The sequence below is a fragment of the Mauremys reevesii genome, linkage group 11 (genome assembly GCF_016161935.1).
Source record: "Mauremys reevesii isolate NIE-2019 linkage group 11, ASM1616193v1, whole genome shotgun sequence".
NCBI lineage: Eukaryota > Metazoa > Chordata > Testudines > Geoemydidae > Mauremys > Mauremys reevesii.
Genome location: NC_052633.1, coordinates 41,267,312 through 42,420,744, shown reverse-complemented (window position 1 = coordinate 42,420,744; position 1,153,433 = coordinate 41,267,312). Strand labels below are relative to the sequence as shown.

General features: G+C 41.4%; 4 protein-coding genes and 3 long non-coding RNA genes across 26 annotated transcripts in view; 3 read left to right on the top strand and 4 right to left on the bottom strand.

The window, feature by feature from the left end:
- Positions 1 to 222,980, bottom strand: part of LOC120374780 (sodium channel protein type 2 subunit alpha-like) — a 243,300-nt gene extending 20,320 nt beyond the window's left edge. Inside the window, exons 1-33 of one of the 11 annotated variants that reach the window (XR_005586239.1) lie at positions 170,635 to 170,813; positions 168,181 to 168,229; positions 161,124 to 161,302; positions 160,694 to 161,018; positions 150,721 to 150,839; positions 150,247 to 150,336; positions 148,544 to 148,672; positions 147,434 to 147,525; positions 146,141 to 146,377; positions 144,847 to 144,910; positions 141,779 to 141,920; positions 140,717 to 140,923; positions 134,564 to 134,854; positions 130,788 to 131,153; positions 126,996 to 127,128; positions 125,629 to 125,867; positions 115,231 to 115,404; positions 113,561 to 113,917; positions 110,326 to 110,778; positions 87,099 to 87,216; positions 80,205 to 80,359; positions 77,099 to 77,272; positions 69,612 to 69,734; positions 57,635 to 57,916; positions 47,163 to 47,216; positions 46,480 to 46,617; positions 42,087 to 42,191; positions 41,462 to 41,732; positions 38,683 to 41,015; positions 34,416 to 34,470; positions 30,644 to 30,714; positions 26,339 to 26,445; positions 20,998 to 21,116 (exon numbers count right to left, since the gene is read on the bottom strand). Coding sequence is in view for 7 of the 11 variants with exons in the window: in XM_039494998.1 (XP_039350932.1) it covers positions 39,832 to 41,015; positions 41,462 to 41,732; positions 42,087 to 42,191; positions 46,480 to 46,617; positions 47,163 to 47,216; positions 57,635 to 57,916; positions 69,612 to 69,734; positions 77,099 to 77,272; positions 80,205 to 80,359; positions 87,099 to 87,216; positions 110,326 to 110,778; positions 113,561 to 113,917; positions 115,231 to 115,404; positions 125,629 to 125,867; positions 126,996 to 127,128; positions 130,788 to 131,153; positions 134,564 to 134,854; positions 140,717 to 140,923; positions 141,779 to 141,920; positions 144,847 to 144,910; positions 146,141 to 146,377; positions 147,434 to 147,525; positions 148,544 to 148,672; positions 150,247 to 150,336; positions 150,721 to 150,839; positions 160,694 to 160,966 (5,970 nt within the window). In the remaining 4 variants the exon portion in view is untranslated. Of the gene's footprint in view, positions 1 to 20,997; positions 21,117 to 25,454; positions 25,535 to 26,338; positions 26,446 to 29,836; positions 29,964 to 30,643; positions 30,715 to 34,415; positions 34,471 to 37,256; positions 41,016 to 41,461; positions 41,733 to 42,086; positions 42,192 to 46,479; positions 46,618 to 47,162; positions 47,217 to 57,634; positions 57,917 to 69,611; positions 69,735 to 77,098; positions 77,273 to 80,204; positions 80,360 to 87,098; positions 87,217 to 110,325; positions 110,779 to 113,560; positions 113,918 to 115,230; positions 115,405 to 125,628; positions 125,868 to 126,995; positions 127,129 to 130,787; positions 131,154 to 134,563; positions 134,855 to 140,716; positions 140,924 to 141,778; positions 141,921 to 144,846; positions 144,911 to 146,140; positions 146,378 to 147,433; positions 147,526 to 148,543; positions 148,673 to 150,246; positions 150,337 to 150,720; positions 150,840 to 160,693; positions 161,019 to 161,123; positions 161,303 to 168,180; positions 168,230 to 170,634; positions 170,814 to 178,830; positions 178,942 to 222,723 lie in introns of those variants that run through there. The other 10 variants (XR_005586240.1, XR_005586242.1, XR_005586241.1 and 7 more) reach the window with 10 other exon arrangements.
- Positions 222,981 to 231,208: 8,228 nt separating this feature from the next.
- Positions 231,209 to 240,455, bottom strand: LOC120374321. The gene is made up of 4 exons (XR_005586003.1): positions 240,339 to 240,455; positions 239,484 to 239,663; positions 237,725 to 237,825; positions 231,209 to 231,489 (listed from the first exon to the last, which is right to left on the bottom strand). It is a non-coding gene; the product is annotated as an uncharacterized LOC120374321 (long non-coding RNA).
- Positions 240,456 to 268,672: 28,217 nt separating this feature from the next.
- Positions 268,673 to 360,171, bottom strand: LOC120374322. Its single transcript, XR_005586004.1, has 7 exons — positions 360,037 to 360,171; positions 359,820 to 359,915; positions 354,287 to 354,403; positions 336,776 to 336,850; positions 323,796 to 323,950; positions 306,677 to 306,714; positions 268,673 to 270,076 (listed from the first exon to the last, which is right to left on the bottom strand). It is a non-coding gene; the product is annotated as an uncharacterized LOC120374322 (long non-coding RNA).
- Positions 343,546 to 349,379, top strand: LOC120374323. The gene is made up of 3 exons (XR_005586005.1): positions 343,546 to 343,594; positions 346,545 to 346,624; positions 348,603 to 349,379. It is a non-coding gene; the product is annotated as an uncharacterized LOC120374323 (long non-coding RNA).
- Positions 360,172 to 381,279: 21,108 nt separating the features above from the next.
- XIRP2 (xin actin binding repeat containing 2) lies at positions 381,280 to 531,313 on the top strand. Of its 6 annotated transcripts, none has more exons than XM_039493750.1 (10): positions 381,280 to 381,939; positions 460,248 to 460,401; positions 488,759 to 488,922; positions 494,596 to 494,706; positions 516,109 to 516,216; positions 516,538 to 516,610; positions 517,232 to 517,365; positions 518,120 to 527,570; positions 530,243 to 530,376; positions 531,188 to 531,313. In XM_039493750.1, the coding sequence occupies exons 1-9, from the start codon at positions 381,787 to 381,789 to the stop codon at positions 530,335 to 530,337; spliced, it is 10,443 nt and encodes a 3,480-aa protein (XP_039349684.1). In that variant the 5' UTR covers positions 381,280 to 381,786; the 3' UTR covers positions 530,338 to 530,376; positions 531,188 to 531,313. The 6 variants fall into 6 exon arrangements, with proteins under 6 accessions (XP_039349684.1, XP_039349685.1, XP_039349689.1 ...); XM_039493751.1 differs by having other exon boundaries at positions 531,147 to 531,252; XM_039493755.1 differs by lacking the exon at positions 460,248 to 460,401 and having other exon boundaries at positions 381,824 to 381,939.
- Positions 531,314 to 559,389: 28,076 nt separating this feature from the next.
- On the top strand, positions 559,390 to 884,961 carry B3GALT1 (beta-1,3-galactosyltransferase 1). The gene is made up of 4 exons (XM_039493756.1): positions 559,390 to 559,547; positions 704,076 to 704,232; positions 785,534 to 785,637; positions 881,699 to 884,961. The coding sequence occupies exon 4, from the start codon at positions 881,930 to 881,932 to the stop codon at positions 882,908 to 882,910; it is 981 nt and encodes a 326-aa protein (XP_039349690.1). The 5' UTR covers positions 559,390 to 559,547; positions 704,076 to 704,232; positions 785,534 to 785,637; positions 881,699 to 881,929; the 3' UTR covers positions 882,911 to 884,961.
- A 27,752-nt stretch (positions 884,962 to 912,713) lies between these two features.
- On the bottom strand, positions 912,714 to 1,093,060 carry STK39 (serine/threonine kinase 39). Of its 5 annotated transcripts, XM_039495665.1 has the most exons (19): positions 1,092,759 to 1,093,053; positions 1,057,240 to 1,057,352; positions 1,049,271 to 1,049,379; positions 1,047,639 to 1,047,780; positions 1,041,217 to 1,041,272; positions 1,034,850 to 1,034,959; positions 1,034,658 to 1,034,759; positions 1,028,061 to 1,028,194; positions 1,024,409 to 1,024,457; positions 1,024,239 to 1,024,304; positions 990,742 to 990,810; positions 989,815 to 989,937; positions 989,656 to 989,688; positions 984,035 to 984,097; positions 983,396 to 983,463; positions 956,224 to 956,276; positions 953,810 to 953,878; positions 928,145 to 928,209; positions 922,639 to 923,580 (listed from the first exon to the last, which is right to left on the bottom strand). In XM_039495665.1, the coding sequence occupies exons 1-19, from the start codon at positions 1,092,865 to 1,092,867 to the stop codon at positions 923,506 to 923,508; spliced, it is 1,608 nt and encodes a 535-aa protein (XP_039351599.1). In that variant the 5' UTR covers positions 1,092,868 to 1,093,053; the 3' UTR covers positions 922,639 to 923,505. The 5 variants fall into 5 exon arrangements, with proteins under 5 accessions (XP_039351602.1, XP_039351599.1, XP_039351601.1 ...); XM_039495668.1 differs by lacking the exons at positions 922,639 to 923,580; positions 928,145 to 928,209 and adding an exon at positions 912,714 to 912,732 and having other exon boundaries at positions 1,092,759 to 1,093,054; XM_039495667.1 differs by lacking the exon at positions 990,742 to 990,810 and having other exon boundaries at positions 1,092,759 to 1,093,045.
- Between the last annotated feature and the right edge of the window lie 60,373 nt (positions 1,093,061 to 1,153,433).

Genomic DNA, 1,153,433 nt, shown 5'->3' with positions numbered 1-1,153,433 from the left:
TACATACCCATTGTGTGTGTGTGTGTGTGTGTGTGTGTGTGTGTGTGTGTATAAGTATACACACACACACATACACACATACATATACACACACTTATTACACAAAAAGACCATTAAGGTTGCAAAGTCACTCAAAAATTAGGATATGCCACAATTAAGGTTGTCTATGCAACCATAATTCGGCCCCCTTGTGCATATGCACGATGTCTTTAATTACATGATCACGTATTTTTTCCACAAGCCCTGCCTCATTCAGTGTATAGGTGCTCAATGAAAGAGGCTGATAAAGGAGGTGCTGTTGTCATTATGAACAGGTCTGACTACCAAAAGGAGGCCGCCAGACAACTCTCCAATACCAAATTCTACTGAGGAATACACTAAGAAACTGCACCATCTACTCAGGACACTCCCTACACTAACACCGGAACAAATCAACATACCCTTAGAGCCCGACCAGGGTTATTCTATCTACTACCCAAGATCCACAAACCCGGAAATCCTGGACGCCCCATCATCTTGGGCATTGGCACTCTCACTGAAGGACTGTCTGGATATGTGGAGTCTCTGCTCAGACCCTAAGCCACCAGCACTCCCAGCTATCTCTGTGACACCACTGATTTCTTGAGAAAAATACAATGCATTGGTGACCTTCCAGAAAACACCATCCTAGCCACCATGGCTGTAGAGGCTCTCTACACAAACATCCCACACACTGATGGAATACAAGCTGTCTGGAACAGTATCCCTGATGATGCCACAGCACAGTTGGTTGCTGAGCTCTGTGCCTTTATCCTCACACACAACTATTTCAAATTTGATGACAATATATATCTCCAGATTAGTGGCACCGCTATGGGTACCCGCATGGCCCCACAATATGCCAATATTTTTATGGCTGACCTGGAACAATGCTTCCTCAGCTCTCGTCCACTCACGCCCCTTCTCTACCTATGCTACATTGATGACATCTTTGTCATCTGGACCCATGGGAAGGAGACTCTGGAAAAATTCCACCACAATTTCAACAGCTTCCACCCCATCAACCTCAGCCTGGACCAATCTACACGGGAGGTTCACTTCCTAGACACCACGGTGCAAATAAGTGATGGTCACATTAACACCACCCTATACTGAAAACCTACCGACCGCTATGCCTACCTGCATGCCTCCAGCTTCCATCCCGGGCACACCACACGATCCATTGCCTACAGCCAAGCACCAAGGTACAACTGCATCTGCTCCAACCCCTCAGACAGAGACCAACACCTACAAAATCTCCACCAAGCATTCTCAAAACTACAATACCCTACTGCAAGACAAACCCAAGAAAGAAACCAACAGGACTCCACTGGCCATCACATACAGTCCCCAGCTAAAACCCCTCCAACGCATTATCAGGGATCTACAACCCATCCTGGACAATGATCCCACACTTTCACAGGCCTTGGGTGGCAGGCCAGTCCTCGCCCACAGACAACCTGCCAACCTGAAGCATATTCTCACCAGTAACTGCACACCGCACCATAGTAACTCTAGCTCAGGAACCAATCCATGCAACAAACCTCGATGCCAACTCTGCCCACATATCTACACCAGCAACACCATCACAGGACCTAACCAGATCAGCCACACCATCACTGGTTCATTCACCTGCACATCCACCAATGTAATATATGCCTTCATATGCCAGCAATGCCCCTCTGCTATGTACATCGGCCAAACTGGACAGTGTCTGTGAAAAAGGATAAATGGACACAAATCAGATATTAGGAATGGTAACATACAAAAACCTGTAGGAGAACACTTCAACCTCCCTGGCCACACAATAGCAGATCTGAAGGTAGCAATCCTGCAGCAAAAAAACTTCAGGACTAGACTTCAAAGAGAAACTGCTGAGCTTCAGTTCATCTGCAAATTTGACACCATCAGCTCAGGATTAAACAAAGACTGTGAATGGCTTGCCAACTACAAAACCAGTTTCTCCTCCCTTGGTTTTCACACTTCAACTGCTAGAAGAGGGCCTCATCCTCCCTGATTGAATTAACCTCGTTATCTCTAGCCTGCTTCTTGCTTGCATATATATATATACACACACACACACACATACACACCTGCCCCTGGAAATTTCCACTACATGCATCCGATGAAGTGGGTATTCACGCATGAAAGCTCATGCTCCAAAACGTCTGTTAGTCTATAAGGTGCCACAGGACTCTTTGCTGCTTTTAATGAATGAGCAATTATTCAATATTTTGTTTTATCCTGATTGCTCAATGTATGGTTTCATGCTTATTTCCTGCACACAATTCAAACCCAGCTCTAACACAGAATTATTAATTTCCTCATGGACTTTTCTATGACATTCATTATTTTAATATCAGAGTGTTTCATAAACATTAATGAATTTATTTTTACACCCTGTGAGGTGAGGTGGCATTATCCCCATTTTTCAGATGGGAAACCAAGCCACAAAGAGATTATGTTCACAAGTAGCCACTAATTTTGGGTCGGTAATATGAGACGAGTAGGACCTTATCTTTCAGAATACTTACCATTATATAGCATTTTATATGTTCAAAGCACAGATGTCATTGACTTCAGTTGCAGCTGCGAGTGCTCAGGACTTCTGCAAATCAGATGCCAGGGTCTGAACTTGGACACCAGAAAATACCAAACACTGCTAATCACCACCTGTGAAAAGTTTAAGTAATTTGCCCATCATCATATTCTGTGGAATTCTGTGGCAGAGGCAGGGATGGACACCAGTTTTCCAGGGTAGTAACTGCCTTATCCATCAGATTATCCTCTCTCTTCCTACAGCCCCTGCCTCATTTGCTAAACACCTTCCATCTTCTGCAACAAATGAGACAGAGGTCCTGCACACAGTTTCTCTCACTACATAACCCAGAGCACTAACCAAATGAGCTAGAGGACCTGTTGAAAAAAATAGTATGTGATCATGTAATTAATAACTGTATCATAATGCACGTGCATAAGGGGGCCAAAATTTAGGTTGCACAGAGAAGCTTAATTTGGCGTATCCTAACTTCTCAGTGCTTGACTTTGCAATGTTAGTATTCTTTTAACATAGGAAATTACACACAAAACCCCCTATGTTTTTAGAAAAGCAAGCTGAAAAAGCAGAAATTCCATCATGTGTAATCGTACTGATACCCACATGGTTCATAAGCAGGGTTGGAACCTATAGATCTACTCTACAGACTTCTGCCACTTGAGCTGAGTAACTAATAGCAACAGTAATTTGTCATCCTCTGTGTAGAACAGCACTATAGGGGGATGACTCATTCTGACAGCAGTTTTCACAGATATTTGCTGACAGCACAGGAATGGTGAAATGCAGGAGCCTTGGTTTCAATTCCAGGTTGAGGATGGGAGTGTGCTCTTCTGCCTCTGTTCCTCCCAAACCTGCCCCCCCTTCTGTCCTGTCCCTTCTAGCCTGTTCTTGTTTCAGTCCTGTCTAATCCCTGCCCCTGGCTACTTGCCTAGCTAGTCCACCTCTTGAGCACCTCCATTCCAGTCCTAGTCTCCTACTTGGGGTTATCTGTCCAAGTTTCTTTCTCACTCCCCAGGTCTCCTCATCACAATCTCAACCTGGGTTTCTTGCTCCAGTCTCCTTGCCAGATCCTAATTTCACACCACAGGTTCCTAACTTGATCTCAATGTCCATGTCCCCCTGCCCTTGCTCCCACTGCCCATCTCCTCTTTTCCCAGATCCAGTATCCTTCCCCCAAACCAGCTCCAAGACCCAGTCTTTCCACCCCGGCTCATTGTCCCAACTTAATCCCTTTGCTGCCAACACTCCACCAAATCCAGGCTTATTGACCCCCATCTCCTCCTATATTTGAGTCAGGCTGCTTCTTCCTCCATAGCATGCTGCCTGAGCACCAGCAGAGGGAGCACTGGGAGCAAAGGAAAAGAGTCTCCTCTCCTATATCTGGTGCTGCATGCACTCTGCAGTAGCCAGGAGCAGCAATGTGCAGGGAAGTCACTTCAGAGAAGCCAACTCCAGGCTACAACATGCTCAGTGCAGATGGAATCTTCAGAGAATTTAGCTGCCAAACTCTAACGTTTGTACTGAGCATGTACAAACAAGATTTTTCAAAGGCTCATTCCTTGGCCAAATTTGGGCAGTTTTTCATTGGAACTAAAAAAAGGCACATCCTTGACACAAAGAATCTCCCTACCAAATTTCAAGTCCCTGCTCCCGAATATAGAGGTGCTAGAATGTCTCAACAAAACAGCTGTTTTAGCCTGGGCAAAACAATTTATTTTCCCCTACCTTTGTTATCGGAAACTGCTGAACCAGTGCTAAACTTCAGAAACAAACAAAACAAACAAACTTCACCATGAGACTGACAGCATGGAACCTGAATGGATGACGTTAAGTACATTAGAAGCTACTGAAAACAAGGTCTTATGATGGGAAGTACTGGGCAGCTTTACATACAGGCAGTGCTACCAGTTCCACCTATAATGCACACATGCTTTGGTAATACAAGCTTGGACACAGATGATGTATGGAATCCAAGAAGGGGGAAGCTAAAACCACACTAAGATAAAAAATCCATGTTCCTTTTACGAAGGCCTAGTCCTCACAGGCAGGCTCCTTCCCTTTAGGCATCAGCTATGGGGGGAGGACAGCGGGGAAGGGAGCTGCTGAAGCCTGTTCATAAAGGCCCTTACTTCAGAGGTTTGTGTCAAGTCAGAGCCACCAAACTTATAGACAGAAAAATAAAGTCTCTAGGGCTCAGGTCAGGCTAGTTATTTGGGTCCTGCAACCTGTAGCACCACCAGCAAGGCTTCTAGTCCCCTCTCTCTTACTCAGCTTCCTTTTCCTGTTTATATAGCCCAGCCCCAGGGGCAGGGAAGGGTGCTCCTGGATTGTGCCCTCCAGACTGTTCCTTAAAGAGATAGTATATCGCACCATGGGTATATGTAATTAGTATGCAGCATTCTGCTCCAGAACATTTGATATCAAACTTTGAGATTTTTGATTTCTTGAAAAAAAATTAGACAACTAAGATGGAACTATGAAATTTGAATAGCTAATATTAATGAGACCATAAAACAAATATTTTTCTTAAATATTACTTATTAATCTACACAGACTGTTTACCAGAGAACTGATGTATTTTTGGAATGTAACTCTTTCCCACCCCCACTGAAAGTGTTTGAATGGGCCATGATAACCTTTCAGGCTAAAAAGATTTTATATTTTTCAAAATCATTATTCTCTTCACCTTTGTGAAATTAATCATTTGTTTTGTACTTTCCTTGGAGAATTTTGGTTGAAAAATCATCTACAATATCTTTGGTAATTATTTCACTCATTATTATTGAAAGCACAATGTCCTCTGGGTGACAGTCACATTGTATCTTTGTGATCATTTCAATTCCCTCTTGGCTCTGTTCAATAAAAATCTAAGCTCAATAGCTACTGGCCCACAATAGCTCTGCAGAGCTCCCTGCCTCTGCAGCTAAGAAGCTGCCACTGAATCAAGAATCCAAACTGTAAATTCAAAGCAACCACAGAAGACTGCATTACGTTTTCCATTACCCACCAGGCATCCACAATCTATGGATCCTCCTTGCCTAATTGCTATATATGACTAACATGACAGAATGCAATGGTATGGGGAGGGGCGGGGAAAGGTAGAGATGCTCCCCTAAATCATGATGAGGGAATCTTTTGACAACATTCTATAGGCTTAGTTCATTTTAACTGACAGCTATGCCTCTTTTTTGCTGTTAGAGAAGTGTAGCTCCCTCTCCTGTTCACTGGCCCAGTATGAGGTTGTTCAAGATAGGGGAAGCCTGCCTTGCGACTTTTTACACAACTTTGGGAAACTTGGCCTGAGGCTCCTTTGTGTGCCCTGCATTGTGTGTGTTCACCTCAGACCAGACCCACTCAGACAAACCTCCGGGAGCAAGGCGTCAGTCTGTAAAGAACATAGAACAAGATTACATTTCAGTAGCCTCCTCTCCGCCTGCCTGCTATGTGATCCCAGCTCAGTCAGTGCCGAGACCTCTTCCTGGGAGAGCAGAGTGTACATTGTACAACACAACCCCCCTTACAGACATGTTCGAACTCCCACAATAACTAAACCCCAAACAAACAAGCCCACGTTCTCCTTTTGTGTCATTTAAGCTCCCTCTCAGGGTGCTCTTTAAGCTCTTTTAGGTCCTATCTGTAAAGAACATAGAACAGGATTATAGTTCAGCAGCTTCCTCTCTGCCTGCCAGCTACATGCTCCCAGCTCCCAGTCAGCACTGAGACCTCCGGGGGGGGGGGGGGGGAGGGAGAGAGGCACGGGGCAGGTAGAGGGTACTTTCTGCCAGGAACCAAGAAGTTCTCCCAAGATACTGCAGTTTGTAGTACACAACTTGTAGTTCCCAGCACTGCTGTTGAAGCACACTGGACCTTGGACTAGACCAGGAAAACTATCATTCTATGATTTTAGACTCCTGTTGGATGATCTACAATACTCAGAGTGCATTGTATCACTGCTTGAGGTACTTGAGTCAAAGTAAATGTTTTGAAGAGTTATAGAATTTGTACTTGGTAGTTATGTGCAGTTTGGAGAAAGGGGAGCTACTTCATACCTCTGAACAGCCATACTTGCCTAGAGTAGTTTGTCTGGAATTTTTTATTAAAATTTTACCTCACCCTCTGGTTTTCTACTGTACTGTAGGTGATCCAAAAGTACTATAATTCCTGACTTGCTAAAATTCTTAGGCTCCAAAAAATCCTGAACTTCCTTCTGAATTAATTTACATGTATGAATCTAGTATTTCCTTCAGTTCAGTGTTACCACCTACTGCTTAGTATGACAGTATTTTCCAGAACATTTAACTTTAAAACTGGCTACATGCTCAAGGGCTTCTGATAGGCCAGAAGCTTTAGCACTTTTGAACCCACTTAATCTAACCAGCCCACTGGTTGTGGGTAACAAAATAAATTATCTAAATGCTTTCTCTTAAAACTGAGATGAACACTTTACCATTTTTGTAAATATCATTCAATCAAGACAACTATGGGGGAATGAGCTGGATTCTATTCTGGCTCTCGTATCATCAAGAGAATCACTAACTACATGTACATTGTATAATCATTAATGGTGGTGATGCTTGAGCCCTAAAAACACAGCTTAGCTTTCAAATTCTAAGTCACATGGGGAGAAAACATTTTAGTTGTCAACTGAATAAATTTATATGGAATCAGAGACAAAAATCATGAAATCTCATAAGGCTGAGCTCGTCTGAAAATCAAGTCCTTTTAAAGTGCCTCCCATAAATAATCCAAGCCCTGGAGAAATCAAAATCACTAGTCACTTTTGTAAATGTAGGCCATAATAATGATAAATATCTTTAGTAACACATATGGTGATTTAGATTTTCAAAGATCTGTGAAACATTAGCACAGATATTTTTAAACCCCCAAAACATTCTGAGGCAGAGAATCCACAAAGTTTATATGGAAAGTGCTCAGATACTATTGTGATGGACATTAGCACAACCCCCCAAGATAGATAGAGATTCTCAAACTGTGGTTGGTAGATTGAGTGTGTGCCACAATGCATTTGCAGAGAGCTGGCTTGTTTCCAGCTTCAACTTTTCATTAAAAGATTGGTAGAAATACACAAAAGACTTTCCTAATTTTACATTTAAATGAAAGCAATTGCTGTAGTTACCCCACAGAATTCATACAATCATGAATGGGAGGAAAGGGGGCCAGTACAATCACTGACTAAGAAGGAAAGGGAACCCATGAGACAGTCTGTAGTCCACACTACGTAAAAGTTTGAGACCACTGAATTAGAATTTCTGGATGTTCAAAATGTGGGTTTTATTACCTACCTATCAGGGATAGCACTGCCTCTACTGTGTAGACACATTTAAGGAAGATTCAGTTTCACTGCAACCACACATGATTGACTGAAACATCAAATCCTTAATAAAAAGGAGAAAGAAAGCTATAACATTTGTTCTTTGGTGTTTTGAAAGAGGGTCTTGCCACATCAGGCATGGAGTCCAGTTTGCTATTATACATCAAAAATGGAAACAAGTGAGGTTGAGCAGTGATGGCACAATGTGTCAAAATATTAATTATAGCACTTCAGAAATTTGAAAATTCCATACAACACATATGAATCAACCAGTGGACAACTCTCTAACATTGTAGGGGTGGTTTAATGGTGATGGTGGTTTTCAGTTCACCCAGTTTTTTGCTACAAACACTCACCTATCTTTATTACTGCTGTCATTAACATTTAAGAATTCTCAGTAAATCCTTTCCAATATAATCTCTCTAATTGTGAGCAATTGCAGTAAAACTGGCTAGAGTGTCCATCAAAGTGGTTTCTTCTCTCTGGTCTTCAGGAGCTTAGTACAAAATTTGATAGCTTTCAAGAATCCTGGGGAACCTTGAATAAGAAATAAGAGCAGTTGGAACCAGCTGCTCAGAATAGTGAGATCTGTCACATTGTCTATAGCCATCTTTGATCTGACAGTTCTCTCACTCTGAACAGGGCAATGTAAAATCAGTAAAGAAATATAATGTTACATACATTGAAATCCATATTACGCTAGTTTTTAGAGAATTTGAACATAATCCAAGAACAGCTTTATTTATGTTGGTTTTGTTTATCTTCTCAAGTAAGCGCCTCAGGACAGGGAATGTGTCTTCTACCACACCAAGTGTACTGTGAGCACTTAAGGATTAATACTAAATAATAAATAAATGCAATGCTTGTGAGAGGTGCTAGATTGGCACTGATAGAGAACAATACTGTCTATTTATATACAGAATGGGTGCAGCAGCAGTACGGGCTTGCCTACTCTGCCCCACCTATTAATCATGCATTTTAAATGGGCCACCGAACAACTGTCAGATGGTAACAACTCTTAGTCACTAAAATCTTGGGAAAGAGTTGAACCTGTGGCCTCAAGCTGCAAAGTCTTTTTGTAGCTCTTTATCAAATCACCTGAGCCAGCCAGCATTATGTATTTGGCTCCTCTTATTAATTTGATTGGATTTTTTTTTTGAAAATAGTATACTCTGATCACAGTAGTTTTCTCTAACAATTGGGTGACCATCCTGGTTTATAATATTTTACCAATAACAGATACATCTGTTTGCTTTATGCTCCCTTATACATTTTCCTTACCCTTTGAATTACAGTAATTTGTGTGAATTTTAGCCCAATAATTGTCATCTTTGTTTTCTAGTTTACATGAAAAATTGTTTTCTGAGATATTAAGGTACATTTGTCCTATTGTAAGTGACTGTGGCAGTGGCCATTTTAGAGGACAACTTATTCTCTTTTCAGAGTGCTCAGTTCAAAAAGCCTCCTTTTAAAGTGTGCTTGTAAGAAATAGTGTGGAAAGCAGGGGACACCTTCCTCAGCTGAGTTCTTTACATGTTATCATTGATTCTTGTTGTAGCAGAGTTGGCAGCGATAGGATGATTGTGATGGGTGGTGACCTTAATGCCAGGAAAAAGGAGCTTGCCAATGGGATTTCATCCCAAATAAAATACTTGGGTTTACTCCAGTCAGAATCAAAACAGAAAACTCCAATTTGCTTTAGCTACTACAACGAGGCTTGTAGGTACCAACGGTAACTGCAGCAACAAGGTAACTTCTGCAGTTACCAAAACCATATGACACTTCCAAAGTCCCCACAGTTTAAGATCAGTCTTTTGTAACAATGGTTAGAGATTATTATTTTTTTTATAGTCCAAATGCGAGCAAAATAGAATCAGAAAGCACGCAACTATTAGCCCCATCTAGGATTTCAAGGCAGCAGCATTAACAACAAACCCTTTTTTCTCTCAAACTTAAAAAAAAAAAGATTCCATACTAAAAGCAATATTAAGAGAACATTAAGTTTGTATTACTGAGCACTCCATAGTAAGTAGCGGCCCCAATTACTGATAAGATTCCACATGCAACCATAACTCTGGCCTCTTGAACAGACACAGTATGATACAATCTTTAATTATGTGTGTCATGGTTTAGGGCTAGCTACACCCTGCAGTCCTCTCAGTGTAACACCTCCAGGTGATGGGCCTCTTGCCTTCACCTCTCTCGTGGAATCTTGCAATTCTCTCACTCTCTAGATTGGGTCGTCAGTGTGTAGCACACTGTTTACCAACTGCGATTATTTAGCAGGCCCAGCTGGATTCAGATACCCTGCAAGACTTCCTTTGGGACTTGCAACCAGTACCCAGGGGTGAAAGTAGAAGTAAGGACTTACTGGTACAGGGCTGGGTTGGGGCTGGCTCTGGCCCCCGGAAGGGGCGAGGCCTCGAGTGGAAGGGGCAGGGAAGGGGGTGGGGTCAGAGCCAGCCCCAGCCCCAGCCTGTACCCATAAGTGCCCACCCCTGCCCCCGCCCCCACCAGGGTAGCAGCGGCATCCGGGGGCTCCGGCAGCAGGGCTCTAGAGCTATTTAAAGGGCCCGGGGCTCCCCTGCCTCTACGGCCCCGGGCCCTTTAAATATCTGCCGGAGCCCTGGTGTAGAGGCAGCGGGAGCCTTGGCCCTTTAAATAACCCCCGGAGTCCAGCTGCTGCTACCCCAGGGCTCCAGCTGCAATTTAAAGGGCCTGGGGCTCCAGCCACTGCTGGGGGCCCCAGGCCTTTAAATTGCTGCCTGGGGAAGCCGGGCCGCCCCGGTACGGCACACTGACTCTTGCCGGTACACCCTACTGGGGCATACTGGCTTACTTTCACCTCTGCCAGTACCTGAATACAGTGACATAACATAGCCTTTTAACAACAAAGTATTGTTTAATCTCATCAGAAGGAACAAAGCGTAACAAGAAAAGGGTTTTTAACACAACTACCAGTCAACTTGCTTAACCGTCTTACCCAAAATGTAAGTAAGCCTTGCTCATTCAGACATCCCCCATGTTTCAGTCTGGGGGGACAGTCTGTACCCCTGCAGCTTCTGCCTCCCTCCTTGCCTATCCCCTCTATGCAGTGCATCTCTTTATTAATTCCCCAAATCCTTTGTTTCTCTTGAACCTGTTTAAACTGGTTTATGCACCCCAGCAGAGGGGGTCGGGGATAGACTTCCAAAAAGTTGATTGTCTGCGCTGACCTTTAATTATCAGTAAATGGGGGTGTAATCGATCGCGCCAGGGCTCGACCCTCCTGGGGCAGGAGGGGAGCCACACCGACTCACTACGTCCTCTGTTACAAGGGGCTGAGCAACAGCACACAGTTCACAGAGGCTCAGGCCCTTTGGTGCAGGGGCTGAGCAGCAAACAGTACAAGGAGCTCAGGCCCTTTGGTGCAGGGGCTGAGCAACAGTACACAGTTAGTGAGCTCAGGCCCTCTGATGCAGGGGCTGAGCAGCAACAAACGGGTTGGTATATAGGCCCAGGTCCTTACACCTGAGCATTGGGTGAGGGGGAAAACTGCCACCCGTGAGTGGGGTGGCAGGGGGGACGCAGGCCCACCCACTCCACTGCGTCCCAGCCCAGGGCCCTAGCAGCGGCTATCACCGCTGCAGGTCAGTGGGGTCCTGACCGCAACACACTGACATCGGCACGTCTGTGTCTGCAGCCTGACTGGGGTCGGCTACCCCTGGGCTACTTCCAGTTTCCCCCTCAAGGCCTACCTCGTCCGTGGCAGCGGTTCCAGGCCAGTCAACGAGCATGGGCTCCTCTCAACCAGGGCTTGGTGGCAGGTCCGGCAGCTCCTCGGGGAAGTCCGGCCACGCGTGCTCAGGCGGCTCCTCTGGGTAACAGCAGGGACGGGGAGGCTCCGACGGCTCCTCCTCGTAGCAGGCGCGGGGGAGTTCCAGCGGCTCCTCCCAGTACCGGCCACGGGGGAGCTCCGGTGGCTCCTCCTCGTAGCGGGCGTGGGGAAGCTCTGGCCAGTCAGGACAGCTGCCTTGGGTCCTGGAGGGTTCCCAGTCGCGAGCTCCCGGCGGCACATCTGCTCCCTGCGGTGGCTGGGCTCTGACTGAGCTCTGGCGGCCGGCTTTTCTACTTCCTGTCCCGCCCCTTGACTTCCGGGGGGCGGGGACAGGTGGCGGTGGCTCCGCCCACTTGGGTGTCTGCAAGGGCGCTCCCTCTGCTGGGCAGGAGGGGAGCCACACCGACTCACTACAGGGGGGCAATGGAAAGATTTGTCTGCTTTCCTGTCTATGTGCAGGTCCTCTCATGCCTGAATTAACCCCCTAACAATCTTATAGCAAACACCACAAACAAGCAGCTGGAATATATACTGTTACTCCTGGGGGATTTCTGCGCCACTGCACAATGCAGAATTTTGCAGAAATTAACATTATGTGCACAGAATTTCCTGTCCCCCACAGAAATGGGCTGCAGTATATCTTCCACTATGCGCATGTCATTTGGCTTTCTACAGAAAAACTGCAAAATCTGTTGTGCATGCACAACTTCTATTTTCAGCCATCATTTGGTCAAATCAAAACCAGATTTCACTGAACACTAAAAGATATTTCTGTTCCATAAAGGACTATGTCCATACCAAATTTCAACTTTCAAACCTCCAGCTATTTAGGATTAGATTGGTTCAAAAAATCTTGCAAAAATGTATTTATGTAAAAAAGCATATATCTCTTAGCTCTAGCTGAACCATTGTTCACCTTCAGCAAGACTAAAAAACTCCAGACTAATTGATGACCGTTCCAGAAGGGCCTGAGTAATTAAATACAGCTAAAATAGAAATTAAATAACCTTATCGACAATGAGTGGCTACACCTGTGATAAGCAGCCACCAGTCTGAGGCACTAGCACACCTTTGCCGCAAAAGTAACCTATCCCTCAAATTATTAATGTTACACTCAGTGTGTGGCGCTCCTGTGCTTTTCCCTCGAGTGCCATTCAAAACATAGTCTAGAATGCCTAGCACAGAATTACATATTTTCAACATTTAACCTGAAATAATTAACAGTAATAAAATAACTGGTGTTATGTTCCCCATTATACCCTTATGTAACATTATGCCAGCTAACAATGCTTTGTTGAAGGTTTTTTGCCCACTAAAATGTAGTACTAGCAATTTCTACATTTGCCTAAAAACAAATCACTGCAGTTTTCTGTTCTTACCAACACATCTGATGGCACTACCAATGTTTATTGTTACAGTAAGACAGAGAGCTTCCTTGGGCAGATATATATGAAGAAGATGTGGAACACACCCATCTTTGTCTCCTCAGGCCTCTTGACTTCATGTTGCTGGTGTATGTCCATCTGCCCTCTGAGGAATCAGGCGGCAGATGAGTTTATTGAGTTTCTCAGTATTCTTTTAAGAGGCTTCAGCAGAAATCAGTGGATTACTGAGACCTTGATCCCCAAAAGGCTGTTGCCTTGTACAGTACCCGCAGCTGCTGCAGAGTATTCTGGCTGCCTGATACAAAGTTTTAAACCATTGCTTCTCAGGCATGGTGCACAGCTAATCCGCTCTGTCTCCTGTTCTGATGGCCAAACCTGGATATAATTTACTGAATGAGTCGAGGAAAATTAGCTGTTTCCATTTTGCTAGCATTTGTGGAGAGACAGGTAAGATCTAATTTTAAATCCTGCAATCTAATTCTTTGCCACACATTGGAAACTGGGCAGGGAGCCAAAAGATAATGCAGGGTGTCTCTATCCACTCACAGGAAACTACTGGTTTGACTTAACCCTTTAAAGATTGGGAGAGGGATTTTTATGGCTTTATGAAATTAAGATACATAGATAATATATAGATATAGGCATGCATTAGGTTCTTAAATTATTTTCAGACACTCAGAAAGCTGTCCCACCCCCCCCCCTTTGGAGGATATTTACATTGGAAACACTTAGAGGTTATGCAAAGAAACAGGTTTACAAATGCTCCCTATCAGATGTGAATACCTTTGAGACCAAGTGGATTTATATTCTCTTAAAAATCTGTATTTCTATACTTGAGTAGTTAAACTGAGATTTTGGAGGAGAAGGGATTTCAGGTCTTGTATATGTGTGACAGGTAGTATATGTCACATGCTCTCAATCAGGATTTTAAGGATGAGGTTACTTGATAGGCAACTCTCCTCCTTACCTAAAAAAGAAAAAGAAAACAGAAAGAAAAAGGAAAAAGGGGAAAAAAGGCGTTCAGCAACAGGAAGAAACCAGATGACTCCGCTGGCCCCCATTCAACCCTCTCCCTTAATATTTCTTTCTTTATGATTGCCAAGTCAAGTAGAGCACACTCTACCACAAATCACTTAGTGACACACAACATTAGTGTATGCATGTACTAATGGATTTAGTTGCTTTTTGTGATGAAAAAGGTTTATTTACATGTACACTAAATGTTGTCTTTGAGATGTTTTTGTGCACATATATGTTCCACTGTAGGAGTATAGGTGCCCAATGCCAGCAGTACCAGTAAGGGGTTTATGCATCCGTTGTCCTTGTGCAGTAAGCCGAGAGTATGAAGGAGTACCTCCCCATCTATTCCTTCACACTTCTGGGAACTAATGCCCAAAACAGTGGACGAAGTGGGAGGGTCATGGAATGTGTATGTGCACAACACATCTTAAAGAACACCAATTACTATACAGGTAAATCACAGACTTTTCTCCTTGCAGATGTAATCGCTAACAACCCCTCCCCCCACTGTTTTAATTGCCAGCAGCATCAGGGATGTTGTTGTCAAAGGTTCAAAGGAGGAACCCATCAAGACAGCCCTATTAAATTCAGGTCCCATAAAGGTAGTGGATGAGACACAGGAGGGTACATATGAATACGTCCCTTTAAAAATCTGGATAAAAAAGAGAAGCAAGAAAATAGAAAACCCATCTACTGGTGCATGTACTGCAGAGATGGATGTTAGATGGACTGTCACTAAACTAGAGAGACAAGACAGGTGAGGTAATATGTTTTATTGGACCAGTTTCTGTTGGTGAGAGAGACAAGTTTTCAAGCTTACACGGAGCTCTCTCTCAAGTCTCACTGAACTGATAGAGAAAGCAGGAGCTTTCAGATGCAGCAGGTAATCTAGCATATGTCTAATCTCCCAAGGTGTTCAAAGTGCTTGAGCCCGAAATTGACCCAACTGAGTCCCCCAACCCCTGGTAGGAAAGGAACCCCTCTGCATATGTTCAAGGGTCCAACAACCAATCCAGAGACTGAATCATTAGTCTGGAGACACAAATCAGCATGGAAGACACACTGATTGAAGTCAGGTTTGCAGACAGCTGAGGTGAAGTGTTGCATGCTGAGTCATATACATGCATGGGCCCAAGTGTCCCAATAGGTATAGGCAGGGTCATAACTGAGGGGGTGGGAAGGGAGATGAGCAGAGCAGCCACCCAGGGCACAAAGCCACGCAGGTGGAAAAATGGGGCCAATGAGGCCAGATGTAGGTCTGGTGAAGGGCATACTCTAGCCGATGCCAACTGGTAATGTCTAAAAGGCTTAGATCTCCTTCTAGAGAAATTCCAAGGTCTTTGCTAGTAAAATTATTTCTTTTGCATTTGATACTTGAACTGTTTCCTCTGTTACTGGGGTGTAGAGCCCCAGTAATTGGAGAGTCATACAGGAGTCTCTAACATGTGCATGGAATCATCTTTTTTTTTTTTTTTTGAGAAAACGGTTTGGATCCTTCAAGTGGTAGGCCTTGCATTGTGTTTTGTAGCTCCCTTGGGATGCCAGAGCTACAACCAAGAGGAACATCTCAGCAAGAGGACTATAGCCATGGAACATGAAGTGATGTTGGCCATGTTGTAACTGCCTCCAAGAACTGCTCCTTGTATTCTTTGGGCAATATATCTGAACAATTTGTTAATAAAGTTATATTTGGACAACAATGCCTGATAATTTGAATATTCATAGTGATATAGGCCTTTCTGATGTGTAAGTATAGTCTTTTATACCCCTCGTCTTTCAGGGTAGCCTTAAGGTGAGACTGCCTTGAACGCTCATTGGCCACTGCGACCACAGGAGAGTCTTGGAAGGAGTTAGTAAATAAATAATCAAATTCCTGCTGGGTGATCTGGTAACATCTGACCACCCATTTGGCCATGGGTGGAATGGAGACCATGTCTGCCAATGCGTCTTTGCAGGTTCCAGCAGGGCTTAATTAATTGGAGGGTAATCCTTCCCAAGCAGGAGTTTGCAAGATATCTAATACTTTGTTTAGTGTGTCTTACACAAGTTCTGCCTGCACCCCTAGACATATGACCACCCTCCACAGGAGTTTCTGAAATACTTTAAGTCCTCATGGAGCGTTGATGCCAGCTCTGGAATGATGACCTTTATCTAGAGAAGAGGAAGAAATATTGGGAGGGGGAACATCTAAGGGTTCCTTCCTGGACAACTCCTCTCCTGTGGGCTCTAACAAAGGAGGAGGAGACTGCAGGACAATCTACCCTAGTAGTCACTGGTACTGGAGAAGGCAGCCTCCTCCTACATTGTGTCTGTGATGGGGACCTAGATGCTCTTGAAGCAATCCAAGATGCCCAATAAGGCCATAGAGGGTAGTTTTTGTACTGCCCACGGTGGTGGGCACCATACTGGGTATCTTTCTAAAGATACTATTCTTGACTTATGGTCCGTGTGCTCCTAGAGTGTGACCGGTACGGAGCCCTGAAAGATCTTGGAGGAGATATAAAAGTGTATCATGGTCAGAGTCTGAAGAGGAGGAGCTACAGGTTGTGATGGGTTCCCTCTGGGGTGCCAACTAGTCCTCTGACCCACCAGCCTGAGCTCCCTCTCTCACTGTGCTGCTGTGAAAAGCTGCAAAGCTCTCCAAGTTTGCACTTTCACCAGCATTCACACAAGTAGGGACACACCCAGCTGCAGTTACATGCAGGTTCTCTAACCACCAGCCTCCCAGTCTAGAATCCCAGAGCAGTACTGTCCTGCCCTGGTCAAAATCTGGCCAGTATTTGGGATTAATGCCCGGTCCGCCTCTCCCTCAATGTGAAGAGGACCATGCACACTTGTGGTAGCCAATCTGAGATTTCCCCTCAACACCTTAGTCAAATGTACACTGGTTTGGATTAAAACATAAAATAAGTTTATTAACTACAAAAAGGTAGATTTTAGGTGATTATAGGTGATAGCAAACAGATCAAAGCAGATTACCTAGTAAATATACAAAAATGCAAACTGAGTTTAACATACTAGATAGGTAGGATATAAATTAACAAATTCTCACCCTGAGTGATAAACAGACTGGCAGATTCTTTAGGCACAAGCTGCCTTTGCTTTGCAGCTTGGGTTTCCCAGGTTTTCACACAGGCTAGAAATCCTGTTAGCCTAGGACCATCACTTCCCCCAGTTCAGTCTTTGTTTCTCAGGTGTTTGTTGTAGGGAGAGTGAGGTACCATAATGATGTCATTTCCCCTTTTATGTCTTCTTCCCACTTGCTGGAAAGTTCTTTTGCTGTGACCTGGGTCAAACAGTTCCCATTGTGTAGTGCTACCGCTGAGAGGTTTCTATTGTACACCGTTCCTGGGGTAATCCTTGTGCTTGTGTGCATTTCCTCAATAAGCCATTAACATTGTTTGGCCTTTTTACTGTTGTACCTGAATAGCTGTACCTCACATGTTCCAGAAACACATATATAGCCAAACTTCATAACTTCACATACGATGATAGGACATACAATCCAATCAGTTATTAATGTCTAGTAGATCAAGACTTTTAGAATGATACCTCACAAGACATACTTTGTACAAAACATATCCTAATTACATGACAGTGGTGAATAAGGGGGTGCCAGGGTGTCATATAGATCTCCTCAGTAAATGGAGGTGCAGTTCCAATAGACCTACTGGAGGTCTTGATGCCAGTATTAAAATGTGCTGCCCTAAAGATACCAACATTGACGATGTATTGGACGGAGCTGCTGAAAGCAGGTGAGGGATCAAAAGGCAGAAAGGTGAGTTGATGTCAACAGTGCCAGCAGAGCTGATGTTGAAGGCTGTATGGACAATGCAGGTGGAACTGCCAGTGACATGGCAGCATGTGACTTTGACAGTACCAACGTGATTGAGGCTAATGTGATTGAAGCTGGATGATGTAGTAAAGGAGAGTCCAGAAGAGGGGGAGACAAAAGGTCCTGCCATTGCAAAGACTACTTACAGCGTCAACAGCATGAAAATTGCAGGCAACTGTTTGTTCCCAATGACAGTGGCACTGGACTTGACTGTGCCAGGGCTAGGGATCTGCCTGTGAAGGCAATGGTCTCGATGGCCCTGCTGGAGCAAAAGTGGACAGTGCCATCGAGTGCCAGTGTTTGCAACCAGACCTTGACGGGGCACTCGAGGACTTTTCAGAAGATTTCTTAGATGACTGAGACTTCCAGGGTCTGTCAGTCTCAGAGGAGGCTGTGGGAGAGGATGAACAGTGTTTCTCACCCAGTGTGGGGTTAGAAGCCAGGACAGCTGGAGGGGTACTCCTTGTCTGTTCTCTTGTGGTCAGGGGCAGGCTCTGAAGAGCAACATATTGCCTTTTTCCAGGGAATACACCTTGCTTCTTCATCCTCATTGGAAAGAAGGTACAAATAGGATCTTTGTCCCTCACATGTCTCTTGCCTAAGCAAATTAGGCAGCTTTTGTGCCTATCACTAACAGGTATCAGCCCTGCTCATGGCACACGGTTTGAATCCTGGGGACTTTTACACAGTAAAACCCCAGAATCAGAGAACTACTTACCTAACTAAACTATACTAACAATAAAACTAATGACAACTGTATACAAATGAGAGAAATGCTCATTTCTAAAGGCTGGCTAACCAAAGCTGAAGAGCACCAGAGAGCTCCAGCTCTCGCCACAGGAGATAAAAAGGGACTGAGAGGGAGGTAGTAGCCATGTCCCTTTATACCCTTGGCTCAGCACACATGGATAGTGAAGTCACATGGGCTGCCTGCTGGTATTGCTGGCAAAAGTCTCTGATTTGAATACATCGGTGGCACGTACACCTACAGTGGAATGTGTATGTGCACAATCACTCGAAGGAGAATGAGTGAGGCTCTTGGAGAAATCCCAGATAGGAGCAGATAGATGCTTTACAGATGGCATGATTAAGGTTGATGGCTTAAAACAGGGGTAGGCAACCTATGGCAAGGGTGCCAAAGGCGGCACATGAGCTGGTTTTCAGTGGCACTCACACGGCTCAGGTCCTGGCCACCGGTCCGGGGGGCTCTGCATTTTAATTGAATTTTAAATGAAGTTTCTTAATCATTTTAAAACCCTTATTTACTTGACATACAACAATAGTTTAGTTATATATTATAGACTTATAGAAAGAGACCTTCTAAAAATGTTAAAATGTATTACTGGCACGCAAAACCTTAAATCAGGGTGAATAAATGAAGACTCGTCACACCACTTCTGAAAGGTTGCCAACCCCTGGCTTAAAATGTCCACAACATGTGAAAAAAGTCATCATCTGAGGGCTTTTTTTTTTTTTTTTAAACACAAATTAAATTATGGAGAAGTCTTGCTTGGTAGAAAATTGGCTATAAAGACCATGAATTTTTATTTAATAAAACCTTAAAAAAAAAAGATGACCAACCAAACCCACGTGGTTTTTGCTATGTAAATCAAAGTTATGACAGACACACCGTCTCAGGGATGAGACATACTCACATCTTGCCACAACTGTATTCTTCAAAGGTCCTTATTCCTCATGCTTCTTGGGATTGAGAGAGAGGAAAAAAAGCACACTTATGGGGGTTTAATCATCCTGGTTCTCTAGTCTCTCCACTTTGGTAGTGTAATTGGTAGTGTATCACTAATATGGTACTGTATTGCTAGGTCGGTGACACCTGTATCATCTCAGAAATCTCGTCAACATGAACGCACCACTTATTTTATTCTAATGTTTCATTCTCTGCCATCCTTCAATAATACAATTTAAATAATTAAAACAAAATTACTTATTTCTTTTGTATTATACTGGGTTCGAGTCACTAGAAGCCTAAGAAATGTGATGGGGGAGACTTGCCAGACTAAGTGGTCACCTATCTCTTCTGGCCACAAATTTGTCAGCTCAGGAAAATATTGTCTGGCATCCTCTCTACCCTTGTGCTCCCAGTTGCTTGCAGTGCAATCTTGACTGCCTCTTGAAATTATTTTTATTTGGAAATTTGTATAAAATTACCATAGTAAGCATTAACATTAAAAATGCAACTTGCTTCAAAACATTTTCTAAAAATCAATGTCAGTGTTAGCTGTTTCATGATTATTTATGTAGCAACCACAGTCTGCGAGGAGATTTTTTCAAACTGATAAAAGACAAGCCCGCAATGTAACCAGGGTACAGCCTAAATATATAACAGGCAAGGGAGAGGATAGGACAGTGACTGTGCAATGGATCACAAGCATTCACACCAAAGTGCCATGATTTGAACATTTTATTTTTAAAAGTAAACATCCACTGGGGCATAGGGAATGCTTGAGGAGATATCCTTGGAGAGATGCCTTTTGAAGAGAAGCTTGAAGGAGGAGAAAGTGGAGCCATGACAGATTGTGTCTAAAAGGACTAAGGAGGTTCCAGGAATATAGGGCAGCATGGGAAGATTCAATAATGGGAGTGGAATCATTGTCTTTACATTCTCCTCTGGAGTACTGTGGTTATAGTTCAGATATGAGTCATACTGATATATCCAGCTTTTTAAAGGCATATTTCAAACTGAAAAGCATCTGAAGACTGCAGGCTGCAAACTATTCATTCTGTTTACCAGTAGGTGGTGCTAAAACCTGATTTAACTCTATGGCTAGCTGTCCAGATGCAGCAGTGGCCAGAAACACATTCTAGATCTCCAGCAGGCAACACATTTTCATATGCTCCTCCCAGTAAGGAGCTGGCCACAGTGAGCCACACTTTGATTACTTCAAGGTTGGTCTACTACATAATGCAGAAACCACATAGAAGCGGCAACTTGTCTAAAGCTTAGTGGCTCATTTCCTAAGACAACCAAGTGGACAGAACCACACCACATTAGCATTCCACATGCTACTTTGCCTCTCACTGAGTACTGGATCCAATTCAGGATCCTAGTTCTCATCTTCAAAGATCTCCATGTGTTATGGCTTGGCTTCCTGAAACACAGCTTCTCCCTCTGCATCTCTTCAAGAATATTACTATCAGAAAGATGAAGATAAGAGTACGCAGTACGAATGTTTGAAGTAATCATTCTCATTCTTTTCAATGCTCATGATTTATTAACTCTAAAGTATTTGGTTTGTAGTCTTCTAATAGTTATATTACTTACTTTACTATGGCACCCTTAAATAACTTATTGAAGTTGTTTTACCTGGAAATACCATTTCTGGAATTAAACTCCCCCTAAGTGAGATATGTATGCTACCCTTCATTTAGGACCAGCATTTAGGACCATGGACTTAATGGCAAATATGGGGCTGATGGGTGGGAAGATAACTTCTTGTTTTTTATTATATCCCTTTGTGCAAGGATACTGATACCACTCATTTCTGAAATTTGCCTTAGAGATTTCTTGTAGGACTTATTCTTCTGTCCTAGTACATTGGGAACCAGGGTGACAGAGATGCTGCAACAGATTTAAGATTTTTTTTTTCATGAAGATGAGGCTATACGAACAATGACCACCCTATGTGTTGTGGCTGTTTACCATCTCTTCAGTTCTGAAACTCACTTCTCTTTTATCCCTTTCTTTCCCGTCTAATTAACTTTTCTGTTCTACCCTCCTGCTTCTAATCCCTCCCTCCATCCCTATCGTTTCCTATCTTGCACTAGCTCCAAACCTCTCTGTCCCATTCTATTCCATTCCCTCCTCTTCGCCTCTCCTCCCACTATAGCCTCCCTTCTGAAGTCTTCCTGCCCTGGGGCTTTGCTCCCCACTCCTGTTTCTTCTTGCTCTTCCTCTCCTCATCTCCCAGGCAGCTCTTGCTTTCCTCCTCCTTCAACCCACCAGAATCTTTTCTTCCCCTGGTTTCTCCTCCTCCCATCACCAGGGGCGGCTTTAGGTATTTTGCTGCCCCAAGCACTGCAGGCAGGCTGCCTTCAGTGGCTTGCCTGCAGAGGGTCCGCTGGTCCCGCGGCTTTGGCGGACCTCCCGCAGGCATGCCGCCGAAAGCAGCCTGCCTGCCGCCCTTGCGGCGACCAGCAGAGAGTCCCCCGTGGCTTGCCACCCCAAGCACACGCTTGGCGTGCTGATGCCTGGAGCCGCCCCTGCCCACCACACTATCTGCAACTATCTTTCCTCTCCTCATCTCTTCCATTCCCTCCCAAATGAGGGTCTCTCCCTCACAGGCCCCTAGGCTAGTTCTCCCCTTCCCCAACAATTTCCTTTCCCATTTCTGAGGTTCACTCTCCTCCCGCTTCTCTCCCTCCTCCCCTCCCCCAGAAACAGAACTCACAGATGTTAGGATCCTTGGAGGGAGCTGGAGTAGTCCCACTGCCCTCCTGGAGGATCCTGACTGTGGGAAGTGGCTGCTTCTTGGTCTCCACTTCTTCCCCTCCCCCTAGTCCCCACAGGAAGATAGTCAGAGAATACGTGGGCAGCTACAGAGTGGGGTCTTCAGCTGGCTTCTTGCAGGAGGAGGCAGCTACGCAGCTCCCTCTTGGAGAAGTAGGGAGTGCAGAGTTTATAATCCCAACTCGGAGGAAGTTGGGGAGCAACATCCTCTGTTATCTCCCTGTATTAATGGGCCCAGTCAAAACCCCTTTCTGAAAATGCCCTTCTTTCAGCTTCCTCACAATTAGACCCTGTGGTTGCCACCTCAAGCACCTCAACTTGTGCATTTCCACTAGCAGGGTGTCTACAGAAGACTGACAGTTCCTGAAGTGAGCCAGGATTCAAGTCACTTCAGGCTTTATTGACCAATGCCACCAGTTGGACCAAATAATACAATGGAAGACCAAATAACTTGTTAGGCCCACTTTTATTTTTCTTTTTAAAAGTTAGTGCAATAGGGATCAATAAAGTCATGACTGTAATCTCAGAATGGAGTCTGCTCCCACAACATAGTTTTTAAACTTATGAAGCTTGAAACTTAAATGACTTGATGCTGCCTTAACTACACTCCTAAGATTATTAACAAAAATGTACTCAAACCCTGAAAAAGTCTTATGGGAGTAGGAATAAAACTATTCCTTTCCATTCTCTGCATCACACAGGACCACATTAAAAGGTTAGAGGCTCGCTTATTCACCTTACAAATGCCAGTAAAGCACAAGCAAGCAGTTGGGTGTCTATCTAGCCATCTGTATGAATATTTACCTGGTTTCAGCCAAAGGTTTTAGATCTTGGCCCTGATTATACTCCTTCATGCATAAGCCTTTGCACACATTATAGCCACTACCAAAGTGCATTCTGTCACCCCTATGGGAGACAGAGTACTGTAAATCTCATCAAACCATATCTTCTCTTCACAAAACAACCGCTTTTATGGGAAATACTTATAACTGGTTATCTACTATTACCAAAAGATTTCATGTTCCTAAGATAATTTTACTTTTAATTTTAAGAAGACTATCTTCTTTCTTCATCCTCTAACAATTTTTCTAATTGCAGTGAAGTCTATTGGCTAATGAGGTTACCTGTACCTCATTCACTGGTGCTATCACATGAGAAATGTAATTGCTACTGTTGATCCAATTACTATTTAGCTCCATTGCCTATAAAATCTGCTGCAATACACTGATTCTTGGTCTTCTTGATTGATATTTAAAAGGCAGATCTTTTGCTTTCACTGCTCAGGTGCAGGAGAAAGAAAAGGAAGGATGTTGTGTTCTATTTTAGTGAGCCTATAATTAATACATCAAGGGCCAAACACATCTTGTATTGAAGTCAATGACAAAAGTATGATTTCAGTAAGAGCAGAACTGAATCCTTAGACATATTGAAAAAGGAAAACTGCAGTGACTAATAGGGTGGGCATTACAATTAATTTTCAAATCATTTGTTAAAAATACATCTCAAAATTTCAATAGCTCCATCCCTGTGAATATGGTTAGAATCAGAATCATGGAAGATGAAAAAGGCCCTCTAGAAAATTTAAATAATCTTTTCAGTTTAGTTACAGCTCTGTTCATCTGATATTTTCAAACTGTTATTGGACTTGGCACCCAATCCTGCTCCCTTTGGAGCAGGGGCGACATTTGCTAGAGGACAGGGGGACAGTTCCCCCCTAACACTTTTTATGGCTCCTCGCTAGCTAGCAATGTGGTGTCTTCCCCATGCCTGTGGGGATCATAATAGGGTGGGCCAGGTATTGGCACCCAGTTGATGCACTGTCAGTGCTGTTCTCCTCTGCCCGCCAGCTGGACAGAAAGCAGCAGTGGCAGGCTGCCTGGAGCTGAGCACAGAGCGAACCAGGCCCCAATCCCTGTCCCGGGCTAGCCATCAGTGAGACACCACTCAAAATGAGCCAGGCTCAAATTGCACCCTGGAATGTGGGCGGCAGCACCACTCAAATTTGGCCCGGAACCCCATCCATCAAGCCAGCTTGGAAGGGGCTCCTCTGGAAGGGCCTATTTAAAAAGTGGGGGAACAATGGCCCCTTGACTCACCCCTGCCTCTGGTTCCTGCCTGCCTTCCGGGATAACTCTGGCACACCACCTCCCTGCCTCTCTGCTGTCCCACGGATGGGACTAGCTCCCTAATCCCATGGCCAGCCATGACCTCAGCAGGGAGGTGGAAGCAGGGATGCTGACACAACTTTGACCCCTACTTCACCCCAGAATTGTTCTGAAATGGTGCCCCTGCTTTGGAGTTTTACCATTGGCTTCAATGGGAGCAGGATTGTTTGACATGCAGGAAGCAGAGCTCAGTGAATTAAAAGCATTAGGGACCTGGACACTTTGGGTGTTTAAAGCCTACTGAAATCAATGAAAAGACTTACTAATTTCAATGCGCTCTGGATCAGGGCCTCTCAAAGTTGTATGACAGGTACTATTAATTATTATTTTTCTGCTGTTTGTATATTTGCACACATTTTCTATACTATAATCTTACAACACTTCTGAAAGTCTTTTGAATCATTATCATACTGAGTTGTCTTTTCTGCTTCTATGAGACTAAAATGCTTCCACTAGTGTGAGTACAGAATTATGATTTGGTAATATTTTACAGCCACTTAGCATGGGCAGAATCAGGCACCAAAGTTTTAAAATTAGTTTGTGCTCTAGGACCCACTTCCACAGTCTTTACTCATGTGGAGATAAGAGTAGCAAAAGTGAGACTACATTGACAGGTAACTTCTTAATGGGGTGACATCTAAATTTTTGTATTTGAGCCATTTTTTTTCTATTTTTAACTTTTATAGTAGAAAAAGTTTATACATAGCTCAATGAAAAACTACAGAAGGATTATCACAAACTCTCATTCCAGGGTCACATGATACATCACAGCAGCCAAGAGAGATTGTCTGAGCTCCCAAATGAATTCTTCTATAATTCCGAATAGAAATGCTAATTTTTGGCTCCCCAGCCAATCACACTCCATAAATAGCTTTCTAGGACTTGTATGAAATCCTTTTGGAATATTAAGACAAGTCCAATATGTCTGACATCAAAACTGTGAATTATAAAAGTAGAATCAGATCAGGAAGACAGTCAAGATGGTAGAGCCATGCAGTCTGCAAAACTCAGTGATCTTGCCATCAAAATCAAGAAGGTACAGTGAAACCACGCTATAACGCAATGTTTGGGCTCCAAAAACTTCCATTGCGCTAAATGCGGGGTCGCGGTATAGCAGGGTTTGACAGTGGTCCCCAACGCGGTGCATTGATGTGCGCCGCCCAGTGCCCCTAGTGCCCAGCAGGGGAGAGGAGCCGCGGCTCCCCGCCTGCTGGGGACAGAGAACTCCGGGGCTGCGGAAGCCGGTGCTCTCTGTCCCCGTCAGGCGAGGAGCCGCGGCTCCTCTTGAAGCGGGAGAGAAGCCGCGGCCCCGCATCTGCCAGGGACAGAGAGCACCGGCCCCCGCAGCCCCAGAGTTCTCTGTCCCCAGCAGGCGGGGAGCCATGGCTCCTCTTGAAGCCGGAGAGAAGCTGTGGCCCCGCACCTGCCGGGGATAGAGAGCACCGGCGCCCGCAGCCTCGGAGTTCTCTGTCCCTGACAGGTGCGGGGCTGCAGCTTCTCCCCCTGCCATGGTGTTGGGGATCATTGGTACAGTACCGTACTGTATTATACCTTAAAGGGGAGCCAACCTCTGATCATGTTATATGCGATTTCGCATTATGGCAGGGCGCATTGTTGCGAGGTTTGACTGTATCTTTAAACTTGACCACTATCACAGAAAGCACACTTTCGGAAAGCACCACTTGAATCACCTCTAACAGCAATGGACCCCTTTCTGCAGACCCTAGGAATGCAACATTACCTTCTGAGAGAGTAAAACTGAAGATTTTGAATACAGAAGCTATTGATCCAAGTAGCAGAAATCACACATCCACTGTTTGTTTTAAATGAATCCCCAGACTACTGGATCTAGAGAGAAAAGGGAATAAGTTAAAAAAAGATATAGCCCATTGGACACAGGGCTGCAAGAGACAGCTTTTACTCTGACCCATAATTATTTGCATACATAATTTTAAAGGACAGCAATTTTACAATGCTGCCACGGAAAAAGAACTCTTTCTTAAATAAGGAAAAGCTATCATTTCTGCTTTTGCAGTGGTAGACAACTGCATTAAAACCAATAAAGAAACTACATAGACCTCTTATACACAGTGAACCTATGGCTCCTTAAAGGGACACCAACTTTGATGTTTAATAATCCTGAAGAAGAAACTCTGAAATTTGTAAATTCAGGAGCAGAAAACCTTAATGCAAAATAAGCTTTAAGGCCCACATTTGGGTTATATTAATGCTGGTATGTATTAAAATGGCAATTACATGAAAGATATTTAAGTAAGTCTTTTTTTCCTCATGATTTCATATGGAATATGCTTTGCTTCAATGTTAGTTCATCAGGACCATCTCCTGTAACAATTTAATCACAACCTAACCTTGATGATCCAAGCTGAGCATAGTCTCTGCTTTCTAGATAGTCTATAGACTAATTGAGGGGGCCTGTTTATATTCTTTTCATGTAGATTCACTCCCTGAGTTTTATCAATATCCATTTATTTCTTTAGAGTAATGTTATTCCCAACTATCTGGCTTTATGCCAGACAAAACTACAAATCATAATATTTTGCAAATATTAAACATCATTCATCATATTAAATGAACAAATGAAAGTTGCCTACTTCTAGCCTCAGATGCAGAGGATATTTGACAAGGTCTCTTTTTTTGTAGTTATTAGAGACATTTAACTTTGGACTTCTATTGAAACAGTGGTCAAACTGTTCAACAATTCTCCACATGCTTTCCTTTTATTCAAATAGCCTCTATTCAATGCCTCAAAGTCTTAGAAGCATACAATACTATATTATTATAATGGTAAATAGACCATATCAGAGGCTTTGCTCTTAGACACGTTCAGTGAGTCTCTCTCTAATTATTTTCCATGCTGACAATCTCCAGAGGGATTTAGATATTTAGGAGTACAAATTTCACCCAATTTCAAAAAACTAATAATGCTAAATCTGTAAACCCTTTTATATCACCTACATCAAAGGCCTGCAGTGATCTCACAGTTTACCATTATTTATGTTTGGGAGAGCCAGCTTGACAAAAATCAATGTCCTTCCACAACTGTTGTATTTTCTACAAGTCCCTCCTAGTACTTCTATCTATATGGTTTAAAAAGAGAACTAGATAGATTATGCAGCAACTTGATATAGCATGGTAAAAGACCAAGAATCATCTTATTCAGGCTCCAATGATAAAAACCAAAAGTAGGTATGAGTCTCTCCAATTGGAAAATCTGTAACCGGGAAGTTGTAATTCAATATGACCTTAAGCTAGAACCACTAAAATCAGTGCAAAAGTTCCCATGGACTTCAATGGCTTTTAGATCAGACCCCTATGTTTAGAACTGGTTACATTGTATAGAATTCAAAACAACAGCCCCCTGTGACAATGTGTCATATTATTCTCCTTTTACATTTTCAAGCTTGATATGTAGTGAAGATATTTTATTCCCTTCAGGAAATCAGTCAACGTCCTACGTCAGGGACACACTTTGGGAATAGTGTGGGAGCGGGAGAAGGAAGAATATCAATCAAATACCTTAGAGCAGTGCCAAAATATTCACTGACTTCCCAGATATGCAGAATATGCCAGAATACTGTTGAACATTGGACACTTTTCCCAGAGCACAAGGCTATTGAACATTGTTAGGATTTTAATGTATAACTATAATTTGCCATTTTCTAGATTAGATTACTGAGAGGAAACCTCCACAACTGGAGCAGAACTGATTCGAGGAAACATTGAGAAGGTGATCTAACCAAACTAAGTTCTTTTCTCCACTGTATAATTTTTCCCCCTCACGACAGACCCTGGACTTGAGAACTTAAAATTCCTCTTTGGTATAATCATTGGCAGAAAGCACTCCTCTGAAGCCTCAATTTACAACATTCACAAAGGGATGCAGCACTTTCAGTGAGCTGTAGCCCACGAAAGCTTATGCTACAATAAATGTGTTAGTCTCTAAGGTGCCACAAGTACTCCTATTCTTTTTATAGACTTTATTGTCTTTCAACTCTGACCAAAATTAATTCAGATCTATAACTATGAGGCTCCAAATAGAGCTTGTTGGAAACCGGGAAACACTTTTATGAAGATTTGTGAATTCCCCCCCTCTTTTATTCTTTGAAATTAAATATTTTTTTCACTCAGATTTAGCTTGGAATGTGATTATCAATCAGCCTCACTCAATACATTGTTTATGGAGATACCATTACATCATCTGATTTTGGGCACTGGTATACCAATTCATACATTCCAAGTTGGCAATTGATTTATTATTTACTCTTTTGTAATACATTCTGGAACATGGGACCAAATCTCTGACACAGAGTACTGAATATGATGTCGATGGCTGGCAATAATTTTATCCCAAATCTAACGAGTGTAACCAACACAGTCCATATTATGGATGTGGCTACATGAAATCTGAACTTATTTTAACTTAAAAACAAAACAATTAATAGTAATGAATAAAGGTTGTATATATTCTGAATGTATATATAAAGTATCCTCGGACTTAACTGCCAACAGAATACTGCTGTAGACTCTGGACATACAATATTTATACCAAAGGAAATCAATCTGTTGCCCAAAATATTATTGGTAGAGCTTGTTGAGAAAACCTAAGTATATTTCCTGAAAAATTTCAAATTAATTTCTTTCCATTTCATTAAATATTTCCATTTTTTTAAATTAAAGAATCATTTTGGTGGGAAAAAAACCCTTAAAAAGCAAACACTTTTTCCTGCAAAAAGGGGAAAAATTAAAAAGTGAGAGAAAGTGCTTTTTCTTTCTAAAATGAAACAAATTAAAATTAATTTTTAATTTGCAAATTTTTCACTGGAACAGTTTCACAATTTTTTTGGTAGAAACGTTTGAAAAGGCATTTTCTACAGAAAAAAGTTAAATCAAAAAGTTTTCTAACCAGCTCTGAATATTAGCATGTAGACTTTCACTTTTTATATTAAAGTTGATTACATGAATATGAAGGAAGTTTATCATTTAGAGTTTTTTATTTTATTAGTTTATTTAATTTGAAAAAATTAAAAGATAAAATTAAGCATTTGGACTGTAAGTCTTGCAGGACAGGGATTGTTTCTTTTCTATACTGTACACGAAACCCAACATAATGGCTAATATATGGCTCTTCCTTGAGTCTTCCATGAAGGAAGTCATGGGTCAGCAGACTGACAACAGCTTAAACAGAACTCTGCCTCTGAGGAAAGGTACAGAGGAACCTCCCAGATGGAGTACATCTTTGTCTTTGCCTTTTATTTTCCTTGTTCTTCCTCTGCCATCTTTGAAAGTGGGGGCGGTGGGCCAACCTCTGACAGACCACTAGTGAGAGACAACCCCCAGGAGAAGTACTGTCCATTTATGAAAAAAATAAAAAGTAGGAAAGAATGTAAAGAAGTAAGAGTTACTTGCTAATTCTGCTTTTCACCCTTCCTCCCCCACTCCCTATAAAAACAACAACAAAGGCAGGAAGCCTGCCGCACATTTTCATTCTTGCCACCATTTAAAATTTATATGAAAAAAATGGCTATATTAAGAGTGTGCTAATATTTATATTATGTAATATTTGGCATTCAAAGGCTTGCTGTGAAATCTTTCTGTGCTCTTTGACTTTAGTATTTCAATAGCTATTTTGTTTTGCTGCATGATCATTTGGGAGACAAAGCTCAATTGTGCTGAGTCTGTCATTTCTGCTTCCACCATGCTTTATATTCTCTTCATTGCCATATTCGCTCTCTGGAGCGTTCTTTTATAATAAATGACACAGCCATAAAAAAGCTCTAAAGAAACACTGCCCTCCCCCCATTAACTAATATAAAATTTTTGCAAGAAGTCATAGGACAATTTTTTTTAAATTGCAGAAGACTTGGCAACTAGGAGAAATTCTTGGCAATTAAGGTTAGCCAGTTAGACTTAAGTAAAAACTTATAGGGTTAGAGACAACTTGATTTTCTGGTGTTACTAGCAGCAACTTACTGCTAATGCCTATATTATTGTAATACTCTTACTTTTCACCGTTTCTGCTTTTTACCTTTTGCACTTTGCTGAATTTGGCCTTCTCACTTTGGGGATTAAAGTCAAGTACGGGATGAGTCTGACAGTCTTAAAAACACAAGCAGAAAAAAATTCCAACACTTAATTATTTGTCCTTCCCAAAACTGTTGTTGTCCACTATCCTTTGAACAAGGAGAAGTGTATGAGTGATCACATTTCATATTTCCTTGTAATTTTGATTATGTTTTGATAAAAAATAGGAAACAGAATTCTAAAAGTAGTTCAGGACATACCAGATTTTACATACAAACAAAGGTGGTGCTATGGATAGGTTTAACAATGATCTCAACTCCAGTATCAAAAAGCTTTCATTTTGGATCCACAGCACTCTAAAATCGTGCTCCCAACCACCTGCAATTGCCTCCCCATATGATCCACCTCCCTTCTGCCAATTCCCACCTTCATTCTGCAGTACCACAGATGAATTTTGCCTAAACCTACCTGGTACATTTCAGCAGTATAACAGGCACATTCCACCTTTAAACAGAATTTGGCCCATTCTGCAGCAATCAAACAGTGGAAGTGATAGGACAATTCATGAAGTGTGTGCATACTGGGAAGGGAGCACTTTAACTCTTTACATACCCAGGATACAGCACACTCACGATTTTCCCTTTTAATTGTCTGCCCATTTTTTATAGATGGACATGTAGGACTTATTACACCTCTGTATGTACTTCTGTGAACAGAGTAATGCAGATGCTGCTACAGCACAGCACTCCACAAATATTGATCTAGGTAAGCAGCTCCTGTATCTTAGAAATCAAATGAGTACCATGTGACAGGGGTTGCCATGGTACTTATAAGCATGACATTTTTATAGAATAGTATAGAAAAAAGGCATGTAATTCCTGTGTCACTTATGGATGTGCATATTACAGATGTTCACTACTTTTAAAAATTGAAAGTACATATTTCATTCACAGTCTCAAAAGAACATTCTTTGCATTAAAACAATTTGTCCTTTTTACTACCAGATTTATAAGAATACAATTAAAACAGTATACAGGTTTTTTTTTAAACGAATAGAAGCCAGTCAGATGACAAACTATTCTAAATCTATGTGTTTACTTAATTAGGTAGATAAAAACATTTTGATATATAGATTAATATGTAGAAAGACAATTGTTTGTATGACAGACAATAGAAAATTTAAGTGCAGAAAGTGCTTGGCTGGTATAAATTGTTTATGAAGTGTCTTTCACTATTTTCATCCAATATTGTTCTTGCAGCAGAGATCATGTGGGCTCCTGCATGTGATTTCTCCTCTCTCCTGAGAGAGGAGAATGTGCCGCAGTCTACTTTTCTCAGGTTACACTGCAGTATGATCTGTTTTCTTACGCAGGCAGTATGATAGGTCTGCGTTTCATGGTGCAACAGCTCTTACTTGATAGCGGAGAGAGACAGAAATATGAAATAAGCAAAGACGACTGCACAATGGATCACAGTGATAAAACTTAAGCTATGTCTGAGAAGGAAATAGATCAACACATTTGCACCATCCCCCCACTGAAAATTATGTTAATAATGCAGAGGTTTGCCAGCCATTAGACATTCCTGCACTGTAGCTATGTCAGCAGGCTTCTCCTAATATACTGTAAAGCTAGAGAATCCTTTCTGGGTGCATTTTGGGACAGTAATTTAGCAATTTTCTAGGCCCACAACAACTAATAAACTACCATCTTTGCTAGGCAGTTTTTAATGGTATGTTATGTTATTTTTGCCTTGCTGATATCTAATCTAGGACAGCAGGTACTTGTGTACTGTTATTTTAGAAGTTGGGGTTCTATTCTTGTACTGATGCACAGTGTAGCTAACGCCTGTTAATACAAACAGAAGTTATGTTTGCAATTCCCTAGCTCATTTTAATAGACCTCCTAAAGCTGTATTTTTGAAATCTCAAATGAGTCTGGCAGCTTCTTACCATTGCAGTGTCAGCACAGCATGAGAGCACATGCTGTTGTAGAACCTAAGCCCATAAATTGCTGGCCCAGAGGCAAAAGTGCTAACAACAAAGCTGCACTGACATATCAAGCAATATAGTTGTCACATTCTGGCATCATCTGAAATTACTTCACTGGAAAAACAAACTAGGGAAACTATAAATTATACAGAAATCTATAAAATATTTTTCATTATTATTTTTTATCATTTATTTCATGTACTAAGTCCTTAGTTGCCTAAATCTTAAAGAGCAGCCATAATATTGTAATGAATGGCCCTGAGTTTCTGCCCTCTATTGGATGGAATCATAATTACTGAACTATTTGTCATAGGCTCTACACTGGTAACAGCGACTGAAGGTCCTTCTTTAGCACAAGCATAGGGTGCCTGTGCTTTTTGCAGCAGAAGAGTTTGAGTACTGTCCAGACTTGCAGTGTGAATTCTGAGTAGATGAGGTGCAGTAATATCCACAAAGTCCTAGGTGTCCAAGGATTTGTTAGAATGTGGTGGCTGACAACATGAATTGAATATTTTGATGTAAATAGTCTTGATCTTTTTAGATTTTGCTGTAAATATCAGTTTAAATCTGATTCATTTGATGGATATTTTCATTATACATTTGTAATTCTCTTCGTAACAGTTTTCTTTCAGCAGTGCAAGCAGGTTAAATTGAGTCAAAGAACTGGAATTCCATCCGAGTTAGCTGATTAACTTAGCCTTTAGAATTGCACATTGTTCTGATCACAGTAAAACACATTTTTATTAAAGCAAAGCCCTAAACTGACAGAGCAAAAATGTTCACACAAGAAGGTGGATCTTTTGGATTAAAATTAGTAGAGGGAAGTAACACAGCAGGCTCTCTCCATTTTATAATTGTGGATAAATTCAGGACATCAAAATTATGAGTTCCTTAACTGTTACATGTGTTTCTTTGAAGAGTAAAGGGTCTTTCCAGCCCAAAGGGAGTTGTGGGAGAGGTATAATTAAAATGGTGGCTCTTCTTACCCTGGTCCAGTAGTTTTGCTCCCAAATCTAGCATCTGATGTGAATGCACTTGGTCACTACTAGGTTCTTTTTAAAATCATAGATCTCGGGGATGAATAGATAGAACTAAAATCCTCTTATATCCCATCCCTTTTTAAAATATAGATGAACTTGATTTATGCTAGATGTGTGCATGTAGCTTTACCAAAATACAGTGATTCTTGTAATGTCTGTGATGTTCAACAATGGCAGGGGAAACAGTCCTCAGAACCCTGGGCTGAAAATAATAAGGGGTGAAATCTGGCTCCATTGAAGTCAGTTTTGCCATCGACTTCAATGAGACCAAGATTTCACCCAAGAACTTATTCTCCCCCTTTTTATCCTAGCATGGGGATACTTGTTTTCTAGAGGTTTGATGAACTCTTCAATATCAATGAGTGGGTGGGATAAGAGAATCCAGTTACTTTGCCAGAGTGGTGAGCAGAAACTGTAATTTGGGCTGGTATAGAACCAGAGTGAGTCTTTCCCTTTTGGAATTAAGGAGGACTTTTCAGTTCACCCTACTTTCACTTTATACTAACAAGAAGAGAATACTGTAGGAATTTCTGGAATCTTGCTCTTTCATATACTGTAATTGCCCCATTATGCTGGTGCATCCTCCTTACTACATTAACTTTTTGAAAGAACTGGATTGTTATGTTCTAAGGAGTAGCAATTGAGATCTCTTTTGTCTGCCATAACGGCAAATACCTTCTAGGTGTGCCAGAGTTACTTCTAAGAAAGATAATGGAATACACACAAGTATTTGCATACATACTTACATTACTTCTAATAGGAATTACACAGCAGAAATCCACTCTCCTCACAGACATTTCACTGGAATAAAGGACCCAGATGTTTAGAATTTGGGTTATAACAAAAGTAATGAGTAATTTAAGTCTGATTATTATTTCAATAAACATCACAACACCACAAGATTAATGATGATATTACTAATGATCACAAATAAATGCAAATGTACGCTAGCATGTTACTGTAGGAAATACACTGTAAAAAAGGGAACTATCATTCCAGTGTTGTCTTAAGAAAACAACATAGTGTAGGTCATAGACATTGAACAAAGAGTGCATCCAACACAGTAACCAAAAACTGTACACAGTTTAGTTTGTTTGTAACCTGCAATTAATGCACTGCATAGCTGAGGTTTTTAGTTATTTATAGTTGGAATGTATATTTAAAAAAATCTTCATAGTGGAATAAGTATCTATTCTTACTATGATACAGGAATTTTAAAGCAAATTAAACATGGGGGTGGAAAACTGAAAGTCCTTTTAGGTACTGAGCATTTAAGCAGTTGTACTATTAGTTAATTTAAGCTAATGAGTGAACAAGAACAACAACAAAAACAAAAAACATTTTGAAGATGTTAATCAAGGAACTTAAATCTTAGCTCTAATTATTTGAAACTCACTTCTCTGCAAGGTCAACAAGTTATAAACCTCCATCCCATTATGTTAAAGAAGAGAGAAAGAGTAGATGATTAAAAAAAATAAGATTGAATCTTCCCTCTCTCAAGGTATTGTGTTTCTGTCCATGTATTTAGACACCATGAGCTTCTGTGTCTTGCACAGTACCCAAGTACACGGTCAATAAAAATTACTGATGGTTTCAGAGCAGCCTTGGGCTCTATGAAAGTGGTAAATATCTAAAATAATTATGCAAAGAACAAATATAATTTGACATTTGTTATTTTTATGGCAATTGAATACTTTATTTTCATAATTATTTTTTCTTGTTTTTCCTTAACAGTGAATCTAATGTTTCTGTGGAAAATATAAGAATAAGAATGGCCATATGGGGTCAGATCAAAGGTCCATCAAGCCTAGTATCCTGTCTTCCGACAGTGGCCAATGCCAGGTGCTCCAGAGGGAATGAACAGAACAGGTAATCATCAAGTGATCCACCCCGTCGCCCATTCCCAGCTTCTGGCAAACAGAGGCTAGGCACACCCTCCCTGTCCATCATGGCTAATAGCCATTGATGGACCTATCCTCTATCTAGTTCCTTTTTTAATCCAGTTGTAGATTTGGTTTTCACAATATCCTCTGGCAAGGAGTTTCACAGGTTGATTGTCTGTTGTGTGAAAAAATACTGCCTTTGTTTGTTTTAAACCTACTACCTATTAATTTCATTTGGTGACCCCTAGTTCTTGTGTTATGAGAAGGTATACATAACACTTTCTTATTTACTTTCTCCACACTAGTCATGATTTTATAGACCTCTATTAAATCCCCCCTTGGTCGTCTCTTTTCCAGCGGAAAAGCCCCAGTCTTATTAATCTCTCCTGATCTGGCAGCCATTCCATACCCCTAATCATTTTTGTTGCCCTTTTCTGAACCTTTTCCAATTTCAATATATCTTTTTTGAGATGGGGCAACCACATCCACACACAGTATTCAAGATGTGGGTGTACCATGAATTTATAGAGGCAATGTGATATTTTCTGTCTTATTATCTATCCCAGGGGTCGGCAACCTTTTAGAAGTAGTGTGCCGAGCCTTCATTTATTCACTCTAATTTAAGGTTTTGTGTGCCAGTAACACATTTTAATGTTTTTAACATACAAGTCTATAATATATAACTAAGCTATTGTTGTATGTAAAGTAAAAAAGGTTTTTAAAATGTTTAAGAAGCTTCATTTAAAATTAAATTAAAATGTAGAGCCCCCCTGGACCGGTGGCCAGGACCACTAAAAATCAGCATGGTGCCATAGGTTGCCTACCCCTCATCTATTCCTGTCTTAATGATTCCCAACATTCTGTTTGCTTTTTTTGACTGCTGCTTTTTTGAGTGGATGTTTTCAGAGTACTATGCAGAATGACTCCAAGATCTCTTTCTTGATTGGTAACAGTTAATTTAGACCCCATCATTTTGTATGCACAGTTGGGTTTGTATTTTCTAATGTACATGACTTTGCTTTTATCAACATTGAATTTCATCTGCCATTTTGTTGTCCACTCACCCAGTTCTGAGAGATCCTTTAGCAGCTCTTTGCAGTCTGCCTGGGACTTAACTATCTTGAGCAATTTTGTATCATCTGCAAATTTCCCCACCTCACTGTTTATCCCTTTTTCCAGCTCATTTATGAATATGTTGAATAGGACTGGTCCCAGTACAGACCCCTGGGGGACACCACTATTTACCGCTCTCCATTTTGAAAACTGATCATTTATATATAGATAGTGTTGGAGGCTGGAATCCTCTTTAAGTTCACAGAATGTGTCAAGCATGGGCATCAGCAGTACAAAAGTCCCCACATTGCACCACTACCTCAGGATAAAATGGTAATTAAAGTTACCATGCCCATTTAATTCTTGGACCACCTGCTACAACACCCTGAACAAGTTCCTCTTATTATTGTGTTGTGATGCTGTTTACTAAAAATTGAATTGAGACCACTAATTCTTTCCCATAATTTAAAAAATAATCAGATGGTAACAAGTTTCTATCAATACTGACTTAAGCTATATTGTAACTTGTGTTTTAAGGGTCAAAAGACCCCTTTGCCCCATCACTAAAGCCATTCCCCTTTAATTTTAATAGCAACCCATTTATTATTGTGTATTAATTTTACATAATAAAACACAGATTGAACAAGTACATATGATAAAAATGTAATCTTTATTCTTTTGTCTGGTTAGTAATGTATTTATGGGAAAACATTTTCTGGCATGCAGTTCATCAATACACTACACGTCGATAGTTTTAGTAAAAGAAGGAGTCTATGTTTAACTCCACCTTGTGTAAGAAACAAAAACATCCTGATGTGATGCATTATTCACTACTTGGTTCTTGTGAAAAAAAGATTGTGGATCCCATATTATACTTTAAACAGTTCTAGTGCATCATGAATCAACAAGAATAACAGTCTATATAAACAGACACTGTGAAAGATCAAGGATTCCATGAATAAGACTACCTCGAAACTTCAGATGCAGGCAGCGCTAGAAATTCAACCTATTTCTCCATTCTTTTTCCACATACAAGGAACAACCTACTCAGAAGCAAGTGAACTCTGGTCCCCATTTTATTTAAAATTATTTCATATTAAAATATGTGCAAGTATAATAATAAGCAGAAGCGTTCAACTACCTGTTCACTTCTTCATATCTTAAATTTCTTAATGAAAAAGAAGTAGGAATAGAAATGACCAAAAAAATGACTGACAACAAGTTGAGGATAACTGTAGCTGCTTATAGGTACAAAATGCTGAAAAATAAAGTGATTTTTAAAAATAATATAGTTTTTTTATAAAACTGTTTTCTAACCCCACATTTTCAACAAGTTAAACAGTTTACATGCCCTGTATAGTCCAATTATACACTGCATGATATATTTTTTAAAAATTAAATAAAAATAAGCTCTTAAATAGCAGCAAACTATTGCTTACTAACATGAAGAATGATGTCTGGTTGAACAATTTGTTTCACTTTTCCACTGACACATGGCTTCCCATATTAGACTTCCGAACTTTGGAAGGTGTAAGATACAGCAACAAGGCGTAAGATACAGATAAACATGCATCAGTGACAACCTTCAAATTATTTATAATAGTACAGAATATATCATATTACCTGTTGAAAGTTTGCACACTCGACTTATTAAGGTACATATTTAATGTAATAAATACTGTGGTCAGGTCATTATTTGCTTGCTCAAACATGTACCACTGTGTCAAACGATTTAAATATCAAAAGCCATTTCACTGACAAATTACAATGTCAGCCTTGCTGAGAACAGATGACATTTAAAAAATACTGCAGGATAAAGCAGAATAACTACACCTATTTGAACATTTCAGTGTTTAAGGAAGATTCATTTCATATTGCAGAACACTTGACAAAAACATATGGGGACCAAATTCTTCCCTGATTTACACCTTCCCTGCCGCGTCTCCCCTTTGCAACTCTAACAGGGTTGGGTTGTTGGCATAAGGTATAAAGCAAGGCAGTATTTGTCCCAAGGGTGCTTAACATTCCCATTGATCTGCACATGTTACTCCCTGTATCTTAAAGGGGTTTTACTCACGTGAATAAGAGAAGTAGAGACAGAATGTAGCTCCAGACCTTAGAGTAAAATATGGACTGCACTGTTGAAATGTAATAGTCTATATTAAAAGGCAAAAACCAACCCAACCAAACCAAAAAAATGACTGTTCCATTTTTGGGTATTCTTTTTGACTTTATATTTATTATTTTTCTGGATGTTTTAGTTCATGATAGTTAAAATACTTCAAAATTAAGAGCCAGCCTGAAATCTGGAAGTAGTTAGAACTCTGCTGCTCTTTGTGAGGTCATATGTTTCCATGCATGAGCTATAAGTACCGCATGCCTTCATGCAAATCACTTCAATCTGAACATGAGGGAGAATCAGAGTATAACAACTCACCAGATATAGACTTTAAAATAATAGGTAAAAAATGTTTTTTAAGAAAACCAAAAACTAAGTAACCAAAAAGAAAAAAGTGGAACTAATAAACGAATCAGCTCTCTGTGAGAATAACTACCCTCTTCCAAGGGCAGACTCCTCTACTGGTATTTATTGATGTCTTGCTTATATCTCCCATGGTCTTGTCATCTTTTTGTGATGATCGGATTTAGGTTTAAGGTCACAGGGGCAGGGACCTCGCTTTTTAATTAGCTTGTTAAGAACCATGCCACATAAATAGTATCTGACACTTGAATACTTGTGAAAGAGCACTTATCTCCTTTTCCCAACATAAAAGAACCACATATAAAAATCTGTGAATTAAAACAAATGACTGCACCAACAGAAATTTTAAAACTAGGACAAACATGGCCGTTTAAATGCAGAGAATGGATATAATTACGCCGCTGAAGTATTTGTTGTTAACACACACGCATTTTAAGAATTATAGATTTGCATCCTTTAATGTTCCTAACAGTCTGAGTAGCAATGTTGTGTCTCCTCTTCATCAGTACCAGCTGGTAATAATAATCTCTTGGCAAGGCTGTTACCCTACAGAGTCATAGTTCGATGACAAGGGGTCACTGTCTTGATATAGGCACTGACCTTAAAGGGTGTGTGTGTGTGTGCGCGTGTGTATGTGTAAAAGCTGTCACTTTGGCGTAGACCTCCTACAGGAGCCCTATTGACAGAAATGTCACTTTCTCAAGCTGTAAATGATTGGTGATGAATGGAATTCTTTGTTTCCTTTTACTTTTTACTTTCCCTGGTGTCCTTACTTTTGTCTTCTTTTTCTGAATTGTCTTTTTCATATTTGTCTTTGTCTGGCTTTGTTACACTATCGTAGGAAGGTGGAGAAGTTGTGGAGGGGGTCTTATCTGTTTTTTCTCCAGCTGAGTTTTCACTTAGCTTATCCAGAGTCATATCTTCTTTGATAGGCAGACCATGCTTTTCTTTGTGATACATTAATGAAACTTTTTTCAACATATGCTTTAAAAGGTAATGTCTGTAAGCTCGCTGAATAACAGTAGCGGACACTTCCTCTTGTTTTCGTTTTAATGTGGTGGTAATTGGTTCATAGGAGACTTTAGAAGGATTGGCCGCCATAAAACGATCTTCCATTTGTATTCGAAGTGCATCCATCTCATCACTTTCCCCCAAAACACGCTTTGTAAAAGCGAACAAGATGTCAAGGCAGTGAATTCTGTCACCACTTACCATGGGCAGATCCATTGCAATAAGCTGAAGAGTGTTTGGTTTTGCTATAAGAAGAGGAGGATCCAAAGAGGCTGCAAAATCAGATAGTTTACTGTATTCTATAAACTGGGTTGCATCTGGATCATACTTTTCCCAAACCTCATAGAACATCTCAAAGTCATCCTCACTCAAGGGCTCGGCACTTTCTTCCGTAGCAACACTGAAGTTCTCCAAAATAACAGCAATATACATGTTTACTACAACTAGAAATGAGATGATAATATAACTGACAAAAAAGAAAATCCCAACTGGAGGGTTACCACAGTCTCCTTTAACAGAGCTTCCTGGGTGAGGTTTATTGGGATCACAGTCCGGTTCTCCACTGTTAAGAATTGGTGACAGCAAACCATCCCAACCAGCTGATGTGGTAATTTCAAATAGGCAGAGCATGCTGTTGCCAAAAGTTTCAAAGTTGAACATGTCATCAATCCCACCTTCCTTCTTAACATAAGCAAAGTTGGACATTCCAAATATAGCATAGATAAACATGACCAGGAAAAGCAGGAGACCAATGTTAAACAAAGCAGGAAGAGACATCATCAAAGCAAAAAGCAGAGTGCGAATCCCTTTAGCACCCTTAATGAGACGCAGGATTCGACCTATTCTGGCGAGTCGGACAACTCTGAATAAGGTGGGGGACACAAAATACTCTTCAATCACCTTGTCTAAAAACATACCTGTAAACAAAACAAAACAATAGTCTGTTTTATAACAATTTAAATTTTCCATATCACAGAGCATAAATGAAGACAGGCCATATCTAGCCTTAGTAGAGATTCTGAATAGGGAGAGAGTTTTGCATAATAGCATCTATTAAAAGGCATTGCACAGGTACCATATTTGTTTTGGCACTTTTTATGGTGGGATATGAAAAAAATGGATATTAAAATTAATACTAAAGTACTAAGAAAGCCCATTTGCTGTTTCTGAGGTTGAGAATGGTAATGTACGGATTACTATAAATGCTCTAATGCATTTTTCCTGTTTACTGTAGAATCAGGGGAAGTGAAAGCTAAGTAACGGTCTATCTGATCTTGTAAATCTTCCATTGTTAAAACAAATTTTTATAACAAATGTTGCCCTTCCGTTCATTAGATTTCTTTTAAATGTAATTATTTCTTACCTACTATGGAGAGAATGACAACCACAAAATCAAAAATGTTCCAGCCTATGGTGAAGTAGTAATAACGGAGTGACATTAGTTTGAGGACACATTCTCCAGTGAAAAGGACAATAAAGACCATGTTAATCCAGTATAAAATACGTTTCATCTCATCACTCTGGTCATCAGTTTCTACCATCATTGTGACCATGTTGAGGCAGATAAGAATCATGATGCTGATATCAAATGCTTGTTTTGTTACAATATCAAACATCAAACCTTGGAATTTGTTCTGAAAAAAAGTGAAAAAGTAAGTTGGATTTTATTAAATCCCCCACTTGGTAAGGCAACTCCCATTTTTTCAAGTGCTGTGTATTTATACCTGCCTCTGTATTTTCCACTCCATGCATCTGATGAAGTGGGTTTTAGCCCTCAAAAGCTTATGCCCAAATAAATTTGTAAGTCCCTAAGGTGCTACAAGGACTCCTCGTTGTTTTTACTGATACAGACTAACACGGCTACCACTCTGAAACAGAAATATGCATACATTTCCATTTCCAACTATAACATCCAGAAATGTTTGACACTTAGCTTGCAATTGTGATTTGCTCCCAACAGATTAATGTAAGTTAATGTGCATTCTTACCGCTGGCCTAGGTATAGGTTTTTGTGGTTTCTTGGATCCCAGCTTTTTCATTGCATTGTAATATTTCTTCTGTTCTTCTGTCATGAAGATGTCTTGACCTCCAAGGTAAAGAAATGAAATAACTGGTTACAACCATGCCATTAGAGATATTATTTCTATATATGAACATAGAATTTACTATACAGGTATTCATTTTTTCAAAAGAAAAAATTCAGGGATCAAAATAGATTACATAGAACTGAATTCTTTAAGAGCATATGAAGTCTTGCTAGAAAAATGAGGCTGTTTAATGTTGGGGAGAATGGGTGAAAAAAACTGAGCTTTTAGCTAGCAGCATTCATTAAAAGAGCAGACAATTTAGAGATATTTGGCATCAATAAAAATGAAGTTGTGGTATGGCAACTCCATACTAAAGCAAAAAAGGAAACCACATGCAACTTTTTGGGCTACAGTTTGTAGTTGGAAAAAGTGCTACTGATAATATTCAGATACCACTGTAGATTGAAATTCTTTAAAAACTTCAAAAATAAAAGACTATTATCTCTTTATTTGGAACAAAATATAAAGGAAGTGTTTTAGTTGTTTCTTTCTCTGCTCTTTTTTTACCTCTTTGTTGTGTAATGGTAATTGGATTTTAATCGAATGATTGAAATGTGGGTTCAGGACTATTCACTGGATTTGCCTTTACCTTGGGTATGGTTGTTTTTCCACACTGAAGTTTTGATAGACAAACTAGTCTAATATACTTTTATAGATTTTATTAAAAGAATAAGCAAACAAATGTGAAGCTAAACATAAGTCACTGATTCACTTCTAGTTTATCTAAACTAATTAACAATAACACAACACAATAAAAAAAATAAAGGTTATAACTGAATTTTAACCTAAAGATAAATGGATTCATTTATCTGGCTTGCCAATTACAACAATAAGAGTGAGTCTACATGACACAGTTAGGGAGATAAAACAACATCGCTTAGGGCTGTGAAAAATTTCATGCAGTGTGCAATGTAATTAAGCTGACTTAACCCTCGGTGTAGACAGTTCTAGGCTGATGGAAGAATTCTTCTGTTGACCTAGCTACCACCTTTCAGAGAGCTGGATTTACTACCGCGATGGACGAAACCCCTTCTGTTGCTGTAGCGCAGGGGTCGGCAACCTACAGCATGCGTGCCACCTTTGGCACATGAGCCGATTGCCTGGCACGCGGCTGCCAGGCAGGGTCCCGGCCGCTGGCCCCACTCAGTGCGCGGTCGGCTGAGTGAATAGAACCCCAGGGCAGCAGAGGCTGAGCGGGGCCGGCGGCCGGGACCCCAGACCAGTGGCAAGCGCATCCCCCGGCTCCACCCTCACCACGCTCGGGTTCTGCGGCTCCCAGGAGTGTGAGCCGCTGGTCGTGGGGCTCTCAGCCTGCTGCGGGAGGGGCTGCGGCTCACATTCCTGGGCGCCGCAGAGCCCAAGCACGGCGAGGGGCGAGCCAGGGGGGCACATGGGGACTGCCGCCCGCATGCATCCACTGCAGGAGCCCCCCCCCGGGGGTGGGGGCACCAGGCAGGCGTGTCCCCCCCACCTCCCTCCTCACTGCGCTTGGGTTCTGCAGCTCCCGGAAGTGTGAGCCACCGCCACCACTGCCCCTCTTGCAGCTCCTCCCTCCCGCTGCCTCAGCACTCCACGTGGAGTTTTGCCTCCACATGGAGCCAGTGTCTGACCGGGATGGGCCTGGTAAGGGGAGTGCGGGGGGCAGTCAGGGAGGAGGAGGAGAAGGAAGGTTGGATGGGTCGGGAGTTCTGGGGGTCCTGTCAGGGGATGGGGAGTGGTTGGATGGGGCGTGGGAGTCCCCAGGTGTCTGTCTGCGGCAGGGGTGTGGATAAGGGTTGGGGCTGTCAGGGGACAGGTAGGGGGTAGGGTCCTGGGGGGGGGCAGTTAGGGTGGGGGGGTCTCAGGAGGAGGCAGTCAGGGGACAAGGAGCAGGGTGGGGGGATTGGGGGATCTGACCGGGGCAATCAGGGTCGGAAGTGGGAGGGAGTGGATGGGGGCGGGGCTAGGGAAGGGCTCTCGCCTTCTTTTTGATTGTTGAAATATGGTAACCCTAGGCAAGGGGGAAGCCAGGGGGCACATGGGGGCTGGTGCCCGCATACATCCACTCTAGCCTGCAGGAGCCCCTGGGGGGGTGGTCCCAGCCTGGGCAGGAGGGAGGGGTGCAGCTGCTCCCCGCTAGTGACGCTGCCGCCTTTGCAGGGCAGCTGCCCCCCTGCACCGTGCCGGCTTCTCCATGGCTGGGGCTCACTGCTGCCGCAAGTGGGATGCTCTGGCTCTCCAGTGCCTCCGGTAAGCAGCTCCTCCCTGCCGAGCTGCTGCAGCGGCCCAAGCCCTGCAAAGCCAGTGAGTGGACTCAGGGCGGGGGCCACCTGGGTGCGGTGGGAAGGGATCGTGGGGGGGCTGTGCACCGTCCAGGGAAGTTCAGAGGGTGGGGAGGGGAGAACCTGGTCTGGGGAGCAGCCCCTGGGCATGGCTGGCCCCTGGGCACGGCTGGCCCCTGGGGTCTATAAAGGCTCATTAGGATTTGCCCCTCAATGAACTGATGTGCAAGGGGGGGGGCGCAAGGTGGAAGTTTCGCCTAGGGCGCAAAATATCCTTGCACCGGCCCTGCCCCGGGCGTGCGTGCACCCCAGGTTAAGAACCACTGCACTAAACTGATAAGATCAGCATTTTAATTTAATTTTAAATGAAGCTTCTTAAACGTTTTAAAAAAACTTGTTTACTTTACATACAACAATAGTTTATAGACTTATAGAGAGAGACCTTCTAAAAACTTTAAAATGTATTACCTGCATGCGAAACCTTACATTAGCGTGAATAAATGAAGACTCGGCACACCACTTCTGCAAGGTTGCTGACCCCTGCTGTAGTGTATACAGTACAGTGCTGCAGCTGGTGCCATTATGGATTTTCTATTATAGACATGCCCTCAGTAATTAAATCAGCTTGCAAGGTTAACACAAGGAAGAATTACTTTAATACTTCAAAGGAATGTAAGAAGGAAAACTGTTCCTTTAATATAATTGGTTGGGCCAAGAATCTGCAAAAGCAGAAGCTAATTCTTGCCTTTGCTTTAAAAAAGTACAACTCTTAGAATGATTTCTTTGCAGCTTGCCACTTTGGCACAGGCCGGCAATGCCTCCAGCATCTGCACACTAACCCAACAACTGAAATGAGACCAAAATATTACAACCCAAAGAAGACTACAACACAGATACTAGAAGGGACTGACATGCACCAATGCCTGAGGCCCTCACAGTGGCAGGGAAATGATTACATCAGATATGCCCAGATAATCCTGCACCCACATGCTACAGAGGAAGGCAAAAAATCCCCCAGCATCACTGCCAATCTGACCTGGGGAAAATTCCTTCCTGACCTGACATATAGTGATCCTGAGCATGTGAGCAAGAAACAGCCAGCCAAAAAAAATGTTCAGCTTTGTATCAACAGCAAACTTCATTAGCGCACTCCTGCTTTTAGTGCTAAGATCAGGAATAAAAATATTGAATAAATTGGTCCCAAGACCAATCCTTGGGGAACTCTTCAAAGGCTAATTAGGGGATCCAACATGTTGACCATGGTTCAACATGGACCAATCATTTGGTTTCTCAATCTGAGGTTGCAACAGAAGATTCCAGTCCGAAGAGAATGTTTTCTTGCAAAATCTATTAGTGACAACAAGCAGATGTTCCTTTATTTAGGGGACACTGAGGGTATGTCTACACGGCAATTAAAAACTTGCTTGGGCTGGCCCACATGCTCTAAGGCCCTATAAGGTGGGAGGGTCCCAGAGCTTGGGCTACAGCCTGAGCCAGGAAGTCTACAATGCAATTAAACAGCCTCACAGCCTGAGCTCCTGAGCCCAAGTTAGCTGAAATGGCCTAACCGTGGGTTTCTAATTGCAGTGTAGACATACCCTAAGAGACCCATGTGAGAAGGAGCTGGTATCAGATGTCAGTCTAATGATACAAGGTCCATTCTAACTTTGCTAAATACGATTAACTGTTCATCAGCAATTACTCTTTCATACATTTTCACTCACTCCTTATGACAATTAGTCAGAATAACTTTGGGTGGGGGTGACCAGGGAAAGTACATGGTCTGCTCTAGTGCCCTTTCACCTAGAGTCAAAAGCTGCTTTAACATTTATCAATATTAAACTTTATTTAATAATTGATCAAATAAAGTTATCCAGGCCCCGATTCAAATATGGCCCATGTTCCCTACAACTATTATGAGAGAGTTCAGATAATTATTTTCATCCCTTATAAAAGTTAATCACTTGATGTTTAAATCATTTCTTTTACATTCAGCTCTTTCTGATATAGTGATGAAATGCTAGAATACTTATCTTCTTTTTTTGTTGGTTGAAGTTGTCTATGATGACACCAATGAAAAGGTTCAAAGTGAAGAATGCCCCAAAGATGATAAAGATGACAAAGTAAAAATACATATACAGGCTTTCTTCATACTTGGGCTGCTTGCCTACCTACAAAACAAGGAGAAATAGCAAAACGTCAGCACTAAATAATAAGAGACCAATTGTCTGAAGAGGATGTTTCTAATGCCTCCTAAAATTCTGCAATTATTTGTGTGTTTCAGTGGACACCAGGTACACAAAGCAGGTAAATGCATACGTGACAGTTGGTACATTAAAATGTAGGTTGTCTGTGCACACTTGCAAAGTCATCTTTGAAAACTGGATGCAGAGTGTCAAACTTCATTAACAAAAAAGAAAGAAAGCCAGGAAATTTGGCCATTCTGGAGCAGTATTTAAGCATTCTTTGTTAGCCTTTGTTAATCTATTTTTATTTAGTTAGTAATACTTATTGTAAATAACTACTGTAAGAAAGCAAGTTGCTCCATCTGAAATGTGCACTTAATTACTTTATAAATTTAATTTGTATACAACATTTGCCATGTTTTAAGCTTTCCTTTTCACTGCCAGTCAAGTTAGATATTAAAGAAGTGTTATGTATACCTTAGAGTCTACCCACTCTAAACAAATAAACTTAGAATATGTACTGTACTTACATCCGTGGAATCAACAGCTGCATACATGATATCCGTCCATCCTTTAAATGTAGCCTATGAAAAGGCAATGTGTTAAAATTCTGTGTCAAGCTTCAGGTCAAAGAAAATGTGAAATATTTTATAATCATATTCTTATGAAAGAAAGGCCCCAATTTCCCACACCATGTATTTGCATATTCATAGAATAAAAGTACTTAAAGTATAACAGTGAGAATTTTTTTTGCCACAAATTTTTTGAGCAAAATTTTTTTTTAAAAAATGCAGCTATGGCAACACTGAAACATTTCACAAATTCATGTCAGTTTTGACAGATTATTTCAAAGAAAATTTTAAAAAAAACCAAAATGTTACATTTTGACATTTTCTAAATGAAATGTTTCAATTTTTCCATCTGAAACAACTTTTCATTTTAAAATCTCCTTTAATTTTATTTCACATAAAAATGTTTTTAAAATCTCAAAATCAAAATGAAATGTTTTGTTCAACACAAATGATTTTTTCTTCAAAATTTTTGATTCTCCAAAAATAATAATAAAAAAATTTTTGATTTGACCCCACTTTACTTTTTAAAAAAGAAAATCAGACTTGCCAGTGAACCAACGAATCACTTACTTGCACGGTTCTACTTAGTATCTTGGAAAGAAATGAGTATATAATTCACAAATTAATTCAGCTGCCTTTTTTTTGACCACAGAATACCCCTGAACAAATTCTGATTTTCCTGGATGTGTTAATTATTTGAATTATTATGCAAACTCTTCAAAAGTCCATAGATGGGCTGAGTTCTGGTCAACATCTGAGCTAATCAGTCATACAGCTAACTGACATGGTAACGTTTCTGTTTCCATTTTCTGACTGTTACAAACATCAGAAAGGATTTCACAGACCACTGTGGCTTTGAATTTCTCAGGGAGAGGACTAGAACAGCTTACAAAGAAAAAGCAGAAAATAAGCTGGCCTGGGAAATGTTATGTATTTAAAACTTTTCATTTTGGGGGCACACGGGCTTTGTTCTAGGCATTGTTCCTAGGGGGAAAAAAACTAACATTTATTGGCTAAAGACAGACAAATTTTAATTTAATTTTCTCTTATCACATTCATACAAAGAAATTCCTATTTTGAGAGGCTGTAGTCAGATTCCTGTAATAGCTCCTTCTGCCTCTGCTCTGGAAACAAATTTATCACTCTGTAATTGTGCAGACATGGCCCTCTTATCCTGGATAAAATAACTGAACTGCATTTACTGATGTCTGTAATTTTCTGTCTAGCAAACAAAAGTTTTGTATATGTATGTGCCTCATGATGGGCATTTTGAGATTCCTATAGTAGCCACTCTGCCAGGGTTCAGGACAGTGGTGTTGGGAATGACAGGTTGTTTCCTTTAGGTGTGTTAATGTTGCAACAGCATCCAATAACTAACTTCCTTTTTCTGGTCATCAGCATTCACAGTAAATAAGGCAAATAGTTACACAAACAGTGAAGGGGAAAAATCCCATAACCCATGATTTAGGCACCATATAAATGCAAGGGAATCATCCTAACATGGACACACAGTATGATGTCACCATAGAGAAAAGTTTGGTTTTTTGCGGGGTGGAAGGGGCAAAAAATCTGGCAAAAACAGTCAGGCAGGGAGTTTTACAGATGATCTGATGCAAGTTGTTGCCCAGTCACAGAATGGTGCACAGGTTGACAGTATATGTGAAAAAGGAGTTGGATTTATATAGAGATAATACATTTCATGGTTCGTCTTCTGAGATAAAAATGATGTTCCTCCAATCTTATTCTCTAGGATTGGAGGAAAGGGAACCCTGTGGTGAGTCATAGGATCATAGAATCATAGAATATCAGGGTTGGAAGGGACCTCAGGAAGTCATCTGGTCCAACCTCCTGCTCAAAGCAGGACCAATTCCCAACTAAATCATCCCAGCCAGGGCTTTGTCAAGCCTGACCTTAAAAACCTCTAAGGAAGGAGATTCCACCACCTCCCTAGGTAACACATTCCAGTGCTTCACCTCCTAGTGAAAAAGTTTTTCCTAATATCCAACCTAAACCTCCCCCACTGCAACTTGAGACCATTACTTCTTGTTCTGTCATCAGGTACCACTGAGAACAGTCTAGATCCATCCTCTTTGGAACCCCCTTTCAGGTAGTTGAAAGCAGTTATCAAATCCCGCCTCATTCTTCTCTTCTGCAAACTAAACAATCCTAGTTCCCTCAGCCTCTCCTCATAGGTCATGTGCTCCAGCCCCCAATCATTTTTGTTGCCCTCCGCTGGACTCTTTCCAATTTTTCCACATCCTTCTTGTAGTGTGGGACCCAAACTGGACACAGTACTCCAGACGAGGCCTCACCAATGTCGAATAGAGGGGAATGATCACGTCCCTCGATCTGCTGGCAAATGCCCCTACTTATACAGCCCAAAATGCCATTAGCCTTCTTGGCAACAAGGGCACGCTGTTGACTCATATCCAGGGGCGGCTCTAGGAATTCCGCCGCCCCAAGCAGGGCGGTGCACCGTGAGGGGTGCTCTGGCGGTCGCCGGTCCCGCGGCTCCGGGGGACCTCTTGCAGACGTGCCTGCGGAGGGTCCGCTGGTCCCACGGCTCTGGAGGACCTCCCGCAGGCATGCCTGCGGATGCTCCACCGAAGCCGCGGGACCAGCGGCCCCTCCGCAGGCACATCTGCGGGAGGTCCGCCGGAGCCGCCTGCCGCCCTCCCGGCAAAATGCCGCCCCAAGCACGCGCTTGGGTCTGGAGCCGGCCCTGCTCATATCCAGCTTCTCGTCCACTGTAACCCCTAAGTCCTTTTCTGCAGAACTGCTTCCTAGCCATTCGGTTCCTAGTCTGTAACAGTGAATGGGATTCTTCCGTCCTAAGTGCAGGACTCTGCACTTGTCCTTGTTGAAACTCATCAGGTTTCTTTTCGCCCAGTCCTCTAATTTGTCTAGGTCCCTTTGTCTATCCCTACCCTCCAGCGTATCTACTACTCCTCCGAGTTTAGTGTCATCCGCAAACTTGCTGAGAGTGCACTCCATGCCATCTTCCAGATCATTAATGAAGATATTGAACAAAACCGGCCCCAGGACTGACCCTTGGAGCACTCCGCTTGAAACCAGCTGCCAACTAGACATGGAGCCATTGATCACTACCCACTGAGCCTGACGATCTAGCCAGCTTTCTATCCACCTTATAGTCCATTTATCCAATCCATACTTCTTTAACTTGCCAGCAAGAATACTGCGGGAGACCGTATCAAAAGCTTTGCTAAAGTCAAGAAATAACACATCCACTGCTTTCCCCTCATCCACAGACCCAGTTATCTCCTCACAGAAGGCAATTAGGTTAGTCAGGCATGACTTGCCCTTGGTGAATCCATGCTGACTGTTCCTGATCACTTTCCTCTCCTCTAAGTGCTTCAGAATTGATTCCTTGAGGACCTGCTCCATTATTCTTCCAGGGACTGAGGTGAAGCTGACTGGCCTGTAGTTCCCCAGATCTTCCTCCTTCCCTTTTTTAAAGATGGGCACTACGTTAGCCTTTTTCCAGTCATCTGGGATCTCCCCCGTTCACCATGGGTTTTCAAAGATAATGGCCAATGGTTCTGCAATCACATCCACCAACTCCTTTAGCACCCTCAGATGCAGTGCATCCGGCACCACGGACTTGTGCTCGTCCAATTTTTCTAAATAATCCCGAACCACTTCTTTCTCCACAGAGTGCTGGTCACCTTCTCCCCATACTGTGCTGCCCAGAGCAGCAGTCTGGGAGCTGATCTTGTTTGTGAAGACAGAAGCAAAAAAATCATTGAGTACATTAACTTTTTCCACATCCTCTGTCACTAGGTTGCCTCTCTCATTCAGTAAGGGGCCCACACTTTCCTTGACTTTCTTGTTGCCAACATACCTGAAGAAACTCTTCTTGTTACTCTTAACATCTCTTGCTAGCTGCAACTCCAAGTGTGATTTGGCCTTCCTGATTTCACTCCTGCATGCCTGAGCAATATTTTTATACTCCTCCCTGGTCATTTGTCCAATCTTCCACTTCTTGTAAGCTTCATTTTTGCGTTTAAGATCAGCAAGGATTTCACTGTTAAGCCAAGCTGGACCGTATTCTGCTGCTCTCCTTTCTTCCTTGCGTCAAGATCCTGAACTTGATCATCTCATGGTCACTGCCTCCCAGGTTCCCATCCACTTTTGCTTCTGCTACTAATTCTTCTCTGTTTGTAAGCAGCAGGTCAAGAAGAGCTCTGCCCCTAGTTGGTTCCTCCAGCACTTGGACCAGGAAATTGTCTCCCACACTTTCCAAAAACTTCCTGGATTGTCTGTGCACTGCTGTATTGCTTTACCAGCAGATATGAGGGTGATTAAAGTCTCCCTTGAGAACCAGGGCCTACGATCTAGTAACTTCTGCTAATTGCCGGAAGAAAGCCTTGTCCACCTCATCCCCATGGTCTGGTGGTCTATAGCAGACTCCCACCATGACATCTCCCTTGTTGCTCACACTTCTAAACTTAATCCAGAGACTCTCAGGTTTTTCTGCAGTTTCATACCGGAGCTCTGAGCACTCATACTGCTCTCTTACATACAATGCAACTCCCCCACCTTTTCAGCCCTGCCTGTCCTTCCTGAACAATTTATATCCATCCATGACAGTACTCCAGTCATGTGAGTTATCCCACCAAGTCTCTGTTATTCCAATCATATCATAGTTCCTTGACTGTGCCAGGACTTCCAGTTCTCCCTGCTTGTTTCTCATGCTTCTTGCATTTGTGTATAGGCACTTAAGATAACTCACTGATTGTCCCACTTTCTCAGTCTGAGACAGGAGTCCTCCCCTCGTGCACCCTCCTGCTCGTGCTTCCTCCCGGTATCCCATTTCCTCACTTACCTCAGGGCTTTGGTCTCCTTCCTCTGGTGAACCTAGTTTAAAGCCCTCCTCACCAGGTTAGCCAGCCTGCTTGCAAAGATGCTCTTCCTTCTCTTCGTTAGGTGGAGCCCATCTCTGCTTAGCACTCTTCCTTCTTGGAACACCATCCCGTGGTCGAAGAATCCAAAGCCTTCTCTCCGACACCACCTGCGTAGCCATTCGTTGACTTCCACAATTCGACGATCTCTACCCAGGCCTTTTCCCTGCACAAGGAGGATGGACGAGACCACCACTTGTGCTTCAAACTCCTTTATCCTTCTTCCCAGAGCCACGTAGTCTGCAGTGATCCGCTCAAGGTCATTCTTGGCAGTATCATTGGTGCCCACATGTAGAAGCAGGAAGGGGTAGCGATCCGAGGGTTTGATGAGTCTTAGCAGTCTCTCCATCACATCGTGAATCCTAGCTCCTGGCAAGCAGCAGACCTCTCGATTTTCTTGGTTGGGGTGGCAGATAGATCACTCAGTCCCCCTGAGGCGGGAATCTCCAACCACCACCACCCTCCTCCTTCTCTTGGGAGCGGCGGTCGTGGAATCCCCATCCAATTTATCATAGGACAAATTGTAATAACGAGCAGGAAAGAGATTGACATAGTATGATGCTAACATTTTACTTCCACAGTGTCCAAAAAAAAAATATTCAAGAGATGGAATATGGTGCTCAGTGAGAAATGCATTAGAATGAAATAGGATAGGCCACAGGGACCAGAAGAGATTATGGAGCCTCCCAGGGTACCACTGTTTCCATTACTTCACGTAGGCAATCAGAAGTACAAAGTACAGCATCTGATAAACAACAAAGGAAGAAACCATGGTTGTGGAACTATTTTTCCACTGACATCAACTGTCCAACCAGTGCAACATTTTTGTGTCATGCAAACAACACAAAGCACAATTGCTGCAATATATATGCTAGTCAGAAAAGCCACAGTGCACGGCAACATAGGAAGGCTTCCCTCCACCTGAACTAATAGCCATGTAGTGGGTAAGGACAAGTGCCTCCACTTAAGAGGCAGCAGAGTAGCCACAGTGCCAGAAAGAACAGCTCAACCTCAGCAGGTACAGTGTCTTCACATGAGGAACTGCCTCAGAACACTGGACAAGATGGACCATTGTTCTGTCTCTGACAGCAGCTAGCACTACGTGCTTCAAGGGAAGGCATGAGAAACTGATGAACAATTATGGAATAACCTAGGACAAATTTCTTTCTAATCCCATCAGCTAGTGGTTGTCTTGTGCTCTGAACAACCAGGTTTATATCTGTTATATTCTGTAACCCACTTATCCATAATCCTTTCCTATCAAGCTCTTGGCCCTTAATATTATCTTGCAGTAATGAGTTCCACTGATTATTTATGAAAATGACTAAATGAGCTATATTGCACTGAATTGGTTTTGTACTCTAAGAAAAGATAAATAGAAGCCTCAAATAATTTCTCTATATCATTAATTATTCTGTATATTTTTATCCTAGTCCCCTCGTCCCTAAACTAAACAGTCCCAATTTTCCTCCTCCTCCTCCTCACATGGAAGTATTTCCATGCTTCTAGTCTAGGGGTCGGCAACCTATGGCACACATGCCAAAGACGGCATGCAAGCCGATTTGTAATGGCACGCTGCTGTGTGCCGGGGTCCGGCTCAGCCCACTGCCGAACCCCAGCAGCGGGCTGAGCCAAACCCCGGCAGGCAGCAGCGTGCCATTAAAAATGTTGCCTGACCCAGCCTGCTCTTCTCCGCCCCCCGCCTACTGCTCTCTCTGGCGGGGGCAGGGGGCAGAAGCAAGCTTGGTCCTGCCGGCTGCTGCTGTAGGGCAGGCTCCGCCGGCAGCCAAGCTTCCCCCTCTCCCCCCAGTGTGCTTCGTCGAGCCCCACCTCCTCTCCCTCCCTGCCGCCGATGGCCTTTGCAAGGGAGGGGAGGGGAGAAGAGCAGCCTCATCGCCCTTGCTGCTCAGACTGGTAAGGAGGCAGGGAAGGGAGGCAGGAGCATGGCCTTGGGGAAGAGGAGTAGGAGCGGGGTGTATCCCTCCAGCCCCCTGCTGTGAGCCACTCAGGCCAGGGGGCTGGGAGAACCCCTCTGATCCCAGCCTACCTCCCCCAGCCCTCTGCCCTGAGCCCAGCAACCCCTTGCACCCCAGCCCCCTGCATCCCCCCCCCCGACGCCATCCCTGACTCCTGCACCTTCCACACATACCCAGCCCCCCACACCCCATGTCCTGACTCCTGCACCCCCTCTCATGCCCCCAGCCCTCTGCCCTGACTCCTGCACCCTCCACACATACCCAGCCCTCTCACATCTCCTGCCCTGACTCCTGCACTCCCCACACCCCCTGCCCTGACACCCCACACATACCCAGTCCCCCCTCACACCCCATTCCCTGACTCTTGCACCCCCACATCCCCATCCCCCCACCCAGAGCACCAAATGGGAGCTCCTGCACCCCCCCGCCACATTCCTACCTGCACCCCTTGCACCAAATGGGAGCTGCCCAGGTACGCACTCCACACACAAACCTCCTGCCCCAACCCTGAGCCCTCTCCCTCATTCTAGCTCCTGGCCAGACCCTGTACCCCAATCCCCAGCCTGCTCCTTCACCCCCAGCCCTGTGCTCAGTGCACCCCCACCCTTAGCTCAGTGCAGAGAGAGGAAGAGAATGGGCCAGAACCAGGGAGAAGGTAGGTACCCACTGTATGTGGGCAGGGCTGGGACCCCAGACTGGCAAGGGGCCGGCAGCCAGAACCCCAGACTGGCAGCAGGCTGAGCGGGGCCGGCAGCCGGGACCCTGGCTAGCAGGAGCCAGCGGATGGAACCCCAGACCGGCAGCGGGATGAGCAGCTCGCCTGCTGCTGGTGTGAGGTGCTAGCCCCTCTCAGCCCACCACCGGTCTGGGGTTCTGGCTGCCAGCCCCTTGCCAGTCTGGGGTCCCAGCCGCCGGCCCCGCTCAGCCCGTTGCCAACCTGGGGTTCCGGCCGCAGGCCCCGCTCAGCCCACTGTTGGCTTAGGTGAACGGAACCCCAGGCTGGGAGCAGGCTGAGCAGGCCAGTGGCTTGAGATCAGCATTTTAGTTTAATTTTAAATGAAGCTTCTTAAACATTTTGAAAACCTTGTTTACTTTACCTACAACAGTAGTTTAGTTATATTATATATCGACTTATAGAGAGAAACCTAAAAAATGTTAAAATGTATTACTGGCATGCAGAACCTTAAATTAAAGTGAATAAATGAAGACTCAGCACACCGCTTCTGAAAGGTTGCTGACCCCTGTTCTAGTCATTTTCAAACCCCCCCCCCCCCCCGATGCTGCTTCTTTGGTCAGATGGGGTCACCAGGATGGAACATTGGAACTGAGCATTCCAACTAAGGCTGGGCAAGACATCATTTTCTATCCCTTTCTTTATGCATCTTAATATTTCATTTTTAAGACCACCACTGGGAAATGAACAGTTTTTTTCCATTCAGCCACAGTGATGCCCAGGTTTTCTTCCTGGGCAGTCACAGTTATTTTATATCTAGCAATGTGTGCAAGCAATTCAAATAATTCTTTCTGATGTGTATTATCTTGCACACTGGACACAAAAACCAAGTACTGAGATAATTTAAGAGGGGCACGATATACTGCAATCCAAAGCCCTTTTGTTGAGTGTATACTGTGCAAAGATGTTGGGATTTGACTTGTTCCCTCTACTTTCCTTAAAAAAGAAGTCTTTCAAAAGCAAATGGTATGCAATTTTCCAATGAAAAAGGATGTGGCAGAGTTCTATGAAGCAGTGAATGCTTCAGTATTGCATGCCCTTTGGAGCTACAATGGCAAGAGAGGTCCACCCGAGCACAGGCTTTTGGCTCAGTTAATAAACCACTAATCATATCCCTATTAGCACAAACTGCCTCTGTCCTAGAAGCAACTGTGGCATGTGTCAGTATACGGCCACCATGCCTGGGTGGAGAAATGGGCTTGTCAGAAGAGAGCTGTTGATGAGCTCCTCCCTTCCTCCTGGGTTCTTCACTGGCACCTTCTTATTGCATTTAGCCTCTATTTAGTTGAAGTGATTCTGTGATGTGAAGTCATTTTCAGTTAACATAAATGTGAAAAAACATTACTCAAATGGTCAAAGACAATCAAGGTGTGACCAGGGCTGATGCAAGTTGAGTTAATTCAAATAAATATTCATGAGAAATTATTGTCTGGCATTTGCCCATCTCTTCTGTTAATAATTACTTATTAGATATGTTAAAAATGGTACTTTAAGAAAAAAGAAACAGAAACATGAAATCAATGAAACTGTCCCCCCCAAAATACTGTAATCTCTACTACATAAATAACAATATTGGGTAAAAACAAACCATACAAAAATGTGTAATTTTTTTAACTTTACTAGAAACAACATGTAGTATGTTGACATGGTGAATATATGTGGAATTCATATTCAAATACACATTTGAACCACAGTGCATATAACAGAGGCGGGCACACCCATATAATCCAGAATAGATAATTTATGCAATTGCCTAACCCTCTTTAACATTAAGTGCTGGTTTCTCCCAAGAGCAATCACAAAGGTAGCCTGCCATCAGAGGACTACCAGCCTACCAGAGTCTGAAAGAGAATAAGTAGAGTGTGCTTATGCACACAAATGTTTTCCCAGAAGCAGCTTGCCAAGTGAACCTGATTAGAAATGCATGTTCCTGTCCTAATTGGTTTCATTCTATAGATGGTCTGCTAGGAAAATACTTGTGCTCAGAATCATGACACTAATTAGTTCTTTTGAACCTGCTGGCCTAGAGTTAAACAAAATCCCCCCAAAACATGGGTAATGGTTGGAAAGCAACTGAACTGAAGAAAAACTAGGAGACAGCATACAACATGGAGAAAGAGGAAGGTGGTTTAAAACCCTCTTACTTGATCTCTACTTTTAAATCACTGAATTTATCCTCCTCCTCATTTTCTTCCTCTGAAAAATGGGCAAGGTCTTTTAGTTTGCTCACTGGGCTAGCATGGTAAAAATCACATTTGTCTATGCCCTGCACAGTTAGATAGGGTAAGTAAAAAACAAAACAAAACAACAAAACCTCAGGTACATTTTTATTTTACCTTTACTCTGTGGCATTGGAATATTTTAGTGAAATCTGCATAGATTTGGGATGAACTTGCAAGAGTCCTCTCTTTTTCATTCTATATATTCTGGCTGATAGTAAACACCTCTCCTCTTCCAAAGTTTACACATGAGCTTGCCAAATTGATACCAAATACCAATATTAATCTGCTTGCATGGAAGAGCATCAAAAAGATAATTAAGCAAGCCACCTATTAATCCCTGATAAAGGTCCAGAATGTCTGCTTTGGAACTACATTTTTGTAATCTCCATGGTAATCATAAAAACAGTTTCCTTCTCCAAGACTCGCACATTTTAATATATTTAATGCACTAACAATTTTCACCAATAGATTATTCATGACTTTAGGGCTAAAATGAAAATTAAGGAATCCAACTTTGCTTCTATAAACTATAGACAGGGAATTAAACAATATAAATATATACAGAATTGTCACTTACTATTTGAAGCAGAGAAAGATAGCCAGCTCCAACATTATCAAAGTTTACTTTCACATTTTTCCACAGGACATCTTCATGGCTTTTCATAAAATCCTCACATTCAGTTTTATTCTCAATCTTTTCTTTTGGAAAAGGGTTACCACTTGTAGTGTTAACACAGGAGAAGAACTTGCCAGCAAACAAATTTACTCCCATTATGCTGAAAATTAGCCAGAATATAAGACAAACCAGAAGAACATTCATAATAGATGGTATTGCTCCTAAAAGGGCATTCACAACCACCTAATAAAGAAATACAGGGGAGAAAAGCTTGTAAAAATTTTTATAGCAGCAAAGTAATTAGGCATTCTTCTAAAAAGGCTAACGGCAAAAATATTTTATTCCAAAATGTAGTTACAAATTATCTTATTTTTCAAATACTTATTACAAAACACACAATGAATCGACATGAAAAAAGGTGAAGACTAAAATGTCAAGATGAAAAATAAGAATTATTTTTTTTAAAAAGTGGCAAGATGTAATCATAAAATGTGTACGCTAAGGGAAAAAAGAAATACATGTTAAAGAAATACAACATTCAAATTAATAAATTTGACAAATCATTACTGATGAATATAAACAATGACTGATGATAAGGACTGATTGATCTATAGATCTTTGCAAACAGTACAGAGGTTGACAAAATTAGGACTTCAAGAATTGTAAAACACATAATACCTTTACAGTATATTTATTCATACATTACTATTTTACTTACTGAAGACAACCCTGTCACAGAAATAGACCACTTTGTATTATATGTTCATTTGGATTATTAGAGTACCTTTCAAGCACCACTTATAATAATCTTGTTAGGTCTTTCAAATTAAAATATGATTTTATTTCAGTGTATATAAAAGCATGTAAAGTTTCAGCTTATATTATGATCAATATTTTTGCCATTATAACATGGGTAATTAAGGTGGCAGAAAGAAGAGTGCCTCCTGCTGGTTGAATAAGGAACTTAAGTGTGGTATTCCATGGGAGAACAGCTTTGACTCTTTATACCTGATAATTTAATTTCTACAAAAATTTCTCCATTAGTTCTAACCTTTGGGGTTATTGCTCCTTTGAGGAAGAGTCCACAGAGAACTGAAGAGCCAATTTAGACAGTTTAATGAAACTGGAATTTTTTCACCATGTCTCAGCCCTCAGGGATTTTTCTGTCCAGAACATGGGTGCGGATCTGCTGGTGTACTGTGATACCTACTGGCTGTAGCTGGTTGGAGAGCACTTGAAATTCCTCTCACGCAATACCTTAAATTCATCTTGCAAACGAAAATACTGATACTTGAAGTTATCTGCCTTTCTAGTGAAAACTTAGAAAGATGCATGGTGATTGTCCTAGACCCAGCTTCATTTTAGATATGTTAGATCTCTGTTTTATGCTTCCAACTTGTACCTTAGCTAATCCTTTTGAAATAGTTTGAGGCAAAATGTCAAATGAACTCTCAAGACATATGAAAAGTGGAATTTTCTTTAGTGATGAAGTACAAAGCAATCTGCACAACAATTGTGTCATCATCAATTATACGCATTCTAAATAGATAGAGCTTTGAGATGCCGCTGCTCTTCTACAAAAGTGACAGCTACAAATAAATAATTTTACATAAATAGATGGCATGTGGAAGAAAAAATGCTTGAAAAAGATTAAGCTAAGGTCTCTTATTGAAGAAAACGAGCCTGATCCTAGATTTGAGCAATTGCTGATTTTGAACCAACATAAATAGCACTAATGTTCATAAAGTGAAGTTGGTTTCAGACCTACCTCCATGTCTTCCTGAAAGTAATCCATTCTGGTCAATATCTGTGACTTACAGGGTTTATGTCTTAACTCTCCAGAGGTAGTCCATATTCCTGAGACCATAGTTTCTCAGCAACTAAAGACAGAGCTGTACTGATGGCTTCCACTTCTCTTTGATTTGAGTTACATATATGGATTTCAGGAACCTCTCCTATGTTGGGAAAAGCCTTCCCTATAGCATGTCATTATCCATCCCCAGGTGTTGGACAGGGCCGCTCAGAGGATTCTGGGGGCCTGGGGTCTTCGGCGGCGGGGGGCCCCCCTTCGGCGATAAGTTGGCAGCAGGGGGTCCTTCCACTCTGGGACCCGCCACCGAAGTGCCCCGAAGACCCGCAGCGGGGGCCCCCGCCGTCAAATTACCGCTGAAACGGGACCCGCCGCCGAAGTGCAGCCCGGTCGTCGGGGCACTTCGGTGGCGGGTCCCGGAACAGAAGGGCCCCCCCGCTGCTGAATTACCACCGAAGACCTGGCTGCACTTCAGCGGCGGGTCCCGCTTTCCGTCCTGGGGCTAAAGGACCCCCCGCTGGCGAAGACCGGGAGCAGAAGAAGCTCCGGGGGCCCGGCCCTGCGAGAGTTTTCCGGGGCCCCCGGAGCGAGTGAAGGACCCCACTCCAGGGGCCCCGAAAAACTCTCATGGGGGGCCCCTGTGGGGCCCGGGGCAAATTGCCCCACTTGCCCCCCCCAATCTGGGCGGCCCTGGTGTTGGATTTGCTATACATGCTAACTGCAGAGTCATCTTCCTGTAGAGAGGATGTGTCCATAAAGTCTTGAAATGAGATTGCTTCTATTAGAATGTGGACCAGAGACCACCAGTGCCCGGATCTTTGTACATGCCCTAAGGACTGAGAGACTGAAGAAAAGGGTTCTGTAATGAAAATGGTGGGTCCTTAAGAAAACTCTGGTGACAATGGGTAGAGACAGAAAGTAAGTCTCCACAAGTTTTATCAATATCAAATAATTTCCTGGAGATGTTGCAGTCATTGTTGAAGTCAGGTTTTTCATAATGAATTTGACTTTCTTCATTCATTTGTTGAACTGTTTGAATTCTTGGTGTGACAATGCAGCAGAGATAGGACTATAGGCAAATTTTATTGCTTAGAAATCATATTTCTGACGTCTGCTAAGAGCCAAGAGTACCTAAAAGGTGTCTGATCTGAGGCGTCAGTAATACAAGGCTGTAAAATATGTGTGCCCGAGAGGTCTGCCAAAACACAAACTGCAGTTGGCAAGAAACCCAGGGAAAGCCTGGTGACCAGAGGGAAAAAAACAGGGGCAATTTTGAATAGTGTATCCTTTGAGACTCATTGCATATGTCTGCTGCAGCTGGGAAAGAGCCTCGCAGCCCAGGGAAGAGAGACTTGTGCAAGCAGGTCTTGAGCTAATGCACCAAAAATGGCAGTGTGGACGTTGCAGCTCTGGCTGGAGATCAGGATTGCAAGCCTAAGGGGATGTGTAAGTGCAAAAACTTGTGTCTCTCACAACAGAAGTTGGTCCAATAAAAGATATTCTCTCACCCCTCCTTGTCTCTCTAATATCCATGGACCAATATGGCTACAACCACACTGCATACATTTATATTCCATGCCATTCTGCTCTGTATACAGTAGGTGGCAGGAACTAGCTATTGTGGGATCCTAAAGAATCTGTGGGATGCTAGAGAATGTTGCCAATGTCACTGGTGGTGATTCAGTGATACAGTACACTTTGTAAATAAATTTCTTTTGGAAGGAAAAAGGGTACATGGATATCAATTAATGTGCCAAGAACAAAGATCAACAATAAAATTAAGGGAATTGGTATTTTAATGAAAGGAATTAAAGATTAAGCTATTGTTCTTGTGCATTCTGGAGTACATTATATGAATGACAATCAGAAATATTTAAATGGATATTGTCAGTTTACGAGACCTATTTTAAATAAACCAATTTCCTTAGGTAATTAAAACTAAAAATATTTAAAAAAATCAAATTTACTTTTCAACATTTATATTCTGCATATATTTTACTCAGTGGACAATGATAATAGACTGCCTAATTTCACATTTGTTTAGTCAATTTCATATTCTGTATCTACAGATCAGGGATTAAATTAAAAACAAAAACAAAAATAACCCAAAACATGAAAATATTTCTAGTAATAATCGGATTTGTTAAAATCTACTGTCCTCATAACAAAATGTTACGCCTTAGTTACATGTGTCTACTAAAAAGTTGGGTAAGGCATGTTTTCCAAACATAGGAGAAAAAGTGATGTAAAATTGTGTTTTCTACGGTATTGCCCAGAAAACTACAGGAAATGACAAGTGTGTTAGCAGAAACTTTGAGCATGAGCAATGGACCAAATGGTTATTGTCAGAAAGATTTGGGTGTTTACATTGATTTCCTGCTACAAAAGTCCTAATATGGATATATACCACTAAGTGCAATTTGTGCTTGACAATACATAGCTTGTACTAAACAAAGAGGATGCTCTGTCCCAAAGATCTTACAATCTAAAAAGACGCATGGGATTACAACATAATATTTAAAAATACATACAGGTACCATATAGGCAAACACGGAATGATGTGCCATCATTGAAGCTGGAAGGCTTCACACAAGGTTTTGATGAAGGACTCGAGGGAGGAGACTTACAGCAACCTATAAGAATGGTTCACAACTAAAAGGATTATGGAGAGATGTTAGTCCATAGTTAAGATTGTAAGCAGATTTTCAATCCAAGCCTGAGTTTGCCTCACAATCTTTCTTTTAAAAGGGGCCTTTTAACTTATTATTTAGTATGTATAGTCCTTGGTCAAATGCTAAGGTTGTAAAGTCAAGTATTCAAATATTAGGAAATGCCAGAATTAAGGCTGTCTGTGCAATCTTAATTTCATCCCATTGTGCATGTGCATTACGATACAGGGTTGGTTTAATAATCACACACTACTTTTTCATAAACTTTACTAAAAATCCACCCTGAGGCAGACCCCTAGAATGGAGTATTTCAGTTTACACAGTTACATTTTGACAAAGTTATAAGCAACTGAAAACTGAGGCTTATAAAAGAAAGTATTGGGCAATCCTAACTGTAGGAAACACTACTTTTTTCTGCCTTATCAATCGGCTAAAGATCAGGTCTTACCTAAGATGTTTTTTGCTTTATTAATAATAAATAAAAGGAAACATAGCTTGCAGACATGTTCAATAGGTTTTTCATTTTCCACTTTCTATTACAGGATCATGTGGCATTAGAATCATCCTGCCTGGGGATTTTTTACACTCTCTTTCTCTCTCTCTCTCTCTTTTTTTTTGTCTATTTAACAACCTCTCCCCTGCCACCCATCTTCCACACAATTTCTCTTTCCTCACCCTGGAAAACAAAGAACATTTATTAATTTATTGATGTTCTAAGGTGTGCACTGACCTTGCAATGGAAAGCATTAACAATGGAAGAGGGCTCCTGCCAACAAATGCCCTATGATTCTGAAACTGCTAAGAATGAGAATTCTGACATCTGCTCTGCATCTGAAAATAAGACCTTGTGTTCCCATGATTATCATAACATGGATAGTGGTCCTTCCTTGGCCACCATATCTCCAGAAAACAGCGCTCAGTCACTTTATAGTAGCTATCAGAGGACTGTAACAGATGCACCTCATTACAGACTAGAGGCAGGCTGCATCTGAAATCCCAAAAAGGAATTTGCTCCTGTAAAGAGAGAGCCCAGATCACAACCTCTTGGGAAATACTAATTACAGTATATCATGGACCTAAGCAAACTCAATGGACCTCTGTAAGAGCAACTATATGAACATACTTTCTTTCTACTAAGTTCAGGCTAGTGGGTCACAACAAGGACAGTCAAGAAGAATCCAATGAAGAATATCCAATTCTATTATAATACAGGTTAGGTGTTTTCATTGGCACAAGGGATCAAAACAAGGTCACTTAACTTAAATCCAATAAAGGTTGCTCACCCTGATCAAAGCCTCAACTAAAGTAGGTCACTTTTCTATCATACAGCTTCTAACTCTACTTCTGTGGACCTCACCACTGTAGAAAGTGTACGCATCTAGTCCTCCGCTACTAAGGACAAGGCACCCGGAAAAAGCTTATAAAGATGAAAAAGAGGGAAGGTTCCCAGGGAAACACACAGTCACACGCATATGATGAACACTACAGAAATCCTTCTTCCTAACAACAGTATTCCAACTTTCCCTCCCTCCTCCCCCACGCTATCAAACTCCTCACATTCTCACCTGGTTCACCTTGGTTTCCTGCTTGCCCCCCACCCCGCAATTACTGACAGCTCATCTCATGAAGAGAAACATTCTCTTCCCTCTCCTACGATACAAGAGAGATTCCTCAGAGAATCCTGGAAGGAGCACTGAGAGTATTTTGATTGTTTTACGCTCACCCAGAACCTGGTGTTTCTTCTGAGAGTCTAGGCTTTGGTGATGAGGTGGTGGGCTAGCAGGTGCTCTCACAGTTCTGAAGAGAAGAGAAGGGCTGGTGGAAATGGGGGACTTGGTTTTTAATCTGCTTCTGAATGTGAAACCTGAGCTGCCTTTTTTTTTAAAAAATAAAAAAGCAACCAGTCTAAAGCAGCTAATATTTACCACCTATTCGTAAGTTATTTCATACTCTTTTTCTGGTGCACATGAAAAAATATGCTTCCTCTCTGAAAAAACGGTTACTCACCTTCTCATAACTGTTGTTCTTCAAGATGTGTTGTTCAAGTCCATTCAAATCAGGTGTGCGCACGTGTGCATGTGCACGATGGCTGGAAGATTTTTCCCATAGCAGCATCTGTTGGGTTGGCCTGGGTGCTCCCTGGAGTCGTGCCCTCATGGCGCCTAATATATAGCCCTGCCGACCCACCACCCCTTCAGTTCCTTCTTGCCGGCTATTCCGACAGAGGGGTAGGAGGGTGGATATTGGAATGGACATGAAGAACATATCTTGAAGAACAACAGTTACGAGAAGGTGAGTAACTGTTTTTTCTTCTTCGAGTGCTTGTTCATGTCGATTCAAATCGAGTGACTCCCAAGCAAATTTAGAAGGTGGAGTCGGAGCTGCCCACTGACTGGAGTACTGCTCTATCAAAGGCCGCATCATCTCTGGACTGCCTAGTAATTGCATAGTGTGCGGCAAAAGTGTATATCGATGACCACGTCGCCGCCCTGCAGATTTCCTGGGTGGGGACTTGAGCCAGGAAAGCTGTTGATGAAGCTTGGGCCCTTGTAGAGTGCGCCGGGATTCCTGCTAGATTGTAGCACTTGGTAATGCAGACCACAATTCATGATGAAATGCGCTGTCTCGAAACAAGCTGACCCTTCATCCTGTCCGCTACTGTGAAAAAGAGCTGTACCGACTTCGTGAACGATTTCACCCTTTTGATATAAAAGGCCAGCACTCTGCGGATGTTGGACTGATTGAACTGCCACCACCGCCCCGGACGTGCCGTCCCGACAACGGACGGAGTGCCGCCCCTTTCTATTGGCTGCCCAGGGCACCTGCTTCCTTCGCTGGTGCCTGGAGCCAGCCCTGGCTCTATACAAAAGTCCCATAACCTGAGGGCTTCCTGGCACAGGGGAGAGGAGTGTGCACCCCACTGTTTCTTGATATAGAACATCACAGTTGTATTGTCCGTCATGACTGATACATATCGACCTGCTAGATAAGGGTGGAATGACTGACACGCTAGACGTACTGCCCTGAGATCCCTGACATTGATATGAAGACGGAGATCTGTCTGTGACCAGAAGCCCTGCGTCCTGTGGTCCCCCATATGAGCTCCCCATCCCAAGTCTGATGCGTCTGTCACTAGCATCAGGGATGGTTGTGGGGTAGCGAAGGGGACTCCTGAGCACACCTGCTGAGCGTCTGTCTACCACAGGAGCGAGTTGAGGACAGGGTGAGGCAGGGTCATGATCCTGTCCAAGCTGTCCCTGGCAGGTCTGTACACTGACGTAAGCCATGACTAAAGTGGCTGAAGCCCAAGTCTGGTGTGCTGAACCATGTAGCTACAAGCCGCCAAGTAGCTGAGAAGTTTGATACAATTTCTCGTGGTGGTAGTGGGGAACTGCCTGAGTCCCTGGATCATGGTGTCGAGGGCCTGGAATCTTGCCTGTGGGAGGAATGCTCTGGCTAGGGTTGAGTCCAGAACTGCCCCATGTACTTTATCCTTTGGACCAGGGACAACGTTGATTTTGTCTCATTCAGTAGGAGGCACAGATTCTCAAAGGTGGCTCTGATGAATGCCACCTGAGCCCTGCATTGGCCTTTGATCAGTCAGTCGTCAAGGTATGGGAATACCTGTATCTGAAGTTTTCGCAGAAAGACGGCGATGACTGCCATGCACTTGGTGAAGACTCGAGCTGTCGTTGACAGGCTGAAAGGGAGGTCAGGAAATTGGTAATGGGAACCATTGACCACAAACCTAAGGAACTTTCTGTGGTTGTGCACGATTGCTATGTGAAAATGAGTGTCCTTCAAGTCGAGGGCGGCATACCAGTCTGCTGGATCCAGCAAAGGGATAATGGAGGTCAGAGAGACCATGCGGAACCTGAGTTTCCTCACAAACTTGTTGAGGTTGCACAGGTCCAGGATAGGTCTTAGGGCCTTGATTAGCGGAGGGAAGTTGCCTTCTTCTACCACTCCAGTTCCTTCTCCTAGAATTGTTTTGGCAGTTCTGCTGCTGGAACCTTTGAGGAGGTTGTGGGCGGAAGTGTCTTTGCTGTGTGGCGGGGTATGCAAGCCCAAGGATTTGAGGGTGGCTCACAAATCTTTTAGGCTGTGGAGCCGTTTGTCTGTCTCCTATGAAAACAGAGTCTCACCCTCAAATGGGAGGTTGTTTGTTGGACTTCGTAGGGTAATCCTGAGACTTGAAACCAGGCCCCCCGCTGCATAGCCATCCCTGTCGCCATGACTCTTGTGGCAGCATCTAAGGCTGCCTGCAGTGAAGCACGGGGGACTAATTTCCCTTCTTCCACCAAGGCAGTAACTCTGACCAAGAGTCTGAAGTGAACTTAACCATGGAAGCACAGGTGTTATAAGAGTACCTGCTCACAATGGCCTGCTGGTTAGCAATACGGAGTTGTAAACCACCAGTGGAATAGATTTTTCTACCCATGAGGTCCAGACGTTTAGCATCCCTATCCTTTGGAGAAGGACCTTGGAAACCTTGTCTCTCCCACTGGTTAGATGCATTGACGACCAGCAAGTCCAGAGGTGGATGGGAGTAGAGATGTTCAAAGTCTCTGGAGGGGATGAAATACCGGCACTCATTGTATTTGGCAGTTGGTGGCAGGATGCTGGTGTCTGCCATAGAGTCTTGTTGGTGTCCACCACTGTCTTTATGAGGGGTAATGCTACCCGTGAAGGCCCTGAGTGTGCTAGGATGTCCACCATGGGATCTGTGTCCTCAACTACCTACTCAGCCTTGATGCCCAAATCTTGGGCAGCCCTGCAGAGCAACTGCAGTAGAACTCTGTTGTCCTCTAATGCAGGAGCTATGGACGTCCCTGCCAACACTTTGTCCATCGACGAGGAGGAAGCCGTGTGCCGGTGGTGGGAAGCTCCCTGCCATCTGCCCTGGATGGGTCACATGACTCCTGGGGCAGCATTGGAGGAGGTGGTGCCGCCGATGATGGTGCTGAGCCTGTAGGCATCGTAGCCAATGTTGGCATCAGCATCAGTCTCACAGGAGGGAGCTGCATCGGCATGCTCACAGGAGCCGCCAGGCGGGGGGTCAGGTGCCAACATTAGCACCTGGGCCATAGGTGCCTGCATTGAGGTTGATGTTGACAACGGTGCAGACGTAGGAGACGGGTGTGTCGCCATCGCGAAGGCCAGTGCCAAAGTCGGAGCCAAGTATGGTGCCAGAGGGAAAGGCATCGGGACTGTAGGCACTGGGTGTGTATACACAGTGGAAGGTGGCACGAAAGTGGTGGAGGCAACTGAAGACGTCGCTGAGCGTGGGCCCTGGGTTCCTCCCTGACCCTGGTGATAAGCCCAGGGGGTCCAGAAGGACCACTGAGGCGGGTTCTGCCACTGCGGAGGCCACACCTGATGCTCCCTTCTGTCTCTGCCCGACCTCGCTCTACAGTTTCTGCTCCTACTCAAGTGATAGGAGTCAGACTCTGACTCTGAGGTCTCAGACACTGAAGACCACGGAGGAGCCGATCCTCTGTGCCTTGAACGTCGAGAGCTTGGGGAACAGGAAGGCTCTCTGTTGGAACGTGTAGGTGCCGATGGACAAGGCGAAGGGGAGCACCTCGACATCATAGCCGGTTTTCCTTTAGAATGCACTGGAGAATGGGACTCCGTCCGCGCTGAGGGTTCATCCCTGGCAGGTAAGAACGGTGCCAACAGGTGGAGGAGATAGCTGGCAGCCTGGTATGCTTCTTGATTGAGGTGGGGCTGGACTCGACTGCCTCACCTGGACTGGAGTCGACACAGCCCCGGAGGGAGACTCCAGGGAGTGGCCCACCTGGGGTCACACTTCTCGAGGCTTAGCTGGAGGAGAATGGTCATCTGGCTTTTTCTTCTTTTGAGGTGCTGGCGAATGGGAGCAGTGCCTACTATCAGATGTGCCCCGTGAGGAGCCATGGAGGTGCAGAGCATCCCTGGAGGAGTCCTTCCTCGGTGCCGAAGTCGCCAACAGCGCTGGAGCACTCCACATCGAGGACTCCGCTGTAGGGGTCAGGTTTCTCATGTCCGGTTCAGAATGGGGGTGCAAGGCTGCCTTTGTGAGGATCTTCAGCCGCTGTTCCAATTTTTTAAGTGTTCTCAGGCAGAACTTGCAGCAGATCTTGCAACAATCTTTCTGATGGGTCTCCCTCAGGCACCTAAGACATGACGAGTGTGGATCATCCTGGGGACCATGGCATGCCATGACGCCGAGGCCAGAGTGGGTGGGGGGGAACCCTCAACTACTATACTATACTCAACTTTAACTGGAGTACTACTAGCAACTAACCAACTATATACATGGAATAATGAAGAAACTTGCTGAGCCAGAGCCAAGGGAAGTTCCAACCACTATCACTGGCGCTAAGAAGGAACTGAAGGGGTGGTGGGTTGGCAGGGCTCTATATTAGATGCCATGAGGGTGCAACTCCAGGGGGCGCCCAGGCTGACCCGATAGATGCTGCTAAGGGAAAAAATCTTCTGGCCATCATGCATGTGCACACGTGCACACCTGATTGGAATCGACATGAACAAGCACTCGAAGAACTCTTGTAACTGAGGCAGAGTGCTACATATGTTCATCTGTGTCACTACATAAATACATCCAAGCAGCAAAGAATGAAACAAGGTTTATATCTCCCACAATGCTGGGTCACAAACATGTTGACAGTAGTTACTGCAGAAATCATAAAAGCACACTGAATATGTGTTTCACATAACATTAGATGGGGTGTCTTCATGGTACCTTACAAGAGAGAAAAACATCAACAGAAGCAAAATACTAATCAAATCTATATTTTTCTGTGTGATACAGATATTGTGCAATAATTCAGTTTCTGTAGAAAAGAGAACCAAATATATTATATGTAGGTATGCATATTTGATAAATGGCTCTTACTGCAATCAGGATATTTTAGTTATTGTGATTAACTTTCTAATAAAGAAAGGGATCATTCTGTCCTTTATTCCCTATAAACTTCATCTGACAGCCAACAGAATAATAAAAATAGATTTAAACACTTCTTGTCCTGTTTTTTTCTATACCTACATGAAGCCATTCTGCATACTGTATATAAAGTATGCAAAATATATAAAGATTATAAAGCTATATAAAGATTCCACTATACAAAGATTACTTTAAAAATATGCTAACTATGAGAAAAAATATAAATAGAATCAATTTACTTTTAAACTTGTTACAGCTAAGTCTGCTGGGAACTGACAGCTAAAAAACTTCTGAAGATTAATTAGAGATTAAGTAACTCAAATGAGCACAGCTAATGCATATAATTGCATATGTTTAGAAACAACATAATGAAACAGTTCTGTAGAACGCAGTAACAGAGGTGCAATAAAGGTGAGTACAGCATTCCTTTTTTAAAAAAAATTCTTGTGCATGTTTGTATGAATAGTCACTTTTTATGAAATAAAGAGTTCAGGTTCTTTTATTTTATCTTACCCTCATTCCTTCAAATCGCGACAAGGCTCTCAAAGGTCTCAAAGCTCGTAGCGTTCGAAGTGATTTAATTGGGCCAAGTTCAGAGTAGCCCAAGGCATTAGCTGTTAAGCTAATCAAGGAAACCTACACAAAAAAACAAAGAAAAATTATTTGTATGTATCTTTTATAGCCCTTTGAAGGATGGAAGATATAATGGCTAAAGGTGGAAAAGTTCAGCCTGGATATTAGGAAAATGTTCCTAGATGCCCTATGCTTCTAACAGCAAGAGCAACTGGGTAGCAAAAAAACTGGAAAAGAAGAGACATCAAGTTGTTAGTGAATTTCTGAAGTTCTTAGTCTCTTGATCTATGATACTATCATTACATATATGCATGAACAGGTTAGATAAAGGAAGTACCTTTGCAAAATACAGGTTGTGGGCTGGACTAAAAAACACAAATAGTCTTTTTCTGACATTACTGACATTGAGAAATCATAGTATGGATGAATCATAACATTCTCAGGAAAAATAGTAAAAGGTTGGAATGACTTTCTCCATGATTCTTACTAACACAATATTTTGACTGTGACAGTGTTACTACCTTATTCAAAAATGTTTCATAAAGGGCATCATCGTGAAATCCTGGTGGCACAAAATTTCTCATACATAAAGTTTGTCAAGCTGATGAAATCCTGTTAGTGTAAGAAACCCTTTTGATTTATTGATCTGGAATCAATGGGAATTTTGACATCAGCTTCACTGGGAAAAGGATTATGCTTAAAGTCCTTAGAAACTTATAGTAGTCCTATTCTCCAGGGCCCAAACACCACAATGAAGAAAAAAAACAAAGTCTGTTGAGAATTCAGGATACTATTAATCAAGAGTTGATGTGTCAATATGTAACTCAGTAATTAGTTTGTGTGATCAATCTTGTGTTTTATTAAAGGCTTTATATTCAGTGCTGCATGAAGAAGCTTGTGCCAAAAAGTTATTTATTGAATTCTGTAGCATCTTTCACAAGTATCAAAGTACACTAAAAAGTAATCAGTTGTAGGCTACTCAGTTTGTGCAAGAAAAAGTGTTTCTCTTTCTCTGTGAAGGTCCCTCAGCTCCATAGAAGTCTTCCTGCTATGGCTTACCTCCCCTACCTATACAGAGGACTGTTCGAAGTAAGGCTGCTTGGAATGATGATTCACAGATCTGAGTATTACTTAATTTATTCATATTAGGAAGTACTTTCCCCCTCCTAATTGCCAACACAACAAGAAAATTCTTGCATGATATATCTTCTGACAGGAGTGTCTCTTATCAAACTATGCTAAAACTTCGTTACAAATTATTCTGAATAGCTGGGGCAAGGAGCCCATGTTTGGTTTTGCAAAATCTTGGTCAGACCACAACCAGAGGTGGTTTGGAACTGACTTGCATTTTTATCAGTGCCATCCTGGTTTGTAAGCGGATGAGGATTTGGATGAAAGGCTCTAGGTTGGCTCAACTCTTCACTAAACTCAGAAAACAATCCACAGAAGTTGTCAAGCACCTGTAAGTTTCTCCCAAATGCAATATGAGCTGTAATTTTCTCAGAATTTGACATTAAATGAATATGAAAAGTATTAGAAAATCAGGAAACTTGAAGAATCTATGATAACATCCATTTAATCAAAAGATTTTTCCACTTAGTTTTCGTTAGTTGGATTGAGAGTATTTTTTCAGTTAGTTCAGTAGGCAACATAATCCACGTGGAAGGTACTGAGTCTGAAATCACTTTGTTCCAGAAAATAGAAAGCTTCTTTACTGGTGTAATGGATAAGATTGTTAAGGAATTTACACTTAAGCATATTACTGTAGGAACTAAATCTTACTGCTGCATGTTCAGTAATAAAATAGACTATCATTATTTGTCATTACAAGGTAGATTAAAAATGATCTGTTTGCAGCCAAAATACTTCATGAAGTATTTTATTATATTACTACAAAATTATTGTAGTTGCGGCATACAGCCATTCATTTTTGTTACTCTCTTTTCTGGGAAATAATAATCTACATTACAGCATAGATCTGGTGCAATTATTAATTCAGCTTTTCAAAGAAGAGCCACAAGAATGATTAAAAGATTGGAAAACATGCCTTTGGTGAAAAACTAAATTGATCGAGCTTCTTGAGTCTATCAGAGGAGATTAAGTGGTGATTTGATCAGCCTATGTAAATACACACATGGAGAACAGAAATTTGATAATACACAGCTCTTCAGTCTAGCAGACAAAAGGTATAAAATGTGGTTACTTACCTTACAGTAACTGGAGTTCCTCAAGATGTGCAGTCCCTATGTACTCCACTCACCTGAGACTGGAAGATTTTTTTGTTGGCTGTGTTTGTTAGTCCACATATACACCCTTTACTTCTTTGTGCACCAAACTGAGGGCATAAGGGGCGGTGCAGACCAACTGCCTCTTCAGTTACCTTTCTACTAGGAATAGTCCTAGGATAAGGCCCCGCAGTAGAAGGGAAGGAGGGCGGGTAGTGGAATACAGATAGTGACCACACACCTTGAAGACTTCCAGTTACTATACAGGTAAGTAACCTTTCTTTCTTTGAGTGATAGTGATCACTCAAGGTGATTCATGAGCAGTATTCATCGAGGACAGGGGTGCAAGAAACCATGCTGTACCACAGATTAAAGGGCTGCTCTGCCAAAGGATGCATATATGTTTTGCAGAAGTCTGTACAGAACCCCACCATTGCCACTCTACAGATGAGGGACATTTCTAAGTGAAGCCACTGATGGGATGGGGCTCTGGTCTAGTGAGTCCTCCCATCTTGTGTTGGGAATGTTGCCACTAACTCGTAACCAAAGCAGGATGCAGCTGAAACCATTTGCTCAGTCTCTTTGAGTAGGCGTCTTGTCTCATACATTTGCCAAAAGAGTCAAACAACTTAGGCAATTTCCTGAAGGGCTTTGTCCTCTGCAGATACAAAGCCAAGGCTCTACAGACATCCAGAGAGTGTAGTTACCTGTCCTCTCTGGTGGCATGTTGCTTTGGACAGAAGACAGGTAAGTGGATGACCTGGTTTTGATGAAATTCAGAGGTTATTTTTGGATGAATTTGGGGTGCAACCTCAGGTAACCTTTTCATTGTGGAAGACTGTCTAAGGCGGGTCAGCCAGAAGGGCCCCCAACTTACCTATTATTCTGGCTGAGGTAATTGCAACCAGGAATACAACCTTCATAGATAGGTGAGCAAAGGAACATGAGGGTAAGGGCTCAAATGGACCCTTCATTAGTGATGACAGGACTAGGATAGGATCCAAGGGGCCACATTAGAACCAGTGTGTGGGATTACATTGGTAAGAGGTTTGGGTCCCCTTGTGGGGAGAACCACTGATTCTCAGCAGTGTGTTGTGCTCTGTTGGAGTGGGAACATGCCCAAGAAGCTCTAGAATCTATATCGGGAATAACTTTGTCTCAGTACAGTCAGTAGCGTTGCCATCCAGGTCTCGAACTCACCTGAGGAATATAAATCCTCTGAATCAACAGGTGGAGTCGTCCTGCTGTCTTATTATGCCCCATCTTGTTGACTGTAGTGGTGAGTGGTGGATCTGGGTCCACCAGCCTTCCAGCCTCAGGAGTCAGGTATACTGTTTCTTGATGACCTAGCTGAATATGCTGACCCAGAGTCACCAATACTCTTGGAAGCAGTCATTGCAGAGAGGCTCCCACTTAATTTCTTAAGAGTTATATTTTATTTAATGTACAATTATTTACCTAATACCTTTCCTTTCTAAAATTGGCATCTACACCAAACATTCCAGTGCATGTTTATATTTGCAGAGATTAGGTGCAGTTCAAATGAAATCAGTTTGTCTTAGAGGACACACCAACTCTGGATCCTACCAAAAAGTGTAGAAACTTAAATATTATTAAACAGACAGCTATTTATAGGAAAATTTCAAAACAGAAGTCTAAAATGTTTTACATTACAATCACAAAAAAAGATTATACCTCCAAAGAGCTAAACTCTAGTGGTAAGTGTAGGGAAGATGTCAGACAATGAATGCCAAGTAAGAAAGTCTCCATTCTATCTCATGCCATTTGCAGCAACAAGAAGTATCCAGCAGTAAAGAACAGCAGAAGAAAACATTCCATAGCCAAGAGTAAAATAAAAACATGTAAAAGCATGAAAACATTGGAGCTGGCAATGCTTTTCAAAAATTTAACAGCTAAGAAAAAGAAAAAGTATAACTGTTGAGAATTCTGGTCCAGTTGCAGCTGAAAAATCCATTATAACAAGAATCCTTTTGGTTAAACAGTGCTGGTAAAGTTTATTTGGGAGCATATCAACTACTGAGTGATTTTAGTGTTTACACTGGTAACTTTCTTATGTGCTGTTAAGTCTATGGTGGGACCTCAATGCATGAAACCCTCAGGTCCAGTTGATTGCATAGCTTTATTGTGCATTTGGAGTAGTGTAAAAGTAGCTCTTTCAAACTTAGAATGGGCATGAGATGTGCAAGGGCATAGTCATGCTGATGTTTTGATGGAAGAAATTTCAGTTGAATTTTGCCTGGGACTTCTCCTGAAGTTTCTGTTCCAATATCTACTTCTTGCAGAGTCAGAATACCAATGGAATATTTATGCTGCATACAGTACTAGAGGACTACCAGCTCCCGAGCTGTTCAGAAGCTTGGAGAGAATGCTTATGCTTCTTTGTATTTTCTGCAGCTATTTCTTCCAACTTTTCCTGAAGACTTTAGACCTTATCAACTATGGAGGAAAAAACAAAAAACAAAAAAACAAAACACCCACCCCTCCCCAAAAAAACAAACAAACAAACCGGTTCCATCTTAACTAAACTGGTGCCTGGCAACTGAGTTGGCTGCAAAGTTCTCATAGCAAAACACTTAGGAATCAACTATTCAAGAAGTGGTGAGTGAAATATTATGAAGCACTGTGATGAGTTCTTCATATTTAAAGGGAACAATACAACTTTATGGTTATGATAAGAATCTAAGAAGGGCCATATTGGGTCAGATCAAAGGTCCATCTAGCCCAGTATCCTGTCTTCTGACAGTGGCCAATGCCAGGTGCTTCAGAGGGAATGAACAGAACAGGCAATCATTGAGTGATCCATCCCTTTTCATCCATTCCCAGCTTCTGGGAAACTGAGGTTAGGGACAATCAGAGCAGGTGGGATCCCTATCCAGACTGGCTAATAGCCATTGATGGACCTATCCTCCAGGATCATACCATATTGTTGCTGTGTTGGGAAAAGCAGCTTAGAAGCCTCAGATTATCTCTAATGCATTTTGCCTACAGGGTTTCTGAGAAGCCATGTCTTTCACAAAGGAAGCCACTGCTTCATTAGTTTTTCAGAATTTAATTATAAGACACTGCATTTTCTGACAATTGGCTCTCTTCCCTTTGTCTTGGTTTTCCTAGTCTCAAAGATAATGTCTTAAAAAGCAAGGGTAGGGGCAGTCCATGTATCACCGTACTACCAAAGGATGTCTCTGGAAAGGTAGTTTATCTTCATGAGACGCAGGGTGCAGGGTTTTTTTTAAATAGAGATACTAATCCCAAAATCTGTATTGGGGGCGGGGGCGGGGATAGTATCTATTAAAAAGCAAGCCTTGATGGACAAACAGAAATGGAAAATTAAACATCATGCATTTCTGGAGATATAGTGTGTGGAATTCTACCATGGCACAGCAATCCTAGCAGCTGAGCCATGGATGAGTATAGCTGGGAAACCACTAGCTTCCCATTACTTATGAAATTATCCAATGTTTTCATTTAACATTTTAGTTTTAATCAGCAGTCCCCATTTGGATCCTATGCAGTCTTTAGAGGAGAATATCTTCTTCAAACAAAATTAGAAACTATCAGTTTGTGCCATGACCACAATCTCTGGACAGTCAGGAGCATGCTGCAACACTTAGGCCCACAAGATAGTGCCTTTAGCCACATAAAAGTAGAGGAAAGAGGTCTGAAAATAAGGGAAACAACCTGTTTCCTCTCCTAAAGAACAGAGCTGTTGGAACAGGAAAGAGGGGAAAGAGTCACAGCACTTGTTTTAAATTTCTTATGAGCCACTGTTCCTGTCTCAGAAGGGGGAGTTAATTCTATGCTTTTTTTTGCAGTGGTGAGGGAGGGACTTTACCTAGATATGTGGGCAAAGGAAACCCACAAGAGAAGGTTAGAGTTTCAATGCTCTAATGTCTTCTCAGCTGAGGAGAGGGAGAGAGGAGTTAGAATCTAAAATGAGATAATTATTATGCAAAAATGAACACAAATTAAACTTCTAAAACAAATAGGTTGGGAGAAGCTGAATTACTAACTTGCTTTGTCTGCGGAAGCAAAGAACATAAACATAAAAAAGAGAGACCCAACAACTAAAAACCGAAGTATTTACAGGAAAGGAAGGGATCTGCTTGAACTGCTGCTGGTTGCAGATTTAAAACTTTTGGCAGGATTCAAGAATTTGTGTGGCCTTGTCAGTTTGTTTGAATTTTTCCCAATGTCTGCAAAGACAGAAAGAACTCATGAGAATGAACTCATGTAGATGTCATAAAATAAAATATATGCATGGGAGTTTTAAAGTACCTAAATGACTTTGGAGTGCAAATCCCAGTGATTAGTGCTCCTAACTCATACAGGTGCTTATGAAGATACCAATCTATTTTTTTATCATAGCTAGCAGTGAACAGTAATTCTATTACCCATAAAAATAATTACTTCTGTTTTAAAAATATAGTATTCAGAGAGACAATACAGACAGAAGCCAAGCCAAAACTGAGACTGAGGAGAAAAGCCAAGCCAAGCCAAAAGAAAGAAAGATTTAGTTCCCAATATAAGCTTTAGAACGGTGGTGGGCAACCTGCGGCCTGGCAGGGTAATCCGCTGGCAGGCCACCAGACAGTTTGTTTACCTTTGCATGGCCGCCTGCATCTCCCAGTGGCTGCAGTTTGCCATTCCCAGCCAATGGGAGCTGTGGGAAGCGGCAGCCAGCATGTCCCTGTGGCCCGCGACACTTTCCGCAGCTCCCATTGGCCGGGAATGGTGAACCGTGGCCACTGGGAGCTGCAGGCAGCCATGCAAATGTAAACAAACTGTCTGGCGGCCCACCACCAGATTATCCTCATGGCCCACGGGCCACTGGTTGCCCATCACTGCTTTAGAAGGTCAGAAGTGGCTGAAAAATGGTAGGGTTATATTTAAAGTTGTCTTGCCACCTCATCAAGCAGGAATGCTATAAAATCAACATGAGGATTACTGGATTACTGCTGAAAACAAACAGAAGATGCAGAATGAAATAGAACATACAAATGCAGTTTTAATGAGTCATCAAATAACCACAAGGCATCAGGGAAATGTTCACCAGTTGTGATTTTTTGGTCATTTTTAACCCAGAGTACTGTCCTCATTATACATATGACTAAGAATGAGTTAAGTAGGATGGCCAACTTACAGAAGAGTAAAAATAGGTTATTTAGAAAATACAGTACATACATCAACAATCAGGAAGTCCAGCCAGCACCAGGCATTAGTGAAATAGGTTTGAAAACCATAGGCCACCCATTTTAGCACCATTTCCAGAATGAAGATGTAAGTGAAGATCTTATCAGCGTATTCTAGCACGATCTTGATAGTCTTACGCTTTTCAATATATATATCTTCAAAAGCCTGTGAACAAACAAATAGTATTCAAGTTCAGTATTCATAAGGCTTTGCAAGTTACAGTTTAGGCTGCATTGGCTGAAGGTGAAAAGGAAAAGGTAAATAACTTTCCAATTCAGGAGGTTTTCTGAAGGTAGTATTTATCACTGATAACAAAATTTATTTTTGAGATTTAAGTGTTTGGTACATGGTGATGGGAGTGATCTACAGCAATCCTCCAAAGGTTTTTAGAAAACTGTCTACTGTCATCCCAGACACAGACCCTGTGACTCAGACAAACCAAATCTCAATTCAAGGCAGTATTAGACGTTAATACTTGCAGCTCACAAAAGTATGTAATAAGTATGTGGCAAGAAGAAATGAGGCACAGTGACCCAATGCTGTATACTGTAACTGACACATCCCTAACCCTCAAATGACATCTCATGCAGTGAATAACTATAGAAAATATAAACAGACACTTGTTTCCAGGTGTCTCTTTTTAAAACATAAGCAGGATACATGATAGTGCAGGGGCAGGCAAACTTGTTGGCCTGAGGGCCGCATCGGGTTTCTGAAATTGTATGGAGGGCCGGTTAGGGGAGGCTGTGCCTCCTCAAACAGCTAGCCATGGCCCGACCCCCAAATCTCTATCCACCCCCCCCCCGCTTCTCGCCTCCTGACACCCCACCCCAGGACTCCTGCCCCATCCAACCCCCCAGTCCCTGATGACCCCTCAGGGACCCCTACCCCATCCACCCCCTGCTCTCTGTCCCCTGACTGCCCCCCCAGGACCCGCGCCCTAATCAACCACCCCTTCTCCCTGACCACCCCCAGACACCCTGCCCCTAACTTCCCCTTGCTGCTCCATCCAACCCCCCCAGAACCCCTGCTCCCATTCAACCCCCCTGTTCCCCACCCTCTGACCACCCCAACCCCTATCCACACCCCCAGCTCCTGATCACACCCCCAAACTCCCCTGCACTCTATCCAACCCCCCCTACTCCCTGCCCTCTTACCGCGCTGCCTGGAGCACTGGTGGCTGCCGACGTGGCTGCAACAGGACAGGCAGCCACGCCACCACGCAGCACAGAGCACTGGGTCATGCCATGGCTCTGCAGCTGCACTGCCCCATGAGTTCGCTGCTCCGCCACCCAGAGCATTGTGCCGGCGGCGCAGTGAGCTGAGGCTGCGGGGCGAGGAGTGGACAGCAGGAGAGGGGCCGGGGGCTAGCCTCCCGGGCCAGGAGCTCGGGGGCTGGACAGGACAGTCCCGCAGGCCGGATGTGGCCCGTGGGCCATAGTTTGCCCACCTCTGTGATAGAGTGTCAAAATAAATGAATAGCTTAATGGATTTTTGTGAGATTTTGGCTACAAACCTAGAGAACTTTTAAAAAATGTAATCTGGAGAATTTTGCCAGACTAGACTGGGTATGTAGCTAGGTAAAAAATAATGGGAGGGTAAATGGCTAATTAAAGTGAAAGTCATATGTTACCCGGTCAAAGAAATTAGGACAATTATGTGACAGTGGTTTGCCCTTATAAAGCATGGATACGAAGATCTGTTTCTAATATGTGAATAAAAAGTACCCTCTACTAATCAAAGTTACTACTTAGATAAATAGAACTTTTCATACAAGAAATTTAATTTGATAGAAATTAAGTGGCCCAGAAGATTTATTAATTTGGTGAGAAGCAAGTCAATGCTCTATACCTTGTTACTGGATGCCTAGCAAGTAGTCATGAAGCCTAGAGATGACTCATCAGAAATATCAATTTTAAATTCAAGAGTCACGCCCTAAGGGAAAGGTTGGGATTATAAGAAATACATATCTGTGTAATCTGTATCATAGGCACTGAAAGTTCACAGGGATTCCATGTCTAGGGTTGCTACACCATTGTGGGATTTTTTAAAAGTGTTTGCAAGCATTGTTCCTTAAAAACAAACAAAAGAAGTCTTCTTGTTGCTGTCTAGTCAACCACCAAAATCAAGTGGTTCACCTGTCACCCTCCCATGTCTACCCCTGGACTCCTGCTCCTAAATGGAAACAGACAGCCTGGACCCCATTAGTCCTATTCTCTAAAACCAGCTCCCCATCCATGCACTCACCTGCAGTTTCTTATACCAAAAACTCTCCTCCACTTCCTTTCCTTCATCTTGCAGTCCAGCTGTTCCTACCACCTGCTATCTACAAAATTTGTCACAATGTCCTCAACTGCTGATGTTTTTGCTACTACAACATTACCCCAGAATTTTGTGTGTGCAGTGACAGGGGGTAGACAGAGCTGAAGGTAATATGACAAATTAAAAGGCAGCAAATATAAAGAACATGTTAAAATCTATGAGCTTTCTCTATGCAATAAAAGACACCCAGAAGGCGTGGGAGGAGAGAGGATTTTGGCTGGAGGAATCTATACAGGAGTATGGTCCAAGAACCTTGATAAGAGTTTTTACATGTCATTTTATATTGGTTTTCTTTTTCATATGATCAAACCTTTATAAAAATCTGGCTTTGATCACCACTTCCATTTCCCCATAAATAATAAGAGCTAGATTGTGGCTGGCCCCCGCAGAGGTGCACAAGGAGGGAAAGAGAGTTACATACAAAGGGCAGCGCCATCTCTGCTACTGTATTCTCAGCAACTCAGGACAGGGCTGACAGACTCCAAAGGGGATATGTCTGAGCCAGCCAGACTGTTGAAAGAGAATGTCCACACACTCACAACCTGATCCCAATACAAGCTCTGGCCAGAACAGTGTGAAGAACGAATCTCTACTAATGGTAGGATAAAGGAATTCTGGGTGTCCCCATATGGCATTCCAGATATGTGACATTTTTTATTAAAATATTTTTTTCCTAGTGGAAAAAAAAACAGTGTATACATCTCTCTTTGATTAATCATTCTTCTAAAGGGTGTTTTCTCTCAGAAATGACATGCCTGTTACACATTTCACTTACCAGAGCACCACTGCTGAGGAGAATCATGAAGACAATGAAGGTTTCAAACCAGTTGTGTTCTACTATCTTATAGCAAGTTTTTCGAAGATTCCACCAGATTTTTCCTTTCTTATCTTCTAGGCTGACTTGACAGAACTTGAATTTCCGTACACAGCCTAATAATCAGGACAATAATCAGGACAATAAATTATGACAAATCAATTTGTGATATTATTCTGAAATAGTAAATCAACACTGACAAGTTAAATTTTGATACTAAGTTTCTGCTAACCTCCTGACTCTACCTCAAACTGGGAATCAGAGGCAATGATATAGTTGAGCTCACTTTCATTTACAACTTTTTTATAAAATGTACATACAGAACCAGAAAACAAATTGTAGCTACCAGAAGGTAGAGACTAAGAACTGATCCTGTAGACATTTATACATGAGTAACTTCACTCATATGAATATGTTCCACGTGTGTGTTTTTGTAGGATTGGTCACTAAGAAAACATAACAGTATTTTTCATTAGAACAGTGTAATTATGTACTAGGATATTGTAAAATGGTCACTGTCTAGTAATTTGGACTCATAATGTAGCCTTTTTGGGGGGAGGGAGAATCAAGTTTCAGTATAGCCTAATATGAAAATAAGGTTCCTTTTGTGGAAATATTTTCTCTACTGAAAAATTAGAGGAGGAAATAAATTACATATTTAAAAAATGCTGTTTTAATGATATCTACTAAGTTTAAGAACTAGATCCTACAAAAACTTACCAGTTGTAGTGCTTACTACTGTGACTAGTTCCATAGGCAGATTACTCAACAGCAGCAAATAGTGTAGTAACTGTTTTGCACCATTTATCCCATCGAACCCAATTCTGCAAATATTTATTCACATAAGTAATCCCACTAGATAGAGTGAAGTTATGTACGGCACAAGTCGCTGCAGGATTTGACTTTTAATTAATAACAAACTGTTTTATTTAAAAAATGATTTTACCTTGATAGAAAAAAGTTCTTAGAAATTGAAAGGGGAACTAAGAAGTTTACTTGAATGCTACAATTTGTAAATAAAAATTTTGTTGTACACACGCGCACATGCGCATGCACACACACAAAATAATAGTCACATTCAATAATATGTTTTTTAGTGGGGGGAAAAATAGAATTTATACACACACGCTAATTATGGTTTCTCCACATCAGGAAATCTCAGCAAGCTGGATGATTAAAATATTCAGTTCCTGTCAGAAATATTTAACAAACTTCTGCATAATACACCTTGTTGCAGACATCAAAGTTAAATGCTGACTGTGTGAAATATCAGCACCATCGCTATCTTTTTTGGCATTGTTCTTTTTCTTTTTAAAATCCTATTACTTTTGACACCAACTTTGAAACTTTTGATGCCCTTCCTTGGTGATTTGGAGTTATATTTCTGCTCACTTTTTTGCTTATGCAAGTAGTCCCATTGATTTTGTTCCTTTATTGCTGTTTTTTCCTCCCAATTTGGAAAACACTGTTATGTTTCCCTTTTTCTCCTACTGAAATAAAAATTAATAAGATTGGGCTATTTTACTTGCCTGATTGTAAATCATCACCAGTGGTGTCAGCCTAAATGTGCTCTGAGAATGCTATTCACTAATTTTATGCAGACACAGCACTGAAACCACATTTTGGTGCACCGGCCTTTCCATATCTCCCAGTCATCAACATATTTTGTTGCTCGTGTAAGATAATATTGTATCTTTTTGGAGGGAGAAGGGTTTTGCTGTGGTTTTTGAATAAATCTAGGGGAAAGGGTATGAGTTCATACTTACAAAGTGTAACCACCAAGTGACTGAGGATGAAAAAATAACTGAGATAGTAAAAGGCATTCCAGTTTTCTAATCAAATGTAATACAATAGGAATCAGCCTCTGAATTTATATAGGAAGAGCATTTCTGAAAACTGGAAATCTGTTTATTACATGTCAGAAAATTATAATTTAGTGAATTTGAGAGAAACTCCTCTCCCTTTCGCACATTCCTTCATTCATTTGCATATAAGGAAAGGCCCGCTCTGACTCTCTCCTCTACACATCATCAGGGAGTTAGGGTATCATTCTTTTTAGTCCAATAAAACATCTCTTACTTTCCTCCCCCCTCTGATGGGGGGAGGAGGGTAAAGAAGGGTATCTGAAATGTTGACCAGATACAGTATTGCCAATCTCAAGTGTTCCAAAATCATAATGAGAGTGGATTAAATATCATGAGATTTAAAAAAATAATACATTTGGGGTTCATTTTGTGTCTTCTGGTTTCTGAGTCTTTTGGGCACACTCAAGCATTCTGCTGCATCTATGAGGAATTTTCCTTCTGAGATGTTTCACTGGTGAAGCTACTCCTGCATCAAACGTAGGCTCCTAAATCTTATGAAATTTCTTTGTTTGCATATCACGTTAGTTTAACACTTGGTTTTAATCAGATGTCCTTTAGAATGCATCTGCCAGAAACTATGTATTTAATATTGCTTGAAAGGAAAGGCATTTAACTAATATTAGTAAGTTCCTTGTAAGCCATTGGCACCCTGTCCTGGGAAAGTCCTGCAGTTCCTTCTCTCCCTTTCCTTCTGTCCTAATGGTGCACGTGTGGTAGTTCCTCTGGCTGTTTACGCAGAGGGGAGATAGCATGTTATTCATCCTGGCCTGGGAACCATACTGCCACAGCAGAGTAGGGGAAAAATACTTCAGTTGTGGAAGTAGCTTGCTAGATGTCCCGAGGAGCCTAAAAGACTTCCTACCCGGTCCCCCAGGCTGGCAAGCACCCAAGTAAGTACTGCAGATGCAACCTAGTACCACTCAGGGCTTTACTCCGTAACTCAGGGGGCCTTTCGAACATTGGATTTAACAAATAGGGTGTATTAAATGTACAATTTACAACTATGATAATTATTTAATCTGTATATAGTTTTTATTGATTTATATCGTCTTACTGGTTTATATTGTCTTACAAGACAAGTTTGGGAAAATATACTAATTTCCCTAATAAATATGATGAAAAACAATAAATATTCTGATTAGAACAAAAGTAAAACTTTTCATGAAATATAGGTTTGTAAGAACCATCTATGGTATTATTTCCCAGGTGGTGCTCCTGACGAGGTCGCAGAAAGGTTCTAGATCATAGGGCTGGTGTGGAGAGGAGGCCGCGGAGTGAGTGAGTGTGTGTGTGGAGTTGGATAGTGGGCCAGCTTCCTGCTCTGAGCTTAGGGTCCCTGCATGGGGTCACAACGCCTATGATTTTTGCCTACCCAGTTTGGACCCTGAATGGGTTGCAAAAGACGACAAAACGCAGTTGGGGGGTTACCTTAATAAAAAGTTTGGGAACCACTGATCTGTATAGTCCACTTCCACCTGGGAAAGCTCTGTTTTCATTATTAGGCCTGGAGGATTTAGTTGTGCAAATTTCATATTCTAGCAGAGCCCAAGAGCTTTCATGCCCACTAGCGCTCTTCCCATTCTTTTTAAGAGATTAATCAAACAAAGTATCTTAAACTATTTTAATGACCTCAGAGGTAAAATCCTACCTCTCCCTGGAGTGTCATTAGTTCCCATGATGATCTGTTACACAGAGATAGAGCCCTACCAAATTCACAGTCCATTTTGATCAATTTCATGGTCATATGATTTTAAAAATCATACATTTCATGATTTTAGATATTTAAATCTGAAATTTCATGGTATAGTAATTGTAGGGATCCTGGTCCTAAAAGGAGTTGTGTGTATGTGTGGTGGGGGTCACAAGGTTATTATGGGGTGGGTTGCAGTATTGTTATCTTTACTTCTGCACTGCTGCTGATGGCGGCGCTGCCTTCAGAGCTGAATGGCCAGAGACAGGTGGCTGCTGGCCGGGAACCCAGCTCTGAAGGCAGAACCACTGCCAGCAACAGTGCTGAGGTAAGGATGGCATGGTAGGGTATTGCCACCCTTTCTTTGGCACTGCTGCCTTCAGAGCAGGGCCCTAAGTCAGCAGCTGACCCTCTCTAGCTGCCCAGCTCTGAAGACAGCAGCGCAGAAGTAAGGGTGGCATGGTATGGTATGGTCTTGCTGCCTTCAGAGCTAGGCACAGCAGGGCCAATCGGGCGGGGGAGGGAAGGGCAGGAGGGCCATTTGGCCTGGGCCTCAAACTCAAAGGGGACCTCACATTTAGACACTTGAATTACATATTTTTGTCAGTATTCCTGCATCAGTGGCTTCAGATGAACGCACCTTCAACGTGTTGAAGCAGGTAAAGAACTATTACTATTCAACTATGGGACAAGAGCGTTTGAATGGGCTCACCATGCTTAATATCAACTGTGACATTGCACGAAAGCTAGATTTTTTTCTCAATAATTAGTGCATTTCCACAGAAAAAGGCTAGAAAAGCATTTGTTAAATAAAAAAAATTCAAATTATGTGTCTCTTTTTTTGGTGCCTTAATTTTGTTTTCGTGTGTCATCATTTTTTAATTTTATTATCGCTGGGCATCAAAAGCCGGAAGTGGCCTGGGCCTCTCTGGACCTCTGAGAAGGCCTGGCTCTCAGCTAACAACCGCGACTCTCTGGCCACCCAGCTCTGAAGGCAGCAAAGTAGTAAGGATGCAAATACCACAACCTATACTACAATAACTTTGAAACCTCCCTGCAACTCCCTTTTGGGTGAGAACCCCCAGTGAGAGAAATGCTGGTCTCTCCCATGAAATATGTATAGTATAGAGGAAAAGCACACAAAAGACCAGATTTCACAATCCATAACCAGGGCTGCCCAGCGGATTCAAGGGGCCTGGGGCAGGGCCAGTTCTTTGGCGGCAATTCAGTAGCAGCTACCTCAGAGGGAAGGACCCGCTGCTGAATTGCCACCTAAGAATGAAGCGGCGGCGGTGGTAGAGCAGCCTAAGTGCCGCTGATCGCGGCTCCCCCCGCTGCTTGCAGCACTTGGAGTCACCGGGCAGTGCTCCGAGGCTTCAGCAGCACTTCAGGGGCGGATCTTTCACTTGCTCCGAGTCTTCCGCTGCACTGAAGGACCCGCCGCTGAAGACCCGGAGCGAGTGAAGGGTCCGCTGCCGAAGTGCAGCCAAAAACCCGGAGCAACTCGTGGGGCCCCTGCGGGGCCCGGGCGAATTGCCCCACTTGCCCCTCCCCCACAAGCGGCCCTGTCCATGACGCATTTTTCATGGCTGTAAATTTGGTAGGGCCCTACACAGACTATATTGTATTTCATCAGTTCCCATAAAAATACTACATACTCCCGCAACTTTTACTGAAATGACCAAGCACATATACTTTATAGCTCCAATAATCTCATCTTGAGTTATTCAAAATGCCTAGTTAACTAAAAGTTGGTCACATCCTTGACAGCAATGCACATCATGCATTTAGTTAAAACGTATTTGTAATAAAATGTGAAATACTCAAAAATTTAGTTTTTTTTGCATTTCATTAAGAATTTGAAAATGGTCCTGAGTTGCAAAAATATTTGTTTGTAATTTTTTCTTCTTGAAAATGGGTTCATTTTCACATGAAAGTGAGAACATTTCTAAGTCACAAGGGACCTAATCGGAGCCAAATGTGGATTTGAAGTTCTAATTTAAAAGCTTCAAAGTTATTATGAAACATTTGAATTTTGTAGAAAAATAGAAGTGCAAAAATTGTCCAAAGTGAAATGGTGAAAACTTACATCGAACTTTCAAACTTTTTGGAAAACTAGGACGAGGGTTTATGGATTTTGCCCTTTGGGTTTGTAAAAATGAGGATAATGATAGTAACTTTTATAAAGTCCTTTGAGCTCTAATGATAAAAGCTCTATATAAGAACTCCATATTTTTATCATCAGATTTTGCACATTGTTAAGCAGTGTGTACATTTATGGTGCTATACAAATGAAATTCCAAAATATCACCTTTTGACATCTCAAAATTTCTGAATGTTCAGATTTTCCTAATTCGGTCCTTTAAAGTTTATGGACTTAACTTCCTTTGCCTCAATCACTCCCCCCTCTCTGATATTTTAAATCTACATTTTTTGGTAAAACTAGTTTTTTATAAAATGGGCATAATTTAGATAACTGTAATTAGCATGTCATAAAAGAATAACCAGCGCCATTTTAAACATTTCCTTTTATTTTATTTTTGAAATGTTATTAATGGATTGAGACGACCGGGCAGGACTTTTAACAAGTTTCATATTGACCCAACATGAATGAAAATATGTCTAAAGAGTGCTAAAAAAGCTTTTAGTCATAAATTAAAGATTAAAATTTAGTACCAAAATATACTAATCAGAAATAAAAAAGATGGTAAAATATTGTAAGATAACATACAAAATTATTATGCATTGTGAGATTTCATTAAGGCCCAATCCTGCAAAAGGATACACCCATGCAGAGTTCCATTAGAGTCAATGGGACTCAGTGCAGGAGATGAGTGTGTGGCCAGGCTTCTTTGCAGGAAAGCAGGCTGAGAGGCTTAATCTTGCAGTTTTTACTCATGAGAGTACTCCAGTTGACATCAAAGGCACTACTTACGTGATTGAGAGTTTGCAGGATTGGATCTCTTATTCATTACAAAATTTAAAGTCTTAGGCCTTGATCCTGGAAAGACTGTGCATATGCTTAACTTTATATACCAGGAACACTCCGATTGAGTTCAATGTGACTGTTAACAATGGGTAAATTTAAGTATAGGTATAAGTTATTGTAGGGTCAGGGCCTTAGGTTGCTTATGCTTTTAGAATATCCTATTACCAGCAGACAGCCCACCACAGAACCCTCTTTATTTTGGGGTTCGGGTCTACAACCCCTTGTCATCTAGCCTAATTTAAGCCTGGACTATATAACTATAGCAGCCTGAACAAATGGGAATTGATAAACCAAAATGTTTCTTTCCATACCTTCTGTAAAACAGGCCTTTGGTTCCAGTGCGTCGTCAGATTCAAAATCTGCTTTTTCTTCTCCAAGGTAATTTATACCAATTGTACTACCTTCAGATGAGCTGTAAATATTTAATTTCTGCAAATGAAAGGCCAGAATATAGATTTTATTTTTATCAGTATATTTATTTTGAATTGTAATTAATATTAAGCATGCAACACTATGTGCAAGGAATAACAAACATTGGTATATGTGGCCAAAGATACATCCCCCTCCCCCGAACACAGGCAGCACTCCACAAGTGTACAAATGATGCATCTTTATATCTGTAAACCATAGGGCATGCTATTTGAGTTATCACACGGAATTATAAAATGTTTGGAGTAAAAATAGTAAGGAATTTTTTTTTTTAAACCAAACTCTGGATTTTTACTGAGTGGCCTTTCTGATATGAAGTCCATTTGAGATTGATCATTTGTTATTGTTTTCTTACTATATTTTTCTCCTATTACATTTTGTATCAGTAAAAATTACACAGTGCGCTTCAGGATCATTTAGGAACCAAAAGATGATAGCAGCTTTCATCATGCCAGGCTCTTTAACCATAACACTGAAGATCCTGATGGTAGATTCTTTCAGGTTGCCAACCATCAGGATAAAATTGTTCTCCAGAAAAATCTGGTATTTTAAAAAAGTTTTTGTTGTTGTTGTTGTTGTTTTGGTTTTTTTTTCTGGGTGGAGCCATTAAAAAAAGTTTTTATAATATAAAAGGAAAAAAATAAATATATAATTTTTTACTTTAGGTTTTCTGCTATTTCTTGAACATCAGGCTGATGAAGCTAAATAGTTCTGATTTATGTGACAAAAGATTTATAATGGATTAGAATTACCACTGGCCTCTCTATTTTATAGAAGACAGTATGTCAATTTGCCTTAATACTGTAAATGAGGTCAGAAAATTAGAAACAGCACAATTTCCCCCAGTGGAAACACTTTATATTGGGCATGCACACATGTAATTTGGCCACTAAGATAAACAACGTAAAAAACTGAAATTAAGCTTCAATAATATTAAAAGAGTGTTTTAATTATTTAAATTATTCTCCCACTCTGACTATAATACAGATTATATTGTGAATGGAACATCTGTTTTTTCCAGCACTATGACCAAACCAAAAGAAGCCACACAGAAAGATTTGCACAAATAGAAAAATATGAATTGACCATTCTTAATTTAAATTTTTTTCATATCCTGCAATCATTGACACGTAAACATATATTACACTTTTTCAACAATACCTTTCAGATTTCTGAAATTTCAGAAAGAAAAAAAAAAGCATGTTAATATAATTTCAATAGTCATAATTTTACATTCTGTGTTACTAATGCACGTGTGTTTTCCTGTGCATTTTGAAACTACTTGTTACTCTGGTGCTCATACATGCCCTGTCAACATACAGATATATATGTATAAATATATTTCTTATATAGATATATAAAAAAATAAATATATATATATATATTTAGAACAGCTAACACAATTACAGTAGTACTAAATGAAACTGTAATATAAAGAAATGTCTGAATTTGGTGTTCCCCATTATTGCAAGATAAATTGTCCAAACTAATCAAAGTCTGCATCCTGATAATTTAAAAAAAGCATGGAGATGTACTGTATAGTTAACCTGAGACAAGTCTGAGTATCAAACTAAATCAAAGTAGTTTTCATCACATCATTCTCTGGTTTATTACAATGTTATTACCCTGTAGTATACAACATCAGTAATGGCTGCATTGATACATAGATAAATGTATGTAGGGAATGATGTAAGCACATGTAGTACAACAAAAAGTCAGTTGTATGGAACTAATATTAATGAATGTATGTGGACTTGTATCATTAAGAGAAACTTTCTATACCTCTTCTGCCAACAGAAGAGTTAGAGGCATTATTCCAATTAAAGGCAATTTTTAAAAAATTGCATGTGTGAAAGCAGAAGTAGCAAGCAAATTATATTCAGACAAACTATGGTGACAGGTATTGAAGGATAGTTATGTTTTTAACAGATGCAATTAAGTTACAATATTAGGCTATTTAATTGTCAACATCTGGATTCACATAAAAGTGTGAGTTGCTCAGAGAGTAGAATGTTATTTTAATTCTGTGTCTAGGGTATGTTCAGTAGAATCTTGATTTTATGAAGATGTAAGGGATACCCCAAACCTATGTAAATATATTGTTTTTCTATAGCTGGGAAAAGTAACTTTGCTGTATTTGAGATAAGATATAAAGAACTTAACGACAGGGTGTAAGGCAAGCTACTATGATAACTTTTAACAACATAACTGAACCAGTTATTTCCTAATTTACTATTTATATACAATCTGAGTATCTGGAATATTGCCTCTAAGATATTAATATTTATATATAATGTGGTATAGGTGCCTATTTCAAATTTTTGTAAAAATAATTAATTTAAAAATTGCAAGCAAGCAGCATCACCATAAACTTTTTGCCCACAACATTTCTGAAACTGAAGAAAATACTGTTTCTTATACTGCAGTATTACATTAAGCTTTTGCTTTCATCATTCCATCATGGATAGCATTTATATAGCAAAATGCTGCAGCAATGAAAGGGAAAACTAAAATTATGAATGGGATTATAAAACAAATTAAAAGTCTTCAAAAGTACTGCTTTATTATTTTAAAAAAGTAAAAAGTAAAACAAAAATGAGACATGATATTGTGTTGTCATAGTATATTACCTATTCGTACCATTTAGTAGAAAATAATTATAACATAAAACAGTTTCCTGTCACTGGAACTGTGAGTTGCTCAATTAGCTACTTTAATAGGATAATGTTGAATTCAAAACAGATAATTCAGGATCTCAAGCATCAACACAGGACAAGACAAATAATCATAATTACAAAAAAAATCTGTGTATATGGTATTTGAATTTAATTTACGATAAATTAATCCTAGCTATTACTACTTAAATCTGGAATGTTTCTTGATTTACATTATATTCAAAGTACTGTATTTCTATGTAATAGGTATTGGTATAACCTGTTTTTGCACCACAGAGGGTTTTATGGCTTGCTTTCCTTTCTGCGGGGAGGGCAGGATAATCCTGTCTGATTACTGTGTTTGTTACAAAAGAAGTAAAAGCAATAAAATATGATGTATCTAATTAATAATGAAATCTCTTATGTTATGCCTGCATTTCTCAGAGATACAACCACTGCAGTCGTTACAAACTGACCAGTCAACCACACACCTCATTTGGAACCTGAAGTACCCAATGAGGCAGCAGCAAAGACCAAAAATAAATAAAGAAAGAAAGAAAGAAAGAAAGAAAGAAAACCACAAACCACCACTCACCAAAGTACGGTACTGTGTTAAACGTAAAGTACTAAAAAATAAAGGGAACGTTTAAAAAAAGATTTGAAAAGGTAAGGAAACTGGTTCTGTTTGTTTCATTTAAATTAAGATGGTTAAAGCAGCATTTTAGTTCTGTATAGTAAAGTTTCAAAGTTGCATTAAGTCAATGTTCAGTTGTAAACTTTTGAAACAGCCACCATAATGTTTGTTCAGAGGTAAGAACATTTCAGAGTTATGAATAACCTCCATTTCTGAGGCGTTCATAACTCTGAGGTTCTATTGTAATCACTAACAACATAAAGTAAAATAGAGCACAGCATTCTTATAGTGTGTGGGGAAACAGAACCAGCTTTTGGTACTGATTGATAATTGAACTAAACTGCCTTACCATCTATAGATTTTGCACAGGACTCACTGGTTCTGCAGAACGTGGCTGCAACCAGGAAGTCTAGGAAGTATATTGCCGCCCATATAGAAGTTTATAGATACATGAGGACATACCACTAGAAATTACCAGGATGTTATCCTGCTTAATAGCAATGTGCTCTCTCTAGTTCATAAAATGGAGGAAGGGAAAAAAAATTTCTTGTCTCTTTACTTCCCATGCTCTTACTCAAAATTACACCATGCAAAGCCTTCATGTACTGAAATATACCCCCACTTTTCTTGCCCCTTTAACCTTGCCTGGTGTTCCTAGCAGAGAGAAACAGCTTATATGATGAGAAATCGTACATTCATAGTCTCAGTTTCCACAACTTCTTGTTAATATTCCCATTCCATAAAGACACATTGGCTCTGTCCTCTATTTTAGCACAGTTAATTCTTAAATATTTGCCTAGACATTAGAAGGGTAAGGAAAATCTGTGTATAATTTTCTTGTTTTCTGGAAGGAATTCTATTTTTTATAGAAGACAGTGGTTAACCCATACAGAATCTAACCTTCATTAAAGGTTTTAACTGATTTCTGATTAAATAATCAGATTAATATTCTTACATCAAAAGCTTTAAAGAATCCTTTATTTTGATAAATTTATTCACACAACTGTTGCCATTAGTGTCAGCACTTACTAATAGTTATCATTCTATGGTTTCCCAGAGACTGGAAATTCTACCCTTACCTCAGAATAGGGAGCAACAGGGTGGAGCAGTTTAAATCAAGGCAATTTAAATCACTTGATTTTATTTTTAATCGTTGATTTAAATCAGGTTGCGCCCTTGCAAAATTAATTTGAAAATCTGTGGCATTACAAATTTAGATTAAAATTTACAATGACATAAAAATTGCAGGGTTTATTTTATTTTATTAAAGGCAGTGCAACTGCTGGTAGAATCCCTTATTTGAATTTACACAACTGCTATATGATAACTCAAAATACTGAGAATTAAGATCCTGATCCTACAAACATTAAAACAGAGATATCATTTTCCTCACATGAATAGTCCCATTAACAACATGAGTAGATATGCTGAAGTCAAAGTTACCGGTAATTATGTGCATCAGGGTTTGCAAAGCCAGGTGTAAAATTGTATTTTTGCTAAAAAAAAATATCTTTGTGGCATAAAAATCTTTGTCACATCAAAACAAAACTGCTTCATGGTTAACAATGAAAATTTACGTAGACTTTCAATAAAACAAAGTGACCGTGAATTCTGTAATATATATACAGTCCAATATTTGCAAATATAAGAGCTTAAAGTTAGGATTTTAAAATGTATATTTCAAAAGCACCTAAGCCCCTATCCCTGCAAACACTTATGCACATGCTTAATTTTACTAGTGTGGGCAGTCCTTTTGGTATCATTTGATGCTACTGACGGTAGCATCAAAATTAAGTATTTGCAGGATCAGGGCCTAAGGCCCACTACTCTGTCTCTGCTGATGCTGTTCCACTGTATATAAATAATTAGTTAAATATGCATTAGGCCACAGAGAGTAAGACTAACTCTATAGTCTAGTGGTTAGGGTACTCACCTGAGAGGTAAGAACCCCAAGTTCAAATACCTTCACCACATCGGGCATGGGGTTGGGATATCAACAGCAGTCTCTCACTAACTATAAAGCCTATAAGGGAGGCTATGTCCCTTTCCTTACCTCCTCTTCCTCCTAGCACTGCCCCCCTCATGCCATTTTGCACAGAGTTAGATGTGCACCACCACCTTTCTTCCAAGAAACAGCTTAGGTGGCCAATTTCAGCAGAGGATTCATGGCTGTGAATCCCAAATGGAGACTGGCACTTCCCTCGAGCCCAGACTTGCCTAACTCCTTGACAGTGGCAAGGCTTAGGCCTCAACCCTCTCCTCAGCATCTGCAATTGGCTCATTTAGACAGCTCCCTGCTCAGTTTGCTGGCTTTTGTGGATCCATTCTTAAGCACCCATTCCTCCCCATGCATTGTACTGGGAGCCTACGTGCATAACTTGTGGATTCCACTGGGTGGCTAGGTGCGTGAAAGATAAGCACTGCAATGCTGAGTGAGGCAGCGATTAAATCCCTATTGGATTTAATCTTAAGTGATGTAGGAGCACAGCCCCATGGAGGAGTGTAACTTAACTGAATGATTTCAGCTGTCTTGACTTGTTTGATATATCAAAAGAGTGTGGGTGAAAACAAAGAATGGGCTATTTGCTTATCAATTTTGTGCTTGAGTTTGTGGTGTTCTCAGAGTAAGGATGTCAATACAGCCCTGGACATGTTTTCTTCAGCACACGTGCATTTTAAGTGTGAAAATTCTTCATAGGAAAAAAAAAATCTGTAAAAATCTGAAATTCTAATAATTCAGAAACAATTAAAAAAATTACAAAATATCCAATTTGGCAATTAAGACAACATAAAAAGAAGTAAAAAAATAAAAAAAAGGTGTAAATAGAAATCTGATTTAAAGTTAAATAGATTTAAATACTAAAAAAAAAATTAATTATGATTTTATCCACCCTGGGAAGCAACTGGAGTGTGGTAGTTGTTAGGAAATGGAGACCTGTTAGTGATGATCACTTTAGATGCAACAGCAAATGAGAAAATGTGTGAAATACTGAAGATCTATGGATTTATAAATGTTTGTCTTAGAAGCTATTAAATATTTAATCTTTAAATAATGATCCTAAATCTACTGTGATTTAGGTTTTAGAACATGAATAGTTCACATTTTAATATTCAGAAAAGCAAATTCCCTACACAATTGCCAATCGCCAAGCTGAAGAACATATGTAACAGCTTGGAGAAAAATGAGCAAATTAGTCACCATGATGCTCTCAAAAGGAGTCAGAGTGAAGAGTGAGGAAGCAGCTCACAATTATTCATGCAGGACTCTCACTCTTCAGGCAAATATGGATTGGGAATGCTGCCAAAGAAGCATGCTTAATCCGGGTGAGTGCCTTGGTTCTTTCATTTGATGCTGTTGTAGTCACTTGGGAAACTGCTTTTCTAATTGGCTCCAAGTGAGCTGGATCTAGTCCTCCTTAATCTGGAGGATGGTGACTGGAGTAGGGGGGACAGGAAATTACTTAAAATGGGAAACAGACATATACTCCAGGTTCCATAAGAGATGCTAAGGACCTCTTAGGAGAAAAAAGTATCTGGTTATACTCTATTACAAAGTGGAGACAGAAATTGAACACTTAGAATGCCTCTCTTATTATCTCCTCTTTTGATCTTTCATCCTTGGAATATTTTCTTACTTATTCAGCTCTCTCTCATTTCAGAGGAAAATGCTGCTTCTACTTAAACTGAGCTGTCATCACAGGCTCTTTCTAACTTATGAGACCAAATGGAAAGACATGACAGAAGTGTATCATTTATTTACTTATATCCAGAATCTGCCATCCTGACTGAAACTGAGCAGCACATTACTTCATCAACTAGCCTAATAGCTAAATAAGGTACTAATCAACATAAGTAAAGGTGGCAGAACAAAATAGTTACTCACATCTCGTAACTGTTGTTCTTTGAGATGTGTTGTTCATGTCCATTCCAATCAGGTATGTGTGCACGCATACGTGCATGGTGGCTGGAAGATTTTTCCCCTAGCAGCGTCATGTTGGCCTGGGCACCCCCTGGAGTTGCACCTTCATGGTGCTCAATATAGAGCCCTACCGACCTGCCACCCCTTCAGTTCCTTCTTGCCGGCTACTCCGACTGAAGAGTAGGAGGGTGGGTATTGGAATGAACATGAACACCACATCTCCGGGGGACAGAGAGCTCAGTGGTTTGAGCATTGGCCTGCTAAACTCAGGGTTGTGAGTTCAATCCTTGAGGGGGCCATTTAGGGATCTGGGGTAAAAATCTGTCTGGGGATTGGTCCTGCTTTGAGTAGGGGGTTGGACTAGATAACCTCCTGAGGTCCTTTCCAACCCTGATATTCTATAATCTCAAAGAACAACCGTTACGAGAAGTGAGTAACCATTTTTTCGTCAAGTACTTGTTCGTGTCCATTCCAATCAGGTGACTCCCAAGGTTCAGGAGGTGGGGTCGGAGTTGTCCACTGATTGGAGTACTGCTCATCTGAAGGCCATATCAACTCTGGCCTGCTGGGTAATTGCATAAAGCACAGTGAAAGTGTGTATGTGCTTTATGCAGATTTCCTGGATGGGCACCTGTGTCAGGAACATTGTAAATGAAGCCTGCGCCCTGGTAGAGTGCATAGCAATCGAAGGTGCGGGTACACTGGCAGGTCATAGCACACACGGATACAGGATACTATCTGTGATGAGATGCACTGGGATGAAACTGGCTGACCTTTCATCCTGTCCACCACTGCCACAAATGACTGATTTTCAATTTTCTGAATGGTTTAATTCTCTCGATTTAAAGGCCAGTGCCCTGTGAACATCCAGAGAGTAGAGCAGGGAGCATGTTGCCAAAGGCTCAAAGGGAGGCCCCATGAGCCTAGAAAGGACCACGTTGAGGTCCCAGGCAGTGACCAGCTGACGGACATGAGGATATAACCTGTTGAGCCCCTTTAGGAATCGGCTGACCATAGGATTAGCAAATACCAAGCGGCCCTGCATGCCCTGGTGGAAGGCTGAGATGGTGGGTAAATGCACTAGTATAAAAGACAATGAGAGACCCTCCTGCTTCAGATGGAGGAGGTAGTCCAGAATGTCCGGCACTGAACCTAGCATCGGGGGTGAATGATGCTGCGCCGACCAGATTGAAAATCTCTTCCACTTGGCAAGGTTTCCTCATAGAAGGCTCTCATAGAGGGTTTCCTACTGCCAAGGAGGACCTGTCTAACCTGTTCTGAGCAGGAAAGCTCCAACAGATTTAACCATGTAGCTTCCACACAGTGAGGTGGAGCAACTGAAGGGTTGGGTGCTGGAGACGTCTGTGATTTTGCGTGAGAAGGGCCGGGGAGAGCAGCAAGGTAATCGGGGCTCCCACAGACACGTCTAGGAGGGATGTGTACCAGTGCTGATGGGGCCAGGCCGGTGCTATCAGTATGACCTGAGCTCGATCCCTGCGGATATTGAGCAGCACCTTGTGAATGAGCGGTATCGGTGGAAAGGCGTATAGGAGAGAACTGCCCCAATGGAAGAGGATCGCATCCATGCTGGAGCCCAGGCTGTGATTTTGGAAGGAGCAGAACTGCTGGCACTTCCTGTTGCATCACATTATGAAGTTGTCTACGGGGGAAACCCCCACCACTGGAACACTGAAATTGCGATGTCTGGGCGATGTCTGGCCACACCTGTGGCTGTGGAACAACCTGCTGAGGTGGTCTGCCAGCTCGTTCTGAATCCCAGGGAGGTACAACGCCTGCAGGTGAATTGAATGTTCTACACAGAAGTCCCACAGCATGAGAACTTCTTGGCACAGGGGAGAGGAGTATGCACCTCCATTTGCTGATATAGAACACTGCTGTCGTATTGTCCGTCACGACTGATACACATTTTCCGGTTAGGTAAGGACAGAAAGTCTGACATGCCAGGTGCACTGCTCTCCACTCTCTGACATTGATGTGAAGACATAGACCTGCTTGCGACCAGAGGTCTGGAGTCCTGTGGTCTCCCAGATGAGCTCCCCAGACCAAGTCTGATGCGTCTAGGAGTAGACCCAGGCTCTCGACGGTAGCTCTGATAAATGTGACCTGAGTTTCCACTTGGGTCCTGGAGCTTCTACGAGGCACTGCATGCCATTCTCGGTGGGACTGCCACAACTGCCCCACCAGTGACCATGGACTCTGACGAGGGGATAGTGTCGATGGCCAGTTCCTCGGCGATGTTCACGGACGGGGAAGATGAGGAAGGAGATGAGGAGGAGGCGGCAGTCGACTGCGCTTACAACGCTGGTTTCCCCGACAGCCAGGATCTCTTCATCAGCCTCACGGAGATCCCCTACCAACCCTCCCCAGCAGTTACCCCGGACCCTGAATCAGGGGAAGGATCAGTCGGTAAGTGCTTTAAACATGTAAACTTTTATTATTAATGTAACAGGAATCTGAACTATGTGAAAAGGAGGTCTATATATATGGGGATAAAACAGAAATCCTCCTGGGAGATCTCCAGGAAGCTCTCCTGGAGGTAATCGAAAAACCTCCGCATGAGGTTCCAGGGAAGAGCTGCCTTATTGGGTGCTACATGGTAGCACACTTTTCCGCGCCAGGCTATCTTCAGGTACTCTGGGAGCATTGCCTCCACGAGCATGGCAGCATAGGCCCCTGGTTTGTGCTGGCTTTCACACAGCATGCGCTCTCTATCTCCTTCAGTGACCCTGCTCAGGGTGATCTCGCTCGGCGACTCCTGCATCTAATTAGGGAAATTACTGTAATGTTACGCCTGGTCCAACGTATTTTTAAAAAATCTCCAGACAGACGGCGTAGCAGAGACTCAGCACGCTGCTGCGTGACAAGCATAACGGAAAGCCAAAGAATCAAATGGACGCTCATGGAGGGAGGGAGGGGGGACTGAGGACGCAAGCTATCCCACAGTTCCTGCAGTCTCCGAAAAGCATTTGCATTCTTGGCTGAGCTCCCAATACCTGTAGGGTCAAACATATTGTCCGCGGTGGTTCAGGGCATAGCTCGTCAATGTAACCCCACCCCCCACCCCCAGAAGGAAAAGGGAAAAAAATCATCTCTTGACTCTTTTAAATGTCACCCTATGTGTACTGAATGCTGCTGGTAGATGCGATGCTGCGGCACTGTACCGTAGCATCCTCCCCCCCCCGCCTCATGGGTGGCTGACGGTACAATATGACTGATATCCGTCGTCATCATCAGCCTTGCAGCAGATGGTGTAGTGCAATACGACTGCTATCCGTCCTCATCATCAGCCCATGAGTGCTACTGCTTCCCAGTAGACGGTACAGAACGGCTGGTAACCGTCTTCATCATAGCAACAGGGGGCTGAGCTCCATCAGCCCCAGCCCTTCATGTGTAAAGAAAAGATTCTGTACTGCCCGGACTATCAAAGCAGCAGGATGCTGGTCTCCTCTCCCTCACACTGCTTAATGTCCTGTCTGGACTATCATAGCAGCTGGAGGCTGCCTTCCCCTCATTTCATTTCACTAACAAGTCACTGTTTCTTATTCCTGCATTCTTTATTACTTCAGCACACAAATGGGGGGACACTGCAACGGTAGCCCAGGAAGCCTGGGGGAGGAGGGAAGCAACAGGTGAGGTTGTTGCAGGAGCACCCCCTGTGAATGGCATGCAGCTCATCATTTCTGCATGATCTGACACGGAGCGGCTGTGCTCTCTGGTTCTCTGATACACTGGATCTCTAGTACACTTGCCCCATATTCTAGGCAGGACTGATTCTATTTTTAGATACCATAAAGGAGGGATTGACTCGGGGAGTCATTCCCAGTTTTGTCTTTTGCGCCCCCGGCTGATCTCAGCCAGGGGCACCTATGACAGCAGCAGAAGGTATAGTGCAATAGGACTGGTAACTGTCATCTCATCGCCATTTTACAATGGCATGGTTGACGGTACAGAACGGCTGCTAACCATCTCTGCTGTCATGCAAAAGCAAATGAATGCTGCTGTGCAGTGCTGCTGAATCGCCTCTGTCCGCGGCATCTAGTACACATACGGTGACAGTGACAAAAGGCAAAACAGGCTCCATGGTTGCCACGCTATGGCGTCTGCCAGGGCAATCCAGGGAAAAAGGGCATGAAATGATTGTCTGCCGTTGCTTTCCCGGAGGAAGGAACGACTAACGACAATTACCCAGAACCACCCGCGACAATGATTTTTGTCCCATCAGGTACTGGGATCTCAACCCTGAATTCCAAGGGGCGGGGGAGACTGCGAGGGGGTGGAACAGGGGCAGAGTTTGTGCTTCCCGGATTGCCTGCAGCAGGAGTGTGCACGAGATAGGTGCTGTGCATGGTCTTGTTCACAGAGACAGACTAAACTGTGTTCATTGTTCGCAAAAATGTATCTTTGCAAGGAATGCACTCCCTTTTTCCCCATCACACAGCTTTGACTGTCTCCAGACCTGCCCCAGCATCCCCCTCACAGAGGCTGGCAAAGATTAGGCGGCGAAAGAAAAAGACACGGGACGAGATGTTCGCTGAACTTATGGGCTGCTCCCGAGCCGAGGCGGCCCAGCAGAGCCAGTGGAGGGAGAACCTCTCTCAGTACCAGCGCTCACACAGCGAACGGGAGGAGAGGTGGCATGAGGAAGACAAGCAGGCGACTCAAACGCTGCTTGGACTAATGAGGGAGCAAACGGACACGCTCCGGCGCCTTGTGGATGTTCTGCAGGACCGCAGGCAGGAGGACAGAGCCCCCCTGCAGTGTATCTGCAACCGCCCTCCCCCGCCACAAAGTCCCATACTCCCCTCACCCAAAATAACAAGAAGGAGGGGCGCCAGGGGCCGTGAAAACTGTCACCGCACCCCAGCAGAGTGCTCAAGTACCCAAAAGCTCCCATTCCCTAAATGTTGATAAGTCCTTCCCTTCCAGACTCACCCAAGCCCAAATCCCAGTTTCATCCCCTAACTGTCTAGTTAATTATTAAAAATACTTTGCTGTTAATTACTGTTTCCGTCATGTTTTTGTACAGAAGACTGTGTTTGAAGGGGGGGGAAGGGGGTTGGTAATTGCATAGGACAGTCACCTTTACCAGGGTACAGACACGGGGGCAGGATCAGCAGCAGGTCACACACACAGTGCAGTCAGTAGGCACCCTGGTCGGTCTGGGAGGTGTTTTCCATGTTCTGTGTGGGTGGGGGGGTACGTGACTTTGTAGCGGGGGAGGGCGGTTACAGATCTTATGCAGCGGTCCTTGTCCTGGACCACAGAGCCACGCAGCAGGGGAATCTGTAGCCATCCTCCTCCACAACAAGAACACATAGCCCCCGCACACAGAGTCCCAAAAAGGAGGGATGGCAGGCTCCGTTGAAATAACCAGTCCGGCACTGCGGACCGCTCTAGGAGCAGGAGCCTGTCATTCCTCGAGTTTAGAGGCGGTCTTCACATCACTGCACACCCTACCCAGCACAGTCTGCGTCCCAGTTTCAACCCTGTAACGCAAAGTCATTAATAAAGAAATCTTTGTTAAGTAACAATGGAACATGTATTTTATTTTTACACGTGTGTGTTGGAAGGGGGGAAACAGGGTGAACGGTGTATGTAACTGCAGAGGATAGTCAACAGTAACTGGGTAAAGAAACAGGGGCAGGTTCAGCTTCTCTGTAAAGAAACTGAACAGTCACAGGTCACGCTGCTCGCTGAGGAACCTAGCTTTCAAAGCCGCCCGGATGCACAGCGCTTCCTGCTGGGCTCTTCTAATCGCACGGGTGTCTGGCTGAGCGTAATCAGCAGCCAGGTGATTTGCTTCAACCTCCCATCCCGCCATAAAGGTCTCCCCCTTGCTCTCACAGAGATTGTGGAGCACACAGCAAGCTGCAATAACAATGGGGATATTGGTTTCGCTGAGATCCAAGCGAGTCAGTAAGCTTCGCCATCTCCCCTTGAGACGTCCGAAAGCACACTCCACCACCATTCTGCACTTGCTCAGCCAGTAGTTGAAGAGTTCCTTGTCGCTGTCCAAGGCGCCTGTATAGGGCTTCATAAGCCAGGGCATTAGCGGGTAGGCTGGGTCCCCGAGGATCACTATAGGCATCTGCACATCCCCTACAGTTATTTTATGGTCCGGGAAGAAAGTACCTTCCTGCAGGCATCTAAACAGACCAGAGTTCCTGAAAACACGCGCATCATGAACCTTGCCTGGCCACCCGACGTTGATGTTGGTAAAACGCCCCCTATGGTCCACCAGTGCTTGCAGCACCATTGAAAAGTAGCCCGATTTCTCAGCAGCAGACTGTGGAAGAGGTGGACGATAAGGTGCAAGGAGTTGACAACGGCCATAACTGCAGCGGGCTCCATGCTCGCAGTGCTGTGGCGTCCGCGCTGTCACTGACAAGAAAAGTGCGCTAACAGATTGCCCGCTGGCGCTTTCAGGGAGGGAGGGCGGGAGTGACGGTTCAATGATGACAGTTACGCAAAAGCACCCTCGACACATTTTTTCCCCCAGCAGGCATTGGGGGCTCTACCCAGCATTCCAATGGGCAGCGGGGACTGCGGGAACTGTGGGATAGCTGCCCACAGTGCACCACTTCCAAAGTCGACGCTTGCCCCATTAGTGTGGACTCACAAAGTCGAATTAGTGTCTTTGGTGTGGATACACAAATTCGACTTTGTAAGGTCAATTCCACAAATTAGACTTAAGTTGAATCGAACTACTCTTGTAGTGTAGACATACCCTTAGTCTATAATATATAACTAAACTATTGTTGTATGTAAAGTGAATAAGGTTTTTAAAATGTTTAAGAAGCTTCATTTAAAATTAAATTAAAATGCAGAGCCCCCCAGAGTGGTGGCCAGGACCTGGGCAGTGTGAGTGCCACTGAAAATCAGCTTGCATGCTGCCTTTGGCATGCATGCCATAGGTTGCCTACCCCTGATTTATCATTTCACAATTTGGGCTAGATTTATTGCTTTGATTCCTGGGCAGCTGGAAGCAGGAGCAACGTGGCATAATTCCTCTACCACCTATGCCAATGGGTGGTCTGGAGCTGGCTAAAACTGCCCACTAAAAATATGGGACCAAATAAGGAGGCACTCAGGAGAGTTGCATAGGAAGCTTCCTTTGGTGGTGCTTCCATAAAGCCCCAAAACAGAATTTAAAGTGAATCTTTGTGAATTACCTTCCTGCACCTGCAGGTGTGAATCAAGACCATTATCTACAGGTATAGGATTAGACTCCTGCTTTACAGATTCTCTATACTCAACATAGGCCAAATAGGTAAGTGCACAGTGTTCCACAGGATTACACAACCAAAGACTATGAGCACAATTCTCAATTGCATTTCAACTTCCACCAAGTGGCAGTAAGTGAAATTCCCCCACCATTATGGAGAGTATAAAAGAGGGTGAGGGAACACACAGCTTGGCAGAATTAAGGCTCAGGTTGTATCTTTAACTATTTTTATATTTTCATAGGTTTAGGGTTTTTGACTTACAATCTTATTTCCTGACTCTTACACATTTGCTCGTAACCTTAACTCTGAATTTCCTTATTTTCAAAATTATTACTTGCATTATTGTAGTGCCTAGGAATCCTAATCATGGACCAGGATACCATTGTGCTAGGTGCTGTACAAACACATTGTTCCAGTGTCCACACTGTAATATATTCAGGGCCGGTTCTGGCTTTTTTGCCGCCCCAAGCAAAAAAAAAAAAGCGGGGGGGGGAGGCGGAGCGGCAAAGCAGGAGAGGAAAAAAACAAAACAAAACAAAAAAACCTATGGCAGGGCCGGAGCAGCAAAGTCGGGTGGGACACCTGCAGCGTGGCCGGAGCGGCAAAGAAAACAAAACAAAAAAACTTGTGCCGTGGCCGGAGCGGCAAAGCAGGAGGGGAAAAAAACAACCAAACAAAAAACCCTTCAGCGTGGATGGAGCAGCAAAGTGTGGGCGGGGGAGGGACCTGCAGCACGGCCGGAGCAGCAAAGCAGGGAAAGAAAACAAAACAAAAAACCTGGGGCATGGCCGGAGCGGCAAATCAGGGGGAAAAAAAATGGCGCGGCCGGAGCGGCAAAGCAGGGGGAAAAAACAACAAAAAAACCCTGCCGGGCAGCCAGAACCAGAGTGCAGGGGGACTCCCTGTGCTGCTGACGTGCAGTGGAGTGCGCACCCAGTCTAGCGGGGAGGAAGGGGAGGCAGCGGGGGAGAGAGAGAACAGGGGGGGCAGCCAGGGCTTCAGGGGGGCACTTGTCCCGCAGTCCCGACCACTGTGCCACCTGCTGGGAGGGCTCCGCGCCGCTCCAGTCAGTGGAGAGGGAAGAACAGGGGCTGCCCTGCCCAGTTTGCTGCAGGGCGCTCCCCTCCTCTGCACTGCCGCCCCCTACAGGGCGGACGGAGCGGCAAACCAAAAAAAAAACAACCAGCCGTGCTGCCCTAGGATTGGGTGAAATGTCACCCCATAGAATATGCCGCCCCAAGCACCAGCTTGCTCAGCTGGTGCCTGGAGCCGGCCCTGAATATATTACTTTAAATTACCGTAACTATTTAAACATTAACTCTCACTTAAAATCTTGTGTTTGTAATGATGTTTTGTCTCTCTCTCTGAATAAACCTACTCAGCTATGTTCACAGGAACACATTTAGTGATGGTGACAAACAAAATGAATATGGATGTTTTCCTAGGGACTTAGGTTCTGATCTTGCAAACACTTTTACAAGGGCTGCTGATAAATCACAGTTAACTCACGCGATTAACTCAAAATAATTAATTGCAATTAATTACACTTTTAATCACACTGTTAAACAATAGAATACCAATTGAAATTTATAAAATGTTTTAGATGTTTTTCTACATTTTCAAATATATTGATTTCAATTACAACACAGAATACCAAGTGTACAGTGCTCACTTTATATTATTTTTATAACAAATATTTGCACTGTAAAAATGATAACCAAATAGTATTCACCTCATACAAGTACCGTAGTGCAATCTCTTTATCATTAAAGTGCAATTTACAAATGTAGATTTTTGTTACATAACTGCACTCAAAACCAAAACAATGTAAAACTTTAGAGCCTACTTCTTGTTCAGCCAATCGCTAAGACAAACAAGTTTGTTTACATTTATGGGCGATAATGCTGCCCGCTTATTTACAATGTCACCTGAAAGTGAGAACAGGTGTTTGCATGGCACTTTTCTAGCTGGCATTGCAAGGTATTTATGTGGCAGATATCCTACACATTCGTATGCCCCTTCATGCTTCGGCCACCATTCCAAAGGACATGCTTCCAGCTGATGACACTCGCTAAAAAAAATGCATTAATTAAATTTGAGACTGAACTCCTTGGGGGAGAATTGTTTGTCTCCTGCTCTGTTTTAACTGCACTCTGCCATAGATTTTATGTTATAGTAACCTCGGATGATAACCCAGCATGTGTTGTAAGAACACTTTCACTTCAGATTTGACAAAACACAAAGAAGGTATCAATATGAGATTTCTAAAGATAGCTAGAGTGTGTGACCCACGGTTTAGGAATCTGAACTGCCTTCCAAAATCTGAGAGGAAGGAGGTGTGGAACATGCTTTCAGAAGTCTTAAAAGAGCAACGCTCCGATGCAGAAACTACAGAACCCAAACCACTGAAAAAGAAAATCAACCTTCTGCTGGTGGCATCTGACTCAGATGATGAAAATCAATATGCATCGGTCCACACTGCTTTGGATCGTTATTGAGCAGAACCTGTCATCGGCATGGACACATGTCCTGTGGAAGGGTGGCTGAAGCATGCAGGGACATATGAATCTTTAGCGCATCTGGCTACAACAGTGCCATGCAAACACCTGTTGTCACTTTCAGGTGACATTGTAAACAAGAAGCAGGCAGAATTATCTCCTGCAAATGTAAACAAACTTGTTTGTCTGAGTGATTGGCTGAACAAGTAGGACTGAGTGGACTTGTTGGCTCTAAAGTTTTACATTGTTTTATTTTTGAATGCAGTTGTCTTTTTGTACATAATTTTACATTTGTAAGTTCAATTTTCATGATAAAGAGATTGCACTAAATTATTTGTACTAGGTGAATTGTACTATTTCTTTTGTTTTTTACTGTGCAAATATTTGTAATAAAAACAATAATATAAAGTGAGCACTGTATACTTTGTATTCTGTGTGGTAATTGAAATCAATATATTTGAAAATGTAGCAAACTACCATTTATTTAAATATTTTTTGATTTCTATTATTCTTTAAAAGCGTGATTAATTGCACTTTTAATCGTGCGATTAATTTTTTAATTGCTTGAGAGCCCTAACTTTTACACATGCCCAACTTGGTGCACTGTACATTACCACTGAGTTCAACCGGACTATCCACATGCATAAAGTTAAGCAGGCATGTGAATGTTTGCAAGATTGGGGCCTTATTCCTAAAATTTTGAAAGTTTTAATTTTTCTTAGAGGAGAAAACTATATTTTAACTTAAAAGTTAAAAGCAACTACAAAAAATTCAACATATGCTACCAATACAAACACTTTTTAGCAATCAAATAATCAAGTAATGAAAAATATTTACTTAAATATACATTATAGGAATGAATGTGATCAGAATGTTTGTAATTACAAGAGATCTAAAAGTCTGTTTTAATACAACAATAAAGTTATAAACAAGTTTCAAATAAAATATTTTTGTATTTTTTTAAAAAATGATAATCTCTTAAAACGTAGTGTTGGCACTTTATAATCCAATTTTTTTTAAAAGTATCAACAGAGCATATACTTTTAATATCACTGAAGTATGATACATAAAATACCAAGATGATGTAACGAGAGAGAGAATCATAAAAAAATGTTGGGGTTGCCCCCGACCATGCTGTGATGCGAGTCACATGACTCAGCTTACAGAGCAGCTGTGCATGTTTCTACTGCATTGCAATGGATGGAGAAGGAATATATTATAGCTAAGTAGCATGCATTCAATATTTAGTTAAAAAGTGATTATATGTATGACTTGTTTAGGTAACCTGTGTAAGAGTGCTGACCCGTAGCTCTGCCTGGTTAAAAAGCACCAGAGCTGAATTCTTGACTGATCCAGGTTGAATTTACTCCTGTGAGAAGTAAGAATGGTAGGAAGTGAAGTACACAATACAATAACTCTGATTTTTTGTGTGCTGGAAACAGTTCAAATATGGCTTCCAAAATATTAAAATATATTATCTAGCTACATTACAAATTTCCAAAACATAAAAAGTATATATTGGTTGATTAGTGACTTCTGCAGACATATATAAGAAATAATAGAAGCAGACTGACACTGATAAATGTACATTACACTTGGAATTGACGGTTTTAAAAATTATGACACACCTACATCCACATTATGTCTTCAAATAGTTTTAGATCATCATCAAGTGTTAATAACTAGATATTTAAAAAAAGCAGAAAATAATTTTATTCGTCCACTCCTCTCTCTTCATTATATTCTATCCACTAAAAATGTATTTAGTATACAGTTTCTGAAAATGATCACAGAACAATCAGTCACAACAGGCCAAATTCAGATTCTCAGGTATCAATTTTGCCTATTATCATCATATTCAATATGCGATTGCATTTATTTTAGCATTTTTGAATGATGTAATTGATAGAAATACATTTAAATATAGAATTTAATTCTATATTATAACAGATATAAAACACTGTTAAAATGAAAGTCTAAACCTAGAGATAAATCTGTGATCCTCTAGTATGTTAAGTCTCCTTCACATCAGTTTTCTGGTGCAAATCAGATTAAAAACCAGGCAAAAACCCTCCCCTACTAGGTTTTCTCCAGCATAGAGGAAACCTCAGATGGCATGGAGCTACCAGTGCAACCTACTCCCAGCCATCTGAATATGGAGTGTGATGAGAAAAAAGCAGTGTGGGCTGGGCATCTCTACACTCTAGCAATCCCTGGCTGCAGCCTGCCCAGTTAGGACTGTGTGCCAAAAGACCAGATTCTGGATGTGACATGACATATCTCCGTAAACTCTCTAGCAAAAAGACAACCAACTTCCCTATTGATTGCAAACATATTGCATATAGAAGATATAATTCTGCTAATTGATTTATCTCATTGGCCACTCTGATTATCTGAGCCACTTTCCCCAAATTAACTAAATTAAAAGAAAAGCAGATAACAGCACTTAAGAATAGCTAACATATATGTTTAAAAACTTGAATATTAGTGGTGAGCAGCTCTGGAATTTGAAACCCAAAATATAAAAGGTGGGTAACAATGACCTCTTCGATAGCTTGGGGTGACAATTTCTACAGTGCAGTCATCAAATTTAATAAAGTGACATCAGAACAATTTAATGATATCTGGAAACATCCAACACTCCCTCAAAGAAAAACCTAACCAATATCTACCAAAATCCAGTGTCCATTATTAAGGTTAGTAATAAACAATATAGTTTAGTTTATATAGCACCTATTGATCAAAACATTGTCGATACCTTATAAAAATACAGTGCCGTTAAAACATTAAAATGTGTTATAAATATTTTAAAAATAAAAAAAAGTCTTTCATAACTTTTAAAGGGGGTAATAACTTGACACTTTTCATGGAGGAGTACTGTATCCTAGAGCAGTGCTTCTCAAAGCTGGTCTGCTGCTTGTTCAGGGAAAGCCTCTGGCGGTCTGGGCCAGTTTGTTTACCTGTCGCATCCGTAGGTTTGGCCAATCACGCTCCCACTGGCTGCGATTTGCCGCTCCAGGCCAATGGGGGATGCAGGAAGGGCAGCCAGCACATCCCTCGGCCCGCGCCGCTTCCCTCAGCCCACATTAGCCTGGAGCGGAGAACTGTGGCCAGTGGGAGTCGTGATCGGCCGAACCTGAGGACGCGGCAGGTAAACAAACTGGCCCGGACCACCAGGGGCTTTCCCTGAACAAGCAGCGGACCAGCTTTGAGAAGCACTGTCCTAGAGGGTAGAGATGGAAGGGGCAAAATTACAGGCCCTTCTAATTCTATATAACCATAAATTAAAAACACACATTTTCCTTTGAGAGGTGAAGATGATAGAGAGATTGTCAGATGCCCCATAAAATACTTATAACAAGTCGAATTTTGGTAATTGGGTTGTTTCTACAGCAAATTAATAGAATAATGTTCAACACTGTATATTAAACCACAATAATAGAAACATGTATAAAACCTATTATTTAGTCTTTCAAATTAAAGTCTATTTCTAACTACACCTTGATACAGAAAATGTATTTCAATAATTTGTTTTAAAATAGCACACACAAACTATTTTCACATAAAAATTCAGTACATTAAATTAATGTATGATGCACAAATACTTGAAGTCAAAGAAGTTACAGTACCGGGGATGAATTTGGACCATTGTGTTTATCAGTTCCGAGCTGCTACAAATAACAGGCAAGAAAACAGCTTAATACTTTAGATTTGCTATTAGGTTATTCTTATGTAAAATTTTATTGGCGATGTTCCAGTTATAACACATATTGTTTCATTTAAGATATTTTTTCAGTTTTAACACTAAGTATGGGAAAACTGATCATCAAATACTACAAAAAAAAAAGCAGCTATCGTTCATTGTATACCATTAATGCTGCCACTAGATCAAAAGGCTTCAAATCAGAGCCAAATAGCAGAAGTTCTAATAATTTTCAGATGTTTTAAATACGTTAAAATTATTTTTTTAAAAGTGATACCCCTGATGACTTCATTGGAAATTGGCAGGCAATAATACACAAGATTGGGTCCTATTCTACGGGCTGGAGAAAGGACTTTGTATCTGATAGTCCAGTCCTTATGTACTGTGGGAAAAAGAAGGAAGTATTTTACTGCTCCTCATAACCAATATGACTTGAAAAAAATCACCATAGGGAGCGGCCAATATGGCTGCATCAGGAACTCTTTAATCCCCTGCAAATCAAAAAGGAATCCTACAAAAAGTGCAGAGACAAATTCCTAAGGCGGAGTACAAAAGAATAGCACAAGCACGTGGGGACAAAAATCAGACAGGCTGAAGCACAAAATGAGAAGGGATATAAAATACACTAGGAGCAAGAGAAAGATGAAGGAAAAGGAAAATCCACTACTTAGCTGGGAAGGAGAGAGAATAATTAATGGACTCAAGAAGGCTGAGGTGTCTAATGCCTATTTTGCTTCAATCTTCACTAAAAAAGGTTAATTGTGACCAGCTGCTTAACACAATTAATATTAACAACAAAAAGGAAGGAATACAAGCCAGAGTAGGGAAACAACAGGTTAAAGTATACTTCAGTAGATTAAATGTACTCAAGTCAGCAGAGTCTAATGAAATCCATTTTATGGTACTTAAGGAACTAACTGAAGAGATCTCAGAACCATTAGCAATTATTTTCAAGAACATATGGAGGATAGGTGAAGTCCCAGAGACTGAAGAAGGGCAAATATAGTACCTATCTTTAAAAAGGGGAACAAAGAGGACTCAGGAAATTACAGAGCAGTCCGCCTACCTGTGATACCCAGAAAGACACTGGAATAAATTATTAAACAATTTGAAAGCATCTAGAGGATAATAAGGTGATAAGGAATAGTCAACATGTATTTGTCAAGAACAAGTCATGCCAAACCACCGTCTTTGGCCTAGTCGACACGTGAAAGCAGTAGCTATGATATACCCCTATTTTAATAAGGTTTTTGATAGAGTCCCACATAATATTTCCCTAGTTAGTTTAAGGGAATGTCATCTAGATGAAATTTCTATAAGGTGGGTACAAAACTAGTTGAAAGACCATACTCAGAGTGTTTAATCAATGGCTCACTGTCAAACTAGGAGGACATATCTAGTAGAATCCTGCAGGGATCAGTCCTGGGTCCAGTACTATTTAATATTCTATTAATTACTTGAACAGTGGAGAGGAAAATCTGCAGATGACACCATGCTGGGAGGGGTAGCAAGTATTCTGTAAGGTCAGGATTAGAATTCAAAATGACCTTGATAAATTGGAGAACTGTTCTGAAGGCAACAAGATGAAAGTCAATACAGGTAATTTCAAAGTACAATATTTAGGAAGGAAAAAATCAAATGCACAAATACAAAATGAGGCTAGCTGGCAATACTGCTAAAAAGGATCTGGGAGTTATAATGGATCACAAACTGAATGAAAGCCAGCCATGTGCCACAGTGTGAAAAAGGCAAAATGTAATTTTGGGGCATGTTGTACACAAGACATAGAGTGAACCGTTTTGCTCTACTCGGCACTGAGCTGAAGTATTGTACCCAGTTTTGGGTGCCAACCTTTAGGAAAGATGTGGACAAACTGAAAAGAGTCCAGAGCAGAACAACAAAAAATGATATATGATTTGGCTTGTGAGGAAAGGTTTTAAAAAAAACTGGGCATATTTAGTTTTGAGAAAAGAAAACCAAGGCGGGACCTGATAACAGCCTTCGATAAAGAAGAAGGTGATCCATGTCCACTAAAGGTAGGACAAGAATTAATCATCCTAATCTGTAGCTAGATAAATCTAGGTTAGATATTAGGAAAACTTTCCAACTATAAGGATAGTTAAGACCTGGAAGAGGTTACCAAGGGAGGTTGCGGAATCATTGGAGATTTTTAAGAATGGGTTAGACAAACATCTGTCAAGGATGGTCTAGGTGTACTTGGTCTTGCAGGAGGAAGCACTAAGTTCCATCAGCCTGACATTTCTATGTTTAAATACTAACTTGTCATATATGTTCCTTGAGAATTACATTTAAAATCCCTGAGCTTGTGGCCTCCAAACAACAATGTAAGACATAATATGAAAGAATATAATTGATGCCAAAATTGAGGGCAACCACAACTGGCTATATAACACATACACATACTTATACAGCATAAATATTTTCAAGTCATACCTCTTTGCTTTCCTCCAGCTCTGACTCACTGCTAAACTCTTCTGTATTTAAATGTTCAAAATCCGATTCCCCAATAGCAATTGGTACAGTCACAGTAAGGCTTGGGTTGTGTATGAATGATGCATAATCACGGTTGCCCAGAACACCAGTGGTTCCATTATTATCTTTGTGATTATTCAGATGTCTATTCATTTCAGCTACAGTATGGTTGGTAGTGTAGTTGACTTCCTTATTGTTTAGCTGACTGGTTGATCTTACTTCATCTACATCTTTTTGTCCTCTAACAAAGGTTTTTTGGGCACATAAACATGCTTTTCTTTTCACATAGTCTATTCCCCTCTGAATCCTTGCCACAGCGATCTGCAGATTGTTCGTTTCATTATCATCCTCTATAGCAGCAAGGTTGTCTGAACTAAATGAGCTCAGCAGCAAGGCCAAAAACAGGTTCAGTACCTAAAAACAAAGAGACACTGTAAGATCTTTCTCTTCTTTTTCTTATTAACAAAAATTTATTTTAAACATAATCCTTTCATATTACTGTACTTCTGATAAAATTTTAGTATGTGCAGGGATTTTCCAAAAACAGAACAGTTGTGTGGCTAAATCTCTGCAAACCACTTTGAAATTATATTTTATTATTTAAATACTTAAGACTTATAGGGCGCTTTATATCTTCAAAGAGTTGTACTAACATTAACTACTGTAATTAATCCTCACAACATTCCTCAAAAGGTAAGTAAAGTAGTATAATCTTCATTTTACAAATGGAAACTTAGATACAGACGGGATAAGCAACTTTCTCAAAGTCATACAGTAAATCTGTGGTGGAGATGGATTTAGAACTCAGGATTTCTTGAGCATATACATGGTCCTGTATACATAAATAAAAAAACATGCTCCTTTTCAGCTTCTGGTTTTCAACACTAATGTAAATACTTTTTATTTTTTGTTTTTTTATTTTGTTTCCATACACTAATAGTATTGGTACTTTCTTAATTCTATTATGCCATCTTCATTATACCACAAAATGCATTAAACTTCATATATTAAAAAAATAAGACCATCATAAAATGAAATGGTGGTAAATAATATGAATATAGAATGTGACTATTCTAAATAATATAAATGATGTACACAAAGGGAAGGAAATCTGTAATTGCAAATATTGTGCTGGTTAACTTCAGTTCTGTTAATGAAGAGCAAATATATAAGACTATGAAATTTCTTCAATAGAACTATAGGAGAATGATTTTATACAAATTTTAACTGGCATTCTTTGGCTTTTCCTGGTTTATTTAAAGTAGGAAAGCAGTTTGGTTTTGATTAAATAATTTTGTGCATTTTTGAGCCAAGAAGACGGAAACAAACAAAAAAAAAGCACACTAGGCAAGTCCACAGATGCACGTCCAAAGACCTAGGAAGGTTTATCCTACCCTAACATCTCCAAGACATAAGTACATCCAAAATCCACTGAAATCAATAGAATGACTTCAGCGGGCTTTGGATCAGCCATACACTCCGCTTTTCTGCTAAAAAATGCATTTTAAAAACCGAAAGCATCTTTTCTTTGATTTTGATGACAGGGAATTTTTTATCTTCTTTGGGGTTTAACAAAGCAATGTGCTATCTGAACAAGGAAAAAAACTTTCTTTGTTCGAAGAATTTTTATAGTTCAGAATTCCACTTTTTGCCAGAAAAACGAAGTATTTGCAATTGCATGATTACATGCAGGCACATGTGTCTATGTATGTATTATGCATACCTAATTGTAAAAAAAACCCCTCACTTTTTGGAGATTTTTTTCATGTCAGCCATCACAGTAACTCAGAATTGTCTGCATATATTTTAAACTGAGTTCTATATTGAGGTGTGACAGGATGTATTAGGCCCAGACGCCCCCTGCTGGAGGCCTTGTAGTCCTATAACTCTCCGTTACAGAAAGGAGCAGTGGAGAAGTCCTCCAGGCTGCTCCCTGCAGCCAATGAGGGAGCAGTCAATCAGGGCCCAGCAGGCTCATATAAAAGGAGGTACAGAGCTAGAGCAGTCAGCTGCTGCGTGAAGCTAGAGGAGAGAGGAGCATGTTTCTGGCTGGTTGAAAAATCAGCAGGACCATGGACAGCTCAGTGCTGGCAGGGACTGGGTGAGCAAGAGCGAGCTCCTGGCTGGCTGCTGGGACTGAGCCCAAGATAATTTGCAGGCAAAAAAATGTTTTGGGTGTTACACCTGACAGCAAGAGCTTAAGGGAAACTTTTGTGGTTTTGTAATCTCATATTTTTAATTTTTTAAAAATATGTCCTCACCTGTGTATGACTGGCAGAACCTGAACAAGATTTCTCCTAGCAAGGCCGCCCAGAGGATTCAGGAGGCCTGGGGTCTTTGGCGGTGGGGCACTTCAGCGGCGGGTCCCGGGGTGGAAGGACCCCCCACTGCCGAATTGCCGCCGAAGACCCGGAGTGGAAGAAGCTCTGGGGGCCCGGGACCTGCGAGAGTTTTCTGGGGCCCCCAGAGCGAGTGAAGGACCCCGCTCCAGGGGCCCCAAAAAACTCTCATGGAGGGCCCTGTGGGGCCCGGGGCAAATTGCCACACTTGCCCCTGTCTCCTAGAACTGATGTTTTGATGGGAAGAGGGGAGTGAAGGCCAATGGAACAGATCAAAGCCAGTTGCTCCTCTAGCACAATGGAACTTTCTACAAGAAGGCTAACGCTCATTAATGCAGGGCACAGAGCTATTCCGAGGACTGGCCCAAGACTGTAGATGTCATGATGAAGAAAAAAAACAGAACACAAAATAACCCTAGGAACAGGAACTAAGAACCATCACAAACCTTCCACCTTCAGCTTTAAGCACCAGGCACATTTTTTGACCTTGCCTTCTCTAACAAACACATAGCAATGTGTGTATGCATATATATATAAACACGCACACACAAAACATATATATACATATATATAAAATGAATGTTATACTATATAAAAAAAATCCAAAATAAACAAACAGCCCCGCCCCCCACATTTCACTGCACACATTTCTCCATTGGAAACAGGATGAGAGAACACACACATGACACATGTTAGTCACATTACTGAATGCACTACTGGAAGGAGCTCAGATACTATGGTGATAAGCACAGTATAGGAATCAATATAGAGCAGAATAACTATCAACAAAAAATATACAATAAGGATCCTGTAACTATAATAGGTGTTCCATCCCTTGAAATGATTTGGTTACATACCACTAGATTTCCAATCACCATGACCATCATGAAAACGATAAGGCACATGGCTTGGCCGGCAACCTCCATACAGTCCCACATAGTCTCTATCCATTCTCCACACAACACTCGGAATACAATCAAGAAAGAGTGGAAGAAGTCTTGCATGTGCCAGCGTGGAAGTACACATTTCTTGGATATCTTGCAGACACATTCCTTGTAGCTTTTACCAAACAGCTGCATACCAACCACAGCAAAAATGAAGACAATGATGGCCAGCACCAACGTCAAATTTCCCAAAGCCCCCACTGAGTTACCAATAATCTTTATCAGCTTGTTTAGTGTGGGCCAAGATTTTGCCAACTTGAAAATTCGCAACTGGAAAACAATGAAGAAGCATCATTAGTACTAATTACAACAGAGCTGTAGAAATGTACTTCAGACCATAGACTATGAGTAGTCCTTAATGCAAAAAATCTTAATGTTTTATTTTTGTGGATTCTATTAATTTACCATTAAATTACTGCACCACCTAAGGATGATCCTTCAAGTTCCATAATTCACCCACAATCAGGTCTTATGGAAGACCAAAAATTCTACAGATTTACAGGTGACCCTTCATCACCATGTCTGTGGCAGAAACTGAAGTCATGCATCCTTCCACTGCCCACCTTGACATAGCCAGTGGAATGCCCCACTAATATAACCTGTAGGCTAGTGAATATTGAGCATGACAGGCTATTAGCATCATACAAGGAAAAGGGTGGAGATGAAACAGAATGCAAGACAGAGACCTTTTAAGGTAAATTTCCCCAAAACACTTAAGATAAAAAAATGTTGATTAGAAGAATATTCTTCAAACAATGTAGAAAAGATCTTCATGGGCATAAATCTGGAATTAAAAGCTAAATACAAAACAGACAATATTTGTAAATTTGAGGAAAAACCATAAATAAGAGACTCTTGTAATATCTAATATCCAATCCAGCAAAAACTTAATAAAATATTTGATTAAATCCATTTTTATTCTCAACTACAAAAAATCATGTTAAGTCACACAGAAAAAAGAGCCTACGATAGTAATGCCTCAGCTATTCAATTGCTATTCTAAAAATGAAATATTTCTTCCTTAAAATACACAGCTGAACTTCACTACAGAAGAAAGTCAGTTTCTTAAATATTTAATAGTAACTTTTTGAAATTTTAGTCATTGGACATAAATCCAATACTTGAAAAGAAGAGTTCTATTCCTTTGATATAACAGTATGACATAAAGATAAATAAGGATTGTAAGTAATTTCTCCTATAACTTTTCTTATTTACATCTTTGCCCAACACACACTAAATATATAAATTTTCTATCAGTGAGCTATAATGGTGACAATAGTGAATTGCACAGCACAGTAATGACGTTATTATGCAGTCATGTTAATGCAAATTATGTTGTAATTACCATTGCCTCCATTTGAATTACTGTTTAACTATTTCTGATCCATAAAATTACATATATTTTTGCAATAATAATGTAAGTAACTTTTGGTAGACCTGTTCCTAATGAGGTGTATCTTTTGGCACTTAAGAGAAATTACATGTGCAGTGAAAATGTTGATAAATTTATGTAAATATAAAATTTTGTAATTATAAAATTCATGTATTAACTGTAACTGTACATTGTTTACTAATATATTTACCAATCTGAATGATCGGAGAACTGATAGTCCATCCACTTTTGAAAGAAAAAGCTCCAGCAAACTAAGGGTAACAATAAACGCATCAAAAATATTCCAGCCTACTTGGAAATAATAATAAGGATCCATGGCAATTAACTTGAGAACCATTTCTGCTGTGAAGATCCCGGTAAAAACCTAGACGAAAATGTAATTTGTTAGTGTTACATAGCTGTAAAACAAGTAAAATTAGAAACAAAGATTGAGCAATAAGTGATATCTTTATTATAGCAAGGTGTCAGTAATAAAAAAGACTTGCAGAAAATACAAGAATATCCTGGATCAAACTAATCCCTGGTGTAACTCCATTAACGTCAGTGGTTACACAAGGGCTGAAGTTAACCTGTTACGAAAAACAGAGAATATTCATTGTTTCCATTACAAAGGTATAGGGGTTTACTATAATTCCTCTAATTAGTTAAAGAGATTGTCCTCACTCTTTATAAAGAAAATCTATATAAACCTATTCATGAAAGTATTAATCAATTTTGAATAGAAAAAGTTTTTGTTTTTGTTTTTAATAACTGGCGTTGACTAGTACAAACTAGGAAGAAGGTTAAAGACCTTAATACAAATATTCTTTTTCTTATATTCTGGCCCCAGTGAATTAATACAAGTCAGGCATTACATTGATATCTCCCTTTTTTCTAATATTTGTTGATAGTGACTAAAGTATAATTTTAAAATATTGATTGCAAAAGTAAGGATTTGAGATGTGCTACTGCAACATAAAATTTTAACAAATAATAACTTTCATTATAGTCCACAGGAACAACTTAAACTTTCACTTTTTCAGAGTTTTTGAGTTCACTTGAGAGAGAGTCTGATATTGGATAGTAGAGGAGCAGAAATTGAGAGAGCGTGACATGAATTGGCAATTATGAGGCTAGGAGAAGAGAAGCAATAGCTGAAGTTAAATGGGCAGACTCAAAGGCAGAAGAGCCAACCTTTCACCTTCTTTCCAATGGAGGCTGGAACACTATAGGAACTGGACATAAGAGGGAGCTGGGATTCAAATATCTGGCCTAAGTAGGTACAGTTTGAAAAATTATTCAGTCAAAGCAGACAATGAGAATTCTGACCAAAATTTGGTTGAATATTTATTTGAGGCCAAATTTTGATACAGATCTGTTTGGTTATCCTCCAATTCACCCCAACAATTCTTAATTACGGATTGTGGGCTACCTTGCACAGTGCCAGATGTAGTAATGTTCTGCAAAGCCACATCTAACATAAATTTATAGAGAAGAGATACTTACCATACAATAAATGAAGGGTACTTACCTGTAACTGGAGTGCTTTGAGATGGCTTTGCATATTCCTACTAATGGGTACTGCACCTATCTTATCAGTATCAACTAAAGTGTTCTTGCACCCCCACTCCTCTCTTTAGCATCACGATGTAGTGAAGGCGAGGCTACATAAGGGACAGAGTGCCCTCCCCAACTCAGTACCTTCCACTGCAAAGCCAGAAACTGGTGTCGGCACCACCATGTTGCGTGACGGACACTTGACAAAATTACCGTACTTGGTAACGGACACTGTGTGTGTGTGTGTGTGGGGGGGGGGTTATGTCATTCCATTTTTTGAAAAAAGTTACCACAGACCTCAAAATTTTTACCACAGACACTTGTGTCTATGTACAGACACGTTGCTAACCCCTGGCAGGAGCAAAACAACAAGGACTCTGACAGAAATGGTTCTTCGAGATGTGTCCCCCCCAGGGGTGCTTCACTGTAGGTGTCGCAGTACTTTTGCATCTGGAGTTAGAGATCTTCAATAGCAGTGCCGTTGGACCAGACATGCGCACTTTCCCTCCCCCAGGCTGTGCATGAGTAGTATAAATAGCGCTGTGCAGTCCAACCATCCTCTGTTCCTTCGCCATAGAGCCCAAACATTATGCTCCAAAGCAGAGGGGAGGAGGGCGGGTAGTGCCCGTGGGGACACACATCTCGAAGAACCTCAGTTACTGCATAAGGTGAGTAACCCACTCTTCTTATACATCGGTGCTCCAATGTAGGTGACTATAAAGCAGTGCCCCTAGCTGGAAGGTTGGGGCTTTGGAGTGACTGGTATCACTGAGGATAGGACCATATGTCTGAGAATGGTGTCTGTCAACGAATCCTACAAGATGGCATAATGTTGGGCAAATGTATCAGAGGATGCCCATGTGGCAGCCCTGCATATATCTATTATTGGAACATTATTGAGGAATGCAATGGAGGTTGAGAGTACTCATGTGGAGTGCCCCGGATAGAGGTGGTTGCTTACTGTGAAGTTCGTAAGACAGAGGTATGCACTGTGAAATCCATTTAGAGAGGCGTTTAGAGATACAGCGGAGCCTTTAGAGCATTTGGCAATGGATATGAACAAGTGTGGCAAGTTCCTGAACGGCTTTGTTCTATCCAAGTAGAAAAACAATGTACGTCTCACATCTAAGGTGTGGAGAGCTGATTCTTGGTAATTGTTGTGTGGTTTGGGAAAGAAGGAGGGAAGGTATATAAGCTTGTTTAGATGGAAAGACGTTATAACCTTTAGCAGGAATTTTGGGTGGGGACAGAGGGCCACTTTGTCCCTATAAAACATTATATATGGTGGGTATGCCATGAGGGCTGATATTGCTCTCATGTGTCATGCCGATGTAACGGTGACAAGATGAAGGAGTGAGCAGGTTGCCATTGGGTCAAATGGAGGTCTTGTCAGAGAGCAAAGAACTAGGCTGAGGTCCCAGGATGGGGTGGGGGAACATATGACAGGGTACAGGTTTCGAATACCCTTAAAAAAACGTTTGACAAGAGTGTGTGCAAATACTGAATATCCCTCAACAGGGCAGTAGAATTCGGTAATTGCAGCCGAGGTGTGATATGGAAAAGAGTCAGCAGATGGCGGCGAAGCTCTTTTCAGAGCCATAGCTTTGGCAGGAGTTTGCAACCCAGCCGGATTCTCTCTCAGAGCTGAGAGCTTCGCACCATGTATGCGTTGCTGCTAACTGTTCTGTTCCAGACCGCATGTGGTAGAGAAGGAACTGAGGGTGGTCGGACCGCACAGAGCGGGGGATGGAAGGTGTGCATGTGTGGTCCAACTGGCACTGCTACTGAAGATCTCTGAGTCCAGATACAGATGCGCTGCTGCACCTACAGTGCAGTGGAGCACCCTGTGGACATCACTCCAAGGGTAGGTCTATACTAACCGCGCGGGTCGACGCGGAGAGTTTGACTTCTCGGAGTTCGAACTATCACGTCTAATCAAGACGCGATAGTTCGAACTCCCCACGCGCTTCGGTCGACTCCGGAACTCCACCACCGCGAACGGCGGTGGCGGAGTTGACCTTGGAGCCGCGGACTTCGATCCCGCGGCGTCTGGACGGGTGAGTAGCCCGAACTAAGGTACTTCGACTTCAGCTACGCTATTACCCCCTTAGTGTAGACCAGGCCCAAGAAGAGGTCTGAATATGCAGAGCCCTCTTGAAGAACTCCAGTTACAGGTAAGCGGCATTCATTTCATCTTCAACTGGCTCTGCATATTCTCACTCATGGGAAATATTGATAAGTCATGCTGGGACTAACCTGGAGGTGGGAACAGAATAAAGACAGAAGGAAGCACTGCCTTGCCAAATCTAGCATCTGCTCTAGAAGACAAATCTCCAAAGGAAGGGGTAGAAAAGGGTTGCTTCTAGACTCTTGATCGTCTTGTCAAAACTGAGACTTGGCATTTTGGGATGAGGGCGCTGACAAAGCAGTGGATTGTTTGGATTTGGATCCTTGTTTCTATAATGGCTCTGAGTCTGCAGTTTGTTGATACTGTTGTCTGGTGATTGGACAAAGAGTAGGACACTAAAGGTCAGGAGTAGTGCTGCCTCTGTTATTGGAAGAAGACGTGGAGGGCCTCATTTGAGTAGCTAGGTTCAACCCCAGAGACTGAGCTGTTGATCTCAAGTCTTAGTTTTTCTAATAAATTGTCAGTTTTTTCACTAAAGAGACTCTCCCCCTTCACAAAGGTGATCTTCCAGCTTACTTCTAGTGTCCATAGCTAGAGAGGAGGACTGAAGCCTCCTGATAGTCATGGCTGATGCCAATGCTCTGGCAGCAGAGTCCAAAGCATCAAAGGAGGCTCTGAGGGAAAGTTTGGCTATATTCTGATCCTCCAATAAGATGTTGTTGGCCAACATTTTTCCCATAGATGGAATTGATAATGTGCCATGACTGCCTGATAATTGATCACATTGATACAAAGGGATGAGGAGAACACCCCCCTCTTCAGTGAATCAGTCGTATTCCCCTCTGTCATCTGGAGTGAAGTGTGGTTTTCCTGATCCTGCCCTATTTCTGGCAGCAGCCACTACCAGTGGATTGGGTAGGTATAGAAATAAGAGAATCCTTCAGAAAGTATCTGGTATAGTTTGTCCTCCTTCTTAAAGATGAGTTGACAAGAGACAGGATTGGATCATACAGATTTGGCCAGCTGTAACAACCCATCCAGGATGGTGAGTGATATCTTATTCTTGGCAATAGCACTGAGGATATCAGATACTGGATGGGAAGTCTCTTCCATCAGTACCACTTGGAGACAAAGTGGAAACCATATGATCCACCAAATCGTGAAAGTGCACAGCATTCTTGGAAGGAGAGGAGGTAGGAGCCACCTTCCACAAGTTCATCCAGTGATAGGTCAGGCTCAAAGTCTGTTTCTAAACTCTCTCTTTGTCAGTCTCCTGAGGCAGAGTATCAGGAATCACTATCCGTAGTGTCAACTGAACCAGATGAGTTGGATCGGAGGATCTTTACGTTTTCAGATTCTTTGTTGAGAAAATGTCACCTTTCTATCCAAGTGGAAGATAAATGAAGACGTCCTGAGGAGGCTCCCAATAAGGCCACAGGCCTTGAATTTCCAGTATCTCCAACAACTGGAGGTTGGGAACATGCTGACAGGGCGTGCACCAAAGGGTGGTCCAAACTTCGCTACAGGTCTCTGCGTTCTTCCTCTCTCTCCTCCTCCTGGAAGGTTCCATGTCAAGATGTGAGAAAATAGTAACAAACCAGGAGGGAGGGATCCAGCTTTTTGAGGAGACCCTGTAGGCGTCCTAAGAGGATGGATCAGGAAGTGTTCTGGGGAAGAATCAGCAACTGGTTTCTTCTTCCTAACAGGAAACAAAGATGATGACCCTGGAACCAAGGAAACCTCTCCTCTTAGGTACTGTGTGCTTTATGTCTGAATCTGAGGCATGCACTGGAGTTGAAAGGTGAACTTGGACTGCCACAGTGACAGAACTTTCTGGAACCGAGGAAGTAGCTGGAAACAAAACAGAGACCAGGTCAAGAAATAACAGTGGAGCTAAAGATTTGGACATCATCTGATCCGTGGGCTCATCTCCTTAGTTACTGAAGCTGAAGGTGGAATAGATCTCTTCAGAATCATGGTTGCCCTATCAAAATCAAACAGATCAGATAGCTCTTATGAGCATGAAGTGACATTGCTAACGTTGGCGGTTTTGCTTCTATACTTTTTCCTTGGTGCCGCAGGATCTAAGACTGAAGGTGCTGATGGCCCTAGTTCAGAGGCACTACTTACATCCATCCTCCAAGATCCAGAAATGACCCTGGTCCTACAGCCACAGGGATTATGTCAGGATCAGATTGCTCTGAGGCATGAGGTACAACACTGGAGAGGGTGGCTGAACTGGTCCTTGACTTTTCTTCTGGAACCAGGATGGTTGGATCCAACCATGCTTCCCTCGGTTTAGACATGTATTGGCTCAGAAGGATTGACTGAGGGAGCACAGGAACTGAGTCCAGGCCCAATAGGTGCTATGGCTGCTTGGAACCCTTCAGTTAACCAGAAAACAATGGAGGGCACCATAGGCAAGGCTGACTCTTTAGGGGTCGAAGTCTGAATAGGTCCAGAGGGCCCAACCTTGAGGGCTTCCTTAAGCAGAAAGAGTTGCAGATGAGTCTTCCTGTCCTTATGGTCTCTGTGGGATGAAAGTCTGGCAGACTGAACATTCAGAAGGCAAGCGGCCTTCTCCCAGACATTTCAGGCACTGCATGTAGTCATTTGATATCAAGAACACAGACAGGCAGGAAGCACACATCTTAAACCTTGGCTTTTTAGCTTTTTCATTTTCACCATACCCAGAAATCGTAACGACACCCTAACTATTTATTGACTTACTATAAGCCAGTGGTTCTCAACCTATTTATCATTGTGGGCCATAAGTATGTGTTACCTGGGCCACAGATTGAGAACCACAGCATGCCCCTCCACAAATCCCTTCCCCACAGACTCCTATGCCCTGTGCCTCCTGCCCAAAGACCCCTCCACAAAGTGGGGCCAGGATTGGAGCCCTGGGCGGTGGGGTCAGGAGGCAGGGACTCTGGACCCTGCTGTGTGGGGCCAGGTGGCAGCCTAGACCCTGGCCCCGCAGAGCTGGCTGGCAGCCCCAACCCTGGACCCTGCATGGCTGGCTGGGAGCCGTGGGTTGGCCGGCGACCCCATGCCAGGCGTGGAGCCCAGACCCCCGCTTTGGGAGGCCAGGAACCCAGACCCCACCCTGAGCAGCATTTAGCACACAGCTGGGCCGCATGCGGCCCAATAGGTTAAGAACCGCTGCTATAAGCTATCTCCAACTATCTTGGAAGAAACAAGACTCTGGCTTCAAAGAGACAAGAGGGGTTTGCATCTGTCCTGCCAGATGGCTGGAAAAAACTGAGGTGGGGAGGGCGCTCCACCCACTATATGGCTTTGCCCTCCATATATCAGAATGTTCAGAGAACGGGTGGGGGTGTGAAAGCACTCTAGCTGATACCACTAGAAGAGGGTTCTACTGCAAGGCACCACAAGGTGATGCAGTACCCATAATCTGTAGAGCCCTTGAGAAAGAACTGTGGTTCTTTAGATGTGTTGTCTACACAGATTCCATTCATGACCTGCATGTGTCCCATGAGCACAAGACTGTATTCTTTCTGACCAGTAGTGTTTGCTGGGGTCACACCTATGCCTTCCTACCCCACCTCCCCCCAACCCCGCCCCAGTTCCTTCATCATCCAGAATTCCAGAGAAGTAGGACTCTGTAGTAGCAGAGAAGGAGGGGCATGTTAGAATCTTTGTGGACAATACATTTCAAAGAACCAGTTACTATGAGTAAGTAACCATCCAATCTTCTTTGAGGGATTGTCCATGTGGATTCCACTCTTAGTAACTAACAAACAGTTGTCTATTGTCTCGGAAGTGGTATAAGAAATCCTATTTCATCCAATATGACACTCAATCTGAAAACATGTACAAAGTAATAGTGAGTGGTAAATGGATATATGATTTCCACACAGGTGCTCTACATATTTCAGGTATGGAAACATTCCTCAACAAGGCATGCTGCCTCTACCATCGTGGAATGAGCTCTAATATGACTGAATGAATCCTGTATGACTAGCTAACAACAAGTTATTATGCTGCTGGAGACCCACTTGGATGATCTTTGTGGTTTAAATCAGTATATGTACCCAGCAGACACTATATGGACATGTCCTCCTGTCTGAGTCTGAGGAGGACTGCATCAGTTTCTCCCACCGCAAGACTTCTTGCCTCCCTGGCTCTCTGGGTGTGCTTGCAGAAAGAATGACACATGGAAAGAACAATACATCAGGCATTGAGAGTGTCCATTCTTGATAAGCACTGCAGCATCACACATGGACAGGTCATAAATCCCGATGACCTTGCTTCTGCTATGATTTTAGTACCCTTGTCTGGTGGGGATGGGATAAGAGGGTCCTAAGATAAATAAAATGTAAGCTAGGTAGATATGTTTATATGCCATTAAACTAAACAACTGCTAACTATACTAAATCCTAATAATAAAAGATAAATTGCTCAGTGCACAAGTGAAACAGACCCTACCAAGGATTGTCTTGAAGCCATGGGTAGTCGGAAGGTACTGAGCCCACTCCACCCTTTATATCCGCAGATGGGGGATGTAAGGGTGACTAGGACATAGTGTCTATTGGGGTTGCACCTATTAGTCAAAAATAAGCTGATCTCATGCACCTGAGGTGCATGTCCACGAAGAATGGATTCTGTGTGGACAATCACTCGGAGAAGAAGATATTCTTAAAAATAAAAAGTCAATGAACTCCATAAGAAACATAAGAAAGGAGACCAACTACAGGTAAAAGTACTAAAATTCTGAAGGAAGTCTAACCTGTCAGCTTAACATCTCCAGAGGAGTATAGAAACAAGCAACAAACTGCTCCCAGTTATGGGTTCTAATTTTAAGAAGTGCTGAATCTGCAACTCCACTTCAACTAAGTTGGGGATGATCAGCATTTCAGAACATCAAGCCCTATCTTTTTAAATATAGTGGAAGTAATTGCAACAGGCTCAGTCAAAAGGAAGTCACAGAATATATGGCATGTACAAGTGCAAAGCAAGATATTAATTATTCATTGTTTAAGCACCAAGGGATGAAAAAAAAACCTTTTAAAAAAGTAGTTGGGCAGAAGAAAGCTAGAATATTTATTGGCTATAGGATTAATTTATTTATTTATTTGCAATAAGCATCATACAACTCACAAAGCAAACCTGCAATGGCTGTGTTTTAGCTAAGTGCATGGGTAAACATGGAACCCAGACAGTATGAAGAAATACCTATTTTTGCACATCTCACAATTAGATAATTCATACTTAGTTGTTACTTTTAGTGGATCTGTTCAATGAATTACTGATATCTTGGATTCAGTTTCCCTAGATTTGGGACAGCCACACAATCACAGAAAACCTGTGACAGCTGTTAGCCCTCAATATTTTCCTTTTCCTCAAATGTAATATTTATCTTGTATTTTTGGATCAATCTGACTACCTCTGACAAACTTATTTGTTATTTCAGTGCAGACAAGACAGCTGTACTTTGTCTGGTTTGGTTCAAGGGCTTGACATTCAGCTCATGTTCAGCAGCTCTAGACACGGTGCCAACACACGGTGACAATTTACAAAAAACTATTCGAGAGTTAAATAATACAAATTAGAGCATCTGTGTGTGCTCTAAATCATGGTTTGCTGCCCAATTTGCTTCTCACAGCGAGAAGAGTTAGAACACAAAACAGGTATTTCCTCTAAAAATCAAATACAGGTGGGTAGTTCTAGAAAACCAACAAAAACCACCAGAATAGCACATAAGATCAGACTTACCCATGGGTTCTTCCTCTTCTAGAAGACAAAGTCAAATAAATGCTTCAAGGTATATCAGGAAATGTTCTTAAAGGGACTATGTAAAATTGACACCTTTTTGTTTAACAGATCTGCCTCTTGTGGGTAATCAGTAAAATCTACTTATTTTAACAGGCAAAGCAAATTTTACTTCTTTTCACTCCTGTTAGCACTATGAGAGAATGAATTAAGGTTCTCTTCTGCCATGTGCATCCCTCATGGAATCGCTAACTAATTTCCAGTTGCAGAACTTTTATTCACGTCAGAGCTAGAAACAACACAAACTGACTTTCAGATCCCTGGTTGAGTTTATAGGGCGGTGTAGCCAGGAGGTTGCCTCTTGTGGCCTGACATTGTTCTGAAGCACCCACCTCTGTTTCCTTGTCAATGAGATAACACTGAGTTCCCTTTGGTAGCCCACAAAGAAAAGCCAAACACTTTGCTTTACATCAGCGCTCTGCTCTTTAATGGAGCCTTCTGGAAAAGTACCTTAATAACAGTTTACAGGTTCTTACCTCAGAACCCAGCCAAAACTTAAAAGTCCTAAAACAAAAAGTCTCTGATTTCAGCAACAGTCCCTTCTGTAAGGCCTCAGGCTTGCTCAGGGTCTCTCTCAAACTTCCCTGCCAGGAGAGTTTTGAAGTATTTTGCCTGCCTTTTCAGTCTCTTTCAGTGCTCCCCCTGCCTACAACAGATCTGTAGTCCTCTCCCTCTCTCTGGAGCTGTCTGTTGCTCTTTTATAATGGAATCACCTGATCCCTCGGAGGTGTGCCTGCTTAGTAACTAGTGCTGGCTGGCCCCAAGGCTCTAGCCCTTAAAGGGGTACAGACAAACTGTCTCATTGTTACAGACTGGCAGATGGATGGATGGATGGACAAACACACACATGCACCCTTGCATGTGGGATTTTCAAAAATGACTAATTGACTTAGGAGTACAAGGGTCACCTAAAGTGAAAAGTTTATGTAAATCCTACCAAACAGTTAATACTTGTAACCTATGCAAACATATGGAAATCATATAGTATACCTCAAAATGCTTTTTAGAGCCACTTTTCACAGTATAATCATAATTTAAAATCTGTTTTGTAAGATAAAATAAATCAGAAATTAATTCTACTTTAATTAGAAGTTGTATTCACATATCAATACATTTTGACAGACTTACCTGGTTTCCTACTGAAAGCACATTGTGGAAGTGTTCAGTCATTGGATAATATTCCATGGCCATAAACAGTGTGTTTAAAACAATGCAGATAGTAATAGCAAGATCAACAAATGGATCCATCACAATCAAATTAACAATATGTTTTACTTTTAACCAAGGAGCCCAACAGTCCCAGATCAAGAAAGTGTTGGCAAATTTATACCAGCATGGTGGGCATTTTTGCCTGGATTCTTCAAGTTCTAGAGGAAGAGAAATGTGTAAAAACAAAGTGAAGACATATCTACTGATTCTACTTTTTATTTTTATATCTCAATTTAAGGTTTAAAAGTGGGGAAAAGGCCAATGAAAACTATAGGTTGAAATTTGCAAACTACATTCATATTTTTAAGTCTTGCATACTTTGAGGCTTATCTTTTAGGGCTTGGCATGAGATGTGTGAATGAGGAATTGAGTCATTCTAATCAGTCAATGAAAATATTTGAATCAGGAAAACAATGGTACAAGTAGTACATGTGGGGGATGCTGCTTGAAACAAGAATATGGTGATGGGTTCAAGAGGTAGGTTGGAGCAGCATTGTTACGTTTTCAGTATGGTATTAAATGTTGCAGGTGTAGGCAGTGTCAGAATAGAAAAAACAAAAACAAAAAACCCCCCCAAAAAACAGAAAAGGGACCTGGAGGAAATAGACTTAAATTTATCATAATTGAAGAAACTTCTGTTTTCTTTTGCGTTTCTCTTTTCTCTTTTTGTTATTTTACTTATTTAATTTAAAAGTTTCTTCCATTCTTAGATCAAAATGTTTCACAACCAGTCTCAATACTTCAATCAATTCAGAAATCTAAATTACCCACTTGCATGAAAAAAACAATACAAAACAAAACAAACAGGAAAATAGGGCTGGATTAACTTCACTGAGGTTTTGTAAGCCTTTCAAACTATTTTGGGGAGTTGCAAAACTAGTTTAATTTCATCAACATTTTCTTCCTATTAGTTTAATCCATGTTTTTTACTTTCAAGAATATATTTAATTAGTAAAAACAAACATTTTCTAGTTAACAGGAATTCTAATTATTAGAAGCAGACATCATCCCATGCCAATAACTAGGCTAACAGAAGTGACTGACCAATATAAAGAAGATATACTTTAATCTATTTCGAATACTTTTTTCTTCCCCTCTATTCCTTCTATCATTTTCACTGTATCCAATTTTCACTATGTTCATTTGTTTTTAATAGGATTTCTTCTCTGCCCCTCTTTTTAGTCTCTCTAATGCAACCATACATTTAACACTTTTGCTTAATTTCAGACTCAATTGAAAGTAAATTCATCCATTTGTGGTTTTGTTTGTGTTTTTTTTAAACACACCTTCCATTGTGTTTGTGAGTATACTGGCTATACTCATTGCTCTTTGCCTTATAGTTGGATCTTCCAGCAAATCCACTGATATTTTATAAGAACTTGACCTTCTCTTCTTTATTTCTATTTCTGAAGTGGTGCTCTGCAAATTAGATATAGATTAATTAAATTAAATTCAGAAATATTGTAAGCAGACATCAAACATTTCTATAATGAATCTGAGCGCCAAGAAATTCATGCTACATGCACCTTCATATTTATGCAATGTATTATGTCAGATTTTTATTTGTAATATTAACCTACCATATTCAAAAAGTATTGTTCAGTTATTTCCAAAGTGTATTTCTGGACACTACTATTACTAACTAATTAATTCTGAAATCAGTATTATTAACCCCATCTTGCAGTTGGGAAAATTGTAAAAGAAAGAAGTTAAGCAATGTGGCCAAGGTAACACAGCAAGTCAATGGCAGAGCTGAAATCAGAAGTCTGGAGGTTTCTGGCTCCCAGTTCCAGGCTTAGTGCACTAGATTAAACGGTCTCATTTTATCCTCTGTTTCCAGACTGGATCAAAATGCAAGAGACACATGGAATCTAAAATCTCATGTAAGCTAACTTTATGTAATAATTATTTTTCTCTCAACTGAAATTTGTAACATTTTTCTGTCAGTTAATTATTGCACTCATGACTAGGGCTCCATGTCTGTTACAGAGGTTGCGGAAGTCATGGGTTCTGAGACTTTCCACAACTTCCATGACTTCTGCAGTGACTGGTGCAGCTGACCTGAGGGCTGCCCAAGCAGCTGGCCCTGGGGACAGCCATACTGGCTGCTGCTGGAGTGGCTCCACAGCCAGCTGCACTGGTACTGCTGGTGTGGCCCTGGGGCCAGTTGCACTGGCCAGTGCCCAGGGGCAGCCAGAGCAGCTGCTGCTTGGTGGCCCCTGGCAGCTGGTGCCACTGGTCCCCCACCCCAAATAGCGCCCCTCCCCTCCAGCTAAGATTTAGTCAGGGGTATATAGTGCAAGTCATTGACAGGTCACGGGCCATGGATTTTTGTTTATTGCCCATGATCTGTCCATGATTTTTATTAAAAACACTGTGACAGACCCAGGCCAGTGGGGTACAGGAGTCTGGTAGAAGGCAAATATACTGGTCACTGGATGAGTAGTTTTCTGTTCCCTGAGTGACCAGAGCAGGGGCTGCCCTAGAGCAAGAACACCTGGAGCCAATTGAGAACTTACTAGAATCAGTTATGGTAGGTAGGCTAATCAGGACACCTGGTTTAAAGGGGACCTCCCATCAGTTAGTGGGGGGGCACACAAGGAGCAGGGAGTGAGAAGGTGCTGCTGGAGGACTGAAGAGTACAAGCATGATCAGGCTTCAGGAGGGAGATCCTGCACTGAGGATAAAGAAGGTGCTGGGGGAAGGCCATGGAGAAGTAGCCCAGGGAGTTGTAGCTGTCATGCAGCTGATACAGGGGACATTGTAGACAGCGGCTATCCACAGGGCCATGGGCTGGAACCCAGCGTAGAGAGTGGACCTGGATTCCTCCCCCTACCCTCCCAACTCCTGATCGGACACAGGAAGAGTTGACCTGGTCTGTGAAAAACACCAGAAGGGAAGGTCTAATTTGGAAAGGGATCTGGCCTGTCCCTGACACAGAGACTGTGGGGATTGTTCTCCATTTCCCCCATGCTGTCCAGTGATGAGGTTAGCTGAGAGAACGGCAGGTTTGAGCCTCTATCAGAAGTGGCCAAATTAAAGGCTGCCATGAACCTCTGAGGTGAGCAATTCCGCCAAAAAGCACAGGACCCACCAAGGCAGAGGAGGAACTTTGTCACAATACCCATGACTAAATTGTAGCCTTACACATGACTGATTCTTCTTATGAGATATTCACTGTAAAGGGTATCTAATACTGTATCTACTTTTTATCAACTCAAATTCAATTACCAATAAAAGTCTGACTGGACTGAACCCAAGCATGCCAATTTATTTTTAAGTAAGGATGGGTAGGGAGGATGAATCTTGAAATTAACACACTGAAGATATACCCGTACTTGCAGTCACACCCTGCATATACATATAAAGAGACATTGTGTGTGCCAGCGTTTTGAAAATTTCTATACTAAAATAAATAAATAAATATTTCTAAGAAAATAAAATGATAACACATGGAGTGCATGATAAGTCTCACTTTAAATTGATATAATTGTCTAATGGTCTGATTTTCTGAATGAGTAAGAGTTCTGGAACAAAATATTTCATTCCATGGTCATGTCACATTCACAAAAACTCTGGACATAGGCACCGACTCCCTGAGTGCTCTGGGGCTGGAGCAACCACAAGGAAAAATTAGTGGGTGCGCTGCACCCACTGGCAGCCAAGCTCCCCTCACCCCCCAGCCCCACCTCCTCCTCCTCCTCCTCCCCCCCCCCGAGCATGCCGTGTCCCCGCTCCTCTGCCTACCTCCCAGCCGCTGCCAAACAGCTGTTTGGCAGCATTAACAAGATCTGGGCGGGAGAGGGGAAGGAGTGGGAATGTGGCACACTCAGGGGAGGAGGCGGGGAAGGGGTGGGGCGGGGATTTGGGGAAGGAGTTGGAAGAGGGGCAGGGAGGAGGCAGAGTTGGGGCGTGGACTTTGGGGAAGGGGGTTGGAATGGGGGCAGGGCAGGGATGAGAAGAGGCGGGGCAGGGTCTCATGGAAGGGGTGGAGTGAGGGAGGGGCTGGGGGCAGAGGAGGGGTCGAGCATTCAGGGAAAAGTGAGGAAGTCGGCGCCTATGTCTGTGGATACAAGGAGCAGTTTATTGTTCTGTATTGTTTGAAATGATAGCTAACAGGGTGGATAGATTTTCCCAATTTTACCTGCTATAGCATGCCGCATATGTGCTTTCAAAAGATATGCACAGATTCTGGCATTTGGGATTGGGCCGTTGCACGTTGGATTTCATGGTTACTGTCTTCTAACAAATTATGATCCTGTCCCTCCACCTCACACATGCACAGTCCACACATCTCCCTCTCCTATGGGCTCTGATGGCCTAAGAGCTCTCCTCCCTGGTTTCAGGATCCTGTGAGAGGGTCCTGGTGCTATGGGATTCTGCTGGACCTTGGTGCTGTTGCTACCTGTAAAGATTTCCTTTGACTAGAGAAATCCCACGATGAGGTTCTCCAGAACACATTGCACACTAGATCCCTTTGTTCATCCTTCCCTCCCATTAAAATCTGGCATGCTTCTAGGCAGTGTAACCTTAGTGTGAGAAATTTAATCAAAGCATTTCTGAGACCATGTGCACACACATTTGTACACAGACATGGGAAGAGAGAGGAAAGTCAGGGGCTAGTAAGAAGCCTGTCAGGAAACAGAGACAGAGGGAGTTTGAGAGTAAAGGAAATAATTGGATGTAATGAGAAAAAGGGAAGGAGGGGATACACTAAATGTTTACGAAGCCAAAGTCTGAATTTTGGGTCCTGAAACAACTAAAAATAGCCCATTATGTATGCTATTCAGCATTTAGTTCTGTACACATCCTTACTGCATACATAGACACTAAATGTTCAGTAAATTTGGTACTTCAGCCTATTAGTTCAGAGTGTGTTTGCAAGTACATGTTTAAGTTCCAGATGAATATATAAAATCATTTTAGACCGATTTTCTTATACTAAAAGTTATTGCAGATGCAGTAACATTCATAGCTTGGCCAACCAGGGATCATTCCTAAGGATTCCATTCTGTAGAAACACAGGCTGATGCAGTAACAAAAGGCCATCATGCCTGAACTATTTAAAACTTCCTTACATTGTCATCAGTAGTTGGTTTATCTATTATCACCTCTGGCAGAAGCTGTCCAGTAGGCGACAAGAGTGATGTTTGTCCACCAACCAAGGAAACCACTCCATTGCAGTCCACACTACTATGCATCTTCCCGTTCACTGGAAGCCTCCTTGATGACCTACTGCCCTGACTAATGTTACTATTGTGCCGTTCATGTCTGAGTGGCACAAAAAGAGAACCTCTTCTGCTATCATCTTCAAAAGTGCTATGTTCATCATCTGCAAAGTCATTTTCTGATCCTACATCCTTTACTCGACCTCTAAAGCTGAAAAGACTCGTTCTGCTGTTGCGCCTTGGAGAAAACAGGGAGTCACGAATGCTCAGCAAAGACTGTAGGAAAACAAAATTAAATTTATTATTTTAAAATTTTAAATATATAAAAACACATGTCAAGGTAAAACCAGTTAATATGCCTTAAAGTCTTCTCAAACCAGATTTTAAAAAAAACCAAACGCATTTTTGGGGTTGAAACAGAGAAAGAGTACAGACATAACCACAAGAGATCACTGTTCATCTGAGTTTTTAAATTTAAACCAAAAAGTAATTGTTTGAAAAAATCTGCATTAGGCTATGTTACCTTTCACACTATTCTGAGTATCTGGTAAACTTTCTGGAAATTCTAGAAACCTATTTGTATTATGCATCCAGGAGGTGAATGTATGGCTGGGCAGATGATGTCACCAAGAGGGCTTCCGCTTCCTTGACCATGGGGTGATGTTCTGAAAAGAACTGCTGAGTGGTGATGGGGTCCACCTATTGAGGAACGGGAAGAGTATTTCTAGATACAGACTGGCTAACCTAGTGAGGGAGGGTTTTAAACTAGGTTCATCAGGGGATGGAGACAAAAGCCAACAGGTAAGTCCAAGGCATAAAGCCTTAGGAGGGTCAGAATCTGGGGGGAGCATGGACTGTTATAGCAGAGACAAGGAAGAGACAAGAGGGAACATAGAGGGGAAATCAAATCAGTATCTTAGATATCTGTATATTAATGAAAGAAGTATGGGGAATAAACAAGAAGAACTAGAAATACTGATGAATATGGTATCACAGAGACTTGGAGGGATAATACACGACTGGATTATTGGTATTGAAAAGGCACAACTTTATCAGGAAGGGCAAGCAGGGAAAAAAAGAAGTGTTGCTTTATATATCAAGATGTATACACTTGAACTGAGGTTGAGACAAAATAGGAGGACAGACTTGTTCAAAGTCTCTGGGTAAGGATAAAGGGGGTAAAAAACAAGGGTGATGTCATGGTAGGGATCCACTGTAGATCATCTAACCAGGAAAAGAGGTGAATGAGGCTTTTTTAAACAACTAACAAAATCATCCACAGCACAGAACTAGGTGGTGATGGGGAACTTCAACTACCCAAACATCTGTTGGAAAATAATACAGCAGGACACAGATTATCCAGCAAGTTGGAGACAATTTTTTTATTTCAGAAGGTGGAGAAAGCTACTAGGGGAGAGGCTGTTCTAGATTTGTTTTTGACAAATAGAGAGGAACTAGTTGAGAATTTGAAAGTGGAAGGCAGCTTGGTTGAAAGTCATCATGAAATGGTGGAGTTCATGATTCTAAGGAATGGTAGGAGGGAAAACTGCAAAATAAAGATAATGGATTTCAAGAAAGCAGCCTTTAGCAAACTCAGGGAGTTGGTAAGTAAATTCCCATAGGAAGCAAGTCTAAGAGGAAAAACAGTTTGAGAGAATGGGCAGTTTTTCAAAGTGACATTATTAAAGACACAAGAGCAAACTATCTGACTGTGTAGGAAATATAGGAAGTATGGTAAGAGACCATCCTGGCTCAACCAGGAGATCTTCAAGGATCTGAAACTCAAAAAAGGAGTCCTACAAAAAGTGGAAACTAGGTCAAATTACAAAGAATGGCTATAAACAACACAATCATGTAGGGACAAAATTAGAAAAACCAAAACACAAAATGAGATTAAACTTGCTAGAAACATGAAGGGTAATAGGAAAACATTCTACAAATACATTAGAACAAAAGGAAGACCGAAGACAGGGTAGGCCCATTACTTAATGAGAGGGGAAAGACAGTAACAGAAAACATGGAAATGGCAGAAATGCTAAATGACTTTTTTTGATAATGAAACAAATAAGCAATCCATTTGGCAACACGGAAAAGATAATAAGGTGATAAGTACCAGTCAACATGGATTTGCCAAGAACAAATCATGTCAAACCAACCTAATAGCTTTCTCTGACAGAGTAACAAGCCTTGTGGATGGGGGCGGGGAAAGTGGTAGATATGGTATATCTTGACTTTAGTAAGGTTTTTGATACTGTCTTGCAAGACATTCTCATAAACAAATGGGAAATACAGCCTAAATTGAGCTACTATAAGGTGGATGCATAACTGCTTGGAAAACCATTCCCAGAGAGTAATCATCAGTGGTTCATAGTCAAGTTAGAAGGGCATATCAATTATGGTCCCTCAGGGATTGGTCCTGAGTCTGGTTCTGTTCAATATCTTCATGAATGATTTAGATAATGGCATAGGGAGTACACTTATAAAGTTTGCAGATGATATCAAGCTTGGAGAGATTGCAAGTACTTTGGAGGATAGGATTAAAGTTCAAAATGATCTGGACAAACTGGATAAATGGTGTGAAGTAAACAGGATGAAATTCAAAAAGGATACATGCAAAGTACTCCACTTAGGAAGAAACAATCAATTGCACACATACAAAATAGGAAGTGACTGCCTAGGAAGGAGTACTGAGGAAAAGGATCTCGGAGTTATAGTGGATCACAAGCTAAATATGAGTCAACAGTGTAACACTGTTGCAAAAAACTGAACATCATTCTGGGATATATTAGCAGGAGTGTTGTAAATAAGACACACAAAGTGATTCTTCCACTTTACTCCAAGCTGATAAGGCCTCAGCTGGAATAGTGTGTCCAGTTCTGGGCGCCACATTTCAGGAAAGATGTAGACAAATTGGAGAAGTTCAGAGAAGAGCAAGAAAAATGATAGAAAACATGACTTATGAGGAAAGATTTTAAAAAATAGGCTTGTTTAGTCTGGAGGGGAAAAAAAACTTAGTGGGGGACATGATAATTGTTCTCAAGTACATAAAAGGTTGTTAGCTGAAATAGCTGTTGATTCTGTGGAAATGAAATGATGCATTCAGCATTACAGTAAAGTGGTAACTGAACGTTGAAAAAAGAGAAAACAAATCACCTATCTAGGTATAATGCAGTGAATTACTTCAATATGAAAAACGTATACTTTTCCATCATTTCGTGAACCTTTAGAGTATTATAAATTTGTGTATAATGAATATGGACTCATTAAAATAAAAACAAAAGAAGAACTGACAGTGGTTATCGAGTACTAGCATTAAATACTACTACATCATCCTAGACCACAAGGACACTAGAACAGCAAGAATAAACAATTCCTGGACTATCTTTTAAGGTATATAAAAGCATAGGTTAGGAGATTTTAGCTGTGAGTAAATGTAGATTTCAGTGGAAAGTAGTGCATGTGTTTATATTATCATAACATCAAGATACTGAACAGCTATTTTATTAATATTATTTTGGGGAAAGTTTTCAGGGTTTACTCAAGTAACACAAAAGCTTTCCCTTAATTATCCCTCTCTTTTACAATCATGCAGTTTAGTCACAATGCTGTGCCTTATATATTACTACAACCTCCATACAACAGATCACTGTGCTAAAAAATTACAATTGCATTAGTTATAACAGTACCTGGTGGGGGGAAGTGAAATGCTTTTCATATGTCAGTCTATTCCCTTCCAAAGAGAAACGGAAACCTTTTCTTCTGATATTGCCTTCTGAATCAGATTTGGGAAACTTTTCATCATCCAACTTGTCCTCTCCTCCAGAAAGCTCTCTCTGTCTTCTTTTCTTCCTTCTGTTTCTCCTTTCTTTAGCACTCTTTGAGCTCAACTTTGATGCTTCTGAAGAACTCTCCGAGAGCCCACAAATCCTATCTTCGCCACCAAAATCTCTTAACTCAGCTGCCGCTTCTGCTATTGCCTGGCATACCAAAAGGTTGACTACTTATTAAAACACGAAAATATCAAATATGCCTTTAACTACCAAATCCTTTACTACTTACTTTAAAAAGCACTGCTTTTTTAAAACAGTCCATCCTTATTTTCCCAAATTTACTCCAAGTGGCTTTTATGTATATGGGCAAATCCTACTAATTTCTGCAAAAATGTCACTTGAAATAATTAGTAAATGCAAAGTAAATGAGGAGAACAGGATAAAGTCGATAATGTATTATGGAAGTGCTGGTCACAACTTTATAGCTAAGGTTGAATTCTGTTTTGCACTTAAAGCATTGACTCAATCTCTGTTCTGTATGATAAATACAGCATCTCCGCCCCACATCAGTATTTGAATGCTGTATTTAAAGAGTATTTTCTGAAAATTAGTTAATATTAATTCAAACTTGTGTCCTTTAAGAAATTTAGTATCTGTCTTGGTATTTTCTTTTTCCTGAATGACATTAACAATGGGAAAAATACAAGAAAGTCAAGTTCCCCATACAGTTAAAACTAATCAAAATCTTATGCATAGACTATATTTGAAGAAATCAGCCTGTAATTAAGCTACATTTGTAGCTTTGTATGTAGCTGTATATATCATTGTATATAATTTTTATGATTATAAATAACACAAACACGTTCATGTAACTCTTAGGTGGGCACTTTGAGATATCAGAGGAAACTCGACTAATCACCATCATTCCTCTACAGCTAATTTTGATTAAATCAATTTTATCTGTTACAATGAATCAGGAAGTAAAAGGAAGACTGCATACATGTCAAGAATTCTCACTGGTCGATTAAGTAGTCTCACTGTCTCTGTTTCTGAAGCTGCATACTAACTTGAGTCCCCAGGACACTGCTTTCTTATTTCCACTATCCATTCAGGCAACACTGCTGGAGGAACTGAGACTGGGGGAGGAGGGGAGACGTAAAACTGCTGGAAAAGCAGTCAGCATGATGGATGATTCACCACCTAGGAACGAGGGGTTTAAAAAGGTCAGTTTGGGCCTGACCCCTTCTGTCATTCACTCTTAACAGGCTGGGTAGCAGAGAGGCTCCGGTGCGTGGCTTGCTGCAGGACCACATGCAGTCAAACGATGAGCGGGAAACAGTGGGGGGGGGGCACCCTTTCCCCTTTTCAGGACATAAAAAACAGGGAGGAATTGCACATGGTGCAGGAGGGAATGGGCACAGGTTCCCTGCTCCATAGAACCCCCATATGGAAGCAGTCCAGACAATTAGTGGGGGTGGGGGGAGGAACAACACCTTCCCCCATTGCAGGGCATTAAAGCAGGCAGCAGTTTGGGAGATGGCAGCAGGGGGGGAGCAGGCACTGAGTCCCTGCTCCATAGAACTCCCCACATGGAATCAGTCCAGACGGTGAGCAGGAACAGCGAGGGGGGAGCAGCCCCTTCCCCAATTCAGGCCATAGAAACAGGGTGGAGTTGGGACACGGTGACAAGGGACAGCAGAAACTCCATGTGAAGCAGTAGGGAGGGGGCAAAAATAGTGCTCAATCCACTCCCACATAGAGCCAGACAGTGTCAGGTAGGGAAAGGCAAGACCCCCCCCCCCCCAAATTGCTACAGGAGGGAGAAAGAGGGCACTGGAACCAACCCAATTTCAATACAATGGTGGGGGGGGGAAGGGGGAAGAAACCTCCCATTCTCTGGGAAAGCAGTGGTTGGGTTGGACTGGGGAATAGGAAGTGGATAGGAGGCTACAAGCCATTCCCTGTTTCAGTCAAGGGAGGCAGGAGGGGCAGGAGCTGGTATGCAGTCTCGGCATGGCTCCAGGGGGACACAAAGGAGAAAGGAAGGGGTGCACAAAAGGGAAGGCTTAATTCTCCTTTTCCTCTGGCACCAGTGGAGCGGGGTAGCAACAGGAGAACAGATTCACAAAGGGAGATAAAGTTCATTAGAGGGGCATATAGGTACAAGGAGGAAAGGGGGGGGCGGGCCCCTCCCCCCTCCCATAGCAGTTGCAGTGTACATGAATGTTTAGGGAATCATGGTGCAGTTTTTCCCTGCTGTAGCCAGAACACAATGGGATGGGGGGGGGGAATTTGCATCACCACTGCCCCACAGTTAGTTTTGTTACCACAGGAACCCGGAAAGCAATCAAATCACACACAGGGCAGACCCAGTGCAGTTGGTTGGCCCCAGGGCAAGCCAGGTGCAGAGTCCATACAGCAAGGGCAAATGGCTGGGGGAGCCTGGGGTGCCCCGGAGTATCAAAGTCAGCCTATCAGGCTTGGGGAAATGGGGGCACCAGCTGCAGTATTTGCTCACCTGAGTGCATTGGATTGTCACAGATGACCTATTGGGCTTGGGGAAGTGGGGTCTCTAGGTGCAACTCTCGCTCACCCAACTGAGCTAGCACCGTCTGATGGGGGGCCAGTTAGCATGGAGCTGATATGACTATGATATGAAGTAGTTTCCACATCACTACAGGCTGTACAAAGCGGAACAGGTCACACAGATCCAGGACATCCCACTCAGGTGATTTCAGGGGCAACGGTAGACGCACAGGGTGGGGATCGCCATCCATGAACCCAGACAAATGCTGTTCACGGAGCAGGAAGGCCAGTTGGCAATGTGGTCCATTAAAGAGGAACAGGTGCTGTGCTACATGCTGTCACTGGCAACTCACCAACCGGCATCCTCCAAAATTTCGAATCGCCTTTCGGCCATTACATTTGTCAGTAGGTTAAATGGCTAGCCAGATCCTTGGATGGGGTTTCTTAGTTCGAAGGTTTTTGATAGGATGGTCATACAGCGGTGGACCCAGGGAGGATTCCCATCATCCCATCAGGGTTTCCATATTCAGGGACCTCCTTCACATCCCCAGTGTCATATGTAATAGTGCACAGGAGGTATCCCTATTCAGGGCAGCATTTTTGACAGTATTTTTTGGTACTTTCAGGATCAGTGATCTAGTGCCTGGGTCCATCAGGATTCTATGGGAAAGGTTTTGGAATTTTGTGACATAAGCTGGCACAAGCATGCAGGGATATTACACTTGCGAAGGTCAAAGACTGATCAAGTTGGCCGGGGTGCATTTGTTACTCTATGGGAGGGCGGCAAGCCTGGGGTCTGCCTCGTTCAGGTGTTGAGGGCCTACATGGCAATACGGTGGAAGGGAGAAGGCCCCCTTTTTGTACACAGAGACGGGAGTCCCCTCATGGCATATCAATTGATTATCATATTGAGACAGGGGCTAACGAGGTTGGGGCTGCCAGCCCATGAATTTGGTTCCCACTCATTCAGAATAGGGGCGGCTACGGCAGCAGTGGAATGGTATGGAAGCAGAAGCTATTCAGGCAATCGGGCGCTGGCACTCTAATACCATATGATCGTATGTAAGACCGCAGGTGGAAAATCAACATTAATCGGTTGTGTTCTCATTTCAGATACGGGACAGCCGGCTATACACACGAGGGTGTGGATCTGTGGGCACGGTATTGTGTTTTGGGTGCATAGGCACACATCCAGGTTGTCCAAGGGCTCCCAGTTGAGATTCGGTGGCGAAGCATTACTCAGTTGGCACACGGAGGGGCATGTTATGGGATCAACTGGTACCGCTGTTGTATGCTGTGTGGGTGTGTCAGCGGATATACTGGTGATACACCTGGGAGAAAATGATCTGGGAACACTTATAGGGGTGGAGTTAATGCTTTGAATTAGGAGGGACCTGATGCAGATCCTGGCAATTTTTCCGGGCATTAACATTGTCTGGTCGGATATACTTTAGCACAGGGTCTGGCAGGGAGCCATGAACCCTGCAAGGGTGGACAAAACTGTGAAGTATGTGAACAAGAAAGTGGCCAAATTCTTGTTGCCCTTGGGGTGGAGGCACAGTAATTTCACATCCTGGAATATTCTATGGGGCACTGGAGTTATTTTGGGAGAATGGGGTACACCCAAGATGCTGCCATATTTTTGGCTGATATAAAAGAGGGCATTGGGAGATGTCTGGGAACCCAGTTGGGTCTGGGGAGCAGGCAGCCAAGCTAATGGCTGGCGCCTCCTTGTGGTGGATGTTCAGTGCAGGTACTCCATAAATTAAGGCACAAAAGAACAGACAAATGGAGAGGTGCTTGGTAACTGAGCAAGCTGGGGGCAGTTGGGGACTCCTCTGATTGGTACAGCAGGGAGCCAACACCGCATCATTATAGTCCACCTTAACCCTTCCCTTGAGCAGGGGTGGTCAGTAAGGTCCCAGCAAGGGAATTGCTGGAGGGACCTTGATGAAAATGTGGGGAAGCTGGTGGAAGCCCCACTCCAACCCAGAATTGGCTGGAATTGGAGGGTCCTGGCAGCAGGTTTAAAACAAATAAAAGGAAGTTCTTCTTCACGCAGCGCACAGTCAACTTGTGGAACTCCTTACCTGAGGAGGTTGTGAAGGCTAGGACTATAACAATGTTTAAAAGGGAACTGGATAAATTCATGGTGGCTAAGTCCATAAATGGCTATTAGCCAGGATGGGTAAGAACGGTGTCCCTAGCCTCTGTTCGTCAGAGGATGGAGATGGATGGCAGGAGAGAGATCACTTGATCATTGCCTGTTAGGTTCACTCCCTCTGGGGCACCTGGTATTGGCCACTGTCGGTAGACAGATACTGGGCTAGATGGACCTTTGGTCTGACCCAGTACGGCCATTCTTATGGATCTGCTGGAGGCACATAAATAGAACAGTGTGGGGAGAGGCTGGAAAAAGCACTTACTGCCCCTGCTCCCCGGTAGGGTGACCAGATGAGAGGAAGAAAATATCGGGACACATGGGAGAGGTTGCCGGCAGAGAAAAAAAACGGAGTGCGAAATATTGGGACAAATTGCGTCCTGACCAAACATCGGTCAGGACACGGGACAAATGCCTAAATATTGGGACAGTCCCGATTTTATCAGGACATCTGATCACCCTATCCTCCGGTGAATTGTGGGGGGTTTCACCTGCATCTGCCAGGTTAGTCCCAGACATCTAATAATAAAGTTGTGGCCTGATTAAACCCTAGGGGACCAGACAGCAAATGTGAAAAACTGGGACAGGGATTGGGGGTGGGGGTAATAGGATCCTATATAAGAAAAAGACCCAAAAATTGGGACGGTCCCTATAAAATAGGGACATCTGGTCACCCTATTAAACCTAATGTCTCCTGTCATTCTTTTGCCATAGCCAGACAATCACCAGTACACTTCAAATGCAAAGCAACTGTAAAAACAATTTAACTGGTTGTCGCTTTCTGGCTTCTTTTCACGCTCTGGTGTACTGGTGGATGTCCTTGCAATGTTTTTAATATATTTAATTCATATTAATGGACATATAGGATGGTATAATACTTTAAAGTTTCTTGTTTAATATGTTCATCTATGACATTTTAGATTACTTTTAAAAAGTAAATTCCTGGACCAAAAAAACATAATTAATTAGGCTGAGAGTAAATGTCAGTAATTTAAAAGCAAAAAAAAATTACAGTGATGTTGTAATTATCCCCAAATGAAGTATTATAAACTCAGGAAATCCAGAATTAAGGTTACTGTAAAAAGAAATCCAATCACAGTAAGATAGGAAATGTAGACTTAAGGCACCCAAACAACCCCAACTCATTTTTGGCTCATTTTAAATCTCCATTAACACTTAAGAGTATAGAAATTTTTTGAATGACAGACCCATTCTTTGGTGTACCTCACCAGTACTATCACAACAAATCTGACGTAGGTAAAATAAAGAGGAAGCTTTGTTGTTTTCCTAGTTTCCACTAAATTATATACTATCTTTTACTAATGTGTGTGTGCAATGTTATATTTTTAGGTAAAAGAATAAAAATGTATGGATACGGATACCTGAGCTTCTTCTTGTTGCTTTTTCAGCTGTTCAAGCATCTGCTGAAATTCTGTCTCCTTCTGCTTTGCCTCTTCTAGGGTTGCTTGATTCTGTTCTTCATAGGCCATGGCAACAACAGCCAGGATCAAGTTAATTAGGTAGAAAGAGCCCAGGAAAATCACCAGAAGAAAAAATATCATGTATGTTTTGCCAGCAGCACGTAGAGTCTGGGGGGAAAATGATACAGCTGATTAATTTGAGAATTATACAGAATTTGAGAATTAGGAAAATGGTTGTGTGTCTATATCAAAGACAGTTGTTCATATTGAATATGACAATATTTATTTTATAAACCAAAATGAAAATAAATGCAAAATGTGAGTGTGTGTATGAGAGAAAGAGAGAAAGGTGGTGTGATTTAGGAATCCTGTTTTACTTATGGGGGGTGGGGAAGGGTATGAGATTTTAATAATTATCTCAAAGAAGAGAAGATTCAAAGTAAATAATTAAAAAAATTGTGTGTGGGATCTTTAGGCACTGAAAAAGTATTAGTTGTATCTTCCCCTTTGACTGGCCAGAATACCTAAAAGTAGCACCATCGGTAATATCAACTAAACAATAGAGCCTAGCTTATTGTAAGAATAAAGCCATGAATTCATGGCTATCAAAACAGGACTCACGGCATTTAAGACAGGACTACCACCTTTTGAAATGATAACAACTGTTCATTGCTTTAGCACGGTATTGCTGTTCTGAAGGTAACAAATAACAATGTTGTATCAAATGAAACATGATACAGACATGAAAATGGGTTCTAAAAAGCTTCTGTGTAGACTTATACAAAGCATGACAAATCTTGTAGCATGTTTTTCACAATTCTGTATGATCCAGCAAGTTTGGGATATAGGTCCCACTTTTGAAAATCCTATTAGACTACAATGTTTCCCAATAACATTTTATGACTGGGCGTCTTAATTTTTAATACACCATTATGTAATAGGAAATGTAAAGACCATTTCTTTCTGTCATAACTGATTTTAGATCATGAACATATCAAAACATAGTTTTCACTACATTCTCACCAGTTGATAAAGGTTTTCCCAGTAATCCTGAGTCATCAGTCGAAACAGTGACAAGAATGCCCAGCTGAACGTGTCAAAACTCGTGTAGCCATAGTTGGGGTTTCTACCAGCTTTTATACAAGTATATCCTTCTGGACATTGACTTTAAAAAAAAGAATTAATTTAAATTAGTTTGTTTTTTTTAACAATGGTAAAGAGTAAAAATTGTCCTTCAGTTGAATAACTTTCACTAATGAATAGGAGACTCTTTGTGGATTACTAAATTTTACAATTGGGGTATTAAACATACGGCCTGTGGTCCAAATCCAGACCAAATGGTGTAGTTACATGGCCAGCATGACAATCAGAATGTGCAGAAACTCAGGTTTAATTTAAACTATGAATATGTTTCTACTTGTCATGGCTACAGAAATAATCTTCCAACAGAAACAGAGTGTAAACTGATGTATAAAGTATGCCTGAATCTGCAGAGAGCCAGAAACAATGAGACTGAGGGGGTTAACTTCGCTGTCCCATATTAATCAGATTGAAGCATCTGCTGTCTAGCCCAATGACATGACTCTTGACATAACTCTTCCATTTTTGATTTTCCAACTGGACCTGGATGAAAATAGGTTAATCACTAACACGGCTGCTACTCTGCTACTTGTGACGTTCTGAAAGGGAGGCTGGTCCAGATGACATTCCCTTAGATCTAATGCATTATCCTTAGCCAGTAGACTCTGACTTTACTTTTCCTTTTACACACAGAATGAGAGCTTCTGCCCAGACCATAACCAGATCTACCTTTCCTGAGTTTTTCTGCCTTCCTAGCAGTTTACACACATCATGTTTATAAAGAATCCTCCACTGGAGGAGGAAGAGTGACAATGATGGATCACAGCATTAGACAGGTTATACTCCATCGGGAAATCCTGGTTCTACTGAAGTCATTATGGAGTTTTGCCATTGACTTCAATGGAGCCAGGATTTCAACGCATGTCTCCTTTTTTGATCACATCCCTTGAGTCACATAGGAGCTCTGCAGTATCTCCCTTACATGGGCGCTGGAATCCTTGCAGACAACCAGCTTCTCTGGACCCAAAATCAGATAGCTGCTGCTGAATAATACAGATGAATTTGCAAAGAGGTTGATACAGCTCTGGATCAAGATCTTTTATGCACTGATTTACTGAAGTGGGAGGCTGGAAGTGACCAGAACCATCCAAAGATGGTTTGAAGTTTTGTAAGGGGTCTGACTGGTTCTTTCCTATTCGCTCAAATACCTGCTCCCAAAGGCATCAGGCATGTACTGATGGCTGCTAGGCTGTAAGTTGCACTGAGCCATGAAGGGGACCTCATAAGAAATGTACACTTTTATTTGAATGGAGGGATGACATGATCTCTATGAATACTTATAAAAGTCTGATAAAGTAGTGCTGTGCACTGAAAAATGCTTCCTGTTGTAACAGAAGCTAAGTTATCCCTGATGACTTCTTAATCATATTATCTTCAGCAGACCTCCAGGAGGCATACCTTCACTTTCTGAAGTCTTACAGGAATAATGCTGTAGAATGGATTTCAGAATTTCCATCTGGAATAATTCCTTTGTGAATTTACTGAGAGACCAGAAATCTAGAAAAACAATCATTTCTTTTGTATTACAAAAAATCTTGTGCGCTTTCCAAAGTATCTGTCTCTCTAGGTATTGATCTAATATGTTAGGGATAAACTATTGCATCTTTCATCTTCTGATGTTACAAAATATATTTGTTGTTGATATTGTTGGTTTATTTTAACTTTGGGGAAGGATAAACTTGTCCCTGGGACAGTGAATCAATTCTACAGAATGTCCTCCTCTGATAATCTCAAGTACCCATTTCTTTGAATTGGTTGACTCCAGTTGAGGGCTTTATAAATTACTTTGAGAAACAAAACTGGAATTTACCCCCCACTTCCACACTGCTAATTCTGGCTATAAGGAAGTGGAAACTTCCTTATAGCCTGCTGAACCATAAATTCATAGGAATGTAGGACAGTAAGGGACCTCGAGAGGTCACCCAGTCCAGTCCCCTGCACTGAGGCAGGACTAAGTATTATCTAGACCATCCCTGACAGCTGTTCTTAAAAACCTCCAGTGATGGATATTCCATAACCTACGTAAGTTGTTCCAATGCTTAATCACCCTTACAGTTAGGAAGTTTCTCCTGTCTAACCTAAATCTCGCTTGCTGCAATTTAAGTCCATTACTTCTTGTCCTGTCCTCAGTGGATAAGCGGAATAACTGATCGCTCTCCTCTTTATAACAACCTTTTACGTACTTGAAGACTGCTAGCCATTTCAGTGCAGATCTTGCCAATGTGCTAGCTGAGTTTCCTTGGAGACTGCTCAAATCCTTCAGCATAGGCCTTGCCAGCAGGGATCTTCATCTTTGTTCTGGCAGCTGCCTTGTGTATGTGAGGATGCATAATGGGGAAACATTTCTTATCCTTTTGGTTCCCTGTGTTGTCTGTCTGCCATTTCTGAGGGGGAGCAGAGGTGCTGTCCTTCAAACCCTCCTCAGAATGCCAAAAGGACATATTTTGTTGTTTGACAGTTTTGAGGAGAAAAACCTTGAAGCCAGTGAATAGACTGGGAGACATTTAGTTACAAATCTTTAAGAAATCCTGAAAGCTCTGCTACAACAGGAGACCTAGAGGCTGCCATGTGTGCAGTTTGGAAGCTGAGAATTCTACAGAGCGCTTCTTAAGCCCAGGCTCAGAACAAAGATCTGATCTCCCTCTAGCTGCTGTGGAGATGGGGAATGCCAACTACGAAGACTGTCTAACAAGGAAGAGATGGAGACAAATATTTTAAGTCATTCATAGTACAACTGCTGTCACCTGAAACTGAATTTTCAAGTCCAATACAGGTTTCTAGAAAGCAAACTGATATTACAAAATATTTTTATTTGTAATTTTTTCTAATATGAAAGAATATAGGTTGATTGACAGTGCAGTTAGCTAGCTAAATGAATTATTTAGGCTGTATTGCCAAAATGTTACATCTTTTTCATACAAAGCCACAGTATAACATACAACATTTCTTACCCTGCATCGGAGCTATTTCCACAAAGCAAGGCATCTTTTTGTCCCTCTAAACTATAAAAATTTTCTATAAAGAAAAGAATTTTAAAATGTTATAATATTGAACTAAAGGAATGCTGCATTTAGTTACAGTGCTGTACGATAAACATCAGTAGCTGTAAAACCCATTTTGCTAAGAAGAAAATGGACTCATGGAATTTAGTTATTTAAACATAAACATTACTTTCAAGACAAGAATTTAAAGTAGTGCACTTTAATCAATCAGCAAGAAAATAAGACAAACGTTTCTACAACTGTAAATATAATTTACTGTTAATATAATAGTTAATATTATTAATTTCTCATTCATTTCGACCTACCAAAAGGCATGCATGATAGAAGGGTACACAAATATACTCACATATAAAACACACTTGTGTTGACTGATTTTAGTACACTACATTTCATAAAATCTTCATGCAACATGTATAGTCAGTCTTTGCTCAGAAGTTAGACAACACAAAGGCCTTTTCCTTAAAGGAAAGGTCTCTGCAAATGAATACTATAGTCACTAGCAGTGCAAGAGAGCTACTTTAAAGGGGCTTATTGGATAGACAAGTCCAAAGGGGGCTTATATCAAAGAGATAGTACAGTTATAATTTAAGTTACCATACATTGTGAAAAATATAAAAGTTTTATTTAGAAAGAATTCTGAGTTTCATGACAGATTTTCAGGGAATCTGATCTTTAAGCAACAGGAACAGATGTACCAGTATGCCTAGAAATAAACATACTTGAAATCACAATACTTTGTGGGCTTGTCTTCACTACTGGGGAAGATTACTGCTGCTGCAATCAATGCAGCGGGTATTGAGTTAGAGCCGGGGTCGGCAACCTGTCAGAAGTGGTGTGCCAAGTCTTCAGTTATTCACTGTAATTTAAGGTTTTGCGTGCCAGTAATACATTTTAATGTTTTTAGAAGGTCTCTTTCTATAAGTCTATAATATATAACTAAACTATTGTTGTATGTAAAGTAAATAATATTTTTAAAATGTTTAAGAAGCTTCATTTAAAATTAAATTAAAATGCAGAGTCTCCTGGACTAGTGGCCAGGCAGTGTGAGTGCCACTGAAAATCAGCTCGAGTGCCGCCTTCGGTTGCCTACTCCTGATTTAGAGGGTCTACTGAAGACCCGCTAAATCAATGGCAGAGCATTTTCTGGTCAACTCCAGTACCCCAGCTCCCTGAGAAGAGTAAGGTAAGTCGACGGGAGACTTGAACCATAAACATTTTAACAACTTATAGCAGTAATTCTTACTTTCTTCTTCAATGTATGCCTTCCAGTCAAACACTGTGTCATTAATGAAGAATGAAGCAAATCTATTTTCAGAAGAAGATACATTTAAGGGCCACAGCAAACATTTATGCCTCAAGTTGCCCATGAACAGCTGCAGCCCTATTAGTGCAAATACACTCAGACAAAACACAGTCAGGATCATTACATCTGAGAGCTTCTTCACAGACTGAATTAGGGCTCCTACAATAGTCTTCAAGCCTGCAAGCAGAAAGGGATTTTTACTGTGACCGTAAACATTTATTTTACACACAAATTAATGAGTTTTTCCAACACTATTAAAGATTTCGTGTATTGCTCTACATAAATGGTTGCAATGTTTTTAAAATTAAAATTTTACACAATAAGTCTCATAATTGGTGAAAAAAATGATTAGCCGAACACTGGTTAATTTGAAAGTATGAACGGAAATTAATGGCATGTATTCCAAAGCACTTGTTTTCACAGCAATTAATTTCACAGAATTAATGTAAAGCACAAATAACAGTCACTTGTTTTCACAGAAAAACAAGTGACCGTTATTTGTGCTTTACATTAATTCCATGTAAAGAAAAATATTTCTAATTTAGAATTTTTTGCTGATGCCTCTTGCTCTAAACCTTTGTTAGTGTTTTTCAGTGATACAATACATGGGTATAGCAAAAGTAAAGATCTTGTTATGTTGTAAATGTTATCTATTGTATTATAGTGTACCCTATGAAACTGGAGATGGTTTGGTAAAGAGAGGCATCTTAAGATAATAAATACCTCATGCAATACCCATGCTATTCTTTATTATTTTATTCCTTTCTCTTTATTAGTGATTCAACTTTACAAAAAAAACCCTGACATTTTCAATCCCAAGTATCCCCACAATAAATGGTAAATTTCATAGTAGTAAGTAAAAAATAATTAATTTGGATTCTAATGGAGGAGAGAAATTCGACATCATAAGATGCAAATTACACAGGCTGCATACTGCAGTTTTCTCATGCAAGAATTTGTTAAACTTAAAGGCTGATTTTTAAAAGAAAATGTTAGAAAGGCAAGGAATCTTTAAGTGAAATTTAAAAATCTGGATTCCTCTTTTGTGTGTGTATAAAAGTCTAAAGGCTGGGAAGCAAGAATACTTATGTTAAAAAACATGAGAATTCACAAGGAGAGCCACTCAATAACAGTAATTTTTAAAAGAACTGTCTTTACTGCTAGTGGATCAAGTGTAATAGAAAAGCCCATAATACCCTTAAAGTCAGCCTCAGTGTTTAACCTAGCTCTCACCTGGAATGACAGATATTGTTTTCAATGCTCGGAGAACTCTGAATGTTCTCAATGCTGAGACATTGCCCAGGTCCACAAACTCTGTCAGATATCTGTAATAGGGGAGTTCACACAAAAACAATGACAGTACACACAAAATTAAACAGTTCGAGATACCCGGGGCCTAACACCTAATAGTTAGAATAATAAAATTGTAGCATTGGGAGCAGCCTTGAGAGGTCATTTAGTCCAGTCCCCTGCACTCATGGCAGGACTAAGTATTATCTAGACCATCCTTGACATGCGTTTATCTAACCTCCTCTTAAAAATCTCCAATGACAGAGATTCAACAACCTCCCTAGGCAATTTATTAACTCTCCAGGTACTTCTTATCTGGGATTACAGAAATAGCTTTCAAAGCTCTCAATACTCTGAAAGTTCAAAGAGCTGAAACATTGCCTAGGTTTACAAATTCTGTTACATGCCTGTAGGATTAAATCAAAGTTATTCAGAATTTAGACAGTGTGTAACCCACACACCTCCTGGGTGTGGTGTTCTGTCCCATCTAGTGGCATCAAGACCACTTTGAGAGGTAAAATGAGTCTGCCCTACAGCCTTAGTTAACAGTCAGTTGGCTTTTAGCTCATGCAGTAGAGGCTCATGCACTAAGCTCCAGAGGTCCCAGGTTTGATCCCACCTGCTGAAGACTGTGGTCCGTTGGTGTTACAAGAGCTTATGTTACTTACCTGGATCTTTTATCTAGACCTTTTTGGTGATCTTAAAACTAATGAATTACATTAATATATTCTCCTTTCACTGGCGTTTGCCCTACATTAATAAGCTCTAGTAACTACCAGTTAAATGTAAATTTCAAATGAAGTGGACAACCCTGATTTTATTTTTGAAAACCTAATTAATGTGGACCAGGTTGGCTTCATTATGCAGTGAAGATAGAAGGATGACTTCTGTTTTATACTAGTGGGTGAATGTCATTTCTACTGTACATTATATAAGTGTGTAAAAGATGTAACAAGATTTGGCTACAAATCACTCAAAACACAGCAAAAACATACTTCAAAAAAGCTAACTGACATTCCACAGTCCGTTATTTTTAATTGTTACTTTACTTACGCAAATGCAATAACAGTAAAATCAAGCCAGTTCCAGGGGTCTCGAAGAAAAGTAAAATGACCTATACAGAAGCCTCTTGCAAGAATTTTTATAAGGGATTCAAATGTATAAATTCCAGTAAAAGTGTACCTGAGAAAAAACATCCAAGCAAGAGTTAATGGCCCTAATCAATCAATAATGTGTCAGTATAATCACAAGGAGAGTCATGCAAAAATATTAATTTTTAAATGCACTGCCTTTGCTGCTACTGGATCAAGTTTAGCAGACAGTTCATTAAACTTACACTACAAGATTCCAGTGCATTCTAACTAACATCACTTTTTTGTCTGTCACTTTTATTTATTTATTTTTAAAATGTCCCAAAGAATGTCAGGGTACAGAAAATCTGTTTAACTAAATAAAAGTTACACCATGGACATCTGCAGTATAAGTCTGCATGCATCACTCTGTCGATGAGATACAACCCTTGCTACAGTTATTTCATGGCTGTCCAGGAGACATCCTGACTAAACTGCTGCATCTGCACTGCATGAGTTGGCATGGACTTGAAGCAATATATAGGCAGCACATTTAGCACTTTATGAAGAGGGCTCTTCAGTTATCTCTGTAGCCAAGCAAGGAATAGCACTTACTGATGGATTGCAAAGACAGTTCCAGCCAAAAAAAGTTGTTCACACAATGCAGAAGGACAAAAAATATATATATTATATCTATATTATATATAAACTTGCATGATAGCAAGTTTTCTCAACAAGAGTTGGGGGCATTACTCACAAATGGAAAATCCTCAAGTTAGAGTTATGCAGGTTGTCTCAAACAAGTGAAGATAAAATCTTTATACCTCCCTACAGAAACGTATCTTGTGTATGACTAAATATATTACCATTTCTAAAGTATTTTTTCTGTAAAGAAAGTTTAAATTATTTTTCATATTGCTATTTTTCATCTATATCTGTCTATAAATTCAACATCCTTAGTTAGCATAAGTCCAAATGAACAGGGCTCAGAAGGTGATAAAAAACAATATAAAGTAAAAGCTTTGTTATACCCCATGTTGGGGAATGAGGGGTGCTGGTAAGTCAAAAATTAGGTTTTTAGAAAACGGTCCTGGGAGGAGTTGCCCTTTCATGTAAGTGTCTTAGAGGAATATTTTATTTTCCCTTTGTGGAAGACTTTTAAGGGGTCAGGAATTAGATACATTGGCAAGACCCATCAGGGAAAAATGGTAAAGCATGTACTTGCCATTTGCTTGAATTCAAGTCAGTGACCCTTTTTAAATTTTTACATTTAAAGAAAAGTAGGTGGTTCACGATGGCCAAGAAAAGCATCTTTGGGAGACTAATAGTATTATTTTTCTTTTTAATAGATATGTTCCTTCTAAGTAAAAGAGGAACATATCTAAGTAGATAAGTGGTTTATGCAAACAGCAAAGAGAACTTTGTATTTCTAAAATTATAGCAATGTCACAGCCTTGCTTCCACCAGAGTCTGCCATGCAGAATATGTGGTGATTCGAGCTAAAGAGAGCTGGGTGACAAAGCAAATATCTAATTTTAGAAATAAATAAATAAATAAATAAATAAATAAAGGTTCAGCTCTTGATACATCATGTTACATTTTCAAAGCACTGTACAAACATTAATTAGTTAATTCTCAACATCTCTGTGAAGCAAATATATACTTTATAACATCATTTTTACTTACTCTACATTCTTTGCCCAATCTGGAGGGTTACTCATTGTCATAAATACACAGTTAGTCAGAATAGTGCACATAATAAGTATGCTGAATGATGTAGCTTTTAGTCAAGGAACATATAATGACAAGTTAAATGCAAGAAACTATATCCCATGAAATGTAAGCAGTTTCCCAAGATATAGACTGTTAATAAATGTATATGATACAAATTAAGGAATTTCATAAAAGTAACTATCAATTAAAGTTATAAGAAAAATGTTAAAACAATGGCTGCTAATGCTAATTTTGTATTCTAGGAGTATACAGTATCTTTTTCTTCCACTGAATTTAATTGGTGGTTCAATAAATATGATTAATTTAATTCAGATTCACTGTAAGAGGAGGAATTAAGGACAGAAACATATTTAAATATTAAAACAACCCAATGTTACTCAATACTAAAAACAGACCAATTCTAAACAAACCACATGAAAAGGATATGAATGAACTAAAATCTTGATAGCTGCTTTTCTAAGAGGATGGAAAGGAGATAAAATGTACAAGGCAGGTGTGGCACTGAATCGGAAGATTGCCTTCCCTCTATTCAATACTATAAAAGTCTGGAAAAAGGAAAACATACACTTAGAAAGTATGAACAAACATTTTCAATCTCAATTAAGCAATTTTCACTCTTAGTTATGTTTATGTTGCCTGATATACAGCTTTGCTGTAAACACATAGTTTGAGTCTGCTGTTGTTAGTCACATTAATCGTCCCATTTACTTTTCACGATTTAATGGAACTACTCACACAAACAAGTATCAGGTCATAAATTTTAGCAGGAATAGTAATAATAAAAAGACATTCATGGTCTCACTCTCTCTTTTAAAATAAATCTTTATTTCTACATTTACCTGATATATGATAGAATAATCCAAACTGGGGGAAAAGTATTAGACAGACAGACTCTCCCTCCCTCTCTGAGAAATATAATTCAGACGATTACACTGTAATCAAACAGTGGCATGACTTTAACCTCTCTCTTTAAAGGTTAAATTTGACCCCAGTGATATTAGTGACACTCAGGGTCCAATTTGAATGTCCAACGAGGAACTTCAGCTCTCAAATAATACCTGTTTTGAGCACCTGAATGGCCATGTCACAACTATAAAGGGAAGGGTAACAGCCCTCCTGTGTACAATACTATAAAATCCCTCCTGGCCAGAGACACCAAAATCCTTTTACTTGTAAAGGGTTAAGAAGCTCAAGTAACCTGGCTGACATCTGACCCAAAGGACCAATAAGGGGACAAGATACTTTCAAATCTTGGTGGGGGGAAGGCTTTTGTTTGTGTGCTCTTTGTTTTGGGGGTTGTTCGCTCTTGGGACTAAGAGGGACCAGACATCAATCCATGCTCTCCAAATCTTTCTGAACAAGTCTCTCATATTTCAAACTTGTAAGTAACAGCCAGGCAAGGGGTGTTAGTTTTATCTTTGTTTTCTCAACTTGTAAATGTTCCTTTTGCTAAAGGTTTTACCTCTGTTTGCTGTAACTTTAAACCTAAGGCTAGAGGGGGTTCCTCTGGGCTCTATGAATCTGATTACCCTGTAAAGTTATTTTCCATCCTGATTTTACAGAGATGATTTTTACCATTCTTTCTTTAATTAAAAGCCTTCTTTTTAAGAACCTAATTGATTTTTCCTTGTTTTAAGATCCAAGGGGGTTGGATCTGGACTCACCAGGAACTGATGGGGGAGGAGGAGGAGGAAAGGAAGAGGAATAGTTAATTTCTCCTTGTTTTAAGATCCAAGGGTTTGAATTGGTGTTCACCAGGAACTTGGTGGAGAAGTCTCTCAAGGCTACCCAAAGAAGGGTTATAGTACTTGGGAGGGAGATATTCTGTGGGGGAGATAGACACAGTTTCCCAAATAACTCATAAATAATTTGGGTGGTGGCAGCAAAACCAGATCTAAGCTGGCAGTTAAGCTTAGAGGTTCTCATGCAGGTCTCCACATCTGTACCCTAGAGCTCAGAGTGGGGAAGGAACCTTGCACCTGAATGGCCATTTGCACAAATCAATCACTTTCTGATATTAGGTTTATCTTACTTAATCATTGCAGCACTTTAGAATTGTGTAGCAGACACACCCTGGTGTTTTATAGATTTATTGTCTTCTCAGTGGCACTATGTAACTACCATTAGGACTGTTCATATAAACATTTTTGAACTGGCAGATACTTGGGAGACAGAGTCAAACAGAGTCATAGAGAAACTGTAGCATATTGTGTGACTATATTCCTTGTTCATATTTCTAGAATTCTGCCTGCTACTAAAGGCGAGTCTTATCTTACGCGGGGTTTCCGTTCTGTGGTTAGCGCGTAAAGCGAAAACCGCGTATAGTCAAAATTACATTGAGTTGAATAAACTCTCTCCTGCCATCCATCTTCACCCTCTGACAAACAGAGGCTAGGGACACCCTTCCTTACCCATCCTAGCTAATATCCATTAACGGACTTAACCTCCATGAATTTATCCAGTTCTCTTTTAAACACTGTTATAGTCCTAGCCTTCACAACCTCCTCAGGCAAGGAGTTCCACAAGTTGACTGTGCGCTGTGTGAAGAACTTCCTTTTATTTGTTTTAAACCCACTGCCCATTAATTTCATTTGGTGCCCCTAGTTCTTGTATTATGGGAACAAAAATAACTTTTCCTTATTTACTTTCTCTACATCACTCATGATTTTATTTTAGTTTCCTCTTTTCCGAGCTGAAAAGTCCTAGCCTCTTTAATCTCTCCTCATATGGCACCCATTCCAAACCCCTAATAATTTTAGTTGCCATTCTCGGAATGCCAGTGTATCTTTTTTGAGATAAGGAGACCACATCTGTATGCAGTATTCAAGATGTGGGCGTACCACTGATTTATATAAGGGCAATAAGATATTCTCCATCTTATTTTCTATCCCCTTCTTAATGATTCCTAACATCCTGTTTGTTTTTCTGACCATCGCTGCACACTGCATGAACGTCTTCAGAGAACTATCCAAGATGACTCCAAGATCTTTTTCCTAATTTGTTGTAGCTAAATTAGCCCCCATCATATTGTATGTATAGTTGGGGTTATTTTTTCCAGTGTGCATTACTTTACATTTATCCACATTAAATTTCATTTGCCATTTTGTTGCCCAATCACTTAATTTTGTGAGATCTTTTTGAAGTTCTTCACAGTCTGCTTTGGTCTTAACTATCTTGAGCAGTTTAGTATCATCTGCAAACTTTGCCACCTCACTTTTTACCCCTTTCTTCAGATCATTTATGAATAGGTTGAATAGGATTGGTCCTAGGACTGACCCTTGGGGGACACCACTAGTTACCCCTCTCCATTCTGAAAATTTACCATTTATTCCTACCCTTTGTTCCCTGTCTTTAAACCAGTTCTCAGTCCATGAAAGGATCTTCCTCTTATCCCATGACAACTTAATTTACGTAAGAGCCTTTGGTGAGGGACTTTGTCAAAGGCTTTCTGGAAATCTAAGTACACTATGTCCACTGGAGCCCCTTGTCCACATGTTTGTTGACCCCTTCAAAGAACTCTAATAGATTAGTAAGACACGATTTCCCTTTACAGAAACCATGTTGACTTTTGCCCAACAAATTTATGTTCTTCTATTATCAGAGGGGTAGCTGTGTTGGTCTGGATCTGTAAAAGCAGCAAAGAGTCCTGTGGCACCTTATAGACTAACAGACGTATTGGAGCATGAGCTTTCGTGGGTGAATGACACATGCATCCGACGAAGTGGGCATTCACCCATGAAAGCTCATGCTCCGATACGTCTGTTAGTCTATAAGGTGCCACAGGACTCTTTGCTGCTTTTATGTTCTTCTATGTGTCTAACAATTTTATTCTTTACTATTGTTTCGAGTAATTTGCCTAGTAGTGACGTTAGACTTACCAGTCTGAATTGCTGGGATCACCTCTAGAGCCCTTTCTAAATATTGGTGTTACATTAGCTATCTTCCAGTCATTGGGTACAGAAGCCAATTTAAAGGACAGGTTACAAATCAAAGTTAATAGTTCCACAACTTCACATTTGAGTTCTTTCAGAACTCTTGGGTGAATGACATCTGGTCCTGGTGACTTGTTACTGTTAAGTTTATCAATTAATTCCAAAATCTCCACTAGTGACACCTCAATCTGTGACAGTTCCTCAGATGTGTCACCTACAAAAGCCGGCTCAGGTTTGGGAATCTCCCTAACATCCTCAGCCATGAAGACTGAAGCAAAGAACCCATTTAGTTTCTCCACAATGACTTTATCGTCTTTAAGCGCTCCTTTTGTATCTTGATCATCCAGGGGCCCCACTGGTTGTTTAGCAGGCTTCCTGCTTCTGATGTACTTAAAAAACATTTTGTCATTATCTTTTGAGTTTCTGGCTCGCCTTTCTTCAAACTCCTCTTTGGCTTTTCTTATTACATTTTTACACTTAATTTGGCAGTGTTTATGTTCCTTTCTATTTACCTCACTAGGATCTGACTTTCACTTTTTAAAAGATACATTTTTATCTCTCACTGCTTCTTTTAAATGGTTGTTAAGCCATGGTGGCTCTTTTTTAGTTCTTTTACTGTGTTTTTTTAATTTGGGGTATACATTAAGTTGGGCCTCTATTATGGGGTCTTTAAAAAGTGCCCATGCAGCTTGCAGGGATTTCACTTTAGTCAGTGTACCTTTTAATTCCTGTTTAACAAACCCCCTCATTTTTGCATAGTTCCCCTTTCTGAAATTAAATACCACAGTGTTGGGCTGTTGAGGTGTTCTTCTCACCACAGGGATGTTAAATGTTGTTATATTATGGTCACTATTTCCAAGTGGTCCTGTTATAGTTACCTCCTGGACCAGCTCCTGTGCTCAACTCAGGACTAAATCAAGAGTTGTCTCTCCCCTTGTGGATTCCCGTACCAGCTGCTCCAAGAAGTAGTCATTTAAAGCATCGAGAAATTTTGTCTCTGCATTTCTTCCTGAGGTGACGTGTTCCCAGTTAATATGGGGATAATTGAAATCTCCCACTATTATTGAGTTCTTTATTTTGATAGCCTCTCTAATTTCCCTTAGCATTTCATCGTCACTATCACTATCCTGGTCAGGTGGTCGATAATAGATCCCTAATGTTATATTCTTATTAGAGCATGAAATTATTATCCATAGAGATTCTATGGAACATGTGGATTCACTTAAGATTTTTACTTCATTTGATTCTACATTTTCTTTCACTTATATTGCCACTCCCCCGCAATTCTATGCATGAACACACATGCACAGGAACAGGAACACTAAGTTCAGGGAGCAGGAACTAGGAAACAAACAAGAACAGGAACCAGGAAGCAATAAGCAGGAATATAATGCTGCCTCCCCTCCCCTTAATTTAATATCTTGCTGGTTAAGAATATGTTCTCCCTATGGTAAATACACTCACCATGCTCTATACCCTGCAGCCCACAAGATCACGTCGTAAATATCTAAAACACTTCCAGATCCTTGCCTAAGAGACACTTCTTCTCCAGGACAGAATGCATGGAGTCTTGCATGGATATGCTCTCTGAGACTTCCATATTTCCTAATTACATGAATCAGCTTTGAGAATGGCGAAGGAATGGGATGAACCTCTTTCATCAGCATAGACAACTTGGTTGTCACAGGTCAACGGAAGAGTCAGTAGAATGGGGTTTCTCCAATACTTTCATGAGGCGTACTCTGAACATGCTCTAAACCATGACACAGTGCAACAGGGAAGGATGTATCTTGACGTTCTTCCAGTATGCCATCTACATACTACTTCAGAGTCCCATGCAGTCTCTCCACTATCTCACTTCCTTAAGAATAGTACACAGCAGATTTATAATGCACTGTACCAATACCTGTCAGAAAAACCTTCAAATTCTCTTGATACAAAAAGTGTCCCCCTTATCTGAAACATCGTAAATAAAGTGGTTAGGAAAGAAATGAGCTCCTTTGAGGCATCTTGTGAAATTATGACTGCAAAGGGGTAACATGAGTAATAGCTTATAATGATCAACAGTGCCACACAGTCCAATTGAGCAGCCTATAACATACACTTCAGTTCTCTCCCATAGTCTGTCTATGACTATCAGTTACAAAGGAGCCAGTAGTTCTATGCATTGTGCAAGCTAAGCATGCCTTCACAGAACAATCTATATATGAATGCAGCCTTGCCCACCAAGAATAACTATGCAGAAGTTCCTTCATCTTTGTAACTCCCAAGTGTCCTTAACGAGCCACATCCAGGCCTGTTTGTTGCAATGCTGCTGGGATGATCTCCGAGGCTCCTCTGCATGTCAAGCAGCACGTCTTTAACAAGGGCTCAGAACAAATTTTTATAGAATATAGACAAAATGTTCTTAAGGACTGGATCCATCCAGTCCACTTGTACCTTGCACAGTTCAGCATCTTGAAGAGTGGGGTCAAGCAGTCTGCCTTAAGTCAATTGGCATATATTTCAGTAAAAAGCATATAGTGTACTCTGCTGTTTCTGCATATGAGGGTGCCAAACCAGGAGAATTTCTTCCAAGAGCGTAGGCATGTAAGTTATACCTGTATTTGATGTGTACCAAATCAAAGTCATACCGCTGCAACTGAATAAACCACGGCAGCAGTCTTACACTCAACAGGTCAATGGTTTATAACAGAGGCCCAAAATAGGCACACAGTGAAATGTCTTCCCACTAAGTTGACTTTGAAGCATACAATAGCAAAAGCCATAGCCAAGAATTTTAGATCAATCTGGGAATACTTTGTTTCCATCGGGATGAGAGTATAGGATGCAATATAACCAGCCATGCCTCCTAGAGCACAACTGCACCAGACACCAATTACATGCATCAGTCTGAATCATTACGGATTTCCATGGATCAAAATAAGCATGGGATTGGATCCCACAGAAGGCTTGATGCAGGGTTTCAAAACTTAGCTTTGCTTCTTTAGTCCAAAAGAATTGTCCCTGGTCCTGTTAAATTCCACAGCAGCTTGGCAAAGATACTAAAATGGAGGAGAGGAGGTCTCCCAGGGCAAGGAACAAACAAACTGCTATGATCAGTGGGTAATGGTAGCGAAACAACAACTTGTAGCCTTTCACGTGTCAGTTTCATACCATTGGCTGACAGAGAATGCTTAGAAATGCTACAGGATCTTTTGCAAAACTGCACTAGACCACATTCAGCTTTTTGCCAGCTTACTGGAGTTGAGTTAGCACCTGATCCAGAATAGCGTTATGCTCAGGAAAGGTCTTTGGAAAGACAACAGTGTCATCCAAATATCAATATGCACCCTGGATATTATCAAGGAACTGAGAAACCACTCTCTGAAATACCTTAGGGGCAGAGACTAAGCCAAAAAGGAGTCATTGATACCTCCCAAATGGCATGCTGAAAGTCAATAACCACTACGAACTTTCAGCCACAGATATCTGCCAATAATCGGATTGGTAATCCAACACAACAAAAAAACAGCATGTCATCTCTTTGAAGGCTAGCAATTGAAACTATTCATGTTTCACATACTTATTAAGTACCCTAAAATCTGTGCACTTCAAGTGTCACCATTTTTTTTTGTATATGATCACGTGGGTAAGCTACAGTCTGTGAGCCCTTCTATCTCCCAAATGATACCATTATCTTTCATGAGCTGCAGTTCTGCTCACATCTTGTCCACAAGTGCAGGAAATGCACAACATGCAGGCAGTGCAAAGGGCTTTGTGTTTGAATCCACCTGCAGAGAATACACATATCCCATGGACAAAACACTATTACCATGCGTCTGACGAAGTGGGTATTCACCCACAAAAGCTTATGCGCCAATGCTAGGTATGAGCAGCAAAGAGTCCTGTGGCACCTTATAGACTAACAGACTAACAGATGTTTTGGAGCATGAGCTTTCGTGGGTGAATACCCACTTCATCGGATGCATGCTAGGTATGTAGCAGCAGGCCCTGAGTAGCTGCATATACCCAACACTATGTGTACACACATTAACTGGAACACTGAGTCCAGGGATCAGGAACCAGGAAACATGCGTCTGATGAAGTGGGTATTCACCCACAAGCTTATGCTCCAATACATCTGTTAGTCTACAAGGTGCCACAGGACTCTTTGTTGCTTTTTACAGATCCAGACTAACACAGCTAGCCCTCTGATACTTATTACCATTAAATAAATCATTGGGTCTCTGAACAATCTTCTGGGTATCCCTTTCTATTCTGGCTGACATAACCACAGGTTAGGTGTCCTGTGTTAATTTATGCATAACACCAAGCTGCAAGAAGAGATCACAGGACACCTAACCTGTTGTTATGTCAGCCAGAATAGAAAGGGATACAGCATCTGTAGCCCTGCCTTTAACAATGTAAAATTTTGAAGTCAAGGCTAGGCCTTTGTAGAGCCCAGAGCTTACATCTTCACCCACTGTCTGTAAAACATACACATTTCCAAGCTTTTAGAATAATTGTAGTCAGGCTAATGTCCAGATAAGTGTTCTCCCCTTTGGGTTAGTTCATAATCTCAATACCTTTATCCACCATGTACTTCAGCAGTGTACCATTAATTTCTACAATACAGGATATCAGCTGTAGCACCTTGCCATATGAGAAGATCATAAAGAAAATATCAGAGTCCCTGGTAAAGGTGATTTAATGTGACTTCACATTCACAGTATGCACTTGAGGTCTCAGATCACTCTGAAACAGTGTACAACATCACACTAATGTCAAGGATCCTTCCTTCCCACAAGACCAGCACATAGCAGTTCTACCTAGACAGGCAAGGAAATTGGCCAAGTGATCCATACTACTATAGTGGAAACAATGAGGAGCTGTCAACTTTCGTTGTCAAAGCTGTAGGGCAGAAGTACGTGTGTCATATGATTCTGGAAGACAGAAGTAGGAGTGGCTGATGGTTTAAGAGTAGACAAAAAGGTAGCAGCAGTCTGAGACACAGAACCCCTTTCATCTTGAGCCCTCTCAAATGCCTCACTCTTAACAACCATGGGATCAAAAGTTAGAATTCTAGCATCTTCAGCCAGTAACCATTTGCCCAACTGGTCATTTGCTACACCAATCACAAAAATATCCCTGAGCATGATCATCATACCATCCACAAATTCACAGACCTAGGTCAATCACTGCAAACATGCAAACTCACATACAGTTTTGTTGGGCTGCTGTCGACCATCAAAAAACATTTTCCTCTTTAGCAGAACAGAATCTCCAGTCTCAAAATATGTGTCGAGACTCTGCACAGCCATATCAAAGAAGGACTTGCGATCTGGGAATCCATCATAAATATCAATGTCATCACAGCCTAAGCAGTGGAAAATTGCAGGATCTGCACATTATTTGGAAATGTTCCAAATTAAGTATCTCCAGTCAACAGCCAAACAACGTATAGGCAGCATAGGGTGCAGAATAGAAGCATTAGTTGCCATAAAATTACACGCTGGTGCACCCCAGAACAGCCATCCCAAAACACAAGGAAATTGAAGGAAAACATGCAGGTAAGTGGTCAATCAAAACATGTAATTAGGCGCCAACTTCTTCTGGTGCCGGTGGGTGCTCGATCCCCCCTGCTCCCCGCCCGATTCCATTCCTGCCCCACCCCCATTCCAACCCCTTCCCCAAAGTTCCCGCCCCAACTCCATCCCCTCCCTGCCCCTACTGGACCCCTTCCCCAAATCCCCGTCCTGGCCCCACCTCTTCCCTGCCTTCTCCTCTGAGCATGCTATGCTCCCACTCCTTCCCCTCCCTCCCACAGCTTGTTATGCCACGAAACAGCTGTTTCACGGCGGCAAGTGCTGGGAAGAGAAGTGGGGATGCAGTGCGCTGAGGGGAGGAGGCAGAGGTGAGCTGGGGTGGGAAAGAGAGCTTGGCTGCCGGTGGGTGCACCCACCAATTTTTTCCCGTGGGTGCTCAAGCCCCAGAGCGTCCACGGAGTCCACGCCGATGGTATTTACCATGAACCAGATAAGTCAGCAACAGCCTGAACAACAAACAGTATAACTGTCCAAATGCTAGGTATGTAGCAGCAGGCCCTGAGTGGCTGCATATACCCAACACTATGTGTGCACACACTAACTGGAACACTGAGTCCAGGAAACACACAGGAACAGGGAGCAGGAAGCAATAAGCAGGAAGGCAAACCACTCCCTGTCCCCAACTCAGAATGCAATGGCAAGAACTCTGAGGAATATATGGCAATCACTGAAAAGCAGTGTATCCTACCAAAACCGGAACATTTACAAATAAATTCATACTGTGGCCACAAAAATCAGTTTGTGTCTGTGACATCACAGGGCGTACACAATTTTCATTGAGGCTGCCAAGTTGGCCACTCCCATGCTACGGGTTTTAAAGTCTAATAGTGCATTAAATTCAACAGGTACGGCATAAGAATAGGCTTAGTAAACAGCTACCTTTTTATTGATGTAATATGGGTCCAGGTCCTCCAAGGGCTCGGACACCATTCCCGGAGGTATGTCGCCATAAATAAATGGCAGTGTTTTGCCTGCCTCCAGGCCACTGTTTGGCTTTGGGCCATTTTCTTCACTGACATCATCATCTTTATGGTCTTCTTTGAGACAATTAGCCTTTTCTTCAGTGACACGTTGTTCAATAGCTGCAAGAGACTCTCTAGTGAAGTAGAAGAAGCTGTCAGGTCCCGGTGGTACCAGCAGTGCCTGCGCCATCTTTTCATTCTGCAAATTTTAATTAATGTTTAGCCTCTTGTATAAGAAAGTTCTAGAGAAACAGAAGAAAAAAAAGTTAGGAAAACAAGCATTCAACAGGAATAAAAATCAAAACACTCCCTGGGGTTTATTTAATGTCTTATCTGGTTTTACCTACCAGCAATTGAAAACTCAAAAACTGTCTAAAACATTAAGGTTGAGATTTTTCAAAGACACCTGAGGAAACTGGGTGCCTAACTCCGATAGGCTCCTTTGAAGATCACTGCATAAGAATCCACTTCTGCCACAATATCAATGAGATTTATCTCCTGAGTAGCAGGAGCTGCAGGATCAGACCTAAAGCAGAAATTTCAAACTCTTGAAAATAATAAAGTTTATGCCATCAATACATATTATTAGTTTCTGGTCTGTATTTAAGTTACCTACTTAAAATATGAATTGACAGCTACAAATAATGACTAAAATCTTTACAATTACTGTTATCTGACTACTACCCTCTCCTAAAGCATTGTACAGTAAAGGACTTGAATTATTTCACAGCTATCTAATAAAAAGCTAACCACTTAAGCTTTTCCATTCCATTCAAATTATATCTTTGGCATAGTGATACTGATTCTTTTTGGCAAAGCTGGAGGGGAAGCAATAGGGACTTCACAGCTGAAGCCACTGAAATTAACAAGAGACTGTGGCCAAATTTGCATGAAATTTATCACTTCTCTTGCCTGAGGAAAACCCAAGACAATACAAATACAATTTTAAAAAGTCTGGAAAACTGAATCAGACTATACATACAATCTCCATTGCTAGTTTCACAACCCCTTGATCTTTCTGTACAGACAGGCAGCCTTATAGGTCACTATAAACTGTGACGTGCCCTCTGCATATACCTGGCCTGATTTTCACAGGTATTAACTACCTGCAGTTCTCATTGGCTTCCCCAGAACCTATGGGTACTGAATTCTTCTGATGATCAAGCCAACTTCATAAACAAAGATACACTGAGATAATGAGAAAAGGTCATAACTTGACAATCAGCTTTACTTTTGAAGTTTCGAATGCTGCAAGTAATAAAAGCTAATACCATTTGTTTCCTGAAGTGACCCAATAATTCTGTTAAGAAAAATAATTTATTACAGTTGCCATTGGTGAGACCCCAATTCTACAAAGACTTGTGTCTGTATTTAACTGTACACACCGAGTTGTTCCATTGACATCAATGGTATTACTCACAGTGCATAAAGCTAAACACATAGTTAAGGCCTAATGGTTGGAAAACAGTTTCCAATAGAGCCCTGTTTTTATGCCCTGGGAACTTTCCAGAATATTCACCATTAGGGCTGAACTTTTCCATGGTTTAATCTCAACCCAAAAACAATTTTTCTGAAAACTTGACCAAATTTCCTTCAGCCATTTTTGAGCAGAACACTCAGAAAAACAAATTAAAAACAAAAAACCCCCTCACTTTCCCCATGAAATTCTAACCGCACCTTTTATAAACAGGGTTACAGCAAAACTGGCACAAATCTGAAACTGGGCATGGATAGAATTTTCAATGAGGACTCATGCCTTTGCTTACATAGAAAGGCAGAGAGAATTAAAAATGAAACTTATAATTCACTAAAAAAAAAAAAATGCTCCTGAGCAGGTTCAGCAATAGGCATTTGTTTTTTCCAAGATCAACTACACACTGAACATTTCAGCCCAAAAGATGAACATTTTGAAAAGTTGTGAGCATATGAAAAAACGGGGTTTAGAAGGGATCTCATTTTCCAGTGTAACATTATTCAGTGCACCATATAATAAATGTATTCAAAGCTACACCATTTATAAGAATAAGAGTTTGGACTGAACTAATTTCAAATATCATAGCCAAAATATGCAAGAACTATTCAGCCCTGTAACTTATCAATAGTCAGGAAACAGGGGGTTAATAAATTCCCTGGTTTCAACTGCAGTCCTAGCTGACGTCTGTCTAAAGCAGAAAGTCACAACACAATCTGACCTCTAAACAACAGGAACTCCAACTTAATGCAAAAATCCAGATAAACCAATGAGCACAATATGGATGATATTATATCTTCTGGGATTGTCACATAGTTCAGTAACAATATAGCAGAATCAAATTAAAGGAAAAAAGTTCCCATTTCCCTGAACCTGAAAGTATGATAGATAAAATCACATTACTAGAAATAAATGCAAAATATAACTGCAAATTAGTTTGATCATTATCACTGGTATATTTGAGCCTACATGTAGTGCCCAAGTTGAGTTTCTGTAAAGTTATTTTATTTGAGACACTGGACATCCACTATAACTGATAGTTATACTGATTACTTTCCACTCTGCTTTAAAAATATCAAATATATTGAACCAATACTAAAGGCTTGTCTACATGAACATTAAGTTCACGGCAAGTTGGGGTGTGAATCTACCCTGCAGCGCCCTAACTGTCCATATAGACCAGAGGTGGGCAAACTACGGCCTGCGGGCCACATCCGGCCCGCAAGACCGTCCTGCCCAGCCCTTGAGCTCCCGGAAAGGGAGGCTAGCCCCCAACCCCTCCCCTGCTTTCCCCTCTCCCCCCTGGTCTCAGCGCGCCATGCCGCCAGCGCTCTGGGTGGTGGGGCTGCGAGCTCCTGCTGCTCTGACTGGCATAGTAAGGGGGCAGGTAGTGGGTGGGTTGGATAAGGAGCAGAAAGTCCTGGGGAGGCAGTCAGGGGACATGGAGCGGGGGGTGGTTGAATGGGACAGAGGTTCTGGGGGAGAGTCAGGGGACGGGGGGGTTGGATAGCTGTGGGAGTCCCGGGGGGCCTTTCAGGGGGCAGGGTGTGGATAGGGGTCGAGGAAATCAGAGGACAGGGAGAAGGGGGGGTTGGATGGGGCAGAGGGTCCCGGAAGGGGGCGGTCAGGGGACAAGGAGCAGGGGCGGTTAGATAGGGGGTGGCGTCCTGGGGGTGGTGGTTAGGGGACAAGGAGCAGGGAGGTTGGATGGGTGGGGGCTTGAGGGGGCAAGAAGTGGAAGGGGGCAGGGGACAGGCTGTTTGGGGAGGCACAGTCTTCCCTACCTGGCCCTCCATACAGTTTCGCAACCCCCCATGTGGCCCTTGGGCCAAAAAGTTTGCCCACCTTGATACAGACCTTGCTGATGCACATTAAACAGTTCAGTTGATCTAGTCCAATCTAGAGGATTAGAATAAAGACCATTAACAAATTGTTAATGCACATAAGCAGGGTCCACACGAACATTTAAACTCTGGCATATTAGTGTCTATTAGATTCACACACACACCCCCACTGCAAACTAATTGTTTGTGTAGTTAAGCCCTAATATTCAAATATATTTAACTATTCATCATGTGAGGTACTTCTTAATCTTTCATACTTCTTGATAAAATGAAAACAGTACAGTAACTCCTCACTTAATGTTGTAGTTATGTTCCTGAAAAATGAGACTTTAAGCGAAACAGTGTTAAGCAAATCTAATTTCCCCATAAGAATTAATGTAAATGGGGGGTTAGGTTCCAGGGAAAAAACTTTTTGCCAGACAAAAGGCATTATATGCATTTTAAACAATTTTAAACAAGCAATATAATACAGGTATTAAACAGGCTGCCAACTCCCCTCCCCCTCCCCCCCGTGGACCCCACGGATCAGTGCCTTCCCTCCCCCCACCTCCTGCCCGTGGCAATCAGCTGGTTTGCAGCATTCAGGAGGCAGAGGAGGGAGGGGGAGCCTGCATGCCGTGTCCTCGCTCCTCCCCTCTCCCCCCAGCCTCCTGAATGCTGCAAACCAGCTAATTGCTGTGGGCAGGAGGTGGGGGGAGCAGGGGGAAGGTGCTGATCCACAGGGTCCGTCGGCGGGTGGGAGGCACTGTGGGGGGCATAGGGGAGCTTATGGGGGGCTCCCAGCTGTGGACAAAGCAGGTGGGAAAACGACATTATAGCGGAGCATTGCGCAACTTCAAACAAGCATGTTCTGTAATGGAGCAGGGACGTAAGATCGAAACAACTTATGCGAGAGAGTTACTATACTCTTTTTTTGTTAATCATCACCATGATGAATGCTGCACTCCTCAAATGCAACACTACAAATGCTGAACTTGTACAACTGTCAGAAAACAGAAACAGTGTCATATATTTCAGTAACTAAGATCAGCTAAAATGCACACGTTGCCTACACTATTGGGTTAAATCGACCTAAGTTACACTACTAGTCGATGTAGATTAGACTGACTTACTGCGGTGTCTATACCGCGCTGCGTCAATGGGTAATGCTCTCCCGTCGACTTATCTTACGCCTCTCGTTCCGGTGGAGTACCAGAGTCGACCAGAGAGTGCTCTGCAGTCGATTTAGAGGGTCTTCACTAGACCCGCTAAAACAACCCCTACTGCATCGATCGCAGCAGCATCGATCCCCAGTAAATGTAGACATGGCCCTAGTCCACTCAAGTGACACACTTGATGTTTTTTGCAAGCCTATCAACAGTAATACACTAGTGTGAACTGTGCTTGCTAATGTAAACTTCCTATTGTCTTAAGACACCACAGAAAGAAATACAAGACACCAGAAATGCGGTTTAACACACCTTGCAACTATCCAGCAATAATTCATCCTTTCTTTGTAATCTGTTCCACCTGGTGGAGGGCCACTGCCAGCCAGCCACCTGGTCAACCTGTTCCAGCACTGTTCCTGGGACCCCATTGCTCTCCTCTTTTACCAGCGTTAAGGCCAAGGGGAAGAGAGATTTTTCTCCTCACTAAGCCAGACATAGGAGCCCCGTCCCCATTCCCCAAGTTCTTTCTATGGAAAGAGCAACTGCCCTGGGCACCTGGCAAACTTGGGCTGCTGTGGGGAATTGAAATAACCCCACCCTGTGAGGGAAAATTTCCTTCCCAGCTCCAAACAAATGGCTAGCAGAAGCAAGCAAGCAAGCAAGGCCCGCCAAACCAGTCCTACCGTAATGTCATAGGGAGGAGGCGGCTTTTCTTCCTAGCAAAGAAAGCCTTCCCCTGGGATGCATGGGAACCAACAAACTTATGCTACACCTCCTGTACACCCAATCAATCAGTCACAAAGATCCCGCCCTCAGGCCCATGGGGGCGGGCGGGGGGGGGAAGGGTGTGCGTGCGCAAACCTTAAAGCGCCAAAGCTTCCTCATTTCTGAGGCTAGAAAAAGGATGGAAGGTATGGTGTAAACCTTTATTCACTGCACACTACTTCTCTGCTTCTTTGCCCAGGAAGTCAGTCTGACATTATTATAGTCATTTAAATAGTTGGATTGTTTTTAAAATAAGCATATTATAAAGAATTAAATAAATGAATGTGATTCTCTCCCAGTACAATGTATTTCTTTGAGTCTCTGCTAATCAAGACAATAGCTTAATAAGCATGCTTTCTAACTCCAGCAGGGTGTACAAATTAAAAGTGTTCACTATAACAGAGGTATTGTATTTCCACACTGTTCTATATAATGTGCAATATTAAACAGTCTCAAAAAACCTACCAATATGCAGATTTTCATAATATAGTATTAATCTGCAGTACTTATACTTCATATGTCATGTATTATACTAATAGCCTAATAATTTGCTTTGGTTTTAAAGGTAATTTGTGTAGTAACAATAAATCTAACACCTTTTTGGACTCTCATAGTTCTCTATGGTCTTGTTACGCTGAATGATTGTTACATAATTATTAAATTTTCATTCTTTTCAATTTTATGTAATTGTTTGACAAACAAAGGAGTTTAAAGAGAGGAGCCTAGGGCACAGTTTGGATTTGCCTTGGTTTGCTATGGCAACACTTTCACCTCCCTCGTGGCAATCTTACCCTCCCTCACAGTGATGTGTAATGCTGTGGTTTGTACAGGTGTGATGATAATAGCTGTTAATCTCCAGATCTCCAAAATACAACATTATTCAATATAAACCTCTAAAGCTGACCAGGCCATTAGAAGTCTGGTTGGTGGCATAGCGGGGTTAAGGCAGGTTCCCTACCTGTCTCCATGCAGCTCGCAGAAGCTGCCAGCATGTCCCTCCAGTCCCTAGGTGCACGGGTGGCCAGGGAGGCACCGTGTGCTGCCTCCACCCCGTGCGCCAGCTCTGCAGCTCCCATTGGCCGGAAACTGCAACCAATGAGAGCTATGGAGGCAGTGCGCCTGCTGGCAAGGGCAGCGTGCGGAGTTACCTGGCCACACCTCTGCCTAGTAGCCAGAGGGACATGTCGCCACATCCCGGGAGTTGCCTGAGGTAAGCAATGCCCAGAGCCCACACCCCGAATCCCCTCCCGCACCCAAGTTCCCTCCCAGAGCTTGCTCCCCACATCCCACTCCTCTGCCCCAGCCTAAGCCCCCTCCAGCACCCCAAACCCTTCATCCCTGGCCCCATATCCCCAGCTGGAGCCCTCACCCCCTCCCACAATCTAGCCCCTGCCCCAGCTTGGAGCCCCCTCCCGCATCCTGAACCTCTCATTTCTGGCCTCACCCCGGAACCTGTATGCCCAGCCAGAGCCCTGACCCCCTTCCCCTCCTCAGCCCCACCCTCCTGCCCAGAGCCCACTCCTGCACTCCAAACCCCTCATCCCTGGACCCACCCCAGAGCCCGCACCTCCAGCTGGAGCCCTCACTCCCTCTGCTCCCCAACCCTCTGCCCCAGCCTGGAGAAAATGAGCAAGTAAGTGAGGGTGCGGGAGAGTGAACGATGGAGGGGGGAGGATGGCGTGGGGGGGGGCTTTGATAAGGGGCGGGACAGAGGTGGGTCCTCGGAGCAGAGGGCAGGGTCAGGGTATTCAGTTTTCTGCAATCAGAAAGTTGGCAACCCTATTCCTATTTCCACAAGAGAAACTGATTTTCCAAACATTTAAAAGAATCACAAATCATGCCATGATGATCAATATCTAAAAAGCATTACCTGATAACATCCTTCCAGATCAAGTGTTCAATATTTCTCTTTATAAAAGATTATGAGTCACTGTCAATTTTTCTAGTCCTCAGCTACCTGTCCTGAAAAGGTCAAACCGAAAACCCATCCCCTGTCCTCACCCCAAATGCAGGGCCGACCAGAGGATTCAGGGGGCCTGGGGCAAAGCAATTTTGGGAGCCCCTTTCATAAAAAAAAGTTGCAATACTATAGAATACTATATTCTCGTGGGGGCCCCTGTGGGGCCCAGGGCAAATTGCCCCACTTGATCCCCTTCCCCCCGGCCCAAGTGCTTACCGTGGAATATTCTCTGACTCTGTGCAGTCTCTGCTTCACGGACAGATAGCTAATACAAAACATCAAACTGTCAAAACAGGCATTTGTTTATTTGTGAGTATCACCTACTAGCCATGAGAATGAAGAGTTTGCAGCCACACTCATGTGTTCTTGTGTGTTTCCCTTTAGAACCCTAGTTGGATTTTCCAACTGATTTGATACTGGCATTAATTTTTATAATCTTAAATCACAAAACAGGGCTGATTCTCAAAATAATTTTACAATTACATAATATACATCCATATATTTCAAAATCTGAGTATTACATTTAATAAATCTCACTTAAACAGCTATTATTTACATTGGTGAGTGAAGTAACATTTTCCCTTTGGCAGTGAATAAATATTACTCTTAAGTACTGCAGATTCATCCATCTGAACTGGATGTATTAAGCAACATTTAGGCATTGTATGCAAGTGCCAAAATATCACTGTAATCATCTGTATTGATTTAATTAGTGGTTAGCTCAGTTATCTGCTAAATGCATGATTTCACTCTAGTCATGAATGTTTATAAGTGACATCAGTATTATTCCTGGTTTTAATTTATAGCAAAACACCCCTAATCCTGGGTAGTTTTACATAATTTAAAATGATATAAAAATATTAAAAAATAAGATTCTCTCAATGGTAGGCTGAACTAGATTGAACCAATCCACATTAACAAATCAACAAAAACTATGCCTATATTCATCTTACCCTCTCATAAAAGTTCCTGCTTTCAACTCTCACTATAATCCAATTTAAAAAAAAAAGGATCTTACCACATGTCCTTGTAGGTGAAGAAACTTGAGCTATTTCTGACCTAACGGGTGGGCGGAATGACTAAATTCCAAAGTCAGTAACTGTTCAAAGGAAGGGTCCTGCCACCATCATCCCTTTTTAATTCAGGGGAATGATACCTCAAGTGCCTCTGCTGATCACAGGCATGGCAGTATTACAGGGCTATATATGTGAAAAACTGCAGCTTAAAATTCCATTTAGAAGCTGACAGGCAGGCAATGCAAAATTATAGAATATCATGTACCATCAAGTGCAAAACATTGTTTAATCAACCGGCAGGGCCGGCTCCAGTAGGGGGAAGAAAAAAAAAATAAGAAGATAAAGCCAATCGGCAGCACTTCGGTGGTGGGTCCTTCGCTCCCTCTCTTCTTCTTCAGTGGCCACTCAAAGAGGAAGAGAGGGACCTGCCGCTGAATTGCTGCCAGAGACCTGGACGTTCCACCCCTTTCCTTTGGCTGCCCCAAGCACCTGCTTCTTTGCTGGTGCCTGGAGCTGGCCCTGCCAACCAGAAGCCAAATTCTGCACTGCCTTACATTTCTGAGTTGTCTTAAGGTGTTGCCCCATACCAAGCACGCCACAGTAGTGCAACATCAAAACTGAATGTAATGCATCTCGTTTTTTAAAGTCCTCGATCTAATACATAATGCCATTGTATTTCTAATCCAGACTTTAAGACAGAACCACTTTATCCTTGAGTTTCTTATGTTAAAACCTAGGACTGAACCAAGTAACCTCACATTCGTATAATATGCACAGAAGAATCAGCACTCCATTTAACTTCAATAAGTTACACAGTACACACTTATTACATTCAAACTTTTCTCTTTTTTTCCTAAACAGACCCTACAAACCAACATGAAGAAACCTGATTCTTTTCTGTTTCAGTGACAAAAAATGTAGCACCGAGCCACATGCAGTTCTCTAATGCTCACATGGTCCAACACTGTCTGGAGCTGAATGCTTGCTGAAAGCTCTCACAGTCACTTCAATGGGAGTTGAAAGAGTTCAGTACCTTACAGAATCAGCCCTTTAATGAGAGGAAAAATTGTGGCAAGTCTGCAAATGCAGCTTATGTCATGTCTGCCAACTGGTGGTAAACACTAGCGCAGACTCAAATAATGGGATACTCCCTCCAGTGTCTGAATCTATTGTGGGTGTGCCCTGCACATTACCGCTGCAGAAAGGCACAGCTCTTCTAGATAATCCTAAAGGGACATTCCACTAGCAAATCTAGTAGGAGCTGCACTAAAGCTGTCTCAACTACCAGTTGCTCTTTGCACATTTTTCTTGGCTTTCCTGTACTCAACATGGATCCAGTGCAGTAGAAACAGTAACACATGGCAATCATTATGTTTACACAATAAGAGGAAGTGATTTGTTCCCCTTACTACAAATCATAAAGGATAGGTGCAAGAAAGTGAAGTGGATTAACACCTGCTTACATCAAAAGCCTGAATCTGAGCCTAAAGTCTTATTCTACTTTTCTAAAAATAATTTTACAAATATTCTAATTTTATAAATTATTTTCCAAGTGTCTTAATACATCAGAAATTAATATAATTCAATAAATTTTCCTCCCTCATACCTGTTCCCAATTACAAGTCCATACAATAAAATGTATTCTCCTACTCACTGTTTGCCTGTTATTTTAGGCTTCTTATTTGCCAGACTTCCACTCAAAACTCTTTTTCATCAAGACGCGCCCTGATTTTTACTTCAGTTCCCAGTGGTAATGTCCTAATCATTTTAACTCTGGCTCGTGTCTCCCTCTGAGCATCTTCCCTTCACTCTCTCTGTGCTTTCTCTTGTAATCTTTTCTCCCAAACACCACAAGCTCTGTTCAAGCCTCTGAAAATCTGTTGCTGAGCAACAAGCAAGCAGAACTAGGATGCAGCTCTCATTTCTTAAAGGTGCAACAACCCTTTTAAAGATGAGAATTTTACGTATTCCATTCTGACTGAGGCATCAACATAGTATCCTCGGAGACCAACTACCTATGATTAGAAATGCTTTATAATCCATATAGGGGCCAGGGAGCTCCTTCTGTTAAAAATCCTACATATAGACAATAGTTACTCCAAATCTTAATGTCGTTTACTGTGAGGAATCAACAGCACATTCTCTCTTTTGGGGAGATATTAACAATGTGATGAATCAGCTGAACTATGATGGATCAACAGAGTGTAGTGTGATCCATCTGCTTATGGTCATTTTGCTGCTGCTGTTTTCCTTTGGCAGGGTCAGATTGCACGACACTTAGGGGGAGTGCATTAAAGAGATGGGATGTTTGGAACCCCAGGTGGAGTACAGCTTTTGAAGGTAGTTGGGAAATAGTATTGGGTGTTAGAGCCCTAGTAGTTGAAGCATCTGTGGTATCAAGGCAAAGTTTGGTATCACAGCATTCTAGAGAATTACAAGTGAAAAGCTCAGTTCCAGTGAAGTGAAAAGGACAGTGGTAACAAACCCTTGTGCTACAGACACAGTTACGAGATAATTCATAGTGATTAGAACCTAGAGCCTTCAGTTTTATAAATAAAGGCCTCTATCACTTGAACTAAAAGTAAAGCCCTCCAAAGGTATCTAGGGGTTATAGTGGATCACAGATTGATGCGAGTCAACAACATGATGCAGTTGCAAAAAAGGTTAATATTCTGGGATGTATTACAGGAGTCTCGAATGTAAGACATGGGAGATAGGGCCAAGTACCACAGGACAACTGAGTGCCACACTTTAGAAAAGATGTGGCTTAACTGGAGAGAGACCTGAGGAGAACAACAAAAACAATAAATGGGTTAGAAAACCTGACTTATGAGGAAAGATTAAAAATAACCTGGTCATGTTTAGTCTTGATAAAAGAAGTCTGAGGGGGCACCTGACAACTGTCTTCAAATATGCTAAAGGCTGTCATTCAGAGGATGGTGATCAATTGTTCTCTATGTTCACTGAAGATAGGACAAGAAGTAATGGGCATAATCTGCAACAAAACAGATTTAGGTTAGATATTAGGAAATCTCAGGGCTTTCCAACTCTAAAGGACAATTAAGTCCTAGAAGAGATTACCAAGGGAAGTTGCAGAATCCCCATCATTGGAGGTTTTTAAGAGTGTGTTAGCCAAACACCTGTCAGAGATGGTCTAAATTTATTTGATCCTGCACAGGCATCTAGACTCTCGAGGCCCCTTCCAGCCCTACATTTCTATGATTCTATAAGGGTGTGTAGTATTAAGTCCCATATCCTCTTTGTGAGTCAGCTACTATACAGCGATCATCACATATGCAAATCCAGTGTATGCGCCCTTGTTGTAGACAAAGCTGATCTTGAGCATCTAATGTGTACAGAAGTTCAAATTCAACAAATGAATGCCAGTCTCTAAAAAGTCTATGTGCTGCAAGAAAGAGACAATTATTAAACACATCACATATTTTTCCCTATGGAACTTGCACTAAAGCTATTGCTACAGGTCTCTACAACTTTATTATATATTTCTACTATGTACACCTAAGAGCCCTAGTCACAGATCATGGTGCTAGATGAAGTAAAAACACAGAAAAAGAAAAAACCCTTGCCACTTCGGGGGCTCGCAAGAAGAGCTCCCAGAAATTCCCACAGATAGCAATATAGAGGGAGAGACTGGAATTGAAACGGAGGCTCTCTGTCTTGCCTGTGCTTCAGACACAGAAACAACTTGTGCAGCATGGACCAGGAGGCTGACTGACGAGCTGCACAACCAATTGCAGACTCCAAAGAGCCTGCCCAGGGTTGAGATTGCTCAGACACACGAACTGAGCCTGGACAGGCACTATGTTTGAGAGGAGAAAGAGTTAAAGGCCCAGATTAATATGCCTGGGCAACCAATTGCAGGCACTAAAAAGCTTGTGTGTATGTGCTGACTCCAGTCAGGGACAGTGTTTTGGGAGACAGCTGGCTACAGGGATTCTCAAGGTTACTGCAGCCAGAGGGGCAACAGCCCAGGAATTGCTCCCTGCAACAGAAGGGAAGGTGACATTTTGTCTCTCTTGGCCAGAGGGCTGGTGACTGACCGAAGCCCTCAGCTCCATACAGGAGAAACAGAGACTGCTTCGTGTTGTGAAGACTGACTGCAAGCTGTACACAGTACCATGTCCCTGCATTGGGAGTGAGGGCTTGAAACAACCGAAGACCTACTCCAGCCAAAAGGGAGAGCTCAGAGAGGGATGCCACCCTTGCTCATCAAGTGTCAATTCCATTAACCAGCTAAGGCCTGTGGGGAGATGTGGTGTTTAGATGCTGCTTGTATTGTTAGAACTGAGAGCACTGTCTGTGGGAATCTGAAAGGACAGGAAACAGGAAGGGGGGGGAGGAGTTGAGGAGGCTGAGTGAGAGTTACAGAGGGTGAAATTGCAGCTTGGTAAAGAGGTTTCCACTGTAAAAATAAAGTCCTGTTGAAGCTTGTTAGTACCTTTCCTGCTTGATACAACATTTTGGCGATGAGGATGGATCTTCTGTCTCTGAACCCACCTGCACCCTTTCTGCAAAGCCCAGGTGAGCCTCCAATTGCTTTTACTGTCTAGATCCACATGTGTGAGACTTACCTGCTTGCAATCAGTGCTACAGAGATTTCTGAAGAAAGTGTGCTCTGCTAATCCACTGCCTTGAAGCAGAAGGGCAGCGTATATTTTACACTTTTCCCCTTGCAGATGATAAATATGAGACTGCACTCACTGCATTAAAGAACTTTTTTGTGCCAGAAGTGAATGTAGTAGCTCATCGCTACAGATTTTGCCAGCATGAGCAGAAACCAGGAGAGACTATAATGCAGTATATTCCTTCTCTGAGGAGTCTGATTGTAACTTGTAACTTTGGGAATATGGCAGATGAGATGATTAGAGACCAGCTCACTGAGAAAACAACCATGCTTCGTGTAAGAGAACACTTACTTCTAGAACCACAACTTACACTAGAAAAAGCAATAACCATTGCTACTCAGATTGAGTCAGCTACAGCTGAAGCCAAAATAATGAGCTAAGATAGGGCTTGGCTACACTTGAGAGTTGCAGTGCTGGGAGTTTACAGCGCTGGTCATCCAGCTGTGTAGGAACAGCGCTGGTGTGTGGCCACACTCACAGCTACCAGCGCTGGTGTGTGGCCGCATTTGCAGCGCTGTTGGGAGTGATGCATTATGGGCAGCTATCCCAGCGTTCAAGTGGCAGCAACATGCTTTTCAAAAGAGGGGGGTGGGGTGGGGTGTAGTGTGACAGGGAGCGGGGGAGAGAGAGAGAGCGTGGATTTTTTGAGCCAACACTGTGTTAGCTTCCTGCCTTGCAAAATCAGAAAATGTTCCCGACCCCTTACTCTTAACTCTTAACTGCAAACAGCCTGCATCCAACGGACTCCCTTTCTCCCCTCTGCCCCCGCTGTCTGTCAAGCAAACACTCACTCCCTGCCTGCCTCATTCACAGGGGTTATCTCATTTGATTGTTCACAGTCAGGTACAGACTGATCACAGCAAACAGGAGCTGTGTTTGTTTTTTAGATAAGCTGCTCCCGGAGCACCGGAGCTCCGAGTTCACAACAAAACAAAGAGAGGCTGCATAACAAAACAAAGAGAGTAATTTAGTTAAAAGCATTCTGGGATATCTGCTAATACCCTGGAGGCCAATAACAGCGCTGGTGTGTGTCCACACTTGATGAGCAGCGCTGGATCACCAGTGCTGCACTCGCTACACCCCAAGAAGACCAGGTGTTCAGCCAGCGCTGCAGCCAGGGAGTTGCGGCGCTGGATGTGCCTTGCAGGTGTGGACAGTTACTAAGTTGCAGTGCTGGAAAGCCTCCACCAGCGCTGCAACTCTCAAGTGTAGCCAAGCCCATACAGGCGGCATGGTCCAGGCTGTGACTCCTTTGCAGAAAAGTTCACTATCGCTGCAGACAAACAATTGCAGGAGGAAAACTAATAAAAAGCCACTGAATCAGCAAATTCAAAATACAGTAAAAGCATGCTTTCGCTGTGGATCCCCACAACGTTTTGCAAGCTACACAGGATGTCCAGCAAAAGTAGCTCAGTGCAATCATTGCAAAAAGATTGGGCATTTTGCTAAAGTATGTCGCAGTAGCCAGTTCAATCAACAGGTGCTTGCAGTTACAATACCAGATGTTACTGTGCTGAGTGTGGATAAAATCACTACTGCACATATCCCAGAACAGATAAAGTGCACTGTAAACATTTCCGCCATAACCTCAGGCAAATCACACTCTATTCAGCTAATGTTGGACACTGGCTCGGTAGTATCTATACTACCTGATTTCATCTATTTGCATTACTTTAAAGATGTGCCTCTTACTGAACCCAAACTTCAGTTGGTGTGCTATTTGAAAAAACATATTCCAGTACATGGCTGCCTGCCAGCAACAGTTAATTTTGGTGATTGCTGTGTAACTGCAGAGTTCTACATTGTCCACAAAGGCACTCCTATCCTTGGCAGAGATTTATTGGCTGCTTTAAATCTCAGGGTAGTTAATGGACACATTGATCTTCCTCAGCAAAGCACTCTTGCGGTACACACACCAGTTTCAGCTGGGACCCAACACCAGGTTGAGGAGAAACTTGGCTGTGCTTATGGGTTTCTGCATAAAGTTAAAATGCGGAATAATGTGATGCCTGTACAACAGAAATTACAGCGCTTACCATTTTCAGTCAGGAAAGCTGTTTCAGAGGAACTTAGAAAACTTGTTCAAAATGACATTATTGAAGAGATTAACTCCTCGGAATGGGTTTCACCTATAGTAGCGATGCAGAAGAAGGGTGGAGACATTCGCCTTTGTGTGGACTTAAGGGAGCCAAATAAAGCTATGGTGATTGACAGCCATCCTCTTCCTCACATAGAAGAAGTATTTGCAGAACTCCCTGGAGCAAAGATGTTTTCTACTCTTGATTTGCAGAGCGCATACCACCAGGTAATGTTGCATGAAGACAGCAGAGACCTCACAGCATTTATTACACGAGGGACTATTTCGTTTTAAACGTGTTCCATACAGTCTTGCATCAGTCCCAAGTGCCTTCCAAAAAATGATGTCATTGATTCTGAAGAATCAACATGGAGTTCGGTGCTATTTGGATGATACTATCATGTTTGGAAATACTACTGAGGAGCATGACAATAACCTGCAGTCTGTACTAAACTGCATCAGCAAAGCAGGCCTCAAGCTCAATAGGTCCAAATGCAAATGTCTATTTTATGTCTTTTGTCATTTTATTTACATTATAACTTTTCAAAGGTTAGGAACAGATTATATGCTCCTAGTACTCAAGGTTCTTTAATAGAAAGATGAATTTGCTCTATTATAATGCATTTTGCCGTTAGAGCTACATCTAATAGTTCTGAATTAATGAAAAACAGACAAATAAAAGCTAAATTAGAACATTCAAACAGCAAGAAGAAAAAGTAAGGCTTGTCAAATATGAAAAATTAATTAAAGGAAAACAAAGCCGTTTTCTTGTCAGACAGATGATATAGGTTAAGACCTGAAATTCAGTTTGAAGAAGGTTCAGAAATTCAAATCTGTGGTAAATTATATTTTACAAATAACCATTTTAAGCAATTAGAAATTCTCTGACCCCTGTGTCTATGCTCTCTCATTTATTCCAAGCTGCATTATGAAATTTTAACTTATTTACAAACAGAAGGTCAAGTTTGGTGAATTAGCAGCAAACTCATGAAACTGTATCAAATGCTTTACTAAAACTCAAATATACTTTTATCTACTGTGCTCCTTTCATCCACAAATGTTATGCCAGTTTCTGCCATTCTTATTCACACTGAGCAGCACCTTGTAACACAAGAAGGTCCACTAAAATTAGTAAAAGTTTGAGTAAGGCACTAAGCATGAGTCAGTGTCGGAATATGGCCTTTTGTTAAAAAAAATATAAGAAGTTTTATCTGGCAATATTTATACTTGAAAACATATGTTGTTTACTGTTCATTGCGTAAATATTGCAAGATTGGCTCCCAATCAAAGCTTCTGGCTGAAAAGAAGGTATATCATTAAGCTATGAATACTCACAGCACAAGAGAAGCTTCAACATAAATCAACAGACATACTGGAGCATGAGTTTTCGTGGGTGAATACCCACTTTGTCGGGTGCAACGTCGCTTACATCCGACAAAGTGGGTATTCACCCACGAAAGCTCATGCTCCAGTATGTCTGTTAGTCTATAAGGTGCCACGGGACTCTTTGCTGCTTTTACAGATCCAGACTAACACGGCTACCCCTCTGATACCTAACATAAATCAAGGAACAATTTAATAAATTAGGCTAACACAGAAAACATTTGTTGATGATCAATAATAAAAAATATAGTACCATATATACTCAATCATAAGCCGGTCGTTTATAAGCCTCCCAAGATGGATAAGTAAAAATGGAAAATTTTTATGACCCATTCATAAGCTGAACCTATAATTCAGGGGTCAGCAAACTTTGGCTTCTGGGCCATCAGGATAAGCCGCTGGTGGGTCGAGATGTTTTGTTTACCTCGAGCGTTCACAAGCACAGAGGTAAAGCTAAGTAAACAAAGTGTCCCGGCGCACCAGCTGCTTACCCTGACGGGCCGGGACAGCAACTGGTGGGGAAATTTGTGGGGGAAGGGAAAGGTGAGGGAGAAGCTGAGAGTCAGACCACCCCCCACATGACCCCGCCCCTAGCCCAGGACCCCCACACTCTCCCCATCCCAGCCCTTTCCACCTTATCTGGGGAGGGCCAGGGAGCATCTCTCTGGCCTGGTTGGAGCTGCTCCGGCAGGCCAGGCAGTGCAGCCGCAGCCTGCTCCAGTGGGCCAGACCGGGCAGCGTGGCTGCAGCATGTTCCAGCGGGCTTGGCCGGGTGACACAGCCGCAGCCTGCTCCGGCAGGCCAGGCAGTGTGGCCACAGCCTGCTCTGCGGGGCAGGGCTGAGCAGCACGTCTGCAGCCTGCCAGCCCCTGCAACTGCTTCAGAGGCTGGGGGGAGAGCAGCATGGCCAGAAGCGGAGACGCTCTGGCCCTGCCTCGTCCCTTCTGGCTCTGCTGCCTCTCCTTGCTCCCTCTGTTGGAGGGATGGGCTGATACCCACCTCTCCCTCTCTATACCCGTTCAGAAGCCGACCCCCTTCTCTGGTGCTTCTCTTTTTTACTAAAAAAAAAATCAGCTTATGAATGAGTATATATGGTACTCTAATTTTTTTATGTATTTCCTTTATAGATGCTTATAACATGTACAGTATTTGCCTAGATATAATCCTACACATCAATAAGAACTAAAACATTTCTGAATTATTAATTAACCAGAACATAAATTAGACATTATGGGCGCACTTCACCCTTGGTGCATCTCCACAGAAGCGAGTAGTGATGCACAGGGATTAACTAGATCAATTGTTTTAAAGTGAAGGATTTTGTCTGCCTATTTGCTTACTAGTGGTTCTTTTCTTTATAGTTTGAGTCATTTTTGTAAATTCTTATGAAGACTTGCTAGACCCGTTTAGTACTCCCTGACACAGAGAAGAAAAGCTTCCCCACATTGCAAATCTATTCCAGCCATGTAACTCCCCCATACATGGACTCTCCTGAATTGATTGAGTAATTCAACATTGTGACAAAATATTTGGTGTTTCAGAGTCAAAAAATTTCAACTTGTGGTAAGACTGTTTAAATTATTTATGAAGGTTGCCCCCTGTACTCCTATGTTGCAGGACAGAAAGATGTTAAAAAGCTTAGGGATGTGATACTATATTTAAATCACTTTCTAATTATATCTATCTTAAAATTAATAGACTCCTTTTACATACTCCATTTTGGGGAAAAGAAACTGTGACTAACCAAGGCTGACGGCTCTGTCTGTTTCCTTAATGTTAGCAAATCTAATAGGTGAGTACCAATCCAGGAAGTCCAGTCCTGACCAAACCCGCAAACCAATCACTGACATGTCAAATTGAGGAAAACCTGAACAGAGATAATACATATTGTAGTATGCATACCTGTGAGTTTTTATTAGTAGTAATAATAATAATAAACAAAATAATGTGCCTTTGTTATATCAACTTACATTCTAGAATTGCAAAGAGTTTTGAAAACACAATTAAGCTTTACAATCCTGCAACAGTATATCTATTTTGCAGATGTGTAAACTGAGAAACAAACAGTTTAAATAACTTACCCAAGGACACAGTGTGTCAGAGACAGGGCTGGGAGCAGTTCTTACTACCAATCCTATGCTGTGGGCCATGCACTGAGTCACCTGTTCACTATAACATACTCATGCAAGTAATTCTTGCAGAAAGATCCAGTTTAGTACCTAGTATAAGTATAGTTGTAACCTTTTTTTGTCATTCATTCCCTGCAAAGGAAAACACATATTAGGATTTGGCTTTCATGTAGATGTGGCTCACCCAGTCTCTCTTAAATATACCTAAATTGTGTCTGAAAATGTTATTTGTTGGTCCTGATTCTAGCATGGCACAGATCTGGGTTAGAAACTGATGTAACACATGAAACTGAAAGTCCAGAGAAAACAGAAAGACATTTCATTGCCTTTATTAATCAAATCAAGCTAATGCAAATAATTTTAATTTCCTACCTCTTTCCACAGACTGAAGTAATCATTCATTTACCATTTTTATTATTAATTATTATTATTATTATTACCACTGTAAATGTTTTCTGGATTCCCAATGCTTGTGTTGTATTCTAGGAACATACAAAATGCCATGCTGAATCAGACCAATGGTCAACCTGTCGGTTATTCTCTCGCAGATGCTGTAAACCCACTGTAATGAACAACTACTCAGGATTCTAGCTGGGTGGAGAGGGACAGAGTTTATTCACTGCCTAGGGTTAGGAACAATTTGTGACACAGCATGAAGGATTATATCATTTATAGATTTTTATCCTATAAACATAATTATGGAGAATATTCTTATAATTCATATGAATCTAGCAAAGAAAGGTATAACATGTGCCAAAGTCTGGATGCTGAAGCTAGATAAATTCACAATGGAAAATAAGGTGTAAATTTTTAATAGTGAGGGTAATTAACCACTGAAACAATTTACCAATGGTCATAGTGTATTCTCCCTCATTATCAATTTTTAAATGAAGGCAATGTTTTTCTAAAAGTTATCCTCTAGGAATTATTTTGGGGACGTTCTCTAGCCTATGTTATACAGAAAGACAGAACAGATTATCACAACGGTCCCTTCTGGCCTTGGAATCTATGAATTTCTAATAGTTTTTGGATAAGCTCTTTGCTTTAATAAAAGCTAGTGACAGTGAGGTCTATGGAAAAACTAGACACTGTAGAAAACTCTTGCATCAGTTTTAAATGGGTTTAATTTTATTAGGTGTCTGAGACGGGAGGCGAGGCTTACCGGTGGCATTACCCACTGATTAGGTCATTGGTCCCACAATTCCCCCCCGTTTTGGTCTCTGGTGCCTCCCATCAGCAACTACTTCAGTACTGGGATGGCCCACTTTTTGGTGGGTGGCTGGGTCACCAATTTTGCTGCCCAAAAGGGATGTTTAGCTATGTCCAAAGAACTGTAGTGTGCTCTGCGCCCTTATGACAGGGACGGACCCTCGGTCTCTCTCCTGGCCCCTGTAGGTAGTTCATCCTTACCCCAAGACTTTCAGCATTTCTCTTTACTCCTGGGAGGGGTGGAAATGAGGTTTATATCCCTATATGGAAAGTGTGTTTGATAGGGGAGCCTAGGCCCTCCCACTCCACTGGGCTCCAACCCAGGGCCCTAGGAGAGGCAAACCGTGTCAGGCACTAGGGCGTGTCTCAAGATTTCCTCCCCTGGGCCACTTCCCACCATCTATCCCCTTCCACAGTCTCAAAGTCCAACTTAAGATAGTAAATGACGGGGTGGGGAAACAAAAAGGGTAACTGAACTGTGATTCCAGCTGGGCTCAGCTGGCAGTCTCTTCCTCCCCAAAACAGGCTTCTGCAACAGCTTTGGTTAGGAGCTCTCAGGGTAGATCTGACCTGTTCTGCCATCTGCCCCTATCTGAGTTGTCTGGTTCCCTTTTAAGCTCTTTCCTCCAGCTGGAGTATCCTCAGCAGGTTCAGGGGATGGGGACAGGGGAGGCAGTGGAGTCACTTGGCCCCAGACCAACTCTTTTACCCCTTTAGTTCTACTGTGGGATTTATACATCCCACCCCACCCCATTGAGAAACAGGAAATAAAAACACCTTCTCTATATAAAATGTTTTGTTTTATATGCCTGTATCAGGATTTGCAAAAATGAGTGACCTGCTCACCAGGGCAAATGGGAATTTGGATTGGGTAAATGGATTGGAATTAAGGAGCCAGAATAACTGGCTCCTGCCTCTGAGGGAAGGGGCAATACTCAGGGCCGAGCAGTCCAGGGATTGCTGTTCTGTTAAAAGCAGAGGATCAGGTAGCAGAACAGCACAGGTGTTACTATTGTTTATTCAAAGAGAAAGAGGAGGAGGGGAGGAAAAAGAGTTGATGTCTAGGTGCCACTACTTTCTCAAGATAGGAGAATGAGTCAGGAAGTAGAGTGGCCCTGGCACTGCTGCTGTTTTAAATGGATGGAAGATCGGAATCAAGACTGCATGTGTCTGTGTGTCAGAGAGAGAAAATGTATGTGTATGAGTGGGGAAATGGAGGTGTGCAGGAAGGAGAAAGATAAAAACTGAGAAATAAATATTCTAATAAATACAGGAAAGAGAGAAACCCAAAAAGGAGGGAGAAAAGTACAGGAGAGAAAGTAGGAAACACAAAGTATAGGAAAAAGAGGAAAGAATATAATGGGTGGAGGGAGAGAACAAAGAAGAGGGAACACCATAACAGAAAAAGAAACATTATCTGTAATAGAAAGGAAAATAAGAAAAATTGCAGTGAAGTAAGGTGAAAGATGCAACAAAAGTGCAGAAGTTTTTTTTATAAAAGACAAGTAGAATGACGACGTTACAATTAAGTACAGTATGCAATTAATATTTTAACCCAGTCAGCGGTATGGCTGCAGAAATATTTTTCCTCCTGGGCTAGTGGCTGTCTTCAGGCTAGAAGCCATCAAATATGTTTTTCAATCCCTGACCTCTATCAATCATATTACTTTACTTGCTCCTTCTCTAAATTAGTCCTAGTCTTTTCAATCTCTATGTGAAAGCCTTTAGTGCCTTTTATGTTGCTCTTTTCTGTACTATTCTGTGCTCTATTTCTTGTCCCCGATGAGACCTTCATCTCCTCATATACCAGAGAGCAAAAGGCCAGTTTACACCAGTTCCAAGCACCATCTGGAAATTTGCAGTCCAGCTAGGCACCTGTCTCCTTTACTAGAATTCTGTTCATTTGTATCAAGAATCCTATCTTATATTTACCCTCAGCTTTGAAACAGGCTTTCTCCTTGTTAGAGAATAGTCCAGGTGTATTGACTTTCTGGAAATGCTTTATGTAGCATCAGTTAGTTAAATCTATATATGCAGTTCATGTATATTAACTAACACTGTTTTATGAGTCAGATGCATTTTTGTACGCATTGGTTCTTATAACTGCTATTCAAAGATTCATTTTAATGTTTTTTCTAAACTATCCACATTCTATTTAGTCTGCTTGTATAATTACAAAGGGCCATTAAAATGATTTATGGATACAAGGATTTGAGACTATTTTCAACATAAAACAGTGATAATGGTCTAGGCTAAAAGTTGCCCAACAAAACATTTTTGTCTTTTATGAAACCAAAGAGGACGGCATCAAGATAATTATGTTTCTGATCTTCTGCCTCATTACTTTTGGGTAAGTTTTTGAGTGACTTCATGATAAAGATGCAATTTTTAAAATGCAGATAGCCAGCTGCCATTTTGAGAAAAGTAAAGTAGTACCATTTCTGCCAGTACACTTGAATAAGAATATAGTGATATATTTTTTAAACTTGCAAAGCAAGGTTAGTTTAAGTATATCCATGTGTATGTGATAATTGTACATTGTAGCTATTTGAAGATTAATCTATGGATAAATCTGCTGTCCATGTGTGTTTTAGAATAATTTTAGTTTTTGTAATTAGTGGCTAGTATATTGTCTGCCTCCTGTAACAAAACTGCTTTATTTTCTTGTATTCGGTAGCTGCTGTATGACAGTTTGAGGGCCAGGCAAGTATCATATACCATATGATGGCATTAACTTCTTTTTTCTTAGAGTAGAATAATGATGTAGTGACTATTTAATTTCAGAACATAATGAACTGACTATACTTGCTTTAGTTATGTGAACTCCACAGGGGTTAAAGGTGCCTAATACAAATTTCCTTCATTCATTTTGTGAAGGGGTCCAGAAAGAACATGAAATTGATCCTCCTGTAAATTTTAATTAAAAAAACAGTTATCACAGCATTATCAGCTGGTGATAAGGTAGGGTGGAAGCAATTAGTGTTGTAATATTACATAAAGGAAATCAAGTTCTGGAAGGCAAAGAAGAGGGTGAGTTTTTGGGGACTGAGGGATAGAGAAAAGTTTTCCAGGGTTTTTTGGAGCTGAAGATTTAGGGGAAGGAATAAAAAGGGACTTAAGCAAGGGAAAAGAAAAATACTAAAACAAAAAATAAACTAACTATTCTGACGTAGGCTTCTCTTACAGAACCTGAACTGAGTGTTGTGTGGTTAACACACAGCACACAGTAAGATTAGCAGTAATACTATGGCAAACTCTGTTCCAGCTGGGATTTTTCCTACATCAAAGATTTGTTGCAGTGATTCCAAGAAGTCAATACATATTGCTTACATAAAAGAACAATGAAGAACTACTCTACCTTTGTATTACATTTTAAAAGCTTTTGGGCTCAGATTTCATTTTCATTGAATGAATGCAAGCTGAAAAAATGGCACATATCCTGAAAATGAAATTATGAGGAATAGAATATTTGTTAAAGCAGCAAAGAACACAGCTACCCCTCTGATACTTGACAGAATATTTGTTAACTTTTAAAAAAAATGTTCTACCCTCACAAAATCAATAGTTTCAGCACTTACTCCTTAAGCTTTAGACAGTGTCATGTACTTGTCATGCGTATTCATATAGCTCATATCACAAATACAAAGTCAGTATGACAAAATTGTGTAGCCACAGTTTGGCTACAAGTCTGTCTCATACTGGTGGATGATGACACCATCAGTCTTGTTTATTCAACATTGCAGTCACATAATCCATTCACTCACCAGCCTCACATATAAAAATATGTAACAAAAGGGCCTGTGATCGGAAAGTAAAGCTGTGTCTCACTTATTGTAGAAGAAAATTCAGCCGGATGGATGCCAGCACTTAGTTAACTAAATCCTTTAAAATGTACCAAAGCCTGATATCCTGCCTGACAGCATCATGCTCTTTATTCTGGTTCCCCCTTTACTTTTGATTTGAAAATTCAGGCCCTGCTCAGGCTTCTAGGGTTAAGGACAAGAGAGCCCAAATCCATTATCTTGCAAGAAGTACGTCCTTTGTATATTCACATCAGGCAACTTTGTGAGCCAGTTTAATTGATCCAACTTTAAATACAGGGTCCTAGCACTATGCATGATACTGTGTGATGTCATCTCTACATGTTAGCAATAGAAGCAGTTCATTGCCTTAAGATTTCTGCAGGCTGGTGCTACAAAACTTGGGGAGTGAAAGGCTTGAACAGTGACTAAGATATATAAGTGCTGAACTCATGAGTAATGTTGGATCAAGGCCACTACTTGGGCTGTACTCAAGTCCCAGTAGAAGATCCAATTCTACCATAATGGATACATGAGACGAACCATCTCACTGAGAAGTACTCAGTGACAGCTGGTGACAGCATCTGTACAGTAACTCCTCACTTAACGTTGTAGTTATGTTCCAAAAAAATGCAACTTTAAGTGAAACAATGTTAAACTAATCCAATGTCCCATAAGATTTAATGTAAAAGCTGGGGGGGGGTTAGGTTCCAAGGAATTTTTTGGGGGGCAGACAAAAGGCATTATATACTGTACTGTACTTGGGAAGTGCCCCTGGCTTACCCCACACAGCGTCCTTGCCTGCAGCGGGCTGTACCTAGGAAGCACCTTTGCAGCAGCAGCTTCCCCGGAGAACAGGCTCAGATTTTGCTGGGAATGCTCCAGGCCCGCCTCTTCCTGTCCCTGCTCCACCTCTTCCCACCCCCACTCTGCCTCCTCTCCAGAGCACACCACATCTCCCCTCCCCCCCACCCCGCAAAGTCCTAAGCGTCACCAAACAGCTGTTTGGCAGCGCTTAGGACTTTCTGGGAGGGGAGGAGGAGCGGAGATGCAGCGCTTCCTCGCTCCTGCCCCTCCCTCACAGAAAGTCCTAAGCCCCACCAAAGAGCTGTTTGGTGGTGGGGGAAGTGCTGGGAGGGAGGTGGAGGTGGGGGAGAAACGGAACTTGGACAATGCTCCCTTGTAAAGTCGCTGCTCTTCCACAGAATCTTACAAGCAGGCAGCCAAACGACATTATAAGGGAGCACTGCACAACTTTAAACGAGCATGTTCCCTAATTGAGCAGGGACGTAACACTGAAACAACATTAAGTGGGACAATGTTAAATGAGGAGTTACTGTACTATATAGTGTAGTATGTATATTGTAATGGGTTTCCCCTCCTTAACCCAGTGGGTATGGTTTAAGAGCAAGACTGGGCAAACAAAGTGTTTTTGGGGTGGTGGGAGCTGCCTGGCTCCTGCTATAGAGCAGGCAGACACTGGTGGGCAAGGACTTTTGCTACATTAAAAACAAACAAAAAAACACATCACAATGTGATCTTGTCTCATTCCTTCATATAATAATAGGAGATATACCAATCTCCTAGAACTGGAAGGGACCTCGAAAGGTCATCGAGTCCATCCCTCTGCCTTCACTAGCAGGACCAATACTGATTTTTGCCCCAGATCCCTAAGTGGCCCCCTCAAGGATTGAACTCATGCCTGCAGGACTGCTGAGCAGGAGCCTTATCCTTTGTCACTGAGCTGTAAGGGCTGATGAGGGAACTGCTGCTAATACTCCACCACCAGAAGCTACACCTACTGACTCCTCAGGGTCAGGTGACTAACAGCAGACTGCTGAATTAGGGTTGCCAATTTTCTAACGGCACAAAACCAAATACCTTTGCCCCGCCCTTTCCATGGGAGTTGGGAAGGGATGACGGCTCCAGCTGGGGGTGCAGGCTCCCGGGTGGGGCCAGAAATGAGAGGTTCAGGGCATGGGAGGGGCTCCAGGCTGGGGCGGGGGTAAGGGTGCAAAAGGGGGTGTGGGATGTGGGCTCCGGGAGGGGACTCAGGGCTGGGGCAGGGGTGCAGGTTCTGGGAAGGAGTTGGGGTGCAGGTGTGGGGTCTGGAAGAGAGCTGGGATGTGGGAGGGGGTTTGGGGTGCAGGGCAATGCTCACCTCAGGTGGCTCCCAATCAGCGGTGCAGCAGGCTAAGGCAGGCTCCCTTAACGCCAGGCCGTGGGGAAGAGGGAGCCCCGAGGGGTCAGCGGCTGCTCCGGCTGCTGCCAGGGTGAGGGGAAGGGAGCCACAGGTCCAGACATTGCTCCAGCCACCACCGGAGGGGAGGAAAATCCTGAGGCCAGACCCTGCTCCAGCTGCCTTGGGACCGCTGCCAGGAGCTGCCAAGCTGCGGCTGCTCTGGCCGCCCCTGGGACCGCTGCTTAGACAGTCTCCAGGGCCAGCTGCATCAGCCACTGCTCAGGTAGAGCCTGGGGCCTGCTGCATCAGCCACTGCTCAGGTGGAGCCTGGGGCCTGCTGCATCAGCCAATGCTCAGGCAGTCCCTGGGGCCAGTTGCCTGGGGCCGCCAGAGCAGCGGCTGTCCCCAGGCCTGCCTGAGCAGCTGGCTCTGGGGCCAGCTCCTTGGGTGGCCCTGGGGTCAGCCAAACTGACCGTTGAAGTCACGGAGGTCACAGAAAGTCGTGGAATGCGTGACTTCCACAACCTCCGTGACAAACACAGAGCCCTAGTTATGAGCTGTGTACAAAGCAACAATATCTATGCAGTTTATCATCACTTAATACACTACTGGAAGATGCTGAGGTACTATGATGAGTGCAGTAGAAGAATGTATATAGAATAAAATCATTGCTAAGCAGCTTCAGAGCATTTACAAACTAGGCTTGTCTCAGCCAATTAAGTCTTCCACCAGTAGATAATGGAAAGAAAAGTCAACATTTTAAAAAATGGTTAGGCTATTCAATACAGTATATAATACAAGTAGCAAGTAATTAAATATTAATGTAAGGTGCATAAAGATCACCGCTACCCTTAGGGAAGGAAGTGTCACTCAAAGTGATGAATTTTATTTTCCCTTTTAATTAATGGAAGTATGATAATCTGTACAAAAACTGAACTGTGAAAGTCCGCAATCATGGTACATGTCACAGGTATATTTAATCAGTCAACCAGGAGTGATGGGTTTTAACATTTTGTTTGGAGGAGGTTTTAGCAGGTGAAGAGGGGTTATAGTCTAGCAAATATAATTTTAAAGTACCTCTGAATGTAAAATGATGTGGGAGATGCATTTTCATGTTGACAAAATTGGTATGACACTTTTGTTCTCCCACAAGTAATCTTGTTGCAAAGACAAAGCCCTGCCATCTCTCTTATTTTAAAAACCATTTATATTTTGTATTTTTGTAGGTAATCCCAAAACATCTATTGTGGTCAGTACCAGATGTGTGTTTTTAAACTATCTGTAAGCGTGTAGTGTGTTCAAGAATGCTTTGTTGCTGTCAGTAACTAGAGATCATACTCACTTTTATGACAAGTATCAGAGGGGTAGCCGTGTTAGTCTGGATCTGTAAAAGCAGCAAAGAATCCTGTGGCATCTTATAGACTAACAGACGTTTTGGAGCATGAGCTTTCGTGGATGAATACCCACTTTGTCAGATGCATCCGACGAAGTGGGTATTCACCCACGAAAGCTCATGCTCCAAAACGTCTGTTAGTCTATAAGGTGCCACAGGACACTTTTATGACAATAATAATTAATTTGACCTTGGACTTGTTTAGACCAGATTTAAATCCTGCTAATTGTAATCAGGATTTTCATCTTCATTTAATCTGAATGGTTTGTTTGGAAAAAAAAATACAGAGCAGAAACACATTTGATATATACTGAAAGCCATCAGTTACCAGAACGTACATTAGTCAGAAGTATTGGGTCTTTTGATGCTAAAGGACCACTCAACAAGCATCAGTTTCAGAGACTCTGGCCTTCTGGGATACATCTAATTAATGTACAATGTTTAAATTTAAAAAGCTTTATAGACACACCATGTGCCCACCTTACACATCCACCCACCCACCCACGTTCAGCTATTTTAAAAAAAATACATGGCAATATAGGCATCATTCATGAAGAGAGCAGATTACTGAATGCCGCATTTTAAAATGGTAATGTGAAAATAAAAGTTTATGACAATATTCTATTAGAAATGCATTTATTAATTTAATTCCCAATGTAAAATGTAGTTTTATAATTTTGTCTAATGAATATGGAGGTAAAATTGGTTAGCTACATTAGCAGTATTATGCCTGAGGCTCTGTTATGGGAGATCATTCCAGTTAGATTTCCCAAATTTAGTCTTCTGGCAACAGGGGACTTGATGCACAATGCAAATTTTGAGAGTCTAACACTGATGGAGAGGGGAAGCTAATTCTAACTTGAAAATCTGAATACTGCAAATCACGTGACATCCAAGAACCCTACAAAAGACACCCATCTTTAATGATTACTGATCTACAGAATTCTAAGTAAAAGCAGCCAAGAGTCCTGTGGCACTTTATAGACTAACAGACGTATTGGAGCATGAGCTTTTCATTCACGAAGTGGGTATTCACCCACGAAAGCTCATGCTCCAATACGTCTGTTAGTCTATAAGGTGCCACTGGACTCTTGGCTGCTTTTACAGATCCAGACTAACATGGCTACCCCTCTGATAATAGAATTCTAAGTGGCACACACATAAGGGCAATGATGTACACCAGCCAGAAACAGCTTAGTCATAAGACAAATGATTTAATGTACTGAAAATGCTGGCTTCTGTTGGGAGCTTTAATTTTTTGTAACTTGCATCAATGAACAATTGGCAGCCATCCAGCAATTTGACTTGCACAGATTACTTTTATTTAAGTACATGGTTTCTGTGAGTTCCTATCAGCAAGTGAAATAAAGAGTCCCATTAGTGCTGATGTGTTACAATACTCAGCCTTTAGTATCAATGGGATAACGTATATACTAATGTGACTTTGAGATATGGAATCTATTATTAATACAGTAACTTCTCACTTAATGTTGTAGTTATGTTCCTGAAAAATGTGACTTTAAGCGAAACAATGTTAAGCGAATCCAATTTCACCATAAGAATTATTGTAAAGGGGGGGGGGTTTTAGGTTCCAGGGAAATTTTTTTCACCAGTCAAAAAACTATATATTATATAGATATACACATAGACACAGTATAGGTTTTAAACAAACAATTTAATACTGTTCACAGCTATGACGATTGTGAAGCTTGGTTGAGGTGGTGAAGTTAGAGGGTGGAAGAGAGCTGAATGCGTTGCTGCTAAATGATGAACTAGCACTCGGCTGAGCCCTCAAGAGTTAACACATTGTAGTTAATGTAGCCTCTCACACAATGCAGCACGAACATGAGGGAGGGGAGACAGCATAGCAGACAGAGACAGACACACACTGTCTGTGTGGGAGAGAGAGAGAGAGAGAGAGAGATGCACACTGCCCCTTTAAGTAACCTGACCCACTCTTAAATGCATTGTCTTTTTAAGTGGATCAGGAAACTGAGACAGCAGCTGCTGCCCCAAGCTCTTTCTGTCTCTCTCCCTCCTCTATATGGAGAAGGGGTAAGCAGGGTGCAGGAGCAGGGAAGAGGGGGACAACCTGACACTAGTCCTCCCCTTCCCTCCTGCACAGCAAGCAGGAGTCTCTGGGAGCAGCACATGGCAGTGTGGGGAGGGACAGCTGACCTCCCGGCAATTGATAGTCTGCTGGGTTGCTGCAACACAGAGAACTTAGGGAGCGGGGAGCTGATGGGAGGCTGCGGGTCCACCCTGTTACAAGCCCCCACCAGCTGGCTGCAATGGGCTGCTCTTCCTGCAAGCGGTGGACAAAGCAGGCGGCTGCCAAATGACTAGAAGAGAGCATTGCACAACTTTAAATGAGCATGTTCCCTAACTGATCAGCAAAGTAACAACAAAACAATGTTAACCAGGACGACTTTAAGTGAGGCGTTACTGTAATTCGAATTTGTTCTGTCAGAGAACCTCAAAACACTTTACAGACAGTTACATATTTAAGCTTTATACCCCCTGAGGAAAGCAAGTTTAATTACCAAGTATCATTATCCTCATTTTTGCAGATGGGCAAACCATGGCACAGAATGGTTAAATGATTTAGTCAAGGTTACTCACATACAAAGCCTGGGACAGCTTTGAACACAACCAAAAAATCTCAGCTCTGAACTATGTCCACAATCTATATCCACAAGACCATCCCTTCCTCCCTCTGTCAACATGCAAGATAGGATTTTCAAAAGCGTTCTCAATGCTGGCCTAATCTGCTCTCACTGATGAAACTACTATTGACTTCAGTGGGAGCAGTCAGGCCAATGCTGAGCACTTAAAAAAATTCCAGCCATAGCACATTTGAAATAGAAACATTTCAGTCCAATAATAGAATGTTTTACACTGATACAAGGAACTTCCGTTTTGAGGTAATTGATGAATTGTTCGAAAACATGATGTCACATATAGCTCAAATAATATATTTTTTAAAAATATAATTGCTTCTATAAAAGAAATTTAAAAATTGACATATTTAAAACAAAAAGCCTTCAGATATTTCATTACTTTGTAATCAAATAATTGTGCTATTGTAAATTATGTTCAGAATAATAAATATTACACTTCGAATAAGTGTCAGAATATGTTTCTATACATGAGAATTGTGTGTTCTCATATAAAAAGCTATAGTGTTTTAAAAAGTAAAGCTAATTATCTCTGCATCTACAAGACTGCTTCATAAAGAAACATTTTTTTCCCCAGAGGAGGTTATAATGTCATCCAAAATAGATTACTTTTGCTCTTTTAATTTTAAATAGCCTTGCTGCAATGAGAAAAAACCCTGAAAAAAACTGAACACTCTACACTTAATATTTGACGTAAAGATATGCAGATAATGAATGAGTCTCTGAAAATTAAATTATATACATAAAATCCTAACTGATTTATAATCCTGATTGTGAAGGAACCTTAAGTAAACTCCTGTTAGGAAGACGAGTTATGTCATACCACCATGACATCATGTCTGCAAGATAGCATGACAAAGGCTGAAATATGAAGGGGAACATCTTACTATATATCAAATGTCCATATTCAGTCCTAAATCAGATGTTTCATTTGACACATACATGATGTACTGAGATGAAGTAAACACTGGCCAAGGAATTGTATCTAAGGTCATATCTACACTGTGAGCTAGGGCTGCAACTCTCCTGCTCACATAACACATACTCACTCTAGCTCTCTTCAAGCTAGCATGAATATAAGTAGCATTGTAGCTGTGAAAGCATGGACAGTGGTAGTGGAGACACAACTTAGCTGTGCTGAGTACATACCCACTGGTTTCAGGCTAAGTCATGCCTCTGCTGCTGCTACCTATGCTACCTCGGATACATCACTATTTATATTTGCACTATCTCAGTGAGAAAGTTTAGTCCAGTGCTAAATATTTGTTTCTCTGACCCCATCTTCACATATTTACCCAGTCTGAAATTCTCTTAATTTAACATGCTGACAAGAATGGGGTACCCAGAAATTTGGAAAAATCTTTTTTGTATTACAGATCTTTGTATTGCTTGAACATGCAAACTTTGTATCATTCACTGATTCTCCATTGAGAAAAGTGTGCCAGAAACTCAAATACTTATTTCACTTGACAAAACTTTAAAAATCGCTTTATAAACTGGTACGTGTAAAGTGAGATGGAGGCTAGTATAGTAGGCCTTAATTCAAAATTCTAAATGGGGAGGGTAGCTATGGAAATCTAAACATGAGTCTTTTCCAACATGTACTAACAGGTCAGTATGAGGAAGATGCATAAAAGAATAAAGATTATGCCTGTTTGTACTGCTAAAATATTTTAGCACACTGAATTCTATGGAGACCCAATTGTGACCGTGGAATGCAATCTCAAATTGTTCCCAGTTATTAGACAAAAAGGCATTAGGTAAAAAATGATTAGGGGTATGGAACAGCTTTCAAATGAGGAGAGATTAAGAAGACTGGGACTGTTCAGATTAGAAAAAGAGATGCCTAAGGGGGCATATGATAGAGGTCTGTAAAATCGCAAGTAGTATGAAGAAAGTGAACACGAAAGTCTTACTTACCTCTTAACGTAACACAAGAACAAGAGGTCACTCAATGAAATTAATAGGCATCAGGTTTAAAACAAACATAAGGAATTACTTCTACATGCAACACACAGTCAACCTGTGGAACTCATTGCCAGGGATGTTGTGAAGGCCGAAACTAGAACAGGGTTCATGGAAGATACATCTATCAGTGGCTATTAGCAAAGACGGTCAGAGATGCAACTCCATGCTCTGGGTGTTCCTAACCTCCTCAACTTCCAGAAGATGGGATTGAACAACAAGAGATGGATCTCTCGAAATTGTCCTGTTCCATTCACTCCCTCTGAAGCATCAGGCACTGGCCACTGCCAGATGACAGGGTACTGGGCTAGATGGGTCACTGGTCTGACCCAGTATGGTTATTCTTATGTTGAACTAGATGAAAAGGCCACACTAGTACCAATTCTTCCATTTCAGTTATTTGAGAATGAGATTCTTGGAAGCCTTTGGGGGCCTACCAGTATAACGATGAAGCACCTGTTTTAGAACATAGATATCTTTGCATTAAACCATCTACCACTGGCAAGTAAGGAAAATAGCTTTCTTCAGAATCTGACCTAGAAATACAACATATAAGCCACAACAAACCTTTGCATAATGTAATACAAAAATGGGGCATAACCGATATGGGGAAAAAATTTGCCTGATCCTAAGGAGCTGCCATTCAATTGCAGATCTGGCCCCAACCCACTTGGAAACTCAGAGACGGGAAAAAAAGAAACCCCTTTAAAATGACGATTAATCACTGTACAGGAAGGGAATATGTATTACGTGCCAGCCAGGAACTGGAGCTATCACAGCACCTGAGGTCTAGCCCCTTGACTATGAATCCAATCTCAGAGGATGAACCCAATAAACAGAATCACCCAAACTTCATTCACTTTTCAAGAGGGGCTGCCTCTGATGAAAACCAGAGCTGTTACATGGACTCCTGCCTAGTCCAGCCCCCGTTCAGCACTTAATGGGAGAGAGATAAACTAAACACAAAACAAAAACACCCCATGCAAAACACCACAAAATTCACTTCAAGTAAATTGGCTTTGTGCATGGCAGGACTGATATTCCAATCAATGGTCCTGCAGATAAATTACTTTCTTATGAATCTTCGTAGACATGCAGCCAGTAACCCCTACGTTGGTCCACCGCCAACAGACTCTTACACACTGGCCTAATCAGAGTCAGCATGCAGCATCCTGGTGCTGAGAAGGAGTTTCTGCATGGCTGTCTATGATCTCAATGGGGTACAAATCTGTCCAAGTACCCCAGACTTTTTTGTGGTTCTCTTATTTTAGTCGTGACATCAATAACTACATTATAAGAATGAACGAACTTAGTTATTCTGAATGCATTTAACATAAAAGTATTCCGTTCCATTAATTAAAGGCTGACGTATTCAGATTTCTGTGAATGGAAGTGATTCAACACTGTATTTGTATTGATGAAAACTTGTATTAGGAAGAGAAATGGTTGTGAATTGCAGAGAGGATCTAAAATAATTAAATTTTAAAAGATCCTCTATAAAATTAACATCATCTGCCTCCCATTTCCTGAAATACAAGTTATAGTAAAGATGTGGTATTTAAGTGTCAGTCAATGAAGGGGTTTTAGGAGACACTTCTGGTATGCCTTGTATCATGGACTCATATTAAATGAGCCACGGCAAGACAACGAAATTAATGTTCTTTTCAGTTATATATGTTGCCTACAAAAAAATCCCTTTCCTTATGAAAAATAAAGATGTATATCACTGTGTACCACCTATTTGTTAAAGACTAAGAGTTGGCTAGGTGCAATTGATCTGCTCAAGTCTCCCCAGGAACACCCATTTTCACCATTTCTTCATAGGCTCCCCAGCTAAGTTCCCTCTAAGCTGCACAGCCACACAAAAGACTATTAAGTACCACGCAGGCACTCAGGGCTCTGGTGGGGAGAGATTCCCTGGACCTAACCCAGCCTGGCCTGGCCCTGCCACGGCTGGGGGAGAGGCATCTCTCCCGCAGCCCCAACCCAGCCTGGCCCGGAGCTGCCGCGGAACACATTCCGCCAAAACGCACGACACGAAGCATCGCTCACCCCAAGGCTCTGGCACAGCGGCAGCAATGCAACACAAATGTGCCGTGCATGAAACAGGAGGAGCAGCTCTTTGCCATTGTGCCCCATGCGGCAGCTAAGCATGCTTCCCTGGCCAGGGCCGGCTCCAGGCACCAGCCCAGCATGCAGGTGCTTGGGGCGGCCAATAGAGAGGGACGGAACGTCCGGCTCTTCGATGGTGGGTCCCTCACTCCCTGTCGGAGGGAAGGACCAGCTGCTGAATTGCTGCCGAAGACTGAAACGACGGTAGAGCTGATCGCAACTTTTTTTTTTTTTTTTTGGGTGCTGCTTGAGGCGGCAAAAGCTCTGGAGCCGGCCCTGCCCCTGGCTCACCCAGGTAATAGCCTGGGAGTCACCTAATGTGGAGCGAGCGATGTGCGCACTCTGGGCTGCAGCAGGTCAGCGGATTTGGGCATGGCAGCTCCATGCCAGGACGGGCTGGGGCTGTGGCAGAGGCACCCCTTCCCCGGCCCCAACCCAGCCTGGATCTGCCGGGGCCATGGGAGAGGTGCCTCTCCCCCTCCAGCCCACGTGCTGCTGCAGGGAAAGAGAGCTGGGGGGAGGCCTCTCTCCCTGCTATAGCCCTGGGGCAGCCTGCACCCCCAAACCCATCATCCCCAGCCCCACCCCCAAACCCGCACCTCCAGCCGGAGCCCTCCCACACAGACACACATCCCAACCCTCTGCCCCAGGCCTGAGCCCCTCATCCCCAGCTACACCCCAGATCCCGCACCTCCAGCAGAAGCCCTCACCCCCACACACCCAACCCCAGCCCTGAGCCCCCTCCCACACTCCAAACCTCTCAGCCCCGCCCCGCCACATGAATTTTGTTATGTGCACCAAAATGGAAGTGATGTGTCACACATCACCTCCATATTGGTGCACCTAAAGTTCATTCCACATGTGGGTGGGAAAAAATTAGAGGGAACACTGCTCCTCAGTAAAATTTCAGTCCTCCCCGTCCTGACTTACTCCTTAGCCAACAGAGTCTTCATTTGCACATCTTCCATTGTTGCTCGATGCCCTCTTCTACTCCAGGTTGCTGACTTTATTCTGTAGAATTTTACAACTCTCCCTCTCAGCCTCCTCCAACTGTTACTGGTCTCTCTTCCAGGTCCCATTGTCTTTGACTATTTTCAGATGTCATGCTTAACACTAATTGCTATCATCTATATTACTCATCATTAAAATGCAATAGCATCTCAAAGAATATCTGAGAAGCAAAACCAGTGGTTCTCCAAAACTAGCATATGCTCTCCATCTATGCACATTACAATGAAATACCTTGTACCACTACAAAATACCCTTTTAAAATCTTGGACTGGATAAAAAGGATTTTTAGACCCTCAAAAAACATTCAATACTTAAAAATATACTAAATACTTGACTAAATATAATTAGTTACTTGTGTGTACACCTCCTCACAACAACTCCAAACCCATGGCTTAATGGATTTAGGAATATCCTTTCCTGGTTTCAACAGAAGCCAAAAGTATTTAACACCTCCCGCTGCTATAAATATTACATTTAAATAGATTTTCCCCACTTACTGAAATAATGTCACAGATTATCTGCCGTTACATACATTACAATAGAACTAAGGGTTTTTTTAGCAATATTTAATAAGACTGTTTTAAAACTAGTATCTTGTTATATTTCAGTTATCAGTGCATTAACATTTAACACATAAAAGATCTGAGGAAGAGCTAGAGTTGGCACACCTGAATAGACATACTGCATGAAGGTTTTTGATAAACACATATACTTTCCTCAGGGCTGGTGCTCATTTATAGACTTTTGTGGAATCAAGTTAGCTTTACAGCTTGCAAACATTATCCATTGTCAGGGCCGGTGTGCGGGCGGTCTGGTCTACAGGTTCACATCCAGCATTGGCAAAGGGTCCAGGAGCTAGTTACCAGGAATCAGGCTTGGTTGGAATACCAGGAAACCAGAATCAAGAGACAAACAGGAAGGCGAGATCAAGAGTCAGTTACCAAGAGTCAGGATAAGAAGGCAGGAACAGGTCAGCACCAGACCAACATTCTACAGGAAGTGAAACCCAGCTGTACAGACTACTTCCTGTTTCCTCTTCTGTCTTAAATAGGGGCTGCAGCCCAGTGAGCAGCCTTAGAGCTCTCCCAATCAGAGCACAGGGGAAGGGGCTTGTGGACCAGTTGGGCTTCAGGGACCCCAATCCCTGCTGTTGTCTGTGGGTGCAGGATTGGCATACGATGACTCCCAGGACCCCCACATACCAGGGTTTGAGACCCACGGGGCTGGACAGCTGTATAAGGTTTTGCCTGGCAGAGATTGACTGAGATTTAAAACTATGAAATACAGAAGAAAAAAACATCTTGACAACTAATCCAGACTACCTTGTCTCTCTTAGTGCAGCCAAGGCTACTGCTTTCTGTCCCTCACACTCACCAGATAGGCTCCCTATACTTCCTCTTAATGGACTCATTAATGTAATCTGAATCTACTTGTTCTGCCTGGCTAATTTTTCTAGCAAGGCTCAGCTGTCTCTCTGCACATCTTTATAGGCTGGAGACAGGGGTGGCTCTACCTTTTTGGCTGCCCCAAGCAGTCATGCGCGGGAGGCGCCCCGGGAGCAGCGGACCTCCCGCGGGCATGACTGCGGACGGTCCGCTGGTCGCGCAGCTCGGCTGGACCTCCCGCAGCTGCCGCAGTCATGCCTGCGGGAGGTCCAGCCGAGCCGCGAGACCAGCGAACCGTCCGCAGTCATGCCTGCGGGAGGTCCGGTCGTCCCCCGGGGAAGGGCCGCCCCACGCGCGTGCTTGCCGCGCTGGGGTCTGGAGCCGGCCCTGGCTGGAGAGGATCTGGAAAGCCTGGCTAGGATTATGGGACTAAATGCCTTTTACAAACCAAAGGCAGCACATAGACATCCTGTGATCTTGTGCATTGACTCAAGGGAGTTCCACCAGCATGCAGAGAGGTATGGGGGGGGGGGTGTCTCTGTTACAAGAAGATTCACCTGTCAGGTCCCAAAGGGCTTGTGCACCCAGGTATACTGTTCAATTTCATATTTATTGGTAAATAGAAAGTTATAGTTACTCCTATTTGAAAAATAGATAAAAATACTGAACTCAGGAGTTGGCAGTTGAGGGGTCTGATCCAAAGCTCTTTGAACTCAATGGAAAGACTCCTATTGATTACATTTTGGAAGAAAGGATTAGGCCCCAATAAAAGGAGGAACAGATTTTCTATTCTGTTATCTGTCAAATACATTGATTTTAAAAGATATTTTGAAGTCTGTATATCTACAACCTTGACTGGGTTCTAGTTACAAGTGTGCTTACTTATTTGTGGCCTTGGACAAATTGCTTAAATCCCAGCCTCTGTTCTTCCATCTGTAAAAACAGAAATTCTACCACTTTTCTAGTCTTATAAAACACTTTGAGAGCCTCAGATGAAAGGTGCTAAATACAGTAACATCTATATGGACACATTAATCTGTTAATAAAATGGATATTTATTTGGTTTTAGTACAAAGATTTTTAGTTCACCTTTAAGACTTACACAGCTGTAAAGTTTCAGCATCATTATGAAAATGAAAAGCAGTATCTGAAAGGAATATTTTTGACTAATATTGCTTGCCTGGGCAATGTACTTAGATGATTAAACTCAAGATAAATGTGACTCTCTTCACATAAGTGACTGCATCTAGTTAGTAACTGAGCAACACAAGAAAAATGGAGGCGCTGTTCCATTTTTCTCGGAGTCAGAGAAAAAGATGTTCACAGATTGTACAGAAATTGGAACGGATATCTTTCAGCCAGGGATTTGCACCAGGACAGATCTGCAAGCCAATTACAGTATTATAAGACATCCATGTAAAGATCAGAAACAGTAAAATCTAGTTTAATTCCACTGTCAAAATGTACCATGAACTATGAACAAAAATATCATCAACATAAACATGTCAATCTTGCCATTTTCATGTTAGGTCTATGTCTTCCTGCCTGACAAATTTAGTATGATAGTGTGACAGGTAGTATATGTCTATAATCGGTCTGCAAGTCCCATTATGTTTTGAGTACACCGTTTTGACTGTAAAACTGTGTTGTGTCTTCACTTTGGCACTGCTACCTCCATCTTGAACTGGAACTCCCAGGAGGTATCAGGAAAAAAAAAATCTTCCCTTCTCCCAAAAAGTTCATTAATACCAGGCCAGAGGTACCAAGTGATTCTGGGACCAGAGGTTTGTAACAGGGTTGGCACCCACCTCTAGCGAGCTCCCCCTTTCTCTGGCTGATATGCCTTCTTTTCACGGGGCAGCACCCAACTCTCGCAGTCACTCCCTTTCATTGGTTGGGTCTGAGCCTGCTTTTGGTTTTAGTTCTTATCTCAGGGTGGCACCCGCCTCTCATGACTGCCCCACAGCCAATGGTTCTCTCGGCGGGTCTCCAGTGACTGGTCCCAAGTTATTATCACAGCGCTGGTATGGGGCCGTAGTTCTTAGGCTTCTTCCCAGCGGCACTGCCTTCTTCAACCATGCAGCCGGGGCCCATCTTGGTACCTCAGCTAGTGTCCTTTTCAGCAGCCCTCCCTGGGCTCCATCTGCAACCAGACCAACAGGGCTCATCTCGGTACCCTCATCTGGTCTGGCCAGGTTCTGTGCTCAGTCCCCTGGGCTCAGCCTGCCCGCAATGACCTTTCAATGGTCCTGCCGCTCTTCTATCCGGCCAGCCGAGTACCTGGTCTTTGGAAGCCTTCCCTGGGCTCAGGTCTCTCAGGTGAGCTCTCTGTGGTGAGCTGTCTGAGGTCCTGCTGTTTGTCTAGCCAGCCAGGCACCCGTTCCTCTCTCATCGAGCTCCACATGGCTCTGCTGCTTGCCTTTTATCTGGCCCTTCTGGCCCCTTATTGGTCACTCCACCAGCCCCTCTGATTGGCTGCTCCTCTGCAGTCACTCTAGGCTGTCTGAAGCACTTCTTGCTGCTCTATTCTGGGGCAGGGTGATGCAGGGCTGTGAGACCTCCAGCAGGGGGGCCTAGTCCACCCTGCCACAAGATTGCTGAATCAGAGGTATAATGTTGATGTGGTGCAACTTTCCCAGTTGGCCACATAATTTCATCATGTGCATCAAGAGCATGTCTTCTGTATCTGTTCCCCTTTCAGTAAGCAGCATACCTTGCTGGTTAACAACATGCTCGCCCTGTGGTAAATGCACTTGCTACGCTCCATACCTTGCAGTCTGAAAGATCATACCATGAGTATTGAAAATACTTACAGACCTTCGAATAACATAGACTGCTTGTCCAGGATAGAAGGCATGGAGTCTTGCATGGATATGCTTGTTGAAATTTGCATACATCCTGGTCACATCAGTCGGCTTTCAGGATAGCGAAGGGGTGGGATGACTCCTTTCCATCAGCATAGACAAGTTGGTCCTCATAAGTCGACTGAAGAGCTGATAGAATGGGGTTTCTCCAACACATCTATTAGGTCTATTCAAAATATCATATAAAGCACAACTTAATGCAATAGGAAGGGGTATCTTGACCTTCTTCCAGTATGGATAAAAGGGGTAAAAAAAAGTGATTTCATGGTAGAGGTCCACCATAGACCACCAAACCAGGAAGAAGAGGTGAATGAGGCTTTTTTTTTTTTTTTGGTTAAAAAGACACCAACAAAATCATCCAAAGCACAGGACTTGATGGTGATGGGGGTTTCCAACTACCCCAGACATCTGCTTGGAAAATAATACAGCAGGACACAGATTATCCAGTATATTCTTGGAATGCACTAGACACAACTTTTTGACAGTGAAGGTGGAGAAAGCGACTAGGGAAGAGGCTGTTCTATATTTGATTCTGACAAATAGGGAGGAACAGGTTAGGAAACAAATCTAATGGAAAAAAGAGTTCAGGAGAATTGGCAGTTTTTTAGAGAGACACTGAGGACACAAGCGCAAACTATCTCAAGGCATAGGAAAGATCAGAAGTATAAGAAACCACCCTGGCTTAACCAGGAGATCTGAAATTCAAAAAAAGAGAGCCATACAAAAAGTGGAAACTAGGTTGAATTACAAAGGATGGATATAAAAAAACAAACACAATTATGTGGGAACAAAATTAGAAGGGTCAAGGCACAAAATGAGATTAAACTAGGTAGGGACACAAAGGGTAACAATAAAGCATTTTACAAAACACTTTAGAAGCAAAAGAGGGACCAGGGACACAGTAGGCTCATTACTGAATGAGGAGGGAAAGCCAACAACAAAGAATGCAGCAATGGCCAAAATGTTGTTTCACTTTTCACCAAAAACTTTAGCAGTGATCGGATGACTAACATAGTGAATATCAGTGTTAAAGGGGTAGGATCTGAGGCTAAAATAGGGTATAAGCATATTTCAGGGCCACCAGCCAGGCCCACAGGTTACCTTACAAACTTAGTAAAGCATACAGCCATTGCTGCTAGCAGATAAAAATCACTGCTAACTTCAAGTTCAAATCCAATGAGAAGATTTATTTCAGCATAGGTACAGAATATCATACCCCAGTGATCAGCGGTGATGTAACAGGTGAATGAATTGGCTGCAGGTACACAAAGGCAAAGACAAATATCAGTATGCAATTTTTATGCCCAAAATGATACCCTACTTTTAGCAATAGCCCCTTCTCTGATTCATTATTTTTTAAAAATTAGTATTTATGACCATATATAAAATTCAACACCAGATTATATAACAAGTTTATCTACTTATTAACAATAACAACGTTCTGAATCTTATTTAAGACAAACTTTCCACTTGTTTTCTCTGATTATGTTTGGGAGGTCACAATGATTTACTCTTTGTCCTGTACCCAAGTCAGGGACATTCCAAAAATTGAACAACAGGATATTTAGTAAGTCATGAAGGCTTTGTTTGTACTCCTTTGCAAAAGAGTTTTTCAGAAGTCATATTGATCACACTAAAATAGGCGAGTATTTATATTGCTTACATATTACTTATGCATTAACTTATATATTACTAGCCAATATATGGATCTATTAAATACACTTAAGCCCTTACCATCTTACATGATGTAATTTCACCTAGTCACTGCTTCAATTTCATAGACAGAGAAAGAACAAATTAAGAAATATTTAGACAAGTTAAATGTCTTCAGGGCCTCACAAAAATACACCCTAGAATACTTAAGGAACTGGCCGAAACGATCTTTGAGGACTCAAGGAGGATGGACAGATCCCACAGATCTGGAAAAAGTGCAAATATAGCACCTATCTATAAAAAGCGCAATAAGGACAACCCTGGAAATTACAGACTAATCAGCTTAACTTGGTACCTGGAAAGATAGTGGTGCAAATAATCAACCAATTTATAACCTCCTAGAAGATAAGGTGGTAAGTAACCTTTATAAAGTCAAGAAATTTCCCATCTACTGCTTTCCTCCCATCCACAAGGCTTGTTACCCTGGGAAAGAAGGTTTTGAAATCAATGTCGTCTGTTACTTTTGATACTGTCTTACGTGACCATCTCGCAAACAACGTAGGGAAATGTAGCCTAGATGAACCTGCTGTAAGCGGATGCACAGATTGGAAAAAACATACTCCCAGAGCATTTATCAATGGTTCACAGTCAAGCCAGAAGAGCTTATTGAGCATGGTCCCACAAGAATCTGTTCTGGGTCCAGTTCTATTCAATATCTTCATAAAGGTTTGGATAATGGCATAGAGAGTGCACTTACAAAGTATGCATATGACACCAATCTGGAAGGGTTTGCCAGTACTTTGGAGGATAGGATTAGAATTCAAAATGATCTTGACAAACTGGTGAAATCATCTAAAATAAATAGGATAATATTCAATAAGGACAAATGCAAAGTACTGCACTTCGAAAGGAATAATCAATTGCACAAATACAAAATTGGAAATGACTGCATTGGAGGAATACTACAGAAAAAAAATCTGAGCATTATAGTGAATCACAAACTAAACATGAGTCAACAGTGTAATAGTTGCAAAAAAAGCAAACATCATTCTGGGATGTATTACAATAGCACTGTAAGTAAGACACAAGAAGTAATTCTTCTGCTCTACTTATTACTGATAAGACCTCAGCTGGAATACTGTGTCCAGTTCTGGGCCTCAAGTTTGGGAAAGATGTGGACAAATTGGAAAAAAGTCAAAAGGAGAGCAACAAAAAATGATTAAATGTCTAGAAAACGTGACCTACCAGGAAAGATGGGGGAAAGGTGGATTTATTTAATCTGGAGAAGACTGAGGAGGGACATGATAACAGTCTGCAAGAACATAGCAGGTTGTTATAAAGAGAATGGTGATAAAATTGTTCTCCTTATCCACTGAGGACAGGACAAAAAGTAATGAGCTTAAATTGAAGCAAGGAAGATTTAGATTGGACACTAGGATAAAGTTCCTAACTGTCAGGGTAGTTAAGCACTGGAACAAATTACCTAGGGAGGCTGTGAAATCTCCATCACTGGAGATTTTTAAGAGCAGGTTAGATAAACACATGTCAGGGATGGTCTAGATCAGTGTTTCCCAAACTTGGGAAGCTGCTTGTTCATGGAAAGCCCCTGGCAGGCTGTGCTGGTTTGTTTACCTGCTGAATCCACAGGTTCAGCCGATCGCGGCTCCCACTGGCCGCAGTTCACTGCTCCAGGCCAATGGGAGCTGTGGGAAGGGCGACCAGCACATCCCTCAGCCCATGTCACTTCCAGCAGCTCCCATTGGCCTGGGGCAGTGAACTGCGGCCAGTGGGAGCTGCAATCGGCCGGACCTGCCAACGGGGCAGATAAACAAACTGGCCTGGCCCGCCAGGGGCTTTCCCTAAACAAGCGGCGTCCCAAGTTTGGGAAACACTGGTCTAGATAATACTTGGCCCTGCCTCAGTGCAGCAGACTGATCTAGCTGACCTACTGAGTTCCCTTCCGGTCCTACATTTCTATGCAAGTTACACATGTCTTCAGGATCCTATGCAGTCTCCCCACTATCCCATTTCCTTGGGGATGGTATCCAGCAGATTTAAAATGCACTGTACAAATATTCATCAGAAAATCTCCCACCTAGGGTTGCCAGCGGTCCAGTTTTCGACCGGAAAGTCCATTTGAAAAGGGAACCTGGCAGTGTCTGATCTGCAGTAACTGGCCTCCACCACCAGGAGGTGGGAAGAGCAGCTGCTGCAGCCTGGAGGAGCAGTGGAGCACTCAGCAGCGGCTCTGGTGGAGAGAGGTACTGACGGCTCCCCCATTGTCCCCCAAGCACGGCTCTCCATGCCCCGTCCTGCCCCAATCACCCCTCCACCCATGGGCTTCGAGTTTCTAATTTGCTGGGGGGTGCTCCCCAACTGCTCTGCCCAGGCCCTGCCCCCACTCCACCCTTCCCCCTATGACCCCACCCCTACCCTGCTTCTTCCCACCCCACTCCACCCGCCCCGCCTCTTCCTGCCCCTGAGCACGCTGTGCCCTTGCTCTTCCACCCCAGCGCCTCCAGACACCACAAAACAGCAGTCAGTAGGCACTGGGAGGGAGGGGGAGGCGCTGATTGGCGGGGCCTGCCAGCAGGAAGGAGGTGCTGGGAGGAGGAGGTGGTTCTGGTAGCGGGGCTGCCAGTGAGTGCTCAGCACCCACCATTTTTTCCCATGGTGCTCCAGCCCTGGAGCACCCACAGAGTCAGCACCTATGCCTCCAACCCTAGAGCTGGCAGGGCATGCAGAGTGGAGAAAGCAGCTAGCAACAGTGGGGGTGAGTGGAGAAGAGGAGCAGGGGGTGGGGCCTCAAGGGAATGAGGTGGAGCAAGGGCGGGGGCCCTTGGGGGAAGAGGCAGAGCAGGGGGTGGAGGACCTTCTGGCACTCAGTGTCCAGTTTTCACAAATTAGAAAGTTGGCCATCGTAGTCCCACCAAGCATAACTACGTTTCATCTTTGTAACTCCCAAATATCCTTTATGAGCCATATTCAGGGCTGCTTGTTGCAACACTGCTTGGACGATCACCCAGGCTCCTCTCTATAAGATATGCCGAGTAACACATATCTTCACTGTAAGCTCAGAACGAATTTTGTAGAATGAGGAACTGTTCTTAAGGACTGAGTCCATCCAACCTGCTTGTACAGCACGTATCACCTCGTACAGTTCACCATGTTGAAGAGTGGTGCCAGCAGTCCACCCTAAGTCAACTGGCGTATCTTTCAGTAAAAAGCAAACAGTGTACTCTGTTTCTGCATACGAGGGTACCAACCCATCAGAATTTCTCAAAAGAGCACTGGCATGTAATTTACGTCTTCCTTTTATATGAACCAAAGCCATTTGAGAGGTGCAACATATTTCTACTGACTCTGGGCATTAGCTGAGATCTAATAATGTTATGACTCTTCCTTTGCCTTGCATGTCCCCCCCAAGGTTCCTTGATATATTAGCATAAGAATAAGCAGATGGATATCTAGAAAATGAGCTATTTCTGTCTGGCAGCAGGAGGTGACAAAAATGAAGCCAGTAGGAAGTCTGCCTTGGGAAAAAGCAGTAAAAATTATGGCAGTTCTTCCAGTTTAGACAACAAGATTGATTCTTTATCACATTGATGGATCTGCCATAGTTTTCACTGCTTTTCTCAGGGGCTGTGGCTGATTCATGATCAAATGAGAATGATATGTCAGTCCATAAATACAAATATCTTTCTGAAATATCTTAATTGTTCATCTGCCTTGTTTAAATTTGAGGATTAACAAAATCAGTTAATGACTGAAGCTGGGAAAACATGTAGTAATTAGTATCCATATGAAGAGATGTCTGTCTGTAGCATAAACAAGACTAGCAAGAAAGATGGGAGACATGTACAACATTTGGAGAACAACTAGATGTGGAACAAAGATGTTGGTAATTTAGTTTGTTGTTTGCTGAAATTGAGTTTGTTGTTCAGTTGCTGCCCAATACACAAGCAGAGGAAGGGAGTTGAATTTTAGATGCCTGGGACAATCAAGAAATTATGCATTTTAATGAAGTGTCAAAATATATTATTTTAGAAAAGAAACGTTGAGTTTTTTTATCTCTACAACCTACATTAAATAATATGAAGACTTTGGACTAGGCATTCCTTAGTGACCATTCTAAGAGTTAAAACCTTTTGTACAATTAACGTCTGCAGAAAGCAGAGGACACATAGTACAATCAAAATTCTGTGTGGCAGTGAACCAATTTTTTAAAAAAGGAAAATAATATATACTAAGGAGGTAAATACACTAAGAACATCTTACTTACAAAGCCACTCTGGGCCAAAAATACATGTCCACAATGGACTACTCAATTACTTTGCTTTGTTTTGTTTTTAATCTCTGTAGTGGACTACTGTGTGTCATGGCAGTATTTATGGCGCTTGTATGTTTATTATGACACACTTAGTTCTGCATATTAATTAATGCAACAGCTACCTAGTCTAAAAGAAGACTTTTGTAGTGCATTAAATACTTAAAATACAGAATGTCCTACATATTACAGGTGACAATGTAAAGTCAGTATTACTTTTATGTCTCCAAACAACTGTATATTTTGTAGCTTTAACATATACCATGCCAAACATGGCATATGACATAGTGCCTAGAAAATAAGAATAGGGGGCTTCTATCAAAAAGTTTCATACAGTAGATATCCACATGGTAGAGTGTTTACCACATCAAGCCAGTGCTACTATTTAATGGTTTTTACTTCACCTAAAATACCCAAAGAGAATCACAAAATTATATTGCTTTTAAATGAGAATTAAAGTATTTACATCCAATCCATTAGCATGAACCCCGCTCATTCTCGTGGAGTTCCACTGAGGTTAGTATTTTCTGTAGATCAGACAGTATAATAAACATCTGAACTGTTCTTTTGCTAGCAATGTCTGGATTCATTTATTTCTGCGTTTGCTCACCATCAGCAGTAATGTCATTAGGAATGTATACAGCTCCGGAAATAGCATGGGCTAGTTAATAGCTGTAGCAGAGAACAGCAGAAAGCAAAACAGTGAATTGAGTGTAGACCCTAAGAAAATAGTGTCTATTTCTTCAGCAATGGTGAACAAACAAACTACCAAATGTTTAAAACCAGAAAAAACTTGCCCCTTGGTTCATATGAATCAAAGGACAAACTATAAGACAGCATCCCTTTAAATGTTATGTCACATAGTGGGACATAAAATTATCTTCCACATAAAGAATAACTGGCAAGGAGACAGAAAGCACTTCAATTAGCCATCCCACCATGGTAGAAATAATTAAATAAGCACTTTGGGCCAAATTCACGTGTCATGCAATTCCATCATTTTCAGTGGAGTTCCACTTGGAAGAATTTGGACCACTATATCCTTACGGGTGAAAATAATGAAACCAAAGGGCCTACCTATAAGCCAAGCTCTGCAGTGTGAAGAAACTGATTTTGATTCCTTAAATCAGCCCCTCAGTTTCTGAACTGCAATGTTCACATCTCCAGGTGGGAAGCTGAACCTTATTTTCTTAACAGCTATTCCAGTCAACAGCCAATTTAAGCAGTTGCAATGACAGTTTCTGAGGGAGTCCTCCTCAGCTTTATAACTGTCTCCCAGGTTTTATGAAGTGTAGTTTGGAGAGGTGATAGCAGGAATTGGGTATACACAGAAACTTGTGACTAGAACCAGAAATGAAAAATACCATTAGAAATTGCAGAAAAATGTTTTGAACATTTAAGAAATTTTTAAAAAATAAGTCTGTGTTATGAGCAGCAATAAAAAAAACCATGCATGAAATGCTTTACAAGATTAGTAACACACATCTCAAATGGTTCCAGTCACTTAGCATTTACCATCATGCTTCTCTACTTTTAAGGGTGTATTAAGGAACACTGCTCAATTGAATCTTATTGATGAGTTTAATAAATGTTTATGTAACTTTTGTGGCTAACTGGAAAGAAAATACATATCACAAAAATGTTATATTAAATCAGTTGGGTAATTCCTGAGATTAATGTCCAATTGCCCTGAAGGGGAGAAAAATAAAATCACTGCTACATGGATTTAATATTCTCAGATGTAATTTCTCCAACTCAAGCAAGGTGTTTGGGGGGGCGGGGGAGGGCAGAACTTCAGACCATTTCTTATGGTAATATTTTTCCTCTACAAAAACAAAAAAACCCAAAACCATCATATATGTAGTGAAACAAATTTGGTTTGCAACGAATATTTTATAAATACACTAAAATAGTTCCATAAGAAACATGTCTAAATGTCCTTAAAATATGAACGCACACAAGAGTTACCAATTTTCTTTTTATTATCTTGTATTGTAATTGTCTGCTAACTGTTCTAGGGAGAGATTGAACCATAATACCTCAAATATCAATGAGTTTATCTTTCTCTTGATACATGTACATAACTCCTCCTATGAGACACATGTGCCTGGACTCTACAAGTGAAATCATCTCTTTTTTCAGAAAGGCTATACTGCTAAAAGATTAATGCAGTGTATGAAAACAGAACACAAAGTTGGATCTTTTACACACAGTAAGGTACTTGTCCGCTGACCTCCCATTATTATTTTTTATTTATGTAATAGTGCTGTACAGTAAGAGAACTCACTGTGCTAGGCAAACAAGAGATTCCTTGCCCCGTAAGTACTACAGTTTTAGACAAAAGCTGCATTATAAATCTGTACAGCTGCAATACAATTCAAGGGCAGAATGTTGGGTAGCCATTAACTGAAGACAATTATAAAAGAAAATTAAATAGCCCAAGGGAGTAAACAAAAATCGAGCCCTCAATTTAATAAGGGGAAATTCCCTTATGGCAGAAGGCCTTTTTTCCCTAGTTAAAAAATAAAGGGCTGTTTCAGACTGGGCTACCAAGATTCCCTGTACTCTACAGTCACTATGGAATAACACTCTGCACAAAAAACATGTACTTATCATCCATGCAGAAGGAATAAATAATTTACTGGAACACTAATTATGGAAGGGAAAGACAGCCTATTAGCCTAAGCACTGCCTTCTCCTCCTTTCACCTGCTTGAGTCCTTTGGATCTCAATGCAACATGAACATTTCTTTCAGGCTATTTTTTTTTTAAATATATATTTCATGGCACGATGAGAAATGAAGATCCACGGGATTATACAGCACAGACACTTCTGAGTATTTTCAAACTGGGGGTTTGTCGGCATTACATAAACTTGATCACTGTGCAGTGAAGTTCAAGAGGAAACCAGATAGGCACTCTAAGCACTGCTAAATGTGCTGCAAGAGGACTATTTACACGGTCAAAGCTATTGTGCCAGTGATCTATCCTCACTGGCGCTATCCCGCTGGAAACTAGCATGTTAGAAGACCACACAGTCATTAGCCTTGAAAGACAACCTAATCCAAACGCTGGTGTGAATGCCTGTGCACCACTGGAAGCAATTGTGTGTGTAGATAAGAGGTGTGTAATTGTGCTATGGGAACCAACTGGTGATTAGCACGTCAAATTTCTCTACTGTAGACAAACCGTAGATTAAATTTTAAAATGAACCTAAGGCACTGATAGTTAGGCTTATTGGTAGTTAGTTGTGTCCTACAGAAAAAGGCCACACCAGAAAGACTTCAAACCCAGGGCCGCTCAGAGGATTCAGGGGGCCTGGGGCAAAGCAATTTTGGGGGCCCCTTCCATAAAAAAAAGTTACAATACTATAGAATACTATATTCTCGTGGGGGCCCCGTCACCCCGGGGCAAATTTCCCCACTCCCCCCTCCGCCGGGCAGCCCTGGGAAAAATAAACATTTAAAAACCTTCCACATCTCGGCACAAACCCAGTTTTGAGAAAACTTCTTTTCAAGTCACCTTTACAAGGTATCACTGGTTCTCAGCATCAGCTAGTGCTAAAAGGCACTAAAGCTCATTAAAAGAGTTGGACAAATATTTTCCGTCAAAACTTTTTTTGGATCGAAAACTAGGGGTTTTTTAAAAGCAGAAAAAATCACGGACAATGTCTGCTTTCCTTCAAAATTTGTTGTGGTTTTTTTAATTGAAAAGTTGAAATTAGTCTGCCAAAACCTGAACATGGTTTGGGGTTTCAGAAGTGAGTGGCCAAATATTTACTACTTGCTGTGTTTGATTGTTTAAGAAACAATAAAAAAATTCTGCTTAAAAAAATCCAAAACTTTTGAACCACCTCAGCTTGTGACCAAACACCTGAGCCCATCTAGTCAGAGATTTTTCCAGGTTTCTGATACTCTGCTGGCTTCCTTGACTCATATCTATCTCCATAACTTTGGGTTCATTTAGGTTAGAACATAAGAATGGCCATACTAGGTCAGACCAAAGGTCCATCCAGCCCAGTATCCTGTCTACCGACAGTGGCCAATGCCAAGTGCTCCAGAGGGAGCGAACCTAACAGGTAATGATCAAGTGATCCCTCTCCTGCCATTCATCTCCACGCTCTGACAAACAGAGGCTAGGGACACCATTCCTTACCCATCCTAGCTAATAGCCATTAATTGACTTAACCTGAATGAATTTATCTGTTTCCTAGAGACTGGCTCCATGGGATCCCTCACAAACTGGAGACGGTTACTGTAGGTTTGTCTTTAGTATAGACTATGTACATACTCCACGAACTGAGCATTTGAGCTTGTTCCAGAATCTGGGATGAGCCTATGTTGTGAAAACTGAAATGCACAAAATAGCATATGCATAAGAATGGACACAGGGTGCTAAAATTAAATTAACCCAGGGGTTCTCAAACTGGGGACTCCTCAGGGGGTCACAAGGTTATTACTGGGGGTCGCGAGCTGTCAGCCTCCAACTCAAACCCCACTTTGCCTCCAGCATTTATAATAGTGTTAAATATATAAAAAAGTGCTTTTAATTTATAAGGGGGGGGTCGCACTCAGAGGTTTGCTATGTGAAAGGGGTCACCAGGACAAAAGTTTGAGAACCACTGAATTAACCCCTCTGGAGCCTCAGGGAATGCGGGGCTCCCTTGGTAGGGTTGGGAAGGAGGTAGGTGATGTCTGATATTGCTCTTCTCATGTGATCCCACCCCCATGGCTCTCTTGGCTCTATCACTGTTAATCTAAAGTGGCTAATTTTAAATGAAGCTACCCTCCTCTGACATGAATCTCCCTATGGCACTGAAATTAAATGTAGACTATAATTTGGCATTTGAGAAGTGAAAGGGATGGTAGCCCTAAGGGAAAAGATAACATCTTGGCTCTTTGTGTTAAATAGCTGTCTGCAATCCTCAAACTGCTGAATGAGCTTTAGGATAGGGAAGGCTGTGCCTCCCCAAACAGCTTGGCCCTGCCCCCATCTGACTTCCACCCACTTTTGCCCCCCGACTGCCCTCCTCAGAATCCCCAACCCATCCTGCTCCTTGTCCCCTCACCACCACCCCCAACCACCACTCTGGGACCCCACCCCCAACCACCCCCCCCGTCCCCTGACTGCCCCGACCCCTATCCACACACACCCCCCGCCGAGTCCTGACAGACCCCCTGGAACGCCCACGATCCAATCCCCCGTTCCCCGTCCCCTGACCGCCCCCAGCAGCGCTGTCCAGGGCCGCTCCCAGGTTACTGCTGCCTCTCCCGCATCCAGGAGCTGCCCTGGCCCCTGGACAGCGCTGCAGCAGCGTGGTTCTGGCGGGACCGGAGCTCGCAGCCCTGCCCCCTTACCACGCTGCTCTGACTCAATGGGAGGAGCTCAGGTCCCTCCACTGCAGCGCTATCCCGGGCCACTCCTGACGTGGCGCACTGAGGCGCTGGAGGATGGGGGAAGGCGGAGGTGGGCCTGGAGGCCCCTGCGGGGCCCGGGGCCTGGGGCAAATTGCCCCATTTGCCCCCCCACCTCCGGGCAGCTCTGTTCAAACCAGCATAAGAAAAATACCTGCCAGCCTGCAGCTCAGTGCTGCCATACCCACCTTAATTCATCAATGTAAACTAATGCAAATATCCACATTGTTTGTGGCTTTATTAACACTAACCTACAAATTTGTCCTGGATGTGAAAATTATATCAACTCCCATACAATCTGATAGAGCACCATAACAGTTTAAGGAAAAAAACAGAAAAAGCAAGCATCAGCTCTTTATACACACCCACACTTGGAACCAGTAAATAAATAAATCTCTCCTGGATACTCAGCTCCTTAAAAGATCAAATTAAAATTAAATAAAGAGCAGAAACAGGATGCCGTTTTTTGTTGTTTTTTTTTAAAATGGAAACAGGATGAGGAACATTACTTAGCATAAGAAACTAAAAGCATGGCACTCAAAAATGTATGAATCTTAATAGAATCAACCACCAAGATATTTTTGAGGGCACAATGTAAACACCCAGCCCTCTCTAAAACACACGTGTACACACACTCCAGTGATTTAAAAAAAAAAAATCACAAAAAGGTGGTATTGCCATTAATAAGGAATGATCATTGTGGCTAATTTCATCTGGCTGTAAGCACAACTTCTACATTTTTTAAATTATTTATGATGTGCAAGGCTAATTTCAAATAATTTACTCCTCCAAAGCTGGGTATTCAGTACAACTGCTAGCCTGACTGACTGATGGTAGGTACTTAAGGCAAAGCCTTTCAAGTCCTCCTTACTCATCACTTTCATTGCCATTACAGTTATACTAGAAACCAAGTAATCAATTAAAACAATAGATTGGATCACCAAATATCTAGTAATTCAGGTTTGGGTTTATTTATTTATTTAATTTTTAAAACACTAATAAATAAAATCCTCATCAAATAGTGGATTTTAGTATTGCCAACCCCATGTTCAAAAATCATGAGACTGAATTAAAAATCATGAGTTTTTTTATAAATAATAAATGTTGGACTATTATTTGCCTTCAGGATGCACTTGCCTGTCATTTTCAGGCTTTTCTCTGCAACCATGAGGACTATAATCTTATTTTTTATTTCAAATAAAAGCTGTAATTCTCATTCAATATAAAGTTCCAGAAGCTGGGGCTTTAAGAAAAATACTAAGAATCTCAAGACTTGCAATAAAATCATAAGATTTGGAAAACTGGGATTCCTCTATAGCAGTATTTCTTTTGTAAAAATCTGGATTTTCATATTTTCTATATCTGTGACTCAGAATGAAATTATTAGATACATTACTATTTAGTATCTTCTTATAGTACTAGTTCAGACTGAGGTGACTTTTACAATCCACCTTCTTTAGGAAGCTGTCAAAGCAATTCCTTTTAAATGTATTAAGAGACAAAGACCTATTTTACCTCTTGCCTTCTCGGTAATTGAATGGAACAGTTAGTGTATTCTGCTTTGATACAAGATTGAAGTCCTTGGAAAGCATGTGCTGGAAGTGGCTAGAATTAGAAGGGTATTCTATTTGGTATTCTATTTTTGTTTAACTGTGATTAAAACTGTGATTAATCACAATTTTTTTATCCAGTTAATTTGTTTTGCATTAATCGCTTGAATTAACTGCAATTAATTGACAGCCCTACTAGAAATGTTTTCATTTCTGCAACTTGAAGCTTGAAGTATTCAATCAACCCCCAAGCTCCAACACTTCAGTTCTTTAACACCATATCTAGGTGGCCCTTTGCTATATTTCATAAAAATAGGTAACTAGTTGCATGCAGTCTCCTAACTGAAAAAAACACATTTTTTCTGCTAAAATATAACAATGTATGAACTTCACAAATATGTCTGTCTGTCTACTCAGTGCAGCAAACCTCTTCAGAGCGTTCCTTTTCAATGTCTAACAGTAACAACAACACTAGAGAGAAGGAAAGAACACTGCTTGACTAGTGACAAAAAAAGGAAGCAGTAAGAAGGGAAGAAAATATACCTCAAGAGACTGGGCGATGTAAGGAAAGAAAAATAAGTAATAATGGATACTTCATACTCCAGACAAATCATGTTTCATTTTTCTGAAATTAATTTATGTTAAATCATTATGTTTGGTTAATCAACAAAATCATCTTCTCTACATCACAGAAACCACAAATAACTCTTGGCCTTTCTAAAGTTTCATTAAACATGATGGATTCTCATCCTACAGAGAAGACCAGCATTTTTCATTAAACAAACAAGCAAACAGAGTCCAAAACGTTAGCAAAGGTGCTACAGATTTAGAGTGAGATTGAGGGGAAATGGTCTGAGGTAAACAGGATGAAGTTTAACAAAGACAAATGCAAAGTGCTCCGCTTAGGAAGGAAAAATCAGTTTCACACATACAAAATGGGAAGAGACTGTCTCGGAAGGAGTACGGCAGAAAGGGATCTAGGGGTTATAGTGGACCACAAGCTAAATATGAGTAAACAGTGTGATGCTGTTGCAAAAAAAAAGCAAACGTGATTCTGGGATGCATTCACAGGTGTGCTGTGAGCAAGACACGAGAAGTCATTCTTCCGCTCTACTCTGCACTGGTTAGGCCTCAACTGGAGTATTGTGTCCAGTTCTGGGCACCGCATTTCAAGAAAGATGTAGAGAATTTGGAGAGGGTCCAGAGAAGAGCAACAAGAATGATTAAAGGTCTTCAGAACATGACCTATGAAGGAAGTCTGAAAGAATTGGGTTTGTTTAGTTTGGAAAAGAGAAGACTGAGAGGTGACATGATAGCAGTTTTCAGGTATCTAAAAGGGTGTTATAAGGAGGAGGGAGAAAACTTGTTCACCTTAACCTCTAAGGATAGAATAAGCAGCAATGGGCTTAAACTGTAGCAAGGGAGGTTTAGGTTGGACATTAGGAAAAAGTTCCTAACTGTCAGGGTGGTTAAACACTGGAATAAATTGCCTAGGAAGGTTGTGGAATCTCCATCTCTGGAGATATTTAAGAGTAGGTTAGATAAATGCAAAGTGCTCCGCTTAGGAAGGAAAAATCAGTTTCACACATACAAAATGGGAAGAGACTGTCTCGGAAGGAGTACGGCAGAAAGGGATCTAGGGGTTATAGAGGACCACAAGCTAAATATTAGTAAACAGTGTGATGCTGTTGCAAAAAAAAAACAAACGTGATTCTGGGATGCATTGTGTGCAGGTGTGTTGTAAGCAAGACACGATAAGTCATTCTTCCGCTCTACTCTGCACTGGTTAGGCCTCACCTGGAGTATTGTGTCTGGGATGGTCTAGACAGTATTTGGTTCTGCCATGAGGGCAGGGGACTGGACTCGATGACCTCTCGAAGTCCTTTCCAGTCCTAGAATCTATGAATCTTCAAATGACATTATGGATGTGCTGTTGCTGCTCCACAGTTAAGACTGAGTTGAGTTTTTACACTTAGAGAAGAGTTTAGACCTTTTTGTTATGTATAAAAAAAAATAGAGCAGATCCTCCCAAAAATTACATCACTTACTCTGAGTAGTGAATGACTTTTCTGGGACTTTTCAACTAAATCCAGTACCTTTTCAATTAACATTAATTAAAATGAGTCTTTTACAAAATTTACTATTCAGCATAGAACTTATGTCCCAAGTCAACTCAGAAATGATGTAGCACAGACTCCTCAAGCTTTCCACCTAGTTCAGTGGTTCCCAAACTTGGTTCGCGGCTTATTCAGGGTAAGCCCCTGGCGGGCTGCGAGATGCTTTGTTCACCTGAGCGTCCGCAGATATGGCCACTCGCAGCTCCCCATGGCGCGGGCTGGGCCACTGCTTCCCGCAGCTCCCATTGGCCGGGAACGGCAAACTGCAGCACTCGGAGCTGCGAACAGCCGTACCTGCGGATGCTCAGGTAAACAAAGAGTCTCACAGCCTGCCAGGGGCTTACCCTGAACAAGCCGCAAGCCAAGTTTGGGGACCCCTGAACAAATCTTCGAAATCTCATGCATAAACTGCACTGGAAGAAATTATGTTGTAATTAAGCTAAATTATTTATAACTGTTGTATCCAATTATTATGGTTATATAGACAGGGCCAGAACAACAGCTCAGATCACCTAAGTGGAGTCATTATGCCATAAGCAGTAACTCCACCAAACATGACCTTTATTCTATAGCTAATTTCCATGTCAATTCTTTGGCTGAAATGAGTCATTGGTATGAGGAAGACTAAGGCTCCCTCACACAGCCCCCTATTCCAAACACAGCCCTTTTCCCTCCCCAGACCCATGCACATCCCTGCTTCATACTGTCCACCCCATCCCACAACACATCCCCACGATTTACTTGTGATTCCCTCACCCTCCTCACATGTGGTCAGTTTTCCCTTCCTTTGGGTCCTCACAGTGAGGGTTTCTGGTGTGAAGGCAGCTCGGGTACACAGTGAAGGGGCTGCGTGGGTGCAGGGGGAGAGTGGGAGAATGTAGGGCGGGGTAGTGTGAAGCAGGTATATATATGGGCCTGAAGGAAAGCTGGGATGTGTTAGGGAGACCACTTATTTGAAAACAGGGTGATGGCTGGAGTTAGGATAGGAGAAGAAGTGGAGTGAAGGAGACCAGTCCCTGAATGCCAATATCTCTATCTTTAAAGGTTGTGGTCCTTCCCCAGCTCCCCCTGGCAGTGCTGCCTTTGTACAGAATGGAGCTGAGGCAACAGTGCCATCAGGAGCCTTTCAAGCACTGATGCCTTGGCACAGAGAGAGTGGGCACAGCGCAAGTCACCTCAACACAGGACCCATCTGCATATAATCCTCCTCCTCCCCCACTCCACTCAACATTACCACTGCCTCCCTACATCACAGAACCCTCTTTCCTCTCTACCTCCATCTTCCAAGTTACCCCCGTCTATAGACCCTGCACAGCCCCACTCACTACCTCTCAGCCCCTGCTATCCAGTTGGCCTCCAGGGTTTCATAATATTCACTTTTTAAAATATTGGTTATCTATCTATTAGTTTTATTTCAACTATGACCATCATCTTGCACAGTTTCATATCCTGGAAGTTTACTTGTTGTAATTTAAAAAAAAAGGAAAATATATACCAAATAAATAAAGTTATCCTGTATCCCAGATCACTAAACCAATAAATCAATTGCAAATTAAGAGGCAGATTCACCATTACCTTCTATGCTTCTCTAGAGATGCAAAGCAACTGCTAACCACTTAACTGCTCAGGATGTTCCGGCTACTTTTCCGGGCTGCTGAATGTACTCATGAATCTGGCCCTGAAAGTTAATTAACCCCTGCCACCTCTCCCCACAAAAAACCTTTCAGGTTGATACTACATAACTTCAAATCATTAGACATACCACCTGATCTGATCTTGATAAATTGGAAAATTTATCTGATGCCAATAATCTGAAATTCAGTAATGCAAGGGCAAAGTATTACACTTAGGAAAAAAAAATCAAATGCACAAATACAAAATGGGGAATAACTAGCTAGGCAGCTGTACTGCAGAAAAGGATCTGGAAGGCATAGTGGATCACAAACTTAATGAAAGTCAACAATACAATACCGAGGCAAAAAAAGGCAAATATTCTGGGACATATTAACAAGACAATCATATTTAAGATATAGGAGGTAATTGTTCTGCTCTACCTGCCACTGGTGGGGTGTCAGCTGGAATACTGTTCCCGCTTTGGGCACCACACTTTGAGAAAGATATGGACTACTTAAACAGTTCAGAAGAGAGCAACAAAAAGGATAAGAGGTTTAGAAAAGATGACTTATCAGGAAAGCTTGAAAAAATTGGGCATGTTTAATCTGAAGAAGGAGGGACACAAAAATCTTCAGATATATTGTTATAAAAAGGATGGTGATCAATTGCTCTCCATGTCCACCAAGAGTAGGACAAGAAGCAATCAGCTTAGTTTGCAGCAAGGGAGATTTGTTAGATATCAGAAAACTTTCTAACTATAAGCATAGTTAAGTTCTGGAACAGGTTGTCTAGAGAGGTTATGGAATCTCCATCTTTGGAGGTTTGTAAGAACAGGTTATATAAACACCTTTCAGGGATCATCTATATATACTTAATCTTGACTCAGCACAGGGGATGGAGTAGATGACCTCTTCAGCTCCCTTCTTGCCCTATGTTTCTTTGATTGTACGGTAGCCTTCTTTCTGAGTTTCTAGTTTAGTGCTTGTATGAATTTTTTAATAATAAAATCCAAGGAAATTCCAGATAAAATCTATGTTAAACTGGAGTTGAGTATAGATCAATAGCACGGGGTAAAACTCAGAGGATGTTATAAATATCCCCAAAGAAGCATTATAAAACACAGGACATTCAGAGTTAAGTTTCAACTTACAAGTCATCCAAAGGTGATAAGATAAGGAAATGTACAGTTAAGGTATCCCAAACAACATTAACTTTATCCTGTACCAGTGTAATGCATTTACTATACAACCACGATTTATACAGTTTAGTGTTTGTGTTTCCAAATTAGTTTAAACTGATTTTTAAATTACAGGTTTTTAAAAATATTTTCCAGGTGGTCACTACAGTGACATGGGTACAGACAGGTACAGGTTACATTAAGTACAGTAAAATGGATGTTTGCCAGGACAGAGCCAACTAGTGGCTACAAGCATGGAGGGCTCAATTAAGCCTTTGCTAGAAATCCAGAGTAATGGGCAATCTGTATTTGCACTGTCCTAGGAATAACCCGGGCAGGAAGACTGTGACTCAGCTACATCTCCCTCCTGGCTCTTCTGCTGCTCTGGGGAGGGAGTAAACAGCACCAGGTCTACAGCCCACACAGTTTATGCTGGCCAGCATGTTGAACAGTAAAGTCAATCATCAACCCATTCTACCTTCTCCTTCCCTCTGTGCAAGGATGAGGACAGAATACCTCTGTAGAGCCTACATCCCCTTCCACCCGTACCCTATGCTGTTCCTGTGCTTGCCAGGCTAATATTAGTCCCAGAGTTTAGAAACTGTATGCCAGCACACCCTTCAGTACCTGTCCAAGCTTCATGATACCACTGACACACACAGAACAAACTTTTTAAAAAATAAATCCAGCTGTGAACTGAGTTCTCTTTGTCTCTGCTTGGTTTTACACTTGGACACTCTTGTTCGTAGGAAAATCACCACAAACTAATCAGTTAATAAAGACTTGCATGAAGAGTAACGACATCCAGTATATGTCAAAGTGAGACTTCCTATATTTACTAAAAGGGGGACTGTAGAGTCTTCCTTTTGTGTTGTTTTATTTAGGATGGTGTCCTTCCTCCACAGCAAGAGCAGAAAATGTGATGGGGAGGTTTTAAACATTAAACTCTGCTAGAGATCTAGCCAGAAGTGTTACCAAAGTAACTGTATCAAAATTAGGTGAGGTGACTTGGAGTTCCATTCCAACTTCTGTTTCTCCCCCAATACACAGAAGTGATCACAGCTACATACAAATGAATATACTTTTTCTTTTAATGTTTTATCTGTATCTCTATTACTTTCATTTCCTTTTTCTCTATTGCACTTCTGTAGAGGGTTTCTTCCAAGTTTAAGGAAGTTGCTCACACATCAAGCAGCCTGTGAAAATGCACAAAACACAAAGTTCCGAAATTTGGGAAAACATGTTTGATTTTTTGTATGTATTATCAGTAAGTTAATGGTGGTGGTGGAGTTCCAGGAAGATACAACACTATCAACAGAAGACAAAGTTTCTACATACTGCTATGCCAAACTGCCTCAACTCTGAGCCACAGGAAAGAAAATAAAGATTTTAACCCTCTATTGACAGTGATTAGTACTGTGGTTATTTGTGATATGTGAATCCTTGTCCTGCACAATTGGACCATGTCTACCAACTTGTTTCAGAAGGTAACAAGGAGTCCTCTTTCACCTAAACTGTGTTTACTCTCACTTAACCCAGCTTTTAAAAAAATTAATTGAAATTTTGTAGTCCCTGACTCTGCAAACACTTATGCATGTGCTGAATTTTACACACATAAGTAGGCCCAATGGCATTATCATATAAAATACTCACATAAAGTCCCAAGGGACTACTCACGTGTGTAAAGTTAAATACCTGTGTAAGTGTCGGCAGGATTGAGGCCATGGGTGGTAAGCTTCCTTGGAAGTGGAGTAAGGGGCAATCTTCTGTGTCTTACAGTATCAAGCTTACTATCAGTGCTTGAATAATGGAAGAACAAATTCAAAAAAATGAACAAAACAGTTTGCAAATACAAGGAGCATCTTTTACTAAACATTACCAAGAAGGCTTTCCTCTATAGCCCATAGAGCTTGCTTAAAGGTATTTTATTTAGAGTTAATGCAAGAACCCTACAGACCTCCATCCTGTAAGATAGTTAGCTTAAGTAATTATCATAAGACTTCGAGGCCTATGAACCTCAGCATAAGTGTGTTACTCAACAGTGACCCTAAATTACTAGGGAGTTGGGAATATTTTGTCTAGGGGATTTTTGTAAAAAACAATACCGGGTAACTGCAAGAATATGAACTGGTACCAGCTTGTGGCTATTTTAGCATAGGAACCACAAACTTGCTTTGGCAACAATGTGATGTATATGATAATGAGTTGAGATCATTAATATACAACAACCCTACAGGATAAGGATACCCCAACATTATTAGGGTGAGGAAGTTAGTTATGGACAAAGGAGTCTGGGTGTTTATATGAATATTCATGGTAGTCGCAAGGCCCTGTAACAGGCCAAACCACCACGTAAGCTTTGAGATCTTAACCATCGGACTTATTTGACATACCACAGGAAGGGTAGGATCCATGGAACACTGCCTGTCTCCCACTACTAGGTCTCCATGAGAAAGCTGTGAATATGCGTAAGGAATGGTGCATGTCACCATTATTACCTTAATACTGCACTATACTATGCCTTCATTTGGGTTGAAAAGCGTGTGCTTTTATTAATTAAGCTAATAAAACTTTTACTAAAGCTTTGCTTTGCCCTCCGTGTGAGTGTCGTCATTGCTGTGCACACTGAGGTTCCAAACCAGATACTGAACTTAATTCTGTTATACCTGATTCTGGGACTGGAACCTTTTAAACCCTCAGAAATTTTAATCTGTGACTAACTGGAAAACCTTACAATTCAATATAATCAATAACCAATAATCAATAACCACTCGACAAATCAGTCAACACCTCCTTCCTTTACAAAGGGCACTGACAAATATATTTTAAAACAAACCAAATGTCCTGGCCACTGTTGCTAACAACACTTTAGATTACCAAAACTGATTTTTTTAAAAATCCAGTGTCCTGTTTACTACTTACGTTGTTTATTTACTTTTTGCATTTCTCTCAGCTTGTACAAATGAAAATCAATGCAGATCATTTCACTGTCCGGTACTCCGCCCTGGAAGATTTCAGCTGCAAACGCTGAAGAGAAGTATTAGATCTTTTTAAAGCCTTTTTTGTTGTATTTTTAAGACATTCATGGACACATTTCTATTTGTCTTAGCTTAAGAAAAAGCTTGTTTTTACAAAATCTAAAGGGGAAAATTAATGGGAAATTTTATGGAAAAAAAAGATACAGGAACAAAGGCAAAAGAAGAAGAATGTAGGTGTGAGTTTGTCCTCCTGAATGCACTCATGTACAGGTGCATTCCAGAGGCTTTAAACTATCTTTGCACCATCAGAGAGGGTGACCATGGAAATATACCAGCTACTTATGCGTTGTAGCTGCTAGCACTGTAGGGGGATGGTAACCTCCTCGTAGCTGAATGTTGGGCAGTCAAGCCCCCCCCCACACACACACACTGACAAACACCAGGCAAAGAGAAATGTGATTATGTCAACAATTGCTTCTTCTGTGGCTTCCCAGAATCTCTATACTGATATATGCTACAGAGGTCTCTTTCTCACCCCTGACACACCTTTTCAGCCAGGGATTTTGAAGGGGCCTCTTGAAGCAATTCTAGAGCCCAACTGCACTGGTACAGTGACAGCTAGGATTTGAAGCAGGGTGGAAAATCCCTTTGCCAAAATTTAAATGAAAGCCAAAGATGAATACTTTGGGGAAAATTATCCAACTCTTGTTTTTGACAGAAAAGGGCAAGAAAAATATTTTATTGGACTTTAATGACCAGAAAATAATGTGTTTCAGGTTTGTCTCCCACCAACTTCTTTAGCTGACAGAAGATATTCCAATATTTACTGAGCTGGGATTAGAAAAATCAGCTTCACCTTTCTTACCTGTGACACGTGACTGAGGAAGCAGGAAAGAGAAGAACACCCAGATAGTACAGTGTTGGGCACCTTATATGGTAAATGCATATTATTACAGTAATTCATTTTATAAAGTACTAAGCCCTTTATCATTACCTCATGGGCATATTATCTATAATATTTTTACTCTATCACAAGAAAGCTTTGGGTAAAATAATCCTTATAGTCATACTTAGTTTCTCTACTTGGTTTTCTCTCTCCCACTCCAGTTAAAAATCATCTTATAATCATTCCATCTCAAGTGAGATATTTTAATGGGAAGAAATGTAATGCAGAAAGTTCTTAAACTAAAACGAAAAAACTAGTTTTGGACCTATATATATGAAAGAATATGCAATGAAACGTATTCTGCTGATGAAAGGCTTTCCAATGGATGGCTTCTCATAAATCAGTCGTGCTTTCCTGCTACAGCTGTTCAGGATGCCTCTCGTCTATCTCACAGGGATTGTTTGCACAAACTAAACATGTTTGTTTCTTATTTGTGCAGAAATCATTACAAACAAACCTAGGTACATAAGTCAAACCTGTTGAAATCCACAGGATAGGGCAGAAAATAAACTTTTGAGACTGAGGTAGGAAGTGAACCTGACACAATAAAGGTTATTTACAGGAGAGCTACTCCTGCAACTCCTTAGCAGAGAAGGCCACTGGAGACCATATCCTCTCCTTCTTCCCATCATTTGCTCAGATACTTCTCTGTCATTTCTCTCCAATGCCCTGGCTCTTCCAATAAACATGGTCACTACAGGGTAGCAATAAGAGGAAACTGATGGGGAGAGGGGCGAATTCTCCTCCTAAAGCTCATCCCAGTTCCCTCTCCAGGGTTGCAAACTATCATTTCACAACAACTCCTAAGCAACACTTTAGGAGTAGCCTAGGGGCGTTTCAGGTGCGGGAAGTAACTGCACAGGGGGTTTGAGGCGCAGGGGTGGGAGAAACTGATGGGATATGAGGCAGGGGGAAAAACCATCGAACCTTTACGCGTGTAGAGAGCAGCCAGACACCGCGGTGATGGGCGCGACTACAGACACGAAAATGAAGGCGCAGTAAAAAGAATACAAGGCGCGTGTTTGTTCCTGCCGCAGCCGCCCCTCACGCGTGAAGCCAAGCGAGGCAGATGCTGGAGCGCTCTCTCGGCAAACGCGACCACCCCCCAAACTCCCAAGAGCAAAAAGCACTTACTTGCGGCCATGCCCAAGAACTGGTTTCAGACTGAAGCGCAGGTGCCGCCGCCTTCTCCCGGCTGCTGGCTTCTCTTCCCCTTTTCGGAGTCCCTCTTCCTCCCTCCCGCGCTGCTGCGAGCAGGGGCTGCCAGCCCCCGCCACAAGCGACAGAGCGGGCTCCAGGGAATGAAAACAACCGCGCCCGTCTCAGCAGCACCAGCTGCGCCCCCACGTGAGCCGCGGCCCCGCCCGAGCCACCGGGAAAGCCGCGCCAGGCTGGGCTAGTGCCCGGGGCGAGGCAACGCGGTGCCGCAGGCTGCGCTGGGGCGGGCGCAGGAGCCGGACCCCAGCGCTAAGGGTGCGGCAGCGGGAGCCGGGAGCAGTTTGTGCCGCTACCCCGGCACCCCTCGGGCACGTGGGTCTGGGTGCGGCGCTTGTGCGGGTGTCGGGGTGGGGCTGTCCGGGAACAGGAGGCGGCGGAGGTGGAGGGGGAGTCGGCGTGGCAGGGGCTCGGCGAGGCGCGCCGCGGGGGACAAAGAAGGTGACGGGGGAGGAGAGCGGCGGCAGGGTGGCGAGAGCAGTTTTCCTGCGAGGGGGGAGGCAGGAGTCCAGCGATACCCGTGGCGTGGGGAGGAGAGTCCCCAGGCGGGGCGCCCCCGAGCGGGGGGCTGGCTCGCGGCAGCGGGACACCTGGGCGCAGTGCTCGGGCGGTACCGGGGGGGGGAGCCCCAGGCTGTACTTCGAGCGTGTGCTGTGGGGGGCTGGCTGGTAAAGCCCCCTCCTGCCTGTGTAATTGCCCCTAGTGCTTATGCTGAGCCTGCCCGCTAAAGGCTGGTGCTCCGGAGTGAATAGCGGAGGGCGCGGGTCGGGCACGTTGGAAAGGCAGATGCAGATGGCGTGGAAAGGCCAGAAGGTGGCTGGAGCTGAGGGTGAGGACGGTGCAGGCTGCACAGGAGAGAGCAGGGAGTTCAGTCTGCACCAGTCGGGGGAGAAACGTGGGTGTCACGCCAGGCAGTTTATGGGGCCAAAGGCGGCCACGGCGCAAAAAAATGCCGCTGGTGCCCCACCCCTCACAGTTAGGGGGGGGGGGGGAAGAAGATGTATGGCTCTGGAGAGGGCGCATTTGCCGCGCGAGGAGCTGCGATTCGGGAGCCGCCCTTGGCTGGGCGTTGGCCACTCATGCAGCAAAGCCGCGGGAGGTTTCCACTCTTGAGCAGACGATCCGCCTTTGAGATTATGGTGGCTACTGCTCTGTTTGCAGCTGATCGCTGTGGGGAGGAGGGAGTTGCTAGGATTTGAGGTGGCAGGACTAGAAAAGGACAAGCAAGGACGGTAGAGTTCTGGCTTTGTCTCCCTGCCGAGGAGGGAGGGGATGATGTAAGGGAAACCTAGTGCCAGGGAATGGGGGGTTAAACACACTAGCGGGTCAAGCAGGAGGTGGAGACAGAGTTAAGGAGTATGGAGTGCAGCTAGAGAGAAACCGGAGCCATCTAAAACCTAGAGAAAGATCTAATTAGAAGACAAAAAGATAGCAGCTATACTCGATGTTACAAGTATAGAGCTGGTTTCGTGGTTTTATACAAGTAAAGAATCTCTGTTGAAGTGCTAAAGAAAATTAGACACCTGTCTACCGCAAGTGAATTACAAAATGTGACTTAATAAAACCAACCGATTCTTCTCTTCTCTCCTCTCCCCTCCCAGGTCTGTACCTCTTCTCCCACTTCCCTCATCTGTTGTTAACCTCACATTTGTTAACATCTTTGGTTCTTAATACCCATATTCTTGTTTTCACATCCAGTTTTTTAAAGTATAAAATATGTATTTTCACTTCATTTTTCTAGATTGGTCTCTTCAATTTAGCTAATTTTGATTTAGAAGGTGAAATTTTTTATACAGTCCTTACCCCAGCGAGGGGTAAAAAGTGCCATTCTTGGGAACAACTTCCTCTTGACACTTTGCATGCACATAGAACTCCAAAATGTTTAACTTTCCAACCTGAAACCTCAAGCTAGTAATTCAGGCCCTAATCCAGCAAAGTATTTAGGAATGTACCTAACTGTGAGCGTGTGAGTGGTCCCGAGTTAAAAATTACTCATCATCTTAAGTGCTTTACAGAATAAAACCATCATTGTGAACTAGTCTCCAGCTCAATTTAAAAGCATTATTTTAAACTGTAATAATTGTAAAATTCAGTTTTGTGCATGTGCAGAACAAAATTTCAGCTAAGTTTACAGGACTACAGTGTAGCATAAACGCATTATTAAGTCCCATAGACATTGTTATCTGCTGCGTTTTCACACTAATATCGCATATACTTTCTGCTGTGCTACTGGGAAAGTTCCAAGTATTAAAAATCAGGAACAAAGTTGTAATTTTTTTCTGAAGCAGATAAATTAAAACAATTTGTTAAAAAGCCACTTTCATCTGAAAAGATTTTACATACTATTGTTACAAATAACACCTAAAGTTACTACACTAGCAAGGTAATAGGAAAAGATCATTTCTTCTTTTAGTTTTGCTTTGTACATTTGTACTTCATGTATAAACATTTTCATGCTTCACTGTTATGCAGTTAGTCTCCCTGATAGGCCAGTAAGGTAAAGATCAACGAGACAGGATGGAACAGGAGAAAACAGGTAGATACATGCTATATAGAGAGATTTCCAATTCAATATAAAAATATATTTGGATAATATACATGAATGGACATGCCAGTGGATGCTAGGCAGGACAATGGTCACCTCACCCCACCCCACCGGTAATACTGTAGCTGCACTAGCATGGAGCCTTTAGTTTCTCCACTGCAGAATCCTACCTCTGCAGGTTCTGTGAGGGAGCTGCAGAAGTGGTGGTGTTGGATTTGTGCCTCTGGTGGCTGCTCCAGGATCTGCAGAACCAACTGCTAATTCCACTGTGGCAAATAGCCTCCCCTGCCCACAATGAGCCTAGGGGCTATTCTGCAAGGAGTACAGTACCTCACAATTTTCCTGTAACAGATTTTTCCTTTAAAAATATGCAGTGTGGCCCCAAGCACTTAAACAAACAAACATGCACACCCTGTTTGTTTAGTGGAAGAGAATATAAACAAGATGAAAGCAGGTAAGGATAAATATAGGTTGAATATCAGGAAAATGTTCCCAATAGGGAGGCTTCTTAGACTTTGGAACAGTCTATTTAGAGTATTGGCTAAAGCCACATCATGAGAGTAATGTAGAGCTTATTAAGAATATACTGTAGAAAACAATCCTGCATTGGTGGAGGGATGGACTAAGTTACCTAGTAGGTCTTTTCCATCACTACTTTCTATTGGTTATATTCAGCCAGATTAAGACAATCTGGGGTCTGAGGTAGATCATAAAATTGGGCCTATGCGGGCTACACTCCTCAACAGAGCAGCAGTGGAATGGGGACCAATTCTTCCAGGGTGGCTGTAGAGGGACTCTGTAGTGTTACCCAAGGAGCTGACCTGAAGCAACTTGGGTTAATGGACTAGGCCCATTGCACTCTTTTCCTCCTACCTCACATACTGAGTCCTCTGCCAGGGAAAGGTTTACGTCACCCCTGAGCACTGGGTCTTGGAGTAAACATCTCAGAGCTAAATTGGGCACCTCAGAGGTTTTGTTTCAGGCTTTCTGCAGACTCAGACAGACTTCACTGCTTTGGTTAGTCAGGTTTTTAGGCTTTTCTTTGCAATGGTGATGACTAGAAACTTACTTTTTTTAAAAAATAGAAGCTGATATTCTAATATAATCACATGACTCCAGCAGTTATGCACCTGGGCACAGGCCTATAGTACAGGGGTAGGCAACCTATGGCACATATGCCGAACGCGGCACACCAGCCTATTTTCAGTGGCACTCACACTGCCCAGGTCCTGGTTGGTCTGGGGGGCTCTGCATTTTAATTTAATTTTAAATGAAGCTTTTTAAACATTTTAAAAACCTTATTTACTTTACATACAACAATAGTGATATATTATAGACTTATAGAAAGACCTTCTAAAAACGTTAAAATGTATTACTGGCACGCGAAACTTTAAATTAGAAGGAATAAATGAAGACTTGGCACACCACTTCTGAAAGGTTGCCAACCCCTGCTGTAGTACCTCTGTCTTAATCCAGCCCTGAGGCTATATGCTCTTCATTGTATACGTTGATAGAGACCCTTACTACATTTACTTACATGCTCTACCCCTCTGTTCTCTGAAATATCCTGATGAGAAAGTTTGAGGTAAATGTCAGCAAGAAAACCTAAAGGAAAGTGGCTCACCCTGAGTTCTGTAGGCTGAACCCCCACTCAGTTTGCAGTTGCTTGTGTGGAAATTACCCATGTTTGGGATGTACTACTCCTATTGTTCTGAGAAACCACCTTCCACTCCTATATGTACCTTGAAGTCACTTGAGGGCTTGTCCTGGCACTATAAAGGAGATTACTGTACAATATATTAGCATGTCTTACCATGAATATGAATATTGATATTAGCTCCACCAACTCTTAGAAGTATTATTGTAAAAAAATCCAATATGAACAGTGAGTGAGTCCAGGAAAACCACCCATGCTGCCTTATCTTCCAGTAAATTTTTGGCAGTTACTAGATATATTTCGGTAATGTCTACATTGAACAAGAACAGATAAACAGCTACTGAATACATATCAATATTTTGTTTACATATATATTTTATACAGGCTTCCTGCCAAAGCATCTGGGGTGAGGTACAATGGAATAAAAATGTAAATAAAAATATTAGCATCCCAGTATGCAAACACACACAAAAAGCAAGGGGATATTTTAAAAAATGTGGTGGGTGGGTGGGTGGGGATTGGAAAATACAGTAAAAATAGAGGCAGCACTTTGTTGGGGCGGGGGGGGGGGAGAAAATATTTAAAATACTTCCTTATAACTGGGAAGTACTATCTAAAGCAGATTTCAGAGTGGTGTGTACAGCCTTCCACACCTAAAGAATAATTTAAATAATGAGCCCTAACAGCATAAAGTGTACCTTCACTTTTTTCAGATGTAGTCTCCCTCTTTCTGCTTAGTAGTATATATATATATTAGTATAGTTTTCATCATTAATATCATGTCTTGGCACTCTACGTTGTACCAGTTGCTTGACCTGAGCTCTAGGACCACATGCAAATTGTACAAAATACAGCACATTTCAGCTTTCTTCATTTAACATAAGGCATTGCACTCTGCAGAAACTGGCTTCTAGATCACAACAACCTTCCCATGGATTTAAAAAACCTGCACTGTATGCTGTGACCAGTACTCCCTACAGAGGGGTGCAGGGTGTACAAGGGGGCTCAGAGCAGGGGGTTGGGGTGCAGGAGGGATGCAAGGTGCAGGCAGGGGGCTCAAGGGAGGGAGTTGCTTGCTGCACTTCCAGGTACCTCCCCCAAAGCTCCCATTGGCTGCAGTTCCCCATTCCTGGCTAATGGGAGCTGCGGGGAGCAATCCCGTGGGCCGTATCCAAAGCCCTGAGGGACCAGATCTGGCCCGTGGGCTATAGTTTGCCCACCCCCGATTTACACCCTCATTAGTACAAAGCCAAAAGATTAACTTTGAAAGTGATGAACTTTACATTATGGTATAATGTCTGTCTGATATGTGAAACATGAAATCTTATGGCTGGAGCACAGATGTCTTGGGCTGGAAGTGCACGTTTGAGAAGTAGGGTTGCCAGGTGTCCAATTTTCAACCAGAATTCTTGGTCGAAAAGGGACCCTGGCGACTCCAGTCAGCACCACCAACCAGGCCATTAAAAGTCCAGTCGGGGTGCAGCAGGGCTAAGGCAAGCTAGCCCCTCCCACCTGTCCTGGCACTGCGCTGTGCCCCGGAAGTGGCCAGCACATCCAGCTCTTAGGCTGCCCCCACACCAAGCACTGGCTCCACACTCCCATTGGCTGGGAAGCGTGGCTAATGGGAATTCGGAGTGGTGCCTGTGGGCGAAATCACTTTTACTAATGGATGGCCTCCTCATAGAGGTGACACAATGATACTACTTCATCCTTCAGCCACCTTTGATACTGTCGATCAGGAGTTATTGTTGAACTGCCTATGTGTTTTCACAGGAAATGATAGACACATATTAAGATAGCTATGCTAATTTCTGTCCAACAGGTCCAAAAAAGCCAAGGTAGGCATCTTCCCCAACACCTCTGATATGCAGCGTTTCATGGAGTTTAGTTCTGGCACTACTGTTTTTCTTCAGCTTTTTAAATTATTTGTACCCCACAGATCTTCTCCCCACCCCCACCATCAGCAGCTGTCACCTTCCTTTAAAAGGTATACTGTTTTCTCTCTTCACCAGTCTGCCCAAGTTTCCTCAAACTGAGGATTTGGGGAGGTGAAGAAAAACCAGGATTTAGGTGTTTCTTCAGCCATGAAGTTCTCCTCCTCTTCCTTGGTTTAGCTGGGAGTGGTTCCTCTTGTCCTGTAGGGGAAGCCATCCAGGTGACAACAAGCCAGGCCTGGAGCCCTCACATGGGCCATAACCTACATGCATACTCAGACTGGAGTTCACAACAACCTTCAGAACATCATTTTGGCATGTTTGCCTGCTGAAAAGACACACTTTGAAGCAAAAACAAAAAAAAAATAAAGAGACTGCTATGACAAGGATTCTAAAACTAGTAAATTTGAGTTGATAGTGGCCTTTTAAAAAGGGGCATCATCAAGTGTAGTAAGTTAATACCAAAATGCACTATTTTAAAAAACTCTTACCAATAATACAATGTCATGAAAACTAAATTAAACAAGGGTTTGCAGGGATTTAAATCCTTTATGTCTGCATAAACTAACAGTAATGCATGGATGTCTGACCAAACTGACTAAAAAAAAAAAACCAAAGTGGAACTCACTTTAGAAGAGAAAAATGGTAAAACACATAGTTTCTCTACTGCATAAGGACTTGACTCGTATGGGCATAGGCAATAAGGGTGCTTACCCATATGAGTATAGACAAAAACCGCAGATTAAAACCTAGGGAGGCGGAGCACAGGAAAATGGCCACCAATTTTAAAGATTGTTTTAAAATGCTGCATAAAAATATGAAGAAGTTCCATATTCTAAAACACTATCCAATTTTTTAAACATGCCTTATATCAGACTAGGATATGTGGAGAAAAGATAGAAGGCTTGTCTTCACTGCAGAAGTTAATTCATGCTTTGCCTGTAACTCGAGCCCCATCCATGTACACAAACTGGTGTAGTGAGGCTTCTAGGTTGAGCTGGCTGGCCTGACAGGGGAGGTAGGCTAAAGGTCAAGTTACCTCAAATCCTCAGTTGCTAACACAACCACACTTTGCAGCTCTAATGTTATTTTGCAGTGTGACTGTTCTCACTTGAGCAAGGTTAACTCAAAATGAGTTAACAAGAATCTGCAGTGAAGACATAACCATAATCTCAGTTTCACTAAATAGCGGAAGCACTAAATTATAAAACCCCAAGTACATACAATGAAGCATTGTATGGGCCTATAAAAAGGGTTTGTGGAGTTGTGATGTGAAGGGTGTAGGAGACCTACCATATACCATGCAGGTGTACCCAAAGGGTGCATGTAGATTTGACTATTTACTATAGCGATAATGCATCCTCCCATTGTACAGGTGCACCCACAAGGAGTGTCTCTGAAGGTGAGAGTTTTTGGAGTGGCAATTACTAACATTGCACTATAAAGGCTCACAAGGACAGTGCAAAGTTGATTGCTTAAAAAAAAAAAAAAAGCACGTTACATCAAGTTCAATGTATCTAGCCATGCTGGGTAGTTTTCAATAATAGATACAGTACTAACAAAGCAAAAGTTACACAAAAAAATTCAGCAAGTGATTAGTACTAAATTAACACTCTGAAATTCTAGCTACATATTTCCAAATGCAACATGTCATGAATCATATTTTTGGACAAATTCCTTTGTTCCTGAAATATTATCAATAAGGTGCAATCTTTCTGTATGTTAGTGAGAGAGTTTGGTTTTGTCATTCTGCTGGTTGCCTCAATCATACTACCATGTCTCACTGATAGGCAATTTAACTGCCTGTGCCAAATGTACCCTAGAGGACATCTCCAACCATATCAGAGCAGGTGAAGCTCACCCCAGGATTCATGTCTTCCTGAGGGACCTAGGCCTAGGGTTGAATGGCCTAACTATCCCGCACCTGAACCAAAAGTGAAAGCCAAACACTAACTTTTCTATACATTTAAAAGAGCCAGATGATTCAAGTGCTCGCTTCATGGACCAGTGAGATGTTTTTACTTGTGCTGATAAGAAAGTGAACAACATTGTTAAGTAACCACAAAAAGTGTACACATCATTCTCCTTTTCATCAGCATCATGAATTACAGATGAAGAGGAAGGCACTGGCTTAGAACATGGCAGACCTGAGTTCAGTTCCCTGAAGCATTCAGACCTTTCAAAATTTGGTGCCATTATCTGCCAAACAATGAACAAGAAAAAAAAACACCAATGAAATATCCAACAAAAAAAGCAAGAAGCAGTATGAAAAATGAGCCAATTCAAGCTTTTACTGGAAGACATGTTGCGTCTACAAACTGGGTTACTCTGTTTCAAGGACTACAGTGTCCAAGTGGTCTCAGTGATCTGCAAGGTGTCAGTGGGCTGTTGGGCTGTACAGAGGGACAGGATCAGGATAGGACATTGAGCAGCTCTGCAGCCTGGGAACACTGATCTCTTGTTCTTTGCTCAGCCTCTGCTGCAGACAGGTGTGTCTTTCATTCCAGTGGGACTTCTGTGCAGCAAGCATGTTGTCTGACACAAACAGCCTATGTTACAGAAACATCGTTTTAGAGACAATGCAGTGATTATATAACTTTAGAGCACAATTTCAACAGCTTGTCTCTATGTGAGGCAGTTTAAAAAAATTCATAGTCACGGACGAAAAAATCAAGTTAAAACTAGAACAAAGGATCTTTTAATATTTGCTCTAGTTGAAGATCACTTTTCTATATCAAATGATTCCTTTTGCCCCTTAATTATGAAGAATTCAACAGATAAAGTGGAAGGAAAATATATTCTTAAAAGGTAACCATTGGATTTAACTACAGTAGAACCTCAGAGTTACGAACACCAGAGTTACGAAGTCAATCACTCATTTGGAACTGGAAGTATACCGTCACGCAGCAGCAGAGAGCAAACAAACAAAGCAAATACAGTACAGTACTGTGTTAAATGTAAACTAACAAAAGGGAAAGCAGCATTTTTCTTCTGCATAGTAAAGTTTCAAATCTGTATTAAGTCAATGTTCAATTGTAAACTTTCTGCCTTTTCTGCATCATAATTGATAATTTTACCATTTTGGGCTTTTATCAGACCTCAATCATTACTAGGATTTTGTTTATTCATGATAAAGAATTTCTTCTTGTCCTTAACTCTACCAGCCATAGAGTTTTTATTGATACCTTTAGCTTCCCTCAGCAGTTGTCTGCATTTCCTAACCGCTGATTTTACTCAATGCTATAAGCGTCCTCATTTTTCCATTTGTTTTTTAAAAAATTATTGTGGCCTTTTATTAGAAATCTCTCACATGTAGGTACCTGTAAGTCCCAGGATGTTTTTCTTGAACCTTAAGAAGCCATCTTTCATGCCTATAGAATTTTATTTTCTTGGGTATCTAAGAAAGCATTCATAAAAGATTCTCCATTATTCACATTTTTATGTTTAATTATTTCTTTCCACAATATTTTCTTTACAGTCAGTTTTGCTTCTATTTGTTCTCAGTAGGAAAAAACAAAACAAAAAAACAGGAGTGCGAAATATTGGGACAAATTGTGTCCTGACCAAACATCGATTGGGACATGGGACAAACGCCAAAAAATTGGGACAGTCCCAATTTTAATCGGGATGTCTGGTCACCCTATGCCATGCTGACTCCATTACTGCCCACTCTAGCTTTCCTGAATTGGGAGGGGAAGGAGGGAGGGAAAGAAGGGGAAGCAAGACTATTGAAAGAAAAATAGGGAAATCATAATAATATTAGTCTGAGGCAAGTTTGTGCTGAGACAGAAGAAAGCCATTTATACTGTCTATGGAGCATTCCTTCAGGCTAGCTCCAAAGTTATTTCTATCCCTCAGAACTCAATGTCTCCATTTCCTCTCTTGTGTTAGGTCACAAGCCCAGTGTGTCTGAATACAGATATACAACAATTTTTTGCTGTAACTCAGGGGTCTCAAACTCAAATGACCGCAAGGGCCACATGAGGTCTAATGCATTGGCCCAAGGGCCGCATCATTGTCACCCCCACCCTCACTGCCCCCAACCCCGCCCCCACTCCAACCCTTCCATGAGGCCCCACCCTTGCCCTGCCTCTTCCTACGCCTTCCCTGCCCCTTTCCACCCCCTTCCCCAAAGTCTCCACCCTAACGCTGCCCCTTCCCTGTCATCGATGGGTGCAGGGTGTGGCAGGGCAGGGAGATGGTCTGTGGGATGCAAGAGGGGTGTGGCAGAGGGTTGGGGTGCAGGGTGCAGCAGGTGGCTCAGAGCAGGGAGTGCAGGGGGGGGCTCAGGGCAGGGAGTTGGGTGCAGGAGGGGTGTGGGGTGCGGCAGGGGGCACAGGGCAGGGAGTTGGGGTGCAAGCTCTAGCCCAGCTCCGCTTACCTAGAGCGGCTCCGGGGTGGCAGCAGCGTACATCAGGGCCAGGGCAGGATCCTGGCCCCACGCCGCTCCAGGAAGCAGGGGTGGACACAGGGCTCCGCTGCTGCTCCTCCAGGTACCTCCCAAGAAGCTCCCATTAGCTGCGGTTCCCTGTTTCTGGCCAATGGGAGCTGCAGGGGGGCGGTACCTTGAAGTGAGGTAATGCAGGAGCCCTCTGCCTCCTGCCTCCTCCCTCGTCCCCTCTGGCCCAAACGGACATGCTGACAGCTGCTTAAGGGAGTGCCCTGGGGGCCAATCCCCTGGGCTGAATCCGGCCTGTGGGCTGTAGTTTGCCCACCCCTGGCCTGGAGGTAGGCAGAGGGGCGGGGTGGCGCAGGGAGCTTGGCGGGCCACGTGTTTGAGACCCCTGCTGTAAATGTTAGGCACCACCCATCCTCTGGATTGGTTTTAAATCCAGTTTCAAACACAGTGGATAAAAATCAATGATTTAATTAATCTAAATAAAAAAAGTTTAATACATTTCTGTTTTAAACTAAAACCTATTTAAAATTAAATTTGAAATGTAGGCCTGAACATAAGTTGTAATCTATTACAATCATTTAAATTCAACAAAAATATTAGCAGTATGTGTTTGCTGCTAAAGTTTTAAAGAAAGTCAAACCACTGAATTGGTGAAAAATCACTGGCTAAGTACCTAAAACCACACTTTGTTGAAGTGCTAAACCAGCTTTTGACACCGGTAACCTGTTCCGCAGATTCAGAGAGAATCTTTTCTTTATTTCAGTTTATTCATCTGTTCATTCAAAGTTAAGAAACCAATTGGCAGTTGAAAGAGGAGGAAAGCTTCTTTTCCTTCTCCAGTCTAAAATAAAGACTAGATGTGAGAATGAGAACTAAGTGCTAAAATCTGGAAGGACTTGCTGACGAGAAGCTACCAACCCAATTCACTATCTTTGTTTAATAAACTGGTTATGGTTTTAAAACCATAACATATTTTGATAAACTTTTCTTGCATATCCAGTATATTTAATGTAGTTTATTTAATAAAAACATTAAAGTACTGTTTTTTCAAATTTAATTGAACTCCAATACCAAATCTAAATGGAGCTTGACCGAATTCAATGTATATAAAAAAAAAAATCTATTAAGTGAGAATGTAGTGCATCATAAAAATTCATCTGAATATATTTATGTTAAGCTATATAATTTATTAAATGTGCATAGACAGTGTATCCTCCTGGTAGCAAAAGTAAGTACCAAATTTGTGTAACAGTTATATTTAGTTGCAAATCAACATGTTTTAATGGTTACTAACCAATGAAAATCAACTTTTCTTTAGGACAATAATTAAAAAGTACAAATGACAAAAAAAGATTTAAAATCAAACATTTAAATCAAAGTTTCTTGCTAAAATCAGGATTTAAATCACTGATTTAACTCAAGCCGCCCTGGTTTCAAATTAACATTTGGGCATGGCATCATCCCAGAGCAAAAAGCAAAAAAACTTCGGAGCCTTCTCCCCCAGCATTATGGCATATTGTAGGATCAGTATAAGGAAGCCCGCATTGCCATAGTTCATGACCTTATATCTGTTTTACAGATAATTGGGAGATTTCAGTGAGGACTGCCAAACCTGAACTTTTCAAAAGCATTAAATTCACTGAATTTTAAGGCAGGAATGAAAAAAAAGTGATCTTTTTCAGTAAGAAAAAAAGAAAGATTTACATACATTGAAATTTGTAACTACTTTACACTCACAACCATTTACAGACAGGCACCTATCTAGCAGGGTGTGTGTGTAAGTTTCACTCTCAGATTTATGAGCCCACAGTTGTATGCACTTGTGTAAGTGTGAAGTTTGACTGGGAAAAAAAAATCAGTACTTAAGTAGTGATACTAAATAATGCTGCAGAAATAAATGCAGCCCAAGTTAGACTTGCCTCAAATGTTTGGGCGTGTGGGCCTCATCTTTCCATCAGCAGGTCCTATTTTTCAACAACATACTATTTTATGAACTTTTGACGAAATTTAGCCTCCAACCAATTTTCAGTTGTACTGCCACATTCTTTGCCCTGTTTCCAGGGGCAGGTTTATATATGCAAGCAAGAAGCAAGCTAGAGATAATGAGGTTAGTTCAATCAGGGAGGATGAGGCCCTGTTCTAGCAGTTGAGGTGTGAAAACCAAGGGAGGAGAAACTGGTTCTGTAATTGGCAAGCCATTCACAGTCTTTGTTTAATCCTGAGCTGATGGTGTCAAATTCTCTAAGGAAAAGGATAAATGGACACAAATCAGATATTAGGAATGGCAATATTCAAAAACCTGTAGGAGAACACTTCAACCTCCCTGGCCACACAATAGCAGATCTTAAGGTGGCCATCCTGCAGCAAAAAAACTTCAGGACCAGACTTCAAAGAGAAACTGCTGAGCTCCAGTTCATCTGCAAATTTGACACCATCAGCTCAGGATTAAACAAAGACTGTGAATGGCTTGCCAATTACAGAACCAGTTTCTCCTCCCTTGGTTTTCACACCTCAACTGCTAGAACAGGGCCTCATCCTCCCTGATTGAACTAACCTCATTATCTCTAGCTTGCTTCTTGCTTGCATATATAAACCTGCCCCTGGAAATTTCCACCACTTGCATCCGAAGAAGTGGGTATTCACCCACGAAAGCTCATGCTGCAAAACGTTTGTTAGTCTATAAGGTGCCACAGGATTCTTTGTTGCTTTTACAGATCCAGACTAACACGGCTACCCCTCTGATACTTTGCCCTGTTTGCACTGGATGGAGCTGAAGGGAGAAATCCTGCCCCCATTTATGTCAATGACAAAACTGCTATTGACTTCAAAAGGGGCCAGAATTGCAGCTGAATACGCTAAAGGATTGACTGAATATTTAAATAATTTAAAGCAGCAACAACTTTTAAGTGTTTACTGTAAAATACACTAAAATATATTAAAAGCCCATTGTGTTAACTCAATGGTTTCCAACCCTCCAGGATTGTCCTGGAGTCTCCAGGAATTAAAGATTATTCTTTAAGGATTATGTCATGTGATGTAAGCTCCAGGAATACATCCAACCAAAACTGGCAACCCTAGTTAAATCTGAGCAAAACTTTGCCTCTGATAGAACCTTACACAAACCAAATTACCTTGAGACTGTGACAAAGGAACTGCCACAAGAGGGCACTCTTACATAACAGCTGAATTTAAAAACCAAACAAAAATCCCAAATACCTTTCTGAAAGGTTTAGGGGAAAAAATGAGGTTAAAATAGTGTAGTCATATTAGTACTGATAAAGCAAGTCTGCTTGTCAGTCTGTTGGAGAATGTCAGCACAAACTGGGGTATCATAATTTGCCTTAAAACACTATAGATCATAAACATTTTCTCCTGATTTAAAAGTTAAAGTAATTTCATCAAATAGTCACGGTGGACGTCAGATTTCTCTTTGAAAACAGAACCCTGGCCTTCCACAACGCCTGATCTCGAAGGCTGGAGAAATACACCCCTCTGTCTGATACCTTGAGAGCTAGGGGTTATGAAGTTCAAAGTCACGCACTGATCGTCGGAGCCCTCGAGCGAGTGTTGCGAGAATGCGGAATTGGTCAGTGCTACACTTGGCTGATGCGGCAAATCACGGTGTTGGATTCCATCAGGTGGTTGACGGACATCTATCTAGGACACATCACCGGACATCAGCAATACCAGGAGAGATGAGCTGGAGTGCCGATGAGAAGCAAGGTCAGGAAAGTAACTGGAATACTTCCCTGATGGATTGTATTTTCTAAGGGACAGCCTATCCTAAATTCTCAATTACTGAGAGACACTTTTCATGAGTGATGTACCCAGATAATTGGATGCCAATACTTTAATTGTATCACTGAATTTATTAACCTTAATTTGGGATACTGCAGATTATGTACTATTTTTATTTTATAACTTTCAAACCAACCTTTATACTTTTGGATAATTTAAGCATTATACTCAGATGTACAGACACTGTTTCCTTAACCTGGGTATTATGTAATTTTAACATTAGTTTTATTAAAATCAATTGAAAATGCAATTGCTTTGCTGTTAACATGTTATTAACAAGTTCTTGTCTGAGTTAGCTATACTAGAGAGGTAGCAAAACAGAGAATTCATTAAGAATATCAGTTAAACTGAGTCTCTGACCATCATGACTGGTATTAATGCCCATCCAAACTCTAATAACTACAGCTGCTTTTGAAATAGTTGTTGAGCTTGGATTTGCTTAGCATGGTATGGTTAAGCAGAACAGCATAAGTTGTACCACAAAGAATTTTTTTTTAAATTGGGATTATTCATCTTTTGCTTCTTAATGATGCATAATGAAAGTCTGAAAGGTTTTATTGAAAAAATAAGTACTTATTCCTGCTTACTTTTTAACTTAGAAATATCAGAAATACTAAGTTTGCTCTTCTCTGGTTTTGCTGGAGAACCTCCTGGAGACCTTAGAGCAGTGTTTATCAACTGGTGGGACCTGTCAGGAAGATTGCAAGGCATTGAAAATTTTGTTACAGTATAAGAGAAAGAAAATCTCACCCTCCACACACCTTTACATGACCTTGAAGGATAAGGGTAAGTATTCTCCATCCAGGGCCAGCTCCAGACCCCAGCGCACCAAGCGCGTGCTTGAGGTGGCGTCCCGCGGGGAGGGCAGCAGGCGGCTCCGGTGGACCTCCCGCAGGCATGCCTGCGGCGGGTCCGCTGGTTCCGTGGCTCTGGTGGAGCATCCACAGGCATGCCTGTGGGAGGTCCACCGGAGCCACGGGTCCAGCGGGCCCTCCGCAGGCACGTCTGCAGGAGGTCCACTGGAGCCGCGGGACCGGCGACCGCCAGAGCTCCCTGCTTGGGACGGCGGAAATCCTAGGGCCTCTTGAGACATAAGAGGCACAAAACATTATATAGGTACATGCTTGTTTTCATTTACACATTTTTTACTCTTACTTTAATAGGAAATATAAGGTCATGAAATTTTGACCTGAAATAAGTGGTCAACAAAAGTTGAGAAATACTGTCTTAGAGTATGTTTAGTATGAGCTCTCATACCTCACAGTCGAAAGGTTAGCTGAACTGAGTCTTTAACAAAGATGCCCTTTATCTGAAGTGCCAACTAGCCACTGAAGTTAATCAGATGTTATTAAAAAAAGTTTTAAACAGTTGGATTAGAAACCCCTTTCTTTCTGAACTGCTGAGCTTTCAAACTCTTCAATTCATTGTTTCATCAGTTTTCCAGTCATCACACAGTCTAGGTAGGCAAACAAAATTTGAATTGATAATAAGTCTGTCACAGACAGTTATATTTGGGAAGGGGCACTAAACACAGCAGCATAGACAGTGATCCTCAAGACAGAGACCTGTCCCTAGGACAGCTAGTACAATAAAATGAAGTGTACTTGAACACCCTATTCAAATAGCGCTGTGCATGAAGGTACAATTACGTGATAGTGCTGAAGCCTATTGTTACACAGAATGGAGGTGAGTGGATTTCAGTGCATGCGTGAGAGAAAAGGAAATGGTGTGTTGTTGTTCTGAGCATGCAAAAGAGAAAAGTTTGGCTGGAGAAGTTTCCCACTTTGTCCTGTCTCAAGACTGCTGTTCTTTGTTCCCTTAAAGGAAAAATATTTTCCACCCTCTCACATTTGGTGAGGCTATTTCAAGCAACAAAATGGTTTCTGTAATGTAAGGGCATATTCCCATGTACCTTCACCTTGTCAAGATGCACACCTCCAACATTTCCAGTGGTAAATCAGGCCAAACCTGAGAGGCGCTGTGTCCTATCTGTCCCTTCATAAATGGGGATGGAGGGACGGATAGGCCAAATTTGGTTGGTATGTTAACCTACTGCATGGAGTTGCAATGCCACTCAAATTTGGCCTGGCCACCCCTATGGAGATGGAGACTGCGGTAGGTGGGCAGGCCAACCTGAGTGGCACTATGACCTTGTATGCCAGGTTGCAAGGACACTTCATCTGGGGGCCCAGGGTAAGCTTCCCCTTTTGCCCTGCTTCTCCCCAGGCAGCCCTGAGTGAAGGAAGTAGTCACTTCAGTCAGACCAGATGGCTGGGGGAGAGGAGGGGGTGTCAAAGCAGGGCAGTCCTACAAACTTGGCATTATTCTGGGCGTGTCTACACTTACCTCCAGAGCGATCGATCCAGCAGGGGTCAATTTATCACGTCTAGTGAAGATGTGATAAATCAAGCACCGAGCACTCTCCGATTGACTCTGGTACTCCACCGGAGTGAGATGTGTAGGCAGAGTTGACAGGGGAGTGTCAGCAGTTGACCTACTGCAGTGAAGACTCCGCGATAAGTAGATCTAAGTACATCGACTTCAGCTATGTCATTCATGTAAGTTAAGTTGCTTAACTTAGATCACTACACCCCCCCCCACCCGCAGTGTAGACCAGGCCTTAGATATAATCCACACACACACTTTCCATACTAGAGTGTCATTCTTGCGTCATGCCAATGGTTCCATGTTTGCTCACTCCCATCCATTGCCCCTTTCTCCGCCCCCTCCCCAATGATAGGTATTATGTGCCCCTTACTCCCTTACCCTAAACCAGAGACCTTCAGTCTCCTCTCCCAGGAAGTCTGTGCCCCTAGTGTCCCACCCCCATACCATGATTCCATAATTCCCACTTGGCAGGATTCTGTGTGTCCCTGTCACAAGAACTGCCTTCCGGCCATTCTGGGGACTAGCTCTACCAGCTTGCACTCTCTCTCCAATGCAGCCTTCTCAAGTCTGCACACTTCTGCCTTGGTTCCTCCTGGGTCTGCAGCTTCCTCTGTATGGCTTGGTCTTCTGGCCAGGTTACTAAAGTCCTCCTCTTCCAGGGAATTCAATCTTTCCAGACATGCTGTCCAGCTAGCACTTCCAACATCTTTGTCACTTCATAGTGGCTGGTATAGGAATCTAGGCCCACCCTCTACACTGCATTCCAGCCCAGGGACCCTATAACAAGCAACCACAGTACCTGTGCAGTCCTACCTCTTGCTACTGTTTCTCTGGGCTTCTTCCTACATGTCTGGCTTTCCCCCTCTCTGGGTTTGCCAACTCCATCTTCTCGGGAAATGAATATAGCCTTTCACCACAACACCCTTCTCCATAGCTAGCTACTTGGCTTTAAACAGGCCCTGCCTCTTCCTGCACAGGTGAGCCAGTCCTTAATTAGCTGCCTCCAGCCTAAATCTCCCCTGCTTGCAGCCTAATTAGCTGATTGGACCCAACTGGCCTAATTTAGCTCTTACAGGGTTAGTGTGGGGAGTCTACCCCATCACCACCCACCAGTCCCTCCTTCTCACCATGCCACAGGCTTGGTGAACCTCTTACCTCCTTCCCTCATATCAGGGATTCCCCATATCTCTTCCCCATTCATTCTGTGTGCCTCCCATGACTCCCTATACCAGGGACTCCCATTCTCTCCTCCCTGCCATGGTCTCTTTGTGCACTTCCTTTCACTGAATCCCTCCTTCCCCCTATACCAGGAGCTCTGTGTACTCCCCACTATCCCCCTCACACTAAGGCTTCTGTGTGCCCTCATTACTCCTGCCTCCCATAGAAGGATCCCCCATTTTCCACTATGCCAGGGGCTATCTGCACACACCAATTCCCTTTAGGCCCCTCCCATACTTCCCTTAATGCATATCCCTCCCTCCCCCATTATTATTTCTCATCTTTCTAGCTGGGTGACAAGTCATTCAGAATGTCAACATGTTAACTGTCGGGAGTATGGACAGAGGTGAATTAGGGGTATTATGTTAATGGGTCACATCAAACCATTATCTGATCTTCAGACACTTGCAGAACCTCCCTGACTCTGCTAAACAGATTGCAGGAGCTGGCTTCATATATCCTCCATTTCCACTCCATTTGGTTTTCTGATTTTCCACCAAATCAATTAGATTTCTGGCCACTGACATCTAGAACATTCCCTGAAATTTCAGAATTGATCAGCTATGGCATTCAAAATGTATCATGTTATATATAGACAGACATGAACACAAAGAAATGCTGTTGAGCTGAGTGTAAGACCTTGAGAACCTCAGCCAAAAACCACCAGGGAAAAGAGAGAGAGGTTGGCAAACCTTAAAGAGGAATGGGAGGAAGGTTAAGTAATAGGCTCTGTACATTACTAGGATGTAAGTCTCCAATTATTATTCTGACAGGGGAAAGGTATTGATGCACTGCAAGGGCTTACCAGCACTTCTGAAAATACTGCTGAAGACCGGGGCAAGTTTCACTTCTCCTTTGTTACCAAACCAGTACAAATCTTGCCTTCTCACATATTGCCGATTGGGCAGTTTCAAACAATATGCTTCCTAGTGATGTTTATATTTGTGATATTTTAATCAATGTATTTTTAATGTTTTTCATAATCAGGTTTCTCTGGAAAACTGTAGCTTCAGGCCTTGTCCACTGAATCCTCTTTTCCTCTTGTTATCTCTCTTCTTCCTAACTGTCATCTACCTTCCCTAGCGTTTTGTGCTTCTTCCACTTAGGGCCATATTCTGATCTCAATTACACTGGTAACCCCATTGAAGCCAACAGCATGACTCCAAAGTTATGTGGTGTAACTAATTTGTAAACAGTGATTCACTTTAGCCCTACTATTGAAATGCCAACAGAAGCTATTCTGAATCATTGGGAGACTCTTAGCTGAACAGCCAGCACTTCAAAGGAAAAAACAACACTGGTTTAAAGAAAAAATGTAATGAGAAAATGAGTTTTTCCCATGCCTGAGGTCACAGACATAATTCACCAGAGATAAAACTTTAAATGACTTATGTAAATAGAATGGCAAGTGGATTCAGAAGTTATTTTTTAATCAGATTGAAATAAAAAGCTGGATGACTTGACCTTGAATTGTAAAGTATTTTTATAATAATTTTTAAAGCATCCACAACTATTTTCTATTTGTTTTCAGAAGACACAGGCTGTATCTGCTGAACTTAATAAATATACAAAGCAGTTATAGTCTAAGAAAAATATTTTTCATTCTGGGTAATATCCTATTCAAGGACTAAACTCCAATAGCTGCAACTTATTGCCAGGAAATCTGTCAACTGAAGCAGGACTTCAAGTCCCAATTGTATTGAGCTGAGTAATAGTTTCTCTAGCTGCCCATCTCACCTTTTTGTTTGGGTTTTTGTCTGCTTGCTTGTTTTTGGTGTTGAGTACTGTCAGCTTCCTTTCCTTTTTCTGCCTCAAACACAGGGTGCCCTCATTTCTCTTTCACATTCTAGGACAGTTTTCATTGGACCAAGAAGCACATCAATTGTTTTATTTTTGGGAGTGGAGGGCAGCTTTTTAGGATTTAAGACAGACCTTTCAGCATCCAGAATGGAAGAACTTTAAGGAAGATGGGAGAGACTAGCTAGACGATATTCAGTTATGATGCAAAAAATGTAATTTAAGGGTATTTAGGGTTGTGGGAGGAAGATTGACATATCTGAGATACGTGGGCCTCCTCGAAGTATTTACTTACAGACTCCAGCATTTCATGATTTGTATTTTCTTTTAAGGTAAAGGTAACAAAATAAGCCAGTAAAAAGTATTACAATATTGATAACTGACTGAATGCTCCAATAGATTATATTTAAAAATAGCAGTAGCAGCATATTAAAAGTAATAAGCCTATTTACTGAAGCATACACCATGTAAGTCCTGGGAATTACAACAGTTTTACAGCTCATTTAAAAAAAAACTAATTTCCATTGCTGGTGGCAGGATGTAGCTGGGAAGCCTTAAGGAGGAAAATCAGGATTCTTCTGCTCTGCAGATGTATGCTGATTTGGGCTTTTTTCTCCCCAGCTTTCCATTTTCTTTTTAAGCACAAAGCCATACTACTTGTTAAATTATATTTGAATAGTTATGGCATCTTCATTTTGTTTTTGTCTGAGAAAAATTGAGAGCCAGAGAAACAGTTACCATCTCTTGCTTTTCTGAATAATTTGTAACTGACAGTCTTCTCCAATTGTTTGCTTTATTTCTGATGTGCAGTTAGCACTTGTGGCAATGCTGAACTGATAGGCCTACAGCCTGGAATCCTCTATCTCCAGCACCTCAAGCACCTTTAATGGGCCTCAATCCACACTCAGTCATTCCTTAGCTGCTAGACAGATATCAGGAATGCTAATAGTACTGATGTTTTTGTGATGTCGTTATTGTCCAAAGGGACCTAGCCTGCACTCTGGATGTAGCCACAGTCATTTCACATAGGTCATCATATGGGTGGATAGATTAGCACAGTGATTAGTTTCTCTTAATGACAGGTTTCAGAGTAGCAGTTTCTAAGGTGCCACAAGTACTCCTGTTCTCTCTTAATGGTATCTTGAATGTTTCAATTTATGCCTTATAAGGCACAGAGATACTACAGCAAAGGGTGTCAAATAAATGTGAATAATAAAACACAAACTAAACCAACCAACAACTTTTAGTTAAAATTGACCTGGGCCAAATTTGAACTACTGACTAGTGATGATGAGTTTAGTATCCCATTATCAAGTCCCAGAAATGGATGAGGCTCTCCTAACCTGCAGGGAGTTGAAATAATAAACACTTCAGCCTGATAGCTGAAAAGAAGTGAAAGGTTTGCAGTAAAATTAGAAGTACTGGTATTTCAGTTAATCCTATGTAATCAGGTTAAGGAAAGTCAGCAATACCACTGGCATTTTGAGATGACTGAAAGAATGCATTTTAATTTCAACTTATGATGCAAAGTGAGTAGTAAACATTAAAATGTTCTTAATAAATATGGGAAACTTAGTCACAGCTAAGATACAATGGACTAGATCCTCCAACCTCTGCTAGAGAAAACAATGTTCCCTTGAAATGAGTGGAGCTCATTTATGCTGATTTAAACTAGCTGAGGTTCTGGGCCCATACATCTGGGAAAGAGAATTATTATGGAATACAGCCTAGAGAAATTTCTGCTATATCCACAGATCCTGTATATATATATATATAATACTTAAAAGTGTTTTTGCCAAGTCAGTCACCTAGAGAGCACTCTGTTTTCATGCTTCTAAAGTCACATTCACACAAACTACTGATCATTAAGGACTCAATCCTGCAGGGTGCTGAACACCGCACTTAAGCACCTTCAGTGGTCCCACTGAAGTCAAGAGCAGAAGGAAGATCTCTTTAAGTCAAAGGAGTATTCAGATACTTGAAATTAAGCAAATGCTTCACTGCTTTGCTGAATTGGGGCCTATAGCGCCCATTCAGACCCTGACCTTTCTTGTTCTTGGAAATGCACAAAATATCCAAGTATATTTCAGTTTTTGCTAAGAACTTGATATTCCCTTTTTGCCCTTGCTATGGACTGTTATGCCACAGAGCACAAAAAACAGCACAATGTGACAGTTATATCTATCCCTATTTAATACACCATCTGCATATTTATAATAATTTTAGAAGTATTGTACACATAAATATTACATATTGGATAGTGACAAGACAAAAGCATAACAGACAATAAACACATTAAAATGGGGTTATATTTCAGAAGAGTGGCTTTACGACGACATCCTGGTGTAATCTTTCATATTTATTCTCTATCAAAGAGTTCCATTTTAAAACTTAGAAAAATCTTCTTTTCATTTATAACTGTTGACTACTCCTAACAAAATGCAAATAAAACTGTGCTGTTTACAACAGCTGCCAGAGAGAAAAAACACTGTTGCCAGAATTTTGCTTTTGTAACCGACAATGGGCCAGTTCCTGAGCACCCACAATTCCTATGGATTTCAGAGGGAGTTGTGGTTGCTATGCACCTTTAGGATATGGCTTTTATTACTATACAAGTTTGTCATTTATTTAAAAGAGAACTAAAGTCTGCGGATGAGGCGTCATTATTTTGAAGACAGAGGTTTGCGTATTAGACTGTACAGGAAAATTCTGTTAATTTGCCTAATAAGAAACCCATAAAAAGGAATGTTCTATTCCTTGTTGCCTCTTCTGACAATATTGATCAGAAGTCACAGGCGCATAGAAATCTGTGATAGAACAGATCTACTATGTCATCCATCACCTTGCCAGTGCAGAATCATACTCTATAATACATTTTCCAAAGCTTTGTCCAGGCCAGTTTTAAATTAATCAGGTAACGGGGCTCCCACCTCATCCTTTGAGAATCTAATTGCTCCCACTGTTACTGAAATATTTCTTGATATTCTAAAGATTCCTTTGATTAATTTAACCTCATTAAAGCTAGCAAATTTGGATCATATGCTTTGGGGATTTTTCTGGTTTTTGTACCTATGAGTGTTTTTAATTTGTTCAATCAGTAAGTAACATCTTAAAACACTGATTGTGGAAAGGATCTGCTTTGTTTTTTGTTCCTTATTTTTTTCATGATCAGTTCTTTTCTGTTTATCTTTCTTTCTCTTCTCCTCCCTCCCCTTGTTATTATTAAGACTACTATCAGACTAAGGTAAGATTTAAAGGTATATTAATTTACTCTTCCATTGGAACTGAGAGCAAATCCTTTTTTCACATGTATCGTAGTATGAGGATGTAAAGGCTATTTAGGAGTACAGACTTCTCCAGAGCAGAATGTTTTTCTGTTATTTTTTTGTGGGGGGAGGGTTTTCTTATTTACATTTACTTAATCTGTAACAAGCATTGAACAGAAGAATGTAAAAAAACTAAATGAAGTTAAATTATTATTTATACAACATCATAGGGTGTCAGTTAGAGCTAGTTGAGACCTGGATTTTCCTTATTTGGAGAAATTCTCTAATTCTGAAAATGTTTCCATTCCAAAATGAAACAAAATCAGAAATTTCCCAGGAAATAAAACACCAGGGGGAAAAAATCCCATTTCAGACTGAGCAAAACATTTTGTTCCAGTTTTGACTTTTTAAAAATTTTCTCTAAAATTTTATATAGAAACCATGCATTTTTGTTTCAAAAATTGTTTTAAAATCAAAAATTGAAGTGTTCCATTCTGAATATGTAGAAATGGGACTTTTTGCTATTATTGAAATGCTTCATTTTGTTTTTTTTTCCTAAATGAAACCAAAATTTTTCTAAACATTTATATTTTGACAAAAATTGCATTTTTAATTTCCGACCAGCTCTAGTCATGTGCTTCAGAAATAAATGGCAGAGTCCAGCTCAGAGGAGCTTAGAAATATAAATGAAGAGTAGGGTCAGAGGCTACAGAACAATAAGGGTTACCATAGTGACAGTGGCCCAGATCCACAAAGGTACTTAGGCCCCTAAGTCTGGGGTTTGGGCACCTAAATCCCAGTTTTAGGCTCCAGTGCAATCCACAAAACTCCCACTGAACCCTGTAGGCACCTAAACTTGCTCTGTGCCTACATTTTCAGGGTAAAAGTTCTCCTGGTGCCCAAGTTTCTGCCACTGAGCATGTGCACTGGTGCCTATCTCCCACCTAAGCCCCAAAGCGATCCACAAACTGGGAGAAGATAGGTGTTGTCTGCCTAATGCATATGTGGGACCAAATCCAGTAGGCAGGCTAGGAGACAGCCTAGTGGATTGGGACCCATTCAAAATTTGGGCAGTGGTGGTGGTGCCAGTTCCCATCTTATAACTTTTAGCTGTGTGGTTCGGGCACTCTCCTGGGATATGAGACCCAGAGTCAATTTCCCCTTCTGCCTGAGAGGAAAAAAAAAAGATTTGAACAGAGGTCTTCCACTCTCAGGAGAGAGCTCTAACCACTGACCTAAACGTTACCATGGCTGGGCAGTGGTACCAGCAACAGCACCTCCTCCTCTGGCCATTCTGTGTGGATTGAGACAGGTGCCTACCTCATTCTCACAAGAAATGGCTTAGGTGCCTAAGCCATCTGACTCCAGGAGAGGGATTCCCATTTGTGAATCATTAGCAGAGATGGGTGCTTCCCTGCAGCCTGGATTTAGGGGCTTATCATGGGGGGAGGGCTGCTGTAGTATTCAGGGGTAAAAGTAAGGCGGTACAGGCTGGTACGGCGTACTGGTAAAAAGAGGCTGCTGGTACTGGCCCATACCCAGCTGACTTTCAAGCGCTGCCATGGCAGAGCTTTAAGGATCTTGCCCCTTTTGCACCCCCTGTCGGCGGCCCTGCCGAGTCCCTACCAGCAGGGCCGCCAATGGGGGGGAGGGGCACGAAAGGGGCAGTGATGTTAAAGCACTGCCGCTTTAACGTCGTTGCGCTTTTTGCCATTGTCGGCTGCCAATGGGGATGGGGGGGGCAAAAGGAGCAGCTGCCCCGGGCCGGCAATTTAAAAGGGCCTGGGGCTCCAGCCGCTGCTACTGCAGCAGCAGCGGGAGCCCCGAGACCTTTAAATCACTGCTGGAGCCCCAGCTGGCGCAGGCCAGGCAGCGTGCATATGGGCTGGCTGGGGAATTCTGACCCCCCCAGCCCCGCCCCTTCCACACGAGGCCCCGCCCTTTCCAGGGGCCAGAGCCGGCCCCCGTACTGGTTAGTCTTCGCTGTTGCTTTCACCCCGGTGGTATTCCAATAAATTTAAAATTTCAAAATGTAAAATTGTGCTTAATTTCAGCTGGGGAAAATAGCAGTCTCATGTTTTACTTTTTTCCATTGGAAAGAAAGGAGGAAAAAAATAAAAAGAAGGTGTATTTCTTACCCATAAAATGAAAGAAAATTAAAACAAATCATATACTTTAATTTTTTAATACAAAACTAAAATAAAAACATTTAATTTCTTTTGAAAATTTTCTGCAAAATTACTTAGCTTTTTTATGTGTGACTCACTGTGGTAGAGATGATAGCCACAGTAACTCACCTGTTGTCATAGGTAGGTCACATCGGATCAGATGATGGTTGTTAAGAATTAAGTAACTATTCATTTTCTTTGTTGTAGTGTTTTATTATCTGAGTTTAGATTTTAATTCACAGTATGAGTAATGGGATTTTCTGTGTATGTTGCATTTCTATATGAAATGTGAATTAAAAGATGTTTAGGGCATAAAGATATATACCTCGCCTCTAAAACAATAAGAGCTCTTTAAATACAAATTTCTCAATACTTTTACCTGCCCTGAAATTCCAGGTCCTAGCTCATGCTGTTTATTTTACTCAGCTGCTTACCTACACAGTGTGTGTGTTAGGTATATTAATACTATTGGCACATTTTCCCGAAGGAGGACTCAAAATTAGCACTCTTTATTATTCTACTCTTCCATAGCCTATGCAGAACACATTCCCACCGATATAAATGACCTTCTGTCACTAATACATCTTTGTAAATGTGCTTGCAGGATAACAGGTTGCATACTGCTTCTGATGATAATACATTTTAAATAATAATGAAATGTTATTTAAAAAGAGAGATATTCTCTCTATTTGTTAAGTATCCTGGAATTGTTGACTACAAAAAGAATATTCACCTGACTGTAACCTTTCCAAGTTCAAAGAGTTTCTGATTTTTAGTCCAATTGTTGCAATAACTAATATTTTCTACTTAACTTTTAAGTGGCAGGTGTTATATGATAGCATGTATGTAGCTGGGTATGCAGTGGGTGGGTGGGGACAACTTTTTGGAGGGGATTGGGATGGATTCATTATTTTAACGAGACTTGGTTGAGATGAACAAATGCTTCTTAATCTGGCACTGGCACAAAATAATGTCCTTGTTTACATAATATATGTCCTCATTTCATTGAATTGTCTCGGAGGCTGCATTTCTGCACACATATACATGCTACAGTAGTAAGTCCTCAGTGTTAAAGTGAGTATTTTTATATTATAATTTAAAGTTGTTTCTATGGCAGTCAGATGGAAATGCTGGGAGGTATATAAAGTACTTGGTATTCATCTTTTGTTGGTCATGTGCATAACTTGAAAAGTACAGTATGACCCCTATAGAGGGCTGAACTATTAAGATTGGTAATGAAAACGGAATGCACTTATACCACTTATCGTACCTGTCCTCTCATAAATAGAGAGAGGAATAAATGAACATGGTGCCATTTCCTCCTCCTCTTATAATCTGTGTCACAATAATGAGATATCAGAATTTGTAATATGCTGTATTAGTAGTGTACTGTACTACTCTGACCTTTACAAGTCTTTACACATGGATCGGTAGTCATTTCCAGTTCCCTTATTTAGAATCTCAAAGGCTTTTGAGGGAAAGAATGGAATAAGGAGCAGTTCAAAGACTGGCATACATTAGCGTTTGAAGGACTCATTTAGTACATGGTACAATACGGCTCCATTTTCACAAAAATTGTTGTGAGAATGAGAAAAATACAGACATACAGCCATGAAGAGGACAATAATTACCTTATTGTTTGGGGTTTGGGGGAGGAATAGTGCTAATGGGGGGTGAGGGAGGAATAGTGATAAATTAGGGCTGTGTAATTTGCAGTAAGTAGAATTAAACTGTGATCCTAGAAGCTATAACCATTCTAACGGTATTTTTGTTCAGAGTGATTTGTCATTTTGGAATCCTTTGTTTATAGTTGCTGGAATTTATATGAGTGCAGAGCCAAACATTTCTCCCTTGCAGTCTAATTTCCTAGTAACAAGCCAAAGGGTAATGTCAGGAGGCTATGAAAATTGTACCTGAACATTTGAAATGCAGTAAAAAGTGCAAGCAGAAGTTTAGCAGCTTTCCAGGAAGAAACCAAGCAACTGCAGTTGGGTGCACAAAACAAAACTAATGGTGCACTATTGACTCACTGCTACAAAGTGAACAGATGGCAGCAGATGGCCATACATTTGTGAAATGAAGTAGGATTTAAAAACTCTGACCCTCTGAACTAGAATCCCACTGGCACACAGGAATTAGGTACGAGTTAGACAGAGTATCTCACCAAGGCTCCATGGCCTATATGCTGCTTAAAAATAAAAATCTCTCTACTTTAACCCTTCTAGAGCACAAAGAGTAGGAAAGTGAAGGACAGAGCACAGATATGACACAGAAACTTGCCAGAGGGAAGCAGACATTCTGCATAGGATACTGCAAGGATAAGGCACAAAGATCTTCTATAAAAAAATTAGTACACCACTCTGCTTATTGTTTTTAGAGAGAGGTGGGTGAGGTAATATCTTTTATTGGACCAACTTCTGTTGGTGAGAGAGAAGCTTTCAACCTTATAAAGAGCTCTTCTTCAGGTCCAGATCTCTGCGTAACTTGAAGGTTTGTCTCTCTCACCAACAGAAGTTGGTCCAATAAAAGATATTACCTCACTCAACTTGCCTCTAATATCCTGGGACTAAAACAGCTACAATAACACTGCATACAATATTGTTTTTTAAGTCTTTATGCAGAATAGGTACAAATGTGCACTAGCATATTGCTATTTCAGTTTAATTTAACATACGTATGGCTTCTTTTATTTGTAATCTATTAGGGCTGACACACACACTATTCCCAGTGACTTCAGTGGGAGCTGCAGCAATACATCTGAGGGAAGAATTACATTTATCTGGTGCAGTTCCAAATAAATACGGCACATGCAATTGTGTTTAGGAACATTTCAAGAGACTGAATGTCAGTCCTCAGTACAATTTTTGCAAAGAGTTTGCAACAGAAGCCAATGATAACTCCCAAATGGGCAGAAACAATAGTTTATGGCAAAAAAACTGCATTTCACTATGCCAAAAGAACACATATTGTTTAGAAATTACTTCAATACACATGAGGGCCAGGATATGAATCTGTTGAATTTTAGATGTTATAGCACAAACAGAAATAACAAAATTCAGGATCCACTGCTAAGTATTTCTAAGGAATGCTATGCCTCTGGCATGAAGAAATCATGACAGCACCTGCCTCGAGGCAAAACTCATACTGGTGCTATCAGGCAGTCAAGGCTCTCTGTAGTGGGGTTTCCTCAGATGAAACAGCAATGTGTATATGTGTGGAGGAGGGGGTAGATGGAAGGGGAGGGTAGAGGCCCACATTCCCTTCAGGTCAAGAAGGAAGTACTCTGCACTTGTTCTGAATAGACCACTGGAGGAGGGGTAGTATTGGGGATGAGAACAAATGCGTGGGGCTGGTTCTGTGCCCTAGAATGTGCAGGAGGTCAGACAATGATCTTGATGGTCCCATCTGGCCTTAAAATCTATGGCCCGGGCTACACTAGTGGAAGGGTGGGGGGGAGTTTGAACCAAGATACACAACTTCAGCTATGCTATTTGGGTAGCTGAAGTCGAAGTATCTTAGTTCGACTTACCTGGCCGTCCTCACGGTGGCGAGTCGACTGCCGCGGCGCCCCGTCAACTGCGCTTACTCCTCCTGCTGAGGTGGACTACGGGCGTCAATTAGCAGATCGATTTATCGCGTCCAGACAAGACGCGATAAATCGATCCCCGATACATGGAACACTACCCGTCGATCCGGCAGGTAGTATAGACATACCCTAAGAGTCTAAGTGCAGCTACACATATCCAGTGACCGAAAGTCTATGCAGAGGGTGTGGATAGGCAGTGTATAGTCCTGTGGTTGGTCCAGGGGTTGGGGATTGTAGTAGTCTGTGGCTGTCCCTCCCCATCAGCCTTGGCAGGAGGCCATGACCTCGCACTACATTGTGCCTAGAAGTACAATGCTCCACAGGGGAATTAGCAGTCTCAGGGCCCTGGCCATCAGGACAGGGGTCGAAGCCAATGCAGGTTGTTCAGCTTAAGTTGGGTAGGCTGCTGACCCCAGGGGTGGGGCTGGCATCAGGGGGTAGGAGGACCCAGGCCCACCCTATTCCACCAGGTCCCAGCCCAGGTTCCTGACAGTGGAGGAGGGCTCCACCACTTGTTCAGCAGAGATCACACCGAAATACGCTGACCTAGACTCTGGCAACAGAACCAGACTAATGTCCAGTGACCCTGGGCTATTTCCTACTACCCTTGAGTGTACCGCTGTCTCCTGGGGTTCTTCTGTCTCCCCAGGTTACACAGCCAGTGGCAGTTCCAGTAGCTCCACTGGGTATTGGTTAGTTGGCAATCCCAGTACTTCCTCTGGGTCCTTGGTGCTGTAGAGATCAGTCTCGTGTGCAAGGCTTGGTAGCAGGCAAGAGATGTTTACTTCCTTCCCTGGCTCTCACACAACTGAACTGCAGGGCCCACCTTTTAAACTTCTTGTCCTGCCCCACTGCTTCCAGCATGGGGACATGGCTTACCTGGCTCCACCCACCAGGGGGTAGAGAATGGTTTCTCTACATCAGACTCAGACGGAGGCCACGCTGCCTCACTACAGGGATGAATTCCATCCCTTCCTCAGCCCCAGACAGTTCCCTGAACAGAGACAGATTATTTGGCTTTCGGGTTCAGAGGGGAAGAATTCCATCCCCAGGGATATAATTTCAAGCTACTGTATGAAAATGTTCCACAAGTTACAGAGACAGATGCAACTTCTGCGATAACGCAAGTCCATGAATGAGTTGTTTCACCTATATCAATAATTCTCAACTTTTTCCATGCTGCCACCTCCCACCCCAGGTCCTCCTCCCGTTCAACAATATGATTAGGGCAGGATGGTTGTGAGCCCTCCCCTGACACTCGTTTGCAATCTCTCCTAGAAGTTGTGACCCTAGTTTGAGGATCCCATCTCTATATAACTCTGTAGTTGCAGGTGTTTGTGTGTGGAGAGTGGTAGGACAGGGAATAAAGTGGAAAATATTTCACCTCCATCTGCTGTTTCTTTGTCTACAATGAGGACAGGTGACAGGGGCCGTTCTGTGCTTCTTTTCTACAACTCTGAAGTCCAGCAAACATTTGACATTATTTCTCTACCCCCGTAGTTAATAGTTTTACAAATTAGACTGGACAATTTGACAAAGTCAGATTTTAAAATGGGTATATGACTGCAAGAAAGTCCTACAGCAAAAGGGCCTCATTATCACCAAGATAGCAGAAGATGGAGCAGTTAAGGTGCATGATATTATTAAAAACCAGTGACTAATTTCCCTTCTTCACTCCAGCCCCTGAAAGACGGGCAAGGAAAAGAGGTAACTTTCATCACAACCAAAAAACCAGCACTCTCTCAGTATGGCTTCCTCTCTTGAAAAGAAAAAGACAGTGGGGAGGTAGAACATATGTGCCTTCGTTACAGCCAAGTCATTGGGGAACAGTGTATGTGTCCTTAGATTGTGAAGAATGTGCAGTGAATTCTAAGTGGCAGGTAGCTGAAAGGGAGGTGATCTGAAGAGTGACCTGCAGACATGTCTAAAATCTGAAAAGATCTGAAAGGCACCAAGAGCAAAATTTCCATTAGGATGTTTAAGAGGTGAATGCATGCGTCTATTACCACATTAAAGAGGTAGAATCTGGAGAGATGGATGAAGAAAGGTTGTCATCATTTTTGGTTTTTAGCACTGGCCTTTTTATGTCAAAGACCATTCCCACATTTCAGGTATAAACAACAGACAGAACAACAGGTCATGCTCAGATAAAACTGATATCTGATCAACTCCTGGACAGTAAATCAGTGATACATCAGACACAAACATATGGTGCAAGATGGAACAAAGGGACAATATGGGAGATTGAGAGGAAGCCTGAGAAAAGAAAGACACCAAAAAAATATTCTTTACTCTTGACTTCTCGCAGTTCTGATTCCCTTCTTGTGACTGTCATAGTTACTGTTAATAGAAATGTAATTATAGCAACAGCTATATATAAATTAGGATTAAATCCTGCCTTGGATGGTACAAAGATACCATGTTTGCTGCAAAAAGACCTCTCATGTACAGCATATAGTTCCTCATGACAGGGCAGTGGGACGGCATTTTGCACTAGTATGCCTGAGAGTTAAATATGTCTCCTCTGAACCTGGTCTGATGGCTTGTTAGCAGGCTGTCTGTCTGTCCTAGCACTACTTTAGCTCAGCATGAGGAAGATATTCTGTACTGCAGAAGCAGGATGAGGAAGGGGAGTCCCTATGAACTGATGCACCAGATAAGAATAGGACAGGATTCAGCCCTTAATTAACAGGTAAGGGTGTTTTGCGTTGCCCTGTCTTAGAATTTTAGAAGACAGTCTGACACCAGATTAGCCTATTTAGTGTTTGTAGATGTTGGAATCGCAATCAGCAATCTGATTCATCTCTGCCACTTTTGGCATTTGCCTCCTCTGGAGCTGCAGGTGGAGGTGGGTGAGAGGATAAGGTCATAGGCGGCAGGTTTGTATAATTTTTGATGGGGCCCAAAATGGTGGTGCCCCCCCACTCCCGCCCTGAAGCCGATATAAAATGAAGCTACAACGCATCAGCGCCACAAGATTACAAGGGTCAATTAAAAGTGGAAAGTCAGAAGCAGCACTTGCCTACTTCAATATATGGTATTATATTTTGTTGCACCTGTTGTGATGAAGTGGGAATGTTCTTAATATTTTCTCTGAATACTGTGTGGGTGCCTCAGTGTCCCCTACAAGATGCTAACTGAAGTTGTTGGGGACAAAGAGATCAGGTGGCCTCCTTGTCCGGAAGAGACACAGAGGCCAGAGGAGGGAGTGTCAGTTTGGAGCTGGCTGGGGAAATGGGGAGAGACCCAGAACTTGGTTCTGGGCTCCCCACCCCGCAAGATGGACCTGACAGAGGGGTTCTGTTTTCTGTACCAACAAGCTCTGTTTAAACTGTGTTCCCGTCATCTAATAAACCTTCTGTTTTACAGTCTGGCTGAGAGTCACATCTGACTGCGGAGTTGGGGTGCAGGGACCTCTGGCTGCCCCAGGACCCCGCCTGGGTGGATTCACTGCGGAAAGTGCATGGTGTGGAAGGGCATGCTGAATGCTCTGAGGTCAGACCCAGGAAGGTGTAAGCTTCTTGCCCTGGAGACAGTCTGCTCAGAGAGGAGGCTCCCCCAGAGTCCTGACTGGCTTTGAAGGAGTGGTTCCAGAGCATCCCAGCATCCCCTTCCATCCCATGCACTTCCCAGAAGTCCGCACAGGCACTAACACTCCCTCCTCTGGCCTTTGTCAAGAAGGCTAACAGCATTTTGGGCTGTATAAGTAGGGGCATTGCCAGCAGATCGAGGGACATTATCATTCTCCTCTATTCAACATTGGTGAGGCTTCATCTAGAGTACTACGTGCAGTTTTGGGCCCCACATTGCAAGAAGGATGTGGAAAAATTGGAAAATCCAGTGGAGGGCAACAAAAATGATTAGGGGGCTGGAGCACATGACTTCTGAGGAGAGGCTGAGGGAACAGGGATGGTTTAGTCTGCAGAAAAGAAGAATGAGGGAGGATTTGATAGCTGCTTTCAACTACCTGATAGGGGGTTACAAAGAGGATGGATCTAGACTGTTCTCAGTGGTAGTAGAGGACAGAACAAGGAGTAATGGTCTCAAGTTGCAGTGGGGGAGGTTTAGGTTGGATATTAAGAAAAACTTTATCACTAGGAGGGTGGTGAAGCAGGTTAATCAACCATCACAGTGCAACTTAAGCAAACAAGTGAATTTAGCAGTAATGAAATGTGCTGGATTTTCCATGCTGGAAAATGAAAGCCTCTTTCAAGGTAGACAGAGCACAAGTGGCAGCAATGCGATATTTTCCAGACTGCCCAGCTAGCGTGTCTTTACTATGCATACTTTATATTGCAGAGACCACTTCTAGAAGGAGTAGGTAGTTCAGTCTCTGTACCTATTTCAGGCTTGGAACCAGACAATTCAGTTAAGCCACTGAAATCAATGCACTTTTGACCCCTTCCTATACCCATTAAAAAGAAATGCACTTTGGGCTACAGTACGTGCAAATTGTGAAGAAATGGATGGTAAAATGAGTTGGGTGGGAAATTCTGTTAATTCATTCTGGTTGGCTCCAGGTTAAATTTGTAGGCTTTTTGATCCTTAGCAGCAATATGTTCAAAATGCTTGGATTGATGTTATCTGTGTCCATCTGTATTGAAAAAATAACTGGAGATTTAGTGAGGGCTATCAGATAATCACACCAATGGGGAGTTATGAGGCAAGAGATTAAATATCTAATCACTAATCTCTGAATGCTATGATTGTCTCATGGTCACCACACCTCAGGTAATTCATTTATTATTGTTCTTTAAAAAGGTTGGGGCGGGTTGTAGGGGAAAATGTTTTTGTTTTAAAAATTAGTTACTGCTGTCACTGTGTGAAGTAGGAAATCTGCTTCAGTTGATTTACGTATAAGAGATCTTTGCCTATTGCTCTGTGTTTGGCCAATGTCTAGCACAATGGAGTCCTGGTCCAGATCTAGGACTCCCAGGTACTATGGTAACAAAAATAAATACCACCACCACATTAACCAGAGCAGTATGAATTCTGCCTCAACACAAACCCTTCTAAAATTACAGTATTGATCTTATTCCCTACAAATCAGGATTGCTGACTTTGGTGAGCTTTAATCAATGATGAAGAAAATGGGGGTATCTAACAAAACTAGAGACAATTGTTAAATGAACACTAAAAATATATATTCTACCACTGTGGGATGAAACCTGCTTTCACAGTCTGGCAAAATCTGCAATTAATTCATTTTGTGTTGACTTTTTAGGGCTAGATACACAAAGGGAACATAAGGTGCTGCTACACTTTAAGATGGGGATGTAAGGATACCAAGCTGGGAGGGGTTGCAAGTGCTTTGGAGCATAGGATTAAAATTCAAAATGATCTGGACAAACTGGAGAAATGGTCTGAAGTAAATAGGATGAAATTCAATAAGGACAAATGCAAAGTACTCCACTTAGGAAGTAAACATCAGTTGCACACATACAAAATGGGAAATGACTGCCTAGGAAGGAGTACTGTGGAAAGGGATCTGGGGGTCACAGTAGATCAAAAGCTAAATATGAGTCAACAGTGTAATGCTGTTGCAAAAATAAATAAATAAATAAATAAAAGGCAAACATCATTCTGGGATGTATTAGCTGGAGTGTTGTAAGCAAGACATGAGAAGTAATTCTTCCATTCTATTCTGCGCTAATTAGGCCTCAACTGGAGTATTGCGTCCAGTTCTGCGCTCCACATTTCAGGAAAGATGTGGACAAATTGGAGAAAGTCTAGAGAAGAACAACAAAAATGATTAAAAATCTAGAAAACATGACCTATGTGGGAAGATGGGGAAAAAATGGGTTTGTTTAGTTTGGAGAAGAGAAGACTGAAAGGAGACATGATAATGATTTTCAAGTACATAAAAGGTTGTTACAAGGACGAGGCAGAAAAATTGTTCTTCATAACCTCCGAGGATAGGACAAGAAGCAATGCGCTTAAATTGCAGCAAGGGCAGTTTAGGTTGAACATTTGGAAAAATGTCCTAATTGTCAGAGTTGTTATGCACTGGAATAAATTGCCTAGGGAGGTCATGGAATCTCCATCATTGGAGATTTTTAAGAGCAGATTTGACAAACACCTGTCAGGGATGATCTAGATAATACTTAGTTTTGCCATGAGTTCAAGGGACTGGACTAGATGACCTCTCGAGATCCCTTCCAGTCATACGATTCTATGAAGACCTGTACAATGCATGAGGAGAGTTAGATGCCTAAGGCCTGGTCTACACTGGGGGGCGGGGTCGAACTAAGGTACGCGACTTCAGCTACGCGAATAGCGTAGCTGAAGTCGAAGTACCTTAGTTCGGGCTACTCACCCGTCCAGACGCCGCGGGAACGAAGTCCGCGGCTCCCCCGTCGACTCCGCCACCACCACTCGCTCCGGTGGAGTTCCGGAGTCGACGGGAGCGCGTCCGGAGTTTGAACTATCGCGTCTAGATTAGATTACTGGCTAGCTTAGGTGGCTCCCTGCTCAGCTTGCTGGCTTTTGTGAATCCATTTCTAAGGGTAGGTATACACTTACCTGCCGGGTCGACGGGCGGCGTTCGACTTCTCGGAGTTCGAACTATCGCGTCTTAGACCCTTAGAAATGGATTCACAAAAGCCAGCAAGCTGAGCAGGGAGCCACCTAAGCTAGCCAGTAGGAAATGCAGAGAAGGGTAGGGCTAAAACAGGCCATCCCTTTTTTGCCAAAAACAGAGGAGGAGGTAGTGTCCCCTTATACTCAACAGCACAGAGCTTAGTGCAATCACCTTGAATATAGGAGGCCCTGGTTCAATCCCTGCTCTGCTTCATTTGGAGCAAGGACTTGAATGTGTTTCCCACAACTTCCAGGTGTTGTGCTAATCACTGGGCTGTTACAAAGTATTTGGAAGTGGGGCTCTCTCAGTCTCTCCTGTAGAAGCTGTCCCACTTTCTATGAAATAATTAAATGTTCATTGGACCTGAGAGAGAGAATGACTTTATAGCCTAGTGGTTAGAGCATTCACCTGGGAGATCCAGGTTCCAGTCCCTTCTCCAATAAATATTTCATACAAATCCAGCAGGGTGGGAATTGGAACCCATGACTTCCACATTCCAGCTGAGTGCTCTAACCACTGGGTTATAGGGTGGGGTGGGCATTACTATGCCTGTTTTGTGTGGGGTCCAATCTGGTAGGTGGCTTACATTCCAGACCAGGCAAGATAGGTGGGTGAATTCCTAGTTTGAAGATGCTGCTGGGGCTTAGGTGCCAAGGTGGTTGGTAGCAGCAAGATTTAGATGGCTGTGGACATGCCCACTGGCAGAAGTGTAGGCACCATGAGGACTTGAGCAGCAATAATTTTAGGCACTTAGGTCATTTAGGCATCTACAGTATTATGCAGGTCAAGGATCTAAAATTTGAATTTAGGCACCTAAACTGGCAGCTAGGCACCTACATCTAATTATTACAGTCTGACCCCAAAATGTTTTTTACTGGGTTAAATAATATGACCATGTAGCATATGTTGCAGAACAGTGAGTGCTGCACAGACACAATAGGTTAGGTATTAAAACAGCCTCTTTCCCTTACAAAGACAATGACTGAGGAAGAAATTAAGAGGTATAGGAAAAGTAGCCAAAATGGGGTTATAGAATTGTATTTGGAAAAAGAGGGAAAGTAGATGAGGTGGAGAGGTACCAGGAAGCTAGCCTTGTTCTCCAGTGTTGCAGATGGAAGGCTCAAGCACAAGCAGTCATAAGATTGTGTTACAGGACAGAAAGAAATCCAGTGTTATAAGATCTTTAGTTTAACTGGAACCCCTTAAATTCCTTAACCATGGAAATTAATCATATGCAGTGCTAATGTCCATTTCTATCAGCATATCAACATGAAAATGGGATAGGAAGAAGATAGTCATGAAAAGTTCTTTTCTAAAACAAGTTTAGAGTTCTGATCTCCAACTTTATCTACGTGGGAGGACTTTCACAGAGTCCTATTATGGGGGTCCCACCTGCATAGCAGATGTAATTGCAGGTCTGGGGAATAGGACTGTAGTTTTTCTGAGATGGGGAGATTGAATTTGTCAAGGTGACATTTTAGATAGAGCTGAATTCTTTAGCAGACATCTTATAAGGCACATAATATAAGAATTCCAGTGGCATTTCTGTACTGGCTGCTAAATTATTTCTGCCAATCACAATAATGAATGCAGTGGGTTACATTTGTAATCCTTATTTATGTAGTTAGATTTAGAATCCCTATTCATAATCCTCATTTAAATTAATCCCCATTTAAGTCCTCATTTTAATTGCACAGATGCCTATTTTGTGTTTAAGAGAGCAATCCAAAAACAGAACCATCTAGGATGCAAGAGCTCAGAAAAGAACATTTCACAGGAGACTATTTTGAAACATATTATTGAAAAATACAAAAGAAAATTCTCTCATACTGTAATTCTGACATGAATTGAAAACTGAAGCAGCCTCTATATGCTTTGTCATATATATACCTGCCCCTGGAAATTTCCACTATATGCATCCGACGAAGTGGGTATTCACCCACGAAAGCTCATGCTCCAAAACTTCTGTTAGTCTATAAGGTGCCACAGGACTCTGCTGCTTTTTCATGAGAGCTCTCCTAATTCTCCTAGAAGGGCAACACCATATCTCAGAACAATGATGATAAACTTGCTTTACTTAATGTCTTATATTTATCCATGGAAACAGGCTAAAAATAAACAATCATTTCAATAACTACTTTTGCATGTGCGTCATAACAAACCAACATAACACAGAGTCCTATTGCTGCAGGTTTCACAGGTCCCAAAATTTGACCTTGCATGGTAGCCACCAGGCTTTTATGTCTTCGCAGCCTTTGCTGTGGGTGTTGATTGATGGGCATGACTGCAAAGGCTTCTGGGATGCACAAGCTGACTGGCAAGCATGACAAAGAGCTAGTCATACTGGAGTAGAACAGAGTTGTATCCCAGAGGAGCTGGACCATATGCATGAAAGTTCAAACAGTCAAGGTTTTGTCCCTACAGTCATCACTGTGACAGTCTGCATTTTACTTTTTCCTTAAATTTTCTCTGTCATCTGTGGCCATGATCTCTCAGGGTGAATCCTACTACCAGCCTCCTTCAATCCTCTCTATTTTATCTGTGATTTTTTTTCTTTTTCTCCCATTGGATATCCCACCAGGAATGATCAAACTTTTAAAAATGCCTTGTTTGTTGCTGTTCGAAGATAATTGTGTGTTGTCATCTAACAGGATGGCCAGCAAGAGAGGAAACACTCCTACTTACCTTTGATATTCTTCTTGCTGTAAGATCTTCCTGTAGTGGAATCATGGCCAGGGGCTAGGGCTCTTTATAGTTGGGACTCTTACCCTGAGGCTTATGGTCTGTAGTTCTGGGATGTTTGTGATAATATAAATTAAAAAAGAGGGACTTAATTTTTTAAAAACTAGAACATGGTGCTGAGTTGTCTAATTAGTTGCATCACATGTTACTAAACTAAGGATAGGGAATAAAACATATTTTAAGATAGAGGATTATAGGTAATATTTCTATGAAGAGGTTGAATTGAACTGTTGGGAGCCTTCCCCATAGGGTTTACTTAGGGCATGGCTACACTTAGAGCTACACGTAGAGCACTATGACTTAAACCCGCCTTAGGAGAGCGCAGTAGGGAAAGCACTGCAGTCTGTCCACACTGACAGCTGCTTGCACACTGGAGTGGCCACATTTGCGGCACTTGCAGTGGCATTGGGAGCGGTGCATTATGGGCAGCTATCCCAGCATGCACGTGACTGCAACGTGCTTTTCAAATGGGTGGGGTGTGTTGTGTATATGTGGGGGGAGAGAGAGGGAGGGGTTTGGGGGTCTGAGAGCATGTCAGCATGCTGTCTTGTAAGTTCAGACAGCAACAGACCCCACCTCCCCAACCCCTCTCTCTCTCACACACACAGCACTCTACACTAATCTGTCTCGGAGCAGATAAGGAGCCGGCTGTCAGAAACGGAGCTTTCAAACGGCATATCTGCATTCCTACAGCAAGTTCAAAACAATGAGAAGAGTGGCCACTTGACTTAAGGGGATTATGGGACATTTCTGGAGGCTGATCAGAGTGCAGTAATGCAACACCTCGTCCACACTGGTGCCACGGCACTCCAGCGGGGGCACAGAAAATGTGATTCTCCTCTAGCTGAGGTTGAGTACCAGCAGCGCTGTAGCTGTGGAGTCAGAGTGCTCTACGTGCCTTGCCAGTGTGGATGGGGAGTGAGCTAGTGTGCCCGGGGCTCCTTTATTGCGCTGTAACTCACAAGTGTAGCCAAGCCCTGAGACTAAGGCCCTTACCCTGCAAACACTCACAGGTTTAAAGTTAATTTAGAATTAACCCTCCCCCAGCAGGAACTGGGGCATTTAGGGCCCTGTTCACCACTCCAGCTCTTTTATTCAGTATACAAGGGCCTGAGCAAGGTTAGGCTCTCACCAATGAGCTTGATCCTGTCAGGTGTTGGGTGTCCTATATTTCCATTAAGGAGTTGATGTTTTTAGGACATAAAGGCACTAATCACCTCACAAGATTGGGTTAAAAATAGCAAGAATGATCAGGAATAGGAAGACATAACAATATGTAAATATCACATGAATATACTTTAAAGGTTCTAATATATTTTTGAACAATTTAAAAAATCTCCAGAGTCTGAGACATTCATGCTAAATTTCAAGACACCCCGTACAGGAGTTAACCTTTAGAATAATGGTTTCTAATAAAAGTGCTATAGGTTTTCTGAAGCAAACTTATTGTCTTCAGCAGGATGTTTTTACTCTCAAGCTCAGGCTGTAGCCATATAACCATATTTTCTTGAGTGAGATGCTACCATTCCAAGTTCTGTCACTGAATGTCCCAGTGCAGGGTAGACAATACCTCTGCATACCAGAATGTAAAATACAGCTTTGTGCTCTTGTAACTCTATGTAGTTATGATTGAGGACATACCCTCCACTACAGGGCTTATAATTTCCTGAGCATATGCTGTGAAATCCTGGCCCCTTTAGAGTCTGTGGCAACTGCCATTGATTTTAATGGGGCCAAGATTTCAGCCACTGTCCTTTGAGTTCAACTTGGTCTTAGTTATTCACATATTTGAACAGGGAGGAGAAGAGAATGTAACGATGCACATTTCATTTTTTACTTATTGCAGCTAAATCCCAAACAACTTCTGTTCTCTTTATATTTATTTATTAAACACCAATGCCTTTATCATGCATGAAGAAATATGGTTTTCAAATAAAGTCAGAACCATTTGAAATCAGCATATTGAGCTATTTAATTTTCCTGCAGTGACGCAGGCACAAGGAAATAAATACAGCCGTATATTTCAGTGATTGCATATTCAAATACATAGGAGAAGGAATTCTATTGAATTATGCTGTGACCTAAAGATTTCAGCACATTTAATTTATTCTGTGACTGTACATTCTATTAAATGCTCTGTTAGAGACTAGAGTGAGTAGCATTTTATAAATAGCTAGAACGACAATCCAAGTTCTTAGGAGCCCAATCTCCCAATCTCTCCACTTCTGCTTGCAAATGAGACTGTAGCCTGGTCTACACTACGCCTTTAAACCGGTTTTAGGAGCGTAAAACCGATTTAACGCCACAACCATCCACACTAGGAGGCACCTTATATCGATTTTAATGGCTCTCTAAACCGGTTTCTGTACTCCTCCCTAACGAGAGGAGTAGCGCTAGTATCGGTATTACCATATCGGATTAGGGTTAGTGTGGCCGCTGATCGACGGTATTGGCCTCCGGGCGGTATCCCACAGTGCACCACTGACCGCTCTGGACAGCAATCTGAACTCGGATGCAGTGGCCAGGTAGACAGGAAAAGCCCCGCGAACTTTTGAATATTTCCTGTTTGCCCAGCGTGGAGCTCCGATCAGCACGGGTGGTGATGCAGTTAAAAATCAAAATAAAGAAAGAGCTCCAGCATGGACGATGCAGACGTGATCGCTGTAAGGGCAGGCAAATCTGTTCTATCAGCGCTCCGTTACAGAAGACGAAATTCAAAATCATTTTTTAAATATCTCCAGACAGATGCCATAGCAGGGGCTCAGCTCACTGCTGCGTGACAAGCGTAATGGAAAGCCAAAGAATCAAATGGACGCTCATGGACTGGAGGACTCAAGCTATCCCACAGTTCCTGCAGTCTCTGAAAAGCATTTGCATTCTTGGCTGAGCTCCAAATGCTTCTAGGGTCAAAAACAGTGTCCGCGGTGGGTCAGGGCATAGCTAGGCAATTTACGCACCCCCCCACCCACCCCCAGAAGTGAAAGGGAAAACAATCCTGTCTTGACTCTTTTACATGTCACCCTATCTTTACTGAATGCTGCAGATAGACGGGATGGTGCAGCACTCAACACCAACATCCTTGCTCCCCCCCCCGCCATGGGTGGCTGATGGTACAATAAGACTGATACCCATCGTCATCATCAGCCTATTGGCACATGGGGCAGTGCAAAAGGACTGGTAACCATGCGTACTAGCATCGGTCAGGTCGATCAAGGGCGCCTGGTCCTAATTTTTCCTGGTAGATGGTGCAGTATGGCTGATATCCATCATCGTCATAGCAACAGGGGGCTGAGCTCCATCAGCCCCACCCTTCATGTGTAAAGAAAAGATTCAAGTGCCCCTGAACTAGCAGAGGGATGCTGGGCTCCTCTCCTACACACTCCTTACTGTCCTGTCTGGACTATCATAGCAGCTGGAGGCTGCCTTCACTAACAAGTCACTGTGTCTTATTCCTGCATTCTTTATTACTTCATCACACAAGTTGGGGGACAATGCTACGGTAGCCCATGAAGGCTGGGGGAAGAATGAAATGAACAGGTGGGGTTGTTGCAGGAGCACCCCCTGTGAATAGCATACAGCTCATACTTTCTGCAGGATCTGACACAGAGCAGCTGTGCTCTCTGGTTCTATGATACAGTGGTTCTCTAGTACACTTGCCCATATTCTAGGCAGGACTGATTCTATTTTTAGATACCAAAAAGGAGGGATTGACTCAGGGAGTCATTCCCAATTTTGGCTTTTGCGCCCCTGGCTAAGAGCAGCCAGGGGCACTTATGACAGCAGCAAATGGAACAGTGCAAAAGGACTGGTAGCCATGATCATCTTATTACCAATTTATGGATTGGTAGATGGTACAGTATGGCTGATAACCATCTCTGCTGTCATGCAAAAGCACAAGCATGCTGCTGTGTAGCGCTGCTGAATCGCCTCTGTCAGCGGCATCTAGTACACATACGGTGACAGTCACAAAAGGCAAAACAGGCTCCATGATTGCCATGCTATGGCATCTGCCAGGGCAATCCAGGGAAAAAAGGCGCGAAATGCTTGTCTGCCGTTGCTTTCCCAGAGGAAGGAGTGACTGACGACATTTACCCAGAACCACCCACGACAATGATTTTTGCCCCATCAGGCACTGGGATCTCAACCCGGAAATGCCAAGGGGCGGGAGAGGCTGCGGGAACTATGGGATAGCTACGGGATAGCTACCCACAGTGCAACGCTCCAGAAATCGACGCTAGTTTCGGACCATGGACGCACACCACCGATTTAATGTGTTTAGTGTGGCCGCGCGCACTCGATTTTATAAAATCTGTTTTACAAAACCGGTTTATGCAAATTCGGAATAGTCCCGTAGTGTAGACGTACCCTCACATTAGGTCCAAAGGGGGTGAGAGGTGTAAAGGGTGTAAGCAAGAGATTTGAAGCATATTCCTTCCTTTGATCCAGTGGAAGATCCTCTGCAGGTACATCAGAGGGGCAGGGCTATAGAGTCAGGAGCTCTTGGAGATCAATGGAGTAGCTGCACTTGGTAGTTCTGTTCTACTCCTTTACTTGTTCACTCTAGGAGTTTGTAATGTAATGCAGATGTAATGCAAAACCTAAGTCAGTGTAACATTCCTATTGACATTTTAAATGCTCTAAAGCAGTGTTTCTCAAACTCGGGTCCACAGACCCCTGGAGGTCTGGTAGGGTACTCCAGGGGGTCCACAAGCCCCACTGATCAACTCAACTGGGCAGGAGGGGGAGAAGAGGGAATGGGCCGCACTTGGGGGAGGGCATGGAATCATGTCCGGGGTCGCCAGCCCCGCTGATCAACACCTCCCTCTCCCTCCCAGTGCCTCCTGCATGCCATGGAACAGCTGTTCAGCAGCATGCAGGAGGTACTGGGAGGGAGAGGGAGGAGCAAGGATGGGGTGAACTCAGGGGAGGGGGTGGAAAGAGGCAGGGAAGAGGACGGGTAGGGGTGCAGTGGAGCAGGAAGAGGTGGGGCAGGTTGGGGCCTTGGGGGCAGGGGTGGAGTCAGGGTGGGGCCTGGGGCTGAGCGGGAGGCTTGGGGGTCCATGAAAAATGGGGGTTCTTGGGTTGCTAACATTTGAGAACTGCTGCTCTAAAGCCCCTATCCTGTAATGGGTTCTATATGCATGCTCATGCAAGCTCCCACTAACTTTAGTGGGATCTGAGTAACTCATTGCTGGATTGTGGCTGAAATCAGGAAATGGTTAGTAATCATAGTATAATCATAATTCAGCTACATTTTGCTTACATGCTAAAAGAATGAAAGTTAACACAATATTCAGCAATATCAAAAAACACTAGGTATCTAGAGAAACCAGTTCCATTCCTGGCTCTGACCCTGACTTCCTACATGTCCTTGGAAAATTCACTTGACATCTCTGTACCTCGGTGAAGGTATAGAGTGAAGTAGGTAAAAAGGGGATAGTACATACATACCTACTTTACAAAGGTATTGTGAGGTTCACTTCATTGTTTGTAACACATTTAGAATCCTTGGATAGAAACTGGTGCATAAGAGCTGGAACTATCATAGACAGGGTTTATAGTTTGGTTCAGTAGCTCTCAGCATCCCCACTATAAAAAAATGTTCCAGCACCCCTGCCCTGGTTAGTATCATTCTAAAGGTGCAAGGCATTGTGTAGTACATTTGTAAGGCCTAAACCATAAAGTTATGCTACGGTGTGTTTTTCATCACTGGGGGGAAAAATGTATACAAGCAATCACGTAAGACCCTCACCCCACAGAAAAAGGATTGACTGATCTATAACAAAATTATAGCATGTTGTAAAACTCTTGACTTTACATGGCATTAAGGATATTACAAATCTAAGCTACGGCAGTCTCCTTGGGCTGTCCTGTAGGCTGCAGCACTACTCAGAATCTCTGCAGTGCTGTATGCTGTGGCCCTGTGCCTGACATACATTGCCTACTCACAATACACCCCAATGTCAGGGCTTGTAATGAAGTCCTTGGAAGGCATGGTTTTCTTCAAGTGTGTCTATGCTGGAGGACCCTCCCCCAGAAGGAACTGGGGCATTTAGGGCCCTGTACACCACTCCAGCTCTTTTATTCAGTATACAAGGGCCTGAGCAAGGTTAGGCTCTCACCAATGAGCTTGATCCTGTCAGGTGTTCGGTGCCCTATATTTCCATTAAGGAGTTGATGTTTTTAGGACATAAAGGCACTAATCACCTCACAAGATTGGGTTAAAAATAGCAAGAATGATCAGGAATAGGAAGACATAACAATATGTAAATATCACATGAATATAGTTTAACACATGAAATATCACATGAAAAAGGGACACACTAAAGCCCTGACATAGCTCTTACAAGAGACATCTAAGGAGGTTTGCAGAATCCTATTATATGCAAAAAGTATGAACAGAAAGATAAAAAGCTAACATGTTTCATCTCCACTCTAACTTCCCCAGGGCTAAGGGCTGCTGGCTAGCAATGAAACAATGGGATGGTCTAGTGTTGACACTCTTCTTGCAGGAGTGAATAATGAAACAGAAACCTTCACACTTATCCTAGCTCTAAGAAAAGATTGTTTACAGTTTATGTTAAATAATATTTGACGTCAGCTCCATAAAAGAATTGGTGATGCACACTATTTAATAATAATAATTTTATTTTAAAAAAATTGATTAGAAGTGATTCAGTTTACTGTCATTTATGAACTGCAGCTACTGCACTGAGAGTGCAGGACTAATCTGTTTGTTTGGTTTGTTTTCCCCACAGTTGAACTAGCTGGGCAGAAGTTAAGTGCACTTTCTGGCTTTTATAGATATGTAAGTTCAGGAAATCAATTTCTGAATTCTAAGAGTGAATTTGAGATTACTCTCACTGCTATTAACATAGGTAAAAAGAGACTGAAGTTCCAACAAAGTGCCAGGCTGCTGGTACTTACCATTACTTATCATGATTCACAAATTGATTTTCTGGCCTTACATATCTATAAAAACCAGTTGGGCTTTTTAATAACATCATTTTTCATAAGCTGATGAGTAAGAGTATGATTTACAGCCTCACAGCAAACATTCCTACCATGAGCCAATTCTTAAAAGAATACCATTATAATACACAGTCTTAAATTTGTATTTTCTGCTGTTAGTGAAACGACAGAAAAGGAACATTTATAGAAGTCTAAGGGAGGTGTTTTTTTTTGTTTTTTTTTTTTAAAACAGATTCTCTCTCCTGTATTTCTTTTGGAACACAAGACAACATGACTTTGCTGCCTGGATTTTCTTGCTTATATCTGCATCATAAATTATGTCAAGACTACAGCTGTGCTGTGTATTTGGGCAAGGAGTATGAATAGAACTGAACATGGAATAAATTCTCCCCATGAATTATTGGGTTTGATTTGAAGGGCATACAAGCTGAATCTGAAAATAAAGCCAAACAAAATGGGCATTCTTATACCTGTCCACCAAAAAACATACATGAAGCTCAAATCTCAGGTTACACAAGCCTCAGGTCCTTCACAAAGTTCTATGGGAGGCTTAGAGTTACTGGATCCTATCTGGGTCTAGAGGAAAAACTCTCTCCTTAATCTTAAAATCCCCAGAATTCCTGATGGTGAGATCTGACATCTTTTTAGAGAACTGACCTCTCCCCAATCTAAAATAAATGTGAGCATTAAGCAGCCCCAATCAGACGATCTCTTGGAAGAAGTTTTGCTATTTCAGTTGTCACTATCCTAACAGTAAGGATTTCTCTGGCTGAACTGAACAAAATGAGTCTAGGAAGGAAAAACAATGGAGGGTTTGTTTTTATTTTGCATTTTAATTTATTTAATGACTGATTACAAAGTTACCAATACACACAAAAATCATCAAAATCTTTCCTATGATCTCTCTCTCTCTCTAAAAGAAATAATTCCTGATCTTACAGACAGGTAATTAAAAGCATTTTCATACAAGGGTCTTATTTTAAAGGACCCTCTATTGACAAGCTAGTTCCTTTAGCAAAACAAGTCTTAAGGGGAAAAGGAAGACAAGTTTTGCCTTAATTTCTAGACCTTCTACTTAAATCATTAAGTGGTGGTCATGATAAAGTCAATTGGATTTTAGTAAATTCTAAGCAGAATATTTTGGTAAAGAGCTGCCTGCTGTAACAGTTAGCCCCTTAGGGCAATTATTAACTTTATTACATATTTTCAGCAGCTACACAAACTCTTTTTAATAGGCATGTGCATATACTGAACCACTAATCACCACTAGGTGTCCTCTCTCAGCAATTCTGTAGCATTGCAGAATATCACATGAGAACATCTCCCCCTTTATGAGGGTTTTTTCCTCTGTTAAATTGTTATTTCAAGCTCTGAATCTAAGTCGTTCTTTGATCTCTATTATATTAATTTTACTTATACCAAACAGGTGTTTGAAAAAAGAAGTCTGTTGTGCTATCTGGAAAAACACTCAGATGCCTATCTGAAAATAAAGCTTTTGGATTGTCACATCATTATACGTACAGCTATTTTAAATTAATTAAGTAAGTTTAAATAAACCTGGTGATGACTCACTGGGTTCTGTGGAATTTCTTGTGATTCAATTTTGCTCTAAATCAGATGTCAAACATTGGGTGGAGATGGCCAAATTCCATTAAAAATCAGTGGGCTGTGTATAAATAGAGGACTAAATACACCCCTTAATCCACATAGGAAATCACCATCAGTGTCAGGGGGAAGGGGACATTGCACAAAGATCAGGGATAAAATATGACTTTTATGCAGTAACCTTTTAGTTACTATTGTTACTTACTGAGTATCTTATTGTTGCATTCAGTATCACTTCGACAGAAAATATTCCCACCTTTAGGATCACTGCTATTTTTGCCGTTTGCTCCTCTTCCTTCCCCATCCTCCATTCTGTTTCTCTCCCTCTTCCCTATATTTGTCTCCTCTATTTTTCCATTTCCTTCCCTGTAGCTATTCCTAACTTCCCCTGCTTCCACAGTCTTCCTTCTACGAAAATGATCAGTGATGCCACAGTAAGTGTTGACACTGATGTTGACACTCCATTGAAGTTAATACAGAATAGGGGGAGAGGGTTCACACCGTTCAAAATCATTGTTTCCAGAAGGCTGCATACTCAGGCAGCCACACTGCATCTACTGCACGTGGCTCCCATTTGGATGGCTCTCTCCTTGACCATGAAAACCAGAAACTTCCTCCTTTTTTAAAAAAAAAATAAAAAAAATCAAAGCTCAGATTGTGCACAATCTGAATATACCATGTGGCTCACATAAATACAACTAGTGAGCTAGATCTGGTTTGTGAGCCATATGTTTGGCACTCCTACTTTAAACACTTCATGCCCAATCCCCCCTCCCCCAATACATGGTGTGTGTATTTCTAGATAGTCAGAAATTTCACAGAGGGAGAATTGTTCAGCAATATCTTTTACTTAAAATTAAAGCCTAGCTAAATAAACGCTGCCAGTCAGAATACACTGAGATGGATAGGGAAGAAAGCTGCAGATCCAACACAAGGGGGAGATGGAGAGAACAAAAAGGATTAGCTAGAGCGAGGTGGCCAACCTGAGCCTGAGAAGGAGCCAAAATTTACCAATGTACATTGCCAAAGAGCCACAGTAATATGTCAGCAGCCCACGATCAGCCCCCCCACCTGCTCCCAGCACCTCCCACTCACCGGCAGTCCCACTGATCAGCACCTCCCCATCCCTCCCCTGCGCCTCCCAATCAGCTGTTTTGTGATGTGCAGGAGGATGTGGGGGGATGGGGAGAAGAGTGAGGGCATTCCAGGCTCAGGGGAGGGAGCGGGAAGGGGTGGAGTGGGGGCAGGGCCTGTGGCAGAGCCAGGGGTTGAGCAGTGAGCACCCCCAGGCACCTGTAGCTCCAGCCCTGTAGTTGGTGCCTATAAAAGGAGTCACATATTAACTTCTGAAGAGCCACATGTGGCTCCAGAGCCACAGGTTGGCCACTCTTGAAATAGAATGAGAAAAAGACAGAGATTTTAGGAAAGCAGGTAGGAATTTGTGCAAGTTTTCATTGTACCCATAATCTGCCATCCAACTTCCATTGATCTCTAGGATTGTGGGTACCATATGTCTCCAAATATACAAATTAAGGAGAAAAATTATCCATGCAAATTAAACCTATTAATAGCAGGTGTAACTTCATCTTTCATATTGGCCCCTCCATTCAGTGTAAAATGATCCCTCTTATCCACACTGCAAAACACATGAAGTACAGAGCAGTGAGGGAAACATGGCCACTGGTGCTGCTCTTGCCCTGTTCGCACTAATCTATTCTGCCGGAGGGGTCGGAATAAGTGCTAGAAGTACATGTGCATTAATACTTGCTCCCTACGTATCTGGAAAAAATATTATAGCAAGATGTAACCTGAACTAAACCTCCCCATGAACGGATGTGTAAGGTGGGAAGTAGGAGGGGAAGCAGTGACACAGCTCAGAATTACCATCAGTTTAGCTAGCTTTTCCAGTTGGCCCCTTAAATACATGGCACTAGCTGCAGAGTTACAGGCAATTAGACACCGTAGTTATTTATTTTTTGCATGTTAAATGGTTTTATACTAAACTTGTCTCTCACCTGTGAACTGCTTGGTGTCAACATTAAGAAAGACTGTTTTGTAGGAAAATACATTCCAGTTATTCTACTGAGAGTGGGGTGACCTTGTGGAATTCTCTTATGATCCCCATGCCTTACAGTAAAACAGAGATAATACCCACTTTTGTAATATACTTGGGGATATACAGAAGCAAAACAAGGCAGCACAGTAACAGATATGTAACCGTCTAGGGGCTCCACAGATATCACTGTGATGCACACCATGGCTGCTTAGAACTATATAGAATCAGAAGTGTAGGCTGGAAGGGACCTCAGTAAGTCATCTAGTCTTCTAGTGCATCTCCCTGCAGTGAGGCAGGATCAAGTATACCTAGACCCAGGGCCAGCTCCAGCTTTTTTGCCTCCCCAAGCGGCGAAGGAAAAAAAAAGATAAAGCCGCGATTGGCGGCAATTCAGAGGCAGGTCTACCGTGCCGCTTCATTCTTCGGCGGCAATTCAGCGGCCAGTCCCTCCCTCCGAAAGGGACTGAGGGACCCGCCGCTGAATTGTTGCTGAAGACCAGTACATGCCACCCCTTTCCATTGGCCACCCCAAGCACTTGCTTCTTGTGCTAGTTCCTGGAGCCGGCCCTGCCTAGACCTGCCTCTCTACCCATAAGCTTTCTATTCAGCTATCAGGACACTGTGCTTACACTGTAAGGCATTTGCTGTCTAGATGAATATTATCTTCAACAATACTTCTGCATGCATTTTTAATGGAATTTTTTAATTGATCTGTTTTGATCATGATGCAATGCACTTGGAATTTTCATTGAACATTAGCTAATCTCTGCCTCTGCCAATACTGAGTTCATGCTGAAATTCCATATCTGCTTCCCTTAACACATGGGAATATAACTTCATCTGGATCATCATGAAAACACTCGCAGGAAGTGGGTATGGGAGGGAACAGAATACTTTAAAGCAACTCCTTGTGGACTTTATCTGGGATCATTGGTTCTGGTGACCTCTGGTCATCCCAGCTCAGCCTCTAATTCACTGAATACATGGCTTCACAGGAACTGGTCTGATGTGGCTGAGTGCCAACCAGTGACTGCTGCTTTAACAGAAAACTTCCTAGAAGCAGAGAGCTGCAGAAGAGTTCAATCATCTCTACAGATCATTGCAGGGACACAGAATCATCAAGGCCAAAGAATGCTCCAGTCCATTCATATTATTATGCTAGAAGGAGTTAATCAACAAGTCCTTTGATAAACAGAATATCACAGTCCTGGATAAAGCCAATGGGTGTGCTAAGCACCCTTTTTTCAGGCTAAATGCAAAGAGCAATTACGCCCCTTTTATGTAATAATGGCTAGAAATAATAGAAGCCACTGTCTAAGACAATGGCAAAGCCTGATCAGAACCTGTGTGGACTGAGGGGTTTCCTGAATGCAAATACAGGGGCTAAGGGAATGTTTGGCAAGCTGTGGGTGTGGGAGAGGGAAGAAAGCCAACAAGAGACACAGTTGTCTCTGAGAGGGAGAATATAGATATTGCTCCTTGGGTATGCAAAAGGCAGGCTTGGGGATTTCTGAGCAAGGAAACTGCCAGTTGTTTCTTCTGTATTCAGGGAAACAGGACTTTGTGTACATTTGTTGTAAATACACAGAATTTGACCAAAAATATACTTGACTTGTATCATCAATTTCTCCTTCCAATGGAAACAAACCTGCAAGACCCTGATTATTGGCTAACCGCCTGGGCCAAAGGACAATAATTCTGAAGTCCCTCTTTAAATATTAGACAGATCAGTTGCTAGTGGTTGCAATCCAATATTCAATCAGTGTGGCAGATTTCTGGACAGAATAGTATAATGGTACACCAATAGTACATCAGTGAATTGTAATGTCTGCCTTAAATTTGCTGTAGTTTGAACTTCTTTTTGAATGTGGCAAAAACTAGGAAATTGAATATAGGACTCAGCTTTCCAGTACCTGGGCTGGAAAGGGAAGAGGTCTGAGCATGAGCTTCACATAACTCAAAGTAAACCTCTACTGGAAATGTACATAGCACCTCTTCCAGATTCTGAGGATTCTCCTAGTCATCCTTGGCCTGAGATTGGTGGCCTCAACAGAGATAATAGGGAGGTCCTCATAAGAGAAGTTCATAATAGGTAGGAATATCTGAACTCTGCCTCAATTCAGCAAGATTTTTAAGCAGATGACCAATTTTAAGCATGAGTCAATGGGATTACTCATGTTCTCGAGGACATATTTAAATACCCTGCTGAATCAAGGGCCTTGGTATGGAATACAGACAACCATCAGAGGACACAGTAAATCCCCAAATTCATAGCATTGTAATGGGATTAAGTATTGCCTTCTGATTCTGTACAGTGCAAGGTGCATTTTTTCCAAAACATTGTAGACAGTGTTTTCCTTTCAGTTCCGCATTATTCCGTTACCACTTTTCCTCTGTCTCCATGAAGACTTTTTTATTTTTCACTACTCTTAAATGTAATGGAAATTAATAAAACAGAGAAGTCAGTTTCTGACATCTTCCTGCCAATTAAATAAATTTAATGAAATAAAATGATCTCATAAATCTTTAAAACTGTTTTTAAGCATCATTAAATGTAGCTTTTAAGGTTTTTTAAAGTATTTGATTTTTATCATGCACACTGGACTTTAGGATGCATACTATGGTTTCAAACATGTTTCCTCAGTTGATACCATTTTGAATTACGGCTATCATACAATTTGGTTTATCTAAAAGTATTGACATTTCTCGCTGAGGACATAGCACTTTAAACAATCCCGGCTTCTGGTCCTGAAAGCTTCACCTCCTAGTGTAGTTGGAGGGTTGAGCTGACAAAGCTATGCTGATTTCTGTTAATTGTTTATTTGGAAGGGAACCCACTTCATGAATAAAACTTTTCTATCTGGTGAATATCAATAAAACAAGAAGAGAGTCAGATTTTTACAATGTCCTGCTGAAAATAATCTAGGAAAATAATTAATGAAAAAAGCGAGGGACTGTCTCCTGACCCTGACAATACAACTGTTTCCATGTTGTATGTTGTTTTCAATTTGAAGTGAGCACAATGACTGAATTTGCAATGCACATTGCCATTTTAACAACATTTATTATAGATTGCTTACAATAAGCACCTTATTGTGTTTAATTTCCTTTCAACAGAAACCCTTTCCTGAGAGCACAGCAGTAATTTGGAGTGTATTCCTTTACCCTATTATATTTTTTGTATGCAGTTGAACTATTTAAAGGACTACTGGCGGGCATTCTAATTAACTCTGAAAAAGTCACTGTAGCAATAAAGCATGTTTGAACTACCTTTAATAAAAAAGGTGCAATCAGATTTTTAAAAACTTTGGATGTCCTTCACGAAAGCTAGTTCATTGCTTCGCAGTGTGCCGCTGTTGACAGTTAGCATAGGTACTTTTAATCTATTTTGTTTGAAGGGTTGTACTATCTTGTCTTCCTTGTGCACAAACACAGTCAATGGAGCACAGAGCTGTTTGTCCAATGCTTTACACTTGTAGGGCATGCTTTTGCTCTCTCACTAGGGTAAATCAGAAGCATCTCATTTGAGATATATAGAATTATACTGGTTTTAAAATCAGTGTGAGAGCAGCATCAGGGCCATGGAGTATCTTTTGTCCAAAAATCTCAAAGTGATTTATAAATATTAAGAAATTAAGCTTCAAAAATTCCTGTGAGGCAGGCAGTATTATTTCCACCTTAGAAAGGAGTAAACTGAGCACATGGAAACATCAGAGCTGGGATAGGATTCAGGAGGAAAGATGATTTGTGGTAAAGCACTGGACAGGGACTTACAAGATACTGGTTCAGTTCCCAGCTCTGCCACTGACTTTATAAGTGGCAAATCACCTAATCTCTTTGGTCCAGATTTACAAAGGTGTCTTTACTTAGGCACCTAAAGAAACAGATAGGCCCTTTTGAAAATTCCACTAGCACCTGAGTGAGTTACATACCTAACTCCAGTTGACTTTGAAGCAGGCTCCAGTTTTGGTCATGGCCTCTGGGCACTATTGTAACACCAAAGATAAATAATGAGTGCAGACTCAAATAGCTCCCTGCTCAAACTCCTAAACCAGCATCATGCCTTAACATCTGAATCAAGTAGCCAAATCAACATCTTTCTAATGGGGACAAATTGGTTTCTGTTACTGACAGAAGCTGAGTCATTGTGACTTAAGGCATAGCTGTACACCAATAGGCTTACTGAAAGGGTATCCTCCACTGGTTATGGAAATGGGGGAATTCTATAATTCTATATCATCACTTAACCATGATTGTTAGTTCATGGTTCAGGTTTCTACATTGATTGCTGGAGGAAAAATGTATTCATGTTCTCTCAAGAGAATCTGACTGGATCAGATAGTGCAGCAAGAAAAAGCTATAAGGTTCATTTGTCATTTTAAGATAAAAAATATATTGACAAAAATGGAAATTGTGATTCTTGTTTCTGTATGCAGAGGTGCTGGAACAATTTTATAGTGGAGGTGCTGAGAGCCATTGAACCAAGCTGTAAACCCTGTATATAATTGAAATCACTTCAAACCAAGAAGTGCGGTAGCACCCCTAGTTGCAGCACCCATAGCTGTATGAGTGAATAATTGTGGCCTGGTCTACACTACTAAGTTAGGTTGACGTAAGGCATCTTACCGTGACCTCATGATGTTAGTGTACACACTACAGCTTTGTCCCACCAATGTAGGCATAGGGCTTATGTTGGTGTAGTTAGGGTGAGGCAGTGTCTGCGTAGACACTGCATTACTTACATCAGTTGGTGGCTGTCTTGTCTATTTCATGGCTCTGGCTGCTACCCAGAGGCTCCCCACTTAGGGGGCGAGAAGCCCGGTTGACTTAGGGCAGTAGGGTAGACATGCCCTAAGACTGTAGTCGTTACTTAATTTTATGGTTTACTCATTTAAAAATTACTATCAGCGCACATCGCATAGGCCCATAGTTGTCTTACTTTGGCTGAAACAGCCATTGAAAAAATCCTTCACCAGAAGAGACATGGGCATGTGTACACTACAGCCCTAAGTCAACCTAAGTAATTTCTGCAGTGGCTGATGTCCACACTACCCTCCTCTGTCGGTGGTGCGTGTCCTCACCAGGATCGCTTCTACTGATTGAAGAGGGACAGTGTGAGGGACTGAGATCCGTACTCTCAGCTCTGCACAGCTCCCTGCTGGGAGCACAGCTGTCCTCCTCCCCCCGGCTCTCAGCTCCCTGCTCACAGCTGGGAGTGGGGAGCTGGGGGCAGCCAAGAAATTGACAAGACAGCCAACAGTTCATGTAAGCAATGCAGTGTCTACACAAACACTCTGTCATCCTAACGACACCAACATAAGCCTTATGTCTCTCGTGGAGGTGGAGTTATTATGTCAGTGTAGTAGGGCACTTAGGGCAGGTCTACACTACAGCTGGGATCAATGCTCTGAGATCGATCCACCAGCGGTCGATTTAGCAGGTCTAGTAAAGACCCACCAAACCAACTGCAGATCGCACTCCAATTGACCCCTGTACTCTACCCCCACCGAGAAGAGTAAGGTAAGTCAACAGGAGATTTTTTCCCATCGACCACCTGCGGTGTAGACCCCGCAGTAACATGACCTAGGGTACATCGACCCCAGCTACGTTATTCATGTAGCTGGGGTTGCGTAGCATAGGCCGACTTATCACGGTAGTGTAGACATAGCCTTACATCGGTGGAACAAGGCTGTAGTGTGTACACTGACATAAATTAGGTTGAGATAAGCTGCCTTATATTGACCTAACTATGTAGTGTAGACCATGCCTTAGAGTCCCAAGCCTCCTGCTGGCTAGATGATTTAAAGTAAATCCACATCACTATATAGATAGGACTTACACTGTATCTTGAATCTTGCCAAACTCTACTTGAGGCGTTCCAGATGGAAATATCATATTGCAAGTTTAACCACAATAACAGGTAGGCAAGCATGGCACCACAAATCTTAGCTACTGCAATAGGACACAGGAAGAGCGTCCATATAATGAACACATTGAGCTACACCTGCACGTACAGGGAGGCAACACAAACCATGGAATACTCAAGATATATACTCCAAATGGATCACCCCACTCAAGAAATAAGCCACTATATTCTGCAACAGTTGAGTTCACTGGAACAATCCAGCTTTGAAATTAAAAAGACCTGGGTTACTGCCAAGATTCACATCAGAAAGCAACGGTCACAGCTATCAGACACAACGAGCAACCGAATCAGCTGAGAATCGAGGCACAGTGTCTCATAGAAACTATGAGAAGGACTATAAGAATGTGAAGAATTGGGGCCGACAGGAGAAGGTCCACTCAGTCTCTACGTATTCCCCTAAATTCCCCTCCAGCTCTCAGTATACCACTTCTGTCATACCCACGTTAATCTCATACCATTCTGTTCACATTCAAGTCCATACCTGCCTTAGATATCAGAAAAGCACGGATCACATTTCCAGGTTTGATGGAACCCTATGCAGATTTAACTGCCCACCTCAAATTAGTGACATTGTATGCCAAAAGGTCTCATATTGTGAAGAGGGGTAAGATGATGGAACCTTCACATGTAAAAGCCCTGGGAGAAAAAGTACTGATTTTTCTATCCTTTTGGATCCTTCAGCATAAAACAGTATAATTTTTAAAAAATTCATGCTAAAAGCAGAATGCAAAATAGTCCTTCAGTTTGGTTCTTCAATTTACACTATTGTTAAAACCTATCACCTGTTGTAAACCACTACAGAGTTAGGAAGAGAAGTGGCAGTCATGAATATTGTAATTAGATTGCTACATCTCAGTGGAAGCAGCTCTTACTTTCATTTCATCTGCTGTGTCCTCTGATGCTTTCTGCTCAAGCAGAATCTGTTGACTGTTGCTATAATCATGCCCTTGTCAAGGACTCAAATTGTACCTAGTTCCTTAATTTCTTTATGCAAGAAGTCATCCAGTTCACAGTAAACAAAGTATTAGAATCCAATACTAACAATAATACAACCAGAATTAGTAAGCTGAAAGGGGATCAGCCCAGAAAATATAACATTGTGGAACTGGATGTAGGTTTAATAATCTCCTGGAAGACTGAGTCAAATGGAGCTTAAAACAAATGAAGAGCTCTACAAATGACTATAAAAATACTGCTTTTGCACATTCAACAAGAAGGAGAAAGCAGTCCCCAAATGGATTAAAAGACATACAAGTAGGTCACAATGAGGTGGTATAGGCCACTCCATTCATTAACATATAAACAGCAAGAAAATCTAATACATGACATAAAAGGTAGAATTTAGAAAAGGTAAGGGTTTTCAACAATAAGCACACATAGCAGTGTTGTACACACAACGTAATTCCTTGGTCACCCAAAGTACGTACTATTCTTTCATCAGTAATTTCAAAATGAATAAATATAACATAAAAATAGGAATAATTTATGTATTATTTCAGGGTGAAATCCTGGCCTCCTTGATGCCAGTGGCAAAACTCTCATTGAATTTAATAAGGTCAGGATTCCAGCCATAGTATTGAAATAGTAAAAATCAAGGTAACCAAAATAAAGTACATATTTGGATCAGAGTTACAGCTGTTGTGTTGTGATGAAATATGCATTTCTTTCTTTAGATTTGTGAAGAATGTGTGTTTATTTTTTATCTTGTTAGAATAAGATGTATGACCTCTGTAACAGAAATTATTATTACTTTTCATTAAGCAGCTGGATTTTTCAATTGGTGTCATGGTTAAGGATACAGTTGTCTCTTTGAAACCTTAATTGGTTGCTGAAATAAGGATTTTTTTTGTTTATGGAATATGATAGTGAATAAACAACATCCAATCGAAATATAGAACTGTATTTCCATTGTAGGATAGGGTAGTTTGTATTTCTTTTGGTGACATTATAATAAAAATGTTGTATCTGATAATCAGGTAATAAACAAAGAAAAAGAAAATATTTCAACTGTCTGGTGTCCTAGTTAATGAACTGTGGGAAATCTTATCACAGGTCTTGATGCAATGCATGGATTTATCAATAAAATCCATACTAACAACCTTAATGGGTAGTGGCAGGGAGAGGAGGAAGGTAGAGATTTTCAAAGCCAATGAGGGAATTCAACCACAAAATGTCCACTAATTTCAACAGCTTCGAATAGTTGGCTTTGAAATTTCTACCAAAGACATTAGTGTCCAATATCTTACCTAACTGTAACCAATACATGAGATTTGTCATTTGAAGCATGAACTGCTTAAGAGGCCATTTGGTCATGTTTAGTATTTCTTCTATCTAATTAACAGAAGAGTGTGAAATTAGAGTAGAAAATTTGTATTCATTTCCCCCCTTTCAATCAGAAGTATCTTTACCAGAGCTGAAGTTAAACAAACTCTCAAAGTCATTAGAGAGATAAGATGGGAGAGGAGTATCTTTTATTGAAGAAACTTCTGTTGGTGAGAGATACAAGCTTATACAGAGTTTTTCTTCATTACTTTAATGACTTTTAATGCTCTCCAAAGGAACTTCTGTATAATAGCTGTTCTCACTTGACCAGGGAACAGAAATTCCACAGGAGGGTACTCAATAAGGTAAAATTCCTGGAAATGTATCTCCTGAAAAGCTGTCTGTCTGTAATTTATGCATCTCTTAAACATGTATAGTTGGAGTCACTTTTGAAGTTCAAAGGAATTTGCACATATGTTTGGCCTGTCTAGAGTTACTGAGTATTATACCTAGAGTTTAAGCTTGATCAAAAGAAATCAGAAAAGAGCAGGGAGACAGAAAGTTGGAATGATTAAATCTTTCTTTCCCAAAGAAGAAAATTGAGAGGAAAAGCATCATCTTCCCGTCATTCAATAATAATCCTCCAGAGTCTACAAGAGGCTGAAAAATGGTGAAAAAAGGAATCTGGTGGAAGCAGATCCCTAAATGTAAATACCTGCAAAGAACTGCTCAGTAAACCCCCATGACAACCAGGGAAATACAGTAAGTATGACTGGTAAGAAAATTGTCAATTTTTTCCTACAGAAAAAAAACCTAATTTGTTTTTCAAATCAAAATTTTCCATGGGAAATGTCAACTTTTTGGCAAAACATCAAAAACCAAAATACTTTGGATGAAAACTGAAATATCTCAGTTCAGAATGATTCTTGGTGCCTCGTGGAAGTTGTAGTTCAGGTGTTTGTGCTTTCATTTACCTTTATGGGCCAAGCTCTCCGGCCAGGATACACTCTTTATGATGTTCCTTCCTCCCTGTGCATCATGTCATACTTTACTTTTCCTTTAACCCCAGTGAAACCCTTTGAGGGGTTCTGACACCATAGTGAAAAGGATGGGGCTGTTGGCCATGCCTCTCTTGATTCTTCCTATCTCTAATCCACGGTGCAAAATCCAGAGGTTACTAGGGCTGCTCTGCTTATGCCCAAGCCCAAAGGATTACGAACACAAGCATAGTAAAAATGGGAGAAATTTTGGTTTAATGCTCAAGATATGGGACGTATGTAAGCGCCTGATATTCCCCACCGGAGCCACGAGAGCAAAAACAACTCAGTTCAGAACTTCTGTCTTCATAAAGCCAGGAAATCAGATATCCCTATCATTGCATACCCAGCTGGCCAACACAAGACACAGTCCCAAAGACATTAATGCCTAACACTCTAGAATTGCTACTGACATGTAAGATTATGCTGCTTTGAGGTCATCTCGGTAGCCTTGTATCTTGCATGACATTTTGCTTTTAATTTCCTGGGAAATTTATGATTCATTTAGCTCTCTCATTATAATCCATCACTGGACACAGGAAATATCTATTTTGGACTTTTAAAAAAGCCAACATTTTTTCACCATCTTGCTGTCCCTGATTGAAATTACCATTTGTTAAGCTACCAGAAACTTGTTCCTGATTTAAGAGCATCATCTATATAAGAACAAATAATGGGAACTCCCTACCCGCACTGTTTCAAATGTCTCTGTTATGTTCTCTACAGTAATACCTCAGCTTGTTCCAGGAGAATCCAATCTTACCCCAGCCTAGGGCCACATTTGAATAATGTGGAACAGTTTCCTGCAGCCACCTTAACACAGAGATACGGTCCAAAGGGAGAACAAATAAAAGCATACAATGCTCTTGATCCAAGTGAACTGGCTGCATTGTATACTGGGAACTGTAGTCCCTACAGACTTAACTTGCATATTGAAGACAATGGCAGGCCTGGTATGCATTGTAGTACTCCTTGAGCCACTGTTGATATATCAGATAACTCAGTCTAAAATACATACATATTCTGTATATAAAAAAGTAAACAAATAATTAAAATAAATTAGGAAAAAGAACAGGATACTTTGTTTTGATAATATTTAAAAACAACAAGCTTAATGTTTATTCTTATTGTTTGCCTACTGCTGATCTTTTGTTCTGGCTGGATTACCTCAGAAAGCTTTGCTGAAATAAGCTTTTGTATGCTGGCAAAAGAGAGGCAAAACAAAGCATCTTGATTAGTTACAATGCAGATCAGTTCCTTCTCATGCTTACCAGAGCAAGGAGAACAAGTCACATGTGGTCTGAAGGCTGCCTCCCTCCATCACAAGCTGGGGGGTGGGGGAACCCCTCACTTTCACCATATTTTCAAACAACTAAGTTCTTAGCTAAAGAATTACCAGGTAACACAGCTTTTTAATTACCTTGTTCAGTTCTTTTGAACAAGTAACAAGAAAGAACAGTCAGACTTATTTGTCATGCAAGCTACAGCTGTCATAATAATTAATCTGTGTGCTATGTAATAAGAGGGGAAGTCTTAACTTCATTCTTAAATTAAAAAATATCTTGCCTTTGGAAATGGAGACTGTTTACTAAGCTGTGCTCCTGGGTTCCCCAGAGCATCAGCCTTTTGCAAGTGCTGATTAATGCTCACAGCTGCAGTTGTATCAACACATTATTCTAATGATACTTCTATTTATATATACCTGAAAAAGTGTGTATTTTAGGTATATATAGTTTTATTTTTTTTTTAAATTAAGAATCGTGCTGAATGTCAAATGCAGGTTTGTTGAAATACTCCAGGATGAGGCTTTAACAACTTCAAAAGCAACAGCAGCTTTGGCCTTCTACATTGCAACTATCCGGTTATATCGTGAAGAAAGAGACATTAATTGTAATATTAAGTTTGACACTGTAAAGCCTAAATACAAAATACTATTTGTATTTTGCACAAATATGGAAAAACGTGCATTTGTGACAGCCTCAAGCATTATACCATAATTTTAAATGGAACAACCCAGCAGCTTTCAAACTGTGCATCTTTGGTTGTGTATCAAGCTGAACACATTGAATTTTTAGTAATTATTCTGACATGGGTTGTCAGAGATAATTATGTATTACCTGCTAGTGAAATAAATGAGAGATCCTTATTTCCATTTAAAGTTATGTTATGGATTTGATAAACCATGGACAAAAAATACATACTCGAGTCATTACTGCAGCTCAGCATCCAGTACAAATCTGTCAGATTTCAAAAGCACTTTCTTTGCAAGCAAAATGTAATAGAAAATGTTTTCTAACACTTATCTCTTGGGTGAAATCTTACAGCTCAGTTTAGTAATTTTTTATTGTTTCCTAGATTTGTAAGATATATGAATCTATTTAAAAATTGTTACTAAACCCTTTAATAGGCCTATATAGATTCCTATCAATGAGCCCGATTCATTAAATAGCTGAAATTGTTTAAGAGAAACTCTGAGCCAGATTTGCAGGTGCATTGCAGCCGTTTGGTTTTCATTGCAGGTGGAATCTGGCCATAGAGTAGGTGTTTTCTATTCTAGGGGGATCACCCCAGTGAAATGGGAATCCTTTGGTGGTGTAGAGCCTATGTAGTACTGACTTCCTACCTCACTGCTGGTGCAAAGTGGGTGTGGTTAGGGCTTCATTAAGACTTGCTGATCTCCAGCTGTGACTTAGGGCCCTTTGTTCAGTTGGCATCCTGTGTAATTTAAAGCAACCTTCACAGTTGCTCTAATTTTATGCTGTGGACTGGAATGAGGCAGTCAGCCCAGAACTGGGGTAGTGCAAAGATGAACTTTAGGCCACTTCTGAACTCTTGCCTCCCCAACCTGTGCTGGGTGCTCATCATCTGGGGTGAGATGTTTGGTTTCTTGGAAACGTTTCCTTTAACAGAAAACTGGCAGATTGCTACTGCCATGTATGTCCTTTCATATAATCTTGAGGGGGCTTTAGGGGGTATGCTTTCCCATTTGACATTTAAATGTAGTTATATTCTAATTTCAAGTCTTTATTTAGGTTCAGGGACAATGATTTACACTGAATGAAACTGTCAAATACTGCCTTGAAGAAATGAGATGGGTGCTGCATAGTTGCGTTTATTCTTAACAAGTAATGGGCTACATTCTGCTTTCTGTTACAGCTGTGCTAACCCACTGCACTGACATCACTGGCATTGTATGTCTTTGGTGTCATGGAAGTGCTGTATCTGTCATTACGTGACAAGGCGACTTCATTGGGTCAATACTAGTGACTGGCCAAAACTATAACTATATGCAAAACTACAAACTCACATCCGAGATGCTTGGAATTTCAGCAGAGGGAAGAGAGATTATAAATGAAGGATAAGTGTCCAAGTTTGAATCCCCAAATCCAACCTGCCCCATCTATTTAGGGTCCAGCTTGAATCCAAAATTGGAAGGGTCATATTTTTCTGCAGTAGTCTGGGCTGAGCTGAAATCTCATGTGATTTCAACTGTTTTGCTGCCATCAAATCTGAACTGAAATCATAGCCCTCATTTGGCCTTGGATGCTGCACTCTAGCTTCAACATTTTATGGGTCCAATTACCCCTTTCTTGGCTCATTTTCATTCACAAACCGATGAGGTGAAATTCCCTGTTCACAAGCCCAGCACAAAACTTCTGCTTCACTTAAGACCCATTTAAATCCTAATAAATAGGTATTAAATACGACCTAAGTAGTGCAGAGGCCTTCTGTATAAGATTGAATTTCACAACAGAAGTTTAGGTCTTGTGATGTCTGTTTAAATGCATGTAGAATGCTACTAGTTTCTTCAAAGGGTGCTTCAGTATCAATAGGAAAAGTCACATGGATACAAAGATGAAAAGGTTTGAATTTGCCAGTCAATGAGACCATCTGCCTGATCAAAGGCAGCCCAATACTGGGCCCAAAGTGATGGAACAGTAGAGAATGACATGGCGCTACCCCTGACTTGGGTCTGGCAATCTTCCTACCTGCCAAAGTTCAAACATCCAAACCAAAATATATCAGTGAGAATTTCCAGCCTGAAATGCAGATAACCCCTGTTGCAACTGCACATATATTATAGCACCACTGCAAATACCATTCATTGCATCTTCAAGAACAGCAGCAAACATGTAGTAACCCCCCTACCCCCGCCCAGCCTCCTGATGATACTTGGCTTCCTCTATCAGTTGGAAGGCATAGCTTCAGACCTACCCTGCCCCCCTCACCAGCAACCAGTCCCTCTTAGAGCTCGTTTTTCTTTTTTTTAAAGCATCTGGTTTAAGCTGTGGTTATAAAAGAAAGCAGAATTTATCCTAGGATCTTTATGTCTGAATGAAAAGAGACAAAAAGGGAGAAGATCTGTTGTGTAGTAATGAATCACAAGCATCCTTAGATTTCCTTAACAAAATCCTTAACCCTTATTAAATGCAGAGGATAATTTACAAGGGGTTTAGACAACTCACCAGTTTAGATACTAGCAGCTCCTTCTAGCTCTATTTTAGCAACACAACTATAGCTGTCTAGCTCAGAAACAGTTCTCTACAACAGACTTAATTAGACACAAGTGCAAGCTAGATAAATAACTTTTACCTTTTGACCATTAGCACTGCCAGTCCATAGGATCAAAACAACATACATGGACTTCAGGTTTGTGTGTATACCCTATTAAATAACCCTTTAGTTATGGGATTATCACATCTGAACCATTAGCAATTATCTTTGAGAACTCGTGGAGGACGGGAGGGATCCCAGATCACTGGAAAGGGGCAAATATAGTTCTGATCTATAAAAAGGGGAATAAGGACAACCCACAGAATTATAGACCAGCCAGCTTAACTTGGGTACCTGGAATGCTAATGGAGCAAATAATCAAACAATCAGTTTGTAAGCACCTAGAAGATAACAGCATGATAAGTAACTGTCAGTGTGGATTTGTCAAGAACAAATCATGTCAAAATCAACCTAATATCCTTCTTTGACAGGGTAACAATAGAAGTGATTCTTCTCGACTTTAGTAAGGTTTCTGATACCATCTAATGTGACAAACTAGGGAAATATAGCCCAGATGAACCTGCTATAAGGTGGGTGCACAACTGGTTGAAAAAACATATTCAGAAAGTAGTTATCAATGGTTATCAGTCAATCTGGAAGAGCATATTGTTTGGAGTTCCACAGGGATCTGTCTTGCATCTGGTTCTATTCAATATCTTCATAAATGATTTAGATAATGGTATAGAGAGCACACTTATAAAGTTTACGGACAATACTAAGCTGGCAGGAGTTGCAAGTCCTTTGGAGGATAGGATTATGATTCAAAATGGTCTTGAGAAACTGGAAAAATGGTCCGAAATAAATAAAGTGAAATTCAGTCAGGCTGAATGCAAAGTACTACACTTAGGAAGGAGTAATCAATTGCACAAATACAAAATGGGAAGTGAATGCCTAGGAAGGACTACAGCAGAAAAGGAACTGTGGGGTTATAGTGGATCGCAAACTAAATATGAGTCAACAATATAATACTGTTGCAAAACAAGCAAACATTCTGGGATGTACTAACAGGAGTGATGTAAATAGGATACAAGAAGTACTTTTTCTACTCTACTCAGCACTCATAAGGTCTCTGCTGTAGCACTTAGTCCAGTTCTGGGCACCAGACCTTAGGAAAGATGTGGACAAATTGATGACAGTCCAGAGAAGAGCAACAAAAATGATTAAAGTTCTAGAAAACATGACCTACAAGGAAAGATTGAAAAAAGTTTAAACTGGAGAACAGAAGACTGAGGTGGGACATGGTAACAGTCTGCAAGAACATAACAGGTTGTTATAAACAGGAGGGTGATCAATTGCTCTCCCTATCCACTGAGGACAGGACACGAAGTACTAGGCTTAAATTGTAGCAAGAGAGATTTAGGCTGGACATTAGGAACAACTTCCTAACAATAAGAGTAGTCGAATGTTGGAACGAATTTCCTAGGGAGGCTGTGGAATCTCCATCATTGGAGGTTTTATAAGAATGGGTTAGATAAATACCTTTCAGGAATGGTCTAGATAATACTTAGCTCTGCCTCAATGCAGGGGACTAGACTAGATGATCTATCGAGGTCCCTTGAAGTCCTACATGTCTATGATTCTACAAAACAAGTTATTTGTATAACCTCTACAGATGCTGTAAAGAGTATATGGGATTCCTTATTTCCCCTTCCTGCTGCCAAAGGAAAGCAATAGAGTTAGGGATTTAGGAGAGATGTAACAGAAGTAAAGGGAAGATTAAGAATTGAATCAGATTTGGGAAAGTATCAAGAAAGAGGGTTACAGGATTATCTGATCTTTTTTCCCAAAGTGGCTAATTTAAATTCTGCTGCTCAGGCAGTCAGAGTCTATTATTCTATTCACGTTCCTTATGAATATGGCAGGTTATTGTCCATGATCATTCGGCTTCAAAGCCTCCCAGTAATGAAGGGCTGGTGTTAGGGGGTAGGTAACAGGGCAATTGCCTAGGGCCTCACATCACAGGGGGCCCAGTGAAGCTAATTTACATGTTTCAGCCCCAACACCGAGCCCCGCAACCTGAGCAGGGTTGAAGGTAGGGGCTTACCATTTTTCCTAGTTGGGGTGGGGGAAGATGGTCATGATTTATTTTTATTATTATTATTTTTAAGTCCAAAGGGAGTGACCAGCATGAAAAGGTTGAGAAGCACTGGTCTACATAAAATATTATATCCTTATAATATCCTTATAATATCCAAATATATATATATTTGTGTTTTGAGACAAAGAATTTGCATGTTAGAAGTACATTGCAAATTACTGCCTAAAAAGGGGCAATACAGAATGAATACTTAAACTGAAAAAAGCCTTCAATTAAAATGAGTCTATTATCCAGACTGTTAAATAGAACTTGCTCTATAAAAATTCTGCAAGCAATCAACTATTTATATTTGTGCATTTTAAAATAGGGCCCACTAGTTGCTTCATGATACACATCTCATTTTCATAATGGTCCTGAGGCGTAGCAATTAGATAAACTTATTCCAGCATAGGCAAACATAACAAAGTCAAGAAACAAGCCAGCAAAAAGTACTTGTTTTCTCAGCTGTAATACAACCCCTAAACCCACCCCAGAACATGCAAAATGTTTATCTTGGAAGATATGGAATGGGATCCAGTCTGAGAAAAATGTTATGTTTTGGGAGTTTGAACCAACCAGAATGTTAGAACACCTGGTGTTTACCAGTCTCCACTTCTACTGAAGCTCTGAGATCTTACTGATTTTTGCCAAGACTGCTGAAAAAAGCTGTCTGGGCAACAGTAACTTCAAATGGGCAGTGAAAGTTCATCTCTGGCGTGAGAAGATAAAAGGATTATCTTGCATTATAGGTACAGTACGATATAACTCCCCATCCCCCATAAAAATCATTCTGTATCGTGACATCCCATAGAAACTGAATGCACGTAAACTACGAATATAAGAACAGAAGAGTGACAAAAATATCCTTCAAAAATTTAGTGCTAGCAATGGGGAGACCCACAGAACACAGGCTGAGGAGAGAGTTAGATTGCATATAGTATACACATCCCCAGACCACCTCTGACTTTTCTGTTGAGGATAACTACCACTGCTTTGTTTTAAAATTTTACAGGTAAAAATTGCAATTCTGATAAAGAAAAGAGATTTGTTTAAGGACTTGGAAAATCATAGCTTGAAAAATGTAAAATAATTACAAAACAAATCCACATGTGAGAGGAAGAGAGAAAGGTGTTTTTAACCTATAAAGTCAGCTAGCATACAGACAAGAAAAAAATCTTGGTGACATTTTCTGAATATATTTGTGGTTAAGGGAGTAGAAAGACCCATGGAATACAGTGTAAAAGGCATTTTCCATGTTTGGTCCATTTTAGAAGTTGTGCTAGTCAAGTGAAGAGCCTGTCACTGTTAGGAATTGTTTACAACTTTGTTAAAATATGATTTAAGATAAAATTTCACATACAAACTGTCAGTGATTCTCCCCCTATCCCCCACATTTAGTTTGTATTGGATCTGCTGGATTTTAATGAAGTCATTTTGCATTTTATGACACTCTAGGGAAAGTGGAACAAATGATATTTTGCATTCACTGAATTCTTTTTGTTGATGCTTTAAGATACATTTTGTTGTTTTGGTTAGGACTGCCATATTATTTACATTTTAAAAATATCTGCTAGTCTATATTCTCAGTAATTACTTTTGTTATGGTTAATATATCTTTTTACTGTATGCTTGGTATTACATGGTGGTTAAAGTTACTTTGAAAAGTGGTCTATTACAGAGGACTGTCTAATCCAAGAAGTAAGTGTTACATATTAATTATTACTTTCCTGTGGAAATAATATATCACAGATTGTTTTTAGTTTATTTTTGCACCTTGTGTATTTGTTGCACAGTAAGACTGTGACCCTACTAGATTTTATGACTACTATTGTACAGCAAGAGAATTTAGACATGGGAAAGGCTCATTAGATTGTCCAGGCCTTCTCCCTCTTAAGGCAGACCACTGAAATAGTTCCTTGCCCCACAGTTCTGACCTCATGTTACAAGGGCCAGCATTTATTATTGGTCCATGATAAAGATACAATATCCAACTCACCAATCCAAACTCAAATAAACAGATCTACAGTGTGGCTAGCTTCATGAGTTAGAACTACAATCACTTGGGATAATCCCAACGTCATGATGGTCATAAAATTCTGAGTCAACTCAGAGGAATTATCATCTATATGAATGTTAAATTCCCTGAACCCTCTCAGCCTTGGAAGCCCCAACACCACAGCAGGGAGCAATTTCATTATATCATGGAGGGACTTTGCCGTGCAACCGACCTAAACCGCATCTTACTTTTAGGACTCACGTGGACAAGATGAAGAATGACATACCAAATAGACAAACTGGGCCAGATCCTCAGTCCCATTATTCTGTTTTGGGCCACTCCAGTTGGGCCCTAAATCAGGTCCAGATAAATTAGCCTTTCTAGACAAATGTCACCCAAGAGTTTAAAAGGAGTTGTCTGGAGAGTTCTCTGAGCCTTTGCTGTTAATTTTTAAAGCATCTTGAAAACTGGGGAAGTTGGCCAGCACTATGCCTGTATTTGTCAGGGTAAATGGGATGACCTGAATAAATATGGACTGGTTTGCCTGACATTTTCTCAGGCAAAATATGGAAAGGGTATTACAGGACTAAAATCAATAAAGGAAAGATGGAAATATAATTAAAGCCAATCATCACAGTTTCATGAAAAATAGTTCTTGTCACGTGATCTTGATAGAGCTCTTTGACAACATTATGTTTGTTTAATAAAGGTAATTGTGTTAGTATAACATACCTACGCTGAAATCCTGCTCTCATGGAAGTCAATGGCAAAACTCTCAAATGGAGCCAAGATTTTGGCCCTCAACTTAGTACCCCCGATATTCTAATTAAAAATCAATATTAAATTGATTAAAATGGATAGATCTCAATGGAAAACCAACATCATAGAGTGGTTCTATGCCCAGTGCTACTCCATATTTTTAACAATGGTCTGGAAGCAAATGTAAAAATTATTCCCAATAAAACTTGCACATGACAAAGACTGGTGGAGAGGTAAGTAATGAGGAAGACATGTCTTGCACACCTCAGTCTGAACTAAATGAGCACAATCAGATTCATGCATTTTAATTCAGCCAAAGGGAAAGTCATAATTCTAGGAACAAAGAATATCTGTATCCAGATTTGGTATCCATGTTCTAAAATACATTGAAAAATTTGAGATGGTTCAGAAAAGAGCTACAAGATTCATTTGAGGTTTGGAAGACATGCTTACAATGCGATACTTAAGGAGCTCATTCTGTTAAGATTATCAAAGAAATGGTTAAAAAGTGATTTGATCACAATCTGTAAGTACCTACAACAGAGAGAAGATTCCTGACACCACAGGGCTTTTTAACTTGGTAGACAAACGCATAACAGAAATCCAGTGGCTAGAAGTTGAAGCTGCAAAAATTTAAACTGGATGTAAAGGGCCAATTTTTAAATTAGCAAGGATACTTAGCTATTGGAGCAGTTTACCAAGGGATTTTGTAAATTCTCATTGCTTGAAGTTTTTAAGTCAGGACTAGATGTTTTTCTAAAATATATATTTTTATTCAACCACAAATTATTGGGTTTGATGCAGAAATTACTGTGTGAAGTTCTTGTCTATAGCATGTTACTATTTATTTTACAGGAGCACTTACCAACCCCAGTCAGGTTTCTGGGTTCCAGTGTGCTAGGCACTGTACAACTGAGTTGAACACAGATAGACAGTGCCCCACTGAGCTCACAATCTGTGTTTATTGTTTGTAGTGTTGTTGTAGCCGTGTTGGTCCCAGGATGTTAGAGAGAGACAAACTGGGTGAGATCATATCTTTTATTGGACCAACTTCTGATGGTGAAAGAGACAAGCTTTTGCACTTACACAGAGCTCTTCTCTTCTTCTTTGAGGTAAAACATGAGCTCTTCTTTTTGTAAGCTCGAAAACTTGTCTCTCTCACCAACAGAAGTTGGTCCAATTAAAGATATTACCTCACCCACCTTGTCTCCCTAAGCTAGGCAAGGTGCAGCAGATGGATAAACAGACAAATGGGGACGGGCTGGAGAACAGATACCTGTAAAGATGAGTCTATTCACATACATTAGCAGTAGGCAGTACAGTTGAAGCCATGTCAGTCCCAGGATATGAGAGAGACAAGGTGGGTGAGGTAATATCTTTTATTGGACCAACTTCTGTTGGTGAGAGAGACCAGCTTTCGAGCCACACAAAGCTCTTCCTCAGGTGCAGCTCTCTCACCAACAAACGGTGGTCCAATAAAAGGTATTACTTCACTCACCTTGTCTCTCTACATTAGTAGTGGTCAGACCAGGGGTGATCACAAGCTTAGTGGACTTGCCCTTGAAACTGACCAGTATGTCCTCTGTATATGGAGATCATCTTTATTTTCCTTAGTCAAAGGCATTTTGTTTGTATTTTTCAGTTATATGTGAAGAAAATATATTTATTTAGGGTAAGAGCTAAGTAGGTTGTGTTGTGATAAAATATGAATTTATACTTGATAAGAATAATTGTTTGTTTATGTGGGCGGTGTACATTCTATGATGTCTCTATTCATTTTCTTGCTTTTAAGTACTTGGATTAAATGATGCGATAGGTGACTACACTGTTGTCACTTAGCAACCAGAGCTGTTTTTTGTTTTCGGAATTTCACAGTTTTGGTTTTGTTTAACATCTTTTCTTTTTCCTTTTCAGTAAGTAAAGACACAGTTTTCTACATTTTAAAGAAATGGGACTGGATGTGTTACCTAATTATTAAAGGACTGAGTAACTACTCACTCGGGGCCTGAATCAAAGCTATTGAAGTCAACTGAATGTCTCCCATTGACTTAAATGGGCTTTGGATCAGGACCTCAATGCACAACTGACAAGACATGCATGCATTTAAACTGAGCCATAAATATGGCATGGGGCTATTCAAAAGGTTTTGTATCTTGCTGGATACTTTTGAGTTTAAGAAAGAGTAGATTGGGTTCTCTGAGCAAGATTAAATAATTGAGAGAGTCTAGTTATAAATAATTATTATATTATTCAACCCAGAAGAGATTAGTGTATGATATATTGATTTATCTAGTTTGAAAGTACCTCATGTTGCATTTATAATAAGTTAGTGGGTAGATTTTCTTAGGAGCAATAAGAACTGGTAATCTACTTCTTACACTGGATGCCTTCCCTGCAGCAGGGCCACCCAGAGGATTCAGGGGGTCTGAGGTCCTCGGCAGAGGGGGGCCCCCGCTTCGGTGGTAATTCGGCGGCGGGGGCTCCTTCCGCTCCAGGACCCGCCACTGAAGTGCCCCGAAGACCCGCGGTGGGGGGCCCCTGCCACCAAAGATCCAGCTCTTCGGCGGCGGGTCCTAGGGCGGAAGGATCTCCCGCCGCGGGTCTTCTGGGCACTTCGGTGGTGGGTCCTGGAGTGGAAGGACCCCCCCGCCTGCGAATGATCACCAAAGACCCGGAGTGGAATAAGCTCCGGGGGCCCGGGCCCTGTGAGAGTTTTCCGGGGCCCCCAGAGCTAATGAAGGACCCTGCTCCAGGAGCCCCTGTGGGGCCTGTGGCAAATTGCCCCACTTGCCCCCGCCCTCTGGGCGGCCCTGCCCTGCAGTTTGGAGCTCCATGTTTTAGAAGCCTGGGCAGAAGCTGGGGCTTTATATTACTTGGTATGGGATTAGGAAATGTGACTTTGAGTCCCGTTGTCCTCTTGTGAGAGAGAGAGAGAGAGAGAGTGTGTGTGTGTGTCACAGTAAGGGCCTTAGGCACATTGGTGAGAAGTTACTCACTCAATTACTCCCATCAACATAAGGCTGGCATGATCTGACCATAAGGGAATGTTAAATAGAATGGATTTGTTACCTGGTCTGTTTGCAGCTTATGTGAGTTAAATGGAAAGAAAGATTTTAACTTGCTTGAGGTGGTAGTTGGAGTAATTTCCTCATGAGAAGAGCAGAAATGAACAGCCAAAACTGCCTCTTGTGGTAGAGCTCAGGTAGTGCCTGAGAGTGAAAACAGAGCAGAGAAAAGCCTAGTTCTAACAGTAGGCTCAAAACCAGAAGAATAAAGGACTGTTTGTCTTGAAGAATAACCGTTAATTCTTTAAACTGGCAGTAATAATTTATTTTTGTGTTCTTTTTAAATTTTGAAAGTCAACAGATGTTTTTATATAAATCTTTGACGGCTCTTCAGTGAGACACGTACAATCTGCAATGAGCAAATCAGTTTGGCTAGTTGAGCCCAAACTCAATTCAAACTTTATCTGAACCTTTTTTAAGGTTTAAAAGGTTTAATTACATTTTTTTTTAAATCATGTAGGCCTGATGCTTCCTAGTCAGTGGGACCAAAAGCTGAACTATAAAATTACTGAGAGAGCAGATATTTCTGGCCCTGTAGCAGGGTGGTTACCCTGCTCCTGCCCTGAAGGGCTTAAAACAGCTCTGGGAGGGGGCTGTGGCTGGAGAAAGCAACTTTTAGGCTGGGCTGATTGGGGGAAGTGGCTGCAGCTCCTTCCACGGCCCAAACAGACTCAGCTGGCCCTATAAAGGCAGAGAAGCCAGGGACAGACAGGGAGTCTCCCTCTGCCCATAGAGGGAGAAGGGCCTGACTACAAGGCGCTAGAAACAAAGTACCTGAGTGGAGCAGGGCTGGGGAAAGGCAGAGGAGCTGGGGAGCTCCAGCTTGGAAAGCCCCAGGCTGCAGCCTAGCATTGGGCTAAAAGGTACTGGGGGTTGCAGAGGGCAGCCCAGGGGTAGGCCAAGGCAGCAGGTCCAAACCCTCCTTGCCAGTGATGAGTAGGCTGATACTGCAATCTGCCATGGGGCATGGGCTAGACAATGACTGGCAGTAGCCTTATACTGAGGTGAGGTGGGAATAATGGGTGGGGGGTCCCTGGGGAGGGGAGACCCTAAGAGAAAGGGGTTACTGCCAGGGGGCAGCACCGCAGATAAAGGGGCACCAGGTCCTGGGAGGGACACGGGGGCCACAGCACAGGCAGATCACCGGCCTGCAGACGGCGCTCCAGAGCTGGAATGAGCTAATTCCCAGGAGTCACCAGCAGGAGGTGCCGCAGGGGTGAGTCCGCATGTCTAAAGGCCAATTGTTTCTTATTTTCACATCTTCCACCAATGCATCACCCTCATCATTAACATTAATGTGACTAGCATAAAACCTCATTTTTTGCCCTTTATGTCAATTTCTCATATTAAAATATACAATCTTTAGTTGCTCTGTTAATTTAGTCAGATACCCACTTATGTGGGGCTTGGACCTGCAGCCATTGAAGTCAGTGAGAGCACTGCTATTGGTTTCTATGGGTGAAGGATCAGGCCCATGGCCTTCAGTACAGAACTGCTCCCTGGTAATGATGGTATTTTCTTTTCCACTATGCTGTATCTTCCACTCATTAACCTGATATTTTCCTTTCTATGACAGCTTATTTTACTCATTCCCTAAGTTTGCAATGTAGTTTCTCAACCAGATTTATCCCCGTTAGCTTAACCAGGCTTCTCACTTCAGTGTTTCACTGTAACCCTGCTCTTTTGTCCATACCCGCTTCATGCATTACCAGATTGTAGTTACAAACTGAAACTTTCAACAAATAATTTAGGAACACCCGGACATACTGTGAACTTAATTACATCAGGGACAAAAAATAAGATACATAGCAGAAAAGAAAAGCAGTTGTAGAAAATAGAGTACAAAAAGGGTATTTTACAGCCAGGGAGAAATATACACAACATCCAGATGAAACAGACTAACACCAGCAGTCAGAGAGGAGACAGTTATCAGAGAAAGTGTTCAGAGATCATCATAGTGCTGGGGTATATTAAGCAGTCAAATTCAGTGACCAGATTTTTGTGTTGTGATCCATTACCAGAAACAGAGACATTTCCCTAGACTCAAGAGACTTTGATAATTCACTTGACTAAGACTTGTGAGCCCTTCAGGAAAGAATAAAACAGAAAAAAGCAGCATATGAGGACTAAGCAGTTGCACACACAGAAATAGAGTTTATTAGGATATGAGATGGTACTGGCTTATTATACGTGCTAGAATTAAAAAAAAAATCTAATTGATTTGGCCAAAGGAAAGAGCAATGGAAATGAAAGACAGCAGACCAGGACAAACCACAAAGGGCAATTCCACAATTATTTTATTATTCTACTTAAGGCAGTCCATAAAAACAGTCTCCAAGTTCAACCAAGGATGTATGAAAAGCAAAACAAGGTCATTATTGTGTCGATAGGAAAGAAAATCCTTGCAAACAAAAACAAAAGAAGCAAAGTGTTAAATTATTCATAAAACTGAACACTTTGCAAAAACATACTTACTGTGAACTGCATATGGATATCTCATTTTATGACTGGAAACTGATCTTGAGTCTCCAGAAAACATTTTCATACCATAATCTTTAAATTCAAAGCAATATTGAAAAGAATTGTGTGACGATCAATAAATAAGTATAATTATTGAAATCTCTATGAATAAAACATTGACTTGCACAGTCTGGAAGCCTCAAGGCATTACAGCACCATTAGAAGATATTTCTATTTTATAATGTCTCAAAGCTCTATGAAAAATGAAGAACTTTAAATAAAAATGATGATGCTCTTACTGACAGAAAATGAAACTTGAATACCTTGTTATGAATATAAATTACAGTGAAATGAAAGTTGGTTTCCTACAGAATATTACCCAGATGGGAAAGAATGGGGTGTTACTCAGGAAGAGGGATTACAGAATGGAGTTCTCTTTCCAATATAGTATGTCTCTTTTAGGATATAATATGCACATTTTGGTTTGCAAATTCTTCACTTAGTTACCTCCATGAAACCTATATTTTAATATGCTTTCATTTTCAGTGTATCACAGATGGTTTAGCATATATCATCAACCTAGGACATGATCCAAAGCCCACTGAAGTCAATAGGAATCTTTCCATTGATTTCTGTGTTTTTGGATGACGCCACTAATTCTCAATTTAAAAAAAACAAGAAGGGGTCCTTGTGGCACCTTAGAGACTAACAAATTTATTTGGGCATAAGCTTTCGTGGGCTAAAACCCACTCTGCATATCTATTCAAGGAACACCATCATAGGATCTAACCGCATCAGCCACACCATCTGGAGCTCGTTCACCTGCACATCTACCAATGTGATATATGCCATCATGTGCCAGCAGTGCCCCTTTGCCATGTACATTAGCCAAACCAGAGAGTCTCTACACAAAAGAATAAATGGACACAAATCAGACATCAAGAATTATAACATTCAAAAACCAGTAGGAGGGCACTTCAGTCTCCTTGGACACTCAATAACAGACTTAAAAGTGGCAATTCTTCAACAAAAATCTTCAAAAACAGACTTCAATGAGAAACTGGAGAATTGGAATTAATTTGCAAACTGGACACCATCAAATTAGGCCTCAATAAAGACTGGGAGTGGATGGGTTGTTACAAAAAGTAGTTTTCCCTCTGCTGATACTCACACCTTCTCGTCAACTGTTGGGAATGGGCGACGTCCACCTTGATTGCATTGGCCTTGTTAGCACTGACCCCCTCACTTGGTAAGGCAACTCCCATCTTTTCATGTGCTGTAATATATATACTGCTTACTGTATTTTTCACTCCATGCATCTGATGAAGTGGGTTTTAGCCCACGAAAACTTATACCCAAATAAATTTGCAAGTCTCTAAGGTGCTACAAGGACTCCTTGTTGTTTTTGTTGATACAGACTAACACAGCTACAACACTGAAACCTAATTCTCAATTGTCCCCCTACCTAATTCTAAGTCTATATTATATCAGTACAAAGTGGGTATAGAACACTACCATTTTCATTTAATCACAATTTAACCCACTTCGCACAGGTGTATGTGACTATATAAAGTGTAAGGCAGAGGAGAATTAGGCCCACTATGTGTGTGGGGGAAAAAAAAGTTTCTCAATGAAATGTTTCTAATATGTGATATTTCATTACCATCACTCTCAACATTTGGAGACTCAGAGGAGGACAGATTTGGGGTTTCAAAGTAGGGGCTTTTAATGTTTTATTTGGGGTCATTCAATGTAATTACAAACTGAAACACCCAACAAATAATCTGGTAATAATGCACAAAGCAGGAATGGGTACTTATTGAAATCTATTTGGACAAAATACAATATAAGCACAAAATCAGGGAACTAGGCATACAGAAGTGTGCATGCAAAGCTTTAAATTATTCCCATAGGTTCAACCGAAGCACCTAATGCAAATGCCAATAATGATTTAAGTTTTTGCTGATGTGCTTCTGCATGCTTAAAGCCCTAATTGTTCTAACACTTGGAGTTAGCACTTTCCAGATGAACTAAGTGATCTCCAAATGCAAATACCTTGATTAGGTATAGAAGCTAAATAGAGCAATCTATACAGCTGTCGTGCACTGAATATATTATTTATGATTGAAAATACTACAGTCAAGTATGTACAAAGTGCCTAGGAGATTTAGGAGCACACAATCTCTTGACTTTCAAAGATTCTTATGGAATGCCCACAACTTGCTATGCATACTGCATCCTCCACTGACTCTGCACAACAATATTTCTGTGTACAAGCAACACATACTGATTAAAAAAATTAGCTTGAAAGCTCCCCCTTCCTGTTTTCTAGTTTAATTATAAGGAAAGCTACAGGCATCTCAATGTGGACAAAATTCTTAATGATTTCTGTATTAGAAAACATTGTAAATTCTTCAGAGACAATTATGATCAAGTTTTGTGCATTGCACCCTGCAAACTATATTTGATTATACTTTAAAACATTTAATTACTTAATGCAGGTTTTATTATAATGTACATGATTTCAGTACAGTAGATGATGGATGTACTCTAAGATGAATCCTGCCCCTAATTGTGCCATAAATGTAAATAATATTTCATTATTTGTGATGCAGCCATTTAAATTATGTTAGTGTTCATCTTGTGCTAATGGGGATATCTTCTGCCTTCTGATTCTTCTTGCTAAAGGAAGGTTATTTTTGTTTAGATGTGGGGTTTTGGTTTCTCAGGTTATATTTTCCTTTCTCTTAAGTCCTTGAAGAACATGCACTGAGGTTGCAAGTTGTTGTCAGGTAGCCAGTATAACCGTACACAATCATTTTAGTCATTAACATCCACCTGTTGGCCAAAAGGTTCCAAACTCCCTATGGAATCTGCATGTTGTGTCTTGCCTCATCAGGGACTTGATCCTGCAAGGTGCTCAAGCAGTTTAGCTCCAATCTAACAAACCATTTCAGCATATGCTTAACTTTTAGCATGAGTAGTGCCACAAAGGGACTGCTCATAGGCTGAAAGATAAGTACATGCTTTAGTGCTTTGCTGGATCAGTACCAAAGGAGTCATCACCCTTATGATTAATTATGAGAATTAGTTAATGTTTACACAGTGTTTTGAAGAGGTATAATGACCTCATCCCTTGCCCACTGAAGCTACAAGTAGCTCTTCCACTACTTCAGGAGGTGTTGGCCCAGGCCACAAGTAGATAGAAGAGATGAAGGCAAGCAAAACGTTTTGCTTCACACAAGACACACGTAAAGAATTTAGATTTATTATCTGATATAAAGTTGACTTTAACTATGCCATTATTTGAACCGGGTATATCAATGTGAAGGCATAAACACAGTCTTGCCTGCAAAGACCAGTCACATGTGATTCATATTTACATTGGATGATCTTCTGTCCATGCTTCATGTGTATTTATAATTACAAACTAGCAATCAAATGTCATCCAGATTTGGGGATACATACATTTTGCAGGATATTAATAAAGAAAATGTAAAATGTTGTGTATTTAAATTCTTTGCTCATTCCCCTCACTTTTCCTAATTTACATAAATATGTTGAGCAATACAATGAGTTATAGGATGGGGTTATTTTATTTTGCAAAACTTGATTTAAATCAATTAAACAATGTTAGCTTAATATTTACATATTCAAGCCACACTATAAATCATTGGTGATTATTTTACAGTATTCCACATCAGCAGTATGTTCCAAAAATCCTGGCACTAGGACTAAAATATATAGACTTGAAAGCTCTAAAATTGTAGTTTCATTACATTTTCTGTATGGGAATATGCATTCTGAAGAAGGTTGTAAATCAAATGATAATGGAAACTAAATTTTCACTGTTTACAAACAGCCTCAGAGCTTCAAAGTGCAAGACTGACATAAATGAGAATTCAGTACAGTTCTTGTAATATTATATTATTATTAGAAAGCTACGTCTGAAGAAAATAAGCATTTTAGATATTGCTCTTTGGGGAAAAAAGCAGGCTTATATTACTGTAGTTTAAACAGGATAACCTGTTCTCTCAAAATCCATTAATACCACCCCCATTTGATAAATACAATGCTGCTGACCACAGATCCTTAAGAAAAGTGTCAAGTGGGATAAAACAGAATTGACCCAATTGTAGTAGACACCTAACATCTAGCATGGATGTATCTTCTGAAAGAAGAAACATTATCCATTGAATTTTCATGACATTCCAAAATGACCACCCGTTCTGCTAAGTGAACATTGGTGGTTCTTAAACTGAAAGTGACATTGGAAATAAATTGCTTAATTAAAAACATTCTACATTTTGAACTTTTCAAATACTTTCATTACATTCCAAGTATTTTAGCTGAATCAAGAGCATATGCTCCTCTACTGGATCTCTAACTAATAAGTGACCCCAAATGTAGTTACAAATATCTAAATCGTTCCTTATTAGTAGAACATTAATCTACAGCCCTAGTTTCAATCGCAGTTAACTCACACTATTAACTCAAAAAAAGTAATCGTGATTAATTGTACTGTTACACAATAGAATATCAATTGAAATTTATTAAATATTTTGGATGTTTTTCTACATTTTCAAATATATTGATTTCTATTACAACATAGAATACAAAGTGTACAGTGCTTGTTGTTGTTTTTTATTTGAATATCTCCTGTTCTGTTTTACCCACATTCTGCCATATATTTCATGTTATAGCAGTCTCGGATGATGACCCAGCACATATTTGTTTTAAAAACACTTTCACAGCAGATTTGACAAAACACAAAGAAGGTACCAATGTGAAATTTCTAAAAATAGCTACAGCACTCGACCCAAGGTATAAGAATCTGAAGTCCAAAACTGGAGAGGGATGAAGCGTGGAGCATGCCTTCAGAAGTCTTAAAAGAGCAACACTCCAGTGCGGAAACTACAGAACCTGAATCACCAAAAAAGAAAATCAACCTCCTGCTGGTGGCATCTGACTCAAATGATGAAAATGAACATGCAGCGGTCTGCTCTGCTTTGGATCGTTATCAAGCACAACCCGTCATTAGCATGGACGCATGTCCTCTGGAATAGGGGTTGAAGCATAAAGGGACATATGAATCTACAGTGCATCTGGCATGTAAATAACTACAACAGTGCCTTGTGAATGCCTGTTCTCACTTTCAGGTGACATTTTAAACAAGAAGCAGGGAGCATTATCTCCTGCAAATTGTAACCAAACTTGTTTGTCTGAGTGATTGGCTGATGTAGGACTGAGTGGACTTATAGGCTCTGAAGTTTTACATTGTTTTATTTTTGAATGCAGTTATTTTTTGTACATAATTCTACATTTGTAAGTTCAGCTTTCATGATAGAGATTGCACTGCAGTATTTGTATTGGGTGAACTGAAATACTATTTTTTACAGTGCAAATATTTTAAATAAAAAATAAATATACAGTGAGCACTGTACACTTTGTATTCTGTGCTGAAATTGAAATCAATATATTTGAAAATGTAGAAAACAGCCAAAAATATTTAAATAAATGGTATTCTATTATTGTTTAACAGCACGATTAATCATGATTAATTTTTTAAATTGCTTGGCAGCCCTAACTGAAACACATATAATATGTAACCATATCTCCTGCACTTCAAAATCTAATCAGCTTATCTTTCTGCAATGGCAACACAAATTGGTTCTGAATTTCATTTAATGTTACTGTCATGTCAAGATTTAACGTGTACTTAGAAAATTTTATTAGAAAATGAGATTGCTTAAATATTTACAATTACTATAATTCCACTTTTTGAGTTTTTAAACTGTAATATTTGCAGGTTTGCATGCTGTTTGCAGGTTAGTACAAATGAGTCTATAAATAAACATGGAAATCAAACGTTCCATTTTTGTGTCTAATAAACCTTTATGCTTAGACTTTCAAATACTGTTTACCTATCTATTATAACTCAGTTACAGTATTTCCCTCTTAAAAATTTAGCCTTCTCCAAACCATTTCTGGCTTTAAACATTTAATTTTGCATGATTGTGCCCAATTAAGCTATTTTGGTTTTCATTGCTTTATGAATATTGCTTTATGAAAAGTCAAACAGAATGATAGTCTTCTATATTTAACAGCAGCCTTTAGCGGAAACCTTATAGCATGTTTTCTGTACTTCACATAACACTTTATCATTATAGTATACAACAGTTGCTTGTGTTGACTATTTTTGATCGTCCGTGTACAACTCTGTGTATACATTTTAAATGGGTCCACTCCTGACAATCCCTGTGGCATTCTGATAAATCATGTTTTTTTTTCTTTTGTTATAGTACATACTTATAGATTTAGAAGAAATAAGAATAAACTTGGAAAGGCTTAATTAAAGGATGCATGCATTTTAATAAGGAAGCTACATTATAAGCAAACACTAACCATATATTACTACCATTCTTATTCACTGAAGTGATTGATTTTTAGCAGATAGCCTGTTTCATATTACACAAAAAAATGGTTGTAAAAGTCTTGAAACCAAAGACATGGAACTACTGTTTAATTCACTGAACCTAAGTATCCACCTTCATCAGCTAACTTTATTCAATTAGTATGCACCCAATAATTAAATACATTAGAATTACATTACATGAACAAATCAGAATATAAATAGTTTCATCAAATAATCTGCTGAATTAAATGAAGTGAAACTTGTAAATAGATTTTAATTCAGAAACAGTTTATATTCCTGTATTTAATACCTGCTTGCTAGAAGGGTAGAAATGATTCCTGAATCACATTGGAAATTCCCCTTTGAGCAGAGAGCTGAACAGACCTTTCCTGCCCCTTAAGCGCCACACTTCCTGAGGAGTGTGAATAGAAAATCCATGAGGTGAGGTTTCTGCACCCCTGGCATGACACCGAGGAACATGCTGTCAGCCCAGAATAGGCTGGTGCAGATGGTTACGGTAGAGAAAACTGCCCCTGAAGTCCCTTGCAAGTAGCATGGGACTACAGTCACTTCTCCAGCTTTCAAAATGGAGTAACAGGCATGGAGGGGTTACGTTGCAGCCACCATATTTTGGCCGTAGGTTGGGGGAAGGAAGTTCCATACCATCCCCATCTCCTGGGTACTTTGATGACAGGTTACATCTACAATAGACATTTCCCTCTAATCTATCTCATTGTTGCAGCTGCATGGATATAGCTGCACCAGTTCTAGCAACAGGGGAAAGTTTAGGGCAAATATCACTAGCATAGGCACAGCCACAAAAAAAGGAGGTAAAGTTTCCATGTAACAATGTATTGACTGAAATTTAAATAGGCAATTCCTCAGAAGTTCTTAATTGGTAATGCCAGATGGGAGAAAATGAAGCACTGTGGATGTGCTCATTTACCAGTTATAGCAAAGGGAATAAGGGAAGTATAAGAAGTTCAGCTGATGGAACTCTGCAGATAATATCACATATTTCAGGGATTATAGTTGATGGTGAGAGAGAGAGAGTGTGCGTGTGTGTGTGTGTAAAGGGCTTGATTCTCATTTACACTAATGCCACTTTACACCATTCTGGCAGTGCAAACTGACAGTGTCATGACTGTAATTTATCCCCATTTTAAGAGCTTCTTATACTCCCAAAGTGATATAAAAGGGGCCTTAATAAAGTAAGAATCAGACACAAAAACATTTGGTTGTTTGCAGCTGTTGCTGGTTATCATCAGCTGTTTTTCCTTTGTTTCTCTCCATCTTCCTGGACAGAACTAGTTAACTATCAGTGGAATTTTCCTTAATTTCTTATTCTTTCCCAGCCATAGGGATCTATTTTTAATTGTGATGGAGTAAGCACCGTCATTTTATTGTTAGAAAAGTACTTTCTTCCTTTTCTAGATAGAACTGCAGGAGCGATGTAAAAACATGGCAGAATTTGGATTACCTATCAATAGGCACCGCTTCTGAAATACTTTCATACACCATCTTATAGACATCTTATAATGGTGAACTCCAGGCTGTAGAAGCAAAAGGCTATAGAATTTTTCACCTCTACAGTTAGCTAAAATCCAGTGTAGATTCCTAGTGACAAAACTGTTATCAGAAGATGAAATTCAAAATCATTTTAAAATATCCAGACAGATGCCAATACAGCTCATAATTTCTGCAGGATCTGACACAGAGCAGCTGTGCTCTCTGGTTCTCTGATACAGTGGTTCTCTAGTACACTTGCCCATATTCTAGGCAGGACTGATTCTTTTTTAGATACATATAATGGCTATTTCTGATCAATGTGAAATAACTTGTTAGTCTCAAACCAGCTCCTACTGGACATGTGTCTATCACCACAAACCATTGAACATATTGACTCCTTTGTTGGAGTTCTCAGGGGAGAAATAATTACTCAAGTCAATGGAACAACTTACAGGCTCGTAGTCAGGCAAGTGCTGAAGTACCTTGCAGAACTGGGGCTTAAATAAGTAAGAAAGCTACTGAGGCATTCATCCCAGGGCAAAGATTGTGGTAGAGTAATGGGGCAATAGGAGGAAGCTTGTACTACTGCTACTTATGAATAAGTTGAAGACTTCTGCCTCTGGGGCTAACAGCAATGAATTCACTTAGTATGTGTCTACACTAGAAAAACTAGTGCCTGCATAGCAGTGCACCGACACTGAGCCATTAGTGTAGGCCAGTGGCTCTCAGCCTTTCCAGACTACTGGACCCCTTGCAGGAGTCCGATTTGTCTTGCATATCCCCAAGTTTCACCTCACTTAAAAACTAATTGCTTACAAAATCAGACATAAAAATACAAAGTGTCACAGCACACTGTTACTGAAAAATTGCTTATTTTCTTATTTTTACCATATAATTATAAAATAAATCAATTGGAATATAAATATTCTACTTACATTTCAGTGTGGCGAATAGAGAGCAGTATAAACAAGCATTGTCTGTATGAAATTTTATTTTCTACTGATTTCACTAGTGCTTTTTATGTAGCCTGTTGTAAGACTAGGCAAATATCTAGATAAGTTGATGTACCTCCTGGAAGACCTCTGCCTACCCTAGAGATACATGTACCCCTTGTAGAGAAACACGGCTCTAGACAAACTCAGGCTTTTTTTTAACCAGTATGTCATGAAATTCTACACAGGTGTAATGCAGAAGGAAGAAACAAAGGGAAAATCAGCAGTAAGAGAACAGCCGACTATCTGCAGCCCACCAGCAAGTACTGTGCAGGGAGCCACCATGCTACTCCACCACTTTATTCACTACTTGAGGCTTCACTGTTTTCTGTGTGGAACTGCATCCCAGAAATGATTTGCATGAACAGTGTCTCCAAAACACTAAAGAACTAACTTTAGCAGGAGGCTTTGGGAGCAATTAAAAAAGTGTGCTTTCTTGGACTGTTCAGGGCAGGATTTCCAGGAGTAAAATGACATTTTTTATACCATTGATACTGCCTGTGCAGCTGCGACATTGGCTGCATTTTCTGTAATATGGTTATCTCGCAGTCCAGAATCTGTTCTCCAGTGGTTCACTTGCTTATAAACTTCTAACCTATCCACTTCTCAATCCCTTGTTACTTTTTCCATGGTGTCACTATGTTTCAGTAGGTCACAGCTGAGAGTACCATATTCAGAAGAAGCTGCTGAGAAATAGGGCAGACTCACCACAAACTGGTGGTTATTCAATCATTAAATTATACCAAGTCAGTAACAAAAGTAAACTTCTGTCTCACCACACTAGTTAACAAGAAGTCAGGGATGCAGTCTCCTTTGGCATTCCAGCCCTTATCTCACCACCCAGACACTGGATTCTATGATGAATAGTTATTGAAAACCAAATTTCATCACATATATGGTCCTGCTAATCAAGAGATCAGCCACTTAGCCAGTCAATACATAACTCAGATTTTACCCAATAATCATGTTGCTGCCAATCCTTTAGTAACTAAAATTTAAAGGTTTATTAATAAAAGAAAGGGAGAGTTTAAAATGGTTAATAGATCATATACATACAATAATTGCAAAGTCCTTATATCAGGTCTGTAGCAGTGATGTTATAGACTGTTGGCTTGTAAAGTCTCTCTGGTAACTTCCAAAAGATTGGAAGATCCATAGCTCAATACGCTCCTTTTAGATGTCAATCCACAGTTCAGAGAATCAGGAAAGGGCAGGAAAGAGCCCAAATGGAGATATCTCAGAGGTCTTTTATACTCTTTGCCAGGTGCCTGGAAATTTACTAGCTCAAACACAGCTCACAACCTCTGTTTGTGGAAAGCTACTGCTCTAAGATGGAGTACAGGGTCACATGAGCATATTGCATGTCCTTACATGCTTTGATGACTCTCAGAGGCAGCCATTGCCCATATCTGTGCTGAAGCATCCACAGAAAGGCTATCTGGGCGGAACAAGTTTTTTCTATGGCCCATTTTTAGAGCAAAGTGCCCTTAACAGGCCATCAAGCTTAAATAGTCCATTCCCAATAGGCTGGCTAGACTGAATGTAAACTACCTCGGGGGTGTTACCCCAGGAACAAACACATTTGAGATATAGATACAAAGGCAATATTCATAACTTCTGATACAGTGATGATACATGGCTTTACACGGGATAATCTTATTTAGCCAATCATAACTTTACCATTGACACCTGACATGACATACTTTGTACAAGATTTGTTGCAACTGTCTAACATCTCATATAAATTATATAGATGGTCATATTTCAATCATACAGCATCACACTTGGTCTTTTAGTTCTAGTTCTTTATTTTTTCTTTGATACGTTAACTATCGGTTGTGAAGAATCCAAGTGTTGTACAGTTATTTCTGTCTTAGCGGGCTCTCTCTCTCTGTCTGTCTGCTATTATATGATTACATGCTTTCTTAACTGACTGGCTCCTTCCTAGCTTCTCTCTGGACTCAGTTCTCAGCTCTAGCCAAGCTATACTTATTTGAGGATGCATTGCAGGGTGAAAATTTGACAGTAGGCTTTCAGATCTAACCACCTCTCCAGGGACCAGTACACTTGGCTGTGGTGTGACTTCTTGTGCAAAAGAAAATTACTCACCCACTATTAATGAATACAGGAAACTCCAGTGAAGTCCCCTGAAAAAGAGGAAACAATCTTTAAAGATATAGAAGCCAATCTCTAAAGAAACTATTGCAAACTGGATATATGACACTCTACTTAAGTAAAAACATATTCAAATGATAAACTGTGGAGTGAAATCATTTTGTACCTACAGCTCTCGAGTCAGAGGTAATAAAATAAGGACTTCACATTTTAAAATTGGAATCAGAGAACAACCTCCATCTTGGATCCAAGAAACCCAGTTGTACTGGGAAATTCTAGTCAAGTGATGCAGGTAAAGCTTAGATAGCTGGTGTTTCAAAAGATGGCTGGTACCAATCTATAAACAACAAAACCTGAAAGGAAAATTATTAGCATAGTTTTCCAAGTTCTTAAACTGGTTATATTTTTTTTAAATCTACTTCTAAGTAATGATCTGAGATTTTAGGTTCCAGACAATTCAGATTATAAACACATTTTCTTTTCCAGTTAGTTTAATTAAAATTCTTCAAATCATTTAACAAAGGGTCTCCATTATTTTGTAGTACGATAAGACACACAAAAGTGTCCAATCCATTAAAAAGAGTAATTTTTATATAAATCATAATTGTACCAAGTTACAAACTTTTTAGCCTTCCATATACCCCCTCAAATTATGCTAGAAAAAAGTGTATTGTCCAATGGCATCAAGGAGAGGTTATAGTAGTATCAAAAATTCTTCTTTATTTTACAAAGATGGGATCCATATTAAGTTAAATCTATTCAACAGAGAAATGGGCTAAACTACCTACCAAATTAATATATTTAACGCTTTGGATCTTTTGGCTATTTTATTGTACAAAACATTTTTAATATTATACTGAATGTTACACACTAAATATATAATTGCAGCCTTTACACTAAGCATTTCAATGTAATATTTTATTCCTTAATAATAAACAATTTATTTTAATTGATATTAGTATATGATGCATCAGCTCATCTGTAGGAGAAGTACCAACAAGACATATGAGTGTGGGACAGTTAATGACACTAAAGATGAATGAATTGCTCATGTAAATACATTTTATCACTGCCTTGTGTGCCCAAGGATAGAAGGATGTTAGATTATCACTTAATTAGTACTTTGGTGACTATTACAGCTAGATGTGACCCTAATATTTCACATATGACATGCCCCTTTCACAAAGTGATATTCTATCATTCTTCCTGGGGTTGGTTCTTCAGCTGGAGGCCAGTGCAATAAGCTTCATTACATGTACATCTATTATTAGATTATTACATTTTGGGGCAGTGGCAATATCTGTTCTGGAAGACAAGTAGCACACTTTGGGTGGCATAAATATAAAATTATTAAGCATCTAAATTGCTGAAGACAGAGCTTCCTAATCTGCTGAATATAGATGTGATAAAATATTCAGGAATCACTCATCTATCTACACAGTTCATGATGACAAGATCATGTTTTAGCTTTATTCTGAAAATACTGATGAGAGAGCCCCACAATGATTTCTACTCTAACATGACCCATGCAATGAGGGTTGGAAACCCTCCAGGATTGCCCTGGAGCCTCCAGGAATTAACAAATTAATCTTTCATTAAAGATTATATTATGTTATGTGATGAAACCTCTAGGAATACATCCAGACTAAATTGGCAACCCTAATAACCATGGCCCTCATTGATTTACAAAAAACAAAACAGGAAGGCAGGCAAATGGAGCACACTTCTATGCAAGACCCTCCCATGAAAAACTACAGGCATACATAGCAGCTATAAAGGAATCCAGAAGAAACTTCCACTCCAACACAACTGAATCAGATCAACCTAGACCAGAAGAATTATTTTATGCAGTAGACTGAGTAATTGATCTAGAATCCCACCATCTGCCCTAAGAGGCAAGTCATGTTCTGTGTAAAAAATTCCCACTACAATCTCCCACAAAATCAGAGCAAGACTTAGAGACAAAAGAAACTAGACTCAAACTTGGAATGACTTCCAACCCACCTTGTTTGATGGAGTTTGGCCTAGTCGCACAATCAAAAGCCCAGGAGACTCTAAGGGATGTCTGACTCACCACCTGCAAACATGATCCCTGTCCTCCATAGCTCTGTTAAGTATAATGAGGATCTTATCCCTCTCCCTGATAAGGGAGATCGTTGATGCCCTTTTCAAAGAAGGTGAGCTACCAGATATCCTTAAAAATGCAATAGTCTAGCTCATCTTGAATAAATCTGTGCTTAATGTCAGCAACCTTATCACTAACAGCAGATGTCTTCTATCAACACCATGGACAGCCTTCTCCTAGTAGGGATAAGTTGACCAACCTCTGATACTGCTAGATCTTTCTGCAGCCTTCAACACCACTGGTGCTGATGACAAATGTACAAAATCTTTAAATAGGACAGCACAATGCTGGATTTTCTCATTTCTATGAGTACCCACTCCTTGTCACCCAGATCCCTGCCATATGGAGTCCCACATGGTTCAATACTCTTAACTCCTGCATTATTTCTTTCTCCATGGAAGTAGCCCCCACCATCAACAAAATGCATCAGAAAGATGTTAGCCCATTTAAAGTAGATATGATGTTGGTTGAAAAGATAAAACATTTTATAGAACTTGCCAATATGCTAACATCATTGACAATCAAGGGCATCAAACCAGAGACTGTCAATGTGGATCAAAGCCATGGTGTTTTGCTGGATGCCTCACTACTCCTAGACCTGCATATAGCCACATCTGGAAGAGCCAACTTCTTTCATCTTTGTTGGGCAGAAAGATCCATTGAGAACATAACTATGTTAAATCATGGTTTTGTAATCTTCCTTTGAACTGCTGTAACTCATTTTGCTAGGTATTGGATACAATCATTAATAGGTGGTGGAAGCTAGTACAGTATGCAGCAGCACACCTTTCTAGACACAGACCACAAATGTTGTACAAACGTTACTGGCCTCCCATTTGCTTCAAATAAGAGTTCAAAGACATGGACCAACTTAAACTATAAGGTACTTAATGCGTTAAGGTCTAGCTACTTCAGAGAATACTTTACACTTCTATGATTCCTCCTGGACTTCTGAACAGACCCAGGCTCCAGCTGTCAGACACTGGGACAGAGCACTGTCTACACCCAGGAACTCTGGGTGCATATTACTTGGCAAAAACAACAACAACAAAGTCATACTGAGCCCAAGTTGCACAGTGTTCAGATTAAGGAGTAAAATGAAGGTTTATGATAAAGCCTTTGGCACCAATAAACAGATTAAAAATATACTGCATGCCTTCCCATCTGTCCTGAAAGATGGAAAGAAAAAAATCTCTCAACAAAACAGTGGTTATTTAGCACTTTATAAAATCCTTAGACTGTAGAAAGTTATACAAATCTACTGTAGAGATGTCACTCCTGATATTAGGAGGTATTTCACAGCTTGTGCATTACCTGCTCACACAGATAAATGGAGAATAAATTTAGAATGATCTCAATGGTGATAACTGACAGGATGTAGTTAATTCGGGGTGTGGCCATGAGGTGAACTTGTCTTTTTCAGACTGACTGTAAGGCAATAGTTATTGGATGAAGTTGTGAACTAGTCAGAAGCTAGTTGTGAGTCTGAGGATAAGTATGCCCCTCTAGACTATAAAAATCTAACCCGTCTTCTTCATGGTGTTTGTGAGGGCTCATAATCAAGACAATGAATTTCCAATTTGTGCTTAAATGATGGAAAACCCTCATGTATTGTTCCTAAAAATAGAACCCAGCGCAATTTGGTGTCAATAACTATTCATTTGACTTCCTTGATGATGGGAAAGGGCTCAGATAGTGTATCATTCATTCTGCTCTAGTGAGTATTCCTTCAGCTGACATACAGATTTGTTAGGCATCCAAACCCAGACAACTATTTCCACAAACCAAGTCAGCTGACAGCATTAAAGGAGTCAATAAACATCTTTATGTTGCTCCATACGCTGAAGTTTTTAGCAAAAAGATCATGTCACTGATACTGCGAGTTGCTTTGAAATTTTCCTTTGCTTGCGGTTAGTAGCAGTTGTCATGTTCTTTAAATTTCAAGGACCAATGCCACCTCTTCAGATACCGGAGTATCTGTACCAGAGTGCATGAAGGCAAACTGCAATCATATATTTAGGGAGATGCTAAAATAGACAACAAAGAGCAAGTTAGATAACTGAATTTATGCACCAAGCTTGTTACTGTGTGCAGACCTGCAATACATGAGGAGTGAATTTCACCTCAGGTGAATGAGGGAAATTCAAAGTGACTAAGGGTAGTAGAGATCATGAAAACCATGGAAAAGGAGGCTTGATTAATCCACATCCACCCCTAGAACAAAAATATTGCTGACTCAATATTTTTTCAGATTAAGGACTCATTTCCTTGAAAAGGTGTCAGGGTACTGTGAAGATGACCACAACCAATAAATTTCAGAGAGCAATATCTTCTCAAGAGTCTGCAAACTTGAAAAATATAATTGGACAAACTGACTGTACGTCCTTCTTGAGCTTCATGGCTACATCTGGCTTATCTAGGCCTCAGGCAAGCCACTTAGAAAGTGGTCTGTATGGAGGGAAGTGCAGGACTGCAATTCTCTAGGAGGAACTTCCTTGCGGAGGTAGAATTCCTTCCAGACCTCCCCAGTGTGCTTGGGAGAATGCCTGCTGCTACACCCTCCAGGCCCCCCCAGGACATACAGCATTTAGGCCCTAGATGTCTTGCATGGCAGGAGAGATCCCTATGCTCCAGGGAGTGCAGGGACTGTAGTTATGCCTTGCAGTTGAATGAGAGCTTCTTGCACCCTCTCTTCCCCTTGCATACCCTGAACCAGCTAGGATGAACCTGGCACACAGTGAGAGAACTGGAGGACTTGCATTCTGATATGTCCTGTATGTTTTTAAAAAATAATTTGAGTATTTTTCAAAAGCAGCTTCTTCCTGGATTTGATACATCTTCCTTTTTGTTTACAGTATAACTATTAGGGAAGCAGAAGGTGAATCCATTCTTAATTAGCTGGTTATTTGTTTTTTTGGGTATGATGCCATCAATACCTACAACATCTGGTTATGAATTTATAATTTATTTAGGGCCTTGCATGTAAATGAATGTGATTTTACTGTCCTCTGTTTAAGAACAGGCACATAGGTTTGTAAATTTCCACAATTTGACTTTAATATTTATTACATAACTTTTGGCATTTGCTTCCTGAATGACTGAAGGCTGTGGTTACTTTTAAGGTTACCAGTTTAAAAAGCAGTAAGCAAACACACTGGACTATTTTCTCTCATATTTTCTGGTGTCAGAGAGAAAAATCCATCTGGAATCCTAGAGGTTTGTCTCTGAATTGATTTAGATAAAATCTGACAATCTAACCCGTTTTAGCCCCTTGAGTGCCACGTCTGTGGCACACTCATGCTGCAGTTTTTAGCTAATTTGACAGGAATAGCTGAGGCCTAGCTTTCCAAAATGTTGCCCACATGAGAAATTCAGACTACACAATCCACAGAAACTTTCAGTAGAAACAAAGCTCCTTCATGCTGCCACACTTATGAAGAGCAAATGTAATATATTGGCATATTTTTGATCCATCACTATAGCGTCTAAGTGCTCCAATAATAAAAATAAATAACATATGACATACTAAAATATATACAGTATTATAGAGCCAGTATGAAGCATTTAACTACACTATAATATATTTCAGAAGGAATGTTTAATTAGAAATAAATGTTAAAATCTAAGTTCAGGCACTGGTGCTTTATATCTGGTAAAAACTATGAGACTGATATTTCGCTGTTGTAAATTGGCATAGCTACACTGAGTTCATCAGCTTAGATTTATACCAGCTAAAGATATGGCCCCATCGCTCTTGTAAGAGCAAATAAACTTAGACAGCTTGGAGAAGGTGTGGGTCATGTTGTATGTGACACTTTCCATGGGTACCCAGGGTTGTGAGGCACCTTGCTACCACCTGCCCTTAGCATCAGGAAGCAGTGTCTGTGCCTGCCAGAGGTCAGCTCCCCAAATCCACTGGCCACAAGCCACACAAACACTCCCTGCTAGGCCTTGCAGGCCCCACTGTCGCCCTACATGTTAGCGAGCCCTCCAAGCAACCCTCAAGCCCTCCAAGCATCTCCCTGAAGTGCCTAACCCCTGGTCCACTGGACTCTCACAGTATTAACCGATCCTCTGCTCCCAAAGAACCAGGACAATCCAGCTTACCAATTGCACCTCAGATCACTGTTCTGTTTAACACATGCACTTATACTTCATTTCACTATAAACAAATCTAAGTTTATTTAACAAAGCATATTTAAGTAGTAGCAACTAGATCAGGGGTTCTCAAACTGGGGGTCAGGACCCCTCAGGGGGTTGCGAGGTTATTACATGGGGGGTCATGAGCCTCCATCCCAAACCCTGCTTTGCTTCCAGCATTAATAATGGTGTTAAATATGTTAAAAAGTGTTTTTTAATTGATAAGGAGGGGCCACACTCAGAGGCTTGACATGTTAAAGGGGTCATCAGTACAAAAGTTTGAGAAACACTGAACTAGATGTGTTTTTATTTTATATATAGAAACCATTTGTTTCAAATACAACAGGCATTCTAGAGTCTAGACTTAATTAACATGATAGTCTCATGCTGAACCAAGTATTTGCTCACCCAAAACCCCTACAGTGCTTTACAACCAAGCAGCCTGGGACTCTTCCTTCATGAGACATGCACGCTGTCAGTTTGCCTCCTAGGTGAAGAATTCAGTGTGTCTCTTTTCACTTCAAGATATACCAGACCAAGTGTTTGTCTTTATTCATAAACAGGACAACCCCTGCTGTCTGTTTCATCCTGTCAATTTGCTCCCTTGTAGATTTTGCAATCTCTAAATTTGCCCCAGCTCAGTCCACAAACAGGCATACAGCGTGAGGCACTGTACACAAATGGCCAGATAAGTATTAGTTACCTTCTGCTTGAAAGGAACATCTCAGATGTATGTCCCCTCTTGCAGCCTTGCCTTAACTCTGAGACCTTAAGAACATAATTTCGCTGTATAGATACATACACTCCCTAAATATTATTCAAACATATATTTTGCAATGATTATGCTAATTAATGGGTTCCTGGCTCTCACCAGAAAACTCTCATGCTACCCTTTGGTGAACTATTATGCATAGGATGACCAGGTGTTTGATTTTTGACCAAAACTCCCGGTTGAAAAAGGATCTGGTAGCTCTGGTCAGCACCGCTGACTGGGCCGCTGACTGTCCAGTTGGCAGCGCCATGCAGCGGGGCTGGCAGACTCCCTGTGAGCCTCTGCACCGTGCGGCTCCCAGGAAGCAGCCAGCATGTCCCCCCCTCCAGCTCCTATTCGTAGGGTGTGCATTTCTCTCACCCCAAGCAAACCACGGACAATGGGAGCTGTGGGGGTAGAGCCTGCGGACGGGGGAGTGCACAGAGCCACCTGGCTGTGCCTCCATGTAGGAGCCAGAGTGGGGACATGCCACTGCTTCCTGGAACTGTTTGAGGTAAGCGCCACCCAGAGCCTGCACCCCTGATCTCCTCCCGTACCCCAACCCCCTGCCCCAGCCCCAATCCCCCTCCCATCCTCTGAACCCCTCAGTCCCAGCTCAGAGCACCCTCCTGCACCCTAAACCCCTCATCCCCAGCCCCACCTCAGAGTCTGCACCTCCAACCAGAGCCCTCACACGGCCCTGCACCCCAACCCCTTCCCCTAGCCCAGAGTCCCCTCCCACACGCCAAACTCCTCAGCCCCAGGCCAGAGCCCACACCCTCAGCTGGAGCCTCACCCCCTCCCACCTCCCAGCCCGGTAACAATAAGCAAGTGATTGACGTTGGGGAGAATAAGCAACAGAGGGAGTGGCGAATGGAGTGAGCAGGGGTCAGGGGTGGCTCCAGACCCCAGCACGCCAAGCGCGTGTTTGGGGCGGCATGCCGCGGGGGGGCGCTCTGCTGGTCGCCGGGAGGGTGGCAGGCAGGCCGCCTTTGGCGGCTTGCGGGTGGAGGGTCCCCTGGTCCCACGGCTCCAGTGGACCTCCCACAGGCATGCCTGCGGAGGGTCTGCTGGTCCCGCGGGACCGGCGCCCAGCAGAATGCCCCCCGCGGCATGGCGCCGTGCTTGGGGCGGCGAAATGTCTAGAGCCGCCCCTGCCAGGGGTGAACCCTTGGAGAAGGGGCGGGGCAAGGGTGTTCGGTTTTGTGTGAGTAGAAAGTTGGCAACCCTAATTATGCAGATATCTGACTTGGGATCACTGTACAACCCTAGGTATTCCCTGGGCCCTCTGCCAGTTGGCATCAAGGGGTCCCTGGGTCATAGTGTACAGTAAGCTTGTTGTACCTTAAATACATCGCTGAAGTAGCATTGCTGGTAGGAGAAGATTTAGTCAGACATGTGGGTCATAGCTAACCCTCGTCTTTCTATTTTTCAAAGTTACTCTGATGAGAGTGCCTGTCAATACCTCATTTAAAGAAATCAGCCTGCTTTCAAGGTATAGGTCATTGATACATGTGATGTTTAGAAATGCCTTCAGCCCTCTTTCCTGTATTCATGCCTGACAAATGTACTGCATGCCATACACCAATAACCTGCCTGCTTGAATGATGCAAAATATAAAGGGAAAAATTACTTCAACATCTGTACATTAATTATTTCAATAAACACGAAGTTGAAACAAGTATCTGTAGTAACTCAAACTACGACAGGTTTCCATAGTTGGCTTTATCTCCATTGTCAAATTCTATTCCTAAATCTTAACTATGAGAATAAAAAAAGTGTCCAGAGGCTCTCTGCTGTCTAACTGTTCATTTTGATTTTCAGTCAAATATAGTCTTCTCATTTCTAAGGTTGGTCTGGACATCACTCCAAATTATTACAGAGTTAAAATCAAAGTCCTTGTTTAGGGTTTGCCCCCTTTTCAAACAACAAAAATAAAATAACTAAATACATTTAATCATGTATTTGATCATATTAAAGGTGATCACAAGAACAGAGTCAAACACTTATATGTTTGTCTGCTGCCTAGCACAAATTATACATAGATGTTCATTGTTTGCTCTCAGGAACTAGATGAACATCTGATCTAATATAAGAAATTAGACAAACATATATTAAGGTTGAGAAACAGAGAGAGAGAGACAGAGAAAGAGAGGGTGGGCATGCACATTTGCAGATGAAACCACAGGTTTAGGCTGAAAAAGTGTATGCAAATAGTTTTGCACATTCCATTTTCTCAGGCATATGAGAAATAACAGAATAGTCAGGAAGCTACTTTCCTCAGGGACCGTCAGGTCCAAGTCTCCCATTTCCCAATTCTTCTTCCCAGCCTCTACCATTAACATAGACCAGGGAGACTTGAAGCCTGAGCTGTGCCCCACAGCCTGGAACTCCTGCAGAGGAGTGTTAAGTCCAGAGCCAGATTTAGGGGCAAGTGAGCCAGGCAACTGGCTGGGGTGCTGGGCTTGGGGGGCACTGGGCTCGGGCTGCTGTTTTTGTTGTTAGTGACAAAAGGGAAAATAGAATGTTTGAGGTATTCCATATGCGGATTCATTTTTCCCTAACCTCCTAGAATGTTCTGGACCTTTGTAGAATCTCGTGGAACCTTCAAAAGATATTCAAAAGTTTAACAAATGGAGGGGGAGGGGTGCCAAAGATGTTCCTCGCCTAGGGTGACCAGCCATCCCGATTTTATAGGGACAGTCCCGATTTTTGGGTCTTTTTCTTATATAGGCTCCTATTACCCCTCACACCCTGTCCCGGTTTTTCACACTTGCTGTTTGGTCACCCTATCCTCACCTGGGGCACAATTTGATCTAGAACCAGCCCTGGTTAAATCCTTACAGGGAGGTGGAGTCATGGACACCATCCCTCACTTCTCTTCCCATTTACCACTCCTGCCACCCCAGTCTTCCCTGCCTCCAATCCTTTTCAAATCTCCTGGCTTCAGAAGAGGAGAAGCAGCCTGGAGATCAGCTCCATTGTAATGAACCTATAGCTCAAAAGAGCAGATCCAGCTCGTCAGGCAACACCCTGGTGAAACCTAGTAGGTCATCTGGAGTAGACTGCCACAGCACCCCACTTCTCCTTGCATGAATTCCCCACACAGACCCCATCATGCTCCCAGACCACATTTTGTTTGTACTCCTCACTCCCCTGTCACATTCAGTTTTTGAAACATCAACCTTAGATCTGTCAGTGTTAATATGTATCAGCAAGGATAAACGTTTAAAGATAAGTATGGCTGTTCAACACAGGACATAAGACTGGGTCACTCTTCCAGTCTGCTGCTTTTGCAGGCAACTTTATCATACAATCCCATTCATAAACTTCTCATGCTCCATCTTAAAACTGGTTATGTTGACTTAACTGTTTATTCCCTTTCTTTTTACCATTTGTTTGGGTGGGATATGCCTTTAATAGCCTTAGCTCTAAGTTAACAATGTTTTAGTCTGCAGAAGAGAAGAATGAGGGGGGATTTGATAACTGCTTTCAACTACCTGAACGGGGTTCCAAAGAGGATGGATCTAGACTGTTCTCAGTGGTAGAAGATGACAGAACAAGGAGTAATGGTCTCAAGTTGCAGAGGGGGAGGTTTAGGCTGGATATTAGGAAAAACTTTTTCACTAGTAGGGTGGTGAAGAACTGGAATGGGTTACCTAGGGAGGTAGTGGAATCTCCTTCCTTAGAGGTTTTTAAGATCAGGCTTGACAAAGCCCTGGCTGGGATGATTTAGTTGGGTTTGATCCTGCTTTGAGCAGGGGGTTGGACTAGATGACCTCCCGAGGTCCCTTCCAACCCTGAGATTCTATGATTCTATGATTTATGTAGGAATAAATACAAATGTGCACACAGAAATACAAACGCACACACACACTAAAGATTCTATCTATTTTATTACATATAGATATTCTGTTTGTGTGGGATAGATAGGTCTCTGTCTCTGTCTCTCTCTCTCTCTCTCTCTCTCTCTCACACACAGACTTACTTTCAATCAATTCTTTACAAATATACTTTGTTCTTTCTTAGGAGATGGTAAGCTTCCATCTGTCTTTTTCTTTCCTGCAGGGAGAGAATTACTTCAGAAAGGGCATTTTCCCAGGCCAGAAACCTAAGGAGAACAGAGAGTTTCTTTACTGGATCTCTCCTCCATAGATTTCGGGTCTGACGTGAAGGTTTTTAAACTTTAATTTTAGCTTTAGCTTTCTTGGGAAGCACGTTTACATGTTGGTGGTGGTGCTATTGAAAAGAGATTTTTTTTTCATTTTTCTACTGCTGAAGTAGAATTGGAGTTAATTTTTAACATTTTTGCAATTCACATTGGCCTGTTTCATTTATCCAGGGAATTAAATCACTTGAGTTCTTAGAAGTGCCTTCATCTGTGCTGTTTATGTACGTGCCTGGTTGAAAGATCACTAATTGGTTGAGGAAAACTCCCTTATATTTGAAGAGCAGATTCACATTTTTCAGTGTGAAGGATTTTTTATTTCTCATGGGACAACAACTTGTAAAGAGAGGTGTTGACAACCCACTGGAGAAAACTAATGGTTCACATTCCTCACAATGAGACAGAGCTACTCATTCTTCAAAAAAAAATCTCAAAAAGTAGTATGTTTTTAATCACCCTGACCCAGCGACCCATGAGGGACTTAAATTGTCCAAAGCAGCTCCAAAGTTTTGACATTCATTGGGGGGATAAACAGTACATATACTTAATATAAATATGCTAGAAGTGCAGTACTCAGGCTTAAATAATCAGCACCATGGAGCTGGGGATTAACATTGAAGTCTATGTACACAGAATTAACTGCAGCCTGTTATCTGGCTCTAAAAACATAACTGAATTGGAAAAGCATCAAAATTTAGGATGAATGGTTATAGAGAGAGGGTGTTTCTTGCCCTTTTTTGGTAAGAGGATTTGGGGTGTGTGCTTATTTCTTCCTTCAGTCAGAAGATGACAGCTTAGCTAAGGAAGTGCAGACAACAGATATAGAGAAGAGATGGAAGAAGAGGAGAGAGAGAGAAAGAAAATATTAGGATAGCATAGAGCAGCTGATTCAGAGATAGGTCATCACGTTCACTCTTCCTTGCTTGCTACAGCTAACCTGGCAGCAGAAAGAATATTTTCTACACTAGGCTTTGATTAGCATGAGTAACGGTAGAGTATTAATTCCCAAAAGGTTATTAGGGATTCAGGGAGGGTAGGCAATTGTTCATGTAAGCAGCTGCAGACAATATTTTAACAACTCAGCAGATTTCTAAATATTTTCACCTGAAAGTTACATAGCATAACTTCACAATATGCAGTTCACTGATATTTTGCATTGCCAAACCTAGGCTGTATATGAGTTATATAAATAATATATTTTCATGCCTAGGTTCTTTAATGTAATATTATAGCATTTCCTCAAAAGCCCTGCTCATACCCCTTTTGTGCTAGTATACTCCAGCCATACAATATAACTTCTGGTACATCTTGTAAAACTATTGTATTATGCCTTCCCCTTTTCATTTTGGTCCCTTATAATACGTAAATCATTACTTTAATATCAAGTAACTTTGGAGCCAAGAGCAACCATGAAGTGAAGGAATTAAATTACAACACTGTCTTCACATTTTCTGAGATGGTATCAAGACAATCAGCTTACACAGTAGTGTCATTCATTGAAAAGCCATAGTCCTCGTGAAAATCCTTGTCCCTCAGGAGAAAAAGAAGTGTCCAGCTAGAGACTAGAGGCCTGATTCTCGGATATGCTAAGGCCCTTTACAATGCTCTGACACAATAAAGGGGCCTTACAGTGGGCAGAAATGGCCCCCTGAGAATACGCTGTACAGAGTATACCGCATCATGGCTCTTCTCTGCTTCCCAGGGCTCATACAGAGCTATGATAAAGTGTAAGTTATAGAAGTCTCAGGACTGCTCTAGCGTACACCAGGGGATGGGGAAGTCTCCAAATGGCCCCAGAGCATGAGAGGTGCAAAGATTTCTTACAGTAACCTTGGCTCCCCTTTTTGCCTGCGGCTTGAGTGTCAGAATGGAGTAACTGAGAAGCAAGCCTACAGTGCAGAAGAGGAAGAAAAGAAATTCTAACTAGGGCAATCTCTTCCCCTCCTTTCCTAGGATGAGGGCTGAAGTAGGCAATCAGGATTCCAGTGGCTGGGAACTAGAGAAGTCTCATTCAAAACAGTCAGACTAAACCTGGCACGTGTTGACTCTTGTTGCATAAATCACATGCATTACACTTACTATATAATGATAAAGAGAACCGTATGGAACCTGAAACCAGGCCACTGTATCTCTAATGTATTGTAACCTGACACAGCCCTGGCTAATGTCTTCATTTGAGTGCCAAGCGAGATCACAGCAGTGACCCAAGAAAGCTGTTTCACCTAATAATTGTAATTTTAATTCCCTGGACTGAAACTTGATTCTGATCAAGGGAAGCTCTTCCTCATCACCCCAACACATGAAGGACACTTTGATGAGCACTATCTTCTGGGCTAATAAAGCTCTGTTAAAATGACAATATATTAACCAATGAAAACAAGTGCAACAAGACATCACTTTAAAGGAAACCATATGGCTATAACCGGAGAACCCCATCATTACTAGTAGAATCAGTCAGTAAGCCATAAACTGTTACACAGAGTACTAAGCAAGCTTCCGGCGTTCTGTCAATAAAATAGTGTTGGACCTGCTCTGGACTGTACATGCCTGGATTTACTTTCAGCAAGACAGTACAACATGCATCACAAATAAATCTACAAGAATCAAAGGCCTAGATTCTCTGGTGTACTCTGAAACCCTTTGTGCCACCTTGGACAGAGGACAGAAACCGGATGGATTTCACTAGCTGACAATTCCCCAGCATGCAGGAATCCTCACTATAGAACCTGTCTAGCAATCATAAAGCTTCGGTAGCTGGTTCCTTCAATCCTTTTCCTCAAGCCTCAGCACTGGAGGTAGAAGGAAGCACTACTATGCTACATCTCTTCTCAGCTGGCAAACAGCTGCTTAGCAGCAACTAGAACCCTAAAACTGCTCCAAACTATATCGGAGGCTGGCATAAAACTGGCTTGAGAATCAGATGCATCTAGCAGAGACTGCTAGACTTAAATGTTCATTTTTTGCCGAGTCTTGGCCCATTTCTTTAATCATTACAAATGTTTCTCTGGTATGAACTATAATCTATTCCACCTTTTGCTCATCTTCTATTGTTTTTGTTTTTTTAAGTCAGGAACATCTCTTTTGGTTTCAACTTCCACACTCCTCCAAACCTTTGGAAGAGTACAGTAATTTAATACTGGATTAATAAGAATTTTATTTACCACTATGGATTTTTTAAATTATCTTTAACCACAGTACACATACTAGTTAAAAGAAGGGTCTGGGAGTAGTCCACAAACCAGCATGTTAAAAATCAATGGAAGGAAAAACACTTTAGACTTCATTCAGGCTCAGCATCAATCAAGCCTGGAAAGCTTGGAGAATATTTCCTTTCACAAACTTACTCATCGCCTGGCACTCTTACCAGCTCTTTCTTCTGTCTCAACTTCCCTTTGTGAGCACATCTTGTCTCTACTGAAGCATGCTTGCTCTCCCAAATGAACATTCGTAACTTGGAGACTGCTAAAAACTTGTGTTTGTGGTCTGTATTTCAGTCTTCAAATTAGTCATTTTGTTTTCTAACCTGCAGTTTTGAAACTGGAAGCTAGCAATTCAATATAATTCACATATAGAATTCTCTCTTGCACTAAGCTCATTTTTCCTCAAAATTCTCAGTGTTTCAAAAAAGTTTGTCAGTGAAATGTCAGCCAACTATGTGAATTAGGAGATGGAGGACACGTTACAAGAATATTTTCTTCCCCAATGTCGATGTGCAAATAATTACCATACCGCTCCATTAACCTCAGCTTCAAAGCACTTCAGACATTGCCTAGTTGGTCATCACAGCATCCCTGTGAGACAAGGAAGCTTTACTATTGCATTTCACAGGTGGGGAAACTGAGGCAGAAAGGTCTATGTTTACCAAAAGGAAGATGCCTGGTTTTAAAAAAATGTGCAAGCAAAAATATACCCACAATTACCATGTTTGCACATGCAAATCGAGTGATGTACATAGCTATTTATTTGCCTGGCAGTTTACATATGCAATCATTCTGCTTGGACTTTTTTGCACATGGACTGAATTCTCCATTTCTGAATAATTGGCCCTAAGTGACTTACCTAAGGCTACAAGATAAGTCAGTTTCAGAGGGGGGGGGGGAAGAACAGGAGGTTGAGTTAAGGATATCCCAGTCCCACATACTCTTTGAATGTACTTATTCATCTTACTGTTATTTAATATTGTATTGCAACAGCATCCAGAGGCTCCAGTCAGGATTGAAACTCCAATGTGACAAAATAATTTATAAACATATGTGAAGAGATAGCACCTGCCAGAAAGAGTTACCATGGAAAAGCTCTGGTTTTTCCAAGTGCTAGGTGCATTTACAAACTTACTAGATTCTGGATGCTGTCATTCTGCCACATTCCTTGTTTCTCTGTTTGGCCCGGGACTTGGGGTATGTCTATGCATAATTAACCCATATCTGTGGGATCCACGCCTACATTTGAGTATCCCACTCGTCAAAGTTAGACTCAGGACTCACAGTTTGTCAGACCACTCTGTTTTATTAGCACAGCGCTCTGCTAATAACACCCAGATAATGTGAGCACCATGCAAGACACAAACTCTCTTATTTATACAGATAAAAGGGTGAGAACTTAACAAGGTAACAAAGGAAGCAGAATCAGATAAGTTTACCTGGGCTAGGCATGCATATCTTATTTCCTTACTAACTATTACCCATCTTCTGTTAATGTTTCACCATTAGCACCATTGTTTATGCCTAATGTTTCTTTTCCTGGCACCTGTATTTCAACATTTCTTATTTCTGCTTAAAGGTACATACAACATTTCTTTAATCCATTCTTATTTTTACAATATAATTCATTCTACTTTCACACACTGCATTGCCATATGACCCTCCTACCCATGCCAATGCATCTACACTGCTCTATGCAGACATGAATCAGACGGATTGGAGTTTCAGATCCAAGGATCCCAGACCCAATCAAAATCTTCTATATAGGTTGAAGGAAAATATGAATTAATTTTTTCTTCCAGACTTTTTAAATGCTCAGTATTGACCAAAATACTGCGAATAGGACCTGCCTGTTTTCCATGGTTCATCAGTGTGGCTGATTTCTAATTGTGCTGTACTTGCAAGAAAGGGGATGTAAGGTCCACAAGTCTAATATCCCTAACCCAGCTTTCTAAGAGTGTGTGTGTGCGCGCGCGTGTGTGAGAGACAGACAGACAGACATCCATCCATCTCAGCCCAAAACAGGTGACAGCTTAGGCTCTAAAAACCTGGAGTGGGTGCTCCTGGTGGCCCACAAGGTGAGAGTGGGAATACAGGTGCCGTTGAATTGTGACACTTTTCTTGCACTCTTGCTCAAGTTCAATCTCTTGCTCTTCTCACACTACAGTTTTACCAGAATCCAGCTGTGTTCCTCTGGCCAACTAACAGAATGTTTGAGGTAGGCCTTTTTCTTAGTGCTGGCCATAGCTAACATGATATAGGGTTAACTGTTTCCAGGTAGCTGTGCTTTAACCAGAAGGGTTTCTGAGAACTAAGTGGAAAAAATGGGGATGGAAGGCCGGGACACACAGACCTAGGGGATTGTGGGAGAGTGTGGGCAGAATTTCTGGATAGAAGCCTGGAAACCCAGGTTTCAGCTACGTCCACACTGTGGAATGAATGAGCTTGGACTCACACCCCAGTAGGACTCGGGCTTGGACCCATACACCTGGGCACGTCCATGAACCTCAGTCCCGTGATGCAAGTCAGAAGCCTGTGTGCATAGTCGGGTAGTTTGGGCTTAAACCTGAGTCTGAGCCTGGGTTTGCTATGAAGAGCAGACATATGCTGAAGGGAATGGGTTGAGAGGACACAACCATGAATGACAGTATTTAGGGAGGTATATACTAGTTCTGCACCATTGCTACTGCTAAAGCATGGATTGAAGATGGAAGATATAGCCAACACACCTGGCTGCCTGCTGCTTCTTCATAAGGTGTCGAACCCCCTGCTGACGTAGGTCATGTGTAGCTGCTCCAAGTACTCCTCTTCCACCAACAGATTCCCTCAAAGAGAGAGCTCAGAGTCCTCTGGTATGTGGGGTAATAGCAGCAATCAGAGGAAACTAGGGGAAAGAGCAAAGATATGTATGCATCTCCTCTTTCATTTGCTGGAAAGCGTGATCCACAGGTGACACCATGATTCTCTCTACTGATCTCTTAGAAAATAGACTACAATATTTGAAGCTTAAAAGACTCACACTTGGACTCACGGAGGAAGCAGACCCATTCTAAGATACTTTAGCTCCAGTTAATAGAGAACACAGATCTGCTCTTTAGCCTATCCAGAACAAGACCACTCATGTGCCTGCAATCAGCGCTCCTAACACATACTGACCATGTGTGCACTGGGCCTGATTCTCCACAGCCTCTCACCTATTGTAGTCATTTACATGTGTGCAAAGTGGATATAAAATGCTACCATTCTCATATGACAGAGTCATTTCCCCCCAAAATATAAGATACCATAACTGGAATTGCAGTTTACACATTGAAATGCACTCCAGCAGTGTAGGGCTACATTTATAGAGAAGTAGAATGAAGTTACATTATCCAAGGTCACTGTAAGATGATGTCATTACCTTGTAAGATATAGACTCATCTTGAAAACATCTATATCTATGCCTCAGTGCGGTACTGCTTCTTTAGTTGGGTGTGGGCATTACAAGATAGAAAAGAAAAATACTTTTATGTGTACAAGTTCCAATGGGGAAAATAATTTACTACAACAAACTCCTATCTCCACACTGAAGTTCTGGTTTTGTCTATGAATCAATATCCTTGTTCCTTTAGATTAGTGGTTCTCAAACTTGTGTACTGGTGACCCCTTTCACATAGCAAGCCTCTGAGTGTGACTCCCCCCTCAATAAATTAAAAACACTTTTAAATATATTTAACACCATTATAAATGCTGGAGGCAAAGCGGGGTTTGCGGTGGAGGCTGACAGCTCGCGACTCACCATGCAATAACCTTGGGACCCCCTGAGGGGTCCCGACCCCCAGTTTGAGATCCCCTACTTTAGATCCAGTATGGAGCAGCATTTTTAATGCTGAATACCATGCATTTTGTAATCCACCAACTAATTAAACTCTCCTCTGCTCTGGCTTTTTCCTTGCCCCAGTGGCGGTTAGAGGGACATGAGCCCTGTCATTGGCTCAAGCCCGGGAGGAGCTGCTACATCATCTCAATATGTCTTATCAAAATAAATTACCCAAACAACTGGATCGCCATAAAAGAAAGAGAAAATCAAAAATACATCTAACAAAAATCACACGTATCAGGGCTCTATCACTTTGCAAGCTAGCCTGGTAGTGAGGCTACAACACAGAGAGGAGGTTTGTGTTCATTAATGTGTGCAGGAGAAATACATCAGAGAGAGTAGTTGGCAGCTTTGTCAGGCTGGAAAATTCCTTGGAGAGAGAAAGAAAATAAAACAAAAACACTGTCAAGCTGACTCTAAATTTAGAAAGACTAGGGACGTAGACAGCTGTTGGCCTTAAGTTTTTACACGTTAAGGGGGAGATTTTCAAGACACAAACCACCCCAGGGAAAGAAGCTACTATAGCCTTCTTAGCTGAAATTGTATCCACCAAATCACAACTACAAAAATTGTGAATAAAGTGTATGATAAACTGAATAATCAACTCAGTGCATCCACTAACCCTCAGGCCCAAGGGTCATCTGACATAAAAAGTTCATCTTATTTCTGAGAAAAGAGTAACAAAATCAGATAGGGTTTCATGGGGATTGAGGAACCAAACCAGAATCAAGACCATCACTTGATCCATCTGCTTTTATGGAGTTTAGACCAATCACACAAACAGAAAACAACTTAGTGGCCTTGAAATATATCAGGCCCACAACTGGTGAGACAAACCCCTGTCCATCATGAACATCTGTTTATCATTAGACTGTAATAATCAGTGACTGTCTCAGAAAAGGAACTTGTTAGTACATCAACCTCATCATTTACTAAATGCACCAAGCTACAGTCGTCAATGTAGCGCACAGCTTTGGAGTCACACTAGAATCATTGCTACATCCAGATATTCAGATTGCAATAGGACAGGGAACAGCCTTTCCCTTTGTCAGCTGACCAGAAAATTCAACCCATTGCTTTCAGACGAGGACCTTGCCACTGTAATCCATGCCATCACCGCTTTCAGCTCAGACTACTGCAACTCATACTGCATGGGGATGAAAGCAAACACTGCATAGAGCACATACCAAGCAAATGACATGTGCACGCCATACCCACTGTCCACAAAGGCCAGTCTCCACTTCTGCACCAATCTCAAAACTTTATTGTACGAGACTCTTAATTGGTTAGAACCAGGTTCTTTCAGTGACTGCTCCAGAACCCATGTAGACAATTATGCTCCAAAGGGATGCTGTAGATGAAGAAGCCTCTGATAAAGACATCTTGATGGTGAGACCCCCATCTTTGAACCCCTTACCAGAGATGTGATTGAGCCCCATTCTTACCGTGTACAGATCAAAGTGCAAGATATTTTTGGATAAAGCCTTTCTTCAACAGCATCACCTCTAATATGGCTCATTTTAGATGCAGATGAGGGGCAACTAAGAAAAGGAGAATTCAAAAGGAAGAAAAAGGAGTAGCAGAAAGGTTTAAAAAATTAAGAACTGTTGTGAAGAAAAGTCTGAAATCCCAGAGCATGAGAAAAGTGATTTCTCTTTTGGCTATTATTACCACTACCTAAATTATATGGGAACTTGGATACTGAAGTGATTGATGAATACCTAAGAAGGACAGATAGAGGTGTATCTTTTCCATAAATGCTTAGGCACATATATTGCCATAAGCCCTAAATGAGGGCTTTTAGCCCTTTCCTATCTTATTAAAAGTCAGGAACATCAAATGCAAAAATCTCTATTAATATATCAAGGCTACACAGTTAAAAGTCAGTCAGTAATAGCAGTGCACTCTATGCTCAAATGTTCCTCTGACATTTATTTATTTATTTGATGCGCCATAAAATACTGTCTTCAGGCAACATAGTCAAGTTAATGTTATTCCAGGAACCACAACTTTTGCATCTCCTCACTTTTCAAATTTAACAGTGGACATACATTAATAACCTCCCCAACCCATTTAATCATCATCTACTTTATATCAGACTGAAAGAGGACATCTTGACCTGAGCTTGAAGAGAGCACGTGACTTGGGAGGAAGCTATTAAGCTTTTAGGCTAGGTTTTTACATTCTCTAACTTTGTTTCTAATGGAGAGTGTAAATGGGAGAAAAGTTAATACCCAACATGAACTCTGAGAGGGGAGTCATTACAGAGGAGAAAAGGCTCTAGAGGAGGCACACAGTTCGATTCAGGCATTTCTTACATTGCATTTATTTACTTTTGCAGACAACTGGAGGATCCCAGTTTGAACGCATAGGGACATGGAAAATGTGGAAGGAGAAAAGACAATGCATCAGGCAGTCAGGTTGTTTTTCTTAGGGCTGGTCTATGCTGGCAAGTTTTGTTGCCAAAAACTGGCTTTTGGTGACAAAACAGCAATAGCATACACACTGCACAGACTTTTTTCGAAAAAAACATCTAATTTTGGCGACAAAAAACTTCCACCCCTGCGAGAGACTTTTGTCTTTTCCTCTCCATTTATTGTTGACAAACAGCCAGTGTAGACAGCAGAGGGTTTTTTTTTCCAATTTTATTGGCCTCCAGAAAGTATCCCACAATTCCCATTCTGCTGCTCTGGTCAGCGGTTTGAACGCCGCTGCCCTGCAGCCAATCTGCTCCTGCCTCTTGCAAGCCCCCGGAATTTTACATCTCATTTCCTGCTTGCTGGCTTCCTAGAGGAGCTTCCCAGGTGAGCATGGCTGGCTATCGCACCAAATGTGCTCCCGCTTGGACCACTGCTGAGTTGTTGGACCTGATCAGTTTATGGGGAGAGGAATCTGTTCAGTTGCAGCTGCGAGTGACCCATAGGAATCGGGACACATATGGGCAAATTTCTCAAGGCTTGTGTGAAAAGGGCTACGATCGGGACACGCAGCAATGCAGAGCGAAGATAAGGCATGGGAGGTGAACCATCACTCCGGTGGTGCATGTAAGACCTGCCACTTCTGAAAGGAGCTGACCTCAGTGGTGACCCCACCTCCATCACCGATTGCCCCCTGGATACTTTGCATGCAGCAGAAAGAGGGGGTAACCCAGAGGCTGAAATTGTGGATGAAGAAGTCGAGCTAGAAGAGGATGTGGTGCTCCCAGCGGGGTCACCCGGTGTGGCAGGCAGCCAGGAACTTTTCTTCACTCCAAAAGTGCTCAACAGGGAGCGGGAAGCAGATGAGACTCCAGGCAAGTTGTTGTGGCTTGTGTAGGGAATCGAAAAGTGGGAGGCAGGTAGCGTTTTCTGTGAGCTGGACATTGCCCTATGTAGCTAATAGCCAAGCAGGGCGTCAATGGACATTGAGACCCGCAGGGAATCCTCCAGAGAGAGGCTCTGGAAAGTTTCAAAGAGGTACTTTTTAACCCTCGGCTGCAGATTCCAAGGGATTGCAGCCTTGTTAGTTCCCCTATTGTAGGAAACTGTACCATGCCATTTAGCAATCACTGGAACTGGGACCAAAGCAGCACATAGCTGAGCTGCATATAGACTGGGGTAAAAGCCACAAGCATTCAGCATCTGAGTCCTGGTTTCTCTGGTCACCTTTAGCAGTGAGATGTCAGCCAGCAGGTTGGCCGCCTGTGAGAAAGTGTGGGATAATTTTAGAATGAGTTCCCTGCAAAGCTGCCCTGCAAGCCGTGACCTTTTTGTCCATATGAAGAACCGCCTTCCCCCCACTCCCGAAACTCACCATGACTGGGGTGCTTGTGGAGCTGTGTGCCTGCCTAAAGTCTCAGAGAGAAAGTGATTTCTACTAGCAAAATGCCCTTTTTACTAAAATGTTTCAATCATTTGCTAGAATGTAACAATCCCTCTTCTGTTCAGCACAGACTTTGAAGAACACATCACGCACCCCTGCGGACCAGCTTCGGCAGATAAGAAAAAAAACCTAGGTGCAGCAAAGAAGACTAAGAAGTGCTGCAGCGTGATGAGAGACAGACCAGGCAATAGAACGAGTGCTGGGAAGCCGAAAGACAGGACAGAAAAGGGAATGCTGGTTTTGCTAGGCAAGCAACAGAGCAAATGATAAAAGTTATGGAGGATCAGACAGAGATGCTCAGGTCTTTGATACAGCTGCAGACTGAGCAGATCCATGGTTGAGCACCACTGAAGCATATGCAGATGCACAATTCTTTGCCAGTCCCACTCCACTCTATGCCCACACATTCCTTTTCACTTCACAGCACTTCTGAGTTTCCCCATCACTCCACCCCTTCTCACAGCTTGGACAATGATAGCTGGAGCTACACACGGTTGTGAGATTTTACACTTTTTAACAATAAATAAAGGCTAAGCTATTTAATGGTACAATGTTTTTATTCTGTGTTCTATAAAAGCATATGGCAATCAATTCACTCTCGGGAACAGGCTTCTAACGCACTGTGTTGCATGGATCTTGGGCACCAAAATTGTACATAGATGAAACAGGGAAGCAACTCCAAAGAAGATGTGTTACTGCCCCTCATTGTCAAAGTGGTTCCTCAAAGCCTCTCTGATGTTAATAGCAGCCCTCTGGGCTCCTCTGGCAGCCCCAGCATCTAGCTGTTCAAACTGTGCAGCCAAGTGCTCTGCCTCAGTGCTCTACATCTGAGCAAATATTTCACCCTTAGATTCACACAGATTATGCAAAGTGCAGCACGTGGATATGACCAGGGGAATATTATCCTCGGTAATGTCTAGCCTGACATTTAAACACTTCCAGAGAGCTTTCAAATGGCCAAAGGCACATTGACTACCATGTGGCACTTGCTCAGCCTGTTAAAATGCTCCTTGCTGCTGTCCAGGTGCCCTGTGTAAGGTTTCATGAGCCAGGGCTGTAAGGGGTACACAGGGTCTCCCAGGATTACTATGGGCATTTCCACATCCCCCACTGTGAACTTGTGGTCTGGAAAGAAAGTCCCCGCCTGCAGCTTTCTGTACAGGCCACTGTTCCTGAAGATGCATGTGTCATGCACCTTCCAGACCAGCCTGCATTGATGTCTGTGAAATGCCCCCAGTGATCCACAAGCGTCTGCAACACCACGGAGAACTATCCCTTCCTATTGATGTATTCAGAGGCAAGGTGGTCTGGTGCTAAAATTGGAATGTGTGCGCCAGCAATCGCCCTGCCACAGTTAGGGAAACCCATCTCTGCAATGCCATCCACTATTTCATGCACATTTCCCAGAGTCGCGGTCCTATGCAGCAGGATGTGATTTATTGCCCTGCACACTTGGAGTAATACAGCCCCAATAGTGGACTTTCCTACTCCAAATTGATTTGCGACTGACCGGTAGCAGTCTGGATTCACCGTCTTCCACACAGAGATTGCAATACGCTTCTCTACTAGAAGGGCAGCTCTCAATCTGGTGTCCTTGTGCCACAGGTTGGGGGATAGCTCAGCACATAGCTCCAGGACAGTTGCTTTATGCATCCTAAAGTTCTGTACCCACTGGTCATCATCCCACACCTGCATGACAATGCGATCCCACCAATCAGTGCTCGTTTCCCTAGCCCAAAAGCGATGGTCTCCCATATGCAGCTGCTCTGTGAATGCACAAAGCACTGATAAGTTGCTGCCATCCATATCACACTCGGGTGCCTGCGATTCATTCTCTGCTAACTTTGCGAATAATTGTGCTGCCATTCGCGATGTCCTCACTACAGCTAGAAGCTCATAAGAGAGAAATGTGGGATCCATCCTAGATCATTACAGATGCTGGCACGCACTACAAAAGAATGACAGTTGGAAAAGCGGTGTGAAAGGAAGCCAGAGACCTTTGGCGGGGTGGGACACAAAGTGGTGCATGACGGTACATTTTGCATATCCCAGGATACGCCACGCCCCGTTTCCGCATTCCCACAACACCTAGTGACAGATGGTGTCACCAGGCACTGTGGGATACATACCCACAATCCATTGCTCTCGCTGTCAACAAAGGTGCCCTGAAATGTGGACATGATCTGTCGACAGAGGGAGCAAATGTAGACACGCTTTGGCAACTTTGTTTTTGTTGATTTTTCCTTGGCAACATTAGTTTCATCAAAAAAAAACTTGCCAGTGTAGACAAGCCCTTACACAAGAGAGAAGGAACCGGCAGGCTGCGTTAGGTAGGAAGTATGACTGTTGGCTAGAGCAGGAGTTGTACAGAGCAGACCAGAGAGGACAAGAATGTTCACAATAAGAGCCAGAGACATCTATGAAACTCACTGGCTGCTTTGCTTTGGTGAGACAAACTAAGAAATGACCTTTGATTCTATAACTGTGTTAAAATGTATTCAGCTTGCAACAACTTTGCATGCTTTATTTTCCTACTGTTCTTTGCTGCCAAAAGGCAAACTAACAGATCTCATTAAAAGCCATGGGACCTCCTGCAGCACTAAAATCTGCCTATATGTTAATCTGTAGCTAATTAACGGTGTCTCCTCTTGGCCCCCAGTGATCATCTATTTATTCTTTCATTTTTAGATTTAAAAGAATAGCGTAATAATTTTCATTATGAAGACACTCTGCTCACTTCACCAAATGCTACTCAGCATCATAGGAATTGCATATGCTATGAGAAAGAGAGACATTTTCTGTATTTTGTTGCATTGCTGAACACCAACAATTGTCTGAGTGTTCAACTGAATACACAGATCCTGAGTTAGTGTCTAAATTCACCCCTGGGGCTTTTTATTGGTAACTCCAGAACACCACCACAACAGACTTCAGCCCAACTTCCTCTCTGAGCTCGGCTGTTCCTAGGGTAGCTCCAGCACCCTCTCTGCCTAGTTCCTTAATTCCCTGTCCCTTCACTGGGCTTGCACAGGTATAACTGACAGGAATTTAGTAAACAAAATTATCTTGATGATACACAAAATGGAATGGAATCTACAGCTTATTCTGTCTTAGCTGTAATGGTTCTGCAGTGCTAATGCGAGTAAACAGCAGTAATAACTTATTTATAGTAAACAGCTATGACTCTAAATTCACACAGGGAGCAATCTGTTGAGTAAGAAAGTACTATTTTTACATAGTCACTTTTTAGAACAGAACGGCACTTCAAAGATTGCTGACAGCTTGGCCGCCTTCTACTGATTTCAGAAAAATAAAGCATAATAAGGAGTTAGGAAAAGTGTGATTACCTGAGGGCCACATTGGGGTTGCAAAACTGTATGGAGGGCCAAGTAGGGAAGATTGTGCCTCCCCAAACAGCCTGGCCCCTGACCCCTATCCGACCCCTCCCACTTCCCGCCCCCCTCAGAACTCCTGACCCATCCAACCGCCTCTGCTCCTTGTCCCCTAACTGCCCCCTCCCAGGACCGCCCGCCCCTAACTGCCTCCGTGACCCCACCCCCATTCAGCCCCCCGTGCTCCCAGTCCCGACTGCTCTGACCTCTATCCACACCCCTTGACAGCCCCCCCATCCAACCGCCCCCTGCTCCCTGTCCTGACTGCCCCCCGGGACACCTCACCCCTTATCCAACCCCCAGGCCTGGCCCCCTTACCATGCCGCTCACAGCAGCATGTCTGGCAGCTGTGCCGCCCGGCTGGAGCCAGCCACGCCACCGTGCTGCTCGGCAGAAGCGTGCAACCCCGCGGCCCAGAGCACTGCCTGTGCAGCAGTGTGGCTGCGGGCCAGATGTGGTCTGCGGGCCATAGTTTGCCCACCTCTGTTATACATTAATTGCCATCACTTTCTTTTTAAAGTAATGTCTATTTTCTTTGGTGGCTGGTTTTCCCCCAACCAAGATTACATTTGTTAAACTGGATGGTTCACAATAAAGGTCATTCGTACGCATTTCTGTTTGACAAAGAAATTTTTTCCTTATTCCTTCAGGGGCTCCAAGAGAGGTAGAATCATTTACACCAATTGAAGATCTGCCCCTCTGAAGTTAAATCACACTCCGTGTTGATATCCTTAGTTACATAATCAAGCTATTTTTAAATAGTAATTGTAAACCTGCAATTTCTGAGCTGAATTGATTTTTAATGGTGATCTCTTATTGAGTTCTTCATAAATCAAAGATACAGTTTCAAAACTTTCTTAGAAGACAAGTTTCGCAATAATGTAATGCTGGATGTGCTGTAGGGTTCAAGTTCATTATCCACATGAGATTCATAACCATGTGAATACAGTACTGTTAAATAATGTCATCCTCCTCGTAAAGTATATATTTTCCAGCTGGGTGCAACTTAACATAGTTTGATATTTATGCTCTTGTAGGATTGAAGTGCAGATGGACATAAAAGTTGTCTTTGAGCCCAGAAAAAGAAAGTCTCCAGGTGGCTTTTTTCTACCACAACAGTCACATGCAATTCAAGTCTGTGCCTCAGTGCACTTAGTTCTTCTAAAAACTGTGTCAGCAACATTTTTGGAGCTCTTCCATGAAAAGTTAAGTATTTTAAACATTTTAATCAAATTGAAACAATGGTGTTCTTTAGCAAGGAAGTCTGTATCGCACTGCTAAGTCTGAAATGGAGTATGCCACCAGCACAGTGTGCTGTAGAGACTGTTAGTGTCTCAGGATTGTGGTTCCCTTGCTGGCGTCTCTAGCTGGGTCAACACTTCACTAATGAGGTCAAGTTCTGAGTACTTGGGATCCCAACAGTGCTGATAGTTTGGAGCCTCATGCACAAAAGACATAGATGTCATTGACAACTTAAGTGTTCTGCTGCTCTTGCATAGCTGAGGGACTCTGCAGTAAATCGGCATTACAATATTATTGCCTGCAGAGAGATCTCACTTTTCAGAGTCTGGGAGTTATTTCAGAGAACTCCCAAAATCTCTGAAAAGTGAAATATCTCCCTGCAGGGCCGGAAACAATACTGTACTGTGTAGAACTCTGCTTCATATAGTTTTACTGGAGAAAACACTTGATATACCTCTTCTGTGTAACTTAAATCAGCTGTCTACAGATGCTACTTGGGGACTAGTCCTGTATACACTCAAGGGCCATGAGACTCTGCAGATAGAAAAGGGAACTGGGATCACATACAGTGCAAAAGGTATAATTTCCACAACCAGATTACACGACAAGGGTATAATTTCCAGTGTCCATTGCATGGCAAATGCTAATTTCAATAACATTGGCCGTTTTTTGTGATAATGTGCTATCACTAACCTGGAATTTATTCTTCTAGTTATTTTATTTAACATCAGGCTTCTCTTTTTCTCAGTATGCTTTCCCTTAAAATATATGGTTTATGTTAAATTCAATGACAGTATAACTTTCCACTTTCGATACCATTCCCCCTGTGTTATTCCAGACGAATCGGGGAAATGGGGCTTGTTGTGGAGTATGGAATTCAGAATTCTGCTTTGTCAGAAGAGTGAAATTGTGTAGCATGAGTACAATTCTGCACAACACTATTTACTGTTAGGTGGGTGAGATCTGTGTTCTTCTAAAGTGGCAAATATATGATATCCTGCAGGCACAGATTCACTATTTTATCAAGGCATTTCCTTTGTGACACTTAGCACATGCTTTTTTATTATCGATCACATATAACAGTGGCTGTTTCTATATTGAGAAATAGGGTGAGTAACCTACTCTGCACAAAGGCTGTGCGCCAAGTAATTACCAATTTTTTTCATTATTACTATTTAATGTTTTTCTCATGGTCGTTCCCAATGGCTCCAGTAAGGATCGAAGTGCTATTGCAACAGACTCCTTACAAACATGAACCAAAACATAGTCCCGATTCCAAAGAGCTTATAATCAAAGACTCTACTCCTGTAAAGGCTTAAGCATGATTTTTATACAGTGCAAGTAGTCCTGTTGATGTCATGTTTGGCAAACAAAGGACTCGTTCAACTGCAAAGGGAGAACATACAAATGTAAAATATATTTGCTTAAACCATCCAAATTATTTGCATATGAGAGCAAAGGGGTCTTGTATTATTACTGGTGCCAAGTAACAATAGCTTCACAGATACATATGTTTTGGGAATGCTCAGTAATACACTTTTGGCACAAGATAGTGAATCATGCATACAGAAGTATGAGACTGAATATCTGATTTGCTCACAAAGCCTGCATATTTCATACCCTCACAGATAACACAAGATATCATTCGTACCAAAACTCTTAGCCAAATGTCAAATCAGTCTCCTTCTAAGTCTGATTGGATCAAGTATGTCAAAAACACAATTCCTCTAAAAAGAGCCGATTGAACATTATTCTCTTTAGATGTGTAGTTTATAGGAGTCTGACAGTACATCGTTGAAGTTATGGAATACAATTCACGTACATCTTTCATACTAAAGAAGTACCATCTTTGATGGTTAACTCTGATTTCTATTGCCCTTATCAAAATTACAAGGATAACCTTGACCCATATAAAATATTAAAATGCTGCATGTATTAATAATTCTTCATACAGCACAATTATACAATTTGTTTGCAATTTCCCATTAACCATTTTACCCCGTTGTAACACTACTTCTCTCACTTAGTTATTGCAGTGTATAAAACATCCTCTTTTCTCTGTTTGTTGTATTACTGAAAGCTTCAGAAAACAAATGAATAAATAAAAAAGATTGTCATACATACCTCTCAGCCTGCCAAGGCCCAAGAATCACCCACGCACACACAAGTAGAGAAGCTTAACATGATGTGAGATTCTTTTGTTTGTCATAAATAAGGTTTTCCTATCATCTTATTTCCATGCTTCATCTGCCCTCATTTAAATAATATATAATAAAAAAAAATGAGAGAATACCATGTCTGTGTGGAATAAAGGTTAAAATGTGGATGGTTAAGAGGTATGTTTCTGAACTGCCCAAAATATTAATGCATACAGCACATACTGTGTATAGGGGTGCAGCAGGCAAGGGAAGTGGGAAAGAATACTATGCTACTTTGAACTTCTATGACACCTTCCATTCAAGGGTCTGAGATCACTTTTCAGATATTAGTGACATTTCACGCATTAGCGCACAATACTCTTATGAACTAGGTTAGTATTTCTGGAAAAGGAATCTCAGACAAAGAAATTAAGTGATTTGTTTGAGGTAACATAGGGAGTCTTTAACAGATCCAGGAAGAGTACCCTTAGGTCCAGTCCTGTGGTTTAACCGCTAAATCATACATCCTCATTCCTCCCTGGAAACAGTATAAGATGTTCATTAGATCGAGCACTGTTTCTTGCATTAAGACGACACAGCCTGGCTTGGGGACATGTAGATTGCCCAGCAGCCCCGATGTCTCGGGGGAGTGACAATCACACTTTGTTCCCAGTTTGCTCCAGTTTCAAACAGAGTGGAAGCAAGACAGATGAGGAGAAGCATAAGAAGAAAATAGTAATGTGTATGTTCCCGTAGAGGAGGGAAACAGGAATGGGGCCTACTAGGAGTGGAGAAGAAGTCTTAGCTATACTGTGATAGGCACTATACAAGACAGCCAGAAGGATGAGTGGAAGAGATACTGGGGACTGTGACTGAGTTTATGCACCCAAGACAAAAAAGGAAGGTGTTGAAGCAGACACTTGGAAGCAGGACTTGCCCTAGGTGGAGCTGAGTTGGGAGATGCCCAGCTGAGGAAATGATATTCTTCTTGCGAGAAAGTGCACTGATCTGAGCAGTCAGGCAGGCCTTTGGAGCAGTTTCCCAGTCTTGCTGCCTGCCAAAGGAGATGAGTTCCCTGACTGTAAATGGATCTAGCGTGGCCTTGGTTGAAAGAAGTGAGCCCTTTGGTCTTACCACCATTTACATTTGGACAGCAGTAACTCTTTATTATAAATTTCTTTTTGCCTAAAGTTAACTGGGCAGGGGCCTGACTTAACCTCTCAAGAGGGGCAGTATCAGCTGGGCAGTGGCCATACCAGCAGGATCTTCCACAGGGCGCAAGATGAGAAGACCTGCTGGGAAGGAAGAAAAAAGGTGAAGCCTGAGGGACTGGGGAAGTAATCAAAACAAAATTGTTCCTTATTTAAAATTCAATATTGCCAAGCATGGAGCCCTGCTGTTGGAGGCAGTGGTACTAAGACCTGCTCCTCTGCAGCCTTTGAACTCATGGGCCCCCTGAGAATTTTAGAGGAAGTGACTCCAAAACCAACGTGATAACTAATGGAATAGACAAAAGATAAAATTTTCAGAAGTACTTAAGTGACTTAAGAGCCTAGATCCCATTTTCAAAAGTGATGTAGGCATTCAAGAGCCTAAGTCCCACTGATTTTCAATTAGTCTTATCCCCATCTTTACCCCAAAGGCAAGTTGGGCCCCAGAGATAGAGCATTCAGACTTCAAAACATAAATTCCTCTAGAACCTCTGTACATCAAGCTCTGGCCTTCCTACAGCCCTTTTCAACCTCTCAACAGGTCAGCTTTTTCTCCATTCTGTAGACCTTGCAGAAAGAGATTCTGTAACACATTTGCTCCTCTACCCATCCCATAATTCTCAGACATCTAAATGTTTCATTGTGTGAACCACCAGGTTGGGTGCTAGGGATCACTGGTGGTGCTTGAACCATAGTTTGAGAACTTCTATTAAAGAAGAAAGAAAGAAAAAAATCCCGTGTTTAGATAAGCAGTTTTATTTTATTTTGTCTTCAGTAGGAGGCTACATCTACACTACACACCACTGGCATGCAGTGAATGTAGCTACATGCCATAATGAAAACACCCTATATGGATACAGCCCACATCTACATGTGCCAGTGAAAAGCTCTGGCAGAAGGGAGGCAGCAGGGGAAGGCTTCTGTAGATCCCCCTCCTGCCAAAGCCTTTCCCAGGTCCTGGAGTCCTTTCCTGCGCGTTTAAAGGCTCCAGTAGCAGGACATTACACAGCTAAAAACATCAGAGTAGATGGGGAGGCATGGCTTGGGTGAGTAGAAATCTGTGTAGGGTGTGTACTCCCATACATACCCTTCAGGCAGGTCTTTTCACCCAAGCTGTCTCTCACAGTATATACTAGGGTGACCAGATGTTCCAAATTTATAGGGATAGTCCTGATTTTTGGGTCTTTTTCTTATAGAGGCTCCTATTACCCCTCACCCCCTGTTCTGATTTTTCACATTTGTTGTCTGGTCACCCTAGTATACACTGCTATTTATACCCATGGTGGAGCACTACGTGAGTACGTACACTCCACGACCCTGAAAGAAGCATGCAGATAGACCCTTACACAATGCAGCGTTGTCAGCACAAGCTGAAGACCAGTTGTTTGGGGGTCCAATGCAATGCACATTAAAGTCCATGGGAGTCTTTTGTTGACTTTAGTGGGCACTGGAATAGGCCTCAAGTAAAGATGTGTTAAATCCCATGAATACTTTGTCAGTGTATCAGTGGGTCTGCTTGGCTTGAGGGGAGTACTTTTTAACATTACAAATAAGAGGAAAATATCTTTTTGTGATTCTCAGAATCACACAGTGTAAGTGTAAGCCAAGGTCATATCCCAAAGATTTCTGTATTAGAGATATTATCTAATAATTTACCTTGCTTGTATGATCTTGATACCAGAGTAACCATTTTCCATTGCTTCTTGCACTGGTTTATATCACATATTTAAAGTTTCATTGCATTGCCTACCACCTCAGTTCTCTCATCTAGTTTAGGAAATAGCTAAGGAAAAAAATACACTCATTTTGATCTTTCCTGTGAAGCTTAGATTGAGATAAGAGTGAAACATCTGACTATATTACAAACATACATAAGATGATATGAAAACACCACTAGCATTTTTAATTAATTTCTCTTAAGTAGTGCAGTCAGTGGAAATAATATTATATGACTGCAATTGAGACTAGAGACTTTATGGATGAAAAATTGTAAATTAAGGGCAAAACTAGTGATACATTTCCCATTCATAGTTATTTCCACACAAAAATGATTTTTAATTTGTATATTTCCAAAAGGTAACCCCTGACACTAGGATCTGTTGATTTCTCCCAGTACCTTCTGATTTGCACTGGGGTTTATGTTAGCAATTATCATTGCCAAGAAAGTAATTGAAATACATAATTTAGTTGATACAAAATATCACTCTGTAGTTTCGGAAACAGTTTAAATCATGTGTTATTTATTTCTGCTTCCAGAAGTGTGAGAAGCTATACATTATGCCTTTTTTTAAAAAGTTGAAATGTATTGCAAATATGAAAGTTTTTTTCCTGACAATTTTACATGCAATTTCATATGCAAAAGGTAAGGGTAGTGAGAACACTGCCAAACAGTGAACAGTCTCTAAAAATGAAGGCAAGATGGCCATAGAGCAGCTAGTAAATCAGGAAAAGATTTAATCTCCACCATGGAGAGAGATAGCAGAAGAAAGTCTCAAGAAAAATCAAGCCAAATATCAGTGATTAGGTAAATCTATTTTGGGGGGGGGGGGGGAAGAATAGATAAAGTAAGAAATGTTTTCTCTTATCTGCAAGTAAAGAGTCCATTACAAGCATTAATCAGAACAATGTTCTGAGACAAAATCAGAGGACTTGGGGGGAAGAACCTTGTGTGATGTGTACAAGTTATTGAGAAATCACTGAACTCCACTTCTAAAACAGTGCTTTCACAATCTTGGGTACTTTTAAATTAGGAGAGACTGGCCGGATTATTACGAAGGCTTCCATTATATTTTGCAGAAATATAATGGCAGTTTGAACATAAACATACAGAAACCAAAAAAGCCACTCATAATAAGCCTACAATAACTTCATGAATCTCAACAACATTTTTAGTTTTCAACAGAAAAGTAGCAGAGAGGTGTAATTGTCCACAAAAGTTGTCAACAGGTGCATCAGATATGCTAGCCACGTGGCTTTTGCAGAGCAATATCACCACCACATCATTTTGATTTTTGAAAGTTCACACTGCAAAATAAACCCAGCAGTTTTTGCATGCAGGGCTGTTGAACATATGGAAGGGCCAGGAGCAAGGGCCTTGTAATAAATAGCTCAGAGATTCATAGGAAACCCTGATCCAGCCCCTGTGGGACTCCCCCTCATTACAGGCAGCATTGGTGACTCATATTTGCATCGCATATGCAAATACAGCAACACACTGATTAACAACCCTAGAATTTTATTGAGAATTTATGACTCGTAGAACTACTGGGTCTATTTTGGGTTGCGAATCTTTCATGATAAAATGTACATAACGAATTTCAAAAGGTACTTGTCATTTTCTTTTTGCCCCTTCAAATGCAATATTCTGAAATAGAAAATCCAGGAAAGGACTTTAGAAGCAGAAATACCTAGAAATGATAGTGGAGAGAAAATTAGAAATGAACTTGCAGTGCAATATGCCAGGGAAAAAATGACAATAGGTCAGATTGCAAAACCCTGCTCATGTTTGATAAATATAACAGTAATGAGACTCCAAGACCAGATGGTGTTCACCCAAAAGTTCTGAAGGAACTCAAACATGAAATTGCAGAACTACTAACTGTAGTATGTAACCTATCACTTAAATCTGCTTCTCTGTCAGTTGACTGGAGGATAGCTTATGTGATACCAATTTTTTTAAGAAGGCTCTAGAGGCAATTGTGGCAATTACAGGATGGTAAATCTAACTTCAGTACCAGGCAAATTGGTTTGAAACTATAGTAAAGAACCGAATTATCAGACACTTAGATGAACATAATTTATTGGGGAAGAGTCAACATGGCTTCTGTAAAGGGAAATCGTGCCTTGCCAATCTATTAGAATTCTTTGAGGACAACAATTGTGGACCAGGGTGATCCAGTGGATACAGTGTACTTTCGGAAAGCCTTTGACAAGGTTCCTCACCAATGACTCTTAAGCAAAAGTAGGCAGTCATGGGATAAGAGGGAAGGTTCTCTCATGGATCAGTAAGTGGTTAAAAGACAGGAAACAAAGGGTAGAAATCAGTGGTGAGTTTTCAAAATGGAGAGAGATAAATAGTGGTGTCCCCTAGGGATCTGTATTGGTATCAGTGATGTTCAACATACTCAAATGATCTGGAAAAAGGGGTGGACATTTGCAAATGATACAAAATTACTCAAGATACTTAAGTCCAAGGCATGCTACAAAAAGTTACAAAGGGATCTCACAAAACTGAGTGACTGGGCAACAAAATGGCAGACGAAATTCAATGCTGATAAATGCAAAGTAATGCACATTGGAAAACATAATCCCAACTATACATACAAAATGGTATCTAAATTAGATGTTACCACTCAGGAAAGAGATCTTTGACTCATTGTGAATAGTTCTCTGAAAACATCCACTCAATGTGTACCAGCAGTCAAAAAAAAAGCTAACAATGTTAGGAATCATTAGGAAAGGGATAGATAGTAAGAGAGTAACTATCATAATGCCATTATATAAGTAATCCATGGTACACCCACAGTTTGAATACTGTGTTCAGTTCTGGTCACCCCATCTCAAAAAACATACATTAGAAATGGAAAAGGTACAGAGAAGGGCAAGAAAAATTATTAAAGAAACAGCTTCCAAATAAGGAGAGATTATAAAGACAGAGACTGTTCAGCTTGGAAAAGAATTGACTAAGGGGGATATGATAGAGGTCTATAAAATCATGAATGGCATGGAAAAAAAGTGTTATTTATCCCTTGACATAACACAAGAACTAGAGGTCACCCAATGAAATTAATAAGCAGCAGGTTTAAAACAAACAAAAGGAAGTACTACTTCACACAACACACAGTCAACTTGTGGAACTCATTGTCAGGGGATGTTGTGCAGGCCAAAACTACAATGGAGTTCAAAAAAACAGCTAGATAAGTTCATGAATGATAGGTCAGCAATGGCAATTAGCCAAGGTGGTCAGGGATGCAGCCCCATGCTCTGGATGTTCCTAGCCTCTGACTGCCAGAAGCTGGGAGTGGATGACAGGGGATGGCTAACTCAATGATTGCCTGTTCTCTTCATTCCCTCTGAAGCACCTGGTACTGACTGCTGTTGGAAGGCAAAATACCGGGCTCAACAGACCATTGATCTGACCCAGTATGGCCATTCTTATGATCACCAACATGCCTAAGGGTTCACATTGTAGCCCCTATATGATTTAGGGCTAAATAGGCAGTGGCACAAGTCATGTACCAGATAGATCAGTATTGCATAGAAAAGTTAAGAGCATCTAGCATGTCAGCCACAATTGTGGTTGCCAGAAGACAACCAGTTGGAGGGAATTCAAAAGAACAAGAAACGTGATTAAAAGCTTAGAGGGATTGATTTAGGAGGAAAGTGTAAAATTTCTAACTATATATAGTTTGACTAAAGGATGTATGAAGGGACATAACTGTCTACAAGCACTGGAAAGATATAAACACCAAGGAAGGAGTGGGTTTATTTATAGACTATAAAAAGTAGTAATGAAATACAATTAAAGAAATTACAACTTAAATTGGCTATCAGGAAATCTTTCAAAACAGTAAGCTGAAAGTCAAAGGGACAGTCTCAAGTGGTAAAAAACCTGTTGCTAGCACGACTAACAACTAGACTGGACAAACCCCTCAAGAACATGCCATGGAGAGTATGCTGCATTTTCTACTGCAGGGCAGGAACTTACTTTGTGCCTTGGGTTTTATCATGTAACGCTGAATCTATATCCCTCTTTGTCTCAAGAGGCTATTATCTGCTATAGTGATTGGGGAGACCAGTTTGTTGGGACAGGTTCTGAGGGCACATACTGTATATTCAAAGCCTCTCTTCCTCTTCATAGTACCTTCCTTAACATCTAGTAATATTTCATAACTCTTAGCAGGATACTTTTAATCTTCTATTTCTTTGTTCGAATTTATGTATGTTTGTTCAGTGTGTTAATACTAAACAGATATGCTATCGTCTACATTACTAATCATGATAGAATTTTTCATTTTAAACCTTGGGATAGAAATCTCAATGTTTCTGTGCTGAAAATCTCAGAAGTTTTGTTTACCTCTAGTCCCCCCACTTAATAATAAGGAAAGCATGTCACAGACTTACTGAAAAGGCAAGCTTAATTGAGAGAGTGGAGTATGAGGAGCGGTTGTGGGCTTAACTAAAACCCTTTCAGAAACACGTCTCACAGCAACACATATCATCCCTGCCCACCCTAGAAAAAATGACTGATCATTGACACAGTTCCCCATTATTGTCCAACCACATTAACTGCTGTTGACTATTAGCATAGACATGGCTTAATAAATAGCACCATCACTGCACAAATATACTGTGATGAAGCAGTCCACCACCGAGGGAGAAGAGCCATGGGGTGGAAGGAAGCCACAGAGGGAGTGAATCTACAATGGCATCCTAATTATATCAGTCTCCTGCCTTAAAGAAATCTAACATGGAAATCTAGGGCAGAGCTAAAGGAGGTACCAGTTGCAGGGTACACACTGCAAAGCTTGTCCCCTCCATTCAAACAACTCACTAAACTAGCAAATTTAGACTAAACACACATGCCTTAGGAAATATTCCCCTAAAATGGGAATGACTAACCTTCTTGTGCTTCTGGTTCTGTGGCACAGGAAAAACCAGCAGCTGTATATACTCATTGCTGTGAGATGCCATCTTGAATCTCACAGGTAGGGTTGATAGTGTGGCTAACATATACCGGGTAGTCTCACACAGCGCCACATGGTGGCAGGAAAGCAGCATTGCACTCTTCCAGTGAGAATGGGAATCTGGAAATACCATATTAAGGTTTTTTTCCTATTTATTTTTCTTTTCACTAGAGCTGGATGGTGTTGGTATTTCTTTGGTTCCTGCTGGCCTCAGAAATGTAAAAGTCACATTGTTTTAATGGGATAAGGAGGTGGGATAGCTATAGGGAAAATAGCATAGAATGAAGGAGGGCTGAAGCCCAAGGGAGGAATCATCAGTGGCCATAAATTGGGTCTTTAAGATCTAGTTTCAGAATCAACAGGGGCAGAGTTTTCAAACAAAACCAGCTTTCTTGTTAAAGGGTTATTGCTCATATTAATACCCGAAGCTGTGTATGAAGATTCAGTCTGCTTTTTAGGGAACAAAAGGCATTAAACAAAAGGCATTAAATCATATAAGATAGCATCTTGGCTAGTAACCATGTTGTTTCTTCACATTGAATCAGCCTGAGTCTACAGCCAAGCCACAATAGGGTGACAAACTGTACAAGGTCTAAATAAAACAAGGCATAGTTTGTTCCAGAACAAATATAAAATGAATGCAGTTTATTGGTACTGCCAGTCCAATAGTTGCATTTAACAACCAGCATAAGCCAATGCAAAAGACAGCCCCTCAAATCAGTAGCTCCCCATTCTCAGAAACAAATTCAATGCCCATTGGGGAGAGGGGTAATGACCTTATGTGATCCCAATAATAATAAAAGAGCAGCAAAGGGAACAGTTACAAAAGCATTATAAACAGATCCAAGAAGGGCTGATGGTTTTTTATTTCCTGTCTGTATTTAAGCAGTGTAAGTTTATGCTTTCTGGTCACAATGTACCTGAAACAAGCAATATAAATAAGAGTGTAAGCTATACTTTATCTTCAGCAGCTACTCTCCAAAGCTTAAACTAGTATTTCACCAAAACAAGCTTAAATGGATTGCTTCTGTAGTGAGGGAAGAGGAGAGCTAGCTAATAAGTCACATGATTAATGATACTTTTCAGTATATATGTGATTTCTTTAGTGTTATTTGGTGTGTGCTTTTCACCTCTTCTGAAATTAAAGGTTTGAACTGTGTCCCCAGCTGTTTATTATGGGGTCTCTAGCGTTCTGCCTTACCAAAAATTGTTCAGAAGTTGGCTAGTGATGGACTCTTATTTACATTATGCCAAGTCCTCTTTCCTTCTCCCCTCTCCTGAGGCCCCCTTCTCCAAAAGTCTGAGTTTAGTGTTGTGGTGAGGGTTTTTTTATTTCTTTTTGCAGCTCCATATCCTTGTTACTCTGATCTTGTGAAACTTTTTATGATCTTTCCCTGACAGCATCCTCACAAATTTCTTTCACGTAGTGCACTAATTTTCCCACAGCCTACCTGGCTCTCTCTGCACATGATTGAAAACTGAATAGTCCAATCAGGAGGCATCTGAGTATCCTATGAAGTTGTCATTGTATATATTTCTAGCCTAATTTTGACTTTAGCCATTTCATAAATATTCTGCCAGGGAAGTTGACGTCTCCTATTGGTTTTTTACTTACTTCCTCAAAGAAATTGCAAAGTAACAAGAAATGTTTTGTTCTCTCTTCCTTGAGAATTCCAGCCTCTGCACTGTCTGCTACAAGAGGCTAGGTTGACTTTTCTTCTAGTAAGATCTCAGACAGTCAGGATGATCCCTTTTTGTGTAGCTTCCAAAACTGGAGACATTTTCTTAGTTTAACATCTTTAGTTTGCAATATTTTTTAAAGCCCCTTGTTTGTATCACTATCTCAATGTTCTTTGAGGTTCTAATTTGGAAGTTTTGTTCCTTCTCGCTAGTTCTTCCACAGAATGAGTAGGCAAATTCACTCCTTTCTCTGGGTTTCCTTATTCACCATTTAATTATTTTTTAAAGTTTAACAATTCATTAAGATTGGTTACACACAAACAGGAATAATCTAAGCATAATTTATATATTTGCCGCATACAGGGGGGTCATCTAGTGTTTGATGTGAGTATAAAGAGTATATCTATGTATGTTAAATGCATTGTCACAAGTACAAGTCTATTGCAAGTCAGGATCACTATTCTCTTTAGGATATTAAGGCATGTGACAAATATTCTGTGGTATTCAGGCATTCAACATAGAGCAGAGACTCTCAGGGGGTGAGGGGGGCTCCCCTGAGTGGGGGCATGAAATGTATTCTGGTGTGTGTGAGAGAAGCTTTAGGGGGAAAAAAATCTCCCTGCACACATTTTACCCACAGCAATAGATAACTAGGAAAGCTACTGGTAATTCTCCAAACATATCAGGTCCTCAGATGGCACTGTGCATTTTGACAGATTTCTATTAAGCTTCCATAGCATTATACAAAGTTGTTGCCATCTGTACATTAATCCGTTTGCTCTGATGTGGTGTGTACATTTAATTGTAAGCATCAACCACAATCACAGTTTTGCTTTTGCTCTTGTTACAATGGATTGTTGGAGCTGTTTGAATCAATGCCTTACTGATTTTATATTTAATATTTAGTGAGTTGCATTTTGATTTTTTTTATCAGTATCTGTATGTGTGGTGGGAGGGGACATAAACTGCAGACACAAAGGAAGCACTAGTGTAGAGTTTATCTATATAGCTGTGGAGTAGACATCTTCCAATTTAGATTACATTCTAGGTCCAGTCCCTGTGAAAGTTTTGTATCTTCTGCCTATTAGTTTCCTTCCTTACATTGATCAACAGTGTCATGTTCCCAGTGGATGGAGGAGTTGTATGCAGTCATGATCATAGATGGAGCAGTATCAGTACCTAATCCTATAGAGGATTTTGAATATCAGGAAAAGTCTTCAGCTGAACTCTGTATTCAATGGGGAGCCAGCGTACAATACAGAAATAGGATGATGTACACACAGCAACCTGTGTTCTTAAGCTGACGGTTGCTGCATTTTGTATCAGTTGGAGTTTTATCAGGGGATGGGATTTCATTCCTAAATATAAAGAGCAAACATTGACTCCTCTCTTTGTTCAAATTCCACCAGATCATATACAATTTTGAGATAAACCTTAAGGAATCACATCATCTCCTGAGCTGCAACGTGGAGTTATCATCACCAAACAGGTATGCACCATGCAGTCTGTAAAGAATTCATTCACGGAACTGAGTGCTCTGCATGAAAGCAGAGAGAAGTGAGGCGGGTGTCTTCAAAGAGGGCAGACGGAAGGGTGACCACAGGTGTTGTCTTGCTATTTGTTGTACTAGAAGGCACCATTGCTTTTCTTTGGAAGACCATATTCTAGTTCTCAGTGCCCCTGATAGTAAAGAAACAACTTCTCTTCTAAAAGTAAAAAAAACTCTCTCCCTGTTGTAGGTGAGAAGTTTGACAAAATAAATAAGTCTGGGGTGGAAGCTGGAGATAAGACCAGTTCTATGAGACAAAGGAAAGTGGCCCAGGCTCATGAGCTACTAAATGCCTTCACATTGACTTTGCATACTCATAACTCCATTGGGAGTTGAAGGTGTTTAATATCTTGTAGCAGTGGGAGAGCTGCTGGGAACAAAGGACATGTCTACACTTGCAGCTGGGAGGGTGATTCCCAGCTCAAGGAGATGTACCCTAGCTCTCATTGAGCTAAAACACTGAAGATGGTAGCATAGCATAGGTGCACTTGCAACCCCTCATACTAGCCACTTGAGTAGATACCCACAGGCTCCAACTGTTTGACTGGGTGTGGCTAGCCCCTCCTACCACACACTACTATTTTCAGCGTGCTCGTGCAATAAGAGCTAGTACGAGTGTGTCTACATGAGCTGGGACTCACACCCTGCCTCTCCAAGCAAACATACTCACAGAGCAGAGGTTGCTGTTCTCTGCAGAACCTGCCTGCTGTCAGCATGCAGCCCCCAGGGAGCGGATAGAACAGTTGCCGCAGTACAGTCTGGTGCAGAGCAGTTCATTCATTTGGAGGAGAAGGGATTGAGGGACAGAGCTTGATTTAGGCTTGGCTGTTCCCCAACCTAGTTAAAGTATCAAAGATTTTCAGGTTTCAGCGCTGTTTCTTTAAATAATGGTAGTGGTGCAGGGTCAGGCTATTTGTCCTGTATCTCAGTTTTCAATCTGAGTATCTCTTATAAGCTTGCAACCCACACCACTCCTTTCACAAGCCTATTAGTTTTGTAGATTGCTCCAGCTCCCTCCTCCAGGTAGGAGAGAGTAGGAATGGCTGTCTGCTGAACCGACAGACCTGCCAAATGAGGGGGAAGAGTTACCTGCACTTGGTCAGTATTGTTTACTGTTTCCAGATGCTCCTTAATATAATCTTTTAATATCAATTTCACATAAAAATCCACTGCTAATTAAAAAAAAACAGCACCCTGGTGTACGGCTTACAGGGTCATTCTCATTAAATATAGCCTATTCTAAAAGTCCAGTGCATGTGTGTGTATAGGCCATCTGTACTAGCAGAGGGAAGGAAATAAGATGGTACTTATCACACCTCATTTGGGCCTTGTGTGCAAAAGTTAAAAGATCAACATGTTTTTCAGTGTTCTTACCTTCCCCCAGCACCCTCTGGCATATTTCTCTCTGATCATAGCAGCTGGGTGTATCTCATTTTCCTTGATGATGCAACACACACACACCCTCAATTGGGTCTGCTTCTGAATTCCTTGCACACCCTAAATGCTCACTGATGTTGATGGGAGATTCGAGTGGGCAAGAAATGAAGAAGTTGCTGTGTTCAGGAGCCTGTATAAGAGCTGGCTCCTTTTATTTCAGAGCCTGCTTCCTTTTCCTTTTTTCATCAATTTTTAAAAGTGCAGGGTGGAAAAGATAGCAGTTCTATAACACCTTGCAAAGGGAAAAGAAATCCTGTAGTTCTTGGCCCTTACTAAAGGCAGAACACCAATTTTTGTTGGGAGTTTTACCTGAGTAAGGAGTGAAAGGTTTTTATACTGTTCACAACTGTTCTTTTCCCCCTAAACTAGCAGTTCCAGAAGAAATTGTCTCTGTATCTCAGATATTGCCTAGACTGTCTTCAATTTATATGGAACAAACAATGTTTTCAACTCTAATAAACTGTTTATTTTGAACCCATAGAACAAGAATATGGATCCTTTTCATGCTGCTTTGATTAGATGGGTGAAAGAGTTTACTAGCTCACACAATACTCCAAGTCGTAGGTTCAATCAACATGAAGACTGAAGATTTATTGGCCAGAATGGGCTGAGGGCACCAGTCCAGAGACAAGTCATCTCTGTACATTTCCACAGGTTTATGGCACAGCCTAAGAAGATCTCACCCCACAGAGATGCATTTGCAATGTAGATATAATAGATTAGTAAAGTTAGTAAATCTTGGGGGCCTATTTTTTAAATTGTTACTACTCTCTGTGGTGGATGAACAGGAAAGGGTTGAAGGGTACAAGAAACCCACTTCCAGGAAAAAGGGAACTTCTGTTATCTTGATCTTCATCAACTCCCTTCCCTCCTCATGCTTTTCAGACTGCTTGGGAAATGAATAGAGCAGTGCCTTCAACAAAGCCCTACTGTACACCTATAGAAATTTTACTGCTGACTTCAAACACAGCAGGTGCAGGCCCTGTATTTCTTAAATTTTGCATAGGGTTGTCCACCTTGTCACAATGTTAGAGAACTAGCTTGTGCATATGAGGGATGGGCCTGCTCTGAAACAACTGAGCCATAAAATCCTCTTAAGCGCTCGAGGGAGTGCATCCTACATGGCCACCCAGTTCCACGGGCTTGCAGGAAAAGGCCCTACCCACTCTCTCTCTTTCTCACTTCTTTTGGGTTCAGGTGTGTCCCAAGGAAGAATCCTGTACTTAAAATAATTCAGGGACTGCAACTGTGGCCAATCTTTGCACATGGGTGCAGGTGCAAAGGAAAACTCCTTATGCATCCCCATGCCCCTGCTAAATGCATTTATGTGAAGGTTAACTATCATCTGCTGTTGCTATTCTGATGGATGGATTACTGAAATCTGACACTACCTGAAGAGAAAATTGCCTTGAAATTCTGCTTCTCTGAAGACCATGTTGCAGGATTCTCACTCCAGCATTTTAGTTTCCCAGCACAAGACTGGCAATACCCTTTCTCTCCCCCCCTATTCTTAAGGATTTTTACCCTTGGGGGCAGCAGCAGAGGAGATCATGAGTCAGAGCCTTACTAATTGTCCTACAGCATCCACTCTCACATAGAAATAATGTGCTACAACATTGTAATCATAGCTAGATTGACAGTGCAGCTCCCCCACTAGGAGACTGCCTTGAAATTGTTGATCCAGGTCTTCACAGGATCGGGGCCATGGCTTATTGATAGGGCCCTACCAAATTCACAGTCCATTTCAGTCAATGTCATGGTTATAAGATTTTAAAAGCCATATAGATCTCATGATTTCAGCTATTTAAATCTGAAATGTTATGTTGTAATTGTAAAGGTCCTGACTCAAAAAGGAGCTTGGGGGAGGGTCTCATGGTTATTTAGGGGGGAGTTGCAGTGCTGCTGCTGGTGGCAGCACTGCCTTCAGAGCTGGGCTCCCAGCCATCAGCCACTGCTCTTCAGCTGCCCAGCTCTGAAGGCAGAGCTGCTGCCAGCAGTAACAGAGAAGTAGGGTGGGAATACCATACCATCCATGCTTTCTGTGCTGCTACCTGCAGAGCCGGGTGCCTGGCTAACAGATGCTGCTTTCCCACCCACCCCACCCAAGCTCTGAAGACAGCACAGAAGTAAGGGTGGCAATTCTACAGCCCCCCTAAAATAACCTTGTGACCCCCCTGCAACTCCCTTTTGGGTCAGGACTCCCAATTTGAGAAATGTTGGTCTCCCCTGTAAAATCTGTATAGTATAGGGTAAAAGGACAAGACCCCAGATTTCACAGGAGGAGATGAGATTTTATAGTCTGTGACATGTTTTTCATGACCGTGAATTTGGTAGAGCTGGGCCCTAGTTATTGGGCAACCTTTTCTTATAGATGCTGTCTCTCACTAAGGTCCACAACTTTTGTTTACTTTTTAGCTCTTTGCACAGGGCATTTCTTGAGCTCTTGTCTCAAGGGTTGCTTTCCCCCAGGGCTCTAAGATGTGCCCTGGCATTCCAGCACTACTAGTCTTTTGTGCCTCTGTTCTGTCTTTCATGATACTGGCTGCCCCCTCCACCACACACCTGGGGCTAGCCAGCATCTCAGTTGTTGCAGCATTTTGACAAGTTTTTCTAATTCCCATAATGTTCTTGGTGTACCAATGCCTGAGCCAAGGCACCTTGTGGCTCACTTGCTTAACTCAGTTCATTGCCTGTCTCAGCACTCTATTTGAATTTTTGTGCTTCTCTTGACATGGTGGTACTCCCCCCCCCGCCCCTTCATTGCAAGTATGGCATGAAGCAGGAATGAAGTCAGCTCAGCATCTTCACACCCTGCTACAATATCACACCCATGTTTGTTGGGTCAGCTGCCTTGGAACTGATTGCAGCATTCCAGGACTCTATGGATTCAACTCCCTTAATGTGCTTCTTTCCCTGTGTGTTACAGTTGCCTGTCCCAGTATACACGCTGTCACACACACTTAGAGAGGGCACAGGGAAAGGGAGTTATATTTCCCTAGAGTGAAGAGCAGAATGACCATTAGCCCCACTCCTGCCTGTGGAGGGTAGGGAAGATCCTGGCTCAAGAGCAGATAGAATAGATAGGGTGTTCCCCTGAAGCAGGCAAAGACCTGAATAAAAAGGCAGGTAAGCTCACAGAGAATTTAAGAGAAGTAAAGAATACATAATTGTTCCCCACTGAGGCCCAAGCTATTTCTACAGTTCATACTGCAAATACAATTATTGGGTATAAGAAAAATAGCAGGAATCATTTAAGAGATCTCCTTTAGTAACACTGCCTTGTAGGAGATAAACTCACCTAGAAGCACTCTTCATGCTAGGGTCAAGAAAATGGACCCTACTGAAACATGTGTGTTTCATTATCCTGCATGGTAAAGCTCTTCATGGGTTAGATACAGCAGTATTTTGGAAAAATCCATCATGCTGAAAGGATGTCAGAGCATTTCACCAGTCATTTTTGAGAGACAAAGAACAAGGATTTCAGCATCCTAAATGTTTGCCTCAATAACAGAGTGTGACTGATTAAGCACAGCTATCTTTGCTCTCTGGAGTTAGAGAAGTGACTAACCCTTACCAACAGCTGTGTTTTTAATGGGCACAGCACTGTCCCCTGAAATCAAATCAGGGTTACTTTAGGTGATAAAGGAACATTTTAAATTACAACACAATTAACATACTTGTAACATATTCTTACTCATAAGCCAGCCAGCTGCAATTTTTCCATTTGCAAATAACTGGCCAATTAACGAGTCTGTGTGAATCATGGCACAATCCTGAAAATTTCACCCAGATATTTAATAGGTGTTGCTGCTGATTATTCACACATTCACAAAATGATGATATTGCTTTCTCTTCCAATTAATATAATCCTGCCAGAACAGAGAATTAATGGCTATATATGGCTGCAATTCATATCTCCAGAACATTGGATAAAATGGCACATTTCTAAAAAAAAAAATTCAGTTGCATTTGCTTCTCCAGTTGTGTAGAAAATAGTTGCATCCTATATTTTAAATGCATCATTATAGTGACAGTCATAATTATTTAAAACCAATCAGCAGGAGTTTCATTTAAACTCTACAAGGAGACCTGTTTTTTCCTGCAATATATTCCCATAGACATTTATTAAGTGTTAGTAGCAGACAAATATAGAGCAGATGGTACCCTAATGTGGACAGGTGGTGCATGACTCTAGATCACCTTTTAACATATCCCAGAGCATTGAATTGCTTTATTAATTCAAGTAATGTCAGCATAATTGTCAATTTCTAACTCTTCTTGCTGATTCTCTCTCTGTAAGTACAAAGAAGCCTGAACAGGGTTTTGGTTCTCTCCTCTGAATTTCCTATTTCAGAAGGGAAAAAGGTTAAGAAAAAGCTACTTTCAAAGGACTGCACTTTATGCCAAATAGCCTTAATGACTGTGCTTTAAATTTGCTGTCATTGCCAATAACTCTATCAAATAGTGATCCAGTGCATTTCCTTTTTAAACAGACATCCTTTAATGAAAACGTTTTTTTTAGAGGAGACAAAAGTGGATTTTCTAAACCAAAAAACTAAATCCAATAAATGTATCTGTAGTTATATCAGTCAGACTGTTTAGTTATAAAAGAAATACTTCCTGAGCTTCTATAAGCATTATACTAGTGCATGGGGAGACAGACTATGGAAGTTAGTGAGAAGAATTATGGAAGTATAGAAATGAGATGTATGAGCTCCAGGATAGGGATTTAATTCTCAGCAATATTCTTCATGAGGTCTCCGAACACTTAGAAAAATACTCTGAGGTAGAGGGCCTAATTCTCCATTGCCTTGCCTCTTTTGTAGTCAGTTACAAACATCTGTTAGTCTATAAGGTGCCACAGGATTCTTTGCTGCTTCTACAGAACCAGACTAACACGGCTACCCCTCTGATACTTGACACGGGCAAAGCAATCACAAAGAGGGTCTAAAACTATTCCATTGTGATATGGCAATATTTTATACCTTGGCATTCCTGTTGTACAAGTGTTAAGTGACCACATGGGTGCAAGTCAGTGGAGAACAGGCCTTAAGTAGCATTTTGTGCACTTATTTCCTCCACAGATGTGGGCTTGCATTGCTTCCTTATGTCTAGGCAAGAACACACAGACACAAATGTATCCATCATAATCATCTTGCACCATAATAAGCCTTGTTACAATTTTAAATTAAGTACTACCAAAAAAAAAGTATACAGTAAGAGATACCATTTTAGAAATACTCAAAGGGATTGTTTTATTTTGTATATCTGTATGATGTGCATTTCTTTTTTTAAAAGGGCATTTTCCAAGACTAGACTTCTGCTGCATTTATGAGTTACTGAGCAATCAGTTCAGAATTAAATATATACTTAAAAAAAACCCACAAGCATTTCTGCTGACAACTACAAAAGCAGTCAAGGCAGATGCTCGCGGAGTTGTAGTATGAAACACAATAATTGAGATGTTGCTGTGCATACCTAGCTACAAGATCCTTTAAACCATTGGTTGGACAAGAGGCTCAGCTTGAAGGTTTGAAAAGTCTCCATGGTACTAAAAAAGGGTGCAAATACTAGTGAGGCTAAATCATGTGACACTATGGCTTCTTCTAGACTCAAAAAATTGTAAGTCAGTTGGTGGAGCAGAATCTGCCAAGTTAGCTTAAAAGAGAAAGTGATGTGAACTAGTGGTAAAGATGGAGAATAAAAATGTTTTGGGTATCAGAATGTGTTTTTCCTTTGAGAGTCATACCCAAGAAATGCCATGAAAATGTACACAGGACCACCACCACTTTTTAAAGCCTAAAATGACTATTTCTGAATTATTTGTGTCTCAGATTTTATTCAGTCAGGTATGCTAAAGCTGAATACATGAGAGGTATGGAAAAAGTTACTCCACCCCTAAAAGCCATATGGCAAGAGGATAAGCATCAGGAAGTTTTAAATTACAATACACCCTGCAGAGCTCTTACACACTCACATACAGGGACAGGAACCAGTTGCACAGACCAACAGAGAGCAACACAGGGTAGATTACATCAGCAGCAGCACTGTGCTTGCTTCTTAACTTATTTAACTACAAGAACTTAAAACCTGCCTCCATCATTACTAATATACTACAGCAAAGGCAGAATGTGGGGCAAGTGGAATGTTGAAAGGGAGACTGACCAGACAAAACTGCTCCAGGTAGTTTCACTCCAGCATCTTTAGAAGTTTGTCTTTTCCTATTCAGATCCACCACCAAGATTCTATGCCTTGGTCATTGCAACATGTAACTTGTACAATCTGAGGAAGCAAGAGAGAAAAGGGATGATCTTGTGGATAAAGGGGTAAGGCACAGAACTGACACACAAGAGACTTGCGTTCTATTCCTGGCTGTGCCATGGATTTCCTGTCTGACTGTGGACAAGTCACCTGGGCCAACCTTTTGGGTGCCTTGCTATTTACATACCCAACTTGAGACATAGAATTTGATTTTCAGGAGGTGCTGAACATCCACAGCGCCCACTGGCTTCAAGTGGACTTTTGGGTACTCAGTACCTGAGAGATACAGCCCCTAGCTATCTCAGGTTGGGTACCCAGAATAGATTATTTTTAAAATGTTTGTCTTTTGCCTTTGTATGCCTCAGTTTCCCCACATGAAATACAAATACTTCCTTAAATTAAGATAAGGTGCTCATCAACACCATAGACAAATACATAAATAAATGGCAAGATCACCTCTTTAGATTCACCAGTCCAGTCAACCCAACCCAACATAAAGCCACTATGTTCATCTTTCTTTTCTACCATTCTGATAATGTCACTTCTCTCCGGAAATCCATTCACTGGCTCTCTCCCCACATCCATAGGGGACAAAAGGCTTCAATTTCCTACTTCATGGCTGTGGACAGCTCTGCTCCAACTTACCAGTGCACTCCGCTCTTCCCATGCTAACTTCTCCCCACCTGCCACTCATTCCTAACCATTCTCTTTATATCTGTTTCCCATGACCATTACTTTGCTTTCCCCTCTACTGGCTTTTATGCCAGGAATTGCCCCCTGTTCTGGTGCTGCAATAAGACAATCTCTACTATTTCAAATCCACTTAAGACATTTCTTCTGTGCAGCCTCTCCACCACCTGAAGAAGTTCAATTTTCCCATTAACTGCCCCCCAAAAAACCCATGCAGCCCAAAAAAGCAACCATCACTGACTCCCAACCAGCACCAGCAGTGCTGCAAGGGGATATTTCCAACTCCTAGTCTTGCACACATCTGAATCCTTGTCTTGTGTAAGCTCCTTGGGGATGGATCATGTTACCTCCATGGTCTGAACAGAATTCCACCAACCTGAGGTTATAAAAATCTAAAGAATAAACAAATGCACAAGGGGTGCAGTAACATCCAAAGCTTTAGCAGGCACATAGGTTGGGAAGAGAGATCAACGCAGGACTGATGTGATGCATGCAGAGGGAAGGCAGGAAGTCCATCTTTGTGAACTTGCTGTCCACTCCGGGAGCGTCTTCTGTCACCGCCTTACATAATAAGTCTGAAAAACGTCAGGGTCAGTCCACCCAGCACCCAGGCAAGTTACACAGCCTGGCTGGGCTTACTCTGCACATATTACCATGCAACCCTTGCCCAGGATTTGTCCCTCTTTAGGTAGAGGAGAATTTCACTCACCACTGATTGGCAACCCTCACCTTTGAGGTGGCTGCCTATCGGGTGTAACAAGTGCAAAACATGCTACATAGCACTGTGGGAAGAAAAATGTGTCTCCTCACACACCCTGGTTCCAAACCAACATCCCAGGCTGGTCCTCTTGTCAGCCATTCACAAATCTGAAAGCTATATTAAAAATACACTAAGGTAACGGGAAGTGGGGTTGTGCTGTAATCATACAGAGAATGGATGTAATAAGCCAGAGTAGCACAGGAGGGTACAGTTCAGCAAGATAATGGAGAAAGTGTCAAATGAAGGATTTTTTTTAAAATGTGATATTTCTTCAGTTCACTTCTTTACAAGGCACCTTGTTCCCAAAGCCGGTGTCTTCCAACCCCCAAGCACTAATGCTGCCTTCTGTAAATAAAAGTGCTTTTACGGATTTTGTTAAGGCTTACTCAGATGCACAGGAGCCAAAGGACAAGCAAGAAGCCTCCTTACCCTGTGTAGTTGTGCAAGACTTCCCACAATGACAGTCCCTGAGCTCTGGAGAGCAGAAGATAGAGAAGGATGCCAGGAATGACACAAGAATTCAAGGCCTTGTCCCACCCACTTAAACCCTGGTGCACCATTTGCAGCCACTTACCCCCATGCACACAGAGCACCCCTGGAGAGATAACATACTTGCCTGAGACACAAACTCACTGGTGCTTGTCATGATGCAGCGCAGCTCTGAACCAACACCCCTGACTAGCATGTGCCATAAAAGCCACCATCTAGCACAAGCAGGCTAACAAATACAACAGGACTGCAATAACAAAACACACAGTAATATTCATACACCTCTGGTCACTACAATGTGCTCTGTTGCATTAATACTTTTAGATTAATAACTATACTTTCCCATACATAAGGAAAGGCTAAAGTGCAATGCTCACAGCTAACACGTTTCTGGTTCTCCTACTGCTTGTGGGGACAGATTGTGTATATTCAGATTATTTGAATGAGTGCTTGGTTTATCATGAATTTATAAGCTATCAGTACAGTGGATAGCTAGGACCAGCTTGTGCCCTGTTGATTCATGTGTGGAAGGATGGACTACATGTGGGTTCTGTCTGAACTAGAGCTGGGGGAATTTAAATACTTGTGTGGCACCTTCACCACACCCAAGGTCCTGTGGAGACCCTTTAATTAGTCCAGGCATCCATGTTACTTGATTAATAGATAAGGCTGGAAGGGACCACTACGATTTTGTAGTCCGACCTCCTGCGTGACAAGCTATAGAACTTCTGTGAATTACCTGGGGAAAGGAAAACAGGAGGAGTGTAGACATCAGTCCTCAACAACCCTGTAGGGAATCCACTGGAAAGTTGTTAAAATTTGAGCCTGTATAAGTTTTCCTGCAGAACAGCAGTCCTCTCTAAGGGAGTCAAGAGCAGCACCACAAGTCCCTGGTTTGTGCGGTCCTAGGGCCTCTTCAAGGAGATCTGCCCAGATGCAGTACTGCCAGCCCCCGGCATTTTGTCAGTCATGCCCTCAAAAGTCAAGATATTGGCTTTAAATCCAATATTTTTAAAAGTATTAGTTTATTTGCCTTCAGATTTAAGTTGCTAGGGTGCACTTGGGTCACATTTTCGAGCTTTTACTACATGGCCATGAGGCTAGAAACTTCATTTTTTAAAGGAAAGCCAAGATCTACAAGTAATCCCTTTACTTCGGCACAGGGGCACAGTCTGCATCATTCACAATAAAGTCATGAAAATTGGCAGATGAGGGAATCAAACCTTTTACTACTCGGGGGTGGGGAACGGGGAGTGGGAGAGAAGACTAGGGCTAATCTCTTCTCCCACCTTCCACAACCTACTGAAGAACTTAGAGACCTTGTGAGATCCCCTCTCCCCCACCCTCAGACCTCATCTGCAGGATGGGAGTCATGAGCCTGCTGCAGGGTTATGTTCAGTTCTGCTTACAGAATATCTATTTACCATATACTTTTTATTCCTAGCAAAACAGTGCAGCTATAGGAATAAACTCACATTTACAATAAGTGCAAAAGCACAGAGAGGACAGAACATGTCTAGCTTCCTATGAATGGTAGCACTTGAACTAAAGTACGCCTATTCGTTGTCATTAGTAGAACTACTGACATCTTCCTTCAAGCATCCAGCCTCTTGGATGGCAAAAACCGTTACACCCTCCCTCAGTAGGCCCCTCTGCTAATTTGGCATCTCAGATATTAAATGGATTGGAAACACTGCCTTCTTTTTGTACTCGAAGTGAAGTCTGTCCTTCGGGAGTGGGCTCGTGCAATGAGGCACATCACTTAATTTCAGCTGCACAGTCTCTGGGATTTGTTTTCCCACACATTTAATGAGATCATGCTCTGCTCTCCCGCAACCTGAGAATTAGGATGTTTATCCGTATTTGTAATCACAATTGTATTAAGGGATTTAGAGGTTACAAACAACAACAACTATTTCAAGCCTGCAAAGATAACAAAAGGTCTAGTTCTACCCCAGCACAGAAACCAGCCCCCAGCTTGTACCACCTTCCAATCTATTGTACTATAAACACTATCACCGGCTAGTGGAATCCAGCTTTATGGACTGTGAACTAGGATACACATCACATTAAGACCAGAAAGCATATTTGTTGTTTTAGCACTTATCTTTTAGTACCGTGCTTTATAATAAGGGTTGCAGTGTTTTGATTTTTATTTAGACCAGTACAGCGTGTGGGGCTAACAGCAAAATTCAGTTCCAGGTCCAGAATTAGAGTCTGAAATCCACAGACTAATTCAAACAAATCTGAGAGCCTCTGCAAAGCCAGTATATTGGGAATCCTGGCTTTCTGCCAGAGGTAGACAATGAAACACAGAGTTTCTGAATCCTGGCCTACTTGTTCCTGTTGTATCATTTGGTTGTGTGGGGAAGCAGTTCTGTGATTTTCCTTAAGCTTTAGATGCACAATAACACCTTAAAAAGTAATTTAATGATTAAACTAAACAAGTAAAAGGCAGACACCTATCTGACTAGTTACTGAATAGGGTGTGTTTAAAACAAAAACAGCACATACATAAGAACGGCCATACTGGATCAGACCAAAGGTCCATCCAGCCCAGTATCCTGTCTACCAACAGTGACCAATGCCAGGTGTCGCACAGGGTGTGACCCTAACAGGCAATGATCAAGTGATCTCTCTCCTGCCATCCATCTCCACCCTCTGACAAACAGAGGCTAGGGACATCAAATACCAAGGCCACAATATAAGCTTCTAGGAATTAGAAGGATTCCCACACCTTTGGTCTGGTTGTTTTACCTACTCATGACTTCATTTCACTTTGCTGTCAGTTTAAAATGAATAAAGGAATCCAACAGTTAAAGTTAAGAACCTGATTCCAGTGACTTCAATGGAAAGATTTCACTGACTTCAGTAGGACTTTGATAGATCCTAAATCATTAGGCATGATATAAATGGGGGCGGGGAGGTGTATGCACACACAAATATATAATAAAGCTAATGCTTAGTGAAACAGAGAGCTGTTCCACTAGCTACTTCTGTGATCCCCATCCCTGTAGTGTCTGTGCAAAGAACACTCTCTGATTTCAAGGAAGATCAACAAGTACCTTATTCTTACTACACACTGGTTCAAACACACCCCTAACACCAGCTTTTAAAGGCTTCAAATGTACCTAAAACCTATGGATACAAGCAAGACAATAATGCATAATGCACATTGCTGTCAAAGGAACAGAAATGCCCTTCAATTAACTGGAAATTTGGAAGGTCAGAGACATGCTGTGTGCTTATTTCACAGATTCAGCAGCTATACTGCTCTTTGCATCAGATGTATTGCAAATGCAGTCAGTAACTTTTAAACAATTGAGACTTTTTCAAAGTAAAAATAAATCTATAGAATTTCATGATTTTAACAAAGCCATTTTTAAGAGTTTGACAAATAAAGGAAATACTGAAGTTACGATAAGAGTATACAGTATTGTCAACAAAACTCCTTCCCCAGGGTGCCCCAGAGGCTTCCGGCAGAGTCCTGGCACTCACCTAGGCCACAGCTCTCCAAGGGCCAGGAGAGCTTCCCACTCCAGTTCCAGGCCTAAGAGGCTCAGCCCTCAGCTGACTCCCAGATAGTCCAGACCCCTTCCAAAGCAGTCAAAGCACAGAAAGGAGGAAGATTACACAAAGGAATCATCCCAACACTGGCTTAATGTTCACTTCCTTCAGAGAGCACTCATTGGGCTATAGCCCCTACCTGACTTACAACAATAGATAGGAATAGTCCCCTCTCGACACAAGTCAGGATCAGGCCCTCTTTTACTTTACTTCAGTTGTCCCAGAAGCTCCTGCCTTCAGGCAGTCCTCACTTCAGGATCAGAGAACTAAAAATCTACTCTCCTCTCTGTTCAGCCATCAAATGCACTGGGTTTCTCCCTCTTAATCTCTTCCTTGAAATTCTGATATCTCACAGGTGTAATAGAACAGGGCCACCTGTTCCTTCCTTAAATCACTAACTCCAAGTACTTTATGCTGAGCTGTACCTCAAAAGAGGCTTATGGCTTGAAAAATTATGTTTAAAAATAAACCATTTTCCTCCTGACAGCTTGTAAGCTACATACCAAATTTTAAACATACCCCTGATCTATATGCATGAAAGCAACCCTCTCTGTGCTGAGCATACCACTACTGGGTAGAAGGCACTGGGGAAATGGCTGCCTATTTTGCAGCTTCCCCTTCTCTCCCTGGACTCTGCAGAGTCATACTGCTGGAGAGCAGGTGGGTGAGGTGCCAGGCACACAGAGCGGATGCAGAGGTATGGGTGGGGACAAGGGTTGCATAGATGGCCCATGGCCTGCCACCAATAGCCTGGGATCAACCAGGTAACCTTTTTTCCTGGGTGGGCAGGGAGAGACAAATATAGATTGAACAACCAGGGACAAATCTACATGAATAGAATCTTGCAGAGATTTCACACCATTAGCTCTAGCCTATGTCACCAATCAAATAATGGAAAAACTCCCATTTACTTCAATAGGAAGAAGTTCAGGTCTGCAAAGGCCCAAAATCTTCAGTGTTAGTAAAGCAAAACTCTCTGACTCCAACAGGAGTTTTACTCAATTAAGGGTGACAGAATTTGGCCTAAAGATATTAGCTCTCAAGGATGGTAATTATAAAGAAAACACACAGACAAACTTAACTATAGTGGCACTTAGGAGCACAGGTATAATTAAAAATGGAAAATAGTTTTAATGTATAATTAAATTCCAAAATACAATAAAAATATGAAAATGATCTGCTGTACAGGCCCACTTGCTAATTTGCAAATTTAAATATGTTGTCTTTTTAAAATAGTGCGTTGGTCCACATTTATGACTAAAAGCCAAGCTCGTGCAGTCCATACCTACAGAAACTTCAAGCAAAACTCCCAGTGACCACAACAGTACTAATGTGAGTGAAGTGAACTGGGTGTGAACCATTGTCCCAATACTGTACACTCAAAATTAACAGCTACTGTAGTTCCTTAGATCCACCTTATAAAACTGACACCTCGAAGTTAGGATTGAAGAGACATGTTTTAGCAACATGCTATTTTGGCAGATATAGTACTCTGTCTATGTGGATGTATGGAGTACATGTTATTCCTCTTTGAAAACAAGTGTACAACAGAAAGCTACGTCCTTGTACATGAGTAGGTGCGTACTGATAATAATGTCACGTTTATTTCCCATTCCCTGCTTGTATCTTTTTAAAGTTAAACCTCAAGAGCATCACAAAACACAACATAAGATGACTCCAGAATGGAGCTACAATTGAAACAGGGTCTCTGACAACAAATGACTCATAATAGCTACAGGAATCCAGGCATGGATGCCTGGACTGTAGAATGAAAAGGAATAGATGTAAAGAAAGAAACTGAACTTTAAAAAGTTGTATTTGTAGTTGCTCAAAAGCTTTAAGGCCCTCAGATACAAAACACTAAAACCCTTAAATAAATTGGCAGTGGAAGAATAAGTAGGTTTTCCTAATGATTGATAAAGCCTGCTTCAAACAGATTTCAGATGTCAATCTCTCAGGTGAACAACCAGCTGTATTTATGTAAAAACTGTGATACTAATAAATTACTAAAAAGAAAGAAGTATGTTTGGAGCTTAAGAAAGAATTTTTAAAGTGACTGTTCTTATATTAGGTTAGACCTGCTCCCACTGAAGTTAATAGTAAAACTCTCATCAAATTCAACGGATTCAAGATCAGGCCCATTAAGTATAGTCAGACAAAATCCTTATTAAAACATTACAGTCATTAGGACATTTTCAGTCATTGAGAATATATCTCTGTTCAATATGTAACACTTCTGCCAGGCCAAGTTGACTCCTCACCGCCAGCCATCCTGCTAGCCACCCCTCTCTGCCAGCCGCCCCTCTATGCCAGCCGTCCCGCTAGCCACTCCTCTCCGCCAGCCACCCCTCTCTGCCAGCCGTCCCGCTAGCCGTTTCTCTCCGCCAGCCATCCCATTAGCCACTCCTCACTGCCAGCTGCCCCTCTCCGCCAGCCCTCCCACTTGCCAGTCCTCATTGCCAGCCATCCCACTAGCCGCTCCTCTCCGCCAGCCGCCCCTCTCCACCAGCCGTCCTGCTAACCGCTCACCAATATATCTTCAGGCTCCCCCGCTACTTAACACAGCTCTCAGTGATTTCAGCTCTTGGTAACTTTAGGTCTTTAGTGATTGCAGCTGGTAATAGGGGAACCTCAGTGCTGGTGCACCACTAGCCCAAAGTAGGTTTAATGCTTAGACCTGGGTATTGTGATTTCAGCTCTGCAGCATGTAACAAGACTCCTAATAGAGTCAAACTTAGTTCTGATATTACACAGTGGAGAGAGAACTCAAAATAGCATTTAGGGCTCTCAGAAGGCACCCACACTACCAGGTACAAATACTTATCCACAACACCTCTCTCTCTCTCTCTCTCTCTCAATTCACTGGATTTTTTGGAACCCCATGCCCCTTGCCTACTGAGTGCCACTTAGTTGAGGGTGAGTCCCTCTGACATAAAATGCCAAGTACAGTTCTACTGTCCTTGATTCACATAACCAGGATAACAACCCTTTATTACTCCTGCCCCAATAATGAAGAGACTGGGGATCCCACGGCAGCCAAAGTGACCATTTGGGCCAGCAGTCCCATTATGCTAGGCAGGGTGGGTGTGCCCATGCAAACAAGATCAGCCCCTGAAGTCCTTTTCCACAGCTTACCACCAGATGTCAGGATAGAGCCTGTTCTGACTCTGCTCACATATATTTTAGTCAAAGTTTGATGTACTGCTCTTGTATGTTTTCCTATCACACATCAGAAGAGAATTCTTCCAACTTTGATACCAGTTATATATTGACTGCTTTACTCACTCCCTATGGTATATATGTTCACATTACATTTAGACTCTTAAATCTGTGTATTTTTCTTTTCCATTCTTCCTTTCACATACAAGTCACTTATTTTTCCCAGTGTTTGGCTAAGTCATAATGGTTTTTCATGTCTTCTCATTATGTTAATATTTTGACAAGAGTAAAAATAGCAAAATTAAGGGTCCAAATACAAAGCATATATAATACTGGAGAAAGATCAAGATAATTATAAAGAGATGTTTATGCTGCTCTCCTAACTTTGCAATCAAAGACATCCAAGTGGTCTTGACATGCTTCTTATGTTAATTTCAAATTACATTGTAGTCTGGACTAGATTAGGATACACAACTCCATTAATACTGCAGAGGGTCCCAAACTGTAGTCCAGAAATCACTCACTGATGTTTCAATGAGAGCTGGCTGGTCACATGGTTCTGGATCTAATTGTTTCCAGTTGAGAGGAAGAGCACAGAAAGGAGTGGGTGATGAAATGAAGAGTAGAAGCAGACAGTGTGACTGATTTTTTTCCCCCAAATGAGCAAAACACCTACTGTCTTAAAGACAATTTGCCACACAAACTTTTGTACTTTGGTTACATTAGGTGTAGAGATGGAAATAACCTTAAGAAAGTTATTATGGAAGGAATGGTGGAGGATCATCATAGTAGGAGAGGACCAGCGAGGAGATTGATGGATGGTGTGTGGCAGATCACTGAAAGATCAGATGCTGAGTGATCAGCGTTAGAGATGGATCGTGAAGACCTCTGAAAATTCCACTATGATGTCACCAGTACTCAAAATTAATAAATGGATTTACTTACTTAGCACATACTTAACTATATGAATGTGCTTAAAAACTGTCCTGAATAGGGATGCTTTCCTGAATTTGGGCCTAAATCATTAATTTTTAAGACGTTATTATACTGAGCCTCCCTCATTAGTAGTATGAATGGATCAGATCTTGTGGAGTGCTGTGATGTATGAAACAATATATTGTGTTATTATAGGAATCAGTAAATGGAACTGTTACACATAGTCTGAGAAGTTATTTTTCTCAGCATGTGAGCAGTGTACAGTCTTTGAAGAAATATTGTATCACTGCTGAGTCTGTGATGCAGATATTTTGGTGCAGCTGTGGAAAACAGCAAGAGAGTTTGCTCTCTCCCTTAATTTCTCTATCTATAGTCAATAATTGGTGCAGACTTGCTTCCTGGAAACTGGGTATGGGTCTTTGGGCTGAGGTTCCTGAAAAGGGATTGCCTGGGAGCTGTTTGAGACCACCTCTATTCAATGACTGGCGTATATAGTATAAATAAGCAAGATGCACTAAGTATATATCCTGATTTCACCTCCAATGGGAAACTGATCTGCAAGTATCAGAGGGGTAGCCGTGTTAGTCTGGATGCATCCGAAGAAGTGGGTATTCACCCATGAAAGCTCATGCTCCAATATGTCTGTTAGTCTATAAGGTGCCTCAGGACTCTTTTCTGATCTGCAAGGACAACTGAGTACAGTAGGTCAACTAGTAGGATCTGGACAATCTAGGCTTGACACATGAACTCTGACTCTAGGCTTGACACATGAACTCTGACGAGAAAAACTGTACCAACTTTCCACTTCCCTGATCCTGCACTCAGCCTCAGTACAAAATGGCCCCGGTATATTTTATATAAAATGGCCCTGACCTCAGTACAAAATGGCCATGGCATCTAAAAGTTGCTCTAAATTATGCTGGCTGAAGCAGTCCTCTAGGAACTATACTGCTGGCCAGGGACAGGCAGGGCCGGCTCCAGACCCCAGCGCGCCAAGCACGCGCTTGGGGCGGCATTTTGCCGGCAGGGCGGCAGATGGCTCCGGCGGACCTTCCGCAGTCATGCCTGCGGGAGGTCCACCGGAGCCGCGGGATCAGCGGACCTCCCACAGGCATGACTGCAGAGGGTCCGCTGGTCCCGTGGCTCGGGTGGACCTCCCGCAGGCATGCCTGCGGAAGCTCCACCGGAGCTGCGGGACCAGCGGACCCTCCGCAGGCACGTCTGCAAGAGGTCCCCCGGCAGAGCGCCCTCTGCGGCATGCCGGCGTGCTTGGGGCGGCCGGATTCCTAGAGCCGCCCCTGGGGACAGGTCCCTCCCACTTCTCATACTCCCCCTCTCTGCCCTCAGCCTGCCATAGACTATCACCAGTGCATTGGGGAGAGGGCCAGGAGTAGCTGGCATAGCCAGCCCTACTCCAGCTGAAGATTTGCCTATCCTAGGGGAATCCTTGGATATTGCTTTAAGTTGCAAAGGTGACTTAGGAGAGGCCTAGAATCTGGGCTTATATTGAAAACATATTTTAATTTATTTGTCTTATATGTTGGTGTCTATCATAAACATACTAGACATCCCCAAAATATATGCCATTATTTCCCTGCATAGAGGATTTGTGACAATATAACTTTAAAATGGGAAGTCATGTATTTCCAATGGTTTGTGCTTGAATTTATGCAAATACATAAAAGCTTAAGCAAATTTACAGTCTACTGCTTATTTGTCAGAGGAAATTAGTGATAGGAAAGTGATGCTTCTCAACACTTTTTGGATAGTCAGTTATTGTCCCCTCCCCATTACAAAACAGAATTAAATTTATGGAAATCATATTTGGTAAGTAGGATGACTAGCCCTTCAGATTTTCCCAGTGCTTTCTATTAGCAGTATTACATCTTCTTCAGTGGATACATTTCATCCATTTCACATTTTAAGATTTAGAACAGTAAATTAAAATGTATTGCCTCTTTTGAATTCATTTGTCACAGGCAACAAGTAACATCATTTGGAATGGTACATCATCAGAACATCAGTGCTTGGAGACTCACTTGGCTGGAAAAAATGGGTCAGAGAGATCAAATAAGCTTCACATGGATAATCTAAAGTTTATGACAAAGGGAATGCCAATAAATAGGAAGCAACTACCCCAGTACAGGAAAGAAGAAAATAAAATGAAAGGGATGGGGATCTCTTTGAAAACATTCACATTCCTTATCCACGTAGATTCTGACTTAGGAAGCAACCCTTTGATAAAAATGAAACTACTTAGAAGTAGCAATGTCTATTTAACACCAACATTGCTTAAATACAGTACCATAACCTGGGCTGAATAATTATTAAATAACTTAATTCTTCCTTATTTATATCTCTTATATGATACCAAGTATATGTCCCCTCCAAACCTTTTCTATGTCCTTAAGAACAAATGTTCATTACTACAGTGTATGCTCTGTTCTCATCTATAGAGTTTTGAAACAAAAGCTGTCGCTTCCAGCTTTTACCACTGCTAAGCAGTGAAAGGTGAGCACACAATACAGTCATAGGTATGGCTGAAAGTATGCTGCTTTCTTCCCTGGCTCACTAAATAATACATTGGCAAGAGGCACATATAAGAGATATGGTGTCTTGTAACTGCTATCAGATGTATTTCTATCATGCCTGATGGTCATTAGTTAGATGAGATCAGCAAGTTAAAGAAATTTTACATTTGTCTTTTCCTTTAACAGGTACATGACTGCTGTAGCAGACTCACAAGAAGGAAACTTGACTGAAAAAAATACTAGGGTAAGATAAGCTCATTACAAATATGCAACTTAATGGATTGTTTAAAATAGGTTATCTCGTGTGGTGCCTGGTAACGTTCATGTAATACATGAGAATGAGGAGATAAAAGGAAGAAAAATAAAACAAATGCATCGCCTTTGGTTTACTCTTCATAAATATTAATAATGCATGGTTTCTACTCCTTTCCTATTAAATGAAACAATACGCCAATTTTGGATACGAAATGTGCAGACCGTTAATTGAGAATTAGTGCTCCTGTGTGAATTACATCAGAATAGTGGCACCTGTGAGCACTGCTGCAGTTAAGTCACTTGCCATGTTCATTTTAAATTCTGTTTTTTCAAGGTTTATAATTTAGCCACCTATATTTGCATCAGCCTACGGTTTAGCATATAAAATGTGAGCTCAAATTAATCTATTGTCTCAAAATATGGCTACGATTATCTAAGCTTTTGTTTTTAAATTAGAAAATCTTTTTTTTTTTTGCTCATTTCAGACACTTGTTTAATCTCCTTCAGGTAAGAAATATCTGAATTTTAAGTGGAGAAAGGTTATAAATACTTGAAGGTTTATTTACCTGCTAAAGAACTGCAGCTTTTCAAACCACAAAAGCTCAGAGGCACCTCAGAAGAGTGTGTATGGACAAAAAAGAAAATACATTGCTCAGTGAAGAACCCTATGTGGGGTCCAAGAGAAGACTCCATGATGACACAGCAGCAGCTGAAAATCTCCACTATGAAGAAAGAGATCAGCTGCCTCTGTGTCCTCATGGCTCCTTGTGGACCTTGTGGATGGTTGTTCCCTGGCCTGAATATCCATATTGGGAAAGAGGCGGTAACTGGATGGGTTGGGGGAGGATTTGGGGTGTTTGGGGGGTAGGGTGGATGGTGCATATTGGGATTGGGACTGTATTATCTTCTCCACAAAACCTGCTCAATGGTGCGGAGAGGGTCTTTAATGGCAGCTGTGGCCAGAGGAGTCTATGACAGTACAGTTCCATTGGAAATATGCTCTCAGGGAGGGACAGGGATATTGCTGCTGAGGGCAAAAGCTGCTACAAGGCCTCTGTGTGGGTGGCCCTGGCCTGATACTGATGTCCCAGGATGTGTGGGTATAGGAGGTGGGACCTGATAGCTATTTCACATAAGAAAACTCCATCCCCTTGAGGGAACAGTGTGGGGAATCTAACAAAGATTTCTCCCCTCAATTCATGTTCTTCACAGGTTTTACCATGAGAGGTGGAAATCTGGCCCAATATGTGGGCTTATGTCTCATACAAGCTAAATAATGTTACTCCCTCATATGCTCACTCTGCTAAAATTTGATTGTTGCACCTGCCCATGGGATTGTGAATCTTCTTGGCTTCACACCTAGCCAAATGACTCAAGAGAAGTTTGGCTAAGCTAAGAAAACATTTTGTTTTCTGTCATAGTTACAGCTTCAGGTCATAACGTGCTGAGGGTTCTGAGCTTTCTCGCCCTTTTCCACATGGAACTTTAAGCTCAATTCAGAAGAGCCAACGTGTGGCTCTTCATGTTTAAAAGATCTATTTTTTCAGACAAGTTTCCCTGCCCTGCAGCAGATTGACATTATATGAATGTCAAAACACAGCAAACCATTGATTTTGTTCTAATCTTTTTCTTCCTGATTGGATTGGAAACTTCTTTCTCTACTAGCTCTTTTCAATGCTTTTCTATTAAAAAAAGTAGTGATATGGATATTCATTAAGTATTGGGAAGATACCAGCTGTTTATCAACCTCGGAAAAAAATACCTCCTTGTCATGACAAAAGAGGATTTCCCGGGCATCTATAATATACTGCCTATGATCACGTCATCCCAAGTGACCTGTAGCATTGCCACGAGAACAAGCCCTGAGACAGAGCTTTCGGGCTGAGTGCTGGCTAAAAAGGTACTTGTAGCTGTGAGTAAGAAGAATCTGTCTCCTGCTGTTTGATTCCTGCTGTGTTCAGGGAAACAAGACTGTGCACATAAATAGGATTGGTAAATAAATAAATAGGACTGCATCAGATACCCAGCCTCCATCATCAAATTCTCCTCCTAACTGAAACAACCCACAGGATCCTGAATTTTATCAAAGCTCTTGGGTCAAAAAGGGATAGCAACATGCTTTCTACCTTGCTTGCCTAATGTTTTCTGTACTAAAGATCCCAATTTAGCAAAGCATTTAAGCATATGCTTAAGTCCATCCCTATTCAGTGAAGTCAATCACATTCAAGCTTGTACCTAAAGCTGATCATGTGCTTAAGTGCTTTGCTGAATAGGAATGGACTGCTGAATCAGGGCCTAACAAGAAGCTCAGCTGCCTATCATTTTCACAATGGTTAGACACTAGTTATGTTTGAATTCTGATCAACATTTGTTTGTGATTTTCTACTACTAAAACCTACCTCTTAGATAGTGCTTTTCATCAGTGGATCTCAAAGTACAAAGGAGGCATTTTACAGATGAGGAAACTGAGTCACAGACAGCTTACAGTGACTTGTCCAAGGGTACCTAGTAGGCCGATGGCAAAACAGGGCATAGAACCCTGGCCTTCTGAGTCCCAGGCCAGTGCTCTATCTATCAGGTCACACTACCTCAGCCTCTGCCAACTACATTTCCCTTTTATTTAGAGTAATTTAAATTGTATATGAATTCTGTTGAGTTGAAATATTCATTGTTGAATCACTTTACACAGAAGGAACATGAATTCAAAACTTAGGGGAGACTGATTCAGGAGTATGGTAACAGATTTCAGCACCTGCTCAAAAGTGAGGGGGCTGTGATTCTCCTCTCCAAACAATGCAATTACAGAGAAGGTCACTTGATTTTAGGGATTATTGGCTTGGGTCTGGGTTCTTAGGGTAGGATCCACAAAGGTACTTAGGCATCTAAGTCCTAATTTTAGGCTCCACAGTGATCCAGAAAACTCCTGTCAAACCCTGTGTGCTTCTAAGTTTTCAGAAAAGTTCTATTAGCACCTACATTTCTGCCTCTGGGCATGTGCACTGATGCCTCTTTGTAGGTGTCAGGTGCCCTATCTCCCACCTAAGCCCCAGAGCAGGCTATTTAAGAAGCTATCCACAGTAGAACGGTCTTTGGGCCAGAGAGAGTGAGAGAAGGAGTCTGTAGTCCAGTGAGTGGTTAAGGCACCCACCCACCTGGGCAGTGGAGACCAGTGTTCCCTGTAAATTTTCCCACCCATGTGCGGAATTAATTTTGTTATGTGCACCAATACGGAGCTGATGTGTGACACATCACCTTTATATTAAATAATAAATAATAATAATAATATATAATATAATATTGGTGCACATAACAAAATTCATGTGGTGAGGGTGGGGCTGAGGGGTTTGGAATTTGGGAGGGGGCTTGGGGCTGGGGCAGAGGGTTGGGTGCAGAGGGTGAGGGCTCCAGCTGGGGATGTGGACTCTGATGTGGGGCCGGGGATGAACAGTTTGGGGTGCAGGAGAGAGGACTCCCCCCAGTGCTCTCTCCCTGCCGCAGCACCTGGGCTGGAAGGGAGAGACATCTCTCCCTGCCGCAGGAGCTCTGGGGGTGGGACTGCAGGATAGGTGCCCCTCCCCCAGCCCCAGCAGGTTCATGCCAGGGGAGAGCTGCCCCGGCTGCGCCTCATCCGGGCCACTCCAGGATTGGACTGCACCACCCCAGCTGTACTTGGGTCCAGGTCACTCCGGGTTGGGACTGCACCACCCCGGCTGTGCCTGAGTCCAATCCAGCTGTGCTGCCCTGGCCGCAGCAGATCCGGGCCACAGGCTGAGTTGGGGCCAGGTTAGGTAGGGACTGGGCCACAGCAGGTCCCCAGGGTGGGGTTCCCTGAGTGCCTGCACGGTGCTAAATAGGCTGCTGCGTGGCCACAGAGCTTACAGGGAATTTAGGTGGAGACTCAGGGTCTAGTCCCCCTGTTCTAATCAGTTCTTCATTATTTATCCGCAATGGAACAGCTTCAACAGGGGAGACTGAGGAAAGCCCACATCAGAATGTCCCAGAGTTCAGTGATTAGAGAACTCATCTGAGCAGTGGAAGACTCCTGTTCAAATCCATTCTCCCCTGCTGTCAGGGAGGAGGGTATTGAACATGGGTTTCCCACATGCTAGTCAACTTAGGTGAGTGCTCTAACCACTGGGTTAAAATTATAAAGTGGGCAGCAGCTCCTCCTCCAGCTGTTTTTGTGTGGCGAGAAGCAGGCACCAGCTCCTCCTCCAGCTGTTTTTGTGTGGCGAGAAGCAGGCACCTAACTCAGTGCTGAAAGAAACAGCTTAGGTTCTTAACCCAACCTGATTCCAGGACACATGGTCCCATTCGTGGATTGCTAGTGGAGATAGTTGCCTCCTTGTAGCTTCAACGTACGCTCCTATCTCCATGAAGGGGTGGGACTTAACACACGTCTCTCATTGCCATCTCCCATTGGATAGCTTAGGTGGTTTCCTGCCTAGCATGCTGGCCTTTGGATTTCATTCCAAGGCATTTATCTCTCCCCCATTCATTGTATAGGGAGCCTAGGCAGCTAACTCAGGCCTGGTCTACACTACAAACTTAGGTTGAGGGAAGCCGCCGTACGTCGACCTAATAATGTATGCGTCTACACTCCCAGGTCCCTTCCACCGACCTGACTTGCCTGAAACGTTGACTTAATTACTCCACCTCCACAAGAGGCGTAGTGCTTAATTCGATGTTGATGGGTCGACAGAGAGGCAGTGTAGACGCGGCGTTGTGTAAGTTGACTGAATTGGCCTCCAGGAGGTGTCCCACAATGCTCCACTGTGACCACTCTGAAGATTGTTTTGAACAAGCCCTGGGATCTTTTGCATTCTCGTTTCCTGTTTGATCAATGTGGAGAGCTCACCTGCCCAGATGACTATGGTGACTCAATGCCCCAAATGCGCTCCAGCCTGGAGTACAGAGGAGACGGTGGGCCTTATTGGTCTGTGAAGAGAAAAGGAAATGCAGGCACAGCTCCGATCCAGCCAAAGAAACATAGACACCTACGAAAAGATTGTGTGAGGCATGTGGGAGAATGGCTACACCAGGGACACTCAGCAGTGCTGCGTGAAAATCAAAGAATTTTGGCAGGCATACCAGAAGACAAGGGAGGCGAACAGTCATTCTGGTTCTGCACCATAGACATGCCACTTCTACAATGAGCTGGATGTGATTCTTGGTGGCTACCCCCAAACACAGTGTCGATACCTCCCAGGAGTCTGAATTCCAGGCTACCTCAGGCAACAACAAGGAGAACATTCTGGATGAGGAAGAGAAGAATGGGAGACAGGTGAGCGGGGGGATCCATTCTCCCTAAGAGCCAGGAGCTATTTTTAATCCTAAAGCAGTCCAGCAGGACAGCATCGTGGCTGAGCATGAGGCTGGGGAAGGCACATCTGGTGAGTAAGCAATTTCAGTCAAACTGTAGGGGTTGCATGATCTTATATTTTATGTTTAATATGAAGAAAAAGTGAGGTGAAGTGGGTGTCTGCTTCCCACTGGCCTCTCCAGCTATACAAAGGGTGCCCACTGGAAAAGATTGGTTATGTCCACAGGGATGGCCTGGGAATCCTCCATGGAGATCTCCAAGAAACTTTCGTCCATTGCAAAAGGTTTCTGGGGAGGGCTGCCTTATTTTTTCCACCATGATAGGACACTTTCTCATGCCACTCCAGTACTAACTCTGCTGGCATCACTGTGGTACACAGCATACCAGCAAAAGGACCAGGTCTGTACCCAGATGCTTGCAGCATCTGCTCCCATGCCACCTATGTTACCTTCAGAAGGACTGATATCACATAGGGTCACCTAGGGGAGACAGTGGAAGTTTTCATTACAAGTGCTCATACCGCAAACAATAGAGCATGTGATCCCCCACCCATGGTGATTTCTGGGTCCCTCAATCATAGTTTGAGTGGCAGGGATTGGCGTTGACTTCAGAATCTGTAAGCCCAGGGCGACTGCTACCAGCAGCATTAAGGGAAGGTGGGAGGGCTTCCAGTGTTCTCTCATGGCCACAAACTCCTCCCTCCCCCCAGAACTGCCTTGGACAAAGACTGCAATTTGGGAGGCTTAATGCTGGTCCCTGGTCTCAAAGCAACATCCATGTTGCTAAGGGGAGAGGGCAATGTCTACCTGCCCACCTGTGCTCCCGACATGGGTTTCCCATAAGTTGCAGCACAAGACCCATCACCATGCCGCTGGACCATACTCACCATGGGTGGAATAGTAAACCAGTTCATTGAATAGCTAGAGATTACGTTCTGGCTTGCATTAAAGTATAATAAGGGGAGTGACTTTTAAATAGCAACCTTGTACCAGACCCAGGCAGAGGTGAAAGTAAGCTGGTACGGTATGGTATGGTGTACCGGCAAGAGCCGGTACACCGCCAATCATACTGGCAGGGGGACAGCTTCCCTGGCCACCGATTTAAGGGGCCTAGGGATCCTGGCAGCAGCCGGAGCCTGGGGCCCTTTAAATCACTGCCAGAGCCCTGCTGCTGGAGCCCTGGGGTAGCGAGAGCAGCTGAGAGCCCTGGGGCTCTGGTGGTGATTTAAAGGGCCTGGGGCTCCCCACAGTGGCCAGAGCCTGGGGCCCTTTAAATCATTGACAAGGCCCCGCTGCCAGAGCCCTGCGGCGGCTGGAGCCCCAGGCCCTTTAAATTGCCGCCAGAGCCCCAGCCGCAGTGGTGTCTGGGAGCCTCGGGGCTCAGATGGCAATTTAAAGGCTCTGGGGCTCCTGGCAGTGGCCGCAGCTACTGCTACCATGGGGGTCTGATGGTGATTTAAAGGGCCAGGGGCTCCCAGCCACTGCTACCACAGCCGGAGCCCCGGACCCTTTAAATCTGGATTTAAAGGGCCCGGGGATTTAAAGGCCCTGCCTCTTCTGGTTGAGGCCCTGCCCCTTCTGGCTGAGGCTCTGCCCCCCTGGTCAGGACTCTGGCATACTGGTAAGTCCTTTAAGTTACTTTCACCCCTGGACCCAGGTAATGCAATGACAATGGTTGTCTGGTGCTATGCATGCCCTACAGTGGAAAGCTTGGCCTTCAGCACATCCTCCACACCAGCGGAGAGTCTTTCACAGATTGGAAGATGGAAAAAGAGAATGTGTGATGACATGTTCAATGAGATAATGAACACCTCTGGAACAGCTGACACAAAGCTCAGAGCCTGGAGGATTTAATTGTCTGAAAAACTGAACATGTACATGGAGAGCAGGAGGGCATCCCAGGAATATGAATGTGCCACGCAGGATGAGGTGCTGCAGATTATTAAGGACCAATCAGACATGTTGAGGTGTCTGGTTGAGCTTCAAGAAAAACAGCTTGAGGTTAGACTCCCTCTGCAGCCCCTGCACAAGGACCTGCAAACATTGCCTTGTTCCCAATCCCCCTCCCCCAAACATTCCAGGAGGGGGTTGTGTGTGTGCGGTTGGGGGGTGGGAGGTGAAGTATCTCTTCCACTCAACATCGGGGGAGGTTACTAAGAAGAAAAGGCGGCCATTTGAAGACCTTTGATGGGCAAGACTTCTGTGCTTTCATGGACAAGCTAACTTAGATTTTCCCCTTCCAATTTTTTCACACCGTTTGCCTGAGGTTAAATTATTTTCCTTTTCTTTTTGTTTGTGCAATAAAAGTCAACATTTCAAGAATGCAATACTCTTTATTTATTCCAAGCATGGGGTCTTGGGGAGGGGAAGGGGAGGTACAGAGAAACTGATGCAACAGAGGGGATGGTATGGGAAGCCACAAAGCAGATAAGCAGCACACATTACTGTTGCTCATTACGGTAATGGCTTTTCAAAGCCTCTGAGAGATGCAGAGCTCCTCACTGGCTCTTCTTATAGCCATGGTATCAGGCTGCTCAATATTAGCTGCCAGCCTATCTGCCTCCACAGCCCACCCCTGCAGAAACATCTCTCCCTTTTCCTCACAGATATTATGGAGCACGCCTCAGGCAGCAATAGCAATGGGAATATTGCTCTCACTAAGGTCTAATTTAGTAAGCAAATTGCGCCAGTGACTTTTTAAACATCCAAAGGCACATTCCTCCACCATTCTGCACTGGCTCAGCCTATTGTTGAACTGCTCCTACTGCTATCCAGATGGCCGGTTTATGGCTTCATGAGCCATGGGAGCAAGAGGTAGGCTGGGTTTCCCAGGATCAATAATGGCATTTCAACATTATCAGTGGTTATTTTGTGATCTGGAAAGAAAGTCCCTGATTGTAACTTTCTGAATAGACCTGTGTTCCTAAAGATGCATGTGTCATGCACCTTTCCTGACCATCCCATGTTGATGTCGGTGAAATGTCCCCTGTGATCCACCAGTGCTTGCAACACCACTGAAAAGTATCCCTTTCAGTCTTTTTTTTTCTCCTGCTGATGATAGCTCATCTCAATTGATTAGACTCTTCCTGTTGGTATGCATACTTCCACCTTTTCATGTTCTCTGTATATGTAAATATCTCCTGTCTGTGTGTTCCATTCTATGCATCCGAAGAAGTGAGCTGTAGTTCACAGAAGCTTATGCTGAAATAAATTTGTTAGTCTCTAAGGTGCCACAAGTAATCCTGTTCTTTTTGCGGATACAGACTCACACGGCTGCTACTCTGAAACCTTTCAGTCTATGTATTCTTTGGCAAGGTGATCTAGTGCAGAGATAGCATATGTGTTCTGTCTATCGCCCCACCGCAGTTAGGAAACCCCATTGCGGCAAAACCATCCACTATGTCCTGCACATTGCCCAGAGTCACTACTCTTCTTAGCAGAAGTTGATTAATGGCCCTGGAAACTTGGATCACAAGAACTCCCACGGAGGATTTACCAACCCCAAATTGATACCCCACTGACCAGTAGCAGTTTGGTGTTGCAGGATTCCACAGAGCAATTGCCACTTGCTTCTCCACTGTCAGAGTAGGTCTTATTTTAGTGTTGCTGTGCTTCAGACCTTGGGAAAGCTCTTCACAAAAAGTGGAAAATGGCCTTCTGCATTTGAAGGTTCTGCAGCCTCTGCTCGTCATCCCATAGCTGGCTAATGATGCAATCCCATTAGTCAGTGCTTGTTTCCAAGGCCGGCGCTTCCATTAGGCGACCCTAGGTGGTCACCTAGGGTGCCAGAATTCGGGGGGCGGCATTTTGTGCGCTCCCCATGGGGCGCACGGGAGCTTCCGGTTCCACTCCTGTCGCGCCGCTGAAGAAGGACCTTCTGCTGACGTGCCGCGGAAAGCAGCGGCAGGCAATTGAGCAGCTCAATGACTGCCACTGTCGCCTGTGGCATTTCGGTGGAGGGTCCTTCTTCGGCGGCGTGATGGGGGTGGAACCGGAAGCTCCTGCGCGTCCCGTGGGGAGCGCACAAAATGCCGCCCCCCGAATTCTGCCTAGGGCGCCAGAAACTCTGGCGCCGCTCCTGCTTGTTTCCCAGGACCAGAAACGGTGCTATGCTATGTTCAGCTGCTGTGCAACTGCCAGCAGCAACTGTGAATTGTTTCATTCTATGACTTGCAGCCTGGCTGCTTGAATGGCATAGCAATGTTCCACGTGGTGGCTCCTGTCTCGGCTCTGGAAATACTGCAGGATAAGGCGTGAGGTGTTTGTAAAACTCACAACAAGAATGCACAGCTAAATGGGGTCCATGCTTCTTGGGCTATGGCATACGCGTGGCTAAGCCAGGCTTTTGAAAAAAGGCACGAAAAAGCATGGGTTGTTTGCCATTGATACCAGAGGAGGGAGGGAGGGAGAAAACTGCATCATGGAAGGTCGAAGCCATATTCCCATTCCCCCCGCAACAATGTTTTAGTTCCATGAGGCATTGCAAGCCCTTCCCAAAAACGCCTACAGCTAGTTGCACTGTGGGATACATACCCATGATGCACTGCTCTGTGCATCGATGCAAGCGCTGCTAATGAGGATGCACTCCACCAACACAATGAGTGTGGTGTGGATGTGCCCGACTGACTTAATTTCTGCAGCGGCTGGATGTCATTTTAAATTAAGTGTAGACATGCCCTGCGGCTTTGTTGGTTGCAGTGTTGTTCCTCTGATTTTCTAGGCACCTAAAAGTGATGTGCCATAATACTGAGCATTGCACTGCCTAAGCTCCTTTGTTGATCTGGCCTTAATATTTTTCATGGTGGAAGAATTAGCCATAGGTAATCTGTTCACTGGCATGTGCTCTCTGGCTATACGAAGAAGCAAGCAGGTTTTTTTGTCACAGCCATACATGACCTGTAACTCATATTTGCATTAAAATGCAGTATCTTTCCCTACAGTACTGACAGTTGAATCAAATCTGAGAAAACACAGCATGCACCTGTCATAACAACCTTCATTGCAGCACACACTGATTATCCAGCATTCATTCATTAGCCCCCACCCTATTTGGAAATTCTCCCTAATTGTGCACTTGCATTCATGATAGACAGCAATGCTGCTGGCAATATCAAAAATAAAATATCTGAATAACACACTTAACTCACTATCCAATTAACATATTTATACAGTATCAACACATTGAGCCTTTCACTGACTCCATTAGCTATATTATAATGGATCTGGTTTAAAAAGTTCAGCATGTATATGTTGCATTTAAAGGTTTATATTTTTAGGGCTTTGAAAAACTGCATCACTTCTTCTTGGCCTTTTAGCTAAGATTTAATAAGTCTTTTCTCTCTACTGTAATATCAGCTTAATGTCAGACACTTCCTCTCCAGGGGATTATTGTTGCTCTTGCTGGAGGTGGAGGAGGACTCTATGATCTAATGGGCCTTTTCTGTCTCTAATTGCTATGATACTATATATCACAGACAATGTAGTGTAAAAATGCAGTGGTTTTTGTTAAATGATGTTTATAGCTGTGGGAAACAAATGGCAAAATAATGTCCTCCTTCTATTTTTACAAGGCGGTTACAAGGAGCCAAACATAGTGAGCTACAGAGAAGGAATCTATAAATCACTTTCACAGATGGGACCGCCAGTGTTCAGTTGTCTGGTATCAGCAGTGGTCCAAGAACAAGATACCTAATTAAACATTGCTTTACCTTTAAACAGATGTGCCAAAATCTGTTATCAGTCAGACCAGTGGTCCAGATTTACACAGGCATTATCAAAAGTAGAATTTGGTCCATATGTTTTTAAGTAAATCTGTTCCCCAATCCACCTCCTGTTTAATTTATTTTCTTTTTATGCATGGAGGTGGATTTACACAAGCCCATCTGTGTTGAAATTAACTATTTCTGCCCTCCTAGCTTTCTCACCCCCATTTCCTTTCTCTTCGTATAGTCAACTGATATTCTGCTGTGTGGCAATAAGTTCCCTACCAAGATGCTAGGATAATGAAAGCACCCTGGGTATCTGAGTCACCATTGCATTATTCCATTTTTATGCCATTCGTAACTTCATTAATCTCAATGGAATTACACTGGTATAAAGTTGGAGTTATACAATGGTAAATCTGATCCCTGATTTTCTTAATGGATATGGGAAACTAAAATACGGATGGAACCATGAGTGAGAATAGTTTCCCCCCTCCCCGCAATACTTAGGCTGTAAAAAAAAAAAAATCACAGTTTAACTAAACTTAAGATACTGCATGGAAGAGGGTTTGGAAGTGGGGCTACTGCAGATCCGAGAGCCTATCACAGGCCACAGAAAACTATATAGACCCATGAAATCAATAGAAGTCTTTCCATTAACTTCTATGGACTTTGAATCAGGCCCACCTTGTAGCCCATAATACATCTGCTGGCCATCACTGCATTAAAGATAAACTAATTTTGGCTGGAATCATACTTTAGAATCTGATCCATGAAAAGTTATGAGATGCTTTCCCAATTCTTCTCTTGCATATGGAGGAACATACATTTTGTAACATGACTTTACCACCTACCTGGTTTCCCACAACAAAACAAAAAACCAAAATAAAACAAAACTATTTTTCTTCTGGGTCTGAAAAACTTGCAGTTTTATTTTTAAAAAATCACAAATAATTCCACTGCATTTAATACATACTACATCTCTGTAAGCAATGCATAAAAATAACCTCTCCAAACATTACTACTGTGATGGAACTTGCCATGAGGCCAAATACTGAGCCCATTAAAGGTCACAGGCACGTTGACATTGACTTTGATTGGTGCAGGAGCAGGCCCAACCTTTGCCCGGTCCTTGCCCACACTTCACCCACATGTTTCTTAGACATATCTATTTGGAACAGAAACCATAGCCCTTGTCCTAGCCATGACTAGGAATCAGGCTAATCCTCAAACTACTTCCGCCTGTGTCCAGCAGGACTAGCTAATACTTTTTTTTAGAAAACCTCAGACAGTATTTTCCAAAATTAAATAACTACCTCCACCACTTTAATCTTTTCCAACTAGACAAAAAGATGTTAAAATGTAACAGCAATACTCAGTGTCCTGTAAAGATCTAGTATGCTATCCTATCAACTTAGATGCACAGGAAAGATGATTAAATTGACAATACTGCATTACTGCTCTCATGAAGGAGATGCTGCTCTCTTAGACTCAGCTGTTTTATACTGTCAGTTGTCACTTGCTCCTCTTAACTCAATCCTCTAAAATATAGGACAGTCCCTTTTTTATCTTTACTTGATCTTTTGATCTTTACTCTTTAAAAAGAAAAGATATAACTTTCTTTTTATTTATTTATAGTACATAGTGACTTCATGGCTGAATATGCATTCGTTGATATATTTAGTAAAATATATGTGTTGATCATTCATTGGTTGCACTAATTTAGAAAGATAGTGTTTAGGTGACTCATGTCCATTTCTCATACGGTCTTTGAGCTAAGTTTGTAGTAACAGTATCACTATCTGAGATATATTTAATTACACACTGCTTGCCCACCCCGTATGTAAAGTAAACTTATAGAACTTCAGATATTCCAACAGCAATGAGTTCAACAGGAAATTATTAGACAGATGGAACAGATAGGTATAATCTTTTAAATTTCTCCTTTCCTCCTTTCAATCTGCAGAGCAGACATGAAGTTGTACATATTTTTTCAACTACCTTTCTCTGTTCAAGTAACATCCTCCCAGTCACAGATGCAGTAACCAGCAAATTGAAAATTCTTAGTGGTCTGTGTCTCTGGAAGTTCTAACTGTACATACAGCGAAAAGTAAAAGTTCTCTAGAATAAAGATATAACAATGCAACTGTGTCATTAGTGCAGATGCATCCTATATTAACATGGACAGTGTGTGGCCTTGAATCAAATCTCTTATTAACCATCCTGATGAGATCACCAATCATCAGTTGTGACAGTTAATAAGGCACCTTTTACATCCCTCCTACACCATAACAAAACTACTGAAATATAAAAGGCACATCTTCACCTTTATGGGTCCAAATTAATGCACCTTGCATGCAACTATGGCTATAGGGGCAGATGTTCCAAAGAGCAGAAGGCCCTCTTTTAAAGTGTGTAGTAGGGCTCTATCCAAGTCTTGCCAGTGATGTCTGCCAAAGAGAGAGACAGCTCCAGATGAATTTACTGTTGCAGTTTTTCAGCCTGGCTTGTGCAGAAGTAGGGATCCAGCCCAGAGTAGCTCTCTTACTCATCAAAATATTGAGGACTGCAGTTATTTTAGCAGGTCTCTAGTGCTACATTTTTAATAAAGTTGTGTACAAAGGCTTTGTACTTCTTGTGTTCAAGCTAAATTCCAGCAACTGACGAGTTAGGCCTTGCATGAACATAAATGGTCCTTCTTTTCCCAAATCCATTGGAGCTGGACAATTCCTTCTGTTCTGTGGGAAAGTAATGCCTTTTTTTAAAGGAACTGCCTGTTATTCAGTGGAATTCACAGTGCTGGGTAGGAAATCCTCCACAGGAGAGGGAGACTTTTAAGGCACTAGATCTGTTTGATTGCAAAACCCCCACTACTGGTGTCCAGTGATCTCCAGGCACTTGTGCACACCCCATTCTTCTAGCTAGTTCAGCTATATACATTTGAGATTTTAATTTACTGTATCTTAAACAGTCCTGAATAGTTATCCAAATCCAATGCGCAATAACTGCTTTCTAATATTTAATGGCTGATATCTCTGCATCTAGGGTATTTATGAAAGCACAGGTGGCTTTGGTCAATGGAAGTGAGGACCCTCAATACCTTTGTGGATGTGGGTCTGACTCTGAAAGACTTGTTTGCGGATGGGCTCCATTCAGAATGGTTGCACCACAGTGAAAAATAGTGAAAGTGAGAAATGTTACTTAATTTCAAGTGATGTGTTTATGATAGGGCTTTGTTCTAGACCAGGAAATCTTGGAAGTGCTCCAGACCATGAACTTGAGCAATGTTTGTTTTTAGAGTTGAGGTTATTAGTGATGCTTTTCCCAGCACTTAACAATAAGGAGTTTCCACATAACAGTTCTTCGGTGGCTCTGTGCTGCATCTAAGGAAATGAGGGGCAATAGGCTTTTCCTGCGCCTGTTTCCTGCAGGCTAGGGAACCTTTCTTTCCCTTGGGAAGTTGCTTATGTCATTGACAATCTGACGCTGCACTTCCAGCGCCTGCCCTCCTGCAAAGAAGAGGTCCCAGTGCGTTCTGGGCTGGGCTGACCTGACCTTCGGGGCGCAGAGCAGCCGGGGCTGGGCCATGTCTGGCTGCGCCTGTGGGCTCCCGGGCTAGGCGCGGACCTGGGGCGGGCGGCTGGGTCCTTCGCGCGTGGGTGCCACGTGCTTTGACCCCGCCGCGTGGTGCTTTTGCAGGGCGCCCTGGAGCTGGCGAAGTTCCCGATCCAGAAGGGCTCCCTGGAGCGCCTCAAGCAGCAGTGGGAGTCGGGCGATGCGCTGAGAGCCGGTCCCCGGGGGGGCTCCGCGGGAGGCCGCCGCCGCCGGCGCTCGCAAACCCCGGAGGGGAGGAGAGCTTGTCCCGCGCCAGCAGCAGCAGCGGCCGCCGCCCTGCGGGAGGAGGAGACCCGAGCAGCTGCCGCTGGCGGCCAGGAGGGGCGAGTTCAGAGCCGGCCGCCGGATAAGAGCCGCGGCGGCGGCGGCAGCAGCACCATGGAGAAAGCGCCGCGGGCCAACGTGGGGGCTGAAGTGGCCAAGGAGGAGCCCCGGGACGGCCGCCGCAGGCTGGAGCGCTTCCCCATCCCCTGGGAGGAGCTGAGGAGCAAGTTCGAGGCCCCCAGCGGCGCGGCAGCGGGAGTCGGGCAGGTAAGAGCCGCGGGCAGGTGCCAGACACGCGTCTCCCCCAGCCCCCGGGAAACTTCCCCTGGGCCAGACCAGGGCCTGCCGCTGAACTCAAGCGAGGGCTGCACACGCTAGTCCAAGCCTGCTTCTTCCCAGCTGCTTGATCGGCCCCACGGTCCAAGTAATGGAAGGAGCCAGCCACCAAGGGCACTGACTAAACACCTTTGTGGACCTGGGTAAAGGAAATCACAGAGGTGGTTCTTCTTCCATCTTTTATGTGACCTTTCCCCCTTGTGGTTGTAGGTACCTAAGGTCTCAGACCTCTGCCTTGCCTCTATGCATAGCACAGGGATGGACGAAGAGCTCCAGCTCTGACTCTAATTGATTCTGCCATGTTAAGTCCAAACCTGAACATTAGTATTGTCTGTGTGTCAGAGGGAGGTGGAGCAGTGGCCAAAAACTCAGCAAGGGAAAGGGGGGAAATGAGGTGATAGAACATGAAGCATTTTATGAAATGGAGGTAAGATCAATGAGTACACTAAAGCATTGATAGAGTACATGGTTAGGATTTCTGATGTATTATGTGAATTTATTGTGTGAAGTAATTTTAATGCTCTGTCGTCTACAGTACAGATATGAAAAGTTATGGGGAAAAGTTACTAAGGATGCTCAGTTACATTGTTAACTTGGCAATTTTATTTATAGAATAGAATTTGTCTTAATTAGCTCCTTTGCTACTCTAGGTGTCCCTTGGTGCTTTACAATAATAAGTTAGATAGGCAGTACGGGGACTGTGTAGCAAATGAGGTGGGCACTGTGCATTCAACAATAGTTCACACACTACCTTGCTTTAAAGACTTTTACTGAAAGAAAGAATATGGGCTGTTTGAGAGGGTTCCCCCCCCCCCCCAGTAGTTCCATGAGATCTTTATTTCCCACCTGGACCCAATGAATTCTTTTTAGTAATACCTGGCTCTCATCCATAGATCTCAAAGTGCTTTACAAAAGTTGGTATCATTAGTCCCATTTAACAGAGAAGTGAAGTGCCTTTCCCAAGGTTATGGACAAATTTCTGGAATCAGAAAAAGAATTTCAGCTTTTCCAACAAGAACAGAAAATAAAGTCACTCTGTGATAGAGTGAATGTGTTTTAATAAAGTTGAATTAAAAGAGACTTAAGGTTAAGGGGGAGAGAAGGTTGGGTCTGTGTTTGGAAAGTTGGAGAAAGTATGTGCCATATATTTGTGGTTACCATCACTACAGACATGAAATAAAGGTCACTTAACAGAACTATTAATGGAAATTGTCCAAGCATATGGCAAACATGAATCACAGTTTCCCTCCCATAGAGGTTTCATATATCAGTTTTAAAATAAAAAAAAATTAAAAACTAATATGTTTAGTTAAGAACGGCCCTACTGGGCCAGACCAAAGGTCCATCTAGCCCAGTATCCTGTCTACAGACAGTGGCCAGTGCAGGTGCCCCAGAGGGAATAAACAGAACAGATAATCATCAAGTGATCCATCCCCTGTCGCTCATTCCCAGTTTCTGGCAAACAGAGGCTAGGGACACCATCCCTGCCCATCCTGGCTAGTTGCCTTCTTGATGTGTGTATGCTACTTAAACATCAACTCTGAGCAACCAGGCTTTGTGGAGATTAAGTGTGCAGATGTTTGGGGCTGGGGGCTAAAATCCACCCCATCACTACTACCTCTGCCTATCTGGATCTTAGGTGAAGTATATGCTGCAGTCCCTGGGGTGTTAGGTCTTCTAAAGCCACATGATGACTGGTCTGAGATCCATCCCTGCTTGTACTCCAGTGATACCTTTTTTTTTTTTTAAATCAGATCGTGCCTAGACTAGTGCAGAAACTCTTATGTTGCTCTTCTGTGGTGAGTTTCGCCCAAAGGAAGAATAAATCTATACAGTCAGCATAATGTAGAAGACATATTATAAGCCATCCTCTGTAATTAGGGATAAAAACTAGATTTTCCAAATAGTTATGTTTACTTGTATTTAATAATTTATCAGAATAGGGAATACTTCTGTTATTGCTGAAGTCAGTGGAAGTTTTGTCTGTGAAAGCATATGCTTCCTTCAATTATCACAGAGTAGAAAGAATCAGAAAGGCCCTTATCCCACTGTTGGACAATCAAGGAGGAGAAAAATGGCTAATAGATGTTCCCCGTTCCCTCTGCTGCAAGAATGTGATATTCTGCTTCACTTGGCAGAGGAAGGCATGTTCAAAGGGGATCATGTTCAAAATCTCTGCCGATAGCATGCTCTTCTTCTTACAGTGCTGTCCCAAACAGCAATAACTACCTTATAGTTTTCAGAGACCATGGAGAGATGAGTGGTACAGGGCTGTTATGCCAGTGGGAATATACGGTATAAATTGTGCTCCTATTGCTGAGGAAAGAGGATGGGCTGGAGGGTGCAGAGGTATATAGGGTTGGAGAGAGTATTTGTTTGGTTTGAGATTTGCTCTGGTCTTCCCTGTTTCCCTGATTGCAGGCTGATACCAGAGAGCCTATCTGATGTCAAGCCATTCATGATGGGAAGATATCATAAATTAGTAGTTCTTGATGCACTGTGCATCTTAGAAGGCATGTGTTTCCCTTATGTACTCTTTTGTTTGTGAATAGGAAGCATGTGACCCCGATTAATGGCTGTAGGATTTGGCTCTAATACAAATCTGTTTCTAGTTAGGGTCCTTAAACCAGCGGATAGGAGTTTACTGTACAAAGTTCATTTATTTGCTTTTATACAAGCAACAGGTCTAAATGGCTTACATAAAAAGGGAGTAGGAGACGCCAATGCCACTTAGAACAAATCCATGCACAGATTTTATACTGTTTGAATGGTCATCTAAACGTCAGTCACTTAAAGGAAATATAAAAGCACTGTGAAATCTACATGTAAAGAAAACCAGCAAAAATATCCAGGAAAGTGAAAGGTGTTGGCTCAAACCACTTGCATAGTGACAGTGGTTTAGTCAGAGTATCTTGAAAAAGCTGGGGTGAGTATTTGATATTCTCGATTTTCTAAAATAATAAAAAATAAAAGTTGCGGCATTATTGCAGGTAAAGAGTTACAAAAAGCCGCAGTCACAATGTTAAGGAAGAACGAAGGAACTGATCTGGTAAAAGAGGGAGTTTTAGGCACATTAATATAAGTAATGGACAAATTTTCAGACGTGGTTGCTTGAAGTTAGGAATCTAGATCAATATTTTGGCACATAGACCAGATCGGTCTGTTTTTCAAAGTAATGACCACCCACAACTCTTACTGATTTCAATAGGAGTGGCAAGTAATTAGAATGTCTGAAAATCAGGCCACATCAAATTAGGTACCTAAATCTGGATCTAGGTGACTAACTTTGGGCATCATACTTTTCAAGGTCATCACTGGGTCAGCACTCAGTGACATCAGCAACCACATCTCCATTCATGAGCCAGCAAGACACTATGCTTCTCTAGGACAATACAGCCAGCCATCAAAAGTCAGGGCAAAGCACGTAGGAGCTGGAGACGAGTTGTTTTTGGCTTGGGTGGGGTTAGTCTTTGAAACATACTTCCAGAGGACGTCAGACTAATCTGGAGTCTGACCACTTTCTAGGAATACTGCAAAACTCTCCCTCTTTGACAAAACTTTTCTACCATAGACAAAATAATGGGGGAAGGGCAAAAGAGAAAAAAGACCCACATATGTGTAGGGCCTAAAAATATAGTGATCTACCAGGGAAGGGAGAAGAACAGAAGACTCATGAAGTCCACTAGGGACCTCACCAAGCAGACCTAATTGACTTGGGAAGTGCTTAAATGGTGCACTGAGGCAGATAGATCCCCATGCCTGAAAATTTTGACCAATATCTTCAAGATATATTTCATATACTTTAATTTTTTTCCATTGGAGTTATTTGGGTTTGGACCATTTTGAATTAGAGCCTTGCAACCTGACCTGAACTCAGTGGGACCCAAACTATAAGTAGCTGCTTTGGTTGAGTCAGAAAACAATCTGACCCTCTTGGGCTCAGGTCAAGTAGTTGTAGCTCCTCCTCCTCCTGCCCATGTGGTTCAAATGGGTATGGCTGTGTGCCCCACTTGTGCTGGTTGCACCTACCTTGCTGTGCAGTGTGTGTGTGTTGCATAGGGATTGTGCCAACAAGTTACAGCACCTTTCGTTCTGCAGCACACACAGTGAAGAGAGGTGCTAGTGGCTGGCAGAAGCGGGGCACACAGCCACCACTGCACCAATCCTGAAGGTACCGAGCGTGGGAAGCCTCTACTAGGTTGAGCCCCAATGATGAGATGGTAGCAGTGTCACTCACAGAGGTTTAGGGGGAAGCATCATGTCTGGATCAGGTCTGAAAAGGTCTCAACATTCTTGGGTTACCTGTGCTGAGGTTAGATTTGTGTCCAGATCGGGCTTTAATTAGGCCTGAGCAGACTGCTAAGTTGAATGGCGAATAAGTGGCACCATTTGCCAGCCTGACAACTCTGTTATATAATTTGCAAGAGTTTCTGTCTAGTGCTTTATTTTTGTTGGACAAGACATTATGGACTGATGGCAGAATTCCCAAGCAAAAATATTTACATACTCTTTAAAACTTTGAAAGGCAACTGCAATCCCATCTCATTTAGGCATGTCACATTGATGTACAAGAGTTTGAAATGAAATGCCAGCCACCAGACAAAGATATAAAGCAATACTGACTCTCTTTCACCTGAGAAAGCTGCTGTCATTCCAGGCATTGGCTTTCACTGACATAACGAGGCAGACTGGAACAAATCAAACTTTCTTTGCAAGCACATTTCCTCCCCATTTCCATTCATGGACTAGGTGTGAACATATTGAGAAAGAAGTTTAGGATTAATTTTAAATGCTTTATGGAGATGCAAGTTTCTTCAGAAAATATCAAATGCTGTCACTCCATTTGTGCACAGATCTGAAGGTTCACATCCTAAATTTAAAAACAAACAAACCATAAAAGTGGATCTATCACCTTTCAATGAACACCCATCATAGTTAGGTACTTGCATCAAAGGGAAAATATATGCCTAAATATTTGTGCAGTAGTGATTCATGATTTTAAGGGCAGAATGAACCTTTATGAACATCTAGTCTTAACTTTGTTATTATGGCCCTATTGATATTTGTTTGTCCTAATGCAATACCTTTAAAATATGTAAATGACTGATACATTTTTCTACTTAAACCAAAAAGGATTCTCCTATGTAGTCCTTTCTTCATGTTTAATGGATAGAACTCACTGGGTTTCAGACACCTGAAACTCATTCAAGCTCCATTAATGTTTCTTCTCTCTGGAAGTTACTGAATATCAATGATTTATGACACTTAATAGTGTGCTAACTTGTTTTATGTCAATGTAAGTCATTTAGGGTATGTCATGAGATCAATTGCTGTGAAGTGTGGCAATGCATCATGCATATTTTTTAGGAGGTAGAAAACAGTTTAAGAATGCAAGTTTGAGTGTAATTTAATCAAATGCCTACTCTGCACTAAACCTAGGTATGTATGAGCACTTTCATACCGGCAAAGGCAATAAGAAGAAAAAACAACTCATACAACAAGCTGCATAATTAAGGCTGTCTGACATTCCATTTAAATATTTTCAGGTTTTTATAGTTCATGTTTGTAGGGGTGCGGACTCACCCCTGCAGCGCCTCCTGCTGGTCTCTCAGGGAATTAGCTCTTTTACCAGCCAGGAGCACCCTCTGCAGGCTGGTGATCCACCTGTCCTCTAGCCCCCATTTCCCTCCCTGGACAGTTCTGGGTCTCCCCCTCAGGGTAACCCCCAACCCACTATCCCCACCTCACCTCAATATCAGGCTACTGCCAGTCATTGTCTAGCCCCCACACCCTGGGGCAGACTTCAGTATCAGCCTACTCATCACTGGCAAGGTTGGGTTTGGATCTGCTGCCTTGGCCTACCCCTGGGCTGCCCTCTGCAACCTCCCAGTACCTGTTGGCCTTCTGCTAGGCCACAGTCTGGGGCTTTCTAGGCTGGAGCTCCCCAGCAACTCAGCCTGTCCCTAGCCCTGCTCCACTCAGGTACCCTATCTCCAGCTCCCTGCAGCCAGGCCCTTCTCCCTCTACAAACAGTGAGAGACTGTTTGGGCTCCTGGCTCACAGCCTTTTTATACAGGCCAGCTGGGGCCTGATTGGGGCATGGCTCAGCAGTAGCCACTTCCCAATCAGCCCAGCTTAGTAGCTCCCAGCCACAACCTTTCCCCAGGGAAGTTTTAAGCCCGTCAGGGCAGGAGCGGGGTAACCACCCTGCTACATGTTATTCATGGGTCGGTCCAAAAAGAAAATTCACTGTAATTCCCCCAACTTTTCCCCAGCTTATATATTTAAACCCGAATCTTCTCTTTAGAAGCGATCACTATATTGTGGATGTTCTTATTTTTTCCTGAATATTTACAACAATCAGCAGGCAGGCAGGATTTGAACAGGTAGCAATAAACTACTCTCAAATTACTTTTGGAGACTTCTTTTAGTATTTGATACAGGTAACAAAAGACACCTTCAGGGGGTTGACAATTACTCTTTACATTAATAGACTATCTATGCCCCATGGACAACATTTTCAGAAGAATTTATGCTGACATATCATGTCATTTTTGTAATTCTCTAACTTCCTTCATTCTTTCTTACCAAGGAAATTTTATTCCTGGGGGAATTCTGCGTCACTGCACAGGCGCAGAATTCATGTCCCCTGCAAATTTCTTTGCTTCCGTGCAGAAAAATGACTTCTGATGGGGAAGCAAAGGGAAGCTGCATGAGCCGTCATGCATGCTCCCTGGCAGTGCAGGCAGATTGGTTCAGGTGCCTGGAGCAGCCTGTAGAGATGTAAATCACCACTTGGGGGGAGGGGAGGGAATGGGTAGTCATGAATGTGTGAGAGAAAAAGAGAGACACTCTGTCCCTCTCACTCTGCAGCATACTTGGCGTGGAGGGGCAGAGCTTCCGGGTGTTTCTGAGGAGATAAGCATGGGGCAGGCTCTGTCCCCTCAGGCAGAGCAGAGTGTAGCAGCCTGTCTGCTTAATGAATTGTTCCCATTGTTTTTGTGAATTCCCCCAGGAGTATAAAACAGGTATAAATGTTTTATTGGTCCTTTACATTGTCAGACTGGTGTAAAGGACAGTATGGCCTTATAAATGCTTATGATTTAGTGATTAGAACTGATGTAAATTTTTGAACTGAAAAAAATTCCTATCAAAATGTGCTCCATGAACTGTTTGTGCGTGACCTTTCTAGAGATGGTCAGTAGCCAATATAAATTGTGAATTTGATTCCCCAGCCTTCACTTGCTTTTCAGTTGCCTATGATTAAGGCTCCGTGTTTGTCACAGAGGTCCCTGAAGTCACGGATTCCGTGATGTTCCGTCACCTCCATGACTTCTGCAGCAGCCTGTGTGGATGGTGAAACCAGGGATTGGGGTGGAGCGGAGGCAGCACCTGGAGCTAGGAGCTGTAGGTCACTGCTTCTCAGGAGCCGGAGTCTGCCCCAGCCCTGCCACCCCCCCACAAGCATCTGCAGTATCCTCCTGGCCACCCCCCGAGCCGCTCCCCACCAAGTTTTAGTCAGGGGTATATAGTAAAAGTCATAGACAGGTCATGGGCCGTGAATTTTTGTTTACTGCCCATGTCCTGTCTATGACTTTTACTAAAAATACCTGTGACTAAAATGTAGCCTTACTTACGATGTAATACTGAGCATATGGCTGCATATATTTGTTGACTAATAATTAGAAATAAAGGGTCAAACCTGGCTACACTACTTTTAGGCAAGGGGGTTTGGAGATTTCTTCCAATGCATCCCACTCCCATTCTTCATCCACTATGTTATAGTTTAAATAAATTACCAAAATAATTGAAACCAGTGTGATTATATTATGTTATTTTGACAAATAAAATACATAGAATTTTGCAGAATTTTAGAATACTGTGCGCAGAATTTTCAATTTTTTGGCACAGAATTCCCCCAGCAGTAAAATTTGTACGAGACTGCATTCTTCGTTTATCGGCCCCTGTTACTTTCCACCTGGAGTCTTAATTCTGTTTGTGACATCACAATAAGGGTATGTCTACACTGGAAACTTCAAAGCGCTGCCGCGTGAACACTTTGAAGTGCGAGTGTGGTCATGCGCAAGTGCTGGGAGAGAGCCAGTGCTCCTGGCAATCCACCTCCATGAGGGGATTAGCTCCGAGTGCTGGGAGCGCGGCTCCCAGCATTCGGAGCCAGTCTACACTAGCGCTTTAAAGCGCTCAGACTTGCTGCGCTCAGGGGTGGTGGTGGTGATTTTTAACCCCCCAAGCCAGCAAGTTAGAGTGCTATAAAATGTAAGTGTAGACAAGCCCTAAGTTTTTTGATATTTTTAAGACTGTTGTCTTCAAGTGAGGAATAAGCAGATCAGATAAACATTTAAGAAAAAAAGACACCAAAAAGATACTATTAATAATAAAGAATGAGGGGAGACTGGTATAGAAAATATGGTATCTAAGGAGACTGGCTTTCAGATAGAATGCTTTTCAAAGTTTTCCAAGAGGCACCCAAGAGGTTTAAAGGAAATGAGAACTATATGATTAAAGACTACTTACTGCAAGTCATTTGCCATAACCTTGTATCCCACCTGGATTTCTCAGTTGAGCAGCGTGAGAGACTAATTACCAATGCTGCATGGATTTCAGAGGAACACTTCTAGAGTCCCAACCCATGCAACTGTTTTGAAATAAACTAAATTTTTAACAATAGATACACTTACATCAGAAATGAACAATTCCAGTGTAAAAATACTCACAAAATATTCCTGAGATTGCACTGGTTTTTAAAAAGCAGATCTATTTCCAAGCTAAAGGTAACCAAACAAAAACAGTAAAGCTCAGTTTACATATTGAAAGATTTATTTTGATAAAAAGAATTTAGATCTTTTTTTTTACATGTTAATAAGCCTGAACATTTAGAAACTTCTCTATAATACTATGGACTATATTGTTGCTAGGTTACACTGCGGTTCAAATCAAATGAAGATCAAATAGTATCTGTTTCTTAATTAAGTATTTAGTGTATCAGTGGAAGATTATTAGATTTAAAACACAGCCACTACATACAAATGCAGGTTATCCATTTTTGTAACTGAATGCAGCACAGTACTCCTGCTACATGTCTGCTCCATTCTTGTAAGGAGTCAGAAAGGACCAAGGGCCAAAGTCTCAGCTGGTATAAATTGAATTAACTGGAGCTATGACTCTAGTTTCAGGTATTGGGCTAACAGCAACTGTCTATTGTTCTGCCTCATAATACCAGGAATGGAGCAGTCACAGAAATGTACTAATAAACTAAAATGCAGCTGTCACAGCCCTATTGTCACATTTTGGGGGTGCAATCCAGACAAGTGAGAGGCTGTGTCACTGCTTGTCCTGTGATCCTGACTACTGTAAAATGCTCTGCTGCTCTAGCTCCCTTTCTGGGTGCTCCCAGCTAGCATACTGGCATGGACTGTGTGTCTGTGTGTTGAGCACCCTGATTCAGCAACTCTGACTCCAGCAGCCTGCTTGTTGTATCACATCCACACTGTGGTCTGCACCAGCCATGGTTACTACTAGTCAAGTGAACCCAACACACTTCCAGTCCTGAATGTCCCCAAACCATCTGCCCTGAAATGTCCAACTCTCTCCCCGAACATTCACTCCTGCTCTACCTCATGCTCTGCAGATGTGGCTGAGCAGGGTTGCTTGGGCCCAGAATTGCTCCTTAACCCCTTCAGTTCCAGGGTGTGGTTTGTACACCTTGCCATACTTTACAAAACACCTATTAGATACAGATTATAACATAAGTGAATTGGGATACACTGAACTGGTCAGGGCAGCTGAAACTTCAATGAGTCCCTCTCCCTCTGGCACTTGGGATACTCTTAGGGTCCACCAAAGGTTTTTCTTTAACAATTTGAAGGTTCTTATTTGTGGTGTATATAAAGGCAATAAAGAGAGAGAGGAGGATTCTCTTATATTGTAATGGAGATTTCTGTCTGAATTGTTGTGGATAATGAAAATTAACATTTTTCTCTCAGTGTTTGGATGGTGGTTGTTTTTGTCTGGTGGTTGTTTTGCACTAAGTGTGTGTTTTATTTATTCCTAAGTTTATAGATTTATCCATTTTTGGTTTAGAATGTTGTTCTACACGAAACTACATGATTCACAGAGATAATGACCTGTCTGCACTTACGAACAAACCCAAACCCCACCTTTGGGTCCAAGGAGGTCCCCCTGGCAGCAGAACCAGTGGTGGGAGAGAGACAGAGGGGTAAGCCCTCATAGTTGTGCTCTACACTTGCATGGCAGTGGGCAAGTAGTCATGGATAGAGCATAGCTGTACACATCTCGAAGTATCTTACTCTGATTTCTTCCTCCTACCCCATGTGTTGGCACCATTTCTGGAAATCAGGCCACTGGCCTCTCTGCCTTCCCAATGTAATGCACCTAACTGGAAAGGAAAGCGCCAAAATCATTCTCAAACCCAGTTCTCCAGCAGAGTAAATTACTATGTGATCCAGTAAAGTAACAAAATTACATCTTGGTAATCCAGACATGCAGTAGGCAAACAGCACCTGCATTTTATGATCACTCTTACATGGAGATTATCCATTTTTATTGTCAAGAGACTATGAGTTAGTTTCCCAACGGCCTTCTTTTATTAGTATCTACTACTTAATACAAACTATTTAATGGCAGTGAGAGAGCTTTAATCAGATGGACTTTCACTTTACTATTCATATAAAAATGCTTTCCAAAAAGAAAGGTAGGGGATACTGAGACAACGATTTCTAGAGATGGGTTTGGGCAGCCATGTTTTGGGAAAGAATAATTCATTATATTTTGCCTTTCCAGTGACATAACAAAAACTTCCTTTTGGTTTTGGTTGCAGATTCAAGGCTTATAGGAATATGGAGTGTTTTACTCATTCCACATCATTACTGCTCATTTCTGACATTATCAAGTTAAAAAAATACATCTCATTTTCCTCTTTGAATGTTTTTTGCCCTGCCTTTAGGAATATGAGATGAAGAAATGCCAACTTTAACAAGTTGATAAGCTATTTAGGAGTGTGCAATAACTCTAGCTTTCAGCATAGTTACGATTTATATAGGAGCATTTAGCCAGCTGCTAGCATTACCATGACTTCATGCATGTAGGAGCATGTGGTAAGATTGCCAGGGACAAGAACATTTGACCTAAGGTCCTCTCAGTTCACCAGTATTCTTTATTCATATACTGTGCTCAAGTATATTTTAAATTGAGGGGATTTATGGTTGAATTTCATGGAGATATTGCATATACAATCAAATATGCATGCAGATTTATTATAAATGTTAAAATATTAATAATTATTACAAATAAAAACATAACCGACTTTTACACCTTTGGTTTCGTTTCTTCTCTTTCCTTTTTTTCCTTTCACTCCCTAGACTTCTCTTTCTCCCCTCCATCTCTTCCAGTGCATTTACATTCAGTCCAATTTTTCCTCCTCCTGTCTCCCCCTTTTTTGCTTGTGTTGTGTTCTCCCGCCCTTGTGCCAAGTTCTTTCACAAGAATCCCGCTGTCAGTCTTTGCTTTCTTCTTTCTCACCTTACCCATCCCTATAAGTTTCTCCCCTCTTCCTCTTCTCTCCCTTTCCTCATCCCCAATTTCTCACTTTTTCTCTTTTCTAAAGTACTCCTCCCTCTCTTTTTTCCCTTTCATTGCTTCTGTTTTCTTCAGTATTGTCTGTATATACTGCCTGCACACATCTGTTATGTATTGGCTACCACAAGAGACCCCTCAGTCTACACATCCACCCCCCACTCCCACACTCACTCACTCATTGTATTTTCAAAGCCAAGAACGTGGACAATTTTATGGCAGCATTTTTTAGAGTTGTGCAATATTCATACCATTTTTTTCTGAGCAAACATATGCTTGTCTCATTACTGCCAGTTACTGACTCAACAGTGACATGTGCATATTTCTCAGGGTGGAGGATTTTTTTCCAGTACTTAGTGTTCTGAATGAGTTTATCAGGAAATGCTGAACAAGGGCTAACATCAAGTTTGAGCAGAAGAGCAGCTTTGATAGCGTTTACAGCTCATCTAACTTTTCTCTTTACTCCAAATACCATTCAGCACACTGAACACTCTTTCCACTGCACTGTTTGTTTTTGATAAATAAAGAGCAAATTTACTTGGTGTAGCCACATGTCTTGAACCAACATTTGTATTTTAATCCCTCCTCCCTCAAATTTGGATTGTTGAAATGAAAAACCAGGACATTTCAGGCATTCTGAAAGAAGTTCCTGGTGCACTGTACCATCATACGCAAAACCAGGACATGTGGTCATTTTGTTTCACCCACCAATGCATCCATGCACTTCCCCCCATTAGCCCATCTTCTATTCCTAGAGCCTAGGGGAATAATGAAGGAGGCACTAAAGAACAGCCAATGGAAGAGATGGGGCAGAAAGGGGTAGCTGTTCTGAGGAAAGGTTTATGCAGCAGGTCAGGGGGCCTACTGGCATTGGCTGTTGTTACCATCCATCCTAGAGGGAAGAGCAACCTGAAAGGGGAAATGCTCACCTTCCTCAAAAGATTGAATCAGGGTTGGATTAAAAAATACCTGGAGCAGTTAGAATCTTTTGCCTCAAACTTGAGAGCCCTCACGCTTCGGTAGCATTTGGATTTGGGATCAGCTTTGACTTGGCTCCCTTTCTGATAGTTAAAGGTAAGTGTGCTATAGTGTGCTGCTTACTAGCCGGACATTTTTTAAAAAGTGACACGGGAACTTTAGTTTATACCTCAGTAGTCTCTTGAGGAGGACAGAAGAGATGCCAGTTTGATAACTTATTTGAGATGACATGTCTAATGTGCAGCATCCAGAGTGACTTAAACTGACAGTTTTCTGTCCCAGAAACTAGAGTTCAAAATAATGTATGCTGATCCCCATATAATTCATATACCAGTTCCTTATAATCAAAAATGCTAGAAAGCCTTTTTATCTGCATACTAAAGTGAAAATCCATCTGAATAAAGCTCCTTCATTGGCACTAGATACTCGATACATTAAGTAGCAAGTATCAGTAAAATAAGATGTAAAACTTGATGGTGTTATTTAGCACTTTAAAGAACACATAAAATATCCCACAGACTATGTTTAACTCATATTCTCAAGTTATTTTAAGGTGGAGGTTTTTTGGTTATCAGTAGTAGCCCTAGCAGCGTCACTTTTAGTAGGAACAGGAAAAGGTTTGCTTTGCTGTAAGACAGTAAAACTCAGTATTGCAAGCTCTACAATTCTTGCAGGAGTAAACAGTTTCTTTTTACTTTTAAAATCTATTTGGAATGGAGAGCTTCTTTTTAAGTGGGAAATAATAATTCTCAGCACTTTATATAGCACTCCTCTTCCATAGATCTCAAAGCACTTTACTCAAAGCATGATTACCAGGGTCACACTGCAAGTCATTTTCAAGGATGGGAATAGAACTCAGGTCTTCTGACTCCTAGTCTCATGCCTTTTTTTTTTTTTTTTTGGTGGTGGTGGAGGGGGTGAGTTGGTCTCCTTTGCTGCGTCAGTAAAAATATATAGTGAATTTTGTTAGTTCTAGTGCCAAATTTTGTTAGTTCTAGTCACTGCCTGCTAATGCACTGACTTCACTTGGAGCCTGTAGAATCTGGCCCTAAGTGTTATGATTTCACACTGTGGGTGTATGCCTCTGTGCTAGATGTTCTCAGAATTGAGTATCTCATCCTCTGTAGTATGATACAGATGGGAGCAAAAGCATAGCAAAGTTGTGAAAACAGAGCTGGGGAGGCATTGTAGAGGAGAAACACAACTATGTAGGATGCTCCACTGCACAACCCCTCCCCATCCCTTGCTGTTTGTTTTCCAGCAGCCCCTCCACACTAACTCCATGTAAGCCCTGCTTGATAGCCAAAAGAATCTCTTTGTCTGGACAATGTAAGGTGGAGAGCATATTCTCTACACAGCCCTTTGCTAAACCAATGAAACTAATTTAATAACTGCAAGGAGACTGCCCCAGCAGTAATCACTTGCCTTCTGCAGCTTGCACAGACTAGTAGAAGGCAAAGAGTGCACAAGAATTGGAAAATGGCAAAAGTCAGCGTGGGAAATAGCAGTTTTGCAGATGACAAGATATGCAGGAAATGCCCCTGTTCTTCACACAGATCCTCAGTGACTGTATGATAGCTAGGGCATGTCCATTGCCTGTTCTGCAACTCTCTCCATTAACCTGTAACACAAAGTTTGGAGCATGCCATTCCAGAGCCATAGATCCCACAGAATAAGCCCCCCTTCTTTTCAGTTATTATATTTATTTTTAACATGCAAGCTGGGACTTCCAGCATTGAGTCACTGAAGTGGACATCAAAAAAACTGTGACCTCAATGTGGGTAAGATTGAGCCCCCAAACTCTCTTTTGTTGCTTTGGAGGCAGGGCCGGCTCCAGGCACCAGCGTAGAAAGCAGGTGCTTGGGGCGGCCAATTCAAAGGGGCGGCACTGCGTCCGGTACCGGGGCATTATGTCCGGGTCTTCGGTGGCAATTCAGCGGCGGGTCCCTCTTTCCCTCTTTGAGCTGCCGCGGAATTGCCACTGAAGAGAAAGAGAGGGAGAACCCGTTGCTGAACTGCTGTCGAAGAAGTGGCGTGACTGAGCTGCCGCCGAAGTGCCTCTGCTTGTCTTTTTTTTTCTTTTTCTTTTTTTTTATGCTTGGGGCGGCAGAAAAGCTGGAGCCAGCCTGTTTGGAGGATTGGTCTCTTTTATGTTTCTCAACCTGTGCCATGGGATCAGTGGATATAAAAAATAATGGAAAATAGGCAGAGCTCCCATGAAAGATTGCTCTTTCATAAAAAATGTCAAATAAGACCATTAGTTTATGCCCCCACCTTTTTAAAACCACTTTTATTTCTGTAGATTTTGTTTAAATTATAGCCTTGGTACAGCACCAAAGCACCAAATAATGCAGTCAGTCATTTTATGCAAAAAGTGAAAGTGAAATTGTTATAGAAAACAAAAAACAATTCAGAAAAAAAGTGGTATTAAGTTGCTTTACCACCCACCACACTGCTTAGGGTTTGTCTATACCGGGGTAGGCAACCTATGGCACGGGTGCCGAAGGCGGCATGCGAGCTGATTTTCCGTGGCACTCACACTGCCCGGGTCCTGGCCATCTGTCCGGGGAACTCTGCATTTTAATTTAATTTTAAATGAAGCTTCTTAAACATTTTAAAAGCCTTATTTACTTTACATACAACAATAGTTTAGTTATATGTTATAGACTTATAGAAGGAGACCTTCTAAAAATGTTAAAATGTATTACTGGCACGTGAAACCTTAAATTAGAGTGAATAAATGAATATTCGGCACACCACTTCTGAAAGGTTGCCGACCCCTGGTCCATACAAATGTTTAGTCTGTGGCAAGCTGGGGTGTGAATCTCCCACACTAGCCTGCCACAGTCTAATTGTCCATGCGGACCTGCCATTTACTTCCATTTCAAAGAGGACTCTTCCACAATTATCTATTCTATCTATAATTAAAATATTCTATCCACAATTATCCCACCCTGGCAAATGTCTTAGAAAATAGGCTTATGTTGTAGCCTTGAAGTGACACTCTGGAATTTACTTCCCCAGGGTTCTGAAAGAGCTAGAGCCCTCACATGCACATGGAACAGAAAGAGTGGCAGAATGGAATCCTCCATAAGAGAATCATTGGGATATATGAGCAATTGTCCAATGCCCCTTCTCGGATTTCAGTTAGGAAAGAACAAGGCATGTCAGCAAGTGAGTCAACAAAAACTTACAGCCAACAGTATCAAAGGCTTCTTCTGCTAATGCAGAAAAAGTCAGCATGGACTCTTAAATTGTGTCCATTATCAGAATGAGCTCATCCACCCACAAAACTAGCATAATCTCTGAGCCATACATATGCCAAAAGCCAGACCGCAAAGGCTCCAGAAAGTCTATAGACTCCAAATGACACCACAGCTGTCTCAAAACAATTTTCTAAGTAATATCACCCAAAACAAGATTGTGAGAGGCAGAGTGATACCTGTGCTGCAAGCATTACTGTCAACATCTAATGCAAGGATCTAAAATCTACCTCTTAGAGGGATGTTGGTAACCTGCTCTTTCAACAAAGATCTTAACCAACTCATAATGTACCTGATATTGACAGTGTGTCATCAAAAATTCCCTTGTGTCTCAGGGGATTTCCATTTTGTTGGGGAAGATCTTTTTCAGTGAAAGGCTAGACCTTGTTCAAACCCAAAAAACCAAGCCAAACTGAAACATAACACAGCAACCAAAACCACACAGCACATTACAAATTCTACCTTTGGGAAAAGCAAGAATACATGGAAAAACTAAAAAAAAGTACATAAGCTGAGTTTGATCCATGACATTTTCAGGCTTTACATGTAACCTGGATTCTATGCAAAATATTAATCTAATATATTATTAAAAGTATTCAAAACTGAGACAAGGTGGGTGAGGTAATATCTTTTATTGGACCAACTTCTGTTGGTGAGAGAGACACGCTTTCGAGTTTACACAGAATTATGCCTCTCTCACCAACAGAAATTGGTCCAACAGAAAATACTACCTCACTCACTTTGTCTCTCTAATATCCTGGGACCAACATGGATACAACAACACTGCATTATTTAAAACTGGGCAGTCTACCCAGTTGTCCATCAATCAGCAATGATAGCAGCACCAAATGTAATAGATGGCAACATTTTAATTTGAAAATTGCCTGCAAAGTGTCATCCAGCTATTGAAATGTACAATTAGTATTTTGGTAGTTAAAAAACATATGCTGCATAAAACTCCTCACATCCAGAGGGACTCATTTCAAATGGGCCCAGCTTCCTGACAGCACTATTTAGAGAGGGTATTCCAACCTCTTTTGTCTTTAGCTACTACCTGTACTTGTGATTTAAGCTGAACTGAGGTCAGGGTTCATTTTCCTTTTCTCCCAGGCATTCAAGAGCGGGAAGTCTGTGGCTATCACATCAAATTTCATAATGTTATGTAAAGTTAAAGTATTTAGCTATTTTATAAATTAAAGAGAAACAACACAGAATAAACATAGTTAGTTTAGTCACTGAAAAAGTTAGCTAACCAGGCTTTGGGCTTATGACTTGTATTCTTACTGTAGTGGCATTATAAAAAGTAACTTTTCCTGGTGCTGCTTGCTCTGGTTTCAAATTTGGGTAAGTGGCAGTGATGCAAGTCACTTTGTACTGTGATGAAATGGGTCTACAGTAGGGATTTGCATCAGTACAATGCCAGAGCAGCTATACATCTACCCCAATATAACACAGATTCACATACAATGTGGTAAAGCTCTGACACGCTGTTCTGAGCAGCGTGTTAAGGGGGCTGGGCCGGGACCGAGGGATTGGATAAGGGGCAGAGGGTCTCAGGGGTGGTCAGGGGATCCCCCCCCCAGGGTCTAGAAGGCAGGAGCTGTGGGGGCGCAATTTTGTGGGTCCCACAGTCCCAGATCCACAGGGGATTAGCGGGGGGCTGGGAGTAGTCCGCTCCGCTTCCCTCGCCCCAGCCCCAGCCCCAGCCGTGTCATTCGGAGGAGGGGGTTTGGGGGAAGGGATTCCCCCCACACTCACTGGCAGCGGCGGAAGTAGAGCAGCCCAGCCCCAGACCACTCCACTCCACTTCACCAGCTCCCAGCTGCGGCGCTCCACTTCCCACCGCAGGTGAGTGTGGGACCTTTCCCAAATGCCCCTCCCCACCCAGCGACACGGCTGGGGCTGGAGCAAGGAAAGCGGAGCGGGCTGGGGCCACACAGCTCCACTTCCCGCCACCGGGGAGTGCGGAGAGCGTCCTTTCCCCAACCTCCTTGCACTCATCGACGGCGGGAAGCGAAGCGGCCCGGCCCCAGCCAGCTCCACTCTGCCAGCTCCCAGCCATGGTGCTCCGCTTCCCGCTGCAGGTGAGTACGGGGAGCGTCCTTTCCCCAACCTCCCCGCACTCACTGGCGGCGGGAAGCGGAGCACCATGGCTGGGAGGTGGCGGAGTGGAGCAGGCTGGGGCCACGTTGCTCCGCTTTTCCCCGCTGCCGGTGAGTGCCTGTCGGGGGCGGGGTGTGTGGATAGGGGTTGGAGCAGTCAGCAGACAGGGAGCAGGGGGTTGGGTAGGGGGTGGAGTCCTGGGGGTGATTAGATACAGGGGTCTCTGGAGGGGGCGGTCAGGGAACAAGGAACGGGGGGGGGGCAAAGCAAGTTCGATATTATGCGGTGAGATTTTTTGTCTCCTGAGGACTGCTTTGTATCGGGGTAGAGGGGTATATTGGTGGACCAGTGACTATAACCAAGGTAGACAAATTACGCAAGACTTGATTCAGCAATCCTATGGAACAGGCCCATCACAGGAGCATTTACATTGTTGTTGTAATAAAAGCAGGTTGAATGCATGTTAGCTCTAGGAATTATACCCCCAAAACTCCACTCACATATTTAAACAACAGATATTTATTGTGTATTTTTATTCAATTGACATGTTATTACAATGACAAAAAAACCCACAGTATTATGATAAATGCCATTAATATCATCCACTCTAGCATATTTCTGCAAGAAGCTGCTTCAGTTCACATCAGCCTCTATAATTAAAATCTTTTAACCTGTACATTGAGAGTGTGAACTCTCACAAATAAACAAGCAGGCCACATATGCAATAGTTGGTAATAATAACCTTTTGTAATCTTTTTAGCAAATAGAATTATTCATCCATAAAGTACTTTAATGTCCATGTAAACCATTTAGACTTGTCAAAGTTCTTTAACCTTGTCTAAAAAGCTCCAACTTTGGCTAAAACACCACAAGCACATGTAAAATATTAACTGAGAAGGACAAACCTGTTAAATGCTTAAAGTAGCCAGTATTCATTTGTAATAAAATAGGACATAAAATACCAAAAAACACAACAGAGCAAGCCACTTTCCCAGGAAAAAGAGTTTCTGTTAATCACAGAGAATCAAAAAAGAAATACAAAAATGTAACGTAATAATATTCTCAGTTTGGGGTTTCTTACTGAGACTCACAACCTAACTCAGAGAACAGTCCTCCTCAAGTCAGTCTCTCCCCCATTTTTCCCTGGAGGACCTGCTTTTATGGGCTGTACCTATAGCACCTGTGTGAGCCTGAGTTGCTCACCAGGATAGAGTTGGGCCTCTGCCACCTGTCATATCACTAGTCTGTACCTGTTTGTCAGGCAACAATTGCACTCCCTTTGACACCAATAGAAGCATTGCCTAAGACAGCCTGGGACTTGCTATGTACTGCAGGATTGGGCCATTTAAGAACACAATTAGATCACATTTAAAATGAATCTTTAGATAGGAGTTCATTTGTTTATCTACTTATGTAGCCCTTGTATTTGTACCATCTGAGCACCCTCCGAATTAATAAAACAACACCAACAAAGAAAACTCTTCTCCCTTCTACAGGAGTGACCTGAAAGGTGGCAGATTTTTGCCCTTTCTGTCCCCAAGACCCTCCTATGTGTGTGCAAACTATGAACAGAGCTAGTATGGTAAGGGTAGATCAAAGAGAATTGTTGGAATGAAATTCTAAAAGCTGTGAGGGCCTTGGTCATCCTTAACTCCTGCAAGAGTACGCTCCCTAGTGTATGTGCAGCTCTTCTAGAGGTTCTGTCTCCTGAACTCCTCGTTGAACGTAGCTGCCTTGGGAGATTAAAGTCACTAAGACACAGAGAATCTCTCAGGCAGCTAGGACCAATCCCATTGAGAGTTTTGTATTTCTGGACAGACCACGAACTGGAACCTGTGTTCAAAATGGGAGGGAGGCAGTGGAGAGAGTGGAGTTCTCAGGAGACTGTATTATTGAGCAAGTGGACTGGTGCATTTTGCTTCCTGTTGGAGTTCTCTGAGTCTGTTTGGCTTTACTCCCAGATATAATGAGTTGCAATCATCAAACCTGGAGGTCATGAAAGTTGCCTTCTGTTGCCTGTTCCAACTTTAACTAACCCCATTCTAGTTACATTTCTATTTTTTTAATTAACATAGTAATTTTACCCCCTATTCTCATGACCTCATTTCCCTTCTAAATATTCTCCCTAGAGGTTTAGAATCTCTCTCATTTTGGAAATACCCTCCTGGTTAGGTCTTACTAATTGAAACAGGATATCTTCAGCCCCTAGAGAGCTGAAGCAGAGAGAGAGGGATTTTCCTGTTGCATTTCTGCTACCCAATCTTTTCCAGTCACTCCTGCATGCACATTCTGAGTCCTTCCACTCTTTCTCTTGTCATTCTTGGATGACTTTTCTTGCAGCCTATTTCTATGGAATCCTGTGCCTCTAGCTGTGCTATCTCAGACTTTTCCCATGTTGAATCTGTTTCATTGGCTTAAGCTATGAAATTCTCTCTTGCCTTTTTATAAAACAGGGCTAAGAAAATACCAGGCATTGTCTTTTTAACAAACATTTGGCAGAGTCTTTCATTTTGTCTTGCTGTTTTGCTGCTTTGGGGATCTCTGGGCAGGTAATACCTGTAAGTCCCCACCAGATTAACTGTAGCTCTTAGGGTGTAGCTAGTTTTAATAATGTGAACATTAAACTTTATTAGATCCTACAGTCCTTGATAACACATATTTGCATGATAATAGATACACATTCCTGCATATACAAAACTATCTTATTTCTCTGTGAGGATCTGATTAGCACTGAGTCCATCCTGTTCTCCCCACAATGCCCCTCACTTAAGAGTTTTTCCTACATTTCTCCAGATTTTTGGCTCCAGTGGTCAGAGTGGATGTAAGCAACCGCAGGCTGTCTTGTGACCAGGTTTAAGTCATCCCTTTTAGTAGCAATTGTTACTTATTTTCATATATTGGTATGTAATGAATTTCTAGAGCACCGAGGCCAAACTCTTCTAGCATACAGCCTGAGTAAACCGGCTCTGTGCTGAGGAGAACCAGAGGAACAGAAGCGAGGCTACTGCATTACTACGTCTGTTGCCCTTATGTTTGTGATGCTTTACTCACCTGGAGTGTGGGAATGGCCAACAGATCTAAAGAGTTACAGATCTTGAGCTGGATTCCTTGTCCGTCCACAAACTATCTCTTGCCCAAATTCGTATACTGGGGTTGAGGGAAGGAACCCTTGAAGACCACAGGTCTATTGTAAATGGGATGTTTGTTGGGGGGGGGGGTGCGGACTTCCCAAACTCCCTAAATCCTTCCCCCGTATGCAGCAAAACCACACCAATTCCTCTTTATCCAGGGCCTTCTGCAGCTGTAGGATTGGGGAGAAGCATGGAAAAATTTGTGTCATAGCCTCCTAAGCTACATCTATGATAACAGGTATGATTCCCAGCTGGAGTAGACATTCTCACGCTAGCTCTCACTGAGCTAGCTTGATAAAAATAGTAGTGTAGCCATGGTAGCACAGGCAGCATTGAGGGGTAACAGGGGCTAGCCGCCATGCTTACAAACCCTCCTGGATCCCCTATATACATATGCAGGGTGACTAGCCTGTGCCACTTGCCACTGCCTGTGTTACTGTCGTTACATTACTTTTTTAGTGTGCTAGCTCAATGAAAGCTAGCGTGACTATGTCTACTCAAGCTGCAAATCACTCCCCCACTCCAAGTATAGATGAGCCTTAGAGTGACGCACGGTATTACTTTGTTTATCTGAGAAAGATGGGAAATAGTCATCTTTTATAGAGCTTCCTGTTTGAGCAGGGGAATAGGTATGTGGCCTGTTCAAGATTCTCTTATACTCAGATAATGCCAAAAAGATCAAAATAGAATAATAAGCTCTTAGACTAAACTGTTGTCTTCTGAGAGCAGACCTGGGTCAATAATATTCTGCCTTTAGAATACAGAGTGTTTTTGAAACTAGTTATATACTGTTGGTGTACTGAAAACATAATAAGAATAATTCAGCACATGAAATATTGTATAACTAGAAATGCTCTTTTCACTAGAATGGATAAGTCCTTAGTCAAAAAATAAATTACATTTCAGCATGTCAAGTTAAAGAATTATGTATACTGCATACAATATATATAAGGACAGCATGACTCCTTTCAACTCCTCTAGAAATGCTGCTGCTTTTCTTTGCTTTGTGCCACATTTATTCTTAAAGCTAACTTGTGATATGACTGAGATTTCTGTCTATAGCTCCTTTGTTAACTTAATAGTAATAAAATTGCTTTTTCTGGATTGAAATTTGGATTTCAAAAATAAGCATATACAAAAATCCCTGATGATTACATCTCCAGACTGTCCTTTTCACCCTTTTGAACTTGCTATCTTATTAAATGCAGAAGGGGAATAACAGCTGCCTTATCTAGGAATTAAAGGAAGTTCCATCAGAGTGAAGTGATGCTTAATTATATGCACACTTAATTATATGCACACTAATAAAACTATTAACAATTCCTTTAAATAATAATATTTTATTCTCATTGATTGACCTTATTGGAGATACAGATAAAACACCATTGGTAAACTCCAAATGCTTCAGACTTGAAATTGTGTATGTCCTAGGTTTGTGAAGGAATTCTCAGTGTTTTGCAGTTTGAAAAATCTGTACAGAATTCACAAGTACATGTTGTCACTAAAGCAAAAACTAATTTGCTTCACATTATAATATCTAGCTTTCCCATTACTATATTTAATTGTAGTGAGATCTGAGGAGTAGTTGATGCCCTTTTATATAAGGCTGAGGGTAGAGTTGTTAGTTCCGACAGCTCACGCTTAAATATATTGATGGAGAATAGGTTGAGCTTGATAGGAAACCAAAACTATGAAAGCCTTAATTAGTGGAAGCGTAATTACAGGGAACTACTGATTAATAAAGGCTAAATTGTATTAAAACATTTTTCAACTGATTTGTAAGTTTGAAAATAAGTGTTTTATGCTATAAGTAATTTTCGCTATATTACTGCTAGTCCTTGAAAAATTCCTAAATTAAAATTTAATATCAAATTAAAAACCTGTATGCATTATTTGTTGTTACCATTTTTCTTGCTTTCAGTGGCAGTTTCAGTAGGTTTCTGAAATAGGGTGGTGTTTATGTGACCATCGCTTATTAGCACAGTAGTGTCTAGGAAATGGACTGCTTGTGTGGATTGGTCTAGGCTGAGGTTGATGGTGGAATGGAAATTGTTAAAATCATGGTGGAATTCTTCGAGGGCTTCTTTTCCATGAGTCCAGATGATGAAGATGTCATCAGTGTAGCGCAAGTAGAGTAGGGGCATTAGGGGACGAGAGCTAAGGAAGCGTTGTTCTAAGTCAGCCATAAAAACGTTGGCACGCTGTGGGGCCATGCGGGTACCCATAGCAGTGCCGCTGACTTGAAGGTATATATTGTCCCCAAATGTGAAATAGTTATGGGTGAGGACAAAGTCACAAAGTTCAGCCACCAGGTTTGCCGTGACATTATTGGGGATACTATTCCTGACGGCTCATAGTCCATCTTTGTGTGGAATGTTGGTGTAGAGGGCTTCTGCATCCATGGTGGCCAGGATGGTGTTTTCTGGAAGATCACCAATGGATTGTAGTTTCCTCAGGGAGTCAGTGGTGTCTTGAAGATAGCTGGGAGTGCTGGTAGCGTAGGGCCTGAGGAGGGAGTCCACATAGCCAGACAATCCTGCTGTTAGGGTGCCAATGCTTGAGATGATGGGGTGTCCAGGATTTCCAGGTTTATGGATCTTGGGTAGCAAATAGAATACCCCTGGTCGGGGTTCTAGGCATGTGTCTGTACAGATCTGTTCCTGTGCTTTTTCAGGGAGTTTCTTGAGCAGATAGTATAGTTTCTTTTGGTTCTCCTCAGTGGGATCAGAGGATAATGGCCTGTAGAATGTGGAGTTAGAGAGCTGCCTTGCAGCCTCTTGTTCAGATTCCAACTTATTCATGATGACGACAGCACCTCCTTTGTCAGCCTTTTTTATTATGATGTCAGAGTTGTTCCTGAGGCTGTTTATGGCATTGTGTTCAGCCCAGCTGGCGTTATGGGGCACGTGATGCTGCTTTTCCACAATTTCAGCCCGTGCATGTCGACGGAAGCAATCTATGTAGAAGTCCAGTCTGTTATTTCGACCTTCAGGAGGAGACCACGCAGGATCCTTCTTTTTGTAGTGTTGGTAGGAAGGAATTTGTGGGTTAGTATGTTGTTCAGAGGTGTGTTGGAAATATTCTTTGAGTCGGAGACGGCGAAAGTAGGATTCTAGGTGACTACAGAACTGTATCATGTTCATGGGCCTGAGGGGACAAAAGGAGAAGCCCCGAGATAGGACAGATTCTTCTGCTGGGCTAAGAGGATAGCTGGAAAGATTAAAAATATTGTTGGGTGGGTTAAGGGAGCTACTGTTGTGGCTCCTTGTGACATCGAATCATAGAATGTTAGGATTGGAAGGGACCTCAGGAGGTCATCTAGTCCAACCCCCTGCTCAAAGCAGGACCAATCCCCAGATTTTTACCCCCGTTCCCCAAATGGCCCCCTCAAGGATGTAGCAGTTTAGACAGTTTAGTGTCCTTTTTCTTTTTAGAGAAGCAAAGTTTGTGTTGTAAATGGCTTATCTAGTTTTTGTAAAGTGTCCATGAGGAAGTTTATATGGAAGGTTGGTTTTTCATGAGAGTATCCAGTTTTGAGAGCTTAGTCTTAATCTTTCCCTGTTTGCTCTATAGGATGTTGATCAGGTGGTTTCGCAGTTTCTCTGAAAGTGTGTGTCACAATCTCTCAGCACAGTCTGTGCGATATGTAGATTGTAATGGATTTTTTTACCTTTAGTCATTTTGGTATGATGTCCATCTGTTTGCATTTGGAAAGGAAGATGATGTCTGTCTGTATCTGTACGAGTTTTTTCATGAAGTTGATGCATTTCCACTCTATACGGCTAAATGCAGTGCCTTGCATAATGACAGGTTTCAGAGTAGCAGCCATGTTAGTCTGTATCCGCAAAAAGAACAGGAGTACTTGTGGAAAGTTAGAGATTAACAAATTTATTTGACCATAAGCTTTCGTGGGCTACAGTGGCTCTCAACCTTTCCAGACTGCTGTAACCCTTTCAGGAGTATGATTTCTCTCATGTACCTCAAGTTTCACCCCACTTAAAAACTACTTGCTTACAAAATCAGACATAAAAATACAAAAGTGTCACAACACACTGTTACTGAAAAATTGCTGACATTCTCATTTTTACCATATAATTATAAAATAAAATAATTTGAATATGAATATTGTACTTAAATTTCAATATATAGTATATAGAGCAGTATAAACAAGTCATTGTATGAAATTTTGGTTTGTACTGACTTCGCTAGTGCTTTTTATGTTGCCTGTTGTAAAAGTAGGCAAATATCAACCTCTGTGTACCCCCAGGAATAAGCGTACCCCTGGTGGAGAACCACTGATATAAGGATTAGCTGTTTAAAGGTCAGATTAAAAGATGTATTTAGGATAATTTTGGTCCCCCAATAATTTAGCTAATCTTCACTTTGATGTGGGACCTCGTTAGCCCTAACCATTGCCTGTTTAACTTGAGAATTCAAATAAATATTCGTATTGGCATCACAGAGAAAATGAGCTGACTTTTCTTCTGGTGCAAATGGTGTTAGTGCAGATTTACACCATTGTAACAGCAGAACAAAGACCCAGATCTTTATCTCACTTAACTGAAGTTCTGCAAGTCAAATCAATTGCTTAAATAACTCTCAAATTCATAGGCTTAAATCATCTGTCTTATGTGGCTAGTAGATCTGTATAGGTATGCACCAATTGACTATGCCTCCACGGCCAACCCAAGAATCAGACAGGGTCTGATGAAATCGCTGCAACATGCCCTTATCTGCAGAGTGGATCTGCAGCAGTTCTGCACTCTCTAGCTCAATAGAGATAATTATAGGCAATTTATCCTGACAACTTTTATACAAAATATATGATTTCTGGGGTGTTCTCTGAGCTACCATGGTTGCCTCCTTTGGAAATTTTGAAAAAAGCAGCCAAGGTAGCATAACGTGTTCATAGCTATGAGCTATTCCATTACAGAATTGTCCCATACCTTAAAATGTCTTTGAGCGAAGAGGGGTAGTCTGGCAAGATTTGCAATCCCACTGACCGAGATTCCTTTTCAAACAGCAGCGAACATGTGTGCGTTTGTGGCATGGAGGGAGAAGTGAGAGAGAGAGATCTGCCAGAGGTGCACCCTTGAAATGTTTCCCTTGTTTTAGATGGGAAATGAGAAGTAGTCTAAAAGTTGTTTGGGAGTCTGGAAACAAATCCCTTTTAAAAAAACAAAATATATGCTTTGGATAGAAAAATTTTACTGCTATGAAAATAAATCCTTGAAGTGTTTTCTCTAACCTCCCCCTCTATCTTGCTGAGCATAGATAGCAGAGGTTTTGAAACCCTCTCAGAGTCTGAAATATACATTAGAGGATTAAAGAGCATCAGACTAAGGGGTTAAACATCTACTGGAAAGGACATGTTCCTGTAATTTTCTTTGTAAGAAAGTCAAGAGAGTCCATTAAAAAAAAAAGAGCTAATCAAGCTGAGAAAACATGATTTCACTTAGGAAAATGGGAGTAAATTGTGGGGAGAGTTTACTAATGTCAAAAACATAATTGGATAAAAGAAAAATAAATAACGTTTATGTTTATTTTTCATCAGGAAGGAGTTGTATTTGGTCTTATTTTGATAAATAAGGTAACCTCCAGCATAAAAGCAAAGTAGAACAATATACGATACACAGTTTCTTACTTTATTCCATGAAAAAACTTAAATTTTGCCAAACAAAGCCCCCCAAACACTTCTGGAGCACTAGTAACTTTAAGATTAAGTTCCAAAAGATTTCAGAATGTAGAGTTTGCTGTCAGTTCTCTTATCCATATAATCTAATATATAGTACCCACATTTCTAAAAACTTAAATGGAAAATAAGTTGCAATGAGTTAATCTTATGAGTTTTCTAAGAGCTGTCTGATTTTCTGACTGTGGGCTATATAATAGCTAATTATTATGATCCTGTTTCAATGTTTACTTCCATTGTCATTAATGAGGATTTTAGCTGCATGTAGTATTATGTCAGATGAACAGTTTAAAGAACACCATCCTCAAGACTATTGTCTTTTTCTTTCTTCTTTACTCACAGGCCAATCAAAGTCTATGTCTACACTGGCAATTAAACGATAAAACTTTTGTCATTCAGAGGTGTTTAAAAAAACCAAAACCCTGAAAGACAAAAAAGTTTCGCCACAGCAAGTGCCAGTCTGAACACCACATTGTTGGCAGGAGCCCTCTCTTGACAACAACGCAAATGCTGCTTGTTGGGGATGGAAGTATTTTGACAGCAAAAGAGCTGACATACAGCGGCTACAGTGCCCGACTTTTGGTGACATGGCTGTGTCGACACGGCCTGTCGCTAAAAGCTGAGTAGTATAGACAAAGCTTCAAATTCTCCTAAAACAAGTAGTTGAAAGGAAAGGCGTAGTATGTAACATACTTTACAAAGAGAATCCGAGATGTAAAGCATTTAGTAGTGACCATGGGAACAATGATTTTTGGAAATAGCAAAATCTGAATTAATAGCATTCATTAGATAGGCTAAAATGGATACATTTGATCATATTTGACACTCTTTTACAGATTTTGTTTTGGTATCTATTCAAACATAATCATAAAAACTAATTAATAGAGTAGGTATTGGCTAATTATGCATGTAAAGTAGCAGACTAATTCTGTTATGACTTTTCAATTTGAGGGAAGTATGAGGTGAGGTGAAGCCACCCAAAATACAATCAGATCCCATTCTGCAACATCATAGATTCCATTCTGACCTTCAGGGAAAGTTTCCTCCATTCCACATTCTGTGTGACGTGATACCAGTATTTTTTGACCTGTCCAGCATCCCAATAGAATATAAACAGGGCCGGCTCTAGACCCCAGCGCGCCAAGCACGCGCTTGGGGCAGCATTTTGCCGGCAGGTTGGCAGGCGGCTCCGGCGGACCTTCCGCAGTCATGCCTGCGGGAGGTCCACCAGAGCCGCGGGACCAGCGGACCCTCCGCAGGCACGTCTGCAGGAGGTCCCCCGGAGCCGCGGGACCGGCGACCGCCAGAGCGCGCCCCGCGGCGCGGCGCCCTGCTTGGGGCGGCGGAATTCCTAGAGCCGCCCCTGAATATAAAGACATATTTCAAGGAGATGGACACCTGAAGGGCAACTTTAAGGTATAAATGGATTTCCACATGCAGCCTGTGAGACTACAGAAATGTAGAGTTCCATTAGCCCTGATGGAGCCACTGAAGGAGGAAATGGCAAACCTGCAGAGAGGAGGCATTATTACATCCAATTGAAACTACCCAGAATGTATCAGCAGCCTAATAGTGGAGAGACAACCTACAAGTAGACTGAGGACCTGCATTGACTCAAAACCATTTAAGGCACTGAAAGCAAGTCACTATTCATTAGCAGTGTCTGAAGACAGCCTATCCAGTTTATCCAGGGCAAAAGTATTCACAGTTTATGACGTCAAGAATGGGTTCTGGCATATTGAGCTAAATAAGCCATCCTGCCATCTGACAACTTTTGCCAGACCTTTTGGCAGGTACTCTTGGGTATGAATACATCACAGGGCATGCTCCCCACCCTGGATTTCTCTTTGCAAGCAGTCCTCACAGTCTTACATAAGTTCACCTACTTTATTTACAATGTCTTATGCAACGCTCTGTCCCATCACCATACGGCTTTTCCCAAGCTTCAGCGTATCCCCTTGGCACAGGGTGAGAGGTGGGGAGAGAGGTCTCACCTCCCTAAGATCCTGAGCTTCTTTGCCTTTCCTTCCAGCCTTCTCACCTCCCTTCCTGTCTCCCATAAAACAGTTCCCAGCTGATGAGCTGAATCCTTTTGTTAACTGGTTAATCACCCAGTCATAATCAGTTCTCTATCAGTTTGTCCCATATGGGGATGCTTACAAGGTGCACAGAGTGGTGAGATAGCTCTAGGTTACCCCCACTCTGTCACAAATATCTATAGATGGCATCAGAGGTGCTCCAGTGTAAACCAGGCACTAGAGTGACACCAAGGGATCAAGATTGTACCTGATGACATTCTTATTGCAGGAGGAGATGTCAAGAAAGAGGAAATCTAGTACCATGATACTAAGCTGTCGTAACTCCTAAACACATGACAGGAGTGGAATATTAGGCTGAACGCAAACTAGCTGAAGCTGAGGAGAACTGAGGTCCCCTTCATCAAATGTGTGTTGACTTCTGAAGGACTCTGGCCTGAACTCTGGAAACAGAGCTTTTAAGGAAATGCACAGAGCAAAGGATGTGAAGAGAGTCCAGTGATTTATAAGGCTGAGACAAGCTGGGGCCATATATACTGACCAGACCCAATTGAGAATGTTCATAGAACAGTGTGAGATGTGCAAAGAATATAGTAATCAACAACAGGAGACTCTATGGCATCATGAAATCACAACCCAACCCTGGGAAAAGGTAAAAAAAAACAGTTGGATTTACTTTTAGTGATAGGAACTAAATGGTCACAGTAGATTACTACTCAGATTTCTGGGAGAGGCAACTATCTGGAGTACGCTCAGACAAGAACTGTGATCAGTAAACTGACAGAAAATTTTGTAAGGTCTGGAATACCTGACACTCTGTGCTCAGACAATGATTCACAGTACACTGCAGTGGAATTCAAATGATTCAGAACCAAATGGGAATTTGAGCAATAGATGTCTTCCCCATGTAACCGCAAAACAATGGGATGGTGGAGTTTGTCAGTAAAGACAGTCGAGACTGATGCCAAAGGCAAATCAGACAGGAAGGGATCCTTACATAGCAATGTTAGACCATCACTATACAGCCTTCCAGGGACTAGATCAGGGTTAGGCAACCTATGGCATGGGTTCCAAAGGCGGCATGCGAGCTGATTTTCAGTGGCACTCACACTGCCTGGGTCCTGGCCACCGGTCCGGGGGGCTCTGCATTTTAATTTAATTTTAAATGACGTTCCTTAAACATTTTAAAAACCTTATTTACTTTACATACAACAATAGTTTAGTTATATATTATAGACTTGTAGAAAGAGACCTTCTAAAAATGTTAAAATATATTACTGGCACGCGAAACCTTAAATTAGAGTGAATAAATGAAGACTCGGCACACCACTGCTGAAAGGTTGCCAGCCTCGGCACTAGATATAAGCCCAGCACAGGGACTAATAGGTTGGAGAACCAAGACTTAGCTTCCCATGAAAGGTAGTCCACTGTAGTCCAGCAGAGAATACAGAAACAGTTAAAAGACGTCAAACTAAGCAGGCAGCTCACTATAAGAAAGAGGGCAGGGACATGAAGCCGCTACACACAGGTGAGAAGGTCTGGGTTCAGTCAACAAATAGCCACACAAAGCAATGGCAAAAGGCAACAGTCCAAGCTTCAGTGGGACACAGGTCATGTGAGGTAGCTACAGACTCAGGACAGCAGTGTAGACAAAACCAAAGACAGCTGTGGTGTAGTGGCAGACAGCAGGCATGCCCAGAGGGACAGGGCTCAGGCCAGGAAGACATAAAAAGAATCTTAGTTATCAGGTGACCTGACATAGGAGAATCATGTGAGTATATGAGCAGTACAGAGCACCAACAAGATGCCACACAACAGAATGAAGGCAGTGACAGTGTGGAAACAAGTCCCCACTAACAAGAATAACAAGAATTGGGAGACTGCTTTGAAGACCAGCACACTTGAAGGACTTTGAGGTCTAATAGCCCACAATAGTGTGGCAGTAAATGACATTTCCCTAGGATGGGGTATCTGCTATTAATCTCTGGCCCGACCAAGTAAGCAACTGCTTGTACAAAAGCCACGACAACAAAAATTGTTAAAAGGAAACATGTAGTAACCTGCATGGAACTCAGAGGAGGTAGCATAGGGAAAAATTTGGAGGAGGCACCAGGAATTCAGTCTGTGTGCACATGGCTAGAATGCTGGCGGCAGTTCCCTGTAAATAATTCTTTTAATAAAGAGCCAGGTTAGTTTTCCAAGCATGGAGTTCTGTCATCTTATTAACCAGCGTGTGGTACATGAAACAGCAGAAGTAATTTTAAGAGCTGCAGGAGTAAGTCATTTCCATTAGGGATGATTTAGCAGCATTCAGGAGTGAGGGGGAAGCACCAACAGAGCAAGGGAGATCATCTGAACTCATCCTTCACTTTAGAGCCAGATTTTTATCAAGAGACTCTTGTAAGCCTTGGAAAACCCATTTCAGCGTGTTGCTGAATTTCCTCAGATAAGTGAATACACATATTATTATGGCCTTAGCCTTTTCCCTCAAAACGAGACTGCCAGTTGTGGTAAACCACATTTAATTAAACCATATCTTTACTCAGGCAAATCAGTCTGAATGTGGTTGAGGAAGAGACACATAATTTGGAATCTTATACTTAGTTTGTACACCAGAAATAACGTTTTTTGGATCAGAGCTGTATTTTGATTGGTAATTTATATATTAAAACAGAAATAATCACTGATATTACAGCCTGCTAATACTACAGTGCAAATCAATACTATCTTGCATCTCTGAAGTGCCTTCAGACAAAGCAACAGAAGAGATTTTGCAAAGAACATAAAGTTAAAACGGTTACAAATAACAAAGACCATAGAAATGCCAGTGGCAGTTTTTAAAAATATTAAATAAGATAGCTGGTTTTTGAGGCCCTGATCCTGCAAATATCTGTTCATGAGCTTAAAGTTAAGCACATGCATAAGTGTTTGCAGAATTGGGGCTTATGTTTAGATTTAAAACATACAACAACTGAAGGATTTTTTTTTTACTTTAATAAGTAAGATATTCAGTGCTGGAGAATAAACTGAATATAAGTTCTAAAATAATAATACTTCACATAGGATTTGTATTGACAAGTCCAGAGTGTGCTATTATCTATATTGGAACCAATACATGAAGACAAATAAGAGCCATTAAATAAAATATAGACTGACTTCTAAAGCATAACATTCCTGTAGCAAGTTTACCTCTTTGAATAGCATCAGCACCCTTATCACAGTTAGAAATAAAATTATATGTATAATTGAGTGGTTAGAACAGAGGACTATGATGAAAGATTCATAATCCTATAGCCAGCTTTTGGTACTGAATCATATTAGGCAAGTCACTTATCCTGTCTTGTTTTACCCAGTTGTAAAATGGATTTAAATTCCTACCTCAAAGGGGAATAAGTGGGTTAATTACATATTTGATAAGCCCTTTGGGATCCTTTGGAAAAAAAAGGTGTTATAAAAGGCTATTTGAATATCTTGTATTATTATTTATATCCTTTCCTTCCTCCCTACAATAAGGCTGAGAAGCAGAACAATTGACCCTTTCCTGTATGAAGAAGAACTACTTGTGATAAACTGATAATACATTCAGTTGGGGGGAGGGGGAGGAGAAATCAATCCACTGTGCTGACATTAAATTCCTACAAAATGACAACTATTTAAATTATAATTACTATAAATTATACTAGCGTTTAAAAATGTTGGAATTTTAAGGCAACTAAGGCTTGTGCTTGTGAGACAGCGATTATGTATGTTTTTCTTAAAATATGTTAAAGCTTCCCAATTGGGAAAGTAATTTTATGCTTGCTTTTTAGAGAAATCTATTCAAAGAACACATTAACACCACCATTCATTTAAATAATCTGGTATATATTCATTAAGCTGTGTCCGCTGCAGAAAATTTATGAACTGCTGCCAGAAAGTAAATGAAGGGAACAGATGTTTAATGTAAAAAGGTTAGACCTTCATTAAAATTGTTTAAACAACCATCAACTTTTCTCCCCTTACACTTCTGTGAAATGCTTATATTAATTTAACAAAGGCGTGTTAGCAGAGGGGGAGGGGGGGAAGCCCACCATCACTGTAAGTTAGTTTCATAGCCCTTTAGCACTTGCATCATTTATTCTTTGTATTTCTGTTAAGGACGAATAAAGGGTACATAATTATTGAACAATAAAGTGTGTGGGCACTGTCCACATATAACCCAAACAAAATGATTACCCCAGCACAAAGTCTGACCTCGAGGGGACTCCGTACAGTCTAACTTTGGATTTTGGTATAAACATTCATTGTCTCTGTGTGCAGTTTATATTGCAAGGCTTTTCATTGTCTTCCTTTGGTTTCCATAATTTTTTTCCTGACGCTGAAAGGGCCCTTTACAAGAAAATGCCCAATTATCTATGTTACTTCAGTTTTAGCTTCTGAAGAGTAGCTGTTATTAAATTTGGTGTTAATTTTTCACTTAATGGGGCCTGGTCTACACTATGTGTTTAAACCGGTTTTAGGAGCGTTAAACCGATTTAACGCCACACCTGTCCACACTAAGAGGCCCTTTATATCACTATAAAGGGCTCTTTAAACCGGTTTCTGTACTCCTCCCTAACGAGAGGAGTAGCGCTAATATCGGTATTACCATATCGGTTTAGGGTTAGTGTGGCCGCAAATTGATGGTATTGGCCTCCGGGCGGTATCTCACAGTGCACCACTGACCGCTCTGGACAGCAATCTGAACTTGGATGCAGTGGCCAGGTAGACAGGAAAAGCCCCGCGAACTTTTGACTATCATTTCCTGTTTGCCCAGCGTGGAGCTCCGATCAGCACGGGTGGCGATGCAGTCCGAAATCAAAATCCAAAAAGAGCTCCAACATGGACCATACGGATGTGATCGCTGTATGGGCAGGCAAATCTGTTCTATCAGAGCTCCGTTACAGAAGGCGAAATTCCAAAGCATTTTAAAAAAATCTCCAGACAGACGCCATAGCAGGGACTCAGCGCACTGCTGCGTGACAAGCATAATGGAAAGCCAAAGAATCAAATGGACGCTCATGGAGGGAGGGGGGACTGAGGACTCAAGCTATCCCACAGTTCCTGCAGTCTCCGAAAAGCATTTGCATTCTTGGCTGAGCTCCAAATGCCTGTAGGGTCAAACACATTGTCCGCGGTGGTGCAGGGCATAGCTCGTCAATTTACACCACCCACCCACCCCCAGAAGTAAAAGGGAAAAAAATTGTCTCTTGACTCTTCTAAATGTCACCCTATGTCTGCTGAATGCTGCTGGTACACGCAATGCTGCGGCACTCAATTGCAGTATCCTCTTTCCCCCTCACTGGTGGTAGATGGTGCAATATGACTGGTAACCGTCCTCATCATCAGCCTTGTGGCAGATGGTCCTGCACAATAGGACTGGTACCCGTTCTCATCATCAGCCCGTGAGTGCTCCTGGCTGGCCTCAGGTGAGGTCGGCCGAGGGCGCCTGGGTAAAAAACTCCTGGTCATTCCCAGTAGATGGTACAGAACGGCTGGTAACCATCTTCATCATAGCAATAGGGGGCTGAGCTCCATCAGCCCCTGCCCTTCATGTGTAAAGAAAAGATTCTGTTCTGCCTGGACTATCATAGCAGCGGGATGCTGGGCTCCTCTCTCCCACACTGCTTAATGTCCTGTCTGGACTATCATAGCAGCTGGAGGCTGCCTTCCCCTCATTTTATCTCACTAACAAGTCACTGTTTCTTATTCCTGCATTCTTTATTACTTCATCACACAAATGCGGGGACACTGCCACGGTAGCCCAGGAAGGCTGGGGGAGGAGGGAAGCAACGGGTGGGGTTGTTGCAGGGGCACCCCCTGTGAATGGCATACAGTTCATCATTTCTGCGGGATCTGACACGGAGCGGCTGTGCTCTCTGGTTCTCTGATACACTGCTTCTCTAGTACACTAGCCCCATATTCTAGGCAGGACTGATTCTGCTTTTAGATATCATAAAGGAGGGATTGACTCGGGGAGTCATTCCCATTTTTGTCTTTTGCGCCCCTGGCCGACCTCAGCCAGGGGCACCCATGATAGCAGCAGATGGTGCAATATGACTGGTAGCCGTCTCTGCTTGTCTTTTGTGCCCCCAGCCGATCTCAGCCAGGGGCACCTATGACAGCAGCAGAGGATACATCACAAAAGGACTGGTAACCGTCATCTCACAGCCAATTTACAAGGGTATGGTAGATGGTACAGAACGGCTGATAACCATCTCTGCTATCATGCAAAAGCAAATGAATGCTGCTGTGTAGCGCTGCTGAATCGCCTCTGTCAGCGGCATCTATTACACATACGGTGACAGTGACAAGAGGCAAAACAGGCTCCATGGTTGCCATGCTATGGCGTCTGCCAGGGCAATCCAGGGAAAAAGGGCGCGAAATGATTGCCTGCCATTGCTTTCCCGGAGGAAGGAATGATTGATGACATTTACCCAGAACCACCCACGACAATGATTTTTGCCCCATCAGGCACTGGGATCTCAACCCAGAATTCCAAGGGGCGGGGGAGACTGCGGGAATTATGGGATAGCTACGGAATAGCTACACAAAGTGCAACGCTCCAGAAATTGATGCTAGCCTCGGACCGTGGACGCACACCACCGATTTAATGTGCTTAGTGTGGCCGCGTGCACTCGATTTTATACAATCTGTTTTACTAAACCGGTTTATGTAAATTCGGAATAATCCCGTAGGGTAGACGTACCCCCGAGTACTTCTGTTCTGTGCTTGTAACTTCATGGTAAATGTACTGGATAATTACATATAACTTGAAATAACAGAAATCACCTAAAGAAATACAGGTCCGTTTTGCTTATTCTTATTTAATTCATCTTTGTAGTGTTATGCCCTGTCAAAATGTAGCACGATGCACTAAATAGCTGAGCTATTGGACGCCAGACATCCAGAAATGATTTGCTAGTTTATTGTCTGACTTCTACAGCCTTTCATTCTCTTTAAAAAGTGAAGGGTCAGATTGTCATTTGTTGCATATTGTCATAGTTTCATTGAAGTCTGCCCCATAATCTTTATTTTTCCCCCGTCTGTCTGAAATCTCCTTCTGTCTATTGGAGATTTTTCAAAATTCCTTCACTTACAAGCTGTGACAGATCTTCACACTTTCCATGGCAATACAACGTGCATATTTATTTTTCTTATACATCAATTACTGTCAACAATTAATCTTCTTTCCTGCTCACCTCTTTTACCAATTTTTATTGAGTAACACAAATATATCAGTTGTACTCAATGGTTATTCTGTAATGTCTACTTCCCATGTCTTGTTTGTTTTAATAGTTTATGCTGTTATTTTTGAAACATTCATATATGTTTATAAATAGAGATTATACTTTTCACAAATAACTGTACCAGTCCATCACAATGTTCTGCAGAACTTAATGTGAACTTGCCACAAATGTAATGACAACTCATCATTTCCAATATTACTCCTCATTATGGCCTCCCTAATTCAATTTCCTCATTCCTTCCCATAATACTGTAAGGAGCTCTGTTCATTCAAAATATGTGAACATTTTCCAAATAATTTGGAGTTTGTTTAGTTTTGTATTGTTTAATTACTTTTAATATAACAGAGACAACTTTATTATTCCACTCAAAATGATCATACAATTCATATATGTTATTTTCTGCTTTCCTGATTTGGAGATGCATATTGCAGAGGGAATAAGTTTAAATAAAATCTCACCTTATGTCAGGGGTGGCAACCTGTGGCTCTGGAGCCACATGCGGCTCTTCAGAAGTTAATATGCGGCTCCTTGTATAGGAACCAACTCCGGGGCTGGAGCTACAGGTGCCTGGGGGTGCTCACTGCTCAACCCCTGGCTCTGCCACAGGCCCTGCCCTCAACTACACCCCTTCCCACCCCCTCCTCTGAGCCTGCCATGCCCTTGCTCCTCTCCCCCCCACCCCGAGCCTCCTGCACGCCATGAAACAGCTGATCAGGAGGTACAGGGAGGGAGGGGGAGATGCTGATTGGCGGGGTTGCCAGGGGGCATGAGGCGCTGGGAGTGGGGGGATGGAGTTGATGGAGGGCTGCTGATGTATTACTGTGGCTCTTTGGCAATGTACATTGGTAAAGTCCGGCTCCTTCTCAGGCTCAGGTTGGCCACCCCTGCCTTATGATTTAAAAGAATGGAGTCCAAGTTATCCGTGCTCAGTAAAATACAGATTTGTACCTCTCAGAGAGGGAGCATCTGTTGTCCAGATTATTATGACAATGACGGAAGTTTGCTTGTTTAGGGAAAATAACTGCAAATCAGTCTGAAAAAATGAAAAATTTTTGTGTCATTCACTATTTATGAAAAGTGAAATTTGTTTTTACCCTTATTTTATATTATTATTATTATGAAGATAGATAGAAACAGGAAAATAATCATACAAGATCAACTAAGCTCTCTTTAGGATGTCACCTTTAAACTGATACTTTGTTCAGTTAAGCCTACTGCTTAAAACTTTATCTGGCTCCTGCTGACTCTCCAGATTTCCCCTACTGCACATCAAGATTCACTGAGTGTATGTGTCTTCAGATGAGGTGGCTTGTCCTTGGGATTGCTGTATTTGTCCTCAATAAATTGCACTGAGGTCAGGTACAGTTAAAATGGCTGCCTTTAGTTCCAGGTTCTCCCAACATGTTGTCTGTCTCCATGTCCTACCACAGTTCCTTCTCCCTTCTCTTTTTGACGTGAACTGTCCTCTGTTTTCTTTGCTCCTGCTATGGCAGTTTCAAGAGGTTGTCTTTTAACTGTTGTCAACAGTTGCTTCTACCATAGACTCTGCAAAAAGCATGTTCCCATCACCACTCTAATCTCTGCTAGACACATGGTTCACACCCCTGCTACTTCCTGGGCGGAATGAACAGCACATATCACTGACAAGCCTACCTAAAGGAGAGTGGGTAGTTCCTGACAAAGGGAAGTGGAAAATGGCGGTACTCACAATATGCAGGATTCCCAGACCCAACTCTCTTCTCAGCAGCACAGGCCCTCCCTCTCCATTGTTCCAGTGTCACTAGTGACCTCATCAAACTTTAAAAAAGCTGAGTCCCCACAGCCACTTTTGAATTGTCCACTTTCCTAAGCATCAGTGCTGCTGTGTTTGAGATGGTGTTATTGCCCCAAAGGGTCCGAGGTACTCTGCAAGAACGAGACCGACTCCACACTGAGAGTAATTAATTTTTAATGAAAAAGGACACATCTGCATGGACCCCCAAGCGTTGCGCTGCTGCTGTCACTGAGACCCAGCCTGTAGCTCGCCCTCGGGTGGGGTGAAAAACAAAAACACAACATTTTATACAATATAAAAAAAAAAAGCAGCAGCATACTCATATATATAATAATAAACTCTCCACCATCCATGGCCTGGCCCCCCCTGCCAAACAGCCAGGGGCTGCAGCAGTCCCCAGCAGGCAGGGGTTAGGCAAAAGCAGCTGTAACCTGCAATAACCGGAGAGGCGGAGAAAGCGGAACTGCCTAAGCCTAAGCTAAGCCAATCTTCTCTTCTCCCTTCAGATGGGTAAAATTGTGGTAAGATATGTGTTTGGCTCAGGGGCCGGACATTTGCTATCCCTGTCCTAGAGGCAATATTTAAGTAAGAATGAGTGATTAGAGTCATTCCTACTGTAATAAATAGGCTTTAATGAAATCTAACTGTTCTTATCTGAGGTTTTCATTTATGTGACCTTCTCTGGGCTAGTATACTTGTATATACTATTTCTCTGTGAAAGTTATATTTGTGTGACAATGTGTGTCACTTTTTAAACTCATTTGGATGGTACAAAACAGGTCATTAATTAAGCATGAATGCATGTTTTTGTACCTCACTTTAAAATGTTGTCTGTCTCTGGTTCTGTATGTAACCCCCCCATCCTCCCTGGGTTACTCAGGGGCAGGCAACACTCACCTGTGTGCCTGGATGCCTAATGTTGTTTACATTAAAGGAGATCCTGAGTATCCCAGTGATGATATTGGATAGGTGGGAATCCTTTATCCACCCCTCTGCTGTAGTCCCTTTTCTCCTAAAGTAAATTATAATTGGTGGTGCTTCCATCTGGCTGGCCCTTGTACACACTCAATGGTGTGCTTTGGGAACCTCCAGGAATAAACCTATTCTAATAATAACCTGTGGCGGCCACGGGTCTAACTCAAAAATACCAATTATAAATAATATACATCCAATCTACTTAACTTAGCGTTAACACACCTTTACTTAACCACTTAAACAAGATATAACAGACCAAGATTAAATGTCACTAGTAATTTAAATCCACAGGGAGCTGTTGAAAAAAATCAATTAACAAATACAATATACAGTAATAAATGAAACTTATCTAATGGGCATTTACACTGCCACCATTTACCCCACCCTGGAGTGTACACCCCTCTGGATTTCAGAGTCCTAGACGCTTGCGTGGGTGCGCTGGAAGAAGTGCAGCTGGAGACAGCACTCTGTTGGTTCTGTGTATCAGTCCAGCCAAGGCAACAAGCTGCACAACCCCGCTGAAGATGGGTGTTGGCCCCACCAAAGGTCAGCAGCTCTGGGTCCTGGTTCGATGAGAAGATCACTCCGCCTCTCCTCAGACTCAGACTCTCTGCTGTGCCTCTTCCCTTGCAAGTATTTTCCCAAATGAGAGTGGGGGTTACTCACAGTTCTTTCATTGCAGCTCCAGACACAGCAACAGTCTTTCCTCTGGCTCCAGTGAAGCCACCAACCACCTCTGAAGCTCTCTGCTCGATCCTAGCCCCAGGCCGCTCTCAGCAGCAGTTAGCAGCAGCTCCTGGTCTAGACTCTAGACAGAGCTCCACACCAGCAATCTTATTCCTCTCCCAAAATGGATCCACCATCTGTTCTCCCTGGAAGAGGTAGTCTCTCCTCTTTCCCCAAGACATCATGGGAGTTGCAGTCTCTAAGGCTAGAACATTCCCAATTAAGTTCAGAGGTCCCACTCATAATGGAGGCCTACCTGTATATGGTAGAGTAAGCTGTGCCTTCAAATGTGCAAAATGTCTTGTCTGAATACAGGCCGGCGTTTCCATTTAGGCGACCTAGGCAGTCGCCTAGGACACCAGGATTTGGGGGGGCGGCAATTCGTCGGCGGGGGGTCCTTCCGCGCTCCAGGTCTTCGGCGGCAATTCTGCGGCGGGGCTTTCACTCACTTCGGGACCTGCCGCCGAAGTGCCCCGAAGACTGGGAGCACGGAAGGACCCCCCCCCGCCGCAGAATTGCCGCCAATGACCAGGAGCGCAGAAGGACCCCCGCCTAGGGCGCCAAAAACCCTGGCGCCGCTCCTGTCTGAAAATATATAATGTTAAACAAGAATGCACATCATATGCACACGTACAAGTAACATACTGCATTTTGAAAATGTGGTTACATGAATCTAGCAAAAATGGACAAGACTGTAATTGCCATCTCCTGTCAAAGAAGCTTTCTCCATTGAAATGTCAACATATCAACTAAATCACCTTCAGCTTCCGAATGTTCCCTAATTTCCTGTTACTTACGTCAGCTTTGTTTTCCCTCCTGAGTGAGTCAGTTTGTTAGCATATTTTCTCACTCCCACACACATCTTCTACTGTTGCCAACATCAGCCCTCCCCATTTTAGGGTTGCCAGCCTTCCAGGATTTGCCTGTAGTCTCCAGGAATTAAAGATTAATCTTTAATTAAAGATTATGTCATGTGATGAAATCTCCAGGAATACATCCAACCAAAATTGGTGTTAAGCATTATTCTGAATATGTTGCTCACCATCTGAACCAGTTCCTGCTATATCATATCTGTGTCATGGTTGTAACACAACAGTAACCTAAGTACTTCTCTTAAAGCCTCATATTATAGTGAATATTAGTGACCTAATAGTTAAGGATGTGTATATATGAGCATGTTACGGTAAACATTTTCCTGGGATAAATTTTGCATATAGTGAAGGTCACAGTTTTAAAGGGATATTTGTTTGTGCACTGATGCTTGCTTAAGTATGCAAGTTCTGTCATTTTCACATGCAGATGATTTGTATTTGTAAACTCAGTTATTCCATGCAAAAGTACCTGCTCTACACAATGAAACAGAGATTTTTGCATGCATAAATGGTTGTGTGTGCACAAAAAGGATCACCTCTTAAAATTTAACTTAGTCTTGTTCTCCCTCCATATACACAGTTGCTAGTCGCCATACAGTAGTGTCTGTGTATCTCAGGGAAGAATTTGACCACTTTACACTCAACAATGAGTTTGCAAGTCAGAGGGGGCATGCATGTAACTTTGAAAATAATTAATATTATAGGACCAATTTTATTAAAGCTTTGGTTATACAATTTCTCATGCAAAATGTGTGCAAAATTTCATGCCTATTTGGCACAACTTTGTGTGCAAATATACTAGCTGAGTATAGGAAAATGACCAGAATTGGCCATATACACATACGGTTACTTGATCTGTGCATACAGTTGCTTGTACATTGTGTGTGACCGTTTCTTTGTTTTAATATAGTCCATAATGTCTCAGTTGTGCCATACTACACCTTCAATCGTTTCGCAAAACTCTTTGATATCAGTGGCAGATCCATGCGTGCAATCAGGGTAGAATATGGAGTATATTTGTAAACTAATGTTTCCAGAAAATTAAAAATCGATAAGCTTTTCCTGAGGGACAGAATTGCAGGAGAAAAACTGTTATTATTTTTCACACTTCTACTACAAAACTTCTGTTTTTTAAAGCGAGACATTTCAGACTATTAGATCATAATGTGGAATAATGACCTTTGGTGCTTTGGAACACCACCACCAATTGCTTGTAACATGTTGCAGTGGCTTAGATAGTGAATTCACTTCACAAGGTTAAGCATGGGGATCCGTGATCCTATTGCACATGAAAACTGTCCCATTCATTACATGCTGCAGATTTATGCTTTAATTAAGGAACTACAAAACCTCCAGCACTTATAATAATTAAGTAAATACGCAGCCCCACAACAATAAAATAACCAATCATCATCCCCTTCCTATCACCAAGGTATAACTCACACACAAGAACTACATTCAAGGAATATTAAGGTTGTAAGGAAAAAGCTGGAAGAACATTAAAAAAAACCCATAACCCAGTACAAATCCTCATTGTGAGTATTAGAGGATTAATTCTTAACTATGAAAATACTTGATTTTGTGGGTTTATCTAAAATCTTAAATGATCTTTTTTTTGTTAATCTCTGTTTTTGTCGTTTGGGTCCCCAAACATCTCAGCATGATCTCTCCCTTTCCCCTTCTATCCCTGATAAATTGTGCATGAAGTGTCATTGGACAGGGAAAATCCAAATCCTAGTTTCATGGTATTGTCAAGGTCAAGTAAGTGAGAAAATCACATGGCTAGAGAAAACAGTTTATTAATGTGTGCCGGCTGCTCAAGAAAGCGGACTATATCTGCATTTTTTTTAAACTTACTAATCATCTTTTGAATGGTGGTTACACAGCTCATCTGTTTCACTGAACATTTTACTTATGTTTTTCCAGTAGCTCTTTCAAAAGTCATAAGTTGAGCTGATCTGAATTATCATTGTATTCTGCACCACTCAGACGTCATCAAGTATTTCTCCATTGGCACTTTTTTCACCATAACTTGGGGTGGGAGGGTTGATGCGGCTGATATTGCCACAGGAAAGGGGAAGTGATGGAAAACATCAGACCTTAAAAAAAAAAAAGCAACTGGCTAATAAAATAATAGCAGACTATTTGAAAAATTGTGTGAAACTTTCAACACTAGAGATAGAAGCATGTCCAGAAGCAGAGTAATCTGCTAACAAAAAATACTATTTTCAAAGCCGGATACAATAGGTTTTCCCACAAAAATTCACAGGAAACTTTTGTGCCCACAAAACACTACAGCCCTATTTCCGTTTGGACTGTAAATGACAACAGCACCATTGTGAGTTGGGAACTGTCTCCATATATTATTTTTTCTCACCTTCCTTTTCCACTGATGACTTCCCTGTCCTCAATACAAGTCTCTTGGCAGCTATAAAACAAGAGCAAGCCAGGGAGCATGTTCCATCTGCCTCTGTGGATAGTCACCAGCTTTTGGCAGCTGTCCCAGGCCAGAAATGTAAAAGCTTTCCCTAGCTCCCTACTAGTTTTGAAAAGTGGCCCCACTGCTCTCCCAGTGCACATTCAAGAATCCCACTCAGTACCTAAACACCTATCCAAAATTAGATGGCTTTTGTCCCTCCCTTCTCCTTCCCCTGCCTTGCTGCAGAGCCTCTGCCCAGCAAATGGGGCACCACCTATATTCTCTGCTTCTGGTACCCAAATTCCCAGCAGATTGACTCTCACTGGACCCTTGACCTTTTCAGGAAATGGAAGGCAATGCTGTGACGAAGAGAGAAAATATAGAACAATCTAAAAATAAATTGTTAAAGGAGCAATGAACCCCCCTCCAGTAATCCAGTTTTTACTATAAATATTCCTGTACTTTAGAATAATGTATTGAGGGAAATAACACCCCCTTCCCTCTCCCCCCGCCCCAGCTGTATAATGTGATGCTATAGACTAAGAAAGTGACTGAATTTACTGATGGCAGTTTCTGGGCCATGCCTATAACTCTTCATGGCTGCATAGTTTTAAGCTGCTTAACCATATCCATACCTCCACAAAAGACACACAAATATATGAGGAAAATATGATTTTGTTTCTCTTTTTGCTGTTGTGTTTTTACTGCTGACAGAGTGTTGGAAGCTGCTGTGGATGCAGAAGGAGACAGGCTTTTCCAGGAAGCTGACATTTTTTCTCTTTTTTAAAATAATTAATTTTATTCCTGTCAGAGATATTTTTAGTACTTGATTTAGGATCTGATTCAGCAGAAATTCTCTTCTTGAGAATCCACAGTTGTAACAGGCTGACCTCTATTGTACTAACTCTTTTGCATGACCGTCCAGAGGGGCTTCTGGATATGAGGAAGGCAGGGGCTTTTGTCTTCCTGACTGAGATCTGAAGCTGATGCTGTGGCATTCTGCAATCAGACTGTGTGCTATCAAACTGGTTTAAGATAATGCAGAGCTAAGAAAGTAGATGTCTCTCAGTGATTCTGAGTCGGGTTCCTAATCACCTAGCTCCTCTCCTTTCAGAACATGAAATGCCATTGCCAGTCAGAGACGGCTGAGAAGTTAGTCTTTGTAAAAGCTTATTTCTGCAAAACCTAAGACTGATATAAGTAATGTAAAAAAAATCCAGCATATTTAGATTTTAAACTATGTGATTAGTAGTACTAAAAACTGGGTCAGAGTAACATCCTCTCTCATGGGAGGGAACTAAGTGGGAAGAATTCTCACTGAGGTCCTTTTAGAGGCATTTCCACAATATTGTTCCATCACAGGGGCAGGGTTACCTCCCCAAAGAAGGAACCATGGATCCTGAGAGTTCCTTTCACCCTTCCCCATTATTTACTGTGTGGAACTAAATGTCCTGTTTTAGTGGAGCCTATTGTTAAGCATCCCCCCAGTAGTGTTTCCAACCCATTGTACCACTGCACTAGGGCTTGATGACCTGTATGTGAAACTGACTACAAAGTGGTTATTAAAAAATCATGTAATTTTCATTGTCTAAACTCAGTGTCAAGTGAATTAGATTTTGAAAATATTCTAAGCTTTTACTTGTAACATAGACAGCTTTAATACAAGTGTCCAGTTAATTTAACTTTAATTTTCAGCGTATTCTACATCTGAAGTATTTCTTTCTAGGACATTTTGGCTCTTGTGACTGAGAGAAATAAAAGCATTATTTTCCAAATACTTTCTCTTTCATGCTGTTATGTCATCTTGTTTGTGTTGGGGGTATTGGGAGGAAGTTTGTGATTTTGCATGAATGTAATTGGTAAATTTAACAAGATTATGTAATTGGCTGACAAGTTTTTCTGGCAATTTTAAATAAAGCCATTTAATTGGTAGGTGGAAAAATAGGCATTGTCTTGTCTCTCCACAAGTGTTTGCAGGGCTGGTGTCTGGAACAATTGACCAGTCCAGGAGACCTAGATGCAATTCTTGCAGAGCAGGGTAGTGAAGTGGGAAGGAGGCAGGAGGTAAAGAGGTCCATTACTCAGGCGAGAGTGTGAAATCAGCAGTGAAATGGAAATATATACTTGTATGAAGCAAAGGAAAGTTGAATAGGAAGGAAATAGGTCTGTGATTTGAAAGCACTAGAATTGTAGGGGGCAGGGCAAATCCATGGACTAAACAGGGGTGAAAGAGGCAAAACATCTAACAATGGAAGGCAGAGGGAAATAAATTAGGTGGGCACACTCAGTCTAATGATCAAAATTTCATGTGCCTGCTCCAGCATCTACCCACCTTTACTGATTGATACTACTTTCAAGCCTTGCCATCAGGCTACAAATCACCAGGGAAAATAAACTGCACAAAATGTCTATTCCTATTCTTTTTTCCTCTGTTGTTTTTAGTTATCCTGCAGAATTTATCCTAATAGAATTTGTACACTTGATCAGTTGTAGCTCCTTTACATTTTTTACTTTCACATTATCATTATGTTGCTTCAGGCCAAGATTTTTAAAAGTGATTTTGGGTTTCTCACCTGACTGGTGATTTTGGGATACCCACCTTGAAATAGCTTAATTTTTTCAGAAAATACTCTTCGAAAATTGGATCATTTAAAGTGTCTCAAGTTGGGTTCCCAAAATCACCAGTCATTTAAGAAAGTCTTGGGCGTAGTCTGTCAGGTATTTTAGTAAAGTGAAAGAGAAGTATTTGAAAGGCCTACAACTTAAATTAGATAGTGGCTTAAAAAAAAGTGTAATGATTTGCTCTCACTTTCAAAGGAAACATGAGCTAGAGTGAGGGAGAATTTTTGGCAGGACATTCCTAATGGGAGTTGTGGGTGCTCAGCACTTCTGAAATATTTTAAAGTTGTTGACACAAAGCCAGAACAGTTTTTTTTTAAGTTATTGTGGGCAGAGGCAAGCACAGGAGTGGGAGATGTAAAAATGCTTCCTTTCAAAGAAACAGAATATAAGGATAAAACTACTGCCTGACACACTTGTAAGCTGCCAGTGAGCATAGTTGGGAAATAAATAAATAAAATAAAACTGAACACACAGTCATACAGACTATCAAAGCTAGTCAAAGTTTTAAAAAGTTTTGACCAGCATTGCTCTCCATCCTTTTTCTCCTGCTTCTCTCCCATTGTCTTCCCTGCTTTCTGAGTTATTTTTTGACACCAAGAGTTGCAAAGGGAAAGACTCAGATCACTATTCCTGCTGTAGCTGGCACCAGCATGAAACTCACTAGATCAGAATCACTTCCCTCGGGAATTTCACATTTCTGTTGTCAACCACGTAGGGACTGGGAAAGCTATTTCAAAAGAGCACTTCAGTTTCCCAAGAGAACCAGAGACACGCTACACTTAGTTGCTATAGGTAATGAGTGATTCCATCACTGTGTGGATAGCACAATGTCCCTCTTAAATGTGTTACACAGCACGAGTTCCAAATAGCCCATTAAGTCTGATCTGTTTTCTAAATGCTTTGGGGGCAAGAACAACCCTCCTACTGGCTGGTTCTAGTGAGGGGTGAAATACACTAGTACTGCAAAGGACAGGTACATGATGACAAGTAGGGAGGTTATGTATGTTTTCTGTACAAGAAGGGCAAAACATAATTTCAGGGTAGTTTATTTATTTTAGTTTAAGGGCAACAAAAAACAAATTTCAGGAGATAGAAAACAGGTTCTCTCTCTTTTTCTCTCTCTGAAAGAGTATCCAACCTGAATTTTTCTCATAGCTCTAGCCCCCAGTAGTTAGGCAGGCAGTGAAGAGAATACTGAATGATAGTTACGGATGCCACATACTTATAGTTAACCACTGAAGGAGTCCTCATATATGCTTGTAGAAAGATGGCCAATAGCAGAAAATTATTATGGTATTAAACACAGTGCCAATCTAGAGCAATCTAACTCATGCAACAAACCAACAGTTCAACTCCCTGCCCTCCATTTTAGCCCCAAGTACTGGCACCTCTTTCCCTTGATAGTTGTTGAGAGGAACATATTTAATATGGTGTGAACTCAGGGATAGGATAGTCCTGGTCTGGACTCCTCTGGAAACCAAACTTCTTAGCTCAGTCTGGCTGGAAACTAAAGTGTGAAGTTGGTTTTGGATTTGATGCAAGGTACCACTACCTTTTGCCTGTCTTTGTCAAGTCCCTGCTTGCTAATGAGGACAAATTAGAGGATGACATTTAAACACAGTGTTTGGCCTAATAATTCTTTCACTATTCAGATATTCATGTGCTTTAGACCATCAGGAGTTGCCCATAGTGTTGTTAATGTAAACACTGCAGCTTGCTAAATTATATTGTACATAGCTCTGAAATTGTTGAGTGCATCTTTAAAATCTCAGTCCTTAACCAATAAATAAGTAAATCGAGAAGGGAGGATTAACATATGTTAAAGTTACTATTTGAAATTTTGGTGAGTGAATATGTAATCGAGTAAAAGATTAAAGGGATAATGTCTCCAGTTATCTAAAATCAAGGGTTGTATTGTGTGTATTAGAAATTCAAATTCCTAAGTGAGAGTTGTTTTAGTCACAATTATAACCCTCACTTCAGAGGATGACTGTGCTTTCCAAACTGCTGAGCTATTTAACAAGTAAAGCTGCCAACAGCCTTGACAGTGTCCCTTCACTGAAGTCATCTTTCTATTATCCTGACCAGTTTGTTGCATTCGTTCTTTTGCGAATAATGAGTTATGGAGTAGAAGCGAAAACTCATGAACACACTAAAATTTGAGTTATGCTGTATTAATTATCCACTATAGTGAGTTGTTCTTTATGAGTTCTTCAGTCTGTATATCACTGAAACCACATACTCTATGTAGATCAGTGTTTCTCAAACTGGGGTCACCGCTTGTGTAGGGAAAGCCCCTGGCGGGCCGAGCCAGTTTGTTTACCTGCCCCTTCCACAGGTCTGGCCGATCGCAGCTCCCACTGGCCGCAGTTCACTGCTGCAGGCCAATGGGAGCTGCTGGAAGCGGTGTCCAGTAAGTCCCTCGGCCCGCACTGCTTCCAGCAGCTCCCATTGGCCTGGAGCAGCGAACCGCGGCCAGTGGGAGCTGCAATCGGCTGGACCTGTGGACGGGGCAGGTAAACAAACTGGCCTGGCTCGCCAGGGGCTTTCCCTAAACAAGCGGCAACCCCAGTGGGAGAAACACTGATGTAGATAGATCCTTAAAATGGTCTTACTTGAACTCTTGTGAATACTTCTGCTCCAGGCCTGCCTCCAGCCACATCCCTGGCTCCTGACCCCAGCCCTGACCCCAGCCTTGGCCCCTTTTTTTACAGCCCTGCCCCTAGCCTCAGTTCCTGGCCCCAGACCTGCCCCCAGCCTCAGCTCTAGCTCCCTTACCTCTGTCCATGTCCTGCCACCCCACACCCCCCCGCCCCGTGCGAGCGCAGCCCTGGTCCTGGCTCCAGTGCGGGAGGGGCATGACTGTGAAAAGTTTGAGGACCACTACACTAGACAGACTGGTAAATTCTCTCCAATAAATTACAGAACACTTATAAAAAAATCTAAATTTCTGAAATTATCACTATCATTATCATTAACATGCTTTGAAATCTACCAAAGAAAAGTGCTATTTAAGTGCTAAGTGTGATGCTTCCAGAGGATACCTAGGGTTTTGAGGCCCCTCACTACCACCTTCTGTTAGCATGAGGAAGTAGTGTCTGTGCCTGCCTTGGGTCAACTCCCCAACTCCACCAGCCACAGGCAACACTAGCACTCTGCCTAGGCCTCCAGGCCCCATTATCACTCTACAGGTTGGCAAGAGGCAAACTCCAACCTTTGGGCCCACCTAGTGTCTTCCTGAAGTGTCCAACACTCAGTATTCACCAGTCCACTTCTTCCAAAGAAGCGGTACACTCCAGGTTACCTGTTGCACCTCAGATCACTACTCCATTCAACCCACAGCACGTAGGTTTAGTTAACAAATCATAGAGATTTAAGAAGTAGCACATAGAAATATTGGAAATAAATGGTTACATATAAAATAAAATCACAACATGCATTCTAGAGCCTGGAGTTAACAAGATACTCTCATGTTGAACCAAGTATTTGCTCACCCAAAATCCCTACAGAGCTTTACAGCCAGCCAGTCTGTGACTCTTCCTTCATGAGATGTGCATACTGTCAGTTTGCCTCCTAGGTGCAGGGCTGCCCAGAGGGGGGGGCAAGAGGGGCAATTTGCCCCAGGCCCCGAGCCCCACAGGGGCCCCCACCAGAGTTTTTCAGGGCCCCTGGAGCGGGGTCCCTCACTCGCTCCGGGGGGCCTGGAAAACTCTTGCGGGGCTGGGCGCAGGAGCTTCTTCTGCTCCCGGTCTTCGCCGGCGGGGGATCCTTCTGCTCCGGGGCGGAAGGACCCCCCGCTGGCGAATTACTGCCGAAGACGGAGCTGCCCCTTCCCTTCCGGGACCCGCCGCCGAAGTGCCCCGAAGACCCGCGGCGGGGGCCCCTGCCGCCGAATTACCGCCGAAGACCGAGCTGCACTTTGGCGGTGGGTCCGGCTTCGGCGGTAATTCGGCGGCGGGGGGGGCCCGCTGCGGGTCTTCGGGGCACTTCGGCGGCGGGTCCAGAACGGAAGGGCCCCCCGCCGCCGAAGACCCCGGGCCCCTGGAATCCTCTGGGCAGCCCTGCCTAGGTGAAGAATTCAGTGTGTCTCATTGCACTCCAAGTTATATCAGTTCAGTAATTTGTCTTTATTCATAAACAGGATACACACACCCTCTCCATGTTTTATGCCAGTTTGGGTCACAGTAGTATTAGATATTACAGAATTAAAGTATAACCCACATTTAGTAAAATACATATCTGATGGTCCATTGGATGTACTTTATTTTTATACTGATGCAAAAAGAATCAAGAATGAGGGGCAGAAGAAAAGAATATCAGGAAGCTTCTCACTTTGGTCTCTAAAAAGTGAAAGTGCTTTTTATTCCTTTGCTTTTTTTTTTTTTTGGTAAATATGATTGTAACAGTGTGAAGAACTTGTGAGAATACTTCATATGATGCCTATTGCTGCTGCTAGCTTCTGCAGTGATGGGCATAGCATCTCACTATACGGCCAAAATCTATTGTTCTAGAACTTCCATAATGAGGAACTATCTTTAGTACACCCACTCCCGTCCCCCACAGGCCTGTTAAAGAACATGTCTGTGCAAAACAATTATTATTAACATTTGTCTATTGGGCCACGGTTGTACTGCAGTTGTACAGAAATATCTGACCAAAGATTCCTATTAAAGGTGTAAATTTGCTCTTTCTATGCTGTTGTATTCACATACAGCATGCATTCATGATCTCTATTTTGAGGGCTCCTCTCATAAAAGAAATGAATTATGTACCTGTGGTTAACTTTTAAAGCAGACCCAAACCTGAAACAAATCCTGTTTTATGCAAATACATGTTGTGACACATGGGTAATATTTAGCCAATGTGTCAGAGCAATTTTACAGCCAGTGTTCAAATTCAGAATGATGACCAAAAAATTACCATAGTATCATGTTGCTGCTGTTCTTGCCTCTACTCAGCATCAGGAGGCCAGCAGTCTGCATTCCTCCACACCCAATTTCACAGCACAATAGGTGCGATGTGAAAGATCACTAAATACTTTTAACTAGTATTTGGAATGGGATGCTTGAAGGGTGCACTCTGCCAAGAAGCACACAACCTGTAGCAGAATTATATATTCCACCAATAGCCAAGATCTGGAGGGACTAAAGTGTGTTAAGGATCAGAGTAATTCATACTGAAAGCAATTATTATTGTAGGACAGAGGTGTAGTCAGGCTCCACAGAAGTTGGAGATAGAAGTGACCTATTGGGGTCATCTATAACACCTCTTTCCAGTGTAGCACTGTACTTTACAGTTTATTTTCTAGTGCTTCTGTACTGTATGAATGGCAATAACACCTATCAGGAATGACAACTACAATGGCATGAACTCATTTCTCAGGCACAGGAGAGAAGCACAGAACATACTATTTATTTTCACAAACAAAGACACACAAAAAACAAAAAGCCTCCCCCCCCAAAAAAAAAAAAACATGGGAAGAGTTTTTAGGTATTTGCATTAAAGAGCTTTTTTTCTTTTTTGCTATTCGATAAGCTCTCAAACACTCTTATTCTAAGGTCAGTCACATTTTCCCCGGTCCCTCTTCAATCACTGGTAAAATTTTGAAAAAGAAAAATTAGGGATGTTTTGTTACTGTCAAGGAAGATATTTAATTATTTAATAACCTGATTTACATATATGTAGATAATTTGCATATAACCATATACTTCAGTTTAAAAAAAACTGTGAGGATTTAGTGCTTGTGAAATGTATTGGCCTGACAGTCCTGCTGATTGAAATTTTCTGGTTATCTAAAGGACAGTGGCAGGGCAAGCTTCCCAAAACACGGGGCCCTGTCTGTATATCTTAGGCTTGGTCTATCCTACCAACTTATGTTGGTATAACTACGTCCCTTGGGGAGTGGAAAGTTCACCCCGAGCGACGTAGTTATACCCCAGTGCAGACAATGCTATGTTGATAGGTGGGCTTCTGCTGTCAACATAGCTACTGCCTCTTGGGGGAGTGGAGTATCTATGCCGATGGAAGAAGCTATCCTGTTGGCAGTGCCACAGCTACTCTGGTGCAGTTGAGCTGCTGCAGTGCTGTAAGTGTAGACAAGCCCTCAATCTTGGTTGAGGGGAGAGGGTTGGAACTTCCTTTACAGATAACAGGGACAGTTCAGTCCATGACGCATACGGAGTGCCATGTTACACTCCCAGAGGGATATAAAGAGTTTTTAGACACATGCAGTATTTAAACATATGAGTCAATGCTGATTTAGGAATTGTCTTATTACAAAAGCCTTCACGTTCCATCCCCAGTTCTTCTCATCTTGCTCCTGAACTCCCTCTCAGCATAGATGTCAGGTGTGACTGACAGTTTAAAAAAAACAATCCCTGGAGATCTGCATTCATGTAGTAGGTGAACCATTAGGCTGGAGTCAATCAGTCATTACTCAGTCACACTCCACCCCTCATATTAAATTAATAGAGTTACACCAGAGATGAATTTGACCCCATATTTCTAATAAATCTCATAAAGTCAGTGATTCATAAGAAATGTAGCGAATTTCAGTAAATATGTGAATTGATCAGAAGCCAAAAAAAAAAATAGAATTGTAATTGAACTAAGCTCATTAGGCTGTTGGCTTTTAACCTTTTCCATCAACCAAATACTGCAAGAAAATGGGGTCTGGCAGATCAGAAATACTGCTGCTTGTTTTATTTATAGAACTTAGGGCTTGAAAAAGAAAAACCACATTAAGTAAAAATGGCCAGCAGTACTTTGTGAATTGCACAAAGCTCTGCAACAAAAATGTAACTAGTTTTTGAATTGTCAGAAATCCATTTACACTGCATGTCTGTCTTGCTCTACCTCCTTTTAGACACGCGTGTGAGTGTCTCACTAATGTCATCCACTTAAATCCCTCAGAATTCTCCTAAGGTACCTATAATTAACAAGGATGGCAAATGAAATAATGGGTACATTGCATGCTTCATGGAGCACTTGGAATGTTAGTTATTATTCAGTTTAACTTTTTGACTTTATCATTGTACTCATATTGAAACATTCAGGAGGAATATGTGCTGATCTCAATCACCCAGCTATTTTATTTAAAAATAAAATAATATCTTTTACTTGTAATCAACTGTATTTAAATAATAGAATATTACTTTTTATGTGAGAAAGCATGGATAGCTGTTCCCCCCCACATTAATGTGTAGCAGTACTTGCAGCTGAAATATCATTATTCAGGAGGCAAAAATGTGCACAAGTAATGAAAGACGAGTGCAGGATACAGCCCATAATCTGCACTCTTTAGGGCAGAGACCATGTTTTGCATTGTGAGTGAAAAGGGCCTAGCATACCGTGGGCACTGCCACATAAATAGATAGTAGCAATAATAATTTCATAGGGGAAACAACTTACTCTGGAATATGAGTAATCATACTGAAAGGACTTTTCTGTGGGAAGCAGGCATAATATTGAAAGAACCCCTAAAATGGTATTATAATTAGGAGGATGCATCACTTCTTGAAGATCTTCCCTTTCTCCTGCACCCCCACTAGTTTTGTTTTATTAAAACAAATATGAGTAAATTACCTACCAAGCTAATGATGAGAAGAAATGTGTTTCTGAAGACCTCTTCTCTTTATTACGTTAATGTCACTTATGTGTATGAGTTATATTGCTTTTTTATTGAATGGTGGCGTTGTGCAGAGTAGCTGGAAAGGCATTTCCTCATAAAAAGGTAAACGGTGTTGTATTATTCAGAGCAGAAGTGGAAGATGCAAAGTCCTTAGGGTGTTCAAAGAAAGCAGGATTCACAGATAAAGTGTTTGCTGCTTCTCTGTAAATAGCTGAATGTTATTCCTGAATGTTCAGGATGTTACTTGGGAAGATATAGTGGAAATTGTGTAATAGCATGTGATTTTTTTTTTATGGTAGCACAGGAATCTCTCTTACTTTTTTTGAACAAAGGACCCAACTCTAAATCTCAGTATACTGGTATAAATCAGAAGTACTCCGCTGAAGTCTGTGGTCCTGATTGTACTATAAAATTACTTTTGCACCAGTTTAGCTCTGTTAGCGTCAATGATGTTTTTGCATGATAAACATAGGTGTGAGAAGAGAATCAGGCCCAGATTTTCAAATGTTTGTCTTTCTGTTAAACTTAATGTGATTGTCTTGGGTTTTTTAAAAATTAACTATAAAACCCTTGAAAGTTTACTTTACCCTTATACTGATATGCATTCTCAACCTTAACTGCAGCTCATTTTATTTTAGTTGAGAATTTTAATTTTGATCTCCTGTGTAATGACTCCATTCAAATTGTTTTTCCTTTCCATAATCAAATGTAGAGGGCCTGCTCAGTTTAATAAAATGTGATTACAATTAATTCTGTATTCACTTCAAGGTACTTAATTGTGTATAATGCATTCACTGCAAGGTACACTTTGTACATAGCATCTAACTGATCTATATCTTTAGGCCAGATGCTCAGCTGGTGTAAATCAGTGTCTCTGCAGAGCTGAAAATGCTGAGAATTTGCCCATGAACTTTAATTTAAGATTGCTGGTATGTAAACATACTGAGGAACACTACTCTTAAAGAAAACGCCTAGGTATTTAGAAGTTTGGAAATGAGCATTGAGGGGAAGAACATAAATATTCAAAACCATTCATACTTCATAAAATTGTCTCTCCCAGCTATGTGGAGCTTAGGAGATCCACACTGCTCCTGCTAGCTCCTTTTGCACTGTAGAGATTGCACAATGCCTCCAGGTGCTTTCACTTGACTGATGGCCTCCATGCTGTCTGCAACACAGGGCTGTAGGTAAAAGCCATAGTACAGCTCCTATAGTAACATTGCAAAGTCATTTTCAAGCATTCACATATTAAAAATGATTTCACCATTTACTTTCACACCTTCAAAAAAAAGATTCTAGATACTCTGAAAGTCATAAAACCCCCAATAAAACAAAGAAAAATCCTTTTCCTGTGCAAAGTTACAAATACAGGACTGCTTGTGAAACTGGTTGTAATCTTAACTATTGTCTTTCAGCTGAATAATTCCATATATAAACTAACTTAACAGCTTGATCAATTGGCTAATTTTGCAGAAAAGGTAACTTTTGGGTGTAGGGTCGCCAGGCATCCAGTTTTCGACTGGATCGCCCAGGTAAACAGGGACACTGGCGGCTCCATTCAGCACTGCTGACCAAGCCATTAAAAGTCCGGTTGGCTCCCCAGAAGCAGCCAACATGTCCCTGTGGCCCAGGAAGCTCTGCATGCTGCCCCCACCCTGACCACTGGCTTTGCAGCTCCCATTGGCCAGGAACTGTGGCCAATGGGAGCTGTGGAGGTGGTGTCTGAGGATGCGGGCAGCGCGCAGTGCACAGACCCACCTGGCTGCACCTCTCCCTAGGGGCTGGACCTGCCGGTTGCTTCCAGGAGTGGCGTCGAGCCACGTTGCACCTCCGACTGGGAGCCACCTGAGGTAAGCGCTGTCCAGCCAGAGCCCACACTCCAAACCTCCTGCCCCAGGTCAGAACCCCTCCTACACCCTAACTCCCTCCAGACCCCCACCTGCACCCCAACCCACTGCCCCATGTTGGAACCTCCTCCTGTACCCAAACTCCCTCCTAGACTCTGCACCTTGACCCGCACCCCAACCTGCTGCTGCAGGTTGGAATGTCTTCCTGCACCCAAACTCCCTCCCAGAGCCCCCAGCCCCCTGCCTCAGCCCTTAGCCCACTCTTAACCCCTTGGCTCCAGCCCAGAGCCCCCTCCTGCACTCCAACCCCCTCATCCCCAGCTCCACCCCAGAGCCTGCACCCCCTCTCACATCCCAACTCCCTGCCTCAGCCTGGAGTCCGCCCCCTCCTGGAGCCCTCACTCCCTCCTGCACCTCAACCTCCTGCCCCACCCCAATGAAAGTGAGTGAGAGTGGGGGAGAGCGGGGCCTCAGAGAAGGGGCGGGGCAGGGGCCAGGCCTCAGGGAATGGGCGAGGCAGGGGGTAGGGCAAGGGTGTTCGGTTTTGTGCAATTAGAAAGTTGGCAACCCTATTTGCATGGCATTCTTCAACAAAAACAAGCAATATAATTACGTGTAAACAACACATCTTCCTGCAGAGTCAGGGCTCTAGTCCTAGATCTATAGGAAAACCTCTTATAATGATAAAGGTTCCAATTTAGAAAAGCACTTATACATGTGCTTAAGTCCATCCACTAGATCTTAAGCACAGTCTTAGCACTGCCCTGAATAGGGTTACTTTCCTGAACTCGGGCTAAAGTACAGAAGGGCATCTCAGTTACAACCAACTATCTGAATCAAATTGCTCATACACATTTTGTAACCATTTTGATTAGCTATCATGATCACTGATAATTTTGCTTTATTTAAATCTTTTTTCTTCAAATATAGCTCCTTGAGTTTTCAAGGGGAGTAAATTGTGTGAAAAGTTGGATGGGATAGTAACAACCAGATTTTGAGGTAGAGGGACAAAAAAAATTAGACACGTCAAATTTAATATCAGACTAACATTTTAATAAAATGGAACTCAAAAACCATTTAATCCAAACTTGGCAGAAAAAGCCTCTTTAGACTTCAGATCGACTTAGTTTTGCTAGCCAAAGATGGTATTGCCAATCCAAAGTGTTCAAAAAATCATGGGATTGGCTTAAAAATGTGTGATTTTAAAAATATGTGTTTTGTGTTCTTTTATTTGATTCTTTTGTTTTTGAGTCTGTTGTTTTCACATTTTTAAGCTTTCTTCCATAACCACCGGTGCCAAGACAAGAAAGAGAGAGCCAAGAATCTCATGTTATCACACAACCCCAGAGACTTCAATGGGGCCAGGATTCCACACCAAACATGAGGCTCAAATTATGGGAGTTGTTAACACTTCAGTGATATGGGAGCGGGAGGGTTAACATAAAGGATTACAATGGACCTTGATTTCATCTTTACAGTAACTATGGAGAGACTATTGTATCTCCATAAATAGGTGTCGAGTACGAGTGCTTTGAGACATTTAGTCCACTGAGCATTTACTTCATACTAGATGATAACATGAAAGAGTTAACCAGTGGTCTGTCAGGGGGCACAAGTGCTGCTGAAATATGGTCATCATGAGTAAAAGTAGCAAGCATTTAAAATATAAATCGATTTGAGACAGTACTCTCTCTAATTTGCATGATTTTCTCATGAATTGTTAGATGACTTGAATTTGGTCATGGGGTTTCAGCAACTAAGATATCATAACATGACATGGATAGAAAGAATGTTGTTATATTTTCAGAATTAGTTCACGAGGGTTACGATTCATTTCAAATTCTAACCCATTCTTATACGCTTTTGTTCATATATAAAGCAAATAAGGGATTTTCCATTGGTAGAAAAAGAGTTAAGCTATATAAAGATGTTCATAACCTCAAGAGTTCTTAATGACACACAGGACAAAAATAGCTGGAAAATGAGTTACATATTTCATAGACTGTGAATTTCTAAAGTATATTACTTGCTCTGCATCTAGAAAGAATACCACATTTTATTAATGCATTAAAAACACAGATATGTGTTATAGCAGTCATTTTCACAGTAAGTCTGAGTGCTTCTGTTTGTAGCACAATGATAAAAAGTTCAAACTTCTTATTTCTTGTATGGCAGTAAGCTAAAAGTAGCCCAGAAATCCAAGTTCTGAAACCAATTTAGACTTTTTGGCCAATAAATCTTACAATCACAATCTTAAAAAAAATTTGAATAATTTTGCTTACCCGTGGGTTTTTTTTTTTTTTGGAATGCATGATACGAACAAAGAAAATCTGTGACTTCTTTTCATTGACACTCTATTTCCCTCCTACAATATTCTAAGAATATCGCATGTAGAAATACTACATGGTTTCATGTACACTGTAGAACTAGACAATCTCTGCAGAAGTGGATTATTGGAAGGTTTTGTCATTACCAAAATTGGCGTTACATTTTGTAAATTCCTAGGAAAATGCATCAACACATGATTAGGGCAGAACTAAATTATTTATCATTTGTCAATATATTCTTTACATCACACATTTTATAAGAAATACACTTTAACTAGATCATTGTTTGTCTTTTACTTACATATTTTAACCTTTCATATGTACATTATATTAGTTAAATGATACATTGAATATTTTAATAAGTATAAACTACTTATGTTTCCTGAACAAGTCTTCTTTGGAAGGAATTTATGGAGCAGGAGGTTGGCATGGCTGGCATAAGTTATGAGAGCCCATTGTAAGGATGTTCTGGTTATAGATGCACACTACAGAGGCCCTATTTTCCTTCTGCCTGTTATTGGTAACATATGATAGGAGTTACTTATAACATGCAGCAAGAGAAGTGGGCCCTTGGGTGTCATTAGGTTACTTCCAAAGTCTAAGAATTTGTTTCACAGTGTTTGCATGTTTTAAATCAATTCCTCCTCACTGATCAGAAGTCTATCAAAATGGATTCTCTCATTTCATTCTGTCCTGTATACATCAGGACTTTCTTTCCTACAAAACTTAAGAATCATTTGGGTGACCTTTGTTTTGCTGTATCCAGCAATTGTCTGGGTAGTTAAAACTTTTTTGGAATACAGTATCCATTGGTTTTATATTTCTGAATAGTTAACTCACAAACTTTTCATTCTCACTGTCACCCGGTCTGTAGACATTGGTTTCTTGGCAAGTACCCCTTATAGTCTCTCCTTTGGTTTTCATTACTTGGAACCTTACCCAAAATATTTTGCTATAACTTTCTTCATTTACTGTCACCAGTAAATACTATGCATTGTATATATCACAACATAGAGCGATATTAGGGTCTCTGCCCAAGCTGGATTTAGGTCACCAAGCCTTTAAAAGAAGAGTAGAAAAGCAAACTATGCCCTTCCTTTTTTCTAGAAGACAATTAGTCTTTCATAAATCCCTTTTGACTAGCTTGGCCTAGCTACAACAACCAACCAAAAAAGAAAGATTTCCCTCTTGGCAAGGTGGCCAAATAATCTCAGTCCTTGCTGTTGAGGGATAGAAGGAATAAAGACTATTTTCCATTCTGCACCACTCCTCTGTCCAAAGAGCTCCTCATTGTAAGCCCTACCTTTTTATGGCTAACTTCTTCATGAGTCTTAGCTGTCAGCTCCACACTTCAGCTGCTTAATGGGCCACAGCTGTCAGCCCTTCTCTCCAGGCCTGACACCAGAAGTAGTGACAATGGGATGGGTTGTTCTCCATTCAGCGAAGGGGTTTGCCCTTTCATAGTTCAGTTGAGAATGGGCAGGGGATATACACCCCATCACAGCCACACAGCTTGTTATTTTTGACTGGTTAGTTACCACCATATTAATTTTTAGCATTAAGTCGTTATTTGCCATATACCAATTTGCTGTTCTGCACTTGCCTTCCTTACTATCAATCAGTCCTTCTTCAAACTCCCGTTTCCCCCTCATTCTTAGCACCTCTAACTTCTTACATTTTATCTTCTCCACTCTTCCCTCTGTTTTTCACCTTGATGTTGCTACTCATGCTATGACGCCATACTCCCTTCTGCAAGCATGAGCTCTAGCAGAAACACGTTTCTTGCTATCCCCTTTGGTCCCACTTCTACCTACCTACATATATACTTACCTCAACTTGGCCTTTTCCTCTGCTGACTCCTCTTTATCTCTGGCAACATAGCTCTCAACCCATGCTGACCCTCCCCTCCGTTCTCATTCTCTTGATCTCTATATCCCCTGGCTTCCTCATTTTATCCTTCCCTTCCACTGCTCCCTTTGGAGGTTCCACTCCATTTGGAAAAAAACCAAACAAACCTCTCACAGTAATTAATGGCCATCGTGGAGATCCCATCATTGCCTCAAACGTCACTCAGAAAAACTGTCTCCTCACCTTTCCCCCAATTCCTCTCCTCTTCCTGTTATTGACATGATCACAAATCCTCCCTATCATCCCAGCTCATAGCTGCACTGCACAGCTAGGGAGTTGCCTTATCCTTCCGAGTCCTTCTCCACAAAATTTCAAAACTTGTTTCTTCTGCTAAGCCCCCAAAAATTAGCCAGTGTTAACGTTGACACCCACCCATTCAGAAAGCAAATGTTCTAAAGAGGCACCACCTTCTCTGTGTTTTCTGTTTAGTTTATAATATCTTATGGATAAAAAATCATACCTTATTATGTCTTATAAAGAGCTGAGTGTACGGTTGGCACTTAAATAAAAACAACTGTGACACCTTCAACCACTCTCCGTCTCTCTCTCTAGTATGGATCTTGTTACAGGAATGCTCTGTGTCTATAGATAATAGTAGTTAATGGATATGATGCTCAGGATTATGTAGCATAGTTCCAGGGTTTTGTGAGACTAATAAAATTTGTGCACTTCAAATGGTTCCTGTGTGCTGCTATTTACATGGAGCTCTAAACAGATGTTATACACCATTACTGACTTTTCATCCTATTAATTTCAGTTTTGAGAATCATCCCAGATATGCCCACTGGCTCATGTTTTCCATAATTCAGTATGTGTTTTAGCTCATCCTACACATTTCCCATCTTCCCTGTATGTGTACACTTAAATCCATAATGCTCATCTTTTTAAAAATTCTCATTAATAATAATCTGTTGCAGAATGTCTCTATTATTCTTTTTGGAAGTACAGGACATATTTTTTGAGTTAAGAAAAAGCTTATAGTTTTAAAATGAGAAAAAATGTGATGACATGCAGTTGTATTAGTTTTCACAGTTAGCAATACTGTAAAATGAGCTTCTTTAAAAAAAGTTTTCATAGAACAGGTCATTGTTTGCGTGATGATGAATAGATAAAAAAATAGCATGCCTGAAAGAACTGGCCTAGCCCAGATAAACTGTATATTAAGATCGGATCTAAGAGAATGCGAAACTGTTGTTTGTGGGTCAGATCCTACCCTAACATCTTCTGAGAGAGAAAAAGTAAAGAAAGAGAAAAAGAGTAAAAGGATATTGGAAAATGATTGTTTGGAGTGTTGTAGCCATCTTGGTCCCAAGATATGGAAGACACAGGGGAGTGAGGTAATATATTTTATTGGACAAACTTGTATGAGGGATTCAACACAAGTTGTAGGTGACCACTTAAAATGAAGTGGGCAGTTAACACCTCTGCAGTGGTAGGACTACTAACCTCCACTGTCCAAAGACTGCAGAGGTGTTCATATCCCGCCTCATTTTAAGAGGTCTTCTACATGCTTAACAATCTGTCCCACCCATTCTCTGCCAATGTGCTTGGGTAACTTTACTACAAAACATATTTTAGAGATGATAAAAATGTTATAATACAACAAAAAAGCAAGAATGCAAATGCCTTCAAAAAACTCCATAATTATGGAAAAAGACAGTGGACGACATTGGAAAAATAACAGGAGGAAGAGGCCAATACATTTTAAGGTCTTAAAAGGGCCTTAAGTGGTTCAGAGGGCCTCTGCATTGAAAAGAATTTCAGCCAGAGTGTGCAGAGAAATACACATGCTGTTAGAAATGTCCGTGAATTTACAGTTTTTTTTAAAAAAAAGAAAACCAACAAAATACAAGCTAGCAACTTTTTTCAACCCAGTACCAGCAATTAACAATACCACTGTTATTTGTAAACAGCACAGACAGTAAAATTTCCTTAAATTTCCACTGTAAAGGTGAAAGTGTGGATTGTAAAATTATATCCTTAAAATGTCTCTCTAATATCCTGGAACCAACATGGTTACAACAACACTGCATAGTGCTAGAACAGAGCAGTATATTTGCAATAGTGCTGTTTAAATCTTTGTAGTGAAAATGTTTATTAATTTATTAACATTAAAATGTAAAAAGAAAAGATGACAAAACTTTTTTGGTTGAAATGTCAGGCATATTATCTATGAATAAAAGAAAAAGAAAAAAAGAAAATAGTCACTGATATTCCTGATTGTCATCATATTTCAAAGCCTTTATGCTGGCTTTCAATGCCTGTCACACTGCCTTAGGCTGTAATTTTGGAAAGAGCATCTCTGACATCATTCTGCACTACCAGACGCACTGGTTTCTACCATTTCTACTACTTCTGGAACTGATCCCGAAAGTTCAAATACACCTTTTTTTGTTATAGTGCTGCACTGGGTACACCGGTGCTGCTGTAGTGCTTAGTGAAGACACTAGCTGTGCTGATGGGAGAGCTGCTCCTTCCTTTGACATAGCACTGTCTACACTGAGGGTTAGGTTGGTGTAATTACATTGCTCGGGTGTGCATTTTCCACACCCCTGAGTGACACAGTTATACTAACGTAAGTTTGTAGTATAGACCAGAGCTGAGAGTATAGCTGTTTCTACTTTGGACTTTTTTTGAACGTTTCTGCTGTTACATACTGGCAGAGCTTTTATTTGGACTTTTAATACTGACTTAGTATGAATTTTGTTAGAATTATATATTGTTTGGTTTATATTTGATTTAAGACAGTGGAGTAGTATTTACTTCTAGAGATTCTTCCATTTTGGGATGCCATTTAAATTTTATCTTAACTGGGCATTATAGTTGATGAGGTGGTTCAATTAAAAAAAAAGACCAACTTTCCCATCCCTAGGCCCTGTTTTTCAATTATGTTAGCTCACTCGAATTAGCTTCACGTGATTGAAAAACCTTGTTAAGACGCATGCTAACACCTCTGAAGCTGGGTGAGTTAGGCTTTGTCTACACTGCAAAGTTTTGTCAACAAAAGGCAGATTTTGTCAATAAAACAGTGGATGCATACACACTGTGTTGCGACTTTTGGTGGCAAAAATGCCCTGTTTTGGCAACAAAATAAAACTACCCCAATGAGAGAGAGAAGGTTCTTTGTGCAAAATTTTTTGTCAACAAAGTCCAGTGTAGACACCATGCTGGATTTTATCGCTTTAATTGGCCTCCAGGAGGTGTCCCACAATGCCCACCCTGACCCTTCTGGTCAGCACTTTGAACTCCACTGCCCTGCAGCCAGGTAAACAACCATCCGCCCCTCCCACTGAGAAGCTCTGGGAATTTTTAAAATTCCATTTCCAGTTTGCTAGGCATGGAGAGGTCTCATCACATCTTCCCAGGTGACCAGGGCAGGTTATCACAGCAAACGCTTTCCTGCTTGGACCACCGTGGAGCTGTTGGAGCTGCTCAGTATATGGGGGAGAAGAGGCTGTGCAGTCCCAGCTGCACTTCAGCCATAGGCATTTTGATACCTACGGGCAGATTTCTCGAGGCTTGTGCGAAAAGAGCTATGATCAGGACATGATCATACCATAAGGCAAAGGAGGCAAACTGTTGCTCCAGTGCTGCACCTAAGATCTGCTGGTTCTATAAGGAGCTGGATGCTACCCTCAGCAGTGACCCCACCTACTGCCAAGAGCCCTGTGGATACTTAGGAAAGAGGACCTAACCCAGAGGACAAAGTCATTGATGAAGAGGTGCAGTCGCATGAGGGGCAGGCAGCCAGGAACTGTTCAGCACTCCGGAGGTGTTGAGCCAGTCTCAGCAGTTGCTTTCTGGCGATCAAGAAGCAGGAGAGGAGATGCCAACACTCATCATACTCTGGGTGTTCGCAGAGATGTGTGCTTGCCAATGATCAATGAAAAAGTAATGGTTATGTTACAAAAGCTGTATTTGACTGAAATGTTTCAATGCTGTGCATGAACTTAACAATCATGCTTCTGTGCATGGTTCCTTCTGCTTCGACAGATGTGGCCTTCAGGAACACCCCCCACACACTGGCCAAGTGTCTGTGCCAAATAAGAAAGCGCCCAAGATGGAGCAAAGAAGACAGGTTCCGGGAGGTACTGCACTTCTCCAATGCAGAGAAAAGGGAACGTAAGGAGTAGAGGGAAGCCGAAAGGCAGGACAGAAAAGAAAATCAGGAGTTTGTTAAGGACGCTACTGAGTAGATGATTAAAGTCATGGAGAAGCAAACGCAGATGCTGAAGTCCTTATTAATGCTGCAGACTGAGCAGATCAGTGCACGCCCTCCCCTGCAGCACATTCAGAACTCTTTTCCATGCCCCCAAACTCTGCCTGCACTGTCCTTTCCACTTTCTGGGATTTCTCTGTTTCCGGTTCACTCCACCCCCTCAGACAACTTTCAGAATGATAGCTGGACCTACGCACAGCTTTGAAAGTCTGTCCTTCCTGGTACCACCTTTCCCACCAAACATCTTTGTGTGTATTTTGTTTCTTGTGCAATAAAAGCAACGTTTTTGAATAGTAACTCATCTTTATTTGTTTCCTATAAATTGAGATAGCAGGAACTACCAGGACATATACAGGCAGTTTAATCATTTGCTTACTGGAATGTAAGGCCCCAAATGTGGCCATTGCTTCCTTGGAAAACTACATGTAATGTAACATTGCAGCACCAATCACAGAAATATACGTTACTGGTTCTCATTTTCAAAGTGTTGCCTCAAAGCCTCCCTGATTTGAATTTCCCCCCTCTGATAGCTCTGGTATCTGGCTGCTCAAAATCAGCAGCCAAGCGGTCTGCCTCAACACTCCAGCCTTGAGCAAATCTTTCACCCTTAGCTTCACAAAGATTATGCAATGTACATAATGGGAATATTATCCTCACTGAGGTCTAACCTACAATAAAGGCATCATCAGCGCACCTTTAATCTGCCAAAGGCACATTCCACTGTCATCTGGCACCTGCTCAGCCTGTTGAATCGCTCCTTACTGCTGTCCAAGTGTCCTGTGTGAGGTAAGGGGTAAACCGGGTCTCCTAGGATCACTATGGGCATTTCAACATCCCCCACTGTAATCTTCTGGTCTGGAAAGAAAGTCCCCACTTGTAGCTTTCTATACAAGCTGATGTACCTGAAGATGCATGTGTCATGCACCTTCCCAGACCACCTCACGTTGATGTGCGTGAAACGCCCATGGTGATCCATAAGCGCCTGCAACACCATGGAGAAGTACCCCTTCCTATTGATGTACTCCATCAAGGGGGTCCAGTGCCAACATTGGAACACGTGTGCCATCTATCACCCCTCCACAGTTAGGGAAACTCTTTCTGCAAAGTCATCCACTACTTCACGCACATTTCCCAGAGTCACGGTCCTTCGTAGCAGGATGTGATTAATTGCCCTGCATGCTTGCATTAATGCAGCCACAGTGGTCGACTTCCCGACTCCAAATTGATTCCCGAATGACCAATAGCAGTCCGGAGTCACCAGCTTCCACACTACTGATAGTGCAGCTCTCATTCTGCTGTCCTTGTGCCACAGTGCTGGGGCGAGCTCCGCACACAGTTCCAGGAAGCTGGCTTTCCGCATCCAAAAGTTCTGTAGCCACTGCTCATCATCTCACGCCTGCATGACAATATGATCCTACCATTCAGTGCTTGTTTCCTGAGCCAAAAAGCGATGGTCCCACCCTCGGCAGCTGTTCTGTGAATGCCAAAAGCAATCTAAAGTTGCTCCTATCCATATCACACAGCATGTCAAGCAACTGGGAGGTTTCTTCAGTTAGGAACTTTGCAATTAACTGCACTGCCATCCATGATGACAGTTATCAGAGCATAGGAGAGCAGTGCAGGATCCATCCCTTCTAACGAAGATGCTGGGGTGCACAGCAAACAAGGGATGTTGAAAAATGCCACGAAAGAAAGCTGGAAGCCCAGGGAATGCTGGGACAGAAATCAATGCATCATGGAACATTGAATCCTGTCCCAAGATGCGCCGTGATCTGCTCCGCCTTCCCACAAGACCTAGCGGCAGAAGGTGTCAAGCTGGACTGTGCAATAGGTACCCACAGTGCACTGCTCACACTGTCGATGCAAGTGCTCCAAGTGTGGACACACATTGCTGACAGAGGGAGTGAGTGTGCCCGCAATACCGATTTTTATTATAGCGCTTTTGAGTCTCAACATAACTTTTGTTGACAAAACTTCGTAGTGTAGACAAGGCCTTAGTTGTATTGTTGCTTGGCTTCTCTCCAATATGATTGAACAACACATTATTTTTGCCCATCAAAACTTATCTCTAGGGATGATCCCTCCAGGTCATGGTTTAGGCTCATTTCCATGTAGTATGAGGGAGTTTGCACTGATGCTGCACGTGCTACATGTTTTGTGTATAAAAAGAGGAATGCACTGTCCAAAGTTGTTGATCCAGCAGCAGCACAAAACTCATTATCCAACAGCATCTAACTGGAGATTAGCATGTTGTAATCAGCTGGCTACAGAGGTTATGCATTTATACTGAATGGAATCTAAATTGCCCAACTATGTCATTGGCCCCATACTGCTAACAAAGGAGGATTCTCCTTTAGCTCAGGTAGTTGGGGTCTTTGCATTTGAAACAGCAAGACCTGGGGCCCATCCTTAATGTCACAGTGAAGTTCCATATTGCAGTGGGGTATGGTAAATAAATGGGAGTTTTGCCAATTAAGGGCAGGTACCTACCTGAGTTACATTGAAATCAATAGGTTTAGTGTGCGTTTGAAGGCAGAATTTGGCCCCAATGTGTCTTTACAATGAACAGTCCCATTCTGACTTGGCAATTGCTCTCATTTTTCTCAAAGTGACTCTCTAGACTAATTTGGATGGTATTTTTCAGGGGCCCCAGACTGTTGCTGTCTGCATCCATCAACTTCTCACAACCTCTAAATTACCATATAGGCAATCATTAATTGCTGAAAAGGTAGATGTCTCTGGGAACCAGGTCTGAGGACAAGCTCCAAGAAGCCACTGTGTTTTAAAAAAGCCTCCTGAGCAATTTTGGCTCAGTGAAATGGTGCATTGCAGAAAATCAACTGCAAATGCTGGGGTTTGCCTCAGTGTTTTTCCTTATTAGATTCAGAGTTTATGCAGCAGGTGTTATTAGCACTCCTCTGTAATAGACCGTTTAGGGGGCTTGCAGTCAGTCTTAATAATGCCCTCAGCATTCCAGCAGATGGTTGACATGATTCTGTGCAGTCAGTGCTTTATAAATTGCACTGGGATGAATTTCCATCATATTTTTATTAACGTGAAACACATCAGAAGCCGGCTTTTATCATGTTGACATTTCCAGGCTTCAGGTATGTTTTTTCAAACAGGCCAGTGTTAATGTCTTTCTGCTGGTTTTTTGTTTTGTTTTTACACATTTCACTAAGGTTGGCGGTATTTTCAGGTTGTCCAGCTCCAGAGTTAACTTCAAATCACTCTTATACATTCTTCAATTCAGCATTCTGTTGCTTTGAATTAAAATGTGAAGTGCCAGAGCCAGCCTGATCAGTGGTGGTTGTAGAAAGCCCTCCTTACTCAAAAATGAAATGACTGCAGAATGCTTTCTATTAGCATAAACCCAACTCTTAACCTGACGTGCCCCAAATATATTGAGACTCATCAATCCTTATTTAAACATCCAGAAGGATGACAGAAGGACAAGAAGAGGCAGTGTCATAACTGAAGTAAGGTTAAGAATGTACTGAAAATATCTTGTAAATAAAGAGTGAGGCAGTGAAATGTTACGACCAGGAAAACTTTCACTCTATGTTATGGTCCTATTTCTACCCCCAGGGATATTTGAAAGCCTATTATATAGTTCAATGTATACACATAATTAGTGTAGGGATTTCTAATCTAGATTTCTTAAAATGGACTTAACGTGTGTGATATTAGTGAATTTAGGAGGAGACAGTCCAGAAAAGTACTTTAAGCATGTACATAACTTTAAGTATGTTCACATCACATTCACTTCAGTAATACTCCTTGTGTGCTTAAAATTACACACACAATTAAGAGCTTGCTGGATCAAGGCCTTGCATATTTGTTTAAGCAACCAATCAGATTTTCAAACATTCAACCATACTGTCTCCTTCTTGTTTTTGCATCTCCTTCCTTCCTCATTTATCCATCTATTATTCCCCCTTTTTTATTAGTCTTTTTTGCTCTCTCATTGAATATATGCTCTTATATACTCTTATTGACACATTAAGCCACACCTCACTGTGGGAGTGGAAGCAGTCCAATCTCCAGAATGGGAACTTCAGAAGTTTCATGCAAGCACAAGAACTCCTGCAGGGCAGGGAGACAGTGTTGCAAACTTTGTGGACATTTGGTGTTTTTCTTATAACACCAGCTGCTGGAATCCATTTAGTACCTGAGAATCTCACCTTTCTTTAAAAAAAAAAAAGAAAAAGTTTCTAGCCTTGTGACTATGGAGAAAAGCCTGAAAATGTGAACCCTAAAAATTCCAATACCAGAAAACAAATAAAAAGACCACCACATTTATTATTTTTAAATCTTATGATTTTCAAGTCAGTGTCATGATTTTGGGGGGGGGGGGGGCAGACTGCTGATTTTGAATGCTTGGGGTGGGCAATACTGGGGACAGCCAATTATATATCCCAATGTATCACTTTTGGAAAGGGTGCAGCATGGTGGGGTGTGCCATGGTCCTCCCAACTCAGGATCCTAGTATTACCAATGTGTTAGACAGGAGCAATTATTAACACTCAGGGAGTACAAGCATTATAGTTGTTCATTGTCCCTGCACAAGGGTATCAGGGGAGTGAGGTTCTTTATTGTTACAGTGAAGAAGCTACAGAGCGAAAAGTTCTTGGATTTTGTAGCTGTAAATGAAGGGTACCATGACACAGTTGTGTGCTTTGAGCATTATATAAACTACAGTAGGCTTTCTTAATTGTATTTAGAATGAAATCCCCACATTTTGCATTTCCAAAGTTTTACAGAAACCTTTTTGTGAACTTGTAACCACTCCAGTGCTACAGTGCAACTCAAAATAATGGTCTTCCTATACAGAACAGAATGCATAGGATAAGGCATACAGGATAAGGCATATCTAACTAGGCTATCAAACAGGATAAGGCATATCTAACTAGGATTTTTTTTTTAAATTTACATATTTATTTGTGCTGGAAAGGCCTCTAATGCTTCTATTTATTAGTGTCACTGCTGATGGTCATCTCTGGAGATGTCTTTTTGGTTTAAGCTCTAAATCCTGAGGGCAGTAGGGCAGGTCTGTAGACTTTTTCAGAAGTATCTTCAACTGTATCTTCAAAGGCAATTAAAAAGGTTAAATGTTTTGTACATTAAGAACTGTACCTTACAGTCTAATCAATATGGTGACATCACGTCTTCCCTTCTCTCCTGATTTAAGATAATTCAGTGTATTCAGGAAAGACAGTAGTAATTTGGTAAATAGTTCTGTTCTATTTAAAGCTTCTTGTATTCTGGTTTACTGACCTTTAGATTAGCACAAGACTACATAGTCAACAAAAAATCCACTATATAAATGAAAATGTAGTCACTGAGTAGGCTAATAAAATGGGAAATGTTATCTTTTAAATATTCTGAATGTGATGACTATATATCTTTGAAATTTGGCATTCAGATGCTTTATTCTTTAAAGCAGCCAGAGGATACTGAATATATGTTAGCAGTAGCCTTGGAAGGATTAGATTATTAATTGGTAAATGCTGGTGAACATTTATTTCACTGTACACGCACTAACGATGAAAAGTAGTTCCATCAATAATAATCCAAAATTTACAGATAGGCAAAGTAAGAAAAATGCTGCTTGAGAACTTATTAGCATCCCACCATAATGTATATGAAAGGGTTTGTAATGCTGGTGTTAGTGGAGCTGGAGCAGGAGCTCCATTGAGGTACTTTTAACTTTTTGTTCTCAATATCTAGTGTCATTAAATAATTTTTGGAGAGGGTCAGACATAATTTCCCACAACTTTGAAAATCTAAATCAGTGAAAATTGAAAAAAATGCTTAAAAATAAACATTGATATTATCCATCAAAATTATTTTAAAAAAAAATCAAATTCTGCCAAGTCTAGTTATCAGAAGGTAACTGTGATATCATGGCTGCTCTGTACATCTGCACCTCGGTGTTCTGTCCTAGCTAGTGAGCTAGCTCTCAACAAATTGTGGTCCAAAAAGTGGAACAGAGTCAGCTTATTTACACAGTCATTGTTCCACGTAAGCAGCTGCCCCATTAAAAGATAACATTTTGCACAGACACATACACAGAATTACAATTAGCTTAACATAAAATAAAGCAACACACTAAATAACAAAGAATAAAAAATGATACTCCCTGAATTTTATCTTTATTTCTTTCACTTTTAATTTTTACTTGGGAACTTTTGTAAGAATTACATACCTATTTAGCACTTAATTAAGCACCACTTGGCACTAGCCCAGTGCTCTCTCATTAAGGGGAATTTATGCTAATTCTATCCTAATTAAGCAGCTGTCTTTACTAGTCACTGTCATTAGACTAATGAGTTATCTGGGGAGACATCCCAATAAAGCAGCCCTCCTGGTTAAGCTTGTCCCGATTAAAAGGAGTTTATGGTAACTGTAATATATTTCAGTAACTTTCCACACAACAGTAAATAATGTGTTCTCTGAGGGTCATAGCCAGGTTCCAGCACCTCAGCTACTTTCTGGAGAAATGTGCAATGGGGAAGAGGGAGGAATCCTCCCCAGCTAAGAAGCAGCACTGCAGCTGTTCCACAGAGGCAACTTGAGACATTGGACTTAAGTAGCCTAGAGAGTGCCCTTATGTGGCCTCTCTGTGGAAGGTAGAGGGAATAAGAGGAGCTGGGCATTGTCAGATAACTGGCATACTGCTACATAAGAGGCTTCTCTAAAGCACTTCCTCTGCCTCAAATCTGGTCCTCACTGTACACTGGAATCATACCAATTTCACTGCACAGTGTCCCTCCATTGAGGAAGAGGTGGGAACTTGGTTTGCCTGGTAGGGGCCTTACAGAAAATATGGCTGTGGATAATTAATTGTGCAATGTAATGACAAAATATAAAATCAACTACGAAGATGAGGAGAAGTCAGTTTGAACTGATGGAGAAATAATACTGCACCACAGTTTAATTATATTTTACAAACGGTTCCATTAATAATCCCCCAAAATGTCTGTGCAACACTAGAGAAAACATATCTGCATTTATTCGGCAACATTCCCTGCTCCCTACACACACACACACACAAATCACAAGATTGAAATTAACAAAACAATTTGCAACAGTAAACACAGGTCTCAAACTACTTAGGTTGAAATTGTACTAAATTGCATTCAATCTGCCATAACTAAATACTCTGTGGAGCTAGGATAGCAAATTCCTGTCATGGTATAAAATAGGAAAAGAATAGTACTAAAACTATTAATACAGGGGACTAGTTATTGAAGTCTTTAAAAGTCAAAAACACTGAATCCAAGAATATTGCAATCTTGAAAAATAAAGACAGAAGCTCACTGCAAAGCAAAGTCTGAGATTCAAAGAAGCTTACACATGGGGACAAGGAAATGTTACAATAAGATAAATGGATTCTAGGTAGAAACCTCGGATTTTCAGCCTTATTTGACAAAGGTGCTTTTCTGAACATCTAGGAACAACAAAACAAAATTAGATGATAATGTTGACTGGCATTTTCTGCTCTTAAAGGACTATCTATAATAGGTTTTGGGGCCAAATCTCACTGAAATAGAGAAGACTTCCCCAGAATCAATATTAAAAAAAGCAACAACAACAACAACAGAACTGATAAAAAGACAATACATCTTTGAAGCTTGATGTCTAATGTCCTATTACACCAAACTTTCAAAATAGCAATTTACATAAAGTTTATGTGGCAAAAATTATTTCTAGCACACAGATGAAAATTGGAACAAATTCTTGGAAACAAGCTACTTTATAAGTTAATGAATGTTAAGGCAAATGCAAATCAAAATCTTCCATAGTTTATATTGGACCCTCGTTTGCAAGTACAAGCAAGAGTAAGAAATAACAATAAATGCTGTAATTGCTTAGATATTATTGGTAACTACAAACAAATGTACTAGGAATGCAAAAGGATTAATTCATTTTGGTCTCAGAGGTGTCAACAATAATAACTGAAAACTCATTATGTTTTGAACTTTTGGTTTGTACTAAAATTAAATGAATTAAATGAATTCCTAAAGCATCATTCAAATAGACCTCTGTTAACCTAATGATTGCTGAAAGGATAATTCTGTGGCAGTCTGTCCCTGAGGCTGCTCTAATTTATGCCAGAGACTCTCTGGCCTCAGGATTGGAGGAGCATAAAGGCAGCCTTGTGCCCTCATTTCTCCCCTAGTCTTGCACAGAGCACAGCCTGGGGTATTTCTTTGTTTGTTACCCTCCTCCCCCTTCCCCATGTCTGCATTCAAAATGTGTCAATATCACACTTCAGATATAATGGCCAAATCCTCAACTTTCTTAAACCAATGTAGCTTCCATTGAATTCAGTGGAATTTACACCAGATGAGAACCTGATTCTGTATGTTTTGATTGTTCAACAAAAAAAGAAAAGGAAAATAAAGAAAAAGAAAAATGAATATTTTCCTAATTGTATGTTTTTTCACAATCAGGCCATCTGCTAAAATTAACATGCGCTCTATCCAAGATTTCCTATCAAGTTCACTTCTGTTGGATAATAAAGGCAGCACTCTTTTTCTGGTCACTGATGTGAAAATACATCTGATGATTAGTTTTTTTGGTTTTTTTCCTAAAGAGGGTTATCAGATTCCCATAGTAACAGGACATCGATAGCCTCTACAATCTAATCAGTCATTTTATTTTAATGCTCACACACCATGCTAGAAATCCTTCAGATACTCTTCAAGCAAATAATACCATAACTTAGAAAGTTGGACAAATTGTTATACAAGAATGAATTTCCAGAAAGCATTGACTGTTATGTACAGGGAAGAACACTCAAATAGAGAATGCAAAAAAGCAAGATGTATCAGGAAATAAAGGACAAGACTCGTGTTTAGGATAATGCTTGCTGGTGTATTGGGAGGGAAGAAGCATATTATTAAAGAGGAACAATGGCACAATTATTTTTGCTTTCTAATGGTTTACAAGCTTTAAGAATATACATTCAGTGTTTCCCAACGTAGTTTGTCGAAATTTAGGGTGAATATTAAATGAATTTATTATATGTTCTTACTCTGAAAATGACTTTTAAAACTGAAGGTAAATTGTGTTGTGTTGCGAAAATATTTTCCAATTAGGGTTAATCACCATGGGCCAGATTCTGTCACTTCCTACTCACAGTGAGGAGCTTATCTGTAGAGTTCCGTTGATTTGAATAATAGAATCATAGGACTGGAAGGGACCTTGAGAGGTCATCTAGTCCAGGTCCCCTGCACTTATGGCAGGACTAAGTATTATCTAGATCATTCCTGAGAGGTGTTTGTCTAACCTGCTCTTAAAAATCTCCAGTGGTGGCGATTCCACAACCCCTCTGAGCAATTTATTCCAGAGCTTCCACAGATTCTTATTTGACATTAAAAGCCTGATGTCCAAAAGCACACAGGGACAGATTTTCAAGAGCTCCACACCCACAAACACCAGGGGCCAGATGCTCAAAATTACTTAGAACCCAGAAGCTCCCATTGTGACCTAAGTTCACTCTAAGCTGCGTGACCATGCAGCAGTCTATTAAGTGCCACGCAGGTGCTCAGCCTGCAGCAGGAACAAATTCCTCTCCCCTCCGGCCCCAGCCTGTCCCTGCTGCTGCTGCTGAGGTAGAGGCACCCCCAGCTCCAACCGAGCTCAGCCCGGCCCTGCCACGACCCGGGAAGAGGCGCCCCTCCCCTGGTCCCAACCCAGCCCCGGACCTGCCGAGGCTGGGGGTGAGGTGCCCATCACCTGGCCCCAACCCAGACCTGCCGCGTCCAGGGGAGAGGCACCCCTCCCCCAGCTCCAGCCTAGCCCTGACCCGGACTGGACCCGGACATGTCCAGGGGAGAGGCATCTATCCTGCAGCCCCAGCCCTGGAGCTGCCGCAGTGGGTAGAGGTGCCTCTTCCCACCAGTCCAGGTGCTGCTGTGAGGAGAGAGAGCTGTGGGGAGTCCTCTCTCCCCGCCGTAGCCCTGGGGTAGCCTGCACCTCAAACCCCTCATCCCTGGCCCCACCCCAGAGCCCGCACCCCTAGCCGGAGTGCTCAACCCCCATGCACCACAACCCTCTGCCCCAGCCCTGAGCACCTCATCCTCGGCCCCACCCCAGAGCCCTCATCTCTCCGCACCCCGACCCTCTGCCCCAGCCCTGAGTCCCCTCTCCCACTCCAAACCCCTCGGCTCCACCCCCGCCACATGAATTTTGTTATGTGCACCAATACGAAGGTGATGTGTCAGACATCAGCTCCGTATTGGTGCACATAACAAAATTCATTCCGCACATGGGTGGGAAAAATTAGAGGGAACACTGAGTGTGACACTAATGGCCAGATTTTAAAAAATGCTGAGAACCCTGTCTGCTGAGGTCTTCTGAAAGTCTGGTCACTTGTTTATGTGCCTAAGTGGCAGCTAAGCTATTTTTAAAATCTGGCCCCAATTGTCGATCCTTAGCTCTTGTGAAAATCTGACCCTAGCTGACAGAGCAATATTGATGAGCATTTTAAGTGTGACGGAATCCTGGGGGTGCAGCCTAGGACTGTGGGACTGGTATGCTCCTTTATCTCTCCAGCCTGGGCTGTTTCTCACAATGCCTTGCTAGTGACCATCAGCAAACCCCTCCATGCACTGTTACCACTCAGCACAACAGCATGTGGAGCACCACACCCAGCTAGATTGCATGAATGCTCCCAGAGCCGCTCATGAATCACACAGAGAAAGGCACCAGAGCCAAAACCGCTCAGCTCCCAGCCCTGTACCTTAGTAATATACTGTCTTGCACTGCCCAAGTTGTGTAGTCCAAATTTATTAATTGGTTCACCACTTCATCAGTGGAAAGTCGATATACACCAGCCTTTGCAAAATCTGAGCAGATTTGCCACACACTTCATACAAACTCACTAGTAAAGATAAAACTCATTTATTGACTACAAAAGATAGATTTTAAGTGATAGGCAACATGTCAGAGTTAGTTACCAAAATAAAATAAAATAAAATAAAATATAAGCACGCAGTCTAAATTCTCAACCCTATTAGACTGGGCAACAACTAGATCAAACAATTTTTCTCACCCCACTGGATATTGCTGTTCATAGTACACAGATTTCACCCTTGAAATCTGGGCCAGTCGCCTCAGTTGGAGTCTTCAGAGTGTCCTTGTTGCTTGCAGCATAGGTGGGTGAAGGAGGAAGGCCAAGCATGGGCCCCCGTGTTTGGTTTTATACCCTCAGTCCTTGTGCTTGGAAAACACAAGTCCAGGCATGTCTGGATGGGCATTGCTGAGTCTCCAGGCAAGGTTGAGCAATTCCCCTGGTTGAGCAATTCCACCTCATACAGGTGAGTCATTGAATTGTAGCTCCCTTGCTGAACAATGGTTGTTGATGGGTTGTTTAACACCACACCTGGGTGTTGGTTATTTTCCTTGCTGTTGCCTCTGTGGAGCTAATATCTGTCTGATCCCCAACTTACAGCATGTTTTAGTGACGACCATAAAACACAATTCTCATAACTTTGTATGCATTAATGTTATACATATATGGATAGAGAAATGACATTCAACAGATCATAACCTTTCCCCTGATACCTTACAAGGCATGCTTTATATGTAAAATCACGATTATGTAAAAATGAGGAATATGGGGGTTACAGGAGGCTCTCCCAAGGTACAGAGTGTCACACCATGATGCTATTAAAGCAAGAGAAAGACCTAGATCTATGGTTCTCATCTGGGTCCCCCGAAATCTTGCCCAGTGACCACTCCTTTTGATATGCTTAAAGAATGTGTAATTTATGGTTGTTGTTTTTTTTAAAAGCAGACCCCCTTGATTCCCTGTCTGTTTATATGATGCTATCTTTCCCACTACTCAGCTAGATTTACACTGTATAATTTACCTCCATACCAGATATTTTGTTTTGGGATAACAATGCCGGTATGGGAGTGGTCATTGCCTGAACTCTGCCTCCAGGCCATGGGTCACTTAAACAGATCATACTTTTTTATTTTTTAGCACTGTGAATTTTCCGAGTGTTTTAAATCTACCTGGTACCTAAAGATGATATTGAACTAGAATATCACTATTATGTACTCCCATCTGATTCAGATTAAAGACTTTTAAAAGCCCATCTCTGATTTACCTGAAATATATATGAAATCAAATTATATATATCTCCACACATACACACACACCTGTTTTTAAATGTTAATTTGGTCTTTTTCCTTGTGGCCTTGTCAGCTGAATTTGGTTCTAAAACATGTCCTATTTAGCCATTTTAGATAAGCTCATATGATTCTGAGAGCTCACAGTTGCCTTATTTGCATAAAAAAAAGACAAAAATTGTCTGGAGTACAAAAAAAATCATTTGCAAGGCAACACCTTAAGCTCATTAACACATCAGTTTAAAATATGCTAGTACAGATTAGTTTTAAAAGGTATGGCCATTAGGGATTCTCCATTGCTACTTATAGGGTCAGTCCAAACTGGTTGAAATATTTTAATACAAGTCTTCTTTTCATTACAATTGTTTTAAGAGTGGATTTAGTCTGCTACTAATAATATAACAATGAAATACTTCAGGGCCCTGTTGAAGAAAATGAACAAGTCTTTAGCAAATTACAGGATCTTATTCTGTTCTTGAAAGATGTACAGTATTTTCTTTCCAAATAAGGAAAATCAACTGTGCAAATGTACGACATACAGTAGCAGTAAATACCTTCATCTCATCAGGGATTACATTGCAGGTTTTCAGATCAATCAACTCCAGTTCTCTTTTAGGTTCAAAGGTGAATCAAATGAAAATAGAGTCTAAGGGCCTGATTCTCATTTACACTAAAGCCACAGTACCTCACTTTGGCAATTAAAGGGTCCTTAAGGTGTGTGTGTAAATGTAATTTACACCCATTTTAAGTCTCCTTTGCATTGCTGAAGGGTTGTGAAGCAGTCTTGGCATACTTGAGAATCAGGCCCTAAAAGAACAAGGGACAGCAAGGCATATTGATAGACTAACCTGACTTGATAAAACCACTAGGACTTCCAAAGCTACCACTACCACTTCCAAAGCTCTTCACGAACTTGGCTTTTTGCTTAGAAAATAATTGTATGGGTAAGCTCAAAATTCTTATGTGAACTTGGTTAGTAGAGTTCCTGCTCCATTGCTACCCACCCTCCTAGCAGATTAGTTAGCATGACCCTCATAGATGCCAAAATTCATATGATTGTTAAGTGCTTCTCATCCCCCAGCATGACCAGACAGCAAGTGTGAAAAATCAGGATGGGGGGTAATAGGCGCCAATATAAGACAAAGCCCCGAATATTGGGACTGTCCCTATAAAATCGGGACATCTGGCCACCTTACTCCTCCCCTCCTCCAACATTTCCACTTTATTAGGTCTTAATGGGTTGGTTCTAAGATAGGTCTCAACCAGGCCTGCATTTTCAGAGGAGCAATTTTGTTTCTGTTGACAACTGTGTCCATAATTTTGTACCCAGAGTTCATTCCGGATACAAAAATGGAGGCTCTGTCTGAAAATCAGGCACCACATCTTTTGAACCCCGCTTTGCAATATACAAGGTTTTATATGTGTATATGTTTCACCCTATAATTTGTCATTTAGTGTTCTGTAAACATTCTTGGATAATAAAGTAATACTGCAAAGAGTGGAAGGTACCAGAAACAAATTTTATTTCTGTATATGTTGTGATTAAATATATTCAAATATTTCACAACACTGAAAAAATGTTGAGTAATTTTTGCTCTAATTTACATTCTTGTCACAAAATTTGCCAAATAGCCATTTATCAAAAGAGCTTTGTCTTTTAAGATGACAGATATGAGAAAATATAATATGGAAAAGTTATATTCTGTAGTAAGTGTGTTTGAAAAGATATGAGCTGTTATATTCCATTTTCACATAGCTCGAGTTACAGTATATTTAAAAAGCAATAAATGTCACAAGTGACTTGTTTGTCATGTCTCTGCTTTATAGTTGTTTGGAAAATGTACCCTCTTTATACACAGACTAGGAAAATGCTCTCAGTTTACAGGGATCTTTCAGCCGATTCCCTTGAAATATGAAGTAAATTTTTACTCATTTAATTTAAAGGCTTTGTCCAAAGCTTTAGATCCACTGTGTCCAAGATAGGGAACGGGTTTGTACTAAGTGGCACATCACGTCGGGGAACAAACAGCATGCCAAAGCATCCAATCTGGTGACACTGTAGTTTTGGTTTAGAAACTATTTACTCATTTTGTTTCAAAGTACTGTAGACTTTTTTGTGGTGATAACTGTATTAACTACAAAGATGGAACCGTGGTCCATTGTGATTAATAAAATCCAATTGAAATATCATAACGGTTAACATTATATTAAAAATCAAATTGTTGACTAATACACACACTCTGTAAGTCTGCTCTGAACCATCTTTTAATGTTTATATAAGTTATATACCAGTTAATGAAATTCCCTTTGTCCACTTTACTTTGAACAAATATACATCTTATGTGAGCAAGTGATGTCTCTTATTGTGACACTTATAACCGCAGTTTCTCTTTCTTGGGGAGGAGGGGGTGTGGGGGAACCATGAAAGAAATGCCAAATGAGAACGGCAAGCTATTGCCAGGCATCATCGTTGAAATGTAAACTAAGCAGCAGCCATGCATTTGTAGCTCTCTGCAAAGTTATAAGAGAGTTACCCTGTAGCATATTGGAAAACATCACTCATGTAATGGAATCCCTTTGCCCCCACCCCCCACACTCCGCCTCCTCACACCCTCCTCCCCCAGAAAACCACATCTGTTTCCTACTGATAGCTTTTAACACACATCCCCATAATGTCTTCTAACAGGAAGTAGAAATTGAGAGAAGTTTGCATTCACCAACATTTAAGAATCAGCCTGGGAGCCATTCCATCATTTCTGTGAAAGATTCAGATGCGAAAGGTGGGAAAACATTTTTTGACAAGATGTCATCTGAAAATGGTCAGAACAACAGCTCTGAAGGTTAGCATAACACTTTGATCTGATTTCTTGCTTTTGTACCTTGTACAGAACAAGTAAGATAAAGAGTGAATGTGTGTGTGTGTGTGTGTGTGTGTGTGTGTGTGTGTGTGTGTGTGTGTGTGTGTGTGTGTGTGTGTTAAAAGTAAAACAAAACTGATGATACAGTATATGGTTCTGTTTTTAAGAAAACGGCATGGGGTGCACTAAAACATAAATTTAGTTGACATCTAAATTTTTCAAATTGGGATTTTATTTGTAAAGTAGCTGTGCGCAATATGAGGTTATTGGCACTATTGCAAAAAAGACCTCAACACACATAACTATCTCTGTTTTCCCCCCAAAGATAGTGCTGTTACAACAGAAAAAACAGTGCATTCATTTCTTCATACAAAAAGTACAGACATTTTTAGAACAATGCACTTTATCATCAAAGTGACAAAGGAGAATCATAGTTGTATAATCAAAGCTGCACATAAGAAAAGAATTAGCTGTTTTTATCAACTGCAAAAAAAAAAAAAAAAAAAGCTTTCCATCTTTTCTTTTTCAGATGATTACCCTAAATGTGTTTAATGATTTTAGGATAAAATATGACAGAATCGTGTGTCAGTTTTTAGGAATATGTTATATAATTTTGATTTATTAATGTTTTGTAAATGTCATTCAAATGTTAATAGCTCATATGCCTGAGATTGCACTGTTACCATAATTTTCAATAATGATAGCGCCACAAAATACAGTACTTTGTTAAAAATATAGACACAGTTAATCATTTCTGAAGAGGCAATAACTGGATTGTACATTGTGGTAATTTGGAGTTAGCAATGTGTTTGTTAAAAATAATACTTAATAATGATAATAATAATTAAGCCCCATTGCACTTCTCTCTGTGTGTAAATTGCCCACATCTTCAGCTTGCTACTCAAGTTGACCCTAACAATAAAGAAATTTTTAAAAAAATTAGAAATGAAGAAAAACAATCTCATCTCATCTCCTCATCTCCTCACTCCCTTCAATGATGCATCTTTAACCACAGTTTAGTGTAATACGTAGTCAGTACAGAAGAGACCAATTCCACATGACACCCAGGAACCAAATTCAGCTCTCTGTTCCACACATACAATAGTAATGAGACAATCAGAGCCATTATCAAACGGGATAAGAACCTTTGGATCAGGAATTAGATGATAAAGTATGTTAATGCATCAGTTCTGGAGAGTCCAAGGCAAATCCTGGTTCAGAACGTATCTTAAAATTACTTTGATAGTCTCAACCTCATCCCCAGATTTTCACATGATATCATGACAATACTACACAATTTGGCCACATGTTTGCTAAAGAGAGAAGTCCAGTACTAGAACAGCAAAGTGGTTTTGACTTGCAGGTCATAGTTATATTACACTGCTGCTATTAATTCCATACTATCATGAGCATAAAATACATCTATATAATTGAAAATGGAGATGGGCCTGAGGTGTTAAATTTGGATTGAGATCAAGATTTGTATTCAAACTTTTCCCAAATTCAGGGTAATTCATACTCAGATTTTGGTTTGGGTTCATGATAGAGATAAATCAGAGCTGGGAAGCTTGGTTCTTGAGGCGGGTCAAATCCAGGATCTTGGTTCGGAAAACCTACTACTGGTAGGTTTTCTACCACTAGAGGCCTGTGTACACAAAGCGTACAGAGGCAAAGGCTGGTGAAAACTTGGTCTGAATCTTTTTGAACAGTATTTGTTCCTTTTGATAATCAGACAACTGGGGGCCATCTCCACTTACAGAAACACTGAAGCATTTAAGCCAGTGTCACCCTGAGCAACTACCTACATTATAATGCATGTGGGTGGATGAAGAACAAAGCACCTTAAATGTCAGCATAAATAAAATTAGATTCAGCTTCTGTAAAGAAGAAGGGAATGTTAAGAGTTGTTAAATAAGTGGAGGTTGTGACAACACCTTTTTATCTCTCAGCTTGTTCTTGTTAATCCACGCTAGAGATATTTGGACACTGTAGTGTGGCCATATCATTTTCCTCTGTTCTGTCAATTAACTAATGCCCTAACATCATCGTTGTCAATCTGATTTTCCTAAATACAACCTGCACTGTGGGTCAGTGAATTAGGACATTTGCCATTGACTTGCTGTGTGATCTTGGGCAAGTCCCTTAACCTCACTTCCTCAGTTTCCACTTCAGTAAAGTGGGAATAGGAATCCATATTCACCCTAAAATACTGTGATCTTTGTGTGACAGATATGGCAATTTTCTGCAATAAACCATACTGAATTAAGTTTATGTATTTGAGGAGTTGATTGTACCAAGATTGCAAATGTTTATATATTATTGTGGAATGGTATATAACTTTTTTAAGGAGAAGGCATGGCTAATGTAAACCCCGGCATGAGTTATGAGCTTTAAAGGACTCTTTGAGACAATGTGCCAGACAAAGAAAATTAAGTGGGATTCCTAGAAATACTTGGGAGGAGGAGAATGCAAATTACCCATCTCTGGATCCATCCTCAGAGAGAGACCCATTTTCTGGCTGATTACCTATTTACCATGTCTTCAACGACCCAAGCTGGATAAAGGAGTGACTCTCAGATTCATGAGGGTGCTTGTTCGGAGTCGAAGCAGTTCTGAACTGGTAACCACAGAAAAACCCCTTGTTGGGGGTGTGAAGGACTGTTAACCAGCCAGAGCCCTTAGTGGAGTTGGGGTGATGTCTGGTAAGCTTATTAGCATGTGTGTAGGTTCTTTTATTGTTTTAATATGTTTTCTCTGTAATGCTTTCACCTGGAGTATAAATGTGCTTCCTGAGAAAGATCTGTGTGATAACGTCACTGTAGCAGTTACACTAAGGAGAAAAAGTAGGCCTGCTCAAGCAGACTGACTTTGCTGGGAAATTCACAGAGTAGACAGGGAGCTGTGCAGCCTGGAAAAACTCAGGTAAGGAGGGAGAGAGACATTTGTCTCTGTCCAAAAGAGATGATAGCTGGAGAGCTGGAGACATAAGAATAAATGCCCTTGCTGGACCATAAACAGGAAATATAGTTGCAGTTGCCCTGACCAGTGACACTGTGGGTGAATAGTACTGTTTGAGTGCTTTGTATTATTATTGTAGAACTCTAATACTGCGGTTGAATGTGATGTTTAAACAAACAACTGGAACCAGCCTCAGGAATGAAAGAAGAATTCTACCAAAAGCATTGTCAGTAGTACTGAAAATACAAAAGAACAGATGAACTGGAGTTCATGTGGCTGGTTCTATGTATCCCCCTCAATTAAATATCCAGTGGTGAGATCAATTTCCCTTAAGAGAAGAACTATATTTAAGCAAATCATGATGAAACGAAGCATCTTGAATTATGAACAAAAGGAACAAAATCTGATACTTGTGTGAACTTGAGCCTATGTGCACATCAACTAACCATTATAGTCACTGAGTCAGAGCAGATTCCAAAGCTGTATTTGGAGGCTAGCTGGAATCTCTAGCTGACGATTACTATTCTGAGAAATATGCTATTAAAGAGTTACTCATTATGTTTTCCCCAAGACAGCTCATAAGTCTGCACCCTAGAATGATGTAAGCAGTACTCTAACATTTATAATGGTTAGTTTGTTAACCCAGTTTGAGCCCATTTAAGTTGTAATGCAGATTATTAAATAAAATGACATCATAGGATAATATAAAAAATGAGACGCTATCTGCTAAAAATCAATTCTTTCACTTGGTCTTAGATGGACTTGAACATTTAAATCATATCGTTAAGAGTGTTATGACATTATATGCCTATATTTCAGGAATTTATTACCCAGCCATTATATCATAAAGGTAAAACTTTTTTTCTGTTAAAAAAATAATTGACTTTTTTAGTTTTAGTGACTCAAAAGAATCCATTTACTTAGTTTCATATAGTTTTGTTCTCCACATTATCATTAAGAAGAAAGGATTGATTTTTTTTTAATGACACCTTTGATGTATTAAATCCTCACTGTGGACCTATTTCTTTCTTTTGACTCAATTTGTCAGTCTTCCAGGTGCTTTCACAAATTTAGATTGTAGAACATGAAAACAGAATTCAGACAAGACAGAAGAGATGAAATTCTGGGTCCACTGAAGTCTGTGGCAAAGCTCCTATTTGACTTCAGTGGACCCAGAATTTCATCTTACATATATAATGAATTGGCTAGCCATTGAACAGCATAAAAATACTTGCCAACCATCACAATTAAAACCATGATATTTTTCACAGCTCTCTAGCATTAAACCCACTCCCTTCCCAAAATCCCCAGATGAGCCTCCTAGTGTGCCCTAAACTGGCAGTGTTGACAGTGCACCAGCGCTGAGAGTTACTCCTCTCGTGGGCTACTCCCCTCGTGGGGGTGAGTTGGTGCCATGACTACACAGCTACATTAAACGTTTAGTAGTTTAATGTTGGTAGTGAAGACATACCCTCTGATAATCAGGACTCAAGCCATTTACAGCTTTATAAGGTAAAGCCAATACCTTAAAGTGAGGTTGATTCTGAAAAATGGCACTGTAAACACAGTATAGTGAAATTCCATATTTACTGTCTCTCAGTGATTCCAAAACAAGTTTGCTCCATTTGTAGTTTGTTTAACAAATGGAAACTATTTTCTTTAAGTGGTAAGTCTTGCAAATTTAGCCTGGGTTGAGTGTCAAGATTTTTTTCTTTGTTGGCCATCATTACTTATAATTATAGCTGTCAAGTGATTTAAAAAAATCATGATTAATCGCACGATTAAAAAAATTAATCGTGATTAATCATGTGATTAATTGCACAGTTAATAATAGAATACCATTTATCTAAATATTTTTTGATGTTTTCTACATTTTTAAATATTGTTTCAATTACAACAGAATACAAAGCATACAGTGCTCACTTTATATTTTTTATTACAAATATTTGCACTGTAAAAATTATTAAAAAAATATTTTTCAATTCACCTCATACAAGTAATGTAGTGCAATCTCTATTATGAAAGTGCAACTTACAAATGTAGTTTATTTTGTTACATAACTGCAGTCAAAAACAAAACAATATAAAACTTCAGAGCCTACAAGTCTGCTCAGTCCTACTTCTTGTTCAGTCAATCGATAAGAGAAACAAGTTTGTTTATATTTATGGGAGATAATGCTGCCCATTTCTTAATTACAGTGGCACCTGAAACTGAGAACAGGCATTTGCATGGCACTGTAGTAGTAGCTGGTATTGCAAGATATTTATGTGCCAGATGCCAGTGCCAGATAGCCAGATGCGCTAAAGATTCATATGCCTCTTCATGCTTCAGCCATCAGTGCTGAGGACATGCTTTCATGCTGATGACACTTGTTAAGAAAATAATGCATTAATTAAATTTGTGACTGAACTCCTTGTGAGAGAATTGTATGTCTCCTGCTCTGTGTTTTACCCGCATTTGCCATATGTTTCATGTTATCACAGTCTCGGATGATGACCCAGCACGTTCGTTTTAAGAACACTTTCACTGCAAATTTGACAAAATGCAAAGATGATACCAATGTGAAATTTGTAAAGACCCAGGATTTAAGAATCTGAAGTGCCTTCCAAAATCTGAGAGGGACAAGGTGAGGAACGTGCTTTCTGAAGTCTTAAAAGAGCAACACTCTGATGCAGAAACTACAGAACCCAAACCACTGAAAAAGAAAATCCACCTTCTGCTGGTGGCTTCTGACTCAGATGATGAAAATGAACATGCCTCAGTCTGCTCTGCTTTGGGTTGTTATTGAGCAGAACCTGTCATCAGCATGAACACGTGCTCTGGAATGGTGGTTGAAGGTGTGAACAAAATGTAAACAAGAAGCAGGCAGCATTATTTTCTGCAAATGTAAACAAACTTGTTTGTCTGTCTGAGCAAGAAGTAGGACTGAGTGGACTTGCAGCCTCTAAAATTTTACATTGTTTTATTTTTTAATGAAGGTTTTTTTGTACATAAATCTATATTTGTAAGTTCAACTTTCATGATAAAGAGATTGCACTACAGTACTTGTATTTGGTGAATTGAAAAATACTATTTCTTTTGTTTTTTACAGTGCAAATATTTGTAATAAAAATAAACATAAAGCGAGCACTGTACACTTTGTAGACTGTGTTGTAATTGAAATCACTAGATTTAAAAATGTAGAAAAACATCGAAAAATAGTTAATAAATTTAAATTGGTTAATAAATTATGTTGTTTAACAGTGCGATAAGATTTGACCAGTTATTAACAGAATAAATGTAGCATCATATACTACCTTAAACTTAGGGTCTGATTGTTCAGTCTAAATGCAGCCCAGACTCCCATTGAACTAACTCTAGGGATTAGTTTTGACTGTGTAAAGACTTCAGGATCAGGTTGTATATCAGATAATACAGCAATACTCTGCAGAACCCACAGCAAAACGGTGTTTTCTACTATGTCACTGAAAGAAACCTACGTGTTCCATTTATTTTCTACCCCACAGAAAATGGAAAACATTTAGTACAATGTGAATTTAAGTGGGTTTTTGCGTTAAGGAAAATTAATAAAAGAAACAAGTAAAATAACACTAAGTGTTTTCCTTAAGTAATTAGAAGTAGAATGAATTAAATTAATTAAAGTAGGTTGTCATGCCACCACTGCAGTGCTTGGTAAGAACACTGTTTTTATTGGGTGTCACTGTAGATCTTAAAGCATGTATACTAAACCAGTTGGTATGACAAAACAATGCTAAACAAGATTCAGAGTTTACATTTCTGCTACTTCCAAACGTTAGATGAGCATTGAACATAAGGAGATGGCATAAGAATGCAACCTGTAATTATGTTGCAGCTTGTTAGTGAACCATATTTATGAAGTTCATAGTAATGTAAGTTTTCTTTTTGATCTGTGAGTGCAACAATGTTTTTTGATTATTTAAAAGAGGTGTACACAGTTGCACATGTATTAAAACTGGCTTGTTTGAAAATCTGGCCCTGAAAAGCTTGGAAAGGAATGCTTACTTTCCTTGCAGGTATTCTGGACAGTCTCCAGGTTTCCAGGATTTTGCATTAGTGATTTGCATTTCAAATGGCTCATAATACACACTGATTCAGACAACTTAAATGTTACTGAGAATTGTTAATTAGTTGAAACAAACTTGGTTAATTGTTAACCAGTGTGCTGTATCTGTGTGAGGGGGACTTGTTTTGCACCAGGATAAATAGCAAACGGATTCAGAAACTTAAAATGACTTAAAATGGTAAGCAAAATAGCCTGATGGTCTGCAAGAAAGGAAGAGATAGGGCTAAATTTTGCTCTTTAATAAAGAATATGATCCTTTGTCTGACAGATTTGTTTACAATGTTGTAATCTTTTGGATTAAAATAATTTGGTGAATGTAGTTTTATTGTCAGTGGGCCAGATTCTCATCTCACTTACGCTGGTTTCACACCATTTAATTTCAGTGGAGTTGTTCCTGATTTATACAGGTGTAAGTGAGAGAAGAATCAGGCTTAATATCTGTATTTGGGATATTTGAGTTCAGTACATAGGGATACATTCTAAACTGTCTGTATTTTAATCTGCCAAGCATTTGGAGAGTTGATGTCAGAATGGAGTCAGTACTTGCTTGTTGTCATGTTTGCAAGTAAACTCAGAATTATATTTAAATTAATCCTGTTTGTATCCTTTAGTACTTTTATCTTGCCAAGCTTAAATTCTACATTTGACAAATTTATCACTAAAGCTTCTTCTGTTTGTCTGACTTTGTTCTGTTTCTTCATACTGTGCTGCAGTCTACTGCTTGGTGTGAGCTTTCTTGAGAAAAATGATGTTAGTCTGAGGCCTGTGGTCTATCCCTTATCAGAGATCTATGATAATCTGTAATTTGCTGACTTTACTCAATATCTTTATCTCTTCCTCTCAGACTCATATAGATGTCATCTTTTCTTGCTTTTTGAGATCTTCCTGAACTCAAATTCATGTGAAATTAATTAGTGTATATTGCACACACAAAATGTACAAGTGCTAATTTGTACACACATTTGTACATGAAAATTAGCACCCCCTGTGTGAAATCAGTTGCACTTGCAAATTTTGCAGGAACGATTCAGAAGTTCCTTTGGAAATGTGGCAGTCTCATTTCCAGTGATGAGTGGGCCTACAAAGATTTGTATGTTCAGCACAGATAAACCCTTCAAATCTAGAGACTCTTGAAATTTGTTGTGATTTAACGTCAGTTATTTCACTATAAGGTACCTTGCATGTACAAAGAAAACTTTTTGTTGTGAATCATCTGACACTTTAACATTTATTAAACACACATTTATTAAACACACAGAAGTGGGTTTACTGAGATACGGGATACGTTTACCTGCATCAAAATAGGTGAGGGTGCATCCCCATCTCAAAATACTGTTGTATGCCTGCCAAATCCTCTTATTCACACTATTTTGTTTGTACCAGAGTCAGCCTGTTTGTTTACTTGTGTTCCCTCTACTTCTTCAGGATTATCCTGTCTGGATGATACCTCCTTGTTTAAATGCTGGTGTGCAGTCAGGTGTTGTCCTTTGCGATTCATGGGAAGTTCATATACCTGTGTGATACTCCTCATTATTAAGCAGACATGCCTTGTGCTTCAGCATGGCCCTGTGCTGAAATCCAGGTCTGCAGCACTATCCTGTCCCAACTGTCACTGCTAGTTGACTGAGCCCCAAAATGGCAATCTCCTTGGTAAAGCTGCTTCAGGAAAAGATCTAGACGTTTCAGCTTCCTCTTTCTCAGGTGCTTTTATTACTCTGGTTCTGAAGTCACTGCATGACTTTAAGTATCAGAGGGGTAGCCGTGTTAGTCTGGATCTGTAAAAGCAACAAAGAATCCTGTGGCACCTTATAGACTAACAGACGTTTTGCAGCATGAGCTTTCGTGGGTGAATACCCACTTCTTCGGATGCATCCGAAGAAGTGGGTATTCACCCACAAAAGCTCATGCTGCAAAACGTCTGTTAGTCTATAAGGTGCCACAGGATTCTTTGTTGCTTTTGCATGACTTTAGATATGCTTGCAGCAGTCTGTTTATATTCATCACCGTGAGGATCACAGCCTTTCCCAGTTTCCTCCATGTGGCCTGAGAGTGCTTTCAAAATGGTGCTAGATTGCAAAAGTGAAATGAATGATGGGATAAAGGAGAGGTATTATGGGAAGTTTTTTAGTTTGACTCCAAGTCCCAGAGTTCCCATCTTCTTTTCAATAAGATAAACAGATTGAGCTGTTGAAGTCTCTCATGTAAATCATTTTCTCTAGCCCTGGAATTTTCTCAAACCCTCTCCAATTTTTCAACATCCTTTTTAAAATGTGGACATCAGAATTGGATGTAGTAAATCATCTCCTTACTTCTACTCATTATTTCCCTGTTTATATATGCAAGCATCTCTTTGGCTCTTTTTGCCACAGCATTGCACTGGGAGCTCATGTTCAGTTACTTTTCCACCATAACCCCTAAATCCTTTTCAGAGTCACTGCTTTCCAGGACACAGTTCCCCATTCTGGGGGTATGGCCTTCATTCCTTATTTTTAGCTGTATAGCTTTGCATTTGGCTGAATTAAAATGTTTGGTTTTTTTAATTGGACCAGCTTAGTAAAATGACAAAATGTATTTTGTTTGAATGGGCCCAGCTTACTAAGCTCTATACTACTGCCCTGTCCTCATAATTATTTATCACTCTGCCAATCTTTGTGTCCTCTACAAATTTTATTAGCAGTGAATTTATATTTGCTTCCAGATCTCTAATGAAAATGTTGATTAGGAATAGGAATAGTACCAATCCCCACTAGAACCCCACTAGAAAACACCCCCCATTCAATGAGTCCCCATTAACAACTGTTTTTCAGATCTGTCATTTAGTCAGTTCTTAATCCGTTTAATGAGTGCTTTATTGATATTGTATAATGCTGTTTTTTAAGCAGAATGTTGTGTGGTATTAAGCCACATGCATTATAAAAATCTAAGTTAATTACATCTACACAATTGCCTTTATCTCAAAGAGTGAAATCATGGTTGTTCGATAAAACCTATTTCCATAAAACCATGTGATTAATCATATTCCTATTCTATAATTTTTTATTAATTTAATCAGTTTTTCATTATTTTTCCTGGGATGAATATAGACTAACTGGCCTATAATTGCTTGCCCTTTTTGACCATTGGTGCATTATTGGCACTCCTCCAGTGTTCTGGAATTTCCTTGATATTGCAAGATTTATTAAAAATTAACATCAGCATGCCATAAATCAGTTTTGGCAATTCTTTCAGGATGGTGAGATTGAATGAGACCCCATCACAGGATAGAAAGTTTTACGAGTCATTTTCTTACATCCATTACACCTGTGTCATAATTAGCTGCTTCTCAGAGGAGCAGGGCTAAGAGGCATCAGGTGGTAACTTAATGAAACCATTGGCCTCATAAAAGGGAGAGAGCTCATCCTGAACAGAGGAACCACAGGGAGCAGAGAGATTCCTGTGAAGGGACCTGACTGAGAGTCTGTAGGAGAACAGATGTTTCAGTCTGAGATAAGCTGAGGAAGAAGAGTCCAGAGTAGCTGAGAAAGAAGATTGAAGACAGAGCTTAGAGGAAGAACTGATTTGTTTAAATGCTTTGAATATTAGTTTGACCGTTAGTTATACTAATAGGGACCCGAGCCAGACACTTCTCAGCCAGAGGGCTGAATTGTGAACAGAGGCAGAAAGTTTACAGGGGTTGCTGGAGACCTCTGCAAGGTCTGTCATGCTCTGATGAAAGGGTGTTATCGAATGGTGAGTGTGCACTGTAACAGATGGTTGAGACCAAGATATCCTTAACCAACTCTCTTAGGACTCTTGGGTGCAGCTTATTTTAAAATGTTTATCCCTCATAGAAGTTGTCTAACATACTCCTTAATTAATAATAGACTGTAAGTACTTCATCATCCTCATGAAATTAGTACATCATCCTACTTCTTTCCAAATACAGAACAAAAATATTGATTGAACACTACACTTCTGTGTCATTATGAACAATTTTACCTTTTCCATCTAATAATGAGTTTATGCTGTTGCTAGGATTTCTTTTGTTCCTAATGCACTCAGGGGAAAAAACAATGAAACTCTTTTTTTCTTACTCCTGCCAGCCATGGATTTTTTTCCCTGATGTCTTCAGTTTCCATTGTAAATTTTCTGCACTTCATATTTCATATTTGAAAAAAAAATTCCCCCTAAGAGAAAAAAGTGTTGGTAAACATTTACAAACAATCGATAGCTGGGCATTTTCAGCTGTTGTTGTCAGTGAGCAGCAGTTGAACTGATGCTCATGTGGCCTCTAATGAAAACATGTGGCTCTAAATCAGCAGTAACTAATTTAGTTAGTTCTTTGGAAAAATGGGAGAAAGCCAGAATTCTCCACTCAGGGGCGGCTCCAGGCACCAGCACGCCAAGCGTGTGCCTGGGGCGGAAAGCCACAGGGGGCGCTCTGCCCGTTGCCGCGAGGGTGGCAGGCAGGTTGCCTTTGGCGGCATGCCTGTGGAGGGTCCGCTGGTCCCGCAGCTTCGTCCGACCTCCCGCAGGCATGCCGCCGAATCCGTGGGACCGGGGACCTCCCGCAGGCAAGCCGCCGAAGGCAGCCTGCCTGCCGTGCTTGGGGTGGCAAAATACCTAGAGCCGCCCCTGTCTCCACTCCCCTTTTATGTGTGATACACTTTGCCAACCTCTGTTTGCCTATTCTGTATAATTTACAGTATATAGTTCTGATTAACAAGAAAATAATGAATTCTCTGAGAGGGCCACTAAGGCCTATGTAAAAATAAGATGCATAAAACATATGCAGTATTTCATTATGTGAGGTGAGCCCCATGTAAATCGCACTGGAAAGAGCAAAGATTTCACAGCTTCTTCCTGGCAGAAGTAGCACGCTTCAGTTGATACATGTCTAGGCTTTTCTGACAAAATATTGCTGAAGAAATATACAATTAATCCTGAAAGAATCAGCAGCTACTATCGGGCGAGCAATGTTTCTTTTCTCTACAGTTTGTGATTGAAAGAAAGGGACAAACAAAGTTAGAGCATTTAAGGTCTTAAAATAACACCAAGAGTTTCAAGTTATGCTATACAAAGAGCTTATAAACAGCACTTGCAGTCTAAAGCTACCAAACACATCCCGTGTCTTATTGAAAACAACTCAAGAATCAGAAGTTAGCCTGTGATGGTAACTTAGGTAGGAGAAAGCTTGATTGATTGAACAAGTGTTTACGCTATCCATACGTATGACAAAAGCACACTGTAATAGTGCCTTTACAAACAGGTTTCTACAACAAGTAGTTGACTCAGGCACAGGCTATACAGGCTTCAGCCCCTAAAATAGGCACCAAGTTCCATCTTTTACATGTGGGGCTAAAATAAAATCAGCTGTCCCCACCTACTTGTTTGACAGAAGAGAGAGGTGTGTGCTTCAGTGGAGCTGGTCTCCACTAGACTTTATATTTCAGGGGACTGGGAACTTTGTCTTACAAAAATCAAGAAAAAAAATTGTCTAGGAGAGACGTAAAGACTTCCTTTATAAAGAGAACTGCAGCTCTGTAAATCGTGCTGATGCACTCTGGATGGTAGCAAAGGTAAGTGCAGTCTAGTATGTAGATAGTATTATATGTATAGTGTGATATAACTTCAACCCCATGTAACCAGTGAAAAGAAAGAGCTAATTTCTCAGGATAATGATGGCAAACTGGGTATATTTCATTAGCAAAGGATGAAAAAGCACAAATGAATTGCATGCAAAATGTGATCTGATTCATTGCTGCTCTCTAACACGTACCTAAAATATAGTAAGTCTATAACTTATAAATAAAGTTTATTTTGAATGAGAAATGCACAGCACAATGAAAGCAATTCAGATCCTAACACTTGTGTTAGAGTGTATGGTACGTCCCTATGGGGACAAGCAAAAATGTGTTTCGGGACCTGGACTTCATGTATTTTGCATGTAAATGTATTGTATTACTTATATAACAAATAAAATTAGATTTCATAGCTAGAAGCACATAAAGAATAGCTATATCTTGAATAAATAGCTAAAATGTGGTGGGATCTCCAAGTTGCTTAAAGATATATGTTTAACACTCTAAGATAATTGTTGTCAGTTGGCTATGTTAGGTCTAACTACAGCAACTGTAATAACCTTAACAATGGGGACATATTCTTTTATCTAAAAGAACAGATTTACATTTATAGATATCATTTACTGTTTTATACATACGTTTGTAAAACAAATCTTCTGAGTTGTTGGCATATGATTTAATTAAGGACACTATGATCTGGGTATTTAGCTATTGGAGGTTAGAATGTTTTAAGTTTTATAACTGGAATGCTTAAGTCACAAATGTAAAGTGAGAGAAACAAGGTGAGTGAAGTAATATTTTATATTGGACCAACTTCTGTTGGTGAAAGAAGCAATTTTTCATGCTACATAGAGCTCTTCTTCAAGTCACCGTGTCTCTCTAATATTCCTGGGACCAACAATGCAAACAAAAAATGAGTCATGATTCATTACTTTAAAATCACACAATGGGAACACACAATTTATTTTGCAAGGTTGAATGAAAAAATATTTTCTTTGCTAGGATTGCATTTGCTAAGTGACAAAGTGTACATACAATATATGTGTTTGAAACCATCCCCAAGCATGAGACAATTGAAACATTACAGTGGGTTTTGGCATGCAAATTTGAATATAAAATCAATAACTTTTCCAAGTATTGCTTAATACTTTTCAGAGGGCCAATGTGATTTAGTTAGGATTAATATCAGCGCTTAAATAGCACGTGTAATACTTTGTGCATCATAATTATAACAACTTTTTGAAACATTGTTTCAACATCATTGATATCAAATATTGAAACTAATCCCTTTTTCACTGTGGCATATCTAGGTTTATATTTTCCCTTAGTCTTTCATATTAAGTAGCTGTTTTCTTCTAACAGTTTATTTACACCATTCTAAGGTGAAGAGCTGTTCATATTAGTCAGGACTTGCTATTTCAGTTAGATCATTGCCCCGAATCGTGCTGCATTTAGTAATAGACTCCGCAGGGGCATTCAGAAGTGACATGCACACATGCAGGTGCTTTACTACATCAAGTATTTAAAGAGCATTACCATGGCTGTCTGTGTGTAAAAATAGACATGCTGATAGTTAAGACGTATGTTCAGATATAATTTATATAGACTAGGAGGATATTTATTAATAGTATTATGCTGTGATTTAAGACTGAACAATCTGCAGGGGAACAGAACTTAATTGTGACTGTGTTGCTTTTCTTTTTTGTTTTTTCTTTTCCTCATGAGAGCATTCAAGTTGTACTTTGAAGTTTAATTAAATTGTAATTTGTCTTCTCCTAGACCCAAAGCAAATAATTTCTCCGCAGAATTCCAAAGTCAATAATTGCATTTTGCCCTTATACCTAATCCAGGAATTTATTTTTAATACTCACTTAACTCCTTCAATGCCCTCAAGATGTACTGAATGCCTCTACACTGGGACCAACATTTTACAAACTTGGTTGCTTACATCAATGGGAGCTGGGTGCTCAGCACCTATAAAAATCAGGTCACTTATTCAGCTGTTTAAACCTGGGCTGGGGAGCCTAACTTTAGGCATCCAGGTCAGAATATTTAAGCCTGTATGTTTTCACATTTCTTCCAAATCAGTGGTGCCATTTAACCCATCTGCATGTAACATCTGACACTGAATTGGTTAATAATTTATGCAATTTGCTTTCCTAATAACCTCTTCACAGCCAATTAAATTAAATGTAAACCGGGATGCTATATGAATATACCTCTGAAAAAGCTAAGACTGGTCAGTAAATTCGATTGAAGAACTTCCAGAAATTTGGAGGAAACAAAAATAAGGCGACAAAGAAAAATATTGCTTTATTTCAGTACCTAGTGGGAAAACTATGGATTGGTGTTAGAGTGAGGATTACTTGTTAGAATAAGAATATGCAGCCTGAAGCAGTCTCACTGTCAGAGGTCACGTGCTCTGAGTCTGGTGATGTCAGTAACCACACTCCACTAAATACAGTATAGGAAAAACACTTAATTTTGTTCTTATCTTTACATTTGGAATACAATAGTGGTACTCAAACTTTTTTTTTCATTTACAGACCCCTAAAAAATTTCAAATGGAGGTGTGGACCCCTAGGGATCCACGGACCACAAGTTGATAACCACTGGAATAGAACAACCAAATATTACTGCAGGGCTTTCACTGAGTCACCTTCATACAGGCCATTGTTTATCCCTACAGAAATAACTGCTCCCCTCTAACCTTCCCCCCTCCCAACCCCCCTTTTTTCATTTTGTTTCTCACAGCTTTTAAATATAACTGTTCAGAGAAAAGGAAATAATTAAATCTCGAAATAAAAGGGGGGACTTATTTTTTAATTCTGCTATGCACTGCTATCTGTTCATCTTCCATATTACACAAGTTCTTCTTTTACAATGTCTTGTCACTGGATAGATATAATTTTAAATGCAATGTTTTTGGAAGTAGCTTAAAGGACTCTTGGTGACAAGTTTTTTTGCTAATTTTATGCAGGAACTATTGCAATTGCCTGTTGAATCGCAAGCTCAGATATGTCAAATTGCTCGAACATAAAAACAATTACCAAATTGCTCAAGATGAAAATGTGACATGCAATAAAAATAATCCTTAAAGGGGCTATTTTTGGAGATTGCTGTGCTAGTCACAGACATGGTGGCATCACCATGATAGGATTATGCACATGCTCAGGCTGTCTGTGAGGATTGATCTAAAATTGGTGGTTACAAGTTTAAGAAGGATAAACAGCATGGAAGTCCGAGCTTTAAATACAGATGTTGTAATTGGAGATAGACCAAACTGACTAAGGAAAGTTCAGTTGCCTCCAAATGTAGGGGATCATCCTGTTCTACATGTCACTGTATTGGTGAGATTGCTTTTTAACCCTCATGCACACAAATCCAACAAGACAAAATGGGGTGGGACATAAAGTGGGGAAATGAGTTTGATTCTGGGAGTTGTCGAGCACCAGCAATTCCCATTAACTGCAGATGCACTTGTGAGTGCTCAGCCCTTCTCATTAGTAAGCCTCTAGGGCAGTGTTTACTGTGCATCTGGTAGTGAGCCCCCCAGGCTGGGGCCACACACTTGTAGGGGAAGAGCTCATGCTTAGGGCCCTACCAAATTCATGGCCATGAAAAATGCGTCACACACCATGAAAACTGCTCCTGGTCCCCCCCTCTTCCCCCGGTGAAGTCTGGTCTTTTTTGTGATTTTTCCCTAGTCTATACAGATTTCACGGGGGAGACCAGAGTTTCTCAAATTGCGGGTCCTGACCCAAAAGGAAGTTGCAGGGGGTCACAGTGTTGTTTTAGGTGAGCCGCGGTATTGCCCCCTTTACTTCTGCGCTGCCTTCAGAGCTGGGTGGTCAGAGAGGAGCAGATATTGGCTAGGTGCCCAGCTCTGAAGGCAGCGCCACCGCCAGCAGCAGCACAGAAGGAAGGGTGGCAATACCATAACATGCCACCCTTCCTTCTGCGCTGCTGCTGGTGGTGACGCTGCCTTCAGAGCTGGGCTCCCAGCCAGCAGCTGCCACTCTCCAGCTGACCTGCTCTGAAGGCAGCACTGCGCAAAAGTAAGGATAGCAGTACCACAACCCCCCCACCACACACACAATAACCTTGCAATCCCTCCCACAACTCCGTTTTGGGTCAGCACCCCTACAATTACAAAACTGGGAAATTTCACATTTAAATAGCTGAAATCATGGAATTTAAGGTTTTTAAAATCTTATGACCGTGAAATTAACCAAAATGGACTGTGAATTTGGCAGGACCCTACTCATGCTAGTGCACTAAAAGTAACTGGTAGTAGACACTGCAGTTTGGGCTCTCAAACCCACCCTACCACTCTAGGTGTGAAAGCCTGAGCCACAATGTCTACACAGCTATTTTTAGTGCATTAGCTCAACCCCTGTTAATACAATTCAGCGGACCTGGGTTGGGAAGCTTACTCCCAGATGCAGTGTAGATGTAGCCTAGGAAATGAGCCCACAGATCCTAGGTGAAGACTAGAGGATGAGGCTACTACTAATGTTTAAAAATCCCTTTCCAATCTATTTATGTGCCTCTTCTGTCTCTCACTACATTAGCTTTACTGGCCTTATCCTGCTCATCTGACTCATGAGTTTCATTCCATTGAATGAGTGAGTGGGTTGAATCATGTATTAGGTGAGCTGGATTTGGCCTATAATTGGTGCACTTCAACACACCTCTTGTGTCACTTTAGTTATCTCCGTACAGCATATAAATTATAAAGGTTCACTTGCTTAAAGATCTCTGCTAATAAAATGGGAGGAAGGTAGATGGAACCATTTGCCTACTCACACTGTGCAGGGACCAGCTGCAGTCCTGGTGCCTGGCCTTATCTGAGTGCAAGGACCAATCTCTGCTAGCATCCCCTGTTATAGGGTGCAAACTGGGGAGGCAGGAATGAGGTGTTGCTGCCCCCTACTAAGAGATGCAGTAAATCACACAAATCTGTGTGTTGGGGAGATCCAGGAGATGCTGTAAATCACACAATGCCTCCCAAAGCAACTCCTATGCCATGCAGCTGCCTACTTCCCTCTCCACTGCTCCCAACCTGGGCCTTTTCACTTACTCACATAACTGAAGGAACTGGGGCTATATTGTAGTGGGAGGCGGAGCCGATGGCAGCAACAGAAAAATGGCCTACCACAGGAGAATGTACTCTTGCCAGTATTCTTCAAGATCTACACGAATGATCAACTGATCCATCTCAGCTCAAGAAGTTTGGTCTATTTCAATGACCCATGCATTTCTGCCCAAGCCAAGGATATAGCCTAGATTGAAGCTACACTACCTGGTGCTGTCTGGGCTCTCAGTTGGTTACATCAAGAACCAGTTGTGCCCTAACCCTGTCAAAACACAAGTGAGTCTCTTCCATCTTCAGAATTGTGAGGCCAATAGACAACATAATTTGGAATGGAGTATCACTTGCCCACTGCTGTAATCCTGGCCACACACTCTCCTTCAGAGCACACATGGAGAAGACAAGACGCAAAGGTAGCACCCAGAGCAACATGCTTAGGAAGCTTGCAAATTCAAATGGGGAAACCATCCCAGCAATACTAAGAGCCCCCACACAAGCACTTCGATGGCCGAATAGGCATGTCTGATGTGGGAAAGTTTGGCTCATGCAAAAAAACTGGACCCGGTGCTGAGTAACAGCTGCCACTGATCGCAGGATGTCTAAAACCAACAAACATGAACAGCCTTGATGTGCTTGCTGGACTGGCTCCACTGGCTGTCAGGAGGGCAGTCTCAAGCAAAGTGGAATAATTGACTAGGGCTCCATGTCCGTCACAGAGGTCACAGAAGTCACGGATTCCATGACATTCTGTGACTTCCATGACTTCTGCAGGGGCTGATCTCCGGGGACAGCTGCTCAGGTGGCCCCCAGGACAGCCACACCAACCACTGCTGGAGCAGCTCGGGAGAAAGCCACACCAACCACTTCTCCAGCAGCCCCGGGTAGTGGTTCCCAGCTGGCTGGGCCCTGTGCAGCGGCCCCCGGACGGCTGGAGCAGCCCCTGCTCTGGCAGCCCTGGGCAGCTGGTGCCGCTGGCCACGGCTGCCCCTCCCCCCAGCAGCCCCCCAGGTGACCCTCCCCAGCAACATCCCAGGTGGGCCCCCCTCCAACATTTAATTACAGGTATTTTTAATATAAGTCATGGACAGGTCCTGGGCCATGAATTTTTGTTTATAGCCCAGGACCTGTCCATGACTTTTACTAAAAATACCTGTAACTAAATCGTTGCCTTAATTATGACAGGGTGAAGATACCACACATCTGCTACATGGCCACACAGTGAAAGTTGGCCTCTTGAAATTGCAGAAAAGCTTCCTAACTCAACAGAACCACTTAAAAAAATCACCAGACATGCCAAATCCATGGAACAAATGCAGAAATTGGGCTTGTTTTTGGCTTAATTGTCTTGTGAGTATCTTGTTGGCTAGTTTTTTGGCTTGTAGCTTGTTGCTTCTTTTTTTGATCAGCTCCTAGCAAGCAGAGGCAAAGGGATAAGAGAGTCAGGGGTGCACAGGGGCCCACCACAGTCCCAGACTGCATGCCGGGGGGATCTAGTCACATTGAGTGTTGGGGTTCTTAGGGATTGGCTTGTTTTGAAATGGGATTAGCTTGATTTTTGGCTTATTGTGAAAGTCGGGGTGCTTATTTACCATGTGAACATTGGCAACTGTGTCATCAATGGGTACATGACTGTAAATGTGATGCACATGGCTCAAAATACTTGACAAGGACATCAAAATGCACATTGACATTGAAGAATGCCTTCCCATAGGCGCAGAACAGGATTGGTCCAGCTGGAGAAGTTTAAATCCCCTCTGAACAAGGGTTGGCAGATCAAAAGTCAATATGCAGAAGTGGAGCTATTGTAGCAACCCAGATACATGTGACTATGGTGAAACACAAACCATGGAAAATATGTCGGTCTGCTGGCTCGTAGGGGAGCCATGAACCAAGGAAGATCTTGCCAGGGCTACAGATTGGGCCATATCATGTGCCCAACACTGGAAAAACCTATGATTGTGGTGGAAGAAACACAAGGAGGAGGAGAAGAAGGAACAGGAGCTATCAGGACAACACCAAATATCATGAGAGTTGGCAACATTGCTTGCCAGCCACTGTGTTGCCTGAGACACAATTGTAGTGCATTATAACTATCATCAGAATTACAAGTTTACTAAGTACATAGCAATAGTAGCTCATGGCTGTAGCAATCACTGCTGTTAAGCTCATTGGCTGAGAACACATTGCTGGACAAGCCACCAGCTCACAAAGGAATCAGGGACCTAAGATGAAATATATGTCTAGTGGCCCCAACTTAGAGTCAGCTTCAGTGCTCAGAGAAGGCTATGTGGCTATGTGGCTTTGAACAATCACTCATCACCTCTGCCATCTCTTCGCCATCTGTATAACAGAGAAGAGCACTCTCTTACCTCAGAAGAGTTGTAAGGGTTTAACTTATTAAATAAAGAGGCTGAGATTGTTGTGCTGGTGGCTGAAGATGTAGTAGCATAATATGATCCAATTCCACTTCTGGAGTCCAGCGGATAATCGACAATCCCATTGGGAAGCTGTGAACCGCAAAGTAGAATCAGAGGAGGTGTTCCATGGAGCTCCATTGGCGAGGATCTAACTTTATTTTGAGGCCTACAAGGCGCAAGTGTTGTATGGTTTGTCTCCAGGCAGAAAACACTATTTACAGTTGGGAAAATTTGGTTTTCATCCACAAATACTGCTTTTCAGTGCTCTGTAGTAATGGAACCATTTCTGGCAGAAAGCAGAACTGGCCAAAAGCCCAAAATGTGCTTGTTTTGCTTTTCATGCAAACAGTTTTGCAGTTTTAATTTTCACCTGCTCATGTGGTATCTTTCTGAGGCTTTTGGCAATGCACTTGGTTGCATTGTGGGAGGCTCACAGGTTCAAAGCTTGTCTTCTATTTTTATTCTGTCATGGGAGTTTTATTCCCAATCTTTCTGACTACTGCTGTTATAATTACTTGAGTCACGTCTTTGAAACTTGGTTTCCCCTATTTTTAAATATGCTAAATACAAACACAGAAACAAGTGGCATGTATGCATTTGATATGTAAATGGGCACAGTAATATGTTCTGTAATTCCAACAGTAGTCAGAATAAATGTTCGAAGATCATCACATTTGCACTCCCACATATGTGCTGTGTTTGTATACTGTAAACATGTTGGGCTGGAATGGAAGGATGCCCTGGCTGTAGGTTTCTTGGTCTTTCAGTATCTGATAATACTGCCCCACTAACTGGGACTTGTTTTACCAAGGTTGCATGATAAGATTTGAAAATCTGAATGTAAAAGTCTCTCCTCTATTTGCACATCACAGGAGGAGATGGAAAATGTGATTATGAGTGTACACACATGTATGGAGATGATGGAAGGTTGGTCCAGTGGTTAGGGCATTTGTCTGGGACTTGGGAGACATGGGTTGAGTTCACTGATCTGCCACAGGCTGCTATGTGACTGTAGGCAAGTCATTCAAGGTATGTCTCTATGCATTTACTTGGTGTGATTACAGCTTGCATAGAAATACCCAAGCTAGCTTTAATCTAGCTAGCTCAGATACGAGAGCAGTGAAGCCTTGGTAGCATGAGCTTCAACATGGGCTAACACCTGTGTAATTACCCCTGGTTCGGGGCTGACTTGTACAGCTTGTGATACCACAGCTTCATTGTTCTGGTAGTTAGCTTGCTAGATTAAAGCTAGCTTGGGTATGTCTGCATGAACTGTAATCACTCCCCGTCTCTGTGCCTCAATTCCTCAGCTGTAGAAATGGGGATAAAAATACTTCCCTACCTGACAGGGGTGTTATGAGGATAAATACTGTAAAAAATCATCAGGTGCTCATATAATATGGTAAAGAGAGCCATATAAGTACCCTAAGTTATAGTCACTTCATGGACTGTGTCATTCCAACAGTTCTGAGGTAAATAGAAATGAATAGGCAGCTTTGCTTAAAAATTGATGGAATGATATATCACCTAATTTCATCCATCCCAAAGTACATGGAAAGTTCTTATGTATTGTTATTTGTACTTCCTGAGATTTATGCAAGGCTGTCTTCTCTCTTAAGCCCTTAGAAGGCGAAATAGCGAGAAAATGTTCTGATACAACCAAGTTGAGCGACAAAGCATGCTCACAATGAGTAAGACAGGATGTGAGCAGTGTAAGAGTATATGACTGGACTAGTAAGCTTTAATAGCTAGCAGAACGCACACTGCCCCTTCTTTTCTCTCTCCCCCACCTTGTATTGCATTTTATGGCATTAGGTTCTGATACCTTTCGGATTGGATTAATCCTGGGTTGAATACTTCAATCTGTCCCCTCTCTATTTGTCATGTGAGTGCTTCAACCAGTGCTTTACCCTGCAGTTCCTCTATCTGATTATGTTACTCTTGCAGGGTTAATTTATGTGAGTGAAAGAAAAGGAGGAAATTATAACACCAACTTTAAGAAAACTAGATCAACCCTAGATAAAGTTGGCTGATTGTTACAGGAGAGAATAATCTGTGTATTCTGCTCCTAATTTCAATGTATTGTTATGATTATCATTTCTCTTAGCTATGTAAAGGTGCAGTATGTTTCCGATGAAGAGGTATTTTGGTCAAACTACTGGTGATAAGGATGAGAAGTACTAAAATCATTTTAGCACCTGCTTGACTTACCACCATCACACTCAACATACTCAGTTTCTTTCGGTTAAGATTATAAGCATATTGGTTATACATTAATGGTGAAGACTCTAAACATTTACAGTATCACCTTTTCACATCCTTTCACATCCTTGAGATATAGTAACCGAAACCCTAAACAAGTCCATAATAGTTCAAATCAGTGAAAACGAAGCTTTGTACCATTTCAGACAGTGTATTGTTATGGGAATCTGTTCTAAAGGCTTTTGTGCCACTGTAATCTTTTCTGAGGTAACTTATGTGTATATTTACATTTTTCTCAGGGACAAACTTTTCTTGTACTCTACTAAAGTTTTCTAAGTAAATTCAGCAGAGACCCGGAAAAGGGAAAGAGATTTGATCAAGTCAATTACCTCGCCATCTTTGAGAAGTTCAAAAGAAATACAAGGGAATTTTAAAAACACAACTTGTTGTCTCTGGCCACTGAGCATCACTTTGAACCCAAATTTATCTCATATGAAACCTGTTTCTGTAACCTCAGACAATGCATTTCTTAAAGTAAGGCAGATTTGATGTACAGCAAAAAGGAGACGTGGAAGGATTCAGGGATGCTCTGATATTATGTGCAGTACAAGTATCGGGATTAATAGCTAGATTCCAGGGACTTTTACTGAAAATGTGATTATGAGTGTACATACATGTACGGAGATGATGGAAGGTTGGTCCAGTGGTTAGGGCATTTGCCTGGGACTTGGGAGACATGGGTTGAGTTCACTGATCTGCCACAGGCTGCTATGTGACTGTAGGCAAGTCACTCAAGGTATGTCTCTATGCATTTACTTGGTGTGATTACAGCTTGCATAGAAATACCCTAGCTAGCTCAGTATTTATAAATATATATAAAATATATATTTTATTTTATTTTTTTCTTGAACCCTTACAATTCCCCCTTTCCTGAAGGAATGGAGTGCCCTATTTACAGGGGCTCAACATTATTCAATCACATTTTCCAGTGCAGTGCAGAAAAACCCTAGCAGAACAAGTGAAATGTCCAGGCACTGAGATTGTATTAGATCTGAACTGTTAAATATAGGTGCTCAGATCATATTTTCTTCATCTTTATCTACAAGAAGGAAAACTGTCATGAAGATGCATTTTTAAGGCATCTTGTCAGGTATATGCAATTCCTTTAAAGAACTGATGGGAACAGGAAAAACGTCAACAAAGTATTTTTGGTACTAATACGCTTATGCTGCTTTTTCTGAGGTGCTCCAAATTCATGCTTCCACGCTCTCTGTTACTGAGTTACATATATGCGGGCAATGGAGCAAGGAACATGCATTTGCTTCATATGCCAACTCGAGTGAAATACGTTTGGGGCTAAATCCCACCCCCAGCACATCCCTATGGATGACTTATGAATTCCTGAGCATAGGTGGGAGGTAGTTAACATGAGCTACCACATTAAGAGTGGTATCCACACAGAATGATAAACAATGCAAGGCCAGACTTCATGAAAATTACACAAATTGCTCTACGTCCCATTTTTTAATTTCTCACATAAAATTGGTATTCATGTAACTCAGCTATTCAGTGAAGGTCAGATGGAAAATCTGGAAGGAAGATGTAAAACATGCAGAAATAGAACAAATGAGGAAGATTACTAGGTCCTGCATTTTGAAAAAGACAGATGCTTTTACTTGAGTGATAGCGGACAACCCATGCAGAAACTGAGACAGTCAGCATTATGTGAGCACTAAACTCATACTACAACCATATTGTTATGGCTAACACATGACAATATACTACTTTTGTCATATATTAGATTAATGTTTGTACAGCGCTTTGAAATTGTGAAGTGCTATATATGTGGTAAGTATGACTTTTCCTTGCCTGTTGTGTATTCATGTCTGCTTTATTTGCAGGAGTACAAATTCAAACACTAGCGCTATACAGAATAATTGGTTTTGCTTAAGAACATATGGCCCAATTCTTAAGTTATTATTGAGGTAAAACTTCCACTAACTTAAATGGGAATTTTGCCTGAGTCAGAACAGAGTAAGGACTTCAGGATTCAGCCCATGGTCTTTAACATTATCTGTCTTGTCAGTTCCTAGGAGTGAATGTTGTAGAAATAGTGTTAGAACTTTCTGAAGGCTCTTTTTAAGACACCACCCCTAAAGAGGTCCCACCAGGCCCTGGCTTTTCTGGTCTTCAGGGCACAATATAAGATATTTATTTTGTTTAAGTTTTTGGTTTAACTTTCTTGGCCCTGGATTACACATTCCAGTTTCAGGTGCATTCCTTACCACAGTAGTAGCAGTAGCTTTTAGGTTACCTTTGAGGATGGCTTTCTGTATTTGTATGCATTTAAAAAAAATAATTGTGACCATGCCTCGCTGCCAGTGAGATAACATAGGGCTTAAATGATAAAAATAACCATGTCCAGCAGATGTTCTTGCTTTTGTGGACTGAAACAATGCTTTAATTTTAGAATGAAGGCCCTTTGTGTAAATGTGTATGTCAGGTGTGTTTCTTCTTCTATATTCTGATAAATACTAAAAAGACTAGCAGAAAATAATCCCTCTCTCTCCTTAATAACTGAAGAAGTGTGTCAGTAACTTTCAGTTAATAAAAGGAAATCCCAGAAAATGTAATTGAATATGAAATGTCCTTATCGGCCATTTACACAGAATCTTTCTCTGATAGGTATAGAAAAGTCTCCCCATGCTGCTGTGTTTTCCCAAGACTTCACTCAGAAGGAGGACATGTTTCCTATTGTGTGCCATACAAAATAAGCTATTCAGATATACACATTTCTTCTATATATAACATAAAATTGCTTCTCCTTCAGCAATTAAGGGAATAGATTGCATTCATACACCTTTTGAAAAACCAAGGACAAATCCTTTGTTACAAGGGAGACTTGTCCCGCTCAAAACTGCTGATTACTTGCATTTGAAGGACTAGGTTCTTTCTTTAGAATCATATGCCCTAACGCTATTTTCATCTTTTGCAGAATAAGAAAATGTGAAATATTTTCCTTTACAGTGAGCATCTCCAAAGCAACTATACATGTCACAGGGCTTGTTTGTTTAGGGTTCTGCCCTACTACTAGGTAAATGGGATGACATATAGGGAAATCACCATGACTATATAGCACTAATTTGTGGATTATCTCTGTGATTGGCACCTGGGTTATAGTGTTCTAATATCATTTAGAAAAAACAAAACCATTATCACATTTAGACTGTAAAAAATCCTATAAACAGCACATCAAATGATTTTATTAAATGAAAATAATTGCAGGAAGTGAAATGAGAGTATTAAGTGGCAAAGCAAAGCTTCCTACAAGTCCTTTATCCTCTTGTCTCGCTCTAGAAAGTATCATACATGCTCCATGTTCATATATGAAGGTCTTCACCTTCCCAGATTTTCCTTGAACTGCACCTTCATCCAGATAAAAGTAAACAAAGCCATATGCTCGCTCGCTTTCTTTACTGTAAGCCCATTTCTGCAGCTGTTTTGCTGCTGCTGTGGCTAGATTTCCTAAATTTCATTATGAGTGCAAATTTCACTTCAGTTAATCATATTATCTGTCTCTGACTTGACATTCAGTACCTGAGCTGCATAGTAAAAGCAAAACTTTGTTCCACAGCAACTTTCAGTTTTATTTGCCATTTACAGGAATATTCTGCCTTCATTAAGGTATTGTGTCATAACCAAATCTAGATACTATGTCTAGTTTTCAAATGGGTGGTTTTGTATTTAAAAACTATTTATTTATTTATTTTGGAAAAAATTGACTTGACTCACTAAGCTCCTTTAACCATTTATTTCACCTACATTTAGGTTGGATATTTCACAAGCTTAGAGGCTACTCTTCTTCAATATTTTTGCTTAAAAATTATCTTAAACTCAAGGGCAAATTCAGCCCTAATATTCACACAGTTCCCACTAATCTATGGTAATGTATCCAATACCAAATTTGACCCTCATGGGTTTTGAAATTTAGGACATGAGCAGAAATGTGCATGGACTAATTTAACTATAGTTTTTAAACTAGTTAACATTTTGGATTTTGATGTGCTGACTTGCAGAAAGGTACTGCCATTTTCAGCTAGCATGTTAAGAAGCCTATTTATTATTAAAACGAGTCTCTTACTATTAATTTGTACAGACTCTCAAAAAGCAGTTTTTTTTATAATGGAAATGTGGAATTAGAAATAATAAAAGAGATAGATGTACTGGTACTTGCTCTTGAATTAAATTAATTGTTCTCTACATTTCACCTGCCAATATGACATGACAGTTTCTAGGGTAGGATTGCAATGATTTTACACTGAGAAAAATATTACTACTTTACACGTGCCAGAGAAATGAAACATGAACCATTGGGCTTATTTTATGCAGTCAGGTTGCAGTGTGTTCACAGAAGCAATAGCAAAGCAGCACTATGTGCTATCAAGCAGTATTCTCTACATCCTGGAATTTTCCTTTGAACAGGAGATCTTCCCTGGTGATATACTACAGGAAGAAATGAGAGTCAGTAAGATACTGCAGGCACAAATTCCTAATAAAGTTGAAGAGAAGCTGTAAAACCTTTGTCTATATCCAACTATTTTAAATACTAAGAGGCGCATACTGAATATACAGAAGGTAGAAACTTCCAACAGGCACAGGCCCTTATTGTTTTTAGCTTTTAGTTTTGATCAGTGTCATTCTATCACACAAATGACTCACTGCTCGTTTATCTACAGTGTGATCCACACTTGCCTTGTCTTCACTACTGAAAAAGGAGCACTCTTTATCTTAGGGTAACTAACAAGTGTGAGCTACCCCAAGATAAAAGTACACAGTTAAGACAAGGCACTTTAGTTTTACTGCAAGGGAAACTAGGTGAGGTCAACCCAGGTGAAGGTGTACATATAGTGCTGACTTTGCCTAGTTTACCTCATGGTAAAATGAAAGTGCCTTATCTTTACTCTGTTTTTACCTCGGGATAGCTCAGGCATGTTAGTTACCCCTAAGGTAAAGAATGCACCTTTTTTAACCAGTGAAGATGAGGCCACTGATGACATCATCTTGAAGAACCAGTTACTGTAGGGTGTTCTAATATATGAACATCTCAAAGTAACTTTTTTGGTCAGCTGCAAAATTATTAAGGTGAAAATTTCAAAGTAAGCTGTCTTCTACTGAAGGGAACGTATCTTCTTCACCTAATGTAGAGATTTAGATAATATGGATGAAATATCAAGTGAAGATCTTGAAAGAGCTAATAAGTAGGCTATGATGAGACAATTCACATTTTTAATGGAAACGAGTCAACTTTGTGAGTGCAATGTAAACTGAGGAAGTCACAGCAATTTAGGTGTTGCATTTTATATGCAGTTTTTCAGAGTAAAAGTAATAGTCTAAGTGAAAACCTCTATGGTGCTCAGCTGCTGTACACTCACTTGGTATGAGTTACGTCAAAGTAGTTAATTATCAGTGAGGTTTTAATACTCTAGTGCAGACAAAATAATTAATAGTAAATGAATAAACTGGAGACAAATTCTGCTCTGAGTTACTCCCTTGCAACCCAATTGATTAGAATAGAATTTGCCCCATTATAACTTATGTATTGAGTTATAGTGGTTTTGCTTATAGTGTAAAAGGATATATATTCAAGTTTTCTGGTGACCGTATATTTTTGCTAGGTTATCAAGAAAAATGTTTTTTTGTTGAAAAGTCTTTATTTAAGTAGAGTTTTTAAAAAAGTGATATTTATTTCAATAAGAAACATCATTGTTTCCATTGAAATGCCTGTTGACTTCACTGGGAGAAGGCTTGGGCACTTTGGACCTGATTCAGAGACGTAATTTACTATCTGCAGTTTGTACATTATAAGTTGGAATTGATGTAATATTGCCATAGATATTGGATAACATTGTTAACTCTTGCAATCTGTTTTTGAAGACAATTTTTCTTTTCTTTCAGCCTTAAAAAGCAGGTATTCAGTAATAAAAATAAACCTCCTAATATAAAATATTATGTTTGCTTTTAGCTATTGCTGGCTGTCACAAGCCTGTAAGTGGATTTTCAGAAGAAAACACGAACTGGAGTGATAGTGTGCCATTGGATTTCCAAGATTCTGTCTCACTGAAGGAAAGAATGGCTATGTATCAAGCAGCTGTGTCCAAAGTAGAGCGCAGCAGCTCCTCTGCTAATGTAAGATATTGCCTTCTATTTAACATCACAATTGTCCTCATAATTTGCTATTTCTGTTTACACAGGGCCATATTCTGCTCGCTTATTCACAAAAGCGGTCGCACCATTTTGCCCACATTATCTTTATGTAGAACAAAATTAAAAACCTGAATTACGAACACCTACACAGCAAAGTTACCAATTCATTTCAGTCTCTTATGAGTTTGCATACCACTGATCTTTTGGAAGGCTCATTTTAATTCACTGGTTGTACAGTTTTTCTTTTTCCTTTTGTATGCGCTAAATCTATTAGGAATATTTAAATCAACATAGAAATGAGAGATTAGCAACATAGCTACTCTGCTAAACCAATTATGATTATAGAAGAATACAGGTTTCTGTACTATTATCAATTTTTATAGTCAGCAAGTAATGAAATTGTATTCAAAACAATGCCTAACTCTGGCTGCTCAAACTATGGAATTTGAAATTACTGCAGTGTTAAACTGGACAATGATACAAAATCATAAAAAGTAGGACTGGGAGAGACCATGAGACGTCATCTAGTCCAGCCCCTTGCGCTGAGGCAGGACCAAGTATGCCTAGCCTGTCCTTGACTAACCAGTTCTTAAAAACCTCCCATATAATGAAAAATGAAAGAGCATTGTTTAATAATAAGATTATCAAAACAACTAGTCATCTATTATGTAATAATAAAAAAAATCCGATGATTAATTTTGTTTTACTATTGTGTGCCTCTCTGTTCAATAGGAATTTATTTTACAGAAATACTTAATATAGATGCGAAAAATTATTAATACAGTACATGCCTAACAGTCTAATGTACTTAAAAATGTGGTTTATATTTTTAAATATCATTCACATTTGTTACTAAAAAAATAAATTGCAGCGCCGTGTACAGCGTACCAAAACACTGTACATTATCAGTAATTTCTGAAAAAAACATTTATAGAACTGAAATAATTAAGTAATAATTGTACCAGGGTCTCCTAAAACCATGAATGAAATGACAGTAGGCTTGAACTTGGTTACCACGTTTAGGGAACACCCCTTATCAGGTGACAGTAGAATGTATACAGTAAATAATTAAGGTACTCTAACAACTTCAAAACTAAAGGAGTGCAGCATGGACCTAAAGATTTATCTTAAGCCCATGCTGACAATAGAAAACATACTTAGTATTTCTATCATGTGGTTTTCTTCTAGATTATATTAGAAAATGTAAGGATAGTAAAACACAGCATTATTTAATAGACCAGAAAATAGATACTTAGAATTTCTCTTTTAAGAAAGAGATGAAGTTAGAAATCATTGTAAAAACAGAAACATGAGAGGTAAGTATAGGAATCCATTACTGAGTCTAGTCTCCTGTTGATTTCAGTGTGTTACTCTTTTTGACATCAGTAGAAGTTTTCTGTTGGTATGAAGAGAAGGACAGACCATTGAAGTGACTGAAGGAACATTATTTCAACAAAGAAGAGCCACTGTATTATTTTTTTACTCAATTAAGTACTGTAGAATACACCCCAGAGTTCACTTCAGCATGTAAGGTAGGAGACTAAAAAGGAATAGTGCTAAAAAGCCTAGATCCCGGAATAATGAACAGGAGAACTAGTGCATACACACACTTCAATTTATATATATTTATAAAATGTAGTAAAATGCTGGACAGCAGAAAGAGAAACAACAGAGAATTGAAACATGAGGCTGGTGGGAGCTCAGGCATATGATGTTTGGTTCAGTGGCCTATTTCTTTATCATTAATAGCTCAGAAACCTTGCAGAAGGGCACAGACAGAAAGATGATCAAAAAATTACTTAATAGAAGTGAATTGTGATACTTTGGGCTTGAGATGCTAAATATTGCTCTCTATTTGCATGATCCTTAAAAAAAATACTCAGAGCTGTTAATTCCTTCCAAATATTTTTAAGTTTCCTAAATTATTTCCTCCTACTAAAAACCAGAGAAAATGGCAAACTACTTTTTACCATTTTTATCTTGCCAGGCTTCCTGAGAAGGTCACTTAAACAGTTTACAGAGATCTCACTGATGTAACAACCAGACCCAGAAGAGTATGCTAACATTAAAAGAATTGATAGGACACAAATATTTGTGGTTTATACAAGGTTCATGGAGTCCTAGTACAAATGCTTGTGGAGTGTCTAGATGAGCATTGAAAAAGGTGTGAGTTAACTCAAGTTAATTGGCAGTCATGTAACCCAAATTACAGTGGTGTCACAAACTAGTCTAGACATAAATGTGTCCTATGTTCTGCTGAGCTGTCATGTCACAGCACTAATCTGTATATACAGTGTCACACAGTTATCTCAGCACCTTGTGAAATTGAGGGAGAACTTTGGATGAGTGAATCCCATTGCTACAAACTAAGGCATACACTTATAATGGTGAGAAAATTAATCACTGGAATAATTTATGAAGGGTTATGGTGGGTTCTCCATCACTGACAATTTTTAAATCAAGCTTGGATGTTTTTCTAAAAGATCTGTTCTAGAAATTATTTTGGGGAATTTCTATGGCCTATGTTATACAGGAGGTCAGACTAGAGGATGACAATGGTTCCTTCTGGCCTTGAAATTTTTGCGGAAAAAATTGTTTCCCCAAACTAGAAATACCTGTAGCTATTATACAGTCTATCACAATAGCTATTAAAATACCTTTGAGTATAGCTTAGAAAGAGCAAAGCTCAGACATGATTTAGAGAAAGATAATATGTAGGGAAAAGGTAGCTATTACTTTCTGGACACTTCAGAAGAAAATATTTTAGATCAACATGTAACAAACAGCACTTGCTTGATTGTAGTAAGAAATGAGAAGTAAAACATACAGGAACCCTAGATTATGCATAATAGAAAAAAAACACATTTATGAATTTTTAAGCAACGGGCTCTTTGAGTACAACATCCACTCACATTTTAATTTGAGAAACTGTCTTACTACTGGATTTGTTCTTTTCTGATATATAGTTAAGATAAACTCTTGCATGATTTTCATAAAAGGTCATGATAGTCAGGGGCGGCTCTAGAAAATAGGCTGCCCCAGGCAGCGCGGTGTGCTGCGCCGCCCTTCCTCGGTCCCGCGGCGGGTCTCCTCTTCCCGCGGCTCCGGTTGAGCTCCCGCGGCAGGTCCACCGGAGCCCCGGGACGAGCGGACCTGCCGCAGGCATGACTGCGGGAGCTCCACCGGAGCCGCAGGAACAGCGGACCTCCCGCGGGCACGGCAGCGGACGGTTCGCGGGTCCGGCGGCTCCGCTTGAGCTGCCGCAGTCATGCCTGCGGGAGGTCCAGCCGAGCCGCGGGACGAGCGCCCCCTCCGCAGTCATGCCTGCGGCAGATCCGGTCGTCCGCGGCTCCGGTGGACCTCCCGCAGTCATGCCTGCGGCAGGTCCCCCGGCCCAGCCTGCCGCCCCCTAGATTTGGCCGCCCTAGGCAGCAGCTTGGTTTGCTGGTGCCTAGAGCCGCCCCTGATGATAGTCTATCAGTAGTACCAGCTATAGAGTGACCCTATATAAATAACAGGCTTAGCATTGAAGTGATAACCATGGTGAGAGGTGAAAAATATTTTTCCTTAAAATGAATGGAAGATGTGATTAGAAATACCTTGTGTGTGTGGAAACAATATGGTCCAAAATGAAACATTAATGAGATAATATACAAATCACAAAATTCACAATATGAAACAGTTCCTAAAAACACAAACAATAAGAGTTGAGAGCGTGTCCAGATCCTAGAGAACACAGAAGTAACTTTGCACCCCTCACTCTAAGATACTTATGTACACCCTTCCCATTACTGCATCTCACAAAATCTCTGTGAGATAGGGAAGTATTTCTATCTTACGGATGGGGAACTCAGGTACCAAGAGACAAGACCCTGCCTACACTAGGAAAGAAAGATGTATTTTTAACAGGAGTTAAAATGCTTGTGGAAAAGGCAGTTGTAGTTTTCACATGTGGTAGCTGGTCAAAGAAAACCATAGACTCCACCCTCTGCCTTGTTAACACATGTTAAAACACATTCCCTCCTTCCCCCCAGTGTAGGCAAGGCCTGAGTAATTTGTTCAAGATCAGAGGGTGTATGTGGCACAGCAAGGAAATGAATGGTTCAGTGGCATGGCACCATCATACAGCTTCCAAGTGCACTCCCTTCTTGCAGCTGAAAGTAGGGAATTATGGTCTCCAACTTCTAGAATGCTTATGCTGCAGTGTAAGCCCAGGGTTAGTGGACCTCGAGTTAGCAGATCCTGGGTTTGTTAACCTAGGGCTTAAGTGTCTACACTCATTTGTAACCCAGGTTAGGAGGTGTTGAACCCTGGGTCCTCACCTGGGGCTCCAGTATTTACACTGCATTAAGGGGGCCCAAGTCCAACCACACACATCCCAGACTTCCTAGTGCCCTCCCAAAGTGTGGCTGCTCTAGCACTACATAGTTCAGGGTGGGAAAACTTGACTATCCAGAGGGCAAAGAAAGTAGGTCCATGGAATTGTGGAATACTTCTAGTGGACTCTCAAAGTGCAAAAGTCCAATAGGGCTGGGCTACACTGCAAAGTAATAGGGCTTGAACCCTGGATCCCCGCTTGATTCTGGCTTGGACCCCCTATCCCCATGGGATCATGGGACCAACCCTAGGGGTAGCATGATTTGCATGTAGACTGAAGGGGGAGTTAGGCTTGACCCGTAGTTTGAACCCTAGGCTTACATTCCCCCTGGACAGCTGGAAAAACCTGGATGGTAATTGGTCATCATCCCATCGGTCAGAGTGAGTGAGGAGATGGAACCCATTGTCTGCATTGTTCCAGGGCAAGCCAAACTGTTTGGTTTTTAATAACTAGCCCTCTAGTTCTACCAGCATGTCAATTTATGACTGCTCCATTCTCCAAGTTTATCACCTCCTGCAGGTTTGAGCCTGTCTGTGTTGATGCCTGAGTAGTCCTTGCAAATACAAACAATATTATACATTGCTGGATACACATGACTAATCCTTAGCATTATGCAGGAGGCCTTTGGGACCTTGGATATCAGTTTTGGAAGAGAGGATTTATAGATATAACAGGATCTATTGCTTGTCTCTCAGCACCTCTTGTACACCACCAGTTAATGGTGTTGAAGAAGCTCTGGTTAAGGGAATTCCATAGACCATCTATTATTTGTGTGTTTTTATTCTCTATAAATCAATGAGATAGTAATTCCACAGGGACTCAGAGATGTTTTAACAACTAGTCTTAAATATTTATATATTTAGTATTTTTGACAGCCTTATTTTGGGTTTGTTTTATTATGACATATACTATTATTGATTATTATTATTATGACATATACTAATATTCATGGGTTCTGTGTGCGAGCTACAGTTGCAATATGTTCTAACAATAGTGAGATATGTGATATCAAAATGTATCTTACAGAGAAGCAAGAAAAAAATTCAAAATTCTGTATGAACTAGTTAAATATAGAATCTACTGTACAATGAGATAGCAGAGCTTGTAGAATATGCTGATGGAAGGTATCACTAAGTGGCTACATAAATTTTGGAAATCAATAGTTATTTAAGTGGTAAATACAAATTATTTCTATTCTCTAATGAAAAAAATTATTTCCATGAACATCTGTTCTTACTGTATCAGGTAAATAACACTTATTTTATCTATTACACTAGGCTATGGAGGAATCAGAGACCTGTTCAGTACCTGGTGGCTTAGCAAGTGTGAAGAAACAATTTGAGAAATGGGAAACTGGTCAACACCAGTACGAGCACAAATCTGTACAGGTAATAATAATAGTATAAGAGAGATGACCTACTGTATAACTTTGAGCAGAAATACTGTTACTTGGCATGCTGAATGTGCTGATTAATTTCATGATCACTGACAGACAGTGTTTTTGTAATGTACATAGAGAGTGTAACTTTCTCTTTGATATTTGCTACTGTAATCATATACTCTTTAGGTAGATAAACCCTCAATGTGGAAAAGAGATCTAGACTTATAGCTGATCTACAGGAAAACAGATAAGTATTGTAAGAACCTTGTCTTTGGGGTTGTAATTCATTATAAAAGTATCTGCTATTACTTTGCATATATTTTACTTGAAGCATTGTTAAGCCATTTTACTTGAGAAGGAGTTTGCTATTTCCTTCGTGTTTAAATTTAATCAGCTTCTCTAAACAGATCAAAAATTGCATGGAAGAACCCAGATGCTACGTAAAACCATATTCTAAGTGTTTTAGATAAAGGGTTTTTGCATTTTATTACTTCATTATCATATATCATGAAAAATGGTTGCTGAAGATAATGATTTTGGAATATATGAAGGCTTAGTGCAATGAATTTTATTACACATCTATACTGTGCACTCTGAAAAATAGCAATGGATAGTGAACAGCAGCATTAACTGAATTTGTTTGAGAGATATTCAAATAATGTAAGTGTAAAACTTTGTACCACAAGATAAAGCTACAGTTTGAACATAAAAAAAACAAAAACAAAACAAAAAACCAGGTGTACTTGTGGCACCTTAAAGACTAACAAATTTATTTAAGCATGAGCTTTCGTGAGCTACAGCTCACTTCTTCGGATGCATAGAATGGAACACACAGACAGGGGATATTTATACATACAGAGAACATGAAAAGGTGGAAGTATGCATACCAACAGGCAGAGTCTAATCAATTGAGATGAGCTATCATTAGCAGGAGGATAGCTCATATCAATTGATTAGACTCTGCCTGTTGGTATGCATACTTCCACCTTTTCATGTTCTCTGTATATATAAATATCCCCTGTCTGTGTGTTTCATTCTATGCATCCGAAGAAGTGAGCTGTAGCTCACGAAAGCTCATGCTTAAATAAGGTGCCACAAGTACTCCTGGGTTTTTTTTTTTTTTTTTTTTTTTTTTTTTTGCGGATACAGACTAACACGGCTGCTACTCTGAAACCTGTCAGTTTGAACATACTCATACTTAGTGTGTTAAATTAGGGCAACTTTACACAAGGCCACTGTTTATCATTTTATTACTCATGAACGTTAGAACCCACAGCATTTACACACTGTAAGCCAGATTCTACCTTGGGGGTATGTTTGTGCAGTTCCCATTGAAGTCAATGGGAAACTTGTGTATTCAAAGGCAGAATCTGAAGATTAAATAAATGAAATATAAGTAAGAGTAAATGGTGGGTTATGTCTAAGGCTGGGGGTACATTTCAGTGGAAATCATGGATTTGCAAATGCAGAAATTTGAAAAGGCATTTACATTTTTTATGGGGAGAATGTGGTAAAATAAAGAATGTATTATCTCAGATGTCTTTAAAGTGAAATTGTGATTCTTTAAAAAATAATTAAAATATCTTATGGGACACTATGATTATCTAGGTGTCTACTGAGGCTTTTCTTATTTGTAGTCTTCTTGTATGGCCTATTTAATGCTGTAAAATGCATTTGAATGTGTTTGCGTAAGGTTTAGGGAGAGCTATTACTTTTTCTTTTCTTTGTGTTTCTGTGATGTCTGAGGATGGCATCCTATGAAATAGGCTGTTGTTGCTGGCACATATGTGAACCTGTCACCAACAACTAGACCTACCTAAATAACTCACCCATTCTCTCCCTTCCCACACAGACACTCTTATTGACGCTCCCGGGATGAGTTTCCATGGCAGACCGCAGTTTTATTAATTATTCCTTGGAGAGGAGCAGTATGCTGCCTGCCCTCTGCTCTCACATGCCAGGCATTTGACTGGTTCCAGTCCAGGTTACAGAGATTTAACCACAAATAGGGTGACCAGATGACAAACATGAAATATCGGGACGCGGGGGGGGGGGGGGCGGAGCAAAAAAAAAAAAAGCCAGAGCGCCCCCCGCCACCAGGCGGCAGTGGCAGAGCCCCGTCTCCACCCAACTCTCGGCTCTGACCCCCAATACACTCCCAGCTCCCCCATCCCCTCGCTCCTGGGCCCCGAGCTGTGCAGCCGAGCCACGCTCCGGACCCCTCTTGCAGCTCCCGGCCCAGCCGCTCCCGGGCTTCATTGCACCAGCCCCACAGCAGAGGCTGCTCCACTCTGCCCCGCCTGGGACACTCGCCCCGGACAGCCCCGCTCCGGCTGCAGGGAACTTGGGGACACCCCACCCCCCCAGGCAGGGGGCGAACCAGGCAGCCAGGCCCGGCCCCTCCTGGCAGGAGCATGTCTGCCCCACACGTGTCTCCGCCCCCCACCCAGGCCCTGCCTGCTCCGCGCTGCCCTGCAGGCTGCAGAGCTGGAGCAGCCTCTGTGCTGCACTCCCAGCCCCAGCCATGGCCCGTGTGCAAACCTGGGAGGGAGGAGGAATGCCGCATGCTTGGGGAAGAGGCGGGGCCAGGGCGGGGAGTTGGGGAGGGGTCCAATGGGGGAAGAAGGGGGATGGTCGGGGGAAGTGGGGGGTGAAAGCCCCTCCGGGCTCTGTCTATGCACCGGAACGGAGGGCAAAATTGCTTGTTTGTCCAGTGTCCCGACCGAACATCGGTCGGGACGCGGGACAAACAAGCAAATATCGGGACAGTCCCGATAAAATCGGGACGTCTGGTCACCCTAACCACAAACCAAACAGTAATTTGGGGTAGGGCCTCCCTGAGCTACCCCACAGACTCAGGTCAGTTGTGAAACCTCTTCCCTTCCCTGAGTAAGTGGGGGTGGAGTAAAAAAGGCCACAAAGCTGGGATGGCAGGAGAACCTCAGTCCACAAAGACTTCAGGCTCCTCCCACCATAAGGACATAATCCAACTGCACAATGCCAGGATTCATTTACTTCTGGGAGCTGGCCCTTTTAGCCTTTACCTGCACTGGACACCAGTTGTAAGCTGCGACAAGTCGGTAATCTTAGCAACATTATATAAACCTCAGATCCTATTTGTTTCTAACCCAAATGTGCCTCTGGGAGTCTGCAAGGCAGGTGAAAACCCTACAAGATCACAAGCCCATGGGAAAAAATCCTGCCTGATTCCTAAAAACAGGTGATCAGTCAGACCCATGGCATCAGAAACGGCACAGTTCCTAATCTAAGCATTAAGAGCTGGGAGGATGGGGCAGCTAGCCAGAGAGCGAGATTCTCTTGAAAAGTCTGGACTTAGCTTAAATATGCTGGCCTCACCCCCCTTTGCCCTCTCAATGGCTAAGGAGAGAACAGATGAGGGGCAGCCCCCTTCCCTGCCACACATGTTTTTGCTGCTTATTCCCCACTGTCCAGTGAAAGGACCTCCTTCCGATAGAGGTGGTTAGAGGATATGTTCTCACTCACATTTCTTTGTATTTCTTCTGAGGCCTGACTTTTTTTTAAAGTCAGAGTCATTTCTCCCCTTGCAGTAATCCAGTCTGACTTTTGTGCGTTCTGTGACTAATACAACTTTTTTTCATATCTAAATGCAATGTCAGAATTTGGACTTTCTATATCAGTAAGAGCCACTCCTGCATGTGAATAATTCCAGGTGCAGAATTGGGACCCATTTCTTTTGCAATAGCAGCAGTAGGAAATATGTCCTGATTCAATATTCTGTTATACCAATTTCACACCATTAATTTTAACAAAAGTACTCTGTTGGAAATCGGTGTAGTGGAGAGGGAAATCAGACCTACATTAACCTTTTATTGACATAAAGGAGCAGATCCCTGGTTGATGTAAATTGATGTAGTTTCCAGTCAATGGAATATGCCAGTTTACACCAGGTGACATTCTGGCCCAATAATAACTAATATTAGCTAGTCAGTTTAACGAGACGTAAAAGCAAGAGAAATATTAGATATCTGATAATATTTAAATACAGATAGCAATAATTACAGTAACAATTAGCTTTCATTTCTAATATATTGAAATAGATGTTTCTAGATGAGTTACATCACCATTTTAAGATCAGATTGGCTCAGCAAGTTTTGAAAACTAGAATAACTTTGAATGTGGACAGGTTTCAGAGTGGTAGCCATGTTAGTCTGTATCAGCAAAAAGAACGAGGAGTCCTTGTGGCACCTTAGAGGTTAACACATTTATTTGAGTATAAGCCTTTGTGGGCTAGAACCCACTTCATCAGATGCATGGAGTGGAAAATACAGGAGCAGGTATAAATACATGAAAAGATGGGAGTTGCCTTACCAAGTGTGAGGTCAGTCTCTAAGGTGCCACAAGGACTCATTTGTTGTTGTTTGTTTGTTTGTTTTGAATATGTAGTTACCTTCCAATGACCAATCATTAGACTACTTTCCAAACTTCATACTGCTGTTGAAAAACACCGATTGAAAAGCAACAGGGAGGAGGAATGCAAAGAGATACATTTCTTAACCTTTAGGAAAGAACCAAATCCATTTTATTATAGGGGAGTTAGTAATTACCCCTATATTTCAATTGCTTAACACTTCCCATTAGAGATTCTTGCAACTTTTTTTAGGTGCTCCAGCATTTCTAATATTTGCAGCAGGGCTTCTCAAGTCAGCAAAGAGAAATCAATAAGACCTTAGACATGCCTTTTCTTTGTCCCATGACATTCTCTCTAGGTTTTGCTGAGTTATAAAATTCTTAAATTGTTATTTCCCATCTCTTACTTGTGTTCCTCAGGTAAATTTTGGCAGCCTGCCAAAATAATAACTGAACATAAACATTCTAAAAGGCTGCATCCATATCACCACCAAAGCAGCAGCAGCAGCAGCAGCCCACAATGCAGTGGAAACTCTGGAAACAGACAGCCTCCCAGACCCAGCAAAATAACCCGAGCAGTCCACACACTCATTCACTCCCTGCCCCTGAGTATCAGTCTTATCATGCTGATAACCAATGTAGTTAGCTCAAGCACTACTGCACTGCTGAAGGGTCAGGGCTCAAACCGTGTTGACGATACATGATCATAGAAATGGAAATCATACATCTGGAAGGAATTTCAAACGTTTAGAATGCAGCCAAACCTGATGCGGGGGGAGTTACAGTTAACCATGATAGAATTTGTTTGTTTGTACCTTTTTCCATTAAAATAAAAAAAAAATCTAGGACATTACATTTAAAAAAATGTTAAAATAATGTTAAGGTTGGAATATCAAGCACTCAAAAGTTAGGAAATGCCAGCTCTACAATTGCCTGTGAGATCTTAATTCAGCCCCCTTGTGTGTAAACATTATGATACAGCCTTTATTTATACAATCAGATAATATTTTTTCCCCACAGAACCCCTGTCTCATGGGAAGTGTAGCTGCTCTTAGCTTCTCTAGCAGTGGTCTGGAGGAATGAACACTGGGTTGGGAGTCAGGTATTCCTGACTTCAGAACCTAAATCTCACTGATTTTCAGTGAGATTTAGGCTCCTAAATTTACTTATCTAATGCTCATGCAAAAGGGGGCAGAATTAAGTATGCATAGGCAGTCTACATCATGGGTGGGCAAACTTTTTGGCCTGAGAGCCACATCAGGGTATGGAAATTGTATGACAGGCCATGAATGCTCATGAAATTGGGGGTAGGGATGCAGGAGGGGGTGAGGGCTCTGGTTGGAGGTGCGGGCTCCGGGGTGGGGCCAGAAATTAGGAGTCCAGGGTGTGAGAGGGGACTCCGGGTTGGGATGAGAGGGGGTGGGGGCTCTGGGGTGTAGGAGGGAGCTCCAGGCTGGGAGCGGGGTTGGGGGTTTGCCCGGCTTCAGCACTCCAGCCAGGGGCTTCCCTCGCTCTGAGCGGGGCCCACTTTTACTATTTTCTCTATCAGCTTCAACAGGTTTAGAAGTACAGTTCAGTTCACACGAGATCCCAAAAGTCTGGATTATCTGAACTATCCAACCTTCTGAATCTGAAAAACAGGGCTAGAAATCTCAAGAGAATGAACATTTTTGTTTCAAGTCAGCCCAGAAATACCACAAAAAGTGTCTCACAGTATCTCACTATTTCCACTTCTAGTTTCAGTATGAAATGAGAAGTGCCAAGGCAAGAGAAAATCTTATGCACACTTTGAAAGTGAACTGAACCTTTAAAAGTAAAATAAAATCAAGTGCTGGGTTAAATTCAAGTCAGGGGCAGGGTCAGGCCTATTCTTATTCTACCAAACTAATTGGTCCAGACTTAAGGCAATGTTTTGATACCCTTGTTCAGGAATAGTTCCTTACTCCAAAAGCAGCAGGGTATCAGAATCTGGCCCTTACTGAGTCAACGATCATCAGTTCCACTCTCTTAGGGCTAGACTGTAACAGAAAAACCTGCCCTAAATAAGGGGAGCACATAGCTGTACTGAGGGGGAGCTATATTTTGTACCAGGGGAGTCACACTGAGAATCACAGTTTATTTCATGCTTTCCTTCCCTCCTGCTCCAGAGGGAAAGGAATTTGCTCAACATCCATGCCAGTTACAGGTTTCTTCCCCACTAAGGGTCATGTCAGCATGTGGCTTAGTTCTGATTATTCCCCATCTGCCCCACTCCTCAGCCAGCTGCATGGGATGGAGAGTAGTGGCCCTGTGGAGGCTGCTCTCCCCACCGTACTGTGACCCACGATGCAGGGAGCTTGCACTGGGAGTAAAGAGGGGACTGAAATTCCTTTACTATTCTGTGTGTATTTGGGAAGAGAAATAATCCTGCTCTTAAAGATTACAAGTGGGAGGGAAAAGAGTACACCTTTGGAATCCCTGTAGTATTGGGACACAACAACTCATCACAGCTCTTACAATCTCATCATCACAGTTGTTTGACATTCAGGGGTTCACACTTTTTAAAAAATTAGCTTTTTCCCTGAGAGTTACTTTCCATCCTAACAAGGCCTTCACATGCTTTCCTATATTTAGAGCAGGATTACTTCTTAGTTGTTTATTTTTAAAGAAGAGAATAAAAACTGAGTGGGAAATATATAAAATGATAGATGGAGCTACGAGAGAGAGGTTTGGAAAAGGGGGAATTGTCTGTAGAATTCCCCACTTTTTCAATCTGTAACACATGATAAATTGCTTAACTGATTTTTGTGTCAGAAGCATTAGTTGTTCCTGACCTTTGTTAGAATAACTTTCTGCAGTCATCTCAGATGTGGAGCCAATAGGGAACTCTGGCAGTACTTGTTTTTAATACATATATCTACTTCCATAAAGATCCCAATGCAAATGGTAGCACTCAGGAAGATTATGTGGATTTGGTACAATAACAAAATTATTTTGATTGCTTCTGACAGATATAATCTGGCTCCAATGTGTTCATTCTTTTCAAAGACTTGTTTTGGAAAAAGAACTAAAATATGTATTTTATGAGCTGAATGCCCCAAATAACAAGGATAAGAGGGATAATTATGTTTTTTTCATTTTAGTTCCCTGAAATTGCAGCTTGGTGGCTCTCATTCCACTGATACATCTCTGCATGCACCATGCTATTGACATCAAAGCTACCAACCTCCCCCCACATCCTCCCAGAGCATGGAGCTGAACCATATAGAATCAGATCAGTGGAGTACTGTAAAGGGTTTTCATAGTTATTTTTTTATTTAAAAAATGTATTGATAGAAAATGTTGAAATAAATCCTATTATACTAAAATAATTGCCACATATATAACTCCCTATGGTCCACCTTCACTTGGATTCCTTAGTAGAGCATGATGTGCACCCTCTTATGGGGTGGTTGTAGTGCCAGCAGACAATGTGATGGACTTGAAAGGGCAGTTTTCCTTTCATTCTCATATATCTCTCAACCTTTCCCACTCATAGAATGTTGTCATTTCTCATAATGTTGTCAATCATATAAAGGGCCGAACTCCGCCTGGCCCTTGATGTAGGTGCATGGGTGTGTCATAGGGTAAGTAATAAGAAGACTTTCCCCACTTTAGCACTGCCTGCATAAGCTTCAGGGAGGTTTGCAGCTCCTGCTATGTGGGGGATGCTGGGGTTATTCTCTCCCTACTTCCCCAGGAGCACAGTGCCCTGAAAGGGCAAAGAGGGATGCACCAACACATAAGCCAGCAGAGCTAGCTGGTTGCACTGGGACAAAAAGCTAAACTATGACATATGATGGCTGGGCCTGGAAGGGCACAGTGCTTACTATGCACTTAGTCTAGAAGGAGCAATCCCTAGATTGGAAAATCCTTGTCTTCCTCCTTCAAGTAATAAAGGTAATAATTGGAAATATACCAATCTCCTAGAACTGGAAGGGACCTTGAAAGGTCATTGATTCCAGCCCCCTGCCTTCACTAGCAGGACCAATTTTTGCCCCAGATCCCTAAGTGGCCTTCTCAAGGATTGAACTCACAACCCTGGTTTTAGCAGGCCAATGCTCAAACCACTGAGCTATCCTTCCCCCCACACTAGTTCCACACACACCAATATTAGGAATGATCCATCTATCCTAGATTTTTCCTAGCTATTGTTAGAATCTAAGGGCTAATACGGAAAATTAATAAGTAAATTATTAGGTGAATTATCGTCTCACCCTTGCTATTTGGAGCCTTCAGCATTTAAAAATCTATGTAAATAATTTTTAAAGGAAATATTTGTAGAATGTATTTAAAGGGAAGCTATCTGCATTTTCCTCTGAAAACAGCTCTCTAATATCACAAAAGAAATCACCACAAATGACATGATATACTATGTAGAAAATACAAAAAGGTGTGGTACAAAGGTTTTATCAGAATGAGTTTAGGATGGCCACATTACTCATGAGTGGCAAAGCTGAGAGTGAATTATGGAAGTCATCCCAACCAATAAAATCTTTATACCACAGTTTTATAGAGCTTTAAACATTTTTATTGATACTGGGTTGAGTCCCCAAGTGTACCAAACTAGAGATTTACATCTCCTTTTTCGCTTCTCCCTGATCCTGGGTCTGGCCAAGGCCAGTTCAGTCCTTAACATAATTTAGAACAACTTCTAGGTTCCTTCAAGTTGTACTGGTTTATAACACCACTGTAGGGACTGTGGTGATAGCTATACCTTGGATACCTGTTTTCACTTTAAACAAATATTATGGTTGTGAAGAATACCAAATATGAATCAAGTGTAATGTATGCAGTGGTGTCTACCTGAGTTTCAGTGAACCTCAAGCTATTAATCTCAAATGTGAACCATTCCCTTTATTTCAGAAGGATGCTAACTCAGATGTCAATGTGATATGCTAAATGTCAACATCATTAATAGAGCTGGGTGGGAAGTGATTTTTTCCTGTCCCGTAAAAAATTGAGATACCAAAAATTTTTCCCCGTCTCAAATTGACACAAAAAGTCAGAATCTTAATTTTTCACTAAATAAAAATAATAAATAAATATAAATCGGTTTGGGTCAATCAAAATGTTTTGTTTCAATAATGTCTATACATTATTTGACTTTTTAAAACCTTTGTCTAAATTTACTAAAATTTTAAAACAAAGTCATTTCAACTCAAAAAACAAACTTTCCTTTTCAAAAGCTTTTTGTTTATTTGTTTCCAAAACTTTTTTGAGTCAGGAGATTTGCCAAAAACAGCCCTATTTAAAAAAAAGAGTTTTGGTTCCAACAAATAAGAAATTTAAATAATCTTATCAAGTGTAATTATTAACTATTTCACTGCTCTTCAAAGCTTATAAGAAGGAAGTGGAAGTGTCACATTATGAAGGTCTACAAAGGAAGCATTTTAAAATACTATTTAATTGTATTAAGTTGAAATTCTAAAATATGGCTATGCCTTTAACGTGACACTGTTGGATTCATTTTTCCTGAAGTGGTGGGGCTCAGCTTTCAAAATTTTGGAGATGCTTCCATAAAGGAAGAGAAAGCAATAAGACAAACACAATGATGAGATAGACTAGAGGAGAGATAGAAAGAGGAGACACAAATGTACAGAAAAACAAGGAAGGAAAGAGCCGTGTGTGGAGGAACAATTGGGAAGGGATGGTGCAGTGAATCTATCAATGCCTTCCCACAAACATTTTTCACTGATAATTATGCTGGCTACCAAAGTTTACAGATAGGCTATTAAAAGTTTTAGTTAGGCCATCTGACTATTGTGCCATAAATCCAGTACCAAAGAGATACTTTCACCTACCTCACATAAAAACTGCTTGAATGTCTTCTCTGTTGATCACAGTCTGATCTTTTTTAACAGCAAGGGATCTATTCTCCCCACTGATGTACAGAGGATTTATGCCTGTAACTTACATTAGTGTTAATAGGATTTATTGTGTAAGCTCCACACACAAAGATGAGAGAATAGATGCCTAAATGTCTTCTTAACTGTGTTTTCAGCTTTTCACAAACCTGTAGAAGGTAAGCTGATTTCTGCTTAGTCTTTATTAGGGATATGATGTATTTGAAAATCCAATTAAGAGGTATAAATTCTTGAGATATTACTAATTGGATGAAAGCCTCTTTTCAGCCTTTAGATTTTGCAAGCTCAAGTTTCTTATTACACTGAAGATTGCATCTTATGTGGTGTGCACTCACTCGGCTTGTCAGATAAATTCCATGCTTTCACATTTGATTCACCATACAATAAATCCTGCCTGGACAAGGTGTATTTGCATCTTTATTTGGAACTAAGGTGGTGTCAGAGTTGTATGTTGACCAGCCTGCCAATATTTTCCCCGTCGTTCTCATCTCAATATTTCTCCTCGTTCCTGTTTGTGATGCAGATATGTACATGCTAAAAATATGTTTTAAACTATGTCACCAGTTATTGGTGACAAACAGAGTTTCTGTCAGACAAAGCATGTCTATTCACCTATCCCAGTCTCTGATGTAAATTACGCATTGTAAGGCAAACACAATGGGAGCTATGTTTGCATTCCAAGTCAGTGTGGGGATGTGAAGTCAACATGGGAAGACACTGGAAACTAAAACCCACAGTGTTGTCCTGTCTTTGGGGGCGGGGGGAGTGGAAAGATTATGAACTTTGGGGTATAAGAGGAAAACAAAAGGACCCCTGTTTGATCCTGCGCAGAGGGAATAATTGGGCAGTGTGATTACATTAATTAAAGTGGGATCTCAACCAGGGCTTGGTTGAAAAGCACTGTAAAGGACATCTGGGTAAGAGATGTCCTTAGACAAGGCCGTAGCCTGTTAAAGTTAAGTTTAGGCTATAAGAAGCGTGTTATATCTTTTGTTTTACTTGTAACCAGTTCTTATTGTATTTGCTCACTAGCTCTTAAATTTTAACCTTTGTTAATAAACTCATATTTTTTCACTATAAGTAGATTACAGTGCTGGTAATACCTAAGAAGGCAAGAGTCTAGCAAAGCCAGAGGCTAGGAGCTCTGCCCAGCATTATAAAGGATGAGTCAATGAACCCAAAAGTCCTTCACAGAGCAATGAGAGCTGGGGTGGGAGAGGGGGAAGATGAGTCAGAAAACTTAGCAGCTCCACAAGACAATGAGATCTGTGATGAATAGTCAGGAAGCTTGGTACCAACAGGGCATTGAGGATCAGAGGGCCTAAGGGAGGTGAGCTAGGGACCATATGGAACCTAGATGATCCTCAGGACAATGAGATCCTTTTTGGGAAAAAGGAGAAACCAGATAATCTAGTTCAAGTTTTATGGACTGAATAGAGAAATGGTTTAGAGCTAATGCAAAACTTTAGGGCAACATTTTCAAACTTGAGTGCCTAGAGTTAGGCCAGTTTCCTTATCTTTAATATGGGGCTAATGATACTTTCCTTCTTTTGTGAAGTGCTGTCAGATCTACAGGTCAATATAGGAGCTCTATATTACCATTGAATAGGGCAAAAATCTGCCTAACTTATTCATTGACTTCACTGAATAAGGAGCCAGGGAGGATCTGGATCCAAATTAGAAAAATATATATGAAAAGTGAGGCTTCATTTTTTGTGAATTCGGTGTTTCACTCAGCCTTTTCCCTCCACAGCTGTTTTACTCATGTCACATAAGGTCAGCTCTTGCCCCCGTTTTTAGACTGACAAGGGCTATCTTTTGCTGCCATTTATCTGCAAGGGGCAATGAGGTAGGCTATGCCAAGAAATACAGTAACTCCTCGCTTAACGTTGTAGTTATGTTCCTGAAAAATGCTACTTTAAGCGAAACGATGTTAGGCGAGTTCAGTTTCCCCATACAAATTAATATAAATGCGGGGGTTAAGTTCCAGGGAAAAAATGTTCACCAGACAAAAGACTATATTATATATATACACACATATACACAGTATAAGTTTTAAACAATATAATGATGATCATGATGCTTGGTTGAGGTGGTGGAGTCAGAGGGCGCAAAAGGGTGGGATGTTTCCCGGGGAATGCCTTACTGCTAAATGATGAACTGGTACTCAGCTGAGCTCTCAAGGGTTAACACGTTGTTAATGTAGCCTCATACTCTACAGGGCAGCATGAATGAAGGGAGGGGAGACAGCATGGCAGAGAGAGACAGAGACACACATTTTGTGTGTGTGTGAGAGAGAGACATTCATTGCTCCTTTAAGTAGGTTGACCCCACTCTAAGTACACTGCCTTGTTAAGTAGATCAGCAAATTGAGACAGCACTTGCTGCCAGCAAGCTCCCTCTGTCCTGAACCCTGTCGTGTTCCCCCCTCCCCCCACTCTGTGGATGGGGTAAAGGAGCAGGAAGGGAGGGGGACACCCTGACATTAGCACTCCTTGCCCCCCACCCCCTTGCACAGCAAGCAGGAGGCTCCTGGGAGCAGCTCCAAGGCAGAGGGCAGGAGCAGCACATGGCAGTGGGGGGAGAGACAGCTGCACTGCCCAACAATTGATAGCCTGCTGGGCGGCTGCCGCACAGGGAATTTAGGGGAGTTGATGGGGGGCTGTCAGTCCACCCGGGTTCCAAGCCCCTCCCACCCCCAGCTAGCTCCAATGGGCTGCTCTTTCTGCAAGCAGTAGACAAAGCAGGCGGCTGCCATACAACGTTATAAGAAAGCATTGCACAACTTTAAACAAGTATGTTCCCTAATTGATCAGCAACAATACAACGTTAACCGGGACAACTTTAAGTGAGGAGTTACTGTAATGTGATTGGTTCTCTCCTCCAGAGTTGAACAATGATGTTTCTATGATAAGTCTGGTTTTGTCTGGCCTAAGGGTGAGTAATTTTTAAATCTAGTTCTCTACCAAGCCACTCAGATGGCTTTTATCTTTGATAAAGGTGGCATTTCTTAGCATATCAGCCTCAGCATTTTTGCCCTTTATACCCTGTTGAGGATTCTCTCTCAAATAATCAGCAGAAATAGTCAAATTCACAGGAAATAAAATCACTCGGACTATGTGGAATAGTCTTTAAATTTAGATTAAATAGCTAGTGCAAGACCATTAAATCCTATTTATTCGTAATGGAACTGCACTTTCATGGAAAACGTGATTATATACTTTAGTAGCAGAAAACTTACTCAAGATCATTGAATCAAACTTGGGACAAAAATTTTCAATTTGGATACAGATCTCAAAGTATAGATGAATCCAAAATTTTTATCCAAGATGGAAAACAACCCATTTCACTTATTTAAACAGTTGTACTGAAGGTACTATTACATATAGATATTAAAATATTGTTATGATAAACGGTGTGGCTTTTTATTCAAAATATGTAAGTGAAATATCCAAATAATAGTCAAATAGTTGTCTTTTTTTTTCTTGTGCTACAAGTATCCTCCTGGTTCTCTTTTTTAATGTGAGTGTAAAAGGGCCTCCTTGGTCCTGCTTCTGTCTCAGTTGACAAACTACACAGAGACCCTTCTGCTGGTCCAACAGCAGTTTATTTATAAAGGAGTCCCATCACTTTCATAACATATATAGCTCCTTTATCAAGCAAGGGATAACAATCGCTCTCCCCTTCTTCCTGCCTGCTTCTCTCTTTTCACTTCCTTCTTGTGCCTATTTGTGGGCTTTGGCTAATGGATTAATTAGCCCAGGGATCGGCAACCTTTCAGAAGTGGTGTGCCGAGTCTTCATTTATTCACTCTAATTTAAGGTTCTGCGTGCCAGTAATACATTTTAACATTTTTAGACGGTCTTTTTCTATAAGTCTATAATATATAACTAATCTATTGTTGTATGTAAAATAAAGAAGGTTTTTAAAATGTTTAAGAAGCTTCATTTAAAATTAAATTAAAATGCAGAGCCCCCCGGACCAGTGGCCAGGACCCGGGCAGTGTGAGTGCCACTGAAAATCAGCTCACGTGGCGACTTCAGCACATATGCCATAGGTTGCCTACCCCTGAATTAGCCTTTCTGCCCTGCCCTGTCCCACCCACAAATTAGGCACAGCTCTGCTTAGTCAGCTTCAATCTGCTTTGCCTGACTGGAGTTGCTGCGACCAGAGTGCTGACTCAGGCTTTCATACCTTGCACTCTGTCACAATGAATTTAGTGCTTGTGAAAGTTGCCATATTAATGATACTGAAAACTAAAATCTGTGGTTTACCTACAAAATGGGGAACAGCGGTGCCTGTGCCCCACACTGCCCGTGCATCTTCATTCCTGTTTTGGGGAGACCTTCATGGGGTAACACTACTTTTCACTCTCTGTGGCTAGTCATTCTTTCCCTTTTCTGCTGAAATGGCTGAGATGGTGCAAGGTTTGGTGGTGGTCATGTGATATGGCTACACACTCTGTCATTCACATGTGGAACCTTATCTTTAGCCTGGGAGTGGACATTGGGAACATAATAAACACACTGCTTTCCTGGTCCATCCACCAACTAATCCAATAAGAGATCTTGGTTTCCCCACTACTCCCACTTGACTAGTTGAACCAGCCACAGTGATTTTATCTTAAAGGTTCTTGTACACAGTGTACTCTAAAAATGCTCTAGAAACTCTAGCTTTCCAACTGAATGACCAAAGTGCTGATGAGTAGGTAGAACAATATAACTGTACGGTAGCCACAGCCATTGATGTTTTTGTCCTTAAATCCTCTACATCAACCCCATAGATCACTTTCATTCATTGACAAACCACATTATATGAACAGTGAAAGCAGAACACTAACTCACTGGTGACAGAAAATCTAATCAGAATGCATTCAACAAAGACACAAAGACTTCTTCAGGAATACACTATTGCCATGCTGGAAATGAAGAGAACCTCTTCGATTGTGCCTTAGAAGCTGCAAAGCAGTATATCTTCTACTCAGCAGACATGAACTTAGTTGCAAAAATATTCCAGTGCCTGAATGAGAGCAGACCCAAGATAAGGAGAATCTTGCTCAAACTGACATAATGTTGGTGGAAAGAAGAAATCACTTCAAAGGGGTAGCCAAAGCATTATCTCATCTTCCATTGAAGGCATCTGCCCTCCATTCAACAAAGTAAAATGGATTTTCAGGATCTTACAGGACTCATCATCAACCCTGAACAAAGAGGTAGCAACAGATGCCTTGATCAGGATAAGATTCTTGGATAAATGACTGCCAATTGCGGAATGAGCTATCATAGAAGATAAGCATGAGCCCTAACTTGATATATTTCAAAGAATGGTCCAAGACTCGCCTTTTTGTAAAAGTCTTCCACACAATGACTGAAGGCAATGAAAACACACACGTGCACACACAGACAGACTAACAATATAAGCAAAACTACCAAACCTAGGAGAGGTGAAGAGAAGAATATACTGTGGAGTCCACTAGGAAATCTCTATGTAAATCTTCTGTATTTGGCACTTAGATAAATACTGTGAAAGGTGCACTGGATGTGTTATCAAGAAAGATAAAAAGATCATATCAGATTGAGACCCATTCCAAATAGGCTACTGAGCAGCCATCATATGGTTACAAATTTAGGTAACTAAATCTTAAGTCTCATGAATTTACTTATGCTTTTACCTGTACGGGGCAATAGATTTGTACAGAGCTGTATCCTGGAATACATTTTTATTTTAATAAGATACATATAAAATGTTGATTTAGGTACCTGAACAGAGACTGAGTGGTGGGCACAACATACAAATTAAGATAAATACCAACATGATTCAAATAGGAATTGGTGAAAGGCTATATTTCCTAGTGTGGATCATCAAGCTATCCAGTCCTATTTTCTTTTGACAGATTTTCTGTTTCTCCATTCAAATAATTTTACTCTATAAAGTAATCCTCTTTCCGTTTCTGCCACAACACAGAGATGAGAAACTCCAAAAAAGTCAGATAAAAGGAAAAGGCAAACCTAGGTCCAAAGTGTACAACACAGACAATTACTGAAAAACAAATCTTGGAACATTTTACAACAGGATTCTGTGTAAGTTATGGCAGCCCGGGGGCTCTAAAATTGATGCATTTGCCACTAACATATAAAACTAGTATAGCAATTACAGTTCTATTCAGTAATAGCATCTGAATGCCCGAATAAAAATTCAGTCCCCTACTGCACATATATACAGACTTATGCCCATGTTTGCTTCCTCCTTTCTAAAGATTATTTTAATTTTTTAAACAATTTTTAATATTTATACAACAGGAGCCTCTAGAGATCCTGATCTAGGTCGCATTGTGGTAGATGTTGTACGTACACTTAAATAACACAGTATCTGCCCCATACAGCCCACAGTCTACGATAATAATAAGACTTAACAGGTGGAAGGAACCAACAAAAGAGAAGGGAGGAGGAGAATAAGAGGATGAAGTAACAGTGAAGTAAACATTGTGCATAATGAACAGCTGTCCCAACTTGCCACATGACTAACCATTGTCTAGTTGGCAGTGTGTTAAAGAGGGCCCCAGATCACAAGGAAAATCATCATAGTAGAAAATCATCATAGCTCAAAAAATACTGACATTTTTCTCTACTGTTGTCTTCTGTATCCCTGCACAGATGGATTCCTGCAACTGTTCTCTCCTGATAGAATTATACAAATTCACCCGCCATCTTTGTAAAACTTTCAGCATCTTGGCCACAGCATTCTTCCTCTTGCTGTAGTGCCCCATTTCACAAATCCGTAAAGAGTTCTAATATTCTTGTGGAGATGTGTATGGGTGAATCACAGTTACTTGTGTTATTCCTTTGTCTCAATATTGGATGAATTTGGTATCATAATGTCATTAACGTTCTATGTCTTTCTCTACCAGCTGCTTTTAATGCATATTATTGATCTCTAGCGCTTTTCAGCTTCTTTAGGTGTTCTTAGATGTCATGTCAATTATATATTTTAGACAATATTATTGTACCCCATAAGGCAAAGAAAAAGACAACCATTTTCTCATCTACTCTAATTTTACTCATGCCACAAGTTTTACCTCTGATCAGCAGTGTAGGCCTGGCTGAAACTTGGATTTTGGAAGTTAAGTGCACATAGCACATTCATGCATAAAGAATCACAGAGATCTTCACACCATTCACCAGGTGTGAGTTCCCAAAGTCGTAATGACTTGTGAACATCCCACAATCATGAATTGTTTACATACACAAACTATTGATCCTGTGCTATGCAATTCAAATTATTGCATCCTTGAAATTAAGAAGTATTTAGCCCAGGGGTGGGCAAACTTTTTGGGCCGAAGTCCACATCTGGGTGGGGAAATTGTATGCGGGACCGGGGCAGGGGGTTGGGGTGTGGGAGGGGATGTGGTGTGCAGGAAGGGGCTCAGGGCAAGAGATTAGGAAAGAGGAGGGGTGCGGGGTGCAGGGGGGCTCAGGGCAGGGGGTTGGGGTGCACAGGGGTGTGAGGTGTATGAGAGGGCTCAGGGCAGGGAGTTGGAGTGCAGGAGGGGTGCGAGGTGCAGGCAGGTGGCTTAGGGCAAGGATGCAGGAGGGGTGTGGACTGCGGGAGGGGGCTCAGGGCAGGAGGTTGGGGTGCAGGAGGGTGTGAGGTGTACGAGGGGGCTCAGGGCAGGGGGTTGGAGTGCAAAAAGGGGTGTGAGGTGGAGGCAGGGGGCTTAGGGCAGGGAGTTCGGGGGTGGGATGCAGGAGGGGTTTGGGCTCCAGCCCAGTGCCGCTTATCTAAAGCGGCTCCAGGGTGGCAGCGGCGCGCACTGGGGCCAGGGCAGGCTCCCTGCCTACCTGCCCTGGCCCCAGCCCCGCGCCACTCTAGGAAGCGCTGCAGCCCCTGGAGGGAAGGGGCGGAGGGCTCCGTGTGCGCTGCCCTTGCCACGCCTCCAGGTACTGCCCCCGAAGCTCCCATTGGCCGCGGTTCCCTGTTCCCAGCCAATGGGAGCTGTGGGGAGCGGGGCCTGGAGGCAAGGGCAATGCATGGAGCCCTCGGCCTCCCCGCCTGGGGGCCGCAGGGACATGGTGCCGTTCTCTTCTGAGAGCAGTGTGGGGCCCACAGCACCACAGGGGGCAATCCCGCGGGCGGGATCCAAAGCCCTGACAGGCCAAATCTGGCCCACAGGCCGTAGTTTGCCCACCCCTGATTTAGCCACTCTGAATGAAATTTAAAAAATTAATAATGTGCATCACAGAAAGACAGACAAAGAAGTTATCTTCTCTTTTCAGGCATAACTCTAATCAGGCTAATGGGACAGTGTTAATAGTAGGACTAGATTTAGCTGCAGCTGTACGCTGGGGACAGTGGGGAGCACAGAATGGCATTCTGTAGAATGCGTGTGTGTGTGTGTGTGTGTGTGTGTGTGTGTGTGTGTGTGTGTGTGTAGCACAGCCTCTTATGGGGTGAATTATACTCTCCCTGACAATACAGAGGGATGGGTGGAACCAGGGCTCTATCTATTCCCTGCTCCTTTTGACTGATTGTTCTGAGGAGCAGCATCTCTGTAGCAGCCCATATGCTTCCCCAAGTGGAATTTCAAACAGCTTTTAAGCAAGCCATATAAAGGTAGGAAGGCCCCTCCTCGTCTTCCACCACCCATAGCCATGTAAGTTCAGGGTCAAAATTTGGTCCTTAATGTTTAGGCTGCCTCAGGTACTGTTAATTATAGCTTTAGATAGCTATGGCTATTATTTTATGCCATTGTGGCTTTTAGCAACATAGTAGCTACTTCATAAGCAGATATAAAAGTTGCAGCAATGATGCTGTGATTAGGTTTGGTTTCTGACTACATTAAGCTTAATTATATTCCTTTTTAATACCTTTATACAATTCAAACAACATATAATGACAAACATCAACATATTTTGCATCTTATGATGAGTTTTTTCAATAATGAGATCTTGACTTACAGATCTAAAACACCCATGTCTAAGTGCGAATACATACATATATGTAAAATATAACTATTTGAGTGGAGGGTAGGATTGATCCCTAAATCTTTGCAAGTTGCCTCCCTTCAGCTTTGTGGGGAGTTAACGCTGAAGCCGTTTTGTCTTTCTGGGGAGCTAACTCTCAGAACTGCTGCATGTCTGTGTAGTGGGGCGGCTCCCCCACTCCAGCGGACAAAGGGTTAAAGTCAGCCTGGGAGAAGGTTGTGACTGAGAGGCAAAGGAAGGCAGCAGGTCCGAACCCCCTTGTCTATGATGAGTGGCTTTTACACTGCAGTCTGCCCCAGGGAGTGGGAGCATAGTGATGACTGGCAGTAGCCCAGACTGAGGCAAGGGGGTTCGGACCTGCTGCCTTCCTTTGCCTCCCAGTACCTCTATGAGCCTTGGACCAGGTCTTGCAGTCTGGGGAGTTGCCAGCCTGGAGCTCCCCTGCCTCTCCCCAGCCCTGCTTCACTCCCAGTACCCTTTCTGCAGGCAGCCAGGCCCTGCTCTCTCCCAGCCTGGAGAGTGACTTCACTTGGGCCTCTGGCTCACAGCTTTTTATACAGGCCAGCTGTGGCCTGAATGGGGCGTGGCCCAGCTGCAGCTGCTTCCCCAAGCAGCCCAGCTTAGCAGCTCTCAGCCACAACCTTCTCCCAGGGCTGACTTTAACCCTTTTTCCGCTGGAGTGGAGGAGCTGCCCCACTACAGTCTGTAATGTTAATCATGTCTCCATCTTGCCCACCCCAAACCCTAAATGCAGTTTTACAATGCAAGCATGGCAGTGACTAAGAAAACAAGATTAGTGACCCACTAAATCATCCAGTGGGTCACTAGCCAGAAGATTTATTCTACCTGTACCAATATTTTAATTCCTCTTGTAGCCTAATCAGAGAGTGTTACTGCCTGGTGGATGGAGGTCATAAAGCCTACCATGAGGATCCATGAAGCCTAAGTTTCCTGGCAGCCCACTGTGCAGCAGGGATTTGGGGGCCAATCAATGGATTTTCCACTACATAGATTCCCCCAACATTCCCTCATGTAGGTGCAAGTTCCATGGAGGTGCCTTGGTCCCAAGGCAGGAGTAATAGCCATGGAATGACTCTATTGCCATAAAGTGACTGAGTGCATGGGGCGGGGGAGGGAATTGTTACATTCATGGCTTATTTGGCTGAAAGCAGGTGCCAAGGTTGGAGATTTAGGAAGTCAATAGCTCTCTATTCTTCAGATTGCATACCTGCAGCCTCAGTTACACATCACAGCCTCGATTTGTATTCTCACAAGCATTTGGGAATTTCTTCTGAAGAAGGACTAGACACCTTTTTTTTCTTTAAATTGGGAGCTTAGATTCAGCAGAAACTAATGGGCGAGTCCCTCTTTTACAAAGGAGTTTCCTAATCGATATAGACAAATAGGTGAGTTGATTTGTCAAGCATAGATTGCAAAATATTCAAAAAACTTGTGCAAATGGATATAAATAATAATAGTTTGTACTTATAGAATGCTTTTCATCAGGGAGTCTCAAAGCACTTTATGAAGATTGTAAAATGGAAAGAATGTTTACCAGATAGGTAAATGAGGCACAGTTAATTGACTTGCACTAGGTCAGAAAGCAAGTCAGTGGCAGAATCCGGAATGAAACTGAATGCAACTGTCACCATGATAGGCATCATATACATTAATTTAGTTTACACAGATATAAAACTATATCTCAAAACTTTTAGCCCTTTGCTCAGTCTATTAGACCACAATTGCCTTTCTTTTCAAATATAAAAGCAGCACATATATTACATTGGATCTTCTGTTAAGACAGAAGGCAGTATGAGTCTGAAAGTGTCTATGCACCCTCCATTTGTGCACATACAAACGTCATGTGCTTATCACTTTGCACCTTATGCTTATCCATGGAACTTCAGTACCTGCATCTCAAACTCAGACTGCAGTAATGAAATGACAACATATGTTCTATTATATAACAAAGCCTGTCTTTGGTTGTTTATAGTTCTTATCCATACAAACTACATTAATAATGTAACCTGCTAAAAATATATTTTTCAAACCATGCTGTTTAAGTGATAACATTAGTGAAAAGCCATTCATAGGCAAACATTAAGTTTTTCAATTTAACATTAAACTGTTAATGTGTAATTACTTTGTCTTTAGGAGGTGACAAGTAGTAGTCAGCTCACGGTATCAAGCAGCAGCAGAGAAGCTGAACAGAAGAAAGTGACCTCCAAAGGAACTCAGTTGGAAGCCTTTCAAACAGAAGAGGTTAAGTGTATCAATTAATAATTATGTCACCAGGCCACTGTACAGAGATGCTGATATTGAGACTGCTTATTTGCTTTGCTTTTTAACTCTGTTACCACTTAGTATAACAAGATTTTGATGTGCTAGTGGAAACTTCCCTGATTTTGTGGTAGGCAATCATTTTAAAATAGGTGTTTTATAAGTGTTGCTTCAATGTGTTAATTAGTTGGATTTTCATTCAGACTTTACCTTCATAAAGCATTTGTTCTGTGTCTGCATGCAAATAGAAAACTTAGACATATTACACTAAATCCTATATTAAAATAAAAATTTTGTCCACAGGTTTCTCATGTTGAACAATCTACCCATCAGACAAGCAAGGCTTCTAATTTCACTCAACATATTGATGAAACAGGTAAGAAAATCAGGAAGATTTTAAGCAGGAGAATAAAGACTAAGAAATGACAAACAGCATATACACTTGTTCGCACAAAAATACCATTGTTCACAGGTGAATATATGGGCCCAGTAATCCATTTCTATTCAGCAAAACACACCCATTGACTTTGATGGGATTTAAGGAGCACATGCTAATTTAAGTACCTGCTGAAGCGCTTTGTAAATGAGCTGGACTTTAAGCACGTTAAAAGATCTCTTGACTTGGGGCCATGAAGAAAATCCATTCTCCTAACATTTGTTAAAACAAAAACCCAGTTAATAATAATAATGGGTAAAATTATGGTTGAAATAACAGCTCTGCACAATATGAATAATGTTCATGAAAGCTGATTTTTCAGTATTCAACCAGCTCTAGTCCTGACGTTAACACAAGTTACACATTGCAAAACAATATGCGATATGTTACTTTGCAATTATTCTATGGTTTTATGTGTCTTCATCCGAGTGACTCTACAGTTCTGCAAGGTTGAGTACAATTGGTTTAATAACTCTTTTTTTTTAAATAACTCACTGTTAGACAATTATAATAAAATACCAGGCTTAGAAAAACCCTTTTGTTCTTCTTTTCTTATTGCAGTAGTCAATGAAACTATGAATGAAGAGATCCCAAAGATTTCAACACAGTTTTTAAAACAGCACTTTGAACAGACAGCCCAGGAAAAGGCTCTTCTCTCAGACAGGGAGATTGCAATACCTGCAAAGCATACTAAGGTCTGTGCTTTTAATAAGTGGAATTTCTGTATATGTAGACTAGCAGTGTTCAGGTTAGCCAAAATGTTGAAACATTGCCCTTTGTGCAATTGCTCAAATCTCAGCATATTCATATTTTGATTGTTTAGTTGATTTTTAAAATAAATACTACATTGTGGAAATGGTGGGAACATGGGTGGGTTTGGAAACTGTTTACAGATTAAGTAAGAAGTAATGAAAATTATATTAAGTAAATCTACCAAATATATTTATATTATATTATAAAGTAAAGCTTTTACAAAAAATCTTTGTTTTTTCCATTGTCTTCCTCTGCTGCATGCAATCTTCTCTCTCTCTCCTTTGACTCATGTAAAAAAAAATTATTATTTTTCTTCAAAATTTTTGGTAGACACCTTGGTTCATCAGAGGTAAATGCAGAGAATATCAATTTCATCAATGAATGGAACAAATATAAACTGCTGATAAATGATATAATGTGCATTGGTTGCAGCAGAGAAAGCAAAGCTGCAAAATCACTGTGCACCTCTTTGAAAGAAGTACATTACCTCCCTTATGTAGGCTGTGTTAAAATAGCATGTTCCCTTTACGCTCAATTCTACAAGGCTCTGAGCAACTTCTGGAGGTGCTGGGCCCTTCAACTCCCATTGCAATCGCATTGCTCAGCATCTTGCAGGACTAAGCCCTTTGAATAGAATGAATAAAAGCTGGGATCTTAGAAATGATTTTTTTAAACTACTAATTTTGTCCCCTAAAGATTGAAAATGAGTTCCAAGACATTGTATGGCCTTCTGCAGTGAGCTTCTCTTCTGCTGCCACTGCTTCAGAGAGCAGAGTACATGAAACTTCTGTAACACGAAAAACAGAATATGGAACTGCTGCTGCTGTTACAGCTTACACCAACTCCCCTAAATATGGAAGCACAGAAGAGTTTTCCCCTCCTCCACCATCAAACGTACTACAAGTGCCATCAGAAATGAAAGAGTTTTCCCAGTCCCCTGAACCATCCACCTCTCCAGCAAAGCCCACAGTCCCCAAAGATTTATATTCAAAGCAAAGAAATTTATATGAATTAAAACGTTTATACAAACATATTCACCCAGAATTAAGAAAGAATTTAGAAAAAGAATATTTTAATGAAGTTTCTGATATTGTATCTAGTAAGGTTGAAATAGGCAGCTCTGTGTTAGGAGATGTACAGCAAACTAGATATGTCTTTGAAAACACTGATAATAGCTCTCAGAAGCGTATGAGCCCTGAGAGAGAATACCTAGAATGGGACGAAATCCTAAAAGGAGAGGTTCAGTCTATGAGATGGGTCTTTGAGAACCAGCCTTTGGATTCAATCAAAGATGAATCTCCTGAACTGAGCAACATTAAAAGCATTGCAGATCAAGAAATCATTACAGGTGGAGACGTAAAATATACTACCTGGATGTTTGAAACACAACCTATCAATGCACTGGGTACACATTCTTCAAACTCTGCAGAAAATACAGACAAAATTCCAGATTTAGCTAGAGGAGATGTCCGCACAGCCACGTGGATGTTTGAAACACACCCATTAGATTCAATGAATAAAATTCATCATGACAATGAACAAGATGAAACTTTCATTAAAGAAATTACTGGAGGTGATGTCAAAACTGTGAGGTACATGTTTGAAACCCAGCATCTGGATAAACTTGGGCAGCTATACTCAGTGGATGAAGTTAACTTGCTGCAGCTCAAATCTGAGCTTAAAGAGATTAAAGGAGATGTGAAGAGAAGCATAAAGCATTTTGAAACTCAACCAATGTATGTTATTAAAGACAGCTTAGGTCAAATATTGGAGATTAAAACTGTTCACCGAGAAGACATTGAAAAAGGAGATGTTAGAACAGCACGTTGGATGTTTGAAACACGGCCCCTAGATATGATTAACAAAGATTCTGTGGAAATTAATGTTGTTCGTGGAATCTCTGTGGAGGAAAGCATCAAAGGTGGTGTGCACAAGGCAAAGTGGGTGTTTGAAACACAACCTTTGGATACTATCAAGGAGGATTCAGAAGTATCTGTCACTGAGAAGGAAGCTATTCTAGGGGCTGATGTCTGCAGAAAATGCTGGATTTTTGAGACTCAGCCTCTTGATACCCTAAAAGATAATGATGACACAACTCATCTGCCACCTGAAGAAATAATAGGAGGTGATGTAAGCACTACTAAACATTTATTTGAAACACTACCAATAGATGCTTTAAAAGATAGCCCAGATGTTGGTAAGCTTCAAAAGGTGGTTGCCACTGAGGAAGAAAAAGGTGATGTGAGACATCAAAAATGGATTTTTGAGACTAAACCTCTTGAACAGATTAGAGAAGAAAGAAAGGAATTTATAACAACGGTGAAACTTGAAGAAGTTGACAGAGGAGATGTGAGTAGCTGCAAACATATATTTGAATCAAGCAATTTAAGTAAATATGATGAATCACATAAAATCCATGTGGAAGAAATAAGGAGAGGAACTGTAGAGTTGAATAAAGCTCTTTTTGAAACAACTCCATTATATGCAATTCAAGATAGTCTTGGGAAATATCATGAAGTTAAAACAATTCAACAAGAAGAAGTTTTAAGAGGTGATGTAAGAAGCTGCAGGTGGCTGTTTGAAACAAGGCCTGTTGACCAATTTGATGAGAGCATTAAAAAAATCCAGATTATCAAAGGAATATCTTCACAAGAAGTAGAATCAGGTGACGTGAAAACAGCTAAATGGTTGTTTGAAACTCAGCCTCTTGATTCTATTAAACATTTTAGCAATATGGAAAGTGAAGAAAGTAAAACAGAACAGACTACAGACATTATTAAAGGAGATGTCAAAATGTGTAGATGGCTGTTTGAAACTCAGCCAATGGAATCACTGTATGACAAGGTTGAGATAGTGACTGACAGTGAAGAAGTACATAAAGGAGATGTCAAAACCTGTACTTGGCTCTTTGAAACTCAGCCGCTTGATACAATAAAAGATGAATTGGAAACAAGAGTGAAATTACACACTGTGAATCAGGAGGATATTCAAGGAAGTGATGTCCGCACAGCATGTTTCCTTTTTGAGACAGAAAATCTAGAAAATATACAAGGAGAAGAAGAAAAGGAATTCAAACAAGTAGTGGAAATTGATATCCAGCCTGGGGATGTTTCCACCATGAAATATAAATTTGAAAATCAGTCACTAGATTCCATACATTTCAGTTCAGAGGACGTTTTGGAAAAAATTAAAACTGTGCAAAGTGAAGATATACAGAAAGGAAATGTTCTACATTGTCGATGGCTTTTTGAAAACCACTCTATTGATGCAATAAAAGAAAACCAAGAAGATGCTACATTAGTCAGAACTGTTACAGATATACACGGTGGGAATGTAAAAAAAGGCTGGTTTATATTTGAGACATTTTCTTTAGACCAGATTAAAGATGGATCTGCAGATACCACCACCAAGAAAACTGTTAGTGAAGAAATAACAAAGGGAGATGTGAAAAACTACATAATGCTGTTTGAAACCCAGCCACTTTATGCAATTCAAGACAAAGAAGGGTATTATCATGAAGTGACAACAGTTAAGAAGGAAGAAGTGATTCATGGAGATGTACGTGGGACTAGGTGGTTGTTTGAAACAAAACCTTTAGGATCTATTAATGAATCAGATAATGTGTATGTTATTAGAGCTGTCACCCAGGAAGATATTCAGAAAGGAGATGTGAGTTCTGTCAGATACAGATTTGAAACACGACCACTGGACAGAATTTCAGATGATGAAAAATTAATTGTGCCAACTATTGACAGTGTCCAGGGTGGTGATGTGAAGGCCAACAAACAATTATTTGAGTCTGAGGGATTCAATAAAGGCATGTATGTAAGAACAGTAAGTGTCAGTGAAATCCAATGGGGCAATGTTAAAACTGCCACTTGGTTATTTGAAACACACACTCTAGATGAGATTAGAGGAGAGGGGTCAGAGTATAAAGATGTCAAGACAGTCACAAAGGAAGATGTGCAAGAAGGTGATGTTCAGCATGCTGTGTGGCTTTTTGAAAACCAGCCTTTAGATTCCATTAAGGAAACTGATGAAAGTGAAATCAAAATAACCAGGGAAAAAATTCCTCAGTCAGATGTAAAGACAACAACCTGGCTTTTTGAAACGACACCTTTCCATGAATTTAATGAAAATAAGGTTGAAAAGCAAGAAATTATAGGGAAAAGTATCAAAGAAACTTTAAAAGAACTTTACTCTCACAAAGTCATTGAGTATCATGGAATTATCCTTGAGGCAGATGAAATTGGAGATGTCAGAATGGCAAAATATAAACTAATGAATCAAGAGACTCCTGAAATACAAAAGGAAGAGATTATTAGAGGGGATCTAGGAAACATAATGAGGAACCTGTTGTCCAAAAGAAGCATTACCAAAAGAGAAATTACAGTAAATGAAGACGAAAAGGGCAATGTCGATTTGACCAAAGCTCAATTATTGAACAAATCAACAGATGTTCGTGTTGAAAAAGAAGAGATAGTGAGAGGTGATATACAGCAAGCTATAAAAAACCTGTTTAGTCAGGATAGTTCTGTAAAACGAGGAATTTTAATTCAGGAAAATGAGAGAGGTGATATTAACATGACACTCTATTCTCTCCTTCACAAAAGAGCTGACAATAAAATCCAGCGTGATGAAGTGATAGGTGGTGATGTGAAACATACTATTCACAACCTTCTGTCTTCCACAATGAATAATGAACTATCCCAAAGAGCTAAAATAGATGATTCAGAGAGGGGAAACGTTCAGTTTTTCACAACATGCATAGAATCCGGAGCTTTGGATTATCTGAAACTACTCCAGACAGGGTCAACTGAAACAATTACAACAAGGAAACAAGAGGAGGAGGAGGAGGAAATAATTGGTGGTGATGTAGAAGGCACAAAACTGTTACTAAAGAAACAGAAGTTTCAGACTCAACGTACAGTTAATGAAACTGACATCATCCCTGGAGATGTGGCTAATGCAGTTAAAATTTTTATGACAGAACCACAAAATACATCTTGTAATGTAAACAAACAAGATATTATAAAAGGTGATTTGAAAGCAACTTTAAATTCCCTCAGTCAGGCCATAAATCAGAGAACATTTATAGAAAAGGAAGAAATTATAAAAGCCGACATTCTCACAATACTGAAGTCTCTTAAAGAATCAGCCCATCAACTGAAAGAAACAGAGAAGCCTGATGTCATACCTGGTGATATTAAGCAGGCCATTGAGTCCCTTGAAAAAGAAATAACCACAAAAATTGAAGTCCTGAAACAAGAGGTTGTTCGAGGTGACCTTGAGTCAACATTAAGATCTTTAAAAGAAGCTCTGCAGTCTTTCAAGAATGTAGACACAGAAGATGTAATCAGAGGGGATATTCAGACTGCTGGACAAAACATCCTAGAAGCCTCTGCGGAAAAGAAAATTGTACAACATCAAGTAAATGGTCATGAAGATATAAAAAGCACCAACCAGACACAGCATATAGCCCAGCACCAAAGTAACAGGTCACATAATCTGCAAAAGAATGTTAAATCTGTCCATGAACATCATGAGGAAACACATGATGAAAATGAGACTTTCCTCAAAGAAGGTGGACAAGGTACCAGAAAGATCCATTTAGAACAAGAACAGAGCACTGAGTCTCTTGATGTAGATAAAAAACATAGAAAGAGCTTATCTAATTCTCAACACATGGTCATCAAAAAAGTGGATGAATCAATGGATAAAAGCAGAGTCCAAGGCAATGTAAAAAAAGAAGCAAAACATGTGACCAGCCAGTCTTCTCTCCGTGGTAAAGTTAAGAGAGATGTGAGAACAGAGAAATCAGAGACATGTAGAGCTCTGAAAAAGGATAGCACCACCAGTAGTGTGCAGTCCATAGAAAAAATAGCTGAAAAGAGACAGAATCTACTTCATGAGCATAAAGACAATGAATATTCCAACCTAAGCTGTCAGAAAGAGACAAGACAAAAGGCAAAAATGTCAACTGATGTTGATAGCTCCAAATCCAGAACTACACGACAACCAGTTAAAATGCCGTCTAGTGGGATTTCTAAGGCGACTGGCCATTTTCAAAAGCAAGTGATAAAGCAAGAAACAAAACAAGCGCAGCATTCTAGAGAGGTTATTGCAGAGAATGAAATAAACGTTCAGCAGCGGCAAGCTGTAGTTTCCATGACAGCAGAACAGAATATAAACAACAAACAAGAAGTAAAAGTTGCACAGGAAGCACTCAATAAATTTAAAGAAACTGAAAGGAAGCAAAAGAGAGATGTTCATCAGCAAAATAAGAAATCTGTAGGACAGTTTATAGAAAAGACTAAAGTGGAACCTGCTAAGTCAGACTTCCAATTTGCAGTGAAAAATCCTCTAAATCCAGCCAAGAATGCTGTGGGGAAAGCTAAGTCAGAAATAGATTCCTCATCTACTCCACCACCATCACCCCCACCACCACCATCAGTAGCATCTTCTGAAATTGAATTTCCTCTGCCGCCTCCTCCACCTCCATTAATGATGCCATCTGATAGACATATGTTTCCTTCACCTCCGTCACCTATCGACAAGACCAAAGCTGAGTTTGATTTTTTTCCTCCTCCCCCACCACCAATAGATGACAAATCTGAAAGTGAGTTTCTGCCTGCTCTCCCTCTACCACCCCCACCCCCTCCCCTGGTGATTTTTCCTGTTTCTCAGCCAAAGCAAAAGAAAGAACATTTTCCAAAATATCCAGAACAGTTTGTGCCTGAGCCACTGCAATTTAATGCCAGGGCTAAAACATCATCACGTAAACCAGCTGGAGTTCCATCTTCAAAGAAATTCCTCAAAATGGAACCTTCTAAGGGGCTAGACATTAACAAGTCTAAAACACCTCCAAAAATTGAACCAACTGTTCTTCAGACACACAGAGAAATGGATATTACCACAGCAGCGGGAGAAAGCAAAAATTCCACAGCTCTAGTGAATGTGGTTAGCCATGAACAGAAACAGGAGACAACTCATACAAAAACAGAAGGGATAAAAAGGCCATCCTCTGTTTCAGAAGTGATTAATCCTCCACCCAAAGCTCTGCAAGAGACACCACTGGCCAAGAAAAGAGTGGTCTTTCCTCTTACAAGATCTCCTTCCCTTCCAGCAGAGCCAACACAAATAAAACCTAAACCTTATGTCAGAAAATTTAAAACCCCTTTAATGATTGCTGAAGAAAAATACAGACAGCAAAGGGAGGAGATGGAGAAAGTGCAAGTCAAAAGTTTTTGTCACGAGACTGTCGGAATAAACAGCGAGACTCGGGGAAGTCCAGTTCAAACAGAGTCAGAAAATTGTGTACCATTTAAAAAATCAAGCAAGCAGGATCAAACTCCTTTACAAGGTTCAGTTCCCTCTGTAACTCCACAAAAAATGACACCCTCTGATTCTGACTTTCAAGTCAGTTTACAAGCAACAGGATCTCGAGGTAAACAACTGTCTGCATCATTAGTAGTATCATCAGCTACTGAGCAGCTTCAAAACATTTTAGAAACCTCAGCAGAAGATCACATTAGAAAAAAAGTACTGGAAGGTTCAAAGGATCTTCCAAAACATAATTTAACTTGTCAAATGGAACAAATCCATCAAGAACATACTTTGCATAAAGCAGAGCAGTTGAAGACTGTGGAGCAGTTGCACGTGTCCAAAAATAAAATTATCTCCCCTCATTTCAAAGTTAAAACTATCAAGCTTCCAATTGTAGATCAAAGCTTACATGAAACACACAAAGATTCTGAGACACACAAAAAACAACAGGGAACTAATGTTCAAAATGTTGTCAAACAACAAAATCCGGAAAAACAGAGAGACGATATAAGTACTAACACTAGGAAAAAACGAAGTGTTGCAAAAGAATATCACCAGAAGCATGTTGATAGAAAGGTGCTGAGGGAAAAACCACCTTTAGAACACATAGAGAATATGCAAGAAGTAGGCCAAAAAGATGCCAGTCAAGTGAAACAAAAATTAGTTAATGAGAAAGAAACAGAAAAAGGAGAATTCAAGCGTGAGAAAGTCTCAGTGGCTAAAGTAGTAAATGAGGGCCGGGTATTAGTTTGTCCAAAAGAAGCAAAAGTAACAATTCCAGAAAAACAAGATCAGTTGAAGAATAAATCAACAGAGAAAGTAGTCAAGCAAAAGGTAATTGATACACGTCATGACTCACAGACTCAAATTGTTGAGCAAAAGAATGTGTGTGTTTCAGAAAATAAAGTTCAAAATAAAAAGTTATCCCAGCAATATAATAGTTTGCAAGAAAGCAAATGTGCCACAGACAAGGGCATACAACTAAAACAAGTCCTTCCAAAGAAAACAGATCCAAAACAAGAGATTACACAGAACAAACCTTTATTTTCTCCTCCATCAAAAGGATCACAGCTGAATGATGAAAAATTTGCAGTCGATATATTAGAATTCTTAAGGAAACGGGAGGAACTGCAGCAAGTTTTGTCTAGAGTGAAACAGTTTGAAGCTGAGCCAAATAAAAATGGTATGAAAGCATTTCAGACATTTTTAAATAATATCCCGGTATGGCTTATAGACCAAGAAAGAAAGAAAAATATAGTTCATATTGCAACAGAAAATAATTTAGAAAGGATGAAAGAAGAGCTATCAGATATTAAAGATAAAGCAGTCAAAATACTAGCCTCATGTGAAGACATGATCCAGACAGCTATGATGTCCACAAAAACAGTGAAATCCGGAAATGACTCTGTTAGTTCTAGAGGCTCGTCACAGAAAATATCAAAAATCAGCAGAGATTCACACCAAACGAAAGAGGTTATAAAAGAAGAATCAGTGCACCGTGAAATTATACAGCAGTCCAGTGGAATCAAACAAACAGAATTCAGAACTTCTTCTCCAGCATTAAGAATGCGATCGCCATCACCTACTTATATAACAATTGAATCTAAACGGACAGAATCTCCTCTGAAGGAAGCACTCTCTTCACCTGCCATCCAAAGAAAAAGTACTCCTATTCCTTCCCCACCACGCAGATCTGCAACACCAACATCTACAATTCGAAGGCCAGCCTCTTCCCCCTCTCCTCCAAGGAGCCGTTCTGAACAACTGGCCAAATTGAAAGGCACGACAGCAAAGCTATCTCAAGGAATAACACAACACTGGTCAGTAACATCAGTTCCAGTTGTAGAAAAAAGATCAGAGATTGTTAAATCTCCTGCAACTCTTCGTAGACAAATTAAAATTGAAACACATGCTATGATGGAGCCTTCATCCTCAGCAACTATAAATGAATCTCAAGTAACTGCTGGTACAGTAAAGGACATAAAAGAAACACGTGAAGAAAATAGAAGAGCAGAGAAAAATAACAACAAAGCGCACCAAGATCCAGTAAACATTCCAGAACGCTTAAAGCCACATACAGTAAGTTTTAGGGTCCCTAAGATTGACCAGTCAGGGCTTACTTGTAGATTTGAAGCATCTGAGCAAATAAGACATACAAAAAAGGAACCAGTCACAGTAGTTGAAAGAGTAGACTATGAGAGTGTAGATGAAATGGATTTGTTATTAGGGAAATCAGAGGACAATCCAGGATTTGATGTGAAATCAAAGAAAAGAGTTTTTGAAAGAGGTGGAATGAATAGCAAAATAAAACAAGACAGACACACATTTAGCAAGGATGAATTTGGACTGACATCTCTGGAGAATCAAAAGGGAAAAGATACCTTCCGAAACTCTCCTTATAGGCAGCCAGGAGACCCAAAGGAAGGTATATCTTATAAACAAAAGCAATGTGAAGATAAAGAGCACTCATTTGAACCCCTGGTTTGCTTGGAAGCAAAGTATCATAGCGACCATGCTTCTGGTCTGGATAGATTTGCCAACACAGTCACTGAATCAGTGATTGCCACCTCCACATTACAAAGTGCTGATGGGAGGCAGTCAGGATTTGGCTTCAAGCGTGCACCTCCAACATATGAAGATGTAATCTCAGGACACATTTTGGATATTTCTGCTGCTGATTCACCAGAAGAACTACTAAGGAATTTTCAGAACACGTGGCAGGAAAGTGAAAGAGTGTTTAATAGTCTTGGCTACACAGTCTCAGATACTTCTGAAGCTGAAGTGAGAAGTAGCGTCCACCAGGAATCAGCATTTATCAGTGGTAAATAAGCATGCGAAGTGTGAAGAAACCTTAACAACTGTTAAAAAAAAAAGATTCAACCTCAGTATATTGTGCAGTTAATGAAAAGTGTGTTTATAATCAAAGAACAAAGTAACATAAAACTAACAAACTTTTCCTCACTTTTGCTCTCTCTCTTTTTCTCTCAGCAATCTTTAATCATTTTCCCTTTCCAAACGCTTTAAGTGATGTGCTGAGTGTGTGACTAACAAATACTGATATGTTGAGTTTTGTGGACTTTCTTGCCAAGGTAAATATTGCATTTGAATTAGTATTGGAACAAAAATATGTATAGAATGCATTTCATTTCTTACAGCAGCAAATAGCTGGCATTGTGCTTTTAACTGAGATAAATAGTTAAGTGACTGCTGTGTTTGCATGCAATCCAACATAGCAATAATGGTATAACAATCTGCATGTTTTATATGCATCTGTTCTAAGTTTGCTAAATCACAAAACTTGAATTTGAACAAAATGAGTTTTGTTTAGGGTAGGTTTTAATTAAATGTGTGCAAAAGTAAAGAAGTTGTTTACAAAATTTAATGTGAAAACTTTTGCCATTTCATGTTGGATGAATTCATACCCTGAAATTTTATCTTGCATTGAAATATACAAAAATGCAAAATGTCACTTTCACGCTACTGTCCATTGTTCTGAGGGAAATATCCCCTTCCTCTCTCCTCTCTAAGGACCCTGCCACTGAGAGACACTTCCTTCTCTCACAGAGGCCTGGGTCCCCATGGCTTCAGTGCTCCATCCAGGCCTGGGAAAATGAATAAAAAATGTCTTCACTGCACAGTTAATTTGGGTCTTACTTGTATTTTAGCCCAACCTTCTCTACCATCCACACAGAAAAACCACTGACCCAAATTTGGAGCTGCTTTAAGTTAATTATATTATATTGCAGTGTAGTTGCTCACACCAACGCAAGGCTACCCATGGTGCTCAGACAGGATACCTGCCTCCTGGGTTAACTGCACAATGAAGACATAGCCTTAGTACACTCACTGTCTCTAGCTTAGGTATATATTTCTAAGGCATAGGGTATATCTACACTTGGTGTGATTCCCAGCTCTAGGAGGCATACCCAGGCTAGCTCTGATTGAGCTAGTGTGCTGAAAACAGAGTATAGCTACAGCAGTGTGAGTGGTGGGAGGGGCATCTTGGACCAGTACATGCTTGGGGCAGCTAGCCCCTCCCACCACTCATGCTACCATGGCTAAGCTCTATTTTTAACCTGCTAGCTCACAGCTAGCATGGAAATGTCTCCTGAGCTGGGAATTGTACACCCCAGATCCAGGTGTGTACATCCCTCAGACAGTCAGGGAACCTATCAAAATACTGTGTGAGTTCAACCACCTGCCTTCCCCTCAGGCTAACAACAGGAAATGAAATCCAGACTGTACTACAAAGAGTGCCTTGAAATTTTCAGGGACTTGAGTACAAAGATAACTTCACAATCAACTTTGATTAGTCTATTCACTTATGGTGAAAATTTTGCATTCAGGTAATTTCTAAGCAAATTTTGAAGATTTTTAATTTCTCCTTGGATGTTTTGCACAGCTCTAGGCGATACAGGCACAGTTGTATAGTCTACACTGCTGTTCTGTCTTGATTTATGAATTGCTATAAAATCAGTACTAGCAGGCAAATACAAATAATATAACATTAGAGCGGGCCACATTCTCTGCTGGTGTAAATGGATGCAGAACTCGGATGATAATGGAGCAGCACCATTTACATCAGCAGAGAATTTAGCCCATTCTAATGCTGTATTATTTGTATTTGCCTGTTAAGATGGATTTCATGCATGCTATAGCAATTCATAAATCAAGACAGAATAGCACTGTAGCTTTCTCAAGCCCAGCAGCTTGTCTGTTATCTTCCTCTCTTCCTGCCCCTCACCTTCCTGAAATAAACTTTCTACTGGTGCTTTGTACTTTGGAGTATAGCTAGTTTCCTTTACAATCAATTATGCTTCATAAAAGAAGGGATTTGATATAATTAGCTAATATCAGTATTGTAGCTAATTCTCTCTTGCAAATTAACTGAACAAAATACCAGCCATGAAAATGAAAACTGTAAAAAGCTCAAATAATTATATCCTATCATATTTGCAACATATGTGCATGTAGTTTTCAGGTTAATGCAGTAATGGAGTTCCTTGATTTGCTTCTGGCATAATTAAGCAGAGCTTTCAAATCACAGTTTCAAACATTCATCCTCTGTGTATATATCTTTAAATGACATTGCAGATTCAAAGAGGTGGGTTCTATATAAACATACTCAATCCAATTTAACATTCCTTTTTATGGTACCATCTCACTTTAAGAAAAAAATGTTTATTACATGCAAAGGGCAAAATTCTGCTTGGCTTCCTGAAGTGAAGTCCTATTAAAATTCATGAAACTACTCACCTGAAAAAGTGAACAGGTTTTTGCTTTCAAAGTATTACAATTAGTTGAATTATAGTTTATCCCTAAAATTTTTAGATTACTTATCAATTCGTGGATCAACTGACAAAAATCAGCATTGCAGCTTTCCATATAAACCATTCATTTTGTGCATGGACTGATAAAGTGACATCTTTTAGAAATAAATTCTAACACATGGCTGAGGACCGATATATGACCTTTATAAAATATTGTTTCTAGAAACTGCAACTTCAGGAAAAGGAAACATGCATACTTTGTCAAAAGAAAGTTTATCCAATGGAATGTCTAGTTGTCGACAAGCAAATCTTTCATAAATCATGTTTCCGATGTCACCACTGCGGCAGTAAGTTAAGGTAAGGAGGAACTACCAATTCATTCACAGAAAATCTGCTTCTCAGGTGCAGGTACTGCTGTAACTGGCAACCCTGTTCCTATCAACGCTAACCAGCAGATAGAGCTTTGGATCAGAGGTCAAATGACCTGGGAGCTCTTCCAGGCAAGGATTATAGATCTGACCCTGTACTTCTAAAGTCAATAGGAATTTTTCCCTTTACTTCACTGGGAGCAGGATTCAGGCCTAAGTAAACATGCATATGAATAAATCCTGTCGTCCAAGAAAAGGACTGAGGTGTGCTAATAGAGAAGTGTAGAGAAGCTTGGACGGTACTGCATGTTTTCCACTTCTTCTGTAGGAAAATAAAGAGGACTTCAGTGGTTGTCATATACACTAGCAACTGTCATGAACTTTAAAAAAGCATAAACAAAGTGCGAGGGATTATTCCTCTTGGCAGCCTATACTTTCATTAAGTTTAGTCCATTTACTGTAAAGTGTTTCTATAGCTGTAGGAAATAATCATCCATTTATATAGTTTAATTATGATTTTTATTATATAAAAGTGAGGTTGTTGTTACCAACATTTTTAGATTTTATAGGAATTTACAATACATAAGGTTTCAAATACTAAAGATTCTTTTTTTGGTGAGACCCATGCATTAAAATTAAAAATAAATGTTATCGTTTCTTTGCTAAAATATACATAAAGATATCTATAGATACTGTAATTTTTGAGTACTTATCCGGTCAACTAAAATTGAATATTCTTGGTGTATTTATTCTTGGTAGATCTATAGATGCTATCAAACAAATTTTCTTCCATTTGACAGCTTGGGAAATTATGCCTCTCTCCATGGACAATCATACTGTAAACCCCATTTTAAGCAACTTTTCAAGTCTAAAGGAAATTATGATGAAGGTTTTGGACACAAGCAACACAAAGAATTATGGAGTTCCAAAGACCAAACAAGCTCAGTTGGCAATGTTCATGCTGAAGAGGTAAATCCAAGTTACGAGACACCTATCGAATCTAAGCTTAATACAGAAATTGAACCAGACTTGCATTCAGATATTCAATATGTGCATTCTGAAACTCTGGATGACAATTTGAAAAGATCTACAGAAAGAGGCAAATTAAAGATTACATGGCCTCCTTCTACAGATCATGTTATACCCCAAAAAACATTTTCTGTTGAAGAGGAGGTTAAAATGAATAAGCCAAAGTGGCCCCCGGAAGGTTTTGCACAAGAAGCCTCCAGAACATACACAAATACACCTCTGGGCAATAAAAATGAACCTCAGCTAGAAAATGCCCATAGTGATCTCAGAGAGAAAGAAGAACAAAAGAAAGATGACATTGTTGACTCACAACAAAATCAACAGTCATCTTTTAGTTCTGTGTCTAAGAGAGAAGAACTTATAAATTTCAATGTAGCAAAGATAACTGAAGTAGGCAGTAAGGAAATAGATGAAAAAAATGAGAATGTGGAAGATAAGATGAATGAAACAGAAGGATCAGAGAATAGAGAGGATAGTGGAAAGGAACATAATGTAGTTGTGCAGAGTGCTGAGAAGGAGCGAGATGAAAAAATTAATGAATCAGATGGTGTAGAAGTTTTACAGGTTACTAACATTGATAAGGAAACAGTACTAGATAATCATAAAGAGTTTAATATGAATAACAATAATAATAATAATTATACAACTTTTTCACACTTGAACATTTGTAGACAGGAAACCTCTCTCTCAGTTATACCTAATCCAGTAACAAAATTAAGCCATGCAAATCACACCATGTTTGAATATGCTTTTGAAAAGCTAGAAAATCAACCAAGAAATGCAGAACTACTTGGTATACCTGAATTTCAAGAGAGCTCTTCTAGAGATGTTGTAAACATTACACTTGAAAAACAAAACTCCAAAGATAAAGTTACCTCATATAGTCTTGTTCAAATTAATACAAATGCCACTTGTCAAAAATCTTGTACCAGCAACGTATTAGTTTTAAAGGAAACCACTAATACAGCTTTTCCTTTTGATACCAAGTTGCTAAGCGTTGAGGAAAAATCAAAAAATGACAATAGCTTAAATACTACTTTAGGTGATAATGTGAAAACACCTTCCTTTCCTGAAAAAGATGACATGTTCTTAGATTTAGGTCTGTTAGATTCTGTAGACATAACTAAAAATGCTTCCAGTCCATATTCAAAAGAACATGGGAATTCTGATATGGAACTACATGATATCAATATCTGTCAAGAAGGTGAAATAACAGAAGTGTCAGCAAATGGCACAAGCACAAGTTTAGATTTACTGAGCTCAAGATATATAGCTGTTCCATCATCTCAAGGAGATAAAGTCAAGTCTGATTATCTCACTGTTGAAGAGCAAATCAAAAGAAATAGATGCTATGATGATTATGAATAACACAAATGATCAGCTAAAATTGTCACAAATAAAATATTATGTCTACAATTAGTGGGTTAGGCATTTCTGTAATCCAGTTATTCTATGGCACTTCTTAAGGAACTTAATATACAGAGATTATATATGAATGTGTATTTGTATTATATATCACCAATTATTCATATTTTATTTTTGCTTACATTATCTTTCAGTCAATGGAGAGGCAAAAATATGATTTTTTTTTCAGTTCAGGATGCAAATGATTTGTATTTCTACAATTCTTTATGCTGCAGGCAATATTTTAAAATATGACTATCCTGCTGATACATGCATTAATTCAACATTGTTCTTTATCATTTGTAATGAACTAAGAAGTAATGCACCTGGTGTGCAGAAGAATAAGGAAAAATATTTCTACAATTTTTTTTCATGTATTGTTATTTCTATAGGTAAATAAGCTGTTTCTCCATGATAAATTATGTAAATTTTTCTTGTTAGCTTTTATTAGAAAAGTATTTTTCTAGCAACATCATGAAATACTTGGTTTGAAATGGAATAATAATAAAATAGGGGCTACAACCAGTGAGCAAATAATAATGGATATTATATCATTTTGCTGTCTCTCTGAAATTATCATGTCCCTTTGGAGCACTGAGATGTTTACTGTGCATGACAGCAAAGAGTACGGTGTGTAAAAATGTAGGAAATGACATGAAGATGAACATCACGTAGAATTGGGACAATATTCAAGATGCAGGAAAACAGGAGTAAAACAGAGGTTATTTTACTATTTTTTTTGTCAAAAATAATTTTAGATAAACCAGCTTCTCAGTTTTAGATTTAAAATTGTACAATCTTATTCAGATTTAGCACTTTTTATCCTTAACACTTTTATGGCATAGTATGTTTTTGCTATCTTAACATCATTCTAGCTTGCATGAAACAGCAACACATCATTTAACTGTTGACAATGCATAATAAAAAAGCACTTTATAAAATCTATCTTTTGACTATTTTTTACATCTACTTTTTCTAAAACAGTTGTGAAATATTCAGACTGTAATCATTTTAGTTTAGGAAGATATTTGTCACAGTGAATGTGCAAAAATCTCTGAGTAGGGAAACCCAAATACAGTGTTCAAAACTATCTATTTCTACAAGCACTGATCCACACATTCCCCTCTGCTATGCAATAGTGGGGATCACTTGGAGTAATTTACAAGTAGAACAGGTAGCCAGTTTCCTGCAATAATTACAAATGTTTAAGCAGCATACTCCCACCACGAAACTATCCTGCAGGAGTAGTGGCACAGGATATCTCCAGGAGTACAGTACATTGCCCAAACATGGGGCTGTGATTGTATGTAGGTTGAAGGAGTCTCCCATCCAAAGTTGTATATCATATATGTCTTTCACTACCTCAAACTATGCTCATGAAATGTGAGAAATCCTTTTCAAGTGTAATTAGATTGCTGCATGAAAGGCAGGTACTATGGTGATAGGTGGCCTTATAAGAACTTTGATGGATGGAAGTAGCCTGTGGACCATGCTGAAGGGCCAAACCACTGATAGGGAACTATAGGCAACACAGTAAGGGAGCAAGCCATACATCTGAGTTGAAATCCTGGTTCCATTCAAGTCAATGGCAAAACTCTCATTGACTTCAATGGAGCCTGGATTTCCTCTAGAGGTGGGAAGCATGGAGCTGCTGTGGACACCCTGTGATTTAGAAGATGGCTTCAGACATTACAGAATCTCAGACTACAAAGATTTTAGATCATATCTACTGCTCTTCAACAGGCAGCCCAGTGCACGTCTTTTCACAGCTCTTTCCAAGTAAATTTTCACCTTCCAGATGTTTTTCCATGGGAGAGAATATGTAAGCCATGCAGTTTGTTTATTTCTCCTATTCCCAAAATCTTCTCAATACACTTTTACTACTTGTGGGCCATCTCCTGAGTTTCTAACTCAGTTTCTACTCAGGCAAACTCTTGTAGAGTCAATTTCATTAAAGTTTTCTTGAGAAAAAACTGAATGAGGATTTAGCCATGTCAAATTTTCAAATGCCTTTAGCAGAATATTTTTAAATTCTGTTGTGATTATGGTAAACTATAAAAAATAAAATATTTGTAAATTTGTCTTCTGCAAAACTAATGATTTTGTACAAACAATTTAAATACACTTTCTTGAAAGGTCGCCTGTCTCAGGGGGCAATGTTTGATCAGACCAATGGGGAAAGACAACCCTTGGAGTCCTGAGAGGAACGGGGGGGGATTAGAGGGTCAAGTTCAGTTGTTTGCAGGGCTGGATTAACTTTTTGTGGGCCCGGCGCCAAACATATTTGTGGGCCCTCCGGGGAATGATTGTAAAAGGGGCGGGGGTAAAAGCACATTGGGGCAGGAGCTAGAGTTGGTCTCTGGAGCAAGGGAGGTGTCAGGGGTAAACTGCAAGCGCCGCAGGGCTCGGGATGGGGTAAACAGGATCCCCCCCTCGCCCCTGCCCACGTAGAGCGGGTACCTACCTGGTTCTAGCCCATTCTCTTTGTCTCTCTCTGCACTGAGCTGCCCCTCCTCCCACAGCAGCAGGACAGGTTCTCTCCCAGCCCTCTGAGGTGGGTGTTGGGAGTGGGAGGAGTGGAGGCTAATGTGGTTCCTCCTATAACCGGACATTTAGTTTCCAGTCAGCACTGCTAACCAGACACTCAGGTCCCGTTTTCTACTGGAGTTTCCAGTCTAAAACTGGATACCTGGCAACAGGGCTGCCAGAAACGCCTGAGGGGGGGAGAGGGGCAAGCAATCATTTTTAAAAGTAAGAGGGCTATGCCTTGGGGGTGGGGGGAAGTGATGGGTGGGCTAGGGAGTGGAGAGGAGCTAGTGGGCAGGGCCATGTCTGCTGTACTGCCCAGGTAGGTTGGAGACGGTGGGGATCAGCTGACACAGTATCCAGGGCCGGTGCAAGGATATTTTGCACCCTAGGCGAAACTTCCACCTTGCTCCTCCCTCCCCCACCCCTCCCCGAGCATCGCTTGTTATAAATTTTCAAAAATGAATACAGTGGAGTCACATCTGACGTGGGGGTTAGGTTCTAAGGTAAGAGGAAAATCGCGTATAGTGAAAATTACCATAAACTACAGTATACACTGTATACACTAGAACAGGGGTCCTCAACCTACAGCATGCATGCCAAAGGTGGCACGCAAGCTAATTTTTTTTTTGAATGTCAGGCCGTGGGTCCCGGCTGCCGCTGAGCCTGCTGCCAGCCGGGGTCCCAGCCGGCGACTCCGCTCAGCCTCCTGCCGTTCACCCAGGCCGGCAGGAGACTGAGCGGGGCCGGTGGCCGAGACCCTGGCTGGCAAGGGGCCGGCAGCCGGAACCCCAGATCGTCAGTGGGCTGAGCAGGGCCGGCAGCCAGGACCCCGGCTGGCAGGAGCCGGCCCACTGCTGTCCCTGATCAGCCCGCTGCTGGCTTAGTGAACACAACCCCAGGCTGGCAGCAGGCTCAGAGGTGGCCGGGACCCGCAGCCTGCCATTAAAAATAATCGGCTTGCGTGCCACCTTTGGCATGTGTGCCGTAGGTTGAGGACCCCTGTTCTAGTGTATACTGTGTATACTGTACTTTATGGTAATTTTCACTATATGTGATTTTCTTCTTACGCGGTGACTTTAGAACCTAACCCCCATGTAAGATGTGACTCCACTGTAGTATAAAAAAAAATTTTTGGCCACCGCTTTTTGGCACCCCCAAATCTTGGCGCCCTCGGCAGTTGCCTAGTGGTTACACTGGCCCTGACAGTATCTCCAGCCCAGGTGACGTGACCAGCCAGTGGTGGATTTAGAGTTAGTTGGGCTCCCCAGCCCTGTGCTCAGCTTCATTTTTGGGGCTCCTCCTTGGGACCCAGCCAAGAAAAAGACCATTCTCTCTTATCTCCCCTGCCCCCGTTTTTCATTTTTTTTCTTTCATCCTCCTCCTGTAAGTAATAGCAAGTAAATGAAAATAAAGTGAGGTACCTTGATTGTTCTTGTAGTCTAACTTATTTTTCCACATACCACTTGAAAATCACGGAGGGTCTCGATGGACCACTTAATGATCTTTCCAAATGTTGTAAAAAAATGTTCGGGTGCGGGGTCTGGCCAGGAGCTAGGGCGAGGGAGGGGGCTCAGGGTTGGGGGAGGAGGTTGGAGTGTGGAACGCTTACGTGGGGCAGCTCCTATTTGGTTCTCAGGATGGGGGTGGGGATGTGGGGGTGTGTGTGCAAGAGTCAGGGTAGGGTGTGTGTGAGGGGGGTGCAGGTTTCAGGGCAGGGGTTGGGGGGGCGTGAGGAGGATGCAGGAGTCAGGGCTGGGGAGGTGGGAGTAGAGGGGGTCAGGGCTGGGGAAGTGTGAGGGGAGTGCAGGGGTCAGGACAGGGGGCTCAGGGTATGTCAATATATACCTGTGCAACCAGTTTACTTTCACTGAAAAGTTAATATTTCTGTCAGAAAAGTATCTTATGAAGTAACAACAAAAGTTCAAAAGAAAAATAAGCTTTTCCTCTTACTAGAAAATTAACTTACAGGAAGAGAAGACTTAAAGAGCATAACAAGGTTGAAGAGAGGATACGGACCCCAGGGATAGTCCATTCCTGTTGTAAGAGAAATAAAGTGAGAAAGAGAAGGGCTATTGTAAATCACATAGTACCAGGGCCAAAGCCAGACCAAATGTCTACTTCTAGCATTGTGCTGTCCTTATGCAAGTCATATGGGTCGCCATAGCAAACATGCTTCAGAAAGTAGAGAGGTAATAGTGGTAGCTAGTCAATAATTGCAAAAGAATGTAAGTGATGGGAGGAAATGAAGCTGAGACTAAGAGCTCTTTGAGACTTTGTCCCAGAGCTTGAAGCATGAGTAATCAGAGACAAATGAGGCTGAAACTCAGTGAATAAGTGTCTGTTTTTTGGAATATGTGCTGAAATCATGTGAATGAATTTGCATGTGGGAGCTCTCCTGTCCTGCACATAGAAGCTACAGAAATGTGAGATGGGGCTGCAAGATGTGGTCGTGTGCATTACACATTTTCTTTAAATTAAATGTTTTCTTTAATTAAATGTTTTCTTTTAATTAAATGACCAGGTCCTGAGCTGGTAAAAAGCATCATAACTCCATTAGCTCTAGTGGAGCAACATTGATTTATACCAGCTGAGGAGCTGGCTTTGAGTGTTTTGAAATAACGATCACTCATAAAACTCATACATTTGACCTTGGGAGAACCAGGGAAAACTGTCTGCATGAGCTTAGATGTCTTCTCCCAAATTGCCATTAACTCTTAAGAGGCTGGCCGCTCCTGAGATGTTTTACAGTTTCAGGACTGGCTAATTTCCTGAGTTAAGGAGGAGCCAGTAGGGAACACTCTGCTTGGTGGAGGAGAGATTCTGTGGCTGCTGAGAAGTTAAACTTGGTTCTGAAACACTTTCTGTGTGGAAACACCTACTCCCCTGGCCAGACCTCCTGCTCTGCCTCCACCAGCTACCAGGTTTCATTCCCCACTTCAGGAAATGAAGTAAAAAGGAGAAGGATTCTCTGACTAACAGCAGTACCTGGGATGGGATTTTCCTGGCATGAAAGCAAAACTGGTTCCATGCGAAGAACTATCTGGCATGGAGCATGAGTCTTATATCTCCTGGGAATAGTGGAAGATTCATCCAGGGTTTATTTTAGCCTGAGAGAAGAAGGGAAGGTTCTGATTTGAGAAAGAAATGTGGAAAAGAGCAGAAAGGGAAGTCAGGCTGGGGGAAAGGAAAGAGAAGGACACAGGTTTCCTCCGTTCCTGTCATTCAAATTGTATGGATTGTTGGGCTGTCCTTAGATGTATTGGTTACTGAAGTGGTCAGGATAGATTTTGGATTTGCAGGTGCTCCCTCAAGAGCGTTCACTTTTATCCTATTCATTATTTCATCAATAGGAAGGCCAAGAGTTAGCAATCAGCATTTCCTCCCTTGGTGACATGTGTCTGCAGTTTCAATAAAGTTATTCTTGACTTTTTCCTATCTCACAACAAATTTTTAAATACTTGATCAAAGAACTTGAAGATGGTTTCTGAGATCTAAAGAAGAATCACACTGAAAGATAAATGATTATGGGAGTTATGATCAATTTAAGGGAGATAACCCTTCCCCACAGAAAAAAAAATCTGTACCTTCCATCTGGCTACACCATCTTGGACTGATTGTAGAAACAGATTCTATAAGAATTTATAGTAAAACTATTTCCCTGTGCTTATTTTTCCCCCTTCCCCCCAACACACACACACACAGTTTCTTACATCTCCTTGTCAATTGCTGGAAATGCACCTTTTTCATTACCACTACAAACAGTTCTTTTTCTCTCCTGCTGATAATAGCTCACCTTAACTGATCACTCTCCTTATACTATGTATGGTAACACCCAATGTTTCATGTTCTCTGTGTGTGTATATATATATACACACAATCTTCCTACTGTATTTTCTACTACATGCATCCAGTGAAGTGGGATGTGGCCCACGAAAGCTTATGCTCAAATAAATTTGTCTCTAAGGTGCCACAAGTACTCCTGTTCTTTTTGTGGATACAGACTAACGCGGCTGCTACTCTGAAACCTACAAGAATGTATATGATTCTGGGAAGATACCATTGATACTAATCTGTGTATAATTCTAAAGGATTTGCAGATCCTCATAGTTCTTCTAGGGCCTGATTCAAAGCTCACAGAAGTCAATGGAAAGTCTCTCATTGACTTCAACAGCCTGTAGATCTGGCCCTTAAAGAATAGCAAGTGGTGAGAAGTGTCTATCTCACTGAGACAGCTGGAGAAGGGTATTTCATGTCTAACAGTTGGAGAAAGTCTAGTCTTGGCTGGTTTGAAATCAGACTACATTTTTTTCCCAGATGAAAATGTTTCTCCTATTTCCTATGTTTTGTCACAAAAAAGAATCTTATAAAATATAAGTATGTTGAACAACAGAGGGCATTTTTAATATGGTGTTTAGAAACATGTTTTCTTAAAGATGCACATTACTGTTCAAAATGTACAAAACACAAGAAAATTGAGTAAGGCTGTAAAAAAAAATCTCAGAGTTTCTGATCACAAATCACTCAAGCTTTGCTCTTATTCTGATTCATCTGTACCAATCTCTATGTCTGTGCATACATAGCTTTACACAGTAGTTCTGAATGACCTTTGTTGTACGCATTCATTCTCCCCCTCATTTAAATAAAGGGAATGTTATGAACAGTCATCAAAGTGACTGATGAATATTCTGACAACAGAAGTATAAACCAGGCCAATTCTAAAGCATTCACTGCAAATCTCATAGGGTTTATTTGTATTTTCCCATAGCAATTCCAATATTCTAAACTATTGCAGAATGAGACAATGGGGCAACTTCATTCATACAAAAATCCAGAAACGTGGGCCACTTTTCAAAAACCTCACCAATTTCAATGAATAAAAGTAAACAAAATAAAGAAAATCTTACCCAGAACAAAGTGAAACTAGCAAGAGAGCAACAGTTCTTAACATCCAAAAAATATGAGGGAGTAAGAGGAGCAGAGTATTACCATTCGTACAGCATGGACGATGAATGTTTTGAACATCAGGCTAAAGAGAAAAGACTTTAGCACTTCTACGACTGATTCTTGCTAGACCTTTGTGTGTAAGGTGGCAGCATTCTCTGGAATACCAGCACTTCAAAGGTGAAGTATCAGAAGCCTGGTATGTTCAGCAGTATTATAATAGTTTAAGTGAATTGAGTCAAATACAGTAATACCCTTTAAAATACTTTAATTTGTAAACATGCTAGGTTTGGACCGCGTTGAATTAATTTGGGAAGCAGATGGGTTACATTGTGTTTTAGGGTTTGTCTCCATTCTCATGGGATGGTAGGCAGAGAGGCATTTCTTGTGATTGGAGCTGGTGTGAGTGCAGCAACAGAGGAAAGTTCAGAAGAGATGGAAGAAAAAATGTTTTTCCTCTGCAGCTGGATTGACTGAATTGCTATCTAATCAGAGTATTTTTGGCTATGACTGAAGAAAAGGGCAAGAGGTTGGTACATTCTATTTAGGTGAAATTCTACTGTATTGTAATTATAGTAATTTTAAAATGTAATTTCTTTTTTTGTGAGTCTCTCCATTTTATGGCACTCTCTGTAGAAGGCAATAGTTAAGATTTCTCTAGGCTATTTGGAAGGGTCTAATTTGTTTGTTTTTTTATGGAACAGGAACGGTTGATGCCCTGATTCAGCACAGCACTTATCCACGTGCTTAATTTTAAGCATATGTGAAATCCCATCCCTGTTCAGCAAAGTACATATGCATGTGTAAATTTAAGCATGTGAGTAATTCTACAGCTATAAATTGGACATAAGTAGGTGCTTAAAATTAAGCATTTGCTTCAGTGTTTTGCAGAATCAGAGCACAATGAAGGTTTGTTCTTTTTTTCGGGGAATTGTTATAAAACAGTAAAAACAGTACTCAAATAACAAGAGACAGGTTTACAGCAAGAGACTGGTAAACACTGATGAGCTGGACATGGCTTATGTAAGCTTATGAAAGGTATTCTGGCAATTGTAAACCAATATAAACCAAACCCAATTGCTAAGACTAAAAGGAACAAGAAGCTGGGCTCCAATTCTGCAGCAAGAGAATGATGGGAGAGAAGATCAAAGTTGCTCACACAAACACACACATTCTTCTTTTGTATGTCAGATAAGTCCATTAAGCTTGCATATCTCCCAAAGTCTCACAAACTTCCTCAAAATCCTTAAAACAACCCTGTGTGATTACTTGGGCAGAATCTTGGTTACATTAGGGGAGAAAAGGAGGGGAAAATGTTTAGTAACCTACCCCAAAATGCTGGTCATCTCTGCTACTTCACATTTTCAGCCAACCTGAGTGTTCCAACTCTTGCTGTGTGATGGTGGGAGCTGTTGCAAATGACCCACCTGTACTCTCCTTCACCAACTGCTTAATCAGTGCACAAGAAGGAGCAGGACAGGAGATGGAGTCAAGTTATTGCTAACAGTGAGTGGGGATTTGCTACCACCGAGTACTAACTGAAATTCTCCCACTATTGCTCCAGCTCTTCTGATTTCACAGCTGTCATGATAACTTGTTTTCTTTAAAGTTCCAGCTCCTGGAGTCATGGTGCAGTGAAAAATTTGAAAACTTGACTCCCAAAGTATCCTAAAGACTCAAAGACCAGAAGATAAATGAAAATGACCTAAAATATATCACTTTTGAAAATCTCATGGTTTTTAAGCTAACCTCATGCTTTTGGGGAGGTCTGACTTGTGATTTTTGAATATTTCGGGTTGGCAATGCTGTAGCATGAGTCCTGTAGGAACTGTGCCATGTCACACAATGCATTGGGCAAAATAGTCACACATTTGGCAGGCCTGCTGCGATTTCTTGGGCCTGGTCTACACTGCGGGGGTGGTCAATGTAAGATACGCAACTTCAGCTACGGGAATACCGTAGCTGAAGTCAACATCTTATTTCAACTTACCTCCCGTCCTCACGGCGTGGGATCAACGGCCGCGGCTCCCCCGTCAACTACGCTACTGCCGCTCGCTCTGGTGGAGTTCCAGAGCTGACGGGAGCGCGTTCGGGGATCAATATATCGCGTTTAGATGAGACGCGATATATCGATCCCCGATAAATCGATCGCTACCCGCCGATCCGGCGGGTAGTCTGGATGTACCCTCGGTGACTAAATTCACCCCTGTATTCACATCCTACAGATTACTGTAATAGTCTTTTTACAAAATATGCCTTGTGAGGTATCAGCTGAAAACTAACAACTCACTGGTCAATAATATCATGGTGATATTGATGAACATTATGTGTAAGGTTATGAACATAAGATGAAATTATGACTGAAATGTGTTTACCAGACAAGCCTGGGAAGGGGATGAACCTGTTCCTCAAAGACTAAGGACAAGCTAATACTCTAGCCAGGTGTCATCAAAGTTGATTGGCAATCACCTGTCAAGTGGCCATTCTTTGGCAATGAAGGGGTGGGGCAGGAACAGGTAGAACTGCATTTTTGCAAACATGGAACCTCTTTCACCAGAAGACTTCATGTTTCTATCTTCACAAGGGGAAGGAACTCTATCTAGGGGTAACCCTCAGGAAAATGCATTTTAAAGGGTGACTGGGCTATAAAAGCAGGGTAAAAACACTCCAGTATTCTCTCTCTCTTTCTCTCTCTCTCTTCCACCCAAAAAGACAAAGGAATCAGCCTTTGGAGTTCAGGAGGGGTTCTGACCTGAGAATTTGATCAACCCTGTTGCTGGGAACATGCCGTAAGGATTTTACCATGAACCAAATCTAATTTGTTAAGTTTCGCTGCCAGAAAGCATTTTATCTTTATTTGTCTTATAACCATTTCTGACTTTAATGCCTTATACTAGTACTCACTTTACATCTCTCTTTGTAACTAAATAAACTTGTTTTATATTTTTAATCATAACGAATCCAGTGTTGTGTTTAAATTGAGCAGTTTGGTAACCCCATTTAGCAGGCTGTTGGATGTCAAGCTCTTACAGGGGTAATGGACCTATATCATCTGAACTGCCCAGAGAGGGCTGGACAGTGCAGAACATGTGTTTTGGGGGTAAAATTGGGAGTGGGAGGGTGTCAGGGTCACCTTGCAGGTAGTAACTCCGGCAGCTGAAAGCCAGAGTGTGGCTGGTGTGTTGCTGACAGGCTGCTGGGGTCAGAGGGCTTGGCTACACTTGAGAGTTGCAGCGCTGGAAGTTACAGCGCAGGTCGTACAGATGTGTAGGGAAAGCGCTGGTGTGTGGCCACACTCACAGCTACCAGCGCTGCAGTGTGGCCCATTTGCAGCATTTGCAGCGCTGTTGGGAGTGATGCATTATGGGCAGCTATCCCAGCGTTCAAGTGGCAGCAAAGTGCTTTTCAAAAGAGGGGGGTGGGTGTAGTGTGACAGGGAGCGGGGAAGAGAGAGAGAGTGGATTTTTGGAGCCGACACTGTGTATCAGCTCCCTGCCTTGCAAAATCAGAAAATTTTCCCGACCCCTTACTGCAAACAGCCTGCAGACCAGATAAGCAGCTGCTCCAACGGACTCCCTTTCTCCGCCCCGCCCCCGCTGTTTCTCTTGTCAAAAGCAAACACTCATCCCCCTGCCTGCCTCATTCACAGGGGTTATCTCATTTGATTGTTCACAGTCAGTTACAGATTGATCACAGCAAACAGGAGCTGTGTTTGTTTTTTAGATAAAAAGCTCCCGGAGCCCCGGAACCCCAAGTTCACAACAAAACAAAGAGAGGCTGCATAACAAAACAAAGAGAGTAATTTAGTTAAAAGCATTCTGGGATATCTCCTAATACCCTGGAGGCCAATAACAGCGCTGGTGTGTGGCCACACCTGACGAGCAGCGCTGCATCACCAGCGCTGCACTCGTTACACCTCAAGCAGACCAGGTGTACAGCCAGCGCTGCAGCCAGGGAGTTGCAGCGCTGGATGTGCCTTGCAGGTGTGGACAGTTACTAAGTTGCAGCGCTGGAAAGCCTCCACCAGCGCTGCAACTCTCAAGTGTAGCCAAGCCCAGAGTTACTGGGCTGTAGCTATACACAGACACGCAGGATGTGAACTGCATATTATTTGGCTGTTTGTGAGTGGACCAGGTTGGGAGTTACAGCAGCATTGTGGGGCAATCAAGGTTGCAGGAGAAGGTGACACAGCCCCTCACTGGTCTGGATTGCACCGCGGCAGGTGACACTCACACAGCCAACAAACAGGGACCTTGAGAGATCATCTAGTCCACCCCCCTGCACTAAGTATACCTAGCACAGCCACTTGCACTAATTAGTGATTCATTGGTGGCGGTGAAGGGGGCTTGGGAGCAGAAGTGGGATGGCTGCAATTCAGGGGCAGGATGGAGGCTTAGAAGCCGAGGGAAGACAGGCTAGGGGTTAGGAGGAGAAGGGGAACAGGTTGTGCAACTGGACTGGGGAAGACATAGGAGTGATTACTGGGAAGAAGGATCAGGATGGTGAAAGCTGCTTCAGGCTTTGCCCGGTCCCCAACAAACCCCCACAAAGCTCTCTTACCCTTCTCTGTAAACAGGCTCTCATTCGCCTTCCTCCGCAGTCTTCCCCAACTCAGTGCTATACTCTGCTCCCACCTGGCTTCCTCAGGCTCCACATGATGCTCCTGGCTCCAGCTGGACATAACCCCAGCTTCTGGGAGGTGCGAGGGATAGAGTCCTGTCTCACACAAATTGTGTCCCCCTACTGGGGTTATCCTGAGGGGGAAATAAGTGACTACTTCTCTCTGTCATAGGGGAAGGCTCAGCAGGCGCAGGACTGTCAGCCCTACACCACACACCTCTTTCCCTTACAAGCATAGGGGGCATTGCAGGGTGGGCTGGGCACATGCTTGTCCTGGTCTGGAGGTGTGAGGCTGCTCTGATATGTGCTGTGGCCAGTTTGGGGGGTGAAAAAGTAGCTTGAAACTCTGGTACCCCTGGGGATCTAGTCAGAGTCTGGTAGAAATTAGTGTACTTTTCAAAAACACACTGTATTTGGAAGGGCTCCTTAGCCTGTCTCTTTCTAAGATTATAACGTGTTCTCTCGTGTTTCTCATTTCCAACTGCACAGTTGCAACTCAGAGTACTTGCTATGGCCCGAGCAAGTCACAAGAGCACTTCCTAATTCCAGAAAGGGGCAGGCAATGTAGTCAGTGAACACTGAAACACAAAGGTGTTATTTTAGAGTACAGTAGAACTCTGATTTTATAAACACTGATCTTACAAATAACTAGGATGAATCTACAGTCTTTCATATCAGATGCCTTCAGTGCACTGGAAATTGCTTTGCAGCTGGTTGAAATTCAGGAAAGTGATGCAGTGCACCATACTGCAGTGTATGCTATACTGTACCTACTGTAATTTTGAGATGTTCAATTTTATGAAGGTTTCAATGTTATGAATGCCTCATTCACCAAATAGTTCATAAAATATGGTTTAAATTTATTTTGGGGAGTTGGCAGAGTTAATCCCCATCCCCTAATAACAGCTTTAATGGGCTGCCCCACTTACTCGTTTTGGCACAGTTTCTGTTTCAGCTCCTGTTATGATTTGCTTATGAATTTGTGCCAGATCATTGCTCAGCCACCACTTTTCTGACTCCTTGGGGACCAAACTGACCCCGGTGCAAGTTAGAGCCTCAGCTGTTCTAATTTGTGCCAATGGCTCCCTGGGAGCTGCTTCTCCAGCCATGATCTTCAGAGAACATAGTTCTCTGCTCATGACCCTTGCACCTGTGACATGCATGCATCCAGAACAGTTGGTGTAAGGGTGGCTACACCACCCTATACCAGCTGAGGATTCCCCAGCTACTGCCATAAGGCAGCTTTAAGTCTCCTTGTACCCCTGGAGCAGTGTAAGGGCAACTTAGGAGGGGCAAAGGATCTGGCCCAAAGTTTCTGCATTAGAAGGTAAGTTTTGTTGGTTAAAATTAGAAGGTTCTCAAAATGTCAGTTGGTGTGTGCTTTGCTGAGATTAGTGAGAAGGGTTTTAGTAGAACCAGAACTTGCCTATACTAGTGTCATGACTGTCCTACTTTCTTCATTCATCTTGCTCTCCCACTGTGCTCCACCTCTCACTGCTGCTGGTTTTCAACTACCCCCTCAGGCTGGGAAATAACATAGTGGTCTGCATCAGTGAGGCACCAGCCTGGAGACAGCCACTGTTGCACTCGTTGTACCTTCTTGGCCATCAGCATTGCTCGTTTCTACCACCCCCAGGGATTAAAACCAAATGGGGTAGAAAAGATAAAGAGGAGGCAAGTCCATAACCCTCCTTCTCCATGCTGTCCAGCAAGGCTGGCTAGACACAGGTAAGAACCCATGCTGCACCTCCTGAAAGCACAACATTATAAGTTAATGGGAGATAATATCTCCCCTGAATTGTGTGCTGCTGCTGCTCTGCATGGTCTTCAGCACAGGATTGTGTCCCAAATACAAAAGAAAGCCCTAAATGTTTGGGCTGATTCATATGACAATTCTCTCTTTTAAAATACAAAAGTCATGTGAATAGAGAAAATCTAAACTCTTCCGTAAGAATTCCATTCAAAACCTTTTTCATTTAAGACATTGTCAGATCCATATTTTACTCAAAACAAGTCTCTGCTGCCCTGAAGTGTCCTGCTATTTAAGAAAAAAAAACTGCTAAGGAAATAAAAACAGCCTCCTTCCTTTCTTGTAATGGTAACTTCAAAGGTTCAGCAAAATCTGCCAGTCCCTAGGACTTCCGTGGGCCTGATTTAAATATGTTGGACCATGAAGAAGCTGACAATGACTTGCTAAATTGCTGTCAGAACACGATCAGCTCTGGGCTTGGTGAAGAGCTGCTGCTGGGCTGTTCTTAATAGCAAAGCAAAGCAAAGAAAATTTTAGTGGACTTATATTGTGTTGCTTAGGTGATGGCTACACTGCACTTTTGTCGGTAAAACTTTTGTCGGTCAGAGTGTGAAAAAAGTTTTACCGACAGAAAGCGCCAGTCTGGACAGCACTTTGTCAGCAGGAGACACTCTCCCACCAACAAAGCTACCACTGCTTGTTGCGGGTGGTTTTATTTTGCCAAGAAGAGAGCGGCTAAACGGGAGACCTTAGAGCAACACAGCTGTGCTGCTATAGGGTACGTGGTGTAGACATAGACTTAGACTTATGTTACAAACAGAAGTCTGCAAGTCTACAGGTGTATCTTTTCTAGTATTACTCCCAGGCCAGCTACTGGAAGGTATTCCTTTAGCTCAGATACTTGATCTGCTGCTTTTGGATCCCAAGGTCCACAGCAGGGGTTACGTTTTCTTCTAAGATGAAAAGGCACTAATTAGATAGATTAAAGAGTCTGATTTAATGTGCTGTTAAGGGACTTCTGCATTGCTAAATCAGTGCTGGGCATTATGGGGATTTCTAAATGTGCAGTCCCTTTGCAGCATCATTAACATAATTGACACCAAGACATATTTGCAGCTCTTTAAATTGCTTTTATAGGTGCTATCTGCTGTTCCCCTTGGGGTCCTGCTTTATAGGTGTTGACTATCTACTGTTCCCCTTGGAGTCCCCTCAAAACTATAAAGGGACTTAAAGAACATTTTTACTATATTGCTGAGATGGACTGCTACTCTTGGGTAAATGGCCAGATAAAGACAAATGCTTGATTACTGCCAAAGTATAGGTATGGGGTGTGTTTTCTGTTCAAGATTTTTCTTCCTCAGACATATTAACAGGCACATCTATATTAGCATCTTAAAAGACCTAGCACTTAGTATGGACATTAAAAACATATCATGCTGGTGATCTGCCTTATCTAACACCATACAAACACTTTTTGCAGTATGCCTGCTATAAATATTTATAGTTAAGGTCTCATTTTCAACGTGCGGGATAATTATCAGAATTACTTATCTAAGATTTGGGTCACTTGAGTCAAGTACACCTCCAACTGGTGAGTATAATTACAAACACATTAACAACCCTGTGGGCATATACAACAAATAGCAAAGCATCAAGTCAAAAGAGACAGATGAAAGAAACTATGTTGCATATTTATGGACATTTTCTTTACTAATGCACCGATTATGGGGCGGGTGAAATTCTTTGACCTCCCTCCCCTTCACTGACTTTAGTAAAGGCAGGATTTCACCCTGTAAGTGCACATAACCCTTAAAGATGAAGAGTCTCCTTTCCTGATTTTGACTGAGAAAGATGGAAAGTGTATTCTATAGATCTTTACAAATTTTAGGAAGGATTTGGGTAAAAAAGAAATTAGGAAGACAGCCAAAAGGACATTGACTTTGGACTTTCCAAAAAAAATCAGCTTAGACAGACAAGAATAAAGTTAGTTAGAGTGAGTGGTTTTTCAGTATATGCCTTACAATACATACAACAAATGACTTAAAGTGAAACAGCAGCAGATTGTGCCTGGTCCTCATGCATTCATGCACTGGGGGAGAAGATGAAAGGAGACTTCCCCCTCCATTAAGGACCTGTGGTTGGCAGAGCCCATGGACAGCTCCCTCTGGAAATGCTCCAAAGGGAGAGGGAAGGGAAAAGCAGGATGCTGTGAGGCGATAAGCTGCTTCTGCTTACAAGTATGTAGCAGTGGGCATATTCTGTCTGTACAAAAGGAAACTTTTCTTCAGGTGTAAAATTTCTTCCAGGTTTCCCTAGGAGCAGTGCCAAAACAACACAACTAAGCCCTAAGTTTCCACATTTGAGACTCAAAATTCAAGAAATACCAAAATTAAAGATTACAAGTGCAACCTTATCTCTGTCTCATTATCTGCATCCATTTATGATGAAATCTTTAATCATATAATGACATACAATTAATGTGCCTTTCAATAGCTGTGCACTTCACAAATTTAATCACAAATACACACGCAAAATCTATTCTACATTTAAAACGTGATTGTCAAAGACTCATAACTTGAGCAAGTCAAAACCAATTTTCTTTGGAACATTCAAAGACATATCTCCTCAACAAGGGCTATTTCTGCACCAAACTTCAACTTTGTGCTTTTCACTGTTTCAGTATTAGACCTGTTTAAAAAAAAGTCTGGATTTTTATTTTTTCTTTAGAATGAGGATAATTATTTGTACTGTAGCAGTGCCCAAAGATGCAGGCAGGGAACATGTCTTATTGTGTAGGCGCTATACACACCTGTTAATAAGATGATCCCCGCCCAAAGGAGCTAACAATGCAACCATCTCCCTTATACTCAAAAATGACTGAACTTTTTTCCCCTTCAGACTTTAAAAAAAAAATCACTTTTGGGCAGAGACTGCATGAATGATGATAAAGGGAAAATTTCAGCTCCAAAAGGGAAACATTTAGAAAGATATGGGTGATTGAAAGAGGAGTACAATGGAAACAACACAGATGCGATAGCGAGGGCGCTATCTGCAAGTACCTAGCTAGATAGCGGACTGCATAATCTAACTCAATCTGCTTTAACTATAGTATTGTAATCACTGCTGCTCCCAGTGTAATGAATTAACAGCCAATCTATAAATAATGGTTCCTTACATTTTAAAATGTGCTTTCAACTCATTTTTCATCTGATATTAGATATAGGGAAAGAAACGGCAGGCTATAAATTCAATAAGTGCAGTTGCACACATAGTATATATTTGCAGTTTCAGTCTGAGGAGGCTTTGTTACAGCCTTCAGTGAAGCAAGCTTAGGAGGGAAATAGCATGCATGCGCCCTAATGAATTGCATGTTTGCGGTACTTTTTTCTTTATTTTCCCCATCAGCTTTTCTCTGTGAGCTGCTGTTCCAATTTGTTGGAATGGTGCTTTTGTTCTGAAAAAAACAATCTGAGTCTTGGTGACATGAGCTAGGGGAATATGTTGTTCCAGGTGGGTAGTGGCTTTTATGGGTCTGGAGAGGAAATAAAAAAAAAACGAGAAGTTCTTTTTCAAAAGCATATGCAATGGGGTACACTAACTGCTGAGGACCCCTTCGGGCTACGTCTGGGGGAATAACTGCACCTGGTCTGATACCTCCTTATGTCCCTTGCTCATGCTGCAGCCCCTCTCATGCTCCAGGAGTTGTGGCGCTTCCTCTTTGGAAGTCAGGGTGCTCCCTCTTCGTGGCTTGGCCCTCAGGCCAGCTCACTATACTTTTCCCCTTCAAGGGCAGTCAGGTCCCTCTGGACCAGCAGTCCAGTTGGTGTCTCCAGCAATCCTGTGCCACTTCATCTTGGCTGCCAGGGAAACCCAGACCCACCCACTATGCTGGGTTCCAGCCCAGGGACTCTATAACAAGCAACCAAGGTCTACACAGTTTCCTCAGGCTTTCTTTCCCCACAACTCCTCTGGGTGGCCCTTTCTAGCGGGGATAGGATCCCTGGGCTTTTGATTCCCACAGGATTATTCCTACCCACCTCTCTGCACCCAGAGACTACCAGCAGCCTTCTTCTACCCTCCCTGCTTATCACGCCTAAGCCTCCCTCAGGTCTGGCCTCTCAGGTTAATTGGCCCCTGCTGAGCCTCATTAGCCCTCCTGAGCCTCATTAGCACCCCATCACAGCATGTATTATTGCAATCACATAGGATACTTCTGAAATGTTCTTGGAGGCATCATGATATGGGCATTTGGCAAACTATTCATAAAAATATTTATATTGATTTGAAGCATATCAAATTGGGCACCAAAATTAGTGGACATCTGACCTTGATCTCCCTATGCCTCAGTCCCCCACATGCAACATGAGAATAACAATACCACCTCACCTCACCGGGGTACTGTGAAAATAAATTTAGTAACATTTGCCCATGCAGAAAGTAATAATTCTGTCTTCAGAGCAGGGTTTAAATAGTGTGTAGTAAATAAGGAATGAGGCCACACACTGAAAACAAAATATTGATCAGATGCTCATTACGTTTCCTGTACACTGAATGAGGGAGGGGTACTGTGTAAGAATATATGGGATCAGTGAAATCAAAGACTGTATCATCATGCATGGACACAGCAGGGACGAACTAATGTTGCACAGATAACTTTAATTCTGACATTTCCTAACTTTAGAGGGTTTAACTTTGCAACCTAACATTCTTTAAATGTATGTAATTTGTGTACAAATAGACAGATGTTCATACACACACAAATTGAACCAAGATATGAGCACAATAATCAACAAATTATTGTAACACAGATGTATATAAAGAGAGAACTATCAATATTAGTGCAGTGCCACTAAATTGGTTCATGATCTTGCATTTGTAAACTTCAGTGTTCATTTCCACTCTTTACTCTCTCTATCTTCTCTTTTTTCATCTTGTGGTAGCTCTACTTACATTGTAAGCTCTTTGGTGCAGGGGCCACATGTATCTTATTCTTCTGGATGGGGAGTAGCACACTGTTGGGTGCTCAGGATCGAATTCTGCTACCCTTACTTAAACCAATTAACAACCTAGACCCTGAACCTACAATGACATCCGCATGGGTGAACACCTGTGCCCACATGAATGCCATTGAAGAACTGGAACTTTATTTGGCAAGTAGTTCCACTGATTTTGACTGCACAGTAAGATACTACTCAAGGTACATAAGTCAGGATGACAGAATCAGGTACTCAGTAAATAAATAATTCATAACATAATAATGATGATGATTCTAGCTTCCAAACTCTTGTGGCACTAGAACCAGGGAACTCAAACCCTTTGACTTTTGGTAGCATTTCCCATCTTCCCACACACTTCTTACTGGCTAACTGTTGTTCAGTAAGTCAAATGGCATCTGTATTGGTTGCTGGGGAACCAGGCTATCTCAGCCTTATTAACAGCAATTTCTGGATTATTCTGGGAGAGCCTTAAAAAGGAAATTACATGCAAAAGTATAAATAAAATGAAGCATTAATCATGATTAAACAGAATTACATTGACTTTTGCCAGCTGGATTCAGCCACCCAACTGTGATCAGAAGGAACTGTCTCTTGGTTAATCTAGTTCAGAGCTGGATTAATTTTTTTAAATTAATTTCTTTTGCAATAGCATAGATGTTTGTTGAAGCAGATGGTCTGCCTGAAAATGGAAAGGAAGGGGACACCGCAGACACTAACTTACAAAGACTCACCTTAATCCTTAGCCTGACTAGACCAAGGTCATAATTTGTTTTAAGGGTTGTTCTATGGCTTTTGTAGCCCAGTGGGCTAGTTTGCTTAAAGAAAATGGCGCGCTGGGCGAACTTGTATTTTGGTGTCCCTGGCCCGGCTGCCTCCCTTGTCTCCCCCACACTGCTCCGAGCTTCCTTCCGCAGCCTCACACCCCAGGCTCACCCCGCTCCTTGCCTCTCAGTCATGGCACCCTTTTCCCCCACCAACCATGGTGCCCTAGGTGGTCGCCCATGTTGCTCACCCGTAAGGCCAGCCCTATCTGAGTAGCATTGCTTGGGTCAGAAATCAGATTCCCCCATCATCCCTTTTCCAACCCCAAAGGCCTAGCTTGCCTCATTGTTTAAGGCAATTCATAATAGATGTATACTTACTGGGTCTTTTAATTGTTCATAAGTACTCTTGTTATGTTCTGTGTATAAGGACCAGTGACATTGCTGTGAATGACTCTACTGTATATAAATATAAGTCAGTTTTGCTACTTAACATTTCAGATAAACAACTGTCTCAAAGGATTGACTGAGCATGCTAACAGAGTTTTCTTGCTGTGTTTATGTGGAGGTAGTTATTTAGCTGACATAATATATGGTAGATAAATCTTAAAATAATAGAAGGAAATATTTCTTCACACAGCATGAAATCAGCCCTTGGAATTCATTTACACGAGAGGTAATAGAGTCAAATGCTTTGGGGGCAAGGACCTTGTGTTCTTTGTCTGCATAGTGCCTAGCATGCTGATGATGCTGTATCATGAAATATATATAAAATACATATTATTATTATTATAATAGCATAGAAGGATTTCAAAGGGGGCTGAGTAATCTTATGGCTAATTATAAGAATACAGAGTTTTATTTTGTTAAAATATGGTTAATCAAATAGTCTTCAAACTGATTGTTACCAGAAATGCTGTATTTATGTATGGATCAAACAGTGAGCTACCAGAAATGAAGGAAAATGGATCCATATATAGAATTTAGGATAGGCACCCCCAGAAGGAGTAGGGGATACTTTTTTAATTTCAGTTTTTAAGTGCAGGGCAAGGAACAACATTATTAGTCTCACCCAGTGCTATGGAACATGTTGATCTGTCACTGGTTACAGAGATAAGAAGGAATTTTCCACCATGTAGATCATTGCACAATTGGCTAGGTGACTTATAGATGGCAGTGAAGAGTTGTCCATGATGTTTTAGTACTTGGCGCCCTCGTGTGTAATCTAATCCAACTGGCTGTACATCTGGGAAAAGGTTTAATATTTTATTGAATTCTATCAGGTCCTCAAACCAATATGGCAGATATTTCCTTTCAAAACTGGATGTGGGGCAGATTTCCTTATGGTCCTTGGAACATTGGCCTGGTAGTCACGGTTACCTGCTGCCCAGTGAGCAGCAGGTAACTATGCAGCATGCATGTGACTATTGGCAGTGGCCTCCTGGAGCAGGTTGTGCTGCATCACTAGTAGGAAAGATCAAGGACACTAGAGTGGAAGAAAGGAAATAGTCCATCAAGGGATATGGAGTCAAGAGTTTGTCTGTGGAGGAAAGACTAGGAGGGAGAGTATGAGGACAAGATTGGGTGGTTCTAACCCTTGTTTAGTATAATGAGTAACTGACTGGATCAGAGGTTAATTTCAGAGAAAACACTGGAGACCCCAGTCACATGATGTCTGCATTAGCAAATTTTGCAAGTGTCCTCCACTGTATTGGTTTATTAGCTGTCTTTGAGATTGTCCTTTAAAATCTCTCCACCAACAAATTTTTTGTTTGGTAAAAACAAGATAAAAATGAAGTGCTGAAAGAATCGAGTGCCTACTGGGATTCCAGTGGGAAAATTCTTTGTGGCAGAAGACCATTAGTTTACCTTTAAGGGGGCAACATTTCTAGTTCATCCCCTATCGCCACACAGGAGAATTTCTTGATATTTAGATGGAGTAGTTCTTCAGACCATGAGAATTAGCAATGGGATACAGATCATTTCCCCTCTAGGCCATCACATGGGATCAGGCCCATAGGACATATGCCAGTTGCTCAGTATAGCTGGCTCTCAGTACAGTTCGCAGTACAGCAAATACCAACACAAATACCACCTTCACACCTTGTTGGCAGTCTCAGCAGTAAAAATGAAGATTTAATGGGCATGATTCCTGAATAATTCTATCCCCTCTGTAGGTTGTTGATCCAGAACAGAATGGAGTTGTACCTACAGAGCTGCACAGGGATATTACTTGCACAGCTTGTGCTGTGAATAAAGAGAGAAATTCAGCTGCCAGTGTGTCCCTCTTGCACTAAATTCATTTTTAGAAAGACTCAGCAAGCTGTCCCCTCTGAGGAGACTGAAAGATCAGGTCTTAAGAAGGAACTTAGCCCACCTACGCAATAGGTTGGGATATTGACCCCAATTCCGCAAAAGCATTTAAGCATAAACTTTAGAGCTTTGATGAACAATAAGGATTTAAGCATGTGCTTATGTGCTTTGCTGAACTGGGCCCAGATTTTAGGTGTGCTATTTTCTCATTTTTACATCTTCGCTGTTTTTAATGGTTTTATATTTCCCCACCTTCGTCAGCAAGTCTTTGACTGGGCAGGTTCGGTCTGATCTACAACATATTTAGCTGTTATGATGTGATATATTGCTTTAGTATTTGGACCAAGTGCTATTTAGTGATCTTCAACACTTTTGATAAATTGGGTTAGATGTATTACTGATATTTGTAGTTTAAGTGCAGGCTTTTCTGACAAGCAGTGATTTAGCTACCATACACATTGGAGCTGTTTATACGCTCAGGAGGAGCTGCTGTGGAATACTGAAACATGGAGGGTATTTTTATGAGATGAAAATATTGTACAGACAGAATTGCTGAGAGTTTTTGTTTAAATTTTAAGATAAACTTTCATTATATTTTATATATTTAAAAATTTATTTGCTAGTTATTGAGAAAGATCTGAACATATAATAATTATTTTTCTTATACCCCTGGCTTTTGTAGCCCAGTGGGCTAGTTTGCTTTATTATATTCACTGCTACTGTAGCCCAGTGGACTAGCTTGCCTTCATTATATTTACTGCTTTGCATTATACTCAGCAGTAATGCAAGAAACCTACAGGCTGTATCCTGTAAGACATCAGCTTCAGCAGTTTAGCATAAGGTTTGAGACCTATGATCTTTGAACAGATAAACAGCCCAACGGAAAAAAAACCAAGTATCTGGGGAGCTGAAAATGGAGTTTAAGGGGAAGTTCTGACCACAGGTAAATAATTCACCCACAGAAGTGTCCTGGCAATGAACTGATGTACCTAACAGGTACATGAGATACATTTAAGGCTAGCCTGCTTGCTTGCCTACATATATGTATCTTTTCTTCTAAGTTTCTTATTTCCTTATAGGTTTGATTGTTTTATTATAATAGGTTTATATTAGGGCATATTTTGGCTGTAACCCAAGAGACCTGCAGGCCACATTCTGTATGGTGAGCTAAGGCAAAGTTGGCACACAAGTCTGGGACCTTTCACCTAGATAAATGGAGCTAATGCATAAAGTCCATGTATGAATGCGACCTTTGACATAGAGGATGCGTTAAAGCAGGTTGGCATAGGGGCTTTCCTAAGTTCATATCCTTTTAAACTTAACAGGTACACCATAACTTAGAACTTGGAAAGAACTGAAATAACCAGTTAAGACCGAAATAACAAATATGATATCTAACCACAAAAGGGCTCTGGTAACGAATTGACATATATAAGTTGAGATCGTTGATATACTAACCTATAGGAAAAAGACACTCCAACATTAGTGAGGCGAGGAAATACAAATAAAAGAAGGGAAAAATCCCTTACTGAATATGCATTGAACATAATGGCATCAGTGTAACATATTATAAAAGTGGTATCCCAGCCTAGGGTCAGTAGGAGAGAGAGAGATGTAGTCCTTGGGAGGTGCCAGAATGATGGCCACTGGTGATGATGGAAAAGGTGATGGTGATGAGGAAGATGATAGCTAACATTTCAGGTTGTTCTACAAGGGATGGTATGAGTATATGGATGTGCAGCTGTACAATCTGTAGTATCTCTATCTACCTTACTAAGCTAGGGTGTTTGTGACTGTGCTAAATGTATTAATAAACTATATTTGTAAATATAAGAGTTCCTATATTGTGAGTGTTGCAACTGTGCACATCAGGGTTCCCAACTATATAATAATTTTAATAATACTGGGCCTGACCTCGGGGCAAGAACCTGTCAACCCTCAAAGTGATAACTGGGGATTCTTAAGTAATCAATATAATTAATACATAATCTAAAATCAGGTTACACTTTGCAGGAGTTATAAAATCCTAACTGTAAAATGCTATTGTTAGTTCTGCAATATCTGTAAAAATCTGAACTGTAAATAAAATATGGTTCTGTAAAATATGATCTGGCTCTCTGACATCAAATGTTAAAAAAAATTGCACTATGGGGTAGTTTAAAATTTTAATTTTTTAAAAACACATTTTTTAGTACTTGAGATGGCTTCTGAACTACTGGATAATTTCTAGCTGAAAAACAGAGCTGTCATTTTTACTTCAGTAATACACTGTATGTAAAATCTTAAATGCAAGAATAGTTTTGAATATTTCCTCTAAAAAAATGTGAGTGTACCCAGTATTCAGATTTGGTACAGGTAGTTATGCTGGACCCACATGTATCACTGCTGCCATCTAAAAAAAGATAAATAGTTGAAGGATCAGAGTAAAATAAATCTACTATTTTAGTGGACCAATCTAACCAGAGGAAAATTTGAGTACACTAATGTGGTTTGCACATAAAGGGTCAAAATATGTAACACTTACTCGCATTCTGTAGCATTTAACTCCAAAGTAGTAGCAATGAAGTCAATGTGAGTAAGGATATTGGAATCTAGAAATAAATCATGAAATGATTGTGCTGCTCAGATTTCCACTCCCTTTCAAAACAGTATAATCCCATTGTAGCATAAATAACATATTTGTCCATTGGCACAATAGCTATTCACACACCACCATTTTCACCAGAAATATTTACTACTTTGTGGATGCAATTCTACAAGATGCTGAGCACCTTGGGAAGTCAATGGGAACCTGTAGCAGGCACACCCACCATATAGGATTGGCCCTAAAGACATGCTATCCATTGGCGCTGACTCCATGGGTGTTCCAGGGCAGGAGCACCCATGGAAAAATATAGTGGGTGCTCAACACCCACCGGAAGCACCACATATCAGCTTTTCCCCCTCCCTCCCAGCACCTCCCACCCACCACGATTAGCTGTACAGCAGCATACAGAAGGCGCTGGAGGAGGAGAAGGCAAAGAGCGGGGGCAGGAATAGGTGAGGAACAGGTGAGGAATGGGGTGGGGGGAGGAGCGGAAGTGGGAAGAGGTGAGGCGGGGGTTTGGGGCAACAGGTGGAGTGGGGGTGGGGCTTGGGGCACAGCAGGTGTCGAGCACCCCCCAAGAACTCAGAAAGTCGTCGCCTATGATGCCACGAAATAAAACACATATTCTATTGTAAGAGTGATACAATCTGGAAAGATATATAAACAGGATCCTTCCCAAGCCTTCCAGATGTTCTCATGGCATTTACTGTAGCTTCAACACAGCCCAGTTTTCTGTTTGTGGGTTGACTAAGGAAAAAGGCTTTAGCACTAGGGCAAACATTCCTGTACGCCAAATACTAAAATGACAGGTGAAGTACCTGTGGATAATTAAAATAATCCAGAAGTAAGGTGTCCATATCAGGTGTTTTCAGAATCAATGCAGAATCAGAATCGACGCAGCACAAGACTGAGGAAGGGGAAGGACTGCCAGTCAGCGATGGGCAGCAAATGTCAAAGGTAGTAACCAAAGCAGGTGCTAAGAGACACTTGCACACAGGGGACAATATCATCTCTTATAACCACACAGTGTTTATATTAAACAGTGCCCGCTGTTTATTACATGGCTTCTGATTATTTAAACCCTTTGCCACAATGAGCCAAATTCTATCCTCATTTATTCTGGATTTACACCAATTATATTTCCACCAGTCTCCCTCCCCCAGCTAAATGGAGAGGATTAAACAGTAGAAGTTAAGTGGAGGGATCAAGAGCAAGCCCTGAGACGTAGATGTTTTCGCCCTACTGGCCTATGAAGAACTGAGCATTTCTCCCTTTTCCCTAGCCAGTGAGTCATGCACAAGGGAATGGATCTTTACCATTATGGCTATATACATTGTCTGTTTATAAGATTAGATTGTAAACTCCTCTGCGTAGGTGCTGGAACTAGGGGTGCTGGTGGGGCTGTTGCCACACCGCCTGGCTTGAAGTGATTCTCATTAGTTACAGGGTTCAGTGGCTCTCAGCACCTCCCCCCACCCCATACAAATTGTTCCAGCACCCCAGCTCCTCTGGCCAGGGGCTTTCGCTCACGTGCTGCCTGCACAGCACCCGGCGCAATCGGGCCCATCCTAGCGAGGGCCTGGAGTGGGGCCAGACCAGGAGTCAGACTAATCAACTGATTTCAAGGGAGCGACTACAGCAAGCCGCTGGTGCAAGCCGGCCGAGGGAGAGCGGGGCTTGGCCCGGGGCCAATGCACTCGGCTGCACCGCGAGCGGCGAGGGGCGGATAGCGAGCGACAAGCGCAGCCATGCGGTGCCCGCGGAACGCTTTCCGGGCCCGCACCCCGCGCCCTTCGCGAGCCCCGTCCCCGCAGCTCTCGAGGCACCGCGCTGCCCGCTCCCGGGGGCTCGCCGCTCTCGCGGAAACCAGCCTGCTGAGGGAGGGAGGGAGGCGGCGAACGTCGGGACCTTCCTCTCTGATTGGTCCCCGCCGCTCGCTCTCTCCCCCCGGCTCCGAGGAGGGGAGGCGGCGATTGGCTGCCCGGGCCTGTCAGTCGGAAAGGCCAAGTTCCATTGCGGGATCGCCTCGCTCCGCGAGCCGGGCTTGGCTGCTGCTGCCGCGGCGGCTGCGGGGAGCTGGCCGGCTGCTGCTGCTGCTGCTGCTGCTGATGGAGAAGTGATGCTGGCTGCCGGGACCCGGGCGGCAGCAGCGGCAGGACCGGGACCAGCCGTGGGAGCCCAGCTGAACCCTGCGTGCCGCCAGCCGGGCGAAGACAGCAAAGCCAGCTGGTAAGGTCCAGCCACGGGGGAGGTGGATGCCTCTGCCTCGCTCTGTGCGTCCATGCATGGCTGTGTATCCACAGCGCCGTTTGTTGGAGGGGCTGGAGGCAATGCAGGGCAGCGCAGCAGCAAGGGGAAGCGCTGTGTGTGGGCAAGATGTCTGGGACACAGGGAATCGGCTGGCGGCTGCTGCCGCTGCCGGCTGCAATCGACTTTGATAGGCAGGAGATTGCATGTGTGCGCGTTAGGATCCACACTTCGCAAGCGAGGTACCTACCTCTCTAGCTACCCTTGCCCGGGTGCCCTTCAGGAACCACAGGGATTGCTGGAAACGAGCGTGTCTTGCTGAGAGGCTCGGACGAGTGCAAAAGTCCGCGGTGTCTCTCTAAAGATAAAAGCAAAGCCGAGCAAAGTGAACTTTATTGTCATGATTACAGTGGGAAGTGTTAGCGTGGTCCTTCCAAGGGAAGGCAGACTCCGGAGAGGCACAGTCATGTCACCAGGATTGCTGGAGAGGAGGCAGTCGTTACCAGTAAAGTGAGAAAACGGAGGGCTGTTACTGAAAAAATGGCAGGGGTGGGAGAGGACTGTTTATTATATTTTATACCTAAAACACTACAAGCTCAGCTGTTCCCCTCTGTACTTTCCTTGCTGCTGTTGAGCTTCACATGGCTTTGGATTTGGAGATGATGAACTGCCCCCATCCAAACTCATTCAGTGCTCCTCCTGAAGCAGCTCCAAAGACACAGCGTGAAACTCTGGGTTTGGTTTAGTGGACACATTTCCCAGTTTTCGGTAACTACAATAAACTGTGTTGCAACGAGGAAAGAAAGGGCTTTTCTTTTGTGTATGAAGCAGAGGGCGTTTAGACATCCAAAGGCTTTCCTATGTGAACTGTCAGCTCCTTCAACAGGATGTATAGCCATTTGCCAGCCTCCACTGTTGACTTCCCCAATGTTTTCTATGAGGGGAACTATCACTGCTTTCAAAGAATGATGCAGAGTAACTGCTAAAAAAGCCAGATTGCCAATTAACGGAATAGTTTTAACCTTCTGTTTCTATAATGATCCCAACAGGGTACTGGATTTTATTTTCTGTGGAAAGATCTTAAATGTGCTTGCTTTTTATTATACACTACAGATGGGTATTGCTGGTTGGCTGAGTTTGAATCAGTTTCCCTCAGTAAAATTGACCAAAGAAGACACTGAATAGTGTTTTTAGATTTTAAAAAATTATTTTACTAATTCAGTTAGCATTGACACATTCTTTTAAGGGTAATGGAAACATAAGTAATAAAAATGGAAAGTATAAAAGCTGCTCCATGTTGTCATGCTATGGATGGAAAAATAGGTAGTAAACGAAAGGAGTGTTTAAGCAAGCATGGACTTCTTTAGAGAACAGTAAATTACTAGAGACCTTGGTAGTGGGAATCCTTATTACGAGTATCCTGACCTTGACCTGATGACAGTCATTAAAACACTTTTTAAATTAGAGATTATGTAAATATTAACTCAGACCATTTGAATGGAAAAATCATATGCACAGAAAAATTAATAGAAAACAAATTTACCTGTATTATGGCAAATTTATGCTTTTGTAAAAGGCTAAAAATGGTAAGTTCAAAGAAAACTTCTAATATAGCAAACAGGAGGGGAGGAGAAATGAAGCCAGTGGCTTTTGAGACTTCTGAAGAATTTCAAAGACTAAATCTTGTTTTTTTTACACATAATTTTCTCTTTTTCATTGCTCTTTAACATGAATTACTCTGTGATATAAGACCAAACATTTAATCTCTTTAAAACAGCAGTGTTTTAAACCAGTGTTGAATATTCTTAATTTGCTAAAATATTCCTTAACTTACCTTTAAAAGTTCTTTGATTAATTTTATTATTTTCTTAATTAAATCTTGATTGCATAATATTTTAAATAATTGTTGATATACTTCTGTATTTTCTTATGATGGGCTTGTTCCTGCACCTATTGATGTCATTGAGAGTCTTATCAAGCAGGATTGGACCCAAATCTAATGTCTGAAATAACTGATCTGAAAAGGCTAATATAGCTGATCATATGCTACATTTCAATAGGAAATGTAATTTTCATTATTTTTATTTATTATTTTATTTACAGACCCCTCAGCCATAATCCTGAGTGCTTAAAATGCTGCTCAACATGTTAAGAAGTTGTTTTATGTATTAAAATGTGTATGACGTATCAAGAATACTTAATTCCAAGTTTATGATTCGTTTCTAGCTGTCAAAAAACCACAATACTGTATTGATTTGGTGCTCTAAAACTTGCAAAGTAATCTGATAAATTAACTAAATTTCTGAAATTTGACACCATGCATGACAAACATTTTTTAAAAATTACAAAATCATATGATCGATGGCAGAATGGACAATAAGTGTAAACCATATTATCACAAAGCATTTATATTTCTGCTCACTCTGGAGAGATGAAGTCCAGTGTTGTGGCTGGACAGTAAATATTAAGTGTAAGTTCTTTTTGAGGAATACAACATTATTTTTCCCACTGCGTATTTAGTAGATAAATATCTTTATTTACAGAACATAAAATGCAATTTAAATTCAGTTGCCCGTTTAGCATGTAGATTTTCGGTGGATCTAGTGAACTCAAAAACTGGTATGAAGAGAGGACTACAAAAATATCAGTTAACTTGACAAAGTCAATTTATTTAAAATATTTTAGGCTAATCTGGGTGTCCAGTAAAGAGAAAACAGTAGTAGCAGCGCTGCAGCTAGAATCAGGTACAGTGAGATAGTCATGATGCGTGATCTCCCAGTCCCACTCAGTTATTCCAGTCTGCCTCATACCAACCCAAACTACCGTACAGGCCCCCTGCAGACAGATGGTGTCAAAGGTTCTAGTGGTTTGAGATATGGACAAATGTTATTTTTGACAAGGGATTAAGTGGAAACTAATTTTTCTTGTACCTAAACTAGATATCCAGATTGTGAAAGAATAGTCTATTAATGGACTGAATCCTGTTCTACAGACCCTTAATAATGTGAGAAGTCTCATTTACTTTAGTGGAATTATTCACAGGAGTGAATATTTACAGGATCAGGTCCTAATTTACTGCATCACCTAAATTTACTTAACTGGATCATTTCCATTATAGTTATCATGAAACATTTTACAAAAATTGACACATTTTAACTCATCTATATTTCTGTGGAAATGCACCAGATCTAATGTCACATTAATATATAAATAAGAAGAACTAGGAAGTGGATTTTGTTAGAATAAAACACCCAATCAATCACTAGAAATTATCATGATTTGATCAATTACATGCTTTTTTCAACAATGCTTTTTTCCTTAATTATGGACTTATTAATATTAAGATCTTTCTAGAGCTATATCAGAATGACAGTGCAGTTTCTTAAACCACCCTAGATTTGCTTTATTTAGATTTCCTATTTATAAAATAAGCAAAATAAGTTAATCCTTTCCCAATACATTTGGAAGTCTTACCAATTGGAGACTACCAAAATAACACAAAATCCTAGATTTTCCTTGCCTGTATATACACCAGTGATTTTTGCAGGGAACTATTAATAAATAAATAATATAAAGAGGAAATATAGAAAGGAAGATTAATCATCCTAGCACGTTGCAACCTGCTTCCCAAATAATTGCCAAAATAAAGATGTAAAGCCGTGTACTAAAATATTGGTGATGTAATTTGCCACGTGTAGTAGTAAAATGATTTGTTTTGATGCAGCTAGGAAAAACAACTTGCATTCTGTTTAGAAATGAGAAATTTATATATACATTTAGTTAAAATACAAAAAAAGCTTTGTAAGAAAATTATAGAAAGAACTAATGAATTTTAAATACTTTATGTTGCTTCTTCCTTCAGTTGTATTAAATCATGCAAACTGTACACTGATCTTTTGAACAGCTAATTCCATTTTTGAACTTCATTGAAAACACTGACTTGTCTCCCCTCCAGCAAATGCAGTGTCCATAACTTCTGGTCCATGGAAGCTCTGCAGACCTCCCTGGATACAGAGAAGTGTAAAATACATCCTAAGATGACTTTTTATCTTCCCCACTTACTCATATGTCAACTTGTTCCAAATGTTTCCAAAGTGTCATAAGATACTGATAGGTGCATAACACTGCTTTAGGCTGTAGGTATGGATGCCTAAGACTGCTTCTCTCCAAGGAGCAAATGCTCCATGGAAGCTGATCCACCTCCCATTGACTTCAATGAAAGTCGGATTAGGCCTCATTAAGCATTTCCCATTGACATCCAGGAGGACTGCTCTTAAGCAGAGACTGTAGATTCAGGTCCACAGGCTAAAGATAAACTCATTTTCCAACAGATGAAGATGGGCAGAGGCAGGCAGGTTCTTCTCTCACTGACTGACATACTTGTATGTAGTGTGGGTCGCAGGAGATTAGACAGACAAGGTAGATGAGGTAATATCTTCTATTGGACCTTCTTCGGTTGGTGAAAGTAACAAGCTTTTGAGCTTGCACAGAGCTCTTCTTCAGATCTGGGAAATGTACTCAGTCACTGCTAAATACAAGGTGGAACAGGATTGTTTAGCATAAATATTTAACACATATTTCAAGATGAAGTGTCCCATTAACACACCTCCAGTCATGGAGGGAGGGAAAGGAATGCAAGAAGTGGGGGGAGAATGCAGCTCGGGGGGAGGGGTGGTTATAGATTATTGTAATAAGCCATACATCTACTGTCTCTATTCAGTCCATGATTTTTAGTGTCTAGCAAAGTTATGAATTTAAGTTCCCATGCTTGTCTTTTGAAAGTGTGTGATTTCCTTTGAGAATGAGGATGGATAGGTCAGAAATAGAGTAATCACTCTGTGAAAAATGTTCACCCACAGGTGATAAGGTGTTTTTGTCTTTTATCATTTTCCTGTGTGAGTTCATTCAAGTATGTACTGATTGTCTGGTTTCACCCACATAGTTGTTACTGGGGCATTTAAGTGCACTGGATAAGGTGCACCATGTATTGTGATAGGCACGTGTAGGACCCGTAGATGTTGAAAGGTGTGTTGTGAGGAGTGTTGATCATTGTAGCAGTGAAGGTATGTCTGCAGGTTTTGCGTCAGTTGTTCTGGCAGGTCTGGTGCCACTTTGGATTGGTGTGCCCTGGTGTGTGGGGAGCTTGCTTCTGATGATGATGTTGGAGAGGTGGAGGAGTTGTCTGAATGCCAGAAGAGGGGATACAGGGAAGATTTTTTTTCAGGATGGAGTCCCCATTGACTATGGGTTGTAGTTGTTTAATGGTACCTCATATGGGTTCCAGTGTAGGGTCAGAGATGACAAGAAGGGGTGTGTGGTCAGAAGGGGTTTTATTTCTGTATTGTAGAAGGTTCTCAAGGGGTATTTGGGTGGCCCGTTTCATGGTGTGATCTACTTCTCCGCTGGAATGTCCTTGTTTGGGAAAGACAGTTTTGAGTGTGTGAAGGTATATATTGTGGCTTTTCTCCTAAGAGCATATTCATTGGTATTTGAGTGCCTGGGCTTTAGATAACAGATTTCTTGATATGTTTGGGGTGGTTACTGGATCTGTGAAGGTAAGTGTGGTGATCCGTGGGTTTCTTGTATATACTTGTCTGTAGGGTTCCATTATTGAAGCTAATTGTGGTGTCCAGGAAGTTGAGGCTAGTGTGGGAGTGTTCCAGAGGGAATTTAATAGAGGGTGGTGGTTGTTGAAGTTGTGGTGGAAATCCATGAGGGAGTTCAAGTCATCTGTCCAGAGGATGAAAATAATATCAATGTATTTCAGATATATCATTGGTTTTGTGGTACATTTGTCCAGAAATTCTTCTTCAAAGTGGCCCATGAAGATGTTGGCATATTGGGGACCCATTCTAGTACCCCGGCCTTTCCCATTGTTTGGACAAAGTGTTCGTTGTTGACTGAAAAATTGTTATGGGTGAGGATGAAATGGATAAGTTTGGGGATGTGTTTGGGGTGGATATCTGATGGTTGTCCATTGTCTTGTAAATATTGGAGGCAGGCAGCTATGCCATCATTGTGGGGGATGTTGCTGTATATGGAAGTGACATCCCTGTTAGCAAGGATGGTGTTCTGAAGGAGGTTGTTAATGTTGTGGAGTTTGTGGAGGAAGTCCTTTGTGTCTTGGAGGAAGCTGGCCCTTGTGTTGAGTGGTTTGAAGTCCCACTAGACAATAATCAAACCAGTAGACAAAGGGAGCATCATTGTAGTTTTCAGCCAGGATGACAATGTTAACAAGACCAACAAAAGCTCTCTGACACCTCCTACTATAAAGAATTCAAAGAGGACCTTACACTACAACTTACCCAGGAACTTAAGGACATCATCAAATCCTTCCCCAAACAAATCCAAGAGAAACTCTATATGCTTCCCAAGATGCACAAACAAGGGAACCCAGGCAGATCCTTCATAACTGGCATTCTTAGGGCATGGCTACACTTGCAGATGTAGAACGCTGTGAGTTAAACCAGCCCTCCGAGAGTGCAGTATGGAAAGCGCTACAGTGTGTCCACACTGTCAGCTGCAAGTGCACTGGCATGACCACATTTGCAGCGGCATTGGGAGTGGTGCATTATGGGCAGCTATCCCACAGAGCACCTCTTCCCATTCTGGCACTGTGGCTTGTGGGAAGGGGGCGGGTGGTGCGGGGCATTCTGAGTCCTGTCCCAATGCCCCGTGATCAATCGTTTCGTATCCCAGCATTCCCTTAGCTTCCGTCCACATTTGGCGTCATCTTTCAACTTTTTTGTACTGCGCGCTCTGTCTTCCCTTTTATTCTGCGGGAATGGATCCCAAAGTGCTGAGGAATATGCTGATGGGTCTCACCAGCACGTCACGTTTGGGAGTCGAGTTACTCCTTAAGCTACAAACTGACAGTGAGGAGTCCAACGATGATGTCGATTCGCATAATGCATATGACACAAGATTGCTTGTGGCATTCACGGACATGTTCACCAATGTGGAATGCCACTTTTGGGCTTGGGAAACAAGCACTGAGTGGTGGGATCATATCGTCATGCAAGTCTGGGATGACAAGCAGTGACTGCAGAACTTTCGGATGAGAAAAGCCACTGTCATGGGACTGTGTGATGAGCTCACCCCCACTCTGCGGCGCAAGGACACGAGATTGAGAGCTGCCCTGCTGATGGAGACATGGGTGGCTATTAAAATCTGGAAGATGGCAACTCCAGACAGCTACCGATCAGTCGCTAACCAGTTTGGAGTCAGAAAGTCAACCATTGGAATCGTGTTGATGCAAGTTTGCAGTGCCGTTAATTGCATCCTGCTTAGAAGAATGGGTAACGTGCATGACATTGTGGCTGGCTTTGTACAAATGGGTTTCCCTAACTGCGGAGAGTTGATAGATGGGACGCATATTCCAATTCTGGCACCAGCCCACCTGGCCTTCGAGTATGTTAATTGGAAGGGGCATTTCTCGATGGTACTCCAGGCACTTGTGGATCACCTTGGGCATTTCAGTGACATTAACGCAGGCTGGCCCGGAAAGGTGCACGATGCATGTATCTTTCGGAACACTGGCCTGTTCAGGAAGCTGCAAGCCAGGACTTTTTTCCCAGACCAGAAAGGGAAGTCGGAGACAAAGTCAAAATGCCCATTGTGATCCTTGGAGACCCCACTTACCCTTTAATGCCGTGGCTCATGAAACCCTACACAAGGAGCTCAGCCAGTTGGAAGTGCAGGACAGATAGGGACAGAAATGACTGGCCTCTCTGAGACTTGGATCTGCATATGGAGCATGTTAATCCAGTCTTAGGGCTTAGGAGTTGTGATAGACTGAATGGGCTGTGATGATGCGTTATGAATCTCATTTACACTCCTTGAGCTCTGCTTCCATTGGTCACTGCTAATAACAATTATTATTATACTCAACACTTACATTTCAGTTTTCATTCGAAAGCACTATTACACTCTGTATTCAGGCATAATTTCACAGAACACTGAAATACAGCCACATCTAAGGTTTTATAGTGCACAGCAACAGAACGACTTAGAACTTCTCCATTTTTGGATCTGACCAAACCAAATATTCATTTATACACACAGCCCTTTTGAAAAGTGCCATATACAATTTAAATAATGTGAGAAATTCAGGTAGCCAGAATTTAGTTATTCCTATGGAATTTGACCAGGACATCTAGGTAATCACTTCTGCCTTTGCAGAAAATGCCTGGCATTATTAAATAGCCACAAATCTTTCTTCGTGCCTCTTATACCATGTTTGGCTACTGGCTTAATCAGAAAAGAAGAGGGAAGAATACTATCTATCAAATCACCACCACCTCTTCCACACACAGGTTTTTCTCTTGTGGTCTCCTATCCAAGGATCAGATTTGACACAGTCAAAGCCCTTGGTGTTCTGATGCAGATATCATGCAGGAGCTTGCCTCCCTCTGAGCTGTTCTGCAGCTCCTCCATGTGAAGGGCTGCTGTTTTGTTTCTTTAGTCCTTCAGCAGGTGGCCACATTTTCACGTGAATAGCTGGCTCTGCTGAGCAGCAACATCTGTGGCTTTGTGGGGGTTCTGCCAGCCAGAAGACTGCAAATATTTCCTGCTGGATTAGGCCCTGAATTTGTTAAAGGATACTCTTACTAATTAGAGTTGGATCTTGCATATTAGAAGAAAAGTAGAATAAATAATATTTCTCTTATGTTCTAATTTGATATTTACTTTCCATAGCAGGAGATTTAAGTAGGGGAGCAAATTTTTAACATTATCTGTAGTTAATCGGATCTTAAAAAGAAAGTATTATGGAGTGTGTCACATTCCAGACCACTGGTGATTATGGCTAGTTCAGGAAAGTGCATGGATTAATAATTTAGAGCAATCTTGACCCCCTCCCATGATAAAGTCTGTATTTAGTGGTGGAGGGGAAGGAAAACTCTACAAGATGCCCCTCATAGTGTTTCTCCCAAACCTTTGCACTGGGGGAATGGCAGTAGTGGGGTACAGAGTTTGCCCTCTGAGTGACTGCAGTTAAAGCTACACATAATCAAATCAAACATTTGTAAGTATGGAAATGCATAATTACGATCACACAAATAACCTTAACTCTGCCCACACACTACTCAATAAACAAACAATCTCAGTCCCAAACACAACCTAATTAATCATCCTCCATTCACATATTCAATTTCATACCTACACCAAACAAATGGACAAAGTCCTTCCCACATTTTCAATAGAGGTCTGTGCACCATAAATAGCCACTAGAGTGTCCACTACAAACATATTCATAGAGTCAGTGCTCCATGATCTGCACTGGCGTCCCATGGTTTTTTGGATGGAATTTAGGTATTGGTATTGACCTACAAAGCCCCATATGGTTTAGGATCTTCCTACCAGAGAGGCTGCTAGTCTCCCCGTGACGTACCACCATAGGGTAGATCAGCAGAGATGCTCAAATTGGACCGCCCCCCAATATAAAAGAGAAGGGATCACTGGCAGGGTGTTCTTCATTCTTGTGAAATGCCCTGGTCAAAAATAGCCCAAATCTGTTGCTCTTCAGGGCATACTTCTTAGGAGGGTTGCTGAAGAAGCAGATATTGATGAGGATGATGATTAGGGAAAAATGGGGAATATGTTTTATTGTTGTACTACTAGTACAATCAAAGGACTGGAAAGGTCCTTGAGAGGTCATCTAGTTCAGTCCCCTGCACTCATGGCAGGACTAAGTACTATCTAGACCATTCCTGACAGGTGTTTGTCTAACCTGGTCCTAAAAACTCCAATGATGGAGATTCCACAACCTCCCTAGGCAATTTATTCCAGTGCTTAACCACCCTGACAGTTAGGAAGTTTTTCCTAATATCCAACCTAAACCTCCCTTGCTGCAATTTAAGCCCATTGCTTCTTGTCCTATCCTCAGAGGTTAAGAAAAACAACATTTTACGTACTTGAAAACTATTATGTCCCCTCTCAGTCTTCTCTTTTCCAGACTAAACAAACCCAATTATTTAAATCTTCTCTCATAGTTCATGTTTTCTAGACCTTTAATAATTTTTGTCACTCTTCTCTGGACTCTCTCCAATTTGTCCACATCTTTCTTGAAATATGGCGCCCAGAACTGGACACAATACTCCAGTTGAGGCTTAATCAGTGCGGAGTAGAGCAGAAGAATTACTTCTCGTGTCTTGCTTACAACACTCCTGCTAATACATCCCAGAATGATGTTAGCTTTTTTTACAACAGTGTTACTGTTGACTCATATTTAGTTTGTGGTCCACTATGACCCCCAGAGCCCTTTCCACAGTACTCCTTCCTAGGCAGTCATTGCCCATTTTGTATGTGTGCAACTTATTGTTTCTTCCTAAGTGGAGTACTTTGCATTTGTCCTCATTGAATTTCCTCCTGTTTACTTCAGACCATTTCTCCAGTTTGTCCAGATCATTTTGAATTTTAATCCTATCCTCCAAAGCATTTGCAACCCCTCCCAGCTTGGTATCGTCCACACACTTTATAAGTGTGCTTTGTATGCCAATATCTAAATCATTGATGAATATATTGAACAGAACCGGACCAAGAACTGATCCCTGCGGGACCCCAGTCGTTATGTCCTTCCAGCATGACTGTGAACCACTGATAACTACTCTCTGGGTATGGTTTTCCAACCGGTTTTGCACCCACCTTATGGTATTAGAAAGTTTATATTAGAAAGTTACTGTTTCTTTCCTTGATTTATTATTTTGAGTATTGTCAGATGCACCTAAAGTGTTCAGATGGGTGCCTCTTATTATTTTGTTAATCTAAAGAATAAATAAATAGGGAATTTACCTTTTCAACCCTTTAGAGACCTCATTCCTGTAGATTAGGTCATCTTCAGGATCTGCTATGCACACCTCACTATGATGCAGTATTTAAAATATTGTGCATCCAGCTTTAGATAATTGCAGCCATAGGCTCCAGACTTTGATGTATTTTCAACTGCAACTCAATTTAACAAGATAATTTTGTTTTGGAATTAACATATATATGTTTCCTTAGAGCATGCACGTCTGTAGTCTGAGATTTGCTTTTAGAGACTGGTGGCCTAAAGTCAGTTTTGCTGATCTTTCCATCCATTTGATAGCACATGTTGCCAGAATCTCTTTACACAAAGAATAAGCAGTAACTGTACCCTACTTGGTTTGGTTCATATTTTATTCCTGATATATTTGATGTTATCATGGAGTTTGTTTTTGCAAGAAAATTAGGCAACAGGGTCTACCCGCAACGAGCTGACATGATGTTGAATATGACTTGTCCCTATCTGCAATTAATACAAAATCATGGTCATGTATTAGTTAGCCCAGCTACTCAAGGTTGCATTCAGATGTGGGATAGTGAATACAAGACTGTGGACTACTGCATGGTAGCATGTGCAGATATCATGGATGGGTATTTGAGCATTGTCCTCTTTAAGACTATGCCACTTGAGTAATAGTTGACAGGTAAATCTCATGAGGGGAATGAGTGGACAGTAGCAAAATCCATGCAGAATACATTCTGAACGCACACACACTGAACAAAATCACTTATGCTGCTTATCTGACTTACACAGGCTACCAGTCTAGAGCAGCGCTTGGCTCCTAATGTCTAATTATAGCAATAATATTCTTTTTGTTGAGATGTACATAATCATTAACCCACTGTTTGTAGTCTATGTTTCTGAGACAGCAGCACAATTTTAGTAGTTGCTCCTCAAGGAGAGCTATACATATGTATAATGAAGGAGAGTATTTTTCTGTGAGTGATACACAAAAAGTGTGCCACATTGATGCAATCACCTAGAAAATAGTCCATATCCATTTAGAAAGAGTATGAAGTATTTTAACAAAAAAATATTTTTCTTCTCAATTAAGTCAGTCAGATTTTTGGTCTTTTAGGCACCTAATACAAGTATAATTAACAAGGCTTCAGATTTGTGATGGAATTTTTCTAAAATAAAAAATCATGGAGCAGTCATGGTAAATGTAGTAAAAGTCACAGGCTTGGGGGAAATGATATGGAAGGTCATCAGAGTGCCATTTAAAGTGTGCAGGGCCTCCCCCCATCAAGACAATGAGGCAGCTGGGCCAAACCTGAGTGGCATTACACCTCCCGTTATATCAGTTCGCAATGCTGAGAGCGGGACTATGGAACCAAAGAAAAGTCATAGACGACCAATAAACTCACCATACCTATGACACTTTTACCACTGTGACAAACTTGCAGCCCTAATAATTAGTATATTTATGTTTTCCTACTGTACAAACTATTCAGTTTTATTTTATCAAGCTTTGGAAGATCAGATCCATCTACAAAAAAAGCTAACGAAAGAAAACTGTTCAAATCTCAGAGACTTTTTGAAGGTAATACAACATATCAGTTCTACTTGAAAATATTTGACAGCAGTCTTTGAGTACTATTGGCGTTTGTTATTAACCCCCAGATAGTGCTTTTCATCTAGACTGTACGCTTAAAATGGTTCTAAAGTGCCAGTTATGTGCTGCCTGCAATTGGCTACTGAACGGACTCAATGATAAGCCAAGAAGCAGAGTGACACAGGGTTGAAGGTTGGCTGCAAGATTCAAAATTAAGTACATGACAAATGATCCTACTAAGGAGATGTTGACTTGAATAGAGTAGTTAAGGTCCAAATCAAGGTCAGTCATTAAAGTCAGACATAAAAATACAAAGTGTCACAGCACACTATTACTGCAAAAATTACTTACTTTCTCGTTTTTACCATATAATTATAAAAATAAATCAATTGGAATATAAATATTGTACTGACATTTCAGTGTATAATATATAGAGCAATATAAACAAGTCATTGTATGAAATTTTAGTTTGTATGGACTTCGCTAGTGCTTTTTAATGTAGCCTGTTGCAAAACTAGGTAAGTATCTAGAAGAGTTAATTGACCCCCGGAAGACCTCTACCTATCCCCAGGGGTACATGTAGCCCTGGTTGAGAACCACTGATCTAGTCTGATCTCCTGCACTTTGCAGGCTACAGAACCCCACCCACCCACTCCTGCAATAGACCTGAGTTACTGAAGTCCTTAAATCATGATTTAAAGACTTCAAGTTTCTGAGAATCCACCATTTACACTAGTTTAAACCTGCAAGTGACCCATGCCCCTTGCTGCAAAGAAAAGCGAAAAACCCCAGAGTCTCTCCCAATCTGACCCAGGGGAAAATTCCTTCCCGACCCCTAATATGGTGATCAGATAGACCCTGAGCATGTGGGCATGACCCACCAGCCAGACACCTGGGAAAGAATTTGCTGTAGTAATGTAGAGCCCTCCCCATCTATCGTCCAGCCATTGGAAATATTTGCTGCTAGCAATCGCAGATCAGCTACATGCCATTGTAGAGAGTCTCATCGTACCATCCCCTCCATTAACTTATCAAGCTCAGTCCTGAAACAAGATAGGTTGGTGGAAGAGAGAGGGAGAGGGAGTGTGTATGTGTGTGTATGTGTATGTGTGTGTAGAAAGCCAGAGAAGAACTGGTAAGCAAGGCCCTCAGAGGAGACTGAGAGCGAACTTCTTCGGAGCACAGCAGGCTTGGAAACTGGGAGCAAGGAAACTGCTTCCTGTTGTTCATTCCTACTGTGTTCAGGGAAACATTCTTTGTAAATAAACAGGATTGTAGCAAAGAAATACCTGACTCGATCATCAATTTCTCTCCCTAATGGAAGCAAATTGGTTATGCCATGAATATTGGCTAGCTGCTGCTGCCAAGTAGCAACCATACTATTTGGGCTGTACATAATTTTATAAGAAATATATTATGCTGTAGTAATACATTCACGGTGTCCTAAGACTTCAGGGTTGGTACTGTATCTTCACTATCGCCATATGGAACTTAGAACTCAGATTTTCATACTTCAAAAGCTCAGGCCCTTGTCACTTGAGCGAAAAGGAAATGATTCTTAGCTGTTAGCAGTAGAAGGCCTATGAAACATAGCTGAGCACTTTTGAGTCTATCCAATAGAAGGCAGTGATGTATATACACACTAGCCAATTAATATAGGTTTATATATATTACAGTGGTGATTTTCAACTTGTGGTCTGTGGACCTCTGGGGGTCTTCAAGACCATGTTTAAGATTTCTAAAAGGGTCCGCACCTCCGTTTGAAATTTTTTAGGGATCCATAAATGAAAAAAGGTTGAAAACCACTGTATTACAGCATTTTTGTAAAATTCTCAAAATCCTGAACCTATGCTATATAGCTTTTGGTAGTCTAATTTAAATTGCCTGGCTTTTAAAACACAACAGTCCCATTCAGAAGTATGTTTTATGCACAAGAGTAGAGAACAATTCTTTCTTATTTCTCTGAAATAAATAAAATACCCTTCTTTTTATCGTAATTCAAGGAAGCTTATGGGAATGTTATGACATTGGATGCTAGTGGTTTAGGAATTTTGCCATTTCATAAGTGTCTTTCTTTTTGGTGGGATGGTTTTGGGTAAATCAGATTGTATGTGTAACATGTGCTGTCTTATTACACATGGTCACTTGAATGCCTAGAGCCTGGTATGATCAGGAAGCTTTACTGTCTTTTCTAAAGTCTGTCTGTATTTTCTGCTTGATTACTCAGCCGAGTTACTTCAAACTTTTGTTTGACCATAGATCATTTGACTATTAGAGCGTCTTGTAGCTAGAGTTTTGACATCAGCAAATAGGTCAAGCCATATTTGAAAAAGTCTTGTGCATTTTGCAATACGTGCCAATGAATAGAAGACTCAAAATGATTTTCAGTCCTGTTTGAAGGCTTTTGTGCTAAGACACATTTAATGCTTTGATAAAGTCTTTTCCAGTTGGATGCCACTAACATCTACAAAGTTTCCCGAGCCCAAGTAGACCAGCTCCAACTGCACTGCAAACAATTTTGTGGGTTGTATTTTAGATTCAGTATATATTTGTATTTTAGCTGTGCTATCCAAAGCATTTAAAAATACAAGTTCTACACATTTCAGGCTCAAGCAAGTTTTATATTTCTTGTCTGCTCAATGTGAATGGGGCTCCAGGTGGGGCCAGAAATGAAGGGTTCAGGATGCGGGAGAGGGTTTCAGGCTGGGGGTGTGGGCTCTGGGGTGGGGCTGGGGATGAGGGGCTTGGGGTGCAGGGGGGGGCTCAGGGCTGGGGCCCCTGTAAAAAAGATTAGTCAATAGTGTAATCATATGTAGTTTCTCTCCTTTTTCTGAAGCCAACATTTACTGAAAAGAAGTGCCTGAGTGGGAGAGTTCAATAATGAGGAAGGAATGTCCTTTCATAAGAGAATTTAATGTTTCTAATGGTTGCCAATAAAGAAACAAAAAGCACATCAAACTTTTGTGACAGCGTTACCATTAATGCCCTGCATGTTATGTATATCATCTATATGAAATAATAATTCTTAACTATATGTGGCATTTAGTCTACTTCCCTCTCCTAGATGGTGGAGAGATAATAATATAGTGCAGTTAAGCATACCTTGTTACGAATTTATGCTATGTGATCACTCTTCACTATCTAGAAAGATGAAGATTTCTAGCGTCTCATCTGTTCTTTTGTATGAAATTATGAAAAAAGACAAAAACGAAAGGTGATATTTGTGGGATACAGAAACTTGGTGGTCAACTCTGAGTGTCTGAACAGAGGACTTCCAACTAGAAAATATATTTTTCTACTAGAAAAAATTATTAGCCTAGATGCTTTCCAATGAGACACAGTGACATATTTGAAAACAAATAGATTTTCCAACTGCATAACTAAGTAATATAAAATATATTGTAACAAAATCATTTGCTAAATAAACTAATGAGATGTACTATATTAAATGCTATACTGATGTTACGGAAAAAGCAATTTAATTACTTCCAGTATTGATAGTGCAAAAAAATCTGGTATAATTGTGGTAGAGAATATTAAAAGCCACTGTTGTCTGTGTTTGAAGACATATTGTTTTGTAATAATGAAATATTGTAATAACCTCAGCTGCCTCCAGAGAAGAATGTGAACTATCGCTCTCTGTAGTTACTCTTCAGTGGGTCACTAGCTGTTATGTTACATAAATAAGTTTTACACAATGATCATTTGGGATAAATAGAACCATAGGCATTGTGACCATATTCAAAACTAACAGATATATAAGGCCCTTCATTTTCAGTTTTTATTCTTTTTTAAATTTCTTTGGCATTTACCAGTAGTTATTTGAAAATGTAAGCTATGGGTGAAAATGACTTAGAACTGGAAATGAAGGCTGGTAGCTGGAAAGGGTCCTCAGTACTCACAGTGGTTGGTGGCCATGGCGGGGAGGTACTCACAGTATAGTGGCTGGATGGTTTTGGCTGCCAGGACCAGGGGCGGCTCCAGGCCCCAGCACGCCAAGCACATTCCTGGGGCGGCAAGCCATGGGGTACCTCCCGCAGTCTGCCGCCGAAGGCAACCTGCCTGCCGTGCTTGGGGTGGCAAAATACCTAGAGCTGCACCTGGTCAGGACCCAGCTCTCTGATGGTCTTGCTCCCCTACTGCACAAAGGAAGTGGACAGGGCTGGGCTGGAGAGCCAGGGTCAGGAGGATCTCTGTCTGGCAGAAGGTGGTCTCAGCTGCCAGAACCCGTCTCCCTGCCTGTCTCGCTTCCCAGGGCACAGAGCCCCATCCACTTCATTCCCAGACAAAGCCCTCTCCCGATCAGGCTGTTCAGCACTGAGGGGATGGTATCAGGAGGGGGCTCTGTCAGGGCAGGGGCAGCTCTACCGTTTTGGCCGCCCCAAGCAGTCATGCGCGGGAGGCGGCAGCGGACCTCCCGCGGCATGACTGCAGAGGGACCGCTGGTCCTCGCCTCCTCAGTCGCCTGCGGCAGGTCCGGTCGTCCCGGGGCTCCCGCAGGCATGACTACGGCAGTCCGCCGGCCCAGCCTGCCACCCCCCCCGGTGGCAGGGGACGGGCCGGCAGCGGCAGGATGACCTGGGGCCCCAGCCTTTTGCCGCCCCCTAGATTTTGCTGCCCTAGGCACCAGCTTGTTTTGCTGGTGCCTAGAGCCACCCCTGTGTCAGGGGCCAGTACCCACAGGGAATGGCCTTACACTCCGCTGCTGACTGTCCAGGGCATAGAGCCCCATCCTCTTCCCCTGTTGGACACAGCCTACGTAGAAGTGGACAGGGCCACGATGAAGGTCCAGGGTCAGGAGGGAGCTCTGTCTGGCATAGGGGTCAGTACTCACGGGCTGTAGCCTTCTGCTCCCCTCCTGACTCTTGCTGTTCAGCGTGGCCCCATCTTCCCCTGTGAAAAATCTGTGGGGCCCAAAAAAGCCAAAATTCAGGTGAAAGTGGGTAAAACCAATACTGATTTTTTTTTTAAATTCAGGAATATTTTGGATGAAGTTTGTAAATACCAAAAACAAAGGGCCTTACGAATAAATAAAAAGTAAACTAGGGTAAAAATCTGCAAAAGTGACTAACTATTCAATAGTGAGGAGAATATAATTACAGAGTCCTGATTTCCCAAAAGGTTACTTATTAAGGGCCTTATCCAAAGTCCATTGAACTCAATGGAAATACTCCCTGGGACTTCAACTGGGTTTGGATCAGAACCTAAAATCTTAATCCTGCTTCCTTTGAAGTCAAAAGGCAAAAGTTCTACTGACTTCAAGGAAGCAGGATCTGGTCTTTAGTTCTTAAATAGTGAATACTATTTCCTTTATATATTCACCACTTTTGTTTCTTTCATAGTCTCACAAAAATGTAGTTTTCCCTTTCCCCTAAATTTCTTACAGGCTACAGGTGCATCATAAAACAATCTGTGCCATTTTGTAATATTCCAGCCAATATTGCTCTGCATATGTAGTATTTATTCTTTTTCTGCCAGAATTACACTACTAAATCTTGGTACTATAATTCTGAAACTACTGAGAGAGATCAATGTCAGAAAAAACTGTGTATGTGTTTCAGTTAGAAATGTAAAATTGTCAGCCTAGTGAATATTAACACTTACATGCATTTTAATTTTCAAAGGGGATTTTAAATTCTCTGACAAAAGGGCATTCCTTACTCATTATTGAGCTCTCTCACTCAGGCACTTCTTTTCAGTAAATGATGGCTTCAGAAAAAGGAGAGAAACTACATATGATTAAACCATTGACTAATCATTTTTACATAATCATGGGGGGAAGGGAGAGTCTCTTCTCCATTCAGTGTAGGTAACACTGATTAGTTTTAATGGGAGTTTTTCACACACATCAAGGGAAGAGTAGAACTCGGAGTCTAACAAGAAAAGGCACAGAGAGATGATGGCAAAGATCAAATGAAAAATATTTGTGTTAACCTATGTTAAGTAAGGGCTTGCCTTCACAACCATGCTACATTGGCGCAGCTGCATCAATGCATCTGAGCTGATGTGTATCTGGTGAAGACACGCTATGTTGACGTGAGAGTGCTCTCCCGTCAATGTCATTATTCCACCTCAAAAAGATGCGGAAGCTATGTCAGTGGGAGAGCATCTCCCGCCAACATAGTGCAGTGTAGACACTGCTTTAAGTCAATATAAGTTATGTTGCTCAGGGGAGTGTTTTTTCATACCCCTGTGCGATGTAAGTTACATTGACTTAACCATAGCATAGACAAGCCCTGTTTTTATGGTTATGGGGTAAACATAGTGACATTTAACTCATTGTCTCCAGATTTAATTCTTTCAGGTTTCACAATTTCACAGCATTTTTATATACTTTGGTTTTGGTATTAATAAAATCTGCTTCTCCTAGAAGAGTGTCTTCTATCACGCTCTTTACCTAACTAAAGAATATAACTCAACGCAAAAGAGAAAATCAAGTAGAAAGAATGGTGTACTTAATTCTTACAAGTGTGGTTTGGATGGGACAAGCGGGGCTGGGAAGCCAGTATTGATGTTCTTTCTACAGGAAAAAGAGAAAACCATAAGGAACTACTTCACATTCTTTCCTCTCCTGACCAAACCAATGTTTTGTACAGTGGAATATGAATACTGTTTACGCATCCTTCTGCACTTCTATTCCTTCCACTGTACACACTTTTCTCAATTTTGGGGGGAAATGACATAACTCAGTCACTTTTTGTGGGGAAAAAATATTCAACTCTGGAGACAGCTATTATATAAAAGGTACGGGTCTCTGAGAATTTTTTTTAACATCTAATCTTGAACTTGGAAGGAAAACTGCTCTCTCTCTCTCTCTCTTTCTCTCTCTCTCCTCACAATATTTCCTACCTTTGTGTATTTTAAGGATTCCAATAATGTCTTACTTTAGATCACCAAACGCACACAAAAAAGTAACACTGGAGATCTAATGCTGTCATAAATAAACAGATCAGGGTTAAGGTCTCTTTTACCTGTAAAGGGTTAACATGCAGTACCTGATGACCACCTGACCAGAGGACCAATCAGAGACAAGATTTTTTCAAATCTCTGTGGAGGGAAGCCTTTGTCTGTGTTCTTTGTTAGAGTGCTTTTTTGGATCTAAGAAAGAACAGTCATGTCTCCAAGTTCTCCTGGAGTAGTTTCTACTAATTAATAGTGAGTATTAATTAGAAAGGCGAATTAGTCTTTTGAGTTGTTTTCAATATTTGCAATTATGTGTTTTGCTGAAGGAAATTCTTTATTCCTGTTTGCTGTTACTTTGCTTTCACTAAGAAAGAAAGGGGGAGGGGGGATTCTCTCCAGAGATTGATAAGTTTAGACCCTGTATGGTTCTATCTTGAATTACAGAGACAAGTTACTTTCTTTTTATTCTTTAATAAATTCTTTTCTATTAAGGACTTGTTTGGTCTTTCCTTGGGTGGATTTTCAGGGAAAGAGAAGGGGGAGATATCCCTCTGTAGTTAGATCCCGGTAGCTCTCCTAGGAAAAGGGAGGGGGGAGGAAGCAAGGGGAATGGTTTATTTCTCCTGGGTGTAAGAACTCCATGGATTTGGGGCCCTTGGAATCCCCTAGGATTTGGGGAAGGACTGTGTCTCAATCCACATATCTGATTGAGTGGTGGCAGCTTACTAGATCTAAACTAGAATTTTAGTTTAGAGGGAAACCAAGTCAGGTCCCCACATTGGAGCCCAACAGTTCCAAGTGGGGGTGCAGACCATGACAAATGCACATAAACTCAGAGAGAAGTCAGTAGGAGTTTTGTGTAAGAAATGAGTGTGTGATCAAGCTAAAGATTATATTAGTGATACAGTATAACTATGTAAAAAGCTGATCTTCCTAATACCAAGTCACAATATATAGAACTCTTCTGAAGGAGGTCCATTCTAAACTCTGATTTTCCTTTCTATAGAATAGTGACAAGCTGATGGCTCTAATGAAATGTCTTTTTTTTTTGTGGCAAATAGTTGCTGAGTGACATTAAGGGTAAGTATTTTGGCTCAGGGCTTTGTCATGTCAATCAGCAGAACACTTATTTTAATAAGTGTCATCTATGCTGACCAGATGTGTCAGAGCTAGATATGCCAATTTTCACATTTATTTTGATTTAGAGTAGAACTAACACATATGACCTCTCACTGAGAAAGTGCATGCCTACTTTATAAAATTAGGTGGTCTCCATGAATATCGTCAAGTGTCATCTCCAAAATTAACTTAATTAGGTGTGTAAATTATCCCCCAGGGAGCTTACTTGAGTAAAGCTGCTTAAACAAATGTGTTAAGATGCTTCCCTTTTCAGCAAAGACCTTGCACCCCAGGGAGGAGTTAAACCAAAGAGAGAGGACAGTGTTACTGCCATTGCCTTGCCCATCAGGAGGGCAGATTGAACTCCTCCTGGAGCTCTTTAGTTGCTCCACAGACAGAAGCTGCTGAGGGGAGCTGTTCCCACTGCTTGGACCCTATGTCAGGCTGTGTGCTGGTGAAAGCTGATATAGATTCTGTGGTGAATCTAGCCCTAAAATCTGAGCAAGACATTTTTCTCAGCTCTGGTACTGTGTGCACTTTGCTTACTTACAGACCTTTTACAACTGAAGTATCTATCGTCCACAGGTATGGTATAAGGGGAGTAAGAGTACTGGTAAAGAATTATCCATTTTTCAAATAGGAATTTGACACATTACATACCTTTTAGAAATAACTTAGCTTTAGTTTTAATGTGTTAGAAATACATTGTGCTTTTAAAGATTTGAAGAGTTTTATTTCACTTTAATTTGGTGAAAGGAATTGACTTTATGTCTTTAGAAAATAAACTCCTTTTTATCCCTAGAACAGGAACAGCATGAGCAGCAGCAGTTCAAGCTCCAACTCTACTGCTATGCCGTTGTGCTTATCCCTTTTTGTTAATTTATTGTCTGTGCCCATTCAGCTTTTGACCTATTTACTAACTAAGTCCCTGATCTGGAAACACTTAGGCATACGCTTAAGTTTGTACATGATTTAACCTATTGCTTTCAATGGAATTAATCACATAAAAGCATGGGCCTAAGTGTTTGCAGGCTCAGGACTAAAACTGCTAAAAAGTATGTCAGTTATGGCTCTTTGTTTTGTGATAGGGAAATAAAACCACTCAAAATATAATGACTTGTGGTCATACTGGCCAGAGCTACTCTGAAACTTCTGACTTACAGCAGCAAGATTCTCTCTGTGTACCAGCACCCATAGTCAACAGCACTCTCTCCTTCCTGTTGAAGTCAATAGTAACATTCCTTGTAATAGGACTGGGCTCTAAAATAGAAACATTTATATGAAGATTTAATATTGCTTCAGTTAACATCCATTGCTTTTTTAAAAATATCATCATTGATTTCATTCTGGGTAGAGTAGTTTCTCCAGTGTCCCTTAAAATGTGTATTGTTCAGCAGAGAGAAGTTTAGAAGACTGGATTGTAATTTACTAATGAAGAAGAGACCAGATCAGATGCAACATCCCTATAGAATATCCCTGCTAATACTAATCCCAGTTAGTTCCTGGAACATTTTCTTTCCACTTTGAACAATACTAAGAAATTTGCCATTATATTTAATTAAATGTAAATGAGTCTCTTTTTTAAGGGCATTTTGTTCTAATCTTCAGTAATGTACTTCAAGCCTCAAAACAATCACTCTTATATTTATTTGTATCTTTAGTTTTGTGATCATTGTGCTTTATAAACAAACACAGAGCCTAACAATTGATTATAGAATAGTGCTTTGCACTTAAGCAAGGATTTCCAAACTATACAAACACTGTCTCAAAACACTCCTGAGAGACAGGTACTCTTACATAAATATCCTACAGAATAGGGATGAAACCAATACATTTAATATTGTCTGTAGAAATTATTCTAAAATGCATATTTAGAGGACTATGCATTCCTTTCTATAGGTTTTATTGAATCATCCTATAGTATTCTAGATGCACTCATTTCATACACAGAAACCCAGTTGACTTCTGCATTTATGTGCATTTGGTCTCCAGTGTCACATCTTTATGAAATTCTTTAGTGTAGTCCCCAAAGCTTATAGAACGGTTTTGAATACATTCATTAGGACATTTAACATAGGATATTATAACAGTTATTTTATAGATAGAAACTCAAAATAGAGAGAGCCCATTTCATCATCGCAAACCATTACCTTTTGGGCAGTTTCACTGGTGTAAAGGGACCACTAACTTGGTGGATCCAGCCACAGGGAATACACTTTGCATAGGGTTTTCTGTGGGTTACTATTCTCCGGCCCTGCTGCCCCCAGCATAGGGGTTCTGCTTGGGGCATGGCTGGGGAAAGAGGAGGCCTAGTCAAAGCTACGATCTGGGTATCCTTAGCTGTGGCAACAACCTTCAGGGCCAGAGGCAGCTGAATGTAAATTATAATGATATAATCATGTACCCTGTCATGAGGTGTTCTAACCCCACACTGAGCCAGCAAGGGTTAATGAGCTACTGTGGACCCACTCAGCCCTGCCCTGCTACACTTGCACTCTCTGTCAGGTAAGGAAGGGCAGTTAAAAGGAAAGGAAGGCAGCTTAGTTGCTGGTTGACCAGGAAAGTGCACTGACCTCCTATCCTTTGGTCCTTGAGGGACAGGCCAGGACCTGTGCAAAGATTGCAGACTTCCAGAGCCCCACCAGAGGAAGGTGGGCAGGCCCAGGGATATTAAGTTTGTTTTGGGACTGCGTTTCTTTCTTTGTTTATAAAAGGACTGTTGGCTCAGGCTGGGATGCCTGGGAGAAGCCTAAGGGGCCTTGCCAAGACTGTGGTAAGAAAACCCTGCTAATGAGGGGTACAGAGAAACTGCTTCAATAAACTCTGTGGACTTTTTGCACCCTACTTGTTTTTCTTGTACACTGAAGAGTGCATGGTCACATACCCTTATCTAATTTTATGACAGGAGCTGGGCAGAGTTATGAAGAGGTGTGGACAATAGCATAAAATTTTGTATTGAGAGACTTAATAAATGAATGGGCCAGATTCAATTGAGTTGGCACCATGAGGTGTAAAATACACTTTCTCTGCACCAGCCACTCACCCTTGTCATTTTCACTGCCACCCTCACTTGGGGTTCCCACTGAGTGGAAGCAGTTTTAGGTTACAGCTGGGGCTCTGTGGAAGCTCTGACACCAGAAGCTGCTGAAATGATACAATAAATCAGCCTTTCCTTGGGGCTGTCCTGGCCTTATCCCCTTCCACACCTGGACTGGCCCTGTACAGCTCTCCCACCTCACACTGAGTTGAGGGGAAGTTGCCTGCTATCTGCCACCACATCCTTCTCCCTGGGCAGAAGTGGGCCCAGTATTTCCCAGACAGGGAAATCTTCTCATAGAGAATGTTACTGAAGTGTGAAGTATTCATTATTAAGTATTTTCCTATTTTAATTAAAATATTTCCTGATGGAAAATGAATCTTAACAGCATTCTCACAGATCAGATTTCCCTGTTCACTGGTTCTGAAGTAAATGTTCATATGAGTGGTTCATTAGAGCCTAGTATTTTGAACAAGGAGCAGGAACCACTAATGCAAGGCTTTCCCTTGACATCACCTACATCCATCGTAATAGGTTTGGGTCTATAACGTAGAAAGCAGTAGCCAGCTTGAAATTCCTTTGAAATTGCTTACAATAGGTCAGTGATTGTACCATCATATGCACCCTGAGAATGGGGACTAGAAAACATCTTTTTCTGATTCTCTGCTGATTCAGTCCAGCATCACCACTCTTTTCAGCATGTTAAGCAATCTCCGTTTCCATATGAAACTGATTTCATAGCTCCTGATTTGATTAAAATACCTATATAAATGGCTAGCTTTTCTTGGGAAGATTTTTCTCAGTTTGGAGAATTATATTTTAACCCAGAACTAAAATTATTAAAGTTGGAGTTTTGCAGGGGAAAGGACTGCAGAATCAGAACCTAAGGGTCTAAAAATGTCTCTTAAGTAATGTACAACGGGACCATCAATCAGAATAGTATGAGCTGTCAATAGCCAAGACAACATAGATATCTAGTCCAAAAAGAAGTAAGTATTCTCCTTAAAATATATACGAAGGTATAATTTTTTACTACAGTTGCTATGGAGCTGCATGCACAATATCTGTTAATAATGGGAGTTATTTGAAATGTACCACACTGATAATCTATCTCAAACTGGGTAGAGCTGCCTATTGTTTTCAAAGGGCACATCTCATTGTGCAAAATAAGAAGATAAGATGGATGATGTTAGTAATGTCAGCAACAGAACCACAATGGTATACAAGATATAGTAGATACATGTAGTGAACTGACAAGATCATGTCATTCATAAATGATTCAAAGGTAAGGGGTGGCAGAAAATTAATACACTGGTTGTGGGGTGAAATGAACAGATAAGATGATAGGAGAGAAATCCTATATGTAGATATATTAAACATATCTTAGAAGCAGCAAAGAATCCTGTGGCACCTTATAGACTAACAGACGTTTTGCAGCATGAGCTTTCGTGGGTGAATACCCACTTCTTCGGATGCAAGCAGTGGACATATCTTGAATGTTTTCACTTGCTCCCAAGTTCTGAAAATCCCAGGTAGCTGATTTTTTTTTAACTCAGATTTGTTACCCAGTATTTCGGTTCCCCTCAGCATAGCTGTTTAAGAGAATGAGTCGCAGGTGGAATCTGATTAATTTTACTCCAGAACTGAGTGGCTACTGTATCTGGAAAAAAGCTGCTCAGCTATGAAATTTCAACATTTAAAAAAATATGTCCCTATAAATCCTCAGATATACAGTTTTCATTATTTCTCTAAGTCTGGAGGACATTCAGCTTCTTATATGATACAATTCAGAGGATAATTGTACCTTCACTAGAACTCTACATCCTTGAAAACACAAGACTGACAATTTGGTATTCTTCGTATAAAGTTGTGTGCAAAACCTCAGCTCTGATTTCAGACCTGCATGCGTTTCAACAATTTCCATTGACAGGCACTATTAAATATTTTCATTTTCAGTTTGTTAGATTTCAGAGAGGTATTTCCCTGACACTTGAAACCTCTCTAACGTCGAACTTCCTTTTTCCCAAAGAGGCCCTCTGCTTTTGGAGATATCTGGTCTGGAAGTCACTTTGCTGAGCTCTCGCTGTCTGCACTATTCAAACCTGGTATGCTTCATGACCTCTTTGGTCAGAAGTGCTGGCTCTTGAATACATTACATCTTGAAACAGCTGCTGAGTTTGTGGTCTTTTTCATTTGAACTGAAAACCAGAAGCCCTCTTTATGATAGTTTTTCTGTTGTTCTCCTTTATTTGATAACCTATATGCATCTCATTCATATTTGTGTGGTTTTTAGCTATTCCTGTATAGCTACTTACATTTACATGATGGTTTTGCTTTGGCTGTTTATGTTGGGTTTTGTGCCTGGAAAAATATCACTATTACAAAAAAACTAGCTACTGTAGCTGTTGTTTTCATTATGTACTGCACCACCTTCTTTTTTTCCAGTCTACTACTGAAATAACTTCACAAAGCCTTCAAGATGACTATAAAGGACATTATTTTTGTAAAGAAAACAATATAATATCTGGAAATTCCTTATACCTTAAATATGAGCTGTGTGGATTTTCTCCCCCTCTCCCAAATTTAACTTTTCAGCCTGATCAAGGAGCACGGAAAGTACCAAGGCTGACAAGGGTTATTGCTTCCTGTGGCACACTGGAAAATATACACTCATCACAGCCCAAAATTACACTCAAAATGTACATCACTGTGGGATTTTTTCCAAGGTGTTTTCTTTCCTTCTGAGCTGGCCATTGTTTACACTAATGTTTTTTCTAGCTTTTGTTTGCTTTTTCCTGTATTTTTTAATCATCGTTTGTTTGTATTATTCCTATTAATTCCTTTTTTCTCACATTTTGTTTCTCTCTCTCCTCACCCCCTCCCCCGCCCTTTCTGAGTGTGTGTTATTTGGTGATGTCTCTTTCTTTCTCTTAATCTCATTCTTGCCTCTTGGGCACAGTCAGTTCCTCCGTTTTTGTTTCATTAGAGAAACTTCTTAGCACCACCCGCATTGCGTATAGCCTGGCCTGTTTGCTGCCAATCATGGGGTGGGACAGCTCGTGAAAAAGTCCAGTGAAACTGATTTTTTACAGGAAGGGATGCTCCCCACGGTGGCCCTACCAGCAATACCAATTATTTTTAAAAATCCTTGAAAGGTCTGGACGAGATCTAGTTAGGACTGACAGAGCTTCTTGTTGTGTATTCTGTCTGAAGTGGTAAGGCAGCTCAGCGTGAGCGGGAATTGTAGAGTCAGGAGCAGTAGGAAAAGCTTTTAATTATACTGAATCCTGGTGGGCACTATAATGAACATTTTGCTGCCCATAATATATTGCTGCCCAGGGCAATTGCCTTTTATGTGAATATGGAGGATAGGTTTTAACTATCTATTGTGATACTCTCTTTCTGTCCCTGTATTAGATCCCTAGTGTGCTCCCTTACCTCCTCAGTCCTGCTCTAAGAGGTAGAACGTATCCCTCTATACTAAAGATAGGCCTGAAGCAGAAGTCTGGATTTAAACAACTCTGAACTTTGCCAGGGTGACAGCTAGCGAAAATTTGGAGATACACGCACAGAACTGGAGCTGAATTTCACAGATAGCTCCTATGTTTCTAATGGGGAAAATCAAACCCCTTGTTCTGAACCCTTCTGCAATCTGGGATATTTGAAATCCAGATCCAATTTTTTTTTTCCTGCTCAGGCCCACCTCTAATATGCAATTTGTCAGTAGGGAACGGGATATCACTTGGCAGTTCTTGGTACAAAAATAATTAATGTTTTCACATTAATGAATATTGGAGAAGTTGTCAAATGTTCCCAGAGATCAAAACATCAAATTTGTATCATGATATATGAGTTCTCATATCTGTGACGCAAAATATGATTCTTTGGTAAATAGCTTTTAATGAGGAATTGTAACAGCAGAGTGCACTGCAATCAACTGCTAGTCAGGGGAAGGTATTACGAACTTTCTACCAGTCTTCATACTTTTATTCAGATCGGTCCATTATAGCAAATCCAGGATAGAACATATCACAACAGTTTATTACTATGATTAATATCTGATACTGTGGGGATCAGTGCTGCAGAAAAACTCTGGGAGACAGATATTTTTACATTTAATTGATTTTTTGAACTTCATATCTGTGTTAAGATTTGTACTTAATAGTGGACTGTTTGCAAAATGCAGCATCTATCACAGAGTCATACTTCATTTCAGAGCCATTCCATTACGATGATGTTATTTATCTGTATTACGGTAACACCTAGCAGTGATGGCCTCATTGTGCTTGGCACTGTACAAACATACCAGGGACAGTTCCTGCCCCAGAGCACTTCCAATCTAAATGATTATTGTTTATGATTTGTATTGCCATAGCACCTAAGAGCCCCATTCATGAATCAGGACCCCATTGTACTAGGCTCTGTACAAACAGAATAAAAAGATGGTCCCTGCCCCCAAGTTAATGAGTTATTTCTAGCCACCCTTTAGATATAGGCTAAATCAGCATGTGTAGTTTGCATTGCCAAGTAAAACCATGTATTGTTTGCTTTGGGCAAGCAAATATTTCCTAGCACAGATCTTAGTTTCAGAGTAGATGAGTCTATTCACAAGCCACAGCTTTCTCTCCCACTTGAAACATCTCTAATGTCAATTGGGAATTTGATATATCATTACAAGTGCAAAATTTATAGATTATGTTCTATTAGTGGTATCCTGAGATTGTGGCTAAATCACTGGGTGTCTTTGCATTTCCAGAATTGTTGTATTTTCAAGCTCTAGTTCAAGTGGTTGATCGAAATAAAAATATGAGAAATTACCAATAAAGGAAGGCATGGAAAATTGGTATGTTACCCTGGATGTACTGGGTGTCTTACAGGATAAACCCTTATCAAGTTGCTCATGTGCATGCTTTAATAAAAGGTGTTTGTTTATATGGTATAAAGCTGAGAGAGCTTTAGCAAAACTTACTTGGTGAATGAGCTTGTTTTTGAGTGTCTATGTATGGTGTTGGTGTCTGTGTTTAAATATCATCCATAGTGAATTTACTGAATTGGCAGTTTTTGTAAAGAAAGAACCTATAGAGGTAGATGAGAGTTCTAACTTTCACCTTTTTTTTTAAATTATGGTTCAGATTACAACTAAGCTTCCCTCCAACTAATAGCCTTTGGCAATGGACCGCTAAAAATGAGAAATCTTCAAGAAAACAAAGTGAATGTCTATGAAAATTGTACTTTCATATATATGACAGTAGCCTTTGACAGAATGCAACAAAAGAGTCACTCAGAGCTACATCCTCAAAGGGATTTAGGCACCCAACTGCCACTTTTGGCACCAAAAGTTCAACATTTAGATCCTCAAAACCCCCACCTAATCCTGCCATTGCCTACATTGCCTACACACCGAAGTGTCTGCCAGTGAAGTCCCCAAGGTGCCTAAATTTTACTGGTGAGCATGAACACAACCATCTAAGTCCTGACACCCGGTGCTTAGCTCTTGCCAAAGTCCCAGCAAGATTCACAAACTAGGTCTTTTCTTGCTTATCTTGCCTGTGGGGTCCAGGCTGGTAGATGTACTCAGAGGTCACCTTAGAACATCTCTTCCAAATCAGGCCCTGCACAAAGGTGGTGGTGGTGGTACTGCTGTCGTCCTTATACCCATAGCCCTGTAGTTAGAGCACTCACTCAGAATGTAGGAGACTCTGATTCAAATCCTTCCTCTGCCTGATGTGGCACAGTGACTTGAACCCTGATCTTCCACTCCCAGGTGAGATTCTGGGGTGGATTGCTTTCAATCTCTCCTGTTGAAACTGTTCCACTTTGTATAAAGTAATTACATATTCATTGGGCCAGAGAGTGTGTGAGGAAGACTCTATATCCTGGTGGGTGGGACACTCGCCTGGGAGTGTCAGGTTCCAGTCCCTGCTCCAATGAACGTGGGTACACATACCTGATGAGCCTACAAAGGCTCAGACAGCATCTTAGGCAACAAACAAAATCATGTAACTATATTTGTGTTGATATGAGTGTATTGGTGAGATAAGGTTATGTGACTCTTCAGAAGCACTGGCATTTAGGCTGACAATATCTTTCATCATTCATGACAGGCATCAAATTGATTACAACAAAATAAATCTTCAAAAAAAGTGCTCCTATTTTATTTTAGAACTGTGCTCATAATCAAATCATAATCCTTTTTCTCATACTTCTTACACTTTTTCATATACAAAACCCACCTACTTTGTTAGTGCTCTTAAGGGTGTCTCCCTCTCTCACCTGTATCTATTCAGGATGCTTCTATGTTACTGTCTTATGAGAGAGAAAATCCTCATCATTATAAATATGAGCCTCATTGGTTTTTGTACAGAGTGCAACATAAATTTGAAATATCAAAACAGATAGGAGGGGAAGAACCATAATAGTCTGCTAAAAAAAACAACAAAACAAAACAAAAAAACACCACACATCTTCAGAGAAAAATCAACCATTTCCAGAATCACAGGTCAGGAAAGTGAAAGGCCAAGAAAGGTATCTTTGGACTTTTAGGCAATAGAAACAGAAGGCTCAAACCCAATGAATAACAATAAAAGATTTACCCTCAGTCTCAGAAAAATTCAGCTTACTTGACTCTTTTACTGAAACATGGCCAAAGCATTATAGGAATTTTATGTCCATTGCATAAGAAAACTAGGCCTTTTATTTTTAAAGTTTTAAGTCACTGAAAGTTATGCAAATTCTAAGAGTTTCCCAAATTGTAGTCCCAGTTCATGGATGAATAGAACACAAATATGCACATGCCATAAGGCAAAAAACAGCGGAAAGAAACTGTATAAAAGGGGAAAATCTACACCATGACAGAAGTCCCTGAAGATGTTTATTTGTTGCCAGAATGGACTGTTCTCTCCAGTCCATTTCAAAAGATAAATAGATAGATAAAACACAAGACAGGGAAGATTTATTTGTAAAAACATCAATACTAGTTGGGGGTTAAATTCAGAGGTTTGGAATTAAGTTATGAAAATAAGTAATACAGTGTTTATTGGAAGGACTTCTGTGTAATGAAAAAATAACTTTAAACAGGTATTCCATTTCCAAGTCATGCATTTGTTCCTTTGTCTTGTGGTCTGTTTGGAATTGGTTTGAGGGCATTTTTAGCAGGTAATGCATATTTGCATGGAAGGCTAAGGCCCAAATCCAGGGATCCAAGATCCAGCCCAAGTAGATGGACTATATGCTAAATACCTACTTGAGGCTGGGGGAGGAAGGAATCTTCTCTTCTAGACTGCAGAGCAGCTGTGAAATGACTGTAGATGGCTAAATAGATAGCATTCACTACTTCAGTGTGGCCCAGCTGCAGGGGAGAGATCTGGAGGATCAGTGCATAGTGAATCCTCTGGTTCTGCCACTAATATCTGTTTTTTCTTTCTGCTGCATTTTGCCACCATTTACACTCGTTTTGCACATGTGTAAATGCCTATAAAAGGTGCGTGGCAGTGGCAACTCAAGCCCTTTAGATATAAAATAAAAAGATTTTTTTAGGACCTAGAATTAATACAAATAAAGGCAACCACTATAGAATTCCAACAATTCTGCTGATAATGAGACTTTTGCATTATTGTTGCCCAGCAAGCAACTGTTGTCAGTTAAATCTATTTTCCCATCAGTCTTGGGCTGTTAAAAACTTTTGGTCCCTCTCACAACCCTTCCAAAAAGTATCTTATATTAACGTTGTACTACAGAGTTTGTGCATAGTTCTAGTTTTGTTACATGGTTACATCTTTGTGGACTGTGCAGATGATTCTGTGACAGGTGTTGCAATTGCATGCCGTATCTTTGGGGGAACATATTGTATGAAGTTTATCACTGTGGGCCAACGATTGTATGCATGACTGTGTTTTACTCCAAGGAGGAGGGTTACCACAGCTCTTTCAGGAGCTAAAACAATAGGGGTCATGATTAAGGGGAAGCACTCACACTGTAAACACCTCCAAAGACTAACTGCCCCCGGGGAGGCTTGCATACACTGGTTCAAACTGTTTATTCAGGAAACCAACAGACAAAGAAAGTGCTTTGCATATAAAAAGGCTGGGCTTAAACTGTCTCAGGGCCTTCTTACTGATCCAGCAAACAGACAGGGCCATCTCTCCAATGGGAGCCCCAACTAGGGTGACCAGATGACAAAATTGAAATATCGGGACGCGGCGGGGAGAGGGGGGAGGGAAAAAAAAAGCTGGCAGTGGGGGAAAAAAAGCAACCACCGCCGCTGCGCCCCCGCCACCGCAACCCCCCTCCCCCCGCCGCCAGAACCTGGACTGGAGCAGTTCACAGGGTGAGTGCTGGGGGCCACCCCCTCCCTCCAGGCTTGCGCCGCCATACAGCTGATCAGCGCAAGCCTGGGAGGGAGGAGGAATGCCACGTGTTTGGGGAAGAGGCAGGGCCAGGGCAGGGATTTGGGGAGGGATCCAGTGCGTCAGTGAGGGGGCGGGGCTGGGGGCAGGGCCAGGGCAGGGATTTGGGGAGGGATCCAGTGGGGAAAGGAGGGAGTGGGGGAGGGGGGGTGAGAGTCCCTCCAGGCTCCATCTGTGCCGGAGCGGAGGGCAAAATTGCTTGTTTGTCCAGTGTCCCAACCGAACATTGGTCAGGACGCGGGACAAACGAGCAAATATCGGGACAGTCCTGATAAAATCGGGACATCTGGTCACCCTAGCCCCAAGACTTTGCTCTACCAGGGCCCCACAAGACTGGCGGGTGGCCTCTGGTAAGCTTTTAGGATACATCTAGGAACTTTATTGTTTGTATATGTTCTCTCTGCAATGCTTTTACCTTAAGAATAAAGGTGCTTGCTTAGAAGGAGCTGTGTGCTAACTTGTAGCTCCTGGCAATACACTGTTCATACCCCTGGGGGAGAAAGCAAAGCCCAGGCACTGGCATTTAGGTAGACTGGCTTGCTGGGGATATCACAGTATAAGGCAGCCTTAAAACACAAGTCAAGAGGGAGAGAAACACAGGTCTCTGCCCAAGAGAGGTGACAGCTGGGAGCTAGAAACCTTAAGTTGGTGCCCTCAAGGAACATCAGAGCGGGAATGCTGGTGCAATTACCCTGAAACAAATACCATCTGATCTGTTCTTTCTGGGGGAGGCAGTCTCAGACCTCTGGCAATTTTAGTATTTAGCTCAGCCAGAATAGGAAAAAATAATGCAACCTAGAGTATTTTCTCAAATGAAATTATTGATGCAGTTAGACATAAAACCAAGAAAGGCTTCTATCCTAGCAGGTATAAATGTGATTTTACATCCACTGCTGTAATATTCTGGCCTTCAAATGCCAGCAACTTGATGGCCAGTTTGCTGAATCTGGGACATGTCTTGAATTATATATAAAGTTCCTGATAATTACTTTAGATCTGAAACAAGTTACATAGTGCTGCAACAATTCATATCTTATCTATTATCTATTCATATCTTATCTATTAAGTTCTTAAAAGGGGACACAAGAGGGCCTGCTCAGCAGTAACATTGCTAGTTACTCTTTCAGTGTCAGGCTGATCTACAATGAACTCAGCCCACCTACACTTCCTACTCCATGCGAGGAATTGCTCAATATAATCAATAAGGTAAGAAGCTAATTTTCAGGAAACTTGCAAGCAGTTTTTCCTTAATGGTAAAGGATACAGTAAACAAGCAGGATGACGTCACTATCTCCTAATGCATGGTGCAAGTCTGACAGCTTCCACAGAACTACACAGCCATGTGTAGCTCCTCATCCTCCTGCTATTATGATGGTGGTTTGAAAATATAATGGCCAGGACAGAACACTGAGGGCTTGTCTACACTGGCAACGTACAGTGCTGCAACTTTCTTGCTCAGGGGTGTGAAAAAACACCCCCCTGAGCACAGCAAGTTTCAGCGCGATAAAGCGCCAGTGTAGACAGTGCACCAGCACTGGGAGCCGCGCCCCCAGCGCTGGCAGCTGCGCCGCGACCACGCAGGGCATGTTAAAGCCCTGCCGCGGCAGCGCTTTAGCATTGCCAGTGTAGACTAGCCCTGAGTTAGCTCAAATCATTAGTAGACCATGATGGCAAGGATAACCTGAGTGATATTAGTCTGGTGAAAACTCTTTGTAAATCTCATTAATAGTATGGGGATCTTTTCAAAGAAAATGAACATATTACAAGATTATGCTAAACAACCAGTGGGGCCCCTTGACGATGAAAATACAAAAGGAGCGCTTAAAGATGATAAAGTCATTGCGGAGAAACTAAATGGATTCTTTGCCTCAGTCTTCACGGCTGAGGATGTTAGGGAGATTCCCAAACCTGAGCTGGCTTTTGTAGGTGACAAATCTGAGGAACTGTCACAGATTGAAGTGTCAGTAGAGGAGGTTTTGGAATTAATTGATAAACTCAACATTAACAAGTCACCGGGACCAGATGGCATTCACCCAAGAGTTCTGAAAGAACTCAAATGTGAAGTTGCGGAACTATTAACTAAGGTTTGTAACCTGTCCTTTAAATCGGCTTCGGTACCCAATGACTGGAAGTTAGCTAATGTAACGCCAATATTTAAAAAGGGCTCTAGGGGTGATCCCGGCAATTACAGACCGGTAAGTCTAACATCGGTACTGGGCAAATTAGTTGAAACAATAGTAAAGAATAAAATTGTCAGACACATAGAAAAACATAAACTCTTGAGCAATAGTCAACATGGTTTCTGTAAAGGGAAATCGTGTCTTACTAATCTATGAGAGTTCTTTGAAGGGTCAACAAACATGTGGACAAGGGGATCCGTGGACATAGTGTACTTAGATTTCAGAAAGCCTTTGACAAGGTCCTCACCAAAGGCTCTTACGTAAATTAAGATGTCATGGGATAAAAGGAAAGGTCCTTTCATGGATTGAGAACTGGTTAAAGGACAGGGAACAAAGGGTAGGAATTAATGGTAAATTCTCAGAATGGAGAGGGGTAACTAGTGGTGTTCCCAAGGGTCAGTCCTAGGACCAATCCTATTCAATTTATTCATAAATGATCTGGAGAAAGGGGTAAACAGTGAGGTGGCAAAGTTTGCAGATGATACTAAACTACTCAAGATAGTTAAGACCAAAGCAGATTGTGAAGAACTTCAAAAGATCTCACAAAACTAAGTGATTGGGCAACAAAATGGCAAATGAAATTTAATGTGGATAAATGTAAAGTAATGCACATTGGAAAAAATAACCCCAACTATACATACAACATGATGGGGGCTAATTTAGCTACAACGATTCAGGAAAAGATCTTGGAGTTATCGTGGATAGTTCTCTGAAGATGTCCACGCAGTGTGCAGAGGCGGTCAAAAAGCAAACAGGATGTTAGGAATCATTAAAAAGGGATAGAGAATAAGACTGAGAATATATTATTGCCCTTATATAAATCCATGGTACGCCCGCATCTCGAATACTGTGTACAGATGTGGTCTCTCACCTCAAAAAAGATATTCTAGCACTAGAAAAGGTTCAGAAAAGAGCAACTAAAATGATTAGGGGTTTAGAGAAGGTCCCATATGAGGAAAGATTAAAGAGGCTAGGACTCTTCAGTTTGGAAAAGAGAAGACTAAGGGGGGACATGATAGAGGTATATAAAATCATGAGTGATGTTGAGAAAGTGGATAAGGAAAAGTTATTTACTTATTCACATAATACAAGAACTAGGGGTCACCAAATGAAATTAATAGGCAGCAGGTTTAAAACAAATAAAAGGAAGTTCTTCTTCACACAGCGCACAGTCAACTTGTGGAACTCCTTACCTGAGGAGGTTGTGAAGGCTAGGACTATAACAATGTTTAAAAGGGGACTGGATAAATTCATGGTGGCTAAGTCCATAAATGGCTATTAGCCAGGATGGGTAAGAATGGTGTCCCTAGCCTCTGTTCGTCAGAGGATGGAGATGGATGGCAGGAGAGAGATCATTTGATCATTGCCTGTTAGGTTCACTCCCTCAGGGGCACCTGGCATTGGCCACTGTCGGTAGACAGATACTGGGCTAGATGGACCTTTGGTCTGACCCGGTACGGCCTTTCTTATGTTCTTATGTTATGTTATTTTAATGATGTGACCTGAATGGCCCCCTCTCTTGCAGAGACCCATGTGAAAGTGCCAAAGGAGAAGGAAACTGCACATGGTTCTTGATTCCCCTTTAACAAGGTTTGGGGCATTCTGGTGATCATAGTGGATCAGGCTCCTTGGTCCTTTAGAGGCAGGAGCCTTCTTCTGCCCCTCCTACTGGGCAGCATGTCTCCTACCATACCTGTTCCTGCCTGTATATCAGGTACTCAGAAGCCTAGCTACTATCAGTGTCAACAATTAATTACAGGTGTAACAGATGCCACTGGAGTCAGCAACTGACCCATATCATCTCTATGGGTCCAAGAAATAAAGTCCAACTTCTTACCAGAACTCCTGTGTATCAGACCCTTATTGCAACAGGCACCAAAGTTGGAGTTGCAGGTTTTTTGCAAATACAAAAATCTGCAAAAATTGAGGCAATTGTTGAAAATCTGGGCATCTAATATTAATATGCAGCATAATCTTTTATAGAAATTCATCTACCCTCATCAAGGGCTTTCAAAAGAACTGATTTTTCTCAGACTGCACAAGGTCACTGTACTATAACCTATTATGTTATGCTCTAGACATTCTTAACCTAACAGAAGAACTTCCTTGATACAGAGAGAGGAACCGCCTATACTGAATACATATTCGTTTTCAGCAATCGACTTTGGTTCTGAGCCCAGTTGCATTAAAGAAATGTATATGTCTAACAAAAATCCCTCTCCTAGGATTTATTTTCACATCATTTCTCTCCAAAATCAGTGGGCTTCCAGTTCTATTATTTTTCGCTTTGAATTTTGCATCTTAGCCAAAGCTATTTCAATTTCAGATAACTGCCCTCCCACCACCACTGTTTTATTGTAGATTCAATGACAGAAGACAAGCATAGAAATGTTGGTGCCAAATAGGAGACTGTGGTTCAATTCCTACTTCTATTTGCCGACTCCTCAGTGGGGAACATTGCAGAAGCAGTTGCACTCATCCCTTTGACAGAGAAGTGCTCAATGTCACTTCAAAGCAACTTCACTGGATAAGTTAAGCAGCGGAGTTAATAGTGGTCAAGAGGTCCCTGGTACAGTCGAAGATCAGAAAGATGGGGCCTCAAGAATAAGGGCATTAAAACAGAAAGGATAGGAGAGATCAAGGGACGTTAGTGGAAAATACTTGTTAGCTATACTTGTTAGTAACTTCACCTTGAACTTACAGTCTTGGAAGGGAAGCTGGTGACAGTTTAAAAAGGCTAGTTATAAGTTACACATTGGGTAGTTGTGGCAAAATATGGGGGAGCTTTAGGTTTTTATCCCTGCGGTATTTAGAAAAAATAAAACACTTAATACATTATTTATTGCTGGAGAATGGAAGGGTGTATGTGTGTGTGTGAGAGAGAGAGAGAGAGAGAGAGAGAGAAGGATTTTGTGTGTGTGTGTGTCCCTTCTGTGAATAGAAAAGGCTACATTCATAGAATCATAGAATATCAGAGTTGGAAGGGACCTTAAGAGGTCATCTAGTCCGACCTCCTGCTCAAAGCAGGACCAATCCCCAACTAAATCATCCCAGCCAGGGCTTTGTCAAGCCTGACCTTAAAAACCTCTAAGGAAGGAGATTCCACCACCTCTCTAGGTAACCCATTCCAGTGCTTCACCACCGTCCTAGTGAAAAAGTTTTTCCTAATATCCAACCTAAACCTCCCCCACTGCAACTTGAGACCATTACTCCTTGCTCTGTCATCTGGTACCACTGAGAACAGTCTAGATCCATCCTCTTTGGAACCCCCTTTCAGGTAGTTGAAAGTTTCTATCAGATCCCCCCTCATTCTTCTCTTCTGCAAACTAAACAATCCCAGTTCCCTCAGCCTCTCCTCATAAGTCATATGCTCCAGCTCCCTATTCATTTTTGTTGCCCTCCGCTGGACCCTTTCCAATTTTTCCATATCCTTTTTGTAGTGTGGGGCCCAAAACTGGACACAGTACTCCAGATGAGGCCTCACCAGTGCCAAATAGAGGGGAATGATCACGTCCCTCAATCTTCTGGATTCCTTGAGGACCTGCTCTGTGATTTTTCCAGAGACTGAGGTGAGGCTGACTGGCCTATAGTTCCCTGGACCCTCCTTCTTCCCTTTTTTTAAAGATGGGCACTAAATTAGCCTTTTTCCAGTCATCCATCCCCTGACTGCCATGAGTTTTCAAAGATAATGGCCAATGGCTCTGCAATCACATCTGCCAACTCCTTTAGCATTCTCGGATGCAGTACATCTGGTCCCATGGACTTTTGCTCATCCAGCTTTTCTAAATAGTCCTGAACCACTTCTTTTTCCATAGAGGGCTAGTCACCTCCTCCCCATGCTGTGCTGCCCAGTGCAGCAATCTGGGAGCTGACCTTGTTCGTGAAGACGGAGGCAAAAAAGGCATTGAGTACATTAGCTTTTTTCCACATCCTCTGTCACTAGATTGCCTGCCCCATTCAGTAAGGGCCCCCCACTTTCTCTGACCTTCTTGTTGCCAACATAGCTGTAGAAATCCTTCTCGTTACTCTTAACATCCTTTGCTAGCTGCAACTCCAAGTTCATTTTGGCATTCCTGATTTCACTCCTGCATGCCTGAGCAATATTTTTATACTCCTCCCTGGTCATTTGTCCACTTCCACTTCTTGTAAGCTTCTTTTTTGTGTTTAAAATCAGCAAGGATTTCAGTGTTAAGCCAAGCTGGTCACCTGCCATATTTACTATTCTTTCTACACATCGAAATGGGTTGTTCCTGCAACGTCAATAAGGATTCTTTAAGATACAGCCAGCTCTCCTGGACTCCTTTCCCCCTCAGGTTATTCTCCCAGGGGATCCTGCCCATCAGTTACCTGAGGGAGTCAAAGTCTGCTTTTCTGAAGTTCAGGGTCCATATTCTGCTGCTCTCCTTTCTTCCCTGTGTCAGGATCCTGAACTCAACCATCTCATGGTTACTGCCTCCCAGGTTCCCATCCACTTTTGCTTCCCCCACTAACTCTTCTCTGTTTGTGAGCAGCAGGTCAAGAAGAGCTCTGCCCCTAGTTAGTTCCTCCAGCACTTGCACCAGGAAATTGTCCACTACACTTTCCAAAAACTGGATTGTCTGTGCACTGCTGTATTGCTCTTCCAACAGATATCGGGGTGATTGAAGTCCCCTATGAAAACCAGGGCCTGTGATCTAGTAACTTCTGATAGTTGCCTGAAGAAAGCCTTGTCCACCTCATCCCCCTGGTCTGGTGGACTATAGCAGACTCCCACCACGACATCACCCTTGTTGCTTACACTTCTAAACTTAATCCATTATATTATATCCGTAAAGTCTGTAAAACTCAATCCATTACATTATATCCATAAAATCTCAAAACATTTCTTCACATTTTACAATGGATGAAGTTAATTTTTATAATATAAAAAAAATTAGGAGATAATATTTCTGAACCCTCTCTTACTCCATGTTTATGTAGTGCCTAGCACACTGTGACCCTGATCATGATTGGGACCTCTAGGTGCTAGCATAATGCAGCTAAGTACACCTCTACCCTGATATAACGCTGTCCTCGGGAGCCAAAAAATCTTACTGTGTTATAGGTGAAACCGCGATATATCAAACTTGCTTTGATCCACCGGAGTGCGCAGCCCTGCCCCCCTGGAGCACTGCTTTACCGTGTTTTATCTGAATTCGTGTTATATCGTGTTGTGTTATATCGGGGTAGAGGTGTATTAATAATGGTCTTTTCTGTCCCAAAACAGTGAATACCAAGCCTGACTAATGTTAGAAGCAATAACTACCTACTGTTTTCACCTCCACCCCCACCTTAATTATTTCCAAATCCTTTGAATCAGTTATAATTATGGTCAACTGCTAGTGCATCTCTCAGTGGATAACCTGTCTGCAAATAAAATATCATGCTCCAAAAAGTTTTCTCTCTGTCAAAAACCTAACCCTAAAAATCCATAAGAAATACTTTAACTGGAAAAAATGGCTGTGTACCTTGAGTTAGCAAACTTCACTTGTATTAATTTTTAATTGTAGTATTTTCCCTCTCATTTCTTTAAAAATGTGCAACAAAAGACTTGCATCAAAATCTATTTTCAATTTTCTTAGCCATTTCAGGACCCTCTGACCTGGAACTAATAAGTAAAAACATCTGCAAAACTGATCACTCAGTATATCATTAATATGTATAACTCTAAAATCAGAAGGGCTGAACAGATGCATGTATAAAGGGGGATTTGGAAGTAAACCTCTTGTTTGGGATGCACTGATTCCACTGGAACGATGTCTGGACTGTTACTTAGAAAACTTCTTAATCTGTTTCTGTAGCTCAGATGCCCTGCATATATATATGACAAATGGAGGATGTACTGTTACATTATTTAGTGGGGGGCTTTCTCCATCACACTGATGTGCACCGTGTTTTCCTCTTACTCAGCTTGTAGATGGCTGCATTTGATTTTTGCTGGTCAGCCCCCCAAAGACCTTTGAATCCAAGTCAAGGACATTATCTACATTATTCATCTAAAAGCAGCCCTCAACTTCCCTTTCATATTCAGAAGCCAACTCTTCAGGAAAGCAGATGTCAGGGAACAAATTAAGTAGAAACTCATGGCAGCATGAACTGGTCTGGAGATGGGGGTGAAGAATGAAACAGAGGTCCGGAATTCATGTATATTTTAATCCCCAAATGCATGTATCCTTGCCAGGCAAGTCGGGGCACTCTTCTTTCTCACATCCTTACAGCTCCCATTCCTGCCCAGCTATGACAAGACTATTAGCTGGGTATGGGTTTTCCTGGCCCCTCTGCCTGCCCTTTGTCCCATGCATTTTTTCTGCATGGGTCATTGGCAGTGCTGGTATTTTGGGCGGTGGAGGAAAGTAGGATGAGTCTTTCATAGCCACTTTCCTCCTTCCTAGGGTTCCACACCACAGCTTTTCCCTAGTTCTCCACTCTACTTTGCTGTGCTATGGAATGGAGGATAGGGATCAGCAGTTAAAAAAATTGCATACAGTATCTGGAAATATGTAACAGATGAATGGCCTGATTCTGCAGATCTTCTAGACACAGCGCCCCCATTGACTGCAGTGGAACTTATAAGAAAGGAATGCAGGGCTGGGCCCTGTGCTTTACATAATTTATACTTTTTTTTAGATATTATAGGTAGGTTCAGAAAACATTGTGAGCCATACTATATTAAGAGTAGCTAAGATTAGCTTTGTGCTATGTAATAGAAAAGTTTTGAAATCTTTGAGCAACTATACATCGTTTTGATAAATTATTTCAATAGGCTGGAAGGGGGGAAGCCCCTGCCATAGCTGTACTCTGCATCTACACTACAGTATTACATTACAGCAGCACAGTTTAGACAAACTTCAACACAGCAACACATGGGATTTAATAACATGACACATCAGTACTACATTACAATGCAAAATCACATCCAAGAAGATACCTGATTCTTTGGGAAGCAAAAAGGTGGTAGATCATCCTCAAGAACTACTACACAGCCTGAGAAATGTAAGAGAAGCGAAGAACCAGAGGAAGGAAACATCCTTTAATACCGTTGCACTGCTGATGATCATGTTAAGCATTTTGCAAGAAATACAACCACTCTCTGAGAGCCTGTAGAAGGAAGATATCACTCTTGATAGAGCACTGTGGAATGTGGAAGGTGTCCTGGTGAAACTGGTGGAATTGCGATCACCTGAAGGGGTTTAGTAAGGTTTGGCTTTATAGATGTGGCAGGTAAAGCTAATGTATGGGTAGAAGTACCAGGACAACAGAGGATGTGTATCCACTGTCTGAAACAACTAAATTCTAGCTACCGTATGTAATATCTGAATCACTAGGAAGATGAGAAGATGTGCATAATGATGGTGTGCTGCTGTACTGCTGTGGAATCATGTTTGAGGTGATTGATAAAGCAATCAGTGAACTGAATAAGAAATTTACAAACAACCGTGACATCATCTTGGCTATATGTGCACTGCACTGGATCCTTGTAGTGAGATGATGCTACTGGTTTCTGCTGATGCTGATTTTCTACAACACCAACATAGACTACATGCTTACTTACAAGATCTTCTTTGATAATGTCACAAGTGATCAAAGAACTGATAGAGGAGTCCCAGAAGTATGAGACTTATTTAAGATGGCCATGACCTTCCCAGTGAACTCAGCTAACACTGAGAGATCATTCTACACAGTGAACAGAATCAAGACCTATCTCTGCTCAGCAATGTCACAGGAAAGGTTGAACCACCTGGCTATGAATGCAGTAGGGCTGGGTCTATCTTACATAATAGATTTGAGCAGATTGACGGATGAGCTCGTGCTATGTACCCATGACGACTAATGTTCCAATAGGCTGTTAAAATGACAGAAAATAACATCAGAAATAAAAGCCACGAATACAGATCATTTATTGCATTAGTATGCATCCTAATTTTGTTCTTAATAGTAGTAGAATATCATAACAATAAGAAGATTTCTTGAAATAATGACTAAATAATAAAATTCTGATTTTGTGTTTTTTGTTTTGTTTCATACTGCAGTTACACGAGTGTTTAGTTTAGTGTACTATACCCACAGAATTCAGAAGCTGCATCTGTGTAACTAAATTGTTATATACTGGACACACAGTAGTTGTACCTGGATCACATCATCAAAAATAAATATCTTTACTAACAATATATTAGTTTAGGTAGAAAAGGAATTTTTTTAAATAAAAGATTTTTGGATGTTGCCATTACAGTCTGCCTTATGGGATAGACTATTTTTAAAGAGTATCTTCATAGATTCCGTTTACTGGCTTGGATATTTGTCAGAAGCTAACTGAAAACAATCTATTATATCATAACATGGAAGAAGTTTAATTGGTCTTTAGACAACCTAAAACTATGAAAGACCTTTCAGAGCCCCTTGCAGCTTCTTTTTTAATAATTTAAATTCAAGTTAAGGCCACTAGTGAACATATATTTGTTCTCAGCTGAGAAATCTATCCAGAATTGCTATACCAAACACTGAAAATATTTAATTCAAATTAAAAACCATACATTTAACAGATGTTTTAGGTTTGTGTAGCTCAGTGTCCAGGTATTGCCTGTCTCCCTTATCTGCAGCCAGAGCCATAACTAGGCATTTTAGCACCCGCTAAAGCATATTTGGGCCCCCTACCAGAGATGATGTGTTGGTGGGGTATGTAGGGTAACGTGCTTGCCCAGATTTTTTGGTTGTGCCCTCTCCTCCAGTGCAGACAGGCTGGATGAGTCAGGGTGTGGAGGTGGCGCTCGCTCCACAGGCCCCGCCAGCCCAACATAAGCAGGCCTAGCCCCACCCACCTGGTGTCACTGGCCCGAGCCACCCTCATGGCTTTAGGCCCTGGACAGCATCACCGCTCGCCCTGCTCTGGTTATGGTCTTGTCTGCAGCTTCTGGGTAGTTCCATCTGTACAGAGTTTAGATCTCCATTTCTGAAGCAGTAAGGCTGCTTTCTATGAATTTTAAGACATTAATTACTCAATGCATTCTTCTTGCTTTTATGTTTTCCAGTGGACTCTAAAACATTCAACCTAAAATAGACTCTTACAGTTTAGCATTGGTGCAAACTGAATCATTCAGTTCAGCACTGAGTCAACAGTCTGATAAATTTTATCCCATAAACATCCTTCTTTTTTTACTTCTACAGACATACATTAGTGATTGACAGTCTGTCTGATTAATCGTTCATTTACTCAGCATTCTAGGAAGAGAGAGTGATATTAGTTTTTAATCCCATCTTTCTCTCCAGGGAAGTCTGTTCACATCTCTAAGGAAATCTCTATTAAGAATCTACTACTTTAACCCTCCTCTCAGTGCTGATGAGCCTGGCTTTTAAGTTGAATCTTGAATGTAATCAAAGTATTATAAAAATAGGCTAATATCCATATGGAAGTATAACAAATTGATACATTACAGACACTGTGTTCACAAACAAATATTTTTACTCCTAAATAATTTATGGCAATGTAGCAAAGAAGCAGTGTATTTTGTTCCTGATTATACAATGAAAAACACCATGCTGGAGTGGTATTTGTACTCTGCTGCTCAAAGGTTCTCCTATATACATCTCAAGAATATCTAAAGTCTATAAAACTGTTGTGTACAGTGGTTCTTATGCAGGAAAGATGTGGTGCCCCTATTCTGAGCACAAGTCAGATGTGTAAAATTACTCAATAAAAATTGAAGCCTAAAAATGTCTCCTAGAGTGAAATTAAATTCAAACAGGCCAACCTCTGATGAGCCATAAAATTCAATACAAAACTTCTTGCTGATTAAATAGGCTAATTCACTTGCTAATGAATCCAAACATCTGAAATACCTGTGCATCCTGACACCTACATTTGCTTAGTTTACAACTGATGTCAATTGGAAGAAGAAAAAAAGGACTTCTGATATATCTGGTACATTTTATTTACTAAACACATACATGTTGTGCTTTATTTAGTATGTGAAATATTCTGCTTGGTGTATTTGAAATGGCACTTAAGATGAGACAGTCTCTCAGATATCTGCTAACTGAATAGAAAATGAATGCCTTCCCATTTTTTGGCATTGCTTGTGCAGAGTCCTTTGTTTATGCTCTCAATGAAAAATGATTTTCACAAATGAGAACTCATCTCTGAACACAAAGCTTTGTGCAATGCATAAGGAGAGGGAGGAGCTGCAGGTCAAGGAATAATTTCTATTTTCATGCTGCATTTTGCCTGTTATTGGCAGTGTTTCCACTTGCATACAGAATGAGGCTCTGTGGGTATTGGGAGTAAAATCTCAGAGTACAACATTAAGGACAAAATTTTAGGGAATCTATTCAGAAAACTAGATCCTCAATATACTGGAAAATAGGGTCAATAAATCTGAAACACTTAATGACTGGAACTGTTTCACTACAATGGGCCGTATAAAGGGGTTGGCTTACTTACAGGCCACTCAGTCAGGAAGCTAGTTACAAGCAAGTTCCTCTGGGGCCTGTGACCAGCTGACTGCTGTTAATTTGCAGCAGGACAAGAGTAACTCCTGCTGCATCCACAGCACAACTGAATATTGGTTACCTAACAATTACCAGAGCCAGCGTTTTCATAATATATATAATTTTATATAACGTATTATACATGTGTATTTTTCTGTGTATTATTCTCTCTTTTTATTTCAAACTCATTTTTGGCACTGAGAGTTTTCCTTGGTAATATTTTAATCATGCTAGCTAATTGCTATTAGTTATGGTGGAAAAATAGTGGTCAATGGGAGTAGTGGGGGCTCTAGCAACTCTGGCAATGAGTTGCTAAACAGAGAGGTACCAGAATATGGATTCGGGTACTTAATTTATGGAACCCAAGTCTGAAAATGTTGGTTTCTTCTTCCTTTAACAAAGAGTGGATGTTCAGGAGAGGAAAACTCTGCATTCAGTAGCATCTTAATAAACTGTTTACAAACTCCTGAGAAATGTGTTAGGAGATATATTACTACAATTCCATGAAATATTGCACCTGATTCTCCTCTGGCAATACAAGAAATTTACACCAATGGAACTCCCATCTTTGATGGATTCTGGTTTACACCAGTGTTGGTAAGCAGAAAATCAGGCCCAATGAAACATTAAAATAACAAGATTTTTTTTTTAGTATAGAGTATCTGTGTTTAGTATCTGTGTTGAAAGGTTTTTTGCATGTTTTGCAAAAAAGTAGCATATGGCTAGAAGGCTGCACTTTGTGAGCCTAAAGCCACAGTTGAGGGGAAACAATAGAAACAGCAGCCTTCATAGTTAAGTGAAAATTCAGGAGCACCTGTAGCCATCAACACCCATTAAGTTGCTTTGCCCATCTTCTTCAGGCTTGGAATGGAATTGTGGAAGCAGGTGTTCAATTATACTGTGACAGTGAGTTTTGAGAGCCAAAGTGAACACCTGCAGTAAAAAGTGGAAATTTGTAGTAATGCCGACACTGATGGTACTGACAGTCTGACATTGCAAAGCATTCTTTGCAGTGAGAATGACTGGCAGTCAGCAGATCGGGTCAGACAGAGGAGGATTCTCATCCAGATCATCATCAGCTGTAAACAGTGTTGCTTGCTCCCCTCTAGGCAATGGGCCTTGTTAGTCACACCAGTTCATATTATGCCGCACTCATATGAGACTGACCTTTTCAATCTTGAAGTTTATAAATTGAACAAAACTCGTGCGTGTCTGAGGACAGTGAAAGTAAAGGCAGCAAGGGTGAACATCCATTATAGCTGAACAAGACAGACTGCCTCCTGCAGTACTTTAATCTCCAGAGCCTCAGTTTGGCAGCACACATCATTTTTGGGGGAAAAAATAAATTACAAAATTAGTTAATTGTTTTCAAACCAGTATATTTGTTGTATCATTTTTGATTGAAAGTGTAGTAATAGTGCTAATAGCCATTTCTCCTGGGAAAGTTATAGAATATTTGAAAATAGTTCTCCAAATATTTAGTTTTGGTATTGCCTTTTTGCATTTTCTGGAATACATTGTCTCTAGCCTTGGTATGGGTGTGCAGTATGGTAGAGTGCATGCGGGCCCCGTGTTCCTCAAGCAAATGCACGGGTCACTATGTCCGGGGTAGGCAACCTATGGCATGCGTGCCAAAGGCAGCACGCGAGCTGATTTTCAGATCCTCAGTTGGTAAATTGTCTGAATCTCCTAAATTTATTCCACGTGTGATTTATTTTACTATATATTTTTGTGGAAAGACAACAAAAGTGGAAATAGAAATACAAAGGGATGCTAAGGCCTTTTTTTTTAACATTATTCACTGTAGTAAATTCTCCAGTCTCCAAAGTAATGACAAATAATTGTTAGTACCAGTCTTCTCTAACAAAGAAAACTCAGAATTTTTATTGTGAGCAGAAAAAAAAAGGGTGAAAAACAAGAGGCAGCCAGTTCATTCATTATAGACAGGGCTGGTAGAACTGGGAACCAGTGAGGACTGGTAACATGTGCGGGGGACGGGGAGTGACTGGAGAACAGTGGGTGGGATGAGATACAGATCAGATGAGGAGTTGAGACGGGGGAACTGAGACTGACTGGGCAAGAAGACTAGGGACAAGGAGCCAGGGTGGAAACTGGGACTAGCTGGGCAAGGAAACTGGGATGAGAATGAGGAAGACTGAAACAGAGAATCCAGAATGGTGAGATTAGGACTTTCTTGGCAACAAGCCTGTGACTGAAATGAGAAGCCTAAAAAATGAAGATTGAGTGGTTGAGGAAAAATGACACTGAGATGAGCAGGAGTGAAAGTAACAAAGGACTTACCGGTACAAAGGGCAGCTGGGGTCCTGGGCAAGGTGGGGGCCCCTGGAAGTGGCAGGACTCGGGCAGAAGGGGTGGGGCTGAGGCCAGACTCCCCCAGCCAGCCCTTCAGCGCTGCCCAGCCTGCATTGCCCATGGCTCTGGTGGTGATTTAAAGGGCCCCGGGCTCTGGCTGCTGCTGCTACCCCAGGTCCTTTAAATTGCTGCTGGAGCCCCGGGGCCCCCGGCCGCCCTTTAAAGCCCCAGGCTCTTTAAATTGCCACCAGAGCTTTGGGGTAGTGGCAGCAGCGATTTAAAGGGCCTGGGTCTCCAGCCGCTGCCGGGAGTCTTCGGCCCTTTTAAATTGCTGGGCTCCAGGACAGCTGCCCCTTTTGCCATCCCACCCCATCAGCGGCCCTGCCAGTACGGTGCTTAAAGCGCTACTACAGCAGCGCTTTAACGTCGGCGGTGTACCAGCCCATACCGGCGGCCACTTTCTTACTGGGGATAATGAGCCAGGGCTAGGGAAGAGAAAAGAGTACGACGGAGACAAATTTCTTCCACAGCCTGAAGTGGAACCTGAGATTCTTGAGTTACACCGTTTCGCTACTGCTAGCGAATATCTGTGAAACTCACTGGCAAAGATCTTTCACAAGGAAACTTAATGGCGGCATATCCTAATGCTGAGTTCCTGAGTTTGCAGTCTTATTCATGTTTGTGTAACATAGTTTATCTGTGTGTGTAATATATATGTCATGTCATTTACCTAACCAAATTGCAGAGTGAAGGCTCTGGCTTCTTCTTGGAATTTTTGCTAAAAAAAAAGAAATCTATCCTTATAAAATGAGTCAACTGTATAATTTATATATACACTAAGTACACTGGTGTTTTAAAGGGCCAGGAAAATCAGCATGAAGTTTTAAATTTCCGATAATTTCTTGCTCTATCACTGTAGGCAATTTACTAATTTTCAGATATTTACTTTATAATCCAAAATTCTGCTAAAAGCTAGCTAGATCTTGGAGAAATGTAGGTAGGCAGATAAAGTTTGCATAAGATTAAAAAATATTTACAACTTTTGGCTCTAAGCTTTCAATCTTCAGTCTGCAGGATATTCATATTAGCACACTATTTTTCTAATTAGTGGCTCTATTGTGAGAGCTATCAGTGGTGGTGTCAAAGGTCTCACCCCCACTTGGAACTGTTGGGCTCCAATGTGGGGGACTTGACTTGCTTTTCTCTAAAAATAAAAGTTTAGTTTAGTAGGCTGCCCACACCACCACTCAATCATTAAATGAGACAGAGACACAGTCAAATCCTAGGGATTTCCATCCCCCCCAATCATGGGAGTCCTTACACCCAGGACAAACAAACCAACAAACCATTCCCCCCCCTCCTTCCTCCTTTCCTAGGAGAGACACGGATCTAACTACAGAGGGATTCTCCTCCTTCTCCTTTCAAGAGAAGACCCCAAGAACAAGAAGACCAACAAAGAGAAAATAGAAAAGAAAAAAAAAAAAAAAAAACTAAAACTAAATATGAGCTCTCTGCAAGCTGGACACTCAATCAATCTCTCATATCAATCTCTCCCCCCTCCCTCAGTCAAAAAAATATCAAAAAAGCAATATCAAACAACAGGAAAACAGCAAATTCAACAATTGCAACACAAAAAAAAATGATAAATTCAAAAAATTAATTTCTAATACTCAAACTTAATTAATACTAACTATTACTCAAGGAGAACTTGGAGACATGACTCTTTCTCTTAGAGAAAAGAAGTCTTCGAAAAGAACACAACAAAAGGCTCACTCACAAGGCTTTTGAATTTTCTCTTTTGATTGACTCCTCTCTGGTCCTTTAGGGTCAGTCAGGTGGTCAGGTACTGCATGTTTTTAACCACACAGGTAACTATTGGTGACAGACATCCTTGTGTTATTCCATTTTTAAGGTGTACTTTTTTTAGTGAGGGGGCTATATACCAGAATACTAGCGAATAAGGGGTTAAGTGTAAAAAAAATTATTTATTTTCTGTGTTTGAAACCAAATCTAAGTTGCTCAAGACACCACAGCCACTCAACCCTGTCAAAGACCTTCTTTTCATTAAGAGATTAAAGGCAAGCCCCTGTTTCTTTGACCAGACTTAGTGGATACAATTCAATGTATATTGTCCAAAAAATTCCTTCTGGGAACAAAGCCCATTTGATATTTATGCATCATTATTTGATCCATTTTTATTGTTGATATTTTAGTATAAATGTTAATATCTATATTTAAAAGAAAAATCAGTCAGTAGGATCCACGATCATCTGTGTTTACTCTCCTTGTGAATCAGTGTGATGGTATCTTGCTGAATGATTGCCAGGAGATTATCTTTTTAATTTAATTTTGACTTAATATGGGAATGCATTCTTGCCTAAAAGTTTTAAAGAATTTAACCCTGGGTTTTCCCCAGCATTAAACTATTTACTGCCCTTTCAATCTCTGCTCGAGATATTGGCTCCTCTAATCTAATAGCATCATCTTTTGATATATCGGCTGTTTTACAGTTTTAAAATACTGTTATAGCTGGTCTGTAGAGTTTGCATATTGAGATTTATAGAAACTCTGAAAGACAGATTCAGTAGCTTTGGGATATCTTATCATGCTCGTTTCAGTTTTATTTGACAAAATGTTTTTTTTTAGCTCTTCTCTCAAAGACATAAGCCAATACTTTATCAGTTTTGTTTCCCTTTGCATAAAAGGTCTGGGGTTTTGCTTTTTTCCCCCAAATTTTATTTGCCACTCAGCCTTTTCATTCAATATATATTATGCTCTCCCTTACATTTATAAGTGCTCTGTATTCTTTTGATTTCCTGCATCTTTACACTTTTAAAAAGAAAGTAATTCTTTTCATCCCCCCCCCTCCCCTTTTTTTTTCAAGCCATGCAATCTCTCTTGAAATACTGCTTTGGCAGCTTCTCATAAGGTAGCGTCAATTATACACACCATATCATTGTTTTTATAAATCCAGGGTATCTGTTTTATTTTTTAAGTACTGATAGTTTCCATTATGTTACAGAGTTAGGAAGAGAGCTGTTAAAACCAAAAAGTTGGTCACATTATTTCCTTTAATTCTCTGATATGATCTCCCATGCCAGAGAGAAGGAGAACCATTATTGAATCAGCTGTTAGTCAGTGGAGAGTGAAAGAAAGAAGAAAACAAAGGTTGACAAGGAACAAAGGTGAGTGGAGGAGACCTAAAAGCAGAGAAGAATGTGTATTTTGTAGACAAACACAATCATTAGAGGGACAGCAGGGAATACCTGTCTCTTTTGCTTTGCATCCTCCCAATCAGAGATCACTATGAAGCACTGGTCCCCTGGGGTAAGTTATAGCAGTCTTTGCTAACCTGTCTGACTAACCTTTTGCGAATGGTGCAAAAGGGCCAAACAGTGTGGAGTATACGTATCCCAACCATGCCGTCTTTCCTCTGGCCATATCCTCTATGGAGAACATCCCTTGCATTCTTCATTCAGAATCCACCACAGTGTGGCACAAAGTGGCCACACCATATTGGAGGATCTGTTTCGCTCTCTCTTTTCAATGCTCCCAGTTGGTGCTCCATCTCTGCAGTTCTTTCTCAGATGTCTTCCATAGCACAGTCTCAATAAGGAAACTCTTTCTACATTTCTTTTCTACAAACTTCAATACTTCCCTTGCAGGCTTCTCTTCTCTTTTCTTGGGGCCTGGACAGACCAGGAGGAGGCAATCTTACATCAGATGCTCAACTGGTGAATGGGTGTAGCTCCAATGAGAATTTACACCAGCCAAGGATCTGGCTCAGTAATTTCACCTTTATTTTTCCTTTAGGATTGCTTCTCTGGTTTATTAGATGTTCCACCTTTATTATTTTGGAGGGGATGGTAGGGATTAAATGAATCCTGGTGGTAAATTTCTGGCATTAAATTTCATCCTTCTGCCATCTCTGTTAATGTAACCTCTCCAAAAATACATTTTCACTTGTACACTGATCACAACTTATATAGAATAGAGAAACATTAAATATGGAATCTCACAATGGCACATGAAAATAATTTTCACTAGTATTGTTCTTTCAAGCATAGAAACATTGCTCATTTGTGATTTTAAAGACTTATAGAACTTTACACGCTGTATTTGAAACCTAAGCATTAATAGGGTTAAGTTTATAATTGGAATATCTGCAACATTTGCAAAGTTCCAGATGGCTTTTCATAGGTATTCTCCAAATATGAGCATCGTAATGTGTTGAATAGCTGTGAGATGAAACTGCTGAGAGTAATTTTGGAAATATTGTTTTCCCCAGGAGTAGAATGCTTACAAAACCAGATTTTGAATCTTTTTTGTTATGAAAAAGGCAAAGTACTTTTGAAAAGTGAACTATGCATTTGCTCATGTTTGCATAATTATATCTACATTCTTGCCTCTGCACCCCAGAGAGGGTCATAATAGTGGATGAGAAAATGAGTTATAAAGCAGATTTTTCGAACACAGAAAACATTTTTTTTTTACTTGACCCAAATGTAATGTTCCAAAAAGTTGTAAGTCCCCTGTTATTGTTTAAAAATGTATGTGTCAAGACACTTAGGAAAATATTTCTGTAATTTTTCATTATAATTTCATTACATGCAGGGTAACACTTTCTGGATATTAATATTAACACACAAAAGCTAGTTTAAAAGAACATTAAGGTTGTGACAAAAACTAGCACATGCAAAACAAACTAGGCCACCCCCATAATGAAATTTTCCATTACCATGCCCCGTTTGTCTTTCGGTTCTAAATACAGCCTACTTGCAGAAGCTGAGAGCATTTCAGAATTTGAGTTTGGAAGCATTTTGTAAGCCTTGCTAGTCAAAATGGGGACTGGCTCTCTTAAAATGAGTATGTCACAATATTGCAGGGCCACCAGAGGTGGAAACTAATGTCACCGTATTTGAGTTTAGTGTTGTGCAGTGCTGTACAAAATCATTTTGTTTTGGGGGTAGGACAAGGGAGGAGGGACTTTACAATCAGCCAGTGCCAACAAGTGACAGGAATTACGCTCACAGGCCAAACATTTCAAATGTGGGTGTTTACAGTTAGTTATGCAGATTCATAATTAGGCACCAAAAGAAGATTTGCAGAGGTACTGAACAGCTCCCAATTACTTCTGTAATCTCACCTCTGAAAACAGGCTGATTCTTGAGATGATTCAGTAATGATTAGTGGTCTCATCTGAAGTCCATTGAACCCAATAGAAAGACTCCCATTGACTTTAGTAGGCTTTGGATCAAATCCTAAGTGCCTGATGGCAGGCAACCAAATTTGCAAATGTTGGCCACATTGTTTAGGCTCTGGATCTGCACGTCAACCTGGCCTAGACAGCAGGCAAGAACCAAAGATCGCTGTGTGTGGCTAGGGAGGTTCCACAACGGAAGCTGAGACTATTTCTACTCCACAAAAGCAAAGTACTTTATCTGGTGTTTATCACACATCGTATGTCTTACAATACTTCTTTATACAATGAAGTATCATCTTAATGCAACTCTACAGTGCTGTTTTGATGGGAGTGTCTGACCATTTTATTGTTCTTTTGGAGATGCTGTACATTGCAGCATGTCACTAAATAGAAAACCTTAATTATTGGTCTGAGTTCTGTTACAGCAGAGTTTTTGAACTAGTACTATATTGTAGGCTCCCCCACCACTTTAATACAAACCTCAGCACAACACTACCATGCACCTGTCAGACTGAGAATTCATATTCTACTGTGGATTAGTGAACCCAGTTTAATGGGAAGTTCTGGACATTTGCTAACAGAGTAGAGGTCTTAATATGGCAGCTGGTGCACTTACCAAATAAGATTGGGTGCTGCCACTATGATAGAGGAAAATGTGCTTGCATTATATAGAAAAGATTGTTATTTTTGTCTGTTATATTCAGTGTTCTCCAAAGATAAAGTACTTCACAGCATTGGGGATTTGGATTAATTCATTTATATTTTTTAAAAAATAAAATATTTATGATATTGGGTTCATTTGAAGTGAACAAATTTGGTATAAAGATAGTTATTTGGGAAGGGATAACTTTACTGGCAGAGACAACAAGTCAATGGTGGTTAAGAAATGGAAATCTTCTCTGCTGGCAAGTTCACTATTCATGAATGGTTTAATATCAAGCAGTTAAATTTATTGACGGTGGTAACCTGGAAAAAAAAGCAATATATTCTTATACATGGAGCCTCTTTCAGCATTTCTTTATAGTTGGCTTGTACACAGTTTGAATGTTTTTTTTTAAATAAAGTATTGTTTCTTAATATATCAGAATATGTATTTAAATAGTTGGTAATACCAAAAGCTCATATGGAGCCAATATCATGCGTTTTGAATGCATGTATGAATGAAGAACAAGATCTGGCTAAAAGCATTTTGCATCTTTTATGAGACGAGTGGCATGTGTTTTTATTTCATTCTGTTTAATTCATTAAGATACTATCTAAAATTCAGATGGCTGTATGGATTGGTTGGATCTCTTTTTGCCTCTTAGAAAATGCCAAGGCAGAAAGGCTAGCTGAACTCAGGATGGCTATTTTTCTAAACAGAAAGTGTTCTGCTCCATAGATGGCAGTTTTTCATCTTTCCCACACTCTCTAGAGTAGCGAAAAATTCATTATTTTTCTTCCAATTTGTTTGAGCAAAGGCAGATTTTTCACAAAGTTTTGTGACAATGGAAATAGCAAATCCCCCATTGGCAAATACATTCTTCCTCTTTCACATGTGCCAAAATAATGACAAAGGCCTTCAAAATGACCCTCTGTGAAAGTGAACCTTGCTGTCTGCTTCCACAGTCCCACATCTATCACCTTGCCTGTGTGGGAAACCTCTTCAGAACATCACACATACAGAGTCCCAGAGAGGGGTTTAGTCTTTATTCACATTTTCTTTAGATCTGAATCTAGCATAGGGTTCTTTTTTTTTTGTTGTTGTTGTTTTGTTGTTTTTTTTTAGAGGCTGCAATTAAAATAAGACTATAGGGTTTTCACCTTGTAAAAAAATTTCTTTTTCACTTTTGCAATGAAAAAACTTTTCAAACTTATTTACCTGAAATTAGGCACCTAAATAAAATGGGCTGATATTCAGAGGTGCTGAGCTCTTGCACCTCCAAATGACCTTCATGGTTTTGGAGGATGCTTTGCACTCTGAAAACCAGGCTATTTAAATGCTTAACAATGGAATTAGGTGCCTAACTTTAGGCACATAGAGTGGGATTTTCAAAAAGCACTTAAGTGGTTTAGGAGCACAAGTCCCATTCACTTTGAAAATCTCAGCCACTGGTCAAAATAATTAAAGGGGCCTAAGGGAATTATTTTATTTCCAGCTTGAGCGGTTAACAAGGGTAGAGCCAATATTCACCTGGAGCATCTGATCAGTAAATTTAATTAATTGCAATCAGGTTTCTATAATTTTGTGTGCACAAATAACTTGTCCTTACTGCGTACACTTAATATTACAAATTTATCTTAACTTTGTGGGTTGTGATACTCAGTTATGTGGAATGGGGGATATGTTTTGGTGTACCAACATAAGGTACCAAAAGGACAATGCCTTCCTCCCAAAACAGCATAGTTCAGGCTCTTGGCTTATACTGCTCACACAGAGAAGTAAAAGGGAAAAAATGCTAAAAATAGAGGAAGGAGAGGCCTGGCTGAATCTCAGTGGGTATTTGCCACTTCATGGAATCTCCTCCCCTTTAGGGGTGCAGCTAGCTTGAGAGTTTCTGATTTCCTGATGTTATGGTGTGCACTCTCTACCAGAGCACCTCCTCCTGTCAGGGAGCAGCACTGCAAAGTCTCCTCCTCTCTAGCAACTCCCTTGTATCCTAGTTCTGCAATGGTTTTCCACTTCCATGGCCTAGCCCTCCAGCCAGGTCAGTTCTCAGTCTTCTGAGGTTAACAGAAAGCAAATTAAATCTGGACTCAAAATAGTCACCTGGGTATTAAAATGCATAATGTAAACACTAGTTCATCACAGAGATTCAGTCACAAATAATGTCAAGGTAAGACCTCTGACCACGCCAGGATACTTGGGTTAGGGCAGGAAGCATGAGCCTTCATTCACAACTAGCCTCTCATAGAAGCAGACAGCTCTTTTTATCTAGTTAAATCTGGCTCAGATTGCTGCTCCACCAGCTGCCAGTCCTCCAGCACCTAGAAGAGCTAATTCTCACTGGCTCTGCCTGGAGCTGTTCCTGGGAGACTGCTTTTCCCTTCCAACAGGACACCTCAGAACAGGGTGTGCCAAGGTAATGGGACGTCCGGCAGGGGACAGCCAATGCCTGGTAGACCCTGTCACACCAGGTAGACCTTTTCCTTCTGAAAACAATTTAACGGATTTGTAATGAATGTTTGGTATTTTTTATTCATTTCATGTTCTCACACCTCTTAGAGAGTTATTTTTATGTTTAATTGGGACAATTATACTGCTATAGAAGCAGGATATCAGATATATTTAAGAAACCCAAACCTTTCACAATAAACGGTTTGGGTGATAAAAAGCTCTGTGTAGCGCAGAATATCCTTCTGATTATTACACAGGGAAGAATATAAATATTCTTTGCGTAACCTTGGGCCTTGTGAGAGGAAGGTTAGGTTATATTAAGAAGGATATACCTTTTAGTTTATGCAGCTTAACAAAATACATATTATATTGCTCTATTTTGAGATCTTGGAGTCAAGATTGAAGTTGGAGATGTTTTAGTGAGTAAACTACTAATAGTAATGTAACCCCCTTCCAAAATCTATTGAACTGTGAAATTACTGAATAAAATTATGCATGTTAAAAGGCAAGTAATAGAAGATTTTTACTACCCAAGCATAGGCTGAAATACATTAAATAGAGGAAATGAGACTAATGTTATTTTGTGGATTTGGTACAGAATTGCTTTTTAGAGCAATACAGCAAGTGCAACAAATGACAAAAAAGGAACACATGCTTTTATTAAATGTGAGGTTGGTTATGTTTAAATAAATACTAAGTTAGGGGATGATCTAGGAAGTCATGACTACAGCCTGGTTTAGGTGAAAATAAACGTTAACAGGGAAAAAATTAAAAACATTAAATTTCAGAGACACTTACTTGATATGATCCTAGAGAAGTATTTTATTCTTTAGAGATTTAAATTAAGAAGAAGCCAAGCTTGGCCAGTTCAAAGTATCCATTTGAATTATCAGATTCTTCAAAAAGGAAAATTTGGATTGTTTTAACATCAAAGAAGGACTGTGTTCAATAAATGATGTTTTGAATAGGTGAGCAAAATTAATAGCAATAAGAAGAGATGGGGGGGATGTGTAGATTCAAGATTGTTGAAGATAAGTTGCAAAGATGCCAGTTTCTCAAGTGCCATAGAGCATTATTCTGTTTTATACAGGTGGAGGTGGAATGAGAGGGGTAGGAGGGGAAGATTAAAAACGTGCAAATTAGCTGTTTTAACATTAAATACTAAAAAGCTAGAAATTGCACTCAAGTATATATAGCCAAATAGAAAAATGGCTGTTGATGAAACTTGGTTACTTTAGATAACTGAACTCCACTATTTGGGCCTCATTAAATGATGTATTTTTAGAATGATATGTATTTTGATAAATAGTGTGAATGCTGTCGGTAGTGTTGATCTTTTTGAGGCTGTTAATTGGGTTAATCATAAATCATTAGTAATCCTAGTCCATCTATACCACATCCACCATTGTAGCTGAAGTGCCTTGGGAAAATTAAAAAAAGCAACCAGAATTTTTTAAATGCCAACTTTAACTGGAATTCCTTTTTCTTAGGGTTACTGCAAATTATTTCCCATTCCTTTCAGAATTCTCAAGCTATGTTATTCCTTCAACGGATTCATAGTGACATTAACATTAAGTATAATGGTCTGGTAAAGTCCTGAATGTTTGCTCATGGTTAGGCTCAGGAAGAGGCCAATGCATTTGTGAGCAAAGATGCTTTGCTAGATGATCAGATGGAGTGCCATACCCTGTATTTGTAAAGTCCTTAAACTAATTACTACTACTAATGATGATCGTATCTGTTTTCTTTTCCTCTTCAGCACTATATGATACTACTGATGTAAAAGGACTTAAAAAAATCTAAAGGAATTGTGTTGCAAATCAGGATTTGATATTGCTGGGACAGATGGCCAGATTTCTCAAGCCAGTACTGCTAGTCCTTCAGCTTCATGAATATTAAATTCACTTTCAAATCTCTTAAGAGATAGTGATAGAGAAATTTTGTTCGTCTCTTCAATGGACTTCATAGATTTATGATGACATTCTCTCTTCTGGTAACACTGCACTGTGTTGAACTCAGATCTCTGCATGGAAATATAGAGCATCGTCACTAAACTATTAAGCTGGCACGTCTTTATTTTTAAAATAAACATAGAACGAAATCCTGGCCCCATTGAAATCAATGGGAGTTTTTCCATCGACTTCAGTGGGGTCAGGACTTCAACATTACATTTCTGTTAAGGCAGAAACTTTTGTATTTATACTGCTTTTTAGGATTGATAACTGCAAGTTATACACTATTTTAAGCTACTGTTTAATACAAATATTTTATCTTTGTATAGTACATTTGTGCAATACATGTTAGTATTAGATAGTTATTGCATAATAATTTAGAGGGTTATGGTGATGGAATTTATTCAGTATTTATCTTATTTATTCAAATTTTGCTCTTTAGGAAATGCCAACAGTGATGTAACAGGTAAAATTATATTAATTACATACATTCTAATAGGATGAGGCACAAAAGAAAAAGTATGTGCCTGTCAACAACACTATGAAATGTGATTGGAATTTAAAAAAATCCAGTTTCAGTGACTATTTAAATTATCAGGGAAGGATGATGATGAAGCAATAAACAGCTAAGACTTGGAAGTGTAAAATATGCATAAGGGAACTTGGAAGAAAGTATAAGAGCCAAATGCTTCTTTTGGATGCAGACATGCAGTTCACATTGACTTAAACAACACAGTACTTTTTAAAGTTAAACAGTGTCTTCTACCAAAATAAAATAAGAAAGTGGGAGGGAGACAGTAGGGCTGATGAAGGTGGAAAACAAATCACACAGAAGTATGAGGTTGATTTTGCTAAAGGCAATTATTTCTTATGCGTAAAATAAATTGAAGAAGTAACTTTTAGGAACTTGACATTAATTTTCGTGAAATGGGATAGGGAACATGAAATGTTAAAAGCAGGAGACAATGTTCTTTGTTGATTTTTCAAAAACAATTTACATATTTACTAAGAAGTTAAATTCAGAACATACTAATCAGAAAGAATTTCAAAATATTACATCAGTGGTAATAATCATTCCTGTATTGCCTCATTCACCTGAGGGAAGAAGGGGAGCATTTATTTTCACTTTCCAGTTGGGAGGTATTGCAAATTCGGAAAAGGATCGGGATATCCTCCAGGGAGATTTGGATGACCTTGTAAACTGGAGTATTAGTAACAGGATGAAATTCAATAGTGAGAAGTGTAAGGTTATGCATTTAGGGATGACTAACAAGAACTTTAGTTATAAGCTGGGGACGCACCAGTTGGAAGTAACGGAGGAGGAGAAGGACCTAGGAGTCCTGGTTGATCGTAGGATGACTATGAGTAGGCAATGTGATGTGGCCGTTAAAAAAGCTAATGCGGTCTTGGGATGCATTAGGCGAGGTATTTCTAGTAGGGATAAGGAGGTGCTAGTCCCGTTATATAAGACGTTGGTAAGACCTCATTTGGAGTATTGTGTGCAGTTTTGGTCTCCCATGTTTAAGAAGGATGAATTCAAACTGGAACGGGTACAAAGAAGGGCCACTAGAATGATCCGAGGAATGGAAAGCCTGTCGTATGAAAGGAGAATTGAGGAGCTCGGTTTGTTTTCCTTAACCAAAAGAAGGATAAGAGGAGATATGATTGCACTCTTTAAATATATCAGAGGGATAAATACCAGGGAAGGAGAGGAATTATTTCAGCTCAGTGCTAATGTGGACACGAGGACAAATGGATATAAATTGTCAGTCAGGAAATTTAGGCTTGAAATTAGACGAAGGTTTCTAACCATCAGAGGAGTGCAATTCTGGAACAGCCTTCCGAAGGAAACAGTGGGGGCGAAGGACCTCCATGACTTTAAGATTAAGCTAGATAAGTTTATGGAGGAGATAGTATGATAGGATAACGGGCTTAGTCAATAGGTCAATTAAGTGCCACACTGGTAATTAGTACAATGGGTCAATGATAGGATATTGTTAGCCTTTTTCCAGAGGGTATGGCTGGAGAGTCTTGCCCGCATGCTCGGGGTTCAGCTGACCGCCATATTTGGGGTCGGGAAGGAATTTTCCTCCAGGGTAGATTGGCAGTGGCCCTGAAGGTTTTTCGCCTTCCTCCGAAGCATGGGGCAGGGTTCGCTTGCTTAAGGAGTGGGTGGATCGGCTTATGTGGCCTGCATCTTGCAGGAGGTCAGACTAGATGATCATAATGGTCCCTTCTGATCTTGAATTCTATGATTCTATGATACCCGTCCATACAGGGTCACTTACAAAGATGCCTAGTCACAAACCGATTTCCAAAGGAAGTCATAGTTGTCTGAGTTATTGTTCTTAATTGAAGCCTTTGACAAAACTCCTTGATTATTATGACTGTTCTCTGCAGTCTGTTCTAGGGCTGTCTCGCTTTTGAGCTGACCAAATTGTCACATCCACAATATTGGTTAATATTATATAGAGAGCCTTGTGTGGATACAAATTTATATTCACAGATCTAAATCGGTATCCACAGAACTGCAGGGCTCTCCCGGGAACTGCAGCGGTGAAAGGAGCAGAATGTGGGGCCACTGCTCCCAGGAGGTAGTGCCCCACACTGGCAGCTCCTCCGCCACAGCTGTACCGCTCTCAGTCCCACCGGCAGCTGACTCTGGTCACACTCTCATGTTCAAGCGGTGCTCATGCCCCCAGACAGGAGACGCAGACAGCTGCATGGAAGGGACAGGGGTGAGACTTCAGGTGGTACAGCCATGCTGGAGGAGCTGCTGTCACAGGGCACTGACTTCTGGGAGCAGTGGCCCCATGTTCTGCTCCTTTCATCATTGCAGTTGCTGGGAGAGCCCTGTGGTTCCGCAGATACCAATTTATACCCATGGATATCTGCATCCACGGATATAAATTTGTTTCCGCTCAGGGCTCTAATTACATTAATCTGATGTTATGTGAAGGCTGATTATTCCATTATGGAAGTAAAATATGCTTCTATTTTGTTAAAATATTTTATTTAAAAAAGAAAAGAAATCATTCCCCATAGGTAACGTCAGGGGATTTGTCTTTTAAGTAAGCACTCCATTTCTCTGTGAAATGCTGGAAAAAGTTAGTTATTTAAGCAGTTCCACAAATAAATCAATATTTTGGCCATCAGATCCTGTTACAGAACAGGACTCTTGACAGTATTCAGCTGCCACATGGGATACCATTGGCAGGGGTTGGGTAGCATCACTAGGAAATGATTTGGTGTAAGGGCCATTATCTACTGAACAAATGAAAAAAAGCATCATTCTCCTGGAGCTACAGTCAGTGAAGTCCAAGTCTCATGACTTGGACAACTAGGAGACACAAGGCAGACAGATATTGTCCGTGGATAAAAATACATGCCTAAATCTTATAAATGATCAGATTAAGTTCCTCAAGGCACGCAAATACGTGTCCCTTGGATTTCTACCCCATATGAGAGACATACCCAGCATTGTCTGAAGAAATATCCAGGGACCTTGACTACAAGTTACATGTAGAGACTTCCTTGGATGCAGCACATTCTCCACCCTATTATTTCATTGCTGGCTTTTGTCCTTCCCTTGTCTTCCATTCAGATACTAGCGAGAGAGAAGATCTCCCCCACCACCCCCCATTGTCACTTCATTCTTTTTAATCAGTGTGTGCTGTAAGAGTTGCGTGGGATCTTATCGTACTGAGTTAACAGCTTAGACTTCCTGCCCTGTTAAAGAAGTTTATATAAACATTTTGTTACTATTTTAACTTGCATTGTTAGCACCATGGCTTAGGAAGTATCCAGGATAAAGCAGGATATTGATGGGCAGGGTCCTTTAGTTCAGTGTGTTTCTCAACCTTTTTACACCAGGGACTGACTTGTTGCCTTCGTAAACTGTGTCAGGGAAATCTCAGACTGGTGCTGGTCCACAGACCGGTCGTTGAGAAATACTACTAAGTTTATGCCTGTCCGACTGACAGCTCTGCTGCTTCCAATCACTTCTGTGATGGGGACCTAATCTACCTGTGAAGGATCAGGAGACACTGTATCACAGAGAAAAGCAACTGACAGGTAAGGAAAATATGTTTTCTTAATGACATCCATATTAGATGGATGTGAACTGTTGCAATACAAGCTGGATAAAGCACTGATTTGTACTAAACAAACTTGCTAAATTTGTAAATTTTAATCTTGCTTTACATAGAAACAGTCAGTCATTGGCCTAGAGTTTGTGTTAGTTTTGAATTTCAATATTGAATGAAATGCATTACAAATTGTTTTTTTATTACCTGGTCACTGTAAGATTACAGCAGCTTTATAATTATGAGAAGTAGTCAGGACCTCAGTTTTACATCAGAAAGAATACACCTGTGACTGCCCACTGCCCCCTTTTCACAATACTGAGACGTTAGTTAACAACTGAGCCAGAGAGATGGATGTCACAACACTGTTTCCTGCAACATCCTGGGCTTTCTTTGTAGTGCTTCCCCTCCAAGTTCTGACTTTCAATCAGAGGGAAGAAATTAGAAATTATGAAACATCTGCAAATGCATAATTTAGGTAGGAATGCTCAACACGGATTCATAAAAAGTACATTGTGCATGACAGATTTTCTTAAATTATTTGATTGCATTGGTAAATTGGGTGAAATGGTAGACCTAATGTGTCAGAGTTTCAGGAGAGCAATAGATTCCACAAAATAGATAAACTTTGCTTTTGGACAATGAACGTATGCTAGACTTCGGAACAAAAAACAAAGGGTGATAATAGAATTATTACAAGATAGAGAAAAATAACACTGAATAAGGACCAGGGAGTAATTTGAGAGGAAGAGGCAGAGAATAAAGGTTAGAACGTGTATATAGGATTGGTGAGACTGGAAGAGTGCAGTGAAGAGCAAGTCAAAATGCCTCTCGTGTTCAGAGGCACTAATGATTAGCCAGACTTCAGACCTTATTATGTAGCCCTTGCTGCTATGAAAGGACTCCATGAAGTTAACAGGAATTTTTTCCATGTCAGGACCATATGGCTAGGCTGTAGGCATCAGCTGCTGAGCGCTACAAATTCATAGATGGAAATCAGACCAGCTCACCTCTGTGTTAATATTGTTCAAGACAGGTGTTGAACTTTAAAAAAAAATGTTCAGTGTTTAGACTCTATAAAATGCTTCTAAGTTGTCGCATGCATTAATCTTACTTGTAAAATCTGTATCCCATGCGATAAGGTAATATGTAAGTTTTGCTTTATAATTGTAAAAGTGCCTGCTCTTAACTTGTGAACCTAGGTACGAAAAGTGATTCCCCCGCTCATCAAGAACTATCAAGACTAAATGGGCCCATGTGGAACATCACAACACAAAGCTTGGTTTAATAGCCCTCTTACACCCATGAAGGTGGTATGTGTGAGAAGGCATTTCCCATCAGCTTGAATTATGTAAAGATAAAGATATAAAGATATCCGAGGAAGATTTTTTTCTTCTCTTTGTTGTTTGGACTCTTACAAGGGCTGGAGTCAAGAAACAAAAGAACAGAGATCCCCAGGGTTACCTGAGTTAGCCCTAAAAAGGCATTCAATGCTGATCGATTTAAAATTTTTATTAAAGTTAATGTTTAAAATTAAATATACACAAGTTAAAAGGGAAGGTACTGTACATCTGGGGTCAGGCTTGAGTTATGAGGGATTACAGGTATCGGTTACAAGGATCATGAGATAGAGATACATACATATCACATAACCAGCATAGACCCAGATTCGGGTGCGGGAGTTTTTACAGCGTTGGTGGATAAGTGGGCTCGGGTACGCCACTCATGGAATGTATTAAGAGTCCAAGTTAGTATCAGTATAGTGAATAAGTACCTGGGTGGGGTGTGTCTCTTGGTTCGTCAGGGAAGGAAGTGGGTTATTTCCCTGGTCAGCGGTCTCAATCACTCAACATGGTATTGACGGTGTCCTGTGATGTGTTCCGTATAGATTTCTCTGGACACCTGATGGTGTCGGACACCATAAACTGTCTCATGAGCCAGGCGTAGCATCAACCAACTCCGCATGCTCTCAGTACTGGCTCATTGTGGGGGTTCCACGAGCCCAGGGCTCCCACGGTCAGGGCATGTATCTGGACCTTGTAGCCCTGGGTTCTCAGAGTGTCGGCCAGCAGGGTGTACTTCAACGTCTTCCGTGCTCAGGCCTCGTGGAAGGCCAGTGACCTGTTTTTACTACACCTCGGTCACCTTTGGAACTGTAGACTGAATTTATTTGTGTATATATGGAGCATGCTGTAACCTGTAAATAACTCATTTCTTTGTCCCTGTTAATAATTCCTTGTTAATATAGGATTGGCTACTAGCATTGTCTTTGATGTGAGATCTAAAGTAAGTGATCTCTTGGGACTGAAGCAACCTAAATATTTTGTGATTTTGTGATTTTTGGTATAAGTGACCATTTGTCACCAAGTCCAGCTTTCCGGTGGCAAGATAGCTTGGAGTGCCCAAAGGAACTGGCTGTGACTCCATGGTAACACTGTTACAGTGATCCAGGAGTTCACATTTGTTACTGGATTGGTGAAATCTAATGATAGAACGTACTACCAATTTGGGGTGTCCGCCTTGCTTTTGAGGTTGGCACTCTCGGTCAGGGCCTAGCTATTTTGGTGTCCTACGCAGCCCCCTCCCCCGCAACCCAAACTTCCTGGTGCCCTACGCAGCTGCGTACTTTGCGTATGGGTAAGGATGGCCTTGCTCTCAGTTGTGAGCCACTCCAGACAGCATGACAAACAGTATGAATAAAGTACAGATGCTGAGGTAGAGACTAGCATTTGATACATCCTGGTGGAATACCATTTATGCAAAAACTATTGGGAAGATGAAACAAGCAGCCAAACTCAGCGATAGAAATAATGCACATCAATTCAGGATGGAACTGGACATTTCTTTGCAATGGGTGGTAGACCGGGGTACAACAACTAACCAGATATTTAGGGATAAGATGATAGGTTATACATTGATTCCTGTTTCTTCATTTTATAAAATAAAGAAGAATTTGAGAAAATATCACATAAGGGTTTGACATCTTTTGAAGTCAGTCTTTGCTGACAAGTAATAGTTCTGTGAAGTAAAGGGAATGTTGCTCAATGAAAATTGGCTGTAAGGATAACTCGTTTTATTTTAACTTGAACTAACTGAGGTGTATTATAATGTAATACCAGACCACAGAGCATGAGCCTCAGCATTAAGTATGCAGCCCAGTAACACTCCTCTCAGGGGTCATGCCCAGTGAATGAATTTAGTCATGGACCAATTGACCCTTTTCCCTTTCTGGGGACCAGAATCAAGCCCCACCCCCAGTGCAGCAGAATCTGTGTCTGCTGTATTTAGGTCTGCGTGGGCCTGCAGGGTAATGTGGGGATCATTTGCCCCTTGATATAGTAGGTTGCGTGGGGGCAGGGAGGTCAGCAATTCAGGAAACAAGCCCAATTCTATAGCAGCTCAGTATGTTCCTATAAGCTTTTGATAATTGAGGTAATTGCTAATTGGTGTGTCTCTGTTACCAGCTGGGTGTGCCAATTAGGATTCTACTGCATCCTCTATGTACACACAACTTCTGTTGTCAGCTTTCGATACAACACTATGTGAGAAATAGCGTGTCAGTGGAACAAATTCTGCCTTACGATACCTACACACAGCTTTTATCAGTATGTTATTTGGAGCCCAGTGGTGCAATTCTCTCTCACACTGGTGACCAACTACTCACACGAGTAGTCCCAGTTTCTTCAGTGGCAGTGCTCGTGTTAAGAAGTACTCACCAGCGTGAGTAAGAGCTTCAAACTGGGCCCTTTTTGTTTTAGGCAGAATTGCAGAAATGGTAGTTGACAACTTCACACAGACCTTATTTCATCTGTAGATGACAAAAGTGTTCATGACTGCACTACTGTAATTTTCAGTTAATGAGAACTCCCGAGATTTCTAATATGAGAAGTGAATTTACAAATATAGTTTCTTTTTCAGGATTCATGCCATGAAATACCACTTAATTAGGTGAGAACTGGAAGTTTTAACTCAGATCTCAGTGAAGGCGGATAATTGTTCTGATTTAATAATATATTTTAATAACATTCAACTTAAATCTCTTAAGTACCCTCTGTTTGTCTCTATTTAAAGGCTACTATATTATAAATGAAACAGTTTAAGTTGACCCTTGTGACTTAACCATATCTAATACATTTTATAAAAAAGCTGCATTGTAGGTTTTCTATAAACTTATTAATGCAAGTTATAGACCGCATAAAACAGTAAGAGTTCAAATTTTATATTACTGTATTAATATCTATTAGACTCATTAATGCAATCTGTAGACCATGTTAAACCACAGTAAATGCTCAGATTTTATTATTGATAGTAGCCTTCTTCCAGTTGATGAGTTTAATTAATTTGTTGTCTTCAAAGCATCAGCTAAGAAAGAGGCATTCTCCAGCCCCCCAAAAGTATTCAAGAACACAAAATTAAAGATTGTAATAAAACATTATTGAATAAATGAGTCTTCCGTGATGAAGTTCTAATTCGCACTCAGAACATTTACATGTAGTTTTGATATGGTGGGACTTCTAGGAATTATTATAGTGGCTGCTATATCACATAGCTTGCCAAATTAACATAATTGTAATTGTCTTTTTTTCAGGAGAGATGAAAATTTCTTGACAGTTTATTTTATTGTTTTTAAACTATCCACAATATCGGAAAATTTTCAGTCTTTATGGGATGCACATATCAGGTACATAAGCACAGACTCAAAATAGTAATGGAAAATTAAAAAAGGGAAAACTTAAACTTCAACATTTAGTATAATTGTAAATAAATTATGTAGAGTATCTTATAATTTATGAGAGCTGCTTGCTGTTAATTTTATGAACTGATTTTTTTTAATTAAAAATTCAGCCGCAGATTGCCTTTCCTCTAGTGGGACAATTTTTAAAATCTGGCCTACAGGCCTTTTAGTGGCTGGCTGGCATTTTCCTTGAAGCCCATGGGGATTTTTCTCTGTGTTCTAGCACTTCAGAAGCAATTTTAATTCTCATTCCTATGACATAGCTAGTGCAGAATGGTTCTTAGGATGATTGATGAGCACCCAGGTGTAAAACTCATACTGTAGAGATAGTTCAACAAGCTAGCCTACTAGATTGCCTGAACCCAGCAAAGTCCTCCACAGAGAAACAGAGAACACTAAGAAAATTAAGGAATTGTTTGCTGGTTGAAACCTGTAGCAAAATGGGGGGGCAGGGGGCACAAAGAGAAACACTATCCCTAGAGAATTTGGTGAGAAGATTTTTCTTCTTTTTCATATATTTCTTTAAACTATAGATTAAAACAGTGCTCTCAAATGTACATACGTCTGTTTAATTTTTTCGTATTTTACAACACTGTTGCAATTGTTCCTTTCAACTGCAGTCCTTGAATTTCATGCTTGCAGTGTTCCCAGACCCACAAGTACTGTCACAAAGCCCCGTCTCCAGATTGTCACATGGAGACCAATGATATCAGAGGTTTCCAGTCCTAACTCTCCATGATACTTGAACAGCAGTAAGTCAGTTATGGATTTTTGGGAGGTGACAGTATTGCTGTTACTATCTTTATTGTCTAAAGTCCCACACATCATCTACACAGCTCTCAGTTTAAAAGACCCATCTCTAGCAACCCAGTATATCCAAGCCCAGTGTTGGTACTAGATTTAAAATTGTTAAAATCAGTATGTTTACTGCGAAAGATTCAGGTTGCAGTTTTTCCTATCCATCCATGTTGCCAATAGTTAAGGAGACTGACAAGTAGACATAGATACACAGCATGCAAATCCCTCTCTAACTAAAGCCTTCAAGTCATTACATATTATCCGGATCCTCACCATATCGCTTCAGTTTTTAGTTCAAGACGATATCATTTGGACTGGGCACTGCAAAGAGGAGTCTCAAAGATGAAAGAGTAATGAACAAATAGAGGAGTTGTAGAGAGCTCTCATATTCCAGAAGTGTCTACTGATATATGTGGATAAAGGCTTTTACAAATTTATCGGGCAAAAAGGAGGTGATGGGAAGAGTCCCACTAATTAATGAGGAGGCTGCCATACTGAATACACCTGGAGGCACCACAGGTGCTGGGGGGTAGCCTGGGGGGCACCGCCATGGGTGCTGGAGTGGCGCGTATCCCAGGAGCAGCTGTCATCTAGTGATGGATCTGGATAGGACAGCAGATTGGGGAGACTCGTAATTGAAATGATTCTCTCTAAATATATCTTTGTTTTCCCCTTCCTGTGTTCAGCCTGTTAGGTAATTGTCAGTCAGATCTCAGCAGTATGTATTGGCAATAACTGAGACACACAGAAAAAAAAAATTCTTACCAAGTGACTGCTATACTCATGCATACACCTTTCCTTCAATGAGACAAAATTTAAAGTTGTTATATGTTGTTCTAATCCATGTTAATTTACAGCTCTCAAAATTCACAAATTGAGGAGAGAGAGCTATGTGTCTGGTGGGCACAGAAATAAGTGACTTCTAGTTATTGTCATCCTGTCTGATTATAATAATTGGCCTGCAGTGGTGTAGGCTGATACACATCCACACCCACACCTCAAAAGTTAAATGATATTTCATTGCATGATCAGACAGTAAAACAAATAGGGAAAGATAAGTAGTTTTGCCTGAAATGACAGTGTAATAACAAGAATGCTGAATAACCCACTTTTTGGTTTAGTGGCCCCAAAATTGGGGAAATGTTTTGCTCTGAAATTAAAATTTTTCAAATTTCTCAGAAAACCAAAAATATCAGTTTGTTTTGGATCACAAAAAATATTTTTTCTGAACCAAAATGAAACATTGAGCTTTTTGTTACCTTTGAATTTTTTAAAATAAAATAGAAGTAAAATTCAAAACAAAGTAATTTTGAATTGAAAAATCCAAGTGTTTAGTTTCAAAAATAGCAACTCAGTAGATTTAGAATTTTTCAGAACTTTTTTCCAACCAGAACAATTTGGAGAATTTGACACAAATTCACAAATAATTTGGTCAACCTGAATTTGCATTTTTCATCAAAAAAATGCTTTGTCTGAAAAAGTTTGCCCAGCTCTAGTAATGACATAATACAAAAAGCTATTTTGTGGTCCATGTACTAACACATAATTACTGAAAACCAGCTAAGTTCTATATTTTTCAATGATAAACCACCTAAAGAAAAAAAAATTCCTTGTACACTAAAACAATACTCCTATTCAGTATTACTGTACAGATAGCAACAACTCTTTGAATGAATAGCAACTGCAGTATTCAGGTTGTTGGATGAGGACTAAATAGGTGTTTTGTCAAATGCAAGGTAAATCTGAGCTGATCCTCGGTATCATTTCCAATATGGGTGTGTTATAATGTTACCTTCTTGAGCAGATTTCAATAAAAACAGCTATGTAGGTGGGAAAAAAGAACAAGATGAGGGAAAATCATGGCAAAGACTGTCAAAATCTCCCACAAGAGATGAAAGTGGAATTTGACTATTCTCTGATGCTTACAAAAAGGAAAAAAATTCTTTAAGAAAAGTTCAGTTGCCTAGAGACTCGGTTGTTTTTGGCACCTCAGAATGATGGTGACAGTAGATCAGCAATCCTAGATCAATACACTGATAGTCTAGTAAACTGTATGAAGATGTAGATGCTTGAGAGTTGATTGATCACTGAAACACCACCTGTTAGAATGCCAGAGGGAAGCCACCATTAAAATGATGTAGTTGGAGAAAAGAGCTTTCTGCTTACTTGATACTTTAAAGACAGTCTGTACACTGACAGGAGAGAGGGGTGACAGGGAGAAAAGGGCTTGTGCCCTGTTTTGCTTCCTAATGGTATATTCATGCATAAATGAGGTGTATGGAAAAGTACCAGGTTAAAGATGGATTCCAGTTCAGGTGACATGATCACATGTCACTGTAAGACTTCATTACCCATTTGCCAGCACACACATATATAGGAAGACTCACAAGTAAAACAGAGCCATCTACAGACAACTGTCCTGATTAATGGGAGCCATCAAGATTCCAAACCACCATTAATGGCCCACACTTTGCATAAGTACAATAGGCCCTCGGAGTTATATTTTATATTTCTAGTTTCAGATACAAGAGTGATACATTTATACAAATAGGATGACCACACTCAGTAGATTATAAGCTTTGTAATGATACCTTACAAGAGACCTTTGGCATGAAGCATATTCCAGTTACCTCATATTCATACTCATTAGCATACTTTCATAAAATCATATAAAGTGCAACGTCGCACAGGTAGCCTCTGTCTTTTTTCTGGAAGGCTCTATGTGCAATTGGAGAACTAAGAGCATTAGAATAGCACAGGTAGAATACTAAGAAAGTGAAACCAGACTAATTGAAAGCGGAAATGGTATTAATTTAGACTGTTTAAAACTGTTTTTGTTGTTATTTAAGTTAACACCAATTTAACTACAGAGTCCTGCAAAAAATATTAAACCTTCAGTGTTTCTGATTCATCAATAAGCAGCCGTGAAAGATTACAAACCACTCCTCTGGATTCTCCAAGGAGATCTCCAGAAAAACAAGACCAGAATTCATATTCCTGATATCTCTAAAGTAAAACAACAAGCAGAATTCAAAGCAAACCAAAATGTGTCATGCCTTTTGTATACTTTATAAAGAATAAGAGGCAAAGCCCAAGGTTTTTCCTTTGTAGGTCACGTTTGTGATTCAATGTTCTAAATATGACAACTGAAACATTTACGTTTTTTGAGAAACCAGAAGAAAAGTTATTTCTAAACGTATATATATGAGGAACGGGTGATCTCCTTTGGTTCATGTTGAACTCATTTGAACATTGATGGTTAAAAGTTCAACTCTAGTGTTCCAATTCCTCTAAGGAGAAACCAAGAAAAAGAACAGAGAAAGAACAGAGACTTAGAGTCCAAACAAAACAAAACAAAAACACCCCACCCCAAAAGTGAGTCTGAGGCAGGGAGGGCACAAATGGAGCAGAGACTGGGAAGAATGGAAAACAGAGAGGGACTGTGAAAAAAGCAGCATGCATCAGGAAGAAAGAAATTACAGGGTAAAAACAGCTACTGAAACAGATAGATCACGTACTTTGCCCGCTAGGCTTGGGGGGAAAGAGCATAGGCTTTCCATTATCTAGAAATTTAAAAAAATGGATTTGCCCTTATAGGGCTTGTGCAAGGGGAATATGGCTTGAAATCTCTAGAGAAAAGGGTTCACCAAGACTGTTTACAATCTAGTTCTCTTCTACCTCTACTTTTATTCCCCTTTCCCCATGTCCACATCACTGAATCCAGGAAACAAACCTAATGATCCCTGTCAAGCTGTTTAGAATAACTCATGAGTGTGATTGCCAACCTCAGGGCAGACTGTCAAAGAACAGGGCACAAACCCCAAACCGGCTGTATGTTCTATAATTAGATTTCAGCAACCAAGTAGCAAGTGTAAACTCCTAAAGCCCTATAACAGCAGTCACAGACAGTCCCCTTGGGCACTCTGGTCTATCTTGCGATCCAGACGAGCCTGCCTTTGTGATAGATGGTCCCTCATACCAAAAAAATCACAACAATATTCAGGTTACTTCCAGTCCCAAAGTACCAGACACTTACCCCAGGCCAACTGTACCTCGGATCTCAAACCAAAGAAAAAACCTCTAGCTGATCCTATAATACTAACTAAAGATTTATTTAGTTAAGAAAAAGAAAGAAGAGTTATGTACAAGGTTAAAGCAGGGAAACATACACAGATGTAAAAAAATCCTTGACATGGATTTTTATGCCCTTCACCCTGCATTCAAGCTGTGGTGGGACCAGTGTTTGTGCATGCCCCCTCTTCATGGGTGTGGGGGAAGCAATCAACAAAGTCTCTTGTTCACTGATGTTCCACGATGGCTTGTCTGGTGTCTATAGGCCTTCTTTTGTTGGGGAGATGACACCTCGTGTGGTAAACTAGTATTTCACACTTAGTAATGCATCTCTCCCAACTGTGCGGTTTTACAGTATTACCAAACTTTAGCTGTTACCACTCAAGAAAGAGATCTTGGAATCATTGTGGATAGTTCTTTGAAAATATCCACTCAAGGTGCAGCGGCAGTCAAAAAGGTGAACAGAATGGTGGGAATCATTAAGAAAGGAATAGATAAGACAGAAAATATCATTTTGCCTCTATATAAATCCATGGTACGCCCACATCTTGAATACTGTGTGCAGATGTGGTCGCCTCATCTCAAAAAACATATATCGGAATTGGGAAAGGTTCAGAAAAGGGCAACAAAAATCATTAGGGGTATGGAACGGCTGCCATATGAGGAGAAATTAATAAGACTGGGACTTTTCAGCTTGGAAAATAGATGACTAAGGGGGGGATATGATAGAGGTCTATAAAATTGTGACTGGTGTGGAGAAAGTAAATAAGAAAGTGTTATTTTCTCCTTCTCATAACACAAGAACTAGGGGTCATCAAATGAAATTAATAGGCATCAGGTTTAAAACAAACAAAAGGAAATATTTTTTCATATAACACGCAGTCATCCTGTGGAACTCCTTGTAAAGGCCAAGTCTATAACAGGGTTCAAAAAAGAGATAGATAAATTCATGGAGGATATGTCTATCAATGGCTATTAGCCAGGATGGACAGGGATGGTATCCCTGTTTGCCTGAAGCTGGGAATGGGTGACAGGGGATGGATCACTTGATTATCTGTTCTGCTTATTCCTTTTGGGGTATCTGGCATTGGCTACTGTCAGAAGATAGGATACTGGGCTAGATGGACCTTTGGTCTGACCCAGTATGGCCGTTCTTATGTTCAAACACTTTTATAGTTACAGAACAAATACTTAAACATTACCTTGTACCATGGGATACAGCTATTATACATAAAATTAATATATACAGCATCCTACAGGCATTTCATAAAGTCTAAACGCTACACATATTCTTATAACTCCAATATCTATTTTAACAAAACTAACACAGAGATGAGCCAGACTCTTTTCCAGCTATGTATATGTCAGTGTTCAGTGAGGCCCAGGCCTTGGAATGAGGCCCAGGCCTTGGTCTGCCAGCATCACAACCCCGTTTACAATCTTCTTCCAGACCCACCTTGAAGTCTTTTTCCATGAGCTTGGAACAGGGAATCCACGGCCCCTGAGACTGAAGTCTCAGCTCTGTTACTGAATTGCTGTGGGGCCTTGGACAAGCCATTTTTAATGTCAAAATTTGCCTTCTTTGTAAAATGGGGATAATTCTATCTACATTCCTCACAGGTATATTATGCAGATTTATTAGTTACTATGAACATGCAAAGCACTACATAAATGCTAAATATTCTGTTACATCTTACTGTTTGTAATAGACTTAGACTCTTGTAAGACTGTTTATACTGACTGTCTTTGTAAGGAGGCAATAGGTGCAGAGAAACACGTTTCCCTCTACACTGGAAAAATTGACTCTCATTTGTGTGTTTTTCTTTCCTCCTGATACCCTTCCTTGTTAATTTGTGTACTTTTACCATGCTGAAACTTGCCTGGGCTTATCATCAGTCTGTCCTCCACACTTACCTAATGAAAGGCTTGACCTAGCTTCATTTAAGTCAATGCCTAAATAGCTTTTAAAATATACAATTATTAAGTATTTTGGTAGTTTTAGTGTAGTAGTGTAGGTAGAGAAGAATTTACTTTTTTTTAATATTGTTGTGGACCGGGTGATGTAAATATGAGTCCAGATCAAATGGCTGGCGCTCACATGCTAATTTCATATTGCTGTTCTTGTCATACTACAATAGCTCTTACAGAGTGAACATTATTTGGATTATTTCCCTTGTGAGTCATGTATTCTTATAGTAATGATGCATCACATTGTACAGAGCCAATATGTTACAGAGGCTTGAAAAGATAACCTGGTGTTCTGCAGAATAACAAGCAAAAAAAAAAAAAAAGAATCATTTGGTCTCCATTATATCATTTAAAGGCATTACAAACAGTGCACTCCTGTTCTCGGGAAAATAACTTTTTCACATGTATTTCCAGACAATGTGCAATTTTATAAGTGCATGCTGGGTGGAACACTGCCAATTCTTGGTTGTCTAAATAACTTCTTCAGGCCAATTAGCAGGGGAGCAAAAGAATTACTTGTACTTAGATGTCTTGTGGCTGGCTCTAACTGTTAGAATTTTATTTGTCATGAATTTTATAACTCCACCTAATAACCAGCAAAATTGAATGGACTTGAAAGTCAAACTGAAAGAAGAAGTCTTTCAAATAGCGCAGCACACTCCAGTAGTTGGCTATACAATCAACTGAGTATGAATTTTAAACTAGACTAGACAGTAGTTGGATAACAGGGAACTAGAAATTATATACTGTATGTCAAGGATTACATGGACCCACCGTGGAGCCCCAGATAAGCGTGAAGGGATTGCACGTCCCATACTAGAGGGGTTCTTGGCTAGATTGGAGGAACAGGGGTCATATGGAAAAGGGGGCACAGCATAGTAAAAGTTGAGAACAATTGCTGTATATATTTTGAGCTCATTTAACAGCATTCTTATTTTAGCTTTGGAATTACGGGTTAAACAGACTCAACATTCACCTGTACATTTCCAAGGTAAGAACACTATTAAGAGATCAGATTCCTATTCACACGCACAACACACAGTCTCTAGTTACCAAAGATTAGAGCCTATTGAAACCAGCTGACTTGTTATTTCAAAGGGCTGATGGTAATGTTGTTTTTGCAATGCTTCCTGTAATATCCATGAACTGATACATTTCTCTTCTAATTTTCAGTCATTTCTGAGGCTGAGAATAGCATTTTAATTGCATTACTAATTTACTTAATTTAGTTAATCAAATATTAAAATATTACTATGGCTGATACTGCAACAGTTTGAAAGCATTTAGCATCAAATATCACATCATTAAAACAAGATTTAGTTTTTCAAGTTCCTTCTGAATCTTGCATGAAGTGGCAAAAATTCTGGAGAGCAGGTGACAATGTAACATTTACTGATTCAGGTTTCAGATTTTCTTCTGAAATATGGACAATGTAGCCACATTATGTAATGCCAGAGTAGAAGGCAGAAGAAGCATAGTTCTCAGATTCACCAGTCCAGAGTGATGGACTGCAGCTCTTTTCAGGAAAGTGGCAGGCAATAGCAGTAATGGGGTTGGAAAAGAGATTTGATATTGAAGCCTCAGACCTGTGTCCGACATTTCCCAGTCCTAGCTCTGCCTCGAGGTTAGGCAATTGAAGCTGGCAGTACCTATCCCTTCAACATATTTTTTAAAGTTAAGACAAATATCTCTGGTGAAAAGGCCAATGAAGAAGCTGGCAGTACCTATCCCTTCAACATATTTTTTAAAGTTAAGACAAATATCTCTGGTGAAAAGGCCAATGAAGAAAAAAGGACACCAACAGTTAGGGTTGCCAACTTTCTAATCACACAAAACTAAACACCCCTTTCCTGCCCCCCACTCACTCCATCTCCCATCCCTATGTCTCTCACTCTGCCCCACCCTCACTCACTTTCATCAGGCTGCAGCAGGGGATATGGGGTATGGGCTGGGGGTGCAGGAGGGGGCTCTGGGATGCACCAGGGGTTGGGGTGTGGGGGTGTGAGGGCTCTAGCTGGTGGTGGGGTCAGGGATGAGGGGCTTGGCGTACAGGAGGGGGGTAGGCTGGGACAGTGGGTTGGGATGCGGGGGGGGGGGGTAAGGCCAGGGATAAGGGGTTTGAGGTGCAAGCAGGGGGTGCTGGAACAATTTGTATAGTGGAAATGCTGAGAGCCATTGAACCAAACTGTAAACTCTAGGGCCTACAGGGACCTGGCAGCTGCTTCCAGGAACCACACAGAGCTAGGGCAGACAGGGAGCCTGCCTTAGCCCCGGGTCCCCGCTATGTCACCGACTGGACTTTTAATGGCAGGGTTGGCAGCGTGGACCAGAATCTCCCTTTTCGATGAGGCATTCCGGTCGAAAACCAGATACCTGGCAACCTTACCAGCAGTGAGGTCCCTCTTAGATGTAATGGATGAAATCCTGGCCTCAATGGCAAAACTCCCATTGACTTCAGTGGGGCCAGGATTTCACTCAGTAGATATGAAGCATAGACTGCTAGTGGGGAAGGTCTCTGAATCCTGTTGGGAACTGGAGCCTTTTTCTCTAATTACGACTAGAGTAGGCAGCGCCCTCTTTAGAACAGGCCACGCAGAGAAGGGCAGCTGCATGGAAGAGCTACTAGTAGTTGTTTCACAATCATTTCCCTCTACTGCCAGTCTTCATCCAACATCTGTTCTTCCCCTTTGGAGAGAAAAAACAACCAACTCTCTCCCTTTTGGTACGCTATTGACACCCAGATGCCAGGCTTTATTCAGAAAGATCTGGACAATGGATTCTTAGTTTTGACAATGGAGGGGATGGGGTTGGTAGAGGTAATAAGCCAAAGTAAAAAACATCCTAAGTTATTGTTTACCATTAAAAAAATTAGGTTACTCATTCAGATTACATTTTCTAAGAGTAATCCTCTACGGTAATGTATGACTGTAAGTAGTTACATGGTCTAATGAAATGTGACTGATTACTATAATCTCTTACTTTAACAACCTTGCTGATTCAGTAGAATCCAGTTCAGTGACCCAGAGCTGTGCTGGTTCTGCAATACTAGCAGGACTGAAAAGTAGTAAAAATTTATTTTTGTTGCTAAAATAATCAGGTCGTACCCCCAATACACTTACTGTCTGTTGACTTAAAGGTACCATTTTTACAGGTTTTTTTTCTGACAATATACAAATTGTAAGGGGTGGAAGTTGTCACAGTACCCTGTTAAAATATTTATTTTTTTCTCCTGTCTAATTATTCCTTATGTTTCTAAGCAATATGGAGACTTTCTTAGTGGAATGGAACAGTCAAGGTGATCGTTTAGCAAAGCTACAGTCTCATGGTGCATCTAAGATGCAGAAATAGCGTTTACTGACAAAAATGTCTACTTTTTAACATAGTCAGAGAGAACAAGATTAAGTAATACTGCATGGTACACCTCTACCTTGATATAATGCTGTCCTTGGGAGCCAAAAAATCTTACCGCGTTATAGGTGAAACCATGTCATATTGAACTTACTTTGATCTACCGGAGTGTGCAGCCCCTTCCCCTGGAGCACTGCTTTACCGCGTTATATCCAAAGTCATGTTCTATCGGGTGGCATTATATCGAGGTAGCGGTGTAGTATTAGGGGGAAAAAATCTACCTATGTAATGATTCTGTAACAAAAATCCAAATTCAGCTCAGTTACACATGTAGTGGCGTTCTGTTGCAGATATCAACAGTACTGAGTCAGATTATCGTCTCATGGCAAAGTTAGTAGATGTCAATTGCGTGCCAGGTTTGATTAAGTACCAGAGTCATCAAAAGTCTAGGCTTACTTAAATATGCAACACCAAGGGAGATATTTGATATAAGGTTATTTTGTGATGACAGATGAGGTTATTCAAGAGCAAAGGACAGTAATATATTCAGAGTACCAATGAAAAACTGTTACACCATGTGATACAGGTAAATACAAGAAACTGAGCCTTTACAATAGCAGTTGAACATATTAGGCTATTGTACATTTTATAACTTCTCAATGTAATTATGGTATTATTGTGCTTGTCAAATTTTCCTCTTGCCTGCTTGCAACCTTCTACTATCCATTATATGAGACGGCAAGGATTTCTTGTAAACAATTAGTAAAGAGGGACAAATAATTCGGTGAATAATTTATTCAACAACTTTCACTTCTTTGTTCACAAACTTCCTGTGAGCATCTTACAATTTTCTCAAATTTATTATTTACAGAAATTATTTGGAACGTTATGCAGTGTTGTTGTAGCTGTGCCGGTCCCAGGATATCAGAGAGACAAGATGGGTGAGGTAATATCTTTTATTAGACCAACTTGTGTTGGTGAGAAGTTCTGTTGGAACATATCATAGTTCTGTTGGAACTTTTTGGCTATGATATGTACCTCAGTTTACCTGCTTGTTATTATTCTGTATGACTATAGAGTTGAATTAAAAGGGCTGTTTGGAAGAGTGAGCAGGAAACAAAACAATGGCCAGAGATAAGACATCTCTGGATAAAGAACTTCAAAAGGAGCAATGGCTGGGCCATTAATTGGGAAGAGGCTCTTTGAAGATGCCAACTAAAAGTTACACCCTGTTTTGCCAAGGCCAGAGCCTAGAGATCAAAAGGACCATAAACCCTTAAAAGGTGGCACCCCCTCAGAATGAAAGGGGAGGAGTTGCCAGCAGTTGCTTCAGGTGAAACACTGACAGAAAGGCAGAAAATGCAGCCTGGAGATTGGGACTGAAACAGAGGCCCTGTGGGATGTATCTGACACAGCTAGGTTTGCCTGAGTCCTGTCAGAGAAATGCTAAGCTTTAAGCAAGACCCAAGCGTGACACCTTTTCTGGCTTTAATCCTTGTCTCTGCTCCCTATGTACCTTTGGGTGATGAGTACAAATGTTTGTTTGGAAGGAGCTGTTCTGAGTTATGCTAATCAATGGCTGGTCACAGGCTCCTGAAGGGAAGTTTTCGGCAGGTGCCAAATACAGTTGGGCCTAACACGTTAACATGGCTGGAAGCAGGGAGGCTGCCACCCCAGGATTGCATGTAAGAGTGGTAGAACTATAGGGTTCCACCAAGAGAGGTGAAGGGACTGAAGCCGATCAACTGAAGGGTGCACTCATGAGGGACTTCAAAGGGAAGTAAGGCACTGCTTCCCTGGCTGGATGGTGGGAATAAGAGGTATTCTAGCCTAGGGATGAATTGCAGAGTTCCAGTCTGGGAGAAGTGGAGGTAGAGGCCTGACAGTTGGAAGGAGTGCCCATAGAAAGACTGAAGGTACAACTGAGTTGTGACAAATTAAATTAGAACCACAAATAAATGTGAATGTGTCTTTGAATAGTTATTTGTGGGAAGACATTAAAAGGTGATGCTACTCTGTAGCTGTTTTCTGCTTAGCTGTCTTGCTCAGAGAGCCTGCTGAGCAGAGATGAGAAGCTGTGATAAGGATTTTGGAAGGAGAAGAGAAATGTGAGCAGAGAGAGCTTGCTTCACAATTCCGAGACGTTATACCATTCTGTTTCCTATAGCATAATGGAAAGAGGAATATACCTTTTCAGGAGTGTGGCAATGTTAAAATTTAACTGCTGTCATCTTTAATTGCCTCAATGTCTTTGTGGGCTGGTCTTAGTGACATGTAAATGTGTAATCTGTTTAATACATATTCAATATACCTTGGATTGCCTTTGTTCTTTGTGGTGGGAAATTCTCAGAACATCTTTCAAGTTAGAGTTTTAGCTCTTTTATGTAGTCCATTTTCTGAGATAGTCCTTCAGATCCATCAGTGTTTAATAGAAAGAAGTCCAAACATCTTTATGTTAGATATGAAAGTTTTTCAGTTCTCAGACTAGTCTTTAATTTTAATTAATTCTTAGAGTAGTTAAACTTGAATAGTCATTAAAGAATTGATTGTCTTTTCTTCTTAATTGTTGGAGTGGTGACTTTTGTCTTTCTAAGTTGGGCGAGTGAGTAGTTTAAGCATTGTCAGATAACTAATTAATTCTCCAATTAGTATCAATATTCTATACTCCAGATGGCTTCTTGTATTAGTAACCAGTCGTAGCAAGGCTATTGGATTTCATATTGGTACATAAAACATCTTGCCATTTACATAGCAATGATATTAGGAAGTTGTCATATTAGGTGCCTTACACTTAGTTGCAAAATGTTTCCAAATATACATCTCAAAAGAGGCTGATGCCATTTTCAAGCATTTTCAAGGAATAAACAAAGATTTGCACCATTGGGAGAAAACATGAAGTAGCTAAAAGTAACCAGCATCTTCAGTAAAATATTTCCAAACATTAAATGTTTTTCTTAAAGTTTGAAGGCTTTAGAATGCTTATAGAATTGCTTTCAGTAAGAAAAGTCTTCAATATTTTTGGATTAGGTTTAAATTAGAAGTTTTTCCGTGTGTGTGTGTGTGTGTGTGTGTGTGTGTGTGTGTGTGTGTGTGTAAGAAAGAAGGACCATCTTTATGGCTTCTGAAAAGGAACTTCAGCCTCACTTCTTTTTTGCATCCTTACATTCTTTTAAAGTTGGGGCTCCTTCTAAAACATTATTACTTTCAAAGTCTGTTGCTTGAGCTAAAACTCCATCTTTACCAACTGATATCTTTGATGTCTATGCACAAATGCAAAGAGTATGTGGAATAAACAGGAAGAACTGGAAGTATTAGTACATAAGGTAAGTTATTACTTAATTGGCATCACAGAGACTTGGTGGGATAAATCTCAAGGCTGGAATATTGGTATAGAGAGAGAGATAGCTTGTTCAAAAATGACAGGCAGGATAAAGAGGAGGAAGTGTTGCGTTGTATATTAAGAATGTATGCACCTGTTCTCAGGTCCAGACGAAGGTGAGAAGCAGACCAGTTGAAAGTCTCCCAGTAAAGATAAAAGAGGTAAAAAAAAAAGAGTGATGTCATGGTTGGGGTCTACTATAAACTACAAAATTAGGAAGAGGAGGGGTGTGTGGCATTTCACAAATAACGGAAATATCCAAAAATCAAGATCTGGTAGTAATGGGGGGCTTTAACTACCCAGACATTTGTTGGAAAAGTAATATGGCAAAATATGAAATTGCCAATAAATTCTTGGAATGTATTGGGGACAACTTTTTGTTTCAGAAAGTGGAGGAAGTAACCAGGAAGACAGACATTTTAGACTTGATTCTGATTTTACCTCTGACCAGGGAGGATCTAGCAGCACATCTGAAGGTGGAAGGCAATTTGGTTGAAAGTGATCATTAAATGATAGATTTCATGCTTTTAAGGAAAGAAAGGAGTGAGAATAGCAGAAGACAATGGACTTCAAAAAAGCCAACTAATGAAGAACTGGTAGGGGTAAAGTCCCATGGGAAGAAAATTTAAGGGAAAAAAGAATTCAAGAGAGCTGTCAGTTTCTCATGGAGACAGTATTAAAAAAACTACTGCAAACTATCCCTATGCGGAGGAAAGTTAGGAAGAATGGCCAAAGTGGAATTCTTTTAATGACCCGAAAATAAAAAGGAATCCTACAAAAAGTAGAAACATGGATGAATTGCTAAGAAGTACAAAAGAATAGCACAAAGATGTAGGAACAAAATAAGTTACTTCTAGCAAGGGACATAAAAGGAAATAAGATGCGGTTCTTTAAATACATTAGGAGCAAGAGAAAGACAGGAGAAAATGTTGGTCCTCTACTTGGCAGGGAAAGATAGCTAATAAGTGAGGACATCAAGAAGGCTGAGGTGTTTATTGCCTATTTTGTTCAGTCTTCACTAAAAAGGTTAATGTGACCAGAGACTCAACGCAATTAATATTAACAATGAAGAAGGAACACAAGTCAAAAGAGGGAAAGAACAGGTTAAATAATATTTAGATAGGTTAGATATATTCAATTTGGTAGGACCTGATTAAATTCATTCTAGGGTACTTAAGGAACTAGCTGCAGCAACCCCAGAATCATTAATTATATCTGAGAACTTATTGAAGATGGGTGAGGTCCCAGGAGACTCGGGGAGGGCAAACAAAAATTTAATAAGATGTCCTATTCCATGTGTGAAATATGTTCTCCAGTCTTTGTAGCAAACTGCACTAGACACATAGATGACTGAAGGATCATATTCTGAAATATAATGTGTATACAACATTCAAAATATTCTCTACCATACAGTAGCTGATAATGGGATATAATACCTATAGGCTTAACTACCAGGTTCTTGGTTATATACTAGAACAGATAGGTAGTATAACCATTTGGCTGTTCAGTTAAATGAGTTGGAGATCTAAATTCACTTCCTAGTTGACCAATATCCACATCACACACAGCAATCATCACAATTTGCATTGACTGGAACCCTTTCTGGGAGTCTCAGCATAGATATGACAGTTTGAATGGACATGCAACTCACTGTTTAACCCTACAGGGTAGGCAAATTGTTCAAGCAGTCCAAGAAAGCCTGCACTACCACTGCCTATGTGGCACCTGTTTTGTGAATTGAGAATTTCATTCTCCAGGAATGTAGATCTGGTACTAGTCACTGTAAAATTAAAATATAAAATAACATGTTATGCTAAGTTATTTTTTGAGTACGGTACTAAGCTTAAATCTACAAAATGAACAAACCTCCGCTGGGAAGAAACCTAATGAGGTTCTCATGTCTAGTTTTACATGCTCTTAAAATTTTTGGTTTAATGAAGAGCTAGGCCATTCCTATCCTGATATTCTGTTGTAAATCTCAGAGGATTTGATGTTCACATCTCTTGGACATAATCACCAATATAACTGAACTTGAATAATGTATATGGCTAACAATACAGATACCTAGAGCTTCTTAGTGTTATTACCTTTACTAACTGCTTTTAAGAATGATATTGAAAACTTGCCAGGATAATACATTTGCAAAAGCAAGTCCTGAGAGTGACTTTTTACAAAGCAGAAATGCAATAGCCCTTCTGGCAATTCTACCAGGATGTTGTTAAAATGCTAAAATATCAATTTTCTGTATGTTATATTCCTTTCCATAATTTGTAATATTTCAAAATGTAATAAAAATTAATTTTGAGGTGACATTGCTTTTACTACATGAAGGAAATTTTGAAATAAAAAATCGTTTAAACAAAGTGTGTTTCAGTGCAATATTTAGACATTTAGGGCTCATTTATGAGTTTAGAACAATTGAGGTAGACATTACCAATTCTGTAAGATTATCACTTTGTTTATTCTAAACCTCTTGGATCCTCTAACAGCCAACCAGATTTCTAGATTAAATTGTAGGACAGAACCTCTGATGGCATAAATTGTTATAGCTCCATTGACTTAATGAAACTATTGCAATTTATGCCAGTTGAGCATCTGCCCCTCTACTTTTATGAATTATCACTGGCTGAAGGACAGAATTGGTCTGTTTATAAGCCAGTTAAAATACTAAAAATCTAATAATGGTTCAAAGAGAATCTGTCTTTCTGCTGCATCAATATCCATCATATAAAGGGGAATACATTTATATAGCATTTGGACACTGAAAATGTTTCTGTTAAACAGTCAGTGTATGAGATTTGGGTATTAAAGTTGATGTGAGAATTGTTTATGTAATTGTAGCTTGTTTTTCCAGGGTGTTTGTATGTTTGTGGGTTGTTGTTGTTGTTGTTGTAATGCTATGACTTCTTTTGAATTGCCCTTAACAACAGCAACTGTAACTTAATAAAAAGTTTGTTTTGGAATAAAAATTAAACAAGAAAATCCAGTTGCCTGATCCTCCCAGTTTTGCCACACTGAATCCACCTTTCTCAGTCTTGGGCTTGGCATTCTACTTTTCTTCATGCTTTCCCTACCACAGCTGTTACCACTGTGATATATTATATAGCCTATGTAGTTATGTTGTACCTGCTTGATAGACTAATTGGCTCTGTGGTACCCTGATACTTGTGTGTGAACGATGCTCTGAAAGATATATGGGATTGTAATTTATTATTTCCCCGCCCCCAAAAATAAGCAATTTCTCCCAGCTAAAAGGAACATCTTCCTGCACTAAAGAAGTGTAGCCCAGCCTTGAGTGAAATAAAGATACTAAAAATTCTCAGGATATAAATCCTGAGAGCAAAAATATAACTTGTTGAATGAATAGAGAGGTATGAGCCAGTCAAATGTGCTTAGTCATTGACTAGGAGAATTCAGTCAGGACAACTGATCAGAAATTGGAGTATCCTTGTTAGAAGCGAGTCCACTATTTGCTAGGGAGCTGGGGTGGATATTTTATTATACTTTAAACCTATCAGGGTTACAAAACAGCTCAACCTGGAATAGCTTTATACTAGAGTAAATTTCCTTGGGAACATTTCCAGATATAGTCTCATCATCATGTGGATGTTAATGCGGTGACTGCCCATGTCTTAAGAGAGCAACTCTATTGTAAACTAAAGCTGTGACTCTTAGAGATAAGGCAAGACAACCCTTTGGCGTGGCTGTACTTTTAAATGTTATGCTTTGCCCAGTTCTGAATGGACTGAATCATCTAGTCTTTAATCTTTAAGTCATTTTCTTGGAAGAGTCACACTGAATAAGACTTTTTGAAGAAAGGTTAATTTAAATGATTTATATGAAGGATCTATTATGGGAAACTAAAGGTCCTATTCCGAGGAGGGGGAAAAAAAGGTAAGGTATCTTTTATCAAACATAATGATTAAAGAATACAAAAGAAACAAGTGATTGTTAATGTTCTTAAGGCACCAACTGAATAGTTTACTGAAGACAGAGACTCAGACAACAGAAGTAGAAGTTCAACACATTATTTCTCTAAAGACAGGGAGTAGGAGAATCTGTATCAGAATTGCTTTACCTCTGCAGTTTTTAAAACATGCACAGGTAGCTAAAATTGCAGTTCCCTTGTGTGTGTTTTGTTTTGTGAACAGAGATTCTCAAGAATTCCACCTAGAAACTAAATTACAATTCCAGCTCTACACATAAGAGTATTTCAAAGCTAGATTCTCTCTTCATCATCCATTTAATGGAATTCTAAGATTAAGCAAAATACAATAGACCAAAATATATTCTAAAATAGCCCCCATGGCTCCTGGATAGCATTAGTATAAGTTAACAGACAACTATACTTTATCCTCAACAGAAATCTTTCCCATCCTATCCAGGACTCATATCACTGTGTTTTCACTTAGCTTGGATCTCTTTATATGGCTCCTGGCTTGGCCTCATGATATGCTGCACAACACAAGACTGTCTTGGCCTCCAGAGGTGTGCTGCCTCTGCTGGTCCAAAGTCTCTGAGACCTAGGAACCAATCCTGGCAAACCTGCTCTGCCCACCACAGTCTCCAGTAGTATGTAGTCTTCATGACAACGTGACCAGGGTCAGTCTTTATTTGGTCTTTTGGAAAGAAAAGCTGGACTCTGTGGTGTGGACACAATACAGTATAATTGCTTTCAAAATCACAGTGCAGGGGGCGGGGAGGAAGCAGCAAGTAGAATGTGATGCTGGGTAAAGAATTTACCATACAAAGGAAGGTGGGGCAGGGGAAACAAGCCTGACAGAGGTGGGCAATGACCCCAAAAAGGCTTTCTTCTTATTTTCAATTTACGTTTTTATACTACGTGCCCATTACTGTTGTACGAGTGCCTAGTATAAGAACTATTACTACATTAAAAACAAGTGTGTGTGTGTGAAAGTGAGAGAGCATGACTTGAACTCCCCAGTCTGTCTGTATCCATCTGTTAGTTGTCTTATACTTAGATTGTAGGCGCTAAGGGAAGGGACCAGCTTTTAGTTTTGTACAGCACCTAGCACAATGGGGTCCTGGTCCAGGAATAGCCATTCTTACATTCTTAAGACTGAGAGCCAGCGATGACATAGGCTCAGATTTCACACTATTTGACATATGCTGTTCCAGGTCAATGTTACCCACACCTACCACACAGTTACCACTGTATCTGAGACTTCACAATTGTTCCCTATGCTAGATACGGAAAAAATGTGTTCATTCAAATAAGGTTTGCCATTGTTGGCAAACACTGACTTTTAAATGGCAACCACTGTAGTATTCCCTTTCTCTATGATTCAAGGATAATCATACCAGTAAGATTGCTTTCAGCTCTGGGCAACTCATTACCAGAAAAACAATAAGATAGTATGGTGATGACCATGATAGACCGATATATAGGCAGGGTGGATGAGGTAATATCTTTTATTGGACCCACTTCTGTTGGTGAAAGACACAAGCTTTCGAGCTCCACAGAGCTATTCTTTCTCTCTCTCGTCTGGGACTACAACAGCTACAACAACACTTCAACAGATAAGAAGGCAGAGAGAACAAAAATGATTAGGAGCCTAGCAGGACTGGTTTGTGGGGGGGGGAGAGAGAGAGAGATTAGGTAAGTGGTGATCCAGGAGGTTATATATGTAACAAAGTACAAATAATCAAAAGGACGTAAACAGGAATTATTTGGTGCGGTACAAGGTGATGTGATGAGACAATGGAACGAAATTAAGAAAAGAAGGGAAAATATATGCTTGCTGAATACCAACAGTGATATTTTATGCTGTGGAATAATCTCCCGGGAGAAGTCCCTTTGCACAGACCACTAAACTCTAGATGACACGAAACATTAGAAAATATACAACACAATAAAGGAAAAATCCTGTCTATGGTCAAGGAGAAAGGATTCTAGGATACCTCCTTTTGTCTACATCTTCCTGCCATTTTGAGATTCTTTCCTCCACTTGCCTCTCCTCCCCATTATGGGATCCTCTGATGGTACAGTGCTTATTAGAGCGCTAATAGGGCTGTGCAGAGGATGGACATTCTGTTTTATGCAGGATTTCAAAATTTGGCTTTGTTTCAAATTGGAATGAAACAATTTTTAACATTCTCTGCAAAAGAAAATTCAGAAAATACTTTTGTTTCAAATTAACTGAAATATTTCATTTTGACAAAATTGAAACATTTTATTTTTATTTACTTTTTAATTTTATTATATATAATATACGCCCAAAATTAAAACATTTGAAATAAAAACTAGTTTCAAATTGAAAAATGGAAACATCTGAAAATGTTTCAGATTTTCCATCTGAAAATGTTGAAATAAGACATTCTGACACTGACAGAACTTCCCCTTTTTTTAGTTTTCTCCATAATAAAATTCCAGCAAAATTGACACACTTCCACAAACTGTTTAAATTTCCATGGAATTGCATTTTCCAATGGAAAATTGTTCCATCAAAATTTTCTGACCAGCTGAGGGCATTACTCTGGAAACCAGGAGATCCAAGTACAAGTCTCTGCTCTACCAGAGACCTCCTGTGCGATCCTGGGCAAGTCATTAATCTCTCTTTGCCTCTCTTTGCCTTTGTTCTCCATCTGCATATCCTTACTCAGAGAGATGTTATGAGGAGAAATGCATTTAAAGACTGAGAAGTGCTCAGATATTACTATAATGGAGGGCCATTAGATAAATATACTGCATCATTCACCTCGTTTATGGTCACATTGAGTGGGTGATATGTGGTTCATGTTCTGCTTGATGTTGCCAGGCTACTGCTCCTAGGGGTTTGGTTGCTCCCCTCTCTTTCCTAGAACACAGACTGGTTCAATTTTTTGGATGAATAGTCATTCGTGCAAAAATCTGTGAGAGTCTCGGGTGTCATAAGGAGGTCTTGCAATTGCCTGCTAGTCATTCAGATAAATAATATGAAATTGCAAATAGTGGCAAGGTGAAGTGAGCCTGCTTATTCATTAATATATTGGCCAATCTGTTCTCTTCATTATTTCATCAACTGAAATAGTAACATAGGGCTGATGCAAATATTAATATTTAGGGCCAGGTTGTGGAGCCCTTACATATGTTACTCATGCAGGTAGTCTTATTGATTTCAGTGCACATCAGCATTCCACAATCTGCCTTTATGGTTTGTACAAAGCTTCGAGGATGTAACATGCTACACAACTGATAAACATCATTATTTCATTCCTGCATATAGAGTGGTGGTGGTGTGGGTAAATAAACATTCATAAATTAACTGCATGACCTGTTTTGACAGTAACTCATCTAGTAATGTGGCACAACTCTGTGATAGATGAGTTGAAAGATTTGAAAATTACTAAGATGCAATGGGCATGGAACAAAATAAAAGTGAAAGGTTTATTGCTACAGTAGGTGGGACCCAACGCGTATGACACTTTTGAAAATATGCCAGCAAGAACTATGAACTACGGTGTCAAGCGACTAAAAAGATTAATCACAATTAATTGCACTGTTAATAAGAGAATACCATTTATTTAAATATTTTTGGATGTTTTCTACATTTTCAAATATATTGATTTCAGTTGCAACACTGAATACAAAGTGCACAGTGCTCACTTTATATTTATTTTTTATTACAAGTATTTGCACTGTAAAAAAAAAGAAATCGTATTTTTCAGTTCACCTGATACAAGTACTGTAGTGCAATCTCTTTATCATGAAAGTTGAACTTACAAATGTAGAATTATGTATAAAAAAACCTGCACTGAAAAATAGAAGAATGTAAAATGTAGAGCCTGTAAGTCCCACTCACTCCTAATTCTTGTTCAGCCAATCGCTCAGACAAACAAGTTTGTTTACATTTTCAGGAGATAATGCTGCCCGCTTCTTGTTCATGTTACCTGAAAGGGAGAACAGGCGTTCTCATGGCACTGTTGTAGCTGATGTCGCAAGATATTTATGTGCCAGATGCATTAAAGATTCTTATGTCCCTTCATGCTTCAACCACCCTTCCAGGGGACAAGCTGATGATGGGTTCTGCTTAATGACCATCCAAAGCAGTGTGGGCCAATGCATGTGGACAAATTGGAGAAAGTCCAGAGAAGAGCAACAAAAATTATTCAAGGTCTAGAAAACATGACCTATGAGGGAAGATTGAAAAAATTGGGTTTGTTTAGTCTGGAGAAGAGACGACTGAGAGGAGACATGATCACAGTTTTCAAGTACATAAAAAGTTATTACAAGGAGGAGGGAGAAAAATTGTTCTTAATCTCTGAGGCTAGGACAAGAAGCAATGGGTTTAAATTGCAGCAAGGGCAGTTTGAGTTGGACATTAGGACAAACTTCCTAACTGTCAGAGTGGTTAATCACTGGAATAAGTTGCCTAGGGAGGTTGTGGAATCTCCATCATTGGGGATTTTTAAGAGCATGTTGGACAAACACCCATCAGGGATGGTCTGATACTTAGTCCTGCCTTGAGTGCAGGGGACTGGACTAGATGACCTCTCAAGGTCCCTTCCAGTTCTATGATTCTATGTTCATTTCATTATCTGAGTCAGATGGTACTAGCAGAAGGTTGATTTTCTTTTTGGGTGGTTCAGGTTCTGTAATTTCCACATCGGAGTGTTTCTCTTTTAAGACTTCTGAAAGCATGCTCCACATCTTGGACCTCTCAGATTTTGGAAGGCACTTCAGATTCTTAAACCTTGGGTCAAGTGCTGTAGCTATCTTTAGAAATCTCACACTGGTACCTTCTTTGCATTTTGTCAAATCTGCAGTGAAAGTGTTCTGAAAACGAACATGTGCTTGGTCATCATCAGAGACTGCTATAACATGAAATATATGGCAGAATGCGGGTAAAACAGAACAGGGGACATACAATTCTCCTCCAAGGAGTTCAGTCACAAATTTAATTAACACATTATTTTTTTAACAAGTGTCATAAGCATGGAAGCATGTCCTCTGGAATGGTGGCCGAAGCATGAGGAGGCATACAAATGTTAAGCATATCTAGACCTTGCAATGCCGGCTACAAAAGTGCCATGCAAACGCCTGTTCTCACTTTCTGGTGACATTGTAAATAAGAAAAGGGCAGCATTATCTCCTGTAAATATAAACAAACTTGTTTGTCTTAGCAATTGCTTGAACAAGAAGTAGGACTGAGTGGACTTGTAGGCTATAAAGTTTTACATTGTTTTGTTTTCAAGTGCAGTTATGTAACAAACAAACAAATCTACATTTGTAAATTGCACTTTCACAACAAAGATTGCACTACAGTACTTGTATGATGTGAACTGAAAAATACTATTTCTTTTGTTTATCATTTTTACAGTACAAATATTTGTAATAAAAATAGTATACACTTTGATTTCAAGTATCAGAGGGGTAGCCGTGTTAGTCTGGATCTGTAAAAGCAGCAAAGAGTCTTGTGGCACCTTATAGACTAACAGACGTTTGGGAGCATGAGCTTTCGTAGGTGAATACCCACTTCGTCGGATACCCACTTCGTTGATTTCAGTTACAACACAGAATATATATGTAACTGTAGAAAAACATCCAAAATATTTAATGAATTTCCATTGGTATTTTGTTAGTGCGATTAAAACTGTGATTAGTCACAATTAATTTTTTGAGTTAATTACCTGAGTTAATAGTGATTAATCAACAGCCTTACTATGAAAACATAAAATGTGCAAAGCTGCATTACCAGAGCAATTTTGTTCAAAGCTGAATAGCTTAATGTGACAGATTTACTTTTAGGATGGCCAAAAAAGGGGCCGATGAAAGGATCAATGAATAGTATGCGAACAAGTCACATGACATACCATGGACGTACAATTTCCAGACAGTGTTAAAACTTTTTTTTTTCCATGCATGTCTACTCAGTTGCGATGATGAGCTTTAAAATCAGAGATTATTATGGCTGACTGGCTGAAATTGGCAAGGGCTTTGGAAATATTTGAAGAAAATGTCAGCAAGATGGAAGTTGATGTAAAAAATGCAAATGTGCATCCATGTCCAGAGCACACAAAGCAAAAGAGACCAGTTCTTTGACTGTGGGTCTGTCTGAATCCTACTGTAGGTGCACATGCACCTTACGCATGCAAGATTAGAATCTTTTGAACAGTGGTGTCCATTAGGGCCAGGCATATGCCATGTGCTGCCTTTCTCATACTCCCAAACATAGGCATAAAGGGCAGCGCAGCTGTGTCCTTCTGTCAGTTCTCTCTTACGGCCTGTGGCAGCAAGACGGAACCTTGACTGTGTCTGACCTGCTACTCCCTTACAGCACTTTTTAAATCTTACAAATGAATTTTGTCAAAGAATTCTTCCAATCAAATCACAACCTAACTAGACTAAATTAACAATAGAGAGAGAAAAGAAAAAAAAGATAGAGGATGACAACCCTCCAGTACAAGCCCCCTGTTCAGTGGGGTCTGGCACTTCAGGACTAGCGGGGGGACTCCAAACCCTCCAGATTCAAACCCTGCTCAGTTTATGACAAATTAATTCCCCTCACTGAAAGCCACAACCACTGCCGTCTTCTGCCTGTGCAAAAGGCTCTTTCCAGGAAGATGCTCAGTTTTTCTGCAGGACCCATGAATCCAGTGATGCTCATCTTAAACTGCATCTATTAGAGAATTCTACAAGAGTCACTTCTGTCCTAGAAGAAGCAACAGTTCCTCAACTGGAACCAAAAAAGAGGCCATGGACTAGTGCCCCCTCCAGCAGGCATGCTATGCTGGAATCTGGCATCAAAAAGAAGCCAAAAAAGGTGCTAAAGATGCCAGCACTGGCAGTCATGGAACTGGCAGCCCCAGTGTCAACCCCAACACTGACAGACCTGATACCTAAGATAGTCACTGAAAGACAGAGTCACAGAGAGAGAAGCATCCCTATTAATACCGTTCCAGGTCATCTTGAAAGGAAGGACCTACATACCAGGCTTTCAGAGAAATCCTCCAAGTACTTCACTGCTAGAGATGTGAGTTCACCCGTAATGTGAGGAAGGATCAGGCTGGTATGAACCTCACTGCCGGCTTTACTGTCAGTACCGAGGACCAGGCCATTCTGTCCTGAAATACATTCTGGCAAAGGAATCCAGATCTCCACCTGCAACATCCTCTGCATTGAAACCATTCCCAGCACTGGCTTTCTTAGCAGCAGAGCCATATGAAACAGTGCCACCGTTTGGAGAAATATACTTGTTGGGCCTTCACTATGCCACTACACTATATGTCCCTCACTGCATCACAGGCAGACAATAGAGTTCACAGGAGCCAGGATCGACTCCAGGTTAATGAGAGTTTTTACCTCCCTCAACACAGGATTCCAGTCATTGCTAACCAGGATAAAATCAAATTTAACCACAACAATGTAGCCATGCCTCAGACTGTTAGGCCAATGTGTCAGCTTCACCTATGGCCTTTATAGCTCTTTGTAGATCAGTGTACTCCCCAATGACACACCAGATGAACAAGAAGGTCATCTTTCCATCTCATGTCACTTCAGAGTTGAATTGATGGCTATAGCCCTATATTATTTTGTGCTTAAGTCTTGTTGATGGGTAGATGGACCCCAGGGTGCAGAGAGTGCTCTTAAATCTGCTTTTCAAACTCCAGATTTAAATAAAACGGCATCAAATCTACAGTAGCCACATTTCTTATCACAAAACCTACAGTTGAAATTTATTAGTGTGAAGTGGTCTGTCTGCTAGGACTGATCAATACTGTGGCCAAGGTTACTTCAGAGATAACCTAAGATGGAAAGCCAGAAGGATGAATTGTGACCAACAGTGTTTCAAGATAATAACTGTTTAAACGTTGTAGGAAAATGTACCAATTTAAGAAGTTATAAAAGACTGTCTTTTTGGAATCTCATCAATGGTTAACGTCTTTCAAAATGATTCAGTCAGCAACTAGTGCTTTCAACTTCAATAATGAGATTTTTTTCAGGGGGTGGGAGGGAGAAGGAAAGAAAAAGGAGCATGATAAGGTCCCGAGGGAATATCTGTAAGTGACTGAAAGATCCAGTTTAACTTGATATCAAGAAAGAAAGGTGTGAATTTTTAATTTTATGGATAGTCCGTCCCCCCACGAGAGTTTGTATTAATCCCACAGAAGTATGGTCTGTAAAAGTCAGGGTTATTCCCAGAAATGCTGAGAAATTAAAGGTTTTATTTGTGTTTGTTTGTTTGTTTAAAAGGTACAGAAAATTATTGCTCTAGATTTATAAGGAATTTTCAGATTTAAATAAATATAATATACTCACTATTCATGCCTAGACCTTGAACCCTATATGACTAAAATAGTTGTAGCCATGTCAGTCCCAGGATGTTAGAGAGACAAGGTGGGTGAGGTAATATCTTTTATTGGACCAACTTGTGTTGGCTCAAAAGCTTGTCTCCCTCATCACCAGAAGTTGGTCCAATAAAAGACTTTACCTCACCCGCCTTGTCTCTCAAAAAAATTAGAGGCGTTTCTGAGCTGATTTTAGTGGTGTTGGAAGTGTTTTTCATGCATTATGTATAGATTGGATTTTGTGATTTTTTAAAAAAAAATGGTTTTGGGGGGTTTCTTGCTGGGGTTGTGTTTTGGTTGTAGGCTTTACTGTTTCTCTTGGAAATTTTATTTTTCTTTGTTGCTATACAGCCTCACAAATGCTAACATCCACAAAAGAAAATAAATCAGCTTTCCAATGAGGGGCTGGTAGTACAGAGGGAGATAAACTAGGGATAATTTCTTCAGTGCTGTTCCCCTTTCTCTTAAGTATTACAAGAATGTAATTTTGGAAAGAGGCCATTTGATGAAAACATAGTTCTTATGCAAGGCTTTGGGAATGCTTTTAGTGTTTTTCCGTTATCTACAGGCAGGGAATGCTTGATCTCTTGGTGATCAGAAAGCAAAATTTGTGGCATTTCTATGTGGTGGGTAATGCGCACTATGGCGGGGGGTATGATTTCCAAAGCACACTCATTGGTCCGGATAGACCCAGCTGAAGCATATTAAAAATTCCGTAGTATGCTTTAGCACAGAAAACTTTTAGTGCACACCAGCAGGGTCTACACAGGCCAATTACTGTACAACATGTTAATGAGTTTTAGAAATCACATCCCTGTAGTGCACATCACCCCAGTGTGTAGACAAGCCCCTGGAGGCTAAACACTATCAATGAATACTACTGACAAAAATTGAAGCAGCAGCAAGAGTAAAATCAGCCACTGAAAATAAAATAACATTTTGGAATGGGAATATGAATGTCAAGGCATGAAACCTCAGAGCGCCTCACATCAGAACAGATATTATTTATCATCAGAATACGCTTTTTACTTTTTTGAACTCTTACTCTTTGTGTCTTACACTGACAATTCCTTCCTATGCATATGTATTCAAAATACAAATTTTAAAACAGTGCTGTAAAAGTAGTAGCTTCAGATGATTTTTCTCCCAATTTGCCTTAAAAATTAGTTAGGTTGCTGCATTCACTGGCTACATATATTAAGCAGATCTACATGTCTTCATTCCCTTAAAACACTGTACCGACTTTTAAAAAAAAATATATATATATAAATATTTTTACCCCACTAAATTAGAATTTGATAAAATCACTCAAAATAGTATTCAAACATTCAACTACAGAAAATAAGATATTTAGGATAGGACTACCAAAGGCACCTAAGGGATTTGGACACCCAGTTCCCATTGGATTTGGGAATCCAAATCAGAGATGTCCATATCTCATAGGGGCCTTTGAAAATCCCACTGATGGATTACAATCTAGAACATAGCCTAAGAAGTTCAGCAGCCATGGTCCAATGGAATTTAGAACCATAGATTGCACTCGGTAACTGTATTTACACTACTGTAACTCCAGTGTCTTCCACTGAGTTATTTTGGATTTACAACATTGGAACTGAGATCAGAATCTGGCTCTTTGGGTGTTGGGTTCAGCAACATTCCTGGCTCCTTGCCTCTACTTCCATAATCTGAAATGATGTTTCTTCCTCCATGCCCATATAAATAAATCAGTATTGGGTCACCTATCAGACTGCATGGTGTATGTTCACCGAAACCATTGCCATCTTCATTTGTGGTGGGGTCAGAGAGAGAACCACTGGGGTGATGGGCTTTACAGCAGTCTGTGTTGTTTTGCAGACAGGCTGCTACATTCCTGGCCAGCTGGAACTTTTTGATAATATTTGACTTAATTCTGGACATGAATGGATGTCAGAAGTGTGTGGAGATCCTGCCCAGGTCTCAGTCTGATACAATGGGGTGCAGTCTTCTGGCCAGCTGCAGATGGAAGTGGGCACATTTCAGTCTTTTTTAGCTTTTTTGGGGTGAGGGGTCCAAGGAGACCTTAAGACTGAAAACTCAATCAGTGTAGCAGATTACAATGTTCTGAATGAGGTGAGTTCTTTTAAAATACTTCCATCTTTCTATCAACATCATCTCCGGCTTCCTGAGGTTCAACTTTCGCTAGCTGTTCTTCACCCAGATAAAAAACAGCTAGCCATTGGGAGACAGTGGGAGAGCTGAGAGATACTGCTGTTTACATAAGTAGAACCAGCAGCTGGACAACAGGCTATCAATTTTGTGCAGAAATCAACCTGGGTTTCTAATAATTTATTATTCTTATGAATACTTAATATACTTCTGATTGCCTTTTTTGGTCATCTTGTTATCAGTCTAGAAGAATGGCTAGCTCCTAGAAACTTCTTACCCTGCAGTTTCCCCCTTATGCCCCTACTCATCCTTTCCAAAGTAAAAAGAGAGGTGACACACAACAAAAAGTTATGGAATGAAATTGTGGTCCCATTGAAATCAATGGTAAGCTTCTGTTTACTTCAGTGGAAAGAATCCCATTGGTTTCAGTGGGCTGTGAATCAGACCCATAGTCATTGTATGCTGGAAGAATGCCTCACCAACATGAAAAGACCTGCCCACTGAGTTTCCTCACCATGAAAATTTGCAGGTAATTTGCTAAATTCAACCCTCTAATTAGTAGAAATTGTATATGTGCCAATTTTAAAATGGAAACAGTTTAGATTTTGTTCATAAATGATGTACAAATGTCTTTTAAGACATTAATTGGACTTGGAGAAATTCTTATGTCACTACTGAGTTTTCATAAAAAGATAATTCGTTGTCACTTTATTTCTGTAAATTATTCTGACAGAAGGTGATAAAAGGAGTGGATTTGCTAACTAATTTCAAAACATGTTTGAGCAAGTCCAGAATTTTCTTTAATTATAAAAGTGCTAGAACTTAAGAGTTTTTGATTAATAATGTAACAATAATTTGGAAAAAGATATCTTTGGTAGGGAATGTTTATTTAGTTTTTCCCTTAATGAAAAATGTATGTGATTATGGGTTTTTCTCTGAACCAGAACCTTAGTATCTGTTGTATGGAATATTAATCTTTGTACTAAAGAAAAAGAACATACATTTATTTGGATTAGTTTTTCTCTGAGCCTGGTAGAAGAGCTAGGTATAGATTCTGCTCTGTTACCCAACACAATTCTGGAGTAACTCCATTAAGTCAATGGAGTCATTCTGATGTGACAGACAGCAGATCTGATTCTTGTACTTTTGTTACTGAAATGAAGCATTTTAATGAACACATGCTTTTTTGTGTTATTAACCAGGCTCATTAACATTCATACAGTAGGGTTGACTTTCTCTTGTAACTAGAGAAAAAAAAAGTAATGAATTAGATACTCAAACTTTTCACAAAGTTAAAATTCTCAGTCTCATATTCTCTAACTAGATGTATGTCTGAAGGTGCACTGTTCCAGGGATACCCTTTAGGACTCCATTGTGCAATCCTTACCCAAAGGGTACTATATTTACCCTTAATCCTCTTTCAGTATTCCAAAGGAAACTGTCTCATCCTCTGCTGCTGTCATTTGCCCACAGAACATTCCCTCTTTTGTATGTCACTACTGTATCCCTTTTGACTTCAGAGAATAGAAGAATAGACCTTCAGTCTGTTACTGCTGCTCCTGAGACATTTTGCTATAACAGATTCAGCATTACTTTTTTCAGAGTTTTTCTGAAAAGAAAGGTGTACCCTAATATGCCCAATACTTTGATAATTTCTAGTGGCACAGGTGCAATAACATCAACATTTCAGAAAACCTGGAAAAATCTAATATCCGGTGTTCAAAAGTGCACATACTGTAAATAAATAGATCTTTTATAAGCCATCAGATACCGAAGTTCCATATATACTGCATCTTTCAAAACGTTCACTTCCATGAGTAAACTTTAAACCAATGAAATTCAAGTGGGTTTCCTATTACTTCTGAAAACATGAAGTTTGAAAACTTGTATTCAACTTTTTTGAAAGCACATAGCTACAAATCATAAAATGTTTTATTTAGGATTAGATGATTAAACCAGTGCTCTGGATGTTGTCACCACATCGAAGTGATCGTGAAGATTTGAACTCTAGCAGGGGATTATTTCCTTGTTGGAAGGGAAATGAATAGATGCAGACACCATGTCTTCTGTCCTCATCCATATTTAAATAAATATGTACACTTCAGAAGTAGGATATCAAAAACAGAGCACAGTTTACAACTCAGTGCTGCCATGCAATCTCAAGAGCTCCAGAAACCAACTCAATTCAACCTCCAGCAGCTCATTTCTCTCCTACTGTTTCAGGAACTCTGGGTCGTATTCATTCCCTTTGTAGCTTTGCTGAAGCCAATCGAGCCACTGTACACTGGGGTGCATATGACACTATGTATCTTCCCCCTTCCCAACATATTAAATCTTTTGGGGCCTGATTCTCCCCTCTTTCACACTGGTGGAGCTGTTTTGACTGCAATAGAGTTAATCCCAATTTCTCTGCTTCAGATAAAAGGAGAATCAGGAGTTTTGTGTTATTGCCATTTTATGGTTGTTAATCAGCTCACTACCCCTCTGTTGTGCAGTTCAGGTGTCTATCAAAGCCACACCAAAACCTGAACTAACACCAAAACATTTGGCCTTGGCCATGGTTGAGCAAGGTGTGGATCCTGCAGCATTCAAGCTAATAGGAGTTTTTCTATTGACTTCAAGGGGAGCAGGATCAAGCCCTAAATGAACTTTTTATGTCTGGGTAGTGTGAATGCAAACATATCTTCCTTCCTCATGGTTTTTTAAGCTCAAGTACTGATCTGCTGCAAACTGGCCATCGTGCTTGAAGGCATCCACATTATTCTCACTTAAATACATGTCCAGTACTCAATTCAACTTCATACTGAGCTGGATAGATCTGCAGTCTCTTTCTAATAGAAGGTATCTGTCCATTTCAGTTATGACTGAGTAATGAATCCATGGGGTTCATATCTTTTCCACTTTTGCCAAAATGACATGTTACACTAAAAATAAGTATCAAAGACAGGTGCTAGGACAATGCAATATCAGGATAATGGGATACAGATGGGTAAAAACATTCAGATGGTAATATGTAGAGACAGTTAGTGGTGGTAATAGTAAAAAAATATAAGATTATATGATGGCTGCAGTACAGAGATAACACCATAATAAACAGTAAGAAGTTACAGAAAAGCATTTACTGTAGTGATACAAGTAATTTTCACATAATCCTGCAATAGATGGGTCAAATTCTACAGTCCCTACTCAAACACAATTCCCCTTGTAGTAAATGGGATTTGCAAGTGCTCAGCAACCTCCAAGATCAGGCCTTCAGTAGACTGCAGGATTTAGCCCTATTACATAATAACATGTCAGAGATAGGAAGGCTCAATTCTTTGTTGCAACATGCTCCCTCACAGAACCTGGCTACATTCATGTCTAAGTGTACAAAGGAAGAAAGAACACATTACAACAAAGGGATCATTAAAAGGAATGAATCAGAAAAAGGTAGGATGACAAGTTGGGAAGAAGACAACAAAGAACTAGATGATAACGCATAGAGGAGAAGATGATTAATACAATCAGGCCTGGCATAACACCATAAAAGTAGTGTCCGAAGGAAAAGTATCAGAGTTAATCCATACTATAGTACTATGGGTTAATCTCTATTGTAAATTGTTAGACCATGTTATGGAAAATAATGCCATTACTAGAGCCTGTATAAAAAAATAATAATAGGGCACTCAACAGATTCTACTGTGATGGCCACTGCAGAGAGGGTGTAATGCTGCCAGCAGTGACTGAGGACTGTGAGTACCAACCTCAGGGCAAACAGCTAGGAACCAGGGCACAAACACCAAATTGGTTGAGAGTCCTGTACTTAGATTTCATGAGCCAGTAATCAAGAATAAACTCCTCAGGAACAAGAACAGCCTAAACATGGAGTCACGGACAATCCCCTGGGTACTCCTATCCATCTCGCCACACAGGTAAGCCTGCCTTTGTGACAGATGGTCCCTTACACCAAGAATCACAGCAACATTCAGGCTATGCACAGTTCCAAAGGACCAGTCACTTATACCCGGTCAATTGCACCTTAGATATCACACCAAAGACAGTGCTTGTAGCCAATCCTATAATAAACTATCTAAAGATTTATTAAATAAGAAAAAGAAACAAGAGAGTTGTTTATAATGTTAATGTGGGTGAACATAGATAGAAACAAATAAGTTACCATCTCAAGTTTCAAAAGGTAATAGACACTTCTGTAATCAGCAAGCTCAATATGTCCTTTAGTGCTAACCAGCTGGGCAGAGCCAGCTCCAGGCACCAGCTTATCAAGCAGGTGCTTGGGGCGGCCACTCCGGAGCGGGGCGGCACTTTCAGGTATTCGGCGGCAATTCGGCGGAGGGTTCCTCACTCCCACTCAGAGCGAAGGACCTCCCGCTGAATTGCTGCAGATTGCGATCGCGGCTTTTTTTTTTTTTTTTGGCTGCTTGGGACGGCAAAACCCCTAGAGCCGGCCCTGCAGCTGGGGATCTCTTGTTTACCCCTGGAGACCAAGCAGCATAGAGATAATCAGTATTCTGATCCTCTGTGAATGAACGAGTGAGGAGAAAATACTGCCTGTATAACTGGATGCTGGCACTTTCCACAATATGTGGGAAGGGGTGAGAGAGGGACAGGAGGATCAATGTAACAGTGAATCTTACATCCATGCCTCCTTTCTAGCCCACCCCTGCTCCACCACCCAACCTTGAAATTTTGCCTCAGTGAGTACACAATCCGTCCCTGTGGAACGACCCTTCCTCCAGCCCTTCCCTCCAGCACAGGAAGCACCTTTGGTGCTTGACTGTGTCTAACATCTGCAATTCTTCCTCCACATATGCAGCAGAACCACACTGGCAGGACTGGCTGATGACCGAATAACAAAACTGGGCACACATTTTTGGACAAATAGTTTATTTCTTAAAAATGCAGTTTCATGTTGATGGAAACTATTAGTGGATTAGTAGTTTGGTGAACAATTTTGGCCAAAAAATGGAAAAAAATCTAAGTAAAAATGTTTGTTCAAAATTTTCAGAACAAACTGTTTCGACTTTTCAGTTTGAGCTTAAATAGATTTTTTTTAAAGAGGTAAAACCCCCAAATCTGAAGTGAAATGAAAAAACAAAACAAAATAAAGTTTGTTTCAGATTTTTGGTTTGGCTACAGAACTGAAAAATATAAATTATTTACTCAGCTCTACTGAATGACAGTGAAAAAAGCTAGCAGAGGAAGGAAGATCTTAAGGTTAGGCCACTTGAGTGGGAATCAGGAGATCTAGGTTCAATTCTTGGCTCTGCCACCTAAACTTCTGCTTCCTTGTCCCACAGGCTAACTAATCAGTGATAAGGAGTAGCACATGAAGCAGCAGCAGTTCCTGTATATGCCTATGGACTTGTAGGACCCCAGGCATCTCCTGGGTGGGGTTTGTGCCCTTAAACTTTATAATTTAACAGAAGCATTTGACCTTCCTTAAAAACTTGAGTTCAGCAATCTACCTTACACTGTGGTATTATTGTGCCAATAAAACAAAGAGGAAGGGAAGAACCGTGCTCCAGACTCCAGCATTACTCAGCTCAGAATTTTCTCAAGAAATAAAATACGAGAACCTGCAGACCTGGATGAAAGAGAAAACATGAAGATGTATGGTGCAGAGTTTAAAGCTGCCATTGTTATTTTTTCTAGTCTGTTTTTACAATGGGAGACTGAAGACAGGCTCAGCCTATTCATTTGCCAATTACTCCAGGCAATGGGTGCCAGCTAAAAGAACTTTATCCTCCCTCAAGGAGTTACTGTAGGAGGTTAGTGGGACTGATGCATGGATCATTCTGACTTTGTGTCTGTAGCATATCTAATGCACCAATCACAGTAGCATGCTGCAATACGTCGGTACTGCAATATTCTGGTTCAAGCAGTACCACTGGGTAACTGGAAAACAATATATGGAAAGATCCTCAGCTGCTATAAATAGGTGTAGCTCCACTGATTTGGAGCTGAATATCAGGGTTTTGTTTCTAATTGTGTGGGGGTTCTCTGATAGGCAGTATGATATGCTCTCCTCCTTACCCAGGATAAATCCGGGTGGAAAAAAAAAGATCAAAATATACAAAGGAAGCTGAGGTGTACATGTTAATACTGCCCCCTATTGGTGAAACTGTGACCTAACAATATAACCAACAGGTTAATATTCTATTCCTTTACATATCTTACAATATAACTAAACAAACAAATATTAGTATGAAACACTCATATAGCACTTTTCAGCCAAAGACTTCACAAAAGTGGATAAGTTTTATTATTCACATTTCACAGATGGGCTATCTGAGGCATTGAAAGTTATTAGCTGGTGCACAAAGGAAGTCAGTGGCAGAGCCAGGAACGGAAACCAAGTCTCCTGATTCCCAGGCCAGTGTCCCATCCACTAGACCACAGTCCCTCATACGAGAGACATTGACTCATTTTTAAATCAGTTAGGGAGGTAAGATGTATTATCCCACTCAGCAAGATATTAACTGTGCTTCTTCTCTGGTCAAGCGACAGTGAGTCCTAGTCACAACCTTTCTCCCATCAAATGTGTGCTGTTCTGATTGTAGCTCAGTTGGAGTTTACTCAGCACCAAGAGGATAAGTTTTTCCAAAGGGATTTAGGTGCCCAACTTTCATTGGAAATTAATGGCAGTTGGGCACATGATTCAAATGTTTTTATAAATTCTACCCTCTGCACGTATTCTCATTTGTTTTAACCAGCTCTCCTGATACAGTAAAGTCTACCTGAGACTTCAGGAGGGTTGGTGAACTATTACTCCTACTGCCTGCCTAGATATTCAGATATACATTAAAAGTAAACCTGTCTCTTAGGCAGATTATAAACAAATTGTCAAAATAACCCAAGTTACTGGATCAGTATGGCCATTCTTATGTTCTTATGATATTTTGTCATGATAGAGGATTCACTAGCTATAAGGAGAAAAGCATAACAGGAAAACAACAAAATAAAAAATGTTAATGTTATAAATATCTGCACTTGATTTTAGACACTTCCTTTCCTAAGCCTAATACTTTCTAGAGATAATTGTTAAAAGAAACATGGTTCATTAAAAAGGTTTTTACCATGTAGGCTTTTTGTCTAGTGTTTCTGCTCCTTTCATCTCCTCATACACAGCTGGAGATAAACAATTTGACTTCTAACTGCTGATTGACTATCTGCCATTTCTGCCCCCTGGTGATACCAAAATTCTTTTTGAAGTTTCCTTTTGGTGCAGTCAACTGTATGTCTCAAATGCTAGTCAGGAAAGTAAACAAATGAATTTATATTGCTAAGCTCAAGGAGGTTTGCTATTCACTTTGGATAGAGAATTTGACTCTTTGACTGTCAGTCAGCCAAGTGACTTGCTCAGTTCTGATTTTGGTTCCTTAGTTTGAGCTAATCATGGTTAACTAGTCTCCTAGTCAGCATCTTCCTGCTTCCAGATTAAATTACTGATTTATGAATTAAATATAAAAAGTGTATTGCTAGTGTATGCACAAAAAATATCTGAAAATGTATAATATTTGCTGTTTCTAATTTTTTGGGAGGACCAGTGGGAGGACTGAAGCAAAGAAAGATAGCACAGTCAGTTGCCACATGACAAAACAAATGGAAACTGATATATTTGCCATAATGCCACACAACAGTCAGAGAATAAAAATCAAAGACCACACAGTAGAGAGGCAGCACACAGAGATACACATACAATATGAAGAAACAGAAAAGGGAACAGAGAACAAAGCATCACAGCCCCATAATGGGAAAACAAAAACAATTATGCAGACAAGCTATGAAATGATCCAACTGCCTAAACAGTACTGCATACCAATACCTTTGACATCTTCAGTATAAAAGCAAAAACCTCAGGATCTGAATATACTTTATAAGAAGGAATTACAAACTCCATAAAATGAATAGTTTCCATAATCGCTTGCAGAATATAGGAATTATTTTTAAAAAATCTCAATTTTTAGGAAGTTATTAAAAGTCAAATGTCTGTGAATTACTCCACAACTAGTTCAGTGTCAGTGTTTTCTTGTTTTCAAGTGAATCTAATGTTCCTTAAAAAGTGGTGGGTTGACAGAATTCTACTGTTTATCCATTGACTGAATATACACAGGAAAGATACTAACAATGAATAAGTTCTCATTCTACCCATCTAATATGCCTCAATCTTGAGCTGGAGAAACCCAGTCTAATGGTGACAGGGTAGTTCAGTATCCCTACACACTCAGTCCTTGTTGACTCCACTGAGACTGACAGTAAGGTCACCACCTGTGGTGGTTTGGGGGATAGGAACTCAGTTAAGATGAGCAACATAGGCCAACAAAAAGCCATTAGCTGTTAACTATTAGTCACTACTGAAATATGCTTAGAGTAGAAAAGTGACCTAGAGGTGAATGCTCCATATCTCGGCCAGTATTATTACATGTATAAGAGCATGCTACAATGACTGTATTTCATGTCACAAAACAGAAGGAAGAAGAGGAAATTACCTAAGGTGAGATTAAAATTTCTCAACTTTGGCCTAGCTCTGCTCCCACTGAAATCAATGAGAATTTCACCATTGACTTCATTGGAAGCAGAGTTAAGCCAGTGCTAAGTGTTTTTGAAAATCCCACCCCAAACATGACATGCAGCCTTATACAATCTACGTTAGAACACCTTCCTAGTAGAAATAGTTCAGAGTGACTTTTTCCCTACAAGGAGTTAATTTCTTGATTTTCTCTTTATCTCAGCTTCTTAGTTTCCCTTGATCTTTCTTCTTCTTTTCTTTTTTTACACCCTTTCTTTTTGCATTAGAGTGTTCCAGAGAACTTGTCCACTTCCCTACTACTGGACAGTCACCCAACCCATGGAAAAATGGGGATAAGAAGCCAGAGGAGAGGGATACGATTAACATCTAGCTGTTCCTCCCTCTGCTTCCTTAAAATTAGAATGCAGCACAGTTGGAATTCAAAAGAATGAAGAAAAGCAGTTAGTTGAAATGTTAGCTTTTAGAATTTAGTTGCTTTAGTATTTTTTTGTTTAAACAGAGAAACTTGTTGAGATGCGGGAGGTCTTAGAAAACAAAGTGCTTTGCCAGGACCTGTGACAAATGGATTTATTGCATTCCCGCAATCCAGGACCTGCTGCCAAAACTGCTAATTTTCTTTGCCAGGTCTAAAAGAGAATGCCTGTAACTTGCACTGATTCAAAGCCATTTTAGAGAAGTTCTTGGCAGGGTTCAATTTTGTCTTGGCTCAAGATAGTACGGGTACAGACTCCAGGCACATTAAACAGTAGTGAGCATTTTCAAATCAGAAAAAAAATTAGGTACAGGCAAATAGGGACCAAAATGTGTTCCACAGTATCTTCTGTTTTACTGTGTTACTACATGATAAGACTGGTAACTCACAATGTATCAGAATAGATTTTTATTATTATTCAGCAGATACAGTTACTAATGAGATTGAAGTGTAAACTGTGGTCCAGGAAAAGTAATAGTTGATAGATGTAATAACCCCTTGAGAAGAGTTGAATTAATATGAATATCAACTGGGAAAAGTATTAGCCTCTCCAGAGTGCCAAGGAAGAGGATAATATCTCGGTAGATTGAAGAGAATTCCTTAGTCAAAAATAAGTACTGAACAAAGGACACTGGTTAGTCTTAGTACTGCAGGTTAAGATTGAAAAGATACTGTGGAAAAACACCTTGAAACAGAATACAAGACAATCTGGGTCAGCCAGCCAGGGAATACTGAAAAATATGTAAATGACGTTCATAGATAGTAAAAGGTAAGAATTTACTCCATTGAATTGTACAGATAATTATAATTATCTACATCATTTGCATAGTTTCTTCCAATTTGTTGAGTTGTTAAAACCAGTTTGTTTATCCAGGAATACAAAATAAAAAGGAAACAGATCAAAGACTCCCACTCATTTCAGCAGGCTTTGGATCAGGCTGTAAACTTTTATGCCAGACTCCTCACCCTGGGTTATGAGGGGGCTGCATCCATTCCCCATAATCTACAGAAATCCCTTTGTGGAGGCTCCATGGAATTCAGGATGCATGCTATGGGAGGGACTGTGCCCAGGGTACGGACAATTGCTGCTGCATTATCCTGACCACTAGATCCATGGACAGGGCAAGCCATCTTAGAAGATGTTGGCTCTCAGAGTTCCATATCCTTTAAGTAGGAATAGCAAAGTTTGAAAGGGTCATTCTCAGGGGTTCTCAGGGTTGGAAAGCACCTCACCACCACCTGCCCTTCGTGTGAGGAAGTCTTGTCTGTGCCTGCTGTGGGTCAGCTACCTAAAACACAAGCACTACCTTTGAGGCCTCTGCAGACCTTGGCTCTCTCTGTAGAGGTTAGTGCTAGGAAAACACTTTGTCTTCAGAGCATTCCCCGCAGTGTCCAGTTCCTTGTCTACTGAACGCACTCAGAATTACCAGGCCTGCTGTTCCCAAAGGAACATTACACTGCAGTTTATTAATTATACCTTGGAACACTGCTCTGCTAAACACACAACACTTAGATATATTTATAGTGAAAACAAGAGTATGTTTATTATCAAAGAACAGAAATTCAAGTGATAATGAGTAAGAATATTGGGAAAAAACAAAATCATAATATGCTTTCTAGAGTCTATACTTAACTACAGTGTGATCCTCCTGTCAAAAGAAGCGTATCTCATCCAAAGTTCTCTCCAGCCTTTTCAGCCAAGCCCAGCTAAGAGCCCCCCGCCCCCCTTTTTTTAATGAAGCAGGCTCAATGTCTGTTTACTTCCTAGGTGAAGCTCCCTAAATATATCAGACAAACCTTTGATGTGCACCTCAAAAAAGATTGCCCTCCCTGCCCCTGCCTCCCCTCCCCTCCCCTCCCCACTCTTTACTTCTTCCTGTTAGTTTCCTTCTGAAGTTCCTATCAGTTCATCTTTAGCATTTGACTTAAAATGCTAATGGTTGCCCATTGTGAACCAGACAATACTCAATTTACATGTAAATGGTAGGTAGGTAGGTAGATAGATAACAACATCTCTTGCCTGGAAAAAACACCATGCTTTTCACCTTTTCTGGTGACCAGCATCCCAGTTGCTTACCTTAGGAATATATTTTTCAGTATATATGCGTAACTCCTTTTGTAGTATCCAGATATACATTTCACAATGTTATGAATGACACAGGCTTTTATTAGAGACCTCACATGAGACACTGGTGAACTAGAATGTAAATACTAGAGCCAGGGGATGCCTGTAACCCTTTGCATTCCTTAAGCCCTCTGCCATTTGGCATCAGGAGACCCAAATTTTCAAAGAAGGGTGCACACTTGACTTAAATTGCGGAACTGTAGTGTGTGTGTGTGTGTACACCCCTGACTTGCACATTGCAGGTTTTGTTTACCTGAGTCAGGAACAAGCAAATATGTAAGCAAAGTTAGGCCATGCTTTCATTGGGCCAAATACGTAGCATATTAGGATAGCTAGTTAATCAAATCAAATCAAAGATAAATATGTAAAAATAACATGTTCATACCTGTATATTTCATAAACCATTTAACGGAACACATGACTGTAAATAGGATTCCTGCATTGTAACATATCCCACATAATTATTTCAGTATTTTTAAAGGTAACAAATGTATTACCTTAAACATATATTGCATGTGATGAAAATAGTTTTATGAAAAAAAATAATAAAAATCTCCTTAAAATAAGTTTCCTCTGAATGGGTTAGTGAGCATGCCTGGCAGAGCTAAAACCCTTCCCTAAATTGGCTAACTGAGCACCAGGGCATTCCAGCCTAAATTAGAGTTGAAACTCTTTGTATTAGTTTGAGTATTTCATTGAACCCTTCTCAGGTACTTTGCTCACTGCATGATTCTGCCAAAATTGTACTTTCTCCCAAACTTTCCCCTATACCACCAAGCATGCTCAGTGAGCTCCTTTGGGCAAAGCTAGATTGTTCTTTTGAGCCAATTTCCTCACATTTATGGGAGTATCAACATTTCAGACTCTCACCCTTCTGCCCTTAATACATCTTATTCTGCTCAACAGGGTTTTTTGGTGGTAGAATTCACCACTAACTTGATAAAACTGAAGGAGTTCACAAATTAGGGATTTATAATATTTATAAAGCTAGCTTTGGTTCTCAGGTGTCTGTTCTGTGGCTTAATACCAGACATTTTAAACCTACTTTTATGTATTGTACAAAGAAAGAGAGATTTTTTTAACAAAAGACAGAAGATAGATTTGAGGGGATTGACAAAGGGCAAATAAAGAAAAGAGAATGGCTAGCAAAGAACATTTATGGAGAAAAAAAATCAAACAAATAGCCGGGGTCAGCTGGAAATATTTCTTTTCAGTGTTTGTGCTGAACCTGCATTTGCATTTTCACATTTGATTTTCATCTCTTATTTTACATTAAAGGAAATCTCTTATTCCCATAATTGAACCTTAATGGGATCCTTGCTACTTCTAATTAACCTTTCTTCCTCCTTTGCTTTTAAATATAATTTTGTTGAGTTTGTTAGCAAATGTAAAATCTTAATTCCAACATCCTTTTACGAAATAATGGATGGAACTGGTATTATGTGCTGCAAAGTACCAGATTCTTAAATCAGGATATATGGGTCTATTATAAACTGTCTGAGACAAAGCGATTCCCTTCCTGGGGAAAAGGTGGAGGCTTGCTGGTGATAAAAGAAACCCTGTTGGTTTTAATTTACTGTACGGGGAAAAGTGTTAGATAACCATCCTAGTGTGCTGAAAGGTACTTGGTAATAGGCTTGAAAGAAAGGGTAGTGCAGTAGCATCTCTACACTGGTACAATTAGCACATTTGACAAAGCAGGAGAGAGTTTAAATTGATATGTTTAGGAGTAGTGCCTACAAATGGATGCTTTTGACACACTCATTAAAGTAATATGAAAAGATATCAGCAACAGAATTCTTTATCTTAAAAAGTGTGTACAAAACATGCTGCTTGATGATGTTGAAAAAAAAACTACTATAAGGATTCTTTCCCTTATATTATATAAAATAGTAATGAAACATCCCACCCTTTCTCTATTCACGTGAAGGTAGATATCACATGAACATTTTCTGAAGTCATACAAAGACTCCATGTGTAACCTTTTGGTTATTATTTATGTACAATACTGCCATAAGTGTACACAGTGCTGTCAAAAGCCAGAAACCATATATTTCAATTTATGGGCTTAAGAGTCTGAAAACTTGCGTTCTGAAGGGTTATTCTTTATCCAGAACACCAGACAGGAAAGTAAAATAGACTTTCACATATTCTTAGTTAAAATCTGCATCCTGCTAAAGAATGCTTCTCTGACAGCTAGCTGGGAGGGAAAGAGACTATGGGTGTGTTTATGTAAATACAGTTTGCTCCTGCTTTGTTACATATTCATCATTTACAGCTGTGTCAAAGGATCAACTTTGGCTGCTGTTGGGTACAAATGACCTTAGTACTGAATGCAGGGGTAGTGAAATATGGTTACCAATGTTGTAATTATTGTAGAAATACAGGAAAGCAGGACTGTGAGTAACCTGTCCCAAATGAGGGGGGGGGGGCACCCTCAGTTGAAAGAATGAGTTAAGCAGGGTCTCGAATGTCAGAGCCCTGTGAAAGTAAGGAGGGTGGGGACAGGAGTGTTGGTGCCCTTTAGACTGGCTTAATCTGTTTTTCCCCACTGTTCAAAGAATAGAGCTAAATAGGCTTTATTAGGAGCCTCTTTTGTTATTTTAATTGCTCAATCAGAGCTGAAACCAGTTGTGGTAGGGCTGTGTTTCTGCCCTTCCTGCTAAGGGTATGGCTACACTTACAAATCTGCAGCGCTGGTAGTTGCAGCGCTGGTCGTCCAGCTGTGCAGGGCCAGCGCTGGTGTGTGGCCACACTCACAGCTACCAGCGCTGCAGTGTGGCCACATTTGCAGCATTTGCAGCACTGTTGGGAGTGATGAATTATGGGCAGCTATCCCAGCATTCAAGTGGCAGCAACGTGCTTTTCAAAAGAGGGGGTTGTGGGGCAGTGTGACAGGGACCGGGGGGCGGGGGGGAAGAGAGAGTGGATTTTTGGAACTGACACTGTGCAAAATCAGAAAAGTTTCCCACCCCCTTACTGTTAACTGCAAACAGCCTGCATCCAACATACTCTCTTTCCCCCCTCTGCCCCCTCCCCCCGTTTCTCTCAAGCAAAGCAAACACTCAACCCCTGTGAATGACTCCTTTTCTCGCTGCTGGTCAAGCAAAACGCAAACACTCAACCCCTGTGAATCACGCAGGGAGGAGGATCTCATTTGATTGTTCACAGATTGATCACAGCAAACAGGAGCTGATAAGCAGCTCCGGTAGAGCAGCTCCGGTAGCAACGAAGCTCCGGAGGTTCACAACAAAACAAAGAGAGGCTGCATAACAAAACAAAGGGAGTAATTTAGTTAAAAGCATTCTGGGATACACCCTTATACCCTGGAGGCCAATAACAGCGCTGGTGTGTGGCCACACTTGATGACCAGCGCTGCAGCACCAGCGCTGCAATCCTTATTCCCCATGCTGAGTGAGGTGTACGGCCAGCGCTGCAGCCAGGGAGTTGCAGCGCTGGAAGTGCCCTGCAGGTGTGGCCACTTACTAATTGCAGCGCTGGAAAGCCTCCACCAGCGCTGCAACTCGCAAGTGTAGCCATACCCTAAGAGCTAAAATCACTTGAGATGGGGCAGTGTAGAAATTCTGCCCAACCTCCAAAAGAGCTGAAAATCACCGAGCAATTCATGTGCAGAGGTCACAGCAGAGAGGCAGAAGGTGACTGACTGACAGGAGGGTGGTGGTGAAGAGATGTGACGAATGGACAGCAGAGTGGTGGCAGAGTGGTGTGATGAGCGACCAGCAGGGTGGCTGGTGGAAGGGTGCAGCGAGAGCGGTGAGCAGGTGGGTGGTCAACGGACCCAGTAAGATGCCTCTTTACCCCTCAACCAGGGTGGGAGGTGAACTCTGCAGATGCACCTCTGGACTCTGGATCTGCACTGACCAAGGACAGCAACTGTGAGTGGGGTGCAGAGAAAGGTCGGGCATGTGAAAGGGACTTTTGGGTTGCTGGACTTAAGAACCTGAGGGAAAAGGGGCACTGCCCAACCTACTTGGGAGTGGGTCTTTTACTCCTGGTTTATGTTTATGAACCCTGTTTGTGGTGTTTTCCCAAATTAATTCTGAGTACTTCCCTCCTTTTATTAAAAGTTTCTTTTCTATACTTGGACTCTGTTTTTGCCTCTCAGAGGCGCCCTGGGGTGGTGTGTAATTTTCCCAGGTTACTGGGTGGGAGCTCAAGCTGGTTCTGTGTTGTATCAATGGAAAGGAACCCTTAGATATTGAACTTGGTCCTGGTTGCTGCTGGCTCCACCTGGTAGAACGATTACATATTATAATACCCTTGACATTTTATTGGATGTAATAAAAGGTTCTTAAAGAGACCTTCCTTGTAGACCTGTGCAGGAAAGCAAATGATATAGTTTGAAGATTGAATCATCTCAAAGCATGTTGGAACATCTTTTATTTTGTGAAAATTGTTGTAACACAGCAAAATTTTATTCACATTAAACTTAACTGCTAGTTAAAAATGAGTTTAAAAGAAAGGGTTTTGTTTTTGTTTTTGGAACAGGAATAGAACAAGTGGTTAGAACCAAGAAAAAAATTGAAAGTTAGGTGCACAAAGTTAAGCTACTAAATCCTATTAGGTGTTGAAATATAAGTTATCTGATTTTCAAAGATGCTGAGAACTTTTGGTTCCCAATGATGTCAATGATATTGATATGTAATGCAGTATAGGACCCGTGTGTGTACCAGCAGTGAAAGAAGGATAGCCATAACAGAAAGTCCTGGGATTCCATGCTAGGTTTCAAGTATCAGAGGGGTAGCCATGTTAGTCTGGATTTGTAAAAGCAGCAACGAGTCCTGTGGCACCTTATAGACTAACAGATGTATTGGAGCATGAGCTTTCGTGGGTGAACACCCACGAAAGCTCATGCTGCAATACGTCTGTTAGTCTATAAGGTGCCACAGGACTCTTTGCTACATGCTAGGTTTGTATGTGAGAAGGCAGGTGTTGACAGCAGACCCTAAAAAGCTGGACATTGGAAATCCCTCCATGGGAAATAAACATGGAACACAGAAGAGGAAACATAGTTAGATTTTTTGCAGGAGTGGGGAGAGGGTGTTTTAGTATTTGTATAAATCAATATAATTAAATAAATAGCTGTAGGCACCAGGTTTGAAAAAAAAAATTCCAACAAGTGTCATTTTTTAGTCATGGGACGTGCCACAAGCGTCAATTAGAAACATTCCCTAGAGCAAAGACAACTTTTATAGGGTGACCCATAAACCAAGGGATGTGTGGTGCCTATTCATTGATTCTTTTTTATTGCCCAGATGTACATCCAAGTAAAATTCAGCTTGAGAAGTCAAAGATACAACCAAAGGAATTCAATTTAAGTTTTAGTTTTAGGTCCCCAATTCTTCTGTGATGATCAAGTGTTGTTTTCTTTTGTAGGATAAAGTTGGGATTATTGATGCAATAGGCACAGCAATACCTTAGGAAGCTCCACAGGCGTTTGTGTAAGGTACATAGTCCATAGTCTTATTCTCTACACTGTTTAACAATTTTAGCTGAATGTTTAAAAAGGGAAAAATACAAATAAAAATATATCAAAATACTCTAAAAAGCATTCAATCTTTACAGTGCAAGACTGCATTTACTAGCAGAAGTTCTGTATGCAGAGATACAGTTATTAACATAGCTATCAGAAAAAGAGTAGCCCACTCAGGATATTCTCATATTTGAAAATAAAATTGGACTTTGGGAACTGGAGATATAGGATTAACATATGTGTAGGACTAATCACCATGAATACATTAGGCTTTTGTAGTGATTTGTCTGATTTACGGTATGTAGATAAAGGTTATCTTAGCATAAGAGGTCAATAAAATATTTAAATAAAAGTTTTCCTTCACATTGACTATAGATCACAAACACATTTTATATTCCAGTCTTACTTTGCCTCTGGGTACAGAGAACTAATGCTGAACTACTTTGTTTTGTTTCACAAGAGCAAGGCATGTAAAATATGAATATTTAGATGGAAACTCGAAGCGGTTTCCTGTTCACATCATTATATACCAAGGCCAAATTACTCCCCAGTGAGCAGAGTGTATTTACAATTCTTGAAGAGTAATAGGGCCACAATTGCATTTCATATTTGAAGAAGAAATGCTGAAAAAGTCTGGAAGAGCATGAACAGTTAGAAAGCTTTGCTCAGGCAAAATTACCATTTAATTAATTGAGAACTGCAGGATCAGGCCCATGAGCTGAAATTGTCTTGCTTGTTGCTGGTAAATGGATGACTGGTTGTAAACTCAGTACGACAAAGTTGTGGATAAGGCCAAATTTTTTAAGAAGAGGCTACTACTGATTTTGGATGCCTCGTTTTTTGGAAGCCCAACTTGAGACAGCTTGGTCCTGATTTTCAGACGTGCTGAGTACCCACAGCTCCAATTGAAATCAATAGAAAATCTGTTAAAAATACTTGAGGAATTTGAAGAGTAGTTTGAATATTTGCAGCATTTTCTGTATTTCATACTGTTTGGTTTCTGTTAGGATTTGTCATCTCTAATGTTACATTATAAACACTTAAAGATTTGACGGTGATATGATGAAGGTAGATGACTAATCGTCTTAAAAACTGAGTAAATTCTGGGATGCATGTTAAAAGAAAGCAGCAGGGAGCTTCCTGTTTCTGGTAAACTGTGGGCAACCTGAGACAGGCATAGAATCATAGACATCTATTCTAGGCACAACACAATGCAGTTCTTTACTCTAGACAAGTCTCGTCTTCATGACAGAAATGCCTTCCTCATTGTTTACTTGCATGTTGGTACCATGTGTTGGAAGTCAATTATACCTTTGCAATTAGTGCCTTGAAGACTATGCCTGAGCTGCATTCAAGGCTCAAGAGGCAGGAGGGATGCAAAGTTATCTTTTAGCCATACACTTCTCCTAACTCACAACCCCTTTCTCTTATCTACTTCCCACTTTAGTGAAAAGACACCAGGGGCGGGGCGGGGCGGGGCGGGGCGGGGGGAGAAATGGGAGAGGGGTTGCATCACTGACTAGAGAGAAAAGAGTTGGTTGGAAAACCTAAATTTGTAAACAAAAAACCGCAAAGTGACCTTTTAGGTGATTTGAAAAAAAAAAGTGAAATATCCTAGGGGAAAACTGAAATTTTTCACCAGGATTGACATTTTCCCAACAAAAGAAAAAAAATCATTTTACATGACTCTGTATTTTCAGTGGGGAAACGTTCCACACAACATTGTTGACAAGCTGTAGTAGAGAGGGAGAACAAGAGTACAGAAGTTGGCAGAGGAGGTGTGATGGTTCTTGTAATGCCCTGGACTGTGAGTCACCATTCCTGCCTACAGTGAGAGGGAGAATTGCTTGTGCTTAAGTGGGTGTCAGCTCCCTAACACCACCCAGACAATCTCCTCTGGGCTGTGCCAGCCCTTACTTTGCCTTGCAGGTTAACAGTAGGTGCAGTCCTGGAATCCCTTTGAAGTATTCCCCTGTAGTGTTCAGATTAGTACCAGGTCTGCGGTCCCCAAAGGAACAGTATACACACTAGTTTGTAAGAATCAATTTAGGATCAACTCCTATAAAACATCACAGGAGAGAGATAGATTTACAGTGAAATCAATCATAAGTCTATTAGCAAAGGTTAAGATTTACGAGATTGTAAATTAGAATAATGGAAACAAAAAGGTTGCATATCAAACAAAATCATAACATGATTCCTAGAGACTAAAGTTAACTTTAATATGCTAACTATCTGTCTAAAAGAGCTTACTCCAAATGTCCTCTACAGCATTTTCAATCAAGCCCAATTTTTTCCTAGATGCACAATAAAAGAGTGTCATTTTGCCTTTCTCTCATAGTCTCCAAAGTCATTGTCTGCCCTCAGAGACAGGGCAATCCTCTGTGGTTCATTCTTTGATGTGCTTCTTTCCTGTTGACTCAGTATGTAATGGGGCTTCAATTGTGCTGGCTTACAATGCTTAAATTACATTTCTACAGAGCAACACACCTCATCTCCTCTCTGGAAGAAACTTGTTTTTCTGTTTGGTTGGTGACGGACTTTAAAACATATTTTCAGTGCATATACACAACTTCTTAAATATCATCCATCCATACATCTTGCAATAATTATCAGGATCAAGATGACATAAGCTTTTACTAGAAACCTCACATGCCATCATTTATGGATGAGTACCATAAAAACGGTGTGCTGTGTATAGGGAGATTATCAGGCCTGCTAAGAGCTGCTTTTAATTTGCAGTGAACCCTTTGACAGTTGAATACATTGAGGGGTTCCGAGAGTCATAGGAGTGGAATGGGAAGCACGTGTTAAAAGGGAGTGAAGCTGCAGCAGGCTCTGGGGAGATCACTGACTGGGAGAGGATGAAAGCAATAGTGGGTGGGAAGAAAAGATGGAGATAGCCCTGAAATAAGGAAGAGAGGGAGACAGCAATGGTTGTGAAATGGACAAGAGGGAAAACAATGAATAGGGAGAGGAGGAGGAAGAGAGAGGCATCAGAGAATGTCGGGGAAAGGAAATGGAGGAGTGCTGAGAAATATGGGGGACTGGCAGGGTGCAGCAGCCCTACCCTGGAAGGAGCAAAGAAACAATGAGACGGAGGGGCTCCAGGGGCTCTGCAAGAGCTATTGGGAGGGAAGAGGCGGCAGCAGCTGCATCTGGGGAGTATGGATGAGCAATGGTAGAAGGAAGGGGAGAAAGGAAATTTGCTGGCTTGAAGAAACGGTGCTGGAGTGGGGATGCTGCTGAACAGGTCATTAGGGAAGCCTGCAGCATTTCTTCTTGGGCTTGATGACTCAGGATGGAGAGGCCATGAGCTCACTTCCCACCAGCTGCCTCGGGTCATGTGCATGAGTCTTGTGCAGGTCACACAGCTGGTATACGCCTCTCCCCTACTGCCCACATGCTGCGAGGAGAGGATTTTGCTACTAGTTTGAAGGATTCCAAAATACTTTTATAAAGTGAAAGGTGCTATATAAACGTAAGGTGGCATTATTAACAACATGAGCTATTTGATCGCATGCCTTATTAAAACCACGCCATAGAAACATAAATATTTCACAGTCTGCACTGCAAAGATGTGGTGGTATGGCCCTGCAGAGCATATAATCTGGTCATGTCTTTGTCTGGACAGATTTGGGATACAATCCAAAATTATAATTTCTCCTTTCCTTCTAGATAACATAATTACCATATTGTAGTTACTGCCAAGACACAGAAATGCTGTATCACAAGAGAAACTGAGTGTTTTAGTCCTATCTGTATGGTGTGTTGGAAAATGGAACCAACCTCGACTGTGTCACATGACAATGGCAAAGAATCACTAACAGAGTCAGTTTCTTGTAATGCCTGAACAAGGAACTGTATCAGAATAAGGAAAACAATGTCATCCCTAGAGTTACACTCACTCTCTTTCTGCTGCATCTTCCACAGACCTCTGCTGCATGTTTCCTTCTGTGGAGTGAATAGGCAGTATATGTATCCACACAGCCATGCCTCCACCAGAGGGAGGATTGAGAAAATAACTGGGTTCATAGTATCTAAGGAAAGAATGCTTTACTGAATAAGAGATACCCGGCATTTACAATACATATGGAAATCTTTATGATTCAGCAGAAACCAGTGCGGTTCTTCTGTGCATGGAACCTTGTACGGTGGTGCTGTGTCCTGTTTGCTCAAAAGTAATAGCTCTATAAGGGCTAATTGCGTCCCAGTTTGCAAGGGAGATCTTTGGAGCAGGACACAGTGGGGAAAGGATCTGGGCTTTCCTCCCTTCTGTGGAGAGGATCATGTGGCATCAATGGGCAGGTTGCAGGTTTTATGCTGTAACAGCAGCCACCATGCAGTTCTGTTTTCACTTGCCCCAGATCTAAGGGGGACTTTTTTCTCCCATTCCACAGCTTTCCACCATACAAACCCAGTTGCTTAGGCTGTGTATTGGAGACAGGATTCGACCCTGTATTATCAAGTAATAACTCAGTAACAATAGCATTCGGTACGTACTATTGGGAGACTTATTTCCAATGGTGTTACCAAACCAATACCACAATATATTCAGCAGTATTTTGTGTTAACTCAGTAAATGATGTGGGTCACCGGTGTTTTCTACTCTAGTCAAAATGTCCACGCACTGTTTTTCTGAGGTTGAGTATATACTTTTAGCCTACTTATTTTTCATTGATTTCCATTAAAGTAAGAAGAGCAGTGATCCAGAAACAACTCATGAATTGCACTATCCAGTTTAATTAGGGTGAACAGAAAGTTTCGCCACAGATATATCAGTCAGCATTCAGACTAAAATGCAACTTTATACTGGGCTGGCGATGGACTTACCAGTGCCAATTATTATAGTTATCAGCTTTCCTTAGACAGTTTCCTCCACTCACTATGTGGTGCTTTAAGGATGGCGGTAGTGAATTCCCATTGTTTTACAATATATTGCACACTTATCAGAGGTAGAAAGAGTAGACATTTCCTTTCTTGTCCATTTTTGTTTTTCTTCTACTTCTATTTGTTGCTAAGTTGTGGTTCAAAATTTCAAAACAGAACAATCTATATTGAATGTTAGTTTGTCATATAATTTGATGCTACTATGTCTGTCTGGGAAATGTGAGTGGCTGAGTGAGCATTACTGCACAATAATATTCTACTCTGATCTAGTTCACTGTATTGTAGTCTTTCATATCTATGCAAATATAAATGGAAGACCATATTTTTTCTCCTGGAATTTCTTTGTATTATAGTTTCACTGAATATACCATAAATCTTGTGCCTAAAGTCTAGGCTGAGTTTTTGTGGTATTCAATTTTGTGAATTCTTTTCCCCCTGAGCGGGAAGTGAGAGACATCAAACATGTTCCTGCTAGGTGTAAATGCAGGGTTTTCAGATATCCTGAGCCAACATAATGTACAGTTACAGCCTTTCTAGTAAAAAAGCTACCAGCGCTGCAGTGTGGCCACATTTGCAGCATTTGCAGCGGTGTTGGAAGTGGTGCATTATGGGCAGCTATCTCAGCATTCAAGTGGCTGCAACATGCTTTTCAAAAGAGGGGGATGGGGTGGAGTGTGACAGAGAGCGTGGGGGAGACAGAGAGAGTGGATTTTTGGAGCTAACACTGTCAGCTCCCTGCCTTGCAAGTTCCGACCCCTTCCCCCACCCCTCTCTCATTCACTAAATGCAAATAGCCTTCTTTGTTTTTTTCCTCACAGACCAGATAAGCAGCTGCTCCGAAACGGACCCCCCCGCTCCCGCCCACGGCGCTGCTTCTCTCCTCAAGCAAACACTAGCTGTGGACATTCCAAAGGGATCCCCCTGCCTGCCTCTGCTCATTCACTGCAAACAGTAGCTGTGTTTGTTTTTTAGATAAGCAGCTCCGGGAGCCCCGAGTTCACAACAAAACAAAGAGAGGCATCACAACAAAACAAAGAGTGTTATCTTTACTTAAAAGCATTATGGGAAGGTTCCGGAGGTCAGTTACAGCGTAGTAAGATTAATCACTGTTTACACTGGCACTCCAGTGCTGCAGCACCCGCGCTGTTCTCTTTATTCCTCTCGTCGAGGTGGAGTACATGCAGCGCTGTAGCCAGGGAGATACAGCGCTGTATGTGCCTTGCCAATGTGGACGGGGAGTAAGTTACAGCGCTGTAAAGCCACCACCAGCACTGTAACTCTCAAGTGTAGCCAAGCCCTTAGTGCTTACTTTCCAGCTCTATGCCACAAAGTACAATGCAGCAGAGAATCAGGCCAAATTTGTGTTTTAAATATTGTATTTGGATTTAAGATATTTTAAACTACTTCTCTCCAAATATATGTCTATCTTGCCACTAGGAGGGTGCCTCTCAGCCAGAGTAGACAGACATGCTAGCTCTGCTCGAGCGAGTGCACTAAAAATAGCAGTGTGGCATGAGCAGCAACATTGGCTAGCCACATGGGTATAGACCCGAGGGCAAAAAGCAACACAAGAAAAGATTTGGAGATAAATTGAAGACCAAGCCACTGAAGTTGTTGCTATGATAGGAAATCAGAGGTTTCCCAAGCAAATAAAACCCTACATGAATATTTTAAAATAAGAAGTGGTCCAATAGAAAGCAAAGATGGAAAAATACTTACAACTGAGGTAGAACAGAAAAAAAGATGGGCAGAGCATTTCAAAGAAGTCCTCAACAGATCCAGACCCACTTCAGTACCCGATGTTGATGAAACATGAACCTGACCAACTTGACATTAACAAAGGCTCAACAGGGATGTACAGGCTGTAATCAAGAAACTGAAAAATTACAGGGGAAGCAGATGATCAAATCACATCAGAAATGCCAAAAGTACTTGATATCATCACCCTGACAAACTGGTAGAGCTGTTAAACCAAGTTTGAGAAAAAGAGACCCCTCCTGACCAGTGGAAACATGGAATCATTGTCAGAATATACAAAAAGGGTGATCTTACTGACTGTAACAATGGGACAGGGGTTACATTACTCTCTGTTGTAGGGAAAATCTTGTGCAGTGTGATGCTACATACAATGCAAGAGACAGTGGATGGAAAGCTTAAAGAAGAACAGACTGGATTCAGGCCAAAATGAGTCTGTGTAGATCAGATACTCACACTATGGACTATCATAGGAGAATGTATAGAATGGCAAGCTCCTCTCATCAGCCTTTAGGCGGGAGGGCAGAATAATTGATCTTAACACCATAGAGCAGATACAAGCAGCAGCAAATGACAGAGAAATGGGAAGAGACTAGTTTCTGCCCTGTGCACCAACATTGTCACAGGAAGCGTTGCAAAAAGTGGCAGTTTTCAAATTATGGCTGTAAACAGCTGTGCCAACTCTTGTACCAGCCATGTCTCATGCTGGATATAGGGTAGCGCAGTGCCAGTTATAGATTGTTATAGAAAAATTTTAAAACAATGTTTTGGGTTGAGTGAAACATTTTTTTGAAATTTTTGGCAAATAAAAAAAATTAGTGTCAGGTCAAACTAAACATTTCATTTGATTCAAAACAAAATGTTTTATTTCAATTTTGAGATTTTCCCCCTCTTAATTTTTTAAAACTAAATGAAAACTAATTTCAATATGAAAAGTCAAAATGGTGCAAATTGAAAATGTCAAAACAAAATATTTAAACTCTTACAATTTTTTTTTTACACTGAAACAATTTTCCAAAACCAACACAAATTCACAAAATGCTTTGGTCAACTTGAATCTGCATTTTTCACCAAAATAAGTTTTAGTTGAAAAATTTTGCCTAGCACTAGTATAGGGGCATGCTGAGGGAAGGAGAAGTGTGCCAGGAACAGGGCATACTGGGGATGTGGCAAAGCTCTGTTTTGCTATGCTGATCTTCCACTGTCATATGGTTTCCTATTGGAACCTCAATGGACAGATTCTCATGCCTTCTGGAGATACTTGGAGAACTAAGCCTTAAATATGAGACGAGACAGTGAAGTAGAATTATTGTATGATTGTAGCATTGCCTAGCATTATTTAAAATGTGAAAAGTTATAGACCACAGGCAACCTTGTAAATAAAAGAAAAAGGGATATACAGATACATACATTACTAAAAGACGCTAATGCAATTGTACCTGCAATTTGAAAGCTTTGTAACAAAGAAATAAATATAAGTTCAGAATATTTATATTCACTCATTTTTATGGACTGACTTCTGTCTCAGGAGCCCACAGGCAAGTTGCTAGTGAATGAGAGAAAAAGAACTAGTCCACAGTTCCTCCACATCTCTCTGAAAGAAAGGGGGTTGCAACTCTGGCCAGTTATCCCTTTCATTTAATTTAAAAATAGTCCATTACTTTTGCTAATACAGGTGTATCTCAGTGTCATTACCTGGCTTTAGCATATGCTTGGGATATTACATCCCTGGTGGACCTGCACACTGTATTGCTGAGAGTCAAATGTCCCAGCTCATAGGCATGTCCAGTATTCATCCTCTTTATGTGCAGTTTTCACACTCAGTGCTCCACAGTAGAGTTAAAAATAAGTAATACATTTCATGGGAAAGTCATTGTATTTGTCATATAATTACTATGCTGATAAGCACATTAGAAGTGTTGAAAGAGACAGAGACAGACAGACAGACATTGGATTTAAATAATATTTTTAATACACGACAGTCCTTGCAGAGTTCATTGTACTCTGTTGAATAGTGCTCAGGGCCGGCTCCAGGCACCAGCTTGGGGCAGCAAAAAACTGGAGCCAGCCCTGATAGTGCTGACTTGAAATATAGTTTGCATAATAGCACTGTATTTTTAACATATAAAAGTACAAGTGTTTTACAGCAGGGATGTTACTTTACTATTGCTCAAGGTGTTTTGCCCCAGCTCTCCCTATGAGACAGCAGCAGAAGAGGACACAAATTCAGTGCCTCAAATCCAGTGACATCACCTCCTGTTATCTGTGGAAACTTTAATTTGTGCTTTGTTAAAGGAGGCTTAACTGTCTATGAGGGAGAGGAAGCAACAGGACCTTGGGAAGGGCATGACAGAAGGAAAATGGGATAACCAGTGAATTGATTCTATTACCAAATAGAGATTTTAAAATATATTTTAAAATACTGGAAATAGGCACAGATTAAAATCCCTGGACTGTACCCTGATGTAAAGGCCTAACCCATGCTGACCGTTTTCGGGGCTCTTAGGGACTGTATAGTCAGATGGGAATTCCCCTGATATAGGGAAAAATCCCTGGGTGGCGTATAACTGCCTGCAATACCCAGGTTCTGGTGGAGGGGCATATCAGGACAGGCCAGGGCTAGTGTGGGTATAGCTAGAGCACACTGCACTCCAGCAATCCCTAGGAGTCAGGAGATGGGCCCATCAGAGGACTGAGGCACTGGAAACTTGCAAGGGCAGCAGTTTTTAAAGAAAAAATGGAAATGGGGAAAGGTGGAACATTACATAAATGCAGGGCCGTCCCTAGGGAGGTGCGGGGCCCGGGGCAGAAGTGACAAATCCGTCACTTCCAGGACTAACCCATCACTTCCAGGACCAACTGCGTTGGGCAGCGGGTACGGGAGTCGGTGCCTCACCAAACAGCCAGGTGTGGCTCCGCCCACACTGCACCCCCCAGGGCCCCGCTTCGGTGGTGCTGCTGGGCTCCAGGGGGCTCGAGCAGCGCCGCCGCGCACTCTCCCTCCCGACGCACCCTCCCTTGGGTGGAAGGGCTGGGGCTGGGGCTGGGGCTAGCCTCCCCCAGCCAGCGATTCATGCACCGGCCAATCGCACCAGCCTGCGGGGCCCCCCAGAGCACAAGGCCTGGAGCGGTTGCCCCGATTTGCTGTACCCTAGGGATAGCTCTGCATAAAAGACAGAGGTTAAAAAAGAGCTGTACATTAAACAAGAAACTGGTAATATGGGGAGATTAAAATGGACATTTTTACAAGTTATTAAAAATAAAAATAGGGAAAAAGCAGAAGAGAAAAAACAACTAAACATGAATAATCAAGTTGTGTACTAGTTAACATACAGAACTGCATGATCTTGTCACTGTTATGTTCATATTTTCTTCCCCTCCCCTTCTTCTTATTTGTTAAACCTACTTGTTGTGTCTTGTCTTAAATTAAGTTTTGGCTTAGCAGAACTTGATTTTTTAAAATAATTTTGACAGATAATATCTAAGTATATTTTAACCCCCCCCCCCATTTTTATCACTTTTAAATGTTCCTAGTTTTGGGAAGCTATGGAGGTGTCAGTTATGGGGGTTGAGGGGGTGTCAGACAATAATTATTTAATGACAATAGAAGCTGAAATTCAAAAAGTTACAGCTTTATAACTATTAAAAACACAAATTGTCAACAACACATCAAAGTAAATATCCTTAAATCAAATTGTAATAAGTATATAAATTAAGTTTTCAAGCTGCATTTTTCTTACTTTGCCTATCTGTACATTTAAATTATTACTGATTATATAATGATGGATTTTGTTGTTGTTGTTGTTGTTGGTTTGTGTGTATATAATGAAACTGATATTTATAGATAAGAATCTAATCCTTCCAAACCTATTTAATCTGCAAGCTCTTTGGACCAGGGACAGTATCTGGATGTGTGTTTGTACATCACTTAGCACAATAAGTGTCTGAATCCTGATTGGGTTCTCTGGATATTACAGCACATCATACTAACAATGACAGGATAAAAAGCTTAGTGTTATGGCTTCCCCACCCCGGCTTCCATTGCTTACCTGGTGACTTTTACACTTTCAGACAAAATGTAAAAACGGTGAAAAATACTGTTTCAAATATCTGTGCAGAACTTCTTTCTTTAAAAAAAAATACTGGGAACCTCCCTTTTTAAAATACTAATATAGATCCTTTGATTTCTGTTATATTTATTCTGAAATAAAGTATCTTACTTAAAAGGAGTTTCATGTTTTTTGCAGTATGGTCATTATCTAAGTAAAATAGTGAATTATAGCTGATGGAATTAAAAAGAGGTCAGTGAGGAGAGAGAATGACTTTTCTAGATCATATTTAACCTGTTACAACATAAAAATATTTAAGAATACAAAGGTAGGTGGTGTGATAGAATATTTATTATATTATATAGCTAGCCCATTTTGGTCTATTCTAGCAATTCACATGAACACCTCGTAATTCGTCAGTAACAGAATCTTTTTTAGTACCTTTTCACATAGTGTTGCTTGCATGTATTATATATAGTATGTGATCTTTATTCATGTAGTTCTTTTCTGGTGAGAAACAAAGGATTTTATACTATGGGACTGTTCTGTTTTCTATTTGGAAATGCATGGTAGCTTTAAATCTTCTCAAACTACAATACACAGTTGATTTATGTGCTTGTTTTCCCTATGAATCATATAACACTAAGAGTGCTGGGGGGAGGGAGGGGGGAGAGAAACCATTCTGTAAGTTCCTTTTTGCACTGTAAGATACCTATTTCTGCAATGATTATGTTAAACCCTCAAAGGCTGCCACTGAAAATCCTCCATTATTATAGCTCCAGAAAAGGGGTATTTGAATAGAGTGACACAGGGTAGAGGTTTCTGAAACATAATGCCTTGGGAAGCGCTAACAACACAGTACTGCATGGAAGCACATATTCTTTAGCATTAGATTATTTGAGAAGGGAGGCACCATCTTTAAAAAGGAACCTGACTCATACACCCCACTTGTGAGGCTATTCTTAGCTCACCTCTCCAAGGAATCTAACTTATTCAGATAGATTGGTGGGGCCTGCGGGGGGTGGGGTGGGGCTCACCTCACCTCTTGAGTGACTCCCAGCAGCTGAGTGTGGTACTACCATCTTTTTCTCACCTCTGGTACTCCCTGCAGGTTGATGGCCAACCTTGGTGGGTTTTCCGTAGCTTGGCCCCCCGGCCAAGTCAAAAAGTCCAAATGAAAAAGTTCAACTTCCAGGGTAGTAAAGAGTCCAATAAATGAACAGTCCTGTTGCCCTCACTAGGGTCTACAGCCCCAGCTCTGGGCTGTCAAATAAGTTATGTCCACTTCTTGGGGTTTATGCCACTGTTAGGGGAACCCGGGCCTGCCAGCTACTCCGGGTTCCAACCCAGAGACCCTATAAACACCAGTGACGTATTGCTCGATTTCAGTTAGTTGCTGCTTTTTCCCTGGCTCTCTTCCTATCTGACCCCTTTCACCCTCAGACTTAAGGAAATGTATTTTGGAGACAAGAAGTCTGAGTCTTAGATCTTCTGTCTCCCTGCAAACCCAGCTTAAAAAACAAAAAACAAACAGGATTATTCCTCGAGCTCTTTTGGCCAGAGAGCCTTTCTTGTCCCTCTGGTCCCAGCCCAAAATTGACCCACTAAGGCCCTGAACCTCCTTTATCTGAGCCTGCTAGGCTCTGATTGGCTGCTTCCATAAAGCCTCTAATAAGCAGGCCTGGAGGACCCGTCTTCACTGCTCCTTTTCTGTCACTTTATTGCTTCCTGGAATAAGGTGTAGTAGAACAGCGTGGCCTCCTGTATGGAGCTGCAAAGGTACACCCCATCACAGGCCCTCATAAGTAAGGCTACCTATTAATCAGGGGTATTTTTAGTAAAAGTCATGGACAAGTCACGGGCAGTAAAGAAAAATTCACGGCCCGTGAATGTCCATGACTTGTACTATATACCCCTGACTAGATCTTGGATGCTCTGGAAGGGGGTCTCCGGGATCACCATGGGTGATCCAGGGCAGGGGGTGTCCCAGGAAAGCTGCTGGTGCTGGGGGGGGGGTGGCGTGCAGCCCAAGACCACCGCTGGTACTCAGGGTGGTGGTGGTGAAATGCAGTGGTCCAAGACTGCCCCAACAGTGGCTGGTGCGACTGTCTCAGGGGCCGCCCAAGCTGCTAGGGTAGCCCTGGGGTCAGTCACAGCCAGCTGCTGCAGAAGTCATGGAGGTCCTGGAAAGTCACAGAATCCTTGACTTCCATGACAGACTCGCAGCCTTACTCATAAGAAAACAGCCACTCCAAAATCATACACTGGTATTACTTTATGCTATTGGTTATAAATATATGAATACATGCCACTCTGAGGTACCACAGAGTATCCTTATCTTTGGCATACAATTTACATTTCCACTTTCTTCTACTATCAAGGTTAATCACAACGGTTTACATCCTGGTGTCTAGAGGTGACGTAAATGATGTACAAAACATGTCCCTGACCTAGAAATCTATATTCTCCAATACATAGTTTATAGGCCTCATTCATCTAACAGCTCTAGTCTTTCTCAAGTATTCATTTAAAGCATGGCTGCCCAAATGGTAGATTGTGACCCATTTATAGACTATCACAGAGTTAACAGCAGACCATGAGTTTACTGTCTTTCCTTCTTCTATCTGGAATTTAGTACACAATTTATAATGGTAAATGGACTCTATAATATTCCAAGATACACTCCTCACTTAAGGTGGCATATTTTATGGTAAATATTAAATATAAAATCTATACATGTGGGTGTGAAGCACATTTACCTACCCAGTTGATTCTTTCCTTAGCTTCACCTAAGTAAGCTTCATTTTCTATACATATCTATTACAAAACTAGAGCCTCATCAAACTCCTCCTGAACTGAAATCACCACCATTGGTTTTAGTGAGTGAGCTCAGGCTTGTTGTCTCCAAAAGACATTTCCAGTAGTTCATCAGGAGCCAGGTTACATGAATTACATCACCTCTTTACTCTAAAAGATCAAAATCAGTAAGCCTGTACGTTCTCTCAAATACTTAGGTTTATGATCACCTTTCCTTTTCAAGTGTGAAGAGTTCATAATTCATGTGTGCCTGACGCACACGATTTATGACCAGATTCCTACAAAGCAAAGACACATCAAACCCTTCAGAGGTAACATATTTTACCCTTTCTGTGAGTTGTCATTAGACTCTCAGAGCTTTAGAAGCCATTTTTTCAGCCAATCTCAAGCTGGAGTCTGTGTTTGCACCTAATGCTCACTGTGTATGTGAAAATGTTTAATGATAATAAAAGTAAACAAAACACAATAATAAAGTACATTTAAGAGTAGCTTGAGTGTATTGCTCAGAACATTATATTCTAAAATATCAGGAGCCAAAATTTGCATTAGCCTAAGAGGAATCTCAAAGTCTATTGATCATTCGGAATGATTCACTGAAGATACTCCTTTATTTTATAATCAAGGTATAGTATGTAAGGGCTCAGATAGCGCATGCTGTTCTTTGTGTTTCAAATTCAGTTGTGCAGTAAGAGTATAATTAAGTGTCATTTTAAAAAAAATAAAATGTATATAGTCATAAGTATGATAGTGCGAATGAATGGAGATGTGTTTCAAATGAGTAAGAAGCACAGCTAGTTGCCAATTTTTGTCAACAGTGTTTTTTGTCAGAAAATGTTGATTTGTTGAAACTAAAACTTTTTTCACAGGAAAGCCTTAGTTGCAATAAAACTTTAGTTGGGAAGGTTTCTCAGGTCCAGGAGGGAATTCTGGTCAAAATGAGACAAGCCCAGAATTGCAAATATCCCAGGGCACTCACTTGGGTACATGCAGGGATTTGCAGTCTCCCCTATCTCATCTGAGTAGCCTAACCACCAGGCTATAGACTCAGTCTCTCTTTTGTAATCTCTCCTGTTGGTACTGTTTCACTTTGTATAAATTATTATGTATTGATTGGGCTGGAGGAAAAAAAGGCAAGACTGATTCTGTAGTCCAGTGGTCAGGGCCCTCACTTGACATATAGGAGACCCAAGTTCAAATGCCTGCTCAGAATCAGGCAAAAGGTCCCTCTTTCATTCTGAAGCATAACAGGAAAAAATTATTGAAATCTCACATTTTCACAGGATAGAGAAACCATTTCCTGACAAACTCTAGTAAGAGGTTGCATAAAGAAATTAAAGAGTTTAATTTGTCTATATAGGTATACGCTTATAATTGGTATTTATATAATTGTGGATACACAAAGCATCAGTTGTCTCCTTACATACTCACAATGGTAAGATAATATAGTACCCAATAGAACTAACACGCCAGACTCATTTCCAATGAGTTTTCCAGAAGAGAGGTGACAAGTATCATCTCTGAACCTGAAGAAGCCCATTGCCAGAAGCTAGGATGGATTTTTTTTTAAATTAGAACCTGTAAAAGGGACAATGCTACATCCAGACCCCAATTCAGTAAAATACTTAAATAAGTGCCAAGTATCAAAGGTGTAGCCGTGTTAGTCTGGATCTGTAAAAGCAGCAAAGAGTCCTGTGGCACCTTATAGACTAACAGATGTACTGGAGCATGAGCTTTTGTGGGTGAATACCCACTTCATCGGATGCATGACAAGTGCGTTACTTCAAGCAGATCTGTATTCAGCAAAACACTTAAACGTGTGTTTATAGTTAAGTCTCATTGACTTAAGCATGTGCTTACATTCTTTGCTGAACTGAAGATTTGAGGAAAGGTTAGGAAGAGGCTTCTTTGGAATCTACATTCCAAACAAGTAGAAATTTACTTTTTAAACAAAAATGAAAACTGATTCTCCTTGCTAGTTCCTTCAAATGAGAAGAAAGGACCATTACCAGCGGCACCACAGGACTCTCAAACTGACAGTATTCCTGTGTTGTATATAGATGCAGTACCCTTTCAGAGAGGCTGCCATTGTGATGTCATTCCTTAAAGCACTACGCACTTCCTGGGAAAAAGTTATTTCCAGATTTATAGAAAATTAACACTGCATAAATCTGGAATGTTGCTATTGTCTACATGATATTTTCTGATGGACACAATGTATTTCTGCCTAGCTGAGAATTATGATCAGAGGGTCATATGAGCTACCTTAAGGTCCTGAAAAAAAACCATATGGGGTATTTATACATTCAGGTGCCCACAATTATATGTGCCAGCTTTCACAAATACAAGAGTGCATTCATTTTCTATAAACAACAACATAAAATAGAATTCATGGCTTATAAGATTTCACAGGAGCCCAGAATTACACAAAGACATATAGGGTCTGCTATACTTCTACATGTCTCCCCAAAACTTCAACTTTTCATAAGAAAATGTGAGTAGGTAGAAAGAAAAATGTATAATGTATTAGACTATAAAGCATGCTTCTTTTATCAGGTTCCTTTCTGAATTGCAAACCTCTTAGATAGGTAACAGAGCTGGCATTGCAGACTCCCACATCCTTTGAGAAAGTATTCTCTCTAAATCCAATTATTAAACACATGCCTAACATATTACCTGGAATAGCTAAAAACCAAAGTTCACTTGCCTGAAATGCATGAAAGGCATAACTGATACTTATATATCTAATTTTGCTGTAACTGGAGGGCCTCATTTCTATAGATAGCCCATGGTTATGAACTTGGAAACACAACTGCTTTTCCCAATACTCTACTCTATTAGAAAATAATATGGGATGGAATATAGCACGACAGTTATACAGTCTGTAGTACAATTTTTTATGAACTTACTCTACCATATCTCTAAAAACACAGTCTAAATCCCAAACACACTCTAGGGTGTTTCGTAGAAGCAAGGCTGCCATATAGAATTTTATTGTGTATGTAGGTTACACTCAAGATAAGAAAAATATCTTGTAGTAGTCTATTTTAGTGGTCTTATTTAGCAGTAAATCAAAAAGTTTAGGAAAATACCAACTGAGAGAACAGATTTTGAGCGGGAAAACACCTAACAGTGAAACTTAAAACTGGCTATTCATGGCTGATGAAAAATCCATACCTGTTCCTTCAGCATTAATGGACATCAGATCTATTGGAAGACTAAAGGTGTGAAAGATGTAATTCATCTGTCTGAGTGTAGTTAAGCATGAAAAAAGATTAAACATAGTTCATATTAATTCTGAATATAGGAAAAAGATAAATACTGTTTTGCCTAATTGTGAGAGACACTGTGGTAAAAATTAATGATTAACTGCATGCAGTGTAGGGAGAATAACATGAAGTAGGTTAATCATCTTAAGCTCATGCAAACTATGTTAGCCCCTGCTCTTTTCCCTAAGGTACAAACATGATTTGGATTTCAAAAAAGAGCTTAACGAACCATAGTTCTTTCCTGCCTGTTTAATAAGGATTTGGACTACAAAGAAGTAAACTTTATAATTTTTCTAAATTTCTTTGTAATCCATTAAAAAAGTAAGTGAATCAGACAAATCTATTAGCACAAATATTTGTTATTTCCTCAAGTAACTCAGGTATGCAATGCAGGCAAAGGTTATATAAATACTGACTCATCTGCCTAACATCCTTCGGCTGAATCCAAACCACTACATTACTTTGCAGATGAAGATGCCCTGTATGTGCAGTTTTTTTGTTTTTGTTTTTAATTTCAGTCCAGGGAAAGAGTATCCTGATTTATGATGGTGAGTTATTTGAGGCATGGGTGGAATTGATTATTCAGTCAGACAGATCATCATCATCCCAGGCTGGCTGTGGGTCAGGCAAACGAACAGGGCTATAATCATAGTAAAATTAATGAGACAATTGTATCAGTTATGTTGTTCATAAAATATATATAAATAGATTATTTCATCAGTCAGGGGAGCATGCATTAAAGATCAATTAGCAAAATATATCAAAGAAATAATGCCAGGGCAGGGAGAGAGAATGTCTCAGGTCTAAATGAACTTAAGGCCCCAATTCTGAATACTCCATAGGGCTTCCTTGCAGCTTTGTGATCTATGTCACCTTGACCCTTTAAAAACTCATTTCTTGTCTATGGTCATTAGGAGTTTCTGAAAAGCAGCACACTTTATAGAAGACAAATATTTAGTCCGTGTCCTTTTAACTAAGAATTGGGATTGGGATGTTTCCCAGGCACCCCTGATTCACTACTTCTCCTTCAAGGTTAATTTAATGGGGATGGTGTGTCTGAAATTCACAAATAGCTTTAACATGAGTTAAATGAAAACAAGATAGCATATGAGTAGAGAGAAAACAATTAAAACAAAGAAGCTATCTTTTTAAAAGAAGTTTTGACACTTTACAAAAACCTATTTAGATGGATATCCTTTAGGTCAGTTACAGGACAGAAAGCAACATCTTACATTACAGTAGTTAAGAAATCCTCATCTCTGTTCCAATTTATTTCTTTCTGCAGCAGCTTTTTGCATGGCAGTGAAACCCAACCACTGGCATGGGGGTCTTGTCTCTCTTTTACTTTTTTATCTCCATGAGGTCTTTTGGTTACTTTGATCTGCCGTCTCATAACCTCCTAAATCACAAAGGTATTTCCAGCGCTGTCCCCTCTAAGGAGGATAGGACCATCTCTCATGAAATGCCCATTGAATATTTCCCAGATACATTCCAGGATTATAATTCCTGATCTGGACAAACAGTTTTGGTTCCTGTTTTTCACACACTTCTTTGTTATTTGGAAGGTATATACACACACAGTACTTATCTCTCATCCCAACCCTGGCATCTCCAAATAAATTGAAGGGCTTGCCTGCTATTTGTTCCAGCTTAATGAGCTCTGTTCCATAGTAAGTGCCCTGGCCAAAAGTGATAACTTGAATTCAGATCCTTGCCATAAATTCTACTGGGTTCAAATGCAGTTGTGAAGAGCTGAGTTAGCTGATATGATTCTGACCAGGAATGACCAGTCTGCAGAGATTAGAGCAAATTGTGTTTAGCATTCTCTCAGTCAGTGATGATTGAACCCTGGTCCAAATGCACAACCTCTCTCTGAAATCTAGTTTTCCCTCACCAGTTAAAATCATCCTTCCTACTTGAGTCAGGAGGGGAGAGAGAGCCCCTGCAACAGCAGACCAGTCTCTTTGTTTTCTTGTGAGACATTCAGCCATTACAGTGAACACCAGTGACAATAGCAAAACACCCATTGATTTCAGTGGTGCCAGGATTTCACCCCATAATGATAATCACTGTGTGTGATGGATTATGGATTGATGAATATTCTTTTCTCTTTTTTTTTTTTTCTTAGTTCCCGTCATGATTAGTTAAAAAAGTAAAAAAAAAAAACCCCTAGTAGTGACCCCTGACCCTGACCACCAAGGAAATTTGAAATTCCTTTTTCCTGGAGGTTTTTTTTGTGTGTGTGTGTGTATGTCTTTCTTGGTTACAAGAGTCAGTTACAATTAATCTTAGTCTCCAAGTCTCAAGTTCCACCTTTTTCTTCTTAATTTCCAAGATGAGAGATAGAAGAAGATTTTGTGTCATTATGTGTATAATCCTATGTATGCTATTGTGTGTTTTTGTGTTGTTATTTGTTCTTCTTTTCTCTTAATTCTGAGAGGTACTGAGAAAGAGACTTAGCAGAACTTAACTTAGTTATACCACTCTGGACTATGAGAGATTCATACTTTTTTTTTTTCTTTTTTTTCTTTTTTTTTCTTAAGAAATTTGTGGATCGGGGAAGGGGCTAAGACACTCTCTCTCAGTGATTCACAGAGTTGAATCGGTGTATATCTCTCCAGAGTGGCTAGGAGAGAGGGAGGGGGGGGGAAGTGGGCTTCAAAGACTCCCTGGGAACACAGATCTGCAGACTCTGACACCCACCCCCCCCCAAAACCATTTGATTTGCACTATGTGTATAATTGTTATACACACACAACAGACCAGAGGACTAAATCAAATATATGTATAATGAAGCAAAAATGAAGATGCTGATTTACACCAATAAAGGATCTAGCTTCAAGACAGAACCTTAAAATAGTATTTATAAAAGAGAGAGTAAAATGGGGGGTGAGGAGAAGGAGAGAGCGATATCACATGTTTATACCAGCATCTTTTGCCTTGTGTTTACTTTCTGCTTATCTGCTGAGCTGATCTGACGAATGTAAAAAACTTATTTTTCTCCTTACTGTTAGTAAAAGGGACTACATATTGGAGAGAGAAGCTGAAGTTTTGTAGGGAATAATAGACTACCTTAAAACTAACTGATCTGAAGCAACTATCTTGGAAACTGATACCTCTGAAAAGAATGGCTATCTTTTTAAGTGACCCTCAGAATGCTAGGTTTTAGCACCATACACATGGGATGCATGAGGGTTTTATGTTTATCCTTTTTCTCCACTCCCAAACGATTCCACTTTTAAAAATCTAATTATTTTCCTCCATAGCTAAGGCAGAAGATAGTATTCTTCATTTGGAAATAAAAAGAACCTATTTATTCAGAGAAAACAGATAATTTTAGCTGTTCCTAAGGCAGAAATGACTGGCTTTGCTTAATTTCTAGGACTTAATTTATTTTCCCCACTTTTGTGAATTTAGTGCTAATGAAAGATGCTGTATTCACATCCCTGAAGACTGAAATCTTCGATCCAAAAAAGAATTGTTCTATAAGTTTTTCTCCACAAACATTAAAAATGACTCAACAAAAATGTAGAACTGTGGCCACAACTGAAGTAATGCCCGGCCCAAACAAAGTCCTGGCGAGGCAGGGGGAGGGAAGGGAGTCTGCTCACACTGGCTGGAGAAACCATGACAAAATTATGGTAGAAGCAGCTGTGGTTCCTACACGGTAGGCAGGGCCCTCTATCAGTTTATTGCTCAGCACACAAGTGAGTCATTAGAATATTAGGTTATCTAGTTCATGGTTCTCAACCTGGAGGTTGTGACCAGGTGTCAGAAGTTGCAACCACCCTGCCCTTCCTACATTGCCATATGAGAGAGCGGTACTGCTTAGCTAGCTAGTATGGAGTCATAGGGAGAAGCTTGAGAATGTTCTAGTAAATCCTCCACTGAGTTTAAAACACTTTTTTTAAACTGTCTTCAACTTTGTTTTTCTGACTTCACATTTTAAAATTCCACTTCAGAAATTCTCTTTTCACTTCTCAGTATTTCTAGTAAGCCGAAGTCTCTCCTTTTTCTTTTCTTGTAACCCCATATTTTGATCTAATTCAGAATCACCAGTTGTTTTTTATTGTTGATTCTTTTCATGTTTTGTTTTATCACTGTGTCCTGTTACCTTTCATCGGTGCTTTGGATGGAAGGGCTCTTCTCTTGACCTTGCTGAAGTTCTGCTTACTCACTGTGGAATGAACTATTTGTTAATTCCTACCAGGATTACAAGGGAGATAGGAGGGGCTCTCTAGACAGGGGGGATCTAGGACAGATGAAATAAGAGGTGGAGACTACAAACTCAGGGAAGAAGCTGTCAGACTGATGTTTATGCTCTATTTTTATTTTTGAGTTACTAGTAAAGATAGACCCAGAAGTCACCTCAGGATATATTTGGTCTTTTAAAGTTGGGGTAGAGAGTCATCCTAATAAAAAATTAAATAATTAATTAATAATGATTTGTGTAAGGTAGAATAGCTGTTAATTAACCATTAATGAAGTATATAGGAACCAGAGGGTGGTTAAAATCTTAAGCAGTCCAAACTGGATCTCAGGAAGTTCATTTTAACTTACTTATGAAAGAAGACACAGCACAGAGTCCAAGGATTGATGCAAAATTAGTTTTCTTGAACTAAAAACACTGCAATTTAGAAATTTTCAAAGCTCCTGGCAGGAGCCATAGAATTGTACAGGACAGAATTCTTTAAGACCAATGGAAGTGTACCTCTACAACTACTGGCTACTTTGGAGGAGGGATAGCTCAGTGGTTTGAGCATTGGCCTTGCTAAACCTAGAGTTGTGAGTTCAATCCTCAAGGGGGCTGCTTAGGGATCTGGGGCAAAATCAGTATTTGGTCCTGCTAGTGAAGGCAGGGGGCTGGACTCAATGACCTTTCAGGGTCCCTTCCAGCTCTGTGAGATAAGTATATCTCCATACATAAGCTTTAAGTGAGCTAGCTTTGACAATGCAAGGTCACTGTCCATTTTGGATATTTTTGAGGAGCCTTAGGTAGCTTGCTCATGTTTGCATAATTTAATCCTTTCCATTCCTAGTAACCAAATTGCTTTTAAGTTACATTTTGTAAGGCTTTTGTTCCTGATAAAACTATAATTGGCTGCATAATGGAAAACATTTTTCCTTAAAAGATTTCTGAAAATAGCTTTCATCAAAACATAAATATGGTCAAAAATATTCTGATTTGTTCAAACCCAAACTTTTATAAAAGTTTACCTTATTTTTACTTTTTAATGAGCATTTTATTCCCATCAATTGAATTTTAAAGTTTTATTTTCAAAGTACACAAGTTTATTTTGGGGATATGATATAAAACTTTTTTCCGATGTATATTTTATGCTTTTTGTTGTCTGGTCCCTAGGTTGTCTCTTAGAAAAGGCTTTCGGACATATAAAGCATACTTTAAACACATGCTTCCAGCAGCCTTCATTTTCACACCTGTAATTTGGAAAACGTTAATACTTTCTCCTTTGTGAATGTCAAATGTTCTCTAGAGCCAAAACTGACTTCTCTTTGGCTGATTCTGTCCTTTTTTCATTATCGCCATTTTACAATAGCACAAAGAGACTTGCCCAAGTTCACACACACAGTGCACAGCAGAGCAGGGAACCTAGTCTGAGTCCCAGACTAACATCCTAACCACTGGACCAGCCTTCCTCTCTATCTTCTAATCATAATGCCCATGCTTTTTGTCACCTTGAGGCTGGATTACAATATACATGCTTCTTGTGTGGCTACAACTCATTTGGAAAATGCAGCTGCTCATTAAGTGGTATTTCTTGCCAGGAAAACATCACATCTGTGTTCCATTACTCCCACTGGCTAATGATTAATTTCCAGATTGAGTTTAAGGTATTCTATTAAACCTACAAAGCTCAAAATTATCCTGGTTACCTGAGAATTTTCCCCCTCCCTGTGTGATAATGTGGGAGTTCTGAGCTTCTGAAGTATTAGAGCTAATAGCCCTGTCATATGAATGGGAGGAACCTGGCAGCAGGGATTTCCAGGAAGGAGTCCTAAATCTTGGCAGTTCACTTCCCCCACACCCCATGGTGTGCCAGAACTTGAATTTGGTAATCTTCAGGGAACTCCAAAAGACTCAGCTGTTTTTTTCATGGCTCCTCCTCAGTCTATATCCCACCATTTAATTTGTACTTCCTCATCCAGACTGTGGGACAGATATGCAGCACTCCATGTTTACTGCTTCCCACAACATATTTTGAAATCCAAAGGAATTAGGAAAAGGGGAAAATTGTGAAAAATCTCAAAAGCCAATAGAATAAAGAAAACAAAATTAGAGAATTAAGTCCCTGATCCTGCCCCATTAAAGTCAACAAGAAATTTACTATTGACTTCAATTATCATAGGGTAGAGCCACAGCCCAGAAGAAATATCAAGCAGCACCATGCAGAGAACATCACAATTACCAAATGAATTGTCAAATATATCAACAACATTCAGAGCAAAAGAAATGTTGTGCCATTCTAGAGAGACTGCGAAGAGTTACAAAGTGATCTCACAAAACTGGGAAACAAAATGGCAGATGAAATTCAATGTTGATAAATGCAAAGTAGTGCACTTTGGAAACCGTAATCCCAACTATACATAGAAAATGATGGGATCTAAAGTAGCTGCTAACACTCAAGAAAGATTTTGGAGTCATTGTGGATAGTTCTCTGAAAACATCTGGCAGTCAGAAATGCTAACAGAATGTTAGGAACCATTTGAAAGGGATAGATAATAAGACAAAATATATCATATTGCCTCTACATAAATCCATGGTATGCCCAGATCTTGAATACTGCCATGCAGATCTGGTTGCTCCATCTCGAAAAAGATACATTAGAAATGGAAAAGGTACAAAGAAAGGCAACAAAAAAGATTAGGGGTATGGAATAGCTTCCATATGAGGAGAGATTAAAAAGTGTGGACTGGTTCTTTTCCCCACTACCCAGAATGCACAGGTTCACAGACAGACTCTTGAGCTGAAGAAGTATGTCATTTATTTGTTGCTTCAGTGAGTGATTAGTTCACCAAAACAGAGTTAAATGCAAGTGCACACCTGCATTCAAGTGCTGGCTTTAAATACGTTGTTACAATGTTATTCATTATATATTGTTGTGACGCATGGCCAGCGTTAAACATGGTTAAACATCCTGCAGGATGAAGGACTCAAATTCAACCCTTAAAGACACATGGGGAGATAATGTTTGTGTTTTTGTGTATTTACATATACAGTATTTGGGTAGTGGTCAACAATGTAATCAACAGTCCCTGTATATGCTGTATTCTGATAGTTCAGAGCTCAAAAGAACATCCTACCATTTAAATGAATTGTAAACATGAGATATCTCTGTATTCATCTCTCTGAAATGTATAGCAAATAATCTGTGAATGGTGGAGGAATGAGCAAATTGCCTTATGTTAATTCTATAGCTAAGTACCAGTGATGGACCTCCTTCAAAGTCATCCTAATTACCTTTTATTCCCCAAGGAACTCCCAACATGTCAAAGAGGTCATGAAATTGTATAAAAGAGCCTTGGGTCCCAAACCTGTTATTCTCAGATCTGCTTGAGGTTTCATTTAGGGGAAGCCTAAACCACAAGGATTGAGATCCCAGGTCTGACTGGACCTCCCTGAAATATAAACATTGGAATATACCCTATGGACTATTTCTGAAATAACTCGTTGCAACTACAAAGCTCGTCATATCTGCTATGAATCTGATCCTCAAGAATTGAACTCATGTCTGTCTGTATATTGATCTTTTATCCATACTCTCTCTCTCTCTCTCTCCTTTTTTAATAAATTTTAGTTTAGTTAATAAGAATTGGCTGTAGTGTGTATTTGGGTAAGATCTGGAATATTCAATAACCCGGAAGGTAATGTGTCTGATCCTTTGGGATTGGTAGAACCTTTTCCTTTATATGATGAAATAGGATTTTCAGAAATCTTCATCATATTTGACTTGGGTACCTAGATGGAGGCCTGAGCCTGGGTTACTTCAGGGGAACTGTGTTGTTGGCTTCTGGGCAACAGGGGGGTAATAAAGAAGTTGTTTTATGCTGGCTTGGTAAATCTAAGTATTGAAAATATCCACCAGCTTTGGGGATTATCTGCCCCATTCTTTGCAGTTCACCCTAATTGAGTGACCTCAGCTGGCCCCCACTGGGACCCCAGTCACAACTGTATAAATAGTTTTCTGTCTAACACTAAGATTAGTTTGCTAACCTAGTGTTTACCTGATTGGACTGCTGACTAAGCTGTTTACGTGATCAGGTTTCTGACTAAGATGTTCAACTGATTAAACTGCTAAGCCTTGTTGTTCATCTGATTGAACTGCTGACCCAGTTGTTCACCTGATCAGGTTGCTGGCTCAGCTTTTCACCCAGCTGTTCTCCCTCACTGGCAAACCAGCAGGCATCTTTTCACATGTCCCAACACCTAAAATATACATTCTGCATATTACATATCCTACAAAAAGACTGGGACTTTTCAGCTTGGAAAAGAGATGACTAAGGGGGGATATGATAGAAGTATATAAAATCTTGACTGGTGTGGAGAAAGTTAATAAGGAAATGTTATTTACTCCTTCACATAACACAATAACTAGGGGTCACCCAATGAAATTAATAGGCAGAAGGTTTAAAACAAACAAAAGGAAATATTACTTCACATAATGCACAGTCTACCTGTGGATGTTGTTGCCAGGGAATATTGTGAAGCCCAAAACTATAACAGGCTTCAGAAAAGAACTAAGTAAGTTCATGGAGGCTAGATTCATCAATGGCTATTAGCGAGGATGGTCAGAGGATGATGTTACATCCCTAAGTGTCCCTAGCCTCTGTTTGCCAGAAGCTAGGAGTGGACAACAGGGGATGGATCCCTCAATTATTGCCTGTTCTGTTAATTCCCTCTGAAGCACCTGATATTGGCCTCTGTTGAAAGACAGGATACTGGGCTAGATGGACCATTGGTCTGACCCAGTATGGCCGTTCTTATGTTCTTAGAGCAACTGCTAATGGATACAGAACTAACAGTTATTAAATACAGTGAAAGTGCACAACTGATCATTTTGAACAGGTAATGTCCTATCCTAAATGACCATTTCAGAGGATTGCAGAGATTTCTAGTACAATTTTCCTTGACCTGTTGTGACGCATAACCAGAAAGGGTTAAACATCCTGCAAAATAAATAACCCTCACAAGACATATGGGGAGATAATATTTATGTTTTTACATATATATGAGTAGGGTCAACGATGTAATCAACAGTCCCTGTCTATGCTGTATTCTGATAGTTCAGAGCTCAAAAGAACATCCTAGGATTTAAATGAATTAGAAACACGAGATATCTCTGTATTCACCTTTCTTTGAAATGTATAGCAAATAATCTGAGAATGGTGGAGGAATGAGCAAATTGCCTTATGTTAATTCTATAGCTAGGTACCAGTGATGGACCTCCTTCAAAGTCATCCTAATTACCTTTGTTCCCCAAGGAACTCCCAACATGTCAAAGAGGACATGAAATTGTATAAAAGAGCCTTGGGTCCTGATTCTGCCATCTCGGATCTGCTTAAGCTTCATCAGGGGAAGTTTGAGTCATAAGATTGAGATCCCAGATATGCTAGTACTCCCTGAATATGATATTTAGACATTGGACTATAACCTATGAACTATTTCTGAAAGAACTCTTTTCAACTACAAAGCTCACCATCTCTGGCGAAAGAGGTAAAAAGTGAAGTGGCAAAGTTTGCAGATGATGCTGAACTGCTCAAGATAGTTAAGACCAAAGCAGACTGTGAAGAACTTCAAAAAGATCTCACAAAACTAAGTGATTGGGCAACAAAATGGCAAATGAAATTTAATGTGGATAAATGTAAAGTAATGCACATTGGGAAAAATAACACCAACTATACATACAATATGATGGGGGCTAATTTAGCTACAACTAATCAGGAAAAAGATCTTGGAGTCATCGTGGATAGTTTTCTGAAGACGTCCATGCAGTATGCAACGTCAGTCAAAAAAGCAAACAGGATGTTAGGAATCATTAAAAAGGGGATAGAGAATAAGACAGAGAATATCTTATTGCCCTGATGTAAATCCATGGTACGCCCACATCTTGAATACTGCGTACATATGTGGTCTCCTTATCTCAAAAAAGATATACTTGCATTAGAAAAGGTTCAGAGAAGGTCAACTAAAATGATTAGGGGTTTGGAATGGATCCCATATGAGGAGAGATTAAAGAGGCTAGGACTTTTCAGCTTGGAAAAGAGGAGACCAAGGAGGGATATGATAGAGGTATATAAAATCATGAGTGATGTGGAGAAAGTGAATAAGGAAAAGGTTTTTACCTGTTCCCATAATATAAGAACTAGGGGCCACCAAATGAAATTAATGGGCAACAGGTTTAAAACAAATAAAAGGAAGGTCTTCATACAGCACACAGTCAACTTGTGGAACTCCTTGCCCGAGGAGGTTGTGAAGGCTAGGACTATAACAAGGTTTAAAAGAGAACTGGATAAATTCATGGAGGTTAAGTCCATTAATGGCTATTAGCCAGGATGGGTAAAGAATGGTGTCCTTAGCCTCTGTTTGTCAGAGGGTGGTGATGGACGGCAGGAGAGAGATCACTTGATCATTACCTGTTAGGTTCACTCCTTCCGGGGCACCTGGAATTGGCCACTGTCGATAGATGGGATACTGGTCTGGATGGACCTTTGGTCTGACCCAGTACAACCGTTCTTATGTTCTCTGCTATGAATCTGAATCTTAAAAACTGAACTCATGTCTGCATGTATATTGATCTTTTAACCATACTCTCTCTCTTCTGTTTTTTAATAACTTTTAGTTTAGTTAATAAGAATTGGCTGTAGTGTGTTGGGTAAGATGTGGAATATCCAATAACCTGGGAGGTAATGTGTCCGATCCTTTGGGATTGGTAGAACCTTTTATTTTATATGATGAAATAAGCGTTTCAGAAATCATCATATTTGACTTGGATACCCAGCTGGAGGCCTGAGGCTGGATCACTTTAAGGGAACTGTGTTGTGTGGATTTCTAAGTAACCAGTAAGGTAATAAAGAAGCTGTTTTATGCTGTCTTGGTAAATCTAAGTATTGGAATATCCACCAGCTTTTTGGGGATTGTCTGCCCCATTCTTTGCAGTTCACCCTAATTGGGTGACCACAGCTGGCCCCCACTGGAACCCTGGTCACACCTGTGTCTAAAAGACCCTGCAATTTAAAGTCAGTGGTGCTACACTGGTATAAATCATTAGAGAATCAGGCCCAATTTATTCACAAGTTTTAAAGGAAATGAGCAAAGAAACTGACAAATCTTAAAACATATTTAATATTCACTAGAGTCAAGAGAAATTAAGTGGGGGAAACACAACCCACATGCAAGAGACAAACAAAAAATATTTATTATTAAATCAGGAAACTAGAGCCCAGGGAGTGGAGCATTACTTATGGATAAAATAGCTATCTTAAGGAATGTGATGGGTGAACACCTAGGAAAGCACTGTCTGATAAAGGATAGCCAGCATGGTTTCTGGCAGAGGAGGTCATGCTTTACTAAACTGTTGGAGTCCTTTGAAGATATTACTGCCATGATAGATTAGAGGAATTCAGTGGATTTAGTATACCTTGATTTGACAAGGCTGTGCCTTCAGAAATTAATGTCCATAGCAAAGAGCTATGGCATAAGGGGTAAATTAGAGTGTTAGTGAGAATACTGCCCGCACAGCTGGAGACAAAGTTAGCCGTAGGTTCAATTTTTCAAGTTGGAAAGAAGTTTCCAGGGGAATGATTAAGGTCATAGATCTGACTTCTGATGTACTCATACTATTCTGGATATGAACAGTTGGGCTGAAGATATTGAAAACAAAATTTCTAATTTGTAAATGAAGCTAAAATCAGAGGAACAATCTGGAGAGGAATACGGAAGATTTTTTTTTAATACAACCAGATTTCAAGGAATTTGCATAGCTAAGGTGAGTTGAGCCAGTAAATGACAAGCAGAGTTCATTCTATACAAATGGAGAGTTACTGTGGATGCAATGCACCAAGCTAGATAATGTAGTATAGATACACATGAAATGGGGCTGCCATCCAGCACGCTGATTGGGGAAAGGAACTGTATGTTGATTTGGAAAAATCATTGAAATCACTGCCTTACTGTGCACCACTACAGTGAAAAGGGGCAAAAAGGTGTTGCTATAACATTTGTCATGGGAAGGATAATATTACTTTGTTCCTCTGGGACCAAAACCTGAGATCTGAACAAAATCCTCATTCAGGCAACCCCCTCATTGAAACCAATGAGTATACACCGGAGTCCACTGGGATCTGGCACTTATAGAAGGTATAATACAGTGCAACACAGATACAGTCTATTCTATTCGATATGCGTTTTATAGTGCGCTCATCTGAGCCCCTTATGAGAAAGTCTTATAGCATTTCATATAAAGCAACAATCTTCCTATAGAATTTTTAGACAATCCTATATAATTTAATAGAGAATTGCACCCCTGCTATAGGATTTTATAGGATGATTTAAAATAGTATAGAAAAGTTGTTGTTCTGTATGAAATTTAATAGGTTTTTAGAGTAATTTCTATAGAACTCTATTGGTTTCATTCTTTAGGACTTTCCCATAATTGTATACCATATTTTGAGAATTTAAGTTAGGGTATAAAGAATATTGATCTTAGTCTCACTAGAAAAGAAGAGACAAAGGAAGTATCAGAACTATGAAAGAGCCTGACAAAGCTGATAAAGCCAAAGTGGATGTTCTGGTGGAAAAATAAAAATAGGGCATGAAGACAAAAATTAGCTAGGAGTATCTAGGAATAGCAGGTAGAAATACCACACAGAGTAATGATAGGAGAACTTTTAAAGAGTCACAGGATTTAAAGTTCATTTGCTTATTTGATCTTTTATCCCCCTTCCCCAACAGGCCTGGATTGTTCCCCACACCTAAAAATTCTCCCCCCTAATAGGCCATCTCTCTGTGCTGGTGCTACCTTCTGAAATGGAGATTTCCAGTGGTCTGCTCCCACTGATGGCTGCCCATCTCACCCTCATTCTGGGTGTTGAATGGAGGGAGGTTTCCCTACAAGCAGGGACTAAAGTCCTTCTTCCCCAGTGGGCTTCAGACAAATGACAGGCTCTGTGCTGCACACCTCTGACACGTTACTCAACTCTAACATGCTTTACTGTGTGCTCCAGAACACAAAATAATTAGCATTAGTCAGTACCCTGGATCCCACAACAGCTCTGACAGAAAAAATTAGATTTCTGGAAGATGAAGAAGCTGGGGTAACCCAATTAACAGAGAGCCGTGACAGGGAGGGACTGGGGTACTGTCGCAAATGGAGGAAGACCCTTAACTGATTTTTTTTCTAAATATTAGAAATATTAGGTTCATGGGGTGGGCAAGTGTTCCCATTTATTCTTATTTTAACCAAACCAAATGAACACAAAATGTTACAAACAGAGCACAAGTTACCATGGAGATTGCTTGAAGCAGTGACAGCTACTGTGGTGAATTTGTTTCAGGACGAGGATAGGATTTAGGAGTGGGCTGAAAAATAGGAAAGTGAGAATCAGATTAGTCCAAAGAGAGTTAGGCACAATGGTGTGGAAAGCTTGTTTTCTTCCTCTTCCTAGAACTGTTTTATGTCCTTTATAGCTCTCCTTTTATCTCTGCCACTTCAGACAGTGATGCATTGGTCACATTTTAGCAAAATTGCAGTTACAAAAATTGCACCTCCTTCCCCCTTATTCTACCATGAGCCTTGTGTACTAGGGTTTTGTGCACTCTAGAGAGAAAAGTGAGTGTCTATGGCATGTATTCACTTATGTCCCCAAACAATAATGCCTTTCCACAGCCATAGGGGAGGAGGAATCACCACTCAGCAAACAAATTTACAAGAAATGATCTTTGCTTCGAATGTTTATGTTTTGCTTTGGTAATATATAACTGGGGTGTTGATGAAACAGCACAGTGTTCTCCTTGTGTAGTTTGCATGGGATGGGGTGGAGGTAAAGGCATTTTAGGTGTTTCCTTCTCCCTCGCTAATAATTTTTTTTAATACCTGCCATTTGCTAATCCATCATTCCATCTGATCATCTAATCCATTCCAAAAAAAAAACATTTTTCTCCAGGAGTAGCTTTGTTAGCCTTAAGGATGAATCCACTCTGATAAAGATTATTTAGCAGTATTGAAAGATGAGAAGACTCCATGAATGATAGGGAAATTGCCCCAGTAATTTGGTGGCAGCATTTTCACAGGGAACTGAACAGCAGCAGAGCTCATACCTGTTTCCAACTCTGAATAGTTAGCTACAGGCTGGGGACCAACTGGCTAAGCAGCGGTTCTGCAGAAAAGGATCTGGGGATTACAGTGGACAAGAAGCTGGATATGAGTCAACAGTGTGCCCTTGTTGCCAAGAAGGCTAACCGCATATTGGGCTGCATTAGTAGGAGCATTGCCAGCAGATCGAGGAAAGTGATTATTTCCCTCTATTTGGCACTGATGAGGCCACACCTGGAGTATTGCGTCCAGTTTTGGGCCCCCCACTACAGAAAGGATGTGGACAAATTGGAGAGAATCCAGCGGAGGGCAACAAAAATGATTAGGCTGGGGCACATGGCTTACAAAGAGAGGCTGAGGGAACTGGGCTTATTTAGTCTTCAGAAAAAAAGAGTGAGGGGGGATTTGATAGCAGCCTTCAACTACCTGAAAGGGGTGGGGGGGTTCCAAAGAGGATGGAGCTAGGCTGTTCTCAGTGGTGGCAGATGACAGATCAGAAGCAATGGTCTCAAGTTGCAGTGGGGGAGGTCTAGGTTGGATATTAGGAAACACTATTTCACTAGCAGGGTGGTGAAGCACTGGAATGGGTTACCTAGGAAGGTGGTGGAATCTCCATCCTTAGAAGTTTTTAAGGCCCAGCTTGACAAAGCCCTGGCTGGGATAATTTAGTTGGGATTGGTCCTGCTTTTGAGGATGGGGTTGGATTAGATGACCTCCCGAGGTCTCTTCCAACTCTAATATTCTATGATTCTCTCATACAGTGCTAAAAAACTAAAGCACATTTCAGTGCATGAATACACAATAGATTTGAAAATCCATGCAACCATTAGAGAGAAATGGTTTGCTTTTTCAACATGGAATCCCATTTTCCAAGTAAAAGGGAGAGGAATTTTTTTCCCTCTAGTGGAACATACCCCAATACTCTACCTGCCTGAAATGTCTGCTCTTTGGTTCCAGTTCCCAACTGTAAACTGCTTGTGTACACATCTTCTGACATGAACCATACATACTCTTCTTCAAGATTTTAAAAGCCCTTTAGTCAACAGTAGTGATACTTGTTCCCCAGTACACTAGGAAATAGCCTTGATAGCCGCCTCCTTTTTTAGTCCATGTCTCTCACAGCTAACTAAAATTAATGTTAACAGGTGGTTGTGTTGTCAAAAGTATATATACTTCTCTTCTCTAGCCTCTCTGCTTTCTGAGGTACTGTGGGGGTGGGGAAGATGACAGATGGCTTCCGCAAACTAATCACAGATAACATGATATTTTGGTGTAGTACATGCATTTTCAGGCAAGTAATGAACTAGTTTCATTTAATATCCTCCGCTGTGAAAAGCTGGTTACCTTAATGGAATGTGGCATGCTCTAAAGAAATGCACATTACATCCTAAATTATATTAAAATGTAATTAATCATAGCACTATGCAATAAATAAGATAACAGTTATTGTTGGTAGAGATTTTTGATGTCTGAATTTATTTCATGAAAATCTTTTGATAGTTTGACAGAGAGAGACCAAAAAAAAAATCAATCCTCAGGCCAAATTTTGCTCTTTTTGACCTGAGTTCATTATAGATTTAAGGTATGATTAAACAGAATATATCTGTGTACCTCTGAGCCACACTGACCACAGAAAGCCACCAGTGCAGGCTCTGTGGCATGTTGATCTATCCAGGAGCATTTTCTTCCACTGCAACGGGACTCTGGCTAATTAATAGTCTTAATAATTTTCATAAGTGGTTTAAAGAAATCTATCATGGGTATTTCCAAGTGCTGGTATTGCTGGAATTACTAAGCATTGAGGCCTGGTCCCAATAATCTTTGTCGTCTTCCATGGGAACAGGATTTGGCCATTAAAGATGACATTCTTTTTAAAGGTGGATGCTGTTTATTTTGAAAAGTGCCTTCAAATTTGACCTTGTGAATCTTATATATAATTTTTAGCACCTTTACAAAAACCCCAGTTTTTAAATTTTATTAAAGATCTTATGGTAGTTAATTACTTTTTATTCCTGTTTGTATGACAAAAATATGTTACATCAAAAAAAATCATGATTAAACCCACGGTATCTAAGATTTAAATAAGGAAGTCTGAAGATTAGAAATGAGATGATGGAAATAGTTAAAGGGGCAAATTAATAAAGTAAAACAATACAATTTTAATTTGATGGCTCCTGCCTTTAATGCCTGGCTAGTTGTATAAGAGAGAGGGGAAAACAGGAGGAACTGAGGATAGAGAGATGGGCAGAAACAGGGAAAGAGGTAGGGGATGAGGACTGAGAGAAAAACAAAAGGCATGAACAGAGGAGGAAAGAGATCAAAGCCTAAATCCTGCAATTTACAATACAAAGGGTGGTCCACTGTGCCGGAGTGGAGCTCCATTAAAGTCAATGAAGTACTGCATAGGGGTCCACATATGCTGTAAATTGTAGGATTTGGCCTAAACATCCATGGATAAGGCATTAATTCCATCAGCTTGTGGCTCTGTTCAGTCTGACTGGTCATTCTGAAGGTATTACTTGTGCTTCTAGGCAGCAGTTTAACAGTAACTTGCCTGTAGGCAAGTTGCTCGTATTTTCTATAAATCCCCATGATTTATTTTATGAAAACATGGCTATTATTGTTCCTGCAATATCTCATTTGCTGCATTATCCCACCAAAGGAAATTGTGTGCATTGTGTTACTCAAGTGAGTGGATTTAAGCTGCTTAGCCATATAAATTACAACAGTGTTCACATGTACCAACTTCTTATTTGACATTAGAACATGCCCTTGGAGCTCTCTTTACAAATAGCTAACATCCTGCTGTAAATCTGTTTTCATGCAAGATACATGAATAATAAAAAATAAAAACTCTGGCTTATCCCTACATAACGTGTGGCTATTTTCCAACACAGGTTTATCAATATGCAACCAGCACTTGTTCAATATGAGGTGGAGAAGGCGAGATGAAAAATGGCACAGAATGAAGAATTATGAAATTATGGGCATGGCACAGCTAAGCAAAGAAGAACAATTAATGAAGAGAGAAAAACGGAACATTGTCTAAGTCAGGTAAGCAATTTAGACCATTACCTAACAATATGTAAGGTGACTGAAGCTTATTCGGATTATGCAAGGATTACAGGTGCGTGCGTGCACACACACAGACATGAAATCTGCTGGGACTTCCTTGCTGAGCAGTATTTTCTCTGCATTAATTACAAACATACTTTCTTCTGATATTAAGCATGCATTTGACCTGCTTTGAAGCATGAATAACCCCAACTCCAGCACCTAGCTTCACTATGGTATCATGTAAGTGGTGCCTAGAAGCATAAATAACACTTTAAAGCAGGGGTAGGCAACCTATGGCATGCGTACCGAAGGCGGCACTCGAGCTGATTTTCAGTGGCACTCACACTGCCTGGGTCCTGGCCACCAGTCCGGTGGACTCTGCATTTTAATTTAATTGTAAATGAAGCTTCTAAAACATTTTAAAATCCTTATTTATTTTACATACAACAATAGTTTAGTTATATATTATATAGACTTATAGAAAGAGACCTTCTAAAAATGTTAAAATGTATTACCGGCACGCGAAACCATAAATTAGAGTGAATAAATGAAGACTCGGCACACCACTTCTGAAAGGTTGCCGACCCCTGCTTTAAAGTGACCATTCAGCCAACATTCCCAAGTTACATCTATGCTTATTATTAATGTTACATCATAAAAAATACACATTAATACTGAGAAAGCAGAACTCATATGGATATGCAACTATTGTATTAATGCAAACATAAGGCACTTTGTGCCATTTATTTAAATTACCACACACTGAGCTATTTCTGCATCTTATTTACTTTGTGTACTGTGAATTTCAGCAAAATACGTATCCTTTATTTAGATATAAGAAAAGATTAACAGTATTGACAAGGATGTCTCTAGTGAGAAAAACAGCATACTGTATAGAGTCAGAGCTATGTGAGGAGATGAAATGTTCATCAATTACAAACTTGAGACTGTCATATTGTAAAATACCATATGATAGAAGATGCTGCATGGAGTTGAAGCTGATTTCATTTGCCATATGGCACATTATTATTTTGTATTTCCTTGGGGAGTGCACTAAAGACAAAAGGAGAACTGAACACTTTTAAGGTGTAGAGAATAATAATCAAAGGTGCATAGTTCTTGATTATAGCAATAAAATCTGTAATGGGGGCAGGCTGACAGGGGAAACTGAATATTGGAGACTGGATGCATGCTGTAGCACTCTCCAGCTAGTAAACAGACAATATAATTAGAGTTGGGCATTTTTTTTTCAGTTAATAGTTTATTCACAAAAAAATGCAGTTTTGGATTGACGAACTATTTGCAAATTTGGGTGGCATTTGGAGAATGGTTTTGGCTCCAAAAAAGGGGAGGGAGATTCCAAAGAAAATATAAACATTTTGTTTTGACATTTTTTAAATGAAACTTTCAACATTTTGATTCAAAGCAGCATTTTATTTAGAAATTTAACTAGATTTAACTAAAAATGGGGGAAACATAAAAACACCCCAAAATTACACAAAATGTTTTGTTTTGTTCAATCTAAAACAAACAAAAAAATCATTTCAGTGAGAAACTGAAAAATTGTCATTTTGGATCAACCTGACATGAATTTTTGGGGGAGATTTTTTAGTTCATCCACTGAACTGAAAAATAAGTTATCTGCCTATCTCTAAATATAGTTCAGTTCTATCAGGAACATTTAAAAAGGAAGAAATTGGAAACTATCTTATATAAAAGTCCCATGGACAATCTGAAAGAAATCAAAGCCAGGAAATGCCATGCATAATTCTATATACAATGTCATAACGCAGTTGTCATCAGATTTTCTGTGGCAATCTACAGAAAACGTAATCCAATAATCTCTGAAGACGAGACTCCAGATACACAGCTACAACAAAATCATCTAAAGAATGTGTAGAACTAACCATGAAAAAAATAATTTACTGAAAAATCTTAAAGAAAAGGATCCTAAATTAATCATGGCATTTTGAAATCAGGGCAAATGAGCAGTTTTCAGGGCACAAAAACCACCCTCCTTTTACAAAATGGCAGATTAATTCACTAGAAAATATTACATATTTAATCAAATATGTAGGGATGGGATGGCCGTCGCTTCCCATAGCTCCCATTGGCCAGGAATGGTGAACCGCAACCACTGGGAGCTGCTGGGGGCCGTGCCTGTGGACAGTCAATGTCTGCAAAATCTATCCCGGCCTGCAATCAGCTTACCCTGATGGGCTGCTTGCAGCCCATGGGCTGCAGGTTGCCCACCATTGCTCCAGAGTTTAAAATTCAGAGGCTCCAGCAGCACTTGTCTGTGATATTACGTGCTACCACTACCTAAGTATGAAAGTTACACAGGCCTAAGCAACCGAATATCTGTAACCTTTGTTACAAAGTTCCTCCTCTACCTTGGTGGGTCCTGCACTTATTTGGCAGATTTGCTCACCTCAGTGATCTTCCCCACTGTCTGGGTCAACTCCTCCTGTGTCTGATCAGGAGGTGGGAGGTTTAGGGGGAACCCAGGCCCGCCCTTTACTCTGGGTTCCAACCCAGGGCCCTGTGGATTGCAGCTGTCTATAGTGCCTCCTGTAACAGCTGCATGACAGCTACAACTCCCTGGGCTACTTCCCCATGGCCTCCTCCAAACACCTTCTTTATCCTCACCACAAGACCTTCCTCCTGGTGTCTGATAATGCTTGTACTCCTTAGTCCTCCAGCAGCACACTCTCAGCTTCTTGCTCCTCACACGCACTTCCTCTCCTCTGGCTCCCCCTCACCTGACTGGAGTGAGCTCCTTTTTAAACCCAGGTGCCCTGATTAGCCTGCCTTGATTGGCTGCAGGTGTTCTAATCAGCCTGTCTGCCTTAATTGGTTCTAGCAGGTTCCTGATTACTCTAGTGCAGCCCCTGCTCTGGTCGCTCAGGGAACAGAAAACTACTCATCCAGTGACCAGTATATTTGCCCTCTACCAGACTCCTGTACCCCACTGGCCTGGGTCTGTCGCACCTTTAAAAGAAAATTACTCTCCCACTTGCACCTTCATTTTCCATTCACCTAGAGTACAGCTGGGCAGTTCTGTGGGAAGTTCTGACATGTCAAAATTTCCTTTCATCTCCGGTCACATTAAAAAGTTGAAATTTTGAAATTTACCACAAAACAAAAATTCTAAGATATTTTGTTTTGGAAACACTGAAAAAGTTTATCAACGTGTTTCATTCTGATAAGGTAGAAATATTTTGTTTCAATTTTGTTTTGACTTTTAAGTTACATTATATTATAAATAAGTTGAAATGATAAAAAAGTTACAATGAAATGTTTCAGACTTATTGAAGTAAAACGTTTTGACCTTATTGAAATGGAGAATCCTGTTGATAAATTCCCATCAAAAAATTTAGTGAAGTCAATACATTCCAGCAAAACATTTTCAACGGAATCAGCATTTTCCCAATAGAAAAAAGTGTTGTCAGAAACTTTTTTTTTTTAATCAGCTGTACCCTGGAGTGTATCTTTGCTAGCTTCGCCTTTTCCCACAACAGAGCACCGGCACAGTGTTTAGGAATATGGAACACATAGGCTATATCCAGGGCAACTGGAACATTGCCAGATCCTCACCAACTGCTCACTTTAACTCAGACCCAGGAGGAGGCCTAAATACCCAAAGCAGCAAAAATTCTCATTTATCTATGTAATTGGCCAGATCTACCCCATTCTCTCAAACTTGGACCTGGCCACATTAAGCCACTCACATATGATCTCCAGGTTTGATTTTTTTTCAATTCATGATGTCTGGGAATGAAGCCCCACATCTTGAATAAGCTGAAACAGACTGCATTCGTTTTTGTGCTTAGCAAAACAGATTGCTGTGAGCACATTAGCTCACCCCACTGGCTCCCCATTGAATCAAGATCTCTGTCCCATAGTCAAAGGCTCTCATAGTATTGACCTTAGGTATCCAAGAGATTCTTTCCCACTGCAACCATGATCTCCCATGACAACTAGGTTCCACTGTAACAACAAAACTGTCAATCACTAGGCGGCTCATGAGTGTGGGAAGTGCAACTTTTACAGGCCACAAGAAGCAAAAATGACCATGGACATAGCTGCTTTGGGAACTACGTGCAAAACTCATTTCTTCAACTTAGCTTTCACTCAAAATTTCTCCACCTGCACAGACAAAAAGACAAAAACAAAACATACTCTCATACACAAACAAAAAACCTAGAAACTAATCAAGCCATTTCTCCTCCAGTCTGAAAAGTATTCAGTATTTTTGAAGGATATTATGATGATTGGGACCATAAAAGTATGTGGGTTGACCAAAGTCCCATTGGCTTCAGTAGGAATTTTACCAGAATAAAGATTACAGGATTTGGCCCTCAGAATTTAGGGTTCAGTCCTGCAATATGCTGAGCACTGATTCAGATCTATGCTTAACTTTAAGAATATGAGTATACCATTAAAGTCAATGAGACTGTTGTGATGCTCAGAGTTAAGCATGTGCCTAAGTGTTTTCCTGGATCAGGGCCAGAGTGCTCAGCACCATGCAGATTCGAGCTCTAAATCAATGTGGGTTGCAGCCATGTGTCTAAGGGGTCCTCAGACTTCTGAAGATAAAAATCTGGACTTATTAATAATGTCACATTCTCTGAGGGCAAATGATTATATCATGACTTTTATATTTTAAATTAAAATAATCCTGATTAGACAACACTAGAAAGAACTGTCTTCATCCAATTGAACTTTTGGGGTTGCATGTTCACTGTAAGAGTGTTTTGGCTCTAAATACTATAGTATGCCACAATGGCATTTGACTATATAAACAATTTAAGCCTTTACTTCTAGAAATGAATGAAGAAGCCATGCTGCTTATAAAATACATTGGTAGTAAGAAAATATCAGAACAGTCATCTGTTCATATATGAGTTGCCAAAGAAATGTATTTAGAGTGTCATGGCCAGGTGCTCAAGCGACTATGTGATCGAGGATATGTCTATGTTGCAGCTGGGAGCTTGCTTCCCAGCCTAGGTAGGCAGACGTGAGCTAGCTCTGCTTGAGCTAGTGCACTATAAATAGCAGTGTGAACTTTGTAGCATGGGCAGCAGCTCGGGCTAGCCACCCGAGCTCAGACTCAGGGGATCGGGTTGTTTTGGACTCAAGCAAATAGTGCCACAATGTCCGCACTATTATTTTTAGAGCACTAGCTTAAGCAGAGGTAGCAGAAATCTGACTACCCAGGCTGGGAGGCATGCTCCCTGATGCAGTGTAGACATACCATTAGGGTCCTTGACATCAGTTCAAGTACTTCTGTTTAATACAGCGGGTGCATGATCAGGGCTGCAAGTATTTATTGCAAATTTTACCCAAAGTGTTCAGTACGGTATGAAGCACAGGGAAGCTTACAATCTCAAGCCCTGATAGTGCAAATACTTATCCATGTGAATAGTCCAGCTGAGTTCACAGTAGGATGAGCCTCAGTCCAAGTACTGCACCTAAAATTTGCATGTATATCTAAAATAAATGCCCAGCCATAACATTTTCTATATTGTATAAACAACTAATAATTTTCCACCACTTCTCAGTTAGAGTCAATCATACTTATTCCCCACTTAGAGTCATAATCCTCTGGTTTTTGACATCAGAACTGGTTGCTGTAGAATGACTATGATGTCACCAGCAGAGGGTTATTATTCAATGGGGAATCAGCAGCATGAGTGATTCTGTTTTCTTGCAAATGTCTTCAGTAAGAGCAAAAACTCCAAAGATATGATAAAGAAAAAATACTCTATAATTAGGGCCGGATCATGCAATTATTCCAAGTGTGGCACTCCCATTAAAGCCAGTGGGAGTTTTGAATATGGGTTAATTGATGGACCAGGTTTTAAATAGTACATTTTTGTGACACATCATCTGCTTTATAAACCATTTGTGAAATAGTCCAAAATATATCTTTTAAAAAATATATGCACTATTAAAATATTTTAAAGATTCTAGACTTTTTCCCCCATAGAATATTTATGTTTGACTCCACATCATAATAACTAGTGTTTGGCAGAATTAGTATTTGTTTTACCCTGGTACATTTAGAACTTACATCCTTGTAGTTTTGAATATTTTAAATTTCCTTTTACCGATAAAGTCAGTTACCTTGGCAACAAAATTTTCTGTGCTAAAATATAGGATGAAGTTGCTGTCAGGAATTTTCACTGTGGGTGTTCAAAGTTGGTACTGAAACTAGAAGGAGAAATGAATAATAATAAAAAAAACCCACACACAACCACCACCAAAAACTCTTTACTGGTATGAAATGGAGTTAACTCAAATTAAGGTTACAAATAATACCAATTGTTGTTCAAATAATGCCCTATGCAACCTAATTATTTTATGATAACCTGGGGACTCTCTTTTTACAACTTGGCACACAGTCCTGATGCAGATTTAACATTCCAGAATCACATCAAAGAAAAATAAATGCAAGAGTCTTTGAGTCTTCATTTGGCAAATGAAATTTAATGTGGATAAATGTAAAGTAATGCACATTGGAAAAAATAACCCCAACTATACATACAATATAATGGGGGCTAATTTAGCTACAACGAGTCAGGAAAAAGATCTTGGAGTCATCGTGGATAGTTCTCTAAAGATGTCCACGCAGTGTGCAGAGGCGGTCAAAAAAGCAAACAGGATGTTAGGAATCATTAAAAAGGGGATAGAGAATAAGACTGAGAATATAGTATTTCCCTTATGTAAATCCATGGTGCGCCCACATCTTGAATACTGTGTACAGATTCAAAAAAGATATTCTAGCACTAGAAAAGGTTCAGAAAAGGGCAACTAAAATGATTAGGGGTTTGGAGAGGGTCCCATACGAGGAAAGATTAAAGAGGCTAGGACTCTTCAGCTTGGAAAAGAGGAGACTAAGGGGGGATATGATAGAGGTATATAAAATCATGAGTAATGTTGAGAAAGTGGATAAGGAAAAGTTATTTACTTATTCCCATAATACAAGAACTAGGGGTCACCAAATGAAATTAATAGGCAACAGGTTTAAAACAAATAAAAGGAAGTTCTTCTTCACGCAGCGCACAGTCAACTTGTGGAACTCCTTACCTGAGGATGTTGTGAAGGCTAGGACTATAACAATGTTTAAAAGGGAACTGGATAAATTCATGGTGGCTAAGTCCATAAATGCCTATTAGCCAGGATGGGTAAGAATGGTGTCCCTAACCTCTGTTCATCAGAGGATGGAGATGGATGGCAGGAGAGAGATCATTTGATCATTGCCTGTTAGGTTCACTCCCTCTGGGGCACCTGGCATTGGCCACTGTCGGTAGACAGATACTGGGCTAGATGGACCTTTGGTCTGACCCGGTACGGCCATTCTTATGTTCTTATGTTATGTTCTTATGAACTTCAGCAGTGGAAAAGGACCATCTCCAAAGACTATTTCTCATCACAGTTGAGGTTACCTTGATGGTCTGACCAATTTGATTTTTTACGAAGCCATTGCCTTTATTGATATTAGTTATGTGCAGTTTTTTTAGAGTTCTATTTACTTAAAATAACTAAAAGAGGTCAAACGTTTCAGAGTTAAAAATTCAAATATATTTAGTGGAAAAAAGCACACTTGTTATCTATTAGTAGTGTCACTAAATAACCTAGAGGGCTAAGGGTGATGGTGCCCTCATAACAGAATTTTAAACAGCATGGGATCCAAAGCCTTGACCTAATTACATATTATCTTAGCTATTATAAAACCATGACGGTACATCCCCATGTCTGCTGGGGTTGGACAAAGATACAATATTTAAAAACAGAGCAAGTTATTACATTTACTATATAAATAAGAATGGGATTTTTTTTAGTGCATTTGCCTCTTTATCTTAAACTTTTATTACAAGAGGCTGCAATATTTTTTAATATAGCTTCACTGAATGGAAAGAATGTGTTTTGGAAGTGCCCAAGACCTAACTACATACAGTTGTGTCTATTTTAGGGTTTCCTCAGACATGTATTACTCCTTCAAATGTCAGTTCTCATGTGCTTCTTACACGAAGATGCTTCTGTTGGGTATTCCTGTGTAGGGTGAGCAGATGTTATTACTGCTCTGGTGATTCATTTTAAGGCGTCCTAGCTTTGATGGAATATAAAGGGCAGATAAAGCTACTAATGACCAGCAAAGTATATTAAAGAAAATAGTTAGGATTTCTCTGACTTTCTGAACTGAGACTATTCTCAGCAGAAGTTGATCCAGCTGTTGTTTTTGCACTGTTAAATTTTAGTCAGTGCCATCTATTTATACCATCAACAATTGATCACACTGTCATGGCAAATGGTTGGCTAAGTTTGTGCTTGCAGCTGCCCACCCAACAGGGACTGAGATTGCTAAGGGTCAGAACAGAGTGAACATCACCTGGGAGCGAGGGGCTGCCTCACACTGCTCACAAGTGACCTTTTCTGGCTGACACTTTGATGGGGTCTGAAGGAAGTCTATTCACCTCTCTTGACACAAGCAAGGTGGCTATGACATGTCACTTTTTTGGAGAAGTATAAGTAAAGGACTTCTAGAGGACATTGTTGAAAAAGTGTCATGTCAAATGACACTGTGAGCCCACTTTGCAAACATGGCATCTAAATGTGATTTCTGAATTTTACATTGGGCCTGTCAACTCAATTACTAAGGTACTAAACTGTTTTACATTCTTTTGTACACGTGTGAATGCCAAAATGTGGTTTTGAAAGGCCTATTTAAAGTTCATTGACTGGCAACTGTTCTTGGAAAAAGGAACAGAATTTAAAAGCCATTTACTAGTTCATTCAAACTAAAATATAATTATACAAATGGATGGGGAATTAATTCTTTCTCACTTAATTTTGCTTTAAATAATTTTGCTAGTATTTAGATACCACAGCGGTGAATGTGCTATAAGGCCACAATTCAGGAAAGCATCCCTATGCACATGTTTATGCCCTACATGCTAAAAGTTAAGTATATGTTTAGGTGTTGTCCCGGATTGTGGCTGAAATGCACAGATAAGACCTGGACATTTTTATTTTTAAAGATATTTCTCTGCCATAAGACCAATTATGCTACTAACTATACAGACTGCTTTAGAAATAAATATGCAGTATGGTATAAGTCGACATCAAGAAGGAAAAACAGTCAGTTTTTTTTAAAATCTGAGAATACAACAAAATCAAACACTGCATTAATAGTGAAAATAGCACTTTTGTAATTGCTTGATTACCCCATCAAAGGACAATCTGATTTCCATGAAATGAATTAAAACATAAGAGGAATAAATTCCCCCCCCCCTTTTTTTTTTACTGTTTAGAATTTTATTGAATTTTGTTTGACACCACAGATGACAGTAAATGTGATTAATTGCCTCTCATAATTGGAGTTTCATTCCAGTGGTTATTGCTTGTCAGTATCAATTAATAGCTCCACAAAAACCTCATACATTTCACAATATTAAAGAATGATGGCTTGTGGGAATTATGCTAAACTAGCACTTTCAATTAGATTTTGAATTTTATAGTGTACTGAATAATAGTTTATGGTTTTATAATAATAAGTGGTGATGGGTTATTGCTGTATTGTAATCATTCTAATTACATATATATATATGTTTATCTGGAGGATTGTCATTATAGTAGTCATCTTATTTAAAAATAGACAATTGTATGTAATTATTCCTTTAAAACTATAGCTTTTTTGGACTGTAGCATTAGAAAAGATTTTGACTGTCACAATTACATAGGTTTTGTCTCAATAGTTAGTGGACAAGTAATGCTAGTCAGCACTCCCCTTTAAAAATTAAAATCTAGAGTCTTGAACATGCTAATATAATGTTAAGGGTAGCATGAGTAGAATAAAGTTTGTCATATTGTGTTCAAAAGACTAAAGACTTTAAGGACTAAAATTTTAAAAATCATGTTCCTACTTTTAGGTACCCAGTTCTGACAATTTTGGCCTGGAATCCATTTTTTATTCTTCATAGTTTAAACTATACCTTATATGTTGGTAACCAATATAGACTGTTGGACAATATATTTCTGTGTGCCATATTGTTGCTTCCATAACAATATTTAGAAAGTAACATTATTTAGTGGGCAGTGTTGCTGTGCAACAGTGCACAAACACACAATTATTGGCTAAGCTTGTGAAGCCAAAACTCAGCTTGATAGCATTTCTGTGTTTGAATGTAACTTAACTTTGGAACACCACTTCTGATCAATTTCAGAATGTCAGGGAATGTTCTAGGCATTCATGGGAAGAACCCTATGGGTTTGTGTGTGTGTGAAGGGGGAATTGGAAAACTAGAAGGGAAGAAGTGGCGGAGCCTCTGGAATTTGTTTAGCAGAGCCACAGCTGCAAGCACTTCTGCAACTGTCTGTAGATCAAACAACTGGTTGATGACACCCTCTGATACCTTCCAACATAACAGTATCTCCATCCATTGTCCCAATTTAGTCCTCTCAATAAAAGATCTCACCCACCTTCTCCCTCTAATATCCTCGGACCAAAATGGCTACAACACCACTGCATACATCCTCCCAATAGCATTTAACATGTTGACAGCCTGAATAACTTATCTCCTAGAGAGAAAGAAGATTAATAATTGTGGGAATGGTGCATATAGAGCCCATGGCATGAAGGAAAGTGTGGGGAATTGCACCAACCCTCTAAAGGAGAAGGGGAGGGAAGATATACAACAGGGAGCTTATAGAAGACAACAGAAGGGTGCAAGGAGCCCTTGGTGTGTGCAATGAACTCAGCCTTCAGAAGCAACAAAGTTTGTGGCCCTCTAGTTTTAATTACTTACAATAATCAAGTTTGAGTAGGCTTCTTGCACTAAAGTAACATGAAGTTCTAAGCCTATTCCTACGGAATTGCATGCTTTTAGGTAGCCCTGCTAAATATAAACATGAGGGTGGTGGGGGGTGAAATTCTGGCCTTTTAGAAGTTAATGGGAATTTTGCTATTGATTTCAATAGGGCCAGGATTTGGCCCATGGATCATCTGACACAATTCAACAATTATTGGTAAAAACAAACAAGCAAACAAAAAATGTTGAGAAGTAGCCTTTGAAAATTAACATTTTAACTAATACGCATATATATACACTCCTGGAAGTGCTCCTTGCACAGGGCTCCCATTGACCTCAGTGACATATGATGCATCGAGAGGAGTAAAGTATCAGAGGGGTAGCCGTGTTAGTCTGTATCTGTAAAAGCAGCAGAGTCTTGTGGCACCTTATAGACTAACAGACGTTTTGGAGCATGAGCTTTTGTGGGTGAATGCATGCATCCGACGAAGTGGGTATTCACCCACGAAAGCTCATGCTCCAAAACGTCTGTTAGTCTATAAGGTGCCACAAGACTCTTTGCTGCGTATTGAGAGGAGTAGAAATTTTGATTAGAAGATTAATAACTGGCTGATGCAATTGTGTTTATTCAAATATGCTATAATAATTTGCTGATATTTCTTTACTTTGTTTTCTTTACTTTGAGCCCATTCATGAAAATTCTTTTAGACCCAAAGTCAAGAAAATTACAGAAATGTGATCTGATGTTGATCTCGCTTATTTTCTTCCACCGGCTGAAGTTACACCAGTGTAAAACCAGCCTAAGATCAGAATCATCCGCTGGTGCAGTAAATTATTATGGCATATCAGGCTAAATAAAAATTGAACAAGGTAAGCAATCGGGGAAAAGTCTACGGAAATTTTAGGTCAAAACTTCATAGTATATCCTGTTTAAAGTACTTATTTTTTAACCAATCATGCTCATTTAATTCATTATCCAGGAGTTTGGATGCTTACCAAGTATTATCTAAGCCTCTTTGAAAGACTTCCAGTCAGATTTTCTGACTAATCTGTTTAGAAATATTTTCTCTCACTGTATTTTGGTGTCATTCTTTCTTTTTTTTTACAGAGGCTCAAAGTTAGGATTGGGTCCTCATTGTGACAGGTGCTGTACAAACAGTTTCGGTTCTAGCTGAAAGCAACTGCAGTATGGCATATAAACAAGAGAGAACGTTAACTGAAGATTTTCAAGTTTCAAAAAGCATTTATTTTACCTAAACTTATTTTCCTTTCACTTCTTTTTTCATTAAGAATTTTTATTGGGAAATAAAACACCCCATAAGAAACATCATCAGAAGACACGGTCTAATAAATCCATCAATATAAGATACAAAATACCACTAATGATTAAAGAGATCAAAGCATACTGTGTGCATGCTAATAATTTCGTACAAAAGGGAAATAAAGAGTTCCAAAATCCAATCCAGTTCTCTTATATTCAGATCTAAATCTACTAAACCTTTAATCTTTATATACTAGGACACAAATTCAGGCATCACAGCTACTGTAGCGTCAATCTTCATCCCTTATTCATACAAATCAGTCACTCTGCCCAGTAACTCTCAGGTCTCATAACACCAACAAAAAAAGAATAAGAAGATAGGTTTTCCATCTCCAGCAATGTATTATGGCTACGGAGCTATCATTTTACTATAACAAAATTTCTATGGAATGTTCTTTTGTAAGAGTAAAATGCAGTTTTATTTTAGATTCTCTGGATGCCTTAAACTCAGGCTCTCTTGGCTCATTTCCCCCAAAACATCTACCTAAAAACATCCACTGGGGCATTACAGGTCTCCCTCTACATAAAAAAAAGTCATACTGGATCTTCTTAGACCCATAACTGTATTCAGTCTCCCCCCTGCAAAAGGCAGAATCAGACTTTACGCTTGTACAATGAGTCTTTAGCTAAGTTGAACCAGGTACAGTGCACGGCTCTTGTGCAGTGAGATAGAACTTCTTCCTCACCCCTTCCTGGCACCTCCTGGCTAGCTGCACAGAGGGAGAAATGCAGTGTCTCTGTGGAGTTTCCTTCCTCACTCGTGCTGTGGGTGGTGGTGTAGCTATCTGGGGAAAGTTCATAAAAGGGCACCTTATGTCTCCTTAGACCTTTGCATGACTGCACAAACTAGGCCACAGTCTGAACCATAATATCAAACCCAGACATTGTATTAAAATGATGCTTCAGTTGACTTTACATCTCAACCAGTATTCAAAAAATGCATCCTTAGGGCGCAGAGAAATGTCAGCTATGTACATTGGGTGAAATCCTCGTTCCACAAAAGTCAATTGGAGTTTTGTCATTAACTTAAACGGGGCCAGGATTTCTCCCCTGGTCTTCAGCTCCTCTTCCCACCAAGAACCCAACCCAACCTTCCAACTACAGATTCCTTTTTGTCCCCTCCTCACAAGAGACTGCCTACTTTTCAGCCTCCTGATACTTCCATATCCCAATTCCCCAAATACACTAATCTGACACTCCTCTCAATGCTGATCCCATCCCAGCTCCCTTCCCAGCAACACCACCCCTTCCTTGCTCCCACTCTCTTCTTCCTGGTTCTGCAGAAATGTGCTCCCAATTGATCTGCTTCCTTCTACTGATCGTTCTCAACTTGATGGTCAAGTCAAGAACTGCAAGCAAGGAGGCTGTCACCTGAAGAACACATGCTTGAGGACTAGTAAGGATTTCTGGCAGTGGACTAGGTAGATCAGTACTCCCACTATTTAAGAGTCATGAGTCTTTTTAAATCCAGTTTCTACTTGGAAATGGGCACTTTTCAAAGGGGTAAGACAAAGAGGATATTAAAGCGGCAATTGTGCCTCTTAGATGCTAAACATACAGTAATTAATAGAGCTGAAGTAAGTTTCAAAGTTTTGTGCAATTTCATTCTGGTTAGACTCACTGCAGCATGTTTGATCTGGTGAAGATATTTGTCCAGAAATGCTTCAGCCATCATACAACTGCAGATACGTTTCAGTTGTGGTCTCCAGTTGTGGTCTCCAGTTGAACTAGTCTGGATTCTCAAATGAAAGCCTAGGTTTTATTCTCATAATGTCTGAGACCATAAGCTAAAAAGTGTTAAAAGTTGTGAAAGAATTGCACAATGATGTGACTCAAAAGAAGTCTCTTTAAAAGAGGAATTATTCTTACAGCTTGGCACAGAAAGGGGGAGACCACTGGTTATTACAAGTGAAAACTTCATTTTGAGAGTGTCAGCTTTTTGTGCTCATTTAGAATTGGTATTTATGGGCCAAATTTCACTCTCCGTATCATGTATGATTATTGATTTCCACTGGGTTGATATGTGTAACTGACTCAGAATTTGGTTTTGTGTATTTAGTTTGTTGGCGTTTTTCTGTGGGTTGCAATTATGTCATCTAAAAGGAGGTTTGGGGGGTTGGGTTTTTTTTTTAATTAGACACTATGTCTGTTAGGGAGCCCTCAAAGCTATTAGCTGCTATGAAATTTTCCCAGTGCTAGACAGGAATCTTTTTTCAGGTGTATGATTCATTATTGAGAGATATTCTTGGCATCACCGACCTACAAATTCTAATGCGCAAAAGTTACTTTTCCCTCATTATTCTTTGGCTCATTTTGTATAAACAGCTTTGAAACAAGGCATACATTTTTGACAGTGAGGGTAATTAGCCATCTGAACAATTTACCAAGAGTCATGGTGGATTTTCCATTACTGACAATTTTAAAAGCAAGATTGGGATGTCTTCCTAAAAGATCTCCTCAGGAATTATTTGGGGGAAGTTCTATGGCCTGTGTTATGCAGGAGGTCAGACTAGATTATCACAATGGTCCCTTCTGGCCCTGGAATCTATGAAAAAGGCTTATAAAGGCTCAGAGTCTTTGCTACTTTTTCTTCTAATGGACTGAATGCAAAGAACACTCCAAAGATACCACAGCAACATAAATCTTTCTGTATTACTTTAGTTATTTTTTGTTACTAACAGTAATGTGCAAAACATTAATGGCAGCTATTTTTATTTACAAACTTTTTTTAAGCACTGGGGGGGGGGGAATGGGTTTCTCTTCCAAGAAAACTGCAAGTGAAGGGGGGAATCTGAGGGAGGAGGGTTGGGTGGGGACAGCAGATCTCAGAGTCTCACAGGCAGCCTGCATGGGCAAAGATCCTAATTTCTGAATTCTGTTCTTTCTCACAAACCTTTGCAAGCTCTTCCGTGCTTCAAGCCTTTAGATAATCAAGATATTAATATTTGTAATACTTAAGACTCACCAGAATGCATACACAGCCCTCCAGCAGCTGATGCCAGGCTTCTTTGGAGAGCTGCCCCTGTATTTTGTTTTCCATTGTTAGCAACTGTAACTATAGAATAGGAAAACTGAGCAGCAACATCTGCCGGAGGTAAAAAATTGAGGAGAAAAAAAATCTAACACATGAATTATTGATAGATTCCTCTTAGTTGACATGAAAGTGGGGTGGTTATAATATTTTTCATAACCTCAGTCAGAATTCGTCCATGGCTTGGAGGCTCCTATACTTGTAAGGCGTGAGGTACACTTCCCTTTTGTGCCCAGCCAGCTGCACTTGCTATGCTAGTGTGAAAGGTAGATGAAGCAAATGCCATCTCATGTGGCATATAGCATCCATGGAGGCTATACTCTCCTTCAGGATTCTGGACAGCCTCTGGGGTTGGGGATACCTTTCCTCCCAGCCGTGTGCAGACTGGCAGGGATCTGGCTCTTGCCATTTCTAATGCCTTCACTAGAGACTCCAAAGGGAGAAGAGTGGAATGGAAGGATTTGTGTAGGGATGTGGTGGGAGGGGGCGGGGAGAGTCCATGTCCCCACCTCGCTACCATACAGCAGCACTGGCCAGACATGGAGAAAAGTACATGCTCCAGGCTGATAGCATGGCTGCTGAAACTTGTCCTTTCCAGGAGGAGTTCTGGGCAGAGACCTTCAGGGAGGGGATTCCCTTGAGGAGCAGAGATGTCCTCACTGAGCAGCAGAGTCAGAGCAGGTGAAAGCAGACAGCAGAGAGGCAAACTTCCCCAGGCCAGACAGCCATGGCTGGAGAGGGCTGAAGGCCGAGAACAGCAGCAGTGGAAGTCTGCTGGCTCTTTGAGGGCCAGAAAGGGCTGAAGACTGGGGAATGATGGAGGTGTGAGCTCACTGATGTCTCTGGCCAAGAGCTGGAACTGCATCTGGGAAAGAAAGAACTGAAGTGGAAAATTACACAAGCAGGTGGGGCTGGGAGGCGCCATGAGGAGAGATTTGGTGCCATACCTGAGTGTCTAAATGGGGTGGGAGACACTGAACTGTACCAGAGAGCCAGAGCATGGTGAGAGACAATGGAGCTGTACTTAGTGTGTGGATGGACTGTGAGGACTTGAAATATTGAAGTCCAATACTGTTTGGACAGTGCTAAGAGCTATTTATACTCCCTCTGACATAATGGCAGAGAACATAGGCAGGCATTTGGCTACTGGGAAAAAGGGGACTGCAAGTGCCCAGAATAGGGAAATCAATGCAGTAGGCTGTTTGCAGGACCACCCTGAGGCCATGCATGACAGTGATCCATGTACAGCTGAGTAGTCTTGGGGTTACACATGAATGCCTTACCAGATGACCATATCCCACATCTGAATTCTAGAACTGGCACCAATGTTAAGTATGTTTAATTCTGAGTCTAGAGTATTAATTCTAATTATGTTCAAAAATTACTTGGAAAGAATCGCTTGGCTGCCATTCTCATTGTGAAGGGCTGGGAAAGCGGAGGACATCAAATGTTTGCTCTGACTTAATATTTATAGGGACTGTGTAGTTACATTTAGATGCTTTTTGTAAGTGCCATGAAAAGAGCAATTTATTGTGTAATACTGTCTATGTCAGGGTCTGTATTTGCATATCACTATAAGGCTTATCCAATCCATGGATTTTGAGAATTTTTTTCTACCTGTAAAGGGTTCACCTGACCAGAGGACCAATCAGGGACAAGATATTTTCAAATTTTTCTGTTCTTTGTTTTAAGAGAGTCTCTCTTGGGAGTTAAGAGAGTCCAGACATCTTAATCAAGTCCTCCCAGGTTTCTGCAATAAATTCTTCTATTCAAGCTAGTGAGTATTAGCAAGGAACTAGTATTCTTATACTTTTATTTCTGTATTTGCAATTCTGTGTTTTGCTATAGAATTTCTTTAATTCTGTACTGTTATTGCTTTTACTGAGAAAGATTGATAAGTTTAGACCCTGGGTATTGTTCTATCTTGGTATTACAGAGACAGTTACTTTCTTTTTATTCTTTAATAAATCTTTCTGTTGGTATAAGAACTCCATGGTGGCAGCGGATTTAAGTTTAGAAGGATCCATGCAGGTCCCCATCTTCTGAGACCTATGACACCGTTCTTCCAACTCTTCCTTCTCACCTTCCATAACTTATGATTATAATTGTTCTATACTCTCTGCAGTATCTTCTTCAGTAGTATTTTCCAAACTGCACAGGCTTTGATACTCACTGATTGCATCAATAGTTAGAAATACCTCTTTTGACCTAAGACTGACAAGGTGGTTACATCCTTTCCTCTCCAACAGATGTAACACAAACTCAAGGACTGACTCGCCATATCCTTCCCTCCATGTCACTGGAAATGAGCTATACCTATCTTTTAGAACTGGAAGGGACCCTAAACGGTCATTGAGTCCAGCCCCCTGCCTTCACTAGCAGGACCAACAGGCCAATGCTCAAACCACTGAGCTATCCCTCCCCTCATATCTTTGAATTAATATAACATGAAATACCGGAAATGCTAATGAAAAGTATTATCAGTTAGTGGTGTGATTTCCGCCCCGCCCCACATACACACATTTTTGTACCAGCAAAAGCTATAATTTACATGCAGTTATATCAGAAAAAAAGTGCTTTTGCCTATATAGCTTATTTCATTAGGAACTGGTATAGTTATACTGGAAAATCCTCCTCATGTAGAAAATTGAGCTGGTCAGATTTTTTTTCCTGAGAAATTTTGACTTTTCATAAAAGAACCCAAACACTTGAAAAGCAAAAAGTTTTGTTTTGAGGAAAGCAGATATTTTCTGCTAACATTTTCATTTGTTGAAAACCTAATTTTCTAATGAAAAAAAAGTTTTGATGGGAAATTTGTGAGCAGCTCTAATAGCTCATTTTGAGTAGGTTTAGGCTTCTTCTCAACAGGGCTCTTTCTTTTCCCTAAGGCTAGTATGGCTACTAGACCATCCAGCAATAAAGTAGATTTGGAAGAATGCCACCTGTTTCTTCTCTATCAAGTACCTTTATCAGTCTCAACCATGTAAAACTGCAGATGCATTTACTTCCAATTATAATAGCTGATACTGTACAATATTTTCCCTCATCCAGTGTTGCCAGACTAGGTGTTCTGGATAAAGTTTGGGTAAACCCTGGGCTGCATTCCTACATTTAACCAAACCCTGAGTCTCTCTTAGATGCAGAAGGTCTGAACCTCGTACCTTTGAAATCAGGATTTAAATTTAGGATAAAAGTTGGCAGAGTTCAGATCTGTCAGCCCACAAACAACTGAGTTGGGCTTACTACAGTGACTGATGGGGAGACTGTCCTATAGAGCAACAAACCAATAGGGGACTTTTTTCTTATAGAATTCACTTAGCAATCTCTACTAATTCCTCTACTATCCCATTTCCTTGTGGATGAGAAGGCTGGAATATGCTTGAAATAATACATATCAGAACAGCTTGGAATTATGAGCTGATAAAATGTGGCCTACTGTCAACGACTAATCCTTCTGGAAAGCAAAAATAAGATGCCATTCAACTTTTTATAAACTCTTGACTTGTGAGTCTACTGAGGAGTAGAATGTCTACAAATCTAAAAAACAAATAGTAACCGATTATCTGATAGATACACCAATTTTTTCACATGGGTCTAATGTTTATTCTTTTCCAAGGGCTATTGGGTAAAGCTGTTAGAATGAGAGGTTCTTTGAATTGTGTCTTTCTAATAATTCTGCAAGACTTGCATAATTATAAAATCTAACACAGAAACAAGATATGAAGGAAATGAAGAATTGAAGAACTGAAGTCACATTAAACTGACAAGCATATTGGCAGTTGGGTGAAAGGTCAGGATAGTGCCTGCAGAATTGATAGTTCCTAAACTTTGTTTTAAACACAAGCAGCACATTATTTTTTCAAATAGGCTTTATAAACCTACATGTAGTCTGTCCCATTTGGAAGAATTTCAGATCTCTGATTTAGCAGAGTTGCATCAATTAAAGAAACACAAGAGACATTTCTGAGAGGGAAATTACTGAAGAAATAATTAAAGCAATTACAATCCAAGTGCAAATCATCTTGAAAGGGATAAATTTGCAACTGATTATAAAAGAGTCACCTACACTTCCTCTTAATGCGAGTCCTATTCTTTTCTGTACAAATGTCCTTTGTTTATCCTATTTTCCTGACAGAAGAGGCGCCGTGCTGCTCTGTTGACTTTCAGTGGTACAGCATTATTAATAAAGTGTCAGCACTATTAAAGTGTAAAGATGCCAGTGCCCTCCCAAAGCAAAACAAATTTCAAAACAAAGACCCTAAACTAATAGAGCTGGTAAAAAAAAATTGATTAAAAGGTTCATTGTTTGTTTTGTTTTTTCAGAAAATAGAGTTCAATTGAAAATGAAATTTTTCATGGAAAATTTTGATTTTGATGGCATTTTTCAAATTTCTGAAATTTTTTAACATCACAACTTTTGGAGAAAAAACTGAATTTTTCATTTCAGAAAATGGGGAATTTGTGTTCAAAACTTTACCTTCTCTCTGATATTCACAGTTTCTGAAAGGAAGATCTCAACTTTAAAAACATTTAAAGACACAGTTTTCCAACTGTCAAAAGTTGGAAGACAGCCAGAAAGCATGAGAAAGCGATAAAAAAAAATACCACTCCCTTACACTTTATTACTCTTTCCCAACATTTTAATAAAGTGTGGAAAGTTTCTTCCCCCCTAAATTTCCTCACTTTCTGACTGTTTTCCAAATTTGGCTAGTTGGAAAACAATCAGTGTGTTGAAAATGTTAGGGCTTGTCTACATGATGGGCTGATGCTCTTTAGAACTCACATCCCAGTAGAGGGAAGTAACATGTTGTGCATTAATTGGTCTGCGTAGGCCTTGCTGGTATGCACTAAAGGTTTCCTCGTGCTCTTTAACAAACAGCACTATGTTAAAGCACACCAGCAGGGTCTACATGGACTAAGTTAGTGCACATTAGAAATCACACCACTATAAAGCATGTTACCCCACCACGTACAAGCACTTACTTTCAGAAAGAAAAACATTTTCACCATTAAAAGTAACATCATCAGCGTTTAACTGTATCTTACACGTATTATTTACCAACTATTTCAAATTGGGTGACACTATAAAGCCCTCTGAAGATAGTTGTATTTATCTGCATACAATACTCCATTACTGAGGGAGGAAATCGCACATTGTGCTATTTGGTGTTGTAAACTTGACTAACATTTTGGTCTCTCATTTTACAAATGAGGGAAGATTCAGAATGGAAGGTTGAAAAATGGAAGTTTTGTGCTGAAACTCTTTCTCAAACTAAACTACTCTTTGGTCGTGTTGGAGTGATGTTATAATATTATACATATTATAATATTGAGCATTTTATATCCTCAAAAGTCATATGCTTTATGAATACATGGCTAATTCCTTATTGTGTACCCTTTCTGTTTCACATTCTACTTGCAAATCATATTCTCTGTGAACCAAAGCTAACATTTTTCATGTCTGTGCTATGCAATGAAAGTGTAATTTTTAGTAGGAGCCAACAATTTCCATGTGAATAGGGCCTTTATAAAACATATTTTAACACTCCTGCAGATTAATAATGTGTTAACAGAAAAAGACATGTTGAGCTTAGCTCAATTATACTTCCATCCCAATTATACTGTGACATTAAATCTTGTGACATTTAATAAGAAAGGCCATTTCACCCATGGCTACATCTACTGCTGCAATTTATGCAACAGTGTTCCCTTAGAAGAGATTATTTTTAAAAAGAAGACATTATAACATGCTAGGGCCAATATAAATTAAATAAGATGTAATGAAATATAAAAAATGTTAAATTATGATTACCTGGTACCTTAGACAAAAGGAAAATGAATTAACTATGCCGGTATAGATGAATGTCTAAATTGTACTGAATGCAATTTAAAAAAATAAGTAAGAGCCAGTAAGGCAGATAGAGGGCCAAATAATGAAACTGTTAGATTGCAAACTTTATGGGGTGGAGACCATCTTTTTGTTATGGGTTTATACAGGACCTAGCATAATGGGGACCTGATCCTTGGTTGCAGCCCGTAGGTGATACTACAAAAGAAATAATAAAGAAAACAAAACTCTGTTAACTGAACCTCTACATTCAGCAAAACTTTTCCTGGCATCTCTGAACTAAGTCATTGGAGTAAGTCAGTGGGAATTTCATCTAAGGAAACACTGAGAAAAGACCTCTGGATCTGGCCCAAGATTTGTAAAATGAAGGGCAGGGCCAAAGTTCACTTCAGAGACTAAGTCTGCATTCTAACTGCAAGTGAGTTCATTGGGATTTCACTTCAGCCTCTTAAAGTCACAAGTTAACAATGATAGTGTAGTAGTAGGTGCCTTCAAAATGTCTGTAGCAGTACACCAACCAACTCCCAGTTTAAGATCAAACCTTTCAAATGCAGATGCCTAAAATTCAGCACCTGAGTAAGTGGCCTGGTTTTCAAAAAAAATGCTGAGCCTTATTTAGTTCAGTTATTTAGGTGCCATCTCTAGGCCAAATATTTCAATCTTGGAGCCTAGACATCCAACACTTATCTCTGCTACAAGTCCTGTGGACTGTAGAATTGGGCTCCAGATGAAGAAGACTGGATAAACTAGTCCATCATACTGTTTGGGCTCACACAATTGCCCTAGAAATACATACCTTTTATATCTTTTGTTAATCTCTGTGACTTCTAAGCACCAAGAACAGCTATTTCCCAGTTTTTCCCTGACTTTGAGACGTAAAGCATTACGTATGTGGTTCAGATAAAAACAAAGCAAAACTAGGATTACCAGATATCCCAATTTTATAGGGACAGTCCAGATTTTTGGGTCTTTTTCTTATATTGGCTCCTATTACCCCCCACTCCCATCCCGATTTTTCACACTTGCTGTCTGGTCGCCCTAAGCAAAACAAAAAGCTCAGAAACTTGTAAATCCTTCCCAAAGCTAAAAAAAAGTTGAAGTATTTCTATTCCAAAATATTACAGGGCATTTTTTTTCTTATAGAGCATGCATATATTTGTAGGGAGAAGAAAAGGTTGGGGCACAGGGGACTATTTGCTCCTGTATGTATGAGGACAAAAGATCATTCATCTGCACCAACTGCAGAGCATCCCACATTCCCATTTCCTTTGGGTGGGCTGGATGAGTGATTCATTGGGTTGGGATTTTCAAAGAAGCCTAAATCTCAGTGGAGTTTGGTTCTTAACTAAACTTCCTTTAGCTCCTTTGGAAAAAATCACAGCCAAGTTGTAGCCAAGTTATGGAAACATTTTCCCATAAAAAAATGATACTACAGTAATAAGCAACTTACATGTGCCTATGAATAATTTAGTTAACTAAACCGTAGCATCTAGAATAAAAGGAGGCTTTGGCAATCAGACCCTACCTATCAGATTTCACAAGAGCTTCAACTTAAAGCTTAGTAGAGAGATCATGCACAATGACAATATTACAACTTGGTAGAGTGGTTGCATTTCCACTGGTTGCAGACATACATCTATCAAGGATTTATGTCTGTATCCAGTGGAAGTGAAATGACTCTGCCTTGGGAAGATTTTCTTTAAAAGTAAGATCTGCAAGCTACCTCATTGTCATACTCAACTCAGTAACTAGTTTTTCTGTTTCTCTGAGTGCTCGGGGGGAGGTCAGATTCCCCTTCCTCAGAGTGCAGTGGGGCAAAATGCCATTGAGATTTATATGGTTCAACTCCAGGGACTCATTTTAAAGTAATGTTTTTAGGGGTCAAATACCCATTCTATACAACTTATACTTTCCAGGTATCAGATTAAGATACTACACTATTACTGCTTATCTGAGTGATGAGGTATTTCACCCGTTGCTTATTTCTAGATCAATATCCATAACCTGTTGCCTTCTACATAGATGCAGAACGCCCCAGATTTTTCCACAGTGCAAGGGTGCCAAACAGCAGACAACCCATGTAGAGTAACTACACTCCCCTTGCATGCCAACGTACAGAAGTCCTGTGGCAGAATGCAGAAGGACAACTGGGGTATGTTGTTGTGGTCTGTCATGACAGAAGATGACACTGACAGCCGTTTTAGGTCTTGGGAGTATGGTTGTGGCTAAAAAGACTGATGCGTGAGTGGCAGTCCTTTCTACATGAAGTGAATAGTTAGCTGGATGCCAAGGAAAGGATTACAATCTGTACTGCTGAATAAACTCAGGCTCTGTGCCTCAAGATCCATATAGTGGTTAATCTCAAAGTGGGTAACCCCATCATTGACTACTGCTTGCCAGTGTGATCTATCTGTTGCTCCCAACTGTCAATGTTGCACTGTTTCAAGTTATGCTTCAATGTGTCCTTGAATTGTTTCTTCTGGCTGCGTCATACATAACTGTCCACTTTCAGTTTGCCATTCAGCAATTGCTTTGGCATTCTGATGTCCTCCATCCTCAACACGTGACCAGCTCAGCATAACTGTGAAACAATAAGCATGGCTTCAATCTCTGTGGAGTGACCATGTTCAAGAACCTCATTATTGGTAGCTTTATCATGCCATTTGATGCAGAGTATGATGTGCAGATGTCATAAATGGAAATTATCTAGACGCTTAAGGTGTAGCCTGTAGCAGGTCCAGATCTCACTCAGAGAACAGGTTGGACAGCACAAGCAGTTATATTATCAAAAAAATCATTTCGGTGGTATTGGCTATCTCACTTGAGGAAGTGGTATAAGCTATACTGGCTAAAGAACTCTTTTGCCAATATGAACTGCATTTCCACGAGGAGGGTCTGCTGGTATAGCTATGCCAGCAACTCCATTCCAGTGTAGACAAGGTAAAACAGATTGTTCTGTTCACAGGATGTGGCCCTGTATAGCTTTATAAAAACTATTCTCAGAAATGTAACAACTACAAATGAAGACAAAGTTTTATTTTCCTCCTATACTATACTGGAACACTCTAAAAATAGGATATGAGGTCCAGAAGTGAGAGAGAGAGAGTGAATAAATCATATGAATAATACTGAAACCTCTCTGCTACTAGGTAGAAAAATAGGACATCTGGATTATCTTTTTTTAAAAAAAAAATATTATGAACAAATATCGCCAGTGCATTTTATTTAAGAGGTTTGAGTCTCTGCAGTGAATCCCCACACACAAAAAAGATGCTTGTAAAGTTTTAATGCACAAAACAAAATGAGGTGGATTGGGACCTTGAAGTAATATATTTGGGCCCTTGCAAGCTAGTAGAAATATTTCTTTGTGAAAATATGTTAATAGCAGTGTCAGGGGCTTGCAGCTGCTGGTGCTATTGCTATGGATGTTGAACAAGGGGAGGAAAACATTTTGTTTTTCCAATCTACCATCTCTAAAATGGGCATTTAGGGTTTGATCCTGCCCCTAACTGAAAGTTCCCATTGACTTTAATGGTGTAGGATCAAGCCCCTAATTTCTATTTTGGCTTCTAGATGCCTTATATCGATAATCCAACTCGCAAATTCAATATTGCGATTGAACATTTTTACATTTTTGCTTCGCTTTTTAAAAATTACTGCTCCAAATGTGATCATGAATGCTTCAAATACTAGGACTCTGAAATTATTTCCAAAACTGGGAAATAAAATCAATCATTTTTCCTGCTATGCATGGAAATGAATGTCTAACAGATTGTTTAATTTGAATAAGAGCATAACTGTAGTACTGATGAATTGCCTTAGCTCACAACATTACTGGGAGATAGCTGATAAAAATGTCTTTATATATAATCATTAACAGTGTAACTTTTTAAGGGGTGGTGATAGCCTGTGGATACACAAAAGAATTCAATTTCCTTCATCATAAATCAACATGCTGATGTACCATTGATTGTTCTTTAAAATGCAATACTGGCTAACGGTCCCAATGTGTGGGAAGATGTCTTTGTGGTAGGTGCTGTGCAAACATACAGAAAGACACAGTCCCTGCCCTGGAGAACTTAAAGTTTAATTTAATTGAAAGTCCTTACAGGAAAATAGCTCACCCCTTTGAATAAACTGCCATTACTGTTATTCCTAAGATGTTAATAAAAAATTTAAAATAACTCAATTTCCTCCTTACAATAATACATTTACAGTAGCAGAATTACAGATCTGATTCTGCTCTGTATGAAGTCAATGAGAGTTTAGACTCAATACCTAACCCTGGAATAACTTCTTCCCAGTATCTAATGCAACACCTTTCAGCAAGACCCATTATTATCTTTTTAACAGGATGACATACAACACATGCTCAGAGAGTTATACGAGTGCCTTTTATTATACATTAATGTATGCAGATGGAATTACCTCTTATCAAGAAGAAGTGTTGAAAAAGAAGTGACATTGTTAGACACTTTCAGCTGGTAATATACCACAGCAGTTATGTATAAATATGTATTTATTTAAAAATTGCGCTCTTTTCATGTATTGAGTTAACACGATTTTTTTTTGCTGAAGGGAGAATATCATCTGAAATCTAGTGCATTTTAAAAGTGAGTTAAAAGTAGCACTTATTACTACAATTTTATAATGACAGCTTCCTATTTATTAAAAATAAACCTCCTTTATATTGCTGTGCAAGATCCACCTGCAGAAAGAATAGGAACTGACTGACAGTATGGGGAAACAGTGAAAGTGATGGTACACAAAGTGCTGTCAAATGCACAGAAAACAGAATGAAAAAACAATTATTGTTAAGCTGTCTATTGTATCTGTATCACCTCAGATGACTATAACTGAATGAGTTATAATGATTCAATGGGGCACTCAGATACCATGGTGATGTGTGGAATGTAAAAAGATAGCTAAATGGTCATCCAGACAGGTGCCATTTGTAACAACATAAAGTGAGATTTTTAAATTGATGGTGTCCCTTTAATAAGTTCTACTGTTAAGAGAAAAAATAATACTCCCCTACAGTAATATATTTTGGTGTCATTTATTCTGTTTTCAGCACAACAGTGTTTCCCATAAGGTTTCTTTTATAAATAAAAAGATAGCACTAATATTTTAGCTCTTCTATGTCAACTGTGCATTCGTATTTATGCCTAAATATACGTATATAATATGGATGAGTTATTGTTTCAAAACAGAAAACCTTCAGAGAGGTGACCCAATATACTTGAGACAGAACTTTGAATTTTCTTACCTTTCCTGTGTTAAAATCTCAGGCTTTATTGCAAAGGTGTATTAATATAGGGCTTTCCCCTCACTTAATGTCTTTGGCTTTTGATTGTTTAAAGATTTTGTTGTAAGCAAAATCAAACATTTGGGGGGTGGGGGTTATTTAAAAATGCAAATTCAGATTCAATTAAATGCAATTAACCCCAAATCCTGCCCCTTTTCTGCTGGCATATAGAATCCCACTGGCAGCAATCTGTGTGGTTCTCCAGTGCAGGGAATGAGAGGATTTCAGTTGGGATGTATCCCTTTTACAACAAAGAGACTGGGTCCACAAAGTTCTCAGCAATGTAAGAAATCCTCTTTAGAGCTGAATGAATAATGGATTTCTCAATCACTGGCAATTTTGCAAAGTCAAGAAAAATTGTTTTGGGTAGAACAAAAAATGTGTTTACCCAAAATTAAATGTTTTGTTTCAATTTCAAGCATTTTTATATATTTTTACATTAAAAAAAGTACAAAAATTTTGAACCAAATTCATTTCAAATCAGAAAGTCAAGATTTTGTTTTTGAAATGTTGAAACTGTTTTAAATTTTTTTCACATTTTTAAAAATGAACAATTCAGCAAAATAGACAAGTATTTACAAAATATGATAGTGTCACCTAATTGCATTTTTCAGTTAAAATAGTTCTACTTGAAAAATTTTGGCCAACTCTAATCCTGTTTGCTTCAAAATTAAATAAGGGTTTCAGTGCATTGCTGAATATAGGCCCATCTCTGCAAGGATTTCCTATGCACAATGGCTCTTTGATGGTGGCAAAGGAAGGAAGGGCCATCACTATATGAATCCATTGAACCCTAATGTGGAGAAGGGGGAAATACAAGAGCTGCAGCGCTGAAACTTAAATAGTGGCTGCAGAGCAGTTGCACAGTAACTGTTCACAGCTTCATAGTCTGCCAGAGGGTTTCTTATCCCTGGTTCCCAGGTAGATCCCCAATATACAGCCCAGCTACTCACTCTGATGGAAGAATCTGAATGAATTTAATTGGAACAAAACCAGTAGAATTCTACAGAAATGTAATAGCAATTCTAAGGATGCTGCTCTGAAGCCCTATAACATTTAATAGAAATGCGATTCTGACCTCCTTCATGCTGCTCCAACAGCTCAAAGCTAATTTAATACTGGCTTAAGTAGGGAGCTGAGGATTCTCCTTAAATAAGGGAGGAGGCTATACTCAATTTTTAGCATGCTAGCTCAATGGAAAGATCTCCTCAAGCAGGAAAGTACACCTCCAGCTCGAAGTGCAGACATATCCTTACCAGACATGCCAAACCATGGAAAAACTGCCGAAATTCAACTTGTTATTGGCTTATTTGACTTGTGAGTTCCTTGTTGGCTAGTTTTTGGCTTGTTGCTTGTTTAGCTTGTAGCTTGTTGCTTCTTTTTTTTTTTTTTTTTAAATCGGCTCCCAGCAAGCAGGGGCAAGGTGCAAGCAGAGGGAAGCATACTGCACACTGAGGGGATCTAGTCACATAGAGTGTTGGGGCTGTTACGGATTGGCCTGTTTTGGTCTTGTTTTGAAATTGGATTAGCTTGATTTTTGGCTTATTGTGAAAGTCGGGGTGCTAATTTACTGTGTGAAAGTTGGCAACTGTGATCCTTACTCTCTCTCTGGCTTGGTGACTATTCAAATATTTTATAACAGCATATTTCCTGTGACCACCCAACACCTCCAGCCAAAGGTGGAATCTGTCACTTTGCCAAGGCCAGTTGCTTATATAATCATTTGGCCCAGGGAAATGATGTCAGAGATGCATTGAGATTGGATTGTTCCTGGCTAATTTAAACAGACTTGCCCCTCCTTAGATGAGACTACATAGAAACAGACAGAATGGAAGGGAATACCCCTACAGCTGGTAGCTTAGAACCTCACTGTCAGCCAAGGATTCAGCAAGCCCAGTGGTCTGAAGATCCCTTCGCCCTACTCCTATTTCCTGAAACAGACTTGCTCTTTTTTCTTAAAACAAAAACAAAAAAAACTTAGACTTGTTCCTGGTCCCTTTTCCCTGTGCCTCCTCCCCCTGTCCTTGCTGAGGCTGCATGGAGCTGCTGTAGCTGTGGCAGGGGCGGCTCTAGGATTTGGGCCGCCCCAAGCAGGGCGGCACGCTGCGGGGGGTGCTCTGGCGGTCGCCGGTCCCGCGGCTCCCGTGGACCTCCCACAGACGTGCCGGCGGAGGGTTCGCTGGTCCCGCGGCTCTGGTGGACCTCCCGCAGGCATGCCTGCGGATGCTCCACCGGAGCCGCGGGACGAGTGGACCCTCCGCAGGCATGTCTGCGGGAGGTCCACCGGAGCCGCCTGCCGCCCTCCCGTGGGACGCCGCCCCAAGTGCGCGCTTGGCGCACTGGGGTCTGGAGCCGGCCCTGAGCTGTGGGGCTGAATTAACCCTCTATAACCTTGGATGGCAATAAGAGATCGGGGGTCCATCAGGGCTGCCCGGGGGGGGGGCAAGTGGGGCAATTTGCCCCAGGCCCTGGGCCCCACAGGGGCCCCCACGAGAGTTTTTCAGGGCCCCTGGAGCGGGGTCCTTCACTCGCTCCGGGGGCCCTGGAAAACTCTCGCGGGGCCTGGGCCCCCGGCGCTTATTCCGCTCCGTGTCAACGGCGGTGGGGGGGTCTTCCGCTCCAAGGCCTGTTCGGGGTTGCCTGGATGGTTTTATGTACCATGTTATAACATTGTTTCTTGGATGTGTGCAGCCTTTCTCACCATGCACTCTTCCATAGAGAACAGTTTTAGGCAGTTGATATGGGGTGATTCCAGCAACATGGCCAAACCATTATAGTCTGTGCCTTTTGAGGATTGTAGTCACACATTTCACCTTTACTTTTCTCTGGATGTCATTATTTCTCAGTTCATCTAGCCTCGTCATGCCTAGCCTTGTCAGTCCATCTAGCCTTGTCATGCCTCATCAGCACAGGCACTTCATTTCAGATGTTTGAAGTTTTTGCTAATTAAAAAGGACTTGACCAGTCAATGGAATATATTTGCTATTGATACTACCACATGTATACTGGATTTAATGTGCAATCAGTGTTAATCTATTTCAAAGCTTTGAAATATCAGCAGAACATAAGCCAAGATCACAGCTTGAATAGCACAAATAATGAGGAAGGCTCAGAAAAGAGAGTTAGGAATGTCCTCAAGTATCATTTAAGTTAACAGTGAAATTGGAGAAATTTGTTGACCTCAGATAGCCGTCAATCTCTCCTCATCTTATCCTCCTTCAAGCCTAATTGGCCTTTCTGCAGCTGGGTACAATACCCGTTCCCTTTCACAAAAGAAGCAGTATCTTGCATTGGGGAAATATCTGCCAGCATAACTACAATAATGAATCTTTACTGTTGTGATTTGAAGAATTATTCTTGGCTACAGTCCAAACCAAGATTTCTAAGAGTATAAAAAGCCTAACTGAATTATCTTATTTAACAGGATCTCATGTGCTTAAAAAGCTCACCAAAGCCTAAAAACAATACCTAAGATCTCTCTGTTTTTTGTGTATATGTTGGTTTTTGCCATTTGTTTTCTGTCTACAGTTATAAATGCACAGCTTTGGAACACTGTTTAAATCATATTATTTGCTTACAACTTCACTGATGTTTTTCCACAGTCAAAACACCACTGATAAGCATCTATGATTGCTTATAACGATTCTGCTGAAAGTGACCCATTTAGCTTTATTTTTAAAATTAAATCTGTCTCAATAGTTGTCTTAAGGATTGGTCAGTCCCAGCTGAGTTACTGATTAATGATTTCCCATCACTTTAAAGGATTTAATGTCCCCTGGGCCAAATCATGTTTCATAAAGAACAGAGGTGTGAGCCTAATTGGAGAATAAATCTTAAGTGTGACCCATGGAAAGAACAGATTCTCCCTCCCCCCCTTGTCACCCCTGTTTTCTACAAATAACTTGTCAGGGAAGTTCACTTAACTCCAGAAAAATTAGAAAGGCATTGCCTTTAATTTAAGTGAAAACAGGAAAATATAAACTACTTCATCTTTTTCTTCCAAACTATTTAAAATCCAAGTCAAGTGTATTTTGCTATTGCAACAGTATAGACCAGCTCACTTCTCCAAAAGGCCACAAAATGCCACTGAGGTAAAAATGGATGAGTTAACCTTTCAAGCAGGACTAACTGCGCCACAATTATTCTGACCTTCTGTGTGATACTTTAACTTTGCCATCTATTTATTTAATGCCTGTTTGTGGGTTTTTTAAAATTATAACATGATCAAAACATTTGTCTGCCAATCCATCAATATGACAAGTAACAGTTTGCCTTGGACAGGCATTTTGTTATCTGCAGAAGAAAGAAAGAAAACAACTCTTCTCCAGCAGCATAAATACATAGAAAGCTATCTTTATTTTTATGTATGTGAATTGAACCACACACTCACAGTAATGGTATATCCTATTTACTTAGAATATCAGGATTGGAAGGGATCTCAAGAGATCATCTAATCCAACCCCCTGTTCAAAGCAGGGCCAATCCTCAAATGGCTTTCTCAAAGATTGAACTCACAACCCTGGATTTAGCAGGCCAATGCTCAAACCACTGAGCTATTCCTTCCCCCCTCTGCCCCAAAGAAGAATGCCCAGTCTTTATTAGCTCCCAACAAAGGCTCCAAAATAAGAGGAGCAGCATCTCCTTCCCTCATCTTGTAAGAGTATCTCTTCCCTCCCCATCCTTTCTGCAAAGGGGCCTGACTAACACCCACACACCCTTTATTCTGCAGTAAAAAACTGGACAGATGGCAATATTTTCCCTATCATCCATACGGGGATACCACAGTGACAAACTTACCACAAGAGCCAAATCCAACTCCCATTGAAGACAACAGACTTTAATAGGACTGGAATTGGACCTGAAATGCCTAGATAAGGCTACACAGTACAGAAGATAGTGACCAGTGGCAGCATATTCACTGCTCTGAAGAAGGGGGATAGGCACTAGTTTATCTCCATATCCATTTTGCAGGAGGAGACTTGGCCAACAGTAACATTTTAAACACACCCTTCCTCTTTCCTTCCTTTGAGGGAATTTTTTTTTTGGGGGAGGGGGGAGAATGTAAATTCCAAGAGCCCTATGGAACCTATCCACTTCCCCAACCCAGACCAGTTTGTAATCACCACAAATCCTGTTGGTATTTTGAAGTATGGATCCAGTGCAGTTCTTTGCCAATAACCACAAACCTCAGGTGCAGAGCAAAATACAAGCTCAAGCACCTCCAGCACCTGAGAAAAGCAGTTACCTCACTATAACTACACACCTGGAATCATGCACTTCCATGATCTATTAGAGATTATCATCATTGTTTTAAAATAACATGGTAATTTGCTATTTTAAGAAGAAAACAACATATATTGTGGGCCAAATTACAGCTACTCGCTGGTGCAAGAGCATGAGGAGACTCTCGCTGTCCGCAATGTACCCACACAGGGGGTAGCCATAACTAGGCTGCTTGCCCTGCAAGGGGTTGATTCAAAGTCCACTGAGGTCACTCTATTCAATGGATAAACCACACACTTATGACTTTCTTTAAAATTACTGCTATTTTACTTTCAGATTATTTTTACTTTAAACCTGGCTGTGAGTAGAAAAGATTTTTTTTAAACTGCTACTTCCTCTGTTGAATTGAGAGCAGCTGCAGTCCAAGGCACAGTTACATCAAAAGCCCCACTCAGTAGACACCAAGGTTCAGGCACAATCTGCATCCCAAAGGAAGTGATTTAAGCAGAAATAATAGTTTTCAGGATCTTAAGGGTCCTGGGAAGGGTTCTCTGTTTTTATTATAGATTAAAAATAGCAGGGGGCTAAAATCTTAAAACATATTTTCCTGCAGCTTTTCTCCCTCTTTCCTGAGCATGTGGATCAGAGGATGTAATGGGGCTAATACATTCTACTTTGTGTGATTATTATTCCATAATTGCAGGGGCTGAAACTTTGTCAGCCAATCCCTCAGTCTTGCCCATTTTATAATTATTAACTAGTGTGTGATTATTCTCCTCCCTTTCTCTCCTTTACACGTGCAGTCACTCAGTCCCAATCCTCAGCTATGGCCAAGAAGCACACAGTGAAACTTGGGGGTTGTGGATATAAAGGTTTTAAGCTACTTTTGTGCTCTTCCATTCCTTGCTCTTCCATTCCTTGCATGCATGTGGGGTGCATCAGCTCAATCCCGTGGCAGAAATTAAAAATGCTCAAACTTTTATTGACTTCCAAAAGCCTGAAAGGGACAATTGTGGCATCTGGGAATTTCCAAGTGCAGGTAAGTTCTGGCAACCACCTTTATTCCCTGGCTACACTCCTGGCACCAGTAAAAAATACTACCTAGATCTGTGTCACTAAAAGACTTCCTTATGCTGGCATTGCTGGCTATTGGCTTTAGATCCAATATCCATTGGTGTTGCAATGTAAAATAGCCACACTGAAAGAAAGAATCTCTCCCATTAAGCTAGGGCCATGTGCTAAGTCTGGACAATGTGGGGGAGAGGGGGCAGGGAGGGAGATAAAAGGAAAGAGCCCTGTGCTTAGCTAAGCTCTTCACCACCACTGCTGCTGCAGCTGCTCTGGCATCTCCCAGATGTTCCCATTACTATGTGTGTTTCTGCAGCAGCCGTGTGTGTATGGCTTGTCAGTGTTTGTGTCCATTTACAATTTATTATTTTGGCAGGTTGCCAAATATTTCCTTTGGAACACAAGCAAGAGAAGGGAAATGTGATTTTTAATGGTTCAATACCTAATCACAATTGCATGGGACAAAAAAGTGGCTCTTTTCTATCTCATGGGCTTTCTCTTTGCCAATTGTAGGGGTCCCTACCAGCTCGCCCTATAAATAATATTGCATGCATGTTTATCAGTATAAAGAAAGATGGATATCCATAGCTGTAGCATCTCAGTATGAATTATTTACCATTTCATCACGAATAGTGTCATATTTTTTTCCAATATAGTTATTGTATAGTTATTTTGAAGTGCCATCTGGCTGTAAGTGAACATACGGTCATCACTGTATAAACACCCATTAGCAAGTTTGGTGATCCTTTAGTTAGGAATATCTGTAACCTAACTAGAATTAACCTATCATATTGTATTGCTATTTTTTCCTCAGTTACCAGGGTAAAGAAAACAAAAACTAAACTCAAACACTCATTAAAAAGAATCTCTTCAGGCCAAATTCTGAACTTAGATTTTGTGTCTGCAATTCTATCTGAGGACAGAACTTAGCTGTTGGTATGATAAAACGTTTTCCTGCTTTCTCCCTCAAGCACTTTGGGATGTTGTGGACAGATATCTGCATTAGTGACTGTACTACTGCAAGTAGAAAGATAAACTGTACAGTCAACCATAGTCTTCTAATTTTCTGAGGTGAATTTTTGAGACTTTTGCCCTCTACAAGAGATTATAGTTTAGTTAGAACATGTTGGGTTTCATATACTTTTCTTCTAAAGTAATCCTTTAATCCTAACTATTTAAAGAGAATGAAAACATAAAACCAGTAAATCTTAACTATGAAATACCAGATCCTTTAAGATACAAAATCAGATACCTTAAGATTTTTACTACTTTAGGAGACATTCAAAGAGATGGTGAAATCTAAACCTAAACACTCTGAAATCAACCTCTCTGGAAGCGCTCTGCACTTTAGGGCCATTCTAGGCAAGAAAGGGGTCATACACGGTATCAACCACATATTGGCTTTGTCCTAGCACTTACAGCGAACATGCCTAGCAGTAAAGTTGAAACAGTAGTGCAACAAACCTCCTAAATATACAAACAGAAGTCAACTACCAAGACTAACTCCTTGGTCAAATCTTCAGCCAGAGCCAATGCTTTTCACATTCATCTGGTATTCCCAAAATACCTATCAGCATGATGTTTAGGTACCAAGAGTGATTAATATCATAGCATTGATTGTTCTTTTAACACCACACAGAAGCAGTTGCAGGTGAATCTTGTAGTAAACTTTTACGAGTTTTTAAATAACCATAAGAAATCTGCTATATTAACCAAAAGTTCGGAACATTCCAGAAGTTCCACAAGAAAAATTACAAGCACATAAGACAAAGAAAAAGAAAAAGCTAGAAGAGGAATCTTCACTGAAATGTCACTGGAAGTTTCTAAAGATGAGGAGGAAGCTACATGCTAACAAATATAAGTCACAAAGGAAATAAAGTAAATATCAAGAAGAAGAAGAAAGTAGATTGTTTTATTACCAGTGGAAATACCTTAAATTAAAGGCATCGTAGTGAGGTTCACCACTATAACCTTTTTAAGATCACATCTGCACACACACACACCCCAAGACTAAACTCCCAAACTCCTGTCAGACTGCATTGGATTCAGAGTAAAAATGGATGGATTCTTTGGGACAGGCTCTTTGATTATTCCTAAAGTTGTGGACTGGAGTCCGGATAGATATTACCCATATAAGAAGAGCTGGGTTCTCCCCAGACAGTACAGACTGCATGCATCCTTTAAAACAGATTATATCAAAAGCAAGAACTCACTCTGATATTTCTTATTAAAAGACCTTTTAAAACTGCTATAGTTGCATCTTTACATGGCCTATATAATCCAGTCGTGTAATGATATTGGTTTTTTGATGAGACTGAAAAAATCTCTCTAACTGGATTTGAATTGCTCTATATCTCATTCACATGGTCATAAGATTTGATAGCTGTCATGTAGAAGCTATACCCTGAAAATACTTAGGCTTATTTCTCATATCTACTGATAAAAGTTATGGGCCAAATGATGACCCATCCCAAGTGTGCAAGGAAGCAAGGAAGCCCTTAAAACCTGTGCACCATACCAGGGCTTCCAGTGCACATGGAACCGCTACAAAGCCCCCACAATTGGGTAGGAAAGGGCAAGTAGTGGATAGACCCTTGGCTTTGCACAACAACTGGATGGAAAAATTCAAACAAAATATTTTTGCTGAAATTTTCCAATTTATCTAAATCATAATGTTTCACGGAAACTGTTTGATTTCAGCAAACTCACAATAGAACCCAGACAAGGTTTCCTTCAGAATAGTAGTATGATTCCCTGAGACTCCATACCAGTGTTTACTCTCTTGGAAACCTGCTTGGTTTCCCACCAGCTTACTGCTCTCAGCACCCCATTCAGCTGGGAGACAGCAATCCGAGGTTCCTGACTCCACTTCACATCCCACCAGGCAGGCTCAAGGGGAGCCAGCAGACTGGTATCCCCAGGCAAGCAGGGAGCCTCAGAGCTTGGGAGCTAGTGCTTGTAAACTTGACAGCAAGAGTCAAGTCAGTTTCACTGCTGCTTTTCAGTGATGGGCATCAGAGAAACTGATAAGAATGTCAGTTTTAGTCAGCAGCTTCCAGGATCCCAGGCTCCAATGGAATTCTGGGGGGGGATATTTCATTTTGGAATATTCACATTTCAGTATTTCTGAATATTGAAGGATTTCAGTACCATGAAAATTTTCAAGGTTTTGGCTTTTCATCCTGATTCAGGACAAAATAATTTTCCAAAACATCAAATTTTTGCAGAACTGAAATTTGGTTTCATGGGCAACTCTACTCTGCACCCACAACACTCCCAGCAGCTTAGCTGTGTTGGCACATAAGTGACCATTTGCTGTCACAAGGAGCCAGAGTGACAGACGTCCCTCCCAGGCTGCTACAAGGTCAGCATTGTATTGCTGACACCAAATATTTATAAATCATGAGTCAAGCCCCAAAATATCTTGTCTAAAAGTTAGGAATTTTTAAAAAATAATAATACATTTTGGGTTCTTTTTATTTGTCCTCAGGTTTCTGAGCCTTTAGGGACACTTGGAATATATATTTACAAGCTTTTCTTTGTAATCATGATGGCTTTGTAATCATGATGGAAAAAGAAATGAACTGTTTTTTGTAAATGAAAGTGGAGATTTTCATGTAATCCAGGAATTGGGTCTTCATGAAAATCACCAAATATTGCAAGACTTGTGATAAAACTGCAAAAATTGGCAACATTGATAGTTGTTTCATTATCTCTTGCATACAAATGGGTTGCAGTACTTGGTGACCTATACTGGAGGTTCCATTACCCCAGGTCCAAAATTGTGCTTCCTCATAGTAATAACAGAGGATGTCAACTCATTGGTACCTCTCAACAGTAGCAACACCAGGAGCAGCCAAACTAGCAAGAGCAGAAGCAGAAGTTTTAGATGCATCTCATGTTTTTCTGATAATTCACCCAGCAAGTGTTCTCTAGCTTTTACATCTGGTGTGCTCTTTCTGAGCTGGAGCTTTAGGATCAGTAAAGGTCAGGCAAATATTTATTCATAGATTCAGTAGGACCAAATCTGTCCCATCCTTCACAACCACAGAGAGATGTTCATTCAGCAGAATTGGTGTGATTCTACTCAGGATCTGGAAATCATGATGACACAGAAGTAAGAACCTCCTATGCATTGCCAACCATGTGGGATCCCCGTATGCTGTCATGTGAACCTACTGGCTCATTCTCTCTTGATGAGGGGGTGTGGCCTTCTCCTGAACATTAACTTTGCAGTGGGCTCCAGGATTTAGCCCATAGTAAAATAGAACAAAGGTATTTTCTTCCTGATCATTATTTTTAAAAAGTGCAATGCTCAGTAATATGTATAGTATATAAATTCCATGTACTGTAGGTACTGGTAGAAGGTCCTGTAATTCAAAAACTTTATAATCAAAGGCTACTTGGCAACATTATGTACTAGCTTTTCCCCTCTGATCAGATGGATTTTGATCCTGCTTTTTGTCACAAGTGAAAAATAGCTTAGTAGTATCATATAGTGTGTCACAGACAATAGCACCACACAGCTGGCAGGGTCTGATACTGAAGAGAAAAGAGATCCTGGCCTAAAACAGCAGATCATTTGGAATACATTTGGAAAGATGTATAAAATAACTTGTGCAGTCCATGTCTTCAGCGTACTGACTTCAAACTATTGCTGTTAGTTCCTCACTTTCATGAGCACTTCAGATTACACACATGAATACAGGCCTAATAACCAGAGCATGGTACAAAGAAAATCCATTTGAAAACTGAAGATATCTATGCATTTAAGTAGAGAGAAACAAAATGAGAATACAGCCCTAAACACAGAAACGCTTCAAAGGCATTTTGGGGATTGGAATGGAAGGAATTCTTTTGGAAATTGAGAATAAAATATTTCATGGACAGTTGGCAAGTCATCAGTCATTGCTCTCTAAATAGGTGGTACAGCTGAATGGCTAATTATTCTCACTTTCAGTTCTCCATAAATGTACAAACTGGCCTCTGAACATGATATATTCATTTGAAAAAGCTGTCTATATTCTTGTCAAGTTTATGAAGGAATATCTAATCTCAAAACCATAACAATCTATTATGTTAAAAAGTGCAACAAAACCCCTAAAATCTGTAAAAGTAATAGGAGATGATGATAAATTGATGTACTGCTGCACAGAAACTAGATACTCTGTGAGTTACAAAGGGGGAGGTGGGGGGTTGAGGTTTTTTGCAAGGCTATAAGTGCCTGGTTATTTTATTTCCAATAGGACAATTTGAAAATAGTTTCAGCTGGTAAAAAGTGTATCTTGGAAATATTATGATTTTTATTATTTGTGCTGCAACAACATTCAGAGGCCTCATTATGATAGATGCTTTATAAAACACACTTATATAATGCTGTTTGTCTAGCACTACACACAGGTGGCTATGGCCCTTGCCTCACAGAGCTTAGAAGTATGCAGCATGTAGGCCAAAAACTGATAGCTTTATTCACTGAAAAATGTGGTTTCCCTTTATCATTAATAATGATAATGAAGAAGAAGAATATGGGACAAGCTATATAGACAAGAAGGACATGAGGGAGACTTCCTAAGATACAAAAGAACATGCTGAGGGATGTAAATGAGTTTGCATACATTAAAAATGAATATGGTATATTCAAGAGACCCCACAGTTTAAGAAAATGTAAGCCAAACTGGTCATGATGGATTGTATATAGGAGGAAAGAGTTGCAGAGGCACTTAGGAAAATGAAAAAGGAGAAAGCATCTGGGCAAGATGCAATGAAATCATTGGGAAGGGAAGGCATCAAGTATCTTACAAGTTTATTCAATGATATTCTTGAGAAAAAGAAAATGCTGGGTGAATGGCATAAAATTGTTGTGGTGCCTGTTTTTAAATATAAAGGAGACATTACACTGTGTGCTAAGTATTGCACAATTAAGCTGACATCACATGCTATGAAAGTATGGACGATTATTGAAATGTGTCTGCATAGCATGCTTGAAATTTGAAAAGGTCAGTATGGATTCATGCTGGGAAGGAGCACATAGGATGCCATATTTGTGCTACAAATCCACATGAAGAAGTTCAGAGAAAAGAGACAACAAATCAGCATGGTATTTGTGGATCTGGATAAGACATACATACAATCAAGCACCAAGAGAACTAGTTTGGTGGAGTTTGAGAGAGAGAGAGGTGTGCCAGAAAGAAATCAGTCTTACCCAGGATATATGAGATGGAGTGACTACCATAGTCAAAACTAAATTGGACCACAGTAGAGAATTTTCAGTATGTGTTGGCCTGCATCAGGATCATGCTGAATCTCTTTTTGATTGCGGTTGTCATGGATGTTATAAGTGAAAATATAGAAGGAAGCTGCCTTGGAACATGCTGTTTGCTGATGACTTAGTGGCAACATAGTAATTTGACAACCCAGGGGAAAACCAAAGAATCAGCACATGGACTTGATATCAGAGAGATCAGTCTGCACAACAGTCTGGTGTTCTATCATGGGTCCTTAATTTCAAGGACACAAATAGTCCCACTGAAGTTGATTGAAATTATTCATATGCTGTTGTCAGTGCATCATCTGGAGAGCCCCCTTGTGGTATGACACAATGTTTCAGCAACTGCCTCGCTCTCTGCCTTAGGACTTCAGTGGTTCATATGGTGGTGACTTGTCCTTCTGGGGTATGAATGTCCCAAACAAATAATGTTCAGCAAAATAATGGTAATCAACAACATCTTCCGCCCCTCCTGGACTCCTCTTCAGTCTCAGTCTTCTCCTAGGAAAGTGGCTGATGTTGTTTCCCTCTGGAGTCTCTCAGCAACACTCAAACAAGACTAAAATACAAACTGAACAACTTCCACCCATCCTGCTTGTCTGTCTTGGATTCAGTTCTCCCTAATTCTCTGCTCTTCTACAGAATACTGACCCACAGAGTCTGCCACCTAGATGCCCATCACAGGAGCTAACTCTGCTCCTGTAGGTTTTCCAATGGTTCTCCTTCCACCTGAGTCCTGTCAGGCCCTTCCCACAAGAGGGCCTCAAAGACCACCTCTCTCCTGGGTCTCTCCCCCTAACTGCACTGAATTCCGTCCTTTTAACTCCTGGTTGAGCATGATGAGATGGTGCAAAAAGAGTTCACAAGCTCTACCTAACCCCTTTTCAGCTGGTAAGAGTTTCATACACCTCATCGCACATGCTTAAAGTAAAGTATGTGCATCTCTGTTTGCAGGCTCAAATAATTTACATAAAGCCTTTTATTTCCAGTTGTATGCAACTTAGCAATTCTGGTTCACAGCTGCTGAGAAGCACTTTGAGTTTCCACCTCAAAACACAAAGTGAAACTTCAGTCCATTATCAGTTTTGCCTAGTTATGTGTCAAGAATTATGTGCAATCCCTGCATAAAAGAGTATATATGTAAGAAACTGTACACCTGCTTGGAATCATTTCAAAATTAGCCCACAATCACTCAAAAGCAAACTTTTGATGAATAATTTACTTGTCATGAATAATTGATTTGACAAGTTTTGCCTTTTTTGCTACTAGTGAGTTGTCTATGAGCAGATATTTTCTCATATTTATTATTTATTGAAAATAATTTATTGAATGATTTCAGCAAACAATTCTTGATCCGTGGCTCACTCCAATGTGAGTGTTTAATATTCAAAATTCAATCTGCACAACTGGTCACCTAAGTCATGTATTGGATTTCTATTCACTATTTGTCTGAACAGAATTCTTCGAGAGAGTCTTGTTCTGCAAATATTCTCCAGTATGAATTTAAAATTTACTCTTCCCATGAACATGCCTCCCAGTAAACTTGTTTGCTAGAATATTCACAAAAATCAAATATCACTGAAGCCATAAAACACAGCTCCACAAGAATACCTGATAATTCTACTCTTCTGGTTGAGCTAACATGAAGTTACCATGCTTCTCCTAGTAATGAAACTTAATGTCATGGCAGCACCAAAATTATAGATTCCATATGCATATTTCTCATAGTCAAACTTATTTCAAACACTATATTATTCTAGGCCTAAAACAGGGGGAGGGATAGCTCAGTGGTTTGAGCATTGGCCTGCTAAACCCAGGATTGTGAATTCAATCCTTGAGAGGGCCACTTAGAGATCTGGGGCAAAATCAGTGCTTGGTCCTGCTAGTGAAGGCAGTGGGCTGGACTTGATGACCTTTCAAGGTCCCTTCCAGCTCTATGAGATAGGTATATCTCCATATATAAGATATAACACAGTTAAGATCACCTAAAAGTGTTACAACTTTGCAGGGAGACTCCAAACAGAAGTAGTCAAAAACTCCAAAAAAATAAAGCAAAACCTCTGCACTGTAGCTTTTTAAGGGTAAAATTCCAATATTACCATCCCCAAATGTTTAAAAAATCACAAGTCAGGCCCTCAAGAAATAGGTGGTTGGTTTTTTTTGTTTGTTTGTTTGCCTTTTGGGTTTTGAGCCTTAAAGATATATTTGGCATGTTTTCAGGCTTTTCTCCAGAGCCATTAGGGCCTGAAATTTGCTAATCTGAGATTCTCACATAATCACTAAACTCCAAGAGCTGGGCTTTAAGAAGAACATCAAATATTACAAGATTTGCAATAAAATTGTGAGAGCTGGCACCAGTGAAATTTACCCCTGTGCTGAGAAGTAACAAGATTTGCCCAAAGCCACACAGCACGTATATAGCAATGAGAAATAGAACTTAAGAGAGACACCTGGGTCAGGATGAGTTTTACCCTGACTGACCACGCAACGAATCCTAAAATGATTACTGACGTGAGTAGTTCTACTGAACTCAAAGTAAGTGAAAAAGAATTGCAGGATTGGGCCCTACTAAACAACAACAAAACAAATCCCAAACTTGATTTCATAAAAGCAACCTGTCCACCCGTGACTATCAAACTGATTTACACTTCAGCCTAGGGGCATGTCTACTCAGAGCAGTAATGCGCACTATGGGGGTGTGATTTCTAAGGCACACTAATATCTTGTGCATTAATTGGTCCATATGGACCCTGCTGGCATGCATTAAGAGTTCCCTAGTGTGTTTTAATGTAGTGCTGTTTGAAACAGTACTACATTAAAGTGCACTAGGGAGCTTGTAGTGAACACCAACAGGGTCTACCTGGACCAATTAATGTACAACACGTTAGCACGCTTTAGAAATCACACCCCCAAAATGCTCATTATCCCACCATGTAGAAAAGCCCTGAGGGTATGTCTACATTGCAATTAAAAATCCATGGCTGGCCCATACTAACTGACTTGGGCTCACAAGACTTGGGCTCCATTCCAAGCCCAAACATCTACACTGCAGTTGAACAGCTTCTTAGCCCAAGCCCCATGAGCCTGAGTCAGCTGGCATGGGCCAGCCGTGGGTGTTGAATTGTGTTGTAGACAGATCCTTAAATCACCACTTTAAAACTCCTGAGCAGTTTCTTCTTCTCGGAAGGTCTCAAGTCTCAGTGAAAGAATTACTTCAACTTTTTATTTTCTGGGATTTTTTAGCCTTGCTTCTGTGCTGCTTCTATTTACTTCCAGGTGTAATTTGGAAATGGTCAGGATGCTTTAGAATGAAACTGGAGTTGGAGCAGAAAAGTGGTTCAGAACAGTAGAGAGGAGAACAGCTGCTAGAACATCTTTTTATCTGAAAAGAACTGTGGAGGGTCATGCTGAGGGAGCTGTTCCTTATTTCATTGTCTCTGTCAAAGGCTTATTTTATTGCCCATTAATACTTCCAGGTTTTGCTGCAAATATTGAAGGGCTTCTCAATAGCAAAATTAGACTTTAGATTTTTGCCAGATGAGCATTTGCAGGAAGTAATTTTATTCCTGCAATTATTCCAAAATAAACCTTACAAGCCATTTACAAACACACACAGCTTTGGAAGTGTTCTTGGCGATTTTGTTTCCCCCACATCTTGCCCCCAGGCATTTTAACATTTATTCTGGGATCATAACTCTTCACACAGTTCTCCTGGCGTTTAGCTACCATTATGGTTGGTGCTTTTTCTTCACTGATAATCCCCTCTCAAATTGCCCTTAATGTCATCTCATTAGGAATCTACTGTATGTACGATAGGGTGGCATGGTTAGAAGGGTTGTTTCTGCTTGGAGACTGAATTCTTTACTTTGGTAAAACTTGGGGTGCACAAATCCCAAGGACATTCCAAATACAGAATTCTCACATGGGAGTCTAATGTATTCTGTGTCACAGGGCCAGTGACGTGCTAATATTAAGAAATTGTGGGCTGCTATTTGAGCCAAGCTGTCAAAACATTAATTCTTCTGTGCTCTGAAATTTCCAAACTTGCACAGCCACATTCGAGGAAACTTGTTTCTCCCCCTTAGACATGATAGTTCTCCTGTTGTGGTAGCTCCAGAGTTATGACAGGGATCCAAAAGCTGGAATTTATAAAGAAGAAACTGTCTCTAGATGCTACTTTGCTCTGCATCACTCTCTGTGTCACGGTGCTCTTTATGACAGTGTGAATACTGATGAATACTTTAGCAAGAACCTGATCTGTATTTTAAGAGACATGTCATTATTTTACTGTTTGAGCAGGAAAGAACTTTGGTAAGTTCCTGGATAAGGTCAAGCAAAATTCTGCTGAAGTGGTCAAACTTGTTCCCATCCAGACTGTAGGAAAAACTACTGTGAAGATCAGACAGCTAAGACCAAGGCAGTTTTTCAATTAGGACCTGCCAACATTTCTGTATCTTTTTCAAACCAGTCACATACTACTTGCATACTGATGTTGACCTGCTGGCTCAGACTTGTTCAGTGTACCACTTGGGACCTTGTCCACTTCATATTAATGAGTGAGTGGTAGAAATATTTCAAATAAATACACACTCAAGGTTCTGTTCTCTCTTCAATGTACGTCTGCAGTTCTTGTTGATGGTAATCGACGTTGCCTATGAAAACTGACCTTAGTATCTGTGAAAAGACCATAGATGTCTGGTGAATAGAATCGTTCTTAGATTGCTTCATTATGTTTCAAGTTAGATCCAGAATGTCCTGGAACCTTAAAGCTCATCTGAGCTAATAAAATGTTTTACCATCCACAGATTTACCTAGACTAGTATACGAAAGCCCTGATTATGCCTTATCAGGCAATGCCTCTTAAATCCTGTGTGTTATCAGATTACTAGTGCTTTTAAACAACCAAAACAGTGAGGCTACAAAAACAGCAAAATACCTATAATCAAAATCCAAATAATTTTTAAAAGTAAGAGAAACGTGCCCAACTATTTTGCTCAGCCCAAAAGTCGTAAAGTTGATAGGTCAATAATACCCCCAAATTAACTATGAAATAAATTTCAAAATGACATTTTAATTACTAACAGTTTCAGAATTCCTTGACAGAGGTGACTATCTTGCTGAAAATATTAAATACTTCAAGATATTACTACACAAGCATTACTACAGGCTGGAACTGATTTACAATTTAGAACCCCCACTAATTGCTGAATGTTTCAGAAATATTTAGTTGTATAATTTTCAAAATAGTATTAAGATTTTGTGCAGATTTTATACCCATTCATACCCAGTCTACAAGGCAAAGTTTAACCCTGGACAAACTCCATTAAGTCAAGTGAGTTCATCCAGGGATGAATTTGTCCCATTGATTCAAATGAGTAATCACAGGTTGTAAGGGAAACTTTTCTCTGAGATCCATGTGTGAATCTTTCACTGATGCCAGTAATATGCTTCTCAGTTTGATATGACCCTATAAAGGGTCCTTCAGAACCTTTTGTAAACTCTGGTAACTCTGTGCTAGAGTTGAAAAATGTCTTTCAGACAGTATGTCTGCACTACAACATAAGACCAGGATTAGTGGGACTCAAGTCATCAGACCCTGCGTTTGAGTACCAAGGGATTGAGCATCTATACTGATTTCCAACCTTGGGTTAACAATTTTTAACCCACACCTAAATCCCGGCTTCCAGTATGTAGACCTGACTCGAACCACCTGTATCTCACTGCACCCTCTCAAAATATGGCCACTCTAGACCTTTCTTCATGGTGCAGTGTGGGAAAACTTGACTATGTTGCATGTCACAGGACATTTGAACAGCTCATCAACACATCCTGCCTAGATGTCATTTTGGCCTGCATGCTCCAGCAATCGGAGCCAGAAATATAGAGGAGTCACCATTTCAAGGACTCTCTTACTTGGGCTTTCACTCCTATTTAGGACATTGATAGAGAGTACATGAGAAGTTGATGGGCAGTTTGCAGCATTTTCAGACCCACCAAAGGCACCTGACAGAGCTAATGATGGGGCAAGAGGAGGACGCAGACAGGCAGACTTAAACTACATAATGCTACTCATGACATTTGGTATAGCTGCTGATACCACCTACCTAGACTAGTGCTTCTGGAGCAGGGCCACAGATTGGGGGCGTAGGGTCACACTGTCATGCAAACCTTGGAGTACACCACACCCCTGATTGCTTCAGAAACCTTCACTGCCACTTTACTCACAGTTGACTTTCCAACACCAAATTGTTTGGCAATGGACCTATAACAATCTGGGGTCAACCAGCTTCCAGACAGTTATAGCAGCCTGCTTCTGAAGTAGCATGATTGCCCTCATGCATGTGCCATTATGCTGGAGAGTTGGGGCAAGCTGCTCATAAAGCTCCAGAAATGTAGCTTTCTTCATGTGAAAGTTCTGGATCCACGCTGGTCATCCATCTATTACTGGATAATCGCTAATATAGTGCCTGTTTCTAAGAAAGGGGGATCTGGGAAACTATAGACCCATTAGTGCGACCTTAATTTTATGCAAGGTATTGGAACACATTTTGAAAGAGAGCATAGTTAAGGACATAGAGGTAAACAGTAACTGGGATAAAATACATAGTTTTGAAAAGGTTGCTCATGCCAGACCAACCTGATATCTTTGAGAAGATAACTGATTTTTTAGCCAAATAAATGCAGTAGATCTAATCTACCTAGATTTCAGTGAGGCATTTGATATAGTTCCACATGGGAAATTATTAGTTAAATTGGAGGAGATTGGGATTAATATGAGAACTGAAAGGTGGATAAGGAACTGGTTAAAGGGGAGACTATAGTGGATCATATTGAAAGTGAATTGTCTGGCTGGAGGGAGAGTTAATAGTGGAGTTCCTCAGGGATCAGTCTTGGTACCAGTCTTATTTAACATTTTCATTCATGACTTTGGCACAAAAAGTAGGAGTGTGCCATATTTGGGGTCAGGAAGGAATTTTTCCCCAGGTCAGGTTGCCAGAGACCCTGCGGTTTTTTGCCTTCCTCTGCAGCATGCGGCATGGGTCACTTGCTGGTTTAAACTAGAGTACATGTGGATTCTCTGTAACTTGAAGACTTTAAATCATGATTTGAGGATTTCAGTAACTCAGCCAGAAGTTATGGGTCTATTGCAGGAGTGGGTGGGTGAGGTTTTGTGGCCTGTGATGTGCAGGTGGTCTGACTAGATGAACATGATGGTCCCTTCTGGCCTTAAAATCTATGAGCACAATGTTCTCTAAATGCTCATTTCTTTCTTTTTTGCAGTGTAGTAAATAATTCCAGACAAACACTTCTGATGAAGGACTATTTCTACGTAAATATTTTCTGAATAAAATCACAAAATAAAACATCCTATTTGGATGTAGAAAACCTTTCTGACAAATCTCTCTCATTAATTTAGAACTCCTTATTAACAGCTGCTCAGCAGGACAAAATCTTTTCATTTGACTAGAATCTCAAGACAGTGACATTGAAGAAGTTACTGAGGGAGATAAATTAGGACTGTCTTCCATATTCAGGTCTAGACATGAGTAGATCCAAACGTGTGTGAGGTTTTTAAAAAATAGCTATTCACAGAATTTAATATTAAGGTAGATTAATATTCACTTTCACATATACATCAAGTCTCCATACAAGATTAATATAATGCAGAATGGCAGCTTTTCATGACCCCAAAGAACTGCATGACATTCAGGAACTGGATCTTGTGTGATGAACTATGGACCTTTGTAACTCCAATAGCTGCTTTGAGGATGCAGTTTGGTGTGTGAGTGCTAATTTATCTCTTCTGTCAATTTACCATGAACAGAACAAGGGGCAGAAATTCACCCTATCTAATAAATACTAAATTCCTCCACTCCTTGTCCTCAATATATGTTTTAAAACTGTTAAGGGACACTTTATACCACAAAATTACTGCCTTTGCTGGGTGGACTGGAGTTGGATCAGGGCAGTGAGATGGCAAGGGGAAAACAGGCCACTTTAACAGACAAATTGGAATAATGCAATGATTTCTGACACACATAAAAAGTAAGGCGTAATAATCAGTAACTTCTGAAGCTCTCTCTCCCCACCCCCAGCTACCTATCACTAATGAAATATTGTGTCTTAAGTAGACCTTGCTGTGTACAGGAGATTTATCTGCAAGGTACTACGCATTCTAATCATGGGTAAGGTTTATGCCTCCCTATGGTATTGTTGTTTATAATAAACAAACTATGTTATAAATCCTGATTCTTGACTCTGGTATGATTGTTGTGAAGATGAATTATATGTACAGTATGCAGATTTTTAGAAAAACAGTTCACTCACTTATCTCACAGTCTGGATGTCTCTTCTGATGATAATTGGCACAAACAAATTCCCCAATCTCTTAAATATTTATAGTAAGAATAAAAATATATTGCCAATCTTTTACATTACATCACAGTAGTGCCCTAAGGACGAGTGTCTTATTAGTCTCTTTACTTTAAAATTACATCATAATAATTTTACTTAAAACTGCAGTACCTGTTGTTTATTTCCAGATGGCCCAATCCTGTAATGGTGTCAGCAAGGATTACAGGATTGGGCCTTTAAAGCATAGTCTGCCAATGAAGATGGGGCATAATTTGAATACGTTCCTTCAGTTCCTTTATGTTTTGTTTTCGAGCTCAACCTACTTTGTTTTCTTTCTCTAATCTTGGCAAATCTCTTAATCTACCTGCTTCACATAAATGAAAAGGCTATTTTTAATTTATCTTATTATTGCTTTGCTTTCCAAAAAATAAAAACCAGAATATGAGTCACATACTATTTTGTAAGAAAAACAACAAACAAAATGATTGTGAGTTTGTGATCGTGGAAATAAAGATAGTTGATTATCAAGATTTTCCTCTCTCTACCTTTCAGATCTTTAGTTATTTCCCCATGTTCCATTCCCAGTATATCAGGAAGTAGGGAGATGAAATATATTAGGATAAAACAAAAACATCCAAAAATCCAGGGGTTTTTTGACCCTCAGTGTAAATCCCAAATCTAAATCACAATATAACTTTACATTAATGGTGGTTCTACCTGCAGAATAAAAAAAAATCCAAAGGTTTGGATTCTTGCCTGACCTTTTTGAACCCCATGACATAAGCTATACGACCCTCACATTTCAGGCCCTTAAAAAATAACCTTCATGCCCTGTCATATATCCCCAACCTGATTGCAGGTGATTTCATAAGGCTGTCCAGCATCCTGTTCCCTTTTCCCCATACAGGTAATAGGTTCCATCTTCAGGAAGCAGCTGACATACCTTCACCTTTTGTAATGTGTTGAACTAGCTGGCTAGAAAATTCACTTCCAACAATAACTCTGGCAGGTCCGATTGCCTGTTAATAGGCTCTGGCTTTTCTTTTTCCTCTCTCCTTCATATTTAGGAAGTGGCTGAAAGCCCTACTGTCTACTTCTATTTCTTTGGATAACAGCACGTAAATTAGTCCTCCCCAAATCCCTATTGCTGGTGTCTTCTGGGGTCATGAAGACCATCTTGATCATCTACAGCTGTGGGCTCCAGCAACTGATAACTCTACTTCCATCCCTCTAACTTTGAAGTCCTCTGCAGCTAGGATGTCCCATAGTGCAATGCACTATGTGGTAATAAATCTTTCATCTTCAAAAATGGGAGAAGAGGCATAAAACTTAATCTGTACAATCAGAGAGCCTCTTTAAGGCAAATCTTCAGATTTCAACATGTTATTTCAAGAGCAGTTGATTTGAAACCTGACCTGATCTTCAGGAACTGGGAAAAGTGGGGGGGGGAGGCTGGGGGGCTTCCTTAATGTTTCAGTAGTTGGCAATTCTGTTTTTAAACAACACAACACTACTCATGGCCAGTAATTAGATTTGTACTAGTGCTCCACCCTAATTTATCCCTTTAATACTATTAATTAATATAAATTAACTACCTATTACCCAAAATGTGCCAGAGGCTCTACAAATCAGGACGAAGCATGATCCCAGCTCCCAGAAGTTTACAATCTAAAACTACAAGCTTACTAACTAATTTAGAATTGGGTGTGGGAAGTTTACCTATGACATGAACTTGAGCCCTGAAGCAGGGAAGCATTCATGACTAGTCTCATAGCCCGCTAGCAAACAGTACCCCCCATCATATGACCATCTTTGTTATATATTATCAAGATTTGGTTAAGGGAGACCCTTTAATGAGTAATGAAAAAAATTAACTGAGAACATGCAGCAAGTCTGTTGTGATGAGATTGCAAAGTATTATGCAAGCCCATTAACATAAATGGGATATGGTAATCATGGCTTATGTTCCTGGTTTGTAAGGGAGACAGACATATGGATGCAATGGCGGAGATGCTAGAAGAAAAAAATGGCAATGTAGGGTTCAGCTGAAAATTGCAAGTGGAATGACATTGGTAGAGATTGGTAAAGGACAATATTAAGATTGTAAGTATGAAATGGTTGTGGAAAAATTAATGCGGTAGATTGAAATATTTGTTTCATTTCAGGCATCTGGCATTATCACTTTGATATTGAATAGTAGTAATATTACATGTTTTGAAATATTCTGATGGATAAACTTGCGCTAACTGTAACTATGCATTGTTGTTGTGGCCATTGTCGTCGGTCCCAGGATATTAGAGAGACAAGGTGGGCGAGGTAATATCTTTTATTGGACCAACTTCTGTTGGTGAGAGAGAGAAGCTTTCAAGCTACACAGAGCTCTTCCTCAGGCCTGGGAAAGGTACTTAATGTCACAGCTAAATACAAGATCAAGCAGATAGTTTAGTTTGAAAGTTTCTCTCTCTCCAAATTAGTCCACTAAAAGATATTACCTCACTCACCTTATCTGCAACTACTTGGTTATATTTAGAACTGAAACTGAATTTATGAAAGGTTTCTAAATGATTTTGAAGTAAATGATGTATTTAGACGTAGCCATTAGTTAGTTTCCTTTTAGGTTTCAGATGGGTAACTAATTACATGTGAGAAACTAACTATGAAAAACTGAACTATTGTATGCTAGTTTAGTTATCAGATTTCTTTATAGTGTATAAATTTAGTAACGAATCTTAGCTGCACTGACTGCAATACTCCTGTATCTTCATTAAAATGACAGAAAGATGTGGTAATTTGTCCATCTTTCTCCTACTGCAGTCTTTCCTACACTATGGGCCAGACTCTGTCTTCAGGGTGAGATTTTCAAAACCCCATCACTCCCAGTAAATTCAATGGGAGCAAAGTTAGGCCACTTTTGAAAATCTCACACTTAAGGCAAAAGGTCCAATTGGGAGTGGTGCAAGGTAACTCTTGGAGAAATTATTCCCAGACCTGAATGCAGAATTGTGGGTGTGATATCACTAAAGCCATCTAGAAATGGAATATCTCATTCCTTCCCTGTCAGGTGATGCCTCTGAAAGATCACATTCAGATACCAGTTGTCAGTGCACTTTTAAGAACCTGAACAGAATGTGTATCCAGCCCAGAATTCAATTGACTTTTTGGCTGGCATTAATACGCTTTTTACCTCATCAAGGTGGGTGGTCCCAGTAAATGAAGAAGATCTAGCTCCTCTGTACCAAAGCAGTTGCTCTCATTTGGCTGGTTCAGAGGGTGGGGCAGCATCTGGAAGCTCAGGGGAAGGGTCCCGGTAAGAGTCAGGAGACCGGAGAAGGTCTCTGGGGAAAGCTGCAGAGAGCAGAAAGCTGCTGAGGCCCAACGTAGGAAGAGGAGGGAATTGGCTAGGAGACGGTATATTCGAGATCTAGGAGAAAGCTGAAGGCAGGAGAGCAGTAAGAAGGACTGCTGACTGGCATCCCCACGTCAGAGAGCCACAGGTGGAGAGGGTTGAAGGCAGGATGAGCAGCAGCAGAGTTGCCTGCTGGTTCTAAGCCAGACAGCTAAAGCCAGGGGCTTAGAGGCAGGGATGTAGTGGAGGGGCTTACCCACCGACATCTCCAGGTTGGATAGCTGGACCCAGAGGAAGGGTGTGAGGGCCCGGGAGAGTGAGGGATGCACCCCTGGCAAGGATGCTTCCAGCACAGGGGCTATGGGAGTTCCTGCTGGAACGAGCGGGGTTGTACTCCAGTTGGAAGGAATGGGGTACTGTCCTGATACAAAGACAGGATGGGGCTGCACTGTAGAGCTGGGGCATGGTAAGGGAATGCAAAACTGTAATTTTCACATACTGTTTGGACTATGCTGGGGGTATTCTGGACGATGGTGTTGGGACTAGTTTAGTTATGATTTGTGCACATGGGACTCTAACAAATTACCTCCACAAGGGCTATTTGCCTCTGAAAGACTATTTCTGGGAAACTGAGGCAGCTGTACTTGTCATACCATGGCTTGCAGCAGAGGAGTGCTCCAGGCACGGCCACCTGTGACAATCCCCCTTCGAGATTATTATTAAAGATACTGGGCCAAATTCTTTTGTGGGATTAGCCCACAGAATTCAGTGGAGCTGTGCCAGAAGACAACTTAGCCCATTAAGAAACAGGGTTTAGCACTATTCCCGGGACACCTCATTGCAGGTTTCTACTCATACTTTTGAAGCCCATCTTATGTTCCTTGCACAACTCCTACTCACTTCGAGTTTTGGGTATGCATGTGCAAGTTATGAAGCATCAGTCCTTTGTCATTATTTAGATGTGTATCATTAGGCTATGTTTAAGGTTTTCTAGTCAGTTTTCAATGCTCATACCCAAGCCAACTTGATTTTTTTCAATTAGATCATGCAAGGTACTGTGTCAGCTGCTTTGCTAAAGTTCAGATAGTACATTTACTGCATTGCCTTTCTCCAATAATTTTGTATTTCAGCATCAAAAAAGGGATTCTAAATTTCTTGCATGACTTTTCTACAAATCACCACTGTTGTTCACTGTTCCATGATAATCTAATGGTAGATTTTTCCTAGTAATATATCATTATATTATTATTACTAGGGATTGAAGCTACAGTTATCAGTCATTACATTTCCAGGATTCACTCTTTTCCTTTTTTAAAAATGGGGCAACATGTTTGGATTTTTAATCCTCAGGTATCTCTAAAGTTCTAGAAAGGCTATGGGGCAGATTGCTGGCTCTCCTACAAGACCTTTTTGGGCTATTCCAGCACCTCAAAAGGACCTTAAAGGTTAAGCGGTCTTAAATCCAACTGATTATTGCCAAGGAAAGCAGAAGTGTCCAGGTGGTGAAGACTCAAAATAGTTCAACACAACCCCTTTCAGACTCCGACACCCCATGCAGTGGAACATGTATATGACGTGAGCAGTACTCCAGTGACCCCTTGTTGCCAGAATGGCCAATTATGGCCATGGGCAGCTAGCCAATATTTAAAGCAGCATATAAACTGCTCTTAGTTGTATCTGGGACTGAACTTGCTCCTGGGTAGCCCCTGAAACATGGGAGTGAAAAGGAGTGGAAAGCCTCCTTTCCCCTCATTTTGATCCTGTGCTGAATAGTTTTTAGGGGGACCCAAAAATCAGAGCTGTAGACATTAAGAACACTTTCCATTATTAGCCATTCAATTTCGGTCTTTAATTAATATTAGAGCTAGGCCTTACCAAAACACCAGATTCAAGCTGCCCTTAACTTTGGAGAGACTTGGATTCTAGCTTCAGGTTCCAGCCGATGGATTGTGTTATACCTTCATCTGCTAGATTGAAGAGCCCGTTACAAAATATTTGTTCGTGTAGGTACTTACTGCCATATAATCAAGTCACCCCTTAATCTTCACTTTTGTTAAGCTAAATAGATTGTGTGTAAGGCACATTTTCTAATCATTTAAGTAGGGGAGGCAGCGTCTCAGGACTTTTTGTTGTTTTGCAAAGTTCTGTAACTCTCTAGTGCTTATTATAATAAAGCACCTATGGTTAACAAATTTATTTACTGAGACTGTGGCTCCTTACCTTCCTGTCTTGCTGTTCATGCAGGGGTTAAACTGACCACAGAGTGACCAAAGTCTAGGTAGACATCCGAGGGAGAGTATGTAAGCAACTAGAGAGGTTTGGGAGGTCTGGGAGTAGCAGGACAATGTAGTCTCACATCCCAAGGAATTACTCAGACGAGGAGTCTGAACTTGGAAGTGAGCCTTGCAATCCCCAGAGCTAGGAACAGTGATCAGGCTCCATGAAGAATTAGGTGGCTTAGAATCGTGGAATCCAGTGGTTGGATTTACTCACAGCAGACTGGTGTTCATCTGAGAGGGGGGGCTGGGCCAGGTTATGATACACACAGGTATACATTTCATGTAAAATGTTGTACAGTATGCTCTGTGATCTGTGTAAAATATCTGTAACAGAATGCAAGCCTTCTGAAAATTAAAGGGGTTTTTTGCAGTGAAAATAGACCCATTACAGTTAAAAACTGCCTCTTCTTTTCTTGAGGGAGAAACATTTTTACACTCAAAACATACCAAAATGTGTATCATTCAGTGGTGTTGGAACTAGGGGTGCTGGGGGTGCTGTCTTGAAGTAGTAATAACAAACACCAAATACATGGTTTCTATGGTTTCCATCATCAGCACCCCCACTATAAAAATGGTTCAAGCATCCCTGACATCATTGATGCAAAAATACCTATTTCATTAAAATTTTAGAAAAATGTAGGGATTGCAAAATTACATGAAATGAAACAGAAAATAAAAATGTGAAACAAATTTAAATCCCCACAGCTTCAGTTTCCAGTTGGTTACAGAAATTGTTGGTTGCTGAATTGAAAAGCAGAGCCAATGTAATATCTTTCAGAGTAGCAGCCGTGTTAGTCTGTATCCGCAAAAGAACAGGAGTACTTGTGGCACCTTAGAGACTAACAAATTTATTTCAGCATAAGCTTTCGTGGGCTATAGCCAGGGGCGGCTCCAGGCCCCAGCATGGCAAGCACGTGCTTGGGGCGGCATGCCGCGGGGGGCGCTCTGCCTGTCACCGGGAGGGCGGCAGGCAGCTCCGGTGGACCTCCTGCAGGCGTGCCTGTGGAGGGTCCGCTGGTACGCGGCTCTGGTGGACCTCCCGCAGGCGTGCCTGCGGATGCTTCACGGGCCGCGGGACCAGCGGACCCTCCACTGGCACGTCTGCGGGAGGTCCACCGGAGCCGCGGGACCAGTGACCACCAGAGCGCCCCCGCGGCGTGCCGCTATACTTGGGGCGGCGAAATTGCTAGAGCCACCCCTGGCTACAGCTCACTTCGTCGGTTGCATAGAATGGATCCATTCTATGCATCCGAAGAAGTGAGCTGTAGCCCACGAAAGCTTATGCTGAAATAAATTTGTTAGTCTCTAAGGTGCCACAAGTACTCCTGTTCTTTTTGTAATATCTTTGGTTATGGCAGCTAATGTTCAGAGAGTTATCAATTTACTACAAAGCTCTCAGTTGAGGGCTAGAGACCTGATAGGAAAATAATTTGAGTAACTAATGTGAGCTGCTGCAAAGATTAAAGTCAGCCATAAACACATCTTGATTTTTGTCCTCAACTGCATATGACTTTTAAAAAGATTGCTCAAAACCAGCTTTTATTTCTTAATGGTTCTGAGTTTACTATAAAGCAGATATATTTTATCCAAGATTAACTTGTGCTGTAAAGTTGTTTCATAGCTTTGATAAAATTCTGTCAATTATTTTGATATGGCTCAGGTACGAGAGTCATTTCAGCTATACATATGCCTCCTTTCATTGTTCAACAATATTTTTTCAATTAAAAGAATAAAAAATAAAATAAAACTAATTTCTAAAAATGGTCCACATTTATTATAGTAAGGATTTCCAGATCAGATTTTCTCAATATACAAGAAGATTACAGCTAACTTTTAATTCTGTCCCTACCTGCCATCAACTTTTTTCCAATTTACCTTCAGTAGTTTTAAGTATGCAAATACATTGGAATTTCCCACTTCCTTTGTATACAAAATTCCTGTGGTTGAATATGCAAATCGGATATTTGACCAGACAATGATCAGCTAGATGCTAAACTGGTCACTTTCACATTTAAATAGCCATTTGTATGCACAGTCATGGCAAATGTGTGCCTAAGGAAGGCAAACAATGCATGCCTAAAGCATTTTAAAATCAAGCCCTTGTTTTGGACTGATTTTCCAAATTAAGTGTCTAATTTCCTTACTTTTCATATACTTTTTGCTCTGGCAAACTGCTAAAAAACAATAGAATATCATCTTGGGCTGGAAAACAGTATCTTGGTTGGCAAACTCTTACAAAAAATGCCTGTTGTCTCTCTCATCTATATATACAACCTATAAACCTTGTATGCTGGGACAGCTCCAGGGGTGAAAGTAACTTAAAGGACTTGCCAGTATTCGGGAATCCTGAGGAGGGGCGTGGCCTCCACTGGAAGAGGCGGCGCCTTTAAATACCCAGGCCCTTTAAATAAGGATTTAAAGGGCCCATGGCTAGGGCTGTGGTAGCAGCAGCTGGAAGCCCTAAGCCCTTTAAATCACCCCCTGAGCTCCCAGCTGAAAAGGTGGCTAGGAGCCCTGGGATTCGGGGGCAATTTAAATGGGGCAATTTAAAGGGCCCGGGGCTCTAGCTGCTGCTACTGCAGCAAAGCCCCAGGCCCTTTAAATTGCTGACGGAGCCCCAGGGCTCCAGCAGCAGAGCCCAGGGCTCCAGCAGCAGAGCCCAGGGCTCCAGCTGCCGCTACCCTCCAGGGCCCTTTAAATCATCTCCGGAGCCCTGCTGATGGAGCTCTGGGGCAGCGGCGGCAGGGATCCGGTGGCTATTTAAAGGGCCCGGGGTGGTAGAGGCAGCGGGAGCCCCGAACCCTTTCAGTAGCCACCAGAGCCCTGCTGTCACTACCCCACGGCTCTGGCAGGCTTCGGGGGCCCTTTAAATTGTACCTGGAGCCCTGGAGTAGTGGCAGTGGGGCTCCAGCAGCGATTTAAAGGGCCCGGGGCAGTAGCGGCGGCAGGAGTCCTGGGCCCTTTAAATCGCCACCCGAGCCCCGCAGCCGCTACCCCAGGGCTCTGGCAGCGGGGCTCTGGCAGCAATTTAAAGGGCCCTGGGATCCAGCCCTTTAAATTGCTGCCTCAGGAAGCCGGTCCACCCTGGTATGGTGCACCAGCTCTTGCCAGCAGGGGTGGTAGGTTTGTAGAAATTTTGATGGTGCCCAGAACCTGCCCCTGCCTAAACTCTGCTCCCAAACTCCACCCCCACCTGCCCAAGACTCTGGGAGGGAGTTTGGGTGAGGAAGGAGGTCTGGGGTGCAGGCCCTGGTCTGGGGCAGGGGACTGGGGTGCAGGAGGGGTTCAGGGTGTAGGCTCTGGGAGGGAGTTTGGGGATGGGAGGGAGTGTGGACAGAAGCTGGATCACTTGATGATCCTCTGTTCTGTTCATTCCCTCTGGGGCACCTGGCATTGGCCACTATTGGAAGACAGGATACTGGGCTAGATGGACCTTTGGTCTGACCCGGTATGACCTCTCTTATGTTCTTATGTTATGTAGGGTGCAGGGGGATGAGGGCTCTGGCTGGGGCTGGAGATGAGGGGTTTGGGGTGTTGGAGAGGCTGAGGGCTAGGACAGAGGGTTGGGGTGCGGAGGGGATGGGGATGTGGGCTCTGGCTGGGAGTGTGGGCTCTGGGGTGGGGATGAGTTTGGGGTGCAGGCAGGCTGCCTTGGGACTGGAGCCAGAGAGAAGGACTCCCCCCCAGCCCTCTCCCTGCTGGCAGCAGCGAGCTCTGGGGTAGGGACCCCCTTCTCCCCACCCCTGGCAGCACACTCACCCCCCCCCATCACTGCACGTGCTCCTAGGGCCCCTCTCAGGTCCAGGAATCCCCCTCGCCTCCCCTGTGGTGGGGGGCGGGGAGGGATGCTATCACATGTGCGCCTCCTCCCCAGCTGCTGCCCCTCACTGTAGCCTCACTGTGGCTGCCCATTGCCCAGCGTGGGGCAAGAGCAGTGACTGCAGGCAGGGGAGTGGTTGTACTGGTGGAGGGTCCCACTGGAAAATGAAAGAGTCCTAGGGGGAAAGGCAGCCTGCCCTGGCAGTTGTGGAGGGGGGCACTAGGACCCTGTGGCAGCAGTTAATGCAGGCAGGTAGCATGGAGCTGCAGGGAACAGGGAGAGACAAACGCTCTGCTCCAGGACCCAAGGAGGTGCCTGGGGGCAGCAGGTGGGGCCAGGGGGGAAACCCAGCCCTGAACATTTGTGGAGCCGGGCTCGGACCCTCAATATTGCTGGAGTCAGGAGAAGGAGTCAGAGAGGGAGAGAATGCTCCATTTTCTTGCCGGTAGTTACTGCACCTTTTCTTACTGGTTCTCCGTACCGGCCAGTACTGGCTTACTTTCACCTCTGGACAGCTCAGACAATAACTTTTCACTGCACATCTGAAATGACAGTGTTTCTAACCAATAAGCAAGATAGAAACGATTTAGGTTATCAACTAGTTTTCATACTGTGATACTTACCACGGATATATCTACTGTACTTAGGTAATGCACACACTGGAGAGTGAGGGACAAAGTAAAGGATCTCTTCACTCTGCATTTCCAAGTTCTTCAAATTTTGCTTTTTATTTGTTATGAAGATGTTTTTAATATTTCCTTTAAATAACATGCATATTCACAAAGATTTTTGCTTGTGAATTTCCTTAGGTTTTATATATTATATAAAAAAGATAAAGTTGTCAAAGAAAAGTACTGTTTTTAAAATTTGCCCTTTAGTGACTAGTACAAAGCCCCAGAAGGCGTCAGTCTCAGTCTCAGAGGCAAGATTAAAACTCAGGAGTTTAGCTCCCAGTTCTGTGCTTCAGCCATTCAACTACACCATTCTCTCTAGAGGAGTGTTCATGAAACTAAAAGACCACTGGATAGAGTTAGAGATACTGTTGAAGAGGCAATCAGCAAGCATCTCTTTACATCAGACAGTGTGCCTCACTGTGGACTTGCAGTATCGATGCTATTTTCTTGTTCATTTTAAAATTGTATCAGCTACAACTAGATCTGTTATGTTGGGATCTGACTGGAAACCATGTGATTTGAAAGCAACAAAAATGATGAATTTACTGATGAATGGTAAAAATAATCATTTTTTACAAAAACCAGTGTTTACAGCTTTGTGCTGAGCTCCAGACCAAAACTTGTGAGAGAGCTCTAAAAATGAATTAAATAAGGACTTTTCATTTTCAAAAGGGACGATGGAATTGAACTAGCATAACTGAACATATGAATCTCACTAACTCCTACTTCTCTTTGAGATATTAAGCATTATTATATTACATATAAAAAACTTAGCACTACACTGCCATGCACAGGATGGATGATACTCTGGGAACGAATCAGGGTTGTGCAGTAAGGGAAACGGCTGTCTGCAGGACACTTGTTTCATTTGTTGTAGAATTTGAAAGGTGTTAGAGAAAAGAGCTGAATGAATAAATGATTTTTTGGTTTGGTTTAGAGATGTGACAAAAATCTGATCTAGATAGGCTATGCACATGCAACTCCGGTCTTTTTAGAATCACTCGGATTGTGATACCTGAATCAGTGCCATTTACTTAGTATTTAAATACGGGTACTGAAACTACATTTATTAGAATCCCAGATCCCTATCTATTATCCTGACAGGTGATTACTTGGATTTGGCATCCAAACAATTCCAGAAAAGTAGGTAGTGACAAACCCAACAACAACAACAATCAGCAACGTGCATGTTATTGTGCAAAACAAGACACTCACAATGCTAAGCCACATAAGGGGGTGTGGGGCGGAGTATGGTCACCAAAACACTATTGAAGTATTAAAGTTTACAAAAAAATGTTCCAAAACTGACTTCCTCTGGGTTCTCCTAAAGTATTGTGTGTTCTCTTTCTAATTAGTCCCTGATCTTGCATTCACTCTGTATGAGGAAATCTGTATGGAGTCCCATTGACTTTAATATCACAGAACAACCTGCAGGATCAGGGCTTTGGATTAGCCAAGGACCATTCCTTTCTTGTCTTGCTCTGTTCAGACCTATACATCAGTGGATGTATAGATATGTACTTCATGATATAATTGCTGATGCTTCTTGCAAGATTGAAGCAAGTCAGATTCCACTGCTATCAAAACTAGACATGAAATGTAGAAATCAAATGATTTAAATTAAAATAATGCTGTAGATAACTGATTTGGGGGCTTCAAATGCCCAGTTCAAGAAAGTGAATATATTTTACTTTTTCCAAATTCTATCGGTGCCTAGCCATTTCTTCATGAAGAACACAATGAATCTGCCTTTTCTAACATGTCCATGAGGAGGTGGTGGAATTAGTTAAAAAGAGATAATACTGAGAAATTTAGGTCCCCTAAATTGGCCCTAATTTAAATTTATATTCTGGTGCAAAATGCCTAAATATCCGTAAGAGAAAGAAAAACTGTTAATTAAGAAATTAAAATCATTTTTATAAGACCACATAAATAGCACATGAGCTTCCCTTCATAGTAATAGTTAACTAAGCAACATTCCCAGAGATGTACTGATGATGCTCAGTGACCTGGCTGGACAGTTCTGCAGTAATTTCCACATGGGTAGACTCTTGCCCCAGTACAGAGCTCCATGGACCTCACTGCAAAATCAAGGCCAAAGGAAAACAAACCAAAGGCCCAATCCTGCAGTCCTTTATCATCAGGGGAAGAATCTGAGTAAAAACCTGCTGGACTGGGCCCCGTGCCGGCTTTAGGACATGCGGGGCCCGATTAGAAAGAGCTGCTGCCGAAATGCCGCCAAAGACAGCAGCAGCAATTCGGCAGCAGCTCAATTGGTTGCCGCTGTTTCTGGCAGCACTTCGGCGGAGGGTGCGAGGCCCGATTCCCAGGAATCGGGGGAATTGCCCTAAAGCCAGCCCTGACTGGGCCCATAAAGAGCCATAATAATGACAGCAGAGGGAGTGAAAACTGCAGTTTGCCAAACGGAAAGGAACACAACTGGTACAGAAGGATTATATATTTTCAAACTTCTAAGACTGTATTCTAAACAATCACAATGCATAGTAATAAAGTATTGGCAGTGTCCTTTTAACACACCTGCCAGTTTCACAATACAAGCTGCTAAATCCCAGGTGATTTCAAAAACAAATTTAAGAAGGTAAATCTACTAAAAAGTATATTATGCAATATACCTTATAGGAAATCTACTTTCTGGCCAGACTGCAAAATTTTAATTGGACCAAGGTTACCACAGTGGCTATCAGACAGTGTTAAAAACATGTTTTTATTAGTGTCAGCTGAGAAGATAAAATAGAGGGGTAGATCAAAAACCTTATCATGAGTGTGACTCCATCCAAAAGCTAGCATCTACACACACAACACTAGTGCCATGATCTCAGCAAGGAATCACCGCATTGCTGAATAATGTGAAAACCTTGACTTCACTTATGCACAGAGATATCCTTTATTTTTCACTGCAAATGTATTTCATATTTAAATTCATCCCCTAGCAAATGGAATTACATTTACATACAGAGGGAGTGAATAGAAGATGAGCCTGGGCTGCCCTTTCACCTACAGTATTTCCCTGTTCAGGGCTACTGATCCAGACATTTTTGTTTTAATTTAGCCCTTCACTGACTGTTTTGTTCCTTTACAACCCAAAAGCCAGTGAACACAATAGTTCAATTACAAATCTTGCAAAGCTTCATTGAATCACCAGTTGGAAGTGATCACAGCTATAGGATACATCAACAGTAATAACGCTTTAAGACAAAATTTCTTCGAAGTATTTCAGCTAAAATGTTTGTAGTGCAGTTAATAGCTAGAACCTCGGACAATTTTCAGATGAAATATAAACAAACAGTGATCCATTCCCCTAAGGCTCTCTGTATGTTGCTACCTAAGAAGAAATTGATTTCCCCCCTTGCCAGTGTTGTTTCTGTCCCCCCCACCCCTCACACACTTTCTTTACAAAATGTTTATTTTTTTCTTTCTATTTCTAGGAATGGCCAAATTTGTACTAAAAAAGAAATAAAACCAATCCAGAAGCTCAGCTGCATGCCTGCATCTTGATAAAGTTTGGATCAGTTCAGAATTAGTCTTGCTCTTATTTCTGATACTAAAAAGGTTGCTTCATTGCTCGTTCCTGTCCGTGACCCCTTAACTTGGATGCATGAATCCTCTAGCTCCTTGGGGAAGGGGGGAGAAGTATTGTGAATTCTTGTGATTTTATCATGAGTCTCGTCACAGGTGATGACTTTCAGCTTTCTCCGGGCGTGTTCCAATGCCCCACCCTCACTCCACCTCTTCCCACTCCTGCTCCTACCCTTCCCCCCAGTGCCTTCCACCCCTGCCAAACAGCTGATTGGGGGTGGGTGGGAGGCACTGATCAGCTGGTGGCAGGTGCATGCCAAGCACCCATCATTATTTTTCTGTGGGTGCTCCAGCCCGAGAGCACCCCTGGAGTCGGCACCTATGAGTCTCATGATATTTTGTGTTTTCTTAAAGCTCCAGGTGCTTGAAGCACAAGAATCTCAGCTTTCATGTGACTCAAGTGCACTTTACAACTTCAGAAGCCAGCCAGAAAACGAATGAAAAGAACCCACTTGAAACAAAACAACAACAAAAAACCCTCCAGATTTTTAAGCCAGTTTCATGATTTCAGGGGCCCTGGCCTAATGATTTTTGAATGCTTGACATGGCTAAGACTGAGACTGCCAAGCATTTCCTTAAGCTCTGAAGATCCTGTTGCTGTATAGGAATTATTCCTATTGGACCCTGAATTCTTGTTGGATGCAGTAGGCAGGGCCGGCTCCAGACCCCAGCGCGCCAAGCGCATGCTTGGGGCGGCACGCCGCGGGAGGGTGGCAGGCGGCTCCGGTGGACCTCCTGCAGGCATGGCTGCGGAGGGTCCGTTGGTCCCGCGGCTTCGGTGGAGCATCCTCAGGCACCCCTGCGGGAGGTCCACCGGAGCCGCAGGACCAGCAGACCCTCCGCAGGCACGTCTGCAGGAGGTCCACCAGAGCCACGGGACCGGCGACCGCCAGAGCGCCCCCCGCGGCGTGCCGCCCTGCTTGGAGCGGCGCAATTCCTAGAGCCACCCCTGGCAGTAGGCTACATGAGGCCTCTCAAATCTTCCTACAGTTTTCCTACAGCTCCTATGAGGCAATGGGTTTTCTGTAGCTGATGTAGTCAGAATTGCCATGCATGCCCATGAACCTGCAGTGCCACTGGGGAGTGACAGGGCTGCCTGAAAACATTGTTTTAATGGAGAAGTTCCCTCATGATCTCCAGTGCTCTGGAGGTAAGCATGCAGCCAGCTACATGCTTAGATGAGGCCCAAGTGATCTGCTGCTGTGGGTAGGGCTATTTCTTCTTTAAACTGGGCTCTATTATAAGAGTGACACAAAGTTCTCAGTAACATCTCCAATCAGGAAACCCTCGAGCATGCAAAAACTGAACTGGAAACTTGCCTTGGGCCTTGCTTAGAAGTCATAAGACTTAAAAATAATACATTTGGGGTTCTTTCTATTTCCCTTCAGATTTTTCCATCTTTAGGTCACACTGGTCACAACTTCAAGCTTCACTCCACAGCGATTAGGGCTGAAACATACTTCTTTTTTTAATGGGAAGCTGAGACTATCATCTAGTCACAGAACTCTCATATGTGGGCCTTTAACAAATACGTCAAATATTGCAGGACACAATGAAATCATGAGAGTTGGCAGGACTGATGGGGAGTAGCACGGCACCCAAGACCTGGTGGCAGTGGGAGAATGGACTCATGGTTGCTGGTTTAACGCAGCTATTGTGTAGGAGGAATCAGATATTTTCACATTAGCTTTTCTTGCTCCCTGTTGAAATGAATATAAAGACAATAATTGAATTTATGATAGATGGCACTCAATAGCCAAACTGGTCACTTAACATTGGAGGCTGAGGACTATTCAAAGTAAGATGACGAGCCTACAGTGAGTACGCATCCATCTTGAAAGATGCATCCATCCTGAACCCTCTCTTCTGGCCTTCAAACAACCCCCCAACCTCTCCAAGCTCCTCATCAGAAGCAAGCTTCCCACTGACCAGGACACACCAATTCAAAATGGCCCCAGACTCTGCCAGAACACCACATGCAAAACCTGCAGACATCTCTCTGCTACAATGATCAACACTCCCCACAACACACCTTTCAACATCTATGGGTCCTACACATGCCTATCACAACACATGGTGCACCATATCCAGTGCACTAAATACCCCGGTAACAACGATGTGGGCAGGGGTGAAAGTAACTTAACGGACTTACCAGTACACAGGGCGGCCGGGGTCCTGGGCAAGGTTGGGGGAAGAGGGGGCAAGCCTGGGAGCTTAGCTTTGTAAAACACTAAAAATCATGGGACTGAATAGAGACATTGGATTTATGGCTTATTACATCAATCTATAAACCACTAATAACCACACCAGCTGTTTTCCCACCCCCACCCCCCAATGACTGGAGAGATGTTAATGCACCACTTCACCTTGAATGAACCCTTGAACTATGTGTTAACTATTTATGCTAAACAATCTGTTTTTGTATTGAGCTGTGACATGGAGTACATTTCCCAGACCTAAAGAAGAGCTCTGTAAACTTGAAAGCTTGTCTCTCTCACCAACAGAAGTTGGTCCAATAAGATATCTCACCTACCTTGTCACTCTAAGAAGCCTAAACTGAGGCAGGAACTGACAAAGGCCCTGTACAACCTCTCTCCCTGTTCTACAGATGGTCAATTTAATTCCCCCCTCTTTATTTTAAATGTATGGGCCTGAAAGTAGAAAGTGCTTTTAAAATGTAACCCATTACCTGTATGATGGAAAACTCAAACCTGTGCATACACAACAGCAAACGGAGCTGCTAAAATGTTACTGTGCAAATACAAAGATGGAGTGTGGTTCTTAGATTGTTTTCCAATAGTGTTACAAGTGTTACTCAGAAATACAGCTCCATTATTTAAAATCCTTACCAAGAGATCTCTTTCCATAGGACACATTTTCTTTGCTTCGCAAGCCATCTGATCTTTGTTTTGCAATGCAGCTTAAATTTACTACATAGTACTAGATATCTATCCACCTATGCATAAACACACATACCACTGCCTCCATTGTATATGCCTGTTATAACACACATACCCCCACACACATATTCAGGAAGACACTTAAGCCATGCTTAACTTCAAAGAGCTTTAAGCATATATTGTCAATGAGTCACATACTTAAATGCTTTTCCAAATAGGAATGGACATTCTTATATGCTTTGCTAATTGAGGCCAATATATATATAAACACACCTCCAGTTACAGCACTTATGCATAGTTATTTTTCATACACTGATGCCGAAGATACCCAATGGCTGACTATCTATAACATTGAAATCTAAGAGTTACCAATGGTCTCATAAGAGGCAGCTCACTGTTTCTGTCCATTTTGCAAATCACTTTCATTTTAGAGAGATTCTAATCTCAGATCCACAGCACCATATACAAATAGATGTGCTACTTGAAATATGCTGTGCTGCAGACAATTTATTTTATGTGCCAGAGCAAATATACATGGCTGTGGACAATTTATTTTATGTACCAGAGCAGCTTGAGTATCTGCCCATAGTGTCTGAGCATCTCTCCAGCGGCAGAGAGGCAGAGATACTTCAAAGAATGGCAGCATATTATGCCACATCAAGCACCTGCAAAGCACAACCAATTGCTAAAGTAGGGAAAAAGAAGTGAGGGAAGTCGGGGGTGTGTTTGAGTACAATCAGATGATGAAAGCAAGAAGGTAGGGGTTTTATGGTAAATATATTTTAAAGTGAAACATTCCCTTCCCCCAACATTTTGAAATGGATTCAACACTGATGAAAGGTGCCAGATGATTAAATTTTATTTATAAAGTGGCAAAGGTGTGTAAGGTGTTTTACCAATGAAAAACAATTCAATTTATGCAGCTAACACAATAAGTAACGACATGAAATTCAAAAGGGGAGGGGGAGTATTAGGTGACAAAAACAAACAGAAGAGAAAATAAGAGTTCTTAGGACAGGATTATTTTGTACAGCTTTAAGTTGATTTAAAAAAAATCCAAGTAGTGAACTTTTTTTAAAATATTGTATATTTTGTTTAAGAAGCCTTCCTTGGTCAGTGGAAATGGGGAACACTTGATCTGTGATTACTGATGGATTTGAGGAAGGACCTGAATTCGGAGCATGAAATCACTAGGTAAACACGAGAAGGGAAGTTGAGCCAATTATAGGGGCATCATAAAAGAAGGCCCATGTCATAAGAAGTTATTTCCAGAGAGAAAGTCATCCAGATTGACTAACATTCTCTGCAGTCCAGCTACAGCAGTGGCAGTGGCAAAAAATGAGAGGTTTTAGAAGCTTGGAAGCAGGGACTGGTTAATTTTTGGTTTTTTAAATATATCGTAAGGGCAGCTGAGCCCTTAGATGGAGGGCAACGTGCTCTAGAACAGGGTTTTTCAACCTGTAGGGACACCAGAATTTTTCAAAGGGTTGCATGGCAGCTCCTGTGGCTCTTGTCCCATGGGGCTGGCTGGCCTCACCTCCCTGCTCTAGGCACTGAAACCTCTCAGGTCTAGCCCAGCCGTCATGACAATGGGAGTCTGGGTAAGCCAAGTTTGAGGGAGTGGCACTGAGACCCCAAGAACCAGGTCACAACTCCAATCACACAAATTTGGTCCAGTCAGAGGGGCAGGGCCAAACCCTGAGTGCCACTGCAACCCTGGAGGTTGCAATGACAAAGCAGAAAGTCAAACCTAGCCAGCCCGATAGCAGAGGAGCTGCAGGAGCCACCCCAAGGCCTCTATGTCCTCCCCACCCAGACTATTTACTGGGTCGCAACAGGCCATAAACATTTACAAATGGGTCCTGAGCCCAAAAAGGTTGAGAACCCCTGCTCTAGAGCATTTGCAGAATGATTGGTTGAGTTTGGCATATTATCACATTGTGTTTTGTTTATTTAATTCTATTTTGCATTTTTGGGAGGTGTAATTGTGAGGCTTTGTACAGTTGGAGTTAGTGGTGGATGACAGGGTTGAGAAGTTACATCTGGACCAGTGCTGCTTAGCTGACAACTGTGTTTCGGAAAGTCTGGCCCCCCACCAGGGCACAGTATTTTACACTAACTATGATTACCTTCTACCAGAAAATGTCATTTGCTGTGCCACTATATCTAAGCTTCTTTATAAAAAGGAAATATGTTCAGCGGAGATAGGGTGATGGAATTGACCTAATTAGTCTTCTGTAAAGTTAATTGTAGCACCACTACTTGTTTACTTTGATTTTCTGTACGAGCATATGGTTTGAAATAAGACAAAGGATAAATGTATTGTTCTGTAAGTATAAATTCCATGTATAATGTATAACTCATTGTAGCGATACTAAAAAGTTAATGAACCTTCTCAGTTCATTACAGATAAAAATGCTGTGTTCCCTCCTCTTAATATGGTATGAATGGAATATATGCTATGTAAACAACTACCAAATTCCTTTCTAATACATTGTCAGGAAAGAAAAGCATCAGTGATACTTTTCTTTGGTTTGCAGCTGATTTTTTTCTTTTTAAATTGAGGTGGATCTCACTCCCTCCTGACCAGGGATTTTTAAGTCTGTACAGCTCTCTCCATTACACTAAAGGGCAGCACCTGAGCCTTTGGCGAGAAAGCAAAGCAATGACCAGTATATTGCCTGTGGATATAATTTACCATTCACTTCTGTCTAAGCAAGCACATTTATTCTTGGGTAAAAGCATTATGGAGAAAACATATTAAAACAATTCATGCTATAAAGCTCATGGGAGGTGATCCCCAACTTCAACCTATGGCCCTGGTACATTTTAGTCCTTGAAAACCCACAGCTGGGTTTTCCCCATCATTACAAGTTCATCCATTTTAGATCCATAACCAGAGCAAAGACCCCAAGTCAGTTTAAGTTTGGGCCATTAACTAAAAGTCCTTTCTCCAGCTGTTGGTCTCTGAAGAGCACAGTTTGAATCAGAATATTTGATTCTCCCTAGCAGGTGGTACCTCTCTGGAGGTGTTCTAACCCAAGTGATTTGCCTTAACCATCCCTGTGACAGTCTACCCCTATGCTCACCCTTTTATAGGACTATTATATATCTTGTACAAAGTATGCTTTGTGAGGTATCATTGAAAACTCAACTTACTGATCATTATTGTCCTGATAAAGTACATTTGGCAACATTGTATGTAAAATAATAAGATTTTACTGTATGTTACTAAAATATATTTGAAATCTGGAGAGCAGTCACAAAATGGTTCACCAGAGACAAAGGCTAGCTGATGCCCCAGCCAGGTGGCAACACAATAAAATGGACCATCACCTAGTCAAGTAGCCATTCTTTGGCAGGAAAAAGCATTTGCCTTTGGTAGGCAAAAATCTACATCTTAACAAAAGAACAGCTGGGGGTTCCCATCAACACAGATGTTCTGTTTCCTAAACCTCAGCAGAAGACGGTTCCCAAAGAAGAGAAAAATCACATAAGAAGGAAGAGCGAACACCCCAAATAATCTCTCCCTTCATCTCTACTCACGACATCATCAACACCTGAAGAAAAAAGGAAGTATCCTTGGACTGGGGAGGGATCCTGACTTAGAGGAATTCAGCTGGAATATGCTGTGAGAGACCGCATTGCTTTGACTTCACTTAGCATGTTAAGTTAGGTAATAGTTGTGTTTGACTTTTATTTTCTTGTAAACAATTCTGACTTTTATGCCTCATTACCTGTAATCACTTAAAATCCTTCTCTAGTTAATAAATTTGTTTTAGCTAAACCAGTGTGCTTGGACTGAAGTGTTTGGGAAAATCCATTTGGGATAACAGGATCTGTGTGTATCATTTTCTGTTAATTAAATGACAGACTTTCTATGAGCTTGTATTGTCCAGGAGGGTGCTGGGCAGTACAAGACATACATTTCTGGGGGAAAGTCTGGGACTGGGAATTTGCTGGTGTTGCTCTGCAGTGTAATTCAAGAGTGTCTGGCTATAGCACTGATAGTGTGTAACTGGGAGTAATTTACATGCTGGAGGCTGTGTATGAGCACACCAGCAGTGGTAGCTCTCATAGCAAAGCAATGTAAAAGGCACCCCAGAGTGGAGAATTGAGGGGATACAACTGTTCATCAGTCCAGATTGGATGGATAATGTCACAATTCCCTACTCTTTTCACTGCCTGGAAGAGTTGTGGTAACCCTCCCTCAGTGAAATTCATACGCTCTCTGGCCAACAATGATACATACACCATTCATACACTTAATACAATATAGTCTCCCAAACAAGAGCAGTGGAAGCTGCCTCAAAGTGTGGGGAGGGGCTCACCGGTGCCTGAACCATGCCCCCCGCCCACTTCCTCCAGCCCCTTCCCCTCACTCACTCCTCTCCCCACCATAGCTCACCCTCACAGCTATGTGATGGGGCCATGGCTCCCTGGCCCTCCCTGTTCCAGCACCTCTGCTCACAAAGATATTGCAGGAACTTGCCTTATCTGTCACACTGAGATAAACAATGAACTTTGACTCTTCAAAAACTCCCCAAACTCATTTTAATGAGCTCTCTGGATTTCCTTTAATGAAGATTTAAGTACCCTCTTTTTAATCATACACAGTGTGGCTTGTTCTTGTTCTCAACAGAATTGTAATGATTTATGAATTAAAATTCAATAGCAGGGCAAGTATTGTTGTTTGTATCTTTTAATTAGTTTGGACTTTCAAAAAGCCTTTGGTACAGTTTCATATGGCAGCAGAATAAGTCTTGGACTGGACATGAGTGAAGTAAGAACTAACTTAAAAACAGCATGTCAAGAGCACTTCAAATAAGGGCTATTTTATGTGATGGAGATGAACTGAAAATAGTAACTTAAAGAATTAGTAGTGCTCTACCTGTCTTTTCATTAAAAAAATAAGCTACAGCAGTGAATTCTTGTTTTGGTTGAACATAGAGCAAGCAGTGAACAAAATTACATACATAATACAAAACTCATGAAATAATAATAAAACAAGTGCAAAATGACTAACTGAAGCAGACGCTTTATGAGGTGAACTTGTCTCTAAATTCAGTATGTACAGGCAACAGAAAGAAAATGGGAATACATTATAAAAGAAGAAATTGGAGACTAGACATGCAAAAAAGTTTTAATGAGACTGTAAAATATTATGATAAGCCTCTATTTAAAATATACACAGCCTTGGTCACTGCAGTATAAAAGAAAAGATTAGAAAGTTACTGAGATGTGGAACAGCGTAATTAGAATTCAAACAGTGATAAAGCTAGAGCCAGGGCCGGTGCAACCACTAGGCGAACTAGGCGGTCGCCTAGGGCGCCAAGATTTGGGGGTGCCAAAAAGCAGTGTCCCTCAATATTTTTTTACAGCATTTCAGCCTGCCGCCCCCCCACGCTTCTCCCAAGTGTCCCCCAGCCCCAGAAGTGTCCCTGCCTCTCTCCCGCAGCTCCATGCTGCCTGGGCTCTGCTCTGCTCCCGTCATCAACTGCTGCCGCAGGGTCCTAATGCGCCTTCACCACTATTTGCAGGGCAGTCTGCCCTTCCCCTGCCCTTGCCCCTCAGACCCTTCCCTTTTCCAGCAGGACCCTCCACCAGCACAGGGCCCCACCCGCAGTCACCACTCCTGCCCCACACTGGGCAAGGGTCACCCCTAGTGAGGCTACAGTAAGGGGCAGCAGCAGGGGAGGAGGTGCACATGTGATGGCAGCGCCCCCGGCACCCACCACCAGGGAGGCGAGGGGGCTTCCTGGACCTAAGAGGAGTCCTAGAAGCACGTGCAGTTACAGTGGTGCAGGGTGAGTGTGCTACCGGGGTGGGGGCAAAGTGGGGGGCCCCTCCCCCAGAACTCTCTGCTGCCGGCAGAGAGAGAGCTGGGGGGAGTCCTCTCTGGTCCCATCCCTGGGCCAGCCTGCCTGCACCCCAAACTCATCCCCAGCCCTACCCCATCCAAGAGCCCACACCCCCAGCCAGAGCCCTCACCCCCTACGCCCCAACCCTCTGCCCAGCCCGAACCTCCTCCCACCCCCCAAACCCCTCATCCCCAGCCCCACCCCACAGTCCTCACCCCTCCACCCTGCCCCCTTCCCACACACCCTGTCTGCCCCCAAACTCCCTCCCAGAGCCTTAGACAGGTGAGGGGCAGAGTTTGGGGGGGCGGGTTCCAGGCACCACCAAAATCTCTACAAACCTGCCACCCCTGCCAGCATCTGGGTTTTAAATCCTGTTATGCCTGCAACAGGCCTAAGCCTGGGAGTGACCCCCATAGCAGCTGCCTGAAGTGCTTGGGGGAATCATACATGAAAGACAAATGTCGGATTTGTAAAACTTTCGTCCGAGAATGCAGCAGGAGTGTGAGATTTGTTGAGGGCTCTCCTCATGGAGGCTGCGCTCCGCCCAGCGCAGGGCTGCAGTCTGTCTTGGCAGGACTCTAGGCCCAGCACCTCGCCCTCGGTTTGTAGTGCACCCCTGGCACTGGGCTCAGTCTGGCACCGCTACCCCTCGTCAGTGCCCAAGAAGCAGTCAAAAAAGTGGGACTCCCTGGCACCAAGCAAAAAGGGTCAAGGGACATTGGACAAAGGACCTAGTTCAGGCCACCTGCCCACCCCAGAGATGCCTAGGGGTTTCTCTCCGATTGGATCCACTAGTCTCCCCAGGGATCCACCACTAACTCCCGGGAGTGGCACGGGATCCAAACTCACTATTGTGCAAATGTGTGTGTGTAGGTTGTTGAAATTTGTCATAGTGATATTGCCAGTTGTTGTATAACAGAGTATCCACCATTCTAATTTTATAAATTTTAATAACAATAATTGGATATTCTAAAGGTAGAATAAAATGTAGTTGATTTTGATATGAAAGAATGAAGGAAGGAAATATACGTGACTAAAAAGGGTGTATTTTTGAAAGTATTTTGAAAGTTTATAATAAGCAATGGTCCGGGGGGAGGGGAGGGAGAAGGGGGGCGCATGGTGGAAGTTTCACCTAGGGAGCAAAATATCCTCGCACTGGCCCTGGCTAGAGCAATGTGTAGAGCCCACTGAAAATTTCACCACTGTAGGCCCAGTCCTGAAACCCTTAGTCTGGGCCCAATCTTACAAACCCCACGTGAATAATTCTTAGTCATAAGCCTAGTCCCTTTGACTTCACTAGGTCTATTCATGTGAGTATAGCCTGCAAGATCAGGCCTCTCTCCTTACTGGGGCTAAACTTCCACTAAAATCAGTGGGAATTTTATCTGAGTAAATGTAACATGCTTGCCAACCACATGTCAAGTCCCCCACTAATAGTAGCTAGGAGGAGCATAACAGCCTACCCCTGTTGCCAGTTAAAGGGGCTACCTTTTGATCTCAAGTGGCAGTCTGGTGCCCTACTGACAACAGAGTAGGGGTCTGCCTGGGGACTGCAGGACTGGGAGGTGAGCCCACTGTCAAGTCTACTATCCTCTATCTGAAAATATTTTAAAAGAAAAATGTGTTTGATGGTTCTCTCTGGTTTGAAGTGGTTTGTAATAATGAGGGTCATTCCTCAAAGGGTTCAGGGTATGGAATTTGATAAAAATCTGTAAGTTCAGTTGCACACAAAGCTCATCCGAACTACACAAACATCCTGCATTTACAAAATGGGGCTGCAATTTGAAATCCTCTAGGAATAATATTTCTCCTGAGTGACAAATTTCACTTCCAGTCCCAGCAGAAGTACCATGAGAACAAATTGTCCTGCAGAAAGCACTCTTGTGAATATTTCAGAACTGCAAAGCAGGTTTGATTCTAAAAATGAATGTAAGTTTCAGACAAAGTGGGGTGGCTTTTGGTTCTTACTCAGCTTGCCAGTCCCTAACTTTAAATAGCATAAATATGATCGTTCTTTCAGACTCCTTCAGTTTGCCTGAGAATATTTTTTACAAATCCTATCGAAGTGTCCTGGTTTGTTGCATTATATGGCACAACTGATCCTGCAGACCTTTTCTCATTGTAGAGCCAGTGCATAAGGCTCTAGCACAAATGCCTGTGCAGGATACCCATGAGCACAAAAAAAAGTTACATGTTAGGCATAGCTCTCTGTAGTGGTAAGTCTTGAGCTTCCTGAATGCCTGTGCCCTTATATACAAGCATGTGGGAATTAAAAATAAATAAATAAATAATTGTGGAGAGAGGACTTGCCTTAAAACACAATCCTCCTCATTCTGATCAGACACTTAGTTTTGCATTCCCCTCTTTTTCTATACTCCTGTTACTAGGCAGGAGTAACTTGGCAGCCATTCTGCAGAACACTCCGTAATGTAAGATGGAGTTCCCTTACACAACCTGTCCTGGGCATCACTTTTTTACTTTGTGCTCACACCTCCACAGGGGAAGATTAAGCCTGATATTTTAAATGTAGGGCTTCAGAATCAGATGTCTAAGAGGACAAACAGGGACACTTATTATACCCCTTGGTGTTCAGGATGTCACTGGGATAGAAGAAACTAATGTAGAATGGATATTCTACATTCAGAATTGGATATTTTGTACCTGGCTCTATTTAGAGCATAAAGTGCGTTTACTAGAGACAGGCCAAATTCTGCCTCATATACTCTGCATGCTACCTGATTATCATTAGGGAAGTCAGTAGTCATTACTACTCAAACCTGTTAAAAAAAACGTGTATAAAAATGAACTAAAGTATTCCAAATCATGTCCCCAAACTTTACAGCTTTCTCCTTCTGCCGTGTTCTGAAGGTTTTATTAGATACTGCATCTTTTCAAAGGAGAGAAATTCAGAGGCAGGAGTTCAAAGCTCTAGGTGCTAAAAGACACCTGTAAAAATACCTTATGTATACACTTTAGTAAACATTGCCTGATCCAGAGTAGGACCCCATTTTCATGCAGATCCTGTCAGGAAAAACCCCTGAAGAAAATGACTTGCTTGGTCATCAAGAAAGAAAAGTAAAATTAATCTGGGCAAATAAAGACTTTTTAAAATATTGACAGTAAAGAAGTCTCACGTGCTTTTTTTTTTTTTGCCTACAGCCATCCTACGATCCCTATAGGAGATGAGATCCATGCTTATCTGTAAAAGCCTACCATACTTCCCTGTGAATGATGTACTGTTTTATCATACATGCTGCTGAGGGAGGTTTATTCTTAGAAGAAAAATGACTCTCTCAAAAGATCTTAACTATCCCTTCCAACTCCTGGATCTGGCACCTTTTGTCTTCTAATTATCCTCACAACTTCTCCCCCCCCCCTGCTTTCCTTACTACTCTTTCCTGCTCTTCCCCTTCTCTACCTCTTATTCCTTCCTTTTCCCGTCCCCACCCCCACTTGTGCTTCTTTCTACTTGATGTTGGCCGTTGATTCCCTCTCAGCTCTCTCCGCCTGCCCCCAGCGTTCTCTCTTTTCAGCTACTCCCCTTGCTACTATTTTTCAAGCTCTGGTTTGTTTGCTCTTCTCTTCATCCCATCCTCCCACTGCTTTTTGCTCCTGCTTTCCCCCAGCCTTTGCCAACTGATCTAAACTGCTTTTAGACATGGCTTTAAAATGTTAAATCCTGCCTCAGGCCTATACACTTCCTTCCTTCCTAGGGAAAAGGATATAATTTCAATATGAAGAATCAGTGCCAGCAGGAGAAGCAGCTACCCAGAGCCTTTTTTATTTCAATTTATTTAAGATTTTAAAATAACATTTAAAAGTAACTTAGAACAGTAGGAGGGCATGTTTCAAGAGGCCAGGAATGATGGCATCAAGAGCCCCCAGTACAACAGTGTTTTGTGTCTCATTATCCAGAGCTTGCCCATGAATTTTCAAGGCAGTATCCCAGTATAACCACTAATTCCAACCGTGAAGTTAAGCAGAAACAAATTCAGAATTATCTAGTTGGAAACATTTTCACACACAAAGACGTTAATGAAAGGAAAAGTAAACATGTTATTTAAGGAGCATCCAGTGGCTTTGTGATAGAAAGGAGTACAGAAGAGGGAGTATACACTCTTACCCAAGTACAGTATCTCCTATTCCAGTGGTTCTCAAACTTTTGTATTGGTGACCCCTTTCACATAGCAAGCCTCTGAGTGTGACCCTCCTTTATAAATTAAAAACACATTTTTATATATTTAACACCATTATAAATGCTGGAGGTGAAGCGGGGTTTGGGAGGGGGATGGAGGCTGACAGTTTGCGACCCCCCATGTAATAACCTCACGACCCCCTAAGGTGTCCCGACCCCCAGTTTGAGAACCCCTGTCCTATTCCAATGTTACCTTTAATGTGACAGTCTTTTAGTTAGTTACCTCTCTGCCTTCCCACTAACAAGGTGGTGGTAAGAATTCAGCACACCCACAATGCACCTGTGATGAGTCTCTCTTGGCGCGTAGCACCACAAACACAGATGTGAAAACTGAGTTGGGTTTCCCCAGAGTATATCCAATTACTATATCAAAATTTGCTGGGCTTTTATAATATTGTATATCCTTAAGGTGGAAATTGGTACTGAATTAACCCCTTTAAAAGGGTTGTCATAATCCCAAAGAAAGAGAGACCTCTATCAGCATGAGCTTAGTGTTCCTCATTTAATGTAAGGAATGGAAGGGGTTGCTTTTATTTTAAAATAAAAAAAGGGAAAAAAGGAACATTTTTATTACCCAGAGAACATTTAGGAAAACAACTGACAAAAATAAACTCTATAATCAACTTTGCTGAAAATAATGGCCCATAGCACAAACCTTTGGGAAATCAATTTGGGATCTTTATGCATCCCGTTCCAGTGCCAAGAAGAACAACTTCTGTGCCTTGAGCCAAAAGAATCAGTGCCTTCTCCCAGCTATGCCACATGCTCCGATATATACATTCCCTATTTTGCCATGGTAACCTGCACCATCTAAGAGACAGACAACAGGCTACGGTGATTCTGATCACACCACATTGGCCCAGATGTCCTTGATTTTCAGACCTCGTGGAGAGGTCTGTGACTGCTCGATGAACATTATGATCTACTCCATGAACATTATGATTTACTCCAGATCTTCTATCACAGGGCCATCTGTTCTATCACAGCCCAGCATCTCTGCATGGTTATTGAGGTGTCATATTTAATAATAACAACAATGATAATAAAAATGTGTGGATATTCCAGTGAGTTGTTCTGAATCCCACTGAAATCCAGAAAACTTCTCACCAATTTTCAGTATATAATATGCAGAAAATTTGATTTCTGGTACACATCAAGAGGATACAACAGGATCAAACACTATTAAATTGTTCCTAAAATTCTTACAAGCAAGCCTGTCTCTGAGGCTACAGTACAACTCACTCAGATATTAAACATGCTCAGTTCTGGCAGCTGATGGTCAGTTTATCTGATCCCATCACCCACGCATGCAAAAAACCAAACAAATAAATAAATAATCCCTAAAGCTACCTACCACCCTAATTAGACCTCCTCCTATTCACAGGGTAGCTCATGGAATCTTTCCTAATATTAAATGCACTCTTGAATCCATTTTTCAAACCCCTTTCAGAAGTGTCACTATATTTCCTGAAAATCTTTCTAGTGGCCATAATACCACCTGCACAAAGAGTGTCAGAACTGGGAGCCCTCTCTGTCCTCCCTCAAAACTGTGTTTCTTCCATAATGAAAGGGTGGTACTATGGACAGACCCTTCATTCATCTCTAAGACCATTTATCCTTCCACCAATCCCAGGAGGTATTGCTCCCCTCTTTTGCCCAAATCCAGCCTGTCTGAAAGAAAGGATTTGGCACAGCTTAGATGTCCAGAAAACAATTAAGATGTATAGTTAAAAGGACAAAGGCCTTTAGTAAAATGTCTTCTTTGTTCATTCTAATACACCACAGGGTTAGAGGACAGAAAGCTTGCAGGTCCTCCCTACTAGGTATATTGGGGGGGAGTTTTCAGAGACATGTAAAGATAAGAGGTAATCTCTCGCATTAAAGATTAAAGCCCATTCCACAAAGGCAATGGCAGCTTCATGGGCCAGTGGGTCCAGTGCACCATATACATGGTTTTGCGGGGCATCTCTGCATATGTTCACTACATTCTATAACACAGACTTTTGCAGGAGGTTTTGCAAACCATAGCTCATCTTTAGCCCACCCAACAATTGATAATGATGGGGGGGCGTGGGTGAGGAGCATGCACTGCTACAAAAATCCCATCACTACTGAATATATGGACGCATCCACCAAAGTGAGAATGAGAAAATTTATCTCACTTATCCAGACATTTTCATTCTGGATAGGAGGATGGGTCCATAAATGTGTCTCACCCTGTACTTTTATCTATTTCTTCCAGAAGGTGATGGCTCTTTAGCGTAGCATTGGCTTTTCCCTTTTTAGGGAGAGCTGATGGATAACTGTTCTTACATTTAATCAATGACCATTAGGTTTAACCCAGTTTACATGTTTTTGTCAGGTTGGATGATTCTACTTTTTGGGCAGATTTGTTGCTATTGTTATTGCATGAAAAAGAGTGTTTTAGTCAGATTCAAAGCTGATAACTTGTAAGTGACTCTCTGGAGAGGCTGTTCAGTGGGAGGAGTTATCTGGACAGTCAGCCCAGTCAATCAAAACATCTGCCTCCTATAGCATGGAGATTGAAGAACCCATCACTACTGAATGTATAGACTGATCCCTTGAAGTCAGAACCCCATATTCTTGGTACTGGTTCCCTATAGGCCAACAGAGACCACTTTTAGCATGTGTGTAATATGGAGGATCCCCTAAATGGGGGCTCCCTAGGGCCCATCCATGCAGCTGTCTTGTAAGGCACAAATGATATAGAGGGTTGTTAGGAGGGAGGCAGTTTTTATACACAAGGACATAAAACATGCAAATGAGATCTGTATTTTTTGTTTCCTTGCTTGTTCTTCACACAATGTCAGCTTCCTTGGCTAATGTAGGTTGTCCATTCTTTGCTAATCAAATTTGCAACAAGGGAGTTTTATTGGATCCACAGCTGCTTGTGGATACTCAGAGAAGAGCAGAGGCCAGGTATACTTATTGGCCAGGAGACTGTGATTTTTCTCCCTTAGTTGTGGGTTTAGCCTTTATCCTTGCTCTTGTCAGCTTCTCTTAGATTACAGGAATGTACTTCCTGTGGCAACAGATCTGGAGTCCACTTGAGAACTTCATTTAGTGAAGAATGTAGGGGCCACATTCTTAGTGATGCTCCTGAAGGAAGCAAGTAACACCACCTACATTCTCTAAACTGCATTGGTTTCCAGCTTCCTACAAAATGCAGTAAGTTTCATGTGGCTGAATTTTGACTACCTTAGAGATTTCCTTTTTTCTTGTGTTAACACGCTGCAGTCAAGAGTAGCCATGGCACTTGAGCTAACAACTTTCCATTTATAATAGGAGAGTTGGCAATAGGGCATTTTCACTGAAGAGTTCTCATTTCTACAATGTTCTCACTCTGTGTCCATCAAAGCCCAAGTTTTATGACCATCAGGTCACTTTTAAAAAAAAATCCATTTTGCTAAACACTCTCATGGGAGAAGAGGGATTAAGTGGATTGATCTGTGAGTCTCAGTTGGGGCTGGTGGACTTAATTATGGCTATAGGTCAAATATCTAAACAAAGTTGTGCATCACCTAGAGTTACTGTAGATAACTGTATGTAAAATACATCAATCACTACTCATACACACGCACGTGCATGCACACACACGTGTATTGGTAGGCAATTCTGAAAAAAGAAGATTATTTCATAGTATTTTTGGCATGATAATGGCAGTGTAAAAACCAAAGTTTCATAATGAGGCATCTTTAAATGTGACAGGTCAGTTTAATAGCAGAGTCATGTGGGATTGCACAAGAAAAGCAGTGATGTTTGCCAGTTACTCTAGAGCCATTATTAGAATAGATCTAAGAAGTCTTCTATCTGAATCTTTTTCCTTTTGACATAAAACACCTCTAAAATTTGAAGAGCTCAAAATAGTTTAGAACTTTTCTAGTTACAGAAGTCACAGTAAAAAAAATGTCCGATGAAAGACAGAGAGAAGCCAAGACTATTCTTAAAGAACAGTATATGTGCCTAAGATTAGACACAGGCCTAGACAGTACCTTCTTCAGGACTACATGTGAAGTTATATTTACTGCCACAATGTAACTTTGCATAAGGAGCCACATCCCTGCTTTGGAGCCAGCCATTATATGGCTGGGGAGTCCATGTCCATCTCTTTTACTGTGCCACAGTAAGTGCTGTCTTCCTGAAAGTGGGCAGTGTGAGTGATGGGCCCTGGCAGTACTGGCTGGGCACAGGGAGGGAAGCATATTGCTCCACTCCAAGGGTGGAGTAGCTGTCATACTAGGGTGTAATACTTAGCAGCCCCTCAGAGGAATTTTGGCAAGATCAACCCAAATTCCTCCCATGGCTCCCATTGCTCCATGGCCCTTTCAGTAACTCCCTCCAGCACATGTAAGTGTATCAGTCTAGCCTTTAGAGACTGAAACAATTAGATTTTTGCAGTGCTAGTAGATTCATTCTTATAGTTAGAAAAGGTACTTCTGCTTGGAGATGTTCCCGACACTTTCTGCCAGGTTTCCCTGTAGAACTCCTGGGTTGAGGTGAGGGGTTTATCTATTAAGGCAAATCTGATTAGTGGCCATTACTTCTGATAGAAATTTAAGACTGTCTGCCAGTGCCAGGGTTGGGGATTTTTTTCCTTCCAGAATTGCAGTAGTAAATTCTTGTCCCGATTTCATTCCCAAAGCAATTCTGTGTTTTCAAAAGGATTAGGTTATAATTCCTTTCCTTTATCTTTAAGCTACAAAAATTGGAAAGACTTCATTACTGTTTGGACACTGGTTAAGATTATTAACTGTCTGCATTGGATAGAGGGTTTTAAGAAAGTTGGATAGTGTGTCTCCCATCTTATGAGATATGTGGTATTTCATATCTTCTTATTCCAGATACGGAGAGGGGAATGGCTAAGGTTTAGGTGGGCTAAATATAACATAGTGGAGAAAAAAGGTGCTAAGAAAAGCTGCAGCAGAAGAGCTTAGTAGTCATTGTGCCTGAGGTATGGCAGCACCTTTAGCTAAAAATGTGGATTAATATGATAAACATCCATAAAATTACAGTCCACATTACCTAGCACTATAAACTCAAAGCCATTTCTCAGCGTGATTCAGCAATGCAATATAGAAAGCAAGTATTAGCTCACTAAAGTTTTCTTCTTGAAGACAACATGAGACAATGATCTATGCTCTAGTTCAGTCATAAAACTAAAACAAGTAATTTTCCCCTCTCGCTTTGCCCCACCTCCATACTGCAGTGTTCATCCTATTCTTATAGAATAAATATCCCTTTAGTATTTTCCTCCTCTCAGAACAGTTCCTTTTGAAGACACTTGAGAGCAGGATGGAGCACTGAGAACACCACCAAAGCAACAAAGAGTTACTTGAAAGGAAGGGGACGTTCTTAAAGGACTTGTCTGCAGTGATAAATTACATTGTGTTCTAACGCAACGTTGAGGAATCCTGGTAACTAATACAATGTTAAATGCTCAGTGTACACAAAGTTAGCATCATGCCCCCTAATGATGGTAAACCACAACCTGCTGACATGATGTTAAACACTTAGTCCCTGTCTACTCTGAGTGTTAAATTGTGTTTAATATCATGAAAGTTACCATGACTTCTCAGGGATGTGTTCTAATACAGTATAATTTCTGGGCAAACACAAGTCAGAACTGACTTCTTCAAATGAAAGCAAGATGCATCATAGGGCCAACTTTGAGCACAGTTCCATTGTGGTGATTATGCCAGTGGCAAACCTGGCCCACAGAATAAATATTTTTCATTTAAATCAGGTAATCCTGCCCTTTCCTCACTGAATACCCTCACTGTTGATCCTAGGTTACTGGATAAAGTACTAATTAAAAATATTTTCTTCAAGGTAGTTTTTCTGCACATGATATGCCACTTTATATTAGCTCCTATTGTGCCTGTTTAGTGCAGCACATAAGATCCTTTAAGACAGATGCTCTCAAAACAGTGTATAGAGGTTACACATCATTTGCACTGAAGTGGCTACTCTGGATATAAATAGGGTTGATATAAAAGGTCCTTTAGTAGCTTCTACTTGTGTTCCATGTTTTTATGAGTTTAGCCAAAAGCGTACTATTTAAATTAGTGTGTGTGGGGGGGGGCGGGGTTATTAACAATTGTTTATTATTTTGAAAGATTAAGAAAAATAAGTCAATTTTTTTTCAAAATGCTTATAGGAAAACTTTAAAAAGGAAATCAAGTAAAGATAAACCCTGTATGACATCGAAAGATCACAGAATCCATTCTAAAAGTCATATACAAAACCTTTTTCAGACAGTTTTTCTCCTATGATGGGTGTTCAACTTATGATACTTGCTATTCATATGATGTCATGAGACATCATGTAAGCAAATTGATTATGTGTAAAATATTGTATGCAGAGCTATGTTTTTGCCTCATTGCACAAATGTTTTGAATATTATGGCATTTAAATAATTTTTTGCTCTTTACAAACTGTAATCAGTCAGTCCAAGTAATTTCTAGATGTACTAAAACAGTCTAGCAGTGAAATTGAGTTCATGGTCCCAGTCCAATTTCTAAGGGACTAGAGTTCATATAAAAACAACAACAGACTAGCACTTACCAGAGGGCCAAAGACTGAGTAGGGTTTGAATCTGAAACTGCCCTTTGAACTATAGGGATTGGTCTGCTTCAAACTACTCAGGTTTAAGCATGTTAGTGAAGCAGCATGGACAACAAACTACAGCTGCTTGTGTCATGCAGTGTATATGGTCTGTAGACATGTCTGGTGAGATTCTGCACTGTGCCTCTAAGCCATCTTTACACCCTCCTGATCTTGGGCTGCTTCAGGAGCTAGAGAGGCCGCAGCTGTAATTTAGATTGTCCTGGGGACCCGTCTAAGAACATGTCTGCACAAACACTTATTGAGCAGCAACCTGGGGTGTAAATCTGCAGTGCACAGCATGCTGGAGCGCTAAGTGTCCTTGGGGACCTTCAGCTGAGTACTAAAAGTTCCCTAATGTGCACTAACTTACTGCGGTTTCAGATATTTGCCAACATTGCTAACATTTTCAATAAAACTGAAAGAAAATGGGTTCATGCCAGTTAACACACAGGTATTGAAAATGGTTATTGTAGTCTACTTTTCTTTCTTTCTTTTTTTTTTTTTATTTGTTACCCATCTGTCCTTCTCTTACTCCCATCTGTTTCTTTCACTCAGTATGCTGGAATCTTGTTTCATGACATGGAGTCTAAGCTCTTAATGTAGCACAGTATAAGTTACCCAACTGAAAATGCTTTTTGAGAATAAATCATTGTCCTTGTATTCTGTAGGAAGCAACAAACATTGATTTTGTTGTTAATGTGTATGAGAAATCTTTCTTTCAACAGAATGAATATTGTAACTGTCAATAAATGCCCTCTAATTTCAGATTATGCACTTCAGAATAATACCAAAAGGATCATCATTTTAATCAGTTATTGATTACTATTTGGGGACCTTACACAGATTCCACTCCTTGTTGCTTTTTATAAGGTAAGTACTATATAATGCCTTAAACTGTTTTCAAGTCTTTAAAGTTTGTACAACAGCATGTCAGATTTGCAACACTTTGCTTATTCAATAGCAAATCTTCCTTTAAACCACAAAGAAGGTAGACTTGTTTTCATTCCTTGGTTTGGTTTAATAGCTTCTCTGCATGACAAATGATTTGTGATCCTGGAGGTCAACATAGTGAAGCATAAAAATAGTTCTTTGGGGCAGTTTGAATGGTGTTATATTTCCTCCAACAAGGACTGACACTTTTATAAAAGAATTACAGGATATTTGACAGTTACCAGTAACAGATTTTTTAGTAATAGCTTGTAGTTTTATGCAATGTGGTAAATAAAATTCACAGGAATGTCGAAAAAGTGAACAAGTTTTATTATTTTAAAATGCTCTAAAGTATATATTAATTCTTTCCAAAAGGGACAAAAAAATTAATACCACACTTGTCATAATCTCCGTGTCAGTCTCTTTTCTATTAATGTGACATTTTAAATTCATTCAGCCCTGATAATGCTTTGTTTTATATGTCAATGCTTCAGTAATAATATCAGAGGAATAGCTTTGGTTTCTGTCTGCGGCAGGACTTTCAGCTGATATGGAACACAGAATCATAATTGAAATTACAAACAAAGTATCAGTTTGAAAGAGTATATCATTAAGTTATTTAACTTTGCTGCTAGGGCGATATTCAGACAGAAGTGAGAAGTCATATTAGGAAATCCTATTTCTGCCAGTACAAGATAATTTAATACAAAAATCAAATAATTCAGTAATGCATTCTCCTATGTGATTCTTGGCAATTGAAAGTTATACATTTTATGTTGTAAAGAGTTAAAAATACACACTGAGAATTTAGCTGGGGAAGTAAAACATTTCTCATGATGAAAAATGGAAAAAAGCCCAGTAATAGTACATATAGTAGAAGTTTCATGTTTTAAAAAAAATCAATAATTGTGATGTAGTAGACTACTTTAAAAAATTAGTATATGCATAAAGGTTAGAAGAATTATGACACTTAAATACACAAGCCATTTCCCCATTTTATGACAAGAGTTTAAAGTACTTACAAATGAAAGTAAATGGAAAATGTCTGATATTAATCATACAAAAGAAATTTAAAGCATATCGCTTTTACAGCCATTAAGAGACCAGTTCATAAAAGCTTTAAACACCACTTGCGTAAGTTTTCCATATAGCATTTCAAATAGCATTTAGACAGGAAAGCAATTGTTTGAGTAAAAGAACATATTTTTGCAATTTGTGAGCTCTTTTTCCCTGTTCACAATTATTTTCCACTGTAAAGAGCTAAAAACCAACAAAAAGGATATCTTTGAGAGGGAAAAGTTTTAAAGAGAGGTGGTTCTTTAACTTTGCTAGATGGATTCATTAAGCAAAAGTCTAGATAATGTATATATGATAAGAGTGACTCAGTATGAACTATTTGGTATTCAAACCAGATCACTTGTCCCCCCCACACACACACACTCACACCCCATTTGCATGGTATCAATATTCATAGCCATATTCAGTGGAGTTACATGGGGTAGTTGAGTAAAGAATATAGCCTTGCAATTGAAAATCAGAGCTTATTTATTCAGGTGAGAGCAACAGTGACCCACAGTTACAGCTCCTGAACTCAATGCTTTGTTGACTCATGATCAGGACCATGCGTATTTGTGATCCCATGGCTGCATGGTCCATCCCTCCCCTGGAATTAGAGCTCCAATCTATAACCAGGGCCAACAAGAGTGGGGGGAAGCTGGTACAAATTACCGGGCCTGGTGGTCCAGAAGGGGGCCCGGGGGCCGGCTTCGTGGGCCCTGTTTAGCCGATCTAACATTGCTGGGGGGCCCACATTTTTTTTTCCACCGGGGCCCGAACCCGCTCTCGGCGGCCCTGTCTATAACCTTTCATTTAATTTTCTTCTTTCCCTAATGGTTGCAAAAACCATAGGAATAAATGTGGCCCAAGGTAAATGGGGGTGTTTAGATGTCAACAGTATAGCTGAAACTTTAATACAATATGTCTACCCCACAATCACAAAAGTGGCTCCCATACTCCCCAGGTCCCAACCCTCCTCAACTGTCCACTACCAGCTGACCACTTCAGAGGTCAGGCTGGGGAAAATCCTGTTGTCCAGAAGGACAAGTAGAAGTGCTTTCTGGGCAAGATGTTCAGCTTTCATATCCTCCACATAAGGACAATAGATAGGGTAGGGGTGGTTTGAGTGATGTCTGGGACAGCAACTGTGAGCTGCCAGTCACTAGGAAGGGTGGTCAGAGGGGCTGAGATGGAGTAAAGCAAAGAGAACTGAACTGCCTCAGGAGTAGGGGAAGGAGAAGGATCTGGACGGAGCAACAGAACTGAGCCAGATAGTGCCATGCTGGAATTCTCAGCAGCTAAAGACAATCCTGGTCCTTATTTCTGAACACTTATCCCCTCGGATGGTAGATATGAAGGGTTAAACATTTGTGGGTCTTTAGAGGCAAGCATGCCCAAGAATCCAATCTGTATGATTGCAACTGCCTTTGAGCATAGTGATGTCAGATACATTAGGCTACAACACCTACCTACCATTCATGTGGTTTTAATGCTTTAACTCCACACAGTGGCCTAGCGATAAAGAGAAATGCCTTGTTATGTCAGTGAACAAATTGACAATCCGTTAGGTCACTTTGCACAGGTACTGTATCAGGATGGCTCTCTCCTTTTCCTAAATCAGTAGTTGCCTCTAAATACCAGAAAACAGCAAAAAGCAGGCAAAATGCTTTTAACCCCCAACCTCCTGTCTTTCAGGATGTGTGTGTGTGTGACCTGTAGCACTGCAGAGGTAGAATGAGGGTTTTCCATTGTGAAAATAACCAAAGCAAGTCGACACATACTCATACCAGGGCCGCCCAGAGTGGGGGGCAAGAGGGGCAATTTGCCCCAGGCCCCGAACCCCACAGGGGCCCCTGGAGTGGGGTCCTTCACTCACTCCGGGGGCCCCGGAAAACTCTTGCGCGGCTGGGCACAGGAGCTTCTTCTGCTCCCGGTCTTCGCCGGTGGGGGGTCCTTCCGCTCCCGGGCGGAAGGACCCCCCCCGCTGGCAAATTACCGCCGAAGACGGAGCGGGACCCGCCGCCGAGTTCAGCTCGGTCTTCGGCGGTAATTCGGCGGCAGGGGGGCCCTTCCGTTCCGGGACCCGCCGCCGAAGTGCCCCGAAGACCCGCGGCGGGGGCCCCCCTCTGCCGAATTACCGAAGACCGGGCTGCACTTCGGTGGCGGGTCCCACTTCGGCGGTAATTCGGCGGCGGGGGGCCCCGCCGCGGGTCTTCGGGGCACTTCGGCGGCGGGTCCCGGAACGGAAGGGCCCCCCGCTGCCGAAGACCCCAGGCCCCCGGAATCCTCTGGGCGGCCCTGTACTCATATACAGCAAAGCACAATCCAGGATTTGATACACAGCCCAAATGAACATGCCATCATCCTGTTAGGCAATTCCCTATTGCCTTGAAAGGACAGAACACTTGTGAATGTAGTTATAGTGACCAGTCAATCACAGCAGCCGGCAGCACTAGTGGAGACTAGACCAGTGTCTATTTCAAACCAGACAGATATTACCCATAATATTATTTAGGGATTCAATTTTTTTCTTGAATTAAAAATAAATAAATGACAGACTTTTAGTTTTGACTCAGTCTCAGACTGATGGGGGCAGTGGTATTTTAATTTACCATAAGGTGAGGACACTTATGTGATTAAGTGGGAGATTCAGATCTTATGAAAAAGAACCCTGGCCCAAAAAGTTGTAGGCAAACACTCAGAAAACAAAGAAATGCCTTTAATCAGTTACAATGACATTTTCTTCATGAACAACCAAACTGGAAGACTTAGCTTCCCAAGGACAATTGGTCAGAATTCCCTTCCCTCCCCCTCCACCCCTTCTATGGTGCAGCTACATATTGTTAATGCAAAAAATCTGCACCATATTGAGAACTGAAAATGCAGACACTGAAAAATAAATGGAATTTAGTATCAAAATAACATGGCCTATTGCAATGAGTGTTTTGTTTTTCATATATTTAATTCAGCCAAACCCCCCACTTCTTAGTTTAAATGCAGGTTGCTGTAAATTTCCAGTCTGCCACGCAGTCGACTGGAATTTGCGTCAGAATTTAGGTTCAGTTTGCTGCAGAGTAACCTAAGCTGAGGGGAAGAGAGCCCTGCAGGAGGGTAGGAAGACAAGAACCCTGTGAAATAAAGCTACTGCTCTATGTAGACTAACAATACAATAAGGGGTGTTTGGGGTGGGAGGGAGAAGGGAGACATCACACCTGGGCCCAATCCTCAGTTGGTGTAAATTAGTGTAGTGCCCTAAACTTCAGTGAAGCTACCCTGTTTTACACCTCCTTAGGATCTGGCCCATTATTTGCACTCACTGGATTACATTGAAGCATCTACATGCAGGTCACGCCCTCTCTGCCTCATCACACTCACTTCCCCCCCCCACCTGTCTCTCTGCATAGATGCTCAGTAAACACTGTGTGCTGACACTAGTGCTTTGGCTCTCTGTGCTGCTTTCAGGATCAGAGACCAATCATTGATTGATGATGCACCAGCCAGATTAGAATCCATCTCACTCTCTGCAGAGCTATAGAGGGAAAAATAGTAAAAAAATATTGGTCATTCAGCAGCCATGACTCTGAACGGATACCGGGAGCAGATTTGTTGAGTAAAAGGTGCCCTATTCAGTCACTTTTCAGAGTACAACCTCAGTTCAAGAACAAATGTAATTATAGAAAATGTGTGGATATTAGAAACAAAAAGATGTAAGTCAGCCAAAAAAAGAGTCGTCAGTAAAAGTAAACCCTCAGCAGGTTTACAACAAATGCTCAGACATGAAGCACAGTGGCTGTGAACTCTTCAGCAGCCAATAAACAGCTAACTGCTGACTTTATTCTCTCAGGATATTGCACTAAAACAGATACCCATTTTCTATTGCTCTCTCTTTATTCTTTGCCTACCAGCTTTATCCTTCCTTTGGATTGCTCAAACATATTTATTTTAATCAGAAACTAAAATAGCAGTGTCTCTCTCTGTTGTCTCTGAGAAGAAAAACCAAACGGATGCAGTTATTTACAAAAAAATCAAATGCACTTAGCATTAAAGAAGGAAAACCAGATGAGTGTCCGTGTTTTAAATAGCAGTCAAGGATTTCACAACCATGTAACTTTAGTACAGTGTAATAGGAGAGAGGGTTTAAAAATAAAGGAAGGACTGTGACCAGACAAGGTTTATACCAGATGATCATCATGGTCCCTTCTGGCCTCAAAATCTATTAATCTTCCATATTCTGTCCCCATTTCCCCCTATATAATACATTGTTTAATTAGCCTCTCTTTTAAGGGATTATTTAAATAGTTCTGTAACGTGTATAACTTTGTTCATGCTAATTTTTGTATTCAGATTGCCAGCAAGATGACTGAGGCAGGAGAGCAGCTCTCTCTTATTTTGATTTAGCTTGAACTCCTTCCAAAGAGACACAAGTTAAACAAACAAACCACCATACAAAAAGTCGCTCTTATACCAGAATGACACAGTGGGTTGCTCACAACAAGACAAACAAGGTTTTAATTTATACCTGAAGTTGTACCCAAACATTTTTTCCACGTACACAAGGTCTTAAAAACAAATAAAAATCTATTATTTTATATATTGCAATATTGCAAATGATAGGCCTAGTACTATAGTCCCTGCTCAGGCAAAATTCCCATTGATTTCAAGATGAGACCTGATACATACAAAGATTCTACTTTATCTTTAAAAAAAAATACATCCATGTGTAATAAGAGAACCTACATGGTGTCAAAATCCATGAAAATCAATAGTCTTCATATGACCCTATTAGTTTGCTGTTCACACTTCTTCACAAAATCAAGAGTACCTAATCAGAACTGTTTGGGTAAAAGTGAATTATAAAAATATATTCGGGCCTTTGAATGTATTCAGCTAGTGTGATTGTTGTACTAGTTTAGAACAAATGTCATAACTGAAATTCAACCTAGGTAGTTTGAAAGACTGTTTCATAAGTACATTAGAGACATAGGCTAAGGTTCATTTAAGGATGCATTGTTTTACATTAAGCACAGAAATAATCAATATTTTTATGTGTGATTAGTAAAGTGGAAAACTATTTTTATGACAGAATTTTTCTTAAACCAACATTAAGAAGAAATATGTAACATATCAAAGTAACTTGTGTCATATGCAAAGATTAGGGCCTGTTTTTACAGAGAATTGTTGATTAATAGAAAAGCTAGACTGAAGAGAAAAAGTGAGACTGTGTGTTAGAGAGAGCAAGAGAGAGATGGCAGTTGTCTTCTGCTGCCATCAATTTATTGTTCCTTCAGGAGAAAAAATGATTCACAAAAAGGAATTCAACTACTAAGTGAAAATGTACTAGGAAAAAAAAGAGCTAGAAATGAGAAATTGCTGTACAAAAGTGACTGCAAAACCCCCTCAAAACAACCTCAGAGGTATTGCAGCCAAACTGATTGATGATAGATAATACAACTCTGAACTTCATTGGATCACGGAGACTTGTCACCAAGATACCCTACAGACTATGCATCTTAAGAAAAAGAGCAAACTGCATTTTGAGCACCCAGCCAAAATAAAACAAAAAAACAAACAAAAAAATCAATGTTGATTTTTACCTGGTATCATTGAATTAAAGGAATATTCATATTTATTCATTAAAAGTGAGATTTGTCCTCACCTCAGTTGTGACTGAAGTGTGTAATCCAGCCACAGTCTACGGACAGCATACATACAGAGCATATCCACAACCCCTTGGTAGCTGCTTGTCTAGTGCCTTAACTGGTATTAGAAGCCCCAAGACCTGCACACCCCATATGCAGTGATAGGGGTTTATAGCCAGTGAATCTATGTGATCACGCATCAAGTGGCCACTCCCCCACACAGAACTGTTAAGGCACAGCACTATGATATGTTGCCATGGGATGTGGTTGTAGTCTGAGAACTTATTCTACCATGGGGTTCCAAATTCCACCCTGTTCATAGGTCTGCAAATCCTTCAAAGTCTGATCAATAGATCTTTAGTCCACATTTCATCATCTGACTTATTAACTCTTGCTAAGAAGTGAGTGGCCACTCCTATGGCTGGAATTTTTTAGAATTAACTTGGTCTAAATTTACAATCATAACATAATTCACTTCTCAGTTTTGACTACTAAGTCAAATATTTCAGTCAGAGCAATTTGCAACTGAGACCTTTCACATGTTAGGCCCACTACTGCTCTGAATAGAATAGAGAGTTTTTTTCACTGATTTTAATGGGACTAGGATAGAGTCACCTAACTACTAAATGTATTCTTGCTAAGAAAGACTGAAGAAAGAGCCTGTTAAATGGCCAATCTGTGTTAGAGCATTCCAATTGCTTCAGCAGACTTCAGACAATAAGAAAACTTCAACAATAGACTGTTTAGCCTTTTATAGAAAAGTGTTTTTGACTGTAACCCAGGTAAAATACACAAGCTGCAGTAGGATTTGGCTATGAGATTGTCCTACTTAATCTTCTCTCCAGAAGACAGAAGACTAGCTCTTAATCACATTCAAATATTATATCCAAATGACAATGACTAGAATGTATCCCATCGAATCTAATCACATATCTTCAAGAATTACTGATTTCCTACCTTCTCTGTCAGGACAAGTCTGCTGAAAACCAGTGATTATTAAGACAGTCGGTCAGTTCTGGGAAGTGAGAGCAGAGATTGCAGACATATTTGTCACACCTGAAGAAGAAAGCAGGCTTTTGTTAGACAGCTGTTCAAATAAACCTACTAATCCTAATATTAGTTCCAACTAAGGCCCAGAACAATGCTACGAAGCTCAGACCCTTTTGGTTGCACAGAGCCCCACTAAAGTCAGTGGGGATCCACACAGGCCTACACAGACCAGCTTAAATGACTATCACAAATCAATATATTTGGAGCAACTCCAGCTTATTTCATCATAAAAGAGGCTAGATGTTTATGTCAGATTTTCATAGCTAGAGGGAAATGTGAGCAAGTGAAATTTAATCATTGTTGTCAGTCAACATAAGATTTACCTAATGAAAGAAGGTATTACTCCAACTTGAACTAAACTATAACGTTTTCATACAGGTGAATCTAGTAAATTTACTACCTCTGCTGTAAAAAATAGGTCCTACAACTTTCCCTCTTCCCCCTAAAGAAAGTAGCCAAATATTTTAAGCAAAATTACAAAACACTTTCACCCAAAGTAATAAAATTGCAACGATTGAATTTCAGGATTCAAATTCTCCAGCGCTATAGATTACCAGAGTCTTGATTCAGCTGACAGCTTTTCACATCTGAAGAGCAGGATTTAGGACAGTTATTTTCTTGAAAACAGAATAAACTAAAAAGAGCATATGAGACTAAAGCCATGTTTACGGTTGCTATTTTGGACTTTTTGTATGAGCGATTTAGCGATAGGTTCAATTTCGCTATATTAAGAATAATAGTGGTTGAACTGATAGGATCCTGAAGCAAAATTATTTTCTTCTATGGAAACTAATCTTGTTTTTAAAAAAGCTTATTTTTGAGTACAAAACATAGTACTGTGTAGTTATTTTAAAATAGTTGCTATAGTTTCTTCCAAGATGGTGTATAAGGTTGGAAACTTATCTAGTGTATACTCCATTCTTCCCTGATTGTTGGTCATAATATAGCACCTGTGTGGCTGTGACCCAATTTTCATTCCAGGGAAATCAGGTTTAAACATCAATTAAACTACATCCCAGCTTTTAAATTACCTTCAGTATGTGAGGGAGCTTTGTTTGTCATTCTTTGGCTGAAGGGAAAGAGGTCTCTAAATATTTACCTAAAAACAGCCCACAAACAAACAAACAGCAAGTGTGACCTTTTTTCCTCCCACCTACTTTAAGCTTTTCTTCATAAAAAGGTAAGCTGTTAAATGACTCATGTCTGAACTAACAATTTCAAGTAGAAAGAAGACTAAGCCTTTTGGGGACAAATTCAGCCTGGCATAACACAACTGACTTTGCTGAAAAAGTACCTGCTTACACCAGCACCAAATTTGGTCCTTAAATTGTGAAGATTGACATACTTTCCTATAAGATCAACAATGTATGAGGAACCTAGAGAAGCAGCCATGGCATCTGAACTAAAACCTGTTTGTGGTTTCAACTGTATGCTTCTGTTTTGGCTAACAACGATTTGCCTGCTAGGCTAGCGAACAGGGGACTGCAAACAGGGGAGTTAGAGAAGGAGTTTGTAGGAGGGAGTTGCAATAAAATCGCTATGGGTAGGAAGGGCCACATCGCCAGTGCCAGCACTGCTCCTCTCTCTTCCACCTGCTCCTGTATCCAGACAGACAGCCTAACCATGGATTCCTCTACCCAGATCCTGGTGTGGATTTGCAGAGACTGTGGCCTGCATTTCCCACTCTCAGAAAGCCAGGCTTGGAAAGGGGCCGGGGGGGTGAGGACCATCCAGTGCAAAAGGTGTCTGCTGGCGGAATCTCTCAGGAAGCACGTGGGAAAGCCACAGCATGTGGTTAGGCTGAGAAGCATCCGTGCCCACGAGGAATTCCTCAAGAGTATTCATATGGAGAGATCCATGGCTGAGGAAGCTATCTAGCTACAGAGGATTGCTGTCACACCACCAGGGGAGGAGGATATGGCTCTGTCACAGGAAGGATTCTGGCAGCTGGTTACTTCTGGCAGCAGACAGTGCTCCACCCCTATTCCCAACCCACCCACCATGGTGATGGAAAACTGATATGCTGCCCCGGCAATGAGAGATGAGGAATCACCTCCAAAAGGAGGAGGAGGAGAAGCCATTCACCCCCAAGGCTGGGAGGATTGCAGCCCCACTCCCAGGAGGAAACGTAGGATACGGGTGCTTGGTGACTCTCTCCTGAGGGGGAAGGAGGCACCCATCTGTCGTCCTGACATGGCATCATGGGAGGTATGCTGCCTGCAAGGGGCCCATATCTGAGACGTTACGGAGGGGTTGTTGAGAATCATCCAGCCCTCTGACTACTACCCCATGCTATTCATCCATGTGGGCACTAATGATATTGCAAGGTATGACCCTCAGCAGATCAGAAGTGACTACAGGGCTCTGGGAGTAAGCGTGAAGCAGTTGGGAATGCAGGTGGTGTTCTCTTCTATCCTTCTGGTCAAGAGAAGGGGCCCAGGCAGAGACAGATGCATCCTGGAGGTGAATGTCTGGTTGTGAAGATGGTGTCACCAGGAGGGCTTCGGATTACTTGATCATGGGATGCTATTCCAGGAAGGACTGCTACACAGAGATGGGGTTCACCTATCGAGGAAGGGGAAGAGCATATTTGGATACAGACTGGCTAACCTAGTGAGGAGGGCTTTAAACTAGGTTTGAAGGGGGCAGATGACTGAAGCCCACAGGTAAGTAAAGAACATGGAGACCTGGGAGAAGGGTCAGAATCTGGGGGGAGCATGGGCTGTTATAGCAGGGATAAAGGAGAGAAAAGACAGAAATGGAGCAGGGGATCAAATCAGTATCATAGATGTCTGTATACTAATGTGAGAAGAATGGGGAATAAGCAGGAAGAACTTGAAATGCTAGTAAATAAACACAACTATGACATAGCTGGCATCACAGAGACCTGGTGGGATAATATGCACAACTGGAATATTGGTATAGAAGGGTATAGCTTGCTCAGGAAGGACAGGCAGGGGGAAAAGGGAGGAGGTGTTGCCTTATATTAAAAATGTATACACTTGGACTGAGATTGAGATGGAAATAGGAGACAGACTTGTTGAAAGTCTCTGGGTAAGGATAAAAGGGGTAAAAACAAGGGTGATGTCATGATAGGGGTCTACTACAGACCCCCTAGCCAGGAAGAAGAGGTGGATGAGGCTTTTTTTAAACAGCTAACACAGGGGTCAGCAACCTATGGCATGCGTGCCAAAGATGGCACAGGAGCCAATTTTTAATGGCACACTGCCGCTGGCCCTGCTCAGCCTGCTGCCGAACCCTGGCACGCAGCACCGTGCCATTAACAATCCTGCCTGGCCCAGCCCGCTCTTCTCCACCCCTTTTTCTGGCGGGGGTAGGGGGCAGAAGCAAGCTTGGTCCCGCCGGCGGCTTCTGTAGGGCAGGCTCCGCTGGCAGCCAAGCTTCCTCCCCCACCGCCTCTTCCCTCAGCGTGCTGCGTCGTGCCCCACCTCCTCTCTCTCCCTGCCGCTGATGGCCCTTGTGAGGGAGGGGAGAGGAGGTCTAGGCCTCCCTCTCTTTCCCCAGCCAGCTCCAAACTGAAACTCTCCAGCCCCTCTTCTGGCCTTTGTCTCTTTCCCGGGCCAGGAGGTCACCTGATCTCTTTGGTCTCCAACACCTTCAGTTGGCACCTTTGCAGGGGAGGGGCCCAGGCCATCAGTTGCCAGGAGACAGGGCGTCGGCCATTCTCTGTGCAGACAGCAGCACATTGGCCCTTTCGGGCTCTGCAACAATCACACACCCTTATCCTACCACCTAGATATTAAGAAATGCATAGGGGAAACTGAGGCACCCACAAAGTATTCAGAGAAAACATTATGAACATTCCCACTTTGTCACAGTAGGTAAGATCCCAGGGGAAGCAAGTCTAAGGGGAAAAACAAGAGAAGACAGTTTTCAAAGAGACATTTTTAAGGGCACAAGAGCAAACTATCCCACTGAGTAGGAAAGTTAGGAAGTATGGCAAGAGACTACCCTGGCTTAACCAGGAGATCTTTAATGATCTAAAAATAAAAAAGAGTCCTACAAAAAGTGGAAACTAGGTCAAATTACAAAGGATGAACATAAACAAATAATACAAGTATGTAGGGACAAAATTAGAAAGGCCAAGGCACAAAACGAGGTCAAACTAGCTAGAGACATAAAGGGTAACAAGAAAACATTCTACACATACATTAGAAGCAAGAGGAAGACAAAGGACAGGGTAGGCCTGTTACTCAGTGTGGGGTGTATGGGTGGGAAATAACAACAGAAAATGTGGAAACGGCAGAGATGCTTAACAATTTCTTTGATTCGGTTTTCACCAAGAAGGTTGGTGGTGATTGGACGTAGTGAATGCCAATGAAAATGAAGTAGGATCAGAAGAGGCTAAAATAGGGAAAGAACAAGTTAAAAATTACTAAGACAAGTTAGATGTCTTCAGGTCACCAGGGCCTGATGAAGTGCATCCTAGAATACTCAAGGAGCTGACTGAGGAGATATCTGAGCCATTAGCGATTATCTTTGAAAAGTCATGGAAGACAGGAGAGATTCCAGAAGACTGGAAAAGGGCAAATATTGTGCTAATCTATAAAAAGGGAAATAAGGACAACCTGGGGAATTACAGACCAGTCATCTTAACGTCTGTACCTGGAAAGATAATGGCTCAAATAATTAATCAATTTGCAAACATCTAGAAGATAATAAGGTGATAAGTAACAGTCAGCATTGATTTGTCAAAAACAAATCATGTCAAACCAACCTGATAGCTTTCTTTGACAGCGTAACAAGCCTTGTGAATAGGCGGGGGGAAAGCAGTAGACATAGTATATCTTGACTTTAGTAAAGCTTTTGATACTGTCTCACATGACCTTCTCATAAACAAACTAGGGAAATGCAACCTACATGGAGCTAATATAAGGTGGGTGCATAACTTGTTGGAAAACCATTCCCAGAGTGGTTCACAGTCATACTGGAAGGGCATGGCAAGTGGGGTCCTGCAGGGATCAGTTCTGGGTCCGCTCCTGTTCAGTATCTTCATCAATGTTTAGATAATGGCATAGAGAGTAAACTTATAAAGTTTGCAGACGATACCAAGCCAGGAGGGGTTGCAAGTGCTTTGGAGAATAGGGTTAAAATTCAAAATGGTCTGGACAAACTGGACAAATGGTCTGAAGTAAATAGGATGAAATTCAATAAGAAAAAATACAAAGTACTCCATTTAGGAACAGGGGCGGCTCTAGCAATTTGGCTGCCCCAAGCAGTCATGCGTGTGGGAGGTGCACCGGAGCCGGGGGACCAGCGGACCTCCCGCAGGCATGACTGTGGAGGATCCGCTGGTCCTGCGGCTCCAGTGGACCTCCCACAGCTGCGGAGGGTTCGCTGGTCTGGCGGCTCCGGTGGAGTATCTGCAGGCATGTCTGTGGGAGGTCCACCCGAGCCGCAGGACCAGCGCACCCTCCGCAGTCATGCCTGTGGGAGGTCCGCTGTCCCGCGGCTCCGGTGGACCTCCCGCAGGCATGACTGCAGAAGGTCCGCCGGACCCGCCTGCTGCCCTCCAGGGAAAATGCCGCCCCACGCGCGTGCTTGGCGCACTGTGGTCTGGAGCCAGCCCTGTTTAGGAAGCAACCACCAGTTGCACACATACAAAATGGGAAATGATTGCCTCGGAAGAAGTACTGTGGAAAGGGATCTGGGGGTTATAGTGGATCACAAGCTAAATATGAGTCAACAGTGTAACGCTGTTGCAAAAAAAGAAAACATCATTCTGGGATGTATTAGCAGGAGTGTTGTAAGCAAGACATGAGAAATAATTCTTCTGCTCTACTCCACACTGATTAGACCACAACTAGAGTATGGTGTCCAGTGCTGAGTGACACATTTCAGTAAGAATGTGGACAAATTGGAGAGAGTCCAGAGAAGAGTGACAAAAATGATTAAAGGTCTAGAAAATGTGACCTATGAGGGAAGATTGAAAACATTGGGTCTGAAAGAGAAGACTGGGAGGGGACATTATAACAGTTTTCAGGTATGTAAAAGGTTGTTACAAAGAGGAGGAGGAAGAAAAAAAATGTCTTAACCTCTCAGGATAGGACAAGAAGCAATGGGCTTAAATTGCAGCAAGGGAGGTTTAGGTTGGACATTAGGAAAAACTTAATCAGGGTGATTAAGCACCGGAATAAATTGCCTAGGGAGGTTGTGGAGTCTCCATCTTAAAAAACCCCAATGAGCAGGTTAGACAAACACCTGTCAGGTATGGTCTAGATAATACTTAGTCCTGCCATGAGTGCCAGGGACTGGACTAGATGACCTCTCGAGGTCCCTTCCAGTTCTAGGATTCTGTGATTTTGTACTAGAATTAATCTGTTCACACACTCTTGAGATTGTATCTGGGTGAATTTTTGAGATTTTTTAAATACATATAAGTTTTTATCCTAGACTGTTTACCAAAATAAAAATGCCGCACTGCTTAGAGAGGGGCTGTAATATAGTTAGAATACTAGCCATTTTCAATGCTTTGCTATAGCACTCCCAGGCACAGGGACATTGTTTACTGAAAACAAACAAGGAGCAAAGCTCAGATTCATATAGTGCATGACACATGTCGAAAGCTAATTCATATGCAAGAACATTCTTGTACATACTATGGATTATTCTGGAAATGAATTTGCAAAAAAGGCAAATGGGTTTTAGACCTATAGGGTACGTTTTCAAAGTGGAGTGTAGCAGGCACATATGCAAATCCTATTAAGAAATACTGGGGTTACTGTATACACCTCTTATACATGGTTTTGAAAAAGTTCTACATTTATATCACACTTGAGCAAGCAGTTTAAAAAAAATCCTACTAGCACGTCAGTTACGCTGTGTCTATACTGGAACCTGAATGACAAAACTTTTGTCATTCAGAGGTGTGAAAAAAACCTACGCCCCTTTTCCCCCTACGAAAGACAAAAAGGTTTTGCCAACAAAAAGCGCCTTTTAGTGACTGCGCTGAGTTGCTAAAAGGTGCGTAGTGTAGACACAGCCTTAGTTATTACCCCTTCCTGCTCATGTATAAACCGATCAACGGCACTGTTTTGTCTTTCTTGGAATTACAACATCCAGAAAGCAGTAATTCCGGGGCTGATTTTATCATTTTGGATAGGAACATACAGTTGTTTGTGATCTGCCAAGTCTGGTGTTTTTCCCCTTACATTGTTAAAATAGGCACCTTTATATAACTAGAAATGATGTCATACAGTACAATTGTGTACTCTGCATATTAAAGAGATGCATGTGTAAGATGTATGATCAGCACTTCTCCAATAGTGCCTACACATCTTGTAGTGGCTTACTTGCTGATTTCCAAGCAGCAATATACACTGAAAGCTTCCCCTTGGGGAGGCTAGCCCCCTGCCCCACCCCTCTTCCAGCGAAGGCCACACCCCCCACTTGCTGCTCTCAGACCCCCAGGCCGGCCAGGGCAGGCTGAAAGCCATGAGCCCTCTCTCCCTCTGCCCCTTCCCCACAGCCCCACCCCTGTTCTGCCCCCTTCCTGCAGACCCGCCCCCATTCCACCTCTTCCCCTGAGGCAGAACAGGTATTAAATGGCACAGGGAGCAAGTTTCTCCACTACACCTTCCTGCCATGCCTTTTCACTGCTCTGTAGGACCATGGTTAGTTGTTTGAGCTTTCAGTTTTAATATCCTTTTAAACTTTAGTTTCTCTGAAAAGGAGCCCAAAAATGTGCTAAGCTAGGTCAGTTTTCACGGCTTCTGTCATGTAGACTCTGCAGGAGGAGCTGAACAGAGAGAACCAGCTCATTTCACACAGCCCACAGAACAGCCATTACATGAAAAAGACTTTTGGTCACTATAAAACTGGGGTAGATTGAAATAATAGAGGTGAAAGACTTTGATACTAGTCACAGAATAAAACCAGGTATGCCTCACAACAATGCACTGTAGCACCGTGAAAATTATGGCATTGTTCCTACAAGAATACAATGGGAACTGTACCAATGAATGGATCCGTGAACACGCTGGGCCAGAGCTTCAAATGGTGTAAATCAGCAAAGCTCTGTGGACTTATACCAGCTGATACTTTGATCCACCAGGCTTGCACATACACAACTCCCCACATGGGGGCCCATAACATTTTCAAAATAAGATCTTTCAAAATTATTGATTTTTGTCAGCCAGAGACTGTGAAAGTAGAGCAGATACAGCTAAATAGTAAGACCAAAAGCAAGGGAAATCAGACTGAAGGCAGCCACCCAAGTTTTAAAATTTTGCAAATTACATGCTTCAACTAGGCCTTTGACAATTTATTACTTATGGTTTGCTACTGGTCACCCAAATCACATTGTGTTATTTCTGCTATCTAACTAGATGACTTAAACTATTTAACAGGACATGAGTACTTCCATCACAAATAGCAAATATTCTTGTTTGCTTGTGAATACAGGTACTTTGCATGAAAAACAGCTATTTCCCAACATTTGTGCAAACAGATACCTCTTCCCATAAAAGTTCAAGAAAAAGCAAAACATCAGGGGTACGCTGAATCAATAGCTATTCAAAAGCAACAAGCATGCTAGCAAATAATTTCCCCACTACTTGCCAAGCTGTAGACATAATAATAAATATTAACTCTGAAGCCTTTAGCACATTTGTGTCACATGCTAAACGTTATTTTTAACGTTGTGAATTTACCTTTGTATTTTTGTGAGACTAGTGCATCAGTGGTCAAAACTACTACTACTACTAAGATGCACTATCAACAATGTTGTTAAACAGTTTTCTGTGCCTTATACCTGGGTAACGTTGTTGCTTGATCAATTCTATTGAAATCAATGGGATAGATATTCTAGTCAGTATACAGACAAAAAGTTATGGAAAGTACCTATTATACATATTCAAAGCTTAAGTTTCAAGTCCAAATATTTTAACCAATTCAGAAACAATGTTCCTTAAACACAAGACATAAGAAACTTTAACATGTAACTGCTGACATGTTTTCTAATATTAACCCTTTTGTGGTTTACACATTATTAAAAACAGTCAAACTTCCTGAAAAATTAAAGGGTTAATTGTTAGTAACTTAATTATTCTGCTCTGCTCACTGCATTTGCAGGATATAAGTAACTTTTACCTAATTTTGTCAGATGAAATGACTAAGGGACAGGAAGATGACAAAGTAATTGAGAGGCTCAGCCAGGATCAGGACCTGATGTCACTTATTCACGTAGTGTAATAAATTAGTCCACATCCAAGATTCTTGAGAACTTAGAATTACTTAAAAGTAAGATGCCAATATTGATTATCCCAATAAAATAAAAATTAACATACAATGATGCAGCACTGTTCTTTTATGGTGTAAAGTATCATCTGCTTTTTTTACATCATTTTATTTTGCTCAGTAGTAAGTAGAAGAAAAAAATTGCTTTAAGAAATTAAAGTTTCAGTTACTCATTATAATAAGGAAGTTGTCCTTTTCCCTATGCAATACTCTAACCTTCTACCACTAGAAACACAGTTAAAATATTTGCTATAGTGTGCTTTTGATTCACAACAGCAGATGAGACCAGACACTTACATTGTTGCTGTACATAATGAACAAGAATACATCTGGGAGATTTCTATGGACAGTATTTTTGAATATATAATTCAACAGTACAACCCTCCTTTTGTTTGCTGTTCTTGACCAAGCGGATAAAGTTTTGTTCACACAGATGTTAGAAGGAAGCTTGTGTTTGTGCATATATGCTTGTTCACATGTAAATGCTTTTGTTCTCACATGAATATGCATGTTCATGCAAGATAGTTCTTCACACCTATAAAAAAATAATCACTTTGGTGGCTTTAGTCCCCCAAATCAAATAGCAAACAGTATATAACAAAGACCCCAACAAACATTAAATTAGCTATCTAGAGGCTGATTGTCTGGATGAAGTGTACAAATAATTGTCAGCAGCAAATAAAGATGTCAAAATCAAAGTCTATTTGCACTCAATTTTAAAAGAGAAAAAGGGCTTATTGTTCATTGTAAATATTATGAACAGCTGTAATGGGGGGTGTTGTTAGTTGAATTACAGTACCATGAAAAGGAATGTCAGAGAAAGAATGTTTTATTTAATGAAGCTATCATGATTTAACAGAAACATAGGACAAGTTCTATTATCAGAGCAGCTAGGTAATTCAACTTCTCAAGCTGAGGGCTGAATGTATAACAAACGAGTGGCATTCCCCAACACTTCCAAGTCCAGCAGCCACCTATTAATCATGGGAGCAACTTTTATATCCAGCTCCAATAGTCTCTTAATTGCTGAGTAGCACCCAGGTATTGGCCACTGCCAGAAGTAGGATTCAGGATCTGATGAACAAAAGGCTTGATCGGTTCTGGCAAGTCTTATGTTCTTATCGTAGCACTAATGCCAGGACATATCTAGCCTATGCTGACGTTCAATTTAACTTTAACGTTCAGCATTCGTTCTCTGCCTACCCCTGTCTTCTTCTGGTGCTATGCAAGTTATTGTGACACTTTAACAGTTATCTAGTGTATATAAACAGCCAGATCTAGGGAGGTGTGAACACAGCAGTCATACACAATGCTCCCTTGGCAAGCTGCACATGGGGCTGTAAGCAACTGCAATAAAATAGGGATGAACTTGAACCAAGACTCCAGACCTGAGTACCCCTGAACTTTGAAGAAGCTTGGATCTGGACTTAGCATCTTGTAAAATGGGCCAAACAAGTTTTTGAATAGGAACAATCCCAGATTTTGGCAACCAGAATGGGTAAGTGGGGGAGGAAAGAGAAGGCAGTATATAAGCCATACCTCTCCTCTGCACACCCATGCAGTGAGTGCTCCCTGGTAGGGCCCCCTAAAATGCCCCTACCTTTCTCTCTCTGCACCAGCCTGTGGAACTGGGAAGCAGCAAAAGGAGCAACATGTACTGCACCCCACAGACACTTGTAAGAGATGCTGCTGTTCTCTTGTGCACAGGAAAACTCCGAGTTGCTGTGTCACAATGCTGGTCAGTGCTTCCCTTTGGCAATATGGCTCCGCATTAGGTCTGTGCATAATAGTCTGGCCCAATGAGCACCAAGGCCAAATGTATCCTAGCTTTTCTTCAGCAGATGAGAGGAAATGGAAATGCTAGGATAAAGACATTTTAATAAATTACATAAAAAATATTGGCTAAGGCTGGCTTAATTGTCAGGCTGGAAATATTATGCATTCTGAGATTATTTTTTTTCTGGTCACTTAAAAGAAGAAGTGCCATTGTAATGATGCTACTACCTGCCTGGGTATTGCTCTAACACATAGTTAGTAGTTATGGGAAAGTATTTGAGTCTTAAAGCACTCACTTGTTCATCCATCCACAGCACATTTTTAATGTTCTAGCAGAGCATAAGCAATTTCTAACCCTGTGGACTGATGGGGGTTTGAGAAGGGTCAGATCTGGAGGTGAGGGAGAACAGTAACTCATAATAAAAGTATTGATTAAAAACTGCATGCTCCCATTGGAGTTAACCCAAATTTATGAGTCTTGCTTCAGAGAAGTGTCTCTGGTATATATTCTGTCAGGGCTGTTTGGAGCAAGTGACATTTTTACATTCAGACACATGGGTCCCACTCTAGAAAAAAGTTGGGGGAAAGGGGAGCCTTACTAAACCTATTGCTCATGTTCTAAAATAATGTATGTTAATTAGAATTAAAATTAAGCAACGTGGATCACCAATTACTTAAAAATGAATTATCCAGTATCCCAAGTGACAATTTCCTTTTCATTTTGTTCGTAGCTATGTCAATCTAAATAAAAATTAGAATTACACTGAATATTAAATACAGTTCAGGAATGAATGAAGTCCATATAAGTATATTCAACAAACATGAATCTAAGAGTCATAAAGCCTTTTAACTTGTACACAGTATTACAGAATGATCCATTCTCTTTCTTTAAATTCTGTAAACAGTATGGGTCCTGATTTTTAAAATTGTGCCCATGCAGTTGTGGCTTGCAAAGGTAATTATCTTTACTGCATGTGCTAATCAGATATACATCTAACTGCACATTTGTACATGCAAATGTGAGTGCATGTGCAAGTTAAGTGTGCAGTTTTAAAAATCAGGCCTTGACCATTTAGAGTTTAAGTGGACTTTTAGCCAAGCTGCTGAGAATAACCAACTGATACGTGTACTAGTGCTGGATGAAACTCAATTTCATTTTGACATTTGGAAATTTTGTTTTGACGTATTTTATGGATTCTCATTTTTATATTATTTCATAACATGCCAGTAATAGTAGCATACTTTCATCAAATTGTTTCATTGCAGCACAAACAGGAAACACTGATCTAGAAAACATCATAAAATGTTTGTCAGTACTAAGTAGCGGCTGTCCATAATGGTTTTAAAAATAAAATAAAAAATATGATATTTCAACTATCACATGACATGTTAGTATTAGTGCATAATATGCAGTACTACAAATGGATGTTTTGAAACAATGTAAAAATATTTTTTTTAATCTGAAATTTCATTTCGAAATTTCCTGAAATGAAAGTTTTCCAGAACGCAAGTTTTCCAAAATGAAAAAGTTTCCCATGGGAATGTTTCAATTTTGATGAAAGTGATATTTTCTGTCAAAAAACATTGATGAAAAACTTCCAACTAGCTCTTCTAAGTTCAAATTCATACTGCGCAGACAGAATATCAATATTATGTTTACACTCTATGAGTAACACACATGCTCAGAGAACTTATATGACTTCTCAGAGACAGGAAAGTTACTATGTACATATTGTATAGCCTCTTTTCTGGCATTTTCAGTTCTAATTAGTACTAAAAAGCATTTCATAGTATTGTATGTGACTGCATTGTCATGCAGTTTTCATGTGTATAGTTTCAAGTCATTATTTAGTACTGATGTCAGTAACTCAGAATTAACAAGGAAACCAGGTCATATATTGCCCATTTACACAATATAAAAATTAACAATTACACTGGGGAAAAAAACTGCTCAAAGTTAAACTTCATCCGCGTACAGATGGATAACATTTACTGGCAAGTATAGAGTGCTAAAAAGCTGCAATAGGCTTAAAACAATACAAATGTTGAAATGCTTATAAAACTGTTCAGTATTGATGTAAAAATTACCCTGAATGGATCACCTGCAGGAACCGAACACAGGACCTCTGGATGTAAAAATGTGAGCCTGCATGACCTAAAGGAGCAGGTCCATTAGCTTGGTCACAATAGTGGACTCAAGGCTGTGTGATCCAGCCACTAGAGAGGGACACATGTACACTTGACCAGTGAGAGTAGCTTTATATGTCTGCTTCCTCTGCCACTTTAACGAACTTGGTCATTTTTTTTCAAAGCAGTAGAAACTCATGCTTTTAGTTCAAGTAGTCCCAGGTGCAACTCCAGCATATGATTCAACCAAGGGTAGCATTACAATTGGTGGCCTTTACAAGGATATGGATGGTGTGAATCTCTGATGTCCAGGACAATCTTCCCTGGCCAGGGGAGTATGTAACACACTAGTGAGATGTGTCTTTGTTCCCTTCTAGTATCTGAACTATGTTTAATCCACAGTAACCCAGTATATGGCTTTGTCCCCCACTAATGCCTGAACAATGTTAAGTTTCACAAGTCTCCTACTGGACCTAGTCCTTTAGCTCAAGCAGCAGAGGTTCATGTTTCTAGATTCAGAGTTCCCGTGGTTCAGTCCCCACTGACAAACCAGCCAGGGGTATCATTACACTGGTATGAAATATGAAAGTAGCATCAGAAAAAAGCCATAAGAAATGATGTCAGAAAAGTTTAATCATAAAAGTCTTAGCATGCACTTTTGGGAACCAAAAATTGTTTTTGAAATGAAACTGTCAAGCTGAGTAGAAATGAGAAGAGAATCTGAAATGTGCTAAGTATATGAAGGAGCAAGGGAAGAGGAGAAAGACATCCAAGAGAGAGTGAAGGTCAATAGATTAAGACTGGGCAAGTATTTTTAAATCACACCCCCCATATAGACGTCATTAAGGGATACAAGCATTAGGGCATTTTGGACTTTGTAACAAGCACAGAGGAATGTTGGGGTTCTTTGCCATGTCTCATGTGCTTTGTTTTATTGGGAGGGGTCGTCCTATGCCCAGAGCACAGCTTGAGTAGCCAGCATGGTTGCTGGTGGTTATGAGCTCCTCCCTAGTCTCTTATACAGCATCAGAGCTACTCATAGGCCGTCAGTGCTGCAGTTGCCTTCTGGGGAGGAGTGGACAGCACTTCCAAGTAACCGTGGGTTCACTGGCCCCAGCCCTGCTCCTCACCACTCTCAAATTCTCCTGGATGGCACTTTACATTGAGGTCAACACTCCCATTGACTTGATGGGGTTTGGATCAGGACCATACTCCTAAGGGAGTCTGTAGAGTAATGTGCTTGTTTTCCTTGTTGTTCCTATTTTTGTTTCTCCTGTTTAATTAAAGACATTCAGAATTGGTAATACAGGCACTTAAACGCTTTTTGTGACACCATCCTCAAGAGCCAAGCTCTCTAGTGCTATAATTGCCATCATTAGAAACACAACCCTTTATTATGTGGAGCATAATGTAGTGGGAGCAAATACATAGTTCTACATATAACCAGAAAGTTCTCAGACTCTAACATATGGGTATATTGTACTTCATTCTCCATAACCTTGAAATAAGTGTTCGGGAGGTCTTAAATGACCTCTAGAGCACAAAACCTCTTCTTTAAACACTATGTTTTCTCATTTATTTGGGACTCTCTCAGATACCTTATATTAGGGGAAAAAATGTAAGTCAAGGGATTTTATTATGTTTAAAATGTGTATTCTAACATTGATAAATGCTAAGTTTTGTAGACATCACTTGTTTCATATAACTGTCCAATTTTGTTATAGTTGAAGGGGACTCAGAATTCTTCAGATAAATAGGAAGCTCTATCAGAGATTGGATAAGTTCCAGTTTAACAGTTGCCTAATGGTTCAAGTAAACATCTAGCTTTTGGTCTGTGACAACCGTACTCCTAGGCTAATAATCTTCTGGTCTTGTTAAAGATGGGAAAGAACACCAAGAGTAGGTGCACAAATACATCTCCCCTCCCTGGTACCAAATACATTCCAGAAAACTGCAAACCCCACTGGCACCCCTATCCTAGCAACGTGATATAAGCCCCAAGTATTTAAGAAGCACTCAAAAATATACCATAGGAGAGAACCAAATACTTGCAGCAGGACAGATTGATTGACACAATACGCCTTTTCTATCTCTGAGTTACATGAACCATTTATAATGCAAATTTTGAAGAGATAGTTGTTATGTAGCCTAAACCTGATTGGAAATGTCAGTCATGGGATCACACATTTAAACAAGTGTGATATCAAGGCCTGATCCAAAGCTCACTGCAGTCAATGTGTCTTCCATTCACTTCAGTGGGCTTTGGATCAGGCCCTCAATCAAACACAGACAAACCATCCTTGGAAATTTATTCTCCTTTCTAAACAGTCTCATTTGGTGGACAGGGCCAGCTTTAGGCCAATTCGCCCGATTCCCAGGAATTGGGCCCCGCGCCTAAGAGGGCCCCGTGCCTTAGGCGCCTTTTTAATTTTTTTTACTTACCTCGGCTGCGGTCTGCTCTGGGGTCTTCCGTGGCCCCGCTCCCCTGACCAAAGCGCCGGCGGGAGCGCGGCTGCCCCACAGCCTCGCTCTCCCAGCTGGAGCTCCGGCCGCAGCGCAGCAAGCCCTACCCTGCAGCCCCATTCTCCCGGCTGGAGCTCCGGGCCCTTTAAATAGCCCCCAGAGCCCTGGGATAGCGGGGAACTTGGGGGCTATTTAAAGAGCTCGGGCTCCAGCTGCCTCTGCTGCACCCCCTGCCCTGCCTGCATCACCCCCACCCCTGCCTGCAGCCAGCTCTGCACCCCATGCCCACAGCCAGCCCCTGCCAAACCTCCTGCCCTGTCTCCAACCAACCCCTGCCACACACCCCTGCGGCCCTGCCCAAAGCCAGCCAGCCCCACACGCACCCCTGCCCGCACCAGCCCTGCACACCCTGCTCTGCCCGCCCTGCCCGCACCCAGCCCCGCACCCCCTGCCCTGTCTCCAGCCAACCCCTGCTGCACCCCCCTGTGGCCCTGCCTGAAGCCAGCCCACCCCACATCCCCCTGTCTCCAGCCAGCCCCACACCCCTTGCCCTGCCTGCAGCCAGACCCTACCTCCAGTCAGCCCCTGCCCTGCCTCCAACCAGCCCCATGTCCACTGCTGCCCTGCAGTTCCCAGGGCAGTAACCCTGCACACCTGATTCAATAAGGGGAGCAGGGAGCAGCTGGGACCCACACATGTGCACACTCCCAGGGAGTGGTGGGGACCCACACATGTGAAACGGTGGTCATTAATAACCAATCAACAGCATATATGATGCAATGTACATAATATATAATTGTATTATTTATATAGTTATGGAAAGTAAATAATACATGGAAGAAATGAAAGGCTTTTTTTTTTTACACTTTTTTTTTTTTTTTTTTTTTTTTTTTTACTTTTTAGTCATCCCTGCCAGGGCCCCGCTGAAAATGTTCAAATTGGACCCCGCACTTCCTAAAGCCGACCCTGTTGGTGGAAATCTGTTAAATTAATGCCACTTATCAAAAGCACTTAATGGAGGACCACCTGACAGACAAGATCTTTTGAACAACTGAATACAGATTTGTTAAAATACAATAACTTGAGCAATCAGCCATTATTCTTGATTTACTTCTGAACAATTCTTAGTTTTACCATCCAATAGTATGTCTCCTTTCATACCAAAAGTTCCCCAACTGCTTTACATACTTCTGTGTATATAGCGAGATAGCAATAACCACTGTAATGCATTCACCTTTGAGAAGAAACGTGACAGCTGTTTACCTGCAAGTTACATTACCCAACAGTTCAGGACAGTAAGTAAAGAATACTGAATCCAATTGAAACTGCAGGGGAAATTATAAGAAGAGATGGGTAAAAACAGCATTCACAAATAATCCAAATAAAGCCTATTAATCCACTTTGCCAGTATTCACAACCCTTTTATTCACAAACATACAGATAATCATGGTGTTATTTGCAAGAAAGTTAGTAAAGCACAAGAGCATCATGAAAAGTAGTCTGAATAAATATTTGACATCATTGTCCCGTGAAGTGTTCCAATGGCCATCTGAGAGGTCTTTACAAGCTGAAAGTGGAAGGAAGGAGGTTTTTCCTTTTAAAACAAGAGCACAACAGTTTTTTTAAATGAGCAGTAGCAACAAGAAGCTGAAGGAGTTAGTAAGGGTAATGTGCAATCATCACCACCATGATTATTGGCTGAGGGATAAGCCTGGTGCCACTTCAAAGCCGGGTATGTACCTGTGTCACTGGGTGTAAGCATAGTCAGATGCATCTAAACCAGTGGTCCCCAACCTTTTCGTCTGGCAGGCACCAGACGAAGGACCGTGGCGGCGGTTGAGCATCCGCCGAAATGCCGCCGAATTTCAGCGGTGACACCTCTCGATGATGCTTCTTGTCAGCAGCAAGCGGTGTCATCAAGAGGCGCCGCCGCCGAAATGCCGCCGAATTTCAGTGGCGACGCCCCTCGATGACGCCGCTTGTCAGCAGCAAGTGGAGTCATCGAGAAGCATTGCCGCCGAAATGTTGCCGAATGCTCGACCACCGGCCAGGACGCGGGCGCATTCAGATGCCCCCGCGGGTGCCATGGCACCTGCGGGCACCGCGTTGGGGACCACTGATCTAAACAGTTAAAAGCTGGGATGATGACTGTCCTGGAACAAGCGTTCTCTAATTCCACCAGGGAACCAGAACAGAGATCTGGCCTTAATGCAACTAGTAATACACTATTTGTATGATTAAACACCACCCAAATTTGACACACAGGACTTAATATTTAGAGGTCATGAGTACCCACAATTCTAAGTGAAATCAGTAGGAGTTACAGGTGCTCAGCTCCTTGGAAAAAAACAGGTCCTGGTAAGGCCCAACTTGAGAAGCCTACTAACTGTAGTGAATAGTTGGGCATAGCATGACATAAAATGGAGACCCACAGATTCAACATGTACTCAGCAGACTTTTGAAATAGCACATATATGTGATGGGGAAATATACTGCGGCTTCCCAAACCCAGGTGTCCATAGTTCTGGCTCAGATAAGTAAATGAGCCAGTCACAGATTTAGCCACAACATTTTCAATTAGGACCACACATTCATATGCATGTGCTTTTACTTTTTGTAACTGTGACAAGTCATGGTCAGTAAAGTCAGCCTGTAAATCTGATGCAGCTTTGCGCTCTCTTTCAGGGAAACAGGAACCCAGCTGTTTTTAAGTTTGTGATAGCCAAATATAATGTTCTTTCTTAAACAACAGCTGACACTGTTTACCTCCTGAGATATGGCAGGAGCATCACAGCATACTGTTATGTGGCTCCAGGCCTTATGTGTAAGTATGTATGTATGTATATATCATAACTATTCACCCTTTATGTAAGCAAAATATTTGTAAATTTGGACTGCGGGGTTGCCAGAGTGAGGATTTCAGGATTTTACCCTGTGAGCAGTTAATTAATGTATATGTATTTTTAAAAAAAAATTAACTAAACTGATACTTCCCAAAATTCAGTTTAATTTTCCATAGTACATTTATCTTTTGGACAAGATATTGTTAAATATTTTAATAAAAATATCAGGAAAGAACTCATAACTCTTAGCATTTACGGAACAGCCATTCATACACATACACCTCTGCATTTATTCTGTCACTCAAACATAACTGTATTATTTATCTGAGTACAATCAAATCACAGGAAGATAGATCTCTCTGCCCATCTGTTGAGAGAATTATGCATTCTTATTAAAAGATTTACCACATAGGTAGTCCCACCATTTAATAATGCTTATCCTAAAAATAATTAACAAAATATTTAATCCATGTCTAAATGTCATTGTGAATGTCAGAGATGAAGCCTTTGAACAGCAAAAGCACAATCCTATCTTAAGTACCTAAAATCTCAGACAAGGCTGCAAACGTTGAGAAAACATAATATGGGCGTACATTTTTCACCTTCTCATACATCCTCCAGCACATTTTATACCATCTCTCAGAACAGTAAAATCAAGAGTTCACAGTTATACTGGTTGTGAATATGGTTTATAGTATATAAAGAGGGTAAAGAGACCTTTTAAAATAAGTTTAAAGGAACGAGAATTGTGCGAACACAGCCATGGACAATCAGTTTCAACTGTATATATCCAGCAGTCTAGCATGAACAATTGCCATTCTGGGAAACTGCCAAGTAACTGATCTAATGGTATAAGAAACTAGTAACACAGAAAACATTCACAATGTGACAAACATCCACTAACAAAAATGGCGATTTAATCCTGTAAAGCGCATGATTATGTAGTATTTACATCTCTGTTCACACACACACCCCTCTGAAGCCAGGCCCATTACCAGGATATCAGAGCCCTTGATTTAGTGTGGGCACAGACATTTGTTTATGAACTGGGGTTTGTTTTTTAAGGGTGACATTTGATCCCTAACTGATTGAAAAGATACTATCACTAGATTACTATGTTGTCACTGAATAATAATCTCCCTCTGTCATATAAATGCCAAGACAAAGCCCAGGAATTGATGGGAGCAAACACTGACAGGGCTGAGGTGTTTGTTTTCAAGTTCTAATGTAACATTTTACTTTTCTATGCAACCTTCCATCTGAGCATCTCAGAGTGCTTCCAAAGTATCAGTGAATTAAGCCTTGCAACTCTTCCTGGGAAAGGTAGGAGTATCCACATTTTGCAGATGGCAAACAGACAGGGAGAGAGGTTAAGTGATTTGTCTTCGGCCACAGAGCAATTTAATGAAATCCAGGAGAAGTCAGCTCCATTCCTAACACCTACTCTTGTGTTTTAACGACTAGACAATATTTCATAGTAGACAGTTTATTAGTGCACTGACTTTCTACTATTCCAAATAGTTTACATTAACCTTGCTGCTGCTAGACATTGGTGAGCTAAAGTGACTCACTTTACCATGATTACAGAACTGCATTGTAATGGACTTACAGAATACTCATCAACATTTCTATGTATGCTTGTGCACTCTTAAAGAGCTTACTGTATTTGTGTTAATATGAGAGTTCCTGGCTGAATCCTTAAAAAAATATATTTTATCACAAAATAAAACTTAACTGTGCTAATATCTTCTGTGTTGAAAGTAGTTTAGTTGACGCCAATCAAAGCTTGTGAAAGGGGCAAATGGGCAATGTTTGTTATTTGTATTAAAAATCTTTGAGTACAAAGCTAGATAGAGAAGTAGATCCAAGCTTCAAGGTTGGTTTCTCCTCCCCTCCTTCTAATCGCCCTTAGCATCAAAGAATATATTGAGGTACTTTTACCTTAGCGTCAAGTGTTGGAGGCATTTTCTTTGGAGCTAGGAAAGGGCAGTGTTTGCTGCTGGCTGTGAAACTCCATTTTGGGTAAGGTGGAAGGGGCTGATTGTTCAGAAACAGAACCTAGAATAGATGCAAGGCTAAGGGCATACACAATTGGGTCTTTAGCTCTTAGTCCAGTTCCATTTAGCCAGAATTCTGTTCCAGTCCTGAGGAGTTCATTCCAACTTAGGGTTTAATATCGCTGAAAAACTTAACTCCAACCTAGAAGTTTTGCATAGCTACGGACCTTGTTTTAGCTTTAAGAGCTTACTCCAGTCCTAAGAGTTCATTAGTTTGGGTTAGGAGAGCAACCCGGACAGAGACAGAATGGGTAGATTTCAGTTAAAAGCCTTTTTTGTCTTAAAAGGAGGATTTAGTAAAAGATGTTTGTTTACTATGAAGCAGCTATTGGAACTTTAAAAATTAAATTAACGTATTTTAAGATCCTGTAGGAAGCTTTACAGTTCCTTATTTGCTATAGTTTTACTGGGCCCCTAACTTCTTCTGCTCTTTCCCTTCATTGCACTTTTGAGTCTATGATCCCCAGCTCACTACAGCTTTGCCTGGAGTCCCAGGAACACTTGAAATTTGAATCTTCCTCTGGACCCACTTTATCTTTATACAAGTAACATTTGTGTCCTTAGAGACACCCTTCCCCTAATGTGTTATTTTTCATAATAGCTGAATATACTGTGCCCCTCTTTTATACACTGATTTTATATGGTCTTCACTTTTCCATCTCTTCCTATCCCTTAGTGCTTAGCAGCCAGCAGCCATCTGAACAATGCCATCATAGATTTCTGCCACCATGCGGAAGATATTTACTAGCAACACACCCATAAGGAAAAGACATACACGATTCACATCAAGACATATGCTGTTTTTAAAGAATGTTTCTTTGTGGACTGATCTGAAAGAGGCTATTTTCATATTAGTCCATATGAGTCTGCATATAATCTCATGATAGTCAAATATATAAAACACAGAATCATTGAAAAGTAGGGCTGGAAGGGACCTCAAGAGGTCACCTAGTCAATCACTCCATGCTGAAGCAGGACTGAGTATACCTAGACCATCCCTGACAGGTGTTTGTCTAACCTATTCTTTAAAAATTCCAGTGACAGGGTGTGATGAAGTGGGAACTTTTGTAACATTTTTTATTAATACTAGATGTGCCTTAGTTTCCCTGATATGCTGCAGTGTTACCTAGGGAGTAGAAAGTGTTGTTTGTTCTCTGCAGCGTCCCAGAAGCTCAGGTGTGAATGGAGCCTAGCTGTCTGGGGCTTGGGCCCCATATCAATGGTACTTTTGAGAAGACAATGGCAAATCCAATCACTGGGTCTTTGGTGCCTACCAACCAATGAGCCTGGATGGCCCACTTCTCTGCAGGAAGCCAAGCAATGTTTTTCCAGCTGAAGAACAAAGGACTGGGGTGGGTGAGGTTAAGTGTTGGCTGCAGGAAGTAGTTGAGACAGGCACACACCTGAACTGGGGCAGAGGTCAGAATGACAGAGCTTTGGGCACTGTGCTGACAGGATGGACTATGCTGTAAACTTTCTTTTCTGTGTGCTAACCAAGGACTTCCTATGATGTTTTCCAGTTGGCTATTAACGTTTTCTGTTTTACAACGCGGGCTGATGATCATTGCAGATGCTGATGGAGGAGGCACATTGCTCCCTAGGATTGTACAAGTCTCCCTCAGGAGTCTGCCTCAGTGGGACTCACTGAATGGAGCTCACAATGTGATGCAGGGTTGCTGAAAGACCAGAGTTCCAGCCTATGGAGGTGGTAAAGCCGTGTGGCTTGCCCTGGAAGAAGATTGAGAGCCCTAGGAGGTCTGGCTCACTGAAGGGGGTCCTCCCAGGGACTGTCCCAAAGCTGGGGTCCTGTAGATTAGTGACATAGGGATTCCAAAGCCTCCCCAAATAATATATGCATTGGTCTAGCTCTGTTCCCATTGAAGTCAATGGTAAAACTCCCATTGACTTTAATGGGGACTGAGTCAGGCCAATGCTGAACACTAGTGAAAATCCCACCCTTATTCCCTGCCCAGTGCAGTACAGTATCCTGAATTACTGATGTGCTCTTCTATATTTAGATTTTAAAAAGGTCTTAAAATAAAATGAAACTTTTTTTACTCTTTTTTCCCCAATTAATGTTTGGAGCTCAGCTACTGGACTGCGCATTAATTCACCACTGTTATTGTGCAGCAAATGGTTAAATGGTACTGACCTTCTCGATCTTTCTCATGTCTCCCCTTAAGCTAATGCTCAATTCAGAAAGTTCTCCTCCCCTTCCCTACATCTCATCCTTTAGATGTCAAACAGAACAGAGCAAGCTTTTATATTAGCAGTCACTGAAGGACAGAGGAAAGGTGAGACATCACTATATAGGAAAAGAAATTACTGTGAACTTATCCGAGATAACAGACATTTTCCATTGACTCCCGCTATCTGTACCACTAATTATAAAACTAAGAAGCTGTTTTGACTTTAAGAACCTTTAGCTTTTATAGGAATTGATGGAAATAAAATATTCAATATAAACATGTCATCAGTGGGGTCTCTCTGATTATTGTGTCATAAAACAGAATAAGGGGTGATTTTAAACCCTCCAACTTTTTAACTATTGATGTTGACTCGCATAAGTTGAAAATTTTTAACATTCAGCACCAGCATGGGTCCTTAAGCTATAAAACACAAGGATATGTTCCATTCTGTGCAATGTCCTGTGCAGTTTCAGAGCTAGATATTGACCTCTGATAAGGCTGCTTTGTACCACTCTGGCACCACAAAGCAGCCTTAAAGCTGCCCAGAGGACAGCTTGCAAGTTCCCTGGCAAGGGGTATCCCCAGATTTCTTAGAGACAGCATAGCCCCCACTGCCATGTACCAGGAACATTGAAGCATTTAATTGGGCTTCAGTATTCATTATTTCATTTTTATTCCTAATAGAATACAAACATTTTACTTTAACACTCCATGCATAGCTCAAGTTTCAAAAGTTGTTAGAAGCTTTTTCATGTTGTGGTTATAACTAGAGGCTATTAAGATAGTATGCCTGAAATCTAGGGGTTTGATATAAGACTGGTGCACCTTTTGAATTCCTAGAAGGAAGATTCCTATTTCTTTGTCTATCATGGTGACTTATTAGATAAAAATTCAGAATACAGATTTACAAATGCAACAATTTTCTAGGTGTTTCAAAAAGTAGTAAAAATGTTACAAAATTAATAAAGTTGTATCGGATATACATATCACAGTAACAGGTATTTCAGAATGCCAAATTGAATCTATAGAAAATAATATATCGCAAAGACTTATACTCTTGGTGGCTAAACCCAGGAAGAAAATCTGATGCTTTTCTTATGGTTTAAGATTCCACTCCATTTTGAAATTTTTTTTAATTTTATTTTTACCTCCTTCCTGTTCCAGAACAGTTTATCCAAGCTCTGGAAACATTTTTTTTTTTAAAAAAAAAACCAGCAGCAGCAGCCTATATATTTACAACAAACACCAACCCACTACCTACTACTGCTGTTTGAAAAAAAATATGACCTAATTACCCACAAGTAACTCTCACAGGTTTAAAGCTGAATAAATGCATTGGCAATGGCTGACCAACAGTTAAACCAAGTATGGTCTTCTAAGCATTTAGAGCCAGTGCCAGTGTAGTGAAGAACAACAAAACAAAGGTCAAAAAAAAGGGAAGAGAGAGAGATTTTTTTTTTTACTCTCTCACAAAAGTTCTAGTTCTTGCTCACAACCCACTTCAACCAATACTGTGGATAGATCAGCGTAGCCATTTGCCATGTAGATAGTGATGTTCAAATAAATCAAAACCAGCAGCAGATGAGGGATTCGCTATAATTATGCAGAGAAAAAACACTCTGTGGGTTCAGTGCTCAAGTTATTACACTGACTTCCCGCCCTAACTCATTCTGAGTCACGGTCGATCTCTCCCCAGAGTGGGAGTTTATTTTGCTGAAATATGACAGGACGAGTTAAACCAGTTTTCAGTGCTTCTAGGTGTAAGATTTTTAATTCTTGTTCCGTCACTACAGAGTTTGGTCTTTTAAGTGGAGGAGGAGCAGGGAGAGAAGAAAAATGGAAAGCAAGGTAAATGAATGATATAAGAGAGACCAGTAGAGATGCCATTCAGTCCTTTGGGAGGTGTTGTTTTACTGTAGAGTTTTCCAGTAATGCCGGAAGCATCAAGCAACAGTGGCAGTAGAGGTCACAGAGACCACATGCTCTTCTAACTGGACCTTTATTTCAAAACCGGCTGTCTAACAAAGTGGAACTGACAGCAGAGGCTGTGATCACTAACTGGCTTTCATGGTTACACCTAATTCATTAGATGGAAGAGTTTTTCCCCCAGTAGCCTTTTGCAGCAAGCTGGGAACATGGAATCCAGAACAGAGTATCAGCCACTTCTGATGAAGAAAAATGACAGAATACACATCGATGCTCTGAGTGGTTGAGGCAAGCAGCCTTGTTGAGAGCACAGAGTGATGCAGCCATAAAATTGTGCTGCTTCCTCACCCAAATTTCCCAGCAGCTTCATTGTAATCCCCCTTTTCAAATGCTGATAGTGTCATTATGTGGTTGTGAGATAAAGGCATCTGTGACAGATGGACTCATCATTCAGTGCCCAGACAATAGAGTGAGAACTGCTGTGCGTTAAGTAGAGCTGGCCAAGTGTGCAAAGACCTTGTTCTTTTGAGACCCCAACATATGCCTTTGTTCCTCTCACCCGTTGAACTAACTACACACACACACCCCTCCATGGTACCACCCAGACAATCTGCTCCAACCCCCTACCAGTTGCTGAAACTGACCCTCCGTGGCCTCTCAGGGTATGTCTACACTGTAATTAGACACCAGTGGCTGGCCTTTGCCCACTGATTTGGGCTCAGGCTAAAGGGACTGCTTAATCACAGTAACTATTTGGGTATGGGCTGCAGCCCAGGCTCTGGGACCTTCCCACCTCATAGGAACCTAGAAGCCAGGCTCAGGGGCAACAGATTCTTTGTAAAAATTGGGGGACCACAGGGCCCTGCCCCCTCAATGGCCCCACCTTTCCCCACGGCCCTGCCTCCCAGCCAAGCCAGAAGCCGGGGACAGGCCAGGGAACGCAGGGTCCTCCACCGCCTTCAGATGCCTGCACTCTTACCCTGACCCAGCTCCAGCTTCCAGCCTGGCCTGGGGGCAGGGCTGGCCGAAGAGCCACAGCTGGGTCATGGTAAGAGCCGCACAGGCAGTTGTGGGGAGCCACAGATCCGCCATCTGCCCTGGGTGGGGACCCCAGGAGGTGAGGACACAGACGAGGGGCTGCTCTCAGCCCCCCATCCTGGGCAGCTGGAGGGTCCGTGGCTCTCCACAGCTGCCCGGCTCGGCTCCAGCTTCTCGCCTGGCCAGGGGGGGCGGGGCCTCATGGGTAAGAGGAGGGGCAGAGGCCAGGCCCGTGGCGAAAAGTGAACGGGCCTGGCCAGTCCATTTTAAAGAGTGGGAGGGCCATGGCCCCTTGGCCCCGTGTTCCAGTGCCCCTGCCCAGGCTCCAGCCCAAGCCTGAACATCTACACCACAATTAAACAGCCCTTAGCTGGAGCCCAAGTCAGCCATCACAGACCAGCCACAGGTGTCTAATTGCAGTGTAGACGTATCCTCAATGAGAAGTGCCTATCTCTCATAACTGATTGTTCGAGCCTTCTCTTCCCTGTTGCTCTCCACCAAACGATAAGGTTTACTGAATGCTGACCTTGGACGCACAACTTACACTGCCCCACAAAGTCTAGGCTTGGCCAGAATGAGTTATGAGCACTCTAGAAAGCCATGAAGAGAGGACCAGGAAGGTGCAGTATCCCAAGAACTGAGGACAACAATAAAACCACATTCATGACGTCTTTTAAAGAGACTCACATCTCCCCTCACTCCTTTTTTCAAGTTCCAATCATCCAAGTAAATGAGGTGTGAAATAAGGTTCTGCCTAAACCATTACACAGTCACAAAGTCTCCCCTGCCAAAAAAATCTCCTGAGTCTTTGCAGTTTTGGAGTCAGACCCTGGCCCGCAATCCAGGCTGCTTTGCAAAACAACCATAAAATTAACCAAACCAGCTACGCCTTGCCCTTTATCTCCCCAAACCCTGGTCCAGACACAGGATATTTGTCAAGGGAATAGCCAGAGCACTTCTAATTTCTGCAGAGCAGTTCCATGTGCATTATTGCAGCCAAATGCAAGACAGAACACCGCTGAAGCTGCTCTGAGTTGTACAAGAGATAAAACAGCTGCTGTCTGACCTCAGGATTGTGGGGAGGGGAGCAATAAAGGACAAATGCAAAGTACTCCACTTAGGAAAGAACAATCAGCTGCACATACACAAAATGGGAAATGACTGCCTAGGAGGCAGTATTGCAGAAAGGGATCTGGGGGTCATAGTGGATCACAAGCTAAATATGAATCAATAGAGTAACGCTATTGCAAAAAAAGCAAACATCATTCTGGGATGTATTAGCAGGAGTATTGTAAGCAAGGCATGAGAAGTAATTCTTCCGCTCTACTCTGTGCTGATTAGGCCTCAACTGGAGTATTGTGTTTAGTTCTGGGCACCACATAAAGATGTGGATAAATTGGAGAAAATCTAGAGAATATGATTAAAAGTCTAGAAAATATGACTTATGAGGGAAGACTGAAAAAACTGGGTTTGTTTAGTCTGGACAAGAGAAGACTGATGGGGGATGTGATAACAGTTTTCAAGTACATAAAAGGTTGTTACAAGGAGGAGGGAGGAAAATTGTTCTTCCTAATCTCTGAGGATAGGACAAGAAGCAATGGGCTTAAATTGTAGCCAGGAGGTTTAGGTTGGGCATTAGGAAAGTCAGAAAGCCATAGAATCCTTCATTCTACCTCATGCCATGTCAGACTTCGATGTGCATTGTTCAGAGCAGAAGGAAAACATGAACCGGTAGAAGTAGTACTGCTTTGCCCATGTGTTGTAGCTGCTCATCTGATTTCTCCATTGTATAGAATAGAATTTGAAATACCACGTGTGTTAGTCCATATCTGCATTTTAACGTTTGTGATGAATCATCTTTAATTTACACGAATGAAGACCATGCTGTGCTAGTCTATATCACATAAATAGCAGCATTTTATTTTAATACCATAGGCATAAATCAGATTGCTAATTGGATTCTCACATGTGGACAACAGCCTTTAATGCCATGTTTCATTTAGCAAGAAACAGCTGCCTTTGTTTCTGAGTTTCTTAATTGTATCAAGTCTTTGACTGGCTATTGTATTAATGCAAACCCACCGGAGACAGTGAGGCAGGGTTAGGACTGCCCAGATAAAACAGGTGAAGTTATTGGGATTCACACTGTGATCTATCCCCCTCAGTATGTCTTAGCGAGTTACTCCATATCGGGGTGGGCAAACTATGGCCCATGGGCCACATCTGGCCTGCGGGACCATCCTGTTCTCCCTCGTCCGCAGCCTCAACTCGCTCCCTCCACCACTGGTGTAATGCTGGGGGGGGAGGGGCTGTGAGCTCCTGGGGCAGCACAGCTGCAGAGCCCAGCCTCACCCGGTGCTCTGTGGTGTGTGATGGTGGCAGTGGCAGCGTGGCCCAGCTCCAACTGGGCAGCACAGCTGTAGCGCCGCCAGCCCCTGGTGCTCCAGGCAGCGCGGTAAGTGGGCAGGGAGCAGGGGGCGTTGGATAGAGGGCAGGGGAGTTCGGGGTGATGGTCAGGGGGCGGGGGTGTGGGTGGTGGTTGGGGGGGAAATGGGTTGAATGGGGGCAGGGGTCCCAGGGGACAGGGAGCAGGGGTTGGATGGGGGCAGAGGTCCTAGGGGGGCTGTCGGGTATGAGAGGAGGGGTTGGATGGGGCGGCAGGGATCCGTGGGCAGTCAGGGGACAGGGAGCGGGGGAGTGTGGATGGGGCGGGGTCCCAGAGGGGCCGCCGGGAACGGGGGGGGTTGGATGCGGCAGGAGTCCTGGGCGGGGAGGACGGGGCAGATAGGAGATGGGGTCTGGGCCACGACCCCATCCCCTAACCAGCCCTCCATACAATTTACGGAACCCAATGCAGCCTTCAGGCCAAAAAGTTTGCCCACCCCTGTTCTATATGATATTCAATAGAAATGTAAAACATTGCTCACCCTTGTGCCTCATTCAGTTTTTTCTGGAATTGCTTTTACCATTTGGCCCTATCAGAGCTGGGTGCACAATAAAAAAATCTGCAAACATTGAATTTTTATTGTAGTGTTTGAATTTTATTTTATTTTTATTTTTTAAAAACCCACTTTATTGAAGTGAGTCCACAAGAAGCATCAGATTCATGAAATTTATAGCAGGGCTTCAGTTTTACAAATATATGGTCAGACAGTGCAAGTGGATTTGGCTGAGCACATTGTCAAGTCTGCACAGCACCTATTGACTTCAGCAGGGCTCCGCACAGGCACACACAATCCATTCCTTAATCCAGAGAGAACCATTTACAGGATTTAACCTCAAGATCCCAATCCTGCTTCAGGCCACTAATGCAGAAGTCAAGTACCATTGTTTTAATGGGACTTCACAGAGTCCCGCACTAGTGGATCCACTGCAGTATTGGCATCATAAGGAGCACAATGAACGAGTCTATTTTATACCATTTCACCTAGCCAAAGATTTCCAATAGTTGTTTGTTTGTTTTTTTTTAGTCTTACTCCGATTTCTCAGTCTGTAAACCAGATTTTCATTGGCATCATGCTGTGAAACTGATCAAGTTCATTAGGATACTGCCAGGACCTTTTCTGATTTCAATTGCTGTGCGATATAAAATTACACACAAAAAAAGAATATACAGAAATTACTCCTCATGAAGTGAAACAGAATTGTTCCAGTAGGAGAGAAAAATACCCAAGAGAATTATCCATCCAGTGGAGAATTTTCACTCTGTTCAAACAGTGCTTTCACTATTTTCCCAAGCTTTCTGTAGTTTTATATTTCCATGTGTATTAAATCAGCTTTCTCTCTATTATATCTCCAACATTTGTTTCTCCCCAACGTTTTGGTTTTCAGTTTTTTTGAATAATTATTTTAAAAATAAAGGCATCGGTGTTGTAAGATCAGTTGTGTATTTACTGTTTTTTTATTAATTTCTGAAGAAATATCCTATTCTTGTTTGAATTTATAAATCAATTTTGTTTGACCATGTGCACGGCTTGTTTGTACTTCCTTCTTTGAACATTCAAGCAGTGGCATTTTACTAAACTGAAATACCATATTGCTTCTCTGACCATTTACAGCTAAGCAAGAGAGATCAATTTTTTAATATTCACATAGTTAAAAACGTCAAAATCCCATTGTCAAATGTAAATACTTTTGCGACATTATGATTTAATTACTGATATTACACAAGCAGACACACACAACATTGATCAAATTCATTATGAATTATTTCCCAAGCTCCTGGCATGATTAGTATCATATATACTGATGGACTCATTTACTTGCTTTTTAGGCAAGTTATAATAATGTCAATTTTCATTATTTATTATGCTAATTTCTCAATGCTACTCTTCACACCTCCTGAAATATTACCAGTACAGTTGTCACCATTAAGAAATCAGCCAACAGCTGCCATAGGGTTTCTAAGAGAACAAGAAATAAAAAAAACTGCAGTAATTGTGTGGAATCTCTTGCTAAATGTTGACTTTTTCATTTATAACTGTTATATTTATATGGGTGTTTGATACCGCACCCCTGGAGTTGGAGAATCTGTAACAGTGAACTATCTTAGCTATGAAATCCCTGAGCTGGACAAATACAGCTGTGGGAATGCACATGAAGCAGTTCACTTTTGGATTTTGAATGTTCATTGAAACTGCCTCATATATATTGATCAGGAAACCCAGTAGCATGAAGACACAGCCACAAGAATAGGTTTAAAGAGATCAGGCCACAACTATATTAACTTTTCAATAATGGTTGAGGGGAAGGGGGGTAGGACTTTAAACTATCCAGCAGTTCCAGTGTGCAGTTTGCTGACTGTAAACCGGACAACCACAAGGGAATTTAATGCAACTTTAATTTAACCCACACTTTCCTGAACACAGGATTCAGCACAGCTGATGACCACTCTCCCCCAGCCAGGAGGAATGAGAGTACAGGCAAGTAATGCCCCAATCTGCATATGATTTGGGATGTTCTTCTCCTGCCCCTCAAGCCAACAGCCATTTCTTTGACAATAACTTAGGCCACTATCCTGCAAAACAAGGGCACATTTATTTTAAGCACATGAGTAGCCCCGTTGAAATCCATCTAGCCATAACTGTTATGCTGTCACACTTACTTTAACAGTACAATGATCAGAAATACTTATTCTTGGCCTACATACATAACTTACTACCTTTAAACTAGAGCTCAGGTAATGAGGGAAGGAAGATTTTTGCAAAATTTGACACACTCCATTTTTCAGGGAGACACTGAAATTTCTGACTAGTTCTACTTTAAAGGGATAAAACAAAAAAGCACCTGAAACCTCTCTGCTTTTCTCTCTCCCTCTTCCCATCTTCTCCTTCCCTCCCCCAAGTCTCTTTCCCTTTTCTGTCTATTTCTGTATGTCTTTTTATTATTATTATTATTATTATTATTATTATTGGTACCTCTACTCTGACATGTTAAGTTTGTGTAATATAATCTGATTTTGTATTGTCCAGTTTTGCAGCTTTGACAAGTTATAAAGTTGCGTAGTTTTATAAATTTTATTGGCTATCCTGTGAAATGTGCAGTAACATATTTAAGCCATTTATCTTTTTTTAATTGTTTCTTTATGAAAAGAAAAATATCACAAAAAACACCTAAAACTGAAAGAAAATTTCCAAGAGCAATTTTAAGTATGCATATATGTAAATATATAATTACTAACATATGAATCAGTAATAATCAGTAATATATATCACTATTTTAGTTTCTAACATGTATTTTATTGGGACATACAACATAGTACATATCCCTTGAAGCGAAGAGTCCAAAGCAGAGAAAATTCACTTATCAGTTTTTTTTATTTCTGGGAGTGTTTCCTAGCTAGAGAAAGAGGGAAGTAGACTACCAACACTTTGTATGAATCCCACCCACCAGCATTACCTTACTTTGGTACCTGTTGACCCTGGGTGCTAGAGACTGCATCCAAGATGTGAACTCACACATCATTGTGTGCTAATAATAATAATAGCACAAGGCTGACAGCTGGTAGGTTAGATTTACAATAGATTTGTGTATGTACAAACAGAGTTTGAAGAAACAGGTCTTCAGATCAAACAATAAATAAAGGTGATAGATATAGCCTAACATGGACCCTGGCCATGCAATCTAGCCATACAAATAGGGGCAGATTGTCACAGCTCCGCTGAAGTCAATAGAGCTATGACAATTTTCATCAGCTGAGGAGCTGCCTCATAGCTCCAGCAGATGGCTTGAAGGATTTAGATTATTAAATTGCTAGTCTCACTCTGAAGCTTCTGTACCACATGACCCTTTAGCCATAAACCTCTTTTTTACCTTCTTGCAATCATGGAAGTTTATTCAAACTTCATACAAATATATCTTGAAACATGGATTAGTTCTCCTGTATTTAATACCAGTTTAGTTCAATTATTATTCATTATATTCCATGATAAAGCTGAAGTTACATTTTATTCAAACAAGTCTAATTTAATTTCAACACATTTAAAGACTTTATTTATAATATTAACATATACTGAACATCCCAATTTTCCTCTGCAAAAGGAAAGCAAAAATAATGGACACTTCCAGCTATTCACATCTATACTACTCCTAAGAAATAGACTAGCTCCTTGGTTGTACTTTGCAGAATATTATCAAGAGCACTTCTGTATTTACTTTTATTGACTCATGCATTTTGGCAGTCCACTCAACCAGAGTATTAGGTGGTCTTAATAGGCCAATACGTTCTTTGGCTAAAGCATCTGAATAGTCCAAAGGACTTCCAAGTTGGCATTTTCCTTACTAAACTTGGTCCGCTACCCTGCATACATTTCAGCATGTGAATAACTTCATGCATACTTTATCTCATAAGCAAACTAGGAAATTGTGGTCTAATAGTTATCAATGGTTTGCTATTCAACTGAGGGGACATATCTAAGGGATTCCAAACAGGAGCTGTCCTGTCCAATACTGGTCAATGGTTTCATTAATGAGAGTATGCTTATAAAGTAGGAGGATGACACCAAGTTGGCAGGGACTGCTAGCACTTTGGAGGGCAGGATTAGAATTCAAGACAACCTTGACAAATTGGAGAATTGATCTGAAATCAACAGGATGACATTCAATAAAGATAAATGCAAATACTACACTTAGGAAGAAAAAAAAATCAAATGCACAACTATAAAATGGGGAATAACTGGGCAGGTGATAGTACTGCTGAAAAGGAACTGGGGTTAGAGTGGATCACAAATTGAATACGAGTCAACAATGTAATGCACTTGCGAAATAGGCTAATATTCTGTGTTGTAGTAACAGGGCTGACATATGAGAGACATGGGAGGTCATTGCCCTGCTCTACTTTGCATTAGTGAGGCCTAGGGTGACCAGATGTCCTGATTTTATAGGGACAGTTCCGATTTTTGCATCTTTTTCTTATATAGGCTCCTCTTATCCCTCACCCCATCCTGATTTTTCACACTTGCTGTCTGGTCACCCTAGAGGCCTCATTTGGAGTACTGTGTCCAGTTCTGGACACCACACATTAAGAAAGATGTGGACAAATTGACAGGAGTCCAAAAGAGAGCACATACATACATAAATGGCTTAGAAAACCTAACATATGAGGAAAGATTTAAAAAACTGGCTATGTTTAAGTCTTGAGAAAAGATGACTTGGGAGTTTGGGGGGGAAACCTGATAAACAGTCTTCAAATATGTAAAGATCTGTTATATAGAGGATGGTGATCAGTTGTTTTTCATGTCCATGGAAGGCAGAACAAGAAGTGATGGGCTTAAGCTGCAACAAAGAAGATTTAGATTAGCTTTCCTACTGTACAGATACATTAGACCAGGATTAGGTTTCCAAGGGAAGTTGTGGAATCCCTATCCTTAGAGATTTGTAAGAACAGGTTAGAAAAACACTTGTCAGAGCTGGACTAGAGGATCTCTCGAGGTCCTTTCCAACCCTACATTTCTTTGATTCTGATTCTATGCCTATTGAAATCAGTAAGACTATATCCAGGGGTGAGCTGGAGCCGGTTCGCACCGGTTCGCGCAAACCCGTTGTTAAATTTAGAAGCGGTTTTTGAACCGCTTGTTAACTAGCTTCCCTGCGAGGGAAGCTTTGACGGGCTCTGCCTGGGAAGCCTGTAATTCCTCCTCCCGGCCGCCGGGGGGGCGCTGCGCTGTGCTGCGAGAGCCATGTGAGCTGCCTCCTGGCCCTGTTGCTGCTCCTGCTCTTTGGAGCTCTGGCCCTGGGGCTCCTGCTGCTGCCTGGTGAGTCCCCGGCTGCGTCCTGCTGCTCCCAGCCCCTCCCCCCCGTGTGAGTATCTGCGCCCCTCCCCCGCCTTCCCTGCCACAGCCACCCCCAGCCCCCAGCCGCCCCAGCCAGCCCCTGCCCCCAGCCAGCCCCTGCCCCACCCTCTGCCCCCAGCCACCCCCTGCCCACCGCCACCCCCAGCCAGCCCCGGCCCACCGCCACCCTCTGCCCGCAGCCAGCCCCTGCCCACAGCCACCCGCAGCCAGCCCTGCCCCTGCCCCCAGCCAGCCCCAGCCAGCCCTGCCCCCAGCCACCGCAGCCAGCCCCTGCCCCTGCCCCAGCCAGCCCCAGCCAGCCCCTGCCCGCAGCCAGCCCCTGCCCCCAGCCACCCACAGCCAGCCCCTGCCCACAGCCACCCCCCGCCAGCCCCTGCCCACAGCCACCCGCAGCCAGCCCCTGCCCACAGCCGCCCTCTGCCCGCAGCCAGCCCTTGCCACAGCCACCCTCTGCCCGCAGCCAGCCTCTGCCTGCAGTCCCTGCCACAGCCACCCCCTGCCTGCAGCCACCCTCTGCCCACAGCCGCCCGCAGCCACCCCCTGCCCACAGCCACCCGCAGCCCGCCCGTCTGCATCACCTGCCCACAGCCAGCCCGTGTCACTCCCTGCCTCCAGCTAGCCCTGCCCCACGCCCCTATCTGCAGCCAGCCCCACATCCACTGGTGCCCTGCAGTTCCCAGGGCAGTAACCCTGCACACCTGCTTCAATGGGGGGGGGGCAGGGAGCAGCTGGGACCCACACATGTGCACACCCTAGAGTGACCAGACAGCAAGTGTGAAAAATCGGGACGGGGGTGAGGGGTAATAGGAGCCTATATAAGAAAAAGACCCAAAAATTGAGACTGTCCCTGATCACCACCCACACATGTGAAACGGAGCTCATTTCTAGTTCAGCCCCATCTTTTTAAAAAAGAACTTTAGGTAGGGTTAAAATACATCTGTATTTTCCTGGACATGTCAGGCTTTTCGGTTCTTAATCACCTCCTGGGAAAATATGGACGTATGGTAACCCTATTGGTACAAAAAATACATGCTGTCGCACATCCCTTAAATCAGAACTTTTTATAGGGAACCCGTTGTTAAGATTTTGGCAGCTCATCACTGACTATATCCTGCTGTCTTTGTGATCAACAGGGCTATTCACATGCATAAAGTTACTTGACATAAAAGTTCACAAGGTTAGAGTCGTAGAAAGTGAATTAGAGAGGCCCTTGGTTATTATTGTTGTGGCTGAGAGGTTATCTTCAGTGCTACTCCCTACCAGGATGTGTACAAGGGCCTGTTGCCCTTTATAAACTAGGGGCTTGAATTTAATATTCATGAACAAACAAATTTGTTTAACCTTAGAATTGCTCTCATCAATCAACTACATGATTAAAAATTAGGAAATAGAAAGTTAAGGATTATAAAGGATTGAAGCATCCTACCAGAATGGATGTTGCCCATGAAACATTAATTCAGCACCATTGTGCCTATGTATTATGATACACATTAATTACACGCACAACTCACTACTATGAAAACTTCGGTATAAATGTCTTGCCCAGCATCACACAGGAAGTCTGTGGCAGAGGCAGGGATAGAATCCAAGTCTCCAGAGTGACATTAAGCTGCCCAACCACAAGACCGCCCTCTCTCTTCTGAAAGTTCGCCTCACTCACTACAAACCTTCCAGCTTCTGTAACAAATAAGGCAGAGGTCCTACATACAGACTCCTTCAACACACAGCCCTGATTTAACCCCAAAACAGATCCCTCTGGGTCACTGAATGAGACAGGATTCCTGCATAAGGAGAAATAACATGGGATCATATATCTAAAGACTATCATATTGCATATAGGCAAGGCATCTCCTTTGCCTCATTGGCCTCTACGTTTCTCCTTTGGATGGTGGGGGCCTGGAGTAAATCATTCCTACTACCAAGGGTTTTTTATTCCTCCCTCTGGTTTATTTTTTTATATATACGGAGTGGGGTTCAGGGCAAGCCAAAGGAGTACTATTCAGTCAACCAAAAGAAACTCATAACATGAAAAAGGCAATAACTTTCCCTGCTCTCACTCCAGGGTGTTGCCTTACAATGCTGGCTTCCAGACCTTCCAGAAACAGCAGTTAGCAGGTTTCTTCCCCTATAGGGCAGAGAGCAGACTTCCACCCAGGAGAAGCCTTTGCTCCCTGCTGCAGCAGCTTGTTTCTCCTACCTCTCTCACCAGAAGAGAGGGGTAAGGGGGGTTAAAGGTCACAGGCAGCCCTTAACTGGAGTCAGATCTGTCTAGTTAACCCAAGGTAACCTCTTTTCAGCTCATAGAGAAATGAGTCTTTACCCTTCTAGGGCTGATATACCCATCTTCCGCCTCGCTCTTACAGCTGTCTGGCCTGACTTTGTCACAATACACTGGGGCCAAATTACGGGTGCATGATAAGTGTTCATTCTAGCATTTCCTCACTTGAGAGTGCTTGATTTTGCAATTTTTTAATCCTTAATTTTGTATTATTTTGGTTTAGTTTATTGATGGAAGTAACTATAATTTTTTGGGGGGGTCAATGTAAAGAACAGCCACTAGATATAATCCAGTACAATTCCTGATGTAAAGACAATTCCAAATTATTGTTCTGATTTTGGAACAGAATCTATCTCCAAAGTGGCCAAATACAAAGACAGTAGCCAAATTTGATAAAAAGGCAAAAACATTTACAAAGACCTTTACAACAGACATCACTCGGAGAACTACTAGGTCTAGAATCTGAGGACTGTGTTTATATCAAACTGGATGGAGAAAGAGGATGGACAACTCCACCATTGTAAAGAAAAAATTAATCACTCAGGTCATATATGATCAAAACTGACAGTATCGATTTCAGCAGAAACTGCTGACATCTTCAGTTTGCTCCCCAGATAGTGCATGCAAAAAAGCAAGCTCTACAAATGGTGGATTCAAACAAGACGATGACAACTCAAAGATTTCAAACCACCCAGAGACAAATGTTGCAACTAATGGACAGTGTGGAAGCAGGGAAAGAATTAATAAGGATTTGAAGGGGATCTTAATGCATGTCAGTTAGTTAGCAAGAGTTAGCCCAGCTGTAACCCTAATGACGTGAGACTTCTAGAAGCAAGGATAGTGTGAGGCAGAGGGAAAGAACTGTGTACAAAGTTATTACGACCTTGTAACTGATAACCAAATATGCAGGCTTGCTTTTCCTAGGAGTGAGACAAATAAGATAGCATAATGGCTTATGTATAAACAAAATGTAGTTGTTGCTCTCTATTGTCTGTATTATTGCTAGTTATTGTCTGTAACAAAGGTATAAAGGCTTGCTGTAATTGTTTACCAGTTGAGAGACCTGTCCGGGACTGGGGCGACTCTGTGTCCTATGGCACTCTCTCCCTCCATTGTAATTACTGGAGAAATAATAAAGTATTTGATTTTGCTGCACCCAAACGAAAAAGCGAGAACTGAGTTTTTCTCCGACAACAGACAGATGACCAAGGTGTTACATGTTCAGGTCTTGTAACTAGAAAACCAGTATAATTCAGAGATACTTAGGCCTGGTCTACACGAGGCGGGAGATCGAACTAAGTTACACAACTTCAGCTACGTGAATAATGCAGCTGAAGGCGACATACTTAGATCCACTTACCACGGTGTCTTCACTGTGGCAAGTCAATGGCTGACACTCTCCCGTCAACTCCGCCTGCACCTCTCACCCTGGTGGAGTACCGGAGTCAATGGGAGAGCACTTGGCAGTCAATTTATCGCATCTAGACTAGATGCAATAAATCGACCACTGCTGAATTGATCGCTGCCTGTCGATCCAGCAGGTAATGTAAACAAGCCTTTACATTGAAATGTGCTGAACTTTAAAGATAGCATGATTGCGTACATTTTGTAAAAAGGTAGGAATGTAAAACTTAAAGGGGAGATTTAATGGAATACTAAATTGTATTATACCGTTCTGCCATTAGGTAGCATCACATGTAAAATAACTTACTTGACCATACAACAGCTGCATTGGTGCTGGAACTAGGGGCATGGGGGGTGCTGCTTCACCCCCTGGCTTGAAGTAGTTTCCATTATATACAGGGTTTACAGTTTGGTTCAATGGCTCACAGCACCCCCACTATAAAAACTGTTCCAGTACCCCTGAATATCCGTACCTGGGAGTGCATTAAAGGATCTCAAGGAAGACACATCTCTTCTATCTCTCCAGAACATAAATGTGCACACACAAGCCACCCAAACCAAATATAGACACAAGGTCCCTATTCCACAAACAAACACACACAAGCCCATGCTTATGTGTTTTGCAGAATCAGGGCACAAATGACATTAACTTTCTTTGTAAGAGTAGCAATAATGGCATATTGACACACATCTATAAGTGCTTGATTCTCCCTCACCCTTCTTTCCTGTTCACATCAGCTCCCAGACAGAAGTTAAATTCGAAACCAGACAGAAATAATTGTGAGTTTAGATGGTTCCAGTGGCTAAGAGCTGATGTTAAAACCGTGCTTCCCTCCATTAAAAATAAACTCAACCAGGTTAGATTATAATTTTCCCCTCTTATCCACCTTCCCCACAAAAAATTGCCACCAGAAATCTGATCAGGCGTGCACAGGGACAGTGTGCAAGGAGCCTTTTGCAAGCACCAGACATAATAGCAGTACCTGGGCTTGGAGAGTTTGGGGACTGTTCCTTCCTAGTGCTTTGGGGGACGTAAGTCACATCAAAGGGAGGCAGGGCCTTCCAGCCCCTCTGTATCAGTTCACACAAGAGGTAGCAAGTTGCACTATGCTGCATGAACACTTCCCTGAACATCAAGCTGGTAAAGGCTCATGCATCCTGAGACACAATCCCTAACAGAGCTCCCTCTGGAGTGTTGAGTCTCCTCACTGCCTCCAAAGTGACTCCCTGTTCCAATTGCACATTCCAGCCCTAAATGCGGAAGCTTGAAGACTGAAGCCCTGTCATTCTCATCTAGTGCATCCCGGTTACTTACAAACTAGGGCTTGATAGTGCTCCCTTTGAAATCAATGATGAAATTCTATCTACTTTAATGAGTGAGCACTATGGAGTAAACTAGCTGTTTGGAGGTTGTGTGTCAAGCACTCTAGTAGGAATGCATACTGCTTCCTATTACTCCCAGGAAGTTCAGGATGTTTCCCAGGCTGCTTTTGAGAGGTGCTTCCTTTCTTGTGAAAATTCTGTTGAGACACCTGCCCCACCCCCACCCCAAAAAAAAGGCCACACATTCATTGGGTTTTCAGATTCAGTTTGGTTCCCAGGCGATATCAGTCTGAGCTGTGTGCATTGGGCCCATAGGGCTGGACTCTTCTGTTTCATTTACACTGGGGAATTTGGGTCAATTGCACTGAAGTCAGCAGAACTGACTCTCCACTGCTTTGGGTCCTGCGTACCCATTTACACCTGTGAAAGGGCTTTGACTGAGCTGGGCTCATTGAAGCTCTGGGGTTGGAAAAGAAGCTATGTTTGAGGCTCCCTCATCATGGAGCTAGTTCACTGTGGAAGTTACAGCTGCCTCAGAGCTTTCAGGGAGCTGAAAGTACAGCTTCTGGATCTTCTACTCTGGCCCTGACCCAGATTAGACCATGTGGCTTTGACACTCAAGGGTTCATATAGCAGGTGGGGATAGCTGTAGCACGATGCACTCCAGCCACACTCCTCCTTCCCGGGGCCAACACCTAGTACAACCCTCCAATAGGGGCTGCAAAGAGGGAGGCTAGTTCTGTGCCTTCTGGGCAATTGCCCCTGCCAGGACCTGAGCAGAAGGACTTCACTTGTGTGTGGTTTCCATTCCTTTTGTGGTACCCGAGCAGCACAGTGAGAAGGGGAAGAGGGCAAGGAATAACCCTATATGCCCAGATCATTAAATATGAGCACTTGTGTCAAAAGAAACAAGGATTTGTGTAGTGAAAAGGGGGCCATACTTAGTACTGTTAACATGTCAACATGAAAAATTATAAAACCAATGAGCTGTGGTGCATGTTTTGATACTTTATGTACAAAACAGGGAACAGGGTAAGTGATTCACTCTATGACACAGAGTTGAAATAGTGTGGGCACTGGGTGTGAGAACTGCAATATTGATGCTAATGCTTACCAAGAGGTGGCTGGTTTTATTGTTGCTGTTAAATGCTAGCGTACTGTAAGTTAACATCGACATTTATATGGATGTTACCTCCTTCAAGTACATTTATGTGTACCTGGAAAAATAGTCCACTATAACCAGGTGATGATATCCCCTGAATTTACATAAATCTCCAGCTAGTCTCTGTTAGGGACCAGGCTGTAGGCAGCCTGGCCCAGTAGTCAGAGCAGGAGTCATGTCTATTGAGTAGAGCAGGCTTCCTAGTCAAGGAACGGAGTTGAGGGTTAGGACCAGAGTCAACTACCAGTTACCAGAGCCGGGAGCCGAGCCAGAATTAGAGCCAAGAATCGAAGCTGAGGGTCAGAGTTGGGGTTAGTTACCAAATGCCAGAGTCAAGGGTCAAGCCAGAGTTGAAGTCAGAAGTCAGAGCCAGGACTGGTAACTGATGGTCAGAAGCGAGGCATAAGGACTGGAACCAGAGGACTGGCAAGGATCAGGCACAGAGCAGGAGCAGAGTAGAAAATAGGATCAAAGGCAGGAATCAGGAACAGAACTGGGTGCAGAATGCAGGTACAAGCAGGGTCCAATGCTGCTGCCACCTCCACTGCAAGTCACCTAGTTATTCAAACATCCTGTACCTCCAGCTGGTATAAATAGAATGGTTGTTGGACCAATCAGTGGAGCCAGGGAATCCTTCAGTCAGGGCACCTGTCGGTGGTGGCTTGGCTAAGGCTGTGGGCCAAGGAGTAGCAGGACTACCAAGTTTCAGCAGGCATCAGGTGGCAGCTAGGAACTAGGCGATGGCTTCTGGGAACTAGGCCTAGGTTCAAAACCCAGCACACCACCATCTCTTTTAAGGTCTGCCTGGTAGAGTTGTAGGAGAGACAAGTGGGTGAGGTAATATCTTTCATTGGATCAACTCCTGTTGGAGAGAGAGGAAAGCTCTCAAGCCACACAGAGCTCTTCTTCATGTCAGGGGAAAGTACTCCGAGTATCACAGCAAAATGCAAGGTAGAACTGATTGTTTAGCATACGTCATTAACACATATTGTAAGGGACCATTCAAGGTACTGTGGCCCATTAACACCTCTGCAGTCATAGGACAAGAGAGTGTTACAGATTGTTGTGATATGCCATAAATCCAGTGTCTCTGTCCAGTCCATGATTTTTGGTGTCTAGCAGAGTAATAAGTAACACACTGTAAGGGACCATTCAAAGTTAACTACTTATGCTAAACAGTCTGTTCCATCTTTCATTTTACAGAGCTGCTCAGCCTACCTTTCCCACATGTGAAGAGCAGCTCTTTTTGGCTTGAAAGCTTGTCCCTCTCCAGCAGAAGCTGGTCTAAGATATTACTTCACCCACCTTGTCTCTCGAATATCCTGGGACCTACACAGCTACAACTACACTGCATACAACAATGGTAGAGTTATTTTATATGGTTCAGCATTGTCTCTTAAGGTTATTTGTATTGGATCACCTTTCAAAAGTCCCATGTCATCAAATATTTTGAGTTCTTCCATCTTCCTCTCTAGGTCCATCATGGCTGCCACACTGCAGATGAGAAGGTTGTTGGTCTTTGGCCACATGCGTTGTGAACACAAAGCTTTTGTCTTTGAAAGCAGTTTCTGTGGTGAACAGGCCCAGGAGGTTCAGAATACCTCCAGGGCTAGTAGGGCTGTGTCAGGTGATTCCAGCTCTGGGAGGGGTTGAAGATAGATCCCCGAAACAATGGCCCTTGACTGTCTATAGTATTAAGTTCCCCGACTGTCTTAGTGAGGCAAACAGCTACAAAACAAGACAACCGTCTGGTTGCAGCTGCAAGGAGCTTAGGCAGTTCTGTGCTTGCTGGGCAACTGTCCCTGCCAGGACCCCAGCAGAGGACTTGTGTGAGGTTTCCATTCCTTCCGTGGCAGCCCAGAAGCCCAGAGAGAGGGGGAAGAAGGCAGAAAATGCCCCTATATGCCCAGATTGTTTCTTTTCATACAGGGACTCAGTTTAACTAAGGTTTGTATGGTGAAAAGTCTACTTAGTACTGTAGACATATAAACATGAAATAAATTATAAAACCAATGAGCGGTGGTACATGTTTTGCTACTGTGCACACAAAGAAGGGACTAGCGTAAGTGGTTGTCTCTATGGGGCAGAGTTGAGATGGTGTAGGTGCCATGTGTGAGAACTGCAACATTTACTCTGATTTTAATGCTTACAGAGAGGTGGCTGGTTTTATTGTTGCTTTTCATGCTAGCATTCTTAAAAGTTAGTATCCACATTTATGTGCCTGAAACCTTAATTTCTAATTTTTATTTTATTTAGATTGTGGGTTTCCAGTAGTGGAGGCTCAGATTTTCTGTTTATTTACTATAAAACCTTCTGTCTCATAATCCAAGCAGATGTCCTTAAGTGCCTCTTGACCCCTCAATTACACACTTACTTTTACCAAGGAAAAGTATCTTTCCTTCAAGCTGTTATTTTTCTGTATGAGGTGAAGAGCTAAGAAGTGGCTACTGGTATTTATTTGCTCTACAATTCATTAAAAGAAAATAAGTTTTACAGCTTTATGAGGGAGTAAAACACCCATCTTGGGGGAGAAAGAGTTAAAGCCCCAGCTAGGTCACATTTACTTCATCTGGGTGCTAATTGAGTAGTTAGTTGTCAGCCAGAGAGGGTGGGACTAAAAAGAATCAGGTGAGAACACAGACATCTGGACCTTTATACATAGTCAGAAGAGGGAAGCTATAGGCAGGTAGGTTCCTGTGAAGGGCAAAAGCATCAGAGAGAGTGTTGGCGACATCAGGAGGAGATAGGTCGAGCAGGACAGTGCTTGATACTAGAGCTGGGGAAAAGCAGTGGAATTCCAGAACGGGGTTAAGTATAGGCCCCAGGGGATAGGTTGATATTTAAATATCATGCACATAAAATTTTCTATTAACATGAGGAAATTCATAACCAAAAAATTTTGTTTAATGTTAAAGTTGCTCCCCTCAATAAACCATAAAATTAAAAAATACAAAATTAAGGATTAAAAATTATTGAAATGTTGCAAAGTCAAATCCTCTCAAGAAGAATGAACACTGCTCATGCAATCTTAGTTCAGCCCCATTATGTGTATGCATTATGATACAGTCTTTAGTTACATGATCCCATATTATTTGTATTTACACAGGAACCCTGCCTCATTCAGTGCCCCAAGGGGATCTGTTCTAGGACTGATTTGGGATTGTATAGTGAATGGTCTATCTATAGGACCCCTTATTTTTTTTTGCAGAAGCTAGAAGGTCTGTAAGAAGTGAGTCCATGGGCAGCAGGAAGAGAAAGGATGGTATTGTGGTTAGGGCAGTTGAAGGTCACTCTGGAGACTTGGATTCGATCCCTGCCTCTGCCACAGAGTTCCTGTGTGATGCTGAGCAAGATGCTTATTCCAAAATTTTCACAGATCGTCAGTTCTGCATGTAATTAAAGAGCGTATCCTAATGCATACACACAACAGGGCTGAATTAAGGTTTCATGGGCAACACCCATTCTGGTACATCCTAATTTCAGAGTGCTTGACATTTCAATCCTTAACATTGTATTTTCTAGTTTTCTATCATTTAGTTTATTGATGAGAGCAACCTCAACTAAATATTAAATGAATCTTGTTCATGAATATTAAATTCAAGGTCCTAGTTTATAAAGGGCAACAGGCAGTATTGTACACATTGCTACATGTGGTAGGGAACTGCACTGAAAATGACGACATCTAAGCAATCGCCTCTCTAATTCACTTTCTAGGACTCTGATCTTGTAAACTTTTTGCCCTCTGGTAACTTTATGCACATGATTAGCCCTTTTGATCACCAAGACAGCAGGATCTGGTCTTACTGATTTCAATGGGGCCATAGGCACAGAATCAGAATCATAGAAATGTAAGGCTGGAAATTAGTTTGAGAGATTCTCTAGTTCAGCCCCATGTGCTGAGGCAGGACCATGTCTATCTAGATCATCCCTATTTGCTGCTTAATTGGGCCTGCCTGACCTAATTCAACCATCTCAGAGCCAGAAGTACATCTCATCACAGATTTACTTGGTCCTGCCAGAGCACAGGGGGCTGGACTTGATAACTTCTCAAGGTCTCTTCCAGCCCTACATTTCTATGATTCTATCTTTCTTCAAGTGTGGTGCCCAGAACTAGACACAGTACTCTAACTGAAATCTCACCAGAGCAGAAGAGAGTGGGACAATAACCTCTCATGTCTTGCACAAGTCACTCCTTTTAAAACATCTGTGTTGGAATACACCCCTGTATTCACACACTACACACTGTTGTAATAGTCTTTGTATAAGGTATGCCTTGTAAAGATATCATTTGAAAATTCAACTTGCTGGTCAGTATTGTGCTGATAAAATGTGTGTGGTAACATTGTATGTGAAGTTATAAAATTCCCCTGTATCATGTCATTAACACATGTACCAAGCCCCACAGCCCTGCCCAGGCAGAAGTCAGATCTGGCCTAAACAAAGGAAGGAATATGTGCTTGCCTTAAGTTGCATTTAAGCAGTAAATGGAGTCAAAGAAGAAAGGAAAACAAAGGAAAGTTCAAACAAGTGAGAAAAACAGCAGGGAATATCCTTCCACATAGACTCTTTGTCTCCTGGTTCTCAGTTTCAAAAAGGGGACAAACTGTAAAAAAAAGAGGACCTTGAGGTGTTTTGTCCCTCTCTCTCTTCCTACCGATTATATTCTCTACACCTAAGAGGACAAAAGGAAACAAACCGTTGGGCTCCGAGGGAGGGGTCCTGACCTGAGAGTTTGGTTAGTAATCTGTTGGAGTATGTGGCAAGAAAGTTTGCTTTGCAACTAAGACAGTTTAAGTAAATACTATTAAGCATTTTATCTTTGTTTTTCTTGTAACCATTTCTAACTTTTATGCCTCATTACTTATACTCACTTTCTCTCTCTCGCTCTCTCTGTAGTTTTTTTTTTTTTTTAAACACTGTTTTATCTCTGGGAACCTATTTAAGGTAATAAGTGGGCACATTATTTCATTAAAGCAATAATGGACTTAGTATATGTGTACTGTCCAGGAGGGCAGTGATGATATTAGTCTTTTTCACTACTGTATCACATTATTCATTCATTCAATTTGTGATCTGGTGGTTAGAGTTGATCATTTTCAGCAGTACTAACACCTACTCCATTATTCCCCATTTTGTAGTTGTGCATTTGATTTTTTTCTCTTCCTAAGTGAAGTACTTCACATTTGTCTCTATTGAATTTCATCTTGTTGATTTCAGACCAATTTATCAAGGTCATTTTGAATTCTAATCCTGTCCTCTGAGTGCTTGCAACCCCTCCAGGCTTACTCTCCAATCCATTATCCAAATCATTAGTGAAAATATTGACAAATGATAATTTCCCCATCAATATTGAAAATTTTGGCGGGGAAAGCACTAAGATACTGTACTATATTTCTACAAACTTATTTGACAATCTATACAGATCTCATTTACACAGCTGTCCTTAATAGTGTCATTTCTATAAGTGTACTGTAGCTTCTACTTCAAGATGGTGTAAAGTTTACAATAGCACTCCATAAAAGGAGAGTTATCATAAAAGAATGATTTGCATGCTGTGTAGGGTGAATAGATATTCTGCTTTGAGAAGCACAATTTCACTTTTATTACAATGTCCTAGTTTTCAAGGTGCTTGAATTTCAAGTTTCTCTCTGCTATGGAAGATATGGTCTCTTATTTATGTTCTTTTCAAGGACAGTAACTTTTAAAATGATCTGCATAGGGTTCTCAATATAGTTTGTTTCAAACTATCGACTTTGGGCTGTAAACTGAAATTTACGATGAAATGCCGGTATTCTGTTCAGACATAGTAAGGGCATCTGAGACTAGGAAGTTAGAATATTTGATCTCATGTTCTCTATTACGTCCCTCTTATATTAAGGCTCAAATCATTAGCCTGTAGCAACTAAAAATGATCTGCTTGACCTTTAGTTGGTAATGTAGCTCTTCTTGATCCTTTGGCAGCATTATAATGTTAGTTGCTCAACTAACTTCATTGACTTAATGAGCAAGGGCCTAACATAAAGGAGAAAACATTAAATCAATTTACCTAGAATTCTCACTCATGTGGAAGGGAAAAAATCCTCTCTGAAAAAAGTTTTGGTGAGCTAGTCACAGTCTTCTTCATTAGATATCTACATACTTGTTTGTAGTAGTAATAGTATCATCATCATCATCAGCGGTCATACTAGAGCCCAATTGTGCTGAAAAAGCTTATAATCCACGAAAAGTGAATTTATTCATTTTATATTCATAGCATCTAGCTAGCACACATGGTGTTTTACACCAATTCGTTACATTCTTATGGGTAGAATTGTGGATAATAGATTTAGTCAGATTAAAGATATGCACAGCTCAGATACCATGATCACTAGCAACATATTTCAGGTTACTTTTGTTTTATTGCAGTTTTTCAGGGGAAAATGTTTCCTGAGATACAAATATACATTTTTATTGATTTGTAGTTTCTCTCTGCTATTTTTATTCTCTCAATAGGGATTAATATATTTTTAGAACACAAGGCAAACTAGGCAGTGCTGCTGCTGTGAGAAGGAAAGTGTTGACTAAAAGACACTTGCAAGAGAAGTACTGCATTTATATGACACAATTCTGTCTAGTGGACATCTTGGTGTCTAATTCAATCTCATATTACTTGCATGTGCAAAATTCCTATTGATGGCAAAGGGATTTTTGCCTACACAAAGAGCATTAAAGCTGATATTTCTTTGAATAAGAAGCAGCCCAGCTTCTAGATTTTGTCAGTAGTCCTTTTAAGAGCAAAATTGGCTATTTATTTCAGTCTATATTAGAACACTAAACCTGAATGTGTATTAGCTAAATCATAAAATATGCAGAATATCAGCACATTGTATATTGTGTAGAATCTGACCCTTCCAAAGTAATAAACCAATTAATTTTTGTTTTAAGTCAGTGTTATACCAGGAATGAATTTGGCCTAACATTTTAGAATATTTCCAGAAAGCTACATTCACATTTCCAAGTTTAATTGCTGTCACCTTTAGAAAAAAAATAGAGAAACAAATGGTTCTGTCACTTTACTATGCCTGTTGTCCTTTTTAAAAGAGTTATGTGGGTATTTTAATTTTCATCCCACTGACCTTGATCTTCATTGCTTGAGAATGCCACTGGAGTATCAAAGAAACTCTCAAGCAATGAAGAATGGCAAGAAGCCCTGCACTTAACATCACTGCACATTAATTATAGCTGCATATAGCCACAGTGACAGAATTGTGTGTTTTCCTGGCTTCATTTTAGAAGATGAATTATAGTGGACTAAAGTAACCTATACACATAGGTTATAATTAGCAAATATACAACCTGATATTTTAAAAGTCACCCCTTAACACCACACTAAAGCTTTAAATTCAGAGGTTATTGTTTAAGAAGGTGATGTTACCCTGTGGTGTAATACTCCCAGGAGTGGAAGGACTGAAGAAGGTCCAGTTCAGCGTGTGGAAGGGAAAAGAAACTGCAGAACAAGTGACTTTACATCGCAGGCACAAAGCAGACTATATACTAGCTACCAATAGAGGCAGGCACAGTAGTGTGATGACTGGGTCCACAGTCCTACAAGCTTTATGTGAAGAAACCTGTCCATAGAGTATGTGTGCAAATACCCATCTGGTATGTGCACTTGCTCCTAAGTTAGGCAGAAGTGTGTGCAGCTGCACATGCCAGTTTTGAGAATCTAGTCCTGCATGTTTAACCCTAAAACAGTATACACCAAGTTAAAATAAACACAATGTAAAAGAAAAAACACAAAACTGTTTTAGAGCCATATGATGCCATTGTTCTATACATAGAGTTGAATATTGTGTAATAAATGATGGCTGGATTGTCCGTATGTTGTCATTTTATACAAAAATGAAAGCAAAGTAGCATAGTGCTTTTGGTATGAGCCAAAGGGGAACAAGCAGCTAAGCAATGCACAAGGGCATTTTGGATTTGCATCATCACTAGACCTGGTCAGAAATTTTTCAGCAAAATGCTCATTCAGTAGAAAATGCTTTATCATTGGAACTGAAACATATCAATTTAAAATGAAATTTAATGTCTGGTCTAAACCAAAGAGAAACCCATACCCCAGAATAGCCAATAGCCCAGTGGCTAGGGACCACTGTTGGGATGTGGGAGATGCAATTTTAAGTCCCTTGTTTGAATTAGGCATTCATTATTCTGGGTTGGAGCTTTTTTTTTTTTTTTTTTTTTAAATGTCTAGTGTTCTTCCCTCATTGGAACAAACAAGTGTTGAAGCCTTGGTTTTTCAAAAAAACCTCAATTATTTCTGGCCAGCCCCAAGACTTGCCTTGTTACTGAAATTTAGCAGCCACTTACCTACTTACTGAAAAGAAAGAAAATACTGAAAATAAATAGCCTCTACTGACTATTTAAACTTGGGAGGTGGGGGGCAGATGATCAGAAACTACCTGCATCCCTAGCTGGTCTCCCTGCTAAAGCTAGAGGTTTAGGAAAAAATGGGACTTGTTTATGTAAATTGGAATGGACATCAGACATTGTCTAACCCACAAGCCACGTAAGTTTTCTTATTTTATATAAAAGTACAAGATGTAATTGGTCTTATAAAATTTGTGAGCTAATGTAGCATTGGTCTGAATATGGGCTCTGAGCAAATATTATACAAATATTCTCCAATAGCTGTGACTGTTTAATCTCTATTCTAGTTTTAAAATGTGGCGCTGTCTACTGTTTGCAGTGTATTTATATTTTCCTTAAGTCCATTGCACTTTTTCCCTAAAATGAAATTACAAGGCATTTCTATTGTAGTGGAATGTTTTGTTCAGCCAGACTTAATACACAGTTTTATCAATTGAAATTCTTATTTTCCTTTATTTCATTAAAATATTTGGACAGAATGGCTGAGAAATGAAGATCAAAGATGGTAAGACTGGATGAGAATTAAAATACCCAGGTCATTATTCCTGTTTTTGCACGGTCCATCTAAAATATCAATTTAAATGACAGAACAGTTTGATTTTTTAAATAGCTTAACTCTGAAATAATATAAAAACGTAATGGCTATGCAAAAGGTTTATCAAGGGACAGGGATTAGTGTCAAACAATTCTCTTACATTACTGTTAGTTACATAGGGAATTTAATGCTAACAATGCAGCTTATGGGAATTGGCATTTTAAAAACTTACCTCCTAATATATAAGGTACAAAAGTAAATATTTAAAGGATTGGAGTTTAGCATCTTAATCTCTTATATCTGTGATACTGGGTTGGACATCTCAGATGAACAGGCTCTCTATTTCCAGTGCCTACATTTCTGGAAATCAGAATTCAAAACATTTATGGGAGTATTTGAAAACATTAAATAGACATTTTAAAAGGGAGATCAATTCTTAAGGGCATGCGGGACAACGTGTTTCATTTGAATTGCTTTATTCTTCCCTAGGAGAAGGGGAGAGGTCACAAATTTGGATGAAGCCAAATACACAGGCAGTGTTGAGCATAAAGAAAAACTGTATGAACTGTCTTCATCTAGAAAGTACTTTTTCCAAGACTACATGAGAACGAAAAAGAAATGTACATGAAAATCGCCATAAAGGGGGACTTTTTTGTACTTTTCCAGAACCTTTTAAGCCTCTGCTGGTTGTTTACCAGTATCTTGCATTTCTACAATATGTTATTTCTTTATTAGCTGTCTGTCACTGAGGATTATTAGACTCTAGTTTTCAAGTACATATTTTTCAGCTTTGATACAGTACTTTTCTCATGTTTCTAATATTCAGTCATACTTTGTTAAAAGGAAGGGTTGTTACAGCTCTGGTTTTTAATGGGAGTTTTATGCAGGAAAACAAATAAATCAAAGCTTTCTCCAGTGTGGACCCTCTTTCATTACACATCTTAAGAAAGCAATACTATTACTCAACATGTACATTTGTAGAAGTTAGACATTAACTTAAACTCACAGATAGCAATAAAATGGCATTGGCCATAGTCACTTATAGCAATTGTGTAAATTATATCAAGTTATATGGCCCCCGGGATCCCATTTGTATCTAAATCCCAATCATTAATTTCTCCACCCCGTTAAGGATCATCATCATCAAAGGACATAACAGTACTGATCTGTGGCTAAAGGATGTGAATATCAAGCTACATTTTTCAGAAGTTATCATACATATCTTTGACCAGGTTACAATGTATCCATTATGTTTATTCCTGAGGTAATGTGTCAGCTTTTCCATTGCTACTATTTTCCATTTTGTTAGGAGTGATTTCATCTCAGAGGGATTTACTTCTCCTCTAGAGTGCTTCCTCAGGATATTTAACATTTGCATTGAGTTACCACAGTCATCACTGAGGGGCTAGCTTTTTAGCTATAAAGGCAGGTCAGAAGACATAGAAAATGATTCTCTCTCTTAGCACATAGAGATTCTAAAAGTAAAGTGTGACAGACTCCAAAATCAAGAGCAGGGTGTATCTGCATGTGGTGGCAGAGGTCCATGATTATGTGCTCTGTTTTGTTTGATGGAGTAAAGACTGTCCAAAGAAAATGAAGGAATTTGCATGGGAACAGTGTCATTCAAAACGATAATCTTGAGTGGATTCAGCCCAGCCCATCACTATCATTTGTTGTGGGATTCAGCTCCAACATTTGCAATGTACCTTGTTAAACAACAAAGAAGATGCATCTCTTCACTTCAGGAAGTGCAATGGAGGTGATAACCAGATCTGTTGGTGATATGTCTGGGCTCAGAGTGGTGGAGAGGGCAGGGGTGATTAAAAAACAGTGTAAAAGCAGCAGTGGGAGAGAATGCACACAGTTATAAATTGAAGAGTGCAGATCTAGTGTGGACTTGATCATGGCTTCTTTCAATATTGATTAGAAATACTGCACAGTATCTAGGGGGCATATAATTCCCAACTGGTACTTAAAAATCCCAGAAGCTTGACAGTCTATAAAGGGATAATATGTTTAAATAGGAAAACCCAGATGTTACATTTACAAGGTCAACATACGCCACCTGCTTAAAACCCAAGAGCTGCTACTGCTGAATCTAGTCTGTGAACAATTAATCAGCAGTGAAGAGTTAATCTATTAAGCAGTGTAATTTTTACTCTTCTGCTAAAGCATTATACATTGTCAGAAACAAACAGGTATGGACTGCTCCAGCCAGTTATGTGACCTGCAAGCTGGATCATCACGTATCAGGAGGGTTTTCAAATGCCTTCAGTAAATTAACATTCATACAGAAGACACATGATTTCTCACATTTGGATTCTACAGCTTTTGTAGTTGCTGATGATCAGGAGGTTTTTCTCTGTCCTTGAAACTTGCTCACAGATGTTCAGCAGTTAGTCAGCCTTCCATGAGGTAACATAATGGTCATAATAAAAAATGTATTTCTAAGGACTTGATCTGCCAAGCTGTTCTAGACTCTATCCAAAATATACACTTTAAACAATAGTTAAAACAAGAATGAGTAAACACATTTCAGAAACAACTTACAGAGCCATTTCAAATATAATTGGAAGGCCCCTTAGAAAAAGGCCAACCTCACAGAGCATTCCAGATGCAAAGATACGAATCATACAAGCCCTTGAGATAAAAAAAAACCTTATCCTCTCTGACAGGAGAGTCCTCACTGGTATAGAGGATGCCAGAAACACAGCAAGAAACTTGGGACTCGGCCCATTTACAGATCTAAATGTCAACGTTGTGACCTGAAACTGTATCCACTTCTGTACAGGCCCTCTGAGGAAGGAGAAAAGCAGTGGGTAAGAAGACCCATCTGACAACAGTTGATTTTGCTGTTGCCATCTGCACTAGCAGTGGGTCAGCCTTTAGGTAGCCCATTATGGAAGCCATTGCAATAATCCAATGCTGCTCTCTATCAAAGGGACAAGCCATTGTTATCAGGACATGAGGAAGGGTTAGTTTGGCAATAATTTTTCAGCTAGGAAAGGTAGCCTTGACCTTGGCTGATAGAAGATTCTCATTAGCCACTGATTCAGGCCCACACCCAAACTGCATCTCTGAAGCAATTTCAGGTCAAGGATTCAGATACCTAATCTAATAGCACTACATATTACGCTTTCCCCATTCACTGGAATATGGGGCTCCTCTTAACCAAGCCTCCCTTTCCACAGAATCACATCCTCAATATATGTACAACCCAAATGTAGTATATATTATCTGTAACATTTTGTCCTGCAAAAATATAAAACATACTTTTTTTTAGTGTCATCTCTTTGCTCCCTCTGGCTTTCTTCCCTCACACTTTCGTTTTCAGTTTACCCCATTGTTTTCCATTATTCCACCTCTAAATCTCTTTCTATCCATCCTCCTTTTTCCTCCCTCCCCCCACCTATCTCTCCCTCCACCTCTCTGCTTTGTTTTCTTCGGCTCATGTGGTGTCTCCTTGGTGCCTGTCTCTACCCCATTCAGGCCTTGTCTTCACTGCACATTTAACTCTGGTTCAATCATATTTTCCCTTTAACACATTCTGTGTTCATACATTCATGCCACATGGTGAAACAACTACCACCCGCTGTGGTATAGTGCAGACCCCAAATTAGCTTATCCTGCACATTGCTAACCCGAGATACCTGCAGGGAAAATGTGCAGTTATGGTCATCCACCTGAATAGAGACATGATGGTTCCACAAGCCTCGTGGACACCTATTCCTGAGTACTAGATTCCCATCTACTCATCCTCTGATCTATGACTGAAAATGGTCTACTTTCATATGCCTCTGCTCAGTAACCTCTGTTCTACCCTGCTTGCAGTTTTTCTAGCTTTCCTCATCTCCAGTGTTCCATACAACAGAACAATGCTCAGTGAGAAACCCATGTACCAGGGTGCAGCCACCTGGCTGGAGGATCACCCCAGAATTTTGGTGCAACTTTTGGCTTTTGCAAGCAAGCTCCATGACTAACTCCTCAAAGAGGAGCCTCAGACTGTACAGTGGTGTATCAGCAGCTGCTGGGGCTCATGAGATCAAGCAGACCAGACAGTATCAGAGGATAAAGATAAAAAGAGGCTCAAGGTGAGGTACCAGAAGGCCAAGAAATCTGGTGTTCCCCTTTCCATTTTACAATGAACTGACCCATGTTCTGCGTACTGCTCTGAGCATGGAGCTCCACTTCACCACAGACTCATCTGTGGAGCCAAGATGTGTATGTTCAGAACTTGGATGCCACTTCAGTTGAGGGTGGGCTCAGCGTCATTGTTTCTCTACCCCTCAGGGGCGGCTCCAGGCACCAGCACGCCAAGCGCGTGCCTGGGGCAGCAAGCCACGGGGGATGCTCTGCCGGTCACCACAAGGGCGGCAGGCAGGTTGCCTTCAGCGGCATGCCTGTGGAGGGTCTTCTGGTCTGAGGCTTCAGCGGACCTCCCGCAGGCTGCTGCCGAATTCGTGGGACTGGAGACCTCTCGCAGGCAAGCTGCCGAAGGCAGCCTGCCTGCCGTGCTTGGGGCAGCAAAATACTTAGAGCCACCCCTGCCACCCCTCCCATTCCCTGCTCCTGAACACACACACTCCCAGCCACACTGCTTTAAATGGCTGACAAGCGGAGGGAACCCCCACCCCTGCAAACAGGCATCTTACAGCAGCTGAATGAAGTAGCATTTTTAATGGAAAAGCATTAATGAGAAAACATTTTGGCTACAGCTACCTCAAGCAGAATGTAACTTGCTGTAATAGTACTTAACATGTAGGATTGTTTGGATGGTAGTTCCTTTAAGGCACCCTTCCACTAGTACTGAAGCTGCTTTATTGCTGATCTGATTCTGGTCCATTCCTGGAGAGTAAGAAGATATTTTCACTCAGTAAATATTCCAGGTGGCCTCTAAGATTCCTTAGGGTATGTCTACACTACAAGAGTAGTTCGATTTAACTTAGGTCGAATTTATGGATTCGACCTTATGAATTCGAATTTGTGTATCCACACTAAGGACACTAATTCGACTTTGTGAGTCCACACTAACGGGGCAAGCATCGACATTGGAAGTGGTGCATTCTGGGCAGCTATCCCACAGTTCCCGCAGTCCCCACTTCCCATTGGAATGCTGGGTAGAGCCCCCAATGCCTGCTGGGGGAAAAATGTGTCGAGGGTAGTTTTGGGTAACTGTTGTCATTCAACCGTCACTCCCGTCCTCTCTCCCTGAAAGTGCCGGCGGGAAATCTGTTACCGCACTTTTCTGGTCAGTGACAGCGCGGACACCACAGCACTGCGAGCATGGAGCCCGCTGCGATCATCGCTGCACTTATGGCCGTTGTCAACTCCTCGCACCTTATCGTCCACCTCTTCCACAGTCAGCTGCTGAGAAATCGGGCGAGGAGGCTCCGGCAGCGCGGTGAGGACATGAAGTGTCAGAGTGGCACAGACCTCTCACAAAGCACGGGATCCCGCGCCGCGGAGATCATGGTGGCAATAGGTCATGTTCATGCTATGGGACGGCGATTCTGGGCCCGGGAAATAAGCACGGACTGGTGGGACCGCATAGTGCTGCAGGTCTGGGATGAATCACAGTGGCTGCGAAACTTCAGGATGCGTAAGGGCACTTTCCTTGAACTGTGTGACTTGCTGGCCCCTGCCCTGAAGCGCCAGGACACCCGGATGCGAGCAGCCCTGACTGTGCAGAAGTGAGTGGCCATAGCCCTCTGGAAACTTGCCACGCCAGGCAGCTACCAGTCAGTAGCGAACCACTTTGGCCTGGGCAAATCTACCGTGGGGGTTGCTGTGATGCAAGTAGCCCACACAATCGTTGACCTACTGCTCTCAAAGGTAGTGACCCTGGGAAACGTCCAGGTCGTCATAGATGGCTTCGCCGCGATGGGATTCCCAAACTGCGGTGGGGCTATAGATGTCACTCACATCCCTATCCTGGGACCGGCCCACCAGGCCAGCCAGTATATTAACCGAAAGGGCTACTTTTCAATGGTGCTGCAAGCACTGGTGGACCATAGGGGACGTTTTACCAACATCTACGTCGGGTGGCCGGGCAAGGTTCATGACGCGCGTGTTTTCAGGAACTCTGGTCTGTTTAGACGCCTGCAGGAAGGTAGTTTCTTCCCGGACCACCATATAAGTGTTGGGGATGTGGAGATGCCTACAGTGATCCTCGGGGACCCAGCTTACCCGCTAATGCCCTGGCTCATGAAGCCCTATACAGGCGCCTTGGACAGTGAGAAGGAACTCTTCAACTACCGGCTGAGCAAGTGCAGAATGGTGGTGGAGTGTGCTTTCGGACGTCTCAAGGGGAGATGGAGGAGCTTACTGACTCGCTCGGATCTCAGCGAAACCAATATCCCCATTGTTATTGCAGCTTGCTGTGTGCTCCACAATCTCTGTGAGAGCAAGGGGGAGACCTTTATGGCAGGATGGGAGGTTGAGGCAAAACGCCTGGCTGCTGATTACGCTCAGCCAGACACCCGTGCGATTAGAAGAGCCCAGCGGGAAGCGCTGTGCATCCAGGAGGCTTTGAAAGCTAGGTTCCTCAGAGAGCAGGGTAACCTATGACTGTCCAGTCTCTTTACAGAGAAGCTGAACCTGCCCCTGTTTCACTTACTATTCATTTTTTTCAGCGGTTACATACCCCGTTCCCCAGGTTTCCCCACTTCCAACAGACGTTTAAAAATAAAGTTATTGGAACATTTTTAATTCACAAAGTTTTCTTTACTAACGAATTCACGTTAAAGGGTTCAAACAGGGACGCAGACTGTGGTGGGTACGGTGTGCAGTGATGTACAGACCGCTTTTACACTCGAGGACTGACAGGCTCCTGCTCCTACAGCGGTCTCTGGGGGGAGGATGGTTACAGGAGGGTGTGCAGGAAGGGGTGGGTTTGCAGGAAGGGGTGAGGGGTGTGTGGGAAGGGTGAGTAGGTGTAGGGGGATGATGGGTCTGGCTGGGGCTCAGGGCATCGGAGAGGTTCATGGCTAGGGTGGAAGGGCATGGTACGGGCAGCCTGCCTTGCCATTTGTGGATGCCAGACGCTCGGACCCTGGGGCAGCATACACCTTCCAGACTGACCTGGGGCAGCAGACACCTCCCACAGTGACCCGGGTGCCTAGTGACTGCACTCCGTGTGTGACCTGCTGTTGATCCTGCCCCCATGTCTGTACCCTGGTAATGGTGGCTGTCCTATGCAATTAACAAACCCCTCCCCGCCCTTCACACAAAGTCTTCTGCAAAGAAACATGACGGAAACAGTAATGAACAGCAAACTATTTTTAATACTCAACTACACAGTTGGGGGATGAAACTGGGATTTGGGATCGGGTGAGCCAGGAAGGGAAGCAATTCTCATACTTTAGGGAATGAGAGCTGTTTGGTACATGAGTGCTCTGCTGGGGTGGAGTGACAGTTTTCACGGCCCCTTGCGCCCCTCCTTCTTGTGATTTTGGGTGAGGGGGCGACAGGACTTTGTGGCGGGGGAGGGTGGTTGCAGATACAGTTCAGGGGGGCTCTGTGCTCCTGCCTGCGGTCCTGCAGAACATCCACAAGGCGCCAGAGCGTGTCCGTTTGCTCCCTCATTAGTCCAAGCAGCGTTTGAGTCACCTGCTAGTCTTCCTGCCGCCATCTGTCCTCCCGTTCGCTGTGTGAGCGCTGCTGCTGAGAGAGGGTCTCCCTCCACTGGCTCTGCTGGGCCGCCTCGGCTCTGGAGCAGGCCATCAGTTCAGCGAACATCTCGTCCCGAGTCTTTCTTTCGCCGCCTAATCCGCGCCAGCCTCTGTGAGGGGGATGCCGGGGCAGTTCGGGAAAGAGCCGCAGCTGTGTGATGGGAAAAAGGAAGTGATTTCCTTGCAAAGATACATGTTTGCGAACACTGAACACAGTCTAGTCTGTTTCTGTGAACAAGACCATACAGTGCACCTAATCTCATGTGCTCTCAGGACAAATTTGAATTTTCGGCATTCGCTTTCATTGCCTGGGGTCTTGCACTGGAGATTGGACAAGCGGGGCAGGACAGCAGAATCCGTGTAGCAGCCAGGCCTGGTAAGCCGTAAACTTTAGGCTGCTTAACAGTTAATGGATAGCAGTGCCCTCCTGCTGCAGGCAATCTGGAAAGCATAAAGTCTGACCCTGTTCCAGCCCCTCACGGCTGTCCCCAGGAAAGATCCCTGTATGCTTTTCCTCTGGAGCCTCCACCACGTGGCTGTTAAACGACGGTCATTGTTATGCAAAGGAAAAGTCAAGCATTCACAATAGTAACATTACACTAATTCCCCTAATTAGATGCAGCAGTCGCCGAGCGAGATCACCCTGAGGTGGGTCACCAGGAGAAACAGAGAGCGCATGCTGCGTGAATCCCTGCACAGACCAGGGCCCTATGCTGCCATGCTGGTCGAGGCAATGCTCCCACTATACCTCAGGATGGCCTGGCACGGAAGAGTGTGCTTCCACGGAGCACCCAATAAGGCACCTCTCCCCAGGAACCTCCTGCGGAGGCTTTTCGAGTACCTCTACGAGAGCTTCGTGGAACTGTCCCAAGAGGATTTCTGTTCGATTCCCTATATGCATTGACCTTCTTTTCATATAGTTTTTATTCCTGTTTTTTTAAAAATAAATGTTTACATGTTTATAGCACTTACCGACTGATCCTTCCCCTGATTCAGAGTCCGGGTTAACGGCCGGGAAGGGTTGGTAGGGGATCTCTGTGAGGCTGATGAAGAGATCCTGGCTGTCGGGGAAAGCAGTATTGTAAGCGCTGTCGCCTGCCTCGTCCTCCACAAACCCTTCCTCATCTTCCCCATTGGCGAACATCGACACTGCCCGTCGACACTATCCCATCCTCAGAGTCCACGGTCACTGGTGGGGCAGTGGTGGCAGACCCACCGAGAATGGCATGCAGTGCCTCGTAGAAGTGGCATGTCTGGGGCTGGGCTCCGGAGCGTCCGTTTGCCGCTTTGATTTTTTGGTAGCCTGGTCTCAGGTCCTTGATTTTCACGCGGCACTGCGTTGCATCCTGGCTGTATCCTCTGAGTGCCATGACTTTGGAGACCTTCTCGTAGGTCTTTGCATTCCATTTTTTGGAGCGCAGCTCCGAAAGCACAGACTCATCGCCCCACACAGCGATCAGATCCAAGACTTCCCGGTCAGTCCATGCTGGGGCCCTCTTTCTACTCTGAGATTGCATGGACTCCTCTGCTGGAGAGCTCTGCATCGCTGCCAGTGCTGCTGAGCTCGCCATGATGTCCAACCAGGAATTGAGATTCAAACTGGCCAGACAGGAAAAGGAATTCAAATTTTCCCGGGGCTTTTCCTGTATGGCTGATCAGAACATCTGAGCTCGGACTGCTGTCCAGAACGTCAACACAGTGGTGCACTGTGGGATAGCTCCCGGAGCTACTAAGTTCGATTTGCATCCACACCTAGCTTAATTCGACATAGCCATGTCGAATTTAGCGCTACTCCCCTCGTCGGGGTGGAGTACTGAATTCGAACTAAAGAGCCCTCTAGGTCGAATTAAATGGCTTCCTGGTCTGGACGGGTGCGTGGTTAATTCAAATTAACGCTGCTAAATTCGAATTAAAGTCCTAGTGTAGACCAGGCCTTAGTAAGGCAATCCTCCCTCTGCCAGTGTTGTAATTTTCAGTGCCTGTTCAGTCACTTATTTCATCTGTCACAAGGCATGGAAAGATTTCCCTTGCATACATGGATTGTTTCCTCCTTGAGACCTGGAATATCTGGTCCTTCTTCCATTACAGAATCTGCAGGGGGACATCTTGTATGGTTGCAGCCCCCTGAAATAGGTTTAATAGAATCATCATTGCTGCTTGGTCTCCCAGGACTTTATTTACTTTTTTGGCAAAGGAGTGTATACAAATAAATAAAATATTTGGGAGAGCTGGAAGGTAAAAATCAACTCACCATTACTTTTCCTGAGAAAACTCTTCTACAAAACTTAACAGGCAGAAGTTTGTGGGGTGAGAGAATCGGCAAAGTAAATGGCACCCTTGAGATAAAATTGCTATTTTGTGGTTTTAGTTGTGTACGAGTATGAAATTATAGGCCTCCCCCCACCCGGCCTTTGTCAATACTAAGTTAGCCTCCTCCAGGGATGGTAGGCCAACTAGGAGACCACGGTCAGTGAAAGCCTTCGGAACTTGAGGTCAAAGCAACAGAGGACCAGAGATGACAATGTGATGCATAAAAAAAACTTCCCCATCCAACTGGAAAAAAAAAATCACATGGACTTGGAGAAGCAAAAGAAGAACAAGAACTGTGAGGAAAAGCAAAAGGGAGGAGGATAAGGACTCCTAGGAGAAACTGCCAGAATATTTAAAGCAGGGTTCTCAAACTTCATTGCACGGCAACCCTCTTCTGACAATAAAAATTACTTCGTGATCCAAGAAGGGGGGGGACGGGGACTGAAGCCTGAGTCTACCCAAGCCTCATTATACTGGGCGGAGGGCAGAAAAGCTGAAGTCTAAAGGCCTGAGTCCCAACACACAGGGCTGAAACCCTCAGGCTTCAGCTGGGGCTTCGGACCTGGTCCCCAGCAAGTCTAAGCCAAACCTGGAGACCCCATTAAAAATGGGTCACAGCCCACTTTGGGGTCCTGACCCACAGTTTGAGAACCGCTGATCTAAACTATCTATGCCACAATTGTGAGAAGAGGGAGCTCCCAACCGTGACTTTCATAGGGACATATTTGAGAAATCATTCAGGCTCATGAGTCAGGGGATGAATAGATGGTGCCCATAAGACCTATGGATTCATCTCAACATTGCCAACTTTTACAGCAGAAGCTTTGAAAACCAGTTTCATGACTGGCCAGACTACGGTGTGAAAGTTCTGTTGTTTCTCCTTGATGAAAACCTGCCCCCTTGGTTCACTCTACTTCCCTGTAAGCCAACCGCCCTCGCCTCCCTCCTTTGATCTCCGCTTGCAGAGGCAATAAAGTCATTGGTGTTTCAAATTCATGCATTCTTTATTAATTCATCACACAAATGGGGGGATAACTGCCTAGGTAGCCCAGGAGGGGTGGGGGAGGAGGGAATCACAGGGGTGGGCTAGTTGTAGGGGCACCCCCTAGAATGGCATGCAACTCATCATAGAAGTGGAATGTCTGGGGCTCTGACCCAGAGCGGCCGTTTGCCTCTCTGGTTCTTTGGTAGGCTTCACACGGCTCTGCTGCAGGTCCCTACTATAACCTCTGTCCTTCATGCCCTTGGAGATTTTTTTTCAAATATTCCAGCATTTCGTCTTTTGGAACAGAGTTCGGATAGCACAAATTCGTCTCCCCGTACAGTGATCAGATGCAGTACCTCCTGTTCAGTCCATGCTGGAGCTCTTTTGCGATTCTGGGACTCCGTGGTCACCTGTGCTGATGAGCTCTGCATGGTCACCTGTGCTGATGAGCTCACTACGCTGGCCAAACAGGAAATGAAATTCAAAAGTTCATGGGGCTTTTGCTGTCTACCTGGCCAGTGAATCTGAGTCGAGAGTGCTGTCCAAAGCGGTCACAATGGAGCACTCTGGGATAGCTCCCAGAGGCCAATACCATCAAATTGCATCCACACTACCCTCAATTCGACCCAGCAAGGTCGATTTCAATGCTAATCCCCTTGTCAGGGCGGAGTACAGAAATCGATTTTAAGAGCCCTTTAAGTTGACAAAAATGGCTTCATTGTGTGGATGGGTGCAGAGTTAAATCGATCTAACACTGCTAAATTCGACCTAAACTCGTAGTGTAGACCAGGGCTAAAGAATTAGAAAGCATGCCTAATAAAGGTAGACTGAAAGAGCTCAATCCATTTGGTTTAACACAGAGATGGTTAAGCGTGACTTGATTGCAGTCTGTACCTACCTGCAAGGGGAACAAATATTTGATAAGGGGCCCTTCAATCTAGCAGAGAAAGGTGTAGCATGATCCAATAGCTGGAAGATGAAGCTAGGCAAATTCTGACTAGAAAATAGGATGCAAATTTTTAATAATGAGAGTAATTAACCATTGGAGCAATTTATCAAGGGTCATGGTAGATTTTCTATCACTAGCAATTTTTAAATCAAGATTGGATGTTCTTCTAAAAATATAAGCACTAGGAATTATTTTGGGGAAGTTCTATGGCCTGTGTTGTACAAGGGGTCAGACTAGATGGGTCTTGACTTGGAAACCCAAAAATCTTGAAATCTTAGCATAAATGTTATCCTAAATCCAGCTTCTTTTCTCATTTGAATACTATGCCCAATGAGATCAGATCCAGCCTGTGGTCATACTTACTGTAGGCAGAGCTATTAAAAATTCCAAACATGACTAGAGCTTGAAAACAACTGGATACAAGTCCTGCCCAAGCCAAACAAGAAAAAAAAATGACAACAACTTCAGTGTATGCAGTGTCATTGGAACCATATTGGTCCCAGGATATTAGAGACACAAGGTGGGTGAGGTAATAACTTCTGTTAGTGAAAAAAAAGTTATTCAGACCTGTTTTCTCTCACTGACAGAAGCTGTGAAGCAGATGCAAGCTGCAGTGGTCAATTACACAGCAGGTAGCAGTAAAAGGCATCTTTTATTCTGCAATAAAAAGGCATTCATGTCCAATTAAAGTGATCATGCAGGTTATTGTGACCATATAAAGAAGTTGTTTTCTGTAAGTGTTTTGTCCAATGGAATTTGCAAAAGTATTTGAATAAAATGCATCAGATTTAAGAAACAAACAATTGTGAAAGTTTTCCAAGTGTTCTGTCTCCTCAAACTAGCATTGATGGGTTTGTATCTGCTGTAATTAAAAGGGTGGAACTTTAAAGCAAAAATCATCCATAACACTTGTGAATGGTTTTAGTTGCATCCTTTCCTATCACCATTTTAGATGAAATGCTAGAAGCCGAAAGAGAAACTTTGGATGTACTGCGAACTTTTATGTTTAAATGAGGTTACATCATGGCCATATTTAATTGATTCTGGAATGCCAGTATGCTTTTGATTAAACAACCTTGCATAGTCAATTGCTTGACCACACTTTGGTTCATTATGAAATATGCTCAAGAGACCAAATAACCAATGTCTCAGGTTTATTGCTATAACTCAGTAATGATATGGTAAAGTAAACAGATTCTATACGATGCCAGTCTCCAGGAAGCTGTCTTAAGCAGCAATGTCACATTCAACTTATGCAGAAGGTGTGCTCCCAAAGTTACAGCCCTAAAGCCATTTTATAATACTCTACATTTTTACAAGTAAAAAGGTACTGTGTATGCCATTTGAAACTAGATTCAACCAATTTGCTTTGTTTCCATGGTATACCCTTTATGTGTGTTCTGAACACATTCTGAGCATGAAGGCACCTCTAGGGTTGTATTAGGGTAGAACAATCATATGTCTTGTCCTCTTCTGTTGGGACATTCCAGTACAGGCCTGTAAGAGTAACTGCCTTTCTGTTGCTATGTGAAATGCAAGTCTGTCCTGGTCTTGACAGCTTCCCTATTTGCTTAAGCCAAAAACTTATTTCAGTGAATGCAAGGAGTTACAGGATACTTAGCATAAGTGAGCAGAGTTATGTAAAAACCATAGGCCAAATAACTGCTATAATATTTGGACTTAATGCCATTTGTACTTAATGCATACATATACACACACATATGGTGAAGATAATGTGCGATAGGTGAGCCAGCATGAGTCACCACCCCCCTATGACATCTTGATATCAGAAATGGGGTCACAAGACTCTCTCACATGAAAGAAGGATAAAGAGACAGAGGTGCACAGATGCCTTCTTTGACTGGGGAATGTCCCCCAGAGCCATTCTGCCCCTCCATACACCCACCTAGGAAGGTTACACACTCCTTAATGTGACTTACACAAATGTATTTTATGTGAGTTAACAGAATATTGTTCCCACATAGAGAAGAAATGAAAGAAACAATATTCTGGACAAAGTTATTCAAGCAACATTGTTTTTCAAGAATCAATTAGATGTGGTCCTTACAAAGCTGCATTTAAATAGAAAATCATATTACTTGTAAGGCTTTTGTTTTGTTTCCTAGCATTTTATCTCAAGTGGTAATAGTAAAGGCTATAGCTAACTGAGTATAATGGGACATATGCAGACTGACTGTGGAGTGGCAAGTGCTGAGTTTAATAATGCCTACCACATGGCTGCTGTACATGCAGCACTTTGAGTTAAGGCTGAACTGCTTGTCATGGCCCAAATTTTCTAATAATTTTCTGATTATTTCATGTGCCTCACTTTTCAGGCACAATCATCAGATGTTTAAAGGACCCTGATTTTCAGAAAATTCTGAGCATCTGTCCACCCTTTGAATAAATCCGTGTGTTTAAGTTGTCTCAGGTAGGGAATCTAAAAATTGAGACGCCCCCACCAAAATCACTAATGCTTTTTGAAAAATCATGACAATTCCCTCTAAATTTTCTCAGTTATGTTTGCTTGAACAAGACCTTTACATATATATATATATATATATATATATATATATATATATATATATTTTAAGGAAAAGAAATGTGTAACTGACCTCAGAAAACTGGTTATTAATACCTTAAGCCATTAACTGTGTACCTTCCATTCTGCTTTGAGGCACCTTCATGTCAGACCATATAAAGAACAATCAAAGTGCATTACATCTTAAAGAGAGTGGTATGGTTTAAAAGATCAAAACTCTATGGATATCATATAAAGAATGAAGCTGCTTTAGACCTGACAGAGTTAACAAAAGTCACTCACATTGGTATTTTAAGTGGAGCAGAGCTCCTTTGAAGCTATTACAAGGCTTAACGGGCGTACATGAGACTGTGTTACGGATATTCAGTTATAACACATTTTTAATGAAACTGGAAAGGTTCTTCCATTGGAAACATGATAGTCTCAGAGGAGATGTACTGAACATTTGCATTCTTATGGATTATTGACTGGATTGACCATAATGGTTAGTAATAGTAAATTAGCTATTACTAACAAACTATTTTAAAGCATATTTAGCAATGTCAATCATTTGATGTGATGTACAATAAGTGTTCTAAATAGACTCAGCTGAAGCTGTTTAAATATACTGTACGATAGATACACTTTTAAAAGTATCTGTCTTCAACCTAGTCTTGTATGTTGTGCTGCGTTGAAAGTAGAAATTTACATTGAAGTTATGTGTACTCCTATATTGGATCTTCTAACAATGGAGTCCTTGCTATTTATCACTCACTCACTCTTGAGCTACCCTTTGGGAAAAGCTGATCAAGAAAGTGGTGGCTATTCAGTTCCAAGAGCATCAGACACTAATGCCATTCTAAAAAGATTCCACTCTAGATTCCTTTGAAGCAGAGACCATACTTGTCAGTGTCATGAATGTGCCCTTGCTGCTTTTAGACTAGGTTCAATTGCCCTTTCATTACCTTAAATTTTGCCTTGAACCCAAGAGCAATCATAGGGTATTGGTGCAGTATACTCTACTAGGAATGAATAGTTACACTATTTCAAATCAGGCCTGTTTGGCAAGAAGTCAGGCTATAAAGCTGTGCCCAACCTGTGTCAGGCTATAAAGCTGCGATAAACTGGAATCCAACTTTGCTGCTTAATCATTAGAGACCAAACAATCCTTAATACTTTGACCCTTTAATACAATACATGCTCCAACGTAGACTGAAAAAAGAAACAAAATGTCTATTAAAAATACAAATGTATTTCAAGTAAGCTGTAGTTTTATGTTTATTGTATATGTAATCTACAACACCACAGTATGGAGCTTTGTTCCTCTCTAGCGGCTGGTCCACAAAAACCAATAATCTACCATGTAATGGATGTAATCCTTTAAACTCTGTCTGAAGAACCCAGGTTCAAACTATTCCAATGGCCTAGGTAGGATTTTACACACAGACCATTTTCAACCCTGAACTTGGTATCTCTCACAATGTGGTAATTACCCTCATTGGTTAAGGTTGATATTGTCTATATCATGGGGAACTGATCTTTCCTCTGGAGTTGTTTTTAATCTTTTGATGTTGTAGATAATCTTCTCTTGAAGAATTTATCATAGACATTCTGCTCCTGATCTCATTTATATTCTTGTAAAACAGGAGTAAACACCACCGAAGCTAGTGGAGTCACCTGGGTGTCAAACATTTGTGAGAAATAGCAGACTCAAGCCCCTGGTCATGGATTAATTTTACTTTGCCAACTTGGTTCAGTCTTATAAAGGGGATCTAGTCTTCAGCATGGGCCCAGGAAGTGATCTATTTTGTTGTTTTGTATTTCTTTGCTAAGGTATTATCATATTTGTTCCCTTACACTTCAGCTCACTGAAGGTAATGGAATTATTCCAGATTTACACTGGTGTATCTGAAGGAAATTTGGGCCCATATCTTAAATTGTGTGCTGAAAGGTGTGTGTTTGTTTTTGTTTCTTGTGCTGTCTACTGAGGTGGTTGATAATTTATCCAGCCCTCAATTCAAATTTGTCTCCTTTTATATGCCCGCAGTTTTGTTGTTGGTTCCCTCTCACCCCAATTTAAAATGATATGTCTACATTTTCATTTACTGGATCAAGACAACCATAGAATTCATTCTTCATATACAATTCCTTCTGATGGATTTTCTTTCATACCAGCCAGACATGGCTATAACTTAGGAGTTGGTTCCTGCCAGCTGGGATAATAATTTGGGGTTGGGTGGGGGTAGAGAAATCTTTTGGTTGTCATAATATAACATCCAGGTCACTGAAATGTTTCCTCACTCACAGAACCACTGCTCCTCCTCTGGTACATAGATGCTGAAAAGTTCATCCATACTTTTTACAGTCATGCTGAACTAATAAAACTACTCGCGATTGACTTTTCAACTGTCTTTAAATCAATTCTTATTTTTGGAGAATGATTACATGCCTTCATGGTTCATGATAAAGGAAGATTTAGCTGCTTCCACTTTCAGATTTTGCTTTATGTGGATTGGAAAAAAAAATCCAGTTGTTGCTGTCTCCTGGGGCATGTTGACCCTGAATGATTACAATATCCAGATGTCCCAATCCTCAGTTACTTGCTTAGAAAATTTTTTAGATTTTAAACTGATCAGTAGAATGTGATAGTGGTCTTAATTTTTCCTGTATGCACTATCTGAGCTCATAATCTAAGGCCAAATTCTGCTTTCAGTTACTGAGGTGTAAATTTAAGAATAACCAATGGTATGACCTGAATTTACACTACTGTAACAAAGCAGAATTTGATCCCTTGTGGTTAATAATGAGATTGCATGTTTCTTTTATGTAATATTCTCCTGCAAACTTGCACTTTTTTTTGCAGTTGCAATGTGTGCTACAAGTATTGTACATCTCAGCTCTGAACAGCAAGTTTCAAGTCCCTCCTTTCTGTAAGAAGTTTTTAGGAAGTTTGATTTAGACAGCTATTTTCTAGGTAACATGACTCAATTCCACATAATACTGATGGTGAAAGGATATAAAGTCTAAATGGGAAAAAATAATTAGAAAGTACGGTAATTTGAAGATTGGGAAGCTATTTGGGTGAATGTTAATAAGATCTCACTCTCCTCATGGTTTTTCAGAAGTAGCAGCTCAGCAAATTTTACTGAGCCATTGGAGAGAACACGTAAGCCAGGTCTTGCTGAATACAGTAAAGGCAGGCAGTGTCATTAACAATCTTGGCACATGTACTTTTCATAAAAGCTGTCAGTTGGAAATATATAGAAATTGCTATGTGATATTGAATACCCTGTTCTGTCCCTCTCCGTGGTTATGCCTAAGGGTAAGATTTTCTCACAGTTATTTTTAATAAAAGTCACAGACAGGTCATGGGCAAACAAATTCATGGAAGACGCAGCAGTTCAACACTCTGGGGCCCCCACCCTGCTGCCCTGTGGCACAGAGCTGAAGCACAAAGTGTCACAGAGGTCTCTGAAAGTCATGGAATCCATGACAAAAATCTTATCCTTAGTTATGTCTACCTAGTCTATTATAAACAGAGCACAATAAAATGGCTTTTAGGATCACCAGTGGTAACTAACAGAAGATAGTAAGCTAACATTTTGTCTGCTTCACAGTGAGTTAATGAACACCAGTCTCTGTAATAGAGGTGCTGGCTTTCTACAAGCAAAGTAACTGGAAGAAATGTAATTTGAAGGCTATTGATCTGCTACCTAACAGAATGTCTACACTGCAGCTCAGAGTGGGCTTCCCAGTGTTGATGGACAGACATGCACTAGCTCTGCTCAAGACAGTGTGCTAAAATAGCAGTGCAGCTGGGGGGAGCGTGGGTGGCAACTCAGGCAGCTAGTCCAAACTGCTGCCTGGGCTAGCCCAGGCTACACAGCCATTTTTAGCACACTAGCTGGAGCAGAGCTAGTGCATGTCTGTCCATCAACACTGGGAAGCCCACTCTGAGCTGCAGTGTAGACATACTTTGAGAGCCCGGGGTTCTGTTCTCAGCTCCACCACAATATTATGTAACCTCTGGCAAGCTACAAACACACAATTCCTAAGTTACCCCATCGGGAAAACAGACACATGCACATTCTTCCTAGGCCAGTCGTCCAGAGCCTGAAGTTGTCTTTCACTTTTGAAAGGTAGCCTTGGTAGGTTCAAAAGTTTGTGACAAATATACCAGTCCATGACACCATTGCTTTTTACTTCTCAATAAGCTGCTTTAACAGAAAATCATTCCTAGTTTTCAAATAGTAGCAGTTTCTCAAACATTTTACTTTTCATGCCCTTTAAAACTGCCTCTTGCAAGAACCAAGTTAATATTAAAACCTACCAAGGGGTCAGATTTTAAGTTCCAAAGTGATTTCAGCAGATGGAAGGATACAAAGATGCATTAGAGACTGAAATATGGAGAACAGAAAAAAGTTTTTTGAATCTCAAAGAGTACTTAAAATCAATTTCCAAAATATTCCAGTAGTCACTTAAACTTACCCCTGCATATTTAAAAGCATGAGGATTTTGTTAAGGGATATATGGTGGATCAAATCACCTTTAAATGAGACTGGTTGCAACTTCACACACCTACTGAGCTGAGACTGTTCCAGAGGCTGCAAAACATATAACTCTTCAACTTGATCTAATGGCAGATCTGTTAGCTGTCACCTACAGAAATTCCCTATATTCCTTCTAACCAGCATATGAATGGCAACATTCAGAGGGCTAGTGAATTACTCCACTCCCACTCTCTTAGGTCCCTTTTCCTTGAATGGTAGGAAACCCACTTTGCTAGGTGAGCTGAGGGTGAAACCACCACACTCTTCCCCTCCAGTGTTCCACCCAGTGCATCTGAGCACCACATGGCATGATTTTGTTCTGTGTTCAAATACTGGATATTCAAAGTATTAAATAGAGTCTATGCCATTGGAATCTGGAAAAGCTAACACGGCTACAATTGTACAGTCCTCAGGAAATTCTATGCACATGAAACTGAAGTTGTGCTTTTTCATTGCCACATACTTTTGAAAAAGTTGCCACTAAATTATATTAGTAATAGTAGCATGCATGTAATACAAATACACCACCTTCAGAGAACACCTGTTTAAAGAAACAAAACACGGTTTTGCTATCTTCCACCACACTGAGTAGTACCTTACTTGAAATTAATGGGAGTTCTCAAAGTGAAATACTATTTTTAGGTAAGCTGGGTAATGATGGCAGAATCATGACCTTACTCTACCATCATATTAACATATAATGTTAAAATTATCCAAGTTTAACACTTTACAAATTTATCTGCCGCAGCTGAAAGAGAAAATTTATAAAATTAAGTAAAATAGCAGGGTCTTTAAATAGAGGGAGGTGGGCATCATAAAGCAGCTATAGTCTGGTGTACGCTATGACAGCAGCATATGGCCTGTAGGGCCATCACCATCAATCACTTCCATAAGCAGAAAGTGCGATGTTCTACACACTAGAAAGACATGACTCTCTGGAGGGGTAGTATATAGATGATGCAATGCTTTCTGTGGGGGAAAGGTGATGAAGGCTAAGAAATTATATGGCTGTCCTCCCCAGTGGGATTGCTTTCTGAGTGGATAAATGTATTGGGGGAGGGAGGGGAAGGATGGGTGAAAATAGGAAGGGATGGGAGTTGAAAGGGTTATGGAATTCCTTCCCTCAACATGTGCACATTGTTGCAGGAAGAGAATTAATACCTTGTATAAAGATGACTTGCAGTTGGCACATAAGCGAGACTCAGTGCCAGGCTCTGGAACTGATCCCACTTCTATTTAAGAAAAGTGAAAATGAACTCAAATGCTTTTCTTCCTGGCTTCTTTTTCCCTGCAATGTGTCTGTCCACGATCACAGCTTAGAAGTAAAGCCACTGGCAGATGTCAACATCTCTACAAAGTACATGTGCATTGAGCTCATAGATGGGGAAATTAATTTGTTTAAATAAAGACAGATATGGCTTTTCTTACGAAGAGAAAGCACAGGCACTAAAAAAGAAAAACTGAAACTTTCTTTTAAAGTGTGGGATGCTTAGAGCAGCTCCTAAGGATGCTGTTACCATGCAGTCAAGAAAGTCCACTACAATCATCTGCTTTCCTTCTCAGAGTATTACATTTTATTCCATGGGTAGCGAGAAAGACTTTTAGATAGTAACATGCAGTTGTGCACACACAGCTGTTCTCCCATCCCCTGCTCCCATCAGACATTATGGGTGAAATATGGCTCCACTTAAATCGATAGGGATTTTGCAATTGACTTCACTGGGGCTAGAATTCCACCCTGAACAGGATTCGCTGCCATTCATTTTTCAGCCAGCATGGTGCAGTCTCTCCCTCTCCCCATCCCACTCTCCCAGAAGCTGCATTCATTGCCTCTGTAGCACTCAACACTGCCATAAGTAAGAGGCAGGAACTGAACTCCATTCTCCCAAATAGCAGTGCAAAGCACTACCAATTTTGCAACAATCCTCAAGTTTCCTCATGGTTTTTCATATGAGGGGAGTAATTTGGAGCACATTTTCCTCCCTAGTGTGAGAGAAGCACTCATGGTCAAGTCTTGTGGATTTCCACATGTAACATACAGTCACCCAGCAAAGCTATGTTTTTCTTGTGGCCTCTGTGATCCACCCCACCAGTTGGTCTGCCAGCTGCTTTGCTGAATTGTGTGTTGCTTTTGCCTCATGCTGCTTTTGATATCAGAGTAGCTGGAAAAGGAATGGAGTTGCAGATTACAGCATAGGTGGGGGTTTTAAAAGCTTTTTTGTTCAAGAGATCTCTCAGATTTCAATAATGCTGAAAGGAGAGCTCCCAAAGAGAGAGAAGGCTATAGGATATTGAGGGAAAACTGCACGGCATTTAAACATTTGCAAGGGAACTCCTGTTGTTCCCACACACTCCATGAGCCAAACACCTTCCTCCTGAGAAGGTCTGAGTTCATGTTATTTATACACTCGTGTTGCTTGGCAGATATGACTGCATTACCTACCTCACAGGGATATACAGATGCTCAGTAAACTCATATTTGTAAAGCTCTTGGAGATCCACAGAGGGAGAGCATTATTGAAGCATTAACAACAGAGATGAAAATTGAATTTTTACATCAGTGTACATTAGCACCCCTCTCTTTAAAGGACTAACTCTGAACATGTGAATATGGATAAGTCAAGGTGAAGTAAGGCATGGTATTAACTCCCCTTGGGCACATAGATAAACCATACATCCATTTAATACAATAGAAAATAACGATATAAAGTGATAAATAGCTGAATGCGTGGAGCTGACCCTGACTCTGAAGTCAGCTCAGGCATGGCATTACCTCACACATGGGCTAAACAACTATTCAGGCTGTAATAACCCCTTCCAGAAAAAGGTGAGGGTGGAAAGAGTAGGATTTTGTCTATGTGACCTACCTTTGAACCAGTGCAGGCAGGCATGTTGTATTTCATCATTGCCAAGTGTGGCTCACCAAAGCGGTACTTTCAGGAATGATGGGCAAAAAAGCACTGGACAGTGCAGGGTAGCAGATGCTGCACAACGCTCTCTGCCATAGCAATGTAAAGATGTGCCCCATAAATAGGGTAGAAGTAAGATGCAAATTAAATTAGGTTGTCTTATTCTATGCACATTTGTATTGTACTTGTCTGCTCCTGTGTTAGGCCATAGTTATACAACATTGCTTTGCATGTTTGAAAAATCCTGCAGTAAAGACAACGAGTCTACACTTACACCTACATCAGCTCATGTGGAACCATGAGATTACAGGTAGGGCAGCCCTACAATCTACAATTATACTGAGAAGGAGCAATTGCATTGGTCACGCTTCTATAGCCACCATATTAAAAAAAAAAGACCGCAAGTAAAATGTGCTGGCAGCCTAATGAGGACACAGTTCCATTCCCTACGTTAGGTACATGGGGAGAGACACGGGGCGGGGGGCAGTTCAATTGGTTATTTTTCTAGTCACCAGCTATAGCAGTGTTCCTAACTGGGCAGACTCAAAAGAGACAAAGATGTAAGAAATTTGGACTGGCACTCCTGACCACTTGTACTGTTCTTCAGGATTTTGAACGGATGCTCCCTGGTGAAAACAAAGTCTATATTGAGGAGTATCTCTAATGATACAGTGAATACAAATGAGATGGAGTAAGAACTCTGATCTCACTGTTTACCAGAATACATTTTTGCCAGCAGCTTTATTAGATTCTAGAGATTATCAGCTATACTCTATCCAGGTTTCATTAACGGGAGAATATAGTTTGAGAATGCTCACACTATTTTTGTCTGCAGAAACTTCCAGAGGGACCCAGTTAATCCCTGAACTAGAATGGAAAAAAAAAAGTAGGAAACTATTCATTCACCCCTTCCCAAAGATTAATGTAAACTTCCTGTTGATTAGTAGAAATTCAGTTGTCTTAAATAAATATATAACTTCACAGCCTTGTACCCAGCAAAGCAAAGAGTGAGAAACAGTGGCCAGAGAAATTAACAGATCCTAGATTATGGGGAAGGGATGGACAGTGTTGTCATGCTGATTCTCTAACATTTTTATAATTCAGCTAAGGATGCAGTAGTCTATTTTGGTCATTTGAGATTACAAACCGTGATCTTAGACTAGTCTCCCTATGTGCTATACAACTGTGGAGCTACCAAATGTAAGTTGATTAGTATATTGCACTTTTGGACTTACAAGAATCACCTTAAAAGAAATCATCTAGCAGGGGCTTATCCTGGGGTACAATTTGCTGTGTTTTTTTTTATAAATATATGGGCACTAGGAGGCCAAAATTACTCATTTGGATGCACAAAGGCATGTATTATGCAAATCAACATATGCATTCAATTATCTGGTTTGTATATGTGCAAATAGATGTGCCTACAGTTACTGTACATGTATTTTTGAAGCTCTGCTGAAACTTTGGGCCCTGATCTGGCTACATGTTATGTGAATATGCAGATGTAATGTACCACATACGTGTCTTCAATTGCAAATTCTATATATACCACTGATGATACCAGCAGACTGGCTGGCCTTTCTGTGAGATTCTGTTATATCCACTGGCTCACAGTCTGGGACTGGCATGAAACATCTTGATTCTCTAAGTTCACATAAGAGTACATTTTAAACAATCCCATATACATGTTTGTAGTTGCTCTGGCAATAAGTTTTACGTTAAAGGTTGCAGAACAGTTTCCATTGTGACCACTTGCTTTTACATGCTTACAGCTTTCTGACATGTTCATCTTTTGGGTTGAAATTTTTCATGCTTGATATCCAGCAAAAGTAGGTTGTGTTTTTTTAAGTCCAAGCAGAAGACTATCAGCCATTTCATTATGGCAGGGTAACATATGTGCAGTTTTTAACCTGGGTAATTATAAAGCACTTGCAGCCATGGGGGCAGTGGAGAAGATCCTCAGCTGGAGTGAACTGTCCCAGCTCCATTTAAGTCAATTGGCAATAGAGCTCTATTGACTTCAGTGGAGCTAAGACAATTTATACCAGCTGAAGATCTGTTCCTTGGTATTGGAATGTGACTCCTCACATATAAGAGTAGCCAGGGAATGATTCAGGTCACCAGGGAGCCCAGCTCCACTCCACAAATAAGAGAATCCCCCCACATTTAAAAATAATTCTGGCCACTGTTCTTTTGGCAGGGTAACAGCACAGCAGACTCTGAATTATCTTGACTATGAGAAGAACAAGGGAAAGCATACTGGGATATTTGCAAGCTGGAAAGGAGGGAGATGCAGCCATCTGTAGGCAACCACCAAATGGCTATTTTAGAGCTGCCCCTATTTCTCTCTGACATATTTAAAAGGGCCAGCTATCAGGAAACACATTTCAGGAAAGTTCCTTTAAACTGGGGAGCCTCAGTAGTGCAGTCAATTGCAAAGAGAGGTGCCTGTGTGAGAGGGACTGAAATCTCACTTATTTGAGGGCACATCATCTGGTTGAAAGTAGTCCCCAGATTTTCTAGGTTGGAATCTGATGATTAAAATAGCCATCTCTCTATTTTTTTATTTTTTCAAAAAAAATAAAATAAAATAAAGACTGCAATAAAGAGATGGAATTTTGACAGCAACAACTTGCTTTTCATGTACCACCACCACGTCATAGGTGGGATTTAGAAACTTCAAACCTGTTTGCCCCTTCTTCAAAACACAGACAAACCTGCACACGATCAGTTCCTGCACAGGTACTGCATGATTTTGGAGCCCCTCCCTTTTATACTTCACAGCTCTGTCTCCCACTAGGTAGGGTGTTTCTGGGAGTTTGGAGGGGAATAGTGGGCAGGGCCACCCAGAGGGAGGAGCAAAAGGATCAGTTTAACCCAGGCCCCCATTTGAGAAGACCCCCAAACCAAGTGGTGGTCTGACCTGGCATGTAGGGTTACAGTGCCTCTTGGGTTTGTTCCAGTGACGAAGGGGAAGCTAGGCCAAACCTGAGTGACGCTGACTCTATGCAACAGGTCACAACTCCCAGAGTGGGGAGCTGAGCCCCTGCCTGAATGCTGTGCAGGCTTACTCTCTAAGCTCCCTCCGACCCAGTGCCTCCCCTCAGTAGTATTTTTTTTGAAAGGGTGGGGAAACCGCCTTTTCAGATTTTGCCCCAGGCCCACAAAAACCTCTGAGCAGCCCTAATAAGGTGGAAAGAAGAGAGGGAGTGTTTCATCTGCTGCTAGATGCAGGGTTGCCAGCTCTAACCTTCCCCCTCTCACTCCTCCAAAGCTCATGAAATTTAGCGGCTTTCTTAAAGTCCCAGCTGCTGGAGCCAAGTGATTACATAATCTCTGCTTTCATTTGTAAAAGTGTCTAGTTTTCATGGTTATAGAAAAAAGCTTGCAACCATGAACCTTAAAGACTCAAAAACCCAGAAGCAAATAAACATTCAATGTATTTTTTAAAGTCTCATGATTTTAAACCACTCATGTTTTTTTGATGCTTGGGGTTGCTGCACAGCAGCCATTCCATGGAAGAGGACTGCCACAATCTTGTAGCAGTGACTATGGGGTGGTTCTGCTGCCATTCCTCTCCTTCAGGCAATGGAGTGAAATCTTTCCCCAGGCCTCATGAATAGGCCAGCACAGTCTGGTTACTAATGCTTTGAGCTAGGGCACAAGATGTTCCTTCAGAGATATAGGTGTTTGGCACACAACTTCTGTGGAATGTACAACAGCTGGCAGGGCCATCGAGAGCAGGTTCGGGCCCCAGTGAAAAAATTTGTCCAGGCCCCCCAGCAAGGGCAGACCAGCTAAACAGGGCCAATGAAGCCAGGGAAGCCGGGCCCCCTTCCGGACCACCAGGCCTCGGTAGTTTGTACTGGCTTCTCCCCCGCCCTCATCGTCCCTGACTGCTGGTGGAATTTCTGAAGTCTGCAAGTCAAATAGTTACATGGAAGGCCCTTGTAAGCTCTACAAGTTGATTACATCCAGAGTAAGCAATCTGCCAGCTCTGGATTTTTTTTCTTGAGAGAGAGAGAGAGAGAGAGAGAGAAGACGGAAAAAAAAAAAAAGCAGCAGTAGCAGCCGCCACCAATGCAACCTCCGCATGATTTGCAACATTTCACAATTATAAGACTGTGGTCCTTAACCTTGCATGATGCAGGTATTTTGCATTTAATACAGTAAACAGGTATGCGATTATGCAATTTTTTAAACAAAGGAACACAATTATAGTTTACATAAGAAAAGAAGCAATTACTGACCTACTGTTTTCTTATGGGTCTGACTGATGGCAGGGTAATAACACGTTTATATGCCATGCCAAGAATTAAATCTTTCCCATAATAGTGACCCCAGTTTATAAAGTTAGGCAATAAAACTACCTGACGTATTGTGATGGGTACCATAAAGGGTGAAGTTTGAAACACTTTTTCAACTTTACCCAGTAAATCCCCAAGTTTTAATGGTTTGTAGTTTTGCTTCAATGTGCTCCTCCCGCTAGCTTGAGACTTATGGGAAGCTGATTCATTAGTTGCATTTACTGAACTGGGTATGATTTCAGATGTTCTAGTCTCCACATTATTGTTAGCCCTTTTTCCTGACACAGATTGAGAATGGCAGTATTGTCAGGACAGGCCTCTATATAATCAAAGCCACTGTCATCTGTTCTTACAGTCACACTCCCTGTTGCCACATCATGGGCATCTCTATAAATACGAAGGAAAAGAAATAGGAGGTTGGGAGGTCTTAGCAAGATTAAGACAGGACTAGTGAATGCTTTGAAATACTGACTATTAATTGAAGATTATTTACTCCAGTAGTAAATAGGTTAAGTTATGTGGGTAATAAAGATTTTCTTAAAGAGCCAGTAAAGATTTTCCTGCTGAAAAACAGTTTGAGAACTCATGAAGGGTCCTTTTTTGGTCCTAAACTTTTCATTAGACACACAGTATTGTAACCAATTTGGCAGTGACATGAGGTAAAGAACCTTGCTGTGAAAATTCACAATAGAATACAGTACAATACCTATCGAAAATAATGGCTGTGGCTATGGTAACCCAAGGCGAACTGTGTTATTTGCATCAGTTTATAACCCCACCAAGATGCAATTTACACATTACTGCTGTAAGAGGACATGATTGATGTAAGCACAAATGACCTATCACAACATGAAGTCAAGAGTATTTTTTAAATTGTTTCTAAAAGGCATTCAGGAGGAAAAAGTACATGCATTTGACACTTGACATCTCCTGGGAAACTTTGAAAAGCATTTTGCTAAGAAATTATTCTGCTCATATAATGTTTATTTTCTTCACTTCATTCCTCTCCTTTTAGTTAGCACTAAGTATATTTGCATAAAAGAGATCTTGATTCTGCTACTACTGAAGCCAATGGCAAAGCTACAATTAACTCCAGCAAGACCAGATCCAGCCCCAGAATAAACCATCTTCAAATAGAAATGTGCCCAAACCAGAACTACATATCTGTACTCACCACAGGCCAACATTTTATGGGAGTTCGATAAAACTGGACCTGGATGGGAACCATTCCTGGTTATTGCTAGACCTTTGAAATTACTAGGCTGCTAAATTTTTTTTGGCTAAGCATCCACAGTCTGGTCAGCCTCAGCATAGTGGCTCCTATGCCTCTCTTCTCCGGGAGTATGGCATGGGAAAGGAAGCTCGGCCAGGGCATCTCTAGACTCGCTCGGGGCCATTGACAGACTACGCAAAGCAGAGCTGAAGGCTGCACAAATATATGCTGGGGCACTAAAGTGGAAGATAAAGGAAAAATATACATAAGCAGATTTTTTTAATCCAAAAAATGTTATGCTTTAAAAAAAAAAGACAGCAGAAAGAAATATTTTATGTTCAGTTGCAGTTATAAAAAATTTCAGGTGGGAAGAAACACCAGTCCTCTAGTTAAGTGTCTCAGATCAACCAACCAAAAATTGAGGCACCTAAAAAAATACCACAACCAAATGTTTGGAAACTCTGGTCCTAAACTGAATACCCATGTGCTTCCTCCACTCTGGACTTCGGATTTTTTTACAATTTAATAATTCAATTCTATATATGGTCTAGAAAAAGAAAATGATTTAGAACTGACTCTGTTAGATGTTGGAGTACAACTGCAATTTCACTCAGGGACTACAAAACATTTGGAATGTTTAACAAACCGTCACATAAAGTTGCAGGAGAATAGCTTGCAATCTCCTGTAAAGTCACCTATACCATCTGTCCAGAATTTCCTCAATAAATTACTCTACAAGTATAGTGCCAAAAACATAATAGTTTCCCTGGAATTCTTTGTAGCTGAATTCTTAATGTGCTGAATAATTACCTTCTCAAAAGATGACAAATAAAGCTACTTGAGTAACTTCAAATCTGCATAAATGGTAGAGAAATTTTAGTGTCTTGGTCTCTACACAAATGAAAGCTATGATCAGAGAAAACTCTTGCAAAGACCTCTCTTCAGGGAAAGCTGATTAGGGTCTGTTATATTTATTAGGGTGACCAGATGAAAGGGATGTGAAATATCGGGATGCGGGGGGGTTGCTAGCGGAGCAACAAAAACAAAAAAAAACCCAAGAGCTGGCGGCTGAGGAAAAAACAGATACAAAAGCAAACAAAACAAAATCCAAGAGCCGCCAGAGCACAAGAAAAATTGGTGGGGGCTGAGCACCCACCAGCAGCTCCACGCCCTGCCCCTCCCCACCAGCTCGCCTTCGCTCTGCCTCCACCTCCCCTGAGCTGGCTTCCACATCCTGTTTCTCCCCCCTCCCTCCAGTGCTTGTGCTGCCATACAGCTGATTAGCACAAGCCTGGGAGGGAGGGGTGAGGAGGAGGAATGTGGCCTGCTTGGGGAAGAGACAGGACTAGGGTGGGGATTTGGGGAGGGATCCAATAGGGCAGTGAGGGGGCGGGGTTGGGGGGGGGGGGCTCTGATCTCTGCTGTTTCACAGGGCTCAGTGGTTGTCACCACTCCTATTCAACATCTGTGTAAAGCCCTGAGGGGAGAGTGAGATGAGAGGTTTACAGGCTTATTCCAGGCTTACAGAGTTGGGGATGCCTATCATAGCAGTGTCTGCACAGGGGTATTTCCAGTTACCCCATTGCAAGAATTCATCTAGAATTGAGGGAAACCATCTGATTAGGCTTAATGCAGAGAAGATTTAGATGATCTTGATTTAAAAAAAAAAAAAGGAGAAGCACTCTGAAAAACTGGCAGATATTACAACTAATGAACAACATCTGCCTTAGAATTTTCTAGGAACAGTTGGCAAAATTCTCAAAATGTATTAATTATCTATCAAATACATTATGTTGTGCAGACAGTTCATGAAAATATTCTCAATGAACCTCAGTTTGTCCTAAATCAGTTAGTCAAAGAAGTCACACAACGTTATCTCTCTCTCTAGTTGGATTCAATATCAACATCATAAAGAATACTGTGATGATTGATTATTCATTTTCATATTTTAAGGCAGAGTCATAAAAATGTTAAATATACTTGAAATGCCTCAAAAATGCAAGTGTGCTGCGGGGGGGTAGGGGGGTGGTATCATTGATGCTGAATCTAGGTCCAGTCTGCAGCACATTACGAAGGACTTTGGCTACTGTCAATGAGTTGCTTGCATGATCAATCACATGCCTAATACTAAGCACACAATTGGACCTACTAATGTCAAAGCTATGTACCTGGCTGAATCAGAACCATATTTAATGTAAGTACTTAGCAACCTTTGACATTCTCAATTAGTGGCTTATTTTCTCTCAGAAAAAAATCTATGTTCCCCTGCCCAAGAAATCCATACATTATTGTGACACCAGCTTCATACCACTGTGCAACAGCAGCATTAATGGAATTACTGTGCAAGTTGAGCGTTACTGGAAGTAGGTGATGTAATCTTTTGTCCATTAGCCAACAAAAAAAAGTGACTGATCCTACAATTGATGTGCTAAAGCAGGCCCTAGAATTCCACCACTCTGGATGTTCTCCCCTGCCCTGAATATTGCTAAAATTATTTAGCACAGAAAAATACTCAAATCATTTACCTTTGGAAAGCAGTTTCAGACATTAAACAAAAAAAACACTTTTCCAGACTCCCTACATGTGGGTCTATCCCTTTTCTCTGTCTCCGCATCCCCCACATACACATCCTGCCATTTAAAAATACAAAAGCTTGAATGCACTTCTGTAGTCAGTATATATTTCACACTTTTTTTTTTAAGTACAGCAACTCCCCGCTTAACATTGTAGTCCTGAAAAATGTGATTAAGCAAAACTATGTTAAGCAAATCCAATTTCCCCAAAAGAATTAATGTAAACGGGGGGGTTAGGTTCCAGAGAAATTTTTTTCACCAAAGAACTATATATTATATAGATAAACACACAGTATACATTTTAAACAAACAATTTAATATTGTTCACAGCTGTGATGATTGTGAAGCTTGGTTGAGGTGGTGAAGTTAGAGGGCAGAAGAGGGCTGAATGCCCTGCTGTTAAATGATGAACTAGCGCTTGGCTGAGCCCTCAAGGGTTAACACATTGTTAATGTAGCCTCTTACAGAAGGCAGCACGAACACGAAGAAGGGGAGACAGCATAGCAGACAGAGACAGACACACCTTGTGTGTATGAGGGAGAGCCAGAGAGAGAGAGAGATGTACACTGCCCCTTTAAGTAAGCTGACCCATTCTTAAGTGCATTATCTTTTTAAGTGGATATAGCAGCTGCTGTCCCAAGCTCTCTCTGTCTCTCTCCATCAGTGTCCCCTTCCTGCGCTATATGGAGAAGGGGTAAGCAGGGTGCAGGAGTAGGGGGGGAGGGGGACACCCTGACATTACCTCCCCCCGCCTGCACAGCAAGCAGGAGTCTCTGGGGAGCAGCTGAACTGCTGATTGCTGCAGCCACACAGCAGGCTATCACAGGGAACTTAGGGGAGTGGGGGGCTGCTGGTCCACCCTGGTTCCAAACCTCCACCAGCTGGCTGCAACGGACTGCTCTTCCTGCCAGCAATGGACAAAGCAGGCGGCTGCGACAGTTAGAAGGGAGCATTGCACAACTTTAAATGAGCATGTTCCCTAATTGATCAGCAACGTAACAATGAAACAACGTTAACTGGGATGACTTTTAGTGAAGAGTTACTGTATAAAATAGAGACTTCTACAGCAGATTCCCTTAATATAAATGTTTGCCTAGTGCTGTGGCCTCCTATTTAAATCGCCACACAGTTGAACAGATTTCTCAGTCCCTCAGTCCTCCTCTCTGACAGGACAGGACAAAGGAAACAGTTTGTATACGTGAGCTCCCTTGTGAAGATATTGACAGCACGTGACTGATTGGTACAATTAGCCATGTTAGAAATATATTTTTAAGAAGTTTTCATACTGTATTTAAGACTACATATTCAAGATACAAAACTAAAGTTATTAAAATATTACTACAAGCATCTGAACTGACAATGCTATATGTGATTAACTGTTTCATGGGACAAGATGCTACAAGACTTATGTCCTGTCTTGTCAAGAGAAAGCATGTGTACTGCTTCTAAAAACTTGCAAAGAGCCTGAAGTATTTGTGTATACGGAGGCACCAGTATTAAGACTACATCATTGCAATCATTCTCAAAGTGCTAAGTAGAGCATATTGACATATCCTGTCAAATGCTTAACACAAAAAAGGTAATAAATAGAAAACCTGGAACATTTATTTTAGCACCACAACCAAACACAAAAAGAACTATGTTTGCCCAAGTCTATTGTACTATGACTATAGCTACCTTATACCAATTATCTGTTATATGCAGGACGCTGTGGGTTTACCCTCAAATCAGAAAGGTTATCAAAAAACTATTAGCTTAAAATGCCATCAGATCCTGAATGGATAATGGAGATCTTTAATAATGAGATTCTGGTAACTTAAAGCTAATATGTACAGTGGCATTTTAAAAACTTTCTGTAAGAGAAAGAAAATTCAAGATCTAGTATTCTGAACAAAGCTTTAATATTTGCTGTGCATGCAGTACTAATATTCTTGATATGAAACTTCACCTGACATACTCTGGAAGCAAGTAATGAATTGGCTATCAAAGTCAAATGCTATATTCTACCTCCCACTTTGATACAAATAGAGATTTGAATTTTTTTTTTTAAAGAATGTGTGTTAATACAGCATTAACACACATTCTTTAAAAAAAATTAAAATCCATGTTTGTATCAGATATTAAATCTTAAGTACTCTTCCACATCCTGTTGCAATTTGTGGGATGTCATTTCAGTCGTTCACTCTCTCGATTCTCAACAATCCTCCTATTTTCTTTTCTAACAAACTAGGAACACACAGAGAGCTACTGATATTGCTGGGTGATTAAATAAGTCATTGCTGTGTGTTTGGAGGGGGCGTTATTTTGTGTGTGTTTTTACTATTATAATAAACCTAAGAAAATCTATGTTTACAAAGGAAACCAATGAAGCTTTTAAAGTACATGCACACACATTATACATGTTACACCCCCCCCCACATATGGGATGGTGATCTCTAGGAGATATTTCTAAATCAGGCGAACCCACAGAACCATGTGATAAGTTGTATTTATCATGTACCTTTGAACACCTCACCTGAGTTCTGGACATAAAGCTCACTACTGGGGCTATGTTTAATATTCCAAACCTAGGAACAGCTTTCAAACAGTCATTGTGACACTTCTTTGGGGTACCCAAGGTTGGGAGGCACCTCACTACCACTTGCTCTTAGCATCGGAAGCCATGTCTGTACCTTTTGAGGGTCAGCTCTCCATCTCCACTGGCCATGGGCAACACAGGTCATCCCCCCTCTAGGCCTTGCAGGCCCTAATGTCACTGTACATGTTAGCAACAGGCACACTCCAATAGCCGAGTCCTCCGAGCATCCTCCCGGTGTGTCCAGTTCCTGTTCCACTGGACATTGGTAGTATTCACAGATCTGCTACTTCCACAGAAACAATACACCCCAGCTTACTGCTTCCACCTCAGATCACTGCTCTGCTCAGCCCACAGCACTTACACTTGTTTTCACTATAAACATATCTAAGTTTATTTAACAAAGCCCAGAGATTTAAATAGTAGCAAATATATAAAATAAAATCATAACTTTCTTTCTAAAGCCTAGATTAATTAACAAAATACTCTCCTGTCTTGTAGAGTATTGCTCACCCAAAATCCTTGCAGTACTTTATAGCCAGACACTTTTCATGAGATAAGCAAACTGTCAGCTTACCTCCTATGTGAAAGACGGGGTGCAGGGGAATGCACCCCAAGATACACCAGAACAATACTTGGGCTTTATTCATAAACAGCACATCTTCCTGCTGTTTATTTCATCCTGTAAATTTCCTCTTGTCAATTTTGCAGTCCTTCATTCCACCCTTAACTCATTATACAAATAGGCATACCCTACACAAAAAAACAGACTGGGAGCAGGGGCGGCTCCAGGCCCCAGCACGCCAAGCACATGCTTGGGGCAGTATGTCGCGGGGGGTGCTCATGCTCCCCCCGCGACATACCGCCCTGCTTGGGGCGGCAAAATATCTAGAGCCGCCCCTGACTGGGAGATAGGCATCTGCTACCTCCTGCCTGAAAGGAACATCTCCAAGCAGTGTCACCTCCTGGTGACCTGCCTTACTCCCAGACCTTAAGAACATAATTTTCAGTATACATACATACATATACACACACAACTCCTCACATATTACTGTACATACATTTCACAATGATTATGATGACCAGTGGGCTTCTGGCTCTTGGTAGAGACCTCACCCACTGGTGAACTATTACGCAAATATCTGGCCCAGAAGATCCCTATAAAAGCCTATGCATTCCCTGTGCCCTCTGCCCATTGGCACTAAGAGGTCCTTGGGTCACAACCATTTTTATTTAAAAATACTGTGTACCAGAAAACTGTGGAATTTCATTTTGAGTTACATGAGCCCAAGGGCCAGGATGGGAAATAATCATTCTTGGATGAGTGATGGCTTTAAGATCTGATCTCTAATGAAAATTTTACCCCAACGAGAAAGCTAGGAATCTTTCTTCCTACTCGTATGAGACATTTGTAGTTTCTAGCCCTGCTAGATCATGAGATATATGGGACCTTAAAAATCACAATATAAGTGGATTGAAAAATCTATTTTATGCAATTTTACAGTTTCTAAAATGTATTAGTTAATTTTCTTCTCCCTCAGAAATCTGTACAGCTATGTGTGGTAACTAATGTGCCTATATTTATTAGGGAAGGGATAAGGAAAGCCACAACCCAATCCACTATAAAATGTCCTAAACCACTTTCTGTAGCATATACAGAGTACTGCCTGGTATGGTACAATATAAAGATTTTATGTATCATGATTTCACAGCTGACCTACACTGAACTATATAGCTCACTCATGGCATCCCAAATTCACACTTATAAAATTTTTATATCACAACACAGCATCACGTATCCTAATTTGAATTGTACGTTGGTCTCAAAGTGGCAGTTAATACACACTTTTTTAAAAATAATAAATTGTCATTGTTGCCTATTGATCCCAATTCAGCCAGAGCTGGTTAAAAGTTCTGAGAAATCTTGCTGGATTAGGGATTTATTTTTTCAGTTTTGTATGGGCTCCAACAATTCTACTGAATTTAAACTAGTGAGAGTGGAGGGGCTAACTCTCACCAATGCCACTGTGGAATTCATGCATGTAAACTCTACCTGCATTCACCAGTGGGGGTGCTCAAAAAATTGCATGCCCAAATGATTGTGGTGCACAGCTTCATATGCACAAAACAGAGGCCATATTTTAAAAGATTGTGCCTGTATACTTAGATTATTGATTAACAAAGGAAGATCCTGAATATTGTGACAAATCCAAGGCTCCTCATGGAGTCAGGATTGCTGCTATGCTGCACAACACGACTATTCAGAATGTTTGCCCTTCTGCTCTAAAACCCATTAAAATCAATGGGCTTTGGAACAGGCTTGAACATACAGGCGGAGCACTTGAGAAAAGACAGCGCCCCTCCAGTGATACATTACACTCTAGCCAAGCCAGTCAATAACACTGTTAATGTTTTCTCAATGTGTTACCATTTTTATTTCCCATGCACAGTACAAAAGTTGTGTTTTATTATAAAAAAAATATCAGTAATAGAAAAGGCAAAACCTAATATTAAAATACTAGAAGTTGGGCTTAAACAAAGTACATTCCAATTTGAGCCTGCCACTCCTTCCTTAACTCACTGCATAACTTGAACAAATAAATGATCTTGGATTACAAAAAACACTTTCTAATGTGGATGTTTTTGTATCTGCATAGAAGAGAGAACTCACCAATCAGCATATCCCTTCATGGCTGGATGCAGCATTACAGGACCTTCCCTTCAGTCCCCTCCTTCCAATGACCATTGGGGCCCTGTGGTGGTCTGGTTCTTCTAGGGACTCAGCCCTAGAGCCAAGTTACGTACATCTTCACCCCTTCTGGTGTATCAGTATCCTAAATAAACTGTGTCCTTCACAGTACTAGTCATCAATTTGAAATCTTCCAGCCCTCCTGGGCTCCTCTTCAATCCCACTCTTCTCAGAATCAGGGGTTTCTGGGCTTCTGCCCAGCATCTCTCAGCAGAACTTAAACTCCCCAAATAAAACAAACTTAGGCCACTGTTTTCCATGCCACCACCCCCTGGGCTTGTACTTTCCGTCTCTCTGGTTCTCCCCAGCTCCTTATTCCTCTTCCAGAATGGCAATCCAAAGGGTGACCTCCCTGGGGCCTTGCCCCTGTTTCTGTGCTCACCACCAGGCTAGCTCTATTGCTGTAACTTCCCCCTGGTTCCTTTTGCTTAGATAGGGAAATCAAACCCCCTCTTCTCATGGGTCTCTCCTCCCACTCTGAGCTCCTTCCTTTACCACCTCCTCCCCAGCTGGGTTTGATAAGAAATTGAATCTGACACAGTTTCCAGGTGTAAGCAGGTGGGCTAATTGGTCTCTCAGGCTTCTGTTAACCTTTCACTTACCCATGTGTAGTCTATAGAAATAACCCTGTAAGGCATGGCAATAAAGCCTTTGTTTCCACTTCCTGGTTAAAAGAAATTTCCTAATCTGGAGATAAGGTTAGAGTGACATTTTTCCTCTTTTTGCTGTATCGATCTGCTTCTTTTAGGAAAATCCATCAGGGTTTTTTTTTGCCACACAGTTAATATGCACACAGCCTCAGTTTACTTCAAATACAGCTGCACCTGTGCATCAGAGGGCAAAATTTTGAATTCAGTAGCACATGAGCCCAGTTTTCCTGGAACCTTCTTTCTGGGCACCCAAAATGAGCATAGACACTATTAAAGCTGTTCTTTTGCTCAAAATGAATGTTAACAGCACTTATTCAGTGTTCTATGATACATTCATTCAAAACACAGACTACATCTACATTTCTGGTGGTGTATAGAGTACAGTCATGCACATCCAGTTAGCAGTGTAGATAGTGAAGCACTGCTCAGGTGAGTAGAGTAGTCTAGAGTGCCCTATAAGCCTGAGCCCTAGGGCAGTGGTTCTCAACTGGGGTCCACAAGCCTTTTCAGGGGGTCCATAGGGCCCCGCAGCTGAAACCTGGTGCCCTGAGCCCCACCCCCACCAGGCCAGACAGGCGGAGCAGCGTGGGGTTTCAGCCCCAAGTCCCAGTGCCCCCTCACCCTGTGGGGCTGAAACCCCGAGCTCTCCCCGTCCCCTCGCCAGCTGCATCTGAGACTGGGCAGGCCTGAAACACCGAGCTCCCTCCTGCTGCAACCAGGAGCAGCCTGGGGCTGAAACCCTGAGTTCTCCCCACCAGCTGCCACCAGGAGTGGGGCGGGGCTGAAACCACGATGCCGGCAGAAACCTTGAGCCCATGGGCAAAGTTGAGGGAGCACAAGGATGTTGCCCCCCAAACTGCAGTGCCTTACCCAGAGTGGGGCAGTCCCAGGGGAAGCTCCACTCCTCCCCCTCCTCCTCTCCCCCAGCCAGGTCCTAGGCGGGAAGCCGGAGCCAGCAGTGCAAGGCAGCGGCTCCTCTGGCTGGCAGTGCCACAGAGTGGGCAGCCGTGGCATTCCCCTATCCGCTGCTGGTGCCCGCCAGGGTTGTGGCTGCTCCTCAGCTCCCAACCCCCTTTGGCTGCTCACGCAGCCAGTCAGAGCTGCCTGGGTGGCTCCGGCCCAGCAGAGTCCTGGGGAAACAGCCACCGGCACACAGCCCCAGATAGGTGGGTGGCTTGCTGAGGTGAGTCAGGGGGTGGAGGTGGCTCTCCCTCCCTGGACCCCACTGTGCAGAGCTGGCCAGAGCCCCGCCAGCCCTTGCCCCCCACCCAAAAAAATTGAAGGCAAACTACATCTATGCCCAAGGGTTCTCACCTTGGCCTGCAGCCCTGAGTCCCCCCATCCCCCACTGGGCCCTGGAGTTGTTCTAGCATGTTGAGGGAGTCCTCAGAAAGAAAAAAGGTTGAGAACCCCTGCCCTAAGCAGGGGCGGCTCTAAGAATCCCGCCGCCCCAAGCAGGGCGGCGCGCGCTCTGGCGGTGCCGGTCCCGCGGCTCTGGGGGACCTCTGGCAGACGTGCCTGCGGAGGTTCCGCTGGTCCCGCGGCTCCGGTGGAGCTTCTGCAGGCACGTCTGCGTGAGGTCCACCCGAGCCGCGGGACCAGCGAACCCTCCGCAGTCATGCCTGCGGGAGGTCCCCCGAAGCCACGGCTCCGGTGGACCTCCCGCAGGCATGACTGCAGAAGGTCCACCGGAGACGGCTGCCGCCCTGCCGGCAAAATGCCGCCCCAAGCGCGCGCTTGGCGCGCTGGGCTCTGGAGCCGGCCCTGGCCCTAAGGTATATATTCCTACGCAGCTCTCTACATGCCAGAACTGTGCCTTCAGTTTAGTGTCCCACTGTCTCCCCACTGCCTGAGTCTTTACCCACTGCAGTAAAAGGCTCCAGCAGTGTGGAGACAGTACACAAGTAGCTACACGCCACAGGCAGGCAGGCTGTGTTTACACTAGGGTGACCAGATGTCTCAATTTTATAGGGACAGTCCCGATATTTGGGGCTTTTTCTTATATAGGCTCCTATTACCCTCAACCCCCGTCCCGATTTCTCACACTTCCTATCTCGTCAGCTTAGTTTACACTTACGTGTAGCTACACACAGCAAAGAAAGGCTGCAGTAGCAGGGAAAGGCTCCTGCAGGTCTCCACTGCTGAAGTCTTTCCTTGTGGCATGTAGCTACACATCACAGTGACAAGTGTGGACACAGCCTGCCTCCCTGTGGCATGTAGCTACATGTGTAGTGTCTGTAGTCTACATGCACCTGTAATTGTAGAATAGCCTATGTTGCAGGAAAAATTCTCCCCTCCAGAAAATTTGCACATGTGTCTGTTGAGTCAGTAACTGAGAGGAGCAAAACCAGCACTTTTTTTAAAAAAAGTGTACTTTTGCATGAGTATTTTGCAACCTTTCAAAAATTTTTACCATGATACTGTCTCAGTTTATTGTTTTGAAAATACAATCACCATAAGCATACACTAGGGCAATATTTACTGTAGATGAGGCACAGTATTAGCTAGAGCAATGCTGCAGAAAGCTACTGCACTGTTTGTTTAGAAAAGAACTATAATCACATCTTCCTACCATGGTCTCTACTAGATTTGTATTCAGATCTTTACACGGATTTATTATGGGTTGTTTTACGACAGCATATTCTTCCCTATTATGGTTATTGTGCTTAGGAACAGGATTCTAGTCCAAACCTGCTTAATTTAATTTTAATTGTTGCCAGGACACATATTAGTACAATTTGTATTAAAACTGGGTTTATAGATATCCATACGCATACTCCACTAACTCTGTCCTACAAGACTTGTGTGCCTTATTAAAGAAGACTGTAAGCAAATATTAATTTATATGTATATTTTAATATTTCATTTACTTAATTATATTTTATCTTATATTTTAATGTAAAATGCTTTATAATTTATCTTAAAATATTATGCTAGATTGTGGTAGTCCAAAAGAAGGAGATGAATTCCCAGCAAATCCCTTTTAAATTTTACTGACGACCTAAAATACAGTAACAGTCTTTTCAATTGGATATAATACAAGATGAATTATTAGCCTGTATATTTCATAAACATGTTCTTCCAGGATGGGTATATTCCAGTACAGTGTGTTGTATCAAAGGACTTCATGAAATAAAATTTAGGAGAATGATAAATCTTATATCATAAGAATATATGACATAGCAATGAAAATCTTTTTCTCATATTTTTCAGAGATAAATGAAAATTTCAAGAAATAGAAGCTGCTACTATACAAAGAAAGAAAGAAAAAAAGTATCTTCAGGGTTAATATCCTCCATCTGAGATCCATGAACAATTACACAGTTATTTTTCTATATCGAACTTTAAGGTTTGTTAATAATATGCTGCCTTTGCGGGACACAGAGATGCTAATGGTAAGAAGGCTATTTATTCACTATACTGAATAGAGGAGCTACAGAAACAATGGCTTCAAAGGTCTCATGTTTATATGTTCTGACTGTAGTTTGTTGGGCAAGTGCTCTTTGGTATTTAAGTATAACTCGTCCTACTTCTTCCTACACTGGCCACAGACACTTCAATACCATATCGATAGCCAGGAAAAATGTCTCTTTTGGTAATATAAGAACTCGACCTATAAATCCACATTCATTTGATTTCCTTATAAATGAGCCTAATAAGTGTGAGAAGAGTATCCCTTTCCTAGTCATTTTGATCAGCACAACTCACAAAGAATTTGATGCAAGACAAGCAATTCGAGAGACTTGGGGAGACGAAAACAACTTTAAAGGCATTAAAATTGCCACTCTCTTCCTTCTTGGGAAGAATGCAGATCCTGTATTAAATCAGATGGTAGAGCAAGAAAGTCAAATTTTTCACGACATTATTGTTGAGGACTTCATTGACTCTTATCATAACCTTACTCTTAAAACGTTAATGGGTATGAGGTGGGTGGCCACATTTTGTTCAAAAGCAAAGTATGTTATGAAGACAGACAGTGATATTTTTGTAAATATGGATAACCTTATTTATAAACTGCTCAAACCCAATACCAAGCCAAGGAGAAGGTACTTTACTGGTTATGTCATCAATGGAGGACCAATAAGGGATGTCCGCAGTAAATGGTACATGCCCAGAGATTTGTACCCTGACAGCAATTATCCACCATTCTGTTCAGGCACTGGCTACATTTTTTCAGCTGATGTAGCAGAACTGATTTACAAAACCTCCCTCCATACCAGACTTCTTCATCTGGAAGATGTGTACGTGGGACTCTGTCTTCGGAAGCTTGGCATTCACCCTTTCCAAAACAGTGGCTTCAATCACTGGAAGATGGCCTACAGCTTGTGTAGATATCGCAGAGTGATCACAGTGCATCAGATAACTCCAGAAGAAATGCACAGAATTTGGAATGACATGTCAAGCAAGAAGCATCTCAGATGTTAAGATTTTCACAGATGTAAATACTTTTTTTATTATTTGGCCAGAAAGGAATCGGATAATTTATAGGAAAATTAACTTTGAGGAGGGTTTTAATAACTGATTTTGCATTCTTCTCTTGACTCCTGGTTTGCACTCTTCAGACTCTATTCATAAAAGACATTACGCAACTTAAAGGGGCCAGAGTCAAATCTCAGAGTCATTGCTCCCTATAACAACATTTTAAAAAATCAGCTCTTGCACCTGTATGCATAAGAACAGTAGTAGCTAACCAGAGCTGCATAACAATTCATGCCCATAAATCTGAGATGAGAGTCTGGCCCTAAAAAATGAAGAATCATGTTAACATCTTTATCTCATCCTCACAAGCTATAAGTGTCTTTTTAGGGCTCTATTCATAAATATACACACAAATATAAAAAAAATTAAGTGTGTGTATTTACAGCTTGAGTGCTATCTTTGCACTGATTTTATACACCTGTATTGGCATGTACATTTTACTGTACAGTATGTGCAGTTTAAAAATCAGTTTATTCCTGGCAGAAAGGCAGAATTTAAACAAGTGTGAATATAACATTGAAAATCAAAATACTGTAGGTCTTAGAAACATTACCTGCCCAAAGATAAAATACAAGCCCCCAAAAGGTGGCATTTATTTAGATTTAATAAAACCACATAACTCCCCCTGACTAAAAGAGCCCTATCTAATATAATCTTACAATGAAATATAATGTGTGTGTGAAATACAAGACAAAAAAAATGTGTGCAACAAAAACTAAAAATAAAATCAAATGTGTATTCAGGATAAAGGTACTTAACATACTTTAACATTTTCTTTTTAAAACAAGTGCAGCATATCTCCTTAGTACTACTTAGGACTTGTAGAGATATATATGCACTAACAGCAATACTATTTTGGTACAGTATTATTGGACTAGACAGTATTATCACCAATGGAATTTTCATAAATTATAGTGTCTGCCATAGCAAATATGTAATTTTATTGAATAATGGAAAATATCAGTAAAACAATCCTTTCCTACTGTCTTACTGACTAGAAGCAAGTTTACCGTCTCCACATCACTCAGTATATCATTAAAATTAAACACAACATATGGTACTTAAAGCATTTTGCTTTCTTGGAGGTAAATTCTGCTTTTTACCACAGTGCACCCATTACAGAAAATGTAATTACTCAAGATTTATACCAGTGTAGCAGAGGAGAATTTGGACAACACAAAAAATACTTAATCAATTCCTTCTCAGGCAACAGAAGGAAAGTATAAAAGCAGTTACGTGGATCTCTCAAGGGGAGAATAGATCCTCACAGCAAAATCAAGAATATTTAGAAGCAACATGTACATAAGCCAAATTCTAGTCTTTGTTTCATATGTGGAGCTACCAGTGAAGTCATTATTAAACCAAGAAGTCACTGAGGCTCAATTCAGGAAAGCATCTCAACTCAGGACAGCCCTTAAGCACACACTTAACTTTAAGTATGGGACTGAAGTCAATGGGACTCAAGAACATTCTTCAACGTTAAGAACATTCTTAAGTGCTTTCCTGAATCAGGGCCTGGGAGTTGGGCACACAGATCCCAGGGCAGAATTTGGTCTTCAGACTACAAATTTAAATTTTCCCCTCTAGGTACAAATGCCTTTCCCTTTTAGGATTCCCTTTCCTTCCCTGGCCTCTTCCTACAGCATAACCTGCTTCCTCTTGCTCTTCTCTACTCCTGTCTCAGGCCTGTGCATATAATGAGAGGACAATAGATCCCAGAAGCACATCTCTCCAACCTTTATGGATACTAGTGGAGCGAGATTACTGAAAAATATTTTCTGTGTGAATCATTAAAGCAATGTGCTTTCACTGCCTTCACACAAGTGTGCTTTCTGTTAATATTCTTGCAGGATGTTCACTGGAACAAACAGATTTAAACAAATAGTATAGAGTATAGTATAGTAGAGAAATTGAATTTTCACCTAGTAAACATGACAATTCTCACTCAAAATCTGATAGTAACATATCCTCATTCATCCAGGTGACCTAAATGTCCAATCAAAACAACTCAAATTTCAAATATTAAATATTTACAGTTGGAGATGGTCAAAAAAATCCAAAAATAATGTTGTAAAAAAATTCAAAATGTTGATCTTGTTTGTGTTTTGATGTGCTCAAAATGAAACTATTACTCATTCTTTGTAAAATATTCATAATTTTTCAAAATAGTTATCTAAAATGTTCATATTCTGAAGTTATTTAAGAAAGCGAACATTTCTATAACCATTTTGACAACACGCAACATATTTTCTTAAAAAATTAAAGCAGCACAGCATTTTTCATAAAAACAAAATTGACAACTGACATTTTTTCACAAAAGAAAATCATTTTTGCTGAAATTATTTTCTGAATAATTTCAGCAAAAAGAATTAAAAAATATTGCTGCATGTTCACAGTTTGCAAACTGAAAGAGGCAAAATTCATCATAAAAGTTATAGCTATGGATTATTAAGCAATCGCTGGTGTCCAGTGTTGTGTAAGTGCAGAAGGATAGTTAGTCCATATGTCATTCAGGATATCCATGGGGAAGCAGTATGAAATTATTGATTCATTGTTTAAGTGAAATCTCTGAAGTAATTTTGCCTTTAATCTTATCTGTTGTTAATATCATGCCATAGGTGTACATAGCACTTTACAAACAAGTAAGCAAGCGTTCCTCCACCAAGGAGCTTACATGCTAGTGAAAAATCCTGCTAACCTTATTCACATAGCAGCATTATTGATTTCAAGGGAACTGCTTGTATAAATCAGGTGAGGAGGATTTGGCCTTTAAACCACACTATATAGTGCAGTGAATGAAAACAATAGGCATGGAGCTTTACTTCAGAGTTAGAAGTGAAGCTACACAGTAGTTAGCCCAATAGTTGCTGCTAATTTATAACTACAGTAGCATGTATATCCTTAGAAAAAAAGCCAGAAATGTTCCTATGAACACAGAATTTGCTACAATGAAATCAAGCTGCCCTTGATAAAGTTATTCTTGCTTCCTGCCAAACTCAGAACTCTAAGAAAACAAAGTTCAATTGTTTGCACGTATGCATTTTATACAGAGAGAGAGAGAGAGAGAGAGACAGACAGACAGACACACACACATACACACAGAGTGAATTTCATCCTTTCACACACAAGGCCAACTATGTGCCGGTAACTAAATGGAGGGTGAAAGATGGAATTCACCCCCAGCTCATGGGTAAACCACAGACTGCAATGCAGTCTCTCCATGGACACTTACTGTAACTGTTCCAACCAATAAGCTGGAATAGCCTCTGCTGTATCTTCGCACACACTGTGTGGGGGTATTGGGCCCTGGATCTAAAAACTCATAAATCCTGTGACCTTACCTCCAGCCATTCACACTCTGCTGAACCTATTTGGGGGCAGCAGAGACCCCACCCCTCTGTAGCCCACGAGGGTCACAGGGCTCCTATTCCCATCATCACAGGACTTGAGCTTGGAGGGCCTTGAATTTCCTCCTTTATGAGCAAACTGCCTCAGACAGCGTAAAAATTGCATTAATGATTAGCAAGTACATCTTGAAAATACTATTTCCTGGTGTTTATATATAAATAGTTTTTTGACAGAAATGTAAATATTCATCATGGAACTCGTACATATATTTTGAAGGCATTTTCTTCTGTATTCAGCTGTATATATGTAGAGTCTGCTTGCGATGTAATATTCTGTTATGCATGGAGCTGGGTTAGGCATTATGTTTGTCCAGTGCTTCAAGAGCCTTAAGCATGTGTGCCCTAATTTTTGAATATACGAGACTTTTTTACGTCAGGTGAAATAAAACATGAACTAATTTTCTATTTTTATTAATTTTCTGATACTGTACTTCACTAGCTTTTTACGACCATGATATGGATTTAGTAATGAGCTAAGATCAAGTGTAAGTAGTCTCTTGGCCTATCCAAGGCCGTGATCAAGTGTCTTGATGTTTTTGGTCTTTTGGCTTCGAGATGAAAACCTTGTCTGTGTCTCTGGGACCTTGAAGTAAAAATATTATCTAAGTTATATTTTCTCATCACTCAAAAAATAGAATATGCAAGTCACATCTGGAAAGGGATGTATGGTCCTAAAACCGGCACACTGTCCCTCTAACCCAAAAGTATGTGTGTTGGACTGAATAAGGTTAAATAGCAACAAGCAATGTTTGCACTGGGCCTCCTTTAATCAAAACAAATATTTGCATTAAAGGTCATTTTGTTTTATTAAGAACAGGGCAAATGACAATTTAAGAGTGCTGGATTTTTAAATCATTTAAATCAAAATATGAATACAGTCATATTTAGTTTTGATTGAATTGTAGCTGAACAAAGCACATGGTACCAAGAAGCTGGAGGGGGGAGAGGGGCACAGGGAAGGTGGAAATTTCTCTTTTGGAGGCATTTTTCACTGTAGCTTTTCCTGTCAGCTGACTTGGGAATACTTCAGTGAGTACTCAAGATTCATTTTCCATCTTTCCTAATATTTAGATTCAGTGCAGATATTGATTCTTTATGGGGATTTTTTTTAAAGCATAGAAGGCAAGGGCAATTTCTAAATGAAGGAAGTATTTAATTAGAAAATCATGTTGATAGCAACTGAACTTTAAGTGTATTATTATATATGAATGGCTGTACTTATGTATTTATTTGTCAAATTTGTATATATTGTTTTATCTACTGTAAGTGTCTGTATAAGTGAATTTTTTCAAAGTATTATTTAGGGTTTTGTGGGGTTGCCAGTCAAGCTGCTAATCAAGATACTATTTTTTGTATAAATGTCAAATTAGAAAAAACAGAACAAACAAATGAAAAACTGACAGTGTCAATGTACAGTTTGTTTCTTCACCTCTCTCTTTCTCAACATGTAAACTATTATCAGAAAGCACGATGCTAACGTATAGGCATATCTGCCATGAGAAAGAGCATTGTTCTGTAAAAGATGATTTTTTTTAAACATTGGGAAAAATAAACAAAAGGAGAAATTATTGTATTTGTTCATCATTTCTGTATTGATTTCCTCAAGCTAATGTACACATTATTCAAATGTACAATGGTTTTTTACCCTGAAGAGTCAATTTTAAAACAAACCTGACAAGAGCTGGGCTTTTTCAAAGGGGGCTATTGGGTGCCTAGCTCATTTCAGCTCCTTTGACAATCCCAGCTAATGTTGTTAAGCAGCCAGGCTATGCAGATCTGAGCTGAAGATGGGGTGCAGCCCAACTGCCCCAGGTATGCTGCTTCAGCAAGGCACAGCTCCTCCAAGAGCTCTATAGTAAAGCACTTGTCTCTTTGGTGCTAGCCAGCGAGGGCTGTGAGAGGGGCCGTGGCCCTGCTCCTTCCCACAATCATTTGGGTGGCTTGAACCCCCGAGATGCTAGGAAGAACTACAAATGCCATTGGCCCCTGGGTAGAGTGGAGAGAGTCCCCTTGTGACATTGTCCCTTTTACACCAATACAAGAGCCAGCTGCAGTCTAAGAAATCACAATTTGATCCAATTTATGCCAGAGCCAAATACAGGGTACGTCTACACTACGGGACTATTCCGAATTTGCATAAACCGGTTTTGTAAAACAGATTTTATAAAATCGAGTGTGCGCGGCCACACTAAACACATTAAATCGGTGGTGTGCGTCCACGGTCCGAGGCTAGCATCGATTTCTGGAGCATTGCACTGTGGGTAGCTACTCCGTAGCTATCCCATAGTTCCCGCAGCCTCCCCCGCCTCCCCCGCCCCTTTGAATTTCCGGGTTGAGAAATTCATTGTCGCGGGTGGTTCTGGGTAAATGTCGTCAGTCACTCCTTTCGCTGGGAAAGCAACGGCAGACAAGCATTTCATGCCTTTTTTCCCTGGATTGCCCTGGAAGATGCCATAGCATGGCAATCATGGAGCCTGTTTAGCCTTTTGTGACTGTCACCGTATGTGTACTAGATGCCGCTCACAGAGGCGATTCAGCAGCGCTACACAGCAGCATGCTTTTGCATGATAGCAGGGATGGTTATCAGCCATATTGTACCATCTACCATACCATAAATTGGTAATAAGATGATTGTGGCTACCAGTCCTTTTGCACTGTTCCATTTGCTGCTGTCATAAGTGCCCCTGGCTGCTCTTAGCCAGGGGCGCAAAAGCCAAAATTGGGAATGACTCCCTGAGTCAATCCCTCCTTTTTGGTATCTAAAAATAGAATCAGTCCTGCCTAGAATATGGGCAAGTCCCCTAGAATATGGGCAAGTCCCCTAGTCCTGCCTAGAATATGGGCAAGTGTACTAGAGAACCACCAAGGGGACTTGCCCTAGAATATGGGCAAGTCCCCTAGTCCTGCCTAGAATATGGGCAAGTGTACTAGAGAACCACTGTATCATAGAACCAAAGAGCACAGCTGCTCTGTGTCAGATCCTGCAGAAATTATGAGCTGTATTCTATTCACAGGGGGTGCTCCTGCAACAACCCCACCTGTTGATTCCGTTCTTCCCTCAGAACTTCCTGGGCTACCGTAGCATTGTCCCCCCACTTGTGTGATGAAGTAATAAAGAATGCAGGAATAAGACACAGTGATTTGTTAGTGAGATATGAGTGGAAGGCAGCCTCCAGCTGCTATGATAGTCCAGACAGGACAGTAAGGAGTGTGTAGGAGAGGAGCCCAGCATCCCTCTGCTAGTTCAGGGGCACTTGAATCTTTTCTTTACACATGAAGGGTGGGGGCTGATGGAGCTCAGCCCCCTGTTTCTATGACGATGATGGTTATCAGCCATATTGCACCATCTACCATGAAAAATTAGGACCAGGCGCCCTTGATCGACCTAACAGATGCTGGTCATCATGGTTACCAGTCCTTTTGCACTGCCCCTTTTGCCAATAGGCTGATGACGAGGACGGATACCAGTCGTATTGTACCATCAGTCAGCCATAGCGTGGGGGGAGCAAGGATGTTGGTGTTGAGTGCTGCACCATCGCGTCTATCTGCAGCATTCATTAAAGATAGGGTGACATGTAAAAGAGTCAAGAGAGGATTGTTTTCCCTTTCACTTCTGGGGGTGGGTGGGGGGGTGCGTAAATTGCCGAGCTATGCCCTGACCCACCGCGGACACTGTTTTTGACCCTAGAAGCATTTGGAGCTCAGCCAAGAATGCAAATGCTTTTCAGAGACTGCAGGAACTGTGGGATAGCTTGAGTCCTCCAGTCCATGAGCGTCCATTTGATTCTTTGGCTTTCCGTTACGCTTGTCACGCAGCAGTGCGCTGAGTCCCTGCTATGGCATCTGTCTGGAGATATTTAAAAAATGATTTTGAATGTCGTCTTCTGTAACGGAGCTCTGATAGAACAGATTTGCCTGCCCTTACAGCGATCACTGATTAACTGCATCACCACCCATGCTGATCAGAGCTCCACGCTGGGTAAACAGGAAATATTCAAAAGTTCGCGGGGCTTTTCCTGTCTACCTGGCCACTGCATCCAAGTTCAGAATGCTGTCCAGAGCGGTCACTGGTGCACTGTGGGATACCGCCCGGAGGCCAATACCGTCGATCAGCGGCCACACTAACCCTAATCCGATATGGTAATATCGATACTAGCGTTACTCCTCTCGTTAGGGAGGAGTACAGAAACCGGTTTAAAGAGCCATTAAAATCGATATAAGGTGCCTCCTAGTGTGGACGGTTGTGGCGTTAAATCGGTTTTACGCTCCTAAAACCGGTTTAAACGCATAGTGTAGACCAGGCTACAGTCTCAATGAACTTGGAGAAAACGAACCCATACTGAAGCAGCTAGGAATTTGTAAAGAAATGTATTGAAATAGAGGGAAAGTGGAGTCCCCTATGTATCTGAATACTATTTGACCCTCTATGACAGAGGCATGTCAGACAACACCTCTGTAGGCTTCCTAGAGACCCAACCAATCAACAGTCAATAAACTGGGTTATCCTTTGCTTCAAAGAAGGACAGTCGGAACAGTCCCAGATTATTGAACTTTGGTTTTAGGCCTTGAGTAACCTTTGGCTTCAGTAACCCAAAGTTCCTTCTATTCCCAGAAATTAAGGGAGAGGTTCTTTCACCCTCTGCTAGGAGAAACTCCGGCTTTCACAAATCAAAAATGCATTGCTGCTTGTGTCATCAGTTTCAGAAACTGTCGACATCTCCTTAGACTCTCTAATTCAGACATAGCATTGTCAGGCCCCCTGGAAGTGTCTCTAAGGGTATGTCCACACTACCTACCGGATCCAGCGGGGGTCGATTTATTGCGTCTAGTCTAGATAAATTGACCCCCGAGCGACTCCTATACTCCACCGCCATGAGAGGCGCAGGCAGAGTCGACGGGGGAGTGGCAGAAGTTGACTTACCACGGTGAAGACACCACAGTAAGTCAATCGAAATACCGTGACTTCAGCTACAGTATTCACGTAGCTGAAGTTGCGTAACTTAGATCGATCCCCCCCACATAGTGTAGACCAGCCTAAGTGTCCCCAGCAACAGCTGCACCTTAAAAGGGATAATGACCTGTTTTAAAGCAACTGACAGTTTCATGTTTTAGAAACCTCTCATCTTACTGTCAGATTTCTCCTATTTTTACAACAGCAGTCTAAATCTAATTGTACCCATTACACTGCATATAATTAATGTACATCTTAAAATATATGAATATTAGTACTAGCAGGGTGGGTTTCATATAGCTTGATTATCTCAATTACAAGCATTCTATTTTCTCATTTACTTAATTGATTGTCATAGATTTCCAAATGAATTCACACTGCTGTAAGAGAAACCAATATATTAAAAAAGTGCTGAAACTTGCCTATTGAAGAGAACAATGTACCAGAAAAGATCCATATGGCATAAAACATTGTCCTGAATAATATCTGCTTACCTTTCTCTTGTTAAAAATATGAATTTATTAAATGGGAAAAGAGGCATCTAGAGAAGAATAAATAAGTCTTATTGATTCAACTGCATCTATAATCAAGTCAGCTCAACTGTCTCCTCTGGTGGATGTGCCTAGTCCACAAGAAAAAAAATTCCATTTAGTTTTCCTTATAAAATCTCTTAGTTCTGTTCAGTATGTTGGCTCTATATCATGCCTCTTGCAATGACCTCAGCCATCTCCTGGCCCAAGAATGAAATGCGATTTATTCTCCAGGGGAGATTTTCTCAGCAGAGCCAGTGTTACATGCAGGGCCGGCTCCAGCTTTTTTGCTGCCCCAAGAGGCGAAGAGAAAAAAAATGCATATATAAATATATATATATATAGAGAGAGAGTTCTGTCCTTGACTCTGTGGGTCCTGCATTTCCTGGTGGATTTTTGCTAGCCTCAGAGGGTCCCTGTGACCCTCCACGCAGCCCCCCTCTCTCTAGAGGCAAGGGTCACAGCTTACTGAGCCATTTTCATCATAAGCCAACAATGGAGGTGAGGAGAAGCAATCCTCCCTTGCACAGTCTCCGTTGTCTCCCAGTCTCAGTGATTAATCAGGGAGGGAAGGGGGGGAACCTGGGCCCGCCCTCTACTCCGGGCTCCAGCACGGGGACCCTAAAATTAGCAGCTATGGTAGCTGACTTTTTAGAAATAAGATGTGTACAATTCCCTGGGCCACTTTCCCACAGCAGCCCCCCACTTATCTCCTTCACCGTTAGCTCAGGGCCTCTTTCCTTACACCTGATATGGATTTGTACTGCTTTGTTCCTCCAACAGCACAGCTCCCTCCTATAGCTCCTGACACCCACACCTCACTGACTAACTGGGAGGCTTTTAACTAGTTCCAGCCAGCCCTTGATTGGCTTCTGGTGTCCCAATCAATGTAGCTATTTCCACTGCCTTCTAGAAGGATCTTAATTGGCCCCAGGTGTTTTGATTAACCTGGAGCAACTGCCTTTTGGTTACCATGGTACCAGGGATTTGTTTAGCCTGGGGCTAACATACCTGTTCCTCACTACTTTACTGTAGCCATCTGGCCTTGCCCCGTCACAATATATAAAGCTGAGATCAGCGGCTGCTCTCTCGCATCGCTTCATTCTTCGGCGGCAATTCAGTGGCCGATCCTGAGGGACCCGCCGCCAAATTGCCGCCGAAGACCTGGACGTGCCACCCCCTTCCATGGGCCGCCCCAAGCACCAGCTTGCTGTGCTGGTGCCTGGAGCCGGCCCTGGTTACATGTGTTCTTGTACAGAATTATGAGTAGTGATTTTGTCCTTTACTAGGGAACCAGCTAAAAATCACCAATCTGAGGTGAGCAAACTCCATACAGCAAATCCCTCTGTGGGTTATGTATCTGAGATTACCAGAAATTGCAGTTTTGTTTTAATAGATAAGGCCAGAAGGGATCACTGAGATCATCTAGTCTGAGCTAAGTATTGCTTTCATTAACCCCTTGGAAACTATGGTAGTGTTATGAGCTGCGTTAAACCTTGTTATGGAGTGAGTTAAATCCTCGCTGAAACTGATATGTGAGCATGCCCTTTATTTAAGATACCTGGAAGAGAGAGTTAAGGGGCCACACCTAAAACAAGGCTGAATAGAGTCTGCCCAGAAAATAGCACCATGTGGGTGGAGGGTTCCACTGGATATTGTTCTGACCAGGTTTGAATGTGTCTGTGGGTGTGGAAAAGGCTAATGTGGAGGTGGGGAGGAGAAGGGGACAGACAAAGAACTGATGGGAAAGACTCAGAGGCAGAAAGAAAGAAAGCAGCAGCCTATAAGGACATTGTGACCTTGATAAATCTGAGGAAAGAGCTGGGTCTGCTGCTGACTAAGGAGGTTAGGGCTGTAAGTAAAGAAACTAAGGCAAAAAAAAAGTTACACCTAGGGGACATTAAAGGTAATAAGATGATGTTTTTTCAATACATTAGGAACAAGAGAGAGACAAAGGGATGTGTAGGTACTCAGCAGGGAAGAAGAACTAATGACTGTTGACATCAAGAAGGCTGAGGTTTTTAATGCCTATTTTGCTTCAGTCTTCGCTACAAAGATTAATGGTGACCAAATAATCAACCCAATTAATATTAACAAGCAGCAGGAAGAACAAGCCAAAATAGAGAAAGAACAGGTTAAAGAATATTTAGATAAAAGTTAGATGTATTCACGTTGGCAGGGCCTGATGAAATTTATCCTAGGATACTTGAGAAACTAGCTGAAGCAATCTTTGAGAACTCATGGAGGACAGGTGAAGTCCTAAAGGATAGATGAAGGGCAAACATAGTGCCTGTCTTTAAAAAGGGGAACAAAGATGACCCAGTGAATTATAGACCAGTCAGCCTAATTTTGATACCTGGAAAGATACCAAAACAAATGTTTAAACAATCAGTTTGTTAGCATCTAGAGTATAATAGGGTTATAAGGAATAGCCAGCATGGATTTGTCAAGAACAAATCATGACAAACCAATCTAATTTCCTTCTTTGACAAGACTACTGGCCTAATGGATAGGGGCGAAGCTGTAGAAATAATATATTAGAAATGACATATCTTGATTTTAGTAAGGCTTTTAACACATTTCCACATGGCAGTCTCATAAGCCAACTAGGGAAATGGGTCTAGAAAGAAATCGCTATAAAATGGGTGCAGAACTGAATGGAAGACCATACTCACTGAATAGTTAGATGGTTAGGTATGAAACTGGGAAGATGTATCTAGTGGAGTCCCACAAGGGTCAATCCTGGGTCCTGCACTATTCAATATTTTAATAATGGAGTGGGGAGTATGCTTGTAACATTTGCAGATATAACACAAAGCTGGGAGAGGTTGCAAGCACTTTGGATGACAGGATTAGAATTCAAAACTACCCTGGAAAATGTTTTTTTAAAAAAAGTGAATAAATTTGAGGGAGTCCAGAGTAGAGCAACAAAAATGATAAAAGGTTTAGAAACCTGACCTAAGAGAAACAATTTAAAAAACTGGGCACGTTCGGCCTTGAGGAAAGAAGACTGAGGGGCATTTGATAACAGTCTTCAAATATGTTAAGGGCTGTGTCAGAATCCTGATAAGGTCAGTCAGGATCAAGGGTCAGAACAGGGTCAAACCTGAGGCTGAGAGTAGTGGAGGAGTTAATAGTCAATATCAGGCCAGCTTAGATAGCAAGGAGAAAGAGCTTGTCAGGTTTCGGGGTTCAGGTCAGGAGGCAAAGTCCAAATAAAGCCAAGGTCAAAGCCAGGAGTTCAAGAGCAGGAATGGTCTTGGTTGATAGAGGAGAGCCACACTCTTGCTCAGACACTTCCCTTGGACTTATACAGGGCAGGAGACATGGGGAGGCTGCCAGTCAGACTCCTTTAGGTGGAACTTCCCATGGTCTGTGTCCAGAGTGGGTTCTGGGTGGGTAGCAGAGTGTGACCTGGTTATTGGTGTTGCTGGGTGGCAGCATGGTGGTGTTTGCTTCCCAGTAGTTCTACAGGCTTGGGAATGAGACCCATAGGGCCTTATAAGCCATTATAAAAAGGCTGGTAATCAATTGTTCTCCATGTCCACCAAAGGTAGGACAAGAAGTAATGGGCTTAATCTGCAGCAAGGGAGATTTATGTTAGATATTAGAAAAAAAAAATTCTAAATAAAAGAGTAGTTCTCGTAATAGGTCTAGGCTTCCAAGGAAGGCTGTGGAATCCCCATCACTGGGGGGTTTTAAGAACAGGTTGGACAAACACCTGTCAGGGATGGTCTAGGTTTACTTGGGCCTTCACCAGGGCAGGAGGCTGGACTTGATGACTTCTCAAGATCCCTTCCAGCCCCACATGTTTGATTCTATGGTCCCCTGTTTTTTGGTTCCTTCATGGACTTATACATTTCTTGTAAATAAACAAGATTGCATCAAAGAAAATACCAGGCTCCAACATTAATTTCTACTCCCAGTTGGAACATCCCCAGGGCCTGAAATTTGACTAGCTGGTCAGGTTCAAAATAAGTAACAGTAACCAAGTCCCCTGATGCATATCATCTGGGAATTCCTTTATTTCCTGGATAAAGAGCAGTCTCTCTAGCCAGGTCAAGACTGTTAAATGCCATGCAGGGAAGTGCTAGCAAGCAAGAAGCATAAGATTATATTGTGTGGCACCATCTTCTGGCACTGGTAGGGGGGTTAGGTAAATGGGAGAAGGCTAAATGACTGACAGCGGGTATGCTCTACAGTCCCTGTGTACTAACCAGTGTGTCTTTGACCTTGCCATCATGTCACCTCATGCTTGTCACGGTTCAGTTAGGAGAACATCTTTGAAAGGAGTGTGTGCAAATGAGAAAGAGAAGAACAGAGAAAGACACAAGGAAGCTGGCAGATCTTAAAATGTCTGATTATTTATTCAGCCACAAAATCCCTCTCCACCTCTAAAATCCACCTCAAAACACCTCTCTGTTGCAAGTCTTTTCAGGGGTTGCATGATTTCGTTCACATATTCTTAAAGACAACTTAAATAAAACCTATTGAACGAAACTATGGTCTGCAGCCACTGTACTTTATCTGGTACGTTGCAGATAATGTTTGGACAGAACAATAAAAGCCGAATTCAGAACTGGGTTAACCAGCTGCAATTCCCATCAATTTCAGTGGGACTCATATCTGTTGATTCCCTGAGTCTAATTTCAGCCCTGCTCCTGCTCCCCATACAGTCAATGGGAGCTTGGCCAGGTTCTTGAATTGCAAGGCCCCTTGTGGCAGAGACCACCTCTTAGTCTATATACGATACAGCACTTAACAAGTAACAAATAACTGTTTGATATTAAGAATACCAGAGGGGAAAGTCAAGTAAATAGAAATCTGTACACTCCAGTTTGAATTAAACATGTTCACTATATAGATACATAATTCCAAGGCCAGAAGGGATCAATGTGATCATCTAGTTTGGCCTTCTGTATAACACAGGCAACAGAACTTCCCCAAGATAATTCCTAGAGAACATCTTTCAGAAAAACAGCCAACCTTGATTTAAAAATTGTCAGTGATGGAGACCCCACCACGTATCTGAGTAAATGACTGGTTATTTTCTCTCACCGTTAAAAATTTACATCTTATTTCCAGTCCGAATTTATCTATCTTCAACTTCCAGTTCTTGGATCATGTTATACCTTTCTCTGCTAGACTGAAGAGTCTATTATTAAATGTGTGTTCTCCATGTAGATACTTATAGACTGTAATCAAGTCACCGTGAGCCTTCTTTTTGTTAAGCTAAATAGATTGAGCTCTTTGAATCTGTCACTATAAGGCATGTTTTCTAATCCTTTAATCATTCTCATGGCTCTTCTCTGAACCCTCTCCAATTTATCAACATCCTTATTGAATTGTGGGCACCAGAACTGGACACAGTATTCCAGCAGGGGTTGCACCAGTGCCAAATACAGAGGTAAAATAACCTCTTTGCTCCTACTCAAGATTCCCCTGTTTATACATCCCAGGATTGCATTCGCTCTTTTGGCCACAGCATCACAGTGGGAGCTCACATTCAGCTGATTATTCACCATAACCCCCCCCCCCCCCACAAATCATTTTCAGAGTCACTGCTTTCCAAAATAGAGTCCTCCATTCTGTAAGTATGGCCTTTGTTCCTAGGTGTATATATTTACATTTAGCTGTATTAAAATGCATAGTGTGTGTCTGAGCTCAATTTATCAAGCAATCCAGATTGCTCTGAATCAGTGACGTGTCCTTTTCATTATTTATCACTCCCCCAATTTGTGTGTCATCTGCAAACTTTATCAGTGATTATTTTAGGTTTAGCTTCAAGGTCACTGATAAAAATATAAAATAGCATAGGGCCAAGAACCAATCCCTTTTGGACCTGAATGAAAACATACATGCTTGATGATGAGTCCCCATTTACAATCACATTTTGAGACCTATCAGTTAGCCAGTTTTTAATCCATTAAATGTGTGCTTTGTTAGTTTTACCTTTTTCTAGTTTTTAATCAAAATATCATGCGGTACCAAGTCAAATGCCTTACAGAAAACTAAGTATATTACATCAACAGTATTACCTTTAGCTACAAAACTTTTAATCTCATAGAACAAAGATATCAAATGAATTTGATATAAATTTATTTTCCATAAACCCATGTTGCTTTGCATTAATTAAATTACCCTCTTATAATTCTTTATTAATCAAGTCTTGTATGAGCTGTTCCATTATTTTGCCCAGGATCAATGGCAGACTGACAGGTCTATAATTACCTGGGTCATCGAGTAAAGTAGAATATGGATATCTATCAGTTCACAGTCTGTATTGGGTATTGTGTAGTGAGAGGCATAGTATAATACATTTTCTCTTGACAGGAGGGGTTATATAAAGAGGTATCTATCCATCACCTTCTGGCTCCCTGGGAACTCAGGGACTTGCTGCTTTCTGTTAATTGAAACCCTATCTGGCAGCAAAACAAACACATGCCTGTCTAATTACCTTTTCTAGTTGTACAAACATCTTTCTAATTTCTCACTCTGCTTTTATTTATGCAGTTCTTGCACTGAAAAAATAAAAGTGGTAGCACAAAGATAATTCTCCACATCTCCTAAACTCCCTTCCTTACTGACCCCTCTATACAGAGAAATGTATCAAATTAACCGTAGTGTAACCCAGTCTGGCTTCAGGCCATGCCACTTCCTCAGTTTACCTTCTGTCATGCATCAAACAACCCACCACACAACTGGTGTTTTCATAATACTGCTTCCTCCTGGGTGCGTTTATTACCATAAAATAACACTCAAAACCTTCCAGCCCTCTTCTCCAGACTCAGTTAATTCTGTAAGTTTATAAAGGCTTCCGGTATCAATGCCACCTCCCTCCAGGCTCGCATTCCTATGCAGCCATCATAGCTGGGCTTCTCACCCAGCAGATTCCTGTTGCATGCAAGTCCCTCGGCAGAGGCTTATCCCTCTACAGTTCCAGCTACTTGCAGGTCTCTCTCTCTCTCTCTCCCAGGTCTTCAGCCTAGGAGTTGTGGAGAGTTGCCACCATCCCACTTCCTAGCAGGCCTGATTTTGTCCCTTAGCTACCTGTTCTTAAGAGGACCATGCCTTGGAACAGTGTTGGCTCGTCTGGGGCCCCCACCACCCTTAAAAGGGATGGACCACCCTGTTACCCCCAAGGGTACGTCTATACTTACCAGCCGGGTCGACGGGTAGCGTTCGACTTCTCGGAGTTCGAACTATCGCGTCTAATCTAGACGCGATAGTTTGAACTCCGAACGCGCCCCCGTCGACTCCGGAACTCCACCACCACAAAGGGTGGTGGCGGAGTCGACGGGGGAGCCGCGGACTTTGATCCTGCGGCATCTGGACGGCATCTGAGTAGTTCGAACTAAGGTAGTTTGAGTTCAGCTACGCTATTCGCGTAGCTGAACTTGCGTTCAACCCCCGCCCTCCAGTGTAGACCAGGCCCAAGAATGAACACAGAACTACTCAGGTTAGAGTTGTGTGCCTTCTCTTTTTCTCCATTTCTGTATCCATCTCTCTTCTTTCTTTTCCTACTTTCATTCTCTCTCATTTTTAACATGCATCTGTCCTGTCTATTGTTTCATTTTCACTTTTACAGTGTTCCAGCTCCTGTGACTTCTTTGCAAGTCACACGAGTTTGGCTGAGACCAGAGAAAGTCTCACAATGAGGCCTGAAGCTCCAGCCCTCTCCCAAAATTCAACCCTGCCTGAGGGAAAACCCAAGCTGACTGACTGCCTTACCCACAGCCCCACCTCATGGGGAAGAGCAGCCAGATATGGCTGCTGCGGGAATCAGACTGGGTTCTTTACACCAATCTTGTATGATGGGAGGATAGTGCAGGGAGCAGAAAGAGCCCAGCTGCTCAAGGTGACCCACTCCCTCCTCCCACATGAGCAGAAAGAGACCAGCATAAGGGACAACTCCACTCCCTCCATCCCTCCCGTGAGCAACAGGACAGCTCCTCTACTCCTTCCCCTTCCTCTCCCTCCCTTCAGTACCTGGCCTGGGAAGGGCGGGCAAAGAGCCCCTGGAGCTGCCCCTCTAGCCTGGAAGATGGAGAAGGGGACCCCGCTGCAGTCCCCCTCATAGACTGGGTGGGTGGGTGGGTCAGGAGTAGAGGTGAGGCTGTGGGGGCAGAACTGATGTGGGGGCTGGGTTGGGTCAGAATTAAATCCTGGGCAGGAGATGGGCAGATGTGGGGTAAAAGCTCCTGCAGCAGGGCCAAAATCACCTTAATAAATTTGGAAGCATTGGCAACATTAATTCTCTCTCTCTCTCTCTCTCACACACACACACACACACACACACACACACACACACACACACACGTCAGAAAGACAGCTAAAATCCTTTGAAAATAAAGTGTTGAGATGAATTTGGGAGCCAATAAGGGAGAATGTGTGGAGAAGATCTAATAGGGAACTGTGGGAGGTCTATGGTAAACCAAGTATAGTAACCGTAGTGAAATCCCCATGACTCCTGTGGGTCAGGCATGCAGTTAGAATCAGAGAAGAGATTGCAGCTAAGCGTCTCTTGCAAAGTCAGCCTTGTGGTGTCCAACCTCATGGCTGACCAAGAAGATGAAGGGATAATGTTGACCAAGACCTAAAGGCTCTTAATGTGAATTACTGTGTCAATGAGAAAAATACACTGTGTGGACAGAAAGAGTGGCCAAGGACCTCCCTGGTCTGTACAGAAATAGTACAGATGGGGGGCAGGGAGTTGGAGAGCAGGGGAAATTCAAGAATCAAAAGACAGCCCAAAACTACAATATAATCTTTAAAAACACCATGATTTTTTGGCAAGTCTCATGATTTTTGGGGTTCTGGCTCATGACTTTTGAATCTTTGCCTTGATTTGCTTCCATCTCTCTTTTCTCCTTTCCTTGGTTTCCTTCCATCTTCACCCTTGTCGAATACTGTCTCTTCTAGCTGGCTAACATCCTTTCTATTTATCTAGGTCAGTGGTCCCCAACCTTTTTGTGGCCAGTAGCGCATTCATGTTTTCAGGAGAATGTGGCGGGCGCCAACAATTTTTCAAGGATTATTTTGTATTTGTACATTAAATAATACGAAAAACATCATATTTAATATTCTTCCCACTCTGGGTTGAAATAATATGCACGTTGTCTCTTATTTGAACCACTCATTTTGGAGCAAAATGTTAAAAAAATAATAAATTTCAAAGCACAAGAAAACAGCAGTATCAGTGCAGGAAGAATACTCACACACAGGGCTGGCTCCAGGCACCAGTGGAGCAAGCAGGTGCCTGTGTCAGCACATGCTATGGTGCAGCATTTGGTCCATTCCGCAGAGGTGGAGGGTTTTTTTGTTGGCTTTTTTTGGCGGCAGTTCTGGGCAGTGCAGCGAGAAGCCTGAGAGAAGCTGCGCAGCCTGCAACCCCGGAGTACTCTGTCCCCAGCAGGCGAGGGGCCCTGGCATCTCTCCCCTGATGGGCACTAGGCGGGCCCCATGCCTGCGGGGGACAGAGCACCAGCGCCCACAGCCCTGGAGTTCTCTGTCCCTGGCAACCGCAGGGCCGCGGCTTCTTTCCCCTGCTGAGCACTAGGTGGGTGCACATAAATGCCCCGGCGGGCACCATGGCGCCTGTGGGCACTGCGTTGGGGACCACTGATCTAGGTGGTTCCATAGCTCCCCGTCACAGTGGAACCTGAACACCTTACCAACATGAATTAATTTATCCTCACACTGTCCCCATGAAGGCAGAAGTGTTATTATCCCTATTTTGCACATGGAGACACAGTCCGTCTCCTGAAGAATTTACAAGTTAGGGCTCTGATCCTGCCTGGTGCCCAAGCAGAGTGAATTCAAGGAATCTTAGCAGGGTTGCAGCTGCCCTCCCAATACAGGATCAGGGTCCAGGTTCCATACACTACATTTTCTTTTGCTTTGTCCAATCTAATTTTAAAAGCATCACATGATGGGCTTTCATCACCTCTCTGGGGAGATTATTCCACAGCCAGATAGCTTCCGCTGTCAGGAAGTTTTTACTGAAAGTCAGTCGGAACTTTACATTTCTTCATTTTCTTCTCGTTATTGCTATCCAATTGTCTTGCATCACTGTAAATAATTACTTATATTCAATACCATTTCAGACCCTTCAGAACACACAGCCTGTTATCCGTTTAGCCAGATTAGAAATATCTTTCTTCATAAATCATTTCAGCATTTTAATCTTTTTAGCTTCTGTTCTGTGAATTGTCTCAAGTTTGTCAATATCCTGGTAATAGCAAGGTACCCAGAACTGAACTAATATCAAAGACACAGTTGCACCAGGGCTGTGCAGAATGTGACTTATCTCCCTGTTGTGCCTTTGTTTATGCAATCCAAAATCCCATTGACATTTTTTGCTGCCATATCAAATTAAAAACTCATGTCTAATCCGCTGTCTAGAATCACCCCTACTATTCTCCCAGCATTACTGCATTCCAGGTTATTAATTATCTGGTGTTTGGGTTGTTTGCCACGGATATAGTATTTATTTTAATTAATTACATTTCATGCATAGTTATAATTTGGATACATTAAAAAATTAAAATGAATGGCTGCCAACAATTGACACAAATCAAAGTCACTGCACCCTCACTAAGCATCAGGCAGGTAGCTTTCATCCCTCCCCTGGGCAGCTGGAAAGCAAAAAGGCTGCAGAATCTGCTTTCACATAGAAGGAAACAAAGCATGACATCTCTCAATCTCCCCTCACAGACGCTCCTACATGGTGAACAAGAGGGGAATCTTGTAGGACACCTCATCAAGAACTCTTGAGTAGATGAGCATTTGTTCATCACAACCCTTAGGGTTTTCCCCTCAAAGGATGTGAACAGGAGTGGCTAATGGGGGAGTTTTGCAAGGGAGTTTAGAGCGGGAGTGTGACAGGGGGCTAGATACACTTAACATTCTTTAAACTTAAAGCCAAAAAAAAACCTGATAAAAATGAAACATCAACAAAGGAACAAGCTGCAGGAGTAAAAAGTAAAAAAACAAAACAAAACAAAAAAAAACAGAGTGGGGGCTACCAGTTTATTGCACCCAATGCAGCATGTAGAATTACCTGCCCTATGGGCAGGTGGCGTATGTGTGCATTCGGTGCAAGGAGCTCCTGGCCCTCAGAGACCCTGTACGGGCTTTGGAGACCAGAGTGGCTGAACTGGAGGAGCTAAGGGAGACAGGTACATAGTGTACATAGATGACGCTTTCCTGGACACAGTAGAATGGCCCCACCCCTTGTCTGACAGCCTCTCTGATGTTGAGGGGGATGAAAATCTCAGGGAAGGAGAACATCCAACTGGAACAGAGGGAAATGATCCCCTAGTTGGGATCCTCTGTCCAGATGATGTCATGATATCCTCTCACACTGAAGATAACTCCCCAGGGGAGGGAACTCCAGTTATTAGGAAGAGACATGTAATAGTTATGGGAGATTAGATTAGAAACATAGATAGCTGGGTTTGCGATGACCGAGAGAACTGCATGGTGACTTGCCTGCCTGGTTCAAAGGTTGCGGATCTCTCGAGAAAGCTAGATAGGCTTATGTGTAGTGCTGGGGAGCAGCTAGTGGTCGTAGTACATGTAGGTACCAATGACATAGGGAAGGAGAGAGAGAGGTCCTGAAGTCCAATCTCTTACCTAGCAGCCTAAATTTGAAGTCCAGGACCTCCATGGTAGCATTCTATCAAATGCTTCCAATTCCGCACACAGGGCCAGTTAGACAGGCAGAACTACAGGGTCTCAATGCATGGATGAGACAATGGTGTAGGAAGGAGGGTTTAGATTTATTAGGAACTGGGGAAACTTTTGGGAAACGGGGAGCCTATACAGGAAGCATGGGGCTCCACCTAAACCAAAATGAAACCAGATTGCTGGCACTTAAAATTGAAAAGGTCACAGAGCAGTTTTTAAACTAAGGGCTGGGGGAAAGCTGAAAGATGTGGAGGAGCATATGATTCAGACAGAGGCATCCTTTAGGGGAGGATCTATTAATGGAGATTCTCTATGTCCTAATAAAGAGGAGAAGATGGAAGATGATAAAATACGGGTAGGACCTGATGAGAAAAAGCCAAATGAAAGAGTCCCATTCAATTACATCATGTAATGGCAGACAGCTAAAAAGTGACAAGTTTTTCAAGTGCTTATATACCAATGCTAGAAGTCTAAATAATAAGATGAGTGAACTACGGTGCCTTGTATTAAATGAGGATATTGATACAATGGGCATCACAGAAACTTGGTGGAATGAGAATAATCAATGGGACACAATAATACCAAGGTACAAAATATATCAGAAGGACTGAACAGGTCATGCTGATGGGGGAGTGGCAGTATATGTGAAAGAAAACCTAGAATCAAATGAAGCAAAAATCTTAAATGAACCAAACTGTACTACAGAATCTCTATGGATAGTAATTCAATGCTTGAATAATAAGAATACAGCAGTAGACTGTGAAATGCTCAGGGAGATTAGAGAGGCAAAAAAAATAAAAAAACTCAATAATAATGGGGGATTTCAATGATCCCCATATTGACTAGGTACATGTCACCTCAGGATATGATGCAGAAATAAAGTTTCTTGACACCTTAAATGACTGGTTCTTGGAGCAGCTAGTCCTGGAACCCACAAGAGGAGAGGCAATTCTTGATTTAGTCCTAAGTGGAGCACAGGATCAGGTCCAAGAGGTGATATAGCTGGACCGCTTGGTAATAGCAACCATAATATAATTAAATTTAACATCCCTGTGGCGGGGAAAATACCACAGCGGCCCAACACTGTAGCATTTAATTTCAGAAAGGGGGACTACACAAAAATGAAGAGGTTAGTTAAACAGAAATCAAAAGGTACAGCGCCAAAAGTGAAATCCCTGCATGCTGCATGGAAACCGTTTTAAAGACACCATAATGGAAGCTCAACTTAAATATAAATATAAGCCAATGAGAGCTATGGGAAGTGGCCGCCAGCATCTCTCAGTGGCCCGTGCCACTTCCCGCAGCTCCCATTGGCCGGGAGCAGTGAACTGGGGACACTGGGAGCTGCAGGTGGCTGTGCCTGCGGACGGTCAGTTTAAACAAACTATCTCGCAGCCCGCCAGCGGATTACCCTGAGAGGCTGCAGGTTGCCCACCACAAATCCGCTCAGTCCTATTTCTTGTTCAGCCAATCGCTAAGAGAAAGAAGTGTGTTTACATTTATGGGAGATAATGCTGCCTGATTCTTATTTACAATGTCACCTGAAAGTGAGAACAGGCATTCGCATGGCACCTTTGTAGCTGGCATTGCAAGATATTTACATGCCAGGTATCCTAAACATTTGTACGCCCCTTTATGCTTTGACCACCATTCCAGAGGACATGCTTCCATGCTGATGACACTTATTAAAAATAATGCATTAATTACATTTGTGACTGAACTCCTTGGGGGGGGGAGAATTGTATGTCTCCTATTCTGTTTAACATGCATTCTGCCATATATTCCATGCTATAGCAGTCTTGTATGATGACCCAGCACATGTTATTCATTTTAATAACACTTTCACTGCAAATTTGACAAAATTCAAAGCAGGTACCAATGTGAGATTTTTAAAGATAGCTACAGCACTCTACCCAAGGTTTAAGAATCTGAAGGGCCTTCCAAAATCTGAGAGGGATGAGGTGTGGTGCATGCTTTCAGAAGTCTTAAAAGAGCAACACTCTGATGCAGAAGCTACAGAACCCAAACTACCAAAAAAGAAAATCAACCTTCTGCTGGTGGCATCTAACTCAGATGGTGAAAATGAACATGTCAGTCCACACTGTTTTGTATTGTTATTGAGCAGAACCCATCATCAGCATGGACACATGTCCTCTGGAATGGTGGTTGAAGCATGAAGGGACATATGAATCTTTAGTGCATCTGGCACGTAAATATCTTGTGACGCCAGCTACAACAGTGCCATGAGAACGCCTGTTTTCACTTTGAGGTGACATTGTAAACAAGAAGCAGGCAGCATTATCTCCTGCAAATGTAAACAAATTTGTTTGTCTGAGCAATTGGCTGAACAAGAAGTAGGACTGAGTGCACTTGTAAGCTCTAAAGCTTTACACTGTTTTATTTTTAATGCAGTTTTTTTGTACATAATTCTACATTTGTAAGTTCAACTTTCATGATAAAGAGATTGCTCTACAGTACTTGTATTAGGTGAATTGAAAAATACTATTTCTTTTGTTTTTTACAATGCAAATATTTGTAATAAGAAATAAATATGAAGTGAGCACTGTACACTTTGTATTCTGTGTTGCAATTGAAATCAGTGTATTTCAAAATGTAGAAAATAGCCGAAAATATTTAAAACAATAATAGAATACCATTTATTAACAGCACAATTAATTGTGCGATTAATTGCATTGATTTTTTTTCAATTGCTTGACAGCCCTACTCTTAATCAAAGTAAGCTATCACGGGATAAGAGGGAAGGTTCTGTCATGGATTGGTAGCTAGTTAAAAGAAAGGAAACAAAGGGTAGGAATAAATGGTCAGTTTTCAGAATAGAGAGCAGTAAATAGTGGTGTCCCCCAGGGGGTCTGTACTGGGACCAGTCCTATTCAACATATTCATAAGTGATCTGGAAAAAGGGGTAAATAGTGAGGCGTCAAAATCCGCAGATGACACAAAACTACTCAAGATACTTAAGTCCCAAGCAGACTGCGAAGAGCTACAAAAGGATCTCATGAAACTGGGTGACTGGGCAACAAAATGGTAGATGAAATTCAATGTTGATCAATGCAAAGTAATGCACATTGGAAAAAACAATCCCAACTATACATATAAAATGATGGGGTCTAAATTGGCTGTTACCACTCAAGAAAGATCTTGGAATCATTGTGGCTAGTTCTCTGAAAACATCCACTCAATGTGCAGCGGCAGTCAAAAAAACTAGCAGAATGTTGGGAATCACTAAGAAAGGGATAAATAACAAGACAGAAAATATAATATTGCCTTTATACAAATCCATGGTACACCCACATCTTGAATACTGCATGCAGATGTGGTCGTCTCATCTCAAAATATATATTGGAATTGGAAAAGGTTCAGAAAAGGGCAACAAAAATTATTAGGGATATGGAATGGCTTCATATGACAAGGGATTAATAAGACTGGGACTTTTCATCTTGTCAAAGAGATGATGAAGGGGGGATATAGTAGAGGTCTATAAAATCATGACTGGTGTGAAAAAAGTCAATAAAGAAGTGTTATTTACTCCATCTCATAACACAAAAACTAGGAGTCACCAAATGATTAATGAAATTAATAGGCAGCAGGTTTAAAACAAACAAAAGGAACTATTTTTTCACACAACGCACAGTCAACCTGTGGAACTCCTTGCCAGAGTATGTTGTGAAGGCCAAGTGTTTGAAAAAAGAACTAGATAAGTTCATGGAGGATAGGTCTATCAATGGCTATTAGCCAGGATGGGCAGGAATGGTGTCCCTAGCCTCTATTTGCCAGAAGCTGGGAATGGGCGACAGGGGATGGATCAGTTGATAATTATCTGTTCTGTTCATTCCCTCTGGGGCATCTGGCATTGGCCACTGTCGGTAGACAGGATACTGGGCTAGATGGACCTTTGGTCTGACTGTTCTTATGTTCAAAGGAAAGAGTGGTGCTACTTACAGTCAACCTCATCCTCCATTCCTGCAAAATGCCACAGACAAGTCCACAGCACCTTACGATCAACTACATCAATGGCAGCAGCCATAAGTCTGTGAAGGAAAAGTGGGTAGTAAGTTAACAACAACAAAGTGATGGCAAACATATGTATGCAAAAATTCAATCCCTAGTGACAGGTGGATATACTTACAGATAAAATCCTTCCATGGTCCTTGTGCAAGAAAAAGGACACAATGTACAAAGAACTAAATAGACCTGAAGGACTAGATTTCGTCTTCAGGAACCCAAGATGCAGTGTGGGAGACTGTGGAAAGAGACTGATCAGAGTGAAGGGAGAATAGACCTCCTGCCTCCCTCCAGCGCTCCCCAGCCCCTTGCAAATGTCTAGTTCTGGCATTGGGACTAGCACGAAGCAGTACCAGCCCTGCCCTGTAGCATTGTGCTCATCTCCTCTGGGAAGAGGTGCAAAGTTGAGGAGGGTGTCGGTGTTTCTGCCCCATATTATATAAATCACTCTAACAATAGAGAAACGCCTCTCTGCAGAAGGCTACAATGTTGAAGGAGAAATCTGCACTGTATAACTACTGTTTGCATTGTTGTAGCCGTGTTGGTCCCAACAAGGTGGGTGAGGTGATATCTTATTGGACCAACTTCTGCTGGTGAAAGAGACAAGCTTTCAATCTACACAAAGCTCTTCTTCGGGTTTCTATATAAGTATTGGTCTGTATTTTCTATGTGGACTATATTTAATGTATTTCTGACATTTATAGGTGCAGGAACAACTGTCAATAGTTATATCATTGTTGTAGACTTTGTTAGTGAATCACTGGTTCAGTGAAGCCATATCAAAGGTTTGCTACACCCACAGGTCTTTCTGTATATGGTCAAGCATTGCTTCCAACCATCTAAGAGAAACATACTCATGAAAAAAAAGTCCAGTGTTTTGATTCTGTAAAGAAAGTTTAAATTTACTGTTCAAAGAAGAATAGAAGTATAAGATTGGTTTTTAAAGTGTTTATTTTTTCTCTTTTAGCCATACCGTAGCTTTTGATCCTTTTAATACTGGCAGAACTATGAGCTAAGCAAGACTGTGGTCTGCATTATAAAAAGAAATATAATCAGCCATCGATCCAACTGGTTAATATTAATATACAATTTGCGACTTCTTCAATGGATGTATACATTTCTACCACCACCACCACCACCTGCTAATTCCACCATTTGCTGTTTTCCTGTTTGTTTACTCCAGCTGAGTTGATGGCCCTCTGCAACATGTTGCAGATGGCAAACATTGTGAGATTATGTTGTATATCTCAGGATCCATTTGTAGACATACTTCCAAAGCACTATTTTATTCTAACCAATTACAGCACCTCAGAGTTACAAGTTCAGCTGATGCCATGGCTGCTTAAATTGGCCATTAAAAGCCAGTATTGTTTAGTCCCTTGTTCCTGGGATTCAGCATTTCCACACTTGAGAATAAAACTAATGGACCAGCCTACTGTGTGTAATTTAAATTGTTTGTTTTATATACAAATACACACACCCATATATATAATGCAAGTCTTGGCACGTATTTACAAAAGCAGGAGGTAAGCGGTATATATTTTAATTTGTATAGTACTGCAATTTAGTGGTTGCTTCAAACAGATGGGAGAGTTGTGCAACACTTTCAATTGATTTAATTACTTATAAAAAGTATTAGCTTGTGTCAATTAAGTGCAATGTATTACATAATGATTCACAGATTTTGGTGAGACTTTTTAAGCATTGTACAAAAAAAATATTGTATTTTATCTGAAGAAAAACAAACTGAAGAGAAGCGAGTATTTGGCAAAAATAGTTATTGGCTGTTCATTTTAACATACCAACTCATGCCCTTCACACACATTCCCCTAGCCCATTAAATAGAAATAGGGTAGAAGTACTCAGTCTCTGGGGAGTGGGAATGCACAAATACAAAGCAGCAGATACAGATGCATGTCCAGAATAATTTATGTAGAGAATGATCCAGCCAACTTAGTGCAAAGTAATTATTGCAGGCTTCCCTCTAAAATGTTTAAAAAAATATAACATTGAGATTACAAGTACCTACTTCTTATTGCCCCTTCTCTGTATGATGATGGCATTTGACTAAATACACTTGGAAGCACCCTAAGAACCATTTGGCGATGGCCTCGCCTACATCATGTGGGAGGCCATCAATGGGTGACATAGCAGCACCAACGTGTAAGGGATGGGCACTATCTTCACATGGGTGCAATGCTAGGATAGTGAGAGTCCTGCGGATGTTAGCAAGGGAGGGCCCATATCTGTGGGAAAAGACAGCCTTAGAAGCATAGAAACAGTGGAATGCATTCCTCAGGTAAAATGGCAATACAGCCACATTCAGTTTTATGAAACTCCAGCACAAAGTCGGGTTCCTTTTCCCCGTGAGACAAAAACACACCACAAAGGGTGATGCAGTGGTGGATAAATAAGTCCCCACATAGTCACAAGCAATAGTATGATGTGGGTTTGGGGAACAGATCATAAATTGCCTAGTCCAGTATGCTTCCAAAAATGCAAAATTTACTGAATCTGGGGCTATATGACCTATCATATCCAGTTATAAGGAACCTCTCAAGATGCCAGATACGAAGTTTATCATCTAAGGGTAATGAATCACTCCATATGTCCCCAAACTACCATGCACCAAACCTTCATGGTGTGTTGGCTCCTGGTGCACTTCAGGTTCTAGTTATCTAGTCTGTCCTCCTCAAGAGCAAGAAAGAGTCAGCAATTGTGTTAGCCATGGCAGGAACATGGTGGTCCATTAAAAAAAGTTTCACCTAAGAGACTAAAATACAAAAGGCTCAAAGTAACTTCAAAGGGTTTGGGCACCTATGCTTTGTCATGAGAATAACCATGTGGCAGACAACACCACTGCCTATTCATAATGGAGATGGCTTGTTTTCTTGGCATTTCAGGTGAAGAAACACTTCATTATTTTTCTACTGTGGGAGCACTGTGATGTAGGAAGTGTCATGTGAAACAAGCTCACAGTTTTATTTTCTGTTAAACCGCACAACACAACCAGCTCATATAAGTACACCAGATTATTTCGACCAGCTGATAGTGTGACTTGGCTGCTGAACCCGCCACATCAGTAAGCAAAGTAAAATCCTTATGGATGTTCAGTGTTAACTACTGCCATCTGGTCATGTTTTCCCTTTCCAGCTCAGATACAGAACAATCACTCAGACACTGTATCACTCTTCTCTGTTTCCACCCCATCCAATTCAAAAATCACAGGACAGGAGATTTGTTTACTTTAACTAAACATCTCTGGTGCCAACTAGGCTGAATACTGCTTAAAAAGTGAACTTTAAAGTCAGTTGTATAATACCTTTCAAACAAACGAATCATGGAGAATATCACATGATTATTTTCCACTTACACATATAGACCAGATAGGTTACAATGTATAAAATACAAACAGCATCTGTGGTGTGGTAAGGCAAGGGTGAAGCAGCATACAGTGGCCAAATATAAAGGCAGTCGTTCCCAAATTGGGCTTCTTGGATCGCTGGTAGTCTATGGAGACACGGATGGTCATCTGGTGCGGGCTTTTCCCCTGGTTTCTAACTATTTCTACCCTATATCTAGAGTGTTCATTGTTGGAGGCCTGCAGAGGCAGAGGGAAATGAGGAAAAAGTCAGCACAGCTGCCTATAATAGGAGACGTTGCTACTCAGGAGGAGGAAGAGAGAAAACAGGAGATGCACTCAAGAACCAGAGCCACCAGTCGGAACTGCAAGTTCCAGCTACTAGCAGGAGAGGAATGTCCAGGGATGCAAAACACTAGGCAGCAAGGGAGTCTGTCAAATGGAACAGGGAAAGAATAGGACCAAGTGACTGAGCATCATGTCTTGAAAAGCAAAGGACCATGAAATGCAAACATTTTTTGGAGAAAATGAAAATTGAAGGTTTCCATTAATATTTCTTTTAGAAAGCTGACAACTGTGCATTGCTTTTGAGGTTTTTCTCAGCAAGTTCTTAGCATTTTCCAGTCAGCTCTAGATACTACTGCTCTACAGTAGCACTTTTCCATATAGGCAGTTCCTGTAGTCACCATAAGGATCCTGTGATATTGGAGGTGTCCATGGGATGGAATGGTCTACGAAATAGAAGGAGAGATATTCTCTAGCTCTCAATCTACTGAGATGCTGAAAAAAATTAAAAGCCCCAGTTTTAAGTAGAATGTGCACAGGGAACTATGAAGACTCGGAGATTAGGATTTTCTGTGTTTCGGAGCAAGGTTTAGAAAGTAAGGACAAGAACAAGCAGTCAAGCTTTGTGTATGGCACATGAAAAGAGCCTAGGAGCTATTTAAGTGCAAACAGGCAGGGAAGGCTACTCCAGGTATGAAAACAGCACTGAAGACTGATCTACTGACATGGGATGAGAACAGGGGAGCAGAAATAAATATTTGATATTTAAGGAGCAGGAACATGCTGATTGAAGAACAGGAAGAAATGAAGTCAGCGAGATTAGGTTGATGTGCATGAAAAATCCTGAACGCTGCCCTGAAGACTAAATGGACAAGAAACCATTGATGGCTAAGTGACATAATGCTGCTTCCTAGTATGGGTAAATCAACACAATTTGGCAAGATATTTAAGCTGTGGAAATAAACCTGCTGCTTTGAAGGACAGATACATTCTATACAATGATGATACACTGAAATAAAATCCTGCTATAATTCTTAAGAACCTATCTAGACTACATAGATATTAGTGGGAGTGACACACACAAAGAGAAGACCAAAATATGTGTGTATTTAAAAATGGCACAAAATAACGAACAAGGACTTTATGGAAATTTCAGAACATAAAAATCTTCCAGCTCCATCACTGATTGTGGTTTATAAGTTTATTTTCAAGTTATGTTGAGCCATGCAGTGCATGCTCCACAGCAGTAATTCATGATGCATTTGGCAACATCATTTGTGGGATGCCCAGCTGTATGGAAAGTAGCATTATAGGCTATCATCTACAAACTTATACAGTAATACTTCTCAAAATGCCTACCAACAATGACCCCAAAATACTATTTCATAGATACTTATCTGCTACAGGTCCCACGGGATGATGTAATGCATCATTTTGGGGGATCATCTCTCCATCTTCTTTCCATAGTTCATTCTTGTAACATGCATTCCGATAAAATATTCCTGTCTCTCAGCTTTCAGCTATATTATAAAGCATTATATATAACATGATTACAACAGCATATGTTTATAAAAATCAGAATATTTAGAGCTCAAGGATGGTTGTATAGGAAACTTGGGTGGGGATGGCATATTCAATTCAATCATTCATTTTGTTCCAGAATCCTCAAGGGATTATTTAGTAGCTGATTTAAAAGATTGTCTGATTCCAGAACTCAAAGTTTCTTGACAAAAAATGTTCTGATGCCAAATTCTTTCCTGCTCATTCAAAAGTTCCAAGCCCAGAAATAAGGGTTACTGACAATTTCTGTTTCTTAGTGAAATACACTGAAAACTTTTTAGTGTCAATTCCAAAAGGTTAAAAAGAAACCTGTCTAGGTATCATGTAACGCAGGTAAATAAAACTAATTTTATATCACTGTTCCTAAGTTTCAAGAAGGCTAGAATAAAGGAACAGTATGGACCATATGCACAAATCCATCTTCCTTTATATTTTAGTTAGCATCAAAACAGATTTGAAATGCTGGGGTTCTAATGAAACAGTTAAGTTGCCCCATGAAAAGACTGTGGGGGGAAAGAGGCTGTAAGGTGACTTTGCATGCCCCTGAAACTGGGCTCTCATACTTAAGTTGTGCTGATTTCCTAAAATTCCAATTGGCTGTTCTAGAGCCTTCCCACTCTCCCACAGCCATCCAGATACACCAGCTGCGGAGTAGTGCAGGAGTCATTATGGCAGCCCTGTCTTACCCAAGGATTTAGGACGTGTTGTGGGACAGCTAAGGTAGCTTTTCACCAGCAGGAGAGCAGTGGAGAAATGCTCTAATGTATCTGAGGGGCTGGTCATTTAAATCAATATTCTGATCCACTCAAAATATCTTCAGCATTATCTCAAACATTTTGGATTTTTCAAAATTCTTCAGAGATTATATCTGCCAAAAGTGTCCTCTGCCATTCTTTAAATTGTGTTCTGAAAAAGTGACGATATAAACGTGATACCTGCTTACCTAACAGATCTTTGGGTTTACTTGTAAGTAACTTTTTCTTTTTAATTCTGTTCATCCTGCAGAACCGACGCAATGAAGATGAAGTTAACTGGGTTCTGTTCATTTTTGTTTGTCAACAACAAATTAAGAATTTTAACCTAGGGTCCAAAAGATTACATCTATTAGAAGCCCATTGAAGGCAATGGGTTGCACTGGTATCACTGAGGGCACAACTTGGCCTGCAAAACCTCTATCACTGGTGATGATGCACAAAAAGGAATGAACACAGTTTGATTCACAAGTCCCAGGTTAAATTTGCAGGGCTGTACATTAGAAGACAGAAAAGTCTTCTTGCTTGTACATTAAGTAAATGTAATACAATTATTGCAAAACAATAAATGTTGACACCCCCCCCCACCAATATGTTATTTTGCAATCTTTTATTTAATAGAACTGCACTAAATATTACTGATTGGTGAGGAAAACAGTTTACTTTCTAGTGCAACATAGAATCAGATCAGGATGTTCTCACTACAACTAGTGTGTGGAAATAAATGTAGAGAGAATAAACATTCTGGGAGTGGGGACGGTGGGGGAATGGGGTGAAAGAAAGAAATGAGTGATTTATGATAACTTGATCTATGTAAATGCATTGGCGGTACTTAATCCAAAACTTCCTAGCTTGGTTTCAAGTTCTCATCAATATCATTCAAGAGATGTCATTTTTATGCCATAAGGAATAGCCCCAGACATGTACAAATACATAAATGCAACAAAATGCATATTGCAATTAATAAAAGTAAAAAATGTTACCATGGGCTAAATATATCTTACTCCTCACAGCTAAACTCCAGTATATATTTTCTGTTAGCATCAGCTCTTATGTTGCCTAAATATTATAGCCAAAGATGTAAATTCCTCAACCAACTCCAGCAAGACTAGAACAAATATATTCAGATTGATCACAAATCATCATACGGCTACGGTGAAATTTCGCATTGTTTGGTATTAACAAATGCCTGTGGTTGAATATCCTGTAATGATTTTAATTGCAATAAAATCAATTACTCCCTCAAAAGATCAAAACCATGATTATGTTGAAAACAGAATATTTTGATATTAAAAGGCGGGGGGAGATGGGGAAGAATGAACAAAGCTTTTAGCTCATCTGCGTGAACACAAGCTTGTTTTAGATTCTATAGAGCAATCTTTTGGATGATAGTAACAATGAATATAGTAGATCTCAGAGATTGATGTTTGTTGGTCTTGTAAATCCAACAAAGGAACATTGTCACACATGCCATATGAATGTCTGAAAAGGTAATTTAGAATCATAGTGATTATACAATGCTAAATTGTATTTAAACAGCTTCATCCATGGCTCTGAATTTATATTTTTTCATATTTTTAAAGTTCTAGGTAGAAAAAAAATGTATCTAACATCATGTCTCATGAAAGGAGACTCAAAGAGCTTGGCTTGTTTAGCCTAACCAAAAGAAGGCTGAGGGGAGATATGATTGCTCTCTATAAATATATCAGAGGGATAAATACCAGGGAGGGAGAGGAATTAAAGCTCAGTACCAATGTGGACACAAGAACAAATGGATATAAACTGGCCATCAGGAAATTTAAACTTGAAATTAGATGAAGGTTTCTAACCATCAGAGGAGTGAAGGTCTGGAACAGCCTTCCAAGGGGAGCACTGGGGGCAAAAGACATATCTGGCTTCAAGACTAAGCTTTATAAGTTTATGGAGGGGATGGCATGATGGGATAGCCTAATTTTGGCAATTGATCTTTGACTATTAGCGGTAAATATGCCCAATGGCCTGTGATGGGATGTTAGATGGAGTGGGATCTGAGTTACTACAGAGAATTCTTTCCTGGGTGTCTGGCTGGTGAGTCTTGCCTACATGCTCAGGGTTTAGCTGATCGCCATATTTGGGATCAGGAAGGAATCTTCCTCCAGGGCAGATTGGCAGAGGCCCTGGGGGGTTTTCGCCTTCCTCTGCAGCATGGGGCATGGGTCACTTGCTGAAGGATTCTCTGCACCTTGAAGTCTTTAAACCATGATTTGAGGACTTCAATAGCTCAGACAAAGGTTAGGGGTTTATTACAGGAGTGGATGGGTTGTGCAGGAGGTCAGACTAGACAATCATAATGGTCCCGTCTGACCTTAAAGTCTATGAGGGTACAAACTTTTGTCACTTTGTTTCTTTAATTCTTTTGAGGGGCTTCATGTTTATGGATGACAAAGCTGTGCAATGTCTGATGGACAGTCTTACAGTGTTAGCACTGAAATCAACCATAAACAACTGGAAAGCTGTCTGTCAGATCATTCTCTGCTTGACTGAATATGATGTGCTATTAAAAAAGGAAAAGGTTGCTGCACGGAGAGAAGTGGAAGATGTTTGGGATATTTTATTAACCACCTTTCATTCAAATCAAAAACAAATTCAAGCAGTGGTGGGGTCATTATTATTCACTTTATAGCCCCCAAAAGCATGCTGCAGAATTCTTAATTGAGAAACATGGGGTGAAAACCTGACCTCATTGAAGTCAATATATAAACGCTCATTGACTTCTGTTGGGTCCAGGATTTCATCAATGGTTTTGCATCAACTATTCTAATGGGATTTTTTTGTTCTGTTTCTATAGCTACATAATAGACAATAAATGTTCTATTTGAACCCAATCATTTGACTATCATATAGGGACTCTTTACTCAAAACAAAAATCATGTTGAAGTCAGTGGGTTGTAGTCAGGTCCAACACATCTGTCCTCAAACTCTTCCTCCTCCTGTGGAGTTTGGTTGCTGAAGCTAACGAGGAATGTTTAAGGTGCTGTATTTGTTCCAGCTCTAGTAACTCTAATCATGTGTCCACATTTATGCCTTTATTTTAAAATGAACTAAATACATAAAGTCACATATGACTGAAGTTAATAAAAAAAGTGGTTATGAATGTTTTTAGTTTCATTGATAAAACATGTCTATATGTTGCCAACCATTGTAATGACTTACATTGTCAAGAATACAGTTTTCAGATCACCCAAAGAACTTTACAAACACAACATCCTTGAAAAGTTGTCATATCCATTTACCAGTCTAGGTATAAAAATCTATTCTTCTGTCTTAATATAATAGTCTAATAAAGTTACTTTCCCTATTAGTATATAATTTTGCAAGGTTTTTATACAGAGATATACACAGTCATGGCAAAGATCACTACACCAGTGCTGAAATGAAGTGATCTCGGAGGGCGGGGGAGAAGGCATCAGCCTTGTAACACTGTAGCAGATATTGTGCAACAATTTAGGATGGAAAGTGAAGAATGCCCTATCCAAACTCCAAATGGCAGGGAAACTTAGGAAGCCAAACATAATTGCCAACACTGGAATTTTGTCAGGGCATCAGAGCTAACTCACCTCTGCTTTTGTAAGAGCTATCACATGCTATTTCATAACCACTTTGTTTTACATTTCATTTATTGTTGCAGTGTGTAGTTTGTTCTATGCGGCCAATTGACAATACAGGACATTTACAGAATATTCCTGTTTCTTTGTCAAAACTATTCAGCAGCTTATGTCATATAACGCCCAGCATAATAAAGATTAAAGAAGAATTTTCAACATTTTCAGGTCACTCAAATGTTTTCATTGTCTTGTGAATGATAGTGATTTATGGATCCAGAGAGACTTTTCAGGTGCTAATCTTGTAAAACTACCCCCTGTATAACCTCTCCTTTCTGTTATATAATAGTACAGGTATCGACTTTAACATCAAAACACATCATCCTTAATATCTAAAGGCAGTAGACTGCACATGTAGGACTCTTCCAAATTCCTGTACAGAGGGACTCAAAGAGCTTTCTCAAGCTTTTTAAATTCTGAAGATGCAGATATCTTGCTTAGATCCATATTCCAATTTTAGCTCTAATTTTTTCAGCTCCCACAAAATGTTTTGCAACTGGGATACAAGATCGTTGTGCCTATTAATCCACCGAAAGCAATTTAAGAAACACTGATGCTTCCCATCCACAACCACTGGGCCACACCAGTACCCCTGGCTCTTGTTAACATTTCATTTCAGATGACAACGAAGTTAGCTGTTTTTCTGAGAGCCAAGACTAGATATTATCTCACGAGTACCTTAAATCCTTTAACTCTGGAGAAGCTATACCTCATTTATCCTCCAGAAAATTAGCAAGTAGATATAAACCTGTGCACTCTATTAAGTAACTACAATGTTTTGAGCAGGTACATCAGGAAAGGCAGAATGAAACCATTTAGCCACAGGCACAGTAATTGAGACTAAAAATAAAAGCACTCTCTATTTAATAAACCTTTCCATATATTAGCATAGTCCCTACCTCGTGAATTACACTTTTCTCTTATAACAGGAAAGAACCAAACTCCTCAGTCCTTGAAGACCTTTCCAGTTACAGGTCTTTGGCAGGTGGAAAGGATGCAGACACCTTTTATTCATAAAATGTGCACATTAAAAAAAGGAGAGGGATAGAGGAGAGAAATTAATATGGGGAATTGACGTTGAATAAAAATGCCTTAACTGTTTCCCCACATAAACACATCCATCTGCCATAATGGTTTTCTCTACCCCACAGTCTTTCATATTCATGTTTATAGATTGGATGGCAAGATACTACGTGGACTTGCTTCCTGAGAAGCACATTATTGCCTCTCATTTGGTCCATGCAGCAAAAACTAAATCTTCTTGCTCATGGCCATAACTCTTTATGGATAACTCCCTTTAATATCTCGGCTGCTCCATGCAGCACTGCCTATGAAGATTATGAAGTTCTTTGCTTCTCAGCTACTGAGTTTGATTCAGCGCCTCAGATTACTTTCACTATGCAAACAGTTTGACAAGCAGCCGTCTAACAATCATAAAGCAGCCATAAAACCACAGTTTTATGTACACTGTAATGTTGGGTTTATTCACAGTGACAAAATGAATTACTAACATGTCACAATGCTCAGCTATTAAGTCTGGATATTTAATCAATTGGACCATCGTGTAATAAAATGCAAGTAAAAGAGGGAGAGATTTTGCTGGTGTGAGCAAATCTAGTTGCTCTGTCAGTTCATTAGCAGAAGGGAGATCAGAGATGTTGGCTCCTGCTCATCTGCCAACTTCTCTCTAAAATTACTACCACAGTATGGTCATGCCTGGGTATGGAAACACTGTAAGATGCTTGGTGAGCTGGTCACCTGATGCTGGGGAAAAATCTCCACAATCAACCTAACATGCACTGGAATTGAGCTAAAGAAAAACTGAACTGCTCATTATGATGAATATTATTAATTACTAACAAGGTCTCACATTTTCTGCTGCTTTGAAGAACCCTAAAGAGAAAACTCCTCGCTCCTAAACAGAATCCGTATTTTCACCACACTTAATTAGCAGATTTTTTTTTTTTTTAAGGGCTGTGTCAGACTCATCATCATTATGACTGATTTCAGGCACAGGCCAATCTCACATCCAACATCAGTATGCAAGTCTAGCTGGTAGAAAGGAAAACAAGCCTCTGATTAGGCAAGAAAAGTGGGTCTGGGGAAGAAAGGGCTATTTACAAATTATACAGAGTGATCCATTTCTTAGGAAGATAATGTTATTTAAAAGCATTTTGCAAAGGAGCCTCTTCATCTCCAATCCTAGGGGAATAAAAGCAGGATCTGTTCAGGGAATACCCCTAGAGACTCTTGCTCTAGGATGTCAAATACCATCAGGACTAGCCAGTTTCCCAAAGGCAGTCGCGGTTCCAGTGGATATGGTGGCAGGAGGAGGAAGGGATTGTAGATATTGGTCAGGATTTCCCTCCCTCTCTTCTAGCACATCCTCTTACTGCCCCTGTTAAATACCCCCCCCCCCCGCCCGCCCTTTCTGGATGTCCTTACAGGAAGCAGCAGAGGGCTTCTGGTAGAAGTACCCGCACAGTGCAGGGGTGGGGCAGAAAGCAGTTGCCTTGGGACCCAGAACCGTAGTATATATTGGAGTCATATGCCAGGAAGCTGGACAGAACCTCTTGTAAATGGAGGGTCAGGGAATTGGAAGGTCTGTCTTATTCGACATCAAGAAGAGGGAATAGTAAGAACATGGGGGAAGAACTGCTGGGAAGGGGCACAAAGAAGAGAGATGGAAGCCAACTTTACTTGGCCTAAGGTTAAATATATTGAAGATTTCATGTCCTGAGAGTTAAGAGGATGAACATTGGACCCTGCACCGTACACCCTGCTTGTATTTTCTTAACTGAACATCAGCTAACAACTGCTCAGCAGACATTGTAGCAGGTCAGTTTAGTGCTGAGCTGGGTTATATGCTTATTCTTTTACAGCAGTGGGCAGACACACAATTTGTTTTCCCATCTATCGGCTTCAACCTCTGCCCAAAATGAAGAGCTGCTTTCAACACACTGGAAATAAAAATGTACTGAAAAGGCTGGTTCCACAGATATTGACATTAATTAATAACTTCTACAAGTGCAAAACTGTAAGCAATGGCATATAATCATTGCTGTAAAAATACTAGAGATTTCTCCAACAAGCCCTATTCCCTGGGCTCACAGATGGCTATACAGTACCTCACCTGTTCCAGGTTCATCTAATTAACTAGACATTTCTCCTTTTGAATGTAACCAGGTGTTCTCCATCCCTTACTAGACACCACACCATTGTCTGATCAACTCCTGCAAAATAAATAGCACCCAGGACTACTCTGGGGCCACACACCATCTCAGTGTGAAGTGCATCCATGTTTTGGTTATTTCTCATGCAAAATTGCTCATGTAACAGTCACTGGTTTTCTTTTCCTCTCCATATTCAGTTGAAGTATCTGAATGCAGCATTTAAAAGGTCCTTCACTCTGGAATGCCATTGTGCTTTCTGTTTATATTCCTACACAGAAGCTGCACATGGTCTGCATGTTAAGCTATGGGGTTTTTTTTGTTTGTTTGTTTGTTTGCCAACTTTGAGTATCAAATCTTTGTCTATACTGATAGTTTGGTGGCATAATCTGCCTCAGAGTAATATTTACTAAATTTAAAGCTGAAGCTGTTATTTCCGCTCCCCCGCCCGAGTTACTTTCCTTCTAAACTCATTTTGTTGTTGTGGGTTCTATTTTACATACAGTGTTTTGGTACTTGCAAAAAGCACTTTAATGCAACTGTAATAAAGCAAAGAACTATTTCCTGTAGTGAAGACCAGCTCTTTCTTTGTAGCCAGGAAAACCTTTAAAGTGTTTTCATGCTTCTATAGCATATCACTAATGAGCAGCACTATAATAGGGTATTGTTGACTACTTCATCAATAGATTGTGTTCTCTCTATCTAGGTACTTGTATACCCCCCAACTACTGTGGTATCTGAGCACTTTTGGCTTCCCAGCCTTTTTCCTGGCTTCTTCAGTGCAGCATGGAATTTCTAAATTCTAATCCCGATTTCTCGTGTAGCCTTGGGCAAGCAGCAAGCCTCTCTGAACATCACTTTTCTGTAAAGTGAAAGTTACCCACCTATTTTCACAGGACAATTATTTAATAATTGTACAGTGCTTTAAAAATCCAAGATGCTGTATGTGCCAGGAATCATTAAATGCAATCAAAGCTCATGCACTTAAATACTTTCCCTCTTGCTTAGTGACTAATGATCTGTTCACAGCATTACAAGCATGTGAAGTGCTTTATCAGGAGCCAGATGGGTTTATAATTTCCCCTTTTAGTTTACTCTTATTTCAATAGAGCCTTTTTCTCCCTAACTGATACTTCTTAATTACATCGCCTGTCAAATTGCACCTTCTCCCCTAAGTTGGACAGGCGAGCAGTTTCCTTATTCTCATTCTAAACAGTTTGAGAAAATAGTTCCACAGTTCCAGTTCTGCTCTCACCAATTCCTCCTTCACAACTATTGCCTCAACACTTGGGACTTTTAACACTAGATTTGACAAAGCACCGAACAGTGAGTGGTAGGGAACAATCCTTCACTACAGGCAAATGGACAGGAAAAATATAATGGGGGGGGGAGGGGAGGAAGAGGGTTTCCATTTCTTCTTCTGACCTTTATGAACCAGGTTTCCTTTCCAGGTGGCATTTTCAATGAGCCAAGTAAAGAATACAAGTGTTGGTAATTGCAGGTGATCTTATAAGAGAGTGTTATTTGCCATATTACAACAGTAATGCACAAAATACACAGATCATAGAATATTAGAGTTGGAAGGGACCTCAGGAGGTCATCTAGTCCAACCCCCTGCTCAAAGCAGGACCAATCCCCTGACAGATGTTTACCCCAGGTCCCTAAATGGCCCCCTTAAGGATTGAACTCACAACCCTGGGTTTAGCAGGCCAATGCTCAAACCACTGGAGCTATCCCTCCCTCCAAGGAAACTCATTACACAGCCTATTTGTGCAACACTTTTATTTTCCTTTTACCTTTGCAGTCATCTTTGAATAATCGTGTAAACAGTAAAATGGAATGAAATTACACTGAGTTTTATGCAATTGGCTCTAGAACACCCCAACAATTATGACAAGGAGTTATAAATAACTTTTTCTTAATAATATATATTTGCCATTTTCAGTACATTAAAGAGCTTCCATTTATCTAGTTTTAGCTAGGAAGTAGTTTAAAATGGTAACATCCAAGAAATATACCTCCTTGAACATATGCTCCAAATTTCAGAATCTTTCTAAAGTTTACTAGCTCCATAATAGCTATGTCACAGGTTAAGCATAAGGATACTTGGGTCAGAAGTGTTTTTGTTTTTTAAACAAAATGTTACCTTTCAGTCATTGCACAAACCCCTTTATTATTTTCACTCCACCTTGGTATTTTGCAGAATTTCAAGTAAAGCTCAGATTCTGTTCAAGTTCTCACCTTTACAAAATAATTTCTATCGCTTAAGGATAAGTCAAATCAGACATGGGCACAGTAAGCAGTCTAGCTTAATGGCAACATTTTATAATTCTTGCTTGTAGACTCCCCAACAAAGCATAGTTTAGGCCAAACTTGTCTAAAGTCTTTGCTACAGTATATCCCCTTCTAACTCCGACAAATATATACGGTGCTTCTAGAACTGAGACTATTCTAGATTTAAGCAGCCTCAGGCACATTTTCAAAACATCAATGTCTGCAAGGCACCTCCCACACCCTTGACAATCAGATTGTGGATTGGTTTTTAGACACACAAACCAACAAAAGCTTCCTAAACTCATAATTAAATCATTTCAAAAACTAGAAGTTACAAATACTTCCAAGATATACCTGAAACTTTTTTGTTTCAACAGGCGATTAACTGCAAGTAGCACATAATCAGCTCAATCATTTTCTTATAGCTAGGATGTGTAATGCATAAATATATGAAAAATAAAATTCACAGTCAGTTTTAAAACTAGAATTCAAGTTTGGCTAATACATACATGTTAACTTTTATAAGTATATTAATTTCTAAATACAACAGAAGAGAGGTGGTATTGTCAATCAGAAGTACATAATTAAAATAATATCACTGAAATTTTATGAAAGCTGAAATAAATTTGATAGAAAATTCCTTTTGTAACCAATAAATACAGCCACCTGAGTGCATTTCCATATGCTTTTCACATAGGGGAAATCCAAATTGATAAGAGACATTTAGTAGCATTTTGAATGTTAGCAGCAGCGGTGCAGCTGAGGGATTTGCGTCTTCTGACTTTGTGAATAGCTAGAGAATGAAGCAGAACTCAGTGTGGGTGCTTTAATTTTCTTCGCATCTAAGCTGGCCTCCTCACAAACTCACAATTCTGCTGGGGGTCGAGAGACAGACATCAGCTGACACTTAACTGAGCAAACCCAATCAGTTTCACCTCATCAGGGATCTCAGTGCCATCACAACCAGAAGCCTGGAAGAAGAAAACAGACATTCATTATAATGTTTGACAGCCATTCTATAATTCTATAGTTCCCTGTACTGCCACACTAGTAACAAAATGCTTTATTCAGTTTAACAATGAAGTGTCTAGATAGTTAGGACTATCCTCTATCACTGTTTGTCAACTGCACACTTATATCAAGGTACAAAATGTTTAAATCAATATGGCTAATTAAAAAAAGTTGTGAAAAACAAACATTTGTGGCCATACTTCCAGAAAACAGTTTGCAGTCATCCAAAACTGGCACTTTTAAAAAACACAAAAGCAAATGATTTTTCCAGAGGAGCCCAAGTCTGCCTTCTAAATGTGTGAGAAACAGGACAGCTATATGCACAGTAGTGATCTGATTTGTATAATACATTCTGCTGCATACACAAAAAATATATGCCACCAGATTACAATTACTGATTTCAAATCTGTTTTAGAATATTTGGCCAGGAATTTTTAAAATAAGAATAAGGACATTTTTGGGGAGTCTGTGCTATTATTTGGGAAAGTACTAAGGATTTCTCCTTTTGACATACTCTACAATCTAGTACTAGCAATCAGAGGTACTTCTTTATTAATGTGTTTTGCAGCATGTGAATGGCACAATGTAATATATGCATTTAAGGGGTAAATGATTTTCACAAATAATAGTGGAAGTATAAGTCAGATTTTCTAGGAAGGAACTGCTGCTTCAAAACTACGTTTAACAAGTGCAATTTGTTTAGTCTACATATTGTAATTGTTCTTTTTAAATACAAAATTGGTGTCTGTAGCTGAATGGTGACTACATTTTCACAGAAGTCCTCATCAAGTTGCTAGAAACTGGATATCTCTTTGGTACATACATCTGATTATAAGAAATAAAGTCGCTAGTGGTAAATTACACTGAAAGATACCTTTTGACTCTACTTGGCACAGCTCCCATGAACTGTTACAACACTTAGTCTCCCCCTATGAAAAATTCTCTTAATCCTTTTATGTCTTGCTTACAAGTTAGTGTGTATATCTGTAACAGCAAGAAAAAAGAGCCACAGAACATGTGTATAAAGTGCATACATTATCACTGACATTTTTCACCAATGGTTTTTCATCACTGACAAGGAAAACTAATTGGGTGTTTGCAAGAGCCATGCTGAGTTGCTCACTCTTAAAGGCCAGATACAGTAAAGTATTTCATCAGTTTCTTCTCTTCTATTTTTGTTTGGGAGTCAGAAAACAATTTTATTTCTATTATAGAAACGGATGATGAGGCCTTGTCTTCTCTCTCAGTGCAGAGTATTGAATAGGCCTTAGATATCACTGACACCCTATGTTAAAAGTTTCATGTAGCGCCACTGATAGAGGAGAGTGTGTGGTTGATAAAGTTCAGTGTTAGGCACTATTTTATTTGGCATCTATTCCACGCCCTAGGAGCAGGAGGAATAAGATCACATATGAAATATACTGAAGGATAATACTAAACTGGGAGGTATTAAAAAGTCAGAGGATAGGGAAATAGAAGAGAAACTTAGGAGGTTAGAAATAGCAACTGGAATTAGGTAGCATTTTCCAAGAGTGAATCTAACAAAGAACATCTGTGGGAGAACTATCCAAATAGAAGATATTCCCTCAGAAGATGACACAGGGTCCAATCCAATGCCTACTGATGTCAACAGGAGATAGAACTGCACTTTAGAAAGGGGTAATGCTGAAAAGAATTTAGGTTGACTGAGCATAGAAAATTAGATTTAATTATGATCTGGCACCTCTCCTACCCAAAGAGAAACACCACCATTTTGGACCATATATAAAAAGGCCTCTCTTCACAGACCAGGAGAGTGATACCCCTTCCCTACAGGCATTTAAAATATCATATGCCACTGCGTGTGCCTCAGTACCAGAAACATAGTAGAGAAACTGAAAGGATGTCAGAAAAATGCAAGAAAACGTGTCAAGTGGATTGTTTTTTGATGAGCTATTAAACTAACTGAATGCTATGTAGCTAGCCTGGCTAAACAGCAACAAAGGGGAAAGACAAAAAAGACTATATTTGGAGGGTAAATAACATAGAAATAGAAACAGTTTAGGGTATGGGATTAATGGTATGAAATCAAGCAAAGGGAAGTTTTAAACCTACATTAACACTTTTTCCTGAATGGCTGGTTCTATGGAACAGTCTCACAAGGGAAGGGGTGGAAGCCCCATTGATGATGTAATTTTAAAATGACAGAGAGGGAACAATCCCACACTGACAAGTGGATGTTCTAGGTGATCTATTAGGTCTTCTCTCTACAAATCCAATCTAGACTATAACCCATCATGAAGCAGCTTATTTTATAAAGAAAGCACCTCTCTGGAGGGTCTCTTGTCTGAGAGACATTTATTCTATCCTTTCATATACAGCACAGTCATTCTCAGCTAAGAGCGCTAAAAGCTAGAAAGTTAATTGGTAGCAATAATATTTACATAACTAATAAGTCAACCGCTTTGGCTATACACATTTTCTACTTAATTTTGAAAAAATGCAAATATAGCACATCAATGCAGGCAATTTTGAAGTAAGTCTTTGCAATGTAAATTTAAAATTTATATTAATACATCTTGTATTGTTTTGACATTGACTTCAGGAACCTATAGATTTGTATATCTAAGATGATCATTTTAGATGAACTTTTATTAAAAGCAGCAAAATAGCAGAGAGATAAAACCTAGATTATGCTATGACAACTATTTGCTACATCTCGACTTCATGTTTATTTTGAGTGACCTGAATGCCATTCCCATCACGCTATTTCACAGGCACACCAAAGACTACAGTCATTATTTACTGGTGTGAGTATGCCATTAAAATATGCCTGTCCATTAGAGCCCATTACTGTGATTTGATGGTTGGAGTTAGTGTTACTTCTTGTTCATTAGGCTTTCACTTGAGCGCCTCTGCAAAAGCTCCCAGTCACATTAGACCTTTATATATTCACCTTGTACGATGTGCTCTCTCCCCCCTACAGCTAAGAGTACTTGGCTCCACAGGAAAGCTTTATTAGGAGAGTGTAGCTTTGAATTCACTTTAACTCATGAACATGGTTCAGATACATTGCCAGAGGTCAGTAAAATGATTGTTTACACCAAGATTCCCAACTTGTTTTACTTAAAGAGTACCAAGAGTGTAATACTGTAGCAGGGGGCCCTTCACTGAGTTCTCCTACACTCAGTGAACAAACCATTGCAGGGACAGAGATTGTATAATGGTTTCTCTTGTTTTCTCTTCCAGTAGCATGGCCTATCCACACAGCAACTTGGTTTTTAACTAACAACCAGACTGAGACATCCATACACAACCTGCCTTACAGCCACAGTTATACGAATGCATTCTGGGACCTCCTGCAGGGACTTCTCGGTAGTTTTCAACCACAAAGTATTGCACTGAGGAATGGATTTAGAGGACTGAATTTAATGGCTTACTCCCAATGTAGATCAGATCCCTCAAGCATTGTACTGATTCAACTGGACCAAGGTAAAAACTTTGTCCAATTCTTTCCAACAAGCTAGTGCAGGGTTGGGCAAACTTTTTGGCCTGAGGGCCACATCTGGGTATGGAAATTGTGTGGCGGGCCATGAATGCTCACAAAATTGGGGTTGGGGCATAGGAGGGGGTGAGGGCTCCAGCTGGGTGTGTGGGCTCTGGACTGGGGCAGGTGGTGGGGGGTGAGGGCTGCAGCTGGGGGTGAAGGGTTTGGGGTGCAGAAGGGTGCTCCGGGCTGGGACCGAGAAGTTTGGAGGGCAGGAGGGGGATCAGGGCTGGGGCAGGGAGGTGAGACATGGGAGGATGTCATGGGTGCAGGTTCCAGGCAGCACTTACTTCAAGCAGCTCCCAGAAGCAGCAGCATGTCCCCACTCCAGCTCCTACGCAGAGGTGCAGCGGCAGACAGGCGGCTCTGCGGGCTGCCCCATCCACAAGCGCCGCCCCTGCAGCTCCCATTGGCCACGGTTCCTGGCCAATGGGAGCTGCAGGGCTGGCGCTTGGGGCGAGAGCAGCGTGCAGAGCACCCTGGCTGCCCCTACATGTAGGAGCCAGAGTGGAGACATGCCGCTGCTTCCAGGAGATGTGCAGAGCCATGGCATATGCGGAGCAGGGCAATCCCTCAACCTCACTCCCTGGCTGGAGCGCCAGAGTGGGGCAAGCCCCTGACCCCCGATGGGAGCTCGAGGGCCAGATTAAAAGGTCTGATGGGAGAGATACGGCCCACAGGCCCTACTTTGCCCACTCCTGAGCTACTACCACCAGCAATTGCAAAACACCCAGGACAGTTACGTGTTCCAATGGAACATATTTTCCAGGCATTACCAGATCATAGCATTCCAAACAGTGGTTTGTTGCAATGCTTTTTCAGCTGAAGAAGAGAGGGCTGCTTTCTATTTTCCTGTTAGTTTGTACACTATTCAAAAATGTAAATGTTCTGTACAGAAGAAGAGCCAATAACAGATCAGAAGCTAAAAAATGTTTGCTTAAAATATTAGTAATTATTTTCTATGTGTATTGTTTTGTCACCAAGAACCTTTTACTTACCAATTTAAAAGTCAATGTTTTCAAGGCCTGAGGATCATCTACTATCTTCTGTAAATTAGCAGCAACTGTAAAACAAATTATGAAAAGTAACATACGTAGAAAATAGCATTAAATACAGTTCTCTTTCAAGACACTGATTCAGATGGGAGTATTAGAGCAAGTCCACTAGCACACATACATTTCTGTTGGGCTAAAAAGAGTGCTACAGATATTAACAGAGCAGCACACAAGTCTAGAATCTATTATGTACATTACAGTGTACAATCTTTAATTTCCAGGAAAGTGGAGAGGGGAATGTTTATGGGGGCAATAATACATTTTTCCATTCATCTGGCCTTTTGTTAGCCCACTGTTAGATCTCTCTCTCTATGGTAACCGTTGCTGCTGTGTTAGAGTACATATTGAGTGCAATGGCGTATCTACCCTGGAAGATTATAGGTATTCAGAGGGTGTAAGGAAACTGTCTGGCCAACGTGGCCAATTCAAATACTCTGGCAAGTTTTTCTCTTGAAACTGAAGAGAAAAAGAAATATTCAAAAAGCATGTACCGGGTCTGTGCACACCAGGAAAGTACAGACAAAGGAGGGAGGGATAGCTGAGTGGTTTGAGCAGTGGCCTGCTAAACCCAAGATTGTAAGATCAATCCTTGAGGGGGCCACTTAGGGATCTGGGGTGAAAATCAGTACTTGGTCCTGCTAGTGAAGGCAGGGGGCTGGACTCAATGACCCTTCAGGGTCCCTTCCAGTTCTATGAGATATAGGTATATCTCCATATATTTTATTAAATGACGTTTTGTGACCTAAAACTACTAATTTAAATGAATCAGCACAGAAACCAAATACTGTCACCAATATTTTCAGCCTCATGACAAGAGGTTAGAAACTCAATAATCAGTCAATATGCTACCAATGGGAGTGGTATTAGAACTATTTCTGCCTTTTTAAAAGTAAGGGATGACAAAGAAAAACAGTAAATCCCTTTTCAATTAAAGTACTTGACTTGTCTATTAATCAATCTATTTAGATGTTAACCTTGGCAGATTCATTTGACTGTTTTCAAGTTCACTGGTTTGTTAAATCTACTCTGCACAAACTTAGAACATTATAGGATTCTGCACTAGCTAGTTCAGAATGAATCACTGTCAGCCTCTGTTCAATGCTGTCTTATGAGCGTGAGTACCATTGCTAGGACATCACCATGTGAGAGAGGCTCTGGTCTCAGCAGAGCTGCAGAGTCCATATGCACTCGTCAATAGAGCACAACAAGGGTACTCAAGATTTCTGAATACATTGGACAGATTAGTGCAGCAAAATGGAGAATGAAGAAATCAAGTGTTTTACTAAAGCAATGTTTTCTTCTACATGATTCCTTTCTGTTGATTGTATAAAAATGAAGAAAGCATACCATGGTTTATTGGTTCGCATGTTGACACTTCTTAAAATCCCTGGTTTCCCTGCCACTAGGTATACATTTTAGAAGTACCACACTCAGAACTGACTGAAGAAACAGAAATCTAATTACTATTGGTAGTCACCGTGGTCCAAATTCCACCCTGGGGTAAATGTGCATTGTCCTAGTAGAATTTACTATACATCCTAGGGTGGGATTTTGTCCCAGATAAGGAACTAGAGTTATTTAATTTGGTAACTTATTAAAAAAAAAGTACACATTTTAGATAATTTAGCTTCCATGTAACCATGCCAAACCTGAAAAAAAATTGGGCTTCATTTCTACCTTAAGGTATGTGCTCACCATTACCATTGTCTTTGGTAGGGGTGGCATGCAGAAACCTGGGAAAGAACTTGACCCTCCAGCTAGAAAAGGAATCTAGAAAGAGTAGAAAGGGTGCGTGAAACTTCAAGGCCAAACAAATTCTAACAAATTCTGTAAGGTAAACTGTGAAAATGGCAAGAAGTTTGCTTGTAAAATTGGATTAATTCATTTCCAATTAAAGTGTTTTTCTTATTTAAAATTCCATTGACTTTTTTATTCTACTCATCTATAGCTTTTGTTTTAATCAGACAACTCACATCTCTAAACCACAGATCAATCTTATTCTAGCCTCTAAAGTCCACATTCTACCCAGTCAAAATATAGTGCACATTTAAAACAAAAGTTAATCAGGCCAGTTGTTTGGATTCTTAAGATGAAACCTTAGGGTAGGTCTATACTTACCCCGCGGGTCGACGCGGTGAGTTCGACTTCTCGGAGTTCGAACTATCGCGTCTTGATTAGACGCGATAGTTCGAACTCCCCACGCGCTCCGGTCGACTCTGGAACTCCACCACTGCGAACGGCAGTGGCGGAGTCGACCTTGGAGCCGCGGACTTCGATCCTGCAGCGTCTGGACGGGTAAGTAGTTCGAACTAGGGTACTTCGAGTTCAGCTACGCTATTCGCATAGCTGAACTTGCGTACCCTAGTTCGACCCCCCCACTTTAGTGTAGACCAGGCCTATGTGCCTAACTTTAAGCATCCAAATGTGAAGATCCTGGCTTAATCTGCTAGTAGGAATTTGGGGGTGGGGAGGCAATCTGGAAAGTTCCTAGCATCCTTTGGGCATGATGTAAAACAACCACATTAACGAACAGCACCAGCCAATGATCTGCTGCCGACTGTTTTAGGCGTTTAGTCCAAATTATATCCCTTCAGAAATATTGTTTCAGTTAAGTGACAAAAAGAGAAAGCAGAAGCATACACTCTAGAGATGTGGCCTCAGATGGTTTAGCAGCAATTAAAGCAGGCTTGTCATTCATTCAGGAAGACAGCTTAAGTGATTTCCTGACAGTCTCTTCAACTATGACAGCTATAATTCTATATTTAAGGTGTGACATAACATCATAGAACATAGCCAATATAAAATCATTCCATGTTTTCCTCACAATACCTAGACACAGCAAAGCGGATATAAAATATTGCATTTAAAATTTAACAAGGAATTTTTTTGTCTTTGTGGGTTTAAGTTAAAAATTGTTTAATTTCCTCTTAGTTGTAATTAAGGAAAATGGAAGAGGGAGAAATCCACACCAATCACCGGGCCAGAAGCCAGTGAAAATGAGCAGTTTATAATGGCATCGTGCAATAAATCTACAGTTTTATCTACAGTTGCTGCTAGTGGTCACCCTTACTAGAATTATTGATAGCATCAGGCAAGAAATGGAGAAGAGCAGTTCTTGTAAGAGGTACTGCTACCTAGGACTCATCTCTTCATCAATAAAGTATCTACTGATTTGGCACCTTTGTTAGTTGGAAAAACCAGAAGAATGAAGTTGAGTGAAGATTTCACTGACCATCTAAGAAACATTATGCTCGATCTTTACTTGCTTGGGGCAAGTGAGCAGACAAACAAATAAAATAAATTAAACGATCTTCATCCAAAATCGAGGGAGAAGTAATAAAAGACACACACCAACAGTATTTCTATTGCAAAAGTCAACGGATGCAAAGTCTATTTTATGTGTCTAGTGCTTTGAGGAATCCTATATGAGATAAGCAGTACTTCTCTCATTTCTTGCAATATTCAAAATTTCCAGAGAGATAAGTGTAGTGGAGAGACTCAGCTATGAGTTCAAATATCCGGAGAAAGTTAAGACGTGGGGGCAAAGAAAACCATACGTGTGTGTGTGTTTCAGTTGACCACATCTGTAAGATGGTTATAAGGCTATTTTACCTCACTGGGGTGATATGAAGTTTGTGTAATGTGCTTTAAAATTCTTGAATAAACACTACCTTGCATATACAGATTATATTAGTTTGACTGCAGGCAGTGGTGACTGCCAATCTGAAATTCCTGGTGGGAATTCCTAGCTCTCCCAGCACCCTGTGTTGCTGGAGGGTCTCAACTTTATTTTGGTTTCTGATATCTTTTAGGTGTTATTGTCACGTTCCCATAAGGAGAGTGTAAATGTGAGTAAGTGGTAGAGGGAAGATTAATAAAATTAAGGATAAAAATCTGTGCCAGCAATATCCAGGGAGGGGGGGAAGAGAAGAGTACTTGATGGTATTTCTCAGAATCAAAATTTTCTCCAAATGTTACCAGCATTTTTTTAGTACAATAGGTTTTGTGTTGTTTACACCAGTGAATGAGGTGGGTTTTTTTTTTTTTTTTTAAAGATTCCTTTGCGTTTCTAAGTGATATATATTTGACTTGGGGACCACAATTCATTCTAGATAGCACTGTAAGGCTTTGCTTAGTTACAAATGGCTGTGCCACTCTGTCAACCTGATAATGTTACTGCAACTCAATGTTTATGCAAACACAGCATGGACTGCTCTAATTCAGGACAGATGTAACAAGAAAAAAATAAACAAAAACTTTGCACCTCTATGAAATTGCATATATTTATTTAGGCTGCAGATACAAATTACTATTTTCCATACAAGGCTTCAAGCTGATAAATCAGATCTTAGTTTTGTAAAAATAACCAGCCATCTAATTCAAGTTACAGACAACACAACAAAACAAACAAACAAAAGTAAATGGCAATTCAATCTCCAGGATTACAAAAAGTTTGCCTAACTGCATTTTCATCAGTCTCAAATTGCAGTTCTAGTCTTCTAGTGTCATAGAATCTTGTGGCTGGTTAGTTGAAATTCTCCACACAGGAGTTTTAACCCTAATGACTTCTGAATAGGGAAAATCTCCGGAAAAATAAAAAATTAATGAGATAGTAAATACAGTAATATGAATAATGCTTTTCAACTACAATGCCAAGTCAGTCAGCTGAGGCAGATCCATCTGGCATAAACACAAAGCACAAGACAGAATCCAGAGGTTTGAGACATTACTTTGTGGCCCACTCCGGAAAGTAACATTTTCATGCACCTCTCCATTTTCAGATGGATGGGGAGCCTTTGATTAATCTTCCTGGCTTCCTAACATTTAAAAAGTGATTCACCATTTGGTAACCCTGAGAAGAGAAATGCTAGGCTAGATTCTGAAATAAGCTATTTTTTAAACAGTGAAAATAATTGTATTCATATACTGTATCATTACATTTTAGGCTAGATAGTTTGGTTAGTGATACCTTCAGCAGCTAACTGAGAGCTAGTTAAATTCTCCCAAATATGTATATATTTCTACCATGGAGTCCAAAGGAGAAGTAGTAATGACAGCTTCATTTTCCAGCTGATTGTTCTGTGGGTAATCCTGTTTGGAGGCAGCAAAACACAGCCTGTACGTAGTGGGACACAATCCCTCCAAGTTTCCTGTGTGCGCTCAGTCTCACCAGATTGGCCTTTTCATTTTGAACCTTATTTCCCTACATGTAGGCAGTGACTTTGGCACTTTCATTTGATACGCAGATTACTACATGAAATGGTAACTGCCTTGGGGATCTGCTGGCTTCAGAATTCATTTTGCTTCCCCTTTTTACTCATATTAGAGAGAAATGGGACTGTTGGATTGATAGAATGCTCTCCAGTGGAATAATGAGCTCTTGAAAACTCAACTGCTCAAAGAACTGTATTTAATCTATATATTCTTGTGGTGGTAGTTTGTCGTAAGGTGTTTGCTGGGCTGTATATCCACTGATGTCTTAGATTGGGCAGTACTGCACCACATTTGCAAGACTGTGTCAAATGCAAAATTCTAAGTTTTACAGCATGCTTAGACAGCATTTCATTTCTGGTTTATCCATTATGTAATTGAATTCTTCTCCCTGGGCAAGTGTCTTAATCTGTACACCTATCCAATCCCAAAACATGGAAGTTTGTGAACTTGGGTTACATAAATGTTTCTCTGCTTCTACATTTGCTCCTAGTATTGTAATGAACAGCCAGAATTGTTCATATGAGAAACTAAGGTGCTATTAAATGAAGTTCAAGTTTTCTTCAACACGGGTTAAGAAAAGATTTATAAATGTCTGGAGTTACTCCCTTAGTGCAGACATTCAAGAGAACAGTCAAAAGCCCCTTTTATCAGAAGCTGTTTAAGAAAAGCAGCCAGAGAACTATTACAGCATTTGGAGATGATCTGTGATTGCTCACTAAGGAGTGGGTATTCAGAGGACTGGACGGTAGCTGACATTTCTTATAAGAAAGGAATAAAAGATACAGAGATCAACAGAGCTGTAAGTCTGACTTCTATTGTGAGGAAGATATTGGACACATTGATAAGGAAAAACATTTTGAAATGCATTATTTATAAAGGGGCTGTCATCAGGAATTCAAAGAAAGATTAAGCTTCACAAATTTGTTTGAATTCTCAAAGTACATTGCTGAATCGGTAGATAAAGATAAAAACAGCGGGCGTGATTTATCTGGATTTCAGCATGTGATACTCTCTTGTGCAACAAATTGATTTGGAACTTCAGAATACACGGTTTAAGGAGAACCATATTCTCAGCTGGCTAGAAGGACAAGAAAAAACAAACTGTTACCTACCTTTCTTAACTGTTGTTCTTTGAGATGTGTTGCTCACGTCCACTCCATTCTAGGTGTGTGCGCCCAAATGTGCAGCCTTTGGAGATTTTTGCCTTAGCTGTACCCGTAGGGCCAGATGTGGTGCCCTCTGGAGTGATGTGCGCATACTGCGGTATATCAAGCGGTGCCGGCCCTACGCCCTCTCTGTTCCTTCTTGCCGACAACTCTGACAGGGGGCAGGAGGGTGGGTAATGGAATGGACATGAGCAACACATCTCAAAGAACAGCCACTACGAACGGTACGTAACTGTTTTTTCTTTGAGTGCTTGCTCATGTCAATTCCATTCGAGGTGACTCACAAGCAGAATCAACAGAGGTGGGCTCGGAGTTCACAGTCTCACAGCTTGCAGCACTGATCTGCCAAAGCCAGCATCGTCTCAAGCCTGCTGGGTCAGCACGTAGTGCGATGCAAACAGGTGGACAGATGACCAGGTCTTGGCTATTGGATTGGCACCTGTGCCAGGAAGGCCGATGATGATGCTGCATCCTAGCTGAATGAGCAGTCATGATTGCCGGTGGGGGCACCTTTGCCAGCTCGTAGCAGTAGAGGATGCAGGCCGTGATCCAAGACAAGATTGTCTGGGCTGACACTGGGCAACCTTTGATCCTGTCAGCGACAGCAATGAACATCTGTGTTGACTTATGGAATGGCTTTGTTCTATCAATGTAGAAGGCCAGCGCCCATCTGATGTCCAGGGTATGCAGCCTGCGCTCCTCATCCATAGCAGTCCTTTGCCCAAAGCCTCATGCAAAGTAAATGTCTTGACCAACGTGGAACTGGGAGATAATCTTGGGCAGAAAGGCTGAGTGCGGATGCAGCTGGACCTTGTTCCTATAGAAGACCATATAGGGTGGCTCCGACGTGAGAGCCTGGATCTCGGACACCCTACAAGCCGAAGTTATAGAGACCCAGAAGGCGACCTTCCAGGAGAGAAGCAGAAGGGAGCAGGAAGCCAAGGGTTTGAAGGGGGAATGCCCCATTTTGGGATGGGCGGCCTTGAAGCGGAGGGTGGAACGCCAAAATGGCTGCCAAGTGTACCTTGATCAAAGATAGTGATAGACACTGGACTATTTACTGCATCTTAAGCCCCATGGTGTGCTGCAGCAGGGCCTCATCCACATGAATGTGTCGGTCCACAGCCCAACACATGAACCATTTCCACTTTGTCACATATGTAGCCCTAGTGGATGGTTTTCTGCTGCCCAGCAGGACCTGCTGGACACCAGCAGAACACCCCCATTGGACCACACACAACCACGCAGCAGCCAAGCAGTGAAGTGCAGCGACTCCAGGTTCGGGTGCAGCAGGTTGCCGTGATTCTGTGACAGCAGATCCAACCAAAGAGGTAGCTGCAGTGGGGTGGCTACCGAGAGACTCAGCAGCATGCTGAAACAGTGTTAATGAGACCACGCCGGGGCTATGAGGCTGATCGTTGCTTTGTCTTGCTTTACCTTGAGCAGATTCTGTGAATTAGCGGCACTGGCAGGAAGGCGTATATCAGAGCTCCTGGCCACGGAATCAGGAAGGTGTCCAACAGGGAGCCCTTGTCCCTGTCCCGCAGAGAACAGAACATGTGGCACTTTCTGTTCTGTCTGGACGCAAACAGGCCCAACTGGGGAGCCCCCAACCTGCAGAAGATTAGGCTGCCCAGCTCGGATGGAGTGACCATTCGTGGCGAGATGAGAAGGTCCTGCTAAGGCGATCTGCCAGGATGTTCTTGTCTCTGGGCAGGTGGGTGGCTGCCAGATGAATGGCACACAAAAGTCCCAGAGGCTGAGCTTCCCGACAAAGGTCCCAAGACTTGGCTCTGCCCTGCCTGTTGATGTAATACATCACAGTGCTATTGTCTGTCAGGATGTGCACCACCCTGCCCTTCAGGTGTGGCAAGAACACCTGGTAGGCCAGGCAAACTGCTTTGACGTTGATAGGATCAGATCACTGTGTAGCCAGCGGCCCTGGGTGTTGAACTCACCCAGATGGACTTCCCACTCCAGGTCCGACGCGTCCGAGACCAGGGTAAGCGATGGAGACAGGGTCACAAAGGGAACCACCTGCAGCACCAACTCTGGATCCAGCCACCAGTCCAAGGACAAGGGGATGTGGCTCAGCACCATGAACACTCGGTCCAGGGCAAGCCTGCTGGGGGTATAGACCGAGGCCAGCCATGCCTGGAGAGATCATAGATGACGACAGGCATGGTTGACCATGTATGTGCACGCAGCCATGTGGCCCACCAGTCACAGACACATGTGGGCTGTGGTAAGCGGATGGCTCTCCACGTGGTCAATCAAGTCTGACATGGCCTGGAAATGTGCTTCCGGAAGTAAGGCCCTGGCTCATGTAGAGTCGAGAACTGCTCCAATAAACTCTGAGTTGGACGGCGTTAATATGGACTTTTCTGTATTTATTAACAGGCCCAGATCATTGGAGATGGTTTGCACCAGCTTGAGGGTTTGGCGGACCTGATCCAGAAACCTGCCCTTGATGAGCCAGTCATCAAGATACGGGAAGATCTGGACCCACCAACATCCCAGCTAAGCCGCCACCGGCGCCACGCATTTCATTAACACCCTGGGACCGAAGACAGGCCAAAGGGTAATGCCATGAACTGGAAGTGAAGCCTGGCCACTATGAAATGCGGGATACATCTGCCATACCACTAGAGCTATTTTTTGTCATGAAATTCTGTCCAGAGAATTGCTCTCTTAGTAAATGAATAGTGGGTTTGCTTGTTTGTCTGGAGAGGTAAAAGCAGAAGTGTTCATGTTAATCCACATGTGATTTTTTTGTTGTTTGTTTTTTTGAAGAAGGAAAGGTTGTTAGTTTTGAGATGCGTAGACCACATGATGCATAAGGACTTTGTATAGTACTTTAGGCAGCTTGATCACTCACCAGAATGATACGGCTTTGAAGGATATCAAAAAGTAGAGTCTTCTCTTCGTTCAAGAATTCTGTAGGGATTCATTTGTAACTTACCTTGTGATTATGCGTGTCTGCTTCAACCAAAGGATCCAAAAGTGAAAGTTCAGTATGTTAACTTTACTCTTCTTAACATCTTCCTATAACAGAATGTAGGCACAGGAAAATGCCACACAGTTCCTTGTGGCTTGCCCTTTTAGCTTCTATAGTTTTTTTTTCTTTGGCTTTGTTTATCCCCATCTTCATCTTTAGAAAAAATTCTTAGAAACTGGCCAACCCATGGCAGACTAATCAAGTCTGGTATCCTGTTTCAAAAGAAGCCAAAAACTTAATACACCTGGCTAACCATGCAATCTTACACCATAGCAGGGAGGGTAAGAAGAGAGACAGAGACATTCCTTCCTGATCTCTTCAAGCAAGCCCAAGGGAGGGGAACAGAACCTTTGGAACATTTAAATCCTAGCTAACATGCTAGTGTACTGAAACTAATGTCCATGTCCATATACAGCCCCCTCTATGAGCTTCCATCGTGAACTCCTGGACCTTTACAAAAGTGGATTTGTTTGGATATCTTTCCCCCAAAACTTTTATAAAGCTTTTGAGCTAGGCAATTTCCAACGAGAAGACAACACAATCCTTGCCCTGAACAGGTTAACAATTTACATATCTTTCTCTACCCAGTACGAAAGGGATCAAGACACCCAATCACCAACCCTTCCATGGGCCTCTTGCCTCTACAACAGTCAACTGTCTCAGCCACCCTAACACAGTAATGCAAAGGCCACCTCTGGGTACATCATGGGACAATTATAAAGGCCATTAAGCAAGATTAGCGAACCCGCATATTCCTGCTTGCTACCATCACCTATCCAAAAGCCTCTATGCCTCAAAGCTGCACACTAATTTCCCGCCCCCAATTTGTTTTCAAAACAAAAAACCTTGTCCCTAACCAACACCAACTCCAGCCCCACAAGCCTCACCAGCACAGGCTGGGCCACAGCCATTCTAGCTGAGCCCTTCTGCCCCTAAGAGGCAGGGCCAGTGCAAGGAAGTTTTGCGCCCTAGGTGAAACTTCCACCTTGTGCCACCTAACCCCACCCCCGCCCTCCATGGCAGCTAACCACGCCCCCCCGCCCCCCCACCCGTGGAGCCCCCCCCCCCCCCCCGCAACAGCTAACCCTGACCACCGCGGCAGCTAACCCAGCCCGCCACCTGGGAAGCCCCCCGCAGCAGCAACCTACCCCTCTGCAGCTAACCCCGCCCGGGGACCAGCCCTCCATGCAGCTAACCCCGCCTGGGGAGCCCCCCCAGGGAGCCCACCCCAGCTCACCTCCGCTCCGCCTCCTCCGCTGAGCATGCCGGCGCCACTCTAATTCTCCTCCCCTCACAGGCTTGTGGCACTGACTGGAGGAGAATTAGAGCGGGGGCTGTGTGCTCAGCGGAGGTGGCAGAGAGGAGGTAATCTGCGGTGGGGAGCAGTTCCCCTGTGCGTCCCCCGTTACTGCGGGCAGACCTCCCCGCGCCCCCCAGCCCCAGATCACCTCCAGTCCACCTCCTCGCCTGAGCGGGCTTTTAGGCGCCCTCACCACTAGGCGCCCTAGGCAGGGCCGGCTCCAGGCACCAGCTTAGCAAGCAGATGCTTGGGGCGGCCACTCCGGACAGGGGCAGCACGTCCAGCTATTTGGCGGCAATTCAGCGGAGGGTCCCTCGCTCCCACTTGGAGCAAAGTGCCGCCCGCTCAATTGCCACAGATCGCGACTTTTTTTTTTTTTTTGGCTGCTTGGGGCGGCAAAACCCCTGGAGCCGGCCCTGGCCCTAGACGGCTGCTTAGTTCACCTAGTGGTTGCACCGGCCCTGCTAAGAGGAGAGTGGTGGGGAAATTAAAGCAATGAGGCAGGAAGGTGCAATTTTATTACACACATACTTAGATGAAATATCATAAAACATTCATCAGACAGGAAGCAAAGTTGTGAATATTCTAATAACTGTAAGGCACTGGGGGACACAGAAATCTGCCACACTTAAAATGAGGAGATACTAGTTCAAACTGTTATGCAGTTTAGACAACTTGCCAGGTTATGGGCCAGATCCACAGCATTTTCTGCAGAAAGTGTACAGGAGGTAAATTAATTCAATTTTATTTTATTTATTGCAATGAAAGGTTGTTTTAAAGACAGTAGAGTGTTTTGTATAATAGGAATCTAACGGGATACATTTAAAATGGAATCCTTTCATTTAAAGACATTAAAAAGTTACTTATGCTACAGATAAAAATCTAATTTACTTTATATTTGTTTCCTTTATGCATTTTTATGTGAATAAAGGAACTATCAAGTGAGTTTCACTTATAGTTTTGATTACATTTCCAATCAATTTCACTTTTAGGTTTTCATGCATTAAAACAATGCTGTAACAGCTGCGTTGCAAACAGTGCAGAGGAATGTTTACTTGATAAAATAGCTTTCAGTGATATTTCAAAATATTCATGGAAACACTGCTATACACACCCCTTCCTTAAAGTTACATTTCTGGCCTTTCAGTTTGTTTTTAATGCATATCTCAATGTATCTATTCCAAAATTTAGCAGATTAGAACACTGTGCCACTACTAGTAGACAGCTTCACATTAGATGCACTACATTTTTTTTTAAAAGCTGACTCATGAAAGCTTTGAGGTCAAAACAGACAAATAGAGGAGCAGTCCAGCTAAACAGTGGGGAAAAACATCCTAAAATCAGTGTGCTGTATGACAAGGAGCCAATGGACTTTGCGATAGTGTTTCCCCCCCCCCCCTCCAAGAAGTCTAAGAGGAGCAACTAGATGTTGCATGAGCTGAAGTCAATACAGGAAAGACAGCAGCAGCCCCAGCAACTAAAATGCTCAACTCCAAGTGAATAAAGTTCAACACAATTATCATCAGATTAAAATTTGTGGTTTTGGAGATACGGTATGGATGACAAATGTTTGTCTGTGATGTTTAATCCTTAAAATGCTGGCATTTTCTAGAGAGCATTAATTTCACTGGCATTTGGAGGGGGTGAGAGAGAGAGAGAGAGAGAGATCAAGTCTCCAAAAGATTAAATGCTGAAACAATCTATAACCCAAACACACATCCTAGTCGCAGACTGTAAGGGGAGGTTTGAATCTGGTCCTGTTGGAAAGAGATATTGACATTAAGTCTCCTTAAACAGGAAATGGCAGGATAAAAATGTTGAATTCTTGCCAACCTTATGTAGTAGGAAGGTTGCAAATCCATGTTTGCATTGCTTAAAGACAGTTCTGACATAGGAACCTATGAAATATTCATCCCCACTTGAACTGCATAAAATCTAGAGATTATGTAAAGATGGTAGTCCTCAAATTCCTTAATACCCAGAGGTAGCAGGCAGAAAGACGTGAACTCAGGACTGAACCAAAGTAGTATGGCAAGCAATAGCTGCCAGAAAGTTTTCCATCTACTGAGAACAGAGTATATTCCATTGAATAGGAACATTATATCAAATGTGAACATGAAATAATTTTGGTGCTAGAACTATACCTAGTGTTCAAGCAATTCCAGCAACATGGTACTGGTTAGGAGGTCAAAAACAAAAAAATACTCAAGATTAAGTATCGAGTACGTAATATCTGATGCCAGTGACTCAATGTATTCCTCATACTATAAGCAAAACAAACAGATTCAAATTGTGACAATTGTTTTCACTGATTTAAAAATTAAGATATTCACAACTAGCAATTTACCATTTTTCCAGAAACTTTAGAAAAATCAGATTTAGGAAGATACTTTGAAACACAAAAACCTGATCTCAGGAGAAAAGCCAGACAGCCACTGCAAGTTTAAAATCAAGTGTTACAGAACCCGATGTTAATACATTAACCAGAGCAGTTTCTAGAGAAAATTCATATATTTTTTTCTGTAACAGAATCAAGAACACACATGTGGGTTAGTGTGGAGAATGCCAATAGACACTTCAGAAATTAAAAGTCTCAACAAGATTTTGGTTGTCCGTGATTATATATTCAAACCCAAGAATTCTGACACTGTAGTTGAGGAGCAGAAGTTTGAAAGAGACACTTTAATGACTTCTAAGTCTCATGCTCCTAGGTAGGTCACTCTCAATATTTTAGACCTATTGTAAAACACTGATACCTGTAGCATTTTGACAAGGCTGAGGTAAAGTAATCAACCTGTGATTAAAGTAGCATATGAATTACCCAGACAGAGAACTTGAGCCAGGGCTCAAGGTTGAACATATCATTTGCCAGTGATTGCGCAGAGAAAGGGGAAAACAAAAGAAAATAATACGACCAAACAAGAACGGCTTAGTAATATGATTCAAGAACTGCGTTTGTTGTGAACATTGGTCTCAAACCTGGGTTTTCACAATTTATAGGCGTAGCCACGCTCCAGCCTGCTGACACTTGCATACCTGGGACTATGAAGCCCAGCTCTAGTTTGAGGCTCTGCCCCTTCAGTCCTATTGGTGGAGTCCCAGAGCAGCTGACTGGCCTGCTGCCCCTACTTAAGCCAGCAGGAGGAACAAGAAGCTGTCTGAACAACTGGGCTCCACCCTATTCTGAACTGTGTGCCTTGTGCTTCCTTTTCCTGTGCCCCAGCTTGATTTTCTGACATCCTGGCCTGGCACAACCCCTGGCATCTAATTCATGGTTCTATTCTCCAGTTTGTCTCCTACTTCTGACCCCCTGATATCCTGATCCAGCTGACTTTTGACCTGCGACCACAGTCCCTGGCTCTGACTGCTTGGTCTGGTTGCCCACAGCCTGGCTGTGACAGTGTTAAAATTATGCTGGTTAAAAACCAGGAAATGTGTAGCCAGAAGTTAGTGAACCAAAATTGGTATGTTGGCTATTGGGCATAACTGGTAGACAAAATAATGATGATGAACAGCCTACTTTTCCCTTTTTGGGTTTCTTAAAAAGAGACTTTAAAAGAAAAAAAAAAAAACCATGCTCCTCTCTTCTGTCCCATTTGACATCCCAGCTCATCTTGTCTCATCCTATTTTCCTTGACCCCAAAACAGGAGCAGAAAATGAGCCTGAAAGACTTTCTTCCTGAGAGAAGGCTATTAAGCTTTGCTCTTCTTCAAGGAACTTTCTTTTTCACTGTGAGTCCTGAAAATCCTATTATCCTGACATCCATTCCTCAGCCCACCAGTGTGGATACCTAATTGCCAGTACTGTAAAGGCACATAAGATCCTGTTCTGTTCCATTCCTTTTGTGTTACTTTCTCCCCTTCCTTCCTTCCTCTTATTTTATTGACTTTTCATCAAAAGCTGAAATAAACTGCATTGTGTCAGCACAGTGAGATGAGATGACCACAATCCTACTGTACTTAAGGAGAAAAGGTCCAACCCCATGACGTCCCTGACCAGAATGTGAACCAGGGCCCTTGCAATAAGTACTGTGGTTGACATGTCAGGCAAAGTATCCATTCGTGACTGACCAGCCATTCAGTGTTCTAAAGACATTTCCCCACCTTTCCCATCCCCTCTCTCCTTCACCTTGGGTCAGTCTGTCTGTTATAAACAGGAAAAGTGAATATCCTTTAGACATAAGAATTGTAAGTAAAATTAACTCTTGCCTTTTCATCAGAAAGGTTCTGAAAATAAGAGGCTAATATTTTATATCTAAAAAGGAGACGGGCTTTAAAGGTTTAATTTTGTTTTGCCTAATCACTCAGTTTCAGTTTCAATATAAACACTTGTTTTAATTTCTTGTTCTTTCTTGTCTTTCAACTTTAGAACAAATACTTTTGCATGTTTACCAAGAAATTGAGTAAGCTAGGGTCTCTGTAGGAAAACGCCCCAGAATTCATTGTATCACTATTTTTATGTTGGACAATGGAGTTTAACACCCTGAACTCTTTTGACCCTTAAAATTAATACAGCAGAACATATTTCAATGAACATAAAGTTCTTCAGTATCAAAGACATTTTATACACAGCTTACGTAATTAAAAAGGCATAATATTCAGATTTTTCTTCTTTGAAGGAGCAATTAGATGCAAGGTTTGACCACCTAAGGCTGTATTTGATGATCTCTGAATCCCCAAGAGTCTAGTCATTATGAGTCACCCTTCAGTGTGTTAGGATCTAAATGAGCTGGATGTGTTGAAATATTTAAGCTCCTAGTTATCTATCCTTAGGGGCTAGTCTATCAATAATGTGTGCGCGTCTCTTATTAAAGCTAATGGGAGTTACGTGACTGTGTCGAGATGACAATACTTACCATAAAATAGCTTAAGTAAAATTAGTTGTAGGTCAGGAGAGAGATAAATAAGACTGCTCTACAGAACAGTCTGTTCCGACCAGAAACAGAGATTAAAACCAATTTTCTAGCGATTGAGTTTCTTTGGTCTGTTACTAGGATCCTGATTGAGTATCTATATATTTGATAGGTACTACACAGTGGCAGGAGAATTGAGGAATGGAACTGATCTTACAGCTTTACTCTATACTAGTATAAAGCTTGAACAGCAACAAAAAACGATTTAACAAAACTTCAACAAAGTCCTCAAGACTACCAAAATTAGCAGGGACTTGAGATGCACTGAAGATATTAATGAAGAACATGTGAAGCTTCAGGCTTTCAGAAAGTAATGCTACTCAAATTAGGTACTTCTAGCAATGTTGTAGCTTTTCATAAATAACTGCAACATACTTACTTTCAGCAAAATAACGTTTCTGATTACAGAAAGAAAGGTGATAGGCTAGAATTATGTGAACAAAAAGCATCACTAAGTTCAGCTGATAAGTAGATTTTTTTTAAAGATGAAGATGGGGATAAACAAAGCCAAAGGGGGAAAAAAACCAAAAACAACAACAACAAAAAACTATAGAAGCTAAAAGGGCAAGCCACAGGGAACTATGTGGCATTTTCCTGTGCCTACATGCTGTTATAGGAAGGTGTTAAGAAGAGTAAAGTTAACATACTGAACTTTCACTTTTGGATCCTTTGGTTGAAGCAGACACGCATAATCACAAGATAAGTTGCAAATGAATCCCTACAGGATTCTTGAACGAAGAGAAGACTCTACTTTTTGATATCTTTCAAAGCCGTATCATTCTAGTGAGTGATCAAGCTGCCTAAAGTACTATACAAAGGCTTTATGCATCATGTGGTCTACGCATCTCAAAACTAACAACCTTTCCTTCTTCAAAAAAAAAAAAACCCCACATGTGGATTAACATGAACACTTCTGCTTTTACCTCTCCAGACAAACAAGCAAACCCACTATTTATTTACTAAGAGAGCAATTCTCTGGACAGAATTTCATGACAAAAAATAGCTCTAGTGGTATGGCAGATGTATCACAGAAGACTGACTTGCAAACAAAATGAATGAATGAAATAGTCTCAGTGCAACGAATCTAAGAGTGAAACTTGTGATGATCAGTCAAATAGTTAGATACGAGTTTGCAATATGATATGGTACGAAAAAAAGCTGATCAGATTTTAGGCTGCAAGCTCTGAAGCATTAAGTCATGGAAGAAGAAAGTAACAGAATTGTTGAATGGAGATAGCTGGAGCAAAGATGGGGACAGCTCTTTCTCCGCTTCACTTTGGTGTTCTCTAGTGTGCCTTGCAGCCTCAGTGCTTGGCCTGTCATATGCACTATCCTCCATTTTAGACCTTAATGCATAACAGAAGAGCTGAGCAAAAAACCAAGACAAAGGGTAGTCATGGCTGCCACCAACCTCACCTGAATCCCTAGGTCTTATGCTACCTAGGACTAGCTTCAGATACTTGAATGATGGAATAAACACAAAGGAGAGAGGAATTATTCACCTGAGCATAAGGGACTATTAACCAGAAGTCAGTGGGTAGAAAAGGAGGTAAGCAAAGGAGGGAGGGGAAATTCTGATGCTAAAAATGCATAAACTATTCAAAAGGGAAGAAGCAGAAGCTTTAGCATGTGAGACATCTGAAACTAGACTGGACAAAAGTAAATAAAATTAAACACAAACAGTAAAATATTGTAGGGAATAATTTATCAGTAGAAGTGGGGAGACCAGTAGTCTTTTCATTTTCTAATTTCTATGACACTAAGGTTAATAGAGAGCCATCAATACTATTATTTATTGCTCAGTATTTATGGCGAAGCCACTATGAAGTTGGTCCAGCAGCCATTCTTTGGTGTGGCCAGCACACTTATTTTTGAATCCAACAATCTTTACTATAGATGTGAGGCTTTCAACCTCACCTACTTATTGCAGCAGTCCTTACCGCCTTTGCTGAATGTGAATCAGCACCCAAGTGAAAAAGAAACCAACCAAATTGTGATATTTTAAGTTGGTATAATGAAAGGGTAGGTGTAGAAATGAGATTCAAACAATACTTTCCAAATGGCTTCAAACTTCTTACACGAGAATGTAATAGACGTAGATAAAGAAATGATTAGTGTTACCCATTCCAAATATTATTTACATATTACTCAGTTGGCTCTTTCTGACATAGTAGACTGCTCAGTGAGAAATTTTTGATATTATTTAACAAAAGTTGTTGCTCTAGTGACTAAGTGATGTTGCTTGGCTCTGATTATAATATCTGGCAAATAGGAGTCAAACCAGTGGTAGTGAACAAGTGCATCAAAATATCTGATATGTATCAGACTATCCTCTCCCTCTATGCTGTTCAAAATCTATATGGAGGTCTCTTGGCAATCATTTCTGAACACAGGATTGTGTCATTAACACACTGATGCACAATTGTATATCTCATCACCAAGCCCTTATCAGGGTGTTTTGGTTTTGTTTCATTTTTGGTGGGTGGAAAGGGACATGTTAATAACTGTAAGAGCATCTTGACTTTGGGGGATTTAATTGAAGCTAATCTCTAGCACATAAAGTAGTACACCTTTGAGCTGTTGCAGAAATATATAATTCCACTGGCTTCATATAAGACAAAACATTCCCTTAAAAAAAAAATGTGTAGGATAGGCAAAGCTTGGAATTTACTCTCTTTTTAACCACAATAATAGATGGGGGGGACTATAGATTGACAAACAGTGCCAAACGTGTTTTTGAATTGAGTTGCTTTTTTTTTAAATTAGAAATTGCCACAAAGCTTACTCTTATTTGAGCTACTTGACCATCGTCAAGCCAATAGCTTAAAAGTTTAGTTTGGCCAAATATATCCAAGTAGCAAGCTGGCCTACTGTCCAAGCTAAAATCAGTTGAATGGCATATGGCAAGCTTTAATGACTTACGGCTCTTCTACACAACCATTTAGTTTGCAGCAAGCTGGGGTATGACTCTACACAACACTAACCTGCTGCAGACTGAGTGGACCCTGGCTGGCATGCATTAACAGTTTGTTGGTGAGCTTTGATCGAGTCCTTTTTGAAAGCCTCTATTGTACTGAATCGGTAACACATCACTGTTCTCTACCTTGGCCCTACATCTTGCTCCTAACTCTGATTTCTGAGTTGGGTGAGTAAACACAGAACCCTGTCTACTAGAGGGAAGAAAGCACTGATTACTGCAAGATAGACCCGCAACGAGCTAAAGAAAAGACCCGAGTTCTTCAATGACAGGACATAATCTAAATTGACTGAGATATCTTCAGAGTCTGAAGAAGACTGATTGCACTGTGCCCAGGTAGAGAAATGTTTCCATTTAGCTAGGGAGCAGTTCCTAATTGAATCTTTCTTACTCTGAGTAAAAATGGCTTGAATGGCCTCTGAACATGAGCATTCTAGATCTGATGCACATCCAAATGCCAGGCCATCAGGTGAAGTGGATCTGAATTGGAGTGTCTGATTTTGCAATCTTCCTGAGTTAGGCGATCTCAGAAGGGACAGACCCTGAGAGGAGGACAGGCTGACATTCTCAAAAGTTCTGGGAACCAAAATTGTCTGGGGCAGTTGAGTGCTATGAGAATGACTCTGACCCAGGCATGACAAATCTTTCTCAAGACCTGTGGTAGCAGGAGAGTGGGTGGAAAGGCATATTGGAGTTGGTCTGTCCATGTCAACAGGAAAGCGTCACCTTGGGAGTCATGGCCCATAGCTGCTCTGGAGAGGTACAGGGGAAATTTCCGGTTTGTTTGGGATGCAAAGAGAACCCATTGAGGTATTTCCCCCCAGAGTGAACATATCACTCAGGACAGAGATGTGTATTTCCCACTTGTGATCTGCACAGAAGTGCCTAACTAGGTTGTCTGCTAAAGAATAGTGAACACTTGGTAGGTATGTGGCTATCCAGTGATGTGGTTTCTGATGCATCAATTCTGAAGCCTGACTGCTTCCAGGCAAAGGGGAAGGGATTTTGCTCCACCCTGCTTGTTTATATAAAGAATGTGGTGATGTTGTCCAATATTACTTGGATATAGAGTGACTATAAGCAGGAGAAAGACCTGCTGGCCAGGTGGACCACACTCAGTTCTAGCAAGCTGACGTGCAGTCTGGCCTCCCCTGGGGTCCAAATGCCCTGTACAGTATGATCATTCAGGTGAGTGTCACAACCCAGAAGGGATGTGTCTGTTGTGGTGGTGGCACTGGGGGTGGGAGCACTGAATGTGACTCCTACTCACACTTGTTTTGGGTTTGACCACCAGGTAAGAGAGGTAATGACATACGGTCTTTGTCTGGTGAGCAGACAGACCAGAGAAAGGCCTGCAGGCAGCACAGATGAAGTCTGGTGAATGGGGTCACATAAGTACATGAAGACAAATGGCCTACTAGAGAAAAGCATATTTTCACTATAGTCTTTGGTCTGCAAGTAGCCTGTGTTATCAGACTTCTCACTGAAATCTTTCTGTGGGGAGAAAAGATTTCGCTGAAATTGAGTCCAGCATTGCCTCAGTAAAGTTTGCCTGTTTGGGGGGGGGTCAAAATGGACTTTTATTTGTTCACACCAACACCCAGTGCTGCTAGAAGATGGACCAGGAACAAAGTCACTGATCTAACCTTGTGGTTGGAGACCTATTAGGAGCCAATTGTCCAAATATGGGAAAATTCTGTAATCGTGACATCTCATTTGGTTTGCCACCACAGAGAAAACCCTTATGAATATCCTGTGTGCTGTGGCGAATCCAAAGGGAAAGACTCTGAACTGATAGCGTTCCTGACCTACCAGGAACTGGAGAAAAATTTTAGGGGATAGATGAATGTCTATACAAATATAGGCAGCCATGTTGAGAGGCATGAATCAGATTCCCTCCTCTAGGGAGGGAATTATTGATGCAAGTGTATTTTGACTTCCTGAATTTTGACTTTCGAATGAAGATGTTCAACTGTTGAATGTCTAGAATGGGTCTCCATCCTCCATTTTTGGGGGGTGGATTAAGAAGTATGGGGAATAGAATTCTCTCTTGAAACTGAGCTGGCCCTTGTTCTATTGGTCCCTGCAGAGGGAATCTATTCCTGCCAAAGAATCTCCTGGTGAGTGGTCCCTGAAGAGGAAGAGGGAAGGTGGTTTGTGTGGAGGAAGGGAGAGAAATTCAATGGAGTAATCACAGTTGATAATTTCTAGAACTCAACTGTCTGTCATGACAGAGTCCAACTTGTGGGCAAAAAGTGAGCGATTACCCCAAAGATTGGGGAGGGATAGAAGTGTTTGGCATCAGTAACAGTGGGTGGTTCTTGACTAGGAACAGGTAGAGGTCACAGTAGTAGCGGGGACTGAAAATTGAGACCCGTGAACCCTCTGCTGCTTGAGCAGAGGCTGATGGTGGAATGTTTCTCAAGAGGGTCATCTTGACCTACAATCTCTGGACTGAGCTGCATGGCACATATACGTGCCCATGTGTGGAATAAACATAGGGACCATCACTCCAACAACAAGTGTATATATTCTTTATATATATATATATATATATATATATATATATATATATATATATATATATATATATATATATATATATATATATATATATATATATATATATATATATATATATATATGCAACACCTCCTTTTTCATTACTTGTCCTTCCTGAACTATGCCGATATTCCAGTCATTAACTTTATCCCACTAAGTCTCTCTGATGCCAATTAAGTCATAATTTAGCTTATGTACTAATACTTCTAGTTCTCCCTGTTTATCCCCCATTCGCTTTGCTTGTGTACACAGACATCTAATATGTTGTGCAGATTCCCCCACTGTTTTCTCTCTTGATGCTCCTATTTTCCATTCCTCTCCTCCCTGGCCCATCCCAACATCTAGCCCTCTAAGGTCACCTTTTTCATACTTACCCATAGGCTTTTGTCAGCTGCCCCCTTTGAACCTAATTTAAATCCCTCCTCACTAGGTTGGTGAGCCAGTGTCTGAAGGGGCTCTTTCCCTTCCTGGTCAGGTGGGCCTCATCTCTTCCCAGTAATCCTCTTTCCTGGAACAGCATCCCAAGGTCTAGGAAGCCAAAACCTTCTGTCAGTACCTCCTGCATAGCAATGCATTCATCTCTAGGATGCATATTCTTGCCTGGGCCCTTAATCTCATCCTACTCATCTGCTTTGGGTCATACCAGGCAATATCCTGAGTGCCCACATGGTTGAACATGGGGTAGTGGTCAGAGGTCCAATGAGCCTCAGCAATCACTCTGTGATGTCTTGGATGAGGGCTCCGAGCAGGCAGCACACTTCCCAAGATGTTAGGTCAGCAGATGGATGCTTCCGTGCTACTCTCCACCACCTGGCATCTCCTTCTCTTAGGTGTGGTAGTGTGAGCATCCAAGCCTTGGTGGCAGGTGGCTTCTCCTTCTCAGCCACTGGGGTCTGCTCTTCTCCGCCTATTACCAGTACAGCATCTTATCCTTGACACCCTTATCTCAGTTCAAAATCTTCCTCTGAAGCCCATGTTAACTGAAGCAAATCCAGTAGCATTCAGGAGGTGAAAAATGTTGAGACTTAACAGCAAATGCTGTGAAAGGGTACATGCCAAATGAACCCCAGTAACAGCTTTTACTCACATGCAGTTGCCACGCTTTCTGCAACAGTCTTTGATGAGCACAGTTCCAACAATCCTTCAGGAACAGGTTATGCCAAGAAACTGTCTTGCCTGATACTAATCACAGGTATCCCTGACTTTCCATCTCTACAGCTCCTTAGATTTATAAAAAGGAGCTATGAAAAGATCAAGTTTCACAAGGCTTTCACAGAACTCAGCTTTGTTTTCATGCACATTTACAGGCCGAATTTGTGCATGCTTCAGCTAAAAAGTGAAATGCAATTTATCAGCTGCATTTAATCTGGAAGCTAATGGAACCAAGTCCTCTGCTGAAGCAAGGTTAACTGAACTAATATCCCTGCCATAGCGCCCCCCCCCCACACACTTTAAACCTTTTATTTTGAAATAATCAAGGCAATATCAAGACATGCACAACAAATGAGCTTCCTAAATGGATTTACATATTCAGGACCATCTTCCCATCAGGATTTTAGCTTGTTTTTAAAACCCAAATCGGTTAAATTAATTCATCCAGTATTCAAGTTAGTGGAACAAGTTTTGCTCAATTTCTTTTAACTGACTCTGGGAAATCATTTTTTCAGTTCCCAGTTCAAATGATTTAAAGCTTTTTTTTTTATTTTCTTACAGTAGGTATGGCAGTTAAAAGACCCGTGGTAAATCTATTATTCAGGTGTACAAGCAGAACACTCAGTTTGTGCTCCTGTCTATATTTTTTGGACAAGACTGGACAATCCCTTTAAAGCTTGGTTAAAGAATGCATTGAAATACACATAACATCAGGGCATGAAACCTGAAGTCCAAGTTTCTCTGGATCCAGTATTACATTCCCTATTGCTTCTAGTAATGGGCATAACAGCCACTGTTCTTTTCCATCTACCATCACTATTTACAGGACCTTTCCCCCCATTCTATAAAATCTCAGTGAGATGAAAATTTTTAGAGCCCTGCAAATCTGTGAATATCCACATCCGGATACCCATGGACCATTTTTGTCGATCAATGTGGATCCAAAATTTTGTATCTAGAGCCCTACAAATCTCCAGATAACTGCTTTATATATGTGGATATCTGCATCCGGGATGGTTTTTGGTTTGGTTATTTTTGGAGGAGTTCAATGGACCTTAATCTAACTCAAAATTTAATTTTTATATTTTTGTGCAGAAGCAAAACAAAGTTTGCAGGATGTGTGTGCATCAGTGAGATATGAAAAGAGTAAGCCACATTCCAGAAGAATACTGTTCTGTCTACAAATTTCTGGAATGTTAAAATGCTGCACAAATGAGCAGACATTGTGAAATACTACATGCAAAATAAAAAAATGTAGCGCAAAGATCAACATCTGCAGGATTCAAGGTAAGGACTTGCTTTAGTTTTACCATACAGACATACTGTTACTTGGAATTAATGCAATTGTACAGGATTTTAGTACAGTCATAAAATGTCCAACAGCTACACAAATGGCTTTCCCCTCCAATATGAGGCAGACTATGGTATACCAGGAAACAATCATATAGATAGGGAGAACAATAAAGATCAAGATCCCCAATGTATTAAAAATATCAAACTCTTTGGTGCAATCCAAAATAAGGTTAAAACACGATAATATATTTTTATTACTGACTAGCTGGATAATCTCTCTATTTATCCAAAGAGTAACAACAAGTTGATTGAATATTTAAAGTTGTGAATTTAGCGTTTGTTCAGGGGTACAAGGCCCAGCCCTGCAGCCCCTGTGGTACCTCAGGATCCAGTTTTCAGGGACTTGGAGGCCTAAATTTAGTCTGTGTTGCTAAGATCCAAGAAAAGGAGCACCAGTGAGTGCAGCCAGCACACCAGGTAAGAGGAGCCAGCTTCCAGCTTATCCAGGTGCAAGTTTGATCTTACCGATTTTCAAATACTCCTTCCTGTCCCCCAAGATCTGTAGTTTTCTCCATCCTATCCATATGCCATCTCTAAAGCAAAGGGGAGGGCTAAAAGGCAAGGGATTCTTTTACATGGGGCCAAGTTGCAATATTAAGCTTGAGACTTTGCATGCAGAGAGAAATGGCTGCAATTCTGGCAACCTCTCACTTCTGCTGTGAGAAAAATGAGGAAAAGAGCTGGGTGACACTGCCTGTTGGAGAAGAAACAGGGAGTGGCAGCTGCATTTGAGGACTGAGTCAGACAGGAATCATACTCCTGGTTGACTGCTATGGAGACTGAAATTGTCTGTTTATATGTAAAGTGGGTATGGCTTCTTTTTTAGCTTCCCAGTCCCAGCCAAAACAAACATGGACTTTGTTTATACAATAGCATTGGAATATCAGTTTCCTTCCTAAAATACTTCAGCGAGTTACATTTTGATAAAGTATCTGAGTAACCTCTTTTAGGTAGGTGATGAGGCTAAAAACCCTCAAGCAGAACTTTTTTGTACTTAGATGTAGGAAATTGGATCATGGAGGGTACAGGGATCCAACCAAGTGGACCAACGTGGTGAGGAAGGACAGCAATGCAAGGACCAGGAGTTGAACCCACTGGTAATCTGGACAAGCTACTCATCTGAACCAATATGTGATGGGTGTGAATGTTCCTTGACTGATTTGATTCTGACACTGGTGCAGTAATTCAATTCTGTATATTTGGTACTGGTGCAGTAATTCAATTTACCAGTACCAAATATACATCATCATGTGAGAGGTAAGCCTCTAATATTTTTTTAATGATGTTCCAGTCACAAGTGTCCTTTGTTGTGCTCTTCAACAATTCCTTTATTCTGGTAAAAAGAGGAAGCTACTGGACTCTTGCATCCAATTTTTGAGGAGCAAAGTTGCAGAGAAAAGAGACTTTTCTAGCCAAGCATGTTTTGCCAAGTATAATATTTTGGAAGCAATCACCAAAGACCCTAGGGCAATTAACCACTTTGAGATTCTCCCTTTTCACTAGAAATTGCTTGAAGATATCAGGTGGGATTTTTAAAATCTTTCAGGACTGGTCTAAATTCCTTTCTCTCTTTCCATGAATTCAATGGGAGATTTACTATGAACTTCTGTGGGAGCAGAATTAGGCCAATGCTGAGCCCTTTTGAAAAATCTCATCCATAAATCCTAACTAGCTAATTCAAAAGTCAGTTTTCTGTTGAACAAAAATTGGAATTAGCACAAAAGTTATGACTTACTGCTTGGAAAATAACAGCAGGAAAGACAGCCCGGTGAAATCAAAACCTATTTTAAATCAGTAGTTCTGACTTCCAGAGATAATGGAAGGATTTATATCAAAGTGAACTACTGGCTCTCTTGTGCATATATGAAAAGGAAAGCAAAGTCGAGAATGCATTTTGTATAAAAAGATGCAGAAGCACATCCATTTAGCACAAGTTTTAGCAAGAGCATGATTGTAAACTAATTGTAATTTACCTATAACTACATCGTGACCATCTACCAGGCCTGCAGAGAACAGCTCTTGAGAAACGCCATCTGCCGTGTCTGTTCAAAAGGTGAAATGAATACGTATTAGTGGCCATAAAATAAAAATCAATCCAATGCAATTTAAGAAAACATATTTCAGCTTCAAACACCCAGCTAAGTGTGCTTGAATTCAAAACTGTCTTTATTAGAAAAAGATAAGAAAGGGTACCATAATTTCCCATTGATTATTAGCCCATCATACTCTGCACAGCAAGAAACAAGATAACATTTTGATTCTTCATGAAGCCCATAAAGATCATTCCCTGGCATTGACATCTCTCCTCTATTACCTAACTAGATATTTTATATTGCACTCATCACTGTAATATCTGAGCACCTTACAAGAAAATAAGACAGAGGGTTGTTGCTGTGTGATTCTCACTCTCTTCCTCCCAAGGCAGAAAAGGTAATCACCTTAAGCTCTCTTGTTGAGCTTGCTTTATTATTGTTATGAAGAAAGAGCTACATTGAAGAGATGGGCCCTTTCATTTGGATTTCAAGGTTGTAATTTTCAAGGTCATTCTGATCAGGGAGTTCCACAGCTGTGGAGTAGACACTAAGAGCACCATCTTCAACTCTCATGTCTTACTCTGTGTACAGCTCCTTCATTCCTGAAGGATGCAATTCTTGTAGAAAGCCAGGGCTAAGGAAGGAGAGAGAGTGTGCCTAAAATAGCCCAATCCCCACTCCTGCAAAGCTTAGACCTACAACCTTGTTCTCAATGTTGTCTGTAAATGAGAGGTCAGATCACTGACCAGAACCCTGGGGTGATGGGATCCTGCCTAATGGTGTTTCTTAGTAGGCAGGCTGCTATATTTTTTATCATTTGGACATTTCCCATGGTTTGTGTACTCATTCCCAGGCTTAGAGAGAGTTGCAGTAATACAGCCTGGAGGTCACAGAAGCCTGAATCATGGTGTCTACCTGTCTGTCAGAACAGGGCACTGTCTCCTGGTCAGCCCTTGTTCTCCTTCTTTTTATCCCAACAATCAGTAAGAAATCCAGGTAGATGAAGATCTGTTTGGAGGATCATCTAGAGGCTGATCTCCTTAATGATTGCCAGTGATAGGGGGTATGTTTGTGTACTTATATTAAAACAAACCATCGCAAAAATTCCACTATATAAATAAATTAAATTAATAAGAGAGGAGAGCATTATAGGTATATTTTACCCAAAAGAAAACACACACACACACACACACACACACACACCTTCCTATGTCCAAGAAAAATACATCTATTTTAAGTACACCTCTACCTCGATATAATGCTGTCCTCGGGAGCCAAAAAATCTTACCGCGTTATAGGTGAAACCGTGTTATATTGAACTTGCTTTGATCCACCGGAGTGCGCAGCCCCCCCCCCCCCGAGCACTGCTTTACCGTGTTATATCCGAATGTGTGTTATATTGGGTCACGTTATATTGGGGTATAGGTGTAATCATAATTTCCCTTCCCTTCAAATTTAGATTCCTTTGTAGGCAGCAGCACTCTTAGTATGTATTCAATTTAGAAAACTCTGTTGCTGTGAAATTTGAAGTACGGTTATTGCCCAAATGTTGGCTAAGTGGACAGTATCTTCTTACTCAACCAATAATACCTGCAAAAATACAGTTTTAGGGCTTCTTACAACTATTAGCAATAGAAAGCAAATACAGCTGGAAAAGTGAGCTGGATTCTAAAGTTCCAATTCAATAACTTAATTATTAGTGATGATACACAAGCCAGAAATACAGCTAACTTTCAGAAAAAGGTGGAGTTTGCAGAATTGGCAAACACTTCTCACTTGTAAAACTGGGCAAATTTTATATGGAAGCCAAAAGAGACTCAAATGTGGACCCCCACAATGCCATTTTCTGAGTACTATTTCAGACTATAACCACATGTGCTTTCAGGGATAACTTACTCTACTTTGTAAAAGCAACAAAGAATCCTGTGGCACCTTATAGACTAACAGACGTTCTGCAGCATGAGCTTTCGTGGGTGAATACCCACTTCTTCAGATGCAAGATACTCTACTTTCTATCACTCATACAATGATCAGTTTATTGTTACACCATAAAAATGTACATGCTGTAACTCATGTCACCTTGCAAAGTGACCTTTCTATATACTGTATATTTCACTAGATTAAACAGTGAAACAAAAAGTCTATTCTGTATCTAAATACTGTACAAGATATAACCTGGTCACTAGAATTTACATATTCTGCACTATTTTTGTTTGGTTTAAATAATGTAATATAAAATCTTTGCATACTAGGAAACACTTCAGAGTGGTAATTTTATTACTGTTTATAGTTAATATAATTTTGAAATACCCTTTTGAGCACTAAAAGAATTATTTTAATTAAGGTCAGCTTACCTCTGCCTGGAGTAAACTCAAATCGTATGTCATTAAGTTCCTTTCTAGAGTTCCTGAAAAAAAATTTCAGTGCAAACATTAAAATAAGTTTTAATAAGCTGTGCTTCATTACAAGTGTATTCAACTTATTTATAAAGTTGCTGTTAATATATAAAAAGCATTTCACAGTTTTATGTTCTACTGTTACCCAACTGGAGTATAAAATACAAGCAGACATAAATAAGTGAAAATCCCAGGGAAATTTAACAATACTGGTCTTATAAGAGCAACCAACAGAATTATGTATTTTTAAAGTATTAAAAAACAATAGTGGCATCCGATCCAGTAAAGCAAACTTTTATTATGGAGTGGGAGCGGGGGGGGGACCCAGCTCCAGTTCTCTAGTACAGGAACAGCTCAGACTTTAAAGTTGTTGGGATAATCATTGCTTCAGTATTTCAGTATGGTACTTCAAATTTTCAGTACTTGACGTATAAAATCTTAAAAATCTAAATATAATCCACCATAATCACCAGCGTATTCTTGTTTCATTGTACAGAGTTTTATTTTTTTAGATTTAAACAAACAATCTTGGCCACACCATTTACAGCCAGAAAATTTCAGGGACCCACATGCTAGAATAAACCCAGAAAACTAATACAAAATAAACATCAGACTCTGTATATAACCCTAATAATGTTAGTTTTCAAGTGAAACAAAAAACATAATAAAGCAATGTTTTGAAAGACAAAAGTCTCTCAGCATAAAGTTATATAAATGTATATGTACTATAACTTCAGAAGCAAATCATCTCTCTACCACCCACCTTCCAGCGAGGACAGAAATACAGAGCAAGAAAAATGGTTTCTTTTGTTTTTCCCCTCCTTGTCTGACAGTTAATGAGAAACAGTACAAAACACGGAAGTCTTGGGAATTCAAAACTGTAAGCAACCCAATAAGAACCCTACTTTTTGGTTTCACGTGCTGGCCGCCACTTCCTGCAGTGCCCATTGGCTGGGAACGGCAAACCACTGTGCCTGTGGACGGTCAATGTAAACAAACTGTCCCATGATCCACCAACAGATTATCCTGACAAGGTGTGTGCAGCCCGCAGGCAACTGGTTGCCCACAACTGCTCTATAATGTTTAATAAAATTGGTTGGAAAACTTTTCAAGATTTCATTGGTAATATACACACCTGAACACTTATTTTATGTAGTTCAAGTAAGCCACATTGTCTATTCAATCTTTAGGTGCCTACATTCAATATACTTTCTAGAGTAAAACAAGATGTGATTAATTATAAGTAGTAGTCTTGTCCCATTGAGGCGATATATAGTTTGCAAAATGCCAAATTGGATATAGCTACTGACGGTCAAGTATCAAAGAAACATCTTCAGACTCCAACTTGGCATTTTTAACTGAAAGCACATTATTGTTCCTCTGGGAACCATGACTATAAATTTTACATTTGACTTCTGCGTTTAAAGCCATTCTCACAATTTAATGTGATTTGGCATAAGGTGTTACAGTCAGGTGTGTTTTCCCAGAGACATGATATTTAATCAGATATTCAGTTTAATACAGTGTGCACTTATTAGTTAGTACTCACCCTGCAGCCGCACCCACAGTATGCTAGGCTGTCTCTACACATAAAAGAGTCCCAGGACTCAAGAACACACAGTCGGAATAATAGACAACATTCCAGCCAATTGTAGGAGTTGATGCTTGGTATATGTAGGGATATTAAAGAAGGTACTAATAGTGATTCCCTCTAGTGACAGTGCCCCCACCCCATAATTTGTCCCCCACACTTTAAAAATCCAACAGTTTCACCAAGTACAAAAATCTCTTCGGTCTTCTGTCAAAACTTGTAAGCTACTGTCTGCAGAAACCATTGATTGTATCTGTCCTGTGAAAGATACTCTATTACTATGTAAAACTTACAAACAAGTTAATTGACTTTGTTCTTAAAGTGAACACTAGGGGCTTGGCTACACTTACAAATTTGCAGCGCTGCAGCAGGGTGTGAAAACACACCCTCTGCAGCGCTGCAAATTGCGGCGCTACAAAGCGCCAGTGTAGTCAAAGCCCCAGCGCTGGGAGCCGCGCTCCCAGCGCTGTCCGTTATTCCCCACAGGGAAGTGGAGTACGGACAGCGCTGGGAGAGTTTTCTCCCAGCGCTGGCGCTTTGATTACACTTAGTGCTTCAAAGCGCTGCCGCGGCAGCGCTTTGAAATGCAAGTGTAGCCAAAGCCTAAGCTACCACCCCTTCTGTGAGCCTTAAGCTGTAATTGATACAATGTAAACAACCGCTATAAGCCATTAAGTGACTTTCACTTCATTGTAACAGCAACGGCTCCTAGGAACATACCCCCACCCTCTGTGATTAAAGGGCTGGGAGTCTCAAATAAATTAGCACACACTCCAAAAGTGGTGGAGACAGTAAATTAAAATATGGTTAAGATATGGAATGTATGTTGATGAATGCTTGATGTACATGAATGGTTAGGGAGGTGCCAGCCTAGAAAGGGAGTATCCATCGGCCGAAGAATGTGTCAAGTGGACCTCCAGACAACCCCCGGAGGGTAAACTGGGATCCACCCCAACACCTGGAAGGATGAGAAACACAAATTTTGGACAGTGTGGAGCCACCAGGAATGTGACATCTGCTGATTGAGTCAGCAACAGCAGGATGAAACAGTTCCCATAAACTAACATAGGAATTAATTCCTATAAGAATGGACTCTAAAGACTGAGGTCTTTGAGTCTCTGGTTCTGCTGCCAACCTCCAGGAGCATCAGGTGCATCTGACACAGATTCGGCTCCATCCTCATGACCAAGATACCTGGCCAGTAACTTGGCATGAGCAACTTCTAGGCTGGTAACTATAACACCTATACAGAACTTGAATGAATGTGTGAATGATTTTATATATATATACACACACACACACACACACACGTATAAGGAATAAGTAGTGATAGGAATAAGTAGTTAAACAACGTTGTTTACTTTTATCTTTTGCTTTATTACTATATTTATAATAAATGTGGCATCTTTGCCTTATCCCTCTTAATAAGATCCTGCTGGTTTTTATTCTATTGGTATATCATATAAAGCAGTCCCCGTACTCTCTCTTCTCCACATCCTCTCCTCAGGCATTGCAGTGGGGGAGATTTAGGTTGGATATTAGGAAAAAAACTTTTTCACTAGGAGGGTGGTGAAGCACTGGAATGGGTTACCTAGGGAGATGGTGGAATCTCCTTCTTTAGAGGTTTTTAAGGCCAGGCTTGTCAAAGCCCTGGCTGGGATGATTTAGTTGGGATTGGTCCTGCTTTTAGCAGGGGGTTGGACTAGATGACCTCCTGAGGTCCCTTCCAACCCTAATATTCTATGATTCTATGCCAACTAACCTGTTCTGTCATTGTTAACACAACGTGCACTCCTTCCAACCAGCCCAACCTACAGCATGGATTCAGGTTTAGCATGAGAGAAGATGGTAGCCAGTGGCAAGATACCTTTGTTAATGCAAGTATCTAAAAAGTTAGGGGCCCACATGGTCTGACCTGCCCTTTGCAGTCACTGGATGCTCTCATCTTGGATCACTTTTCCTTCCCTGATCCTGAAGGATTTAGGCATTTGTTGAAAGCTGTATTATAGGTATAGACCATGCATCTTTGAGCTCCATGACTTAGTTTAACCATGGCAAAAATCCATGCACTGTACCCTAGTGGGGAGGGTATACAGTGATCAATATGGTGATATAGCTCCATAAGAAAGCTGCATGTAAGTGCACGTGAGTGAACTGCATCCCTACATACTAGATGAGTGTGTGTTGTGGACAGAAACAGGCTGGCACAGAAACCAACGTTGGGGGTGGGGCAGGGTGGTGATTGCTGGCGGAAGAGGGCAGCGACACAACCCTCAACATGGACCAAGTGGCTAGGAACTGTGACAAAGGAGGTGGGATGTGATTGTGGCTGTTAGTTCAGTTAGAAGAGTGCCTGCATTGCAGGCCTGCACCCTGCCCATAGCGTTGTCACGTTGTCCCCGCTTTGGTCTCTGTGCAAAGCTTGGTTTTCATCAGGGTGAGGTGAATTTCACCCACAATATGGATTTAACAACAATTTAAGTAACTTATTTCTATATACAAGTTCTCTAAATATGTCCAAGCTACTAGTACTTATTGGGGACTAAAACTGGAGGTTAGTTTATAGCTATAAAATATGCTTGAGTGGTCCAAGTGTAAAATAAACTTCTGAATACTATCTGAAATGTGTAAGACATCACTCACCTGTCATTCACCTGCTCCAATAGCTTAGCAAGAGCCAATCCAATTTTTAACACAGCTTTTTAGAAAAAACAAAAAAACTCATTTGGGCGGCTCAATGAAGTTTTCATCTGAGAACAAACTATTAAAGAAATATAAGCCTGTTTCCACGCATTCTTACAATTAAAGTGCTTCATCAACCATAATTATAGCACTGCTTTAATACAGGAAAGCATAGGCGTTTTCCCCCCATTCTAGCTGTAGCAATGTTTATAAAACTACTTTAATGCAAACAGTTCCTTTTTCCAGTACTTTTTCCACTCAGAGGTTCTTCCCACGAATACGAGATCAGACTGCTTATATAGATGGTACAGAATTCAAGCCTAAAAACTGCTGCCTTCATATATACCAGGAAAAAAGCATTTCAGCCAGTTCAGCATGCAACAAAGCCACTGTATGTTTCCTATACATCCTAAAGAATTTCTTTAAGATTCTACAGGGATTGTGCTGCAAAAATCTCCTTTCCGTTCAGATTTCCAATTTTGGAATTAGTTAATAATTTTCATCATCAATAAAACATTTGTTCATTTGCAAAATAGAAATCCATCTCATTTTTGGAAACAACAAGCGGGCTAAGCCCAGAGACTAACTTAATTGCTGTAGCACACACTTTTTTCTAATGAATAGCTCAATATACTTGAAAAGCTAACAGCAGTAGAATGTGTTCTTCAGTCCATTATTCTTCTCGTCAGTAAGGGAACTATAAGCAGGTTCAAATTTCAGTGTACCAGGCCATACAGGCTTACTGTGGGAAACCTAAATCCAACAGGCAGACACATTCAGCCATGACTGAGATCTATCATCACTTGCTAGAAACATTATATAGTCAGGAAACAGCAAAACATAACAAACGGATACCTCACCTTACTAGAATGAGCTAGAAGATATTGAAAAATTACAAAGCTACATGCAATGTTTATAATGAAAAGTATCCACCTACTGAATATACCAGACACTTGAAAATTATTTCAACTTTGAGGTATCGGGCACTTTATTCTAGCAAAACAGATACTAATAGGAAATTTGGTATAATCTAATAGAAAGACATAGATAATGCAACTATGCAGTTATCTGATTAGTAACATACAGCCTTTTATTAAGCTCATTTGCTTCTGCCATTAAGTCCACATCCATTAATCAGCAGAGAATTATAGTATAAAATGATGTTTCTCTCTGGAAAAACCAGGGAGGCTCTGGCTTTCAAGTAGCCTTACCAAGAAAAGAAAAAGCTCTTTCATTCTTCGAGCTTACTTCCAATATCAGATTAACAAAAATATGTGGAATAATTCCTTCAGCAGAGGGCTGACAGTGAACTTCACATTAAACACCCATTCTTGAAAAAGCAAGTGAGCCAAATGTCTAACATCCCCCTTAAACAGGACATTGTTTCACCAAATGCAGGCGGCATCTCCTGGCACTTGGTATCTGCATACTGCCTTTTGAAGCTAGTGCAACAGGAGCACCAAATCTTTACTCCATGCCTTTATTGGGATGAACAGTAGACTCTCACTCTCTCAGACTTGTAGACAACGCTGAATTGTCCATGCTATGTGTGTTTTCTCTGGGAAACTGAGAAATCCAAAATGCAGCACTTGGGAACATTATATCAATTTGTACTATTCTGAGGGCTGTGTGTCTAGCAACTGCAGAATAAGTTTTCCCAGCTGGAAAATACAGTATATAACAAGACATTAAAGTATTATACACTATTTGATGCAAGTTACTAATAAGCAACTTTTAAATGCTCCTTCTGACTTTCAGAGCAGCATGTATGCAAAACACATTTTAGCAGTTATAAAAGGGAACTGCAGTGTTTCATTGTATGCAGTTTGCTTCCCAGGGAAGTGAAAGGACTGCTATAGTCTGGAGTTTGGGGTTGATGACTTTTTTGGACTGTGGCATTTTACAACAGAAAGACTAAAATTATGACATAACTTTCACTGCACCAAGATACAAGCCACTGGACTCAGGATACCACAAAAATAGCTAAAACGTTTTGTAATGCTTATTGGTCATGCTACATGTAGTTTGAGAGTGCAACTTTCAAAGACAGGATACAATTGTTCCATGATGTGGACTACTCCTTACAGATTCTCTGACGGACCACTTCCCCTCTTCATGGGCAACCCTGAAGAAGAATTTGTGGACAAATGCATCAACAAACCAATGAGATATCTGAGATACATTGATGATACTTTCATCTTCTGGACAGACAACCTAAACTCCCTCAGATTTCCACCATAATCACAACAACCAACATCCATCCATTAAACACTCTCTTAAACGTTTTCACACTAGCATCAGCTTCAGTAATGAAACCCTACAGACAACTATATACAAGAAACCCAGAGATCACCACACCTACCTTTCCAAATCCAGTAATCACCCCAAACTCACCAAGAAATCAGTTATCTACAGCTAGGCACTTCTGTACCACAGAATACACTTTGAGGAGACAGTCCAGGATATATATCTTAAAACATTTAGAGATGAAAAGAGGTCTAGTATGTCATTCAGTCTCTCTCCCTACCAAATGCAGGACCGCCCCCAACAGTACAATTTAAAAAACTAGATTGAACATGTTACAAGACATGAGTTTAGGGGCTTCCACCTCTTCCTTTGGACAGCTACAGACAGGGTGCTGTAACAATTTGTAGAGTGGGGGTGCTGAGAGCCATTGAACCAAACTGTAAACTCTGTATATCAGTGGTCCCCAACCTTTTTCGTCTGGACGAGCCACGGAGGACCGTGATGGTGGACGAGCATCCGCCAAAATGCCGCTGACAAGCGGCAACATCAATAGGCGTTGCCACCGACAAGCAGCGTCATCCAGAGGCGTTGCCGCCGAAATGCCACCGAAAATCACCTCTGGATGACGCCGCTTGTCGGCAGCATTTCAGCAGATGCTCGTCTGCTGGCCAGTACAAGGGCACACTTAGACGCCATGGTGCCCACAGGCACCGCGTTGGGGACCCCTGCTGTATATGATGGAAATCATATCAAACTAGGGATACAACACTTTTAGTTCCAGCACCTATGATATCCCTTCTCCCCCTTTTCAGCCTACTGATCCACATGTCATCCCAGTGAGCACCTTCCCCACATGCTACCAAATAGAAATGACTAAATAATTTTCCAAATAATGTAGGGTCTGTGTTTATGGTAGAAGTGCTACAGTGGCACAGCTGTAGCATGGCAGCTCCAGCATTGTAGTTTAGACACTACAGTGACGGAAGGGGTTTTTCCAGTCGCTGTAGTAAATTCAGCCCCTCAGCACAGGGCATCTGCCATCCTAGCAGTGTCTACAATGGGGCTTAGGATGGCTTAACTAAACTACATTTCAGTTACAGGCCAGGCCTTAGGCTAATTAAGCCTTTTATGTTCACACATTGTCTGCAAGCAGCTTATAATTTTCTGTAGTGCATTTGCTATTTAAAAGTTCTTTTCAGAAGAGTTAACCTTAGAGATTTTTTGCAAGCCCACTTCTAGCATTTGATATGTGAACTGTGTTATCTGGTGTTGGACATACAGATCAGGCTCCAATATTTGTCCCGTGACTGGAGCTGCCAAATTCTTAGAATGTGATTATCATCAGCACAAATACTGGTATTTGAGGATTCACTGTTTGCTGTAAACATTTTCATTATATATTATATATACACACACACACACACACACACACACACACATATATATACACACACACACACACACTTTTCAAATTCACTGTTTCTGTGAATTTGTTTGCAGAAATATTCAGTGAAAGTGAGCACAAAGCCATAACTATACCCAATTCCTTTGCTTTTTTATTATTTGAGTGCATAGCCAAGGGAAGTTTGGTGGCATTCTTTCACCCAACGCTATTGCTGATTGTCATTATCTCTTATGGAATTCCAGCCAGTTTTCAATCCAGGTGACAGTATTAGTGTTTGAGCTCATTTGAATTAATTTTAGAAACAGGATTTCATGAGACTATCAGATGTTTTATTAAACTCAGAACAATTGCCTGCTGCATTCCCTTCATCCATTAATTGTGCAACAATCAAATAAAGCAAGTATTTTGTTAAGCAAGACCCATTTTCTAGAAATCCACAATACTTATTGCTTATAGTCCCATTATCCTCTAGACATTTAATGTTTTCTTTAAATTATTTGTCGCATTTTAAGAAGGCCGGATAAAAGCTACACTTGGGTTTCGGGAGTTCATAGCATCACTTCTTTCTTTTGGTGTAAACTGCTTTTACTTTTCTGGCCTTTAGATATCTCTCCAGGGCTAATTAGTGTAAGTGATACAATAAATTAACTTGTTAATTCCCTTGATACACTTGGATGTAGGTCCTGTGGACTAGCTAATTTGTATGTAGATTTCCCAGGTATTCCTTTCCTTTTTTTTTTTTTCTTTTTTTTTTTTAAAAAGCAGTTCCTATTTTGTAAGGTATAGTTACTTTTCATTAGTTAGTTGTTCAAACTGATTCCATGTATTGTTGTTAGATAGAAATGTTAGAAGAAAGGAATTCAGTACCTTAGTCATTAATTTAATCTCCTTCATTATTTAACAGCCCCTACTTTCTTCTAGTACTACTACTCTCTCTAATATATCTGTGAAACTCTACTCTTTGAAACACATACACACATTTTTGCAGTCCCTCGTCGTGCTTATTTGGCAGCTATGTTTCTTGCTCCTTCAGAAGCACGGTAGCCTGGGGCACCTTAATTATGGTAGTTTGGGGAGATTTCCCAGCTTTTTTCCTGCAGTAGAGCAGCTTACACTAAAGCACATTAACTGGAGTTAATTTTCCAAAACTGCTTTTTTGATAGCTAATAGGCACATTAGTCACTTCCAGGTGCCAAAGTTCTACAGAGCCACTTTAAATCACCCCTTACCCCTCACCAAAACATAATGAATGATTATTTAATCATACCACAACATTTTGGCAGGCATCACCCTTGCAATGTGACTTTGATATTTAAACCCTGCACTTTATGACAGACATTTTTAAATCCTTCATTGATTTTTTGCTTTCATTGTTATCATGTGATGCAGATGTTAAACTGCTAAGGTATCCCACTTTCTGGTTTGATAAGCACTATGCTTTCATACAGAAACCAAAGCAAGGTGGTTGCCCATTTAGTCACTAGTCTTTCTGAACCTGGCCTTTCCTCTTTTAGAAGATGACCCAAAGGCCAAAATAGAATAAATAAGTAAATGTGTGTATGTCTCTCTACAAAACAAAAATTCTGCTTTAAAAGCAATGACTGTGGGAAATACAACCACTGAAGCTGCAAAATGAACTTGATGGTTTGGGGGGGGGAGGGAGCATGAGACATGAAGACAGTATAATTTCATGCACCCACATTTAAAAAACACATTAAGTAGTTTTACAAATAATTACCTAACTATACTCCTGCTATGGTCACGTAACCATGTTCCACAGGCTAGCTACAAAGAATCTACCATTACTGACTACCATATATGGTTGAAGATTAAGATAGGACACTATGTTTTTGCAATTGTAAGTTCAACAGATATTAAGAGAGTACATCCTTTTATTTTTTATTTGTAAAGTGTCCATCAGCTAGATCTCTAAATGCTGATATGAATGAGACCATAGTGAAATAGGTGTCTGAAAACTAGACAGACTATAGTTCAAATCAAGTTGAGCTAGCCGGGATAGATGACAAGAAGCAAGTCTCCATGGATTTCTTTTTAATATTATACCAAAACCTTTTTTTTAAATAAGCAGTAAAGCTACTGAAAACAAATTGTTTTGCTTTTAGCCCACTTTCTAAAGAAAATGGATACAGTGCTTCTTATTTATCAATTTCAACTTAAAAGAAGTTTGTGATTTCATATATTTATTGTTCTGAAATACCAGAATCTGTACAAAATGATATTTTGTACAGATACGGAAGTTTCATATGACTGTTCACTGAATACTCTTCATGAGGAACACACGCAACACTATTTTCCAAAATGAGACTCCAAGACCTCCCTTTTCTGCCTCCTTCCCAAGAAAGGACAGGTTGACAAGGGAAAAAGAAAAAAAAAATCAGCTTGTAGATCTATTTTGATCTAGCATGAAATGACACGAAAGGTTATTCCAGGGCTACTGCCAGTTTCATGCCTGAAAAAGTTGGTTAGCAGACATGCATACAAAAAACAAATTAAAAAATTAAAAGAAAAAAAGTGGAATTTATGTTCAGCTCAAGATCTGGATGAAATGTTGGTTTTTGTTTTATACAGGCTGGCTCATCCACCCCTATTTTCTCATCTGCCTTAAAATGATCCCGCTTGTCTAAAAGCCATAGGCATGCTGTAGATGACAAACTATTCCAGATAGAAATATAATCATATTAACCTGCCTACCTTGTTAAGCTTGAGAAGACAGAAAAGAGTTTCTCTTTCACAGTGGAAGGGGGAAAGAAGTAACCATTATGAACCCACACAACACGGTAAGCTAATGTTTTTTGTTTTAATGGGAAGGGGGAGGGAACACTAAAGTGGGCTTCTAAGAACTAGGCTTGGAACACTTCTACATAAAAGCATGTAACAGGGACGTCTGTATTCATTACCTGTACATCTGTTTTCTGTCCTCTAGCTATCTCAGACCACCCTTAACACACAGGGGGATATTCTATATTCAGATAGACAGCAATAGTAAGAAACTAAGCTGTGCTGGTGCCAGAATACTCACACTCACCCAGCTGCAACCTGGTTTCACTCGGTCTTAACTAAGCCAGACATACACAGGTAGCTGCAGCAGCCCTGACCTGAGGAAGGATTCCCCACACCCACCCTTTGATTTCTCCACATCCTCTCTTCTCTCGGGTCATTTGTCATAATAAAAGCCTCTGTGCACCTTCAGCAACTGAGCAGCCAGGTGGAGGATCAATACCCAATTAAGGGAATCATGAATGAAGAGCAGGACGGCATCTCTCAGGAGATAAGAGAAGCCCTCTCTTCTCTCTTGAATGCTCCACTAGGACAAAAGAGACAATTTGAGACCCAACATTCTTGGGTACTAAATATAATGTTGGCCCATGCTCTAGGAGGCACTATTAAATCTCCACTCTCTAAAATTAAGAGTGCTAAAGCTCCAGAAACATAACCCACCCAAAGGAGTCTGGGCAAATAGAACTGAAGATAAAAAAACAAAAACAAAACAAAAAAAACCAAACCCACCAATTTAATAAACTCCTCTTTATGAACTATTCTTTCTTCTTTGGGGACCACTAGTGAGATTGCTTGCAACTAAGGGTTTGTTTACAGAGGGACAACCTGAAAAATTAATCAAAATTAATTAAAATGTGTGAATTTGAAATAGTTAAACTGCATTAACAGCATCCATACAGGGATTTAATCAGAATTAAAGCCGCTTTAATTCAGTTTAATTTAATTCATTTTGAGAGTGACTTAATTATACCAAATTAAGGACATTTTAATTCTGAATGAGGATGTTCACAAAGGGATTTAACATGGTTTAAGTAATCCACTTCAAATCCAAAGTTTTAGTTAATTCATATTAACTTCCCTGGATGTCCTTGTGCAGACAAGTCCTTAAACCATATATCCCCAGCATCTGGGCATAAAGACAGAGCCTGGATGGCATCATTTGGCAACATGAATCAGCCTTTCACCTTCCCTGGTCACTATATCAATGGCTTTAGCCAGGACGGGCAAGGATGGTGTCCCTAGCCTCTGTTTGCCAGAAGCTGGGAATGGGCGACAGGGAATGGATCACCTGATTACCTGTTCTGTTCATTCTGTCTGGGGCACCTGGCATTGGCCAGTGTCGAAAGACAGAATACTAGGCTAGATGGACCTTTGATCTGACCCAGTATGGCCGCTCTTATAAACAATTGGGGCATGTCACATACACCGATCCCATTCCTACAAAGCAGAGAATTTCCACCATAACCAGAGCCTTGTCTAAGACATATTTATCTAGAATTAACATCAGAAACACTTTTCTAAAAGTTGAAATTCATTTATACCATCACTGATGCTGCCAACTCATTTAAAAAAAAACAAAAAAAAACAATCCACCCAAAGCACAACAGCCTAAAAAACAAGGAATTACTGTACAATATTTGTACAGCCTCACTGCAGTTGCTGCCATAATTAAAAATAAAGGAACACAAAGGACTTCGCTCATTTAGATTTCTCAGAAGGCAGAAGTTTAGATCATAACTACACTGGCTGAATCAGTAATCAGAGCCATAGCTATATGCTGTATATCACAGAGTTGTATTAATCTTTACCCATTTCTAATTTTCATTCTAGTTCACCAGGCGAGATCTCGTTTGGCGTCCTATTAGTTTTCCCTTCCTGTTTATGCATTTGTGTTTGAAATAACCGGATAAATAAAATTAAGACAAAAATAAGAATGATTTAGAATTACAGTTCCTTTCAATGCTTTTCCCTTCAAAGAATTGGTTAACCTTGGCTCATTTCTGCATCCTTGGATGCATTTTGTATGTTGAATATTAAAAGCTGCAACTCCTTATTAAGCAGTAAACCAGTTAAATATGGTTCCCTTTGTCACCTAACATGTGTGGGGTCAGCTGTATGTACCTCAGGTAAGCCTTGCATTTCAAGCAAGTTTCCCCAAGAAAGGAGGGGGAGGGAAATAATTTTTTCATCTATCACTGTTCTTCCAATGGGCTGCTTCCATTCCAAGGCTACTATAATGAGTTTACTGTCCCGATGGATGGTGATTTACTGATACAGTAAAATTGACTTTGTGCCACTATAAGATATGTTATCGAGGTTTGATTTAATTTTAGTGTTAAAGGAAGCCTTGACAAAATGCTTATATACTTGAATAAAAATAGTACTTTAAAACAAAAAAGATCAACTGAAAATGGACTGAAAAATATAGAAAAAAGTATTTTTATCTGTTTCTATTGTGTCTATCAAGTTGTTAGAGGACTCTACTGAGTTACTGCAACTTTAGATACAGATGGTATTTATAAATACCCTCAATATACATAAACTGGAATTAAATATTTTAATGTGTGTATAGCTGTAACTTCACATTTTTGGAGTACTGGGATGATTACTACTACTACTTTAAGAGGGAAAACAACAGGAGGAATCCTTTGAGGTAACCCGTTTCTACTTTATTTATCCTCATTCTGTGGCCCCATGTCACATTCCAACTGGTGGAGTGGGGTTAGACATGGTGCCCTATGCACCTGCTACAGAATAGTACTTGAAAGTCATGTGCGGTGCTTCATCCTCCCATCATCAGATACGAACATCCAGGCTCCTACGTGGCTGTCTGTCTAGCCCAGCTGACAGAACACTAACATCCTTATTCAGGAAGCACACCGAAGCCCTTGCTTAACTTCACACACGTGCTCTAATGCTTTTGTGAATCAGTGCCCTAAATGTTCTTGTATTAAAAATAAGAGATTCTCCACGCATGCAAACTGGTTGGAGAAAAAAAAAAGTTTCCTGAAAAGTAGCTTCTTGAGGATTCACTCTGTGTGAACGGGACATCTTCCCATTCTGCATTGTTATCCTCTGTTTTTCAGTTACTTTTTGAAAAACAAAACAGAGAGACAGTCCCTCTGAATATGTTTCCTATAATTCCCGGTCATTGTCGAATGCAGGGTCACTCCTGCTTTAACTCAATACAATTTTTGGTATAAACAAATTGGGTGCTGAGGACTTGAGCCTGCTGCCATTGAAGTCAGTGGCAAGACTTCCATCAGCTCCAATGGGACCAGGAGCTGGTTCTTTGTAAGTAAATATGGGCCTGATCCAAAGCCCATTGAAAGTACTGGGAGTTTTCCCACCTATTTCAATAGGCTTTGAATCGGGCCATACAGGCATACTTGTAAGTTCCTCTGCCCTACAAACATTAGGTACCTGCTATTCTAGGAGAACAATTGTTTTTAGCCTGCAGTTTTAGGAATCCTCAGAGTCTGAAGGGTTTTTAAAAATGAAAATAGAATATTTAGTACTGGTTTCTGGCACTGGTCCCAGGGCAGACCTTCCTTTCTTCAATATAAATATTCTACTAAGTTTTCTGATCATATATTGCCAAGAGAAAGTATAATCAAGCTAGGCAATCACAGAACGAGAAAGTGGTGTTTTAGAAGCATTCCAAAATACAAGGGCAGAAAACAGTTTTCATTTCAGAACAGATATCTCAGACGTGCCTGAAGGCTGGAGAAAGTGTTTTAATTAATCATGGTGTACATTTTATACCGTTGCTCCATAGCTAAAATGAAAATTTACTTTTTCCTCCTTACTGAAGCATGGGCTATTTTTCATGGAGCAAAATGGCAAGTTTTAAGGGGCAATATGAAATGTCATTAAACACATTTTATGGTCTGTACCTACCAAATATGCTTTAGAAAAGTACAATAAATAGTTCAGTTCATATCTTAATGAAGCACTTTCATTCACTTCCTACATTGCTGGAGCTTGTTTTTGGAAGTTTTTAATTTCTCTATGGATTGTTCCTCCAGTCTCTATACAAACCTATCTTTTCACACCTGCTGCTAAAGCTACAGCCACTTGAGCTCATTGGATTGCTACCACCATCATTTAATTAATCGGTACAAAGTGTTAGGTAGCCACCAATGGACAACAACTGGAAAACAACTTGCCAGGTGAAGAGCAAATTTAAGACAACCCTCCACAGCTGACCAACCCCAAGCTAAAATGAAACATCAACATGTTAGGCTTTATAAAAAAGGATTACATCAGTCATAGGTATAAGATGAGAATCATTCCAATGAATGGGGTATAGGGATGAGATTTATGATTTAGCTCATAAATTGCTGAGATTGCATTCACTAATGCCTCAAATGCTCATTGGTATGTGATAAATATACACAGATTTAGGCTGATGATGAGCTGTAATACACTAAAACCAGAGCAGGCCTGCAAAACAGTGTTTGCAATTCCCACTCCCACCTAAACAACCTCAAACCAAATCCTGTCCTTTATCCACCACTTTGCACAGAGACAGCCCCAAATCAGCTGGCTCATTCTAAGGTGTGCATGCATGTGAGTGAGTGAAAAAAGGCTCTTACTGCACATGTGGAGCCAAGCTGCTTGTTTAACATCAAGGCTATCTTGACAATGAAAAATGCTAGAAATGCACTTTTAGTTCTTAAGGTGCTGCAGGTGGCGGCTCTTAAATCAAAGAGCCTTTACAAGGATGGAGATATGAGTAGCAAGATAGTAAGGAGACCGAATGAGAGAAAAAAAAAGTCTAATTTTCCTTACTGGTCACTATGTCCTGTTAAGTCATGGACCGGCAGGTTGCAAAATGGACAGTCTGTTTACTTGTTATTTCCTTTCTGGAATGGACGGCTCCATCAGTCTGACCCAGCCTGCATGGATCTCCCTGGGAATTCAGTTCTTTGGCTAGTGAGAGGAGCATAGGCTATGTACCTCGTTACATTGAAAAGCAATATTCAGTTAAAGCTTCACTTATATGCTATCTGCAGATTTCTATATTTCTCTCAGTGTTTGTATCCATTTCTCTAGAAGATTTTCATTCCTACAGCACAGCATATAAGGTTTGGTGCGGTTTTTTAGACGTTATTCTTGGAGTGTAGTAACAAAGAAGAGCAATGGTAAAAATACAATTGTAATATTTCCTCAGAACATGTCAGTCTACAGGACCTTAGTTTAAAATTTGCTTTAAAAATATTTCAGTAGTGAGTTGATGAAGATTATAAAAATCACATCTCCAAAAAATCCTTGCATAGATTTTTAGATGCACAGTCATCTTTAGCCTTAAATGCTTGGATCTTCAGACATATGTTTTTTTTTAAATAAATTCTTCAAAAGACCCCCCCTTATCTAAAATACACATTTTAATTACTATAGTAAAAAAAACTTACTTCCAAAGTCTTCCTGTCCTTTCTGTCCATCGATTTCTCCCTTCACCCTCCCCAACTCCCCCACTGAAGGGAGCAACAGCCCTTTGCTTCCAGATAGCTGGACAGAATTTCCCTTTCTTTACTTCTGACTATCTGATGAACTAGTTTTAAGCAAAATCGGTACCTTAGTAAGATATAAAATCCTTTGTTATGCCTAAAATCTTTGGAAACATTTTTTAAAAGTTGGTGAAATTTCATAAACATGTGTATTGTTATGGAGATCACACACAGTAAATTAGGGTTCCCTTTTTCTAAAAGCAATGAACATTGTTATGAACACACTAAACCTCTGTGACTGATTAATTTAAAATAACGTCTGTTTCAGTGAGTTAAATATGTAGTAATCTGGAATGAATACTTTCTGAAGGCTTTAGAGTACATTTAAAATACTGATTAAGAAAATGTAAAACAGAGAAGAGCTGCATCATGTATTCCATAATATGTAATGTTGTATTCAGCAAGACAGCTGACTCATCCTTACTACAAAGTTTTTGCAAATAAAATGTCTGACAAACTTCAGGGCATATCAAAAAACCTGTGACTGACATTTTTTATTCCCAAGTTTAGTGCTTTTAATTAGGTACCTTCTGCATGTCCATTCTGCGTGAGGGAGAGGGTATAGGAGTCTCTGCAAAGGTGGCGGCGGCACCGCTAGTGGGGAGCAGCCGTGCCCCCCCCTCCTCCTGCCCAGGCTGCGGCCTGGCGCCTCCCTGGAGAGCTCCTGCAGGCTGCAGCAGATGCATGCGGGCAGAGGCCCCAGTGCGCCCCCCAGCTCCCCCCTCGCCATGCTTGGGCTCTGCGGCCACTGGGCATGTGAGCTGCCGCCGGGGCATGGGGCCCTGAGCCTGCTCCGGGAGGGGCAGCAGCGGCTCACACTCCCGGGAGCCGCAGAGCCCGAGCGTGGCGAAGGGAGAAGTGGGGGGGGCACACAGGGGCCTCTGCCCGCATGCATCTGCTGCAGGAGCCCCCAGAAGGCAGCTCCTCCCTGGCGAGCTGCTGCAGCAGCCCAAGTCCGGTAAAGCCAGTGAGTGGACTCGGGGTGGGAGCTGCCCGGGTGGGGTGGGGAAGGCTCATGGGGGGGCTGTGCACCCTCCAGGGGAGTTCAGGGGGCAGGGATAGGGGAGCAGCCCCTGGGCACGGCTGGCCCCGGGGGGGTCTATAAAGGCTCATTGGGAGTTGCCCCTCAATGAACCGATGTGCCGGGGGGGGGGGGTCAGTGGGGGGGAAGATGGAAGTTTCGCCTAGGGCGCAAAATATCCTTGCCCTGCATACTGTGGCTGTAGATGACTTTCTGATTCTGTCAACAAGTTAACTAACCTCCCCACCCCACTGTGAAGTATCCATATGAAAGGGATTTGTCTCTCTGTGATAAAATATACCATGAAGGAATAGCTCAATGCACCCAGTTGAAGGAGTCAAGTCCACATTAGCGGTGTTACTTAACTAAGGTGAGACATTGCATCTTTTTGACTAACAAAGGGGAACAAGAGCACGAAGTTCAGATTCAACATTTAAAGCCGTTCTGGGCTTCTGTATACCTTGCACAAAAGAGACAACATATAGACATATTCCCCAAGTACAGAACTGTGAAGTGACCAAACTACCTAAAGCAACACTACAATTCTTCAGAAGGAGAGTGGGATTAGTCCATTACAAAAGGGTTGGTTCTGGACAGTGATTTCATTTATTCAATCAAAACAAAAGCCTTGTGGCAAGTTCTAAAAGGAACATGCATTTCTTGAGGAGAAATTCCTTTAGTGTGCAAAAGGGGCTTTTGAAGAGGCCTAAAAGATACTTTATTCTTAGGCAGGAGCAAAACATGCTTGTTAAAATTCCAGACAACTTACGTTGCTTTATCAAAGCTTTCCTGAATGTGTGTGCCCCTTTAAATGGGAGGCTAAAGTTTTTCACCTCTGATGTTGTATCAGCATGCTAAGATAACAACCAAAGAGTTGATCTGAGTTGAATCTAGTTGAACTGGAATAGAATAAGTTGCTAGCTTTCCCAACTGATCCCTTTGTCAAAAACCATGATACTGTCTGATTAGCATCTGTCTAATGTTGATGGGTATGACTTGACTAGCTGATCAAGGAGAGAGTTTGAAGTATTCTAGTAGCGAAGGTAAAAAAAATATTGCTACTCAAAACAGCTTAAGCTCTCTCTTAGAAGGGTACATCAACTTTTCCAGATGGGGGCTAGTCTCCCATAGGCAGAGCACTCTGAGTAATCAGTGAAAGGTAATATGTATCTGCAAGGACAGAATTTGGTTCAAAGTCTGCAGATGCCAGAATGTGTTGGAGGAGGACAGTACTTAGTACAGCAGTCCCAGTTGTATTCATCTTTATAACTGCTAAGAAACATTCTAGTGCTTTAGACCATATGACAAAAGACTGCAGAAAATGTGGAGGACCCACTTTCTCCTTCACTGTAAGAAGGAGACTGACAAAAAGAAAGCCTATGTCACTGTCCAGTTTTAAAACTTTCAAGCATTGAGAGTTGTATACACGACTTTTACCATTCAATGTCTCCAGGGCACTGGAAACCAAGAACTAAAATCATTCTCAAAAACATTGTAACCAGGTGTTTGCATTTGATAAACAGGACAAATCCTCGGACACGCCTTACAAAAAAGGACTGGAAAGGGAAAAAGTGTTTTAAATGCCAAGGGCTTGTCTACACTGGCAAGTTTCTGCACAGTATAGCAACTTTTTGTGCTCGAACTGCAGACATGTCCACACTGCCAAGCCACTTTGTGCGCAGAAGCTCCTCAGTTGCAGCACTGCAAAAAAAACCACCTCAAAGAGAGTCATAAGGCTATTTGTGCAGAGTAGGGTTACCAGATAGCAATGGTGAAAAAACAGGACAGGGGATGGGAGGTAATAGGCACCTATAAGAAAAAGTCCCATAAAACTCGACTGCCCCTTTAAAAACTGGACATCTGGTCACCCTAGCAGAGAGGCTCTAGTGCTCTATTGCCAGTGTAGATACTGGATTGCTTTCCGCGCTGTAATTGGCCTGTGGAGCAGTCCCATAATGCCTCAAGTGACCGCTCTGCTCATTGTTTTGAACTTGTCCGCCCTGGAGACATGCGCCCCTCCCATTTCAAAGCACCATTTCTGACAGCCATTGTGTGTTGTGCTGATGTGCTCCCAGGGAGGGAGGCAGGCAGGGGCTGATGTTGGGGTTTCTCCCTCCCCCTGCCTCAGGACTGGGTGCTTCCTGCCGCTATCTGAACTTACAAGACAACATGCTGACACACACTGTTCCCCTTCCCACCTCCATACACACACACACACACAATCCCTGTCGTATACTCTCCCTCCCTCACTTCAGATGAAAAAGCAACTAGCAATGTAGTAGGATGCCCATGGAACAATGGGATTGGGAAACCTGCATCATGTGACACTGTGCCTGCCCCATGAGGCATCGCAAACCCTTCCCAAAGCACCAGGTGGCCAGTTGCACAGTGGGATAGCTACCACAATGCACTGCTGTCTTTGCTGTTGCAAGAGCTGCTAATGTGGATGCGCTTCTGCATCACAAGGAGCACAGTGTGGACACGCAACAGCGGTTTAAGTCCAGTGTTTTAATAAAAGTGGTATAACTCGTGGTGCAGAAACTTGCCAGTGTAGACATACCCTAAGAGAAGCAGACCCTCCCACCTCCCTACACATTATCAAACACTATATTGACAAGAAAGGTAGGGGAAGAGTTACTTGGGTACCATTAACTCAGTTTCCTCTAATGACTGAAGCTACATAAAGGGTGTACTTTACCAGTAGTGATAATATCAGACCCAATACTTCTTTAATATTTTAAGTGGTTTGAGTCCATGAATAAAGGTTACCACAAAGGTATTGTACCTCTCTGTCTAAGAATCAGGACCTGTTTTTAACTTGAGCACAAAACTTGCTGAGTCACCACTAGTGTGCACTCTGAACTTTAAAGAGAATGGCTTTCTGACTGCAGATTCAATTGCTACTGATCTAGGGAGACCTATACTCAGGAAACCTGCTGTGTTTTGAAGGCCTCAGGACCTGAACTGAAGCTGGTGGAATAGCTTGCACTAGAATAGCCTGCAGGTAAGCCAATTACCTTTAGTTGGGGATAAATTAGTTAGCTATGAACCATTTATCCAGAGGCTACCTACATGTTGTATAATCTAAATTTTAACCTACTGCAGACACCTGTATTCAAGATGCACTCTATGACAAGTCTTGCTAGCACAGAAGACAGTTAATTCACACACAAAGAGTTTCATAGTTTTGTATATAATCCTCCACAGAAAAATACGTTCTACAGACAACCCTTACAGTAAAGCAGGAGGATTTGCATTTTAACTTTGTCTTAAAGGACCACCTTTGAACTGTATATCTGATCAACGACATTATGGCACTTATTGTAGGATATCTAGTATTATCTACTCCTTGGACTTTTTTCCAAGCTATAGAAGAGGAAGATTCTTCGGAAGCTAAAAAGCAGATACATTCTTTAGAAAGGATCAAATCACATACTATTATAACCATTATAAAACTGTTTATTTTACTCTAGGAAATGGACTTTTAGTTTAGTAAAAATGATAATTCACAATATTTATGGATAAATAAGTGCAAACAGTTCTTATTTTTTAACATTATCTCCACATTCAACTTTCTAAATAAAATATGCAGTTATACAACAAAACTACCCCATTTGCAAGTGCAAGTGGAAAGTACTTACCCCTCGTCTTTCCACAGGATTAATTCATCTGGTTCACAAGAACTACCAATATATTGAATTAGTCTTGGGACAGTGTCAGTTAATCCTTTATTCCTTATATCCTACCAAGATCATTGCTGTGTGGCCAGAATACTATACAGACCCTTTCAAAATCCACCCACAGTATGTGTATCAAGGACCTCCTGCAGTCTGGGAGGGTCATCATTCCTTTTTTCCTGCTCTTTGAAATTGAGGTAAACCACCATATTTTAGCCTTCTGTGGAGAGGAAGTAATGTATGTTTCTATGTAGTTACTCATAATGATGGCTTTGAGGACACTTGAATTATGAGTTATTTTCTCATGACAAGAGGGTACCAAAGAAACACTAATGATTGTAGGTAAGGGAGAAACATATTAACATGTAAGTACTTTGAAATTCTAATGCTGTCAAATAGGTGTAGCTATACTGCACACAAAGTATAGACAACCTTTATTTTCAGGCCATTGAATAATGCTGGCAATGTAGTCTCTTGAATGGAATTTGACTTTACAAATACCATTGGTATACAGTAAATATTTAATACCAAAGGATTTCAAAGCAATTTGATAAGTTATATACAGGGATTACTTTAAATCAGCACCTCAGGGGTGACATGCACTAGCTATTTTACAGTGCATAGCAAAACCATACAACAATCTTTCTAGGGGCAGGAAATGAACAACTAAAACTGCAATAGAGAATCTAACTAGACAGAATGTAATTACTTAAGACTCAGTAATGCTACCCTTGCTCACACTGAGAAATATCTTCCTCCACAGTAGTCCCATTGCCAAGACTACTCACTAAATACAAGTTAAGCAAAAATCAGCTACTCAAATTGAAGCTCACCAGACCAGCAGAGCTCAATACTCAGATTCTTATAACAAATTCCAGGGAATTTTTAATGATGGCTATTTGAGTATTTGTGTAGCTTATCCAAGAGGCAGCATCTCTAGCAACAAATAGTACGCCCCAACCCAGAAGACTAAAAATCATCAATCTGGGATATGTCCATTAAACTACTGACCCAGCTAAACCTTCTTTAGCTTGTGAAATCCAACAGGACTATCACAAAGCAGCATGGCTTTGAGACATTTGGCCTAGAAAGGAACCAAGAGACACCCTAGTATGAATTTTCTTTTAGGAGAATCAATCTGGGATGTAGCTGTGCACTTTTATTCTGCTGTGGTCACTAACAACAAGTAAAAGTTATTTGTGTGTGACCCACCACTGCTTATTTCAGCATAGGTCTTTAAGAAACTCCCTCTGCAGCTCTGTTTGCTGGAGACTAAGTGGTGACTGGTCTACATGAACACTTTGGACAGTCTTGCAATCATAGATTACAGCTAATTAATTCCTGTGTGTATTCTGCTAGTAAATATTTGCATTTTTTTTTCCAGCAAGTTCTAAGGATTTTTTAATTTTTTAAAAAGGTACTTGCTGCAAACTACTAATGACACACTCTGAGTCACTTTGTTTTGAACCTTGTGAATGTCCTCTAGTGGGCTTAATGTCATGAGTGCTTGAAGAGTGAACTTTCATTTTAAGAAGAGTTTTCAACATTTTGGATTAAGAAGCATGTTTTAAAGTTCTCAGTTCTGCCATTCAGAGCTCAGCTCACAAAGCTTATTTGAATATATGTTTTCTTTTAAAGGTTTAGGACAGTAGCATGTGGCATATTAGGAGAATGTGTTTCTTTTTAATATACTGTAGTTGGTAGCTACTCCATGCTAACGCTGGCTCTCACCTTTACGGATCATTCTAACAATTCCAACAAAAATTCTCAGAGGTATTCAATTCTGTATTGGCCATAAAAAGACTTAATGAGCATCTCAGCAGGAAATATTAAATGAGTTTAAAAAAAAATCAGCAGAGGCGGCAGATAAAGGCAGAAATCCTAAAGAGCATTCTCGCTGCGTACCATTTTGTAATCCCAACTGAATGTAGTATGTTGCAAAGCAAACAACTGACCAAAGTCACCTTTTGTGCAGAAGACAAGTGCTTTTCTCCTCCACTTTGAATGCAGAGGTAATGGAAGCAACAGTGAGATATACTTAGTACAATATTATGCATATTGACTATATCATGCACAGAGAGTTTTTATTAGCTGCAACTGTAGGACTGAAGAATTAGTGTACTTTTCCACTACGGAATTAAAAAATTGACGTAATATATGTTAATTATAACATAAGCAGACACACACAGTTCTGGCCCAGAAGCAGCTTTTTCTATACATAGAAATGTAACAACTTTAAGGTCCATTATGTCAGGCTGCCAGTAGAAAGGAGAGTCTTATGCCACTGAAGACTGAGGGAAAGTTTCCCCCCTTCCAGTGTGACCCTGGACTTGCTTGTAGTGATGCAAGTGAAGTCATTTTTAAACATTTTGATGCTCTCTCTGAGCTCTGTTCAGTTGGGGTCCAAGTAACAAAAAGAACTTGGTTTCACAGATAGACTGACAAGAAGTAGATCTAAAGATTAAAACCTCTTCCCCAAAATAGTTTTTCTGTAACGTGTGATAAAGGAACACTTCATGGTATGGTCTGAGGGTTTTATTAGCACTAATTTGGGATGATTTGCCACCCTCTCCACCTCCAGAATACTCAGAGACCCAGGTCCAGGTATCCGAATAAAACTGGATACTTAATAAGCAATTATTATTATAAAATATTAAACTATAAACTGATTATAAATATATGCCCAGTGAAGCCTGAACCTCCTTTTATATGTAAAGAACTTGCAATTTCTCCAGCACAAATTCTGCTCAAGCAAACGTGCCCACAGTCACATTTCAAATCAACAGAATGGAGAACAGAACCCAGGAGTCTGTTTCCCAGTCCCTTCGCCACCAGACCACAGCAGCCACTATTAGCGTACCTATAACGAGATTAAAAGCAAAGCACACAATTTAATTTAAAAAACAGGGTATACTGCAGGACCAATGAGCCTAGACACTGATGTTCTACAAACACCCAAGATACACTAGACTGGTTTTAGAACTGGTTGAAAGTCTGGCCAATAAAATTTTATTTAAAAGGAAAAAAAATCAGTATTTTTTAACTAGCTCTAATAGATTGCTAAATTATAGATGAGTTAATTTGGTAAATAAGAATCAAAGACCCAAAACACACAAACCAAGTGTTAAGTGGTACAGTAACAAAGCCTCAATCCCCATAGGTAATGCAGCTCTTGCCATGTCCAAACTGGCCCATAACCACTTTCCTTTTCGGCCTCATTAGTGAAGAGGAAATGCAGCTCCTTTGCCTTTGATTGACAGCTCAAGTAGTTCTCATTCCTACTTCGCCTGCCCTCCAGTCAAAAGTCAATCGTCACAATGGAGGATTAGCCAGAGGTTGTCCTAATTTAAAAAGTGTACACAACCCACAGCAGGCAGCTTAATAGAGGCAACACTTATTTTGTATAGGCCATAAATAAAGACAAAGTTCCTAGCTATTATAAGCCTAAGTTTAGTTAAGAAAATTAACTAAGCAAAATGAAAAATATTAGAAGTTTCATTTCAGCCAGCTGCTAACAGCCAGTTGTCTGTCAGTGCTTCAGGAAAAAAAGGCTCTTTGTCAAGACACAAGAAGTCTATTTGCATTTATGAATCTTTCTGCTTTATAGAAAACAAGATTCTTTATTCCACTCCCCTGCCAAGGAACTATTTGCACCTACCACATACTTGTAGCCAAAGAGTCCAGTTACCCATTATGGACTTCCAACAAACTTGACTCATGAGTCAATATTTGCATGAGCAAGAACTAGTCACATAAATAAGGTTTTGAAAGATCAGATCCTAGATCATTTTTAAAAGCCAGTTTGTAAATCTGCCTCATCCTTCCAGGGGCGGCTCTAGCTTTTGTGCTGCCCCAAGCACGGCAGTCAGGCAGCCTTCAGCAGCTTGCCTGCGGGAGGTGCCAGGTCCTGTAGATTCGGTGGCTTGTCTGTGGGAGGTCCGCCGGTCCTGCGGCTTCGGCGTACGCGCCGCCGAATTGCCGCCAAAGCCTCGGGACCGGCGGACCTCCCGCAGGCAAGCTGCCGAAGGCTGCCTGACTGCTGCCCTCGCAGGGACTGGCAGGGCGCCCCCCGCGGCTTGCCGCCCCAGGCACATGCTTGGAGTGCTGGTGCCTGGAGCCGCCGCTGCATCCTTCACCACAACCCCGAGAGATATAGAAAACAAACGGTAACCTCCTACATCTCATCATTTCAGAAGGGGTTTTGTCTGTTGTCAGCCACCCCCTCATCCTCCTGTCCCACCCCAAGCACAAAGTAACTCTTTTGGCAATACCCAACTGTGAATATTTAGCAAGATAAACCTTATAAGCAGCTGTCACAAAACTTATTATCACAACTTACTCATACAGAAATGGCATTAAGATTTAGAAATATATTACATAAATTATAATTCTGTTATAGACTGTTTCTATTAAAAACACCACCACACACACACTTCACCAACAAAAACCCAAAACAGAATTCCTCTCTTCCACTAAATCTCAGTATTTATGTTCAGAAATTAACCTCCCCACACATTCTACCTTACTGCTTCTCAAAGCTTGATTCAGTGTGAGTGATTCTGAAAAAAAAAAAAACCTAAGGGCCCATTTTTTGTTAATCTAGTAAAAAGCAGTCAATAATTTCTTGCTTTGCTTTTAAAATATAATCTACACAAAGTAGTCTTGAATTCACTTGTATTCTATTTTGTTGATATGAAAGTAAAATCAAAGGGATTTTGATTGCACATTCCAAAACATGACCCCCAGCTAGTATTTCCAACTACATCTGTTCTAGTGGTTTTTTTTTATTATTTTATTTTATTATTATTCTTAGAACATTAGTCACCATCTTCCCTAGGTGCAATATTCAAGGTTTGTGTTTCAAGTAACTACCCCAATTGGTCAATAAATCATTATGGGAATTCCACCCAGAGTCCCCAATAAAGATCATGATCACACTGCGTTACACACTACAAATACATGAGAAGATCCTTATGATCTAAGTGGAGATAAAATGAAAATGAGTATGAAATAGTCGAGGGGCAGATGGAAAGGTGAAGGGTAACAATGTTACATAGCTTGACTGCTGCACAACTTGATTCCAAATCACTTTAAAGACTTTTTTTAAACAAAGTCACTTATCCCCGACTCCCACGCAACGCAGCCATTGTTCATTAGGCAATCTCTTGTAGATGTCACAAGAGGAGGAGGATGGCTTTCTGGATTAACATAGGATATTTAGCTTTCTGGATTAATCATGCAGATATTTTACTGATTTCTAATAAAGGAGTTTTAAATGTTTATTGCCTTCAGGAAAATCACATGCTGTACTTTATACATAGCTGTTTTGTTTCTGGCTTCGAGTCGACAACTATTAAAAAACATTTGGCTATAAAAAGGCCATTTGAACTCCCTTCATATGTATTTGTGCTAATTAAGTATAATGTCATAATACCCTTTCCCCCCCCCCCATGCCTGTGGAAGAGATTATCACTTCGTTATCTGCATGAGCAGAAGGATGACAAGTTTTGAAGTTGTGTTCTCCTGTAAATTACTTTAAATAAATTAGCCATTTAAGGAGAAACCCTATGAAAAATACATAGAAAGCTAACTACTTTTTTGTGAAAAAATAGTTTTCTCCAAGAATAACACTTGATACTTAACAAGGAATTTTATAATAAGCTATAAACTGTTTTTATTAAAATATAAACTGACTTTCTTCTACTGAATAAAAACTATGAAGTCAGACATCACATTTGTCTCCATTTCCTAAAAGACTAAATGTTCTTTCAAAAGATATCTGTCATTTCTCCACAGTGGTTGATCAAACCTGCTAGTGAAAAACGTTTTGAGCAGGCAACTTGTAATACAGCCATGGTTTATTTCTGTCAGAGGCTGACTGCTGAAGTGTGAAAGAAACTCATTAAAAATCACTGACTGTGATCCTGCATTGCAAGGAAAAAAAGAAAATACTTAATGAAGGGTATACGTAGCCTAAAGCCACATTCATATTCTGCTTTTCATTTTCCTCTATTTTAGTAAGCAATTAAAAGACACCAATTAGTCATGGGAGCACAATTCATACTGGTCATACTGGGAGATTAAAGAGGTTAACATTTTTATTTTATGCTAATATTATGGAAGTTTAATGAGGGAGATCAGGAATAATACAGTTGACAAAAAAGGAACGCTAAAATAAATAGATGAATCTTTTACCTTAATCTTAGAACAAGATTCACTGCATGTGGAACTTCAGTATATTCATTACTAACAGTAGGCAGGGACTATTAAAGAAAAAAGCAGCATGTAAGTTACAATGGATGCCAGACAGAAATGTTAAGTAGTTTCCCTGTTATAGGTTTGATGCAAGCATAAAATATTTAACATGTACCCTGACTCTTAAGCACCTTTTAAGGGCTTTATTAAAGTGCTAGGTCTAAAGTGCAAGTGAAACCTGCAGAACAGTCTATGTATTAATAGATTACAGAACCACAAATCATGGAGCTTAAATCAGGGCACTGGATTTTTCTCCACTCAGCATCAAATTCTGATAATCTATTAAGTAATAATTATGGAGTTAGAATACTGGGCCATTCTTCAGTTTTCACACAGCACTAAGTTTCTAGTCTTATTTCTAGTTAAATCTTGTTTCTAGCTGTAGGTGGAGAATTAAGAGTCTACCATGATTGACCTCACCAGCTTTGCCAAATCTTTATATTGGAATCCATGTTAGTTATTTCTGTCTCCATCTTCATGTTATCCTTTTCCCTCCACCCCCACTATATAAGAATTTGTACTTCCCTGAAATCTCCAAAAAATTTAAAAAACCCTATAAAATATAACAATTGACAGTACCTGAAGGTCTTGTATAGATAGATTCTGGATCTGTTCTGGGATATTAGTGGCATTCATGGAAATCTGTTAAAATATTATGATGAAATCTTTATGAAAAGCGATTTTTAAAAAAATCCACACACCACCCAAACAGTTTTTTGAATGCTTGTTTTTGGACAGTGATGCCAGTTAAGGCATACTTATTAAGGGGAAAAAAAAAAAGACACCACACATTTGAGATTCATAAAAGGAGTCATTTTAACATGCCAATTTAAATACTGTATGGGCACAAATTTAGCATTTACTGAAATTAAAGAATCCTTGGTCAGCAAGAGTTAAAAAAAGAATGCTTTAGATTAACTAATTTATGTCTATAGTAAGACTACAATCTTTTTACATGGTGTTTCTACATCTACTATAGATACACCATTCAAAATGATAGTCTTCATGGGGATGGGAAACTCTGACAGGCACACAGTACCAATGACATGCTCCACGTATTTTGTACATCTTACTCTGACCCAAGGCAATATCCTACAGCATTTAGAGATGTACAGAGATTAACAGAAGAATAAGAACATTTCCTCCACATTTCTAACCTAAACAGTAACCAATTCCTAACTAGCAAGGAAACTTTATAAAACCCCACAACTCTTGTCCTAGGAACTAATTACTGATTTAACAGAGTGGACGATTCTGCATGTCTGACGTATCAGATGTTTACACGTACATTCAGAATGATGTATCTGGAATGAAAGGAACCCTCTGGTAATCCCACCCTTCACACAGCAAAAGAGAGATTTAAATAGAGACCACTGCTTAGAGAACGGATGCCCAGATTATACTTGGAGAGACATCAAAGCTGTGAACAAACTACTGCCTTACTAACGAAGTCCACAGTGGCCTTCCACATCTGACCTCTGGAGTGGGCTAAGTAACTGGCAAAGAAATTTGACTGACTGAGATAGGAGGGATTTGGTTAAGTCTGGGGGCAGGAAATAGGAGGCCACAGTGTGTAAAGCTGGAAAAGCATGTATCAGAGAGCAGAACAAGGCTGTTGCTGCTAGACCTTGTGGAACCCAAAGGAAACAACATATCAACTTCCGGGACATAGGATCAGCGTCCACTACAGAACCAGAGCATCTGCTGGATGTGAACAGTTCCCAGTTTAAACTCTCCAGTATTCTCAGAGAATAAACAGAAATGAGCAAGCCACGCTTGGAATGTTTAAACCAAGGTAGAATGGCAATCAAGCAGATGAGTCTACTTATTGAACCTGAGCAGCTTTGCTTCTAGGTGGCATGACCTTACTGTCAGGTGCTGCTTTCCTCTATTAAATATCAGACATATCAAAAGGGGGTGTGGACTCACAGGGGCATTGCCAAAAGGATCAGGATGGTCTGGAAGATCACAGGCCCTTCCTGAGAGAGTGCTTGGATAAAGCACAACAACATTATTTATGGTGAACCTTTCCACTTCCACCCATCATCCCAGATGTAATCATCCATAAGATTTATTATTTTAATATTAATTGTATGTTACTGTTCTCCCTTTCCAGGAACCAGGGTAATGGAAAATAGCATTTTGCAGGGAGAGTTTCAGATATAGAGACTCATAACCGTCTCTGGGAGATACAACGCCTATGCATCTATAAATGCCAGGGGGGTCTCCTGGACCAGATATCAGAACTAGGCTGCCTTTGTCTACAGAGTTTTGTATTTCTTCCTTTCTACAAATAACACTTAAGATCCAACTTCGTTTAATATCCAATCTGTAACCACAAAGCAAACTGAATAAGCCATAAGAGCACTGACTTCCTAGATCTTTGCAGGATTTGAGATGGGCCTGGGATAGTCAGATGAGTTACCTGATGGTTTGGTTCTAGCTCTGTTACACCTTAACTTTTCTGAAACACAGATCTTGCAAAGACAGAATGCCTGGCTCCCTCACTGGCTGAGTATGTTCCTGATTAAGAGGATTTCCAAAACCTCCATTCCCCAATAAGAGGAAGAGAGCTCTACTTTAAGATTTTTGTGACAGCCTTTTTGTCTAAGGTTTTGTGATAACCTTCATGACAAAGCTCTCCTGCCAAAGATGAAAATGACCTTACTGCAAGATGTGGAGACGTCAATGAAGAAACAAAGGGAATTAATCACAAAGCAGATGTTAAACCATTTGATTTTATAGATAGGGAAGCTTTGGGTCCCTTAGCTACTCCAAGAGAAGTCTTACCACATGGAATGTATAAATGAAGACTCTACAGGGCAGATGATAACTCCAAGGACTTCAGGGCCTGGTTTACTTATTTCATCCAGGAAATTTTAAGGGAGAAATTTCCTCCTGTGCCCCTTTGACTATAACTACACTAGCCATAGATGTGCTGTCCCAGACACAGGTTAGGCTTTTCCACAGGAAATCTGCACAACTAGTGCAATTATACTAGATGAAAATTAATCAAGTTTTCTTTGCATCACATATAGCTGATGAAGGCATAGTCACAGGCAGAAGACTGCCACCTTCTCAGGCTTCCTTCCTCTTTCAATGGCAGTAATTTCCCATGAAACAACTTGGGAATTTTTTTAAGCAATGGGACAAGAACCTGTGTCTTTGGCAACTACTTTATAAAAATGGCAAATCCTTCAGAAGAAAAATATTTAGGCAGAATCCAATTTGGCCCCTTTGAAGACAGAACCTTAACTACAGACCCTCTGCTTAAAAAAAATTAAACACACACATTAGTCTAGAAGGGTGCACATCCAGGCAGCGCAGTAAGGGGGCAGGGAGGGGTGTTGGAGAGAGGGCAGGGGTTCGGGTGGGGGTAGATAGGGGTTGGGGGCTCAGAGGGCAGGGAACGGGGGATTGAATAGGGGCAAGGGTCCTGGTGGGGCAGTTAGAAAGGATCAGGGGATGGATGGGGCGGTGGGAGGCAGTCAGGGGCAAGGGTTCCAGGGGCTGTCAGGGGACAGAGAGAAGGGGTGGTTGAATGGGGCAGGGGTCCCTGGGGTGGGGGGAGGTGTCAAGGAACGCGGGGGGGTGGATGGGGCAGGAGTTCGGGGGAGGGCCATGATCCCTAACCCTAAGAACATTTGCTAATGTTGTTGATTGTTGTGCAGGGGAGAGGGTGAGAACTGTTCCCATCAGTCTCCTTGTTGTCCATTCCTTTTCCCTTCTTTATTTACAGTATAACTACAAAATAGTTTTCAATATTTCTGAGTATATAACATATGCCGTCAAAAGCAGGACTACCAAAAGTGTTAAAAGTGTTAAAAATACTGGTACATGTTTTCCTATTCATTAAATAAAATACTGTTTTACTGTTCTACTAATGTGTATATTTTCTTTAAGTTAAAAGTTAAAAATTTAATTTTTTTAAAATAGCACCAAACTTTAAGGGTGCGGCTTATAATCAGGAGCGGCCTATACTCGGAACAATACGGTAACACTTAAGATCCAACTTCGTTTAATATCCAATCTGTAACCACAAAGCAAACTGAATAAGCCATAAGAGCACTGACTTCCTAGATCTTTGCAGGATTTGAGATGGGCTTGGGATAGTCAGATGAGTTACCTGATGGTTTGGTTCTAGCTCTGTTACACCTTAACTTTTCTGAAACACAGATCTTGCAAAGACAGAATGCCTGGCTCCCTCACTGGCTGATCTGAAACCTCCATTCCCCAATAAGAGGAAGAGAGCTCTACTTTAAGATTTTTGTGACAGCCTTTTTGTCTAAGGTTTTGTGATAACCTTCATGACAAAGCTCTCCTGCCAAAGATGAAAATGACCTTACTGCAAGATGCGGAGACGTCAATGAAGAAACAAAGGGAATTAATCACAAAGCAGATGTTAAACCATTTGATTTTATAGATAGGGAAGCTTTGGGTCCCTTAGCTACTCCAAGAGAAGTCTTACCACATGGAATGTATAAATGAAGACTCTACAGGGCAGATGATAACTCCAAGGACTTCAGGGCCTGGTTTACTTATTTCATCCAGGAAATTTTAAGGGAGAAATTTCCTCCTGTGCCCCTTTGACTATAACTACACTAGCCATAGATGTGCTGTCCCAGACACAGGTTAGGCTTTTCCACAGGAAATCTGCACAACTAGTGCAATTATACTAGATGAAAATTAATCAAGTTTTCTTTGCATCACATATAGCTGATGAAGGCATAGTCACAGGCAGAAGACTGCCACCTTCTCAGGCTTCCTTCCTCTTTCAATGGCAGTAATTTCCCATGAAACAACTTGGGAATTTTTTGAGCAATGGGACAAGAACCTGTGTCTTTGGCAACTACTTTATAAAAATGGCAAATCCTTCAGAAGAAAAATATTTAGGCAGAATCCAATTTGGCCCCTTTGAAGACAGAACCTTAACTACAGACCCTCTGCTTAAAAAAAATTAAACACACACATTAGTCTAGAAGGGTGGGTCAACTACTTCACTAATCACCCAGATAAAGAAATCTTTAAGTAGACTGTTTTCAGAAGTTCCAGGTTCTTGATCCACTAGCAAGGATCCAATCTGTTAAATCTATGAACTCTGGGATTTACTAGGCAGATGATACAACTTTCAAATCCTTTAAGGAGGGGAAAGAATGTGTCAAATCTCTGATCTATTCAAACAATTTTTTTATTCTGAAGGTCACCTCCAGCTCTGAAGACTGATCTAAAGAAGCAGCAAGGAGTTCACTGAGCAGCACCACAAAGCGTCTCAGATCTTAACAGCCACTTCCAAAGGGATGGGCACACCACATGTTAACTGGTTCCATGCTTGAGAGATTCAGGCAGGAAGAATCTGAAAGATTTCTTTTGCATGTCAAGGAAGAACACTGGGGTCAGAGAAAGAACAAGCACAGAATTCAGAGAATCCTGTGGTACCAAAACTTTTGCAGACTATCAGCCTCTATGTAGGACTTGGCAACACATCAGTTGGGATTGGAGGATCCAAAGCTACAGGTGAAGAATGTATCCATTTCATACATCCAATAAATAAGCATCTAAAACAGGACTCTGACAGTAAACCAGAAATCCTATTATTCCATTTATACATGGCAGGAATCCTTCCTACTCTCAGCATAAGATGGCGGCATTTAATATGGTATTTCTTTTGTGTTTACGGGTGACTGAATCAATCTATTCTATTGTAGCACTGTACTGAACCATTATACTGCATATGGTATGAACCATTCTAATTACCAGTTATGCACAGTACCAATACAGATTATAAAAGGCTGAAAATTCTTTGGAGACATTTCAGCTACAGAGAAACAGCCATCATTAGTGTGAGGGAAAAGGTAGTAATTAGTGTGATCCAGTTTTGAAGATTCATTAAAAATAGCCAAATTGCTCATTTTAATCAATATTTTTTACTAGACTTCAAAGCTAGAAAGCACGAGCAGAATCTGCTTGAATTTCCTAGCTGTTTTACCCTGCGAGTGCTATAAATTAATCACTCCAGGCCCACCTTCATAACCTTCATACTCAACCCCTACTCAAAATTATTTACTACTCAGCAGAAAGGCTGCAGAATCAGGCCCCTACAATTTTATCCCAATTTTTATAAATATAAGAATTGGAAGCTATCACAATATTTCCTCCTATCCAAGCTATTGGGGGGGCCAGTAAAGTAAAGGATGATTTACCTCTGTATTCTCCTCTTCTTTTACTCTTCTTGACTGTAGAAGAAGCAGTTAGATATTAGCTATTGTCGTTTATTTTATACTGTAGAAACACTTCATGAAAAAAATGAACACACTACATTACTTTGTTAGTGTATCAGCAGTTAGTAGAAAACAACTTACCTTTTCTTGAGAAAATGCAGCTTTGCCTTCTTCACTCTTTTCATCCATCTCATCGTCACTCCACTCCCAGTCCCCATCTTCCGTCTTATGAAGATGGCCACTAGAGCCAGGTACTCGTCTAACCTATGAAAAATGAAACAATAGATGTTCAGTTCTTGTACTTCAAAAGCCTTACTTGCATTCTGGTAACTAAGTAAACAGTTACAGTATACATCAGTTGTTCTCCAATGCTTTCATTCCATACTTTGATTCAGGAGAGAGGTCTTTCCACGGATCACCTCTCCTGTTAATACTTGGGCTTTTAAAAAAACATTTAAATTTTGTGTGCCATCAGGGAGGGCTCCTTGGACTAATGGCGATTTATAGACCATCTTTTGAGAACCACAACTACCTGCAAGCAATTACTGTACATAGCGCTCACTACTGTGAGTAGCCCCTTTCTCTTAAATGGGACAGGCCGTTCATGGTACTATTCAAGGTTAAAGTTATACATACTATTGTTTATCGGATATGAGACTTAAGCATTTGGACTTTTGAAGTGTTTATGCAGAAATGTTAGTTGATGTTAAATTGCTGGATTAAAATAAAGTTCCACCTCTTTCTGACCCATGCGATACGATCCCTAAAAAAAATGTGTTGCTGTTGACATGGAACAGATTTAATATGGATGGAGAAAAAGCTCTTAAAGCAAAAGAACCCTGACAAGCACAGAAATGTAGTGAAAACCTATTAAACACGTCTGACCTTTAAAGTAAGTTTGGATCTTTATAAATAACTCAGTAAAACGCATTCAGGCATGATTACGAAAACAGGAGGCATGCACATAGCACGTTGCAGACTGGGCAAATGTATGTATATTAGGCAGCCTAATGAAGCACACACCAGGAGCATCCAGCAGCTAACTCCTAAATTAAAAAAATCAAATACCCTTCTGTTGCCATCTTGCTCTCTCTCAGAACCTGACATCATGCCTGTTTTCCCAGGATTCTGCTCAACCTACTTGAGCAAAACAAAACAGAATCAGACTACTCTTAACACACCTTGGAAAGCATTTATGAGACTCATGAGATTGCTAGAAGCACAGCATGATAATCAGCAGCCACACTGGTGTTTGATTATAATCAGTTTCCTTAATTATTTCAAATGAAACAAGAAACAAGAAGTAGTCCACAGTGCAGAACTTTAAATGCCTTTGCAGTTAAACTCAAGAGGATGCCTTTTAAAAAATATGGCCCATTGTACTAAAAGTATAAAATGGAAAAATTCTCATTTGACAAAAAAAAAATCAAAACACATTGCAACAGGAAAAAGGGGACTATGAACAGTTGTATGGTATTAGCCATTAATACGTAATGGGGAGAACTTGTCATGACTGGGGATTGGATGCTCAGAGTCAGAGTCGAGCCAAGGGTCAGAGCCAGAGTCAGAGACCAAGGACAGGAAACTGGAACAAGGCAGGAAAAGATCAGGAAAGTAGGAACCAGGAGCAAGGCAGGGAAGTAGGATCCAGGGACAAGTCAGGAAGGCAGGGTTCAGGAGCTAGGCGAGAAGGCACAGTCCAATGTAGCTGCCAGACAGGAATTCACCCAGTTATGTGGACAACTTCTTGTCTCACTCCTTCTTTGGGTTTAAATAGAAAGCCCTATTTAAATAGGTCCTGGCATTCCTCCAATCAGGGCCCAATGGAAGCCTTCAAGATGTAGCTTCAGGTTTCATGGTCTCTCTACTTGGTCAGTTGGTAGCAAGCTGCTAAGAGCAGGACAATGTCAGTCAACAGGAACCCTGTGGACCCAAGTTTGAGACCCGTAGAGTCATGATAGAACGATGCATAGAAAACAGTTTTCTGTACAATGAGAAATGCCAGATAAGATACCTTTTAAAGTTTTCTTTAAAAATAGTAATAATCCTTTGTAGTTATTACTTCCTTCATCAGGTGTAGATAGTTAGCCTCAAAAGGTTAAAAAGGGTAGAGTAGCTCAGAGGTCTACACAACATTTTCTAGGCTCTTACAAAAAGATGACAGTTTGATCCAGGTTTGGTTTTATTTGTACCATTTATCAGAAGAAACCGAAGTCCAAAACTAGGTGTGCCCTGCTCTGAAGTTCATTTGTTTATTTAATCCTAGCATGATAATGGTCACTACTGTGAAGGGAAAACAAAGAAGTCACCACCATGAGAGGTGCTGTTCTGGAACACTGGAAGGGGGGAAAAAAAAAAAAAAAAAAGAGAGAGAGAAAGAGAGAGCGCGCGCAAATTCCCACTCAGACAGGATAGAGAATTTTTGGTTTGCTTTTTAAATAGATTAAAATCTACATGGAGAGCTAAACTTGCAGAATCCATGCAATGGTGGTTACTCTCCAGTAGCTGCTTACTGCTAGCTCGGGAGCTACATAGCACAAGGTAGGCTGCAGGGGATTTTAAAAATATTGGAGTGTGACCATTGCACTCTAACGTCACACCACATATAGTACCTATTTGGCTTGAAAATGAGAAACCAAACCAAAGAGGTTTAAAACACCAGCTTCTAAAGAACTATGCAATACTATTAATACAACGCAAAAACCTGTTCTGCAACCTCTTTTAAATATAGGCATCGAATTAGACAAACAAAACACCACAATTATTATTCTTTAACAGCTGCACTGAAAACTCTGAAATTACACCAATCACAAGCCAAAATGTACTTTTTTTGTATTTTCAACATCTATAAACCTTTAGAGTCTGACACGCTCATGCACTACACCTTTTGTGCTTAGTGCAGACACTTACACCTATATTTTCAGTCAGTCATTCGGAAGACTTCTTCTAATATTGTTATTTTAATGGAGTTTAATGGTGCTGGCAAAGAGCTGAAGAGAAACCCTTACTGACGAAGAATGAGTGTACTTTAAGTTTTTAAACCAATTGCCTTTGAAGAAGCAATAAACAAATGCCTCAAGGAAAAATATTGTCAACATCAAAATATGGTGTTCAACTGAGTAATTTTTTTTTAAAGTTATCTGAAGGCAGAATAAGCGCAAATCTAGGCTAGTAGGGATCAGCTGGATGTGAAAGGCCCCAGAACACATGTTTACGTGAAGGAAAATAGGAACCTCAGCTGCACCAAAAACCCCAAGCCAGTGAACAATAAGTCACCTCCAAGGACTGCAACTGTGCAGAAATTCTGCACAAAACATTTTTTATATGCCATGAGAGCTTGACATTTATGTTCTCCGCAACTGGATTTTGAACAACTTGTGTTTGCCAGGGTGAGCGTTGGCCTGCTAAACCCAAGGTTGTGAGTTCAATCCTTGAGGGGGCCATTTAGGAATCTGGAGTGAGCAAAAAAAAAAAAAACACAAACACCCTCAGGGACAGTACTTGGTCCTGCTAGTGAAGGCAGGGGACTGGACTTGATGACCTTTCAAGGACCCTTCCAGTTCTATGAGATAGCTTGCACTGAGTCAATCCTAGCTCAGTTTTAGTTTAAAGCACAGTCATCTTAATCTGCATACTGTCAACAGGTACCAGAGAAGTTGTTTAAGTAGGCTAGACTGGGGAGGAGGAGGTTAATGGCAAAGCAGTGGCAGGGGTAGGGAGGTGGGGAAGAGCTGCACTCTTGTTTTCATCTTTCACACAACCTTACAACTGGCAATATCAGACGGGTCAGAACTATGCTAACTGGAAATGCTCGTTGCAGTAGGTACATTATCTATCTTGAAATATAGCCTTAACATTGTGCAGCCCCCACATCATCTTCAGTTTTCTAGTATTCCTGAATTGGCTCATTCACATGTTACTCATTTGTACACATATGCACAAAATACATTTAAACAAGTATATTGAGGCTGATGTGAACATTCAAACTAACATTTAACCACTTGCAAATTATGGAAAATTAGCTTTTACAAGCCAGAACAGCAGAACAAAATTCAAATCTAAATCATTGATGAAGATATTGAACAGAACCGGACCCAGAACTGATTTCTGTGGGACCCCATTCAATAGGCCCTTCCAGCTTCACCATGAGCCACGGATAACCACTCTCAGGGAATAGTTTTCCAATCAGTTAAGCACATACAACCTAGATGGAGCTACTATAAGGTATTTCCCTAGCTTGTTTATGAGGTCACAAGAGAGAGTATCAAAAGCCTTGCTAAAATCAAGATACACCACAACTACTGCTTCCCCCCAGCCACAAGGCTTGTTGCCCTATCAATGAAAACTAGCAGGTTGATTTGACACAATTTGTTCTTGACAAATCCATGCTGACTGTTAGTTTACATCTTATCTTCTAGGTGTTTGCAAATCGATTGCTTAATTATTTGCTCCATTATCTTTCCAGGTACTGCAGTTAAAGTAACTTATCTGTAGTTTCCTGGGTTGTCCTTATTTCCCTGTTTACAGAGGGGCACTATATTTGCTGTTTTTCCAATCCTCTGGAATCTCTCTCATCTTCAGTGACTTCTTGAAGATAATTGCTAATGGCTCAGATATCTCCTCAGTCAGCTCCTTGAGTATTCTAGGGTATATTTCATCAGGCCTTGGTGACCTGACGACATCAACCTTGTCTAAGTAAGTTTTCACTTGTTCTCTCTCTATTTTAGCCTCTGATCCTACCTCATTTTCACTGACATTCACTATGTTAGATGTCCAATCACCACCAACCTTTTTGGTGAAAATGGAAACAAAAATGTCATTTGGCATTTCTGCTATTTCCACATTTTCGGTTATTGTTTCTTCTCCCTCATTGAGTAATGGGCATACTCTGTCCTTGGTTTTCCTCTTGCTTCCAATGTATTCGTAGAATGTTTGTTACCCTTTATGTCTCTGGCAAGTTTAATCTCATTTTGTGCCTTGGCCTTTCTAATTTTGTACCTACATACGTGAGTTTGTGTATATATTAGGTTAAAGGACAAGTTTCCACTCAAACTTTTTTGAGTTTCAGATAATTGAAGATCGCCTAGGTTAAGCCAGGGTAGGCTCGTCATACTTCCTATCTTTCCTCAGCAGTGGGATAGTTTGCTCTTACGCCCTTACTAATGTCTCTCTGAAAAACTACCAACTCTCTTGAACTGTTTTTCCCCTTAGACTTGCTTCCCATGGGGGCTTACCTACTAACTCCATGAATTTGCTAAAGTCTGCCTTCTTGAAATCCATTATCTTTATTGTGCTATTTTTCCTCCTACCTATTCCAGAAGGCTGAAGTCTCCAGCGTGGTGTGTGAATAAAATACAGCCCATTGATAAAGTATCATTTTTGACCTTTAATTAAAGCAGCCCCTTTAATGCAGTGGGAAATGTACATTTAAAAAAAACAAAAAAAACACGGTCAGACAATGTGCTCTCTTCCCCCTACCCCTCCCTTCCTTTCAAGGCCTTCCGCCTCCACACAGGACAAACACACGGCATCAGGAGCCTGGAAGTGTGGGCCAACCTCCTGTAAGCAAGGAGAAAGAATCAGATGAGCTCATGGGAGAGCTGCTACATAAAACAAATCAATACACAGAATTCCAGAAGGACCAAATGGCATTTCAAAAAGATACAGATGAAAGATGGGAGGAGAGAAAGAGGCTACAAAGTGCGAGGAGAAATTGATGGACTAATTCCTGGATCATGACTGCTGGTTGAGGGAGGAAGACAGCACAGCAGGAACTGTTTGAGTAGTTATTTGCACTCATCACTACCAGGCTGCAGGCTCCAGTGCCACCTTCAGCTCCTGCCCCACAGCGAGTCCTCTCCACTCTATCGTGCCCTGCAGGCTATGCATCGTTTGGACAACTCAGAGGGTGGCTGGATCATGTCAAGGGCAATGAACAATAGCAAATGGAACAGATAAATGTTCCCTGTGCATTCATACACTAATACAGTTGCAGCCCACCCATACAAAATGACCAGAAAGCCCGAGGAGAGAGACAGACAATGGACACCCAGGAATAGCTGGCCCTTTCAAGGCTACATATAATAAAATTTGCTATTGTAATGTTAGAGGTGGCATAGACTTTAATGAATGTCATTACACATCCATTCTCAGTAACGCTCACAACACACAAACTGTCATCACAATAATCCATAACTGTGACTTGTAGTCCATGGCCAGTACTGATGAAAAGTGTTGATGTTATGCATTTTATGTAAATGTTTATATACAATGAGACTCCAAATTGATTAGCCATGGATCTGTAGCAGTCTGAGGTAGCCAGCTTCAAGGTGGCTATAGTGACCTGCTTCTGGACTGGCACGGACACCCTTAGGTGGGTGCCTTGATGCTGGAGGGTAGGGGCAAGAGATAAAGCTTCCAGAAACAACTGCTTCTTTGTGGAAAAATTCTGGACCCACAGTTGGTCATGTCAGGTCTGCATAATGATGCAATCCCACCAGTCTGTGCTTATGGCCCCACTCCAGAAATGCTGGTCTGCACAGGGAGAACATGTAGCTAAGACAACAGACATGAGCAGCATCAGCTGGGTCACAGCTGGCATCTCAGCAATCCTCTCCAAGAAGTGTCTTTGACAATTCAAAAACTGCCCCTGACATGTCCACCAGCATCTCACAGATGTGCCACCTGTTTCCCAAAACAGGACTGAAAGAAATGAGATGTAGAAGTTCTTCCATTGGGTTTAAGAATGTTTTGATGGTTCTGTTTAGTAGGAGCATGTGGACACAAAACGGATCAGCTGGATGTGTTGGCATGCTAAAACCACTCAAACGCTTCTCGTCAACGTCAGCTGGATGGACAGATAAGTTCTCCCGCAACCCACTATGAAACGCACCCTAAAGCGGCTACAGTTGATGAATATGGTAGGGACCCTGGGATACAATAGCGTATGCCCACAGAAGCTGAAGTTGAGACTCAGGTCTGTGTAGAGCAGCCTGGACCTGTCTGCATAGTTGTGAAGCCCAGGTTTCCATTCAGCATGGCTGCTCAAGCATGACTTTGGAAACACTGAATTTGCAGATGCAGGTCACAAGGACCCGGGCTTAGTGTGCTGTGCAGACGTACCCTAAATGAGCAGAGAAGTGTGTGGTTTGAGATCACACTACAGAACTGTTAATTTAGAAGTCTACTATCAGAATGTGCTATAAAAAGAGAATGCTATAACCTCCTGTTTGCCCCCATTTTTGTAGCATCTCACAATGTATTTCTCCTCATCACACCTCTGTAAGATAAAGTAGCGCTCTCCCCATTTTACAGATGGGGAATGGAGGCATGGACAGAATAAGTGACTTTCCCAAGGTCAGATATGAAATCTATGGGGGAGCAGAGAACTGAACTCAGATCTCTCAAGTCCTCTCTAAAAGATCATGGAAAATTCTTTAAATATGTATAAAAACCTAATAATTTATAGGTCTGTATTGGGTTTAGTCATAACATGCTGTATTAACAGTTTGCCTTTATGCAAGGTTGGTATATCTCAGAGCAACATTACTTAAACTGAGGGAAAGAGGAAGATGGAAAACAGCAAAAAGAAGAAGAGGAGATTCCAATTTGGGTTCTATTGTCTTCAAAGAATAAAAGCCTTTTGCAGTACAGGAGGCAAACTGTTTTGTAACTTTAGCTAATAAAGAAAACAATGAGACCCTTCAGTCTTACAATGACAAATTAACATGTATTAGGAAACTTGTTTCACATGAATCAGAAGAGTGTGTAGGGAATAAAAATGAATTTGAATGGCTGGCATTTAAACTGTACCCAACACAAAAGCAGCTCAGCACATTGTAATCTGCAACAGAAAGCAGTTTGTGGGAGAGGAAAAGATTAACAAGCTGCTGCCAACATCACCACAGCTGCGGAAGGAAGGAAGACAATATGAATGTCAGCTGGAACTGAGAATGCTTGGACAAATTAGGGAGTGAAAAAAATCATGACTATGACAAAAAATATTAGAAGTCAAATTATTCAAAGGAACAATTACAAGAAGTTTCTTCAGGGATTGGCCCTCCTGTGCATGCTTTTGGTAGCCAAAGGTAAAGTACTTATTCTAACAATACACACCAGGGTTGGAAAGGGATTTAAAAATTAAAAAGAGGTGATAGCTAATAATTTTTATAAAAACAATTTAATAAACTCAGAAGATTAATACACCCAATATGCAGAGATCCACATAAAGCATTCAGGCAAATGAGACTGCACACAAAGATAAACATGGACTGCATGCAAAAAGCACTACTACGATCTTTGGAACTTGTCAGAAACTAACCCCACCAAATGAGGTAACCCAAACCCACTAAATAATGCAGCAAGAATTCCAGTATCATTATATGAAAGCTGCACACAAACTACAGAGACCTGGTGATAGGTAGAATATCAGCACAAGAGATAGTCAATACTTAATTTTCACTAGGCAGTCTTCTAAGGCTAGATAGAACTGCAGTATGTAGATCTCTATTAACAGGGGGACTGATTACTGAACACTGTTTTTCTATTAAAAAAGGGGGGGGAAGCATTTCCTCAATAAGTTATTTGCGCACTTACTACTAATAGCTATCCAAACCAGTAAAAAACAAAAAACAAAAAAAAAACAACCTCTTTTGACACATTTATAGTCTTTCATTTAGATTTCCATTGATAAGATACATATGAAAATATGGAGAACTAGAGTATACATACAGAAAGTAAAAATACATTGCCTTCTGTGTAATTTAAATGTGATGTGACATGATCAAGATCACATTATGAACAGAAGTCATTCTGGTACTGAAAAAAATGCCATGCATCTTGTCCTGTCTGCCAATCACAGAAGGTGGTTTTGGCATATCTCTGTTTTTGTTTCCTTTTAAAGAGGGTTTTAGGTGCTCAGCAAGCAAGTTAAAGGATCTATCATTAAATTAAGAGAGCTGGCACTCACTGTGCCCATCATAAACTACAACATCAGGCACTTATTTCTGCTTCCTCACGATACATATTCTACATAGGAACATAAGATTTGCCATACAGGCTGGTCTGTGGTTGTGACACAGAGGTCCATTAGTGGTTCACTACTCTGTGTCAGTAACTCGTCAGGCCTGACACACTCATGACATCTAACACACTGTTATCATAATCTGTATAATATACAAACAGCTAACTGCCAAAAATTCTTGTGAGATGTATATACGGGGTGTGTACACAGTTATGGATATGTGCTCGAATGATATTCTTAAAATATGTTGGGCAAGGAATGCATCAGCATTCTGCCTTAGACAATGGACTGTGTATTTGCTTGTCTGACCAGCACGGTTGTCAGGCAGACACAATATGGGGACACATACATGCGAGGTAAATAAAGCCATCCAACTAGCAAATGAGGGAGACAGCCTCTGGATTATAAAGACAGTGGGTCTGAACATCAAATGATAAGCAATTACTGATCGTGTACAGTATTACTGTACTATAAAAGTACATTGAGTAAGGTCTTTTATGAAAGCCTGGGACACACTGGTGATTAATAGCATTGTGAAATTTATGCATTAACTCTATGTGAGGAATTTTAACCTAGTAAATCTTTGTATACACCCCATACGTACATCACACAAGATGTTTCAGGACTAGCATGATAGCAGTTTGTATAGGATACCTTACATGACACCTTTTAGATAAAGATTATATCAACAGTGTGTTAGGTGTAGCATGTCAGGCCCGACAAGTGTTACTGACACAGTAATTAACCATAAATGGGCCTCTGTCACGCCTTCCCCCCTGCCATTGACATAGTACCCATCTGGGTCACCCAGGCCAATAACCGAAGTGCCAGAACCCTAGAGGTGTTACCACTAGCGTGACCAGACAGCAAGTGTGAAAAATCGGGATGGGGGTGGGGGGTAATAGGCGCCTACATATGACAAAGCCCCAAATATCGGGACTGTCCCTATAAAATCGGGACAGCTGGTCACCCTAATTACCACCCTGCATCTGCCCTGCTCCTAGTGGAGTTCTGGCCTGTAGCTGTGCCAGACTCTCTCCATACACAATTTTTTGGACCACAGCACCTTCCAGCTGTGGCTCAGTTTCCCTACTTTCCCCCCTCTGCTTTGCTAGTTGTGCTGGAGTCCCACTGCTCCTAGCAAACCCTGGCCACAGCCCCACTCAACACTGACTCAGTTTCCCCAGTGAGGGTTTACCTCCTTGACCACTGAATCTGGCTACTGCAAACTTGTACCTGAGCCCTTGGGCTCAAACTTGTTACATTATTACAGAAAACACACCAAGAAAAGACATTTCCCACATTTCCACAGTCAGAACCCAGAAGAACCTTTAGTGTCCATAATGACTCCTGCTACAGGCAGAACAATGGGATCTATCACACCCACATCTGTTCGTCTGCTAGTATCCGATCAGGCACACCATTATGTCCTTCCTCCTGGGTGCCATGGGTATGACTTGACCCTGTTCTGTTCAAGCTGGCTACATCTGTCCTGGTCAGATTGCTCCAGCGCTATTGCCACTGACACCTGGCCTCCAGGTCTACCCATCTCGCTTCCCCTAGCAGCCTTTTCCACACCAGACTCCACAGCTCTGGACCTTTCTCCATTTCTGAGGCATCTAGGGAAGCCATCTGCTTGGTCTCCTGCATACCTTGCAGGAGAAAAATGGATCACCTCTGACCCCCATTTGGAGCAAGTTCCCCATAGCATGACCACCACACTCAGATTTCCTCTGAGTGGCTGCTGACAGACCACTGTACACACAGCTCTTCTAATTGCTTCTTGATGAGCTCAGCTCACCTCCTCCTGCCTCTTCTGCTACTTACTCATCTTTACACTTCCCTTTGCTCTATTTCCTTCCCAAAATAAATGGAAAATAATAAAACTATAACCTTTAATTGTTCCCAGACTTCTCACTTGAGAATCACAAGCTATTTTACCAGTGCTTAATGTGTAAACCTCAGTTAAAAAGAGCAAGGTGCATGTAAATCCTGTTTAACTAAGCCAATGTGATGCTTGGGGTTCAACTCAGACCAGTAAGTGGTTGTGTCACTACCTGCCCGGCAACTCCAGATGCCCTTCTGCTTATATGTGGGCTGTTGGTGTTCAGGCTGTGAGCCACAGCAGCACACCATTTAAAGGCACACAAAGTTGCAGGGCAGGTGATGACAACCCATTACTGGTCTGGGCTGAACTCCCAAACATCACAGTGGTTCAGTAGGTCTGGTATCCCATCTGTGGCTGTGATTTATATCTATAGTTTCAGGGATGGTGGAAGTTCCTGAAGTACACCGAAACAGTTATGTAACCCTGTACAGGGCATAGGGACTCCTTCCTGGCTCCTGCAGCAGTGCGCTTATGTACAAAAGCACAAAACATTCTTTGATGTAAAGGGAACAGATATAAATATAATTGGTCACAAAATTATTCAGCCCTTGTTAATATGTAGGTACAGTACTTAACCTTGATCTCCAACCACAAACTACAGGCTGATTAGGCACTATGGCCCCAAACTCAATGCTCCTAGGTCACCCACGTATCTCAGGCATTTGTACAATTCTTATTGTCACAGTCCCCAGATGCAGAAGTTATCTCACTTATTTCAATTGAAATGTGAGAGTCAAGATTACTCATGAGGGTAAATTTGCAGAATCATCCCTTCGGAGATAAGCCTATCCTTTGTTTGTTATAAATTTCCTCAAGTGACCATTTGTTCTCATATTATGGGGACAGAATTAAAAAGGAGACAGCAAGTATTTTCAATGAGATTTTTGTGCAAGTGAAACAGATGGTGATGATCATTAAACATTTCAGAGACAGAGTAATATTGTCTTGATACATAGGAAATTTATATCTCAACTCCAGTTAAAGCCCCTGGATTCGTAGGAAGGGGCTAATATATAGGAAGACCCAACTAATAACTCCTGCCAGATCTGCCTGGAACACCAAGCACTGTTCCCTATACCCTGTTAATTGGAGGACAGCCAACACTGTTCTGTGACCTGCACCAATCTACGGAAGGACTATCTGATCTTAGACCATTATGGAAGCACTGCATGCTATCAATCAACCAGCTGTGTTGCTCCTGCACAGCCTAACAGGAGACAGAAAATGGCTTTCAAACACACTCCTATTGATGCCCTTCTCCACTGCATCTACCACTATATTATTCAAAATATTCAAGATCCCAGAGAGCAGGAGTAACATGTTGATCATTTAATAGCTCCTCTTTGCCACTCACTGCAGCCCATTCTATAAAGAGCCCAGACCTGTCCTGGAGGCTGAAAAGAATGACCTTTACGGTCTCTCTGCCTCAAGACACTTAGGGTATGTCTACACTGCAAAAAAGAGTAGCAGCAATGAGTCTCAAAGCCTGGGTCAATTGACCCAGGCTCACAAGGCTAGCACTTGGGGCTCAAAATAGCAACACAGATGTTTGGGCTCAGGCTGGAGCCCAGACCTGAAACATACAACCTTTGTTGGGTTTCAGAGTCCAAGCCCAAACATCCATATGGCTATTCTTATCCCCAAAGCACAAGCCTGAGTCAGTTAACCCAGGCTCTGAGACATCCTGCTGCAGGTTTCTTTCTTTCTTTGTTTTTTGGAGTGTTAACATACGCTCAGATTCATGGAAATTTTGAGTGAATGTAAGGCATGGAGTGCTCTGTTTCTTAGGGCCTGCCCTTACAAACTGGCCAGCACAGTTATAAAGTAAAAACAAACAGTAGAACTTTATAGTATTGCAACAGTGGTGGGTGTAGGTAAGAAACATGAGCTCAGAAAAGCAACAGCGCTTTGTACGTAAGGCTGTTTGTGCAAATTTTCTACACTGATGCAATTACTGTATCATTCTGCACCTACATTTCATAGGCAATTCTGTCAATCAAGTGCAGAAACCATTGGAAGTTTATTATTGTGGGCCTGATTCTTAAGAGTATGATACCATGTGATCAACCAGAGGCACCACTGCCACAGAAAAAGCAAGAATTCTTTGGGCATGCTGAAGTAGGAGATCAGAGATATTTGCATTTATACCATGCTTATATCACATCTATTTAGATAAACATAAAACAGCCAAACTGGGTCTGACCCAAGGTCCCTCTATCCTAGTATCCTTTCTTCTGACAGTGACCAATGCCCAGTGCCCCAGAGGGCATGAACAGAACAGGTAATCATCAAGGGATACATCCCCTGTCACCCATTCCCAGCTTCTGGCAAACAGAGGCTAGGAACACCATCCCTGCCCATCCTGGTTAATAGACATTGATGGACCTATCCTCCATGAATTTATCTAGTTCTCTTTTGAATCCTGTTATAGTCTTGGCCTTCACAACATCCTCTGGCAAAGAGTTCCACAGATTGACTGTGCATTGTGTGAAAAAAATACTTCTGTTTGTTTTAAACCTGCTCCCTATTAATTTCATTTGGTGACCACTGGTTCTTGTGTTATGAGAAGGAGTAAACAACACTTATTTACTTTCTCCACACCAGTCATGACTGTATATAGCTCTATCATATCCCCCCTTAGCTGTCTCTTTTCCAAGCTGAAATGTCCCAGTCTTATCAATCTCTCCTCATATGGCATCTGCTTCATACACCTGATCATTTTTGTTGCCCTTTTCCGAACCCTTTTCCAATTTCAATACATCTTTTTTGAGATGGGATGACCACATCTGCATGCAGCATATCTTCTGTCTTATTATCTATCCCTTACTTAATGATTCCCAACATTCTGTTTGCTTTTTTGACTGCCGCTGCACATTGAGTGGATGTTTTCAGAGAACTATCCACAATGACTGCAAAAATATCTGTCTTGAGTGGTAACAGCCAGTTTAAACTCCATCATTTTATATGTATTATTGGGATTATGTTTTCCAATGTGCATCACTTTGTATTTATCAGCACTGAATTTCATCTGCCATTTTGCTGCCTAGTCACCCAGTTTTGAGAGATCCTTTCGTAGCTCTTCACAGTCTGCCTGGGACTTAATGATCTTGAGCAATTTTGTATCATCTGCAAATTTTGACACCTCACTGTTTACCCCTTTTTCCAGATCATTTATGAATATGTTGAATAGGACTGGTCCCAGTACAGACCCCATGGGGGACACCACTAGTCACCTCTCTCCATTCTGAAAATTGACCATTTATTCCTACCCTTTGTTTCCTATCTTTTCACCAGTTACCAATCCATGAAAGGACCTTCCCTCTTATCCAGTGACAGCTTACTTTGCTTAAGTAATGGTGATGGACCTTGTCAAAGGCTTTCTGAAAGCTTAGTACACCATATCCACTGGAACCCCTTGTCCACATGCTTGTTGACCCCCTCAAAGAATTGTAGTAGATTGGTAAGACGTGATTTCCCTTTACAAAAACCATGTTGACTCTTCCCCAACAAATTATGTTCATCTATGTGACTGACAAACAGAACTGCTGCCAGTTTGCAGGCCTATTCCCTATAGCACAGTATAATTCCTAGTGCTTTGCCCCATCCAGTTTTAAGAGTCTCTAGCAACAAGATTTCCATCTTTCTGACAAACTGTTCCATGCTTGTATAGATCTTGCTGTAAATTTACCCTTTTTTAATGTCATCACATTACTTGTTCTACACCTTGTACTATACTTAATGTTATTTTACCACAATATTTACACTGTGTGTCTTGGAAGGAGAGAAACTAAGTTTGCAGAAGATTCAAAAACTATAGCAAAAGCTATAAGACTAAGTCATAATGTAGCAGTTTTAAAAGTCCAATACCTTGTGACCTCTGAGGCCTAGAAAAAAATACCAACTCTTATTGGAAAGTAGAGTGTGGAAGGAAATTAGGCCACAGCTTCCTCCAAGTAATAAAATGCTCCTGTTTCATCCCTCATTGTTCAAAAGTCCATTCAAAACATGCCCTTGGTCCATGACTATGTCTGGGCTATCCTACGTCTCAGACACAACAGCGATCTCTCCAGAACAATATGGCTCATGGATAGTTACTACAAAGGAAAGCTTACGCCGAAAGCCACCTCTGCCACACTTCTTCAGTGGTGGTGAATTTCACTTTGCAGGCTTGACAGTGAAGCATTTTTCACCATTACTAAATTCATTTTAGAAAGAGAAGATTTTCTATAAACATGTATCTTTAACCTTTTGATTTAGAATCTATAGAAAGTGTGTTAGGATTCTCGGTCGGAAAGACATTATACATCAATAAATAGTACTGAAAAGAAAGTGCTGCTGCCCAGCAAGACACACAAGAAATTATAGGGAAAAAAAAATCACTCATGATTAAGTACCCACCTAGGGGTTAATCTCTGAAAAGCCTGTTGCATAAAGATCATTGCATGACTCACCTACTCAATTTTTGTATTCATGGCTTTTGCATCATGGTCTTGCCACAGCATCATCACTCCAATGAATGCTTCCTCTTCCTATGTGAGGGTATTCACCTTGTTATGGAACTAGTTCTACTTTGACAATTGTGGGCACAATCTCAGTTACACTAACGCCCCAGCAATGTAATGAGAGGCCTTCGTTAAGTTGAGAATAGAAGCCTACATCTAATAGAAGATTTGGTGTACAGTTCATTGTCATAAGGCAGGGTGTTTGTAGCATCCCTGTGATCTATTAACGCTGGTAGCTCACTGAAGGTAATTTGCAGTTCAGAAAGGGGTGAATGACACTTGAGGTAAATGGCACATTCACTGTCTCATTGCTGGCATGTTCAAACAGATCCCATGATGCAACATCACCTAATTGGCACAGCAATGAAGAGTCTTGGCAGAATGATGTTTGTGCATGTATGCCAAATTTCAAAGGTAAGTCTGGCTTGACGAAGCGTGTACATAAATCCTGGGATTATAAAAAGGGACCACCAGCTCTTTGATGCACTAATTTATTCAGGAAGTGGCAGACATCCTAGCTGCTCTCAGAAAGATTATACAACTATGCAAATTGAATTAAGATTTAAAATGCATGCTATGGTAATTGATAGCCAATAGGCCAAACCCTGTGTGAGATGATTTTCTGAAGTTAGCTGGTGACCAATGGGACACGAAAAGGAATTCAGATATTTCAATATTTATGACTTTTGAACTTTATAGAATGACCACCAGGAGATCTGCCAAGGTCATTCCTGCAATAATGCTTTCCTTTGTCTGTTTAATTGTAAAATGGTCTTTATTCTGCCACTCTTCATTAAAATATTTATATGTAAGATGCACAATCCTAGGGACTAGCTGTTCTCTACACATTTTAGGTGGGAATTTACATAGCTGATTATAGTCAGGACAGCTTGAATATGTGATAAATCTGGCCAAGAACTGCAGAGTCTTCGTCATTTAGAAATTATCAATTCTGTACCAATTTGGTCAATTTGAGAGATCTGTCTTTACCCAAAAATCATGAAAGAGCTCATCGTTGGAATCTGATGTGATAATATACCCATTATTTGTTATGTTAACTATTTTACAGAAAGATACACATCTCCCAGTTTGTTCCATGACTTTTGATCTTTGCCGTTAGTTTAAAAAGGTTATTACACAAATGTGAGCATTTTAGTAAGATATTCAGGAAAGATAAAGACATGCAAGTATTTAATACCTGCCAATACAAGTTTATGTTCTTCTCACTGGAATCAGTCGAACACCATCGTTGTCCAATTCCATTTCAAGTCAACCACTCCTTAGAACAATTTCCAGACCCTCACACAGCACTCTCCGATGCTAATGGGAGACATGCTCTGAGGGCAATGTTTTGTCTTTTGAGTTAGTCCATTGCTAATGATATATAACACCACCACAAATAAGGGCATAAATACCTGGACTCCCATCAGTATCCCATCAGTAAGGGGCACATATTTGCCCTTTAGGAGTAACATATATATACACACACACATCTCTGACTAAAGTATAGTGCTAGGATAACAAAAAAGAAAAGGAATGGAAAGGGAGGGAAAGGAAAGGAGAGAGGGATGGAGATCTTAGTTTCCATCTTCTAGGAATTATGCTAGGGCAGGGGTAGGCAACCTATGGCACGCGTGCCAAAGGTGGCACGAGAGCTGATTTTCAGTGGCACTCACACTGCCCGGGTCCTGGCCACCGGTCTGGGGGGGGCGGGGGCTCTGCATTTTAATTTAATTTTAAATGAAGCTTCTTAAACATTTAAAAACCTTATTTACCTTACATACAGCAATAGTTTAGTTATATATTATAGACTTATAGAAAGAGACTTTATAAAAACGTTAAAATGTATTACTGGCACGCAAAACCTTAAATGAGAGTGAATAAATGCAGACTTGGCACGCTACGTCTGAAAGGTTGCTGACCCCTGTGCTAGGGTATTTAAATTACTTGGTATTTTCTCCCCCCCTTGGAGTACTAAATTAGTCCCCTTGGTCACTGTGGCATAGCTCAGGATGATTAGCTGCAAATCACAAATATGGCCATATGGAAAAAACACCTCTTTCTCTTTTCCTTTTAATGCCTCATAGCTTGTCCTCTCCCCCCTGTCCATTTTTTAAAGCAGAGATCCTGCCAACACTTCCACATTTCTGTGCAGGCAGGAGCAGGGAGCACAGAGGTCCATGCGCTTTATTAGTAATAAACCAGAACTGAGATGGAAAGCAAGCACTACCTCTGGGCATAAATGAAAAATATTGTATTAGAACCACGCACCTCTCAGCACACAGCACGAAGTATGGTTTTCATCTTGAGGTAGGAGGTTTATGGCATAAACCAGCATCACATGGGGCCATATCACACCCTCTTCTGTGAGCCTGGGATATGGTGATTCAGTGGAGAGCTGCCTCTACTACATCATTCTCTCTTTACCCCACCTTTATCAAAGACTTTCTGTGAGGAAAATCCTGCACTGTGCAGGGCTGGCCACACAGGCAGCCCTCTACATCCTCAACCCTAAGGAATTTGATGAGTTAATGCTCACGCACTCAGCATTAAACTTATTCATCTTTTCCTAAGTGCTCCAGAACCCTATTTGGGGCTCCCCAGTGTCTGAGTTCCAGAGGGGTGACCTCAGAGTTTTCTGTGGTCTCTCAGGGTGCAGCTCACATGCCTGGGGAACAAGTTCTCCATGTGTACTTTACTGGGGGGCGGGGTAGGAATATCTTACTCCATGAAGATCTGTGTGTCTAGGGAAAATATTGAGCTTGCACGAAATTACATCCCTTTCGTCCTCCAGTATTGAAGGACTTAAATTTCTTTAGTGGTGGGATTATTTTCCTTTGTGGACAGTCTAAATCAAAGCACTAGTCTCTGCGTTTGCTCTGAAGGCAGTGAGATGCATGATCACCATAATCTCTTCTAGGAGAGAGTTCCAGATGAGCAGGCAAGCTGATGAGACAACTGTATCTCCCATGGACTGAGTCAATGCCTATCCTGTTCTATCTAAGTCAGAGTGTCTGAGAATACAGTTAGGTGTCAGATATGTGCACCCATACTGAAAGATCACATCTTTTATCATGGTAACTACCAATGGCACTGTAACATATGACAATGTTAGGAGAGACTTTCATTCTTTTTATTTTGAACTTAATTTTTACAAAAAGATAGTTGAAGATATTTCTTTTACTCAGAAGTGCTTACAAATTATTTAAAAAATAAATAAAAAACCCACCACCACCCTTTGTTTCTGGTCCTACAATATTAGTAATTTAAACTACTAACACCTGTTTGGGGATTAAAATGTATGTTCCTGATTACACAGCCTCTCAAATCAAATATTCATTGTTAAATCTTAATTTAAAAGTTAATAGCCACAAAGATGTTTATAAAATATTTATATTACTCTGGATTTAATTAAGGGAATTAGGAGAAAAACTAGAATTTAAAGGGCTACTGAGGGTGTACACTTGCCTAAGAAGTTGTATTTCTGAGTTCTTGCAGTGTAAGATGGTGGGTGAATGGACTGGCAGGAACAAGGGAAGACATGGAAAGGCTGGAACCAGGAGAGAAAGGGACCCCAAAAAAGTAATTGGAAGAGGAGGTAAACAGGTGAACTCTAATTTTTCATACTGACTCTGAATCACCTTTACAACCATCTACTTGCTCCTCTTTCCGGCTCTCCAGCATGCTCGCATTTCCGATCTTGTCACTTCCTTTGCTCCTTAACTGACCGCATATTTTACCCTCAACAGCTCTTTTTCACCCTGCTCCCAGTTCAGTTTCCAGCGGTCACAGGAGTAGGTCAACATGGTAATATACTATTCTGCTAAGCAAAAACATTTCACATGCATTCCCCAGGAAAGATGGAACACTTAGCACCATAACAAAGGGTGGCAGCAACGTGAGAGTGAGAAGGATCATGACTCTTGCAGCAGGAATAAGGCAAGACAGCATTTACATCTAATTAAAATGATTGAAGGTGGAAGATCTTTAGCAGCCACTCAAACATGGACATCATCATTTTCATACTCCACATGGGGGACACTGGAATAACAAAGTGGAGCAAGAGAGTAGGTAGGGTCTGTAAGGGGAGAAAAAATACCCAGGAAAACAAAGAGAATAAGGGCAGGTCTACACTTAAAATGCGCGTAGGTGGGTATAACTACGTTGCTCAAATGTGTGGATTTTTCACACCCATGGGCGTTTTGTAATGTAGACCTGCCCTAAGAACAGGACATGTGGGGGTAGTTAGGTTTTTATTTTTCTGAAGACAGACATATGACAGACTGGCATAGATTAACATATTGGGGGAGGAGGGCGGGTTAATTTTATATTAGGAGGAACAGAGAGCTTAAATAAATCAAATCAATCAATCACTGTTCACCTTGCCCTAGGAAAACAAAAAAAAAACCCAGTTTAACTGGTTGCAACTTCATGAGCAAACTTCTTTCATCAGTCTCCATAAATGATTTGCAAGACTTCAAGCTTCCAAGAGATTCACACGTCTCCTTTCATAGTAGAGGAGGCTTCCAAATGAGGGAGCTTTCGCAAGTAACTGAAGCGACCCAATGTTTAATGTCCTAAGCCCTACCTTCAAATTTAAGAATTCTAACTACTTGCTGTGCTGTGCTACAGGGCACTTAGAGTCAGTACTGTAAACCTCACTAAATAGGGAAGGCCTGAGAATTCTGAAATGGCGTTGACAGGGATGAAAGTGAGCCAGTACGGGCCGGTTTGGCATACCGGTCCGAAGCTGGTACCGGTCCATCTGCGGCAGTGCTTTAACATCACTGCCCCTTCCCTGTCCACAGCCCTGCCGGTAGGGACCCTACTGGCAGGGCGGCCGACAAGGGAGGCAGAAGGGGCATGGAAGTTAAAGCGCTTTAAGGAGGGTCCTTTGCCGCAGCAGTGCTTTAATGTTGCTGTGCACCCCCATCGGTAGCCCTGTTGACCGGGGTGGGGAGGAGGGGCAAAAGGGGTAGCAACATTAAAGCTCCAGCGGCTGGAGCCCTTTGAATTGCCACTGGAGCCCCGGGCAGCATGGGCCAGGCAGTGTGGAAGGGCTGGCTGAGGGAGGCTGACCCCCCAGCCCCACTCCTTCTGCCTGAGGCCCCGCCCCTTCCGGGGGCCAGAGCCGGCCCCGGCCCCCATACCAGTAAGGCTGTGGCTGCACTTAGCACTTCAAAGTGCTGCCGCGGTAGCGCTGCCACGGCAGCGCTTTGAAGCGCTAAGTGTAGTCAAAGCGCCAGCGCTGGGAGAGAGCTCTCCCAGCGCTGTCCATACTCCACCTCCCTGTGGGGAATAACGGACAGCGCTGGGAGCCGCGCTCCCAGCGCTGGGGCTTTGACCACACTGGCGCTTTGCAGCGCCGCAATTTGCAGCGCTGGAGAGGGTGTGTTTTCACACCCTGCTGCAGCGCTGCAAATTTGTAAGTGTAGCCAAGCCCTAAGTCTTCAGAGTTACTTTCACCACTGGGCGTTGAACAAAGTTAGCTACAAGCAGAAAAACACTGAGTCATAGTCAGTGGCACACTCTGCTGAGTGGCACTCTCCCATTATCAACAGGTAGACAGCGCAGAGTGTCCCCCTTTGGGGTGAACACTAACGAATCACTCTCATCTACTGTGCTGCAAGGACACTGTTTTTAAAAAGTTTGCATCGCTGGTGTCACTACTCGCAGAAGTAGTGATGACCAGATTACTACTAATGAAGAATTTACCTGTTGCAACCATGCGCCTTTCTGCTCATCTGCACCACAACAAAGCACTTCACAGCCAATAGCTTTACAAACATTAAAGTACCGCAGAAGAGGTTCGTGATTCCCCCTAGTAAACAAGGAAATGTTGAATCATGATATTAATGGTATGACTAAGGAACCTTTGTAGGTAATATTAGTACCAACAAGAGATTGCCATTGGTCCCCTTTGTTTTCTCCACAAATGACTGTCCAGCTTTCCCGCCTTTTCCTTTCTAAGGTCTTTCCTCAATCCACCCTCTTACTCTGTCCCCAACTCGTCTTCTCACAAAAATAATCCTTCTTTGAGCAATCCAAGTTCAGACTTGAGGCTCCATGTTACGCCACCTTGCATAGCTTGCATGTAACAAGAACGAAATGTTTCCCACAATATTTGTAATGCATGCTTTGTTTACGAAAGCAGAATTAAGCCAAATGTGTTTATACTCAACCTAAACAAGCTTAGGGATCCAAAAATCTGATCTTGTTTTCTGTTACTGTCATGTTATTTGAAGTGTGCACCAATAGTAATTCAGTACTGATTTTATTTTTTCAAATAATATTTCTCCAATTGTTAGTTCCACTACATAAAATTCCATTGTTGTGATTTTTAAAAACAGTAAGTCATCCACATCTCTCCAATTCATAGTGTTTCATTGAAATATTTCATCTTTTAGGCACAAATGTGCAGCTGTATAGAAGAGGAATTGGAAGTTTAAGTCCTTAGGGTAGTGGAGATTGAATGCTTCTCTGAAAAAAAGACAGCCTGAACACAGGAATCCCAAACAAGTTATTCATATGGCACCCCCTAATGGCTAATTCAGACATGAGACCAGAGCCATTCATTTGTTTTTCCACAGCTCAAAGTAAAGTACTACAGCCCAGCAGTTAAAGGCAGGAGTGGAAAGAAACCAAATTAAAGCGGTAACTAATTGCTGAAACAGATAATTCAGCCGAAGATGTACAGACCTAGATGTACTAGCTTTAGAGATCCATTTCCTAGCCACTCATATGGATAATCAGAGTGAAGGCGAATCACTATCAAAGATTTTTATTTGAAAAGTAATTGGAAATTTATGTTAAAATTTTTTGGATTCCCTTCACCATGTGTTACCCTTCAGAGTATGCCTAAGTGACCAACCAACCACTTTCTCAGACAATATATAATGATGGAAGTTGAATGCTTTCCACTTCTGCACAATTGCTTTCTAAGGCCCTGATCCTAGCAGAATACAAGTATAATTCTGGCACCAATTAAGTTAATGATACAACCCCCACTGACTTCAATAGGGCCCTACAAGATAAAGTGCTTACTACAGTAAGTATTACAACTGACCACAAGCACTATGCCCAGTCACGTGTCACTTAGGATCAGACCCTAAAAAATAAGGGCTAGGATGATAATTGAATGCAATCTTAACTATAACTTCCACTAACATAAAAAGTTACACTAAAGCTCAAAAGGTTAGAGAATGCTGCATTAGGGGGTCACACTTGAATTCCTCCCTTTGCTATTAAAATAGCAAAATGAAAGGTCTCTACTCCCTCTTGCATACATGACAAGAGTTCTCAAATTTGAGTTCAGCATCTCTACATGAATTTGATAAGGTTTGTCAAAGTTCATTCTTCAAATACTTTTTTTTATTTTTATAAGCCTATTCAAATGAAAGCTCTAGTACAATTTTGGATGCTGAAATCTGACATTTTCACAGTACCTGAAAATAAACATGGAGACTCAAACAGTTTGCATATTGAATGTGTTTGAATTAACTATCAAAAAGAAGCCTGTATTCTGATGAGTGCAATAGTGTTCAACACCCCAGAACCAAAGCTTTTTCTAACTTAATATTTTCTGTAACTATAAATTATTGCCATGTCAATGCAGAAGGCAGAATACACTTCATTCTTACTTTGCACTTAAATCAACGTAATACAAATATACTGCTGCCCTCTGCTGGGCATGTGATTACTAAACTATATGGTTAGAAATCCAAACCTTTTAAACCTCAGAGCTGTTTATTTGCTTTTTTGATTGGACTTCATATTCTATATGCATCTGTGCATGTACATTTTGAATACACCCAGCCCAGCAACTGTTTTCTTCCCAAGCCTCAGACAGAGCTTTCACCCACCCAATATTTACATACCCACTATTCCAGCATGTCCCAATTAGTCTTCTGCTTTTCTAGACACCTATTTTAAGGGCTTGTTCCCATCAACACCCAAAATGTTCAGCCCCATACTAGGTTTTTCTTGAGCCAGGAATATTTTTCAGTTATATCCATTCTTCCATAAATTCTACTTCTGGCTGTTTTATTCCCATAATGCCCAGTTCCACTTCCCTAGCAGTCCCCAGTAGCTCCTACAGCATCTCCGGCTGCACCAGTCAGTCTCAAGAAGTCAAGTTTTGTTTGTTTTTAAATAAAAATGGAGGGTTTTTTGCCTTCTTTTGGTTTCTGAGCCTTTAAGGTGTACTTGGGTAACCTTTCCAAGCTTCTCTACAACCGTGAGCATTAAAAACCTATTTCATTTGTTTTTATGTAAAAATCTCTGCTCTCATTATTACTTAACTCCAGAAGCTGGAGCTTTCAATTATTATATACATACATACACTCTGAGACTTGCAATAAAATAGTGAGTGCAGGCAACACTGCTTCTGATTCATCCTGCAAATTCAACTGCAATCCCTTCTGGAGCTAATCTACATTGCCTGAGCCTCTTGTCAGTTTAACAAAAAAAAAACAAAAACACAAAAAACACCACACAGACCACTTCTCATGCTTCCCAACCTCTTCATTTCCAAATGTTCGCACAGATTACTTACACAAACAAACACCACACCACACCACACACACACATTCTCCAGCAATTGTTTAATTTCAGGAACTGGGGTTGTAAAAGACGTCTTCAACTACCATAAGATTCATGTTAAAATTGAAGAAAAAAATAATCAAATCAGCAATAGTTAAGGATTAAAGTACATGTTTGTGTCAGTTTACATGCTCATCAGTTCTTTGTTTCAATCAGAAAGACTCAAATAACCTGGAGTCAGAGCTACTGCTAGAAACATCTAAACAAAACCATCAGCTCAACGCTGGCACTCAAGAGACACTCACTGTTTCACTGAAGTTAAGTTTGAAAAACATCACCTATAGGTTCTTATGACGAAGATAAACACGTAGGTGCTTTTAAATCTTGATGAACAGTATACAATGGCTGCCACTTAATTGCTGTAGGATATAAAGTCACTTGAACTTTAAGTGGACCATCTCCGGCACCAACATTGGTGGTGGGTAGTTTCAAAATTCTAGGGTTTGTTTATAAGATTGGTTTGATTCTGCAAGTTCAGGATTGGAGAGGACTCAGGCTCAATGCCCACAAGTGTTCCAAGGCTTCCATTGACAGTGTAAGTGCCATATTGGAAAAAAAAAAACCCTCACTGTTTTGGTTTCCACATATCTTATGACAGGAGTTTATTTCATACATGTCCCAAGGTCAGCATGGCTCACAGCAATCATCTTCCTAAAATTGCCAGGTCAGGACAAAGTTTATCAACTTTGAACTTGTGTTGCAGTGATCTCATTCAATTTCCATCCACTTGTTAATTCAGACACAACCAGAAGCTAATATTCTGGTTGCATGGATTTTTTTTTCTTTTAAAAGAATTTGTTTAGTAATAATGTTTGCTTTCAGTATTACGTTTGATAGCACCTTATAATGTATTTTTTTCCCTTTTAGCATAATGCAGTCAGTCTAGCCACAAAGGAATCAAGACTCTTTCCTTGGAGTTGTATTTTATTTAAACTGAGGATAAAATCCTACCCTCATTGAAGTACTGATATTGACTTCACTTCAGTGTGATCAGGATGAGGCCCCAAGTTCTACAGCGTACTTCTGCTCATAAACTGGATGCAGTTATATATATGGGAAATGCACGTTTCAGGTACAATACTAATAAGCCTGAAAAAAAATAAGGTGGAACCTATCTTAAAATAATAATCCATGGAAAGGACAAAAAAATTAGAACAAATAATCTTTAACTAAAGTCAGAATAGAAACCACATTCTTGCTTAAGACAAGAATTTCCTTATTGTGCCTATTTCTCCATTTAAACGGTCTTCCCCAGCCCTCAAGCCTCCTGACGCAGCAGTCCCCAGGATTTTAAAAAAGGAAAAGTAGTCTGGTAGCTGTAGCCTCATCCAACCCCCTACTCAGCTCTTATGTTTCAGAATGGATGGTTCCACTTTCCATCTTGTTTCTCTGAGCACTTGGTAGGCCTGCTCTGAACAGGGCAAGGTGTAGGAATATTAAAGAAGGTTTATATTAAACATGGTTTATATGAGAAATGATTTATTGATTTATTGTTAATTGATACTTTATAAAACTTAAGGTTTATGTTAGAAGTAAATTTGTGATTCCCAGCATTTAGCCTCTAACCTGCAAGCCACCAGCTGTGTCTGTGTGAAGCCTGCTCAAAGAGATACTTGGTATAAAACTTGTTAAGCTCAAAGAAATACTTTGTATAAAACTTGCTAAACATTAATTAACTCTAAGTAAGCCAAAACAGTAGCTGTTATAGTGTATAGACAGAGACCCCCACCCTCTGTAAGTTTTCATCTCACTTTATCTTTGCTTGTTAAAAGACAGGGAGTCTCACATTAATTGGTAACACCCCAAAAAGTAAAGAGACAGTGAAATAGATGCGATTAAGATAGAGAATGTATGTGAATGAATGGTTAGGGAGTCACCAGCCTGAAGAATTCAGTGTCGGCTGAAGAAGGTGTCAAGTGGGATCAACCAGATGACCCCCGGAGGGCAAACTGGAATCCACCCACCACACCTCAAAGGAAGGAAAAACAAAACATCTAACATGAAGCGAGACACCTGCTGATTGATTTAGCAACAGCAAAATGAAGCAACTCCTATGAACTAACATAGGGAAAAATCCCTATAAAACTGGACTCTAAAGAATAAGGACTTTGAGTCTATGGTTCTGCTGCCAGCCTCCAGGAGCATCAGATGCATCTGACACAGATTCGGCTCCATCCTCGTGACCAAGATACCAGTAACTTGGCATGAGCAACATCTAGGCTGGTAACTATAACATCTATACAGAACCTGAATGAATGATTGTGTGGATGAATATATATCTATATGTGTGTGTGTGTATAAGGAATAAGTAGTAATAGAAATAAGTAGGAAAACATTGTCTTTTGTTTTGTTATGGTATTTACAATAAATGTGGCATCTTTGCCTTATCCCTCTTAATAAGATCCTGCTGGTTTTTATTATATTGGTATAACAAAGGCGATCAACTCCCTATCCTACTGACTTCTTCACCACTGTAAAATCTGAAAAGATAAACTCCTGGGGCCCGTGGAGAAAGGGAGATGGCTGGGGTGGGAGGAATAGATGACCATCCAAAATCTGACCTTAGTGTTCACCCTTCCTCCGGTTACTATTTGAAAATGTTTCCTACCCTCAGGAAGAGGGCCAATGCCTAAAGATTCCTGTGTTCACCAATCCCTGGCTCTTAAGATGTCGCTTTATTTTCCACTGTGACCTCTAACAATACATTTGTGTTCTACATTACAAAATGCAACAGGACTTCAAGATACACAGTATTGTTATAAATGTATTTATATTGAGTTGGAATGCCAATAAGAAGTTTCCTAGTATTATGCTACTGCCAAGAAAATCAGTATTCATATATATTAAACTAAGTTGGGGGTGGGGGGGATAAGTCACACTCCTCTCACATGATCAAATGCAGAAAGTGTCTGGCTACCATTACTATGGCTGAAAGTCCCAGGAGGGAGGAGATGATTTCAAAATGCAAAGTTAACTCTGTAGAAAACACGTAATCTAGAATTAGTAAATTAACAAAAAAAAGGAGGCATATGATTGGGGAGTAGATATCTATTGAAAATCCCAATTTTGTAAGGTTACACTTGTTACAGCCTCACACACTTTCCCCAATCATTTAAGCTGCTGTTTAAATATGGTATCTTTAGGACTATACCAAACTGATGAGAATCAGGTTTAAAATAAAACCAAACTGATGCAGCACAGCAGCAGCGCAATAAAAAGAGAACCTTTTTCTCTTTACCTAATGTCAAGTGGAATAAGGCTGGAGTTTTGGGCAGCGAGGCAAACTAATCACACATATATCTTAGGCCTGGTCTACACTACGAGTTTAGGTCAAATTTACCAGCATTAAATCGAATTAGCCCTGCATCCGTCCACACAACGAAGCCATTTACTTCGACATAAAGAGCTCTTAAAAATTGATTTCTGTACTCCTCCCCAATGAGGGAAGTAGTGCTGAAATTGACATTGCCGGTTTGAATTAGGGTTAGTGTGGATGCAATTTGATGGTATTGGCCTCCGGGAGCTATCCCACAGTGCACCATTGTGACCGCTCTGCACAGCAATCTGAACTCGGATGCACTGGCCAGGTAGATAGGAAAAGCCCCGCAAACTTTTGAATTTCATTTCCTGTTTGCCCAGCATGGAGAGCTGATCAGCGCAGGTAACCATGCAGTCCAAGAACTGAGAGAGCTCCAGCATGGACCGTACGGGAGGTACTGGATCTGATTGCTGTATGCAGGGGCGGCTCCAGGCCCCGGCACGCCAAGCGTGTGCTTGGGGCGGCACGCTGCGGGGGATGCTCTGCAGGTCGCCGGGAGGGCGGCTCCGGTGGACCTCCCACAGGCACATCTGCGGGAGGTCCACCGGAGCCGCGGGACCGGCGACCGGCCCCCGCGGCGTGCTGCCATGCTTGGGCCGGCAAAATGGCTAGAGCCACCCCTGGCTGTATGGGGAGATGATTCCGTGCTAACAGAACTACATTCCAAAAGACAAAATGCCAAAACATTTGAAAAAAAAATCTCAAAGGGCATGATGGAGAGAGGCCACAATAGGGACTCACTACAGTGCTGCATGAAAAGTTAAGGAGCTCAGACAAGCCTACCAGAAAACCAAAGCAGCAAACGGACGCGCCGGGGCAGAGCCACAGACATGCCACTTCTACACTGAACTGAATGCAATTTTAGGGGTGGAGGGGGGCTGCCCCCACTACCCCACCCCGACCATGGATTCCAAGGAGTGGGTACTCTCAGCCATGCCTGAGGATTTTGCAGACGAGGAAGATGAGGACGACGACGACGACCTTGTGGAGAGCACGCAGCACATCGTTCTCCCCAACAGCCAGGATCTTTTCCTCAGCCTGACTGAAATAGCCTCCCAACCTTCCCAAGGCAGTACCCATGAAGCCAGAGAAGGGACCTCTGGTGAGTGTACCTTTGTAAATATAAAACATGGTTTAAAAGCAACCATTTTTTAATGATTAATTTGCCCTGAGGACTTGGGATGCATTTGTGGCCAGTAGAGCTACTGGAAAAGTCTGCTAACATGTCTGAGGATGGAGTGGAAATCCTCCAGGGACATCTCCATGAAGCTCTCCTGGAGGTACTCCAAAAGCTTTTGCAGGAGGTTTCTGGGCAGGGCAGCCTTATTCCGTCCTCCATGGTAGGACACTTTACGACGCCATGTTAGTAGCAAGTAATCTGATATCATTGCATGACAAAGCCTGGCAGCGCATGGTCCCGGTGTATGCTGGCATTCAAGCAACATCCATTCTTTATCTCACTATGTTATCCTCAGGAGAGCGATATCGTTCATGGTAACCTGGTTGAAATACGGGAATTTTAATTAAGGGGACATTCAGAGGTGGCTGTTCCTACTGGGCTGTTTGCCTGTGGCTGAAAAGAAATCCTCCCTGCAGTTAGCCAAGTGGTGGGGTGGGGGGAGAGGGCATTGGTGCTGAGCTGTTCGCATTTGGCTAGCAGGGATCTTCCCTGATACCAGCCACGCAGTGGGGGGAGGGGTAAAGCGATCATCCCAGAGAATTGGATGGGGCGGGGGTTAGTTTGGTTTCTGCTGCTGCATGTTAGCATGAAAACCGCAGCACTCAATGGGCTTTACTTGGTATGGGAAAGGAGGGCACTGCTTTTATGAAGGTTGCAGAACCATGGCTGCATGCAAGCCGAATTCTGTTGTCCGGCCCTGTGTCTGTGATCTAACACCAAAGCCGCAGGTACTCAATATTAAAATGCAAAATGCGACCTTGTACCAAAATCACATGTGCTATGTAATGTGAATAGTGTTGTTCACCGTGAAAGAATATACCCATTGTTCTATAAAATGTATCTTTTTAAATACTTATCTCCCTTTTTTCTCTCCTGCAGCTGCAAATTTTTCAAGCCTCCCTCCTCCGTCCCGAAGGTGATCTCAGATAAGGTGGAGGAAAAAAAAGATGCACGCAAGATGAAATGTTCTCTGAGCTCATGCAGTCGACCCGCCATGAAAGAGCTCATCTGAATGAGTGGAAGGACACAGTATCACAGTACAGGAAAGCGGCCAATGAACGTGAGGACAGGATGGACACTCGAGATGAGAGGCGGTGGCAGGAAGATCAGAGGAGGCAGGATGCAATGCTGGGGCTACTGCGGGATCAAATGGACATCCTCCGGCGTCTGGTGGAGCTTCAGGAATGGCAGCAGGATCGCAGAGTGCCGCTGCAGCCCATGTTTAACCGCCCTCCCCCCTCCCCAAAGTTCCATAGCCTCCTCACCCAGACGCCCAAGAACGCATGGAGGGGGGGAGGGAGGCTCCGTGCACCCTGCCACTCCACCCCAGTGGACAGCCCAAGCAACAGAAGGCTGTCATTCAACAAGTTTTGAAGTGGCCTTTTCCTCCCCTCCTCCCACACCCCACCCGGGCTACCTTGTCAGGTCTCTCCCTATTTTTATAATCAATTAATAAAGAATATGTGGCTTTTAAATGATAGTGACTTTATTTCCTTTGAAAGCAAGCTGTGATCGAAGAGGGGAGGGTGGGTGGCTTACAGGGAATGAGTCAAACAAGGGGGTGGGTTTTCATCACGGAGAAACAAACAGAACTGTCACACCGTAGCCTGGCCAGTCATGAAACTGGTTTTCAAAGCTTCTCTGATGCGCAGCGCACCCTGCTGTGCTCTTCTAATCGCCCTGCTGTCTGGCTGCGCGTAATCAGCGGCCAGGCGATTTGCCTCAACCTCCCACCCTACCGTAAACATCTCCCCCTTACTCTCACAGAGATTGTGGAGCACACAGCAAGGAGCACTAACAATGGGAATATTGGTTTGGCTGAGGTCTGAGCGAGTCAATGAACTGCGCCAGCGACCCTTTAAACATCCAAATGCACATTCTACCACCATTCTGCACTTGCTTAGCCTATAGTTGAACAGCTCCTGACTACTGTCCAGGCTGCCTGTGTATGGCATTAAGGGGTAGGCTGGGTCCCCAAGGATAACTATGGGGATGTTGTCATGCCTAACAGTTATTTTCTGGTCTGGGAAGTAAATCTCTTCCTGCAGCCATTTAAACAGACTAGTGTTCCTGAAGACGCGACCGTCATGAACCCTTCCCGGCCATACCACATTGATGTTCGTGAAACGTCCCTTGTGATCCACCAGTGCTTGCAGCACCATTGTAAAGTACCCCTTGCGGTTTATGTACTGGCTGCCCTGGTGCTCCGGTGCCAAGATAGGGATATGAGTTCCATTTATCGCCCCACCACAGTTAGGGAATCCCATTGCAGCAAAGCCATCTACTATGACCTGCACAATTCCCAGAGTCACTACCTTTTGTAGCAGCAGCTCAGTGACTGCTTTGGCTACTTGCATCACAGCAGCCCCCACAGTAGATTTACCCACTCCAGTTGATTCCTGACTGACTGGTAGCTCTCTGGCATTGCAAGCTTCCATAGGGCTATCGCCACTCGCTTCTCAACTGTGAGGGCTGCTCTCATCTTGGTATTCCGGCGCTTCAGGGCAGGGGAAAGCAAGTCACAAAGTTCCATGAAAGTGCCCTTACGCATGCAAAAGTTTCGCAGCCACTGGGAATCGTTCCACACCTGCAACACTATGCGGTCCCACCAGTCTCTGCTTGTTTCCTGGGCCCAGAATCAGCGTTCCGCGGCATGAACCTGCCCCATTAACACCATGATCTCCAAAGCACTGGGGCCTGCGGTTTGAGAGAATTCTGTGTCCATGTCCTCATCACTCTTGTCGCCGTGCTGTCGTCGCCTCCTCCTCGCCTGGTTTTGCAGGTTCTGGTTCAGCAAAAACTGCACAATAATGCATAAAGTGTTTACAATGTTCTTGACTGCTGTGTTGAGCTGAGCAGGCTCCATGCTTGCCGTGGTATGGCATCTGCACTGAAAAAAGGCGCGAAACGATTGTCTGCCGTTGCTCTGACGGAGGGAGGGGTGACTGACGACATGGCTTACAGGGAATTAAATTCCACCAAGGCAGAGGCTTTGCATCAAGGAGAAACACAAACAACTGTCACACAGAATGGCCCCCTCAAGGATTGAACTCAAAAGCCTGGGTTTAGCAAGCTGTTGATTTCACGGAGGGAGGGGGGAGAAAATGAATACAAAACAAATCTGGTCTATTTCTTGTTTTGATCCACTCCATCTATCTTTTACATCTTAGGCTGGCAGCAGACGGTGCAATATGACTGCTAGCCATCGTCATCTCCAGGGTGCTTAGCAGAAGATGCTGCATTAAGATTGCAAGCCAGCATCATCTCCTGGCTACTTGCCAGAAGATGCTGCATTATGACTGCTAGCCCTCAACATCTCTTGGGCGCTCGGCAGAAAATGGGAAGTGACCTGGCTGAGTCACTCCCATCTCTGTATGACGATGATGGCTTTCAGTCCTAATGCACAATCTGCTGAAAAAAGGCAATGAGCTGCTGCTGTGTGGCAATGCAGTCCCATGTCTCCCAGCACCCAGGAGACTTACAGTGATGGTCAGCTGTGCGGGCTCCATGCTTGCCATGGTATGGCATCTGCACAGGTAACTCAGGAAAAAAAGGCACAAAATGGTTGTCTGCCGTTGCTTTCATGGAGGAAGGGAGAGTGGGGCCTGATAACATGTACCCAGAACCACCCATGACAATGTTTTTTGCCCCATCATGCATTGAGCTCTCAACCCAGAATTCCAATGGGCGGCAGAGACTGTGGGAACTATGGGATAGCTACCCACAGTGCAACACTCAAGTCTAGCCTCAGTACTATGGACGCACACCACCGAATTAACGTGCTTAGTGTGGCCACATGCACTCTACTTTATATAATCTGTTGCCAAAATGCGAATTCTGTAAAATTGGAGTAATCCTGTAGTGTAGACATACCCTTAGATGCAACAGAAATGACATTACTATACCTGTACTAGCAGGATTGGCATGGATGTCAATTACAGGCTGTTAACACCAAATACCATATTAAAATATAATTTAAAAGTACTGATGACCCCAATTGCCTTCCCCACCTTCACAACAAATGGGTTCTTTGAAAAGTGATTTCTGACTGACATTTCACATGTTGCATAAGTTTAGTTGCTCAAGTTCTATTTATAAAATATTTTATCAATTCAATATTGAAAGATTTATATTTTATAGCATTTTAAAATAGCAGCCAACTGAAAACTATAAGTGAATTAAAGCTTAAATTTCCAATGAATATTAATTATTGAGGCTTTTAAAAAAACTTTTAAATCATTTAATGTCTTCACTAGCTGAAAACTTAACAGTTTTCAGTTTATACTGCAGTTGGCAGATGTTTACTCTATTGGCATTTTTAGTACACGATGGCATTTACAGCTCTCTCAAGACTGTCCTTTTTCTTCGCAGTCCTCAGGGGGTGGGGGAAGTGCTGGGGTTTATCCTGAATCTGAGAGCAGAGGTGCCCAAATTGTGGTCTCAGGAGTACTTGATGGTGGTCCACGGAAAGATAGCATTGTGCTGGCTTCTCATTTCCAAATGAAAAGTTACGTTAGGAAAAAAGTATTAAATGTAACTTTATCTAATAATGAGAATTTGCTGCAGCTGATTCAGATATTATGGGATTATGAATGAGAAGGGAGGCTGGTCTGCATGGTCAGGAGACAAACTATTTAAAATGTGGTCCATGCTATAAAGGTTTAGAAACCGGTCTTCGAAGCGGTGGCTGCAGTGGTGCTGCTGTTGCCCAGGTGAGTGGAAGCATCACAATACTGCTGGCAGGTTGAGCCTGCTCAGGGGCGAGTGCCCCTCTCCCCACCTCACAAGAAGGAACAAAAGGGGGAAAAAACCCTGGGCCTGCACACAGCTGTCCGAGTCCTCAGCCTGCACTGCTAGGTAGCAGATGCTCCAGCTGCTTGGCCTGATCGCGGAGATGGGGTGTCTGAGCAAACCACTGCTGGCCTGCTGGTACCTGCAGACAGGGCAGCTTTTCCAGTGAGCAGGGCTGAACCCATCATCACTTCCTGCAGGCCCCAACTTCCATGGGGGCAAAAATCCCACTGATCCTCTGAGCATGGAACACCTCACCTGAGCCTGCAGGTAGTAACCCCAGTGCTGTGCCCATAGCTCCCTGAGCACAATTAATACCCTACAATTGTCAGAGTTGGGTCAGGTCTGGAAACAATTCTATGCTCTCAGGCTCAGGAATGACTGCAGTGTAGTCAGGTTTGGGTCTGGCTTTAAAAAAAAAAGTTAGACCCGAGAAGACCTCTATGTCCCAGCACTGCCCTTTATTTATTGGGGAACAAACAAACAAACAAAAAAAAAGATCAAGAGCGAGTAGCTTCCAGTATATATTTTTGAGTTCATTGAAAAATGTCTTTTCTGAACTCTAGAGGCTTCTAGAATAGTTATATTAAAAAAAAAACCCTCATTCTTGCAAATTACATTGGGTCAATAGCCACAAGACTCCTGAAGAAAGTTCCCACCTTAGCCCTTTGAAATCTCAGCACATGGCTCAACAAGGGCTCAGTCTGTTGTGCCAGAGAAGAGAACAAGTATTCCTCTCTGGAAGTGCCCTGCTGCCAGCTTCTTCCTAACCAAACAACTTTTACTGACGTCTTTGTGGCTTATAATAATTATATGGAAATGCATACTAACCAGGTAATCCTTTGTAAATATTGTTTGTTGAGCTCTTAACACTATTTTATGTCCGGAATTTATTACTTCATTTCCTCTGTCTGTGGCTCTATATGCTCACCATTTTCTGCACCTCCTAATAACAACTAAGAATTTTCCTGCTTTTATAGCTTTCTAACTAAAAATGTAAAGAATAAATCTCTCTCTCTTCCCCCCACCCCCCATCTTGGCAAGGCACATTAAGGAAGGAAGTCAAAATGACCTAAGACTTTTTTGGAGAAAGCTCAACCTCAAAAGCCAGTCAATTTAAACAGTCACCATCTGCGAGGGGGTTAGCAAGAGAATTGCTACATTCTGACAGTTAAAAATCATCAACATACTGAGTTCCCCCCGCCATACTGGTCTCTGGACAATATCCTATTGGCTAGAGAAAAAAGTGTGAAGAATCTTACCTTTTTTGCTCTTTGTGCTATATCAGGTGTTCTAGTCAGAAGCTTTTCTATCAGGTATTCTCTATTCTGAAAAACCAACATTTAGACAGTTAAACCCAATACAAGGGAAACAGGAGATTCACATAGATTGCAAGACAGAGCAGATTTACATGTAGGGTTAAGTATTTTACCTTGGCTTTCTGGAAGAATTTGCATTTTAAAAGTTCCGCTGCTGTGGGCCTGAAAGATCAATAATAAATTAGAACAGAAACAAAGATCCCTCCTAATGAATACTGTACAGGACATTCATGAAATGACATGATACTTTTGAATTACTGCTGAATGAACAGCAATGTTAGCTGCAAAATTAATTTTAAAATCCATAAAGATATACATATTCATTCACTATACACATTGTGAGATGAGGTTCCTAGATGGTGAAAGCACTGGATATAATCAATATCTTGTCCTTGATTGGCCATTTTTTTTCCCTTTAAAATGAATTTAGTGTTTGTGAATTAAAAAGCCAAGACTTACAACCTCCATTTACCCATTAAAAAGACAATGCATGCTTCCCTAGATGACCCTGCCCATGTGCCTAAACAATGCTCCAGACACAGGAGTAGTCAATTATTTTTTGTCAAGGTCCAAATTTCTTGTCAAGGTCCAGACTTCAGAGAAAATAATAAAAAACAACAACAGCCATAATAAATAAAAAGATTTTGGAGTCTGTTCAAAAGTGTCTGGTGGCCCAGATTTGGCCCGTGGTCCACCTATTGACTACCCCTGCTCAAGAACAATCAGCTTATACAGATGAAAGGATAATTTAAAATTTTCCCAATAGTGAGGTAAGTGCCAATTGCCATTTATTTCAGTGATATGAAGACCTGTTATCTGTTTGGCGCTCTTCCTCCCAGACCCCCCTGAATTTATACTTTTGAAGTTTGCAGCAGTTGAAATCAATAACAATCTGGTTGCAAGGTTGTGTTTACCCTAATGATATGCTATATTTCTGAATGAGGAGGAGCAACATTCGCCCACTTTTGCCTAGAGGTACAGCAGAGGACCTATGAATATACTTGTCTGACGGTCAAGCAGAGCTGGTCAGAAATTGAAAATTTCTCCATAGAAAATTTCAACTGAAAGACATGAAATATTTGGTTTTTAATTTGTGCTGAAACAAACAACCCCCCCCCCAAAAAAAACAAACAAACAAGAACCTACAAACACTGATTTGAAAATGCTGCTGTGGTGCCCCAGGAGAGTTGTATTTCAAGTACCTGATGTTCCTTTTCTTCATTATAGACTGGGCTCAGTTTCCCATGATGCACCACTGTCCCCTTCTTGATGAAGGGAGGTGGTACATCATGGGAATCCCTGGCCAGGGTGCATTATAGGAGATGTATTCTAGCTGGGAAGCATGGCCTATAGAAGGGACTGGGGATATGAGGGCACCAAACCACAAATCCCATGAGCACCGTGGTGGCATATCTGAATCAGAGTATTTTGGTCTTTGGGCATTCAGTTTTTTCCAATGGAGGGAAGGAAAGAAAAATTCTAACTTTGCACAAAAAACAGACACTTTTTCACAAATTAATGTTTAATTTTCAATGGAAGAGTAGACTTTCAACAGAAAAATAAGTTCTGTCATCCCTACTGCAGAGGATAAAGAGGACTGAACGGAAACCAAAACAAAGACCAATTAACGCCTCACTGCATTTGTCTATGAGTGGTTAAAATGTAAGAAGAACCTACAGTAATTCAGGAAGGAGGTCACAAGGGCTTGTCTCCACACAGAAGTTACACAGGTTTAAGAAAAGATGTGATTATAACCCAATGTAGATGGAGTGTCCAAACAAAGTTGTAAATTCTATGTTGATTAAAAGCTTGCCTAGCTTGTTAATTTGCCACTCTTATTTGATGCGGTATAAGGTTTGGGAGAGAAAGGGAAGAAGAGACCAGGAAGAAAGATATTATTTAACTAAGCCCAGTTCACATGCTCCACACATGGTGTAGAGAGAGAGCGAGCGCGCTCCTGCCATCAAGGAGAATATTATCCAATTTAGAGATAGACAACAAAGTTTTATAGACCATTTTTCACATCCAGTATATCCACAGCACTTGGATATGTGAATAGGTGACATACCTAGAAGCTTCCTTTTCAAAATGGGCAAACTAATGGAAGCTTTAAAAGAAAAAAATGAAAGATCCATTGTAGTGAGATCTAACAGCAGGAAGCCAGGCGTGGGCACTAGCACTGTAGTTTAGTTTTACACTAAAAAAGCAGAAAGTCACCAGGAATGTTAATACCCTGATGGTCACACACTGGTATGCTTAATGCAGAACAGCTAACCCTGGGAACTGCACTGCGAGGAATCAAGTGTGTGCAGCAGATTCTACCACATATCGAGAGACAGGGAAAACTACTGCAACTGCTAACTTGCTAGGGACAATCATATTTATGCACCAGTTTAATCGTGCCCCGAAAAGATTTGGCTATTTCTACAATAATTTGTAACCATAATAAAAGTTGTTTTTTTCCAGAACATGTTTTAATCTAAAGAAAACACTAAAATGTATTTAAGCAGTCTGCAAGTTGTAGGACTATGCTTAAAGCATAACCAGACTCTGGGGACTTAAAGTTAATGAGACAGACTATAAAGATCTGGGGAATTTCAAGATACTACACAAATGATCCCCTGAGCCAAGAGGACGAATTCTGAGGGGTTCTGGGAAGTTAAAAAAGGTCTCTTGTTTGCACTTATTATTTCTTAACTATTCTTGATCTGTCTATTATCTCTGCTCTCAGTTCCTAAGCCTTATTATTCTGACCATATTTACCCTGATTTACAGCAGGCTAAGTCTGACTCGCAACCATATTACTCTAATTTTACACTATTGTAACACCACTAAAAACTCAAATTACACCATGAAAATAAGATAAGAGAGCAGTGAGTCAGGTAACTCAGACAAGGAGAATTGTTTTGTACCACTAGCACTGTAACTTCTAAAACAGATAAGTGATTTATTAAATACACTACGAAAACATGTTAATTACAGAATGTGCCTCCCATAGAGTCCAAGCAAGAGAAACATACAAAATGGGTTTACATAGAAATAATTATCAAAAGGATGATGGGAGACATCATTGTGGGACTTTACCAACAGTTTTGGAACAAAGTGTAATTATCTGGAGTATTTCAGTCACAAAAATAGAGCAGAAATGTATGATTCAGAATAAAACAGAAGAAAGAGGGAATATCTAATTTTCAAGTTAGCTCAGAGCCATTCAGTTGTTTACACTATTTATCTCCAACATAAAAAACACCTTAACCCTCTCGAGATAGTATTGTCACACAGCACAAGTGACAATGTAGAGTTAGAAATAAGCTCATCTCAGGAAAAAAAGAAAGAAGGCAAACAGCATTTTCTGGTTTAGGCTCAAGCAGACAGTATGTTCAGACAGTAAAAGCTCAGCTTGATCAGCATGGTCATAATCTTTAACATGGGCTTGCAAGAAGGTTTTTTTTTGTTTTGTTTCAAATTAGAGACTATAAGCTCTTCAGGGTAGGGACCATGGTTTTTTCAAAATGTTCAAGAAGTGTTTTGTGCAACAGAATTAGAATATTTGGATACTAGTACACAAAGTTAATTATCAAGTTTCAACAAGTTGCTTAACAGCCAACTCCTTCTCCCCAAACCAAAGACCTAATATTTAGGAAAGTCAAGGATTTTCCAAATCAATATTTAAGAAAAAATCCATATCAAGGATATTTAACGTTAAGTAAAGTACTCTTCCTGAATTTTGGACTAATTCCATTTTACACAACAAAAAAGCCATACCTTTTGGAAGGGTCTTTTTGAAGACATAGTGAAATCAGTTTTCTAAAGGATTTGCCATACTTTTTCATCATTTCTTTGTCCTCTACACCCGTCTCTAAAGTGGGAGGGTCATTTTGCAATGTCAGCATTAACACCTATAGTAAAACCAAAAGGTGACATGATAAGTGTCTCAATGAAATTACAACATCATAATAGATGAACTAGGATACAAATATTCCACAAAACATAGAACATTCATGTTTAAAACACCTTGAGGTATCACACAGTGCTTACCAGGGTAATAAATTACACATTACTCTCACATTTATGGGGTTCATTCACCTATCAGACCTTCACTTTGCTCCATCTATTTCTGATACTATGTGATGTTCAGACAGACATACTATGAAACCCACTTCTTAGTTTTGAGTTTGTGGTCTTCAAAAATAATTTAATAGTCCTGAAGACCACATGGCTCCAGTCTATCATAAGATTCCAAAAGAAACAGGAAAGCCATTCTAAAAAGAATGAAAAAAAGTTGAGTGGAAAATCTGGGATGGCATAGGTTTTTTCACAGTGTTTTGTAAAGGCTGACAGGCAATACTCAAACCAGTTCTCCCCTTACCTGTAACCAAGCCTGTGGCACATCACTCACAATGCCACACATCTGACCATGGAGGACATATAGATAGCATATAGCTAAAGCCATCAATTTGTGAAGACAAAGTCTGGAAGTATCCCTAGGATGGCCTTTCTCCCAGATAAATTGCATCTGGACACCTTGTAAAAGTTACAGAAGGCAGAGAGAATTGTTTCTATATTATTCTGCAAGTGACCAGTGCTAAAATACTTACATAGGAAGTTTGTTGTTGTTAGCTATGCACACAGGAAAAGCATGGGATGGAAAAGGGGGTGAGGTAAAAGAGGAAGCAATTTATCTTTGAAGGATGAGGCCATGCAACTTGGATCAGCTTGTTTTAACTCCAGGAAAGGATAATGAAGACCTTGATCAAGTAACAGGCAGAGAGATGAGTGGGGGAAAAAGAGGGGAGCTAACAAAACATTAAACTAAGAAAGCTACCTGGAATTAGCAGAAACAAGTGAGTAGAAAAGTTCGTTATCAGAGAGAAGTGCATTATAAACATCAAAACATGGACTCCTTGAACAGAAATTTAATACAAAGGGTAACAAAGGTCAGGCTCAGCTAATGCATTCTTCATATACTGTAATGGACTTTTATGTTGTATCAGTACTTGAATGAGACAGTTTCACTAAAATGAAAGTTGTTTAGTTAAAAAAAATCAAACTCTTAACACGAGCCTCATAAATGCATAAATCTGCACTAACATCTACAGCCACATGTAAACATTCTCACACAACCCTCTTAGACCAATGACAAGTATACTTGACAAGAGAATAAAAGACAATTTACTATTCACCAAGGAGACAAGGGGGAAAAAAAACAAGAACCAAAAACCACAGCAGTACTGTAAAATACTGAAAAAGGTTTCTGCTAGGCTTTCACATCAGGATTAGTCAGTTTAATTCTGGTAAAATGAGAGAAGAGCCATAATAGTGAAGTTGCTACAAGCAATCAACTAGTGTTTACAGATTTCAAAAAAAAGGGGTGGGGGGAAGAAACTGGGAAAAAACCACCACATTCCTCTTTTGAAATGCCATGGTACGCTAACTCTTGTAACACTTTGGATAGAAATGTTTCAATCTGAGGCCTGGTCTACACTAGGACTTTAATTCGAATTTATCACGCGATTAATAACTACTAACCGCCCCACACACCAGAAGCCATAGGATTCAACTAGGGCTCTCTTTAGTTCGACTTGGTACCACCCCCCAGGTGAGTAACCAGCTGGTAATTGCGCTGCACTTGCTCGCTCTGTGTGGATGGATGCTAAAATCAGCAGCTTAGCCCGGGAGCCAGTGCACCACTCACCACACCACTTGACGACAGGCTCTGGACAGCAGCTCGCTGTCCTCCACAGCCACAGGAAATGACCCGCAAAATTTGAATTTTGTAGAGCTCTCCAGCAGAGGAGTCCGCAATCCCAGACTAGAAAGAGGTCCCCAGCATGGACTGACCGGGAAGTCGCCATGCCATCCTCAGGTAGAGGGGGATCATCGCCCCGACGCAGCGGCAGCGGGTCCTGGTCTGTGCAGGGCTTTAACATCCATCCGCTCTGTGTGTGTGTGCCTGACACGCCTCAGGTGATGTCGTGTTGTGGAAGTGCTGCATCTATAGTGTTAGTTAGTGTACTGTTACTGTTATTGGTGGTACTTTTACTTTTTGCAAGAGAATGACCTCTAGAGTTTTTTTTTTTTTTGAATGATAAGAATGACCCTCGTTTTTTTTTTTACTTTGCATAAGAATGAAACAGCCCACAGCCACTTGCTCAGAGGGAAAAAGAGGAGGGGGGTCTTTCCCTGCTTTCTGCTCACTGGCGGGAGATGCCTTTGCTTTTCTGCTTTTTGCTTTGCACAGGCACAGCAGCAGGAGAGCACTAAGCACTAACTAGCTGTGTACTGTAAGTACAAGTAAGGACAACAGGACTTTGATGCAGCTCTCTCTCAGTTCTCTCTCTCGCCGCTGCGCGCCAATGAGCGCTGAATGAGAGAGAGACTAAATCGACTAGTTCTGAGATCTCCTGAGACTGACTTGGTCTCTCTTGGTCTTGTGGACTGACTCTGACTAGACTGTGTTTTTGTGTTGTGTTCATGTGTGTGTTGTGTGAAATCAAATACACACTTTTTCACATCACACAGCTTCCCTCCCCCCCCTTGCTCCGCCATCCTGTGCAGAGGCTGCTGGAAAAGAAAAGACGAAAGAAAAAGACAGGGACAGGGACAGGAGGAACTGAGAGAGCAGAGCAGAGCAGGAGAGCGGAGCAGAGGAGAGCCTGTGAGAGCAGAGAGCAGCACAGCCAGCATCGGGACACCTGGAAGGAGGAGGAGGAGGAGCAGGCAGGAAGGCTTAGAGACAACTGTCGCGCTGTAAAATTTGTACAAGCTCTTTCTTTACAGCATCAACCAGTCCTAACAAGTTCAAATTCTGGTGTCAGAAGACTTTCTGTTGTTCTGTGGGGGTAATTGTAATGTCACTCATAGCCCACAGTGCCATGCTACAGACTTGGCTGCAGGGGGTCAACAGCAGGCACACAGAGACAGTCACTAGGCACCAGGGGACAGTCTGTGTGTGTGTGCCCTGCCCTTTCCTTTTGAGGTGTATGCTTGTGCAGTGTCCTGGGTGCCTGACAATGTAAGGGCAGGCTCAGGCTTCCCTTCACATGCATTTGTCACGATCCCTCCCCCCTCCCCGTGCCCGAGCCCCCCCAAAAAGACCAATCCAGGGGCAGCAGATACCCACCCCCCCCCACCCCCCTCCCCCCCCACACCAACGCACAGCCAACATGGTAAGCCCTATCCAAGGACCACCACCTCCGCCTTTCCTGCAAACCCACCACCAGCACACCACACCCAGCACAGCATGCTGCTCTTCAGAAAAACGAATAAAAAGAAAAAAAAAAAAAGATTTATTATTTATTACTTAAACAAAAACATGTCCTTAGTTTTAAAACGTCCTTGGGGGGGGGAAAAAATGGTTTATGATCAGGCTCTCAAAAAATCAAACAGTCACAGTCAGGTCTGCTCGCAGGAAAGAAAAACTCGCCCAAGCCTCTCCCTGATGCATAGCGCTGGCCCGCTGGGATATTCTCTCCTACTGGTGTCTGGGCTGATTGAGCAGCCAGGCCCAAGCGGCCAAGCAACCAGCAAGCGGCCAAAAGGTCTCACCTCACAGAGACACAGATTGTGGAGCACACAGCAAGCAGCAATAATTCACGGGATATTCTTTCGCTGATGTCCGAGAGTCAGTAAGGTCCGCCATCTCCCCCTTGCACACTCACCACACTCCACCACACCACTGCACTTGCTCAGTTGAAGTGTTGAAGAGTGGTTTCTGCGCCTGTATAGGCGCCTGGAGAGCCAGGGCATTAGCGGTAGGTATAGGGGGTCATCCTCACTGTAGGGATCTGCATACATCATCATATTTTGTGGTGGTCCGCCAAGGGAGGCCCTGCCTGGCCTGCCCTGAACAGACCAGATAACTGCTGGCCTGGTGGGCTGGTGCCAGGATAGGATGTGAGTCCATCTATAGCCCCACCGCAGTTTGGGAATCCCATCGCGCGGCCCATCTATGATGGCCTGGACATTTCGACAGTCACTACCTTTGAGCTTCTGCACAGTCAGGGCTCGTGCTCCCTTGTGTCCTGGCGCTTCAGGGGAGGGGAGGGTCACACAGTCAGTTCAAGTGTCCTCACGCATCCCTGAAGTTCGCAGCCACTCTGTGTCATCCCAGACCCAGAGCACTATGCGGTCACACCCCACTGTGCTTGTTCTGGCCCCCGCCCGCGCTCTGCCACACCACCAACCCACCCACACCACACATTGCCACCACAGCATGCATTGGGGTGAAATCCAATTCCAATGGGCAGGCGGGGGGAGTGAACTGGGTGGATAGCTTCCCACAGTGCACCAAAGTCAAGTGCTGCCCCGTGAATGTGGATGAAGTTCAATTTTGTGTATTTAGTATGATACACAACAAAATTTATTTATTAAGGTCGAATCCACAAATTAAGAGTAGAAGTAGATCTCAAATAGTAGTGTAGTAGACCTGAGAGGGTTGTGTAGGAATACTGCTATGTTCAGCAGTTGCTGTAATTTAAGCATATTAAAAACAAATGAAATGAAATTATAAAGTTTCTCTAAGTTCAGAACATTAACATTTAAGAATTTAAAAAGTAATTTAGCAATTTTAAAGGAGAATATGAAACAGCAGTAACTACCTCAGTTTTCATCTGAGAAATGTTCCTTTTTAAAATGTTCCCTACTAAAATTCACCCTAGAACGTTTCCCAGAAAAGCAAAGATCAAGCTAACTTCAAGACTTCTTAATCTTTTGACGTAAACCTCAGGGATGGTGATGCTATTTAATAAAATGGGAAAAGGGAAACAAAATGGGAAATGACTGCCCAGGAAGAAGTACTGCAGAAAGGGATCTGAGGGTCATAGTGGATCACAAGCTAAATATGAGTCAACAGTATAACACTGTTGCAATAAAAAAAACCATCATCCTGGGAAGTATTACAAGGAGTGTTGTAAGCAAGACACAAGAAGTAATTCTTCTAGTCTACTCTGTGCTGATTGGGCCTCAACTGGAGTATTGTGTCCAGTTCTCGGTGCCACATTTCAGGAAAGATGTGGACAAATTGGTGAAAGTCCAGAGAAGAGCAACAAAAATTATTAATGGTCTAGAAAACATGACCAATGAGGTAAGATTGAAAAAATTGGGTTTGTTTAGTCCGGAGAAGAGACGACAGAGGGGTCATGATAACAGTTTTCAAGTACATAAAAGGTTGTTCTAAGGAGGAGGGAGAAAAATCATCATCAACCTCTGAGAGTAGGACAAGAAGCAATGGCCTTAAATTGCGGCAAGGGTGATTTAGGTTGGACACTAAGAAAAACTTCCTGTCAGGGTGGTTAAGCACTGGAATAAATTGCCCAGGGAGGTTGTGGAATCTCCATTATCGGAAATTTCTAAGAGAAGATTAAACAAACACCTGTCAGGGATGGTCTAGATAATACTTAGTCCTGCCATGAGTGCAGAGGACTGGACTAAATGACCTCTCGAGGTCCCTTCCAGTCCTATGATTCTATGAATGAAAGGTAGTGGAGAATGTGTGTCAGAGCAGCCCTCAATTTAAGATTATTTTTTAGTGAACTCTAAGGTCAGCACATAAAATCTTACATTTGCCAAAAATAATGTCAGTTATTGCAGCTTTCTGCCATTTTTGAGAATAATGAATTTGCAATTCCATACCGTCATTCAGAGTGCTTTACATGCCCTGAACCTTACAAAGCCCCTCTCTCTCCCCCCCCACCAATCTTCCTAATTTTACAATTGACAAAGTATGATCAGAAAAGTGACTAAAAATGGCACCCTTCTACTTCCATCATATGCACACTCGAGGCAGTGACTCTGAACACACCAATTACTTTAGCATCGACATGCTTCCAAGATAAAACTACTTTTTACTGCTATGGTAAAAGCAATGTGAATCCTCTTCTGGTCACACCTCAACAGAACTGTTAGCTAACTTCTGGTTGGAGAATCTTTGTTACTGGTGAGAATGTGCAAGCCAAAAAATGCAGAATTTGACCATTACATACCAGGTGTGCCCAAAGGGCTGGAAGTTGTAGAGAAAAATATATTACTTGTGATCTGAACAAAATCTGATCTAAAGTCAGAGAGGCGCTACCACATGGAGCTCTACGACGACATAGCCACTTTCCAGATAACTGCACATGAGAACTTGCTCATAGTCACACAGAACCAGGGCAAGGAACAATACAGAGATCCCATCTTCCAGTTCTATGGTCTGGACAACCTTGTCTCTCCCATTTAATCTACACAAGACTGTTTATTAATAAGCTAAAAGTAGAGCAATCCCAAGTGATTGAGGAAATTTCTAGCATTTCTCTTTTAATGTAAAGACCTGAATGTTACTTATGCAACACTAAATTATACATAATTTCCAAGGGTAATTACTTTCATAGGAGGATATTTGTGGTAAGGTGCAGCTCCTGTTGCTAATTCAATGGCAGTTATTCCAAAACTCCACATATCGGCCTTGAAATCATAACCTCTCACCTATTGCAGGGCAAAAAAAGAAGTTTTAGTGTGGTGTTTTAAAATGTAAAGTCATAAGATACAAGTGCATTTAATTAGTCATAAAGATACCTGTTCCATGACTTCAGGTGCCATCCAACATGGGGTACCAACAAAGGTTTTTCTTACTTTGTTACGGGTAACATCACCTCCTGTCGCTAAGAAGGCACTAACACCAAAATCTGGAACACATATTTAAAAAAAAATTAAATTAAAAGTTCACCCTTCCCCCCCATACCAAAATTAAACAGAAAAAAAAAATGTATATTTTCAAATAGGAGTCCAATTATAAAATCTTTTGTATAACTAAATTTAGCTGAAGAGTTCTCTTTTCACAGCTGGCAAAACTACACAAAAATGTTAGACACACAGAACAGCCGCCTTATCTTCCTCAGTTCACATTCTTCTGTTAAGGTCATCTTAATAGACATCAGGTTAAAAAACAAACACACAACACACCGTCAACATGGGGAATTTATTGCCATGGGATGTTGTGAAGGCCAGAAGTATAACTGAGTTCAAAAAAAGAACTGGATAAGTCCATCAATGGCAATTTAGCCAAGATGGTCAGGGACACATGCTCCGGGTGTCCCTAAACCTCCAAACTGCCAATAGATGGGAGTGGACAACATTTTGAGATCACTCAAAATTGCCCGTTCTGTTCATTCCCTCTGAAGCATCTGGCACTGTCCACTATCAGAAGACAGGATACTGGGCTAGATGGACCATTGGTCTAACCCAGTATGGCTGTTCTCATCTTAAAAGACTGCAGTATTTCCAACTGGCCCAGTAATTTTGGCATATATGAAGAGTATTAGATTACATTCCATTTGCCTTCAAAGGGAATTGAGCCACCAAGTTTTCAAATTTGTATTTTTTGGATCATTGTACCCTACTTCTAAGGTTCCTTACTTTTTTCTGGGCTTGTTGATTTATCATTTCTTCCTGGTCTTGTTCATTTTTAATAAAGTTTAAAAAAAAAAGGGGGGGGGAAACTCATCTGCAAAGACCTCTGGAGACCACAAAGACGACAATTAAAATCATGAATGAAGTAAGGCAACATGGGCAATAGAAAGCTAGATTCTTGGTCAGAAACCAGCAACAGAAGATAAACATGATTGTTTCTGCTGTATTGTTCAGTCTTTTTCCCTACAAGTATTTGGGATTTTTATATTATCCGTACAGTTTGTGAAATCAGTGCAACATTTGATGCTCTCATGCTGGACTGCAGAGTTCTGTATCTTAATATACCCTGCAATTAGACACCATTTTTGAACAGAGAACATTAAAGGGCTTCTTGCTGCTAAGAACACAGCCTCTTATGCATTCCCCTTTCTAAGCATGCAATTCTTAACTTGTCCTAACAATTACTTTTTTAAAATTGATTCATAGGACTTGAATGCACTCCTTAATTTAAGAGTTTACTCACACTTGAGCCCAGTCTTCTCAGCACGTGGCTGTGCATTTTTGTGCTTTCACAACAACATAACTAAAGTAGGTCTTTGAGACATTACAGAACCAAACCTGGACCCACTCACATTCATTTCCCCCACTAACCTTGATGGGGATCAGCATTTAGGATTTTACCTTTGGTTTAAAATGGAATTAGAGTTTGGTCATTGATACTTTGTCATTACTCTCCACAAAGCTATTATCAAGTGTCCCGCCAGTAAGTAGATTACAAGTAGATTGTCTTTTTTGGTTCCCTCCTATATCTCCACACACAGAAAAAACAATGCATTTAAGTTTGCCATCTAAATATGTTTTCAGGGACCTGACCTGCAACTTGTTTGGTAAGGATTAAAGGAAGATCCTTGAGAATCTGGGCCTGCTGCATGAAGCACTTTTGTTTTATATAAAACATTGTAGGTTAGGAGTTGCTGCTTTGGGACTTGTCAATATTCTGTAATAGGTAATGTCTTCTGAACACAGTCCTTCTGTCTAACCAGGCAATTCCGCACTGAGTACTGAAATATGAAGAACGATGTTGTTATCTATATTTCAGTTCTAGGTTTATTCGTTAACTTTTCATGAAGTGAGTTATCCAGATGAGAGAGAGTTTTAGTTTTGTTTTTCAGGCCAAATTTGTTTTATCTTCAAGTCTGTGTACCACCTATTTTAAAAAAAATATTTTATTTATATGCATCTATTTGTATTTACTGCCTCGTTATTAATACATATTTTATATTTTGCAATGTTCTACAAATGGCAAAGGCAAGAGACAAAATACCCAGAATCAAAAGCTTCATAATAATCACCCAAATACTGCCCAATAGATAAGTGTATTTTCTGTATTTTATGACTTCACAGATATCAATGACTTTCAAATGTATATTAAACTAGCAGGAGACTGCAGTGTTTGACAAGTCATATATAGATGAGAAACTAGAAGAACAGAAGTCATACCAAAAAGCGTTCCTTCACTGAGTAGCTTTGTATCTCAGTAATAGATCCTTCAAAACATACCGTTTGTTTACTCAAAGGTTCAGAGAGGTTTAACTTTCCACGTCCTAACCCAATAATGTGCCTTTAGCGTTGACATTTTCCTATATTGTTAGGCCGCTTAACCAAATGGGAAAAGGGAAGTGGGCAAAACTGAAGAAGTTAGATAGCAAACTGTTACACATTCGTGGTAAGAGACAGTAGCAATGTACAAGCAGCTGCCAAGGAAGAGAAGTTAACTATTGGTGTTTATGAAGCTTCTTAAGAGCCTTGCAAGTGGAAAGAATGGTGGGACTGGGACAGCCTCACACATACAGTGAGTTAATACATTAGTGGCAAGGTTTTCCAAAGTATTTAAGTGACTTAGGAGGAGTCAATTTTCAAAAGCAGCATATGCATGGATGACCCCAAGTCTCACTGAGTACAGTGCAGGGAGAAAGTCAACAGGCATTAAGCTCATGTGCCCAAGTCACTTTGGAGCAAGACACATAGTTGGGAGCTTTTGAAATGTTTATTCTGGAAAAAAGAAATAGATTGAACGTGATCTGTATCACACAGGAAAATAGTTCAGCCATCTCAATCTAATGCTTCATAAACAGTTGCCCATATGGCACAATTTGCCAGCCTTAAGTCATGAGAGCCTCAGGACTAGGATAGCAGGAGTGACAGGGGTCAGGACTGAGATGGATTGGTAAGAAAGACAGGTTTGTGTGTACTATGTTCCTTTAGAAGAACATAACCTTCTGATTAAGGTTGGAAAGCAAGAGGCAAACCTACTTTATACTCTTTCTTGCAAATAAAAAAGATTTGTTAGACATGTCTATTATATAGTAGATGATGGGAGGGAGTCATCTGTACTAAATCAGTACTTGCCAATTTTTACTACACTGTGGTATCCAATATCCCAATATTTCCCTGAATTGAGAGGAGGTTACTCTGTAGTAAAATGCTGGTGAATGTAGGGGTCATGGTGTCTGTTGTACTCAGAGCTCTAAACTATGCTGTTTTGGCTGAAGTCTTCTCTAAAATCAAAATTAGGTGGCAAGTTTTAACCCTTTTCTTTTTAATAAAGATGGAAACCTTCACAACACTCTGCATGACCCAGCTACTTTCCCAGGCTTAGAACTAAGATTAATATTGAATAGGGCCTAAAAGTACCTTTGTTTTGAAATTTTTGAAAAGAGGCAGCCTCAAAAGCATCTGAAAAAGGTCTGGTTAAACACGACCTGTTCTGTGGTCATTCACAGCCACATCAATGAACAGCGGAGGAGCTGCCTGGTGAAATGTAAGGGTTTTGCACCCACAGCTACGTATGAAATGGAAATGAAAGACCTTCTCCCTAGATTACTAAAGCTGCATGCTCTAAGAGAACAACAGAACTGTCACTTTTACTGACTAAAGTAAAAACTTTACCAAATAGCCCATACCTTCTTTCAGTTCCCCCTCAGTCTCCAATTGTGATAACAAGAGAGGATTGTTCATTACTGTGTGCTCCTTATCTCGACTTGGTTTTCTGTTCCTTCACTTAGTTCATGGCTTTTTTATATTCTCTAGGCAAGTCAAGCCTAGAAGGCTGAAACATTGATGAAGTACCAATTATCTCTTGCACAAGGCACTAGATGTTACAATCTTATTGGTATTTAATAGGCTATAGGACTGTGGGCCAGTAATAATTTTAAAACCATTTAGTTAATAGTAGGATGAAAAACTTTCTATTCACTACAAAGGAGAAGTGAAAGAGGAAAAAAAAGTTTGGGTCTTTTTTTCTTTCTTTTTTTAAATTCCAAACCACACAACAAAAAGTTTGCTACATTCCCCCTAGCCAACTCTGTTCCGCTACCCCAGGGTCTGTGGCTAGACATCTCTTTCCGCACTTCAATTTCTTTGACGATTCTAGTGGACTGAGCCTACTTAAATATTTAAACACACTATTAAGTCCATATAGATTCTGTTTCTTATTTGTCATACACAAATGAATGTCAATATTTGTTAGCACTTTGCAAAAAGCGAGACTATTGAAGGGCAAGTGCACTTTCAAATATTCTTTACCAAATTTAACAATAAACCATTTTGTCTTTGTATATTTCTCATTTTGAACTGAATTTTATTATGCAAAGCCACCAATACTGTGGTCAGGAACTAATCCTTTAATTATAGTACTCAGAGGTGTAATTGTTAACAAAGGGAGGCATAAAATGTGTTCAATGAAAACCAATTTTTGATTGTGTCCTTTTATAACTTTAAAAGAAAAAAATACGTACAAACTGAAAATACAGAGCACCCACAACGTTGAAAAAATAGAATAAGTTTTTTTTTAAATAGATTGTAAAAAAATCAAAATTGATGACTCAGTCTCTTAAAATGTTTTCATCTTGCATATCTGCTTTCATTTATTGCTGGATTTACAACAAATCACATTATACGAACTGCCCGAACCAGCAAGGACTCGCAAAGACAGTTCAGATTCAATTATTCTCCCCAGGTGAAGATGTGGCATAGCCTTCTAGCTAGAAAGTGTGCCATAAAAACCACATGCCACAGGATACATGCCATATGTCCACACAGTCATGGAGTTTCCTTAATTCTGGATGTACTGCATGACTTTGCAGCAGTGAAGGGACTTACTGAGAGTAATGCCAAGGACAGGAAGGGACAGAACTGATCACAGGGATTCTAACTAGAGCAAGAAGCAGCAATGTACTGTCCAAAGAGACATATGGTAATCCTGGTAAGGAACAGTAATACTAATGAGAGGGACTGCTTGACCTTCATAGGATCAAAGGTATAATCAGAGTATCCAAAAGTTAACAAATCAATTGGGACCACTTTTTTTTTTTTTAATCTAATGCAATCATGTGAATGGAGTTTGGGGTAATTCCTTTATAAAAACGAGTGGATCTCAAATACTTGAACTAGTGTTTTAGAAAAGTCACAGTGTCTCAGCAATTGCCTGATATGTCCTACACTTGAAGCCATGTGATTTCAGGTACAGCTATAAGTCTGCCCTATTATTTCCTCTGATTTCAATTTAACATTAATAGAAAAAGCCACAGAAGACTTATATCCCATTAATTTTAATATTAGATTTTGGGGGGGGGGGAATCAAACCTCCACATGTTACTTCTATTTAGTTCAAAGGAGATTTTTGCTCACAAACTGAAAACTAACATTTTTCTGATTAGTGTCTTGCTCTCAATATCTAATCTACTAATAGTTTCTGCTCTGTTCAGAGTTATTTCAATGCCCTTGTAAACTTCTATTTAAAAACAAAAAAACATGCAAAAAAAGTCATGTGGACAACCCATGGTATGTTCAAAGCTTCTTCTAAAGTTATGCAGCCTAGTGGCTAGCAATCATGAAAATTAACAACTTATTTGGTTGATAGACCACCACTAAGATGACTACTGTGTTTTATAACCTGATCGTTAAGAGGCCTTAGAGATTATTGGAGTGTCCATCATGAAATAATGAGATGTTAAAAGTGGAAAGGGAGGCATTTTCTCTTAAACATCTCTCTACACATCTTCAAGAAGAGACCTGAGGCCAAGGTCACTGTAAAAACATCTCCCTTGTATTTTAGTGTAGACTTTAAAGTCACCATGATGTATTAGAATAATTTACAGAAATATAGTTCATGACATAATGCAGAGGACATCAACATGAATTGCTAAGTCTGGATAACAAATTCTCCCATGCATGTGGATAGTTACAAGATGCTGGGAAAAAGGGAAATAGGTTTTTGGACACTGTTGGTATGGCTTGTAAGGCAACTAGGATATATGCTGCTCAGATGCTTTATTGTTGCTTTGGAGATCATGTAGTCTCAAACTGGGCTATTGAACCACATTTTTTTAGCTGACACCCCCACATTATGAAGTTGGTAGCCCAAGAGATACTACAGCATTTCCGGGGGGGGGGGGGAAATCTCAAAAGGTATCACTTAGCTTCATTTCCATTTCCCCTTGACTAACTGTTAGGCCTCAGTCATAATCATTACCTGCTATTTGTACTGAGCCATCTTCACCCAAAAGGATATTGCCAGCTTTCAAATCCCTATAATGCACAAGAAGAGTGTTAACTTTTTGAATAAATTTCATGTGTGATTATAGCTATTGTACAGAAAGCTTCATAAGACAAATGTAAAATTAGTAAAAGGTTCAACCACTCAAAATATGTTGATTATCTGATCTGAAACTAGGTAGCAAAGATGCTCCACTGACGTTTAAAATAAAAGGCAGGTGTGGGGGGAAAAGGAAGGGACATGATTTTGTTAGCTTACATAAAAGCAAGTAGACATGCAAAACTGAGCTTGTATTCTTTCAGAGTCTAATGCCAGAAGGACCCATTTAGGTCTATGTCCAGTGTATGAGATACAAAATTTCACTCAAATACCCCCATATTGAGCTCAATGACTTTAGACTAAAGCATTTCAGTCCTCATGAGATTAAACTGTTGCATGCCACAGGCAGAGAACAGGAGAGCAACAGCAGAGAAGTGATTAGGTGAGAGAGACCCAGATGATGCTAGCAGGCAAGCCCATGCTGCAGCAGAAGGCAAAAAACCTGCAAAGTTCCTGCCAATTTGATTTGAGGGAAAATTCCTTCCCAATCCCAACTCTGGAGTTCAGTTTAACCCTGACCATGAGAGAAAGACACACCAGCCATTCATCTAAGAGAAGACTGCTCTGTACAACCTCAGAGCACCAGTTCATCCCACCTCCAGCTGAGGCCAATCTCCGATGCTTCAGAGGACAGCAGGAAAAACCCCAGAACACATCTAGCTAGTTGTGCATCAGGAAAAAAATTCCTTCCTGACTCATGCAGGCAACTGGCTGGAGCACAAGTCATTATCTTAATGCAGAACTGCAATAATTCAGCTTGAGGCAAGGTAGGCAATCCTATTCTCCCTAGGGCCCCATGAAGGAAGGGGATAGGCGGATTCACAGATTTCAAAGCCAGAAGAGACTAAGAAGGCAATCCAGCCCAACCCCCCTGCACAGTGCGTAGAGTTTCCCCCAGAAACTGGATTAAATCATATTTTTAGAAAGAAATCTAGTCTTAAATACTCCAAGTGACAGCAAATCCACCACCTCCCCTAGATACAGTTTCCTAGCTGCAAGGGAACAGTTTATCTTACCAGTAAGAACACAAGCCAAAGCCATTTCGAATGGAAACTAAGGACCCAAATTCAGCTTTGATGTAAATGGACGCAACTCCAATGACCTCAAGGGAGCTGCACCTTAACAGCACTGCAGAGGCTGGCCCTAGATGTCTCCAACCTAACAATCCAATGAAACTTTTCAAAAAATTCTACAGTGAGGAACTGCCCTAACTGCACCAATAATTTAAAGAAATAAAACTGCTTTCTTTAATCTTCTGTAAAATGCTCTAACCAAATTTATGGGAAGAGATTAAATAGTTTACTGTAAATTTACACCTGTCATTTCTCTCTCCAACTCCTTCCCGCCCCATGCATGCTTCATACCCGGCATTGCCGGAACCAACTTTAGCATTGAAGTCGCCCATCAAAATCAGGATGTCATGGCATGGGGTCTTAAGTATCTCTTCCTGAAGTCTGATATAGAACAAGTCTTTTTCCTCCTCCTCAGCTTGTTCAGTAGGTGCATAACATTGGACGATAGGAGTCTTCGCATCTTCCAACATAAGACAATACACAAGCTGACGTGGATACCACCAGATGGGAAAACCAGGAACCAAATTGATCACATTGCAAATCAACCGGAAGTGGAGAGGGTCACTGCTGGATACTAGAGTATCAAGAAGTGCAGATGTAGGTGGTGACCATCATCTTGTATTAAGCAAGCTTCAGATAAAACTGAGAAAGATGAAGAAAGTTTATGGGCAACAAATTTTCGACTCAAGGAAGTTGGAAGAACCACCGGTAAAGGCACAGTTCATATTGGAGCTCTCAAAAAAGTTTCAACTTCTAAATGACTTGCAAACTGGTAATATAAACACTTTTTGTGACAAGTTCGAGAAGGCATATGTAGAGACCAGCAAGACAGTGCTTGGCTACAAGAGAAGAGAGCGGAAAGTATGGATTTCAGATCACACATGGAAACTCATTGAGGAGAGGAAGACAGCAAAATTACGCATGCTAACTGGAGCACAGAAAAGCTGCGTGGAACAACAGAAAGCTGCGAACAAAGAATATAGGGAGAAAAACAAGGCTGTGAAGAGAAGTGCCCAAAAAGACAAAAGGGATTATATTACCAGTCTGTCAAGAGAGGCACAGTCAGCAGCCGCGCGGGGCGACACAAGAACTGTGTATAGAATCACGAGGACTTTGACAGGAGGGTTCAGCAATAGGTCAACAGCGGTTAGAGGAAAGAATGGGAGAATATTGATAGAAGAGAAAGAACAAAATCAATCGATGGGCAGAGCATTTTAGAGAGACTTTAAATAGATCAAATCCTGAAGAGGTAGTTCAAATAGAGGAAATGAGTTTTCAGATGGAGGTAGAATGTGGGCCTATCATAGAGCGAGAGATAGAAGAGGCTATTAGACAGACAAAAGCAAACAGGGCACCAGGTGAAGATAGAATAACCGCAGAAATGCTAAAAGCCGACCTGAATACGAGTGCCGGGATTCTAAAGGAGCTATTCAACAAGGTGTGGGAAGAAGAGAAGGTACCTGAAGCATGGAAGAAAGGTATCATCGTGAAATTACCAAAGAAGGGTGATTTGTCTTTGTGTGGTAATTGGAGAGGTATAAACTTGTTATCAGTGCTCGGGAAGGTTTTCTGCAGAGTTCTGTTACAGAGAATAAGACAAGCAGTAGAAGAGATCTTGAGGGAAGAACAAACAGAATATAGAAGTGGGAGAGGATGCGTTGATCAGATATTTGTACTACGTACGATAATGGAACAATCTCTTGAATGGAACTCGCCACTGTTCATTAATTATCTCGATTTCGAGAAGGCATTTGATAGTGTCCATCATCCATCTCTCTGGAATATCTTAAAAAAAAAAATATGGATTCCCTTCGAAAGTGATTAACATCTTCAAAGATATGTATGCCGGCAATAAGTGTTGTGTTCGCCATGAAGGACAGCAGAGCGAGTGGTTCCATGTGAGAACGGGAGTTAGACATGGGTGCGTTATTTCGCCCATTCTATTTCTTGTGGTCATAGATTGGGTGATGCGGAAAGCCACTGAAGATAGGCCAAGAGGGATCGCATGGGGACCCTCTGGTTATACTGAAGACTGTGACTTTGCGGATGACATCGCCCTGATTTCAAGCTCTCAGACGGACCTCCAAGAGAAGACTGATAGAGTAGGTAGAGTAGCAAGGTGCGTAGGACTTAATATCCATGCCGGTAAGAGCAAAATAATGAAAGTAAAAACAGCCAGCTCGACGAAGACAGTGTTATGTGACGTAGAATTGGAGGAGGAGAACAACTTCAAATATCTTGGTAGTTACATATCGGCTGATGGTAATATTCAGAAGGAGATATCTACCAGAATCGGTCTTGCAGCAAATGCATTCTATAGACTTCAGAATATTTGGAGGTCAACCATCTTGCAAATGAAAACCAAGGTAGAGATCTACAGGTCGAACGTCCGCTCTGTGTTGCTCTATGCGGCGGAAACATGGAGGACCAACAAGAAGATAGAAAGTCGGCTTCGGGGCTTTGAAGGAAGGTGTCTTAGGCGAATTCTTAACATACATTGGCCGCAGCATATCACCAATGTTGAAGTGAGCTGATTAACGGGCATCAACAATATAGTGGATGAAGCTAAACAACGAAGATGGAGGTGGCTGGGGCATGTGTTGAGAATGGATGCTGATAGACACCCTCGTATTGCCCTACGATGGACACCACAAGGAAGAAGGAGGAGAGGTAGACCATTGGGGACGTGGCGAAGGACTATTGAAGAGGAAATGAAAGGTATGGGAATGAAGTGGGATGAACTCTGCTGTCTCGCTCAAGAACAAAATGAATGGAGGAGAGTGGTTGGCGCCTTATGCTCCACAGGGAGTGAAGAAGAAGAAGAAATTTACACCTGACTAATGTGCTGCGTGGGTGGTTTACAAAAGGTTCTTAGATGGGCTGTAATACTTTGGTCTCATTTTGGTTATTGGGGTTAATGTAGCTGGTGCTGGTGGCCTGTGATATACAGGAGGTCAGACTAGATCAAACGCTGTAACTCACTCCTACAAAGACATCTACTCATGCTTCACATTGAATTCAGTGAGTTTATTCACACATCTAGTGGCACTATTCATACTCTTAAAATTAAAAACAAAAGCATGTGCCTAAGTCTTCATAGGATTGGGCATTTTTTAAATGACAGATTTATACCCATTTAAACTGCACAGAATACATGTTCCTTTCAATAACCATACAGTAAAAAAATTAAGAATCTGAGTCGTCCATCTTCCTAGGATCTACTGAAAAGAATTGGCATTTGCTGTCACTGACTAACTTTTCTCACTGATATATTTTAATAGTGAAGCAAGTGGTGGTGAAGGGAAAAACAAAAAACACTCTAGCCATTTTGGAAGCAGCAACTTCAGTTGTTTAATTTAGTGTCTACTAGGGAAAAATCAGTGACAACCCATTTGGGCAAGAAGAATGTAAAAGATTCTACTGTAAACAATGCTTCCATGCTTCTGCTGTATGATTTAAGAGAATTATTTCTCAACTCGGTTTTGTAATGAGACTCAAACAAATAGCTCTTCTCAAGCTTCTTATATTCCATTACAAAAAGAGCTGAGAAAAATCTCTTCCTAATCCAGAGGAAAGGGCGAGCATTAGACTGTAATGACTCTTCTTCTGTTAGCATGGGCAACAAATTAAGGTTTGTGGCTCATCCTTTGAAGGTGTAGATTGGAATTCAAGAAACATGGGTTCTAGGTGAGGAAAATATGTCTTAATTTGACAAGAGGGGGCTTATTTGTAAAAAGCAGTTTGAAGATGAAACATGCTACTTAAGAGTAACAAACTAATATTGCATTGGGCCTGTGCTGTACCATTTTAGGGCATTTTTTACAGTATTAATTGATCACCTTTTGAAAGCAAACAATTAAAAGAATAAAGACACTACTGGATGAAGCAAAGAAACTGTTGAAAGTATCATCCTTAAAGCCAACCTTGTCTTAACCAACAATACTCATGAGGTCAACATATAGTGCAGGGGTAGGCAACCTATGGCATGCGTGCCAAAGGCGACACGCAAGCTGATTTTCAGTAGCACTCACACTGCCTGGGTCCTGGCCACCATCCGGGGGCTCTGCATTTTTATTTAATTTTAAATGAAGTTTCTTAAACATTTAAAAAAATCTTATTTACCTTACATACAACAATAGTTTAGTTATATATTATAGATTTATAGGAAGAGAGCTTCTAAAAACGTTAAAATATTTTACTGGCACACAAAACCTTAAATTAGAGGGAATAAATGAAGACCTCAGCACACCACTTCTGAAAGGTTGCCAATGCCTGATATAGTGCTTCTGACACCAAAACTCCAAGTCATGGAAATAACCGGTACACCTCTACCTTGATAGAACGCTATCCTTGGGAGCCAAAAAAAAAAAATCTTACCACGTTATAGGTGAAACCGCGTTATATCGAATTTGCTTTGATCCACCGGAGTGCACAGCCCCCCCCAGCGCACTGCTTCTCCATGTTATAGCAGAATTCGTATTATATCGGGTCGCGTTTTATCAGGGTAGAGGTGTATATCACTATAGCAGTCATATAGAGTAGTCTGAGTGAATGGACGAAATATAAAATTACATGTGATCTATACCTTAGGAGTCAGCGGGGAAAGTAGATGAAAAGTGGGCATTTACTAAGATACAATTTTTTTATTTTTTTTAAAACAAGTCCAAAAGGTGTTCATGGGTCCTTCAAAGTAGGTTTATATTAAGTCAGAGGGGGCCCAAATCAGGCCTCTATTGCACTATGCACCATGCAAACATAACAAAAAGAGGGTCTAAGCCCCAAAGAGCTCGCAATTTATGTAGAAGAGAAGACAACAGTTGGATACAGACACACAGTACAAGATAACAATGATAAGCCAGTCAAGGTACACCAGCTGCCTAAACAGTGCTATCTGCCACCAAGAATTATCGAACATAGTCCTTTAATACACCACTACCTCGATATAACGCCACCCGATATAACACGAATTTGGATATAAACGCAGTAAAGCAGTGCTCCGGGGGGTGGGGCTGCGCACTCCGGTGAATCAAAACAAGTTCACTATAACATGGTTTCACCTATAATGCGGTAAGATTTTTTGGCTCCCAAGAACAGCGTTATACCAAGGTAGAGGTGTATTTGGTGGAAAGCATCAATTAACCAACCTATTAGGATTGACCAGTGTCAGCCATAGTGAAGACTATTAATGCAAATTAAGAATACAATTCACTGAATACATGCTCCTACCTGTGAATTTGCCCATTCCTGTGTAGATAATCTAAGCCTTCCAAAACTTCTTTAAGAATTGTTGCTATGATAGATTCTTCAAGGACACCATTCTTGTGTTCCCCTCTGTTGATGATATACTTTATTATATCCAGCATTGAACCTAAATTGAAAAGCCGGATTTCCATGGGGGGTGAGGTGAAGGGGAGGGAAAACAAGTCAAACAACCTGTTTGAGCAGTCTTACCACAGTGATTATTGAGATATCAGAAAATCTGGTCTCTATTAGTTCCTACATTTTAATATTTACACTTCTTTACTCCTATTAAGCTATTCTGCTTCAATTTAAAAATCTTGGTATGCTCGCACAGAGACCCTCAACTACCAGCTGTTTGAATAAAGTGCACACATTGCTCAAAAACATCATTTGGTTTAAAAAAAAGCTAACATTCAACTTTCTGCTTACTTATTTATTACCCTATTGTTGTTATACATTTCAATACATTGAAAGTTTACACAAACACTTCACAAAACAGACTAGAACATGTTTCCTGCCCTCAAGAGTTTCCATCCAAGGTCCCAATTCTGAACTCAGATCCATGTGGGCCAAATCCCATGCCTACAGCAATCCAGCTGCAGAACTGGAAATGAAAATTGTGCATAGTAATGAAAAGTATTCTAAGGAGAGCGCTGCGGCCTCAGCAACATGCACTGTGATGTATCACTTTTCAAAACAAAGCTTTTGTTTTTAATTAATGTCAACAGTTTTCAATAGTGACATTGTCTTTTCAGCTAGGCATTTCCTGACAGTGACTAGCTAGGGTATTAATGATCATTTGGCTTCATTTTGTGTCCTCAGCTGCTCTAGCTAGTCATTAACTGTTGGCCAACAAAGATATTTCATATTATTGCTTAATATTTTCTCCATTTCAGTGAAGCCCAAGTAAACTGTTATTTTAGGCAGATTTTCAACATTTGTTTTCTGACCATAGAAGTGCACTAGTCATCTGCTGCCATCAGAACAGATCTTGGAGATCTTGTGTTACATTTAGTAACACACGAAGATATAGAAAATTATTTGCCAGCAAGGAAAAAATTGGTTTCCCAACTGCAAATACATGGAGTTTTCTGTCTTTCCCCCCCCCAAAGATGACTATGATTAAGTTTTCATATTGTCCACAATAATCATGCAAGCTGTGGGAATCTTTTTAAACATCCAGTCCAAAAAAAAAACAAAAAAACCCAAAAAAAAAACGTGATACAGCAGAGAAAACAGACAACTTTCGCTTCAGGCCTAATATGCATGAAATAGTATTGGTCCTTCTCTTGGTGAGGGACAGGATGAGGGAAATAGAATCTGCAGTGGCTTGTTTACTCTTATTTTAGATAATTAAATGAATTTAATGCTCAAGAAAAAAAAATGACAATAGAACTGATTAGATCTGGCAAAAGTGCATGTTTACTCACACAGCCTGAATAATGTACATTAAAAAAGCAGCATCCCTGTTATGCCATTGAGCCAGTGTGTTCCTCTACTTTCCTCTTCCCCACAAAAGGAGGTATTTGGACTGGATGAATTAATACAAAGAATGTGCATATGCAAATACATCATCTTGAAGTTAAACAAGCTCAAGCAAAGAAATCAGGAACTTACCTCCACTCAGTAACTTCATAACCAGCCAGAGTTCATCCTTAACCACAAAAGACGTGTAATAGGTCACTATATTGGGATGATTGCATTGACTCATGGCTTGAATTTCTTTCTATAAGAAAAGCAAAACAGGACAGTCTAGAAAGACAGCAGTTCTATTTTGCTATATCATTTTTGTTATTAATAACTTCCCAAGTGAAATACGAGACTAGAATAGTTTACACACACAAAAGTTTACAATTTACATAAACCTTGGGCAACGGAACCTGTTTTGAAGATGGGAACTATTAAGGGGAAGCTGGCCAGGAGATTGATACCATGATGCCAATCGTTTCTTCTGGAGGGAGGGAATTGTCAGAGTCATGATCCCACAGGGAGCAATGGTGGACCATATACAAGGTAGAAGGCATGCGAGTAGATCACAGAGAAGAACAGGTTTGGCATGCAAGTTGGAATTAAAATGAAAGAACAAATCCACTGTAGAATAATGAGCCTGTACCCTCCCTGTTTTTCTCAAAAGGCCCTTGGCAGCACAGGAACAGAGAAAACTGATGTAAAGAAACTCTAGGATTGGAAAATGCATTAGACAGAGAGGAAGAGTGGTGAAAAGGGAGTAAAGTGTGGAGCTCAAGGTAGAGACTACATAGCCAAGTGAGTGGAGGAAGCAGGCTCACAGCTAAAGAAAACAAGTAAAAGGAAATGACTTAGTAGACAAGTACATCAGCAGTGAGCAGATGATGTGGCCAGAAGCAGCAGCACTACCAAGTCATACAGTCTGCAATAGGTTGCAGGGAAGACAGTTGTACACATTCATGAAGGTAACTAGAATCTTAAGCCCCAGACCTCCTTTTCCAAGGTTATTTTCTTATTTTTAACTTAAAATTTTAAGAGTATTTCTTACAGTGCCTCCCAGACAGTTACACATAGGAGCTATTTCTGTTCTTTAAAAAGCAAGAAAATGTAGTTTTTAGCTTATGTCGGGCTTCCACACTTCATTTTAGTCACCATGAAGGCCTCTAATGGTATGTCTACACTGCAACGTAAGCCTCTGTTTGAGCCCAGGCTCAAACCTAACCCCTCCCTTGCGTCCACACTGCAACTGCACTAACTCAGGGCTTGGACCCAGGGTCCCGGGACCCTGCAGGGCTAGAGCGTCCGAGCTCAAGCCTAGCCAGGATCCAGGGTCTGAGCCCTATTACTTTGCAGTGTAGACACTGCCCCGTTTAATTTGTGCCCCATGAGTTATCCCACAATTCCATGGGACAACTTCCTTAATCTTCCATCCCAAAAATCTGCAGTCCACTCTATTGAAACCAGAAGCCACCACCCCCTCACCCCTTCCATGGTGAATGGCAGCAGCTTAGGTCAGCATTAACCCATTCTCTTCTAATCACAGATCTGCAAGCATACGATCAGAGTGCCTCCTGGGTTTGCAAAGAGTTTGGCAGGCTGTTCAAACTTTCTGTAATGTGAAGGGCAGGCAGTAAAGTTTTCCCCCACACTGCACCACAGTCCTAGGGCTAGGAGTGGGGAGGTTCACCTAATGGGATATCAACAACTTTGAAAAAAGTGCATAAAACCTCATTTTAAACCACCTTTGGTACAACACTTAGAAGGATTAAGTGGATGAGCAAAAGGATTTTTAATTCATTTTTTTTCAAATTTGCTTACCAAGTTCTTTTCACAGCACTGAGTCTAAATGGGTAGATATTTTTCTTGGTTTCTACAGGTCTACCACACAAACACTTGAGGGTTTTGGTGGAGGTTTTTTGGCTTGTTTTTTAAAAAATATGACTAAAGTTACAAAAATTGGCAGAGAGGACTCAGAGCAGGTGTTATACTGAAGGTACTTTTAAACTTGTTTAATAAACTGGTTTCCAGATGGTTGTGTCCCTTTTGTTAGAGATCCTCTTTTTATAGGTTTGTCCTAATGCCACAGAAGTCCATTGGATAACTATATATTTATTCAGATAGAGCCACTCCATTGCATCAGGCAAATGATCTAAGCTCCAGAATGAGTACAAAAGAGTTTCCATTAACTGGGCGTAATGATTCTGCTACGACAGCTAGTAGCCAGGTAAGAATACAGAAGTGCAAAAACAAACAGCAAGCTGACCCCATATATTAAAAGTAGTTCAAACCCATGTGTACTCAAGAAATTGTAAAAGTTTCTCTTCTTCCTTGAGGCACAGGGTAGATCAGATGACTTGCCCTAGGTCACACAGGTAGTCTGTGGCAGAAAAGGGAACTGAATCCAGATCTGAGTCCAGTGACTCCTCCAGTAGACCATCCTTCTTCACTTCACAGAATCATTATGAGCCAAAGTTTGACTTACCTTGTAGCATTTGGTAAGAACTTGATTTAGGAATATTCTTCTTATTCAAAACAGTAATGGCAACTTTCACCGTATTTAAAACAACAAGGAGTCTGATGGCACCTTAAAGACTAACAGATTTATTTGGGCATAAGCTTTCGTGGGTAAAAAACCCACTTCTACAGATGTTAGTCTTTAAGGTGCCACTGGACTCCTTGTTGTTTTTTGTGGATACAGACCAACACGGCTACCCACCTGATACTTGACACCGTGTTTAAAGTTACTCACTTGACTGAATAGGTTCTTCAGGAAGTCTGGCCATTAAGTACAGAACTTTCAAGTCATTACTCACACAAGTACTCCTTACTCATGTGAATGTTCCTACTTACACATGAGCAGTTTCCTTGATGTAACAGTTTTATGATCAAACCACTACTGATAACATTTTCGCAGCGATTCTGGACATTTAATATGCCTATAGAAATTTTGTTTCCCTGGCTGAGACTGAAGCCTGGTCTACACTTAAAACTTAGGTCGACATAGCTACCATTGCTCAGGGGTGAGCGCTGTAGCTACGCCAACCTAACCCCGCATGCAGACACAACTAGGTCAATGGAATAATGCTTTTGGTTGACCTAGCTGTTGTCACTCAGGGAGCTGGAGTTCCTACAGTGATGGAAAAAAACCCTTCCGTCCCTGTAGGGTGTGTCTATGCAACAGGGTTATGGCAGCACAGCCATGGTGCTGTAGCTGTGCTCCTATAGTCCTTATAGTGTAGATATTGCCTGAACTGATGAAGATAAGGACCCCCTGGCATGGACATTTGGTAGCAAACAGCTGGATTCACAGGGTAGTAGACAATTCTGCAGACACCAGCAGTGACATAAGATCTCTATCTGCACATCAAGTCTTTTTCTAAAATGCAGTAGCTTAAGATTGTTAATTGAGCTCACTTTGCAAAATGAAGTGGACATTTAGCACAAAAGAAATTCAAAGTACAATGTAATATTAGAAAGTAAAGAACACACTGTAAACAGAAGTATTTAATTCTTGAGCTACCTAATGAGTTACTTATTAAATGCAGTTCTGTGCTCGCCCATTATGAAAGCCACTACCATCCTATAGAAAATATTTATCATAGTTATTGTATGACATCATGAAGAATTGCATTGTTAGGAGAGTACAGTGTTTAACACAATCAGTATTCTCAAAAAGGAGAGCTCTCATAGAATGCTTGGAAAATATATTCAAAGTGCTACACATAGAAATACAAGTACTTGTACAGATGCAATCAAATAGTTTAGGAATAAATGGTGTGTGTTAGAGAGAGAGAGAGAATGAATATATATCTCGTTTTGAAACCGTGAAGTCACAATGCTAGAACAGAGCTAACAATTATCAGGGTCCTCTGCCTTTTAATGTATTTGGCTAAAGACTCTCAAACAGATTATAAACATGCACTTGGAAGAGTCAACACGGGAGGACAACAGTCACGTGTAGCCACAGGAACCCTGTGTAGGAGGGAATTTCTGGCTCAAGTAGAACAGTAGCAGAAGGAGAAATAAGCTGTTTGCACATAAAGGCAGAATTACCATCATTAATATAGTAAAAGTGTGGGGAAGGAAGAAGTCAATATGGCATCAAAAGTCCAGATAAACTGCCTCTGTTTTGACAGACAGGCAAGACATCTTAGCACTGACAGAGACAGACAGACATGTGGATACCTCAAGGTCTGACAGAGAATGTTTTACAAGAAGGTAGCCCTTAAGAGAAGGCACTAATCCCTTTTGACAAAATTGGGATTGTTTAACCCTTTCCCTCTAAGTTGCCTCTAGAGCCAGTTTCAGTAAGATTGTTTCATATTACTTTAAAATAAAGTCTCTTGGCACTTTTTAAAATAGCAGTTTGGGGAGGGGTTGGGTGGAGTAGCAGACATGTGCTAACACATCACACTACATTCCAGTGGAGTCTTTTCTGCACCCCAGGTGTAGTTCAAGGCTCTGATTATCTACAGAGCCGAAACACATTGGAACTAAGCTGTCTCAGAAGACAACTCCTCTACCACAATCCTCTTGAAAACAGCTACAATTGGTTGAGACATCACACTGTATCAGGGGTGGGCAAACCTTCTGGCCCAAGGGCCACATCTGGGTATGGAAATTGTATGGTGGGCCATGAATGCTCATGAAATTAGGGGTTGAGGTGTGGGAGAGGGTGAGGGCTCTGGCTGGGGATGCAGGCTCTGGGGTAGAGCCAGAAATGAGCAAGTCAGGGAGCAGGGCCTCCAGGCTGGGTCAGGGGGTTGGGGTGTGGAGGGGTATGTGGCTCCAGCTGGGGGTGCAGTCTCTGAGGTGGGACTGGGGATACAGGAGAGTGCTCTGGGCTGGGACCAAGGGGTTTGGAGGGCAGGAGGAGCATCAGGGCTGGGGCAGAGGGTTTGGGCGCAGGAGAGGGTCAGGCTCTGGGTGGCACTTATGTCAAGCAGCTTCCAGAAGCAGTTGCATGTCTCCCCCCCCCCCCCCCGGCTCCTATGCGGAGGCATGGCCAGGCAGCTCTGCTCGCTACCCCGTCCACAGGTGCCACCCCCACAGCTCCCATTGGCCGCAGTTCCCGGCCAATAGGAGCTGCAGTGGCAGTGCTTGGGGTGAGGGGCAGCGTGCACAGCCCCCTGACTGCCCCTATGTGTAGGAGCTGGAGGGGAGACATGCTTCTACTTCCAGGAGCCGTGCGGAGCCACAGCACGCATGGAGCAGGGCAAGCCCCCAACCCTGTTCCCCGACTGGAGTGCCAGAGCGGGGCAAGCCGTGGACCCTGCTCCTCAACAGGAGCTCATGGGCCAGTTTAAAACATCTGAAGGGACAGATGCGGCCCCCGGGACATAGTTTGCCCACCTCTGCACTATATAATCCCAAGGGGAAGGCCATCAAGAACCAGATGAAGAACATTTGCAGTGGAGAGCCCAAGGCTACAGGATATACTATCAGAAGGAAGATGGCTGAGCCCAACTTGTGTGAAGGCATGGCTACACTTGCAGATGTAGAGCACTGTGAGTTAAACCAGCCTTCGTAGAGCACAGTAGGGAAAGCACTGCAGTCTGTCCACACTGACAGCTTCAAGCACACTGGTGTGGCCACATTCAAGCGGCACTTGCAGTGGCATTGGGAGTGGTCATTATGGGCAGCTATCCCAGCATGCAAGTGACTGCAATGTGCTTTTCAAATGGGGCGGGGTTGAGGTGTGACAGGGAGCGTGTTTGTGTATTGGGGGGGCGGGAAGAGAGAGTTTTTGCAGGGCTGAGAGCATGTCAGCATGCTGTCTTGTAAGTTCAGACAGCAGCAGACCCCCTCCCCTCTGCCTCTCTCTCTCAGCATTCCACAGTAACGGCTTGCATGCCAGCTGTCTGAAACGTAGCTTTGAAAGGGCATTTCCGCATTCCTACAGGAGTTCAAAACAACAACAAGAGTGGCCATTTGACTTACGGGGATTATGGGACATTTCCGGAGTCTGATCAGAGCACAGTAACTCAACACCTCGTTCAAACTGACACCCAAGCGTTGTAGCCAAGGCGCAGCAAACGTTATTCCTCTCACTGAGGTGGAGTACCAGCAGCACTGTAGCCGCAGAGTGAGAGCACTCTACAGGCCTTGCCAGTGTGGACGGGGAGTGAGCTAGTGGGCCCGGAGCTCCTTTATTGCACTGTAACTTGCAAGCGTAGCCAAGCCCTCAGTATCAAGGGCAAAATTCAAGCCACCTTTAGCTTGGCATTTCCACATCAAGGAGACAATTTCTCTTGGAAGAGAAATTTAACTTACCTTATAGTAACTGGAGGTTCTTAAAGATAGGTGGTCTCTATCTGCATTCCACTGTGGGTAGGCAAGCACTCCATGAGCCTGGAGCCAGAAAACTTTGAAAGCAGTATCTCTTGATCACCTCGTGCCCCTGACCAAGGGATAAAAGGCAGGGCGGACCACCTGTCTCTCCAGTTCCTTCTCCACCACAAATCAGAGAATAATCCGAAGCAGAAAGGAAGGAGGGCATGTAGTGGAGCACCAGGGCCGGCTCCAGGTTTTCTGCCGCCCCAAGCGGCCAAAAAAAAAAAAAAAAAAAAAAAAAAAGAGCTGTGGCAGCACAATCGCGCTGCTCCACTGTTCGGTAGCAATTCGGCGACAGGTCCTTTGTTCCGACAGGGACTGAGGGACCCACTGCCAAACTGACGCCGAAGACCCGGATGTGCCGCCGCAGTAGCGGCTGGACGTGCCACCCTTTGATATTGGCCGCCCCAAACACCTGCTTCCTTAGCTGATGCCTGGAGCCAGCCCTGCGGACCACACATCTTGAAGAACCACCAGCATACAGAGCGTATGCATACCCCACCAGTGGAACATACATAGGGAACAGCATTTGAAGAAGAACAACAAGTTTCTTCATTAGAAAATAAATACACCCCCTCCCAGTAACAGCAACCTGAGAAGCAGAAAGTAGCACTCTCTCTTTTGGAATCATTTTGCATCCTTGGATTCTTGTCATGCTGCCTAGATAGCATGGTGATTGGTCTTGTAAGACTAGAAGAAGAGTTATGAAAGTCTGCTAAACGAGTTCTCAGTAACTCACTAACCTGATAAAAGAACAGGAGTACTTGTGGCACCTTAGAGACTAACACATTTATTTCAGCATAAGCTTTCGTGGGCTACAGCTCACTTCTTCGGATGCGTAGAATGGAACACACAGACAGGAGATGTATAAATATCTCCTGTCTGTGTGTTCCATTCTACGCATCCGAAGAAGTGAGCTGTAGCCCACGAAAGCTTATGCTGAAATAAATGTGTTAGTCTCTAAGGTGCCACAAGTACTCCTATTCTTTTTGCAGATACAGACTAACGCGGCTGCTACTCTGAAAATTAACCTGATAGGTTAATGCACCAGTGATGGCAGTCTGATAAACTCCTACTATTCTAAAGTGGCTATTGTATAAAAACACACTTTAAAAAAAAAAAAAGGGGGTCTGTATTCCTTTGATCAGTGATCCAAACAAGAGTTTCTAAAGCAGTTGTTATGGTCTATTGGATTAAAGCTAAATGGCACAAACCCATATTAGGTCTGTGATATGAAAATCCTGATATGTGAAAAGATATGCTCTTAAGTGAGCTGTAATTCATTTTAACACCAAATATAGACTTTTTTCCCCCCAAAACTTGTAACTTCAATGGGCTTTTTGTTTGTTTAAAAAGATACCAAATGCTGCCATTCTTCATTGGGATTTTTAACCCAAATAGTGTGTACACACACACACAGTTTTGATTTAGACATGACTTTCTTTTTGTAAGTAGTCTTAACATATGAAGTTCAAAACATTTTTATGGTCAAGTTTCAAACTCCTGAAGACAGGGTCACTTGTAAGAAATGGCTAAGGCTTAGAGTAGCTCTTTCAAAGGCCTCAACACATACAGTCCTGAAATATCCGATCTTTGCATGTCTTGTTTTTGCACATTTGAGATCTTGTACGGTAGTATAGTTACTGGATGATCTGGATACAGTTCATTTGTTAGTGCAGTGGCACATGTCTCCCAGACCCTTTTTAACCTGTTTTCTACATAAAAATCTCAGATCAGGCAAAAGAAGAGCTGCCCACCAACATTTTTCCTCTTTGAATTTACTTACAAGCAATTCATCCATACTGGTCTGGCATTTTTCTAAGTTGATTCGCTTTATTGCTACACGTTCTTGCCTGGGGTTGCATAGTGCTGCCTGGACTACTGCTGTAGCACCACTACCTGAAAAAGAACAGAATTGGAATACATGCTTACATACATAAACACCACAAGTTTACAGTTAATTTTTAAAAAGTGCCATGCGTAAGAATCAAGTGCTAGTCAGTAGCTAAGAAGTTTGAAGAAAATAACTTTTGTTTAGAAAGTTGGCATCTACTTGTGTGTCAATTTGGACATTCCAAAAATGAACAGACTCAGTGAGAAAGGGCTCACTTTTTTTTAAAAATCTTCATTTTTTTAAAAAAATTCTAATTTCTAGAAACAGTTCTCATCTTCCACATTTATAAAATGGGATGACCACAACCTAACTATAGAGTCACCTAAATAACATAAATTAAGAAGATGGGGGCCTCATCCTGGAACATGTCAGTTACAAATCAACAAGAATTTAAACCTTCCATTACTACAAAGAAAACCAAAATATTTTTTTTTTTTTTTTACAAAATGTTACTTCCCTCAATTGTTTCAGGACAATCCAAACTTCTTAGGATTTTGTCCATGCAATGTAATGAACTGAGGGAAATTCCAATAAAACTGGGTGCGCCAACACTTCTGCAGTTTTCTGTGTGTTCCTGCTTGTTAACAGTGAGGTGGATGAGCACTCAATAGTGAGGTCTGACTTTGGGGAGCAGCACATTAGGACAAAATACTGCTTCCCTGTGAGGATCCTAATTAGGCATATCTAGGCTACAGAAAAACTGGACTTAAGTCTCAACTGAATTGAGCATGGCTAAACCATTTCTAGTTCTCATACACAGCAATACTGTATTAGAAGTGACCAATGGTATTTTGCATGGAGTAACACTATTTTGTTTTCAGGAAGTGTTTTGTTTTGTCAGAAGGATTAGACAGTACCATTGCTTCCTTTACCAAGAGCTCTCTGGGCTTGTTTGCCCTCAAGTGGACACCTCAGTTGCAATTTCAGTTGTTTCTAAATTAATGTATTCCTTTCAACCCCCGCTCAGAGAGAAAAAGAGCTCAGAGTGAGCCCTTATACAGGAGGAGCAAGATGTGATGGGAGCATTTTGTCCATTCATGTTGCAAACTGTAATCCTCTTGAGTAACTACTACCTGTAGTCCCATTTTTTATTTTAATTTAAAATTATGGATTTGTACCAACTCATTTAACTCACCAGATTGTTCTATTCAAATTGGCCTGCTCATACATTATGTTCTACTTAGGCTTTGAAATTGGTATGTTCTAGAGGAATACAAATTGTGAACAAAAGCCTTTTGTTACTATGTTCCATAAAATGTGGTGTCAGTTACCAGCTGGCTTAAGAACAATAGGGAACTTCCTCCTCCTATCTGAAAACAGAACTGACACAATACCACATGACTAGAAGTTACTGTGTATGTTATAATGATGTTTGTTTACTTATTTAGATGTATTGTTTATTGGTATAATTTTGTTCACATCATGCTTCAAAACAAAAGCTTTTAGCTCAGTGCATCTACTTGGTTACAAAATAAAGCTGATCTCAAAAAAACAAAAACAAAAACCTGCAACAGGACAAGTCAGAAGTGCTTTTGCAGGATGTGGCCTTTGACAAATATTGTTGCAATCTGCTCTGTCAACTTGGGGGAAAAAAAACATGTCTTTAAGCTGTTCCTGCAATGGCATCCAGCAGAAGAATTAAGTGATATTAAATAGACACCCCAGGAAACGAAAGGCCAACCCACAAAGGCCAAGTTTCTGATAGCTTTTTGTTAATTTTTTTTCAATGAACATCAGTACACAATGTGTGTCATTATATTTCAGCTACGTACTGGAAGACTTGCTGCAGAATGAAACCAGGCTACAGGAACTAAAGAAAAAGCTTGCCCTTTATGTAGCTTTCCCTATGCCAGGAATTTACTTAATTTGTAGTGAGGGAAGCTACCCAAATCTGCACTTTCCTGCTAGGTGAAGATTCCAAGGGTAAAATCCTGGCCCCACTAATGTCAGCAGCACAACTCCCACTGACTACACTGGGACCAGGATATGACCAGTTTTATTGGATGCTGACAACTCAAGAGCACCCATCTACCCCTACCACCTCCAACTACTCCCTCCTCCCTCCCCCCACCCCTCTTGGGTGCTACTCACTCTCCCCTCCCTTTTCTCATAGGCTTCAAGGGCAGAAGGGACCACTGTGATCATCTAGTCTGACCTCCTGCACATCACAGGCCACAAAACCTCACCCACCCACTCCAGAAATAGACCCATAACCTCTGGCTGAATTACTGAAGTCCTCAAACCATGACTTAAAGATTTCAAGTTAGAGAGAATCCACCATTTACTCTAATTTAAACCTGAATTTGATTTAGTTGTTTCTCTCTTTAAACTTGCTGAGAAAAAATTAGGGAGCATGATATCCACGTTTGTTGTTCCCAGTTATAGACCCAGGTCTTAATCCTGTAAAGATTTATGCATGTAATGTGCTTAGCTATGGGAATTATATCATTGATTTCACCAGAACTAGTCATGTGTATAAAGCATGTGCTTAGTTTAAGTCTTTGCAGGATTGGATCCCAAGAGTATACAGTGATTGTTTGGAGGCCCCCCCACAACTCCAATCCAATCCTCTGCATTATGCATGATTAGAAGACTTCTCCTGCCCTGTGCCTACTGAACTAGTATTTGATGCAAGTTCCTTAAGGAACTTTCTTTGAAGTCCAGTTTAAGAACTTCTTATATCACCGTTTCCAGCACAAACCAAAATTACCAGCCACTGACCACTTGTGGTCTCCTTCAGCAGCATGCCAGAGACAAAAGTCATCCATGATATATAGTGACAACTGCTCAGGTGGCCTTCTGTGTTTAGAATAAAACAAATCCACCGCCATTTCTGCTAACTATTTTTAGTTTCCTTTCCATTTTCAGGGAGAGGCACAGCGCCCTCACAGTGTTTAGATGCTATATGGCCAGCTCATCAAGACAGTTCAGCACCTAGCAGATTACGTAGTCTCATTTCATATGTGACTACCAGGTCCGGCTCCAGGCACCAGATAAAGCAGCAGGTGCTTGGGGCGGCCAATACCAAGGGGTGGCACTCCGGCCGCTTTTGGGGAGGCACGTCCGGGTCCTTTGCTCTGAGAGGGACTAGCCACCAAAGAGTGGAGCAATCGCACTGCCGCGGCTTTTTTTTTTTTTTCCCCTGCCGCCCCAAGCAGCCCAAAACCTGGAGCCAGCCCTGGTGACTACATCAATGAGCACTGGGTACCTTTTAGCTCATGCCAGCAGGCTCTACACAGGGCACTTAGATTGCAATGTTACCGTGCACTACAATTTACACCTCTATAGAGTGCACTGCACTGTGTAGGCAAGCCCCAAACAGGTGGGAATTTAAAGTGGCTTAGTTAAACTGCATTAAACTCCTGTCTGGACACCAAGGCCAGGTCTATACTACACACCTATATCAGTATAACTATGTCACTCAAGGGTGTGAAAAATCCACACCACTGAGCAACATAGTTATACTGACCTAGCACTGTTTACAGAGGGGGATGTGTCAGCAGGAGGGCTTTTCCCATCTTGCAAACGTTCATTAACTACACCAATGGGAGAAGCTCTCCCATCAGCATAGGAGCGTCTTCATTTAAGTGCTATGACACAGCTGTGCCGATGCAGCATTTTAAGCACAGACCTGCCCTAGTTCTGAAAGAGTGTCCACACAGGGGTTTAATGCAGTTTAACTGAACTACTTTAAATCCCAATGATACCTTTTAGTTAAATTTACTTTCATGAATGTCCCCATGTAGACAAGTCCAGAGTGATTTTCTTCCACTGTTAGAAGGGGAGGTGAAAAGGGTTAGGAGAGGGCAAGTTCCCTCATGACGGCTTTGGTCGGCACAGGGACTCACTGAGGTGTCGAATGGAGAGTTTTCAAATTGCCACTGGTCACTTGCATAATTTACAGTGAAACAAGACAGTTCTATGCCCTGTCCCACCAAACTATTGGCTTTCAGCAGCATCTTTTGCAAGTTCCAGAGGTCATATCAGCACCTGTTCTCTGATGGCAGGTGCCTCACTTCTCCACTTGCCACATCATGTCCGTAACCATTTGGAGGCCCTAGGGATCTTCTTGACCATGGAGGCACTTTCACTCACACGTAAAAGGGTCAATGTTGAAAGTCTTGTCACACCTGCTGGTAGACCTACTGATCACTCCAAAGTTATCTTGAATGAAACGCTTATTTCTCTTTCGGGACCTTGCATGCCCCTTTGTGCACCTTGTACATGCCAGCACCCCAAGAGGGCTATACCGGGATCCTAGGCCCTCCCTGAAGGTGCATTAGATTAAGGAGCATGTATCTTCTCTTCTCCTTCCTCAGAAAGAGGCTACTGCCTGCTGATGTGGGAACTACAGGAGAGCTCTGTGCCTGGTGTCTGCTGGCCATGAGGAAGGATTAGAAACAGGTCTGGCTCTGTGGAGGCAGAGCCTGGAGGAGATGCTAATTGTCACTTCTCCTCTGGGCTCAGAGGATTCAGTGTGGGCCACTGCAGCTGCTCTTCTGCTTGCTTCACAAGGCCTGACCCTATTATGGCAACAGCTGCTATCATCCACCTGACACAGGCATCGATTGCGCTCAGTTTGCATTTCAAGGACTTCTTTGCTAACAAAGGCTAAATTAAATGAAAACACAAGTTCAGGAGACGTTGATGGCTTTGCAGATCGAGTGCCCTACTCCCTGCAAACAGCAGGCTGAGACTTTAAGGCTGATTTTACACAGAACCCAAATAGGAGTTTAAAAAGCTAGATCTGTTTGCATCAGATTTAGATTAGCTTTAATGAAGTTATCAAATTAGGCTTAATAAATCCTTGACAAATACTAGTGTTTTTACAAGAGCTGGCTTTCATATATAAAGACACTTACAAATAAAATCACTGAATCTTCAATTCTAACTCAATGCAAATATTCCAACTCAACACTTGCTCTTCTTCAGGAAGGTGGTGACTATTGTCACTTCATGATAGATAAAACATGGTATGGTGACCAATAATCACAGCTTTTCACTCAGTTTTCTACACTGCACAAAACTAAATAACTGAAGGTACTAGGCAGAACACTTAAAAATGCTGAAAGCTGGAGGAGTGTGGAATGCACAGTATGGAGCCCTAAAGGAACCACCTGGCTAAAGGGAGGAATGGGCTGTCATTTTGCTTCAATTCAACTTTTTATGAGTTGTGTAACAAGCTCAGATACCACAGTGACGGATGGCAGCACAAGACAGGATTAACTGCTTAACACTCTTTCTAAATGTCTGTTTTAATTGTCATCAAATGGGAATGGAGGGGATACTGACACGGACTGAGATGGATTCATTTTAAAGTTTGAGGGGACAGAAAGAGGGAGGAAAAAGAATTGATGACTTCAGCAGGGGCAGGAAAAATAATTAAACCCTGGGTGAATGAATGAGAAAGCATCAAGGCTGATTCCCCACTCTGGCACTTCGAGTGCAGAAGGTGGGGGCCTGCATCGACTCTAAAAATTAATACTGGCCACTCCAGGCTTGTATTAAACTCCCAAGGTTACAGCTTTTCTCTGACCTTGGCTTGGTAAACGCTGCCACCACTCAAGTGAAAAACTGCCTCTTGGGAACCCCGGAAAAAACTCACTTCCCTGAAGCCCCTCGGGGAAGCCGAGAAAGAAAACAAACAAAAGGGAAACCCAGCTGTTGCCACCAGCTAACTGAAAAACATATGCACAGACCTTTTAAGACACAAAACCAACCAGGTTTTTTTTTTTTTTTTAAAGTAAATTTTATTAAAAAGAAGAAAGGAAACATCTGGAAAATCAGGCTATGGCTACATGTTATAAAGCAACTGAAAAGGGGTTAAAACACCAGGAATGGCTCCCTGGGGTCCAGCTTAACATTACAAAAGAAAACAAAAATACCTGAGTTTAGCACAGAGGAAATGCACAAGCCAAAATAAAGAAATAAACCTGACTGTGTCTATCTAAACATTCCCTGTCCCAGTGAATCCTTCTAGGTATGGAAGATAAATTGTTCATACCTGGTTCAAACTTTACACAGCATTCCTGCTACCCCTGTCTCTTCAGACAAGGGAAAGCTTTTCCCTCCCAGTTTTAAAGAGTTCTAGCCTTCCCATTGGCTCTATTGGTCAGGTGTCCACTCCCTTTCTTTTACCTGGGAGACTTTGTTAACCCTTTACAGGTAAAGCAAGCAGAGAAAAGCCACCAAGAGGGACTTCATAGCTAACTGGCTGGCTAGGTGTCCATAAAAGGGAGCTACCCCTCCCCCTCCATTTATCACAGGAAGTGACAGAGCCTTGGTGTGTATTCCTGACCCCTGGGGAGTAAATGAATGGCAGGGTGGTGTGTGAGAACAGAAATAAGTGAATGCACAGGGGGTGAGAGAGAGGAGCGTACATGCAAGTCTGTTGAGGAATGATGTGTTGTGTATTCATGTGTGTATGCCTATTAGCCACTAGGAAGGTACTGGAATTTTTGGCAAAACTGGCAAATTGTAAACACATACAATTTATTTAGGATGTTTTAACCCTGCAGGGGGTCTGCAGACTATGTTTAAAGTTTCCAAAGGGGTCCACACCTCCATCTGAAATTTTTTAGGGGCCTGCAAATGAAACAAGGTTGAAAAGCACTGCACTAGAGAAGTGATACTGCCCATTGGATTTTAATTGGTTACGGTTATCATAAAAAAAAAATCCACATGCAGCCAGACCGTATCAGTGACATTATGCATCTCTGAAAATTTTCCTTCAATATCAGATTATATTACAGTCAGATGAACTACTGTTTTTCACAGGCTGAGCAAAATCTGTAGAGATGGAGGAGATGCACTTTGACTTCTTAAATATTTTTAGTTACCCTGTCTCAGTTTACAGATCCCTCTTTTCAAAATTCGACTCATGTACACTATTCTCTCTCCCCTGACCCTATCACATCCACATACCCCCACCTGCAAGTGCAATATGAATACTCTGTGTCCAAAGGATTGTTTGCAAATCATTAGTAAACCCAAGTGACTCTGGTCAGAGATTGTGCCTGTGCAAATGTAGGCTGGCTCAAGTTCAAATCAGGTTCATAAAATGTATTTGCTCTGTAAGTTCTAATGGTCACATCACTGTTAGAAACTGTCTAGTCCTCCAACTGATTGTGGAATAACTATGGAAATGTTAATGTACTAGAAGTTATTCAGTACCTTATTGTGTCACACATCCAGCTAATGATTGTGATGCTCAAAACACAAAGAGCCCATTTGGTAGGTAACTCCAATTTAAAGAAATAAGAAGCTGAATGTAGTCAAAGAATCCTTGTTCAGGACTTTTTTTCAGTCCTATCATACATAGGAGTGCTTTCAATTTTAGTTACCCATTTCCTTCTACAATAGATATAAGTCAAGTTCTGGACTTTACATGTAGACCAAAATGACCCCATCTCTAAAAATCCTATATAAAAGTTTAAGCACCTTGACAGAAAACTCCTGATTTCTCTTTTATAGATTCATGCAATAGATCAAAACACAAACATTTCAAGTGACAGAGTAGCTTCAGAATGGCCATATGGAAGCAATTGAGATGAGATAATTCCTACTTGCAATAATTCCAAATGTCAATTGCCATGAAAAAGTGACACCACTGAGTGATTAATTTTTGCTTTTACATAGCTGAGTGAAGAATGTGTTAGACAAATCTCTGCAATTTAGCAATAATACTATGCTCTATTTTCTATATATGCAATCCAGAAGAACCCTAATGAGTTCAAATTTGAAATATTCTAATTAAATATTCTCTTAATCCCACTACAGTCCTAGATAAGGAACATGCATCCCTCTCTCCATCACTAAAATACTGTTAAAAAAACCCTTCATGAGGAGTTTCTAATGTTTTAAACAAGCATGTGCTATAAGGACAGAAGAGTGGCAGAAACATCTGATGGGAAGTGTGGGTATTAGACAAAAATTCACCATTCTTAGAGGAGAGGAAAAGAAAAATGGATCAGCAATAAAAAACCCCTACATTCACCAAAATTAGAAAAGACGAAGGTTCTATCCCTCAACTGCAGAAGAGAGTCATTATTTCCAGGCACCATCGTCGAGAATTATGATGAAGATTAGCCACGTCTGATATTTATTAAGCGATAAGAGATTACAGAACTAAGATATTTTCCACTTTCACCAAGGAACATTGCAATCGTGTCACAACTCCCCTGCTGCCAGCCCCTATAAAAGTCTGCAGAATAGGATAGCGAACTGCACACATTCTGTTCCCCCAAAAGCACATGGGACTAGGAAGTCACCTAGTCTAACATGAAACAACTGCACATCACAAAAAAACAAGTTATTTGGGTAGTGACCAAAAAACAAACAAAAGGAGAATACAGAAGCTAAGCCCATTCTTAGCTGGTAAAGTAGTCTTCTTTCCCTCTATCTGTGAATGTTGCAATACTATGCAACTACTCTACCATAAAAACTACTTGCCTTGCTTCTGAGGAAATTAGACATTTGTTAGTCACAGCTGTCACAAGAGTCAGAGACACTAGGGTTCTAAAGAGCTCTTTCACCTGGGGAGAAAGGCTTAACAAGAACCAGTGGCAGGAAGCTGAAGCGAGACATATTCAAATTAGAAATTAGGCACAAATTTTCCCTGCAGTGTTATCAGTCATTGGAAGTGGTGGAGTCTCCAAGTCTTCAAAATCAAGAATATGCCTTATCCAAGAACAAGTTATTAGGATCAATATAGGATAACTGGGTGAAATGTAATGGCCTGCAATATACAGTAGGTCAGACCAGATGACCTAGTGGTCCCGTCTGGCATTAAACCCTATGGTTTTCATGATGGACTATTTAATACAAAACACCAAAAAGATGGCATTGTGGGATTTTTTTTTAAAATAGGAGTGAATAAATACAGAAGTGGCTGTAAAAAAACCAAAACCCAAAAAACCCCCAAAAAAGTATTAGAAATCTTAAGCTAGTCGGCCCAAGATCTACACTGGAAGCTGTTAGAGAGCAAGTGATCTCTGGCAACATTGATGTAATGCAAAGAACTATACTATCAGACTTATTGTGACCACCTTCCTATCCCACCCCACTTATAGACCACCAATGGACCCACTTGCTGTGTTTTCAATGTACTGAATGAGGGTGACGTAGATGTTTGGGAAGCCACACCAGGGAAGTTACAGAAGTCAAAACAGGTAGTGATGACAGCACTGGAAAGTTTTAGCTGTTTGTGAAGAAAAAGGTTGCATCTATCAGTTGGGGGAGGATGAAATGGCAGAGCTGGACAAGATCTGCATACAGTAGGCAAGGAAGTTGTAGAAGACATCAGGCTATGGGCCCAGTATTTGCTCTTCCTCTAAAAGAGAGAGTGAGAGCAGGATTTAGGATATATATAATTTTATTATTTCAGAATTAGTGAGATCTTTTAATTAAGATTCTGGGCTTGACTGACTTTGCTTATACCATTTTAATATTGGTTTAAGTCCACTGAGTTCAACAGAGTTTCCTGTAATTTACATTGGGAATCAGCTCAAAGAACATGTTAAAGTTACACATACAACTGCAGCTGTACTGTTTTCTGGATTATGAGCAATTAAATGGGTAACCTTAAGTGTTCTCTTAACTTAGTTTTTTGCATTAAATACCAGGAAAATTGCTCCCATGTCTGAAATTCTTTCAAATATGATGTGCATGTAAAACATATTGGAAAGTATGAATCTTAGAGAATGCAAAATAGAAACTTTTCCACCTTTGTACAACCTAGGTCAATTACAATCTACTTTTAAGAGCATTTGCAGTCCAATATATTAATGAACTCTGTAGCAAATATAATTCCAAATCTCAGTAAGTTAAGATTCCATATAGCTTCTACCACAGTCAGCAAAGCTAAGCTTAAAAATCAAACCTTATGTATGGTAGTCAAGGGAAATCCATGGTTCTAAAGAAGTATAAATTAGTCACAGATATACATCTAAATCCTACACTTGGCAAAAGAAACAACTCCTACAAGTCATCCCCCTCTCCCTACACCTCTGAATCTAATTCTTCTACATCTTTGGCATTTTTCTTAAGTGAAACACAGATATGTGAAAATCTGAGTGTGCCTGTCAAACAAGGAGCCATCAACAGGAAGTAGGATACTGTTTTGATCAGTATTTGTAATTAAAACTAGGTTTTCAATTAATTAAAGACAACCTGTCCCTCAGCCCTGGTTGACACTACAAACTCATGTCAGTATAACTATGTTGCACAGGGGTAGAAAATCCACATCCATGAGCAATGCATTTATACCGACCTAACTCCTGGTATAGAGAGCACTACACCGTAGAGGGCTTCTCCTATCATCATAGCTACCATCTCTTGGGGAGGTGGAGTACCTACGCCAACAAAAGCTTTTCCCCATCGGCACAGGTAGCGTCTTCAGTAAAGCGCTACAGGAGGTGGTATAAGTGCAGACAAGCCAACATCAATCTTCAATACATTTCCTTCTCCCTGCCCCCCACAGGAGAAGAATGCAAGCCTGTGTCTCACTTTTGCTGGCACCTAGTAAAAAGCAAACAAACACTGCAAATGGGACGTTTATTCCCAACAATATGACGTAAGAGGAAGTAACGCTACACCATGGTGATCACCAACCACAAGACCAACATTTTGTACTTATAACAACATTTATACATGCATCAGATTCTTTTTGAGACCTGAAATTTGAAAGTTAAGAAGAGAGGGTTCTCTTCGGACTGCATCACATCAGCATTCTAAGACAAAAAAAGATATTCATATGTATTAAAATCATAATAGTGAAGTCTTGTGCTCTGGAGTTAACTGAGCTCTAGTCTATTCCTTTGGAACGTGCTAGCCAATTCCCTCAACCTTTAAATACATAAATATTTCAATTAAAGCATTTAACACTTGCTTACCCCCACCACCATATTTTCTATTTCACAGCTAGAAAAATGGAAGCAGGGATTGCTTAAATTGCTTGAGTCAGTAGTATGGCCAGAAACAAAATCCAGGAGGCTGGACACCTAGTCACTTATATTAACCATTGGACACCACCACTTCCTCCTACCTATTTTTGTCAGAAATGTTAAGTTTCACTCTAAATTCAGTGCTCTACAAAAAAAAATTTAAAAATTCCTTGCAGAATTTAGAAACAGAAAAGCCCTAAACCAAATACTCTGTTAGTATCTTTGAGGCAGACTCTCTCAATCTGGAATGTAGAAGACAAGAAATTGACCATGAAATATAGTTATGCTTACTACATCACAATTTAAAGACTACTCCAAAGCTAAATTTTTGGACGAGTGTATTTTGTCTCAGCAACTTCGAAAAACCCTCCCTATTAGAGATAAGAGGTTATTGTGTTCCAGACCTAAACTTTCAAGCCAGAACCTCAGTTTCCTTGTGGATAATTTCAGTTGACCTTTTCAAAGATATGAGGAGGAGGAGAAGTGCAAAACAGTCCCAAAACATCACACCTCAACATGTCTGTAGTAAAAAAGTTGTTTACATCAAATGATATGGATAAGATTCAAATAGTAAACATCTGAAGTCTAATTTAGAAATTTTGCAGTAGCAAAATAAACATGCACAATATTTGGGAGTTTGCTATTTCTACTTATCAATTAAAGCAAAACTGCTCCAATGATGTGCATGAAAGGCATCAGAAATGCATGCAGGATGCGTATGTCAAAATGATTTGTATACTGAATGTGAAAATGCTATTTTAAAAAAATCATTCATGTTCATTCACTGACTAGGGAAGAGCTCTGTAAGGTGTGTCACACAGGTGTAGGTCTCTAAAATGCTCGAAATCCAAGGCGGGGCCAGGAATACTCCTGCAAGAGGATATCGCACCCAACGTGTGGGATGGGGAGGGGAAGAGCAAGAGGACCACTAAAGAGCAATCTTAAATCACCGGAAGGGAATAGGAAGAGAAAGCAGGAAATCATCTGCAAAGCTGAGGGAGTAGAAATCAAAAGTTAAGATTCTAGCCCTCCTGGGCTGCAGAGACAGCCTTCCAAATGAGAACACTAGTACAAGCTAATGCTGTGCTGGAGGTTGGAGACAGACTACTCAGGTCACATGTCTCTACTGCTGCGCAGGAGTTTTGCCAAGCAGAGTAAGATTAACAAGATTCTTATCAGTTTCACTTCTGCTATTCAGAATCCAGCTATAAGCCCATCCAGAATCAATTGTAAGATGCTGCTACTACTCCTGGGAAAGACTGAGCAGAGGCAGGAGGAGCACTCAAAGACAAAGTAAAACAGAACCACACAGGCTGGGAAGGCATAGATTAGTCCCTTGTCTTAGGCCTGGTCTACACTACGAGTTTATCTCGAATTTAGCAGCGTTACACCGAATTAACCTTGCACCCGTCCACACAACGAAGCCCTTTATTTCAATATAAAGGGCTCTTAATATCGATATCTGTACTCCTCCCGGACGAGGGGAGTAGCGCTCAAAATCGGTATTGCCATTTCAAATTACGGTTAGTGTGGCCGCAATTTGATGGTATTGGCCTCCGGGAGCTATCCCACAGTGCACCATTGTGACCGCTCTGGACAGCAATCTGAACTCGGATGCACTGGCCAGGTAGACAGGAAAAGCCCAGCAAACTTTTGAATTTCATTTCTTGTTTGCACAGCGTGGAGAGCTGATCAGCACAGGTGACCATGCAGTCCCAGAATCAAAAAAAGAGCTCCAGCATGGACTGTACGGGAGATACTGAATCTGAGCTCTGTATGGGGAGATGAATCTGTTCTATCAGAACTCAGTTCCAATAGACGAAATGCCAAAACATTTGAAAAAAAAATCTCCAGGACAGAGGCCACAACAGGGACTCAACACAGTGCTGCGTGAAACTTAAGAAGCTGAGACAAGCGTAACAGAAAGCTAAAGAATCAAATGGACAATTCTTTGCACTAACACTTTCCAATGATCTCAAAGTGCTGTGCTAAACAGCAATATTTTTAGGAAGAGATGGGTAGAGACTTTATAATAACTGCATCAGCCTTACATACATGGAAAATTGGAATAGACTTTAGCCCAGAGCTCATTAGTCTTGTCAGACAGACATCTTCATATAACAGAAGTTTGCAATGCCTCAGACCAATGCCTTGCATTACCTCTTCTAGTAATGCAACCTCAAATTTGCATTCCAAAGTTTCAGCTGCATCCCATCTATGATGGAAAGATATTGTTGCATGGAAATAGTCACTTCTTTCCACATCATTCCTTGCCTCTCTGTCATCTCTGGTGACACCTCCTTCTAACCCAAATGCCTGTCCTCTCCTCTGCAAACTGACAACTAATCCTGACAATCCAGTATATTGGCCTTCCTTTGTCTTTTTCCCACTGAAGTTGCCAGTTTCCATGACTTCTATCTCAGTTCCTGTAGACACCTGAACCTGGGTCTCTCCCAGTGTCTCAGCTTCTGTCATGGGTCTCACCTTGGCCTCTCATTCCTGACTCAGTGGTTCCAGTTGTAATGCAGGCCTCTTCATCTTACCTATCATTTTCACCTTGCTCTGAGGGTGGAAATACTCCCAAAACTTTTCAGTATTTTGCTGTTGCAAACATTTTCTGGGTCAGACTTCAGATTTTTGACTTTTGCCCAGGTTCCTGTTCTCCCTCCATGTTGCAACTCTAGCACAGCCTTCCTTTCTCCCCCATGTTCTTCCTAATCTCAGTGCCGCTTCTGGGGCAGGCGAGCGAGCAGGTCTGTTGCCCTGGATGCCATCTTCTACAGGCCGCCTGGCCACTGTCCTGCCTGACTTTTCTTAATTATTATAATAAAAGAAAGAAAAGAAAAATCTCAGCTCTGGTTGGCCAGCCATTTTTTTTGGGGGGGGGGGGGGAAGAGCACAGCATGGCTCCGCCTTTTGGAAAGGAGGCAGAAAATCTTTCCCAACTGAGCCAACAAGATGGCTAGGGCAGCTCCTGCCTCTCCTACCAACTCACCCCCAAAGTCTCTCACCTTTCTTAGAAGGGAAAGGGGAGACTGATGACAACTTCAGTTTCCACCTTAATGACCCTTCAAGTTTCACTGCTCACTAACAGCCTCATTCAAGCCCCAGTTTTGGTCCAACTCCCTTACCGAATTGCTACCATTTGATATGACTTTACCAACACTGCTCTGTTTCTTCCACGCACAGCTAAGTTTTGCTTCTGTCCATTTGCTCTCCTTTAGCCTTGCTTACTCTCCCATCATTTCACTAACCTTCAAAATTAAGAGATTTAATGACTAAGCCATCTGACTATGTAGGGAGCTATTCTATGTAATTACATGCTCCCATCACTGTTGTCCTTGTGGGGAAACCCAATAAGGGGGTAATATGCTCTTTGGGCAAGTATTGGCTGTGCCTTTGTACAGTGCCTAGCCCACCGGGGCTATGATCCTGATTGAGACCTCTGGGTGGTCAGTGTAACACAAGTTTATAATAAACTATTTTCTTCATCTACCCATTTAGCCTTTGACATAGCACTCTGCTTTCCTCCTCACCTTTGCTCCTTCCTATTAAAACTGGCATCCTTGCCTTTAGATCTACTCACTCTGACTCACAGAGTTGGCCACCCCTTTAATCCCCCAACCTTAGTGTTCTCTCCCCATACTCACTATTTTCATTTTTGTGCTTGCACTGCCAAGTATCTCAAGGAACACCCCCAGTTATGCGGTCTTCCTACACACCGTTCTTCTCGCTCCCTGCCTTCTTTCTCAACAGCTTACTTCTCCTGCACAAGGGGCCCAGAGCGGTAGAAGTATGAACTGCCTGACCCAGTTGGCCATGACATTTTGCCCAAAACAGCCCTTATTCACTCTGCAATAAATCCTATCCTAGGTAAAATGAGTTTTATGGATCAGTATCAAAGGAGTTTTTTTTTTACGTTGAAGAGTACTGTACGTGAACCTCATTTCTATACCTACCACATCACTGCAAGGGCAGTGGTACTACGATGATGCAACCAGCCATTGTGTTGACACCAACATCAGTATATTTGCTTGAAGTGGCTGTACCTTCAGGATGAATAATGCATCATGGTCTCACATGCAACACATCAAAAATTTGTGCCCCTGATAATCTACTGAAGTGCCATGAGTCAATCTGGCATCATGCTGCCTCTCAGTTACAGAACACAATTTGATTTTATATAGCATCCATCCAATATTGTATTACAGAACATAGTAAGAAGGGAATTATTCATAAAAGGTAAAGGAGATATAGAAATAGTAAGATTCAAAGAAGTGACAATCATTTTTGAAGGCGGATGAGAAGAATAAGAAAGAGACAAGAATTCCAAATATAGGTGACTGTGAGTGGAAGGTCAATCCTCACTGAAAAGAGAGAGAGATGAGACGGGGCAGACAAGACACAAAGATTAGCAAAGCATGAAACAGGAGAGTCGGTGGATACTCAGAGAGGCAGGATTGAGCAAGTCCACATAGCTGTTAGGGATTCACTGGAAGAGACAAGTTCTTACAGCATGTGTCAGACTGGGAAAACAAAAAACAAAACAAAAAGAAAACCAACCAGTCTGCCTATGGGCTGAGAGAATCAGACTGTAAAGGCATAACTGTACAGTTACCTGAGGGGGAGCAGGGCACGGCACAGAAGAGAGAAGAGGGAAGAAATATCACAGTGGAGGTATCATTATACAATACTTCTTTTGACATACACCCAGTTCTATCAGTAAATACATCTCCAAGGCACAAGTAAACGTTTTAGGGTTCATAGTGCCAGCCACATTAAAAGACAATAGAACACTGGCATACTGTGTTTCACTAAGAGTAAGTTGCACCCATTCTGTCATTTTCTATCCCTCTTTGTGTTGGAAATTTTGCTTGTCCTTTAAACATTTCACATGTATCTTGTTTTATAGAACACAAATGCAGGAGTCTGCTTAGTTTAAAATTGTATTCTTGTTAAAGGGGTACAGGAAGAGGTAGAGTTAGAGCTCTTTTAACACATCATTAGTCCAGGAGATGAAGTCAATATTTTAAGGAAGGAGAGGGCAGAAGTAGAAATGAGGCATATTCATTCTTCAGCCAAATGCCCAAGGTTGTGTTTTTCAGCCATCCATATAAAGTTTAGATAAACCATCCATCTCCTCTATTATACCATTCAAACAGTGGTGGTATTGTTGATGTATTTTATGGTACTCTGGGAACCCTTGGGGTGAAAAGCATCATGTACTTTAGAAATTACATATTTCACCACCTCTAAAATGCAGCCTCCTCTATGGTAGAAAGTAGCAGCCTGCATTATGGAGAAGAAAAACTTTTGGCTAAGGACCCTGGACAGATCTCTATTCTTACAAAGATCATTAGGAATGCATCTGCCTTGGAATGAAGAGCTGACATAACCATGTCGGGTTTGAAGTGGTGTTTTCAAACCCGAAGTTTAGGACTACATCATCTTCTCCAGCAAAAGCCCATGCACAAAGCCAGCATCCTGTACCAACTATTATCTACGCACCAGATAACTATAAAGGAGAGAGTTTTAGTATTGCTGACTTTAAAGACAATACATATACAATTCTCTCTATTGTTTCTTTGCACTTTCATTCTGCTAATAGCAAATAATGACTGTGGTAAGCACATTCCACTATGCTAATCCCAGGGTGGATAAAATCAATTTTTTAAAAATAACCTTTTTTAAAACAAATGTATTTTAAAAAGTAAATTTTGACAAAATATGTTAAGGCCAAAATGTACTGTAATCTATTAATCATTTCAATTACATTACAAAACATTAAGTAGTAGATGTTTGTTGCCAGGGTCTTTTAAAGAAAATCAAGCTACTGAACTGGTGGAAATCACTGGCTAAGAACCTGGAACCAGTGTTTGTTCAAATGCTAAACTAGTTTTTGACAATAGTTGCCTCTTCCACCGATGCAGAGAGAATATTTTCTTCATTTCAGTTTTTTCACAAAGTTCAATTACAAGTTTGTTTTTTAACTTTGAACCAACAGTTGAAAAGGAAAAAGTTTGTTTTCCTCTTATAATCTCTGAATAAAAAAAAAAATTGTTTCTAGTCAAAACATTGTTCAAGATTTTAGAATCTATCAGCTCAATTAATTTGTTACAGATAGGGTTGCCAATTTTCTAATCGCAGAAAACCAAAAACCCTTGCCCCATCCCTTCCCAAAGCCCCCCCCCCCCCCGCCCCGCTCACTCCATCCCCTCTTCCACTGGCTCTCCGACACCTCACTCACTTGTTCATTTTCACCGGGCTGGGGCAGGGGTTGGGATGGGGTGAGGGTTCCGGCTAGGGGTGTGGGCTCAGGATGTAGGAGAGGGCTCCAGGCTGGGGCTGAGGAATTCAGGGTATGGGAGGGCCTCAGGGATGAGGCAGGGGTGCAGACTCCAGGAGGCACTGACCTCAGGCAGTCCCGGCATTTCCTGGGGACGGAGGAAGTCTGCGCAGCTCCCAGGCAGCATGTTTCTCCGGCTCCTAGATGGAGGGGCAGCCAGGGGACTCCACACGCTGCCCTCATCACAGGCACCGTCCCCACAGCTCCCATTGGCTGCAATTCCCAGGGCTCAGGGCAGCATCTGCAGGTGGGCCAGCACATGGAGCCCCTCTGGCTGCCCCTCCACCTAGGAGCCAGAGGGACATGCCATCCACCTCCCAGGAGCAATACAGAGCCTGCCTACCCCACTGCAGTCAACTGGACTTTTAGCAGCCTGGTCAGCTCTGCTGACCGGAGCCACCAGGGTCCCCTTTCAACCGGGCATTCCAGTCAAAAACCAGATGCCTGGCAACCTTAGTTACAGATAATAATACTTTTTTTTCTAAACAAGTTTTGCATTTAAAATTATTTAAAGGTGTTTTCACTAATAAAGTTAAAATGCTGGGTTTGTACATTTTTCATTTTAAGTTTGCATCCAAGTAGAGCTTGCCTCAAATTACAAGAATTTTTTAACTAAACTTTTACACCATTAACTTATACATTTGTATTATGTTAGAAAATGGTTAAGAATCTGAATTAGGGTAAGTTAATTGCTTAAATAAGTGTGTATGGATATAGTATTGTCCTGGTTAGCAAAAAAGTACCACCAAATTGTGCAAAGGCTGTATTTAGTTGTAAGCCAACATATTTTAATGGTTATATCTACCAATCAGAATAAACCTTTTCTTTAGGAAAGCAACTAAGTACAATTGCAGAACAGTATTACAATACATTTAAAACAAGGTTTCCTGCTTGTTCATATAAATGATTCAAGTCAGTGACTTCAATTAATTCCCATGGAGTGTAATAGTCACCTTTTACCTTTCCATCTTCCTCCGCTCCATGATAGAAGAGTGGAGGGAAAAAGCAAAGTGTCATTCCTCCTCTCCCAATGGCATAATGTCTGACTTTGCTGCCTTAGTACTCCCAGCAAGGACTAGCTTCTATTTACTCCACCTAGTTATAGCCTCTCCAAAAGTATGAGATGAGATAGCTTTCCTACAAGTGATGGAGAGAAGTCCAGTCATCACACACATCTACGGTGGAAGAGAGGTTTTCTCCTTTGGTTTTATTTTTTCCCTTCCTCCTAGTTTAAAGAACACACACACACACACACACACTATGAGACATCCCCCCGGCTTATATAGCAGGGATGAATCCTGAACTAGTATTGGTGATTTAGGGTCATGCTTCCTATTGGTACCGATTGGAAATAAAGATACGTCAGTGCAAAACTACCAAAGGAATATATTCTACACACAGAAGACTCACCTGAGGTTTACAGAAAACAATTATGCCTCTGAAAACACGTCAATAAGCAAACCAACACCACAGCTCTCATATAGTTTGTCCGATTTGAAATTCTGCTATGTAATTTATGTCATCCTATGTTTAGTACAGAATATGTTCTAGTAGTACAGAAGACAAAAAATAGTCCTTAACAAGACATCAGAAACAACAGAAGACATAGCTAAGATTCCTATTGCACAGGACAAAACAATTTCCCAGCCTTTTCAATGGCCAATGTCAAGGATTGTGGAGGAACTTAAGTCATTCTTATTAAATAAAGACAATAGTACATTAAGGGGCAATTCTTATATAATTGCAAAAAAGCAATGGAACTAAGATGTATTCCAATCACCACCTTAACTAGTTGCTTGTATCTTATACTCCACTTTTACCCATCTTTATATCATAAGCTCTTGTTTCCAATACCTCTGTACAGTGCCTAGTACATTTTGGGCACCTACATTAATGAAGTATTTCCCAATACTGATATTCCTATTACACTGTCATTATATGAACCAAGTCATTTTTCACCCCACCAGAAATCTCATCCATCAACAAGGCCATATCCTAGATAGCACTACTGCAATAAGGATATATAGGTTAGTAATGGAGTTCCCAGGAATAATATAACCGCATTAGGAGATGCATTCCAAACTGAAGGGTAGGTTTCTTGCGCCATCAACAGTACTCATTACATGCTATAGTATAAGGAATGTGTGGACTTGTTACAGAAGTGATACAAAATCTCCACGTTCACCCCTGTAGAAATCTCAACACTCTCCCTTCCCCAGGTGCTGTGAGTCAGGGCAATGGGCATTAGGCTTATCACCAGACCACTGCCCCTGAACCTCAGAAGGGGTGTCCCCCGTCTTCATAAAAAGCCATAGTGGTAGAATGTTTACTCTAACAGTTAGCAGGGTGCCAGATGTCCTGATTTTTGGGTCTTTTTCTTATATAGGCTCTTCTTACCCCCACCCCCTGTCCCGATTTTTCACACTTGCTGTCTGGTCACCCTAACAGGCAGCCAAGTAGTGCATTTTTCAAATTCTGCATAGATGAAGTGTGAAAAGAACATATGCTAAGTACACCAATCAATTTACACCAAGGATATAGCAGTGCCCTGGAGAGAGAAAGGAATGCTAGCCTGTTCTACAACCCTAAGAGTCTGGGGCAAAATTAATGACTGTAAGGAAGTGTTAACAGACCATCTTCAGAAATTTTACAGCTAACACACTTAAGTACTGGTCTAATGGGGAAGCTGGCCAGCAGAGCTATTCTATAGCAACATATTGCTATAATTCTGCTGGTCAGTTTCCTCGTGCAGACAATCCCTTATTAGTATAAATACCTCCTGAGTTTAACAAAATTCATTTTGCTCTTGTCAGAAAATATGAACCCTATTGGTTCAAGACACTATTGGGCAAACAAAGAGAACCCCAAAGTTATTTGTGACATCTCATGATTTAGGACAATTTTATGATTTTTGGATGCCTGAAGTCCAGCATTCTTGCATTGCATTCAAAGACTAGGAAACTTAAAAACCCAAAGGTGGCTCAAAAAGGGATTGAGCTCTTATTTGGCAAGTTTAATTCCACAATAAAATAATTGCTTCCAGTGTAGTTCTTTCCCCGTCCACGCCATCCTCAAGGGAAATATTTTCTCCTTCTCTACTTTTCTGCTAGTAATCTACAAATTCCTCCTCTATCTAATTAGACATCCAGGAAGCATGCCAGAGGAAGCATTCTGTCTTTTTGCCACTGACCTGGAGCACAGAATAATATAAATGCTACACACACAGGAGTACATCATATAAACTAGATGTTTTAGCATTTATTCAAATTCAGCTAAATCAAACTTCTACAAAAGCACCTGGCTCCAAGTCAAAAGAATGGCAGACGGTAGGTACATCATGATTAGTTTTAGAGTGGTTCAATCCAAGACAGAAATGGTAAATGGTGTTCAAGCCTCCCTTAAAAATGCTGATGCAGAATTCATTGTTTCCAAGGTCTAAAGAGTTACTCCATACAAAAACAGCTCACAGAAGAGTTTTATGGGAAAATCTTAACATGTTATCTTTGAAACACAAAACTGCCAAAAATGTAATAAATAATTTTGACTGAAAATTCTTATTCATGGGCAAGAGAGATGTTGGAAAAAGAATAGGTTAAAGAGAAAACAGAACCATAGACAAGCAAATCTGAAAGCATTAAAAAGACAAAGCTGACAAATCAAAAAAAAGAGCAACTTATTTGAATAGAACTCCCAAAATTCTGGAAAGAGGGAGATATTGACATAGTTCACACCCTATGAATTGCCTCCAAATCAGTTCCCACTACTGACAAGGGAGACAAGACCAAGTTGCAGAATTAATATGACACATGGCCTTTGAAAGGGCAAGGCTCCAATCAGATCTTTGCAGCACTTGTGCTTACAGCTGGCCTTGAATTTAAAAGCTTCAGTGAAACTGCAAAAATATTCTAATGGCTTAAGTAACAGTATGATCAGTGCATATGCAATTGCTTACATTTTGAAGAATCAGGGTCTAAGGCACAAAGGGAAAAAATGGGGGGGGGGCGCGGGGGGCGGGGAAGAGAGACCAGCAAACTGCTGATTTGAGAAAGGATTGTTAGTGCAACAGAGATTAAAAAAAAAAAAAAAAAAGATATAAAAAAAAAGATAAAATAAATAGTCAGCTTTTCTAAATCCTCGGGGGCAGAGGAGATTAGGAAGCAAAAATATTCTGGTTAAGTCAACTACTACACAAATCCACAAAAATATATGCTGGTTTTCTTTACAAGTCTCAGAACTTACAGCAACTTTGAAACCTTCTGGTTTCCAGTATTCTATAACAGGAAAGCCAGTTTTCAGACCCAAATCCCTGCTGGGCAGTATCATTCAAAAGGCACCCTCAGAGACCACGGACCCTTTACTAAAGGAGATGCTTGAGAGGAATTATATTATTTTCGTACATGGCTAAACAATTAGTTACTTAAAATGTAACTAGCCTCTGGAGTTTTCCTTTGAAAAATATACATTTTAAGAGTGTCTTTAGAAAAAGAATGTTGAATTCCAAAATGCTTTATTCTCCCTCATTAGCATGCGGAATGAAGAAGCCATCATTCAGTACAAGCGATTGACATCTAAGGCCCTTATCTTGCATAGCTACAATATCAAATGCTTATGCAGGATCAAGTCCCAAGCCCTACTTCCACCAGCCCCACTTCTCAGGTTGTTACATTACAGATAGTTTAAAAAGTTATACAGAAAGACACTGCCTAGAAACAAGCTTTTGGGAAGAATTACAGCTTACCTTTAAAGCAGCATCATAAATAGAGAAAAATTGTGATGTTGATTTAATTACTAGGCATGTTTTCCCTGCTCTTCCTTCAGTTTGGAAGTAAACATTTTAAAACAATTATAGCTGCACATAAACATCAGAGTAGCATTTTCAGAGAGTCTTCTGACTGTCACTGCTGAGTGCACCAAACTAACAGCAGCTCATTTAAAAAAAAAAAAAAAAAAGAAGGATAGGTCTACACTACAATTAAATACCCCCGGCTGGCCTGTGTCAGCAGACTCAGGCTCTCCGAGCTCAGGCCATAAATTGAGTGAAGGAGGGTCCCAGATCCTGGGCTTCAGCCTGAGCCCAGACTCTCACACTGCCATTTTATAGCCCCTCATCCTGAGATGCAGTGAACTTGAGTCAGCTGACAGAGGCCAGCCACAGGCCTTCAACTGAAGTGTGTGACATTGCTGCTGTCCTGACACCAATGTCTCCAGTTAATGCTGGAATGTTGAACTACAGAGCATCTTCAGCCAGCTCCCACCACTCCAGTTAGCTTTTTTATTTATTTATTTTTTAAATATAAAAAAAGTTAGAATCTGTCATGACAGGACATAAGCAACAAATTACTCCTTACAATGATCCCCAGAAGACTAACAAAGGAGGAAACAACGAAATTTTTAGGCATTGTTCTTACAATTTAAAAAAAAAAAGAAAAAAGTTACAAGCAGCTTTCACTTTCCTCTTTGCTAAATTGCTCTTAAGTGGCCTTAAGATAGTAGTAAGGCCATTTCTGTCTATCCGCAGAAAGATCAAGCATGTTAGACAGCAATACGCAAGAGTGAGTATCTAATTATAAATTCAGCATAATGTAATTTAAGTCTTTTTAGGGTGCAGATGGAAATACATTAGGAGAAAGCATCTTTATTAGTTGCACTATGACCATGGGGCCTAGGCCTAGACCCCAATGTGCTATAATTAAGCTACAGTAACTCCTCACTTAAAGTCGTCCCGGTTAACATTGTTTTGTTATTAAGTTGCTGATCTATTAGAGAACATACTCATTTAAAGTCATGCAACATTCCGTTATAAGGTTGTTTGGCTTGCCCCATTCCGTCCACCTGGCGCTCCTGCCAGGGAACAGGGTCGGGGCGTGGGGGCCTTGCCCCACTCTGCTTGCCCTTCGTTCCAGCCGGAGAGCAGGGTCAGGGACTGGGAGCTTGCCCTGTTCTGCTCACCTGGCGTTCCAGCTAGGGAGCAGGGTCGGGGCACGGGGGCTTACCCCACTCCAGCCAGGGAATGGGAAAGCCCCCAACCCCACTCCCCTTCAGGAGCACCCGACAGGCAGAGTGGGGCAAGCCCCTGCACCCTGACCCCACTATGCCCCGCCCCAACCAAGCTTCACAATCATCATTGGTGAATACAGTATTAGTTTGTTTACAATTATTTAAAACTTATACTGTATATGTACACAATGTCTTTTCTCTGGTGAAAAAAAAAAATGTCCCTGGAACCTTCTCCCTTCCCCCCCAATTCTTATGGGGAAATTGGAATCGCTTAACATCGTTTCGCTTAAAGTAGCATTTTTCAGGAACATAACTAGAATGTTAAGTGAGGAGTTACTGTATGTTATTCCTCAGAACTAGTTATGGCAGCAAGACCATGTGCTTTGCCTACTTTTTCCTTACAAAATAGGAAGCAATACCCACAAATAAAAAGCACATTTTGCAATATACAAGCCCTATACTTTTCTGGCCTATTAAATGACAGAGCCATGTTTTTATCCTCATCATAAAATGCATATGCACACACACTACTTGCAGCTATACTAAAAATGTATTGGTCCAGGTAAAATGCATCAACCCCAACTTTGAACCAAACATATGATCTCTAAAGTTAAGATCAATGAACAAAGCTTCACACAACTGAGCATGTGACCAGATCCATTTAAAAAATAAAAAAACCCACATCATCCACAGTAGCCATGATCAGACAAGACTGCCTACTACCTCTTCTCCTTTCAATTTTCTATTTCTACACTACCTGTCTCCTTTTAGATGTACTATGTAGCGCCTAACTGGTGGCATCAGGGGCGGCTCTAGGCACCAGCAAAACAAGCTGGTGCCTAGGGCGGCAAAATCTAGGGGGCGTCCCCTGCGGCCGGCAGGCTGTCCCGGCGGATCTGCCGCAGTCATGCCTGCGAGAGGTCCACCGCAGCCCCGGGAGGACCGGACCTCCCGCAGGCATGACTGCGGAGGGGGCGCTCGTCCCGCGGCTCGGCTGGACCTCCCGCGGGTATGACTGCGGCAGCTCAAGCGGAGCCGCCAGACCCGTGAACCGGCCGCAGCTGCGGGAGGTCCAGCCGAGCCATGCGGGACCAGCGCTCCCTCTGCAGTCATGCCCGCGGGAGGTCCGCTGCTCCCGCGGCTCCGGGGCGCCTCCCGCGCATGACTGCTTGGGGCGGCCAAAAACGCAGAGCCGCCCCTGGGTGGCATACCTGTGTCCATAGTAAGCCAGCTTTTCATGACACCCAACTCCCAGCAGAATTTTACTTCTGATCAGGAAGCCCAGGCATCAGTGATCCACCGTGTTTTGAAGAATAATTAGTCTAACAAAGTGATTCATTCATATTGTTAATCATAAAAGAATTAATCAATGTTGATTTATTATATTAGGCTTTCAGAAGCCCACTGACTAGTTAAATTAGGTCAAACATCTAGGGACCAAAGGTTGGAAATATTAACCCCACTGATTCCATAAAAATTAATAATTCATTACTGAGTAATGCTGATGATTAAATCTTTTCACTGAGGCACCTTTGAGAACATCCCTGAAAGGTATGACACTGCCAGCATCTTTGAATATTTCTCTAAAAAGGAAAACAGACCAAAAAAAGGGGGATCCTAAAAATCCTCCAGGCTTTAAGGTACTTGTCAATATCCCAAGACTTCTGTCAGAGACCAGGTTCACCATGTAATCCAGAAGTCTTGGAGCTACTAAGATCCCAGAGGAAGTTGGTTTTTGACTACTTTCTTCTTCAAGGAGGAGGAGGAGGGATGAGTGCAGAGAACTACCTAAAATTCACCAAACTCCACAGCTCTGTGGCTTATCTGAAATCAGACCCAAGAAAAAGCATCCCTTTTCTAACACCAGGCATCTTCCCCATCTTTTTCCTCAGTGGCTCTACTCCCCTCCGTCCCCATGAGTTTGACCTGTTTCTCCACTGGCTTCTCCCCTTCATTAACAATTACCTCTCAGGTGCAGACTTCTCAGCAAGTCATTCCTACATCTCACTCCCTGACACCTGCTTCTCTCTCAGCAGAGAACTCCCAGCTCTGCCTCTTCCTTGCCTCCCCTCCCCTCCTCAATTGCCTGTAGTGCTTCAGAGAAAGAGCTGGCAGGGAATAATCGCAGGACAGGCTGGGGGGGGGGGGGAAATAGGGGGAAAAGAGGATATACGAACACTTTTGGCTGATCAGTATATAAAAGACTATGAAATATAAGATACAAGTAAGCCTTAGTTGACTGAACACAGAATAGGATGTCTGCTCATTTCAGTCCTTGGGCTGTCAGCACCAACATAGAACACACTCCCTTGTAAGTCAGCAACCAATCAGTTACGCAGAACTCCACAGTACTCAGAAACGCAGCCTCATGGTTACAGTAGTGAACTTGCCTAGATCCTCCCAATAAGATTTTCAGCTATCCATTGCTCTACAGCTCCACAAGTGCTAAGCAAAGAAGCTGCTTTAAGGCTATTTCACATCACCCCTACACTATTTTGCCACCTCACCTCAATCACCATAGGAGATTCATACTTACAAACCATGACCACGGCAGCTTGTTTTATCTTGCATTAAAATAGTCTTGACACTAAGCAATAATATTTTCCAGAAGATAAATCATACACTAGCACAGGGGTCGGTAACCTTTCAGAAGTGGTGTGCCGAGTCTTCATTTATTCACTCTAATTTAAGGTTTTGCATACCAGTAATACATTTTAATGTTTTTAGAAGTCTATAATACATACAACAATAGATTAGTTATATAAAATAAAGAAGGTTTTGAAAATGTTTAAGAAGCTTCATTTAAAATTAAATTAAAATGCAGACCGGTGGCCAGGACCGGGCAGTGTGAGTGCCACTGAAAAATCAGCTCACGTGCCGCCTTTCGCACGCGTGCCATAGGTTGCCTACCCCTGCATTAGCACTCCAAAACCTCAAAAAAAGAAACCCAAAAAACAAACAAACAAAAAAACCCACAATCTAATAGAGTTGTCAATTCTTCAGTTTGCTAGCCAGTGCTATAAGCCAGACTAAAAAAAAAAAAAAAAAAAAAAATACAGAAAACCCAAACAAAAAATATTTACTGCTTGCTAGGAGTAAATGCCAGCAACCTCCACAGAATGTATGCTTTCTATTAAAGTAAACAGTTTCCAGCTCTTCTGATAGTGAAGATTTGCTTCCAAAAGTTAAACCAAAAGGGTAAACCAATGCCATGGTTATCTTCCTATCTCTGCAGGCAGATTGCACCCATGCCTCCATTGCTGCTTATAGGTTTCCTAATGCCTCCAGCAAGCTTTGGTGGTCACCAAGGGAAACTCCTGTAAAATGGTGAGGCTTAAAGACACTAAAAGCCTAAGAACTGAGAATTTATTTAAAACATGACAAAAAAAAAAAACTTAAAGCCACGGCCATTCAGTTCTGAAGGCTAAGACATCTACCCCTTTCCATCCCAAAAGTCACGCTGAAGAGGGTCACAGCCAAAGTCAGCATTTTAAAACATGAAGTAGGGTCTCAGAGTCAGCGCTGCACACGGAGCTGTTGCAGAGGCCAAAGCAGGCATTGCTGTGTAATAACCACCTGCTTCTTCCCTTGTGTAACTAGCTACTTCCACTAAGTGAGTGAGGGGATGGTTCTAATTTCAAAGAGAGTTTCTGGTTCCACATGGCAAGGAGACTTTGGATCAATGCAATTTGTCTGCTGGCCTACCAGTTCCTTGGGCAAGTGGCTCTCCAGTAGTAAAAAAAGAGACCCGTAGAAGAGTTCTAATGGAATTTCTTCTAGGGTCTTCACAATAGGTCCTCATCAAGCATTGTTACATAGCATATTCACAGAAGATAGAGCATTTTTATATTTATCTTTCTGGAAGGTTGCAGTGTAACCCTACTTTATTTATTGGAATTCATAACACAAGAACCCAAAAACAGATACACAAAGCAGGCTGCTCCCTAAAACAGAGAGGCTGAACTCACCACACTTAACTCTAGGCTGGCTGCACACTCATTCTGCTAGGCCCAGTTTGCATACTTCCCTAGAGGCCCATAGCCTGAAAGCAGGACCAGGGTAAAACTGTGGAAATATAAATTTTACAATTACAATTTTAATACATTTTCAATACAGCTTTTTCTAACACTCAAACGAGTACCTACTCTTGACTCCCAGACTTCTTCTACTCCCAACACTGCCCTGCACAACAGCTCCTCTCAAAGCACATGCCCTCCCCACAACCACCACCGCACACACACCCAGAGCTAAGCCTGTTCAGATCTCCGAGCTGTTGCACCTCAGAGTCCAAGAAACCCTTGGGAATGAGTGATAAAGTGGCATGGAAGCTGGCTGAGTAGCTGCACAGCAGTTTGGAGAGAGGGGAAAACTGGGGCACGTAATTCTCTGCAAGTTATCGTTACACAGCACCAGGTGAACACACAGCACGTTGAACATTTTATACACCTTTGACTTCCAGTTTAAGAGTTGATTAGTTTGAAGTTACCAGGCTTTATTCACCTTGGTTTTGCTACTATCAATATGTAGGGAATCCAGTTTTTAGTTTGTTCCTTCTCTTCCTGAGCATTAATTTTTGGCTACTTTCATAGCCTTCAGATTTCTGGTGCGAAGGTGGTCAAGCTTTACAAGTTTTTTTGAATTGGAGGGGATATCACTCTAGGATATTCTAGCAAACAAAAAAAAACAGTTACACAAGTTTGCTAAGTAATGGTGAAATTAATAACCACATCACTTACAAAACCCATAACTTAGATGTAAGACAGCAACAACAACCAAGACCTCGTCTGCAATTGACTGTTTTATCAATATAACTATTTTGGTTAATTAATTGTACCCCCTAACCAAAATAGTTATACCAGTAAGACTATATAAGTAAGATTATAGACCAGAACCCTACATGCCCATGTAACCACCACCAAATTATAAAGAAACACAAGTTTCATCACAATAGAGCCACCTTGACTATGACTCATTAATCAGGGACGGCTCTAGGCACCAGCAAAGCAAGCAGGTGCTTGGGGCAGCCCATTTGCAGGGGTGGCAGCCCACAGGGATCCAGCCTGGGAGCTGAGCACCAACAGGGGGCCCTGGGAGCTGTAGTTCCTTGGTTAGCTCCCTGCCTATAGAGCCAGCCCTGAAGCAGGGAAAGAACTACGTTTCCCAGCATCAGGGCCGGCTCTAGGTTTTTTGCCGCCCCAAGCAAAAAAAAAATTTGGCTGCCTCCCCATTCCCCCTGCTGCCCCAGCCCTGGGTTCTCCCCCACCCTGACCCGCACCCCCCTGCCATCCCAGTCCTGGCCTCTCCCCCCACACACACCCCGTGCTACCCCAGCTCTGAACCCCCTTCCCCTCCCCACCAATGCCTGCCCACCCACACACACCCTGCCGCCCAAGCCCTGGGCTCTGCCCCCTCCACCCACACCCCCTGCCCCCCCTCACCTGCACCCTCCTTCTGCCCCAGCCCTGGGTCACTGGTAACTTGCTCCCAGGGTGGGTCATTCAGCGGGAATTTTGAATGTGCACAGAACACAGACAGGATTGGTTCCCATATGGTTACAGAACTGCAGTAAAGTGGAACAACTCAGCTTGTGTGATTGGAGGATATCTGGATGCATATTATAAGACTGTCCTACATAAATGAGGAAAAGTTGAGGTGCCTTTATTATTCTTTTGTTCCACTCTTCGTTTCTATGGGGAATTTGCAAATGCAATATCACTGTCTTCCTTTTCAACAAATAAAACTAAAAAGGTAATGGCTGTTGAAAATAGCAATTCTAATCCTAAAAACCACTGGGAAGCATTTCTTGCTCAATTTTATCTTACTTTTTCTGCAGCAAATTACAGTGGATCAGTATATTTGATTTGGGAGAAATGAAGTAACAGCTCCCCAAATTGAGCTTGAGCACTCCTGAATTTTGAGGTGTTCAAATCTGGAAGGCAGGTGCTAGATTCTCTTTCTGAATATTAGTGAAATCTGGAAAGGAAAAGTCAATTTCTGCTTCCATGGCTCAGAAGTGGAAATCCTCCTATGTGCCTGGTGCTATATCTAAAGCTGCCGAAGTCCCCTAGCATAGCCTCCCCTCCCTTACTTTTCAGTTTAAATTCTAGTGGGATCCACATACCTCCCTTGCTAGGCTTCAGATAGAGAGGGGCACTGTCCATTTAGTCCACCCAATTCCTTCTTTGAGGGCTGCCAGGTGAGGTCACACCAGTATCCCTAATCCAGTCTGGGGGATGTCTTTTGAAGGGGATATCTGGGCCAAAGCCTTCTACTCCTTGGGCATACTTGTTCCCCATTCACAGTGCCACCCCACTCTAGCAGTGAGCTCTCCATTCACAGCAAGCTGCAGCATGAGGTTTCAGCTACCATACTCCCTCCCCTTCCCTTTCCTGTTGATAGCGGCCAAGCGAATGCTGGGCAGGGGCAGCTCTAGGCACCAACAAAGCAAGCAGGTGCTTGGGGCAGCCCATTTGCAGGGGCGGCAGCCCACAGGGATCCAGCCTGGGAGCTGAGAACCATCGGGGGCCCTGGGAGCTGTAGTTCTTTGGTTAGCTCCTTGCCTATAGAGCCAGCCCTGGAGCAGGGAAAGAACTACATTTCCCAGCCCTGGGAGCAAGTTACCAGTGACCCAGGGCTGGGGCGGAAGGAGAGTGGGAAAGAGCCCAGAGCTGGGGCAGCCCGGCGGGGCAGGGTGGGGAAGAGCCCAGGGCTGGGGTGGGGACAGCCAAAATTTTTTTTTCCTTGGGGCGGCAAAAAACCTAGAGCCAGCCCTGTCATTAATTTTAGTCTTTTCCCCTCCTCTGTATTATGTATTTTCTATTTTAAGAAATGAGAAGTTAAACTGTTAAATGGGAAGTTCTATCAATGGACAGAAATTTTTGGAAAAGTATTTGTAACTGTTTCCTGAGAAACATGTAGCTTAAAAGAAAAGAAACTTACAGACAAGAAAGTTATTTATGTGGACTTCAGTTTAGGCTGATCAGTGGCATTATATAGTTTTCATGTTTAAAGGTGCAGTATTGTTTGAGATTTATTGGTGAAAGTACACTACTTGATTTGGATCAGAGTTAAGGTTGTAGTAAGATATACATTTCTTTATACTTAAAGTTAACATTTCTGGGGACAGAAAAATTCTAAACATGACCATCACTATTCTCAAATAATGGTTCTCAAATAATGCAGTTTCTTAAACATTTTACAATTCATATATTTGAACAGCCTCTTGCAAGAGCTAGTGTCAAGATCTACCTGGGCTTCAAATACTGTGGTGTAACATTTTGTTGAGCAGATTGGAAGTGGCTAGTGTTTCTTTGCATTACCACTTCAAAAAGAAGCCCTTTGAATATTTTCATCTCAATGAGTACTTGCTCAGGTTTAACCAAAGTTTTCTAGGGTATTCTGGTAGTCAGTGATTATACCCTCTTAGTTATAGGAAGGACACTGAAGAAAAAAAAAAAAGGCACTGCAATTACATCCACAACTATCAAAAAATTCTTTCCTCTCTCCATTATAAGACAGCAAACACTTGCACATGCACCATTGGAACCTCAGTCCTTCACTTCCCTGTAACACGTGCCTGTAACACTGAGTTAAATGAAGATCTCCATTAGCTCAAACCTACAGAAGTGCTCATTCTCTCTCACCTAAAACAGGACACTAGATAGACACTGAGTAAATGGCCCTGCTTCCAGTGAAGTCACTGGCACAAGGGAGGCGGGGAGGAAGGGGGAGCACCAAACAAAGACCCTACCATCAGGAGCAGGTTGTCCACAAAACCATCCACAACAAACATGGATAGGTTTTGCTAAATTATCGGCTTTATGCAGAAGTTAGAGTCCATGAGCTGGAGGGTGACAGGGCAATGTTAGACCAAAGTCAAATGAGACCTTTTTAAATGATCTGTAACATAAAATATGCTTCAATTCTCTTCAAACACTGTAGACACAATCCTTTCCTTTCAAAGTAACTCAAGCTTGGTCAGAACCTTCCATTCAAGGCGCTCAAAATAGCCAGGAAGGAGGACAGAACTAGCCCTTCACTTACAAATAGGGAAATTGAGGCACGGAGTCTTAAGCAATTTGCTCAAAAGCATTCAGAAAGTCTTATCACGCTCCTCATAACATTGCTTTATCTTTGGTAGCATCTCATCCATTTGATATAGGACTCAATACAACTAAGCAGATACAGAATTATATAAAAATGTTGTAGAAACAAAAGCAAGGAAATTCAGTTGGCAAATCCTTAAGAGCAAATTCTCTTATATGTTAAAAAGGAAGATATGTAGAAGTTTTAGGAAGTGACAGAAAAATCAGATGTGTCATCTTATTTCAGTCATCTTATTCAGAGCCAATCCACAATGAAAGAGCCCAATTTGACAAGAATATTGAATCTTATTTACTTCTATTAAAGATAATTTGCTTATAATCAGTAGCCTTTCGTAAATCTCAAACTATACCAAGACTTGCAAGAACAACAAAATCTTCAAATATGACCAAATCCACCACACAGTTTAATTGAATATGTGCACGGTACAGATAAAAGCTATTTCCTTCTGTTTCAAGAATCTACATACCAGGTTTCAACCCACAATTATTTTTTAATGAAGTTAACAACTCATGATAGTAGGAATTTGCAATGAAAGCGCTGACACAACCTTACAAGAAAAGTTATTTTGTTTAGCAAAATGGGCAGGTTTTTTTTTTTGTTTGTTGTTAAGGTTCCTAGAGGAAACAGTGCTTCTCATATCTTAATTACCAATTTTTCCCATACTGGGCATTTGGGCCTTCAGCTAGCCACAGCTACATGATTGGTGAAAAAACATTATTTATGACACGGGCTATATGGAAGCTCAAAGGCCGTTTTTAAATTGCCATTAAGGTAGGAAGTGGTTTAACAGTAAGCAGAGATTTGATTAAAAACAGTGGCACCATTTCCAGTTGCTTACCCTACAAGAGCAGGATGGAAACCGATTACCCTCTCACTATATTAAATCAAACATGACTAGTTCCAAAAAGTAGGTTATTGTACTTTTCAGCAATATGGCTATCACTAATAAACCCTGAAATCTCTCTTAAGACATTAGATTTAGTCTACAGATAGAAGGTGACTTTAGTTACATTGAGAAATATTCCGTACTATGTAAGCCTATGAAAGTCTGTGCTAAAGAAGACTGATATAGCTTTCTTCTTAAAAATCCCACTCAGGTGCCTCAATATATTGTACTTTTCCTGGTTTAGCTGGCAAAGGACTATTAGAACAAAACATATCCCTTCAGGCTCCTATCCTGTAGATAGCTTTGTGTGTACTTAAAACTAGTCACCTGTGGAAAGTTTATTTTAATAAGTGGTAGTATTCATGTTCATGAAGTGATTAAACTTTAAGAGCTTCAGTGATTAAATGCTGCTGACTGAACAGGAGTGGCAGTCAGACACTGGAACTTTATTATTTTCCCCTGGATACTAAGATGAAGGTATACAAAAGCAACCCTACATAACTAAGTTCATTTGAAGATGTTATGTAATATTGCATTGATCCTGCAACTCTAAAATTATATCCATATTTACTCATTTGCACAGAATTTTCATGCAAAATAAACATTTTAAAAACATTCATTATATCTACTTTAGTCATTTAGGGAAAATGTCATAGCAGTCCGCCACTTCAGACAAAAAAAAACCCAATATATTGCTGTATTTGAGAGGCTATAAATAAAAGGCTATTTTACGGATAGGAAATATTTCTTGTGGCATTTGGAAAAAGTCACTGTGCCTAAACTAAATGTAATGATAATTTAATGGAAGTTGAGGATACTCAGCACATCCACGAAAGCACTCTGAACCTTACTGGATCACGTTCCAGCAGAACCCTACCTTTCTCACTAAGTAGTAGTGATTCTTATGCTACAAGAAACTGACCTGTCACTTTACTGTGGTAATTGAATACTATCTACACAAGAAATGCATTTCCCCAAAAAGAATGTTCCATCTTTGCAATTATGGGCACTTGAAATATTTGTATCAATAAATAGATAAACTATATCTAGTTAACATTTTTGAACACTCTAGACTCTTTCTAAACTGCTTTTTTGAGAAGTAAACACTCTTTCCCCCTCCACCCCCTTCAAGCCCTATGGACCTGTCTACACTGGCAACGTACAGTGCTGCAACTTTCTCGCTCAGGGGTGTGAAAAATCACCCCCCTGAGCGCAGCAAGTTTCAGCACTGTAAAGCACCAGTGTAGACAGTGCACCAGCACTGGTAGCTATGCCGCTCGTGAAGGTGTTTTTTTTTCCCCCAGCGCTCTGCCGCAACCACACAAGCCACATTTAAGCGGTGCCACGGCAACGCTTTAGCGTTGCCAGTGTAGAATAGCCCTAATTTTCAGCCATTCTACAACTGCACCAATGGAGGACAACCAGTACTTAAATAAGAAACATACTACAGACTCCCATTGCAACAGCAGATAAGGATTAGATCAACACCTTTCTCAGGCCTTTTCTACAGCAGAAAGGATCTCTGGGTATAGTTTACTAGCAGACCCAGCTACTGGGAATGTATCAGCAAAACAACTCTTTTTCTGGTATAGCTTATTTCAAGTTCTGTTGGTATACTGGCAAGAGGCCTGCATCCATACTAGCACTTTCAGCGGCACAGCTACATCACAGTTAGAAGTGTGATTCCCCTCCAATACACTCCACATTTAAAAGTTTTGCTGGCATAGCTATGTAAATAGACCAGGCCTCAGCCTTCTTCATCTTAGTGCAGTTCAAGTGGAGGAATGGGGAATAAAAGGGGAAAGAATATGAGTAAAACAGAAGCCTGGTAAAACTTGAGTGAAGGGACAAGTTATTTCTCCTTGGAAACGCTTAGTTTCAGACTGTGGAAACTAAATAGCCTCAGAAACAAAGCTGAACGTACATGATTTACAACCCTGATTAAAAATGTCGTCTATCACAGTAATCACCAATTGGTGAGCAATGTTAAAAGCACCACTAATTACAAGAGCAACGCAAAGCAAATCTACAGGAATTTTTGAGGTAACTGAATTGTAGCCTAAACCTCAAGGAGTAACAATTGCAATTTTGGACTTGGCCTTTAGTTTCTGCAGGTATATATATATATATATACACACACACACACACACACACACATACACATATACATACACACACACTTAAAAAAATCACAAGAATGAGTATTCTTGAACTGATTAACTAGCAATAAATAGCATCTGGATCAGAAAGGAGTAGAGCTTTCCATTATACATATTGTTACCATTGGTCATCTTTTCATCTTGCAAGATTCATGATGATCTGATTCACACAGATGGGAGGAAAACTAAGTCAGCCACATTTTGATGGCAATTAACTGTTACATGCATAAGCACAACACACACTGCCTGTATGTTTGGGGGAGGGGTATTAAACCTTAAACCGAAGGGGAAGGTTTGCACCAATGAAATTAAGCCATAATCACAACAGCAGTAAGAGAATAGTGTATAGGAAAGTAGAGTGATGGGGAGGGTGAAAAGAGATGGGGAAAAATTAAAGCGATGCAGAGGGGGCAAAAGGAAATGAAGGCTTTCAAAAAGGAAATCAGCCCAAGCCGCAGATGGGGAGATTTAATCCCCCCTCCCCCAGAAAACCACCGGAAAGATGCAGACTAATCTGAACGGATAGAGCAAGACACGGGGTGCACCGTTACAGCAGGCGAGAGCAGAGATGAGGAAAGGCCAATGGTTAATTACAGTTCGCGGTTCACCACCGATGCTTAGGGGCTCATCCCCACCCCCACGGCCCCGCAGAAGGGCTGAGGCAGCTGCCACTGCACCCCCACCAGGAGCCGCCGCCCCCCGCCCGTGGGGAGAGCGGGGCAGCCACGGAGGGACGCGCCAAGGCCCCCGCCCCCGGGGCAGCCACGGAGGGACGCCCCCCGCGCGTGGGGAGAGCGGGGCAGCCAGCCCCAGCCGGCGCCTCGGAAATAAAGTTTGCAGCCGCTGCAGTGCCGGGCGCGCCCGCCGCAGTGAGAGAAGCCTGCGGAGAGCAAACGCCGGTAGGCCCCGCAGCCGGCTCATCCCCCCTGCCCGGCGCGGACCGGCCCCCCACCCCGGTCCCCAGCCCCACTGACCGATAACCTCCTGCAGCTCGTAGGCGTCCCTGCAGATGGGCCAGGCGGCGGGAGCGGCCGGCGGCGGGGGCTGCTGGAGTTGGACAGGCGAGTCGCTGGGCTCCGCCATGATGCTGCCGGAGCGCACAGACACCGCACGACCTTCTCCAAACTTCCCTTCCAGCGGCACCTTTAACCCCCGCCCGCTCGCTCGCTGCTCACGCTGCCTCCCTGCGAGCCGCCAGCCGCACGGCGGGGGGAGGAGGAGGCAGGGCACCGGCGGCCAGGAGGCGGGGCGGGGAGCTGCGGCTGCACCAGCACCAGGCAGCCCCGGGCATGGTCCCTAGCGCCTCGCACCGCCGAGCTGCGGGGGGCCCGCTCGCAGCCCGCTGGGCGTGCACCTGCCACGGGGGGAGGAGAGGGTCGGGCGGGGGTGGATCTCCGCCCCCTTGGATGTGTAACTCTCCACCGACAGCCCCCCGCCGCTCGGTGGTGTCTGGCATCACTTGGCACAGCTTGAAGTTGGGGCGCCTGCCATGTGAGACAGACTCCTCGAGTCCGTCTTGTAGGAAAACCTACGGGTGAAGCCGGGCCTTAGAAATATACGTGTAGTTAAGGCTTATTTTGTAAAAAGTGGTGCTAACTTTTAGGAGGCATCGTGGCTTTCTCCAAGCCTTGCTCTGCTCATTGCAGCTTTTTGTACAGGCCTTCACTCACTCTGTGGCCATTTCCAGTCCTCTGAATTCTGTTTCAGTTCTGTTGGTCATCTGGTTAGTCTCAGTCAGTGATGTGGTAAGTGATGAGAGGCCATGGCAAGGATGTCATGGCTCATTTTCAATGTACAGCATAGGCCCCAATCCAGCAAGTGGATCCATTATAGGTCAGTGGTTTTCAACCTGTGGTCTCCAGACCCCTGGGGGATCTGCTGACTGTCTGGGGTCCGTAAAACATTGTCGATACTATAGAACAAAGTGATTTTCAACCTGGGGTCCACAGACGATGCCTAAGATTTCCAAAGGGGTCCATACCACCATTTGAAAATACGTAGTGGTCTGCAAATGAAAAAAGGTTGAAAACCACTGTTATAGAGGAATCTTGTTTATTGGGAGTCCCATTGAAGTCAGTGGGCTCCATAGGGGTTGCAAGGAGATAGAAAGCCTCTGTTAACCCCTGAAGACATACACATATGCTTAACATTAAATATGTGAGTAGTCCCATTGATGTCAGGTGGATTATTCATGTTCTTAAATTTAAGAACATGCATTTATCTTTGCAGAGCTGGGGCCTTTGTAACTTAACAGGGCCAAATTCACTGCTGGTGTAAGTTCCATTGAAGTGAATGGAACTGTGCCATGTTACACTAGTATGTGAACTCGGTCTATATTGTCAATGAACTAGCAGGTTTCTGTGCAATGCAGAGAGATCATTCCTTGCTTGAACAGAATTTAGATGAGTACTGAAGAGATTTTAAATGATTTTGTTGCTTTATAAAAGTTAGTAGTATAAGGCTTTTCCACTTTGTTTTTTATTATACAAGAACAGAGATGACTGCAGAAAAGCAAAGTCACTGTGTGAGTTATGGAACTGTGCTGCTTGTGATGTCAGCAACATGGATTTTAATTCTTTTTTCTCTTTGTACATTTCATAGCTCTAGTAAAAATGTTTACCTATTAAATAATTCCAGAAAATACAGGTCCAGTCCTGCCCTCATCCCCATTCTTGGCCCTAAATGACTTGTACATATCACATTATTTCAGATTGACAAAGCTCTGATGTTATTAAAAAACAAAATATGCTTTCAAAGTTTTTTTTTTTAATTTCAGTTATTGCAGCTATGACTGAAAGATTTTTGAAGGTTATTCAAACTAAAATTGGAAAATTTTATCTGAGTGGGGAGAGTTTCAGGGTCAATATGTCTATACTGATGAGAACTAAAGATAACAGAATATTAGTTCCTACTAGTACTATGAAATATAGAGTAGCAAATGTTAAATCAATCATGAAAGAAACAAAAGAAGAAAAAACAGAATTGGACCAAGTAATAAATGTGAACATGGCTGTGTAGCTTATATAAGGAAGCAGTTTAGTTAGCAGAGATCACTTTGGAAAAACATAGCAATTTGCTTGATTATTAAGTTATTTCTTTGTCACAAAAGTTCTGTTGGGAAATCTGAATGCTGAATGAAAGAGGAACCCCTAATTCTGGCATCTAGCACAAATTATACCTACACTTCATAAATAGCGAATCATGTTTGTGCATTGAAGGTTTTTTCTCTCATCCTTCTACATGCCAGTTAGGCTCAAGATGGATACCGTTTCTGCAGTACAGAAAGGAAGCACTATATTTTTGCATTGCACTGATGCTCAAATTTCCTTTCTTAATTGACTTTAAAGAAATGTAATTAAAATATTTTAATATATACATATTAGAAATTATCTCCAACAAAATTAAAGGTTAGCAAAAATTGGAAGAGGAAGTATAAAATTGTCATGCTAATACCACAATAATCAGGTTAATACCAAGACAACACAACTTGTTGTTAGTAAAGAAGACCTTTTTGCCAGCAATAATCTGGAAAAAAAATAAGACCACAACATTATAGAGCAGTCAATCAGCACAGAAAAAATTAGTTACTTGCCACTCAGTGGAGAACAGCCAACTCCTCCATCTGTATTCAGATTTAAAAAAAAAAACAGAAACATTATGAATTCTTGTGCTGCTGCTGGTGGAAACAATGCTCAGTTTTACATCAGATGATGCTATAAGACACTTTCTTCCAAGGTGCATGACCTATCTCTAGGAACCTAGAGCTCATAAGGTCCCTGCCATTTTATGAGATTAACAGCTTTCATGGGGAAAATCTTTCAGAGCAGGGATCTTACGCACTATAGAACTTCTCAAATGTGTGCCATGCATACTGGGGTATAACTCAAGGGGGAGCTCCAAACCAGGCCAAATATGAAAGAGAGCAGCAGCGAGGCCTTCAAACTGTTGGGCTGTGCCACTTGACCAGCTGCCCTTGTTAAAGAGGTCTCCCCCCAAGGATGCATAGGAGAGGGGCCACGCAGCATTGAAGATTTTGCTAATTGGCTAAAGGGTGAAAGGAGACACTTCTCCCAGAAGATCCATCAGACATTTAAAGAAGAAGAGGCCCTGCCCACATATCTGCAAAGGTGGGAGGTGCCAGGAAGGGATCCAAGAAACTCATTTGGAACTACAGATTTATCTGATCTGAAGAAAGGATTAAGTTTGAGGTACAGGTGAAGGTTCAGGCTGGTTTTGTTCTTTTCTGAACTTATTTTGGCCTTTCCTCTTGATAATGATGAGAATAAATCCTTGTCAGTATTTGACATGCAATGATACAAGGTGAAACGAGTTAGGCCAACTCTGACCACTTTTGAAAATCCGACCCTACATGTTTGGTATTGTTGCCTGTTGATTAATCACCTTTGTTCTAAGAATTTTTGTTCTAAGACCTATTTTACAGGTGACAAAGGTCATAGATGGGAAGAAATAATAGCACTTAGTTATAGTTTTGTAAGGACTCGTAGAATATGGCTGTTACTTCTGATCCATTAGTTGTATAATTGAAAGTATAGAACTATTATTATCTGAATGCTGAACTTTATTATTGGAAACCTAAATAAGTTATGGTAAATCAGACTCTAAGACATGTGTGGGAATTGTCCTACTGACTTCAGTGAGACTTCTCACTTAGATAAGAGCTTGCAGGACTGGGGCCATGCAGTTTAGCTGTAGTTACTAGTACTTACTAGTCTATATGTGTTTACACTTTACCAAGTTAGATGATTAAAGATAGAATCTTCTTGGCACCAACATTACATTACAAAAGGATATAGTACACTGACAGAGCCATTGATTCTGCAAGGAATATTGTGTGAGCAGTTCACTGTGCCTGTGCAGAGCCTCAGCAAAATCAATGGGGGAGTCCTTGGGTACAGGGGTCTTACTTGTAGGATAAAGCTCATTGCAGGTCCAGGGCCTTAGTGTGTGTGGTTTGCTATATCCAAGTGGGATTGGAATTTTCTACCTTGGCATTTAATGAATACATTTCTTTAGCTCAAACAATAGGCTTTTGTGTTCTTGGTACAGGAGATTCCAGGTTCAATTACTGTTGATGACTATAGTATGTGTGCACAATCCTGCCATTTGCTATACAAACATTCAAATTAGTCTTTAATTCTTTCCCTTCTCCACAGTGCCCCATATTCCTATGGACTTTTGTGATACAAACTATTCTTTGTGCTATTTCCAGTGGGGTGAATCACAACCACAGTACATGATTTTTAAAAAAAAACTAGTGACTTTAGTTCTTGTGAATGATGTCTAACAATCCTAGATACCAAGGCCAACATTTTAAAAAATAAGGACTCATTTTGGGTGAATTACTTTTTGAATACCCAGCTTGAATCATCTAGGGTTTAATTTTCAGAGGTGCTAAGCACCTGCAACTCCCATGTTCAACAGCTCTGTAAGTGAGGCAATAGGGCCCAGATCCTCAAATGTAGTTAGGTTACTAAATATGTTTGAGGAACTGGGCCCAGATGTCTCAAATTGGGCACCTAGAATAAGAGAGAACTTTTGAACAACTTTAGGCCTGTAGCCCTCCAGTTATCCATAGAGCAGGTACAACACAGGAATCAATGGAGCAAGCTCCAAACACCAGTGGTAGCGTTTCCCAATCTTGTTCAGAAGGAAGCCTTACTAGGATAACTGAGGGCTTGTCTACACTTGAAATGCTACAGAGAAAGAATTGTGCCCAGGCCTGGAAGGTGTCCAGTCTGAGATAAAAACTTACTGAAGCATCCCTAAGGGTGAGATTATCTGTATTCAGTTTGATTAGACATAGATTTGCGTATTTTATTTTATTTTGCTTGGTGACTTACTTTGTTCTGTCTGTTACTACTTGGAACCACTTAAATCCTACTTTCTGTATTTAATAAAATAACTTTTTACTTATTAATTAACTCAGAGTATGTGTTAATACCTGGGTTGGCAAACAGCTGTGCATATCTCTCTATCGGTGTTACAGAGGGTGAACAATTTGAGTTTACCCTGTATAAGCTTTATACAGGATAAAACAGATTTATTTGGGTTTAGACCCCATTGGGAGTTGGGCATCTGAGTGTTAAAGACAAGAACACTTCTGTTAGCTGCTTTCAGGTAAGCCTACAGCAGTTAGAGGACATGATTCAGACCTGGGTCTGAGTTTGCAGCAGGCTAGCGAGTCTGGCTTAAACCAGACTGACATCCTAAGCTGACGGGGCAGGAAAGCGGGGGCAGAAGTAGTCTTGGCACAGCAGGTGGCAGCTCCCAAGGGGGGTTCTGCGATCCAACCTGTCACATCCTGTGTTTACAATTCATTTAAATGCTCGGATATTCTTTTGATCTCTGAATTAACAGACTACAGCGTAGACAGGGACTGTTGATTACATTGTTGACCACTACCCATATACTGTATATGTAAATACACAAAAAAACAAACATTGTCTCCCCATATGTCTTTAAGGATTGAATTTGAGTCATTCATCCTGCAGGATGTTTAACCCTGTCTGGTCAGGCATCACAACCACCTAACCCTAGGAGAAGATTCATGGCTGTGAATGTCAAGCAGAGATGGACACCTCCTTCGTGCCCAGAGTTGGGCACCTAAATCCCTTTAAGGGGTTGGTTTTAAGCCCCATCTCATCAACATTTCCTATTGGCTAGCTTAGATGGCTTCCCACTCAGTGTGCTGGCTTTTGTGAATCCCTGTTTTTGGTACATAACTCGCCCTATGCATTGTATAGGGAGCATGGTGTCGAAGAAAAACTCAGTTCTCACTTTTTGTTTGGGTGCAGCAAAATCAAATACTTTATTATTTCTCCAGTAATTACAATGGAGGGAGAGAGTGCCATAGGACACAGGGTCGCCCCAGTCCTGGACAGGTCTCTCAACTGGTAAACAATTACATCAAGCCTTTATACCTTTGTTACAGACAATTTCTAGCAATCATGGAGACAGTAAAAAGCAACAAATACATTTTGTTTATACATAGCAGAAAGGCTTATCTTATTGTCTCACTCCTAAGAAAAGCAAGCCTGCATTTTGGTTAGTGATTGCAAGGTCGTAATAACTTTGTACACAGTTCCTGTCCTGTCGCCTCGCACTATCTTTGCTCCTACAAGTCTCACGTCATTAGGGTTACAGTATGGCCTGACTCTTGCTAACTGACTGACACGCATTAAAATCCGCTTCAAATCCTTATTGAAGCTTTCCCTGCTTCCACACTCCCCCCTTTTGTACTTCTAGTACAACAAACAATTTCAAATCTCAATTCGCATTAAACCAGGGATTTCAGATTCTACAGCAGACATGTCAACCTTCATGGGATGTAATGACAATGCATGATTAGCATGAACATGAAAGGTATTAGTACTATCATTATGGGGTTTTTTTGTACAAAAACAACAACAATAACATAATCCTAAACTAACTAACACTACAAACAATAACATTCCCACAGGAATAAAATAATGGGGTTGTTGTACAGTTTTGGTCACAAAGCACAATACATCATACTTAGTACATAAAGTAGACATTCTATAAGCTGTATGAAAGGCATTCTGTTCAGCATGATATATATATTCTGAAGCATATGAATTTTCCCATTGCAATTCAGAGATTCTTCAAACCTCTGGTAACAATGAAAGCAAATTTTAAAACCGATCAGGCACTACTCTGGTCCAATTAAAATATACCCAAAATCTAAAAGCTACTTGCAACATTCTATCTGCATTCTATCTGCAGGCCAGTAAATGATATAATTGCCTGCAGCAGTGGTAAGATCAATATGTATATCTTGTAAAGTGGTGGTATTAACGTACACACAGCTATCATTAGCTTGAAAAAGTGGGTGTCCTGTCAGGGTAGTTCCTTGACCTCTACCCTCCCAGCAAATATTGTCATAAACAGTGACAACTTCCCCTGGCTTCAGTTTCTGTACACACTGAAGCTGTGGTGGTTCTAATGGCCAAAATGTCCATAGATTTCCTAACCCCATCCAAATATCAGCTGTAATCCCAGGAGCACTAACTAAAAATCAATTAGGAGAATCAGGCGGTCTCACTTCCCAGATATCTCGGTGAATCACCCAATCCCACATGCATCCTCCCCATGGACCCGGCAGGATTCGGTATGTGGGAGCCCACACCCACCCTAACCGGTCCATATGCTTGGAAGGAGCACTGTGAATGTCCACACTTCCATCCAGAAAGTGTCCAAGTATGTCTTCATGACCACAGATCAGATGGTACTCCTGATGCGTCTGTAAGGGCAGTGGGCCAAGTCTGGTCTAGATCCCACTGCAATGCCTTCCCAGCCTCAGTGATATTCAATACCATCTCTGTCAGTAACTTCTGGGTCATAGAACTAAGGGTGGAAATGACATGTAACTCACCAACTCCAGCCTGTACTTAAGATAGCTGAGCTTCAAAAATAAGGCTAGTGGCCTTTTCTAGTTGGCCCAATTTCTTATCATGTTCTTGGCCTTTAAGAATAGTCGAAATGGCTACTACACTATTGGCCCCAGCCCACAGGGATCTGGTCAATTCCCTTTTTGTCCAGAGGAAATAACCCAGGCCTTTTTGTTGTGCTAATCTAATGGCAGCCCCTTGTGAGCAATCTGGGTATGTAGAAGTGATTTGAAAACTGGATAAGGGCAATGTCAGTTAAAATCCAATTAGGGAGGGCAATACATACTGAAGGATTTATCCAGAACACAGGGCGCAGCCTGTAGAATAAACCCCAAAATCCAATTAAGACCACAGTCCCAAGCATGGGTCCCACAAATTTCTTCATGCCAGTATGTAATTCTTAGTTTCTTCACCAGGGTCAGTTCTCAATGTCCTTTTCAGTCAGGAATTCCTGGACTTTGGCAATGTCAGTGGAGTGAGCGTTTCTTCTTCTTTCCTGAAGCAGTTGTGGTTCAGCATCCTACAGGGGAGAGTACCAGGACATCATCCCGTAATGATTTGCTTTTTCTACAAAAGTTCAAAGGCACAGTAGTTTGTCAGTGGACAAGGGAGAGGTTGCCAGCACGTCACCTTGTCCTTTTTCCTGCTGTCCAGAAGCACAGTGGAACTAGAAGAAAGAATAGGGTAATCATCGCCCTAGGGTAATCATCAGTAGGAAAATTCTTCTGATGTGGAGGGGTCTTTTTGCAGTGAGAATCCTGGGTCCAAGCAGTCAGTCTGTGGCACTTCACAACAGTGTTGGTAGTCAGCAGGACTTGGAAAGGGCCTTTCCAGCGTGGAGCCAAGGCAGTCTTTCGTTGATGGATCTTTATGTAGACCCAGGCTCCTGGTTCCAACGAGTGGCAAGGTTGCACAGGATCCTTTGGTAGTGCTTCCATCACCTGTGTATAAAAAAGACTTAACACATTTCATTAGTGCCTGACAATACTTAAGCATTATGTTATCTGTCAAATGAATGTCCATCTGAACTGGGGTTAGTGGGGGTGCAGTTGGTAGTCAGCATTGGGTATCCCGTCAAAATTTCATGAGGGCTGAGTCCAGTTGTTCGATTGGGAATGGCTCTCATACTCATCAGTGCCAAAAGAAGGGCATCCGGCCACCTTAAGTTCGTTTCAGCACAAATCTGGGCCAGTTTATTCTTTAAAATCCCGTTCTGGCGTTCCACTGTCCCAACTGTGGGTGGTGAGGGCAGTGAGTTGCACATAACTCCTTTACAATCTGTCCAGTAAAATGAATTCCACGATCACTGTTGATACCCACAGGGATGGCAAAACGTGGCACAAAATCTTTAAGCAAAATTTCACAACAGTCCTGACATCTGCTTTCCTGCAGGGAAAAGCTTCAACCCAATTGGTAAATACATCAACTAAAACTAATACATATCCATAACCACAACATGTAGACATTGAAATAAAATCAATCTGAATATTTACAAAAGGTCCCCAAGGAGGAGGATGGGCTGCCCGCTGCACACCAATTTCGTTTAACTGCAGCAACCATCCCCCCCTTGCCTTGGTAGTCAGCCAAGTCTTAGCCGTGAGCGGTGTCCTTGACCTTTTTTAACCTACAAAGGAAACTTTTACTCTGTACTTATACACCTTCTTTTATACCATGAACACATAAACATTACTGTTATACAGTACATTAGTCATATTATTCAATGTATGCCACATATACCCTTTCACTAAAATAACCTTATTACAGAACTTTGGAACAACAAGCCAGGACAAGCACACCCACTTTGAGAAGTTCACTTAATATAACCTCTAGACCAATAGCTTTCCACCATCCCCAGCCCTCTGGCTAAAAGTCTGAAGTAGCCAGAAGGATCTCTTGTACAATATGGGGAGTGGGTTAACTTTTCATGTCCTTGCTTCCAAAGACTGTCAGTATGCAAATTTTAACAACATTTCTCAATTAAAAGATTTGGCCAATGTAGTTTCTTTCTCTTACTTAAGAAAATGTATTAGACTTTAGTATATCACATTTTCTGATGTAACCAAACACTTTGTATTCTAAGTTGAACAAAACAAGTATCTGCATTTCAATCCAACACTTCCGCTTGAGTTCAAATCAGACCATCTCATGAAAATATTAAACACAACAATTCTGGCCACGAGACAAACACCACAAGACAGAACATAGAACCCACAACATAATTTTGACTGTGCCAGTAAATCATGGTACGTTGAATGCTGTGCAGCTGGCATTAGTTTTCTTTGATTATCTGAAAGACAAAAACAGAGGTCCACCCCTTCCGGGCAGTTAAATACTTAAAATATACAAATACTCTTGTTGATTCTAGGCAAAACAGAGGAATTACCCCATATTTTCTCGTATGTGTTTCTTAGACAGCCTTGGTTCAGCGGCCTCTACCTTATCAGTTAGTTAATTTGCATTAACACAGATGCTTTCTGGCTTGCTTTTATTTCTTTTAACTCCTGCTTTTAAACACTGAAAGAAAACATCCCCACTTATAGTGCCTTTAGAGCCTAATAAAAGTTTCATTACATAGCACTGTATACATTGTTCAACTGATTTAACAAAATTGTTCATAGCCAAATGATTGCAATCTAATAATTTCTTTGCCTGAATTTATTTACAAACATTTCAAAGACACCAAAAACTGTTCTCTTTAGCATTTTTACAAAGTTCAACTGCTGTTCCCTCCAGCAACCACAGAGTCAATTTTTCACTTTCCCTTAAAAATCACTTGCTTTTCCCTTCCAACAGCCACTTTACCAATGCAAATCACCATTCCAAATATCCTTCTGAGTATTTGAAATCCTCATGCTTATATTCACTTACTCCTTCTTTCCACTACACCCTCAAAAGTTTCCAACCTGTTTTCCAAATCTCTTTGTCTGTTGCCTGCCCGCCTGGGCCCGATCCTTTTTTTCTCGCTGAATCGTCCCGTCCATGGACACTAGCTTGTTCCACAACCAGTTCTTAGCTAGGAGGGTGGGCTACTCAACTAGCCCCCACCCTTCTGGTCTTTTCCCCAAAACATTTCTACTCAGAAGACTACCCGAGTCCTCCCTTCGAAGGCTTGCCACCTGGGGAAAAATACATGGCCATTGGGTAAAGGCCATTTACTTAACACATAATCCAAACCACTTTAGGGGGTCCACCCAGAGACCCACCCATTTGTATGCTGACACTTAAACAGAAAAGAAAATTACACAGAAAGCAGAGAGAATTACAGTCTAAGCCAGATTTTTCTACTTCTATTACATTGTCCGTTACAGGGGGCGGGACAGAAAGATCTCAATACAACCTCAGAGCTTCATCGCACACATGGCTTCCACTCTGAGGAATTACGAACGAGAAGTTCAGTTCCGCTCACACACCCAACGTCCAAATGAACAGAGCAGAAGAACAACAGTAACCGGTTAAACAAAACTAAATAGTGTTTCCTTATTCTATTAGGGCTCACCTATAATCATGCAATCCTTATCATATAACACCAACAATACCAAACAAAGCAAACATAAAATAACAAGGGTAAAACAGATAGATGGTGTAAATTCTGCAGGGCTCCCCTATACATAATTGCTCACCAAACTGTGACAAATTCCTGTTACTAATTTATCCCTCATGTCAGGTGATCAGACTGACAGAGCATATAATCAAATTTTAAAGCTTCATTAAAAATAATAAAACAACAATGGAGAGTGTTGGGAATGCTCCCACCTCACACAGGAAAAATATGAATGCCCCAAGCCTTAAGCCACTTTAATACTCACACATGTCTCACTGGAAAGTTAAGCTTTGCAAATATAATTCCAATTCTGTAACTTGTACTGCCTTTGGTTTGCCTGTGTCTCTATTTTCCACAAGCAGCTGGGGCTGAAAGCAGTTTTTCTTTGCACTTAGCATAGTCCGCACTGATTCTTGACCTTGAACACAAAACAACTTCTCCTTTATCTCTGGGCGAAATTAACTCGTTCCTAGACAAATTGCTCACACTGTGTCAGAGGCTTTTCTTGGTGATTAAAAGCTCCTCTGAGATATATGATCTTATCTAGATTGAAGGTACCTTCTAATGGGCATTGTTTAAATGATTTTTTTCACGCGTGTACAGATTCCAATCATTTAAATACCTGCAGGTTTTAGGACCATAATGTACGTACATGTAATATGCTGGGGTACCCTTAGGGGGTGAGATGGAATGTTTAGACTGTCCCTCCCCCATGTTCCAATCACACAAACTGAGGGGGTGCCCTGTCCGCGCTAGCGGATCAGAATCTAAGGATCTCTCCCTACAGGGCACTCACACAGGAGAGACTCACAAGGAAGACTACGACTCTCCTTTCAGCAAAGAGCGTCGGCTAGTCTCTGGGAGACGGCGCCGCGTACTCTAATTGCATCCAGTGAGACGAACAGATTGTCAGTAGCCCACACAGAAGGGAAAGGGGAGGGAAGATGGGTTCACACACTCCTAGACCCAGGCAGCTTCCTCGCCGGACTATGCCAGGCTGAGTCAGCCCACCGTGGGTCGGATCTCCTAAAGATCCACTAGTTATCGGGCTTGCGTTAGAGCAGTCCTGATCATTAGCTTCCGCTTCACAGGGTACTCTGGGCGTCTTCCGATAACGATCACTCACACTGGTGTACACACACACACACCAAGGCCTCTTTTCTTCCTTTTTGTTAACCCTTTTTTAACCTTTTTATCTTTTTAAATTTTTTTTTTTTTTTTTTTTAACCGCGATGCATCTTTACCTGGTCCGGACCAATACCATGAGGCGGTATGACAACCCCTCTTGAGGCGGTAAAAACCCCTCAGCACCGGTGCATTCTAATGCATTTACCTATGCATTACCTTATGCATTACCTTATGCATTTCCTTGGCCAACTCAGCAGTTCCCAGTACTGCTATAAACTAACCTTATTGGGGCCTCTCCCCAATACCACTTTGCATCTGATCCTGCTGCACAGTCAATAAGTTCAGATGGCGTGAGCCCAACAGAGACAGACGTCCTCACGGACAGTCCTCCTCCGATACCCCAATAGAGATTTCAAAAGGTCTCATACCTCTCATGTGGCGCCATAGGGTTCGAAGGGGAATGGGGTTCGTAGTAGCTGTCTGTGGGTCCGTGGGCGTTGCCATCCCGGACGAGCCCCCAAATTGTCGAAGAAAAACTCAGTTCTCGCTTTTTGTTTGGGTGCAGCAAAATCAAATACTTTATTATTTCTCCAGTAATTACAATGGAGGGAGAGAGTGCCATAGGACACAGGGTCGCCCCAGTCCTGGACAGGTCTCTCAACTGGTAAACAATTACATCAAGCCTTTATACCTTTGTTACAGACAATTTCTAGCAATCATGGAGACAGTAAAAAGCAACAAATACATTTTGTTTATACATAGCAGAAAGGCTTATCTTATTGTCTCACTCCTAAGAAAAGCAAGCCTGCATTTTGGTTAGTGATTGCAAGGTCGTAATAACTTTGTACACAGTTCCTGTCCTGTCGCCTCGCACTATCTTTGCTCCTACAAGTCTCACGTCATTAGGGTTACAGTATGGCCTGACTCTTGCTAACTGACTGACACGCATTAAAATCCGCTTCAAATCCTTATTGAAGCTTTCCCTGCTTCCACAATGGGCACCTCATAGACTCATAGACTTTAAGGTCAGAAGGGACCATTATGATCATCTAGTCTGACCTCAACAGGACATGTAAAAGCTTGTGAATCTTACCCTCTGTGTCTCAGTTCCTCAGGGTACCTCACAGAGGAGCTGTGAGGATAAATGCATTAATGATTGTGATGTGCTTAAATATTATGGTAATGGGGGCCAAACAATATCCCTGTGATAGAAAGATTAGATACTTGTGAGTGGAAGTCCCCATTAGGTCCCAAAGAGCTTTGGCATTGCTTTTCAGGCACTATAAACAAATTGGACAGTGTTTTCCTTTAAACATAGTTATTTTTATTATTAAATAAGCATTAATTTCACCACCACCCCTTACAGAAACATACATCAGCAATGACCACTAAATGAAGAGCTATACAGCAGTAGAGTTGTTCGCATATTTATGTAATGAGTAGTGAGCTTCATACATGTGTGAATAGTGTATGGATCATCTGCATGTCATAAATTGGCTCCTTTTCAGTTTCTCCAATGGAGACAGGTATCAGACAGTAAATGAATGGATGACACTTATTAGTATTATTTTATCTACGTTATCCTGGGAATGTCAGGGTTAAAGAAAATAATGGGAAAGATTTTTAAAAACATGTTTAATTCATATACTCTAAGAAATATGACCATCGCTTGTTTCAGCTTTAGTTACCAATGTTTACAAAACAATTACCTAAAATAAAAAATCAACTTTCAGTGTGATGGGATGTTAGATGGGTTGGGATCTGAGTTACTACAGAGAATTCTTTCCTGGGTGTCTGGCTGGTGAGTCTTGCCCACATGCTCAGGGTTTAACTGATTGCCATATTTGGAGTCGGGAAGAAATTTTCCTCCAGGGCAGATTGGCAGAGGCCCTGGAGGTTTTTCGCCTTCCTCTGCAGCATGGGGCACGGGTCACTTGCTGGAGGATTCTCTGCAGCTTGAGGTCTTCAAACCGCAATTTGGGGACTTCAATAACTCAGACATAGGTTAGGGGTTTGTTGTAGAAGTGGATGGGTGAGAGTCTGTGGCCTGCATTGTGCAGGAGGTCAGACTAGATGATCATAATGGTCCCTTCTGACCTTAAAGTCTATGAGTCTATGAGATTTGTTTTTCTGCTTAATCATGAGCTATAAATGCTATTAAATAGTTATTTTCTAAATGATATTATTTCTGATTTCTATAGTGTTAAATTCCATTAACTATTTATTTACCCAGATGTAAGGTCTACTGAGACAATAATACTGTAAATGGAGTTTGGGATTCAGGACAGATTTTGTCATTGCTATAGATATAATAATTCCCTGTAAACCAGTAAAGCTCTAAGGGTATGTCTACACTACAAGAGTAGTTTGATTCAACTTAAGTCGAATTTGTGGAATCAACCTTACGAAGTCGAATTTGTGTATCCACACTAAGGACACTAATTCGACTTTGTGAGTCCACACTAACGGGGCAAGCGTCGACTTTGGAAGCGGTGCACTGTGGGAAGCTATCCCACAGTTCCCGCAGTCCCCGCTGCCCATTGGAATGCTGGGTAGAGCCCCCAATGCCTGCTGGGGGAAAAAATGTGTCGAGGGTGGTTTTGGGTAACTGTCATCATTGAACCGTCAATCACGCCCTCCCTCCCTGAAAGCGCCTGCAGGCAATCTGTTTGTGCACTTTTCTGGTCAGTGACAGCGCGGACGCCACAGCACTGCGAGCATGGAGCCCGCAGCAGTTATGGCCGTTTTCACCTCCTCGCACCTTATCGTCCACCTCTTCCACAGTCAGCTGCTGAGAAATCGGGCTACTTTTCAATGGTGCTGCAAGCACTGGTGGACCATAGGGGACGTTTTACCAACATCAACGTTGGGTGGCCAGGCAAGGTTCATGACGTGCATGTTTTCAGGAACTGTGGTCTGTTTAAACACCTGCAGGAAGGTAGTTTCTTCCCGGACCACAAAATAACTGTTGGGGATGTGGAGATGCCTATAGTGATCCTCGGGGACCCAGCCTACCCGCTAATGCCCTGGCTCATGAAGCCCTATACAGGTGCCTGGGACAGCGACAAGGAACTCTTCAAGTGAGCAGCGAGCAGCGTGACCTGTGACTGTTCAGTTTCTTTACAGAGAAGCTGAACCTGCCCCTGTTTCTTTACCCAGTTACTGTTGACTATCCTCTGCAGTTACATACCCCGTTCACCCTGTTTCCCCCACTTCCAACACATGTGTAAAAATAAAATACATGTTCCATTGTTACTTAACAAAGGTTTCTTTATTAATGACTTTGTGTTAAAGGATTGAAACTGGGACGCAGACTGTGCTGCATAGGGTGTGCAGTGATGTAAAGACCGCCTCTAAACTCGAGGAATGACAGGCTCCTGCTCCTAGAGCGGTCCGCAGTGCCGGACTGGTTGTTTCAATGGAGCCTGCCATCCCTCCTTTTGGGGATTCTGTGTGCGGGGGCTATGTGACCTTGTGGCAGAGGAGGACGGATACAGATTCCTCTGCTGCGTGACTCTGCGGTCCAGGACAAGGACCGCTGCATAAGATCTGTAACCGCCCTCCCCCGCTACAAAGTCACGTCCCCCCCCCCACACACACAGAACCTGGAAACCACCTCCCATACTGACCAGGGTGCCTACTGACTGCACTGTGTGTGTGACCTGCTGCTGATTCTGCCCCCCATGTCTGTACCCTGGTAAAGGTGACTGTCCTATGCAATTAGCAACCCCCTTCCCCACCGCCCCCTTCAAACACAGTCTTCTCTAAAAAAACATGACGGAAACAGTAATTAACAGCAAAGTATTTTTAATAATTAACTAGACAGTTAGGGGATGAAACTGGGATTGGGGCTTGGGTGAGTCAGGAAGGGAAAGACTTCTCAACATTTAGGGTATGAGAGCTTTTGGGTACTTGAGCACTCTGCTGGGGTGCAGTGACAGTTTTCACGGCCCCTGACGCCCCTCCTTCTGGTTATTTTGGGTGAGGGGGGGTATGGGACTTTGTGGCGGGGGAGGGCGGTTGCAGATACACTGCAAGGGGGCTCTGTCCTCCTGCCTGCGGTCCTGCAGAACATCCACAAGGCGCCGGAGCGTGTCCATTTGCTCCCTCATTAGTCCAAGCAGCGTTTGAGTCGCCTACTTGTCTTCCTCACGCCACCTCTCCTCCCGTTCGCTGTGTGAGCGCTGGTACAGAGAGAGGGTCTCCCTCCACTGGCTCTGCTGGGCCGCCTCGGCTCGGGAGCAGCCCATAAGTTCAGCGAACATCTCGTCCCATGTCTTTTTCTTTCGCCACCTAATCTTTGCCAGCCTCTGTGAGGGGGATGCTGTGGCAGGTCTGGAGACAGTCGAAGCTGTGTGATGGGAAAAAGGGAGTGAATTCCTTGCAAAGATACATTTCTGCGAACAATGAACACAGTCTAGTCTGTGTCTGTGAACAAGAGCATGCACAGCACCTATCTCGTGCGCACTCCTGCTGCAGGCAATCCGGAAAGCATAAACTCTGCCCCTGTTCCACCCCATCGCAGTGTCCTCCGACCCTTGGAATTCTGGGTTGAGATCCGAGTGCCTGATGGGGCAAATTTCATTGTCGCTGGTGGTTCTGGGTAAATGTAGTCACTCATTCCTTCCTCCGGGAAAGCAACGGCAGACAATCATTTCGAGCCCGTTTTCCCTGGATTACCCTGGCAGACGCCATAGCGTGGCAACCATGGAGCCTGTTTTGCCTTTTGTCACTGTCACCGTATGTGTACTAGATGCCGCGGACAGAGGCGATTCAGCAGCGCTACACAGCAGCATTCATTTGCTTTTGCATGACAGCAGAGATGGTTATCAGCCATATTGCACCATCTACCATGCCATTGTAAATTGGCAAGGTGAGGACGGTTAACAGTCCTACTGCACTATACCTTCTGCTGCTGTCATAGGTGCCCCTGGCCGAGATCAGCCGGGGGCGCAAAAGACAAAACTGGGAATGACTCCCTGAGTCAATCCCTCCTTTATGGTATCTAAAAATAGAATCAGTCCTGCCTAGAATATGGGGCAACTGTACTAGGGTTGCAGTGTATCAGAGAACTAGAGAGCACAGCTGCTCCGTGTCAGATCCCGCAGGAATGACGAGCTGCATGCCATTCACAGGGGGTGCCCCTGCAACAACCCCACCTGTTGCTTCCCTCCTCCCCCAGCCTTCCTGGGCTACCGTTGTAGTGTCCCCCCCCATTTGTGTGCTGAAGTAATAAAGAATGCAGGAATAAGAAACAGTGACTTGTTAGTGAAATGAAATGAGGGGAAGGCAGCCTCCAGCTGCTATGATAGTCCAGACAGGACATTAAGCAGTGTGGGGGAGAGGAGACCAGCATCCTGCTGCTATGATAGTCCAGGCAGTACAGAATCTTTTCTTTACACATGAAGGGCGGGGGCTGATGGAGCTCAGCCCCCTGTTGCTATGATGAAGACGGTTAGCAGGCCGTCTACTTATGGGCTGATGATGAGGACAGGTAGCAGTCCTACTGCACTACACCATCTACCGCAAGGCTGATGATGACGACGGATATGAGTCATATTGCACCGTCAGCCACCCATGAGGTGGGGTGGGGGAGAGGATGCTACAGTACAGTGCCGCAGCATCGCGTCTACCAGCAGCATTCAGTACACATAGGGTGACATTTAAAAGAGTCAAGAGACGATTTCTTTTCCTTTTCCTTCTGCGGGTGGGGGAGAGGGGTACATTGACGAGCTATGCCCTGAACCACCGCGGACAATGTGTTTGACCGTACAGGTATTGGGAGCTCAGCCAAGAATGCAAATGCTTTTCGGAGACTGCAGGAACTGTGGGATACCTTGCGTCCTCAGTCCCCCCTCCCTCCATGAGTGTTCATTTGATTCTTTGGCTTTCCGTTATGCTTGTCACGCAGCAGCGTGCTGAGTCTCTGCTACGCCGTTGGTCTGGAGATTTTTTAAAAATACTTTGGACCAGGCGTAACATTACAGTAATTCCCCTAATTAGATGCAGGAGTCTCCGAGCGAGATCACCCTGAGGACGGTCACTGAAGGAGATAGAGAGCGCATGCTGCGTGAAAGCCAGCACAAACCAGGGGCCTATACAGCCATGCTCGGGGAGGCAATGCTCCCTGAGTACCTCATGAAAGCCTGGCACGGAAAAGTGTGCTACCACGGAGCACCCAATAAGGCAGCTCTCCCCAGGAACCTCCTGCGGAGGCTTTTCGATTACCTCCAGGAGAGCTTTGTGGAGATCTCCCAGGAGGATTTCTGTTCTATCCCCATATATATAGACCTCCTTTTCACATAGTTCAGATTCCTGTTTCATTAATAATAAAAGTTTACATGTTTAAAGCACTTACCGACTGATCCTTTCCCTGATTCAGGGTCCGGGTTAACGGCCGGGGAGGATTGGTAGGGGATTGGTGAGGGTGATGAAGAGATCCTGGCTGTCGGGGAAACCAGCGTTGTAAGTGCTGTCGCCTGCCTCGTCCTCCACAAACCCTTCCTCATCTTCCCCGTCCGCGAACATCGCCAAGGAACTGGCCATCGACACTGTCCCATCGTCAGAGTCCACGGTCACTGGTGGGGCAGTGGTGGCAGGCTCCGGAGCGTCCATTTGCCACTTTGGTCTTCTGGTAGCTTTGTCTCAGGTCCTTGATTTTCACATGGCACTGCGTTGCATCCCGGCTGTATCCTCTGTCTCTCATGGCTTTGGAGACCTTCTCGTAGGTCTTTGCATTCCGTTTTTCGGAGCGCAGCTCCGAAAGCACAGACTCCTCGCCCCACACACCGATCAGATCCAAGACTTCCCGGTCAGTCTATGCTGGGACCCTCTTTCTATTCAGAGATTGCATGAACTCCTCTGCTGGAGAGCTCTGCATCGTTGCCGGTGCTGCTGAGCTCGCCCCGATGTCCAACCAGGAAATGAGATTCAAACTGGCCAGACAGGAAAAGGAATTCAAATTTTCCCGGGGCTTTTCCTGTGTGCCTGATCAGAACATCCAAGCTCGGACTGCTGTCCAGAGCGTCAACAGAGTGGTGCAGTGTGGGATAGCTCCCGGAGCTACTAAGGTCGATTTCTGTCCACACCTAGCCTAATTCGACATGGCCATGTCGAATTTAGCGCTACTCCCCTCGTCGGGGAGGAGTACAGAAGTCAAACTAAAGAGCCCTCTATGTCGAATTAAATAGCTTCGTGGTGTGGACGGGTGCACGGTTAATTCGAATTAACGCTGCTAAATTCGAATTAAAGTCCTAGTGTGGACCAGGCCTAAGACAAGACAATCTACTCAGAGGGAGAAGGTCAGAAGCTGGTACCCTCTGCCACTTATATCACTTATAGCTCACAAACAGATTGCCTGGTGCGAGGGCACCCACTGAATGTCTGAAACCAAAATGTCTCTATAGGAAATGAATATGGAGTAAGGTCCCCACTCTGGGAAGATAGTAACAAAGGTGTTAAAATATGGTGCTCAGATTTAAGAAAAATACCTTAAGTATCTCAAATGAGTACGATAAAGTATGTTTGTCTTTTATATACATGAGGAACAGCACAAGTTAGGAGCTAGGCTATCCACTGGTTCCTCAAATCTGCTTATAAATACATTATTCAAAGCCTCCAAATATTGACTCTCAAACTCAATTTTTGTGCTTCATTAACAGGACAATTTCAAGTGATTTACCTTCAAAATGTAGGTTTTGTATTTTTTTAAGATTGAGAAGAAGTAGGCTCCGACCCTAGTAAACATAATTATTTACACAAGTGGTTCTTTTGTTTGTTTTTACATATCAGTTGGCACTTTTTTAATTCATGAGAACCAGAAAGTGAAGCAAAGTGGGTCCTGTCTACGCTTAAAAGTTTTGCTGATAGAGCTGTGTTGTTTCAAAAACCACACCTGTACCAACATAACCAAGCCAGTAAAAGCCCTAGTGTAGATGCAGTTGCATGAGGATAGCTTATGCCAGTTCCGGGAATCGGCTTAAGGGTATGTCTCACTACAGCAGCACAGCTGTAGTGTAGATACTTCATACATCAATGGAAGGGGTTCTTCTCAGTGTTGTTAGTCCACCTCTCTGAGAGATGGCAGCTAGGTGGCCCTAATACTGGGGGTGGAGGGGAGGCCAAATTTTTCTGCTCTGCTTTTTCAAAGGCAAGGAATGAGTTCCCAGTTCTTTCTTAATGGGGGGGGGTGGCATTTATTTTAACATCTTTATTCCTAAGTCTTTTACCAAACTTCAATGTGTAGAGTTCTCTTCCTGCCATTCCCAATAAACAGAATTCTGGAATTATGGATGACAGTTTCATTGCTGCTTGGAACATATTAAAATATTTAAGACTCATAATATTTAAAAGAAATATGTCTTTTGATATAATAAACACTACAATTGAAAATAAACTGAACTTAATAGAAAAGGCTTCTGTTCACGCTAAATGTGTTTATATTTATTGATGCACTGACAGTTCATTGTACGAATGATATAAAGTATTGAACAACTAAAAAGTGGCGTACGTAGAGCAATTAAAAAAAGAAAGGCACCTTTTATATTCAAATACTGTCTTCTAGATGCTATAAATCAAATGGCAAACAGACTTTCTGTAGAAAGAACTGAATTATATTTTTAATTAGGGTCTGTGAGCCTGAGCTACAAACTAAAAGCCATAAACTACCCTAGATTCACAACAGATCTCCCACTGCTATCAACAGAATTATTAACTTTTTAAATTAGTATTTGCATGCCTATTGTACTAGTCATCTTCTATGCACTTTAAAAACACTAGCAAATTACTTCTCATAGTACCCCGACTCCTTTGAGGCATTATGATTAGAGCTAGTCAAAAAACAAGGGAGTGTGGGGAAGGGAATCTAATCAAATTTTAGTGGGGGGCTTGAGAAAACATAGGGAAAGAGGAGTAGGATACAACAATACAAGCCAAGTGGGCATGATGATGATGATAGGCACATGACTGTTTTATCCCTGTGTTCTAGAACAGGCTATATGTGAAGGGTGGGGCAGAAAGAAAGGGAGAATCCATCTGTGCAGTAAATTCTACATTAAATCCTTTTCTATATGTACATAAAATACTTCTAATAAAAATAAATGCAGCACTCAAGGTTTCTTTCTCAGTCACAAGAGCCAGTCACTTTTTTTATTTTTTAATTGAAAGTTCAAATTCTGCAGAGTTGGAAACTGACATGGGGGCCAGACGAATACATCAAGCAAGCTGCCTTCAGCCCTTGGACCCACCATCTGACACGCACGCTATAAATCAGGGAAGTAACTCGTATTGATTTGTATTAGCACTGCTGACATTTCTCTCAGCAAGTTTCAGGTGACATTTCCCCTCTCTTGACAAATTACAAATTTATGTGTTTTGTAAGGCCAAACTGAAAGATCTTTTACTTTCAAATGAATAATTTCATAATGGAAAAAGATCTATTTATGCTTTCTGGAGCTTTGGGGTATTTTAATCTCATATCTCAAGAGATACTAGATTGACTGGCCTGAAGCCACTCAGTTAACTGCAGAAAAAGATAGTACAAGCAGTGAGGGTTTCCTCTTTGTCCAGTCAAAATGCCTCAATCCTGACCAGCAGCCACCATATCTAAGATGAGAGGGCACTACAATCTCCTTGCCTTGTTAGTCCTTCGCCTCTGCTGAGACTGCCAAAAAATGTCATTTCATGACAATTGTGGTGATTTGTGCTGTCTGCCAGATACTGGATCGAGTCAATACATTTCACAGCGGCTACGAAACATCCATCAAATGGAAAGAACCTTCAATCTGCCAACCAGGGCTGGGTACAGACAGATCTCAGAGGACAATGGCTCCACATCTCTTACGATTCCCAGTACAGTTAACCTATAAATCTAGGAATGGGCTACTTTTTTTCATTTTGTTTCTGTCTCTGTTGTTCTGCTGTATTCATCACTGGGATATCTAAGCACCTTACAAAACTGTGTGAGTGGTCTACACAGAGACCTGATTTTCTGCTTCTCACCCTCTGTCCAGAGGCTGGTAGATTTCATTAGAACTTAATTTCTTTATTCTTATCCTTCTGTTAATCTTCCTTGCTCTCTTCCCAACAGGAAAAGTAGTGTTTGGGTTTTTTTTGGTTTTTTTTTAGGGGAATCACAAGATGGGTATGTATGTGCCTTAGGGTTACCACCTTTGAAATGCAAAAAACCCAGCATCCCGCCACCCCAAGACAAACCCACCGCAAACACAACACAAGACAACTTCGTAATTCACCCCTCCAACAGCCACTTATAGTATCTAGAGAGATATCACATATAGATAAGATTGAGAATGTTGCACATCTCGGCGGGTAGTGTAGACGTACCCTAAGATTTGTGACTAATCCACTCTCTCTCTCTTTCCCCCTTGTTTCCTATCTCTTATTTAGCGATGCTATAAAGGCCATGGAGCTGATGGCAGGAGGATGGATTCTATCCCCACTCAACTCACGTAGATTTCCCTTGTTTACTCAGCCTGCATGCTGGGGAGAGGATTTGGGTCTAACTGAATTGTGTCAAGCATTCCTAATGGGGCGTGAAAAGTCCTTCCAGCAACCTATTATTGATTTGAGGATGGCTGTGATTAGTTTTCTCAGATTGTATACAAAATATTCTTTTGGCAAAACAACTGATTTAATTAGGATGATGTAGCTGAAGTTTATATCTATTTTTGTTACTGAATGACTTAATAAAATCCCCTTTCATAGAGCAGAAATTGTGAACAATATAGCATTCAAAGTGATAAGCTCCCAACATAAGAGTTTAGACTACAGTAACACTTTTTAATGAGACACCAGATTTGGAAGTCATGTTTTAACATTTCTTATTATGTATGTTTTAACTTTGTTTATTGCTTTTAAAATCACTTACAGAATGGGAATACTTTGATCCCAGGATTTTATATAGCAACTGGTGTACATTGCAAGTCTTGTAAATATCTGAGTTATCTCTCTGGAATCATAATTAAGCAATTTAAATGGCTGCTATAAAAATTCAGAGTTCCTTTTCTGGTTTCCTTTCTCAGTATAACAGTTCAAGCCTCATGGGTGGGGGAAAGAGGGAAGCACATGTTTTTTCCAATAGCTGTATAGCTACACATTTACCTTGAATAATATTTATGCAAATCAAATCAGGAATATTTAAGATACACGTCTTGACACTTACCTATAGGATAGTGTCAGGATATAATCTTTCCCCTCACCTTCTTTCTTAGGCTTTCTATTAGGCGATTGTTGGAGTGAGACCAGGGATTATATCAGATTAACACATATTTAACATTTGTGTTTTATTAGAAGTGCACCTAGAGAATGTCCAATAAGAGCACTGTATAGAAATGAATGAACAGCTATGGATTTGCCCTAGGAACTTCAGAATTGGATTCTGAAATTGCAGAGAGATCTTAGGGAGACACAACATTCTAATTACCCACATTGCAATTTGGCCAGGAAACTGCCTATTCTTGCCATGAGATCTCTAATGACCAAGGTGTACAGGATGACCTCACTCTTACAGCTCATCTGAAAGACAGTAGCGCCAGTAACCAAGTGCCTCCAACACCATTCAGGATCTTAGTTCCATACTGACTGATATGGAAGAGGATTTCCTCCTGAATCAACAGTATTGCTTATAGTACCTTGCTTTTCCTTAGTGGTCTCCAATACAATCAGGGCTTGTCTACACAGTGCCTCAGTCCCCACCAGCAGGGGCGTAAGTTCTAATTCACATGAGCATGGTTGTATGACCCATGTGTACTCTGCCGGCACACATTAAGAGTTCCTTAGTATGCATTAATGTAGTACCGTTTGAAATAGGAGTACATGAATGCACACTAAGGAACTTCTGGTGTGCACCAGCAAGGTCCATGTAGGCCAGTTAGCACATGACATGCTGGTATTCATCACAATTTACAACCCCTGCTAGTGCAGATTAAGGCACTGTTTAGAAAGCACTTGTCCAGCTCTGCTTGCATGGTCTTACAAAGCTCTGCCCAAGGTAATAATACTGCAGACATTATAAAGTGCCCAGTAACATTTCGCTACATAAATTGATTGAGTCACCTTTGCTACTTAAACAAATCCACAATAATACTTTCAGCAAAATCTGTTACTCTATTTCACTTCCTTGCTGCCATGAGTAACAGCTATGTCTAATTTGGTCTTTTAAATGCTTAATACATCACTCCAAAAATCACAAAATACATTTTACAAGCACATTAGCATGGACAGCCTTCTCAGCTTCCTGTAAGAAAAACAAGATCCAAAAAACAAATTTGTTTTCTTCTCAAGGACATCCAGAATTTTTTAAGAAGCTGTTACTCCTTATCTAATGGGCTGAGTTTTTGACGGCTGTCATTTCAGATCTCACCCCAAAAAAGCTCATGGAAGTTTGCAGTCTGTAGCTCTTCAAGTACTGTTTTTTTTACAGAGCACTTTTTCCCCTTGCTGTACCTGTGTGGCGACCTGGCAGGTCTGCTGTTCACCTGGGGGTAGAGGCATGCCTTTTGGAAAGTCAGTTTTCTCTGTATTTTCCTTTGTCCTACTGAATGTCTAATCCATGGCATTAGACAGCAAAATCCTTTTAGCAGTTAAGAACTTTTCCCCTTGCCAGCAACCATTTGGCAGATTTTGGTGAGGTCAGAGCCAATGCACAATGTTGTTACTCTGCAGGAAAGTAAAATTAGTTCCCCCTAACAAACACACTCCTTATGTTTTTCTACTTGCACAAGATCTGTGGCAAAAAACACCGTCTCTGTCTATACTAACATTTGTGGGTGTCAAAGGACCAAAGAATCGTCTCAATTGCGAGTGTGTGTGTGCGTAAATATATTCTTGGAAATTTGAAAATAAGATTTCACATTTCCTCCCTGATTTTGTGCCGAGCATAGTCTCCATTATTTGGATAAGAGACCTTCAAAGGACACTGAGAGTATGGCTACACTGCAATTGCACACCCACAGCTGGCCCGTGCCAGCTGACTGTGTCTCACAGGGGCATCTGCAGCCTGAGCTCTGGGATCTCCCACCTCACAGGATCCTAGAGCCCAGGCTCCAGCCCAAGCCCAGTTGTCTACCACACAATTAAACAGCTCCTTAGTCCGAACCCCACAATCTCAAATCAGCTGGCATGGGCCAGCTGCAGGTTTTTAATTGCAGTGTAGACATACCCTTAGGTGCGGCAGGAATTTATGTTGGTGACTTAGTATGTGGCACTCTTCCTCCTAGAAGTCAGTAATGAAACAACAGGCACTTCATCAAAGTGTTAGCATGTGCAACTGTCTTTGTGATGCTGTATCTAAGATGAGATGCAAAATGGATGTCCTAGTCACTGTGTGTAGTATATTGTGGTACTGTCTCTTTAAAATTAGGTGTGTGTAATTACCAGAGAGCCTTTCACATGAGAGTTTTCTTACATGATGCAGGCACCTCAGGGTCTACATATTCAGAGGCTGTAGGAGCCATCTCGTAACTTGTGTATCAAATAAAGAAAGTTGTGGTTTAAGCTTTATATCCCTGGTCTCATTCTGAGTTCCTAAAGTACAGAGGCTGCAGCATACCCACAAGGAAAATGCTGTTGGCTGCCTGACTATTAGAAAGCACCACATGGTGTCAGAAGTGCCCACATTCTGCATGAAGCAAGAAGTGTCTGTTTTTGTCAGGAGAACAGTGGATCAGTAAACGGTGCAAACTGCTAGACACTGTGGAAGCAGGGAGAGAATTAATAAGGATTTGAAGGGGATTTTAATGCATGTCAGTCAGTTAGCAAGAGTCAGGCCATACTGTAACCCTAATGACGTGAGACTTGTAGAAGCAAGGATAGTGCGAGGCGAGAGGACAAGAACTGTGTAAAAAGTTATTACGACCTTGCAAATATGCAGGCTTGCTTTTCTTAGGAGTGAGACAAATAAGATAGCAGAAAGGCTTATGTATAAACAAAATGTATGTGTTGCTTTTTACCGTCTGTATTATTGCTAGAAATTGTCTGTAACAAAGGTATAAAGGCTTGCTGTAATTGTTTACCAGTTGAGAGACCTGTCCGGGACTGGGGTGACCCTGTGTCCTATGGCACTCTCTCCCTCCATTGTAATTACTGGAGAAATAATAAAGTATTTGATTTTGCTGCACCCAAACAAAAAGCGAGAACTGAGTTTTTCTCCGACAACACCAACAAGAAACTGCAATCTACAGACCATCAGGAACGAACAGAAGATACAGAGCATGGAAACACAGCAAGTGCACAAATATGAAACTGAAAGTAAAGCAGTTAAATTAGAAAATAGTGGGGGCGGGGGTGTTAAATTGAACGTGGAGGGTTCCAAGCCACCTCCACCTTTATCTTTTCCTGGCAACCTTGCTGAGAATTGGAGGAGATAGGAACAACACTTCCACATCTATATGAAAGCCCCAGGAGCAGATAAAAAAGAGGAGGACTTAAAAGTATCAATTTTATTGTTCACAGTGGGGTGGAGGCTCTGGACGTTGATAACACATTTGTATAGCAGCCAGCTGAAATGCTCCTACTTTGAATGAGGTTTTTAACAATGCTTAGGAACTACTGTAACCCGAAGAAAAATGTTGTGTTTGAACGATACCAGTTCACAATAAGAGAAGTCAAATACATGACACACGTTCCCTCATCACAAGGAATCAGGTCAGATGACAGTAAGGATGAAACCATAGCTAACATGGAACCTCCATGGGACAAGACGGCATTACAGAAGATCCTGGGGATTATTAGATTCCTTGCACATTGCATCCCTGATGAAGCATCTTTGGCTGCTCCACTGACACAATTGCTGCAGGAGAACATAAGTTGGCAATGGTTATGGGAACGTGACAAGGCACTGCAATAACTAGAGACAGCATTCTGTAATGCACCAATATTCAGATTCTAAGATCCCAACAAACCAGTCACCATTCAAGCAGATGCATTCAAAGATGGTTTAGGAGCTTGTTGACTGCAAGACAGAGGCCCCATTTCATACATGTCATGAGGTCTGATAGAAGTAGAACAAAATTATGCCCAAACAGAGAAGGAACTACTTGCTATTGTGTTAGACACAAAGAAATTTCATCAGTACATATATGGAAGACAGGATGAGGTACAGTCTGATCATAAACTGCTGGAGACAATATTCTCCAAACCTCTAGGAAAGCACCTGCAAGGCTACAACACTTGCTATTTCAGTTACAGAAATATTATTTTAAAGTCATGCATATCCCCGGTAAAGAAATGCTATTTGAACATACATTATCGAGAGCTGCAATGTATTGCATAGTATAGACCAGGGGTGGCCAATCTGTGGCTCTGGAGCCCCATGCGGCTCTTCAGAAGTTAATATGTGGCTCCTTGCATAGGTGCTGACTCTGGGACTGGAGCGACAGGTGCCAACTTTCCACTGCTCAACCCCAGGCCCCACCCCCACTCCACCCCTTACCCCAAGTCCTTTCTCACCCCCTCCCCTGAGCCTGCTGCACCCTTGTTTCCCCCCCTCCATCCCAGAGCCTCCTGTACAGTGTGAAACAGCTGATTGCGGCGGGCAGGAGGCATGGGGATGGAGGGGGAGGTGCTGATTGGCAGGGCTGCTGGCAGGCAGGAGAAGCTGGGAGTAGGGTGGGGTGGGGGGCTGATTGGGGCTGCTGTTGTATTGCTGTGGCTCTTTGGCAATGTACATTGGTAATTTCTGGCTCCTTCTCAGACTCAGGTTGGCCACCCCTGGTATAGATCATGTTCATGAAATCACTGATGAAAAGGTTGCCTATGCAGTTGAGGCCACTACTGCACTCAGCACACATCTGTTAAACAAACTGAGGGAGGACACAGAAAAATTCTGTAATGCATGCTTTACACGATATTGTACATGAGGGATGTCCACGCAGAAGATGTGTGAATCCCAGGTTGCAGCCTTATTGGGCTGTGAAAAAACACTATCATCACAACAAGGTTTGTTAATCGTTGGTGACAAGCTAATTATTCCTAAAAATACAAGGCAGAAAATGCTTAACCACTTGCACAAGTTACAACATGGCATTCAGAGAACAAAAGCATGAATTAGGTTGAAAATGTACTGGTCAGGTATGATTCAACATATAAAATAACTTATAGAAGGATGCAGGGTATGTCAGGAACATAGACCGAATAACCAAAAAGAACTATTTTTGTATCATAAACTTCTTGATCAGCCATGGCACAAGATAGCTGCAGATATATTTGAATTTGGCAGATACTCATACCTAATCCTAGTAGGCTATGTTTTCAAATTTCCAGAAGTTCTGCATCTTCCACTGCTACAACCCAAAATACCTCAGAGCATTCACACCTGATTAAAGCATCTACAGGAAAGACAAAAGAAATAATATCACTAGACAGTTAAGCGACTATCAGTGTTTCATCCTCAAGAGCCAATGTGCCCGGAAACAACATGAAGTTGGCAACCAGCAAAGGTGGTAGCTACAGGTCCATGGTCATGTCAGATTGAGACACCTACTGAAGAAAGGTGTCTTCTATTACATCTGTATCTACAACCTGACCATACAGTTCTAACAACCAATACACAAAATACTTCTAAATTGGAAGATTCACATTAGCTGCAAGTGGTAATTATACCAGAAAACCAGCAATCATAATCATCTCCAACATCTCGGAGACACTGATTGCATCAGAAAATAAATTCAAAAGAAGTAGATGTCAGGTGCACAAGCCAAGTGAATGTCAGGTGTGTATGGCAGCATGATACCAAGGCTTGTATGACAACCTGCAGAAGCAGACTGAATCGAAGGTAAAGATTGAGCTCCAATAGAATAAGTGTTAATCTCTGATCCACACATATAAAGATTAAACAGCAAGTAGTCAGCTGCACTGTGATAGTCTTGTCGTGCATACGCACAAAGAAGACACTCTTCAACTGCCTAAACATGTTAGAAAGCATGGCATTGTAGTAATCAAAGATCCCCTGGCACTTTTCATAGAGTTGGGAGTGTAACAAATTCTAACTCAGATATTCTAAATTTCCCCAGTAGTTTCCATTAATGAAGAAAAGAAGAACGTATCTAACAGTCCGAGACCCATCGTTTACTATTTAATAATACAGTAACACACAGGTCCCCTGCTTAATCAATTTCTTGTTTTATTGGCTCTGATTGTGGTTGGGCTCATAAAAAACCAGAATTACAGTCCAGTAACACTTTACGAGGACTCCAGAAGGGCAACTATGGGAACTGTTCTTTTTAGTTGAAAATATTTCTATTAATATCTTTGCAGAACACTCGTTATCTTCAAAGCATTCAACAGACATTAACTAACTAATCCTCACATTATCCCCCACCCTCTGCAAGATAGGTAAGTATTATCCCATTTTAGGTAGAGGTTAAATAACTTGCCCAAATTTGCAGAGTGAGTGCTGGTACTGGAATTCATGAGTTCCTGGCTCCCAGCTCTATGCATGGGCGAGAACTCTGCACAGTTAAAAGCACATGGAGTGAAAGGAAAGCATTCATGCCAACAGCATATCACTGATTTTGACTCCAATGCAGTCACAAGGATTTCTGCTCTTTGGTTATTGGTGAAAAAGTGGTGCAAAGAGTAATGCTTCCACTCCGTGAGCATGTGTTCGAGATCTGTGGTGCCTACCACTTACTCTCCTCTCCCCGAGGGCAATTGCTTGGTATCTTGGAGCAAGATTTATCAGTGTGATCGTTGCAGAAGGCCTGTAGTGTTGCAGGGTTGTGAACATGATGGACTGGCTTCCAAGAACATTCTTCAGGACCATAACCTTCCCAGTCAATCAAATAATACAGTGCTTTTCTGCATATTTGGGAATTCAGGACCCACCAAACTACATATTTCTCATGGTCTTGTACTTGAACTAGGGTGGCAGTGGTGGATGCCAGCTGGGAAAAGACTTTAAGAGAGCTACCTGAAACATTGGATAGATCTTCCAGGATTGAGGGAGCTATAATTCAAATACCACCTGATTGATTTGTCAAAGAATGGTGTAAAGACCTGTGTGCTAGTAGTCCAGTTTGTGTGTAGGCCAGCCAGTCTGTAGATAGTGGACATTGATACTTTTTGATCAGCCTTCAGAGTTGGGGCCTCTTGGCGGTATTTGTAGGTGTGATGTTTGGGGGCTATTTTGGCAGCCTCTAGGAGCTCCTTTAGGTTAGCCTGAGTCATATGCATAGTCTGTACAAGATCTGAAGTAGCAGGAACTGCTGTGGATGAGGGGACAGAGGGATGGAAAACCATAATTGGAGTAGAAAGGATTGAATTGGGTGGAAGTATGTTCTGTGTTATTATGAGCAAATTCAGCGAATGGGAGTAACATAACCCAGTTATTTTTGCAATGGTTCAGGAAACAGCATAGATACCGCTCAAGTACCTGGTTGACCCGTTCCAATTGGCCATCTATTTGGGGGTGATGGGAGATGGATATATGAGAACAGACTTCCAGGAAGTGTTTTTCATCTCCTTCCAAAACCTGGATATAAACTGGGAGCCTGAAGTGATAAAATTATGTGGGGGAAACCATGGAGATGAAAAGCATACATAATTATGAGACGTGGTAGTCTCAGCAGTTGGGAGGCGCATGACTGGAATAAAATGGGCCATTTTGGTGAGATGATAGACTACAATTAGTATGGTATTGTGTCCTTCTGATTCTGCTAGCTTGACTATGAAATCAGGGGTTATACATGACCAGGGTTGGGAAGGAGTTTTGGATGGTATCAGAAGCCCAAAAGGGTTGCTTCGGGAGGTCTTAATCCAAGCATAGGTGTCACAAGACCTGATAGGATCAGACAACATCCCATATCTGCAGTCATCACAATGAGCGGGCAACTGCATGCCAAGTCTTTGGATTGTCCAGAGTGACTGCTCAATGGGTGCCATAGTGCATACATAGCACAAAAAGTCATGGGGGACCCTCAGGGACATATAGATAGTCATTAACATAGAAGAGATCACCAACCCAGGAGCAATGGCATAGGGCAGTGCCAGGGAAGCCCTCCTTGGATAATGTTATAAGCTTTAAAAAAGGATCACTGGAGAAAGCCACTCAAACTGAAGTAAGGAAGTCCTATGGTACAAATCCACAAAGGAAATGGTGTGATTTCAGTATGTTGGGTGGAGGTTCTTTGCGGTTCACAGATTCCATATGGTGAAAAGGAGTGAGTGAGGATGGGGGAGAGCAAGCGACAGAGGGAGAGGGGATGGAATGAGCAGGGGTGGAGCCTTGGAGAAGGGGTGGAGCAGGGGCAGGGCCTCAGGGAAGGGACGGGGCGAGGGTGTTTGGTTTTGTGCAATTAGAAAGTTAGCAACCCTAGCTGTGGTCATGGTCAGAAGTCAGACCAAAGGTCACAGCTGGAATCAGAGGTAAAAGCTATGCAGAAGGTCAAACTGGAGTCGGAGCCAGAAATCATACCAGGGGTAAAAACTGTAGTCAATAAGTGGGGTCAGGACAAGGGAGTGGGAAATTGATCTTAGGGGTCTGGTCTGCAGCAACTAGCTTCTCAGACAAGGGGCCTGGTAGGAACAGGAAGCTATCTGCTAGAAAATGACCAATCAACATTTGGCTGCTAGTCAGCTGATCCTGTGGAGTCAGCAGATTTGGCCTCTGTTTGCTGGGTATCATCTGCCGTTTCCCTGTCTAGCTTGCAACATAGCAAAAAGAGTAAAGCTCCTGCTTAGAAACCCTATGGGCCTGTGTTTGAGACTTGTGGCACCTGATACAGCCAGGTGATAATATTGTTGTCTGCAAGACCATGGTGCTCATTCAGCTAACACCAACATTCTCTTAAGTCCATCCTTTGTTCACGTTGCTTGTAGCAGATCAGGATTCAGACTGCTACACACTAACATGCTAAGATGACAGCTTGATATTGTTGCTGCTCTGCTGTAGCCTAAATCTGTCTTTTGATCAATTTGGATGCTTCCGGTAGGAAACTCTGCTATGACTGTGCTTTTTTGCTTTTCATACTAAACATAATGCAAGTGAAGAAGGTGAGAGTTGAACTCTTTCCTCATCTCAGAGACTTTGATCAATCAACCTATCACAAGAGTGTAGTTTCAATCATATGTGGTGCTGCTGAGCACCTAGTTTTTTGTGGCTCAATTAGCCTTCCCCTTTAGTCACTTATTGCCTCTTCCAAATGTATCTCAATTGGACAGTAATGGTTGGGGGTACAGAAGTGCTGAACACCTGCAGCTCCTACTGTAATCAGGGCAGTGGTGGATGCCACTGTGTTCTTGGGATGAATCAAAATATCCACAAGACAGAGCAATTTACAGCAAACTGTTTTTCTTAGAAGTCTGAACCATATAGACCACACCTCAGGCACTCTTTTACTTAGGGAAATAATTTTTGCTAATGTCTCTTTGCCAAAATCAGTTGTAGTGACAATTGAATCTGATACATCAACTGTTGGGGGCTATAGCCTACCCTTACAGGGGAATGGATTTGGCCATCAACTAGATCTTCTTTCCAACTGCTATGATGATCCACTGTATATGCACCTCACTGATGGAAAAGGTCAGCTCAGTTCAAGAGATGTTGGCTAATCTCCATGCAAAGACAGAGAGACTGTAGAAGATGCTGCCCTCCAGACTAGACACAAAATATAAGTCCGTGAATGCAAAGATTAACAATTTGGATGGATGCCTGGTCAGTGTGCAGGAATGGATTTATCTGACTGAGCCCAAGGTAAAAGTGTGTACGTGTTTGAATGCAGATTTGCTGAGGATTCTTAGAATGGTATTTTGATGAAACTGGAAAATCAACCTTGTTCCAAAAATATAGTTGAGGATTGAGTTTGCTTTAGGTAGGTTTCATTAAGAGCAGGATGGTTTACAGTTACTTTGTGTTTTGTTTTCAATATTTAAAATGGACCTAAGAACTTTTTTGTCAGGAATCCGTACTGCAGCTGACCATGTAACATAAATCTCTACCTAAGGCTATAGAGATGTGGGGGTTTGTTCCTGATTTTTCAGTATGTGAAAGAGATGCTGGCGTTGTATGGGGGGGTTTACTCTTCCCACTCCGGAGGTGTGCATCAGGGCTGCCCGGGGGGGCCCAAGTGGGGCAATTTGCCCCAGGCCCCAGGCCCTGCAGGGCCCCCCCACAAGAATATAGTATTCTATAGCATTGCAACTTTTTTTAATGGAAGGGGCCCCCTAAATTGCTTTGCCCCAGGCCCCCTGAATCCTCTGGGCGGCCCTGTTTCAGAGGGAAGGTGTTCAGCACTATCCACTAATTATTAATCAGTTCTGAGAATTTAGGCCTGTATTTTGTTTCTCCCTTGGAACAAAAATGAGCCTTAAGACTTTCCTTGTTTGTTAAATCTGTCCAAAGGGTTATAAACCGCTGGAAACTCTTCTTAACCCATAAGGAACAGGGAAGGCAGTTGGGGAAAAAGGGTGTTTTTTTGGATGGTGAGTTTGGGAAGTCAATGCAGACAGATGCCCTGATAAAGGGCCTGAGATTGGAATTGTAAAGTGCAGGGTGGGTTGGAGTTTCTCTCTTTCCCTAGTACCAACAGACAGCAGAGACAACCCCATATAGAAAAGCACACCAGGGGGCCTGGGGTCTTTGGCTGCGGGGGGCCCATGCCGCCAAATTATCGCCGAAGACCCGGCACTTCGGCGGCAGGTCCCGGGGCGGAAGGACCCCCCGCCGCCAAATTGCTGCCGAAGACCTGGAGCGGAATCCGTACTGCAGCTGACCATGTAACTGCAGCTGGCCAAGGAGCTCCGGGGATCCCGGCCCCGTGACAGTTTTCTGGGGCCCCTGGAGCAAGTGAAGGACCCCGCTCCAGGGCCCCCAAAAAACTCTCATGGGGGCCCCTGCAGGGCCCGGGGCCTGGAGCAAATTGCCCCCCCCCCCCCCCGGCAGCCCTGAAGGTTTCAGCTGCAAGGAATGCAAAGCACAAGGGTAGCATTGACAGTGCATGCTTTGTTTCTGGTGCAAGGTTAATTTTTTTTATAACCCCCCCACCCCTCAATACACTTCCCTGCAAGCCACAACGTAATCACAATCACTGGCTATTGCAAGAGTCAGTTTGCTGCTCCAGCCATAGTGAGTAAGGCCACGAGGACTGGGCGAGAGGTCTTGTGCTGCTGCTTTTGTGAAGACATCCTTGGGATCACAGGTTGGAACTTGAGAAAAGAAGCCTTTCCCTAGCAACTGGATGGTGCTTGAGGACAGGTACCAGTGTAAAGACTCCCAAATAATTTGTTTGTTACAAAAGCAAAACCACATCAAGGGAGGATGGGGAAGAGAGACAAACAGGAAGCCGCCACCCCCTTTTTTTCAATGCTGCTTGCAATACCCAGTGATCCCTTCCAACCACAAAATGTTTGGGAAAGCAAGGTTGTGTGACCCATATTTCACCAAATGGATGGCGGATTACTTGATGAATTGTTTGCGGTTTAAGGGCTAGCATTGAAAGCTTCCCCCATTTCCCCTAGGTGACCCTATGCAATATCACTCTCCTGAGGGTAACAGTGGCGGCAAGGGAGCAGCTGCTGCAAGCGTCTGGGTACAGACCTGGTCGTTATGCTGCAATGCTGTGTGCTGCAGTGATGCCAGCATAGTTAATACTGCAGTGGTGTGGGAAAGTGTCCTACTGTGGTGGATGAAATAAGGCAGCCCTTCCCAGAAACCTTCTGCAAAGGATTGCAGACTCCAAGAAAGCTTCCTGGCGGAAACTTTTCTCCTTTGTTTCACAGATATTATGGAGCACACAGCAATAACAATGGAGATATTGCTTTCACTGAGGTCTAACCTAATAAGGAAACAGTGCCAGTGACCTTTTAAACATCCAAAGGCACATTCCACCACTATTCTGCACTTGCTCAACCTATTGTTGAACACGGTCCATACTGCTGTTGAGGCTGCCAATGTATGGCATCATGAGCCAAGGGAGCAAGGAGTAGGCTGGGTCTCCCAGGATCACGATTGGCATTTCAACATCACCAATGGTTATTTTACAGTCTCTGCTTACAGCTTTCTGAACAGACCTGTGTTTCATGTGTGTGTCATGCACCTTTCCGAACCATCCCATGATGATGTTGATGAAATGGTCCCTGTGATCCACCAGTACTTGCAACTCCATTGAGAAGTATCCCTTTCGGTTTATGTTCTCTGTGGCAAGGTGGTCTGGTGCCAAGATAGGGATATGCATTCCGTCTATTACCCCATCGCAGTTAGGAAACCCCATTGCAGCCAACCATCCACTATGTCCTGCATGTTTCCCACAGTCGCTACTCTTCTTAGCAGAAGTCTGTTAATGGCCCTGTAAACTTGGATCACAACAGATCCCACAGTAGATTTACCAACTCCAAATTGATGCCTTACTGACCAATAGCAGTCTGGCATTGCAGGATTCCACAGAGCGATCACCACTTGCTTCAACACTGTCAGAGCAGCTCTCATTTTAGTATTGGTGTGCTTCAGGGCTGGGGAAAGCTCTACACACGGTTCCTGGAAAGTGGCCTTACACATTCAGAAGTTCTGCAGCCACTGCTCGTCATCCCATAGCTGCATAACAATGTGGTCCCACCAGTCAGTACTCATTTCCCAGGCCCAGAAATGGCGCAAAACCTTGTCAAGATGATGCATGACTGCTGCCAACAACTGTGAATTGCTCTGCTCTATGTCTTCCAGCAGGGCTGTTTGCATGGCATCACATTGTTCCGTGCAGCGACTACTCTATTGGCTGTGTAAATACTACAGGATAAGGTACAAGGTGTTTGTAATGCTCACAACAACAGTGTACAGCTGAGTAGGGTCCATGCTTATTGTGCTATGTTGTCCATTCGGGTAACCCAGGCTTATGAAAAAAGGCATGAAAAAGGCTTGGTTTGTTTGTTGTTGTTTGTAAGTGCATCATGGGAGACTAACACCATGTTCCCATAACCACCCACTCCAATATTTTGGTCCCATAAAGCATTGCAAGCCCAACCCAAAATTCCACTCAGCTACATGGCCTATAGAATAGCTACCCACAGTGCAGTGCTCTGTGCATCAATGCAAGCTCCACTAGTGAAGATGCACTCCGCTGACACAATAAACGTAGTGTGGACATGCAAGATTGACTTGCTTAAATAAGAGGCTTGATGTCGACTTACATAAAGTCGACAACTTTGTAGTGTAGACATAGCCTGAGCCACAATTTGGTCTCTGTGCTGCCCCTTTCTTATGGCAGATTGCAAGGTGCCAGTCTAGCCCCTGACAAGTGCCTCATCATTAATGTGGTTACAATTAATCGCTATCAAATGAATTAGTAATGACTGGCCATGTGTTATCTAAATTATAATCATACCCGGTCAGAAGATATTGTGCATTCTAGCTGAAGCTCTATCTATGAACAATAGACTGATTTAAATGCCACTAAAACTTTTCAATTAAAAAGGACCTATTAGCCAATATTTGGGTTTCACTCACAATTGTTCTCAAAAATTGTTCCATCCATGTAAAGTTTCTGAGCATAAGGAGATAGGCAGGAAAGAATTGTGTGGGTGAGTGTAATAAGGCCTCTCCCAGTGCACACACTTGCAAAATCATTTTTTCATATTAAATGTATGGCCTCTTCTAAGTTTAATATTCATGAAAGCAATATCTCCAGATCACAGGAATTAATTTTCTTTCTAATTTAGTATCTTTTTGAGAACATCCTCAATAGAAGCACTGTTATGGCTCCAAGGATTTGTTAGGGCAGCCTCTCCTTTCTTGCCTTTTGCATTGTTGTTGCATTCCTTGCTTTATAATTCTCCGTTTAAGTGTGTAGCTGAGTAATTGTTTCCTTTCTTAGGGAGAAGGAGGGTGAGAGTTGATGCCAAATATTATTTCTTTACAAAAAGCTTATTTAATGGTTAAAAACTGATGAGCGTAAACGAGTGTTGTTCATGAGGATGGCAGAATACAAGTAATGTAATTGACATCAATTGTATTCCTGAAAGGTCATACCAAGCAAGCAGAAATTCAGACTCTTTGAACATGAAAAAAATTGGAAATGTCCTCCCACTCTTTATTTTCAATAGGGTAGACCCAATTTCAAACACATCATGCTGCTGTAATAAATCATCAGTAATAGTTAGACTTTGCACTTATTTAGCAGCTTCCATCCAAGACACTCAGAACACCTGACAAACATGAGGGGCTTGCTTACCCCTGCCATGCACTCAGCAGCTCCTGCAAAGTGCAGCAGGCACTGGGGTTTGTCAGCACCTTGCAGGAGCTGCCCAGTCTGAGAGCTCATCAAAAGAGAGATGGATTCACAGGGAATTCACACACCTCCTCAAACCAGTTGTTGTTGACATTTCTGATTTTCTATTAGCTCTTCTCAGCAGCATCTCTCATTTCATTATGCTGTATTATGCATTAAATTGGGTCAATATCATCCCTGTTTTTACAGCCAGGGAAACTGAAGTATACCATGTCTAAACGCCCTACCCAAAGTCATATAAACAGGAAGGATGGTCCCATGCTTAGGATATTAGCCTGGGATTCAGGAGACATGCATTCAATTCTTTGCTCTGCTACAGATCTCCTATGTTATCTTAGGCAAATCAGTTAGGGCCTTGTTCCTCATCTGTAAAATTGAGGTGATAGCATTTCCCACCTCACATAGGTGTTGTGAAGATAAATACATTGAAGATGGTGGCATGCTCAGATACTTTCATAATGGGAGCCATGTATGTGACTTAGAAGTAAAATTAAAAAAAAAATCACAGAGCAAATTTGTTTCAGATCAGAACTTGGCTTTCATGAGTGCTCATCTTGCCCATGAACCATTAGACTATGGTGCCTCTGGTTGACCCAAAGTATTTGTCTGTTGTGGGTTAGTTCTTCATGTGTTTTCTTTAGCTTGTATAGCATCATGTATATGGCAGGAAAAGGTTGAGTTCATCCAGGTAGAGTTTGCAGTGTCCCTTAGGACATCAGCTAAGGAAGGTGGTTTACATTAAGGACTGCAGGGTCCGTTTCAATGCTTTATGTCATTGGAATTGGAGTTAATCTACATAAAGGGACCAGTCTGCATAAGTTGTGTTTGTCTGGCACCTGGTGGGATATAGCTAGTTAGTAAGCTTGTGAGGTCTTGGATCTGCATCTTCAATATAGTTCTGTGACAAAGTTCCTCCTCTACCTTGGTGGGTCCTGCGCTTATTTGGCAGATTTGCTCACCTCAGTGATCTTCCCCACAGTCTGGGTCAACTCCTCCTGTGTCTGATCAGGAGTTGGGAGGTTTGGGGGAACCCAGGCCCGCCCTCTACTCCGGGTTCCAGCCCAGGGCCCTGTGGATTGCAGCTGTCTATAGTGCCTCCTGTAACAGCTGCATGACAGCTACAACTCCCTGGGCTACTTCCCCATGGCCTCCTCCAAACACCTTCTTTATCCTCACCACAGGACCTTCCTCCCGGTGTCTGATAATGCTTGTACTCCTTAGTCCTCCAGCAGCACACTCTCACTCTCACTCTCACCCTCACCCTCACAGCTCCTTGCACCTCTTGCTCCCAGCTCCTCACATGCACTTCCTCTCCTCTGACTTCCCCCCTCTCTGACTGGAGTGAGCTCCTTTTTAAACCCAGGTGCCCTGATTAGCCTGCCTTGATTGGCTGCAGGTGTTCTAATCAGCCTGTCTGCCTTAATTGGTTCTAGCAGTTCCTGATTACTCTAGTGCAGCCTCTGCTCTGGTCACTCAGGGAACAGAAAACTACTCATCCAGTGACCAGTATATTTGGCCTCTACCAGACTCCTGTACCCCACTGGCCTGGGTCTGTCACAGTTCCTATCCACAAACCGAGAATTCTTTCTGTGAGAAGTCAAGTACTCACCCTCTTCAGTTCATTCTCACTAACCCTATATTTTAGTGTTTTCTGCTTTAAGGAGACCTAGGAGAAAAGGGATCATCATTTGTTGATGAAATTCCTAACTAAAACAGCTGAATTTGTAGCCAAAACTGACACTGTCTATTAAAAATAGAATGAAAATTGCAACATTACAGTATACAGAAGAGAGAGGATTTTATTTATGCATTTGATTATGTCTTTGTTTATCAATGACAAATTTTCAGGCCACTTGCTATTGTGCAATCAATTGCCTTCTTTTATGTTAGAAAATAAGACAGTAAATTATTATCTGAACAAAATTATCAGGGTTTGGTCCTGCACCATTCAAGGCAATGGAATTTTTTCTATTGATTTGAATGGGAGCAGGACCAAGCCCTAACTGCAGAAATGTTTTCAGCAAAAAACATAAGAAGCATCAACAAACTGGGCCCAATCCTGCTTCCATTGAAGGCAACAGAACTTTTGTCCTCAGGACAAGCAGGATCAGGCTGTTAGTGCACTCATGGCATTAACATAGTGGTCCTTAATGGATCTGTTGGATGGGTGTGAATAATATGGTAATACAGCATCCCTAAGAGCTTGCAAACAAAAGAACCTTCATCAGCTCCCAATGAACAATTCCATCCTATCGGGTGAATATCCATCCTTTCCACAGATGAGTCATTTTGGTACATTGGGTTAATAATATGCATTGTTAAAAGTCCCTGAATGCACAATGTAGTCATTACAATCCATGCAGCCAATAAGAGGCATTTTTAAACCTCAACCATTAAAGAAGAGAAATTCACACATTAGAAGAATGCTGAGGATTAATTTTCAGTCTTAAAGGTCTCTTTTCCCCTGGATAGATGTATTGATACACAGCATTGCAGCTAAAATGTGTCTAGGAGGCAGTGTTGTCTGGCCCCTAAACCCGGGGATTACAGTTCTGGGTTCTGTTCCTTGCTCTGACACATACTAAAGGCTTGTCTCTAGGATGAACACTTAGTTTATGGCAATCTGGTGTGTAAACTTCAGCCTGCCGTGCACCAAGGGACCATGTGGACCCTGTTTCCATATGCTAAAATTTCTCTAGTGCTCTTTGATCTACTCAGCTTTGAAATGGGGGTCGATTAAAGGGAAATTTTAGTGCACGGCAGCAGGGTCCACATGGACCCACAGGGTGACAGGCTAGTTCAAAGTAGACTGACATCCCAGCTTGCTGCAGACTAAGTGTTCGTAGAGACAAGCCCTAAGACATCTCCTTTCTATTCAGTGGAATTGATAGCATAATAGTGGCCCACCCCATAAGGGTGTTGTGAGGTTTTGTAGCACGCTGCCTTGGGTGAAAAGCACTATAGAATTGCAAATTAGTGTTACCTATATGGCCTCCATACTTTCATTTGTGAATGATCATATATATTCTCTGTACAGCAATACCTGGGCACAACACAGCCAGTAATGGGCTGAGTTGCAGTTTTAATTCTCTGATGCGTATAGCAGAGTTTCAAAAGCATAGTTTGTTTTTAAATGATTGAAGATCAGGAAATGCATCTGAGACCTGTATTGTACCTCCTGGAGTGCCTGCCTTTTACTGGTGGTGAGCAAACCACAACCCATGTTGTTGTGCCTCCCCACATGAAAAACCAGGCTGAAAAGAACAGCAGAAATCAATTGAAGTATATTTGTCCTGCAACCTATGAAGAAGGAAAATGTTAACTACAATTGATTTTCCATTTTATGGCCTGCAGATGGGTGAGGGGCTAGCTTGTTGGCAAGATGTTTCTATAGTGAAAAGTACATACAACTATAATAGATGCACGTTGAGATCCATGTATTGTTAGTAAAGAACTGTCATGGCAACTATCACAATGACAGTTTCGTCTGCTCATGGTATAGAGCTGTCAGTAATTGGCAATAAACTTGAATGTAATGTGGGAGACAGATTTCAAACTTAATGCCTCTTTAAAAGCAGAATTGAAGAAACACATCCAGGGCCGGCTCTGGCTTTTTTGCCGCCCCAAGCAAAACAAAAAACCTGCGGGGCGGCTGGAGCCAGGGTGCAAACTTTCGGCTAGCGGGACTCCCTGCACTGCAGATGTACCCCAGGCAGTGGAGTGAGCACCGGCTAGCAGGGGGGAGGAGGAGGGAGCGGGGGGGAAGAGAGAGAAAGGGGGCGGCCAGGGCTTCCATCAGCCGGAGTGCTCACCACTCGGCTCCTCCCGCCGCGCCGCCTGCCAGGAGGGCTCCGCGCCGCTCCATTCAGCGGGGAGGGAAGGATGCGGGCTGCTGGGTTTGTTGCAGACCTGGCACCGGCTGGGGCAGATGGAGCGCGCAGCCGGCTCCCAGCAGGGTGCTCCCCTCCTCCGCGCCACTGCCCCCTACAGGGCGGCCAGAGTGGTGAACAAAAAAAAAAAGGGTGGCCATGCCGCCCTAGGATTGGACGGAATACCGCCCCTTAGAATCTGCTGCCCCAAGCACGAGCTTGCTTGGTTGGTGCCTGGAGCTGGCCCTGAACACATCTCAATAAGCAAGGAAGCCTCCAGTGTTTAAGAAAATAGACAGGAATTTCATGTGTTTTATATCACAGCCTAACTCTTAAAAGTGCATAACTTACACACTAAATAAAGTAGCATGTACAATGCACATGCAGTTAATGTCCAAATTGGAAATGGTTCTGAGTCTCAACTGAAGCTGAATTCTCTAGAATGAAGAAAATATCCAGTAAAAGCAGAATCGGGCCCCTCTTTCCATGTTTGTTCACTCTCCACCACTCTGTTCCCACTCTACATACATACATATATGTATATACACCTATTTCTGCTTGTTTAAATATAACATATATATTGCAGAAGCTTTGGGGAGAAGAATGTTGCTGACAGCTGACATATTTGGGGGGCATGTTTGAGATGAGACGATTAGAAGTAAGAAAATGAGGATGGGGAGGTTCTCTTTAAGTTAAATTTTTAATAGACATTTAATTATTTATGACTACATTGTGCTTCCTGTTCACCTGAAATTCAATATATCCTGGTCTAATAATTTCAGAAACCTATAACCTAGATCATTGCTATTACCTTGTAAAAGGAAAGTACCTTAGATCCTTTTGGGTTTAGGTGACAGATGCTCAACTTTGTGAAAGGTGCGTTTTATAAATCTAAAAATAAATAATAAAAGCACTTGAAGGTGCTTTTACAAACATGGAAGCAATGCACTAAGCTCTTTGGGGCAGGGACTGTCTTGTTATGTTTGTACAGCACCTTGCACAACAGGGTCCCGCTGAATAACTGGGCTCCTACATGCTACTGATATATTTAAAATAATAATTACCGGTACTAGTACAGAGAGGAAACCTGAGGCACGGAAAGGTTAGGACCAAACCTGTCAAAAGAGGCTTCTAATTTTAGGTGATCAGATGGAGATATCTAGGGCTAAATTTTCAAAAGTGGCCTCTCATTTTGAATGCCTTAATTAGTTACATAACAGAGGAGGACAGAAACCTTATTTAAGGGCAGGGTCTGCTCCAAGCTTGCTCCCTCTCAACAGCCAGCTGTCACTGGACAGCTGAAGGCAGAAGGCCCTACCCACCTGACACACTGACCAGGCCTAAGGACCCATAAAAGGGTTGGGTGTAGATTTAGGGGAGAAAAGATATAGGCTTTACCTAAAGATCTGTAACTCCTGGGTGTTTTAAGAGTAAGGGTCACTGTGGTTAAGAAACTCCTGTGTAATGTCTCTGTTCCTTGCAATATGTGCCACATGAGCCCAGACAGGTTAAACTCTCAACCAAGGTGCCCATGGCAAAGTGGGACTCTGAGGGAGCATGCGTAAGCAACTGGGGAAGCTTGGGAAGTCTCAGCTCTGGCTTTGGGGCCTCGGGCAGTTTGACTGTGGTGTCCCATATCCCAAGCAATGGTGCCAGAGAGGGAGTCAGCACATAAGTGTTCCTTAGAGGCCCAGAGCTAGGAACAGTGACTGGACGCTGCTCATGCCCAGCTGACTTGGAAGTGTGTGGGATCCAAAGGTAGGGTCCAATTACAACAGACCAGTGACCATCCACTAAGGGGACCCAGCCAGGTGTGTACCAGCACCCATCACCATGCTATCTGGATGGTCCAATATAAAATATTACCTCACCCACCTTCTCTCTCAAACTTTAAAGAAGTTATTCCTATAACATTCCTGTGCCTTGCCTTCTTCTAGTCCAGGTTTATCCTCCTTGTACAGATGGGGAACTGATGGGGAGAGAGAGAGTAATTTACCCAAGTGAGCCTCTAGTAGAATCAGGGATTTTGAACCCATATTTCCTGAATTTCAGGCTAGGGTTTTAATCACATGACCATCCTCTCTCCTGCTCTAGTATCCCCGTCGCCCCCAAAATGGGGATGAGTGGGTGCATGCAGACATGTTTCTCACTGATACTTGGTTACAAACACCAGTAGGATGTGCTGAAAATAAAACAGAAACCAAAAATATAAATAAAGAAAACAAACCCAGTCACCAAATGCAAGTATTTTGAAAATGTTTGCTTAACAAACCTAAATGTGATTCCTAAAATTGGCTGGCAGAGTCCTTATAACATAGTTTTACAAATACATTTCACACTTTATTTCTGAGGAGAAGTGCTTCTGAATTCTCTGACTGCTGCAAAGACCAAAATAGCTAAATATTTTCCATAAAGACGTATTCTAGCTGTGACGGAGCTGTTCTGGCGGGACCCAACTGAGAGTGCCAAATCAGGACCAATTGCTTAAACAGGGCAGTTACAGCCCTAGGCTGGGGTTTTTCCACCTCTAAGGCAAACCAAACCAGCCAGACAAAAAGGACTTTGGTCTCACCCCACTGGCTAACCACAAGTCACACAAGCAATTTCCTTAGACACTCCAGTCTCCCAGTATCACCACCAGTGCACTCGTCCTGGGGATAAATGGTTATGAAAACCAACACCCCAATAAAAGAAAAAGGTTCCCTCGATCCCAAAGGACCAAGCCCCAGACCCAGGTCAATATACACATCAGATCTTACCCACAAATCACGCTGTTGCCAATCCTTTAGAATCTAAAATCTAAAGGTTTATTTACAAAGGGAAAAAGGTAGAGATGAGAGGTAGAATTGGTTAAATGCAATCAATTACATACAGTAATGGCAAAGTTCTTAGTTCAGGCTTGCAGCAGTGCTGGAGTAAACTGCAGGTTTAGATTAAGTCTCTGGAGAACATCCCCCACTGGGATGGGTCCTTCAGTCCCTTGTGTAAAGCTTCAGTTTGTAGCAAAGTCCCTCCAGAGGTCAGAAGCAGGATTGAAGACCAGATGGAGACGAAGCATCAGGCTTATATAGACTTTTCCAGGTGTAAGAATCCCTTTGTCTTCACTGTGGAATTTTACAGCAAAATGGAGCCTTGAGTCACATGGGCCAGTCCCTGCATACTTTGCTGAGTCACAAGGCGTGTCTGCCTTCTCTCCATGGGTCCATTGTGTCCTTAATGGTCCTTAATGGGCCATCAAACAGGCTAGGCAGAGCTAACACCAGCTTGTCTGGGAGGCTTCCCCCAGAAGCACAGCACAAACTTGAAATATTGACAGCATAGAGCCAACATTCATAACTTCAACTAAAAATGATACAGACATACAGACAGCATAATTATAACCAGCAACCCGGAACCTGGTCTTAGACACCTTATATGACCCCCTTTACTTAGGATTTGGTGCCACTACAGGACCTTGGTTGCAACCCATGTTCTATATGGTCCCCATTTATATCAATAACGTCACACCCCCAACGCAAAATTGATGCAGGAAGGGATGACAAAACATCGCTGACTGCATCCCAAGAGCCCCCTTTCCTTGGGTCTGTCTCACTACAGCTAGTGTTGGGCTAGAGGCCACACCAGTGTATAACCGAAATGGTTTATCAAAGTCATGTTCAATAACATGAATGGATCTCTTTACAAACTTAAGGTATAACTTGGTTAGCTTTTGCAGCATGGTTCCTGTATGTTTCATGTGATCTTGCCAAGAGCTAAAGAAAACAGCTACTTTATCCATACCAGCCTTGGCCAATGTTTTGAACCCAATTAACATTAAACCAATGTAGATATTGATGTTGTTCATAGTACAGGACTCTTGGCATTTAGCCATGAAAGCAATATGGTAGTGGGCCTCAGTTTCCCCTTTCATACAGCACATCAGGTCTGGAATGTATTTTGCCCTGTGAAAAGTTCCAACATTGTTTACATGCATTAACTGTGAAACATCAGTATAGCAAGGCCCTTCAACATAAAGTGTGTTTTCATGTATTCCTTTCAACATGTTTAAGGGATTTTCCAAAAGATTAGGCACATTGTACATTGTTACAGTCCTTGGCAATAGCAACACATTAGTTACAAAAATTAGCATCAGCAATAACAACAAATTCATTGCAAGTGTCCATTTACAATCATATTTGTCATGCCATACCCTTGGCTCAATACCATTGGAGATTGGGCATTTTAGGGTTAACCTGTGGCTTCCCTTTGCAAAATTCAGTCTTCTCTTTCCTTCTTGTCCTGCAGGATTAAACCCTGATTTCTCTTGCTTAACAGAGATCACCGGCTGATGGGGTGGGCCCTCTGTGCTAACAGCTATTAGCAAGTCTTCCTTCTCCCTGCCAGCCAAGTAATTCGCATCAACACAGACACTAGCTTTTAACTTCTTAGCTGCTATGGATTCCACGGCTGGACTTTGTCTTACAGAGATACCACACAAATCCAAAGAGTCTGAGGGTGAGAGCTGGCTTGCTCTCCCCTGCCTCCTCAAGCATTCAGCCATAAAACTGTTCTGCTTTGAAAAACCAGTAACTGAATCTGTCCTCAGACCCTGAAGCACAGACTGCTCACTTACCGATTCAGCATGGAGACATTCCTGTCCCAACAGCATTGTCTCCCCAACAAGCTGGCCACACACAGCCAGGTGGTTATAGGGCTGCTCAACTTCCTTAACAGCTTCTACTCCACCTGAGACCTTTTCAAAGCTGCCCACACTGGATCTCTCAAAAGGAAAGTCAGTGGATCCATTCACAACAGAAAATTTCTGGCTGTTAGGAACTGAAACTTTCTTGATTAAATCACTTTTACACCCTTCAGTTGCAGTAAACTGCTTGCACAGGCTACCATGAGGATTCCTTTCCCTAGGAGCTTCTCTAAGCAGCAATTCACCCTCTTAGAAATTCTGCCCTTCCTCTTCACCTAGGGCTTGCTCTAAAGGAACACTTCCTGAGCAACCACAGATGCTACAGACTTTCTAGATAACAGGTCAGAAGCAGTCTCCTTCCCTTGGCCATGAACAAGTTCAGGAATCTTTTCCTTCTTGCTACAAGTTGTCAAACTGTCAGTCAGTAACACAATTAAATCACCTTTATGCTCTCCTTGTGCCCTGGCTGGGGTATCACCCTGATCAGACAGAGTTGCTGCACCCTTTTCCAACCACACATTAGCAACTGGCAAACCACAAGCACCAGAATTGTCTGTTCTCTGGGATTTTGCTAAGACACTAACTGGATGCAACCTAGTCACAGTGCCATTCTCCCCAGCAGACCCAAACTCAGGACCATTCCCTTCCTGGGCTTTAGCTGTATTTACAACCAACTTCGAGACAACTGAATCACCCTCAATCATCACAGGCCGAAAGGCCCCTTCTGTCTGCTCCACAGACACAGAAGAGCCGGAGACACATTCTCCTTCACCAGACACACAGCTTGGGATCTCATTTCCCTTGTCCCAGCACACAGGGCTGTTCACAGACAACTGCTTGGAGACCGAGGTAGCTCCTTCATAGGCAAGTCAATACCCTGACAGAGACAGGCACATTCCCTTCACTGTCACATTTCTCCACACAGGAAACAGGTAAGGGACAGGGACACTCATCTTCCACTATCCCTCCCTTCCCAAACTGCTGATTAGACAAAGCCATCAGCTCACAAGGCTGCCTAGGCTCCTGCAAACTTTCCCTACCAGGCACATTGCCTCTCCCAACAGATAAGCTGCTGCTCTTTTCACTACACTGAGCTACTTTTAGCAAATCACAGTTACCCATTTCAGGTTTACTTCTACAAGCTGCACTAGCCAACAATCCATTACCCATTACAAATTTACCCTCTCCTTCCTCAGTTAGGGATTTAACCTGAGAAACATTTTCCTCCCCAATGAGATCTTTCTGCTCTTGATCTAACTCCAGATTTTCTTCCGAGACATCAGACAGACATTCAGAAACTTCATTCCCAGAAATACTGCTTTTTTGCACAGACAAACCTTTGGAGCAACCCTCCTCAGGCAAATCATTGCCCACAATAGACACAGGTTTAAGATCATTCCTCTCCTGTAACTGGCTACCTGGACTGAACAAAGCTGTAACATTTTCCCCAATTAAAAGATCTTTAGGCAATAACTTCCTGACGCCAGCTATCACTTCATGCTGAGCCCCATTCCACTCAAGGTGGATTCTGGCTAAAGGCACACGGACAGTAAACTCACAGAGGATCACAACATTCACACTCTGATTTGGTAAATAATTTTCCTCTTTGACCAGATCTGCTCTAACAAGAGTGATGTTAGAAGCCATAGTTTGCCCTAAACAGCTTTTACCATTGACTTTTACACTCTCATACATAGCACTGCCACAATTTATGGGGCCACCCCCTACTGAACCCACAGTAAGGTGGCATTGTTGGGGTACATGTGGTTACCCCCAGACAACTGCTCAGAGTGATACAACATACCAACATTGTTACAAACTGGACTTTCAAGAGGATACAGTCTCTGCTGTTCTTCCATTGCTTGGAGTTGGAGTCTAGCTGTCTCCTGTTGCATCTGTCGAGTTTTCTCCTCAGCAGCCAGCAGCTCCAGACGCCTCTTACGAGCTTTTTCTTCTCTCTTAGCAACTTCTTTCTTTCTCTCATCAGCCTCTTTCTCCATTCGAATTTCTGCCAGTTCTTGCTCATAATCAAACTGCAGGCTGTCTCTCAAGGCTTGCAGTTTCCTTGCTTTTCCTGATGCTCTTTGTCTCATGGTCACTGATCTTTAACCAACCAAACTCTCAATCCCAAAGTTAAAATTTGGATAGCGTGGGGTTCTGACCCAAAGCTTAATTGACCTGGTTCTGTGGATCCAAGCACGACTACGCCACTGTGACGGAGCGATTCTGGCGGGACCCAACTGAGAGTGCCAAATCAGGACCAATTGCTCAAACAGGGCAGTTACAGCCCTAGGCTGGGGTTTTTCCACCTCTAAGGCAAACCAAACCAGCCAGACAAAAAGGACTTTGGTCTCACCCCACTGGCTTACCACAAGTCACACAAGCAATTTCCTTAGACACTCCAGTCTCCCAGTATCACCACCAGTGCACTCGTCCTGGGGATAAATGGTTATGAAAACCAACACCCCAATAAAAGAAAAAGGTTCCCTCGATCCCAAAGGACCAAGCCCCAGACCCAGGTCAATATACACATCAGATCTTACCCACAAATCACGCTGTTGCCAATCCTTTAGAATCTAAAATCTAAAGGTTTATTTACAAAGGGAAAAAGGTAGAGATGAGAGGTAGAATTGGTTAAATGCAATCAATTACATACAGTAATGGCAAAGTTCTTAGTTCAGGCTTGCAGCAGTGCTGGAGTAAACTGCAGGTTTAGATTAAGTCTCTGGAGAACATCCCCCACTGGGATGGGTCCTTCAGTCCCTTGTGTAAAGCTTCAGTTTGTAGCAAAGTCCCTCCAGAGGTCAGAAGCAGGATTGAAGACCAGATGGAGACGAAGCATCAGGCTTATATAGACTTTTCCAGGTGTAAGAATCCCTTTGTCTTCACTGTGGAATTTTACAGCAAAATGGAGCCTTGAGTCACATGGGCCAGTCCCTGCATACTTTGCTGAGTCACAAGGCGTGTCTGCCTTCTCTCCATGGGTCCATTGTGTCCTTAATGGTCCTTAATGGGCCATCAAACAGGCTAGGCAGAGCTAACACCAGCTTGTCTGGGAGGCTTCCCCCAGAAGCACAGCACAAACTTGAAATATTGACAGCATAGAGCCAACATTCATAACTTCAACTAAAAATGATACAGACATACAGACAGCATAATTATAACCAGCAACCCGGAACCTGGTCTTAGACACCTTATATGACCCCCTTTACTTAGGATTTGGTGCCACTACAGGACCTTGGTTGCAACCCATGTTCTATATGGTCCCCATTTATATCAATAACGTCACACTAGCCCCACAAGCTTCTGCAGAAATCGGTGTGATTGCTTACTAGCGTGAGCATTAGTAAAGTTCATTTGTCGTGATGGACAGTATCTCAAGAGAAAAGAACAGCAGACAAGCAGAGTGTATAAATGGCAAATAATACAGAGAATATTGTAATGCCATTATACATATCAATGGTGCAGTCTCATCTGGGTACTGTGTGCAGGACGGGTTACCTCACCTCTAAAAGGATACTGCAGAATTAGAGGGGGGTCAGAAAAGGGTAACAAGAATCCCCAAGGGCCTGAAAAATATTTCTTATGAAGAGAGATTGAAAAGATTTGGGTTATTTACTTTAGGATGGAGATGAATAAGAGGGAACGTGATAAAAGTATATAAAAATGAATGATCTAGAGAAGGGAATTCAGAACTTCTGTTTCCCCATCTCATAACACAAGAACAAGTGGGCATGTAATGAAACTAAAAGGGGGGAAATTTAGTAAAAGGAGATAATTTTTCATATCATGTAATTAAACTGTGGAATTCACTGCCACAAGAATCATCAAGGTGAAGAATTTAAAAGGATTCAAAAAGGGATTGGACATGTATATGGTTATCAAAAATATCTAGAGTTATAATTAATGATAAATTTTGGTATGGATATTAAGCTTATCTCCAACTATTAGACATCTGGATGAGATCTAATATAGGGAGGCAGATCAACCCATATCCGCCTGCTGTAGGGTTCTTACACCTTCTTCTGAATCGTGTGGTGCTTACTACTGTCAGATATGGGATACTGACAAGATCAGGGGTCTCAAACTTCATTGTACTGTGATCCCCTTCTGACAACAAAAATTACTACACGACCCCAAGAGGGTGGACCAAAGCCTGAGCTCCACTGTCCTGGAAGGGGACCAAAGCCAAAGCCCAAAGGCTTCAGCCCCGGGCAGGGAGCCTGTAACCTGAGCCCCACTGCCCAGGGCTGAAGTCCTTGGGCTTTGGCTTCAGCCCCGGGAGGTGGAGCTCAGACTTTGGCCCCAGGTCCCAGCAAGTCTAAGCCAGCCCCGGCAACCCCATTAAAATAGGGTTGTGACCCACACTGGGGTCCCAACCCACAGTATGAGACCTGCTGGACTAGATGGACTCAGGTCTAATCCAATATGGCAATTCTTTTGGTCCTATCTTTGATCCATGACACAAGAAACATTTGTGGTTTGCTCTTTGCAAATCTGTTAACTACCTCAAGTTAACTGGCACCCAATTAACTTGAGGTAAAAATCTCTAGTGTAGATAAGCCCTAAAATAGCATGTCTTGGGTGGTAATATATTTGGGCCAGACTCCAAACTGGTGTAAATCAGTGTTGTCCCATCAATGGAGATGAGGATCTGGCCCAAAGCCTCCAATAACCTTTCTCACCATTCATTTCACATAATGTGCATGGGGGGATGTTACAAATGCCACACCGGCCAAGGAGGCTCAATCAGCCCCATCCTACTACACCTGCAGTAGGTGTGAGGCCTAGAGGGAGGAGCTAAAAGGGCTGACCTCAGCTCAGGTGAGGGCTAACTGGAAAGGAGGGCAAATCTCTGGCTTTCACTCAGGAAGAGAAGCCTGGCTGCAGCTAAGCTGGACTGTTGGCAGACAGAGCCTCCCTGAAGGCAAGCAGGCCTGAAGCAGGGAGCTCAGGTGAGTGTTGACTAGAGAAGACAGACCCTGAGAGGAAGGGCTGGGTCCAGCCAAGGCCTGGGATGGATTCAGGGGCAGCTCCAGGCCCCAGCACGCCAAGCGCGTGCTTGGGGCAGCATGCCGCGGGGGGCACTCTGCCGGTCGCCGGGAGGGCGGCAGGTGGCTCTGGTGGACCTCCCACAGACGTACCTATGGAGGGTCCGCTGGTCCCACAGCTCCGGTGGACCTCCCGCAGGCGTGCCTGTGGATGCTCCACCGAAGCCGCGGGACCGACGACCGGCGGAGCGCCCCCCGCAGCGTACTGCCATGCTTGGGGCGGCGAAATGGCTAGAGCCGCCCCTGGATGGATTACCCTCTTTTTAAGTTTGTTATATGTGGGTTGGAACTTTGATACCCTGGAAGGGGTGGAGCTGCAGCTGAGAGTATGTCTAGACTAGTTTAAAAGATGGTGAGTTTAAATCCCCTAGCATTTATGTGTCACATGGACACATGTAGACAGAGCAACTTGTATTTTGACACTAGAGTTTTTAAATACACTAGCAAACATGTTTAAAAACAACAACAAAAATACACACCTTATCCTAGTCCAGCTATTCCCTAAGGCCATGTCTACACTGGGAAATAAGGTGTGTTTAACACATGTTCACTAGTATATATTAAAATTCTAGTGTAGACAAGGCCGTTTTAGTTAACATATTATCTGGCTGAAGTAAACTCTAGGGAAAGCTTAGGATTTATCTTGATCAGCTCGCACTCTCTCTCTCTCTTGTATGGCATCTGCACAGCAACATTCTATAGATGCAGCTGTTGCTCCGTTAGCCATTTCAAGGCCTCCTGTGTGCCATCCAATTCACCTTTGAATCCATATTTGGGGCACTGTGTTATAATGCATTCAATGGTTTGGATGTTCTCAATGCAGTCGCACAAAGGGGAGTCTTTGATTTTCCACTTGTGCATCAAGCAGCCACATCTTCAGTGGTTTGTTCAGTTTGCTAATCAATGTGTGTGTGGCAGGTTGAAACCAGGAGGACAAAGGGTCAGTCCTGTTGGGTCAGTAATAATGTGCTTGTTTGGAATGGTAGATGAGGTCTAGAGACTTTGCTATTCCTCGGTTGGATCCAGAGACATGAGGTGGTCACGTGCGGTCCTTAGTGGTTTGCACAATTTCAGGCATTGTTCGGGTATGTTATCCATAACTTGCTGGTTGGGACGTTCTGGGTAGTCTTTGGAGCATTTAAGTTCTCGTGCTGTGGCTATATCTCAGTGGATATCTAGAGGTTCGACGTTTGCTGATACAGAAAGTCCTGGAGGGGTGTTGATTTGAAAGGTCCTGTGATGATTCGCATGGTCTGATTCAGTTGCCTATTCACAAATTGGTTATGGCAGCTTCTTGTCTACACCAGTGCACAGCACTCTGCAATGGAGTACACCAGGGCCAAGACTGATGTTCGTAGCACCCAGGCTGTTGATTCCCAGCTTGCTCCCGCTAACTTTTGAATAATCTAGAGGTGAGTCTCCACTTTACAGGCTACTTTCTTTAAGTGGTCATGAAAAGTCAGTGTGTGGTCAAGAATGACACCAAGATGTGTTGGCTTTGGGTCACCACAAAACTTGACAGTTAGTGTTTTGTGTGATTCTATTGTCAAGGTGGAAAGTAGAGACTACAGATTTGGTCTCAGCTGCCACTTTTGGAAGTACTCCTCCATGATCTTAGAACATAAGAATGGCCATACTGGGTCAGACCGGAGGTCCATCTAGCCCAGTATCCTGTCTTCCAACAGTGGCCAATGCCAGGTGCCCCAGAGGGAACGAATAGAACAGGTAATCATCAAGTGATCCAGCCCCTGTTGCCCATTCCCAGCTTCTGGCAAACAGGCTAGGGACCCCATTCCTGCTCATCCTGGTTAATAGCCATTGATGGACCTATCCTCCTTGAATTTATCTAGTTATTTTTTTAACCCCGTTATAGTCTTGGCTTTCACAACATCCTCTGGCAAAGAGTTCCACAAGTTGACTGTGTGTTGTGTGAATAAATACTTCCTTTTGTTTGTTTTAAACCTGATGCCTATTAATTTCATATGGTGACCTCTAGTTCTTGTGTTATGAGAAGGAGTAAATAACACTTCCCTATTTACTTTCTCCACACGAGTCATGATTTTATAGACCTCAATCATATCACCCCTTAGCCATCTCTTTTCAAAGCTGAAAAATCCCAATCTTATTAATCTCTCCTTATATGGAAGCTGTTCCATACCCCTAAATATTTTTGTTGCCCTTTTTTGAAACTTTTCTAATTCCAAATCTTAAGATCAGATGCAAGGGTTACTTCACATTCTTATAAGCTAGAGACTTGAGTTGCAAGTGCCAAATCATCAGCCTGTGCAAACTTCTGTGCCATTGTTTCAGGCATATCACTCATGTAAACATTGAAGAGTGTCAGAGCAAGTACAGAGCCTTGTGGGAGTCCATTATTTAAAGTGCCTGGCTTGCTGGTTTGACCTCCAAGATATATGCGCATCCTTCGGCCACTAAGCATGGTATTCAGCAGCCTGCGAATCTCCACACTGGGGATCACTTTGGCCAGTTTCAGTAGCAGACCATCCTTCCAGATTGTGTCATATGTCACTGACACATTAATGAAAGTGAGTTTTCGTTGGAATCCAGCCTCAATGTTTATAGTGAGGGCCAGGAACTGGCCGCAGCAACCTCTGTGTGGTCGAAAACCAGCTTGCTTCTTGGGTAGGCTGGTGTCCAACTCACATGTTAATTTGTCTACACTGGGATTTTAACATTGGATAGCTAATGACATGTTAAAAATACACCTTTTTTTCTCCTAGTGTAGTCTAAGAGGATTAAACAGGCCCCAGAGCCTGTGAGGGGTAATAGCTGCAAAGTAGCCTGGGGGAAAGATGTCTTTAACATTGACAGTCCCCCTCTTTGTGTGCACAACCTGGTCAAGCAGGGTCTGGCCCTCAGTGTATTCCATTGTCAGGAATTTTCACATGAATATGTGTCAGATAGCTGAGCACCTCCAGCTAAGGATTCCAGCACATTGTATGTACAAGATAGTCAAGAGTTCAGCATTGCAGCTGTGACCAAGTGATCAAGAGAACTCAGCTTCCATTCAGGCACTTGAATAAAGGGCCAGCTTTTGAGACTTCAGCACCAAATCTGCTCAGTTCTCTTGCAAAATCTGGCCATACATCTGTGGCAGCTTCTGAGTACTGAGCACTTTTGAGATTCTGGTCCCAATTGTGGGTGCAGACAGAGCACTTGAAAATCTGGTCCTGATCTCAGCTTTAATCTAGGCTACATGGTGCAAATGACTACCTACATTAGAAAGCTACACTAAAGACTGCCTGAATGTTGCATGACAGGATCTAGTCTCTAGGGTAGTGAATGCACCCCAAGGAGGTGCAGTAGAACAGTACAGTTCAGATGATAAACCAATAGATAACGCCGTGGCACAGTGAGTAGCATCACCCCCTCTGAAAGACAGCACAATTCAATGAACATGAGATCCTTTGCTGATTTCACAGGTGTGTCTTTCAGGAATCTGAAGAGAGGATGCAATAATGGCAGATCTGCAGAATTACAGCATTTCTCATAGATGAGTTGTCATTCATGTAGAAGGGTTTAAATTCATGTACGTAATTGTCTGCTTACTGGTGGGTGGCTGTTGATTGTCTTTGTTGCCTAACTTAAAGTATTATGTACTTGAGCTACGTTAGCTGGAATTGCATACATTTTGGAATGGCATCATCGTTATTCAGCTTGGGACTTGCATAACTGGCATGAATCATGTACTGTGATGTGGAAATCAAAGTCACTGAACTATATAGGGCCCACTCCGCTCCCATTGCAGTTAATAGCAAACTCCCCATTGACTTCAGTGGGGGCAGGCAGAATCCAGTGCCCTAAGGTTGTTTGTGACCATTTTATTATTCAAATGTATATTATAGTAATGGCCTAAAGCCCAAATCAGGTTAGGGGTTCCATGGAGCTGAGCACTAAACAAATACAAATAAAGAGAGTCCCAGAGTACTTACAATCTAACCATTCAATATAAACTGGAACATAAACACTATAATAATACTGAGCTCTTACATAGTGTCTTTAATCAATAGATCTCAAAGCACTTTAAAAAGGAGGTCAGTCCCATTTTACATTAGGGAAACTAAGGTACAGAGGGTTGAAGCACCTATTGCCACCCAGCAGGCCAGTGTTAGGGAATAGAACCTAGGTTTCCTGCCTCCTACCCCATTGCTCTGTTCATGAGAAAACACTGCCTTGTCCATTCTTAAGGTGGGGCCATGTTCTCCTTCCCCAACCTTCTGCAGTACCAACTTAGGCAGATATTTACCCAAAGCTCGGTGAGCAAAGGACAAGGTGCAGACAGGTCCAATTCCACAAACTACAGTTCCGCAAAGGACCTTCCACAGATTTGGGTGGAAAGGACAGCCAGTGTCTCAGGGGTGCTATTTCTTCCTTCTGTAGTCCCATCATCAGGGATCTGCTGGCTGGGTTCTCCATAGTTTGGATTTTGATTTGTTTACTACCTTTCACCACGAACACCTAATATAACGAAATCACTAGTGACAGCAACTCTTTGATTATGCTCTTAATGAAACAAAAAAGCAACATATAGCTGGCTGTAATTATTCCAAATAGCACCTTGACTGAGAAATGTGTCAACAGCTAAACAATAGTAAAGTAGAGGCTTTGAACATTAATAAACTGATGCAGTATTTAGTTATTCCAGCAGGGGGAAGACCTCTCCTACATAAACTTTTCTCCCACTAACTAAGGTCTTGGCCAAAGTTTAATAGGGTTAGCTAGACTGGAGCTGGCTGTCCAGTTATGAGTTGCTGTACTAAAGGACGGTTTTGCAATTTAGAAGAAACAAATATGTATAACAGGCTGGTTCTTCCTCCATCTTGGGAGCACCTGTTGGGGACAGCTGCTCTCCCTCATTCATAGTTTGAGTGTTTCTCTGCAGACTTGAAGTAGAAATTTGAAGTCAATATCTTAGTAACTGTTGTCCAGAGAAATGCCATGACAAATTAGAAACACATTTGAGAAGTCATTGAGTTGATAATTTTGGTCTTAAATAATCTTTATGTGGAAAAGTTGTAACAGAAAGAAGAAAATAATAAAGAAAAGAAACTACCCCACACCCTTAATCTTTTATTTACCTGGAGCTAAAAATCTCTATCAGACTTAATAGACTAAAATCAGTATTGCCAACTCTCTCAATTTTTATCATGAATCTCACAGTATTGGGGGTGTTCCTTAAAGCCATAGCTCCTGAATTCAAGTGATTTGTACAAGAATTTGTTTTCATTTTAAAAAATAAAGAAAGAAAAACGCCCACATATTGCAGTTGTGATTGGGGAGAAAAGCTTGAAAATGTGACCTCTAAAGGCTTATGACACCAGACAACAAATAAAAAGAATCCAAATGTAATTTTTTAAAATCTCATGATTTTGGGGGCCTGACTAACTTCTGAATGCTTAGAGTTGGAATGCAAATATTACTTTTCCTCTACTATTGCTGATCTTTGTAAGCCCCTTTCCTATTCTTTCCCATCTCTTGGAAGGAGAGATTTTTAGAAGTGTTACTGAAGTTATTTAAGACAACCCACTAAAATGCAATGAAAAAGATCATAAATTTGAATATAAAATGCTGTTTGTGTTTTATTAGTTCTCTCAACTAAATTATAACAGTCTTTAACTTTTATTATTAGAATGCTTCAAATCATTCTCCAAATGGGATGTTCTGATGGGGGACTTCCTCAGTCTCTCCTGTTGAAGCTGCTCTACCGTGGATAAATAAGGAAAGTCATGTGGCCAGAAAGAGAGGGACTGAATCTCTAGTCAAATGGGTAGGGCACCCACCTCGGAGGGGGAGACCCCTGCTCCAATGCTCTGTCATTATTTAATCCACTGTGGAACAGCTTCAACAGGAGGAACGGAGGGAGTCCCATCAGCAGAGCTCAGTGGTTAGAGAACTCTCCTGAGAGGTGGCAGACCCCTGTTCAAATCCTTTCTCCCTCTCTACTGGACGGGGGGAATTAAGCCCAGGTTTCCCACATCCCAGGTAACTGTGCTAACCCCTAGGCTAAAACACTGCCTTGTCCATTCTTAGTGTAGGGTAGTGTCCTCTTCCCCACCCTCCACCTTCTTCCATACCAACTCTGGCAGATATTTACCCAGAGCTTGGTGGACACAGGATGATGTGCAGATAGCATGCAGCTCCTGTAGAAGTGGCATGTCTTCAGCGCCGCACCAGAGTGATGGTTGGCCTCCCTCGCCTTCTGGTATGCCTGCCTCAGCTGCTTGATGCCCTTTCTCCTGCATCCCTCTAGCAATCAGCCCACAGATATCAAAGTTCCTACGGCTGGATCAGGGCTGCAAATGCACAGGCTCCTCTCCCCACAGACCCAGCACATCCAACAGCTGTGATGTATTCCACGCACGAGTGCATCTACTGTGGAAAGTCAGCATGGTCAGCTGGGAAGATGCTGTGTGAACTGTCTACGCCGAGCAAACAGGAGGAGGAATTTCAGAAAAATTCCTGGGCCTTTAAATGGGGGAGGGATGCGTGCTTCTGTACCGTGAGGGCAGTGGAGCTCAAACTGCTGACCAGAGCAGTCATGATAAGCATTGTGGGACACCTCCTGGAGGTGCCATAAGCAAGCACACTGTCAACACTGACACTGCATAGATCTTACTTTGTCACAAAAAACTCTAGGCCCCTTGTTGAGGTAGTTTTATTTTGTTGGTGCCGCGGGAAAGTTAAATCAGTGGGAGCAGCCTTGTAGTGTATACATCTCCACTGTTCTGTCGATCTTTACCATTGGCTCAGTCTGCTTCTGAGGCTTTCCTATAAATATGGAAGCATTGTTCCCATCTCCTCCAATTCTCAGCAAGGTTACCAAGTAAAGATAGTGGTGGAGGTGGTTTGTAATCCTCCTGGTTTTGATTTTTTTTCATAGTGCCCTGCCCGTAATGGGGGACTTTAACTACCCAGACATGTGATATAAAAGTAATATGGCAACACACAACATTTTAAGTAAGTTCTTGGAGACAACTTCTTGTATCAGAAAGTGAAGGAAGTAATGTGGGAAGAACCAGACGTGATTCTGACCAACAGGCAGGAACTGGTTGTGAGTCTGAAGGTGAAAGACAATTTGGTTGAATGGGATCATGAAATGAGTCTAAGGAAAGTAAGGAGTGAGAACAGCAGAGTAAGGATAATGGACTTCAAAAAAGCAGACTCTAACAAACAGAACTGGTAGGTAATGCCCCACTGGAAGAGAATTTAAGGGGGAAAATGAATTCAGGAGAGCTGTGATTTTCTCAAGGAGACAATACTAAAGGCACAACTGCAAATTATCCCAATGTGAAGAAAAGACAGGAAGAATAGGAAGAGGCCATTATGGCTTTATCAGGAGCTATTTAATGACTTGAAAATCAAAAAGGATTTCTACAAAAAGTGGAAACATGGACTAATTGCTAAGGAGAAGTACAAAAGAATAGCACAAGCATGTAGGCACAAAATCAGAAAGGTGTAGGCACAAAATGAGATCCACCTAGTATGGGACATAAAAGGCAATAAGAAAAGGTTCTTTTAAATACATTAGGAGCAACAGAAAGACAAAGGAAAGCATAGGCCCTCTACTTAGTGGGAAAGAAGAGCTAATAACTGACAACATCAAGAAAACGTCATCTCTATTTTGCTTCAGTCTTCACTAAAATGGTTAATGTTGACTAGACACTCAACACAATTAATATTAAAAACAAGGGGGAAGGAATGCAAGCCAGAATAAAGAAAGAACAGATTAAAGAATATTTAGATTGTATTCAAGTTAGGAGAGCCTGATGAAATTCACCCTACAGTACTTAAGGAACTAGTTGAAGCAATCTTGGAACCATTTGCATCTTTGAGAACTTGTGGTGGATGCATGAGATCCCAGAGGACTGGAGAAGGGCAAACATAGTACCTATCTTTCAAAGGGGAACAAAGAGGAAATATAGACCAGTCAGCCTAGCTTTGATATCTGGAAAGATACTGGAACAAATTAGTAAACAATCAATTTGTAATCACATACAGCAGTGATCCCCAAACTGTGGGGTGCACCCCCCTAGGGGAGAGTGGAGGAACATTTGGGGGACACACAGCCAGACCAGGGCTAGCCCCCTGGGAGGCGGGGAGGGAGCACCATGCTTCCAGCCCTGCTCTGTCCCCAGAACCGCTCTGCCCCCAGCCTTGCTCCTCACTCAACCCCATTCACCCCCCAGTCCTGCTCCACCTTCAGGTCCAGATACGCCTTCACTCCCACCCGCAGCCAAACCGCCACTCCCTCCCCCTGCTCCCCCCCAGCCCAGCTCTGTCCTCAATCCCTCTCCACCCACAACCACAGCTGTACTTCCCCCTGCTCTGCTGCCAGCCCAGCTCTGTCCCCAATCCCTCTCCACCCACAACCACAGCTCTATGCCCCCCCTGCTCCACCCCCAGCCTAGCTCTGTCCTCACTCCCTCTTCACCCACAGCCACAGCTCTACTCCCCGCCCGCTCTGCTGCCAGCCCGGCTCTGTCCTCACTCCCTCTTCACCCACAACCACAGCTCTACCCCCCCGCCCGCTCTGCTGCCAGCCCAGCTCTGTCCTCATTCCCTCGCCACCCACAGCCACAGCTGTACTCCCCCTGCCCGCTCTGCTGCCAGCCCAACTCTGTCCCCAATCCCTCTTCACCCACAACCACAGCTCTACTCCCGCCCCGCTCTGCTGCCAGCCCGGCTCTGTCCTCACTCCCTCTCCACCCACACCCACAGCTCTACGCCCCCTGCTTCACCCCCAGCCTGGCTCTGTCCTCACTCCCTCTCCACCCACAGCCACAGCTCTACTCCCCCCCTGCTCCACCCCCAACCCGGCTCTGTCCTCACTCCCTCTCCACCCGCAACCACAGCTCTACCCCACCCCCTGCTCTGCTGCCAGCCCAGCTCTGTTCTCATTCCCTCTCCACCCGCAGCTACAGCTCTGTCCTCAATCCCTCTCCACCCGCAGCTACAGCTCTACTCTCCCCCCGCTCTGCCACCAGCCCAACTCTGTCCTCACTCCCTCTCCACCCGCAGCCACAGCTCTACCCCCCCGCCCAGCTCTGCTGCCAGCCCAGCTCTGTCCTCATTCCCTCTCCACCCCCAGACCAGCTCTGTCCTCAATCCCTCTCCACTCACAACCACAGGTCTATTCCATCCCCTGCTCTGCTGCCAGCCCAGCTCTGTCCTCATTCCCTCTCCACCCTCAGACCAGCTCTGTCCTCATTCCCTCTCCACTCACAACCACAGGTCTACTCCACCCCCTGCTCTGCTGCCAGCCCAGCTCTGTCCTCAATCCCTCTCCACCCACAACCACAGCTCTACTCCACCCCCTGCTCTGCTGCCAGCCCAGCTCTGTCCTCAATCCCTCTCCACCCCCAGACCAGCTCTGCCTCTAGCCCCAGCTCCTCCTCCATCTTCTAGGCAAATGTGATCTAATAATGCTGTTATTCTCCATGTCTACTGGTGGTAGGATAAGAAGTGATGGGCTTAATCAGCAGCAGGGGAGATTCAGGTTAGATATGAGGAAAACCTTTCTAACTCTACAGGTAGTTAAGTTCTGGAATAGGCTTCCAAGGGAGGCCGTGGAGTCACTGCCACTAGAGGTTTTAAAGAGCAGGTTAGACAAACACCTGTCAGGGAACGTCTAGGTATGTGTGGTCCTGCCTCAGTGTGGATTTACTTTGGTTTCACGTTTGTGCACTCACTGTGTCTCAGT

Excerpts from the sequence above, each read along its gene's own strand:
- B3GALT1 (XM_039493756.1), top strand. The coding sequence starts at position 881,930 with ATGGCTTCAAAGGTCTCATGTTTATATGTTCTGACTGTAGTTTGTTGG.
- XIRP2 (XM_039493750.1), top strand. The coding sequence starts at position 381,787 with ATGGAGAAAGCGCCGCGGGCCAACGTGGGGGCTGAAGTGGCCAAGGAG. Across the intron at positions 381,940-460,247 it reads CGGCAGCGGGAGTCGGGCAG|GAAGTAGAAATTGAGAGAAG; the intron begins GTAAGAGCCGCG and ends GTCTTCTAACAG. Across the intron at positions 460,402-488,758 it reads TCAGAACAACAGCTCTGAAG|CTATTGCTGGCTGTCACAAG; the intron begins GTTAGCATAACA and ends GTTTGCTTTTAG.
- STK39 (XM_039495665.1), bottom strand. The coding sequence starts at position 1,092,867 with ATGGCGGAGCCCAGCGACTCGCCTGTCCAACTCCAGCAGCCCCCGCCG. Across the intron at positions 1,034,760-1,034,849 it reads CACCTGAAGTCATGGAACAG|GTGAGAGGTTATGATTTCAA; the intron begins GTATCTTTATGA and ends GCCCTGCAATAG. Across the intron at positions 956,277-983,395 it reads AATCTTGTTCTAAGATTAAG|GAACTCTAGAAAGGAACTTA; the intron begins GTAAAAGATTCA and ends ATTTTTTTTCAG.